Source organism: Mustela nivalis, assembly GCF_964662115.1.
Source record: "Mustela nivalis genome assembly, chromosome: 1".
NCBI lineage: Eukaryota > Metazoa > Chordata > Mammalia > Carnivora > Mustelidae > Mustela > Mustela nivalis.
Window position 1 is genome coordinate 127900285 of NC_139020.1, and position 1153433 is coordinate 129053717.

The window sequence follows — 1153433 nt, forward strand, 5'->3', positions numbered from 1 at the left end:
GGTACCCCTGAAGGTTGGCAGGGACTCCCTGTTGTGATTGCTTCTGTGAAACTCCCCAGGCTGACTTTCAGGGGTTTTGGAGTTTTGGGTACCAACTACGGGACCAGAAGGCAGCTTTGGAGAGTTAACCGAGACCTTTCCTCAGGGATGCTCACACCAGTGTTTTTCATTCCAGTGCCGGAAACCACGAGCCGGACAGAAGTCTTTCCCTTTTTGTAAATTCCCTCAACCCCTTCCTAATATGTCTCTGTTCTCTTGAGACTCAAGTCCAAATAAGGGAGACTGAGGTACATCTTACCTTCCTCTGCTTCCTTTCTTCCTTCCGCCATCCCTCAAGTTGGAAAGAAAAAACTTCGGGCTTCCCATTTGCTCTCCATCTTACCTTCTTTCTACCCGAGGGCCGCAGGCGTCCTAGTGAGTCATCAAATGTGCATGGAGTGACCTCTCTCCAGTGCAGCCCCACCCTACATGTGGCCCATGGACCTGCAGCATCAGCATCACCTGGGAGCTTATTAAAATGCAGAATCTCAGGTCCTGTGTGGACCCGGTGGACCAGAAGCTGCATTTTCAACCAGATCCCTTGGTGACTTATGTGCACATTCAGGTTTGAGAAGCACAGTTGTAGAAGAAACTGTATGTATGATCTTGCTCACTTAGGCTTAGCCCTGAGCAAGTTAATGGGAATTAAATAGATTTAGGAAATTCTTTTTCTCTTGAAAAACCTTGCTCTTATAAACCATTAAGTTGCTGAATATTAACAGTTTTTCTTTTTGTACTCTTGCTTTAATAAATCATTAACCTTCTAAGGGGAAATAGATGTTTCTGAGAGACTGTGGGATGTTCCATATGAGAAAATACAGGAAAAAAAAGCAACTAAATCTTATTAAAATATTATCCCTTAAAGAATTTGGAAAAAAGAGAAGAAAATAATGAGAGATGAAGTAAGTAAAACAGTTCAGTGAGTGACAATATAATTTGTTATACTTAAATCCTTTTGTAAAGACTCGGGTATTAGACAATTTAAAAGTAGAAAGCTTTTGTCACTTTTGACACTTTTGTGTCACTATATCCATGCTTCCTAAAAGTGTGTTTTGCCAAAATGCCGGAAAAAGTGGGTTTCAGGGGCGTCTGGATAGCTTAGTTAGGTGTCCAACTTTTGATCTCAGCTCAGGTCTTGATCTCACCACTGTGAGTTTGAGCCCAGCATTGGGCTCTATGCTGGGTGTGGAGCCTACTTTAAAAAAAACAAAAACAAAAAACGGTGGGTTTCATAATCAGTTTGCAAAATGCTATAAACTATATCTCACTCTTGGAGACTTATAATAAACATTATTATTATAAAGGTGCTGCAAAGTCCTAGCAGGAAATCCCTCTAACCTCATCTAACAGGCTTTTCTACAACTCATTTGTCTGTGGAACACTGTTTCATGTAATCCATAGAAAACCCCAAAACCTGTGTCTTCTAGAACATCCTTTAGAATATTCTAATCTGGGGCGCCTGGGTGGCTCAGTTGGCTCAGTTTGGCTCAGGTCATGGTCTCAGGGTCCTGGCATTAGCCCTGCATGGACTCCCTGCTCAGTGGGGAGCCTGCTTCTTCCTCTCCCTTTGCCCCTCTCCCCCCATGCTCTCTCTTGCTCAAATAAATAAAATCTTAAAAAAATTAAGAATATTCCTTAAAAAAAAAAAGATTTTATTTGTTCATTTATCAGAGAGAGAGAGAGAGAGAGACAGAACACAAGTAGGAGGAAGCAACAGAGGAAGAGGGAGAAGCAGGCTCTCCACTGAGCAGGGAGCCTGATATGGGGCTCAATCCCAGAAACGGTCCTGGGATCATGAGCTGAAGGCAGATGCTTAACCGACTGAGCCCCCCAGGTGTCCCAAGAAAGAATATTCCAATCTAAAATAACCCCCTTATATTAACTAAGCAATGATTGCCAAGTCTAAATTGTGGTGTTCCCAAGTGCAACCTGGTAGCTTCATAAGTGGTCTAGACTGACCCAGATTCCTTTCACTCACCATCAAGGTCAAGGATCCATAGGGCTCCCTCCCTCTTCTTCCCTTGTGCTCTGGGAAGGGAACCTGGCTGCTGCTGAAATGTCTTTTTACATCTAGACCTTGTTTTCTGCCTCCATAATCAGTCAGTTCGGTTGGCACCATCAACTGTTGACTTGCCTCTCAATTCACTTTCACTTCAGATGTCATCTCTGAGATCTTGGAATTGAGCACTGAAAAGAGAGATAATAGAAAAGTTCACCTCTCCTTCTCACAACCCTAGCTCAGCTCCCAGGCCAGGTTCCTGAGACTCTTGCTGCTCCAGAGGAGAGCCGCACAATGACTGAAGTAAACCAACTCTGATGAGTCAGCCTGGACCCCTTGACGACAGCTGCAAGAGACAAGACATGGCTTTGCAAACCCCCAAAGAAGACACATCATCTGTATGGGTTTCTGTGTTGTTTCTTGGTATAGTCTAGGAAAATTGTTCATATGTTGTGTGAGGCTAGTCTTGCAATTTCAGATTCTTTCTGGTAACATTGTGTAGATGAAGTACATGCATGTTTAGAGAGGATGAGGTCTCAGAGATTCTCTCGTCTTTTTCTCTCCGGCAGAAAGAATCTGGTGTCCACTGTGTTTGAAAACCAAGTCTCATGCTACAGTTACACATATAATCCACTATGTGTAGGTTAGCATGAAGGATAATTCCATAGAACTGATTTTGTTATCTACAAAATAGACTCTCTTCTACAGAAGAGAGTCCTGTGGTTGAAAAATGTGGGGGAACTGGTGGGATGAGAGCTGGAATATTGGTGGAGTCAGAGAGGGTTGGAAGGAGTGTCAGAAAGCTAATGGACGGTCAAAAGTTAGTCGAATCACACATCACTGCTCAAGACATGGTCTTAAATAAAGTTAGACAGGTTTTTGCATTGTGTTGTTTCTTAGAGACTTTAGTCTGTGTGCGTGGCACATCTTTAAGATGGCCATAGAGTTTGTGGCAACTCTCATTAGACCTCTGTTTTTCAGAATAATTTACAATATCAAGGCAGGTAGAGATATAACAAGAGTTGGCTTTTAGGTGATGCAACATGGGGGTTTAAGTGGGTAGGAGAAGAATCAATGAAACAAGATGGGATTGGGAGGGAGACAAACCATAAGTGACTCTTAATCTCACAAAACAAACTGAGGGTTGCTGGGGGGAGGGGGTTTGGGAGAAGGGGGTGGGATTATGGACATTGGGGAGGGTATGTGCTTTGGTGAGGGCTGTGAAGTGTGTAACCCTGGTGATTCACAGACCTGTACCCCTGGGGATAAAAATATATGTTTATAAAAAATAAAAAATTAATAAATAAATAAATAAATAAATAAACAAATTAAAATTAAAAAAAAAAAAAGAGTTGGCTTTTAGGAAGAGGTTAATTAACCCTCCCTTTTTCCCCTAGCCCCTAATGCAATACATACACACAGAAGTTCACCCCAATAAGAAAGATAGCTGATATGATAAGCTACAACTCCATGGTTAAGGGGTCATGGCATTAGGAGGAACTAGGAAGGGTGGCAGTAAGGTAATCCAGCTAATTACCACAGCTGCTGGTTCACTGGGGATATGCTTCCTTCCTAAGTTTTCCTTGTGCATCCTTTTCTCTTATGAGAACTGACTGGAGCTGCACCCTCATGGCAGGAGACTCCCACATGGAGCAAGCCTTGGGTCGGGATGGGAGGGCTCCAAGACACTCTGCTAGGGGTCAGTCTTCAGGAGAAACGTGCCATGTTTCTCCTGGATAGGCATGTACTTTCCTTGCCTGCTCTCGCCACTGGAGTGATAAAACCCAAAGCTAAGGCAAGGACACCAAGGAGGCCATTTACTTCTACCCTTTGAGATAGGGGTTGGAGAAACTCTGTTTGTCAAGAGCCACAAGGTAAATATTTAAGACTTCGCAGGCCACGCAATCTCCATCACAACCACTCATCTCTGTGGTTATAGCATGAAGGCAGCCACAGATAGTCTATCAATGAAGGAACGTGACTGGAGTTCAAGAAAGCTTACTTGCAAAGATAGGTGGCAGGATGAATTTGGCCTGTGGCCATGGTTTGCTGATCTCTGCTTTGAGAAATTATTTCTTATTTATTTATTTATTTAAAAAATTAACCTATAATGTATTATTTGTTTTAGGGGTACAGGTCTGTGATTCATCAGTCTTACACAATTCACAGCACTTACCTTTAGCACATACCCTCTGCAATGTTCATCACCCAGCCACCTCAACCCTTCCACCCCACTCCCCTCCAGCAACCCTCAGTTTGTTTCCGGAGATTAAGAGTTTCTTATGGTTTGTCTCCCTCTCTGGTTTCATCTTGTTTCATTTTTCCCTCCCTTCCCCTATGATCCTCTGTCTTGTTTCTCAAATTCCTCATATCAGTGAGATCTTGTGATAATTGTCTTTCTCTGATTGATTTATTTTGCTTAGCATAATACCCTCTAGTTCCATCCATGTCATTGCAAATGGCAAGATTTCAGATTTTTTTGATGGCTGCATAATACTCCATTGTATACATATACCACATCTTCTTTATCCATTCATCTGTCCATGGTCATCTCTAGGCTCTTTCCATAGTTAGGTTATTGTGGATGTTGCTATAAGTATTCAGGTGCTTGTGCCCCTTTGGATTACTACATTTGTATCTTTAAGGTAAATACCCAGTAGTGCAATTGCTGGGTCTTAGGGTAGCTCTATTTTCATTTTATGAGGAATCTCCATACTGTTTTCAAGAATGGCTGCACCAGTTTGCGTTCCCACCAACAGTGTAGGAGCATTCCCCTTCAAGAAATGATTTCTTCTTCTTCTTCTTCTTCTTTTTTTTTTTTTTTAAGATTTTATTTATTTATTTGACAGAGAGATCATAAGTAGTCAGAGCGGCAGACAAAGAGAGGGGGAAACAGGCTCCCTGCTGAGCAGAGAGCCTGATGGGGGGCTTGATCCCAGGACCCTGAGATCATGACCTGAGCTGAAGGCAGAGGCTTAATCCATTGAGCCACCCTGGGGCCCCAAGAAGTGATTTCTTAACAGCAAACACATCACTGTGCTTTAAGTCAACCAAAGCCTGTTGTCCAGAAAAGACATTTTCCTGAGGTTTCTTCCTGCACATCTTGCTCAGGAACCTGTGGCATGAAGTGTTAGGTTGGAGAGTCCTGGGTCTATGTCATTTTTCCTCTTTCTTTTTTCACAGACAGGACAAAAGCATAATTTGTAATATTCTTGTGAGGTGAGCTGTATCCATTATCATTTTGCTTCTCTTTTGCAGGTGCTTGACATTTACTTTAGAATCTTCCATAAAAGACATATGGGGGAAAATTCTAATAGCAAAATAAATTGTAGGAAATGAAATACTACAGTTCGTTTAATTGTGAAAAGGTAGGTTAACTTTGCAATAACCATCGTGAGACATTAGACTCTGGTGTATCGCTTGGGCAGTAGATGGGCAGGCAACCTATTTAGTGTAGGTGAGTAGGCATAACTCTGAATTCAATTTCACAGTAATGAGACCCACACCATCTGCACAATAGCCTTCCTGCCTTTCTGCGCATTTGAGACTTTAATGACATTACTTCAAAACATGGCCCAGATTTCTTCCCTTTTATGAATCTCCTAAGTTTCATGCCACCACTATTTCTCATAAGATAACGGCAGGTCGTGCATTTAAGCAAGCTGAAATGAGTGACACAAGAAGTCATTCCTGCTGTTCATGATCCACTTTAATTACCAGCTTTGCTAGATCACCCCTCAGTAACCCCAAAACTTTTCTAAAGAGACATAGCTACAATCAAGGGGACAGATTTGATGGTGCCAGCATGTGGCTGCATTTTTCTGCCTTTGGATACCAGTGGATTCATTTTCTGGCTTGCCAAGGTCTTAGGCACCTCCATGCCTTCGTTCCACAGCGAGCAGTTTCTCTAGACACGGTGGGAGTACAAAGAAGGCAAGCAGAGAATTCTGGCAGCTAATTTATAAATCTCTATCTTAAATTCTATCCTATTGGTTCTCCTGAACTCCGTGAAATCTAATTAGACAATTCTGTCTGATTTTTTCCCCAAGCCTTGTGTGTGTTTTGTATCTTCTCATTTGATGCCTAATGAGTGGGACTGGGTTCATGCTTATTGGATGGTCTTCCTGAGATCTGTGGAACCATTTCCAGAGTGGAAAAAAAAAAAAATCACAGGCAATAGTTCCAATGTGCAGAATGTGTGTAACTTTCTTCTAATAGAACCCAAAGGAGTAGCCTGGGTAACATTTGCTTTAGATTCGTTCTTGCTTTCAATACCTAAGCGGGGAGGTTTTCTGTTAAAATAAAACAACACTCCCCACCCTTGTCCTGAAAAATCAAGGTGTATTATGTCCAGTGTGTTTGAGGCTTTGGAAGGAACCCAAACACCAGCACAAAGTAGACTGTATAATTGCTTTTTCTATCACATTTATTTTATTGCATTTATTTTATTGTATTTACTACCTTGTGCAACCTAATGGGCCTATTAGAACAGATATGTTTTAAAACACAGTATGTGAATATCACATATCGTGTCTGATTAAGGTCAGATTTTGTTTGCCTTTGTTTTGGCAACCAGTGTCTGTCCATCTCACTTTTCCTATCAATGATTTGGAGGACCCACTTTCCCCCTTTTGTTGTTTAAAATTCTACTTTCCAAAACCAGACTCACCCAACTCCATGTCACCTAAGCCAGTCAAATCATTGCCTACCTTCTGGCCACCAACATGAGTTTTAATTGGGTCATAGGTTCATTGTTAAGCCAGTAAGATATTTCAGACTATCCCTGAGACATACAGGATAGAAACAAGTGCTCTTTCTGCTGGATTTGAATAAAACACACTGTAGCTCTTTGTGTAGCTTTAGCCATGTTGCTGTCATGTAAGTGCAAGGCATGGGTTCAACTTCTACAGGGAAGAGCAAAGAAATAAAGAGGAAGAAAGGCTTTGGGTCTCTAATCAGTTCACATCTAATTTCCCCATGGATTTTCCAATGAGACAAGTTAATACATTCTTTTCTTGCTTCAGCCCTTTTGGCTTGTATTTTGTTATTTATAAGCAAATGAGGGGTAAGTATTCAGATCCAGATCACCACTGTTCATGCTGGAAGGATCCTGAGGGATGATCCACTCCAACACCTTTAGAGTGAATAAATCAGGGAGGTGGGACACTGACTTGGTACCGGGTTACATTGTCTGCGAGGGGTCGAAGTATGTGTAGCATCTGGGCCTCTTTCCTGCCATTAGATTAAGAACTATATCTATCCTTCAGAGATGGGACGCATTCCAGAAAGTTGCTTAATCTTTTCTATTTATTCTCATTCAAATATGCCAGCTCTGATGTCCATTCTTATTTCTGTCTTCTAAAATAAAGTCACAACTGGCTTGCCAACTAAACAAACAAGCCAAAAAACAAAAATAAGAGTTCCTGTAACAGGCCTTTGACGTGTCAGTCTGAGTTGAAACTGTGACATCCTCTATGGCTATATGATAGGCCTGCTCTGGCCTTTGTTACCTCAAAAGTGGGTGCCACCTACCCTCTGGCGTCAGGTAACTTGACTTCACTCCCACTCACGAGACCAAGTTCCTAGACTTGAGAACTGAGCCCCCATCTTTTCTCTCCTGGCATCAGTGTCTGCTCAGGTACCTTCTCTATGTTGGCTAGTGTCTTTGACCCTCCCCAGAGCTGCTGATATAATCTTATCTCCACTAACACTTCCCTGCCCACCTCAATGAAATCTCTTGCTAGGACTCTATATACAGTTTGAACTCTGGTTCTCCTTATAAACCTGTATTGCTGGTCCTTTCTGCCTCCTCAAAGGATACGTGTGGTGTTTTCTTGCTCAGATGGCCCTTGGGACTCCACTGACAATGCTCCTTGGGAAATCCGGAATGTTTCTTGGTCTTTTTCACAAATAGAGCAATTACCCTATTTGCTACTCCCAGAAGACTTTAGCTAATACTGAGGGCCTAATTGAATTTACAGACTTAAGAAAAAATATGAGCCAATATTTAAAAAACCCGTGGGGGGTGCCTGGGTGGCTCAGTGGGTTAAAGCCTCTGCCTTCGGCTCAGGTCATGATCCCAGAGTCCTGGGATTGAGCCCCGCATCAGGCTCTTTGCTTAGCAGGGAGTCTGCTTCCACCTCTCTCTCTCTGCCTGCCTCTCTGCCTACTTGTGATCTGTCAAATAAATAAATAAATAAAATCTTTTAAAAACCTGTGGATATTATGTCACAAGTATCTAGTTTTAGACTACTATTTAAAGAATGAGATGATCCGGCAACAGTGGTTCCCCGTTTTCACATTTTACAACTGTTGGATGTGAGTTTCGTGTCTTCTTGGAGAGAATGTGCCACAGTCCCCAACATTCCCTATTGACTGCCATGTGTACAACAGTCCCCACAGCATCATGGGGCCGGCCAGCCAGGAGTGAGGTAGGCCCATGAGTGTGGGCCAGGGTTAAAGGAGAGTGGGGGTGGAGGGAGAGGGACAGTGCTTGTTTCCGGCTGGGTTCTCTCTGCATTAGAAATTGGGATGCGGGAAGTTTGTTGGGCTTTGCTCTCAGGATCAGGCCCTGGGGTGAGAGGGAGTGAAGGAAACAAGACTGGGAAGAGAGTGAAGTTGAACAAGGAAAGGCCTCCATCAGTCAGTCCTACAAGGTGTTTTGCAGCTGGGATGGCCTTTCAGAGTTGCCCTGGATTGGGCCAAGTAGAGTGGGCCTTTATATTTTCCACCCCAATCTCTGGATGTGGACTGCTCCCGAGAAGACAGTACACCCTAGGTTGGAGAGGGTTCTCTTTGACTGAGAGCAGGGGGTTTCAGCTGAGAGCTTTCAGCCTCCATAGCTCCCAGCACCTGGAAGTGCGAGTACGTTAGTCCTGGAGAGGCAATGCAGGGGCTCTCAACAGCAGCTACTACAGTGAGGTTTGGTAAACTGGGGCCCAAGAACCCAATGCAATCTGCCACATGTTTGAGTAAATAAGATTTTATCGGAACACGGTCACGGTCATTCACTTCTACCCCATCTGTGGCTGCTTTCCTTCCACAATGGCGGAGCTGACTGTGTCTAGAGTATTTGCTATCTGGCCCTCAAAGGAAAAGTTTGCTGTAGACACCTGAGGAAGGAGTAGAGCAATCCAAAGTGTCTTCTCCAAGTATCTTGTGACACTTTCCAAATACTAGGGTAGCAGGAAGCAGGTGGAAGGAGGGGAAGGTGAGCTTAGGGAGGAACATTCTGGCTCAGGCAGGAGGCCTCATTAAAAAATTTGCCTTGAACCATTTAGGTACAAGAAGGTAACTTCTACAGGTCTCAACGAGCTCTTCTGTAGCCTGACTCAGGGTTTTCTCCTTTTATAGGTTTGGGTCAAAGAAGGAGGTCCATGATTGTTTTTACAAAGGTGATGTAATTCGTGAGATCCTCGTGTTTTTAAATTCATTTGCTATAGCGAGAGAGGGTGGCCAACTCAGTCTTGTGTTTAAACAGGGTCTGGGATTTAAAAAGGTCTGGCATATTCAGGAGCTCTTAGGCCCATGTAGAGGGAAAGGGAGAGCTCCAAAAGAGCCATTGCTCAAAGATTGCATGGTTGGAGACAAACACATTGGAATGTCCGTTGGCCAAGATGTACGTTTAGAACAAATGAGACTGCCCAAGCTTTAGGAAGAGCTTGTTCATTTCCATGTTCAGTGTTCATTTCAATGTGGTGCTTCTCTATCATTCACTTAAAATAGGTAGTTTCTATAACAACGGTCCTAACTTAAATAGATGCATGCCATCTCTTTGTTATGGAGGAAAACAATGTTTCAAAGACTGTTCTGCTTTGCTAATCACTTTCAAGGCTGAAAAAGATGTTCTGACTCATAACTTCATAGGGGACTGAGCCTGTCTCACTACGTTGTCTCTGTGAGCTCTGCATTACTATTTTGGGGCAGAACCCAGGTGCCTGTGGAAACCAGAAACCCATTTGTCTCTGCAACAGTGAGGTGAGATGCATTTGAAGTCTTGAGTCTGGGCAGAGACAGTTAAAAATGCAAGACACTCAGAGTGTGGATTATACCCACGATCCCTTCAGCTGGGCAGGAGGAGGCGCCCCAGGATGACAAGACACTTTTGAAGGGTGAGGACAGGGTTTTGTAAGTCATGGCAAAAGACCATCTACGGCAGGATCACTTGGAGAGCTTGATCTTACAAAAAGACTCCTGAACCCCAACTTGATCTTTCCAAATCACATTCTATGAGTGTGGAACCCCAGGATCTGGACTTTCTAAAAACAAGGTCTTCAGGTGATTCTGATGCACACAAGTTCGAAGAACATCTTGGTTCACCTTTTCCTCCCTTGCTATATGTCTACCATAGCCAGCAGAAATGTATTTATATGATTAGCAAGAACACATTTGTTGGGGGGATAAAATTCCAGTGAGGGACTTGTATTTTGATGGGTTTGGCATTTAGGGGTGTGGTGGTGATGCCATTAGGGTTTACGATTTTATGTGTACAAATTGCAGATTTGTCATTCATTCTTGCTAAATTCAGTCAACAAACATTTAAATATTGATTGACCATCTGTTATGTTGCAGGCATTGTGCTAGGCTCGGAGGGTACCAGGAAGTATAAAAAGAATGTCTACCCTCAAGGAATGCACAGTCTGGCAATTGCGGCCATTTTGCCGATGACATACCATGGTTCAGATGTCAGGCAGCTTTCAGGGGTGGGCTGCCACCAAGTGGCAGAACCGGGACTCCATTTTGAACTCCTGAATCTCCTAGTCCAGGGCTCTTTTGAGCCCACCTTCTGTCTTTTTAAATGGAATGATGCCCTTTCTTTAAGAAAGTAGACTTGGCTTGGAACATGAAGAATGACACTCAACATATTTTTACCATCTTTATTTTAATGCCCTAGCTGTCTCTTTGGATTCAGAAATCCTGCTATCATTTGGAAATGATTCTGACTATGCAAGTCTCTCACTGTAATCACATTCAAGCCGTGAGACTTTCTGGAGAGAAAGGATTCTTTAAGAGTTTTTTTGAAACTCTTCTAAGGAAGCTTCCCTACAAGGAGGTCGTGGAGAACAAGATTAAGTACCACAGAGATGTTGAATAAAAGGAAAATGGAGACACAGCCATTGAACGTGGAACCTCAGAGGCCATTTGTGACCTCAAGGGTGAGCAGTCCTGTCCAGCAGTCTGGACAGAAGCCAGAAGGCAGGAGAGTGAAGAGGAGTTGAGGGAGGAGCTGAAGTCAATTAGATGATCAAGATAAATGGCATCAGATAAATAGTGGCACCTGAGGCAGGGAGAAAACTTGGCTGAAGAAACAGGGAAATTGAGCATAGGGAGCAGTGGATTAGAATGGAGTTGGGGCTCTTTCCAGAGGTGCAGAGCAACACCAGAGGCCAGTGTTTAAACTCACTGAGGTGGGCCACATCTTGTTACAGCGGCTGGGACTACAGAGCCAGCTCTGATGTATGTTTGGCCAAAACAAGTGATGAGGTCAGTTGAGACTCAAAGGATTAGGAAATGGATGTTTGATGGGAAAACTGAAAAATCACACTGCAAACAGGAATAATTGGGGCCACTTTTGCAAATAGTCTATATCCTTCTGCAATCATCCTTCTGCTTCCATGAGCAGGAGAAGCCCACCATATTGGCATGTAAGGCATACTTCATTGTCTGCATAGAAAATCAACTCCTGTTTCCCAGGGGTGAGGTCTGCCCAGGTACCCACTGAATGAATTGATGGCGAAACAGTTACTACATCTCCACTGTCTTGTCTTAGGCCCAGAGAATAGGCTTCTTGGTCCTGATTACTTCCAACATGCTCTGTAGTCCTTTGACCTTGAAATGTTTTTAGTAATGGCTTGCCAAGGGACCCAGGGACCCAGTTCTGGGAGGAATGTATAATGGTAGCAGAAATGAACAATACAAAGAGGCAGTTGAGTCACGTGACTTCCGGGAACATCCAACACAAAAATGTCATTTTGACACACTCCCTGGTCTTCTCAGGAGATAACCAATAGCACCATGAACTTGATGTCATTAAGTAGTAAACTCCCTATGTGATTATGTTGGCTAACTTAAGTATGTAAAGACTGTCGCCTTCCTTCTTCACCATCACTGTGCTACAAGGAGCTGCCTTTTGGACTGCTCTGTAGCTGAACAAAGCTGGTGCTGATCCCAAAGCACTCAGTGAACCCCTTCCAAGGGATGGTCCTTGAATATCAGATATGCTGCTCCTTCTCCACAGGGCATGCAACCGCCATTAACATTCCTCTCACGCCTTTTGTGAGAATTACAAACTAATTACAGAATGCATAATTAAGTGCTTCATCTTTGAAATGTGGAAAAAAAAAAACCCACAACAACCAAGCATTCCTCCCTTTGAGCTTGATTTTACTATTGGTGATTAGCAACATGATTCACTCTGAAATGGGAAGGGTGTGCTTTGAAGCATACTTCTCATTTTCTAGGCCTAATAAAAGGCTGGAAGCTCAGGACAGGTTTGATGTATCTCCCCCCCAACCCCCAAGCACTGTAGAAGTAGAGTTCATTGGAAACTCCTTGCATCTCACCTTTTGTGAATTATTGTTTAGTTCTCCTGGGTCTTATGGAGTGCATCCTCTCCTTGTTGGCTCAGGTCAAGGTAGTGGCTCTCTGAGGCATAAGACAGCATCTACTGACATTCACTTAGCGCACTATAGTCAGCTTCTTTATACCCATATCTCACATAGTACTTACAACAAGCCTGTAAGGAAGCTGTTTGTATCTCAGTTTCACAGCTGAGGGTCATGAAAGCCAAGGAGTTGATGGGATTCAGTGTCGTATGACTGAGGAAAAGATGACTGGGGTCTGTGGCCAGGCTCGGTATGATTCTAAAATTCCATGTGCTTCCTCCTACGGCATTATGGAAAGGATGGGGGTTCAGCTGGATAAGTTGTTTGGACAATTTTGAGGTTCCCCACTTTATCTTACTCTTGTGTTTGATACAACCCAGCGTTGCTCTTTATGAAGTTTGGTAGTTGAGTTATGACAGCACAAAGTAAACAGGCAAACACACCCATTCAAGGAAGCAGATGTAATTCTGTCTGTATGTTGAGATTTGATTATGGGGTCAGACCCTGTTGTAAGATAATTTCCCCTTAAAATGTCTTAGAGAGTATGGAGGAAGCCTCCATAGACAGGAATGTACTTCAAAGTAATTAGACACATGTATCAGAAAAAATTCTTATGCTATTTCTCTCACCACAGTTTTTTTTAAAAAAGATTTTATTTTTAAGTAACGTTTTCCTCAACATGGATCTCAAACATACAACCCCAAGATCAAAAAGTTGCATGCTCCACTGACTGAGCCAGCCAGCAACCCCCACACTCGCAACACTTCTAGCACAAGATGTGTGGGCTCTTTCCACACCCACCAACTCCTGGACACAAGCTGGGTGTCCAGGAATTCAGTTCAATTCTAATGCTGTCTACCTGGAGTTAGAATCAGATCCCACAAGTTAGTATCTAATAGCAGATCCTCTCACCAGTTCAGAAGCTAATCACAAATCCAGATTGTTACCTGTAGTACAACTCAGGGAAAGACTTATGGAAATGGTCCTGTTTCAAGTAAAAAAAAAAAAAAAAAAAAAAAAAAAAAAATTCCCCCTTTTCAAAGTACAGAGCCATTTTGATACATTTTGGGTTTTATTTTAAAACTAAAAATCTAGGGGCACCTGGTGGCTCCATCTTTTTTTTTTTTTAATTTTATTTTTTTTATTTTTATTTTTTTAAATTTTTTATTTTTTATAAACATATATTTTTATCCCCAGGGGTACAGGTCTGTGAATCACCAGGTTTACACACTTCACAGCCCTCACCAAAGCACATACCCTCCCCAATGTCCATAATCCCACCCCCTTCTCCCAAACCCCCTCCCCCCAGCAACCCTCAGTTTGTTTTGTGAGATTAAGAGTCACTTATGGTTTGTCTCCCTCCCAATCCCATCTTGTTTCATTGATTCTTCTCCTACCCACTTAAGCCCCCATGTTGCATCACCACTTCCTCATATCAGGGAGATCATATGATAGTTGTCTTTCTCTGCTTGACTTATTTCACTAAGCATGATACGCTCTAGTTCCATCCATGTTGTCGCAAATGGCAAGATTTCATGCTCCATCTTTAAGCATCTGCCTTCAGCTCAGGTTGTGTTCTCAGTGTCCTGGGATGGAGTCCCATGTCAGACTCCCTGCTCAACAGGGAGCCTGCTTCTCCCTCTCAAGCTCCCATGTGTTTGTGTTCCCTCTCTCGCTATCTCTCTCTTCATAAATAATTACAATTTTTTTAAAGGCCCTAAAAATCTATTTTATGTTCTACCAATTTCAGTGAAGATATTAATTTTAATACTTTGTTTAGTGAAGTTTAAGATTTGCAACAAAATTGAGAGGGAGGTACAGAGATTTCTTAAATACCCCTACCCCCACACATGTCTAGCCTCCCCCATTATCAACATCCCTCACTGGAGTGGTATATTTTATACCAAGGATGAACCTACATTGACACATCATAATCACTCAGAGTCTGTAGGTTACCTTAAATTACTCTCGGTGTTGTATATTGTATGGGTTTGGACAAATGTATAATGTACATCTATCATTATAATATCATATAGAATATTTTTACTGTCCTAAAAGTCCTCTGAGCTCCAACTGTTCATCTGGATTTTGGACATTCTAATAGTATAGAGGTATTTAGTTGTTCCTTGAATTTGCATTTCCCTAGATGACATTTGAAAGGGAGCATCTTTCATTTTTAAGTCAGGTTGTTTGTTTTCTTATTGCTGATTTTAAGAATTCTTTGAATATTTTAGGTAAGTCCACTATCAGATGTGTTCTTTGCAAATATTTTCCCTCAATCTGTGGTTTGTCTTCCAATTCTATTGATATTATCTTTCACAGGGCAGAAGTTTTTTTTTTAATCAAGTCCAGCTTATCAATTATTTCTTTCATGGACTATGTCTTTGGTGTGATATCTAAAAGGACATCACCATGCCCAAGGTCATCTTGGCATGATCTTCTGGAAGTTTTATAGTTTTGCATTTTACATTTAGGTATAAGATCCAGTTTGAGTTAATTTTTATGGAAGGTATAAGATTTGGGTCTATATTCATCTTTTTAAAAAAAGAATTTATTTATTTATTTGATAGAGAGAGATCACAAGTAGGCAGAGAGGCAGGCAGAGAGAGAGAGAGGAGGAGGAAGCAGGCTCCCTGCTGAGCAGAGAGCCTGATGTGGGGCTCGATCCCAGGACCTTGAGATCATGACCTGAGCCAAAGGCAGAGGCTTAACCCACTAAGCCACACTAGTGCCCTCTAGATTCATTTTTTGTATGTGGATGTCCAGTTGTTCCAGCACCATTTGTTAAAGGGACTGTCTTTGCTCTTTTGTATTCTTTTTGTTCCTTTGTGAAAGATCAGTTGACTATACTTATGGGAGTCTATTTCTGGGCTCTCTCTTTTGTTCCATCGATCTATTTGTGTGTTTTTTTGCCAGTACTGCCCTCTCTTGATTACTACAGACTTACAGTAAGTTTTTAAGTTGGGTTGTGTCAGTTCTCCAATTTTGTTCTTTAATATTGTTTTGCTATTTGAGGTCTTTTGTCTCCATATAGATTTTAGAATCATTATGTCTGTGTCCATAAAAATCACTTGCTGGGATTTTGATCAGAACTGCATTGAATCTATAGATCAAGGAGGGAAGAACTGACCTCTTGACCATATTGAGTCTTTCTGTCCGTGAACATAAAATGTCTTCATTTATTTAGTTTTTCTTTGATTTAGTTTATCCATTTTATAGTTTTTCTCAAACAGAGCTTGCACATGTCTTGTTAGATTTATGTCTAATTTTTGAGATGTCAATGTAAATAATATTGTGTTTTTAATTTCAAATTCCAATTGTTCATTGTTGACTTTTGAAAAGTATTTTTAAAATTAATTTTGTGTAAAGTATGTTTTTGATTGCAATAGAATTAAGTTAGAAATTAATAATAGAAAGAAAGTAGTTTGGGAAACTCACCAACATGTGGAAATTGAATAATGCTCTTAAGTAATCAATGGGTCAAAGAGGAAATCATAAGGGACACTAAAAAGTACTTTGAGGTGAATGAAAATGAAGATATACCAAAAATTATGGGATGCAGCTAAAGTAATGCTTGGAGGTAAATTTTTAGCTATAAAATGCCCACTAGAAAAGAATAAAGATCTAAAATCCATAACTTAATCTTTCACTTTAAGGCACTAGAAAAGAAAAAGAAAAAACCAAACTTAAGCAGAAGAAAGGGAATAATAAGGATGAGGATCGAAATTAAAGAAGTGGAGGGGCGCCTGGGTGGCTCAGTGGGTTAAGCTGCTGCCTTCGGCTCTGGTCATGATCTCAGGGTCCTGGGATCGAGTTCCGCATCGGGCTCTCTGCTCAGCAGGGAGCCTGCTTCCCTTCCTCTCTCTCTGCCTGCCTCTCTGCCTACCTGTGATCTCTCTCTGTCAAATAAATAAATAAAGTCTTTAAAAAAAAAAAAAGAAGTGGAGAAATGAGAAACAATAGAGAAAATCAATAAAACTTAAAAGTTGTGTGTTTTTTTAAAAGATCAACAAAATTGACAAATTTTTCACTAGATTGACCACGAACAAAAAGGGAAGAGTCAAATTATTAGTCTTAGCAATGAAGAAGGGACAATATTATTGGCCTAGCCAGCTGGGGCTGCTCTAACAAAATACCATACACTGGGGAGCTTATTAAAAACCAAAGTTTAGAGGCTGGGAAGTCTGATCTCAGAGTGCCAGCATGGTTGGGTTCCAGTGAGCTCTTTCTTCCAACTGGTAGATGGCTGACTTATTGTAGTCTCACATGGCAGAAAGGGTGGGTTCTAGCTAGCTCTCTGGCCTCCTCTTTTAAGTGCACTAATACCATTCATGAGGGCTCTACTCCCATCATCTAATTACCAAAGCTCCTACCTCCAAATAGTATCACCTTGGGGATTGGATTTCAACATATGAATTTGGTGGGGACTCAAACATTCATTCTTTAACAGTAACCTTACAGAATTAAAAAAAAAATGTCAAAGGAATATTATGAACAGCTATATGCCAATAAATTAGATAGCTTAGATAAAATGACCAAATTTCTAGAAAGACACAAACTACCAAAATGAAATTGAGAAGTAGAATGTCTGAATAGGCCTATAATAAGTAAAGAGATTGAATTAATAGAAAAAATACCCACAAAGAAAATGTCAGGCCCACATGGCTTTATTGGTGAATTCTATGAAATATTTACATAAGAATTAATACCAGCTTTCCACAAACTCTTCCAAAAAATAGAAGAGGAGGGAACATGATTAATACAGTTTGCTTCTTTGGGTCCCAACTCTACGATTTCAGTTCATGGTTTACAACTCATCGCTTGCATGAGCTGAGTTTACTACTTACCTCTTCAGTTTGGCCTTGGCATCCCTGTGTGTGATCCCTAAGTGTGAACTGGCCCTTTGGAAAGTCCTGATGACATGAAGCCCAAGATACTGGGTCTATTCCTGTCTCTTGGCTTGGGCCTGAGAGGACCAGACCCTGTACAGCTGAGATGTTATCTCTGTTACTTCCCTGGGCTAAGAAATGGTTTAGCCACCCACAAGACACGAAGGCTAGACACTACTCATTATGCATCTGGCTGTATTTAAGCCAATGAACAGACATATAGACTCCCTCAGAGCACATGCCAACTGAATCTGGATCAGCTTCCAGTCAGGATCTGTCTGGTAGCAACAGTTCAAGAGAGGGTTTTTTCCTAGGAAAATGAACCATCTTTAAGAGGCTTTTGACTCCAATAAGCAGGACAATTCGATGGCTATGTCTGGCTTTATGGTCTATATCAGAAGCTTCTTAGAATAAATTGATTCATAGGAATGGCTTATAACAGTGCCTGGGATATAAACAACCTTTAGCAAATGTTAACCATTTACAGTTCACCACTTTCATGGTGTCTGACTCTTAATGGAGACTCAATAAATGATAATTTATCATTCCTGCCAACTCATGCTATCCTGTGTATCCCACAGAGTTTATATGAAATCAAGAGAGAAATAATCCTTTGGGCTCTGGGTAATCTACAAGGCACAAAACAAAGGCAGCAGAAGAATTTCCTGGTAATAGCAGCATCCATGATTTTCAAAGAAGCATGAGAATAAAAGATAGTAGTCATGTATAAAAGTTTTTTTTTTTTAAAGATTTTATTTATTTATTTGACAGATGGATCACAAGTAGGCAGAGAGATAGAGGGGGAAGCAGGCTCCCCGCTGAGCAGAGAGCCTGATGTGTGGCCCAGTCCCCGGACCCTGGGATCATGACCTTAGCCGAAGGCAGAGGCTTTAACCCACTGAGCCACCTAGGTGCCCCTAAAAGTTTTTGACTAATTGATCCCTACAAAAGGTTATGAAATGCTTAGCAGGGTTAAATAATAAGTTCCTTTAGCAAACCTATCATTTGATCTGCTATAGAATTACTAATTTTTAATGACATAAGAAAAACTTAACATGTTTTTCTTATGCCTAAACCTAAATCTTTTGACTTAAAACTAAGCATAGATTTATTATATTTGATAGAATTCTAGGATGTACATTTTGAGACAATTCACACTAATTATTCCTTACATTTTCTTTCTCATTATCTTGTTAGAATTGAAGGAGAAGACTATTTTTGAACTTGAAAGCTTCTATGTAAAAAGAGTGAGGTTCCCATTGTTTTTAATGTACCCTAATTACTCCAGAAAGAGTCAGCCAGGGGCTAAGAATATTTTATAAAAATAACCTTAAATCAGTTTGTTCTCTCTTATATCTACCCCCCTCCTGACTGGTGGGTCCTTGGTTTCCTCTTCAGGGTTCTGGAAGTTCCTGGAGCAGGTCTCACATGAGCTGTTACCCAGTCTGCTTTTCATCTTTTCCTCTCACACACTGATTTGCTCTAGTGACTTCCTCCTAGACCTGTTCTGCCACTCCCAATGGCACTGTTGCTGTCTCAGTAGTGTCAGTCCTTGTCCAAAGCCACTGACACTAACCCAGTGTATACCATCACCACAGAACCTGCTGCTACTAATGCCCCCTTAATGGTCCAAGAAGATCATATCAAACCACTTATAATTACCCACTTGCTTATTGCAGCCCTATTTCCCCATGATTCCGACTTGAGTCTACAGAGGCTAGGGAACACTCTGAGGGGAAATGACATGTCCTTCTCACAGATACCTCCACACCTCAGAGCCTGGGTCCCTGCCCTTGAGCCTGACGCCTTCTCATCCTGGCCTCACTTTCCTGCGTCCTAGCAGCCTTAGACTTGGCCCAGCAGCCCACAGCCCCAGGCCAGCGCAACTGGGGACCATTCCCAGACTCCTGTTATTATTAATGAAGTCCAATTGGCAATTAATTTTTAAAATAAAGCAGATCTATTCTTTTTGAAAAAGGAAGTACCTTACAAAGGAGGTGATGTAATTCCTATTTCCAGAAGATCCTTACGATTCCCTCATAGAAAGCCTCTCAAAGTGCCCCCCGGGGTTGATTTTTTTTTTTTTTAAGATTTTATTTTTTATCTGACAGACAGAGATCACAAGTAGGCAGAGAGGCAGGCAGAGAGAGAGGAGGAAGCAGGCTCTCCGCGGAGCAGAGAGCCAAATTTGGGGCTCGATCCCAGGACCCTGGGATCATGACCCGAGCCGAAGGCAGACGCTTTAACCCACTGAGCCACCCAGGTGCCCCCCCCCCCCGGGGTTGATTTTATACCAGATGTATCCCAGCATAGATTCTGGAGTCACACCTGGGTTTGAATCCTATCTCTGCCATTTAAGTAGCTGTGTGACCTGGGCAAGGTGCTTGAGTTCTATGAAATTTGATTTGTTCATCTATATAATGGAGATAAAAGATAATTTTTTTATGAGCTGGTAGTGAGCACTGGTATATGTAAAGTGTTTAAGAAAGAATATGACCCATATTGGACACTATAGTGTCAATACCAAGCTTCAGTGATAATGGCCCTTGGGGTCTTCAAATAACTTTGAAAGAAGACAAAGACCCTTCTGGCCTATAGTAACAAGGGAGAGTTTTTATTATTTTTGTGAGGTCAAAGGAAAGACAGAAATTGACATATCTCAAGCCTGCCTCAAAGTGTAAAATTTTGGCTTGAAATGAATATTGATTATAAGGCATCTCTTTCCCTAGTGCAAAGGATGGGAGGAGGGCATCACTAGTTGAGGTGAGTCACATTAACTAACTGTTGCACCTTCTCTCTTGGAGGCACTCTTAGGGTGGCCAGATGAAGCAAAGAAAAATACAGGACACCGAGTTAAATTTACATTTCCGAGAAACAACCAATACTTTGTTAATGTAAGTATTCCCGCATGTTGCGTGGGCATCTTACATTTTATCAGGCCATCCTATCCCTTCTACCTCTTCTTTGGAGATCCTGGCACCATGTGGCTTTTTGCTTTGGACATTTTACCAGACAATCTTGGTGGTTGTCTCTCCATGTTGGTTGGTGGCTGACACATCCATGTCAGAAAATCAACAATACTCCTGAATTACAGAGTTCTTACATCATGACAAGGAAAAGCAAAATCTCTTAGAACTCAACTCTGGGGTATGGGTTCTCAGGAGGCCGCTCCATTTGGCTTGTGAGGAGATGCTGGCTGGAGGACTTCTGCCTGGCTCAGGTCTCGAGCATCACCATCATCCTTGGTGCTGAAAGGCACTACTAAAGGCAGCTCAGAATAGACCAGGCTTTGTGGCTGAAGGCAGCCCAAGGAAACACTTGATAAATAGTGGTACTTATTAATATTTGTCCCCATTTCACCTGGCTCTGCCGATCACTTGGAACCATCTGTTCCAGGTCCACTGGGTGAGAAGACTTCCCACAGCTGGGGCTTCTGGGAAGTAGGACTGATGGCAATTAGTGGACAATATTTATTTGGGAAGCTGTATTACTTTGTGATAATTATAGAACCGTGAGTAAACCATCCCCTCCCCCCTTTTCATTAATAATCAAAGCTGTAGAGACATGTAGAAATTGATGTGGATACCAAATCTCACTGATCTCTCCAGGAGGTGATTTTTCCTGGGCAGCTGGAGCCTGATTTGGAGACTGGGTCACCTCAGCGGTGACTGTCAATCCTCATCTTTCCAGTAGGAACATGACAGTCTGGATCTTCCTTAGGGCCCTTAAGTGGCCATCTGCCTTCCTTTCCTTAGTAAGAGTCTCTCCTGACTTAGTAGGGAAGCTAGAATTAGAAATAAAAACTCATTGACTGAAGCTAGAAAAAATCAGTAATAAAACTTTAAATTTGTAGGGGTCCTTGGAAGACTTCTTTGCACATTTTATCCTTTTGTGGATTCACAGTGATCACTGAAACCTCCATTTCACAGAAGAACAAAAGTGTTGGGACTTTCTTGAGGTAGTTAAACTTCTAGGATTAGAATTCGGGTCCTGACCATTAGGCCACATTCTCTTTGATGGCTCTGATCTTTTGTGGTCACCTTCCTAGGAGAGGGAAGTTCATTTCACTAGCACTTGCAGAACAATTTCATGGTACCAGAAGAAGATGTCATTTCTATTTGGCCCAAAATTTCAATTAACTCATCATGGAAATTATCAAATATTATCTACCCCTCCTTAATCAGTTATTGAATAACCAGTATACCATTGCTATACCTTCAAGGCAGGGCTGCTTTCTTCTGTCAGTCTATATAGATATTTCTAAACAATTTGCTTTCTCTGCCATGTACTTCAGTAAACATGTGCAGACTGAATGTATGGAAGAAGATGTAGCTATATAGGGAATAGTTACATGGGGTCTTGTAATGGATAGAGGTGTATAACCATTAGAGAGTTGGAAGGGATTGTAGAAGTCCTGCGTGTAGACCAAGTAGTCTGCCAGTGATGGAATGCCATCTTTATTTGTCCCGACCTGTGTCATCCTGCCTCTGTAGGAAAGTGTTTAGTGATCGGAAACACGTGCCTCAAAAGGGCATCTGCCCCTGGCTGGGCCTTCCTTTGCTCCACCAATCCTTACTGCATACTTGGGCGCCTGTGCACATGTGCGTCCACATATCCCAGCAGCTGTGTCTTTGAGGTGAGGAATAACTCCAGGTTCTAGGTCTCTCCCTCTTCCCTCTTGGCTCTTCTGCTCTTGGTCTCCTTCTGGGATCTTCCTCTTTGTCTAGCTTCCATTGGTTTGGTGATGTATTTGCATGGTCTCTTGGGATTTTGTATTCGTTCTCTCCCAAAGCACTACTGCCCACTTAGTGGCTCCCTCAGCTTCACATATCCCAACTCCCAGATAAGAGAAGGGCATAGCCTCACCCTCAGACCAGGCTTTGCGGGTAAAGACCGTTGGTTTGAGATGTTACTCAGAGCTCGTCCTGCCCTGGCAGGGGACCTGGGATGGGGGTCGTGTACCCTCTCATTGTCAGATGGCGTCCATCTGTGGGAAAGCTTCCCTCTTATGCCACTGAAGCTGCCCCCTGGAAACTTTCACCAATTAGTCCATCTTCCTTTACCTCTGCCTCCTTCTCTTCATCATTTAATAGAAATAGCTAATATTTATAGAAAAATTCCAGGAGCCATTGTCTCTGTTCAGCCTTTCACACTGCTTATCTTATTTATCTATTAATAAAAGTTTTATTTATTTATTTGACAGAGAGAGAAACAGCAAGAGAGGGAACACAAGCAGGGGAGTGGGAGAGGGAGAAGCAGGCTTCCTGCCCGCCAAGCAGGGAGCCCCATGTGGGGCTCAATCCCAGGACCCTGGGATCATGACCTGAGCTGAAGGCAGATGCTTAACAACTGAGCCTCCAAGGCGCCCCACCGCTCATCTTATTTTACTCTCACAACTACCCTGTGAGGCAGGTAGTACTAACTCCATCGTAAGATGAAAGAGCTAAGGCTTAGAGAAGTTAAGTTACCTGCCAAAGGTCATCCAGAAAGAATGGCAGAGCTGGGCTCAGACTCAAATTCCGTCTAATTCCAAAGCCCAAGCTACAAGCCATGTTGCTATACTGTTTTGCAATCAGTTAATTCTATATTCTACAGTCTGTTCCTGCTTTCAGGAGTTTGAAGACAGCATGCCCCTTTTCCCTGGCCCAAATACCAATCATAATTCTTTTTTTCTTTTTTCCAGAGTGGTCACTTTTATTTCCTTCTACTTCTTCTCTGGTTCTGGCTACCTAATGAGTCCTGTTGCTCACATGTCAGCTTGGTATTGGTTGTGCTACCATTCCAGAATTGGAGGAAGTGTTGGTAAATGAGAAAATAACAACATACAGCTCTTTAAAAAAAATAATTTTTACATATATTGTATCTTATTTGAGTTTCACAACAGCCTTGAGAGAAAGTCTTCATATTTTCATGTATTGTGATAATAGATAAGAAATTAAGTGATTTATCCAAGGTTATACATGTGATAAATGAAAGAACTGGAACTTTAAAACTAGACCTTCCTATGCAGACTTCATCTTTTCCCCACTTAGGTACACCCATACATGATGTGGTCTTCATGGATATTGATGTATTAGCCCCCTGGGGCCTTGGTTGCATGAGTTCCTGCACCAGAGTTCCCTGGAAAGTCTATGAGACAACTTTGAAAGCCAGGTTCCTTCTTTGAGAAATGTTACAAAGATATTGCCATCTATTCACAAAGATACAAGTTTTTTAAAAATTGAACTATATTCAATTTAATATGGAGAAAATTAAATGGAGAAAGCTTCCACAGCTTTACAAGGGTGAGATAGAGCGGACTAACCTACTTTCTCCATGTAAGGAGCAATCAGAGCCTCCTAAGCTGAGGTCACTTTTCAATATTTAGGAATATTGAGTGTTTGATGACATCACTGAAGCTAGAGCTCAAATATAGATATCTGAGCCAGCCCTGGCTTTGGTCACCACCTTATATCCCTGAGGAGAATGCCTTAGAAAGGTCCTTTTGGAGAGCTAGTAAACAGGTGCCATGGTGACCAGGTTCCAAGGTACCTCGACACAACTGTGCTGGTGGCAGTGTGGCCGGCTGTAGTCAGCATGCTTCACCACTACTTCCAGGAACACGGCTGTCTTACTGTTCCCTGGGGAAAGGAGCTGACGGGTTTCCGAGGGAAATGAAACAGTTCCAGTAAAGGTTCCTGTAAACTCACCACTGAATGACATTGTAGGCCCATCTACTAAGCATTGGGAGCGCTCTTTGATTAAGCCCTCTGTCTTTAACATCTCTCTGCCGCTGTAGTCACAGTGCAGTTAAACTAAGGAGCCTTGCTTTGGCTATCAGGTGAGTTTTCACACCTCTGCCTCCACCACGTTGCTGGGAAACAGTTGCACCCCCGCCCCCCAATGGCAACATAAATGCAGATTGTCCTATTCCAGCTGCTTAACGATAATATGTATATGATGACAAGAATAATAATGCTTTGCAGCTATAATCATTACCATGTTGCATCCACACACCAAGCCTGGGAAATACTTAATGTCCCTATTTTCCAGATGAAGAGGAGCATGGAGTCTCAGGAAATGTAAATGTCTTCTTTAAAATCAAGTAGCCGGTAGTGAAGAGGCTGGGACTCCAAACTGGGTGTCTCCAACCTCCAAGCTCTCTGTGCTTGCTGCCCTGCTATATCACAACACAAGCCCCTGCGTATTTTTCCAGCCTTTTCTCTTGCTAGTCTTCCCGAGCCATCCCCATCTGCCCCGTGACATTCCTGTTGAACAGTTTGCTCTTCTCCAAACACCATTCTGTTTCTCAGTTTGCTGCTTTTTGTTTCATTCAGGAATCTCCTTTAGTTCTTTGCCTCCCTGGACCCAGGTTACCTCCTCTGTGAGATTTTCTTGGAGCCTCTCTTCTTTATTAGAAAAGACCTTTCGGTCTTGTGAAAAGCAGTTATCTGTTTTCCTGTCTGACATTCTCTACTATGGTGTGGACAGATTAAAGGCAGGGCCTGGTGCTCTTTGCTTCCGTTTTTCCAGGACCCACGTCAGTGTCCAGAAGCAGGCAGAAACCTAATAAATGCCTTTTGAAGTGAAAGGCCCACATGTACTTCTAATGGTTAAACATAATTCAATTTCATTTGATTTATGAATGTGTCATTCCTTTCTGAGGACTGACACATCCTTGCAGAGAATGAGCTGTCTGGCCTCTCCATGTGGTGAGGCATTCCGTGTGAGGGATTGAACAGCATTCCAATAGATCACGAAGGCACATTTTAATTGTCAGAATGAGAGTCCTCCTCTTCAATGGCCAAGATTCTTGGTATTTATTGTTGCTTCCCACTCTTTAGTTTTTGGTTGATAGCTCCTATTAGCATGTTTTTCTGTAAAATTTGTCTTAACAATTACTGTGTACAGGGTCCCATTTACAGCCCTTAACACTTGGAGAAATTTGAAAAATGACTTGTTTTTGGCTCGAGAATGCTGGACACTGTGCAGTTTTCTCATCTCTTTATAACAACGCTAAAGACAATTTATTTTCTCAGGAAAAACAATTTCTCTGTCATTGTGAATCCCACACTTTGTCCTTCTCATTGAAGATAATGGTCGGGGATGATACTACTTTTCCTAAATGACAATAAGAGAATTATGGGCAAGTTGCCATTGGGTTTCTGTGCTTTGTTTTGGCTGGAGTTTTCTGATTTCTCTTCCTTCAGCTATAGTTAGAAACATTTCCTTTGTTTTCAGTGAAGGGAGTATCTTTTAGACAACTACCTGCTAAGAATTAGACTTAAATCATGAAGCGAGTATCAGCGTCGGTATTTGTGGTAGACATCACGAGGTCTTCCTCTTCGTCCTTGCCAAGAGAACCCCAAATGAATTCCCAGCAATCATATATCCAGCCTTAACAGTACACTTAACGATGAGTTTAACTATATCATGGCTTTTTGGCTCTCCTTTGCTGGCTAATTCCTTTTCTGCCTCTCTGGAAGCTAGGGGTAGAACTTTGAGTGTCAGTGATCCAAGGGTAGGTTCTCTAACTTGACTAATCCTATTCCCCTTGCTTCTTGCGTTAGAGCATTGAGATGACAAGGCTAAGGTAAAAGAGCCATGGAGGGAAAGATGGCAATTGCTAGATACTTGAGGACATATTTGAGCTGCTAAACCAGCCACAGAATCCTACCTCTTGGTTTGTTAAGTAAACCAGAAATGTCCTTAAAGTTTGAGCCGCTGTCCATTAGATTTGTTATCACTGTAGTCCTTTGTTGACAGGGATGGATCTAGCACAGGGAGAGTGGTCCGTCTACCACTCTAGCAGTCAGGACTCTACCCAGTGCCCAGACCCGTCTATGCCCAGATTATGAGCTACCACTCAGAAATAATATTGATTTTTTTCCTCTGGTAATGCATGAGCTACCCATTTCTTTGTAAATTCAGCTTGCATTAATTTGCATTTAATCTGTGTTCTTTTCTCTGCCGTCTAAGTTCTTCTCAGCATTTGTCTTAATATTTCCAGGCAACAGCAGGTAGTAGGTGAACCAACTCCTATCGTGGCAATTATAATGAATACTTTGCTTTACTGTTTTGATTGTATAACTGTCTCTTTGGTCTAGACCAGAGCTATCCAGCAGAAATACAATGAGAGCTTCAGACGTAATTTCAAATCTTCTAAAAAGAAAAAGTACATGCTTATTAAAACATTAACAATAATATCTTATGCCATGCAGTGGTTAGAGTGGAATGTTATTCTCCCAAAACAATAAAGTGTGTTTAATGGAAAAAAAAATTTGGCATTGCTTTACTTGGAAAATTTAAATGAATTAAAATTAATTTATTGAACTGGCCACATTTCAAGTGCTCAGTTGCCTTATGTGACTACTCTCTTGGATAGCTCAGGCCAATGCTCTCAAGCCCTTGCGGGAAGGAGCTGTGTTCTCTGCAGTTCTCCCCTTAGTTATTGCTTCTTCCTGGAACCCTTCCCACATTCCCCAGTCCTGGCTTACGGACCCTTTTACGGGCTCCTATAGTCCTCTGGCCTGACTCATCCAGTGGTACGTGAACACCCCATATTGCAATTACTTGTTTACCTATCCATAGGTTCCTTACAGGTGAGGAGTGCTTCTAGTTCATAGTCATATGTCATATGTCCTGTGCTTAGTAAAGGGCCAGGCATATTGTAGCATTTTAAATATGTACTGCTTTCTTTCATGAATTGTAAAACTCACCAAAATTATTGTTTTGGGAGCATTTATCAGAATAAGAGTTCCTTGAGGGTAGGAATCATGACTTGTCCATCTCTGTACCCTCTTCACTTAACATAATGCTCAGGCACTTCATAAGTGTTTGTTGAGTGACTATGGACCCCCACCACAACCCCAGGCTTTGCAGCCATTATGCCCTTAGAGCTGAAGATGGCTGGTGTTATAGGCAGCCTCAGCTTGTCCCTCGCTCTTTGAAACTTAGAGTCACCTTCTGAAGGCCTGTGTCAGATTTTCTGAGCTGGAGTCTGCCCTCCGCCCTCAGTCTGGCTGGTGCTGGGCTTGTCTTGGGCTTCTCAGGCTCCCTCTGCCTTCCTCAATAACTGGCTGGATGACTAGAGGCAATGGCCCCACTGGCTTTCTGAGTCCGGCCTCCCTCTGGAATGCTTCATCTTGGATAATGCTTTACTTTGACTTTTACATGGTTGTGGTCTCCTGGTGTAGACTGTTTTCAGTCTACCACCGTGCTTGCATAGTCTTAGGATTTCTTCTTCTGCCTACCAGACTAGATTTCCTCTTGAGTTGACCTCAGTTTAGTTGTTTGGGTTGTACAAGGACAGGGGACACCTCTAGGGGGCAGCATCCACTTGCAATCGCCCTAGATATGAAGAGTTATTTTGACAACATTCCAACAGATGGCTATTAATTGTTTTGAGCAAGGGGTGCCTTTTCCTGTTTTGCACCCCCCCCCCCCCCCCCAATTCACTAGTATCTGAGCTGCCAGCAGTGTGTGCCTGCAAATCTAGCAGGAGAGTCTAGTTGTAGTTTCTTGCTCCTCTCCTCTTACCCTTAACCTTCTAGTTCGTCTTACTGGGCCAGGTATAGAGAAGCCATGCTAAATAAGAAAGCCTCATGCTTAGGGGGATGAGACACATTTCTCTATAACTATGTCCTGTTGCCAGCATCAGGGGGTGCTGTCACATGGACGACTGTTAAGCTTTGCCTCATTCCTTCATCTCTGCTCTCATTCCCTTGTTTTCTGTAATTGGTCTGTAGGTAACACCCATACAATATCATGAGTCTGCTTAAGGTTCTTGCATGGCACTCCAGTTCCTTTATGGGCACCAATGGAGCATTACCCTGGAGATTGGAGCCACGGTCTTGGAGACTTGGAAGAATATTTTATGCAGGATTTTTTTTTTTTTAAATTTAAAGAGAAAGCCATTTCAGACCATTAAAATGAAAGGACAAAGAAACAAAAAGGAACTATTTAGTAGTTCCAAGAGAAGGAAGGTGCTAAGATGCTTGTGATACTAATTTTCCTTTTAGTCCTAATTGTCTGGACTGGTGGAATCATATTAACTGTGAGTGATTTATACAGCTGTGAGCATCTCCATGTGTGAGTCCATCAGGAGGAAGGCAACCTTCTGATTATGGACTTTATCATGCCACATTTCCAAGCCACATTTGGGAAGGAGAATCTATAACCATAGCCCTACAGGGCTAAACTCCATCACCTCAGGCCAGTAGGTCCTGAGGAAGAGCATGTAACAACAAACAGCATTCCCTCAGTTCTGTCTTGTTTCAGAGCCGATCACCCCCAGAGTCCCCTTGTCCTCCAATTTTCCTGAAAATATATTCCTGCTTAGGAGAGCAGAACCAGTCATTCTCTTGTTTGGTTCTTCTAAGGTTGGACTATGCCTTGAAATATTCCAGATTATTTCTTGGTGGTCTGTGAGCCAACTTGATAGCAAGGGTAAGAGGTCCCCATGCACCACCTATCAAAGTGCTCACTGACCTGGCACAGTGAAGATTCGCTCAACTTTCTTTCCAGAAACAGTGTAACAGATATGCCTAAGATTAAGAGGAAAATTTTTCATTCTGAGACATCACTGGGGATACCTAATGGAACTGGATTGGGAGAAAACGGAGTTCTAGCATTGATCCTGCATTTTCAAGTAATTATGTAGCTTTGGGAAACATCCTTTTTGGATACTGCTCTTCTTACATTAAAAATGCAAGATTTGAAAGAGGGGAAGTTTCTAGAACTCTCTGATTTTGGGTGCCATATAACTTGGCAGGCATTTGCAATGCAAATATTGAACCTCCAAAAGCAAGAATACCAAATGTCTGGCACTCTGCTGCCACACTGCCCATAAACAATCCCACTAGTCTTTCCTATTGAGCCCGAGTGTGGTTTCAGAATCCTTTTCAACACAATGTCCCAGAGGGCCCTTACCAGTTATGAATCTGGGAGGTTCAAGATAGAATCTTCTTGCTGTCCCAGCCTGAGAGTTCAAGGTTCTACATCTCTCACGGCACTGAGTTTCCATTTTCCTAGCAGCTCCTAAAGCTAGTTAGTTGTTCATCATGACAGGCATCTTAGCAGACTCACTAGGATAAACTCCCATTCCCAACTTGTGGCCTACATGGAAGAAAGGGTGTCTAGAAGTGAAAACAAATGAAATCAGCAGCAGTAAAGACAGAGGCTGTATCAATATTAAGGAATGACATTTGATTTGTGCTATATTAAGTAGGAGAGATAGAGAATTCAAAAAAAAGTTTCCAAATCTAGTTTGGCAAAGCATCCTCACATCTCAGAATAGGGGGAAAAGTCCCTTTGACTAGTCCCTTTTGTTAATAATGTGTTAGCAATTCTGTGTTACTGATTTGAAAACTGAAGGCTTTTTCTTTTTTTGGTGTAAACTGATGGACAGTATAGCCCATAATCTATGTTCCCCAGAGATGAGAACCATGTCTTCAAGCTTTTACATTCTATAGACTTTTATGTTAATCCCTTGAGTCTTATTTAGACCCAGTATTGTATAGTTGGGCCAGAATTTACTTTATGCTATTAGTTTCCACTAGTGGTTCTCAGACTTTATGGGTAATAGGACATACTAGGGAGCCTACCAAAAAAATGCAATTTCTTAGGCCTTGTCTCTGGAGAGTATGTCTTAATAGATGTGAGGTAGTACTCAGAAATATTTGTTATCAAGTCCCGGAGGGTCCTTAGATCACAATCTGTAAAATAGTTATCAATGTATAGTGAAGTCTTTCCTGAGACTGGACATCGATGGCTTCCATTTTTCAAATAAGTGAACCTCATGGTGCCATAATTTAATTCTGTGGTATTCAGTTTTTATCACATTTTAAAGAATAAATTGAAGAAGCTACATCGAGAATAGCAGTGATTTTCGAGTCTGAAAACCCCCTAATGACAAAATATTCATATATCCATGTGATAATATTGAACTTCCGGCATCTACTGCTGGGAAACATACACAATCATGAGAAAATACTATTTGCTAATTAACACCTTAAATACATTTATAGTTCATCAATAGCATCAATGCAAAATCGAAAGTATTGGTGTATATGTGTGTGAAAAATACTGTTTATTTAATCTATGCACAGTGGACTGACTGGGAAACCCTAGGAAGGAATTCCATCAGCCAAACCATGTCTTTCCCATCCTGCCCGAAGGGTAGAAATTGGAATCACTGGGAATAGGGAAGGGTCTGGGAAGACTTGAGTTTGAATTCCACAAAAGACACAAAGCTGAGTTAAGACAAGGCACAGAATGAGAGTGGGCTCCTGCAAAGTTACCAGTGTCTGACATTATTTTTCTTCATTAAAAAGATTCTCGGCACTCAAGGAATCGTACAGAACAAACAACAGCCCCATCCCCTTCCATTTGGAGAGGAACACAAGGAGCATCACCCATAATTAGTGTGTTTTTGTTCTTAATGTTCCCAAGTCAAGTCTACAGATGGAGCCAAGGTTATTACAACCACTTGGAACATTCTTTTTTGCCCCTCGTCAGGAGCTAGCAGGAGGTTGTGTTTCTCTCTTCTTCTGCAACTATTCTAAAATTTGACACTGCAAACCCTCAGCCTCGAGCTTTAATTTGAATATCTATGGTATAAAATTACCAGTGTTCACATCCCCTAGCATTTTCCTGACAAATTAATTGCCAATACAATTTTCAGCAGCGGGTGCGTGTGGAGGGTGGTGGGCTTGCGTGTTCAGTTTACGGGAGGTAATTACGGGTGCCCTTGGCCAGGAAAGAGCAGAGATGATATTAAGGAAGCCAATGTTTTGGGTAAGCAGCACCTGCTCCTTTGCCTGCTTCACAGGCCCGTGGATCTGGGAAACACATGTAATTCGGAGGATTTAGGGTGTCATACCTTTAGTACACGAATTGAAGCTCTTAATCACGGTGTGACCGTGTGTGACTGCCAGGGGCTCTCTAAGGTCACACCAGGTGTCACCATTACCTGGTTCTTGGATCTTTGTTCCATTTTTTTTTCCAACATTTCCGGCCTTCAGAACAGCAGGATCAAGAAGACAAACAACAAAAGGCCTAAAGCAGAGGCTAAAGAGGTTACAAAGAGGGTCTTTGTTTTGGCTGGGTCCTGAATTTCCAGGCACCTTTGTTTATGTATCTGGAAATAACCGGTCTCCTCTGGAGGAAGTGGGAAAACATTTTGCTGGGATGAAGCAACTGACCTTTTCAGAAATAGCCTCTGCTCCTTAAGAGTCTTCCCTGAAAAACCATTTCCCTGAAATATACATCTTCAGACAAGAAGACTAAGTTCCCTTTTCGGCCTCTCTCCACCCTTGTAATTCTTTAGTGTCAGAGGTGTAAAGTTTTGAAGTTTTGCAGGTGAGGTAAACACACCAGGTGAGGTAGGCAAGGTAGAGAGGTAGGCTCAAGGCAAGATTTATTAAAGGCGCTCTCCGGGGAAGTTTCAGGGTTCAGGAGAAGGGGAGTCAGGAAAGTCACACCAGGAGGAGGTCCACACTCTCCTGCAAGGTTCCACGACTTGGGAAGGGGGAGTGGAGGAAGTCGTGCTGGGAGGGAGTTGGTGGCAGTCTTTTACCGGGCCAAGGCATTGCAAGGCATACATCCTTTTGGTTGGAGAGTCAAGGGTTAAGGAAGTGGGGGGGAGGCTGGAAGATGATGACCCCTTGTTTTCATTTTTATTTTTTCACTGTCACAGCAACAATGACAGAAACAAGCAAACAAATAAAATCCAGCAAACATCTCAAGCTGGGGTGAGGAAGGGTGGAGGTGGTCAAGACCAAAAAAGATACCAACCCTTAAACATCCTCCTGAAATACGTTCATGTGTTTGAAACATTAGCGCTTTATAGATTTCTTTGCATCTCCAAGGTAGTTTTGGAAAAAGGTTATAACCTTGTGTGACAACAAATAGACAACAACAACAACCAAGTGACAAAAAAACCCCAGAGAAGCGGGTACATTGATTCCATTACGCCTTGTTCTCTGTTTTTCTCTCTGATGCCAGTTGCTTTTAAAAATATTGAAGAACCAAGGAGGATGAGATAATATTTCTGGCATTCTAGTTCCTAGAATAATGGAATCAGAGAGGAAGGAATGAGGCTGCTTGTCAGCCAAGGTTAGTGGACAAGGGTTTCACCTTTGTTCTTAATGAATTTGGATCTCATCACCCAGCCATCATGGCTACTGGGCTTCTGCCATGTTTCCTGGGAGATGAGTCCACTCTCTCAGAACTCGTAACCAGGGTAATCGTAGTTTGGTAATCCCAGAGTTGGGCATGACCATCTATTTTTCAAGGCCCACAGATGGTCAGGGGACTTATCAAAGATGGTCAGGCAAGTTCACCATTGAGATAGGGCTGGAACTTGACATGATTGTCTTTAAAGCAGCAATAAACAAATGTTAAGGGGCCATACCAGTTACTTTACATGGAAATGGCCTTGAATTCTTAATTTGAAAATTAGCATTACTCTGAAAGATTTACAGATGATGATGCTTTTGATACAAATACCAGGAGGCTGACAGTGAGGTGGAGCTGGGGAAGGAGGAGAGAGAGAATGGATGTTTACTGAGCACCTTCTATGCAAGGCACTTACAATTCATGATTGCATGTAATTTTCATGTGTCTCTAACGAAGGAGATAATATTTCCATTTTTTCTATTATTTTTTCTATTATTATTTATGAGAAAAGCAAGGCTCTAGAGGTAGAACATTTTGCCCAAGATCTTTCAGCTGTCCCTATAAGCTCCAAAGTCTGTCTATAATCTAACTTTGTGTCAGCCTATTTTTGTTACTCTTTCCTAGCACCAGGCAAACCACAAAGAAGGGTCAAGATAATCAACTTTATCATTTAACACAAACATTTACAGTGCCTCTGCCAAGTACTGGGCTTTGTGCTGGCTAGGGGGAAAATAACAAAGAGGTATGAAATCTTTGTGTAACTGAGAAAGGCTCTAGAGATATGTGGCTTTCCACTGGAATTGCAGGAAATCCAAACATTGTCTCATGGCTTACAAGGTCCTATATTCTTGCTAGTCACAGTGGGCTTCAAGGAACAACAGTTATCAGCCTCATCTGGTAGTTAATGAGAAACAGGACCCAACCTAGACCATTGAATCAGACTCTGCATTTTAACAACATTCCCAGGCGATCTGTATTCACATTCAAGTTTGAGAAGCTAGCCTACAACCTCTTTGTTATCGTCCAGCCACATAAACAAGATTGCCTGGCTCCTACCTCAGGACATTTGCACTTGTTGTTCCCTTCTTCTGACTGCTCTATCCCCCAATTTCTTTCATGGCTCTGTTTTGTCATTCAGATTTTGGCTCAAGCAATATTCCCTCAGAGAGTCTAAGAGTGCTGCCTCCTAGAGTACTGCATTATATTTTCTCATAGTATTTATTATCCTCTGAAATTAAATATTACTTGTTACCATGCTTACTATCAGTTTCCTCTCACTAGAATGTTAAACTCCATAGATGCAAGAATGCTTTGCCTGTCTGGTTCACTGTTTTATTTCCAGCACCTGGAACACTGCCTGGGTCCAGCTTGGTGTTTAATAAATGTTTTATCAATTAATAAATGAATGAACCACAGAAAGTATTTCATGGCTTTTGCAGTTTCAACATGTTGGTATTAAAAGCTAAGGTTATTTGCAAACATTTATCTAACCAAACTACCAATCTATATGACCACAACATTTTTTGTGTGTTTGCTATTTTGAGATAAAGTTTTTTGGAGCTTCAGTTCATGGATCAAGGAGAGGAAAGCTGTGTGTGGGGGGGAGAAGAGTTCTTCTTAAACTTTTGCCAATTTATTATAAATCGATTTCAGTAGGGTGGCATTTGGGGAATTTTGACTTATCTGCATAGGTGAGTTTTCCTCTTAATACTCTTTCGGCAATTCCCTTGAGAGATTCAGATGTTTACTCTTGGCACGTACAAAAATGTGATTGGAAATCTCTTTTTATTTATAGGCATCTACAAGGAAGTGGTTTATTTCTTGGTTTAGAACACCACTTTAGAGAGACTTTGTGCATACTTTACGAGCTGACTCTGCAAAAATACACTGCAGACATTCCTGGAATGAACGGAAAGGTAACTGCTCTGAATTCTGATAAGACAGCCTGGGAAGAGCTTGCTCATCTATGATCTATCAGAGCCCCATAAAAAACACAATGAGAAAGAAAAATGGTTTGATACTTAATCTATGCCAGGTGACTTAGAAAACAAGATCCCATTTTAATTCTCATAATAACCCTATGAGGCAATAATACCCATTTTCAGAGTGAGAGACATGATGATGAAGACATTAAGACTTAATATCATCCCGCTGGTAAGTGGCAGGGCTGGAATTCAAATCCATGTTCTTGCTTCCATAGTATTGTCCATTCTTAGTGAAACTTCATTCTCTATCATCCCCTCTTTATGGTAGGGTGAGTCTATTTCTGCAGGGACCAATGACATTATAAAGGAGTTATGAGGAAAACAGGGTCCCACAGGGACAGAGGATGTCGTAGCTCTGAGGCGGGGAAATCCAGAGATGAAGATTTTGTGTACCTCACAGAGCTGTGTGGCATTTTTAGTTAGTGGATCCAACCAGAATACAATTTGTTAAGAATTCGAGAGATCAGTCTTTGTAATTTCACATACGCATGTGTATTTATTTTATTAACCAGACTGTGACCATCATTGTCAAGTGGAGGATCTAATTCAGACTAAATATTCATGACTTGTTTTGTTCACAGAGGAGAAAAGAATTTCAAAGACAATCTGATATTCAGTTGATTGAATCTTTCTTTCTAGTTACCTGGAGGGACTGAGAGGAGAGGTTGCTTGGACAGTACCCCCTCCTCATTAGATTCTACTCCTAGACCTCTTAAAGAGATGTTCTGGAAACTTGATTTCCCGACGGCTCATTTTAAATCTTTTCCCCTGGAAATGAAATACCCTAATTCTATCCCAGTACTTATGCAAAGGACCAAGGCAAGATTTTTCAAGGCAAGATTTTTCAGGTGAACCCAACAGGTTTTGCCTGGGTTCCCAGGAGTTTCCTTTTCTGTGCCAAGAGGCAAAATGAGTCCTGAATTTCATTGTTAAGTGCTTTGAAATTTCCTGACAGAGTTTGGGTAAATCCCAGTAGATGGCGCTCATCAGCAACTTTCTGAAAAAGCCGTGCTTTGAGCTGATGACAAAAGTACTGCAAAAAGATTTTGAGATTATAGCCTTTTGGAAGACTGGAGTTTTGTAAAAGATACATTTTTGCTCATTTCTGATTCACTGTCCATTCTTTCAGAAATGAGAATTTGAAGGAAAGAAGGTTGCTTTCCCTTAGTTTATAAAGTTACTTTCTTAAGTTTTTGGAAGTTTGGTAACTTTAGTACCCAGCTAGGAGGGGAAAAAAAAGAACTGTCAGAGAATGATTCTTCTCCATCTAGCCCCCATTTTGTTTTTTTTCCCCCCATTTAGAGGATCCGAATATACCCCTCCCCCCTCTCTGAACACATTGTCCCCCAGGGGGTTTTATTTGGATGTCAGTTGCTTAGGACTCAAACTTACCTTCTTCTTGAAACAGGTGTTTTTAGAAATGGTGGTAAGGCCCCCATTAATGCCTTCTCGGCTCTTGCTGTGCTTGAAGTTTAGAGTCTCCACACCATTTCAATGAAGTGTAGGCATTGTGTATATCATTGTTTCTATGGAAAATGAATTCTGAACTCCTCTTCTCTCCGTGGAGCTGCAGGGTCTGACATAGTTTTCCTGGCACCTGTAACTTGCCAATTTATTATTCTGTGTAATAATTGGAGAGTTCATGAGCCTTTATGCTCTGTTATCCTTAAATGGGCAGTTACCATCCAGGCACAGACCTGAGCTTCCTCCCTGTGCAGGGCTTTGGGAATCCGCTGTTCTCAAAGCAGAAAATGCTTTCCCTCAAAATCACGTCTCGTCTTCAATTGTGTTTATACCTTCTTTCAGTAGTTGAGTAATCCCATCTTTGGCAGAGGGAGCCCCACAATAAGTAACAGAATTTTAATCACAATGTTTACACATTATAAAGAATAAGTGGGAAACATTGAAGTACAAAAGGACTGAAAATGCAGTTCAGGGGATAGCAGAGTCAGAGGAAAACTTTGATGGTAGGTAATTCACCAAATCTTCTTTTAGAAACTGTGGGTCATTTTATCCCCAGCTGATGGGACATACCATTCATTCTCTATTCAGGCCCTGTTTAGTCTAAGCAGTGACGAGGTCCTTAGGTTGGGTCTTGGTCTCCTAAGACCTTAGGGTACAGCTGATAAGTCTGATCTTAGTACAAAGTATAGTCTTAGCTCTTTGCTAAGTCTCAACAGGGTAGAAATATAAAATTTAAGTGTTATGCACATAAGAGATAGTAAGACTTTTTATTGCCAGATATATACAAGAGTCATTTTGCTGAGTATTTATTTTCCCTTTTCCCTTCTCTTATTTTTCAGCATTTTCTCCCAGAGAATGCTCTGTTTAGATCTCTCATTTATTTATACATTTGGTAAATATTTACAAGGCTTCTCCTACGTGCCAAGTCCTCATCTAGATAACAGGTCAACAAACTATTGTTCATGGGTGGAATCCAGCCCACCACTTATTTTTGTTAATAAAGATTTAATAGAACACAGCCATGCTCACACATTTACATATCATCTATGGCGGCTTTCATGCTACAGTGACGGGGGCTGAGTATTGCAGCAGAGACTGTTTGACTTGCAAAGCCCTTTATAGAAAGACTTTTTGTCTGTAATGATACAGTGGTCTGTGATCCTAATGAATTAACAGTTTTGGGAGGAGATGTGATGCTAGCGTGCAAGAGACCATAAGTAAGTTTAAAAAATATATATATACATATATATGTATATATATGTATACTGCTAAGTGCTATAAAGCAAATAAAGCAGCCAAGTGATATATTACAGAGTGGATGGGGGACAGAGGGGTTATTTGAGATGGTATGGTGAGGGGAGGCCTTCTGGAAGGACTTACATGTGAACAGATCTATCTGAGTATAGGGAGAGGGCATACTTAAGGAGATCTGGGGAAGAGCCCTTGAGGCGAGGGAAGACCACCAGCCAAGTCTGGAATTAGGTTGGCATGGCAAAGTTTCAGAGAAAGGTTGGTTACTTTGGGGTGGACACAGCAAGAGGAAGAATGACAGAGATGAAGTCAAACAGGTGGTCAGAGGCTGGATCAATGGGGCTTTACACTGTTTCCTCCCACACGGGAAGCCTTTGGATGGTTTGCAACTGGGTAGTGACATGAACTGATACGCACTTTCACAGATCATTCTGGGTGTCAGGAAGTGGACTGGAGTGGAGCAAGGGTGAAAGAAGGAGACGGATCAGGAGAAGTCCACGTGACAGAGGATGGAACCAGTTATGGTGACGAGAAGTGAATAGATCCAGGACACCTTCTGGAGTTGTGGCCGATGGAAGAGGCTGATGGACTGAATGTGGGGTGTGAGGGAAAAAGATTATTGAGGGTGAGTTTAGGTTTTGGATGGAGTAACCACATGATGTATTTATCTATGTGGATTGGACTGAGGGTGGAACAGATTTGGGTAGAGACGTGGATAAAGAATTTTGTTTGGGAAAAATTAAGTTTGAGTTGCCTGTTGGATATCCAAGTAGAGATGTCAGAAAAGCTTTTAGACATGTAATTTTTTTTAAAAAAGATTTTATTTATTTATTTGACAGAGAGAGATCACAAGTAGGCAGAGAGACAGGCAGAGAGAGAGAAGAGGAAGCAGGCTCCCTGCCAAGCAGAGAGCCCAATGTAGGACTCAGTCCCAGGACCCTGAGAGCATGACCTGAGCTGAAGGCAGAGGCCCAATCCACTGAGCCATCTAGGCGCCCCTAGACATGTACTTTTGATGTGATATCAAGATTGGAGTGATAGCAGAATAGGAAATACGAATTTTAGTGTCCATGGCATATAGGCAGTTTTCATAGCCATAGGGGTGGAAAAGATCACTTAGGAAAATAATCATATTGATAGACAAAAAGAGAGGGCTACCGAATAGGTGTGTGTGTATGTGTGTGTGTGTGTGTGCGCGCGCTAGAATCTCACAGAATGGGAGAAGTATGAATTAGATCCATATTCTAGCCTTGCAATGTTGGTCTGTTTACATCTTTGGTCCTCTGTTTTCTGATGTTGGAAATCTTAAAAATCTATGATTTTTTAGCCTCCGTTTTAACCAGTGATTAGTTACTAAGTCATTATTTCTTATCTAATCATGAGTCACTTCTACATGGATGAACAAAGCTCCTTGATCTTCATGTATTCTCACTTGAAACCATTTTCCAGATTTGTGGATAAAGGAGCAGAAGTGTTGGGAATCCAGTGTTTGGAAACTCTCATTTGATCTGCATGCAGCTAGCATCTTGGAGCATATATAGAGGTTCCTAGCTTCCTAGCAACCTTCCCACCTTGTGTTGATAATGTTGAACCAGTGTTGATGCTTTGGATAGTCATCTGAGCTGACGTTGTGGAGAGCAGCCACATCTCCATGTAGGGAAAGAGCTATCTGTAGCCTTGAGTTCAGAGCAGACTTTGGGGCTCCAGGGCTCTGAACTTGGCTGGAATATAGCCAGGAGTCTTAGAATTGAGAAGTTCGACAATCATTCCTTTCAGTATTTTCAAAGAAGTACAGACGCTGTGATCCTAAAGCCAGTGTACATTTGCCCCCACCTGAATCATCCCAGATTTGGAGAATGGAGATTGCTGGCCTCACTTACTATCCCCTACCCAAGACAGCTTAGAGGGTTGCTCTCAGGCCATCTGAGACTTTGTGGCCAAAGAGTCTGCCTTATAAAAAAAGTCCTTATAGTGATTTAAGCAAGCTACATATTTTCTTTGAGCTTAGTTTTGCCTATTTGTGAAATGCATGCAGTATCAGCTTTATTGGGTAGTATACAGATTCACAGAGATCGTTTTTTGTGAGAATGTCTAGCAGAGTCTGTATCAGTGTCTTCTCCTGTGGCATACACTCCTGGAATGTCCTTAGTATGTATACTCTGCCCCAGGACTGCATGCAATGATGGTAAGGCAGGAGAGCTATGGAAGGAGGACTGGAGAATGAACAGGGATGTTAGAGCTAGTGAGAAAAGCAATATCACCCGTCATGCTGGGGTGCTGCTTCCTGAATTCCCCTAAATCTCCTCTGTTTTATAAATTTTCTCCAGATATAGTGTACTAGTTCTATCATTTGTGATATCATGATTTATAATAAATATATATTTTATATTTTGCTTTTGTCCATTACTGGCACAGAGCTGCCTTCCACTCTTGGAATTTCCTGCCAGGAGGGTGGCAAAGTGTCTTCTGTTATGCTAATGAGGTGATGTCTGGAAAGCTCCTCAAGGATGGGGGCTGGTTGCCCTGGGAGCCAGTTGTATGATCAGAGGGTTTAAACTTTTAGTCCTGTCTTCCTCCACCAATCCTGACCTCCAGGAGAGAGGAGCTACAGGTGGAGTTCAGTCATCAATAACCAGTGATTTAATCAATTACAACTATGTAATGAAGCCTCCCCAGAAACCCCAAAGAATGAGATTCAGAGAACTTCCGGGTCCTGGAACCCCACACCCACCCACATGCTGCTGCACCAGGTCCCAAACTCCTCGGAGGAGAGCAGATACTTTATTTGGGACCTCGTGTGCACTGTATTTCTTCATCTGGATATTGATTCATACCCTTTAATATCCTCTGTCATAAACTGGTAATCTAATGAGTAAACTAATTTCTGAGTTCTGTGAGCCACTCCAGCAAGTTAATTGAACCCAAGCAGGAGGTCGTGGGAATCTCAGTTGGTCAGAACCACAGGGCAATCTGGGCTTGGGATTGGCATCGGAAGTGGGGGCAGTTTTGTGGGACTGAGTCTTTAGCCTGTAGTGTCTGAGGCTATCTCTGGGTAGATAGTGTCAAAATGGACTTGAATTTTAAGACAGCCAGCTGGTGTCAGAGAATTGCGTGGTGTGATATAAAAAAACCCCACATATCAGAAGGTGTCAATAACACATTATTAAAACCCACCTTACCTCTTCCAACCCGGCACAGACACTAAATATATTGAATTTAAACAAAGTCCACTTATTGTGCATTTCTTTTATATTAAGAAGGAGGTATAGTGTGAACAAATAACTGATCAGGGCAGCTCGGTGTCTTAGTCAGTTAAGCATCTGCCTTCGACTCAGGGCATGATCTCAGGGTCCTGGGATCCAGTCCCATGTTGGGCTCCCTGCTTAGCAGCAAGTTGGCTTCTCCCTCTCCCTCTGTGAACTTTCTCGGTGTCACTCTCTCTCAAATAAATACATAAAATACTGGAAAAAAAAAAAAAGAAGTATTGGATCAGTAAATTCCGAGAGGAGGGACCATGCTTTCAGCTTGGCGAATATACGAGGTTGAGGTATCTGTAGAGCCGTATCTATCTGTAGAGCTCTCTATCTACACAACAGAACAGTTTACTCAAGGCCAGCGCATTGGAGTCACTCAACTTCTATTTATTTTTCGAATTTACCAGACTATAAAGTGCTTATGATTCATCTTGAAAATGAAGATTCTGATTCAGTTATGGATGGTGTGAGGTCTGAGAGTCTTCATTTCTAACAACTTCCCAGTGATCTCGATGTTGCTGCTTGAGGGACTACATTTGAGTAGCAAGGCTCTAGATTTCGCCAAGGTTGAAAGTGCTATGATGTTATGGTAGGGGACATAGAAGGTATATCTCTGTCACCATCCATTTATTTATTCATTCAATAAATACTGAGGGCTCATCATGGGTCAAGCCTGGGATTGTAGAGGTGAATATGGACAAATCCCCCTTAGAAAGTCAGGCTCTGATCAAGGAGACAGACATGGAAACAAACATGTTTCAAAATCACTCCGACCCAGATTCCTAAAACAGTGATTTCCTTAAAATCCTTATCTATTCTCTGCCTCAGTTCCTTTTATTCTCACATACTGAGGCCCTATTAGAAGATAGGATGTAGGGGTGCCTGGGTGGCTCAATGGGTTAAGCCTCTGCCTTCAGCTCAGGTCATGATCTCAGGGTCCTGGGATCGGGCCCTACATCGGGATCTCTGCTAAGCAGGGAGCCTGCTTCCCTCTCTCTCTCTGCCTGCCTTTCTGCCTATTTGTGATCTCTCTCTCTCTCTCTCTCTCTCTCTGTGTTAAATAAATAAATAAAATCTTAAAAAAAAAAAAAGGCAGATAGGATGTAGGGCAGGAAGCTGATTGGCACGCGTCTAATGAAGAGAACTGGATTCAGAGCAACGCAGAGTTCATTTTGAGTCCCAGCCCTTATGTAGCCACAAGGCCTTGGTGGAGATTTTTGAGGCCTCAATTTTCCTATTGTAAAAAAGAAGAGAATTAGAAATCGGTTGCTTACCACATGAGGTTTTTATATGAGATAATGGATATAAAAAGTATTCGAAACTAAAGGGATATATTAATGCAAAGAGATGTCAGATTATCACGTGTACATGCAATAGAGTGTTATCTATAATGGTGAAAAATACTTGAAATAAATCCAAGTGTTTCAAAGATACGACTGCCATAATGTTGGGACCATAGGACTAGTTCCAGCCAATGACCTGGTAGCTGCAACGACAGGCTGTCAGTTCCAGGCTGTGACAGCTTAAAGCCAACAAGTGCCTTCCCACCTTCCCCTCCCCTGATGCAGAGACCGCGAAGGCCACACACACAAGCTTGTCTGACTACATGGTGGAAGAACCCAGATCTCTAAGTCGCCATTTGCTCCACAGAGGAGGGCCCCCTGTCCCACGTCACACTTTTGGTGAGGATAGAATGAATTTTTATTGTGTTAAGCTCTTGCAGGCTTGGAGTTATTATCAAGGAATAGCCTTTCCAATTCTAAAAATACAGTTAACTCCTTCAGACTTTCTGTGCATTTAGATACATAGACAATTATAAATATATAGTATTGCCTTGTGCAGTCTTCCATAAATGACCTGTTACTGGATATATTGTACTGTAGTTTATTATTTTCACTCAATATATCAGAGACATGTTTTATGTTGGTTCATAGAAATCTATCTTATTTTTTCTGCAGATGTAAAGGATTCATGTTAGGCATGCAGCCATTCTTTCCTGATAGATATTCCATTTCTTGCTCTTTCCTTTTCTCTTTCAAACAATAATAAAATAAGCATATTTATACATGCTCCTTGCTATACAGGTGGGTGATTTTTTAGAACAGATACTGAGCAATGGAATTGCTAAGTTATAGGGCATATGAATATCAATGTGAATAGACATTGCCAAATTGCCATCCAAATAAATGTTTTATATATATATATACATACACACACATATGTTTTGTATTCAGTATACATTGAATTTATACTCCTACTAGCAGTATATGAGAGTGCCCCTTCTCTATTACCTTCATTATCTTCATATTACTTAAGTAAGAATATCTAAAAACCAATGTTTAATTTACCTATTGCTGTGTAACAAACCACCCGAAAACGCAGTGACCTGAAACAACCACCATTTTATCATTTCTCATGATTCTATAACTTCACTGGGCTTAGTTAGGCAATTCTGCTGCTTGTGATAGAGGCAAAGTCGACCATTATATGGGGGATTCAACTGCATGGGAATATCTGAGATGGCTCATATTTGTGTCTGCCCCTGCGTTCGCTCTGTGTGGTGTAGACTTCCTATAGAAAAGCAGCTGGGGGACACCTGGGTGGCTCAGCGGGTTAAAGCCTCTGCCTTCGGCTCAGATCATGATCCCAGGGTCCTGGGATCAAGCCCCATATCAGGCTCTCTGCTCAGCAGGGAGCCTGTTTGCCACCCCCCACCCCCATCTGCTCTCTGCCTACTTATGATCTCTGCCTGTCAAATAAATAAATAAAATCTTAAAAAAAAAAGAAAAGAAAAGAAAAGAAAAGAAAAGAAAAGAAAAGAAAAGAAAAGAAAAGCAGCTGGGTTCCTGGGGAACTCCCTTGAGTTGTTTTAAGGCCTGGGCTCTGAAGTCCTAGAACATCATTCTCCCTGATATTGGCCAAAGCACTTACAGGCCAGCCCAGGTACAAGGGCAAATGACCTAAAAATTGTTGGCAGCAATTTTTAGAGACTATTTACACAGTTACTGTGTATTATCAGAACAACATTTGTGTCTTTGGGTTTAAACAAAGTTGAAGAAATGGTATTTGCGTAACTTCCAATAAGCAAGTGTTGCTAAGAGTGTTTGATTCTTGATTATGAAGTGGAATGTGCTCTGTGCTCATCAAGTTGGAGAAACATGAAGTTCTGCTAGGAATTCTCTGAGCTTGAAGGTCAGTCATCCTACCAGTGACTATATAAGTCAAGGTGTGAACAAGCTGTAATTTCTTCCCATTCTAACACTTCCTAAATATACCAGTAGAAAATCAGATGAAGAATCAAGTTCAGGCTCATTTCTAGCTATCCATCATGTATGTGGGTGCTTCAAGGGTAGATATCTTGGGAAATATTAAAAATGAATGTCTTAGACGTGTACAAGGTCTGCATCATTCAAAGTGATAGTTCATCAATTAATCTCCTGCTCCGGAGATGGGGTAGGAGGTGAGGCAGGTGAAGGGGTTGTGTTGGAAGGGGAGGGCAGGGGCTCGGAAGCAAGTTCATTGATACCACAAGTATAACAGATGGATCAGGACAATTTTTCTCACTCGTGGCCTTGGTTTCACGACACATTGCTGTGTGGCCCCTGGAATGGTCGGAAGAGGTAAGAACCAAAGCCAGGGGAAACCAGAGTTTGGGATAAAAGGGGCAGAAGAAGGTATTGGTCATTTCTACCTACTCATGGCTCTGAGAAAGGGCCTTTTTTCCCCCTTCTGCCTATCCTAGATAAGAGGTCTACAGAAAATATTCATGATCTTGTATGATCATAAATTTGCTGGAAGAAAGCCATTAAGCATTAAATTTAGGCCTTCCTAAAATGTTGGATGTGAAGTTAGAAATTCGAAAGCTTATGGAGGAGTAACACCTTTGAAAGGAAAAAGGAAGGAGCAGAATTGGGCAGGGAGTCTGGATTGTGATGCTGAACCAGCAAAGCCTCTACTAGTCCAGTGGGGGATTTGGAGGTGGGAGGCTGGTGGTCCACTAGAGGAGACCTGCCCTGGGTGGAAATGGGTAAATCTTGTACCACAGGTTATGCTTAATTATTAGCTAGAGGCTGCCCCCAGGAGAGCAGGACCTCAGCTACACTGCTTTAGTCAGCCTTTGACTTTCAGGTTGCTGGAAGAGCATGCCCTTGGCCTGGAAGTAGAGACGGCTCAGTCAACCACATTCCTTTCAGCTGGTCTTTCTTCAGAGTTCTTTCCTGAAGGAGGATCTGAGTTGTGCTTTTCTGTGTTTGCCGCATGTAACTTATCTTTGTCCAGTTTTTTCTCCTCCAAATTTTCTTCAAAGCTGCCTTGCAAGAGCAAGGTGTTCTCTCCTGTTGATACTGTCAGTAGACCCTTGGTTGTAAGTGTTTAAAAGTGGCTTGAACCTGCTTAGGAGAAAAGGGGATTTTAGGGCTCCTACTGTGGGAAGGCCAGAAATGACTGACACCAGAAACTCAAATGCTCCGAAGATGGTCACTGCTCCTTATTTCTACTCTTGGTATGTTGGGTTTTTTGAGAGTGCTGGAAAATGTGTCTGCTTTGCACTCACCATTCTGCTTCTGCCAAGAGGGACACATTTCCTCTTTGGTCTAGTTTTTTTTTTTTTTTTAATTTCAAGCAAGGACTGCCCCCTCTCCCTGCCTTTTCTCTGGTCTCAGCTTTGTTTTCTAATTGTTTCCAACAGCCGACGTTCAGTTTAAAGGTGAATGAACATTCAGTTTTAATCAGGCTCTTTAAACAGTTTTTGGGCCACTTGAGGCTTTATCAGTAAGAGCAGTTGATGTTTACTTTGGGGGAAAATAAAGAATATCAAAACCTTTTTCCAACTTGCAGTGATGCTGACGCTTACTTCATCCACTGCTTTGAGACCCTGAACTGAACAGAAGATTCTGTTCAGTTTTATTTTTCTATAGTTTTGGTGTCAGTTGGAAACAGATGAATAACCCCTGACTCAGCATATAGGCTTGCTCCCCAGTCCATGGGGGTGTATTCTGGTCTCAGCTGTGGGCTGGGTGACGGCAGGTGGGTTTGCTCACATATTTGAGTGTCACCTGTTGTAGGCTGGTCTAGGCTGACCTCATCTAGGATAGTTGAGCTCTGCTCTGTGTGGGCCCCTGTGCTCCAGCAGACTGGTCCAGGCTTGTTCATGTGGTGGTGACAGGGTTCTAAGAGAATGAGCAGACGGGTGCAAGCCATTTGAGATCTAGGCTTGGGGTGGAGAACCCTGCAAACAAGTCAGATCCAGGGTGTGAGAAAATAAAACCCACCCCTTGATGGAAGGCCCTGCAAAGTCACATTTCAATAGGTGCAGATATAGGGAAACAGGAAGAACTGTGGCTATTTTTGCAAAAAACTTTACCAAAGGTTTAAAACAAATAGAAATACCTCAAAAATTTGTTTTCAAAATATGGTCTTTTATTATAAAATTAAAAATCTTCTCTACTATATCTGCTTCCTCCCTCTATTTGGAACTGCTCTGTCTCCTGTCCCTTCTCTCCCTTCACACGCCGTGCACCTCTACCAGTTGGGAACAGATAAATAGTCAGAAACAGATAAATAATGCAAAATAACCATCCACATGCCGAAGAAGGCTTAGAACGTGGAGAGGATTCGGAGAAGACAGATTCTCTGACTTGACAAAAAAAGAGACATAGGGGCTGAATTTACTGTGTGTCTAAGGAGGACCGTTGGACAAATAAATAAAAGGAAGGAAGGAGATTAAGGGGGTGGGACTGGGTGGCCCTTCAGATACCTTCAGGATGGTGTATGTTGAACTTCAAATTTAGTGTCTTTTTGATTCACTCTGCCATTTCCCCTTTTCACAGAAATTCCTCTCCCATCCGAGAAGGGGGAAGCCAGAGGAATAGGGTCGAAAAGGCACGCAAATGATAAAACAAAGTAGTTGGGGACAGCAGCATGGAGTTAGGGAGAGCAGGCAGAAAAGAGTTATATTTATTGAGTTTCCCCGAGACACTAAGCTTTGCATCTACACCTTTTGCCGTGTCTCACCTCTCCCCTGACCTGTGCGCCAGACAGTTCCAGCCCCACTGTGCATCTGGGGAAACGGAGGCTCAGCAATACTAAGAAATGCGCCCAAGTCTCACAGTTAGCCGTAGCTTGGCTGTTGTGTGTTTATCCTTGAGGGTCAGCGACTGGAAGGTGAGGAACAGAGTGGGATCAGCAGCGGTCTTGATAGAGCCGATGGAGCAGGTGCTCCAAGATCTGTGATGATGGTTGTAAGCTTCTTGAACACCCGCTGTGCGTCTTTCACCTTTGTATCCCCCTGCTTAGCACAGTGCCTGACACATGACGAACATTCACATTGGAGATATAATCATGTATTTTCCCACAAGGAATGACATGAGGGCTCTGTTAACATGTAATTAGTATGTAATTAATGACTGAAGTGATGTGGAGTGAGGTACGGTGGGGGCCGTGGGAAAATACAAATGGTGGCCAAAGCCAGAAGTTCCATGGCTACTAGGCATGGGGTGAGGAGGAAAACTAATGGAGGCCAGCTTTCTTCACTCAGTGGCATTGGATACTGATGTTCTCTGAGTTGCTAGAATCAAATACTAAAGCATTTCTCGTGGACTGAGAGAGGAAAACACCTGGTGTCTTCTAGCTTTGGCACAACTTGGGGGAGTAGTTAGTAATAATGGAAAAGAATGGAATGAAGTACAGGGAATTGAGACAGTCTTCAGGTGACTTCTGTGGGTCACAAAGGCATCCTGCCTTATCACAAAATGACAGACATGGGGCACTAAGCAGTTACTGTAATAGGTGATGAAATAAGCCCACAGTGACAGGAGTTTGGGTTTAATGCAAAAGTCTTTTTTTTTTTTTTTAAGTCAACCACCTAGTAGTAGTGCAATTGAAGGCTGTCTTGAAATGACGGTTAGGTTAGGATAAAAATTTGTCTCTAAGATCCCAAAGTTTGCAAGTGGTTGATTTACCAGTGCAGGTCCATTTATTGTTTGTAACAAACCACCCCCAAATCAGTGATATAAAGTGACTATCTTATTGTACTCACAGATTCTTATCACACTCACAGATACCATACTCATAGTGGCATAATATACCTTAGCATAGTCACAGGATTCCAGGCAGGGTCCAGCAAGATGGCTTCTTGGTATCTGGGACTCAGATTCAAACTCAGGGAGTTTCTCCATGGCTTGGGGGACTGGAATCATCTGGAGGCTTCTTTACTCGCACATCAGTTGATTTGGCTGTTGACTGGGACCTCAGCTGGGCTCTCAGCTTGATCACCTGCATGTGGCCTCTCTGTATGGTCTAATTTGGGTTTCCTCCTGCTATGGTGGCTGGATTTCAAGAGCAAATGTCCCAGGAGAACATGGCATTTTAATGTTTCAGCCTCAGAAACTGTGTAGCATGACTCCTATTCTTTTGGTTGAGGAACCCACAAAGATCTGTCGGGTTTCAAGTGGAGGGGACATAGAGCTCCCCACTCACTGGAGGAACAGCAAGGTACAGTGTAAGAAGAGCATGTGGGATAGGAATGATGTTGCTGCCATCTTAAAAATGCAATCTGTTGCAAATGCTGATGCCTGTTTTATGATTTAATGGTATTCATCATAACCGACAACCTTCCTGGCACAAGACTCTTTCTGCACTCCCATCCTGGACATAAGGAGAGTCTCTGGCAGAGCTCATCCTAAAAGAGCACCCTAGGCTAGAAATCAAGTGGCCAGAACTCCAGATCCAGCTCTGGAACAACTAGGTTGTCCTCAGACCCTCATCTATAAAGTCTGAGAGGTCTAAGAAGCTAAGAACTTAGTTCTTAAGTTATTAGGGAAAGAGATTTTCTCTGTGGGCTCTAAGTTGGATTTCCAAACATCATCAGAGGTGGCCTCTGTACTAATCACTCATGCCTCCTTCTAAAAGAACCTCCTTTGTGCTGGCCCCAGAGAGAGCAGCTCCATGTATTAGATGACCCACAACCCCACTTGGTTCCAGGATGGCTATTCCTACTAGGGAAACACCTCACCTAAGCTGCTAATACTAGAGTTCCTCTCTTGGGACTCTGGAGTTCCAAATGGCAGACTAACTAGGTGGTGCTGGGTGTTGGAGTGGGAGGTCATGTTGAGTGTTTGAGCTCTTTCCCACCATATGCCACCGAAGCACAGAGTAAGGCTTTTGAGGAGACAGAGCCAGAGGTGGGGGGAGGAGGGACATTGATGAGTGAGAGCACAAGAACAAGGGAATGGGGGTGAGTAACACTGTTCATGATTTGTGGTCCCTGATTTCAGCCTCTTATAAGAGCTAGCTGTGTTTCGTCCATTTCTGTTCTAAGAAAGCCCTGCCATTTCTAGAAAATTTCCCATTTGCTTGAGAAGTACAAACTGTATTCTATTCTTCTCAGTAAACTACGCCTGACCAGGATGCATATTCCAACTTCAGAGTAATGAACTTGACACGATAGCTACCACGCCTGACCAAGATGCATATTCCAGCTTCAGAGTAATGAAGTTGACATGATAGCTCCGATGATACCCATCCATCTCAGAATACTCCTCCTCCTGGCTCTCAGCAGTCACAGACTAGTGCTCATACTGTAACATCCTGATGCATCGCACCCTGCAGTGTTTTTCTTTTGTTTTGTTTTAATTCTGCAAGGACATAGAAAAGTGGTGAATATCAGTCCTTGAGGAGATCTTGGAGATAGTCTAGACAGCAGCCCCTCATATTATAGAGATGGGAACTGAGAACAGAGAGGGGAAGTGACTTGCCCAAGGTTGTAGATTAGTTAACAGTGGAGGTGGGAGGAAGAATCAGGTCTGATTGTCATTTTAGCCCTGCTTGACTTTAACCCACTGAGCCACCCAGGCGCCCCAGCCCTGCTTGACTTTAAATTAGCTGGAGCCATCTGGGAGAAAGACAGCAGCTGATTGAGCAATCACATATATATTCTGCATTGCTTTTCTCTCCCCCTCTGTTTGCTCTCATGGGCATCAGACGCTATAGAGAAATCTTTAGTGTGGCAGTGACAGACATTTGGTTATTGTCCCAACGTGGGGAGCAGTAGGTGTAGAGGAAAATAAATGAGGGTCACTTTGGGGGTCAAATTAAATTTGTGTAAGCCCAGCATACTCCTGCAACTAAGTCTAGCAACTACACTTAGGTTATAACGTACATAAGCATGGGGAGCACTTGTTGACCTTCTCAGGGGAGGATGGGAATCGATATGATGTCACCTCAAGGCCACCTCTAGTTCCATGACTCTAATTATGTTGTACCAGAAAGACAGAGGTGTTTCTTTTCAACCTTTTATTCTGGACTATTTTAAATACATAAAAGGGGACAGAACAGAGAAAGGGATCCCAAGGCAACATATATATTTTTAAACTTTACTGAGATATAATTGATGTACAATAACTTGCATATAGTTAGAGGATACAATTTGCAAAGTTTTCACATGCACATACACAACATCAGTTGTGAATCTATCAACATAAGCACAATAATGAACATATTTTTTACATCTTCCCAGGTTCCTCCTGCTTCTTTGTAATCTCGCCTGTGGCAACTCCCCATGATCTCCCCTCCACCTCCCTGGCCCCTGTCTGCAGGCAACCACCCTCTGTACTCTGTCACTATAAAGTAGCTTACATTTTCCAGAGGTTTATATAAACAGAGTCCTTTTAATGTCTGATTTCTTTCACTCAGCTTCATTATTTTGAGAGTCGTCTGTGTAGTTGTATGTCTGATATAACTACACAGATGTCTGATTTCTTTCACTCAGCTTCATTATTTTGAGAGTCATCTGTGTAGTTGTATGTATCAATGATTCATCCCTCTTTTTATTGATGAGTAGTATCCCATTGTATGGATGTAACAAAATTTGTTTATCAAGTCACCTGCTGGCAAACACTAGCTTTGGTTCCAGCTTTGGGCTATTACAAATAAAGCTGCTAAGGACAGTTATGTACATGCTTTTGTAGGGATGTATATACTTTTCTTCTTCTTGGGTAAGTCTGGAGTGGAATGACTGGATCATATGTTAGTTGTATGTTTAACTTGTTAAGAAACTGCCCAACTGTCTCCCAAGGTAGCTGTATCATTTGACATTCCCACCAGTAGGTTATGAGTGTTTTGTTTCCTCCATATCCTTGTCAGCATTTGATATGTTCAGTTTTTAAAGTTTTAGCCATTCTACTGGAGGAGTAGTGATACCTAGTTGAGGTTTTATTTTCAATTTTATAATTGAAAGTATGATTACATTGAGCATCTTTGAGTGTACTTGACAACCCTATGTCTTCCTTGATGAATTGTATATTCAGATCTTCTGTCATTTTTTACAAGTTGGGTTTTTTCCCCTTGATCTTTGTTTTTTATAGTTTAAAAAAATATATTTGAATTCAAGTTCTTTATCATATATGTACTTTGAAAATATTTCTCCCAGTCTGTGGCTTGTCTTTTCATTCTTTTAACAGTGGCTTTTGAAGAATGAACATTTTTAATTTTAGTAAAATCTAATTTATCCATTATTTCTTTCATGGATCATTCTTCAGTGAGTTGCCTTTAGGTTTTTTAGAATGATTCTGGGAGAGTCAAGGAGGTGATGGCCTCTGACCTGGATTTTTTTTTTTTAAAGATTTTATTTATTTATTTGACAGACAGAAATCACGAGTAGGCAGAGAGGCAGGCAGAGAGAGAGGGGGAGGCAGAGAGAGAGGGGGAGGCAGGCTTCCCGCTGAGCAGAGAGCCCGATGCGGGGCTCGATCTCAGGACCCTGAGATCATGACCTGAGCAGAAGGCAGCGGCTTAACCCACTGAGCCACCCAGGTGCCCCTCTGACCTGGATTTTGAAGGATAAGTGGTTTTGGAAAAGACAGCCTCGTGCTAGCAGTCTTCTAGCTCCCACTCACCTGCAGAAGATTGGCTCTCATACCTCACCAAGAGACAAAGAGCTCACACATCTGTGCTGGGCTTATCACCCTGGGTGGGAAGATTTGTCCTGTTTCAAGCACAATGAGTATTCTCTCTGCTCAAAGTGTGTGCTTCCCATGGCACTTGGCCAACCCCTTGGTTATGTCTGTCCTCTGTAAAGAGAGGTAGGTTTCCTTCCCCTGGAGCACAGGAGGGGTACACATAGGCAAATTGCCCTGCATGGGCTGCTGGGAGAAACCCACTGGCCGTGGGGACGGATGTCTGCTATTGAGTCTGATCTTGCTCTGTCTCTTCTTTGTGTATATACAGCGCTGTTCTGTCCAGGACTTGACTGTATTGTATTTTCTCTGGCAATTAGGATATCAAGGTGCAGTAGGCAGAGGTGTTTGGAGTCCTCTCCTGAGAATGGCCACCGGTGCCCGGCCATTCTGCTCCCTTGGGGCTGAACTGGCACAGCATCCTCTGCGTGGCAACTATGACTATGATATCTGGGTGAAAGGAAAGTCAATGCTCAGGAGGTTAGACGTGTAGGGCTTCCAGGGCCCTAGAGCAGCACAGAGGTCTGTATGTGAGACCCTTAAAATCAAATCTGGTACTGAAGATCTTTCTACAGTGCATCTTCTCTTAATCACACTCTAAAACCTTCCACTGTCTTCCCATTTCCTGCAAAGTGCCTACCAGCACCTTCGTGATCTGACCTGTCTTGTATTGTTCAGAATCCTCTTTGCCAAATCCCCCAATCCTACTGTTCCAACTCAAGATCCAGCTAAACCAAATGCTTTCTAATTTTCTGTGGGAGGCATGCTATCTCTAGACTGTAAGGCTTAGTACATCCTGTTTCCTCTGCCCGGAACCCCCTCCTCCATTTCCCCTCAATTCCCCTTTCCCAGCTATTTCTGACAGCCTCTTGGGACTCAGCTTTTGAACTTTCCTCAAACCCAACTCTATATGTCTGCAAAGCAAGTTGCTAATTGGTGGTGGTCGGGGGGGGGGGGGGGGGGTGGAGCGGAGGAGGCGTAGGGGGATGGGAGTTGGAGGGGGAGGGTTTACAGAATTTTCAGAGTCTTGTGGAAAATAAAAACGTGGGGCCTTTTGTTCAAAAACTAGGAGAAAAACTGCCATTAAAGGTACTATAATATAAAGGTTTTTCTTTTCTTCCGTAGTCTCTCTCTTGTCTATTTGTTTGCTATTGGTTATTTATGTGCTATTTAATGTCATTCTAAGTAAAGAAAATTCAAATTTTGAATTATTAATTGTCATGAATTTTGCCATTTGGTTCTATATTGTGTAAGGCCAGTTTTATATAAGAACATCTACTTCATATGTAGTGTCACCAAAATCACAGAATTCACAATTCAGAGATTGTACATGGCAGATGTAGTTTGTTCTTACCAGACAGAAGAAATATGCACAAAACTCAACGCTTCAAGCTTTCCTTCCTGATAAGCATACATTCTACCAACACTCCTACCTTCAGCTTAGTGATGAATAAGGAAGGACTGAAAGCCAAAAGATCTGCAGGTTGCTGGATATTTTCCTTTTTTCTCTATCATCATTTTTAGCATAAGTGGTTGGCTAATACAGGGAGGTAACATGAAGAAAATAATATGTAACTGTTTCATGGCCATACATGTTTATTAGAATGCCGTTGTCTTCTTTCTGTGTTTGATGCAAATTTTGTTTAGAATGTATGTAAGTGTGGTTTCTTGGAGTTGTCAGCTGGCCCCCTTCCTCTACTCACTCAGTTGTACCACTAACCATCTTGTCTCACTTTGTACTCACTCCGAGTCTCACTGAACTCCCATGCATTGTCAGTCTGCTGGAATTTTTATGTCACAGAGCATCACAAATGCTGTCCAGGAATGGGGTGGTGAGGAGCAGGGAACATGCATATTACATGTAGCTTCTTCCGCTCACAAATGCTCCATTGTTCCATAAGACTTCACTTACAAAATACAAGCTTGAAGCTAAAATTACCAAGACTTTAAGATGGTGACAGTGGAACATCCAACCCAGTCCTACTGAGTTTGGGGCCCTATGTGACTGCACGGGTTGCATGCCCAGGAAGCCAGCCCTTGTGCTAACATAGGTTATTAGTCACTATATCATAAATGTCTGAGACTGTAGTTCAGTTCTGGGAAGTTGTATTAGGGTTCTCCAGAGAAACAGAACCAGTGTCTGTCTGTCTGTCTGTCTGTTTATCTATCTATCTATCTATCTATCTATATCTATCATCTGCTGGGGACTCAAGGAAAAGCTGGTATTGTAATGTGAGTTTAAAGGCAGTCTGGAGGCAGAATTCCTTCCTTTATCTTAAAGCCTTCAACTGATTGGATGAGGCCCTCCCTCATTATGGAGATAATCTGCTTACTCAAAGGGTACTGATTTAAATGGTAAAGACATCCATATGGTAAGTGGTAAAGACATACCTTCATGGCAACATCTAGGCTGGTGTTTGACCAAAAACTGGGTACCGTAGCCTAGACAAATTGATACATACAATTGATTACCACAGAAGTAGACTCTGAGAAGGAATCAGTGTGCAGGAGTTTTATTAAGGAGCTTTCTGGGATCAATACTTGTGGAAAGGAAGGAAAGGAAGCAGGATCTGTCAGAGGAAGAAGGTAAGCAGCAATGCATTGTCAATGTCAGCCAGCCCTATGAGGTGTTCCCAAGAGGAATAACCCTTCGCAAGTGCCCTGGTTTGGAGCAAGGGGACTGTGCCTTTGTATACTAAGTTTATTGGTTATTGGATATGACTTCCTCAGGAAGTGGGCATGACCTTGGGCAAGGTGATTCTTCTCATCCAGGTATTCCTTCTAAGGGGCTAATGCTATTTCCTGCAGTAAGGGGAATAAGTCTTTTGACACGAAAGGGGGATATCGCAGTGCCACATCATAGCATATACTACCCTTAACTTCCCTTTCTTATCACCCTTCCCAACCCCATACTTCATACCTCATCCCACAGACTAGATAGTGTTTGAGGGTCAGGATTTCATTATATTTCTTTTGTGTTTCCAACACACAGTCCATTGTCTGACACGTAACAGGCACTCAACAAACCTTTATTAAATGAGTCAACAAAGACCTTGAGCAAAAAGTAATATCCTCTAAGAAAAAGTAGATTCTGATAAAGAATAGGGTGACTGTGAATGCTTATACTGCTTTTCACAGTTCCCTCAGCGTTTCCACATTTGGCTCATTTAAACTTCACAACAACTTGGCGAGGTAGGAAATGACTGTTCTCATTTGTGGAAGAAGAAGCCAAGGCTCAGAGAAACAAAACAGTGTGCCTAGAATCACAGAGTTAATGAGTGACTTTTGCAAGATTTCCTTTGCTGCAACTTCGGACAATTGTATTATGTAGACTAGACGTGACCCATCCTTCTTATCTCCAGGGACTGGGTCCTCATCGTCATGCTCTAAGGATAAGTGAGTAATTAAATACCCTGCCTCCCATTAGCTGCCCAAAGGATGCTTCTGACCAGTGTTTCTAGTAGCAGCATGAGTTAAGGAAGACCAACCCACGCTTTCTGAACTCTATTGTAACTGCCAGATTCAGTGGTGGTTTAGGTAGCTCCAGAGTACATCAAAGTTACTTCAGTGACCTTCCCAGGGATAGAACTAGTCCTTTGTCCCCATTATATAATCGTGCTCTAACTACCCCAGGTAGCAGATAACACATGGTCTGGCTTGAGGTGATTAAGAGGAGAGGGATTTGCGGAAACACTTCTTAAACAGTTTCTCCTTTCCCTTCCATGGGGGTTGACCTTTAAAAATTCCTGCAGATCATCAGATGAAAGTAAAAATAGCCCTCTTGGCATTGAATTATTTTACTTCCCTGACAAAGAGGTCATAGATTCCCCTTTTTGGATGGGTTCTTCTTTTTGATTAACTAGCCAAATCCGTTGAGGAAAGAGCATTCTACTCTTTGGAAGAAGAAAAATGAAAATGTTTAGGTAAAGGACATCTTTTTTTAAAGCTGCATTTTTAGGTGACTTCCATTTGATCTTCTAGAACCCGTGAAGTATAGATTTGTGGGTTGGAATGATAGCAATAGAACTAAACTCTATTTTTTGAAAGCAAATAAGAGGTACCAAATATGTCTTCTGGTGCTTGGGTGTCCTAATAACAAGGAAATTAAAACCGAAAGTCAAGAACCCATGACTCAGTGCTCTTCAAGCCATCTGTGATGTAATGGGAAAACGGTAGACTCTGATGCGAGTGGATTTCAGTCCCTCTTGTGTTTACCAGCTCTGTGACTCTAAACCTCAGCTCCTCAGCTGTAAAAGAAAAATAAAAATGTGTGCCTTACTGGACTGTTGCTCAGGGCAGATAAAATGCAACTGGCAGTTCTCTGCAAACAGTAAAGTGATTTTTACTAAAGCACTTTACTAGTCCTAGTCTAAATAAGGGTGAAAACAGACTTGCGGAGGCCTATGCTGATTGGAGTTATTGGCTATCAAGTTTAATAGTCCCAGCATGTTTAATCTCATCACGAGCAACATGACAGACTACTAGATTCTTATACCAATCGTTTTGATTCCAGGAAGCCTTTTGATATTATTTGAGTCTAAATAATTTGAGTGATAAAGTTGTGTTTTTCAAATGGTAAGTCATTACCTGTTTGTAGAGCCAAAATTAATTCACTCATTTTAAATTTACAATTTCATGAATTTTGACAAATGTAGACACCCATGTAACCACTGTTGTAATCATAATATAGAATATTTCCATTACCCCCCAAAATTCTCTTGTACCTATTTTTAGTAAGTGCTCCCCTCCATTTTATATACATATATATGTCATCTGTCATTTTTATATATATTTGTCATTATATTTTTGTTATTATATTTATTTTCCCCTCCATATATGTGGATATATATATGTCATTACATATACACACACACACACATATATATACACACACTATATATACACTAGTATGTATATATATATGTCATTATATATATTTGTCCCCTCCATATATATATATATATATATATGTATATATATACATGTATATTAAGAACAAATTTTTTTTTTTTAAGATTTTATTTATTTATTTGACTGACAGAGATCACAGCAGGCAGAGAGGCAGGCAGAGAGAGAGGAGAAAGCAGGCTCTCCGCTGAGCAGAGAGCCTGATGCGGGGCTCGATCCCAGGACCCTGGGATCATGACCTGAGCCAAAGGCAGAGGCTTTAACCCACTGAGCCACCCAGGCGCCCCTATTAAGAACAAATTTATGCAGGATTTTATACAAGTGCAATTATACAAAAAGTATTCTTTGCATCTGGCTTCTTTTGCTCAGTGTAATCTGTGAGATTCATTGATACTATGTGTCTCTGTTCCTTTTTGTTGGAGTGATATTCCTCTGTTGGGATACATCACAATTTGTTTATCCATTCATTTGTTGGGGACTGGTGATGGTTGTTTCCATTTTGGGGGAATAATGACTAGAGTTGCTATGAATATTCATACACAAGGCTTTGAGAAAATGTGTTTTTATTTCTCCTGAGTGTATGCTATGAATTCGACCTGATCTTATGGTAAGTGTATATTTAACCCAATAAAAACATGCAAAACTGTTTTCCAAAGCATCTGTACCGCCTTATGTCTTCATAAGTAACATTATGATGAGTCCCAATTTTTCCACCTTCTCTGCAACATTTAGCACTGACAGTCTTAAATTTTAGCCATGTTAGTGTGTGTTAGCAGTATCTTGTCATGGATTTTATTTGCATCTCCCTGATAAGTATCTTTATTTACTCTGATGAGAATCTTTTTATGAGTCTCTTTTCAGGTGTTTATCGGTCATTTGTATGTCTTCTGTTGGGAAATGTCTGTTCAAAAACTTTACCCATTTTCGAATTAGGTTATTTGTCACTGATAGCTTTTAAAAATGAAACAAAATAAAACAGAATAGGAAATATCAAAGTACATTACGTGTAGTCTGTTTTGTTCCATTAAACTTTTAATTCCGTATTAATACACATACCCGCATTCGTGTGCGTATACACAGATATACACACATTATCCACATATACTGTGTTGCAATGTTAAGTACGTCTCTGATCCCTTAATACCAGATTCCTTATTAAATGACAAAAATATCCTCTTCTATATGTTTGACTCATTGAAAGCTGAGTTTTCTGTTACTTGTAGTTGAAAGCATGTCTGTTCTGACCTAGGATTTTATAGTTCTTCCCTGGAAAAACCTCTCTATGTTTTACTCCTTATATTATGCACAGATTTGGAGTTGCATATTTGAAAAACATACAGAAGCTTGTTCATTTTGCTTGCTTGATTGCTAAGTGCGTGATTGCTGAAAAGTGGAAGTCATCTCTAGTTATTGACATTTGGTTTTGTAACTTGAGATGGAAAGGTCTGGTAAGAAAAGAGAGGCTGTGCATGACATGAAAGACCTTTAGGGTAGAAATACAGACCATTTTATGTGCTTTTTAAAATTATATTTTATACCTTTTAATTGATTTGTAATTAATTGATTTTTACTTTAGCAGTAGTAGCGGTAGTTTTCCAGAAGATGTTGGAGTTTATTAGCTATATCATTTTGGGTTTCAGAACTTTTCATTGTTCAGGGACTTTGTCCTTTGACTGGTTACAGGGTTAAAGTATTTGCAAAAGAAATTCTTCTCATGCTATTTGGAAAAGGAGTGAGGACTTTCCTGCTCATTTTCAGTATATTCTTCATATGTGAAGTTTAAGGCCAAGACTATCTTTTTCATGGTTCTGAGTTCTTTGTGAGTTTGCTGTTCCCTAGATGTTCCACCAGCTGCTTAATAAGGCTGGAGATGCTTTACTTTTCTACAGTTAAGTAGTCAAGAGATTTTGTATCTTCCATCCAGAGAGAGCTATTTCCTCATATGTTGCTTGTATTTGTCAGGATAGTGTAAATTTCAGCAACAAACCTCCAGCTTTCAGGACTTTACTCAATAGAAGTTTACTTTTGTCGTAGATAACAATCCAGTGGGGCTACTCCTGATCAGGGGGTGGATGAATGAAAGTTGGCTCTGGGAGTCAGTCTATGTAGTCAGTGAAGGACCCAGACTAATAGAGGAGCTGCCATCTTCCATACATTCTGTTCATAGTTACCCTTGACACTAACATGTAGCCAGAGGAGAGTTAAGAACAAGGAAGATCATGCCTGGTACTATCTCAGAAGCTGGGCTTGGAAGCTTTACACAGCACTTCTGCTCACCTTCCATTGGCCAGAACTCAGGTGTATGGGCTTACCTAATGTAGGAGAGGCTGGTTAATGTCTGAATGTTTGCTCTGTTGAAATCCTAATCCCCAAAGAAATGTATTAGAAGGTAGAGTCTTTTGGAGGTGATCAGTTAGGGTCCTCATGAATGGAATTAGGCCCCAGGGAGCTCCCTTGTCTCTTACACCATGTGAGGACACAGCAACAAGGCACAGATTTTGAATCAGACTCAGGGCTCTCACCAGACACCAAATCCCCTGGCACTTTGACCTTGGACTTTCCAGTTTTTAGAACTGTAAGAAATAAATCTCTATGGTTTATAAGTCATCCAGTTTATGGTATTTTGTTTATTTTGTTATGGTGGCCTGAATGGACCCTGGAACACTTAGTTTGGCTGTGTACTCAGGGAAAAGAGGATAATTTATTTATTTATTTAATAGTTTATTTTCCCAGTATTCCAAGATTCTTCTTCTTTTTTTTTTTTTAAGATTTTAAAAGATTATTTATTTATTCGACAACAGAGATCACAAGTAGGCAGAGAGAGAGAGAGGAGAAGCAGGCTCCCCGCTGAGCAGAGAGCCCAATGAGGGGCTTGATCCCAGGACCCTGGGATCATGATCTGAGTTGAAGGCAGAGGCTTTAACCCACTGAGCCACCCAGGCGCCCCCCCCAAGATTCTTTGCTTATGCACCACAACCAGTGCTACATGCAATACATGCCCTCCTTAATACTCACCACCAGGCTCACCAAACTCCCCCCCCCAAAACCCTCAGTTTGTTTCTCAGAGTCCACAGTATCTGATGCTTCATCTCCCTTTCTGATTTCCTTCAATTCACCTTTCCTTTCCTTCTCCTAATATCCTCCATGTTATTCCTTATGCTCCACAAGTAAGTGAAACCATATGATAACTGACTTTCTCTGCCTGACTTATTTCACTCAGGGTAATCTCCTCCAGTCCCATCCATGTTCATGCAAAAGTTGGGTACTGAAAAAGGAGAATTTAGATTTGGATGCACAACTTGCAGCCTTGGTCCCACTGCCCCTTTAGTTTCACCTTGCATGACTTGTTTCACCTTCCATGACTCCTCACTGAAGAGATGGTGAAACATAGACGCCAAGTGAAGATGAGAAAGGTTATTTTCCCATGGGGACAGCAAGACCCAGGTATCCTAATGGTCCTATTTTACAGATCATGTGAATGGCCTTTCTTCTTCCATCTAATCTCCCAGTGGAACCCAGCCACACTGGAATTCTGACTCCTCTGGAGCTACGAGCTTAGGCCTTCACGTCAACACACAGAACCGCATCTGAATACCTGTCCTTCTCTATCACTAAGCTAGATCCTGCTCACCTGTCAGTTTCAGGGTTCTCTCCTCATACAGACTCTCTTCACTCATAACCTAAATGTGGTCCCTTTATTCAGCTGTCTCAGGGAATCCTCTTCTTTTTTCCCTTTATAACAATGGTTTTGACTGTAGAGTCGGGGGGGGGGGTTCTGCCTTCCCCCTAAACACATTTGGCAACAGGTAGTGACATTTTTGGTTGTCACAACTTGCAGAGAGGGGTTGCCACTGGCATGTAGTGGGCAGAGGCCAGGGATGCTGCTAGACATCCTACAGTACACAGGAGGGCTCCCCAGACAAAGAATTCTACATTTCTAAGTGTCGGTTGTGCCAAGGTTGGGGAACTGCTCCACCATCTATTACAAAGTGGAAATACAATTCATTTTATGTGTTTGTTTAATGTCTATCTCCCTTACTAGATTGAAGGAGATGGCAACTGGTTTATCACTGCACCCACAGATTTTAACACATAGCATGTCATGTAGAATGTACTCATCATTTTCTGTTCAGTGAATAAAATAATTCCAAATGTAATCCACTCACATATACCAATTTAGAAATATTTTTTGATCTCTACTAAGTGTCAGGCATTGAAAAACCAAGATGAATAAATTTAAGACCCATACTCTCTCCCTATAGCCATATTTATTGTGTCTACTATGTCCCATGTATTGAACTATATTTCTTGTGCAATTCTCTTATTTAGGCTTCACAAAAATCCCAAGAGGTGAGTGTAATATTATTATTATCATTTTCCTAAAAATAACATTCAGAGAGGTTAATTGATTAGCCCGTCCTCACATAGCAGGGAAGTGGAGGAGCCAGGATGTTTAGGTCTTTCCAAACTACATCACAGTATTCATTGCTTTTGAATTTGCTTGCAGCCAAGAGTTGGCATTTTTGCTTTATTGGTATCTGTTCTTGGGAATGAAATGCAAAAATCTATGACAGGTAAGAGGGATAGAATTTATTGTAACCATTTTAAGGATAAGGAAAAAGAATCTTGGTAAAGACAGTTTACTTGCCTAAGAACACATCTAGTAAGTGACAGCATAAGGAGAGGAAATAAGATGTTTGCATTTGCTAGCCAAAGACAGTAGAAACATACCTGTAGTTGAACAAGTTGGGCTCATTGGTATTTGTTTTGACAAGGGAGGACAAATACCACAGGGAACCATGGGGGCATTTCTGTAGGAGAAGCTTGTAATAGGATTGAGCTTGGAGATTTGGGTGTAGGGCTTTATTCTGGATTGAGCACTATTAGGAAATAGGGCAATTCTACAGTTGGGTATCTTAGTAACTTTTACTTAGGAAGTCTAAGAAATGGAGCTGAGATAAAGCTATAATTGAGAAGAAAAAAAAAAAAGCAGCAGCTACCCATTTTAGCCACTAAGGAAGATATTCTTGTGGTTTGCACACTATTCTTCAGAGATCTTCTTGTCTTTGACAAGAGTGATTTTTTTTTTTTTTTTAAGTAGGCTCCCAGTGCAGTGTGGAGCCCAGCATGGGGCTTGAACTCACAACCCTGAGATCAAGACCTGAGCTGAGATCAAGAGTTGGATGCCTAACCAACTGAGCCCTCCAGGCTCTCCAAAAGTGATTTTATCTGATGTTAATGTTCTGTGAAATTGTTAGCTAGAGAATACTAAGGTCTACCTGAGTGCCAGTCAGCTAACATGTGAAACTGTCAGGGGCTGCTTTTTTCTTTTTGAAGGATGCTGGCACGGCTAATCCAGTGTTCTTCTCACTCCGCTCCACCACCCACTATATGTATGCAGTTTTCTCAGTACTCTGTCAAGTTCTACAGTTTCAGAGAAGGGGCTGTATGAGTCAGGGTGATGATGGTATGTTATGAGCTTGCCTCCGGTCTCACTCTGGGCCACCAACACCACACATCCCCTATTTACTCTTAATACTCAGTCCTGAGTGCTGAGTCTTCCCTATCAGAACCTACTCCCCTAGAAGATTGGGAACTGACATGCCTTAGATATAAATGATGGGTGACTCTCCCAAAGATCCTTTGCAAGAACAAGATAACAAATCTCACCTTTTCTAGAGGACTGTGGAATTTTCATCAGTTTATTTTTTGAAGTCCTTTTTAAAAAAGATTTTGTTTATGTATTTGAGAGAGAGACGGTATGTGAGAGAGAGAGCACAAGCAGGGGGAAGTGCAGAGGGAGAGGAAGAAGCAGACTGTTCACTGAGCAGGGAGCCTGTTGCATGTGGGGGGCTCGATCCCAGGACCCTGGGACCGTGACCTCAGCTGAAGGCAGACACTTAACCAACGGAGCCATCCAGGTGTTCCTATTTTTTTAAGTATTTTATTTTCATTAGAAAAGTTACATATGTTCACTAAATGACAAACAGCGTGGTAGAATTTTTTTTTTTTTTTTTTTAAGTCACATATGGATGCCTGGGTGGCTCAGTTGGTTAAGTATCAGGTCATGATCCCAGGGTTCTGGGATTGAGTCCCCCATGTCGGCCTCCCTGACTAGCAGGGAGCCCTTTCCCCTCTCCCTCTGCAGCTCTCCCTGCTTGTGCTCTCTCTCTGTCCAATAAATAAATAAAATTAAAAAAAAAAAGTTGCTCATATTCACTCCATCTGAAGAAAAACACTGTCAATATTTTGAACGTCTCTACCGGAATTTTCTCCATGTGAAATCTTGTATGGGGTGTGTGTGTACGTGCACATGTGTATGCATTGTTTTGATCAGACCTGTTATATAATTTTTGTCCTGTTCTTTTTATTAACATATGAGTATTAGCATATGAGTTGCAAAAGTGAGTTTTAATATTTAAAATGCCATGCTAAATTTATTGCATACTTTTATTTTGGGGCATTTATATCCGTTCTACTTTTTTAATATATTAAGTAATCCTGTGATAAACATCCTGGTGCAGAAGCCTTGTTGTGTATCTGTTTTTTCTGACTAAATTCCTATACCAGTATTGATCAATTGAAGGATGTAAACATTTTGAAAGTCTATTAACATGTATTATTACATGTGGAGAGTTATATTTTGAGAATAAAGGATCAGGCTAAAGAATGAAAATCTTCTAGTGGAATTCCAGATATGGGCCAGTTGGTTGGTGAGAGGGAAAAATGATACAAAACATCAGTTCTTCTGGAAAGTTTTGCTTTCCCTTCCATGTCCCAGGTTTTTCCAAAGTCTCGGGAAGGAACTTAGCAGCCCCAGAGGGCAAGATGGCAGTGTGGGTGAGGGAGGAGGTTGGACCTAGAAGTTAAGAGAGGAAATAACCAAAGATTCATCTTTCATGCAGTGACTTTGCCTTAATTTAATCCCCTCAAAAGGATTGCTTTGAGCCACTTGCATGGCTGAAAGCTGCGGTACCATTGGTCTTGGCTGTTGAGAGAGTGGCTGGTCCTTGTTAGCATTTGCCCAAGATGAGTCATGGGAGAAGAGAAGCGAGCATTGTCATGGCAGGTCTAAGCCACAATTGGCGTCAGGATCAAGGCTCCCCCTTCTCAGCTGCTTCTCATTCAAGACATCTTAATTCCCCCTTGTTCTCTGGGTGAGGCATTAACCACACAGCCCGAGGGAGTTGGTGAACTCTGGCTGCCACCAAGGGGAGAAACATGCTAGCTGATTCTTTCTTTTCTGGGTGGCAATTCTCTCTTTCCTGACCTCTGCTATTAAAAATCCTGAAGCACTTTTGAAAGCCTGCTGTTGCTTGGAACAAGCTTTAGAACCTTAAATGAGAGGTGCAAAGCAATGTGGTATCAGTTTCAGAAGGCCACAGGCAGGGAGGGAAAGCAGGGATGACCTGGCACTTCTTGGGGAGCCAGGAGCCACCGGGAGCCACAGGGTAGGCAGGTTATCAAGCAGAGAGCTGGAAGGATGCATTCTGCCAAGACAGTTGGGAGTAAGTAACTGTTGTAGAATACTAATGGCTGCTAAAACAGCATACAGATCCCTTGGTACAAGGGGTGCTATTGTTGTAATGTGCAATTTTGTAATATTGTTGCAATGTGCAAATTGTTTATCACGTGTTATACTTCAAGAAAGAGAAGGAAGGAAGAAACTAACTTTTGTCAAGCTTCTATTAATTATCGGGACCCCACTTGGCACTGATCTTACACTTTCTCATTTATTTCCCAACATGCCCTATGAGTTAGATGTATAAATAATATTAAAGCCCATTTTATTGGGGCACCTGGGTGGCTCGGTTGAGTGTCCAACTCTTGATTTCTGCTCAGGTCGTGATCTCAGATTTGTGGGATAGAGTCCTGTGTCAGGGTCTGTGCTGAGCATGGAGCCTGCTTGGGATTCTCTCCTTCTCCCTCTGCACCTCCACCCCGCTAGTATGCATGCTCTTTCTCTTGTTCTCTCAAAACAAAAACAAAAACAAACACCCCCCCCCAAACAAAAACAACAAAAAAACCACCAAAGCCCATAGACTGAGAGGTGGCTGCTTGCTGAGGTCATAGAGCTGGATGGGGTGGGAACCAGGATGCAGAGGGAAGGCTGATGCCCGTGTAAAAGAAATAATTTACAGAGAAATGCATGAAAAATGCATTGAGAGAAACATTTAAGAAGCTCAATATTTAAGTGTGTTTTATTGAGATATACTTTACATACCTTAAAAACCCACCCGTTGTAATGGTAAATGCAATGGTTTTACTAAATTTATAGAATGGTGCAATTAGCACCACAACCCAGTTGTTAAGTACTTCTATCCCATTTTACTTCTTTCCATGCAATAAAGTTCTGTCTGAAAATATGGGTAAAGAAAATACTGTAGTTTCCATTGAGTGCCCAGGCTATCTTTTTTAGATTCTAGAGGAGAGACGAGGATGTCAATTCAGTGTGCAGGGATCCATTACGGCTTCTTAGAGCAAACCAGAGAGGGTGAGATTTCCAGAAATGTGATCCTAAAAATCAGTAATGGCCCATATGACATTCCTTTTGGGCTATGAAATAAACTACATGGAGTCCTCCTGGTATTAGTCAGTATACATACAACATCAGCATGTTCAAATTCTTGGTCCATTGTTAAAATGTTTCACTTATATTCCATGTTGATCTTAAATTCATAGGTTGTTGAAATATTTGGCTACAAAAAATTGAGATGGCTCAGTGTATATTGTTCTTTCTTTGCCTGTATCTGGTTTTGGCTCTGCCAGCACACCCTTCAGGCAGCTGTCTCTGACCTTCCTTCTACCTTTCCCAAGTGTGGTTTATATTCCCTCATATAATCCTATAATTACTGCTACCATATTTTTTCTCTCTCTCCGTGGTACTGTTCTTCCAGCTCAATATTTTCCCCACTAGGTTCTAAGTTACAGGAATTTTTTCCCTCCTTTCAGTACTAAAGAATTCATGTGGATTCCATTTCTACTCCAGTTCACTTAGAGGGTTGAAAAGATAAATGCTATATCTTATTCTATATCTTATTCAAAATTTTTAAATAGGGAGCTAGAGAAGATTGATTACAGAATGTTAGCAATTATTATAGTCTAATGGATAAAAACCTGTCAGAAAAGAGCGTAAAATACGTATTTTTTAAAGATTTCATTTATTTATTAATGAGAGGCAGAGAGAGAGAGAGAGAGAGAGAGAGCCAGAGGCAAAGGGAGAAACTGGCTCCCCAAGGAGCAGGAAGCCCAATGTGGGACTTGATCTCAGGACCCTGGGATCATGGCCTGAGCTGAAGGCAGGCTTAACCATCTGAGCTACCCAGGTGCCCAATATCTGAGTTTTTGATGTAGTTAAATGGGACAAATATGAGGTGGTGTGTTGCTGGGGTTTGGGGATAATTGTTCAGAAAAAAGATTTCCAGTTATAAAAAAGTACTTTAAAAACTCACATATATAGTATAGGATTCCCCGAACTATATCAATTAGTTGTTTGTCTTCCCCAGTTTTGAAATTTTCCTAGAAATGTTTAAAATGTGTTAATAGCTTTAAGCATTGGCCCCGAATTTTCCATTTATCCAATTTTGTGTAATTCCAGTTCTCACTTTAAGAAAATATTTAAAAATATATAATATTTTGTCTGAAAAATGACGTTCTTAAGTGACATTTGTTCTATCCATAGCAATTTGATTTTCTTTTGGCCACCCTAGGACTGTATGTATTAACTAAGTGAATGTCTGGAGCTATATTATAAATATGAATTTGAATGCTAGTAATTATTTAAACTTTGCTGTTCTTGTTAGAGTACACTTCTTAATCTCCTTATACCTTCTATATTTTATACGATGTGCTCTTCAGCTGATTGATATTTAAACAGCTATTTGCACACCCCCACAAAGTTCCTTGCATTGTTGTTTTGTCTTATGCTCTAGAAAATATAGGCCACTTTTTGCTCCCTAGAAGCAATGTAACTGCTTCTGATTTCTTTGTTTGCTTATTTTCTTGTTTATTGGAGCAAGGGGGAGCCTGCAGTCTGGATGGTGACTAAGAAGTTAATTATCCCCAATTATCTTTCCAAGGAACTGTGTCTCTTCTTGACTTGGTATTTCCTGGAATTCCTTAACCTGCTCTGGGGATAACTGGGAGGCCACAACAGAGCCATTGCTAACCAGATTTCAACTATGATGGCAAAGATAGAACACTGGTCAGCACTGGTGGCCAATGAGAGATGCTGTGTTTTCCTCCACAGGACGTGCCACTGTTTCTGTTTTTCCTGTCTATGACAAAGCAGTTTATGTTATACTGAATTGGGGTGCAAGTTCAGATGTAGCTGTAATATATTTGAATTAGTGATCTTTTCTCTTGGAAGCTGGGGAGGGGAGTAGTTTCTCCCTGGATAGCTTGTGGATCTTGGAGCTCTTCCTCACATTCACAGAGGAGAAATTGGGACTGAATGACACATCTATCAGTGCTTCCCGAGATCCTCAGGGTTTCATCCATTGATAATGGTGAAATCCTTACTGAGAGAGACTGACCATCACTACAAATCACAGTGGTTTTCTATTACCCCTTTCGTCATGCCTTTTCTCCTCACTTCATGCAAGTCATACTTTATTTATTTGGACCTCAGGTGTATAGAGTTAATATTGGCATTCTCAGTCCATGGCACATTGTTGACACAGTTCCCTCTCGTTTTATTTTCATTTATTTTCTTTTATACCTTAACCTTACTCACTCTTTATCCATGACTAGATACCTCCCTAGGTACTCTCTTTAATGTATCAGATACACATCCTTGGCTATGTGTGGATTTTTAGAAAATATAGTGTGGGTGTATATTTTTTAAGTTGGCATACAGGGTTTTGTGCTATAGCTTTTATTTTGATTTTTTTTTCATTCAGTGCTTTTTGAGATTCAGTCATGTTTTGTCATGTTGAACATCTAGTTCATTGCTTCTAATCCAGCAGAATATTCCACACTCTGGGTCTACATTTTAGATCTCTGTTTTTCTAATATCGGCCTTCCTTCAAATTCCTATTTCGACGAACAGAATTCTGATGAACATCTTTGATTATTTTTGAACATCTTTAGAGAATCACCTCTCCTAAAGGAGGGGGGTGTTGAGATTTCAAGAACGCACATATTTATCTTCATTATCTTCAACTAGATTTATTTCCAAAATGGTCAAATAGGCTCAGAATTCCAGTAGCACCACATGAAGCTTCACTTTTCTGTACATTCTTGCTAATACTTGGTATCATCTGATTTTCTTACTAATGCGATGAGCAAAAAGTGGCATTTTATTTTTACTTGCATTTAAATCTCTATTAGTAATGTTAGTTTTTGGGTGTTTCCTTTTGTGATATATATATATATATATATATAGCTAAGCATTTGTTTTTATTGGTGTTTTTATCTTCTCTATCAAACTTTTGTATTTTGTGGGGGAAAATGTATAATTGATAAGTAATGATGAATCAGTTATCCTATTTTAGTGTGCCTGTATCTCTACCTATCTTTTCATCTGCTGACCACGGCTTCCCATCAGCCCTTCTAATCATTGAGTTGATATAATGCCTGCTAAAATGGTCTGGCATATCTGTTGGTCTATATGGCCAGATCCTAGTAAGCATAGTGTTCCTATTAGCCTTCTTAAATGTCTGAGGATAGAACAACGTTGATGACACACCTCAGAACTCCTGGGAATCTACCTCATAGGAATCCATCTGGTTATCATTGAACAAAATCTTCCTAAAACCTACAGTATTTTTTTCCTGGACTTAGGGATCTTTAGAGCTGACCATCTGACCAATCAATGAAGTGGTACTACTATATAAGGGAAAGGCCTTATAAATTGCTATATAAAGTAAGTGACCCCATCAGAATTAGATGTATGTACCCTTCTTTGTTTTTCTTTTAAAAAGCATTTATTTAAGAATATTTATTAAGAAGAATCAGTTGTGAATTCTCATGTAAAGTCTAAGTATCATTCCAATTCCCACCTTTGGAAGTAGCATTTCTTCCAATGATGTTGCACTTGTTCAAAATACTTGTTCAAAATACTTCACATTTTGTAGTTACAAAAAATACAAGTGATTCTAACCTAGGCCACCACAGTTTGGAGCTAGGAATTCTGAACGAGCCAAGTTTCAAGAGAGCCGAGTTAAGGTACAGCTTTACCGTATGTGGGTGCCGTTGTGAAGATATTTAATCCCTGAATCTCAGTTCTCTTAGGTAATAATGATTCTTCACTCACAGAATTGTCAAGGAAAGTAAACAAGACAACATAAGACAAAGTCATAGCCCAATGACAGACACATAATTAATACTTTCAAATATTACTTCCACTGGAATCTAAATTTGTTTAAAAATCATAATGAGCTTCATAGAGAGGCCCTTGTCTAGGTTCTAGAATGTAGAAAGGTATAATGCACTTGAGTATCACGAAATTTTGTTCTTAATGTTTACCTGTGTCTTAGTGAGACTCCGCAGTTGCTTCCTTTTTCTGTGATGGAGGCAGGTTAATCCTGTTTCCACTCTAAGTAACCTGGCAGTGCCATCTCTCTGTGGGGCTAACAACAGTACTAACTTAGGGTGATTATGGAGTGATCTGAGAGTTTCCAGAAAGCTCTCTGTTTCTGCCTGAAGTTAAGTCCACCCAGTATAACATTCCCTGATGGTGGCACCTATGGCTAATGGAAAATGAAGGATCCAGCAAGGATTCTAAGGACTGATTTGTACCCTGCCTTTACCATCCTGATAAAGTAGTCATTTTTGGAAATTACCTGTCATTGATAGTTCTCTTATATCTAAGTGCTTCTGTGGTTACATTCATCTTTTGGGTTCCAAGAATGCAATGGAATAGATCCAGGTTCAAATTTGCCTTCTCATTTTTATAGCCACGTGACCTTGAGCAAGTCATTTAATCTCTTTGAGCCTACAAAGATACCTTTGCTGGGCTGTTATAAGGATTAAATGAGATGATACATGAAAATCTTGAGCCTTTTGCCAGGCATATTGTAGATTTTTAGGAAATTTTATTTCCTTTCCGATTCACTCATCCATAAGAAAAATTAGATTGCTCTGTGAGTTGAAAGCCACGTGTGCTGGTGTCTGATTCCAAATTGGGCATTCTTCTCAGATTCCTATCAGGTGCTCTAAAGTGCATTCTTATTTTGACAGATGCTAGACTCTGGTTTACAAAACTCACTCTGTGACAGGATTGTGTATGCAAATGAAGCCTTCCCATGAGAGCTGCTGAATATCAGGAAGACAGCATTTCTCCTAGAGACTACTGATGCATTCTCTTTTGCCACCGTGGCTCAAGCTTTCAGGAGCACCTTTGAAATTTTTTAAATGAAAATCCTTCAAGGGCGTGCCATGGCAGGACTCCCTCATTCTCACTACTGCTTGAGAAAAATGACTGGAGGAACGGACCAGTGAGAGGTCGAGGGACTCACTCACAGCCTCTGAGATGTTGACCTAAGCTAGGGTTCTAAGGCCGTGGGATCAGAGCACACAGTTTTGAAGGAGGAGAATATATCAGCAAGCAGGGGGAGAGGACAGGGTTAACCCTCTCAATAGGGATGGTGTCGGTACTCTCTCGGTGGTGAGGTGTTACTACTCTGGGTAGTCTGCTCAATTTGCTGGCAGTCCATTTGCCAGACCAGACATCCAGAGCAAGAGCACAACTCAGCAGTGAAGAAGAGGAAGGCAGGGCCTGTTTCGGGGAATATAGTACATAAGACTTTGCTGCACAGCAGAAGTCTTTACTCACTCAGGACTGCAGAAGGGAAACATTTGTACAGAGACCGCAAAACCAGAGGCTAGGACACTCAGGGACTCTGGAGTCTACTTACATATTTCCTTTGCATCTCTTACCAGACATCTAGCCTCTCATTTCTAGCTTTGACCTAGGCATTGCCCTTAGCTACTCTAAAACTATGAATGAGGTATGAATATCAGAAGCTTAGAATAATAATATTACTATTAATATTAATAAAAAATCTGATTCAGGCTATATTGTGGATGAGTAGGTCTTAGTGGTTTAAAGGAATCAGGCAGAATTGTACAACTTGCTTAAATCATGTATTGGCTAGTGTGGTGGTTAGCTATTGCCATGTAACAACTACAAACATCTCAGTTATTTACAATAAGCATTTACTTAGCTCATATGCCTGCTGGTTCATTGGGGGGTCTCTGCTTCAAGCTGAGGGTCTGGCTGGCTCAGATAAGCTCCATGGGTTCATTCTGAGGTTCAGGATAATTGGACAGGAATTGCCTGGAGAAAATTCTTCTGAAGGCAATGACAGAGGCACAAAAGAGTAAATAGAAATACATGAGGCCATTAAAGGCCTAGGCTTGGAACTGGCACTCCTGCCCACTTATAATAGGCTAAAGGAAGTCACATAATTAAGCCCAAAGGCAAGGGTTAGCGAACTGTACCCCATCAGTAGAGGCAGGAGGAAATTTCTTTTTCCAAGGGCTCCCCACGTGGTTCTTAGATACAGGGAAGGGTGAAGGACTAGAGCCAGTAATCCCAGACAGGAATTAATAGGGAGACCTGAATTTAGGAAAATTCTGTTTTATTAAGTGTAATTCCTACTTATTTACTTTTCAAGTCACTTTTGTGGTTTATGATACTGGATTAATGGCTAATGTTTCCCTCAAATGTACACATGCCAAGCATAGTGGGATATGAAATATCTTTGCATGTGTTATATCTCTGTTCCAGTTAACATTAATGAGAAGTTCACAGAGTTTGTCTTAAAATGTTTTGCTGAAAAGTAACATATATTCCAAGAAGTGCACAGATCGTGAAAATATAGCTTAAGGAGCTTTTACAAAACTGAACCCAATGGTGTAATCAGTACCTAGATCAACTGACAAATATAACCAGTGTCCTTGGAGTCCACTTTATGCCCTCTTTCAGTCATTATCCCTCAAGAGTAGCCACTGTCTCAATTTGTAATGCTATTGATGAGATTTAGAACTTTGTATAAATGAATTGAATTATAGACCAGATTCTGTCTTTTGAGTCTCCAGCCTCCCTTGATATGTCTCTTCACATGGCTTTCCAAGTTTATTTGTTTGTTTATAAAAATACTGAATTATAATTGACATACAATATTATGTTAGTTTCAGGTATACATGGTGATTCAAAGTTTTTAATACATCATGAAATGATTGCCTTGTTAGGTCTAGTTACCCTCTGTCGCAAGAGTCTCTACTTTTCACCTCTTCCTGGTTAAGGGAATTTATAGTTCATTGGCATTTTGATTGATAGTAACACCAGTGTGCTGGCATTTAAAATTATTTTGTCTCTGAATACCAGTGGGAGATATGTCCCCTGGTATAGATTTTGTGGGCAGCCATGTGCAGGTGGGTGCCATTGTTCAGATTTTCTACATTTTGACTGATTTTTCTACCTAGTTATTCTATTATTTCTGAGAGAGATACGTTAAAATCTCCAATTAGAATGGTGGTGGATTTCTCTCTCTCTCTTTAGTTCTGTCAGTTTTTGTCTCATATACTTTGAATTTTTATTATTAGGTGTATATACACTTACAATTGTTTTATCTTCCTGACATATTGATCCCCTTATTCCTTGTATTAGAGAGTCTCTCTTTGTCTCTAACCCATTAACCTATGTGAAAGAACCAAGCTTATCCTCAGCAGGCCTCAAAGAGGGCAGAGTAGGGTGAGAAGTGGGGCTGGGGCTTGAGGAGGAGACAGAGAATGAACAGCAGGTCCCTAGAATGCTCCAGGATGGAGAGTGTAGAGAATAACCCCTAGGACCCCAGCTTCTGGAGCCAAAGTGCCCAGGTTCAGACCGTGCCTCTGCCGCTTGGCATCTGTGTAACCAGTTACTTACCCAGTGCCTCCATGCCTCTTTTACAACATGACCTTGAAAATAGTATTCTGTCTCATGGGGCTATTTTGGGAGGATTAAATGACTACATGTAAGTCACTCAGAAGGTGCTGGGCACATCGGAACATGGAGGAGATGCTCTTATTTCTATAGTCCAGGGGTCTGGAAATCTTGCTTTTTTAAGCTCTTTGGTGTTTGGGATGTATTACTCTGATGTTTCAGTAACTTTGAAGCAAAGATGCAGGATAGGACTTGCCCGGATGCTGGTGTGTGAGTGGAGGAGAGATAACATCAGCCCAGAGGTCAGCGAGCGGCAGGGCCGTGGGGCTCCAGCCAGAAGCCAGAAGCGTGCTTCTTTGCTGGGAGAGGGTTCAGGGATGCATACTGGATTTTTCTGAGAGCATATGTGGGGGCACAAATCATGACACTAACCTAACAATTCCACAGGCTTTGCTGCTAAGTCTGGATGTTAGAAAACCAACAAAGTGAGGAGAAAGACAGAAAAGGGGGCTTGTTTGTTCACAAATATTTACCATCATTCATATATACTAGTTATCACTTAAGTATAATTATCAAGCAGCATAACATGAACCTGGTTAGCATTTCATGGGATATTTTATGAGGGCTAGAAACCCAGCTCGTTTTTTGCATGATTTTCAAAATTTGTTGTCCACGTAGGATGACAATCAGTAGAAGCTTCAGTAAAACGTAAAACAGATGTGGGTACCGATTTCTACCTCTGTTGCTAAGTGAGTGGGTAACTTAGGGTTCTGAGTAAATAAGTGTATGAAATTTCTCTCTACACGTATTGTGGAAGCACTTTAAGATCCTTGGAGGTGAGCTCCTTCTTCTTTTTGCCAATGAATAAGCTTGGAGTTCCAGAGAATGATTATTGACAGAAGGAGGAGGGAGAGGACACTGGGTGCAGCGCAGAGCTCAGTAAATATTCATAGGGTAATAGACTGAGCAGCCCGGCAAGAGTCATGTTCACGATTTGCTGCCTTTAAAATGCCATTAGCCTCTTCTACTTATGTCAGAATGATGATGCATCGGTAAACATCAGTCCCTCTGTGTCCTCTCTCCAGAATCTCCTTATCATTTTTACTTGTCTTCACTGTCTTCCCAGTACAGGACTCCCATGAACTGATATGGCTGGTAAGTCCCAATATCCCTTAGATAGCTTCTTTTGTCAATTAGGAGTATGTTGAGTTGAAAATAAAAGAAAGGCCGACTGAGAGAAGTTTCAACGAGGGGCTTACTTTTCTCACTCAATGAAAAGCAGAGAGGTGGGCTGTTGCCGCTGCCCAGAGATGTCCCTGGGCACTCAGCCCGTTTTCCTATTCTCCATCCTTATTGGGTCAGGCTTTAGCTTCGTATTTGTCAACTCATGGTCAGAGGTGGCTCCACAGCTAGATTTCTAGACCTCATGATGGCAAGAAGAAAGGTAAATGGGGGAGGAAGGTCTTTTTGGCCAGGCTTAACTCTTATCCGGGGACTTTTCAAATTGCCTTAGGGTCTTTCGGCCATATTTCATCGGTCAGACATATGCTATGGGACCACCATGGTGTATAAAGAAGGTTGAGAAGTTACATATTTTTAAATGACTATATTGCTACCCTGAACAAATCAGGTTAGTGAGGAAGAAGTATGTATGTGAGTGGGGTGCAAGGGGAGGGGTGTGTGTTTGGGAGGGGGAGGAGTGGCCCTGGGGTAGACAGTTAACAGGGTCCATGACAGGAATTAATTTGTCGTGTAGTTTCAAAAGCCACAAATGCTGGCTGACATTTTTGGTGATTGGATGCCCACTTCCTGCTTTATTATCTTTTATCCCTGAATCCCGATTTTTGGCATTGCATATCCTCTTAATTTGACCATATTTGGGAACGTTTTCATCTCTCTCTCTTGTACCTAGGTTCCAACATAGTTGTCAGTTTGATGTGCCCGGTTGGACTTCTTGCTCTAAGCGAGCCCCGCCCTCCCATGGCACCTCACCCCAGGGCACTCTGGGCCACTTATCATGGGGAACAAGTCATTCTGTCTCCTTTGTGCCAACTCGCCTCTTCTTCCTTCTGCCATCTTACAAAGCACAATGCAATCCTGTTTGGAATGAAACCATAACCAGAATACTACATCCCTCTGAACTTCTAATTATCTGGAACAAAGACAAACTTACCAGGCTGGCATCACCTCTTACATTCAGCTCATTACTGGTCCCCTACAGCATTTCTCCCAATCCCATGTCAGGAAGTCAGATTCGTGCTCTTGCTTTTTCTCTGCAGTCCCACCAATAGCTTTCTCCCCTTTAAGATCCACCTAGTGGTTCCTAATGTTTACGCGCTTGGTGTTCCCTCTTCTCCATCCCTTTCCCATCTGGAACACTTGTGTAGCCACTTGAGTTCTCTTCTCCCCCTTACTGCCAGGGCCCTGGCTGACGAATGTTTTAGTTAATATTTGCGGGCTACCTATTTTCTATCCCTGTCCTCTGTGCTCTTGTCACTGGCAACAACGTTCCCAGTCCCGTGTCTCTAATTTTTAGTTTCTCTATTTTGCCTCTTCTAAAAAAACTGCATTGTGATGAGGTGGAAAACCTCAGAAGGGAACAATTCCAGATGACAGCAGGCCCTCATTGTATCTACATTCTTGATTCCATCTCTGCCTGACAGCTGTTGCCACGATTTCCCTGTGGACCGCAGCTTCCTGAACAGGGGCCCCTATGCCCTATTTCTGGAAGCGGTTACTACTGGCATCTCTAAGTTATTCTCTGACTGATAACAATGAATTAAGAACAGGTGGCCAGCTTTTTTGGCCCAGAGCCAGGAAGAGAAAGGCTAAATAAAAAATTGGAATCCCTTTTCTGAATTTCAAAGTGAGAACCATCTCAGGTGGCACGTTGTGCCTTGGAAGAGAAAAATGCCATGCTGTATCTAATGGTAAATGTGAAGTAGGGCAAAAGAATTGGAGGCCCGATAGAATATGCACGAACTAGATTTGGGTAACCTCTGTGTGGTTGGGAACCAATTAGTGTACCTTTCTGAGTCTCGCAATTGGGCTAGTTCTCAGTCTCTCTCCAGCTTTAAAATCCGACAAAGGGAGCAGCGAAAGGTTTCCAGTCTTTCTTTAGGGCATCAGCTGTGCCTCAGTATTATTCTTTAAGTCTTATTCTCAACATGTATTGTAAGTAGGAATCATTTTCCCAGGCTGATCCCGGGTTCTAAGCTACAGGCTATCCAGTGTGTGCACTCTTTATATGAAGAGTCTGCCTGTTTAACCCCTTTCTCTTTTAAACACTAGGCCAGTGTTCTCCCTTTCTTGTGAATTGGTCTGGTTCTCGAATTTGACTGTGCAATAGAATCACCTGGGAGCCTATTAAAACAATAGATTCCTGGGCTCTACCCCCGACATTTTGTTTGTTTCTTTTCTTGTCTTTAAGATTTTATCTATTTGACAGAGATCACAAGTAGGCAGAGAGGCGGCGGGAGGGGGGTGGGCAGGTGGGAAGTGCCCCACCCCCCCAGCAGAGAACCTGATGCGGGCTCGATCCCTGGGATCATGACCTGAGCTGAAGGCAGAAGCTTTAGCCCACTGAGCCACCCAGGTGTCCCTGTTACTTTTGTTTTTTTCAGAAGATCTGGGGTGAGGCCTGAGAATTTGCATTCATAATGAACTGGTCATGCTGATGCTGAAAGTGCAGGGCGTGCACTTGCACTCCGGGAACCTGGAAGTGAAATGAGCAGACGTTTGACACACAGGCATGAGCTCAAATTCTGACTCTTGTCATTTACTGTTTATGTGACTTTGGGCAAGTTATTTCCTCAGTGTAAAGCTTGGTTTCCTTACCCACAGCCAGGACAAAAATACTGTATTTTCTGTGGTTGCTGTGAGATTTAACTTTTGCTGTCTACTAGTCTCTGGTATGTTGCCAAAATTCATTTCCTCTTCCTTGTTCTTTTCCACCTCCATTTGAAATCTTTCGGGAAAATAATAAAATCATGGATTATCTTATAGATAGTGACCATAATCTCACAAGCAGAATTGAGGGAAAGTAACTCCTGTTCTAAGAGCCTCCTGGAAGGACATAATTTTAGTGAGTTTAATAAAAACTTCTTGGAATACTCAAGGAAGTATTTCATAGGAATCTTCCCATTGAAAACTCTCAAATATTTTTCAGTGAAAGTGCATTTGGCTGATACATTAGCCTCTGTTATACAACCAGAATCCCAAGACAATCAGACCAGGACTAAAATGAAGCATAAAATCTTGAGAAAATTGGTAAATGTCATTCCTTTCCATTTCTTCTTAACTTAAACATGTAGGGATTATGTATCTGAGTGGGTGACTAAGAATATTTGGTTACTATTATTGGAAAAATGACCTGTTCTCCCGGCCCGGTCATGTAACAAGTCATGGGGATGAGACAGCAAGGACTTCTGGATTAGATAAATACAGAAATCATTAGGAAAGTTGGGAACTATTACAGATATTATTATTAAGGGGAAGTGTTCAAAGATTCCTTCAATTCAGAGTCACAAACTCAAATATCTGAAGTTGTTCAGGTATGAGACAGTTATGATTTATTTTAAATTACTTTAAATTACATTTCACTCAGATTCACTTTTATTTATTTTTTTATATTGAACCCATATGGAAAGAAACCAGTCTATGGGAGTTGTGACAACAGCGACTCCATCTTTGGGACACTATCTTGTTTATGCCCATGCAGTAGCCTCCCTTGGGGTGATGTGCTCCAGACCTCATGGAGGTTAGTGTATGCCCTGACCAGAATGTGGGAAGGCTTGTTCTGACACACAGAAGGCTCCACTTTAGCTAACTGGTAGAGCTGACTGGTGCACAGATGGCACCACTTTAGATAATTGCCCTTTGACCTCACCACAATGCCCCTTACTGTATAAAAGCTGTGGGTTAAAGACCAGACTTTCAAGAGAATAAGGATATTAGTGGCAAATAGTTGTGTACCGCCTGGATCATTGTCTCCCTGATTTTCCCTTGTCAGTAAGTTACCCTGAATAAGACTGTAAGTGGGGTATGGGGTGGCTTGGGTTGTTTTTTGGTCTCAAGGTGCCTTCTGAGTGTGGAGGATTCCTTACTGTCTTCCACCTTCTAACACATTCCAACAAGGAAATAAGCTCCCTCTTATTGTTTTCAAACATATGCCGCCCCCTTTTTAAATCTTTCAACTTATTTTAGAGACGTGGAGAAAAAAACAATCTCACTTTTAACTCTTCAATAAAAATGGCGGCACAAGTGTGGTGATGAAAGGAAACTGTTGCTCAGTCTCATGATAAAGGAGATAAAAGGAAGGATAAGGACTGTGAACAAATAAAAACTCCTGTCCTGTTTGCAAGGGCAGCGGTTACATGCCGGAGCAGATTTCCATCATGGGAGAATGTAGGCTCTTTGTGGCTGTATTTTAATGTTTTTGAAGATAAGTGGGAAATGAAGGTTTTTTAATGTGAAAATGATTTTTCATGTTAAATTAATTTAATACCATGCAAGGTATCACTACGTATGTGAGATAGAATGTGCTGGCTGGTTCTGCCAAAGGCTGCTAGGTTTCTCCCTCAACTTCAATGCTTCCTGAAAGTTCTCTGAAAAGGCAAGCTGGTTAAAATCACTGTGGTTCAGGAGGTTGAGAAGCAAGGCTAGACTCAGATGATGAGGATTTCAGATTTGGCTTTAGTGATTAGATCTCCTACAGTTACTCTCCAGGCTGGGAGGTGATGTTAAAAAGTCTCCAATAAAAGGAAAACTATCTGGATGAAATAAATTATTGTTACCTTTTCATATTTTGAACTTGTGTCACTTTGCAATCTTTTGTAACATGGCATTCCTTTCCTTTTAAAAAATATTTTAAATAAAAATATTAACATATTACACAGAATATCTTTCCCTTGATTTTTGTCTTCTTCAATTTCTAACATTGATGTGCTATAATTTTCAGTGTACAGACTTTTCACTTCTTTGGTTAAATTTATTCCTTGGTATTTAATTCTTTTAGATGCAATTGTAAATGGAATTATATTTTCAATTTGTTTTTCCGATAGTTCGTGTTTAGTGAATAAAAACACAACTGACTTTGTATATTGATTTTTGTAGCCTGCAACTTTACTGTATTTGTTTATTCTAACATTTTTTTGGTTCTTTATTTTCTATATATAAATTCTGTATATTTTCTGTTATGCTTTGTTATGTCATCTGCAAATAGAGACAGTATTACTTCCTTTTTGATTCGGAAGATTGTGTGTTTTTCTTGTCTAATTGTTGTGGCTAGGAATTCCAGTACTGTGTTGAGTCATTGTGGTGAGAGTCATTCCTGATCTTGGAAGGAAAGCTTTCAGCTTTTCACCACTGAATATGATGTTAGCCGTGGGCTTGTCATACATGGCCTCTATTATGTTGCTATATGTTCCCTGTATTCCCACTTTGTTGAGAGTTTTTACCATGAAAGAACACCAAATTTTATCAAGGTCTTTTTTGGCATTTACTGAGATAAATGTATGATTTTTTTATCCTTCGTTTTGTTGATGTTGTGTATCACATTGATTTACAGTTGTTGAACCATGCTTACATCACTGGATGTGATCCCACTTGATCATAAGTATGATCCATTTAACATACTATTGAATTTGGTTTGCTAATATTTTGCTAAGGATTTTTACATCTATGTTCACCAAGAATATTGGCCTGTAATTTTCTTTTCTTGTAGTGTCCTCTTCTGGTTTTGGTATTAAGTAATACTGGCCTCAAAAAATGAATTTGGAAGTTTTCCTCCTCTTCTATTTTTGGAAGAGTTTGTGAAGGATTGGTATTAATTCTTTAAATGTTTGGTAGAATTCACCAAAGAAGCCATTGAGTCCTGAAATTTTCTTTGTTGGGAGGTTTTTCATTACTGATTCAATCTACTTACTACTTATTGGTTTGCTCAGTTTTTCTATTTTTTCCCCATGATTCAGTCTTGGTAGGTAATATATTTCCAGGAATTTATCCATTTCTTCTAGGTTTCTAAATTGTTGGTATTAGAGATCTCTTATGATCCTTTGCATTTCTATCAGTTGTGATATCTTTTATTTCTAATTTTATTTGAGTCTTTTCTCTTTTGTCTTGGTTAATCTAGCTAAATGTCTATTTTATCATTTTAAAAAGCTCTTATTTTGGGAACACTTGGGTGGCACAGTCACAGGACACTACAAGCATCTGACTCTTGGTTTTGGATTAGGTCGTGATCTCATGGGTGGTGGGATGGAGCCCTAGTGGAGCTTTGCACTTCACAAGAAGTTTGCATGAAGATTCTCTCCCTTTCTCCCTCCCCACACTGGTGCACTTCCTATTGTCTTTAATTGTCTCTTTCATTTGTTTCACTCAGATCTTTGTTATTTCCTTCCTTCTGCTACCTCTGAGTTTGATTCTTTCTTGTTTTTCTACTTCCTTGAGGTATAAAGTTAGGTTGTTTGTGATCTTTCTTTTTTCTTAATGTAGTTGTTTAACGCTATTAACTTGTCTCTTAGAACTGTTTTTATTGTATCTCATAAGTTTTGGTATGTTGGGTTTCCATTTAATTTTGTTTCAAGATAATTTTTCATTTCTCTTCTGATTTCTTCTCTGTCTGTTCAGCAGAATGTTGTTTCATCATCACGTATTTGTGAATTTTTCAGTTTTCTTCTTGTAATTTATTTCTAGTTTCATACCACTGTGGTCACAAAAGATGCTTGATATGATTTTAATCTTCTGAAATTTATTAAAGCTTGCTTTTCAGCCTATTGTATGATCCATCCTGGAGAATGTTGTGTGTGTGCTTGAGAAGAATGCGTATTCTGCTGTTGTTGGATGGAATATTCTGTAAGTGTACTTTAGGTTCATTTGGTCTAACGTGTAGTTTATGTCTGGTGTTTCCTTATGGCTTTGCTCTCTGGATGGTTGGCCAACTTATCTTTGACAAAGGTGCAATATTAATTCAGTGGAGAAAGGATAGTTGTTTGAACAAATGGTTCTGAATGCATTTGGAATTCATCCATGTTGTTGTGTATTTCAACAGTTATTCTTTTTTTATTACTGACAATTATTTCATTGAGTGGATATGCCACATTTTACTTATCCATTTATCAGTTGAAGCATATTTGGATTATTTTTGGTGATTATAAATGTTGTATAAATAATCATGTGTAGGTTTTTATGTGAACATAAAATTTCATTTCGTTTAGGCTAATACCTAGGAGTGGGATTGTTGGGTCATATGTTAAATGTATGCTTAACTTTGTAAGACATTGATAAATAGTTTTCTAAAATGGTTGTAGCCTATTGAGTTTCCATAAGCAATATATGTGTCTTCCCATTGCTCTGTATTGTCATTTACAGTTGGTATTGTCATTATTTTTCACTTTTCCATTTTATTGTGTGTGAAGCAGTATGTCATTGTAGTTCTAGTTTTCTACTTTCTAAAGGTCAATAATTTTGAATATTGATGTCTAATGTCTTATTTATATATATTTTTTGGCAAAGTTATGTCTATTTTGGGGGGTTGTTTGTTTTCTTTTTGAATTTTGCGGGTAGTTTTTATATATTTGGAATACAAGTCCTATATCAGAGACATGTAAGTTGCAAATTTTTTTTACAACTTGTGGCTTATCTTTTCATTCCTTTAATGGTGTCTTTCAAAAAGTTGAATAGCATTATCTACAAAAGCTGAATTATGGGAACAGCCCAAATGCCCATGGACTGACAAATGGATAAAGATGTGGTATACATAATGGAATATTACCCAGTCATAAAAGGAATGAAATCTTGCCATTTGCAACAATATGGATAGAGCTAGAGAGTATTATGCTAAATGAAGTAAGTCAGTCAGAGAAAGACAAATACCATATGATTTCCTTCATATGTGGAATTTAAGAAATAATTTGTTGATTTTTAAAAATTCCAGCAGTTCTGCTTGATGTAAAGGTCTTTTTTTGGTTTATCTTTATTTCTTCAAACATTTCATTTATGTTTTTATATTTTGTATCTGACAATATAGTATTTTGGTATGGTGATTTGTTTGCCTGTGTATTAGTAGTTTTGGGCTGTGAGATCATAACTAATTGACCACCTTCTGTGAGATTGCTGACAGCCTCAATTGGAGTTGCTGTCACCAGATGGGACTTGTGTATGTGTTTCTACTGAGAGTGAGTGGGAGTACTGATCTGGAGCGCTTTAATTTCTTTTGAGAATATAAGCCTAATACAGAGGACTTAACTTAGGTTCCCACCTTGCCCTAAGTTTAGTCCTCCTTTTCTAATGCTGGTTTTGACATTTTCCCTCAAGGAAACATGGGTTTTTGATCTTCCTCATTGCTCTTCTTTCTGGTTATATCTTACTCACTCTTCCTCCCCCTCTTTCCACCTAACATGATGTATTTGGTGCTATGCCTTACTTTCTTGTGAGCTCAGCAATACTTTGTAAAGATTGATTTTTGTTATTTATTCAGGATCTACTTATATTTTAATGAATGTGCTTTTCAGAATATATATTAGCCATACTATGGATTCTTTTTTCTTTTCATCTTAAATCTTTCTTCCAGTGCCTGGAAATGGTGTTGTAAGTCTCACCTGAATATTTTTGGTATAGTTAAGAAAAATAATTCACTATTTCAGGATCATAATCAAATTAAGTTTGAGAGCAGTCTTTCTTTTCCTGTTTTTCATAGCCATCTTGTATTGACAGAGTGGGTGTAGACACACCATCAGCCATTCATCTTCAGAAAGTCTGTGAGAAGAAACATCCAGAAAACAAGCCAATTGCAGAACATCATTTGTTCTCTATGCACCCTTGGGGTGGAGAACATTAACTTCTTTTTACTCAGTCATCTTAGGAAAAAAGAAAACATACTATTAAGCAACCAACTTCATCAGCACATACTGTCTCCTAGCTAGAAAGAATAATGGCTTCTATGGTCATAGCTTCTATGAGAGGTGAATGTGGGTATTGGCTGGAAAGCCTGGGTTCTCTTCTTTACGCTGGGAAAAATGGGTGGAGTGTTTCATATGTCTCCTGAACTTTAATCTCCTCCCTCTTTAACTATAATAGGTCTGTCTCATCTTTAATAAGCCACTGAGGGCTATTAAGAACTGGATTCAGATGTAGATTCAGTGCAAAATTGTGAGGAAGCTGTGTCTTGGTCCTGAGTCTAAACTCTGCCCTGTTTATTCAGACCGCTGACTCTAGAAGTCCTAATAATAAATGCCAATGAGAATACGCAGTGAGATTGATACACACTTGTCCTGAGCTGATCTTTTCTTTTAAGAAAGAGGCAACTTTCTTAAACTTTCTATCTAGGAATTGAGCCTCTCCCAGAAGTCAGAGGGGACCTTGAGGGTAAAATTGTCAATCAAGTATCCAGAATAAGAGGTAAGAGTGAGAAAAATTTCATTTTCCTGAACTTTTTTTTGTGGTTCTCTGTGGTTTGAGATATAGTATGTCCTAAAACATGATTTTTGTAAGTGTCATAGTGTGAGCTAAAAATCTAAACAAAAAGCTATTATCCTCCACTCCCACTGCAAGCAAACCCTTCACTACCTCTTTATGTAATGATCTTTGATTTCCCTTTCAACAAACATTCTCTGACTTAATAAAGTGAATGACTTTATCCTTTTTAAGTTACAATAAAAAAGAAATGTCTATTTTTCTTTAACTTTAAAAAACATAAAATATTTATTCCAAATGAAATTATGGATACAGTCATATGATCCTTGAAATACTTCAAGACAAGCCATAGTTCACGCTTGTGAACCAATCTGTGAGCACCAGACATTTCCCAGGGGGAAAATCCAGCCCATAGTTCTGAAGTGGCCTCAGAGTGGCCTTTCTCTTGGCCCAGCATAGTGATAACAGTGGCCATAAGGATGAAGAGAGGTCATATCATTGTGCTAGTGAGGAAGATATAAATGTAGCTTAGAGCAGTGTTTCCAGGTTTTGGCTACTCATACATCACCTACAAGATTTTTGTAATATCAATTTTTCTCTGTTATATATTTACCATCTTTCTTTAAGTCAACTTGTTTTTTTATTTAAAAAATAAATTTAGTCTTATCCTAAGCAATAACATCCATGAAATTGAGTTTGATAAGGTGATCATATATTTGTATCTAATAAATATTAAATCACAAACATAACTTAAAATTTGAAATATTTATTTGTGAGCTACTCAAAGTCACCCAGTATACCTATGTACCTATGCTGGTATGTTTACAATGCTTTGGAAAATACTGAGCAAAAATCAATAAACTTTGGCTGGTTACCTTTTGGTGAAAATGAAGTTTTGTTTTTTTTTAAAGATTTTATTTATTTATTTGACAGACAGAGATTACAAGTAGACAGAGAGGCAGGCAGAGAGAGGAAGGGAAGCAGGCTTCCTGCTGAGCAGAGAGCCCGATGTAGGGCTTGATCCCAGGACCCTGGGATCATGACCTGAGCTGAAGGCAGAGGCATTAACCCACTGAAGCCACCCAGGTGCCCCCAAAATGAAGTTTTATTAGAACACAGGTCCATTCAGTTTTGTACTGTCTGTGGCTGCTCTCATGCTACAATGGCAGAGTTGAGTAGTTGCTGCAGAGACCTTATGTGTTGCAGAACTGAAAATACTTATTATAGCCCTTTGTAGAAAAGTTTGCCAATCCCTAGCTTGGAAGAACACTTCCTAATTGGATTTTGTATATTTCTATGGACTGCCCTTTGGTTTCCATTCATGATCTAAGCCCTCTTCTCCTTAGAAGTATCTTTCATGAGAAGAGACTGATCCACCTTCTGTGAAGACCAGACTAGAGAAAATTCACTTCTGCGTAGGCTGAACCCAGTGTCTAATGAAGGTCTATTGATAGATCTCCACCAAATGTCAATTTACTGCAGGAACTAGCTGTCTCATTATCCCCCAGCCAGCTGGACTGAGCATTCCTGCACTTTTCTTCTCTCCAGTCTTCAAAATGGCAGTGACATAAGATGAGATTGAAAGCTTGAAAACTGACTTCGAATAAAAATTCAACATTGATGTGGTTGTTACCTTTAGCTCTGGTATCTATATTCCTGGCAAGTGTGGACAGCTTCTGTTTAAAGTTGAAAATTGTTAAACAGGAAAGTAATTTTCATCAGGTAAAGTAGGGAGAACAACTGTGAAGTTGTGTCTCCTTATATTATACTGTTTGCCATGTTTATTATTTTTTTTTTAAAGAATTTGTGTATCTATTTGAGAGAGAGAGCACGAGTGGGGTTGGGGAGGTTGGGACAGAGTGAGAGGGAGAAGCAGACTCTCCACTGAGCAGGGAGCCCAACAACACAGGGCTCAATCCCAGGACCCCACTATCATGACCTGAGCTAAAGACAGATGCTCAACTGACAGCCACCCAGGTGCCCCTACACTGCTTGGCATTTTTTTTTTTCTTTAGTTGTTTCTTGTGGAAGGATTGAAAATCCTTATAGAAAAGCAGATGAGAATTGCTAATTTTGAGAAGCAAAGAAAAATGGTCATATGTATATGTATTAACTATTGTTTGCTCTGAAAGTGTTTTTTATTTTTCTTATAGTTCACTGGATAATAGCATTAAGGTATATAATATGAATCCAATTAATGAGATAAGAAGTCACAATTAAGTGTTTTTGGTATAGGCCTATTTTTTCAAGGGGTTTGTGGACTAACCAAATTATGAACAAAGGAGATATTATAGAGAAGACATGGTTTATTTTGTTTTTATTCAAGTATAATTAACACACAGTGTTATGTTAGTTTCAGGTGTATAATATAATGATTCAGCAATTCTATACATTTCTCAGTGCTTGTCAAGATAAGTATATTCTTAAGAGAAGACAGTGATTTATTCGGGGCAGAGTGTGTGGGCATTTGGGTGTATTTAGGCTGAGGAAGGATTGGGTAAGTTTCCATAGAGGACATTTTATTTGGGTCTGGAAGGATGAGTAGGAGTTTTCTAGGTGGAGAAGTAGGTGGAAGATATTTCAGGCAGAAGGACCAGTTTACCTCTTAGAGGAGTCAGTGGTCAGATGTTATAAGAAGATGCATTAACTGTATCTTGGTTGTCCATGGAAGCTTGACCCTTGACGAGCTTTTAGGAACATGGTCTTTTTCTGGGTCTGCTTAGTGGTTCTTTTGTGAATGAGCTACTTGGTCTTGGGAAAAGTATATGTTTCCTTGTCTTTGGGTGAAAAATATACATTCCCTAATTCTTGATGCTTTGGTCTGGTTTACCAAACCACATGATTTCTGTGATGTGGTTCATGTTGAAGCAGTGATGTTTCAGGTTTGAGAAGGGGGATGAGACCCTTTGTCTGTATTGGCATTTGCAAATATCTTCTCATTCTGTGGGTTGTGTCTTATTTTTGTTGACTGTTTCCTTTGCGGTGCAGAAGCTTTTGATCTTGATGAGGTCCCAAAATTTCATTTTCACTTTTGTTTCCTCGAGACATATCTTGAAAGACGTTGCTGTGGCTGATGTCGAAGAGGTTACTGCCTATGTCCTCCTCTAGGATTTTGATAGATTGCTCCCTCATGCTGAGGTCTTTTATCTTTTTGAGTTTATCTTTGTACGGTATAGAAGAATGGTTGAGTTTCATTTTCTATACATTGCCGTAAATTTTCCCAGCACCATTTATTGAAGACTGTCTTTTTTCCACAGTATATTTTTTCCTGCTTCGTCAAAGATTAGTTGACCATAGAGTTGCAGGTCTATATCTGGGCTCTCTACTCTGTTCTCCTGGTCTGTGTGTCTGTTTTTGTGCCAGTACTATGCTGTCTTGATGATCAGAGCTTTGTAGTAAAGCTTGAAATCAGGCAACATGATGCCCCTAGTTTTGTTTTTCTTTTTCAAAATTTCCTTAGCAATTCGGTGTCTTTTCTGGTTCCATACAAATTTTAGGATTGTTTGTTTCAACTCTTTGAAAAATGCCAGTGGAATTTTAATCAGGATGGCATTGAAAGTATAGATTGCTCTAGGCATTGTGGACATTTTAACAATGTTTATTCTTCCAATCCATGAGCATGGAATGCTTTTCCACTGGCTTTTCCATCCTTTTGTGTCTTCTTCAATTTCTTTCATGAGTGTTCTGTAGTGACAAAATGGATGTATTCCCGGAAACCTATAAACTTCCAAAATGGAATCAGAAAGAAATGGACAACCTGAATAGACCAATATCTAGTAATGAGATTGAAGCAGTGATCAAAAACCTCCAAAAAAAACCAAGAGCCCAGGACCTGATGGAGTCCCTGGAAACTTCTACCAAACATTTTGAAACAGCTTCTCCTGAAGCTGTTTCAAAAAATAGAAACAGATGGAAAACTTCCAGGCTCTTTCTATGAAGCCAGCATTATCTTGATCCCCAAACCAGTCAAAGACCTCATCCAAAAAGGAGAATTTCAGGCCAATATCCTTGATGAATATAGATGCCAAGATTCTCAACAAGATCCTAGATAATAGGATCCAACAGTACATTAAAAAGATTATCCACCATGACCAGGTGGGATCTATCCATGGGATGCAAGTGTGGTTCAACATTCACAAATCAATCGATGTGATAGAACAAATCAATAAGAGAAGAGACAAGACCACATGGTCCTCTCAGTTGATGCAGAAAGAGCATTTGACAAGATACAGCATCTGTTCCTGATTAAAATGCTTCAAAGTATAGGGATAGAGGGAACATTCCTCAACTCCACAAAATCTATCTATGAAAAACCCACAGTGAATATCATTCTTAATGGGGAAAAGCTGACAGCCTTCCCTCTGAGATCAGGAACATGACAAGGATGTCCACTCTCGCCACTGTTCAACATAGTACTAGAAGTCCTAGCAGCAGCAATCATACAACAAAAAGAAATAAAAGGTATTCAAACTGGCAGGGAAGAAATCAAACTCTCTTCACAGACGACATAATATTTTATGTGGAAAAAGCCAAAAGACTCCACCCCCAAACAACTAGAACTCAGATAGCAATTCAGTAATACAGCAGGATACAAAGTCACTGTACAGAAATCAGTTGATTTCTTATACACTAATAATGAAAATATAGAAAGAGAAATTAGAGAATCAATTCCATTTACTATAGCACCAAGAACCATAAGATACCTGGGAATAAACCTAACCAAAGAGGTTAAGGATTTGTACTTGAGGAACTTCAGTAAGGAAATTTAACAGACTAGGAAAGTTCTCTGTTCTGTCCTTTTTTCCTTTCTATCTTACATGAGTCCAACTTTCTCTTACATTAGCTACAATGCACCAAGCACTGGGTATCTTTAAGTGGAGAGACAAATATTTTTCTTTGGGGAGTCATCCTTGCTCCATGTTGTTATCATGAGTTAATTAGCCAGGCATCAGGCCCATCCCACAGTCTTCAGGGCTGTTCCTGACAGGCAATTATGGATGGCTAGAAGCAGAAAGTTAGAATGCTGGCTGAGAGCTTCTGTAGGAGAGGACAAATCCAAAATCTAGCAGTGAAACTGAGTTTGCTTCACTCCCACACTTAGGCTCTCAAATTTCATTATTTCGGGAGGCTGCTCTCATAAGTCAGTTGACCAGAAATTGGATTGGGGTTGTTTCTTAGAACTAGCTTAAAAACTTTTTTTTTTTTTTAAATAATGTAGTGTTTTCAGAGTATATCCAAGCCAAGGCAGTTAACCATTTGAATCAGCTAAGAAATATTGGTCAACATTTCTTTTTCAAGGACCAACAGGACTCAATATCTGATAGAAGTTTGGAGCATGCAAAATGGATTGGACTTTTTCTTTATTCATAGGGACCTAAGACAGAGCACTATAGAATTTACAGATTGGTTTAATTACAAGTGGGAAACCCCCACAGGAAATGTAATGGTAGGCATTCCATTCTAAATAGCTTTTCTCCTTTCTCAAAATTCTGAGGGTTATTTAAAATAAATATGAGCTTTGGTGGGTTTTAGCCAGTACATCACTTTGATTCTTGTTTTTATTATTTTGGCCTCTCCCTTGTCTCTTCCCTTAGTATGTTAACCTATTTCCAATGATTGAGGGACCTAAGCTTGATCAAGATACTTAAGGCAGACTGAAGCAAGATGTATAGTTCTAATTAGAAATGCATTTTAGAGGTTCTACTAGAAAGTGGTTATATTTCTAGGGAGAATCATTTTTTAATGAGTTATGGTCATATCTATAATAGAGATGATGCCATAGTATCATCATTCCATTTGACAGCAAATCATGAAATGCTTTATAGTTGTATTTACTGTTCAGTCTGTACTGTGTTTAAGTATGCATTCCTCCACATGACTAACAGCTCTTCCAACTCTATTTGATGTGAGTCCTTCTTGCTTTGAAAATGGTCCCTTGTGGAACCCCCTGGGACAGTCCCCTTGAAGGGGAAAGTATCTTTCACTATGGGTGCATCAGAAGAGTGGATGTGGTATAAATAACATATTCCCCCTTCCCTTTGCTGATGACACTATATTCAACCTACACCACTCAAGATAGTGTGGCTGCCATACTTTACTGAAGAGCTAAGAGAAAATATGTTAAATTATAGGTTAAATTTGACTTTTTGCAATTCTCAGTTCCCCACAACCCAGATGATTTTTCCTAAAAATACTTCATTATAAATCCTCATCTCAGAATCTTCTTGTTGGAAGACCTTAGGAAAAGCCTACCTAAGACACACACCATCTCATCTTAAGATAGATTTGCAGTTTGTCAAAAGAAGCCTTTAAGGAAATTTCACACCGCATCCTAGAAATAGTGGTCATATTTTCTTCAAATGCCAAGAGAACTTATACATATAGATGTTAACAAAAATACACTCGGCAAAATGATTGAGATATTAGTTTTATTTTGGTCTTTCCCATTTCCAGTTCAAGAAAGTAACCAGGATCTTTGTAATTCCTTGTAAGGTGGGGTTCTGTAGAGCACTGAAGTTTTTGGAGACCTATATGATGACCCATATTCCTATCTCTGTGAAAGCCCAAACTTCTTTAAGTTATAATGTTCAAAGTCTCAGGAGAAAGGAGAAAGAAGAGAAAGAATTTCCTTGAGGGCCCTGAAAGAAAGAGATTGTCTCAACTGGGAAAGGGATGGAGGTTGACAGGACCACAAAATGTAGGACCCAAAGAGTATTCTTGGGGAAGAACTTGAAGGGAGATGGTTTCATGGTGGGCATAGGGGCTGGCTTCCTGACAAGCCAACAGGTCCCACCATATAGAGAGTGGGGTTTTCCACTAGTTAGATGGAAAGTCACAAACCTGAAGTTAAAAAGTAGGCAAAAAAGGATCAGCTGTGACAGGGAGAGGCAAGCATCTGAAAGCAGACAAGAAGGATTAGAAATAAGAGGGTGCTGTGACAAAGAACCTCTTTGTTGTTGTTGTTTTTTAAGATTTTATTTATTTATTTGAGAGAGAATGAGAGAGTGAGCGAGAGCATGAAAGAGGGGAGGGTCAGAGGGAGAAGCAGACTCCCTGCTGAGCAGGAAGCCCAGTGCAGGCTCTATCCCAGTACTCCAGGATCATGACCTGAGCTGAAGGCAGATGTTTAACTGAGCCACCCAGGCTTCCCCAGAGAACCTCTTTGAATGGTCTAATTCTCCTATGTTGGATTCATAGTAATTCAGTGAATGTTTAGTATATAAATGACTGGTGTCACCCAACGCTCAGGAATGATTGTTTTAGGTTCATTAAGATGGGGGACTAGGAAAACTAAAAAACGCGTGACCTTCTAGGAAGCCTTATAAAGCTGCTGGTGACAGTGGTGAGAATGACCCTAACTCCAATTGGCAGAAATGGCACAGATAACACCAGTGTCCTCAAAAGCAGCAGCTGCTGCTATGTAAAGTCACTGTGCAGGGGGTTGGATATGATACTGTTGGCAACAGTAGTAGTAATAATGATGGTTATTATTATCATTATTTTAAAAAATATTTTATTTATTTACTTGACAGAGATCACAAGTAGGCAGAGAGGCAGGCGGGGGGTGGGCGTGGGGAGAAGGGTGCCTGCTGAGCAGAGAGCCCGATGTGGGGCTTGATCCCAGGACCCTGGGACCATGACCAGAGCTAAAGGGAGAGGCTTTAATCCACTGAGCCACCCAGGTTCCCCAATGATGGTCATTATTATTACAACAGTAATAATTTTATCATTAGCTAAAGTTACTAGAGAATAAGCTATGAGCCACAGGCTTTAAAAAATGAGCTCTGTGATCTTGAGAATCATTGAGCAAGGTGGGAATTATTATCCTTATTTTTTTAGACACTGAAACTGTGATTAAGAAAGATTAAGTAATTTTACCAAGATCATGCATCTATTAAGAGCAGAACTGGGATTCTGACCAAAATAGGTCTGACCTAAAAGCCCATGCTCCTTCTATTGCATTCTGTGTCCTCTGTAGGAAACTTTTAGTGTTCACTGAGGAATCTCAGATACCACTTTGGAAAAATAAAGAATTTGGAGGTTTGGGGTGCCAGGGATTCTCAGGGTTGAGGTAATGGAAATAATTACCAAGTTCTTCATGATTCTCCCTCTGATTGGTCTGACCTAGAAGGCAAGAGTTATATTAAAATATAGAAAGTGAGTGAAGATTTCACTAGAAAGAAGACTTTTCTTCCTGAGCATTTTAATTTCCTTATACTTTGGTTTTCTAGATCTTTTAAGACACTCCTCTTAAGGTCTTTATTCGTTTGGAACAAAATGAGTTGACTGCCATTTCATTGCAGGGTTATCTTAAACCACCTTGTTAACTATTTGTAAATGGTTATTCAGGAACACTGTTAAATCTGGATTTATGGACATACCAACCTATTTCCTAGATATTTTGCTTCAAGCACTGCTTATGGAATCAACATCATCAAAAGTAACTTTTTAAAAAACTTTTTAAAAAAAGATTTTATTCATTTATTTGAGAGAGAGAGTGAGTGAGAGAGAGCATGACAGGGGAGGAAGTCAGAGGGAGAAGCAAACTTTCTGTGGAGCTAGGAGCCTGATATGGGACTTGATCCCAGGACTCAGGAATCATGACCTGAGCTGAAGGCAGTCACTTACCTGACTGAGCCACCCAGGTGGCCATAAGTAACTCTTTTTAAATAGTTTTTTTTTTTTTTAAGATTTATTTATTTGACAGAGAAAGAGACAGAGATAGAGGGAACAGGGGGAGAGGGAGAGGGAGAAGCAGGCTTCTTGCCGAGCAGGGAGCCCCATGCGGGGTTCAATCCCAGGATCCTGGGATCATGACCTGAACTGAAGGCAGACACTTAACAACTGAGCCACCTAGGTGCCCTTTAAATCTGTTTTTAAAGCATTCATTTTCATTGAATGTTTGCATGTAAAGGAGTTAAAGAGTCAAACTGTGGTACAAGATTTGATATGAAAGACAGTAGCCCTTGCTCCAGTTTTTTTTTTTTCTCTTCCCTCCTAATGAATCACCATTTTCATCTCTTTTAGTGGATTTTTAAAAAAGATTTATTTATTTGAGACAGTGCATGTGTATGGGGGGGGAGGGGCAGAGGGAGAAAATCTTCAAGCAGATTCCTTACTGAGCAAGGAGCCCGACATGGAGTTCAATTTCACAACCCATGAGATCATGACCTGAGCTAAAACCAAGAGTCAGGTGCTTAACTGACTGAGCCACCTAGGCACCGTGGTCTTTTAGTGGATTCTTTCGGTATTTACCACCATATTTTTAAGTAAGGTTTTTCTGTTAGGCATTATTTATTGACTTCCTAACTTGAGAGGATGTAATTCCCTTTCAAACCTCATTCTCCTACTACTATACTTCCCACTCTCCTATCCTACTATAGTTAAACCATAATCTGTTAGATTAATACTCAGGGTTTACATGGACAATGCACATAATTTACAATGGAGTCATGTACAATACAAGAATAACTATTTTGCACTGTTTTTTATTTTTCACAGTGAAATTGTCCTTTGTTTGCTTATGTAGTGTTCTACATTCCTTTCCCTAAAGTAAGCCCCCAATTTTTACCAGCTGTCCAGTTCACCTCTCCATATATTCAGGTACATCTGGCATTATATTGATTTCAATTTATTGACAAATCTGTCCTTAACCTGCCTTACTTGCTCCAATGCGGACTGATTATTTTCTCTCCTGAATGCCAGCTGCTATTCTGGGATTACCCTTCCCAGACTGGGGATTCTGTTGTTACTTCCCCTGTTTCCTGAACCCAAATCTTTTCCCTCTTAATTTACACTTCTCTTTTTGATAGCACTCACATTCACCAATAAATACCTGAGAAAGACAGACTACTTAACTTTAGAGGTACATGTTTAGTTAGTACAGCTAGACAGTAAAACAAGGAAGTTTAGGATAATGGTTACCTGGGTGGACAAGGAGTGGGTAGAGATTAAGAGGGGGTCCAAAAATGATGATGTTCTTTTTTATTTTTTTGATATTCCTTATTTTGTAAGTTATTAAGTTATACATTTTTGTGTACTGGGTATGGATAATTATTTGGCTCTAAAAATTATAAAAAATAAAAGGGCTTAAACCACTGCTAGATATGTAGTACACCCTCAGGAAATATTAGTTATTATTGTTAAAATAGTGACTATCAACCAGTGGCAATTTGGCAATGTCTAGAGACATTTTGACTGTTTCAGTTGGGAAAAGGGAACAGTGCTACTGGCATCCATTGGTTTGGGGTGAGGAATCCTGCTAAAAACATGGTACAGTGTATGGGATAGTTCCCTACAACAAAGAATGATACAGACCAAATATCAATAAATAGTTCTGAGGTTAAGAAACTCTGCTGTAAATCCTCTCATATGGTATGTAATACCCAGAAGATCTCAATAAGTGGTCATCCCCACCCCCACCACAAACTATATTCTTTATTTAGGTCTATTATGGCTTTCTTCTTAATCATTGCTTTAATACGATAAAAATGCATGGGTTTCTGATTCCTTCAAGATCAAATATTAAACTATGAATAGATAAAAATAATAATGGCCAGGATCTTCTCTTGAGTCACTTGGCTAGGGTAATGTTCTATTTGCTAGCAATGAACTCTACTCTCTAGAGCATCAGCAGATATACTAGGCACTTGCTATCTCTGTCTATCTTCTGATTGACAGGGGTCCTTTCTTGTCTTCTTGAATTTCCTATAAATTCAATCTGTGTCACAGCAGGTCTGGGCCCACAGCAGTTGCTGTGTCCCAGCAGCTGTCATTTGCATCATCTTTGCTGAAGCTCTGAAGACTTGGCCAATGGATACGACTCAAAAGCCATTGGCACACTGAGCATTTCTTCCTCTGGACCTATCTAAATGTCTACTGGAACACAGGGGCTGTTTTTTTTTTTTTCTTTCCCCCAGCCACAGTGATCAGCTTACTTCTCACTTAGAGAAGATTACAGATAGTCCAAAATTAGTGTGTCAGTTTTCCCCGATTAAGGAAACAACCTCAAAAAGAAAGAAATTGAATTGATACTTATCTGTGACATATTGATTTGATGGAACAAGTGGGAGGCAATGATTGAAAAGGCATTGTTTATAAAGCTTTGTGTGAATTCATAATATAATAGGTAGAATAATACATTTGAACCCTGATAAATTGAATAATATTCTTTTATTTCATCCTTTCTCTAAACTACTTTGTCTTGGGAAAAAAAAAAAGTGTTTTATAAACTTTGGAATTCCAGAAGCTGTAGTAGGTGTAATTTAACAACTTGCCATGGATTTGGGACTCAGATATCACACTTTGTAATTATATTTTTTCTTCGTCTGCTTCAGGCAAAAACTTTCTCCTGGAGACTCTCCATTAATCAGCAGTCGTCTTGTCAGAAGCTATCCCTGGATACAAGTTTTAATGTCCATTAACTAGGGATTCTGGTTATTTTGGTTTGGTTCTGTTGTGCCAGGGTAGATGATGTTTTTCTCTCTGTAATATTACCACCATTCAAGACATTTTTTTTCCATGATGCAATTAAAATAGAATAGGTCTTGTCTTAGTTGGATCCCAGCTCTACCACTTTTTGACTGTGTGGTAAACTTCACTTAACCTCTCTGTGCCTACATTTCCTTGCCCACAAAAGGAACTTGTACCTATCATGTTCTGAACACCTATGAAAATGGGGAGGGAGGCATCATGGGGTTTTCGAAGAGCAGTTTCACCCAGAGAATGGGATGGGAGACATAGGAAATTACTAACCTCACTAAATAGCTGGGAACTAGGAAAATACAAAGACTTAAAATTAAATTGGCTGTCTATAGAAGGAAGAAAAGGGAAATCAAAACAAAATTTTACGTTTCTGTATGCCCAACATATGCTAGGTACGTTTACACATTTTATTTGTTTAAATTCTTAAAACTGTTCTACAAGGTAAGTATTAGTTGCTACTAAGTATTAGTGGATCCATAGGCTTGCCACATGGCCTTGGCTCCAAAGATGAGTTGGACACAATCAATCCTTGCTCTTGGAAATCAGGAAATAGAAGGTGTTTGGTGGAGGGGGAGCTAGAAGGAATACAGTTCATAAGAGAATTGGGGAGAGTGTATCTCATCTCCACAGCTACCTGAAGTGTTAATAATTCTGTAGCTCCAAGTCAAGTGTATCCCACCCAAACTCCATCCCTGTGTACACTTGTTCAAAGATGAAATCATGTGAGCGGTTCTTCTGAGGTCCCAGTTAGCATCATAATTTTACACACACACACACACACACACACACACACACACACACACACACACTCCCCAGAATGCCGCTCCTGAGTGCTGACTGAGAATCAGACACTGCATATAGATAAGGGATCATGGGTCTTATGGGTGGAAGGAATAAAATTGAGCTTTGTCTTAGGGTTTCCATCTGCATATTTGCTCACTTCTCCATAGCTGATGGACAGTGAGAATAATCGATGGTGAGCTTCGTAATACCATGGAGCTATATAAAGCAGAGAGTTATTAGTATCTGATCAGCTCTTCCTCTTTGCTGCCTACTTTGCTTCTTGCACTTTATACCAGGGCAATTTGGCTAAATATTTAAACAAAACAAAACAATTGTGTGTGTGGCTGTGGAGTTTCTCCCCACCTCTGCCTCTTAACGTCTGCCTTTTTCTGATCTTTAGTTTCTGACCTTCATCCTCTGATCACTTGTTTCCATAATCATGAACTTGACCTCACCTTTGATCAATGTAGACCTTGCTTTTCACCTTCCAAATTTTCTGTAATACGCCTTGCTGTTTGTCATGATGCCTGAAGGCCCCTTGGCAACAGCTGGGCCATTTGTAGTCCCTTGCAAGAACAAGGAGGGCATTTAGGTGTCCTTCCAAAGTACATTTTTCAACACCTGCCCTAGTGGAATTTAGCTGATAAATAGAGCAGTCAGTATGTGAGTCCATGTCTGTAAAGGACTGGTATAGAAGGCAGAGGACAGACTTGAAATAAGTCAGGATCCTGAGGTTCTTGATGGCTAGTGAATTCTTACCTGTCACTGGAGACCTCAGTGGGATACAGGAGAGAAATATGGCAGATGAGAGGTTTATCCTGGTTCCCTAAATAATTTAGGTGTATGGTAAGAATCCAGTATCACTGATATATTGGCTGATTGCTTGGTTTAGTCATTCAGTCTCTTGTTTATCAAACATTACATACCTGCCTGAATGGGGTCTACCAACAAGTCTTTTCTGCTTCCATGAACTTCTTCATCCATAGTATTTCTAAAAAAAAGCATTGTAAACTGACCAGATGTGAGGCCAAGGCTATGAACAGGAAGGCCTCATTTTTCAAGCTGTGCTGGTGGCTGAGAAATTACCAGAACAATTAGATTTGCTCTTTTTCCTCCAACAGCCAGCTGCATAGTGCAATGTGAAATCTTGTGCAAGAAGTCAGACTCCTTTAGAGTCCACGTGGAAGGATGTCCCTGCCGAAAACCTAGAAAGCCACAGGACAGGTCTTAGGTCTTGCTCCTTGCTCCTTGGCTTTGCCAGTATCTGAGACACTCTCTGTATTCAGAACATACAGAAAAGTGTAATGAAGAATTTCATATTATCTGTGATCTAAACTTCCAGACACAATCTTGTGTACAAAGAAGATTATAGTGTTTAAACTATTTGTATTTGGCTTTTCCCACATCATTAAATATTTTTAGAATAAAATTATAATGGCTACATACATTTCATTACTTGGGTGTGTCTTTATTTAGCGATTTTTTTTTTCATTATAAATAGTGCTTTTATGAACATCCTTTGTCTACATCTCTGATTATTCTTTTAGATAGGTTCTTAGAAGTACTGATTTAGGGATTTTTAACTTATAAAGGCTCTTGATCCATACTCTTTAGAGTATATTTATTCCCAAGACCGAAAGTTCTAAAATGTACCCCGTCAGCAATGTATGCAAGTGATGGAAAAAGTACCCTCTCTCCAATATTGTGTGTTACTTTAAAATTCTACTATTGAATCTAAAAAAGAATTCATTGTTGTATCTGAATGTTTACTCCTCTTCTCTGACTCTTTCCCTGAGGAGGATGAAGAGAGCGAATCAGTGTCCAGAAAGCCTTCGTTACTTTCTGCCTCCTCCGATGTGCCTTCATCTTGCTGCCAAGAGACGTTACAAATGATTCATGTTCTTTTTCACCCTCACACCCTCAGAACACTTGTCTTGGTGATATGATGATTTCTCTCTTCTCCTTCTGGCTGATAAAGAAGTCAGAGTGTACTTGGGGGTATGATATTTTGACCCTGACTTAAAAGTAACTTCAATGACAGAGTCCTACTCTCTCTTACTTTGTCATACCACCAGATGTCTTCATTTTTTCCCCCTGAGTTGCCACAGAATTATGTCAAATTGTACCTAAATATAATTTTAAAATATAAATATTTTGATATAAATATAAATACATAAAATATATGAAATTATATTATGTATATAAAAATAGATATAAAGATTGTATATCAGTATAAATATAAAATTAGTTTGAAAAACCTTCTTAGGAAAAGGGAGTATCATAAAACCAAACCAATAAAATAGAGTTTCTCAGCTCCCTGAGGATTGATAAATATTACCTTAATGGCAAAGGACCTTCTTCTATGTTAGATGTCTTTATACATTTGAGAACAGTGTGATAATGTTCACTGGGATGACGCCAGTGCTAGGATTACCTGCTTACTGGGATGAACTCACAGTTAGGGAACAGAACTAACTGTGGGAGCTGGAAATAAAGTGCAGCCCAAGTGTATGATGTGATATCTAGATAATATGGAAGCAAACACTAATGGGTGATACAAGAAGTGGATTTCATTCCAAAGTTCATTCTAATATCGGAATTCCATTCCAATATCCATCCCAATATTATGTCTCATAATAATGGGTGATATAAGAAATGGGTTTCAACAGGAAATAATGGAGATGCCTTAATAGGTAGGTGCAACACAATGTAAGAATAGATGGCTGCATGATACTGCAAAGATGGTCAGCACTTCAGTGAATGCTTTCATAAGACTGTATGTGTCCAGATGTTATGAATATAGGACCTGGCCCATAGTTCCTGCCTACCTGGAAAGGGTAAGATGGTTGAGGCCTCTACAGAGCCTGGGATCTAGGCAGGCAAAAGGGCAGAAAAACAATTAACCCGATTAGGGCATGCGGGTGTCACTTGATTTAAAAAAGGCCAGAGCTACCTTACAATCTAGGGTGACAAAACTGGGTCAAAGAATATTAAACAAGAGCTTTAAATAACCTCCTGGTTCAGACCTGGCTTGGCACTAGGACAGGCTGGCAACTGAGGGGTCAGAAAGATGTTGATGTAGGATGAAGCAGCTGTGTTTGGTGGAAGTCAGGTGGGCCTGACTTTAGACCAGGAGCACAGCATGGCTAATGTACTTCATGCTTTTGTTTCTGTTTGGTATCAGCGTGGTATCCTGTCTTTTGAATGCAGAGATTGATTATGAAGACAATTTTTCATCCATCCCTCTTATTTTCCCTTTGCTTATCTGTCTGCCAGAAGCTAATCATCAATGTCCTGTTGAAGAGGATGGAGAGAGGGACCTGAGAAGGAAAATGCACCCAACCCCCTTTCCAGTGTGCTGTCAGGACGTAGAGAAGGACTGCAGGGAGAGCCCGTCCATCTGTCTCCATGAGTGTGTTCCTTGAAAGCGATTCATGATGCCGGTGCAATCCTCCATCACAGCACTCTTAGCCCTTACCAAAAACATAGCAGAATTAGGAAAGTTTTGTGCAAGGAGAGTTTGGGGGCAAATGCTCTGAAGTTAAGAGGTGGAGAGGAAAATAACAGTCTTTATGCTCTGAGGTTAAGAGTATGTAACATGGAGACTGTTAATTTTCTCTGCATTTTGGTCAAATCATCAGTCGGCCCTTTAAAGCCCCTATCATGTTGTGCAATGGGCAGATCAGGGACTTGGAGGCTAAACATACCTAGGGTTGAGTCCAAGTCCCACTTATTAATTGAAACTGATCCTTGGGTTCCTTATTTCTAAATCAATATCTTTATTGCCCGACTTCTAGGATTGTGAAGTATATCAGTTGGAATAATGCAAGTGGACATGCTCTGTATAGTGAAAAGTACATAAAAGCAAATAAAAAGTATGGCTACTGACTAAAAATAACAATTAAAATAATGAATCATCTGTCCTCTAGCTGATCATCTACCTCCAATTCTAACAGTAGCCAGAATCTGAAGACAAACAGGGCAATGTTTTAAACACACCAAATCATTAGAACTAAGTCAAGACCAACATGCAGCATTATTCACACTATCTCATGTGTAGTCATATGCTAGGAAGGGAAAGGTTAGTAGGAAAGGCCCACAATTCAATCTCTCTCTTTTTTTAAATGAATATTTAAAGTTTTATTTTGTTCCTTTATTTGAGATACTTTGTTGTTCTTGTATCTTTCTTTTTTTAAAAAATTTAATTTAATTTTTTTCAGTGTTCCAAAATTCATTGTTTAGGCACCACACCCAGTGCTCCATGCAATATGTGCCCTCCATAATACCCACCACCAGGCTCACCCAACCCCCCATCCCTGCCCCTCCAAAACCCTCAGTTTGTTTCTCAGAGTCCACATTCTCTCATGGTTTGTCTCCCCCTCTGATGTCCCCCAACTCATTTCTCCTCTCCTTCTCCCAATGTCTTTGTGCTATTCCTTATGCTCCACAAGTAAGTGAAACCATATGATAACTGACTCTCTCTGCTTGAGTGAAATAAGTCAAATAAGTCTCTTTATTGGAGCTCTACTCCTGGAAAAGAAAGAAGGCAAGAAACCTGGTCAGATCTCCTAGTAAACATGCTAATGGCAGACTCCTTGGAAAATAAGCTTAGTCCATATTTATAGAATGTTGTTAGGATTCTAGAAGTCTTGTCCTAAAAAATCCTGAATCTATGGATTTTTAGGTCATGGCCCTTGGAAAATGTCAGGTAAGGTAGTAAGGTAGGTTACTAACTGAACACAGGATGACCTATCGTGTAAGTGATGTCAATTGCACACATTGCTTAGAGAGTCATAGGTTAATGTGAGCCTGGAGTGTGACCTAATGTGGCAAGAAAGGACTGGGGATTCAGGGTCAGAAGTCTCCAAGCCTCTCCTTGCTTTGTCTGTGCCTTATGATTATCTATACTTTGAAATTATTAGAAAATCTTGATAACTGTGTAATATCTCTGATTTCATGTTAGTCTGATTTGACAATCCGACCTTTTATGTTATCACCTATACCTTTTAAAAAATTTTTTTAAAAAAGGAATTACTGGCTCATTATTCTCTCCGGAGAGTGTAGTGTATGTTCTCCTGGGTACTAATATAACTGTAGCCTGTTCATGACTCAAAAACACAACAGGAACTCTTGTGTCTTTATCATCCAATCACAGTGATTCCTTCTTTCCTCAGTCCTTTCTCCACATATGACTTCTCCTCAATATCTTTTACTGCCCAGTACCATATCTATGAAGTCCTGATAACTGGATGTTCAGTTTACTATTACTTCATTAGGCCTCATTAGCATTGGGATTTGTAGAGTCCCTCAGAATCTTTGAAGCAGCCCTTCTCTTGAGACTGCTACCTAATCTACCATCTTGTAGGATCCTGATAGACCTGGTTCCTATTTGGGTCTACTGAGCATATGACCCTTTTACAGATTCTCCTTTCTCAGAATGGTTACTACATTTCCTGGGCCCTCTGGTTGATTCAGAAGTTCCTGTCTCCACCCTTCTTTCATTACATGGATTGAGAAGAATTATACAACTATAGTTTGCAGATAGCTATAAACTTAAAACATGGTACACATCCACAATCTGTCTCCTTATCATCACTAATCATATGCAAGTGTCAGAGTCAAGTTTAACGCATTGGCAGAAGAGTTGTCTTGGAGCTTCTCATCCACAAATAGTTAACTTCCTCCTCTACTCTGGTTGAGGAGAGAGGCCTTCCCAAAATCTTTGACAAATGAGTCTATTCTCATGCACTGTTCTGCCTCTATGGATTTGTTCTATTATAGGTGTCCTTGGTATTTAAGAATCATTTTAAGAGGGTAAAAAAATGTTACATGGGAAGGATATCACCTGATTCTAATTTTTTAAGTGGGTATTGAAAGCTTTGGAGGATGAGGAGTCCTATCTAGAATGACCATGTGCCCATTTTGTTATTCACATTGTGCCTCTTGGGGTAGGAATAGGCAATGTGGTTCAATGGAAAAGGACATGAAACTTAAGTTGAGTATCATGACATGGAGAGACCCTCTCTTTCCACTTAGTAACTGTGGCCTTGAACCCAGCCTTTCTCCTGAGCCTCATTTGCCTTATGTATAAAATTGAAATAAATGTATACATTGAAGGGCGGTCGAGAAGGTCAAATGCAATGAAGGCATTTTGTAAGCTATAAAATGCTACAAATAGTTCTGATTGATATTTTAAATAAAGAGGGCTTGATTGTTTCCTGGGATATTCTGAGTTTTCCTCATTACCCCGCTCCCACCTCTGATCAACAGTTCCATAAACATTTAACGTGGGAGGTTAGACTCTATCAGGCTCTTGGCAGACCATCTGCTAAATGAATCCTGAGATCTGTTAGAACAGAAATTTAAGGGACCAGAGCACACATACACACACATGCATGCAAATAGATACACACAAGCACACATCTAGACATCCCTTCCCCCCAAATCTCAGAGCTATGATTTTTTAAAATCCTGTGTTGAACAAATTATGATGTTTTTTCTTCCACAGCTTTTCATAATGCCACCTGGGAAAGCAGCATTGGTACCTTATGTGCTGGTGCCCACATACTGATTTGGGAGTTCATAGTGATCATGAAGTCAGAAGGGAGGGGGGGGGAGGAGAAACAGGACAGCTCCATGGAAAGCATCATCTTGGGACCAGAAATCAAGGTTAGGAGTCAAAATGTGAAGGTTGTGTTGTCATTTGGCTGGGGCACTGGTCCCTTAGCTTTGTTCTCACCTCTGGGACTTTATGCTGTTATCATGGGGATGATTGAGAAGAGAGTGAGCTCCCACCCACTGAGCCCTTTGAATGTTCCATTTAGTTCAATAGAGGCAGGAGCAGAGCAGCAGAATAGACTCAGCATGCTCTCTGGTGATTGAGGAAATTGGAATCCGGTTACTCTGAGCTGCTAGGTCATTACTGGGATATACAATGGTTATGCTGAACCCGTCTGTTTTAAACCTGGTGTCTGCATCTAAGAATAGCTGCATAATTCTCTGACTTTTCGTCAGGCAAATCTTGGGTCTTTGTCTAAAATAAGACTTAGAAAAACTAGCTGTTGAATTACGGCTGTTTTCAGCTGTGTTCTCAGATATTTAGTACAATGGAATTAGATGTTGGTTTCAAATCCTACCAGCTAGTTCTGAAGTCATGGATAAGATGGTTGATCTCTGCAGTCAGTTTATTTGTAAAATGTGGATAACAATAGCCCTTTGTGCTCTTGTAGAGCAAATAGAGAAAACATGTCCTACGGCCCAACGAGGAGTACGTACTCACAAATGTTCGTTCTTCTCGCAGTCCCTTTCCTACTTCAGTCTCCCTCTGTTGGGTTTTCCTTGGATGACTCACTCCATCTACAATTGTTGTTTAGATTTAGATTGTTTTAAAACTCGCTGGGTTATTTGTCCAGTTGTTTTCAATTTAATGAAGATAATAATAAGGCCTAATAGTACTTATCTCACGGGTTCATTGTAGAGGATATGTTATAAATAGACAGCACAGAGCTTGACAATAGTAGGCAGATACAGGTTAGCTAAATTTATTATCCCTCTATTGAGTGAGGAAGAAAGGAAAAGAGTCCTTAAGCTCCAAATCTGCCCCATCCTTGGTGTCATCTCCACAATTTAGTAATCCTGAGTTTGAATCAAGAGGTCCTCAAAATATACAAGAGATCCTCAAAAAATACACACATCTCAAAATATTGTCCCTGTTCTGGGTGACCTGACACTACAGAAAAGTTTCAAGTCAAATAGAATCTTTTCTTTGTTCTATTTTTCCTACATACTTCCATTGTTTGGCTTGTTGCAGTGGCATTCACTGAGACCATTCCCAAAGGATAGATTGTGAAATGTTCCTGAAAATTCTGTGTAAGGTTTCTCTGTTTTCTGGGCTTGGACAGTGGGGGTGAGATGGCAGGATCTGGAAATCCTCCATTTTACAAAGAGGGAAACACTTCCTAATTTTATCTTTTTCTGGTTCTAGCTTCAGATCACAATGCAAAGACAAATATACCTCCCCCAGCACACCTACGGCAATCTAAGGACAGCACCCAGTTGCAAATTACAGCTTCTTGGTGCCAATTCCTCCTACTCTGCTGTCTTTAGTTACTAATATTATTGGGACTCAGTTTTTTATTTTTATTTTTTTTTGTAATTTTAAGAAAATAATATGTCACAGCACTGGTAAAGGTGAAAAAAACCCCTACCCAGAAATGCGTATCTGTATCATCAGAAACATGTAGCTATGCTCAGGCTTATCTAGAACTGGTTCGTTGGACTCCAGACATTTTTCAATGCTTCTCTTTCTGGGCACTCCCTAAATATTAATCTTAATGTGCAGAGAATGGAAGGATGCTGCACTAATTGTGAAACAAATTCCTCTACCCCTCCTTCCTCCCTTCCTTCCTTCCTTCCTTCCTCCCTTCCTTCCTCTCATGGTCAGAAGAAAAATTATCATCTTAAACAGCAGAAAATCGAATGTAACCACTTTTTCAGGATGGGGAGTGTTTTATTTTACATCAAAGGAGGTGAAGCATTAGTGATCTATTAGTGATCTGGTGTGTGATAGCTTCTTTGACAGGGAAACTTGAGTGCCACCCCTCCCAGAGCGTCATCTCAAAGGAGAGGAGGGTAGATGGGAGATTGTAGGATTGCTGTGCTTAATAAACCTTGTAAATCTAGGGGAATTTTGAATTTCTAGGGGCCACTCAGGAGTGGATGGTGTATGTAAGAGCCAAGGGAACTAGGAGAAGCGAGACAGATGAAGGAGAGCCACAGAGAACCAGAGACCCCTCAATTGGCAGGAAGGCAGTGCACAAGGAAAGAAACACAGCTAGAACAAAATGTCTTATTTCTCAACTTTAAGATGTCTTAAATTATTGTAGTCCCCATTCCATTGCTTCAAACGCTGAGTGATGTTTGGTTATACAGACCTGCCCTAGGTCAATAGTACTTTGTGTGGAAGGAAGGACCAGGATGGATTCCCAAGGGGCTGGTGATGTGCAAAAGAGATAGAGCAGGTAGAAAGAGGGATACAAAGCGGATATGGAAGACTCCAGAAAAGCAGGAAACTGGATCAAAAGATGGAATGAGCAAGGGACAGTTTAAGGTCTATGGGAATGCTCAGATACACTGTAGAGGGCAGGGAGAAGAGGAAGAATGTAGGTGGTGAATTTTCCATAGAAAGTAAGGTAGAGGCCCTAGTAGTTCTGTTTGAAAATTAAAGGATAGTTGACCCCCCAGAAAACTTGAAGCTGTGAGTCCTCCAGAGGCAGCTGATTTGTGTGTATGTGTTTTATGTGTGTGTGTGTGTGTGTGTGTGTGTGTGTGTGTGTATGGCTGGAGGGGAGAGTCCTCAGGTGAATGAAGCAATTAACAATGTTGATACCTTTTACATACACACCACTTCATGATTGAGAGAGCTATATGGTGTGAGTTTAGGGCTGAAAAGTGAGGCCTGATGTGTGGTTCTGGTTCCTGACAATAATCTATCCTATGTTGGCACATTGGAGCCAGTCTAGGTGAGCAATACAGATAACGTCAGGCCAGAAGTAAATTTTGTAGATGGACTTACCTTTTTAAAAAGAGGATCTGTTACATTCTGCTTTTCATCTTACAGCTGTGCTGTAGATTCCTTTGTCTTTGCAGGGCTGCTATGGTGACTTGGGTTTTATGTTCTATAAAAAGACACCTGGTTAGGGTAGGGAGTTGTGCATTATGCTTGTTATTTTACTTCTTTTGTGTCTTTTGCAGCTCCTACTTCAGTGTTCTTTGTGTGATGTGCCTTCAGAATATTCTTACTGACTGACCAAACCTTTAAACTCAGGTATATCTGGAACTGGTCCACTGGACTATAGAATTTTTTCAATGCTTCTCTTTCTGGACATTCCCTAGATCTTAATGTGTAAAGAATGGAAGAGTACCATATTAATCATGAAGAAATTCCTGTATTTCTATTTTTTTGCATGTCAGGAAGAAAAATTATCATTTTAAATGCACAAAAATTGAATGTAGCCACTTTGGTCCTCTTTGAGGTAACATTTTTTCAGTCTCTTCAACTTCTAAAAAAAGAGACCATGAAATATTACACAGCGTTGGCAAGTTCTTGTGCTTTTCTTAAAGGAAATAAAATCATTATTTCATGGGAGGCTCAGAAAATGAAAGTTTGTGATAAGAACGCTTATCATATCTACTGTTTGCACGACTTATCATAGACTTACTTTACAGTGACATATATTGCTACTTGATCTTCCCAGCTGGAGTGTGAGGATTGGTGAAAAGGAGCGGTGCTTTGTATTCTGAGGCTGGGATGACAGGGATTTCATCTTGGTACTGTTGGTCATGGTTGCCAGGAGTAATGTGTCTAAAATAAGTGGTGGGGCTGTATTTGAGTTGGCTCAGGAATGGACTGTCACAATCTATTAGTGAAGCCTGCTATGGGTATGGAAGAGGGGGTAGGCTGTGTATCATTTGGTCCTGCTTTAGGTCCTTTTTAGAGCATTGAACAGAATAGGCACTCAATAAAACTTGGTTTTATTTCATAAATTAAAATGCAATGCATAACTGCCAACATAGCTCTGGAATTACCACCCTACCCATTTTCTCTCTGTGTAGAACAAGGAGATCCACACCCACGACCACATAGTTTATTGTTTAAACTGGGACACTCTTGCTATTGATGGGAGGCTGTATGAATAATTATGCTGGAGCTGTGGATATATACTAGAACTGTCATGATTAAGTGGGTCACCCTATATGCCTCTCTGAAGTGGCCCTTTGGGCAAATAAATATTTCCTCCAAACCAAGGGTTAGCAAACTGTGGCTCAGACTAAATATAGCCAGCCATCTGTTCTTATAAAGTTTTATTATAACATAGCCATGCCTATTTATTTATGTTTTGTGTCTCTGGCTGCCTTTGTTACAATAGACTTGAACAGTTGTGACCTAGACCGTGTGGCATGCAAAGCCAAAATATTTGCTATCAGGTTCTTTACAGGAGAAGTGCTGACCCTTGCTAGTTAATAGAATTCTTGTTGAAATAGTCCCTGGCTTCCTGGGGAATAAAAGTAGCATGTTTGGACCTACTATGTGCTGAACTTCATGCTAGACACCTTGCATATATGACCTCACTTAATCTCAAATGACCTTGCAACATAAGCATAATCTTGCAACATAATCTCTAGTTTATCTAAAATTTTCTAGGCTACCAATGACAGAAGAAAAGATGCTTCCAGGCTTGTGGTTCTCAGAATCTTTTCCTCTCAGTGCTCTGTGGAATGCTCTGACAACAACCTATGAGCCATTCATAGCTTCTCTCTGTCTCTCACATCCCACATCCAATCTAGCAGCAAGTCCTATGGGCTTTATCTTCAAATTATTTCCAGAATTTGACTGCTTCTTACCGTCACCACCACTGTCCTCCACCCACCCCGTCTGAGTTATCATCCAGCATGTCGTATCATCATATCGCACCGGGATTAAGTCAGGCTTCCCTGAGTCTACTCTTGACCCTATAACCTGTTTGCATTGGAGTGTAGTGATCCTTTTAAAACCCAAGTCAGATCATGTTACTCCTGTGTTCTCTTGCAGTTTCTTCCCATCTTATTCTGAGTAAAAGCCAAAATCTTGACAATGGCCTACAAGGCTCTTCACTATCCACTATGGTAGCTATATGTAGCTATTTGAATTTAAGTGTATTAAAATTAAATACAAAGAAGAATTCAAACTAGTCCCATTTAAAGAGCTCAGTAGCCCCAATGTGGCTAGTGCCTACCATACTGGACAGCATAGATATAGAACATTTTTATCATCATGAAAATTTCTATCGAAGGCACTGGTATCTGCTCTCTCCTTATCTCTTTGGCCTTGTTTCTTACTACTTTCTCCCTTGCTTACTCCATTTCAGCCACATCGGTCGCCTAATTGTTCTTAAACCTCTGTGCCTCAGGACTTTTGAACATGTTTTATCCTCCGCCTGGAACATTCTATCCCTAGATAACAACATGGCTTCATTTTTTAGAAACTTTAGGCCTTGTTCAAATGACACCCATCTCTGACAACCTGTTTAATCTGGGGCCCCCTGATCTTTTCCCCATGCCTCTCCCTTGCTTTGTTTCCCTATATCATTTACTGTCACCTGACATACATACACAATGTGTATATACACTTCCTCATTTCTAATCCTAAGACCTCCATGAGTCAAGTTTTTAGTTTTTGCTTCTGTTTTTTCTACTACATGATTTTCCCCAGCACCACAGTAATAACTGACCTAGGCATCACCCCATTTGAGGAATGAATGAGTGAATAGATGAATAGGAATATCGACATGCATTTGCTTGATCCCTTAGAAGCCTACTTAATTTCATCTGTACTGTACCACATTATGTATATATTTTTTAACCCACTAATCAATTGCTTTGTTTTGTAATTGACAGTGGTTTTATCTCTGAGTTCCATCTCCCCTCCCAGGGGCTAACTTTCCAGGTATCTAGAGACTGTCTTTAATTCTTCTGCCTCCTCTGCCAATGCAGTGACCTCAGTTCAATACATATTGACTCACTATGTCCACTAAACCAAGAACCCTGTTTCTCTTCTAATCCAAAGTAGTAGAAGAATATTAAAGAATTGCCAATATTCCTTCCTCATTGCTACTTCTTTTTTTTTTTTAAGATTTTATTTATTCATCTGAGAGAGAATGAGAGAGAGCATAAGCGGGGGAGGATCAGAAGGAGAAGCAGACTCGCTGCTGAGCAGGGAGCCCAATGTGGGACTCGATCCCCAGACTCCAGGATCATAACCTGAGCCGAAGGCAGTCACTTAACCAACTGAGCCACCCAGGTGCCCTTTCATTGGTAGTTATAAAAGTTGTTTTCCCTATTGTCTTGAGAAAGTGATATGAACTAGTGAGATTATGCAAATGATGGAGTGTTTTATTATTTTAATTAATCCAATTTCTATATGGACAGAAAAGAAAAAAATCCAATGAAAGACAATTTACATGACAACATGTAATCGCAATATGCTGGTAAAAGAACATTTGTCCAAAGCTTTGTCTTCATGTCCTTATCACTGAAAAAGCTTGAAATTGTGTCAAATAGCACCATATCTCAACTATTGGAACAAGGCAATGTGGTGAGGAGCTTTTAATGCTGGTGTCATGGCACACATGTTCTACAGAATGAAGTCTGTCCAAGGCTACAGTAGCTCAGAAGGGCTAAAAAATAAGTCCGTGTAAGTAAATTCAGAGTACTGAAAAGGCATTGGCCTTGATTCAAATCCTGAGTTGGACCTTTTGGGGCTGTGTGAATCTCCGCATTTCTCTAGCCCTTGGGAGAGACCTAGAATAGCACAGTGTGGCAAAATCAATTCAGATTTTCTTAGGAGGCAGGCTAGTATTGAAATCTCTGACCCATGATTAACTGGTTCTGTGAGCCATGGTAAGATGTCTGATTCCTCTGACCTGTGGAGATCAGAGATGATGTATCCAACACAGAGTGAATGCTCAATCAAAATGGTGGCTTTCTTTGTGGGTTGTCACAGTTCTGCTACTTACCAAATGGAGATTTTAGGCAGGTCACTGCAAGTATGGATTTTGTTTTCTCATCTATTAAATAAAGGATTGGACTAGATTAATGCATTTTTTTAGGTCCCTCTCAGGTATATTTGATGACTCAACTGTATTGATACTCTGTAAAGCTGTGTCTTCCACTTAACTCACATGAATTTCATTCATCTTCCTCTGAGTGTTAATGTTGTTATCCATGAAAATAAGACTCTGTAAAGGAGCTCTCTCCCTTTGTCCCTCCACCCCAATCTATTTCTCCATCCCTCAGGCATGGCCCTGATTCATATTGAGCTAATTTCCAGCCTGACAGTGAATGCTTCATTCTTGCTTCTCACTCCCCATGTCATAATATCCTTCAGGTAAGCTCATATACTTTAGAACCTACAACTGCCTGTCATCCTTGCCAACTTTCTACTCTGCCTGAGCTGGCAGATCAAACAGAAATATGGACTTTAACATTCAAATTTGGGTTCTTCAAGACTTGCCTCAGGATTAACACCTCTGAGAAGTCTTCTTTAGCTTATCTCTTACAACGTCAGGTTCAATGGTGTATTTCTGTGCTTATCACACTATATTGAAATTATCTATTTCCCCATCTTGCCCCTTAAATTTTCAGCTTTTTGAGTGAGGATCAAAATCTTAATCAAATATGAATCTACTATACTTAGCAATACATATGATAGATGTATCATAAGCATAAATACAAGAGATGTTTAATTAATGTTGAGTCAATAAATTCCTGTTACCGAAGGTCAAGTTGCAAAGCCTTTCACCTCACTTCTTTCTCCCCCAAATTCCTTCTTTTCCTAAAAGAGACTAAAGACACAGAAGGATAATAGAGTTATTCTCAAAAACTGTTCTTCAGTCTGCTACTATATTACAATCTTTCATTTCCAGAGGAATTTTCAATACTGTAATACCTCTTCTATTCATTCATTGTCATGTTTCAACTTCCCCACTGTCCTGTGAGAGCACAGCTTGAGTGTTCTTGTTTGCTTTTAACAGATGTGGAAGATGAAGCCCAAAGAGTTTTGGTTATACTTGGCTGTACCTGGATATCTAAGGCTATAGAACTAATTAGCGATGGAAAACAGTATCAGCATCCAGGTCTTCCAGTTACCAAACCGTGTATCTTGCTGCTGTGACTTAAAATACTTTGGTATAGCATATGAAAACATTCTTTATATCTCCTTTGGTTCAGCAAGTTTGGCAGACTTGGTAGAAAATGAACTTGGGAGGAAAAAAGGCTAGGGAATGGTAGCATTCTCGAGATGTCAAAAAAGAGAGTTGGTGTTGGGGGGGTGGCTACAACATATATTTACCCAGGCCTCCATCAGTAGTCTGTCTGGGGATAGCAGCAGACTTGATCAGAGTATTGATAAATGGATCGGTTAGGAAAAGGCATAGTGAAACTTCTAGGATCAAACCAAAATAGGGTGAGCGAGGCTGAGATGTTAGAGATATGTGTGAAGAACAAGGTCAACTCTTCTTTCGCAGAGTAGAATAGGGAACAGGTTAAGATAAATGTGGAAGATTAGCTGCCCTATAAAGTTCAGAAAGTCCAGTGCCAGGAGAAAAGTGGGTATCAGAAACACTGTGTCAGCCTTCAGCAAAATGTCTTACAGAAACTGCCTGCTCCCTCAGAGATTGCTGTCTGGTCCTTCTCCTTGCTGGGAGCCAATACCAGGTGAGAGAAGTTTGAAATCTTTCAGGTGAGGATTGGTAGCAGGTGGCTGGATGATGAATGCAGCCAAGGAGAAGAGCCACAGCTCCTGGCAGAGAATGGCCTTCAATACCCTGGTTTTCAAGGATAAAGAGGTACATAGAATCAGACTCAAAAATCATATTTGTAATGATCCACAAAAAATAAGAGTTAAAGAGTAATGGATGTTGATGATAGGGTCACACTCAACCCCCATTCACACATCAGGGATCAAACTGGAAAACAAGATCAGATCATAGTCCTACCTTTTTTTTTTTTTTTTTTTTTTTTTTTTAGGCTGTTTTGATGGAGCATTGACTTTGCTGGTCCTTATTTAATAGCCATAGTGGCTTATCTATTCATTTAGTCATTTCTCTCCCATATGCTCTCCCTGACCCCACCACCACACAAAGGAGTTCCAATTTAGTTGTTAGGTTCTGTTGCAAGCTTCCACCCACTGACATTGGGCCATAATGATTAACTGCTATTGGTGATTTTCTGTACTCTTATTTCAGTAGTGATTATGTCATCTGTATTTCCTTCAATGATGAGAAGTTGTTCTGAAGTTGACATATAATTTGGCAGCTCATAATTGCTTTTTTTTTTTTTTTCTATTTCTTGAACCAAGTATAAAGTACACTAAACTCTTGACCAATGCAGAGGTTAGGGGTGCTAACCCCCTCCACCCACACAGTTGAAAATTTGTGTACAACTTTTGGTTCCCCAAAAACTTCACCGCTAAGAGTGTACTGTTGAATAGAAGCCTTACCAATAAAATAAACAAGCGATTAACACACATATTGTATATAATAGTATTACATATTCTTATAATAAAATAAGCAAGAGAAAAAGATGTCATTGAGAAAATGATAAGGAAGAGAAAATACATTTACGATACTGTACTGTATTTGTCCCCAAAAATCTGCACATCACTGGTACTTGCAGTTCAAACCTGTGTTCAAGGGTCAGCTGTACTCATCATCCCTATGGGAGAAATCTTTTCTTTATTCAACAGCTAAATGTACCCAGCATTATATGGTAGCAGTGTTGCAAAACATACCAAAGAAGGGTAATTAAAGTGAATCTGAAGAAATTAGGGGTGTCAGGACAAGGAGTGAGAAGCATCTTTTGTAAGACTGAAGCAGTATGAGCATGGGGTGGGGGTAAAATCTGAAAGGAGATGGAGAGTCTTCTTTTTAAATATATAATCCATTTTCTTTTACTTTTTAATTTTTTTATCAAAGTATAATTGATATACAATATCTTATTGGTTTCCATTGTATGTCATAGGGATTTGATACTTTTACACATTATGAAATGATCCCCATGATAAATCTAGTTACCATGTGTCACTGTACAAAGTTATTATAATACTGATTATATTCCCTGTGTCATATATTGGAAAATCTTAATATGAACATGTTCACCAAACCCCCAAGAAACTGGAAGAGCCACTTCTAGGATCACTAAAGAAAGGCATGGTTTCATGCAGTGGACAGGAAACATGAAATTTGTAACAAAAGGTAGTAGAGCTAAAGTGAGCGATTTCAATCGCTGACCTCATTGGAGACTACCATCATCTTCCAAACAAATGTGTTGGGGTCACTCTGAGAAACTGAAATCGAAATTGAATAAGTTATATTTCTGATCTTGTAGTTTGTTGGTATTAATGACTTTTCTGTTTTGTAAAAACGTCTTAAGAGCTCATTCTAAGAGATTTAAAGGATCTAAAAAAGTACCAATAAGATCTCCAAATCTCAGCATCTGGGAATAAACCATAATTAAGTGAATATTATTCTAAACATTTCTCTCCCTTCCCTTTACCATACAAAATAGAAAAGTAGGAGTGTTAGTTGGAAATGATGATTAAATTAAGAGATCATACTATATATGTCATTTTAAATAAAAATCATTAAATGATCTTAAATTTTAACCAAAACAGTGATTTCCAAGAGAATCTATTTCCTAAAAGCTCATTGTCCTTGGACCAGAAGTATCAACAATCACGTGAGAACTTGTTAGAAATGCAAGCTCGGGGTGCTTGGGTGGCTCAGTGGGTTATAGCTCTGCCTTCGGCTCAGGTCATAGTCTCAGTGTCGGGGATTGAGCCCCACATTGGGCTCTCTGCTCAGCAGGGAGCCTGCTTCCCACCCCACTGCCCGCCACTCTGCCTACTTATGATCTCTCTCTCTCTGTCAAATAAATAAATTAAATCTTTAAAAAAAGAAAAGAAATGCAAGTTCAGCAGGCGTTTGGGTGGCTCGGTCAGTTAAACATCCAGCTCTTGTTTTAATTGGGGTGGTGGTCTCAGAGTCCTGGGACTGAGTCCCACGAGGGGCTCTGTGTTCAGCATAGAGCCTGCTTGTCCCTCTCGGTCTTTCCTTCCTGAGCTCGCTTGCTCGCTCGCTCACTCTCTCTCAAATAAATAAATTTAAAAATCTTAAAAAAAAAAAAAAGAAATGCTAGTTCTCAGGCATCAGCCCACACCTACTGAACCAGAAATTCTGCACTGGGGCCCAGCAATCTGTGTTGTTAACAAGTCCTCCAGTATATTGTGTGGACACTAAAATTTGAGACCCGTTTTCTCTCTATAAGAAAATACGTGATAGAAACATTGACAGGTAGGAGTCAATCTGGTTTTTAATTGTGTTCCATGTTTATATGATATCGATTATTTTTCTACTATGAGTAAGGAAAAAGCACATTTACATTTTTTTCCTATTTTTCTTTCCCTCACTTTCTGATTTCCTTTAGCTGTATTTTATTTGTAGGGCATCCAGATTTAAAACATTTACTTCTATTTTGTATCATGATTCCCATTAACCCTGATTTTATTTAAAAAGGAGTTAGTCCTTTTAACTACAGCTCTCTTATTCTTGAATTCTGTATTTTGATTTAATGGTTTATTGGCTTGATTGGGGAGGGGTGTGTGTGTGTGTGTGTGTGTGTGTGTGAAGGCATTTCAAGTGTTATTCCTTAGCTCTTCCGTGGTGAAAGCAATGTTTTTTTTCCTCTGTACTTGAAAGACATCTTAATTTTGTAAAATAGTCTTGGGTCGGAGTTTCTTGAACTCGCAACTTTGTAGGTATTGGTCACTAACTCTGTCATTAAACTCTACTGGGGAGATTCTGAAGCCACACTAATTTTTTCCTTATGACTTGCTTTTTTTGTCTACTAAATACCTGAAGAATTTTCTGTCAGCCTCAGAGTCCAATAACTTTACTATGATTTCAATAATTCTTTTAGAATTATTAACTTTTACTGGAACTTTCTGTATCCTTTCGGTTTGTAGTTTTTCTTTACTTCAAGGAACAGCTCTTGCATAACTTTTATTTTTTTATTGAACTATACATAAAGTTTTTACTGAAGTATACAGTGTTATATTAGTTTTAGGGGTACATTACAGTGATGCAACAATTCTATACCTTACTCAGCAGTCAGCATGATAAGTGTACTCTTAATCTCTTTCACTTATTTTACCCATCCCCCCACTTTCCTCCCCTCTGGTAATCATCAGTTTGTTCTCTATTTAAAAGTCTGTATTTTTTTTTTAAATCTCTCTATTCCTTTATTTCTTAAATTCCACATCATACAGTATTCATCTTTCTCTGATTGACTTATTTCACTTAGCATTATACCCTTTAGGTCCCTGTTGTTGCAAGTGGCAAAATTTTATTCTTTTTTATGGCTGAGTAATATACCATTGTGTATACATACCACATCTTTATCCATTCATCATTGGACACCTGGGTTTGCTTCTATATCTTGGCTATTGTAAATAATGCTGTAATAATCATAGGGGTGCATATATTTTTTTCAAATTACTGTTTTTGTGTTCTTTGGGTAAATATCCAGTAGTAGAATTACTGGATCATATGGTAGTTTTATTTTTCTATTTTGAGGAAACTTCCTACTGTTTCCCACTGTGGCTGCAACAGTTGTATTCCCACCAAAAGCCCATGAAGGTCCCCTTTTTCCCCCACATCCTTGCCTACACCTTATTTCTTGTCCTTTTAATTTTAGCCATTTGATAGGTGTGAGGTGATAACTCACTGTGGTTTTATTTGCATTTTCCTGATGATGAGTGATGTTGAGCATTCTGTTGGAAATCTGTAGGTCTTTGGGGGAAATGTCTGTTAATGTCCTCTGCCCATTTTTTAATCAGATTGCTCATTTTTTGGGGTGTTATGTTATATAAGTTCTTGATATAGTTTGGATATTAACCCTTTATTGGACATATCACTTGCAAATCTCTTCTCCCATTCAATAAGTTGCCTTTTTGTTTTGTTGATGGCTTCCTTTGCTGTGCAAAAACTCTTTATTTGGTGTAGTCCCAATAGTTTAATTCTGCTTTTGTTTCCCTTGCCTGAGAAACATTTAAAAAAATTTTTCTACCGCTGATATCAAATTACTGCCTATGTTTTCTTCTGGGAGTTTTATGGTTACAGGTCTAACATTTAGGTCCTTTTTTTTTTCTTTTTCTTTTTAAAGATTTATTTACTTATTTAGAGAGAGAGCACATTTGGGTGGGGGGAGGGGCAGATGAAGAGGGAGATAGAGAATCCTCAAGCAGATTCTCCACTGAGCACGAAACCTGACAAGGGACTTGATCCTAGGACCCCAAGGTTATGATCTGAGCTGAAACCAAGAGTCAGACGCTCAACTGACTGAGCCACCCAGGAGTCCCATTAGGTCTTACATTTAGGTCCTTAATCCATGTTGAGTTGATTTTTGTGCAGGTGCAAATAAGTGGTCCAGTTTCATCTGCATGTGGCTGCCCAGCAGTTTTTCTATAACTCTTAATATAATTTCTGTTTCATTTATTGAATTTTTGATTTCTGGAACAATAATATGTCTTATGTTGGGCCTTTTTTTTTTTCTTTCTATTTTCTGCATCTATTTTATTTTTTTCTTATGTTTTAGGCTCTTTGTTTTTTCCCTTCTACCTGTACTGTGATTAAGTCTTCCTTATATATTGCTTATTGTTTTCAGATGTGTCTATTATATTCCTTGTTCCATGATAGGTCTGTCTTGGTCTTTGGCTTGTTTCTTTATCCTTGGAATCTCAGTTTTCATGTCATTCTGTTGTTTTATTGTCTTTGGTTTGTGGTCTTATTTCATTTGCTACAAAATCTCATAGAAAGATTATAGTATGAAATGCTGTCAGAGAATTTTCTTCTATGTTAGGTTTTCAAACAGGTTTTGGCATATTCTATCTGCCCTCCTCCCTCATTTAGCTATGATGTGTTCTCTTGATGCCACATTGTTTCTTTTCATCTTATCATTACTTGATATGGACAACTCTACCCAGAGGGTTTTTTTTTTTAAAGATTTTATTTCTGTATTTGACAGAGAGAGAGAGAGAGAGAGATCACAAGTAGGCAGAGAGACAGATGGGGATGGTGGGGGTGGGGCATGGAAGCAGGCTCCCTGCTGAGCAGAGAGTCCAATTCGGGATTTGATCCCAGGATGCTGGGATCATGACCTGACTGAAGGCAGAGGCTTAACCCACTGAGCCACCCAGGTGCCCTCTACCCAGAGTTTTATCTGTTCTAATAATATGGACAGATTCTCCTCCACTCCTATGAGTAACTTCTTTGTCCCCCTTCGATCTACTTTGTCATATGAATATTTTGAATTCTGTTTTTTAAAGATTTTAATTTCAGTTAATTAACATATTGCATTATATTAGTTTCAGGTATATAATATAGTGATTCAACAGTTCCATACCTCACCTGATGTTCATCACCATAAGTTCTCCTTTTAATCCCTGTCACTTTTTTAATCCAAATACCCAAACTGTTTCCCTCTGGAAACCATTATTTCTCCATAATTAAGAGTTTGTTTCTTGGTTTATCTTTTTCCCTTTGCTCCTATTTTTTGGTTTCTTAAATGCCACATGTGAGTGAAATCATATGGTATTTGTCTTTCTTTGACAGACTTACTTCACCAAGCATTATATTCTCTAACTTCATATCCATGTCATTGCAAATGGCAAGAGTTCACTCTTCTTCATGGTTGAGTAATATTCATATATTATATATATGATAAAATGGATGGATTGCAAATGGCGAGAGTTCACTCTTTTTCATGGTTGAGTAATATTCATATATATGTGATAAAATGGATTAAATAGATGCAATTCAATAGATGAATGTCCATTCATGGACATTCATCTATTGACATTCATCTATTGATGAACATTTGGGCTGCTTCCATATCTTGGCTGTTGTAAATAATGCTACTATAAACATGGGTGCATGTATCCCTTTGAGTTAGTGTTTTTATATTGTTTGGATAAGTACCAATAGTGCCATTGCTGAATCATAGCATTGATCTATTTTTAACTTTTGGAGGAAGCTCCATACTCATTTCCATAGTGGCTTCACCAGTTGGAATTCCCACCAACAGTATATGAGGGTTCTTTTTCTCCACATCTTCATCAACACTTGTTTCTTCTGTTCTTCAATTTCTTCCATCAATGTTTTATAGCTGACAGAATACAGGTCTTTTATCTCTTTGATTAGGTTTATTCCTAGGTATCTTATTATTTTTGGTATAATTGTAAATGGGATTGTTATCTTAATTTCTTTTGTTGGTTCATTATTGGTGCATAGAAATGCAGCAGATTTTTGTACATTGATTTTTTTATCCTACAAATTCATTTATCAGTTTAGCAATTTTTTGATTACTGATTCAATTTCTTTGCCAGAAGTTGGTCTGTTCATATTTTCTTTTTCTTCCTCCTTTAGTTTTGGTAGTTAATATGTTTCTAGATATTTATCCATTTCTTCTAGGTTGGCATATAGTTTTTTTTATAATATTCTTATAATTGGAATAGTTTGAGAGCCCAGGTGGAGGCTTTAGGGTTTGCTATATATAATATTCATGTCATCTGCAAATAAAGAAAGTTTTATTTCTTCCTTACCATTTGGATGTCTTTTATTTCTTTTTGTTGTCTAATGATTGTGGCTAGGACTTCCAGTACTATGTTAATAAAAGTGGTGAGAGTGGACATTCTTGTCTTGTTCTTTGCCTTAAGGGAAAAGCTTTCAGTTTTTTCTCATTGAGGATGAGTTCAACTGTGGGTCTTTCATATTTGGCCTTTATTATATTGAGATATATTCCCTTTAAACCTACTTTTTTGAAGGTTTTTATTATGAATGAATGTTGTACTTTGTTGTATTTTTCTACATCTATTGAAATGATCACATTATTTCTTAACTTTCCTCTTATTGAGGTGAATCATGTTGACTGATACACAAATACTGAACCACTCTTGCAGCTCAGTCAAGCCCACTTGATTGTGATGAATGATTTTTTTTTTTTGAAGATTTTATTTATTTATTTGACAAAGAGAGAGAGAGAGATCACAGGTAAGCAGAGAAGCCAGCAGAGAGAGGGGGGAAGCAGGTTCCTTACTGAGCAGAGAGCCTGATGTGGGGCTCCATCCTACGACCCTGATTATGACCTGAGCTGAAGGCAGAGTCACCCAGGCACCGCAGTGAGTGATTTTTTAAAATGTATTATTGAATTCGGTTTGCTAGGATTTTGTTGAGGATATTTGCATCTATGTTCATCAGAGATATGAGCCTATAGCTTCTTTCTTTCTTCCTTTCTTTTTTTTTTTTTTTTTTTTGTCGTGTTTTCTTCTGGTTTTGGTATCAGGGTAATGCTGGCCTCATTGAATGCATTTGGAAGTTTTCTTTCCTTTTCTATTTTTTTGGAATAGTTTGAGAAGAGTAGGTATTAACTCTTCTTTAAATGTTTGGTAGAATTTTCCGGTGAAGCTGTCTGGTCCTGGACATTTGTTTGCTGGAATTTTTTGATTACTGATTCAATTTCTTTGCCAGAAGTTGGTCTGTTCATATTTTCTTTTTCTTCCTCCTTTAGTTTTGGTAGTTAATATGTTTCTAGATATTTATCCATTTCTTCTAGGTTGGCATATAGTTTTTTTATAATATTCTTATAATTGTTTGTATTTCAGTGGTGTCAGTTGTTATTTCTCCTCTCTCAATTGTGATTTTATTTGTTTTATTTACTTGGGTCCTTTCTCTCTTTTTTTTTTTCTTGACAAGTCTGGCAAAAGGTTTATCAATTTTACTGATTCTTTCTCTCTTTCTTTCTTCCTTCCTTTCTTTCTTTCTTTCTTTCTTTCTTTCTTTCTTTCTTTCTTTCTTTCTTTCTTTCTTTCTTTCTTTCTTTTTAAAGAACCAGCTCCTGGTTCCATTGATCTGTTCTATTGTTTTCTTCAGTTTCCATTTATTTCTGCTCTAATCTTTATTATTTCTTTCTTTCTGCTGGTTTTAGGTTTGATCTTTTTGTAGTTCCTTTAGGTGTAATGTTAGGTTGTTTATTTGAGATCTTTCTTATTTCTCAAGTATTCCTATCAGTTTCCCTCTTAGAACTGCTTTTGCTTCATCCCAAAGGTCTTGGACTGTTGTGTTTTCATTTTCATTAGTTTCCATGTACTTTATTTTATTTTTTTTTAATTTTTTATTTTTTTATAAACATATATTTTTATCCCCAGGGGTACAGGTCTGTGAATTGCCAGGTTTATACACTTCACAGCACTCACCAAAGCACATATCCTCCCCAATGTCCATAACTCCACCCCCCTTCTTCTACCCCCCATCCCCAGCAACCCTCAGTTTGTTTTGTGAGATTAAGAGTCACTTATGGTTTGTCTCCCTCCCAATCTCATCTTGTTTCATGGATTCTTCTCCTACCCACTTAAGCCCGCATGTTGCATCACCACTTCCTCATATCAGGGAGATCATATGATAGTTGTCTTTCTCTGCTTGACTTATTTCGCTAAGCATGACATGCTCTCGTTCCATCCATGTTGTCGCAAATGACAAGATTTCATTTCTTTTGATGGCTGCATAGTATTCCATTGTGTATATATACCACTTATTCTTGATCCATTCATCTGTTGATGGACATCTAGGTTCTTTCCATAGTTTGGCTATTGTGGACATGGCTGCTATAAACATTCGGGTGCACGTGCCCCTTTGGATCACTACGTTTGTATCTTTAGGGTAAATGCCCAGTAGTGCAATTGCTGGGTCATAGGGCAGTTCTATTTTCAACATTTTGAGGAACCTCCATGCTGTTTTCCACAGTGGTTGTACCAGCTTGCATTCCCACCAACAGTGTAGGAGGGTTCCCCTTTCTCCGCATCCTCGCCAGCATCTGTCATTTCCTGACTTGTTGATTTTAGCCATTCTGACTGGTGTGAGGTGATATCTCACTGTGGTTTTGATTTGTATTTCCCTGATGTCGAGTGATATGGAGCACTTTTTCATGTGTCTGTTGGCCATCTGGATGTCTTCTCTGCAGAAATGTCTGTTCATGTCCTCTGCCCATTTCTTGATTGGGTTATTTGTTCCTTGGGTGTTGAGTTTGCTAAGTTCTTTATAGATTCTGGACACTAGTCCTTTATCTGATATGTCATTTGCAAATATCTTCTCCCATTCTGTCAGTTGTCTTTTGATTTTGTTAACTGTTTCCTTTGCTGTACAGAAGCTTTTGATCTTGATGAAATCCGAATAGTTCATTTTTGCCCTTGCTTCCCTTGCCTTTGGCGATGTTCCTAGGAAGATGTTGCTGTGGCTGAGGTCGAAGAGGTTGCTGCCTGTGTTCTCCTCAAGGATTTTGATGGATTCCTTTCTCACATTGAGGTCCTTCATCCATTTTGAGTCTATTTTCATGTGTGGTGTAAGGAAATGGTCCAATTTCATTTTTCTGCATGTGGCTGTCCAATTTTCCCAACACCATTTATTGAAGAGACTGTCTTTTTTCCATTGGACATTCTTTCCTGCTTTGTCAAAGATTAATTGACTGTAGAGTTGAGGGTCTATTTCTGGGCTCTCTATTCTGTTCCATTGATCTATGTGTCTGTTTTTGTGCCAGTACCATGCTGTCTTGATGATGACAGCTTTGTAATAGAGCTTGAAGTCCGGAATTGTAATGCCACCAACTTTGGCTTTCTTTTTCAATATCCCTTTGGCTATTCGAGGTCTTTTCTGGTTCCATATAAATTTTAGAATTATTTGTTTCATTTCTTTGAAAAAGATGGATGGTACTTTGATAGGAATTGCATTAAATGTGTAGATTGCTTTAGGTAGCATAGACATTTTCACAATATTTATTCTTCCAATCCAGGAGCATGGAACATTTTTCCATTTCTTTGTGTCTTCCTCAATTTCTTTCATGAGTACTTTATAGTTTTCTGAGTATAGATTCTGTGCCTCTTTGGTTAGGTTTATTCCTAGGTATCTTATGGTTTGGGGTGCAATTTTAAATGGGATGAACTCCTTAATTTCTCTTTCTCCTGTCTTGTTGTTGGTGTAGAGAAATGCAACTGATTTCTGTGCATTGATTTTATATCCTGACACTTTACTGAATTCCTGTACAAGTTCTAGCAGTTTTGGAGTGGAGTCTTTTGGGTTTTCTACATATAGTATCATATCATCTGCGAAGAGTGATAATTTGACTTCTTCTTTGCCGATTTGGATGCCTTTAATTTCCTTTTGTTGTCTGATTGCTGAGGCTAGGACCTCTAGTACTATGTTGAATAGCAGTGGTGATAATGGACATCCCTGCCATGTTCCTGACCTTAATGGAAAAGCTTTCAGTTTTTCTCCATTGAGAATGATATTTGCGGTAGGTTTTTCATAGATGGCTTTGATGATATTGAGGTATGTGCCCTCTATCCCTACACTTTGAAGAGTGTTGATCAGGAAGGGATGCTGTACTTTGTCAAATGCTTTTTCAGCATCTATTGAGAGTATCATATGGTTCTTGTTCTTTCTTTTATTGATGAATTGTATCACATTGACTGATTTGCAGATGTTGAACCAACCTTGCAGCCCTGGAATAAATCCCACTTGGTCGTGGTGAATAATCCTTTTAATGTACTGTTGAATCCTATTGGCTAGTATTTTGGTGAGAATTTTCGCATCTGTGTTCATCAAGGATATTGGTCTATAGCTCTCTTTTTTGATGGGATCCTTGTCTGGTTTTGGGATCAAGGTGATGCTGGCTCATAAAATGAGTTTGGAAGTTTTCCTTCCATTTCTATTTTTTGGAACAGTTTCAGAAGAATAGGAATTAGTTCTTTAAATGTTTGGTAGAATTCCCCCGGGAAGCCATCTGGCCCTGGGCTTTTGTTTGTTTGCAGATTTTTAATGACTGGTTCAATCTCCTTACTGGTCATGGGTCTGTTTAGGCTTTCTATTTCTTCCTGGTTCAGTTGTGGTAGTTTATATGTTTCTAGGAATGCATCCATTTTTTCCAGATTGTCAAATTTGTTGGCGTAGAGTTGCTCATAGTATGTTCTTATAATAGTTTGTATTTCTTTGGTGTTAGTTGTGATCTCTCCTCTTTCATTTATGATTTTATTTATTTGAGTCCTTTCTCTTTTCCTTTTGATAAGTCTGGCCAGGGGTTAATCAATTTTATTAATTCTTTCAAAGAACCAGCTCCTAGTTTTGTTGATTTGTTCTATTGTTTTAGTTTCCATGTACTTTAAATTTATTCTTTTATTTCCTGGTTGATCTAGTCATTGTTTAATAGCATTCTATTTATGGTCTTTGAAGTTTTTTTTTTTTTCCTTGTGGTTGAATTTTAGTTTCATAGCATTATGGTCAGAGAAGATGCATGATATGACTGATCTTCTTGAATTTGTTGAGGCTTGTTTTGTGCGCTAATATGTGATCTATTCTGGAAAATGTTCTGTGGGCATTTTTCTGTAAAGAGCATGTATTTTGTGTTTTAGAATGAAATGTTCTGAAAATATCTGTTAAAACCAACTGTTCCAGTGTGTCATATAAAGCCACTGTTCCCTTGTTGATTTTCTGTTTAGATGGTCTGTACATTGAAGGTGTTAAAGTCCCCTACTATTACTGTGTTTCTATTAGTTAGTTCCTTTATGTTTATTATTAACTATTTTATGTACTTGTGTGCTCTTGTATTGGGTATATCAATATTTACAATTGTTTTACCTTCTTGTTGGATTGTCCCCTTTATTATTATATAGTGTCCTTAGTCTCATGTTACAGTATTTGCTTTAAAGTCTATTTTGTCTGATATAAGTATTGCTAGTCCAGCTTTTTATGACATCCATTTGCATGATAGATATTTCTCCATCCTCACTTTCAATCTGCAAGTGTCATTAGGTCTAAAATGATTCTCTTATAGGCAGCATGTAGCTGGGCCTTTTTTTTTTTAATCCATCTGTTACTCTATGTATTTTGATTGAAGTATTTCGAATTCTACTTATTTAACAAAATATCTTGGATCACTGGGAGAGAGTTTCGCTTGGGTTATATATGATCTTTGAAGGACCTGGGACTTCTTTTTCTTCTGCAGCTTTATCAAATGTCCCCTGTCAGGACTCATTGCACCTGGTTAGGACTGTTTTCTATTCTTGTGGAAGGGAGAGAGGACAAGGATAGCATCTTTCTTTGGATCTGTCCTCTAAGTCATTGTGGACTGTTCTTACATCAGAGAGGTCATCCTGGCTATTTTTTATTCTGTTCCCATTCACCTGTCATTTCCCAATGTCTGTTTTTATTCCTGCCAATAGAAAAAGCAAAAACAAAAACAAAAACCAGCATCTAGAGATTTGACTCCTTATTCAAAGCTCCAAGTGGAGACCAGAGTCTTCATCTGGGGTTCCCCATACACCGCTCCCCCATAAACACACACCCTAAAAGCACAGTTTTTTGTCTTATTCTTTTAAGTCCCTATTGTTGGAGAAAAATCTAGGTAGTCCTAACATTTTGCCTTTCTTTATTTTTTTCTCTCAGCGGAACAATGCTCAGATGGAGTGCTAGGAATTACTCTTATCACTTGGAGTTCTAGTAGTGGTAGGCACAGGGTTGGAAGAGTTTTTATTACCTTTCCCAAACTCCTCACTGTTTGTGGGCTGTTTGTGATTATTCTCAAGTTTGTTTATTAATTTTCTTTGCCCAGCACTGATCCTGCTAAATAAGCTGCCCCAGAATCTTTTTTTACTTCCCTGGCTCAGCGCCATTTTTATAGTTCATATCTTAATGTTGGTTGTGGTAGTTCTTTTCACTTTTTAAATAATGTAGTTGTTGTTATTGTTATCTATTCAGGGGAAGGAGAGTTTATGACCTGTTGTCTTTACCTGCCAGAACATTTATCTTCTTATGAATTACTAAGTTGTTATTGTTGTTTTACTAAATTTAGAGAATTCAGAGATGTGCCTGGCTAGATATTTGCAGCACTGGTGATAGTTTACTGATATGTTGATAAGTTTGAGTTTGGAAAAAGTAAGGGGAGTTAGCACTAGAGTTCTTGATGCAGGGCTCTGTGGGGTTGCCCAGAGACTTGGAAATGCTCTTACTGAAAGTTCCACCAGGAAAAGCTTTCTCTGCTTTTAGAAAAGAGCCACATGAAAATAGACATGGCTTGAAATCAAATGGTGAAGTGGATAATGAATGAGATTTGGAGTCAAAGAGGCCTCAGTTAAATTCAGTCTCTACCACCCACACATGTGTGATGTTGGTCACATTCTTTAACCACCTAAAGCTTTAGATTCCTCACCTTAAATGGGAACAATATCCCTTGTTGTGTAGCTTTATGGAGGAGAAGTCAATGACAGGGTGTATTCAAAGGACTGGGTCTATCACCTGACACTGTTTAGGTGTTGGGAAGTGGTATTTCCTGCCTCTCCTCATTTCTCTCTTCCCTTCTCCTATGCTCCTTTCTGATCTGTAGACATGGCCATCTGACCTAAGTGAGCTGGGTAGAGACCTTTATGTTTAGTGAGGAAATGAGTGTGGGAAACTGGCATACACTTACTTTTCTCACCTTATATCATCTTCTCCTGTGAGGTGAGATCAAGTGGTAGGGGTGGTAAAGAATTTGCTTTCTGATCTATTCCTAGAAAATGGGTTATGCTTTCCTCTAAAATTCAATTGGTGGGGTGCCTGGGTGGCTCAGTGGGTTGAGGTCTCTGCCTTCAGCTCCGGTCATGATTCTGAGCCCTGCAACAGGCTCTCTGCTCAGCAGGGAGCCTGCTTCTATTCCTCTCTGCCTGCCTGCCTCTCTGCCTACTTGTGATCTCTCTCTGTCAAATAAATAAATAAAATCTTAAAAAAAAATTCAATTTGTGTGGGGGCGCCTGGGTGGCTCAGTGGGTTAAAGCCTCTGCCTTTGGCTCAGGTCATGAGCCCAGGGTCCTGGAATCAAGCCCCGCATGAGGCTCTCTGCTCAGCAGGGAGCCTGCTTCCTCCTCTCTCCCTGCCTGCCTCTCTGCCTACTTGTGATCTTTGTCAAATAAATAAAGAAAATCTTAAAAAAAAAATTCAATTTGTGTAAAACCCAGGTAGTCTTTAAAAATGATTTATATACTAAACTAATTTTTCCCCAAGGAGGACTCTTGACAAGGCCCTGGCAAGAATTAATACATATTGATAAAATATAGGTACAAAAGACTGAGGTATTTGATTTTTAGATGATTTACAATAGGTATATCCTCCTCTGATTGCCCCTAATTGTCAGTGAGGAAAAGGTAATCTCAGAAGAGAACTGAACAGACATAGGCCCTGGCAAGGAGAGTGAGGGTGTGACTTGATTAGAACATAACACGTGTCCGCCCTCTGGAGAAGTGGAGCTGGTGGGATCTGGCCCTGATTGCCTTTGCTTAGTGAGAGAGATAAACTGAAAGGTTCAAAAAGGGAGATGGAGAGGAAAAGGGAGTTGAGCGAAATTGGAGGGGGAGATGAACTATGAGAGACTATGGACTCTGAAAAACAAGCTGAGGGTTTTGAAGGGGCGGGGGATGGGAAGTTGGGCCAGCCTGATGGTGGGTATTGTGGAGGGCACGTATTGCATGGAGCACTGAGTGTGGTGCATAAACAATGAATTCTAATACACTGAAAAGTAATTAAAAAAATAAAAAATTAAAAAAAAAAGGAGTGATGAACTTCAAAAAAATTCTCTTTGAGTTATATAATGCATAATTTGCATTTCCCCCAAAGTTAAACCTGAGACAAGAATTCTGGTGCATGAAGGTTTATTTGGGAAGTTAAGCCAGGGAGCAGAATTGAGTGGACAGGGTAGTAGGCATGGAAGGTCGGAAAGCCAATAAAGATTATTCATGACTGGTTACCACTGTAGGCAAGTAGGGCTCTGTTTCAATGAATCCTTCCTGAGACACTTTACAGAATAAGCCTTAGCGTCATCCCATGAAAGGATGAGCAAGTTAGGATGTTTGTCTACCAGTTTCCTTCCCTCTTTGGCTGAAGGTCACTGTTGGGAGCATTGACTTGCTTGTTTTCTGGCCTTTACCATGCCAGTGCCCAGAGAATACCCCCAGACTCAAATGCTGACAGCCTTCCATTTTGTATGACAGTTGTCTGTAGGTGACTTCAGATTTGGATGGAAGAGGCTTGGCAAGGGATGGGGAAGCAGAATACCAAGAACATCCACTACATGAAGTAAAACCCATGGTATATTGATGCCACACTTTTGAACTATTCAGGTATTTTAGATCCATGCTAAATGAACCCAGGTCACATGAGTTTTTATCTTATCTCTGAAATTATCTAGCTCTTCCATCCTCACTGTCACCATTTGGGTTTAGAGCACCATCATCTTTCCACCAGATCAATGCTATCATCTTAAATAGTCTCTCTGCTTCCTGTCTTGCCCACCTTCAATCAATGTTCCATCCAGCTGCTAGAAGGAGCTTTCTAGATGGAAATAAAATCATGCCAATCCCCTTTCAAATTTTTTTCAACTACTCCTTAAATTCTACTGTTTAATGGTATTGTAATATGATCCATGATCTGCCTCCTTTCAGGCCTTTGCCCCCTCATAATTCTTGTGGAGCTGTATGTCACAGAATCAGCCAGTCTTGTTTTCCCATCTCCAGCCCCATCTCCATCTCCCCCCTACCTTTCTCTTCTACCTCTCTCCTCACTTTTGCTTCTGGACTTCTAGGCACACAGTCCTTTCTTAGCCTTTTCTCCTTCCCTCACCCCCATCTTCTTGGACAACTAACTCATACAGACTCTTTATTCTGAGCCTAGGAAGCCTTTCCATTTCCCTGGAGCTGGTTAACTCTCCCACTTTTGTGCTGCCACAGCACCTGCACATTTTCTGTCATAAACTCACCATGCTTTATTAGGCTTCTCTGTTGCATGACAATTAACCCATGGAAACTATTTTTTTCCTTGTATCTCCAGTGACTAGCAGAATACCTGGCACATAGCAGGCGATCAGTAAATACTCTTTGAATGAATGAATAAATAATTGGTCAACACTTGCTTTATATTCCCTGAAGGAAGCGTTCAGGAAGAAGAAATGAATTACAAATAAATTGACTTGCTACTTGTGTCAACTCTAATAAGAAGCTGTGGAATATAGTATCTGTGTCATCCTGGTCTTTGCTTTGCTATGGATGGGAAAATATCAAATAAAGTGGGCTCTTGAAGTCCAGTTGATTTGCTATCTTAAAAAAAAATGATATTATGATGTGTAGAATTAATTTCTATGAACTTGATGGCCCGAACCACCCCCTTAAATGACCTGACATCATTCTTTACCCTATTTGTACTGCTTTTACTTGTCAAACTGGTTAATATTGGTAGACAAGGGGCTAAATAGTAAAATCTCTGGCATGCTAGAGTCAGAAAGAATGTTTTGTGGTTCATAAAGAAAGAATCCTCTTTTTGCTCAAGGCAGAGATGTATTTTTAGTTTGGGCTTAATCTGAAAGCTACTCTTTCTGTCTGCAAAGAGGAGAACGTCAGATGCTTTTCCACTGTAGCAGAGGAGGTGAAATACAGAGGCTCTCAATGAGAGAAATACAGAGATGGAAAATAAGGCTAAAGAAGAAGAAGCCATGCCTGAGACAAGGACAACCAGCAGTGAAAGTTGAAACTACTCTTAGAAATAGTTGATGAAGGCTCTGCCTTTAAAATTATAACTTTGATTATTCATCAAGAGGCTAGAAAGTTTCTACCAGTTATGTTAAAGCAGCCCTGCTAGGAGGACTCTTTCATCACAGAATGATATTGAGAAGAGGCTCATCAGAACGTGTATAATCTGTGAATTTTGCATATCCAAAACAGACCTCATACAGAACATATAGCCTATAAATTATTATGAAATCCTCCATGGAAAATTGTGTGGTGACAAATGAAAGGTCATTATTAGCTACAGCCAGCACCTGTGACTCTTTTCTTAATGGTACCTCAATTTTCATTTAATTGACCAGTATTTCCCCACACAAACCACTTACTTGGAGAATGGGAAGCTTAAGTCATCAGTATGTTACATTCTCCTGGCCCCAGCATTGGCTCTTTGCTGGTCATATGGTCTAAGTGATCAAAACAGAGCAAACCTTCTAACATTTGCATAGGATTTCTGGACAAAAGCATTTTCTCTCATCCTCTGTACCCATGAATGTGTGATATGAGAAGTTAAAAGTATCTCATGATTTGATTTCAAGAGGAATAAGACAGAGTCAGAGTTAGGGATAAAACCACCTGATTATTATATTGTCTCTCAAGTCTTCCAAATACACAAGTCCATCAATTTATGATTGTTTAAGCTAGTTCATGTTCATTTTTCATTTACTTATGACCTCAAATATTCCAACATGGCTGTTTTATATATTGGGTATTAAAAATTGTGAAAATTCTTTTGAGAGTAAAGCATATGTAAGGAAGAAAACCAACATATGATTCATTCATTCAATAAATATTTATTGAGAGTCTATTATGTACCAAGCTCCATTCTAGCCTCTGGTATACCATGGCCAATGAGATAGATGGGAATACAGATATTAAACTAGCAAATACAACATGGAGTGCTAACAGTAGGTATAGGCTACTTATGGGCACATAATGAGACCATATTATCTTGTTTAGGAGATGCAGGACAGGCTTCTCAGCAGGAGGGAAATTTCTTGTAAGAATATAAAAATCAACATGTGTATGTGTGCATGCATATACGTGCTCATTGAGGGAATACCCAGCATAGGAAACAAATAGCATGTAGAAAAACTCAGAAATAGGAGTCAAAGGACCTGAAAGAAATTCAGTCTTGTTAAAGCACAGATATGGAGAGCTGGAGAGGGTTGTAGTGTGAGACCAAGCAAGGAAGGTAGAAAGGAGTAGATAAAGAACTGCCCATGTTAAAGAGTTGAGGCCATCCTAGGAGCCCTAAGAAGGTATCGAAGGGTATGAAGCAGAGGAATGACATGATCTAATTCATCATCTTGTTGACTCAAGAAAGACAACCTGGAAGTAACAAACTAGTGGGGTGACAAATTCAAGACCAGTGGAGGCAATTATAAGAAATGCAGCAGTTAGGGAAATGCGACTATTGGGGTAAAGTAGTATTGTACAGATTTGACAGAGGAAGTTGGAGAGTGAGCCCAGGAGTAAAAGGGAAGAGGTTCAGATGGAGACACACAAAGGAGGGATGGAAGTGCCGGGAAGAGCCACACAGGGTGGGAGAAACAGAGCGCTGAGTGGTTATCCCTGGAGTCACCTTGCTTTTGGAGAGAAACAGGTCAGTTTGTCCAATGCAAGCCAGTTGTCACTGTGACGCAATTACAGATTCACACCATGATGAATGCATTTGATTTAGACTGTTGCTCAAGTTAAAAAATAGTTTTCTTCACCTAGGTCATTCTCTACAGTGAATAGATAATTCTTTTCAAATGTATACCTATCTACATGCATTTCACATTATCTAGAAGATAGCTGAGAAAGCCACTTTAGTTTTATCACATTTAAATAGTTATTGACATTGGTTTGTGTAGGTATTTCTTCTTGTTACCATTCTCTGGGCAGGGGATGTAGTAGAAGGAGTGGAGACCTTAGATTTATTCAGTCCTTGGACTGAATTTTGACTATCCCCACTTACTGGCTGTGCAGCATTGGGAAAATTAATCTATTCATATCTCCATTTTCTTATATCTTAAATGACTATTGTTTTTTTAATTGATTTTTTAAAAAAATTTAGCATAACAGTATTCACTGTTTTTGCATCACACCCAGTGCTCCATGCAATCTGTGCTCTCTATAATACCCACCACCTGGTACCCCAACCTCCCATCCCCCGCCCCTTCAAAACCCTCAGATTGTTTTTCAGAGTCCATAGTCTCTCATGGTTCACCTCCCCTTCCAATTTCCCCCAACTCCCTTCTCCTCTCTAACTCCCCATGTCCTCCATGCTATTTGTTATGCTCCACAAATAAGTGAAACCAAATGATAATGGACTCTCTCTGCTTGACTTATTTCACTCAGCATAATCTCTTCCAGTCCCATCGATGTTGCTACAAAGTTGGGTATTCGTCCTTTCTGATGGAGGCATAATACTCCATAGTGTATATGGACCACATCTTCCTTATCCATTAATCCGTTGAAGGGCATCTTGGTTCTTTCCACAGTTTGGCGACCATGGCCATTGCTGCTATAAACATTGGGGTACAGATGGCCCTTCTTTTCACTACATCTGTATCTTTGGGGTAAATACCCAGTAGTGCAATTGCAGGGTCATAGGGAAGCTCTATTTTTAATTTCTTGAGGCATCTCCACACTGTTCTCCAAAGTGGCTGCACCAACTTGCATTCCCACCAACAGTGTAAGAGGGCTCCCCTTTCTCCACATCCCCTCCAACACATGTTGTTTCCCGTCTTGCTAATTTTGGCCATTCTAACTGGTGTCAGGTGATATCTCAATGTGGTTTTAATTTGAATCTCCCTGATGGCAGGTAATGATGAACATTTTTTTCATGTGTGTGATAGCCATTTGTATGTCTTCATTGGAGAAGTGTCTGTTCATATATTTTGCCCATTTTTTGATATGATTATCTGTTTTGTGTGTGCTGAGTTTGAGGAGTTCTTTATAGATCCTGGATATCAACCTTTTGTCTGTACTGTCATTTGCAAATATCTTCTCCCATTCCGTGGGTTCCCTCTTTGTTTTCTTGACTATTTCCTTTGCTGTGCAGAAGCTTTTGATTTTGATGAAATCCCAAAAGTTTATTTTCGCTTTTGTTTCCTTTGCTTTTGGAGACATATCTTGAAAGAAGTTGCTGTGGCTGATATCGAAGAGATTATTGCTTATGTTCTCCTCTAGGATTCTGATGGATTCCTGTCTCACATTGAGGTCTTTTATCCATTTTGAGTTTATCTTTGTGTACGGTGTAAGAGAATGGTCGAGTTTCATTCTTCCACATATAGCTGTCCAGTTTTCCCAGCACCATTTATTGAAGAGACTGTCTTTTCTCCACTGTATATTTTTTCCTGTATATGCATTAATTTTTACATTTTGACAATAAAGCTTTTGTTTTGATTGGTAGATCCCTATAGTTTATCTGAGTGGCTTTTTTTTTTTTTGAGGCACAATTAACATAAAACATCATATAAGTCTCCAATGAGTATGAATAGTATTGTTAATTCTGTTTGCCTTACAGCCAACTCCAAGCCAGATTCTGTCATGCAGGTTTCTTTCTTTCTTTTTTTTTTTTTTAGAGATGACATCAAATAAAGAAACATTTATTCAAGAAAATTTAGTAAAACTCAGAACAGCGAGTCTAGATTTCAATCATGATGGCTACCTTCTACCCTCCTAGCCCCACCTCTGCTGGGGCTCAGATTAACAGAAACTCCACTCAGGATCTCAGGATGGAGTTAAGAATGTGGACTCCCTCCTCCTCACCCCCAGCTCCTGATAGAGATATATGGTATCTTTTTTTTATTTTAATTTCTTTTCAGCTAACAGTATTCATTGTTTTTGCACCACATCCAGTGCTCCATGCAACCTGTGCCCTCTCTAATACCCACCAGCTGGTTCCCCCAACCTCCTACCCCCGGCCCCTTCAAACCCTCAGATTGTTTTTCAGAATCCATAATCTCTCATAGTTCATCTCCACTTCCAATTTCCCTCAACTCCCTTCTCCTCTCCATCTCCCCTTGTCCTCATGCTATTTTTAAATGACTATTCTTGTATCAATTTGCTATTGATACATCACAAACCACCTCCAAAACTCAGTGGCTTAAAATAACAAGCATTTATTAGCTTACAGTTGTCCCCCAGGGTCAGCTGTTTTGCGTGTCGCTCATTTATGTGTTTATGCCAACTGAGGGTTGGATGGGAGCTGCTTTGCTGATCTTGCCTGAGCTGTCCCACATGCCTGGGCTTCAGCTGTAATGGCTCAGCACTGACCCATCTCTCACTCATCCTCCAACAAGACAGCCTGTGCTTGTTCTCATGGAGGCTGGGTGGAATGTGCCATGCCTCTTAACATTCTAGGCTCAGATCTGGCTCCACGTCATTTCTGCTGCTTTCTCTTGGCCTAAGCAAGTTATAAGGCTAGCCTTGTGATTCAAGAGGGTGGAGAAACAGCCCCCCTATTGATGGGAAAAGCTGCAGAGGCACATTGCAAGGGGTGGGGATCAAGGGAGGGAATGAACAGTGATCATTTTTGGACTCTCCCACATGGTTACTCTGCACAGGTGGGAGAAATCAAGGAGAACATACTGTAAGGGCTAGTATAGTGTCTGGTGCCCATATGCTCAGCACCTGGTAATGTCTCCCTTCCTACAAAGACAACAGCAAGATTGGACACGATGCAGATCCCCCACAGCATGCTGCTACAGGGGGAGGTGGTAGAAACAGAGCAGATAAACTTTTTAATCTAAGCCTCAGCATTATCTCTGCCTTTCCCAAGCGGCAAGTGTTTTTAAAAAAGATTTTCAAAAGAGCAAAATTATAGGCCTTGCTTTTAGAAAAAGTAGGCAATGTGGTCTCTCTCTTGCTCTTCTTTCTTTTTTCCCCAAGAATACCCTCAGAATGATAGGACTTCACCTTCTCTTCTCTAGAAGAACAATGCGTTATTTTGGTTTGCCTTTGATCACCGGTGATTCACTTTAAAGGCAGCGCTACTGGAAAAATGCAGAGAGTGGAGTTACAATCAGAAAAATGACTATGTAAAAAATGGCATGTTCTGACTTTCTGTCTTTGTTTCCCAGAAGGTTTTTGGAGTTTTGCGTCTTTTTTTTTTTTTTTTTTTTTTTTTTTTGTCACTTCTTCATTCCTTTACCAGTTGAGAACCAGCAGCCAGGCTAGGGAAAGGTGGGCTTCCTGTAGAATTTGCAGAGAAGACATTTGACCTAAAGAAGACAAGCAGATAAAGTAAGGTTTTTACTTACAAAATAGGCCAAAACAATGGATTAAGTTAAATTATCATTCTGGTAACATCACAAAATGTATCAAAAACCTGAAAATTATACAGTTTTCACCTCAACTAGTCTAACTTTATCCTAAGAGAACAAGTGAGAAACTTGTGTGTGTGTGTGGTGTGTGTGTTTAAAATAAGTCTTTAATTTGGGATAATTTTAGATTTACAGAAAAGTTGTGAAGATAGTACAGAGAATTTCCATATCTTCTCACCCATTTTTTCCTAGTGTTAACATATTATATTACCATGGAACATTTGTCATAAACCAGCACTGGTATATTACTATTAAGTCAACTCTAGACTTCATTTAGATTTCACCAGTTTTCCCCTTAATACTCTCTCTGTGTTAGGATCTTCTCTAGGGCACCACATTCCATTTATTATCATGTTTCAATATCCTCCAGCCTATGATAGTTTCTTGGTCTGTCTGTCTTTCTTTCTTTCTTTTTTTTTTTTTTAAGATGTTGACAGTTTTGAGAAAGACTGGTGGAGTATTTTATAGAATGCCCCTCAATTTGGAGCACCTGGCTGGTTCAGTCATTTACGTGTCTGACTCTTGATTTATGCTTAGGTCATGATCTCAGGGTCCTGAGATCAAGCCCTGTATTGGGCCCCAAGCTCACTAGGGAGTCTGCTTGAGATTCTCTCTCTCCCTCTGCCCCTCCCCACAACTCATTCTCTCTATCTCTCTCTCTCAAAAAATTAAAAAAAAAAATCCCTCAATTTGTGTTCGCTATTTTTCTTATGATTAGACTGAGATTACGGATTTTTGGGAAGAATACCACAGAGGTGCACTTCTTGGTATTCTTGTCATATTACATCAGAGTACATGATATAAATGCTCATTGAAGCATTATATACAATAGTAGGAAATTGGAAATAAATGCCCCAAGAGGATTAGTTTAGCATATTTTGTTACAACCATATATGGGGATGGCTCATAGCCATTATAAATTATGATATATGTTAATATTTTAATTTTATGATTTTATTTATTTATTTGATAGAGAGAGTGCACAGGCTGGAGGAGCTGTGGAGGAAGAGGGAGAAGTGGACTACCTGCTGAGCAGGGAGCCTGATGTGGGGCTGGATCCCAGGACCCTGGGATCATGACCTGAGCCAAAGGCAGACATTTAACCAGGTGAACCACCCATGCACTCCATTATTTTTAGATAATACCTATATGAAAAGCAAAGCAGGATATATAATAAGATTGAATTTCATAATAAAAATATCTTTATGTATACATGGTTTGGAAACTCTGCATATAGCCCCACAAGAGGCCTATAAGGAAGACACTTCCATTCCAGAATCTGGTCTTGAGGGCCTTATGGATGGGCCCACTCCTGTTATAGCAGTGTACCTTCCTCCCATAGGAGCCGGTGTCCACTGCCATACAGGGTCCACACTGTGACTCCAGAAGCTGGTGGCCTTCCTGAGGCAACTGTGCACATCAGAAAGTTATATCCCAGGAGAAGGAGTACATGTTTTTCAAAGATACGATATACACAATGACATTAGTGATGTCTCCTAGAATTATTGCAAGGAGTAGACAAGGTAGCACACAGAGAGAACATGTTTGAAAATATTTGACCCATGTTGGTCAACCCTGAAGAATTATTAAGAAAACAGAAGCAACAGGAAGAGTAGGTCTTAAGGAAAGGGATTCCACTGAGGCTAATCCTGTTCTTCCTTTAAATATCCTTTTGGACATTTGGATTCATTCTTCCAGAAATAACCCTCTGGTGATTGCCTGAGCTTACTTCCCAGAGGTCTTTTTTATCATTGACATTAATGGGAGCAGATTTTATCTTTAGTCTATGGGATGGAAGTAAGTTCCCATTCAGGGGGTTTCTGTGGATTATCCTTGTAGTGTTCATTTTCTGTTCTGTGTTTGCCCTGGATTATATGATCCTGCAGAATGAGGGTAATCAATGTGTTTGTCAACTCCAGGACCTAGGACGGTGTTTGGCACAGACTAGATGCTCAAAATCTGTTAAATTAATAAAAATAACAAGATAAGTCCTCTGTCCTGTTGAAGCCTCCTCACACCCCTTTCATCCTTCCTTTCTCTTTCTCCTTTTAAGGAGTTGGTGTGGTGTAACTGCCTCTCTTGACCAAACTCTTAAAACTGACCATTAAGAATATAAATTTTTCTACCTCCGGGCCTTTGCACTTGCTTTCCCCCCTTCCTCCTGGTCTATATGCTGCTCATGTCTTACTTTTTAGGGTTCAGACCAAATGTTCTCTCTGTAGGGGACCTTTTTTGGCAACTCCATTTAATATTTTCCAGTTACTCCCGTCTCATCACACTTTTTCTTTCTTTCACGAGGCTTATTATAATCTATAGTTGTTCTTCCTTTTCTACTTTTCTCTCTCATTCTCCTCTCTCCCTGACTCTCAATCTCATTTTCTCTTTTTCATTTCCAACTTGATTGACAACTCCATGAGGGCAGAGACCTTTCCAGTCCAGTCCATCATTGTATCCCTAACTTTACAATAATGCTCAATAAATATCCAGTGAATGAATTCAATGAAAAGACACTTGCTCTAGGATGTCCCCAACTCTATTATTTTTCCTCTCTAATCTACCTCAATTTAACACTAATATCTGGTCACCACTTCCTTTTTAACATTCTTCAGTGTCTTCTGGCTGATTTCTAAATGATTGATTTCATAGAACATACCATAAAACACATTTCTTGGTTTGTCCTTGGCTCATAAATACTTATATTTTACCAGGTAAAGACATTTTAAAAAAATGACAAGCCAGGGCACCTGGGTGGCTCAGTTGGTTAAGTGTCTGACTCTTGATCTCAGCTCAGGCCTTGATCTCAGGCTTGGGAGTTCAGGCCCTGTGTTGGGCTTCATGCTGGTTGTGGAGCCTACCTGAGGGGAAAAAAAAATGGTTAAGACCTCACAAACAATTGATGATAAGACTATAGTGACTGAGATTTAAATGAAAAAAGAAATGAAGAGACCATCTCAAAAATTTAGCTGTTCAAAAAGCTTATTTTCTCATTTCACTGTGGATTAAGGAAAATGTTGGAAATTCAATGTTTGGGAGTAAATGACTCATGGAATAAAATCAAATCTCTGTAAGTAAGTCTTGCATGGCCCTTTGTATAGGCCAAACTTGCTTGTTTGCTTCAGTCTTTGCTCTTTTGTCCCGCTTTTTTGCCCCAGATGTAGCAGATTACTCAGTTATCTCAGGTTCCTTGACCAGGCCATGCCTGCTTTTGACTTGGAACATTTGTGTTGTTTCCTTAGCTTTTTGCTCTATACCTGCCTAGTCAATTTCTATAGGTTATGAATATAAATACTATTAGTCTTTTCTGTGGTGGAAAAAAAATCAAAACCATGAGAAAAGTGATACAGAGAATGGAATGCGAGCCTTGACATAAGCATGTATGGACCAGAATCTGATGACACTCACCAGGAGAATTTCATTATGCAGTGGTGGCCAGAGCCAAGTAGCCTGGACTTGAAACTCCTCTCTCTAACTAACTAGCTATGCAGATTTTGACAAGGGACTCAGTCTCAGCATTACCAAACAAGACAAAACAAAAAAGATGTGATATGCACCTTGTTAAGTTGCCTTGAGACTTAAATATGATAATGTTAAATCATTAAGCCAAGTTGCTGACACATAGAACAGGTTCACATATTATTTTCTTTTCCTATAGACATTTATCAACCTCTTCTTCAGGAAAATGAAGAGCAAAGCTGTTCTTCAGCCAAACTATAAAATATGGGATAATTATTTTGGGTACCATTAATGTCCCATTTCCTCTCTTTTGGCCCACTTGGCATATTGAAATGAATGATTAATAATTATCTCATTGTGGGTACATACATTTTTTGTTTCTTTCAGCCAAGATCTTGTCCTGTACTCTGTCCAAAGTAAAGGAAAATTGAAAGAAAACTGTTTATCCCGTCACTAATAGAAAATTGTTCAGGTGAGTTTCCGAGGCATATCAGTTAGAAATAATACTTGGCTGTTACAAAAAGCTGAAAACAGTGGCTCGTACCAATTGGTAGTTTTATTTTTCTTATAATAAAATTGGTGATAATGTGTCGACTTCATGTCCCCAAAGACCCAGGGTTCTTTTATCTTTCTGCTTAGGCTTCCTTGGCAAATATTGCTGCTTCATAGTCACATGATGGCTGAGCTACTGTCACCTTCGGGTAAAAAGAAGGGTGGGGTAAGCAGGTAAGAAAATAAAGGTACATGTCAACTGAGTCAGTATGTTCTTCCCTTTTAAGACTGTCATAGAAACTGTCCTATAACTTCCACTGCCATCTCAGTAGCTAGACTGGTGTTGCATAGCAAAAATTTCTGTGATGATGGAAATGTTCTATATCTGATCTGAGATGGTTAGCCATTTGTGACTATTAGCATTTAAAATGTGGCTGGTATGACAGTGAAGGGAGCCATCAACAAAACAAAAAGAGAACCTACAAAGGGTGCCTCAGTGGCTCAATTGGTTAAGCATCTGACTTTGATTTCTATTCAGTTTATGATATCAGGGTTGTGAGATCCAGCCCTACCCTGGGCTCTACTCTGGGCATGGTGCCTGCTTAAGATTCTCTCTCTACCTCTCGTTTGCACACACTCTCTGAGGAAAAAAAAATTTTTAAAGAAAAAAGGCAACGTACTGAATGGGAGAAGATATTTGCAAATGAGATATCCAAAATATGTAAGTAACTTATATAACTCAATAAAAAAACCCTACAAAAAACCAATCTGGTTAAAAAGTGGGGAAAGGACACAAATAGACATGTTTTTGAAGACATATAGATGGCCAATAGACACATGAAAAGATGATCAATGTCACTAATCATCAGGGAAATGTAAATCAAAACCATGGTAAGATATTACTTTACACGTGCCAGAATGGCTAAAATGAAAAAGACAAGAAATAATGAGTGTTGGCAAGAATATGGAGGAAAAGAGATTCTCATGCACTAGTGGGAAGAATGTAAATTGGGGCAGCTACTGTGGAAAACAGTGTAAAGTATCCTTGAAAGACAAAAAATAGAAATATCATACGGTCCAATGATTCTACTACTGGGTATTTACCTAAACAAAACAAAAGCATTAATTTGAAAAGATATATGTACCCCTATGTTCACTGCAGCATTGTTTATAATAGCCAAGATATGGAAGCAGCGTACATGTCCATCAATAAAGGACGGATAAGGAGGATGTTACACACAGAGAGATATTGCACAGCCATAAAAAAGGATGAGATCTGGTGACGAATGGACCTAGAGGGTACTATGCTAAATGAAATAAGTCAAACAGAAAAATATCATAGGATTTCACTCATATGAATCTAAAAAACAAAACAAGTAAACAATAAAGCAGATTCAGATGTATACATACACAGAAGAAACTGATGGTTGCCAGAGGAAAGGGGGGTATGGGCATGGGGATAAGGGGTGAAGAGGAGATGTAGATACAGGTTTCTAATTATTGAGTGAATACATCATGGCAATAAAAGGCACAGCATAGGGAATATAATCAGTGATATTATGATAACATATAGTGACAGGTGGTCAGTACACTTGTGATGGGCATTGCATGGTGTATAGAAATGTTGAATTGCTATGCTGTACACCTGAAACTAAAGTAACATTGTGTGTCAACTCTACTTAAATGAATAAAAGAAAAAAAGAAAAAAAGAAAAAAAAAGACAAAGAAAGAAATTGACCCTGCTGGACCTCAGTTGGAGACAGCCATCCCACAGAACTGAGAAAATAAATTTGTTTTTCAAGCCAAAAGTAAAAAAATTTAAACATGTGACTAGGATGACTGAGGAAATGAATTTTTAGTTTTATTTTATTTGAGTGAATTTTAATAAATTTAAGTTTAGTTACGTGTATCTGGTGGCTACCATATTAGTGCAGGGCTGCACCTTTGTCACATGGCGATCTTATCTGCAAGAAAGGCTGAGTAATGACAGTTTGGGGCTGAGCACATTTCCCTGGCCTGTGACATTGTGCTTTTCTTTATAGGGAAAAACAAACAAACAAACAAAAATGATTACAGTCTGGGGCACCTGGGTGGTTCAGTGGGTTAAGCCTCTGCCTTCGGCTCAGGTCATGATCTCAGGGTCCTGGGATGGAGCCCCGTATCGGGCTCTCTGCTCAGCAGGGAGCCTGCTTCCTCCTCTCTCTCTGCCTACTTGTGATCTCTGTCTGTCAAATATATAAATAAAATTAAAAAAAGATGATTATAGTCCTGGCAGATAGCAGTCTCTGCAACAGAGTGATAGATACATACTAACACACATTAAACCAGAAGAATGGAGTCTTAATGGGTTTATCACAAATGTGAGGAGTGGTATGGCTAGGCAGACATTATGTAGCTAAAAAGCAGAATCCCAGAGCTAGAGTTTGGGTCAAATGCCTTCTTTTCATCATGAGGAGACTGAGGCTTAGTGGGGTGACGAAGATTCTTAATTAAGAGACAAATGGGATAGGGGCGCCTGGGTGGCTCAGTGGGTTAAGCCTCTGCCTTCGGCTCAGGTCATGATCCCAAGGTCCTGGGATGGAGCCGAGCCCTGTGCTGGGCTCTCTGCTCAGCAGGGAGCCTGCTTCCCCATCTCTCTCTCTGCCTGCCTCTCTGCCTACTTGTGATCTGTCTGTCAAATAAATAAATAAAATCTTAAAAAAAAAAAAAAAAGAGAGAGAGACAAATGGGATAACCTTCTCTGAAATAAGAGCTGATTTAGCATCCTTTCAAACATCACCTGTGGTATCATGCAAACGCTCAGAAAATGCTCTCTGCCTCTCTCTTTTTTTTAATGCAATGAAGAAAAGCTAGAGGGATTTTGATGCCATCTATTGGTAGACAAAAGTATAAGGCACCCCTTCATAGCATAGCTTGTTACTGATGGGTGAGGCCCCAGAGGTCAAACAGGGTGCCATCTAGAAGCAGCACAGGGGAAGGTCTGATCCCTGTGTCAGCTTGGAACAAGTGTATCACTCCTCTCCTGACTCTTAGCATCCTGGAAAGTCTTTCTTAGAGCTTTCCTTTCTGCTTTCCAGTAATACAACATTTCTCAGGCATTTACAGAAACGCAGAGGAAGACCTATCAGTCAGTTCTCAAAATCACATGAAAAAGAAAAAAAGAACACATTTTTTTGAGCTATAAATAACCCTGGGGGGAAATGCAAGGCTTTTATTTGAATCAAAGCTTCAAAAATAAATCCTGTTATTTACAGCCATCCCTTTGACTCGTTGAGTATGTAACCATCCTACAGCTTGAAAGGAAAAAAGAAAACAAATTCAATTTCAAAACAAAATGCTCACCCTGACTCACTCAAGGAAGGATCCAGGGTTTTTAATGCAGGGCATTGACTCTGCCTGTTTTTCCCCTTCATCATCTGCTTCCCTTAAAAAATGGTATCAACTGCATTGGTAAGAATTCACATTTCTTCCCTTTTGTTCCCTGGCTCCATTCCAGCATTTCCCTTGTCACACTGATGGGTGGGGTGCCTTTCATATTGGCACAGGACAGTGAGCGGATGTCTCCCTTTCTGTTAACCAACAAAGACCCGGCGAGGGGATCTACTCAGAGCCGGAGCCTCCTTTGCGTCTTGGGAACACCGGTGGCACCGTGACTTTGTGGCTTGGATTTAGACAATTTTGATGATGGCTGTAGAACCCAGCAGCTCAGAATCCACGAAAAGGAGAATTGGAAGGAGGTGAGTGATACAGATAACGGGATGTCATGTCACAATTGTTGAAGGGACTCTGGCTGATAAGCAACTTGCTGTGGGGGCAGTAACTGCAACCATAGTTCATTAGTGGGTTATAGATCTTCATTTACAGAGATAAGCTGTTGATTTCATATGAGAGGTGGGAGTAAATTCTCCTTTATGTGCCCTGAGAAGAGCCTCTTTGAATTTACCTTCAGTGTCCTGCCTTGAAAAAAAAAAAAAAAACCAATTCCAAGTTTCTGGAAAAAACTGCATGTGTGTTCTGCACACTGACTTGCAGGCAACTGTTTCTAATTAGGGAGCTGAAGCCGGCTGGCAGGGGAAACCATATTTGTCATAAGTTGTGGCATTGCATTTAGTTTGTGTGTCTGTGCTTTTAACATGGGGGCCAGAGATGATTGTACTGGGTTCTTCCCTATGGGTTCTGACTGTATTCTTCGTTCTTTTCCATGGTTCATGTGTTCAGCCAATCTGCCTTGTCCCTTCAGAGCCTGCTTCCATTAATACTTCCATTAATAATTATATTAATTATATTAAACATTAATTATAATACTTCCATTAATACTTCCATTAATACTCCATTGATACTCCCTTCCATTAATACTTCCATTAATACTCTCATTAGCCCAGTCTGGGCTTTCTGACCACTCAAACCCCAGGTTTGTTGTAGAAATCATGAAACCTACCTGGGCAGATTGTTGAGAAAATTAGATGGGATAGTCAACAGAGTGCCTAACAGATTGCCTGGAAATAGTACATGCTCAGCATGCCTCAAAAATAAGAGGTTTGTGTTAAATGATCTCTAAGGTAGTTTTAAAAATCTAATTTAACTAATGTTTATTGACTGCTAAGGACAGGTGTCGAACTCAGCATTGGGGTCACAATCACAAACAAGACAACAAAACAGATCTTTGCTTCACAGGACTTAAATTTAAGGGAACAAAATCAACAGGCAAAGAAATCACTTTCCTTTTATTCCCTTTCATCTTTGCAAGTACAATCCAGCTCAAACTTTAATTCAAGTTCATTACTGAGGCTGCTACTTCTTTTTTTTTTTTTTTTAAGATTTTATTTATTTACTTGACAGACAGATCACAAGTGGGCAGAGAGAGAGAAAGGGGGAAGCAGGCTCTCTGCTGAGCAGAGAGCCTGATGCGGGGCTGGATCCCGGGACCCTGAGATCATGATCTGAGCGAAGGCAGAGGCTTAATCCACGGAGCCACTCACATGCCCCACCAAGACTACTTCTTAATTAAACCTGAAATACTTTCTGACTTAATATTTTCATATTTAGTAAACATAGGCTGATTTTATATGCTCAGCATCGATCCCCCTATTCCCGGTGGGAAGATCTTGAAACTGTAATGGAGAACTATCCCTATGTTTCACTCTGAGTTAATGTGGATCAGGTGGTGGTCCACTCTGGCTCCAGGAGTGGGACAGAGCCCACGGAATGCTCCCAGACACAGCACCCTGGTGCTTCAGTGCGATCCCATATCCTGGGGTGCATTGATTGGCTTATGTTTAGCCACATGACCCAAGTTTTTCAAATCAAAGTGAATCAAAGGAGCTTTGGTATAAAGACAAGCTCCCTAAGATCCTAGGGTCAATGTTTAGTGTTATCCTACTTCAGAAGAGAGGTGAGCTGAGGGAAGAAATATATTTATTGTTTTTTTCCTTCTGAAGACTCTTCTCCCACATCTCAAACATCTTCCTAATTGCCTTGATAGAACCATTAGTGGGGCACCTGCTCCTTATTGCATTATTTCTCCATCTCTGCCCTTTGAAATTGAGAATTCTGGTTGGTGAAAAATTCTTGGCCGATAATCTCTTCACATGAAGAGAAGCCTTGTTAAGAGGATGGGGAGGAAGAGCGGCCTCTCTCCCTGCATTCCTGTCCATATTATATTGTAACATCTCCATGTCCACCCGATGTCAGAGACAGCCTTTTTTCTAACCCTTAAGGATTCTGAAGCCCAATATGTGATTCTGACGATACCTGAGAGATACAGTGTGGCAATATGCTGACAGAGTAGTTGTCTAGTTTATTTGCTGTTGCAGAAACAACAAGACACAATGCGCAGTAAGTCTTTCTATTGCTCGTTTATCTGAATTTGACTTTGAATAAGTTTTGGAACAGGAAAACCATACTTGCTTCCTAAAGTGCTTCACGACATGTGGCAGTGGTTACCCCTTACATAAGACAACATGTTTCTGTATATTTTAAAACATAGTACTCTCTGAGTTAATTTCTTTATCTTATACTTATTTGTGAGATGGATGTATTCAGGAACACGTGTGATGAAAAGTCTCCTCCGTTCAATTATTTATGCATTTATGTACTAAAAAAAAATAAATATTCGTCTCCTACCATATGCCAGGCACTTTTGTACGACCCCAAAGATACAGAAGTGGGCAATATCAGATCTTCATTTTTGGTAGCAGTTGAACATCCATTCAAGAAGTTTCCTTGAATGTGTGCAGGAAGAAGTATCGCTCGCACGCCCTCCCAGATATGACCGCTTTATTCTGAAGTGGAGATGAGGTCTAAGCATTTGGAGAACTCCGTTACGGTCCCCAGGAGCCGGGCGTGAGCGACGGAGCCCCGCGGGCAGCACGCCCCCGCATCCAGTGCCCGCGCTGGGCGGGGCCGCGGACTCGCGTTCCCGGGGCAGGGCTCGCCTCCGCCGGAACCCCCCAGGGGGCGCTCGCGCCGAGGTTTCCCAACTAGTATCTCGCCGGTTGCCGGGCGCATGGGTTTCGTCAGAAGGTGGAAACCTCTCTGAGAAGCTGCCATCTCCCCACCACCCTCGCGTCCCCGTCTCTTCCTCCCTTCCTTCCTCCCGTCTCCTCTCTGTTCCCTCTGGCTTCCTCCCCGTACCTTCCACTTACTCTCTGAGTTTACTGAGAGCTCAGCCTCCACCTCCAACATTTTCACCCTTTCCCCAGCCCCCACCTCCAAGGATGGAGTCCGGGTTTCCGGAGAGACCAAACTCCCCTCTCAGCATCTTTCCCGTCCGCTGTTGCTAAACTGGCCTGAGAGGACGAGGGGGGAGGGCGTCCGACCCCCGCCTCACACCACCACCAACTACACCACCAACCACCTCCACTCCAGAGCCGGATTCTGCATCCTCGGGGTAGGACAGACCTCGTCCCAGGCTCGATTCTCTTCCTACTCTTCGAGGTTGGTACCTCCAGGTAAGTAGATGCCAACTCTGCATTCCTGTGTTCTTTGGGGCGTTGCGATGGCAAAGTCCTTCGGGGCTGCTGCGTAGCAAGACCAACTTTTGAGATGCGCTGGTTTCGCTCAGATTTGCTTATCACTGCTGCTGCTGTTTTAAGAAGCAGCTACGAGCACAGTCTTTAATCCGAGGGAACTTTCATCCCATGCATCTCGTCTTCTGCTGTCCGCTCAACTCGCCTCGGTGGGGTGGGGCGCGCGGGGTGGGAAGCAAGCCCGCGGAGGGGACGGCAGCACACCCGCCGGGGATCCGGTCCTGCGAGCGGTGGCGGGGGGAGTGGGGCATTGCCGTCTTAGAAATCGGGGAGGGGGAGGGGAGGAGAGTCCGTGCTGAAGTTGCAGCCTCCCCCTCTGACAGTGAGAAAGCTTTGGAAAATTGTAGCGGTGGCCAGTCCTTGATCTAGCTGCTGTTGGATTTAGCCTCTCAGCTTCCTTCCTCCACCCCCCTTACAATAGGTCCCAATAGTATGTAATTGTGGCCGGGCCTCTCGGGCTTAAAACTAATCAGTAGGCTTGCAAGTCCTTTGATTCAACCAAGTCCCTCAGCGCTCCTTCTTCTGTTAAAGTAGCCATGAGGGAATGGGGCCAGGGGTGGGACTGGAGGGACCACCAAACAGCTAGCCATGCCAACTAAAGATATCAGAACCCCTTGTAGGATAAGAGAAGCCCGTGGATCGTTAGGGCAGAATCCAGGGAGACAATTTGGAGGTGATCGATGCTAAGTCTCAGTGTTGATGACTATCCAGTGGGGAGCTGGCTGAAATACTCTTAGGAAGATGCACTCTTTTCCTTTGAAAGAAGTGGGTGGTCTTTAAGGCCCCAGTTCCCATCCTGTCCTCCAGATCCCACCACACCCCCCAGGCGTCCTTGCAAGACTGACTTCCAGTCCCAGAATTTGGGAGTCTCTAGGAAGTATCACAGACTGCAGCGGTGATCCCAGGGGTTCAAGCTTAGGAAATTCGGGCTGTGGGGGTTCCCGAGGTGGAGGGAGGGAAGATGGGCAGAGAAGTGGTGGATAAGTTAGGGAGGGGTGAGTGTCCTGGGAAACTTTGTATGAGAAATAACTGGAAAGAACAACCCTTCCCCACCCCTCTCCCCCATCATACTTATTGACCCACTGATGCTATAGGATTTCAGTGTCTTTTGGGAGGAGATGCCTCATTCCTCTACATCTGTGTTCAAAACTATGCAAAACCAACCCTCATTCCCTTGTTTCCTCTTGTTGCTTTGCCAGGGATTTTTAAAGCACTGCTCTGATTGTTTTGGCTCACGTGGTTTTCGTTTTCCTAAACAGCATTTTTGAGCTGTCCAAGGTATTTAAAGTGTCCTTAAACTGATACTAAAGCCTAGTAGTCTTTGTGAAAAATCATCTTAACTTCAAATGAAATATTGTTTTCTCCTTGTTCCTTCGATTGCCCTCTTAACAACCCCTATTCTCAAAGATGCTTGTGGGGTGGGGTTTTTTTTTTTGTTTTGTTTTGTTTTGTTTTTTATTTTTTGGCTTTTCATCAAAAAAAACCTCTCTCCCCAGAAAAACCAACTTTCCTAAAGCATAGATGTTATGAATCCTTGACTATGTATTGTAGTTAGTATACACTGGTTAACCTGCTTTAGTACATCCCCCCTCCCCCCAAGAGCCAGAGACAAACAAGAATTTTACTTATTTGATGCCCTTCAAGTTTAGGAAGGTTCCACTTCTTTTTTATTACTCAGCAGATAAGACAGAGCTCAGGATGGCTATTGCTGTGATTAAATAACTTCTGATGTTTTCATTTCCCTTACTAAGCTGCCATTTCTAGGTTAAATTAATTTTATGGACTTGTCTATTTTTAAAGAGAGACTGACAGAGTTGCTCTTGCAGATCAGGGGTCTGAGCTCAGAGTAGGTCAAAGGTATTCACATGTAGGTAAGTGGATCAAAATAGAAGGGCTGGCAAATACAGAGAGGACACCTGTGTTAAGTGCATACTAACGAAGACCAGAATCTCCTCATTTATCTCTGATGGAAAGATTATGACAGCTTTACAAGAACAAACTCAAATCACATCAAAACCAGGTGATGTTCCCTGGGCATTACATAAAAGGAAGTATCAGTCCATTGCAGGAGTGGATGTTGAATCCCGGGCAGTTTTGAATGGTTGGGTGAGGAGAGCTTGCCTGTAATGGAACCAAAGGTCTATTCATGTGTTACCATGTGAAAACTCTCTTGGCCGTCAAACTTTACCTTTCCCGTGAGTGGTCAGCCTCATTTTTATCCTTCCAGACACACTCCTAGTATAATTTATTGGAAGCAGGCACAGATGGGGTCCAGCGAGTTTCCCAGCATGAGACAACCACTTCACTGGAGTTTCTAAGTATTTCTTTCAACACAGTAGCTCTGAGGTTTGTGATTGTTTTTAAATTGTACTTAAAAGACTTCCTGTTTATCTCTAGGTCTCTGGTAGCAACATGGCATTTTGCTTGAATCATTGATTTTTTTTTTTTTAGGGTAATCCTGCTTTTAGAGATTTTAATTAAAAAGTCTCTGTATTAAAGTGTTTCTTAATCTGCATGTGGATTTCTGATTAAAACATACCTCATTCCAGTTAGTAGGAAAAAAGGCGTTAATCTATTTCCAAAGAAGTTTTATGTAGTATTCCAAAAAATAGGAATATTTGATTCTTCCTATCACCAGATGATTTGAGTCCATCATGACTAAAAACCTTAAGATTTTAGTGACTATAAAAAATAACCACAGAGAAAAAAAGTGGGTCAATAGTGGAATCTTTATTCTCATCTGTGTTTGAATCTTTTGGAACCCAACTGAATGTTTTCATATGGTTTGCAGCAAGCCTTTTTAATGTACCTTGAAACATAATACTCTGGATCATTATGACCACCTTTATTCATATAAAGGATTTTTCCATTTGGAGGCAAATGTGTTGGAGGTGAACAGTTGATGTTATGTGTCATTAATGCCCACACTTTCAGGAGGATTTGAATCCAGAACGAAGAGTGAGAAGGGCACTTTGATGGCATCAACCTGACAGACTGGGAGAAAGGCTCTATACTAATAGGGAAAGTCACTTCAGGAGTTTTTGTATTTTTTAGCTAGAGATATGGCCAGAAGATCTGTATTTCATTCATTTTGAAGAAGAAAAAGGCTAAATTTGTTCTCTATGTTTGATCTTTCCATTTTTGTTTTGTTAATATTTTAAAACAAAACAAAAACCCCTTTGGATGATATGGTCACCCAAAGTCATATTGCCTTGGCAACAGTAGCCAGTAACCCAGAATCACAAAATACCCAAACAGGACATTTAAAATGCATTTAAAATAAAAATGTCACATGGTTCAAGACCCTTCTATAGTGCATCAGAACTGACCTTCCAGCCTACAATAATAGAATTCCATTTTACTCTCCCTTTCTCTGAATTAAATGTAGGTGATAAAGAACAGATTATAGAACTTTAATTCTTTTTTAGGATATCCTAAAAGTTCTATAATGGTTTTCCTTTTGAGGGAAGTATGTTATGTAAATGAGTGGGTTTGAGTTACAAATCCATTCTTTGAATAAGGTGTTTATGTGGAAGTTGGTGAAAGTCCAAAATCAAGCTCAATAATTGGATCAGGCATGGTGTGCTGCCTTTTGTATGATATTGGAAGTAGATGATAGATAGTAAGGCCTTGATTAGCACTAAATTCACTGAGTGGATGCCTGCTAACACTTGGGACTGCATAATAAAGACATCGCAGTGCCTGCATATACTTCCCATCTTTTCTGTGCTAGGAATCTCATTTATGTGGGAGCTTTCTGTTTCATCTATGAATTACTAAATATATATGATATAGTATATGTTTTCCCTACGTAGGCAAAGCCCAGAAAGTCCTTTCTCTGGCTCTTGTATTCTTTGGAAAGCCTCTTGACAACCACTAGCTTTTAGGTCAGTAAATATTGGAGGTTTGAAAGCCAGTTTTGAAAAATGAAAGTGATTGGTAAGGATGCCTTATTTGGAAAGGTTTATTCCAGTTCTCTGGTTTTAGTACACTCCTGGGTATGGGGGAGCCAACTTAGAGTTGGCCCGTGGTGGGCTCGTTTCTAAACTGTGAGCAACAAGTTTATCGCTTTGTATCTGTGACTCTCCAAACTGGAAGAGAGCTTGGGGATCATCTCTCGACTCTAGCTATTTAATCTGACAGATGTGGAAACTAAACTTCAGAGAGGTGACTTGGTCAAGATCAGGGGACTCACTCCACAACCCCCCGATGACTCCTTTCTCTGTAGAGAGACTCAAGTTCCCTGGAGATAATTACTGTGGTGGTGCCAGTCTCTGGTGCCACGGACACTGATAATTTTTACTGAGCTGAGGATAGTAGTGGGTGGCTCCTGCCTCTAATGGAGTGTTTTGGGGAGCAGCCTTGGGACTTACAACTTTGTTCTCTCTTGGAGCCAATGCAATATTTACCCAGTAGATGTGATTAAATTTGTGGAAAATCATTGTCTGCAGCCATCTCAGTTAATGTGCATGTTTTGTGAAGAATTGTTCATGCACAGTCTTAGTTTTCTATTTTAAATGTCATAATTGAATCAATAAAATAAACAAAGAGAGTTTATGAGCGGATACACTTCCAGGAACTCACAGGGGAATCTTTTATTCTGTTTTCAATTAAAGGTCCATTCAGAAAGAGCACACTCTAAAACGTTGTTTTTCCATCTTTGGCTCAAAACATAATATTTCTAACTTTGTATTTCTTATTACTTAAAAAACGAGAAACATTTCTCCTTGGAAACATCAGGGGAAAAATACAGTATTTCAGGTTAAGCCTAGAAACCGTCTCAGGTTTAAGGTGTCTTGACTAAAAGACCGTTCTTATCGAAACCTCTGCAGGACAATTCTTCGCGCTTTGAGGGAAAGGAGGAACAAAAATAAGCGAGCAGGGGTCCAAGGGGAAGGGCCCGCCCCTGATAGCTGTTGAAGCAAGGGGGAAGGGCTGGAGAAAGTTGGCTTTAGAGGAGACGGTCGCTAGAGGGCGCCGGAGCACCGGCAGAGCCCACCTCCTGGGACCATGAACCCGACTTCTAGGCTCAGCGATGGGGTTTAACTGAACCCCAAAGCTGTCCTCAGATATGAAGTATTGGTTTTCCCAGCGCCTCTTACTCTCCAGTCCAAATTGCCTCAGAGAGAAGACAAAAGATGTTGCCTTCGGAATCCGGTGGGGCGCTTGGGTTGCCCAGGAACTGGACAGTCTACCTGCTCTTCGGATTCACCGTGATGCGCTGTCCTGAGTTTGGCCACCCTCTGTTTCCCCACACTGGGGCCTCTCACCAGTGGAAGAACTCTGGATTTAGAAATATCTGGTTTGAATTTGGGGCTTACAGTTCTCATGCTGCAGACAGAATCGATTACTTCACTTGCATGAGTGTTAGCATCCGGAAAATGGGGCTGGTCGTAGTTGTGAATGTGGACTGTTTAACAGGGTCCAGTATTTTAGTGGGCAGGCAAATGTTAGCTCCTGTGTCCTTCTCTTAACAGTTCCCTCAAAACTTCATCCTTTTCTTAACACATGAACTTCTTTCTCTTCTATCCATGCCCCCAACTCCCTCAGCAGAAGGATCTCATTTATCCATCTGTTGAGTAATAATTGATCACAAAACCTGTATTGGGCACTGGGGATACACATGGCATTCATATCTTTGGAAGTGGCAGGCTTGCGGGCAGACGGGTACGTGAGAACAGATATTGAAACTCATGGAGGTTAAGTGCGAGGAGCGAGATGAGCAAGTTTTTTGTAGGTTGAGAGATCTGGGAATCATTTGCTTTGTGTCAGAGAACCTGGGGAATGGTCCCTCAAGGCCCTTATACTCAGGTGTTTTTGCTTCTCCCTGGATATCAAGGAAACTGGTCTGGGGAGGGTGATTCTGAGGCAGAGAAAGGAGCGGGGTAGGGGGAAATCTCACTCAGTGTGCACTTAGGTTTTCGTGTCTGTTTGGCCATGCTGATGGAGGCCCTCAAATCCAGTCAGCTCCTACCACCACCCTGTGGATTTTAGCTTCATCTATATAAGTGCCCATATAACTGACTTAATCCATTTAAACAGGAAAGTGACTTTTAGAGGAAACATGAAAGAAGTATAACAACACAACAAGGAACGCATCACTGAGGGGTGGGCCTGGAATAATCTAAATAAGGATTCTGTTTTTTAAAATACTGAAAGGTGTATTCAATAGAAATATCAATAAAAATGAAAAATAATAAGGGTCGTAGTAGAATGGTTAAAAGAAATGTTTTATCATTATTTTTCAAGTGATGGAAAAGCTTTTAACTTACTTGGAGACCCGGGGGGCACAGGCTGCCTGATCTGATGTCTTTGTTAGGTTTTGTACAGTTGTTTCAACAAGTAACTTAGAGACAGAAATTCCGGTGACCAAATGGAGAAGTATAGGAGTTTTGTCTGTGAGAACTTGTGGTTGTGACACCAGGGGCTGGGCACCTTGGGCTTCATGTGTTAATTTCCCCTGATTACGTAGATTGCAGAACTCCTAGAGTCTGTAGTTGGAATTCTGTGACCTGACCGATTGTCTATCGTGTTGGAGGAAAGTCCTGATAAGAGGAAAAAGGTAGAAATAGTTGGTTTGGTCGGGGAGGGGCCAGTGAATAACATTCATCACAGCTCATGGCCCGACTGAATTTTATAGGACAGGAAAGTAAAAGCTTCTTATGAAATCAGAGAATGTGAGAGCTGGACAATCCTATCAAATTAGATACACCCCTTTCCCATTCTTCAGATAAGGAAACTGAGTCCCAGCAGGGTGAACTCATTCACACAAGCTGTTTGGTGGCTGAGTTAGGGCAAGACAGAGGATTCTGTACCCTTTGTCTCTGCCCCATGCTGCACGAATCTTCCTCCCCACTTCATGGGAGCAGGACTGTCCCTGTCTTATTCACTGCTGGACCTCAAACGGCCAGGCATCCAGCCTGTGTGAACAATTTGTCTTCCTCCTTCCTCACTCTTATTTAGGAGTATGCCAGGAAATCACTAGGTTGTAATGCAATTTGGTAAAGACAAACATTTGCTGAGCTTTGTTAGGAAGTGGCTTCAGTTTGAAGGTAGACAGAACTTGTTCGAATTTTGGCTTTGCCACTCGACAGCTGTTTGGCTTTGGGAAAATTACCAAGTCTCTCTGAGCCTTATTCCTTTGTTTGTAAAAACGGGGATAAAGTAGAGGACCTGCGTCATAGGTGTGCACTAAGTGTTACTTATTTCTTAGCCTCCCACTCCTCCTCTCCATTCTTCCCAGAAAAGATTTAAAGGAGGATATAGTACCTTTTCCAAAGTGATTTTAATTTATTTGAGATAATGCACATTTATCTTGCATAAAAAATAAAATTATTCCACTGTATAAACATAAACACGTATATAATCACCAGAAATACATATTTTGTGGGTTAGATATCATTAGTCCTACATTATAAATAATTGGGCCAATGCCAAAGCAGTAGCAACAGGGGAAGACTCAAATTTAGGGTGCCCCCACCCCAATTCCAGGGCTGGGTGTTTTGTTCAAATCCCTGTTTTGTGTGATCTTTGTTTCTTCTCCATCCTTCTATAGCTGCTTCTCTCATGAAGGCTCAGATCCCCTTTTCCAAGTTATCTCATGGCCTGGCTAGACTCTAGCCCCTGCCCTGTAATGTAACCATGCATGGCTGTGCCCACTCCCCTGGCTTTTCACAAGCTTTTCTGGGAAACAGCTGTATAGTGCACTTCTTGTGATAACTCCAGAGTGCCTAGAACCTTCTGGAACATACATAACTCTCTGTCACCCTGTGTGCATGTCCACTCCCTTAGCATGTATCCTGCATGAAGCCAGGTTTGTGAGTGGCCACAGTGTACATTGAACTGACTCAAAATCAACTCTACACCCTCTCTCATTTATTAAAAATACTCTCACTGTATTTTGATTATTCTACATTGTATAATCTAAATTAATGTTTGAAGTGGTACAGATCTCTTACTGTAGACATTGTATATGTAATACAGTATATGTTGTACTTGATGAACAATTTATGGAATTTTGGGGAGGATTATTTTGACTCTGTGTGAGTTTTACTTCATTCCTTGAATCATAGCTTCTACCCAAAATGTGCTCCGTTATATTTACAAGGCTGTACTCTGTGCTGTATATAGGCAGGTAGAACTTTTAATGAAAAGCATAAATCTTTAGTCAGGCATGTGTGGGTTTGAATCCCAGCTCTGCTACAGAATCTCTTGAAGTTCAATTTCCATACATGTAAAATGAGTAATGGTAGTGCCTGTACCCTAGGTTAGCGGGGAAGCCCATCGGATTGCAGGCACGTGGAAATTACTCACATTGTCACTGGTACTGGCTGGTGACATTCCTCAAAATTCAGAGCTTACGAGTGATTACCCAAATGGTAGTGGTTTGCTATACTGTAAGGGAGTTGTGAAGACTAGGAGTGTGTTTACAAAGGTCTGATAGAAATCAGCAATAATGGGGTGCCTGAGTGACTTAAGCATCTGCCTTCCGCTCAGGTCATGATCCCAGGGTCCTGGGATCAAGCCCCACATCAGGCTCCCTGCTTCGCTGGAAGCCTGCTTCTCCCTCTCCCACTCTGCGTGCTTGTGTTCCTTCTCTTGCTATCTCTCTCTCTCTCTCTTTGTCAAATAAATAAATAAAATCTTAAAAAAAAAAAGAAATGAGCAATAAAATGTGTGCTTCCCCCAGCCACCGACAACAATTTACCTTTCTCCCCTCCCCCGTCTCTGTTCCTACCCACAGATTTTATGCCTAGCCACAAAGATGACTCAAGGGTTATGCTGGGGTTTCGCTAAGATAAAACTTCCTCTGTCCCTGCTGGTTCTAGCTTTATTTCAGATGCAAAGTATGCTTAGCGCTGGCCCCCAGATATTCAGCCAGAATGCAAAATCAATCACACTGCCCTGCAAGGCCTAGCAACAGACATTTATTACAGTTGACTCTATGTATCTTCTACCTTTGCTCAAGAAAAGATTCCAGGCAGCCAGCAGCAGACATATTAGGTACTCTCTGCTATCAAAGTCTAAAATGCTACTCGCATAAAATACTCTTTTCCGAGAGACCCAATGCATGTCTCAAAGGTGTGGTTCTCACACTTCAGGACGAAGTCAGACTCTCCTGGAAAACTTGTTACAACACAACACATCTTTTAGCCCCTGCCAGGTTCAGATTCGGTCGGTCAGGCACTGGAACCAAGTCATGTGCTGACAGTTTCCCCAGTTTGGCTGATGCTGCTGGTTTGGGGACCACCCTTTGAGAACCAAGTCTTAAATGCTCACTTCCTATAAACAAGCTGTGCATTTGCTCTCCTGTATGATACAACTGAGAACAGCATTAGTGGTAAAGAAAGGGCTCTGATATTTACAGAGCCGCTGTGACATTGGCTAGATGCCAGGCACCTCACTGGTCACCTTATGCATATTATCTTATTTAATCCTCAGAACTATCCAGTCTATCAATTCATAATTATTTATTGAGACCCTATCATGTATCATACCATGTGCTGTGCTAGGCTCAGGGGATCTGGCAGGAACACACAGACATAGCACTGACCTTCTGGATATCATGTTTCAGCAAGGAAACTTGCTTGAGCAGAAAATTATAAGGGTAATTAGTCTGATCCATAGAAAATGGAAGCCCAGAGAAGCTGAGTAACTCGGCTAAGGTTACACAGCTAATGGGAGACAGAGGAGATAAAACAAATCTGAAAACAATCTTTCTCCAAAATGTGTGCTCCTTCCACTAAATCAGGAATTCTTAGACTTTTTGGTCTTACGGCGCCTTTCCACTCTCAAAAATTATTAAAGACCCCCAAAGAGCTTTTGTTTGTTTAGATTAAATCTGTCCACATTTACTGTATTAGAAGTTAAAATGGGTCACCTTTTGGGAATTGTTGTACTAAACCACAATGCAAATAGTACCATTTTTCTTAGATTCTCAACCCTAATTTGTTTCGATGACCTTTGTAGCCAGCAAAGATGAGACATGTCTCCTCGCCTCCTAAACGTTTTGTGTGTGTGTACATGTACGTGTGTGTGTGTGTGTTTTAAATACGACAGCCTCACTGAAGCCTCAGCCTATATTTTTAGTGAAGACAGCTTCCTAAAGAAAAGACTGACCTGCTTTGGAATTGCTTTCTTACATTTTTTCATGTGTAAGTATGTATGTGTATGCACACTTACGATAAAGAAAAGCAATAGTTAAACTGTCTGTCCCAGACCAAACTGAGATATGGTGACTTTATTATTCATCGGAGGATCTCTATCCCAGCTGAGGGCATTTATGAAGATACAGTTTATGCACATTTGTGATGTGTGTTGCCTTCAGGGTTCCCCAGGGCACGTGCCTGCAAAAGGGAAGCCCAGGGAAGCAGCTGAGGGCTCACTCCTGCTGCCTCGTTACGGTGGGAGGAAGAGATGAACGATCAGACTCAAGAGCTGTGGCTTTGTGTCCTGTTGGCAGCCAAGTTGTGTTTAATTGTGGGCTAATGACCGAAATACTGCCCTTTTCCATTATTTTTATTCATTATCTAACACGAATGAGAAGTCCTAGTAGATACTTTCCTTTGGTGTGTAATGGTCCGTGGTTGTTCAAACTCTGATGCTTTGGCTGGCTCTTAATGCTTTATGGCATCGTTAAATTTTACTGAGTAAAATCAACCAAATCAGGGCTGACATAGCTCAATGTAGTTCTCAACCGATGATCAATGAATGAGTTCAAATCTCTTTATTTTCATAGAAACCAATGAACCAAGTGCGATGCAGCAACAGGGTAAGGGCGGTGACTGGGTTGTTCAAGAGCCTTGGATGAGAAGCTGGAAAGAGAGTAAATCTTCCAGCCCTTTGATTCTTTGGTCTTTTTGAAAATAAACACTTGGACCACTGGTTCAGAGACACTTTAAAAATGTTTATCCAGTTGTTTGGTGTCACGGAGGCCCATCCCACATCCAAAACAAACAAACAGAGAAATATGATGCGAGGAACTCACTTGTCATCTTCCCTCAAAGCCGAAATTTGACACGAAGCACTTCTGTGAGTTGACCAGAGGCGGCGTGGATTCCTTGACGGGGCATTTTTGTGTAAAGGGCACATTCTGCTAGGAGATTATAACTTTGTAAAGGAGTTCCCTTTCTGTAAAGCGGCAGGCAGTTGGAGGAGAGCCTGGGGCGTAATTGGGCGTACCTGCCAGTCGCATCTTCCTTTGACTCACATCAAACAGGAGTCTGTGTGATATGATCTGTGAGGGTCACCTGGGAACCCTTTCAGCCAAGTTTTTGATGCTATTTTTAAGTTGTGAGCTTTTTGCCCCAAATTCTCAAATTCAGACTCAATGGGCTCTGCTGAGCAACACTCTGTCTCAAGTGATGAACCCTGTTGGTTTTGCAGCTGGCTGGGGCCACTTTTGAAATCCGCTTTCTCTAAAGCAGACACAAACAGGGAAGGATGCAGACCCCCCAGCTCCTCAACCCACCCCCCTCCACCATGCCCAGGGAATGGGCTCAGGGAAGATCAGACCTTATTATTGACCCTTCGAGTGCCCCAAGTCTGCCCTGTCAACCAAGCTAAGCAGCCCAGCTTAGACTTGCCTCCAGCAAGAATGAATGGGAGTTATTGCCTATAGGGACAGAATGATGGGAATCTGCCTGATATCCTAGGGACATTATCTTTCCTGAACTGGGGAGAAGAGATGATACCCAATTAAGGAGGCTCAGCATTTGGTTATGTAGATGAAAACTTCCATCCCTCTTTGGTTGGATGGGCAGGAGCAGTTCTATTTATCACTCCTATTCCTTCCCTCTGCTTTATGGGTAGTTGTAATAGCTGGTTATAGGTTCATTCTCTAAACTCCTTGTTCTGTGATTTTTCCTTTATATATACTTCTTAGCTTCTACGAATCTAAGGGAGGTTTGCGATTAAATATGATCGGATTAGGGCAAACTTAAGATCTGCAGCCCAAAAAGGTCATTGTCAAATGAGATTCACTAAGGGCAGGTGTCAGCAAAGTATAGCCTGTGGGCCAAATCTAGCAGGCAGACTTTTTTTTTTTTCTGTAAATAAAGTTTTATTGGAACACAGTCACACCTGTTATTGCTGATAGTTATGTGCATACTACAGTGTCAGAACCGGGTAGTTGTGACACACCCTGTGGCCCACACAGTCTGCTGTCTGGCTCTTTGTAGTAAAGTTTGCCAGTTCCTGTGCTTGGGATATATTGCTATTTGGTCATCTCTAGATGGGAAACATGCATAAACTTAAAAACATCCAAGGGAGGAGTATTCTGAAATTTGGGCCATAGACCAAATATCTAAATGATAGAATTTTGTTGCTATGCGTTGCAAAGATCTTGTACACAGTAGGTGTTTGCTGGATGAATGATTGTGAGTTTCTAGATGAATGGTTTATGGTCTGTATTCCATTTCCCCATTTATAAAACCAAAGTGTCTGATTTGATCTCTAAGGGTCCTTCTTGCAGGAGTATTTTACATATGAGAGAGAGAGGAGGCAAGACACCCTCGGCACCTTGCACCCCAGTCTGCCAAAGTGACAGCCACAGCCTCTTGAATCACCATCGGTCATACTCACTTAGCATCAGCTGGAATTATTACGCAGGGTCAAAAGGCATGACGGTCCCCTGTCACAGTGTTATCGGGTGTCCTATGTGGAGAGAGGCATGGGGATTTAACAGTTGAGAGCATCAAAATCATGCCAAAGGCTTTTTCTGAGTCGGATTATGGAGATGGGTTTAAAGAACATGTTTATTGTTCACGCTCAGCAGCTCTTGGTATAATCTTGGGCACATACCAGATGTGCCTGATGTCCCTCTGCTCATGCACCAAACTCAGGGGGAAATCTCATACAAGTGGGTGGAAAGCTATTGATTGCCTAGTTGGTGGGGGCGGGGGGGATGGAGGAGGGACAGGTGATGGTAATCTCCTGGCTCTTACCGGTCCTTCGGCCCTGGGGGGAGGGAAATAAGAGTTGCATCACCTGGGAGAAGGGGGGTCATGCTCTGTGGTGTGATCTGGGTAGCCATCTCCTGCTTCAAAGCATAATTGTGTCCCTCTCAGGCACCGGAGTTCTCACTGTCCTCTTTCCCGAGGAAATAGCCAGGGTTTCCATGTGCTATGGAAAATCCACAGATTTGGCCGAGGAGTTATTTATTAATTCATTCATTTGGAAGGGTGACATGCTGCCTTTGCTGAGAGGCAGGAAGAGTCTCAGCTTCCATATCCACATCCCAGGCTGCACCTGAGTTTCCTTTCAGGCACCCCAGCATCCAGAGCCCTGGGCACAGATGGAGCAGCCCTGCCTGCCTTCCCTCATGGTAAGTGCCTTACTCACGGGCAGGTCCGACCGCTGAGAGCAAGCAGCATCCTGAGCAGCCCTTGAGGAGAGGAAAGCCCGCTCACAAGCTCTCGGCTTTGACCTGCAGGACCCAGACTGCTTCCTGTTCAGAAGGAGGAGGGGAGGAGGGCCGGACAGGGCTGACACTAGCACCCCGTGATTTGTGCCCCGTTCTGACTCTGGTACACCGAAGCTCCATGGGTGAGGGTATGTTGCATGGAAAGACTGCCCAGTTCTTCTGGCTGAGGAACAGAATTTGTTCCTTCTTAGGATGTTAGTTTCCAAGAGCTCCTAATTCTTAGAACTTCGGAGAGCCAGGAGTCTCAGGACTGGATGCAGAGTGACTGTTTTTTGGTCTGCTGATGTATGGCTAATGTCGCAGTTCAGTAATGGCAAGGCTGGGTCAGGCGAGAGCATTGAGGCACATTTTCGTGAGCCCCGAGTTTCATACTGGTTGACTCATTCTGTTTTTAAAGTAAGGACACAGGAGCACCTGGGTGTCTCAGTTGGTTAAGTGTCTGCCTTCAGGTCCTGGAGTCCTGGGATGGAGCCCAGAGTCGGGCTCCCTGCTCTGTGGGGAGCCTGCTTCTCCGTCTGACCCTCCCCCATCTCATGCTCTCTCTCTCTCAAAAATATAAATACAATCTTTAAAAAATAAAGTGGACAGTCACATGCATATGATTGTAAACATTCCTTATTCCTTTGTATGTGTGTCTTCATAGGTCCCAGTTACTGTATATTTACCTTCATTCATCAGATTTATTTTTCAGATGTATGGCTACAGACTGATGCAATACCATGTCTTTTACTTTGAAACAAATTCATTTAAATCTTTCGTCTAAAACAAGAGCTATCTGAGTATTTCTGCTACTCGCTACCTAGGGCTTCGATTTCATGCGCTATCAAGGCAAAGTCTTAGAGTTAGAAGTTCCTTTGGGTTAGAGATGGCACTGTTCCAGCAGCTTGGAAACAAAGATGCTAATATTCAGCTTCACAAAATTGGACATAATTTAAAACTTTAACATACTTCTCCACTTGCCTTATGTGTAAATGTTGATCCTGGCACGAAGAACCTCAGAGCTTTTCCTATTTTCTTGTTTCACATCTCGTTAGGAACGTGCAAAAGGAAAGGTAATAAAGGACAATCTTTTCAAGATAAAACATGATTCATAAAGGTGACAGCCATGCCATATGTGAGCAGTGATTAACAGCTGCAGAGTCTGCTAACGGCTTTTTAAAAATAAAGTGATAAAGCAGATTTTCCCATTATTTCGTGTTTCGGTGCTTGCTCAAGTGCGTCGCCCTGATTTTTCTCGTCTTCATTTTATTGTGTAGCAATCGAATCACCCTTCATGTCCCTGCAGTGCTATGTTAGGGCTTAGTGAGATATTTCACATACATCCCTGGTTATTCTTCCAGTGATATTTTAAGTTTCGAGATGATGTGGTATATTACAACTATAACCTCTTTTAAAACCACTTGTTTTATTTCTGTAGAATGCATTTGGGTGGACAGGAGGGAAAGCGTTTCAAGGCTTGCTCATTTGGAATTGGTTTACTTTAATTTAGAGTTGTGATGGCAGTGGGCATGGGCTTAATGAGGTGTCACGAGTTTAAATGGCCTTCCCCTGCCATCGCCGGCAGATGCAGGCTGCAGGGCTGGTAGGTACGGACAGGCACAGAGACTGTTCACTTCGGAGATGTGGGGTAGAAGGGGAAGAAGGCACTTATGTTAAAATTCACTTGTCGTTTTAGTGAAATAGGTTGATTCTAGGAAATGCATTTTCATGAAATTCAGTTGAGTTTGGGAAGGTAACAGGGTGTGATTTTCCTGATTGATGAGCCCCCAGCAACTTGCCTTATACAGGGTGGTAGTTTTAGTTTTTGTGGGTCACTGTTCCCTTGGAGAACCTACTAAAAGCCATGGACATTCTCACCTGAAGAGCAAACACATCTTTTTGTACCCAAGTCTGCTTCTAATTTCAGGGGTTTATGGATGTAGATTTTCTTCTTTTCCCATCAATCACCCCTTCATTGTCTCCTCAGTGGATGTGTTTTTCATGGCAAATTTCTTTTTAGAAAAGTATGTACAGTAACACTTATAACGATGTGGCATTTCTGTTAGAGGGAAAGGGAAACACTAGAGCTGGAGACTTTTTGGGGAGCCCGGAGCTGCCTGGGATCTTTTTTTGGGGTCACCACAAAGAGCTGTGCCTTTGTCAAGAGTTAGACTCCAGCCTTCCTGTGTTGTCCAGGGCACAGTCCAGATTGAGTGTGTGGGTCTTCAGGGGTGGATGGAGGAGGCGCAAAGGCAGCGCCTCGGGGGGTTGGCAGTGAGGGGGGCATGGCTGGGTGCCAAGGAGAGGCATTCCCCTGCCCCTATCCCATGGAGCCTCTGAGCCCTGATTCCCTGATGGGCTGCCCAGGGAGCCAGTGGACTGAGTGAGTCATGTGACACCTTGGCACAAATAAGAGGAGAAGACCTCCTACTGCAACTCCTGGTGACCGGCCAGTGATGCCTCAGCCTTCTGCCCGGATGTCCTCCAGAGCTCTAAGCTCTGGGTCATGAAATGCAGCCTTCCTGGGGCTGACTTCCCCAGATCAGGAGATGGCGGGTGCTGGCCAGTGAAGCAAATCAGAGGTTGGAGTTTTATGCAGGAGCACTGGCAAGCCTGGGTCTAGGTGCTGGGCACCCTGTAAGGCACTAAGAGATATTTTGGAACAAGAAAGAGAATAGTATAAAAATGGAAGATCCAGAAGTACAAGGGTAAGATTTGGCCTCTGCCCCTTCTTTTTCTTTTATTCTACCTTCCTTCCTCCCACTCTGTCTTCTGTTTTTCCATTTTTCTTTCCATCATCCCTTCCTTCTGTTCTGCTCTTCTCCATCCTTCCCTCTCTCTTTCCCCTCTTTCTTCCCATTTTTCATCATTTTCTTCCCCCCATCTTCCTTTCCTTACATCCTTCCATTAAATCAATACATGTTTCTAGGTGTCTCTTGGGTGCTGTTGGTTCTTAGCTTGCATGGAATTCTGATTCCCTCCCTGGTACAACAGGTCCACCCTCATGCTGCCGTGGGGCATTTTTGGTCCATGTTACCTTTCCTCTACTTTTTCCTTCCTTTTTTGTCTTCCTTAATCACTAGCATATATTGAACACCTACCATGTGCAGTTTACTGCCTTAGAGAAGAAAGCTAAAATAATTATGGACTTCCCTTTCAAAAGAGTTAAGATCAAATTCAGGGATCAAGGCTTGTGTATGTGAGAAGCCAGATTATAGTGTAATAACAGTTATACGATGTCACAAAACAAGAATGTGAGATGATGCAAGACAGTGTGAGCATCGTTGCCAGATAGATAGAATGAGAGACATTTTTGAGTTCAGGGAATCGAGCACTTTTTGGGGGGAGGCTGGGTTTGGGGAAGTCTTATAGAGAAGTAATGTAAACTGGGATTCCATATAGGATTTTAATATTTGGAGATGAGAGAATTTCAGTTCAGGAAGGGGGACTGATGTGAGTAAAGCTCAGCAGCACCCCCAACCCCAACCCCCCTTGCCTTCATTTTCCAAAGGAAAGTTCCAGGGGAATCTGCTTTCCTCTCTTACGACTCCTTTAGCTTCTCTTCTGAGCACACTGCCTTCTCCTCTCCAGTTTCCTTTTCTTTCTTTTTTTTTTTTTTTCTTTTTCTTCATCCCGGGTGCCACTTCTCTTCAGCTGGCAGTGGGCTCATGGGAATCTTTCAGTTTATCTCAGACCCAACCTTGATTAGTAGCTTGGTCAGTTTATGCTGCATGTGAAGAGCCACTTGGAATGCAAATCGGAACTGAGGAGAGGGCATTTGAAACGTATTTCCAGTCATGGTTGAAATCCCAGCCTTTAGTTTTTGGCAGCTGTTGGGTGAGCCAAAATGCCGATCTTCGGACGAATGTCTGACGTGTTGGGAATCTCAGAGAGCCAGGAAATCAAAGATCTCACGGAATTCCTGGTGTGGCTGATCCAATATGGTAGAATCCAACCCAGGATTCAGTGCTTGGCGTGTTGTTAGATTTTTGTTTGCTTTTTATTACAGCAGCTCAGGGTCGAAAGGAGTTTAGAGATCATCTTGACTTTTACACAGTTCAATCTTGTAAGTCAGGAAAGTCTCCTGTTTTTCTTGCTCGTTGATATGTACATTTAACCTATGTTTTTGGGTGTTTCCATAGTAAATGTATGTCTTAGGAGTTGAAACCAGTTCATACTATTTATTTCCTATATCTGCAATCCCTGAAGGAGTATTTTATTTTCGGGTGCCTGATGAGCCCTGATCCTAGCCTGATGTCTGGGTCTTTCCTGGCAGTGACTTGAATGAAATCTGACTGATACACTATGGTGACAGTGTAGCCATGGAAGTTCAAGATTCTAAATCTGTTCATGCGGGGGCTGGCATTTCTCTGTGATTGTTCCATGCGATGCATTTAACAGGTAACCCTCAGAAGCAGCATTCCTTAGGAGACCCAGGGTGGTTCGAATTCCCTCGCCTTGTGGCCTTTTGATTTTTGCCCTTGAGTAAAGGAAATAATCCCCTTGTCAAATATTTTCTGGCTGCTCAAAAAAGGTATTTTCTCATTAGTACATTACAACTGATTATTAAAAATTTTACATTGAAGTGTCAGGTGTGTGTGCGTGTGTGTGTGTCTGGGAGTTAGAACAAAGAATCCCTTTTCCTTCCAAGGACAGTGTGGTGATGCTTTAGCGTCTATTTGATTTTTTTCTTCCTTCCTTCATCAGATGAAATCTGGTTAGAAGGGTTATCTTGTAGCAGAAAGAAAGAGGCAAGATGGTCCTGGTGGTAAATGGAAGCCTTACTTTAAGCTATCCTAGACTGGTATTGTCCAAAAGCAATTTTGCTATTTTTTCAAAAATATCTTGACAGAGAGGGACAGAGAGAGAGCGCACAAGCAGGAGGAGAGGATGAAGCAGACTTCCACTGAGCAGGGGGCCCGACACTGGGCTCCATCCCAGGACTCCGGGACCATGACCTAAGCCAAAGGCAGACACTTAACCAACTGAGCTACCCCAGTGCCCAATTTTGAAGTGTTTTATTCAATTCCATGTTGTATATGGGGGGAAATGTATGTACAGAGGAATGTAGTGATTTGGGCCAAAGTAATTTGGACTAGATCTTTAGCAGATTAAAGAAAAAAACAGGATCTGAATAAAGATACTCTGCCCTAGGAAATCATTTAATACACAGAATTTTTGTACCCTATTACCAAAATATATTAGACAAAGAAAGCAATGAAAAAAATTAAATATTTGTTCAGCAGAACAAATAGTTTTATTTCACATTTCATTAGGAGTGATTAACAGAATTTTGAAGAAAGAGTTTGAAAATGGAGGATGAACTGTTTTCCAAGACTCTAGAGGTTTTTCACAAAAACAGATAAAGTCTGTTTGAAAAATATTCTCAGTTAAAAAAAGCAATCAGATTATTGCACTCTGTCTCATAACGTGATATAATGACTTTGGAGGTATAGAATACTGAGCTAATTAAAAGCTACCCAATTGCTCAAAACTATTAAATAACTGTTTTGTGAAAGACGGAAGCCAAGAACACAATATATTAGCAACCAGCAGAAGTGTGACCCTTCCTATATACCATGGGGTGTAATCAAAACTGTAATTAGACTACATTTCCTACTCCCAAATGCCAATGTTAGACAAGAAAAACAGATTAAAATAGCTTCTGAATCAAAAACATTTTAAGGAAAGAAAGAAAAGAAAAGAAAAGCCAAAATAATCTGGATATCGAGGAAGGAAAACCCAAATGGTCTAATGAACAAGACCATCCTTTCTAGCCCCTGTTAGGTAGTGCCTCTGCCTCCTCTTTCTCCTCAGCTGCCCCTAGTCTTCGTCCCAGTCACTGGGAAATTCAGAGGGCTTGACCCCTGTACTCCCCAGAAGCAGGATCTTGGAGAGATGGGGAAATGGCAGTGGGAGTTTGCCCTGGGGCCACTTTCTCTACCCTGTTCCCTTAGGGAAGGTTCTGAGAATGCCTAGAGAGAGCATCATTTCCAGCTCTTGGCTTATGTCCAGGGCATTCCAGTCTGATGCTATTGAAAAAGGGCTTTCTTTACAGAGCTGCAGACCTGTCTCCTTATAGCTCTTTCAATGACATCCACCACTCGTAGGACCTGACTTCCCTTTGAGAGGGGACGAGACAGTACCGTATTGTCCACCTCCGGAGAGAGTGGCTGGGAATGAGTCTGCTGGCAATCATGCACAGTTTGGCTTAGCTTCAGTTTGGACCTTGTTTTTTGTTTCTTACTGTCATTGACCCCGAACATTTATTGATCACCTATATTGGTTGCATTATTAGAAGCAGTATTACATAAAAGTTAAGAGCACTGGCTGTGGAGCTGGGATAGCAGGGTTCAAATCTGAGCTCCCTCACTTGCAGCTGCATGATCTCGGGGAAATTACTCAATCTCTTTGTGTCCTAGTTCCGTTATTTGTCAGTTTGGAATAATAAAAATAGTGGGCCCTGAGTCATAGGTGGTTGCGAGGTTATTAAATGAGAAGGACCTTAAAGCACTCTAAATAAGGCCTGGCATTGAATAATTGCTCCTCAGATGTTAACAATTACTATTTTAACCTGTGGGGACACTGGGCAAGGGTATAATAATACGGAGAAGTACAAAATACAGTCCCTGTCCTGGAGGGATTGGGGTATAATCTGGAAAACAATATTTTTTACTCATGAAGAAGGAGTTGGGGTTGTGTTCTGCTCTCTAGTAAAGGATGTGTTGTTATGCCTGGGGATGTACACTCCACTTCCTCCTCACGGTCTGGCAAGCCTGGAGCAGAGGCTTCCTGTTTCCCAAGAAAAGGTGAAGCCTCTAGTCATGTTAACGGCTTCCAGATCTTAGGCCTCTAAGAAATCCTGTTTAGGTTGTTGATACAGCCATATAATGGGCTAAAGAAATACAATATACATGAATTCTTAAATATGCTCCTGCTATCGAGGCCTTCTTTTTGGTCTATGTATCCCTTTGGTACCTTGGGAAAATGTAGTGGAGAGACCAGTATGGTTTTCAGAATCTTACACTGATTTGTTAACCTGATGATGCCCAGGCAGATGCCATGGGAACTAGCGTTTGGGGCCTATCTTAGAATGAAGCATCTGTGCTCCGCATAAGTTCCTTCTCTTACTGCTTGATACCAGCCTTCTCTTTTTAATCTTCTTCCCAACTCTGTAATAATCAAGGGTAGAATCAGAAAAAGGATTTCCCACCTTTGCCATGTTGAGTTCTCATTTCTGTTTGTCCAGGAGCATCCCATCTTGGTGGCTTTCCAAACCTGTCAATGAGCAGGGGCTAAGGTTCTGCCCACTTCATGCTCAGTAGGGGACAGCAGACAGTGACCAGTGAGTCCAATCTAGCTAATCTCCAACTTTTTAGAAATAAAGCTTTATTGGAACACAGCCACAATCATGAATTTGCATATTATCTGTGGCTGCCTTTGTGCTACAGTGGCAGAGTTGAGTAGTTGTGACAGAGACCATATGGCCTACGGAGCCTAAGAAATGTGCTATCTGGCCCTTTCTACCAAAAGTCTGCTGACTCTTGACCTATAGATTAGACAGAGGAAGAGGGGGATGTTTTTGTCCCAAGGCAATATAAGGGAGTTGACATCATCAACTGGTTCCCATTCAGGAAAACTGATGTTGTTTAAGCTGTAGTATATAATAACCCTTCTAATTCCAATTGAAGGTGCCCCTAATAATATGCCATGTTTTTCTCATCACAAAAATAATATGTCATACTCAGATGGTGGGAAAGTTAATGGGCTTCTCTGAAGTGATTTCCCGTTTTCATAGCTATGCCATGCTGGTTGTTACAACTTCAAAACAAGACCATCCTTTGAGAATTGACCTTGCATATTTAAGTCTTGACTCTGAATTGGGTAGTTGAGTTCCCCTTCCCCAGCTCCTGAGCCCCTTTACTCCTTTAGAGTGTGTTGAGTTTTTCTGGGCCACCAGCTATGTATAAATTATCCTCAAGGAGCCCACATCATGGCAGGTTGTCAGCCTTTCCCCCTTTCTGTCATTAAAAGGGCCACAAGGTAGCTGGGTTGTGAAATCCACTTTCTGACCAATAAATCTTGTTTTGCAAGGACAGCGGAGAGTTCAGCAGCTGCTCATTTTCCATATATAACTGACTCTACTAAGAAGTTCTTCATCTGATCTCAGCTCTGTGACAATTCATTTTTGTGATTTTGGGCAAACTCCTTCCCAGAGGTTTTGCAGAGGATTGTTCTGTGCACAGTGAGACCTGTCTTGACCTAAGATCTGGGCCACTTGAACTTGTCAGCTGTGAATTCACCTTGGCTCAGGACTGCCCTCATCCAGATGGGTGCCATTTCTAATTTTCACAAAGGGACCCGATGGGCTAGTGGCAGTTCCTGGTCCCTTCTTTCCGAGCTTCAGTTTTAACAGCAAGGGGAAACGATTCTAGATGGTTTCCAAGGTATCTCTGATCTCTTTGATTTGAAGGCCTTTTGAGGCAGCCTGTGTGGCTGGCTAAGCACTTCTCTTCATGCTCTGTGGTACTCCCCTGCCTGGGGTGCCTTTGAAGCCAGCAGGGAAAACCACGCGCCAGGAAATGGGGCTTGAAGAGAGGAAAGCTCCAGGGTTGCTCTGAGGACAGGGCTCTGAAGACAGGAGGTAGCAGCATTGAGGCCAGTGTTGGCTATGAGAGGTCAGAGGGGTGTCAGACCAAAGGCAGGTGTGGCTAAGTCTGGCCTGATTCTGCTCAGTACTGGAACATCACAGAAAGACCAGAGCTCCTCTGGCTCCATGCAGAAGGGAAACTCGTGCCCGAGTATCAGGTATGGATAGTCTTCACTGTGAGACCAGATCATCACTGGGCTTGGCCTGTGGCAATAGAGATCTGGACATAAGAACGACCTGGGCTGAGCATAGTTCAGGATGGCCAACAAGGTGGCCTGTTGGGGGTTAGTACACAGTGGTGGGACTCCCTGGAGCCAAAGAACCCTCTAAGGAAAGAGGCAGCAGATCTGAGCATCCTTGAGATCTTTCTAACTCAAATCCCAATTTCCTCAAATTACCAAGATGCTTGGTAAATTTATCTTAAAGCCCTGTTTTGTTCTGTTTTGCCTTCACTTTGTTGAGCCTTAATAATTATCACTCAGGAATTTGTAGCTGTGTGTTGATGTGGCACTAAACACAGTCTTATCATCATCTCATGTAATTTAAACTTTGTCCAGTTAGGGGTAGCCAGTTCGGCCTGTGTTGGCAGAAGAGGAAACTGAACCTCACCGAAGTTAGATACCTTGTCCAAGCCTGCAGAGGTAGAAAGTTCTGCACCTAAAATTTAAATCTAGATCTTACACTCAGATGATAGTGCTTTTAAATACTCTGCCCTGATGCTTCCCTACACGACCCTGGATGTGACTAATTTAATTATTCGCAGTGATGTTGCAGGGGACAAGGGAGCTTTTTTATCTGCTCAGTGTTAATTACCCCAGTGTTTCTCAACCTCAGCACTATTGACATTTGTGGCCAGAGAATCCCATTGTTGGGGACTGTCCTGTGCACTGTGGGATGCTGAGGCTTATCCCTGGTCCCTACCCACTAGGTGCCAGTAGCACTCTCATTTCTGCCCAACTGTGACAACCCAAAAAAATCTCTACACTTTGCTCAGTATCCCCTGGGAGAGAAAATTAACCCTGGTCAAGTGAGAATCACTGACATAATGTTAATTTGTCATTAAAGAAAAAAAAAAACTCTGCGTATATAATTTCTTTAATGTCTTCCTTAATTTTTTTTTTCTTTTGCTCCAAAATTCTGCCCTTCTCTCTGCCTGATGGACATTCTGAACTGTGTCCTTACTAACCTTCACCTTGTTGGCCTCTTCCCAAACTCCCCAGACACCCTCTCTTTGAGCCCAGATTCTCCTGGGGATGTATTAAGAGCCAACCAGCTATGAAAACAATGTGCTCCTCCTTGTGCTAAGTGCCTCTGCTCAGGCAGTAAAACGCTTCAGTGGCATGAACATATGGCATCAACATGGCCTCTGAAAACCACGCTGGGTGTCTAACAAGCATGGGGGGAAGGGGACAGGCTGTGTTGAGCCCTGGAAGCTTATGGAACAGACTCCACCCCTACCCCCAGGAGCCGCTGAGCTGGGGTTTCTTGGAGGATCTTGACTCCACACAGGCCAAGGCTTTATGGAGAAGAGGGCTGGTGTCTCGAAGGTGTTGCATTTTGTTCCTTTAATAAAACACCCTGCAGACCTTGACATCTGCCACAGAGAAAGACCTAGAGCAGCCAGCCGTGTGGCGCAGTGCCAGCCCTTACTTACCTTTGGCTCCAAGCAGGCATCCTGTTGAGCTCTGCCTTCTATTAGGTAAGAGGACGTGGGCAGCTCCGCAGTGACCCACTGTTTTCTGAGTGCAGAACCTCCAGAGAGTTTCAGGTCAATAAAAAGCCTGGGGTATGGCTCACAGAGTAGCATCTGAACTGTTCAGCATCCCAGTTTAATAATCCCAGGATGCAGGAGGTGAGGGAGGTCATTGACATAGTTTGCCAGAAAAGTGGACTGCTTGTGAATTTTCATAATCGTGTGTAGAGTGAGATGTCTCTCTCCTCAGTAATGTTGTCATGGGGATTGATAATAGGCTTCTTAAATGGGTAAAATTTTAAGAACATATATGTTTTGGAGCTAAATAAAGTTACTACAAAAATCTCTAGCAATTCACTTCAGTGAACTCTTCCTCATGAAAGGGTTTATGAGCATATCCTGAACTGTAGCAACAGTGTGAGGTATACACATGCTTGTACCTTCATGTCCCTGTGCACACATGTGCACATGGATTGATTTCTCCATATGGAGAGATCAGATGAGCCTCTTTTAAATTCCAGTTCAATCATTTCCTGCACAGAAGGCATGATGAGTTACTTAACATCTCTGAGCCTGTTTCCTTGCCCTTAAAAAAGGAATGTATGTATATTATTGGTAAATTTCTCTTAAAACCTCAGTTGATTCTGTTTTGCCTTCATTTTTTTGAGCCTTAACAATTATCACTCAGGAATTTGTAGCTGTGTGTTGACATGGCACTAAATACATTCTTATCATCTCATGTAATTTAAACTTTGTCCAGTTAGGGGTAGCCAGTATGTATGTATATATACAGAAATATGTATGTATGTATGTATGTACATATGTATGTATGTCATGTACATATGTATGACATACATATGTCTCTCTATATACATTGGTATATATATTATGGCATGGTTGTGAAGGTTGGTTATAAAGTATTTGAAGTTGCAAAGCATAGAAGGCACTTGATAAATAGTATTAGTAATATTATTATCACAATATCAATTTATGAACCATTAAGAAGAACAGATACCAAGTCTGGGACAGAGCTGATTTTCTTGGATTACTCTTCAATTATTAGGCTGTTATACCGGATACTCCATGTCACACTTGGAACTCAATGTAGGTGGTTTCCATTCCAAAATAAATTTCTTTTAATCTTTATTTGGTAAGTCATCTTTCAGGGCTCCTAACTATTTCTACTTAACATTTCCAAGGTCTCAAGCTTTTCATTAATTCCATAAATATTTATTAAATACTTATTAAGTATCAGAGAGTGATCTAGAGGTTGGGGGTTCAAAATGAAAGCAGAGACAATGACTCTTTTTTTGCTGGTAGTTTTCAAGCCAAGTCGGCTTCAGCCATGCTATTAGGAAAGACATATGTCATTCATAATCAGAAGTATCCATTGTGAATAGACTTTGTGCCATGCTCTGTGCTGGGTCTTAGGGAAGCAGGATGTAGCGATGAACAGAAATACTAGGATATGGCAATATGGTGGGTATGTTGAGTAATTAACAATTACTCAATTGATTGTGAGACAGAAAATATAAAATCATGACAGGTGTCATGGCAATCCAAGAATTTATTTAGAATAAATTTATAGAAGAATAATTCATTAAGGCTTATTAAGGGAGGCTGAGAGAATAAATAGTGCCTGGAACATAGTTTGTGAATGTTTGAATGAATGGTACTGTTGATGAAGGAAAAGGGCTGCCATATGTGGTTGTATAGGTTTTACACTGCACAACTTTAAGACATGCCATTCAAAGTGTGGAGATAGTGTTCAACTTGCGTGGTCATATACAGTGATTCTGCCAAGCACTTCACATATACAATCTCATTTAATCTTCCTAACACTCCATTCTGTAAGTTGTGTTTCCCCATTTTGCAGGCATAGAATTTGGGACTCAAGGAGGTTGTTACTTGCTCAGGTTCACAAATTGAGTCAGTGACATGGTAGGGTGGAGGGAGGGATTCCCAGTTAGAATGCAGACTCCTCTGATTCTAGAGTTCCTTCTTGGGAAATAGGAGAAAAGACCTTCTTGAAATTCAACTTGATGGCTTGGGTCTGATCTTGTCTTTGAACCAAATATTTAGGTCTTTAGGATCAAAATGGAGAAGTGAATATACTGAAATGATTACTTTGCAGGTCCTGGGCTTCAAATTGCAAACTCTGTAAGACCCTCACTGTTTTCTCCTACCTGATCACATCACGCTCTTGGCTTTTTTTCCTCCTCTTTGTGAGAAAAGCTTGGATCAAACATCTGAGAACCCCCCACCTGGTAGAGATGGTGGGCATACCATTTGTATTATTGACAAAAAGTAAAAAAGAACAGATCTAGATCAGCTGATGTGAGAAGCTGTTAGAGTAGGAGCTGTTGAAGCATAGGTTCAGCTTCTCTGGCAGGAAGATTTACCCAGTTCCAATGTCCTGTTTCTTCTATAACTAACTTTTAATATCTCTATCCCTGAGTTAGCAGTAAACCGGTCACGTTGGTGTCTTCTCAAGACTTGATGATTGTGATATAACAAGTCTTTCCCCGTGCTGTCCCACTGAAGTCCTAGTGCTCCATGCCCCTCTGTGATAACAGAAATCCGTAGGAGGTGGAGTTGACGGCTCCTGATTGCTTGTTGCTGGTAAAGACAGTTTATTTCTCAATCAACTTTTTAATACAATAGCTCAACCCATAGAACTACAAAGGTAAAAGAAAAATTTGTGTCTGGTTAAAAAAATGTGAGTAACAATGAATACAAAGTTTCAGGAAATGGAAGGTTGTGATTTATAGGAATTTGGAAAGGGAATTGCAGTATATACAGCTTTGCAGTAGGATACTTAGGGATAATGTCCTTACTGTTGTAAAGATACTTTACACCTTTTGTTCTGGTTATCTTTCTTGAAGAAGGTGAGGAGTGAGGAAGAAATTTGTATTTCTGACTTACGCACTTGATTTCCATAATACCTTTCAAGAGTCCTGAAATGATGATATTATTATCTCAGTTTTATTGATGATAGAACTGAAGTCTTCAAAAGTCACATGGGTATGGGTTCCAGTTTTTCATATCTGGATTGTCTGCTGCATATTCCGTGCTTTTTCTGTAGTATTGTATGTATTGTATATTTTAACACTCAGGAGGGAGGAAGAGACTACTTTCCTTGAATAGAAGGAGAAACAATTCTGTGTTAATAATAATATTCCAGATAACTAAAAAGTAAATAAAAAACAACAGTAGTAGGTATTTAATGAGTTATCACTCTGTGCTAGGCATTGTGCTAGATGTTTTATTCTCATAGCACTTCAGTGAGGAAGGTACTGTTTTTAATCCCTGTTTGACAGCTGGTGAACCTGAGGCTCAGCAAGATAAGTGACCTCCCCAAAGTCACACAGCTGTTAGAAGCACCCTATCTTTGTACTCTTATGGTTTTCTTCTGTGTTAGAATTTACATTTCTAGAAGGCAGGGACTATCCCTCATTAACTTCTTTATTCCTAGAAGCCCCACAAAGCAGTTTTTCTCATGGTAGGTCCCACTAGACTAGACTAGACTAGACATAGTAGATGCCTACTAAACATAGGAGGTCAGTGTCAACTGACCCTGAGATCTGCTCTCCCAGATCCGTGCTTTTGGTCCCTTCACACACTCTGACCAACCTTGTTTTATCAGGTGGACAGATGGGGAAGAAGAGTGCCTTAACAGATTGTTGCCTGCCTTATCTTCTGTAAAGCCTACAGCTATCCTGCGTATGTGATAGGACATATGATCAGAATAGAACATTCTTTTTTTTTTCTTTCTTTTGGTGACTATATTAGTATAAGATAGATTAAGCTACCTTAACAAATAACCCCAATGGCTTAGTGCTACTGAGAAGCTCTCTAGGGCAGTTGTTCCCCATTAGCGGTGATCCAAGGCACTGCCCTTGATCTCTGTCTCTGCCATTTCAATACAAGGCCTCCTTCATAGTCACCACAGCAGGGCAGCTGGTGTTGGCACTGTCTTGCAGTGGTCACTGAAGAAACACACATTGCTTCTGGTCACATTCTGTTTGCTGAAATTGGTCATATGCTCTCAATTTGCTAAGAAGGTAGAGCAGAGGAATTCTCCCTTGAGCTCAGAAGGAGAGGAAACGTAGATATAAGTGAGCCCCAGGAGACTCTACCTTAGTGGTATTGGTTCTTTATTTTTTTTTTTTCTACTACTGACTCGTGGAAACAATTAAAGGTAACAGCTATAATACCGAGATATTTCTTCAGAATAGTTTCATGGACTTGCACTTCCATCAGGCATGTGATGTTAATTTTAACTCCATGTGCTTAACCACAGTGACTCAAGTCCTGATTCGGCTATTTGAAGTTCCTATATGTTGGCTATACCAGTAAGTGCAATTTTTAAAAAAGGATATTTCTTCTAAACCATCAAGAATGTGCTGTTTTGAGAAATTGTTTTATTTCCTTAATTACAACTCAAGGGAGATTTTTTTCTTTAATGTCACTGTAAAAATATTTTCTATCAGATTGTTAAAATCCTTCATAAAATGTTGCTAAGGGAACTTAATAGAATATAATATGTATGCATTAATAGAAACTATAAAACTATATGCATTATGATCCCAAATTTCTCTGTTTTTGTCTCTCTGACAATTGCTGTCTGTGTCTGTCTCTTTCTCCACACACACTTCCCTCCCATACTGAAAATCAGTACATCAAAATAGTAACAGCTATAATCTCTGAACTTAATGGTTATTTTGTTTCCTATACTTTTCTGAATTTTACCAAAAGTTTTATACTGAAAGTCAGTATAAATAATTTCTAACAATTAACATTAGTTGTTTTGTTTAGATACATAATATGCAAAAAACATACATTTTTAAATACAGATATAGAATGATTATTTAGATGTATGTATTTTTGTAATCCTGTCTCACAGAGTGGAATTAAGATGTGCTCATTATAGATCATTTCCTTGCTCTGTTTCCCTTCTGAAGGCATTTACAACTTATAGATGGTGTTGAGAAGTACGCAGAGAGCAGGAAGGAAGAGAGATGCCATTCAGAGATGATGGGACCATCCTTCCCATCAAAAAATCCAATTTAATTAGGGTCAGCCTGTCCCCACATCACTGTCCCCTTTTGCTCTTCCAGGTTAGTTAATTTGGTATCTTCTGGTGAATGTCATCTTGCAATTAAAATGCTGGGCTGGCAAGTTTCAGCAGCTCAGTTTCTGAGGCCCTTCACTGTCAGCAGCCTTGCATTTTTAATCAGGACCTGTATAGTCATACAGTCTTCCATCAAGTAACTTCTTATTTTGGATGGAGAAGAGAGATATTAGTTGAATTTTAATTTAATCACTTGCCTCTCAGGATATGTGCTAAAAAGATACCATTAGGATGCTTCATACCATGCCAGGATACCATCCCCACTGACACATCACCCCATATGGAGCTCTCAAAGTGACCCTAAGGCCGACCACCCAGAATCAGGATGTGAGGATGGCTTCCTTTGGAAGTAGGAGAGAGATGGTCCTGCAGATTTTGAGGTCATCGTATGCCTGTTATCCTAGTCAAGAGAGGAGGAGAATCAGCTCCACTTGCCTGTTCCCCAGGAACAAATTAGGAGGGCAAGGTATTAGGGTCTGCAAAGTGGGAACTGACAGGCAGGGGGTTTGTGAAGAAACTCATCAGAGTAATAGCTCAAAACCTCCTGACTAGAGAGAATTACCCAAAATAGATGGAGAAGTTGCCATCTTGATAGATGGCCCCACTGTTCCCTGACATACCTCTGTAGAGTCCCTCATGAGCGGCCATGATGTCATCCGTGTGGCCCACAGCCCTACAGAGTAGCATGTACACTCATGGTATGCAGCTGCCAACGATGAGTAAATGAGCAGAGTGTGTCCGTGACCATGAGTTCCATTCAGGACCCACAACTTAGTCATTGAACTCAGTGTGTCCTGAGTCCCAGCAACTGATGCACATTCTGCATCAGTAGATCTGGAGTGGGCCTGAGTGTCTGCATTCTAACTAGTTTCTAGGAGGTGCTGAGACTGCTGATTGCAGAACTAGACTTAATGAATGGACCACTGTTGTCTTCATGGGGATCATTAGCCTATCAGATGGACATTGCTTGGTGCATTCCTCTAATTAAATTTTTATTTATTATAAACAGTGATTTTAAAAAAATTATTTATTTGAGACAGAGAGCATGAGTGGGAGGAGCAGAGGGAGAGGGAGAGAGAATTTCCAGCAGAATCCATGCTGAGTGCAGAGACTGCTGTGGGCTCCATCTCAGGACCCTGAGATCATGACCAGAGCTGAGATCAAGAGTCACTTAATGGACTGTGGCACGAAGGTACCCCCAAGATGATTGTTTTAATGTGGACTCTGAGATATAAATAACTCTTAAAGAGATTGGTTTATGGTTAGGTTTTTTCTTTTTTTAAGTTGCTAAATGGGCATCATTGGCTAATTTTGTTTTTGCAGGCCTGACAGAGGCACACTTCCTCACCTCAAACCTGCATCCCTCATTTCCTAAACTATAAGCTTCTGGAAAACAAGGGTCAGTGCCTCATGCAGAAAGATGCTTCAGAAAGACTTTCATGTCATATTTCACATTTTTCTAATGTAATCTAACTTGGCCAAAAATAAAAATAATTTTAAAGGCTTAGGTATTTGGGTTAACAGTGGCAAGAAAAATTAAATTTCTCTGGAACACCATTGCCTTGTATTCCTGTTTAAATCAATTCCTGTTCAGCTCCTTACACAGACTCCCATAAAAGTGACAAGTCAGCTACACATTAATGAGAACTTTGATCTGTGTCACTTGCCTTTTCTTCTTGGGTCCCTCTGAGGCTTTCTGCCAAGGCATGGGTTTAATTTAATATCCATCTCTGCAGCAGTTGGTCTTGGGCCTTCTGAGATTCTATTCTGAACGCCATGGTGTGCTATTGAGATGACTGATGGGGCAAATAAGAGAAGTCAACAAAGCGGCCATGGGAAGATGTTGCCACAGTGGATGTGGGTGCCAGAGGTGACGACAAGATGGGCAGCCTAACAGATTTTTATTAGCTGGCGCTGCTGTGACTACAGTGATACCATCTCTCAGAAAGGAGCCCAGAACTCCCTGGGAACAGCATAACCTGGTTAAGGAAAATAGAAGTGTTTGGAAAGGATCACAAATGGGAAAAAAATCTTATTCAGCAGCTGCTGATCTAGGGAAGTTAGAAAAATGAGCTTAGTTGCATATGGGTTACCAGAATTAACATCCAATGATTTCTTGCACTGGGCAAGCCATAAATAACCTTCTATAATTTCGAGAGACTCAGTGGTGTGGCCTATGGGTGTGGGTTTTAGCCTGGATTCATCCCTTGAGTGTCTGGATATTTCTTTCATTCGTGGAAGGCTTGGAAGGAGAAGGCTTAAGGCCCATGTTCCATCTCTTTATACAGGCATGGAGCTGTTTTTAAGAACTGTTGCTCCGAGTCACGTACTCCGTATGCACGGATTTTTTTTCTTCTTTTTTCTTTTTAAATGCTGAGAACTGCATGACTCCAGCTATTTCCTCTGGACCAGGTCAGGAGGCTTTGGGTTTCTGTTTGTAACAGTTGCTCCATCATGTTTGTGATGTACTTATAGTTTTCATGTGCAGACAGATTGCCTTTATCATTTCATCTGTGGTGTATTGATTAAAGCAACCACATTCCTGACATTATCTACTCATCACACTTGGATAAGATTCTCCCTCTGTCCCTTTAGGAAAGCATTTTATTTTGGTTCTTAGACAGTAAGATTAATCAAATCAAGTCATCTTTTGGTCAACCTAGTTGACCTTCTTGTTCTTTAGCCGGCCGAGTAAATAATTTAGTAATCAGGATTTAGTTGAATTTGCTTTGTTTTCTTGCTCAGGTTTTAATAGGCACTTAGACTTTTCTCTCTTGGTAACGCTTATCATGCAAAGTGAAGATTAGAGAGACTATACTTGTACATTAAAGCAACTTTGTTCTGACATGGTCATGACTAATGTCACTGAGGTTTTGTTCTGAGTTTTGAGGCTATGTTAACATTTCCATGCCTTAGTTTTCTCATCTGTAAATTGTGGATGATAATAGGACACAGCTCATAGGACTGACAGCTGTGGGATTACATGAAATAATGTCTTCTCCATTTTTTTAAAAAAAGATTTTATTTATTTTCGGGGCACCTGGCTGGCTTAGTTGGTTAAGTGTCTGTCTTCTGCTCCGGTCGTGATCCCAGGGTCCTGGGATCGAGCCACATGTTGGGCTCTCTGCTCAGTGGGGAGCCTGCTTCTCCCTCTCCCTGCCCCTGCTCGTGTTCTCTCTCACTCATTCTCTCTCTCTCAAATACACAAATACAATCTTAAAAAAAGAAAAAAGGTTTTTTTTGTTTGTTTGTTTGTTTGTTTTTAGAAAGGCAGATAATGGGAAGAAGGGGAGGGAGAGGAAAACGCAGATTCCATGCTGAGTGCGGACCCCTACATGGGGCTGGATCTCATGACCCTGAGATCATGACCCGAGCCAAGCCAAGAGTGGCACCTTAACCAACTGAACCACTGAAGCACCCTTCCATTTTTTTGATGTTTAACATATTTGCAATACTCCTGCCTGGACATTTGCACTTGTGATTTGTTCTGGCTGCCTGAAATGTCTTCCTCTGAAACCCGTATCATTGGCTCTCTATTCCTTTATGTTTTTACTCAAGAATTCTCTTCTCAATGAGATTTCCCTCATCTAAAATGTTTACCTTCACCTTAACATTTTGTTTTAAGTTTCAGCTGTAGAATTTAGTGATTCATCAGTTGCATATAATACCCAGTGCTCATTACATCACATGTCCTCCTAATGTCTATCACCCAGTTACCCTATCCCCCCCTCACATCCCCTCCAGAAACCCTCCGTTTGTTTCATATGGTTAAGAGTCTCTTATGATTTGCCTCCTTCTCTGGTTTCATCTTATTTGATTTTTCCTTCCCTTCCCCTATGTTTATCTGTTTTGTTTCTTAAATTCCACGAGTTAAATCATATGGTATTTGTCTTTGTCTAACTGACTTATTTTGCTTAGCGTAATATGCTCTAGTTCCATCCAGATTGTTGCAAATGGCAAGATTCCATTTTCCATTCTTTTTGACAGCTGAGTAATATTCCATTATATATTCCATCATATATATGTACCATCTTATATATATATATTTCATAGTATATACCATACACACACACACACACACACATATATGTACACTTATATATGTATGTATATATACCACATCCTCTTTATCCAGTCATCTGTCCAAGAACATCTGGGCTCTTTCCACAATTTGGCTCTTGTGGACATTGCTGTTCTAAATGTTGGGGTACATGTATCCCTTTGAATCACTATGTTTGTATCCTTAGGATAAATACCTAGCAGTGCAATTGCAGGGCCGTATCACCTTAACATTCTATATCCTCCTTCCCTGCTCCATTCTTTGTTTTGGCTCTTATCACTGTCTACTAATGTGGATATTTTATTTATCTTGTTTATTGACTGCCACTCTGCCCCTAGACCAATTAGAATGTAAGGTCCATTAAATAAAACAACAACAACAACAACAACAAAACAAAAATGGTGCCCCATTTTTTTCCCTAGCACTTGGGGATAAGATAAGTATTTATTAAATTGAATTAATATAATGTTTTTAGCACAGGTCAACACATAGTAAGTTGTTATAAACATCACGTTGTGGCTGGAAGACTTCATACTGCCTTTTATCCACTTATTATTTAAATTCTGCAGATAAATCCAGGTTATCTGTCTTTATGGGTCCACTCCAGTTTCTTCTTTGCCAATTGCTTTTTTCTTTAAATCCCATTTTCCATGGTAGCATTATTGCTTTATCTCTCCCAGGTTGTTCTCTGAAGATTACATACAAGTTGGCCCAATCTTCCCAACTACTTTTGCAAGCTTCTTGTTAGCCGAAGTAAATAACACCTATTTTTTTCCCTAGTTCTTTCAGCACAGTGCCAGCGCAGAGGGTTCAGTATTCACTGAACATTGTTGCTATATAAGTCAGCATTGATGAAATGCTATATGACTACAGAATTTATCATTTATGAACTAGAAATCATGAAACCCATTGAATGGAAGAAAAGAAGTATTATTTTTGACCAAAAACGTCATAGTGAAATACTTTTCCTTGTGTGGATGAGTCAGTTAATACTTGTTGCCATCACATTAGGGTGCTCTAGTTGTACTGACCTTCTTTTCTTTCCCCAACTTTTATTATGGAAAAAATGGAAATATCAGAAAATTTGGAAGTATTTTACAGTAAACACCCATGTACCTATGAGTTAGGTTCTACTGTTAACAATCTTAGTTGAATAGATAACATATCTATCCCTTTGTTTACTCTTCTATTAATCCATCTTATATTTTGGTGCATTTCAGAGTAAACTGTAGACATCAGTACATTTTCTAATTTTATCAACTAGAATCCAATGTTGCAACCACCATTCTGAGATTTTCTATCATAGATTTCTTTTTCCTCTCTGGAGCTTCATATAAATAGAGATATGCCATATGTACTGTCTTTTACATGAGACTCATTCACTAAACACAATGTTCCTGAGATTTATCCATGTCCTTACAAGCGCACTCTTTTTAGTTGCTGAGTAATATTCTTCTTCATGGCTGTACACATTTTGTCCTTGTACAGTTGCTGTATGTTAACCATAAGGCTGCTGTTCATGTACATTTGTGTACAAAGCTATCTTTTTCACCCTAGATAAGTATCTAGAATTGAGATTTCTGGGTTACAGAGTACATTGTTTTTCTTATTTGTCCTCAAACACACTGAGGTTTTTCCTGCTGTAAAGCCTCTACACTAGTTCTTTCCTTTGTCTGGAATGCTCTTCTCTGTGTATAAAATGCCTTTGTCCCTTATCATCATGTAACTGCCTCTTTGGTATCATTCAGATCATAGCTTTCCCTGACCACCCCTCCTGTATGACCATAGTCTATCTTTAGAGCATCACGCTATTTTAATAATCTGCATAGCATTTCTTATAATTTGGTAATTTTCTTTTCCCTCCATTATAACATAAACTAGGGATGGGGGACTATCTGTTCTACTGTTCTCATTCCATAATCTAAATTAGTTGACCATTGTGGTCAACATTGGCATGATATATCATAGGCACTCAGTAAACGTTTGATGAAGAAGTGAATACAGGAAAGAACAGTTAAATTCCAAATGGCTACAACTCCATCCATTGTACTCACTGTGTTATCCTCAGTACCCAACGCATAGCAAGTGCACACTGTGTATATGATGAATGAATAGATGGGAATCGTTTCTTAGTGGATCAGAAACTCTTAAGAAAATGCCACTCCAGAAGATTTCTTCTTTCCTGCCATTGTCAGATGAAGGCAGTTAATTCAATTTCTTAACATCTTCAAAGCCTGAATAAAAATGGGTCACAGCTGGTGATATGAGGCATCTGCCCTATGTGCCTTGATATCTAGGGAGAAATTGTTGGTAGCAAATGGAAAAACACACTGGTAAGCTGTCATATGACCACACTGGGTCATTAATCTAATGTTTAGTAGTGCTAAAATATATTTCTCCCAATATAGTTCTTGGTAGTCATCCTAATTAAGGGGGTAAGGGTGAAGAAGCACTTACCGTAGAGGGTAATTACTACACACAGTGGGGTTAGCAATTGGACATGGTTTTCTTGTCTTGCTTATGGATTATTATCTAGGATGCCTGTAGCCACAGCAACAGGGGATCTTTGAAGTTCAAAGACAGGAACAATCAGCAGTTCTATGCTCTTGGAGTTTCTGGAGTGGCAGAGAAGGACAAGAGAGAAAGAATGCCTGATGATATCTACATCCAAGTCTTCCTTTTCTCAATCTAGCTGACCTTGTATTATGTAGGAGCAGAGAACTGAACTGGATCTGCGCATCATATTAATTGAGAAGAGAATCCCTGAACGTATACTCCACAGAAGAAATGGACAACCAATGAGGACATTGGAATAGAATCTTCCAATAGAATAGAATAGAATAGAATAGAATAGAATAGAAGCTAGAAAGCTTCTCTTTGCATTGGCCCCAGGTATGTAAGTGTTCTGGATATTATAAACAGAGATATGAAAAGAAGCAAGTTATAATTGAATTTGTACATATCCCCCAAACCAATGTTACCCCCATCAGTCCTAGTCTGATGCTACAGACCTAACTTGAGTAGCCATCTTCCATTGTGCCTTTCACTATTAAATAACTCAACACTTGGTGCTCTTCTCTCCATAGGAACTGCTTAGTGCATAATTTGAATCCAATAATGTCTGGTAAAGTCCTTGGTTTGAGGAAAAGATAAATTTATAGTATTAAGACAGTCTAGAGTAGCTTGATGAGGGATGAGGGGAAACTTACCTGGATTTCTCTTTCTGCAATAGACATACCATGAAAAACCAGCACCTGTGGAGGATTTTTGTTTTATTGTAATTCAAATGAGGTGCCCACTAATCTGTACTGCAATACTTTGTGAAGCAGAGTTTATCCTGTAATGTGAATAATCACCCCACTTTATATCTTTTAGAAACTTAGACTTTTATCTGTTCAATTGTATTTTATTTTATTTTTTAAGATTTATTTATTTGAGAGAGCGAGTGTGTGTGTGTGTGTGTGTGTGTGTGTGTGTGCGCGCACAAGTGGGAGAGGTAGGGAAAGAGGGAGACAGAATTTCAAGCAGACTCCATGCTTAGCACGGAGCCCAAGGGGGACCTTGCTCTCATGATCTGATCCTAAACCAAGAGTTGGATGCTTAACTGACTATGCGACTCAGGTGCTCCTATTCGATTGTATTTTAAAAATTTTTGAGTTTAAGGGCCATGTTAAGATAAGGGATTATGGAAGATGGCAGCCTGAATGTGTATCCTTCATATCATTTCCTCTCAACTCCCATTTACTTCTACTGAGTCAAGTGGCATCTGGGATCAGCAAGCTGGCAGAAATCAGAGGTATAATTGAGGCTACTTTCCGTGGAACTTCTGGATAAGAGAGCAAAGTCAGGACATTAGTGCCCTTTCGGCCACATAAGGTCTAGGAAATCTGAATGCAGGGAGCCAAGGGCAAAAAACACAAAAAAATTAAACAACAACAACAACAAAAAACACACAGCCAAAATAGGCAAAAAATGACTATGTTGATTTAGGAGAGTTGAAAGGACCTTCTTAAACAAGGAGTTCAAGTGTGGTTTTTGATTAGCCTAATGGATCTTCCTGGACCCCAAGTGACTTCCAGGAAGTTAAGGGGACATGATGAAATCCTTTAAATCCTTGAGTCCAGGAGACCACTAACTCTTATGATTCAGAAGGTCTGGGTGTAGAGAAGCTTCCCTTAGGAGAATGAATAAAAGATAAGCAGTTACTAACTAGTGTTTCACTGGCCTACAGTGACTGCCACATATTCCACTGTTTGCTGGAGGGTAGGAGGAATAGGGAAGATTTTCAGTTATAACTGATCAAAGGAAATTATTGTGTAGCCCTAGGGAAGAGGGCCCAGTGGAGTATCTAGACTGATGTTGCCTAGAGAAATTGAGCTATTAGGGATGCAAGATGACCAGTGATAAAGAATATTTAGGAAGATTTGTTTATAGCATAAAAAGGAGTTATTGGAATTTTAAAGTTATTTTTTATGTTGAAAATGTGATAGTTCAATTGAAAGCGAAAATAATTGCTATTAAGAGCTAAAAGAGTGGCTTGGAAGTTGAATGGGAAGAAATATTTCAAAGCACAAAGCAAGGGTACAAAAATACTAAAATAATGAGGAATACTAAAAGACCCAGAGGATGGTCTGAGGACTTTAACATAGGCATTCCAGGAGGTCTACAAAAGAGCAGATGGAAGAAAGGCAGTTATCTAAAAAAAAAATAATAAAGGGGGCGCCTGGGTGGCTCAGTGAGTTAAGTTGCTGCCCTCGGCTCAGGTCATGATCTCAGGGTCCTGGGATCGAGTCCCGCATTGGCCTTTCTGCTCAGCAGGGAGCCTGCTTCCCCCCCTTCTTTCTGCCTGCCTGTCTGGCTACTTGTGATCTCTCTCTCTCTGTCAAATAAATAAATAAAATCTTAAAAAATAATAAATTAATTTAAAAAAATAATAAAGGAAAATTTCCTTAGTTTGAAGAAGAACTTGAGTCTATAAATTGAAGGTCCTTAACTGAGTTCTGAGCTGTCTTATTAAAAAAATAAATAAAAAGAACAGTCATTTAGCTTATGCTTTTAGAGCTCCCGGCTTTCCCCTAAATCTAGACAAAACTATCAAAAGCTTCCAATTATGCAGAAGTTAATGGCAAGAGAAAAAGAGAATCAGACTGGCATCAGACTTATCATTTACAACTCTAGAAGTGAGGGTATGGTAGAAATAACATCTGTGGAGAGTTTGGATTTTTATGTCTAATGTTGAACTTTCTGAAAAGAGATTATTTTTAGTTTGACTGTGTGACTTAGAAATGCCAATTGCTTTAGTGAGACAGAACTCAGAAGACTAGTAGGCATTACCACAGATAATCCCCTGCATTATAGGAAAAGTCCTTTAATTCCATTTTTCCCCAAATCTCACTCTTTCTTCTTAGGAAAGCCCTTTCCTAGTATCTCAGAAAATAGTTCTTGAAAACAAAAATATTTGAGAGCACCAGACTTAAGATGAATCTTCTGTATTACCCGATTCTACCTCTTTCTTTATAAAGACCCGGAAACTAAGGAATATTAAGTAAGTCAATCAAAATTTCACAGGTAATGAGTGGAAAAACCAAGATAAGAATCTAGATCTTATTTCCAGTCTAACAATTCTTTCAGTCATGTCGAAGGGAGGAAATCATTTATTTCTGTGACTTTCTTCATAACCTTCCAATACGTGTCTTTGTTAAGTGGTCTTGAGTGGGTTTCTGTTGCTTATAACTGAAGGATCCTGGATAATTAAAAGACTAACTAGTCTCTTAGTTTCAATAATGACATATTCTCGTGTGATTACTAAATTGATATTTGTTGGCGTAATCTTTTCCTCTGCTTTCAATATCTCAAGTTTCCTAAGAAATATTTCTCTTTGTATGGTGTACTCACTTTTCAAACTCAACAGGCAGCAAATCAAACTCACCTTATTATTTCCAAACTGGCTATTTTCTGGATGTCCCTATTTCTGTCACTGATGTCACCATTGCTCCGGAAACGCAAATTGCTTTTCATGAAACAGCACTCTCATTATGCCAGTTTCCTCCTCAAAAACCTTCTTTTCCTGCTGCTTGCAAGATCTTGGTTGCTAACACTGTGACCTCACATTTAAGTGCCTATCAAATCTGACCATTTTATTGTCATTAACCTAATTTTTAAAATAGTCATACCTGTCAGTGTACTGGACATTCCATCTAAAATGGCTTCCCTCTACCTATAAAAACGTTCTCCATATTGTACATAATAAAAGAAACTCCAGCTCTGTGCTTGAAATCAAAGATATTGGGCTGTGTGTTGGTTCCACTAACATTAGCTATGGGTCCTTGAAGTGCCGGTCTTCTCATCTATAAAATATGTATCTTTTCTCTCTTCTAGGTAAGTCCTTTCATTATATTCATAAAAATAAAGAAAAATAAGACAGAGAATTTTAGAGACTTTATCGAGGTCATGTTGCTTCCAGACTGAGGAAAATTAAATGGATTTTAGATGCTGCATCTTCAAATAGACCATTTCTCAGGAGCCCCTTTGCCTGTTGCTGCTTGTAGCATATTCAGCTCTGAGGACCCGTCTGTGCAGCAGGGAGGAGGAGGACTGTTTGGGCAGTATCTGATCTGTCAAATTTGTTTCCATGTTTAGGATAACAGTAGCTGTTGCAATGTCTGAAAATTTCATTCCCGAGTGGTCTGCCCTTTCCACTGTTGGTTAAAAACAGACTTTTCATATCCTGGGAAATATTTTTTCAGGCAAGTGAATCAGACAGTTGAGGGGATGTTAGAAATCCAAAGACCTTATATAAAAATAGGTTAGTTACATCCAACCATGGTGGAGGGAGGGAATCTTCAGGCATTTGCAGTAATAATATTAATGTCAGCACTTATGACAACACCTTCACCCTAGACCTATCCCTGTGTTATTATTTCCATGTAATAGTATTTGGTGTGACCCAGCCGTTCTCATCATCAGCAGTAGGGTCCTGTGATTTTTTAAGCAGATGCTTTGGACATTTTGGAATGTTTCAAAAATGCTGGTACAAACTTTCCAGACCTCCTGAAATTTGGGTTGCTTTATTTCTGGACAAGAAGATGCTTTTCCAAAGTGATGCGGCCATGCCTTAATTATCTCCTCCTAACTTAAATTAAAAACAAACAAACAAAAAAACAAAAAAACCCCAACAGGTCATGGCTTATAGAGCTGTGACAGTGAATTCCCAGGAAGTTTGGGATTCCATGGTAACTCCAAACCATGGAGTTCTGCTGTCCTACAGGACCATCAGTCCAATCTGATCAGATCACATCTGGGCACTGCAGATTGACAATAGCAGGGTTGAGAGGCAATGATCAAAGTACCAGGCTGTAATAAAAACCCTCATTCCTGGTGTGAGAATTTTCTTCTGTGCCCATCTCTGGGCTCTCTCTCCTTCCTTTCTTTATGGCTTTTTGCATCTCACTCTGACATTATTGAGTTTCTCCTTCTATGGCTCCACTTTCTCGGTCTTCACCATGTGCACGGATTCCTTCCCCTCCTACTTGTTGACTTTTTCATCTCCAGCCTCTCTGCCTTCCTGCCCGAGTTCATTTTATTTTTAATGGAATTTCTCCTTTGGTTCTCTTCTCTCTCCTCCTACTCTCTGTGTTCTTCTACAATCCCCTAGCTATAAATAACCCAGAGCATCCAACCTTTTGCTCTCATGGAGAAATGAATAATTAAAACTCCAAAGGAAGACACGTGGATTAAGTCAGGCACTTAAATTTCTTCCAAACACAGAGAGCATTTCGTGGTATCCTCTGCAAATGGATGACTCACAGCCAATTACTTCAAGAAGGGAAAAGGCTGAGGTGTAGCTTGATCAACAGCATATTACAAAAAATGGAGCATGCTGATGAACATCAGGTACTGGACAGGAACTCCACTTCTCCCAAATTCAGCAGCATGAGGTCTGTGGGGTCCTTGCTGTAACACATATGTTGCTGACAGTTTCCTGACCAGTGGTTTCTACATAATGTTTCTCTGTAATGTTTCTTTTACATCATCAAATACCACAAATTCTGAGTTGCTACTGGCTGAATGTGCCACAATAGCAATTCACTGGTTAGAAATAATCTGTTTTTTTTTTTTTTTCTTTAAAAGATTTTATTTCTTTATTTGACAGACAGTGAGAGAGACAGAGAGGGAAGGAATGGAAGCAGGGTGGGTGGGAGAGGAAGAAGCAGGCTTTCCACTGAGCAGGGAGCCCAATGCAGGGCTCAATCTGAGGACCCTGTGATCATGACCTGGGCCAAAGGCAGATGCTTAACTGACTGAGCCACCCAGGTGCCTCTAGAAATAATCTCTTTGGTGAAGCAGGGAATTGGGCTTCTCTTAGAGACCGTGTTGAGGTGATGGGTATATGGAACTATTTAATTATAAGGCATCAGAAAGCAGTCATCACGCGTTGTGTAGATGTTTTGGGAATGGTTAGGCCATGAGCGAGGTTGGGAAGACCATGACGCTGGGCTCTTGGGCCATTTCTGAGTTCTTCTCAGGCTCTCCAAAGACTGGCCAGTTTCTTTCCAGAACAGTGCCGTTTTTATGGTATCTTCTCTCACCCTGAGACATCTTGCTTATGTCAAGGCCAGGAAAGTGTAGGTATCAAGATCCAAGAGGCCAGAGCCTGTTCTGCTCTGTGAATGTCCATTCTGAAGGAAAGCAAAGAAGCATGTTCAACTCCAGGACCTTTATATGGTCCTGTAGAGGCAAAAGTCCTCTACAGAATCCTGAGGGGAGTGTAGCATTCAGAGACCCATGAGGAAAGGTCTGGGCCTGAAACAGCCGAGTGTTGCAGCTCCCTTAAAAGAATGTGTGTATTTGTGTGTGTGTGTGTGTGTGTGTGTGTGTGTGAGAGAGAGAGAGAGAGAGAGGGAGAGGGAAAGAATTCTGCTTCGAGAACAGATAAAATAAAAGCCACATCAGAAGAAATTATTCTGTGAGGTAGGAATGAAGAATGGCATCTTAAAAGTTTGAACAGTAAGGAGGGCACTGCACCTATGTTTCTGTTTAAAAATTATTTGGCATCATGATTTTGGTTAAAATCCTTCTCTTTTCACATTGAATAACTGCTTTTCTCTACAAATATTAGTTTTGTTACAGAAAAAAAATTTTTTTCAATGGTGTGTCTGCCGTGAAGTATATATGCTACTCTAGAAGTTTAGGTCCTTAGGGAGCAGTAGGTGTTAAAAAGCTAACTAGCTGCCTTAACTCTTTCAGGCCTCAGAGAGAGTTTTAGGGGCTCAGCATAGAAGGCTCTCCCAAAGAAACAAACCTTTGGAAGAATTTAATTAATTTCCTTTACCTGCACTTTACTGCCTAAATAAGGGAAGAGTCTCTGGAGAAGAGTGATTTGTTTGGGGGAAGGGCTGGAGGTGAAAATCACACCAACTTCTCAGACTGGAACGTGCATACAAATGGAGTTGCCTGGGAATCTTGTTCAAAATGCAGATTCTGGTTCAACAGTTCTGGAGTGGCTGCCAGATGGTGCAGCTGCTCCTGCTGGGGCAGGAGCCACGCTTTGAGAAGCAACTGAGCTGGCATTTCAAACTGTAATTCCATCACACTCGAAGCTTGGAGTTCTCATCAACTTTTTCTTATATAAGATAATATATTTTACAAAACATAATCATAAAACTCACCTTACTGGTATTTTGATTGGTACCCAGTTGAATCTACACAATGATATACGATCTTCCAATTCACCAAAGGGACATAGACATTGCCATTTATTTACTTCTTTGAGTTTGCGCTTTAATATTTGATAATTATCAGCATATAGATCTCAGTCCTATCTTGCTACATGTAGACCTTCATCTAAATTTAGTTCTCATCGAGATTTAGATTTCATGTTTTTGGTACCACTGTGAAGAGTACTTTTAAAAAATGTTAATTTTTCTTTCAGTGGCCACTATATTGATATGCTATTGATTTTTGAATATTGTCTTTGTATCCTGCAACTTTGCTAAACCCGCTTTAGTTCTAATAGCTTTTTGTAGACTCCTGGAATTTTCTAGGTACATATCATTGTGTCTGAGAATAGAGACAGTATGATCTTTCCTTTCTAACATGCATGCTCCTTTTTTTTCTTATATTTTTGCACTAACAAAGATCTTTAGAGTGATTTTGAATAGGAGTATTTTAGTGATTCTTTCAAAGCTAGGAATATTATTTCAAGTAACAAATATGGAGTCTTAAGCTGAGAACCCATTGCCTATTAACATACGTTCGGGCATTTTTTGTCATAGTTACTTTGCTGCAAAGAGAGAATCTTCTTTGTGGGTTAGAAACCTCTCTTAAGCTCATCCTCTACCCAAGGGTTTTGTTTCTACTTCTGCTTCACTTTAGGATGTTGGAGTTGACCTAGACAGTCCCACTTTGCAAAGTCATGACTATTGACTCCCTGAACTTGAACTTACCACTCAAGTCAATCTCAGAATGCTTGTGATTCCCAGAACTTGAGTTTACCACAGTCTAAGTAATGCTATCTCTTGCCATTCCTATGTACAAAGCAGGAGTGTTTTCTGCTCAGGCAGCTCACATGTGAATAGCCATCACTAACAGTATTTCTTTATGACCATGTTTGCTTTTTCAAAAGGATATTGAGCATGACATAGACCTGGGTAGCAGTTACCAATAAATGTAGCTTCACACAGCAAAGGAAACAGCAGAAGTGTTCTTCCTTTAGTACTTTAGCACCATCTGTGATTCTTTCATGTCAGTGAGGTGAAAGAGGCGTTTGCTGGGGAATATTAAAGAGAAAAAGAACTTAAAACAACATTTATCCCACATGCAAGACACTCATTCCACCACTGTTCAACAATGGCCATTTGGACTTAGTTACTAAAAAATTAGTTAAAACTCAAAGCTCAGCTCAGTCTTCAATCTAAGACATTTTCAGGGGGGAAAAAACTTCTACTATATGCACAATCAGAATTTAGATAGTGAAATTATTCTTTCATAAACCGTCCCCACCCCTGACTGGCTATGTTTTATTTGTTTGTTTTCTTAAAGAAACTTGAATATAGATAAATTTTTCTCTCTTGGAGGTGTGATCATATAGATCTAGAGAGACTTAAATGATAAACAGAAAATAAGAAATGAAGATAAGCAATTTTAAATGTCTCTTTGATGTACAAAGTTGTCAGTGAGACCTTGAGCATCACAATTCAACAGGCAAAAATATGACCTTTGACTAAAAGTTAATAATACTTGGATATTTGCTTTGTTCTCATCATCCCACAACCCTTCTACTCCATAACCTTCAATGGCTTCCCATTTCAGCCTCTTTAGCATTGGATTCTGTGCTACTCCCCCCACCCCCCGTGCTCATTTCCAATCCCACCTACTCCAAAGCCTGAACTTCACACCAGACTGCTGTTTTCTAAAATCCAAATGCAATTTTTCTTCTTGATGTTTTGGACACAATATAGGGCTTTTTTCCTCCCCCCAAAATATCTTGGTTTGAAGGCTGAGTTGTCTTGGGCTGGGCAGGCTTTTTCCATCTGTTGAAATTTTATTTTTTTCCTAGGCAGCACCACCTTACATTTCATTGTCTTTATAATGCCTTTCCTGCCTTCCCAGTAAGAGAAAATATATTGTTCCTCTATCTTTCACAAAAATTGCATCTCTCTCTCCTTGGCACCAATTTCATTCTATTTGGATTTTCTTTTGCTCTGTCTCCCTGGTAGATTACAGTTCCAGGAGGGTAGAACTCTTGGCTGATGGGTCCCTAAACTCATATTCTTTTTTGACCATTGTTAGTGCTCAAGATGTATTTTTTAAAAGATTTTATTTTTTCATTTATTTGAGAGAGAGGAAGGGAGAGAGAGAATCGGAAGTAGACTCTGCGCCGTCAGCATGGAGCCTGACACGGGCTCAATCCCATGACTGCAAGATCATAACCTGAGCTGAAACCAAGAATTGGATTCTTAAGTGACCGAGTCACATGGGATCCCCTCAAGATGTATTTTTTAAAAATAAGTGCATTTGTAGCAAAAGCCTCTGGTGACCCACCCACAGTGATGGTCAAAAACTTAATATTTTATGTTCCAGAGCAGCATTTTATGCCTGAAACAAGCCTGAGTGCTTTTAGGGGCATTTAGTTAACCTACAGAGACCACAGTCCAAACCCCCATGTGTTGGTGTTGAATCTGATCTCGATAGCCACCAAAAGGTTTCATTTCCTCTAGGTATACAGTAATGCATCTAAGTGTGCAGCTTGTCTCCTCGAAGTCGTGTTTATCATCTACCGCCCTTTGTGAGACATCTGCAGTCATTTAGGGAGGCAGGCCCTGAATGTACTTTTAGACTGTGGACTCTGAGAAACAAACTGAGGGCTTTGGAGGGGAAGGGCGTGGGGGGATGGGTAAGCCAGATGGTGAGTATTATGGAGGGCATGGATTGCATGGAACACTAGGTGTGGTACTTAAACAATGAATTCTGGAACACTGAAAAGAAATAAAATAAAAAAATAAAATGTATGTCATATGCTTAAATAAATATAATTTGTATTTGTTAAGTACACCTCAGTGAGGCTGGAGAAAAGCCCCACTGTTTCACATGCCAAAAAATACATTACCCTGGAAGTAAATTCAGCACACTGCAAGCCAACAGAACACACAATTATAAGCAATTTCCTAAGTGTGTGTCTCCATATGTAGTAGTCTTTGAGCGGTAAAGGGGAGAAGGAAGGGAAGCATGAAGAGAAAGATGATTTGAATGCAATTTTTGAGTTTTGGGACTTTATATTCACAATGAAACCTGAGTGGTCCTGGCATTAGAATGATCCATGGCTGTGTGAATCTACCACACCTAGGAAAAGGGCTATGCTGACCATTTTGGAAAGGAGATCGCATTCTTGGTAAACTTTTTTTAATTTGTGAATTTATTTCTAGGAAAAATCTTATATTTGGTAAATTATGTTAACTGGGAAAGAATAAACTTGGATGAAACTGGGATATTTTTGGTAAGCCTGGAAAATATGGAAACATTAAGGATGGTGTTTCCCAATTTTGTGAATGACACCCCCCATTTTTATAGTTGTGTGAATGAGAAGACTCAGAGTCACCTTTGATACCCCCCCATAGTCAAGTTATCATCAAGACCTATCCATGTTCTCCCAAAAGTCTCTGGAAATCATGTCCTACTCTGTGTAGCTATCACCCTTGTCCAAGCTAATAGCATCTCTCCTTCTGTCTGCTGGACTAGCTTTCTTTCTGGCCCTCCTCTTGTTGGTCCTACACACTGCAGTTAGAGTGATCTTTTTAAAAATGCAAATCTGAGGGGCGCCTGGGTGGCTCAGTGGGTTAAGCCGCTGCCTTCGGCTCAGGTCATGATCTTGGGGTCCTGGGATCGAGTCCCACATCGGGTTCTCTGCTCGGCAGGGAGCCTGCTTCCTCCTCTCTTTCTCTGCCTGCCTCTCTGCCTGCTTGTGATCTCTGTCTGTCAAATAAATAAATAAAATCTTTAAAAAAAAAAATAAAAATAAAAATAAAAATGCAAATCTGATTATGCCACCACCACGCCCCCCCCCAAACCTTTCAAAGGCTTCCCATTGCTTTTTTTTTTTTTTTAATTATTTTCCTAAAGTGCTAACTTTAGACATTAGAAGTTCTTGGTTTGGTTTCTCCCCCCCCCCCCTTTTTTTTTTTTAAGATTTTCCTTATTTGACAGACAGAGATCACAAGTAGACAGAAAGGCAGGCAGAGAGAGAGGAGTAAGCAGGCTCCCTGCTGAGCAGAGAGCACGATGCGGGACTCGATCCCAGAACCCCGAGATCATGACCTGAGCTGAAGGCAGAGGCTTAAACCACTGAGCCACTCAGATGCCCCCCCCCCCAATGCTCTTAAATAAAGACCAGAATCCTTAACGTGACCCTCAAGCCCTGTTTTCTCTGGCCTCTGCCTGGATCAGCAAACTCTGCTTACCACTTACCATCTCTTCTCACCTTTCAGCACACTGGCCTCCTTTCAGCAACTCAATTTCACCCTGCTTTTATAGCACTTTTCTCAATTGGGATGAGTAAATATTTGTGTACTTTCTGGTCTGTCATCTACAAACTCTGGAGGATGGGATACAGGCACCTTGCCTGATGGGTTTACATCTATGTCACTTGCTTCTGGCGCACAGCAGAGATTCACTGAGATATTTTGAATCAGTGAATGAATTTGTTACACTAATTGTTTGACCTCAGCAGATGGACTTCCTCAGGGTACGTGCCTGAGGCTTATTCATGGGCTTCATGTTCAGCACCAACTGGGCCTAGCCCTGTGCCTGGCACATTGTAGCACCAGGAAACATTTACAGCAAGTTGACTTCTAAGTAACCCCTGACTCTAGTCTAGAGCCTTGAGACTCAAAGTGTGGTCAGACCAATGACATCAGCATTGCTTGGGAACTTGTTAGAAATCAAGAATCTCAGGACCCATCCAGACCTACTAAATCAGATTCTGCATTCCTCCCCTCCCCTTAGTACCACTCTTTTATTGTTGAGATATACCATATATACAATAAAATGTATAAAATGTAGTCAACTTAAGGGTACAGTTTAATGCATTCCCCGAGTTCCACTTTTCAGACCAAATGTAGAACATTACCAGCTCCCAAAATGTTTCCTTCTTTCTCTTTCCAGTCAGTGCTTTCTCAGAGTCTTAGTTCTGTCACTATTAATTAGCTTGTTGGCTTTTCCTGCTCCTGAACTTATAAAGTGCCACGATTTTTTACTTAATGTTTTCAGAACTTGAGTTTTCACAAAATACCCAGGTGAGTGTTATGCACATTCAAGTTTGAGAAGTGTTGTCCTGGAGCAGCCATGCTCACCCCTGCCTATCATCACTAACTGTTGATGGCTGGTGCCGCTCCCAGGGGGTCTAGCATAATTGGCCTTGGGGGAGGCCTAGGCAGTAGGGTTTTTACACGGCCCTCAGGGAATTCTGATAGGCAGTCTACGTCAAACACCACTGTTCTGTATCTTCTAAGGCCTATATTGCACATCTCCTCCTGTCTCTCTGATCTATGCTGGGAAAGAGCAGTCACTACTTCTCAGAATGAAGCAGAGCTTGCCTACTTGCCTAGAGCAGATTTTGCCTGCTTTCTCAGTTTACTGCTTTTCTCTTCTCCCACCTTCCCTAGAACCTAAAGAAGACATATTTAAGCCTTTGGTTTCTGTTATCATCATCCCACGGGAGCGGTGGGCATGCTGGAGCTGGCTCACACTGCTTGTGAAGGCAGATTTTGTGCTTCTCTTTCCAATTATGCATTCAACAACAACACATTGGTAGCTTGAAATTGGCCATGGTGGGAGTATTTACACCACAGAAATCGGTAAACACTACCAATCAGGCTCTGTTTCTTCGCCCATCTCCTGGAGACCTGGTTTGCTACCACACACTTCCCTATTGCTAAATACTACTAAGGAGGTGGGCTTAATCAAGCCAAAGTAGTTGTAAAGGGGTTGTTCCAGTTGTCTGCTCAAGCTTTCACTTTTGACCAAACTTGACTTATTGTTTGGCAATTAATATGTTTATATTAAGTAATGTTGGCAATGTGTCCACTTCTTTGAACGTATAAAAAGATGAGCATGAGTATTATGTTTTTTCCGTCCAGCTTGGTTGGAAGTCCTTGGAATCATGCTTCTAGTAATCACTATGGTCTGGTCTTAACTTAGGTTATTATACTCATTGTTCTGCTCAGTTTATGGACAACATAGCAGAAATTGATAGCATTCATTACTGCATCTCCCCTTAAGATTTGTTCTATTGAATCTGTTGTTCTTTTGGAATTAATGGCTGTATGACTTACTTGATCTCCATTGATCATTGAGTGCCACTGATTATAAAGTGATTCAAGATATCTTGCAGACTTCTGGCATGTTAAACTGTGGGGCTACAATGACAAAGGACTGTTGATTCTTGGTTAAGAACAAAACTTTGGAATCAGACAGATCTGCATTTGAATCGTGGCTCTTCTCCTAGCTGGGTGATCCTAGGCAAATTGGTATAAGTTTCATGTTTCTCATCTATAAGAAGAGTATAAAAAAATACTCTGTTGGATTGTTGTGAGGATTAATTAAGATAAAGCAGACAGTGCACTAAGATTCAAACCCAATATGGTGAAACTCATTTTTCCTTCTTCTCAAATCTAAGGAATGGTCATGACAGATCTGGAAGATGATCTCAGGAAATACTGGTAGGGCTTGGGAAAGTGAAACAGGAGGAGATGAAAGAGAATAAAGGGTACATTATTGAGCATATTTGCATGGTGAGCAATTGGAATTTAATCTTACTGGGGAACTCTGATGATAGAGGAAGTTGTTGCATGACTCCATTAACTCCCCATCATTCGTTGGTTCTGAATTCCTGCCATGTGTATGAGTAGAGCAGGATCCAGGGACCAGAGAAAGCCCTTAAGCAGAGATAGAGATAGTGGCAGTTGGAAGTTGGACTGACACACATAGAAATAGTTCAGGGTCAAAAGGGCGAGACTCACATGTGCTGACCTCTATGGTAGCTCCATAAACACTCATTAGTAGTTGCTATATATGGGAGATTTTCTCATACCAGAAGTTTGCTTTTACTGATCAATTACTGTGAGCAAGGCAGGATGGTATGGTCAAAGGAGCATTAGTTCATCCCCTAAGGCTTGTTGCATCTCTAGTTTTCACAAATGTCTCATGGCATGTTTCTTTGTGTATGCACAAACGTTACTGCTATTGGATTAAAATCACACACACACACACACACACACACACACACACACACACACACACACATACACACACCCTTATGCAGTTTTACTTTTCATCCTATGGTGATGAGGAATGGTACAGTTGCAGCCTTTAATGCTACTATGATAAAACATACATTTGCCTAGAGGCAATGTGGCTCAGTGGAAGGACCACAGAATGGGGAGTTAGGAGAACTTTGTGGAAGCTTGGCTGAGTCACTTACCATCTGTGTGGGCTTTGAAAGGAGCAAAATCTCCCCAAGTCTCCATGAAAGGGAAAAAATTACCTGTGTTGTCAATTTGTTTTGGTGAGGAGCCCATGGAATAGTTCTTTAAAAAGGGGTTGTCTCAGATGCAAAGGTCTATGTAGAAGTAGCCTATGTAGAAGTAGGTCTATGTAAAAGTTTTCCAACAGCCACCAAAGCAAGGTGCTTCTGATTGCTTTTGGTAAGACTCCTGAATTCCCTGTAGGGCTTGGTGATTACCTCAAGCTTCTCCTGTATCCATAGCATTGCAGTAATGTTTGTCTTAAAGACATAGCGACTCTCGCAAGGCACATAAGACACATGGATCAGCTGTGGCTCCAGGGATTCTAAGCAGCTCTTGTCTTCAGTAGACTATGTGGTTACACCTGCTTTGCTGAGAGTCTCCTGGAAGACAGTGTTGATAACAGTGTCTCTGAGATTCTGGAACTTTTCCTAGTCTTCTCAGACATGAAGGAAAAGAATCCATGCCAAGTGCCTGAATAACTTCATTCCTCCTGTTTCTATCCTCCTGTTTCATATCCAGGAAATGACCATGTCAAATGTGATGGTTGGGAAGGTGTCTTTGCCCTCACCAATGCCTCCCACTTTCTAAATCCATTTTCACTTGTATATATGGTATTGCTTTTGAATTACTGAACAAATTATAACTGGGTAAATATTTAGGTGAAAGACTTTGAAAGTCTAAGAATTTATTGCATTATTTTAATTTTAAAGAGCTCTTTTTCTATAAATTAGGTTATCCAATATAAGTCTTTTCTTGCTGCTCCACACAGAAGCAGGAATTTATAATATGTACATATTTTAAAGATGCAATGTGGCATTCTAGCAATTAAACAATCTCAGTATGATGTAAATGTAAATTAGTCCTGTCAGCTTCTGTGTTTTAAATTGCAGTGCAAAATTATATACATTTTGAAGATGAACCTAGTGTTAGAGAAAAATAACTCTAGATATCTCTTTTCTTTAAAAAAGTAAATTTAGCCAAATATGGAATTAATAAGAGTTGACTAGAGTGAATTCCTAAGACCCTGATCTCAAGTATCTGAAAATTTAGGTATTTATAGATTAGTGTTTTTTAATCAGAAAATCTAAAACTGACTAAAAGTATTATTCAATATTAGTGTGGTTAGTATTTTCTAATTTCAAGTTTCGGAAAAAATTTTGGTGAAGTGATTTGGAAAATAAAAATGATGAGACAAAGTTACTAGCAAATAATTATCTCCTCTTTTTCTCCTTTAAGAAGCTTTTGTTTGCTGAAGTTAGTACTATCTATCATTTCAACATAAGTATAAATTTCAGGGCATCCATAAAGATAATGTGCACAAAATATTTTTAGATAGTTTCATTATAAGCGACATCAAAGTTTACTGAATATTACATATATATGCATACATATATATGAAAATAAATCTTGGCCTCCTTTTTCTATCAGTGTGAATTTTTTAGTCTGTAAACAAACAAACCTCTAAATCTCTTATAAGCATGTACCAATCATATACTATCAGCGACCCTGGCAATAGAACACACAAATAAACTGGAAGTTACCATCTTCCTTGAACCATAAATTCTAATCATGGTAAAAAGGATAGGTTGTTTACAATTTCGATGTATAATAATTATGTCTGAAAAATCAGTTACTCCTTTTATGTGACTTCAGTTTCTCAATCTAGCACTTTGTTTTTGCAAGTTGAAGGACCTGCATATGTTTGCATTGTGTGCATACATGTGCCACAAATAACTACAGATTGATGGATTCTTAGGAATTCTGGTATTTTTTTTTAACTTATCTCCATGAAAATTTACTGATGTTTTTGCAGCTGTTTTTGCTAAATAACGTTATCTACTTAAGACTTATCACTCACTTCAGATGGTTCATCTGTTAAGAGATCTGAATGGATAAAGTCTTAGTGGTAAGAGAATTTATCTCGTAGATTACATTAGTAAGTGAAGCTAAGGGATATAGATGTAACAAGTTTCTAGAGGTTTGAGTGATCATACAATGGACATTTTTAAGAACCATTTTGGGGGAGATACCTAAAACTAATAGCATAGCAGTAGTGTGTGTGTGTGTGTGTGTGTGTGTGTGTGTGTGTGTGAGAGATGTGGCAGATTTGGGGGAGTCAGTTTCTTCCTCAGGTGATTTATTGCCTAATATGAATTTATTGGATTTCTTCCATAGGATGCCACTTCAGTTGCAGGTCCTGGTTGAAGTGTGAGTTTTTCTTATCCTGTGCTACTTTTCATAGCCATGAAAGAAGGTGTTATGATGGCTAATTATTACTATATCTTGTTTATTACTGTAACAACAAAATGCTGTCTTGCTTGAACTGATCATCACCCATGTAGTAAAAATTTTTTTTCCAGTGATTTGGTTTACATACTAAACAATTGAAATGCAACGTGGGGGGAAGCTCACACTTTTTACCTGTCTCTGCTGCTGTCAGATTCTTGTGTGTAACAGGAGACTGGTCTTTGTCCCTCTCTTGCTGTGTCTCCTTCACTTCACCGCTTTAATTCCAGGATACCTGAACATTGGTGCTGCACAGAATTAGTTATACTTCATTTGCATCTTTACAAAGATTGTTGGGGAAAAGAGTAAAGTAGGTTCACTTAAAGTGAGTTTATCAAGAATGGTACTGTTTTTTCTTTATTACTCACTCATTTTTTAATGTTAGATGTTTATTCCTTTCAGATATTTAGAATCTAGTTACCAAATCCTTCACCAGTCATTCCACAAACAAATCATTTGCTTTGGCTCTAACTCAGAAGTAATTTCCTTGATCATTTGTATGATTCCTATTCCTCACCCCCACCACTCTCCTTTAATTATTTTTCCTCTTGGGTATTGTGCAGCTTGATGATAGAGGTAATTTTATTACCTTCCCTCTCCTCTCCTCTCCTCTCCTTCCTTCCTTCCTTCCTTCCTTCCTTCCTTCCTTCCTTCCTTCCTTCCTTCCTTCCTTCCTTCCTTTCTTTCCCTTCACAGATTTTATTTATTAATTTGAGAGAGGGAGAGTACACACATGTGCAGAGGGAGGAGCAGGAGGAGAGGGAGAAGCAGATTCTCCACTGAGTAGAGAGCCTGACATGGGGTTCCCTCCCAGGACCTTGAGATCATGACTTGAGCCTATGGCAGAAGCTTAACCAAGTGAGCCACCCAGGTACCCCTAGATATAATTTTCTGACATTCATTTTAAGAGACTACGTCAGGGGAAGACTTTTTTCTCTTCGCTCCTTCTCTTCTTCTCCTACCCTACTTTTTCTCCGGCCCTTTCTTTAGAAAACAAAAAAGAAAAACAAATTTTAAAAAACCCAACCAAAAAACCTTTCCCTTACAGCATCTCAGACCCAGATTGCCACACACTGGCTGATCTTGTAAAGGAAAAATAGCTTAGGCAAACTTTATTGAAGTTTTTTGTTCTCATTATTGAGTTTTCACTTATTTGCTTATTATTATTTTTTTTAAATGAACCAAGCTTTTTTGATTAGGAATGTAAACAATGGTCATAGTATAAAAAGATTTTAAACCTTATAAAGATAATCTCCCTCCCATCCCAGGCTTCTGACCCCAGTTGTCTTTCCCAGATGCTCTTGCTGAAATGATAGATAATGTTGATTTGAACAAACAAAACCTTCTTAAAGGAGAAAATGATAAGACAGTTACTTCCTAGTATCTTATACTGCCTCATCATTTTTGTTTTGCAAATCAGTAATTTTCCAAATTCAGTAATTTTCTAAATAAGATAATTTTTGGCCTGAAGGCACAGTGATTCTCACAAGGCACGTGAGACACATGGATGTATATCAGCTGTGGCTCTAAGGATTCCGAGCAGCTCTTGTCTTCAGTAGACTGTGTGGCTGCACCTGCCTTGCTGAGTGTCTCCTGGAAGACGGTGTTGATATCAGTGTCTCTGAGATTCTGGAACTTTTCCTGGTCTCCTCAGACATGAAAGGAAATAATTCATGCCAAGTGCCTGAATAACTTAATTCCTCCTGTTTCTTACATCCAGGCAAGGACGGTGTCAGATGTGGTGGTCCAGAAAGTGTCTCTGCCCTCACAAATGCCTCCCACTTTCTCTTTTCTTTTCTTTTTTCTTTTTTTTTTAAGATTTTATTTATTTGACAGAGAGATCACAAGTAGGCAGAGAGGCAGGCAGATAGAGAGAGGATGAAGCAGGCTCCCTGCTAAGCAGAGAGCCTGATGTGGGGCTCGATCCCAGGATCCTGGGATCCTGACCTGAGCCGAAGGCAGAGGCTTTAACCCACTGAGCCACCCAGGCGCTCCGCCTCCCACTTTCTAAATCCAGTTCCACTTGTATATATGGTATTGGTTTTGAATTACTGATTAAATTATAACTGGGTAAATGTCTGGTGGAAGACTTTGGAATTCTAAGAATTTACTGCATATTTTGAATTTTAAGGAGCTTTTCTGCTATAAATTAGAGTATTTCTATATTCCAAGGATTTAATGTTATATAGGAAAGAAGACAGGGGAGAGAGTAAGGATGAGGGAGCATTCTCACCAGTGACAGCTTATCAGGGTTTCTTTCTACAAAGAGTATATCTTTAGAAGTCTTTTTATAATAATATTCTCAAGTCTATATCATTCTTTGTCACAGCTGCATAGTGCGGAAAAGTTACAATCTGTTTTACCTGTGTTTTTTCAGTGGCCATTTCCATTATCCTATTCATTCATTCATTCACTTATTCATTCATTTTAGCTGTTACAAGCTATGCTGTAATGATTATATTTATTTGTACATCATTTCTTCATAACTTGATGTATGTATTTGTTGAGTAAATTACATGCATACTGGACAAAAATGTCTATGCATTCAAGTATATGTTTATAGCTACTTTATACACAAACAGAAACACTTAGAACCTGGAGTTTGCATCCTGATTTCCTTACTTTATGCAGTACCTTGGCATGTCAACAGGTAGAGAGCCACCTCATTCTTTTTGGGCTCACCCTGCATTCCCCCTCCATAGATGTAGATGTCAGGGTGTTTATTTCTGCAGTGTAGGCAATCAGGGCATGCAGAAGAAGCATGAGCAGATTTCCCTGGACAGGAGATGAACAAGGCGGAAGAGGTTGGAGCCAGCAGTACCCGAGCTTGTCATAACTCAGAAGCCTAGGCTGAGAGCAATGGGAGAGATGACAAGGAAATCAAATCCAGCCCCTCATTCTCAAAGTGAAGGGACTGGGCATCTAGGGAAAGTCAGTATCGTGCCTGAGTCACCTACTCTGGTGAGGAGCAGAGCCTCCTATCTAGTCACCCTGGGCTTTTCTAGTATAAGGAAACCTGGACTTTTGTCCCTGTACTTCCTGCAGGCTGAGTCTTCTGCTGTTCCTTATTTCTCCTCATGATCTTGACTGGGATCTCTTGACTTCATTTAGAGTTGAAAAGGGCATTTAGACACCATTTCATTCAACCTCCAGGACTTAGTTAAAATTTGAGATTTGCCAACTTCTCTGAGCCCCAATCTCAAGTTGATGGTGATTTCAAAACTACTGCTAGAAATTAATGATATAATTTGGGGAAAAAAAAAAAGGATGGTTTTCTTCACTTTTGAACAGGCTGAGGTGACAGGGGAAACCATGGCCAGACAGGCCCAGTGTTGTTCACACAGCATGGAGGAGGGGAAGAGCAAGCAAACAGAGACTTTTTTTTCTGCCAGTGGCAACCTTACTGACTCAGATGACATCCACCTTGGCCTTTTTCTCATTAGAGGTAGGGGAGAGAAGATGCTGCTTGGTGTTCTTTCTCAGCTGAGTCTGCTTCCAGGTGAAGAGGTCATCTGTCAGAATCATGAGCTGAGAGTGCTATGGTGAGGATAAGTTGGGAAGTCAGTATATGTGTGTATGTAGGTGTTAAATACGTATGAGTGTGCGTATTATGTGTGTATATAATGCACACTTACTGTATGTGTATATACATACATACATGGATATATATATATATATATATATATATAAATGTGGGCATAGGCACGTATATATATACACACACACAATAGATTTTACAATGTATAGCTGCAAAGGGAAGTAGAAGGGAAGTCTCTCTTAAACCTCTTCCAGGGAGAAAAAGAACAAACAACTATATTAAGAAAATCTGAGAACAGGAAGTTCTGACAAAAGCAAGGGTGTTTTTCTTCCTAAAGTGAAAGATCTCCTGCAGGACAGATTCTCTCCAAATACCCCCTTTCTACCACAAACAGGATTTTAATGACAGCCCTTCTCCTTTCTGTTTACATGGGGGCATCTCCACTGACTCTTGTTGCTATGGTGATTTAAAGCAACTGGTTTGGCCGTGTAGTTTGGGATAACATATTTCAAATAGTCCGGATAAAGAATGCAATGCACATTCTGTGGGTTGGTACCTTGCTAATCTGTGCTGAATTTTTAGGGTAAAAAAACCAATGCTATGTTTGGTAAACCAATTTCTTTTGACAAGATAAGTGCTTTGACATCTCTACTCTTCCCAAGTAATTGTTAAATAAATATACAGATTAAGCTGACTTAGAGATAAATATTCACACTTATTTCTCCACCATTGTAACTATTCAAAGCACTCCTTCCAGATTTCTTTGGAATAGATTCCCATGTGGGGAGAAGTTGTTCATTATAATGGGTTGAAAGCATTGAATCTGGAATCAAGTCACCTGGGTTTGAGTCCCAGGTCTGCTGCTTACTAGGTGGGAGACCTTGGGAAAATTACTTACATTTTCTGAACTTCAGTTTTCTAGTCTGCCAGTGGGATGATATATTCTTTAGCATTCAGGCTTGTACTCAAGAATAAATTAATATATATGAAGCACTTGGAATCCATGCCTGTTCCATACTAGGGGCTATATAAATGTGAGATCTCTTCCTCCTCCACCCCTTCCTCCTCATTACTTTTATCTGTTATTATTTCATTGAATTCTTGGTGGGGAAAACTGACATATTTTTTTCCCCATTCTACACTACGCTCTAGGGAGATGAAGAAAACAATAAAGTCCATAGAACAGAGGTTGGGTAGAACTTAAAATGACAGACATTCTTTCAAGATCACCTGAAAATCTCTTTGAACACATTTGAAAATTTCCAACTTTTCTCATAAACTCAGGTTTTGGTAGCTTTTAAGGTAGCTCTGATACCACTAATGAGTTGTATGAAATGACTTTTCTCCAAGTAACCAGATGCACTTGGAGTTTGTGCTAAACCACATTCTGCTTTTACAGCCAGCTGGAGTTTTGGAGCCAGGAGATGAGTTAGGGAGTGTGCACACATGATGGGGGAAAAGTTGAGACATGACCAAATTGCAGACTTTGTTATGCTTTAATTCTCTTTTTATATGTTAGACCTTTATTACTAGGCTTTCCTTGAAACTTGCAATCTTAGAATGGTAGACCTGGGGTAAGTCCATTAGGAACATCCAGTCCAACCCTACCATTTATGGGAGGAAGAAGCAGAAGACTAGAAATGTGAGTGTCTTGTCCACAGTAACCTGGATGGTGGGAGGACAGGAATAGGATGAAAACCAAGGTTCAGTTAGAGCTAACTTTCAGAAGTAAAGATATTCACAGTTTGAGTTCTCTGGAGCATTTGGCCTCCTCCCTATTGTCATATTCTTCCAGGTCCTAGTTTGGGGTATAGGAATGATATTTTGACAGTAGAGGATTCTTTGCAAGGGTGAGGGACAGCCTTTGTCCCATGAGAGCCTTTGTCCCATGAGAAGCTGCCTGTGGGATATTGTGTTCCTCCTGTGGTGTTCCGACAGGAAAGACCAGCAATGGTCTTGATGACCAGTAATGTCATCTATGTATTTAAAAAGGAACCAGAAGTCACTGGGGATTGGCATTTGTTCTGGTTCTGTGTACTTACTTTACCTCAGACAAGGAAACTCTGATTTTAAATGCTATGATATGGTTTGGAGTTGGCCAACTTAACTTGGGGAATTCACCCATCAGAGAGTCAGAGAGCTATAAACTTTTTTTTTTTTTTTTTTTTTTTTTTTTTTTTTTTGGGCGGGGGGAGTCATACTGGAATGTGTACTTAATGGTGGCAGTGAGACCTTTGTGTGTCAAGGGAGTATTGACATGTAACCCTCAGACTTTTCATTGACTTCAAAGATGCTGAGAGAATAGTGTTTGTTTTCTTCTGAGAAAATAGGTATTTCTTTTTTGGTTTGTGTTTTCCTTTTATTCTTTCTAGGATAGGATGATAGAAAGTCTCATTAATCCCAATTCTGACTTTTGGTTGTCCTGTGCATTTTCTTCTCATAAGTATATGTGCTTTGGCAGTCTCTCATTCATTCCTTCATCTATCCATTCATTCTACAAACATTCATCAAACCTCTACCAAGTGCCATGCACAGAGCTAAATGAATGGGCACTAAGGCAACCGAGAGCCCACCCTTGGCCATGAAAAGTCAACAGGTTAGCAGGGGAGAGGTAAGTAAGTGGTTCCATTGTGTGCTCAGTAGCAGATAATGTTTCACAAATGTTTGGAAAATTCAAGAGAATCAAGTAGTCAAATTGAAATTTGGAGATTATTTGGTAAGGTATTTCAGGTCTGTCATCTGAGAGACTATTTTATATCTTTTAATCTGTTGATGATCAACTTTTTGTAGATATTTTTGTTGTTGTTGCTTTTTGACATAAGGTCAGCTTCTGAAATGAATTCAATAGTAATTTCCTCATTGGTTTCACATTAAGAAATATTTTGATATGAACACACACAAAATTCTAAGACTATACTTTTTACTCAACACTGCTCTCAGAGGAGCCTCAAATAGATTTAATTTTTAAATGTTTTAATGAAACCTGAATGCATTTTATTTTTTTTTTCTCCTAAAGCTGCTATCCTAGACCTGAAGGGACAGGAGTGGGAAGGGTTATTGAGAAAAGAGAAAAGAACTATCTCTAGGAGGTGATGCCTGATAGGAACTATGACCTCAGCCAAGCTAGAGGAACATGACCAACCAAAATACTCCAGAAGGGAGGAAGCTGGGTAATAATGCCCTTGTTCACTCTCCTTTTGCCCTATGTTCTCCTGCCAGCACCTCCCATTAACTGCATCCAATGAGAAACTAGAGGGTTAGGGAGTCACTGATTTGGCCAGTGCAGGTCACATTTCTAGGGAATATAGCAAGGGAATAATGGTGGAGAGTGCATCTGGTGGAGGAGCAAGAAAATATCTAGAAGAGTAGAGTTTTTGCAAATGAATCCAAGTAAATCCTCTAGGACCAAAAGGAAGACATTTAAATTTGAAAGGGAATTACTTTTTACTCATTAAAGTTTATTATAGTCACTGGGGTTTTGGGATCCAGAGATTTCTTAGGGAATCAGAGAAGCAGTTAAGAGGTTCTTTTTCACTGTATAAGAAAGATGTTTACAGATTTTTTGTTAGCCATCCCACTGAGATGGAATCTAGTCCCCTCCCTATGAGCTGCGTATAGCCTAATTGGTCTTTTTTGGCCAATATATTTCAGCAGAAGTTTTTTCTGGAATTTCAGTGGCTAGATACTAAGAAGCCTTGCAGATTCTGCCTTGAAACACTTTCTGTACACCTGGATTTGCCATATAAGAAATCCATTTAACTTGAGTCTACCATCTCTAGACCCGCCTCACCACCAGATAAACACCACAGAGTGGCCTCATCTATACCACATGGAACAGAAGAATCACCCAGCAGAACCCTTCCCAAATTCCTGACCTACAAAACCTGTGAGATACAATAAAATAGTTGTTGTTCTTACCCTCTAAGTTTTGGGGTAAAGATAATCAGGAAACCTCTCAAATTGATGATTTTAATTAATTCTATTTCACATTAGTATTGAGAGATAATAGTCACCCTCTATTAACTCCTATACACACATATGCTAGCTCATACAGCTTTATAGTTCTGTGATAAGAGATCTAGCAAGATCATTGATTATAATGTGAAGCTGTTGAATTCTGGATAGATTTTCGTTTCTGAAATGGAGAAAGCAGTAAAGAGCAGCACCACTAGATATCCTAGAAAGTGCAGTATGGGAAAGGTGATCACTCTCATCACCTTGAGTTGTTTTTAAATAGAAGTTTAATTTTAAGAAACCATAGTAAATTATATGCTTCTTGCCTATAGGCCCCATCGAGGAAACAAACTTACACATTTTATTCATGTCAGAGGGAACTTTTTCATTAGACTAATTTTAAAAATATGTTTATTTATTTGAAAGAGAGAATGTGCATGAGTGGTAGGGAGGGGCAGAAGACAATGGAGAGAATCTCAAGCAGGTTTGGTGCTGAGTCCAGAGCCTGACAAAGGGCCTGATCTCACAACCCTGAGATCATTACCCACAATCTTTTTTAAAAAAATCAATTAATTTTTTGTGTAAATTCAAATAATTAACATATAATGTATTATTTGTTTCAGATGTAGTGTTCAGTGATTCCTCAGTCTTATATCATACCCAATGCTCATTACATTACATGCCTTCCTTAATACCTATCACCCAGTTATCCCATCCTCCCAACTCACACTTCCCTTCAGCAACCCTCAGTTTGTTTCCTATGATTAAGAGTCTCTTATGGTTTGTCTCCCTCTCTGATTTCATCTTGTTTTATTTTTCCCTCTTTTCCCCTATGACCCTGTTTTGTTTCTTAGATTCCACATATGGGTAAAACCATATGATAATTGTCTTTCTCTGACTGACTTATTTTGGTTAGCATAATATCTTCTAGTTCCGTCCGTGTCAATGCAAATGGCAAGATTTCGTTTTGTGTTGTTGACTTAGTCCATTGTATATATATACCATATCTTCTTTATCCATTCATCTGTTGATGGACATCTAGACTCTTTCCATACTTTGGCTATTGTGGACATTGCTGCTATAAACATTGCAGTGCAGGTGCCTTTTCAGATCACTACATTTGTATCTTTGGGGGTAGATATCCAATAGTGCAATTGCTGGGTTTTAGGGTTGCTCTATTTTCAACTTTATGAGGAAACTTCATATTGTTTTTCAGAGTGGTTGGGCCAGCTTGCATTCCCACCAACAGTGTAAGAGGTTTCCCCTTTCTCCACATTCTCACCAACATCTGTTGTTTCCTAACATGTTAATTTTAGCCATTCTGACCAGTGTGAGGTGGTATCTCATTATAGTTTTGATTTGTATTTCCATGATGCTGAGTGATGTTGAGGATTTTTTCATGTGTCGGCCATTTATATGTGTTCTTTGGAGAAATGTTTGTTCAAGTTTCTGCCTATTTCCTGATTGGATTATTTGTTCTTTGGGTATTGAGTTTGATAAGTTCTTTATAGATTTTGGATGCTAGCCCTTTATCTGACACAAAATTTGCAAATATCTTCTCCCATTCTGTCATTTGCCTTTTGGTTTTGTTGACTCTTTCCTTTGCTGTGCAGAAGCTTTTGATCTTGATGAAGCCCCAATAGTTCTTTTTTGTCTTTGTTTCCCTTGCCTTTGGCGATGTATTTAGCAAGAAGTTGCTGATGCTGAGGTCGAAGAGATTGCTGCCTGTGTTCTCACTGGGGATTTTGATGGATTCTTGCCTCACTTTCTTGTCTTCATGTGGTTTCTATTTTTGTGTATGGTGTAAGAATATGGTCCAGTTTCATCCTCTTGCATGTGGATGTCCAATTTTCCCAACACCATTTGTTGAAGAGACTGTATTTTTTTTCTGTTGGATATTCTTTCCTGCTTTGTTGGAGATTATTTGATCATGGGGTTGAAGGTCCATTTCTGGGTTTTCTATTCTGTTCCATTGATTTATGTGTGTTTTGGGGCCACACTGTCTTTTTTTTTTTTTTTTTTTTTTTTTTTGTGCCACACTGTCTTGATAATTACAGCTTTGTAATGAGCTTGAAGCCTAGAATTGTGATGCCACTGAAATGCCAATTGAATATTACCCCCACCTTAAAAGACCACCAGAGACGTGAGTCAAAGCCAATCAGCAAGGGTCGCAGACAAGGGGAGGGGGATCTTTCAGGTGCTGTCCTGCTCGCGTCCCTCGCGGGAACTTAGGAGCGTCTTAGCTAAGGTCTATCCGTATAAACCCCGGACCAGGCTACTCCATGGAGTAGATGACCGTTATGCCATGCCGTATGGCGCTCCGCGAGACTCAGGGTGCAGCCCACTCAGACTCCGCAGCCGAAGCGGTGGAGCCACACAAACACATTCATACAGTCAGGCATTCCTCAGATTCAAACGGGTTAGACACCCTCCCTTTAACCAGTACAAGGAACACATATCCACACTTAAAGACATAACATGGAGACATACATGAAGACATACATTGTTGGCCTCCGAGGTGGGACTCGAACCCACAATCTCTGAGAAGCCGTTCCCGCTGGGCACGAGGACGTCTCTGTCGGCCCGCTGGCAACCCTATAGCGCGTCCGCCAGGGCGTATTTGCCAGTCACCGCCCTGGGACTCTAACCCAGGAATACAGAAAGGACAAGAGAAGACATACATTGGCCTCCGAGGTGGGACTCGAACCCACGATCTCTGCGAGGCCCTGCCGGCCCCGAGGTGGGACTCGAACCCACGATCTCTAAGAAGCCGTTCCCGCCAGGCACGAGGACGTCTCCGTCAGCCCGCTGGCAACCCTATAGCGCGTCCGCCAGGGCGTATTTGCCAGTCACCGCCCTGGGACTATAACCCAGGAATACAGAAAGGACAAGACACACAAAACACACAACGAGGACATAAGAACGAAGCATACAAATAACAGAGACAAAAGACAAAGCCGGCTTTCTTACCGATCAGTTGCAGCGACCCGTTGACCAGTTGTCTGGTGGGCTTGAAGGGGAGATCTCGGTGGAACCTCCAAATGAAATGCCAATTGAATATTACCCCCACCTTAAAAGACCACCAGAGACGTGAGTCAAAGCCAATCAGCAAGGGTCGTTTATTGCAGGTTCGAACCTGGACCTCTGTGGCGCTCGTTGCCGATAACACCGAGAGGTCCAGAGCTGGGTTGGTGCAGGGTTCTTATAGACAGGTACAAACAAGTTTCGGGTAGGGCTGTGCTAATTGGTTGACAATTTGAACAGGTATACCTGGCGCCAGTGGATTGGGTCAGGGGGACCCACGTACACAAGCAGGGGTCCGCGTGAAAGCAGACAAAGGATCCGCGTGTGAGCAGACAAAGGATCCGCACCAAAGCTGACAAAGCATGACAAAGCAATCTTACAGAAGCAGATCTGGCCGGTTAGCCCGCGCACGTGCGAAAAAGCAAGCGTTTGTACAGAAGCGAAATTAGCTGGTTAGAAACGCACTTCTAGGGTGGGGGGGCTTTTTTTTTTTTTTTTGGTCTCTCACCACCAGCTTTGGTTTTCTGTTTTAACATTCCTCTGGCTATTCAGGGTCTTTTCTGGTTCCATACAAATGTTAGGATTATTCCAGTTCTGTGAAAAAAAGTTGATGGTGTTTTGATAGGGAATGCATTGAATGTATAGATTGCTCTAGGTAGCATAGACATTTTAACAATATTTGTTCTTTCAGTCTATGAGCATGGAATGTTTTTTAATTTCTTTGTGTCTTCCTCAATTTCTCTCATGAGTGTTCTATAGTTTTCTGAGTACAGATCCTTTGCCTCTTTGATTAGGTTTATTCCTAGGTATCTTATGGTTTTTAGTACAATTGTAGATGGGATTGGTTCCTTAATTTCTCTTTCTTCTGTCTCATTGTTAGTGTATGGAAATGAAACCAATTTCTGTGTGTTGATTTTATTTTTTAAAAGATTTTATTGATTTATTTATTTTTGAGAGAGAGAGAAAGAGAGACAGAGGGAGAGGGAGCATACACGTGAGTGGGAGGTAGAGGCAGAGAGAGAAGCCAACTTGTCACTGAGCCGGGAGCCAGATGTAGGACTCAGTCCCAAGACCCCAGGATCATGACCTGAGCTGAAGGCAGACGCTTAACCAACTGAGCCAACCAGGTGCCCAGTGCATTGATTTTATAACCTGCCACTTTGCTGAATTCCTGTATGAGTTCTAGCAATTTGGGGATGGAATCCTTTGGGTTTTCCACATAGAGTATCATGTCATCTGTGAAGAATGAGAGTTTGACTTCTTTGCTGATTCGGATGCTTTTTATTTCTTTGTGTTGTCTGATTGCTAAGACTAGGACTTCTAGTACTATGTTGAATAATAGTGGTGATAGTGGACATCCATGCCATATTCCTTACCTATGAGGAAAAGCTCTTACTTTTACCCCACCAGGAATGATATTCACTGTGGGGTTTTTATATATGGCTTTTATGATACTGAGGCATGTTCCCTCTATCCCTACACTGTGAAGAGTTTTAAATAAGAAAGAATGCTATACATTGTCAAATGCTTTTTTGCATTTGTTGAGAGGATTATGTGGTTCTTGTCCTTTGTTTTATTTATGTAGTGTATAACATTGATTGATTTGTGATGTTGAACCACCCTGGCAGCCCAGGAATCAATTCCACTTGATCATGGTGAATAATCCTTTTAATATATTGTTGGCTCCTATTGGTGAGAAGTTTTGCATCCATGTTCATCGGGGATATTGGTCTGTAATTCTCCTTTTTTTTTTTTTTAAAGATTTTATTTATTTATTTGACAGAGAACACAAGTAGGCAGAGAGGCAGGCAGAGAGAGAGAGAGAGAGAGAAGCAGGCTCTGCACTGAGCAGAGAGCCCAATGCGGGGCTCGATCCCAGGGTCCTGGGATCATGACCTGGGCCGAAGGCAGAGGCTTTAACCCGCTGAGCCACCCAGGCGCCCCTGTAATTCTCCTTTTTGATAGGATCTTTTTCTGGTTTTGGGATCAGGTAATGCTGGCCTCATAAAAAGAATTTGGAAGTTTTCTCTCCATTTCTATTTTTTGAAATGGCTTCAGAAGAACAGGTATTAGTTCTTCTTTAATTGATTGGTAGAATTCCCTGGGAAGTCATCCAGCACTGGACTCTTGCTTGTTGGGAGATTTTTGATTATTGCTTCAATTTCCTTGCTGATTATGGGTTTAGGTTTTCTATTTTTTCCTGTTTTAGTTTTGTATTTTAAACATTTCTTTCTTTTTTTTTTTTTTTTTTAAAGATTATTTATTTATTTATTTGACAGAGATCACAAGTAGGTAGAGAGGCAGGTAGAGAGAGAGGAAGGTAAGCAGGCTCCACGCTGAGCAGCGAGCCCGATGCAGGCCTTGATCCCAGGACCCTGGAATCATGACCTGAGCCGAAGGCAGAGGCTTTAGCCCACTGAGCCACCCAGGCGCCCGGTATGTTAAACATTTCTAAGAATCCATCCATTTCCTTCAGATTGCATAATTTGTTGGCATATAGTTACTCATAATATGTTCTTATAACTTTTTGTATTTCTTCAGTGTTGGTTGTGATCTCTCCTCTTTCACTTACAATTTTATTTTTTTGGGTCCTTTCTCTTTTCTTTTTGATAAGTCTGGCCAGGGTTTTTATCAATTTTATTAATTCTTTCAAAGAACCAGCTCCTAGTTTTGTTGATCTGTGTTACTGTTCTTTCGGTTTCTAGTTCATTGATTTCTGCTCTAATATTTATTATTTTTCTTCTCCTGCGGGGATTAGGTTTTATCTTGTGTTCTTTCTCCACCTCCTTTAGGTTTAAGTTTAGGTTGTATATTTGAGATCTTTCTTATTTCTTGAGAAAGGCTTCTATTACTATATACTTCCCTTTTAGGACCACCTTGGCTACATCCCAAAGGTTTTGGACAATTGTGTTTTCATTTTCATTTGTTTACATGTTTTTTTTCAATTCTTTAATTTCCAGGTTGACTCATTCATTCTGTAGTAGAATGCTCTTTAGCCTCCATGTATTTGAGTTCTTTCCAACTTTTGCCTTGTGTTTGAGTTCAAGTTTCAAAGCATTGTTGTCTGAAACTATGCAGGGAATGATCCCAATCTGTTGGTAGTGGTTTGTGACCCCGTATAAGATCTATTCTGAAGAATGTTCCGGATGCATTCAAGAAGAATATGTATTCTGTTGCTTTAGGACGGAATGCTCTGAATATGTCTGTGACATCCCAGCTAGTCCAGTGTGTCATTCAAAGCTCTTGTTTCCTTGTTGATCTTCTGCTTAGATAATCTGTCCATTACAATGTGTGGGGTGTTAAAATCTCCTACCATTATTGTATTATTATGAATGTTTTTCTTTAATTTGGTTATTAATTGGTTTATATAATTGGTTGCTCCCATGTTATTAGATCTTTTTGTTGGATAGACCCTTTAATTATGCTTGAGTGTCCTTTCTTATCTTTTATTACAGTCTTTTGCTTAAAATATAATTTGTCTGATATAAGGCTTAGCACCCCAGCTTTCTTTTGATGTCTATTAGCATGATAAGTGGTTTTCCCCTCACTCACTTTGAATCCAAATGTGTCTTTGGGTATAAAATGAGTCTCTCGCAGCCAGTATATCAATGGGTCTTGCTTTTTTATCCAATCTGATACCGTGTGTCTTTTGTTGGGGGCATTTAGTCCATTTACATTCAGAGTAACTATCGTAAGATATGTATTTAATGCCATTGTATTACTTGTAAAGTGACTGTTACTGTATATTGTCTCTTTTCTTTTCTGTCTATGTTACTTTTGGGCTCTCACTTCACTTAAAGGATCCCCTTTAATATTTTTCGTAGGGCTGGTCCAAATTCTTTTAGTTTCTGTTTGTCCTGGAAGCTTTTTATCTCTCCTTCTATTTTGAATGACATCCTTGCTGGCTAAAGTATTCTTGACTGCATATTATTCTCACTTAGCACTCTGAATATATCATGCCAGTCCTTTCTGGCCTGCCAGGTCTCTGTGGATAGATCTGCTGGCAATCTTATGCTTCCACCCTTGTAGGTTATGAACCTCTTGTCCCTTGTCCCGAGCTGCTTTCAGGATTTTCTCTTTGTCTCTGAGATTTGCAACTTTCACTTGTGTATGTCGAGGTGTTGACCTATTTTTATTAATTTTGAGGGGGTGGTTTCTGCCTCCTGAATTGTGATGCTTGTTTCCTTCCCCAGATTAGGGATGTTTTCCACCACAGTTTCCTCCAATATACCTTCTGCCCATCCCCCGCTTTCTTCTTATGGGACCCCAATTATTCTAATATTGTTTTGCTTTTGGTATTGTTTATCTCTTGAATTCTCCCTTCATGATCCAGTAGTTGCTCATCTCTTTCTCAGAATTAATTTTTCTCAGAATTACACATTTTGTCTTCTGTATCACTAATACTCTCTTCTGTCTCATTTGTCCTAAAGTTAGAACATCCATTTTTTACTGCATCTATTAATAGTCTTATTGATTTCTACTTGATTAGATTTTAGTTCATTTATTTCTCCAGAAAGTGATTTTTTAGTGTCTTCTGTGCTTTTTTCAAGCCCAACTACTATCTTTGGAATTGTTATTCCTAACTCTAGTTCTGACATCATACTTATATCCATACTGATTAGGTCCCTGGCAGTCAGTACTGCCTCTTCTTCTCTTGTTTATTTATTTATTCATTTTGAAAGATTTTATTTATTTATTTTACAGAGAGAGAGAGAGAGATCACAAGTAGACAGAGAGGCAGTCAGAGAGAGAGGGAGAAGCAGGCTTCTTGCTGAGCAGAGAGCCTGATGCGGGGCTCGATCCCAGGATCCTGAGATCATGACCTTAGCTGAAGGCAGGGGCTTAACCCACTGAGCCACCCAGGCATCCCTTCTTCTCTTTTTTAAGGTGAGTTTTTCTGTCCTCTTTTTCTTACAGAAAGTGGTCGCTTTACCATTTGTAGAGTGGCAGCTACTCTTTTCTTACAATTCCAGTTGACTTCACAGGTGTTCAGATTAATTTAATAGCTATCTAGCTGAATTCCTGGGGCCAGACAAAACTAAGGGCTCCTACTCCTCTGCCATTTTGGACTCCTTCTAGACTAGTTTCTAAGAACAAAATGCAACAGGGAAATGTGCAGCTAATGAAAATCAGGGAAAAGAACTAGTATTTATGAAGCACAATATTGGTCAAAATATACTGGATCATGCCACTATAACACGGCCCAACTCTCAGTGACTTTATACAAGAGAGGTTTATTTCCTACGCATACTATTGGTCCAAGTGAGGTTGGTGTGTGCTTGTATTCATGCTATGAACAACAACAAAAAAATAATGTGCTCAGATGCCCCAGAGCAAAATATAGACCATCCTTCTGAATGACAGCCACAGAAAAAAAGACTATGTTTTAGAACTATATGTCAAATATTCCTTCCTTCTCTCTATTCACTCACTCAACAGCATTTATTGATCACCTAATATTGGAAAGTGCTACCTAGGAACTTAAACATTTATAACTGAATATTTTATCTAAGCCATGGAATCTTAGAAAAGAGATATCCTTTAAAAAATTGTTTATGGACACTTAAAGGGCCCACTTGTAAATTAATGCACGCTGCATGTCTTGAACCTTGAACAAGGTATTTTATAAAATAATAAGGATTCCTTTTATATACAAATAGCAAAGTCTTAGAACTTGTTCAGGTATAAAAATATGTTGTTATTCAGGGACACACGATAACTAAGGTATCATCTCAACTTGTGCTTTTTACCATCTCCAGAGCATTGGAAAGGGAACTGGCAGTTCACACACTGATCTTTTTTTTTTTTTTTAAGATTTTATTGATTTATTTGAAAGAGAGAGAGCACAAGTAGGCAGAGAGGTGGGCAGAGAGTGGGCGGGAGGGTGGGAGCAGGCTCCCCAATGAGCAGAGAGCCCATGCGGAGCTCAATCCCAGGACCCTGAGATCATGACTTGAGCCGGAGGCAGAGGCTTAACCCGCTGAGCCACCTGGCGCCCCTTAAAACTTTGTTTAGGGTGCAACAGGTAACTTTCATTCCCATTTCACTGACCAAAGGAAGTCACGTGACTCCACTCAACTTGAAGAGGGCAGGGAGGTGTGCCTGGGAAAAAAGGAAGAATCAGAAACCCTTGGTGATCAGCAACATTTATGTCCAACAGTGTCTGTTATGAAGCAGATACTTTACTAGGCATGTCTCACTGAATTCTAATAAAATTTTATTTTATAAGTAGAAAACAGGCCTATGGAAGTCAAACAACTTGCCCATGGTCGTGGCTAGTAGTGGGAGAGGAGAGCCTGGAACCCAGGTCCTTAGATCTGTTTCCAAAGGTCATGTTTTTTGTTGTTGTTGTTGTCGTCTTGACATGATGTTTTTCATGCATATTCATATTATTTAAGAACTAGAAAGGAAAAGGGAAGTGGGGAAAATTTAATAGTTGTATTTGTATTTTGGGGCCACTTTCATCGTAATAAGGCACTGTACTCCCTTTTAGAGTTATGTTTTTAAGTTATAAAGTCCTGAGTTCAGAGCACTGTTCTTGGTCTGCAAGGAAAAAGAAAAAAAATCAAGGCAGAACCTCCAGTATCCTTGCAGAGTTTGTTATACTACAGGAAAAAGAGATCCTTTAAAAAAAGGCTATGGACATTTAAAAAGGGCCCAGTTGTAAATTAATACATGCTGCATCTCTTGAAGCTTGAACAGGGCATTTTATAAAAGAATAAGTGTTCCTTTTATATACGAATAGCAAAGTCTTAGAACTTGTTCAGGTATGAATGTATGTTGTTCTAAGCAGAGTTTAGAAAATGATTCTTAAATTTTTTGAATCAGGGACTTTTTTGAGTATCTGCTGAGAGCTATTCTCTCTCCTAGGAAAATGTGTTTACACATTTGAAAATTCTTTTAGTTTTAGGGGCTCTATAGATGCATTCCTTACCAGAAACTCATTCATTTGCTTAAGACTCCATCCATTTGCTTTGACTTGTGACTCTAATATGTAGGGTGTTTTTTTGTTTGTTTATTTTTATTTTATTTTATTTATTTATTTATTTATTTTTTTTGTGGCTATCACTCAAAAGAATGGTCTGTATTTTGCTTTGGGGCATCTGAGCACATTTTTTTGTTGTTGTTCATAGCACTAGAATTGGGCCCAGAGGAGCTAGGAGAAGATAAAACACTGAATGAAAATAAAGCAGTGCAATGATTATAACTGTCAGAGTTGGCCCTCAGAGTAGTTGTTGAAACATGTAACAAATTTGAAGGGAAAGAGAAAGATGTCTCATCATTCACCCTTGACTGAGCAACTGTTAAGCACCCAGCCCTTATTGGGTGGATACTAGGGAAAAAGAAATTAAAGGGAAAATTCTGATCTTGGGAAGACCTTGGTCTAATGGATCGAACAGAAGGAAACAGCCACCCATAATGCACTTTGAGAATAGTCATTATGGAAGAATGAGCAACTTGCTGTGGGAGCTAAGAAAAAAGGCAGGGCCTTAAACACTGACCAGAAGTAAAGGGTGTTTCTGGACTCAATTCTAACATGCGTTTATGTGGGGTTAGGGGAAAGGGCAGGCTGCTTCTCCACAGCAACAAGCCATTCTCAGGTAGGATGTCTGAGAATTCAACTCAACTCTGACACTATCTACCCGGAGATAGCATCAGATTACACAGGTTAGGTTTCAGTCCCAGAAGACTGCCTACTCTCCCACCTCAGACACCAGTTAAAAGTCCAGGTTATTATCTGTATTTCTGAGGAAATAAATCAGGGGTCCTCTGTGACCTTCTCCTTCCTTGAGTTTAATTAATTTGCTAAAGTGGCTCACAGAACTCAGAGAAACATTTTACTTAAGAGATCACCAGTTTATTATAAAATGATATAACTCAGGAACAGCTAAATGAAGATGTATGAGGCAAAGTATGGTGAATGGGACAGAGATTCCATGCCCTACCCAGGCATGTCACTCTTCCCCAGATCGTGTGTTCACCAGCCTGGAAGCTCTCCTAACCCTGTCCCTTTGGACTTTATGGAGGCTTTATTACATAGGCATAATCGATTAAATTGCTGACCATTAGTGATCAACTCCATCTCCAGCCCCTGTCTGCTCCCCCAGGTCAAGGGGTAGGAATGAAAGTTTTAACCCTCTAATCACATGGTTGTCTCCACTGGCAAGCAGTCCCCATCCTTAGGTGGTTTCAGAAAGTCACTTCATTAACATAAAAAAAGACACGTTTATCACTCTCAAGGCTAGGAAAATTCCAAAGGTTTTGAGAAGTGTGAGCCAGGAAGTGGAGAAATATATATGAATATATATATATATATATATATATATATATATATATATATATTCATATTCATAAGTCACAAGAAATTTGCCAGATTAAAAGGGGAGTCTAATCAAAGGGGACAGCAAAGGCATGGACATTTGTATATGCATGGAATTCTGAGAAGTTCAAGGAATCCAGTGCTTTTGGGGGATTGGTTAGGAAGATGATAATGGCCTTTCATACAGGGTGGATTAGAGTGATAAGAAATGAGATGCCTGGTTGGCATCTGACAGTTGATCTTGGGGTCGTGAGTTCAAGCCCTACATTGGGTGTAGAGATTAAATAAACAAACTTAAAAAAAGAAAAAGAAAAAGAAAGACAGGAAGCCAGGAGACCTGTTAGGTAGTAATCAAAGTGAGGCTATCCCCAGGGGCCAAGGATATTCTTCAATGAATACTCCTTACAAAGCCTAGAATGTAGGAGGTGAATTTGCTGGGTGAATGAATGAATGATGAATGAATAACACATCTAGATTTGGCCAGCTGGAATGGAGATAAGTTAATGAATGAAAAACATTTTGGAAGTGGAAAGGGCAGGATTGGTGAAGTGTATACAGTGGCAGACCTGGGTCTCCGCAGGCAGAGGGGAGAGAGCGAGAGTGAAATGAAGTTGTTTTGTGTTACCTAGTTTGTTTGATTCTTGGTGGTGTTGTTCCTGTGGCCTCTACTCTTTGACCTTATGGTCTTTCTTTAAGGGCATGGTTTAAGGACAGTAATAAGGGACCATAAGCCCCCTTCAATTCACATATTCTGTCTAGGTCTTGAGATCAGAAATAGGCAACAGGGAAAGAGAATACTTTTGAAGAAACATGGCCCACTTGCTTTTAATGGGTTAGTATACCAAATGCATAATTTAATGGCAGTTTTCTTTCTGCTGTGTCTTTGAAAAGGCTATATTTTAGCATATTCACTGTGTAAGTAGCCTGATTCCATTTCCTTTGGCCTTGGGATAATACATATTTGCTGAGTATTACTTCGGGTGGGTTCTTGTGTCAGGCTGTACCACACAGGTCTGTTCCTCAGAGCAATACTGAGAGTTAACTAGAATTCCCATTGTTTAACCAGCGATAAAGCTGAGGCTCAGAGTGATTAAGTTACTGGCTTTGGGTCGCAGAACAGTATACTGAAACTCAATCCTTTAGGATGCCAGGAAGTTTAAATTCTAATACAAAGCTCTGACATGAGTGCTTAAGAAAAAAAAGAAATCAGTCTATGAGGCATAATTAATCTTTTTTTTTTTAAGATGTTATTTATTTATTTGACAGAGAGAGACACAGCAAGAGAGGGAACACAAGCAGGGAAAGTGGAAGAGGGAGAAGCAGGCTTCCCAATGAGCAGGGAACTCCAATTGGGGCTTGGTCCCAGGATCATGACCTGAGCTGAAGGCAGAAGTTTAATGACTGAGCCACCCAGGCACCCTGAGTCATAGTTATTCTTAAGAGGTTTTTGTGTTGTTATTCTCTCTCTACAAAAGCATGGAAGAAAGTACCCTGGACAGAGATTTAGGTGATCAAGATTTTAGTCCTAGTTATGCTGCTAACTAGCTACCTCTGTGGCCTTAGAGCGGTACCTTGAAAAGTTCTGGACCCGTTTCCTGTGGTATCTTCCTGAGGTTGTCTTATCATCCCTAAAGTTTTGACTAGATATAAGCTATGTTGCTTGTTCTGATATAAATTATAGTAATAAGACTAAACAGTTTGAAATCAGCTCTAGGTTGGAAGGCAAATCAAATCTCACATGAAAATAAACACTGTCAGAAGATATTATCAGCATTTTCAAAGCCAAAAGGGTTTCTGAAGTAATATGATTATATCTTAGGCTATTCAGCATGAACGTCTCTCTCTCTGTGTCTCTCTCATATGCTTCACACAGTGAATTGTCAGGCTCACAATTGTTTTCTTTTCAAGGCTGTTTTTGAGTCATCTTAATGACCCGAATCTTTAGAAGCACATACTATGACATATTGCTTGAATTTGCTATTGGACTTTAGTATTCAGAAGATATGTTTCTTAACATAATGGGGTTAGTCATTCAAAAGAAAGAAGGTTCTGTTAGGCATTCAAATTCATAGGTCACTGTCATTGTAATTCAGGACACTATATGAGGGTGTAATTTAGGTGGCTGTGCAGGTGAGTGGGTGGAAGTGTGTGGTAAAGGGGAGCAAATGAGATCACCCTAAATTGCACCTGGGAATAGAAAACATTCTTCTCAAGCTTCCGTTATTTTTCAGAGGGACACCATCATGTTTCAGTGTTAAAGGCAGTTATAGAAGTAAGCTAGACTGAATTGGGGAGATTTTTTTTTTTTTTAATTGGGTGTTTCAGTTCACCTTTCTATAGTCCGATGGTGTGTTCAACAGTTACACAGTGGTCTTGGGATGAGTGTCCAGGAAGCTAGTGTCTGTGTCCTGGTGCCACCTCTAAGAGTCTGTTTGGCTCAGGCATATCAGTCTCAGAGATTAATAATTTCTTCTGAAACAACAGTGTTTGAGTTTGTGATTTTTGTCTCATGGGTTTTGATTAGAAACAGCCTGTCCTTTTTCTCCTGCCCTTCCAGTCCCCTGGCTGCTTAGATCTTGCAATATTTCACTGGGTTTTTTTTCCCTATTATTCAATGTTTTTTAATGTTTTCACTGCCCAGTAATGGCCAGTTCCTCTGGACCTCTGTGCTCATTACTCCCAGTCTCCAACCTTCTTTTCTAATTTATTGGTCTTTTGGTTTTGTTTAGAGGACTCTTGCCTGATTCACAGCCTGTGGCTAATTTGCAGCCAGGAATTTGACCTGCAGGTGTCATTTATGGAGACTTCATTGCTCTAAACACTTTGCTTGTGTTTATCTCACTTTATTCATTGTAAAACTCTCCAGGATTGGAGAATGCAGAAGTACTTATTACTAACACCAATTTAAAAATGGGAGAACTGAAGCTTAGAAAAGTACATAGATTGCAGAAGTTCACGCAGCTAGTCTGTAGGAGAGTGGGAATTTCACGCCAAATCTCCAATTGCAAAGAGTCTGGTACAGATGAGGATTAGAGGATTAGAGAAGGGGACCTAGAAATTTGCATTTCTGGCAAGTTCCCATGTGATGCTGCTGCAGCTGGTCCAAGGACTGCACTGAGAACCACTGGTGTAGTGGTTGGAAATGGATTTCTAGAGTCAGTCTGCTAGTATTCAAATACTGGCTCCATTACTAAGGGCAAGAATTGGGGAAAATCACTTGGTCTCAGTTACTTATTGTTCATCTGTACCTGCTTCATAGACATGCAATGAGGATTACCTGAAGTGAAGCATTTCAAAATCTTCATAGATTATCTGGAATCCAGAAGTCATTCTATAAGGTTACCTGTTGTTCTCATTCTTACTAAATCACACTGCCAGGACTCTGCTAGTAACTCTTGTGCTCTGAGACATCATATGTTTTGTCTTTGAATCCCATTATTTGTTTATCACATCCATGTTTTTTTCTATCAAATTCCAAGGCATTCTTTGTCTCCACCTTCAACAAATATTGCCTTTAGTTCACATCTTTCCCCCTTCAGCCAAAACTGTTGTATTGAGAAGCTTCCACATCCACGTGGATAGGATAAAGTTTGCAGCCCTCTGGCTTTGCAATTTTTCCACCTAACTTCATTTCCAGCTCTTCTCTGCTTCCTCTACCTCCTGGCACGAAGATGCAGTAGAATCATTTAATTTTGGATCTCTCCTTCCAGAATAATCTCCTTGAAGACAGGGACTGTGTGCAACAAATCTTTGATCCTCTGCAGTGACTCCCACAGTTAGCAGGACCCTAACAAATATCTCGTGAGTGACTAAGTGAGGGAGCTGGGAGGCCTGAAATTAGAAAGAATTTTGTCACCTGGGGCACATTCCTTCCCTGATACAGGTTTTGTTTCCTCAATGAAAGCCTTGAATTTGAATTGAAAGTTTTTTGGAATACACATCTTTTCTGCTACATCTGCACACCCTTCAGGTCAGCTGATTTCTTTTTCAGCATTTTGATAACAATGCTGATAACCAAAAGCTCTCCGGGTGTCATTCTTCAGTTTGTTTGAGAATAAGGGTCTCCTTCGATGTTTCTAGGTGCTGAATGGAACACAGGGAGGTCTAGTGTACACTATGGAAACTTGTCTTTTTCAAAATCTCCATGACTCACTTCAAGAAGCTGTTATATTTGTGCAGGATCAGGCTGACAGGCATGGAGACATTATTTTTGCTTGGTACGGATTGCATTCTTTTTTAGTTTGAGGATGCCCTAGATGTACTCTGACAAGGGCAAGGCTCTAGTGGGTGCATGCTCTAATAGGCGTCATAGATGTCAGCAATTTCTCACTGAGTTCCGTTGTGGGGTGATGTTGCATCCCAACTCAGTTTACGTAGGACGTGGCATGGAGCTAGGAAGAGAATGCCTCACATGCAGGATGATCAAATACCCCATCCTGCATCAGTGCGACTAGGAAGGAAGAGTGACTTTTAAAAATATTTTATAACATGTTTTCTTCCTGATGGCAAAAGTGTAATCATGGTCATGATAAAATATATAAAATTTTATGAAAATATATAAATATACATAATATATAAAATATATTAAAATAAAATAATAAATAAAATATTTAAAATTTTAATGAAGACTATACACAGCAGGGTAAAACTTCGGGATATAGCCTACTAATATTTTATTCTCTCTCTCTCTCGCTTTTTCTCTCACAGTTTGTAAACAAAATTAAATAATAACATACAGCTTTTTCCTCACTTGTCAGTTCAAAGTGTTTTTTCATAATCTCTAAATGCTCTTCAAGAATCTAACTTAATAGCTATATGATATTCAATTGGGTGGATTTAACATATTATTTAAAGCATTCTCAATTTTTTTGACATTTGTATTGTTTCCAAAATTATTGGTAATAATAAATGCTATATTGAGCTCCATCCCTAATTAAAGATTTTATGTGCATTTTTGATAATTTCAGCAAAAGAACTACATAGAAGTGGAATTTTACTGGATCATAGGGCATAAGCCTGTTTTGCTGTTCCAGAAATTTCAAATTACATTTTTTATGCAAACCATTTTAATACTTAAGATTCTATTGACTGATAGAGACATAGACATAGAAATCCTCAGTGAGCTAATATCCACTAAAAAAGTAGTCTTGGTGATGAAAAATATGCCCCATCAATCCTATATCTTTCAACTCTAAGAACTACATCAAGCCAGGAAAAATTGAACACAAGTTTCATCAAACCTAACAAACTGTTATTCTCCACTATATGCATAATTCAGAACACAAAAAGAAAAAAAAACCAACAAAAAACTACCAAACCCGTTTTATAGGTAAATATTACTTTGAGACTAAAATTAGCTACAGACAGTAAAAGAATAGACTAATTTCAATTAGGATCATAAATGAGTAATTCCTAATAAAATACTAGCATATAGAATCCAGTATTTTTAAAGTACATCATAACCAAGAATAATTTATTTTGGGAGTAAAGGCTGGATCTGTATCAATTTTTATATCAATATTTCACCATATTCATATCTGAAAGAAATTAAGAGAAGGAAATGTTAACATTGCTCAATATATGCAGTACGTTTTTACCTGAGTACCCTAGGCTAGAATCTGCTGGAAAGCAGAGCCTAGCGTACAGATTACAAGGTTGACACTTCAGGAGGTACAAGTTTCAGCAGTAACAGTGAGGAAGATAGGTAATGTTAGGCAAGGAAAGATGTGAAGCCATTGTTTTTCTATACTGACCACAGTTTCCAAACACCTTGCAAAGACATCAAGGCATATTTCCTTAGCTCATGGGAGCTTTTCCAAAAGGTTTACAAGAAGGAAGTGCGCCATGGAGCAGTCAGAGAGGAGCAAAAGGAAGGGACATTTATCAGTCTGGTTTCCTCCTGACTCTTGTTTCCCATTGGTCAAGTTTCTTCCTACAGAGACCTAACACTTCCATATACTGGGCAACAGAGCAGCTGCTAAAGAAGCCAGATCCTAAAACCTGTTTTGTGGCATTTCATCCAAATCTGGAGGCAGAAAGGAGAGCCAACAGGTTGGTGTGCCAACCAAGAGAGAAAAGAAGGAGGCAGCTGAGGAAAACATAAAAGGCATACAAAAGAACTTATGTCCAATACAATTAAGGAAAAGCATTAGGTGTGATTTAACATTTATGATTAAAAAAATACAACAAAAAAGCCCTTTATCTATAAAGTAAAAGGAAATTATGTAGCAATTTTCATATTGATAAAAATTTAGGATAATTCTATTAAATCATATGAGACAGAATGCCCACTTTCACTACTACCTATTTCACCTTGTACTGGAAATCCTAGCCTTTACCACTTGAAAAAAAAATAATCCTCTGCCCCCCCCCCCAAATCTCCACAAAACCTCAGAAATTAACCACATGATTACAAGGGAGAGTAAGATACACAACTTCTAGTGGGTGGTCATGTGCTTTTCTAAAACTGGTATGTGTTTTGGGAAGGAGGTTCTTTACCAAAATGAAAATATGGTGAATGGATGCTGGACTATAGTTAGTAATTTCTGCCACATGTGTATGCAAAAACCTCAACAGAATCTGTAGAAAATAATTAAAGCTAATGAGAGGTAGTGTTTCCAGAGAAAACACCACGTAAAAATTTCAGTAGGGTGTTAATATAATTTGGTGCAGCCACTATGGAAAACAGTATGAGGGTTCCTCAAAAAATGCTATAATAGAACTACCATATGACTCAGCAATTTCACTTCTGGGTATATATCCAAAGAAAATGAAATCACTATGTTGAAGAGGTATCTGGATCCCTATGTTCATTGCAGCATTATTTATAATAGCCAAGACTATTTGGAGACAACTAAAGTGTCTATCAACAAATGAAAGGATGAAGAAAATGATATATAGGTATATATATATATATATTTACTATGTATTTATATTTTCATTAGGTATAATGTCCTCAAGGTCCATCCATTTTGTCACAAATACAGATTTTTTTCTTTTTTATTATGACTGAATCATATTCTATTATTGCATGTATATTGAATCTTAACAAACCAAACTCCTAGAAACAGAGAACAGATTAGTGGTTGCCAGAGGCAGGGTGTGGGGGTGGGGAAAATGAGTGAAGGTGGTCAAAAGGTACAGACTTCCTATTGTAAGATAGGAAGTTCTGAGCATATAACATATAGCATAATGACTCTAGTTAACAATATTGCATGGTATATTTGGACGGTGCTAAGAGAATGGATCTTAAAAGTTCTCATCACAAGAAAAAGAATATGTAACTGTGTGTAGTAATTTTAACTAAACTTATTATGGTTATCATTTTATAATATTTATATCTATGTATCAAAGTATTATGTTGCATACCTTAAAACAATGATTATGTCAATTATATCTCAATAGACTGGGGATAAATTTCTGTAGTAAGCCCTATACCTACCGTAATCAATTAGAAAATGTTATGGGTAAAGATATAAATTATAATAACATTCAAACTTCATAATGCCTAAAAATAAATATAATTTCCAAAGGTTCAGTGTTCATATAGAGAAAATCACAAACCATCTCTGAAATACATAAAAGATGGTAATAGATCTTTTAATAATGTTAATTATCTTCAAATTAACCTATAAAGTTGATGCAGTTCTAGTTTCCCAACATATATTCCATAAAACTGGGGAAATTTATCATAAAACTTATAGCTGAGATAGATGTCTAAAGATAGCCAAGACAAACCAGTCAATGAATAAAAAGTGGGCAAAGAATGGGGCACCTGGGGGCACCTGGGTGGCTCAGTGGGTTAAAGCCTCTGCCTTCGGCTCAGGTCATGATCTCAGAGTCCTGGGATCGAGCCCCACATCGGGCTCTCTGCTTAGCAGGGAGCCTGCTTCCTCCTCTCTCTCTCTGCCTGCCTTTCTGCCTACTTGTGATCTCTGTCTGTCAAATAAAAAAAAAAAAAAAAAAAAAAAAAAGAATGGGGCACCTGTGTGGCTCAGTGGGTTAAGCCTCTGCCTTCGGCTCAGGTCATGATCCCAGGGTCCTGGGATTGGGCCCCGCATCGGACTCTCTGCTGAGCAGGGAGCCTGCTTCCTCCTCTCTCTCTGCCTGCCTCCCTGCCTAATTGTGATCTCTGTCTGTCAAATAAATAAATAAAATCTAAGAAAAAAAAAAGTGGGCAAAGAGCATTAACAGGAAATTCATAAAGGACTAAACATATAAAAGATATTCTCAATCTTACTAGTAATCTGATAAATCCAAATTATTTTTTATTGTTTCATTTTAATTTTGGTATAATTAACATACAGTGTTATATTAGTTTCAGGTGTACAATATAGTGATCAATAATTCTATACATTATTCAGTTTTCATCAAAATAAGTGTACTCTTAATCCCCATCACCTATTTAACCCATCTCCCTACCTTCCTTCCCCTCTGGTAACCATCTGTTTGTTCTGTATAGTTAAGAGTCTGTTTTTTTATTTTGTTAACAGTTTCCTTTGCTGTGCAAAAGCTTTTGATCTTGATGAAATCCCAATAGTTCATTTATGCCCTTGCTTCCCTTGCCTTTGGCGATGTTCCTAGAAAGATGTTGCTGCGGCTGAGGTCGAAGAGGTTGCTGCCTGTGTTCTCCTCAAGCATTTTGATGGATTCCTTTCTCACATTGAGGTCCTTCATCCATTTTGAGTCTATTTTCATGTGGAAATGGTCCAATTTCATTTTTCTGCATGTGGCTGTCCAATTTTCCCAACACCATTTATCTGTCTTTTTCCATTGGACATTCTTTCCTGCTTTGTCAAAGATTAGTTGACCATAGAGTTGAGGGTCTATTTCTGGGCTCTCTATTCTGTTCCATTGATCTATGTGTCTGTTTTTGTGCCAGTACCATGTTGTCTTGATGGTGACAGCTTTGTAATAGAGCTTGAAGTCGGAATTGTGACGCCACCAACGTTGGCTTTCTTTTTCAATATCCCTTTGGCTATTCGAGGTCTTTTCTGGTTCCATATAAATTTTAGAATTATTTGTTTCATTTCTTTGAAAAAGATGGATGGTACTTTGATAGGAATTGCATTAAATGTGTAGATTGCTTTAGGTAGCATAGACATTTTCACAATATTTATTCTTTCAATCCAGGAGCATGGAACATTTTTCCATTTCTTTGTGTCTTCCTCAATTTCTTTCGTGAGTACTTTACAGTTTTCTGAGTACAGATTCTGTGCCTCTTTGGTTAGGTTTATTCCTAGGTATCTTATGGTTTGGGGTGCAATTGTAAATGGGATTGACTCCTTAATTTCTCTTTCTTCTGTCTTGTTGTTGGTGTAGAGAAATGCAACTGATTTCTGTGCATTGATTTTATATCCTGACATTTTACTGAATTGCTGTACAAGTTCTAGCAGTTTTGGAGTGGAGTCTTTTGGGTTTTCCACATATAGTATCATATCATCTGCAAAGAGTGATAATTTGACTTCTTTTTTTGCCGATTTGGATGCCTTTAATTTCCTTTTGTTGTCTGATTGCTGACTGACAGAATGGGAGAAGATATTTGCAAACGACATATCAGATAAAGGACTAGTGTCCAAAATCTATAAAGAACTTAGCAAACTCAACACCCAAAGAACAAATAATCCAATCAAGAAATGGGCAGAGGACATGAACAGACATTTCTGCAAAGAAGACATCCAGATGTCCAACAGACACATGAAAAAGTGCTCCATATCACTCAGCATCAGGGAAATACAAATCAAAACCACAATGAGATATCACCTCACACCAGTCAGAATGGCTAAAATCAACAAGTCAGGAAATGACAGATGCTGGCGAGGATGCAGAGAAAGGGAACCCTCCTACACTGTTGGTGGGAATGCAAGCTGGTGCAACCACTCTGGAAAACAGCATGGAGGTTCCTCAAAATGTTGAAAATAGAACTGCCCTATGACCCAGCAATTGCACTACTGGGTATTTACCCTAAAGATACAAACGTAGTGATCCAAAGGGGCACATGCACTCGAATGTTTATAGCAGCAATGTCCACAATAGCCAAACTATGGAAAGAACCTAGATGTCCATCAACAGATGAATGGATCAAGAAGAGGTGGTATATATACACAATGGAATACTATGCAGCCATCAAAAGAAATGAAATCTTGCCATTTGTGACAACATGGATGGAACTAGAGGGTATCATGCTTAGCGAAATAAGTCAAGCAGAGAAAGACAACTATCATATGATCTTCCTGATATGAGGAAGTGGTGATGCAACTTGGGGGCTTAAGTGGGTAGGAGAAGAATACATAAAACAAGATGGGATTGGGAGGGAGACAAAACATAAGTGACTCTTAATCTCACAAAACAAATTGAGGGTTGCTGGGGGGAGGGGGGTTGGGGAGAAGGGGGGTGGGATTATGGACATTGGGGAGGGTATGTGCTTTGGTGAGTGCTGTGAAGTGTGTAAACCTGGCGGTTCACAGACCTGTACCCCTGGGGATAAAAATATATGTTTAGAAAAAATTAAAAATTAAAAAAAAAATATATCTGGGGAGAAAAAAAAAAAGAGTCTGTTTTTTGATTTGTCTATTTTTCCTTTTTTTTGTTTGTTCATTTGTTTGTTTCTTAAAATCCACATATTGGTGAAATCATATGGTATTTATCTTTCTCTGACTGACTTATTTCACTTAATGTATACTCCCTAGGTTCTTCCATGTTGTTGCAAATGGCAAGACTTCATTCTTTTTATGGCTGAGTAATATTCCACTATATATATACCACTTCTTTATCCATTCACCTATCACTGGACACTTGGGCTCCTTCCGTAATTTGGCTATTGTAATTAATGCTGCAATAAACATGGGGGGTACATATATCTTTTTTTTTTTTTTAAAGATTTTATTTATTTATTTGTCAGAGAGAGAGACAGGAAGCACAGGCAGACAGAGTGGCAGGCAGAGTCAGAGGGAGAAGCAGGCTCCCTGCGGAGCAGGAGCCCGATGTGGGACTCGATCCCAGGACGCCGGGATCATGACCTGAGCCGAAGGCAGCCGCTTAACCAACTGAGCCACCCAGGCGTCCCCATATATCTTTTTGAATTAGTGTTTTTATACTCTTTGGGTAAATACCCAGTAGTACACTTACTAGATCATATGGTAATTCCATTTTTAATTTTCTGAGGAACCTCCATACTGTTTTCCATAATAACTGTATTAGTTTGCATTCCCACCAACAGCGCATTAGGGTTCTTTCTTCGCCACATCCTCTCCAATACTGGTTGTTTCTTATGTTTTTTATTTTAGCCATTCTGACAGGTGTGAATTGATATCTCATTGTAGTTTTGTGATAAATTCAAATTTAAAAAAAAAACACAAGATGTAATTTTACGTGCCTTGCATTGACAGAAGTTAAAAATAGTAAAGATGCCAAGGTTTAGAAATGATGTGGGGACACTTGGATGGAGTTAAATAGGATAAAAATGAAATAAGTAGACATGTTTTGTGGAAGAATGTGCCAACATCTAATAAATATAAAGATGGCTGTACTTTAATATCTAGGAATATCACTTCTAGCCAGTCTTCATTACTCATAGATTCTATACTTGCAAATTTGTCTGTTTGCTAAAATTTATTTGTAACCCTCAAATCAGTATTCAGTACTGTGTTTTCATAGTCATTTGCAGACCTATTTTTTGCAGAAGAGCAAAAAAATTTGAGTCACAATGGGCACAGACCCAGCTAAGATTGAAGAAGATGATGCCTTCTTGTTTTAGTTCTCATACTGCAAGCAGGTGTCCATTTCTTAGTCTATTTAGTGCCATGTCTTTTGCATTTTTGTGCTTTTTGTTGGTGATTTCACTGCTTAAAATGTCCCCCAAGTATAGTGCCGAAGTGCTGTCTGGTGTTCCTAAATTCAAGAAAGATGTGATGTGCTTTACAAAAAAAAAAAAAAAAGCATGCATTAGGTAAACTTCATTTAGGTATGAGTTATAATAAGTGCTATTGGCTGTGAGTTAATGGTTAATTAATCAACAATATATATTAAATAAGGTGTTTTAAAACTGAACCTCACATTAAACAATGTTATTTACTGATAAGTTAACAAAAATGTTGTGACCAGAGACTTCCACGGACCTAACTCTGTATTTTCTCTAGGAGCAATGGTTCAGTATCTGCTAATTCAGTGTTTGCAATGACTTTGTAGAACACAGCAACTGTAAGTTATAAGAATCAACTGTGTATATCATAGAGAAACTCTCACACATGCACAAGAAGACATATATGAATATTATTTGCTTATGATGGTGAAAATGAAGGTACAATCCTACTGTTTCATGCAAGGAATGAATGAATATATTGTTTTATTCATACAGTGGAATACTTGTGGTGCTAGCATTTAGTGGAAAGACATGGAATAAAAAAAAAAACTATGTAAAGTATATACTTTGTTAAAAGGTAGCAAATGCTATGGAGGGAAATTAGGAAGAAACGGTAGATAGTCTTCGTGTGTGGAGTGTGTGAAATTTTAAATAGGGTGGCTAGGGAATGCCTTTCTGCAAATGTGCAAATAATAATAATTTGATCTTCTCTTTCTACTCATAAGGTAGAGCTTCTAGTATGTATTAAATAGTAATCATAATAGCAGATGTTCTTATTTTAATCAAATAGTAGATGATGAATAAATGTTTACAAAATGAATGTCTCTGATGTTTCATCTTTAAAGATGATTTTGGCTATTGTCCAGTAATTCTACATTTTGTGTGTGTCTTATTGAGTCTTTTAATTGGAAGATTAGAAGGAATATTTTAGATATCCTGGCTTTCCTTTGTTCTTATACAGAGTTTTAACATTTTAATTTAAAGCATTGTACCTCGCATGAATTAATGCTCAATAATTTTTTAATTTGAGAGATTGAAGGAAATACTATTTTTACTTTGATTTGTAATTTTCAAATAAGCAGATATTTGGCAACTAGGAATTTGTTGTTGTTGTTGTTCTGTTGCCCTAAGCTTTGCATATGGTAGGAATGGGCTTAGCTAGTGTTTGTTCAGCAACTGTTATGTTGTAGGGACAGAATGTAGTTATTTACATGAAATCATAATAGAACCCTGCAAGGTTGTTATCATCTTTACTTTACAGAAAAGAAAACCATTTCAAAGAGGTTATGCAAATCTCTCAATGTCACACAACCTGAATCAGAGCAGAGCTGGCATTCCAACCCAGTTGGTCTGACACCAAAACCTATGTTCTTTTCTTCACATAATGATACTGGTTCCCATAGTCACAATCAGTGTGTTGGGAACCACCTATTTATTTTTGTTTACTTTTGTTTATGTTGCATTTTATACTCTGAATCTATATGCCAAAACATATCAGCACGTAGGGGAAGGGAAACCACTTACTGTTTCCAATTTAATAAAAATAGTTAGTGAGCTCCTACATCAGTTTTGTTCTTTTTTTCTTTTTTAAATGACCCAACATTTATAGAGTTTGTTTCTTATTCTTATAAATTGCAAAATGGGTGATCCTGATTGTCAGATGTTTTTTCTCCAAGCACTGATTCAAAGATTCAGTCCCCTTCCTTCTATCTTGTTGTTCTGCTCTCTGCAATATGTGTTGTCCAAGGTTCCTAGGATCTATTTCCATTCCAGTTATCCAGAAGGGCAAAGGAACATGTTGGATCTCCAGAGGGAGGTTTTCATGAGCTAGGTATGAAAATAGTACACATTCCTCTCATATTCCAGTGATTAGAATCCAGTTGCATGGTCTCAACGAAGTACAATCATTGTAGGCTGGAAATGCAGTCAACTCTGATTTCAATGAAACTAGTGAAAAAAGATCATCCTTGCCAATTTCTTTCTTTTTTTTAAAAATTTATTTATTAGACAGACAGAGATCACAAGTAGGCAGAGAGGCAGGCAGAGAGAGGAAGCGAAGCAGGCTCCTTGCTGAGCAGAGAGCCCGATGTGGGGCTCGATCCCAGGACCCTGGAATCATGACCTGAACCGAAGGCAGAGGCTTTCACCCACTGAGACACTCAGGCACCCCCATCCTTGCCAATTTCTGATTCTGATCAGCTTCACAGAGATTTCATGATGGCTAGAGAGGATAAGTTTCCTTCAGAAGCTGCAACATGGATTATTTCTAACAGAATAGGTGTAGTTCATTTACAGTTTCAGAAACTGCATTAATTCATTGCCAAGTTTCTGATGTACCGGGTTTCCAGGGTTTGCTTTTAAAGGTTTGGCCTTTTTTTTTCTAGCTTGCTTGGAGCATAGCTTGTCTCCAACCCTTGTGATAATATATAGTCCCTCTTCTGTATGGTCTCTTCCCTGCCTTTAGTTGTGGAGTTTGTTCTGCCAGACTTCTTCAGGTCAATTTCTGGGGTATTTAAGTTGATTTGATAGTTACCTGGTATTCATGGGATAAGGAAAACCTAGGGCCCTCCTACTCCCTCACTGTCTTCCCAACCTACATCAATTGTTTTCAGTGCTTTACAAGAAGATATGACATACTCAGTATGATAAAAGACATCTATGAAAAAAACAAAAATAACATTACATTCAGTGATGAAAGATCGAAAAGTTTTCCTCATACAATCAGAAACAAGGCAAGGATGCTTACTTTTATCACTGATATTCAACCTACTTTGCCAGTGATATTCAAGATTGTACTGGAAGTTCTAGCTAGAGCAATTAAATGAGAAAAAGAAAAGTAAAAGGCATTGGAATTGTAAAGGAAGAAATTATTTCTATTCGCAGATGACATGATCTATGTGTAGATAATACCAAGGAACACACAAAAAAATTATAGGGCTAATAGAAAAACTCAGCAAAGTTGTAGCATACAAGATCAACACAGGAAAATTAGTTGTGTTTTTATATGCTAATAATAAGCATTCTGAGGAAATTAAGAAAACAATTTCATTTACAGTAGCATCCAAAAAAGTAAAATGCCTAGGAATAAATTTAACCAAAAGCATGAGACCTTTCATGAAAAACTACTAAAATTGCCAAAAAAAATTAAAGAAACAGAAATAAATGGAAAAACATCCTGTGTTTATGGACTGGAAGACTTAATATTGTTAAGATGTCGGTCCTCTCCACAGTAACCCACATATTCAACTGCAACCCTATTGATGGTCATTTTTCTTTTTTTTTTGGTAGAAACAGAAAAGCTGATTCTCAAATTCACATGGAACTGCAAAGTCCTCTGAATAGGCAAAACAATCTTTAAAAAGATAAACAACTGCTTGATCTCAAAATTCACTACAAAGCTACAGTAATCAAAACAGTGTGGTACTAGCCCAAGGATGAATATAGATCAGTGGAACAGAACGGAGAGTCCAGATATAAACTCATACATTTATGGCCAATTGATTTTTGACAAAGGTGCCAAGATTTTTCAATAGGGGAAACAGATGGTACTAAGACAAGTGGATATTTATATGCAAAAAAATGAAGTTGGACCCTTACCTCATACGATACACAAAAATTTACTCAAAGACCTAATTATAAAAGCTAAAACCATAAAACTCTTACGAGAAAATGTAAAGATAAATCTTCATGACTTTGGCAATGAATTTGTAGATATGACACCAAAAATCTGATCAACTTAAAAAATTAGACTTTATAAAAATCAAAAACTTTTGTTTATCATAGGACATTAACAAAAAAGTGGAAAAAACCTGCAGAATAGGAGAAAGTATTTGCCAAATATATATCTGATAAAGGTCAGAATATATAAAGAATTCTTACAACTCAACGACAAAGATAAACCACCAAATTTTAACATTTACAATGGACTTGAATAGACATTTCTCCAAAGATATACGCAAATGACCAAGAAGTGTATGTAAGTATGCTCAACCTTATTAGTCGTTAAGGAAATGTAAATCAAATCTACAATGAAGGACCACTTCATACCTACTAAGATGGCTATAATTTTTAAAAAATGGATAATAAATTTCAGCGAGGATATAGAAAAAATACCTTTTTTGTAGTTTCAAATATTTATTTAAATTCTAGTTGGTTAACATACATTGTACTATTGGTTTTGGGAGTAGAATTTAGTGATCCATCACTTCCATACAACACCCAGTGCTCATCACAACAAACGTCCTCCTTAATACCCATCACCTGTTTAACCCATTGCCTTGCCCACCTCCCCTCCAGCAGCCCTCAGTTTGTTCTCTATAGTTAAGAGTCTGTTGATCGTTGCCTTTCTCTCCCCCACCCCATGTTCATCTGTTTTCTTAAATTCTCCACATGAATGAAATCAAATGGTATTTCTCTGACTGACTTATTTTGCTTAGTAAAATATACTCTAGGTCCGTCCACATCATTGCATCCACATTGTTTGCATCGTTGCAAATGCAAGAAGATTTAATTTTTTGTGGCTGAGTAATATTTCTGTGTGTGTGTGTGTGTGTGTGTGTGTGTGTGTATCACATCTTCTTCATGCATTCATCAGTCAATGGGCATCTGGGCTCTTTCTAGAATTGGCTGTTGTTAATACTGCTATAAACATCAGGGTGCATGTATCTCTTTGAATCAGTGTTTTTGTATCCTTTGGATAAATACCTGGTAGTACAATTGCTGGATTATAGGTAGTTCTATTTTTAACTTTTTAGGACCCTCCATACTGTTTTCCAAAGTGACTACACTGAAGATACGGAGAAATTGGAGCCCTTGTGCATTGTTGTTAGGAATGTAAAATGGTTCATCCAGTATAGGAAAACAATTTGGCAAGTCCTAAAAAACTTAAACATTGTATTATTGTAAAGACCGTGCATTTCTGTTCTTAAGTAATACCCCCAAAATTGAAATAGTCACTCAAAGAAGTACATGTACATACTTGTTCACAACTGTACTATTTATAGTAGTCATATGGCAGAAACAGCCTTAATGTTTATCAACAGATGAATGGATAACCAGTTTTGGAATGGAACAACATTCAGTCATAAGAAGGAATGAAGTCTTGATACATGCTACAATATAGATAAATCTCCAAGACATGATGCTAAGTGCAAGAAGCCAGACAGAAAATGACAAATCTTGTCTGATTCCATTAATACGAAATATTCAAAATTTAGAAGTCCATAGAGGTAAAGTTCAGGTTAGCAATTGTTAGGGATAGGAGGAATGAGGAATAGGGAGAAATGTTTCATGGATAATGGATTTTACTTATAAGTGATAAAAATGTTTGAAAACTAGATAGGGGTGAATAGTGTGAAGATATTAAATGACACTGACTTATTTTCCTTAGAAAATATAGCCCAGGAGATTCAGATCTGTACCAAGGACTGTGAACTGTTGGTCTCCATGCCAGCAGTGTCTTGGGAACTCTCACAACCACTATTTCAGTATCCCATTCCTGTCCTTATTTAACCTTCTCAGGACCTGACTCAGTGGGCCAAATTCACTATGTGTATGTCAGTTTTCGTCCTTCAAAAAGCAAATGTCCAAATGGAATTAGACATGTAAAAGCTTCATTTTAGGTAACTAACTGAAAAGAATAAAGGAGGAAGAGAACAGAGTAGGTGGGAGGAGCTTCCAGGTCACCATGTAGGTCTGATACTTGCGAAAGGAGAGCAAGAAGGTAGGAGGATTGGGTAGGAAGAACCTCAGACTTGTGTAGTCTCAACCAGGTGTAGTAAAAGAAGAAGCAGGAACCAGTGCAAGAATTGATGTGGTAGGTCACACTAAATGACTTAGACTTACTGGAGTCAGTGACAGGACACCAGTGAGTCTAGTATGTAGGGGAGATGTGTGGTCACATTAGAATGAGCCTGTGCTTAGAGGGGAGGGTGGGTGTGTGGGCAGAGACTGGAGGGTGGGAGACAGAGTCAGGAGCTGGTACAGGAGTCCATGTGAGAAAAGATGAAGATCAGAATTAATGCCAGTGAGAGTGGCAGTGAAGAGAAGGGGGCAAACATGAAAGAGTTTTTGAGTAAGAAATAATAACAGTAATGGCGAGACTAAGTTGTTGCTGTAGTAACATTTTTGAGTCCTTATATCTCCACTGGGCCCCATGATAGGTAAGGTCTCTTTATATTTACACTAATGCTATGAGCTATTCAAGGGCTGCAAATTCTTACCCATGATTCTAAAATTTCTAAAGTGTCCCAAACAAAAATTTTTTTCAAACTTATTGGCAGTAAAACTTGGCTAGACTTTTGAACTCACTTGGAAAAGTCTGACATGAAATAGTAAGTGGTGACATATAGGTTTTACTTGTTACCTATATAGGTTTTACATGTTACCTAGAACATGTGCCTCATGTTCTGCCACAGGAATATAAATGTGTTTGATTACAGAATGCTGCTCTACACCCTTCTGGGGATGTTACCAAATATACGGTTGATGATGTAATGCTCTCTGTGGGTACTGCAAATTACACTTGATATCCACTTTATTACCTTTGTAAATTCCAAAGCTTACTGATTTCCATAACACATCTGACTCCAAGGGTTTCAGATAAGGGATTTTGGACCAATAGTCACCACTTACAGCTGTGGACATGGAGGCACAGAGAGGTGAAGTAATTTGTTCAAAAGTATACAACTAGGTAATGACAGAGTTGGGATGGAGACCCAATCTTTTTGGACTGCAGAGTCTGCACTCTGAACTCTGTTTCTGTCTTCTTAGGTGGGCAGAAAGAAATTTTTCTTTTAAATTACTTTTCAGTGTACTAGAATTCATTGTTTATGCAACACACCCAGTGCTCCATGCAGTACGTGCCCTCCACAATACCCACCACCGGGGTGGCCCAACTTTCCACCCCCCACCCCTTCAGAACCCTCAGCTTGTTTTTCAGAGTCCACAGTCTCTCATGGTTCATCTTTCCCTCCAATTTCCCTCAACTCCCTTTTCCTCTCCATCTCCCCATGTCCCCCGTGTTATTTCTTATGCTCCATAAATAAGTGAAACCATATGATAATTGATCCTCTCTGCTTGACTTATTTCACTCTGCATAATTTCTTCCAGTCCCGTCCACGTTGATAGAAAAGTTGGGTATTCATCCTTTCTGATGGAGGCATAATACTCCATAGTGTATATGGACCACATCTTCCTTATCCATTCGTCCGTTGAAGGGCATCTTGGTTCTTTCCACAGTTTAGCGACCGTGGCCATTGCTGCTATGAACATTAGGGTACAGATGGCTCTTCTTTTCACTACATCTGTATCTTTGGGGTAAATACCCAGTAGTGCAATTGCAGGGTCATAGGGAAGCTCTATTTTTAATTTCCTAAGTAATCTCCACACTGTTTTCCAAAGTGGCTGCACCAACTTGCATTCCCACCAACAGTGTAAGAGGGTTCCCCTTTTGCCACATCCTCTCCAACACACGTTGTTTCCTGTCTTGTTAATTTTGGCCATTCTAACTGGTGTAAGGTGGTATCTCAATGTGGTTTTAATTTGAATCTCCCTGATGGCTAGTGATGATGAGCATTTTTTCATGTGTGTGATAGCCATTTGTAGGTCTTCATTGGAGAAGTGTCTCTTCATGTCTTCTGCCCATTTTTTGACATGATTATCTGTTTTGTGTGTGTTGAGTTTGAAAAGTTCTTTATAGATCCTGGATATCAGCCTTTTGTCTGTACTGTCATTTGCGAATATCTTCCCTCATTCCGTGGGTTGCCTCTTTGTTTTGTTGACTGTTTCCTTTGCTGTGCAGAAGCTTTTGATCTTGATGAAGTTTTAAAAGTTCATTTTCGCTTTTGATCTTAGAGAACATTTTATGGATGAGGAACTGATGTGTTTCTTTTAAACTATCTTCTGTGAAGGGGGCCTGAGTGGTCCAGTCAGTTAAGCATTCGACTCTTGGTTTCTGCTCAGGTCATGATCTCAGGGTCCTACGATCGAGCCCCTTGTTGGGCTCCCCACTCAGTGGGGAGTCTGCTTTGTCTCCCTCTCTCTGCCCTTCCCCCTGCTGGTACTCTCTCTTTCTCTAAAATAAATGGATAAATCTTTAAAAAAATTAAAAATAAACTAGTGTCTGTGCATGATAATACCTTGCTTTATAGGCATCGGAAGAGTGGAAGTGTTTCTTTACCAAAGCTACTCAAACTAAATCCTTTGGCCAGAAAAAAAACCCCTTAAGATGATGGAGGAAGTTTCTAGGGATAGAGGTTAGTTGTTAGTTTGGGAAGATTTCTCAGGTAAAGATAAAAGTTGCCTAAGGTTGTGGAGCTCCAGATAAAAGGTCTTGGGATAAGGTTCTGATCCTCACTTTTTAATTCACCAAAATAAAATGATGGTGTGCACATGTACACATGCATATACGTGCACACACATACATATGCTCACATGCACATACACACACAGGATAAACACAAACAAATTGGAAGAACCCTGCCAAAATGTGAACAGTGGTAAACTTTGGGTGGCAAGATTATGTTTGAGTTTGGTTTTGATTATTAAAGCTCTCCAGATTTTTCACAATTGTCACATTTTACTTATATAATTAGAAAATATGCTTTTAATATTTTTTTTTTGTTACAAATGATGTATATTGGGAGCAAGAAGGCAGGAAGTGCTTTGTAAATAAGTACTACTTTCAGTAAATACTTCATGTGTTCAATTGACAGATTACTTTCTTATCCCACTTGCTAATGGCCCATGAATACTGGAAAACTTAAAAGTAGAATTTTTATTAGCTACTTGGGATTATTTCATGTTTTTAAGTGTTTTTCAATGTTTTAAAGCTATACTGGTCCATTTTATTGCAATAACAAATTTAAAAGTAATTAAAAGATTTCTAGGTTATAATGAATTGTTTGTAAAAATAAAGCAATACTTGGAGTGCCTGGATGGCTCAGCTGGTTAAGCAACTGACTCTTGGTTTCCACTCAGGTCATGATCTCAGGGGTCTTGAGATCTAGCCCCAAGTCAGGCTCCAAGCTCAGCGGGGAGCTTAAAGTGCCTTTTCCTCTGTCTCTCCCCACCACCTGTGTATATATGTGCATGTGCTCTCTCTCTCAAATAAATAAATCTTAAAAAACAATACTTAATTTAATGAACTTCTAATAACATTAGAGAATTTAGGCAGTCTTTTAAAGCTTACTAAAACCTAAATATTTATATAAATATAATATAAATATAAATATAAACCTAATATAAATATTTAGGTTTTATTTAGGTTTATTTAGGTTTTAATAAGAGAGCAAAAGCTTTCTTGTGTCAAACAAGATATTATTATGACATTTATACATATTAAGAGTAAACAGTAATACATCTGTAAACCACACGAGGCTATTTTTTAATTGAGCACCTGATTTGTGCCAAGATTATCAGGGGAATCTAATGAAGTGGCAGGCCTAATATTGGGTTTTAAAGTATGTATCTTCTAACCAGAAGTTTGAACCTTATTTAACCTCTCATCAAATCATCTTTATCATATTTTCCCTTAAGGGAACAGTAAATAGCATCAGGTATACTGTATGATTTTTTTCAAATATACCCCCTCTTTGGTTTTCTTGTATGTAGTTATAGCTATTTTATAGAGGTCTGACTAGTGACATGCTGGTAAATATTTAACAAACAGTCTTCAAAAAAGGAGGAAGAAAAGGGGAAGAAGAGATCTGATTTGTAGTGTTTCCTAACTTCTGTGCTGTGAATATTCCCACTGTTGCTGATTTCAAGCTACTGCAGTATCATCAAAGTATCATTATATAATATTTCCTCCCTTACTACGTATGTAGTAGATGTAAATAACCTTAAGAGTATAGATAATAATAAAATATAGAAATATATTTAAAAAATTAGGAAGGAATTTGTTTTGACTATTACCTTTGTTGTAAATATAATTTAAAGTTGATACAATTTAATTTTTAATGATGGCTGTGTTTAACAACCAGCTTGCAAAACTGCTGAAAATTTAACAGCTGGCTCTTGGAGCCAGTGCAAGCCAGCTCCAGCATATCACTCACTCACTAGGTGTTAGGAAGATTAAAAGGAAATCATTAATTTTAAAACTGCCTGATTGTGCCTTGAAACATCTTAGGTCCTCCATAAATCTTAATTTTCCCCTCTCTTACTTTGTGTTTTATTAAGCCCCATCCTCCTCTTTGGAGTCTCTGACAACATCTCTAGTTTTAATACCATTTCTAAAGACAAATTAGATTGATGCATTATTCAGAATATTTAGGAAAATTTAGCATGATTCACTTTTTCTCAGTCCTCTGAGAGGTTAGATATGGGGGAGAAAGGCATTGACATCCTTATGTCTCCCTGTAAACGTTTGTTCCTATTCACAAAACCTGCCTGTCTGGAATTCGCTGCCCTCTGTTCCCTGGATCAATAGTTACTCATTTTCCTTTACCCCAGAACCAATCAAAAAGAGTGATCTTATTAGAGAATTAAACCTGTGGATTTATTCAGCTTTGAATTAGAGTTCTGGGAGATGTTTACCTCCATATATTGGAAAAAAATGCTCTTCATTAATTTTGATGTACTCATTTTAAATTTTATTTTTATTTTATTTATCTTTGACCATAAGCCACATGATTAGAAGTCTGTGTGTATTAGAGCCTATATATTTTTCTTTATATATAGGTTACACTTTTCAAAATATATATAATAGATAAAACATACTCAATATAAGAAACCATGAAAATATAAAGATGAAAAAATTACAATTCTGCAACTCAGAGCCATTGTTATTTCTTGGTGAATTTCTTATTTTTTCCTGTTTGTGTGAATTACCTAATTGGGATCATACTACATATAAAACTTAGTATTCAGCATGGATACCAAACGCCATGATAAATCTAGAATATTCACACATTATGGGTGAGGATTGTTGGAAACAAAGTTTCATCAAGAGCGTAAACTTAGCTGTTTTCCTTTCCTCTGCAAACTATCATAATGCCTTAATTTCATGATTGAGTTATAAGGAATTAAACTTTCTATTTCCAAACAATGTTATTACATATATAAAGCTTCAGGGATGAGGTTTGAACACATACATACAAGTGTACACACACACACACACACACACACACACAAGTTTTGCACACAGGCAAATCTGGGTACAAACTCCACCTATATTATTGCCTGGCTGTGTAACTTTGGGCAAGTTACTTCGACTCTTTGTGGCCTCAAGTTTCATCACATGTATAATGAGAATGGTGTTAATACCTGCCTGGAAGGGCTGTTAACCAGATTAGATGATGATAGAATGCATGTAAATTCACCCTTACAAATATATATATTATAAATTTATATTAATATTATGTATATATAAATAAATACATATAAGCTCATTATTTATTGGGTGAATATTATATATTGTTATATATTGGATATAAAGTGTTTAGAGTAAGGTTAAGTGCTCTATGAAAGATTGTTGCTGTTACTTTCATTACTGACTGTCCCAACCCTGCCAGGATTAAACCAGGATAAGAATGAGACACTTTATTGGATATGTGGTTTGCAAATATTTTCTCCCATTCCATATGTTGCTTTTTCACTTTGTTGATGTCTTCCTTACTTTGATGTAGTCTTACTTTTTAATTTTTTTCATTTGTTGCCTCTGCTATTAATGTCAATTCCAAGAGAATCATTGCTAAGACCAGGACATGTTTTCTAGAAGTGTATGGTTTTAGGTCTTAGGTTCAAGTGTTTAATCCATATTGAGTTGACTTTTGTGTATGGTATAAGGTAATCATTCAGTTTTATTCTTTTACATGTGAATATCCAGTTTTCCCATCATCATTTATTGAAGAGACTATCCTTACCTAATTGTGTATTCTTGGCACCTTAGTTAAAAATTAATTGACCATTTATTCATGGGTTTATATATGACCTCTTTATTCCATTCCATTGGTTTCTGTGTCTATCTTTAGACCAACACCATACTTTTTGATTACAGTAGTTTCGTTATATCATTTGAAAGCAGGAAGGATGATGCTTCTAGTTTTGCTCTTCTTTCTCAAGATTGATTTGGTTTTCTGCAGTCTTTTCTGGTACCATGCTAATTTTAGTTAATTTTTTCTATTTTTGTGATTAATGTCATTAGAATTTTTATATGGCTCTCATTGGATCTGTTGAGTATATTCAGTAGTATGAGCATTTTAACAAAATTATTTTTTCCATCCCATGAACACTGAATACTTTTCCTTTTATTTGTGTCTTCGGTTTCTTTCATCACTGTCTTACAGTTTTCAGTATACAGGGTTTTAACTTTCTTGGTTAAATTTTTTTCCCAGGTATTTTCTTTTTTGATGATATTGTAGATGGTTTTCTTAATTTCTTTTTTGACTGCTCATTATTAGTATATAGAAACAACTGATTTTTGTGTTTTGATTTTATATCATGCAACTTTACTGAATTTGTTTATTAGTTCTAAAAGTTTTTTGCTAGAGTCTTTAGGACTTTCTATATGTAAGAGCATGTCACCTGCAAACAAAAATAATTTTACATGTTCCGGTCTGATTTTTTAATTTTAATTTTTACTTTTTGACTAATTGCTCTGGCTAGGCATTCCAGTACTATCTGGAATAGAGGTGGTGAGAGTGGGCATCCTTGTCTTGTTTCTGATCTTAGAGGAAAAGCTTTCGGCTTTTAATTGTTTATAATGCTAACTGTAGGCTTTTCGTACACAACCTATATTGTGTTGAAGTACATTCCTTCTACATCAAAGGTGTTGAGAATTTTTATCATGAAGGGATGTTTACTTTTGTCAAGTACTCTTTCTGCATCTATTGACATGATCATCTGATTTCTGTCCTTAATTTTGTTAATGTAGTGTGTCACATTTTTTGATTTGTAGATGTCAAACCATCCTTGCATCCCAGGAATAAATCTTACTTGATCATGGTATATGTTCCTTTTAATGTATTGTTTATCACAGTTTGCTGGTATTTTGTTGAGGATTTTTACATCAATATTTATCAGGGATATTAGCCTGTATTTTTTTTTTCTTTATCTTATTTTGGTGTTAGTGTAATGTTGTCCTTATAAAATGAATTTGGAAGTGATTCCTCTTTAGTTTTTTGGAAGAGTTGGAGAAGAGTTTGTTATTAAGTCTTCCTTAAATGTTTGGTAAAATTTAACAGTGAAGATTTTCTATTTTCTTTTTTTCCATGATTCAGTCTTGATAAGTTATAGATTTCCAGGAATTTACCCATTTCTTCTAGGTTATCTAATTTTTTGGCTTATAATTGTCATTATAGTTTCTTATGATCCTTTGTATGTCTGTGTTATCGGTTGTAATGTCTTCTCTTTCATTTCTGATTATATTTACTTGAGTCTTCTCTCACTTGATTCATTTTCACTGTGATCTTTACTTCCTTCCTCCTAGTAACTTAAGGCTTGTTTAGTTTTCCCCTCCTCTGTGTAGGCATTAATCACTGTAAACTTCTATTTTAGAACTGCTTTTGTTGCATCCCATAAGTTTTGGTATGTTGGGTTTCCATTTTCATTGTCTGAAGATGTTATCTGATTTCCCTTTTGGTTTCTCTTTTTGATCCATTGCTTGTTCAAGGTCATGTTGCTTAATTTCCACATGTTTGTGAATTTTCAAGTTTTCCTCTTGTAGTTGATTATTAGTTTCATACCACTGTGATAAAAAAAAATGCTTAATATTATTTCGATCTTCTTACTTTTGTTAAAGCTTGCCTTGTGACCTAACATATGATCTATCCTTGAGACTGTTTCATGTATGCATGAGAATATATTTTTCTGCTGTTGGATGGAATGTTCTATAAATGTCTGTTAAATCCATCTGGTCTAGCATGTAGTTTTAAGTCCATCTTTTAAATCAGTTTTCTGTCTGGATGATTTATCCATTATGAAAGTAGGATATTGAAGTCCACCACTATTATAGTCTTTCTGTCTTCAGATCTGTTAATATTAGCTTTATATATTTAATTGTCCTGGTATTGGATGTGTACATATGTAGAATTATTAAATCATCTTAGTGAATTGACCCCTTTGTCATATACTTACCTTCTTTGTCTCTTATTACAGGTTTTTGGCTTAGAGTCTACTTTGTCTAATAGAAGTTTAGATGCCCCAACTTTCTTTTGGTTTCTACTCATATTGGAATATGTTTTTCCATCTCTTTACTTATAGACTATATGTGTTGTTAAAGCTGAAGCAAGTCACTTGTAGGCAGCATATGGGGTTTGTTTTTTGTTTGTTTGCTTGTTTGTTTTTTAATCCATTCGACCATTCTGTGTCTTTTGATTGGGCAGTTTAGTCCACTTACATTTCAAGTAATTATTGATAGGTATGGATCTACTATTGCCATTTTGTTAATTGTTTTCTGGCTGTTTTGTAGTTCCTTTTTTTCCTCCCTTTGATGATTGATGATTTTCTATGTTGGTATGATTTGATTTCTTTCTTTTTATATTTTATCTACTATAGGTTTCTGTTTTTAGTTACCTTGAAGCTTACAAAAGCTTACAGTCTATTTTAAGCTAATGACAACTTAACTTCAAATACATACAAGAGCTCTACATTTTTACAATCCCTCCCTTTTATGTTTTTGATATCACAGTTTTACATCTTTTTCTATTCTGTAGCCACTGACAAATTATTGTAGTAGTAATTATTTTTTAATACTTTTGTCTTTTAACCTTAATACTAGTTATAAGTGATTTACCCACCACCATTGCCATATTAGAGTATTATGAAATAAACTATACCTTTACCTTTACTAGTGAGTTTTATACTTTCATATATTTTCCTGTTACTAATTAGTTTCCTTTCATTTCAGCTTGAAGAACTCCCTTCAGGTTTCTTCTAAGGCCAGCCTACTGGTGAAATTGCTCAGCTTTTGTCTTGGAAACTTTTTAACTCTCTTTTAAATCTGAAAGAAAGTTTTGCTGGGTAGTGTATTCTAGGTTGGTAGTTGGTTTTATTGTGTTTTTTCCTCCCAGCACTTTGACTATATCATCCCACTTCTTTTTGTCTTGTAAGATTTCTGCTGAAAAATCTCCCAATTGTATTATAAGGACTCCCTTATACATAACAAGTTGTTTTTCTCTTACTGCTTTTAAGACTCTTTGTCTTTAACTTTTGATGACCTGATTATGATATGTTTCAGTGTAGTCTTTTTGGATTCCATTTTATTTGGTATTATTTTCTCTACACTTTTTGGATATGTATGTCTTTCTAGGTTAGGGAAATTTTCAGCCATTATTTACTTGAATAAACTTTCTGCCCCTTTCTGTCTCTCATCTCTTTCTGGGAAAAGAATATAATGCATATATTTATATACACTTCCCTTTGATGATATCCCACAAGTCCTTAAAATATCTTCATTATTTTTCTTTCCCTTTTTGCTCCTCTGATTGGATGATTTCTACTGCTCTGTCTTTGAGTTCACTGATTCTTTCTTCTGCTGGATCATGTCTGATGTTGAATCCCCCTGTATTGAATTTTCAGTTCAGTTATTGTACTCCTTAGCATTATGATTTCTGTTTGATACTTTTAAATATTTTTTCTCTGTTTGTTGAAATTTTCAGCTTTGTTCATGTGCTGCTCTCCTGAACTTGGTGAGACTCTTTGTGACTTTATTTTGAACTTTTTATTGAATAAATCCCTTACCTCCATTTCATTAATGTTGATTTTTGGAGATTTATCTTCTTTTATTTGGAACTTATTCCCTTGTTTCTTCATTTTCTTTGACTCTCTGAGTTGGTTTCTATTCATTAGATAAAACAGCCATCTCTCACAATCTTGACACACTGGCCTCTATAGGACATCAACCAAATCAATCAGCCCAGCCTGAGCTCCTGGCTGCCTACAAACCTTTATAATGGTGTAAGTTGCTGTCTTTGTCTTAGTGGTTCCCAGTAGATGATGGTGTGCCAAGATGATCAGTATGGGGAAGGTATGGGGAATGATCATATGCCTGTTCAGGTTCTGAGAAGACTGCTAATTGCCTGACCCTTCAGCTTTGTGGTACATACTAATTGGAAGCCTGACCTTAAGACAGCAGCTGGGGAAGCCAGGACCTTAGATATGACTGTTAGAATGGCCATTATCAAAAAGATAAGAAATAACAAGTGTTGGTAAGGATGTGAAAAGGGGAACCTTCATGTACTGTTGGTGGGAATGTAAATTGGTGCAGCCACTATGGAAACAGTATGGGTGTTCCTCAAAAAATTAAAAATAAAACTGCCATATTATCCAGCAATTATACTTCTGGGTATTTATCCAAAGAAAATAAAAACACTAACTTGAAAAGATGTATGCAACCCTTGTTCATTGAAGCATTATGTATAATAGCTGAGATATAGAAATAATATTGTGTCTATTGACAGATGAATAAAGAAATTGCAATATATACATACAATAGAATTTTATTGAAGCATACAAAAAAATGAAGTCTTATTGTTTGCAACAAAATGGGTGGACCTCAAGGGCATTATGCTAAGGGAAATAAGTCAGAGAAAGTTGAACAGTGTGTGATATCTCTTATATATGTAATCTAAAAATAAATAAAAATCAAACTCATAGTACAGAGAACAGTTTGGTGGTTGCTAGAGGCAGGAGAGTGGGGGATGGGAGAAATTGATGAACTATTTTTTTTAGTTTAAATAAATTGAATTTTAAAAAACAGATAAAAATAAAATGTGATAATTTGGGCTCTATCTCTATATTGACTATTTTTATATAAATTTCCTGGTGCATATAGTACCTTTTCAATAAATAAATTCAAAGCTTTTATTACAGGTAAATTTTCTTGATTATAGTTTAATTAGTTATTCTGTTTTGTTGTATAGTTTTTGTTAAGGTTTTGTTTTGGGGAACTCTGATTACTCATAGGTTGGATCTTTGCTTTTCTCATACTTTTCTTTTTGTTTTTTAAGAGAGAGTGTGCAAGTGAGTGGGGTAGAGGGAGAGGCAGAAGGAGAGGGAGAAAGAGAATCCTTAGTGGGCTCCAGGTCCAGTATGGAGTTTGATGACAGGGCTTGATCTCAGGACTCTGAGATCATAAACTGAGCCAAAATCAAGGGTCGGATGCTTAAGTGACTGAGGCACCCAGGTCCCTGCTTTTCTCATATGTTTCATTGTCTAATCCCTAATCATTTATGTGCCTGTTTTTGGTTTATTGTTTTCTTACTTGTAGTCGACATGTCCCTTATTTTACTATCTTTGATGTTTACTCTTCTAATATTATTTGAAGTTTCATGTTTTTACCTGATTTTTTTCCTTTTCACTTGTTTCCTAGGTTCTGCTTTCTTCTTCTGTTATTTTTCTCTCTCTTTTCTGAGTTCTTATATTACTGCTCTAATGTGTTCCTTAATAGGTGGAATTGTTTCATTAAATTTTAAAAATTTGTGGTAAAATCTTTTTATCACAGTTTTAATGTGCACATGAAATTTTCTAATAACTGTTTTTGTCTATATGTAAGTTTTCCCCTCCTCTTTTGCACATTTTTCTTATATTTTCTTTGTATCAGGTCTTTGCCAATTCACTTTTATTGCTCTTAAAGTTGAATTCCCTCAACTAGGGACTAGGATCTAATAGTAGTAGTAAGTTTCCCTCTCAGTTGGTAAGGGTCTAGGGTAAACTTAAAAGCATCTTAGCCCAAAGATTCTCTTCTTCTTTTGCTGCTACAAACACGAGATTCAACCTACTGTTTCTTGTGTAGTCCCGTGCTCATCTTCTCTGAACGAGACTTAGTATAGCAGGGCTTCTGCTACCAGTCATGCTTACCCAACCCATACCTATCATGGCAAAACAGAGATACACTTTTTGGACTGCAGGTAAAGCCCTTACCTTTAAGTGAGTGTTGCTGATCCTTTCTGGAATCTGTCAGTGTTGAGTTCTCTTATCTGTTTATTCATATATTCCCCTCCAAGGCAGCTTCTGCTTCTGCTCAGATGCTTTTGGCAGCCCTTTTATGTGTTTTGAGGCTCTGTGGATTAAATATGTTTCTTGTTCTCACTAAAAATGGCATTTGAAAGTTTTCTTTATATTCTTTTTATTACTTTTATATGATTTTTATTTGGAAAAGAGTAAAAGTTCTGACTTATGCAGCCCTTATCATATCAGAAGTTCTGAATGCAATTTGTGCAAAACCAAAAGAATTGCACACACACACAGAAAACAAAAACAAAATAAAGCAAAACAAAATAGGAGGCTCACATTCATGGACTGAACACTCACTGTCCCAGCCTTTTGAGTTTTCTTAATGCATAAAGGGAAATTCATAATCTTCCACTGATCCATGCATATTCCTCACAGACCTCAAACACTGTTACCTCCCTCCAAAAAACCCATTCCAGTTGGTGTTTCTGGGAATTCTCCAAACCATGCACTTCTCTAAATCTTTTTACTTCCATTGAAAACATTTCATCCTTCATTTTACCTAGGTTGATATTGGGTTGAACCCCTAAGCTGCCACTTTTACTGTAGCTTTCTCAAGCAGAGTATATTTTTCAAAGGCACACTATCAAGCCATGCTGTCTTCTTTCCTTAATCCTGGTCATACTTTTCAACCATTGGAGATCTGGCTCAGTCTTCCTCAGCTCCATAACTTCTGCTATTGTCCTAGAAAACTTGACATCTTTCAACTTCCTTGTCCTGCTCTCCATCATTGCAACTGAACTCAGCCCAACTGCACCAAACCATATGCTCACATCCAAAGAGCTATCTGGTGGCCTCTGGAAAAAATTGTACATTGAGGAGGGATGGTATTAATGTCAGTTCATGAGAATCCACCCTCATCTGGGTCCTTAACATTGCCAAAATATTTTACTTAGATTAACTTACTGACCTTTTTTTTTTATCACTAAACTTATTTCATATCTCTTTCATTCTCCTAAAAATCTCTAAATTTCTTCCTCCCCAGCGTTTGTTAAATGATGTTTCTGTTCACAGAAGAAATAGAATCCATCAAGTGAGAACTTTCCTTCTTCCTACCATCAGGTACACAGACTACCTGCATTTCCTTCCTTTCTGCTCAAGGGAAGAAGCATCCCTCTTCTAATCAGCAGCCAGTGCTTCTGCCCATTCTCCAGGCATCAACCCTTCTTTAACCTCTATTCTCTAACTGGGTTTTCCTTAGCAGCCTGCATCCATGACATTGGTGTACTTTATCTTTAAAATACTTTCCCTTAATATTATATCTCTCCATGACATTTTACAACAGACTTCCCAAAATACCTTGGTATACATCCTGCTTCTTCCATTTCCTTACTTCCCATCCACTTTTTGATTTATCCCAATCTAGATTTGCTGCTGTTACTCTGCCTACACGGATCTTGGGTTTTCCTAAATCTAAATGGCCACTTTTAGTCCTTATATCCAGTGGCTTCACAGAAGCATTTAACCTAATTTATCACTGGATATTAAGGAGTGTACTTCTTGTGATGAGCACTAGGTGATGTATGGAATTACTGAATCACCATATTGTACACCTGAAACTAATGTAATACTGTATGTTAACTAATTGGAATTAAAATAAAGGCTTAAAAAAAAACAAAAAAAATTATAAATAAATAAAGATGTTGCCTCAATAAGGAAAAAAAATAATGTAGTTCTATCAGAACATAACTCTTGATTTCCATCTCCCCAGTTTCCATATTTCTTCCTTTCCTGGTGTCTCCCTTTTCAGAAAATATGTGTACCTCCAAATATGTTGTTGGTCATACCATGAATATAGGCAGGTGTCTTTTCATCATCTTTTTTTTTTTTTAAAGATTTTTTATTTATTTATTTGACAGAGAGAGATCACAAGTAGGCAGAGAGGCAGGCAAAGAGAGAGAGAGAGGAGGAAGCAGGCTCCCCGCTGAGCAGAGAGCCCGATGCGGGACTCAATCCCAGGACCCTGAGATCATGACCTGAGCCGAAGGCAGCGGCTTAACCCACTGAGCCACCCAGGCGCCCTTTTCATCATCTTCTTAATCTTCTATTCACATATTCCAGTTTGCATAGGATGTATCAGTTTTTCTCCCAAGATAATTCTAAAACCTGCCATCTCTCCCCCTCCTCTGCCACTGCTTCAGGTCAAGCTTCTGGCATTTTCTGACTTCACGGCTGTAATGACCATCTAGCTGTTCCCCTTACTTCTACTTTTGCTCTTCCCCAATCCATTCTTCATACTGCGTCGGAGTGATCCTTTATGAAATTACATAGGTCTTGTCATTTATGACTACATTTCAAATTCCAAATCTTCACTGTGGTCTACAAGATGTGTTCTGACCCTTGATTGAGTGTCATTTTCCTCCTGTTGTCAGTGCCTCAGTCACATTGACTAACTTCAAATACAAAGCTTGGAGTCTTTGAATATACTGGACTGTTCCATTATCAACTCTTTCCTTAGCTGATTTTTACTCATACATCACTACTTTTGCAAAGGAACTATCATACCCATGGGTATGATATGCAACCTCGAGGTAATTAGGGACAGAGTTTACTCTCTGACCCTGCAACTCTGACTCCCTGACTCTTTTTCCTTTGCAAAAAAGTGCTGTTGGTCAAGATAAGTTTACTCTTCTACAGGAGGCAACTTTAGTTTTTCCCTGATGTTTAAATTTCTCCTTTACTGAAATGATTTTCATTTCCTCTTCTGATACAGTTTTTCACTACTCATATGCTGAGGATTTTGTTCAGTGGTGTGTGGGTTTCAGGAGCATATCGCAAAAGATCCTATCAGTCTGTTTGGTAGAGCAAGTTTCATTGGCTGTACTTTCTGCCATAACTGAAACTGCTGTGAAATTTATGAGGAATGAGTAAGTGTAAGTCGCCTTTGCTAAAATATCAGGTAGTGATATTTCCTGTATGAAGTATTGGCCTATGCGTTGATTGGAAATATTTCTAATCAACACCCTTAGTTTCCTGTGTGTGAGCTCATTCTTTCTCACCTCGCATCTGTTCATCTGCCTTACCTCACCTTGTGAGAAAGGCAGAAGCACAAGAGAGGAAACAGGAAGTTTGAAAACCTGTTTCTGAAAATTTTATGATTATAGGAGACAGGTTTGAAAGTAAGTTCTTTGATAACTAAAGGAAAGAGGTGAACTGAAGGGTGGCAGCTCTGTTCCTTAAGTTCTGATAAGTCAGGACTGAAAGAGATCTACATATAATGGGTAACCTTTAATTTAGTTTGTCTCAATGGAAAGTAATAAAGGAGTTAATATTCGTTGAGTACTTAGTACCTGCCAGGCATTGAACTGTGTTCAATAGGGCTGCCTTATTACTTGATACTAGGGGACGCCATTCACATTGCACTCTGTAAATTGTACCACCAAAAGTTGTGTGATGAGATATCCGCAGGTCTATTATCACAATTACTACAGCTGCCTGGTAAGTAATCACATCAATAAATAAATCCTTTGGCTTCTATTTTTTTTTTTTTAAAGGGAGCCCCAGCAGGGGATCAGAAGAAAGAAGGAGGCCAGGGTATGCATTCCTTGGTTCCTTCCCGCAAGGTCTCTGGGCTGGCTGGGTCCCTTATTTGAGTGTGCAGTTGTTTCCTGTAGGGATACTGGCTAATACAGGCTAGATTTCAAGATAAGTCTAACTAGAAAGTTAAGGTCCTTTCCAATGCTTCTTGTTGACACCCATTGAAAAGTACCAATACTTTAACATGACTATCTATTAAGTGGAGTCACTTGCAAGAACATCGAAGGTGGTGCAAAATCTCCATAGCATGTTTACAATAGCACTTATAGCCAAGAGAACCTGCCCTGCATGAACATCTTATTGCTGGTACTCAAGTGATTGTTGATTAAGAGACACTAGAATAGTACTTCCTATGAAAAGGGTCTTTTTGTTCCCAGGAGCTTGTCAGGTAGCCAGTGCCATTAATGCAGATTCATTCAGTAGCACTAAGGTTTAATATCTCTAGAAGTTCAGTTTAAGATTAAAACGTAACAAAAATCCTATCAGTAGTACATTTTTGACAGACTGGCTAATTAGTTTAAGAACTTTCCAAGAAGATACCTAGGCAGAAGAGAATGGGACACAAAAAGGGTCAGTTTTGATAAAGGGGGGAGAATGTGTAGAACAGCATTTGGAGCTTTGCCAAGGTGGCAGGTATATATGGGTGGTTTGGTACTGTGAGGAAATTCTGGGAGGCCAAGGGCACTACCTACCAGGAGATGTGAGGACACCAAGAAGGGATAGAAATGGGACATGGGGCGAGGCTAAAATACCTACCTACCTTATAGGTTTTTCTCTTGCAGGTCTTGGATGATGTCCTTGTAGATCTCTGGCAAAGCATCTTTCTGGCTTAGAGTTTAGTCCTTTTCCTCATCATAAAGAGTCATTCTGATTTCCTATTTATTTTCCATCTGAAGAGAAATTCAAAACAGATTATCATGAGTCCACAAACCGGAAGGGATTTCCATGAAAGAGATCATAGGAACAGGAGGTTGGCAAGCTTTTGGAGGAGGCACACCCATTCTTTAGTTGTTTACCCCTTAAATTAGGCCCAGGGTTGTGGTAGGAGCTACCAAGAATCTACTGGAGGCTTTGTAAGACCCACCCTCCCACAGCCTTGGTTTTACTAGGAATACCTTAGATGGAATAGAAGGAGAGAGGTGTTGTGCAATGGAGTAGAAAGGGCCATGAAAGGAAGGCCAGTGGTTAGGAACAAGCTCTGATATCAACTCTGATATTTAGTAATCATGCGACTTTGGCTAAATTGCATTACCTGATTGAGTTTCATTTGCTTCATCTATAATTAAAGTGATGATGATGGTGATGATACATTCCTCAAGGTGTGCTCTGAGAATTAATTTAATTCAAGTAAAGTCCAGGCACACATTAAGGACTCACTCTTTGTTAGTCTTCATGGTTATTGTTGCTAGTATGCAGAAAGAGAAAGAAGGAACATTATTAACAGTTGGTGAGAGGTTACCAGAAAAACCTTACCCACTCAAGTTTTGCTGGAATGGATCCAGATTGTGTAACTCAGAAGCATATTTTTGGGTCCCCTTTGTCATTCATTCACCCATGAAACAAGTATATTTTGAGTATCTACAACATGCAAACTGCTGAAAGAGGTGTTGGTTCTTTGATAGAGCACAGTCATAATCTCTGGCTGAGTTTACCTGAGAGTGGAGGAGACAGGTTGGTGAACAGATAGTTACAGTACAAGAGAGCATGTGCTATATCAAGGACAGAGCCAACATGTTCATTGTCCATGAAGAAGGAAGAGAGGAGAAGGGAGATGGGAAGTTTAAGTTGATTTGGAATTCTGTCAGGGTTGGCTTCCTATGGGTGATGACCAATGATAACACATTGAACAACAGACTCAAGATCACTTATTTTACTAATTGAGGTCAGTGCTCTAAGACTCCATGAGGTCAGAGACTTTATCTCTTTTACTTAATTCTCAGTTACTTAATTCTCAGTCAACACCTGTGGACTGACTCAACAATGATGTAAAGGAACACAGAGATCTAGATAGTACAAAAAGTCCTTCAAATCTTAGTCTGTACTAGGATTGCTGGTCCCTGGTGCTTGTACTAAGGTGATATCTATGTTTCTTATCAGGCACAAATGAATGAAGCATGAGTAAATGCAACCATCAACTCACTGGTGTCTTCCAGAACATAGCAAATCTTTTTATAGGGTGTGAGGACAAGTTGGGTTTTGGTGATTGGTAAAGAAATGAGAGGGTGGCAAGATGTATGATATATAAATCTGGCTGAACTTTAAAATTTTAACCATCCCGGAGGCCGGGGGAGTCTTCTATCTCCTCAAGTCTCTCTTAATAGACACTAGAAATCAGAATGACTTTCTTTGCAGCCATCACTCAGAAGACTCTCTAGCTCTGCTTTCCCTCAGCTAATGTTAGGATTGGCTGTCTCCACTGGACTGCATCCAGAGCCTCATTACTCACTGTCAATACCCGAAGCCAGGCTTCGATGCTGGAGCAGCCAGCTGCTGCTCATTCTCTTCATTTTCCACATCCTGACATGGGTGTCAGGGAAACAAAAGCTTCTCAAATGACAGCTTCCTCTGGCTCTTCCATCTGGCTTGGAGTGAGTGTGGACAGCCAAGTAATCACTCCAGGATGTTTGCCTTAACAAGCATGGCCAAATGCAGGCATGGACAGGACACAGCTTTTGCGTCCTCATGGTGATCACGCCTCAGGCACACCTGCTCAGACACAGCTTCAGGTCTTGAGGTGGGCTTTGGAATGCTTGCTGTGGACAGTCGCAACTAAGATACTGTTGCCCTTTAAGACCCTGTCTATAACAGATGGGCAACTCGGACTGTTGAATGGCAAAGGAAACAGGGCTGTGGAGGTCACTGGCTTGAAAGGCTTGTTCCTTTGAATAGGTTTGGACTGCTTTCATGATGAAATACCCTTAGGTTTCATATTTAAAGTATGAATCACTGAACTTTTGTGTTAAATACAATCTATATTTTATCTGCAAGCAATGATTTTTTTTTTCTTTTTTACAAAAGCAGACTAGGTTTTAAATTATGTTTTAATTCATTCATATGGTATGTATAATTAATACATGCTTATTGTAGATTTTTGAACATCAGTATTATACCATGGGAACTCCTGTCTACAGAGTTTGCATAATGCTTTGAAACATAAACCTTATTGTGCTTTTGTTACAAAAGTAATATGTGCACGTTTGTTATATACAATTTAGAAAATTCCAAAATGCACAACACTGAAGATTACCTGTAATCCCATGACTCTGAAAGAAATTAATATTAACATAGTGGTATATTTTCTTCCAGGCTTTTATCTTATGCATATGTCTAATATGTGTTTGAGTGGTTGTTACATATTTTTACATAAAGCTAAATGGTGTCAAGAATGCAAATAGAAAAGAAAAGGAAATTACTTTTCTTGCCTGTTTGCAAGGTTGTTCTTGAATGAGTGTTCTCTCAGGTATAACCTCCCTCCCTCCCTCTACCTCCTACTACAAAGACAAAGTCAGGAAAACATGTTGGGGGGTAGGGAGTGAGGACAGGTGGAAAAAAATGAAACTCTGGTTAATATCCTGATCAGAGGGGTAAACTGTTCTGCTGAATATTTTTGGAGGATTGCTTTGCATAGAGGAACACAAAGATGATTTGATTGATTGATTGATTCATTCATTCATTCAACAAACATTGATTGAGTCCTCATTTTGAATTAGGCATTGTACTTGACAATGGGATAAAAATACAAGTACAACACACCCTTGACCTCAGAGTGCACCCAGTCTGGGGTAGGAATGAGATGAATAATTCACAATGACAATCAGATGTCTTGAGTTCTGATTGAGCCCCATGAATACATGGTAAATAACAACTCATTTGCTGTGGTTGGCGGAAAAGGCACTGGTGGTGATATGGTGGGAGAAGGGCTCTGTGGAGCTTACTCTTAATCCTGAAAGTTCTGGAGTCCAATAAAGGAGTATAGAAAGGGAAATTAAATGATCACTTTTGTATTTTGTATTTGAACACAATTGGAAGCAAAGCAAATAAAACAACTAAAAACAAACAAGCAAATAAACAAGATTCTCTGAGCTTTGGTTTCCCCATCTCTAAAATAATAATAATAACTGCTTGTATGGTTGTTGTGAGGTTTAAAGGAGGAAAAAAAAAAAGATTTAAATGAGGCAGAAAGTAAATTGCAAGGCAAAATCGCTGAAACCTAATAAATGTTCAGTAAATAACCCTATCTCTTGTTAGTTGCAAGGCTCACCCTGTCCTACAGTTCAACCTCCTCTCGATGCTGTGTTCTCCTTTCTACCACGTCTAATTACGTGGATCACTCAATGCTGTACCCTTGCTTCCCACCATCTCAACCTCAGACCTCCACTCCTTTGCCCAACCTGCTCCGTTTTCCTGGTGTGCTTTTCTTCTTTCTCATGTGATTTCAGGCACAGCCTTCAAGTCCTAACTTAAGTAATCATCCTTCTCTAGAGCAGTAAAGGAATTTTAGACAACAGGAAAGAAATAGACAATTTCTCATTCAAAATAGGGAGGCTGAGTTTAAAGGAATGGGATTAACAGTCTCTGGTATTTTGTCTGGTGAGATTTATAGATACAAACTTTAAAATAGGTTTTTCTTACTTAAAATAGCTACACCTACAGTCAGAGTGTGCTTTTCCAAGGGAAGGTCCCTGGTCCGTGACCCAGAAATAATAGCTTCCTTCTCCTCTTCAGACCCCTCCTCAAAAACCCTCTCCTGTTTTATTCATGGTTTTGTTTTCTATTATCTTCCAACAAACCACACTTGTTTCTTCTCATTATAATTCTTTTTTAAAATAATTTTTCATATCTTTTAAAATATGTTTGTTATAAGTATCATTATTACTCATTTAAAATCTTGGTACACCTATTCTAGTAGTTCTGCTTCAAATTAACAAATGTTTATTAACTAATTTTCTTTGCGGTGATTGTCACATGCTAACTTGGGGGAGAAGCAGACAAAACACTTAGTAATTTTTCTCCATCCTGCCTCCATCCTCTCTTGGGGTTTCTCGCAATTTTTAAAATTAATGCCTCTAATCCATACCTACCTCTTATTTCTATAGATTCTCCATGGCTGATTCTAGATTCTAGTGGAGACAACCTACAGTTCAGGCTAGTTAGCCATCTTCTTATTTCCCTTTTAAAAAATTGCATACAAAAATTTTAATTTAAATACAGTAAGTTGTAAATATGTGTGTATTTTTAAAAATTCAATTAGATCACAGAATTTTTTCTACTAATCATTAACTGCTATGATATCTAATTATTTTCTCTCTTTCATTAAGTAGCTTACTTGCTGTTGAAACCCATCAGAACTGAGCAAATCTCCTTAGCGCTGGGATGCCACTTCAAGATAAAATATCCCACAATCTGGAGACTATTACTTCTACTAGTCCTGTCTTCATTCCATCTGCAGATATAAAAGGATCAATCCTATTTTGGACTTCCTTACTTTCCTGAGCAGGCAGGTAGAAAACATGTCAAAAGTCCCTAGATTCCCTGAAATTATGAATAAAATGCAGGATAACATGGTGATTAATCACCCAAAGTCAGAATGCCTAAGCTTGTCTTTTCGCTCAAGTGCTCATTAGTTGTATAACCCTGGGGAAATTGCCCAACTAATCCAACACTTTACATTCTGTACATGAAGAATGTCTTGGTACATCTTTTGGATGGTTGATATAAGAGCCCAGCTTACATATATATGTACTTTAGAATAGCATTGGGCACATTATAAGAATTTTTAATGATAAGAAGGCACATTATAAGAATTTTTTTCTCCCCCATCCCCAATTTCTAAAGATGTGTTTTCCCATTCAAGTAGAAGGGTAAAAAAATCTTTTTTTTTTTTTAATTCTCAAGCAGAACTTTCTTTGTGTATAATAGTAAATTTTTTTTATGTCATGTGCCAATTGATGGGGATTTACAGATGGAAAGATGGAAGGTCTATGTCCTCATGGAGTTTATAGTTTTGTGCAGAAAGCAGGCAAATTAATCACTGACTTTGATCAAACAAGCCAATTGCTGGTGCAGTGATGAACCCAAGGTATTATGGGAGTGGTGAGGAGGGGCAACCAACTTAGCCTAGTGCTCTCTCTGGTTGACTTCCTGGAGTTGGTGATTTTTTAGCTGAAATTGTGATGTGTGTGTTGGGAGAGTGGGAGGACATTCCAAGTAAAAGGAATTTGCCAAGTTATGGGGGGGGGGTGTTGGAAGTTGGAGTGGAGGGTGGAGATGAGTGGCTATTCAAGGGGGAGTAAAAATGAGGATTTAACAGATGAAAGGGAAATAGGACATGTCATGTGGCTATTTTTATTAATTGTGCTCTGATGAGATGGGTTCAGGACCTTTGTTTTTTCAGTGTCCTTGGCCAGTCCCCAGGGAACATGTAATATGTGGAGGACATTGCAAATCAATCCTATCACCAGGTGGACCATTGACCAAAATCCCTATCTAGTCTCCTACTCTGTTGAATTGAGCTGGATCATGTGAGAGTCAGGAGGGTCCCTTTGGTTATTATTTAGATTGAGAGAAGAATAGAAGCAGCCATCTGGCCCCTTGGTGCTTTTGTCTTCTGCCTCTGGGTCTTACTCTTGGTGTACAGAATTAGAAAGAAAATCTTGGAGAAAAATGAGAGTCATTTTCCTTAGGGCTTGAGGCTTAGCTTGCATAAGCCACTTATCTACTTAAGACATCTTTTTAGTAGACCCCTCTCTGGTCTTATTGGGCTGTCTGCATTTCCCTGTTTCTCACAAGCCAGATGACCCTGATTTCACTTTGGTGATCAAAAAGCAAAAGTATCAGATTGCTTTAAGGAATGGTACTATATAATTTTACGAAGCTAATGTCTGGAGTAAACCTAGGCTTTGGGTTTACTCTATCTATCTATAGATATAGATATAGATATCTATCTGTGTCCCAAAGCCTCAGGCCCGAAGGAAAATGACTCTCATTTTTCTCCAAGATTTTCTTTCTAATTCTGTACATGTGGGATTTTGCTCCCAAAGTGTCATTCTTTAAAGGTACTCTAATAGACTTACACACACACACACACACACACACACACACACAGACTATAATCTAATAGACTTACATATATCTGTAAGTCTATTAGAGTACCTTTAAAGAATGACACTTTAGGAGCAAAATCCCACATGTCCAATGAACCAGTCTAAATTATAATTGAACCTATTTGTTCTGAAGTTTTTAAATAAATTTAACATGTCAATATAATGGAATATTAGTTCTTAAAACTAAAGTTTATAAAAACTTATGACAGCGGGATATACTCTTTAATGTATCTTTAGGTTAAAAAGCAGTATAAAAAATTACCAGAGGGGAGGGCATAGGGGGGATAGGCTAAATAGATGATGGGGATTAAGGAGGGCACTTCTTGTGAAGAGCACAGCGTGATATATGGAATTACTGAATCACTATATTTTTAAAAAAGCAGTACAAAAACTAGTACAGATTCTGATTCTGTTTAAAATTGATAAACATAAAAAGCTGATAATAAAATATGCCAAAATAATAGTAGTTTTTAAAGTCTGGGTGGTGAAATTATGAATGTTTTTTGTTTCTTTATGTTTTTTTAGTAGTTCCCATTTTTAAACCATGAACTTGTATTTCTTTAATTTCTGAAAAATGTTTTACAAAAGAAAACTGTAAATTGTATTTTAAGAAGTGTTTGACAATTTTTATAAGGCACACGAGATAAAACCCATGGACAAAAAATTAATTCTTCCTGGAGAAGTCATAAATAATGGACAGTGTCCCTGAAATGCTAGAATGGCAGGTACTTAGTGGCTAGTTATAAAGAAAACCATGAGTGATGAAAGAGGAATTTGAGGGATGGATTAATGAAAAGTAAGAATTGAATTTCAAGAGACTCTTCTACCTTAAAGCCATTCTAGGAATAGCCACTGATAGAATGTTTGGTTGTCATTATAGATTGTCATTATAGATGACTTACTCCAGAAGACCCTTAACTGAGTTTAGGAGATGGGTCTGGCAATCAGAGTCAGTAAATCATGTCTACATTCTTACAGAGTGATGCTTTTCTCTGATAGTGCACACATTCTCATATTCTTTTTCTTTCTTTTTCTTTTATTTCTACCCCACACATAAATTTTGTTTGAGTCAAGAAAAGAAATTGATATGGATATTTCATTGATCAGGATAGATTAGGTTTATGTTACAGTAAGAAGCCCAAATGTCAATGCTTAACACACTAAAGGTTTGTTTTTCACTTACATAAAGTCCTTTTTAGGTCCAGGTATTTCTTTCTCTATGGCTACTGTCTTACAGTGTTGACTCAGTGACTCCAGATGTTTTGATATTGTCACACTAGTATCTCACTAAAAGGCTTTGTGATCAATATGGCAGGGAGCAGGACAACTAAAGGACATGCAATGACTCTTACACTTCTTACTAAAGCACAGTACTACTCAGAACTAGTCACATGGCTCTGCGTAATTGCCAGAGTTCTATGGAATGTTGGATGAGAAGATTTTTATACCACCCCCTCCAACACACACACACACACACACACACACACACACACACACACACACACCATTTTTACCTTTTTTTTTTTTTTTTTAGTCCTACTCTTAGCATGAAAGAGGGCTACGAAATAGCAAGGTTACTTCCGCAAGCTTTTAATTAAACTAAACTTAGACTTTCAAATAAGAATGAAGTTAGCTAATTTTAACCCTCCCCTAAAGCTAATTATTTTACAGAACTTGCCAAAAAGTTTCACATGTCTGATGAACAAGTGTAAATTACAATTGAACTGGTTTGTTCCAAGTTTTTGACCCAAACCAAAATGTATGAATGACTTAACATGAAGCTTTTAGTTTGGAGTCTTGATTTATAATAATGATTAGTTTTCATATCATAGCTCTCTTCAAAGATCTGACACTGAGTATGGAGAGCATTTGGGTATTTGCTATATTCTGAACCATAGAACAAGAGAAATGGAACCAGAAACAACACTTTAATGCAGTTTACTGTGTTGGTTATTATGTTTGGTTCTTTTATGTCTATGATCTGCTCTAATCTTCATGATAGCCCTGGGAGGTAGCTATATTTATCTTCTTTCTTAGAACAAGAATGCTAGGGTCAGAAAAGTTTTGTCACAACTAGGAAATGTCAGAGCCAAGACACAGATTCAAATCCTTGGGTTCCTAACACTTCCCCTTCTGTCATGCACCACACAGGTGATATTCTGATCCATTTGAGCATCTCATGACCTCCAGACACGGCATGCTACTTTTGTGTTTTTGCCATTTCTTAAAAAAGATTTATTTATTTATTTATTTGACAGACAGAGATCACAAGTAGGCAGAGAGGCAGGCAGAGAAAGAGAGAGAGGTGGAAGCAGACTCCCTGTTAAGCAAGGAGCCTGATGTGGGGCTCAATCCCAGGATTCTGGGATCATGACCTGAGCCGAAGGCAGAGGCTTTAACCCACTGAGCCCCCCAGGCACCCCTGTTTTTGCCATTTTTTGATGACTGGACATATAAATTGGCATTTCCCTTCTTCTTTTCTAAGCCTCTCTGAATTCAGACCAGGCTTTTGGTTTAGCTTTAGACTTGTCTCTTCCATTTTATCGGTGAGGTATTGATGGTTCAGTGCACGTTGGTACAAAGAAAGCTATTTGATAAATATTGCTTTTCATCTTTCTTTGCTGTACTTTGGAACAAAATGTCTCTCTATCTTTTCTGAGTTTTATCATCACTTGTCTTTGTCCTTGTTAATTATTTTAACAATTCATCATATGGTACTTGCAGAAATATTTTTCACATTAACATTGGTACCATAACAATCGTTAAGCACTTAATCTGTGCTCCATATCTATATCATTACTCCCTGAATCCTCACGACAATGCTAAGGTAGATTCTCCTATTAGTTCCATTTTGCAGATGAGGAAACCAAAACACATCTTGTCTACAGTTATAGAGTTAGTAAATTGTGGATCCAGGATTCAGGTCAGTCTGTCTGGCTAAAAAGTGTACGTATTTAAATATGCTATAGTGCCTTCCATGAGAAAATATTTCATCTACTTAGTCACACTGACAGTTCTTCAAAGGCAGTGACCACATCTTAGTATTTTAATGCCCCTCATAGAATGTAATATAGTACTAAGCACAATAATTATTTGTCAGATTGAATTTTAGGGATCTTGGGGGTGAGAGGAGAGTACCTCTGATTATGAGCATCTCTTCCCAGTGGTCTAAGATCGTAAGAATTTGCCTTGCTTGCTTCCTAGGCTTTTTGCTCCAGTGATATAAGACTGACACAAAGACTAGAGCCTGAGAGATCTGAAGGTTAAGGGATGTGTTCAATTGTTCTAGTCCAGTTGGTGGTGGAAGTAGAAATGAATTGGGTAGGAATAAATTGAATTCTACCCAGAAGTAACATCATTTCTTCTCAGAGAATTGGATTTCTGAGATGAAGAACAAAAGTGTCAGTATTGAAATTATTGCCCTTTGGTGCTGCCCGTGAGTGTCAACTGTGTGGGCACAGTGATGTCACTACCTCAGGCATGAGCAAGAAACCTTTGTCGTGACTGTTGGGTTACTCACAGTTATCTAATCTGACTGAACCCATGCATTTCAGACCCTCCATGCTCTTCTTTTGTTTTAGCCTTGTACTGTGTAAATTTGTGTTTCAGGCAGTGTTAGTGAGAAGCTTAAAGCAGAGAGAAAGAAAGGAGAATGGAAGTGAAGTGTCCTCTTGGATAGGATGCTTTGGAGTCTCATGTTGATGTAATATTGGTTCTAAGATGACAGAGTAGATCATACTTGTTACACTTCTAAGTCACCTGGTGTTTTGAGGGTCTGGCTGGCTACCTCAATCTCTATTTCTGATTCTAGTGATCTCTTTATCAGGTGGTGGAGCCACACATTTTAAATACCCAAGAGCTTCGGTGTGTCTTCAGCCAGGGTAGGAGACTTTACTCCCAATTGATCCTGCTTTCAACTTTTGTTGAACAGTCCTTGGTCCCTACCCACCAGGACCATGACAGCTTAGAGTTGTAACGTGTGTGTGATAATTGATGTGAGGGGACCATAGGAACACAAATTAAGAAGTAACTAATGGGTATGGTGGTAGTCATGAAAACTTTATCAGGGGATTAAAATGGGGCCAAGAAGGAGGCCCCATTTTTGGACTTTTTGGTGTGATAAAAATAATATAATTCCATGGGCATTTCAGTAAAGGGACAAAAAAGACTTAAATGAGTGATAAAGAGTAGTGAAAGTAGAGTAGTTTAAAGCGACTGTAGAAACCTCCATACTGTTTTCCAGAGTGGCTGTACTAGCTGCATTCCCACCAACAGTGTAAGAAAGTTCCCCTTTCTCCACATCCTTGCCAACATTTTTGTTCCCTGTCTTGTTAATTTTAGCCTTTCTAACTGGTATGAGGTGATATCTCATGGTGGTTTTGATTTGTATTTCCCCAATGGTAAGTGATATGGAGCATTTTTTCATGTGTCTGTTAGCCATTTTTATGTCTTTGGAGAAGTGTCTGGAGTTTAAGGAATACTGCAGAGGACAATTGGGGAAGGGAGGGAAAACTGAATGGGAAGAAATCAGAGAGGGAAACAAACCACGACAGATTCTTGATTCCTGGAAACAAATTGAGGGTTGTGGAAAGGGAGGTGGATGGGGGGATGGGGGTAACTGGGTGATGGGCATTAAGGAGGGTACGTGATGTGATGAACAGTTGGTGTTATATGCAATTAACGAATCACTGAACATTACATCGAAAACTAATGATACATTATATGTTGTCTAATTGAGTTTAAATTAAAAAAAAAAAAAGTGCCAGGAGAGTAAATAGTATGCCTGACTGGAAAAGGTAGGAAAAGTCAGTTAGTAATTCTAAGATGAGAAATGTAGACTTTGGCCTGCAGAATTTATATACCACAGAAGGAATTTGGGCAGAGGAGTGACCAAATTTGGGTTGAACAATTTGGCAAACATGCTTGAAAACCTAGTAGTTGCTGATTGCAATGAGGAATAAATTATAATGAATCTAAATTAGGGGAGAGGAGAGAAATGATTCTTTTTGTCTCACTTAAGGTTTGTTTCCTTAGATTCTATTTTAATTCATAATACTCATGAGATCCTATTTTGTCTCATGTTATATCCCCACTTTTTAAAAATTGGAGTTTATCTATTTTTCTTCATTATCTATACATTCACTCATTCCCTTATTTATCTATACATTTACTTGGTATAGTTTGCTTTGTAAGTACTACCTAGTTAGATTTTGGAGATAATCTAAGACTCTCAGTCCTTTAGTAAGGGTCATTTAACTTCTTTATGACTACTAACATATTAAGTATGTTAATCTTATGTATACCATCTATTATCTTTTAAGTAAAATTTTATCCAAGTGCAATAAGCATAAAGAGAGTTCGCATCATAAGTATACAGCTCCATGAATTTCTACAAAGCATACACTCCCAAATCAAGATATAGAATATTTCTGTACCCTAGAAGCTTCTTTTGTATCCCTCTCATCATTGACTCCCACAAAAGGTAACCATTGTTCTGATTTCAATCATTACAATGAATTTGGGCCCGTTTTTGAACTTGATATAATTGGGACCAGACAGCATGTACTCTTTTGTATCTGGCACATTTTTTTCAACATTGTTTCTAGGAGATTCATCCATGCTGGTATGGATCAAAAGAGGTCCTTTATTTTTGTTACTATGTGGTGTTGGGGAGCAAGAATTTCCTGTCCCCTTCAAGGGTCCTTCTAGCTGGATTGAGGATCAAATTGACATGAGGCAGATTAACAGGAGAGAGTAAAAAATAACTTTGTACATAGAGGGAATCCATACAGACAGGGAAATTCCAAAGACAGGCAAATGAGGTATATATGTCATCCTGAACTAAGGAGGGAAAGGTTAGGGGTGTGGGACTTCAGAGGGATAGAAAGAAATTCTCAGGGCACTAAGAGGAGCATGTGTTTGCCTTGCCATACAGATGGGTCATTCAGATTAAAGTTGTCTCTGCTAACAACCTTTGTTCTGGAAGAGACCCCTAATTTAGATTCTTCCGTGTGGTTAAGGAGCAAAAGTTTCTCTTGCATTTGCAGAGTGTCAGTTACCTTCAGCTCAGAACAGGACAGCCTCTTTTGCCCTTTTGGGACATTCTGCCCTTGTTCCCCACAGTGACATTCTGTCATATGAATGGACCACAGTTTAGTTATTCCCACCTTTTCTTAGGTCACATTTTATTTTCTATTTACTCATTCAGGGTTGGTTGGGGAAAAAAAAAATCTTCCCATCCTGGCATTTACTAGTAGGCAGGCTAAGTGGAGTGTCGTTAATCCTCCTTACTATCTACTCAGTGCCAACTTCTACCTGTCATTTGAAGGTCACCTTGATATCTAGTACTGGCCCAAGTTGGTGAATTCAGTTGGTATTTATCTGGAATAAGTTGGCCAGACTGTGGCCATTTTCCTGTGTAGTGTGGTACATGAAATACAGTGCCTCCCACACTGCACTGATTCCTTTTTTTTCTCAGCCCCCAGTTATAGTACTTTCTATAGGAAACAAAATATCACTAAATACGTCTCTATATTGCCCTTTAACCTCATTTTTCCAAAGTTTGTTTTTGTTTTTCTTTTTTGCTAATCATTTATCTTTGAATGTATTTCATGAAAAATTTTCTGGGACTAAATAATAGAATAATAATAATAGAATATTATTATTATTATTATTCTATAATAATAGAATATTATACACCATACCTACATCCTTTTTGGAGATTCACAGGGCACATTCACATACTAATGACTGAAACTTCCTGCTGTAATAAAACTTGCTTTATGTTATAAAATCTTCCATTTGCTTCTTTTGTGATTTTTTTTTTTTACTACCTCATAAAGTTAGAACAATATTTCCATAACATAGTGCTCTGTAGAAAAGAACCAGAGGAAATTTCATCTAGATGTTTTTTTCTTTCTAGCACTATTGTGACCTTCTGAGTTTCTCCATGGCTATCTTAATGGAAATGTGGCAGAAGGCATAACAGGCAAAATAATCCATTATAAATCTCTTCTTATCTATTTCCCCATTTACCTGTGAAATTCTTGAATGTAGTGAGCCCGTCTTTTCATCTTTGTATCTCCCAGTACCCAGCACAGTTTCCAGCACATACTTGAGGTGTTCAATAAATATTTTATGAATGAATGAATGAGATATAACACTCTGGGACTGCTAGCATTGAGGGACACAAATAGAACTAGAATCTAAACCAAGATCTTAAGGTGTACAGGGGGCAGAACAACAATTACAGAAGAAAAGTGCTGAACTTTGGAGTTGGGATTTGAAAAACCTGATTGAATCCTGCTTCCATTTTTTAGTAATGTGATCTAGCAATTTACTTAGATTTTCTGAATCTAAGTTTTTTCAACTGTAAAAATAATATCAAGTTCCCTTTTATAACCATTGAAACCATAATTGAATAACCTGAAATGGGATAGTGTAACTAGAAGCATGGAGCACAGTGCTGGACACATAAGTATTCAAGAACAGTTGCTATAATTGGTATCACTGTGGCTGTTATTATTTTATGTGTGGCACTTGTTTCTCTGGTCTGTCTCTGCCCACACTGGAGCCTGCAGATTTTCCTGTGCTAAATTCTTCTCACATTTGGTGAGAATTGGAAATCCACAGAACTCTCAGCTGCCACACACATGGCATCTGTCAAGTTTCTTCCTCATCTAATAATGTCTCCCCAAAAGCCTTGCCCCCAGGTACATAGACTTGATCAATTTGACTTGTCTTCTCCTGCTGCCAGAGGTCCCCTAAAATTTCTCTGCTAGCAGGGAGATTTTTCTCCTTCTCAAATAATTCCAATGAATATACATTTTTCATATCGTTATACAAAAGCTATCCCACCTTGCCATCTGGTCCTCTGGAAGTTTGAGAAACAGAGAGAAAGAGAATATGTGTGTGTGTTTCCATGTGTGAATGTTGACACAGATACCACTCCTTCCATATGTGCTGTGGTTTTCCTCTTCCCCTAAGTACCACCCATGTGTCCTTGAGGGCTGGTCATATGACCTATCTCTGAGACAGACATGATACTATTTTTCAAAATGTCTTCCCTGTCAAGCAGTTCTTCTCCACTCCCAAAAAACATACCCAGTTCACATGCTACTTCTATCTGAACTCTTGTCTCTCCTTTTTTATCCATAGCTACACTAGCAAGGTCATTTGCCACAAAACTTATGTTCTGCCATTTTGAAATGTTTACTAGAAACATTATTACACATCAGACTTAAAGGTAATGCCACATTAGAAAGAATTTCTTTTTTTCTTATTATTATGTTCAGTTAACACGTTTAATAATCGTTAGCCATCATTGGTTTCTGATATAGTGTTCAGTGATTCATTAGTTGCATAAAACACTCATTAGTGCTTATCACAACATGTGACCTCCTTAATACCCATCACCCAGCTACCCTATCCCCTCACTCTGCTCCCCTTTGAAACCCTCAGTTTGTTTCTTGGAGTCCATAGTCTCTTGTGGTTCATCTCCCTCTCTGATTTCTACCCCTTCAGTTTTCCCTCCCTTCTCATAAGGTCCTCTGTGCTATTACTTATGTTCCACCTATGAATGAAACCATACGATAATTATCTTTCTCTACTTGACTTATTTCACTTAGCATAATCCCCTCCAGTTCTATCCATGTCATTGCAAATGGTAGGTATTCATCCTTTCTAATGGCTGAGTAATATTCCATTTCATATATGTACTACATCTTCTTTATCCATTTGTCTGTTAAAAGGCATCTCCACTCCTTCCACAGCTTGGCTATTATGGACATTGCTGCTATGAACACTGGGGTGTATGTTCCCCTTCTTTTCACTTAATCTGTATCATGGGGAAAATAGTAGTGCAATTGCTGGGTTGTAAGATAGCTCTATTTTTAACATCGTGAGGAAACTCCATACTGTTTTCCAGAGTGGCTGTACTAGCTTGCATTCCCACCAACAGTGTAAGAGGGTTCCCCTTTTTCCACATCCTAGCCAACATTTGTTATTTCCTGTTTTGTTAATTTTTGCCATTCTCTGTGGTGTAAGTTGGTATCTCATTGTGGTTTTGATTTGTATTTCCCTGATGGCTAGTGATGTTGAACATTTTTTCATGTGTCTGTTAGACATTTGTATTTCTTTTTTGGAGAAGTGTCTGTTCATGTCTTCTGCCCATTTTTTGACTGGATTATTTGTTTTTTGAGTGTTGAATTTGATAAGTTCTTTATAGATCTTGGGTACCAGCCCTTTATCTGTAATATTATTTGCAAATACCTTCTCCCATTCTGTGGGTTGTCTCTCAGTTTTGTTGACTGTTTCCTTTGCTGTGCAGAAAGAAGCTTTTTATCTTGATGACGTCTCAAAACTTCATTTTTGCTTTTGTTTCCTTGCCTTTGGAGACATGTCTTGAAAGAAGTTGTTGTGGCTAATGTCAAAGAGGTTACTGCCTATGTTCTTCTCCAGGATTTTGATGGATTCCTGTCTCACATTGAGGTCTTTCATCCATTTTGAGCTTATCTTTGTGTCTGGTATAAGAAAATGGTCCAGTTTTATTCTTTTATATGTAGTTGTCCTGTTTTCCCAGCATCACTTATTGAAGAGACTTTTTTCCCATTGGATATTTTTTACTGGTTTGTCAAAGATTAGTTAGCCATAAAATTGAGAGTCTATTTCTGGAGTCTCTATTCTGTTTCATTGATCTATATGTTTGTTTTTGTGCCAGTGCCATACTGTCCTGGTAATCACAGCTTTGTAGTATACCTTGAAATCAGGCAACATGATGCCCCTGGCTTTGTTTTTCTTTTTCAACATTCCCTCGTGATTCGGGGTCTTTACTGGTTCCAAACAAATTTTAGGATTGTTTCTTCCAACTCCTTAAAAAATGCTAATGGTATTTTAATAAGGACAGCATTGAAAACGTAGATTGCTCTGGGCAGTGTAGACATTTTAACAATGTTTATTCTTCTAATTTATAAGCATGGGATGTTTTTCCATCTTTTTGTGTCTTCCTCAATTTATTTCATAAGTGACCATCTGTGAAAAGCCCATAGTGAATATCATTATCAATGGGGAAAAGCTAAGAGCTAAGAGCTTTTCTATTAAAGTGAGGAACACGACAGGGATACCCACTCTCACCACTATTGTTCAACATAGGACTAGAAGTCCTTAGCATTAGTAGTCAGACAACATAAAGAAATAAAAGGCATTCAAGTTGGCAAAGAAGTCAAACTCTCTCTCTTCTCAGATGACATAATACTTTACGTGGAAAAGCTGAAAGATTCTACCCCAAATTACCAGAACTCATACAGCAATTCAACAATATGGCAGGACACAAAATCAATGCACAGGAATCAGGTGCTTTTCTATACACTAACAATGTAACTGTGGAAAGAGAAATTAAGGAATCGATTCCATTTACAATAGTAACAAAAACCATAAGATGCCTAGGAATAAATTTAACCAAAGAGGTACAGGATCTATACTCTAGAAACTATAGAACACTCATGAAAGAAATTGATGAAGACTCAAAAAGATAGCAAAAAGTTCTAAAGAGATTCTCACCCCCAGTATTTTCCTTAAGGTCTGTCCCAGTACCAGCAGAAGAGCCACCAGGCTGCCACTTTCCCCTGCCATGCATGTGGGAGGCAGCCATCATTAATCATGCACTCTTTCCATGCAGTGTCACAGGCAGTCCCTGCCAGCAGAGGAGGCACAGCGGAGAAAGCCTCTGAGCTCAACTGGACCTGTTAAGTCCTCTCAACACTTCTGCATCCAGTCTCCACCAAATAGTGGGCAGCTAGATTTCTCTTGTAAAAGAGTCCTGTTTAATGAATCACTTTGAGGTGAGGCCCCAGACACTGCATTTATACTGGGAAGTGTTTTTGAGGAACTCCATTTAGTTTTAGTCTTTAGGAGAAACAAACAAACAAAAAGAAAAGAAAAGAAAGCTATGAACCGTAATCTAATACCGTGTGTCTAGATCATGTCAGTTATGATAGCGACTAGCCACAGGAGGCTTTTAAAATTTAAATTAAGTTGAAATAAAGTTAAAAACTCACTTCCTCAGTTGCACTAACCACAGTTGAAGTGCTCAGTAGTTATGTCATATTGGACAACATAGATATATAACATTTCTATAATCACATATATTTCTGTTGAGCAGGGCTGAACTACAGGTTGTATTCTGTATCCTAACAGGTATTTCTTATTACACTTGGTCATCTACTCAACCCCTTCTTCTTTTCCAAAACACATCATGTCGTCCTTTACCAACGAAGCAAAAGCAGGTAAATGCTAGGCTATCATTGAAAGCAGAAGCAAGTCTTAAATGGGAAGGTGTAGGAGCAGATAAGGGATCATAAGTGACCAGTTATCATGCTTTCTCGAGGAAATTGGCTTCTGGCTTCATATGCTGTCTTAGTTTTTCCTGTTGAATATAAAAATGATCTTGCCTCTTCTTCCTTTTAAATTTAGCTCCGTGTATGAGACCAGAAGCCCAAAATCCATTTTGTGAGTCCCCAACTTCCTGTTAACATAACATTAATGGAAGATTCAAACCTATGATTATATTAGAAAGTGAAAATAACCAAACAAAGTAAGACTGGGATTTGATGTTTCTACTGGGTAAATTTAGTTGCCTGAGAAACAGGAGGAAATTATTTCAGTGCCGAAATATAAAGAACATCACTGAATTTGTTCTTTCTCTCTCCTTTAGAAGCTAGAGTTGGTATGATAGGAAAAGGAGGACTGTAACATGGAAGAGATAGTCCTTCATACGATTTCTTTTGATATTTTGTTCAAGTTTTATGTCTAAAAATTTCTATCAGCCTTTATAATTATCCAGGTAAATTTTATACATCCAGTTCTTCTTCTAAAAGTGGGTGACATTTGAGTGCTATAAAATTAATACAAATGTGATGGAATGGACATAATTGCTTTCTAGAAAAAATCTCATCTTTATGACTCACTGTTAGAGGAAAAAAAATGTGAGCCTCTAAGTTCCTAGAGCATCAATATATCTGATTCCTTATGCACATTTTCCCAGGAAAGCTGTTTTTCAGGAAATAGCATCTCTGCTGATTTTTTCTTTTAGTCCCTCTGTTATCTCAAATTAGAAACTCAGGAAATGACTGAAGTAATAATTTACTGCACTTTAGTGATTTGGCATAGTATATTCTAGAAAAACATTCATGTACACATACTATCAATTTTGAATCTTATTCATTAGAACCATGTCCTTTGTGGTTCTCATGGTTTTAGTTCTGGGTTTGCTGGGTACATCTGTAACCCAGCAAATGCTCCATGTTTGAAAACGTCAGAGAACAGAAACTGGGTTCCCAGACACAGTTCCTCGGCTTGCGGGATTAGGCTACTGTCACAGAATTGCAAAAATGACTTGGACCTCCTGAGAGTAAGGGAAAGAGGAAAAGTGATTTTTTAAAGACTGCTAAAGCGCAAGCTCATTAATGCACAAGTTGCACCTTAGAGATTTGTTAAGATTGGAACAGGGTTGAAGTTTGCCTTTGCATCACCTAGAAGAAAGTAATTGTTAAGTAAATTAAGAATGTAAATCATTTTGTAAGAAATGTTCAAATATGCAGGTCTGGGAGTCCATTAGACCCAGGCTTAATCCCTGGCTCTGTCACTTACCAGCTATGACTTTGGGGCAGGTTACTTAACCACCATAAACCTCATTTTTTATGTCTGTGGCATGAGGCTGATAATTCCTATCTCAAGAGATTGTCTCAAGGATGAAATGAAATATTATATGTGTAGTTGGTTATTAGCGTAGTTAGCATTAGTGGCTTGAAAAGCAAGTTACTTTAAAAAGAGATTTATAGAGAATGATATGCTTGATGAGGGTACAGAGTATAAATATCCACAGCTTTTCTCCCTTTCCCACCCTCTGGGGAAGATTCAGTGTGCGTACTGCCAAAGGAGGAGCTGACAGGGTAAGTAATGATTAAAGTTGTGAGAGGAGAGAAACCTAGAGGGCAGATTAATTTACAAAATAAAAGACTAGCTGTGAAAGAAAAAAAATAATAAAGGATCTAAAAGCCTTGGAGACAGAGAGAAGGGTGCTGTGGGCTTTGTGGGATAGACAAAAAGGAGAGAGGGGCAGCTGCAGTCTGATATTCAGGGGAACCAGGGGGGTCAAGAAATTTGGGGAAGTGTCCTATGCTTTCTTGAGAGTCTTAAGTAGCTGTCCCACAGGGAGGGAAGTGTAGCAGAGTGGGTAAAGGTCCAAATTCTGGAGCTGGGGCTCTGGCTTCAAATCCTTGTCCTCCCCACTCTGTTCCTGGATAGCCATGTACAACTGTTTCACGTCTCAAGGCTGTGGTCCCTCTCCGGGGAACGGGGCATCCTGACAGCACCTACCATGGGATTCTCCTGGGGGATCAGGTGAAGGATTCTTCTAAAGATTGGATGACAAACTGTTGAGTGCTTGGCAGATACAGAAGAGCCGGATAAATGTTACCTGAGCTTACTGGTACGATTTCTAAAAAGGACAATAACATTTTGCATTTGTTGAATACTCACTGTAGATCAGGATTCTTCTGAGAAGTTTATGTGGATTAGTTCATTTAATTCTGAAGACAGCTCTACAGGATAGGGACTTTTATTATCTCATTTTAGACATGAGGAGACTGAGGCATAGAGGATTCAAGTAACTTGCCCATAGTCCTGCAAGTGGGTAGTACTTGGGTTAGTCTCAAATACTCTAATGCTTCATCCACACTCTTGCCCTCTATGCCTTTCTGCATCTCTTACATGAGTACCTGATCTTAAGTTAACCTGTGGAACAGTTTTTCTTCTTTTATAAATGCTTAGTTTATATGCAACAACCTACCCACCCAAAGTGTGGTCAAAGGCCATTACAACAGGGACACCCAAGGAACAGCATCTGAGGCCCCACCCCAGACCCTTGAAACAGAAGCTACAGTGAAAAGCACTGCTCTAGAGTATGAAACTTTCGGAAGATGGACTGTCTTATTTATGTCTCCAACCTTTACAGTGTTCAGCACAATGCTTGCCACTCAAGAGTAGACTACTTCTTCTTTTTTTTTTTTTTTAAAGATTTTATTTTTAAGTAATCTCTACACTTAAAGTGGACCTTGAACTTAAAACCCTGAGATCAAGAGTCTCACACTCTACTGGCTGAGCCAGCCAAGCTCCCTGAGTATTATTCTCCACTAAATCCAGTAAATCAGAATGTTGAATAGGAAATAAATTGATGAGTCCTCATGGAATAACAGCTGGTTTATCTTCAGTGGAGTGAATGAATGCTCCGTACCTCCAGCTTCCAGCACAGTGCAAGGCACATGGCAGATACTCCATACATAGTTCTAGAATTGAGATGGAAATGTTGTGTGATAGTGTGATAGAGACCTCCAGCACACCAGCCTTCCCTGGATGTGCTGTGACATTTTAAAAGGCCAAATAATACCAAAGCAAGCAGAACAGTGATTATGCACTTATTCTTAACACCGTTTTAAGACAAGCTCTGCTCAATTGGTTCCCCTGTGAACTCAAGCTGATTCTCTTCTCTCTTGAGCTCTCTATTGTCTTGGCGTTGTTTGCAGCTCATTCAGAACCTAATTAAGTTTCAGGATCAGTTTGTCCTGTTAGAGAGTGTGGATATGTTGAAGTGGGTTTTTTTTTGTTTTTTTTTTTTTTAATATGTAACTTAAATTACCTGAGTGAAACGACAATTATAATTTGCTTCTAAAATTGGCCAAAAGTCAGCTTTCATCAAAATAATTCTCAGCAGACATTAGTCTCTGTAAAAACAGGTATTGTATGGAAGGCAACAAAGAGGATTTAAATAGGCCTCGGAAAATGTATTGATAATCTGGTCATATTAATCCTGTTCTCTAACAGAGTGTGAAATTAGTTGTTTACTTCACTTATCTGCAGCTGGAGGTAGCTGATCACTCGCTGACAGAGCCATATTTTGTGATCACCTTTCAGTGGTGAGCTTCAGCTGGACCAAATCCAAACAAAGCCAGTGACTTCACTGGCCTATGTACTACCTCCAACGTCAAGGTCAGGACTACTGTTCTTTGTGGGCAGCCACAAAGAACTCATGAACTCCAGTGTATCTGGTCAGGGCTTTCATTTGTGCATGCACATGAAGGTAAGCCAGGACCTAGGAATAATTGTGAAAAGTTAGGAGATTTATCTTCACTATTTCCACATTTCTTTCCTATACTCTATCCCCCAACCCCATCCAAACTGAAGGCTTATGTTGGTTTCATCACCACTCTACAAATACTATCAAGATGAACACATTTTGGATGCAACGAAATATAAGGGTAGGCTCTGACCTAGAGGAGTTCATATATATATATAACCAGCGATTAACTGCCCTAGATCCCTCTGTCAACTTAGTGGATCCATCCCCCACTGGTGTTGAGTGTTGGTTTTTAATGTCTCGTAGCTATCCCATTTCTGGAGAATTGATTGCCCTCAGTCAGTGGGGGTAGGGAACAAAACTAAGACCTTATGCTTTCTCTACCCTAGCATGACTGATTGACATGGGTTTGTAAGAGGCTCGAACTCATTCCTTAAGGTGGACGAACCCATGGTAAAATCCATGCTGGAGAGCCCTGCAGGAGGAAACAGTATTACCAAAGCACAGTGATAGTTAGAACCTTGGAGACAGAGTTGCCTAACAGGACCAGGGTCATGTAGGCACTTGCCACTGCTAAGGAGCAGGGTAGGAGTTGGGAAGAAATATACTCTTTTCTCTCTCCTCCCTTCCCTGGGTCTGCATCACTTCAACACAACAGGTGTCTTAGTCTGTCTGAGCTGCTATAACAAAGCACCATAGACTTAGTGGCTGAAAAACAACAGAACTTTATTTTTCACAGTTCTGGAATCTGGAAGTTCAATATCAGGATGGCCTTCAAGATCAGCATGGTCAGATGAGGGCCTGCATCTGGGTCACAGACTTCTCATTGTATCCTCACATGATGGAGACCCCTAGGGAGCTCTATGGAATCTTTTTTATAAGAGAACTAATCTCATTCATAAGGGTTCCACCCTCATGACTAACACTGTCACCTTTGGGGATTAGGATTTCAATGAATGAATTTAGGGTGGGACACAAATGTTCAGACCATAACAACAGGAAAGTAGCCAACAATGAGCTGGCAGTCAGTAGAGGTCAGACTCTTAGCTCCCTAAACAGAAGAATAGAGAAGAATCAATGAGGAAGGGATAATGACCAGCATAGCAGCATTTAGATAATCACAGACTTTTTTCTCTCCTTCAGTCAAGCCATCATACTGAGACCAGATTGATCTTTATCAAGTGTGTATTTCACCATATCCATCTTCCCAGTTTTAAATCCTCCAAGGGCTTCCCGTTGCCTAAAGGAATAATCCTGGCCATCTGTCCCATTGGTTAAAAAAAAAAAAAAAACTCTGAACATGTGTCCCAGTTCATTTGTTTATTGCAGGTATGGGCTACAAAGATGGAAGGCATTTAAGGGGTCTAGTAGAACTTTGATCTTAAAGTATTAGTGGGAATTTTAAAAGAGTTCCAGTAGGCAGTGGGAAAAATGAAATTTTTAATACTGAGAGCCATCAGATTACAATAATAATAGCTCCACTTTTGGAGCTCCTGCTATATACCTGACATTATGCTAATCACTTTACATATATTATTTCATCTACTTATCATAACAACTCTTCGGAATAGGTATAATTGTGAGAGAAGTGAAATACCCTGCTCATGCTCACATGTTTAGCGAATGGAGAAGCCAGAATTTAAACCTGGAAGGTTCTCCTTAATGAAATCTTTCTACCATTATGCCTCATAATTAAGACTAGACATTAGAGAAATGTATCATTCTGTCGAAAACCCTGTGTTCTATAGAAAGAGTCAGTGGGTCAAGAAAGTGGATAGGTGAAAGGAGCCAATCTGAAAAGGCTATATACTGCATGATTCCTATATGACATTCTGGGAAAAGCCCAAACTATGGAGATAGCAAAAAGATCACTGGTTGCCAGGGGGTGTGGGGAAGGAGGGATGAATAGGCAGAGCAAAGAGGATTTTTAGGGCAATGAAACTACTCTGTATGATACTGTAATGGTAGATACTTGCCATTATATATTTGTCTAAACCATAGAATGTAGACCAAGAGTGAACCCCAGTGTAAACTCTGGATGAACAGTTTAGGTTCATCAGTTATAACAGAGGTACTCTGGTGAGGTACTTTGATGATGGAGAGGATATGCAGGTGTGGGGAAAGGGGGCATATGGCAAATCTCTGTATCTTCCTCTCAATTTTCTGTGAATACACAATTGTTCTAAAAATAGATTCTTTAAGACAAAAAGGTAAAAGAAAGGAGATGGATTCAGGCATGAGTCTATAAGGATGGGGCAGTTAGAAAAGATAATGCCTCCAGAGATAGGAGAGACCACTCAGAACTGCACAAGAGAAATGTGGATTCCAATGAGCCAGTTAATGTGTTGGGAAAAGCAGAATTCAGGAAGACATTAATTGAAGAATAAGCCATCTTTATCAAAAAGTTGATGAAGTGCTCACATTTCCAACACTGCCTGAACACAAAGCTTTGTTCCACTAGTCTATTCCTTCTCTGTTCACTGTTCTTATAAATTTCATTTCATACATGCTCTGCCGTCTGTGTTGCTCTAATAATTGGTCTGCTCACAACCTGTAAAAATAGAGGGACAGTCATTTGTTGAGCTGTGTATTTACAATTTGCCTATTTTCTATATGTGAATAAAATTTACTCTAAAATATAAGAAAAATATGATTCTGTATGGAGGTTGAAATAAATCAGGGATATTGTATCTCTTGTTCCTTGGTAGAGTCAATCACTTCTGGGGCTAAAGGTATTACATATAATAAGAATAGCCTTGGGCTAGGGGCTTGAAAACTCTGCAATGAGAATAATTATGGTATGGGTAAATTATCTGTTCTTTCTGAGCTTGAATTTTCTCATGTTGAAAAGAATGTCCTCGAATCCCTGTTAATGTTCTGTATGGTTGAACATAGAACAAGTCTCATCCTCAAACTGACTCCATAACAGATACTAAAATAGAATCACAACTCTTCCCTGACTGCAAATCCCTGTTACCTGATATTTAAGAGAAGAGCTTGGAAAACATTTTCTAAAGAGGGACAGATGGTAAATATTTTAGACTTTACAGGCCATGCAGTCTCTGTTGCAACTATTCAATTCTACAGTTGCAGTGAGAGCAACCATACACAATACATAAATGAATAAATATTGTGTTCCAATGAAACTTTATTTACCCAAATAAGTGGTGAGCCAGATATGGCACAGAGGACTTAGCTTATCCATTCCTCTTCAAGGACATAACTTTGTGGCAGTCAGTGAAATTTCTCTTCAGTATATATAGGGAAAAACTTATGTTCACAATAATTAAATAGGATGTTGGAGAGTTGGAATGGGAAAGAAAGAGAGAGGGAGGAAGGAAAGAAAGTAGTGGGAGGAAGGGAGGAGAGGAGAGAGAAAATAAGGAAGGAAGGAAGGAAGGAAGGGAGGGAAGTGGAAGAAAAATGCAGAGCAAGAGTGGAGAGCTTTGTGAAAGACCATTGGGAGAGAAGGTTGGGTGCCATCTGCCATGAGTGAGGGACATTGTCAGATGGGAAAAGGCTTGGCTTTGGCATGGAGCTGGCAGCTAAGTTTGGAGAGACCAGTTGGGGAGTGGGTGTGTAATGCTGAAGAACATCCATCCCCTTGTGAAAGAAGTGTACTTGAACCTAGTATGGTGCTGAGTACCAAGGGGAAACCTACTGAATATTTGTGGAGAAGGGAAGGAAGAGAGGGATTACCCCCACTTTATAGATGAAGAAATTCCCCAGCCCTGACGCTGTGTGAGGTTGAGGAAGCCACTGCCATTTTTCTAAGAAATCTACAAGGAAACAGATTTCCATGAGGAGGATATTGAATTGCATGCCTGGGAGAATCTTCCAGTGTCCTCACAGGTCCAGTCCTCCTAAAAGAAGGAGAAGAGTGTTGGTGGCCTTGGGGGGGATGCCCATAGCCCAGGCCTGCATGATTCAAAGTATTATCACGTGGAGATGGGAAGGGGGACTGCAGTGCTTATTGTGACTGCTGTTTCCGAGAGTTCAGAATCAGAGGCTGTGTCTTTCCTCTTACAGAGTCTCCCCCATTCTTTCCCCTTTTTGATTCTGAATTCTGATGTGGCAGGTAAGAGGGAGGAAAGCTGAGGATGGATTTCCACACTTGGGGCAGAAATTCTGATTCTGGGCCTCTTTCCTGGAGCTTGCTGGCTGTTGGCATCTTGAGATGGTGGGCCAGGGTTAAGAAAGGGAAGCTGGGGGGGCACCTGGGTGGCTCAGTGGGTTAAGCCTCTGCCTTCGGCTCAGGTCATGATCCCAGTGTCCTGGGATCGAGCTCCACATCGGGGTCTCTGCTCTGCGGGGAGCCTGCTTTCTCCTCTCTCTCTCTCTGCCTGCCTCTCTGCCTACTTGTGATCTCTGCCTGTCAAATAAATAAATAAAATCTTAAAGATAAAAAATAAAGGGAAGCTGAGAAGATGTCTTCAGGCAGGACAACATTCTTCTCTGTGCTATCACATAAAAGGAAGAGGAGAAGTGGATTTTTAGGGAGTCTTAGAAACTTGGAATGTGATTATATTGACTAGCCAACAAATCTGTAAGATTTCACACAAGCCATGCACTTAATATAGAGCTGGATTACAGTTTGCGCTAATTGATTAGTTTTATTTCACAAACTAAGAATTTTATTATGCAAATATATGCAAATCGTATAGAAAAATTGCCTTCTTAGCCAAGCACACCAGCACCTGTTGGGGTTTCTTGTTGTTTCTTTGGTTTTATTTGTTTGTTTCACTGGAACTGTGCCACTGGGGTAGAAAGTGAAATAATAAGTAATTCAGGATTTGAAGTTGTTGAACAATATCCTGAAAGGTGATCAGAAGGCTTTCTCCTTTGACAAATACCATGGTGACTGGTGTGTCTTTTTTCCTCTTTCTTGCCTGACACAGAATGAAGAAGATGAGCAACATTTACGAGTCTGCTGCCAATACGCTGGGAATCTTTAACAGCCCCTGCCTGACCAAAGTTGAGCTGCGTGTGGCCTGCAAAGGCATTTCTGACAGAGATGCTCTTTCCAAACCAGACCCCTGTGTCATCCTCAAGATGCAGTCCCACGGGCAGTGGTTTGAGGTAGGCATGTCCAAGGAAATGGACAGAAGCATGGCTGGGGGCATCGATTCAGAAATGTTTTTGCATTTCCTGTCTTCGGATGGTTTGTTTTGATGAGACAGAATATTCTTGAAATGATTACGATCACATTTCTGCTTGTATCGTGATGTTTGGATGCGGTGGTTTTAAAGCCCTGGGTATTTTGACATTTACCCTTACTCTGTGTGCTCACTGTGGGTGTAGTAACCCTGGGAAGGTTGAAGAGGATTGCCTTGTAGAGGCCACATCTTACAACATTTATTTTTGGAAATGAAAACTTACTATTAACTACATTCTCCTGGGGGCTCACCAAGGGTCTGGCACCGTTTTAAGTACTGTATGTAAAATAACTAAGTTGGTCCTCACGACAATCCTCTGAGGAACAGAGACAGATGAGGAAACACTGAAAGGTAAAGGATTTGCCCAAGATCATTCAGCTTGTGAACGGAAAACCTAACATTTACACACAGGCTGTTGGGCTCCAGAGCTTGAACTCTGAATTGCTATTTTATCCTTATGGTGAGTGCCAGTGTGTGTGCTCTTGGTGGTTTGTGTGGAGATATTGCAGGTTGAATTCTGCCCTTGCCTTTTGCACATTGATTTAAACATCAAAACAGATCAGATGAAGACTAGGTTTTTCTGTTTTGTTTTTGTTTTTATTTTCATTTTTTGTTTGCTTTTGGGTGTCTCCTCTGAGTGAGCAAAGCTCTGTTCTGAGGTGGATGGTGGGATTAGGAGGAGAAGGAGCAGCTGACAGAGAAGTATTATCACTTCAAAGGGCATGAGGTACTGGAATTTGGAGAAGGGATTTGAAGCCATGCTGAGCAGAGCAGTAGTAGAGAGCCACCTGTTTTGCGTCCCTGACAGCAAACTCCTCAAGTCTTCAATACTTCTCCCACCTGTTTGCAAATAGCTGGAAGATGCTGTTCTAGGGGGTCAGCTCTTCCATACCACAGAAGAAAGGAGGCTCCAGAGGCCTGAGAGGCAGTGTGTTTGGTGGGTGAGTAGATGAAATTCAGGTCAAGGCAACTTGCTTGGGGCAATGTGTCATCATAGGTCTTTAACTTCAGACTTATTTAGGGCTTATATTGTAAACATTAAACAGCATTCACAGGTATCTTAATGTGTAATATATTTTTTTCCTTCCAAATAGTCTCACTGACTTTGTTGACGTGTGTTTTATTGTTTTTTTATTTTTTATTTTTTATTTATCAGAGTGAAATGGCAGCTTGCATTAGAAGAAAATCACTCCTTGAAAATAAGAGGAAAGAAATTAGAAAGAATTCATCTCCTAATGCCCCCTTTACCTAAGTCAACTTTTATTTGTATATAGGTCTTTTCCTTCTGGAGTTCATATTTTTACCTGATTCTTAACATGCATATAAAATTTTATTCCCTCATTTTATGACCTAGTAGTATATTTTTCTATATTGCTGTGCTATTCATGATTATAATTTTTAAAGTTGCATAGTATCCCACCACATGAATTTATTTATAATTTTCTTGCTTTTTCACGTGGAAGTTGCTTTCAGAAATACCCTATTTTAAACTGCGGTGGACGTCTTTGTGCATAAGACTTCTCCCTACTATTTGAATGAGTTCCTAGGAAGCATTGTCGAAGTAGAAGAGCAGATACAAAGGATAGGAAACTCTGGGGGCTTTTGGTACATATGGTCATGTTGTTTTTCGAGAGTGCTCTATTAAGTGTTACTCAAAGTGTGGTTTGCGTATAACTACCAGCTCATAAACGCTTTGTTACCGGTGCACAGATAAGAAACTGGTGCCCCTGATGTAAATTGATTCACTGCTTCCTTCATTTAAAAAGTCTTACTCTTTAAAAAAGTTAAACGTCCAGCATATGAAGTGATATAGGCTGATTTATAATCTTGGCACTTTGAGAAACACTTCCGTAATATACTTTACACTCTTTTTTAACGATGTATATTCAGGATGCAGTTAGAGAAACACAGCCCCTGCCAGGTAGCTAATGAAGGATTTAGTTCAGGGAATTAGTAATGAAGGAGTTGGAAATGCTGAGGGATTAAATAGCGACAGAGTGGGAACCCAGGCATCAATGACAGGAGTCTGTTACTTTGCTTAGGGTGTGGTAGTAGAGAGCTGAGGCCAGCTTGTATAGGCTTGTAAAAGCTGACTCTTAAGTATTCGGGAACTTTGCAGGCAGTTTTGATGTGGGTATCCGTACCACATACATTGGCTGACATTTCAAATCAGGGCTTACCTCCCACCCAAAGCCAACTGTTCCATATGTATCAACAGACCACTGGGTGAGAGGGGCCAAAGAAGGAGACGGTAGTACCAGAACCAAACAGCCATCTAGCACAAACTGGATCCATGGAAGGGGATGCCTATCTGGTAGGAGTGAAAGATGGAGATGAGGATGATGCTAGAATGCTGCCTGAAAGGGAGGTGAGGATAGCCTAGCATCTGCCTGCCTCTTGCTCTCGTGTATCCCATTTGTGTCTTCCACTGACCGAACCTTGATGGAAGTCCATTGACAAGGTTTGCAGGGAAAGAGTATAAAATGCTCTTGAGAGCAAAGAAGCAAATGACCAACACGGAAACTTTTGACAACTCACAGTGGCTTGAATAATCATTCTCCCTCTCAGCAAGTAAAGCATATTTATTTACTGCTAACACCTTCTTTTCAATACAAATTCATCAAGTGGTCTTATGCTAGGAGTTAGAAACACACCTGTGTCACAAGTTAAAAACATCCGACAGTCTATTTAAAGCATATGGCTACTACTATCTATGTTCAGTGAAGCCTGGCAAACGTGGACAGTGCACTGGCATGACATTTATTGATGCATGCATTTTCCTGAGTCTACCCCTTACAACGTGTCTGGATTTACAGAGAGATTCCTATGTACACTGCTACAGAATTGAGAGAAAGCCTTGCAGAAGAAAATTCATGTTGGCTCTGCCCATGTCTTCTTGGTGGGGAAATCTGGTAATTGCCTCAGTGAAGAAAAAAGAGAGAGCGAGACGAAACTATTTGGATAATGAAGAGATTGTTGGGGGGTGGGTGCTATGTCCAGGTGAGAGGGAAAAGCAGGGTGAGCTTATCTTTCAGAGGGAATTTTAAAAGTTTGGCGAAGAGACTCTATAGATCAGTACTGTCCGATAGAACTCCTTGGATTAATAGAAATGTTCTTCATCTGTGCTGTCCAGGGAGATAGTCACTAGCCCCTGAAAGGTAGCTAGTGTAACTGAGGAACAAAAATTATTAAGATAATTAATTTCAGTTAATTGAAGTTATTTGAAATGTAGATAGCCAGCCTGGTTCCAGAGTCTCTAATGTGCTAGAGAATTTGCCTGGGTTGGAGAGAAGAAAGGTAATCTGTAAAAATGTTAAGAAGGCTCTTAATTTTACAACTCAAATGGTTTTTGGGGAGATGTAAATACCGATCGACATTTCCTTTTTATTACTTGTGATTGCTGGCCTGTGCTTTTGTAATGGACTTGCAGCGAGGAGAGGGTCCCATTTTGCCCTGGTTTACAGCTCAGGTATTACTGGTTAGTTAGAACTGCCTTTAGATGGCCTTCTCATATGGAGAGGACTATTGGCTTTTTAGATGGCTCTAGCCTTTTAGCCCTGGAAGAGAACATTGGCCTCTAAAGTGAGCATGAAACTGTAAACCTGATTTTTAGACTCAAAAAGATCTGTAATTCTGACCTTCTGTGTTCCTAGTAGTATTAAGCGCCAGTGAGGATAAATCTATGTTTTTGACATATTGGAAATCAATTGGTCTGTAATGCACAAGAGACTGTTGCTCTTCTCGGACCAGCAGAGTTAGAGATGAATATCTGATGAGTGAGAAGACGGAGAGGATCCTTTTGTGTCCTCCCAAAATATGGAGATGGGATGGTGTTCTCGTTGGGTGAAACTTTCAGTATTTCTTTAGTGGTCATGATTTTCACTGTCAGAAAGGAAGGAAAGGATACTTGTAGGTTGGAAATGCATTAGAAACTGAGAGTTTCAGACTTAACATTTAATTTCCCTAATTTGGACTCATACCCCTTTAAAAAAATCCTCCCCACACCATCTCCTGGCCACATGACAGCAATAGTATATGGTACAGCAGAGTGTAATGGCATATAGACCACATTTCATTTTCCGATGAAGAGTGGAAATAATTTCCTCCTACCTTCTGGTGAATACTGATGTGTTCATTAACTTTTGGAACTAAACATCATAGCCAAGTGGGAAAAATTAACACTTCTCAGTGATTCAAAAGACAAGGTCCCTTGTGATCTAAAGACTTTTGTTCAGTTTCCTTGAGCATATGCTGTATCCCCTGGGTACATTGGGTGTCCTCCATGAGGCAGAGCTAAGCCCACAATGCCATGACCCTTGGCAGAAATCCTATAAATGGCATGTACTTATCTTCATTGGAAAATGCTGAATTATTCCCACGCTGTTAAGATGTTGCTCCAATCACCTTTAATTCCATTTTTACATTTAGGGTTTTGGTTTTGTTGTTGTTGCTGTTGTTTCAATTCTCCATAATGGAAATCTTATTATCTTAAAAAGCCTTGTTAAGGAAACTTACTACATTTAATTTTAATACACAGTTCTTGAGTTTCTCCATAGGAAGCTCTAAGTAATTCTGAGAGCTAATTACTATTGGATCAATTCCATATGAAAACATGTTATATGAATCATGTGCTTTGGTAGATTGTTGGTAATAATAGCAATTGGTAGTAGTAATTAGTGTGGTTATATCTGAGAGTTATCAGTGGACTCTGATGCAATCTATTATTACTTACACTGATATATCCATATGTTGTATTCACAAAGGCGATCTACCTATATTATTTCATTTGCTTCTTATAATAGTTTCATGAAAAGGTGTTACAGACATTGAAATTAATTCCAAGACTTATTGGGTGTCATGAAAGAACATGGTTTGTACCCCTCAAAGACCTCAGAGTCTCATGGAGGAACTCAATCTGTCTTACAGGTTCAGATGGTCATATGACCTTGAGAAAGAGGGCTCAAAACAAATGAACTCTTCCTTTCCCTGGACATGTGGTGGGCAGATGGTTTATGGCATCTCAGCCTATCTATAACCAATCTTGTGGGTGGACCCGCACTTGTGGTTCTTATGATGACTGTAAGATGTCTTTCAGCAATAACATCAGGGAACTTTGAAAAAATAAAGGTTTATTATTTACAGGACCTGGAAATTAGCTAGCACACCTGGGGCCACAAAGTGAGGTCTTGGGTAGAATGAAAGGGAGGGAGTGTGCACACAGGCCTAGGGTTCTGATTTTATTGGGGTGGAGGCTAGGGACCTAGAGTTTGGCAGGCTCACTCTTTACTGATGAATTTAAAATGTAAGAATGGGAATTTAAAGTGCAGGAAGGATAAAGCAAGGGGCGCAAATGGTCAGTTTTCAAAATCAATCCAGAATTTCTGAAACAAAAGAACATCTGTATAGGAAGGTAGCCTGGCTTTTTATGAAGTCCTGTGGCTGGCTATGTGTGTATTTGAGATAGTCCTCTTTGAGATGGATGCCTCTTTGAAAGCCTCAACAAGGGGCACCTGGGTGGCTCAGCCAGTTAAGTGTTTGCCTTCCACTCAGGTCATGATCCCAGGGTCCACAGATCGAGCCCATGTCTGGCTGCCTGCTTGGTTGGAAGCCTGCTTCTCTCTCTCCCTCTGCCTGCAGCTTCCCCGCTTTTGCTTTCTCTCTCTCTCTCCCTCTGTGTCATTAAAAAACAAAGTTTTCTGAAAGCCTCAACAATGGAAGCTTAAATCAGGCACCTGTTTTGCCAAAAAAACAAAAACAAAGCAAAACAAAACAACCATCAGGATTTATTTTACAGCAGACCATCTCAAGGGTGCATAGGCTACTTTTATGTGGAGTGGGGATAAAAATACATTGCTCTTTCATCTCTCCTTATTTTCCATCCTTTCTGCCCACTCCCAGCCCACCCAGATGTTGGGTATGGTTGTCCTATGATCTGACGTCCCTGCTAACAGCATACAAGGGGAACTATGAGTCCATGGTGGTGAGCTTGCCCACTCCCAAATGAATGGGATGTGAACTTTTTCAGAAGTTCACTTTTGGCTGGAGGGCTCACAGAAGAATTCTGTGGACTAAGTCTTTTTCATGCTTGGGACAGTAGAGAGCCATCACTCTTTTGTGTAGGAACCAGGAAGATGAAGCCCAAAATAGTAGTTTTACCTGTAACCTGTAACAGAGATGATCAATTTTCTATTGCTCCAGAATGCTAGAATTTTATGAAAATGGGTCAAATACAAACATTTGGGTGATGACAAAATAAAATAGCTATCTATATATGTTGATACCAGCTAGGAAATGTGCCATTTTACATATATTCTTTCTAATCCTCACAATCACCCTGGAAGGGAGACTTTAATAACCAGGTAACAAAACTGAGGCTGAGCAGAATTAATGAATCACCCCAGGCCATACAGCTAGTAAATTGTAAAGTTGGAATCTGGTTGAATCAATCTATATTTTTTTCATCTTACCAGAGTTTATAAACTTGAACCTGAAGTCTTCTGTCTAGTCCCATACATACTTTGTTTGGCCTTTATGGTGTTCAAGCAAGTCGGTACCATTTGACAAAACCTAAAGCTCAGGATATTTTTTCATAAAACTCCAGATTTCTGGTTTCTGTGAGTAATCAGAAAACCTGGCAACATGGAATCTTTACACTTTGTATAGCAGCGAGCTGGACGTGGGTAGCCCCTACCCATATCCAGACTATGAGTTTGTCCTGGTGCTTCCTGCTGGCTGGCTTGACCCACACACTTGGCCTACTAGCGTGGCCCCTGGGGGTATTTGAGTTTAGGCTACACTCCTGCACTTCCCTGGGCTTGGTCTCTGAAACATATTTAACCTCTCAACTATGGACAGAGACAAGAGCTGAGAAATGAAAAATTAAGTCAATTAAAGCATTCCTTCTGGATATCACAAACAACCTCCTTTCTCGAAAGATTTTCTGTTCACACTTCGCTGACTTGCAGCGTTTCAGTGGCTAACACCTAGCATGACAGATGATAAAAAACACCAGTTTTATTCAGTTGTTCACAATGTTTTCCCTGTGGTTTCGCATCAAACTCCCATTTGGGAAAACTTGGATGCTGCTTTCTACCTCCCCCTTAACACGTCCTTAATAAGAATAATTTTTTTCCTTTAAAAAGGTGATATTAGGAACCTTACTTGAAACACTGTATAGAAAACAAAATGAAACAGTAGAATCAAAAAATATTTCCCCCCTGCTACCCAAGGTCCCATCCCTTTGACCAGAGACTGCAGTTGCCTGACGGGCGCTCTGTAAATGATGCCCTTGAGTAAAGCAAAAGAAGGAAACTGCATTTCATAAGATGCTAAGAGGCTTTCTTATCAGTGACATCTCAAAATTGTCAATGCCATGATGTCTGAGAGTGGAATCGCATACGATGGGAAATTGGGGCTGCCAATGTGGAAAGAACAATTTGAACTGAAATCTTATGTTGACTATTAATTCCTTTAAGTGTTTGGAGATGATTTGTCATCTGGAAGGATAATGACTGGCCTCCTGAAGAGAGGAAAGTGCCTTGACATGGGCTTCATTGCCTCCTTAGCTTGAGGAACTGGTAAGCCACACTCTGGACATTTAGATGGAGCATTGGTCAACGTGGTTTTTATAAGGTATCTTGAGTCTTATGATAAGTATTTGGAAGATGAAATTGCAGTTCAAGGAAAGAGCTTCAGGAAGCATTTCTGATTTAGAGCCCTCTGCCTCTAGCTTAAACCACCTTCAGCATCTCCAAGGAGATGTTTTCAACATGGTTCCTGGGTTCCTATTTTAATGATTAACTAGACTCACTGCTGATAATCCTCTCCTTAAGAAAATCCTATTTCCTTTGTAATTTCAATCCATTTACTCTTTTTTCTTAACTGTAATGGTGGTTTATTAATGATGATACCTTAAAATATGTTGAGAGTATTTATATGCTGTATCACGTAATCTCCGAAGGACTTTATGTGTGTCATTGTATATAATTACCAAGACAACCTTACAGTTTGGGCTCCATGTGTATTTTATAGAGAGGCACAGAAGAATTAAGTAATTTGGGTCACCCAAGTGGTAAATGGAAGAGCCATAACAAATTGAACCCAGACTCACTGACTCCAGAAATTATGCCACTACTGTCTTTCACTACCCTTCTCCGAGAATGAGTACCATTCTCCAAGTGTCTACCATGTGCCATGTCTTTACATGCATATTCATATAATCCTCATGACATGACAGTGTTAGAAGATGGAGGCTGTCCTTACCCATTTTACGGGTAAGGAAACTGACATGTAGGAAAGTACATGTCCAAGTTCACAAGAAGAAGTCTTTGTATCTCCAGTGCTCATGCCATGACTCTGTGCCTCTCTCATCCTGGCCTCTGTGGAGGTGGAGTAACCCCATATAATGCTACTGATCATTCAAAATGAATATGTTTGGGGTACCTCATGGCTTAGTCGGTTGAGTGACTCTTGATTTCAGCTCAGGTCATGGTCTTTCAGGGTCCAGAAATTGAACCCTGCTTCAGGCTCCTTGCTCAGTGTGGAGTCTGCTTGAGATTCTCCCTCTCCCTCTTCCTAGGCCCTTCCTCCCCACTCATGTGCACTCTAAATGAATGAATGAATGAATGAATGAATGAATAAATAAATAAATAAAATCTTTTAAAAATAAGATGAACATGTTTTCCTCTTCTCAGAGAATCCAATAATTCATTTAAAACTGTTTGCATTTTTTCAAAAAACAAATTAAGTTTGTTTTGGTAAATACTTGAAACATTCTCCTCATCCCCCAAGTTATATGATTTTAGCCTGACTTCCTAAATGTTCCCCGTGGTGCATGGCATAGGGGTCCTGAGCTCAGGCTCTTGAGCCAGACTATCTAGATTGAAGTCCTAGCCTAGCCATCGTTAGCTATGCCAAGGGCAAACTACTCAAACCATTTTGTGTCTCAGTTTCACCTATAAAATGGGTATCCTAATGGTACCTACCTGCCATTAGAGGGATTACATGATTCAGTGCTTATAGAATGCTTACAATAGCACCTGATGCAATAGAGTTAGTACTCAATAAGTGCTATGATTATGGACCATTAGTCATTTTTCGAGAATTAGTTTCTAAATAAAGATGTGTTATTTGGTCCTCAAATTTTCTGAGGACTGATGCAATTAAAAGAGAATGGGACTAGAGGCAGAGCAGTAGAGACATATCTGGAGGTCACTGGAGAAGTAAATACTGGGACACAAAAGCTGCGACCATTTTATTATATTTATTTATTTATTTATTTATTTATTTATTTGACAGGCAGAGATTACAAGTAGGCACAGAGGCAGGCAGAGAGAGAGAGAGGAGGAAGCAGGCTCCCCACTGAGCAGAGAGCCCGATGCGGGGCTCGATCCCAGGACCCTGGGATCATGACCTGAGCCGAAGGCAGAGGCTTTAACCCACTGAGCCACCCAGGTGCCCCCATTTTATTATTTTTTATCCCTAGTGTCTACCACAATTTCTGACACAATAGATGCTTGTCGTTCAGTAAATAGAGGGATTTCATTTCCATGCTCCTTTCCCCCATGTTCACCTCCAAAGACCCTTGGATTTTTGAGGAGCATCGAGTTCTTATTCAGGAAAGTAAGAACTCAGCTTGTTAGAACTCACCTATACCATTAGGCTTATTCTTTTTACATGGAAGTGGGATTATTGGTGCCTGAGGAAAGAAGTTTGATTTAAAAGGATTTTCTTTATTTGTTTGTATGTCAACTGTACAGGCAGCATTGTGACAGTGTTGAATGGAGTCTTGAGATGAGGCCTGAAGGACATTTCCAGCTATTCAGGGATGAGGACAATGGAGTAGTTTATTTCCAGGCTCTGCTCATCTGTTTCCTTCCTCACATCTTTTTGGTTGTAAACTTCTTTCGGTTCCTCTTCTTTTCTCTTCTCCCCTTTTCTTCCTCTGAGGAGAGTGAAGTGGAGAGGGCCAAGGAGAACTGTATCTGTGATTAGTGTTGGAGAAGGGGGTCTCCCTTTGTCTTCTCTCCTCCACTCCAGGCTCTCTCTAAATTTATCCTCCTCCTGAACAATACGGGAAACAGTAAATTATGTGAAAACACAGCTTTCTTCCACCTCGTTTTGTCCTCTGTGTGCTTCAAAATCTACCTGAGTATAGATGAGGTAGCAAGTTTTTCTTGTTGGCTTCCAGGAATTAATTTTTTTTAAAGGTTTTTATTTATGTATCTGACAGAGAGAGTGAGAGACAGTGAGAGAGGGAACATAAGCAGGGGAAGCCAGAGAGGGAGAAGCAGGCTTCCCGCTGAGCAGAGAGTCCGATGTGGGTCTCAATCCCAGGACACTGGGATCATGACCTGAGCCAAAGAGAGATGCTTCATGACTGAGCCACCCAGGCACCCTAAATGTTTTTTGTTTTTTTTTTTTTTGTTTTTTTTTTTTAAAGCCATAGAAATTCTTGGAATGAGATTGAAGTTCTTCAGTGCCTTTATTTGAGCCTTAGGACACAAATAATTCTGAACTTCCCCTTTCTGAGTCACTGCACTGTTTGTTTTGAAGACTTATAAATAATGTTCAGGAGAGGTGGGGCTCGCTATTTTGGAGGTACTGCAAACATTTGTTTGAAATATAAATATAAATGTAACTTTTTGCTTCTCAACTCTGATGAGGTAATTTGTGTATAAAATGCAACCAGAGGCATTCATTTTGGATGTGTAGTTGGATGAGTTTGGACAAATAGATACACCCTTGGGAAACCACCTTCCCAATCAAGATATAGAACATTTCCTAGAATATTTGTTAATATTTAAAATATATAACAGGGAGCACCTGGGTGGCTTAGTCAGTTAAGCATCTGCCTTTGGCTCAGATCATGATCCCAGAGTCCTGAAACTGAGCTCCACTTCAGGCTCCCTACTCAGTGGGAAGACTGCTTCTCCCTCTCACCCTCCTCCCTTTCATGTTCTCTCTCACTCTCTCTCTCTCAAATAAATAAATAAAATCTTAAAATAAAACAAAATATATGGGGGAAACAACATAGTTAAATTTCAACACATCAGCAACCACTAACTCTCAGATTGTGTTCCAACTGACTGACACAGCAGTAAGTGACAGAGACTGCCACTTAGAAAATATATTTATATAAATAAAAATATCACCTTCAACTTTTAAGTATATTGGCGTTCTGTGTAAGATTTTTGAAAGAGGAAAATATGGTTCTATAACTAAAAAACATTTAAAAAGTCAGAGAAAGAGTCCTATAAGAAGAAAAATAGGCCCGGAGCTGGTTTAGCTCAGAATCAAACTAAATTATTAATGCTGCGATTCACCAGGCTTCCCATCAAAATGAAATCCCTATGGCTGACAACTTAGGAAGCTGTCATAGCAGCCAGGCTTGATCTGAAGTCAGTTTGGAAACAGGACTGTGAGGTCCAGCACAGGTTAACTGTGTGACCTTAGAAAGTCACCTAACATCTCTGAGCCTCTCCTACTGCCCTGTGTCTGTCTAAAAGGTTGTTGTTGGGATTACACACTTGGCTGGCAGGACAGTGAAGTGGCTGACTCTATCCACCCTGAAATCAGACCACTTGGGTTATCCACGTAACCTTATGCAAATGCCTCTGCTCCCCTGGGCCTGTGTTTTCAACATCTGTGACACAGAGACAGCAACAACAAAACCCCATTCTGTGGGTTTATTATAAGGATGAAATGAGATGATGCATAAGAATTGCTTAGCATAGTACCTGGGTCATAGTGAATACTTAATAAATATTAAATGCCATAATGTTTAAAGGAGATAATGTATGCAAAACTAATGTGATTATCACATCACTTAGTGCTCAGTCTATGGAAGATATTATCAGGTAATGCCTACTTCAAGGTGTGTTTAATGCCAGGGGTAAGTTTTTTGCCTGCCATCCAGCCCAACAAGAATTCTTGGGCCCCTATGTCTGTATAAAACATGAGAACTTTCAGTGAAAAACTTCACTGGGGTCTTTAAGTTTCTGCCAAATCTCTGACTAGCCACTTTGATCGATTCGTTTTTGGCTCCCCTTGTCAGGAATTATCTGAGCTTCCTTTATCCCCTGCATTTCCTGCATTTCAAAGAAGATGGATAGACTCATTCCACTTGTCCACACTCTCTAATCTGTGGACGGGAATCAGAGGGGCCATGCTGATAACCTTACCTTTCCATCTTTACTTCTGTGCCAACACTAGTCCCCGCTTTTTGGCCATCTCAGGGAAGAAGTGACAAGAAAAATGTTCCCTTCTGGAAACTCCAGATGTTCTCAGGGTCAGTCTATAGGCTAATTAAATATTTTATCTTGAGTCAAGCTCTGAAATGTTCAACTTTCTATCTTGGCTAGTCTGTTTTCAAACACTTGATATTTCAAGAGCTTCCGCTCATCTGAGAATTTAGTCTTAGATATTTTCTTCTTGATTGTGAAGACTAGTTCTTCTTGTTGAAAGATTACAGCTTTGGAACTGTGTGTTGAAGCAAGAAATTCTGATGACTTTTTAATCTTCCTTTGGTCAATTCTACCAATTTCAAAACAGCTTCTGAGAAATGGATTTATGGCAGAGGAATCTATTTTAAGCTTGTCCCTATTGGATATTTACTTCAGCTATTTTGTTCCAATGACTATTCTTGCATAACAATTAGCCCCAAATTTAAGATCTTAAAACAATGATCTCCTTAGATCCTGTATTCTGTGCGTTGAGACCCCAGACCGGGCACAGTGAGGATGGCTTATTCCTCTTCCACAAAGTTCAGGATCTCAGCAGGGAAGCCCGGAAGGCTGGCAGTGATTTAAATCTGGGGTTTCAAATCATCTGAAGCTGACTTCACTCTCATGAAAGGCTAGAACTTCTGATTAGAGCATCTACATGTGGCCTTCCGTGAATAGGCAGTCTCAGGCCAAGGACAGAAACCCATCTTTTTCATAGGAAGTATGTAGAATGTTTGCCACACAGTTAAAAAAAAATATCTATATCTGGATATGTTGATTAACTAAGAAGCCCCATCTCATTATTACATGGTCCTATGATTACCCTAACGGGTGTAGATAGGAGGAATATAGGCATATTTATAATCTTAATTCCCATTTAGGGTACTGTCTTAGAAGTCTGAAAGATGCAAATACAGAACTCGTAAAAGGAACAACTTTTTATTCTGAGTGTTAAACTTAGGAAATGCAAGTACAACAAGTACAACAGCTAGAAAGTATAAGTTGAAATCTCTCTCTTGATTTTGAACACCAATTTAAAGAATAATGTATATATGCTGCCACCACTAGATGTTACACAGGAAGAAAACACAAACAAGAGTCACTGATATCTACATAGCCCTTCCACGTTTTCTTTCATTGATTCCTCGCAACAGTCTATTAAGTTCAGGGCTAGTATTTTTATTGCCAATTTCAGATGAGTGAACTGGAAGTCAGGGATGTCGTATCAATGTTTCCAAGATTATATGGTCGGTATGTGTGTAACCTGCCCTTTAAAATCCTCTGACTTCAAATTTTCAAATCCTTTGGTTGTACCATGAGCCCTCTCCCGCTGGTGCCCATTATTCCAAGTCCTGCCGCATTTGTAGAAGCCAGGGCACCCACCCATGGCTGTGGGAGCCACCAAAGTCCAAACACAATCACCTTCATCTTCTTACTACTCCATCCCTCTCTTGCCTGCTCACTACCTACTACCTTGAAATTTGCCCAACCTAATTTTCCAAATATGAATACATATTTCCACAATGATTTTTTAAAGATTTCATTCATTGATTTGAGAGGGAGAGAGCACAAGCAGAGGAAGGGTCATAGGGAGAGGGAGAAGCAGGCTCCCTGCCGAGTAGGGAACTCGACAAAGAGCTCGATCCCAGGACCCCGAGATCACTACCCGGGCTGAAGGCAGACACCCAACTGACCGAGCCACCCAGGTGCCCCACATTTCCATAATAATTTACTGGCAAGAAAGAAGCTCATCCTATGGGCATATAATCTGTGATGGGTAGTAGAAATTACTGTGAAGGAAAATGAAGTAAGGATGAGAATAGGGAATGATGGGGGGTACTAGTTTAAAAATCATGGTTAGAGAGGGCTTATCTGAGGAAACAGTATTGCACAGAAACTTGAACAGGGAAGGGAGTGAGCCATCTGGATGTAGGGAAGGATTGTTCTAACAGAAACATGAGCCCAGAGGCCATGACACAGACATTTCTTGGCCTATTTAAGGAATGCCAGGGAAGCAAGAAGGAGAGAGCAGAGGGATTATGAAGACAGGAGAGGGGGAATGATGTGGGATAGGCAGCTAGAGACCAGAATATGTAGGGCCTGATAAGCCATGGTAGGGATTCTGGATTTTTATTCCAAATGTGGTGAAGGGGGAAGAATTGGAAGGCTTGGAGTGGGGAAACGATTTGCATCTTAAGAGATAACACTGTTTGCTGTGCCAGACAGTGTACAGAGATGAGAACAGATGCTGGAGACGACTCAGGAGCTACTGTATTTGTCCAAGTGAGAGATGTAATAATTTGGATCAGGTGGTAACCATGGAGAAGATGAGAAGTGATTGGAAATGAGATGTGTTCAAAAAGTAGACTCTCTAAATTTGCTTATGAATTGGATATAGGGTATGAGAAAAGAGAAATCAAGAATTACTCGAAAGGTCTGAGCAACTGGGTCACTTATGATGGACAACATTGGGGGATGAGCAGGTTGTATCAATAATTCTGCAACGAACATGTTTCTAATGGTGAGAGACAGTGTAGTATACTGGTACTGATACAGTGTGACCTTGGTTACAGACTGTCTGTATTTTAATCCCAGTTCCATTTACCAGTTATAACATCTACAAATCAATTTCCTCCATTTTCCCATCTGTATAATGGGAACAGTAAAAACACCCACTTTGTGGGGTTGTTTGGAGATTTAACACACAGTAGTGCCTAGCACTTAGAATTCCTGTCAACCGTCAGGGTTATTATTAATTTAATTCTGTGAACACTGATGATTGTTTTCTTAGGGGAAGTGATGGGTCGAAGAATCTACCCATATTTGAAGCTTGCCCGACTGCTTATCTGGAATAATCAGACCAGTGTGTCCCGACCAGCAAACTGAGAGAGGCAAAGGAGGCAATTCTTTAAAAATTTTTTTTAAATATTTAAAATTTAATATAAAGACTCCCCAGATCTTTGTCATCCTCTCTTGCCCCAGTCACAGAATAAGTATTCCCTTGGTTTGGCATCATTCGAGCTCACTTAAGTGATTCTAATCACATTTCTGTCCTCCTTCCAAAATTATCTTGATATTAATATGCATTGCAGTTATTACTATAATATAACATGACTGATATGATACTAAAACACTAACATAATTAAAACAACTCATTACTAACCCTTTTTATTACTGTACAGTGTGTATGTGTGAGTTTGCAAGAGAGTGGGAAGGTGCATGAGAGAGATGTGGATTGCATAGGTGTGGGTATTGGAACTGCAGAATGAATCCAAACATCTCCAGGTTGTCACCTTTAATTCTGAATGATTACCACATTTGATTCTGTGCTTTATTTAAGGAGAGGAAGAGAAATTGATTTAATAGCCTGTCACATTATACAACACAAGAAGAACTTGGGAAGAGAAAACGCTCTGGTATTCTAAGTGGGAAGAAAAATATTGTGACAGTTCTGTGGAGAAATCTGTGTGCAGAGAGAACTAGTAGAAATTACGGTGATAAGCTGAGGATCTTAGGAAAAATGCATGGCTTCCATGGAATAAATTTGACCACTGTATCACAGAACTCTGTGTTCTAGAAGACCGTTTCTCTTTCTTATACAAGGAGAACAAGAAAAGAGAAACTCCAGTTGTTCATTCTCTGTGGAATAAAATAATTTATTCCATCGTAATTTCTTCTGGAAGTTTCTAAAATACTCTATTTAACTGATGTGGGATTAATAACAATAAATTATGATAATAATCTGATAGAATTGTAAAATTTAATCATGAGTGTTTAATATCTTAGTGTTAAACTCAGGTGTCCTGGAGAAGTGAGTTTGTACTTTAGTGAACAAATACTGTTAGGGAAAAATAACCTCCAGCCCCTAGTAAGACATCTGTAGCTGAACGAGTTGGTTTGTTATTGCTTATTGCCACAAGGGAGAACACTCTCCTTGGGGAGCTGTGAGGCATCTTAGTAAGACAGTGTAAGAAAGGACTTCTAGAATTCGGGTGTTTGCTAGGTGTTTTTAGGAGAATTTAAGGAATGACAGCTTCCTGGTTTGGGTGGTTTCTGGGAGCCAGAGCAATCTTATAACTAAGTATATGAACAGATCTTCTCTGGAGGGAAGTATAGACCAAAGCTAAAGCTATAATCGGTAAAGACGCAGCAGCCACTCATTTTAACTGGCATGGGGGATGTTGGCTCATTTTTGTGGCTTGGACAATCTTTACGTTTTTGTCTGGTTTAAAGTGTGATTATGAAGCAGTCCAGTTGTTGTCTTGCTCTGTTATGGGTGCATAGTGGCCATGTGTTATAATGGTGTTCTGTGAGTTATCTTTTTTTCAATGAAACACTAAAACCTGGCTATGCGTGCCAGGCCAGCTCCTGGCAACACCAGAGCCTAGCTGATGGCACTAAGTCAGTCCAGCAAGCCATTTCCCAGATGTCAGGGGCTGCTTTCCTCTTGCTCAGAGAAAAACCTTGAAGTTAGGCTTAATAAGGGACATCTTAATAAGGGACCAACTTGTTCGCTAAGCAAAATATCAATCATAACAAGTCTTGAATCCAAACAAATCACCTTTTTATTTCTCAGCTCTCCTTATTATCCAAAGAATGGTAATTATATTCAGTGCACCTGGATTCTTGAAGTTATTTTTTTCTCCTTCAATTTAACCCTGAGTCTCCCTTCTACTCTTTCTCTATCTCCCTGATCCATTGGAGAGAAGATTCCCGAGTGTGTAAAGAAATTCAAGTTCCTGTTCATCTCTCCTATTGCAAGCTCTTTAAGAAATACTCTCAGTCTAGGGGTGCCTGGGTGGCTCAGTGGGTTAAGCCTCTGCTTTCGGCTCAGGTCATGATCCCAAGGTCCTGGGATCGAGCCCTGCATCGGGCTCTCTTTTTGGCAGGAAGCCTGTCTTTCCCCGCCTCCCCCACCCACCGCCTGCCTCCCTGCTTAGTCGTGATCTCTGTCTGTCAAAAAAAAAAAAAAAAAAGAAAAGAAAGAAAGAAATACTCTCAGTCTATCACATAGGGTATGAGTTAGTTTTCACAAGAGAGCTGGACGGGCGAGGGTTTTTTTTTTTTTTTTTTCGTTTTTTTTATTTTCCTTTTTTGTTTTCTTTTTTTTTCTTTTTCTTTTTCTTTTCTTTCTTTCTTTTTCTTTTCTTTCTTTCTTTTTTTTTTTTAAGATGAGGTAGATGACTTAATTTCGGTCCCATTTATTAAGGCAGCTCCTAAGTTGTGTTTGGGGAGAAATTATTTCCCAAAATTTCCATTTTGTAAGTATTACCTGGTCCTGGAATTTATTCAATAAAAGTCTATTGAATCCCTACTGCACACCGTGCACCCTCCTTGCCCCTGGACATGAGAATGGGCGGTTATGGTCTCTGTGTTCAAAACCTTATATTTCTTAAGGGACAGAAACATACGTGAGCCAAAATATTCTTTATAAGCTTGGAGAGGTCGGAGGAAAGTATATTCAACTCTAGAGTAGGAAGATGCTATTTAAGCTGGATCTCAGAGGCTGGTTCTGCCAGGTAGACAAGATAGGGAATAACATTGTTTAAAAGGGAAAATTATGCTATATGCAAAGGATGAACTTTAACAGGAGGCAACAACACCTCCTAATTCCAAACTCAATAATTCTGATGATAAGTGGTTCTTGGCAGGACCTTATAAAAGGACCATCATCTTTTTGACTAGAGATCTGCCTAAACTATACCCCCAGAAGAGAATAGTATCTCTTCTATTTTTAAAGACCCTTTGAGAACAGGAGTCCACAGTCAACCTAGGAGGTAGATGGGTTTTGAGTCACAGAGCCTATCGGCACAGATGGTGTTCAGTGGTTCTCAGTGCGGAGAGGAAGGGATGCTCCAGGAAGGATCGGGACCAGTTTTGAGGATTTAATCCTTGAACAGAGAGTAATTCTGATGCAGCCTTGAGCTTGAATTAGATTGCTTCTGTGCCAGCCTTTTCCTGAGAACATACCACAGGAGACTGGTTTTGGTAATGTCACATGAAACAACAGTCTTCTTTCATATCACAGGATCTTGGGGAGCGATGAGGAAGCTTAAGAAAGATTCATTAATGGGAAAAGGTCTATGTTAGTCATAAGGTGTCTGCCTTAGTTGCACACACCCTTACTCATACACACTCCTAGAGTGCTCCACACTTACATCATTCACTTCGTGTATCATATTTTTGACTCTTAAATAATCTCACACACTGTGTGGTCTGCCCTCACTGACAAACTCTAGGAAATAGTCTGAGGCTGTCTGTTTTTACCAACAACACACACCTTTATACACTTTTAAATTCACTTTGTAGTTAATTCTGCTTAGTGGACTTACCAAATGAAACTGATTACAGGAATTAGTTAAGTAGTAGGAGATAGTCTCAATCATACTTTTGATATAATCTTCCAGAATAAACAAATGAATTTCCTAGGTGTTCTTTATTCAGGAGCTTGAGGTGGGGCAAGATGAGATCTATAAGGGCAAGAATTGTAAAAAAAATTATTATTTAAGTATGACTGATATAGTGTTTTATTGGTTTCGGGTGTACAACATAGGGATTTGACAATTCTGTACAGTACTTGGTGCTCACCACCGTAACTGTAGTTACCCTTCGTTACCATACAAGGGTCATTGCCATGTTATTGACTGTATTCCCTAGACTGTACTTTTCATGCCTGTGACTTACTTGTTTTATAACTGAAATTTTGTAGCTCTTAATCCCCTTCATCTATTTCATTTTATCTTCCCAACCCTTTCCACTTTGGTAACCATGAGTTTGTTCTCTGTATTTGTGAGTCAGTTTCTGGTTTTGTTTGTTTTGTGTTTTCAATTCCACATGTAACTAAAGTTATATGATATTTGTCTTTTTCTGTTTGAGCTGTTTCACTTAGCCTACTACCTTCTAGGTCCATCCATGTTGTTGTAAATGGTGTGAGCTCATTCTTTTTTATGGCTGTACAGTATACATGTGGGTCTGTGTATCATTGGACACTCTATCATTGAACACTTAAGTTGCTTCTGTATTTTGGCTATTGTAAATAATGTTGCACTAAACATAGTGGTGTGTGTATCTTTTTGAATTACTGGGTTTTTTTGTTTTTGGGTTTTTTTTTTTTTTTTTTTTTTGGCAAATACCCAGTACTGGAATTATTAGATTATATGGTATTTCTAATTTCTTTGAGGAAGCTCAACACTATTTTTCACAATGGTTGCACTAATTTACATTCCTGCCAACGGTGCATGAAGGCTCCCTTTTCTCCACTTCCTTACCAACACTTGCTATTTTCTTTTTGACCCAGCTGTGTTGACAGGTATAAAGTGATATATCACTACGGTTTTGATTTGTATTTCCCTGATGATTAGTGATGTTAAACACCTTTTTATGTGTCTGTTGGAAATCAATGTCTGTTTTGGAAAATGTCTATTCAGGTCCTTTACTCATTTTTAATCAGATACTTATTTTTTTGGTGTTAAGTTGTTTAAGTTCTTTATGTATTTTGGATATATATTTTGGGAAAAAATATATGATATTTGGATATTAAACCTTTATTAGATGAAAATCATTAAAAATGATTTATTAGCTAAATCATTTGCAAATATCTTCTCCCATTCAGTGAGTTGCCTTTTTGCTTTGTTGATGGTTTCCATTGTTGTGGAAAAGTTTTTTATTTTCATGTACTCCCAATAGTTTAGTTTCGCTTTAGTTTTCCTTGCCTGAGGAGACATATCTATAAATATTTTGCTAAGGCATAGGGGCAATACTTTTATCTATCTTACTCATCTTTGACTCTCTAGTACCTAGGACAGTGTCTGGTACTTGGTAGGTGCTAAACAAATACTTGAAAGTTTAGATGAATGAGGTTTTCTCCTGCTTATAGAGGTTGTTGGTGTTTTATCAGTGCTGAATTTGATGATTTGGAAGTTCTTCTGTAGAGATGAGTGCATGCTATTTCTTCGTAGCACACTTGTTCTTAATGGAATATCTTATTTCTTTATGGAAAATGGGGGTCAAGGATATGTTTTCTTGTTATCCGAAAAATTTATTGGAGTGAAATTCTGTTCAAGTCTGCCTTTGGAAGAATGTCCTCTGATAATCATTTTAGGTAAACTTTTTATTTTTTAAATCATAAGGTTACAGCCCAAGAAATTTTCAGAAAATGAGCCTGTCTATAACCCCAGCAAGCAGACTGAGAAACAGAACATCAGTTTTACCTTGATGCACATTTTGTGCCTCCTTCTGTTCATTACTTCTCAAAATGTGCCAGAAGTAACCACCATACTGACTTCTAACAGCATAGGTTGGTTTTGCCTTTTTAAATTTCATAGAAATAAAATATGCATTATGTATTCTTTAGAGGTGGGCTTCTTTCATTGACTATTGTATTTGTGAGATTCCCGGGATTGCATAGGGTCTCGTTCATTCATTTTCATTGCTGTATACTACTCCATTGTATGGATATACCACCACTGATTTATCTTTTCACCTGCTGAAAAACATTCACGTTATTTCCAGTTTAGGCCCACAATGAATAATGCTGCCAAGAACATTCTTATACATTATTTTTGGTAAGCATATGTTTATGTTGCTTTATATAAATACCTGAGAGTACAATTGCTGGGTCATAGGGTGAGCATATATTTAGCTTTAGTAGGTACTTCCAAAAGTTTTCCAAGATGGTTGTACTAAAGTACACTCCCATCAGTAGTGTATGAGAGTTCTGATTATGCCACATCTTCTTCAATATTTGATATTGTCTATATTTATCATCTTAGCCATGTGGTAGATATGTGGTAGTATCCCCACTGGCATTTTAATCTGCATATCCCTGATGAATAAAAATAGGAAGACCTGCATATATTTGTTGGGCATTTGGATATCGTATTTTGTGAAATACCTCTGCTGATAAACATTTTAATTAGTTAATTAGTTATCTCTATTCTGCAAACCCAACAGTCGCTTTCTTTTCAGCCTTTTCCTAATTCACAACTACTATAGTTATTACAGTAATCACCAGGGTAATTCTTAGCTATTACAGTCATTTTTGCCATTACCCTTTTTTTGTTATTGTTGAAGTTTACACTCTTAATTACCTTTATTACTGATTAATATTTATATTATTAATATCATTCAATTCAAGATGTTATTTTTTAAAATTTAATTTTATTTTATTATTTTAAATTTATTTATTTGACAGGCAGAGATCACAAGTAGGCAGAGAGGCAGGCAGAGAGAGAGAGAAGGAAGCAGGCTCCCTGCTGAGCAGAGAGCCAGACGTGGGACTTGATCCCAGGACCCTGAGATCATGACCTGAGCCGAAGGCAGAGGCTTTAACCCACTGAGCCACTCAGGCACCCCTCAAAATGTTATTCTTGACTCACAGTTGTTATAATCATTATCCATATTATATCAGAGGCTTTATATATATCCATATTATATCAGAGGCTTTATATATATATATATATATGTAGTTCCTAATGATATACTATCCTATAATGGTATATAGAAGGCTTTCACAATGCAATACAAAGCTCAGTTACAAATATGAATTCTGGTATTTGAAAACTGTACCAGCTAGGAATGCTTTCACCTGTGACAGAATGAGGCTAGAGAGTCTTAAACAAATAGGGGTTAATTTCCTCATATAAGAAGTTTCTGGTGTGAGGTCATCTGATGACCATTTGGAGCTCAGATTCTTTTTGCATTTTCTTTGTGCCATTCTTAGCAAGTTTATTGGCTTTCCCCTCTGTAGTTGTTGCCTCCTGGACACAAGATGGTTGTTGAATTGCCAAATATAATATATATGTTCTAGACAGAAAAAAAATGAGGTTGAGCAGGAAGCTTGTGCTACCCATGCCTGAAACCCTTCTTTAATGGACAATTTTTGTTCCTAGAATCTTTTTTTTTTTAAGATTTTATTTATTTATTTGACAGACAGATCACAAGTAGGCAGAGAGTCAGGCAGAGAGAGGGGGAAGCAGGCTCCCCACTGAGCAGAGAACCCAATGCAAGACTCGATCCCAGGACCCTGAGATCATGACCTGAGCCAAAGGCAGAGGCTTTAACTCACTGAGCCAGCAAGCTCCACCCCTAGAATCTTTTTTTTTTTAAATTTTTTAAAGATTTAACTTATTTATTTGAGAGAGAGAGCACAAGAACATGAGCAGGGGGAAGGGCAGAGGGAGAAGCAGACTCCCCACTGAGCAGGGAGCCCTGTGTGGGGCTCAATCCCTGGTCCCTGGGATCGTGATCTGAGTCCCAGGTAGATGCTTTACTTACTGAGCCATCCATGTGCCCTGTGTTCCTAGAAGCTTCATTTCAATGGTTATTTAATGATGATTGTGTCAATGGTTACTACTAGCTGTAAGGGACCCTAGGAAATAAGTGGTTGGTTTTGTAGTTCCTAAAGCAGAAGAAGGCAAGGAAGGAGAGTGTTGTATCAGTTCTAGGTGGTTTCACAGTAAGCATTTTTGTTGCAAGCAATTTTGTGGCAAGCATTTTAGCCACATAACTAATTGGCTATAAGGCAATTTTGCCATAAAAGTTTAAAAAATGGCAGGTTGACAATTTGATTTGACAGCTTGTTGGGTTTACCAGCTGGTTGAGAGTTTGGTTTCATTTCTCCATTGAGACAGTACTCCCATTTTCAAAAAGAGATTGATTTTATTGGTTGGTTGATTGAAAATAAGCAGAGGGAAGGGGCAGAGGGAGAGGAATAAGCAAACTCCCTGCTAAGCAGGGAGCCCAGTTGTGGGGCTCAATCCTAGGATCCTGGGATCATGACTTGAGCTGATGAGAGATGCTTAACCAACTGAACCACCCAGGCATCTCAGTACTCCAGTCTTTATGTTAAATAAATCTTAGCTCTCATAATGGTCTAGAGAGTGGTACAGAGTTTTGAACACACATTTCCCATAGATCTTTGGAACATCTATCAACAGACATATGACGATATGCCAAAAACAAGCAATGGTATATAGAAGGCTTTCACAATGCAATACAAAGCTCAGTTACAAATATGAATTCTGGTATTTGAAAACGGACACAGTTTTTTATGGAGAAAAATATTTTAGCAAAAAAGAAGTGTAATGCCAAATGAGGAGATGAATCAACAGCAATAAAAAGAAAGAAAAAAAGAAAGTATATTCTATGACCAACAGACTTTGAAGACAAGTGCTTAGGTACAATCCACAAAATAGAATCATTTATTTGTGCAGTATTTCTATGAATCTATACACATTCTAAATCTATTCAAATATTTTGTATTTTGCAATAAAGTCTGACTTTGTTACTCATTTTTCTTTTTTTATTATGTCTTTTAAAATAAATATCTCTCTCTTATTTTTTGGTGTTTTTATCTTATGGCAAAATTGACTTATGGCCAATTAGTTATGCAACAAAAGTGCTTGCAGCAAAAATGCTTATGGCAAAGCATAAATACCATTAACTACCAGACATAAAATGGTTTGGTGTCAAGGAAACAAAGATACAAGGTCTGCTATAGACTGTTAAAGAAAAGAAGCCATAGGTGGCACAGTACCATCTCCTCTTTAGCATTGAAGAAAGTAACACTAGGATGGCGTTTGAAATATAGAAAATGTCCTTTGTTGATGCTAGTGCACCTTAGACCTGGTGCTTAGAGTATGATTTAAGGAGCATTTGCCATCTTGTCCCTAGCTGTTGCTTCTGATTAGTGATACTACAAACATGCTTCATTAGGCTCTGCCACCTTTTGTCAGTTACCGCACAGATTAACCTTTACTGAAATTGATGATAATACACACATATACACACACACACTCAATGAAAAGGGGGAAAAGAATGTCTCATAGCAATAAATAGCTATCAGAATCAATGAAGGGCAGGATTTCTGTTTGGTTATGGTTGGAATTATGTATAAATAGAGAAATATTATTTGCTTTGGCTTTTTTTGATAAATATGGGACCTTGTTTGCCTCCGGTAAAGTAGTTCATTTCTTTTTTTAACTGCGCTACTTAGAGTGCAATAGAGTGAAAATACCAACTAACAAAAAACCCAAACAACCTGTTCAAGTTTTCAAAATTCCAGGAAAACTTAATGGCAAAAGGCAAAATGGTTTCTTTTTAAACATTTTATCCAGGGCTCCTGTGTGGCTCAGTCCATTAAGCATCTGCCTTGGGCTCAGGTCGTGATCCCAGGGTCCTGGGATTGAGCCCCACGGCAGGCTTCCTGCTCAGTGGGGAGTCTACTTCCCCCTCACCACCCCCCATGCTGTCTCAAATCAATCAATCAATCAATCAATAAAACGTTAAAAAACATTTTTTCCAGATTTACCAAAGAATGATTATCAACTTACAAATTGTATACATTTATAATGTTCAGCATGTTGTTGTTGTTGTTTTAAGGTTTTATTTATTTATTTGACAGAGATCACAAGTAGGCAGAGAAGCAGGCAGAGAGAGAGGAGAAACAGGCTCCCCGCGAGCAGAGAGCCCGATGCGGGGCTTGATCCCAGGATCCCGGAACACGACCAGAGTCGAAGGCAGAGGCTTCAACCCACCGAGCCACCCAGGCGCCACAGCATGGTTTTTTAAGATATACAGTGTGGGAGTGCCTGGGTGGCTCGGTGGGTTGAAGCCTCTGCCTTTGACTCTGGTCATGGTCCCGGGATCCTGGGATCAAGCCCCGCATCGGGTTCTCTTCTGGGTGGGGAGCCTGCTTCTCCCTCTCTCTCTCTGCCTGCCTCTCTGCCTACTTGTGATCTCTGTCTGTCAAATAAATAAATAATTTTTTTTTTTAAAAGGATATACAGTGTGATGATTAAATACATATACACATTGTGATAAGATTACTACAACCAGTTAACAGTGTCACCTCACATAGTTACCTTTTTTTCCTGGTAAGAGCATCTAAGATCTATTCTCTTAGGAAGTTTCAACTATACAATACAGTATTTTTAAGTATAGTCACTATGTTGTGCATTAGATTCCCAGAAATTACACATCTTATTACTGAAAGTGTCTACCCTTTGACCAACATCTGCCCATTCCCCCCACTCTCCACTATTCTACTCTCCAGTTCTATGATTTCAACTCTTTAAATTTCCATACATAAGTGAAGTCTTACAGTATTCATTTTTGTGTGTCTGGCTTATTTCATTTAGCTAGTATCCTCTGGGTTCATACATGTTGTCACAGATGGCATGATTTCTTCCTCTTCTTATGGCTGGTATTTTCTTTCTTTCTTTCTTTCTTTCTTTCTTTCTTTCTTTCTTAGATTTTATTTATTTATTTGAGAAAGAGAGAGCAAGAGAGAGTACTAGCAGGGTGAGGGGCAGAGGGAGAAGCAGGCTTCCCACTGAGCAGGGAGCCTGATGTGGGGCTCAATCCTGGGATTCCAGGACTAGGACCTGGGCCGAAGGCAGATGTTTAACTCACTGAGCCACCCAGGTGCCCCTCTTATGGATGTTTGGTGTGCCAGTCTCAGCCTATTGATAACCAGTGTTGTGGCTGAGCCAGCGCTTGGTAGGCACTGCAAGGTGCCTACAAGGTGCCCTTTAGCAATAATCGTCAGGAAAATCTGAAGGGAAAAAAAAAAGTTTATTACTCACAGATTCTGAGAAGCAAATGACATACCTGGAGCCACACAGGGAGGTCTTGGGGAGAGGGAGAGGAGGCACAAGGGCTTAGGTTCTGCTTTTATTGGAGGTCAAGGGTAGGAGCCAAGGGCTTCATGGGCTCACTCTATATTGGTGAATTTAAAACATATGAGTTGGAACTTAAAGTGCAGGAAGAGAAAGAAAACAAGTAGCCCAAATAGTTACTGAAATCAACTGAGTTCTCTAAAAGCAAAGCTCCTCAAGTTAGGAGGGTGGCCTGATTCTTTATCTAGTCACGTGGCTGGCAATATATTCATTCAAGATAGCCATCCTTAAAGTGGGTGTCTCTTCAAGCACACCTGAAGTCAGGCATTTGCAAACAAATTATGTATGTGTGTATGTGTTTATTTGTGTATTCTTACATATATTTATATGAATATACATATAATCACATTTTATGTATCCATTCATCCACTGACATACAGTTGGGTTGTTTTCATATCTTGGTTGTTGTGGATAATGCTGCAGTGAACACAGGAATACAGAAATTTCTTCAAGATAATGATTTCATTTCCTTTGGATGTATACCTAAATGTGGGATTGCATGACTATGTTAGTAGCTCTATTTTTAATATTTTGAGGAACCTCCGTACTGTTTTCTATAGTGGTAGTGCTTACACTCCCATCAATAGTGTGGGTATGATTCCCTTTTCCCTACACTTTGCCAATGCTCATTATCTTGTCTTTTTGATGATAGCCATCCTAACAGGTGTGAAGTGATATCTCATTGTAGTTTTGATTTGCATTACACTGATGATTAGTGACATTGAACATTTTTTCATATACTTGTTGGCCATTTGCATGTTTTTTTTGGAAAAATGTCTATTCAGATTCTTTACTCATTTTTAAATTGGATTATTGTTTTACTATTGAGTTGTATTAATTTTTTCTAGATATTTAGATATTAATTTAGATATTTATCTATTATCTGATAAATGGTTTGCAAGTATTTTCCCTCATTCCATAGGTTGCCTTTTCGTGTCATTGATTGTTTCCTTTGCTGTGCAGAAGCTTTTAGTTTAATGTAGTCCCACTTACTCATTTTTGTTTTTATTGCTTATGCTTTTGATGTCATATCCAAAAAATGGTTGCCAAGACCAATGTCAAGGAAATTTTCCCTTATGTTTTCTTTAGGAGTTTTATGGTTTCAGGTCTTATATTTAAGTCTGGTTTCCTACTTCTCTTTTATTTATTTATTTTTTCTTTTCCTCTCTCTCTCTCTCTTTTCTCATGAATATGTAGTTTTCCCAACATCATTCATTGAAAAGACTATCCTTTCCCTTTGTATATTCTTGGAACACATCGAAGATTAGTTTGCTGCATGTGGTTGTGTCTATTTCTAGGTTTTCTATTCTGTTTCATTTATCTACGTGTCTGTTTTTAATGCCAGTACCATACCATTTTGATTATAATAGGTTTGTGATATAGTTTGATATCAGGAAATGTAATGCCTCCACCTTTGTTCTTCTTTCTCACAATGTAGCTTTCTCACAATAGGTTTGGTTATTCAGGGACTTTTGTGATTCCACACAAATTTTAGGATTATCTTTTCTGTTTTTGTGAAAAATGTCATTTGAGTTTTGATAGGGATTACGTTGCATCTATAGATTGCTTTGAGTAGTATTTAAACAACATTAATTCCTCCAATCCATGAACACAGAATATTTTTCCATTTATTTGTATCTTCTTCAATGTTTAACATGAATGTCTTCAATGTATAGATCTCTTCAGTCCTTGGTTAAATTTATTTCCAAGTTGTTGTTATTTTTGTTTTGTTGATGTTATTGTAAATGGGATTTTTTTCCTTAAATTCCTTCTTGGGCAGTCTGTTGTTATAGAAACACAAAATTGAAGTCATATTAAGTGTATTTTCCAATCACAGTGGTATGAAACTAGAAATCAGTAACAGGAGGAAAACTGGAAAATTCACAAATACGTGAGAAGTGAACAACATGCTCTGAACAACCAGTGGGTCAAAGAAGAAACTTAAAAAAAGAGATCAGTGGGGTGTCCTGGTGGCTCAGTTGGTTGAGTGTCTGTCCTCAGCTCAGGTCCTAGGATAGAGCCCTGTGTCAGGCTCCCTGCTCAGTGGAAAGTCTGATTGTCCCTCCCTCTGCCATTTCCCCAACTCATGCTCTCTCTCTCTCTAAAATTAATTAATTAATCTTTTAAAAAAGGAGGTCCAAAAGTATCCTGAGACAAATGAAAAAGGAAACACAAATGAAACAAATGAGACAAATGAAAAAGGAAATACAACATACCAAAACTTTTAGTGCTTGCATTTTAAAAGAAGGAAAAATCTTAGATAAACAACCTAACCTTAATGCTCGAGGAACTATGAAAAGAGCAAACAAAGCCCAAAGTTATCAGATTGGAGGAAATAAAGAACAGAGCAGAAGTAAGTGAAATGGAGACTAGAATGACAATAGAAAAGATCAACAAAACCAAGGACTGGTTTTTTGAAAAAATAAACAAAATTTATAAACTTCTATCTAGACTACCCAAGGGGGGAAAAAAAGAGAGAACTCAAACAAAATGGTTTCTTAAATAGCTTATGTTTTTCAGGACCCATGGAGACACTTAGTTGTATTTAACGTGTGTGTGTGTGTGTGTGTGTGTGTGTGTGTGTGTGTGTGAGAAAGAGAGAGAGAGAGAGAGATCCAGGATTTATTTAGTGCCTTCCATAAAGTCATGTGTTATGAAGTCGGTCAATGACTTTTAGAGGTTAACAGTGTAAAGAGGGAATCCAAAATCATCTTCATACTTGTTGAATAAGCCTGAACAAGTTAGCCAGCATCTTAGCCTTTATTTAGTTCCCTTGTTTGTATGATAGGAATAATAAATACCTATCTCATAGGTTTGCTGTGACAAATAATACAATGTTGGCACATCTCCTTAGTCAAGACCAGCAAAGGCCTTAAATCTCAGTCTGAAGATCTTCTATTCTGTAGAAAGTCTGGGTCTGGGACACCTGGATGGCTCAATGGGTTGAGCATCTGCTTTGGGCTCTGGTCGTGGTCCTGTGGTCCTGGGCTCAAGTCTTGCATCAGGTTCTTTGCTCAGCAGGGAGCCTGTTTCTCCCTCTGCCTGCTGCTCCCCCTGCTTGTGTGCTTGCTCTCTCTCCGATAAATTAGCAAATAAAAAAAAAAAAAAAAAAAAGGGAGAGAATGTTTGAGTCTGACAATGGAAGTAAGATATACCCATCAATACTGATGTCTGAGAAATACCCATCAATAACTCACATGTAATTTTCTTCTGCCTTGTTTAGCTTTAAGCCAGAATCTTTCCAACCTCTCCCATTGTTACAAGGAACTCCAGATGTTAAATTATAAATTCATTTCTTTACTATATAGTTGAAATTAATAGTGTTCAATAAAACAACTTTATAAATGAAATGAGCATATTAAATATAACAAGAAAAATGAAGTAGCATCATTTTGTTTTAGATTGAATCCAATATGTATGTAATGCCTTCATATACATAAATTCACTTAATATTTAAAATGACTCTACCAAATCAATGGTATTAGCTTTATTTGTAACTGAGGAAAGCAAAGTCACAAAAACAACAATGGGGGTCTTCTTACCTTCAACTCTGCAGCAACCTGAGAGCACTTCGGGAGTTTAAGAAAGTAAAAAACAAGTGGTAATTTCTCAAGATAATCCATTATAATGCACCATAGCATCTTGAGGGCTGGGAACGTTTTATCTTCAGTGTTTGGCCCAGTGCCTGGATTGCTGTAGGTGCTCAACCAACACTTAACAAATGAGCAACCAGATGAATAAACAGCTTTAAAACTAAAGTAGTTTTATACTGAGATTAAGTGGTCAGATGGTTCATTCTACACTGGGCAGTCACTTACTGTGGATGTCAAAGCCTAGTTAGACAGAAGTGATTGGGGGAAACATCTAGTAATCTCTCAGTCTTCACAAGCCTATGGGCCAGCTGTGTCCTCAGGAGTTGGCTGTGTGGGGAAAAGGGGCAGGTAGTATAGAAGGAAGCCAATGAGTCAGAGAAAGTACAGAGGTCACTTCTGCTTTTCAGCTCTCTCCAATGAGCAATGTACACCTTGCCCATAGCTCTCATTGGACTGAACTGACATGATTCATTTCTGGTTATCCACACTTTTAGAGTATGGGCTCCTTAGGGACAGAGACTGGGCATTTGCTATTGCTGAATTCCTAGCATTTAGCATGGAAGTGGGTGTTTCCCAGTCCACCCTCCCCACGTTTAACTAAGGTATGGTTAACAAATTGAAGTTGATATACTTTTTATATGTGGGTTTTACAACATGATGTGTTGAAATTCAGTGTTAAGTAGGTATTTGTGAACATGAATGGGGCACACTGATGTACTAAACAAAATGTTTCCCATGCAAAAGAATTGTATCTTCTGTAAGTGAAGTTCCATGCATACCAGATGCCTCAGAGTGGTCTCAAGGTTGACTCCCAGAGCCAGGGAGGTAGAGCTTGATCTAAAAGATCAGGATATTACAAAAGGAGGAGGAAGAATTAACAGGATTCCTAAAGGCAGGTTTCTCTGGCTGAATCTCAGAAGCTGGCTTTGCCAGAGTAATAATTTTCATCCCCCACTGTGTCAGTCAGGGTCTAGTCAAAAGAAGGAAACTACAAGTTATTTTAAGAGATATAATTTAATATAAGGAATTGTTTACTAGGAATTAAAGCTGTGGAAAGGCAAGTAGGAGACATGAAAGTATCAAAATGACAGCAACTGCAGAAAGTTAGTTTTGTCCTTGGGGCTGGAAGAACAAGGGCAAAAAGTTGACTAAAGGAGGAGGAGCCTGTGCCATGTGTCTGAAGGGGACAACAAGGCTGGTTCTTTGAGTGTTGGAAAAACTGCAGAGTGGATTCAGCAGCTTCCAAGGGAATGGAGTGACATTGCCAGGCTGAGAAGAACCTTGCTTGGGAAATATTGCTGATGGTCATGGAGATAAGAAGCAAAACTGGAACATGGAGGGGCAGGTCTTTTCTTTCTTCTCCAGGCTTGTGGTTAGCTCTGGGGACCCCTCTTGGTACAGCCTAGCAGGGATCCAGTTGCCAAAGCAGAAAGCAGTTTCAGAGTTCCCAGCCCTAGCTTCACAAAGTCACATAGAAATATAGGTTAGAAACTGAGAGATGAGAATTTAATAATTGGTATACCCCCCTACCTTCCCAAAGCTGTCATTCACAGAGCACGAGCTGTCTTCAGTTATTCCACAAGACACCAAGCTCCTACATTTACTATTGCTCATACTTAAATAGTTAGATTTCATCCTCTGTACCAGCTGACCTGGGTACGTGAGAGTAGATTTTCCATTCTTGTCTGAGTTCTTAGCCTGTGATCTTTAATCTTGAGAAGTGGTTAAGCTTCAAGCTATTCCAGGCTGTGGAAGTTTGAATTTTGCCTAAAGTTTGAATCTTAACTTTTCTAGTACTATTTGGGCAAGAGTCATTGCCTCTTTATGACTCAGTTCTTTCAGTTTCTTCAGTAAGAGAACACCCTTCATTGGGCTAGGGCTGGTGTGGATATTAAATAAATTTATATCCATAAAACCCTTAGAGCAGCTGTTTGTATTAGTAGGGGCTCAATGAATATCACTTCTTATGATTTATGTTGACCTTGGGTCATACAGGGCAGAAGTGTCAGAGATGGATAGAGCAAAATGAGATGGGTCCTCTGAAAATTCGCCTGGCCAACAAATATTTATTTATTGCTCTATGCTAGGTCTTGGAGACATACAAGTGAAAATATGTGGTTTCAGCCATCCGAGAGTTCCCGATCTTGTGTTAGATAAAGTAAATGAATTATACTATGAATTACTTTGTGTGATAAAAGCTATGATTTCATTAAAATGGGTACTGTAGGGCCATGTAAGATGGTATCTCTATTAATTTCCTACTGCTGTGCAAAACTTTACCTTAAACCTTAAAGCAACAAAAATCATTATCTCTCACATTTTCTGTGAGTCGATGATTAAGACAGGGCATATCTGGGTTAGTTTGTCTCTGCACAATGTCTGCGGTCTTTGCTAGAAAATTTGAAGGCTAAGGGCTGAAATCATCCAAGGGCTCATTCACTCACATGAATGAGTTTTGATGTTTTGGCTGGAGGTCAGAACATCTGCATATGGCCTCTTCATATGGTCTGAGCTTCCTCACAACATGGTGGCTGGCTTCTCAAGGCAGTTATCTCAAGAAAGAGCCAGACAGAAGCCATAACACCTTTCATGACCTAGTGTCAGAAATCATGCACTTCTATCACAATGTATTGTTTGAGCCAGTTAAAAGATCTACCCAGGTCAAGGTATGGGGACAAAGATCTCCCCTCTTCTTGGAGAAATGTCAATGTCATGATACAAGAAGAGGATGTGGCACAGGATATGTGTTGGTGCAGCCATCTTTGGAAAATGTAATCTGCCACAGGATCTAACTCAGCCTGTAGTTAGGGTAGGAGGTGATCAAAAAAATTTTTCTGTAAAGGTGATTGTGTTCCTGCTGAATTCTGAAAAAACTTCCTCAGTGCTGACACCAATGAATACAATCTTATTTTTAAGACCCCTAGGAAAACTCTTCAACCTTCATTGGTATATATTATTTCAATCCCCTTAACTCTAATCAGGAAAAATCCCAACTGTTTCTTATTTTCTAACTATGATTACCTCCTAGAGCAAAGGGAACACATCTTCTTGTTCTGCTCTTACTCCTTGAAGTTGTGTAGAAGTTGACCATTGTCACCTTAGAAGTGCCACTTATACATACTTATGTTGCTGATTCTTTCACCTATACCCTCTACTTTATCCAGGGAACGGTTTCTATCTTTGCAATTCTTTCATTCCTTTATGTTTCCCTTGCCCCATCTTTAGACTCTTAGAACATTCTTCCTGAGTTCACTTAATGATTGATCTCCTAAACTATTACCTTTTCTCATCTGCACTTTACCTAAGATATCACTAGGCCCTCTTCACCGAGGATGTTCAACAAATGCCTGGATTTTCCTAGAAGGAGGTTACAGAAATACCTTTCCACCTTCTCTTCTTCAGGCTGAATGATCTCACTTCCCTGGAGGGTGGCTCCCTGTGCTTCCTCCAACGCCATTGTGTGTGATGTCCTGAGTCAAATGATTTCTAAATAGAAAACTTCTGCTAGCACCATCGTTAATTAGCATCCTTTTTCAGAACATCTAAAAGAAGCTAGTTGGGAGAACAATGTGCTCCCAACAAAGCTAATGAAGTTTGGAAGTTGGTTTCTTCAACAATAATAAGTAAATGCAGCCCTTGCTGATGAACTGTTCAGGCAGTTTATCAAACTTCTCTCTCTTCTTTTTGCCTTTCCATTGCTGTCCCTTGATTTCTCACCCACTGCCTCCTAATCCTCTCCCCTCAGAATGATACCTAGTTGTCTTTTAATGACCACACTGTGTCCTGTTCATGCCTGACTATTAGCTGCTGAAGTGCTCATGCCACCAGTTTATTCGAGGACTGCCTCTGTTGGCAAATCTGGCTGCTCCTTGAGGGTAAGGACCGTGTCTTATTTTATCTCTTTAAACTCCATATTATAATGTTAAAGAATAATTCAACCTAGTCAATTTGAAGATGTAATTGGCTTTATTAAACAATTCACAAAATGGTCAGCTTCCCATCTAGCAAGTAGAGGGGAGCTCCAAGGAGTCCTCTAAAATGGAAGATTTTTGTGGGAAGGATGGTTGGACAAGAAGTAATTAGCAAAAGAAAAAGAATTGTTTCAGGCAAGGTCACTCTCCCTTAGGGGAAGGGTCAGGCGTGGTATCACTCAGATTATTTGGTATCACTCAGAAAATTCCAGATTGCTCGTTTTAAGATTTCATTGCTGGAGAGGTTGAAACTGCAATTAAGTCATGTTTTGCTGCAAGTGACTCCACCTTGGGCCTGTGGTTTTCTTTTTAATAATAGCAAAGTATGTAGTGCCTAGTTGGTGCTCAGTGAATATTTAAAAACTGAATGAACAAATTATTAATAAGTAGTGTTATTTTGACTATTTTGGCTAAGGTAGCCAAGTGGGACCCAGGTTATATCCTGTCATGATCCCGCTGAGATGTTCCTGGACAACTGCCCATGCTGTTCATTCTGCTATAGACATTCTTCCAGGATATCTTCTGCTCATCATAGATAAAAGTCTTAGCTTAGCTGTCATTTCCTTGAGAAACCTTCCCTAACTCCCACCAAACTTTGCTCTCCCTTCTTTACCAAATTAAGGACTCCTATATATGCTTCTTTATACTTCTCATGTCACAGGAAATACCATATTTTACTGTTTGCTTATTATCTATATTTATCTTTGAATTGTAGGCCTCACAAGAGAAAGGTCCATATATATCTTCCTTTCATTATATTCCCAAATGCCAAACAGAATGCTTGGTATACTGTAGATTCCCAATAAATAAGAATACAAGTATGTAAGAATGATTAATAAAAACAGAATTTTTCCTATGGGTCTTAGAATAGTTTTCTCTTTCCCTGTCTTTCCCCAAGGTAGAACCATAACCATCTATATAGTGATGATTGTGCTGTGAAAAAATAAAATATAACAGATAAAATGCATTGTATAAAAATCCGGCAACATCTTTTATTTATGCTTTTTTCCAAAAATATTCTGTTACTATAAAATATGCAGAAGTGGAAGATACATGACCCACAAATTTTCCTTTCATTGAAAAACTGGGCTGACTAATGGGCTTTGGCTGCCTCTGCTGTACTTTGGGAAGGGGCTATCCCAGCTGTTTGGAGCATCATAGGTGCCATCCGTCTGCTTCTTAGAGGAGTACGTGTTTACTGTGAGAAATGCTGAGCAGTTCTACATAAAAACAACAAAAGAAATTAATAGTTCTAATATAATCTGTTCCGGAATAATATGTCCTAATTCTTTATACTTTAGCATCTCTGGGCAGTGAGAACAGAACAGTTCTGTGAGGGAGACAATGTGGAATTTGGATCTCACTGAGCACAGGGAGAAGCAAAAAGGACCTTCCTACCCCTTGGCTTTCTGCAATTGATAAGACTAATCCAAGTGATTTAGGACTGGGGCTATGGTGTAGAGAGGCTAGGTGGGGAGGAAAGGTAAGGACCTCTTTGTGTCTTTCCTGAAAAATTCCTTTTGAAGCCTTGGCTTAGTTCTCCGAAGCTTTTGAAATGCACCTCACACCAACTTAGCAAGTTTTGGGTTTTTGTTTTTGTTTTTAATTTATCTGATATTTCTGATACCATGTTTTCATTTTTCCTAGTCTTTGCTTAGGTCTTTTGAGAAGAGTTAAGAGTCCTTGGTAAAGGTGGTGTCTAATATCCCTGCTTGATTCTACAGAGGTGATTGTCACCTTTAACTTGTCACAGGGATGTTTTTCCACGTGGAGGGCAACATGAGCTGCCTCAGAGATGTTCTGGACTCCAATGAAGTCCCTTAGAGGCTTTGTCTTACACCGGCAATGGGTTGCTTTTGTCTCTTTAGAGAGCAGTAGGGAGTGCATCGGACTATGTATCAAAATTGTCCTGTATTCAAATGTTAGCCCTATTTAAGTCTTCAGCAAGTTGTTAAATCTGTAAAATAAAATTAATAACTCCTATATGTGTAACAGCCAGGACTTATGTGGGCTGCAAGTGAGGCAAATAAAAACATTAGTTATTTAAACAAAACAGAAGCTTATTTTTCTCATACAATAAAGATGTCCAGAGCCTGCTAAGGAAGAAATTCATGGATTCATTAGGAATCAAGGCACTCTTTCCTGTTGGGTGTCCGTCCTCTATATGCAGTTGCTACCCCATGGTCCAAGATGTTGCTTGAGCTCTGCCTGTCAGTTTGCCCTTGAGCCCATGGGAAGGGGGATGGTTGAAAGAAGTGCATGACCACCTTCTTTTTAAGGAGACATGATGGAAATATCAGTAGATTCGGCCAGAACTTAGGAGAGGTGTTATGCCTTTCTACAGGGTGGGAGGCGTGGGGGGCATGGGTGGAGGCTGGAAAGGCAGCCTTTATTTTAGATAGTCATGGACCACAGTAAAAATGAGGGGCCTATTCCTCTGCAGAGAAGAAGAATGGTATTGGGGAAACATTTTAAGTATTTGCTGCCACCTTCCCTCACCTGTGACAATACAAAGGTGTTTCATAAACTTGTCAATCTGTATCCTTGACAGATTTTATTTTTAAAATAACAGTAGTACTATTCTTATAGGTGGGAATTCAGAAGATAAAGACAAAGGAATTAGAGTTGTCCTTTTCTGAAAGGGCAATTGTTAGGTGAAGTTTCATTTCGGGGAGAGTTACTGTTGAGCTCTGTTTTATGAAGGATTATTATGAGGAAAACACTTATCATTTATTATCCATCTACACAGAGGATGAAGGAAACTGAAAGATAATCCATCTCTTTCATTTTGCAGATGAGGCTCAAAGAGGGGGTATTTTTCCAAGATCCTAAAGCTAGTTAGCAGCAGAGTCAGAATTAAAGCTCAAGGTCCCTGGTAGAATATTCAGTATCCTGTCCTTTGCACAACCTTACCTCTGCAAAATGAAAATCAGCTGTAAAATGAAGGGTGATGGGGAGCCTGCGTAGCTCAGTTGGTTAAATGTCCGCCTTTGGCTTAATAAGGTCATGATCTCATGAATTCCGTGTTGGGCTTCCCACTCAGCAAGTACTTTGCTTGTCTTTCTGCCCCTACCTCCTGCTTGTGTTCTCTCTCCAATAAAAAAATAAGTAAATGAATAAGTAAATAAATAAATAAATAAATAAAATTTTTTAGAAAATAAAAAAAACAAAAAAGAAGAGTGATTTAACTATGAAAGGAAGTTGTACAGAAGTTGCTGGAATTTTCTGAAAGTGGAAGAAAGAGGGTATTAACACAGATGGCTGGGATGAGTTGACCTTTTATGGTGAAGCCTTAGCCCCAGGCTTTTCTCTAAGACTAGAGTTAGAATTCACAGTGGCTCATTCAAGTCCTTTGCGTCCTTTTGTTTCTCAGTCACCAGTTGATATTGGCTGCCCTGTGGTTATACTGTGGTTCCATTCTTTTCTTATTCTTGAAATCTGGTTAGCATTTTGTTTTTCTCCCAGTGCTGCCTTCTGAATTCAAGGATTCTTAGTTTATCAGCTCCTGGTGCTTTTTGCCCTGGTAGCTTTTCTTACCCACTCCTGTAACTCCTATTAACAGCTGTGCCCCAAGGGAGGTGGGGAGTCTGTTCCTACTGAGTGTCACAACCCCCTTTCCATCTCTTCCCTCGCATCAGAGAAACCTATTTCTGTCTTCAAAATGTGACCTTTAGCTTCTTTTATGAACATTGGCAACAAGCTCTTAACACACTCCCAGCAGCACCAGCTGCCTTTCTGACTTCTCACTTGAATTGCTAAGGAGGGTTGCTGACTAGCTGCTGAGATCCTTGTGCTTTGTGTCCTCTGCTTGCAGTTCTGTTTTAATGCTCGGTGGTGGCTTATTCCTGTTTTGCCCATTTCTTTGTTATTCTCTTTTTTGTCCTCTTTAATTTAAGGTGACTTTGATTCTCTGTCCCAGCAATCTGTTTTCTGCCATGTCAGGCACTGTATGCCTTTCTCTCTCTCTCCTTAATCTCCTCTGGCAAGCTTAATTAATTCATATAATTTTGCTCTGTTAAGTGGGAAACCATCACTTTACAAAACAGCAGTTACCTTATGACCGTGTCTCTATGCTATCCAGTCTTTATTACGTGTCACTTGTTTCTCCTTTTTTTTTTTTTAAGATTTTATTTATTTGACAGAGATCACCACAAGTAGGCAGAGAAGCAGGCTGAGAGAGAGGGGGGTGGGGGGGGGCCTGAGCAGAGAGTCCGATACAGGGCTCTATCCCAGGACCCTGGATCATGACCTGAGCTGAGAGCAGAGGCTTTAACCCACAGCCACCCAGGCACCCTGTTGTTTCTCTTTGAACATAGGTTTTTAAACCTGGATTCATATGGCAGAAATCCCCACTCACCTAATAGTCATTCTTCCCTTTCACCAACAGAACTCTGCTTTGGGGGTAGTGAGAGGAACAGTTGCTCCCATCTATAAAAATTATAATTTCCATGTTACACATTTTTTACCACAATAAGAGACAAAACTTAGATTAGTTCAGACTTCTGTTGCTCTGAAATTGTCATTTTTATATGTCTGAGTTTTGTTTCCTTATCAAGACTCTAAATTCTGGATGGAAGTATGTACAAATTTCTAATAGTAGTATAAATTAGTAGTATAGATTTCTAATCTTAGTATAATGTCTTATACATAATGACCACTGTGCTATGACCCATATAGTAGTAAAAACTCATAAAGATTAGTAAATGTAACTATGATAAAAAATTATGATTTCCAGTCTCCCTTTTATCCAGGGGTGGCTATGTGATAGTGCTCCCACCACTGAGATATAAGATAGAAGTCTGAGCTGAGGATTTCTCAAAAGTTTCTTTCCTTTTACATACCAGCTCTTTCTTCTTTGTTCGTTCTCATTTCTGTTTCCTGGAAAGTGGACCCAATACATAAAGCTGCCACAGCTGTTCCCTTGACCATGAGATCAAGGGCCAGAGGAATGAGGAAACCTCAGTCCTAGTACTCTGAGCCCCTGAACTAACATCGGTAATCTCCAACCTGCAGAATTCTTGTATGGAGAAAAGTAAAGCCGCTAATGGGTATGTGTAACTGCTCTGGGCAACTCTTCTACTTTTAGCTAACTGTAGTTCCTAAAATGATTCATTTGTAACTAAACGAGTTGAGTCTGTCTTATGCACACTGCAAAGTGTCACTAGGTCCAGACAAGGAAGAACTCGTTGCCTTGGTCATTGACCTTGCTGTCAGCCGGTGATCCTCAGCTGCTGGCTTCTTTGGGATTTTTCTTAGTCTCAAAGAACCTCTTCCCTCAAGGTTACTCCCCTTTCTGGAGTAGCCTGCATTCACTAAATCATCAGTTGGATGTATAAAGACCTGGCCATGTTGATCCAACTTGGGACAATTCCGGAGGGCCATTTAGAGCTGCTGTGGGAGTGGCTGTGGCTGTCATTGAACTACATAGCAGCTTGACCTGTCCCTCTGTCTACCCCTGATTTCCTCCCTTCCCTCCCACAGGTTCGAGTCCCAAGAGCACTCTCTAAAAGCATACCTGTGCACTAGACTCTGTCTGGGTCTATTGCTCAGAGAACCCAACCTGTGATACCCGCTATGTTGTTTTCCAATCCACAGATGTGTATTGATATGCTAGCCAGTACCAGGCTCTATGTCATGCCTTGATTGATGGTTGGTGTGGAGGGCAGGGTGGAGGACAGGTTGACAGCACAAAGTTGAATAAAACACAGACCTTATTTAGAAGTAGCCCTAGTCTTAAGAGAGGTTAAACTAATACTTTTCATTTGATGTGGTGAGTCTGATTTTAGTGGTGATTATGTGGGAATATATGGGACAGACTGAAAAATTGCCTGAGAGAGCCAGAGAAGTCCTCACAGAGAATGTAAGCTTTTAGAGGAGTCTCAAATGTGGAGGTGTTTACCATATAGAGTAGGAAGTGAAGGGCATAAAAAAGGGAAGAGTTTATGTTGAAAAATATAAGAGCTTGAAAGGGCAGGACTTGTTGGAAAAAGACAAATGATATTCTGGAAGGAAGGGAGATAGGTGAATTGAAGCCAGATTGTGGAAAACACATAAACCTTTGGGAAACCACTGGTATTTTTTTTTTTTTTAATTAGAGTGAAGGTTATATGAAAATTTGAGAGTTGATGAAAAACTGATTAGTGGCCATGTAACAGGAGGTTAAGTAGGGAGAAATCAGAGAGAAGCAAACCAGGAAGGGGCCTGGTCAAGGTATCTAGACAACCTATGATGGCAGAATGAACTAGAGCGGGCATTGTGGGTGCAGAGAGGATGGAATGGATGTAGGAAATTTTGCTGGGAGAGTTAACAGGGCTCAGAGTCTAGATGGATGTGAGTGGTAAGGAAGAGGAACGAATCAAAGACGACTGAGAATTTTGGCTAATGAGATATGGTCCTGGTGCTCTGAAGACCCGGAATAAGAATGATGAGAGATTTGGGGTATCAAAGACATTTAGAGCACGACTTGAAATAAATTTCTAGCACACAGAGCCACCTCTGGGCTGCAAATGTAGGTTTCTAATACACTGAGGTGTTTGTGTTCCTTGAAACTATCCATTTGAGGGATATTGTTCAAAGAGAGGATGTAGAATGTAAGAAAAAAGTGGCAAAGGACTGGCCTCCAGGGAAACAGCTGTCATGTCTAGTGGGACTTAAATAAATACTGTTGAATTCTGAGCAGAGTGACAATGACGAAATATTTCTGTCCCTACTTTCTTCATTAACATGCACTGTAACTCTCCCTTTGGGGATTCTAGAAAACTCCAGGCTAGTGTTTGGGCTTTACCCCTTTGTGTATTCACTGGCCAAAGCTTGCCTATATTCTGTGCCCTTGAACTATATCCTACTAAAAAGGGAAGTTAGGTTCTCCTCAGTTCTAACATTTGATTCCCTTTTAACAAGGTAAGGTGGCCCAAACTCAGAGACATAAGAAGGTGACTGGCTTTCACAGAAAGCCATCATAAATCCTGAACCCTTGAATCAGGAGAGTTTTCTGCAATAGAAGCACTTATTCTATAAATTATTTGAAAGCGAGAGCTCTTTTATTTGTCTTTGAGAGATTTGGTGAGGAGTAAACACTTAATAACTTTGTGTTAAACTGAATCAAATGGATCTGAACCAGGCCTATAAGAATCTCTCTAGTTAGTGATGCTTTACAATCATTACTTGACTCCAAATGTGGGGTCTTCTGCAAAGATGGGCAAAAATATCTAGATTCATATTCAAATACTGAAATTGAGGTAAATGTTCGTATAGTTCTGATTGTAGTCAAAGTGAAACCCAAACTCACTTTTATATGAGATGGTATAATCTAGTACATTCAGACTGCTTTTACGAACACTGTAGGCTAGGTGGCTTATAAATAACGGAAACTTACTTCTCACAGTCATGAGGCTGGGAAGTCCAAGATTAAGGTGCCAGTGGATTTGGTTTTGGTGAAGACCTGCTTTGTGGTTCATAGACAGCTGTCTTATTGCTATGTTCCCAAATGACAGAAAGGGCAGGGGTTTTTGTTTGTTTGTTTGTTTGTTTTAAAGATTTTATTTATTTGACAGAGAGAGAGAGATCACAAGAAAGGTTAGGCAGAGAGAGAGGAGGAAGCAGGCTCCCCACTGAGCATAGAGCCCGATGTGGGGCTCAATCCCAGGACCCTGGGATCATGACCTGAGCTGAAGGCAGAGGCTTTAACGTACTGAGCCACCCAGGTGCCCCTGGGAAAGGGTTTTTGATATCTCCTTTATAAAGGCACTAATCCCATTCATGAGATCTCCACGCTCATGACCTAAAAACCTCCAAAAGGCCACATCTCCTAGCACCATCAAACTGGGGATTATATTTCAGCTTAAGAATTTGAGGGGGACACAAATATTCATTCCATAGCTGTGAATAGAAATGTTTCAAGTCAGTGGTGACAGAGGCAGCAAAACATACCAAATATGGGATTTGTATATTGAAACTAATAGCTTAATAGAGTTTCATGCACTGATATTCAGAAATTCTACAGGGTTTTATCCCCTTAGGTATTAAGGCAAAGTTACAAAACAGGTGTTATTCATTCAAAAATACTCAGCCATCATTTGTGAGCCTCTTGGGTGGACTAATCATTACCATTTATATGTTATTGTTCCTGCTTTGCATTGTTTGGCACACAGAAGATATGAGTTATCTTTCCAGCATCTCCTCTGTCATAAGAAATATAACTCACATTTACAAATGATGAAATCAAGACACTGAGTTTGATTACTTAGTTACATAACCTAGATCTCAGATTCAAACTTGGGTCAAAAGTTCTTTACTCTTCAAAACATGTCCACACTGTTTCCTTTAAACCTTTCATTAAAAATGTGTGCAGGCCCTCAAACTTTCAATAAAGGGAAGTAAATACAATTTTCAGCTGCCTTAATTCTCTTAATGTATCATCCATCCCTAGGATAGGAAATGCTGGAGAATATGCTGACTTCGTTTCAACTGTTTCCCTTTTCAGATCCTGCCATTTCTTTGTTTTATAGCTATAATTAAAATTAGCTCAATTAGTTTTTGACTCTTTATATCTTGGTCCTTTTCTTGTTGGGTTCTGGAATCCTCAGTTAATATCTAAACTGTTTCTAAAAAATTATCACTGTTACTTAGTAACACTTTTACTTTTGTAAGTCTGTAGCCTTAGAAACTGTGAAGTCTGGTGGATTGGTTCTTTATTGTGACCATCTTTATTTCCCAGACATAACTTCTGAGGCATTTGATACCATGCTTTGTTATGTGATATGTAAACATAGCTGTATAGACACAGAAGTGCTGACTTTAAAGACCCAAGTGCCTTCACTTGTCTAAATGATCACTTTGTGTATGTCATAATTCTGTGTACATGAATGATGGAATCCAGGAGAAGGTTACCTGCTTGAGACAAAGGGAAGGAATAAGGAGATAAGGACTGAGTGAGGAAGGGTAGACTAGGGGATAATGGGTCATTCTGTGGGTGGATTTACATTGATGTTTTCTGTTTTAATTAGTTTCTGGATTAGGTTCTACTGGATTGAAATCATTACAATTCTTTAGGCAGTGTCAGTGCTTCTCTGTGCATTTTTTCCCATCAGCATCTCACACAAATTTTGCCTTTTGATTGTAAAGTTCTTGAGAACATAAGAGGTTTGGACATTAGCAGATTCATAGACTGCAGTCTAAACTGTATAGGGTTCAGTGGTTGGCAACAGTAACTGCTTTTTGGAATCACATGAACAGTATTGGTTCTCAAATTTGACTATACACTCAAATCACCTTTAAAAAGTACTGATGCCTGACTTTTACTCCCAGAGAGTCCACTATTACTGGCCTGGATGTTTGAATATTTAACCCCTCTCCCAGGAGTTTCTAATGTGTAGCTTAAGAACCACTCTGATAAAGGTTGAAAATCACTGAGATAGATGCTAAATTTGGGGGAAGATAGTATAGAAGAGGGTCAAAAGCAAAGACTGGCTTGAGTTACAAAAGTAGCTAAAAGGAGGTCAACTGCTGGTGGTTTCCAATTTTGGGTATTGGGTAGAGAAGAACATCTTGAGGACTACTGAGAAGCCAGCAGGTGAGGGGAAACCAAAATCAGAAGCCACACTGGGTTTTGTGACCAGTTTTCTTGGAGTATTTCATAGATAGCTTGATACATAAATTATTGTCTAAATCACACATTTTTGAAAATGAAAAGGAGTGCTGTTAATAATTACACCGAAACAATAGGCATTAACCAAGATTATCTTGGACAGACTGGGATGTATGGTTACATTAATATGAGTCTCCTTCATCATTTCTGATGCTATGATCATTTGGGTAGTGTAAACATATCCTTTACTAAGTAGAAAGTGGTTAATGTTTTTGGTCTCTGATAGTATCATAGCCACAGCTTTACCAGCTCCTTTAAACAATGGTTCTCAACCTTAGCTGCACAATAGCATCATCTAGAACTTCTGAAAACAAATGATAATACTTGATTCCCATCCTCAGAAAATTCTTTTGAAGTTTTCTAAGTGATTCTAATTTGCTGCCATGGTTGCCACTGGGTTTGCTCAAGCTCAAAATGTTTGCATCTCCTTTGGAGGGCTCATGCCAAGTGGCAGTATTATAAAGGTGGGTTGCAGTGGTTTGTCTAATTGATTTTGTTTTATGGCCACAATTCCTAGATGTGCTTTGTTCATTTGTTGTTAGAATTATGGAAACATTATGTGATGGTTGGGGACTTACTGTCTTTTATAGGTTTGTGAACACTTTGGCAGTATTATTTTTAAATGCTTCACTGATATGATGGTAAGCAAAGGAGAAAATGTCTAAAACCCCTTTTATAAAACTTAGAAGTCCCTAATACTACCCTCAGATGCCCAGGTTTTAAAGGTTCTCCACGGAGGACAAGAAAAGCATCTGCCTTTGTGTTTTCAGTAAACATTAACCACTGCCTTTTTGTCAAATAGCCAAACTTAAAAGTCCAAGGCTCTGTGTAAATAATCAGTGATTCTCTGTTCTCTTATATCTTACCCTGGGGCTGCTTGTTCTTTGGGATGAAGCTCATTAGAGTCCATTAAAGAAGGGAACCTCATAAAGAAGGAGAAACTGGACTCAAATGTTATTTTCATTAATGGGTGTGGTGATAGGATTGAATGGGAGGAGAATATGAAGCTGGGGTTGAAGTGGTGGTTTTACATCATCTGTGTGATACAGACATCTTTTTTCACTCTATGTTTTGAGAGAACAAATCATGATCAAATTGTTAATTCTCTTGGCTTTCAGAATTTAAGAAAAGTTTGACCGTATAATTGCATGAGTTAACTCACACACATGACAAATTGATATTTTAAAATTAATAAAAATCCCTGAAGAAATGTGTATAGCTGTTCTAAAAAGTTGAGTTGTCAAGAAAAGAGACTTATTTGCATAATTTGGAGAACTTATTCCCCTCCCAACACCTGTGTGGTAGTATTTATATGGGCTACATCTGGTGTGAGTTTCTGTGCTCTTTCTTTTTTTTAACCACCTAGCACCTGCTTGAAATTGCTGTGTTGTTAGGAGAAATTAGGGTTGTATTGGATTCCTTAGTGGATTCTACAACATAATTAGTCCAGGAGTGTAACTGAGAAGCAGAGAGGTTGAGAGAAGGAAAGCCAGTGAGTGAGGGCTATAATAGGTTTTCCCTTTGCCATGCCACACAAGATTTCTTGCATTGACTCTTCCCCAGGAAGTAGGGACCCAAAAGAACATACCGCACTGAAAGCAACCAGCACTGATTACATTCTTTTGAGGGATGTCCTATTTAAGGCATTAGAGAATGTCTAGTCATCCACACCTCTTTTCTGTAAAATGAAGAAAGTGAGGCCCCGGATGCTGGAAATGTTCCCACAGCAAGCTAATTCAATTTTTTTTTAGTTCCTCCTTCATTGTTCTTTTCACTGTATCACACTGTCCAGCTGGGTATTTACCAACTTCAGGGCTCCACTGACTTGTTTGGGAATTCTTGGAACAAGGAAGTGTTCTTGTCAGTGAGTGAGCTGCTATTAGAAGACCCACTCTTGGGGCACCTAGGTGGCTCAGTGGGTTAAAGCCTCTGCCTTCAGCTCAGGTCATGATCCCAGGGTCCTGGGATGGAGCCCCGAATAGGGCTCTCTGCTCAGCAGGGAGCCCGTTTCCCTTCCTCTCTTTCTGCCTGCCTCTCTGCCTACTTGTGATCTCCGTCAAATAAATAAATAAAATCATAAAAAATAAAAAGAAGACCCACTCTTCACTTTTACCTAATTTGTGTATTAGAGTTTTACATAAGATTTTCAGAGTAGGGAAAGAAATCACAATCAGTTTGCTACCAAAAATATAAAGTATCCCTTGGCCCGAAGGGTAAGTTGCTGAACACAGCTTTGAAACCCTAGAATCTGGCCTGGCACCAGAAGAAAATATCTCTCAGATCTTGTTTAAAGAGTAGGGGAAAGAACACATGAATGAAATTAGGATCTTTGTTTCTCTCTGTGTAATCCTTTCAGGCACAGATTTGACAATAGACTTCCAGATAGAATATCCACATGATCTAAATCAGGGGAAGCTACCCTGTCTTGTAAACAGAAATATTGACAAAAACCCTTCCCCCTTATTCCTCTGAGTGAAGAAATCATGTACCATCCTGGGGAAGAGCATGGGCTCTGGAAACTGAGTTCAGATCCAAACTTTGCTGTATGTTCACTGTGTGAGATTAAGTTTTCTGTGCTTTATTTTGCTCATCTGTAAAATGGGCACAATAAGAAACAACTTATGGGAAGATGAAATGTTTTAAGATATACAAAACTTTAGAACAGCACCTGGCAGATGCAAGCATTCGATAAATATTAACGTTTGTTATCAGCCACGAAAGATAATGCCTAGAAAGTCCTTTTATGATCATCTTCTCCAGAGTTCCATCATTTCTCAGTAGATTTTTCTTTCACCTCCTATGTTTCTCATTCATGTGTATGGGTTTCCCCGCTCCTTCCAATACCTTAGTGTAGAAACAGCATGTGAAGGTCCCTGTTGGGTCCATGGTCAAAGGAACAAGATTGATACAAATGGAAGGTCAAGCAAAGCTTTATTTTGTGCCAAGCATTGAGAAAAACTGACCGGCCAGGGCTGGGCTGGGCCTGGCCACACACAGGTGGCCAATGAGATTGTAACACACAGAGAAAGCTGCACAGTCATACTAGGTTACACACAGGTGGCCAATTGAATTACAGCTTACCGTAGTAGATATTTGAACTAGCCTATCACCTTGGTCAAAATTGGCGCCCAAAAGGCGCACAAAGGCGGGGCCCATACTCCTTGATAGCTAGGGAGACAGTATGCACCCCACTGGTTGGATACCTCCACCTGGCCTGACCCACCCTTGTATTTGGACTTTGTTACCTGGGACTGGTTTCCAGGACTTGTTTTTAAGTAAGTCCCCTGGGGTAAGGGGGGCAGGGACAGTTTAAGTTTTACTGTATAAACAACAAAATCACTGTTTAACCGGATGGAATCAATGGAATCGCTCTGGCTGAATAGGCCCTTACAGCCCCATCTTGCTGTTGCCTGGAGTCATCATATGCTGTCCACCAGCATATGGTGGTGTTTGAGCTAGAAGAAATCTAGAGAATATTTAGAATGTATAATGTCTGTGACTTCCTGGCTCATTCACACTGGTATTTTGGAATACTTTATCTTTTACAAAACATCTTAACTTGGATGGAATGAGTACATGATTATTATGAAAAACAATTATATAGAGATGATGTAAATGTTTATGTCTTTCTCAGATGCTGCATGTACTGGGTACCCCCAGAGATGTTTGCTGAATTGAGTAGACTTTATAGATAGAGCCACATGGTTGGTTGTTTTCCTTTTATCTGCACCAGATTATGCTATCAAAAGTTCCTGGCCTGTGTTGGGGGAAAGCATAATATCTTGGCAAATTGGGACTAGTCTAAACAAATCACCTATTGGCTCGAATCTCAAATATATTTCTAGTTTCAGTCAGAGGAGGACTCAGAGAAAAGCAAATATATGAGACCAAGTGTAGGAAGAAACATAATAAATTTTATTTTATATGAACTCAATATCTGTTTATTAGAAAAGATCAGGCTTGACTGGAAGGATAATGATGATAAATATTGCTAGATATTTGATGATAGATCTAACTAAGCAGAGTTTGGAAGTAGAGGCCTTATCAAAAGAGGCCCAAACAAATTCTTCAAGATTAAGTGGTTGCAATATTCTCCCTCCCTCCCTCCTTCTCTCTGTGTCTCTCCCCACCCCACACACACACCCTCACAAGGGACAACTGGGAAAATAAATGCCTATTCAAAACAGAAATTCAGAAACTCATGCTTTTTTTTTTTTTTTAAAGATTTTATTTATTTATCAGAGAGAGAGAGGGGGAGAGAGCGAGCACAGGCAGACAGAATGGCAGGCAGAGGCAGAGGGAGAAGCAGGCTCCCCGCCGAGCAAGGAGCCCGATGTGGGACTCGATCCCAGGACGCTGGGATCATGACCTGAGCCGAAGGCAGCTGCTTAACCAACTGAGCCACCCAGGCGTCCCCAGAAACTCATGCTTTACCTAATTGTGCAACTAACTAGTATTAGCTGGACAATAAAAACAATGATTTTGAAAGCAACCCAAGTCTTGAAAAAGAAGGACGAGCCACAGGAGGGAAATCATCCTTTTCAAACACCTCTAGCACCTTCTTGAAACAAAGGCAGAGTCAACTATACGATCAGAGTGCTATGAAAGATGGTGCAGTTATCGGCAAGTTAAGGGCCAAAAATATGTGCTGGTGCCTAGATAGGCAGTCTTAGGTATTCGTCCTTTCTATATTAGCTCAATGGATCCAACCTCAGTGGGCACAAGCCTAGTACTGCTGTGGTGATAAAGAACTAGTTCCAGGACCAAGCGTCCTAGCTGTCACATAAGCCAATCTTTGTCCAACTAGGAAATCATGAGACCTTGTTAATCAATAGAGCAGTGTGTATCTTGGGGACCAGAGAAGAAAAATCCAACAACTGTGAAGTAGATCAATTGAGATTGGAACTACTGAGACCCTCTTAAATATTGGAAACTAAAACCCAGAAAGAGGCTAATAAGAAACGCATGGACATGAAACCAAAGGTAGCTAGTTTCTCCTAACCCTATCTTTTCATTGGATTGCTGATCAAAAGGAGCTATAGGAATGCCTGTGGCATAGTCTAGGCCCAAGGAGAAAAATTTGATAGATAAGCATTTGGATGTGTTTGTTACACTTTGGTCATACAGAATTTAAATTTTTGCTTTGAGTGGGATTGCATTCTTCAAATAAAGCTCTTCCAGCTTTCTAGGAGTCTTCCAAAGAAGCAGAAGATGAAAGAGAGAGAGCAAGATAGGGAGGAGAGGAAAGAAAGTGAGAGAAAAGAAACACAGTCCCTGCTTAATAATGTTGAGTACTTCTTATTTTGGTATTGGAATGGAAAATGTTTATGTTTTACTGTGGATGGGAATGCAAAGATTAGTTCTTCATCTTGAAATGGAATGTAAAAATCTTCACTGAGACTTTCAGAGCTATTTTTTACCCTTTTTAAAAAATAGAGGTAAATTTGCATATTAAATACACAGATCTATTCAGTTTGATGCCAATACATATTATTTTGATAATCAAATACACTTATTTAACAACTGTAACAGTATGGAGCAGGGTTTCATGACCCCAGAAAAATCCTCTCCCATTCTTCGCCTCCTTCCAATCTCTGGCCTTCCAGGAAGAAAACCACCGTGCAGATGTGTTTTTCCATATGTTCATCTTATACATTCTTGAACTTCATATAATGTATTCCTTTGTGTCTGGCTTCTCCCTTTCACCATCATGTTTTGGAGATTCCCCTCTATTGTTTATGTATCAGTACTTTATCATTTATTTGGATATGCCAAAATATTTTTATTCATTCCCCTCTTTGTGGACATTAGGACTACTTTCAGTTTTCAGCGATTATGAATAAAGCTGCTATGAAGTGTCTTACACGATGCTTTAGTGGACTGATAGATCAGTCCATTTAGTGGACTATGATTCTTTTCATAGGCATATTGGCCACTGTTATCTTCCTTGTGAAGTGTCTTTCACATCTTTGCTCATATCTTTTTAAGTTGGATTGTTTCTATTCTTATAATTGATTTGTAGGAGTTTTTTGTGTACTCTGAATGTTCACATTACAAATATTATCCTCTATGGCCTGAAATTTTATTTCCTAGTCGTATATTTAGAAGAAAAAAAAGGTTGTTTTAAACTTTGATTAAATTCAATATATATATATTTTCTTTTATGTTTATTGCATTTTGTGTCTTTTCTAAGAAATACTTTTTCCAAAGCCACAGAAATACTTGCCTGTTTTCTTCTAGAAGCTTTATAAAGGTCACATCTTATATTTCAGCTTATGATCGATGTCAAATGAATTTTATAGTGAGGTAGGATTTGAAATTAGTTTTTATACAGATAACTAGTTTTTTCAGTGCCACTTGTTAAAAATTTTGTTTTAACTTTTTTTTGTTCCATATTAGATTGCTTTGTGCCTTTGTTGAAAAGCAATTAAAAATGTTTGTTTAGGTTAATTAGTAGACTCTATTCTCTTCCATTTATCTACTTGTTTAGCCTTACAGCAGTATCATATTTTCTTGTTTCTATATCTTCATAGTATATCTTGAATTCAGATGTGAGTTTTCATTCTTATTTTTCAAGATCATTTTGATTATTCTGGCTCATGTACATTTGACAAAAATTTATGATCAGTTTGGCAATTTTTAAAAATTCTGCTAGTACTTTAGGATTGTTTTGAATCTGTATCAGTTTGGGGAAAATTAGCAACTTACAACGTCTCTTAATTTTTTAAAAAATTTTAATGATTTTGTATGGTTTTTGCTGTTTATACATGTTTTGCTACATTTATTTCTAAGTATTTTATTTTTATGTTGTTTTAAACATATCTTTCTAATTTATTACTAGTATATGGAAATACAATTGATTTTTATACATAGAAATTGTATACTATGATTTTGCAATTCATATATTAATTTTATCAATTTTTTATATTCCACAGGACTTTCTCACCTTATACAATGACATTGTCCATGAGTAATGATAATTCTCCTTTCTACTCTTTTTCCTCCCTCTTGCACTGTCTAGGACTTCCAGTACACTATCAAATAGAGGTAGTAAGAATGGAAATCTTTGCGTCATTCCTGATACTGGGTAAAAGTGTTCAGTGCTTCACCATCAAATATGTTAGCTCTGGGCCTGTCATAGATGTCCTTTATTGCACTTAGGAAGCTCCCTTCTGTTTCCAGTATCCTGAGAGGTTTTAACATGACTAGGTTTTTTAATTTTGTCAAATACTTTTTCTGCACCTCATGTGATGATGATCTGTTTTTCTTCCTTTATTATGTTAAATTATGTTATAAATTATATTGATTCGCTTTCAAATGTTAAACCAACTTTGTATTATTTCTGAGATAAACCCCATTTGGTCATGATGTATTATCCTTCTTATATATTTTTGCTATTTATCTATGACTTATATATAGCTAATATTTCAGGGGACACACAGTCACATACTCTGTCACTGGATTTAATTCTTGAGAAAGCAATTTATTTCTAATCTCTGAAAATACTCATCACTGTATTATACTCATGGTGTCCAATAAATATATAGAAAGTATTTTATTTTAAGAACAGAAGAATTCATGAATAAACAACTGTATGTGCTTTGGTTTTCCTGTGTCTCTTCCCAGAGTAGGTTTTACTTAATAAGAAGCTTGGGCTTAAGATCTTCTCTGCATTGGTTAGAGTGTTTTATATAGCTGTCTGCCATTACAGCTGTCCGTGGTATGGATAAGTATCTCAATGGCTCCATTCTCTCTCAGGAATGGAGGCTCCACCATGAGACTCTAGTAATCAGGAAAATATTCTGGATGGGAAGTTAGTCTGGGCTGTGCTGCTACCAGGAGATCTTGAGCAACCCACTTTTGCCTGTGTTTCCATTTCCTCATCTATAAAGTAAGAAGGGTCTGTGGTCTTTAAGAACTCTTCTAGATTTAAAATTCCATGTGTCTAGGGTGCAGCCCAGTGAGGGGAGGCCAGGAATAGAAACCAGGTCTTCTGAAGCCAAGCAGGCCAAAAAATTAAAAAGTACCATAAAATTCAGAAAAACAAAACAAAACAAAACAAAACAAAAAACAGAAGTGAAGAATTGTGCAGAGTGTATCAATCAGCCAAATTGAAACCCCAAATATTAAGGAGAAGTAATCAGAATTAATCAAAATACTCCAAATTTTATACACAGTGGAATATAGCATTTGTACCCTGAAAGATATGTTTATAGCAACAGACCAAGGACAGAGTACTTACTCTTGGCTCTCAATGCCTGGGTTAATACTATATCAGTTTGCTATTGCTGCAATGATGGTGTGGAACAAATAACCATAGAAACTCAGTGGCACCAGAAATAAGACTTTATCTGGTTCAGGTGTCTGTGGATTAGCTGAGGTCCAGATGGTTTAGGCTGGGCTTCTTCATGTGCTTTTTGGTTGGGACAGCTCTTTTCCTTGAATTTCTAAGCCTTTTCCTCAGACTAGAGGGCTATCCAGGACATGTTCTATCATGGTACTGGTGAAAGTCCCAAAAAGTAAGAAGCATCACACAAGGCATCTTAAGGCCTGAGCTCAGAGCTAACACATTGACCCTTCTGCTTCATTCTATTGTTAAAGAAAGTAACATGGACAAACCTAGAGTCAAAGTGTGAAAAAAAATACTCTGTACACTTAGGGTAAAGAAAAACTACTGGCAAAGGGCATGGAATCAGGTAGGGTAAAAAACTGGGACCAATGATGCAATCTACCATTAGGATTTTAGTGAGAATTCCTCTGAGGATGTATGTCTGTCTGCTCCTCCAACGTCAACTGGGTGGCTAAAACAGAAAGAGAAGATGGATGGTGTCTCTATTTTTTTTGTTGTTGTTGTTTTTGTTTGTTTGTTTTGTTTTGTTTCTGTTTTTTCTCTTTCTTGGAATTAGCTCTGTCATTTCACTAGTGAGGCTGTGATGGAAAATGCCTTCTTCAGTCCTCCCTCCCCTGTGGGCACATGGAGTGAAGAGTAATTTAAAATGAGCAGGCTGCTTTAGAATTTTCAGAACACCTGTGTCTTATTTTAGAAGCAATTGACGCTCTTGGCCTGGTTTGTGCTTGGGCAATTTGGAGTGATTAAAGAATTCTGCATCTCTCAAGTGCTTCTGTGTTCAGATGAGCCAAAATAGGGGTTGGGTGCAAATCTTCTTCCGTACTTTTTTTTTTTCTTTGAGACATTTTTAATTACTAATCACCCAATAAAATAGTGAAGATATGAAGCTCCCAGTGTCCCAGTTTGAATTCACAACAGAACAAATTTAGAAGCCTCCCTGGCAAACTCCAACTCATTGGGGTGGTATTTTTTTCCCCTTTCCTTTCTTATTTTTAACAACAAGAAGTCTTTGCGTATGTATTTGTCATTTTTGCTTATATGGTGCAGGTTTGAAGGAAGTCAGCTTAGAACGGATGCTCTCTTAACTGAGCCATATCATGAGATGGGGATGAGATGAAGTAGGGAGAAGAGAAGAGTAGGGGAATGATGTCAGAAAACAAGACCGGCCGCTGGTAATACCTGCCTTCTGTTAGGGATGCACAGATAACTGAGAGTTGCTGATCTTGAGGCAAAGAAAACAAACACACTTGATTTTTTTACGTGAAGCTGCCTTCCAAGGAGGTAGATTATATGAAATACATGTTCCATTTATTAAGCAGAACAATGGGTTTGGAAAGGCCAGAGGGTGAGTTTGGAAATGTAGCTTGGCCTGGAAGACCAGAACTGATCTGCATAAAGGATAAATATGGAATTCCCAAGAGCCCTCTCTAAGTATTGTCTTTGGACCAGTAGCATGGGCAACACCTGAGAGCTTGGGCCCAACCTAGACCTGTTAGATTAGAATCCACATTGTAGCAAGATCCCCAGATGATTCACATGTACACTGGAGCTGGAGAAGATCTTCCTCAGAATAGTCAGGATGGAAAGGAGGAGTAAAGAAGGGGAGAAAGGGAGATTAGGAAGGAGATGGTTTGGGCTATGGAGTGGGAAGCTGCCTGTGAAAAATCACCAGTCGTGGGCAGGTCAGTGGACTTTTAAGAACAAACTTGCGTAATACTCAACTTTGGCAGTTTGCTTTCCAGAAGTACAAACCCTCATCTGTGTCCCCCCTACCCTTTAATAAATTTGTTCTGTATATCATAAAGGCTTCTGGTGGTGTCTGCTTTCTTCTTCTGCATGTGTGTGTAAATCCCAGGACGGTCTGAGTTTCACATCTGAGTCTAGGAAAGAAATAATGGAGATAGCAGGTACAGCAAGGCAACATGATTCAGGACCTGAACTGACCTGTTGGAATTGGAAATTGGGATAAGAGACAACCAAAGAGATGCTGTTATTGATGAGAATGTTGTAGAATATGTTAATATATTTTCCCTGTTAGTTTCTCCATTCCATGGGCTTTAGATGGAGGGAACTGAGAAGAAACCCTAGATAGGTGGAGGAAGAAACCAAAAGCAGAGAGGACTTCCTGTTTGAAACTCTGGGAAGGGACCTGGCAGAACTGCCTCATGGCAACATGTGGCGACCACAGTAGGATTGAATGGCGCTGTAGAATGTAGAATGAAGAACTTGATATTATTTTCCCACTAACACCCACCCACTATTCCCATGCCTGTGGATAATTAGAAAAGAACCACATTTTACCTCAGTGTTCAGTGAAAATATGTAGATATCTGAAAGGGCATTCTTTGGCAATCTGGCCAAAATAACCCTGGGACTAAGGGCTTCAAGGAGGACTGGCCAATCTGCTTTTCAGTTGGAGTCACAGTCAGAGCTCAGAAGATCAACTGTGCCTGCAAAAGCTGATGGCAGAGTCAGCAAGGAGAATCCAGGCCTCAACCACAGGTGACTCCAGCTGTGGGGCAGTGTTGCACTGAGGAGAGAGATCCACTGCGTAAATCCTGGGTGAGGTGAACTGAGCCTTGAGTTCATCAGGGACCACAAGGAAGGATGACAGAGGACCAGACAGACATCTCTTCCCCCTGCTCCCAGACTTCCTGTAGAAAGATGGAGAGGTGGAGAGATGTCTCTTTTCTAATGACGCATAGGAGAAGAAGGCATGAACAGGTCAGCTGTTATGAGAGAAGGAGCAGGGGATGACAGCTGGAAGGACTGTAACCCCGAAAAACTCCTCAGTCCCGTGTTTATTAGATACAAGGTAGCAACAGAGAAGAAAGGGTTATACAGTAGCCATAGGTCCAGTAGGTGAGCAAGAAGGAATGTGAGTCATATGTTGGTCACAAGTCTTAGAGGTAAACAAGAAGAGGAGTAAGGGGTGTCTGGTCCAGCAGCGGGGACTTGTAGTTGAGCAAGTGCACTTAAAGGGATTACCTTAACAGGAGGCTTTCTCTGAGGAAGGGGAGAAAAAAGGGAAGCAGGCAGTGTCCTGCCCTGAGCAAGCCCCGCAGCCCCAGCTGCTCGGCTTCAAGGATGCGTATCCTCTCCAACAGAGGCCTGCTCCCAGTACATGTTTTTTTCAAGGTCAACTTTTCCCAATACAACTCCTCATTAGTTAAAGTTATATTTTGAGCAGTATATTATTCTGAGGGACAGTTACAGAGAGATCTTTTAAGAAAAGAGGAAAATAATCTTGATGGGGGAATTTGACAAATTGACAGAATATTTACCCAAAGGGGTGGAAATAACTGGAAAGAATATTTTAATGTGAGGAATGTCACTTTTAATTGGCACATGCATGTTTTCTTCAAAAATTGAGAAAAAGATGAGATGATTTAATAGAAAATAAAAGAAACTACATTTTTGTAATTTGATTTATTGAGTTTAATCTCCTTGCCCATTCACTCCAACACACATGTACATATATATTCCTGAGAATTAAAAAATATAGAGGGGTCTTTAGAGTTCTATAGTGTATGAACTTGGAGCCCTTAAACTTGATGGGCATGGAGACCCCAGCTGATATCTGGGTGACAGCAGGTTTCAAGAACTTGAGCATCTTTCATGTGCATTATATTGATATTTAATATATTATTCAAAATCGCTTTTACAGAAAAGCCTGTGATTTGGGTGGTGGATTTCAGGGCTTACTTGCAAGTAACTTAGCCAGTGTGACATGGCTAGTAAGCAGTAGCATTGGGATTCTAATATAGACTTAACTCCAAAGTTGATGTGCTTTCACTTTCTTTTTTGATAGTGTCCCCAAAATTTATATTTTCATTTTAAGAGTCTGCGGAGTGGCATGCATTTCCCTTCTCCATTCCTCCTCCTTGTAGGCCCTCCATTTCTATTTTGCTTTGCTTTGCTTTCTCCTCTAATAATGGCTTAGTGACTATTTCTCTCCAGGCTGACGGAGAAATCAGCATGTCTGTTCCTTGCGGCCATCTGTGCTCTATAGGTTGACTCCTGTGGGATCACTGGGCTTTCTTGCTGGTCCTCAGCCATTGCAGGGGAGCAGCACAGGGGTTCCAGTGTTCATGCACAGCATCCCCAGAGACCCAAAGTGTGGCCTAGCTCCTTTGATTATTACAGGAACTTTGGCCTCCTGTTTATATCCTGAAAAATGGCAGTGGGCACAGTGCCCCTTCCTGTTAGCAGATACCAACTTTGATAACATGTGACCTTTAGTACAAGTGAGTTCTCTCTAAGTGCTGAAAGTTCCCAGTCCCCTCTGGACTGTTGCTGCTCTTTATTATGGCTGCTATTACATGAAAGCTGTAGAACATTCCCTCTTACTGTGTTGCTTATTCCCAGAAGGTACTTTTCCTGGTCCCACTTTTATTGTGGGAAACTCTCACAGGATTAAAATCTGAGAATTCAATGATTGGGTAAAATATTATGGATAATTATTAGGAAGCCTCCTAGAGGGAGGAGATCTGGAAGAACTAGAAAATGCTGCTTACTCACTCTATAAAATCAAAAATGTTAAAGAGGAGTAGAAAAATCTAGAGATGTGTATGTGTGTGCGCGTCTGTCTCTCATAACCTGTTTATTTCAGGAAGCAGATCTTCAAAGTGGTTCTGTACTACTGCTTTGCAGCATCATACTGCTATCCGCACTCTAATTCTTTATGAGTTACCCTCATTTACTGTTTACTTTACTCTTAAATTAGCAACGGATATCACAACTAATGTCAAAAGTATGGGTGATTTGCTTTGCAAGAGCACATTGAGAAGAGATGTCATTGGTGCTGCCTACAAATCCAGAGGGTACCTAAGGTATAAATATCAGATTGTCCACAGGACAGTGGTAAGATGTACAAGGGATAAGACAGTGCTACTTATTCCTACTCTAAGTCAGTCATAGATCAAAGATGCACAATCATTTTTCTACTCTTTGAACCTGTCATTTTACTTTGGGGGATACTTCCTAAAGAAATATTGAAAAATGCAGACAGAAATTATACTGATTATATAGTATGAAGTCTATTAATTCCTTCAATTCTTTAAATAGCTTACCTGTAAGACTATAACAATTTAACATGCCTTTGGGTACAAGACTTTGAGAACTTTTCCAATTTCTTTAATGGTTATTAGACAATTCCGATTGTCTGCTTTTTCTTGTGTCACTTTTGTTACTTCCTGTTTTTTCACCAATAGTCCATTTCATCAGACTTCATATTGCTTTGTGGTTTCTTAAATCTCGTGCACATTTGTGGTGATAGATTTTCCCCAGCATTTTATCATGAAATTTTTCAAACATACAGAAATGTTGAAAAGGTTTTATATACCCACCACCAAAATTCTACCATTAAACTACCATTAAAATTTTACTATATTTGTTTTATCACATTTCTATCCATCAATTCATCTTTAAAAAAAATGGACTCCAAAGTACATTGCAGATATAATGATAAGATTTTTTTCATTTTATTTTATTTTATTTCTTTTCAGTGTTCCAGAATTCATTGTTTATGCACCACACCCAGTGCTCCATGCAATAGTGATAAGATTTTTTAATGATCAAAATTATTATTTCTTTAGCAGCATAATTCTCTTGTATTATCAGTTGTTGCATCTGAAGGTCATGTCAGGAAAGGGGCATATCAAGTTGGGCAACTTGAGGACCATTCACGAAGATGGAAATGGTCCTGCGCCCAGGGACATTGAGGCACCAACATCACTTGGGCAAATGTGGGGCAAGAGCAGAGAGTACTCACTAGCACCAGAGATGGAGATGTGTGGAGAGGGCTGTTTGACGGGAGAAATGCAGGAGGGAGCTGAGGGAATAAACCCCAGCCTTCCATCCCTCTTCTTCCACTCCCCTGCTCCACTCCACTCAGCCAGACCCAGCCAGAAGTCATGGGGCAAGGTCAGCCTTTGGAGCAGAGGGCAGGATGGTAAAAAGTAGAATGGATCAGCGGGGGAGAATGGAAGCACTCAATTTTGAGTTTTCTAGTTGGAAGCATTTGAACCACCTTTGCAGCATAAATGTTAGGTAGAATGCAACATGTTCAGCAATAACCTAGATTTTGAAACCCTTAGAGTAGCTTGAGTGGACATATGTGTGGTAGGTGCCCAGGAAATGTCAATTAAATTAATATCAGAGTTATGAAAAGCTTAATTTAAGGTGATAGAAGCCTGAAAAGCCATTAGCTTAATAGCAGAGAGGCTTCTGCATGCTAGAGGTAACTGAAGGAAGAGGGAGCAAGAAAACGGTATGGTGGATTGACTATGCAGTAGTTTTTTTTTTTTTTTTTTTTTTTTTTTAAAGATTCCATCCATTTACCTGACAGACAGAGATCACAAGTAGGCAGAGAGGCAGAGAGAGAGAGGAGGAAGCAGGCTCCCTGCAGAGCAGAGAGCCCAACGCGGGGCTCGATCCCAGGACCCTGAGATCATGACCTGAGCCGAAGGCAGAGGCTTAACCCACTGAGCCACCCAGGCACCCCTGCAGTAGGTTTTTATTTCCAGTGGCTCTCCTGCCCCATTAGGTAAAATAAATGGCAAGAACAAATGGCTGTGTCAAGTGCATGAAAGTATGCTCCCGGCTGTGCAAATCTGGGTTATTGCTGACTCACTGAGGCTGGCCCATGGGCTGTGGGGCCTTGGGTCAGGCCAAGGGCAAAGAGATAAAGAGGTCTATACTTGACAAAGCAGAGTAGGTGCTTCCCAGTGGGTTCAGCCACCACACCTATTTCTATATTTGGGAAATCTCCATCTTATGAGTTTGGATACAGAAACCTCCTCTGCCCTTAAAACCTCAGGCACTGTAACTTGGCGGTGCTGTTGCTGGATCTTGACTCCAAAGCTAGTGTAAGGAGACACAATGGACAGGAGTTCTTTCTTTGTGGTGGCTGTTGCCATAGAGGCAGTAGTTTCTTGACCAGAAACAATTGAAAAGGGAAGCATTAGTCATGTTTCCTGCTGCTTAGCCTCAAGGCTGGTTTTCAAGCCTTCCTACAGACTCCTGTGAAGGACCTCAAATCCTATAAATGTAGTTCTCTCTCTCCCTCACTCTCTTTTTCTTTCTTTTCCTTTCTCCCTCCTCCCTCTTTCTTCTCTCCTCCTCTCCCTCCTCCTTCACTCTCTTTCTTCCCTTGCAATTAAGAACTCTGACAAATATTATCATACACCAGTGGATACATGGGCACAGACTATGGACAGATAGTTCCTAAAGCAGACTCTTAAATGGCTAACAATCACATTAAAATATTCTATTAATAATCAAATAAGTGTGGATTAAAATAAGGTACAATTTTTCAATCATCATAATTACTTAGCTTTTTAAAAATGATAATATCCAGGATTATTGAGGGTGTGGGGGAGGGATGCTCTAAACCCATTATGACTGCTGGTGGAAATAGAGTCTAATGAATATGTAAACTTTATGTACAAAGAAAGGTACTCCTCGCAATGTTATTATAATAATGAAAATATGAAAACAGCCTACATGTACAACAATAGGAAAATGATTACATAAATTGTGTTCTTACAATTCACTAGTGTTCAGCCATTAAAAATGAGATATTCAAACAATATTTAATGATACAGGTCATGAAAGCTATATAAAAAGGATATCTAAATGGAGGGGTAACTTCCCATTCTATTAAAATTATGAAAAATATGGTATTATATGCACAAAATTATCAGAAAAAAAGCCTCACTAAAATGTATATACTGTTTATCTGTATATTGTGAGCAAATCGGATGCTTTAATTTTCTTCTTTATTGTGGTTGTTACCAGGTAGTCTTTAATAATTAAATTATTTTTTTAAAGTGCTCCATATCACTCGGCCTCAGGGAAATACAAATCAAAACCACAATGAGATATCACCTCACACCAGTCAGAATGGCTAAAATAAACAATTCAGGAAATGACAGATGCTGGCAAGGATGCGGAGAAAGGGGAACCCTCCTACACTGTTGGTGGGAATGCAAGCTGGTGCAGCCACTCTGGAAAACAGCATGGAGGTTCCTCAAAATGTTGAAAATAGAACTGCACTATGACCCAGCAATCGCACTACTGGGTATTTACCCTAAAGATACAAACGTAGTGATCCAAAGGGGCACGTGCACCCGAATGTTTATAGCAGCAATGTCCACAATAGCCAAACTATGGAAAGAACCTAGATGTCCATCAACAGATGAATGGATCAAGAAGATGTGGCATATATACACAATGGAATACTATGCAGCCATCAAAAGAAATGAAATCTTGCCATTTGCGACAACATGGATGGAACTAGAGCGTATCATGCTTAGCGAAATAAGTCAAGCAGAGAAAGACAACTATCATATGATCTTCCTGATATGAGGAAGTGGTGATGCAACATGGGGGCTTAAGTGGGTAGGAGAAGAATAAATGAAACAAGATGGGAATGGGAGGGAGACAAAGCATAAGTGACTCTTAATCTCACAAAACAAACTGAGGGTTTCTGGGGGGAGGGGGTTTGGGAGAAGGGGGTGGGATTATGGACATTGGGGAGGGTATGTGCTTTGGTGAGTGCTGTGAAGTGTGTAAACCTGGTGATTCACAGACCTGTACCCCTGGGGATAAAAATATATGTCTATAAAAAATAAAAAATTAAAATAAATAAATAAATTATTTTTTTAAATCCATGGTCATCATTTTCTCTTCTTTATGTGACAGTGGTTTATCTGCTGCAGTTAGTATCCATTTTCTCTCTTCATTTGAATTTTTTAGTACTGTATTGAAATAGTGGGATTTCTTTTTTAAACAATTGGGTTTCTAAAGTAGATGGTAATCTACTTTAGTTGGTTCTTAATGTTTGTTGTGCCCATCTGGACAAACCCCAGTGTGTGGGATTTGAGGGAAACCCTATTATTTCGACACCTTAACACCTGATTAGCAGTAGCCTTGAATTCAACCCCTACTGATTCATGATTCTCTTTCCAGTTTTGCCTTAAGTCAGAAAAGAACCAGATTTATTCTCTGAATAGACAGGGTCAGCAATGCATTCAGTTATACTTAATCATATATGCCCAGGAGCACAGGGAAATAAATCATTAAGAACATTAGTTTCTGGGAATAGGAATACTAGTTATGACTAATGATGGAATGAATGGGATGTGCTTCTTTACTGGCGAAGAGGCAGTAAGGTGAAGGGCATGTATAAAAAAACTTTTATCAGAAAAAACTGACAGTGAGGAGAAACAGTGGTGATGAGCAAAAGGAGGCACAGGTGGGAGCTGGATCCAGGACATATGCATGGAGGAAAATGAGAGGAAAGCTGTAAGATAGCATCTGGAAGAGGAATGGCAGGGACACAGCCTGTGAGGAGCCCGTGATGAGATATTATGCCTGAGAGAGAACATGGGACCCAATTAGTTAGAGTCTGAGTGGGAGTGTAGCAGACCCTATGTTCCAAAGATGGCCACAGTAACTGACCATCCCTCATGCTTTTTCTATAATAGGACTTTGACCGTAGGACTTTGATCCCTCCTTCCCATGCTGTGACTCGTGACCATAGTGAATGTGATGTTCTATGACTTCTGAGGCTAGATCATAGACGGAAATAGAGCTTCTGCCTGGTTTGGGCTGGAGGGACATTTGCTTTTGAAACTCAACTATCATGCTGTGAGGAACTCACGGAATCCATGAGCAGGTTACACCACTAAGTTTGGGATGTTTGGTACACAGCATGGAAATTGGAGTAGAGAAGATGTGGACCTAAATCATCAAAATCTGGGAATTTGGTGCAGAGAAAGGTGGATTCCAAAGGCTAGAATCAAGTTGTTTGCAAAAGAAGGGTAAAAACAAAGCAAATCAACTGATGTAAAAGTGGCATTTAGCTAGTAGTAATTCCATGCTGCTGTGTCACCAAAAGCACAGGAGAAGAAAATCCACAATTCCTCCAAACATGGAGAAGGACTCCGTCTAGAGGAGTTTTCACACACTTTACATCTCATGAAGCTGAATTGAGAATCTCAGAAGGCAGCCTGCCATCTGAAGCCATTCATCAGTGTGAAAGAAGAAAATACTTTCTCACTTCCCTACTGGGGTCTGAACCAGGAAGAAAACTGAAGATCCTTTTACTGTGTGGATATGAGTTCATGAAGCAGTCAGCTTATTCCATCCTTGCCATGCCTTCTATAAATGTTCCTAGTAAATTCTCAGCTGATTCACTACTTTTATCTACCTCCTGCATAAGGCTAAGCCCTTAGTACCTCTCTTACTACATCTATCCTGACACATTTTTTCGCTGTCAACAATGAGAGTAAGAGGATGCAGGCTGTATGCAGGTAACTGGGGTAATGCAGAGGATTTTTAAAGAAAGAGTTCTGACAATAAAACACTGTAAGTGAAGGGTAAAAGAAGAATGCATGTAACAGGATGTGATGGGGAGATAGTGATTTCTGCAATTGATTCCATCAAAAAGACATTGTTGGCTCATTCCAGAGCATCTGTGCTAAATTTATGTCTCTTGGATCCTGAAAATTGTACTATATATTCTAGGGGCTTCTCCCTCTCTCTCTTCTGCTCCCCCAGCTTGTTCTCTCTCTCTCTCTCTCTCTCTCTCTCTGTCAAATAAATAAATAAAGTATTTTTAAAAAATCATTGAGAAAGACTCAGTCCTCAATTAGGTGCAGCTAAAGTTTTGATGCAAAGCAAAAATACAAGGCCTGTAAACATCCAGGTGTTTTTAAGATACCCTTGTGTCCAATTTCTGCCACATTAAATGCCAGAGGAAACTGAATTATATACATAGTCTTTGAGTAAGAAGGGTTATGGACCGATAGATAGTTTCATGCCTAGTCAAGTTGCAAATTCATCAACTGTTTGTTCATTCATTCAATTAATATGCTTATTAAGTGCCCATTATGTTAAAGGAAGTATATGAAAGTAGCAGGAAAATATCCTCAGATATATTTTGAGTGCCTTGGAGCCATATTCCATCTCTGTATTTCTAGACCTTGCAATGGGTTCTTAAAAGTATGGCATTTTTCTTCTGATGAACTTAGGTAGACTAATAGAATTATGTTACAGTTAACTTTAGCCTTCAGATTTGACTGCAATTAAATGGGTGGGCAGTGTAAACTTTGGAAAACTACGTGGTAAAGAGCAAAAATGATATCAGAGAACTGGGTTTAAGTCTTGGATCAGTTACTTGGATGTGACTTTGGTAAGATAATTTTTCCCTTTTAGTTGAGTTTCTTCATCGTAAAATGGAGCTAACCCTATGTCATAGGGTTGCGGTGAAGATTAAATGGGGCAATATGTTTAAATGGTTTAGCATGGTACCAGGCATAGAATAAATATGTGTAAGGTAATGATGATGGTAGTGGTTGTGATGATGCTGTAGTCATATACAGTAGGTGTCAGTATTTTAAATCAATTTGCTAAAACTTCTCAGCAAGTCTTAAATACAGTGAAAATACACAAGTGAAATCAAAATATTGAGTCTATTTTTCTTTTTTTCTGTTAGACATTTTCCCCAGATCATCTTTTCATCTCACCTGAAGTTGAACTATCTTAAAGAACTAGCAAGAAATGTGATTATTACTAAATAGTGAATGTATAAACTAGAAATAGCAGATGGGATAGAACTCATAGCTCATAGTAATTGTACTTTTCTAAGAATATTGACTTGTATAATGTACAGAATGTGCTTCAGTGTCATGTGGGAGCCATTCTGAAGCACTTTGAAAAAGAGGAAAGTTGAAGCTGGGAAAGATGTAACATATATAATGTTACATTGTATATGTAATATGCAGTAAATATGTAATATTTATATGTGTTTTATAGGATATATAAAAATTATATATATGCTATTATATATGTATATATACATACACATATTGGGACTGCACTTGAAAAATCAAAAACGAGAAAGTGATTATATTTTCCTTGATTTATATTCTCCATACTTCCAAGGTTGAAATCAGACAATGGGCATGAATTGGGTATCTACACTATCCCAGCCTCATGAGGGACTCTTGTATGAAAAGAGCCATGAGGTTGGGACATCACAGCCTGGATCCTTATTGCTTAGACTACTGAGCTGACAACCTGGACCCAAATACCTATTCTTTTCTTTCATGATCTCTGACCTTTTGTCCATTATCCTCTCTGAGCAACCGTCCACTTATCTGTAGAAAGGGGATGATAATAGTATCTAAAACAATGATTTGTGAATATTTTATAAGGTATCTATTAAAAGACGTTGCTTGGCATATAGTTAACAGTAACAGTAATAACATGTTAACAGTGTTTTGTTTAGTTTAGTTTAGTTTTGTTTTGCTACAATATCAATTTCAAGGAGCCACAGTTTGGTGGATAGAATGGGTTTGAAATAAGTTAGGAGAACATGGCTTATATAGAGAACATAGAGATCCTTAGGATCATTTATAGAAAAAAGTTGCTTTTGTCTTTCTGGAGGACTTAAAGAAAATGTCACAGAGACCTTGGAGAATGAGCAGACATTTGTATATGCTGTAATTAGAACACAGACTGGGGCCAACACAGGGGATAGGGATGGGGGGTGTGCATGCACAGGTGGTAACCAAAGATAAGGAAATGGAGGGAAAAAATGTTCTGTTAATTAATTTTTCCCCTTCATCTTTTTGTTGCTTCCATACTGCTGTCATTTTCCATGTCTTCATACTGCTGTGTTTAAGAAATATTCATTGGTGGGGGGGGCGCCTGGTTGGCTCAGTGGGTTAAGCCTCTGCCTTCGGCTCAGGTCATGATCTCAGGGTCCAGGGATCGAGCCCCGCATCTGGCTTTCTGCTCAGCAGGGAGCCTGCTTCCCCCCACCCACCCCACCTGCTGCTCTGCCTACTTGTGATTTCTGCCTGTCAAATAAATAAATAAAATCTTTAAAAAATATATTCATTGGTGTGGTTTTGGGGCCATACTCAGACCAAGTCAGGGGAAAAGAATCCATGCTATTGGCAATAAGTCCCCCTCATCTCCTTTAACAATACAAGGTTAGGGCAGTCAGGGCAGGGGATCACACTGGTGACTCAGGGATAAAGGGACGAAGTTTCTTACCACATTAGACTCTCCCTATTTGCTGTATGTACAGCCTATCATTTCATCTTAACAGTGATCTTCGAGGAAGTTCTTGTTATCCCCATTTTGCACCAGAGAAAAACAAGGCTCCGAATGATCAAAAACTGAAAGTAGTGTAAAACTTGAAACTACGGTTTAGAAATAATGTGCTATTTGTCTAAGTAGCCTACTGAATAGCAGGGGAGGAAATGACTTTTTTTTTTTTAACCGTGGACATTGTCAACACACATTACATCATCTTTAAAAAATTTTATTTAAAAAAAAAAAAAAAAATTTTATTTAAAGTATGTAGAATTGATTAATAAATACTTATATTTTCAATGTAAATACTCTTTTCTGTGCACCATATCACTTTGTCCTTTTTATTTGAGCAGTGTAGCCTGTGCTGTGTAAATAAGAGATGGCAACTCCTATAATATGTGTGGGGAGGAATAGATGTGATAAAACAGAAGCATGCATAATTCAAAAAGCAAGCCCTGTCCCACTCAGTCTCTGCATAAATAATTTGCAGATTTTCTGGATTTCTGTCAGCAACTGCCACCCCCCCTAATTTCAGAATCATATTGGGCATCATATATGGAGATAGGGGTGGTGGAGATAAGATTTGTTTTTCTCTGAATCTAATTATTGTCATTTCGGTTTTTAAAATGTTTTATGATTAATATTATTGGGTTTTACTTATTTTTACTGGCTGGCAAATTGAGATGCAGCGACGGTTAAAGGCAGACCAAGGTAGTGTTGCATATTGGAAGAAGGGGTGAGATTGGGACTACAAGCAACCATGTGTGAGGGGGGCACCTGGGTGTTTCAGTTTGGTAAGTGTCTGTCTCTTTAAAAAAAAAAAAGTGTCTGACTGGGTTCAGCTCAGGTCTTGATTACAGGGTTGTGAGGTCAAGCCCTGCATTTAAAAAAAAAAAAAAAAAAAAGCAACCATGTGGGACTTAGCTCATTGAGCTGTGCTTTCTTCTTACATGCCTTATTTCCCCAATGCATAAATATTGTGTACCATCTCTTGTTCTTCCCATCATGAAACATTTTTCTGATGTGCATCTAGTGGAATCATGTGTATCATGTCACTTTTAAAGATATGTAGATACAGGTGCAGGCAGGAGGGAGACAGCAGAAAAGGTTGAAGGGAGGCTACCCTATATCTTGAGAACTAGAAGTTTCCCCAAGGAGAAGACACAATCAGTGGCCCCATATCCAGATAAATGGTCACACCAGAGGCCCTCCTGAGAGAGTATGAATGCCTATTTGTATCATTACTACTAGGAAAACAGCTCCAAGTGCATTTCCTACCAAGCCCAGGTCATTAACAAGCCAGAATTTGTGTTCTAGAAGCCCACTCGAAGGAAGTGAGGGCACTGAAATAGCATAATGCAAAAAGCTAGGTAATAAACATATGTGGGACTTCTTAAAGGGCTGCGGAGGACTCAGGGTGGTGTCTGAAGCTGTTCAAGAGCCGAGCCACACCATCTAAGGTTGGCAATCGAAATATTAACACAAATATTTGTCTTGCTGCTTTGAAGGTCCTTTGATTAGAATTCTGGAGTTAACCGGCTAGATATACCCCACACTCAGTTGAGCAGAAATTTAAATCAAACTGTAGAATTAAAATCCTGTTGATAAATATTTTGGCTGACTGTTTCCTACTGAGGCCGGCATTTAGCCAACATATTTGTTAACTGAGCCACGATTTGTTCTTTTGGATTCCAGTTCAGTGGTTTTATGTCACTCTTTGGCTGCTGACAGGGCTCACTGCAGAGGAAATTGAAATAAAAACTAATAATGATCCAAACGACTAATGGAATAAAATTGGAAGCCAATTGAGAAAATTATAGAGGAGAAAATCAGCTGAACTGGGAGTGGAAGAGATAAGGCTGATTATGTTAACTCCTTCATGAAAATGTTTCTGCTCACCCTGCCAGATGTGGCTTCTCCTCCACTAACCCCTCATGGCACTAACCAGATTCTGCCTCGTGCTAGACGTATTGATATGTGTAGACCATTGTTTCCTCCTGACTAGACATGCAGGTCTTGTAGATTAGGGTCCATCTTTTCTATCTTATATTGCCTCGAATAGTGCCTCATTCATGCTTGCTAATTGAACTGTAAAATAACAGAGCTGGGAATCCTGAAGCAATGTTATGTAACTCCTCTTTTAACAGGTAAGGGAACTGAGAAGGAGGTTTTGACGGTTTGCCTAGAATTACCTGGTTAGTGTCAGTACAGCAACTAGCCACCAGGTCTCTTTAGTTTCAAGGCATAGCATTTTTCTGATTATGATATTATTACATGTTTACATATGTTACACATGAAGATACTCTCAGATATGACAACAATATAAAGCATAAAATAAAAGCAACCTATAAACCCACTACTCAGAATTATTACTATCAACATTATACTAATGTAGGTATGTTTAAATATATAAATGTCTAAAAGAGACTTTTAATATATTAACATATAAGTTAAAATATGTAGGAGAATATATAACTTATATGTAAATGTAAATAAATATGGTTGTCAAATTTTAGTAATGAAATATATATTAAATTGGATAAACTAAATAAAATATGAATATACTCCTATGTTATACATGTATATGTATAATTTTGTGCCCTGATTTTTAAACTCATTTTATATAATAAGCATCTTCCTGTGGTATTATATTATCTCTCTATATATGATCTTTAAAGACTACCTTAGAAATTCCATTGTGGAAAAAAAAAAAAAACCTCCATTTTGATTTACAAATATTTTCTCCCAATTTGTAGCTTGTCTTTTCTTTTAATAGTGCCTTCAGCAGTTCAAAAGTGTTTCATTTGATAAAGTCTAATTTATCAATTCTATTATGAATCACCCTTTCAATCTTATATTTAAAAACTCTTTGCTTAGCCACCAGTCATTAAGGGAAAATTTTTATTTCCTTTTTGCCAAACTGTATTTATTTTGTTTTCCCTATCACACAAAGTAGAATACCCTTATGTTGAAAAGGATGGCGAAAGTACACGTACTTGTCTTATTCTTGATCTTAGGGGGCAAGCAGTCTGTCACATTGAAATGATGTGAGCTCTACATCGTTCTGTAGGTGCTTTTTATCGTGTTGAAGAAGCTTCTTTCTATTTTTATTTGGCTGAATGTTTTAAGTAGGAATGGGAGTTAAATTTTATAAGATTTTTTTTTCTGCCTCACTCAATATGACCATATAGATTTTTCTCTTTTAGACTATAAATAAGGCAGGTTGCATTAATTCATTTTTGAGCGTTCCTGAAATAAACCCCACTTGGTCATGGTGCATTATTCTTTTATGTATTTATTCCTTTAGATGCCAATTTCATTTTAAAGCCTTTATTTTTTTTAAGGTTTTAAATTCCAGTTGGTTAACATACAGTGTAATATTGGTTTCAGGTGTATAATATAGTGATTTGACACTATAACACCCAGAGCTCAACACAAGAGCACTCCTCAATCCCCTTCACCTGTTTCTCCCATGCCCCACCCACCTCCATTCTGGAAGTGCAATTCTGGTCGGCCCCACTTGGGCGCACTACCTGGAGGACAACCTGAAACCTGGTTGATATTGGATACCATAATTCAGTTCTCAGAGCATTTGCCATATTTATTCCGGTTGGTTTCATGCATGGGCCACTTCAGGATAACGTGGGACTTGACACACAGATATAAATGATTCCTTTCTAGCTTCCTCTTCTTAGCATCCTCTCCCCCGTCTCTGATTGGGACAAGGAAGGAGGAAGAGAGATGGTGCCTCTGCTTACATTTGCTTAGTGAAGGCTGTGGATAGCCTTGTAGAGCTCCACTCCACCATAGCTGCAGCTGTCATACCAAGGGGTATGGTGAGTCATCACCTCTTACTGGCCTTTGCTCAGCATAAGGAGTGAGTTGATTGGGCCCCCGTACCAAGACTCCAGTGGATGAACTCATCCGGGTGAGGCAAAGAAAGGGATACTGCCTGTATGTTACAGCTGTGCAGCTGAGAAGGCAACTGCTTCTTTTGTTTGGTTAGTAGGGCTTCTCTCTTTTCCGTCCTCTGGACAAAGCAAGTGGACTTTTCTTGGGACATTATTTTTTTACTATACCCTTTGGGATTCTGTGTTGCAGGCAGGTCAGCACCCGGACCAAGACATACATGAAAAACAAACCCCAAGAACTCATCGTCAAGTCTTCCTTTAGCAGCCCAACCATCTTCCTGTTGCCACCCTTCAGCATCTTCTGATAGTTGCTCTGTGTGGGTCCAGGGTTTATTTGTAATTAGTCCCAGCAGAAGAAGGGTGGACCCTGCTTAAGCCACCTTCACCAGAACCATATCCAGCATTTTGTTTTCATTACTAATGAGATACAATTTATTTTCTATATTCATTATTCTCATTTCCTCATTGAATTTTCTTATTTATGTCCTCTGGCCAATTTCAAAGGAGATTTAAATATTTCTCTTATTATTTAATAGGAACACTTTATATGTATTACATGTTTGTAATAATTTTATTTGCTATCACATAATTTCTCCTTTTGTTTTTTATCTTTATTTTTACAAATCTATAATTATTTTTTTTATTGTGATTTCTTCTTTTTATATCCTCTGGTCAGATAAACAATCAGTTACATTTTCTAGGGTTTCATTTATTTGTTTTGCACATTTAAATCATAGTCCATCTTGAATTTATTTTTATTCTATGGTAAGAAGAGATTTGACTTTTTTTTTTTTTCTCCCAAATAGTTAATTGTCTCAGCATTTTTTGTTTATTTAGTGATCCTTTCCTCTTCTACTCACAGATATAATTATTGGATGAATAAGTCCCTTTCCCTTCAAAGAAAATTTTCTTTGCTACCCACACCTTCAAGCCTAATGAATCCTCTTTTGGAATCTAAATAAGAAAATAAAATCTAACTTCTCTTATAAAAGCTGACATAGAAAGACACTCTTTGTCTTCATTTTCTACCCCTCCCTCATCAATCCACATCTAAAGGAATAAATAAGTAAATGAACCCAATAAAGAAATAAAAAACACAATTTAAAAGGAGATAATGAAATCTAGCTGTCCCATGATACTAATAAATGGAGAAAATGCAAGAAGATAAAGGTTATTATAAAATCTAAAGAGGGAATTCAAACCACAGGCTTTCAACTACAGTTTACATTTTTCTTACTAGCTTTTGTCTGTTAAAAAATACAAAACATATGAGTATTTATTGTCATCTTATCTCTCCAAAATGTAGAATTAAAGTTAGTGTTTCATGAGAAATAAAATAATTTTATCTTTCTTGAATTGCAGATATTTCTTGTTTTTCTGCTTAAATCCTTTGAATTATTCAAAGAATTCTAATTGGCTATTTTAATAGCTATATAAATTTAAAGATATACATCAGCCCCCAACTACCCCTACTTTTGGGAAAGATGGGGCAAATATACACCAAATGCTAATTTTCTCTGGCTGGAATGTCTGGGAATCTCACAGTGGAAGAAGGAATTGGGATGGAATGTGGGGTAAAGGAGAGAATTGGAAATGTTGGATGTTCTTGATGAGTCAGTGGTGACCTTTGCAAATTTCCCCAATTTTGATAAATTATTCTTTAGCTAGTCAGCCCAACTGGATTTCTTATCTTGATACACTGGGTCAGCCCTCCTCTGGTACACATGGCATTTTTAGCTGAAAGATCATCCTTGTTCCCAAAGTGACCTCAATTGACCTATCATTTACTGCCAGTCTCCATTCAAAACTGGCTGGGCTTGCTGTATAAGAATATCTGTAACAAGTGCTCCTTCCCCCAAACTTTAATGACTAATTGATATAAATGTCAACTATAAAGTATAAGCCATAAATCCATTAAAGAGAACTTTGAACCCTTGGCCATGTAGACTCATGGTGCCCTAAACAGGGAGGATTTGAAATTAAAGGCCAGGAATCTTGTTTGACCCAGAAGGGAACTAATGTTTTAAAGCATCTGGTTGGAGGTTTCACATATTCTATCATGTAACTGACACATTAGTTGCATGCAAAACAGGCACAATATGCCCCATTTCACAGATGAGGGAAAATGAAATTTAGAGAGTATATGTGTCTAGCTCAAAGTCTGTGGAGTTGGTAGATGATGGGGCCAGCATTTGAATCTGGAAGTTTCACTTCAGAGTCCATGCCAACCACCATATGGCACAAGGGACACAAGAATATTAAAGGGGAAATCTGGGCACATTCTTGAGTAATACTGAATCATACATTGAAATGCATCTTAAAATTCTCTTTCTACTTATAATGTCAAAAAGAAACTTTTGTTTTGGTATTACATATTTTCATGTCCTTTTTAACATTCTATGTTCTCCATTTTCAACAATGATTAAAAAAAAAAAAAAAAAAAACAACAACAAACTCAAAGCATTGGCCCAGCAATAGCATCTAACTGAGATTTGACAACTTTTAAATTTTCATTATATGTATGTTTGTCTCTGCTATTTATGGCAAGTGGTAGTAATTTCCCATTTGTGATAGTGATATAAAGCTTCAGATTTTTAGATATACTAAATTTTGTAATATGTCAATTTAAAGAAAAAATATTCTAGACACAAGTAATAGTAATATATAAAAGATGAATATGTGGGAAGCACTCATTTTGTTTTAAATATGATGCTGTAAGTTCTTAGGACATTGTCAATGCTTGAACAATGTGATGTATAATCCCTTCCTCTAGGGCTTACAACATTAAGCCCATGTGGCATCGACCCCTGAATTTGAGAAATATCAGTGCGAGAACATGATAACATTTTTTTTGCAGGGTAAAAAAAACATTATTGTTCTCACTTTTGAGGGTTTTCTAACAATGTTATATACTAGAGGAACTGCTAGAAAAACTCGATTTTTCTTCTTTTAAAAGCCGTCCTCTACTTCCAGGTAAGATAACTTTTACCTGGAGTTCTACATACAATTTAAAATTTGACATGCAACAGTGCTTCCAACAGTATCTTTCAATATATTTCCTAAATTTCCCATGCCGAAGTTAACCTCAAGGGAGACCTTCATTTTCAGCAGCATCTAATGCAAGGTTATTCATTTGTTCCTCAAATGCTTATTGAGTACCTCAGACATGCACACTTGGGGGTATCATCTTTGGATAAAATAGATAAGAATTTGTGGAGCTGGCCTTTGGGAAGGGGCAAGGGAGCTGGCTAGGGAAGAGAGACAACAGATAACATCTATAATAAATAAGTACAGAGAGAATGTGATACGCTCTGTGGTAGAAGGAGGATTGGGAGGGCAGGCTGGTGCTGGGATTTGATTAAGGGGGTCTGAGCAGGCTTTATCGGAAAGAGGACGTTTGAGAAAAGACTTGAAAGTGGTATACAGGAGTATCCCTGGGATGTTCACGGAATATCAGGGAGTCCTGAGTTGCAGGAGCAGAGGGTGTAGAGAAGTGAAATGGTAGGAGGCAAAGTGTTTGGAGAGAAATAGAGTACCAGTGATCTATCTTATCTTTCAGAAGAATCATGCTGTCAGCTAGGCTGAGAACAAGCTGTGTAAAGGAACAGGGATGAAAGCAGGGATACCCAAAGGAAGGGTGTTAGAGTAATACAGGTGAGAGATGATGGTAACTTGCACTAGTGCAGAGGTAGAGAAAATTCAGATATTTCTCGCACTGGATATATTTTGAAGGTAGATGGATTTCTTAATGAATTGGATGTAGAGTGTAAAAAACCTGTCAACAAGAGGGCAGCATAGGATGAAATACCTGGAAAGGAATCACTGTAGCAAAGACGTAAATCCAGAGAAGGATAGGGTCCTGAGGTAGCCATATTTTAATGGAATACTCTAAGCTCTAAACACATACTTGATCCAAGAGAAAAGACCTAAAAGATACTTGTTTTTTTGCCTGTATAGTGAAGTAAATCTAAATGATGACCAATACTTCTTGTGAGAATCTTCTATAGTGTTGAACTTTGGAGTGTGTGTGTTTGCATGTACGTAGTATCTGCTAATTTCAACCTCTAAAAGCAATCATCTGGGGCTTCATTGAAATGCATCATCACATTCTGCTGCTTAACAGTCCCAATGGCAGTGATGTGTATGAAGTTATTTCAACAACAGATGACACATAAATCCAACCAATTTCTCCCCATCCTCTTGTGAAGGGGTGTAACTTATGATTTATTCTAGCTTAGTATCTTCAACATTTGTCAAACAGTGTCCTATTGGGCTCTTTACTCCTTAATTTGTTGTTTTTATAGTATAGTTACAGCATCATTTTATAGGATTGTGTAGTTAATGTTCTGGGCATCTTTTTTTTTTTTTTTTTTTTTTTTAAAGTTGTTGCCATATCAGCTCCATGTGGGATTTGAATGTTAATTTCTGGTTCATAACTTTTTACCTTATATTGATGAGGTTAGGTTGTGATAAGAGGGAGTAACTAAACGTACCAATGAAATATAAGTTTGGGTGAGTCAGCAGAAGCACACATTTCACTTTACCCAAAATAGCTAACCTCTGGCCATGTGCCAGGCAGTAAGGTTATAATGAAGAGATACTGTCAAGATACAGTATTCCAGGTGAATGGTGATAAGGCCTGATGTAGAGCAATGACATTATAGTAGATAAGAGAGGAGATGGAATTCAAAAGTATATTAAATATGTACATAAAAACAAAAGCATATTTGTTTAAGTCCTCAAGAAATCATTTCAGAGAAACATATCACCTACAAACTTTTTAGCAAAAAGCATTCAAATATGATCCAGATGACCAAGAGGTTAATCAGAACAAAAGTTCAAGAAAAAAATGTGTGAACTCAACAGTTTTCCTCCTTTATATTCATCCATGAAAATAATATATATCCACACTAGGACTTACACAAGAATGTTCCTATCAGATTTATAATAGCCCAAACTGCAAACAATCCAAATATCCTTCAGTGTAAGAATAAGTAAATTTTGGTATATTCATACAACGGAACACTACTTAGCAATAAGAACAAACTATGAATGTATACAATAATCATAAACTTCATTTTACTGAAGGAAGCCAAATATAAAAAAGCACATACTGTACTGTTCTATTTGTATAAAATAAAAATAAGCAAATCTAGGTTGGGGTGATAGAAATCAGTACAGGGAGAAGCTTGCTTGGATTATAGAAATGTTCTGTATCTGGTTATGGTATTGGTTATATTAGTATATGCATTTGCCAAAACTCATTGAACTGTACTCTTAAAATCTGTGCATTTTATACCTCAATAAAAAAAATCATACCTCAATAATAAAAAAGAGTTGGAAGGGATAATATTTGAGGATCAAAGCAATCAGAAAATTATTGCAAGCAGATTTAGAATCTGAGCAATACAGATTGCCCTAGCCTTATAAGGATGCTATCACCATATATATGATTTACTATATTGGGCCATTTTTAATCATTGCTTCACTTCGTTCTACTTCATTCTCCCTCACTTAGCTCATTAGTTTCTAATTCATCTTAGTTGAAAGCACGGTGCACATCAAGAAGTATTTTCTTGCAGTCCACTGTGTCCCTGGCCTCAGAAAACCATCAAAGTACCATCCGGCTCCTGGGAGATTTGTTATGGGATGGCTGTATGCTAAGCCATGCTCCATCAGGGCCAGCATCCTGTTTAATCTTATTTTATCCTATTAACTTCCCAATTGTTTCTATTATAAATCCAACTTGAAGAGCCACCTCTTTTCAACATTTCAGTTCCAACTCAACGTTCTTCCTTATGAGATCATGAAATAAGTCTAAGAACTAAAATTAAATACTCTAAAACATAATAGTTACTATGGCAAAAATATGGGAATTCACTAGATTTGATTCACTCCTCTATTTTGCCTTTTTGAGGGGGGATTATGGCTACTGTGTTTAAATCATAAAATGTTTTATGTCTTGCTTTGCTCCTGGCTATATCCTATTTGTCCATTGCTGCTGTTTTCTAAAAATACAAATGAAATAAGGCTAGAATCTGCTATTGTAGATGAGCCCATGAGGCTGTCATGACAGCCACTGAGTGTTTTTTCCACTTGGTTTAATGTGTCTTGTTTTATATATATCAAGCCCATTAACCCACACATATAATATGCACATTAAAGTCATATGTGTAGTAAAGCAGGTTTCCACTTCTGGCAAAACCAAAAAGCTTTGGAATAAATAGATCATTTTTATAATGCAAAGTCTGGTTTCTTCTTAGAATACATTTTAGGTAATTCAATGTCTGTGATTGGGCACAGAAACTGTTAGAAACTGGGCTGATCAGGCTTGATGGTATTTTTTCTAAAGTGGTCATCCTGAGACATGTTCTTCTTTCAAATATGTATCTCTGACACTAAAGTTTTAGCTGTATCTTTTTTGAATCCCATAGGAGAATCCTCAACATAACTCAAATTCTTTATTTTCTTTTAAAAAAATGAAATACAGTTAGCACACAGTGTTAAATTAGATTTAGGTGTACAACATAGGGATTGAACAAGTCTATACATTGTGCTATGCTCGCCACAAGTGTAGTCACCATCTGTCACCACACATCGCTGTGACAGTATCACTGACTATATTCCCTGTGCTGTGCCTTTCCCCCATGACTTATTCATTCCATGACTTGAGATACCTCCCACTGCCCTTCACTCATTTTTCCCACCCTGCCACTACCTCCCCTCTGACAATCTTCAGTTTGTTCTCTGTATTTATGGGTCTGTTTATGCTTCTTGTTTGTTTGTTTTGTTTTTTAGATTTCACATATAAGTGAAATCTTATGGTATTTGTCTTTTTCTGACCTATTTCACTTAGCATAATACCCTCAGGTCCGTCCACCTTGTCACAAACGGTAAGTCCTCCTCCTTTTATATGGCTGAGCGATAGGCCACGACGTATGGATATACCCCATCTTCTTTATCCATTCATGTATCAGTGAATACTTAGGCTGCTTCCATACTCTATATCTTGGCAATTATAAATAATCAAATTCTTTCCTTTCAAAGTGAAATATAGCATATATTATAACTTCAAATTGCATGGAACAATCTTTAAAGACTAGCGAAACCCAAGAACAGCAAGAAAGAAAAAAACTCGGGCTGTTTGTGGAGACACAGAGCTTAATGGACTTTGACGTCTATGAAAGAGACCCCCAGAAGTCCTAATGTGATGGAATACTCAGTACTTCTATGTGTGTTTACATTTCCAGGGTGGGGTTGGATGTTAATATTTCAATGGATAACCCTGTTCAATAAAAACAATGTTTAGGATAAGGTTTAGGGAAGGATGTTAGCTTAAAGAACAGGTGAAATGAATTTCTTCCATTTGCTTCATCTTTCTCAATTCTGAATGAGTTAGTGGTACAAGGGACTCATTCCACAGGGGAGCTAGGGAGACCAAAGAACACATTGAACCGAAAAGCTACTTAAGAATTTTTCCTGAGAAAGTATTGTTTTCTCCCAGGTTCATCTTGTAGTTTTCCCTTGACTCTGAACTTCATGAGACTGGATGAAAAGTTGCCTACTTAAAGTTCTAAAATGGGGTTGCAACCTGGTGGTAGAAGTAACTGAATGCAGAAGATCTGGGGTTAGTCCTGCCTCATATAGGCAAATACATCTTTGTCCCCTGAGCCCTAATCTATAAAAGGACAAGTGAGGCTTCTCTAAATTTCCTTTCAACCCACTCTGACTTTCTGCGACTCTGGCTTGAACCTTTCTCAGTTTTGAAATAATCCATAAACCTTTTTTTCTAATCTACCCAGCTGTCTTCATGTTTGTATCCTTTATTTATTTTTATTTATTTATGTATTTTAATTATTTTTTATTATGTTCAATTAGTCAGCATATAGTACATCATTAGTTTTTGATGTAGTATTCAATGATTCATTAGTTGTATATAACACCCACAGCATTCTTTACCACATGTGCCCTCCTTAATATCCATCACCTGTTGATATCCTTTAATCATTTGCATTACTCTTAACTGAAAGATCCCAGATTCTCTAGAGCTCCCTTAGGCCCTGAAGAACCAAACAAACACACTTTTTGACTATCTGCTGTAAGGTAAACATTCTGTTAGACACATATGTGCACATACATACACACAGAGGCACATAGTTTTATTTCATCATAATCTACAACCCCACAAAATAGGTATTATTTTCCCAATTTTCAGGGGGTTTTAGGAGGAGGAAATGGAGCAACTTAACCCAGGATATGGCTTGTATGAGTCAGAATTAGGCCCCAGGGCCCATGATCACCTCTCTATCTTACTTCAACTCCCTAAAATATTCATTTCACTTATTTATTCATGCAAATCCAGAACTTGTACTACGCACCTATTATGTGCTTGTCTCTATCCTGGGGATTTGGGTTGTTCCTAGCGTCTACAGGAATATTAGCTCAGGCATTTTGTTTTCTTCAGCAGTGAAAATACTTAAACAGAGATTCCTCCAGAGCTTTTGCGGCATGGCGTTTTCTGTTCTTATAAACTTCTCTGGTCCCCTTGCTTTTTTTTTTTTTTTTTTTTTTTAATTATTTTTAGCTTCACACAATACGCATCAAAGACCCAGGGCAGAGGGTCTGGGCTCTAGGTCATACTTTGGTTATCAACTGCAATGCTAAGAACAGATGGCCTGTGCCTTTGGGTCTACTATTGTAGACTGGGAAATATCTATTGAAATGACTGAGCATTCATTGTGTTTTAAGGCTTTTATGAGGCCCAAGGACCTTGGCTGGGCCTATCTCTGATGACCTGAATCACAGTCATCAGCCTGGGGAAAAATTTTATGACCACTTTCAACATAAGCCTCCGCAGTATAGATGCATCCTAGCCTGCCTTGAACTTTGTGCTGCTACTCAAATTACTGTATTCAAGGCAAATCAGGACATGACCAAGAAGCAGCTGACACTGGTAGGAAAAGAATGAATTCTTACATATTTATTTGTTCTCACATTCTTCTTGCAACTAAGCTCTACCTTAGAAATTACTACTCACAGAAATTACCGCTTTATTTGTTGATCAGACTTAAAAACAGTGAAAATTGTTTTGCCAAATTTTAGCTGCCATTTCTGAGGATCATTTTTAAGAATAAGCTGTAAGGAAGGGGGCGCCTGGGTGGCTCAGTGGGTTAAAGCTTCTGCCTTCCGCTGAGGTCATGATCCTGGGGTCCTAGGATCGAGCCCCGCGTCAGGCTCTCTGCTCAGCAGGAAGCCTGCTTCTTCCTCTCTCTCTGCCTGCCTCTCCACCTGCTTGTGATCTCTGTCAAATAAATAAATAAATAAAATCTTAAAAAAAAAAACAAAAACATGCTGTAAGAATCACTCACACAGCCCCTATTTCTCATTCTGCATAACATTTGGAATAATTTGTTACCAAGACACCAAAATCTACTAAGGAGTCTCAGCATAGCTTACTCACAGTTCCCAGAAGCTCCTAAGTCCCTCACCAGGTCCTGCTTCAGCGAAGCCAGTTGGTTCATTTATACTCCACTGACTATAGAAGTTCAAGTGTCACATTCCATGAGAATAGGACTAGAGGCTCCACTTGAGTGGTCCCACCAAGACTTTGAAATTCTGTGCTGTTATGAAGAATTTGTAGGAATATCAGACCTATCTTACTGCCTGTTCCCTAACTTGCTGTCTACTCCAGAACCTTAACCAAAGATGCTCTTCAAATCAAGGTACCCTAGAAAAGAGAGGAAGGATACTCTGTCCTTCTCTAGTTTTTTTCTCTTTTCTAATATGCCATACAAGAAGGAAGTGGAAACATCAAATAACTGGGAAAAGCTTTTCTTCTGAAGATGTTCCTATGCTTAATCTGCTTTCACTTGTACAACATACTATTTTCTTTCCTGTGAGAGAAAATTACATGGGCTTACCTACTTAAATATGGATAAAACTGAGACCCAGACATGTTAAAAGATGTGATTAGACCCCTGACTGGAATTAACTTCAGCAATTTTACCCTCCTTCCCACCATACCCAACTAAAGGATAAGACTAGGTCCCAGGTCACATCACAGGTGCAAAGGTTACTGGTAGCCACTAAAGATTTGACTTCTATCCCTTGTCCACTTACTCAAGAGTCCTCATGCTGTCTTTTGAGGTAGGTAGTCCCCACGCCCCCTACCTTTTTTTTAAAGAGTGAGAGAAAGAGAAGGAGCATATGTATGCATGTGTGTGTGGGGGGGGGGTGCAGAGGGAGGGAAAGAATCTTAAGCAGACTCCACACTGAGTGTGGAGCCCCACATGGGGCTCCATCTCATGACCCTGAGATCATGATCTGAGCAAAAACCAAGAGGCGGACACTTAACTGACTGAGGTGCCCCGATTCTTTTTCTTTTTTTTTTTTTTTTAAGTTTGAGTTCTGAATTTCTTTCTAAACCACATTTTTGTCAAACTCCTATGTTATTGGATAATAAGAAAGATATCAGAGAGTAAGTATGGTCTGAATAACTGATTCTATTCCATAGAATCACAGAGTCATGGTATTAAATGGGACCTTTCAAATCTCTCATATGATAAAGTAGAAAAGACCAGAGAATTTAAATTATTTACCCAGCTAGTTAGCTGTAGAAGTCAGGTTTTCTGTCTTCTAGACTCATGTTTAGTCTGAGATCTTAGCAAATTAAAGATTCTTAGTCACTGTTGGATTCTGTCCTCTGGCCTCTGAATACGGAAACAGGATCTCATCCATTCATTCATTCAGTAAGAATTGGTTGTATATCTTTTCTGTGCTGATAAAGGAGCTCCAAAGAATCATGAAGTAACTCCTGTATCCAGACCTTACAATCTAGTTACAAGTTCCAACGTGCACTTCAATGCCTCTCTTTCTTTCTTTCTTTTTTTTCATTTAAATAAATAAAGAAAAGAAATATCTGGCTTGCTACATGTGATACCAGACTGGAAACAGAATATAGTTTTGATGTTGGTCTTATTGAAACCCCGCAACATGTGCTTATCCTTAAATATTTTGCAATGTGGCTGATGAAAGCAACTTGGCCTTCATGCCTAACTTTTAGAGAGGGTGTGATTGCAACACGATTTTACAACTCCAGTCATTTTTGCATTCATTAGAAAGTGCCTCAATGATGCGCCAAAGCTCATTCTCCATCATGTGCTTTCAGGAAGGTATTTAATTGCCATGTGCTCAGTGAAAATGAAAGTCTTGACCCTGTCTGTATTCAGAACATATGTCCCATTTTAATCACAAAAACTCACAGTAGTGGTGTCTGTATTGATGTGACAGTCTCCAAGAGGCTGATTTCTGAACTGTGGTGCTGTCAAACTTGTCGTTTGTTTGCTATGCTATAGTGGAAGGCTCAAGAGTGACGGAGTTCAGGTCAAATACAACTCTGCCAATTATAGGCTGTGGGATCTGGGACGAGATACTAACATCTCAAAATACCCATTCAGTGAAAATAACACAGCATCCTGCAGGGTTGCAATGAGGATGGAATGATATACAGAGTATCCAGCATGATGTTTGGCACATAGTAGGTTTTTAATAAATGTTAGTTTCCTTCTATTTTCCTGCATAAAGAAACTTGTGATGTGTAAGTAGCCACATATTACTGCCTCCTTGCTGAGAAATGGGGAAATTATGTTGGAGATCCAATACTGGATGAAAATAACAAGTTTAAGCATATGAAACAGCAATACTTCCCAAATGATCTTTTAGGTAGCTGGATTTTTCTGGAACTGCAAAAGTGAGGCAATGACCTTGATGTGTGTTACATCTATGTGAACAAGGTACCTGCTTATTCTAAAATTGTGTCTGGGCATGCATTTGGTTCTCTGTGCAGTGAGAAGAGCCAGTCAAGAGTCTGTCCCCAAGGCAGACAAAGACACTGTCCTTGATAACTGAACAGCAAACTCAAGGTCAGATTCTCTCCACCCGGTTAAATTAGTGAATTCTGAATTATGTGGGGAATGGGGAATAGGATAGATATTCAAGGAGAAGAAGAAGAAATTGATTATTTTCTAACCCTTGTTAATTTATCACATTGGAAAATAATCCATTTGAGCTATGGCTAGACTTAGTCATTGGTGTGTGCTGATCTAAAGATCAGGGCAACCAGCATAAGGAACACATAAAAATCCCACTTTAGGGGATGCCTGGATGGCTCAGTCGGTTAATCATCTACCTTTGGTTCAGGCCATGATCCCAGGGTCCCAGGATAGAGCCACCATTTGGCTCTTTGCTCAACAGGGAGCCTACTTCTCCCTCTGCCACTTCCCCTGCATGTGCTCTCTTTCTCTGTGTCAAATAAATAAATAAATAAAAACTTTTTAAAAAAATCCACTTTTGGGGTTTCTTGACACATTACCCCAAATTCCAAATCCTGTAAAAGAACTCTGATAGGATTCCTATAGAGGTATGAGAAAATAATTGTGTTTTAACCTGACTTGAGATTAAAAATCTAAGTAGTTTACTTTAGAACCTGGAAAAAAAAAAAAAAAGACTATTTTGCATAACTGACTGATGTGTCAGCTCTATTAACTTCTACTTTGTTTTGTAAATCTAGTTTCTCTGAATTTTTAGGGTTTGAGAATTAATCAGCTTTTCCTGTCCTGGCTATTAAGAGTATGTGTATAATAGCAATTTCCTCAGATTATGGGACTATTTACCAAGTCCTCCTTACTTTCTGAAAATGTAATTTAACATTACATTTCTTTTAGTAATGAGGGAATAGGTATTCCCTTGAAGAAATACTCAGGGTTGATTATCAAGTTTTACTATTTTCCAAAGGAATCTATCAGTCGTAAATGGGAGGTATAAGAACCCCTGGAGCAACCTAGGGATCTGAGAAGCAGGATCCTGAAAGGAATTGAATAGCATAAGAATACCAAGAAAAAGTTAATTTAGTTCGCGGACATAAGACCGAGTGAGCAGGCTGCAGTAATAAGTGGGAGTTTGCATTGTAGTGCACAGCTACATCCCCCCTTCCAAATATACCTGTTTTCTTTTGTGAAATGAAATCTCCCCCAGTCTATGTAGCCTTGGTGGGAGAAATATTCCATGTGCCTTCATTGATAGTGGAAACCAAAGCAATCATGCCCTCTCTGTCCTCTACCCGGTATAGCCGTGGAGCATCCAACAAATGATTTCTCTCCAGACTTTCATCTTGAGTAAGTGACAGAGGGTGGAAGGAGTATTTGAGAGTCATTCATCACATGGTTACCCTAGCAGAATGGACAGCATCTGTCCAATCTTCTTACAATGAGACAGCTTGCTTCTGGGTTGCTAGCCCCACAAGGCTATGTAGTCCTGACAGTTTCCAAGCTTGCTCCTCCAGCCTTCCACTGATTCCCTAAAATCCTAGTGTTCTCCAACAAATGTTCTTTTTTTTGTGCATTGGCCAAAGCTAGCTTCGATTGCTTGCAACCTAGAAGCTGTAACTGACCTAGTCCTTTATTCTAAGCTCATCTCAAAGTGCATTATAAACTCTCAACTAATAGGTGAGATTATGGGTGGAGAACTCTCAAACTGAAAGGGGCTTTAGAGGTCCTCTAATCTAACCACCTCTTCTTTTGCAGTTCTTAGGGGGAATGTGGGGTGAGACATAGGTTGATTATGCTTGAAATGTGGGAACATTGTAGCATAAAGGTTAAGTGAATTGGCAAGATACATGAGTCACCTATCTCAACAAATGGGAAGAAAGGGAGCACAGCTCCCTTGACACTTTGTTCAATCGTTGACGGACTGAGTTAAAACTGAGCAGGCACAGCAATGGTGTGGCAAGGAGCGCCTTTACAGACCCGTTCAATATAGTGTCCTCTCATTCCCAACTGCTTGTTGGAGCTGTTTCTACTTCACTCTCTTGTCTTGTTTCTTCAGCTGTAAAAATCGAGATGAACATTACCTCACAGAATTATTGAGAGGTTTAAATAAGTATGGGTTTCAGAGCCCCAGAGCTCGGGATATAACAAAGTACTAAAAAGTTATTTTTAAGAATGAAAGTTTTAGAATGTTCACCAGAGTGGGGTTCTTCTGGACACTAGCATCTCTATCAGTAAGAGGTGTTTGTAAGGATTACACATGCAAAGGAAGTCACACCTACATTAGTTGTGTAATGTGTATTTGGATATAGAGATGTGACACCCAGATCCCACTTGGGAGGATTTGTTGCCTAGCTGCTGTTAATGCTGGCCGTCCCTTCAGGGACTGACTTAGCTGCAGAGAAACCCCCTTACCCAAGGTCACAGCCTTCCCTGCACAGCCTGTCACTTGACTGACTGATGGAGGTAGGATGAATGTCCTGGCCATATCAGTCCACGTCAATCAACTCTGTAAGGTCATGTTAGCTCCAGAGCTTCCTGTGGAGCTCAGCCGAGTCTGTTGTTGGGCCGTCATCTGTCCCTCTCTTGCTTTCTTCCCTTCCCTTCCACAGATGTTGATGCCAGGGACATTCTGGCATATGCTGAGCACTAAATTCAGAATCTGCTTCCAGGGAAACCCAATCTACAACACCCTGTGTTGGGCATTTTACACTGAATTCTTTGAGGGACCTGATGAAATACCTATTATTTTTCCCATCGTAACAGTTGAAGGAATTAAAGCTCAGTGAAGTAAGCAGCTTGTCTAAGGAAACACATTGCATAACGAGCTAAGATTCAAATCTAGCTCAGTTTGATTACAAAAACTGTGTTTCAAGAAATTATTAATGTATCTCTTCTTGGCCTGAAAGAACGATTTTCTCTCCCAGAGTGAGCGGCTGGGCCCATGCTTTGGACAGGGTCAGAATAATCTGTCCACATAACGGTTTTGGTTGATTCGGAAGAGATTCCCTTCCTTTTGCCTTTATTCATTAGCATCCTACTTTACTCCTTGAGTTCATGGCTATTGTTTTAGCCTAAAAATAGCAAGTGTCAGCTTTTACACATTTTCAAAAATTTCAATGTAATCCTTTAAAAATAGGCTCCAAAATTTTGTTTTCCCTCTATTGGCAACCACGGTTGCTATGGAGTTCAAGTAATAGATTGTGATGTTTAACACTGAATTAATTACTACTTCTCACTCCCAGGGAACATCTAATTATACATATTCATGCTGAGCAGGATTTGGTTTTCTTAAGGAAAGTGTGTGTGCTTGTGTGTGTGTGTGTGTGTGTGTGTGTGTGTGTATGTCTTTTTACTCTACAAGATACATGGGATGGAGGAAGAGTCTTGGTTTGTGATCTTCTATAAGACTTCTCTTTCTTCCTTAATTACAGTTTCTCCTACGAGGTCTGGCCGATATTAATAATCATGTTTTTCTTTTACACACCCAAATGGCTTTTTTTTTCGTGGTCATCGTGGCCTTTTCCTTTTATTTTAAATATAGTGATGAGGAAAATACGATTTCCCCTTATTTCCTCTCTCAGTCTTATTCTCATGGCCACTTGTATCATAAGATAAAATATTGTTTGAAATAGCATGTGTCTTTGGAACAAGATACATACCTGAGTCTGAATCCTTTTAATTGACTTGGAGCAAGTCATGTCAGGAATGAACCTCAACTCCTTCAGCAAGAAAATGGGGATGATTTTGTCTACCGCCTGGTTTCAATTAGATTTGAAACAAACTTGGCACTGTGCTTCTCAGACTTTAATGTGCAAAATGGAGATCTTGTTAAAATGCAGATTAGGTATTTGGCCCAAGGTTCTGCATGTCTAATAGGCTCCTAATTGATGAAGATACTGTTGGCATATGAATTACATTTTGAGCAGTAAGGACTTAGATAAAGCTGTATTCATAGTATGAGGTCAATGCATTTGTAGCTATTAGTATGAACCCTTCATTAGTTATCCTATTCGTTTTGGACAGAAGAGCACAAAATTCATACCCATTAACCAGATGGGTAAGCAGATCTTTCAGAATCAACAAGATGACCAGTAGGTATCTGTGCTGCTTGTTACTTTACCCCTGAGAAGCATCTATTTTTCTCTGATGGATGCTGTTGCAAGTCTTGCCATTAGTGGGAATTACCCAGGCATGTCCTGAAGAAAGAACATAAATGTTTTGGCATTTTTATGTATTCAACTAATAAAACAGTTCTCTGTTTTACTGACAAGAAACCAAATTTTTTTTTTTTTTTACACTGGCAGTAAGACATTGAGGAATTTACTCTTTTTGATGGACTTATTAGATGACTTTTTTTTTTAAATTGAATTTGAGGTGTTCATTTGAAAATGGAATTGTGGTTCAAAAGCTTAGGGGACCCAAATGATTGAAATTGTGCAAAACAACACGGTGCCTTTTGAGATTAGAATGCAGCCCCTTGCTGAAAAGATCCTGGGATTCTTACAAAACAGGATTTGGCAACTTTTCAGATGTGGGTAGGCGGTGTTTCTTTTATTTATACTCTTCATTTAGGGGAGGTGGTAAAATGCTGCTTCTCTGGGAAGGTTGGGAAAGGACTTTTCTACATTCCTTTATCAGTGGCTCAAGAGAGTACTTATTTAACTTCTGCCACGAGCATCAGCAACACAATTTCATGTCTGGGCCTCCTGGCTTCTTTCCTGGAACTTCTGTGTTCTTTTGGCTTGCTTTCTTCTCTCTCTTTTATAAAAAGAAGATTTTATTTATTTATTTGAGAGAGAAAGAGAGAGAGAGAAAGCATACACTCACAAGTGGGGGGAGGGGCAGAAGGAGAGGGAGAAAGACTCTCCTCTGAGCAAGGAGCCCGGATGAACCCAGAGTTCCATCCCAGGACCTTGGGATCATGACCTGAGCTGAAGGCAAACTCTTAACCCACTGAACCACCCAGGCACCCTGGCCTGCCTTCTTTAATCATTCATCCCTTCAGCAAGCCTTTGCTGCTCCATCCTTTTAGATCTTGGACCACAGCTAATACATACCTGCCACTTTTTCCTGGCTAATGACCTTGCCGGCCCCAGGCTCTCCTTCCATGCTCCCTTATGAATGGTTAAATAATAATAGTCAAAGTCCTCCAGTGGCTATATCAGTTGGTTCCTCCAGAAGCTCTCTGACCTTCTATCTTACTATTTGCTTCCCATTTACCACATTCCAACTGATGAGGGAGCAGGAGGCTGGCTGAGGACGAAGCAAAAGCTGGCGCCTTGCACCCCCTCTTCACCCGCTCCCCTCCATATGTGTGGCATTCCTCAGGCACCCATGACTGCCATAAAACGATAAATAGTTAACTTGCAGGGATCACAATCCTGCAGAACAGGAATCTCCCTTGCCCTACAAGATGTCCTAGAGACCTGAACAGGGAGGTTACCTTATCAATAGCACAAATTTCCAGAGGCGAATAACTCTTGGTTCCTGAAGCCCTAATGTCCCCCTGCCACCATAAACTGGAGGAGACTGGGGTAGAAAGGAATGTAAATGATAGCCAGATCATAATGCCCCACCAAGAATCCCCCATTATCTTGATGTTAGTGCTTGACCTAGGGACGACATTAATCAAGCCATAATGTCAAAGACTCCCCCCCCCCGGCACCTTGTAGACCCTCCCTAGCATGTGAGAACTCTGTCGAAATCCCCCATTCCTTCACCACCTCCCCCCAACCGTGGGGTATATAGCATGCCCACCTTCACAACCCGGGGCAGCAGCTCTTCCTGCCCACGGGTTCTGTCCCCGTGCTTTAATAAACCACCATTTTGCACCAATGACGTCTTAAGAATTCTTTCTTTAGTCGTCGGCTCCGAACCTCCTCACCACACCGAACCTGACTTAAGGTTCTGGGACTTCATCACAACCACATTGGTCTCTTGGTTCTTCTTGAATATATCAGATACTTCATTACATTAGGACTTAACGTCTGTCCCCTTTGTCTGGAAATCTTTGCCCTCTGCGAGCAGCTTGGCTAACTCCCTTCCTTTCAAGTCTTACCCTCTCAAGGGAGGCTTGCCAGACTACTTCTTTAATACTGCAAATTGTGAATCAAGGCCACTCCCACTCCCACATTCCGGACCCCTCCCCCAACTTAACTTTTTCATATTTCCATGGGGCTAATAACCTTCTCTTCCTATGCAGTGAACTACAGTTGCAATAGGAATCACTCCTTACCTCCTCACTCCCTCTGAACATTACCGTTTGGACTGAAAATTCCCTTTCCCCACATTAGGCAAAACTAAGTCTTTAAAAACAGCAGAAATAGTTTGTTTCATAAAGGAAAGTCAAGACTGTTATTTATCTTGATTTTGCTGGTGGCTACACAGGTATACAGACTTGTGAAATTCATCAAAATATATACTTTGAATGGGTACAGTTTACTAAATATGGATTATACCTCAGTAAAGTTGATTTTATTTATTTTTTTTTAAAGATTTTTATTTATTTATTTTGAGAGAGAGACAGCATGAGAGGGGATGTCAGAGGGGAGAAGCAGACTCCCCATAGAGCTGGGAGCCCTATGTAGGACTTGATCCCAGGACGTTGGGACCATGACCTGAGCCGAAGGCAGTTGCTTAACCAACTGAGCCACCCAGGCACCCAATAAAGTTGATTTTAGAAAAGGGGATATGATTATCCATCTCGGGACATGGAGTAGGTATGAGGTGGGCAAGTATTATAGGGTAGAAGTAGAAGTTGACATTTAGGAAGGTAAATTTCTTCTTCCTAAGTTGTATGGATGAAGAAATCATTACAAATTGATATTGTGCAAATCACTGCGGCTTTGAATAACTAGAGGAAATTCCTTAGTGTTAACACATCTGCGTTGTCCTTGCTGGTTCTTTTCTTATTTGCAGAGTTACTCTTAAAAAACCCAAAGATTAGAGGTGCATGGGTGTCTCAGTGGGTTAAGTCTCTGCCTTAGGCTCAGGTCACCATCCCAGGATCCCAGGATCTAGCCCTGCATTGGACTCCCTGCTCTGCAGGGGGTCTGCTTCTCCCTCTCCCTCTGCCAGCTGCTTCCCCTGCTTGTGAACTCTATCTCTGTCAGATAAATAAATAAAAATCCTAAAAAAAAAAAAAGAAAAAAAAAAGAAAAGAAACCCAAAGATTAGAAATTTTCAGGTCAGTTGAATTTTGTGTTGTTCTGAAGTGAGTTGACCCCTGTTTCACTCCTTTGAGGAGGTGTGGATTAGAATCTCTTAACTCTGAAGACATGCAGTTTTCATCTAGAAAACAAAAACAGAAACAAACAAATAACCCTCCCCATCCTTTCTGTTTGAAAACAAGCTAGAAAAAAGTAAATAATTGATCTCTTCTCATATTATTACCAGAAATGACTAGTAAGAGAAACCAATTAAGAAGCTCCTCCAAGTGCATACTCAGGCACCTAAAGGTGTCCACTCCCACTTTCCCCAATTCCATTTTTAAACTTTTTGAAATAAAAGAGGCAAACGTCTAATGTGAGGATGCAAAGGAGTGAAGGGAAGACATACATCTAAATTTCACTACCACCATCTCTGAACCATCACAGTGTGGAAAGTTTGAGAAGACCTATTAGTACCTCAGTATCAGTGTTAGTCCTGGACATGTTAAAACCTATGGTTCCAGACTTGGAAAAAATATTAAAATCTTTGTACCTTAAATAGCTATATTATAGTGGATGTTAGGAATTATTCCCAAATGTAATCCATGTATTATTTATAGCTAGGTTCTGGAATGTTCCCATACTGGAATAGAGGGAAGGCTTATTGTGAAGTGTTCCATGGTTTAGTTCAACTTCAGTTCTCACTGCATCCAAAACTAAGATGTACTGTATGATGACTAACATAACACAATAATAATTAATAAAAGACAGAAAAAAAAAAGAAAAACTTCAATCTCATAAGTGTTATCAGGAGGATGTACTGCTTCTACCCTGTTCCCTCAGGTTGGAATCTGTCTAGCAATCAGAAATCTCTAGCATGAATAAAGGAGGTCAGGTTTGCCCCACATGCTCTTCATTTCTATCCCTGGACATCTCCATTTCTTTTCTTTTCTTTTTTTTAAGATTTTACTTATTTATTTGTCAGAGAGAAAGCACAAGCAGGCAAGCAGGCAGAGTGGCAGGCAGAGGCAGAGAGAGAAGCAGGTTCCCTCCTGAACAAGGAGCCTGATGTGGGACTCAATCCCAGGACTCTGGGGTCATGACCTGAGCAGAAGGCAGTGGCTTAACCACTGAGCCACCCAGGCATCCCTGGACATCTCCATTTCTTATCTGTTGAATTTTCTTTTTCCTATCTTCTCAAATAAAAAATATTCCATAATGCTTCTATCTCTTTCACTTTATACTGTCAGCAGTTTGTCTAATTTTGTGATAGCAGAGCCTATTTCCTCATATCTATCTCTACAATATCTAGTGCTACTTTTCTGTTTTTCATGCTAAATAATTCTCCCTTCTGATCCTCTACATCTTATGAATATTTTTAGATTGCTACTGTGTCCACCTCTACCACCCACTGTTGCTCCCTACTGGGTTTGCTCAGCCAAACTATACATATTTATTTCTTCTAATCTTCCTTATCCACCAGACTCCCCAGTCTCTTAAAATTGTGTTGCTCTTCTTTAGACCTTCTCCTGATTGTTGGTGCCCTGTATCCCTGCAGACTGTCACTTTGAGATGGTATTTGAAGGCTGCTAGCATCACATCTCAGTGCCTAGTCTGTTAAAAATAATGCAGAAAGAAGGATTTTTGTGGTTGTCCTTGGCAATGTTTGTCAAGCATTTTCAGTCCTCTGCTATCTGAACACACAGTGGGATTGCACTTCCTGAGCTCTTATCATTGGTAGAGACTTGGGACTAATTCTGGCAAGTGAAAATAGGAGGAATGAGTCACTTCCAGACCAGTGAAAGACCTTCCAGAGTGGTGTTTTCTGTCTAGAACAGTGACTGCCAGTGTTCAAGATATTGGCTGCTCTGTTAGCCTGATTCCTTGAGTTACTACAATGAGCTGAAACCCTTCTGCCAAGCTATGATGTCCATGTAAAAAGAACAAAAAATATAGTTTTGTTGCTTTAAGCCTCTGAGATTAGAGAGCTGTTTGTTACTGTGGAATAATCCAGCCTATCCTGACTAATACAACTCTAAGAGATATCATTTGAGGCTCCCATGTCTAAGGTGTCTATGTTATACCCAGCCTGTTTTAGTTGTTGAGTATGTGAACACAGCAAACCTCTCTTGGATACATTACCATATTAATGATGCCTACATCCAGACTTTTGTCATTTATCAGTTGTACAGAAATCAGGTCCAGAAGAGATGACACATTTGGAACCTTTTACCAAAGGCCCAAGATACAGAAAAATTAAGTATTCTCCACATCTCTGACAGAAAAATTTCAAAGCTGTGTCAGGTGTAATTAAGCACATCACGTCTTGGATTCAGATACTGTGACAGTGACAGGAATAAATATGTGTTCTGGGACTTTCCCTCCTAGAACCCACTGTTTCATAGCATGCAAATCACTACCTCTTCAGCTGGTTGCTGTTTGGTATTTCTATTTAAGAATGAAAATCAGTGAACTCCCCCCCACCCCCAAGAAATAGGCTAACTTGTTTCTTTCATATGTAGATAAAATGGAATATTTTAGGTAACCTACTAACCTGCTTTTATAAGATTCTGATGAGTTTGATATCACTTTGGCTCACCACACTTTTAATTTATATATGTGTGTGTTTGTTTACCGACATTCGTTACACACACACGTATTACAACAACATGAATGGATTTCCAATATTTCCATGCTTCTGCTATTCTGTTAAAACAACTCTTGTTTCTGTCTTATTTTTAATGTTCATCAGTATTTCGCAGACTGGAACTTATAATACATGTGGAATTTTTGTTCTTTGTATTTTACCTGCCATTATTTCTCTATTTCTATATAGTCTTCACAGATTTTCTCTCATTTTCATCTGAGTAACTTTCATTAGATTGAAATTCCACTGGGTTAAAAGATGGCAAAGTGCCATTTATAGGTCAAAAATAGCCAAATAGACTATGAGTCAATGTAACAATTTTTTTAAACCTATTCTTCAGTAGTTCAATATGCTGATTGTTTCCAGGTTTGAACCTCAAAATAAACCTTTTTTATGTATATTTATGCATTAATTTAGAAATCTGTTTTCTTAGCGTACATTCCCGGCTATGGGATTACTCCCTAAAATGTTTATTCTTCCCTTTATTCCTCTCTGGGGAACGCCTGTGTATACTTTAAGATCCAGCTGAGACAGTCCCCTATTGGGGAAGACGTCCAGTACACTCCTAGGGTCCCCCTTCAACACTGTTCGTATTAAAGCACTAACTGTTCTATACATCTTGAAAATTTTGGTCTACCATTCTGCTTTCACTGGCCTTTGAGCTGCTGTAGGGCAGAGGCTGTATTTTATTTTCCTCTACATCACCAGTATTGTCAACAGTGCTTGGGACCCAGTAAGAGCTCAACATAATGTTTGTGGAATGGAATAAATAAAAGGTTGAACACACTCTCAGGAATATAACATTTCTATGTGTTTGATATTTATTGCCAGGGCTGTTGGTCACAAGACAAGGTTCAGAGAAGCTCAGATTCTTTTGTTTTTGTTTAAGTAAATGGGAATTGTGTTTGGGCTAATTGACAGAACAGCAGGCTCCTATATCTTTGTTTTTATCCCTGAGCCTAGTTGCTACCTTGACTGGACCTTCACCTTGTTCTGCCTCATACTCTGCTAAATATTTGTCTTTGCCTTTTTCCCTTTCCTAAGCATTCTTTTTGCACTTTCCTCCCTTTACCAAGCTAAATCTCTTTGTTTGATTCTCATTTTAATGTCTCCAGCTTTATTGATTCTTTGAGTAAAATGGTGCTTTCCAGACTTTGTGGGTTGTTTTTCTTTTTCCCAATTTGGCCAGTATAATTTCCATCTTCTCTTTTTCCTCTTGGGTAACCACAAACACTGGAACCAAATTATGGTTCTGTGTGATTTAGACCATCAGGACCTAGGAACAAAATTGTCTAACTTGTTTTTCATAGACCTAAAGACACAGACAGGGAGCACACTGGAATTCCTAGCAATGACTGCTGACTTCTGAGCACCGCCTTATGGACAGCTGATTTTCCTATACTTGAATCCGAAGTCACGTTCCTAATTTTGCTAATTGTTAGCTGTGTGACCTTGGGAAGCACACTTATTTACCCCTTTCAGACTCCGTTTCCTGATCAAGATAATTATAGCTACCAAATAAAGAAGAGGGAGTTAAATGAGATGATGCATTTAATATTTAAACCCCTTAATATGGTGCCTGGCATGACATGTGCTATTCATAAGTATTGACATCCTCTTTATTTTGGATTGAGCTCATCTTGGTTCACTATACTGATTGTTAACTTGAGAAGATCTAGGGAACACCGTCCCTCTGAGCCACTCAGCAGACTGAGAACTTTTATGTAAGGGCTAACTGAATAACGTTCTCAGAGAAAGAATTACAGGCTAGGTTGGGACAGAAGGAAAATATGGAAGGGTTTGAAAGATAAGATTTAAATACATAGTAGAAACCAGTTTCTACCAGATGACTGTGTCACTTGGCTGTAAAACCATTCACTGAACTGTCTTCCTGTCATTTCTCTATCCATGTCCTAGTGTTCCAAACCAACATATTTAGCTTATTTCTAGGTATTAACCTCTTTATACATTGATGTCTCTTACATCCCTATCTTCTTTTCTTCATCCTCCTCTTCTTCCTCTTCTATTTCTTCTCCTGTTCTTTTTTTTTTTTTTTTAAGATTTTATTTATTTATTTGACAGAGAGAAATCACAAGTAGATGGAGAGGCAGGCAGAGAGAGAGAGGGAAGCAGGCTCTCCGCCGAGCAGAGAGCCCGATGCGGGACTCGATCCCAGGACTCTGAGATCATGACCTGAGCCGAAGGCAGCGGCTTAACCCACTGAGCCACCCAGGCGCCCCTTCTCCTGTTCTTTTCTTCTCCTCTTCCTCCTTCTTCCTCTCCCACTCTTCCTCCTCCTCATTTTTTTTTTCAAAGATTCCATTTATTTTTGACAGACAGATATCACAAGTAGGCAGAGAGGCAGGCAGAGAGAGAGAGGAGGAAGCAGGCTTCCCGCTGAGCAGAGAGCCCGATGCAGGGCTCGATTCCAGGACCCTGGGATCATGACCTGAGCTGAAGGCAGAGGCCTTAACCCACTGAGCCACTCAGGTGCCCTCCTCCTCCTCATTTGACTTAAAAAAAATTGTGTATGTGTGTGTGTCTCACAAGATTTTGGCCAATGCAGGAATGTAACCTATTAGACCTACCTAAGATAATAATATTTGACCCTTAAGAAACACTGTCTGCCTTTTAATAGTCTACTTGCAATTATTTATTTCCTTTTGTGTTATATTTTCAAAGTTCTACAATAATCTATCACACAATCATGACCTGTTTACCCTCTTATAAGTGAATATGGTAGCTTGTGATTCTGTTTGTCCAAATTATATTTCCTTTTAGCACATGTTCTATTGATTTCTCATTAGTCCTGATGTATTTTTTTGCCAATCTTATCTGTTTTTTTATTCCATGCAGTTGGGTTTGACCCCTCATATTCTGCTCTTTCACTATCAAGTATCTACTGAAACTTTGTGGATGAGGGGAGAGTGTATATTCATTTTCTATTGCTGTTGTAACAAATTACCACAAATATAATAGCTTGAAGCAACACATTTATTATCTTACATTCTGTATAAGTACAACATGAGTCTCAATAACTAAATTCAAGGTTTTGACAAAGCTGATCTAAGAGAGAATCCATTTCTTTTCTTTTTGAGGCCACTTATATTCCTTGGCTTGGGGCCCCCTTCCTCCATCTTCAAACCATAATGATAAGTTGAGTCCTTTTCATATCAAATTATTCTGACCTACTCTTTGGTCTCCCACTACTACTTTTAAGGACCCTCGTGATTACATTGGGTCCACCAGAAAAATGTAGAATAATCTGCCTATTTTAAGGTCAGCAGGTTAGCAACCCAAATTCCATCTGCAACCTTAGCTCCCTTTTATCATAATAGGTTCACACATTCACAAACATACATATAGACAGAATGCATGTACACACACACACACACACACACACACACATGCATGTATGTGCCCTGTATTATTGGGAAAAGCACAGGCTACTATTACCAAAGATGTAAGTTCTGTTCATTTGGTAGTTATAGAGATCTATACTTTTGGGAGAATTGCCTTCATTCTGGAAAAAATTACTTTTATTACAGTGCCTCGTTCCCTTTTCACAAAATCCCTTACAACATATTCTTCTGAAAACACTGGCAAAGAAGTTTATTCTCTTCAATATCAGAATAGAAACTGGAAAGCTGTCATGTTCCCTTTTTGTTCTGGATGTTAGGAATCTCAAAACTAAATTTATTAAATAGATTTTCTCACAGAAGTTGTCTTTACTATTTTAAGTTTTCCAATTTCACAAATACTATATGGAATAATTCTATTTTTAAATAGAATTTTAAAGATTATACAAATGGGTTCTTTTTTTTTAAGTTCAAATTATTTATAGTAAATTAAGCTTATTACCACATTTTAGTGACCATTCTTCAATTAAGATTTTTTTCTCTCTTTTTGTTTCAGTTTTAGTAGTTTGTGTTGACCTGTGTGTATTCATGTTCACTGTGTCAAGTCCACTAATGGCCTTATCAAAGTCATTCCTCATCTCTGTGACTGGTTTTTATTTATAACATTTCTGCTTGACTCCTTTTAATAGTTTCCTTCTCTCCACTGAAATTTCCCACTTTATCTTGCATATTGTCCATCTTTTCACTTTAGTTTTTATATATCAGTTAATCATTATTATCTTAGGTTTTCTGTTCTGATAGTTATAACATTGGATCATCTCTCAGTCTGGTTATGTTGATTAGTTTTTCTCTTGATAGTAGATTAGTCTCTTTTTCTCTTTTTTCTTTCTTTTTTTTGTTTTTACTTTTTTTGTGTGTTTCATGATTTCTGATCAAATGGTGGATTTCCTGGGTGGAACAACAAACTCTGAGGTAAGGCGTAATTATGCCAGAGAATGAACACTCCTCATATATTGCTATGCTGTTAGTCTGGAAAGTTGAATCAAACTAGCCAGGAGTTGAACTCATTTTCAGTGTTGTTATTGCTATGGTTACTTTTAGTTCACCACTGGCTTAAAATCCCTGTAGCATTGCCTCATGCTTAGTTTGGGGGTTGGTTTGCCAGAGGGTTTTTCTCAATGTCTGTTCTATTCCCACCTTTAGGCTTTTGTTTTCTGTCTATAATTTATAGAAGGTCTCTTCATGCTCTTGCCTCTCCCAGTAGAAGATTGCTTTTCTATATGACTCAGTGTTTGCTAGTCTGTTTGCGGGAGAGAGTGTTCTCATTGACCAACTCCAATCTCAGTCTCAGGGAGACCCTCGACTCCTGATTCTTAGGTTTGGGATTTTCTCAGTAATCATACCTCTTCCTCAGTGGTAAGAGACTGCTAATGGTTCTGTCTCAGGATACTTTCCAGTTGCTTTTTCAAAGATAGAGGATTTTTTTTTCCTTTTTCTAAAGGTTTTTCCTGTGCCCTGGAGGTGAGAGGGTTTGCTACCCTTCCTCAAACATTTAATTCTTTTATTCGTTAAAGTGAGAAGTGTCTGGTAGAGACCCTTGCTTTTCTCACAGTGGTGAGTCTTTCCCTCCAGGCTTGCACCACTGAAGGAAGCTTCCTCCAGTATCCTGCCTGCATCTAGTTGTTTTCATGGGGCCAGTGAGGTCATGGAGAAAAAGCTGTAAATGGATATGAACTCTCCCTGTGTCTGTGGCTTGTGGAGTTCTATATACTCACTTTAGACCAAGTCCACACTTAGCTTTGGCAATTCATTAAAAATTTTAGCTAAATTTACTTTATTGGAGTATATATGACATATAATGTTATATTAAGCAGGTTTCATGCCCAGCACAGAGCCTGATGTGGGACTCGATCTCATAACCTTGAGATTGTGAACTGAACCAAAATTAAGAGTCAGATGCTTAACTGACTGTGATACCCAGGCTCCCCACAATACAATATTATTAATTATAGTCCCCATGCTGTACATTACATGATTTATTTTATAACTGAAATTTTCCACCTTTTGACCCTTTTCACCCATTTTGCCCATCACCTACACCCTATCTCTGGCAACCACCTATTTTCTCTATTTTAAAGCTTTTTTTGTTGTTGTTGTTCTGTTTTGTTTCTAGATTCCACATGTAAATAAGACCATACAGTATTTGTCTCTCTGTGTGGCTTACATAACATAATGTAATGCCCTCAAGGTTTATTCATGGTGTGACAAATGGCAAGATTTTATTCTTTTTTTCGGCTGAAGAGTATTCCATCATACACACACACACACACACACACACACACATGCCCCATCTTCTATATTCATTCATCCATTGATGGACTCAGATTATTTCCATATCTTGACTATTATAAATAATGCCACATTGAACATGAGGGTGCATATATATATTTTAATTGGTGCTTTTATTTTCTTTGGAAAAATATCCAGAAGTTGAATTGCTTGATCATATTTTAGTTCTGTTATCTAATTTTTTGAGGAAACTTTATACTGTTTTCCATAGTGATTGTACCGATTTACATTCCCACCAGCAGTGCACAAGGGTTCCCTTTTATCCACATCCTTACAAATACTTGCTATTTTTTGGTTTTTGATAATAGCCATTCTAAGAGGTGTGAAGTGAAATTTCATTGTGGTTTTGATTTGAATTTTCCTGATGATTAGTGATGTTGAACACCTTTTCATGTACCTGTTAGCCATCTGTATGTCTTCTTTGGAAAAAATGTATATTCAGATCCTCTGAGCACTTTTTAAAATCAGATTCATTTATTTATTTGCTACAGAGTTTTATGAGTTCTTTATATATTTTGGATATAAACCTCTTATCAGATATATGATTTGCAGCAGGCAGTGTTTTCTACTCATTCCTTTGCTGCTAAAATGCATCAAAAATTTTAAGACATATTTGTAAAACAATATATGTATAAATGAGAATGTATAGAAACAAATTATTTCATATTTTGCAGATTAAGATATTCATTGCCATACCCACTTCAGAGGAAATAAGACAAGACTGAAAATATATGTTTTAAAAAATGCATCTTCTGTGACCCAGAAATTTCTCTTTTTTTCATCCCAAAGTGATACATGAAAATGTTCACAAAGAGACTGTTACAAGAACATTCATTGTCACATTGTTTCAGAAGAAAATTAGGGAAGAAAATAAATATCTGTAAATGGGAAAATATATTCTACTTTGTCCATACTATGAAATGATATGCAACGGATATAGCAGAGTAGATCTATATGCAGTGACCTAAGTATTCTAAGACAAAATGTTTTGTTTTTTTTTTAAGGTGTGAAATGGTAAATGTAACCTGATATCTTTTAAGAAATAACTTGTAAAAACAACAAACTGTAATTTTTTATTTCTATAGGTACATATATGTACATGTCTCTTCATTAGAAAAGATCTGGAAAAAAATACAAAGCTGAGAAATATGATTTGATTGTAATTGTAAAGGTAGTTTCATTGGAATTTCAAAAGATCCAAGGCTTTGAAGAATGGTAGGGATTACTAATATAATCCCAAATCAGAACACTTCACTTCAGAACACAAGAACAGGTCACTTCAGAACACAAGAGTGAGATGGAATCAATAAGATGAAATTGATTAGCAGTGAAGATGAAGGCTCACCCTTATGTTCCAAGAGTCAAATATGCAAGGATATGGGAATTAGGAGACCTGACTCAACTGAAATTTAACCTAGGAGTTTGTCAGCTGTGAGATCAGTAAAAGCCAAGAACATCGTATGAATGGAAAAGAAATTATGTACAAATATATGTGTGTAGGGAGAGAGAGAGAGAAAGTGTTCTCTCTTAATCACTCAATGTCAAATATCTACAAAATTTTGTTAGTAAGATAGATATCAAAAAATAAGTGATAAATAGAAGAATATACTAAGCAGAAATTTAGATAGTTTGTGATCTGAAAACAATGTTAAATGATGAATAGTTGAAATAACTACTTAGAGACATAACAGACAGATTTGAATAATGCTGGGGGAGGAGAAACATTTTCTCAAAAACCCACTACTCAGATATTCACTAATAAACTGTATAACCATGCATGTTCTTGAGTTGAGCAAGTAGATAATTACACGAGCTAACTTGAAGGTCTCTTGCAGCTCTGACATTGTCTGAGACTAGTAAAAGTCAAAAGCAGGGGTGCTTGGGTGGCTCAATGGGTTAAGCCTCTGCCTTCCGCTCAGGTCATGATCCCAGAGTTCTCGGATCCAGCCCCACATCGGTCTCTCTGCTCAGCAGGAGCCTGCTTCCCTCTCTCTCTGCCTGCCTCTCTACCTATTTGTGATCTCTCTCTGTCAAATAAATAAATAAAATCTTAAAAAAAAAAGTCAAAAGCAAAAGTAAACTTGAGCTTGTATTTCTAATCTTTTTAATATTCAAGTGAGCAAAGGTGCCACTTAGCCCTAATACATGAGGACAACTTAAGTTCTAGCAGGGAATGTTACAGCTAAAGAGAACTGACTGACTGAGAAAAATGTAAAATGGGCTCTGGGGTCTGGTTTTTTTTTTTAAGATTTTATTTATTTATTTGACAGACAGAGATCACAAGTAGGCAGAGAGGCAAGCGGGGAGGCAGGATCCCTGCTGATCAGGGAGCCCAATGCAGGGGCTGGATCCCAGGACCCTGAGATCATGACCTGAGACAAAGGCAGAGGCTTTAACCCACTGAGCCACCCAGGCACCTGGCTCTGAGGTCTTCGAATGATTTCATGGAGCCTTATAACATCTAGTACCATGTAACAACTTACCCTGAAATTTAGTGACTTAAAACAATAAATGCTATTTCTGTGGGTCAGGCATTTGAGAGGTGATGCTGGGTGATTCTGGCTCAAGGTCTCTCATGAGATTATAGTCATATTGGCCAGGGTTGTAGTCATCTGAAAGCTTGGCTGAAGTCGGAGGGTTTGCTTCTTAGATGGCCAACTTACGTGGATAGTGAGTTGCTGTTGGCTGTTGATGGGAGTCCTCAGTTCCTCATCCTGTGGAACTTCCTGTAGGAATATGTGAGTGCCGTCAGCACATGGCATCTGGTTTCCTCTAGAGTAAGTGGTCTGAGAGAGAGCAAGGCACAATCTGCACCATCTTTTATGACGTAGGCTCTGAAGGCACACCTCATCATTTCCACAACACCTTGTCCATTGAACAGGCTAACTATTCAGTGTGTGAGGGAACTACACAGCAAAGAGGTTACCAGAAACTGTTTGGAAATTATTTTGGAGACTGACCATCACAGGGTTATTTTACAACCCATCGTAGTTTAGTCACATTACTAAATAAAGCAATGGAGAGACTAGATTAGATGATAAGAATGACTTCTATAGCTTTTTATGATATATTCAATAAATAAAAATTGGCTTTTTCCATTATTTTCCTTTCAACTTAATTATATTTAAATTGACTAGTCATAATTGCATACAATATGCAGAGGATAAGAGAGGAAGACTAACATATCTGGAGTTATAAGGCCACTGTTTTACAGCAGGTTTTACATATGTTGTCATATTTATGCTAGTCAAGAATCCTGTACATAAGTATAATTTGTTCCATACTGAGAACAAATGAAAATCTTATAATTTCACACCCAGTCCATGATGTTATCAAGATTTGAACCCCAGACAATCTGTCTCAGTATGTTCTTTCCACAAAGCTATGATGAAAGGTATTTTCTCCTTTTTTCCTTAATTTTCTACCCACTAATGTGGAATTGATTTTATTGAACTTAAGAAAATAAAGACTACCAAAATATAATTTCTCTGAAAACAATGCACAGGTGATGAATTTTATGAATAAGAAATATAACTTGCTCTACTTTCTCTAATACAATTTAAAATTAACAACTCTTTTCCCACAAAAAAATAGGAAACTTTAACATCTGTCTTTTTTGTGGCTCTCCAGACCCTCCTCGTTTCCTGTCTAGATGGTATCAGAGTTAGGCAAGGACCACAAAGATGATCCCTGACATACATTTGATCCCAAAGGATCAAAGATGATCCTTTGCCTTATGGCTCTGAAGGCTTCTGACTTCATGAGGCTTCAGTGTCTGGCTTGGGGCAAGAAAATTTTTGTTCAAGGTGTCATCTGCCCCCTGCCTATGCCTGCCATGTCTATTTCTCTGTTCAGATTTGCTGTGACCCCTTTTCTCCAGGGCTTCAACACATTGGCCACTCAGAACATTGGTTCTAGGTCTCTAAATTCCCCCACACCTCTCTGAATTTGTTGGCAATCCATGGAATGGCAGGAATGCATCCCCTTTCTCTAGAGTTATGCATATTTCTTCCTACACATATTTCTTTCTTCTTCCTAACTTGGGAAAACTCTATAGTTGTGAATAAGAAGAGCCTCTTAACCTCCTGGTTCAATTTAAGAATTTTTGTGAAAACTTCAAACTTTCTCCTTCCTTCTCCATCTTCCTGAATGGATGTTGGGTTTTTGGAAGCATGTCTTGTTTCTTGCAAGCCATTCATTCTTCCTCAACTGTACTATACCCTCCTTTAGAGGCAAGGGATATGGAGTTGACCACCTATAGGAAACAAAAGCAAGAAAATAAGGGAATGGGTTTGTTGTAGCTTATGGCTTCTAAAAGTATCTCAGCGATTTTTGTGAATTTTCACCTTTTCCCTGCACCTAGGACTTAACATCAGCTGACCACCAGCTGGCTGTGGGCTTCTGCTCCTGGCAGAGGCTGAAAACTGCAGAATTACTATGTTCTGATTAATATTTTAAGGTGAAGTGTATATTTTAAATTAAATATCGTTTAGCTGAATATGGAAAGATGGCATCCAGCCAACAGAAACATTCTCATTAGCATCAAAGATGCTTTTTAGGAAGACTCAGGGAAAATTTCAAGTTCTGAATATATCCAAGACCTGGCTGACTATGGCCATACAGTATTTAATGTCTAAGTCATTAGCTAGTGTGATTCTAGCTGTATGTTGCTAAAAGTAAAGCGACTCTAGAATTCCTCATTTCTCACTTGTTATACACACATTTGGAGAGTTTTATTTTCTAGTGGAGCCTATGCTAGTATCTTCCACCCCACATGTTCTTCTTTCAATGGGACCTTTCTATACCCGTGAGTATGAGAGCTAGTTTCCCCTTTTCTTGTGCTTAGGCATACCTTTCGACTGAACAGAGTAGAATAGACAGTGCCATCTATTTTACAATGTAAGTGACACTGTGTGACTTCGAAGACACAGAAGGAGGTACAACCTCTGCCTAGCTTTGTCTTGGAATGCTTTTTTTTTTTTTTTTTTGGGTACACAGTCATCATGCTTTGAAGAATTCCGGGCCGTGTGAAGAGAGCAGTGTTTGAGCGGACAGGCAGCATTAATCTCAGAGAAGTGGGGAAGGAAGTCTTCAAGATAACTCTAACTCCACTAACTGTCTGGCTGCAACTTCATGAGAGACCTGGAATGAGAATCATGGAGTTGAGCCTACTCCATGCCCACAACTGTGGGAGATAATAAGTGCTGGTTGGGGTGTTTTTTTATATGTTTAAATTTAGGGTGATTTTTAAAGACAGACAGAAAACTGGAACGGAACAGGGACGAAAACAGCCCTGAACTGGAGGTGTCAAAGTTGTTGGAATCACCTGCTTGTGGTTTCACTGTAGCTCCAGATGCTAATTTTTTTTTTTCATCCACCCCTTTATCTTGCCATAAATACTTGGAAAGCATGAGAACTTCCTGTCACATACAGCTCTGCAAAATTATTCTTCAGACTAGCTATCCAGAATAATGTATCTCCTCAGGATACTGAGTAAAGTAAGAAATGGCCTTCCCAGGAGAACGCACCTCTGTGTTTTACAGGTATGGTGTGATTGAGTCATGAGCTGACTAGATAGGAATGAGGAGAGAAAACTCACAGAATGGGCAACTAGAATTTTCCTGGCCGGACTCCAGGCAGATGAATCCAGGCAGTGGTCAGATTTAGATTTAGATTAGCGTTCATTTTAGAATCTAATCAGTTACTGACTATTTCCCTTTAATAACAAAGCAGCCAATCTGTAGTGGCTTAAAAAACAACCATGTAACATGGGGGCTTACGTGGGTAGGAGAAGAATCAATGAAACAAGATGGAATTGGGAGGGAGACAAACCATAAGTGACTCTTAATCTCACAAAACAAACTGAGGGTTGCTGGGGGGAGGGGGGTTGGGAGAAGGGGGTGGGATTATGGACATTGGGGAGGGTATGTGCTTTGGTGAGTGCTGTGAAGTGTGTAAACCTGGTGATTCACAGACCTGTACCCCTGGGGATAAAAATATATGTTTATAAAAAATAAAAAATTAAAAAAAAACAACAACAACCATGTATTTAATTCACTGTCATGTAGGCAGCAATTTATGCTGTGCTTAGTTGAGCAGTTCTTCTGGTCTCAGATGAACTTTCTCAGGTATCTGTGCTCCACTTCAGTGAGGCCTGGGTAATGACAATGGCAATGGGGATGACTGGGCAATGTGTCCCTTGTTCTCTGGTAGGTTAGCCTGGGATTAGTCACATGGCAGTGGCACCCTTCCAAGAGAAAGGACAAGCATGTGAGCATCTGATAACCTTGGCTTAGACTTGGCACACCTGTTGCTTCTACCTCATTCCATTAGCTAAAGTAGGGTGTGCCCAAATGTAAGGAATGGGGAAATACATCATATCTTTTGATGTGGTGAGTTGAAAAGTCACATTATAAAGGATGCTGGCACAGGGAAGGGTTAAAAAAAAATCCAATCTAGCAATAACTTGTCTTGGTTGACCAGTAGTACAAACCTTTCTGCTAATTCTGTGGATCTGGATCTGGAGGGTAATCTAGCTGGATGCAGGCATTTATTCACAAGGCAGAAATCATACTTGGAAGACATGCCTCCATTTGTAAGCATATATTCTGTAGATATTTACCATTTGTATTTTTTTTTAAGATTTTATTTATTTACTTGACAGAGATCACAAGTAGGCAGAGAGGCGGACAGAGAGAGGAAGGGAAGCAGGCTTCCTGCGGAGCAGAGAGCCCCATGTGAGGCTCCATCCCAGGTCCCTGGGATTATGACCTGAGCCAAAGGCAGAGGCTTTAACCCACTGAGCCACCCAGGCGCCCCACCATTTGTATTTTTGTAATACTTGCCCACTCCCTGATACTAGCATTTCCTCTCCAGTACCCTGATTTGCTTTGCCTAAATCATGTGGATTCTTTTTGAGGCTGACAACCGACTTCCACAGAGATATAAATGCTGCTACTGATAAAACCCAATGTGAAGGGACTGGAGAAGCAAAAGGGATATCAACTCTTACAATTTCTACCTAGTAGTAGAATCAAAGAATCTCAGACGTCTGGTGCTAGCAGGGAATTTCAACCAACCACATCAGCTCTGATGGAATAGATTAATTAACAATGGTATGTGTGTGTGTGAGAGAGAGAGACAGACACAGATTTATTTCTAGGTACTGTGAGGCATACGAAATAAAACAAGGTGAGAAAACAGAATATTCATTGTGCCAGGAACCATATCTAACAAACTCAGATGTTCAGAAATGCAGTCAACCTTAATAAGAACCATAATTTCTTATTTGGTAAGAGGCTAGTTTTTATTTATGGTTGTCCATTCTTTTTATAGCTATCATTTTGACTACTGCATGATGTTCCAGCAATTAGAAGCACATAATTTATTTAACTGTTTCCCCATTGTTAAATATTTATATTGTGTCTTGTTTCTCATCATTACAAACAGTGCTGCAGTAAACATTTCTGAGCAGAATATATTCTCCCCAACTTGTAAATAAGCATCAGGAGGGCAGAGAGCTGTCCATCTTATATGTCTCTGGTGCCAAGCACAGTGCCTAGCACAGAGCAGGTGACTGACAATGTTTTTCAGTATCTCTCCCCACGTTTTAAATTCTTTGCTAGGAAAGATTCCCAGATGCCTATGCCTTTGAAAGTGTTCTTACCCAAATAGTTCCTTTAAGGCAAAAAGCTTGTCACTTACACTGTTTTCTTCCCTGTGAAAAACTTGACAGAGACAATTATCAGCTAGACTCTTTACTTTTGTTCTCTGGCAAGATATAAGGAGCTGAACTGGAATGGGACTGGCTGTACAGAGAAGGGGAAGGGCATGGGCTTATCTCATCACCTGCTACGTGCCAAGAACTGTGCTAGGCATGATGCTTGCATGATCTCATGTCACCTTTACAACACCCAAGATGTGGCAGAAATCATGCCCATAGCCAAGTGTTGGGAGATATACAACTTGCCAGATCCCAAGGGCACCGGCTGGCTAATGGTAGAGCCAGGATTTGAATTCAGGTTTGTCTAATTTCAAAACACTTCTGTTTTTTTAGGGGAGTTTGTTTTGCTTTTGTTTTGTTTTTGTTTTGTTTTGTTACCTCTCACTGCCTGCCTGGAAACCAAATTGGATATAAAACTTAGAAAATACTCTAATACGCCAACCCCCAAACTTTAATTCCAGTCTTCCGTTCATCAAAGTTTTCAATCTGGGACCAAGATGTTAAAATCCCAGGCTCCAAGTACCCATTTAGAGACAATTATCCTTGTAGGTTTTGCTGACTTGTTTGATTATAATTTTTGCTTTGTGTTATCATAACCTGGTCTCTCTTTGCAGAAAGGGGGAAAGCAGCATCTTTTTCTATATCTATAAAGCTGAGTATTCTGTTTTCACTGTTTGATTCAGTTCTGAGTTTCCAAATATATTAACAGATTTGGGGGGATTCCAGGGTTTCCCTCCATGAACACTTTGTGGTTGGGGATGCTGCTAAGGGGCTCCGTTTCAACATCTGTTCATTGACATCATTTACAGCCACAGACTTGCTGTGAGATCAGTGCAGTGTGACTTAAGTCTTTCCATTTAATATTGCCTGTCCATACTGTCCTGGCCCCATCCCAACTATATTCAAGGCATAGCCCTCATTTACATACGACCTTACTCCTCCTCAGTTTTGGAACCCAGAGGGAGCAGCTGGGTAATTTGTCAGTATTTTTTGCTGTGCAAACCAGAAGAGTTTGTAATAGTCTACTGTTCTACACCTGAGACCAGAGGTTGAGGCATTTGAATGATATTCCTTAATACTCATGGTGTTTTCTGCTTTGGGGACCTGATGTCTGTGTTACCCATTGAAAGGGAAAGCCTTGTGCTCTGCTTTGGCCAGGTGGCTCAATCCTGATTCTTCCCAAAGTCCTTCTGAGACACTTTTCTAGGTTATTCTTTCCTTCTCTCACTCTGGACGCATAGCCTGATCTTGTATGGAAATCACCCTCCTTTTATCTTTTCCTTGAATTTCCCCCACCCTGTTTCCTCAATGTGGAAGATAGGCTCATCAGTTTATTGTCATCTCATCTAGGGATCCTAGCGATGCTATGCTCTCTCTATATATATTTCTTTTGGCTTCTGGCTTAGTTTCCTTTGAATCCTAGCATGGTTTAGGCTTAAGGCACTAGTCAATTTACCCAATCTAAATTCTGACACAGAGCATTTACTAAATACCTATCAACATTCACAAGTCTGAGAAAATAGCAATAAACTGTACTACATTTTATATTCCAGAATTTTTTTTTTTTACACTGTGATACCATTTTGGAAAGAGTTAACCCAGGGTTGAGTCCTGTCTTTGGTAAGAAGTAATGGTCCAGAGCTTTCAAGACTCCCCAGTTTCTCTTCTGCTGACATGTAACTTTGGCAGAGACCTGAGCAGATGGAACACCTGGGTTTAATTCTACTTCTGTTTCTGTTTAGGGTCACAAGGCAACTTTGTGCCTTCATCTCATAGATTCAACTCTTCTGCATCGGTATACGTGGTCTGGAGTGATTAGACAGGAAGCTCTTGTGAAATGCAGTCAAGTGCAAAAATAAACCTGACCCCATTTCAATCATGAAAGCAGCATGAGATTTTTAGAAAATTTCAGGCACTGCCTGAATAGTGACTGATTGGCCTGCTGTAGGCATTGCTAACAGAAGCAGGTCATTTCTCCCAGGCCCCTTGAATCAATGATGGAGGCTGCCTACAAATGCAATTTGAAGAAATGTATTTTCATGACCCCATTACAGGGCTCTGGATACTTACTCTAGTTGGGGTAAGCTCCTGCTGGTATTTTGAACTCCGTCCTTTTTCTTATCTCTATTTTCTTCTTTACAACCAACACAGAATCTCTTGGAAATCTTTCTAGATGATGCCATTCTGTGACGATATGCTTTCACTCCTAAAATGGCCCTGAATCCCAAGTTCTTTTTTCTTCTCACCCTTTTTGAGATCTTTGTTTCTCTCCACACATCTGCCTTTGTCCTTGGCCCTCTCCCATTGTTACCAGTGTGGTTTCCCCAAAATAGATCAAACTGTGTTGCTTATCCCAAGCATAGATCCAACCATTTCTCCCATGTGTTTGAAAAACCTTCATCATGAAATTAAGGCCACAGTCTTAGGCTGACATTCAGAGCCTCCCCAGTTGTGACCCCAGTGTTTCTTTCTCGGATTATCTTCAGCCAGGCCTCCCCAGCCTGCACATGGGCAGCATTAGTGGGCTGGACACAGCAGGAGGGCCTCACACAGTGTTAATAGCCCCAAAAAACTCACTGAATTAAACAGAATTGGAAGAGGCCCTACTCTTCTCACCCATCAACTATTTTGGCAAGTGATGTCACAGATCTGCTTTCTCTCTGACATTTTAAGTGTCTATAAAATTGAAATATTAGTACATTTAGGGGCAAAATCCTGAGTATTATTTCCTTTTTTGCCAGTAGCAGATTGATAAAATGTGACCAAATGAGCCAGGAAGTCAGATTTGTGCAAAACCATTTCTTCTGCCATCTTTCCCAAGGCTACAACCCCAACGCGACACCTGTTCTACCATTTATCCACCCTTCCAGTTATCAGTAAGTATGTTTTGAGCTACCACTATATGCTAGGCACTGTCAGGAAACTGAGAATATATAGGTTTTTAAGATAAATGGGCCCTGTCTTCAAGCAGCTTGCCACGTGTTGGTGGTAGAGACCTGCACCCAGAGCTGTGTCATTTTGTGTTAGGAGAGCTGCAGTGTATCAATCATAATGGTTACGTGGGGAGTGTAGACTTTCCTGGGGTGGTCAGGAAAGGTTCCAGTGAGGAAACATGAAATTCTCACACACCAGCAATAAACGGTCCTCGTGAAGACTGAGATCAGATGGTTAGGGCTCTCAGAGACTAAAGCCTGCTCCATTTCCAGAACTTGCTTTTGTTCTTCCTCAATAGGAAGGAGGCAGTAATTTTGGATGCTTGTGCCAACCACTTCTTTACTAACCCTGAGATAACCTGCAGGCCACTGAGTTATCCTTCCGAGTATGTTTGACCAATGATTGCACTAGGTAAAGGGAGTCCAGGGTGTCATTGAAAACCAAGATTGCAGGTAGACCTAATGGTAGTGATAGAGGGGATAGTGATAGATAGTGATTCATGGGAGCTGAGGGAAGGGAGAAAGGAAGACGATTGTGGAAGAAAAATCTTCTTCCACAATTCAATTTATTTTATAACTGAATTTGGGGACTGGGGTAACAGCAAAAGGTAAGAAAACAAAAATGCAAACAAAATAAGCAGGTGAAAAATAACGATCTCTTTTCAGCATATATAATAATTCTATGAATCCCTCTTTTCTATAGGGTAGATTCAGTGAGTTGGGACTAAATACACCCTTGCAGGCTCACATGGGAGAATTCTGAGCTTAACCCGACTCTTTGGGTCCTGTCTCTTGGATGACATTATTATGATGGTTCCATTTAGTATTGCAGCTCTGTTCCTTACCTTGGTCTTAAAGACACTGCACAGAGTTTAACCTTTAATGAGTTTATTTTTACCTCAGGAGCAAGTCCTGGCCCAGCTGCCTGTCTTTTCTAACTCAATTATATCTAGTCTCTCATGGGATAACTTACACAGTTAAAAACATATCTACAGCAGTATTCATGACATTTTTTTTTCTTTCTGAGCCAGTTTTCAAAATTCCACAAAGTGAATGAATACACCTTAAGCTCTTTGGAAATATCTTGTCATTAGAGTTTGGAGAAAAGTGTTTTTAATTGACTACGGGGCACACAAGTTCAATTTAAATTCCAAGTGTAATGGAGTTAAACCTTCCACAATTTTATCTTATTGATTTTCTTCTTGGGTTTGAGTTAAAAGAATGAAGAAGGAATAAGAAAAACTTCCAAGCAATCAGTTTTCTTTGTGAAAATCAAGCTATGATGCCAGTAACATTCATGCCATATTAACACCAACTAATTAATGCCATGTAAACACCACCTAATGCCAAATTAAGTGTCCCGATTCAGCTAATTATGTCATCAGGCTGAAAAGAGAATAAGAGAGAACTACTTTCTTTCTTACAAACTCTTGCGTAGTTGAAAGAAACATGGAAGGTTGTGAAAGTGTTTCCTTGAACTCCCAACTACTCCTAAAACTATCACATCACACGCGATTTAAGAGTCACCTGGTCTAGGGGGACCTGGATGGCGTAGTTGGTTAAGTGTCCAACTCTTGGTTTCAGCTCAGATCATGCTCTTACAGTCTTAGGATTGAGCTCTGCATGCAGCTTGGAGTCAGCTTGAGATTCTCTCTCCCTCTCCCTCTGCCCCTCCCCCCAGCGGGCTCACTCACTGTCCCTCTCTCTAAAATAAATGAATAAATCTTAAAAAAAAAAAAAAAAAAAAGAAGAAGAATCACCTGTTCCAGGAAGTATCTTTTTTTTTTTTTAAGATTTTATTTATTTACTTGAAAGAGAGAGAGAGCATAAGCAGAGGGAGAGACAGAGGCAGAGGGAGAAGCAGACTCCCTGCCCAGCAGGAAGCCCTCATGTAGCGCTCCATCTCAGGACCCTGAGATCATGACCAAACCCAACTAAGCCACCCAGGTGCCCCAGAAAGTGTTTTTTTATTACCCCTTACTAGGCTAGGTTAGATGATGTTCCTAGGTGTCAGTTTTCATGTCACTCTATGCATAGCTTCAACATCAGACTACTTTATTTTTTTGTGTTTCTAAGTATCTGTTTATAGGTCTATTTTGTACAGTAGTTCCCTCTCCCAACCCCATCCCACCCACAGTTTCACATCTTGTGGTTTTAGTTACCTGTAGTCCATGGCAGTCTGGAAGCAGACGCTCCTCCTTCTGACGTTTCCGGAGGGTCAGTAGTAGCCTCCCCCTCCATCCCAGGGCCCACCTCATTCACCTCATGTCATCTCATCATTGGCCATTTTATCATGTCACATCAACAAAAGAAGAAGGTTGAATATTCTACAAGAAGATATTTTGAGAGAGAGTGAGTGAGACTATATTCACATAACTTTTATTATAGTATATTATTGTAATTGTTCTCTTTTGTTATTATTTTGTTAAATCTCTTACCATGCCTCGCTTATAAGTTAAGATTTATCCTAGGTACGTATGCATAGGAAAAAACATAGTACATATAGGGTTCAGTACTATCTGCAGTTTCAGGCATCCACTGGAGGTCTTGGAACACATTCCCCATGGATGGGGGGGACAAGGTACTGCTGTATTATAATATCCCTGAGGGTGGAAACCATGCCCTATTTATCTTCCCATTGTCTTGCATGGGGTGTGAAACAGAATCGGTCCTTGGTGGTCATTGAATGAGTTATTGTCTGTATTTCCACAGATCATCTTGGTTGGACTAAGTGTATGACTGAGGCCTTTGAGGAATGCTCTTCTTCTGATTATGGCAGAGTTTCAGTGGTAGAGCATCTAAGGTCACATGTTCATTTACTGGACAATTTCATTCACTCAGTGCACTTAGTAGGCCTTAACACAGCTCCTTCAGTAAAAGGCATTGATGTGTTATGTCTGAGCAGGACAGTCAGTCTATCTTAAAACATCTACTTCAGTTTTAGTGAATAGTGACCAATCACCTTGCCATTCCTAACTGGAGTATAATGCTTAAGCCGTTTTCTATAGCTATTGACTCTAAAGTATTAGCAAGGTTTATAACTAGAGCTCCCTCATTTCTATGTCCCAGGTTCAGGCAGAAGAGGACAAAAACATATAATAGGTATCCTGCGTGTTGGAACATGCTAGAAAGTTCATTTCATAAGCTCTTAACACAGTCCAGTTGAAAGTTTCTAATGGAATATCTTGTCCCCTTTGTCTGCATTCTGGTAGCGGTCTCTGTGAAAGGATAAACCAGTCCGTCTTGATTAGTGAGTGGCTTGAAGCCAGTCACCATCATGGTTTATTCATACAGAGCTGCCTAGTAAATTGGATATATTCTGTACTATCTTATCCAGAACCAGCCCCCTTGCCAGTTTGGGGATCTTTCTCAGGAAATGTTAAATCCAAGAAAACAGACGGAAGCCCAAGATCGTTACAGATTATGAGGGTATGGTGTGTTCTGCTTTCAGCTCATTTCTCTTTGACAAATTGACAATGTCAAGAAAGATGGTCCTGATGTGGTCAGCATTTCAATCCAGAGTTCCGACTTCCTTAGTTTAAGAATACCAAAGCCACTGTGACCTACAGTATGGAGGAAAGCTTAAGTAAATACATGTCTAGAGGCTGGAGGTGACTAATACCATCTGGAGTGAATTGGAGCCGTTCTGTCCTTTTCCAACGAAGGACTTTAGTCTTCTGTTTGGAGGCAGAGTTGTTACCTTTGCAAAGAAAGTTAGACTTGCCCAACATCATTAGATGAAAAGAATATACGTGTATTATTCTAACAACAAAGCAGTGGCAGTGAGAGGAAGGCTCCTGCCGTTTGCTTCTGTGAGCTACAGAGGCATTGATGCTCTTTGAGTGGGAGGTTTCTGTTCATTTGCAAATGCGATGACATTTTCAGCTTTTTGTACCAGGAAGGGAATCGCCTTGGGAAGCTTGTGGTTGAATGCATTCTCCCTTGAGAGTAGCAAATGAGGTTAAGTCCATTTACTGATGGAGAGTCTAGGGGGAAGCAGGAGCCAGTGAGAGGAAGGGGCACATGGATGCCTGGCAATGAACTAACTTAGAGAAAACGTATTTGTTCGCATCCTTCCTCCAACCTTCACTGTTTCCTCCAAAGGCTGCAGGACAAGGCTTGGAAAACCTTAGCAGAAAGCTATGGGGTGGTTGTGTGTTCTTGACTTGAGGAGGCAGGTCCAGAATAAATGAACATGCCTGTAATTAAGCTCCTGGAGACAGGCCATCTGACTCATCCAAGGTAGGATTTCAATTCGACAGCAAGTTTGATAAAAAGGAAGGTTGGTAGTGACCAAACTAACCCCCTGAAGTAGCTAATGAGGCTGAAGATAATTCCATAATAGCTTAATGTGGCAGAAGTTGTCTCAAAGGATGGTTTTGATTCAAGTAGCCTTGGGCCAGCTGTGATGAAAAAGTGAAGAAAGTTCTCTGTTTATGAAAAGCTCTGTTGCTATCTCAAGCCAAAGATATTAGATCCCTCTATTGAAGTTGATGGATTGGTGCTGAGTCCACCCTGTCAATTTCCAAGGAAGGAAAAATGAACCCTGAGAATTTAAATGACTCCCATGGAATTGGAGGCTATCATTAATGCAGTTCTCTGTGCTGTAATGATTATGCCTCTTGCTCTGGAATCGTGTAGCCAACTGTTGCCCTGTAAGCCTTGGTTACAAACCAGGGATCACTCAAAGTAACAGTAAGAATATTGATCATGACAAACGTAGTGATCTAAAGGGGCACTTGCACCCGAATGTTTGTAGCAGCAATGTCCACAATAGCCAAACTATAGAAAGAACCTAGATGTCCATCAACAGATGAATGGATAAAGAAGATGTGGTATATGTACACAATGGAATACTATGCAGCCATCAAAAGAAATGAAACCTTGCCATTTGCGACGGCATGGATGGAACTAGAGGGTATCATGCTTAGCGAAATAAGTCAGTTGGAGAAAGACAACTATCATATGATCTCCCTGATATGAAGAAGTGAGATGCAACATGGGGGTTTTGAGGGGTAGGAAAAGAATAAATGAAACAAGAGGGGATCGGGAGGTTAGAGACAAACCACAGGAGACTCTTAATCTCACAAAACAAACTGAGGGTTGTTGGGGGGAAACGGGTAGGGATAGGGTGGTTGAGTTATGGACATTGGGGGAGGGTATGTGCTATGATGAGTGCTGTGAAGTGTATAAACCTAGAGATTGGCAGACCTGTACCCCTGGGGCTAATAATACATTATAGGTTAATTAAAAAAAATACTGATCATAGAAAGAGCTCTAGGTATTTTATTAATTCACTAGCAGATTTTTGACTCATGGAAATAGCTTCTACTCGGATAGGGTGCTTAACCTCTGAATAATGGAGCTGTCATCTGCAAAATAAGACAATAAATGTACAACAAACAAAAATAATAGCATTGCCAGGGCTATGGTCCACCACATGTGGCACCTTTGCAGAAAAGAGAAAAAAATGCCCCCTCTGGTGGTTGAATTTGAGAAATACACCCTTTCCTCTGGACTGACTGGCCCCTGCCAGGGACCTACTGGGTGAGGGGCTGGGTTTTGTCCCTCACACACCCCCTTAGCCAAGCAGGCTTCTTAGGATGGCTGCACACCGTAGGCAGAGTAACAGAAGGGCAGTCACTGACAAAAAGCTCATAGAAAGAGGACACATTATCTGTGAGTAACTGGAGAATTCATGGTGGGAACTTCTAACGGGAGGAGTCTAATCTCAAGCACACAGACAAGAAGGTTTGCAAGTCTGCTGCCCAATTCTGTGAGACTCTCTCCTCATTGAAGAAATGGTATTTGCACAGGGAAGTCAATGATGAAGGGAGCCAGCCACTTTGACAATTTGGGTGCAAAGCATTCCAGAAAGAGGAAATGGTTAGTGCAAAGGTCCTGGGGGCAGGCACAAATGTGGTGTGTTTGAAAAAAGAAATGTGTTTGGAATTTTAGTGAGTGAGAGCAGTAGTGATTTAAGAAATGTACATAACGGTGGAGAGAAGTCATATCATGTTGGGCAGCGGTGATCAACTCTCACCATGTATCAAAACTGCAGGTGTCCTAGATTCAGGTAATCTGGGACGGGGTGCTGGTATTTGATTTTTGTTGTAGCTGTTGCCACTCTTGTTGTTATTTTAGGTTCTCCAGGGAGTTTTAATTGCAGGTGAAAATCTACTGATATAAAGCCCTATAGAAGGCTCTTAAAAGAAGTTTAAGTTAAGAAAAACTCTTAAAGAAGTTTGAATCTTATTTTAAGAACAATAGAAAACCAGGGACACATCGGTGGCTCGGTCAGGTAAATGGCTACCTTTGGCTCAGGTTATGATCCCAGGGTCTTGGGATCGAGTTCCGCATTGTGCCCTTTGCTCAGTGAGGAGTCTGCATCTCCCTCTGCCTGCTGCTCCCCCTGTTTGTGCTCTCTCTCGCTCTGATAATAAATTAAATAAATAATAAATAACATCTTAAAAAAAAAAGAATAATAGAAAACCAGAAAGGACTTTAAGCAGCAAAGTGACATGGTATGATTTCTATGCTTAAAATGTCATTCTTAGGGACGCCTGGGTGGCTCAGTTGGTTGAGCAGCTGCCTTCGGCTCAGGTCATTATCCCAGCGTCCTGGGATCGAGTCCCACATCGGGCTCCTTGCTCCACAGGGAGCCTGCTTCTCCCTCTGACTCTGCCTTCCACTCTGTCTGCCTGTGCTCGCTCTCACTCGCTCGCTCTCTCTGACAAATAAATAAATAAAATCTTAAAAAAAAAAATAAAATGTCACTCTTAGTCTTGTGTAGAGAATTGATTGCAAGGACAAAAAGGGGCAAAAATGAGGGAAACTATTAGGAGACCATGGCACATCTTCATGGAAGCTGACTCTAGTGGAGAGAGAGAGAAGTGGAGAGATTAGAGAAACGTGAAGGTGGAGTCCTTCACAGTTTCTAAAATGTTTATTTGCGGATGGATTAGGATTTGGGGGAATGGGAAATGATGAATGAGCAACGGATTTTTCTCTAGAACAACTTGGTATATTGTGGTGCTACTTATAGAAACAGAGGACCCTGAGGAAAAGCAAGTTTTTTGGAGGGTAAGGGAGTAGAATTAAAAAAAAAAAAAGTGTCTTGGCATGTTATCTTGGGGCTACATATTGGATTTCCAAGTTTAGACATCTAGTTGGTAGTTGGATATACACAATAGGAATTTAGAAGAGAGATAAAGGGTTTGCACAGAAAATTGTCAGTTTATATAGTATATTGATGGTATTTCGAGCCATATTTTGAGACTTTCTTGAGACTGAATGTGGACAAATTACTGGGATATCTAAGATAAGTGGTAAGTGGGAGTTTTTTGGGTGAATTAAAGGGAATAATGTCTCTATGCAAACACCCTTACACTGGAATCAAAATACCTTTTCCCTGAAGAAGAAAAAGTGTTGGAAGTGGAAGAAAAGGGAAGTAAAGAGATTGTTATACATAAAATAGTGTATATTATGTAAATTTATGTATATGTTATATACATTTCTATACAATTAATATATAACAAATGGTTGATTGATTTTTCTCTTGAGAAAGAAATTGGATAGAAACAGGTGTGAGATGGTATGAGGGTGGGGGCAAGAATAAATTTCAGTGATAGTAGTGTAGATTCTTTCATACTATGGCAGCCAAAGGTACATCTATTCTGATCCTGCTCCTCATCCCAGGTTGGTTCTCTCTGCCAGAAAAGAAGTAGGTACTTTTAGGTCCTGGTTTCCTTTAAATCTGTTACAACAGAAAATTGCCAGATTTGTGACTGAATAATTACAATCCAATATGGTAAATAACTTTATGATGTCTTAATACCAGACTTAAAGATGAAAATGTCTAATTCCAGACTTAATGGTGAAAATGTCGTGTTGATAGAGAATGGCTGAAGTCTTAGTGGACACAGGCATGGCTGCAGATGGCTGAGGAGAGGTGAAGTCAGCCACCAAGATGGCGCTAGGGCACCAAATGGGTACTTTCCCAGGGAAGTTTGATGGATTTCTCTATCCCAGAAACATGCCAGTCATTTGCTTCTTTCCCCAATTCTATATGGTCAGTTGATTCATTGACTTAGGGCAGCACGCTTCAGACCTGGAAAGACACAGCTCTAGGAAGACAGGAAGGTTTTCTGAAGAGTATACAGGGCTTAATTTACAGATCAAGTATCACCTGCACTATTTCCTAAAATTGAGCTGCCTAGGAACTCCCTCTTCTATTTTATCTAAGGAAAGAAACTTGGTGCCACTGTGATGTTTATAACACACTGCTCTGTGTTTTGCAAAACCTTCTATGTGCTAGACAAAAGGCCATTTGAAATACTAATGTAGGTGTGGAGAGAATGGACGGCAGCCGGGGGGTACCTGGGTGGCTCTATCAGTTAAGCATCTGAGTTCTGCTCAGACCCTAAGCATCTTAGGGTCCTAGGATCGAGCCCTGAGTCCTGCCAGGGTAGGGCCCTGCACTCAATGGGGAGTCTGCTTGCCCCTCTGCCCCTCTCTCCACTTGTGTTCTCTCTGTCTCTCTTTTAAATAAATAAAATCTTAAAAAGAAGAAGAAGAAGAAGAAAAAGAAGAAAAAAAATGGGTGGCCTTCCTGACTCGGCAATCAACAAATCTTTCTGTAAGTCAGGTCTTCCAGCTCTTCGCTTTCTACATAGCTGAAGGTGGGCCTAATTGGCTTGTCAGTGCTGGATCATTAACAATAATTTTTGATGATAAATGACCATGTGATATTGTCATAAAACTTGGAAGAGGTACCAAAAATAGAGTGGCACTACTATTAGAAATCTTCCATTCATGTCTATTTATTTATGAGTAGAAGTTTCTCAGTTCTAAGCATTTATAAAAATGAAAAATAGGAAAGCAGTTGAGGCTGAATCCCATTTATTCTAGTGATTGCTTTTATTCATCCCTGAATACATGAAGTAATTATAGAAGGAGTGGCCATTCATCTCATTAAGGGAGCTATTTTGAATTATAATTTTAACTTTAGTAATTTTTTATCAGAATTAGACAGCATCTTATTGTTTTGATCCATTTTTTTACTCATAATTATAATGATAACTCAATCCAGATTGAAGTCCTTTACACTTAGGGTTACAGAAAACTTTCTGTCAAGATTTACACTTACGGACTTACTTTTGTCACAAAGAGGTAGGGGAGACTGATTAATAAAGTATTTTAAAGCATAAAATTCTATTTCATCAGGGTAATATTTTATGAGGAAAATACAATGGAAATACAATTGGAAGGGAGAAAGAAAGTTTTAAAAATTTGTTTAAAAAGAGCTTGTTCATGTAAGTTTTTCAATAGATGATAGCTTTTAATCACGACGGCATCACATTGCCCCTCTTTAGATTTCAAACAGTTGCAAGATGGCAGGATTAAAATACGCTGCATATTATATTCTTTGCAGCTATTGATGCCTGTGATGAAATATTTTGGGTGCCAGCTTACAAGTGTTTAAGTGGATTCATAGCTTTTCAAAATTCTTTTTAGGGAGCAGATAATCCACAAGGCTAGAAGATGACTCACTCAGAGCACGTGGTGGGTCTTGTTATGGGCCACAGAGGTTTTTCTTAGGCTAAGGACAAAAATCTTAATTCTGAAGGACCGCTCTTGGACTATTGAGCCTTTCTTTTGCAGCCTTAGTTCAGGATAATTTCAAAAGAGACCACTGTGGAGGGGGATTATATATGTAAAATATGCATAACATGAAATTTATCATTTTAACCACTTTCGAGTATGCCGTTCTTTGGCATTAAGTACATTTAAGTTGTGCATCCATCACTACCATGGCAATATCTATTAAAAAAAAAAACTACTTAGTTCTAAAATATATATCACTAGTGAGTTGCAACTGGTGGATCTTTGCCAAGAGAAAACCAGATACATGGAAATTTTACCTTATTTTCTGCATAACTTTGATGGAGAGTTTTGTTTACTCTCTGCTGCCATTTTAAGTCCCATGTGAGAAATACCTCCTAGCATGCAGGCTTTGGAAAGAATTTGATTTAGAAAATGTTAGCAGTGGTTGGGCTCTCTGTTTTATTTATCTGCATGAAAAAACCTGTGACAATCCTGTATTCCTTATGTAGCAAAAAATTAAACAAGAGAAGTTTGGGTGCCTTTTACTAAGGGAGGTGAGCTCTCTGTTCAGCTCTAAATGATTAAGGGTGGCCCTCTTTGCAGCCCGGGGAGACACAGTCTAGAAGGAAGTCTGTGAGGACATTTTTCTATCTAAAATTTCCACTGTTCTGTTTACATGAAGTTATATACCTAACCTGTCTGAGAGGTTCATCTGCTCATTTACCCATCCGTCATTCATTCATCAAACATTGAGGACACCTACTGCATCATGCTAGCACTAGGTTACAAGTAAAAGGTAAATAACCACTTTTTTAAAGATGTCTATTCATTTGAGAGAGAGACAGAGCACAAGTGGGGGGAGAGGGTGAGGGAGAAGGAGAAACAGACTCCCCACTGAGCTGGGGGGTGCAACATGCGGCTTGATCCCAGGACTCTGGGATCATTACCTGAGCTGAAGGCAGATGCTTAACCAACTGAGCCACCCAAGCACCCTAAATAACCACTTTCAGAGAAAAAGAAAATCTCAGGGTTGAGTGTGGGAAAGAGAATTACTCTAAATGTTACTATTGGGATAAGTGCTGGTGCTGGTGCTAAGAAGTGCCTAACTGAGCCAAGAGGCATAGTCACAGAAAGAATTTCAGATGGAGTGATGTCTCTCTCAGCTGAGTCTCAGAAGACAAGCAGGAGTCAGCCAGGTGAAGAAAAGAAGGGCAGGATTTCTAGCCAGAGGGCACGACTGGCCTTTCCAAATAGCCCTCAGTAGGCTTGGCCCATTCTTGATCTGTACTGGAGAGATTTAAACTTCTAAATTAGACTCTTAAGAAAGGTGCCAATTAGAGCCAGGCACGGAGTGACTGGCAAACCAAATCAGCTATGTTGGGGTGGGGGGTATCCAGATAGGTCCCATTTAGCCTGCAGAACAAAGAAGCACCCCTGGGGAGGGTGGGTTTTGGCTAAGCAGCTTAGTTAATTTTCAAATGTCCCTGTGGTCTTAAAACTCTGTGACAGCAAGACTGGGTATTTACTCCTTTGTGAGGCAGGAGTTAGCATAGCCTTTCATGAAAGGTCAAACCAACCCATGGAGGAAAAGTATATAATTCCCATATCTGGGTGGCAGGAACAGAAGAAAGGACCTTGAAATGTCAAAAGTATGTCATATATGGAGTGCAAGTTGGTATTTCAACGGCCAGCCTGCCTGAAATGGGAGTGGGTAAGTGGAACTGGGAGAATGAGCGTGATTCTCCCTGATTCCCTCTCCTAGTTCTTGTCACCCAGTCTCCCCTTAAGGACTTGACAAAGGGAGGTTCGTAGAAGGATCGTGGAATAGAGGAAGGAAACGTACATGGATTGAGTGTGTACTGTGGGCTTTAAGCTTCAGCTCAGTATCCTCTCCTCTGTTGAGCTCATGGACTCCATCATGAGGGCTTCCTTCTTGGTGCCCCTCCAGTGCCCTGTACAGAACTCCAAGTTGGTTTATTCTATTCTGTTAGGGTTGTTTTCTGTTTTTTGTTTTTGTTTTTTTTTTTTTCCTTCCAGTGCATACCTCTTTCTCAAAGTCATGACTTTCTCAAAGTCAGAGGAATTGTATTTTAATATTCTGGATCCCTAACAAGGACTTGGTACACAGTAGGCCCTAAATTCTTCATTAACTGAATTGCATATCTGCAGTGGTGTTTTATGTTAGATACCTCCTTGCATAATCCTAACAAACACTGGCATAGTGTCTACTCAGGACTGTCCTAAGTGCTTATGAACCCTATGCTTCTGTAGCATGGGCACTATCATTATCTCCCATTACATAGGGTGCCGCAGCATCCCCTCGGAGTTAAATAACTTGGCCTTGGTCTCACAGCCGGTTGATAGTGGGGCTGGCATCTTCACTGGGGCAGAAGGACACTGGAGTCTGCTTTGAACTGTTGTACCCTACTGTTCTTGCCACAACACTATTAACCTTAGAACTTTGTTTTGCAAAGAAATAAAGAAAGGTGGAAGTAAGTCTCCAAGCATACAAGGGGGCTGCCCAAGACACACAGTGAGTCACTGGATGGCCTAAGATTCAGACTCAGACATGTGCAACTCAAAATTCATACTTCACAGCAATTTACACACTCTCAGAACTGCAGCAATCATCTCAAGTATTTGACTCAGGAAGCTGAAGGATTAAAGTGTCCTTCATGAATGGGGGGAGAGTAGCAGAGGGTGGGTGGCTGGTAGAAGGGCAGGAGCAGATGAACTTTTCTCTATTATTTGCCCCTTATTGAAAATTCTGTCAGAGCACCCAGCTGGCTCCATCCATAGAGCATACGACTCTTGACCTCAGGGTCCTGATTCCAGTCCCACATTAGGTGTAGAGATTATTTAAGGAAATAATCAGTAAGTACGGAAGTAAGTAAGTAAAAGTAAATAAAATAATGTGTGTGTGTGTGTTTGGTTGATTTCTCTGAATATAAAATTCATATATGCACAGTGTAAAAAGGTTAAAAACAAAAAAGAATAAATAAGGAAATGCCATAATTATCATCATTATACCCTCCTGATATCACCATTACAAATTTCTATTCATGTAGTATGTGTGTTTATATATGTATGTATAAATATATTTATAAGTGAATTGAGACTTAACATTGCTGTGTGTGACTTTTTTCAACTTAGTATTATAACCTAAGCATTTTCCAGGTTCATTAAATATTCTTGCATGATGTGATTTTTTAATAGCTTCACAGTAAGCTATTTCCTTATTTATTTAATCCTAACTTTTCTGTTGTTGGATCTTTATCAGTATTTATTATCTCAGATCATTTCTTTGCAGAAAACTCTTTAAGGTAGAATAGCTGGATCATAGACATTTTATGCAAATGGTGAAAATATCCTCAGGAGAAATGATATAGATTTATTCTGCCACCAAATCTATATGTAAATCTCATCTTCCCAATCTTTGTTTATGCTATTATCTTTTCCAAAGTTGTCAGGGAGGTAGACAAAAAACAGTCTTATCTGTTTTAAAAGTGTAGTCTTCTGATTCTTAAAGTGGCAAGACCTTTTCAATCTATTTCTTGGTCATTCGGATTTCTTCTTTTTGGGAGCTATAGTTTCCTATCATTTGCTTTTTTCCCATTAGGGCATTTTTTATTGCCTTAGTTAAAATCTCTGATCTCTTTATTTATGAAAAGGTGACTTAATCACTTACAAATATTTTCCAAATTGTTCATTTATCTTTAAATGTTGTTCTTTTTTTTTTTTTTCCTACATAAGGAAGTTTAAAAATTATATGAGTAAACTATGAATTTATTTTGTGGTTTCCTTCCTTGCTTCCAAAGTTCAAATATCTAAGATCAGAGTCATATTAATCTCTATTTTCGTAGACTTGTGATTTCTATTTTTTTATTAACATTTACTGTATTATTTGCCTCAGGGGTACAGGTCTGTGACTCATCAGTCTTACACAATTCACAGCACTCACCATAGCACATACCCTTCCCCAGTGTCCATCACCCAGCCACTCTATCCCTCTCATCTCACTGCCTAGCCACCCTCAGTTTGTTTGCTGAGATTAAGAGTCTCTTATGGTTTGTCCCCCTCCCTGGTCCCAACCTTTTTCATTTTTTCCCTTTCTTCCCTCTATGAGCCTCTGTCTTGCTTCTCAAATTCCTCGTATTAGGGGCATATGCACCTGAATGGATGATTTCAATTTTTATGGTAGAGACTTTAAGGGAGGTGTGGGTGGCTCAGTCAGTTAAGTGTCTGCCTTTGGCTTGGGTCACGATGCCAGGATCCTGGGATCAAGCCCCACATGGGGCTCCCGGCTCAGTGGAGAGTCTACTTCTCCCTCTGCCTCTCCCCGCATCTTGTGCTGTCAGGCTTTCTCTTTCTTTCTTGCTCGCTCTGTCTCAAATAAATAAATATATTTTTAAAAAGATTTAATACACTTGCCATTCATCTAGGTCCATGAGAAAATTAGTCTATTTTTCACAAACAATTGTTCAAGAGTGATATATTGAATGATCCTTTCCCCTATAGTCCTTGGTACAATTTTCTTCTAGTTTTTTATTTAATAAACATCTGCTCTACCCTCTATAAAAGGTATGTAGTAAGGACTGTGAAATATCTTCAGATCCATAATTCCCAGCTTCTGTCTTTCAGGAACTTTTTTTTCCCCTCAGTTTTTATTTAAATTCCAGTTAGTTAACATACAGTGTAATATGATTTTCAGGTGTACAATACGGTGATTTAACACTTCCATACAACACCTGGTACTCATCACCGCAAATGCCCTTCTTAATCCCCATCATCTACTTCACCCATCCTCCCCACCCATCTGTCCCCTGGTAACCATCAGTTTGTTCTCTATAGTTAAGAGTGTTTCTTGGTTTGCCTCTCTCTCCCTCCTCTCTCTCTTTTTTCCTTCTGTTTGTTTGTTTTATTTCTTAAATTCTTCATATGAGTGAAATCATACGGCATTTTTCTCCGACTTGTTTTACTTAGCATTATACTCTCTAGTTCTATCCATGTTGTTACAAATGGCAAGATTTCATCCTTTTTGTGGCCAAGTAATATTCCATTATATTATGTACCACATCTTCTTTATCCATTCATCAGTTGATGGACAGTTGAGCTGTTTCCATACTTTGACTATTGGAGATAATGCTGCTATGAATATTTCCCTCCAGGAACTTATAACAAAGTATAGGAAAGTCAACTTACTCAAAGAACTCTCACACAAGGTGGAAGGAAGAAAGAAGGAGTCATTTTGGTGATCGCCTCAAGGTCCATTAGAATGTTAATGAAATCTCATGTCTAGTTTTAATCTCACCTGTGGAATATGCAGAGATACATCATCCAGATTCCACTTCAAGGAAAGTTGATACCTAGCAGTGGGGTCCTCCACACTGTCCCACAGTTGACAGAGAACCCCCAGCTAGTAGACCCTTTGAGGTCTTGCTGGGTTGCAGAAGAACACTTTATCCAAGGACATACCCTTTCAGGGGCATCTGGTAACTAAGCAAGGCCAGGGCTTAAAAACCTAGTTATTTGGGCTGAATGCAGTGTAATTCTTTGTTTTTTGTTATGTTTTGTTTTGTTTTGATTTTTTTAAAATTTTTTTTAATTTTCATTTTTTATTAACATATAAAGTACTATTTGTTTCAAGTGTACAGGTCTGTGATTCGTTAGTCTTACACAATTCACAGCACTCCCCATAGCACATACCCTCCCCAATGTCCATCACCCAGCTACCCCATTCCTCCAACCCCCCTCCCTTCCAGCAACTCTGTTTGTTTCTTGAGATTAAGAGTCTCTTATGGTTTGTTTCCCTCCCCAGTCCCATCTTTTATCATTTTACCCTTCCCCCCACGAAGCCCCACCCTGCCTCTCAAATTCCTCATATCAGAGAGATCATATAATTGTCTTTCTCTGATTAACTTATTTCACTTAGCATAATTCCCTCTGGTTGCATCTACATGGTTGCAGATGGCAAGATTTGGGGTTTTTTGATGGCTGCAAAGTATCCCATTGTGCATATATACCACATCTTCTTTATCCATTCACCTGTCCATGAACATCTAGGCTCTTTCCATGGCTATTGTGGACACTGCTACTATGAACATTGGTGTACAGGTGCATCTTCAGATCACTACATTTGTATCTTTGGGGTAAATACTCAGTAGTGCAATTGTTGGGTCATAGGGCAGCTCTATTTTTAACTTTTTGAGGAACCTCCATACGTTTTCCAGAGTGGCTGCACCAGCTTGCATTCCCACCAACAGTGTAGGAGGGTTCCCCTCTCTCCACATCCTCGCCAACACCTGTTGTTTCCTGACTTGTTAATTTTAGCCATTCTAACTGGTGTGAGGTGATATCTCTTTGTGGTTTTGATTTGTATTTCCCTGATGCCAAGTGATGTTGAGCACCTTTTTCATGTGTCTGTTAGCCATTTGGATGTCTTCTTTGCAGAAATATCTGTTCATGTCTTAGCCCTGTTTCTTGATTGAATTATTTGTTCTTTGGGCGTTGGGTTTGATAAGTTCTTTATAGATTTTGGATACTAGCTCTTTATCTGATATGTCATTTACAAATATCTTCTCCCATTCTGTCAGTTGTCTTTTGGTTTTGTTGACTGTTTCCTTTGCTGTACAAAAACTTTTGATCTTGATGAAATCCCAGTAGTTCATTTTTGCTCTTGCTTCTCTTGCCTCTGGCAATGTTTCTAGGAAGAGGTTGCTGCAGCTGAGGTCAAAAAAGTTGCTGCCTGTGTTCTCCTCAAGGATTTTGATAGGTTCCTATCTCACATTGAGATCGTTCATTCATTTTGAGTCTATTTTTGTGTGTGGTGTAAGGAAATGGTCCAGTTTCATTTTTCTGCATGTGGTTGTCCAATTTTTAATGCAGGGTAATTCTGATAGCAGTATGTGCCCATGAGTTTGCCAAGACTTTATCAGCCCTGCTTTGCAGTTTATCATCTCCCTCTGCTTCTTCCCCTTCCTCTCACAGGAGCTAATCCCCATAAACAGCTTGTACCTGCAAAACCACTTCAACATCTGCCTCTGGAGAAGCTAACCCGAGACACCCTCCTTCTCTTTCTCCCATGTATTAGACTAAACTGAGGGGTCAAATCCATCCTTTGAAGGTGTCTACAGAAACGTAATTCTGGTGACTTAGGGGAAATCATACAAACGACTTTGGCACAGTAGGAAGTGAGTTTGAACATGATGAGTGTATCAGTTAGCAAGTAATATGAATTTTTAAATGTGTGAAGTTACAAATAGAGAGGCAGAAGTTCAAGTTGGTAATAACTGATGTGTTCACAGAAGGTGTACAAGGGAACCGCCTGGCAGTCAGGGTATGTGCTGGTGTTAACTCCTGAGGATATGAAGAAAGAAGCATAGCATCATCTCTTCTTGTCCAGAGAGGGATTTCGTTTTCCCTGCACAGTGCAAATATGATTTCTAAATGGGTGCTGTATAATAACATTTGCAGAGTATACTATGTGCCAGGCACTGTGTTAAGCACTTTCTAAGGATATTCCTACTTAATCTGTACTATTAATTCCATCCCTGTTTTCCTTAGAATGTTTAGGTAACTTGCCCCAAATTGTACATATGGTAAGTGGTAAACTCAGGATATGTGCCTCAGCAGTGTAAATACTACTTCATTCTGGGTGTGTTGGCAAGTAACCAATGGCGTGACCTTGGAAATTTCCTTTAACCTCAGCTACTTCTCTAAAACTGGCACACTGGTTGGTGCCCATCTCATAGAGTTGTTTGGAAGACTAAATTAGACAGTACAATATAAAGCCTCTAAATTTTATCTGCCACAGAGGAAACTCTTCACACGTCAGTTGTTATTATCAGTGTTGTTATTTTCTAGGTTTCTAACATGAATTTCCACGGTGTTTGAAGTATGCTTCATTATATATAAGAATCTTCTAGTCACCCTGGCAAATGAATCTGACATAGAAAGAACTTGGTGCTTCTCCAAACACAAAGTCTAGGTGAAACCTACAATAGTGTTCAATAAATACAAAGCTGGACTTGAAAGTAAGACAAGGCAATCACAGCTGTCAGAAATGAAGAAGGGGGACAAACCTGGAGTATTTGGCGAAAGCTGTTGATGGCTGCTCATAAGGCTGCAGGATCCAAATCCTAGAGAGCTGGTGTTAAAACTCCCATACAGGACAAGAGAAGAGGCCTTTGGGCCTCACAGCTAGGCTCCCACATACCCATGGGAGTTACTCTGATTAGAGAATTAAAAAAGAAACATGAAGAAGCATCAAGGGAGCTGGTCATTTACCTAAAGGCACAAATAGAAATAGTCACCTGGGAGTAGTTAGCATAGTCCTGATTTATATTATCTGAATATATAAAAACCCAAGTTGAGAAATTAATGCACAGACCGGATAGTCTAGAACTTGTGGTTCTCTTAGGGTCTTGGCAGAGTCGAACATAAAACCTATCCCTAGGGATGACTAAACCCAGAGCACCCAGACTCTCAAGGAGCATGACTGCTGCTGAAGGTTACTTCACAATAAAAATTACAAAGTGCATAGAGAAATAAGCTATCATGGGAGAGAGTTTGCAGATAAAACAAACTGCTGTTTTTTTAATCTAAAGAATCAGAGATCATAGCACAGTCTGAAAGAAACTTTAAAAGAAGCATTTTAAAAATATGCAGGGAGCTAAAAGGAGGGAAGTAATACAGTAAACATAAGAATATAAACAAAAGCTTTGGAGATTGGGGTAATGAATAAGGAGATCAGGGAGGCCTCCTGGGGAAGGTGAAAACAAGCTTAGAAATAAAGGAAGTGAGGGAGTTAGTCCAGCAGGTATCAGAGAGAAGAGAGTTCCGGGTGTTGAGAACGAAGACAGTCCTTTGAGACAGGACTATGGCTGGCATGTTTGAGGACAGTGAAGAGACCAGTTTGGTTGGAAGGAAATAAAGGGGAGAGTTAAGTTATCTAATCTCCCCAAGTCTCTGTTTACTCAGCTGTAAAATGGGGAATACCTACTTCACAGAGCTGGGAAGATTAAATAATTCATCAAAAAGACATATTTATAGAATTATCCATCATGTTTGCTGTGGAATCCTCACAGGAAGCTTCTGAGGTAGGTCTTGTTATGTCCATTTTACACATGAGAACACTGAAGCCTCACGAAGTCAAATACCTTGACCACAGAGACAGTGAGAGGTACAGCTGGGGTTTAAACATAGCCCCGTTTGTCTCTAAAGCCCAGGCTCTTTCCATCATCTTCATGTGGAATGGCCAAGGACAGTGATGGGTGTACAGTAGGTGATTAGCAGCAGTAGTTTCATTTTTTTTTCTTACCCTGAACCACACACATCAGCAGTTGATTCTTAGTTTGAGTTCCCCCCCAAACCAGAGCCTCAGGCAAAGATTTGAATGTAGGTATTTTATTTGAGAGGTAATGCCAGAAAGCAGAAAAGCAGGAATGGGAGAGTGAGACAGGGAGGAAGAGGAGGACAGCAGAGGCTCTTAGTACTGTGGGCACCCAGGGTCCTGTCCTACTGAAGATGTCTGGGGAATTGTATGCAAAGCACCTCAGCATGGGCCTAACACAGACGGGGCTGGTAGGACATTCACCCATCACTTCCTGACTCTCGTGGTAGGAGTATCCTCGGGGGGCGATAACTCACCACACCTCCAGGCTGCCTTCCCCAAGGGCTGCCAAGGCTCCAGAAAAAGTCCAGAGCCATTACCTTTTCATTCTAGAGGAAACTTCAGCAGTGCACGCAGTACTGAGAGGTCTATATTTCCATTTATCACTCCCGAGTAAGGGGGCTTAGAATCTCTGGCTCTCCAGTGGCCACCCCTTTCATAGTGTATTACATAGTGTATTATATTCCCTTTTAGAATAGTTTACATATAGTTGCTTAATTCTCAAAACCGTGAATGTCCTTTTTGGAATAAAATTAATCCTTCAAAATAACTAGGAAGGGGCACCTTGTGGCTCCATGAGTTAAGCGTCCAGCTCTTAAACTCGGTTCAGGTCATGATCTTGGGATTGTGAGCTGGAGCCCTGCTTTGGGCTCCATGCTAAGCAGAGAATCTGCTTGGGATTCCCTCTCTCCCTCTCTCTCTGCCCTTCCCCTCCCCTCTGAAAAGAAAAAAAAAAATAGGAGCAATGAAATTGTGTGTGTGTGAGAGAGAGAGAGAGAGAGAGAGAGAGAGATTTTAACTAAATGAGATAAACCAGATTAAATTTATTCAAATATGTTCAAAGTGCACTGGATATTGGGAGGGTATAGACTAACATTAAATGTTTCTATATAATTAGGAAGTTTTTGGAAGATAGGATGTGTCAGTGTACACTTAATCTGTTTGAGTAAAGAGGAGATGGTCATAGTGTATTATAATCTTTTCATTAAGATATTATGTAATTTTATTATGAACTTTAGAAACTGTTATCTTCAGAATTGATCAAATCGAGAGTCCCCCCTACCTACTACAAAGTATGACTTCCTTTGTTTGAAGTACTCATTTACTTAAGATTTTGAAGATGCTTAAGAGCATACTGAAAGGAAGAAATGAAATGGCAGAAAGAGTGGTGTTTTAAAGTCATTTAACCATTTCAAAGTATTTCCATGTCAGTTATCTCCTATCCTCCCTCACTCATTTACCAGACAACTACTGGCATCGTCTCTGTGCCAGGTTCCCTGGCAGGCTCTCGGAGGTGGAGGTTTCCAAAACTTGTCTCTGCCTCAAGAAACTCTGGTAACAGGGTTGTGACATTGGTGGTAAGGTCCTTCTGTGTGCTCTGAACGAAGAAAAGTGAGACTTAAAATTAAGTCCTTTCTATAAGGGAACAATCATCAGTGTTTGAAAGAGCTAAAATTTTGACCATGTCTCCTGGCTTATGTGAAAAGCCCAGCTGTTTTAAAAATAGTGCTTTTAATGAGGGTTTCACTTGGCGTGTGGACCTAGAATGTTTTTGAGCCAGACATGACCCAGATGAGAAATTTTAGAAGGAACATGCAAGAATTTTCACTTATGTGTTCTCATCTCAGTGAGTGATTTCCTTTTACTTCAACCTGAGTTTGGACTCGTCTGCATATCCTACTTAGTTGCAAACACTTGAAATTTAATTTTTTGGTCTTTTATTTAGAACACTGTGTACTTTGCTCTTCCATTAAGATTCTGAATGGCCTTTGCATGTCTGTTATTCATTGGTTTCTTCATTATAGATATTCAAATGACTGGGGTAAATTTTGAAACTTTAACTCTGCTAAACCCAAGATGGGATACAGATTTATGACATTGTCTTCCTTATGGAAGGCAGGACAGAAATGTCTCTTCCAAAAGGTTTTCTGCTCTTTTAGCGTATTTGTTCCTGAAAGTGATCCTTTTCTAGCCATTTTGAGGCCATTTATGTAAAAACTGGGGAAAATGTTCTTTTCATTTCATTTTATCCACCCCTGGGTTTACCAGCAGGCAGGGATAAACCGACTCAGAAGGAATTGTGCTCCTTCTTTCTCTTTAACTTAGACAAACGTCCCGCCAGGCTCACTCCTACAACTTTCTGAGGACCCTGAGAAAACTGGTTTCCATCATGGCCAAGGTCCATGTCCTTACTACCCTTTCCAACCCTCCTCTGGCTTCTCATCAATCCATTTGACCTCAGGCTGTGCCTTGGAGCCCTGGTTCCACACTTCTCCCCTGGGACCTTAAAACAGGTTTAGCTCCTTTCATTTGCCCAACAGTGTTCCTCCCTGGGCACCGGTTTTTATATGACCTTCAACTCAATAGGCTTCTGTCTCATTCCACCCATAAAACCCATATAAAACCCAGGTTTTATATGACCTTCAACTCAATAGGCTGCTGTCCCATTCCACCCCATTCTGAGTGGAAAGTTAAGACAAGGGGAAAGATAGCTTGCTATTCATAGTGTCTACATATCCTAGGAATTTCCCCTGCTTCCTGTGTTACAGTGCTCTACAAAAGAAACAGATTTTCTGATCTATCACACAATAGAATTGGAACAAGAAGGTTGTCTATAGAGGGAGCAGATAACATCTACCATTTATATGTATTCTACTCTATGTCAGGAACTGTACTTTACATGTACTTCCTGTCTAATAGGGATTATAGTCTCCATTTTCTAAATGGGGAAACTTGGGTTTAGGGAAGTTAAAGGACTTGCCCAATGCCACGCCATTTTAAGTGCCAGGATTTGAACCTTCCTCCAAATTCATACTCTGCCTAGAATAGGCTGTGTGTCACAAAACCTGAACTCGAAATTCACCTCTCTGAGGGTCCCACACTGGTGAGTGGGGCGGTAGCTGTGCATGAAGTACATCATGCAAGAAGCTGGCCTTAAGGAGGGCTGGTGAAAGCAGTGCAACCTACCTAAAGGCAGAAGGTAGGAGTGGGTGATATGAGGAGTTCTGGTGGACAAGGGTGCCTTGTCAGGGACCTATCATAGGTTTGCAGGAAACAGTCCTGATGTTGGAGGTCAGCCAGATTCTAATCCAGGGGACAAGGGCAAGATGAAGGCAGGCTCCTTACGCAAGGTGGGGAAAGCCACTGGAGAGCAACACTCAGTCCTGTTGTGGGACTCCGTTTTGACTACTGCATTCTGCAGAATCATACAGAATCGGTGTGAATCCCCTTTCTGAAGACAAACCTATGAAATTCCCTAAACACACCATTGTTAAATAACAGCTTCAGTAAAGGGGTGTATTTCACATCCAAGGCCTACTCAGGAATTCGCCACGTAGTTTCTTACCCAAGGCTCATGCCAGGTGCTTTTCATTCCACATCCTCATCATCCCTCTATGTGCCTAGGGACCACTCTTGGTCTTGGGGGGTGCAGGATTCTCCTGGAAATGTGGAAAGCATGTTGCCCATAAAGAGTGAAACCAATGGAATTGCACAAATCCTGGGGTCCATATTGAGTCTCAGTAGCTGCTCTTGATAAGACATCATTCTCAGGGAGGGTAGCCACCATACCTCTTGAGGAACAGTGATCCCTAGAATGGCATTGAGTCTGCTCCTAGGTCCCTTTCAACCTGTATATCCAATGTGATCCATCGCCCTGTGGGACAACCCTTATCTACCCTCTGGGGAGGTCTTCTTGCTCTTTAGCTCATTCTCTCCAATTCTACTGTTTATATTAAGGTTTGCTTTTGTTATTTGAAATTGCTAGGCTCTTGAAATTGAAAAAAAATTTCCCCCACATGCTATTGTTGCTGGTCCAGAGTTTACTTAAAAACTTAAAGTTGAAGACATTTCATATTTCTCCTTTGTTTCTACAGTTATAGATCTACCTGTGGGCAGGGTATGTTGAAAGCTCTTCCTGCTTTGTGGGTTCTGGAAGAAGTTAGGAAGTTCTTGTAGGGTAAAGACACATGCATTATTCTAGTATTACCTCCCCACACAACCTTGCAAGAGAAAAAAGGACTTCCACATTAAAGATGCACCTTTACTGTAAAGTGAACCCCTGCTTCTAGAAGATTGATGTGTGTGTTTTAGAATATATGTTGGATGAGACAGTCTGTAGGTAGGGTATAGTCCAATGGTTGTGCTCTGAGGATAGGAGGAACATGGCATGTCCAGTTAGAAAATACGAAAGTATAGCTGCCTCTAGTACCTCCCTGCCCTACTAGGGGACAGGAGTAGCAGTAAACAAATAAAACTCAATGAAGTATGCTGTCACTCTTTAATTCGATCTATATGCTTGCTTCAGTGTACTTCTTACTGTTTGACAGGTCTCCCTAAATATGTGTGTGGCAGGTGGAGAATGAGGAGGGGAGTTGCTTTTTCCCTGAAGAAAGGTCTTTAATCAGTTGTCAGCTCCTGACGCGCAATAGGTCATTGTCCAACAAGATGTGATAGAGATAGTGTATTAGGTGAAGTGGCCCCATTCTCAGTGGTTTGTGTAAAATACTTTGGCTTTCAGAGATGCTGATTGCTTCCAGACTAAGTGCTTTTGTGCAGTGCTTTTCCAAAATTGACATCTGCTTTATCTCCAGGAGTATCTCTCTCACTTGGCTTTAGTGCATCAATTTGAAGCTGACTGGAATGGTTTTGTCTGAAAGAAAGTTCCCATCATCACAGTCTCTCCTTATCCCTTGTGGGTGGCAATAGGATGCCAAGGTGACAAATGTTCAGCCAAGAAGCCCTCAGCCTCCTTCCTCTCTGATTGCAGTCTCTGGCTTCTTGAAGCCTCCAGTCAGGGCTCTGGAAGGTCCTAAGGCAGTAGAAAGAACACAGACTCCTGCAGTTAGAAACCTGGTCTGCCACATGCCAAGAGTGAAACTCAGAAATGCTCCTTAAAATGTTTGGGTCTTGGCTTCCTGACCTAAGAGAAGGGAGACAATTTTATTGAAGGAGGTAGGATCACCTCCACTGATACCAGGTCCATGACAAATACATGAAGAGGCTGATGTGTGATCACACAACTAAGATGCATGGTTGTTTGGGGGAAGTCTATTGGAAAGCTAGCGAGAAATTGTGATGGAGTGAGGCAGTGACAGGTCAAAAAGATACCCCAGATTAAGAGAGATGGGAGAGAAGAGGCAAGCATCAAAAAAGGATGCCCAGCTGTGGAGAAAAAAATCAGGGCCTGAGCCTGCAAGCGTGGGTAACTATTTGTCTGCCCCCTCCCAGTTACCTGCCTCTGGATCACATTTGTGCAAGACGGCCTAGGGGGCAGTTCAGCCTCGTTAGGCTGGTGCATGTACTGGGTATTTGTTTCCATGATGTGCTTTGCTCATAAAGGACTCTCCTATCACCCTATTCTGATCTTCTCCCAGACACAGAGAAGCCATGACATTTGCACTGTTTCCTTCACCGTTTTGTTCTGAAGTCCAAGACTATGGATTGAGACAAATAAAGAAGAAAAGGGAAACAAGGGACCCTGAAATCTCTTTCTTATCCAGCTAGAAAATTTCCACATTTTTTCTCCTTAACTTACTCTCTGGCTCTGTGCAAGTTGCCAGGAGGAACTCTGATCCACAGAAAATAGAACCCAAAGATTCAGGGCTCTCAGGCTGTTCCCATTTCTTATTTTTTACTTGTATCCTGTACCACAAACCTAGAGAACTCAGGTTAGATCTTCCCAAAGAGGTGTGTATTCAGTGACATTTAAACTTGCCTAAGAAGAAGTTAGAATACTTCCTCTCTGATCCCCACTTCCTCCTCTCCGTTCTTTTTCTCTAGCATCTTTTAGACACTATGATATGTGAACTAAAATTTTACCCCACCAAAGATGGTTAACTTTTCTGCAATAAAAGAAAATGATCATGGAAATCTATCTTGAGAAGAATCAAAGATTTTGAAGAACTTCTGCTCTGAACTGTTCGCCACAGTACAAATTTTACTACCCCCACCCCTTTCTCCTCAGTAGGGCGCGTGGCCACTCCTCATCAGAATCTTCCCTAGAATTGAAAAATGAAAGAGACAAAAGAAAAAAGAAAAAAGAAAAGAAGAAGAAGAAGAAGAAAAAAAAAGCTAAGTAGAAAACAAATTGACTTAGCTTTTTAATCGCCCAAGGGAAAAGAGATCTAGATAAGAAAGAAGAAATTAGACCAGTTCAGTTAAAGGATGGTTTCTGAATTGCCTTTGGATTTCATCTTTTCTTCCTTTCTGCTTCATCCCTTATCAGCCAGAATAACTGAAGCAAGCTTTAGGCCAACGTTTTAAGAAAGGTCCTCTTAAGAAGCAAGAGACAACTGCTAGTTTAAGTGTTGGCTTGAAGGAAAAAACCCACCTTCGAGGAGGCTGCATAGTGTGGTGCTATGGCTTTTTATTATCGTCAGGAAAAAATTTTTAACACCAATATCTAACTCTGAGCCTCTGTGTGTTAGGAAGTGAGGTGGGGAGTGTAGGGTAGGTGGTGGGGGGCACCATGGGGTCTCTCTAGCTTAGCTTCCCCTCGTTTGTGGTAGCAGCCAAAGAGGAGGATTCCCAGAGGCTGCCAGATCTCATCACCTTGGTAATATTGTGGGCTTTGTGGTCAGTCAGGCCTGGGATTAAATCTCATCTCAATCATCCTATCAGCTAGAACATTTTGACAAAAAGTAATAGAACACTCAACTATTTATTAATTATTATTATTAATGTTCCTCCAAAGCCAGGCTCTTTCATCCCTCTGCATCTCCATCCAAAGCATGTTGCCTTTCACATTCAGGCTGGTTCTGCATTCTGGTAACATGGGGGCCGCAACTCAGGACACACACACCCCCCATTTCTGTGTCCACAGAAAGAAAAGGAGCTCTTTTTCTTCCCATGAGGACTCTGCCTACTGGGTAAAACTGGAGTTCTTTTAGCCAGCATGAAAGGATGAGTGACTCCTGGGCAGGCGATTGAGTATCTGATGATCCTGAACCTGTTCCCTTAACTGACAAGTAGGGAAAACAAAACATATTTGACAAGATTGTTGTGAAGATCAACAAAAGGTGAAACTAGCAAGAAACTCAGAAAAGATATTTAGGTGTTATCTTCCTTGTAAAGTTCTGGAAGATTAAAGACTTGTGTCCTTGCAACATGGAATTTGGTTATCTCCTTCTGATAAGATACAGGATATGCTGCCATCAAAACTCTAATGAAGCCTCTTACCCATCTCTTCAAAATAATGGATTCAAGTGTGACTTCCCAAGAAACCAATGTATTAAGTCCAGTTCAGTTATAACCATAGTGAATTGCTTATTCAGCAAAAACCCTGAAAGTTGGCCCACTTGTTCTGAGGGACACAGTTCAACCCATGAAGAAGTAATTTTCATCTGACATGTGCATAATGCTGCTATTAAACCACATATTCTGATTTTTAGATCAGTCTGTTCATCTGTCTGTTCGTCTTCCAGATGTTATGCATTAAGAGACTTATCTTGAGAGGCATTATGTTTTTCAGTTTCCTAAATTTATAGGACCACTCCTAGAAATGCTTTTTAGTCCTCTTTAGTTAAAAATTTGCTAAATTTCATTGAAAGAACTAAAAGTCTTATTCAATAAGGATTGTCCTTAAAAGGGCCACTTGGGTGGTTCAGTCAGTTAAGCATCTGACTCTTGATTTTCGTTCAGGTTATGATCTCAGGGTTGTAAGATGGATGAAGCCCTGTGTCAGCCTCCATGCATGGAGCCTGTTTAAGATTCTCTCTCTGCCTCTCCCTGTACCCCTCCCCCCACAGAAAAAAAAAACCAACACAGAATTTTCCTGAAAAATTAAAAATGCAAAGCCACAGTAACATTGTGTTACATATTCTACCAATATTTCTCGTGTTACTGAAAAAAAAGTTCAAGAAATATTCAGGATAAACTATTATGTGTAGGGTCGTTGCCCTACTGGATGCCATCTTTTTTAAAGCAAGGATTTTTTCACCTTCTCCATTCCACCCCCCCCATGATATCTCAGTTAAAAGTATTGAAATTTCTGAAGACATATTTGGGTTAAAATATCCACAGTAGCTTAACTAGTTAATACTTAGAGAAAGCTTTCATTTTCTGTGCAACTATAGAAAGCTGAAACACTTGACACACATTTTGCACATTGAGATATAAAAGTGTTCACCCATACAACTATTTGGGAAGTAGTTTGGCCATATTTTTATAAGCCTGTAATTATGCTTCAGGACATCATTTTTAATGAAATAACCCCCAAATATGAGAAATGTTGGGCACATATCTATTCATTGCCCTGTTATTTTAAGGGCAGACATTTGGAGGCCCTTGAAATGTCCAACAATAGAAAATGGTTAGGTACATTTTGATTTAGCCACTTAATAGAATATTACATAGCTATTTAAAAATATTTGTCAGGAGTTCTCCTAACAAGTTAAAATGTTAACACTAGAACATGAATTAGAAAAACAGAATGCCAGATTTTATAATTATTAAAAGTCAAGAACCAAACAATTCTTTGATAGGTAATTTTACAAGATAGACGACATGAAATATGTCAAAATGCTACAGTGACTGTGTGTGCAGGATTGGATTGTTTTTTTCCTTTACATTTCAGCCTTTTCCCAACCTTCATCAATCATCATGTATTATTTTATCATTTTAAGAACATTAACTTATATACCTATTAAAAGAATAAGTGTGTCCTTGCTGAAGCTAGCTAGAGAATCTTCTCTAAGATTCTATACATTTCTCTCTGCAGATTAAAATCCTGGCTTAACAAACCATACAGCCAGTCGTCCTCCATCAGACTGCCTCATTTAGCAGACTGTGAGGTCCCAAATTGAAGGGCAAGTGATTTTGCTTACACTGGATTTTATGACATTCTGCAGTGCCTAATAAGTACTAGATACCCAATAGGGTATCAACTAACTTTATCCTTTTGTACCTTTTACCTATGAGTTAGTTCAGTCCAAAAAATTCAGTATAGTCTAAAAAGGTTCCAATAAATATTTGCATAATTGATCATTTTTTTAGTTCTTAAGGAACCCTATGATAGAATTTGGGGGTATATCCTAAAGCTGTTGAAATGTATTTCTCAGAGATCAACCAATGCACCTCATTGTCAGACACACCACTAACTTTTATTAATGGTGTTTATAGGCAGCACATCAGGCCACGGGCAGCTCAGCTGTCAGTAGGCAATGCTCACTGGGCAGCTCAAAGTTCAGGCTTTTCCCATGCACATCCATGATATAGACCTACAGATCATTAGTTCTCAAAAGAACAAAATGGAAGGAATGTGCTAATAGTAAATCATACCAGTAAGATCTGGGGTAGAGAAACATCCCTTCCCACTGCACTCATTCCTTTTAATTGACAGGGTATTACCAAGCCATCTGTGTTTCACAAATCTGTGTGAAAGGACCAGGTAACTTTACATCAATAATTTCAATTTCAGGGAAAAATTATGGCTTCTTACATTTATGACTCTCTGATGAGTCTACAAGGGAAGGAGATACATCCAGTGATTCTGATGCTGTTGAGAACTCTAAGTGGAATTTCTGTGCCCACAAGTACCATGGTAATGCTACTCTTAGCTCACATACTCTGCAGACACTGTCCAGTGGAGCTGCTACAACCACATTAACTATGGCAAATCTTGAGATCTCACTCTTGTTAGTACCAATTAAAAATTATAAAATTTATCCCATCCATTTATCCACATATGTGGAATGAATTCACGTAAGTTCATAGGTGGCATTTTAAAGATTTGTTGTTTCCTAAATACTTACTGAGCATCTATTATGTGGCACACTCTGGGCTAGACCATGAGGCTGTAGCATTGAAGAAGCTGCATATGCTTCTTATTTTCAAGGAGATTAAAACTTGGTGGAGGCAAAACTTTAAGAAATCAGCATATAGAAATAAGGAATTATAATCAAGATAAAGTCTATGATGGTTCCAGCCATTACTTTTAGCCATTACTTTCATAAATAAATTTTTGGGGTGTCTGGGTGGCTCAGTTGGTTAAGTGTTTGCCTTCAGCTCAGGTCATGATCCCCAGGTCCTGGGTTCGAGCCCCACATCGGGCTCCCTGCTCCATAGAGAGACTGCTGCTCCCATTTCTACTTCCCCTGCTTGTGTTCCCCTCTCACTGTGACTCTCTCTGTCAAATACATAAATAAATATTTAAAAAATAGAAAACAAATGAAAAAATAAATTTTCATGTGTTCTGGTTAGGTCAAAAAAAATGGAACATCTAACTTCTGAAAAGATACATGATCTCCCAGGCAGACAACTGAAGTATTTGACTTGTGAATGATGAGAAATCTTCAACAGTTCAGAAGTTCAGACTCAGGATTCCAGCTCATAATATTTAACTTAGGTAGCTAGGTCAGGAAGGTTTTCCAAGATGAGAACTGTTGATGGCAAAGACACAACTTATGCTGGTCCTAAGGTGTTAGAAATTTCAGGATATCAGCTTTAGAAATTACTCTTCTTGCCTTATATCCTAACAGGTGGTCAAAAGCACTGGGCAGAGGACCCCCACCCTCTTTAAGGTATACCTTCATTCCTGCCGCTAGATAACTACTCCATACTTTCCTGGGACTCCTCCAGGTGTCACCTCTCAAGAATGGCATACATGCAAGATAGCTCAATGCTGTCTGCCTTCCAGGATAGCCATTTGACCAATAGCAAATTCCCCCCTCTTGGCCACACCAAATAGTGAGCATCCGTAATGCTCCCATTCTCCCCTTCAATTCTTTTCTTTTACTGTGCAAGTGGACACCAAGGAAATATTAGTAAGACCACTGCAGAAGCAAGTGCCTAACTAGCAATCGTATCTGTCTCTCCTTGCCAGCCCCACCAGTCTCAAGGAGAGCTCTCCTGCAGTGACTCTGCTTCATTGAATTTACGGAATGAAGCTTTATCCATTTCGGAGAGGAGAAGAAAGTCACAACCTTCCCTATCACCCAGTCAGAGCAACTCCAGTGCTTTGCAAAATTCCCCTCCTTCTTTGCCAGTTCTAAGTTTCTGTCAGAGGCAATGCTGGTTAGGGATTTGGGTGTCTGGCCGCAGTTTACTCTTCTCTTTAAAATATGGGGTACTTAGTATGTGTATTCTCAACTTGAGGTAATTCCAAGGTAACAGGAAAGGTCCCTTTCCTTTCACATTTGTAATACACTAACACAATCATAGAACACAAAAATTACTTGTAAATCTACATGGTGGCCAATCAGTACACAAAACGTTTTATGCTGTGAAAATAAGCAAAACATTATATACATATAGAAACTGAGTAAGTCAATGTCAGTCAAAGCTTAAGATCCCTGCTTTGTTGTTGGAGTGAATGCATCATGAACTATGCAAATTCATCTTAAGTGTTTTGTGGCTCTGACCAGGAGTAGTTTAGCTGCGAGAATAAATTGAAGGTTTATCTCTGACCCAATTTGGCAAAAAAAAAAAAAAAAAAAAAAGCTAAGCAGAAATATGCAAAGCTCAAAGCTCATCTCATAATGTAATTCTAATTATTTGACTTCAGAGTGCTGTTTAAAAGATAGGACACACAAATAATTATTCACAGTCCAACTCAAAAGAGAGGATGGAAAGAATCTGCTCCCCTCACCACCCATTAGGAGTAACCAAAAGGACTGCTCCTCCTGCCAGGTAAATTCTCGGATCAGCAAGACAGGTCATCCAGGAAGGCGGGACGGGGGGAACTGAACAGGTAAGAATATGGAAAGAGCCTCCTTGGACAGTCTTGTGTGCCCTGTGTTTCTTTCCCACTATCATGTGACCACTTGCCGACAGCAGGATTTTATCCTCTGCTCCTTGTCAAGACAGGTTATCATGATGGTGGTTTGGTAACCATTCCTTTCTGAGCATAAGTCACATCAAGTCTCCTCAAAAACTCATCATAAGAAAAAGCATAACTTTCCTTTTCAGGGCGACCAATCAGCTATCTTGTCTACGAAAGTTTAACTATTAAATTGAATGCACTTATGTTCATCACAAGCATATACCCTCATTTAGAGATGGCCGTGTCTCATGGTTTGTCAGATGAAGGGAAACTGGCAGTTGAGTTTTCTTCATATCTTTCCATAACTCTGAGAGAGAGAGAGACCCACAAATAGCATTTATCTGTTTTTACTTGTATAGAAAATTGATTTTAGAGGTCCCCAAACCCAGTCCCTGAGCTTGCCTTCTGATGATAAATATTCAAGAAGGGACTCACTAGGGAATCCATAAGCACTGGAAAATTCCATGGGCAACAGGATGTGGGTATTTCTCATAGCACTAATGGATGAACTCAAGCCTGGACAAGCTCAATATATATAAGCCTAATATATATACAAGCTCAAGTATAGATACTTGATCAAAAGCAACACACACATGCTAATGTAGACCTTAAAAATATAACTTATAACAATTTACTCTGCCCAGTCATTAGGGCTATGAAATATTCAGAATGTCTTTTTCTTGCCTATGTAAGATATAAAGAACTTAGAATTTCCCTTGTGTAAGCAAATTGCCTTGAGAAGGATGGAGGTAGCCTTTCTTTCTAACTGGACTAGTTTGGGGCTTGAGTTTCTTTCCAGGGGACTCATTCAGTATTCATGCACAATCTGGTTGCACTGTGGGAAAGTATGGCATTAATTCATGGTGCAGCAGATAAAAAACAAGGCAAAATCATCCTCGACAGCCAAAGGAAATCAATTCTGTTTTTCCCAGGACTTTCTTCAGCTGATCAGAGGGAGCCATTCTCCATCCTGCTTATGATGAAGCTGTTCTGCAAACATCCCTCCGGACCATTCTGATTAAAGCCGTTTTTGCCGACGGTGTTGGCCAAGTCTCAGCCAGTTCAAGGTCTTTTAAGTGCTACAATTTCTTAAAATTGAGAGATTCTATTTGATACCAAAACAGTACTGGCTGGAAAGAAAAGATCATCATGAAGGGCATTTACACAAAGGAGGATTTCTGATTCAATTTCTGTCCCCATGGATAGACTCATTCTGGGCTCAGGATATTACATTTATGATAGGATTTTTTTCAAGTCTCTCCCATATCCAATCTAGCCTGTCTAGTGGTCCATTTTTATTTCCACCTCTCCTTGCAAAGTGAGAAATTGGCATTCCTGGACTCTGACAGAATCCCTCTTTCCTGGCATCCTTAGTGACCTGGGACAAGCCAGCAGAAATCAGAATTAGGTCCTAGAATAAGTGGGTACAAATGGTCCTCAAAACCAGCTCCTGTTTTTCTGCAGAATTGATGGGAGCAGGAAAACAGGAAACTTCCAGTATTTGCAAAATGACCTCAGCCTGATGACAATCATAAGCCTTAGCCTCCTTTTCTACCAAGCTTGGAGATTCCAGATATGCTGGGCATACCTACAGTAAGTTACTTTTCTTTCCCTATTTTCCCTTCACAGACTTGAGAAAAGAAACAAAACAAGGGAGCAGAAAAATCCTAAAACCCAAACAACCCACAAACTGGAGACTTGGATTTCCAAATAAAATAAGCTGTAAGCTCTATTTGAAAACGGTGCTTGACTTTCTGGAAACAGACGCTCAAAATGTGTTTCTCCTAAAAACTTGTGAAATCGGCGTGTGGGTGTTTGGGGAGAGGGGATTTGGTGAATTGGAAAGAAATTCTAGTTTACAGTTATACACTCGGGAAGCAAGGAAAAATTGTGACTGATTTTTTTCCCTTTCAATTCTGACACATTATGAACAATGTTCTCTCCTTGCCTAAAGGTGAAAGGACTCATGGTTGTTTCCCCAAGCCCCCTTTCAGTGCCACAACTATGCTGAAAGGAGCCAACTAAGCTGTTAGTATGAGAAAAAAAAAAATCACTCACTGGATTCAGACAGGTGTAGCCCTTCATTATAGAGTCCTGCTTATTTTTTAACCAGTCTGAACTGGTTTTTTCCAGCTTTCCTTAAAGGGCCAGCTCTAAATATATGTCTCAGTATGGTTTATCATTGCTGGACAGAGAGTAAACCAAGCTGAGAAGTGATGGAGGTCTTTTATTAAATATCTAAATATATGTGAACACCACACACACACACACACACACACACACACACACTGAGCACTTTCCACAAAGTTCTTTTACTACCACATAATCAGTTATTATTCATAAGCTACCTTTGTTGAAGACAAAGCAGGGAAGGAAGGAAGGAGGGAAGGAAGGAAGGAAAGAAGGAAAGAGGAGAGAGAGACAGGAAGAAAGAGGAAGGAAGGAAAGAAAGAAGAGAAGAGAAGGAAAAAAAAGAAAGAAAGAAAACAAGAAAATGAAGAAGATAGGGAGAGAGGAAGGAAGTCAGGCAGACAGGGAGGGGGAAGAAGAGGGAAAGAAAACCGTTTTCTCTTCCTTGCACACATACGTAGACTCTAAAGTTTTGTTATGATGTATTGTGTGTATAACCTTAAAAGGTATCCAAAAGAAAGGAGAAAATCACTTACAGCATTGCTTCAACAACAAATCCAACTGTTCTCACTTTGCTGTATTCTCTTCCTTTCCCCAGCCTGATTTTGTCATCAATTTATCTGCATTTAGTGTTGATTCTAGAGTAGCCTAGGCAATAAGCATTGCTTATGAGGGGCGTCATTGATTTATTAACCACTTTTCAGAACGAAAGACTTAAAGAACATTAAATGCATCCTGAGCACAAAAAATCAGCAAAACTGAAAACTGCATCTGAGAATCAAGGAAACCCTTGAGTTACCATCTCATTATAGACATGATTTTGAATATTGGCTTTTTGTATTATCATAAGCATTTTTTAGGGCATATCTAGTCTTCATAATTCTAACTTTTATAGCATCCTATTAGATTATCAAGGGACATTCTACTGACCGTTGTGCTTTGGCACATATATAAGCCTCTTCCCAGGGGTGTGCTTGAGCTGGCTGGTACCAGTTTGTGGAAGCCCTTTGTGCACATCTCTTCTGTACTCTGGGTTCAAATTCATAGCTTAAAATTGTCCCCGGGGGAGTCTTTACTCCCATGAAATTGGCAAACCTCACAAATTTACCAGCACCCTATTACTTATTTCTACAATTTTTACCAATCTACCTAATACCATAACGAGTCTCTTTGACCCAGCACCCCTCCCCCAATTTTTCCCCTTCTGGTAGGTGGAAGAATTCCACAAATGGAACAACGATGATGAATTGATAATAAGTGAAGGCTAACACTTCTTGAGAGGCTTCCCCAAAATCACACAGCAAGTGAGTGGCAGGGCCAGGCTCTGAATAGAGGCTGTCTGGTGCCAAAGGTCATCCCCTGAACCGCCGTACAGTCAGCAGCATTCCCGAGCTCCAGCGTGGAGCCCCGACACGTGGACTCTTTGAAACTTTAGCCTATCAAGCTCCTCTCTTCCCTGTCACAAGCCCAGGAGGAGTCACATATCCTCCCTGGCCACCTGAAGCCTGGCCGCCCCAAAGCTGCTGGTGCCAGGTCGGCTCAGGGTGCCTCTTCCCTTCTGGGCACAATTCGGTTCCAACCGTCAGTGAGTTGCTGTAGCTTCTCTGTGCCCAGAGTCTTCAGCACTTCTTCCTCACAGTTCCCCTTGTCTTCTGGCCTTCCTAGGGATGGGGCTAGCCTTCACAGGGTCCCTGGGCTCGCCTCGCCCTCAACAATGTCACTTCCGTCAACTCCTCAGTCCCTCTCTCTTTTAATGTCTCCTGTTCCTGAGCCTGAGAGCAGTCAGTCACCTGTGCCCTGTGGAAAAGATCACCAGAAAGCCTCTTGGTCAAGAAAGCAAATTGTATTTGCCTTACTGCAGTGAGGCAGAATGGCACCCAGAGTCTTCGTAGTGGTGTCTCTGAGGATATTTAAAAGACTTTAGGGTCCGGACTGGGTAAGTTAAGGCAGGTCTTTCAAGGCAGGAAAGTGGTTAGGGTTGGGGCGACTGTGTGAGCTTATGATTGGTGGACAGAATCAGCTGAGGCACCTCAAGCAACTCTTAATAAGCAAACCATTCGTCTTCATAAGTAAGCGATTATGTTGGGTCATGGTCTCATCTTCCCGGTGTAACTATTCTCTAAAGTGATTAACTAAATCACTTTTGTTTCTTCCCAGTAATGTGTAGCACAGAGAGGGGAAAAGGGCTTGCTCCCAGTATTGTTTATACAGGAGAGAAAAGTGTGATATTTTCAGTTCTCAGAGGGAAGAGGCCCTTTCTGCACCAATGCTTATAAGTTGCCAACGACGAGGCCTGGGGCCATTTCTCAAAGGGCCTGGGGCAGAAGCCAGAAACCAGTCCTTGAAGACAGTACTGGTGCCTGCACAGAGCTGTGTGCACAGGCCTGCCCTCCCATAGCCACCGGTGTTTCTGGATTTAGGTCTCTTTTATATTTTTTCTTCATGTGCATCCTGGCTTCTGTGACACCCAGGATGCTGACAAGAGGTCTTTGCTAAACACCCTCAGAGTTCTTCAGTGTTTCTGGTCATTGTCTTCCCTTTCCAGCCTGAGAAGAAGATGTACAAATAGGAATGCTGGTAGCTGGCCCAGCTTCTTCTACCCGTGGATGCCCAAATTAAGGATTTCACTTACATATTTCCTCCTAAATGCGTGAAGCAGTTTTCTTCTTTTGAGTCATGAGCAGAGGATGGTTTCTAAAAGTAGAAACACAGAGTAACAGAAAGTGAATGTTTTCATGGCTCTTGACCTGATTTATAGTGCCGGCTCCCTTCTGTAGAGGGTCGTAACCATTTTTACTGCCTGCGGCAATGCACGAGTGTGCCGTCTCACAAAGAGGCTAACATTAGGTTTCATGATTCAAAACCTATATACTCTAATTATAATGTTATCTCTCATATTTACATTTACATTTCTGTGATTTCTGAGGAGGCTTAGCATTGTAACATTCGTCACATCTTTGTAATAATGATTGGAACTAAAAAATAAACCAAAACAAGATTTTGGAAGCACTAGAGGTGCCCCCCCAACACCAAATAACCATTTCTTGTATAGTTGGCTATATCTTGAAAGATCTTTAGGTTTCTTTCTGCCTATGAATACATTCTTCCCTTTTTTCTCTAAAAATGGGGTCACATTGTTTGACCCAGTTTTTAACCTGCTTTTTGTCACACACCTGCATATTTTGAAAAATTTTTCCTGAAATAATATCTATTTCTAATACCATTGTGCTGACAGAACATTAGTCCATTGTTATAAGGCAGCATAAATAGTATAAGTCATGGGGATGAAAGGTACAGCATAGAGGGTATAGTGAATGATACTGTAATAACATATCATGGTGACAGATGGTAGCGACACCTGCGGTGAGTCCAGCATAGCATAGAGAGATGTTGAATCACTATATTATACATGAAAAACTAATGCAGTATTGTGTGTCAACTATACTTTAATCAGAACAAAACAAAAAAGAATGTGGACTATGGTGCCCAACTGCTTGGTTCAAATGTCAGGTAAGCCAGTTAGTAGCCATGTGACTTGGGGCAAGTTATTTATATCCCTATGATTTAGTTTACTGATTTGTAAAATAGTGATCATAATAACACTGCCTCCTAGGGTTGTTTTGGAGACAAAATAAATGAAAACTTGTAATACTCCAAGAGTCTGGCATACCATGTGAAATATTTGCTGGAAATAATACTAGGTGTGCCATAATTAATTAAACCCATATTATTAGACATGTCAGTTGCTTCGTTTTTACTTCTGTTACAAAAACTGTTGTGATGAACATTTCTTGAGATACATTCCTAAGTATTAAATTGTTTGGTTGAAGAACACATACATATTTAAGGCTTTTGTTACATGCTGCAAAATTTTCCTCCAAAAAGCATATGCTATAAGCATTATAGGAGGCAACTCCCTTGATGTTAGCAACTGATTTGCTATAGATTCTTTGCCTTCCTGAGACAGGTGAAGCCTGGGAAGTAGACATGATCTGACCGGAGAGCCAGAGGCACAATTTCCTGTGGCCTCTTTGTTCTGTCCATCATAATCTCCTCATTAGTGGGCCCAGGACTTTGTCTACGCCAGAGAACATTAGCCACTTAGGCACTATTTTAAAGTGAAAAATAATAACTGGTAATATTGCATTTGGGGTTATCGTTAGCTTGAGCTAAATTACAATGAGACATCCCCAGAAATAAATGGAAGGTTTGGAGGAATAACAACCTAATTTATTATAACTCCACATGAATGCAATGAGCACTGGACAGGCTTATCATGACAGGTACTTCAAAAGAGTATGCTTGAGATCAGCTGCATCCAAAGAAGGCCGTGTGAACGTGGCAGCTGTGGTCCATGTTATCTCAGTTATTAAGTCCATTGCTAAGCCACATTTATCATGATGCTTTATTACATGTCCAATTGAAAGAGGAAAATTTCATTGTGCCAGAGAGTCCAATACTGGCTGCTTTATCATAATTAAGGACACATGCAATAGCATGGATTTCTTGGAGAAACATACATTACTGTATCTGGAGGAGATGCTATGGTTATGTCCTGGCTAGAAAAAAGTTTTATTTCCTAAAAGAAACCATTTTGTGGTATATATTCTTTCCTGCCTCACCTCCCTTCCCCACAGGAGTCTAAGTGCGGTTGATCTAGTCACTTCTGTGTGTGTATGTGTATGTGCCTTTTTCCCTGCCTTGGCAGGTACAAGTTTAATTGTAATATTGAAAAGACTTGTCACTTGGTCAAGGAAAAAAATAAGGCATATCTAAAGTAAAGGTGGGGGGTGCCTGGGTGGCTCAGTGGGTTAGGACTCTGCCTTAGGCTTAGGTCATGATCTCAGGGTTCTGGGATCAAGCCCTGAATCGGGGTCTCTGCTCAGCAGGGATCCTGCTTCCCCCTCTCTGTCTGCCTGCTTCTCTGCCTCCTTGTGATCTCTGTCTGTCAAATAAATAAATAAAATCTTAAAAGAAATAAAGTAAAGGGGGAAAAGTTGATATTTTTGTTATTACCTGAGCTTTCCCGCTGAAAGGAATGAAACCATACTTATCGAAGCTTTTATTTTAAGAAATGGTTATCTAGTTCTTGTTTAATATTGTTCAGATGTCAGCTTCCAGCCTTTACATTTACCTGCTTCAGGTCATGTGCCCAACTACTAATGTGTTAATTCCTGAGAAAAAAAAGAGTTAGAATATGCATGTCATCATACCAACTCTCTTAAGTTGCTCTGGAAAGAAAGTTTGAGGACAGAGTTTGAATCTCTTGGCCCAAATAAGGTGATGGGTTAACCTCTATCCCTGATACTCTTCCTCCCCAAAACCACACAGATGGGAAGGTGAGTGTTTATAATGTGGCAGCACAACAATAAATTCATCTGTCACTTATAGTACATTATTCACTCTAATGTATTATTCAAGTAACAAAGACCTAGAAGAAGAGAAGGGAAGACAAGGCACTGAAATTGACCATACATTAAGCATCAATAATAGACTAAATATGCTAATACATGATAAATGACTTAACCTCACCTCCCAACCATGAGATAATATATATCCTGGCTTGGCAGACAGAAATTGCATCATTGAAGTCAACAAAGACCATTGGTGTTTAAGTCTTCAGCAGTCACCAAGTACGTTACAGAACTTATCAGGGTCTTTAATTTGTTAATTAGCATTGTGGTTCTTCAAGGAGGGCATCATATACAGAATTGCACAGCTTATTTGGCACAGGTCCCCACTGCCTCTTCCACATGCATATAATACACATACAAACAGGCACACTTATTTTTTTTAACAGAGTATCTTATCAATTAATGTTTCGTAAGATATATTTTAAAAATACCCTTCATTGTACTGGTGAGATATTGGAGACACAGAGAGGCTAATGACTATTTTCAAGCTCATACAGAGAATTGGTGTTCAGCCCTAAGCCGTCTTTTTTCAGTTCAACCCACTCAGAACAGACCTTCACCTTCAGCAGTCATAACATTTGATTAACACGAAGCCTCCTAGGTGGTTAAAAAAAAAAAAAAGAAAGGAATAAAAAGTTGAACTCTAGCTGATAAATATTTTCTCTTCTAGTTTTTTTTCTTTTTTTTTGTATATTATTCAATATTAATTCTCAACTTGAGTAACAAAAAAAAAAGTAGTCCCTTATTTGTCCTAAGCAAGCAAACGAACAAATAACCCCCCCCCCCAAATCAAAACACAAGATACTGAACCTTTGTTGAGAAATAAGATTTCCTGGAGAGGTTTATCAATCTGTGATTTCAGCAGGCATGGGGCAGTGTTAAAAGCATCATCTTTGGTTGGGACAGGCAACCCTAACACCTATCTGACTATGTCCCTTAACTGCTGGGTTCTTTAAATTTAATGAGGGCAGTGTCTAATTGGTTTTGTTCAACAGTATATAGGCACTGCTGGCTTACAGATCCTTAAAGAATAGTAGTTACGCGTTATCATTCTAGTGACCCACAATGTCGCTCGTGATCCGCTTCCCTCTCTATCTCTCCAGCCTCCTCTAAATTCTACCCTCCCCTCACTCAGCCTGCTCCATCTACACTGATGTCCCACCCATTTGTTGAGCCTTCCAGGCCCAGTTAGGGCCTTTGAAAGTGGCATTCTCTCTGCCTAGAATCCTCTTCCTTGAAACAGCTCACTCCCTAACACTCTTTCTATCTATACTCAAAAGTCACCATCTTTTTGCTCTCTATTCCTATGTAATAATCTGTTTCCAAAATTAATAGCTTAAATAACAACAGTTGGTTACTCTCGTATCTTGTGATTCTGTGGGTCAGGACCTCAGCCATGGTACAAGAGGAAAGCTTATTTCCGCACCCCAATGTCTGGGGCCCCCGCTGGATGACTTGAGTAGATGGAGATGGAAACAGGGAGGGGATGGCTGGACGTTTTTCCCTCCCTTCGCATGCTTCTCCCAGTACGTGGCTCTGGCTCCCTCTTAGCACTGCACCCTCAAAGTAGTAAAAATCCTTTCATGACATTTCTCAGCTCCAGGAGGCTGAAGTGGAAGCTGACAGCCCTTTGGAAGCTAGGCCAGCAACTAGGCATAGCATAGCCTCTGCCAAACACTGTGGGTTAGGGTTAGGATTAGAGTACACCAAATAGCCCAGTTCTAGGGGAAAGGTATAAATTGAGCCCCCCCCCTTTTAATAGGAAAAGTGGCAAAGAACTTGAGCCCTCATTAACCTGTTGCATGATTCAATAAGTTCTTCCCAACCAATCCTATTTAAAACTCCAACCCACCCCCCCAAGTTTCCTATCCTTAATCTTGCCTTATTTTTCTGCTTTGTTCACTGCTGTATCTTCAGCAATTAGAATAGTGGGTGTCACATTGTAGGCAGTCAGTAAATAGTTATTGAAAGGAAGGACTGGGTTAAGTGAGGGTAAGTGAAGCCCTCAGTTTTCTCATCTGCAAAATGAGAATAATACTACATTCATTCTAAGCTCCTTGTGGGAATTGAATGAGATCAGTTATATTAAATATTTAATAGAGAATCTGGCAAATACTTAGTAACTATTAATTTGAGTGATCACTAGTTTCACTTAAATGGGTTCAGAAAGATCATAAAATAGATTCAGACACTGTCTTCCTGGGTACCCCTTAACATTCTGACATATGGATGAGCTGGACAACTTCAAACAAACGAAGGCTTCACTCACCAGGATAATTGAGTTGAGCCACAAAGGGAGAGTGAAGATTTGATGCAAGGGGCAGGAGTCATTTATTTTAAAAATGAGTTTCCTTTTGAAGTGAACATCAAAGTTGCTAGAAAGATCCTTAATAAAAATGAGCATCATGAGGGGTCACTATTTATATTTCACCAAGCAGGGAAACCTCATTTGAGTGCTATCATTTGCTCCTTAATTGATTGACTATAAATAGTAATCCAGTCATTTATTTCCTCTCAAAAGGCCTCCTAATTTGTTCATTTGAGCATTAAAGCAATGCTAATGCAGATTTTCATCTCCTCTCAGCTGGAGAATCGTGGATTTTTTTTTTTTTTTTTTGTAAGAAACATCCAGATATCCTACCTGCTTCCATTTCTCTATCTCTCTTTGTTTCTTCCTCTTTGCAGAGCTGTTGAGAGTAAAAGTCCTGGGGTCCTAAGAGGGGCAAATGGAAAGAGAAACAGCAAGAGCACAGAACTGCAAAGTTCCCAAGTGCAGGTGTCAGCTGCCTCAGGTATCTGTTTCGGTTTGACCCAAACCATTCCATGGCCTGTGGTTCTAGGGCAACCCCCTGCCCACTGCCAATTGAGAAAAGTGCTCGGAGGCCTCCTTTCTTGTGGAGGGCTGCCTCTGAGACCCCCAATCTTTTCCCTATACCATTCCATTATTCCAAACAATATGCCCAGGCTGTTCATGAATTTTTATTTAGAAATTCAATTTTTCTCAAGTGTTTCATGACTTAGGTAATCTGATTAGAAGTAAGGGTGGTTTTGAAGTGGAATCACTCCATATGTCAAGAGACCTTTGCTCATTTCCTCTGCTAGGCACTCTTCCCTGTCTTCCTCTCCCTGTTTCCTCCCTCTTTGGAGAAAAAAAGCAATCTCAGGCTTGAGAGTTCTGTCCTCATTCAGGCCCTGAAAGCTCAGATTCTACCCCCAAATGGACTTACCTAGGCATCTTCTCATTGAGGAAGATGTGTCTCTTCCTTTAGGGAGTTCTTGAACAGGAAGAAAAGTAAGTCACTCCCTGAATCTCCTTCTCTTGCTTTGACCAAGCTCATATTCCCCATCTGATTTACCATCCCTTTGGGCCGATCATCACCTGAAATCACGACCTCATTATAGGAAAAAAGGCTATTATCCTCAACTTCCAAACTGCCCTTTTGAAAATAAAAATTTTCATGCATTTAAGTTTTCCTCAGAATGAAATATCCGGTTGCTCATGGAGTGTAAATGAGAATTTCCAAACCTTGGCTGGAAAATCATCCTCAAGGGCAAAATTACTCATCCCATCCCATGAAATGTACAAATGGGCGTGCACCCTTCACCTTGAAGGTGACTGAGGTGATATGGAGGGCAAAAGTGGAGAATGGTCCAGGCTTTCTGCTACCTGTGGGACTAAGATTTAGATCACCTAAAGTGCAGCTTTAGACACATGCCATGGGAACCTGGTTTGATTAGTGAATGGGGAACTGTCGAAAGTTTTGTTTTTACAAAGAGTTTACTTTAAGAAAAGCATCAGATTCAGATACCAAATCTGCAACTTAATAGTTAAACATCCTTAGGCCAATTATAAACCCCTGAACCTCTTTTCCCTCAACAGCAAAATAGGAAGAAGGATGCCCACTTCACAGGGATGTTGTGAGAATTAAGTTATATATAAACATATAAGAAGGTCTCAAAAAATGTCAGTCTCATAATTTCCTCCCATAAATCAGGTAAAATCCTAGAGTCATAATTTAGACAGCCTTTACTGTCATGCATTTCATTTCTGTAAGATTGTTCTGGAATTAATAGCTGTGGTAGCAGTTACAGTATTGATGGAATTACTTCAATCCACACTACTTTCACTCTGACCAAAATGACTCAGGGTTGCTAGTAAGATGCTTATTTGGCTTTCATAGCAGGTCACAACGACCAGGCCATTCCTTTGTAATAGAGGAAGTACTATTTCAGAAGTGGTAAAATTTTCTAAGGTTGATTCTGTAAAATGGACACCCAAGAAAGCCATAATATTGACAGCCTTCTGCCCTCCACAGCACTTAAGGTACATTAGCGTACAGTCTTTGGAATAGCTAGTGAAGTGCCTCCTAGATTGATTTACATCGGTAGGAGGAATGGTGCTGAAGTTTCCTCATTTCTCATTAATGTTAGTCACTTCCTTAAAGACTGTCCCTGCAGATATGCTTTAAAGAATCTATAAATTTTCCTTAAGCCCTTATGCAATTTTCTATTTGTTTTCCTAGCAATGATGAAGCAGTTGACCTAGAGTGATAAATAAAACAGTGTTGGTACTTGATTGTAGTTCCATATTTTTTTTTAAAGATTTTATTTATTTATTTGACAGAGAGAGATCACAAGTAGGCAGAGAGGCAGGCAGAGAGAGAGGAAGGGAAGCAGGTTCCCTGCTGAGCAGAGAGCCCGATGCGGGACTCGGTCCCAGGGCCCTGAGATCATGACCTGAGCCGAAGGCAGCGGCTTAACCTACTGAGCCACCATTCCTCACTTTTATTTGGAATCTGACCCAACATCTTTTGAATCTGACCCAACATCTTTTTTGCTTGGTCCAATAGTTCCTTGTTCATTTGCTCACTTAAATGGCAGGGAGAAGGTCATTTGGTACTACTATTAAATATTAGGACCTCCACTTTATAAACTCGAAGTTGAGCTTCAGAGAAAAAGAAATCAGTAACTATTGCTAGGCCACAATAAATAAGAGAATGGAAGAAGGTTTCAAGAACTCAAATTTCTTAACTTCTAGTGATAATTCTTTTAAGTCGGCTAGGCTGTTGGTGAAGATTCTGATGAGAGCCTTGGCAGAGGAACATGAGATATTAACCTACCCTATCTATAAATGGAATCTTTAACCTGTGGCTCCAAAACCAATTTGTTGCCTGCCAAGCTCAGTGGATTTTTAGCATCCATCTGTCTTGTTCCTTGCTGCCCAGTGGCCTGTGCTGACTATGACTCCTGACTTGTTCCTTCCTTCTTGCTTGGCTCCTTCCATTTTCTGCCATTCCCATTGTCTAAGTAGGACTGTCTAGCCTCCACTGATATCCCAGACTGCTTTATTCTTGCTTTGAGTTAGGCGTGCTTCAGCTCCCAGTCTGGGCCTCCAAATTAGCCTCTCACTATTGAACTGCTAAATCCCCAAGAATTGTCACTGATGGCCTTGTCCCAAATGGGACTTTTTAAGGGTCTGCTAGCTCTACTACAGTGACTCTTTCCTGCCATCCTCTGGGCCAAACTGAAGCTGACCAGCCACCTTCCTCCATTTATCCTTCCCATTCCAACTGAGAGCATGGATGGATAATAATGGAATTTACCTTTCTAGGTGAAGGTACTTTGGAACAAAGTGGTAGCAATAAAGTAGGTGAAACTCTGCCCTATAATGGTATGCCTAGGTCCTGGCTGTGAATAGTGAGAACTACATCCAGGTAGGCTCCAGTGTGAGTATGGTGGACGTTGAAGCTTAGGAATTATTGAGGTGAAAATGGAAGCCTGAGCTAAGAACAAACATTAAGAAAAACATACCCTTTTCTCAGAATGTGATATGGGAGGACTAAGCAAGTGAAATACATAACTGTTAGTTTTATGAGGTCATTTTTGCTTTAGTGCTAATGAATACTTGGAGGAAGGACTAATTACCAAGACAATATTAATGTCTCTTGTGTTTGACAAAAAAGATGCAAAAGTGTTTTAAAAATCAAAGGTTTTTGACATTTTTTTAAATTCACTGTCTGTAATAGGCACCCATAAAGTCCCTGTATAACACTCACGTTGCTCTTGGTGGTACAATAATTATTGCATCAAGCAGACTTAGATGAGTTTATTGGCGTTTTCTCGAGAGGGAATGGAAATTTTATGCAAGCACACCATCAAGAATTTTTCTTGGACGTGCCGGAGAAGTTTTGCATTTTGAAATTCAGCTGGAGAGTCTCTCTGGAAAATATTTTACTATGCTAGCAACCCTGACAGTCTCCAGAATAAGAATGCCTAATGTGATGGGACAAATGATCCTAATATGATTTATTTAATAATGATATAATAAAGTAGACATGTGGCCTTTGTCTTTAACAAATCTCATTATAAAACACACAAAGGAAGTAATCAACAATAAAAACTTGCAAATTCTGAATAGATCTGATGCCCAGCTTTTGAATATTAAGAAACTTGTCAAACTTATTGTGTCTCCTAGCAAGGCAGCTCTCAGATTTATGGCTCCTGAAAACCCAGTATAACAGCAATTGATTTATAATTGCTTTGTATTCTTTCATCCTTACAGGTTGTAGTGGAAGCAGTAGATGGAATATTAGTCAACTCCTTGGGGTAAATAAAAGTAAAGTCAGTGGTAGCACTTTTGGGATTATTATAATAATAAAAACTATTATTATTATTAATTATTTTACAAATTTACAAAGGGAGGAAAGAGTTTATTGTGATGGTCATCTGTCACTGGCCCATGTAGCTATTTTCATAGTAGTTGCAACCATTGCCTCCCTCGCCACAAGTTTGACCTTAACTTGGTGTGTGTCATCCTGTAGTAAATGATGCACTCACAGCAACTATAGTTGCTCAGTAATTTACAGTGGATCTAGGCTAAAAGAAATAATTTTCCATTCCGTTTATTAAGTGGTTAGGTCCAAACAACTGAATGGGTCCTTTGAAAAACTAATAAAACAAATTTTTTAAAAAATGAATCTTTTAAATTTTACTCTTTAATCATTGTATTCCAGTATAATCATACTTTCCATTGATGATGGAATGTGTATGCCTGTTGGGCACTGCACAACTTCTCAAACCTCGAAATCATATGTGGATCACACCACTCTCATTTCCTGTTCCACATTTGAGCAAATGCCAAAAATCTAATTTCATAAGGATATCATGACATTGAAAGAAATGTAGCAGTGTGATCTAATGTTGAAAGGCAAACTACTTCGAGTTAGTAGGTTGCAGGATAGGCGATAGAGATCAAATATCCCTGTATTTCTCTTGAACATATCCATGTCACCTATGAGTTCACTGTGCTGACCTGGAGTCCCTTGGTGCTCAGTTTAGAGCAGGGAGCTGTAGTTTCAGGTCACAGAGGCACCAAACTTATACAAATTCAACTCTACCATTTTGCCACTAGAAACTATTCTTACGTTCAAAGTTACATATTTTTCACCAACATGGTCCTTACATATAAATCAACTAATTCAAATCACTCTCATACAAAGAATCAGAATCTTTTCTAACATAGGAAGAAAAGTTAGTTGTTTTAGACTTACTGAAAGATATTATATCTATATTTTGCAGGTGATATTCTCAAGTAGAATAGGTATTATCACTCCTGAATTTTAGCCAGCTGATGGGAATTCAATGATATCTTATTGTTATTCCAATTTACATCTTCTTGAATGGTACTGAATTTGAACATTCTAAAATATGTTGGTCATTTAGATGATCATTCTGTAAATTCTCTGTTACAGACAATTTTGGTGGGAAACTAAAATTTAAAATACAATACCACTTAAAATTGTTCAGAAAAAAAAAAAGAAAAGACCCTGAAATACTTAGGTGTAAATCTAGCAAAATACTGTAGGACTTGTATGCTAAAAACTACACAATGTGAATAAAAGAAATCAAAGATCTAAATAAATGAAGGTACATGCCATGTTCATGGATTAGAAGATTCAACATAATAAAGGTATTAATTTCCCCAAACTAATAAATAACCTTAACACAATTTCTGTCAAAACACCAGCAAGATTTTTTTGTAGATATAAAACAAGATTATTCTAATGGCAGAAGAACTAGAATAAAAAAAAAAAAAATTCTTTTGAAAAAAAAAAAAAAGAGAGAGAGAGAAGACCAAAATGGGATGAATAAATCTACTCAATTTCAAAATTATTCTATAGCTACAGAAATTAAGACTGCATAGCATTGACAGTAGGGTAGACACATAGTCCCATGGAACAGAACAGAGAACCTAGAAATGTATTTATAGAAATATGCCCACTTGAATATCAAAATTAAAAACTTTGATGTACAAAAGACTCTTTTAAGAGAATGAGAGGACAAGTTGCAGACTGTCAGAAAATATTTGCAAACCACATATCTAACAAAGCACTAATACTTCAAAATATTTAACAATCTTAAAACCCTACAGTAAAAAAAACACAAAATCCAATTAGAAAATAATTAAAAGACTTAAAGAGACATTTCACTGAAGATGATATATAGATGGCAAATAAGCCTATGAAAAAAATGTTTGGCATTGTTGGCTATTAGGAAATTGCAAATTAAGACCACAGTAAGATATCACTACATACCTATCGTAATGGTTAAGATAAAAAATAAAGACAGCAAATGCTGTGGAGGATTTGGAAAAGCTGGATCACTTATACACTGCTAAGGGGAATGAGAGATGCCACATTCTGGAAAACAATTTCTAATTTCTTTAGAAATCAACATGCAACTAGCAACCCAACAATCACCCTCCTGGGCATTTGCTCAGAGAAATTGAGATTTATGTTCACAAAAATGTCTGTTCACAAGATGTTTATAGCAGCTTTATCTTAATTGCTGAAAACAAGAAACAACCTAGATGTTCCTTCATAAGTGGAATAGTTGAACTGTGTGCATCCGTACCATGGAATTCTACTTAACGATTTAAGGGAGCAAACTGCTGATACACACAACAACTTGGATGGATCTCCTCCAGAGGATTGTGTTGAGGGAAAGAAGTCAATCCCCAAAGTTTACATACCATTCCAGTTCATTTAAATAACATTCCTGAATTGATGCAGTATTAGAAATGGAAAACAGATTAGGTGGGGGGAGCAGTGAGGGAAGCAGATGTGGCTTTAAAGGGCAATGTGAGGGATCCCCGTGGTAATGGAAAATGTTCTGTCAGGGCACTTGGGTGGCTCAGTCAATTAAGTGTCCAACTCTTGATCTCAGCTCAGGTCATAAGTTCAAGCCCTGCATTGGGCTTCATGCTGGGCATAGAACCTACTTAAAAAATTTTTTTAGGGATGCCTGGGTGGCTCAGTCAGTTAAGCATCTGCCTTCAGCTGAGGTTGTGATCCCAGGGATCCCGGGCTACCTGCTCAGCAGAGAATCTTCTGCTTCTCTCCCTCGCTCTGCCCTTCTACCTTCCCCCTGCATGTGTCCTCTCTCTCTATCTCTATCAAATAAATAAATAAATAAAATCTCTAAAAAAGTTTTTTTTTGTTTTGTTTTGTTTTTTTGTTTTTTTTTTTTAGGTCTTAGGACTCCTGAGTGGCTCAGTCAATTAAGCATCTGACTCTTGATAATGGCTCAGGTCATAATCTCAGGGTTGTGAAATTGAGCCCCACAAGGGGATCCATGCTCAGTGTTAAGTTTGTTTGATAATCTCTCTCTCTCTGTCCCTCTGCCCCTCCTCTCTCTCTCTCTCTCTCTCTCTCGCCCTCTCAAATAAATAAATCTTTTAAAAATGTTCTGTATATCGATTGTATCAATGTCAATATCCTGGTTATATTGTACTATAGTTTTGTAAGATGCTACCATTGACGGGGGACTGAGTAAAGGGTACAAAGGAACTCCTTGTACTATATCTTACAATTTCATATGAAACTACCGTTAGTTCCAAATTTAGAAAAAAGTTTAATTTAAAAATAAATTTAGTTCCAGGGCACCTGGGTAGCTCAGTCAATGAGCATCTAACTCTTGATTTCAGCACAGGTCATGATCTCAGGGTCATGGGCTCCATGATCATTGAGGAATCTGCTTCTCTCTTCTCCTCTCTCTCTCTCTCCCTCTGCCCCTACCCCCACACATTGTCTCTCTCTTTTTCTAAAATAAATAAGTCTTTTAAAAAATAAAATAAATAAAAATAAATTTAGTTGCAAGATTTAAAAAAATCTTTTCTCTCTGTTGGGGCACCTGGGTGGCTTTACAGTTGGGCATCAGACTCTTGATTTCGGCTCAGGTCATGATCTCAGGTTTGTGGATCGAGCTCTGGGTCGGGCTTTACACTCAGCTAGCAATCTATTTGAGATTCTCTCTCTCCCTCTCCCTCTGTACTTACCCCCACCTTTCTTTTTAAAAAAATCTTTTATCACTGTTGTAAGTGGACTATTTCCTCTAGTTCCATTTCTGCGTACTGCTGTTAGGTAGAGAAAAGTCAATAGCTTTTCAAATTTCTGTATTCTTATATTTTATCTTTAGGCACATTACCAAATTCTCATATTAATAATGGTAGATTTTATTAGAGTGATTCTTTGTAGATATACAATCATGGAATCAGCCAAAAAGAGGTCATTTCAACTATAATTTTCAATGTATCTACCAGTTAATTTTCTTTTTTTCCCCAAACAATTTCAAACAATATTAAATAATAATAATAATGGAAATTCTGGTCTAATTACTGATTTTAAGTGAAATTATTATTTTATTATTTTATTTATTCTATTTAGATTTGGTTTCCTTCTAGTTTTTTAAGCAGTTTCCAGCCATTTCTATTTTACTTAATATTGTTTTTCTGTATCTATAGATATGATCACATGGTTTCTTTCCTTTAATGTATTGATATAATTATTTTGGTAAGTGTCCTGATACTTAATTCCATTTGTATCACTGGAGTAAACTCTATTTGGTCTTACTGTATTTTTGTATACACTTCTGGATTCTTTTGCCAATTTTATTTAGAATTTTCATATCTATATTCCTAAATGAGGTTGGGTATGCTGCTCCATTTTTCTACTACTCTTTATCAGATTTTGGTATGAATTTATGGTTGTTCCATAAAATTAATTAGGGAGCTGTCTAGCTTTTTCTATGGCCTGTAATAGTTGAGGTAACATGATAATTATCTATTTTATAAAGGTTAGATAAATCTCAGCTGTTAACCCTATGGTCCTAGTGCCCTTTTCAATGATGGTTCTAGAATCACCTTCACCAGCTTCCAGCTTGTCTACAGTTGTTGGTCTGTTCAACTTCTCCACTTTTTTTTTTTTTAAGATTTTATTTATTTATTTGACAGAGATTACAAGTAGACAGAGAGACAGGCAGAGAGAGGAAGGGAAGCAGGTTCCCCGCCGAGCAGAGAGCCCGATGTGGGGCTCGATCCCAGGACCCTGGGATCATGACCTGAGCCGACGGCAGAGGCCTTAACCCACTGAGCCACCCAGGTGCCCCAACTTCTCCACTTCTTAAAGAGGTTTGAGTAATTTTATATTTTGCCAAAGCAATCATTTCCTTTTGGGAAATAATTTGCATGTAACATCCTTTTAATCTTTTCTACATCTGTCATTGTTCTTTTTCTTTTATCTATATTCCAACTGCTAGGTGTTAGTCTATTTTATTTTACACTAATTTTCAAAGAACCACCTCTCAAATTTACTTATCCTTTCTAATATTTGTATTCCTTGTTTTCTTTTGTTGAAATAAGTTGGTTTTGTTTTTTTTTAAGATTTTTTATCTACTTATTTTAGAAAGAGAGAAAGAGAGAACAGGTGCATGAGTGGTGGAGTGGGGGGAGGGGCAGAGGGAGAGGGAAAGACTCTCAAGCAGACTCCATACTGAGCATGGAGTCTGTTGCAGGGCTTGATCTCACAACCCTGACAAAATACCTGAGCCAAAACCAAGGAAGTGTCCCACATGCTTAACCAACAGAGCCATCCAGGCACCCCAAGATAAGCTTTTATCTGTATTTGTTCCTCCTCCTAGTTTCTTATGATTTATTATATTGCTCTTCTAGTTTCTTTTTTTTTTTTTTTTTTTTGCTCTTCTAGTTTCTTAAGATGAATACCAAGTTTCTATATTTATATTTTTATTCTTTACTAATAAAAACATTTAAGGCTATACTTTTATCCCATAGGTTTTGATAAGCGTTTTGTTAGTTGCTTTCTAGGTTGTTTGAAATTTCTTTTCACTCCCCCTTTAACACAAAGATTATCTATGAATTTTGTTTTTAAATTTCACAGTAAATAAGTAAAGAAGAGTTTGGGCACTTTTTAATTCTTATTTCTATTTTTACTGGATTCTTGTCATATAAAACCTCTCCTGTTTAAACTGTATTAAGTTTAACTTGATGGCTAATTATAAAGCCAATTTACATAATTGTTCCATAGACATAAAAAGAAAGTCTCCTATTTAATGAGAATTAGATAGGTGTGTATGTGTACATATGTGAGTATACATGTGTGTATATACATGTATGCATATGTGTTTTAATTCACATATGTGTCATATGCATGTATATTATGTGTTTGTATACACACTTTTGTACTAGCCACTTCCTCTGGAATTTTTATTTATTGTTTATTATTTATTGCTTATTGTTTATTTATATATTGTATTGTTTATTTATTAAATCTGGCCATTTTGAGACAGGTGTATTGAAATCTCCCATAGTAATTGTATGTTTATAGCATTCTCTTGCCTAAGTTTTGTTTCACATATGTACAGATGATCTTTATGTATGCATGAATTCAGATTTACATATCTTTTTCATAAACTGTGCAACTTATAAATTCATGGCACCTCTGTTTACTCTGGTAAGTACTTTAACCTTAAATTCCATCTTGTTTATTAGCACTATCACCAGTCCTGCCTCTGTTAAATTTGTGTTTTACTGAATTCATCCCTTTATGTTTAATCTTTATTATTTTCTCTAACTATGCTTCTTATAAACTGTATTAACCAGTTTTTTTAAGCCAATAAAGACAGTCTTTGTATTTTAATGGGAGAATTCAGGCCTTCTACATCGATGTACTGCCTGTTCTATTCATTTTGTTTCTTCCATCATATTTTATGTTTATTATTTATTATACATTGTTATTTTCTTTTGTTCATTTTCCTTACTTCTGCTCAAATGATAAAATTGATATTCTTGTCTCCTCATTAGTTTGGAATTTTTTCTTTCTAATTTTCCTTGGAAAAATCAGGGCTGGTTATCAGGAGTTCTGTTTTGGCATGTCAAGTTTGAGATACCTGAGAAATGTTAACTGGAGGGACAGAGCAGGCAGCTGAGTCTGTGCTTATACCCCCTTGTCCAGTTATATTTTCATGCTTTACTATTGCATGTGGAGCATCAGACCAGGGGGAATGGAGTGGGGATCTTGGAGCCTGTTTTTAGAGTTCAAGGAGTTTCAATTTTGCCTCCTATTTAACTGTAGTTCTGAGTTCTTTCTCCAGTCTTCCCTGAAAGGGTGAACCTTGAATATGTGTGCAGTCTCCCAGACCATCAGGAATGTGTATGATCTTACTTTTAAAACCTGGCTTCCTAAGAGTCATCTCTGAGTAGAGTAGCTTATTCATCTGCTATTGGTCTGAATCTATACTTAATCCCCTTGAGCTTATAAGGCCTCCATCTTTGGCTGATGGATCTCTGCATAGTTTAGGAGATGTTTTGGTGTCTGCCCTGCCCCATGTTCTGCTTTGATTGTTCCTGAGTAGGGGCAACTTAGAACATGCCTCAGCCTTCCTAACCCATGCACCTCCTCTCCACCAAGGATTCTTCCTGGCTTTCCCTTTCCCTGGTTCTCTCTGTTAAGTTTCTGGCTGGTCTGCGTGGTAGCTTGTTGCTACTAGGATCATGGGCCTTCTAGCCCTCTCTTCATTGCTCATCACCAAAATCTGTGAGGTTTTCAACATCAAGGTGTTTAGGAGAACTTCTCCAAGCTTTGTTCAAAGTAAAACCAGCCCTCTTTGACAGAGCACTCCTCTTGAAGGTTTTCTCCTCTCCTTGGGCATAAGCTCTGTGTCACTGCACCAAGGTTGGGGTGGGGACAGTGCAGATTAATTTGTGTGTCTGATGTTCAGCGTGGATATCTGGGCTTGGGATGTTACTTTGGAAGTCATTGGTCTATCAGTTTTATTTAAAACCGTAGGATTGCAGCCAATGTAGAGATAAAATAAAAGCAGTCCAAGAATTAAGCCTTGGATCATCCCAACCTGGAAGCTAAGCTAAGGCATTTAGCTGTGAGTAGAAGAGCTCTGCCTGAGGCTAGGGCCAGAAAACACTTGGCTTCATCAGCCACAGGCCAGTCCCATCAGAAGCCAGACTAGACAGATTGAGTTTCAGTACCTCATATGCCTCATCCTGTACCCATATTACTTGCTTATAAACATGCTTTTTTCATCCATCAATTTTAGCATATGCTGTTGTCTCAAGGATCCAACTGGCTCTACGGGTAGGAAATGAACAGAATCCATTCCCATTCTGTTTGCCACCTTGAAGCTGAATCAAAGCAGGCTGCTCTGACATTCATATTTGGTGTAGAAAGTGGTAACTGGGGTGTGGTGTAAAAAACAAATCAATATAGACATTGGGGAGGGTATGTGCTATGGTGAGTGCTGTGAAGTGTGTAAACCTAGTGATTCACAGGCCTGTACCCCTGGGGCTAATAATACATTATATGTTTATTTAAAAAATTAAAAAAGTATTTAAAAAAAAATTAATAAAACCTGGAACAGAAAGCTTAGCTTCAGCTTCAGCACTGCCAGGAGCTGAACGTGTGACCTTGGACGTTATTTAACTTCCTCAGGCTTAGTGTCCCGGCCTCTAGAGTGAAGGCATTTGATTATATCTACCTTGCAATGCTAGTGTTTTCTGAGACTTAAGTAATATAATGTGATTACAGTTGTATGAAGTAGATGCTCAAAAAATGTCAGCTTCTTTCCTCTGCTAATCATAGAATCCAGGGAAAAGCTATTAAATCCACAGAGGCCCATAGGTGGCTCAGTCAGTTAAGCATCTGTCTTCTGCCCAGGTTATGATCCCAGAGTCCTGGGATGGACCCCCACCCACATCTGGCTCCCTGCTCAGTGGGGAATCTGCTTCTTCCTCTCCCTCTGCCCCTCCCCCGCTCGTGCTCTCTTGCTCACTCTCTCTCTCAAATAAATAAGTAAATAAAATCTTTTTAAATAAAAAAATCTACAGAATTATCCCTAAATTTTCATTTTAGTTCTTTCTTTTCTATCAAACTGTTTACCTACTTCTAGTCTCGTTGTTTCAAGGGTACCTGGATGTATTTTAATCAGGCGTGGTGAGACACATAGACTACAGAAGTAACTGTCACACAGGAAGAGATATGTACTCCTATTTCCCTAGAAACAGAAGACATGCTTTGTGCCATACCAGGCCACCTGCGAAAGTACTGGGGTCAGTCAGGAGGTAGAGGGGATGACGGGAAGCATGGGCTAGAGGCTTTACTGTGCTTTTCATGGAGAAGAATGGGCAAGGCAGGGTAAAGAGGGTTAGGATTCTCTAGTTTAAATAATTTCAGTGAGCTCCAGAGAACAGGGGCTAATCCTAATTGTCTGAGACCTGTCCCTGGGCTGATCGGGATAGGGGAATCATGGCTCAGAGCGTAAGAGCTGGACAAAAGAGGTTGCTGGGGGTATGGGCACTGGATTGGCTGATTTGCTTTTGAAGGTCACAATCCAGGCTTCTTTACTATCTCTAAGAATTAGCCAGCCCTGACAGGGACAGTCCCTCCACAGTCAACAAGGCCCCAAGATGTCAAAGCATAAAAAATATAGAAAATAAAAAGTCACGATTAATACATTCATTCTGTTTTGTTTATGTTTGTATATATGTACTAGACCAAGAAAATAGACCTCACATTGGGTCAAGTAAAACCAGGGAGCTGGAAATGAACCGTGGATAATCCATAAGCACTAAACTTATTCTCCAGGTAATTAAAAACCATCCATTCTCTGGCCATCAAAGCCAGTTTTTGTTTTTGTTTTTTTCTTTTTAAGACTTTATTTATCCGACAGAGAGAGAGATCACAATTAGGTAGAGAGGCAGGCGGAGTGGGGGTGGAAGCAGGCTCCCTGATGAGCAGAGAGCCTGATGCGGGGCTCTATCCCAGAACAGTGAGATCATGACCTGAGCCAAAGGCAGAGGCTTAACCCACTGAGCCACCCAGGCACTCCCATCAAAGCCAGCTTAAAAAAATAAAATCCATATTTGGATTCAGGCACAGAATTGGAATCCCAGAGTTAGAAGAAACCTTAAGAATTAGTCCATTCCTCACCCCTCCCTGCATCTCTTATTTAAATCTCTTCTTCTTCATTCCTGCCAAACTGTACCTTGTTCCCTTTTCAGGTTTTTCTGATTGTAAGAAGGTTTTCTCTGTATGAAACCAAAATCTGCTTCATTTAGTCCTCAGCCTATTAATTCCGGAAAGTCTGATGTCTTGCTGTACAAATACAAAAAACATTTAGCCCAGCTCGCAAAACAGCTGCCGGATCAGATAAAATGTGCATAATGGGCTTTCGGAACTGACGAAGAGCCACTCGTATTTGCCACACATTCTCCTAAGATGTTGCTTAGGAAAATTTGTTTTCCGTCTTGCTTTCTCTTTGAATGGCTTCTCTTTGAATGGCTCCATTGCAGGGCACTACAGTGTTGCTGATAGTCCCCACTATGCAAAATGTCCTTCTGTGCACTCAAGGCTTCCCACAGAATAAGTAGAACCTTGAGTAGGACATTATATTATAAATTAGACTCCATGCTTTGGGCTGAATGGTAATGTATCTCGTTTAAGGCTGAATCCCTAGGACCTAGCTCAGTGCTGGAAAAAACGAGATGCACTCATTAAACCTTCACTCGATGAATAAAAGAATGCATGGAAATGAGTACAAATTGCTAATCAAAAGCATTTGTGTAGAATTCACTTTAGTTGAATACATAAGGCATAAGAAAAGGTTTGAAGTGAAAACACAGTCCTCCAGGGGACAAAGGTTAGGCACTGAAATCACTGATGTTGCTACAGGAAAGCAATATTTTGGATTACATTTCCTGAGCCCTCTCACCTGTTGAGCAAGGAGCGTACAGAGGGCTTCTGTGTAGCTTCAGGGAGAGACTGAGCATCAGGAACTTAGCACAGAGCCCATGGTAAGCTGTCAGCACACTCCAGATATTATTGATTTGCTCCTTCTTTATGATCATGAGAGTACCCAACCCCGTGCTTGTAAAATGTAGGCCTGCAATAAATACTGATTTTTGGTGCTCATTTTAATGATGCTGATGGTGATGGTAGTGTGATGGGAAAGTTCATCACTTACAGACTTGGCTCCATTCACTAATAGCGCTTGTACCTAGTGAAACACCCCAAAATGTAAGCTCTTCTGTCGGACAGAATTACTGACAAATGTGTGAGTGATGCTGTAGCACCAGGGGAAGATGCTTCTAAAAGAGACATATGATCTGAAAAAAAAAAAAAAAAAAAAAAAAAGCATTGTGTGTTGTATGTACGTGTGTGTAAAGACAGGGGAAGTGGAAGTTAAGGAATGGAAGGAGAAAAAAGAAAGAGAAGGATTTTTTTCTTTTTCTTATAAAGACATTATCTTGTGACAGCCTTAGAATACTTGCCATCAAGAATCAGTCTGAGTGGTTGGCAGTGAATTGAAAATCCGTTAAGATTGATTTTCTGATTACCCATCCTTTTCATTTATCAAAATCTTTCTCTCTGATGTTTGCAAGGAAAAAAAGAGGAATGGTGGGGGATATACATTCGGAGAGCTTTGTGGAATGCGATGTAGCTTGAATCTTCTGGGGTGAAGGGGGAGTGGTCATTGTCTATAGTTGTCTAGAACATTCTAGTATTCAGCCTACCGAAGGGTAGACTCGGGACCCAGATGATCAGGATTAAACAAAGAGAATGTGCTTCCAAAATTCGGGCTGTCTATCCTGCTATGCTTTCTCTCAACCCTGTGTGAGCAGCTTCAACTTTTAGATAACAAATATCGCAAAATGTTGGAAATTCCTTGGCTTTAAGAAGAAATCTTTTAGAAAGTAGGGAAGCAAAACATGATATATAGAGATAGATAAATACAGATATATAGGTAGAGATATCTGTAGACTGATCTATATCTATCTATTGAGAGACAGAGAAAGAAATGGGGCAAAAGGAGTGGGTACTGACTGTTGGGTTGCAGTGAAAGAGGACCCAGGTGTGTAACTACTGACCTTCAGTTAGGCAACACCCCAGATTTGTCACCCAGCAGGGCCCGTGACATAGGGCTAAAGAAAGCTGTTTGGTCTAAATTGATGGTGGAAAGAGGATCAGGGCACATATTGGAATCTACCCCAGGTTGAGAAGAAACTCATCTCTCTTTACTACTGTACCTATTTTCATAAAACTTTAATGCAAATTCCTTAAATATGTTTTGTTGGATACTAATATGTGTATTTCTGAGAAGAAAAGGAGGGTTTTAAAGTTTGGAAATACTAGAAAAGTTAGCACATTTCTTTGCTGCAGAACTCAAGAGCCTGTAATATAATACTGCATGATGACTTTGTAAGAAAAGGGTATAGCAGACAGGGCTTTCAAAACTCACTTGATTTCAGAATGCTTTATTTCCAGGAGCTGCTTCTGACATACTATAGCACATGCTTCAGGAAAGCCGCTTTGAAGTATTCTCATTCAAGAGACATCGAGTGATATCTGATCATGTGCCATTCTCTTAGCTGACCACTCATGTCTGGCTTGTTTCAAGGACCTCTTTGACTGATGCTGGTGTAGGGAGGGGCTAGCCCATTTTTTGGTGTGGCCTAGTTCGATAGGGTTGCCCCCCGCGAGAGGATTTGTTTTTTAGAATTTTGTCTTAGATGTTGTGGGAGGTTAGTTCTCATTGATGAAACCACCGCCCCCCCCCCCAAAAAAAAAAGGCTGGGGGCGCCCGGAGGGCTCAGTCGTTTAAGTGTATGACTCGTGATTTCAGCTCATGTCAGGATCTCAGGGTTGTGAGATCAAGCCCCATGTTGGGCTCTGCCTGCTTAAGATTTTCTCTCTCCCTCTGCCTCTGCCCCTCCCCTACCCCACCCACATCCCTGTACGTGCACACACTCTCTTTCTCTCTCTCTCTCTCTGACAAAAAAACACAACCTCCCCTACCCAAACACACAAAAATGCCTCCAAAAACAAACAAACAAACAAACAAATAAACAAAGACAATGTATATGAGTTCTTTTTGTGTGTGTTAAAAACTTTGTTGCTAAAACGCTGGGCCCTGGATCCTGGAGGTTGTATAGCTGCGTAGGAAGTCATGGAATAAGTTTGATGTGGTGAGATGCAGCACTGCACTAGGAGTCAGAAAATCTAGCTAGATCTATATCTCAACTGCTAGCCTTAGCTTCATGAATTTAAGAATGTCGTTTTTAATATCTATGTGCCTCCGCTTCTTCTGCTAAATGTTGAATCCCTGGAGTGGAGGAGGAATGACATACATGTGACACATTAGCCACTCCTACCTCCTCCTGTACCCAGGGCAGATACTGCTAAGTGATCAATCTTCTCACTAAATACAGAGGTAGCCTCGGGTACCTTTGCAATACCGCATTCCCACCAATCACTCTGAACTGAGAGCAAGATGAAAGCAGCTGCCATTTCGTACTTGATTAACTAAGGATCGGAGATCTGAGGTTTTTGCTATCAGCGACATATACTTCATGAGAAAATAAAAGTGTCAAGGAGAGGTAAGCACCCCTGGATTAATGAGGGAGTGCAGGGGGCAGAAGGCTGATGTGCTCTTCCCAACCCAGTGGCTACTGGAGAAGAGTCACTGGGATCATGTGACTGATTCACAACTTGGACATTTGGAAATTGACTTACAAGCAGAATGGATATTGGTAATTCTAAAGGAGTTGGGCGGGGGAGGAAATTGGAACCCAGGGGGCTGGCCCCAAGCTAGGGATCACCTCCTCTCCCTTCTTCCCTGCACGTGGACACCTATTATGAGGAGGGTGGAGGCAGGCCTCGGTGAGTCCACCTGCACAGTGTGTGGGCTGGTGAGTGTGTTGGACTTGGGATATGTAAGCGGCACCCTGCAGATGAGTTTCAGTTCACTATTTCAAACATCAATTAATAAGAAAACTAAGGCTCTCCAGTCTTGGACGACCTTTCCAGAGGACTCCACAGCTGCGACAGAGAGATGAGATGGTGGGAACATCCTGTTAATAACCAACATCTGAGTGAAGTGCAAATTGCTTTACACTTGTGTGGGATTAGCCTCCAAGCTCCTGTATGAGGAGGATCTGACAGTAGCTGCAACTTGGGGTGACCTGCAATCCAACACCTTCCCACTCCCGATCCTGGCAGCCTCTGCCTGCTTTTAGCAGGCAGGCGTGAATTTTGTGAGGCGGTTTCTGATTGCTTGATATTTACGTGCCAGCTTACAGCTGGAGTGGGAGGTAGAAGGCAATTGATTTAGGACTGAAAAACACCATTTATGTTATAGAATTTTCTTATGTCCTCTTGGCTTAGAGCATCCAAATTTCTCCGTACCCATTCTAAAGGGTTTCTGGCTAAATGGAGGAAATTTGAAGAGCAAGATACAAAAGGGGAGAGAGAGAGAGAGTTAGAAGACTAGGAGAGGTGCACTGGACACTCAACAGTCACACTGAAAAGACTTTAGGGTCTGTCACCCGGCTGAGGGTGTTAAAGCTTGTTTTCCTCTCAAAGAGCTTTTGGAGTATTGAGTTTGGGAAAGGCACTTCTTAAAACCACTGTGGTCAGAGGGTACCTAAATAGATTTGTTCCCTTCAAGAGAGATCCCAAGAAAGGTTTGGGGAAATCCCAAGTGGCTCCATCACTTAATAGCTGGTGACTTTGGGCAAGTTAACCTCTTTAACCCTAAATTTCTTCATATGTAAAATAGTGGTGGTGGTAATCTGTGGTTGTTGGGGTGACTGGCTGGAATAGTATATGTGAAGTGGTTAGGACAATGCCTGGTACATATTAAGTACTCAGTAAATGTTCCTTATGACCAATTATTTGAACACAGTTGGGGAATAGGATATTGTGGCTAAGAGGAAGTTAGCACATGAATCCTATATGGATTACCACTTTTCAAAGTCCTAAAATATCATAGAATTCACTCATCATGAGCCACCAGCCTGGACACTGTTTCATCTCCCCTTAGGATACAGAAGGCTCTTCCATGTTTTTGCAGTATCTTGGCCCATTTTTAAGAGCATATCTGAATCAGAGTTCCAGACCAAAAAAGAGATGTTAATAAAGGGACCAGCTTATAGTTGCATGGACAAAGTTGGAGGGATCAGCAAGGAATGATGAGATACTCTGGGACTAGCAGTAGTAAAAATTACCTGAGTTACTGGGCAAGCAGAGGTAACTATTATCAGAATCCAGGGAGAGCTAGAGCGTGCAGGGAGAGATTCTAGGAGATCTGTAGGGGGAGCGGCATAGTCACTGCCAAAATTGCAATATGGAGTAAGAAAAATACACCAGCCTCTCATTCCTCCCACCTTATGATCTCCTACTGGTGCTTCCCATTGGATAAAGGAGGCAAGCCAGCAGAAAAATCCAAACAAAGCAATGCAGGCAGACCAGTTTCTTGGGACACAGAGCAGAGCAGAAAGATCTGGAGTTGCAAAGGGGAATAAGCACTGCATCACCAATTCTTGTTTCACAAATTGGGGAGCACACCATTAATGGAGTGCTCATTTGGATAAGACATCCAAATAAACCAACCCATAATGTGGTTATTTCACTAAGTCTTGATGTCCTATAGAAAAATGAGCAAGAGTCAAAATGGCAGTTTCCAAAAAAGTGGAAATGGACCAGTACACAAAGTCCAATCCAGGGGCTGGGGTGTGACATACAGAGTAAATCCCACAATGTTTGTTTGTTGGTTTGTTTTTCCTGGTCTCTGTGTACCTTGGAGCCGAGCCATAACAGTTGGTCATATAATATTACTGGTTTTCAAACTTAACTGTGTACATTGGTAAAGGATTTCAACTACTGGGAAGTACCATGGAATGGGTATAAATTTATTCTTATAGTTCTGGAGGCTGGGAAGTCTAAGATCAAGGCGCTGGCAAATTCACTGCCTGCTGAGATCCCTCTTTCTGATTCATAGATTGCCAGCTTCTCACTGTGTCCTCATGTGGTGGAAGGGGCAAGGGAGCTTTCTGGGATCTCTTTCATAAGGGCACTAATCCTCTTCACGAGGGCTTCACTCTCATTGAATTAAAAATTTACTTCCTTGGGTCCACTACACATTTCAAGTACCCAATAGCAACATCTGGCTAGTAGCTACCATACTGGGCAGTGCAGATATAAACCACTCCCATCACAAGGGAAATTTCTATTAGAGAGCACTGGTACAGTGACAAAACCCCCAAGCTAAGTTGCTGGGGCTCAAGGCAATGAGATGTGCAGTAGAAATCAGAAAACTACATCACACTAACTGGGTCCTCACATTGGGGAAAAGGAACAGGTGTGGAGGACAAAGCCGTGTTCAGCACAGGGAGACATATTTGACCCCCGCCTGTATGCTCATTGAGTCACAATTGTCTCGGGCTCTGTCTGGATGGAGCTGGCAGCCCAGAGGGACCAGGGAGGGCAACACAGGAAGAAGAAGACCCAGAACCCATCACTGTGACACTTGAGACCACTCCGAAGGTGCTTATAAGGTCATGCTCATCTTATTTATTTCTGAGCCATACTCCTGGGCAAGGTGATGTGATTTTTACTGTCCACTCTTAATGACACAAGCCTGGAGCCATGTCAGGTGGTATAAGGAGGTAGTTTCATCTTCAGGGCACCATAAATAGAACCCTGCTGACACAAGAGCTCGTTACTTGAGAGCCAGGTTAAGTGTATAGCAGGAAGATGAAGGAGGCTTCAATCAGTAGTGAGAGAGACATTTGTAATCTTGAACTACTTACTCGGTTTCATCTAGAGCATTTGGAGGTTTTACTGTGGTGGGTGAAGAGTGTCTTTTCGGAGATTAATCTGTGAGAGAAGTTAGGCTGGATGTTTCTTGAGAGAGTAGAATGATGTCTTAGTTTATAAGAAGTGGCATAACAAAGTCCCACAAACGGGATTAAAGAACAGAAATTTATTCTCTAAGACTCTGGGAGGCTAGAAGTTCAAGATCAAAGTGTTGCCATAGTTAGTTCCCCGGAAGGCACTAGGGAGACTCTGTTCCATGCCCATCTCCTGGCTGCTGGTGATTTCCTGGTAACTGTTGGTGTTCCACAGATTGTAAGTACATCACTCTCATCTCTTTCTTCATGTTCAAATGGCATCTCCATGCGTGTGTACCTGTGTCCAGATTTCTTCTTTTATAAACAGATCAGGGTTGACCCTACTCTGGTATGACTTCATCCTTACTTAACAAATTACTTCTGTAATGACTCTATTCCAAATAAAGTCACATTCTGAGGTACTGGGGATTAAGACTTCAACATATGAATTTTGAGGGATATTATTCAATCAATAACAAATTATGTAGTAGAAAGAACATATATTTTGGAGTCAGACAGACTGGGTTTGAGCCTTGCTTCTGCCACTGCTTTTCTGATGTAGTTTGATTTTATTATCTGCAAAATGAGGATGATATACTTAATAGAATCATTTGTAAAGTAATAAATCAATGGTAAAATGAAGTACTTTCATGTATCATCTGTTGAGAAAAAATACTTCCAATTAAACAATGCCATATCATCAACTATAACATGCATTCCAAGTTTAAATACATTACATTGTGAAATGAAAGTACATTTTATAACAAGTCAGGAAATGACAGGTGTTGGTGAGGATGAGGAGAAAGCAGAAGCCTCCTACATTGTTGGTGGGACTGCAAGCTGGTGTGGCCACTCTGGAAAACAGTATGGAGGTTCCTCAAAAAGTTGAAAATAGAGCTACCCTATGACCCAGCAATTGCACTACTGGTATTTACCCCAAAGATACAAATGTAGTGATCTAAGGGGCATGTGTACCTCAATGTTTATAACAGCAATGCCCACAATAGCCAAACTACTATGGAACAAGCCTAGATGTCCATCAACAGATGAATGGATAAAGAAGATGTGAGATACATACATATATATATATATATATATATATATATATATATATATATGAATATGATGCAGCCATCAAAAACACAAAAATCTTGCCATTTACAACAATGTAAATAGAACTAGAGGGTATTATGCTAAGTGAAATACATCAATCAGAGAAAAACAGTTATCATATGATCTCACTGATATGAGGGGTTTGAGAAACAAGACAGTGGATCATAGGTCAAAGGAGGGAAAAATTAAACAAGGAAACCAGAGAGGTAGACAAACCTTAAGAGGCTCTTAATCTCAGGAAACAAACTGAGGGTTGCTGGAGGGGAGGAGGGTGGAGTGATGGGCTTGGGGGAGGGTATGTGCTATGGTGAGCACTGTGAATTGTGACTGATTATTAATTAAGACTGATGATTCACTAGACCTGTACCCCGAAACAAATAATACATTATATGTTAATTTAAAAAATCAGTGAAGGTAGGGTCTCCTGAGTGGCTCAGTTAAACGTCTGACTTGTGATAACGACTGAGGTCATGATCTCAGGGTCATGAGATAGAGCCCCGCATCAGATTCAGTGCTGGTAGAACTGGGTGTGGTGCCTCCTTAAGATTCTCTCTCTCCCTCTGCCCCTCTCCATCCCCTCTCTTTCTTTCTCTTTCAGTAAAATAAAATAAAACAAAACAAAATAAAATTAGTGGAGGTAAAGACTGAAGATTACAAAAAAGTGCCTCCTATGGAAAGGTAAGAAGGTGTACAATTAGGTGCATCCTCTCTTATTCACACCCCTCCCTTTGCCTGAGCAGAAAAGTTGTCATCACCATTGGTCACTACCCAACTTGCCATCCCTTTCAAGAAAGAATGAGATAATTTACTGGGCAGGGTCAAAAGAATTCCCTAAGGAGATGGCTTTTATGAAGTGTGTTACTTACACGAAATTTTTGTGATTGGTTCAAATAGGCGGTACCTTCCAGAGTTTCTCTGTAGGACCCCACTCTGTATCCCTATGTTGGCTAATAAGTACATTCATGTGGATGGTTCTGAGAACCAGATAGAAAATGTTCTCTATTTGTTTAGTTAGGGTAGGGGGAATCCTTGCACCTCTCTTGGGCCCATGTCTTTCTTCTCCAGTAGCTGTTATCTTTGGGATAAGGGCCTGTACTTCTCCAGAAACTGTAGACCCCTCAGTGACTGGCATCTGTTTGGGCTCCTGCCTTGACCTTTCCCCGCGAATAACATCACATTGTTTCATCTTCACACCCCTCACCTCTTTTCCAGTCCTTGGAAGCCCAAGGAGACCGGCAGCCATTCTGTGCATAGTCTTGAACTGTTTTATTTTTAAAGATTTATTTATTTATTTGAGAGAGAGAGATGGAGGAGGGGCAAAGGGAGAGAGAGAATCTTAAGCAAGCTCCATGCCCAGGACCCCTTGAACTGTTTCTTGATGACATACTGACTTTGTCCTCCGCACAATCCAGTCTCTGTGGTCATTGTTCAGGGCCCTTTCCTATCTCTAATACGCCCAGTGGACAAACCAGATCTGCAAAGGCACAACCACAACATCACGCACTGACTGCCCCCACTTTTACAATTTACATTTGTCATCTGGCTTACGCATTACTCTGAGCAACAGAGTTTAGGTAGAAAAGCTTCAAATTTGCATGAATATATAGCATGAATGTGATACACAAACGTAGGTGCTTGACTACCTAAGTTTAAATCCTACCTCTTTCTTGCAAGCTGTGTGAAATTAGGAAAGTTATAGGGTCTTTCTACCTCCTGGTAAGAGGGGCTAATAATAGTACTCACTTTGTAATGTTGTCAAAAGGATGAAAAGAGAATTCATGTCAAATTATTTGAATGAATAAATCATCAAAGAAGATATAGAGATGGCAAATAAGTATATAAAAAGATATTGAACATCATTAGTTATTAAGAAAATGCAAATTAACATCACAATGAGATACCACTACCCACCTATTCAAATATTGAAAGTTAAACATAACATGTATTTCAATCTTAAGTATTTACACAAAAGAAGAAATATGTGTCCATACAAATGCTTGTACATGAGTACTTATGGCTGTTTTGTGTATAATAGCCAAACTGGAAGCAATACAGTGGAAGCCGTCCATGGAATATTACTGAGCAATGAAAAAGATGAACCACTGATGCACATAACAATGAATAAATATCAGAATAATTCTACTGAATGAAAGAATAAAGACAAAAAGACTATATACTGTATGCTATAAACTTACAGGGAATACAAACTGATCTATTATGACAAAGTGGATCAGTGGTTTCTTGCAAATGGGGTGGGGAGGGAGGGGTGAGAGGAAAGAGTTACAGAGCTGTCATGAAGAAACTTGGAGGGGCAATGGCTATGTTCACTATCTTGATTGTGGTTGTGGTTTACATGTTATATACATATGTCAGAGCTTACTGAATTGCATAATTTAAGTAGATGTGATTTATTATATGTCGATCATACCTGGATAACACATTTTTTAAGTAAGTGCCTAAGACAGAGCAGGCTTTTTATATGTATTGACTATTATACACTTTAGTATTATACTCAAAAATGTTTTAGATGAAATTTTTAAAGGGGCATCTCATCAAAAGTAGTACTCAATAATGGATTTTATCACTATCATACTATGCCTGGCTGCATTTTCCATTTCTTTCAAGGAATTCTTACAAATAAACTTGAATTAAGGAAAATAGTCCAGGCTGTGAGGTAACAAGGCCTTGAGTTCAAGTGCTTGTTCTATCATCCTGGGCTTTGTGCTTATATTTGTCCTTGATTTCTCTCATATACAGAATACTACAAAGTCACATCACATAATTGCTATAACAATCAAATAAAAAACTAGACCTAAGCATGTTCTGCAAATTATAAAGCAACATGAATATATCAGCTGTTACAACTAGGGAGGAAAAGAGATAAGTGGACTTTTTGAAGACTGAGTAACAGAAGACCACCAAGATTAAAATAAACTTTGACCAACACACCTCACAAAAGAGCAAGAGATAGACCCTCCATCTCCAAAATTCCCTTATGTTGATATTCCCACATCAGAATAGACTGGGACACTCTTTAAAAAAGCAGACTTCTGGGTCCTACATTATACCATTATACTTGCTTAGTCAGACTCACTGGTGATAAAAAAGAGGAATGACTTCTTGTTGTTGTTGTTTTACCAAAAAAAAAAAAAAAAAAAAAAAAAAAAGAAAGAAAGAAAGAAAAAGCTCCCTGATGAATTCTGATGCAGCTGGGAGCACTGTCAGTGGATGGTCTTTTGGAAAGAATCACCTTGATTTTCATGCCTCTCAGTGAGAAACATGAGTTATCCTAGGCTCTATTGCTCCTATTAAACCTGGCTTCAGTCTCCAGAAAAGATAATGCATCTCCTGTAATGGCTAGGAATGCCTAAAGTTTTGAAATATCTTCTAAATAGGTATTTAGTATTGCAAGCACTTCCTCTACGAACATTCTTCTTTTTCTGAGCTCCTTTATGCTCTTAGGATTCTTACTAACTCTGAGATGATTTTTGGAAATTATCTATCTTGGTAATGCAGATGTGTATTTCTTAATTTCTTTCCAACCAGTCTTTTCCCTCAAAAACACATCATTTCATGTTGCATGTTGGCAGCTTGCCTTGGATAGACTGTATGAGGTGTGTGTCTTGATGCCAACATGAATTTCTATCTATGTGGGATTGTCATCAGAAAATCAAGAATTAAGAAGAAAAGCAGCAGGATCGATGCACATCAGCCCCTTGTGCCATCTGGGGTGGTTAAAGCAGAGGAACAAAACTGGGATTTGATGGCATTTCCACCTCCTATCTCTTATCTCAACCTGCCTAGGACTCTATTGTTCCACCCATAAGGAGAGAAGATTCTTTTTCTGTGTCTTGAGGATGTCAAATCCACCTCTATGTTCTTGGGGATTATTTCAAAATCCTCTATCAAAAGGCACCCCATGAATGTAATTTTCTTATATGGCTCATTAGTCTGTGAATTTGGACCAGATGTTGCAAAAATGCTTCTAGGGGTCAGAAGCATTTCTGACCAAGTTCCAAGCTTGGAATTCCAAGAAAAGCTTGAAGAGTGAATGCCCCATCTGAATGGGGCAGTCCCCAATTGTTGTCATTTTTTAGTGTGGCCTCACATTGCCAGGTATTCTTATTTTTTGTTTCCAAAGGTGAGACTGACAATAGAAATAGTCCCTTTTGGGGCACGGGTGGCTCAGTGGGTTAAATCCTCTGCCTTCAGCTCAGGCCATGATCCAGGGTCCTGGGATCGAGCCCCATGTCAGGCTCTCTGCTCAGCAGGGAGCCTGCTTCCCCTCCCCTCTCCCTCTGCCTGCCTCTCTGCCTGCTTGTGATCTCCGTCTATCAAATAAATAAATAAAATATTTAAGAAATAAAAAAAGAAATAGTCCCTTTTAAAATTTTTAAAAATATTTTTAAATATTTAAAATATTTTAAAATAGTCCTATAAAAGGGTTTTTTTTTTTAAGATTTCATTTATTTATTTGACAGAGAAATCACAAGTAGGGACAGAGGCAGGCAGACAGAGAGGGGGAAGCAGGCTCCCCACTGATCAGAGAGCCTGATGCGGGGCTCGATCCCAGGATTCTGAGATCATGTCCTGAGCCGAAGGCAGAGGCTTTAACCCACTGAGCCACCCAGACACCCTGGGTTGTTGTTGTTGTTGTTTTTATTGTTGCCTTTTATGTTGGGAAATTAAGGGGGAAAGTACTTTTAAATGGGGCCAATAAACCATCTCCAGGAGAGCTTGAACTTGCAGACTGCTGGTTTGTGATTTCTAACTTACACTATTATTCAAAACTGTGATCTTTTAACGACTGAAAATAATTATGTCAATATAGTAAATCCTTACACCTATCCAAACAGCCAATGACACATTCAGTCCTATCCCACTGAATGAATATTATATAAAAATGTAAATTTAGACAAACCATAAAAGACTTTAGGGGAAAAAAAGATTTATTTATTTATTTTGAGAGAGTGAGAGAGTGAGCATGGGGAAGACGGGGAAGAGAGAGGGGGAGAGAGAGACTCTCAAGCAGACTCACTGCTGAACACAGAACCTTTTGTGGGGTTCGATCTCATGAACCCTGAGATCATGCCCTGAGCTGAAACTAAGAGTCAGATGCTTAGCTGACTGAACCCCAGACCATAAGAGACTCTTAACTATTGAGAACAAATTGAGGGTTGCTGGAGTGGAGCCAGGTGGAGGGCATGAATGATGGTAAATGAATGGATGTCTTTGGTAAATGGTAAATAAATGATGGTCATTAAGGAAAGCACATATGGGGATGAGCACTGGGTGTTTTATGTAAGTGATAAATCATTAAATTCTACTCCTGAAACAAATACTACACTATATGTTAACTAACTTGAATTTCAATTTACAAAATGGAAAACTCAGTTCAGATAGAAGCTGATCCTTCAGAAGAAGCCCCAGAATCAAATAACCATTGGTCTGAACAATAGCTTATTGTAAAATGCTGGTCAATATTAGTTTGGGACTTGGTTTTCTGTCTGTTGTCCAGGGACATGACCAGAATCATATTTTTCTTCTCCTCATAACATGTATCGGCCATCCCCTCAGGAATAGCAGGTGACGTTCCCTACCGGACAACTCACTCTCACACAGGGCTCAGAGGGATGCTTGGGCCAGGGTCAAAACACTGAGCGCAAAAAAAGAAAAAAAAGAAAAAAACACTGAGCGCAAAAAAAGAAAAAAAAAAAAACAAACACTGAGCCCAAGAATGTAGGGGATGCTATAGCAAGAATTCTTTCTTTGCTGGATAACCTGTACGCACATGATATGGTTAAAGACAGTCTTCCCTTCAGTTTTTTGAGAGCTGTTTCCCTGTACGCTAATGAAAATACAGGAAATGGCTTTCCCAGTTTGTGCTAATGAACAACACTCAGGAAGTGTCCAAGAGACCATGTTTCTATCTGAAAGCCAAAAGTCCATGCAGGCTCCAGTTGATTCGTAAAATTTGAGTAATGGATATCTCCAGTTCAGAGATACCATAAGATTATGGTTTAGCTATAATTTGGAATAACTGTCATTAACATCTTGGGTTAGTTTCCCAGGATATCAGTGGTGTTGTAAATGGTGTTTTGACATGTGAAAGACACAGAAGAAAAGAACCTTAGTGGTACCAGCAAAAAGAGGTGGTATACCCAAAGAGTTTCATCTAAAGGTTTAAACTCTTTATAGAGGGACAATTTTGGGGGGCATGGGCAGGGAGAAGGAAGCCAACAAAGGATGGTGAGGCTCATTAGTGATATTAATGGCAGTGGTCTGAAGAATCAAGAGAGGGAGGGGGCATTGTGTTACGAGAACCCACAAAAGCTCCCTCTGTGGAAGGGAGTCTACTAGCAGACTCATGTGTGTGGAGGTATGGTGCTGCTGTCATCACCTCTCTGCCTTCCCACTGTCTGATCTCCTGCTAGGTCCTCCCTTTGGCTGAGTCAAACCAGAACCTAGAGGCAAGGAAGTCCAGGAAATTCCATCCATAGCAGTCAGCCTCCAAAGGCAAGAGTAGGATGAAGAGTGGCAGATATGGATCTGAGAGAGAGAGGCTAATGGAGAGTTATTATCATAGAAAGCAAAGGGAGTCATAAGTCGTGGACTATTAGAGCAGGAAGGGGCTTTTCGCCTTCCAATCCTCGAATTCTCATTTTGTTGATGAGGAAACTGGGGCTCAGGGAATTGAAATGACTGAGCAACCATTATAAACTCAATAAAAGGCATAGTTGAGACCAAAGGCAGTCATCTTCATTCCTACTCTCTTGGCCTTTCCACTTCACTGTGCTAGGAATTAGGGGTTACAAAACTCAGGTTCGAGTAGGATTGGCTAAAATGGGGTGGCTATATGGTCTTTTGCCATTACTGTGCCCATCAGACATCACTAGTCTATTGCAGACTGTTTTCCTCCTGAGCCCAGATGTGCTGTCAGACTCTTTTTCATGCTAGGGCTTCAGGCAGTCACTAATCATTAATCTGTCTTGTTGCCCTATTCCTTAACAATCCAACATGCTCTAAGTCTTTAAATACGAAGCTTCAAATTATTCTGTCTAATAAGATTTCCTTCCTTGAAACGTGGCTCATTCTCTAAGGGTGCTTCCTTGTAGACTTTCAAACTGCTTACACTGGTGGCTCAATGGAGGGCATTTATGGTTTGGAAGAAGGGGAAGCACCGTAACATTATTTCACGTATAGGGTAGTAAGAAAAAGCCCTAATCCATGGTGGTGTTTTCTCTTCTTCTCTCCTTGCAGGTCGACAGAACAGAGGTGATTCGCACCTGCATAAACCCGGTGTATTCAAAACTGTTCACTGTGGACTTTTACTTTGAAGAGGTGCAGCGTCTGCGGTTTGAAGTCCATGACATCAGCAGCAACCACAATGGGCTGAAGGAGGCCGACTTCCTGGGAGGCATGGAGTGCACACTCGGCCAGGTGGGTCCACAGAGGTCCCTCCCCACCCCTTGCCTCCTTGAGGCCTCTCTTCCTCCCCTTTTCCCTCTCTCCTCGCATTCTTTGTCCTCTGGTTTTATTTTTCCTTTACATGTAGCATTTTATAAGTTCCCATACACTGTCATATCCATTATAATTAACAGTGTGTTTAGATAGGGATGATGTGGCAAATATGGGAAGACCTACTTACTTTGCAAAATTAATCATTTTCTCTTCTGAATTCCTTCATTCTCTCAGTTACTACACAATTGTTTATTAAGCGCTTACTATGCTCTGATTGTGTGTGCTATAGTTTTATTCTGTTACATTATAAATTTCCATCTCCCAACTCAACTATGAGAAACCCCATACAGAGACTATTGCTCAGTTACATGTGTTCCAAGTTTCTGGTACCAGAAATAACCCAAGAGAGGGGCTAAATAGATAGTTGGTGAATGAATAAATGCTTTTATTTAATCCTCACAGTGATGTGAAATAAACATCATGATTATGTCAAACTAATTTGGCTTCACTCCAAACCCCATAATTCTGCTTCATGACACCTTTCCTTTTTCTTTTCCTTACTGCTGTACCCAGAACTTTAGTAGGTACTGAGGAGAGATCTAAGTGAAGAAATAGTCCCTATACCCCAAAAAGTGGACACTAATTGGAGAACGCACACTATATGTACTTAAATAGAGCAATTTATGATGCAGTTTAAGCCAAAAAGAGATGAAATATCCTGGACTATATTCACAGGGTGTGGGCCTTTAGGAGGGAGAGCTTTCTACTAAGTAGAATCAAAGAAGGCATTGGGGATTTCAACTATGAAAAAAAAATATGGCCCACAGATTGAAGGAGGAGGAGGAACTTTCAAGTAATAAATCAATATAAACAAGGCATAGAGGTCAGCATGACCATGGCAGGGGTAAGGGGCAGAGGAGAGCAGGTTCACTGAATCGAGGTCAGATGCTGATTTGCTGCAAAACCAGTGAAGCTTGAACTTCAGAACCCCTCACTTGGGTATACTATTTCCAAGGCTCTATGTGACATTTTTATTTGTAGTCTTGCACTTTTTTTCTCAAAGGATTCCAAATTATATAAACCTCAAGCCCCATAAAACCTGCATCAGTCACATGTGAAGGCAACGATCTGGTTTAGGGATTAGTTAAGAAAGAGGCTGCCTGGCAAAGAGATGACAAGCATGCATGTCTGCTTTTACCATGCCTCATGTCACTTATCACTAACTTCTCCCATGTGAGCACTGAGTGACACAACAGACAATGCCCTCAGATACTTTGTTTTTTTTTTTTTTTTAGCAGATATAGTGATTACTTTCCTTAGATTGTTCCTTGTTCTTTTAATGAAAGCCAAAAGCTCTATGTAGAAGGACTGTGAGGGAAGGCAGACAAAGAATCTCCACCAGTATATCTCTCTCATGACATTTGAAAACAGCTGAAGCCAGATAGTGCCAGGGTCTTGCCAGGTACAATGCCTAATAAGTAGTAGGCGTTCAACAAATGAATGAATGAATGGAAGATTTTAGGTAGAAATCTGTAATATATAAATAAAACAAGGTGATCAGAGTGGCATCTCTTATAAATGAGCCACTCCAAGATACTCTTATAGATTGTGGATATCTCCTCATGTATAAAAGTTATATTCTGCCCTGAGAAACAAATGTAGATTCAGGTAGAAGTCATGTGAATCAAAGGTCATTTTCATGGAAAAGATTTGATGGAAAGATTTGATCATTTTGTCCATGTGAATGACTCTCAAATTTGCCTCTTTAGGTCTCTCATAACCCTCCTCTTTCCAGTAGCCAGTAAGTCCTTGACCCTCTACTTTATGCCAGACATTGTGTTGGAGGCCAGCGGTGCAGTGTTGAGCCAAAAACATCATCCCTACCCTCAAGCTATGCACAGTCTAGTTGTGGATAAAGATGGGAAGTAAATAATTAATCAAATTACACAAAAAGTTAAATTACAACCATTGTAATTATTGTTAAGGAATAGGAGCGCAAAAGATTATGGGAGTAGCGTCAGGAGGAGAGGCAAACAAAGAAGAATTCTGAAAAGAAGTGACGTTTACACCAAGACTGGAAGGGAGAATGAGTGCATCAGGTGAGAAGAAAGAGGAAACATTTTCCATGCATATGAGAAAATTATATACAAAGACTCTGAATTCAGGAAGAAGTTTGGCATATGGTACATAGCATCTTCATTTGGGTTTCCCAAAAATCTAACTCTGAGACAGGAAGTCAAAGGAGGTGAAGGAGAAGCCATAGCAGAATGAGAAGGTAAGACAGGAAAAGGAAGGCAGCCTGTAAAAGTGTTATCATGCCAGCAACCACTGTGGCCAACAGGAGTTTAATTTTGCTGGGGAAATTCTGGAAGCCAGTACAGAGCAAAGAGCACAGAGTTATCTTACCCCAGAGATGAGGGAACTTGGGTATTTATATACTTGGGGAATATAGTTCATCAGTCATTGAGGGCTGTTCCCAGGGTGGGAATATCAATCCCCCAGTATTTCTGGCTTATTGCGTGGGCAGCAGTGCAGGCTCCCAGTAGACCGAATTGCTTACAAGCAAAGAAATACAGGTGCTAATGGTCAGAAGTCAGTGGTTTGCAATGAAGTCATAGGCCCCTGGAGATGAGCAGGGCATTTACGGCATGTGGGACACAGATGCTATCAGCTGCCTATTCAACAGCCTATCACTCCAATTTTTCAGCTGTTAGGCCCTGATCATTTTCAGATCGTTTTCCATCATCTGGCTGTATAGAAAATAGCCCTGTCTCCAGCTCAAGGGTGAATCCTGAGTAATCTCAGCCAATCATATGGATCCTGTTTCCTTTTGCCAGAGATTGGTTTAGGAGTGGGCTTTGGCTGGTTCTAATCAATAGGACATGAACGCTTTTTCTTGGAAAGCTGTTCTAGCTTAAAAGACAGAGAGAGAGAGAGAGAGAGAGAGAGAGAGAGAGGCATACAAAGGAAAAGTTGTCTGCTTGTGATTCCTGGAACCACTGTAGCCACTTTGTAGCAAGGGTGAGATTGAGAGCAACCCTAAGATGAAGTCAGAGCCAGAAGAGTTGCAGGAGGTGGAGACACTGGCTGACATACTGTCCCTGGGTCCCGCCATATCTGTGGACTCCTTATCATGAGATAATAAAGTGTCCTATTGTTACAGTTGCTTGGGTTCTGGTTTTCTGTCCCTTGAGCTAAAAGCACCATGATTTTTTTTTTTTTTGAAGATTTTATTTATTTATCGGAGAAAGAGAGAACATGAGTTTGGGGCAGGGCAGAGGGAGAGGGAGAAGCAGGCTCCTTGCTGAGCAGAGAGCCCAATGTGGGGCTCCATCCCAGGACCCTGGGATCATGACCTGAACCAAAGGCAGACGCTTAATCGACTGAGCCACACGGGTGCCCAAACATACCGTGACTGATATAGAATATACCAATGAAAGCATATCAATGAAATATTGACAGACTGTCTGGAGGTAGGTAAACAAAGGGAAGCTGGGGAGTGCATTGGCTTGATTTTTTTTTTTTTTAAGTCCTCAAGAGGAGGAATATATGGAAGTGAGCACTGAGGGTAAGATTACAAATTGTACTTTCTAAATGTATCTTGATACTTTTGAAAGAGCTTCCAAACTGACCATTTCATTTGATTCTCTTGACATACAGAGAAGACAGGGGGTCATCATCTGCATTTTATAGCTGAGAAGACTGAGGATCTTTAGTGTCCTGACAGAGCCAAGACCAGAAGTCAAGAGCTTTTGGTCCCTAATCCAAAGTTCTTTCTTCTGCCATGATTTAAAGAAGGATTATGGGGAGAGGCCACATGTTCCGAGATCTCTTTTAACATCTGGCTTAGATGAAGCAAGTGAGCAGCAAGTCAAAATTGTGGAGTGTCGTCCTAAGCCATGTTTCCCAAGCCACACTGCTTTCCCTCCCACTCCAGATGACACACTGGCCTGTTTGGTATCTTGTATATTCATGGGCAATCACCCTTTTACATTATAAGCCATGTGATGGGTATGAGTGACCTTTCCATACTTTGAGAGTGGGCACTAATTGGCTGAAATCAATCAGACAGTTTTTTTTTTTAAAGATTTTATTTATTTATTTGACGGAGAGAGATCACAAGTAGATGGGGAGGCAGGCAGAGAGAGAGAGAGAGGGAAGCAGGCTCCCTGATGAGCAGAGAGCCCGATGCGGGACTCAATCCCAGGACCCTGAGACCATGACCTGAGCTGAAGGCAGCGGCTTTAACCCACTGAGCCACCCAGGTGCCCCGATCAGCCAGTTTTTATAGCCATAGTGATTAGTTCTGTGATGGTATACAACAATCCGAGATAGTGAAATGTAAATACATATTTGCTAGAAACTTTTGAGAAAGATAAGGTGAGGCTGTGAGGTCTGGAAATGATACCCTTCAAGGGGAGAGCATGGTACTGCTGGGAGAGGAAAGGGAAGGGTGATAGTGTCACAAAGTGTGGGTGAAAACGAAAGAGACTGGCACCTCAAAGGGAAGAACAGAGAACTAGAGAGAAATCAGGTCATTTTACTTGCACGCTAGATGCCAGTAATATGAAGACAGTCATTCCTGGGAATTTTGGCCAATAGTTTCCCTTTATTATTTAAATCATTATGGGCTAATTCTTTTTGCCACTTACACCATGGAGTTCCAACTAATCAAGCCATATTCCGTAGAACCCCTTCTCTAGGCCATAGTGACCTCCTCAGACTCCCAAGATCCTATAACTCATCTCTACTTCACTCATTTAGTAAATGCCCTGAGAAGTTCCTTTTTCTCAGTTCATTAATATAATTTCTCTCTTAAGTAACATTTACTTTTATATATATCATCTGACCCTGGCTAGATTACAAGTTTCTTAAGGCAGAGGCCATCACTGGTACTTTTTCATGTCTAACGCAACACCATGCTTTTATATCACACATGCTCAAGCCACATTTGTTGATGAGTTCATTTTGAAAATTTTAGATCAGTAAAAATTTAGATCAGTATTTTAGATCGTTTTAACATGGTAAGTTCTATTCAATCACATATTTGTGTTTCAACAAGCATTTAGAAAGTGCCCCAGTTATACCAAATACCCTGGTAGGTGCTAGAGACACACAAATGAAAAATAAAAAGGTCTGGCCCCAGAAGAGCTTATCATTAGCTGGGAGACAGACAGATAAATAAATAATTAAAATGCCTGTTAACTTTCTGCTACAACAGAAATGTGTTCCAGGGGCTACAGGAGATAGGCTTACCTCTACTTAGAGGGAATCAGGGAGGTCTCATGACTCTGGGGGCACCTGGGTGGCTCAGTCACTTAAGTGTCTGCCTTCAGCTCAGATCATGATCCCAGGGTCCTGAAATCGAGCCCCACATTGGCCTGCTAAGTGGGAAGTCTGCTTCTCTCTCTCCCTCTCCCTCTATGTCCCCCACCCCCAGCTCTCACTCTCTCTCGAATAAATAGATAAGAAGGAAGAAAAATAAAGGAAGGAAGGAAGGGGAGGAAAGGGAGGAAGGAAGGAAGGCAGGCAGGCAGGCAGGCAAGAAAGAAGGAGGGAAGGAAGGAGGGAGAGAAAGAAGATGACTCTGGACCTGAATCTCAAAGGAGGAGGAGGAATTCACCAGCAGAGGAGTGAAATAAGAACTCTCTGGGCAAAATGACCGGGACACACAAAGGCATGGCAGCATAAAAATAGCGAAGAACTCTAAGTGACTCAACATGGCTAGATGGTCAAGTAGGGGTAGAAAATGGATAGGGGAGTCTGGACAGGAGAAGAGGAGCCTAACGAGGAAGATTTAAGTGCTTTCTCTAAAGTTTGAAGAGCTTGGATGTGCTTCCCTGGAGGTCCTGAAGGGTTTTGACTAGGGAGACAACACAATTGGATGTGTGTAATAGAAATGTCACTTCAGTGTTCCTGTGAAGTCTGGGTGGGAGAGAGTGGATGTGGAGACAGGGAAACCAATTAGGAAGCTCATGCCATAACAGGAAAGAGATGAGAAGGCAATGGTGGTGGAAGTTGAGGAGGCTAGGGGAAGAGTTTGGCCAAGAGCTATATCAACAAGCCTTGGGAAATGGGTAAAGGGAGGAGGAGCTTGCAGATAGCTGGCTCCCATCCCTGGAGGAGTGATTTGCCTATCTTTCAGGAGAATCAGATTGAGGAGTTGAATAGGGAGTAGAAGGTGCTGGCATCTTTTGCCCATGATGTTTATGGAGAATCCAGAGGAGGTTGCCATTTGGCACCTGATCACATGGATCTAGAACAGATACAGATTTGCGAGGGGACTCCCTATGGTACCTGGAGCCTGAAAGTGGGTGAGATTCCTTCAAAGAGACACTTTTGTTTTTATTTCTAGAAGGAAATCCATTGAAAATTTCATATATGAACAAATCCTGAAGGATTTTTTTTATTATTATATTTAGTTAGCCAACATATAATACATCATTAGTGCAGACCACCATAGGGGAAGGAAGGGAAAACTGAATGGGAAGAAATCAGAGACAGAGACAAACCATGAGACACTCTGGACTCTGGGAACCAAACTGAGGGTTCCAGAAGGGAGGGGGTGGGAGGACGGGGTAAGTGGGTGATGGGTTTTCAGGAGGGGATGTGTTGTGATGAGCCCTAGGTGTTATATGCAACTAATGAATCATAAAGGATTTTTTAAAAAACTGTTGAGTATGCAATAATATCTCTCCACATTCCGATAAAAGTATGAGCTCAATGTTAAATTTTGGTATTAATGGGAGCTTTCCCTTTTTCCTAAATTGTTCTCTCTAGTATGTTCCAGCAAAAAAACAAACAAACCTACCACAAAACACAAAACACAAAAAGACCAAAAAAAAAAAAAAAAAAAAAAAATCAGCACTTTCCTTCTTCATCCCTTCAGTGGTTCAAGATTTCTTTTCCCTTGTCCTGCTTAGCTCGGCCGGGCATGGCTGGCTCCAGGAGCTGTTGAGCAGCTGGAAGAATGGCACATTCAGGGTCTGAAGCACTGTTTCATAATGCTTAAGTGCACCTGCTGTGGGGCCTCCTAGTCTTCAGTCAAATCCCAGCTCAGCCGCTCTCAAGTTATATGTCCGAAGGCAAATTCTTGCAGCCACTTAAGCCTCAGCCTCTTCATATGCAAAGTAGAGATAATAATAGAGCTGGTCTCAAGAAATATTGTGAGGATCAAGTGAGAAAACACATATAAGGTGCTTAGCAGTGTCACCAGTGCAAAAAGAACATTCAGGATATGGAAGCTATGATTCAGGACGTGAGAATCTAGGAAATGGTGGGGAAGAATCAATGTCTCTAGGGGGACAGCTTTGTTTCAAACGTAAAGGTGGAAGCTAAAAGGGTGAGAACATTGAAACAGAACACCCATGTTCTGGGCAATTAGTAAAACTGAACTTGGGACTTTGCCTCAAGTTCATTGAAAAACTTAGTCAAAGGGGTCAGTGCGTGTGTGTGTTTGTGTGTAATATTTACTTTATTCAGACTATTTTTAAATAAAATTGGTTTCAACTCAGATCTCTGAAATAATCGGGGGTAGGTGTTCCACTTCCTGTCGTAACACAACTAAGGCCCAGAAGGAGAGAAAAAGTGACATCCCAAAGCCCATGCTGGAAGTCACACATTCAGAGCTGTCTCCTCAAGGTCGTCTGCAGGTATTTGCCCTGTCCATGTGAGTTGGCCCCGTTCTCACTCTGTTTCAGTCCCATGAAACAGCAGGACTCGTGGCTTTTAGGATAGGGAACTAGCAGCCCTCAGCATGCTAGAAGCTGGCATTGGCCATGACGTTGAGGATAAGCACAGCCAGTGACTTAGCACTGAGCAATAATGCCAAATGAAGGATGATGTCCTCCAAGAGCACTCCAGGCAGAACTGTGTGTTCTCAGCAGATGGATGAGGGGGGCGAATCACGGAGATGCAGGGTGTCCAGAAGGCTGTGTACTCCTTCTGGGTGAGCCTGGAGACCGTCCTTGGATTTCTGTTGGCAGAGAGGAGACCAGGAGCTAAGCCCCTCTCCTGCTGTACCCAACAGAGGGCATGCCAAGGAGAGCTGTGAGGATCCTTCACTATCTAGAATAGCAAGCAGACCTTCTTTAATGAGGTGCCTTCGCTTTCTTTCACTGCTTACCAACTAGTCAAGTCATCCTTGAAGCCTTCCACTTCTTTGTGCACCAGATGTAGTGGGGACGCTGCGTCAGAAATAATGAGAACAGTAAATGTAACCGAAACCAGTTAACTTTCTCTAGGCACTTGTATTTACCAGTCCCTGGGCTAGGCATTTGCCATATTGCACTTAAGTTAATCAGCTGGACATCCCTGGAAAGTAAGCACGACCATTATCCTCATGTACATTTGAGGAAACGTGCTGTAAAAAGCTGGGGAACTTATTTAAGGCCACACAGCTAGTAAATGATGGAGTTGGACCTCAAATGCAGATCTGTTTGGCTCCAAAGCCCCTGATAGCTTGTCACTAACTAGTATAAATTGGAATGTAGCATCTATTAATGCAAAGCCAAGTCAGAGTTGACCTTGCTAAGATTTTGTTTTATTTGGGTTTTTTTTTTTTTTTTTTTAAGATTTATTTATTTGACAGAGAGAAATCACAAGTAGACAGAGAGGCAGCCAGAGAGAGAGAGAGAGAGAGGGAAGCAAGCTCCCTGCTGAGCAGAGAGCTCGATGCGGGACCCGATCCCAGGACCCTGAGATCATGACCTGAGCCGAAGGCAGCGGCTTAATCCACTGAGCCACCCAGGCGCCCCTATTTGGGTTATTTTTAACATTTATTTGTCTTATATGAAATTGATTAAGAATCCTCTTGCAAAAAAGACAAACCACCTTGGTCATTTTTCCTCCAGGTCTGTGTACTGAATTTACCTAAATACAGTATGGTTTCTTAAATAGTATCACTGTCTCAACCTCCCAAAACCAGAACCTTGTAAGTCAGCACCCAGAGGGTGCCTCCTGCTGGTCTTTTCACCCTCAACAGTGTTGAGCACCCCATTAACCAAATTCAGCTGTTGCCCCTAGGTCTCATCATTGCTTTCCTTGTGGGCATTTCCTCTTCTCCAGAGCTAAGAATACAGTTATAACTGTCCTTCTCTCTTCATTGCCACGTGGCTGTACTTCAATCTAGTTCTTTCCCCAAAGTTCAGAGGTCATCCGTTAAAACCAAGAACATCCTGCTTTCTGTCATTAAGAGAGGGGCAGGGAAATCTGAGGTCCCTTCACAGAGGCCTAGGCTATCTGAGAGGCTCTCAACCTCATTCATGAGAGAGGAACCATGCACTGCCTTCCCACAGAGCAACAATTCTCAAACTTGAGCTCTAATCAAATACTCTGGAGGCTTATTAAAACCCAGCATGCTGGACCCTGCAGAGTTTCTGATTTAGTGGATTTAGCAAAAGACCTAATCATTTGCATTTCTAAGGTCCCAGGTGATGAGAATCCTGCTGGTCGGGGGCCACAGTTTGAGAACTACTCCCCCAGAATCTCAGGGGAGGAATGCTAATAAGTCTTGGGCACTGAATCACTAGTTTTAATTATGAAAGAACATTCGGGGCAGTTGTCTGGAGAAATTAAAGACAAAGAAAACAACTAGAGAACAGGAAAAAAAAGTTGCTTCATAAAATTTACAGTCCTACAAAGGACCATGTATAGGAATTAGGAATTTACATTCTTGATGAAGAAGATCTTTACTCCCCTCCACTGAGTATAATTTAATGGACCTATTAGCCAAGTTGTTGGGTCCATTCCTGACACAGGTGAATGTTAGGATTACATCAACCACAGTGGCCCCTGAAAGGATTGGCAGACCACAAGCTGTCAGTGGTCAATGGTAATTTGGTCTCAGGTGGGTTGAACCCAATTGGTTGACACTAAGGGTATGACAATGCCCAGGGCACTATCCAAACTCAATTTAATGCTCACATTGAGATTCCACAGTTTGTTATTTTGTTGCATAACATCTAATATCCTCATGGCATAAAATTGATGGCCCAGGGAAGTCAAATTTACACATTACAGCAGGCAACTCATTTCCCTTCTTCTTCTCACATGAAAAGCTTTCCCTAACTTTGCAGAATTATTGCAAGCAAAAGCCCCGTGAGTGATAAATGAGGTCATAAATAAATACCATCACTTCAGCTACTATGGACTGGCTGAGAAGTCCCTGGAAGTGGTCTCTCAATGCTGGTGGTCTGTTCTACACAGGCAGGTGGGATTCATACAGGGTGATTGTGGGTGAGCAAGGCCTCAGTTCTCCAAGGAAAATAAAATTAATTATTGTGTTTTTCATTGCTGTCTTTGTCAGGCAAGTAATCTCCTTAAATTCAGATCCTAGGAAAATCCTTCTGTTTTTTCTGGAGTCTTCCTTTTGTACCTTTAATTTTCCATCCTGGATCTGCCACCAACTCCTTGTGTCATATTGGGCAGTTTGCTTAGCCTCTTGGTGCTGCGGTGGCCTCATCTATAAAAGGAAAGTTTTGTATTGATTGATCTCTAAATTCCTTCCAGTTCTAACAGTCAGTGATTCTAATCCATCTCTTTCCTCCCCTTGTCTCTGAAAGTAACCATTCCTTCCTGCATTCTGCTCTCTCTTCAGGAGTCTCTGTCCCCTTCCTCCCTGCCCCCAGTCCCTTCTCACATCATCTGCTAGCCTGAAGTGTTCCCCTCATGCTAAATCAGAGATATCATTCAGCCACAGATTGTGTTCCTACCCAGGTGCCCCGCAGGAAAGCACCTCCTCATGTCTACTTAATTTCAGAGATACTTTTTAAAAGATATAGCTAGTGGTAATTAATGTTGTCCTGTGTTTATGAATCCTGTTCCACATATCGACAGTAATCTGATACCTCTACTGGCTCCAAATGAGTAAGGGGAAAAGAACAAGAGATCTGGAACCGATTGAGAGTTTTTAAGAACTGGTTTGTCGCCACTGGAAGCAACTCTAGGTGTTTGTCCTGGTCCCAACTCTTTAAGCCAGGTCAGTGTGAGGTGCTCAGCCCCCAGCCCACCCCACCAGTTTCCCCTGGGCCCATTTCCCCATACAGGGAGCCATGTTCCCTGTTGAAGACAGCCCCCTGGGACCTCTACCACAGCACCCTCTCTGCCTTGTTTCCAGCCAACTTTCTTTCCAGTCCTTTTTGCTCTGAGCTCAGAACTACTAACCTACAAAAATCCAAGCTGAACCCTGTCTCCATGGTGTTTACAATGCTCTTCCCTACCACCTGGCCCCTGCCTTTCCCCTGTAAAAGTTACCTTGCTGTACTGTCTTCCTTACCAGCACCTTAAGTGCCTTAAATAAAAATGTCCTGTACTTGTCTCAGCCCTAAAGCATGAGACACTGTAGCACATGAACTGCATCAATACACCAAACAGCCAATTTTCTGAAGTCAACTTACCAAAAACCTGATTCACCGAACAATACACAGCCCCCAAATTTCTCAGTAAATATTTTTATTTACCGAAACTGCGGTCTTCAAAGTAGTTATTTTTTTTAAAGATTTTATTTATTTATTTGACAGAGAGCACAAGTAGGCAGAGAGGCAGGCAGAGAGAGAGTAGGAAGCAGGCTCCCTGCCAAGCAGAGAGCCTGATGCAGGGCTCGATCCCAGGACCCTGAGATCATGACCTGAGCTGAAGACAGAGTCCCAACCCACTGAGCCACCCAGGTGCCCTAAAGTAGTTATAAAGTGTGCTACAATTATTTTAAAACTTGTGAGGATTTCTGCCTTTTTTTTTTCCCACTTAAGCTGATTATCACAAACTTTTCTGAATATCAAATGTGACCATAAGAAGACCAAATTCTCTCTTGTCTTCTCTGCCAAAGGTGAGAAAAAATATGGTACTAGCTCTTAAAGTACTTCCCAGGCCAAAACACTAGGAAAATATATTTTTAAATGACAGCAGTGATGACAGGGAGATGGGATTATGAGTGATTTTTAGTGTCACCTTCACATTTTTCTATATTTTCTAAAAGGAATATATATGACCTCTATACAGAAAAAAATTGCAATAAATGTTAGTAAAAACATCAGAATAAGGCCTATTTACTGACTCCAGAGGACTCACTTTCATGTAGGGGAATATGACCCGTAAGTAAAATACAGATCGGCTTCTGAAGAACTTTAGGATGTATAAGGAATTCTACTTTGGGAAGCATGAGGGCAAGGGTTGGGGGCAAGGAATTTGCTAAGGCTGTGCTCTCTGTCACGTTTTTGAGAAAGTATCCTGTAGATGCTGCAGGTAAAACCTTCATTCACACCCCTACTCCTTTGCCCAGGGAGGAAGGTTGGCTTAGGTAATCTGATTCTGATGTTTTGTAATACCATTTTTGTTTATAGAAGAGACCATGGAGGGCTTGGAGCACTAATAAGGAGTAAGCTAAGGATGCATCTTTGGAACTGCCAAGAGGTTCTGCCAAAGCCTAGAATCTCCAGTTCAAGTCTAATTTGGGAAAGAGAATATTTTTATTTTGAATTAACCTGATAAAATTTAGGGGGAGAAGAAACAGTAACTGCTTGGCTTACAGAAGCATTCCCAGGAGTCTTGGTTTCAGATTCAAGGACAAAATGAGGCTGGTAGGAATTCATTAACTTTGTTTTGGACGGAATGTGAGCCTTTGGGCTTCTCCATACGCAAGGGCAGGGCAGGTGAGGCCGTGAGTGTGGGTTCCTGTGCTTCCTCACCCACCCTTCCTTGGCGTCTGCCCACAGTAGGCTGAGGTCAGCACAAAATTCCAAACCAGTTATTAGAAACAAGGGAGCAGAATTCCTCCAAACCTCTCTCTCCCCAGCGAGAATCAAACCAAACCAAACCAAAACAAAACAAAACAAAAAAACGAACTGGTATTCAAATAAATTTGCAGACGGAACTCCAGTAGAATCGGAAAAGCGTGAAATGGGGAGGAAATCAAACCTAGTGTTGAGTCTCATACTCCTAGCCTCTGCCTAACTACTTCGCAGGAAGGGAATGCCTCCTTCCGTCTAGGTATCCTGATAACCATAGGGTAACCTATGACTGCATTTGCCCCAGGCCATTCCAGTTTTTAATTTAGTGTCGTGATTTAAATATTAACATTGTCCCCTTTCATTTTCAAAAGTGTGCCTGTTTAGGCAATAGAGTTTTTCATCCCTTTGTGATAATAAGTCACTTTCATAGCTAACATTTACTAACTGCCAATCATGGAGGCAGGCATTTCCAAGCTTGGTGCTGTTGACGTTAGTGCCATTGTCAGTGCTGCTATCATCCCGGGCCAAGATTACTTTCACATCCTGAGGGGCAAAGTCAAGATGCAAACAACAGGCATTTGGTTTCACATTCAGACTGCTCAGCAGTTTCTCCCTGACCCCTAAGCTACACTTCCTCTGGGCTTCCATTTGGCAAACTCAGGAAGAAGATCCTTATCCCTTTACAGATCTCCCGTATCTTCTTGCTGGCTTTCTCATAAGTGTTCAGTTTGCAAGGAGGAGACTGATATTCTGGGGGCCTTGTTATATCCCTGGTATCATGTTATGTGAGGCCAGGATCTTCTCCACTTGATAGATCAAGAACAAGGCTGGAAGAGCTCAACTAATTCATCCAAAATCATGCTGACAGCACGTTGTAGAGCTAAGATTCACACCTGAGTTGATCTGCTTTAGTACTTGCTTTCCCATTATACTACATGGCCTATCACACTGCATTCAATTTCTACAACCCTTTGCAGATTGGAAAATGTGGAGTAGCAATTCTCCCTAAATGCTATCACCATAAGACAGCTAACCAACTTCAAGAAGGAAGAATCCTTCTTTACAGGTAGATGAATTGACTCCTGTATCCAACCCATCTTTTTCTCCCAGCTCAGGAAGACCTGTGACATCCATTTGCAAATAGATACTGCACTCATGAGTATTTATCTGAAATACTCCTGGACCAAAGGGTCTGAGCAACTTGTAGTGTTTAGGCCTCATTGTTCCCATGACATAGACCTATTTATTGTTCATATACCAGATTTAAATATATGGTATGTATTCATTCATGTGTTCATTCATCCATTCATTTATTCATTCAATGAATAATGCACTTAATACTAGCAGTGATCATTTAAAAGCTTATACACACGTATTCCCTCATCCAAATAATCATGTAGGAATTTATTCTTTCATTTCCTGGGCACTCACGGCATGCCAGATACTCTTCTAGACACCAGGGCATCACTTGTGAACAAAGGGGACAAAGCCTGATTCTCGTGGAGCTTATCTCTTCCTACATAATATAATAACAGACAATGATAATGCTATGAAGGAAAGCCCAGTAGGATAAGGAATAGAGAATGGTAATAAGGCGGTGAGTGCTAATTTAGATAGGAGAGTCAGAGAAGGTGCTTTCTGAGCAGAGACCAGAATGATGGATGGGTACAGGCCATGTCAAGAAATCCAGAAAATTGTTTCAGGCAGAGAGCTGACCAACTGTTCTTACATAGTACTCCCAGACCTTATGCTGACAACTTTGTACGCATTATCTCATTTAATCCTCAAAAAGCCCTGAGGGGGAAGTGCCATTATTTCCTCATTTTCTGTGAACACCCTGAAGCTTGAAATAACTTGCTCAAGTGCACACAGTCTTTAAGTGCAGGAGCCACAAGTGGAACCCAGGCTTCCTGACGCCTAGACAACATCCCCACTGCAACTGCTGAGCAGTTGTGTGCCTTGGCCAGCCTGCAATACTTGCCTGCACTTTTTTTCTTTTTAGTAGGCGCCATTCCCAGTGAGGAGCCCAGCACAGGGCTTGAACTCATGACCCTGAGATTGAGACCTAAGCTGAGACCAAGAGTTGAACTCAACCGACTGAGCCACCCAGGTGCCCTTGTCTGCATTTTTAATGCAAGATTGAGAGAATGACAGATCCGAAAGAAACACCTGCAAAGCCTGCGGCATCCCTCTTTTAAGACTTTATTTATTTATTTGGCACAGAGAGACACAGTGAGAGAGGGAACACAAGCAGGGGGATTGGGAGAGGGAGAAGCAGGCTGATTCTGGTCCTTTGTAATGGCTTTGATTACAGAGGAGACCCGAAAGCATTTGGCAAACTACTAACCAGCAAGTTAAGGATACCCATGGGTCCACACGAGTTTAAATATTTATGTCCCCAGGTGCACCAGATATTGAACTATGACAACTTCTAGAGGCTTTTGCTTCTAAGACCCTCCCTCAGCTCTGTTGCAGGGTCCACATCTCTGGCTCCTTCCTCCTCCAGACATGCAACAACTTTTTCTATGCGATATCCTTGTAAACCAAGCAAGGGGGTGACTGAGTGGTTCAGCCAGTTAAGCGTCTGCCTTTGGCTCAAGTCATGATCCCAGGGTTCTGGGTTCAAGTTCTGCATCAGGGTCCCTGCTCAGCAGGGAATGGGCCTCTCCCTCTCTATCCTTTCATCTTGCTCATGATCTCTCTCTCTCCCTTAAAAAGCAAGATTTTTTCATCCCTCCACCAATTATTTGTAGGGAATGGCTTCATTATACCTAAGGCAATACAAGCCATTTTAAAAACTATTCAGAAATACACAAAAATAATAAAATCATCCTTCATTGCAACATTCAAAGATAACTAGTAAACATTCTGGTGCATATTCTTCCAGATTTTTTTTCTATGTTTGCACAAACATACAGTTCTTTTTTTAAATGACCATTTGGTCATTTATACCTGCTTTTGTTACTTGTTTTTTCCTCATAAAAATATATCCTGGACATCTTTCCATGTTAACGTATGTACTTCTACATTATCTATTTTAAGAGCTGCACAGTATTCTATGATAGCAAAAATCATGTAAGGTGTTCCATATGGTGAGCATTAAGACTGTTTCTGGTTTTCTACAATTAAACACAACACTTGAATGAGCATTGTATTATATATATCTTCATGCCCTCTGATACTGTTTTTTAAAGAATAAATTAATAACAGTGAAGTATTCAGGCACACATTTTAAGGTCCTTAATACAAACCACCACCTATGTGTGTAGAAACATGATAGCTACTGCCGCTGTCCCATACAGCCCACAAAAGTATTCCTTTTCCTTGTACCCTTTGTAACACCTCCCACTTTTAATCTTGATCCTTTTGAAGCTTCTAACAGCACAGGGAAAAGAAGGCCACTGCCTTAAACTGGATGTCACTCCCTGTAGAGGCTTCATAGCCCCATCCCTTGCAAGAAGGACACAGAGGAGTGTGACCCCTCAGCTCCCTCATCATCCTGGAGGTGGGGCCCCTGCAGGGTTTGTCCAGAGACTACAGGTAGAATGAGGAAAGGAGACATTGCCCTGAGTCTCAGCCCGGGATGGTTGCCTCACTCTCAGACTATATCCTTTCTCTCCTTCATAGATCCCCCAGCAGCTCCAGCCCTCCCATTTCTCATCCACACATAGAAGACTCCCAGCTCAGGCATCTCCTCTGAGCCCCAGACTCATGTACTCAACCATATCTAGATACTAATTCCACTCAGATGACTCACACATGTCTCAGACTCCACGGCTCCAACCAAGCTCACCAACCCCTCTTGCTCTCCCTGACTATCCCCTCCACTTGCCCCTCCTCCACTTTGCTCCACTCAAGGAATGGCACCTCCAATCTCCCAGATGGGGAGGCCCCAAGCCTGGGAGCCTTCCCTTGTGCCACTCACTCTCTGTGCCCCGCAGCCTTCCCATCAGTCAATCACAAAGTCCCATCAATTCAATGTGTTAAATATCTTTATTATCCACTCTCTTCTGTCTCTTGCTGGGACCCCTGTCTAAGTCAATCAATGATAATAATTATCTCAATGTGAGGACTGATAGGATAGGAGAGAAAAGAGAAGGAAGAATCATCTCCTAAGCATCAGTACTAGCATGATGTTGACAGGTTGTTAATACTCATGATGCACATGGTAAACCAGTGGAGTAGACAATATCACCATTTTACAGAAAGGGAAACTGAGGCTCAGAGAGATTAACATATCTGGCCCCACACCAGACTCAGCATTCAGAGATTCATGTGTGATTATGGCAAAAATGAAGGTAGGGGACAGTTGAGTGGCTTTCGCAGTGGTTGAAAGGAAATTCCCTCCATGGTAAGCTCCTTGAGGGCAAGAAGTGAGTATGAGTCATTTTACATATCTGGAGAGGTTTAGCACAGGGCCTACTTCTGTCATTTATGGGAGGCAGAAAAGTGTAGCAGTTAAGGTAATGGAACTGGACTGACTAGATTCAAATCCTAGCTCTGCAGCTTCCTGACTCTGGGACCTTGAGCAAGTTACCTAGCCTCTCTGTCTATACCCTAATGTAGGATGTAGATTTGTCTACATCCTAATGCCATAACCCGTGAGTGTGACCTTATTTAGACAAAGAGTCTTTGCAGATCTAATTAAGTGAAGGATCTCAAGGTGAGGAGATCATTGTGGATTATCCAGGTGGGCCCTAAATCCAATAACAAGTGTTCTTATAAAAGAATCTCCAGAGGAGAGACGTAGATGGTGAAGGAGAGCACCATGTGAAGGAATGGAGTTTATAGCCACAAGTTAAGGAACAATGGCAGGTACCAGAAGCTGGAGGAGACAAGCTTTGGAAATCTCCCTTACAGCCTTCAGAGGGAGTATGACCCTGTAGACAGCTTGATTTCAAACTTCTGCCCTCCAGAATCAGGAGATAATACATTTCTGTTGTTTTTCACCACCAAGGTTGTGATAATTTGTTATAGCAGCACTAGCAAACTAATACTCTCTATACTCAGTGTCCTCATCCATACGTAGGCATATGATAATACTTCATAAGGCTGTCATGAGAATTAAGTCAATACACGTAAGGCAATTTAGAGCAGTAGCTGACACATATTAAGTACTCTTGAAGTAGTATTTATTACGACTCTTTAATGGTTGTGTGACCTTAGCTATCTTTGATCCTTTGGTTCCTTTACCTGTGGAATGGTATTAAACATACTCTATCACCCTCAAAGTTGGAGTTTGCTTCTTTATCTTAGAAATGGTCAAAGAATTTCTCTGACCCTCCTCTGTTTTATGAACTACTAATTTGATTATAAGCCTCACTGAAGAGAAGTCACAGACTGCCAAAAGGTGGTGGTTGAAAATGTGCCTTGTATCCTTGGGTTGACAAAATGCTCTACCCGGGGCACTGGGCTGCTTGGAGAAGGCAGCTTTTCCTCTTTCTCCTGACTGCCATGTTATAGGGTTGGGGGCTGGAGAGGGTGGCCTCTGAGCCAAGTCATTTGTGATGAGGAGGAGGCCTAACCACTGTCATCAGAGGCAAAGGTGGATAATTAATACTCAAGCAGTCGTCAAATCCCTCTCTGAAACACTCTCCAATCCATCCCTTGCTAATGAAGTCAGAGAAAGGATAAAGCCTATAATTACACTTGAAGTAATTAGAACCCTGCTTAATAGAAAGCTTAAAGACAGGAAGCCCAGACTGATAGATCGCCCATTGCTCCTGTCATTCTGAATCATTCTCCCCAGAGGGCTCCTTTTGTAGATCTCCACCAGGGAAGCAAGGACTGTACTGAATTTACATAAAATGTGTGCACACATGTCCCATGTCCTCTCCCCTGAATGGCTGAGAAAGCTTCAGCATATACTTTTTCTTAGTTCCTACAACTTTACCCATTAATGAAAGTCTAATCAGCAGGATAGATTAATTTAAAAGCCCTTATCCATAAATTGTTAAAATCTGATCATATTGTACTAAAATTGCCTACACTCAATTCTCACTTTCTAGCTCAGTGCTTCTCAACTTTAATGTGCATGCAAATCACATGACGATCTTGTTGAAATTCTGATTCTGATTCAGTAGGCCTGGGGTGGGCCCTGAGATTCTGTATTTCTGACAAGTTCTCAGGCCATGCTGCTATTGGTGCTGCTGGAGGGAGCCAGATAGGATAATTTAGGGAGGACACCCTTGAGGAGCGAAGAAAGGTTCTTCTATGTCCCACAGGTGAACACTTTCCTCCTACACAGCAATTATTGAAAACTTCTAATGTAGATCTTGAAAAATGAATAAAATTTGCCAACTGAAGAGAGAAGGTGTGAGTCATCCTGGGCAGAGGGAATAGTGTAAGGAAAAGCATACTCCTTAAAGCATGCTTTTTAAAATACTCTTTAAAATATTTTTAAAGCTTCCCTTTATTATTCAGTGCACAGGAGAAGCCAAAGATCTCAGGAGTTACGCTGTGTTCGGACAAGATTGTGGGTCCTTTAGGTCAGAAGTGGGAGCAAGACAGCAAGGAAATGGAGGAAATGGAGGGAAAGCAACAAGAGAAAGCTCTTCTAGCATAGTCTATATTTTGAGCAGGTCTGATTTCTACCAGGGGTAGCAGTATTGCCCAGAAGTCCTGGGAGGGAAGCGGAAAGGTAAGGATTTTCCTAAAATCGTTCATCACGGAGGCATCATTACATCCTTTCCTGGACTTTGAACCTGATCGTGTTCTGATTCAGTCTATTAGTTCCCTGTGTTTACAGATACAAATTATCACAAACATTGTGGCTTCAAATAACACACATTTATTCTCTCACAGTTTTAGGGGGCAGAAGTCTGAAATCAAGGTGTCAGCAGGGCCATGCTCTTTCTGAAGGGAGGGGAAAATCCATCCTTTGCCTCTCTTAACCTCTGGGGACTGCCAGCATCTCTTAGCTTGTGGCCACATCACTCCAACTGTCCAATGCCTTCAAATTGCTCTGCTCCATCTTCATGTTTTCTTCTCTTCTGAGTGTGTATTGTCATATACCCTACCCACCGGATTCTCTCTCATAAGGACATGGGGATTGCATTTAGGGTTCATCCAAATAATCCAGGATAATCTCCTCATTTGAAAGATCTTTAATTTAGTTACAACTGCAAAGACTTTTTTTCCCATATAAGGCAATATACAGAGGTTTTAGGCATTAAGATATGAATATCTTGGGACGCCTGGGTGGCTCAGTCAGTTTTAGGCGTCTGCCTTCAGCTCGGGTCATGATCCCAGGGTCCTGGGATCAAGCCCCACGCTGGGCTCTCTACTCAGCAGGGAGCCTGCTTCTCCCTCTCCCTCTGCTCTTCTACCTGCTTGTGCTTGCTCTCATTCTCTCTCTTTCAAATAAATAAATAATATATTTTTTAAAAGATATTAATATCTATGGGGGGGGGTCATTTTTTAGGCTACCATAAGCCAACATAGCCAAAGCACCTAGTGTCAGAGTGCAAAGCACCCAAGGGCCTAGTCTCTCTAAATTAAAGATCTTCTTTCTGCCTTCATATTCACCCTGCTCCGCATACTCATTTATGTCCTTCTGACCTATAGTGCTCTCCCCTTCGAGGACTATCCCTCCCCCTTTGACTATTCAGTTCTCTTCCAAAAGCTTTCAAGTCGGAAGCAGTTTCTTCAGAAATGCCTTCCCTGACTTCTCCTGGCCTAGGCCACTCTTCCTTCATGGCATGATTTTGCTTCTCCTTGCAGAGCTGGAATTTGGCATGTGTGTATTGTGGCAATTTCTGGGAGGGCAGTGCCCCTGCCTGCCTTGTGTCTTCACTGTATTGTCAATGCCCAGCACATAATATTCAATACATATGTATTCAATGAAGTAATGAATCCTGCCTTCAATTCTTATAAGGTATGTGTATTAGCTTGTTAGGGCTGCCATAAAAGAATACCACAGACTGGTGGCTTAAACAACAGATATTTATGTTATCATAATTCTGGTGACTGGAATTCCAGTATCAAGGTGACAGCCGGGTTGGTGTGTGGTGAAGCCTCTTCTGCTGACTTGCTGACTTGCAGACAGCTGTGCTCACTATGTCCTCACATAGCCTTTCTTCTGAGTACATACGCAGAGAGAGAAAACTCTCTGATTTTTTCTTCCTTTACTTATAAGGACACTAGTGATATAGGATTGGGGCAAACCCCCTAAATGAGGGGGGCCTCCACCCTCCTTTAACCTTAATTATCTCTGTAAAGTCCCTAACTCCAAATACAAGCACTTTGTGGTGTAGGGCTTGAACATATGAATTTAGGGAGGACACAGTTTAGTCCATAATGTTATGTGACCTTAGATAAACTCCGTATTTTCTCCAAGCCTTGACTTTCTCATTCCAGTTGCTTGGAGGGAAGAAAGAGTGCTGATCATTAAGTGACAGCAAAGAAATGAGCTAGGTGAAGCACTCAACACATTATCTGGCGCAGAGGAAAAGGTTTAGGTGTTTTTCCCAGAAGCAAAGCCTGGAGAGCAAGAAGAGAATTTGAGAGATGAAGGAAAAACCAAAAGGGGAGTGGAGAAGTGAGATGGGAAAGGGAAAGTAGCCAATAAAGTAAAGGGTGCGTTGTCTAATAAATCACCACTAGAACAACTAGAGCTTCATCCCACTGAGGAAACTTGGGTGCCTATGTAGACCAAATACCACAGAGTCACCCCCATCCCTGGGGCAAAAAAGTGGGGGATTTCTGTACCAAAGTCCATTAGTCATTGGTTTTCACTGCCGAGGGTATAAATCCTCACTTTCAGCCTGCTGCACTTGTAGACAATAGGCAGGCATACCAGAAAAAAATCTTTAGGTAATGAGATGCCAAGCCAGTGATTGCAAGCCCTGCCAGCTCTGCAGTGGCAAAGCCTGAGGAGATCTGGGCATGTGTTCCTCTCTCTGCTACAGTGAGCCATCAGGAAACCATGTTTGTTCTCTGTAGTGGTGGTCACAGTAATTGCTAGTTTGCAAAACTAGAGATGCTCCTTGACAAAAGGTTCTGGGGCCAAACAAGTGTAAGGAATGCTTCTTACATGGTTGTACTCAGGGAGACTCACAAATAAAGCTCTGTTGATGTCCTGCCGTTGAGCTATGAGACTTTTTCTGATCCTTTGATTTCCGGACTTATTTCCACAGGTTTTTTTCATGCACTATGGACTTACCTTTTAAGAAATAAAAACTCTCTGATACATGCTTTGGGGGTAATCAATTCTGATTCAGACCAGAGATGTGACTGTCAAATATTGTAAAGAAGTTTCTCATCTGCTTACCACGATAGCCTCAGAACAGTGCCTGGCACAGAGAAGTTGTTCAATCAATGGTTTTTGTTAAAACAAAGTCTTACAAAATTTCAAAAAATAATCTGAAGACATTTTCTGTGAAGCAGTCTCACGAAAAATGACTATCTGGTCTCCAGAATAACTGTCTTGCAAGACTTTGAAAGAAAGTTTAGCTAAATGTATACTTGTTGAAATACTTGCCAAAACATTTTTTATTCTCTTGACTTCTTTGCCTTCATCCAAGTGAAACAGTGGACTTTTCTGATAGATGAGGACCCATACTGTTAGAATATCCACTTCAAAGGAAAGAAGTGTTTCTTCCCCTGATCGATCTGTAAATAGAGATCATGCATGGTGTTGATGTCCTTATGGTCCAACTTTGCTAAAAAAGTGTGGTTCAACTTCTTTTTTCCTCCCCCTATACATCACCATTTTTTTTAATGGTAAGGATTGCGATATGACCCCACTATAGGATAGAAAAGAATCCAATTAGAGGACTTCTATCTTATGGTCTAAAATGAGTCTCTGGTAGGCGACATAGAGATGGGTCTTGTTTTTTATCCATTCTGTCACCATATGTCTTTTGACTGGTGTCTTTAGTCCATTTACATTCAAAGTAATTATTGATAGATATGTACTTATTGCCATTTTATTACTTGTTTTGTGGTTGTTTGAAGATTTACTCTGATCCTTTCTTGTCTTTCTCTCTTTCATGTTTTGCTGATTTTCTTTAGTGATATACTTGAATTCCTTTCTTTGTTCTTTGAATATTTATTAGTGGTTTTTGATATATGGCTACCATTATGTTTGTGTATAATCTCTTCTGCAAATAGCAGTCTATATTAGGTTGATGGTTATTTAAGTTTGAACCCATTCTTTCTCCTGTCCTCCCACATTTTATGTTATGTTTATTTATACATGCTATTATGTTTTATGTCTTTTGTGAGTTCCTTGACTGATTTGTTTTACAGAAATATTCATTTTACTGCTTTTTTGTTTCCTTCCTTTATACTGACACTTTTTTTTTTTTCTCCTTTCCCCTCAAAGTGTCCCCTTCAGTGTTTCTTACAGGGCTGATTTAGTGTTCATGAATTCTTTAGTTTTTGTTTTTCTGGGAAATTCTTTATCTTTCCTTCTATTCTGAATGACAGTCTTTATTGGATAGAGTATTCTTGGCTGCAGATTTTCCCATTCAGCACTTTGAATATGCCACTCTCTTCTGGCTTGCAAAGTTTCTGTTGAAAAATATCCCACTAACCCTATAGGTTTTCCTTGTAAGTTATGGATTGCTTTGGTGTTGCTGATTTTAAATTTTTTTCTTTATCACTACATTTCGTAAATTTAATTACAATATGTCTTGGTGGGGTTATGCTTTTGTTTTTTTGTTTTTGTTGTTGTTTTGTTTTTGTTTTTGTTTTTGTATTTCTTGGTAGGATTTCTCTGTGCTTCTTGAATCTGGATTTGTTTCCTTCCCCAGATTAGGGATGTTTTCAACTATTGTTTCTCCAAATAAATTTTCTGGCCCCTTTTCTCTATCTTCCCCTTCTGGGATTCCTAGAATATGAATGTGATTACATTTAATGGGATCAATGAGTTCTCTAAATCTGTTCTCCTTTTGTATAATTCTTTTCTCTCTTTTCTTTAGTCTGATTACTTTCCATTACTCTGTCTTCTAGGTCACTAATCCATTCTTCTGATTCTTCCATCCTGCTCTTCATTCCATCAAGCATGTTTCTCATTTCATTTATTGAGCCCTTTATCTTTGCTATGTTATTCCTTACCTCTGTGTTAAGCATCTCACTCATGTCTTCCACTCTTTTATCAAGTCCAGCAAGTAATCCTTATGATCATTGCTTTAAATTCTCTATTGGGCATATTACTTAAGTTAGAGGACTTCTAACAAGTGTATCCTCTTGGAAGACAGAGCTGACTGAGTTTTTGTTGTTGTTGTTGGTGGTGGTGGTGGTGGTTTTGTTTTGTTTTGTTTTGTTTTGTTTTAGCCTCAAATGTCCTCTGACAAAACATAAGGCCTTCTTAAGCCTGATACAGTTGCTTTAGCTCCAAGAAAGCCTACATGAGAAGTGATATTTGCAGCAAATAGCCTTTTCTCTATAGATCACTGACCTTGCTGGCCAACCCTGCCACTTTTGCCCAACAGTCCTAAGAATGGCAACATCATTATTTATTGATCTTTATTACAATGAAACTCTAATTGTTACTTCAAACTCTAATTATTACTCATTCTTTGGAGCTGAGATGGAGACCTGCAGGGCTATAGAATAAGTTTGTTTGATTGCCTGCTTGATTAGCCATTTGTATACCCAAATGCCCACTAGTTAAGCAGGACTATTTCTGGGGAGATTGCTTATCTTCCTAACATTAGTAAAAGGCAGGAGCTTGGAACATAATAGCATTCTCTTCACACCCCACAAATGTGAATGTTGGCATTTCTACATAAAAGTGAGGAAAGAGAATGTCATCCATTCTTGTAAATTAATATCTTGTAAGTTAAGTCTCCCTTGGTCTTGCTTGAAGAATGAATATGTGGATGTTGGAAGATACAGTCTCTAAGACAGTGTACCCATACCCACACCTGGTATTCCAGTGAGTGGGTTTTTACAACCCTGAGAGGATGGTTGGGGTCATTTGGAGCCATAGAGTTAGGACACCAATGTGGATGAAACAATAACAATGAACAATAGTATCTCTGAGGCCAGATTTACTTGGGAAACAAGATATGTTGCCTTTCTTTAGTTAGATTTTGGCCTGGATGCTGCTTACCAGTGACCCTTGTTTTGTCTTTGATTCATGTGTTTTCCCTATTCCTCCTTGCTGAAAATGCCCCGGAGAGAAACTATAAAATCTTCCTTATGTCTTTTCTGTCTGTTTCCTGTGTTTCCTCTATGTTTTCATTCATCTCAAGTTCAAGAATGATGTCTGTATTTTTCTAGGAAATAGTAGCTTTTCTAAAACCTTTGATAATCTGTGAATGCAGAGGGAGAGGGGATAATGATTCTGACTACAGAAGAAGAACCACTTGAACCTTCTTAATGAGTAGGGTGGGAAATATAAGCAACTTATTTATTTATTTATTTGGAAATTTATTTTTTTATTATCATATAATGTATTATTTGTTTCAGGGGTACAGGTCTGTAATTCATCATTTTTATACAATTCACAGCACTCACCATAGCACATACCCTCGCTAATGTCCATCATCCAGGCATCCCATCTGTCCCACCCCACTCCATTCCAGCAACCCTCAGTTTGTTCACTGAGTTTAAGAATCTCTTATGGTTTGTCTCCCTCTCTGGTTTCATCTTGTTTCATTTTTCCCTCCCTTCCTCTATGATCCTCATCTCAAATTCCTTATATCAGTGAGATCATATGATAATTGTCTTTCTCTGATTGACTTCTTTCACTTAGCATAATACCCTCTAGTTCCATCTATGTCATTGCAAATAGCAAGATTTCGGTGGGGGCGGGGGTTGATGGCTACATAGTATTCCATTTTGTGTGTGTGTGTGTGTGTGTGTGTGTACACACACACATCACATCTTCTTTATCCATTCATCTGTTAATGGACATCTAGGCTCTTTCCATAGTTAGGCTATTATGGACGTTGCTGCTATAGACATTGGGGTGTACATGCCCCTTTAAATCACTACATTTATATCTTTGGGGTAAATACCCAGTATTGCAATTCCTGGGTTATAGGGTAGCTCTATTTTCAACTTTTTGAAGAAACCTCCATACTGCTTTCCAGAGTGGCTGCACCAGCTTGCATCTCACCAACAGTGTAGAAGGGTTCCCCTTTCTCCACATCCTCGCCAACATCTGTCATTTCCTGACTTGTTAATTATTCTGACTGATGTGACTGACTGGTGGTATCCCACTGCAGTTTTGATTTGTAGGAAATACGAATAATTTAGATTCAAACATAACTATAGGAAAGAATGCTAATTCATTTACCATCTGAAAATTTTTCATGTCATTTTATTGATAACCAGCTGTGAATAAAACAAAAACAAAAACAACCATGTTCTTAATCATTATGCTACACTGCCCTTAACCAAAGCCAGTGTCTTCAGATTACTCCATTCTTGAGGTTTAACATGATCATTTCTTTTCAGTCTTCTTCATGTTCACATATTGAGGATTGAACACATGGTTTAAAAGCAAACACATAGAGTGAAAATCCAGCAGTGAAAATTTTCTGAATCTCTTTTTTGAGTTCACATACCAGTCAAATGTAGCTAGAGATCAGTTTCTGGGGTCAGACCTGTGTTCAAATTTATGCCACTTCCTCTTAGCCTTGTGGCTTTAGAAGAGTTGCTTAACCTCTGTGTCCTATTTTTATCATCTATAAAAGGAAATTAACAATACCAAATTTGTGGGGAAATAAAATTAGAAATAAAGTGACCACTAAAATAATAACTCTACTTCATTTCTCATTTCCTTCAGATTCTATTCTCTCTACCTCATTTTATAGCCAAACTTATTGAAATAATTATCTTCATATGTTTGCTCAGTTTCCTTCCCTCTTTCTCTCTTCTTCAATCTGCTCTAATCTGCTTTCTGCCCCAAATATGAATACATGTTCTTTGCTCCCCCAAATTAATGTCCTCTTCCAGTGTCCCTTATCTCAATGAATCGCACAACCATCTAATTCAATAATGCATCCCTCTCTCTTCATTTTTAGTCCATTTCCAAATCCTTCCCTCTTCTCTCCATTTCCAGCACCACTACCATCTCTTACCGAGACTATTGTAGAAGATTCTGAAGTGGTCTACTCTCATCCACCCCACCACTTATCCATTTATTGTTCTCACCACAGCCAATGTATCTCTCTTTAGTGATGCATTATTTTGATTTATTTGACCATTTGGTTAATGCCTATCTCTGCTGCAGAATGTAAGTTCCATGAGGTCAGATATTGTAACTGACTTTGCTTACCACTCTATTCTTAGTGGCTAACACTGAGGCTAGAATAATGAAGGCTAAGTAATATTTTGGGAATGTGTACTCCTAAATGGGAGTTTCCATTGCTGTCATTATCATCATCATCTTCATTGTCATCATTTTCATCATCCATCACCAGGTGATTTGTTACAAAAATACTCTTCTCTTCAGATCGTAGCCAGTTGAGAATCAAGTTCTTTAAAACTGCTTGGACTAGGAACGTTCTATGAACTTTTTGTATTTGACACAGCATAGTCATAGTATTTTCATTGCTCTAACACAGAGACAAAAAGATAAGGATGTCAGAGAAAGGGTTTGTCTCCCTGCTTTTCACAGTGATGTCTTTTCCTGTTCTGTAAATCAAATGTACATTGTTACCTATTGCTACATAAAAAATTACTCTAAAACTTGACAGCTTAAAAAAAAAAGCATTTATGGAGTGCCTCAGTGGCTCAGTCATTAAGCATCTTCCTTCAGCTCAGGTTGTGATCCCAGGGTACTGCGATCATGCCCTGCATCTGGCTCCCTGCTCAGCAGGGAGGCTGCTTTTCCCTCTCCAATTCCCCCTGTTTGTGTTTCTGCTGTCACTATCCCTCTGTCAAATAAATAAATAAAATCTTAAAAAAAAAAAAGACAGCACTTATGATCTCACCAAATTGGGGGAGAGTGTGGCTGTGTCCTCTGGATCAGGGTATCTCACAAGGCTGCTCTGAAGGTACAGTTATTTCAAGACTTAGCTTGGAGGAGGACCTGATTCCAAGCTCATCATGGATCTGTTGACAGTCTTCTGGTTCTCACTGGCTGCTGGCTGGAGACATCAATTCCTTGCCACCTGAGCTGTTCTATAGGGCTACTCACAGCATTGCAACTTGCTTCCTTCAGCACAAGGGCTCTGAGAGAGAAGAATAAGATGATGATCAAAAGGAAGTCACATTCATTTTGTGACCTAATCTCAGAAGGGATACTCCAACACTTTTGTAGTATTCTGTTCATTAGAAGCCAGTTATTAGATCCATCCCACACTCTAGGAGAGAGAACTGCACAATGGCATGAATAAGACCATTGGGAGCCATCTTAGATAGAGGCTGTCTACTGCAAGGTATGACTTTGTTCTCTCTCAGCAAGAGCACAGTTGTCATTGATTGTTTTAAGTCTTTTCTCCTTTGAGAATCATAAATTGCATATCCTTCAGGGCCCCTTAATATATCCTTCATACATTTCTTTCAAAAATGGGAAGGCAGAGGCAGGTGGGGCAAGTTCTGCTAAGAATAGCTCCCAATATAATAGCAACTTTAGTTGTCATTGCACGTTGTGCATTAGCACTGAATCATGAAGAGGACCCCAATTACTCCTTTTCGCTTGTCTGGGCATCAGTATCCTAATGACTGACTTTATAGCTTCCTAATGAATATATTAAAAACAGAACTCTAGAGATTATAGATACAGAAGGTGTATATTTAGACCTTGGGTTTCCTTTCCTCCCTCTAGCCCACCCTATTTATACAGAGGTTTTAGTGCTAATTTGAGATCATTCTGAAACTTTCTGTTTTATCATAATATACATATCCAACATTTTCCATCTAATTTTGTTGTAAATGCTTCAGATTAAGTCACCTCCTATTGACTGACTTGTCTATAATTTCTCATGCCCTTACTCTCTTACATAATATGTTATAAGAAGAAAGAAGGGAATAACCTATATTTAGGAGTTTCATGGAAAAAAAGCCTAGAAATAAACAGACATAATGTTATAATTTCAAGTAGAATTCTAAATACAGAATTTTGTAAAGAAAAATTTAAAAAGTAGACCTACAATCATTTAACTAGTATTTCTACATTTTGTTTCCTTTTGTGCAGATTGTTTCCCAGAGAAAACTGTCTAAATCCTTGTTGAAGCATGGGAACACAGCAGGGAAATCCTCCATCACGGTAAGCCCTTCCTTAGCAGCCCTCTGTTCAGGTGCCCAGATGGAGCATCTGGTCCAAACCTGGCAGTAGGAAGCAGACTCTCTGAGTATTGGGAATTGACACCACAACTGCTTAGCTATCCAGATTACTCCTTTCCTTCTTGTATCTTTTTCCTTTTTGCCAATACAATTTTGACCCTTCTACCCCTAGGAGAAAGAGATAGAAAAAGTATTTGAAAGTGAGGCCATTCACTTCTTTTTTTTTTTTTTTTTTAAGATTTTATTTATTTGATAGAGATCGCAAGTAGGCAGAGAGGCAGGTGGGGGGCGGGGGCGGTGGAAGCAGGCTCCTTGCTCGGCAGAGAGCCCGATATGGGGCTTGATCCCAGGACCCTGGGATCATGACCTGAGCCAAAGGCAAAGGCTTTAACCCACTGAGCCACCCAGGTGCCCCGAGGCCCCTCACTTCTACTAAGCACTTTTGCAGTTAATATGTAGGTTTTGGTGGAGGGCAAAGATGGAGTTGTCAAGAAAATTAAGAATATGGAATTGTCTGGCATTTTCAAATAATCAAACTACCTATTCCTGCCTCTCATTTTTTTGAGAATTAAAAATCTGCTCTAATAGCAATTAGTCCAAGGTTAGGTTTGTTTCCTAAGGACCAGAGAACTCAGCATTTTAAGTCTCCTCTTTAATATATTAGTTTGGAGTTATGTCATTGTATTTAGTAGCCACTACCCACATGTGATTATTTAAACTTAAATAAAATTATTCAAAATTAAATAAAAGAAAATACCCACACCTTACACTAGCCATATATCAAGTGTTTAGGAGTTATATGTGGCTATGAATGTGGGGAATTCTAAATACAGAATCAGAAATTCTAAATACAGAAACAGAATCAGATTCAGGAGGTGCAGAAATCCCTCAACAACTCAACCCACTGAAGTCCACACCAAAACACCCTATGATTAAGATGGAAAACAGAGTGATAAAGAATTTTAAAGTTTGAAAAAGAAAACTGGGCAGTTACCTACAAAGGAAACTCCAGGAGGCTATCAGCTGATTTTCCAGCAGAAACTTTGCAGGCCAGTAGAGAGTGGCACAAAACATTCAAAGTGCTAAAAGTGAAAAATTTACAGTAAGAATACTCTATTCCACTAAGGCTATCTTTCAGAATAGGAAAACAAAGAGTTTCCCAGACAAACAAAAATTAAAAGAATTAATGACCACTAACCAGCCTTATAAAGAATCTTAAGGGGGACCTTGTGAGTAGAAAACAAATACCACAAGTAAGAGTAAGAAAAATAGGAAGCACAAAAACAAACAAAATTAAGCTTATCTATAAATATTGGTCAAGAGAAGCACAAAGTAAAAGGCTGTAAGATATGATACCAAGTATCTGAAACATAAAGGGGAGAAGAGTAAAGAATGAGTTCAGAATTAAGGTAACCATCAACTTAACATAGACCTCTATAAGCAGAAGACATTATATATAAACTGAATGGTAACCACAAATCAAAAAACAGTAATAGATGTACATAAAATGAAGAATAAAGAATCCAAATAGTTTACTAAAGAAAGTTAACTAATTATGAGAGAAAACAAGGAAAGAAAGGAACAGAGAAGAACTACAAAAGCAACCATAAAATAAGTAACAATATGGTAATAAATACACACATATCACTACTTACTTTGAATGTAAATGGACTAAATGCTCCAGTCAAAACACATAAGATGATGGAGTAGATTAAAAAAAAAAAAATTCATGATAGGCTGACTGTAAGAAATTTATTTCAGATCTAAGGACACATACATACTGAAGGGATAGAGAAACTATCATTCAAATGGAAGTAAAATGAAAGCCAAAGTTATAGTACTTATATTGGACTAAACAGACATTAAAACAAAGGCTGTAACAAGGGACAAAGAAGGACACTATATAGTCATAAACAATACAATCCAACAGGAAGATATAAAAATTGTAAATATGTATGCACCCAACATGGGAGCACCCAAATACATAAAGCAATTAAAAACAAACATAAAGGAACTAATCAATAGTAATACAATAATAGTAGGAGATTTTAACATCCTACTTACTTCAGTGGATAGATCATCCAAACAAAAAATTAAAGAAACAGTGGCTTGAATGACACACTGGACAAAATGGATTTAACAGACATATTCAGAATGTTTCATCCTAAAATAGCAGAATATGCATTCTTGTCAGGTACATACGGACCATACTTCAGAACAGATAACATATTAGGCCACAAGACAAGTCTCAACGTGTTCAAAAAGATGGGCATCATACCATCTTTTCTGAAACTAGTTATCAACCATAAGAAAAACATGGAAAGCACACAAATACACAGAGGTTAAATAATATGCTACTAAACAATGAATAGGCCAACCAAGAAATCAAAGACAAATTAAAAAAAAATACATGGAGTTAAATGAGGTTGGAAATAAAATGGTCTAAAATCTGTGGGATACAGCAAAGGCTGTTCTAAGAGGGAAGTTTATAGCAATACAGGCTCACCTTAAGAAATAAGAAAAGTCCCAAATGAACAACCTACCTTATAACTAAAGGAACTAGAAAAATGATAACAAACAAAACCCAAAACCAGTAAAAGTAAGGCAATCATAAAGATTAGAGCAGAAACAAACAAGATAGAAACTAAAAAAAAAAATAGAACAGATCAATGAAACCAGGAGCTGGTTCTTTGTAAAATCAGTAAAATTGATAATATTTTTTTTATTTTTTTTTTATTTTTTTTTTTTTTTAAATTGATAATATTTTAGCCAGACTTTAGACTTATAAATAAAACAAGAAAGGGGAGAAATAACAACTGAGATGATAGAAATACACAATTGTAACAGAATATTATGAAAAATTCTATCCAGCAAACTGGGCAACCTAGTAGAAATGGATAAATTCCTAGAAACATATAACCTCCCAAAATTGAATCAGGAAGAAAGAGAAAATTTGAACAGAGCAATTACCAGCAATGAAATTGAATCAGCAATGAAAGAACTCCCAGCAAACAAAAGTCCAGAGCCAGACAACTTCACAGGTGAATTCTACCAAATATTTAAAGAAAAGTTAATACCTATTCTTCTCAAACTATTCCAAAAAATAGAAGGAAAACTTCCTAATTCATTCTATAAAGCCATTATTACACTGATACCAAAACCAGATAAAGACATTGCAAAAACAGAACTACAGGCCAGTTTCTCTGATGAATATAACTGCCAAAAATCCTCAACAAAATACTAGCAAACAGAATCTAACAATACATTTAAAGAATCATTCACCACGATCAGGCGGGATTTATACCTGAGATGCAAGCGTAACTCAGTATTTGCAAATCAATGTGATACATCACATCAATAAAAGAAGGGATAAAGATCATATGATCATATTAATAGATGCCGAAAAAGCACAAACGGTGTTGGGAAAACTGGATGGCTAAATGTAAAAGAATGAAACTGGACCACTGGCTTACACTCTGCACAAAGATAAACTCGAAATGGATTAAGAACCTAAATGTGCGACCTAAACCTATAAAAATCCTAGATGAGAGCATAGGAAGTATGCTCTGGCATTGGAACATAGAAATTTCTGGCATTGAACAATAGAAACTATTTTTTTAAAGATTTTATTTATTTATTTGACAGAGAGAGATCACAAGCGGGCAGAGAGGCAGGCGGAGAGAGAGAGGAGGAAGCAGGCTCCCTGCTGAGCAGAGAGCCCGATGTGGGGCTCCATCCCAGGACCCTGAGATCATGACCTGAGCTGAAGGCAGCGGCTTAACCCACTGAGCCACCCAGGCGCCCCGAATAGCAACTTTTTTCTAGATATGTCTCCTGAGGCAAGGGGAACAAAAGCAAAAATAAACTGGGGGCTTCATCAAAATAAAAAGTTTCTGCACAGCCAAGTAAATGATCAACAAAACTAAAAGATACCTACTGAATGGGGGAAGATATTTGCAAATGATATTTCTGATGAAGGGTTGGTGTCCAAAATATATAAAGAACTTACACAACTCCACATCCCAATAATAAATAATCCAATTAAAAATGGGCAGAAAACACTTCTCTGAAGAAGACATCCAGATGGCCAACAGACATAGGAAAAGATGCTCAATGTCACTCATCAAGGAAATACAAATCAAAGCTTCAATGAGACATCACCTCACCTGTCAGAATGGCTAACCCCAAAAACATATGAAACAACAAGTGATGGTGAGGATGTGGAGAAAAAGGAACCCTGTTACACTGTTGGTATAAATGCAAACTAGTGCAGCCACTGTGCAAAACAGGGTGCAGGCTCGTCAAAAAGTTAAAGATAGAACTACTCTATGATTCCAGTAATTGCACTATCGGGTATTACCCAAATAATACAAAAACACTAATTTGAAGGGATACATGAACCCCCATATTTATTGCAGCATTATATACAATAGCAAAATTATGGAAGCAGCCCAAGGGTCCATGGCTAGATAAAGAAGAAGTGACTATATATATATATACACACATACATACATATATATGCCTGGACTTTTATTCAGCTATAAAGAACAATGAAATCTTGCCAATGACATGGATGGAGCCACAAAGTATTATGCTAAGTGAAATAAGCCAGTCAGAGAAAGACAAATACCATATGATCTCACTCATATGTGGAATTTAAGAAACAAAACTAAGGAAAAGATTTTTAAAAAGTAGAGTGAGAGACAAACCAAGTATAGACTCTTTACTATAGGAAACAAACTGATGATTAGTCGGGGGCTGGGGGGGTGCTGAAATGGCACATGGAGGTTAAGGAGTACAGTTAAACAATGATGAGCCCTGAGTAATGTATAGAGTTGTATTACTATATCGTATACCTGAAACTGATACAATACTGTATGGTATTTCCACTAACTGGAATTTTTTTTAAAAATTCATGAAAAAGTAATTACATGTAGCTAGCAGTCACTGTATTGGACAGTGCAGGTTACAGAACAGTTCTGTCATCACATAATGTTCAGTTGGACAATACTGAAAGTATTTCTAAATAAAACCTTAAAATTTCAAATAAAACTCCAGTATTTAAAACTTTGGCATCTCGTTTTAGAGCCCTTGAGAAAGGTCGTAAAAGTGGTCTGATCATTGCCTAAACAAAATTTTTTTTAAAGTAGAAAAATATACCAGGAAAATCTGAATTGCTTAAGTGGGATGGGGGGGGGGTGGTAAGCGGGAACAAAGCTCCTGAGATCCTTTGAACATTCCATTTTAACTTGAAAGTGACTGATTCTTTTTTTTTTTTTTTTTTAAGTTAAGGTCATTTTTAAGGGAAAAATGCAAAAAGATTCCCTGTGGTGTAAATTATGACCACTCTCACAAGCACTTACCTGAGTTTATTGCTTGGGTATTTTAAATGATGCATTCCTATCAAGCTATTTGTTTTTTTACTTCCATGTTCAGTCCATACAGATGGTTCAAAGAGTCTTTGAAGACTGTTGGTGCTCTAAAAAGCCATGGATCCAAAGGCTTACTCCCAAAGCACACAAACCCAGAGAAGCTGTGGGATGGTGAACCCCAGTTTGAGATTTGCCTTTGGCCCTTGTTCTTTCCCAGAAGAACAATATGTCATCTTTTCACCTTTCCTCTAAGACATCTTGGAGATTTTGCTCCTCTACATATCCCAGAAAAATTTAATCACCTTCTTCATTTTAAATATTTAAATACTTCTCTTAATCTTGGGTCCTCAGATCAGAAAATGACTTCAAAATCTTCTGGAAAACACTTCAAAATATGTGAAAATCTTTTCCTTTAGGTGATTGCAGAAGAATTATCTGGCAACGATGACTACGTTGAACTTGCATTCAATGCACGGAAATTGGATGACAAGGTAAAGTGTTTGGCATTAACCTTATTGAAGGAAGTAATAAAGCTTGCACACAAAGTTTAATCAGATTTCACCCTGCAGCTGTTTTTTCCCTTTCAATCCACATTATTAAACAGAACAAAGATTTCAGAGAGGTCTCCAAAGTAAGACTTTCCCCAAGTTAAGAACCAGTTGATGAGAAGGGGGAGGGACTATAATTAAAAGAAGACAATTTTATTACACCAAGGCTTCATTTGTTCCCACATGCCCAGGTCAATGTGCACAGGTAAATATAGTTTGACCCTATTGCTAGGAACATTTCATAAGAAAAGAGATGACATGAAAGAGAGGAGAAGTGACATTTCTGAAGCACCTGTATTTTCCAAGCACAAGATTAAGAGCTTCTCATGCATTATCACATTTAATCATTCTTATAACTCCCATGTAGCAGGCATTATTAACTTTGTTTTGCAGGTGAGGAAACAAATTCAAAGATGAAGTAACTTGTGTAAGGTCACTCCATGTGTTAGTCTGGATAATCCCAGAAACAGGATTAAATATGCAAGGATTTTATTAGAAACATGGGGAGGAAATCTGCAGATTGCAATGCAAGTCTGACCATGAGTAAAGGAGAGAGAGAAAAAAAGGGGTGGGCAGAAGTGTCCTGGGATGTCCAGTCTAAGGAAGCTTAAACAAGGCCATCAGAGAGTCCTAGGGCCAATACTGCCCAGCAGGGAAGTTTCATGTCCCCCATGCCTGCCTTAATGTCCCCTACACATGCAGGCACTAGCTGGAAGCAGCCCACCGGAAGCCTGGCCTCAGTGCAAGTATGGAAAATAAGAGATGTATTTCAGGGCACAGCAGCTGGGGCCTTTGGTCAGTTATACTCCCTGTAGTGGGAGGTTTCTAAGGCAGTTTTCTTGGCTACCATACCCTGCTAATAAGTGGTTAAAACCGAGGATTCATTTCTAAGTCCATTCCAGGAGAATCTGACTCCCATCTGTGTTCTCTCTCTTATATCTGACAACTTCCACTCGTCACAGGCCATGTCAGTCTTACCTATACAGAAGTTCCTCAGTCTCCACCCATTAAAAAAGGGAAGGAGTGTCCTTTCCAACCTCACCATATATTTACAATTTCCCTCCAACCATATCCTTAAGTCAAAAACCTATCACATTAATAAATGTATTCACAAAGAACTCATTTCCTAGAGGACAACTAGAGAATCTGGGATTTGGGGAGGTGGTACCACTTTTTAAATTGCAGACAGGAATTAGGCTGAAAAAGGTAAAGCGATGTATCAGGCAGTTCCCTAAAGTTTTAGGCAGCTATTTACCGCCTGACATATCACGTTCATTTTCACCTGTGAACAGTACTTAGACCATTTCTATGTTCATTAATTAATTTATTTGTTCATTCTTTCTTCATTCTTCATTCATTTACCAAACCTTTGTCGCATGCTTGTTATGCATCAGGTGGTGGGGTAAAGACATGCTTTAAACCATTCTCACAGCTGCAACCTGTAATCCATTGCCTAATTAAATGAAATATAAATTTAAAATATAAAAGATACAATGTTATAACCATGATGGGATGCGATAATCGATGTATAACTGCTGTCTGGAGAAGGTTAATTCATCCTGCCTGGGGACATCAGGAAAGACTTATCCTTACGAATGAGTTTGGATTTTTTGGTGTCCTGAGTAGATTATGTGAAACTTTCATGAACATTAGTGTGAGCTAGGTGCTGGGAACTGTGGTGTGCACTGATGTCAGTCGGATGTTAGCTTTTACTCCTCACTTCCTGATGGCTGCTATGGTTTTTCTCCCCCAGCATCTCCAAGTTTTAGAATAACTCAAAAAGCTCCTTTGTATTATCTTTCCTGGTGCCATTATAAGCCATTGGGTCAGTGTGGGGCAGTTTTAAGCTGCTCAGCTAATGGCTTATAATGGCTTCTTTCTACTTAACAGTCTCTTAAGCACTTCTAATCCACCCTCTAACTGACTTCTGTTACAGTGCAAGAGGACTTGGGGGTTTGTTAGAGGGCCCATTAGCTCTGATGTGTTTGAACAATTTCCCTTCATTCCAATGAGTACTTGCTCAAAAAGCTGAAAAAGCATCATGCAGCACTTAATATGGTTCTAGGTGGCCATTCCCACCTTTGTCTGGGATGATTATCCAAGGACCTTGTCAGTGCTGAGATCCCCACTCCAAAGCTGTAGACTACAGGTCATTCATAATGTGGGCATCTTGCCCAATCTCCTTAGTAATCCAGAGAAGAGCAGGTCCTGTTCAGCACAAAGCAGAGGCCATTGTTCCTCTTTGGACCGAAAGGTGAATTGGTCTCAAGTGAAAAAAGGAAAGAGTAGCATTAAGGAGCAAAATGATACCATGGAGATCACCTCAAACAACCTCTTGAGGAAACTAAGGCTCAGCAAGGTCTGATGATTTACTCAGATACTACTACTGCTGATAATACTTGTTAATAGATAGTACAGGAAACCATCTCAACACCTAGTGACTTAACTTACTCTATTACATGTCATGTTTTTGAGGGTCAGAAATGGAAACAAGTTTCAATGGGGCAATTCTTCTGCTTATTATGTTGACAGAAGTCACTCAGTGATACTCAGCTGGGGAGGACCTTGTCTGGAGAGTGCAGTCTAGCTTTGTTCACATTCCTGGCACATGGGATGGCTGAAAGGCTGGGGTCAGCTGGGGTGGTCAACCAGAGTACCTACATAGTGGTCTTGGGTTAGTCCCATTTCCCACACAGTGGCTAGCTTTTCCCAGAGAAAGCAACCCAAAAGAAAAAAGAAGCTGTGTGGCCTCTTCTGACCTAGATTTGGAAGTCATGGAGCATCAATTCTGCTGCATTGTGTTAGTTACATGTTAAGTCATAGGGCCAGCCCAGAGCCAAGGAGAGAGGAGTTAGATTCCACACTTTGATGGGGGAGTGGCAAAGTCATATTCTAGAAAAGCATGTGGACAGTGGACGTGGTGGTGGCCATCTTTGGAAAATGCAATTTGCCAGATTTTTTTGTGATAGGTGCAGAATCAGAATAAGATAGTACAATTATTTCATGTCACAGCTGGAAAAATAGTCCCGAGTTTATTAAGGAGGACCCTTTTTAGCTTTGAGCATTCAATGATATTGTAGCTACCTACATGTTAGCAGTTGAACTTATATCTATTAATTGAGAAAATATATCATAACTAAAAGTGACTGAGACAAAGGTCTTAATTTAAAAATTTTTTTTCACTAGTGTCATGAGATTAATTTCTGTATACGTTGGAAAACTTTCAGTGTAAATATGTGGAGAAAATACATCATATCCAATTCAGACCATGGTTATAGGACATTAGGATCCCCAGTCACCTTGTTATCATTCTGATAATCTTTAGATATCCAAATATGTCAGGTAGAAAGCCTCTGGACTAATGCAATTGCCTACTTTAACAGATGAGAACACTGAGGTTCAGAGATATGAAATGACTTACCCAAGGATACACACACACACACACACACACACACACACACACACACACATATACACATAATCAGTGACAGAAGGGGACTTAACCAGGTTGCCTAACCAAAATCTAGATTTTTCTTCAGGGCAAGGGGTTAATGAATACATGTTGAATGGGTCTCTAGATATTGAGGACTTGGTAATGTTCCCATGGATTTCAGGGAAATAGGAAGCCAGGGAGGAAGGAGGTAAAGGTTTGCCCTAGGTAGCAGTCCTCCAAGAGTTGTCCAAGGTCCCAAGACCCTTTCAAGGGACTACATGAGGTCAAAAGTCTTTTCATAATAACACCAAGATATTATTTTCTTTTTTCACTCTCATTTTCTCACATGTGTAAAATGGTTTTCTGAAACTGGCATGATGCCTAATATCACAGCAGATTAAATGCAGAAGCCGATATGAGAATCCTGCTGCCTTCTATTAAGCCATTAAGTTATTAAACTGACTTGCAAAAATGTAAAGGAATGTCATTTTTCTGAACACTTTTTTAAATTTGGAAAAGGCAGTTGTCTTCCATTAAAATGCTATTTTTATTATGATGTGTACTGGGTTTGTTTTTATATTTTTAAAATGATATAACAAATGTTTTTTTTTTAATTTCATTTTTAGTTTATAATAGAGTAAATATTGATAGATAAAATCTACATAAACAAAAATTCCCTGTTCTCAATAATGTTTAAGAGCACAAAGGAGTTTTAAGACAAAAGAGTTTGAGAACTACTGTGGTAGGCTATACCGGGGGGGGGGGGCACTTAGTACCTTGAAAACTACAGTGAGAGAGAAGTATCCCCTTTCTCTTGATAGAAATAGTCATTTTTAAAGGTAAAAATGCTGTCAGCAGACCAACAGCCTTCCACCTAAGATGGAAATCCAGAGTCCTTGAAATCTTCAAGGACTTCAGTGGCAGGCACAAATAAAATAGATTAGGTTTGCAAGAAATAACTTACTTATCTAATGTTAATGCAATTCACTTAATGGAGAGGTGGACTTTCTAATTCCTAAAAGCACATTTGTTACATTAGCAGCTAGTTGGCAATTAATCTAATAAGTAAGTAGAGATATGACTGTAATCACTTTAGAACATTCAAGCTAACAGAGTATTCTTTGTCCTCTCTTTCCTGAGAAAGTATTCATGTTGGTATGCTGGAGGGATTCTCACACTGCTGGTCACCACATCTGTATAGTAATATTATAAAGTACGATTTTTAGTGTTCCCACAATCCTAGATTGATGGGGTGCTGTATAGACAAGGAAATAAGACTCCAAAGCCGAGGTCAGCAAACTTTTTCTATAAATGGCCAGATGGTAAATATTTTAGACTTAGCAGGCCATATAGTCTCTGTCCCAGCTACTCAGCTCTGTCTTTGGAGCATGAAAACAACCATAGGCAATACATAAATGAAGGAGTGTGGCAGTGTTCCAATAAAACTTTATTCACAAAATCAAGCAGTGAGCAGGATTTAGGCCACACACCATAGTTTCCAACCCCTGTTCCAAAGCAACATTAAATCCCTACCTGCTAGGCTATGATTTTACTATGTTCAAGTATGCCTGCCTAAAAACTAATCTAACCTGAGTTGATGATAGCAAGTTACAATTAATGAGCATCTGCAGTGTACAAGGTGTCAGGTGTCTAACCTGCATTATCCCCAAAATTCAAAACCATATTCCCAAAGGTGGAAATTATTATTTGCATTTTATAGATGAAGCATTATTAAGTTTAAATAAACAGTTTGCCCCAAGTCACAAGAGTAGGAAGCTACAGGTTTTGGTTTGGACCCCGAATCTTTCAGATAATCTTTTCTTATTCCAGTATTTCATTTTTAAGATCACTGCCATAGAAATGCGCTGCTTCCTTTTCTATTCCAGACCTCAGCTGATTCCTTATTGCCCTCTTGCATGACTAAATTTCCTTTGTTTGATGATACAGCCTCCAATTTATTAAAAATTTCACCATAGCAGACCTTCAGTAAAATGCCTGTGTCATTAACCTTGCTGGTACTGAGCTGTCCAAAGGGCCATCTTAATGCTGAGAATCAACCAAAAACAGCCAAAAATTCCAGTTTATGTCACATAGCCATACAATCAGACCAGAGTTGTGTTTTTAAACTACAAATTTCTGAGTGTACATGTAAGATATTTTTGAGCTGCTTATGAATTGTTTTATTTCCAACAATCAGATGCCTTCTTAGTCATAATCATCCCTGATAGCTTTACAAAGCGTCCTCATACATTGTCTCTTCTATTGATAATAATCGTGGCAGCAACACTTTTTGAGTGCTTATCATTGCCAGGTACTAGACTCACCTCCTTTAATTCTTCCACAATGCCAGGAGGCAAAAGGTGACATTCTCTCCAAATACCAACCAGGAAACTGAGACTTGAAGAAATTAAATATCTTGCCTCAGATCATGCAGATTGCATACAGAGTCGGGATTTGAAAGCAGTTCTAAAGGCAGTGTGCCCATATTAGATTTTCAGTTACTTGAGGGCAGAGTTCATATCTGATCTTCCCTTCTTATGTCCTCCTGACAACATCTCTGTGCTAAGCCTAACTAGTATTTAAAATGAATATAAAATAAAATAGAAGAAGCCCTGCAACATACTACCAGGAGGAAAAAAAGTATTAAAGTGTATGTAAAGTATGATTACAAATATATTTTTAAAAGAAAGAAAAGAAAATTATGTCTCGATTCTAGAAAAGTATCTACCAGAATGATATTGATAGTTGTGGAATTATGGGTAAGAATATGGGCTATTTTTTTCCCCTTCTCTTTTTCTATATATTCTATTTTTAAGTAAAAATAATAACAAAAGTTCAAAATTATCAATGAAAGGAAAAAGAAAAATAATGATAGATTCCTCCAATGTGGTCAGCAATTTTAAGTGCAATTCACCAACATGTTTCCTGAGGGAGCAATCATCTATTTAAGGAAACAAAGCCTGATGCACCTGGGGAGGAGTCCAAGGGCATCTAGGAGTAAGCTAATGTGGCTCACATCTTTTAATAAAGAGAGCTAAAAAGGGGGGGGGGGTTCCAATTTTTTTTTATTTTTTTTATAAACATGTATTTTTATCCCCAGTAGTACAGGTCTGTGAATCAGCACTCACCCAAGCACATACCCTCCCCAATGTCCATAACCCCACCCCACCCTGGGGTTCCAATTTTTTAAAACAAGTGTTGAAGCAGAAATAAGGGGGGTGGGGTGTGTATGCCTTGAGTAAATGTGTTAGAGGTAGGAATCCTCTAGCAGTATGTCTGGGAAGGAAAAGAGCCTTTTTGGTGGATGGACAAGGTTTGCAGGACAGACTTATTGATAAAAGCAGTCACTGTGGGTTTTTGACAAGATGAAGTCTGTGGTAATTTGGTACCTTCAAAAATAAGAGTGAAAATATGTATTCCAGACTCTGGGTGTTGTGGCGCGTGGTGTATAGCTCTGGGTAGGGTGGGAGGAACACAGAGGGGGATAGATAGATCTACCTCCCATCTTTTTTCTTTCTAAGGTGCCTTATGAAATTTCTAGTCTGATATTCTTTTTTTATGTATATAATATATTATTTTTAAGTAATCTTTACACCCAAGAGTCACATGCTCTGCTGACTAAGCCAGTCAGGCACCCCTGGCTGATATTCTTTACTCTATATAGAGGGCCAGTTTTATTTTTTTCTGCTCAAAATCCATCATTGGTTGCCAGCTGCTTCCCAAGGCATGTGCAAAGCCTTTGGTTAAGCATATTAGGGCCTTCATATCATGGAGCTGACTTTGCCAGAACAGTCTCAAACCCCTCCCCTACACATCCTTAGGTTGCAGTGGAATTAACCTGCCTCGGGTGCCCCTCTCTTTACTCTTTCACACTTTCACACAGTCTGTTTCCTGCCTAGAAATACCCTCCTCACAACCATATTTTCCAGTGCAAATCCATCTCTCTCTCTTGTCTGTTGTTTATTCATTCATTCACTCATTCATTCTTAGCCTTGGGTTATATTTGTGTACTTGTCTTACCACCAAACCAGATGGCACCTTTGGAGGGTTGAGACCAAATTTTATCCTTCCTTATATAGTAACATCAAGCACAAGACTGTTATGATCAGCATATTTCCTAAGAGTATTTTGTTGAGCTGAAGACTAGGATGACTATGGACTTCATTTTGCTCAGCTGCAGGCTAGAATTCTGGGGGGGGGGGGGGGGGGAATCACCTGATGAAATGCATAATAAGAGTGTGGTGACTAAGGCTGCCATTCAGATAGCCTCCTATTCTATACCAGGTACTCATGTCATTGTTTCATTTAGAAATGTACCCCTTCATACACTCAGTACACACTATGTACCACTAAAGCCTAGACCTTATGGAAGATGAGGAAATGGTAGAGATATAAAAGGAAATCAGATATAATTCCTCCTTTCTGAGAGTTTATAATCCATTGGAATAAAAAAGAAGTTTAAAGAAAGATATGGTTATGATTATTTCCAGTAATGAAGTACCTGTTTGTTTTACATTATTCTTCCACTTAAATTGGCTAGAAACGCTGAGTAAGGTACAAGAGATATCTGTTTAGGGGTCCTAAGGCAGTCAAGTTTTGAGCGGCCAAAATAGGAGAGAAATCCACTGAAGTGATTCAGACATTCTATCCAGATTTTCCACTCAGGGAAATTCCTCAAGGCTGATTCATAGAACACCATGGGTAGAGAGGCTAAGAAGCCTAGCAGAAAATAGTTACCAAGAAATAAACCGAGAAGAGGCCTTTGTCATCTCATGCGCCTAGAGAAACAAAACTGAAGTTCAGGGATACCGAGAGAGCTATTGTTCAAGATTCATGAACCAGAAAAACAGTCTCAGTGTCTTTTCCTCCTGAGGCAATCACTAATTAGCAAATAGCAGCACAAAGAGAAACTGAACAAAAAACCTGGGCCAAGCGATTAGGGAGATAAACAAAGCCTTTGAGAGTCTCACAAAAATTAAGGTTGAGAGCATGTCAAGGAACAACAGCCCTTAGGCCTTTCAGTTAGAGCCCTGTAAAGACAATATTCAAAGAATAGATGAATCACAAACATATCGTGACTTTAGAGATTTTTGGAGAAACTAATCTTGAAATAGCTCAATCTCAATCAAATTTAGGTAACTGCCCCCTTTCTAATGGCTTGTCAGAAGCTAAAGACTCATCTGAAGTGTTTATAATCTTTCTTATACAGTGTCTGGTATACCAAGGGGCAGAACCAAGAAACAAAATAAAAACAGATCCACAGGTGACCCAGATATTGCCATCATCAGACAGAGTCTTTAACAATAACTATAATTAATATTTTAAGACAACAGATACGTTGCTTTTCAAACAAGATTACTGGAATTGATCTTTGCAGAATACTTTAGACTTTACTTAACCAAGAATGTACTTCTCAAAGAACTTGAATTTCAGATGCTGCTCATTCTAGCCAAGAACAAAGCGGGGAAGGTCAAATTCAGTGGCATTTGATTCAAGGCAAGATCAAATATGTGTAGGTGGGGAATAACTGATTTTTGTTTATCTATTTTAGGATTTCTTCAGTAAATCTGACCCATTTCTGGAAATATTTCGTATGAATGATGATGCAACCCAGCAGCTTGTACATCGAACTGAGGTGAGAAGAGTCATCTTCAGCTATGCCATCTCATCTCCTAAGATAATAAATTGACCTGTTTCTAGAAGCCCCTTAACATTTCTTGATGTCTGTAGCTATGCACTCAGACCTGAAGTCTTCGCTGTCTTTAAGAGGACTCTCTGCCTCATGTAGCTTTTTTAATTCTCAATTTAGATATTAGAAGACCCTTTCTCACCCCAATTTTCCATTGTTGACCTTCAATACAGACAGTCAGCAATTTATTAATAATAAGAATATGAATGTTAACTAACATTTAATGAGCGTGATTAGGCACCAAGCATTGTGCTAAGTGATTTATATGCATTATTTTATTTACTTCTTGCAATAATTCCTTGACATGTTTATTATTACTCCCATTTTATAGTTGATTAACTGAATCTTTGGGAACTCAAATGACTTTCTAAGTTCTCATAGTTAGCAGGGGGTAGAGCAGAGGTTTGAACAGAGTTTGTTTGTCCTGAGCTTCACTATAATTTGGGAAGCCGATCTGCCTCCCCAGTAAAAGTTTGTACACTAGGCTGATATCAGGCCTATCCAATGAACAGCTGACCTGTCTCAGCTGCCACCTGATCTAGCTGCATCTCTTTCTCGAGCCCCTTCCTTTTTTTCCCTGGTGCTCCAAACTTGATCCCTTATTACCCCCACCACCACCCAGTACCACACACCCATTCAACAACCAACCCCAATCTCCACTTTTTATTTTATTTACAAGTTAGTCAAAGAGAGTCCATGAGAAGTACATTGGTAAAGAGATGTGGGGTGATTGTGATGAATGACAGAGCTGAGAGAAGACTGTTGTGTCTACACACATACACATATACACACACAATGATGGAGTAAAGGAAGAAGAAACCATCATGATTTTCATAGGGTAATAGTGGGGGTGCCATGTTCTCACTACCTCACATTAGAAATCCATTTCCATTTTCCTGAAGTAATAGAGTTTCAAGTAGCATTAGGGGAACTTTTTGTGTCATATTTAAGGTAAACAAGAATTAAATAGTCTTGAATGGGCAACATCTGTGGATATCATCTGGTAGGTAGTTGGCATTTAATAAAATGTATTAATAAAAGAATGGATAATGAATGGAGTTGAGTATAGGTAGTATGTCTACTGTATGTTATAGTACAATGTGATTATCTGGAATTCAATCCATGGGGAATAGATTGAGGTGCAGTAGTTTCTCTGAGTGGCACCTAATTGCTACCACCAAACAGAGTTTTTTTCACACATACAGATTCCTTTGGTGAGACAGACTTCTTCCAGGAAAAGTAAATAAACTTTGGTGAGAATTAGAAGTGGTGTGTCCATTCGTGCTTTTGTTCCAGTCAGTGAGTGAGGACTTTAATGTGCAGACAGAAAGGAGATGGAGGTTGAATTATTAGATTTCTCTCATAAGATCCCTCTCTCCTCTGTTCCTGACAGTAGTCCTTTTCTCATTATTGGTATTGGTAAATTCTCCTATTCCCAAGAATCTCTAGAACTCCTCCCATACCTCATTGCTGAGGGGCTTCTGAAGTCTCACAAGAAATGTGATTGTAAGGTTTACCAATGAGTCAGCAACATGACATCGATTTTTTTCCTCTTTCTTATTTAACAGATATGAAATAAATACTAGACACTACCATTCTCTTGGGGGAAGTACATACACACACACACACACACACACACACACACACACACACGGATTCTAATTTCATAGGAAATTTCTAGTTGAAACTTTGATCTGCAATTGAGTTTTTCAAAACTGTTGCAATGAAATATCATCACTTCTTAGTGTTTTTATACAAAGGAGAGAACTTTAAATTAACCCAAACACTTTTATCTAACTTTTCTTCTCACTATCACTTTGATCATCCCCAGGGTATCAGAGTACAAGACAAAGCCCCACAGGAACATTATTTTTGTACTTTAATGCATTAAAAGAAATTTAATAATGAGTCCATGATACAATAAATAATTCATAGGTATATTAAGGAATCCAGTAGAAGAGAAAATCACTTATAAAATAATTATGTTATTTGGATAGAGAATTAATTTTTTTTATAATGCTAAGACTTCTGCTAACTAAAAATTTCATAGGAAGAAAAATCGATATAACAGAATTCTATTTGACTTCATTTGTATGTACCCTAGAGCAGTAGTTCTCGAATTCCATGCATCAGAATCATAAAGGGGCCCACCTCCAAACTTTGTGTTAGTAGGTCTGGATGCAATCTAAAAATAACTTTTGACAAGTTCCTAGGTGACCCTGATTCTCCTGCTGTTCTAAGGACCACACTTTGGAACCCCTTTCCTGAAGCACACAGTACAATCCTAGGCACAGAGCAAGTACATTAGTACTTCAATACATTCTAAGCCCAGCTGACTTATTTGAATCATATTGAAGACAGACTAAGATGACTTGTTTGGATTCTTGGGAAGGGTTAATTAGTAAGCTGCTTCCGAAAGGATTCCACTATTACAGACTTAGTTTGTGACACTGAAGATCTGAAGATCTATGCTATTATATCTTCCTAGGATAGCTGGTATAAGTATGCTCCTGGGATTTTTCTTTTAGAAACTTCTCCTCTGACTTGCAATCTGCTCTGAGTCAAGGTCACGAGTTATCAAAACCACTCAGTTTTTTAACAGTAGAAATGATCTGCTAACACTCTCTACACCAACCAATAGTCTTTACTGACACTGTCTTAGGAATGACAGTCCTATAGAACTGGAAATCCAGAGGCAGGCCTGTCTCCTCAATCCTAGCTCCAATTGATGTGGAAGGGGTCATCCCCAGCATCCACATGCTGGACTGTATTACTGTCATTATATATGACACAAAGTCCAGGCCAGTGACTACAGGAGTTCTGCCCATAATGACCCACTTCATGGGAACCCTTAAAAGGTTTTCTACTCCCAGTTTTCATTAAGACATCTATTCCAGGCAATTGTCCTTTTCATAAGCACCACAATGCTTCTCAATCAGTTTTTATGTTGAAATGTGAAAATGTCAAGCATTTCCTCCCCAACTCATCCCTCCACTCCCTCTCTTTCTTTCCTCAGGTTGTTATGAATAACTTAAGCCCAGCCTGGAAATCATTCAAAGTATCAGTCAATTCTCTATGCAGTGGAGATCCAGACCGCCGGCTGAAGGTCAGAAATCTATGTCTGAGAAATGCAATTATTTATGTATTTAACTGTCCTCTTTCTCTTCATGTGAATGTTGACAAACCCAACATTTTCTGTATCACTTACCCAAATCTCTTAGTACCTTGATGAAAGATGCAGGGACTATTTCTTCTGCAGGAGACACTGGAGCTCAGGAGATAGTCCAAGATAAATCCTGATTGTGTTCTGGAAAAAGGCAAATTCCATGGCTTCCCAGAGACAAACTGTGGCAATAAGTTCATGGTGCAGTTGCGAGGTATTAAAAATACAAACACTGCTGTATCAATTATCTGCTGTTCCATGACAGACAATCCAAAATTTGGTAGCTTAAAACAATAACCATGTATTTGGCCTATGAGCCTATGCAAGAGCAAGTTGAGTTAATCTAGGGGGTTCTTCTCTTGGTCTTGCTTGGACTCCTGTGTACTTACAAGGTGACTCTCCTTCTGGGGTTGACTGGCTATCATCTACAAGGACTGGGTATTTGAGCCACGTATCTTTCCTCATCCAGAAGGCTAGCTTGGAGACTTATACACAGTGAACTTAGAGTTATGAAAGAGCAAGAACAGAAGCTGCAAACAAAGTCTCTTAAGGTCTAGTCACGAAACTCCTATGAGGTCATTTCTTCCATATTCTATCGGCCAGAGCACGTCATACGGTTATCCCAGATTCAAGGTGTGAGGAAATAGACTGCCTCTTGGTGAGAAGAGCTGCGAAGTATGATGGCCAATTTTTTCAATCGACCACAAATGCTTTTGGGAATCATGGGAATATATACGTTGAAAGAAAAGACGCATTGTGAGGATGGCCAAAGGAAAACAAGAAGTAGAATGCCAGGAGCAGATTCCAGGAAGCATTTTTTACAGTTCGAGTTCTGACCCTCCTTCTGCTTTGGGAGTCCGGAAGCTCCATCTTATCCATGCCCCAGAGTTGATTCTACCAATTCAGGCTAAGTAAATTCAGTAGAGACCTAGAGACTGGTACCTATAAACTGAAAGGCCAATCAATTCATGTTCAGTGAGAAATATGCCCATTGGGCAACCTCAGCATTCACATCAGCTTAATCAGGGCCCTTTCTCTATGTGGGCCAGCTGTAGGAAAGACAGCTATCAGAAGGCAACTGTAATAGTCCAAGAGCAGAGCCACCCTTGCTGGATAACAGGGATGGTGAATGACTTCAGACTCTGAAACCTGGGGCCTCTACCTCCACTATGGGAAGATAGGTCCATGAGGCAGACTAACCATTCGCATTGCTCTTTTAGGGCACCCAATCCCCTGGAAACTGTTAGATGGGCATTGCCAATGTTTGTCTTTGTAACTTTACATTGTTTTCACCCTTTTGGTCCCACAAACCTTCTTCAGATAGAATTATTTTGATTTGACAGTGTTGTTAGGTTAGAATGCTGTCCGGTCCGTTAGTCCTGGCTTCTTTAATGTAACCTTGTGTGTCTTTGCTTCATAATGTTCTGTGTGGGCTCTGTACTTGAACTCTCAGCAGACACACTTGTCTCCATGCTCTCAAGGAATAGCTCAGAGTTGTCCCAAATACCTTGTCTCTTATAAGGGCTAAGATATTTCAAGCCTCACTTGCCATTGGGACTGTCTTTCACGTCAAAGTCAGGGCTCCTGGCTGTCTGGGACTTCATGTGTCAGCTCATATGCAGAATGCCAAGAGCTTCAGCTTCGGGCCTAGGGTGGGGATTGTTGCCTGTATTCTGAGCAGCCCCCATTCCATTCCCAGCAGAATAACTGGCAGAAATCAAATAATATGTCCGTTAGCCATGGATCAACATTGTCATGGGGAACTATTAATCAAATAAAAGGAGAGGGTTGTCTGCAATGATGTAAATTAAAATGCAGAAAAGGAACCCTTTATGGCCTTGTGAGTGTTCTGTATTCTGGTCTTTAGAAGAACAAATGAAAATAAAAGAGATAGATGATGGGTGATAGATGAGAAGGAAAGATGTGGGGGGTTGGAGAGGGAGAGAGAGTAAGGGAAGAGAGAAGGATCAGGGCTTCTCAGTAGCTGCACTGTTGGCCTTTGGATTTTGTTGTGGAGGCTTGTCCTATGCATTCTATGATGTTTAGCAGCATCCCTGGCTACTAAACACCAGCAAGACTCCACCCCCATCAGTCTTACAGCCAAAAGTCTGTTCAGACATTGCTAAGTGTTTCCTGGAGGACAAAATGACTCCCGACTGAGAACCAATGGCTTCAAACTTAGCATGCATCAAAATCACGTAGAAAACTTGATGAAATGCAGACTGCTGAAACCTTTCCTCAGAATTTCTGATACAGGAGGTCTGCAGTAGGCCTGAGACTTTTACATCCTAAAAAGTTCCTGGGGTGATGCTGCTACTGGTTTCAGCCCACACTTTAAGTAAGGACCCTGATGTAGACATTTGCTTCTCTCTCTCTCTCTCTTTCTTTTTTTTTTTTTTAAGACTTATTTAAAGTCTTTGAAACTTTACTGTTTTTGAGAGAGAGAAAGACAGAGGGAGAGCATGAGTGAGAGGGGCAGAGAGAAGGGGAGAGAGAATCTCTAGCAGACTCTGTACTGAGCATGGACCCTGACTTAGGGCTTGATCTCGTGACCCTGAGATCATGACCTGAGCTGAAACCAAGAGTTGGACACTCAACCAACTGTGCCACCCGGGTGCCCTGACATTTGCTTCTTCATGACCACTTTCCCATAGTCTAGTGTCTCTAACAGCATTTTGCATCACCCAGTCTCCCCTTTACCACCACTTTTCTGCCCAGCATTCATACCTGTACTATCATATCTGTACTATCCCAGGCTTCTTGGCTTTGCTACACCTTTCTGCCCAGGATGTCTTCTTCAGTCTGCTTTTCTCAAAACATGCTACTTTCCTTTGGGTCTCTTAAATATCCCTCCACTTCCAGAAAACATTCCTCTTTCTCTTCTATGAGATGCCTTCCAGCCTTCTCTACCTACCCCGTTAAAATACCTCTCAAACTGTGGGATGCCTGGGTGGTTCAGTCAGTTAAGTGTCTGCCTTCAGCTCAGGTCATGATCCCAGGGTCCTGGGATTAAGTCCTAAATCAGGCTCCCCGCTTAGCAGGGAGCCTGCTTCTCCCTGTCCCCTCCCTGTGCCCCCCACTTATCCCCATGTGCGTGCTCTCTCTCTCTCTCTCTGACAAATAAAAAAAATCTTAAAATAAAATACCTCGCAACTTGCTTTGAAAATTTCTGTTTACATCTCTGTCTCCTCAGTGGCTGACTTGTTCTTTCCAGTTTGCTCCTTTAGGATGAGGACCATGTTTTTGTTCACTGTGTGTACAGGTGTCGAGCACAGTGCTTGGCACAGAGGCGATACCCAGTGCCTTTTTGCAGAGTGAAGGGATAGAGGAGAGAGGGATGTACTGAGAGGTCAGCAGGCGTGTCTAACCTTAATGGGGGTAGGGGTTGGGTTGAGGTGGAGAATTGCCCTCACCAGTATTTGATATACTGGCTTACTCGGTCACAAAACCTGTATTGCACTCACTTGCTCACAGTTTCCAAATGCAACTTTTCTGAAAGGCGGGAGAGACTTCCTGTATTGCCCTTTATTTGTATTCATTATTTTGTCACAAAGGCCATTGTGAAATTCTCATGATGCTGTCCCTAGCCAGCTTGCCCCAAAATAAAATGGTACCATATTGGCAGGCAGCATTTCCGTCCATATGGGTGTCATTTTTCTTACCACCAAAAAAATTAGAAAGTGAATTAAAATTTTTTTAGCTTTTAAAGCACTCTGTTGGGTTAGATTTTAAATCTCCGCAAAATTTTAAACAATTAGGTCTTTGTCTCAAATGAGGCTTGTTATCTTTGATTCTCATTTATTCAGGACCTACATGAACACCGGGTTCAAATAACCAGCTTTTTATTTTGCTTTTTATTTATTTTTTGCTTTTTATTTATTCTGTACTGCTCCTTTGTATAAAAAATAAAAGCATTCAAAGAAGCCTTTTCAGAAACCAATGCTTTAACTTATTATGGAAATGTTCAAACATACCTAAAAGTAGAAAGATGATATGCTAACTCCCCATGGCCAACACACAACTTCGACAATTACTGTCTCGTGGCCAGTTTTCCTTCACACACACCCCTGATACCGAATTTCCCTTTCCTCTCCCCACTGGATTGCTTTGAAGCAAATCCCAGACTAAGGCAAAACACATCCTTTAAGAACAGTGCCAAGGCCCAGCAGACTCTCAGGAGTCCATGAAGTTGTGTTCATTTCTTTTAAGATTAGAAAGGAAAAAATGAACTTGTAAGATTGAGGAAAATGTTTTAATTTTTTCTCACCTCAGAAAGCACTGACATTTTTAAGATTCTGAAAATTTACTATGGTGGGAGGGGGCCCATGAAGGCAAAAATGCTGAGGGCCAATGAAGGTCATGGTGTGGCCCTGTTCCCGATATCATTTCACCCCAAAATGCTTCAGTATGTGTCTCTAAAGAGCAAGGAATCATTCTATAAGTATAACCATAAGACCATTATATAATATCTAATTATGCTATATGTCTAAGAATATTAACTAAGCCTCCTTAATATCATCAAATATTTTGCCACTGTTCATGTTTGACTGATGGCCTGCCTCATTTATTTAAAAAAAAAAAAAGTTGCCTCTTTTTTTTTTCCGAATTGAGGTCTAAATAAAGTCCAAGTGTTGCATAGACCAAAATAACTCTGAAGTCTCCTTTAACCCGTTAGTTCCTTCTTCCCTCCACCCCCTTGCAATTTACTTATTGAAGAAACCATACTGGTTTATCCTATGACATTTCTCATATTCTGTGTTCCCTATAACTGAGTAGTTGGGCTTAATCAGATTTGGGATCTGTTTTCTAGCAAGAATGCTTTATAAGTGATGCGTCTTTCTGAGGGTGTGAACAGTCATTGAAGAACACTGCCTACATTCTTTAGTTTGTTGAGGCTTCCAAAATGGTAACTTTCCAATTCTAGCATTGCTTCTTTAACTATTGTTTAATGCTTTCTGTAAAGAAAAACTTTTCCTTTAATAATGATTTCATTTCCTGAGGAATGATTCATATGGGAAAGACAGGAAAAATGCTTTATCTTTCCCTCTTTTCAAACCACTTGTCAGAATAACAAACTATTTTTCTTGTATCCTCTATAGGTGACTAGTGAAGTCCCCAGTATTATTATGAATTTGAGGGCACTTGGGTGGCTCAGTTGGTTAAGTGCCTGTTTTCAGCTCAGAGTCATGGGATCAAGCCCCATGATGGGCTTGATGGTCCCAGAGTCATGGGATCAAGCCCCATGATGGGCTCCCTGCTCATCAGGGAGTGTGCTTCTCCCTCTCCACCACTGCTCATGCTCTCTCTCTTTCTCATACTCTCTCTCTCTCTCTCAAATAAATACAATCTTTTTTTTTAAAAAAAAGAATTTATAGATTTTTTAATATATCTGAGAGTTTCTATTTCAGTTACTAGTATTCCTTTGATATCTTGAATTGCTGCACGCTTAACCAATGAAAACTGCTTTAAGTTAACTCTTCAGTTCTTTTGACATGAACTTAATAGTATGTAATAGTTTCCTTGCTTCCTGGTACACACTTTAAAATTCATGAATTTTGAACTTTTAAAACTCTTTTGAAATAGTTTTTCTCCATAGCCAAACCTCTACCCCATAGAACTTTTATTTTGTTTGTTCAATTTTTCTTTCAGTTTCTAGAATTTTTTTTTTACAAATTTAATTTTGCTCTATAACTCGGTAAAATGTTTACATGATCCTAAAGTTAAAACTACAGAATAAGTATATTCAGAAAAATGTGGCTTCCTTTCCTGTCTCTATACCACTTTTTACCAACTTCTCTTACCGATAATCATTTTGTAGTACACTTTAATACTTGGCAGAGCTAGCTAGATCTTCCCACTTCTGTATTTCTTGTCGTTTTAAAGGTTTTCCTGGACATTTTGCTTGTTTTTGTTTGTTAATTTGTTTGTTTGTTTTTCCTGTCCATTTAGCTTTACAAGAACTAGTACCAAGGGAAAAAATGTGATGGTATTTTTATTTATATTGTAAAGGAAACCTCTTCAATATTGAACCTTCCTATCCTAGAATATGGCATGTCTTCTCATTTGTTCAGATCTCCTTTAATGTCTGTAGGGGTGATTAATGTTTTTCTTTTACAGGTTTCTAACATTTATATTTTAACTTATGCCTAGTTTTTGTTTCTTTAACTCTTATAAATGGAATCTTCCATTATGCCTTCTAACTACCATTTGTCAATATGAGGTTTATTGAATTTTGTTTGTTTTCTTTTTTAAAAAAGATTTTATTTATTTATTTGAGAGTGAGAGAGCATAAGCAAGGGGAGGGGCAGAGGGAGAGGGAGAAGCAGGCTCCCCACTGAGCAGGGAGCCCAATGCCAGACTCCAATCCAGGACCCTAGGATCAAAACCTGAGCCAAAGGTAGATGCTTACCCGATTGAGCCACCCAGGTCCTCTGAATTTTGTTTCTTTTCTTAAACTGTGCTTTTATTAAGTTCTATTCCATGAAATGTGATACTAATCAATTCTTTTGATTTCATAAATACATTATTAATATCTAGTATATATTCTTCAGAAGGCAATGTCAGTATTTAGAATAGATTCTACCAAACAGGGCTCTTAGAGAAGAGGGTGAGAAGGCACTATCAGCAGGCATGAGCCCCCATGTGACACCCCCAAAGTTGGATTTCTGGCCAATCAGAAAGGTGCTCTACTGAAACAGGATCCTAGATCCCAGTAGCCCTGGAATCTTCATTTTAGCAACTTTCCTAAATGATGTTGGTGCAAGCCATTTGCCAAGCACACACTGAGAAACACTGTCTTCCCACTGATTCTCCAAACCTAAGTGACTTGCTGGTACTTCTCTTAGGTCGATCAGTATTTCTATCACAAAGCTAAGTGTATATGTATGTATGCGTTCTGCTCTTCTTTCTGAATGAAATCCTTACCATTTGTCCTGTGGTTACAGAGAACTAATAGTATCTCTTCCTTCTCAAGTATGACCAGGCCATCTTGAATTGAAATTGTATTTTCACCACAAATTCATTGTCTTTGCTTTGGACTCTCTGAGCCAGACTGACTCAAGTGCCAAATGGACGTGACTGAGTCCAGGAGTCTGTTTTTGGAGTTTGCCTTGGACCTTCCCCCATTTATTCCCAACACCATGTGACTCCTAACTCCTGGATTCTTAAGTGCCTCTTATTTTTCTTCAGATCCTTTGGACTTAGTTGTCCAACTTGTCTTTCTGCTTCATCCTGTTTTTCTCTAACAAACCTTCTGACTCTTACTGCTTGAAAAGAAAATAACAAAACAAAACAAAACAAAAATCTGAGTTCTAACCCCCAGATCTCAGGCCTTGACAGTGACCCCAATTCAGCCCTATAATTCCCTGAAGCCCAAAGATTTGATTATAAGGTACCCCATAGATTACACCAACATTTTCTGATTCTTGGTATAAAACACGAGAAGGTGGGGACACCTGGGTGGTTCAGTGGGTTAAAGCCTGTGCCTTCGGCTCAGGTCATGATCCCAGGGTCCTGGGATCGAGCCCCACATCGGGCTCTCTGCTCAGCAGGGAGCCTGCTTCCTCCTCTCTCCCTCTGCCTGCCTCTCTGCCTATTTGTGATCTGTCTGTCAAATAAATAAATTTTAAAAAAATCTTTAAAAAAAATAAACACAAGAAGGTGGATTTAAGGGGTCCGTCAGTAACTCTATTTGGCATTGTTGGAAACCTCTGCAATAAAGACAATTTCAGGCAGTTGAGAGCAAGTTCACTTCCCTCTCTATCTCCCTTACAACTAAAAGGGGGGGAAAGAGCTTGAATGATCCATGGACCTTTTATGTTCTCTTGAGATGTATTAAAATTTAAGTGCTTTTTTTTTATGGCCTTCTGGGCTCAGGGGTTTTGTCTGGACTCAAGGGCTTCTGGGTTTGTGCCTATGGATGGTTCACTCAGCCTAAATGTCCCACAATTACCAGAGGATTGCAGACTCATCTAGGTGTCTCTATATTGGATCAGCCATGGCACAGGAATTCTTAACTCCACTTAAGTAAATGGCATCCCGGACCCAGCAGGCTGCTTCTACTGAGATCTGTAATCAATACTGCAGCATAGGAAAGCAATAACCAGCTTAAACAGTGTGAAATCATGCAGGAATAAAAGGGGCTTCTAAATGAGAGAAAAGCTACATACTCTCTCAACTTTAATAATTCTTTCATTTGTCATTAATATCCCCCCTTTTTTTTTAACAGACTGGGAATTCAAGACTATGTTTGAGCATTGCTTAAGTAGTGCAGCCTCATTTAAACCCAGGTCTCTCTTGCTCTGTGGTCTTTGCTCTTTGCTACAGAAAGAGAGCTAACATTTACTGAGCATTCACCAGCCACCTGGTACGACACTGGACACTTTGCTTAGATTATCTTATTCAACCCTATACTTACCTTAGGTGGAATGATACTGCAGTAACTAAGAACGCCCATGAAGTAGAAATTTATTTCTAGCTCTCAAAACAAAGAGAAATCTTCCTAATCAGTGTTGTCTCTCCTTCATACAGTGATTTGAAAACCCAGTGGCTTCTATCTTGTAGTTCATCCATACCTTAAGGCCTCATTGCTATTTGAGTTTAGCACACAGAAGAGAAAAGATGTGGAGAGGGCTATCTCCAGAAGTTTTAGCAGAAAAGAGCATTTGGCGTTGCTTGCCTATATTCTAGTGACTAGAACTTAGTCATATGACCACCCTGAACTGCAAGGGAGGCTATGAAATGTGATCTCATTGGGGCATAGAACAGAAAACAATTATTTGGTGCCCAACTAGCTGGCTCTTCCACTGGAAGATATTGTTACTGTCCCCATTTTGCAGATGAGAAAACTGAGGCTTGGAAAGATGAAATGACTTGCTTAAATTCACAGAACTTACATGCAACATAGGCAGGATCAAGTCCATCTAACTTTAGAAACTATACTCTGTAGCAGCACTGCCCAGTAAATCTTCCTGATAATAGAAATATTCCTTATTTGTGCTGTCTAAAAAAGTAACTGCTACCCACATATAGCCAGAGCAATTCTCTCCAACCTCTCTTCTCCCTTTTCCTTTGGGCCTTCTTTCTATTTTGTCCCTTCATGTTAGGATCCCATCCCCCCCCCTTTTTTTTCCAATTAACACCATCCATGGAGAAAATTCTACCTCTTCATGTGTCAGGCTTCTGCTGTGAATGGGAGTCCTCCTCTGCCCAGGCTTTAATGATTCCAAAGCAGAAGGAATGGGTCTCCTACAAACGGGGTCAACAGTAGGCTCTTCCATGCTGAGATAATTTTTCTTCAGGGAGAATCAGGTCTGATTTCCTTAATATCTGGGAAGAGATCACACCTTGTGAAAACAAGTATTATGGGTTTGGGGTTTGTTTGTTTGTTTGTTTGTTTGTTTTAAACCAGGAAACAATACAATCTGGTCTTAAATTTTTTTTTTTTAATTTATTTTTTATTTGCAGCATAACAGTATTCATTATTTTTGCACCACACCCAGTGCTCCATGCAATCCGTGCCCTCTATAATACCCACCACCTGGTACCCTGACCTCCCACCCCCCGCCCCTTCAAAACCCTCAGATTGTTTTTCAGAGTCCATAGTCTCTCATGGTTCACCTCCCCTTCCAATTTCCCCCAACTCCCTTCTCCTCTCTAACTCCCCATGTCCTCCATGCTATTTGTTATGTTCCACAAATAAGTGAAACCATATGATAATTGACTCTCTCTGCTTGACTTATTTCACTCAGCATAATCTCTTTCGGTCCCGTCCATGTTGCTACAAAAGTTGGGTATTCATCCTTTCTGATGGAGGCATAATACTCCATAGTGTATATGGACCACATCTTCCCTATTCATTCGTTCGTTGAAAGGCATCTTGGTTCTTTCCACAGTTTGGCGACCGTGGCCATTGCTGCTATAAACACTGGGGTACAGATGGCCCTTCTTTTCACTACATCTTTCATATATATATTTTTTAATAAATAAATGACTTTAGTTTTTCCTGGCAGTTTTTTAATATTTTATTTCCCTATTCTTCAGCTCATAATTTACTGCCTTTCATAGTTATATGCAGTACAATCTTCAAGTCAAATTTTCATTAATGACATTTAGCTTTTTCTTGTTTTCCCTATTCTTAAATGACTTAGAATGGGTTTCTATTTATTTCTTTCATACAGTAAACTTGTCTAAATATATAATTTTGTGATATCAACTTACCCAATAGCTTAGTAGACACTACACTTGTTGCAGTGGGAAAATTTCAATACCAAGGAGAGCAGCAGAATTCCAGAGGAGGAGAAAGCCAAGCACGGAACTCATGGCTTTTTTCCTGTGATTTTTTTTAGTCTTGCAGTTAATTTAATTTTTTCTTTTTCATTTTTTTTTTTTTTTTTTCTTCTCGCCTTCGGGTAAAACTTTTTTTTCTTTTTTTTTAACTGTTACCTTTTTCTTTTTTAACGATTTTTTACTAGTTTATCTAATATATATATTTTTTCTTTTTTACATTTTTCCCAGGTGTTTTCTTTTTTAAAAAAAAAAAAATTTTTTTTTTTTCTTTTCCTTTTTCTTTTTTTTTTCTTTCTTTCTTTTTGAACCTCTTTTTATCCCCTTTCTCCCCACTCACGATTTTGGATCTCTTCTAATTTGGTTAAAGCATATTTTCCTGGGGTTGTTGCCACCCTTTTAGTATTTTACTTGCCCCTTCATTTACTCTTATCTGGCCAAAATGACAAGACGTAAAAACTCAACGCAAAAAAAAGAACAAGAGGCAGTACCGAAGGCTAGGGACCTAATCAATACAGACATCAGTAATATGTCAGATCTAGAGTTCAGAATGACAATTCTCAAGGTTCTAGCCGGGCTCGAAAAAGGCATGGAAGATATTAGAGAAACCCTCTCGAGAGATATAAAAGCCCTTTCTGGAGAAATAAAAGAACTAAAATCTAACCAAGTTGAAATCCAAAAAGCTATTAATGAGGTGCAATCAAAAATGGAGGCTCTAACTGCTAGGATAAATGAGGCAGAAGAAAGAATTAGTGATATAGAAGACCAAATGACAGAGAATAAAGAAGCTGAGCAAAAGAGGGACAAACAGCTACTGGACCACGAGGGGAGAATTCGAGAATTAAGTGACACCATAAGACGAAACAACATTAGAATAATTGGGATTCCAGAAGAAGAAGAAAGAGAGAGGGGAGCAGAAGGTATACTGGAGAAAATTATTGGGGAGAATTTCCCCAATATGGCAAAGGGAACGAGCATCAAAATTCAGGAGGTTCAGAGAACGCCCCTCAAAATCAATAAGAATAGGCCCACACCCCGTCACCTAATAGTAAAACTTACAAGTCTCAGTGACAAAGAGAAAATTCTGAAAGCAGCCCGGGAAAAGAAGACTGTAACATACAATGGTAAAAATATTAGATTGGCAGCTGACTTATCCACAGAGACCTGGCAGGCCAGAAAGAGCTGGCATGATATTTTGGTCTTAAATTTTTTTTTAAAGAATCTTGGGAGTTAGTGTTTAATGGATATAGAGTTTCAGTGGGAAGATGGAAAAGTGCTGGAGACAGACAGTGGTGATGGTTGCACAACAGTCTGAGTGTACTTAATACCACAGAGCTCTATACTTAAAATGATTAACATGGTAGATTTTATGTTACATATCTTTTATCACAATAAAAACAATTTATTACCTAAAGAACCTTCTTCCTGTTACCATCACTTCGAACTTCCCCTTTTGAAACAACTACTAGATATTATTGTACTAGGAATGCTTGACATCTGCCTATACTGGGCATACTTAACCTGATGATGGCTCTTGTCTCAGCAATCTGGGATGAGGGTATGACAGCTTCTAAGAGCTCTCTCACCCCCAGATCCTTCTGTCTCAGAAACCCTTCTAAGGCGGAAGGGATGGTCCTTCTTTTCACCACCGTTATGAACAAAAAACATAAAAGAGGTGACGTAACCTGGTCAGACTATTTTGTTGGGACATTTGTCCCAACAATTGCTCCGTCATTGACTAACTCCAAATATGCTTTTGAAGAAATCACCTTTGGAAGACACTTTGACATTCTGAACTAAGAGCACCAAATAAATCAGTGCCCTGGTGAGATTGTTTAAAGTGAGAGGGAGCCCTATTGTCATCCAAAGTGGACAGTTCTCTGCTACAGAGAACTTCCATCTCAATAAGTCACAGTTGCTGTGATGGGAAGAAGTTTCTCCACATTATTTAACCCATCTATGTCCACTTCTGTACTAAAACTTAAGATAGCTAGCCAGCTACTGGAAGGATGCTTGAATAAAACTAGGAAGCTAGACAAAGTTCCTGAATGATGAAGCAGAAGGAATATTCTAAGCAGAAAGTTTGAGAATCCCTTGATGCAACTTTGTGGCATAATTCAAACTGGTGGGGTCCCTGTTCTGTCCAAATGACGCTCTGTGCTAGTGACCCAGACATTCATTTCTGCTAGTTTATTCTTGGTTGCTGCATGTATTCACTTGTTTACTTATTTGTTTATTAATGTGAACCACGTCATCATTCATTACACCACTTGGTTAAAATTGAAGCTGAAAAACTTGCCTTAAGAGCTCAATTTTTATTTTTTCACTTTTGGAAATATTTTTTTTAAAACTACCCTTGTCGATAGGAAGGCTTCCACAAACTGAGTTGACATCCCAAGAGGCTATTGCACTGAGTCAGTTTCTGTGGGACATTCAGCTACTCTGCCACATTTTAAATATTAAACAAGCAATTTTTTTAAAGTATTGCAATCTGCAGCCATCCTGGGCATTTCTCTCCAGTAAGTCTTTTCAATAGAATTACTAAACAAAACAGTAAGAGTGCTAGCCCTTAGGAAGGATAGCTTTTATAAAGAGAGAGCCCTTGAGGCCAAGAGAAATGACCCATTTTTAAGTACTTGGCAGGATGCCACAGTCCCTCTTTCTCAGGATCTGGAGGAGGTATCAGCATCTCTTTATGAAGATGTTGCCTGTGAGATCCTAGCTGTCTGCAAAATGTTTGGATTTCCAGAAAAGTCTTGGGGAAAACCAGAGTTTTTTCTGTGGGGAGTACATAAAATTAATATCAGGGGACAACAGGTAGACTGACTTCATAAGAAATGAATTATTTATTCACTGAGAGCTTATAAATTACCTTTCTTCTGGTGTCCTTTGACCCATTGCAGAAAGGACGAGAATGCTCTTGTGCCACACCAATAAGGAGAAGAAAGCTAGAATGATCATCTCATTCTTCCTCCATCCTATAGCCTTAGAAAGAAACATGATGGAAACACCTCTTCATGATGCCTCCAGAGGCTGCTCAGGCTGGCCTGCTCCAGCCAGAGTGCCATTTCACCTGTTGTGGTCTGCAGCTTCTTTGCTTGTATAGGAACTCAGCTTTGTCCAATCAGTCTGACTTGATGAGACCTGGTAAAATTGACTCATGATAGAGGTAGCTGCATAAGTCAAGAAGCCAATATATTAAATTACAAAACTTCCAATTCAATTTTATATTTTTTAAAGATTTTATTTATTTATTTGAGGGAGAGAGAGCTAGTGAGTGAGCATGAGCAGGGGGAGCTGGAGAGGGAGAGGGAAAAGCAGGCTCCCCACTGAGCAGGGAGACCCATGTGGGGCTCGATCCCAAGACCCTGGGATCATGACCCTAGCCAAAGGCACACATCTAACCGACTGAGCCACCCAGGCGCCCCTCAATACAATTTTAGTAAATTAATTTAATAAGAACTATAATCCTTGTGCTCCACACAAGTTTCTCTTTCTCTGATATCTGAACACTTATGAGGCAAAATTATCAATCAAGAAGTTGCTTGGCGAAAAGATGGAAAAAATCAAGGCAAGGGTGTGTAAGGAGTCTTGAGAGATTCTACTTTGGTTACCTGTTTGACACAAAGACCCTCTGGAGAGTCTGATTAAGTTAATAGGATTCTTCCTTTTAAAATGCATACAGTTCTAGGGCGATGTGAATTCATTAAAGCATCTGGACTCCAGACCTCTGAGCTGAGCCATGGTGAGTCTTGTCAAAGTATAATTTTCGAAAACTGAAAAGCATGACTCTCATCCAATGATCAAATGAACAGATGTCAAAGATTTTATTCACCTCATTCTTTAATGAGGAAACCAGTAAGATGATCAAACTGTTCTCCACGAGCATTTTGAACAATCGGGTTTACATAGTCTTTTTCTTTAAGCAAGACTAAGAATTCTAGGGATAAAATTGGTTAATGTCCTTCACAGCAATAAATCATAAACTTCAGGGTCATCTTTGCTACCAGACAGAAATCACTGTATCATATATAAGTTTACCATATATAACTTCACAGAGTCTCAGCTCTTAGTTCATAGGTAATAAGTAGGAAAATCAAGCAATATTCATGTAGGAAAATAAATCATCCCTGGGTGGGCCTGTTAAAGTTTCCGCATGCCACCGAAAGGACTCAGTCACATTTTTGGATAGGTTATGGATATTTTTTCTTAGGCTCAGATAGCCCCTGAGTTCACATTTCTAGAGCCGATTCATGCATGAAATCCCTAAGTGTTTCCCTTTGCCCCCCCTCCACCTCCGAATGACTGGTGCATTCTTAACCTTCAGGTGTTGGCTCCTAACTCAACCACTCAGAGAAGCCTTCCAGGTTCCACTGTTCATGCAAGCATTCCTCCACTTCGAATCCACCTTATCAGTCTTCCTAGTGGCACCTGCCATCATCCTAATCATGTTTATACGTTTATGTGGTTACTGTTGTGCAGATACCAAGGTCTGAAGGAAAGGAAGTGGCCTATCTAATTCACCTCTATCTCCTCAGCCCCTAAAAGAGGGCTTGCATACAGTTGGTGCTTAATAAATATCTGCTTAAGGGACAGAAGCATGGATGGATGGATATGTATATATACATGCCCGTATATATATTAACTAGATACTATGGAAGACATTCTGCCAAGTTTGTGCTATTTGGTCTGCCCTTTTAAAGGCTCTAAGAAAAGTCTTTGTGGAAGCTTTCTTTCCTATTGTCAGTGTCTTAGAAAATCCCCAAATGCAATCCATTTATCATTATATCCCCCCCCCATAAATTTTTCTATCAAATTAAACACATTTTCCCTCTACCAGTCTCAGAGTTGCAAGGGAGAAAAAAAAAAAAAAAAAAAAAAAAGAAGAAGAAGGGAAGAGTCTGGATGAGGAGGAAACCAACAGGGAAAGACTCAAGGGGGGGGGGGGCTGGAATGAAAGTAACAGAAAGAAGAAACAGTGTCTTGGTCTCACCTGGCTTTCTTGGAGGATAAGGGAGCTCTTGGAGGATAAGGGAGCCTAAATTCTTAGAAAAGGAATGGGAAGGAAAGCAGCCTGGTAGATTTTCCAAAAACCAGGTCTCTTTCTTTTCACTGGCATAGTTCATGGTCAGGTAGGTTACTTCAAACCATCTCTGAAATAGCAGGGACTGAGTCTCATATTAGGAATGATGAATGCTGGCTTACCTTTAAGCCATGAGATTTGGAGGGGAGGTGGGAGAATGGTGGGGTGAGTGAGACAAGCAGGATTCAATTAAGTGCTGGAGTGGCTGAGAAAAGAAAGGGCCATTCTCTGTTCTAATTCTCAGAACCTTTTCTGTAATTTACTTATCTTTTATTCTTCTCCTTTCCATTTCCCTGGCAATTAAACATCTATCCAAATATTATTATTGTTGACCACCTGCATGCCTGGTTGCACTGTATTTAAAACATTTTATGACAGCTATCCCATGAAAGTAAAATCACTAAATGGACTTGTCAGGAAGCATTACCTCCAGCTCATCTCCCCTGCAGACTAGCTGGCCCTCTTCATAAGCACTCTTGCAAATTACTCACCCCTGCCACTCCCAGTAATGAGACCTACTCTTGAAAGCATACAATGTATCAAACTGCAGAAGACATTATGACAGGACAACCTATGATTTAGAACAAGGTTGTCAAACTTAAGCATGCATCAGAATCTCATGAAGGGCTTGTTAAAACAGAATTCTGGGCCCCAACCCCAGCGTTTTTGATTCAGTAGGTCTGGGGTAAGGCCTGAGAATTTGCATTTCTCACAACTTCCTAGGGGGTGTTGATGCTGCCAGTCCAGAGTTCACATGTGGAGAATCACTGATATTGAAGAAATAGTCAAGAGACAAACTCACCATCCTCAAGTCACCCATCTCCACCTTAAAAACTGCTCAATATCTGCATTCATTGTTTCCTTCTTTCCAAAACTGGCTTATTCCTCTGCACACTTTAGCTCCTTGCAATACTCAAAGGCTCTTCCACAGGTGGTCACTGATACAAAGCCAGGAGGAAGTGTTGAGATCCTGTAGTCTCTCAGTCAGGATTCCTCAGCTTCAACACTACTGACATTTGAGCCAGATCATTCTTTGCCTCAGGGTGCTGTCCCATGCTTTGGAGAATATTTAGCAGCATCCCTGGCCTGCACTAACTAGATGGCAGTAACACACACCCATACCCCAAGTTGTGACAACCAGGGCGCCTGGGTGGCTCAGTGGGTTAAAGCCTCTGCCTTCAGCTCAGGTCATGATCTCAGGGTCCACGTCATGCTCTTTGCTCAGCAGGGAGCCGGCTTCCCCCTCTTGCTCTGCCTACTTGTGATTTCTCTGTGTCAAATAAATACATAAAATCTTAAAAAAAAAAAAAAATCCAAGTTGTGACAACCAAAACTATCTCGATATTACCAAATTTCCCCCTGGGGGCAAAATTGCCCGCAGTGGAGAACCACTCCAGTCAAATGTATTTCTAATCACTTTCTCTCTGTTGGGGTTTAAGAATGAAAATTCATGGCATCCCTTCCTGAGTTTGGTCCAGTTGAGAAATAAAGATGGAATTCAACAACCTGGGGATTAAACTGTCACTTCATTGCTGCAAAAGCAAGGAATGCTTCCTCTGGGTGAGGTTTGGGTTGTGACTAACAATAGCTGAGGAAGCCCACAGTTAATCTTAAAATGGGCAGAAAACAACTGTGTCAGTGCCAGGTGCAGTAGCATAGCTATGGCAGGGGTTCTCAACCCTGGACACACACGGGAATCACCTGGGGAGCTTTAAAAAATTATTGATTCCTAGACCTAGCTCAGATCAATTAAATATTTCTAGGCATGAGGCCAAGCCATCAGCAATTTTGATAGGCAGCCAGAATGATTCTAATGTGCACACACAGTGGAGAGCCACTGGTCAACTCAATAGACTGTGAAGATGGAGCCCCTTGTTAGATTTCTCTGATGGGTACTAAGGAGACAACAGCCTGATGCAGGAACTCCCAGCAAATTTCTTAAGACCCAATTAGTCTTCAAACTTCTGCTGACATGTACATTATATAAATTTACTAGAAAGAATACAAAATATTTACAGGCTTCAGAGTAGGCTTCCTGGGAGAACATAGCATCTAATCCCAGAAATTGAAGGTATGTAAGCAGGCCCAGGAGTGTGTGATTAATAGACTCAGTGCTGCCACATTTTAACATGTTGGGACAGAGGCCCCAGGGCAGGATAAGAGATGGCAAAGCTATGTCCACAATAGCCAAACTGTGGAAGGAGCCAAGATTCCCTTCAACAGATGAGCAGACCAGGATAAAGATGTGGTTCATATATACAGTGGAATATGAATCAGCCATCAGAAAGGATGAATACCCACCATTTGCATCAACATAGATGGAACTGGAGGGTATTCTGCTAAGTCAAATAAGTCAGGCAGAGAAAGACAATTATCATATGGTTTCACTTATTTGTGGAACACAAGGAATAGCATGGAGGACATTGGAAGAAGGAAAGGGAAAGTGAAGGGGGGAGGAATCAGAAGGGAAGATGAACCATGAAAGACTATGGGAAACAAACTGAGGGTTTCAGAGGGGAGGGGATGGGGAGTGGGGTAACTGAGTGATGGATGTTAAGGAGGCACATATTGCCTGGAGCACTGGGTATTATACGTAAACAACAAATCATGGAACATGACACCAAAAACTAATGAAGTACTATATGGTGACGAACATAACATAGTAAAATTTTAAAAAGAGAGAGGCAAAGCTACTGAAGTAAACAGCACCTTGTTGGTCATGGTAAGGAGTTTAGATTTTTATCCAGAGAGCAATAGGAGGTATTGAAGGTTCTATGCAGTAGAGTGATTTGGTCATGTTTAAATTCTTTGGATTAGTAGTCTGCTTTTTTAATGGAATTTGGATTGAATGAGGGTGTGGCTAGAAGCAGAAGATCTGTTGAGAAGGCATAGGAGTACTCCAAGTAAAATGACCAGAACTTGGTACCAGCGTGGCTATTGGATAGAAAGAGAAGATGAATGCCTCGAGAATTCATCCCTAAGATCTCTCTTGGCCACATGGATAGAAAATGTCACCATTCCTTAAGATCAGACCATTGAAGGAGCAGGAGTTTTGAGTTGGGAATGATGAGTTCAGTTTTGTACTTACTAAGTTTAAGGTGTATATAGGCCATCAAGTGGGCTATTGGCCCAGGATTGTGTCAGTTTTAGCACTGAAAGTTCTGCATCCTAGGAAACCATCAGTCTTGAGCAGACCAGGACAGTTGAACAATATGGCAATTGCCTCTTAGAGTCTGATTCTCGGAAGAGAGAGCTGGGCTGGGCATAAATGTAAGAGTTGCCAATAAATGGATGGTGTGTGTGTGTGTATGCATGTGTGTGTGTTTGAACATGCAAGTGCACATGTATATGTGATTAGAAGGAAACACCAAAATGATAACTATTAACAGTGTACATTTCTTAGTGGCTAAATAAATAAGTTGTTTTTTTTTTTTTTTTTTTTTTTTTTTTTTTTTTTTTTAACTTTTTATTTTTTATAAACATATATTTTTATCACCAGGTTTACACACTTCACAGCACTCACCAAAGCACATACCCTCCCCAATGTCTATAATCCCACCCCCTTCTCCCAAACCCCCTCCCCCCAGCAACCCTCAGTTTGTTTTGTGAGATTAAGAGTCACTTATGGTTTGTCTCCCTCCCAATCCCATCTTGTTTCATTTATTCTTCTCCTACCCACTTAAGCCTCCATGTTGTTTTTAAATTTTAATTCTGATTTTGAAATTTTTCTGCCTCAAGCCATGTGTTACTTTTGCCACAAGGAAAAAGAAAACACTAGTTTAAAATACACAATTTAAAAATAAATAAATGAATAAATAAATATACACAATTTCTAACATCAACACCAATTTTCTGTATTTACTTAGGCCTTTATAGTTTCTATTTTAAAAGTCAGAATTAAAATTATTTTTCAAAGTCCCAGAGGGTTTTCCTGATGATGGGCAAGCACATCTTAATTTTGTAAAGTAACATGATATGAAATTAGGAAATAGACTATGGAGCAATTTGGCTCATCTCCCCTTAAAGTCCAATGTCTTCCTAAGGGTAAAATAACCTGTCAATAAAGCAATAACTTTGTGAGACAAAGTCGAACAATCAGAGAAGGCTCCTGTCCTTCTGTATACTTTTATTGGCTTTCTAAAATTAGTATCATGTATCGCATTTCTGCATTGTTCATTCTTCAGTTACATTTATAAGACATTATAAGACAATATAAGACAGTAAGCCAATATTGGGTACCTACTGTGTGCTGGGAGCTATGCTGGGTACTTTCTCACATTCCATCTACTGTAATCCATACAACAAAATTGTAAGATTAACAAAGAAGGAAACTGAAGTTCAATGAGTTGAATAAGCTTCTAAAAATTCACAGACTTTCTAAGGACAGAACCTGAAACCCAGGTTTGAGGGTTTCCTAAAGCCCTCAGGTCACACTATTTTCCGGAGAATCACTATCATGATGTTTGGGCAAAGTGATGATGATCCCCTGGGGGGGATCATGTTCCATCCTTATTCTCAAGGTAGAAGAAAAACAAAATGGAAGATTTATTTATCCATCATTCCCCATGACTAAAAGACGAGGAAAGAGGAAGAATGCCGAGGACATTCCTACGACTTAATATCACCCATCGGTCAGGAAACAAGAACCTCAGGGATTTTTGTAAGCTTGTTATAAAATCCAGAGAGTTCCATAATACTTTAAATCTCTTGGGAGGACCCATGTCGGCAGAAAGGAGATGGTAGCGTGAATAGTTGTCTTTGTTCAAAATCGGAGATGATAAAAACTCTCTGTTGCTTTTCTGTCTCCTTTGTATGTACTGCATCTATTTCCAAATGCTTTCCAACATTTTCTCCTCAGAACTTTGTCTAGAAGGTCAACAGGGCAGGAATTATTTTTTCCATTTTGCAGATGAAGAAACTAAGACATAGATTAAGTCATTTGCACAGGATGTCACAGAAGAAAAGCTGAGAAATTATTTTCTCCTTTGTATCAATCAGGATTCTGGCAGGGCATTTAGTAAAGGACTATCACAGATGTCAAACAAGAGATGGTAAAGTGCCCAGCAACTAACAATAGCAGGAAGCTTTTTTCATTCCAGGTCCAAAAGACAAGGAGAGGGAATTGGTTACCAGAGAACTCACTTCCCTTCCCTCCGCCACAAAGGAGCTGTGGCTGTGGAAGGAACACCAGTAACAGCCAAAGCTTCAGTGTGGCAGGGAAGCAGCAGACATAAATACCCTGAGGTATTTGCCCTCCTGCTGGTGCCTCTCCTAATAGGCACTCAGCTCTTCACTAGATTTCCATTCATGCCATTCATAGTCTCTTGAATGCTCTTACTTCAGCACTGATGCTTCATATGGCCTGTGTGTCTCTTGTGACAACAGTGGGCTCTGGGTGTGGTTGTTTCTTAATCATGAGAAAGAGTCTGTATGAGAGCTATCTACCAGGACCATAAGGATACTGAAACCATTGAGTGATTCAGTATTGATGGCGCTTGGAGTTCTGGGAGGCGTCTGATATGACCTCCCTTTTCATTCTACTGTGATGTGCTAAACTGGAACAGCATGCCAAAAACTGCTGCTTTATACAAATCAACTTTTCACCTGGGCACAACCGTCCTATCAGCTGTTGTCCCTTGTTTCCAAGTTACAGGCCTTACAAATCCATCACCAATCAAACCCAGGTGCATAGAGTAAAGTACAAGCATGCATATTTCCATGCTTGCCTGGCTAGTTGTCACTTCATTCTAGTGAGAAAGGACTTCTGCAAACTGGAAAGGCAGATAGACAACCAGCACTTGCTTCTGGCTCTTCCACTGGCTTACAGGTGATTGGACCTCATTGGCTATGTCCCAGAGCTTAGTCCCAACCTCTCTGAGCTTCACTTTTTTCAGTAGTCAAGGGAAGGGATTAGTACCTGCCCTGATTCCATAGAATTGATTCATTTATTTATTCATTCACTCCTTCGTTCAACAAATCTTAAATTGCCTTCTATATGCCAAAACCACTTTAAGAATCCACACTGAAAATGTCATCAAGGAGAAAAACCAGAACCTTCAGAACCATCTCAATTTCAATTATTTAAACCACTTATCCCTTAAAAGTGATAACTATTTGCTGAATATCCTTTAAGAAGCAGCTCTCTTAACTACAATAAATGTGTAATCATTCATTCAGTTATGTAGAAATGTCTATTTAAGATCTTTCTCTATGAAGCATCATGCTAGGTTCTGGAGGCACAAAAATGAACATCTTCCACCATCAGGACATTCAGAATGTAAAAAGGGAGCCTGATGTCAATGCATAAGCAGCGAGATGTTTTTTCAAGTGTAGAAACACTAAGGAAAGAAAAATTCATAGGGCACCCATTCTGGGGTACGAGAGAAGAAAGATATGATCAGACTTGTGTCTTTAATAGTTAATCTGGCTCCATGGTCTTGAACGAAGTAGAGAAGCAATTAGGGTGCTACTGTGGTGTCCAGACAAGAGATGATAAGGCCTTGAAGTGCAGTGATATTGAGGGTAAGAGAGCAAAGGAGTCATCTGGAGACCCATTTAGGCAACAAATTGGGCAGGAAATGCTGGCTGCCTAGATACGTGTTGGGGAAGGGGAGAAGGGAAATGGAGGAATTAAGAGTCTTCTCCAATGTCTAGCTTGCGTTATCTTGTTAATTCCTCTCATCAGCCTTGCAGAGTACGTATTGTTACTGCCATTTCACTCGGGTATTTCACTCGAGCCTCAAGGTCAAGTATCTAGTAAGGTCTGAGCCAAGATTCAAAACCAGGCCAGCCTGACTAAAAGCCCATGATTTTCTATTATAAACCAAGCCTCCTCCAGGATCTTCATATGTGTTCTGACCACAGGCCCCTCGTCTTAGATCCAAAACCCACTCTCTGAACCACTAGATGGGAGAAGGGACTAGAAGGGACATGGCAGGACTGGAGATGGTGGAAGGCAAGTAAAGGGATGACCAGACATCCCCTCATTCTGGCATCAGCTTCCATTTCCTATGGTTCTTCTCCACCAGCAGGTGCATGGTTCTGAGGTTTCACCAGGTAACGTGGTCCTGTCTGTAGGAATCAGCACAGGCAATGTCTGCAGAGATTGCTGGCAGACAGATTTGCTGGGATTGCTCATGGCATTTCCAGGTTTGGGGAGGTATCAGATGTGCTCCAAAGGGAATTGCCTAAGAGATGAGAGTCTGGGAACTCCACTTTGCTGTTTGTTTGCCAGTGTTCTCAGGCTCCTTCACTCCACAGTCATTGGCAGGGGAGAACTTCTCTATCTGGCCAAGACAGTATCTAGACAGTAGGAGGGAGCTATTTTACCCCCTCAGAGTTTCCTCTGGATTTGCACAACAGTTATGAGACAGCTGGAGGTAAAGTAGAAAACCCTTCTTTCCCTATCTTTTCTGAGACTCTGCTCCTACTTCAGCTGGTGGCTCAGATGACAGAACGATGCCACCTGTGGATGAAAGCTCTGCATCATCAGAGATTTCGAGGTATGTTCTCCAGCAGCCGCAGAGCCCAGAGATGCTACCCACCTGCCCTTGCTGGCTTTCCGGCCTTTCCTCATCCTGACGTGCTTGCATATCTCTTTTTCTTCAGCTTCCCCCTCTACTGCTGCTCCACATTCCCAAAGAAAATTTTCAAGAATCTAATGGCCCAGAGTTGAGATGGTTTTCTAGCACAGGATACACTGTGACTGTCCTCAACAGGACTCACTCTGTGAATTTAGCCCTGTGACAGCTGTTGAACCCTGCAGACATTAAGAGAGGTTTTATGAGGAAGTTTCCCGAGGACATCATTTAACTTTATGAGTGTTGCTGCTGTCATAATATGTAGGGGAAATTTTTTTCAAAGAATAGGTGGTTTCTAGTTAAGCCAATAAAATTACCCAAAGCAAATTTTATTTTCCTCTTAATTACATTTTGTAACAAGACAAATACGGGTCAGGGAGCCCTTTGGTCTGACTCTTAATTCTTGAGGCATTTTATGTTTTGAGAGAAATGTAACCGGACCCTTCAGTATCCTGCCTGATTGGGCAATGAAGAGTTTTCTATTATTTTCCTTCTATTTTTGTATAGTTTGTTACCTTTTTTCAGCATAGTCTGTGTCCTTAGTGACTCACAGAGTGAGATTTCAGAGGCGTACAAAGTAACCCCTGCATTCGAAATTGGATACTCTGCAGCTGTTATAAAGAAAGGCTTTCAATGGGCAGGTTCTTGGGCTTCCTGAGTCTTTCTCCAAGGTCAAGGTCTGAGTTCTACTCACAATTCTGAAATTCTTCTTTGTGACTTTGGGTAAATAACCTTCCTGTACTTAAACTGCATTATCTACAAAATAAAGACGGTAATGCCTGCCCCCACTCACTTCTCAGTGACATTATTTTGTGTCAGTGAGGAAGTCGGAAAAGCACTTTGGGTTGCTCTCAGGGACCTGCTCTTTTAGAGATGCCTTCCTAGCTGTCAGGGCCACACAGGGCAGCCGGAATTATGCCTCAAAGTCTCTGAAGGTTGAGACTTCAAAGTAGGAAAAATCCACTTACTGCTTACTTGATCAAGACTCTATATTTGAAAGTTTGGGTCATGTTTAATTTATACTACTGGGTAAGATACTTCTCTGGACCTCTGGCACAAAACAGAGAAGTATCTTACCCAGTAGTATAGAGCCTCACGGCTCTGCAGTAAGAATTAAAGAAGGTAGTGCATGGAATAAGCGGTCAAGAAGCATGCGTGAAGTTACCTGTATTAGATGCTATCTATGATAGATCTTTCATTCAGATGTTTTATTGGCCAGGAACCCAGTGAAATTAAATGTACACAAGGTACCAGCCACTCCTATAAAGAGTGTCAGGGTTTCCAAGAAAAAATGGCTAACGCTGACATATGTGGTGATTCTAACTTTAATTAGTAACCCAGAGGCCTTTAGCATATGTAATAAGTCTGGCTCTTGGTGCTGAAGGCCTGGTCTCATTTCAGAGGAGGCACAAGGTAAGTTTGGACATTGCAAATGGACAGTGGATGGATGGCCATAACAGTAATGTAATTTAAGCAATCCCGTGTCCATTAAGTTTGGAGAACTTCTCCCCAGCATGGTTTCAGTCTTCTGGCTTTTTCCTGTTTCCTCCTCTAGGCAGTGATGGTTTGGTACTCCCACGATCTCTCTTAACAATTGATTACCAGTCCCAGTTCATCAGAGGCTTCTTCTTAGGACAACATCACTCTCAGTCTCTGCCTCCTTATCTGAAAACTGTTTGCTATTGAGCTGCTGCTGAATTACCTAAAGCTAGAGTGATTGCTTGCTATTTCTTTGCTTCTCTCCATTACTGGAAAACCACTGAAACTTTAAATTGTGCCCAGTTTTTCTTCACCTTCCTTGATTATGCCCCTCCTATGTTCCTGCTAATTTTATCTGGAGTTCTTAGCAACCTTGGACCTTTCTCATTTTCCTAAGGCTCAGAGGGAGGTATCACTTGCTTGAGGCTGCAGATATTCAAGCGGTGAGCTAAGACAAGAAACTAGGTCTCCTGACTCTTTATTTTGGGATATTTTCACTTCCTCTGCAGATGGCCTCTTCCCCCATAAACAGAAATGGGATTCACATTTCCATGTGGACATGAAAAATGGCCCAAACTGCAAAGAACCTTAGCAAGTACTTCAACTAGTGTTTCTCAAACTGTGGTCCTCTAACCAGTAGCACCAGCATCACCAAGGAACTTGTTAGAAAGACAATATCTCAGACTTTACCCAAGACCTTCTGAAGCCGAAATTCAAGCCCCACAGGGGATTCTAATGTGTGCTCAAGTTTGAGAACCTATGGTATAGTCTATACCAAAATCATATACTTTGATCACATATGGCCATGAAATAGTCACTGATGCATGAAACCATGTTTGGATTTCACAAGTAGGTTCAGATGTCAAGTCTGCTATTTTACCTGGAAGACAAGGTAACCTAATACGTTTAATACATTCTGTTGAAACTAGCAGATGTGTTCTCAGGGCCCTATGGGATCACAAACCTACCTGGAAAAAAAAAAAAAAAAGCAAGATTCAGGGTGGCAGAGAGATACTCTGGATGGAACTGTACTGTACTGTTGCACTGTACTGTTCAATTCAACAGAGATATTAAATCTCTCTTTAGTCTTACATTATGTTACTTTAATGATCTATGTTACCTTCCTAGTCTCTGACACACTTTATAGGAGGGGCTGGTACCTCATGTATGTTTGAATTTGCCACCAAACCTTATTTACTTTGTATGCAAGATATTAGACAAATGTGTCAGCTAGCACTGACAAGTAGAACTTTCTGTGATCTTCTATTCTGAGTTCAATAGAATGTTCAATATCACTGCTGTCCAATAGGGTACCCACTAGCCATGTATAGCTATTAAGCACTTAAAATGCGATTTGGGGCAATAGAGGAACTGAATTATTGAATTGTAATGAATTTATACTTAGGAGCACATGAGTGGCAGAGTCAGTTAAGCCTCTAACTACTAGTTTGGGCTCAGATCATTGATGTCAGGGTCCTGGGATCAAGCCCTGTGTTGGGCTCCTTGCTCAATACAGAGTCTGCTTGAGAGTCTCTCTTCCTCTCCCTCTGCCCCTCCCACTCATGCTCTCTCTTTCTCTCTCAAATAAATAAATAAATAAATCTTTTAAAAAATTTACACTTAAATCACCACATGTAACTAGTAGCTAACCTACTAGACAGTGTAAGTCTATATATGCCAATCTAATATCACACAAAATAATTGATTAAATAGAAAAGTGATTATATACTCTTCAAGACCATTTAGAAAGCTTCACTATGCTTTCTAAAGAATGAATTCTGGAACACTGAAAAGAAATTTAAGAAATTTAAAAATAAATGTAAATAAATAAATAAATGTAAACATGGACAGAAAAAAAGCAACAAAAAAAGAAAGCTTACAAATTGATCATCTACAATACCCTTTTTAAAAATTGGTGCAAAGGAAACAGTCAAAAAAACAAAAAAGCAACCCATGTAATAGGAGAATATGTTTATAAATGACACTACAGACAAAGGGCTGATATCCAAGATCTATAAAGAACTCCTCAAACTCAACACACACAAAGCAGATAATCACATTAAAAAGTGGGCAGAAGACATGAACAGACACTTCTCCAAAGAAGACATATAAATGGCCAACAGACACATGAAAAAATGTTCATCATCACTAGCCATCAGGGAGATTAAGAAATTAAAAATGGAGCTGCCCTAGGACCCTGCAATTGCACTACTGGATATTTACCCCAAAGATACAGATGTAGTGAAAAGAAGGGTCACATGCACCCCAATGTTCATATAGCAGCAATGGCCACAGTTACCAAACTGGAAAGAATCAAGATGCACTTCAGCAGACAAATGGATAAAGATATGGTCCGTGTATACTATGGAGTATTATGCCTCCATCGGAAAGGATAAATACCCAACTTTTGTATCAACATGGACAAAACTGGAGGAGATTATGCTGAGGGAAATAAGTCAAGCAGAGAGAGTCAGTCATCATATGGTTTCACTTACTTGTGGAGCATAAGGAATAACACAAAGGACATTGGGAGATGGAGAGAAGTGAGTTGGAGGAAATCAGAGGGGGAGACAAACCATGAGAGACTGCGGACTCTGAGAAACAAACGGAGGGTTTTGGAAGGGAGGGGGTGTGGAGGGTTGGGTTAGCCTAGTGGTGGGTATTAAGGAGGGCACATATTATATGGAGCACTGGTGTGGTGCATAAACAATGAATTTTGGAATACATACAAAAAATTTAAATTAAATTTAATTTTAAAAATAAAAATAAAAATAAAAATTGGTGGACTACTCTAGGATCAGTTCAAAAGTGATTGTGTCTAAATCATTTGTTAAGACAGTTTGATAAAGTTAGGAGCCTTTCATTCATGATAGGGACTAAATTATTTAAGAACCACCAAGTTTTCTGAGAATTATAAATTCAGTCCTTTGATAATCTATTTTATTGGTTTTTTTTTAATTTTTTATTTTTTATAAACATATATTTTTATCCCCAGGGGTACAGGTCTGTGAATCACCAGGTTTACACACATCACAGCACTCACCAAAGCACATACCCTCCCCAATGTCTATAATCCCACCCTCTTCTCCCAAACCCCCGATAATCTATTTTAAATGGGAAAATGTTGCCAGATTCAAGTTTGAAAGAAATCATAGAATATGCTAATGACATTTCTTCAACAGAAATCATACAAAAGTGTTTTAAAAATCTAAATTCAGGGGCACCTGGGTGGCTCAGTGGGTTAAGCTGCTGCCTTCGGCTCAGGTCATGATCTCAGGGTCCTGGGATCGAGTCCCACATCAGGCTCTCTGCTCAGCAGGGGGCCTTCTTCCCTTCCTCTCTTTCTGCCTGCCTTTCCGCCTACTTGTGATCTCTCTCTGTCAAATAAATAAATAAAATCTTAAAAAAAAATCTAAATTCATTTTTGATCCTGAGTAATGTCACCCATTAAAGAGCTATCATTATCATGTTTTACAAAAGTTATATATCAGTTTAAAATTTTGAAGTTTACAAGTTCATATGTGACTGTGTTTGAATACTATTTGATGTATTGTCAAGTTCATGTTTCCAGATACTTTTAAGTGTTTGGTAATTTCCTCTCCCAAGAGAAAGAACACGCACTCCCTTGATTTTCTGCTTAGGATGATTTCAGTTTATGAAGTAATGATACAAAACCAAGGAATAGTCTTTCTTAAACCATAGTTAGAAATTTTTTAAACCTTAGTCTCACTTGAATTCAGAAAGAACAGTGTTACCTTCTTTTTTTAACTTTATAATTTTTTATTATGTTATGTTTATTATATTATGTTATGTTATGTTAGTCCATACAGTACATCATTTGATTCTGATGTAGTGTTCCATGATTCTTTGTTTGCATATAACACCCAGAGCTTCATGCAATCCATGACCTCCTTAATACCCATTACCGAGTTCACCCATCCTCCCATCCTCCTCCCCTTTAAAACCCTCAGTTTGATTCCTAGAGTCCATAGTCTTTCATGGTTCATCTCCCCCTCAGATTCTGCCCCCCTTCATTTTTCCCTTCCTTATACCAATTAGAATGGCAAAAATTAACAAGATAAGAAACAACATATGTTGGAGAGGTTGTGGAGAAAGGGGCTCTCTTGCACTGTTGGTGGGAATACAAGTTGGTGCAGCCACTTTGGGAAACAGTGCAGAGGTTCCTCAAAAAGTTAAAAACAGAACTTCCTATGATCCAGCAATTGCACTACTGGGTATTTACCCCAAAGATACAGATGTAGTGAAAAGAAGGGCCACATGCACCCCAATGTTCATAGCAGTAATGTCCACAATAGCCAGATGGAGGAAGGAGCCAAGATGCCCTTCAACAGACAAATGAATTGAGAAGATGTGGTCCGGTGGAATATTACTCAGTCATCAGAAAGGATGAATAACCAACATTTACATCAACATGGATGGAATTGGAGGAGATTATCCTAAGTGAAATAAGTCAAGCAGAGAAAGAAAATTATCAGGTGGTTTCACTTATTTGTGGAACATAAGGAATAGCATGATTCAGCATTACCTTCCTATTCTTTAGTCTCCCTTCCAGTTATAAGGCATTGTCAGGCTTAAGACTAATAACGAAGGTCAGAGTAGGTTTAAGGTAGAAGTAATCATATTTACCCAATCTAAAACATTCACCTCAAGAATAGAGGTGAGCAAATAAGGACTATGAAATTATTGAATATTACTAGCTCCTTAACTAGAGACCCAGGTTTAATTATCCCTAGAATTCCTTTATTAGCTGAAGTTCAGCCAAATTTCTTTGGAATAATAAGTGAGTTTGATTACTTCCTTCCTCCATTGGTTCTGACAGCTCTACCAAGGGAAATGATCCAAAGTGAAGCATCCTTTCTAATCTGGATTTCCTATGGATAAAGCCTTGGCAAAATGTTTGCCAATCACAACATTCATATCTTCTAAACTTGTTAAGTCAGTTAATGAATGCTCAGTGTATGCAAAGCCAGGAGATTATTAAATGTGTTCCCAATATCTGAGGGATGAATATGCCTGTTGATAGGGAGGATACACTGTGATACCTCAAAAAGAGCAAGATCAAGAATAGAAGGAGTAGGGATACCTGGGTGGCTCAGTTGGTTGGACGACTGCCTTCGGCTCAGGTCATGATCTTGGAGTCCCGGGATTGAGTCCCGCATCTGGTTCCCAGCTCCACGGGGAGTCTGCTTCTCTCTCTGACCTTCTCCTCGCTTGTGCTCTCTCTCACTGTCTCTCTCTCAAATAACTAAATTTTTTAAAAAAGAAGAAGAAGAAGAATAGGAGGAGTAGGAGCGCCTGGGTGGCTCAGTGGGTTAAAGCCTCTGCCTTCGGCTCAAGTCATGATCCCAGAGTCCTGGGATCAAGCCCCGCATCTGGCTCTCTGCTCAGCAGGGAGCCTGCTTCCCTTCCCCTCTCTCTGCCTGCTTCTCTGCCTACTTGTGATCTCTGTCAAATAAATAAATAAAATCTTAGAAAACAAAAAAGGATAGAGGAGTATATTGTTACTAAATTTATCAAGAGTTGTGGTATAATCTGCAACATTAATTGAGGTCAGTGTGGCTAACCATAAAAATCCCCAAATATATCTAAGACCTTAAACATGTGCACATTTTTTAGCCTTACAGTTCTATTTTTTAAAAAAAATTATTATATATAAATTATCATGTATTTTATATTTATAGGTGAAATGTTTAAAATAGATGAAGGCAATATGAACAACATAACAATATATGCAATGGAATTCTCTTCACCCTTTAAAAATAATGTTGCAAAATAGAGTTCCTAGAAAGGGTATGCATGGTGAAGGGGTGAAAAGGGAAGGGTAAAGGCTGAACCAAAATCATCTACAATTGTTTTTTCCTTCCTTCTACTTTCTCTTGGTTTATTCTATCTTTTATTATTATTATTATTATTATTATTATTATTAAATTTGAACATTAGGCTTGTCAGATTTTAATTTTTTTAAATTCAAATATAATGAACATCCAATGTTATATTAGTTTCAGGTATACAATATAATGATACAATAAGTCCATAGAGTTTTTAGCATTTCTTCATTACTAATATAAACATTTAAGCCTTTAGCTCTTAATTGAAGGACCATTTTAATCACATCATACAAATTCTTTTATTTAGTATCTTCATTGTTATCTAGTTCCAACTTATGTTCAATTTCTATTGTTATCTCTTTTTATGAGTGATTTAGATTAGTGAAATTTTTAATTTTTTTTTAATTTGACAGAGTGGGAGACAGTGAGAGAGGGAACACAAGCAGGGGCAGTGGGAGAGGGAGAATCAGGCTTCCCACTGAGCAGGGATCCCAATGTGGAACTCAATCCCAGGACCCTGGGATCACTACCTGAGCCAAAGGAAGATGCTTAATGACTGAGCCACCCAGCTGCCCCTAGTAAAATTTTAAAAATTAGATATATGGAGATGTAGGTTTTTTTTTTAAAGATGTATTTCTTTATTTGAGAGAGAGAAAGCATGAGTGAGAGGGGCAGAGGGAGAGGGAGAGAGAATCTCAAGCAGACTCCCTGCTGAGTGCAGAGCCTGATGCGGGGCTCAATTGCAGGCCCATGAGATCACAAGCTGAACTGAAACCAAGAGTCACACATTTAACAAACTGTACCACCAAAGTGCTCCTGTAGTTGTTTTTTAAAAATCAATTTTTAACTTAGGAGTAGTCATAGAACATGATCTCTCTTATACTGATTTTTTGACTTTTCTGAGGCTCAGTTTAGGACCTAGTCTTAGCTACAGGTCAGTTTTCATTAAGATTTCTTATGCACTAAGAAAAATATGTTTCCTAAGTGGGTTGGCAGTGGGGAGGTGAATGGAATTACTATAGAGGAGCAAGGGTGAAAACAAAGACACCATTTAGGAGGCTATTAGTTTAGATAAGAGATGGTGGCATGGGCCAGGGAGATAGTTGTGAAAGCAATGAGGTCGAGTTGGATTATGGATATATTTTTAAAGTAAAACCACATGATTTCCTAAAGGATTGAATGTGGAGTATGAGAGAAGAATTGCCTGAGTCATTGGAAGAGAGGGATGTCATTGGAAGTAGGGGAGGACCACAGGTGGAGCAAATTTGGGACAGGAGACTGGAATGGAGATATGTGTTAGACACCCAATTGTAGAGTTAGAGTAAACAGGGGAAAGGTCTGAACTGATGACATAAACTTGGGATTAAACTTGGGAATTGGGGGCTTATTGGTGGTTTTTAAAGCCATAAAAAATTGATGAGCTCACTAAAACAATAGTTCTTATCTCAGGCTGACTGGAGTAGATGCTACTGGCACCTAGTAGGTAGAGAGCAGAGATGCTGCTAAACATCCTCTAATGCACAAGATTAGCCCATCACAACAAAGAATTACCTGGTTTAAAATGTCAGTAGTGTTAAGATTGATAAAATTTGACCTAGGACACCAGGATAGCTAGAGAAGAGAATGTGCTCAAGGACTTAGCCTTGGGGCACTCTTTACTAGGTGTTCCAGGAGATGAGGAGAAATAATCAAATGAATCTGAGAGTGTATTAGACATACACCCTCTAGTGATACAGTCTAGTGATACTGGAAGGAAACCAAGAGGGTATCATATACTAAGAAGCCAAGTATGGAAAATCTGTGAAGGAGGAGAAAATTAATGCCAAATGCTGCTGATAGATCAAGAAAGATAGGACTGAAATCATTGGAATTTACCTTGTGGGGTCATTGTCAAGACCCTCACACTGACAAGAACAGTTTTAGCAGAGTGGTGTTGGCAAAAGGCCACTGAGTGGTCTTCGGCAAGGCACTCGGTGTCTCTGAGTTTAGTTTCTTCACTCATAAGATGAAGATAATAATCTACTTGATGGAGTTGAATGAGATAATGTAAATAATGTGTGTAAAACACCTCGCAGAGAACTGATATATAGTAGGCACTCATATAATGTAAGGTCTCCTTCACGACTGTTCCATCCATTTCCGACTTCTCTTCTCCTATACCCCTCCCCCAAACACAAAACTACTGCTTCAGTGCTTTATCATACTCTAGGTACTATTTAACTATTTAACTATTGACTCTCTTGTTAAAACACACTTCATGTTGGGTACCATATCTCAGTTATCCCTTATTATGAACTGAAAAAAAAAATGTGTTAATAATTTAAGTTTTTCTGATTAGGTGATAGACTGAACTGGGAGAGAAATAGTAACAATTTGAAAATATACAGAATCATAATTTCTCATGAAGTTAAATATATTAGGTTGCATTATATATTAAGTTTTTCTACAGTTTTAGAATGGTACAAATCTAAAACAGTAGCTCCATTTGCTAGGTTTATTATTGTTCTGAATATTTTCCCCATATTAAATTGTTATATTCCAAACTCTCAGTTAAAGCCAAAGTCCTCAGAGAGACATGTCAAAGGATGGAGATGGTTGGAAATCTAGACAGGTGGAAATTCACTCTTTAAAACCTTTTATTCTAGAATCTCCCACTCATACTATATTCTTTGGGGACTCAGGAAAATGATTATATATTATCCTAATGATTGCATAGTAACTTTATAAAAACGAATTTAATTTCAAAAGATCAAAGGTAACCAAATTGTGGGAAAAAGCTATCTGAAAACATGTCATTCTGCATTCAATTCTAATTTCTGTAGAACTAGGGGTCGTAGAAGTTCATCCAAGTAATGAGATTTTGTGCTAATTGCTCAGTTAGTCACACAGAGTGAGCTCTTGGTCCACGTGGCTCCTGATTGCTCTGAATGTTCAGAAAGCCAAAGCGGAATTCTTCATGATATAGAACTTCTAGATGTCCTGACTCAGTCCCAAGTGATTCTCAGGCAACTCAATTCTCACATCTGCCAAGTCCTCAAAGAGGGGTTTAATTTGTTACCCTACCTCTGTATCTCCTGGATTTCAGTGAGTCTAAGAAGTGCATTTTGCTTAATTCTAATGTCTCAGAGATCAGGTCACATATCATACAGTCAGTGGCATGTTGCTATAGCTATTGGTCAGCGCTACCTAAAAGAATACTTTATTTCATCTTTCCCTGACGCCGGCCGATGTTGAGCATTTTTTCCTGTGCCTCTTGGCCACTGAATGTCTTCTTTGGAGAAATGTCTGATCATGTCTTCTGCCCATTTCTTTTTTTTTTTTTTTAAGATTTTATATATTTGTCAGAGAGAGAGAGAGAGAGTGAGCACAGGCAGACAGAATGGCAGGCTAGAGGCAGAGGGAGAAGCAGGCTTCCTGCCGAGCAAGGAGCCCGATGTGGGACTCCATCCCAGGATGCTGGGATCATGACCTGAGCCGAAAGCTGCTGCTTAACCAACTGAGCCACCCAGGCGTCCCTCTTCTGCCCATTTCTTGATTGGATTATTTGTGAGTTTGGTAAGTTCTTATAGATTTTTGGATACTAGCCCTTTACCTAATAAGACATTTGCAAATATCTCCTCCCATTCAGGAGGTTGCCTTTTAGTTTTGTTGACTGTTTCTTTTGCTGTGCAAAACCTTTTTATCTTGATGGAGTCCCAGTAGTTCATTTTTGCTTTTGTTTCCCTTCCCTTTGGAGACATGTCTAGTAAGTTGCTTGTGGCCAAGGTCACAGAGGTTGATTCCTGTGTTCTCCTCTAGGATTTTGATGAATTCCTATCTCACATTTAAGTCTTTCATCCATTCTGAGCTTATTTTTTTGTATGGTATAAGACAGTGGTCCAGTTTGGAACAGCTAAAATTAACAACTCAGGAAACAACAGATGTTGGTAAGGATGCAGAGAAAGGGGAACCCTCTTATACTGTTGGTGGAAATGCAAACTGGTGCAGCCAGTCTGGAAAACAGTTTGGAGGTTCCTCAAAAAGTTAAAAATAGGGGTGTCTGGGTGGCTCAGTTAGTTAAGCATCTGCCTTTGGCTCAGGGTCCTGAGATCAAGCCCCACATTGGGCTCCCTGCTCAGCAGGAAGCCAAATTCTCCCTCCATCCCTCCCCCAGCTCATGCTCTCTCTCTCTCTCACAAATAAATAAATAAATTTTTTTAAAAAGTTAAAAATAAAGCCACCCTATGACCCAGCAATTGCATTACTAAGTATTTATCCTAATGATACAAAATAGTGATTCAAAGGGGCACATGCACCCCAATGTTTATAGCAGCAATCTCCAATGTCTTATATAGTCAAAATATCAGAGCCCACATGTTCATCAACAGATGAATGGATAAAGATGTGTTATGTATATACAACAGAATATTACACAGCCATCAAAAAAATGAAATCTTACCATTTGCAACAGTGTGGATAGAACTAGAGGATATTTGTTAAGTGAAATAAGTTAGAGAAAGATAAATACCCTGTGGTTTCACTCATATGTAGAATTTAAGAAACAAAATAGATGAACATAGGAGAAGGGAAGGAAAAATAAAATAAGAGGAAAACAGAGAGGGAGACAAACCATAAAAGACTCTTAACTATAGAAAACAAACTGAAGATTGCTGGAGGGGAGATGGGTGGGGAGAAGAGGTAGCTGGGTGATGGGCATTAAGGAGAACACTTGTAATGTGCACTGGGAGTTGTATGCAGCTGACGAATCACTAAGTGCTACCTCTGAAACTAATAATAGAGTATATGTTAATTAAATGGAATTAAAGTTTAAAAAAAATCTTTAGACGAATACTTTATGATGATGGAAATGTTCTGTATCTGTTCTGCCCAATACAGGCATGGTCCAGCCACATGGCTCTTGTGCACTTGAAATGTGGCTGGTACAACCAAATAAGTGAACTTCTTTTTATTTAATTTTCACGGTTCTAAATTTACATAGCCATATGTGGCTAGTGCTACCACATTGGACAACACAGGCACAAGTTGAATTCTTCCAGAAAGGATTTATGTTTGTTTTTTCCACTCACCTGAAGAACAACCAACTTGAGACTCCCTTAAATTGAATTATTTGCTTAAGGCTTTTTTGGATGTTCTGGTAGTATGATTTCAGACTATAGACCAGAGTGAATACTAACTTTGGCTCAGTTTCTCAGAAGAGGTTTTCCTTTCAACCAGTGGCAAGACTGAGATATGTGAGTGTTACTTCTGTCCATTTCTGCATGATGGGTTTTTTTTTCCCCCATTTGCTCTTACCCTCAAGGGTAACCCTAGAGAGTCCCAGCACTATACAGAGGTCTCCTATTAAACTCTTCATCTTGAATTTTTTTTATTTTCATATAAAAACCTAAAATAATTATGCTTCCTTCAATCAGTAATAACTTAGAGCCAATAAAATATGGTGATGTAATTTCTGATGGGTAGTAGAAGTTTAATAAATGTTTAAAGAGAGAGAAGGGAGGGAAAGCCAAATAGGGCCATACAGTTTGAGTGTTTTTTAAAATAATGGTCCTATGACCTCTTAGATGTTTCAAGGAAGTGGTGGTTAAATACATGCAACTTTTGTTTGAATGGAAGAAGAGAGGAATTGAAGAGGAAATATACATATGAGACCCTGGTAGGGTACAGGGAGAAAGAAATTAGTGTATTGGTCAGAGTCCTGGCAGAAAAGAGGTGGCAAGCCATAGAGGAATGGAATGGCATCTCCTTTGGTCTGGCTTGTTGAACTGGGCTAGATCCCTGTTGCATAGGTGAGATGAGAAGCTAAAGACACTGTTCCATGAACATCTTTGTGAGCTTCTGCGTGCAAGTGCAGCTTTGAGGTTCAGGTAACAATGCAGGACATGAGCAGAAAATTCTTCTCTTTACTTCTTCAAAACTTATTCCTGCTCTGGACCCTGTATCTTGTGGCTTTGAGAACTTTGAAGGCCACTTTCCTCAGTGCAGCTGTCATTCTGGACACCAATGACAGCTCCAGTCATGAGCATCTTTAAGTGACTAAGAAGGGGCTAAGAAGAGTGACTGTGCCCCATGGTGATGAAACTGGAAAGGCTGGTTTCTGAGTACAATCAGAGACTCTCTAAGATACTTGGGTTATAAAGGTGATCTTTATCGGGATCACCTCTGGAAATCTGCAAATGACCAATCATTTCTGCTTGAATTCGTGGAGTTCAGCTCTAGCAACATTTTAGTAATAGTATTTGTGGGACATCACTTCAGTTGAAGAGTAAGAACTGTAAGAACTGGGATATTCAGATCATCGTGGGGTGGGGCAGAAATGAAGAAATTGAGTTAGGTCTTCCCAAAACTGAAACTTAAATTACAGAGAAAAATAACGATAAATATCCCATTTCATCTTATCCATACAGATTTTATCCAGAAGATATAAATAAAAGCTGTTAATTTCTGGAAAGCCATAAATCTATTGGACCCAAGATGTAAAGCTGGGATTGTGCATAGTCCATTTTTGGCCTCTGGATTATTGGACAACAAAAATGAGAGGGGTATTTGGCATTGTAAACAGAGTACCCTGGCTTTGGGTGAGAAACCTTGGGTTTCAGTCAGTTCTGGCAAGGATTTACCACCTTGGTGAATTCACTTCACCTGTCAACCAGTGTCCTTGCCTGAAAATAGGATATGATATACTCTCTGACCTCAAAGAGTTTTTGTGTTATCAAGTGGGAGAATAGGAACCCAGTAAAGTGTTACAGGACTGTAGGGGGATGAATATTCTTTAAATAGGGCCAATCTAAGGCAAGACATTATCCCATTGAAGAAAGAAGAAAGCACAAATGATGTCCAGCTTCTAAAAATTACCCCAAATTAAGAGCTCTACATTCCAGTCTATATCTTTCAACTTAATTGAATCTACTTGGATTTTGTGTTGAACTGAAAATAGAGTAAGCTCTGTCGGTGATAAAGGAGAATGGAAAGAATATGTAAAGTTAATAGGCTTTCTAAAAAATATACCCATTTGTTATTCTAGTTTTGTCTCCTTACTCTACTATTACACTTAAACTGAGGAAGAGACAAGAAGTTCTAGAGGAAGGGAGACCTTTTATTTTCCTATGCAAGAGCAAAATACTTCTCTCCAAGGTGTGACCTTGGAAATGTCTAGGGGCAGCAACAATTCCCAGAAATTTGGGCCCAGGTCTCAGCAGCAGCTAGGATTGTATCCCATGGTTAAAATGAGAGAGCTATCTTCAAAGTCAGATGTAACAATGGGACATGGTCATGGGGCAGAGAGTCTCTGAAAACTTGATAAACCAGATGGAAAGTAATGGCCAGAAAGATGTCTCAAGAAAAAAATGAGAAATTCCAGATGGATCATGATGACACAAAAGACAACAAACTGACATGAAAAATTCAGAAAGACACAGAATAGAGCAAAGGCAGACACCCCAAATTAGGGAGGATGGTGAGAAAGGGGCAGTCCTGCCAGAACTAAAGGTGGTGAACAAATGTTATGACAAATAGAAAGAAAAGGAGCTATACCCTCTTTGTCTTTTATCTACAAAACCGAGGGCACTGTCTAATACCTAGTAGATGCCCATTAACTGTTGAATGAATGTGAAAGCCCGTTAGACAGATTTAGGATACTAGAAACTGGACTTTCTAATTCAACCAACTGATAGCCTAAACTAGCACTTCTCAAGCTTTAATATGCACATAAATCACCAGAGGATCTTTCTTAAACATAGGTTTTGGTTCAGTAGGTGTCGGGTGGGGGCTGAGGGTTTGCATTTCTAACATACTAGTGATCACAATGCTGTCGATCCATAGATACACTGATTCACACCACAATTTGAGTAACAAGGGCCCAGACTCAGCAGCTTGTAACAGCTTTCGATTAAGGCAGAAATCAATTCCAAGAGGGAGGACTGCAAGAAGAAATAAGGAACACATCTTTTAGGAGTAAGAAGGTGAAGTTTGGGCAAGAATGCCAGTTCTTGAGAGGAGTGATTTAGGCAACTTTCCTAGGACAGAAGCTGCTGACAGTCCCATGGCCAGCAGGAGGAAACTGTGATGGCCTAGAATTGTACATGCAGATTAGGTGATGATAGTAATTTGGCAGTTTGTAAAATGGTTTTCCATAAGAGCCATTGTAACTTTTAATAACCTGAATAAAAATCATTACCCAATAATGGACTTTATTTCAGCACACTCCATCTGTCTTGATGCATAAAAATAAAAGTTCAAGGTTTTTGGTTTTTTTTTTTTTTTTTTAGTTTGACTATATTACTACAGTAGAGTTTAGTGATACAGAAAGCTGAATAAAAATAGAGTTGATGATGTGGCAGAAATATAGAAATGGGAACTCCGTAGACAGAATTATCGTATTAACTCCCTAGTCTCCATTAACTACTCAGCCCTTCCTCTATCCTTGTACCTATTATCTTCTATGTAGTATGTGGTCTGGGCTTAAAGCATACTTGTGAATTTGAGCATACTTTCATCTCCTCTAGGTGCCCCTAGGTGTAGCCACCAAGTAACAGGCCAAGATAGTGATGCAGAATCAACCCCAACTTGAGTGTGGGGAGATTATGTTGGAGGACCATCACCAGCACTGTCAGCACCATGGACAGCGGCAACCCTGTGGAGGCGTACTGACTTCACTGTGGCCTTTCAGATAATCTCCACCTCACCATTGTGCACAAGATAGTCATTTCTCACCTGCCCTATCAAGTGCCCACTTTTCCTGCTAATTATGCCCCCTTTCCTTATGTTATAGAACTGTTTCCTAATGTGTGTGTACAGGACACCACATTCCTTTTCCCATAGGCAGGTGCTGCCATATATATTCCTGGAATTTGGCACCTGTATATCAAACAAGTTATTGAAGATGCATATTCAAGAATCATCTCTCATATCATGTCTGAAGGAGTAGGAGGTGGCCTTCAAGTCTTTTAAATGAGGCATGCTTTAGGACAAGAATTGATGTGAACTTATGGCCATGGGTGGTGATCAGCTACTCTAATTTATTGACAAGCTGAGCAAAATCAAGCTGCCACTCTTCCTTATTATATTATAGCAAGTCAAACTCCCTTCATAGGAGCAGATCAACTGCAATCCCTGAGACCAAACTTGGGAGTAAGAAAGTGAAATTACAAGAGGTTCCTGACAGGGGTGAAACCAGATAGTAGACAGCAACCAGACCTAGGGCTGATGCCTACAAATAAGAAACTTTCTCTGAGGTACAAAAAGTCATAATGCATGGGGCTTGGCTTAGGAAGCCAGTTGATTATCTCTGGGGAAAGAGCACATTTAAATATGACACCCAGACACATGTCATTTAATGGTCAAATTTCTAGCAAACATTATCCTAGTTTCCTCAGAATGAGATTTATAGACTACAAGGGTCAATGGGGAAGATTCTCTGAAGCTGGCCATGAGAGCTGCAGTTTCTATAGGATAATGGCCAACAGGACACCTGAGGTGATAACACCAGAGGTGAGAGCAGATGCCCCTAGCAAAGGCATTGAGATGGAGCACTGTCACTGGCAATTACAAGGATCTCATAGTCATAGGAGGGAATTAAGGCTTTTTCTGTCACCTGACAGTTCTAAGTCAGGGTCAATACCATAGACTTTGAACTTGGGTCTTAACTTGACCCCTATGCTGGCTTTTCCTAAGGATCCCACTTGGCCACAAAAACCTTCCTACTCAACATGGAAATAACACAAACTTGATGGCTTAATATGTCACATTTATCTTAGAGTTCTGGAGGTCAGAAATCCAAAATGAATCTCTTAAGTCTAAAATAAAATATAAGCAGAGCTGCATTCCTTCTGGAGGTCTGAGGGGGAGAATCAATTTCCTTGCCTTTTCCAGCTTCTAGAGGCTGCCTGCATTCCTTAACTTATGACCGCTTTCTATCACTCTGACCTCTGCCTCTCTCATCATATCTCCTTCTTTGACATCTGCCTCCCTCTTATAAAGACCTTTGTGATTACATCAACTCCACCTGATAATCCAGGTTAATCTTCCTATCTCAAGATCTAACCATATCTGCAAAGTCCTTATTGCCATGTAAAGTAACATACTCACAGGTTATAGGAATTAGGATGTGGACATCTTTGAAGAAGATTGTTCTGCCTACCATAGGTACCATAGGTAGTATCTTTAGTGAAGGCCAAAAACAAACAAACAAAAAATAGCATTTATGTGGCCTAGAAGTGGCAGGCAACTCTGGACACAAGGGGCTCAGGAGAAAAATGACCCACTGTGCTAAAAAAAAAAAAAAAAAGATTTACAGTAGCACAATGTTGTCAACTTAAAACCTTTACACACTTCCTTACAAACATAATTTCTTGCTCCAAGAAACTCTTTAAATCATTTCATTGCAATATAGCATCATCATTATTTTTTAAATCAACCAATTACTGTAATTTTTGTGTTCTGAAAACAGGGACACGATAGATAGTTGGCTGCTCTCCCAGAAAGCCTTTTATATTCCTTTTCACCTATGAGTTTTATGAAATCATCTTCAACACATTATGCAGCCAGAGCAGTGCACCTGCATGCTGCTATGCTCTGGCCAGAGCTCACACTGGAGCTCTGGCTGGATCTCTCCTTGGATGCTCACACCCAAGGGAACATAGTAGAATGGCCATTTGCTGCTTTTGCCCTACTTGGAGGAGGATTGCACTGTGAGGCTGAAGTTTACAACCCACAGAACGTTGGACATTCTTCTGGGATTGAAGACTTTGCTTTCCTGTAATCAGTCAAGTCCTGTAAATACTACCTCCTTAATCTTTCTCCACTTGCCCTTTCCCCTTCAACCTCATGCCACTTGTCAAGGCAACACAATACACTGCAGAGATTCCCCTGAAATGATCTGATCCTAACAACCACCTAAGATGCATATTAAACATGCAGATTCCCTGGCACCTCACTTGGAAATTCTGATTTGAAGCCTTGGCAGAGGCCTTGGAATCTACGTGTATAACAAACACCCCCTCCCCGCCCCCCGGTCCCACCATGATGTTATTTTTATTCTCAGACAAGGATGGGCAAGACTGACATGATGAAATGATGAAACAAGCTGGGCTTGGAAATCAAGCACACCTTTGTTTGAATATTTTTCAAGCTGGTGAACTTGTGCAAAATACTTAGCTTCTCTGAACCTGTGCAATGAAGAGTGCATAGGTTGTTTGGAGAATTGAATAGGATTTTGTGTGCATTTCACTGTATACAGAGCCCCAGGGTTCAGTAATTGTGAATTATCCTATTTCTTTGAATTTCATGCCTCTCCCTTCAGTACCTGCTGTGTTTTGGTTTTCACAGCTGGGGGATGTTGACTAACTCTGCAAATGTCATAGAATGACAACCAACAACACTTGGTTAATCTCTCTACCAGGACCTCCCCTCCCCTGCCCACCCAGTCATTAACTTCATCGTTTAATTAAATGGGTGTTCAGAGCTCTCCCTGCCATAGGGCCTCCTTCATTTATGAGGAAAATGTCCACAAAGGTTCCACTTTCTTTACCCAGCTGCACAAAGATTGTTAATCTTTCTCACAGCTGTGTCAACCATAGTCGTAGGAAGTGCCTCCAAGAAAAGCTTGACTTTTATTCTACAAGAAAAAGAAGCATGACAAATTTCCTTCCCAGCAGGCTAAGGTTATGAGTGGACCCTAGTCAATGGTCCCTGCTGGCCAGAGTTTTGTCACCACTTACAAGGAAAGACTAGTCTTATAGACGTCGTAGGCAGAAATCAATGGCTCCATAAAATGTTCAGTGGATTTCCCTTGTCAATCTTTCTTATGTTATAAAAATGAATATGCCTTTCTTTCCTTTTCTTTCCTTCTTTCTCTCCTCATCCCTCCCTTTCTTTCTTCCTCCCATCCTTCCTTCCTTCCAAAATGCCTTCTCTAACTCCTCATTCTGACTTAGAACCTTCTCTGTTTCCACAGCATTCTGTCCTCATCTTTATCATAGCAAGTGCTCAATTCTGTCATAACTGTTGGTGCGTTTGCCTGTCTTTCCTCTTTACTACTCTTCTGCCTAACACCTCAACTCCCTACACACACTAAATTATAAGCCTCTGGGAAAACAGGTACCATGCCTTTTTATCTTTGTATCTTTAATCTTTAACAGAGTGTCTGATACATAGTAGTTGCCCAGGAAATAGTGAATGAGTGAATGAATGAATGGCTTCAGTGGTAGTAGGTTAATGTTGGTGTCTCACAGAAGCCTTTGAAGAAGATGGTCACTGTGATTAAGCAAAGGCTCAGAATGGTTTGTTAAGAATCAAATAAAGTTACCACTGTTTAAAGAGATCCTGCTTACAATCCAGTAGAGATTCTGGCTTAATTTGTGGATAATTCCTGTAATTGCAAAGTGTTGCACAAAGAACCAAAGATACAACGAAGACACTGTCCAGGGAATGTGGCATTAGGATGAAGGTGAGGATTATAATAAAGACCAGCATTTCTATTTCAAATTTTAGTTTACAAGTTGTGTTGTTAAGTATATTATCTATGAAGAAGACATAGGTATTAGAAGTCAGAGGATCTGGGTTTCCAAAAAGAGGTCTAGCCTCACTGAGTTTTAGCTTCTTCATCTGTAAAATGAAAATGATACCTCTGCCCATTTCAGAGGGTTGTTGAGAGGCTCAAATGAGACTCTGTATGTGATAGCAGGGAGGCTATTATAAATAGTCCCACAAAATAAGTGATTCAATAGGTTGGTAAGATAAAGTTTTACTGCCTCTGAGCTAAAAGCAAGTAGAGCAAGGCTTTAAAAGCAACACTATCGTAAGTAAATTTTGTGCCATTCATCCTCCTACAGCCTGTTTTCTTATCCTTAAAATTAGAGAGTCAGAGTGAAATGATCCCCAAATTGCCAGTGAATCTAAGATACTAAGATTTCTATGACCAACTAGAGGCAAGGCATGGTGAGTAAATTCCCATTTAATGATACCAGCACTCATCAAAACAGTGCTCTGACCCTATAAATCTACATCACAGAAGTGCAAGGTGAGTATCTGAAGCACACTGTCCTCTTACAGCTGAGCTTGTTGGCAATATGTCTGTGTCCTTATTATCTCCAGGGGACCTGGAACAATTGGCCAAAACCTTACAGAGATTGGTAGAGCTAATTATTTATAGATGTAGCTCATCAAAGGCTGTGCACCTTCCTTTGTGCTAAAGACTGATTTCCCTGACTCTCACTCTTCCTTTCTCTTTTATGTATTGTCCATTCCTTAATTCCTTGCATTTTTATGTGCCTTCAACTCTGATTAATTCAAAGCTGTGAAGATTTTAACTTACTAATCCATCAGTTGGGAGTGATCAGGAGGGAAAGGAAAGAAAGACTATCCCAATTCTGCAAATAGGAATCCTGAGCCCAGAGATCAAAAATCGAGATTGGAGAGTAAGCATCAGCTCTGTGCCAAATCCATCACCAGAGGATTTCCATAGGCGGTTACGTGGGTTAGGCTATTTTTATTAAAAGAAATTTTGTTGACCTTTAGCTTGGGTGAGTTGTGTAAGAATTCACCTTAAAAAGGGAAGAAGAAGAAGAAGATGATGATGATGATGATGATGATTTTGCTACAGACCCAGGATTCCAGGAATAGCTGAACTGCCACTTCTCACAGAGCTTATTAGGTAGCTCAATACTCAATAAATCATTTAGAATTGAGAGCAGTTCTAGTGACTGGGTCATCTGATCCATCTCCAAAGCAGTAAGGATTCACAAATATTGATTCTTATGCACTACAATTATGGCAACTCAGCTATTCTTCCTTTACCCATCAGCTACTATTCTCAAAACCAACTCCTTCTTTCTTTTCCTCTGTCTCAAGTTCTGTCTCAAGTTCTCAGTTTGTCCCTTTGTCTGTGATAAGCAAAAACTCCAAACCAGGTCATCCATAGAGACCTAACCAACCTACAGACTGGCCATCTTTAGACAAGGTGCCCACTTCAGGGGAGGATGGGCATGAGGCACCATTATGGCAAGTTATATGAAGACAAAACCTCAGAAGAGGAACATGGGAATAGATGTTCTGAAGCTATCCTGTTCAGTAAAGGGTTCAAAGTGCTGTAACAGAGGCTGAGATGCCTATATAAACCAAATTTTCTTTCCTAGAAGTAACTATGATTTATATATTTAAAAAAAATCCAATTTAAAAAGCAAAGATTTTGAGAATTCCTTTATGTACCATTTCATTATTTTTTTTTAACTTTTTATTTTTTATAAACATATATTTTTATCCCCAGGGGTACAGGTCTGTGAATCACCAGGTTTACACACTTCACAGCACTCACCAAAGCACATACCCTCCCCAATGTCCATAATCCCACCCCCTTCTCCCAAACCCCCTCCCCCCAGCAACCCTCAGTTTGTTTTGTGAGATTAAGAGTCACTTATGGTTTGTCTCCCTCCCAATCCCTAAAATTCACTCTATACCACTCTCTTCTTTGATTAAGGATCAGTCAATTAGTGAGGTTCTTAATGTGCTAAAATACAACTTTAATTTATCAAAATTTAGTGGTCATGTAAATTCTAAGGATCACTAATTGAACAAAACGAAGCACACATGTTCAAGATTGTGTTATGTTTAACTAGAAATATTGCCATGGTGTTATTTTCTGTGATTAACTGTTGCAGAGCTGATTGCATTAGATTTATTCCAGGTGACCTGGGCTTTTGTGATGAGCTGGAGATCTCAACTATTTACATCTTTGTTGTAGGAAAATAATGTTCTGAGTTCTAAACATTCAACTGACAGTAGGAACTCCCAGAGTATAATCATTTCTAAATTGGAAATTAATGCAGTTTTATTCCAGAAATCTTATATCAAGCATCTTAGAAGCAGCCACTTGCAGCAAATATCTTTTTCTAAAGATATTACTTGTTTATTTGACAGAGAGAGACACAGTGAGCGAGAGAACACAAGCAGGGGCCATGGGAGGAGGAGAAGCAGGTTTCCCACAGAGCAGGGAGTCTGATGCAGGGCTGGATCCCAGGACCCTGGGATCAGGACCTGGGCTGAAGGCAGACGCTTAACAACTGAGCCACCCAGGCACACCAGCAAATATTTTTAAAAGAGCTCTGTGTATGTGCTTTGGTGAGTGCTGTGAAGTGTGTAAACCTGGTGATTCACAGACCTGTACCCCTGGGGATAAAAATATATGTTTATAAAATAAAAAATTAAAAAAAAAATTTGATACAGGGACTAAAAACATAAAAAAAAAAGCGCTCTGTTTATCACAGCCATCTTATGACAGTTTTATTCTTTCCATATCTTGGGAAGTGGTGTAAATATGAGGGAAAAGGAATTGTATATTTATCTAAGACAGTGGTTTTCAAACTATGGTCACAGAACTAGCACACTGCCATGGACAGAGAATTAGTTACAAGTACAAACCCTGAAGCCTTACCCCCAAATCCACTGAATCAGGAACTTTGCAGATGACGCCCAGAAATCTGTGTTTTAACAAGACTTCTGGGAGCTTCTTGTGCCAACTAAAGTACTTCTTTGAGCTTCAGAAACCCCAGGAACTCCATTTCCCATGAGAATAATGCTGTATCCCCATGACTTGGTTAGGAACAAGAGGCTGTATTATATTCCTCGTTACTTCTAAGTGGGGGTTAAATCTGAGAGGAAGCCCAAAGTAAGGATGAATGCCATCAGTGGACACTGGACCTGTGTAACTATTCTCTGTTCCCTTCTGTTTCAGCAGGCTGCTGCTGCCTGCTGTTTCTAAGCTCCTTCAATTTCCTGCATGGAATTTCCTCCTACTTCCTTTCTGTCAACCCAAACTCCATTATTTCCTTCCAAATTCCATATTCCCTCTTAGTTACTTTCATCAGGTATTTATCTAGCACTTAATTTTTTCCTGGAACAAGTTACAAAGGCAAATAAGACCTCATCCTTGTTCTCATGTGCCAGGAGAGCACACAACAGATCGCTCTTCTCCTTTGCTTTTACTCAGACCTTTCTTATAGTTATCAAGAAATCATCACCCAACTTCACTTTGGTTTTAGGTTACTTTCAGTGTATGTGGATCTTCCCTACTAGATGGCAAGCTCCTGGAGGGCAGTGGCCCATGTTTTAAACTCACATTGTGTACGGCATGTTTCCTGGCAGCCTACAGAGTACATGTTGGAGGCATGCTATTGGGTTGAATGAATAAGATTATGAATGAAACAATAGATATGTACAGAATGGAATCTATAATTTCATAGCAAGTTTCTATCTGTATTTTCTTCCTCTGCCCTTTGATCCATCCTTACCCACCAACCTAGGATATAAAACCAATACAATCCTAATGGCAACTCATTTGAAAAAAAGTATGTTCATGTTTCTCTATACTGGACTGGAAAGAAATCTAAACAAGTGTTAGGCCAACTACCAGGTCAAATGCCAATCCACAGAACTCTTCATTAAGTTTAAAAATAAATCTTGAATATTGTGCCTTATTTTCCCCTTGCTTTTAGATGGGCTTTGAAAAAAAAAAAAAAAGTTGTAGAATCCTGACTCAGGGCCAGAAGGACCAATTGGATGCCATTAGTTAGTAAAATTGCAAAAGAACTTGCCAAATGAATGATTCGTACATGACCAGAGAGACACAGAGGAGAGCAGTGGTCTGTTTAGCAGTGATTATGTAGCCAAATCTTTCAATCGAACTAGATTACATGCCAAGCTGAGTTCTTTAAGAGCAGCTGTCTATTGCTTTCAAATTCTCTTTGACTCACATGTCAAAGCAATATTTAGGTCTATAAAGCACATACCTGCTTGCCAAGGTGATTGTTTGCAAATTTGAATAACAATATATTAGTAGGTCCATGTTTGCTTATTTGTTCACCTTTTCATAGATCAAAGCTCCAGAGAGTCTCTTAAAAGCTAAGCTTCTAAGTAAGGACAGAATGAGAAGAAGGCAAGGTTCCTGTAGCTCTCTTAGAAACTCATGTTGGGGAAATCATCATCAACCTCATCATTTTAACCATAGGGTATTGGGCTCTTCAGTCATCAGGAGACTTTGATATTTGCTACCTGATCATGTGGCTTTAGAGACATACAAAACTAGAAAGACTTATCATGGGAAACACATGGCTTTCTAAAAAGGATAGGTGGGAAGAAGAGAGAGAGAATGATAATTTCTGTGAATGAAGTAATTTCTTGTGATCTCATTGTGAGATCCTGATAGTCTTTTCAAGGTGGCAAAAAAAAAAAAGATACCTTTTTTTAAATAAAGATACCTTTTTTTAATAAAATAACACTCAGAATCACTAAGGCTGTCAGTAGGAGGGAGAATCTCAGGCTAAGGAAAAGCAGCTGAATTAAAAACCCACACTTCCTACGAGCATTCACTGATTAGTAGTCTCAGATGTGCTCTGGCCTCCAGATAACCCAGCTTCTGATTTAACTCTGACCCTATCATGGACACATGGTTCTCTTTTGGTGAGGTGGTGGCCCAGCTATGACAAGGCCACACCATTCAAATCAACTGTCACTGAAAGGAAGTTGAAAACAAAGAAAATAAACCCAAGACGTACTATTACATGGAAATTATCTGGTTTACAAGATAATGACTCATTCTCCAGGGCTCAGAGTCCTACTCCAATGGATAAGGTGATGATCTGCCGGTAGTTGTTTCCCTTCTAGCATTCACCCATCAGTATGTACTAGATATATGTGCATCCTGCACATCAGACTTGAAAACAATAGGAAATAGGTTTGAATCTTGACTATATTGCACCTCTGCTCTATGGACAGTGACCATCTAGGATGCCGGATTGAGGGGGTTCCAAGATTTTATCCCAATGTCATGAGGAAAGTATAATGACTGGTGATATCTGCAATGGATGGGGATAAGAGCATGGGCAGGGACTATGGGAGGGATGGGTGATAATGCCTATGCTGGGTATTTGCCAGCATGGTGCAGACCTAAGAGGGTGATTCCAAGAGACAGGTACAGAATTTTCTTTCTTTGACTGCTCTAACGATCTGACTCTTTTTCCATGGCTGATACTTGAAATAATGCCTTCCCACTTCAGGGAAGACCCCCTGACCACAAGGTCTTTTTTTTTTTTTTTTTTTTTTTTTTTTTTTGAAAGAGAGAGAGAGACAGAGATAGCAAGAGAAAGCACGAGTGGGGAGGAGAGGGAGAAGCAGGCCCCCTGCTGAGCAGGGAGTCCAACATAGGGCTCCATCCAGGACCCCAGGATCATGAACTGAGCAGAAGGCAGACACCCAACCCACCGAACCACCTGGGCGCCCCTAACCACAAGGTCTAATTAGCCTCAATATTCACATAGAAGAAACTCACACTAATGCGGGAGATATTTCTCCATTTACCATTTTTCTTTCTGGAAAGAATCTCAACAGTAGTCTCCAGCTTCCTTTTGGCCACACAGAACCTGGAGTTTCTGAAGTTACAAGTAGCTATCACAGGCAGAGAGTCTGACACTTCCGGATGACTAAAATTTTAAAAATGGTCCATAAGTGAGAGGAAAACTCTGACTTGGTCTCATCTACCCATACTCATGGTGAATTTAATAGACATTTTTCATTCTTTGTCAGCTCAAAAAGGAGAACAAGTTATTAAATGGCCTTATAAGGGGAGGCTACTGAGGAAGAGTATGAATTGCTTCTTTTAAAGGCAAATGGCAGAAGGAAAGCTAAGGGAAAGGAATAACTCATGAGTGGGAGAGACCTAAAAAGAGAAAGCCACTCCAGAGAAAGAAGAACTGAAGGATTCTCGATACTGGTTAACCCTTCCAGAGGGCAGCTGTTAAAATCAAGCTAAGCAGCAGGATTGTTACAAAGGTGCAATAACCAGCTTTAAATCTGGATCTGGGGGGGAGAGAAAAAAAAAAAAGTCCCTATCAGCATTAAACCTCACACTAGCCCAGAACAACTATTTAGACAGGGAAGCACCAAAACATCACAAGTCAACCTTCACATCCCATATGTGGCCCAGTGACAAGTGTTTATGCAATATGATTGATTATCCTGCAATTTACTTTGTCAATCAGTCACGGAGTTAATTACATGTTACTCTTGGGCACTATTATAAATAATGGTATGGCAAACTGTGCTAGATTTAATGGTCCTTAGCATTCAGCTATTAAATTGATGACACAGCCACATCAGTATTGATGAACAAGGACCTTCTCCATCAAGGATAATTTATATCACTGAACATAATGGGCTATCCCACTCCCAGTTTTGCAGAGACATTATTCACACTGATACAAGCAAGGAATCCATCAATAAAGGAGGAACAAACATTATTTTGTTTTTTGGGGTTTTAAAAAAAAATTCCCTGATAAATACTGATTGTGAGGAAACAGGGACTTTGTATGACTGACATAGAGCTTAGGGAAATGTGAGCTCACCATAAAACTTGCCAAAATGGGAAAGTCAGACAGATTCAGGAGGAACCATTTGCACACAAACACAGCCTCTCCACGGGGAGTCTTGAATGTGCTGTCCACCCTGACTGGAACATCCTTTTTTTCCATCCACTCCCCATATATCTGGTTGACTCTAGGCATCCATTAGTGAGCATCTTAAGTGGCACATTATCCAAGAAGTCCTCTCTGACTTTCTGAACTGGATTAGATGCCCATCATAGTTTGGGGCATCTAGAAGTTGACTCTGAGACAAGGGTTCATGTAAATGTGTTCTCAGGATTAGCTGATAGTGGGCAAATGGACCAGAGAAGGAAAGGAGGCAAAGTAAGGATAAAATATCAAGCAGAGTCTCAGAGAGGAGGGTTTTGGCTCAATCCTGCCAGGAATGAATGAATGAATGAATGAATGAATGAATGAAATATAGAGTTGTCTCAATCATGGATAGCCCTTAAGTCTCTGCATGTATCAGTCACTGGTCAAGGGCTACCCTGAGAACTTTGAGTACTACACAAATAGGAAAACCAGGCTGGCAGCTTGAGGACAATCCTCTAACAAAGACGTAAGTGCCGGTGTTAGGAGAGAAAGGATCTCAGGAGTTGGTGTGCCCCCAAATGGTAAAGGGATCCAATGTGGCATGGGTGGAACACACTGATAGTGTCTGCTATAGTGGCCTTGATCAGTGTTTCCATAGCCCACTGTGCATTCTGTAAGATAGCATGTATCATGCTGCATAGTAACTGTTAATTATCTGTCTTACCTGCTAGCTTGTAAGCTCTGTGATGGCAGAAGCCATGACTGCCTTGTTCCTCATTTTATCCCCAGTGACTAGCACAGCAGCTGGCCCACAGTTAGTCCACAAATGATATTTGTGAAAGGAGAGAAGAAAGGGAAGGCAGGAGCAAAGTTGGTTCAATGGAAGGATTACCCTAGGATAAGGTATCATACATACAAGCAAAGACAAATCTTGTAAAACAGCATTTTTACAAGGGTTGTGCTGATGCAGCTTCACACATTCTGAGCAAGAGAATCTTGGTTCTAAAAGTCAGATATTGTCCATCCCAGCCAGGAGTTCATTTGTAATAGTCCTGGAGGGGCTCTTCAGTGGATGAGGGGAAAATAATCAGATCAATGCTCTGAAATGCAGGCTGTGGTCATTTTACCACACAGTCAATCTGAACAAACATAAATATGACAACAGTAGGGTTTCTATTAATTCCTATCTCCTTTTCACTAAATGTTGGAAATCCTTAGGTAATATGGACCAGAGATCCAGCTTTTTTTCTGATCACATCTGGATTGCTTTTTAAGCTTTCATTCATTCTTTCCCATGTATTATTTACATGTATTCTTTAAAACCTGACTTCTAAAATTTATTGACTTAATAAGACAGAAGTTTATTTCTCAGTCAAGGAAAATCTATTGGTGTTCCATGGGCAGCTTCATACAGTGATTCAGAGATCCAGGTTCCATTCACCTTGTGGTTTCACCATCCTCTGAAACCTTAAAGTCCTTTTCTATCAGCCAGTGGAAAAGAACAGAAAGTGAGAAAGCACACCCCTACTTAACCTTCACCCAGAAGTGAAACATACCACATCTCCTTGCTGGTGACCAGTCACTGGCTGGAAAATGTAACCCATCCAGCAACGGCTCTACACTGGGCTGGGTAGCTAACCTCCTCTGCCACACAGTCATTCAACAAATAGTTATTAAGCACCTAAAGTATGCAAAGTTCTGTGTTCACTGTTGGGAACAAAATCGTAAACAAAACAGGAATGGTTGCCACCCCTGGAGCTAATTTACAGTTCATCGGAAAGATAGAATTAATCAGGTAATCATAAAGACACTTACTCCCAAATGTGCAGTGAAGAAAAAGTACAGGGACAGAAGGAAGTTTAAAACAAGCTAGATCTAGTTTGAATGCCTGACAAGCAAATATTTAAGCTGACACCTGAATTTTAAACAGATTTGTCTAGAAGAAGTTGGAGAGAAAAACATTTGGGTTAGAAAGAGCAGCATGTGCCAATGTCCTGATAGAAGAAGGATGTTTAACTTCTATTATCCCAGGGTAACCCAAACTTATTTCAGGATCAGCCCTTTTTTAATTTTCACTATACCTATTAACCTCCCACGCAACTGGCTCTCTGTGAAAACAAACTTTTAAAACACTTTGCTACCATGTAGATAAATAAATTCATAAATTTTTATTTCTGCTCTTTCAAATGATAGCCTGCCTTCATGTGGAATTTAGTTGAATACTTGGGTCTGTTTATCAAAAACTACCTTTGAAAATATAATGAATGCTAGATTAGCCAGAAGAATTTCTAATTAGTTCCCACTACTTTTTCTGTAGTTATTGATGAAGCTGTTACTGGAAGGGCCATTCCCATCAGTGAATGGATGGGTTTGTACCTCCAGGTAAAGAAGTTCTGTTTCATCTTCCCAGAGACAAATGTAGCTATTGCTCTGTCCAGTGATAGAAATGAAATGAGAAGAAAGGTTCAATTATTTGGGCAATAAGGCTGATAAGATAGGTCAGTGGCCCTGCTTACCACTGTCAAAATCTCAGTTCTCTGCTCATCCATCTTGCAAATATGTGCCTGGCTCCATCTGGATGAAAAGAATAGGGTGTCTTCCTGGCAAACTCATACAACCAAGTTCTATCTCTCAGGAAAATGTTCTATTTAAAAGTCTCTCTATAATAATTATTGTTTACAAGAGGAGAAATGAGTCTCTTTGACAAATAGAGTTTCACCAGCAGCAATTTTAGGCAAACAACATAGTCCAAACTCTTGGTTTTTTCATTTATCTAGGAAATTCCAAGCTCTTTTTTTCACACTATGTAAGTAAGCATCATAACTCAGTGAGGCACAGATTGACCATGAATGGCAAGGCTATGTAGGAAGTCTAAGTGATGTAGAGACCTTTTCAAACATACATACACACAAAAGATGAGATTTCAAAAAAATAAGTATTGAATTAACCTAAACTTGGTTGGTATATGTCCACACAAGGCTCCAATCAGAAGCTAATTTCTAGGTGATGAACCAAGATCCAGACCTGGGTCAGATGTGATGGTTGCCCAACAGAGTCAAGAGTCCTGAGCATCAAAGGTTGTATTCAAAGGATAAGCTAGACAACCAATCAAGTCAAAGAAACATTACAAACAATAGAACAGAGCAAAGACAAAATCAATGGTAATATTGAGGCAAGAAAATCCAGAACAATTTTTGTGAATCTGACTGGAATGCCTGCATTTATTTTTTATTGTCTTATGGATAGATGGTAAATCCAATCTAAATACCCAGAATTCATTTGGACATGTCAGCAGCAAAACTATTTTCGAATGGTCATTTCATGAGATTGATGAGGAGTGGCTCATATCTGCATGCTTTTAGGAACTGTTTTGTTCCCTTGTTTTAAAACTTCCAAGTCTTGAACGCCCATGATGGTTGCATTGGCAGTAATTAAATAAAGAGTAGCAAGTAAATGAACTTAAGTTGGGAATACACAGTAATCAGGTTGCCTGGCCATGCCAAGACTTCCTCCTGGCTGTCAGTCAGTCCTCCATTGCCAGCTTGTGGTTTCCAGACCCATTAAGCCACACAAATGGAGTCATCTGTTCTTTTCTGGTCTTCAAGCAAATTTTCCTCCTCAGGGACCCAGCAGGAGGTTGTCTGTAGGCATCAGATTATAGCAGTCAATAAACCACAAGCAGCATGGCTCATTTAGAAACAGACACAGGCATTTTGCTGGGAGAAACAGTGATTACTTACCACAGGTCCAGAGAACCATGGTGTTTATTAGAAGTCAAAAATGTGGGATTCAAAATGGCCAAATTCTAAACTGTCCCTTGGCCCTCAAACTTGTTCTTTCTATGATTCTCTCCTGGTGAATCATCAACCAAAATACCCAAGCCAAGAGCTTGGGGACAGTTCTAATTTTTTCTTTCCCCCTTTTCTTCTCCCTCAACCTCAACATGTACTTAAAGATTGAGACCTGTAGTTGCCATTTCCTTACTATCTTCATAATCTTCCCAATTTCACACTAAACACATTGGACTTCTGTTTCTCCCTTTTGTTCATTCTCCCCTTGGCAGCCAGAGTGATCTCTCTACATTGCCTGCAGAGGACTAATCCAACCAAGGAATTCTGTAGAATGTTCTGCCACTTGATAAATGCTGGGGTAGAATGACTTCATAAAAACAGTGAAATAACATCCTGTCCAAACTGTCATGTCATCAGTGCCCAGAGTATCTGCACATGAATCATAGTAGATACTCAGTAAATACTCATTCAGTGGTGAGTAAATAAGCAGTATGGTATATAGGAAAGCACAGACTCCCCCAAGAGACCAAGGTTCAAATCCCAACTTTACCACTTTCTAACCGAGTTACCTCAGGAAATTCACCTAACATCCCTGGGTTTCAATTTCTTTCAAAATGTTGTTATCGGTACCTACCTAGCAAGTTTGTTGTGAGGATTAAATGAGATGTGCTTAGAGAACTTGGTCAATGAGTACTTGGCAAACAAAATTAACTCAAATGCTAATTGTATTAAAAACAAGTAAATTGACAGAACAAAAATATGTAACTAGTAGGCACCACCTATACAGGGTACTTTATAAGGAAAATTGAGGATTTGTGACCTATGACCTCCAGAACTTAAAGCCTACATTGCATATCTCACCCCGGTTCAGTCAGTCAAAGAACACTTACCCCAGGCTCATCGTTGAACTAGAATTTAAAAACTTTCCAAAATCTAACATGGGAATCTAACAGGGAATTTAACATGGGGATACCCCAATGTCAAATAGGGATTTTGTAGTTTTAAAAGTTTAGTTTGATAATATCAATACCTGCTGGAGTTAGATCTGTATTAGGTAAAAACCAAATGGAAGATTTTAGAATTTGCCTTCCAACTTCGGTGAGTCATTACTATCTAGAATGGATGCAATGACACAGGAAGTGTGATACTAATCATTCTTCACAGAGCTGATCAAGTATGATCCCGCTGATGGGTGGGAATGACACTCGTGAAGGAGAAAGAAATCACTTAATTTTTCAATCATTTTAAGAGAAGAACAGGAACTTAAGGACCATCGAGTCTAATCCTTTCTTTCTCCAGATGATAGCCTTGAGCGCCTGAGAAATAGAGTATCTTGCCTAAAAAGGGAATGGCTATTCTGAGACCAAGAGCCCAAAGCTCCTGACTCTGTCCAGTACTCCTCCCACTGAATGCTGTGCAGAGCATTTGTTTTTGTGACTCAGTGAAAGACAAATCTTTATTCAAAATGTTGAGATCTCCCCTTCCTCCAAAGTGCCTCTCTCCTTAGTTTCTCTCCAACATGAGATGTAGATAGACTTCTATTTCTTTTCATGGCACATATTGTGGATATACTCTCTCAGACTCTTGAACCCTGGAGTGGCCGTTCTGTCTTACAACTCTGGGGTTATAAAGTTATGAAGTTACAGGTTATATAACTAATACAAATTCTAAATGTAATAGATTATATTCCTAATCTAGAATCTAAATTCTATATAAGTTCCTACAGATCCTCCAAAACATTAAAAGGGAATTGTCACCATTTGTGAAAAGTACTCCAAGATTCTTGTATGAAAGATGCCATTCACATGTTTGTTTCATTCACTCATTGAGTTACCCAACTAACTAAGTCCTTAGTTTTACACTTTTCTATATGGGGTTAATGTCTGTTTTAGACTGTAAGCTTTATGTGAGTAAAAATTAATTCATCTATCTTTACCACTAAAGATATAATGTGTATTACTGCACCTAATTCATTTCCTGACAGCGTAGATACTCAACAAAGGTGAGATAATGAATCAGAAAATAAAATAAAATAGGAAAAGCAAAATCTGTAGTCACTTTTTCAATCTCCTATTTTTGTATGTATCATGTCCATCTGCAATATGTTTCAGGAAATATAGAGGAGGTAAATATATAAAAAAGAGAGAGACCAGGAGCCGCATGGGTGTGGAAGAGGTCCTTTTAATTTCAGAACTCCTCAAGGGGAATCATACTTCATTACATGTTAAAAATAGTATGCGTCATACCCCAACAGCCTGCTAGACTGACTTAAGTTATTGAACATCTGTGCATTGGGTGGAGATTGTGTTCTTATTTGCAATTCACATAAGGAAGTTTCCTGAGTCCAACACCCATCAGCCCCTGATTGAATATCAGCTTCTCAGATAGATCTTATACCTGTGAATTTGGTAGAAAAGGGTGGTACAGGTTGAAGCGATTCAGACTGACTTTGATCATGCAGATAGAGAGCTCTTGTTGAAAGCTTGAGGCAAAAGTCACTGTCAAAGCCTGCCTCTTCACTCTGCCCACACAACCACAGGAGCTTCAATCTTCCTAGAGAGTGGTGAGGTGTGAAGTTAAAGAGGTTTGGACAAGCATTTGGGAGCCTCTGAAGCTTATCTGAACTAACCAAGCCTCCCAAAGCCATAAATCTCCAACGAAAGCTTCAAAGAGTGATATACTTCGTTATGGGATGTCTCAGGGATTGGCTGCAGTCCAGAAAGAAGAGATGTGTGAATTGCAAGATAAAACCAACATCGCATCACCCTTCCCTTCGGGGAATCTCTTAGTCCAACTCTCATGTGTGTAACCTTTGAGAATGTTGCTTGCCTGCTTAGAGCAGTGCTGCATTGCATGATCAGTAAGGATTCAGGATGGCCCTTGAATGTTGTTTTCTGTTTGTGGTCAGATTTCTTACTGGATTGAAGAAGACAGAGTAAACCAGGATATAAATATAAATTATTGCCACTGTTGTCCCAGACGCCTAGATTTTCTGTCAATTGCTTCTCAAAGTGTCCAGAGGCCACATGCATGCAAACTGGCAAGACTCTTGTTTCGAAGGCAGATTCTTGGGACCCTCCCAGACAACTGAATCAGAATCTCTGATAGGGCCTGGGAATCTGAAATTTAACAAGCTCTCTTAGGCATACTAAATCCCTAGGCATAACATTGTCTTATCACTGTTCCTTTAATACAAGCCAGTCATTTTACAAAAGAGGACTGAGTCCCAGAGAGGCGGAATGACCTGTTTAATGTCTCATTGCTGGTAAACATCAGAGGCCAGGTGAGGACCCACACCTGTGCCTTCCCAGATCTGCCCTTTTTCAGCACCACATCCCCATCATCAAACCCTGGGGCATTCATCATTGCATAGCACAAGTTCCTACAGGGAAGTGCTCTGAGATGCTTTCAGTGTCTCTGGAGCATGTAAAAAGCAGGAGACAAGAGATTTAACTGGGCAGATTACATTCCAGTCCCATGCAGGCTCCAGGGCAAGCAAGAGGAAGGAGAAAGTAGCTCTGTGTCCTCCAGTTGTCCCTGCAGGCACCCAGAGTGTTCTTCTGCTCTATCTGTCCTTACTATATGCTCAGAAAAGGATCCAGTTTTAGCCATTTATCCTTCTGTGCAAATAAACTGAAGAGCTCTTGTATTTATTTGCACATGCTGCTTAGGAGGTACTCTTTTCTTTCTTTGCTCTTGTAAGCCTTCCTGACTGTCCATGGTGACTACCTTTGGCACAACCCTCCAGTTTTGCCATGTCCATTCTATTTATTTACAACTGCATCTCCTGCACTAAACTGTCAGCATCTTGAAGGCAGGGGATACAGCTTTCATCTCTTTATACCCATTGACATCACGATCTCTAGTCCATGGTAAATGATAGATAAATAAATAATATATGTGTGTCAAATAAATTCTTGCAACAACCTAGTGAGTAGAGAAGACTTACCACCCCTACCTTACAGATTAATAAACTGGGTAGAAAAAGGCAAAGTGATTTGGGGATGATTACACAGTTGGCCAGTGAAAGGGAAGAGATTTAATTCAAATTATGAATGACTCCAAAAGTGCTGCCATTTCTCCCCCATATCAAACCACTAACATGTTACCTCCAAGGTCAAGATAATCCCTCTCCTGGAGGTAACTACATCTTCCACCAACTCTCTAATTGCGGAAAAGGCAGATTGGCCTGATTACTAGAAATGTGGGGAGACAAATGCAAAGTGTAAATTGAGAGCAAATTTGGAAGAAAAAACAGCAGTTGACGGCGAGAGACCAAAAAAGCAGATTGAGTTAAATGGCACTGACCCGAGTCTACAAGGGGAACTCATGCTTTGGGATCTTCCTCCCACGAAGCACCTGATATGAGTTTCAGGATTAGAGGAAGCTGCATCATTCTGGACATGCAGTACTGAAAAGGAACACAGAGCACTCCCCCACTGCATCTAGACTTCTTGTCCCAGATGCTCTGTGTTTCCTCTTGAAGCGGGGATCAGTGAGTGAGGGCAGGCCGGGCAGGGAAAACAGATGGTGGATGACTATGCACAGCCTCATTTACAGGGTCCACACTGGAATTAAAATGCTGGCATTCCCAATATTTAATATAGGTTTTATTTTAAAGACTGGTGCTAGAACCTACATTTCATAAGATCTTGCTTCGGCAACTAAGGCAAGACCTCTGGCCTCTCTCCGCTCCTTTAAAGTTCACCCTTCAATTATTTCTTTGAAAATTGCAAGCAGGTTTTTGCATACACTCACCCACAAGTCATTTCACCTACCTCCTGGCATGGGCCACGCCCCCCACCCTCAATCTGTGCATTGTCTCCCGCTTCTGCTACCCCTGAGGCCAGCTAAGGGCCCTTCTCCACTTCCATTGTATCAGAAGGACTAACCCCAAGCCAACAGAGCTCATATTCCATGGGTCCCAAAGATTCTAACACCGTTTTCTCCCTGCTGCTGCTGCTGCTGCTGCCACTTGGTGCGTGGATGTCTTAGCATGTGAATGCCAACGCTGTGCCCTCTAAGGCGTCCAGACGTTCCTGCTGCTGCTGCTGCTGTCCCCATCCTCCCTCCTCCCCCAGCTCCCAAGCAACACCTCCACTGCATCCTCCATGCTCCTGAGTCCCTGGGACTACATTCTGATGCTCTCAGTGCATCAAAGCTACTCTCTCTTTTCTCTTGGTGTACGTAAGACCCTGGTATTTTGTGCTGTTTTAGGCTGCCTTTTTGCTAAAAGCCTCCTCCCTAGAACTCAAACATGAATCCACCGGGGCAAAGCCCATGGAAAAACCTGGGTGATTGTCACCAGACTCTGCTCAGCCTTGCCCCACTCCTGTAACGTCCAGTTCTCTGCTGCTGGACCCATCTTGTGAGCCTACTCTCTCCTCACCTCCCAATGAGTCCCTCAGAAGATACTTGGGCTGTCATACAGACAAGTTTCCACTAGTCCTGCTCACCATTCCAGCAAAGGTGGCTCCTGCAGATGGACATAGTCAAAGCCTCGGCCCTGCCTGCCACCTCTGGAGCTGTACCTACAATAACGTTTATTTGAGAAACTTCCCCCTCCATCTGTCCTACCCATCCTACCTGTAACCATCTAACTGGATCCAGTTTCAGTCTCTGCTCTACTATGAAGCTCTCTGTTTACTCCACGTAGCCCTCTGCCCTGCCAGACTTAGAAGCCAGTCAGAATATTCATGTCACAACGGAGGAACTGCTTTTCACTCTTACCCTAAGGGCTGGGTCAATGTCAAATAGTCACTGCTGACTCTGCAGTGAGAAATCACAATAAAGTGATTAGAAGATAATCAAAGGAACTTGGATCCTCTCCCCATGGACATACCCAGCCAAGGTCCGCCAGGGCCCAAGTCACAACCATCAAATAAACAAATATATATATTTGATATTCTTTTTGTAGATATTTAGAGTGCTATTTAAGCCACTAAGCCAATTTTGTGTTAAGGGTTCTCATTGCATTTTTTAAAAAAGAAGTCATCCCAAATACTAAGTTATGGGTGAAATTCTCACAAATCCCTAATCTTGGCTGCTCTGAAGTATGACTACATATTTGCCTAAAACCTCCCTAAAATGATAGAATACTGCCTGATTTTCTAAAAGCTGCAGTTAGAAAACTGGTCTAGACTGAGTGATATGAAACACAGTTTGGTCCCTACATTGTTAGCATTTAATTTTGATGGTCTCAATTTAAAATTCTACCTTTAAATGAACTCAGTAAGACGCCCCTCCTGGATTAATCATTCTGGGCAATTCTGAAGAGTTCTTATTATCAAAGAGAACATTAAAATTGTATATAAATGTATTCTTCCTGAGAGAGGTCAGATATTGTGAATTAGTTGATTATTTAAAAAAAAAAAAAGAAAGAAAGAAAAGAAGGGGAAAAAGCTCTCCACTGGAAAGGCACCTGGCGGAAGTTTATTGCGAAGCTATGTGGTATAAGGACAGGGCCCTGGATGTAGAGCGATGAAGCCAGGTTCAGGTCCTCATTCAGCTCTTGGTAGTTCTGCACTTGGGAATAAGTCACCTTAGTGACTTTATTATATTTTAGGATCATCATCTGTAAAAATGGACCCATTTTCTCCTGGGGGTGGGGTGGCTTTTGGGAGGATCACCATGAGACTATGAACAATGTACTTTAAGCTCTCCAAGGTGTATAGATATGTATGTATAGATACATACCTTACAAGAGAGAACAAGGAGAGTATTGTTACATTACCAGGTATTAATAGTTAATTAATAACTGCATTACTTTAATTACTTTAATATGAAAGTCTCAGACTTTGGAACAGAAGGTTGAAAAAGGAATAAAGATGTAGTGTCATGTAATTAGGGAATTCTGGACTGGAAAGGGACCTCACAGAACATTCCTTCCAATTCTCCTTCCCCAGACACCCATTTATGCAGAAGGAAACCAAGGCACAGAGTTTGAGAAGCCTTCCTGAGGTCTCATGGCACTACCTGCAGAGCTCAGACTAAAACTTAGCTCTCCTGCTTCCCAGCCCCTAGCACCTGTGACTACAATCATTAAATTATGCCCATAATCCCATTTCTGCCTTCCTACACCCATGTCTACAACCACCAAAACTTATTATCTGGTTCAACTGTCTCCTTTAATAAAAATCAACAAGATGATTGCAATATCTTCCTTTCCCTTTGCAGTGTAGATAAGACCAAACACTCAGAGAACTGTCATCAACTTGACTCAGGAAGAGAGACCTTTTTTATTCACTTATCAGATATTTATCTGAGTTCTTACTTGTGCCCAAGAATTGTGCTAAACCCTGATAAAAATCTGAGTGCTCAGAGGTTCCCTTCAAGTCGTGGACCAGTGATGACCACATAGGTGGAGATGTTAGAGCGGATATAAACAGATATCAATGGAAGCTTAAGGTGATGATGTGACTAAGGAGTGAGAGAAACTTGACAGCAAATTCTGCTTCACCTGAGCAAATGACAAGTATACAGTGATTAAAAATAAATAAATGAAAATTTGAGAGATCAGAAGAAGAAGACATTTCCTTTATCTATGAGAATTCTTTAGTGATTTGTGGCAGTTATACAGTTCCTGATCACAGTTTAGAGAGTTCATTACTCCCCACCTGGAACTGCATCAGATTCTAACCTGAGAACTCTGATGTCAAAGTCAGCCATACTTTAAACACTGAATATTCAGTATGAATACTAGGTCACTAACCTCTCTATTTCTCAGTTTCCTCATCTATAAAATGGAGACAATTACAAACGCTCTCCACTAGCAGGGTTGCTGTAAAGGTTAAATGAGTAACATGGGAAACAGTATAAGCAACAGAGAGAACCTCTTCACTGTTCTCAAGCAAGAGGCTGCATAGACAACAGTGTGTGCATGGTCTCTGGGGTCTTTAGCTCTGTCTGTGAAATGCATAGATAGGTGTGTCTTGAGAGTTTGCAATACTCCATTCTGTTCTTACTTTACATTTGCATGGAACCTATTATAAGAAAGGTATGCCAGCCAACAGTGTACAATGCTACCAGTTATTCACATCTTTGGCAACAACTATTTTTTTTTTTAACAATAGCCATTCTAACAGATGTGAGGTGCTATCTTGTTATAGTTCTGATTTGCACTTCCCTAATAATTAATGATGTTGAACATGATTTCATATACCTGTTGACCATTTTTATACCTTCTTTGGAGGAAGATCTATTCAAGACTTTTGCCCATTTTTAAAAAATTGGGCTATTGGGGTTTTTGCTCTTGAATTGTGGGAGTTCCTTCTATATTTTGGATATTAACCCCTTATCAGATAAACAGTTTGCAAATATTTTTTTCCCATTTCATAAGATACCTTTCAGTTTGTTGATTCCTTTTCTGGATAGGAGCTTTTTAGTTTGACATAATCCCACTTGCCTACTTTTGGTTTCATTGCCTATGCTTTTGGTGACATATCCAAGAAATCATTACCAAGACCAATGTCAAGTAGCTTTCTCCCATATTTTCTTACAATAGTTTTAATAGTTCCAGGTCTTATGTTGAAATCCTTAATCCATTTTGAGTTGATTTTTGTGTATGGAAAAGGTAGCGACTGAATTCCTTTCTCTCTCTCTCTTCTTTCCTTCCTTCCTTCCTTTGTATTTGGATATCCAGTTTTCCCAACATCACTTGTTGACAAGACTATTCTTCGTTTTGCATTCTCGACACATTTGTCAAAAATCGGTTGACCATATATATGTGAGTTTATTTCTGGTCTTTCTGTTCTGTCCCATTGGCCTATAGGTTTGTCTTTATGCCAGTGCCATGCTGTTTTAATCACTGTAGCTTTATGATATATTTTGTAATTAGAAGTGAGGTGTGGACCACTTTGTTCTTTTTTCTTAAGGTTGCTTTGGCTATTCTGGGTTGACATAATTCAACACTGTTTCATGATAAAATGCTCAATAAACTAGGTATAAAGGAAGGTAACCTCCAAAATGATAAAAGCCATATGTGACAAAGCCACAACTAAAATCCTATTCAATGGTGAAAAATGAAAGCTTTTCCTTTAAGATCAGGAACAAGATAAGGATTCCCATTTTTGCCACTCCTATTCAACACTGTACTGAAAAATCTTAGCCAGAACAATTAGGAAAGAAAAGAAAAAGAAATAGGAAAAGAAGAATTAAAATTATCTGTTTGCAGGTGACATAATTCCTATATGTAGAAAGCCCGATAGATTCCACCAAAAGGAACTGTTAAAAGGAACTGTTGGAACTAATACACAAACTTAGTAAACTTGCATGATACAAAATCAACATACAAAAGTCAGTTGTGTTTCTATACACTAATAATGAACCATCAAAAAAGGAAGTTAAGAAAACAGTCCCACTTACAATAGCATCAAAAATAATATATTTAGGAATAAACTTAACCAAGGAGGTGAAAGATTATACATTGGAAATTACAAAACATTGATGAAATTAAAGGAGACACAAGTAAATGGAAAGATGTTTCATGTTCATATACTGGAATGTCATTCCAAATACCCATACTCCTTCAAGTGGCCTACAGATTCAGTGTTATCTCCATCAAAATTCCAATGTGATTTTTTTTTTTTTTACAGAAATAGAAATACAATCCTAAAATTCATATGGAACCACAAAATCTTCTTTATTTTAACATCAGCTGATTATGAACTGATCAACTGTGTCTATAAAATAATTTCACTGTAATACCTAAATTAGTGTTTGATTAACTAATGGGACTATAACCTAGCCAAGTTGGCACATAAAACTGACCATCACAAAAGGCTAGTGAACAATAAGTTGGCATATCTTTCTTATAATGGGTTCCATGCAAATGTAAAATAAGAACAGGATGGAGTAGTGCACTCTCAAGACACACCTATCCACGCATTTCATAGACACTGCTTAAGACCCCAAAGACCATACACGTACTGTCTATGCAGCCTATTGCTTGGGAACAGTGAACAGGTCCTCTCTGTTGCTTGGTGTGTTCATTGAGCTTCAGGAAATCCTAATACTTTATAGTTTCAATCACAGAATGGGATTTTTTTACACAGAGCAAATTTAGAAGAACTCAATTCTGAATCTCTTCTATTAAGAGACAATGTGGTATATTAGAAAATATTTCAGCTATAGCAACAAACACCTGCATTCAAATCCGTATTTGTCACTTTCTAGGTGTCCACTCAAGTCACTTAATCTCTCTAAGAGAGATTGGCAATTACCTATGAATGGTAATAATAGTATTGTCATTTCAAGGTTCCCATAAAGAATTAAAGACCATAAACCAAGTGGCATGGGTTCATAAAAGATGATCAGTTAAGACAAACTATGAACTACTTTTGGTTCAAAGATTATCTAGTGATAGCTGAGTGGTCTTGGGAAACTTACTTTACTTCTCTGTGCCTCCATTTCCTCATCCATAAAATAAGGGTAACAATAAATTGTTCTGGGGATTAAATGAGTCTATATATATGTGTGTGTGTATATATATACACATATATATATTTCATATATAAGTGAAATATATATAAAATAAGTTCTCAGAAAAAGTCTGGTACATAGTAAGCAATATATATATTGTTTAATTATGATAATTTGCTATCTGTGTGGGAGCTATGAAATCAGGGAGGTGGGAAACCTGGATTTTAGTCCCAACCCTGCACTGGGTGAACTCACAGAAGCCATTTCACTTCTCTGCCATCACGTCCGTCTCTGTAAAATGAGGGAGTTGATCGGACCCTCTGTGGAGCTCAGACACGGTAAGACTGCATACTAAACTCCACTGTGAAATGCAGGGACTTAAGAAGACTTCTGGCTCATAGAGAGTTCCAGCTGCTAATCTCTCACAGATCTGTCAAGTCTTCCTTATTGATTCACACCAGGAACCCTGCCTCAGTCTCAGTTTTTCTACAGGGCAGCTGATCTGTTTACTTTTCACCAAGATGTGTTCCTCTCTCAACCGCATCAGAGCTGTCAGAAACCAGCTTCGTGGCAGGGAGAGACGGAAAGAATGTTTTTGTTTTTCTGCTTCACTGTGTCTTCCATCCTTTAGGGTCCCTTCTGAGAAAGGTCAAAACAGAATTCTGCATCTGCCGCAGTGGGAAATGCTAGCCAATCAAAGAAGCAGGGCCCATGTAAGCGACAGGGCCTGCCCCCGGGAGGCCAGGACTAGAGTCCTGTCAAGCCTGACTCCTCCTCCAGCCCGTGGAGGGTCAGTGGTCATTCCTTCTCTGTCCGAGTTATAGCGGATTACAAACGTCCTGAATGTTATTCATGCCAGGTGGAAGGGGGGAAAGTAACTAAAGCATGACGGGACATCTAACGGGGCAAAAAAGGAGTGACAGGTGGTTTTTGCCTAAGATTCTGTTACAAGCTGAAGTATTCTGTACATCCCTTCTTTCTTTTTCTATATTCAGCTATGACTAGGGAGGCAGGAGGAAGGAGATTCAACCTCTTCCTCAATGCAGAAGAGTGCTTTTATTTATTTTTATTTTTTAAAGGATTTTATTTATTTATTTGACAGGCAGAGATCGCCAGTAGGCAGAGAGGCAGGCAGAGAAAGAGGAGGAAGCAGGCTCCTTGCTGAGCAGAGAGCCTGATGTGGGGCTCCATCCCAGGACCCTGGGATCATGACCTGAGCCGAAGGCAGAGGCTCAACCCACTGAGCCACCCAGGTACCTCTAGAGGAGTGTTTAAAAGGTTGCTTCCACTTCTTTTCTCTCCTATGCTTCTGCTCCCTTTGTCTCTTTAATCCGCTCCTCAAGGTAGAAGAGTACCTGAGCGTCAGTCTCAGGTGTGCCTTGGCTGTATTTATTACCAGGCAAAGTTAGGATCCTTAAAATCAGGGTCCCAAGAACCAGCCTTCTTTCTTTCTGTGTCCAGGCCCAGGTCATACATGTCCAAGGAGGGAGAGGCAGTAAGGAGGGACTGGCAAAGAAAGAGAAAAGCCCCTGGTTGTAAGTGACTGCTGATCAATGGATAGTGTTCAACAACATGATATTTACAATGCACATTCTAAGACATTTTTCCAAATGGCTGAATCATTAATTGGTTCCACCATCTAATGGAATAAATGAGGAAGAACTTCTTCCGGCTTCGAATTAAGAAGGGGGTTCTCAGCCTCCTACCAAACATTGGTATGCTTAGCATTTCAACCAGAAAGAGCTTTGCCTTTCATTAATGTTATTTTGCAATCTATACAACTCCAACTAATCTTACCATCTCTGAGCTAGAGAAAACCCAAAGACCATCCCACTAAACCCTCCATAACATTCTCTACTTGACTTTCTCTACCACATTTTTGGAGCATAGTCCTGCCGTTTCTTCTTAAACATTTCTAGCAATGAAACACACACTCTTACACAAACAGATAACTTTATGTCCAGACAGGTGTAATTCCGAGAGACGCTTTTTTTTGTTGTTGTTATTTCTTTGTAACTTCCTCACAAAATTTATTTTCCCGCTTTTTGAATCAGACAAGGTAAATTGAAATACCTTTTCCTAAGATATTTAAGTACTTAAATAGTTCTCAGACTGGGTTATGTGGTCGCAATCTCAGTGGCTGAGAACAGCAGTGATTTACTTCTTGTAGATACAAATGGCCATCCCAGATCACCTGGAGACTCTGCTGTGCATTTCCCTCACTTAGAGACTCAGACTGACATAACAGATCCTATTAGTAGTTTACTTGTAGCATCTACCAATTGAGTCAATATGTAGTGACCAAAAAGTTAGTGTACATTGAATGGTTTCAACTGAATGTTAATTGTAATTCTCCAACTCCCTGCGGTCAAAGATTCATTTCAAAATCTGGATAAGGTATCTTGAGTTCTACTTCCATGTACTGCAGAAGTTGACACCCTCCCCAGTGTTTCTGTGGGGCTCCCCACTCCTAGGAGTCATCTGTCTAGCTCTCCCTCTGCAACCCTGCTCCCTCAGTTTTCAATCCCTATGGGCTGTATCACACTGCTCTCTGGTCTGTTTGTCCCAAAACATGGACATAGCCCCTCACCTTTATTCTCCAAGTCACCACTAGCGTAATGTTGTTATGGGTGGCAGATTTACTAGTCACAGGGATAACAGGAAAGGAGGAAGTAGAGAGAGCGTCTGAGAGGAGAGCTATCTAAATGACTTGACCTTGAAATTTAGACCTCACCGTTTCTGAAGTTCCCTACCTGTCTCTTACCTCCTCCTACTCCACCGTCAGGCCCATCTTCAGCCCTTTGATGAATCCCTGCCAAACTTCTCAACTCATACTCCTGGGTCCTATGTTCATGTCTATAGTTGCAAAGGGAAAACTCAACTTGATATTATTTTATTCAGCAGAGCAGTTGAGCTCCTTTTGTCTTAACCTCTTCCATTTTGATTTATTCTAATACAATCTCCTTCATAACCAAAGGACTTATTAATATGTTTTCCAACAAGAAGAATTATCTACCATAACCTTCACACTGGAAGAGAAAGCAAAAGTTGAGAAATTTGTTTTTCTTCAAGTGAATTGGGGTAAAGCCAAGGGGGAGATGAACCATGAGACTATAGGCTCTGAGAAACAAGCTAAGGGTTTTGGAAGGGAGGGGTTGTGGGGAGATGGGTGAGCCTGGTGATGGGTATTAAGGAGGACACGTATTGCATGGAGCACTGGCTGTGGTGCATAGGCAATGAATCTTGGAACACTGAAAAAATAAAAAAAATTTTTTAAAAAAAGATGCCATCAAAAAGAGGCACTTAGGTGACTCAGTTCATTAAGTGTCTGCCTTAGGCTCAGGTCATGATCTCAGGGTCCTGGGATCGAGCCCCACCCTGTTGGACTCACTCCCTAATGGGGAGTCTGCTTCTCCCTTTCCCTCTGCCCCTCCCCACTGCTCATGCTTGTGCTCTCTCTCTCTCAAATAAATAAATAAATTTTTTTAAAAATTAAATTAAAAACTTAATTAAAAAAAAAAAAAAGAAACTATAGAAACCAAAGGCATCATATATCCCACATGCCACAATTCTGGAGTGTTGGGTTTTTGTTCCAGACTACACATCTCTCATCAGGTCTTCCTCACACTGCCTTCAGCTACTGTGAGTTCATTCTTGATTTTTTTTTAAGAGATACTTTCTCTCCTCTTGCAGTGCATAGTATGGGACTGGGACTCCAATGGCAAACATGACTTCATTGGAGAATTCACCTCGACATTCAAGGAGATGAGAGGAGCAATGGAAGGGAAACAGGTAGGTGGTAAATCACACATGGTATTTCCCCCAGACACTTCTCTCTTGATGTATCCTTAGTACCACTACACATGGAATACCTAGAGAAGAGATATCAATATTTGATTAAATGTGACAAGTTGGAAGCATGATGGGATTTGAGTACCTAGATTCTACTATTAACCCAACCAAAGCAACTAGTGTGAGCTTGGAGAGGACACCGCCCCAGTGTGGTACAATTTCTCCATCAATAAAACAGAGAGGTCAGATGAGAATATCTCTGATTTCCTTTAGCTGTGTAGCCTTGGACAAGTGACTTAACCTCTCTGTGCCTCAGTTTTATCACTTAAAAATGAAGGTGATTAGTGTACCTACCTAATAGAACTTTGTGAAGATTAAATGAGATAATTCATGATATGTACTGAGAGGCGTGCCTAGCATGTAGCTAGTGCTTCCCAAATATCTGTTTATGGTAATATTTTCTTTCCATGACTTGGTGGCATTAATTACATATTTACTGCTTTGGAAAAATTATCAGATTCCTCCAGATATTCAATACGGCCACGGGATTTTCTTTTGGCTCCACCATTTCACTCACACACTGGATACTGAGACATGGACCCAAACCCCAGCACATAACAGAGGCATATAGGGATTTCATCATGCCACACAGCAACCTAAATGTCTTCTTCATTTCTCTCAGGCACACATACATTCATGTATCTATAAACTGATCAGTCATTTGTTTTCCTCTGGACCCTAACCAGGTAACTGCTGTTCTTACCTGTTCATTGTTCATCTGCCCAATTCCTAGCCACGAAACCTGTATCTCTTTGCCTGTGGGATTTCTGTGGTAACTGAAGCCCCTATTCTGCCTCTGCCCACAGCCAGGTGAAGTATAAGGGAAGGTGTAGCTCCTTCTAGGGACCAGCCCTAAACACATAACTAATGGGGGAGGGGGGGTGGAGTCTAAATACCCCAGATGTCTTTCCCCACAGGGGACAGAACTCTGAGTGTGTGTTCTATGGAGTTCCTAGAGTTCCTCAGCAGGAACTGGTTGCCCACAGTGGTAACTGACTGCAGACTTCTTTGGCAGTCTCTGATTCTCAATTCCCCACTCCTCAGTTGGTGCTTCCTGATATTACTTCCCAAATGAACTACTTACACTTAACTCCTTGTCTCAGGGGATCTCAAAACCAAAATACCTGACCTTCTTACTCTGGGGCCCACTGTCCCCATGGAACAGAAAAGAGTGACAGCTGAGTGTTCAATGGCTTTGAAAAGGGCTTTCCCTTAGAGATAAGATCCTATACCTGGCCCGGTCAGAAGTGCTGATTACAGAGGATATCACAACTCATTTTCAGTGTCTCTTCTTTCAGATATAAGGTCAAGATATACTTAGAATGGGGGGCACCTGGGTGGCTCAGTGGGTTAAGCCTCTGCCTTCAGCTCAGGTCATGATCTCGGGGTCCTGGGATCGAGTTCCACATCAGGTTCTCTGCTCAGCAGGGGGCCTACTCCCCCCCCCCCCCGCAGCCTGCCTCTCTGCCTGCTTGTGATCTCTCTCTCTCTCTCTCTCTGTGAAATAAATAAATAAATAAATAAATAAATAAATAAATAAAATATTTTTTAAAAAAGGATATACCTAGAATGGATGGGAATAAATTAATATTCTTTAGAACTGGAAGCTTAATCTGAACCAGACCATTTGTCAAGTACTTACATTTGGTCTAGAAAACCAAGGGCAACTTTCGACATAGCTCCCACAAAACCTGTTGTATATGCTCTGTTTAGCATCCAGGATTCCAAGCAACTTCTGAAACATGCAGACCTTTGCCACCAGCAGGCATGCAAAGGTTCAGGGCCACAGTCAAAACCAGCACTAAATTGAGGGGTTGGGTATCTCTGTCAGTTAAGTGTCTGCCTTCCATTCAGGTCATGATCCCAGGAATTTGACCACATCTCATGTGGTCCTGGGATTGAGACCTGAGTCAGACCCCCTGCCACTCTCTTCTGCTCTCTCTCTCAAATAAACAAATAAAATCTTTTTTAAAACAAAACAAAAAACCAACACTAAATTATAAATGAAGTCACACCCAGGATAACAAGATAGCCGGAGAAGTTGTTGCTCTGTTGAGCCAGGCCCAACTGAACTAATAAATCAAGGAATTATCAATATTATGTATTAGAGTTCTAAAAAGTTTCACGAAGTTGTGTCTGTTCTCTTCTACAAGTAAAAATAACCAAATCAATAAATATAGGAAACATTTCATCTTTAGGTTCTTAAGAGGGTAGAATAAGTAAAATTATAGCATATATAATAGTTGAAGAAACCAAAGTCTACTCCTTCCAAACAAGCAAAAATGAATCTTCAAGTCCCATTGAGGAAATTAATCATACGCTATATACTTTTCTGTATCATCGAGATACCAGAAAGATTTTATTTAGTTCAATCACTCAGCCCCATTTGGGCACATTTGCATTGTAGGAAATATTCTCTTATTATTGATTCTACTAGTACTTATTACAGAACACCTACTAAGTGCCAAGCTCTACGTGTGTCATGACTGCACATCGGAGTAAAATACAAACATGAATCAAATAAACAAAAAACAAAAATGTAATTGTAGTTTGTGACAAATGTTATAGAAAACTGAACAAGTGTATGCAGTATAAAGGTGTGGTACTGGAAGAATAATCTGAAACGGCAGCACTTAAGTTGAAGCTCCTTAAAGACAAAAAGAAGCCAGCCACATAACAAGCAAGGGAAAAGCATGCAGGCTGAGGGAATAGCATTACCAAGTCCTGAGTGAGGAAAGAACTTGGTGTGATTAAGGATGTGGAAGAGACTAGTCAATCTGGAGCAGAGAGGGTGGATGAGATGTGGTCCAAGACAGAAGCAGGGGCCAGGAAAAGCACATTCTAATAGCTTGGAGAAAGGAGTTTGGATTTTCTTCTAAATGTGGTAAGAACTATACAGCTTTGTGCTCACCAGGACAGGGACCACTAGCTACATGTGAGTGTTTTAGTCTTACTTTTAAGTAATTTAAATTGAGTTTCAATTTCATTTCCTCAGCCACACTAGCCACACTCTAAGTACTGCATAAACTCTTGTGGCTTGTGGCTTCAATTTGGTTGATACAGATGTAGAATATTTCTATCATTGCAGAAAGTTCTACTGGACAGTGGTCCAGAGAGGTCCAAGCTAGAGAATGACATGACTGGTTTTAACTTTTAAAAATGACTCTGGCCACTGTGTAGATAATTTGTTAGAGAAGACGGTGAAAGCAGATCTGTCAGAAGGCTGCTACTGAAGGCAAGACAAGAGGTGATAATGATTTAGGCTCAAAAAGTGATGATGGAGGTGGAGAGAAATAGAGTGTTTTAAGATGGGTTTTAGAGACAGGAGCTACAATATGTGTTGAGGGTTTGTATATGAGGGGGATAGATGAGTAAACATTGGTGCCATTTCTGAGTAAGGAAGTCTTATTTCAGGGAGATACAGTTTGTGAGGAAAGTTCAAGAATGGGGTTTGGAAAACTGGAAGGGAGGCCTGCCTGTAGATGTATTTTGGAGCCATCAACAAAAAAGTAGTTAATGTCAAGAGAATGGAGGATAGAGAGAGAGGATAGAGGCTGGAATGGAGGAACCTCTGTAAGAAGAAACAAAGATGAAAAGAGGAGCCATCCTCTTTTAAGCACCTTCCTGTGAGAGTCATAGTTCTGTAGGATAAATTCTTGATTAACTTGGGTTAATTCTCAGGAGGCTTTCATGAACAGCCTCTCAGGTGGCCAAAAAGGAAACTTGCAAGAACAAATAGGAGAGCCCCTCCAAGAACTTTCTAGAGCAAGCACTATGCTAATAGACCAGGCTTTGGAGTGAGACTGTTGTGGTGAATCCCAACTCCACCAGTTGCCACCATAAGACCTGAGCCTTAACTTTCATCTCTAAGAGGGAGTAGTGGGAGAGTTAAATGGGATTGTAGATGTAAAGCAAATAGCTTATAATAACATGAAAACTTCATCCCAAGACAGATAGAAAATACTTAGACCCAGTTCATCAGCACCCCTGCCTGCCCAACAGCCGTAAAAGCCCCCAAGTACCTGCAGGTTCTGATTCCGCTTCCTTGGAGCCCTTGCCTGGCTGCACCGTCCCATCCTCCACTACAGGTCTGCCTTAGCCTAAGATGGAAATGAGTAGACTTTCCATGAATTATCATTATAATTCTTAAGATAACTTGAATTCTAACTCAAAGTTTCATCAGTTATGTACTTCTTGACTGAAGAAATTGAGGTTAATAGAAATGATTGAAAATGACAAAGGAATCATCACAGCTAATTTTGGATCTTTTCTTTCCAATTGTAAGGGAAATCCCTACACTACTTGTTGTTCATACTGTGACATTAGAGGAAGTTTTGGGGGAAAGGCAATTTCAATTTTGATGGATTTGAGAGGAACTTGGAGTGTTTTGTCTGAAAATACTAGACCTACTTTGAAACAAGCTGGAACTCTTGTTTATCAAGCACTATGAGAGCTTGGAGAGCAAATGAGAAGAGAACCTAAGAGAGGGAAGAAAGACAGCCATGACCATGATGGAAAGATGAGACCTTAAAAAACAAGCAAACAAAAAACAAACAGGGTTTGCGATGTCTTGATTTCAGATTCAATTGGACTCTTCTTTCTTCCTGTCCTCTCCTTCCACATTCCTTCCCTCCTTCCTTCCCTCCCTTTCTCCCTTCCTAACTTCCTTCCTTCCTCTTTTTCATTCCTTCCTCTTATAGAAAGAGTTCTAGGGGACCTTTGGCCAGTACAGGATTCCTTTCTTCCCAAAACTTATGTGGTTGCCCAGCCCCTAGTTCCACTAGTGGAACTTCCCCAGTATTGAGAAACTGCTGTTCTCAGTTATCTGTTGCTGAGGAACAAATTACCCCAAAAGTTCCTGGCCGAAAACAACAATCGTTATTCACTTACAGTTCCTTCGGTTGGCCATTTAGGCTGTGTTCACCTGGGGCAGCTCCTCTCTATTCTCTACGTGATGCCAACTGAACTCACTCATGCATTTGTGCCTTGGCAACTGGGACAGCTGGGACATTTCTCCATGTACGCTTTTGTTTTCCAGGAGATCAGCCTAAGCTTTTCTACATGGTGGTAATAACACACCAGCAGCAGGAAGAAGGCAAACCCCAATGCACAGGCATTTTTAGTCCTGTGCACACTTCACTTTTGCTAATGTCCCATTGGCCAAAAGAAGTCACATGACTAACTAATCTCACTGTCATTGAGGGAGGCCCCTACACAAATGCATGAACACTGAGAGAAATGGATCAGTGGAGGTCAAAGCTGTATCAGTCTACACCACTCACATCTGCCTCAGAAATTGCTTTATTTTCAGATAATCCTAATTGTCAGAGAGAGTGAGAATTTGTCTCCTGAGTGGAAATCCGGGGATCCGGCTCCCATGGAATGGTGGGCAGGAGCATTCAGTGACTCTTGGATGTTTGACTTGTAGTTGATTTTGTCACTTGAAGTCTTGATATCTCTTCCCCTAGACACTCCCCTACATCCCAGCTACCTTCTCAGTTCCCAGCCACTCCTACAGCTCTGATACTATCCCCTTTGGAGATCTACTGTGTCACCATAGTGTTATGTATCACTCCATTATTTTAGTTCTCAGTGAGGTTCTATGCAAACTCATCATTATTCCCACTAACTTCCTGTAGCCAGCATTCAATGTCTCTCAGTGTTCTGACATTATAAGCCAATTCCTAGACACTAAGACTCAATACTCGTGTTAGGAATGTGTCTACATATGTCTCCTTCCCTCTGTTGCTTGATTCAACCCTATTAATAGAAAGCATTCCCAAGTGCCAGGCACTGTTTTAAATGTATTACATGGATTAGTTATTAAGAGTTCACAATGATCCTGAGAGATACAATTATCAGCTCCATCTTACAGAGGAGATATCCAAAGCATAAAGGAATCAAGTAATTTGCTAAGGGTTGCCTGGCTGGAAATTGATGGGACCAGGATTCAAACCATGCCATCCAATATCAGTCTTACTCATCCATGCCTCTGAACCATCCCTCATGATGCAAACGTTATCACAGAGAGACCATTTGTTAGCCTTCAGACCCGTCTGCTACAGCCTCTGGGAGCTTGGCCTAATCAAATGACTCCCCTTCTTCCTGTCGCAGGTACAGTGGGAATGTATCAATCCCAAGTACAAAGCCAAGAAGAAGAATTATAAGAACTCAGGCGTTGTGATTTTGAACCAGTGCAAGGTATGTATGTAGTTCCTCTCAAGAAGTGTGAAGCTAGGAGTGCCTGGGTGGCTCAGTTGGTTGGATGACTGCCTTCAGCTCAGGTCATGATCCTGGAGTCCCGGGATCGAGTCCCACATCAGGCTCCCAGCTCCATGGGGAGTCTGTTTCTCCCTCTGACCTTCTCCTCGCTCATGATCTCTCTCACTGTCTCTCTCTCAAATAAATAAATAAAATCTTGAAAAAGAAAAAAGAAGTGTGAAGCTAGGGCTGTCTGGGAGGAAGAGCTTAGGTTGTATGGTCAGTGGGAGAGAATGTCAAGGAGGTGTGTTTTTTAAAATAGAAATCAGAAAGTCAATGTATTAATGGATGTACAATGAGAAATGTAGGCATAGGTGGTCTTGGAGAAGTGGTGGTCCACCATCCCTTCCACAAAGACAGTCATACCCCCAAAGATGGGGAGTCCTGGTCACATGTCAGGCTCTTGAACACAAAGCTGTGGTGAAGGATCACAGGAGCCTGGAAATTCCTCCCAGAAGGGCTCTAGCTTCACAGAAAATTCTACATGCTAATAATCAAACCTCTGAAATCACATTTGAGAATAACCCTGGCCCTTGGGGCACCTGGGTAGCTCAGTGGGTTAAGCCTCTGCCTTCGGCTCAGGTCATGATCTCAGGGTTCTGGGATCGAGCCCCACATCGGGCTCTCTGCTAAGCAGGAAGCCTGATTCCCCCTCTTCCTCTGCCTGTCTCTCTGCCTACTTGTGATCTCTCTCTCTCTCTCTTTCAAAGAAATAAATAAAATCTAAAAAAAAAAAAAAAAAGAGAGAGAGAGAGAGAGAATAACCCTGGCCCCAGCTGAGTATTTACTATGTGAGAGTAACAATGATGAATTCTGTCTAACTTGTATCCGAACCCTGAGATATCTGCTGTCAACTGATACCATGTAACTAGTCACACACATGGTAAGTTTAAGAGCTGAGATTTTAACCTATGCCTGTCTGATTCCACCATACAAGTCTTAAATGCCATCTAGCTTCTCTCTATGTATATCAGGTTCCTTCTCTCCTGCCAGGCTCTGCACATCCTCTCATAGCAAGAGTGAGAGGAAAGGAAAGACAGATGTGACCACCTCTTGAATCAGTCAGTGGAAGTAGGGAACAGTGTATTGGAATTAGCCATTGGGATCATTGTATTAATTGTTACTTTTATTTTCTACAGTTTTTGATACTTTAACATCTTGGAGCCTTGTGGGCAGGTGTAGGGTCTGCACCTCCCAGGGTTAGCTAATTCCTGGAGCTAGCAAACAACTTGTGAGCTTGCTTGTGAACCTACCTTTGATATGCAGACCAACCAATCCAGAGCCTGCACCCCCAACCACCTCCTTTATGGAGCGCTCACATATGGAGTTAATATTCCTATGGCCCTATAGCACCCTGGATCCAGGCTTCAGATAATTAGAGACCGCCTCTATAGCCCAGAGCCACCAAAATTATTCAGACTCTCCAATCCTAAACCAATTTAACTGCTTTCCCTGTCCCACTCATTCCTTACCCGGCCCCCACACACAAACACAATAAAGACTTCAGCCAACACTTGTTTTTCTATCTTTCTGCCTTCTGATTGACACTGTTGTTTCCCCATGTGACCCTTGGGTGGCATGACATGCCTCCTATCCTTCAGGGAGCTGTGAGTAATAAACTCTTCTTCCAGGGACACCTAGGTGGCTCAGTCAGTTAAGCGTCTGACTTCGGCTCAAGCTGGGATGGAACCCTGGCATCAGACTTCTTGCTCTGCAGGAAGCCTGCTTCTCCCTCTGCCTGCTGCTCTCCCTGCTTGTGCTTGTTCTCTCTCTGACAAATAAATAGATAAAATCTTAAAGGAAAAAAAATTCCATATTAAAAAAGAAATAAATACACTCTTCTTCCAAAGACAGATGTCTCTGGTCATCTTACCTCATAGATCAAATCCCAGGTACATTCAAAACATCCCTGTGCCCAGGGAAGCAGGAAAAAAGATCTAGATGAACCACTTCAGTGGTTGTCTATCTCCTTTAGGTGGCTGTGTGCAAGTCTGTTTTGATCCTCCATGGATTCATCTTACAGTTTAGTGCTCAGGGGCTATTTCAGCTCATTCCCAAGTTCTTATTTCCTTGATATACAAACAATAGTAAGGTGTTCCAATAATCAAGCAAAGCATTGCCATAAGGAAACCAGGAGCATGTGTCTGGGTGGCTCAGTCAGTTAAGGATCTGCCTTCAGCTCAGGTCATGATCCTGGGGTCCTGGTATTGAGCCCCACATTGGGGTCCCTTATCAGTGGGAAGCCTGCTTCTCCATCTCCCTCTGACCCCCCCTCCCCCCGCTCGTGCTCTCACTTTCACTTGCATTAAAAAAAAAAAAAAAAAAAAGGCAGGAACGGGCATTTTTCCAGGGGCCAGGTAAACATCAGGCCTGAGAAAAGTCTGCCAAGAGCTATGTGCCACCTGGAGGTGATACCTAGAGATACCAATGTGGGATTTCATGGGTCAGTCTCAGAAGCTGCCCAGAACATCAGATGGAATCCGAGGATTGAGGGTCAAAAATCACAGGTACTGCCTGCCCAGGTACAAGGGCAAGTCTGCCAACTCCAGGACTGCAGAGACCATGTTGGTTTTTCATCACCGTACCCTAGCATCTAGTGCATGGTGGGGGCTCAGTAAATCCTTGTTCAATAAGTAAGTGGATGAATATCCCCCAGAGTCAAGCAGCAGAATCATAAGGAAGCAGAAATGAAGCAGAAATCGGTAAGGCACACGAGAACACAGATGACTGTGGCTGGGCAGAAAGCAGGGAGCATACCGACTTCCAGCACAGAGGTCCAAAAGATGGACTATGCCAGTCCAGACAGCCATCATTAGAGTCCCACCTCCACCATCGACTGGGTAGGTGATCTCAGCCTTAGCTCCCTCCTCCACAAAATGGCACAGTCATAATGATAATACCATTTTCATAGGGTGGTTCTAAGAATTAAATGAAATTATGGATGTGAAGTCCCTGGCTTAGAGTTAGTGCTCATAAGTTCATTGTTCATGGCATGGCAGGAGTCTAATGAATGGGAAACTGTCGGTAAAGGCCTTCTCAGATCATTGCCAAACCTGCAGCCACCAATCTAGATTACTTTTGGTATTAAGAATGTTACCAAGACTGGGACTTAGACATGGGGACCAACATTGATGCCAAGTGTAGTATCTCACCGGAGGCTCCAATAACCCAAGAAAGGGGAGCAGGGGGCATATGTAGCTGCAGCCCTCACAGGGTTATTGGAATTAACCATTGCTTTTTCTCTCCTTTAAAATGCCAAAATCAATGGACCCCTCCTTTCCTCACAGATCCCTTTCTGCTCTTTCTTCCAGGTTAGCAGCCTAACCCCAAAGATTAAGCTTCCACTCGGTAAGGAAATAGATCGTGCTGTTACTAAAACAGTTTCCTTTCATCCTCCCACACAGATCCACAAGATGCATTCTTTCTTGGACTACATCATGGGTGGCTGTCAAATCCAGTTTACAGTAAGTTGCTTCCATATTTGTTCATATTCAGGGACCAAGGTGTGGGGAATGGAACTGGGATGGGGGCATGAGAAGACACAAGTTTATTAAACCCTGGGTCCGCTTTGTTCAGATCTCATTGCTAGTATGGTATCATGTTTTTGCTTTTGCTGTTGTTGTTGATGTTGTTGTTTTTAAAGATTTTTTATTTACTTATTTGAGAGAGAGAAAGAGAGAGAGAGATAGCAACAGAGGTCAAGAGCGAGTAGGGAGGAGAGGAAGAAGTAGGTTCCCCACTGAGCAGGGAATCCAACACAGGGCTCCATCACAGGACCCTGGGGTCATGACCTGAGCCAAAAGCAGACACTTAACTGACTGAACCATCCAGCCACCCCCGGTATCATGTTTTTAAAGTGACATCATACTTCTGTTTTCTCCAGTGAGTATGGTTGTCAGGAAGTCATATAAGGAAATTCATGCCACCTATCCTCAAGTGGTTTGGGAACTCCTTATGCTTCCCATTCTTCCAGTAACTATTTGAGGCATGGGCCAGTAGGCATATTGCCAGATCCTATAATCTGATGAGCTGGATGGCAAGGAAGTACACCATGCTAGTAAGTCTCACTGAGCCAAGGCAGATGCAGCCCAAACACAAGCACCAACGCTAGATGGTCAGTGCCAAGAGGAAGCCATCCAAATGGTTTGTCAGACAAGAAAGAGGTACATTCCAAAATATTGGAGAACTAGTCTTTCAGAGTTGAGAAATGGAGTATCTAGACTCACTGGGTGGATTGGGGATCATTTCCTACATATAACTTGTGAACACCTGGGATGTATATACTCCAAGTGTGTATTTGGGTGGGTAGCCTGGGTTTTTTTAAGATGCCTGATAGACAAAGCTTATGAGTACATCTGCCCTAGAATAACTTACTTAATATTTGAAACCCTCCTAGGTTTGGGCTGATGTGACCTCCAGAAAGAACATCCCCAGATGGCCAGAGATAGATCTGCTAAAACCTATGGGAAACCCACATGTCAAACAAGAGAAACACAATCTGAAAAGCTTTTGTTCCTCATCTTATAGATGTATAATAATGAATTTCAGCCCTGTTTAGCTCCCTCAACTGGCTCAGTCATATGAAGAAAGCAAGGCAGATGGTTTAATTTTTTTGTCCAGGTTTAAGCCCAAGAGAATAGACAGGACCACTGGTATTTCTGGGAATTGGATGGTGGTATTCAAAGGACTAAAAGGGGAGTCCCAAGAGGATGAGTTAAGGGGTTGTTTGATAGGCTAACCTCTCCTTAACTAGAAGCGTGTCCTCTAATCTAATCTCAGATGGGTCTGCATTTGTCCCCCCCTAGACTTTGAGCATTGTTCATCTACCCCTCAATGGTTACGAGTTAGTTATACAATTTGGTCATTTCTTTGAAGTCTAAGGCTCTCTGAAGATGCCCCTACCCAGCCCTTCCATGTGCGCTGCATGTGGGTGCACACAGAGAGTAGCAGACATGTTCATCATAAGCACCACATCTAACACTAGCTGTCCTACGGGCTCCCTGTCATGTTGGATGTACAAAAATGGGAATAGAGAAGCCAGCAATGTCATATAGGAGAGCTACTGGAAATAGTGTCTCACAATCTTAGGCAAAGGGGCCATTCAGGAAACTATTTATAGGTTTTCAAAGGAAAGCTCTATTGATTTGGATCTGCTTTAGAGTTTATAGATTCCATGCTCTTAAACAATGCTTTATTCAACCTCCAGGGACTTACTCTGCCCTTGGAGTTATGCCACAAGGAACCAGCCCCCATGCACACCAGAAATTTCACCCTAGAGTGTCCTCAGCTCCACATCCACGGGCCTACCTGACAGAGAAGGATGGCCCTTCCCTCCTTCGTCACTCCTGATGATCCTCCCCAGCTGGGAGGCACCATCTTAATGACTTTCACCAGCACCTCCCCAGTTCCAGCCCCTCCTCCCTTACCTTATTGACTTAGTGCTCCTCAGACTTTTTGAATAGTCTTTTTATTAAGCTCTCCTGGATCGTCCCCTGTGAGGGGACCATTTGTTTCCTGTCAAGACTCTGACCAGTACACTTTACAAGCAGGAGTTCAGAGAAAGCTTTTACACTTTCCACAGATACGTGGTGCTTCTGACTCAGCCTTAAGAATGTCAGAAATGGAGCATCTTTCCTTTCAGGTGCCAGGCTGAGGTATATTAGGGACTTTAATTGAATTATAATGGATTGAACACTCAACCTTAAAGGAGAGGTAAAAACAAGGAAAAAACAAGAAATGAGATGAATAAATAGGATACTAGGTTTTTCCTTTAAAAGCATTCCTACAGGGGTGCCTGGGTGGCTCAGTCCATTAAGTGTCCAACACCTGATTCTGACTCAGGTCATGATCTCAGAATTGTGAGACTGATCCCCACATCAGGCTCTGTGCCAGACATGGAGCCTGCTTAAAATTCTTTCTCTCCCTCTCACTCTGACCCTCCCACCTCCACCTCTCTAAAGAAAAAAAAAGGCATCCCTATGAACTGAAATGTTTATGCATTCATATATTCTAATAATAAATATCAAAACCATATTTGGGTCAGTATGCATAAATAGGATATATTCAGAGGAGTGTTGGAGAAGTGGTTTGGATTAAGAATTTGAAGGGCTTTTAATTTTGAAGTAATGTGGTGGGTAAGGGAATGGTCAGAAGAATCTTGAGCAGGACATTAAAGCAATTGGGCACATGCTTTAGGGAACTAAACTGGGGGTGTTTGGTGGTAGGTATCAAAGGTGGTGAGGGAAGCCCAGAAGGGGAAGCAAGAAGAGATTAATAGTCCTGGTGACAAGTAAGAAGAGGCTCAGCTAGAAGGGCAGCAGTAGGAAGGAACACTGTGGCAAGAGAGTCCAATAAGCCTTGGCGCATGATCCAATGAGGAGATGGAAGACCAGGGAGAAAGAGGAGTCCAGAGGACTCAGATCTTTTGTGCCTGATTGACAATGCATGGCGATCCTATTCAAGGCAACATGGAAATCCAAAGGAACTGCCAATGAGATGATGATTTGCTTTTGGACCTGATTGATGTATTTCCAGGCCTCCCAGTAGAAACAGCACTCATAAATACGGTCCTAGGTTTCAGGAGAGAGAGGTAGAAGCTGCACATAAATGGGTCTGGGTGGGATGTCCAGAGAGAAGAATACAGAGAGAAAAGATGTCTCCAGATATTGTAGAAGATCTCCATTGGGCAGCAGAGGGAAGAGGTGCAACCAGTAGGAGAAGAAATGCCAAGAAGAAGGTCCAGGACAAGGCAGTACCTCAAATGACCCAGAAGAAAATGTTATGAGATCAAGGGCAATAGTCCCATATGTGAGAAAGAAGTCAGAAGATGAAGAATAAAACACTGTGTCATGTGATAAAGAGGCACATATCATCTTATGTAAGAGCAATTTCAGCAATGTGAGACAGGGAGAGCCAGGAGTCAGGGTGTAGACAGAAGTAAGGAAGTGAACACAACAGGTGTAACTCTTCATTCAAGAAAAACTGGCAGGGAAGAGGAGACAAGAGGGGGAAAGGAGGAGAGCAACTTGAAGATTAAAAGAGGGGAGGTTTCAGGCTAGAGTCTGACCATAAACAGAGGAGAAGCCCCAGTGGAGGGAAAGAGACTAAGATGCTAAAAAGAGCCCTAGTCAATGATTCCTTTTTGGTCCATGGCCTCACTTGAGAATCTGATACACAATCTATATCCTCTCACTGGAAAATGCACACACCTGATTCTGCATGCAATTTCGGGAGGTCAAGGGCGCCCCGGAGGACACTCCATCTCCTCATTCGAATCCTCAAATCATAAGAACTTGAGGGCAATTGTCACGTGGCCGTCTAGGAAGAGGTGGGAGGAGGTGGGCAGATGAGAAACAGACTAGAGAGGGGGAGATGGAGTTCACTGTGTTTGGCACATGGCACAGCAGCCAAAAATAAAATAGATACTAGAATTTCACACACAAAACACAAAATTATAGACAGCATAAAAGAGACAGACACCATAAGGTATTTGGAAAGAAAATGGTAGAAGAGTTCGCTGTTTCCTTTGAAAGTTACTGCTTTTCCAGATATTTAAAAATGTTCTTTGTAAAGCAGATTTTCAGAGACAAGCTGTAAGCAACCTAAATGTCCAACAATAAGATAATGGCTACGTAAATTACAGTACCTCGTTTAGGTGGATTATGGTAAAGTCATTTTAAATGATAATTACAATGATTGATGATAATGGGACACGTTTATGACATAATGTTAAGGGAAATAAAAAAGAATGTAAAGCAAAGCTATCCTATGATTACAACCACGTAAAACGTTTATGTCTTAAGACATGAGAGAGAGGAGGAGAGAGAAAATCTAGCTAGAAAAGAAAAAGAAAACATGACCTGTTAGGCTAGTGAAATCCTTAAGGAATGAGAATTGACCTCAGGAGCAGCCTTGACCTCCCAAAACTGTGTGCAGAATTAAGTGTGTGCATTTTCTGGTAAGAGGATATAAATCTTGTGTCAGATTCTCAAGTAGTCCCAGAGACCCCCAACAAGTGGGTTGGTTGGGTTTTTTGTTTTGTTTTTGTTTTTTTCATATTTTCAGAAGGCCATTTTTGGTAATGGTATTAGTAATTTTCTACCATTAAGAATGGTATTTCCCTTATCTCTGATTTTATAGTCTAGATTTTGCTACTCTAATATGAATGTGGCTCCTCCCAGATTAACTTTCCAGCCTAAAGAAAAGGACCACCTAAGACAAATTCTCTCAGGAAATCTTCCCGAACCTAACATGTTCTGGGCATCCTTTATCTACACTGTGTCTCAGTTCAAGTTTTAAATCTTTACAGTATATCCAAGACTAAACACTGGTGGACTGTGGTTGAGGTGTAGACCTCCAAGAAATGAGAAGGAGCCCCGGGTTGAAGAGGGGAATGCTTTGCAGTTTGTGGAAAATTAACCAGGCAATCTTGGGGGGCTCTCCCATCAAGTCTAGTTCCTATTTCTTTGCCCCCCCCCCCAGTGGAGTTTTGAGGAAATAGGAAAGCACAAGAGTTTAACCTGTCCTTTAAGAAATGGTCCAGACTGAACAGTATCTCCACCTTCAAGGCTTATTGTATGGGTCCAAGCTGTATTTAAATATAAAACAAACAAACAAACAAACAAAACAGCTGCCCCAGCAGATGATATGAAAAAGGTTGACTGCAGGTTGATTACAGAGAGATTAGGCCACTAACCAGAGGTTGGTTCCCAGCAGCTTGCCTTAGAAAATACGGGGGAGGTTTCACATGACTTGTGTGTCGCAGACAGACAAGGGGATCTGAGAAGTGGTCTCCTTTCACAGAAGAAGCTTAACATATCCAAAGATAGATGTTTATCCTTGGCTTCCAGCCTCTTTCCGGAAGCGGCTCCGCACCCAGGGCTTGGTGGCAGTGGAGGGAGCATTTCGCCTTCTGACTCTATAAGGTTTTGCAAAGCTGTTCCAGGGCTCTGCTTAATGATGAGCGAGGCCTCCTGGGCAGAAGGGGAGAGCCACGGGTGGCGCCTGTTCCCAGGCTGCCTGCTGAGAAGATTGGAGCACACACCAGAACCACCGGCTTTCGTAAATGCTTCCTATCCGACAATGAAAACGTGGCCGCCCCGGGAGCCCACCAGCATTCAGGAAGCCAGGCGTCGGTGGCCACCTCCACAAGCTGGCACTTTTCAGTCATTTCCTTGCTTTTATTTCTCAACTTAATCCCGTCTTTCACTGCCTCCCTGTTGCTTTTTAAAATAAACCTAACCTTTCGCTCTGTTCTCTTTCCACTAATGCTAACTTAAAGAGCACAGAGAATTCTTGGTAGAAGGCCACCTCCTGAAGATAGATTCTTTATCTCCAGCTTCATCGGGGAGATTTAAGAAACCATGGCTTGCCAGGAAAAAGCTCTCTCAGATGCCATACCCTTAAGACTGTCCATGGTTGTCTAGTCAATGATAAAACGGAGTAGAAACCTCCTTCCTTAGTCCCCAGGGGCCTGCCTGCAGAAAGAAAGTAAAACTTCCCTCAGGTCTTCCATATGTATACACAACACTACCAAGAGCAGGTGGCCCAAGGACAACCTTCTAACGCTGATCTTCAGATGCTGCTACTATCTTCAAGATGCCGTCTCTTCCATTTCCAAAGAAATGTGGCCACTCCTTTCCCCTAACTGCCATCCATCAGCCACCAAATCCTCTTCCTTTTTCTATCCTAAACCTCTCTGGTCACAATCCCCTTCTCACTGTCACCTCCGCCACAAGCTAATTTGTTAAGCATAAGGAAATTATTCCAAGCCTGAGAGTTGTTAGAAAATGAAATGACCAACAGTGCCGGAATGAGGCAAAAGCAAGAGAGGCACCTGGGGTCCAAGGTTTAAAAGGAGGCCTTCACTGTCAAGATCATGCAAGTGTAGGGTCCGCTGGGAATGAAAGCCTTCTTGAATGTATGCCCTCGTCACCTCTCTTGCCTTCCCCTAGTCCCAGCCTCCTGTGATATGTGCTCTACTTTAAAATCTACTGTTGCCAGAATCTGCGTGTGTTCATCCAGACGTTATACACTCCTCTCCCCGTAACACAACATCTTCATTCAGGTGAGACACCTGGGCTTGGATGCTGCCACTTGGTGCCTGCGTACCTGGAGGCTCTTACCCATGACTAGGAAGGAGAAGAGGAACATTTAGGTCTCTTGGGTTGTCATTTTTCTTTATGGAGGTTTTTCCCTTCTGGCCTTTCTCCTACCTGGTTTCATCCTCCGGTTTTACATCAAGATGCCAGCATGCTTTTGTTACCATGGAATACCCTTGATCCTCAGGTAATCAGCACATGGGACAATTTTAAACTGCAGCATGAAGCAGCACAGGCAGAGGATTGTGACGATCCATGATGAAGAGCACCGTAAACAGAGCAGTTGTGAGCCATAGGTGCTGGTTATTAATAACAACATCTCTACACCTGCCAGTGATTTGCATTTTAGATAAGTTGGAACAGAATCAAGGTTATCTCCATAACAACTTTCTCACATTCTCTAGAATTCTCTAGAGTCCTACAATGTTTTCTTTAGTAGGAAAGAGGTGGCTTTCCACCTAGCCTTCCTGGCCCAGTTTTTACCTTGTAAAGGCCATGGACATGTGTGGGAGGCACTGGCACCCCTTAAGTGTGTCTCATCAGAACCCAAAGGCTTAGCATGGTGGCTCTGCGTGCTTGAGATCCATAAACCAGGAGGACTCTAGGTGTGTGGTTTCTTCAGACACCATCTCTCCAGCACCTCCCACGTTTCCCTCTTAGAGAAGTTTTCCAGAAATAATCTGCATATATTTGGACCTCTGTGTGCTTGAGGCCCCATGGGTGGGTCCTGGAGTGCTTTACATCTCGTTCTTATTCACAAAATACATGGAGGCCCCCAACACATGAACTTTTCATCATAGTCCTGATTCAAAGGACCTTCACCTATTGTCTTTCTCTTTTTTTTCCAGTGGGTTGACTTTTACCTTCTGGCTGGAATCTATCTCAGAAGATGCTGAATTTTGCTGGTCCTCTTTAATCACCCCCAGCCATCCTCAATAACACATTCTCCTTATTGCACAGACACACACACACACTTTACTCTTTTCCTACCTTTTACAACTGGTCTGATTACAAACAGCTGTTCCTTCAAGGCCTCTCCTAAATTACTCTAGTTCCTGCTAAGCTTGTCTCCTTACTTCCAGGCTAAATCCCCCCCATTCTTTATAGGAATAAACATAGCCAAGTACCATCTTGGCATGCTAGCTACAGCCATATATGTTCCCTTAGGTGTATAATGGCATAATGGAGAAGTCTTCAGAGGAGTCTGAATATATGTCTGAATATAGAAGTTCTCTATAGTCTTCAGAGCTATAGAGACTTGGGGTTTTTTTTTTTTTTTTTTTTTTAAAGATTTTATTTATTTATTTGAGAGAGAGACAGTGAGAGAGAGCATGAGTGAGGAGAAGGTCAGAGGGAGAAGCAGACTCCCCATGGAGCTGGGAGCCCGATGCGGGACTTGATCCCGGGACTCCAGGATCATGACCTGAGCTGAAGGCAGTCGTCCAACCAACTGAGCCACCCAGGCGCCCAGAGACTTGGGTTTTAACCCAGCTCTACCCCAGAAGACTTCATCACCTTTGGGCTGGGAATCAGGAGCATCTTCATCGAGAAAAAGGAATAACAATCTCTGCTTCCCAGAGTGTTTTCATGAAAATGAAATAACACAAAACCTGGAAAGCAGATAGTACTGTGTCTGACACAGAGTAGGGTTTTAACAAAGGTTGCTCCTCTCTCCATCCCTTTGTTATCTGAGCAAGGGCATCTCAGGGTTGGGGAAGTACTGTGTGATTTTTTCTCCACCCGACCTTTCCTTTTGAAACACTGTTAGTACTAGCATTTTATCAGCTGGTACTCCCTTTGTTGAAAACATCAGGGTGTTCTGAAAATAGATTTTGAATCCTGCTTAAATTTCTTTTCAACACAGTCCTGGGGAGGGGTGAGAAAGAAAGGGGCCGCAAAACCGGTAATGAAGAAATAACCTCACATGAAAGGAAAAAGAAAGGTTGTAAGTGAATTGTTAGCCTATCGCTTTTTCTTTTCTAGTCACTTGGATTCTATTGTAGCATTACAATACAAGGCATGGGGGCTATTTTCACCTATCATCCTTGCTCTTATGGGGTCATCTTTCAGGAGCAGAAATGAAACACATAGCGCCTTTTCTCTGTCCTTCCAGAAGTGACATTCCCCCCTAAGCAAATCCAATGGGACATTCCAATTATGTGTCATAATGGAATTTTGTCAAATAATATACAAGTAATATTTCCCACTCACAGGATCATAAGAGAAAATAAAGCCTTTCTGCCATTAGTAAGCTTGTGAGTGGATCCTGACAGGCCCTAAAGAGAAAGAGATGTAACACGAACATTTCTTGCTTTTCAGACAACTCCTTCTGTTTTAATTGTTTTAATCGCCCCCATCTTTTCCCTACCACTCCCCATACTCCCCACTCCCAAGCTGAAGCTTTTTTTTTTTTTCTTTTTTGAGAGGTATTTGCTGGGTTAACTTTTATTTAATTGGTAATGATGTTGGAAATCAGAAGAAATGATCGTTCCCATTTTAGCCCTCTCCAGGCTTGAGCCTTTAGTGGTTGTTTGCTGTTGTTAAGAGTGTTAAGTGAGTCAACTCTGTATTAGATAATGATGGTGAGGGTCAGAAAAAATTTAAGAAGTTCAAGGATAGTATCTACTTGGTGGCAAGACAGAGGTTTTTCTTCTTTACCTCCCAGTCACGGTGCCAGAGCATCCAGGCTTCTTCTCTGTTACAGGCAGGACTTCTCTCACATGAGGGAAAACCAAAAGTTAATGCCTCACTCGAAGCTGCTTCTTGCAGAAAATTTATTATAACCATGTCAACACGTCTCTGCAACTCGCCACACATGAAAATATGAGTATGGCTTTTGAGATAGACCACACCAGTAACACAGAATTTAGTTTTAAGGTAATTTACCTCTGCCTCTGAGATGAAATTGTCCTGCCTGGACAGCAGAGAAGTCTTTTCTTAGTGAACCGGGAACTGGGGACCAGATATTCTACCTGTACTCATGCTGCCTGGTAATGGGGATCAGCAATGGCTGGGCTTTCTGACGGACATGTCCATCTCAAGTTCTGTTTTGGCACTGGGGGAGGGGACCATCGAAGACTACAGAAATGGTCTCAACCAAATTAATCACTCCTCTCACTTTCCTTTTTGGCAGCATATGTGATGTGCTGCTTTTTCCATCTTGAGCCATGTCCTTTGTGTCTGATCACAATGCCTGTAAGATGCATTCACTTTAATCTACCCATTCTCCTCTTTTCTCTTCCAGGTAGCTATAGATTTCACAGCCTCAAATGGGGACCCCAGGAACAGCTGTTCCCTGCACTACATCCACCCTTACCAACCCAATGAGTACCTGAAGGCCTTGGTAGCAGTGGGGGAGATCTGCCAAGACTATGACAGGTACAAGACTCCCAGTTGGCTCACGCCTTATCTTTCTGTGGGTTCTGATGGTCCCTCACTGATACTGGGCACAAAAGTGGAAATCAGGTCCAATAGCTACCCATACTGAGGTTCATGAAGAAACGGGATAAAAGCTTGCCCAAACCTTTTATCCTCTCCACACTTAGAGAAACTGAGCTCATGCCATGCTCAACTTGGTCACACACAGACGCACATACACACACACACACACACACATACACATACCACAATCCTTTCTCAGCTTTCTTATTTGGCTTGCAAAACCACTTTCCTTTTTGTGAAGGTGTCTTGCTACTCAAAGCTTGGTCTGCGGACTACCAGCATAGCACCATCCAGAAACTTAGAATATTCTCTCAAGCCCCACTCCAGACCTATTGAATTTGAATCGGCATGTTAACAAGATTCCCAGATGATTTGCGTGCATAGTGGACTTTGAGAAGCACCAGTTTATTGGGCTTTGTTGCATCTAACCCTCACATTCCGCCTTGTGTAAGAGGCACTATTTAGCAGGAGAGAACTGTGTGGGGAGGTTAAGCAATCTGTGCACTCACTCAGCCCAAGGCAGGATTTGAACACAGATCTAATTCGTTCCACCACTGAAGCTCATAACCACGGTGTTTCACTGATTTCAGAGCTACTGGTAACATCAGCAGAGGGTGTGCATCCGCCCATGTGCATGTGTGTGTGCCCATGGGAGTGTTTGTGTGTGTCGATATGTGTGTATCTAGAAAACTTGACTTTGGGGATCAGATTGGTATTATGTTTATTTTCCCTCGCTGGTAAATATTGACCTTTCTCACCAAAAGAATTGTAATTCACATAAATTACATGAAACTGAATGCATTTTGCCTTTTCAGTATTTCCAGGTTGAGGTGAAGTTGTTCACATGTTCAAAAGGTTCTTTAAGGAAGAACCGATATAAATATAAATACAGGTAAATCTCAGTTGTGTCCTTAGTATGATTATAAAACAAGGCCAGTTAGTAATAAGAAGCAACAAACTAACCCTTTAAATCAGGACAATAAGTGACTCTGTCCTCCAGTTTCAGATAGTATGACTTCTGTTCTTTCTAGTCTCATAATTAGTGGTAGTAATATTATAAACCCGTTGCCCCAGGCACATAGGGAATGAGACAATCTAGTGATCACAATGTGCAGAGAAACAAACAGGACAGGGAAGAGGAAGGTCTCGTCATTATTCTTCCTGCCGGTGATTTTCTGGATTTGACTTGGTCATTGCCAGTAACTCAACTGGGTTTAAGGGCAGTTGGGGACTGAACAAACAGGTCCGGTAAAATCAAGCAGCTTGAAACACTCAAGCGCTTGCTGACATTTGCCCTCTTGTACGTTTAGAACAGAAGGCAATAGCATTTTAAATTACCTTGTTGAAGTAATACTTCTCATACTTAACCTTGAGATATTAACTATGAAGACAACTTGAATTTCAGCTCTGATTTGTTTTGGCCCAAATACAGGGAGTATTCCTAGAGAGGGTATATATTATATGGAGAGTTCCACCAAGGAAAGAAAAAACTGACAAAGTGCATCTCCATTGCCAGAAACTTCTCCAGCCATCCCCTAGACACCAAAGCAGTTATCTCTTGCACAGAAATAATTTAGTGTTCTAGTGTATACATAAGGGGCCAGAAAGAAGGAGGGAGTGGATAGCTACAGGATTCTTAATAACTTTTAAATCTTGAAAAGCTCATAAAAGAAATGGAGTAGGTAAAGTGCTCCATACAATACAATAAATAGATGCTTGACAATAATGTTGACTCTCTTCGGGAAAGAAGGCAGTGTACTCATGCATTCCAAAGGGAAGTTTGGTGGGTTGACCAGGAACTAAGCTGCCAATGCCCAGAGCCTTGGCTGTGTTTCTGCAGCAGATTTATGGAATGATCTGGAACAAGGTGCTGAACTTCCTATTTCCTGGTCACCTCACATGCAAGATGCAGATACTATGATCCCAGGGACCCGTATATCTTTTAGAGCTATTATCCCCTTAAAATATGAAAGCCAGGCAAAGGCAAAGCCCAGAGAGCATTTTGTATTCATGTGAAAATACAGATTCAGTATAAAACTAAAATGGGATACCTTAGGGGCTACGTGAAGAATTATTGTAAATTATTCTTTTTAACATTTTAATAGTATAATATGGAAATTACTGACCCAACTGTCCAGGAAAATCAGGCTTCTGCAGCTCAGTGGAGCTTGATGTATACGTATATGTATAAAGAAGGCAGCTCAGCATTAAAAAGGGCAAATACCAAAGGAGGAAAAGCACTGAAAAGCCCAGGCGTTCTTTTGAAAGACTCCCTGGAAAAATGTGTAATGCAAGCTGCTGCCTTAAGAACTGACAAGGTTCCGCAGTTTCTCCTTTGTGTGGGTGGGTAGACAATAGACAGGCAGAGTCAGGAAATTTCAAGTTGGGGCTTTGGAATTAATTTATTCTCACATCAAAGTCACTGAGGTTGATGTTCAAAAGAAACACTTGAATAAAAACTGACAGAAGGCGTCGTTCTCCCTCCTGCAGCAACAGAGAGGTTTTTAATCCCCATGAGCCTTAGAAATTGCTCCCAGCCTCTGACAACCAGGGGTTTTTCTTCCTGCCTTGTACAGTCATTGCTGAGGGGTCAGTACGAGGTGATCCATGAAGTAGAACAGCTTGCGAGATGCATAAAGCCCTTCTCAGGGTGGCCTGGAAGGGGAAACTTTTCCACAAATATCTGGTCCTAAGCCCAGAAGACAGTCCTGCCTGCTTGTTCTGTTTCTCTGGGTCTGTGCCGGAAAGAGAGAACACTGCCCATACTTTCCCCTTGGACTCCCCAACCATGCACACATATCTGCTCTCTCTCACACACACACACACACACACATACACACAGTGCGCGCGTGCACACATATATTCCATTTGCATTGTAGCATTTGCCCAGCTCCTGTGAACATACCGGTCAGGCTGCTCAAGATCAAGGTGACATCCCTGCCTTGGGCCCAGCAGAGATATAGGTCTCTGACCCCCTGCGGTGTTCTCCAACAAAAGGCTGGTCTATCTGCTATCAAGAGAGTATAAATACTGAATACATTGCTTGCAAGCATAGACTGCCATGTCATGAATGTGGCCACCCCAGAAGGAGACAGAGGTTTCAGCAGCTGAGGCAGGAGTCTTCCTGCATGGTGCATTAGGAGGCGAAGTTAGGGCCAATGCCCCATCTGACGGGTATTGGGTTTAGAATCAGAAGATAGGTTTGTAACACAGTGCCCCCGCTTCCACTCCACCAACACCAGTCAGGGGTTCTCAGCCTTGGCAGCACACTGGAATCATTCAGCGTGTCTTAAAATATGGCGATGCCTGGGCCCCACCCCAGAGCCTGCTTTAATTAGTCCGTTGTACACCCTGAGGAGTCAGGATTTTTCATGGGCATTTTTCTAATGGGCATCCCAAGTTGAGCTCCAGAGTTAAATCGATTGCATGGGTCAGATGCAATGGCTAAGGAGCTATGCAGCACCTGTTGGCTGCCGGGCACCTCACGTGGTACCATAAAGACAGAGATAAATTAATAGAGCATGATTTCCCCCAGCCACTTCATAGTTTCAGAGAGAAAAAGGCATGTAAATAAATCACAGCCCGGCACAGTCAGGGCGGCTTTGCCCTGTGTAAGGATGGGGACTGCATCAAGAAAGAAGGAGTAAGTTTCCCAGGTTAGTTTCCAAGGCAGTCAAGGAGGACCTTCTGTGAATAGCAAATTCTGGGATGTTCAGAATGGCAATTCTGATCCTTTGGAATGCTAATTCCATCCTTTGTTGTTATTAGAACATGGATGGACTTTTCTTTATTATTCTGAATCTTTAGACCAGACCAGCCTCCTGCAAAGGGCAGAGTCAACAGGGGTGATGGAAAGAGCACAGGGTCCTATGGACAGGTAGACCTGGGTTCAGACCACCGCTCTGCTGCCTCTGTTCTGAGGTTTCCTTCCATTCCATGAGCCTTGGCGTCCTTGATTTCAAATGGAAGATTTATCAAACTTTCCTTGCAGAGCAGTTGTAAGGATAAGCTAGAAAGTGGCTAGCTAGCACATGTTCTGCCTGTGATACTCAGTAAATGATAGAGGCTATTATCTTCGATACTCTTAAAAATAAACTGAACACAATAGGAAAAAGGGATTACAGTGTCAGATCTAAAGGACATTTTGGACCAATGACCTTTAATTTTTGGTTTTGAGCATATATCCCTAAAAAGAATTTTTTTTTTAAATATTTTATTTATTTGACAGGCAGAGATCACAAGTAGGCAGAGAGGCAGACAGAGACAGAGAGATGGGGAAGGAGGCTCCCTGCTGAGCAGAGAGCCCAATGCAGGGACCCAGGATCCTGAGATCGTGACCTGAGCCGAAGGCAGAGGCTTAACCCACTGAGTCACCCAGGCGCCCCCCAAAAAGAATTTTATACAATTGTGTAATGTCACATATTTTTACATTGAAATCTAATGTTTTCCATCATGAGTTTAAACAATGACAAAGACCGAAAATCCTGGTGTATTGTAAATAGGAACATTTAAAAATAAAACTCTTACATAACTCTTGTGAATGCATTTAGTAGGATCTAAATGCCATAGCTCTGTGATACTCACCATCATCCATTTAAAAAATGTATGAACAAGCTCTTTAACTGGAGTTGAGAATTTTGATTATTTCTTTTTTTCCATGAAACTTTTATTTCCATTTCCAGTCCCCTCCCCCAAAGAATTTCATCCTAATGTATCTTTAAGATTTGGATTCAAAATCCTTTTATTGAATTTCTACAATAAAAATATGAATATAAGTTTTTAAATTTCTAATGCCTAAAATTTTCTCTGTTGTAGAGAGTCAAAATATTTTCTAAAATCTTCTGTTGGAGCCTTTATTACAATTATTATTAGTGCATAATTGATCAAAAGAACATAAATATATTAGAAATGTCAATGTCTAATTATTGCCTATAAAAAAAATAAAAACTTTTAATGAAACAAATGGGGTTCTTTCCCAAGTAGTTTACCTACCTATAGATGAATGCTACCTAGTACTAGAACAGTCTAAGATCAATTCTAATCCAATTTAGAATTGGGGTTCTTTCCCAAGTAGTTTACATACTTATAGATGAATGCTACCTAGTACTAGAACATTCTAAGATCAATTCTAATCCAATTTTTTGTTTTTATCAATATAAATACTAAGAAAACTTGTTCTTATAAATAAGCACATGGTAATGAAAAGAGTTTGATGAGCAGTATTACTTATTTATTTCCATTCTAAGTTATATATATAAAAAAATCACATAATGGTTTATCACCAAAATGTATTTTTAATGATCTACCAGCTGATATCAGCACTTCCTACAATTTTTCAAAGCAAAAATTGGCAACTACCTGACTTGCAGAAGGATTTGTTTCCTAGTTCCCTTATTTTCTACTGCAGAGTTTATACACTCTGGAACAATGCACCATTGTGGTTAAGATTCAGAATGGGTAAGGAGAAGGGTAATTGTGAAAGGGAAGGTGTGAATGGAGAGCTGGTCTTTCTATTATAGGTGTTCCCAGAAGATCAATTTCAACAGAGAATAGCTATGAAAGTAGAGAAACTGAATACTGATTTCCTTAAAAAAAAAAAAAAAAAAAAAAAAGGCCATGCTCTCCTGTCCCCAGAAGGGCTTTGCATTTATTTCCATGTACCCCAGTGCTAAAACCATTGTCTTAAAGAACAGTCTTAATTAAATGTCTAGGTGTTCTGAAATGCCATTTTGCTCTGAGTCAGCCTCTCTTTCCTTATGGATGAAGTAAGTTGTCTTTATTTTTATTGCCCTCTTTCTTCATCTCAAAGTCTTCCTGAACAGAAGGATAAAAATGGTGTTTGAAAATAAATCTTCCATCTGGAGATCATCAGAACAAGGTCATTCCCTAACAAGTTCAGAACGGCATGTTCATTTACCATTGAAGACGATGGGCTCTTTTCTTGTATTTTTTACTGTGTTATTCCAATAGTGAGAATAAAAGATTGCCTTTAGCAGTGTGGTAACATTGAATTTTCCAAGTGGGCAAATTCCACCCATCCTTTTCCCAGTAGCTGCCGAGTGGCCCCTTTCTCGGGGCTGAGTGGATTCAATCTCAAGTTCTTTGATGTGCTGGTGTTCCCAGTGCTTCCTTCTATGCTCAACCTGCCTTCTCTTGCCTCTTGCGTAAGACTTCTCTCTGCCTAGTTTTATTTTTAATCAGGAAGCGTGAATGTTTAAATCTATTGTGCTTAGGCTCGAAACTTTTTCTTCAGTGTGTTTGTTAGTTAGAGACCTTGTGGTGGCTAACTTCAGAGAATTGATGCCCTCCTGGGTCATTAATTATTCCTCTTGTAGGGTGAGGCATTTTCTCTACCTCCCTGCTCTTGAAATTCAATTACATAACAGTGCATCATGCTCAGCAAACTTCAAATCCCCAAGGGTGGCTTAGAAGGTATAAAAAGAATATCATTAAGGCTGGAACATTGGTTTAGTGATTAGCAATGGATGGAATATTAGATCTCACCCTTCCTAGACTCATCAAATTAAAAAATAAAAGGTATGGAGCCCCCTAGGTTCCTGTTTGGACTTCTCAGCCATCTCCAGGTTGGAAGAGCCAGGACCCAGTCTCCACCCTGGAAAATGTTTTTTCCAGACTTGCCCCCAAAGTACCTCTGAACTCTCCCTCACAGATTCCTCTTCATACCTGCTCGCCCTTGTTTTGGTTAAGGAGGAATTACTGAGGCGATGTATTTCAATATTTCCAAGGACCTGAAGTATCTTTTTTTCTCAGAGCTGTGACTAAACCTTTATAAGATGTTGTGTTTTTCTATTTACCACTATTAATACCTTTTCTACTAAATGCCAGATGCAAGGCAGCACAAAGCCTGTTCCTGCTCAATAGTGAGGAAAATGGAGAGCTGGTGGTTTTCTGGAGAATTTGACTAATTCCAAAGAATGCTGGCTTCCTTGTATCTCCCAACCCCTACACCAAATTTGCTTGACTTTGCCGTATTTTAGTGAAGTGTTATCAAAGTCATCTTTGGCTACTAATGACCTCTACATCTGTCAGATAGTGATGGATAAAAATCTGGCTTTGGTACTTTGACTACTCTGTCAGCCTTGGGGGGGTGGGGTCCCATTTGGTTGACAGAGCCATTCAGAGACAGTGAGCCCTAATCTGAATTTCCTTTCCTCCTTTACTAACTCTGCAAAAGGCTGAGAAATGTAGGAATTGTTCCAAGAACAAATCTCAGTTGTATTTTTCATGGGAGAGAATGTAAAAGGTAGATGACATGAAAAGGATATGCCTCTGCCAAGAACAATATTCCAGAGCCCCACTGCAACAAAGGTTTGCCTAAAGAGAATCTTACTTGTCTGGTCAGGGGGCCCTGTTACTGCACGTTCCGGAAGGAAATCACATGTAATGCTATATACAATCATTAAATTATAATGGGACAACAGGAAAGGCATAGGCTTTAGAATCACACGGTCCTCCCTGGTAAACACCTTTGGCCATCTTCTTAGCCTTTCTCAAACTCACTTTTTCTGTAAACAGGACTAGTAAAGAGGTGGAACTTCAAGGGTGGCATGAGAATTAAATAAAAATGTACCTTGCATAGCATCATGCCTGGCACATTGTATGTGCCAATTAATTTTAATTCTTTGCCCCATCATCTCACCTATAGTACAGTAAAGTTGGAGTTAATATAACATATGTGAATGAATAAATTAAGGGACATTTCAGTATGCACAAGAGAAACCAAGCCATGATTCAGTTCATGGGTTATCTAGTTGTTAAATATTTATTGTGCACATACACTACGGCGAGTATGCTGAAGAGAGGGGCAAGGGGCAGTTTGGGACAGAGAGGCAGTGTATATGTAAAGTTATTAATGCAAAAAAAAAAAAGCAGCATCCCTTTGCATTCAGGAGATAAGAAAAGATATGTAAACAGTTTATATTGTTTGTATGAGTTAAAGTAATGGATACAATGAGTCCTGTAGATGGTACCAAGCCCTGACAGTTAGCCAGCCTTCCAAACTTCCCATTGACTTTTGATATCTCTTTGGATTTAGACTTGTCTGGATTTGAATCCTGGCTTTAACTAGCAGCCTGATCTTGGATAAGTCACTTTACCTCCCAAGGCGTTTTGCCACCTGGGAAATGGGAATAATGGTCTCTCTCTACAAAGATTTTAAAAGATAACATATATGAAAAACCCTAATAATCAACCACTGAAGTTACCTAATTCATGATCACTTTTCAAAGACAGAAAATGGGGAGGGGAGGGGAGGCAATCCTGGGCCATTTTGTTACTTAGTATCAAATCTAGCAAAAAGTTATGGGAAGAAATTGCAGACTAATGACTATAAAAAACTTTAGGGTTTCCTTCTTGATTTTAATTACCCATGCTACTGCTATCCCATTACCACAGATAATCAAGAAGCATGAGTCAGCATTTGGCATAGGAACATGTCCTTGTGAGGTAATGCAGGTTCATGTTTTTCTTCCTGATTAGATGAACAAATGAAGCAACTTCTTCTTTTTTTTTTCCAGTGACAAAATGTTCCCAGCCTTTGGGTTTGGTGCCAGGATACCCCCAGAGTACACGGTAAGTGAGTAGAGATCCTTTGCTTTTGCTTAAGGATGACTTGGGATTCCTTCATAGGCGTTCACTCTTTTGGCCCTTGATAAAATTATGTAAGTAGAGTCCAAAAACTCAGAATGGTCTTCTGAACCTGTGGGATTAGCTCACTGGTACCTATCCTTTGATGAAACCCAATCTCCTGTATTCCAGATGGGTCTTCTCAGAGGTCCGAATGAAAGGTTCCACTGTTGAGCTTCTTTAATAGATATGGTCAGAGACTGAGAAAATACTCAGGAAGCTGATCTCCACTGGCTCAGAACCTATCTATTCAGGTCTGCCCCAGAGAAAGGTCCTACTGACAATGCCAACAGTGAAAGGGATGTCTACATGAAAAGGATGTCTACAGACTCCCTCATTCCAAGTCCCTGAGCTGGCCTATGTGGGGGAGAGAAACAGTGAAGTCCTGAAGGAGAACCATTTTGGCTTCGAGTCTGAGAAGCTGGAAGGTTCTGTGAAAACACTGGCATCCTCGTTGGTACTGATTTCTCATGAACAAGGAAGGCAAAGATTGTGAAGAGAGATTTGCACTGCAGGGGAGCTGAAACATTGTGCTGTGGTATACCAGATGTTCCTGTGGGACACTCTCCACAGAGAAGTCTGCTCCCACGGGTAGAAGGGTCTTGGAGAGAAAGCAATGTCCCTACCCCAGCCTCACCAATTCCTGTGAGGTACATGCTAAGTGGAAGCAATACTGCTCAGTCATCAGTTTCTCTTTTACTGATAGAGTTGCCGAGCAGGAGAAAAATGCTAACGTTTGCTCCCACACCAGACCTCTCAGACCAATGGCCTTCCCCTCCTGTGTCCTTTTTGAAAAAAGGGAATCCAAATCCCTGTTACTACTGGGGTGAACAGTGGATGGACTGGAGTGTCTCTCTGACCTGTCCTCTTTCTTGTTGGCCTCAAAACCCACACTGTCTTCCCTCTCGGGCATGGCTACAGAATTCTAGAAGCATTTGTTGGAAATTGAGCACATGCAGAAGAAGAACAAGAACAGGAGCTGCTGACTGGTGGCCTGTAGACATTATTCAGAACACAAATGTATTATATCTGACACAACTTTTTTAAAAGAATTATGCAATTTCATTTACAATGTTAGATTTGTTGCTTCTCCAGAAAAACTGGAAGACCTGGCAACACTAAGATTCAAAGAATATACATATAAGAATTAGCTAGAACTGAGGAGATGCAGTCACCTTTAGATGGGGTATCAAATCCAGAATCTGGACAAATGGGTGCCAGCCTTCTTTCCAGAGCTACTGAGCTTTGAGAATGACCAGTCAAAAACCACCGGTCCATGGGGAACCTGGTGTTTCAGTTGGTTAAGCATCTACCTCTTGATTTCAGCTCAGGTCATGATCTCAGGGTCGTGAGATCGATCCCTGTATTGGGCTCTGCACTCAGCAGGGAGGCTTCTTGGGAGTGTCTCCCTCTCCCTCTGCTCATCCCTCCCCCTGTCTCTCTCAAATAAATAAGTAAATCTTTTAAAAAATTAAAAAAGCACAAAAGCAACCACCAGTCCAACTACCCAGAGATGGTAGAACATTCTCCACCACATTCCCACCAGGTAGTTTTCTGGTCTCAGCCTGGCCCAGCAGGGCTAAGGTCAGAGGTGTGCAGTGCACTTGTTTCAGCCCCTCCTCTTCTCATCTATGACATCTACCTGGCCCCCCTCCTGGTGTAACTCATCCTTTTTGATATTTTCTGAAATCCTCATGCTCACCTGATCCCTTGACTCCATGCTACCTGCCAGCTAACTTATTCTTCCGTCTTAACAGACATCCCTCCCATATCCTCAGTGCTCTTCTCAAAAAGTCATACAAATGCCCCTTTTCCCACACCTAATTTCCCCTATACCATGACAGGCACTGATGGTCTCATCTTGTCAGGTGTCCCCAGAGAGTTTGTCACAAATGCCTTCTGTAGGATAAAATCTCAGAGTTTGCCTTGAAACTGAGCCACAAGCACCTCCGTCTTAGTTTGCACTCTCTTGGGAACAGACCTTGAGACAAGGATTTGGAGGCAAGTTGTTTATTTGAGAGGTGGAGGAAACCTCAACAGAGAGTGGAGAAATAGGGGCAAGTCAACACAGGGTACGCTGACAAGTCAGTCACCTCTGTGGGCAGTTGGAACTTAATTCTGCTGGGGCCCCCAGGGAGATAATGCAGAGCATGCACAGACCCCAAGAGATAAGACAGCTGGGGTACTGATACACCATATCCTGTCATCCAGTGAGTGATTAAGGACAACTCCCCAGGGGTGTTGGTTTTCCAATACTTTTAGCTAGGCAGGCCCGAGAAAAACTTAAGGCAAATAAAGCAGGTAAGATGATTGTAAGTCAACTGACTTGCCTGGAAGTGCTCAGGACAAGGAAATGTGGGGTAGGGCACCAACACTAAGAAAAGAGGGGTCTTGTAATGCAATGACCTATCTTCTAGCCTCCAAAAAAGTTAGTGCTTGGAAATAGCCTTTGAAATGGAAGAAGTCTCTGTATAATTCCAAATGATCCAATAAACATGTCCAGCTGCCAAAAACATCCCTCTTGTTTCATCAGGTTTTAGAAACCAAAAAGTAAACAATATCTTTTTTGACCTTATGCATAGCTCCTGCCAGATAGAGGAAATTGTGTTGGAAGAGGAAAAACTGTATTTATTACTTTTCCAAGAGTAGAGTTTATTATAACCTGTGTATATGGGAAAATCCTTCTATCCTATATTTCTACATATCATGTTAGAATGATTCTTAAATGTCAGCGGCTTAGCTGGCACCTTCATAACCATCACCATGTTGGACACGCAGCTTGCGTTATTGAGCTATCATTGTTTTTATCACTGCGTCCAAATAGAGCTCGGCCAGATCTAAGCCTCCAGGCTGTGGCCAGTTCTATCTGGAAGCTATTTGAAGTTACATTTTTCTTCGATTTCTTTTTTATTTGCCTTATTCTTCTCTCCTGCCGGCATTTATCTGATTCTAGAAAGTCTTCCTGTCACCTCAACTCCACAGGGAGCTTGGAATTCACCCTCCATCTCAGATTGATTGTGTAAAGGCTTAAAATGGTTCCTGCTGCTTAACACATAATGAATGTAATGGGCATTTGTTTGCAAACTCTAAACCCTAGTGCCTCCTTACTGGATTAAAGTTATAATTCTCCTCTCTTCCTTTTTTAAATTTTAATTGGTGTCTAGGTCTCTCACGACTTCGCAATCAACTTTAATGAAGACAACCCGGAATGTGCAGGTAAATCACACATGAAAGCAAGCTGAGGGCTCACAGCCCTTCTGTGGGTACCTTTCCCATTTTAATCTCTCTGCTCTGATGCAGGCTTCCTGGATCCAGAGAAACCATGCTACTCCAAAGACAATGGAGAGCTGTAATAACAGAGCAGAAAAATAGCTATAAGAGGCATAATGCAGAAGAGGTCTTGAGCTTACAGCAAGAATATTGATAACAATTCTGGGTTTCTCAAACTCGAGGGAGAAAAACTACCCAATGGGCAGTGATAAGCTATGCCCCTTTGTGCTTTCTAAGTTTTCATTAGGTATTCATTTATCACAACTTCCTCTCTGTGAAGGAATAAGGAGGGGGGAAACATGGAAAGCATTTGACACTTTCAGTGTGCTGGCAAAGGATATGACATCAAACAAGTAGCTTCATGGTTTTGTGCCAGAAGAAGAGCCTTCTCAAAGGCTTTGGTCGGTATTGCATTATTTCCAGGTAGAAATTCCTCAACATTGTTTCCATTAAATAATGATGATGAAGCGATGTACACGTGACTTCTACGGGCGACCCAGGGTGGTACCTACTAGAGCCGACTCAGGAGATGGTGTGAAAATGAGAGAAACATTAGAGCTGACTTGCTGGATGGCTGAGAACATAGCCTTTAGATAGACAGAGTCAGACAAGACCTGGGCTTGAATCTTGAGATTTCAACTCCCTGGCTATGTGACCTGAGGCAGATCATTTAACCTCTCTGAGCCTCAGCTTCTTCACCTATAAAAGGGATGTAACATCTATTTCTTTGTGCTATGAGGATCTAAGAAAATCATGTGTGTAAAGTGGAACATTAGGGAAAAGTTTGTGGAAATGGTTGCTTTTGACTTGCACTTTTAAAGAGAATATCAGCGGGAGTGTAGACAACACCAGGAATGTGGTATTTTCTTTGTGCCTTAAAGATATAAGTGTGATGTTGAGAAGGACTGTTGGGAGGCAACTGAATGCTTTATTTCTGTGTATGCTTGATTATACTTATATTTGAGGGGACTACTGTACTACTGATCTTTGCTAATTTCACCTTAGGAATTCAAGGAGTTGTGGAGGCCTATCAAAGCTGCCTTCCTAAGCTCCAGCTTTACGGTCCTACCAACATCGCCCCCATCATTCAGAAGGTTGCCAAGTCAGCATCAGAGGAGACTAACACCAAGGAGGCATCGGTAAGGAGAGGGCTCTTCCTCCTCCTAACAGGCGTTTACCTGGATTTGGGCCATCACACCCAACCCACTCTTGACAATAAATCCAAACATTCCTACCTGTGTGAGTTTGGATAAATGCCTTACCCTTCCCCTATCCTCAGTCTCCTCATCTGAAAAATGGAGATAATCCTACCTAAGACTGCTAGGTTATTGTGAGGCTTAGAGATGACGCATCTCAAATGTCTGCAAACTGACAGGGGTGAGGGGTGGTGGGAACTGTCCAAAATCAGCTTCCTTTCCAATGTATCCATACTACTGATGAAAGCAAAGCAAAACTGAATTAAAAGAATGGGTGCATCTGTCCCCTTGTGGTCAAATGCAACAACACAATCCATTATGGTAAAGACTTGTTTCACATTCTGTTCATGGTTTTCTTAAGACAAATTCAAACCAAGGCAGCAAGGCCAAACAGAGTTTGTTTGTTTGTTTGTTTTTTTAACCTTAAAATTTTAGAATTAAATATTACCATAATAACTTTTCTACATATCTTCTTTAATGATACCAGTATGTTTCTTTTCTAGCTTTCTTAATTTTTTTTTTTCAGATTTAAGAGAATATTAGTGATGTCTGGAACTTTCTCTAATTTTTATCCTGGGTTCCAAGATACTTTATTTGCATGAAGAAGATTATATACTTCTCCCTCATCTGCTGACATGAACTCGTCCAAGCTATTTGCACTGTAACCAGGTTCTCAGCCATCCTCATATTAGAATGGATGGAGGACCATGCTCATATCTGATGTCAATCTCTTATGTACTGGGGCACATCCCCTCTCAATTATCCAAGGACGTTGACCCAGCAGTTATGTTCCCCTTCTCTCCTTATCATCTGTTTCCCCTTTCTACTGAAGACTCATTCCCATTAGCAAATGGAACAGGCTATAATATCTATTTGAATTAAACTCTCTCCCTTGATACTACTTTACCCTTTAGCTACTGTCCCTTGCTTTACTCTCCTTCAAAACACAAGGAAAGTCTTCCTACTGTCTCCATCCTCCCATACCAGTCAGAGTTTCCTCCCCAACATTTATCTGAAAATTATACTTCTCAGAGTCAGTGGCACCTCCATCTTGCCAAACACACAGAGGCCATGGAGCAAATTTGAATCCTCACAGATGCATGATTTAGAAATAAGGGTTGGATAAGATCAGTATTTCAGTTTATTTCATTTTATTTTATTTTTTTTCACCACCAGAACTTCAAATTCAAACTCTCCAAATGATAACTTGACTCAGAAACCCAATATATAAAGTAGATTTTAAGAAAATAGACTTCTCTTGCTAAATCTGGACAGGGGATAGGGCTCCAACTTGGCTGTTCTCTTTTACCTCCTTTATCCCCAAGAGCATCCAAGGGATCCCCAGGGATCCCCAGAACCCAGTTTGAAAACTGATTGATCCCAGCCCTTCTAGTGTACTGGGACCCACAAGAATAAAAAAGAGAACATGGCTGACATAGGTCTGGATCCTGGCCTGATATAAGCCAGCTTGAGTTTTTGATCATGACTCCCTCTGCCAAGGTCAGGTGGGTCTCCTCTGAAAGGACAGGTCAGGAATTGGTGGAGGAAGTGTATAATCCACATAGCCCCAGATAATTTACCCTAGAGGCCAGAAACACTGATGTTTTTTTCCCAAAGGTATTCCCTGTTCTTTGAGTAGTGTGTGGTCCTGGGACCCTTGTTATTACTGATTGCTAAGGGTCCTACCTTGAACCTCCTTGGTAGGTTGTGCAAGGAGTCTATGGCTGTCAGATTTTCTTTTCAATTTTTGTGGAACTCGTGTACAAATTAAAAACAAAACAAAAATCCCCCCCTTATCTAAATGGGACCTCAAGTTCATTCAAAGACTGTAGTATTTCATCTGTGAGCATTTTCTAGCCTGACTTTAGAAGCAACTACTACTGCTCGCTTTATTGGAAATTTCCATCAAGATGTCAGTCCAGCAGTCTGCAGCATATTACCTTTAGCTAGATTGAACCTTGAAAAATCGTATTCTAGAATCCTGACAGTCTCTTCAGATCAGAGGATTTGGACACTTCTTGTTCCATGAACACCATTAATAACTGGTGAAGCCCATGGACCCCCTTCTCAGAAATGCTTTTAAATGCACAAAATAAAATATATGTTATAAATAAACCATATATGTTGAAATGCATTCAGCAAAATATTTTTAAACGTGGCTAAGAAGCATGATACATATAACAATAAAATGCTTCTTTTGTGACATTAAATTATGAGAACCAGTAACTAGTCTAACAATTCTGTAATTTCTAAGTAGTGTTGATATAAATGATATAGAAAGATATTTGCAGTCACTATAACAGGAAAATACCTGTGATTTCTATTGGTGACTAAGTCACAAGCACAATTAAAGCCAATTTTATTTGTTGATTATAATTTTAAAAAATTATAAATTTTAGTTAGAGGTTAGCAAATCTAAAATGTAATTTACCCCAATTTCACATACTGTCTGAAATCTTTCAGCAGTCCACCAGCCCAGGTCAAGAATCCCTGCTCTAGGGGCTCCTGGCTGGCTCAGTTGGTAGAGCAAGCACCTCTTGATCTCAGAGTTGTAAATTCGAGCCCCCTGTTGGGTGTAGAGATTATTTAAAAATAAAATCTTTAAAAATAAGATGAAATCCCTGCTCTAGATGAAAAACCAACAAACTGCATTCTGTAGTGTGTTTTTCAATGGCTTGTAGGCTGAGAACAGGTTTTACATTTTTAAACGGTTGAAAAAAAAATCCAAAGAAGAGTAATAATTTCATGCCACGTGGAAATCACATGATAGTCAAACTTCAGTGTCCATCAAAAAATTTTTATCAGAACACAGCCTTGCTATTCATATTAAGTGATAAATATGGCTATTCTCATACTACACCAGCAAGGTTAGGTTGTTGGACAGAGATCACTAGGGCCTGCAAAACCAAAAATATTGATGATTGTCCTTTACAGAAAATATTTTCCCAACACTGTCTCTAGGCCATTTCAACTCTAAAGTTTCTTGATGTGGTAGTGTGGCTATCAGGTGTTTTATTCCTGGAGGCACTGAGCAGTTAGGGGTGGTCCATCCCCTTAGACCACAAAGATCATATCAAATGGGAGTTGGGGGATGTGGAAAAAGGAGAGAGAGGACATAGAAGTATGACTCATGCAAGGACTCCATCTGCTCATGGGTCAGAAGTGGTCTTCCTCCAGGTGAGGCATCCAAGGTGTACCCTGGAAGAGTGATGTATGATTCTGGTGTAGTCTACACTCCTTTCCTCTCTCCCCAACCACCAAGTTGCCTCCTTCTGCTTTTTCTCTTCTCCTTCATAGCCGTACCATCAGGTCATGCTACTGAAACCTTCCTCCAAACTCCCAAGCCACCTTTTTGTGACTCTATATGACTCAAAGCATGGATATGGATGAAAATGTACAACTCAGATGAATTTGAAAATTGGTTGGTTAGCTAGAACTATGGTTGGGCAGCTAGTGGACATGGAACAAAATTAGTTTTCACATTAAACTATAAGTATTTAGAACATACAGCTGTCTCATAATAGTGTGAATTTCTATTCCCTCCAGGTGTACTTTTGACATGTTATTTTGTTTCAAATATCTTTCTAACTTACAGAGAGAAGCGGGAGCCTTTAATACTAACAGCTTGTATGGAACCTTTTAAGTATAATTCTCAAAACCAGGTGTTTTCAGAGTGCAGCTATTCTATCCAGCCTTTCCTCTTTGAAATATGGCAACTTAAAATGCCTTAAAAATCCCACATTTACTACAGATGTTGGGCATGTTGCAAAAATTACATTAGATTGGCATGAATTGGCATCCCGGTGCCCTGCTTCCCTCTAATCTCTCAGTACATGCCATCATGATGTCACTTAACACTTAATATTGACAACAGTGCTGGTCTCTGATGCCTTCCTTCTCTAGACCCCAGAGCAAGTCCTGAGCCCTCCCTGTGCTGATGATAGAGAATGTCTTCTCCAGTCTCACTCTCAGATTAGCCACCTGAGAGCCTGTCCAGGTGGAAAGAGCCCAGGCAGTCTGCAGGCAGACAGGTGGGATTTGGAGCAAGAAGCCACAGGAACTCAGCACCCACAAGCACACTCAAACTAGACCAGACCCTGGTGTGTGGCCCTCAGAGGAAGAGGCAACAACCCACACCCCCTGCCCCCTGCTAGCAAGGTTTTAGGCTAGTGCTGTCCACTAGAAATATAATGGAGTTGTATGTGCAATTGTAAATTCTCTAGTAGCCACATGTTTAAAAGTTAAAAGAATTAAGGTAGTTAATTTTAATCATATATTTTATCTAACCCAATATAACCAAAATATTTTCATCTTAACTTATCTTTCATCTAAAAAAATTATTAATAAAATATTTTGCGTTCTTTCTTTTGTACTCAGTCTTCAAAGCCCATGTGTATTTTGTACTTAAGTCACCTTAGTTTGGATACTAAATTATCACTGCAAATACTTGATCTTTATTTAGGTTTTATGTATTAATAGTTGAGAAACTAGTCACATACCTGAGTTGTTCCAAATGTATTTGAAAGGTTTCCAATAAATGAATCAAGTCTCTGTTTTGAAGGTTAAATTTAAATTCATTAAAATGAAATAAAATTAGAATATCAGTGCCTCCGTTACTCTAGCCACATCTCAAGGGCTCAGGAGGCACAAGGAGCTAGAGGCTATTGTACTGGGCAGTACAGCTGTGGACTCTGAAAATTCCCCCAGCTGAAGAGGGTAGGATAAATGGTCTAGTCCCACTCCTCAGGAGATGAAGAGACGTAGACCCAGGGGAGGTATTTTCCCAGGAGCTCAGATAGTAGAGGCTTTGAGGCCAGCCTTTTCTGACTCCCCCTGCTGTTCTGTCCACCACACTGTGCCGTGTAACTGTCACTGAAGTGATTCTTAGAATTACCCCATGATTACTCTGCCTGCATTGAAGCTCCATTCACCATAGCCTTAAGTCTTTAGGGCTGCCAACACAGGACTCATTAAAGACTATCAGCACTGTCACTGTGGTCAGTATGCATGGAAGCCACCAGGGTGGGTGCATAACTGGTGTCGTCCTTGTCTCCCCCACCTCCTCGTCCCCATGCTCGCCTGGCCACTGGTCAATCCCAGCAATACTTCATCCTGCTGATCCTCACCGACGGTGTCATCACGGACATGGCTGACACCCGGGAGGCCATTGTCCACGCCTCCCACCTTCCCATGTCGGTCATCATCGTCGGCGTAGGCAACGCGGACTTCAGTGACATGCAGATGCTAGATGGGGACGACGGCATTCTGAGATCACCCAAGGGAGAGCCTGTCCTTCGAGACATCGTCCAGTTCGTGCCCTTCAGGAACTTCAAACACGTACGCATATGTCTGGGGCTTCCCATGGGAGAGGAGAACCAAAGCAAGCTTGCTCCCACAGTTTCCTGCCAGTGTTTGGGGTGAAGCAATGTCAGCTATCCCTGCCCAGCCACGCTGTCTCACACCCAGGACATGTAGAGTTTCGCTATTTGGAGAAAGGCATGTAACTCAAGTAATAGCTGAGGAGTCACGCTAAATGTGGCAGCCAGCGTTTCACTGGCGCTTCCCCTCCTCCATGTCATTTAGGCTCTCTAGTGCACACAGGGCTGCCATGTACTGTTAGCCAGGTTGCTTGCTGCCCAAGGGTGCCTGGCTGAAGTAGCAAAGAGAAGCTGAACTTCAGCGTGGCTTCTTTTTGTCAAGCCATGTACCCTGAGAGAAGCCTGTGTTTGCCTTGGAAAAATATATTCTTGAAATGATAGTAACCTAAATCCTCTGCAAATATACCATAGGCAGCATCAAAGATTGATTTAACTGACTAATGAGGGAACCAGAAAGATGGCAAAGCTAGTTCAAGGGAGGTTATAAAATAGCAGATTATGGTGGGGGTGGGGGGAATACTGGAACAAGTTTCTTAAGGCAGCTTCAAAACTGGTTAATGACCAAAGGGGTTATAAAATCATCCTCATCATCTTTAGATTACCTTCTCTAGTGGGCAGAAATTTTATCAGTTTTCTGCAAGGTAAAATTGAGCTTTAGTCTTGGGTTCCCGTCAGTAACGAAGAGTAGCTCAAGCAGTGTCGCAGTCCCCAGATGACCCTGAAGCAGGCCCATGAGACGATGCTCTAGCATGGCACAATTTTTCAGCATTTCCAAATCTGGGATAATTGTCAACTCCAGAGAAGAAGAGGCATCTTTAAAATTTACACAGAACCCTGCACCTGTAGGGCTACAATGGCCTAGGGTAACCCCTTCTCTGGTTCTCACAAGGGATCCCTCTGTGCCGGTAGAGGCCCTGAAGAACCTTCAGAGCCTCCGCCAGCTGTGTCTGGGAGTCACATAGGTCCTCACAGGCAGTCCTCTGTGTACTTCTGCCCTGTGCCCCTCATGGAAGCCACTCTGTCCACCGAGGCCTGGACCTCTGCTCTGCGTGGGGTGCCAGGGAGGCTGCTCCCAGGGCTGGTAAACTGAACTGGGACTGCCCCAGTGGGAGGGAATCTCCAGAGCTCTAGGTGCCCTGAGAGACCCTGCAGTCCCCTGGGAAGGGACAAGTATCCCTCCTTTGGAGATCCTTCTGTTATCTGGACCCTTAATGCAGTGAAGTCTGCGTCCCTATGCCTCCAGGACCCCTGCTACAAATGTCCTCCTCTTCCTCTCCAGCCCCTCTGAGCTCAGGCCTTGAGTCACTTATTTAGAGTCAGGGTGAGGAAGGGACAGACGCTGTGACATCCACTCTGAGCTTCCCCTCCTGATAGTTTCTGGAAAAGCCTTTCTCCTCAAGCCAAGAGCCCTCATTCAAAGGAATCCTTTTTGTTCTCCTAGCCATTTTATCAGATATATCCAGAAATATCTGAATCCCAATTTGGGCTCACACCAGCACACCAGCCACGGTGGGTAAGGCTAGAGGGAAGATGGCTGGATCATTGTTGATTATCGACAAGTCCCAGTGCTGGCGTCAGAGTATTTGGCATATGCCTTTCATAAACTGTTGTTTGCCACCTTCTTGGGACATGCCTTAAAGCAAACTTTCAGTTAATGAGCCCAGCAGCCTCCAGTGACCCCTACATCTGTTGGCCTGCCAGGACCGCTTAGCAAGATCCCTGGACACGCCAGGGCTCCCGGAACAATAAGGCATTGCTCCTAAGGGTACTGCCGCACAATTGCGATTTTCCTTCTAAGGAGGACTATGCGTCATGAGCATCGTTAGAGAAGCCTGAAATCAACCCCTGGCTACAGTGTTGAATGCAAAGGGAGCTCAAGAACACCCAAGCCCCCAGCAAGCACAGGGGCAATAGCGTGGGTGAGGGGCTTAGCCGTGCTACCATAGCCCCCCTTCAATCTGCACAAGGGGGCTGTTACCAAATGAAACCACTTGCTAAATAAAAGAGGCTCACCCAGCCCTCTGGCTGTTTGCAAGTAGACAGCAAGGAAGGGTATGGGGAGGGATGGGCTAAAAGGGGTGAAATTTGCCACCGTTTGTGCTCATCAGTGAAGTGACTTACTTGCATAATGCCCAAAGTGGGGAGAGGGGGTAGTTCTTCCAGACTTTCAGGTCCTGCCCCATTTCCTCCCAGCCAGGCAAGAGTAGCCACATCACCGACCATCACCCATAACTCCGCATGAGTGCAGAGTGGTCAAAGAGCCCTGTCCCTAGGGTATTCATGCACTTTCCCAAACCACCATCTTTCTGTTCACCTGTGCCATGCATATTCCTGCCTCTCCCCCACAGCCTCCTCCTGTTCCTCAAACACTCCTGGAGCGCCTGCCGTGGGTACGGCACGTTAGAAGAGTAAAAGTGGTGCCTATGTAAAGCTTAGCACAGCACCTGGTCCTTGCAGGTGGCTAATAAATAAGCTGCTAGTACTAGCTACTTTCATGTTTTTGGCCTTTCCCAACCAGATAATGCCCCCAAGCCCTCATTGCTTATCAGACCCACCAGCCCAGATATGCAAAGGAGTGGGAGAGTCATTCAAAAACTGTACTGTCTAAATACAGTGACAGATAGCTAGATAGGGCTATTTAAATTTAAATTCACTAAAATGAAACAAAATTTAAAATTCAGTTTTTCAGGGCCACCTCAGTGGCTCAGTTGTTTAAGCGTCTGCCTTTGGCTCAGGTCATGACCCCAGGGTCCTGGAATCGAGTCCCACATCAGGCTCCCTGCTAAGCTGGGAGCCTGCTTCTCCCTCTCCCTGCTACTCCCCCTGCTTGTGCTTTCTCTCTCCCCCTCTCTCTCTGTGTGTCAAATAAATAAATAAATAAATTTTAAAATCTTAAAAAATAAAATTCAGTTTTTCAGGGCTCAATAATCTAGTGTCTAGTGACTACCACATTGGACAGGGCAGATATCAAATATTTCCATCACTGGACCAAGTTTTGTTTGACAGCACTGTTTAGGGATATCACTGGCTTCATATAACAGTAAATCCGTCTTACAGTGGATTGCACAAGTTGTTCTTTTTTAAGATTTTATTTATTTTTTTGACACAGAGAGGGAGAGAGAGAGCACAAGCCAGGGGAGCAGCAGGCAGAGGGAGAAGCAGGCTCCCCACTGAGCAGGGAGCCCGATGCAGGACTTGATCCCAGGACCCAGGGGTCATGATCTGAGCCAAAGGCAGACACTTAGCCACCGAGCCACCCAGGTGGCCCCTGCACAGGTGGTTCTTAACCAGGGACAACTTTGGCAACATCTGGAGACATTTATGATGGTGACAGCTTTGGAGTGCTATTTGCATGTAGTGGGTAGAGGCCAGGAGTGCTGGTAAACATCCTACGATGTTCAGGACAGTTCCCCACCCAAAGAATTATCTGGCCCAAAATGGCAATAGTGCCAAAATTGAGAAACCCTAGATTGTATAAAGACAAATAAGTTGTTCTTATGTAACTAGAAGCTAGGGACTGGTAGCTGCCCACATCTTTTTTTCAGTGATTTGATAGTATCAGGGCAAGCACTTGGTGATTCCTTTGCTGTCTGCCCCAATGATAAAACAGTTGCTTCAGGAATTACATTCTAGTTCAAAGTAAAAAAGGAAGAGGAAAGGCAAACAGAACCAACCATGTCTGTCCCCTCTAACCAAGAAAGAAAAGCTTTCCAAGAAGCATCCTATGTCTCAAAGGATGAAACTGGGTCATATTGGGATGCCTGGCTGGCTCTGTCAGTAGAGTGAGTGACTCTTGATCTCAGAGTTGTGAGTTCAAGCCCCATGTTGAGTGTGGGGACTTCTTAAAATAAAAATTTAAAGAAGAAAGAAAGAAAATGGGTCATATGGCCATCCCTAGGTGCAAAGAAGGCTGGGAAGTGAAGTATTTGGCTTTCTAGCCTTTATATGAGATGTGATCAGAGAGAAGATGGTACTTTCATAGCTACCCCAGTGTACGTATGGACCACGATCTAACCGAAACTCTGAGCGGATATTTATAAACTAAAAGAGCATTGATGAATGCCGAGTGCCCAACATGCTAGGACATCTTCAAAATGTTAGGGGTCACTTTAGGAAAACTCCTCACCATGTTTTTAGATTGTTTTTAAGACAAGTGTCTCTTTTTTGAGACTCCTAAAAGCTGGGCAGGATAAAACCAATCCCTATTTCTTGCTGTTGTGTCTTTAAGAACACTGGGGCTTAACCAAGTCGAATGGCTGAGTGGCAAGCCACAAAAGGAAGGAAAGAGCAAGAAACCAGGCCATTGGGCATTTTGTCTAGCCCTTTCTTTCCTTTGCTGAGGAATCTCCAACACTCATTAACTGGTGTTTCTGCTTCGAGTTTTCAACTTCAATAATAGCTAATAATGAGGCCAGAGCCAGAAGTCAGATCCAGCTCTGCCTGACTCGAGAGTCCATGCAGAATACCAACCTCCACCTTCCTCTGCCCCAAATCGTGCAGTGGGATCATAATGCTAATAGAATAAAGGCTACATTAATTAGTGGTATTTAAAACACTCTGTCACCTGGGCTCAAGCCTATTGTCCAGCTGAATACCCCCAAAATCTTGCATCCCCAGCGTGCGCGCAGACACACACACACACACACACACACACACACACACTTTCGTTAGCCCCATCAGATGACTCACTGTACCTAGAATGATCAAATGTCATTCCCCTTCTCTACATATTAAAACATTCCCAACTGAAACACCACCACCCCTTGGAAGCTTGGTGTGATTTCCTCTAAGATGACTTAATCTTCATTGTCTGCGCTCTGGTCCCAGGGTGTTTGTAACTCTAGAGCAGTGCTTCTCAAATTTGAGTATGCATAGGAATCACCCTAGGGCATCAAGTTAAAATGCAGATTATGATTCAATAACTCTGGGATGGGTCTAGCGTCGTATATTTCTGTTGAGCTCCTGTGTGAGGTGATACTGCTGGTCTGTAGCATGTATTGTGTTCAGTCTCACGGCGGTGTTCATTTTGACCACCCCAGGCTCCCCTCTCATGTTTATAACTCACTTAATGGCAAGAACCACAGACCCATAAACTCTAGCACAGTGCCTGGAATTGAATGCAGATTGGAAACTAAACTCAAAAAGAATCCATCCCACCGCCCAACTTTCACCCATCTTCAGATGTGAATAGTTTTGTATTTTGAGACAAGCATGGGAAAATATAACTAGGAAATCAAAGGTTCATTTTCCAACAATCTAACAACTCTTGCTTGGAGTAGATGCGCAACAAATACCAGCTGAATGAATGAATGAGAGGGAGAGACTAGCTGCTCTGAGTAAGACTGCAGCCTTTAAGCTGATTCTGGATCAGATTCCTTGGGCCAGGTGCCAAAGTCACGGTGCTGTCTTCTTCCTTCCAGGCATCTCCAGCTGCCCTGGCAAAGAGCGTGTTGGCTGAAGTCCCAAATCAAGTTGTGGACTATTACAATGGCAAAGGGATTAAGCCAAAATGTTCATCGGAAATGTATGAGTCTTCCAGGACGCTAGCACCGTGAACTACACATACTTTTACAGAGTTCTGAAATACTATTCCTGCTAATATTTAATACTTCTACTACTCCTGTATTTAAAAAGACACACACACACACGTACACATTTAAAAAATAGCACGTTTCGGTGATTTTTAACTAACTGACCATTTTTTTTTGCATGTGTAGCCCTGAGGCCTGGATCTGTTAAGCTCTTGTATTGTTAAAGACTTTTTACAAAGAAACACGAATAATTACAACTTACTCTTTACATTACAGCATGTCGCCTTGAAATAAAATGTTATCTGTATCCATTTTTTATACAGGTTTGTTGAAATTTTGCTAAATTTCTTATTATCTTTACACTGTAAAGCATTTTGACACATTTATGGAAAGTCGATAGCCAAAACATAATTTGGTTTTATCTGCTATAGGATGAGAGACTTTTCAAAATGGCAGATGCATGGACTGTATTTTGCATGTTTAAAATAAACACACACACACACACACACACACACTGTTTTTCAATTGTTATCTATAATCCCTCCCTGCTATGAATGGTCTCTTTATTGAAGAAGAGGTTTACTCACCTAGACATAGTCTTCTAGAGGTGGATCTGGGGCACCAAGCCCAGCACCTCTCAGACTTTTCTGTGCACCCAGATACCTGAGGATCTTGTTACAAATCAGACTGTGGTGCAACAGGTGTGCGTGGGCCCGAGATTCTGCATCTCTAACAAGGTCCCAAGTGATAACCATTGCAGTCCACACTTAAGAGCTCTGAGGTTCTAGACTCTATGGTGTTGTCCAGAGACCATCTGACACAGGGAAGCACCTAGTCTGCTTGAGAAGGGCACTTCTCCCCTGCCAGTAGCACAAAGTCCCACCTGTCTCCAAGGTGGGACTAGAAAGTAGTGAGATTGACTCCAGAAGCTGCATACCCCACATCAGTCTCACTGCTTTCTAGTCACAACTCTTCCTTAAACAGACTAGGGAGTGTTCCTCTTTGCCAGCCTCTCCCCTTTCAAAGGGGACATCACACAATCCCAAAGGGAATGGTTCCCTTTTTATGTCAATCCCGAGGAATGACTTCAAAGAGTCTTTGGTGGGACCACAACCATGGAAACTGGCCATGCGGTATGGCTCCCCAGAAACCCGGCCACCAAGTTGACCTGTAAGCCTAGTGTGGGGCATCTTGTTGCCTCTTTTTATCACTCCTGAGAGCAAAATCTATCAGCGGAAATGCCTAGGGTCATTGTTTTGCGTGGATATGAACTGGCCAGTCTTGAACCAGAAGAAAGAACGTTTCACTTGTGTGTTGTTCTCTTGGAGAAATGGACAAGTATGAAAGGCACAAGAAGGAACTTACTTTTGGTCAGAGAGATAGGGAAGTAAATCACAAGGCAAAATATCTGTTTGTTGTTTGTTGCGGGAGGAAATATTAATAAGCAAATCAAATGACTTGTATGATTTCCAGTGTTATAATTATAGATCTTAACCTTGCAAATACATGTCAGCCAAATGCACAACATTTTGGGAATGATGGTTAAAAAAGTACAACTGAAAAAAATTATAAATATTTAAACTGTATTGTTTTATGAATAAATTGGGTACTTACAGAATTTTTTCTGAGAGTGATAGTCTTGTTTCTCTTTTCAAAGCAATTCTCTAACAGTGGATTATTTCATGCCCTCAGATTAGGACTAGTTCTTTCACAGTCCCATAGAAACAAAAGGATATTGTTTTTAACAACAAGGGATTAAAATACATAGACCCTATTGTACAGAATTATCTGATGGTGGTTTCCAACCCCAAACCAGGACACGAGCTTCCATGTTGATGGGCCTAGAACATAGTAAGCACTCAGTAGATATTTAATGAATAAAAAGATGACTAATCAAGTGAATGAATGAATGAACTTGTTAATGTGCCTCATGATTGATCTCACATCTATTGACGGTTTAACAGGTGAATTAAGTGGCTATGGCTGTTAATCAAAATGATGCACTGTGTCATTCTCAGTTATCTGTTGGGATCTATTACATTCATGTCAGGATTCCTTGGACCTATGAGATAGGGTGACATGGACAGAGTCCCGTTTGCTTGGCCAGAACATCTGGCAGCTTCCTTCCCTTTTCACAGCCAGACTGAAGCCCTTCTCAGAAGAACAATAGGAACAGTCACTAACAATTATTGAAGGCTTACTGGTGCTAGGTAATGTTCCAAGTGGTTCCTGTATATCATCTCATTTAATTCTCCCACCAGTTCTATGAGGTAGATGGTGTTACCAGTCTCATTTTGCTGATGAGAAAACAGACCTACAGAGGTTAGGTAACTAACCCAAGGTCACACAGCTATCACAAGACCGAGCCAGAATTTGAACACAGACACCCTGGCTCCTGAGCCCATTTCCTGATCCCAATTTCAGCTGCCCTCCAGGCACTATACCTATCTACTTGCCCTATTAAGCAGTACGTAATTGGGACATTCACGAGAATGAGGCTTAAAACATGACCTTTGCCTCCATTTCAGAAATTTCTGTCTCATCTGGTGATCTTAGCTTCTTGATGTGAGCTCTTGGCCTGTTGTGATGTAACTAACATACCCCTGGAATCAGTGGAGGAGACCCGGGATTCAACCACGTCTTCTCAACTTCCTGCCACGAAGGAGACCATGTGGATCTGATATTACAAACACAAATGCTCCCAGGAGCTGAGTGACCAATGTCAGCAACTGAGGAGGAACAGGTTTAAACAAAGGGCATCAAGAGTAGAGTGTGGTGAGGATGGAGAGAAACTGGAAAACATGTGTCCCAAAGAGGATCCAGCTCTGGGCAGGGCGGGTCGGGTCGGGGGGGGGGGGTGAGGGGGACAGTGTTCCTGCACAACCATGGACCCAATGCAACCAGCCCATCAGTTTCCCAAGAGAATTGGAGAATGTGGTATTTCACATAAAACCTCACAATTTGTAAATATGATAACTTCATTCAGGATTCAACAATTGTTTTAAATATTACAAGGGCCAAACTGTAGGAGTCATAGAAGAAACACCTCTGGGCTTAAATTGGCTTGGAGGGCAAATACGCAATCACTGACTATGCCCATGTGTGGTCTGCCCTTCACAGGGCCTCAGTAGATAACATACACTCCAAAATTCTTGGGGACCCCAAAGAGATTTTATTTCTGTGGTTTATATCTATCGATATTTGCTATTTTCAAAATATTTATTAATTCTTTTCCATAACAATAACAAACCCATGATACCCTAACATAAATACAATATTTTTATTTAAAAATCTATATTTCAAAATAAAGTAAACAACAAACAACAACAACTGTATTTCCGGGGCACCCAGGCGGCTCAGTCAGAAGAGCATGCAACTCTTGATCTCAGGGTTGTGAGTTCAATGTCACATTGTGTGTAGAGATTACAAAAAAAAATGAATGAATGAATAAATGAATAAACAAATTTTAACAACCAAAAATAGTGAGGCCAGCAACATTGTACATCTTGCTTAATAAAAGCCAGCTCCCCTTCTGCATTCACCCTGCTGTGAAATGATGTTTGGGTTGAGGCACAACAAAGAAAATTTATGGCTATGTAGTTGGTAAGGGGAAGAGTATTTTCAGGCTTCTCAGATAACAGTGCTCTTTCCACTGCACCAAATCTCAACATGCTTCGTAAAGGTTAGTTGCAATGTGGAATATGAAATCATATCAATAAACCCTTCCTGGCATTTTTAATGTTTTTACCCATGCATGACTTCTTAGCAGTGTGCATTAGTCCCTTGGGAAATATTGATCCACTCACTTATTTAGATGTTCTCAATGCTTACATAGTTTACAATACCAAAAAACTCACATGGTTTTGCTGTATTATATCTTCCTGTCTCATCAGACAGACTAAGTATTGAGAATCTGTCAAATTATAGTGGCAGATTCGGGTTTTCCAAAATTCTAATCTTTTGCTGGAAAGCTCAAATGTTTTCACTGGCAACAAATACTGTCAGTTGTTTTTGTTGAAGTGACAGATGCATTTCATTCAATTTCAAGAAAGGATCTCCCAAATGCCCACATCTGAGTAACTCTAGTTTATATCAGTCTTTTCTTTCCCCCCAGGGAAAAATGGCATTCTGTGGGGGGGGGGAAAAAAAAAAAGAAGCAGCAGGTTCAGGTCACAACACGAAGGCACACGTGCCTTTGTTTGAGGCAACCATCTTGGCTGGACCGCCATAGCTCTTTCCATATGCACACTTTGCCTTTTGTCACCCCACATAGGAAGAAGACATGGACTCAAGGGTCAAGACGCAATAAAATACTAATTTTTCTGCTCCATCAAGAACATCCTTAAATGAAATCATACATTCTTTCCTGCAAGGTGTGACAACGACAAATAAAATGGCCACTGGTCAAGTGTAGTACTATCTTCTTGATGGGAGCTAAGATTCCAACAATTTGCCTGCCAATGGTTTTGCACCATTGGTGCAAATGTCAACCCAGTGAAAAAGACATATTACATATTAGGATTATTATGAAAATCATTTTGACCTTACAGACTCCCTGGAAGGGTCTCAGGGAAACACCTCCGGGAAAGACACTTTGAGAACTGCTTGCTCTAGACCACTTGAAAAAGTGTATATTTGTTTGTTATTCCTGCATTATGGATCACCATGAATTTAGTGGCTTAAAACAACATATATAACAACATATATAACATATATTATCTCACAGTTTCTGTAGGTCAAAGTCCAGGAAGATAGCTAAGTCCTTTGCTAAGGCCTCATAAAGCTGCAATCAAGACGTCCGCAGAGTTGTATTCCTTACTGGATGCTCTGAGAGAGAATCTGTCTCCAGGTGTATTCAGGAGGTTGGGTGCCATTGTAGAACTGAGATCCCATTTCCTTACTGGCCGTCAGTTGAGGGAGGGGGAGTGGTTTTGACCCCTAGAGGCTTTCCGCATCCCTCCCACACTTTCCATATGGCCCCTCTGACTTCTGTGGCATCCCTCTGACTCCAGTCAGAGAAAGTTTTCCGCTTTTAAGCATTCATGCGATTAGACGGGACCACCCGGGTAACCCAGGATTCACTATCCTGAGACCTGTACCTTTAGTTACATCCGCTAAGCCCCTGGTGTCATGAAATAGAAAATGTTTACAGGTTCCAGGGATTAGGAGTTTGGGAGGCCATTGTGCCTGCCACAGAGAGAATGCAAGATATTTCCAGATGATTCTAAAAGGAAATGGGGTGTGTTCAAGAACTGTAAATGAGAGCTGGCCACGGGGACAGAAGGAGAATATAGACGAGGTCAAGGAGTGGTGGTTAAAATACTAGCTGATTCCAAATCTTTGCTCAGAGAGCTCATTCTAAATCTCTTTGAATACTTCCTTTTTTCGGTCTTTCCAGCTTTGGTAAATACCAGTCCTGCCCTTGGCTTGAGGATGAGGATGAGGAGTGGGTGGGGCTTGGCGGGGGTCAGACTTGAAAGAAGCATGAGGGAAAATAGATGGTGTCCATCCACTCTGCTCACAACCTAGAGCTGCCCTCTGATTCTAGAACTTTGGAATCTCATTGCACATATTAATGCTTTAGCATTTAAGACCTATACTATCTAAAGACTTCCTCATGAAGATGTTCTTCAACACTAGAAGTAGAAGAATAGAGGGGGAGAGGGAGGGACACGTGTGAAAAGAAACAGCAAACCCGTCAGCCATTTACAGTGTCATCCTCCGCTCTGCCCCACACATGAACTAGACCTTCAAATTGGTCCTAAACAATTCTACTTTCTAAGTATCTCTACACTCTGCGCCCTCCTCTTGAGTGTGGTTCAGTGGAAATACCCAGTGTTTTCAAGCCATGGTAAGTGGAGCCAAATTCAGCCCTTGCTACGAAAGAGTTGGATAATCTCTCGGGTCTCAGTTTTCCCATCTGTGAACACAGCACGCATCTGCCTTCCGCTGTCTGATCCTTGTCCACATCGGCCACCCCACCTCATACTGTGATCTGGTGACCTCTTCTCACTGCATTTCCTAAAGCGTCCCCTGCCATCCTTCACTCAGTTGATTTCTACTCAACTTTGAACTCTCAGCTCAGGTACCAGCTCCCCTCAAAAGCGCTGGGATTTGGCCAAGTATTCCTCTTGTCCCTTCCCTCCTTTCACCCCTACATACCTCCTTCAGAACCTCTCTCTCCAACTAGAACTGAGTCTCTCCCATTGAGCCCAGCTTTGTCTCACCCACCTTTGCACTCCTGGCGTCCTGTTATGGACGCTCAATTCATGACGCGAACGTGCAGGGATAAACCAGGAAAGGGGGTACATTCTGATGGGAAGCAACAAGGTGTATGGTGGAACCTCGCTGCGGTTCTCTGAGAGAGGCAGCTGCTGAGCACAAATTCGATTCCGGTGAGTCAACTTGCATTACACCTAGATCCTCAGTTTAACACAGATTTTCAAGCAAACACCATTAAGGACAACACACTTAACACACGAGAGAATGTAGCCAGTGCCTTAAGGTTTACATAATGCAGTTACATAACCGAGATGTCTTCCAGACCTCTCCAGCCTTTCATTAAAACCCCCAATAGAACAGGGTGATGGAAATGTCTTAGAGACGGTGGTGCCCCACAGAGTGAATGCATGAAGGTCCCTCAATTTTCTAGTCTAGAATGGATGATTTTCTGTTGTACGTGTTACGTTATGTGCATTTCACCTCAGTGTAAAGCAAAACAAAACAAACGTTCTAATACCCCAGCTGAGGAGATGAGCCCGCAGACCAGCCACTCACCAGGTCTGCCCTCCGGAACGTAGCCTCACTGCTCCCCTTGGACCCAGCTCCGGGTTCTTCTACTAATCACCTCCTGTGACTTGAATCTCATTAACACATTTCTGGGCTGCTGAATTTTTCTTTAAATCATATCGCACCCCCCACTCCCCACCACCCCACCACAGACACAGTTCCCGCGCTGAACCCCATGAAGTCAAGCCAAGAACACATTCCAGTTACTTCAGGGAAGCATTCCTGAACACTTGAACGGAACAAAGGAAAGTTTAATGTGAAAAAGATATACTTAAAACTGGATACCTTATCTTACTGAACTGGGGAAAATAAAAGAGTGCAATTTCCAAAAAACAAAAAACAAAAAACCAGATACCTTATTTGTGCTGAGAACTCATGGATTATAAAATGCATCATTAATTTAAAAAGTCATTGGAGGGGATGCCTGGATGGCTCAGTTGGTTAAGCGGCTACCTTTGGCTCAGGTCATGATCCCAGCGTCCTGGGATCGAGTCCCACATTGGGCTCCTTGCTCAGCAGGGAGCCTGATTCTGCCTCTGCCTCTGCCTGCCATTCTGTCTGCCTGTGCTTGCTCCCCCCCCAAATAAATAAATAAAATCTTTAAAAATAAATAAATAAATAAATAAATAAAAAAGTCATTGGAGGACAAGAAATACTTCATTAAATATTTACAGAAATTTCATATTCACCAACAATACCACGCATTTATCCCCACAATCCTATTCTCCTTTCTTCTTTGGTGTCAGAATACATCTAAGCCTTCGTCATACTGTGGCATTAAAGGTTCTTCTGCCATTTGCAGTTACTCAGAGCCCCACAAAGAAATGTTGGGATTTGTAACTCTGCTTGGGACCCTGACCTTTTTGGGTCTTCAGGGTGAGTAATCTAACTCTGAAGTTTACCCAAGAACACTGAGGTTTTGTGTGCCTTTCCTATTTGATTAAACTTACAGCGGTTTCTATTTTAAAAGCCCAGTGTGGATTCACAAAGGAGCACCAGGCCGCCATTCTACTCCTGTCTGTGTTTCTGATTCCTGGGAGCATAAGAAGATCCAAAAACTGCAGCCTTGTTGACAGAACACAAAAATACTTTTCCCCAGAAAGTAAATACAGCTTCAAGTTCTGGCCTGATGAATAATATCTCTAGTCTTACCCAAGAATTTCGGAAAGAAAAAAAATAGCTTTAGCCCTAAACTGATTTCTCATCTCTATGGAGTGCCCTTTCCCTTTATGCATAAGTGTACATATATTCATTAATTTTCACTTTTGTAAAATTGAAAGCAGAATCCAAGGTTGGCAGGCTCGCTCCAAAATGCACAGACACAATTTCCCCTGTGTTGCTCCCAACCTGAAGGCCGGGATGAGATTTCTAAGAAAGGAAGTTCTTTTGTAGATGATTAAAAGGTATGGGGTTTTTCAAAAGGAAGATCTTTTCTTCTCTCTCACGTATTGAAGGAAGTACCTCCTGCATTCATTAACAATCCAACGGTAATCCTTGGCAACAAGCCGGGATCCACTGGGATTGAAATCCTTGCATCAAGGAAAGCAATCAGCACCAAATGTCAAACCCAGGTGGACCGGAGTGTGGGATATTAAAAATACGTACACCCAGAGAGACTGGATTAGGCTGAGAAAATAATTTCATAATTGAAACTAATTCATTTAGAGTTTAATAGAAATCAAATGGATTGAAAGTGGCTAAAAATATCATTAAATAAAACCACGGCCCCGAAATTACCACCACATTCTATGTCTCCTTATTTAATATCCACAGGATCAGAACATGCTTAGCTGAGCTGCCATTCTGCAGGTCTCAGTTCATCCTAGGATGCACGTTGATCCATTCTAGCAAGGGTAATTAACAAGCTGGCCTGACCCTTCTAATGAAGGAGAATCATGCTGGTTATGAGCGAGAGCTTTGGTGTCAAGCAGAAATAGGTTTCCCAGGGAATATTAAATTGAGTTACCTTCTCTGAGGCTCAGATTCCTCCCTTGTAAATGGAAGCAATACCCTCTACCTTTTAGAGTTCTTGTGAGGACTTAAGGAGATAATATCTTTACAATGTTGGGTTCAATGGTGCAAGAAAGTGGGCTCCAAGTCATTATTTATAGCATACCAGGAAAGCTGGGTAGCCTAGAAGACAAAGGCATGATAATACTAATAATCATGATAATAATAAAGGTAGCCTAAAAAAATGCAAAACCCTGCAGCATTGAATAGTCCTCATCATAGTGACCTGCTCAGGGATAAACATGAAACCCAAGCCCAGCAAAAAAATCCAAACTCAGGACTTGCTGGAATTCTCGGCATAGGGTAACTTTGCTTTGATGTGGCTGCGCTTCAAAGATAGGAAGCTTCATGGGCAGGAAGGCATCCTCCCACCGAGTGGGAATGAGGCCAAAACAGAGGAAATTTTAAGAGGTAAAATAGCAAAAAGTATGATTCCCCACTTGGTGACATCTGTCAGCCCCTGAATCTCGCCTTGTCGCCGTAATTTTCAGCCACCAAAGCCCATAAATTTCCTTTTCATTTAGTCCATTTGAGGTGGGATTTCTGTTGCTTGCAACCAAAGATTTCTAATGTAGCTTGACTTTGGGCAGACAGGGAGGATGGCAGGGCAGCAGACAGGGGAGGCAGTGCTGCCCAGGTGTTGTTTTCTATTCCTACCAGCCACAAAGACAGCTCAGATCTTTCAACTCAGTTCTCAGTTCTTTGATGCCTTTCTGGTCGCGGAACTCTTGTAGGGAAGAGAGGTATCTAGATTAATATGATATTACTTATCAATTAATATTTTATTGTAAGTATTCTGACTTAAGGCCTTGGAGAAGAGGTTCATCTTTGATTTCCCTGTAGGATTTAGCACACAGATAGCAGACGGAATACAGGATTTGGAACAAGGAAAGTCCTTGGATATTTGCTGAATGAAATGAATATTCAACCAGCCTCTACTTCTCTTCTTACATGAGATGGAGAAGAAACAGGAGATTCAGATCATTTGTTCCTGGATTGATAAAATTATTTGAGTTGCCACTGCAGGGAAAGGACAAAAGGACAGGCAGTTTTAGCATCCGCCTCTCCTCCACTTCTGGGAGGCCCACTGGGTCCCTTCCTGCTATTCTATATCTAGCCACTTCTTACAATTGCCCTTTGACACTCATTAGATGATGAGCCACTATACTTCCATTTCAGGACGAGGAGTAAGAGTACTCAGATTTATACGCATGGAACAATGGAGAGATTACGATCCAACCTCGCTCACATTCTTAGAAGAGGGAGGGAAATGGTGATGAAGGTGTTTTCTAAATTTGCTGGAAGTTTGAGGCGGGGGAAACTGAGGGAACACTGAGGGAGAATGGCTCCTTGTCCTTGACTTTTTTCTCCTTGAGAAAAGCCATTCTGCTTTTGATTCCAAGAGAGCATCTGTCATGACCAGAAACTATTCTGCTTGAAGCCTCCCCACTGCCCAGGAGTGCCCCTTTTACACCAAGTTTAGGTGACAAAATCAACTCCCCCAGGAATCCATTTCTAATATATTCTATTTGGTTGCCTGACCAAGTCCCAAACTCCCTTTTGCAGAAGGACTTGCACACTCAAAATGACATTTTGCATTAGACACTTCCAATCTGTTGATATTTTGCTTTAAAGATCATTTTTCCCCTCTCCTGCTGGCCACAGCTTAAGCAAGGAGACATTTGACAAAAAAAAAAAAAAAAAAAAAAACTTCTTTCACTCATCCAAAACAGCAAACCAAAGGCCTGGCATCATGTAGACTGGAAAAATGGAATGGGAATTGGGAAACCCAGATTCTAAACCAGACTGAAACAGGTCCGTGGCTTTATTAGGGATGTTTACTGGATATGTGGTCTTGGACAATTTACCTAACCTCTCTGGCCACAGTGCTTTCCTCAGAGTACTCTGGGAATTAAGTGAAATAATATTTGCAAAACATTTAGGTCACACCAGACACTAATAAACGGCCTTACAATTAAGTTTGTTATAAGCATTTTCATTTCAGTAGTATTACTACTGTTACGGTACAACAGTAGTTTTGTTTCCGGAGAACACATACTCTCTCAAACAAATGACTATCCCCATCATGATCAACTCTTTTCAAGAAGCATGTTTTCCTTTAAGGCAAAGTTTGCAGACTCTTATCCGGCATTCTCCGTAGTGCTCCTGGACTGGGGATTGTGAATTCCAAGGAGATAGGAAAGGATGGAAGGAGATGGAAGGAAGAGAGAGGAGTGGGGTTGGCATGAACACCTTGTCCAGAAAGGAGCCCTGGTTCCCGAGGATGACTACGGTGTCTTTACATAATGTAACAAAATTCTTGTACATGTTACATCTCTGTAGTCTTAAGAGGCAATCTGCAGACATGGAGATAAAGGAAACTGAGGCTAAAGAATGATGCAGAGATCCCCTAACATCTTGTTAGGAATCTGGCATGATTGTGTCAAGATGAAATGGTTCATGGAGAAAATACTAATAGGAAAGTCCAAAAAAAGATGAGTTGAGATTTTTTGTGATCATTGTAATATCTAGCAGAAAGTGAATATAAATATTTTTAACAATAAAAGTACTCAGCACTTGTTTTGTTGGTATTATGTGCCAAGTACTGTGTTAATGATGCATGCATCATTTTGTTTAATCTACACTGTTGCCTGGGGAAGGGGCACTTTTTTTTTTAATCATATTTAACCAATGAAGAACCTCAGAGAAACTAAGGGATTCACATGGGTGCATGGAAATAACAGCAGTGATAAGATCTGAACCCAGACCTCCCCACTTCTAAAAAAAAGACTGCTTCCCGCTAGCCATTATGTGGATGTATCAAGTCCTCTGCTTCTCCTCTTGCCGGTAGAGGAGGAGGAGGAGGAAGGAACATGTCCATAGGAAGGACAGGGCCTTTTTCCTTCTGTTAGACATTTGGTGACTCAAGTTCAAGCCCTTTCACCCCAGCTATACACCCCACGATGTACAAAATAATGGCTCTGGTGTTGCCTGTACCCTGGTTGGTGTGGGAATTCTGGCCACTTCCAGGATTTCACATCAGATTTCCAGAGTTTTCGTTTTCTGGTTAATGAGGTATAATGCATATCCCAGAGAATTCTCCCTTTCAAAGTGTACACTTCAGTGGCCTTTGGTCTAGTCACATAGTTTTGCAACGTTCCCCACTAAAATTTCCAACTGTTTCTGGAGCTCTTATTATAAATGCAGGCTTTCTGGGAGAGCTGAAGAACTAGGTACTACCCTGCCTTTAAAGAGTTTGCAGTCTTGTCGCAAAGACTGCGGTTCTAAACTTGAGGCTTCTCACTCCTTATAATAAGGAGAATAGGACCATGTAAGAACACGTGGGCCTAGGGTCAGTGCTACGAGAGGAGAGGAATTCACAGCCGGGGCTGCCATTACAAGGCGATTGTCATGGAGGAGGCAGGCGGAAAGCAGACCTTGCAGATGAGGGAAAATCGAACAGGTGATATGAGCTGGAAGGGTGACAGAGGTAAGCGCTGTCAGCCTAAGTGGCCCCCGCGTTCAAGCCTCGCCAAGCGTAACTATTTGCCCTCCTGAGAAACTGGGTGAGACTTCAATAGGAAATAGAAAAGAGATTAGATCGAGCCCGGTGATTTCAGCCAGAGATCGCCTGGTCTATTTGAAAGTAATTTATATAATAGTGACCAGCAGCTCCTCTCAGAAACTCAGCGGTGAGGCTCATTGCTTGCAGCGGGATGTGTGCTCCCTGGAGTGAAGACAGCATTTGGCCCTGCGTTGGAAATTCCTGCTTTAAAAAGCCATTTTGTTCCATTTTGAAATAAAGTGGGAGTGAAAGCCATGCCCCGTGATGCTTCGTGGCTAATAAAACTGCAAAGGCATTTCTGCCTGGGCATAAAAGATTATTTTAAGCATCATCTCCCGGGCTCCTCGGTTACTAAGGGAATCCTGTCTCAGCTCAGCCGCGCAGACAGCCGAGTTGCCATGACGACCCTGCCAGGCCTGGTTGGAGTCTAAATACCATGGATAGAGGAATCACTGTCCCTTCCCGACTCTGGAGCCCAGTCTGGCCTTGCCCTCCCTTCCCCTCGCAGTTTGCCGCTCCTCCTCTTGGAGGCACCTCGCTGTCCAGTCCTTGCCACCAGGGGGCACAGGCACAGCTACAAGGGCCCTCAGGGTCCGTGGCCCAACCTGTTCCATGGTCAGTCTCCCCTCCTGCTCCAAAGTGTGTTCTTCACGTGCATTGTACTCAAATCCTCTTGGGCACTTACTGTCCTACAATCCTGGCCTTTGTCTCTCAGAGGATGTACTAGGCACTTACCTGAAAGCCGTTCTAGGGAACAGAGGAAAATCTGGAATAAGTCTTATTTTCTCTCCTGTACCCAAGCCAGACATACTATGGAACTTTTTTACAGGGTAGATCGATCATAGTAAATGCATCAGCCGTGGTCAATTCCTGCAACTACCTAGATGCCTCCCTTTCTTGTATGCGGAAATACACACAGTGTTTGTGGCAGTGACCAGCTGTCTAAAGGCTGTCACAGTGTCTCCCATCCCACCTGCTCTTCTTACAAGGCAATTGTGCAGTGCTCACACTGAGGGGTGGGTGTATGTACTCTCCCCCTGAGTCTGAGCCAACTTGTATCTGAAGTGAAGTCATACCACATCCTTTATGAAGATAGGTCATAAAAGGTGGCACAACTTACATCTGCCTGTCTCAAGATGCTTGCTCTTGGAACCCAGCCACCATGCTGTGAGGAAGCCCAAGCAGTCCCATGGAAAGACCATATAGAGATGTTCTGGAGAACCATCTAGTTGAGGTCCTGACTGAGAGCAGCGTCGAGCACCAGACGTGGAATGAATGAGCCTTCAAATAATTTCAGTCCCTCAACTGACATCACCTCCAGTCTTTGAGTCATCCCAGCTGAGCTCCCAAACACTGGGGAGCAGAAACAAGCCATTCCCTCTGTGCCCTTTCTGAATTCCTAACCAACAGAAGCCACACTAATAAAAAACTGGTGGTTGTTCTATGCCAAAAACTTTGAGCTGGTCTTTTACTCAGCCATAGTAGCTGGAACCATGCCCCCCCCTTTACTTGGAAGGTCCTTTCCCTATTCTGTCCCTGAGCGCTCTTATTCTCCCCTCAAGGAGTAATTCAGACATTAGCTCCCTTATGAGTATCCTACCCGGGGAACTCTGTCCATATACCTTTATAGTATATGGTCCATAGGGTCCCATCAGGCACTTCAGGTCCCATCAGGCACTTACCATTTTGGCTCCTGCCCTCCTCTGCCTTGTCTGCTGCACTGTCATCTCCTCAAGGACTGAGCTTATTCTGTCTTGCTTGTTTGAATTAGAAGCTAAAGAGTAGAGTGACCAGAGATTTTGGAGTCAAAAAGAACTAAGTTTTTAATTCCAGCTGGACTACGTACTAACTAATTGGGCAAGTTACCTACTCTCGGAGTAGTCTCATATGCAATCACCTATGTAAAATGGTAACCGCATCTATCATATTTGTCAGGATCAATCTTGATGGTATCTGTTCCGAGCCCAGTGTTTGGCATGTAAAATGCTCCCTAAACAGCACGTATTATCATTACTATTTTATTACTCGCTGCATTAAGCGCAGGGTGATTCAAATTGAATTTGACCATTCAACCAATATTTGCTGAGCACCTACTATGAGCCAAGCACTATACATTTCATAGTTGAAATTCAATAAGTATTTCTAACATATATATGTACAAAATAATGTAATTGGCAATGGATACAGGGCTTTTTACCAAGAATTCTCTTTCTCAGACTCAAAAGTAAGCTTGAAAATACAACAGGGATTTTTATCTTTTTGTCACATCTCAAAGTAGTCCAAAATCAAGGTCTGTTTATTCCATGAATTACCAGCATTTAGGACTTTGGGCTTAAAAGTTTATATTTGTTTTCTATTGCTGCCATAAAAAATTACCACAAGCATAGTGGCATAAAATAACACAAATTTATCATCTTACGGTTTTAGAAGTCAGAAGTTCAACACAAGTAGTTACTGAGCTAACTTGAAGGTGTTGGCAAGACTGCATTCATTTGTGGATGGGAACACCCACTCCTTGCCTTTTCTATCTTCTAGAGGCCACTCACATTCCTTGCCTTGTGGACTCCTTTCTCCACCTTCCAAACCAGCAGAAGCAGGCTGTAGTCTTTCCAAATTACATCTCTTACATTATTTTATTCTTGCAGCCAGGAAGGCTCCCAAAATTGAAATTGACTCATGTGATTAAATTTAGGACCCACCTAGATAACCCAGGATTATTTCTACATCTTGAGGCCCTTAACCCTAATCACATCTACAACATCCTATTTGCCATGTAACAGAACACATTCGCAGGTTCCAGGGATTCAGATGTGGATAACTTGGGACCATCATTCTGTCTCCTACAAAGAATTTCACTTAAAAAGCCTGGAAGGAGCCTCAGCAGAACAAACCCTGCTCCTCTACCACCTCACAGAGGAAGAAACAGAGAGGGAAGTGACTTAGGGTCACACTGCTAGTTCAATTTAGAGCTGAGGTTGGATCCCAAGTCTCAGCATTCTTTCTGCTACTCAGACTTGGTCTGCTCACCAGCAGCTATGTGACCTTGAGCTTGTTAGAAATGCAGACTCTCAGGTCCCATCTCAAACCCATGAAATCAGTGTCTGCATTTTATCAAGATCCCTGGTAATTTTTAAGTACCTTTAGGTTTGAAAAGCACTGATCTAGAACATCACAGAGCCTCCTGTTTCTTTCCTGACAAGAAAGTTGTACTCGATCAATGGGTAAGTATCTCAAGCAGTGGGGCCTCATCGCTTCCTCCTGAGCCCAACTGATTTTGATCCAGGCTGATCAAATCTCTGAAGATGCAGACTGAACATGAGCATCCCCAGTCCTTGTTTGTCTGGGGCAACCTCTGAATTCCAAGTTCAATACAGTATTCCAATATCATGCTGTACAGCCTTTTCCTCTTGGGAAACAGGCAGTACAACAGAGCAGTTAGACCCTTGGACTCTGGGGTCATGTTGCCTGGACTCAACTTCTAAAACTCCTACTGACTTAACAAAGTTAAGCTCTGTGATCTGGGGTGAGCTGCTGGTTTTTTCTCTGCCTCAATTTCCACACCTGCAAATGAAGATGAGTACCTATATGATAGGTGAGTAGGGACTTAACATATGTAAACCATTTAGAACAGTGCTTGCCACTCGGCAAGAGTGGTGTGTTAGCTCTTTCTCATTCTTCTGGGACCCCTTCCAAGAATAATAGAAATCCCAAATGAACTCAGTCTCTAGGAATTTCTCAAGATTCTGTATCTTCTGGGCTCAGAGGAGACACCCTGGCCATGATTCCAGGTGACAAGAACACTCACTGGTCTAGAACCGCACTCTAGCCATCAGAACCACACTGGCATCAGGAGAAAGACCAGGAAAAAGGACCTTCCTTTGGTTTAAAGCATTTGGTCCCCAGGCATGTGACGCTGCACTGTCTATAGCTAACACTTCTGTTCAGTCACCAAAGAATTTTAAAGTAACATAGATGGATTTAATTACATTAAGTTTCAGAACCATTCTGAATACAGCAGAGGCAGGAAGGATGCTGAGAAACTTCAAATTCACATCACTACATAGCCATACTCCTCCTCTTTTTCCTCCTTCCCCTCCTCTTCTCTTCTCCTACTCATACTCTTACTCCTTCTCTGGCTTCTTCTTCTTTTTTCTTTTTGGACTTTACAGTATGGTCATCTCTTGGATCCCTAAAATCTCTGGGCTGACTTAAGAATTTATAAATAAAAATTGTGTTTTCAAAAGCATTATATCAAAGTTGAAAATTGTAACTTGGCATTACTGAAGGACACTGAAACAGAATTCATCATCATCTTACTGAATGAGCATCTGTGGATTTTGCAATATGGCCTTTTAAGTTTTCTGTTCAGCTAGCAATGGAATCTCAAAGTTCAAAGCTTCATTTTACCTATTCCTCCATCCAATGCTCAGATTACCTTCATGACATCTCTCTTGATTTTAGAACATGCTAAATTCTCACAACTTATAGAAAAATAGAAGAAAGCCAAGGGTAATATAATGGAAAGTCTAAACCCACCTCAAAAAGATTTTTAATTTCAAATACAAGGCATGTTTGTGAACTAAGAGACAGCATAAATGAATATAAAATGTAAATTAGCCAACAATGAATAATTAGTTAGTCTGCAATAAGCCAACCATACAAGATATATCACTAACATTATAAGAACTAACTAAAGAGCTTAAAGGCAGAAACATGTAGAAAAGATAATCTGTGATGATTCTCTTTTGTTAGATGTGGTTTTAGAAATTCAGAAGTGAAGGGTGCCTGGGTGGCTCAGTAGGTTGGTTAAAGCTTCTGCTTTCAGCTCAGGTCATGATCTCAGGGTCCTGGGATCGGGCCCCACCTCGGGCTCTCTCCTCAGCAGGGATCCTGGTTCCCTCTCTCTGCCTGTCTCTCTGCCTACTTGTGATCTCTCTCTCTGACAAATAAATAAATAAAATCTTAAAAAAAAAAAAGAAATTCAGAAGCGAATCTACTCGTAATGTTTTACTTAAAAAGGGGAACACTTGTTAAATCAGCTTTTTGAATTTTAATTGTAGTACTAAAAAGAGATTGTGAAGGTTATCTTTGTTCCAACAAGGAACTGAACCCCCAGAGAGGCAAAGTGAAGTCCGAGAGGGGGCAGTATCTGAAGGACGGCATCAGAAAGTGTAAGACTCTTGAACATAGTGCTTGAGTGCCCTAAAGGAGTCCGGGCTGATTTCTTTGAGAACTGGACCTGGTCATTGTCGATTAGCAGCTTACCACCATGACAGAATCAAACATGATGCCATCTCCAGGCCCAGCCAGCAATCAGGCCATGAGTAACAGGGGACAAATCACTTTTTCCTTAGATTCAGTGAAGTAGTGGTGCCTGCTAAGTGTTTCATTGACTCAAGGTCTCTACTATGGACCTGGGGACACTTGGCACCAGGGGCAAAGGCTAGACTGAATGGCTGACTCCTCAATCCTCAGACCACTGTGTATGCTATGTTTACTCACTAACTTTCCCTTATAGCCCTAGAGAGTTTCTAATGCAATATTTTCCACAGAGAGCCAAATAAAATTGTTCAGAGCACAAGCATTGTGCTCATACTCCTGAGATTTAAATCTTGGCTCTACCACTTACTGAGTGACCTTATTTAAGTTATGTAATCTCTCTGAGGTTTTTTTTTTTTCTTGACTGTAAAATGGAGATAATTATAGTATTAACATATAGGGCTGTTAGAAAGATTAAGTGGGAAAATAAACTGAAAGAGTGAAAATGAATTCTGTTAGTAATCAAACTACAGTGTTTATAATGGAACATCAACACAAAATTTCTAACAGACCATACCCGAGGCCACACCACTGTTACAAACTGACTAACAGTTCCATCTTCTGAATTCTGCCTTCATACCAACATCATCCTGGGTCTCACTTTGTTTTTTTTTGCCCCCAGGACAAAATTTTCGAGATGCCCAATTGCCGAACTGTCCTTGCTTCTTGATAGCATTCCAAAATAAGTCCCAGCTTCCCTGGTGCCAACTTAAAATCACCTGGTTTAAGTCCCTCCCAACTCATCAAGACAGCATCTTGTGTATGCTTTCTCTTGTTGTCACAAGCTAATTAAACTTAACCTTGTATGAGATTAGGTGTGCTCCCAGTGGTCTTTGATGGATTTCCACAACACTGAGCAGTACCATGTACACAAGAAATGCTAGCTATTGGCAGTGATAGGAAAGTCTTTTTTCTTCCAGCATTTTCCATGTAGTACACCTCAGGGTATGCTTATTCAATGAAGAGTCTTTCTTTTTTTTTTTTAATTAACACATAATGTATTATCTGTTTCAGAGGTACAGGTCTGTGAATCATCAGTCTTACACAGTTCACAGCATTCACCATAGCACACACCCTCCCAATGTCCATCACCCAGCCACCCCATCCCTCCCACCCCTCCCCTGCAGCAAGCCTCAGTTTGTTTCTTGAGATTAAGAGTCTCTTATGGTTTGTCTCCCTCCCTGGTCCCACCTTGTTTCATTTTTCCCTCCCTTCACCCCATGACCCTCTGCTCTGCCTCTCAGATTCCTCATATCAGAGAGATCATATGATAATTGTTTATGTAACTGGGACGCCAGGTAGCCGGTCTAGAATTAGAAGATGTAATTTTTCCTCCAATGCCCAAAATATTATTTGGAAGTGTCCGAGGTAACCACAATAGCAACAGGTTGAATGGAAGAGCAAACAAAGCAAAGATTTCCAGCCTACCGAATTCCAAATAATAACCAAGAATTTACCATTGCCTGGAGATTTTAAGTCAGGCTAGCCAGATCACTAATAAAAAAAGACTGTTGAAATAGCTAAATTCTTGAATTCTTATTTCCAAATTTCTGTAAACACCCATTTAACAAATAAGGAAATGGATCTTTGGAGAAGTAGAATGATGGTCCAAGGCACACACATGCTGATTAGTCTGGGTCTGGAACACAGGAAAAGGGTTTACTTGTAAAGAATGTATATTAGCTCCTTACTGCTGCATTGCAACTCACTCTAAAACTTAGTCAAAATAAGAATCATCATTTAGTCTCTTTGGCAATTTCTTCTGGTCAGGAACCTGTGAACTCCTCAGCTGGGCAATTCAGGATCAAGGTCTTCCATGAGATGCGGTCATCTAAAGGGTTGCCTGGGACCGGAGAATCTACTTCTAGGTGGCTCACTTCTGGCTGGTAAGGAGTCTCTCTACACGGCTGTTCAAATGCCTGCAGGACATGACCACTGTCTTTCCTCATAAGGAGGAATCCAAGAGACCAAGACAGAAGTAGCAATGCTCTCTATGATCCAGCCCTGCAAGCCACACATCATCACCTTGGCCATATTCTATAGTTCATAGATGCCCGTCCGGTTTCAGTACCAGCTCTGACCACCTGCCAGATGTATTACTTTGGGCCAGCACCAAAATTCCGAGTCTCTGTTCCCTCGTTTATAATATAAAAATAACAATTTCCTTTTGGGGTTGTTTTCAACATAAACCAGTATAACAATATCAAAGTTTGCTTAGTACAATGAGCTGCTTCACAATGCACATTACTTAGAAGTGATTTCGCTTTCTCAAGGAGCCTGTCTCTAGTTCGCCTCATTCTTGCCAAGTTTTAACTCCAAACATCCCTTTTTTCCAACCCGCGGAGAGTCACTCCCTGCCCGTCCTACCCTAACCGGGATCCCAAGTTGGACTATCCAAAGGCGGAACTCTAGTTCCAGGGACGGCTCTGGTGCCCGGAAGGCATTGGGACACGGACCGGAAGTGGGTTCGCAACTCTTTTCCGATCACCGAGGGCAACGGCAGGCGCCCGGCGGGACGTTCCCGGGAGGCTTGTGGCCGGGCTCGCGGCTGCAGCGTGGAACTCCTTGAAAGCAGAGCCGCGGGGAGCCGGGAAGAGGAACGGGGCAAGCCCTCCCCGGCCACTCCATGCCTGGTTGGAGGCTGCTGGCTCAGGCCAGCGGCCAGGTGCTGGGCTGCAGCGCGGGCGGCCTGGGTGCTGCCCGGGCCTCGGCAAACAGGTGGGTGGGCTAGAGACGGGGTGTGGGGTTTAGTCCCTGCAAAGCACAGACCTGGAGCAGTGCCCTGGCCGGGTGCGCAGGGGTCTGCCCTGGGTGGGGGAGGGAGGGGCTCTACCAGACCGCAGGCACAGAGGAGTGAGGAGCGTTACTCCAAGGAAGTGTGCATTAAAGGAGTGAATGGGGGGATTTGTTTTTGTTTGTTTTTAATGTTTATGAGCCAGCGACTAGTGGAGACTATTACCAACAGCAATAATATTATCTACCAATTACTGGGCGTTTTCTGTGTACTGAATGCTTTGTTCGGTATATTAGGCGCCTTAGCTTGTAGCCTCCCGAGATAGAATTGCTATTGTTACTCGTTTCACAGACACTGTCATTATTCCGTACTCTCAGGATTGCGGTTTGCAGATAAAACGGAAGCTTGGGGAAGTAACTTACCCAAGGTCACTCAACTAATTAGTGTAAAACTGGGACTCTAACCTGGAGTTGGAGTCTAGCACTTGACAAGGAAAGGTAGATCGGTGACAGAAAGCCTTACTTCTTTTCTGAGCCTCCGTGCAAGAATTACACACCTCCTTCCCGATACAAGGCCTTCCTTGGTGTGTTCACGTGCTCAGAGATCATGCCTTTAATGGATCTTCTGAGCCTAGGCCTGCCCTTGCTGGAAGGAGGTGAGCTTATCAGAGATCAGCGTCCCACAGTCTGCCACCTTCATTGGATGTAAACTATTAAAGTATACATACAGATGGGTCAGTGGCTTCTCCAATTTCTGTTAGAAATTGGTTTATACCAGAGGAGATGAAGACCTTTTACTCTAGGGTAATCATTAATAGTTAAAGTGTAAGTCCCATTACTATCATAATGAATGTCAGGGGAAAAAAAAAACTTGCACAGATTCCAGATCCTTTCCTAAGGCCCAGACTACTTTTACAACTCATATGGCTTCCTTTCCCCATATTAAATGGGGGAACTTTTTATATTTTGATTTATTTTCTAATTTTTATTTTTACAGAACGGACATCTGGCTTTTGGCTAGAAGTCTCCATGGCAAGAGTGGTACTTGGTGGGATGAGCATCTCTCTGAAGAAAATGTCCCGTTTGTTAAGCAGTTGGTATCTGATGAAAATAAAGCCCAGTTAGCAAGTAAACTGTGCCCTTTGAAAGATGAACCATGGCCCCTACATCCCTGGGAACCAGGTAGTTATTTTATTTTTGATGGTTTCTCATTTCCTAGTTAACTGTGTGGCTGGAGCATTCAAAATCGTGGTGACTGCTGGATGAATTTATCATCTCTTGAATTTACTTTTCGTGTCTTAAGTGTGTCTGTTTCATTGTGGTTTGGTTTGCAAGGTTATTTCTAGCATGCTGGTCTACTATTAGTAAAATGTCTGATGGTAATCAAGACTTCCTGAAGAAGCTGTTTTGTAGGTGAAAGGAAAATTGTTCTGCATATGTTTTCTTATTTCCTTCAGATAAATATATGTGTGTGTGTGTGTGTGTGTGTATATATAAAATAAATAGGGAAGAAAATCTGGAGGAGTAAGATCTAAACTACACTGGGTCATGCAGATGTTTTCAGTTGGAGTGTTCTAGCACTCTAGGTTTGCCAAGCATAACCCTAGAATCAGCTTCTTTTGCATAGTAGAGTCCTAACCCCATCTGTAGCTATACCAAGAATAAGACCTGTCCTGTTGAGAGTGTGGTCTTTGGTTGGGGTTTATTGTGACAGTTGAATTATGTAGTGATCAGAAGTTCTAGGGACGCCTGGGTGGCTCAGTTGGTTGAGCATCTGCCTTCAGCTCAGGTCATGATCCCTGGGTCCTGGAAACTAGTGCTGTATCAAGCTCCTTGCTCTGCAGGGAGCCTGCTTCTCGCCCTGCCTGCCATCCCCCTGCTTGTGCATGCATGCTCTCTCTCACACACACACACAAATAAATAAAATCTTTAAAAAATTCTTAGTGGACCAACTTTACTGACTTAGGCAAGAAATCTAAGTGGCATGGTGGAGGCTGACCTATTTTAGCAACTTGACCACTTGTGTCATCCTTTAACACCAGCTAAGTTCTTAGAATTTGAATAGATGTTTTCTAGTTAATGGGGTTAGATATGAATTGATACTAGAAAAGCAAAGTGTAATGATGGATTTATCATGTCCTCTATGAATACCATTGTTTTTAAAATCAGACTCTCAGTTTACCTATTTTCCTTATTTAGCACAGTTCTCATATATTTATTCATTATACAGAGATTTATTAAGTAACAGTTTGCTACCCAGCCATGGTTGAAATCTCTTACATTTCTAAGAACAGTAGTGTTTTACTCTTTGAATATGTTAGCATGTTTCTTAACTGATGCTTGTATTGACATCACAGTGTAGGAGATACTATTTACTTCATGTTAGTCAATGTTGAAAAAGTTTGTAATAACACTGATTTGCTTTTAATTACCAGGTTCCTCTAGAGTAGGCCTTATTGCACTGAAGCTGGGTATGATGCCTTTATGGACCAAAGATGGTCAAAAGCATGTGGTTACATTACTTCAGGTGAGAAAGAAAGAGGGATGTAACAGATCTGTATGTGTGCCAAAATCTATTTGTGCAAACCTGAAAGAACAGTATTTGTATCCTGAAACATGTGACTGGGTGATAAAGAATGGGCTAATGTCAGGCATAAATATAATTAAAGAACTTTACTTCTGTTTCAGTGAATGTTTCACTCTTGCTTGAGTGGTGGTTTTCTCGATGCTGTCATAAGGTTAACTACGAGCATGAATAATAAAAAAAAAATGTTTGTAACCTAGCTTCTCACAGGTGTGCCGGTTGAATTCATAATTGGAAAGTCTCAGTCCCATCTTGTTTTCATTCTTTCAACTGGAAATTAAAATTTTGATCTCTTTGCTAACTTAGAATGTAACATTCTTGTCTGGAGAGGCAGTGTTTTGTTCTCTGAGATAAAACAAACTCTAATGGTTAATAATGTGGTCCCTGAGACCAGAATATCTGACTTTATTTTTTTTATTTTTTTACTTTTTTAAACTTTATTTATTTATTTGACAGAGAAATCACAAGTAGGCAGAGAGGCAGGCTCCCTGCCGAGCAGAGAGACTGATGTGGGGCTTGATCCCAGGACCCTGAGATCATGACCTGAGCCGAAGGCAGAGGCACTCAGGTGCCCGAATATCTGACTTTAGATCTTGTTTCTGCCACTTTCTGGCTAGGTTCCTTGGAACATTCTGCCTCCTCTGCAAAAGATATAATTGTATTTGGTAAAAGAAATAGTTATTACCTATACCTAAACCTCAAAGGTTTTTGTGAGGGTTGCACAAGGAAATAAATATCAAGCTCTTAAAACAGTGTTAAATGTCCAGTTTACATTGGCTGCTGTTGTCTTTATGATTATTATTAGAGAAATTACTGATAGTGTTAGGAGGCCATCATTCCCCAAATCAGTTTGGACACCTGAGTTCATCTTTGGGGTCTCGTCTTAGACAAGTGATTAGACAGATGTTGGTGATTAAAATGAGAGCTCATGCACAGAGGCCCAGAGGCCTACAAGTCTTAGGATGGTTTTATTGACTCTGACTGATCAAAGAGAAGATTATAAGTTCCTAAAACTCTAGGGAACTTAGGGAGCTTTCAGGAAAGACTGGTGGAATTGTACATTGGTACAACCACTTCAGAAAACAGCATAATTATGTGGTTAAAGTTGAGACAGGTGAATCTTGTAGTATAGCAGTTCCAATCCTGAATGTTAGTAGAAAACTTGAACTGTATTACTTTACAACGATGTTCACAGCAGTGTTGTTCTTAGTACTCCAAAACTGGAAATAACCCAAATGTCCAGTAGCAGAATGGAAGATTAAGTCATGGTATTCATGTAACAGAATGCAGGATAGCAATGAAAAGGAACAGAAGAGAGTTACACACAGCATTGTGGATGAAACTTAGTAATATAAACAAGTGAAAGAAGTAAGACAGAAAAGTACAACCTGATTCTGTTTTTACAAAGTCTAAGGCAGGCAACAATAAACTACATGCTTTCAAAGGTAGCAACTGTAAGGAAAAGTAAGTAAATGATTACCATGTATCAAGAATAGTATTTATTTACAGGGTAGTGCTTCTTAAACTTTTTAGTGAGCCTTGATCACCTAAAAGGGTTATAAAAGAAGGATATTCTGATTCAGTTGGTCTGTGCTGGGGCATGAGGACCAGCATTTTCACCAGGTTCCTAGGTGATGTTGATGATGCTTGTTTGAGGACCACACTTTTGAGAACCACTGCTCTAGGGGTTTAAAAAAAAAAAAAAAAAGGTGGGGTGGGAGATTACTAGGAAGAGACACACAGAGGCTTTGTAGATTCTACTACTCGACAAGGGTGGCGGTAAATCGTATTTTCTTCATAAATACTCATTCTGTTGTGTAGAATGTTTATGTTATGTTTTAGGCACTCTTCTGTATGTGTTGTCTGTGTGCTCTGTACTTGATTTTTTTTTTTTTCTAAAGTTATTTCTGTATTTTAAGATTGTGGTTGGTGTTAGAGGAATGATGGATAAATTAACTTTAGGGAATCCCTAATTGTTCTATGGCTTTTAGTGAGGCTGGTATGATATGCTAAAATGTATCTTAGCACATACTTAGTTTTGTTTTGTTTTTTATATTTGTTTCCTTAGGTACAAGACTGTCACGTTCTAAAATACACACCAAAGGAAAACCATAATGGAAAACGGGCAGCCCTAACTGTAGGAGGAAAAACTGTATCACGTTTCCATGTAAGGATATGTTTTCATTCTTTAGAAGAGTACATTTCATTAATTTCAGATCTGAATTCTTTAAGTTTTGAGGCAATTCCATAGTCAAATTTGTGTTTATCCATGTAGTAAATTGTGGGTTTGAGGGAAGACAGGCTAGTGAAGCCATTGAGCCCAGGATTCTGAGAGAATTTGAGTTTGTTCCAGTATCTCTCCTCAGTATTTGAAACAAGTAACTTTACCCTCTGAGCTGAAGTATATGCCCATCTATTCAATGGAGATAAAAATACTACTTACTTATGAGGTTTGTTAACAGGATTCATGAGATTTCTCATATGTTCTTAGCATGTCACAGATACTCAATAGATAGTAGCTGTTTTGTCATTTCTGTTTAATTTCTCATTTTTTTCTAAGTTGTCTGAATACCTGACACCAGCAACATGTGGGGACTAATTTGTGTATACTAGAAGGAACATTTTTTGTGCATTTTTTAATCTGACATTGTCACCATCAATGTGAGAATACAGTACAATATATCATATAATCAAGAAGTTGTTTTTATTTTCACTGCTGTGTATATTTCTCTAAGTATCTTTCATCATCAAAATTTGTAATTTTCTTAAAACACACATGTAAAACTAAAAGGTAGAGTCTGTTAAGATTTCACATAAACTGAAAACCCCACAACTTTATACCAATTCAAATACTTTCGCAAACACTGTATTTCGTAAGAAGATGCAAAGTACAGTCCTTTCTTGTTGCATCCATGAGAACGAATAAATTATATTCATCATGTTAACAAGAACTTCAACAGCACTGGCATCACATACAAACAGCATTGTTTTGAGTCTGTAAGCCTCCAGAACCATCCCATCATGTATACTCCCTAGGCACGATTCTCTGCAATGTGAGGAGAACTGATAACATTTCCTATGTGGGTAGAAATGGTGATGTGACAGTCCTAAGATCTGAAAAAAATTTTTAAGTCCCTAGAGCACAGGAAGCACTCAGTTTAGACCCTCCTTAGAAGGAACTTTCAATACTTGGGATAGAGCTATATTAAAACCTACATCAGGTTTTTAGAAATAAAGCATTTTTCCCCCAAGTAGAATACTATTAGAATGCTAAATATATAACTTATATTTGAGAAGTCTGTGCAGTTAGTATCCTCTGTTGAATGACTAAAAGCAGAGAATTTCTAGAAATGGTGATGGTTTTCACTAGTAAGTAATGAAACATCCTTAAGTTTACTAAAACATTGTGCTTATACCTAAGATAAACATTTTTTCCACTGTAAATTGTTTATGAAATGAACATGTATGGTAAATAGGAAAACTAGCAAGTATTGGACAACCAAACTCCTATTTGGTTATCATAGTTAACTTTGTTGAGCACATATTACATGTGGATACATAACCATTAAGCCTGTTACTGAGGCTAAAGAGGTTAAGGAACTCCTTCAGGGCCACCCATTGGTAAAAGATAGGGTGACAGTCAGACTTCAGATCTTACTTTCTTAATTGTATCTTAACATTCACCCTCTGGGTGCTCATAGGCTAATGGGAAAGATGAGCAAATAAATCCGCCATCCCTGTATAGGATTACACATGCAGGAAGCATGGAATAGGGGGACGACCAGTTCTGCTTGGGAAAATCCCAGAAGGTTTCACAGAGTGGAAACCAGAAAAGAAAAAGCATGTCAGCAGGAATACCTGTTTTAACATATCAGACACATTTCAAAAATCTCATTTCATCCTGGCAACAAACCTCTTAGGTATAGTATTTTTATCCCCATTTTTCAGATGGGCAAATACTGCAGCTTGGAGTTACTAGTTTCAGTTAGCTTCTGCAGAGACACATGGAAGAGAGTATGTGTGCTTGGAAAGAGAAGTGTGGTATATGAACTCTTAAGTGTGTGAGTGTGCGGGCCAGTGGGGGAAGATGGTAAAGGTGCAAAGATGTACCTGTCAGGGTAGAGTGCTGAAGAGTTTAGACTTCATCGTGTAGACTCCCAGGAGCTTTCTGAATTCTTCAACTGGGGCAGTGATATTGTCAAATCATAGTCTTAGTTAATTAAATTAGAAGAATCTGGATTTAGGGAGAACATTTAGGAAGTTGTTTTAAGCACTGGGGAGAGTTGCCTAAAAGGCTTTTGACCCAAAGTAGTTGAATTGGGCTTGGAGAGGGCAGGGAATTGTACAAGACTGGCTGAGTATGTGGTAAGGGGACACCGGCTTAGAGCAATTCCTGCGTACCTAGTTCAGTGTGGATTCTGTAACCTGGAATAGTGACAGGGAAAGGGAAGTTTTGGAAGAGGAGAGAAGTGTGTGAAGTGTTTATAGAAAATTCAGGAAGAGTTGTCCTATAAATAGTGGGATATACTGATCGGTGAGTTTAAGGTGATTAAAATTGTTGGAGTCCTATAGTTTGATAGAACTAGAGGCCATTGAGGCCTGTCTCCTAAGTGTTAGAGAAGTTAACTACTTTTGCATATTAGGGTATTGTATAGTTTATATATATTTTAGTCTGCAATTGATTCTTGACAGTTTATTGGCTAATAATTTTGGAGTTTAAGTAGTTTCACAGTAATGAAAAGCACAGTGAAATATTTATGAAAACTTTTTTAAAAATGTCAGGTTTTTTCAGATGTTTGAATTTTTTAAATATGTAAATACATGCTAATCTTCGTGTAAATAATTCTTTGCTTTGATAGATGCCTGTTTTCTCATTAATTGTACTTCTGTGTTTTTGTTAATGTTTTAGCACCACTATCTATTTTCATTGCCAATTTTGTAAGTTCATGACTTTATTGCCTTGATATTTTTGAGTCAAACAAGATGTTGGGATAATCCATTCTGCTCCAACAGATCTGTAATTATTATTTCCAGAACTATGAGGTAGTGGAAAAACAAGTGGATGTGGGGTCAGAAGAGCTGAGTTCTAATTCTGACTCCTCCAATTAGCTCCCTTCACTCCACTTATTTTGAATATGTATTTTCTTACACAAGAAAACAGGGAATTGGCCTTGAAGGTTGCTAAATCCTTTTAGTTCTAAAAGTCTACATTGGTTCTCTAATGTCTTAATTCTCAAGAGAAAACAAAAGCCCCCCCCCCACCAAACGTATTTGGCAACTCAATTTATTCTATTTTATTACTTAGTGAGAAAGATGTCCTACAGATTTTATTAATACTAATAATTAAAATATTTTAGAAATGGGGAGCCTGGGTGGCTCAGTTGTTTAAGCGTCTGCTTTTGGTTCAGGTCATGATCCCTGGGTTGTTGTTTTTTCTTTTTTTCAAGATTTTATTTATTTGACAGAGAGAGAGACAGCGAGAGAGGGAACACAAGCTTGCAGAGTGGGAAAGGGAGAAGCAGGCTTCCTGCCAAGCAGGGAGCCTGATGCATGGCTCAGTCCTGGGACCCTGAAATCATGACCTGAGCCAAAGGCAGACACTTAGCATCTGAGCCACCCAGGCGCCCCTGATCCCAGAGTTCTGAGATTCTGGTTCCTTGCATAGTGGTGAGCCTGCTTCTCCCTCTTGTGTGCTCATCGTCTCTCTCTCTCTCTGTCAAATAAATCTTTAAAAAAAAATTGCAGAAATGATAGTACTTTCATACCTGAGACTGTGGTCTACATATATTAAGCTTTATTCTATTTAGTGAATATACCACACAGCTAGGTGATTTGGACACTTGATTATATTGTGGTGGATTTCCAGCCACTTACCTTACACAGATTTTTTAATTTAGTTCTCTTGTATGGAAAGTGCTACAAGGGTCTTTCTTGTTTTCCAAGGTAAACATTTTCTAGGGGCATCTGGATGGCACAGTTGGTTAAGCAACTGACTCTTGGTTCCCAGCTTAGGTCATGATCTCAGGGTTGTGGGACCAAGCCCCCCGTCAAGCTCTGCTCTCCATGCGGAGTCTGCTTAAGATTCTCCCTGTCCCTCTCCCCTGCTCATGCGTGCTTTCTTTCTCTTTCTAAAATAAATAAATCTTAAATTAAAAAAAAGGAAAAAAGAAGATAATAAATTTTCTAGGTCCAGAGGACATGTATTAACAATATTAAGAAAAAGTTTGGTCTTTGAATGACCTTTATTCAAATAAGATGTGAAAATGAAGTTTTAGAATTCTTCATAAGAATTTTGGTTCAGAAAGGAAAAAGATTTTCAAAACTAAAACTATACAAGCTTTCTCTTGTATAGTGTAACCTTTAGAGAAACTGCAAGTAAATTGGTTATAGAAGGTTTTAAAAACATAGACCTATGAATATAAAATATCAAATAGTTAAGTATTCTAAAATGAATTGACTGCATCAATTTTATTTATAATAGGGGTAGATCTGTTTTGTTTTCTGTCTTTTACTCTATAAAGAACTTAGGCCTCCAAGAAATTAGACTGTTTTGCTTTTGCTATTTTCGTAACTTATTATAAATAAAAACATAGGAAGTTAAGTAGCCTTAAAAGTTGATTAAATCAATTCATCTTAGGAGCAGAGAAGCATTTTCATTGTGAGAAGGATAATTGCAGAGAACTCGAAAGAGGGAGAAAAAAATGCAGCCTCGTAGATGGGATTATCCAAGTGTGACACTGCTGTCAGTCTTTTAAATTGCCTTCTGAAATCATTTATTTGGAAGTTAAAAAAAAAAACTTCTGTTACACTGCTGCTGCTTTCAACTCAACTTGAGCTTCTGGATTTTCTCACAACTGATACCTAATTAGTTTTATGATATTTTGATTTTTAAAAGAAAATATTATTTAATTTTAATGAAATTGGGATATAATCACGAAGTATGTATTACCTTTTATGTCTCAGTCTGTAATTACTTAGATGTTTATCTTACCATTTTGTGTTTCTGAAAAAGTAGAATTTTTTTTCTTAGAAGCTTCCTCACATACTTAGAAACTGATATTAATAAAAGAGTATGTTTTTAAAATCATCAGATAGAATATGTGAATGTCAAGAATAAATTTAAACTCTGTTCTACAATATAATGAATTTAAATCTGATACATCAGGAAAATAATTGCAATTTGCAGTTGCAAATGTAATCTCATTTTTAAATGAGAATTTATGTGTTTGCTTTGATATGGAGGAAGTGTGCATGATTGGAGTTAAAAAGTAGGGGCCTAAAGACTCCTGGATGGCTTAGTCAGTTAAGCATCTGCCTTCACCTCAGGTCGCGATCCCAGGGTCCTGGGATCAAGTCCTGTGTTGGCCTCCTTGCTCAGTAGGGTCTGCTTCTTCCTCTGATTCCTTCTTCCTCACGATTCTTGTGCTCTCTCTCTCTCCTCTGACAAATAAAATCTTTAAAAAAGAAAAGAAAAGTAGGGGCCTTAATAAGGGTGGTGTTGAATATCTGTGTTAGATTTCAGCATGTGGTAGGCAAACGTATAGGGAATGACTGGGATGAACTTATGTCATCACTCTTGGAGGAAAGGTGGAAAGGATAGCTTCTTGAGGGAACACTGTAAGGTACAAAACAACCTTTCGTGGGCATCCAGAGCAGGGCTTCTCAGGGTCTGTAGTATGTTTCCACTAGAGGTCCCCAGGGACTTCCTAGGGCTTGTGGGTTGATCCACAAATTAACATTACAGGCCAGTGCCACCCAATTTCATGTCTACCAAATGCAGCCTTCTCAGTAGGTTACAAAGTGGCACCAACAGCTTACATTTTAAACTGAAATCATCAAATAACTGAAGATTTCTGCATATTCATATATTCTGTAATTAAGACTGGCTGTGCACATACTCCATTGGATTGGGGACAGTGATGCTCGGTTTTCAGTACATCATTGGCATCGTCTTGAGTTGTTTCGGGTCTTTTAGTTGCTGCTGTTCTTGCTTTTTTTTTTTGTTCTTTTTGACTACAAATTACTCTTGGTTTGGTTTCGTAGTTTTGTTTCTTAAAGATCTGTTCATGTTCAGAATAAGTCATGATCTTTATTTAAGGCCTATAATTTTTAATAACCAGACTTGAAGATAACATTGTAAACACAGTGATGTTGTGTGCCAAGAACTGATGCAGCAGCGAGAGTGGAAAGGTGTGACTTGGTGAGGCAAATCAGAACTTCACACACAGATGGATGTCTGTCCTCCATCTTTTGTGTCTTCACCATTCATTTAGCTCACTTCTGCAGTATATGACTTGTAACTGTGCTTAGCTCTAAAGTTACAAACATAGGTGCATAAAACAGCTCGCCATCCAGGTGCTCCAGCAGGCAGGCAAATATTCATGTAAGTTGATAAGTGTAAGATAATGTGGACAATATTTGAGATATAGGCAAGGTCTAAAGATCGCATAGACCAAGGAGTAGTCTGCTCTGGCAGGGCTGCCCACGCAGGAATCAGGACAGGAAATATTACTGGAGCTGAGACTAGACATATATTTAACAAATTTTTAATGAGCTTTGGAGGTACAAGATTGGGGAAGAATTACCTCCAAGAGACTAGCTTAGGCAGGCACAAGTAAGCATATATAGAGTACTGTGGTTCCTTGACCTGCAGGTGTTTCTTTTGTGATGAGAGGGGAAGTTGAGGGGGAAAGAGCATCAGGAAGATAGATACACCTGTGTTAGTTATAGTCCCAGGAAAAAGGCACTCTTCACATCAGGAAATAGAAAGTGGAACAACTTTTTTGTCAAGTTTTTTAGCAATCTGTATCAAGAGTCTTAAGAACTAAGAAAAGGAAAAAGCCCCGGAACATTATTTTAAGGAAATGAGATATTCATAAAGTTTTCTATTCAAAGATATTTTTTATTCAAGTGTGTTTACAGTACAGAAAAAAGGGCATGGTGGAGGGAAAACCAGGTGGCAGGACATACCAGGAGCTGGGGATGTAGCAACAACTAAAGTTTCTTTTCTCAAGAGGCTTAGATTTTGGTGAGATTGGGGATGATAAAGGGAGGCCATGGCTTAGAAGATACACAATAAAAAATGTGTATCATGACAAAGAGAAGTGCTTTGTAGACTAAGGCTGAGGGGTTTGCAAGTGACAAAGTGGTGCTATTTTAGGTAGAATAATCAGGAAAGGTAAGTTAATGTTTAGATAGAGACCCGAATAAAGCGTGGGAACAAGTCCTGCAAAAATCTGAAAAGCATTCCAGGCAGGGGGAGTAGTATGTGCATAGGATCCAAGGTTATTGTCTAATGTCTTCTTGAAATGTGAGGAATGCATTGTACCTGAAGCAGGGTGAGCCAGGGGGAGAGTAATAGATGAGGTCAGATTGGACAGAACCTTGTAGACCATGTTAAGGATTTAGGATTGATTCTGCATGAGATGGTCACCATTGTGGAGACATGATTTAGCTTGAGTTTCAAAAGGATCATGCGTGACTGGAGAATAGACAATGGTGTCAGCAGTGTGGAAATTTGGGAACCAATTAGGAGGCTATTAATATAATTCAGGCAAAAGACAGTGGTTTGAGGGCAGGTGAGAAGTAATTGATGTGGGCTTTATTTTTAATAGAATCTGTAGGAACTGCTGGTGTGTGAGACATGGGATATGACAAAGAAAAGATTCAAAGGTATCCACAAGATTTTGGGTCCAAGCAGCTGAGTTATGGAGTTGCTATTTATTGAAGTTTGGAAAACCAGAGGAAAGCAGGTTTCTGGGGGGTGGGGGGGTTTGGGGGGGAGTTGAGTTCAATTTTAGACATATCAAACTTGAGTTGCTGTATGATACCAAAGTGAAATACTGAGTTAGTGGTTGTACGAGTGAATTTGTAGTTCAGAGTAGAATTTGCGATTGAAGTTAGAAATGTGGTATTGTTAGTATATGAAAGAACTGAGAGTGTGCAAGTCTCAAGGATGAGTGGTCACCTGTGCCAAGCTTTGCTGGCAGAGCCAGTGAGTTAAGTATTGACCAGTGTATTTGACCACACAGCGATGGTTGGTGACCTTGATAAGCACTTTGCATTGAGTATTCAGGGGCTGCAGGCACCTGATTAAAGTAGGTTTGAGAGAATGGGAAGATAGAAAGTAGATTGAGCAGAAGTTTTTTCAAGGAGCATTGTCTTAAGGGAGAATGGAAAGGAAACTGTAGTCAAGGTTAAGTGTTGTTTGAATGTGAGTTACTGTGACATCTTTGGATAGGATAGTTCCAGTAGAAAGGGGGAAATTGGTGATTCAGAAGGCAGTGGGAACAATTTCAAGATAAAGTGGTTGAACAGGTAAGAGAGGGGTCGGATGAGTATAGAGGGAGGGATCTGACTTCTAATAAGAGCATGGACAGTTCACTTGTCATAGTGATTTCCAGTCCCAGTTTCACATCAGAATCATAGGGCGTGCTTAAAAAGCACTGACACCTGGATGACACCTTAGATCAGTGAAATGACAGTCTCCAAACAGAAGGGCCTTAACATTGGCATTTGCTAAAACTGCGCATCTCGTGCAATCTAGCATGGGGTGTGAGGATGGGAGGGGAAGTGCTTATGTGGGCTGTTTGATTGGGTGATAAGACCTTGGGGAAATGCTCCATTTTTTCTGGGGTTTTTTTGTTTGTTTGTTTTTAGTGAAATCTCAAGCAACGTGGTTAGCTCAAAGAGGGGAGAAGGAGGGAAACATACTGGAGGTTTTAAAAGGGGTTGTGAAAAGGAAGGGGCTTTGGAGACTGTGAGAGGAATTTAAGTAGGGAAAGGTAGATTGGCCAGACCACATTTGGGACTCACTTTGAAGTTTGTGGTCATACATTTGAATGTGACTAGTATATTTTCTTCCAGCTGCTTGGAGCAGGTGCAGAGTAGACAGAGTGGAATTTCCCCAGATTGGGGTTCTTGATACTTAGAGCCTCCAGTCAGAATTCAAATATGAGCACAATGCTGTTTCTTTTCCTACAGATAAAGGTCTTTCACCATGTAATAATATATATGAGCTACGCCATGCGTCTGGTTGGATCCTGGATGTACTGGGTTATAGATCAAAATCTCACCTCCCTTAAATAGAATGTGGTGGGTTTTGTTCCTTAGGGGAACAGAATGCTCTTAATGATTTGTTCTCTGGGTTGTTAAGGCCTTGGTTTATATCTCTTTGCACAGAACTCCACCTTCAGTATCATGGGTTACTTATATGTGCTGCTTTTCCTCTAGAAATCCACATCTGTATTGGAATTTTACCAAGAACTTGGATTGCCGCCAAAACAGAAAGTTAAAATCTTTCATGTAACAGATAATGCTGTGATTAAGCCAGGTAATCTGAGGCTGGGGAAGGGAGGGAGGCAAAAATACCCAAGTATGTGATTTATTTAATGTTAGGCCTTTCAGTAAAGTTGAATCCACAATACAAAGTCCTAAACGTTTATTTTTAAATACAAAGTGGTATCTGATTTAATCACTAGGGACAAACAAGTCTTTTTCCTTTTTTGACTAGAAAGAACTGTAGAGAACTCTTTGTTTGCATTAAAGAGGGAGGAGCGCTTTTGTTTTTAGTGAACAGAGAGTTTCACATTTGGAAAAGCCACTCCAGATAAATACACCAACTTTCATTTTTTTTAACTTTTTTATTTTTCAAAATATACTAGCCTTTAAAATGTGAAGTTCACTCTGTGTAGGCTGTCATTTTAGTAGGTGAAGATTAGCTAGATTCTCACTGAGGTAGAATTTTCATGGAACAGCAAAGTGACTAATCATAGCACCTTGATGTAAAGGTTCTATCTTAAAAATTCTGAAGTATTTTACCGACTCCCTGAAATGTCAAAAAGTACGATTGGCAGCATGGTTTTATCAGTTTATGTAGTTAACAGCATTTTGACATCTTTGAACTTAAGAAAAGTTTCCTGATCTCTTCAACTTGAGTTCTAACAGATAGTAGAAGGGTTTTATAAGATTCGGTATTTTAATATCTGAACTGAATTTCACAAAGTAAATTATAATTACAATAAGCCTTATTAAGGAGTGACGGAGGATCAGCCTTGATATAAACTAGAATTAAAAGTATTTTTTGAAGTGCAGGTTTTGTTGTTTGAAGCTAAAGTGAATGGAATTAAGGTAACAAGTGTAAAAATTAAGTCCCTATTAACTTTTGTTGTAGCTCAAACCATGTGGAATTGTTTTTGTGGATCAAAAGTGGTCAGGTATCAGCAGTTAAAAGTCATTCAGCCTCCTAGAAATTGAGTCAGTTTTAATCTCCCCTATTTTTTCTTAATTCAGGGTTTTTCTTTGCCCGTACAAATCTAGGTTAGGTCCTACATTAAAGGATACTACCTTCTGAAATCCCATAGTACCTTATTCCCTGTTGTAAAACAAGCCATAATTACCATTCAGTTGCATTCTCTACTACATTGACTATGGCTTTTTTTTTTTTTTTTTTTAATAAAAGTCTCTTACTTGATGATGTTAATGTTGATTTTTCACCTAGATAATAAATTCTTGAGGTTAGGAGCCATGTCTTACCTTTTATAATTCTAACAGTACATATGGCAAGTGCCCTAGAAATATTTGCAGATTAATTGTCAAATAATTCACATAGTGTTAATTCCAAATTGATACAAACAATGTTGTGAAGGGCTTTCACTTAAAAAATTCCTCTAAATAACATTTTTTCTGGTGCATTTTAACTAAAACTCTGTTTACATACAACTAGTTTTAGAAATGTTAATATATAAAACTTGGGGTATCAATGATGACAATTTTTCAGAATTCGAAACTATCTGGGCATGTGCTGAAATAACTATATTTTATTGGTACAGTGACCAATCTGCCAAAAATCTGATATTTAGGGGCTTTATATAGATATCACCCATATGGTAATTACTGCCTAATGTACGGTGGACCTGGGTTCAAACAGTTCCTATTTTTGGGTAACTTATCTCTAATGGTTAAAAAAGATCTGATCCAGCCACAGCATTTTTTGAGTTACTCTTATTTTTATTTCGTTATACAAAAAAAGGAAGGAAAGGTATCTTAAATGTCAGTATATTATTATTTACCAAAATAACAAAGAATCATCAGACTCGTTTATTTACCATAAGAACATTGTGTTTGTCATGTGAATTGCCTATTTCAGCCAGTACCACATTGGCCTCTGTGCAGGCACAAACCCATCAGCCATCTGTGGTCTGTTAGCCTGACTCTTGAATCATGTCCTGGGACATATTGTTCTCTACCTCATGTATAGACAATTAAGGCATGATTGATGAACAGTTTTATTATTTTATTGTTGATGTTTCTAATAATTGTAATTGTGAAGAGAATCTTCTACTTTTTTTGAAATCTTTTAGTTTTCCTAGATGTAGTTTATGTTTAGTGAAGTTGTTCCCAGGCTGACAAATTTCATATTGATTGTTTTCTTTTCATAAAGGCACCCCTCTTTATGCTGCTCATTTTCGCCCAGGACAGTATGTGGATGTCACAGCCAAAACGTAGGTCCACATAACAGGTTCTTTTCCTTTTGTTTTCTTTATATATTAAAACATAAGAGTAAGTGAAAGTATAGTTCTTCAAGTCTGTGACTAAAGATTAAGTAACCATTATTCTCGTTTGTAATTTTGTAATGTTACTGACTCTACTAGATTTTAAATTGCACTGAATTAGTTGTATGTGAACATCAAGTTACAAGTTTGAAACTGAGATGCATGCTTCTTGAAATGGGACTACAAAAAAGTCACATTACTCAGGTTCTTTGTGGGTTGGGCCCACTTCTATTTTTAAGACCAAAGGCTATGTACAGTTTGATGGTGAAATAAAAATGAACAATGCTGTGGGCTTCTTTTGAGATTGTGTGATCTATAAATGCTGGTTCTTTCCAACTCTAGGAAACAGTTAAATTAGAAACATTTTATACTGTTTGTGATAGTTGTTTTTAAGGTCCCCCTAGGGTAACTATAAAACATTTTATTAACTGTGTCAAGAGCCTATGAGAAGCAGGAGGAAGTAGTGTTACACCTTAAGCCTCTGGTAGCATGGTGTTATGTCTCAGTACTAGACAAGTGAGACAGTGAGACTTCATAAAAACAAAATATTTTTTCTCCTGAAACAGGGTTTAATTTGGGAGAAATCAACACAGTTGTCACACAAATAGAAGTGATGATTTTGAGTCATATTCAGACTGGGAGAAGAAGCAGTTTTTCAGAATTTGGTTAGGGTTACTTCACTATAGAATGAAATAACCAAGCCCTTACATTTGTTTATGTAGCAGTTGCTCAGTATATGTTAGTAGAATCTGCATGACTAGGCTGAACTAAACTCCAGATATCAGCTATCGGCTATTCCTGTTTCTTGTTCTGTCAACACAGATGATAATTTTACTTCTCTTGTGTGCCTTGATTTCCTCCTTTTTTGTCATTCGACAGGGTCTGTGGCCTGTGTAATTCTGACAGTGGCCCACATGTGCTCTGCGATAGTCTTACAATCACAGTAACTGAGCCAAAGAGCTTTTATCCAAGAAAACCAGAGCCAGCATTCATTTCCTTAATGAAGTCAGTTAGCTGTACTTTATTTCCACACCATTATTGCCTACTTTCCAATATGAGCTATTGCAAGCAGCCCTTACCTTTGATGAGCTGTTTAGAAATGGAGTCAGATAGATGGACAGTACAGTGTGTCTTCCTTTGAGAGAGATTATGGACTACACCCCCGCCCCCTTTTTTTTTTCTGCTTCCTGATTGTTGCAGACTCATTCCTACTGATCGGGGCCTCTAAAATCACTTGGTCACTTTCCTTGTTCTGCCTTACCTTGGCAAGAACTCAGAATATTAGAGCTGGAAAGCTTTGGTTTGGTTAGCTGGGGAGATGTGTAATGTTGTGAATCAGATGATTTTACTTTTTAATTTCTGGATTGATCATTACATATAGTAAAGTACCTCAGTAATTCCATTAATTTACAGAGTTAATCATGTGTGACTTCCATTACATACTTTACAGATTATATGAGCTATTCCGAGAATTCCTGCAAAGTCAGAGACCTTCATTAGCCCATGCTTTGTGGTGGGATTTGTGACCAGCTTGAATTAGAGCCAAGCTTTTCAGATGCCTGTGTTCAGTAGATGTTCCATTTCAGATACTACTATTGGGTTTCTGGCTTCTTAAAAGTTATTTTTAAAGCTTCAGCATTCTTCTTGAGAGTTTAAGTGGAAAGGAAAGTTTTTTAGTTTTGTTTTAAGATCATGTACCTAGAAACCAAGTCTGTAAAGCCTGGTGCCAGCCTTGGGACTAGGTAGCTGATAAGAGCTGGAAGAATAACTTCTGGAATTTAAAGAAGTTGCCATTCAATTCTGGAGAAGGGAGGACCTTCATTTGAGAAGATCTCACTGTTGTGTGGGCTGCAATACAGTGTTCTGTTTGACTTCCACTGTGTGAAGTCAGGGGAGAGAGTTGACCACACATGGCTGCACTTTACTGTGGTGGGTGTGCCTATATGTGTTATTGCCTGAGGTCAGATGACTTTGATTTTTTAAAAGATGAATGTTTCCAGTGACTGTTATAGCTGACATGGTGTTATGGCCTCAAGATGTCCATGTTTGTAAATATGTAGGAGTCTTTGTCCTCCTCATGAGGATCTGTTTTGAATTCCTTCCCAGGGCAGCATTGGCTCTTCAGTTCCATCCAGTCCTAGTTGCTGCTACCTCTTCTCTTTGCCTCTGACAGGTTGTGGGGAGCATACACATGCACCTGCTTGCTTTTCTTTTTTTCTTTTTAAATTGTCTCCTTTTCCTGATGCTTCCCATTTTAGAGAGTTAAACTTCTTCACAGCCAGTGAGAATGTTCTTTTCCTTATTGACTGTAAATGGAACCATCATCTTTTGGGAATAGATTCCAAGTACTCACTCTCCGTTCCTTACTGTGGCTCACTTACAGCCAATGTCCTCCATTTCCAGCCCCTGTTTCAAATGTTTTGAAATGTCTGAGTCCCATCTTCTTGATTATTAATCCTGCTAGAAAAAGTTGTGCAGTGACATGGATAGGTCAGATGATGAGGGACATGGATTTACAGGCAGGAGCAGTGGTTGTCACACTTGAATAGCTTTCTGAACGCTCCCCCCCACACACACACAGCCACACATGCACACACATGTGCACACACACAGAGATCTTTTTTTTCCCCCAGTAGATCAAGGGCAGTACCTGATAATTTGCATTGCTAACAAGTGCCTAGGTGATACAGATGCTGCTAGTCCACGGACCACACTTTGAGAAACCCTGGCCTGGTCAAGGGCTCACCAGTGGAACTGCCTTTCCTTGCCTACTCCTTTACCCAGCTTAGAATCCTAATCCCTTCCTTTCCCTAAACCTGTACTCAAATTATTATATTGAAACATCTGTTTTAAAGCAAGTAAATTTAATCAGCTCAGTTTCAAATAACAGTGTCAGTAGAAGTAGGCCTATTTAGTACTCAAATTTTAGTTAGCATAAAACTGAAAATTGGTCTCTTTAGTAATCAGTTGGCTTCATCATCATCTTTCCATTAGAAAAGAAAAATCTCAAATCTCTAATTGAAAATCTTCATTTTTCCTCATACTGTAATAATTATATTTGTTAAATCTACACTTATATTTTGGGTATTTCAAGTTTGGTGTTTTTTTTTTTTTTAACCTTATACCTTCAATTTTAATTGCTTAACTAAACATATTTTTGAGATAACTAAGAAAATTTAAAAATACTGTATAATTTAAGAAAATAAACTCTTTATAGAATATCTGCTTTGAGGGTGAAATTATCTGCATTTTTTAGAGTCACCAGTGACCAACAGTAGCAGCTTCTTGAGGTCTTCCCTAAAATTTTTAAATGTTTCTGTGTTATTAATTGCATTGGGAAATCTGCTTGCATTGAAAGATACATTGTATTTACCTGTTCCACATTGGCTATAATTCATTATACAAATAAGTATTTACCAGTGTTTCTTTGGAATGTGAGGTAAATACATATTTACCAGAGTTCATTTTAATTTTTACATTTATCTTATTTTATTTTATTTTTAAAGAATTTATTTATTTGTTTGACAGAGAGAGATCATAAGCAGGCAGAGAGGTAGGCAGAGGGGGCGGGGGAAGCAGGCTCCCTACAGAGCAGAGAGCCCAATGCAGGGCTCGTTCCCAGGACCCTGAGATCATGACCTGAGCGGAAGGCAGAGGCTTAACCAACACTGAGCCACCCAGGCGCCCCTAATTTTTACTTTTATTTTGGAAATAGTTTTTTGTGCAGAGGGTTTGAGAATCTAAACTCAATTTAGATTAATGGGGAAAATGTTTACATCTAATATATAAAACCATTCTAGCAGAATAACTTTTTAGTTGCATTATGCTGTTAGCAGCTAATAAAGCCCTATCTTCAAAATATCACAGTTTTGTGTAATTCATTCTAAATACGATTTTAAGACTAGTGTGTATCATGATGTGTCCCCTCACACCCTGCCCTAGCACCTTTTAATAGTTTCTGTTCTTGTTCTGTAATGGCAATTACATTCCAGCGTAACTTCTAATAGATAATGGTTCAGGGTCTAACATTCTCCCTTTCTTTCACTCTTCGTTTTGAGGAAGAAATAGCTATGGATAATGTGTAAATAGTGTGTGAGATGGGGTGGGACTGTTGATTCTGTCCTCAACATAGCCCATTGTTTTGTGGTGGATCTTAATGGTGCTTTTTGTAGATTTTCTTAAAAAAGGAAAGAAGTCAGGAAAGAATGAAAGAAAGAGTAAACAAAAAACAGTAAAAATGCACTCTGCTTTATTAGGGGGAAACACTTAGGTCCTTGTCTGAAAGGACTTGAAGGACACTGATGGTGGTGATATCTCCGTAACAGGGGGCATGTGTGGTGCACTTTCCTGCCAGGTGTTTTATTAAGCTTTGAGTTGGGACAGTGGCATGCCTGAAGGTTTTTTTTTTTTTTCTGGAAGTCTGGAATTTATTTTTTTATTCCCTTATTTATTTAAATTCTCAAGCCCACATTGAAGTCAGAAAAAGTTCATTCAACTATTTTCAAAAGATTCTTTCCTTTCTGGATAAAGTATAATCTAACAGTCTTGTCTCTAAGTCTGGGCCAATTAGAACAACCCATATAGGGCACCTGGGTGGCTCAGTGGGATAAGCCTCTGCCTTTGACTCAGGTCATGATCCCAGGGTCCTGAGATTGAGCCCCGAGTCGGGCTCTCTGTTCAGCGGGGAGCCTGTTTCCCCCTCTCTCTTTGCCTGCTGCTCTGCCTACTTGTCATCTCTCTCTCTCTCTGTCAAATAAATAAAATCTTTTAAAGAAAAAAAAAAAGAAAGAACAACCCCTGTATTTTCAGACGTAATCTTACTACGTTAAAGTTGTCAGTGCTCTTTCAATTCTTACTGCCCTTTGGCTTCAAAATAGAAAAATAGGTGCTTACCTTGATAATGTTATCCCTGGTAGTAGAAATGAAAGGAGCGAGGGAGATCAGATGACTGGTAGAGCACCTTTGCACATTTACTGAGATTTGGTTAATTTGGGTTCTTTCGTTAAAATACCACATTATGTACAGAAATATTGTTGCCCATCAAGGTTTTTTTTTTTTTTAAGATTTTATTTATTTATTTGACAGACAGAGATCACAAGCAGGCAGAGAGGCAGGCAGAGAGAGAGAAGAGGAAGCAGGCTCCCCACAGTGCAGAGAGCCCGATGCGGGGCTCAATCCCAGGACCCTGGGATCATGACCTGAGCCAAAGGCAAAGGCTTTAACCCAGTGAGCCACCCAGGCGCCCCCCATCAAAGTCTTAAAGTGATTAAAACACCAGGTGGATTTTAAAAGAGCAAAAACTCTTTGAGCTCTGTGCCCAGTCCTTCACTCTGTCAGAAACCTTCCCCACTAGCCGACTGTCCTTCTGTTTGCAGCAGATGTTTGCTCAAACTCTAGGAGGGGAAAACAAGGCATGTGCTGTGTTGAGGATACAGTTGCTGTTTGGCCCTATACATTCCAATTTTGTCTTTTTTAATAAGTTACTTTATTTACTGTTATTGAAAGCAGTACATTTTTTAAGCATAGTAATGAAACAGTTTTTAAAATGAGTGACTAAACTGTAGAAGGAAATCATCTCTATTAAAAAAATCCTTTTCAAATCAGTCAAAAGTGAATGTCTGTTTCAAGATAAAGGAGAGTTTGAAGGGTGGTGTTTTAGGGTTATATTTTGTTGTTTTTTGTTTTAAAGATTTGTATAGTAATCATTTATAATAGCCTTTTAACTCTAGGAAATAACTTTTTTTTTTCCCTAAAAATCAGCAAAGTTAAGGCCTAATTTGAGGCAGGGAATGGCTGAAAGCATGGGTTTTGCTTCTCAGTAGCTGTGTGACCTAGGTAGCTTTATCAACTCTTTGTTGTCTCATTTTTAACATAAGAACAATTATAGCATCTACCTCATAGCCATGTTGTAAGGACTGAGTGAGATGATGCACAGAAAGCTATTAGGTCAGGGCCTGGCATGTATAAATGCTCAGGAGTATTAGCTAGTATCACTGTTGTTGATACTATTGCTTATTAATTTGTTTCAGATTTTAAAAGGAAAAATCTTTTTGCAATAGGAGATATCTTTTAAAATGAAGAAAAAACATGAAGTCATTAGGAATTATATTGTGGGATTTTCTAATATGTCTAGCTATTGTGTTCTTAAGACTGACTTGTATAGCAAAGTTGTAGCTTTACAAGCACTCTAGGTAATTTTAAGATTGCATACTACCTGCTACATCTAGAATTTACTGAGTAACAAGAATGCCTTTGAAATAGCTTCATGCCATTCCAATGTGCTGGATGTTTTTCCTATTGTTGCTCTATTCTGTTTCCAAAGAGGCAATATGACCTGGGTTGAAAGCATGGCCACATGCTTCCATTTACCAGGGATCTGTCCTTGGGTAAGTGGCTTAACATGTCTGAGTGTAGATTTCATTGTCTTTACTGTGGGACATGCATGGGAGCATGTGGTTTCTACGATTCCTTTTGTTCCAAAAAATTATTTATGAAAAATAATCCCTCAGTTTTCCAAGTGGTATAATTTACCTATATTCATGAAGAAGAAGTAAGACATAATAGTAGATTCAACACACAGCAATATGGTCTTCTGGTCCTTGAAGAAAGTGGTATGGCTAACGACCTGCACAAGATTGTTACATCCTTCCGTTATGAAATTATTTAGTTATTTGAGATTTCTTTTTTGAGAAATTCACATTAAACTTAGGACATCAAGTATGGTTTTCTGGGTTTATTTAGGACAGCCAGGAAATGCTTCCTTTCTTAAGAGGACTCAGAGGAATCACTGCACATTTGGCTCTTTGTACTGTTAAATAAGTTAGATTTGAAGTTGGGAGGCTATAAGCAATGCGCTCTTAGCATTCACTTGTTGATAAAAATGTTCCCAGATATTGATGGGAGGTTTATGGTTTTCAGACAGAAACAATGCATTGTACATTTCAGGTCATGCTGTCACAAACTCATCCTAGAAAGCAACAGCTATATAGCTATTTCATGCCAGCTTTTAACGAAATGTGATAGAGCACAAAGCAACTGAAAAATTTCCCATGCCTTACTTGTGGGCTCAGGAGCCGTACATCACTGATTAAATAGGTTTAGACACACCGAATTGGTAGAAATTGACTCCCAGAGTTTACAGGGGTCTTCAGAAATACTTTATCCTTGGAATGTGTGGAGATGAAAGTAGGTAGATAATCTCTATCTCCATGAGTTTGTTGAAATGAGAAGCTGTAATTAAAGATTAAAATGTTTGTGCCTTAGTAGTTTATCATAAATTAAAAGCTAATTCTGATGGAGATAGTGAATTAGCTCATAGGGTCTTTTATATGCATGTAATTTATTTTAGTAAAAATTGTCCTTTTTTGTTTACTAAAAAAAATTTTTTAATTGAAAGCTTTTGGGTGTTTGAATCTAAAACATAGCAAAGTAATGTTAAATTATATCCAACAAGAAATTCTTTTGATTATTGATTTGTACTTTATGCCTTTATATTCCACATTACTTTTTCACAAGGAGAGATACCATCTTACTCTAATGAGTTCTCGGTCACTCAACTTTATAAAGAAGCATCTCAGTCATGATTTTGACCAGAACCTAATATGAATCTCCATGTCCCTGTATTCGTATGTAATGTTTAACCATAGAGAAGCTGGTTTTAAACCAATGATTTCTTCATCTTCCACCCTCACCTCCATAAAAATATGACCTGATCTTGGGGCATCCTTAGAGAAGTCAAGAGTCTTCTCTTCCATTTAGTACTACTCAGTTACCGGTTCTCTGAGGGATTATGTACAAGTGAGTTAAACTTTTTATAGCTTTAAATTAGCTAAAGAGAGAACATGAAAGCTTAATTTAGAAATGGTTCTGATATAAAAACCTCTACTTACAGCATGGGTTTTGATTCCTTTTAATAAAGAAAATCAAGTATTTTGTAGCCCATGCGACACTTGGTAACAAACACTTTTGGTTCTCTTTTCATGGTTAAAAGTAGAAGGACAGTGCAGTGAGATGGGCGTGTGAATCTGAGGGAACAGAATGAGCAAGACAGGAAAGAGAGTGATGTACTTAGGAATTCACAGAGTAATCTGCTACCGTGAGGATTCGTGAAAGGTTGACTGGACCCAGTTATAAAAGGCCTTATATGCCCCAAGCTCAAGAAGTTACTGTGAACCACTTAAGGTTATGGTTTAGTTTGCTTTTATTTTTTGTTGCTGTTTTGCTTTTTAAAGCAGGGGACAGCTTATGTGAAAAGACTTGTCTTGGGAATGTCACTCTAGTGACTGTGAAGGAGGATAGCTTGAAGAGAGAGAGATGTTAACTTCCTGTGTCTGAAACATTAAAATTGAATGGCTGGGGTACTTCTGGTTGGATCTGATCAGTACATCTGCTAAATGGGATAGTAGCAGAATTCTTGCCAGGGGGCAAGATTTGTGGAACTCCGGCTTGTTAGTAATAGACTTAAGAATCAGCCGACTTTTTTCAAAGAGCCAGATATTAAATATTAGAGTTACAAGCACTATGTTCTCTGTTAAAACTGCTCAGCTTTGCCATTATAGCTCCATAGCAGCTGTAGGCAATAAGTAATAAAAGTACAAAGCTGTGTTCCAGTAAAACTTTTTATTTACAAAACAAGTGGCCACTGCAGGTCAACCTCTGATGTAAACCCTATTGAAAAGAGAGTCAGCAACAGGTTTCTATAACCATCTTTTCATGTCGCAGCAAAGGGAAAGGAATGTCTCAAGGAGCATTAGGGAAGCAGGAAAATAGGGAGGAAATGATGATTGAGAGTATTGGGGGAGGGTGGTAAACAGGGAGAATAGAGGACTACTCTTTCTCTTCAAAAAAAGGCCATAGAAATTTGAATACTGACTAGGTATTTGATATTAAAAAATTACTAATATTTTTAGATTATGATCATGGTATTGTGGTTTTGTTTTTAAAAAGGATCCTTGGGGCGCCTGGGTGGCTCAGTGGGTTAAAGCCTCTGCCTTTGGCTCAGGTCATGATCCCAGGGTTCTGGGATTGAGCCCCGAGTTCGGCTCTCTGCTCAGCAGGGAGCCTGCTTTCCCCCTGCCCTCTCTGCCTGCTTTTCTGCCTACTTGTGATCTCTGTCAAATAAATAAATAAACAATCTTTAAAAAAATAAATAAAAAGGATCCTTAAAAGATATCTATGTTAAAATATTTTTGAATGAAATGCTGTATCTGGGATTTGTTTAAAAATAATCCATTGGGGGGCGCCTGGGTGGCTCAGTGGGTTAAGCTTCTGCCTTTGGCTCAGGTCATGGTCTCAGGGTCCTGGGAACGAGCCCCACATGGGGCTCTCTGCTCTGCGGGGAGCCTGCTTCCTTCTCTCTCTCTCCCCCTGCCTCTCTGCCTACTTGTGATCTCTCTCTGTCAAATAAATAAATAAAATCTTAAAAAAAAAAAATAATCCATTGGAGTTGCAGAGGAGGGGAATAGATGAAACAGAATAGGCCTTGAGTTGATAATGTTTGACCCTGGGTAATGGGGTACATAGGGATTCACTGTACTAGTCTCTCTGCTTTTCAGTATGTTTTAAAATTTTCTATAATAAAACAATATTTTAATAAAACTCTTTGGATTTGGGAATTAAGGGGGCACAGTTTGCTTCCCAAAGTGGAGAAAGAGGGATACCAAAGAGAGAGATAAAAGAAGCCCATGTTGAGGGAAAGCCTCAATGATGAGAATTTGGGGGGAAGTTCTCCAACGACTCAGAATGAATCAAATTGAGAGCACTCTTCACCTTTGAACATTTTGTTTTACGCCCTATAGAAATATATCTAGAATCATGGAGTCAAGGGCACTTTCCCACAAAGTGGGGAAATACATGATGGGTTTGTATTGAAACCTGTGTATCTGCTGGTAGACATTTGTGCTTTTGACGTATGACGTAGTATACCAAGGGAATGAAACTCACATAGCAATAATTTCTAGAATGCAGTGGGAAACATTAAATTATGCATTTTCTTCTGTGAGATACTTAGGACTATTGTACCTCTGAGCCCCTCCTCCCCTTTTCTTAATACCATCTTAAACTTTACAAAAGGCATGCCCATTCACAACATTTGGAAACTATAGGACAAAATAAAGGAAACTAATTATCTTTCTTCCTAAGACACAGCGATAGCCAATAACAAAATAACTCTGACTTTTCTAGATTAGGCACACGGGTTAAACAAAAAACCCTTTCTAAGCTTAAAGTGTACTAAGGGAAAATGGACTGAGAAACAGGGACAGTAGTCTCCTAAATTTAAATAGGATCTCTGAGTTTTTTAATGAATTTTTGGTTTATCAAGTATAAATGCTCTAAATATATTTCTGTGTTTTCTTAATTTTCTGATCTGTCTCACTAAATATGGAACTTCTCACACTGTGTTCCTTCTGACTTGAATTTTCCTTTATTTGATTTTTTTCCTGCTAACTAAAAACTGCAGCATAAAAGGGATAGAGGAAATAAAGCATGTTTGCTACATGCTGTGTATCATTGTTCTATAAAGGTTTTCTTTTATGTGACCTATGAAAACCTTGTATTTGAAATGTGCCTGGGTAGGCTAAGTATAGATCAGTTCTCTTCTTGGCTTTTGTTTTGTTTTGTTTTGTTCTTAAGTTGGGTGACAACTGAGAGAACTAGTAGAATAGATACCTGAACCACCCATGGATCAACAGGTGCACTCTATTCTCCATAATCTGAATTAAGCCAGTAATTTGTCATGTCATTTGCATTTGTCCTTTCGTTTAAAGGTTATTTATTGAAGAGGTTCCCATTGTACACAGTTTAACAACATGATGCATTCTAAAGCTAGATTGAAAAACAGTCTGTAATTAGCTCACAGATAATTAGCACTTTCAGGATGCCACTTTCTTCTTACAAGCATTTACTCTTAAAATGAGCTAAAATATCTTCTGTAATTTACCTGGCATTTGTTTTATTGGTGCTCATACTAGCACTCTTTCTTTTTAAGTGAATCGATGAATCAGTTTGAGATCTCAGAAGGTACCAGCAAACTTTCTACCAAGAATGGCCAGTGATAGAATGTGGTTATTTTAAAAAACATGGTCAGTTTAGGTTAGTGTTACCAGTCCCCTCTTTCTATCTTTAAAGTGTTAATTTGCCAGACAGTATCTGTAGGCTAAAATGACTTTGTAGGTATTTCTTCTTTATTTTTAAATTGCCAAGCTTTTTATTTTTCAAATATGTTCTAAAATTCAGCATTAATTAGAAATATTTAAGTTTCTAAAGCAAACTTTTCAGTAAAATATTTGTTATCATAGTTTCTGTTTTTATATGTTAATGTCCTTGCACACTTTATAGTGGGTTTTTTATTTAATATATTTTAAGTGCTGTTTTAGCTCTTTGACTAGGAATAAACATTATTTTGATTTTTTAAGGTAAAGCAGAATTATGTGCACATCATAAGTGATGAGTTCAGTTGAGTAATGTAAAGAAAATGATGTAAACTATGTTTAAATTTTCCATATATAAGTTACTTTTGACATGCAGTTTGATAATCTGCTGTTTCCATTGTTTTTATGCTGAATTATTAATTTATTAAAACAGTTATTTGTGTGGGCTTACTTTAATCCATTACTCTCTGGTAATTTATTAAACGCTTAGCAAAGTCCTTATGGAAATAACATGGTTTTTATTTTATGCTTTGGGTCCTTTTTGCTAGTGACCTGCACATGCAGTGTCTTAAAATAATCAGCTTTGTTAGAGTTAGGGAACATGACATTAAATATAGGTTGACATCAGGGCACCTGGGTGGCTCAGTTGTGAAGCATTTGCCTTTGGCTCAGATCATGATCCCAGAATCCTGGGAATGAGTCCTTCATCGAGCTCCTTATTCATGAGGGAGCTGCTTCTCCCTCTTCCACTCCCTCTGCTTGTGTTACTTCTCTCAGCGTCTCTCTCTGTCAGATAAATAAATAAAAAAAATCTTAAAGAAATAAAAATAGGGTGACATACTATCTAATGAAATGTGAAGAAGGTGTTAAAGAGTATGAAAATATGTCCAGTATAGTATTGCAATTCATTCTAGCCATTTTGTTTTATCTTCATATTGATATATTTGACAGAGACAAACTTTAATAATTCCCAACTTAAATTTTCAGCTTTCTACTTGCATCACAGAATGCTTCTCTGCAATTTCAAATCTGCAATTCTCTGCAATTTCAAATTCTCCAGATTTCAAATCTGGAATTTGAAAATAGAGTTGTTTCATTTAAAAATTGATTTTTAAGAAATTGCTGGTCTCTGATTCTGTTTCTCTGTGAGCTTCCTATTCCAGCCTTGAGACCAAGATGTTTCTGTTATCTGTAAAAGTAAAATTTGTCCAGCATTAGGGCATTATTATTGTTTTATTTATTGTTATATTATTTACTGCCACTTAACACATGACCCCAAAACATAACAGCTTAAAATAATGAACAGTTATTTTCTCACAGTTTCCGTGGTCAGGAGTCCCAGTACAACTTAGCTGAGTACCTGTGGCACCTAGTCTCCCACAGGGGTTACAGTCAGGCCATCAGTCAAGGCTGCAGTCATCCCGGTTCAGCTTGGGGAGCACTGCCTCCAAGCTCACTAATGTGGCCTTTGGCAAGCCTCAGGACCACAGTCGTTGGCTGGAGACCTCTTTACCAATGACTCTCCATGGGAAATGACAGCTGACTTCCTTCACAGTCTCGAGGGAAGACTGTGCCAAGTTGGAAGCCAGGGTCTCTTTCTAACCTAGTGTCAGAAGTGACGTCTTATCATTTGCCATAGTTTATGCCTTAGACATGAGTTCCTAGGTCCACGCAGACTCCACGAGAGGTGATTACAGAAGGGCATGAATACCAGGAGATGGAGCTCTTAGTGATTTCCTACCCCAGAGCTTATGAGTACTTGGGAATTTCTGAAAATTTACCACTTTTACTGTGTTGTTTCACAGGATTGTGATGCTAAAACTCCCTGTTCAGAAAGAACTCCCTTTGCTTAACTTGTTCTTGTCTCATCATCTTGAATTAATCATCTTATACGGAGTGAGGCTCCAGGAAGGGGTACAAACTAGGGCACGGATAAATGTTCATTTGCAGTTTTTCTTGCATAGCTTTTCATAGGTATTTAGATAAGCAGCATTGTTAAAACTCTAAGGTACTATTAAGGAAATGCACAATTAGGAATATTCTGTACTCTGTTTATTATATAAATTCTAATGTTTATCTTGTTCAGCATTGGTAAAGGTTTTCAAGGTGTCATGAAAAGATGGGGATTTAAAGGCCAGCCTGCTACTCATGGTCAAACAAAAACTCACAGGAGACCTGGAGCTATTTCAACTGGTGTAAGTATAACTTAGTGTTCCCCTTTTTATTTTATTTATTTATTTTTTTTTTTTAAAGATTTTTATTTATTTATTTGACAGAGAGAAATCACAAGTAGATGGAGAGGCAGGCAGAGAGAGAGAGAGGGAAGCAGGCTCTCTGCTGAGCAGAGAGCCCGATGCGGGACTCGATCCCAGGACTCTGAGATCATGACCTGAGCCGAAGGCAGCGGCTTAACCCACTGAGCCACCCAGGCGCCCAGTGTTCCCCTTTTTAATGCGGAATATTCACCTTCGATGCATAGAGTGCTTTAGTCTGTCCTTGGGGTCAGGTCACATTATTTTAATCTGACTCCAGGTGGGTCACAGTACTTGTCACATTTTTATGGGTCCTGGCCTCACTTACTTTGCAGACCCAGACTTGAATCATTTAGTAACAACCCCCATACTTAAAACCAGCATTCTTGGTACTTTCCTGCATACTTTCTCACTTCCATCTCTGCCTCCCATCCTACCCTTTGAAGTCAGGGATTAGAATGTCCTTCTATCTGCCACACCAGTTCCTTCACAAATTCATTTATGTGTCAATACAGTTGGGAAGGATTGTCAAGGACAGTATCGTGGTACAAGGGAAGAGTAATAGAGAAGAAATGTAGAAACAGTAAGAGCACAGAAAATGGAGAAGGACTTTTATATTCTGAAATAATTTTCTGTAAGTTGTAGGATTGAATGGAAAAGTAAATATATTGATAATGGGGGCAAGTTTCTCTCTACTAGGAAAGGATATTCAGGTATGAAAAGGAGGGAAATTAGAACAAACCCTAAAGTGTTGAATTCAGATTGAATGTATCCATGTACATTTACTGTATGCGTATATAAAGAAAGAGAAATAGATATAGATAGGTATGTGTGTATATATTTATTCCTTAGCTCACCCTACTGAAAGAACCTAAAAGCGAAAGTATTCTATAGCAGCAAGCCACATCTAGAGCCTAGATCTTGGTTTCTAAATATCATTGCCCACTGAAAGGAACTTGGGCTCATTGGTGAAATGGCCAGTTTCATGTATGGGGCAGGAGTATAAGATGAACCCAAAATAGCTTGTTCAAGAAAGTGAAGAATCTGATTTACAGCTTGGTAACTATAGTTAATAATGCTGTAGTATGTATTTAAAGGTTGCTAAGAGAGTGGATCTTAAAAGTTCTCATCACAAGAAAGGGTTTTTGTAAGTATGTACGATATTGGGCGTTAACTAGACTTACTGTGACCATTTCACAACATAGGCAAATATTGAATCATTATTTTGTACATCATAACCTAATATAATGCTGTAGATCAATCAGACCTCAGTAAAAAAATACTTCCTTTAGAAATTAAAATAATAAGGAAGAAAGAAAGGAACTGCTTTAAAAATGATGGCACATGAAAAGGACACAGCAGTCATCTAAAATGAGCTCCCACTTAAAAAGCTTGGAACAGTTTGATCTAAAAATGTAAAAAATAACAGAAAATGGAATAAAATTAGAATTGATGATCTCACATTGGTATAGATGAATAAAGTGAATGGTTAGGTTAATAAATGGGAGAAAAGGGACTGCTCTTCTTTGCGGTATAGTATTAGCAAATAAATGTAGAAGGAATGATGGAGTTAGAATTTCACTTTTGACAGCCATTGTAGGAATAATTGATTCAGCCAGGAATTATCAGTGGATGCTGAAACAAGTGGTGAAAACTTGATGGAGATAAGTTATATACAGAGTCCCTAAAACAACTCTCAATTAGTTACAAAGGGGAAAGATAAAAGGCTTAGAGTGGATTAACCTAGTGAATACAAAAGGAACAAAAAAGAACACATCCTCATTTCTGTGGCGGTTTCAGCCAGAAATGCATCACCTGAAGTAGATTATGGGAAAACATTAGACCCAAAGTGAATGAGAATCTATAAAATAATTGGTTACAAAATAATCAGCTTCAGAAATGTCAAGATCATGAAGGACAAAGGCTGAGGACCTGCTCCACATTTGAGGAGACTAAACAGACATGACAACAAATTACAGTATAGAATTCTGAAGTAGATCCTGGACTTGGGAGCATTATTGGGGTAAAATTTAGAATGTGGACTACAGATTAAATAATAATTATTTTTTAGTTTTATAACTGTACTGTGGTTATATGAGAGAATTTTCTTATTCTTAAGAAATACACACTGAAATACTTGCAGGTAAAGGAGCATCATGTCTGCCATCAGACTTTAGATCATAAGGGGAGGGTATGCATGCATAGAAGTAGAGGGAATGGTAGAGCAAATGGAGCAAGATTTAAATACTTGGTGAATTTGGGTAAAAAGTTTGAGAGTTTTTTTTGTATTTTACAACTTCTTTATGAATGTGAAATTATGCAGTTATAAATTATATGAAAATAAATTGTTATAAAAATTAGATCATAGATATAAATTTAAGAGTTAAACTATAAAAGTCTTTTAAGAAGATGCAGGAGTAACTCTATGACCTTGGGTTAGGCGAAGCCTGAGATAGGACACCAAAAATACAAGTAACAAAAGAAAATACAGATAACTTAGGCTTCATCAAACTTTAAACTTTTCTGTTGCAAACAGTACAATCAAGAAAATGAAAAGACAGGGCGCCTGGGTGGCTCACTGGGTTAAAGCCTCTACCTTCTTCTCAGGTCATGATCCCAGGTCTTGGGATGGAGTCCCACGTCAGGCTCTCTGCTCAGCAGGGAGCCTGCTTCTCCGTCTCTCTCTGCCTGCCTCTCTGCCTACTTGTGATCTCTGTCTGTCAAATAAATAAATAAAATCTTTAAAAAAAAAAATGAAAAGACAGCTCACAGGATGGAAATATTTGCAAATCATATATCTGCTAAAATTTATAATCCAAAATATGAAAATATAACCCAATTCAGGGCGCCTGGGTGGCTGAGTTGGTTAAGCAGCCAACTCTTGATTTTGGCTCAGGTCATGATCTCAAGGTCCTGAGTTTGAGCTCCACATTGGCTTCCACACTCAGTGAAGAGTCTGCTTGAGATTCTCTCTCTCTCCCTTCCCCTCCCCCTGCTCCTGCACATAGGCATATGTGCTCTTCTCCTCTTTCTCTTTCTCTCTCTCAAATAAGTCTTTAAAAAAAGAATCCAAAGGATTTGAATAGTTGTTTTTCCATGGAAGATATATAAATGGCCAATTAGGATATGAAGAAATGCTTACCATCTTTAGCCATTAGGGAAAAGCAAATCAAAACCACAGTAAGATAGCACTTCAACACATACTGGGATGGTTAGAAATAAAAAGATAGATGGATAGTAACAAATGTTTGTAAGGATGTGGAAAAATTGGAACCCTCATACATTGTTGATAGGAATGTGGAAATAACAGCTGCTTTGGAAAAGTTTGACAGTTGCTAAAGATGTTAAGTGTAAAGTTACCATACCAGTTAGCAATTCCACTCCTAGGTATATGCCCAGAAGAAGTGAAAACATGCACAAAACACTTGTGCGTGCATAGCAGTATTATTCAAAGTTGCCAAAAAAATAGAAGCAACCCAGATGTTCATAAACTGATGAATAGATAATTAAAATATGGCAAATTCAGACAATAATATTAAGCAATAAAGTAGAGTGGAGTATTGATATGTGCTGCAACATAGATGAACCTTGAAAACAGTCACAGAATATATATTGTATGATTCCGTTTACATGAACTAGCCATCTTAGCCAAATCTGTGAAGATGAAAGTAGATGAGTGGTTGCACAGAGCTGGGGGAAATTGGAGGGAGTGACTGCTAATGGATTTGGAATTTCTGTTCCAAATCCAGATCTTTGCCAGGTTCCAGTTGCAGCAAGCTAATATTAAATGAAAATAAAATAAAATTCAATTTCCACTTGTTAATAGTGCCGGCAGAGCCCATTGAAATTGCCAAGCACTCTTAGTTGTTCAGTCACATTTATATTTAAAATGAGAAGCAGGCTCCCTGCTGGTCAGAGAGCCCAATGCGGGACTCAATCCCAGGACCCTGAGTTCACGACCTGAGCCTAAGGCAGAATAGGACTAAGCCACTCAGGCACCCCAAGGATGTACTGTTAATGAGAATGTAAATTTAATGGGGGAGGACAGAGTCCTTTTTTAGTAATGTAATGTTAAGCAAGGTGTACCAATCCAGAGTGCATTTGTAGAATGAGTAAGAGTGATACTTAGTCTATAACACACAGAACTGTCTTTTAATCTGAGTTGGTTAACAACTCTCATACTATGGCAAGCTACTTGCATTGGGCGTTTTGCCTGTTGATATCAGAGCAGTGATAAAGAAGGGTTTATATTCCAGGAATTCATGTATCATGAGAAGCTTTCCCATTTTAGATGTAATTCAAATTTGGTTCTTTAAATACAGTATTATCTATTATCAAAGCCAAAATCAGAGAGACAATGTGGAGCTGTTTCATTTATGTGAATCAGAGACAACCAGAGCTGAACAAACAAACTTAATATTCTAATAACTAACTGTCCTTTTAATCATTCTGGGGAAGGAAAGTCACAAAAGCGAGGGTAGAAGAGTAGGCCTGTCCCACCAGCAGGGGTGTAGTTGGAGTCGGTTAAGTCAGTTAATGCAGATTAGTGAAAACAGACCAGGCTGTCAAGTTTGTTCTTTGAGTGGTAGCATGACATGTGTTTACGTTCTGTAATTTTTCTTTTCTACTTCTCAACCAGTATTAGTGAAGTTGCTACTCTTTTGTTAACTGAGTTTTTCTCCTACATCCATTTCTTAGCCTGTATTTATTTTGTTGCTCTAATCTAATTTAGAAAGGAAATCCTCTGGGGTAAGTGTGTCTAAGTCCTCATTTAGTTCCTTACTGGGGCCTAGCAGAATGAGGACAAAGTAAAACATTTTAATAATTCCTCTCTCACTTTGCATTTCCGTTTGATCAGTGCTGTTGGAAATTGAGAGTACTTAAAAGTACTAATTTTGGTTTTCTTATGTAGGATGTTGCCAGAGTATGGCCTGGAACGAAAATGCCTGGACAAATGGGAAACAAAGATAGGACAGCATTTGGACTGAAAGTAAGTTTCTGAAGTGGCTCTGTAGTAGGAATACTCCAATACCTGAATGTCAAGGCACCAGAGGATGTACCACATCTTTTTCTGCATAGGATCATTCTAATACCTGAGAGAGGGTGTGTGTGTCTGTCTTGTACCCATAATCATGGTAGTGTATTTATTTAACACCCAAGCTGTGGAATGTGTGGTCATTGAAAAAGTTAGTCATCTACTGTTTGATCTGGAAGATTTGCATAAGAAGATGATGCGTGAGAAAAGTTGGATTTTAGAGCATTGTGTGTAATACTGTCCTTTTATAAAAGAATGAACAAAAGCTCCCTCCATGTATATGTTACTGTGCCGTTATATAAGCACAGAGAAAAGTGGAATTCCGTGCCAGAGTATTTTGCTTTATATGTCAAATGTGGGTGGATAGAAGTAGATGTGGAGGAGGGAGAGAGAGGGAGACCATCAAAATAGGAGAGAAAAGGTAGTACTGAAGAAAGGGTTGTAGTATATACCCATCTTCTACAATAACTATATATATTTAAGGGGGGGAGTTAAATTCAGTCCCTACTAATTTGAGGAATTTGATAACTTATATTTATATATACACATATATGTTTCAAAGTATAAAAAAGTACAAAGAAAATATCTCCTCATAAAAACAATACCCAAAGATAAACACAGTTAACATTTTGGTGCATGTTCTTCCAGATTCTATATACATTTTATTTATAAATTTTGACCAGCAGGGTTTTTTAAATTTTATGTAATTAAATCTAAGATTTTTTTCCCTTCTAAATATATCTATGAGTGATCACCATTTGTATCTGTTTGTGTGTATTTTCTGTGCATGTGTGTGTGTTTTATGTGTGTACATGTGCAATATTTCAATTTCCATAGTATTTAACATTTAGCCATTAGTAGCTGTGAGCATGGTCAGACTTGATTTTCCCTCCACATGAGTTCTTTCACTACCATATCTTGACCATTCTCCCCCATTTATATAAGCTTTTTCTTCACATGAAAGGCCACCCACATGAGGGCCATCTGCTCAGCAGACTTATTTTGAAAATTAGACCTAGAAAGGTTGTGGCTTCCCCAGTTTCAAGTTGGAGCAAGCTAGTATTAAATAAAAATAAAATAAAATTGAATTTCTACTTGTTAATGGTGCCAGCAGTGTCCATTAAAATAGCCAAGCAATCTTGATTATTCAGTCACATTTATATTTAAAATGAGAGTTTGTGGGGTGCCTGGGTGGTGGTGCAGTTAAGCATCTGACTCTTAATTTCAGCTCAGGTCATGATCTTGGGATCCTGGGTCAAGCCCCACATCCAGCTCTGTGCTCAGCATGGAGTCTCCTTGAGATTTCTCTCTCCCTCTCCCTCTCCTTGCTTGTGCTGGCTCTCTCACTCATTCTCTCTCTCTCTCTCTCTAGAATAAATAAATCTTTAAAATGAGTATTTGCTACCACTTCCATAAGACATATCTGTTATAATCCTATATTACAATATTTTGTACATTCAGCATTTTGAAGTGCTAATATAATGATTGCTTCATAGGCTACTTATAGCCTCAGCTTTTAGTAGCATATCGCTTGTTTTAATACAAGTTTTTAACTCTTAAAATTTTATTTCATTTCTTACTTTAGGTATGGAGAATAAACACAAAGCACAATATAATCTATGTAAATGGCTCTGTACCTGGCCATAAAAATTGCTTAGTAAAGGTATGTATGTAAACCATCTTTATTTTCCATTGTTTGGATACATGAATGTGTGCCATAAATTCTCCTTTGACCCATAAATATGGCTTGAAAATAGGTGGCTGTTTCAACACATTATCTGCTAAGTTGAATTTTTTTCCACTTTTCAGTAACACCTAAGTGAAAAAATTGTACAAAATAGCCAAAACCTAGGTTTATAAAATCACAAACCTGCACAAAGGGTAGGACCAATAAATAGAGGCTCTTTAGAAATACAAAAAGGATATTAGGATAACTGTTGTCAAAATATCAGTATCGTTCCAAAAGAGAACTTTTACTTTTTTACAAAATACTTTGACACAAGCACTGGATGTACATGAAATGGAAATTCAGTGAGAGAGTCAACGATAAAAGGCGCCTGGCTGGCTCAGTTGAAAGAGTAGGTGACTCTTGATTTTTGAGATTGAGCCCCACATTGGGTATAGAGATTACTAAAAGAAAATGTAAAATGAAACTTTTTTTTTTTAAAAGGAAGATGGTAAAAGACATTTTAAGGAGAAATTTATCAGTATTATTATTATTATTATTGTAACTAACATTGCTCTGATTATACTTTTTAGTGTTTTAAAAATATATATGTTTTATGTTCAAAATTAAGTAAAAGAAGAAAACAAATGTACAAGAAAAGTTTGAAGGAAAAAGCTCTTGCACTCTCACAGACATATATCTATCAAATAGAATAGAAAATAAATATTCTGCCTGGGATTTTGGCCAACATAATACAACATTAGAAATCACTTTTGAATTTTGAGTCTTCCATTCTGAAAATAAATTTATAGTAGAAGTGATGCCAGCTAGTCCCAGAAATATATTCTTTATTAATTTTCCAACACTAAGAACAAAAATAGGCTAAAACTTAACCTCGGATTTTCAGATTGGGTCTTTATGTATTCTTTTCATTTCTTAAATTAGATTCCATTAGTAGCATAAAGTATGATACTTGTTTTAATCTTACAGTAATTAAAATTCCCTTTCTGCAATTAACTTTTTGACTGGATTATTCTCATTTTTCTTAGGGAAAAAATAGTTCTTTTGAATTCTTACAGCTTTTTTTTTTTTTTTTTTTTTTTTTTTTTACTTTGCATGTGTTTAGATTTAATTAGGTTTCCAGTCTCCAAAGTGACATAGTCAGAAACACAATGTTAGGTTGTCAAGATTGGCAGATTGTCATTGTACTTCTTAGAACATTTTGGCTTTATAATTAAATGTATCCCTCCACATTCCAGGTTTATTGTATGTGTATATGTGTGTGTGTGTGTATAGTGTATATATACACAATATATATTGTAAATAAATTGTTATATAGATTTAATGACCTAGTTAATAAAAAAGAGGAAAATTACTCTTTCCATAATAAAATTATACTGTATAACAGATCAGTTTGTAAATTTTGACAAAAGGTTGTTGGTCTGTCTCCCTTCTCTCCCCATTTTACCGCATACCACGTTCCAGGCTGCCATTCCAGCTGCACCTTACTGCTACTATGACTTCTCAGATACACCTCAGCATTTTCTTGGATGCCAGTATAGATGCTAGTCAGTTGTCTTGAAAAACCATAATATGTGCAGTGATATTCTGACTGGTTTGTTAGAAAGAGTTTATAGTCAACAACATTTAGTACTCTTCCACCTATATCAACCAAAAACTCAGCTCTCTGAAAGGATGATGACTTACCATTACTGAAGACATTCAGAAGATACATCAAAAGGCAATCCCATAAGAGGAGTCCAAATATATTTCAAGAAGCTAGCATAGCGGTGCCTGGGTGGCTCAGTTGGTTAAGCGTCTGCCTTCAGCTCAGGTCATGATCCCAGGACCCAGGGATGGAGCCCCGCATCGGCGTGCCTGCTTCTCTCTCTCCCCTCCCATTCCTTGTGCACTCTTGTGCATGTGGATGTGTGCTTGCTCGCTCTCTCAAATAAATAAAATCTTAAAAAAAAAAAAAAAAAAAACTAGCATCAAAGAATGTCTAGTCCATTTTGAACTGTTAACCGCTAATGAATGTATTTGCAAGAAACGTATTTTGATTAAAAAAAAACTCATTTTGAAAAAAATCTTTGACATATAATGTCTAAGTAAATATCTTCTGTAACCTTACGCAAATGTCTGTCCCAAACATTAAGGTATGGGTTTGGTGGATGTTTTGTAGGCTTGTGTTTTAAATGTCAGAAGTGTGATGCACTTTTGAAAATATTCACCCCACTTTTTCTATTCTAGGTGATTCCATAGCAAGTAAAAAAGCCCCCTTGGCCATGGGGATTGAGGCATATCCTAGTGGACAGGCAGCGTCTTTAACATTCTCTCATCCCATAAGAGCTTTAGCACCCCTCCCCCACCACCCCACGGAGTATGGAGCTACCAATGCCTTTTTTTATTCTAAAGTTAGTAAAGACAGTCTTAAGGATTACCAACCTGTTTAATCAATGTAAGCATTTTTGTTGTTTCGATTCACCAAATATATTAGGAGAGCCTAAAGAACTTGTTTTCAACATTATATAGTATATGTTATTATTATTTGTGTATGCTTATTCCTATCCCCTAATTTAAAATTTAAGTTTATTCCAGATTTCCTGGAGGTTTTTTTTTTGTGTGTGTGTGTAGTACCCCTCACCTTTCCTCAGATGATTTGAACTGGTTTGCCAATATACAGAAATATTAAAAAAAAATGAGCTGGAGAGTTGAGGAAGTTTTGGTGAAGGCAGGGAAATAAGCCAGAGGTTAGATTAAGTGCACAAAAATACATACTATCAAGTCTTACACATTTGTTAAAGATGGGTTGCAAGCTTTTGGCTCTTAGCCTTAGAGGCACCAAAACAAGAGATTTAAATAAAATGTCATATATATTTCAAATCAATGAACGTATAGTACTATAGCATTTACAATTAAAATATATATAAGCAGTGCTTATATCGGAAGTGTTCTCAGGAAGGATAGGATTATCAAAATGTAAAAGCAACTGAGAATTTGCTACATAGATCATTTATGACTGAATTTTCACATTTATCAAATTAGCACGCAGTTTTGCTGTTTTGTTGTTCATTTGCTTGGGTTTTATCTTCAGTTCTAAATTCTGAGACAGTTTATTTTTTTAAGATTTTATTTATTTATTTGTCAGAGAGACACAGAGAACACAAGCAGGGGGAGCAGCAGACAGAGGGAGAAGCAGGCTCCCCTCTGAGCAAGGAGCCAGATGTAGGACTCAATCCTAAGACCTTGGGATCATGATTTGAGCCAGTGGCAGCCACTTAACCAACTGAGCCACACAGGCATCCCTAGATTTTGGGAAACAGTTTAAATTGGTAAAAGAATAGGATTTTTTTTCCCCCTCAAGTTAAAGTTTAACCCGAGATTAGTGAATTGGAAAAAAAATTAAATGAGTTTATTTTCTTCTGGGCAACTTACTGAAAATTTCTTGGAACAATTTTAATGAGAGAGATTAAAATAGATGTTTTTCTGTACTTAGCTGTTCCTAGCAGCTGTGTACTTATTTCAACCAGATTATTCATTTCTTATTGCCAAAATGATTATACTTTATTTTACTCTGTGTGTCTAATTACATGTAATTTTTTTTATTTCTCTCTGAATGAAAGCTGCAGAATGAGTCAGAAGCTTTAAAGAATCCAATAATGTTTTCCAAAAATAAAGCCCAACATTTCAGGTCATATCAATATCTGAACTGTTCCTTGGTTTGTGTATTCATAGATATAATTAGCATATTTTTAGAATATGAAGAGTTAATAGAGGTAATATAAAGACTTGTGGATTAATTTTTATTGTTTTTGCTAAATTCTAATTTGTCCTTATCGTGTCAATGATAATGGTGCTTGTTAAATGTAAACTTATTTCCTTAATAAAACTTGGTATTTTTGGTTATGTGCCCTTTGACTTAAGACTAACAAAAATACTAGGTAAAAGTTATTTTTTAACCTTGACTCAAAGAATCTATGATAGAAAATTAAAAAATAAAAATATGTAATAGGAGTAGATAATAAAATCAAGAAATAGGTAGTAATAACTTTTATGTACGTAGTTTGGATATAATTGATATCTAAGTAATAATTATAAAATATAATTTATCCTGGGCATTTCTAGAGATTTATAAGTTATGGATAAGATGTAAATTAATAATCAGTAATTTTATTATGAGTAGATGATTAACTTGAAGAAGGCTATATTTCTGTCATTGGATTAATTAAATTTATTGGAATAAAAAGAATACATTTGAGTTCCTTTGACTTCATGTAATAGTTCCTTTTACTTCATATAACAGTTGTTATTCACATTAGAAAATATAGAAACAGATATTCTCTAATTCTTAATAATTAAAAGACCTTTTCTTTTACCTTAATATCTTTAACTTAATTGATAATACTTAATAATAAGATCTTTGTCTCCTTCCCCACAGATCAGAGATTCCAATCTGCCTGCATATAAGGACTTCTGTAAAAATCTACCATTTCCTACATATTTTCCTGATGGAGATGAGGAAGAACTACCAGAAGATTTGTATGATGAAAATGTGTGTCAGCCCAATGCACCTTCCATTACATTTACCTAACCTCATTGGATGTGGCAGAACCTTAACATATTTTATGAGTTTTGATGAGCCAGAACAGTAATATAACCAGGAAATATGTTTTCCTTTCTCACAATACCATATTTGTCATATGTGTCAAGGGCATAAATACATCATCATTCATTGCCCAAACTAAATTATGTTTAAAAAAGTTACCACATTAAACAGATCAATAAGTAATTGAATAAAAATTTAAGTGGACTGGCAGTTTGCATATGAGCAAAATCTTTGTGATTTGTGAGGTTCATTTTTTTTTTTTTTTTAACTGCATATTTCAGTTTATCTTAAGATACCTCTGAATTAAACTTGTTTTACTAAAGATTTGTCTGTCTTTGTGTAGGAGTGGTTATGGAACAGTGACAAACCATTTGGAAGTTATGGTATAACCTGTTCAGAAAAAGAAACCATTTCCTAAAATTCATTGTTATCATTCTTACACTTTCAGAGCCCTTAAAATAGAAAGATTTTTATTTAAATTGCAGAAATAATGTATGTCATAAAGGCCTAATGAAGGAAAAACAATAAAATGATAAATTTTGGATCCTATTTATACTTTTGTTGGGAGGAATGTTTTTAGTTTGATCACTCAGCTGTAGATAGGTTTAATCATTTTTCCTGATACCTTCCCAGAGGATTTGAAATGGCCTGGAATTGTACATTCAACAAACTTGTGAATCACCTATTTCTGAAAATGCTAATGGCCCCTGTGTTTTCCTTCACTATATGAAATTAAAATTTGTTTGCTAATAGTTACTTTAAGCCAAATAATCAAGCTTAACAATGCAAGTATAAGCAGGCGTCATTGAACTGGATTTCCTCTGTACCAGATTCCTGAGGATTCACAGAATCCAACTTAACTCCAGATGTTTTCTGAGATTTGATTAATATGGTCACCCAAGAGACTTACTTATACTGTTAGATCTCCATATAATTTCATGATAACTAATAGATTTGTTCTTGAAGGATCCAACAGTATATATATATATAAATTTTTTTTTTTTTGCTTAGATTACATTTCTCTCATTCTCGATTTTAAATCCAAATGCAGCCACATCTTTTTTTAAGTTTTCATTTGTTGTTCACCTAATTCCATTAAGATTTATTGCAAATGATAGGAAATCCATACAATAAAAAAGTAAATAAAGAGGAAACACCAAGGATAATATAAATGAGAATAGGTGGAAAGGAACACCTGATTGGTTCAGTCACGTGAGTGTCGGACTCTTGGTTTCGGCTGAGGTGATCTCAGGTTCGTCAGATTGATGGAGCCCACTCTGGGCTTTCTGCTCAGCGCAGTGTCTGCTTGCTCTCCCTCTGCCCAGCAGCCCCCTCACCAACTTGCTCTGGGTGTGCTCTCTAAAATAAATATATCTCTAAAAAAAATAGGTGGGAAGTTGGGAAAGAATAGTGATGATATAGATGATCATACTATGATATGCAAAGTTATACTCAGTTTGACTCTGAGCTGCCTGGGTACCAAAGTGGAATAACATTGATCTTTGACATATTTCTCTTCAGTCATGAGCTCCTCAAGAGGAACTGTTTTAAACTGGACTAAGTCTTGGTCACTACCATTTTTTATTAAAAACGAATAACTTAAAAAAAAAAACGAGAATAAATAAATAACTTTATTTATTTATTTATTTATTTGACAGACAGTGAGAGAGGGAACACAAGCAATGGGAGCGGGAGAGGGAGAAGCAGACTTCCCACTGAGCAGAGAGCCCAATGTAGGGCTCAATCCCAGGACCCTGGGATCATGACCTGAACCAAAGGCAAATGCTTACTGAGGCACCCAGGTGCCCCAGGCTTAAGGTATTTGACATTCTTGTCAGAGATCAAACAACTATACCCTTTACTACCGCTATTCAGCAATGTTTGTGGTCCTTGTCAGTGCAATTACAGAGACAAGAAAAAGTAATGATATAAAGAGTGCAAAATGAGAACAGTATTTGTAAGAAATACCGAGAAGATAAAGACACTCAACTGACAAGACTTCAGAACCAATGAAGGCAGTTCAGAAAGGTGACTGAAAATCAGATTTATGTATAAACAGCAATATTCAATTGAAAAATTTTATGGGGTGGGAAGGAATGGATATCATTCACAATATCAGTTTTTTAAAACGTTACCTAGAAAAAAAAAAGCTTAACATGCTGGGGTCTTATTGTAGAAGATAAAATTTTATTGAAGGGTATAAAGGAAAATGTAGTAGAGAAGAATATCATGATTATGAATGGGAGACTTAATATTGTAAAGAAGTCCATCCTATTTTTAAAATCTCAACAGGACATTCAACTGGACTGTTCAAACTGACTAGAAAATGCATGTGAACGTGAAAATTCAAGAGCAGTCAAAACATAACCATTAGTTTGGTATGCCCCATACTATACTCAGGGACTTAACTTTTATTTAACTTTGATATTCAGAGTACTGAATGTCTTGATTCTACTACTTCAGTTGCATCTGATCAAAAGACTTTAATGAACTTAGAAATGTATGACATTTGCTGATAAACCAAAGCAAAACAGCTGTTCCCTTGCAAGGCAAATGGAACAGTCATTGCTGGGAGAACATAAAATCTTGTTTCGGTATAAAGTGTTTGTGGAGATGGAGAGAAAGGAATCCTAGCTCCTGAAGGTAACCAGATGACATGACAGGGAGAGGAAGGAGCCGTTCAGCAATCGTTTGCCCAGGACATGCAGTGTTTTGAAGAAGGCAGGGAACCCTCTCCGCTGCAGAGCCGGCCCTAGAACCATCACCATTTGTCTGTAGAGTCTTCAAGTGGTCTTTCAATCTGCATTTGAGTTGTAGGGAGAAAATTTTTGATCATTTAGAATAATGAGCAGGAACCCTGTCTTCTAAGTCGGGGAGCAAAGCGTCTGCTTCCACTCCCCTCTCATCCACCTGCTCTCCACTGCTGGGGCCCTGTACCAATACCTATTGAAGAGAATTTGGGCCCGTTCCTGCAAACTTCTTCAGTAGCCCAGAAGAGGTAACCCGGATTGTATTCTGCCGACCCAAGTGGAAAAGGAAGAAGCCTCAATAGTTAGGGACAGTTAAGCCAGAGTCTGCCTGGTCCATCACTAAGCAAGACAGGTGATTTGCTAAGAACCTTGGGTCACTCCTTGTGAATACAGTGCCTGTCGTCCAATGTTCAGCTTGAGGAAAACAGAACTCGGCCTACTATGGATAGGATAGGCTGCTCACCTCCCTCGGTGGAGTCCAGGCCATGAGGGCCTGCTCCTGAGCACTCCTGGCCACTGCACAGGTGTGGAGGCAGTTTCATTCTCAGCGCTGGAGCCCATTCCAGTCCTGATTTGGGCTGGGACCTGACTTACTACTTCACATTTGTTTTGAATTGGGAACCTTGTTATAACTAAACTTCATTTAAATTAGACATTTGTTCCAGCCTTAGTTGGTCCTAGCTATTAGTTCTAAAATGGGTAAATGCTAAACCTTGTATAATTTGTATGGGCCTCGGGAAGGCCCACTGGTTGAGGCCCATCTGCTTTAAGAGTTACACTAAGTTTTGGTTGTCCTGCTTCCATTCCAGGACCCTAACATTAGAGCAGCTATCGCTGTGATGCTAATGCTGCTTACTCCTTTCTCCACAGTGGGCCCTGGCATGGGGGGACAACTGGACAGTGACAGACCACAAACACTAAACAAACACTAAACACTAACAAACACCAAAATGTCAATGAAGGCATTTCTTACCCACCCGCAGATGTGAGGATATAATTTGCAAGGAGACGAAGTTTCTCAAAGTCAATAAATAGTGCAGTCTGTAACCTTTAATGCTGAAATACGGACCTGCTTTTCAGCTTTTCACAAGGGATGGACTATGAGGATGAATTTTACAGCTTATTTCCAAAGGGAAATCTGTGAATGGAACGCGAGTGCATCTGAGGTGATACGATGAGATACCTACAGCACTACGGGGTTTGGGTTTAGGGGGAAGTTTTTTTTTTTGTTGTTTTTTGTTTTTTTTTTTTAATGTGAAGTGTTACGTCACACACTAGCTAAAGTAGCTATTCAGGGTTCCTGCTATTGGAGGGGAAGTCCCATCGGGCTGCGGGGAGAGCAGCATTCAGACCAGTGACCCGGGATCTGCTGTTCGGCTCTCCAGGACAGATGCTCCCTTGAACGCCTTTGTGCGTCTGCCTCACTCCTCATTCCCAGCCCAGTGGAAATACCCTGCCATGGCTTCTCCGACCGTCCCAAAGTGCCCCGCGGTCTAGCCTGCATCAGCTACTTTGCTGTTTGCTTTTCCATGGTAGATTTCTTTCTCTTGTTAGTACTCTTAACAATGCCTGTTCTAGCCCGTGTTGCCTGAGGTCAGTACTTGGGAAGTTCTCCCCAACTCTTGAAGGAAGCATGGCAGGGAGAGTGGACTTCGATCCTTGTCTTTTTAACTAGTTCTGCAGTGGAACACGTTAGAGATGAGGAAGGGCATTTTGCTGATTTCAGTTTTGCTGAATCAAAAGCATTTAAATACAGTCAGAGGGGGCACCTGGGTGGCTCAGTGGATTAAAGCCTCTGCCTTTAGCTCAGGTCATGATCCCAGGGTCCTGGAATTAAGGCCCACATCGGGCTCTGTGCTCAGCAGGGAGCCTGCTCCCCCCTCTCTCTCTGCCTGTCTCTCTGCCTACTTGTGATCTCGGTCTGTCAAATAAATAAATAAAATCTTTTTTAAAAAAATGTTTTTAAATACAGTCAAAGGTAGGTCATGATGCCCTGGGGCCACCTTGGGCAAACATCTTCAGGAGCTTTAGAATCCTATGTGTCCCTCCATGGCTACCTGTTTTGTATATAAGAAGCAGTTCTCCGCATTATATACTTGACTAATGATGGATTTCAGGAATTTTCTATCAAGTCGACTGTAACAACATATCTCTCCAGTTTCCAGTTTTACTGCTGTGTTTGCTTTAAGACCTTATCTGCCAGCTTCTGGTAATAATTCCTGGTTCCAGGTGGGAGCTGGAAATGGTCACAGTCTCTCAGAGCATGCCTTACAAGACAAATGTGCCTGCCATCCAGGTCCTGCCTCCAGCAATTGCCTAGGAGTCCCTGAAAGAAAAGGATCCGATTAGGGTGTCCTCACCCCCTCCAAAAAACAGCCAGAGTCCTGAGTGTGCAGGTTGCCAGCCTTCATTTTGTCATTTGGTTTTCTGCTTTTAAATGTTCCGTGGAATTTATAGGAGTCCACCTCATGCCTCGCTTTTCATTCTTTTTAGACTAACGAGGTGGCCCATGCAAATTAGACAAGCCAAGTTAATCTCAACGAATGCAACCTATAACCTCATAAAAGCAAATCAATGACTAACTTGAGGGCCAAAGCATCTTTTTGAGGTGGGAGGCGCATTGTTGTGCTTTCCTGGCTTTGATGGGAGGAGTGAAAGGGACATTTGTGACCTTGGTCCTCCTAAAGGACTTTATAAGTTCACCAGGTATGTGTTGGAGAAAAGTCCATTGTTTTAAAAGAAACAGGATAAGATATCAAGTTCTGACAGTGCATAAAGTTTGGTTTATTTGAGAAGGAATGAATTAAATACTCGATCACAAACATTGTGACAAAGAGATATGGAGGACTGTATAAAGGGACTATGTCAGAATGAACCATAAAAAATGGCTTTCTCACTGGTGCAATCACTCTGGAAAACAGCAAGGAGGTTCCTCAAAAAGTTGAAAATAGAGCTACCCTATGATCCAGCAAATTGCACTACTGAGTATTTACCCTAAAGATACAAACGTAGTGATCCGAAGGGGCACGTGCACCCGAATGTTTATAGCAGCAATGTCTACAATAGCCAAACTATGGAAAGAACCTAGATGTCCATCAACAGATGAATGGATCAAGAAGATGTGGTATATATACACAATGGAATCCTATGCAGCCATCAAAAGAAATGAAATCTTGCCATTTGCAACCGACATGGATGGAACTAGAGGGAATTATGCTTAGCCAAGTAAGTCAATTGGAGAAAGACAACTATCATATGATCTCCCTGATATGAGAAAGTGGAGATGCAATGTGGGGGGTTTGGGGGGTAGGAAAAGAATAAATGAAATAAGATGGGATTGGGAGGGAGACAAACCATAAGAGACTTAATCTCACAAAACAAACTGAGGGTTGCTGGGGGGAGGGGGTGGAGAGAGGGTGGTTGGGTTATGGACATTGGGGAGGGTATGTGCTATGGTGAGTGCTGTGAAGTGTGTAAACCTGCGATTCACAGACCTGTACCCTTGGGGCTAATAATACATTATATGTTTATAAAAAAATAAAAATAAATTATTTTTTTAAAATGGCTTTCTCAGGCATCCTGCATGAATTTCCTCATCTACAATGATGTGTTTCAGTGATGGAGCAAAGATGGCCGTAGTGTTGTTGGCTGACAGTCCATATTCCTCTGCCAACTGCAGAAACACTGAAGCGATGCTTTCCCTCCCGCAGGAGTACTGGTGCCTGTAAAGAGGGCACCCTTCCCCTCCTCAGTTTCACGAGCTGCTGGGAACAGCCAGCCTGCTGCCAAAATATATATGAATGAGAACCAAGGCGACAGTATCCACAGAGAAAAATGGATATTTGAGAAAACACAAAGCAGAGGAAATAAGCAAAGGAAAAAAACTGATAAAAAGAAAGTAAACAGGAGCATCTGGGTGGCTCAGTCTTAAGCATCTGCCTTCAGCTCAGGTCATCATGTCCAGGTCCTGGGATAGAGCCCCGTATAGGGCTCCTTGCTCAGCGGGGAGCCTACTTCTTCCTCTCCCTCTCCCTCTCCCTCTGCCCCTCCCCTTGCTTGTGCTCTCTCTCTCACTCTCCAGCAAATGAATAAATAAAAAAATCTAAAAAAAAAAAAAAAAAAAAAAAAGTAAACAGGAAAAGATCTGTAAAAACTCAAACCTTTTTCTACCTGTAAAATTAGAACAGAGAGGATCTCTTCCCGCCTACAGGGCCGCATTCCCCAGCTACACCTGTGCCCTGAGGAGAAGGTTGTGTTTTAATGATCCAAAGCCCTTTGTCAGACACAGTTTTCCATAAAGAGACTCAAAGTGCTGTGGCCTGGGAGCCCTTGAGCTGCAGGGTGGTGACGAGGTCCAGCCACAGCACAGGGCCCTGAAAGGGAGCTCCTCAGGCACAGGTCATTCTCACAGTGGTTTACATACCTTTGCCGAACGCAGTGTTCCCCAACCCTGGCTGCACATGGAAACCACGTAGGGGGCTTTGAGAACCCCAGTCCAGTACTCTTGAAATCTCTGGGGCTCGGCCCCAGACATCAGTATTTTTTAAAACTCCCAGGTGATACCAATGCACAATCAAGGTTCAGAACCACTGGCTGAAAACAACATGGTGTGTAGACAGGCAAATCATTTGTGGTACCCAGGCCCCTTATTTGGGAGCCTTCTTAAAGCCATTCACGTTGGAGAAATGTTTATAAAAATGTAATAATAGTAATGTTTTATATGTATGTAGCACTTTATATTTTAAGGCATTTCTATTTTCTTCTGAGAGTACTGACCTGGGGAAATGCTTAACATCTTGTAAAATTATACAAATGTTAAATACCATCAATCTCATATAATGAGAAAACAAGCAGAATGGGAAATCTAGGACTTGTATAGGTCCTCATTAAGCAAGTGACTGACAGAGCTGGTACTGAAATCAGGGCTCCTGATTTCCCCATATCCCTCTACACAGCTAAGATTCATGACTGTCTTTAAGGAGAACCTAAAATATTGATATGTTTGGTTTCCTCCATTAAGAACTGTGATTTATCCTCATACACAAGTATGTATTCAATTTTTTTCAGGTGCCTGGGTGGTTCAGTCAGTTAAGCATCTGCTTTCGGTTCAGGTCATGATCCCAATCCTGGGATCGAGCCCCACATCCAGCTCCCTGCTCAGGGGGGAGTCTGCTTCTCCCTTTACCTCTCCCTCTTCCTGATCTCTCTCTCTCTCTCTCAAATAAATAAATAAAATCTCAGAAAACTAAAAATTGTTTCAGCTTGCTTTGGAAATGTGTTACTTTAGTATCTCACCTCAATGATAAAAAAAAAAAAAAAAAACCCACAAGTGAAACAAGCTGTCAACCTAGCATGTCTGAATGTTTCAGTTAGTTATTGTTGTCAATATTCACTACTTCATTTATTTCCCTTGTCCTGTACCTCCAAGGTTCCGGAAAAATTACTGAGAGGAAATCTTGAAAATGGAGAGAATTACATGCACAAACTTAGTTTCTTTTTCTGCAAATTGGGATAGATCAAGACTGTTCTTTTCTTTTCGTGGCTGAATGCTTTAGAACAACTCGGGAGAAGCTGACGTGGAGATGGGGCATTGGGCATAGGGTGAGGCTACGCCAGCCCATTCCTAAGTGTTGAGGTATTGCTCAGGGAATCCTGCCGCTCAGGCTGCATCGGGGCCCCTCCTCCCTATGACCTGAAGGTTAGCAGTCTGTGAGCCATTTATCACATGTAGCCTCTCGTTCAGTCCTCAGCCACCCTGACAGGTGTTTGTACTCTCCTTTACTTTACATATGAGGAGACCGAGACCCAGAGATGAGGTACATTGTCTCGTCCAGTACCCAGGGAATGGCTGAGCTGGGACAGGAACTGAAGGTCACCTCTGGACTCCAAGTCCTGCGTTCTGGGCAGAGGCCCAGCTTCCAGGCACCTTAGTTTCCTAACCAAACTGGTGGATACCACTGAGTTCTCCCACTCTTCCACTGTGAGGAAAAAGGAGCCCCGTGCCCCTCGCTGCACCTGTAGGCATGTTGAACAACTTCCCTGAGGGGTAGGTTCTCCCACGTAAGGTAGAATTAAGTGTGAGAGAAAGACCGGGGAGTGACTGTGGGGTCTCGTCCCTCCAGACCAGGGACCTTCGCTGGAGGCCCCCCCCGCTTACAAGGGGTGAAGCTGCTCTCCTGGCAGGCTATCTCCGCTATCCTCAGAGGGCGAGAGAGTTGAGGGGCTGGGGGCATGAGAGCTTCTGCCCTTTCACTCCTGGCACAGGTCAAGACAATCTTATTACCCTCTCAGCCAGCTCCAAAATGATTATTTTGAACTGAGCAAGGGTCTTAAGCCTGACTAACTGATATTGATTAGATCTGCAAATAGCTGCAGGCAATGAAACTGTGTGAAACCTTAAAAAAAAAAAAAAAAAAAAAATCCCGAGTTTCCAGAATGTCAAAGTGGTCTTAACCAACTAAAACTGCTAAACCAACTTTTTAAAATGGAAGCATTGATTTAAAAAAAAAAAAAATTTAATTGCATAGAGAACCGAAACAGCTTTTTATGGACCATATCCCAATTTTCTCTCCATCTCACGGGTGGTAGGGGGCTTTGCACCCCTCTTCTCGGGTGGGCAGGCATAGGAAGAACGTCTGTGGAAGTCATTTTTATTTGGTAAGTTGTGTTGACCTAATTTATCCAACACGGAAGGTGGAGGATCTGGCAGATTTTAAAAAAATGTTCTAGTGACCTTTTTCTTTCACCAGCAGGCAGGAAAGCATCTGAACCTTCAGGGTCTCCATGCTCCACCCAGCATGGAAATTCCACTGTTTCCTCTTTGCTGATGTCTGTGTGGAATTATTTGTTTGGCCAAGGTAGGGGTCCTCTTTGTTACTTCCTGGGCTCTTCGGTTGTTGAGTCTATGTTGAACCGGGGTTAGTTTCCTGTATCCACTGAAATGATAAAGAGACATTCAGAGAACCCACTGAATGAGAAATACAGATTGGGGAAAGGTCATTATGGATCTATCACCTAGTTTGATTCTATGAAGACATCAAAGAAAATGAGTAATAAGATTTTTAAAACTTAGAAACAAACTGTTTATTTTGCATTATTAAAGTATTACTTATTATGCAGATTTAGAAAATGAGAAAAACACTTAATGACCCCATCTTGCAGAGTTACTAAGTTCTTCCAGAACTTTCAAGCCTATATATGTGTATGTTTGTATAATAAGTAGGATTATACTGTGCATGCTGTTTCATAAGTGTTTTGTTTTTTTAGTTCATAATGGATCTTTTCATGTTATTAAAGTTTGGGTTTTTTTGTTATTTTTTATTTTCTATTTTTTTACAATTGGAAACAATTTCATGATGGACATCTTCAGAGCTAAACCTTTGTGGACATCATTAATTATTTCCTTAAATAAATTACTAGAAGCAAAAATCACTGGTTCAAAGGACACACCCCTCAGAAACATTGTTCCAAGTTAAATATTTTCAAAACCTCTATTTACTTAAGACAAAAATGGTGGGTCCCTTACTTCCTGACATGAGGGCATCCTCCTCAAGCAGGAGCCCTAATATTTCTCCCCTGGTTCCAGCTAGGGATGCGGCTTTTATCTTTTCCTTTCCCAGTGCCAGGTGGTCAGTGCCCAACCTTCCTTCATTTCACTCTTCTCCCTCCTAAAGATTTATCTCCTCCGTGAGCCACACGAGGTCTCTTAATGCTAGTTTGGAATTTCCAGAATCTCTAGGAAGAGCCCATGCCTGAGTGATATTAGGCCCTTCCCTGGCAAGCAGAAGGGAACACAGAGGCACACATCACTTCAAGCTGCAATGTTGGGTGGATCCAAAAATCTCCATCAGAGCCCCAGGAAGAGCGGGCAGTTAGGACAGTGGGGGAAGAAGGAGGCTGGTTTCACAGGGCCTCCCTGGGGGAAGGCAGTGTTCAGGCTGGCCTTGCTAGAATGGTATTAACCTTGGTGTAAACTGAGTGTCTCTGCAGTAAACCACATCTGTGAGGTCCAAAGAGCACAGGTGTTGGCATGAGCCCTGCTGCTGAGGACACTGTCTACATTCATACAGAGGACAGCGTGCTATGTCCTCTCAGGGAGTAATGTTAGAAAGATCTGTTTCTCTCCTGTCAAACGAGTATGATTCCTTGAATTGGGTAAAGGAAGGTTTTATCCTTCATGTGCCTCTACCTTGACTCCCCCAAAATAGTAAAAGTGAACTGACTATTCTTGGCCTGATTTCTGGGACAATTATTTCTCTGTATCCCCTCCTTCCTAACCATGTTGTATGCAACAAATATTTTGGGTGGATACTTCCAGGTCTATACAGTCCTACTCTGTATATATCTCTTAGGATAAGTCATATACCATGTTTTCAAAAGAAGGAAAGAAGAAAAATTAAGCTGGAGGATTTCCTGAGAGGCTAATTGGAAACTGAACTCTGAGTCCCAAGTTCCACTCTGATTTACTTATATATGGGGAAGCATTTACTCCCTTCTATTTATCCAGAACTAGATGGACAAAATAAATGTTCATCAAGTTCTTGTTTACTGAAGACTTAAGTGCAGGAGTTGGGAAAACACTAGTGTGTTTCCCAAATACCTGTAGGAGGGAGGGAACTGGAAGGAAGGAGGAGAGAAGAAAGGAAGGGGGGAGAAGTAAGTTATGGCCTGGGGACATCACTTTAAACCACAGATGGCTTCTACAACGAGAATGACCACTTGCAAGGTGACCCAGGGCGCTTTCTCCCCACCGAGTGCATAATGCTTCCGTCTAGAGACTCAGGCCTAGTCTGGCAGAGTCATGAAAGATCTAGGCCACAGCCCAGGAGTTGAGAGCCTCCTAAAAGGTGCTGAGGAGGTAATTAAGCCTAAAGGATTTTGCTGAACACTTTTCAGACCCTTCACTGTAACGGCCGGTGGTGTCCGAGGATCTTAGCTGTGCGTCGCTGGCTCAGCAGAGGTCTGAGTGCTTTCAGACAATGCCCCTGGACATCCCTGCCCTTCCCCAGACAGTTTTGTCCCTTGGGGCAGGATGTAGAGACAGAAGATTTCAGGGAAAGTTTCCAGATTTTAAGTTATGGTTTTTTTAAGAAAATGTCCAAAACTGCCCCCCCCACAAACTGTCAGCTATACATAGTCTTCTTGCTTTTTCCTGCCCCAGGTGCTCTTACTCGGCACATGTGCAGCTGCCCAGGCTGCAGACCAACACACTATGAATTAGTCATGTTACGTTTCACTGACGCTCATCATCAGACTACATTAATAATTCCCAGCCATCACTTTACCATCTGCTGTGTTACGCAGCATTTCCTACTACCTGCCTAAGACCGCTGTCTTCGAGCACTAGGAAGCCTCACTGTATAGTCAAGGTTTTTGAAGTCTGCGAGAGAAGTTCATGATCGTTCTGTCCCCACTTCAGTAGGAGTCGGCCCTGTCGTCCCTTAGTCTCCTGTGGACTCCCCGACGCAAGGCAAACACAAGGTTTGTTCATTTCTGGGTCCCCATGGCTGGCAGCATCTCACGGGTGACATGGGGGCCTCCAAAAGGCCCCGTACCAGAAGAGAATGAAATGAGCATACCAAAGACTTTGTTTTCCCTTCTATCCATTTGACTTTATCTGCTTCTCTCTGGTCTGGCTTCCTCTTGGGGTACCCATGTCTAGCACAGGGCCTGGCAAGTGACAAGTAGAACCTCCAGAAGGCTGATTTGGTAAGCGAATAAAATTAGCATATTGAAGAGTCTAGAGTCTCCCCTCTCTCTCTCCCTCTGTCTGTCTTTACATGTCCTTGGTTATTTCTTTCTGTTTTCTCATTTGACTATAGGACCATAGTGACAAAATGACATACCTGTAAAAGTCTGAAATCATTGGAGAAAACACAAGCAATAGCACATCTATGTACCCCATGCTTATAGAACATGTGTTCATTATAAACATTGTTGGTCAGATTAAAACTTGAATTAATGGAGAGCAGACTTGCTCATGATGAAAGAACTTCATATCACAAAATTGCCCATTATTTCTAAGTTGGTTTGTAGGTCCAACACAGTTCTATCATAAGGCCACCAGAGTTGAGGGAAAGCAGTGAGGAGAAAAAATGCATAGGGAGTAAAAATTTTTAAGAAAGGCTCTAAAATTCATCTAGAGTAAGAAACTGGAGGAAATAAAAAAATTCTACATAATGAATAATGGGAAAAAGATTTATCTTTTGAGACTCTAAACCACAGACACTGCTTTAGGAATGGACAAAGCCCTGAGGTGCCTGGGTGGCTCAGTCAGTTAAGTGTCTGACTCTTGGTTTCAGCTCAGGCTGTGGTCTCAGGGGTCACGAGATCAAGCCCCACCTCAGGCTCTGTGCCCAGTGGGGAGTCTGCTTGAAAGATTCTCTCCCTCTGCCTCTTCCCCAATTTGTGTGCACTCACACACACTCTTTCTCTCTAAAATAAATTTTAGGGCCACCTGGGTGTCTCAGTGGGTTAAGCCTCTGCCTTTGGCTCAGGTCATGATCTCAGGGTCCTGGGATCAAACCCCACATCAGGCCCTCTGCTCAGTGAGGAGCCTGCTTCTCCCTCTCTCTATGCCTGCCTCTCTGCCTACTTGTGATCTCAATCTCTCTCTTTCTCTCTCTGTCAAATAGATAAATAAATAAATCTTTTTTTTTAAGATTGGTTGATTGATTTTAGAGAAAAAAGTTTGAACAAGGCTCTTATGATTTTGGTATAAGATATAAACAGATTTTAAAAATTATAACAAGTATAGAAAGATATTTTTGGAAAGTCAGCCTCTTAATTTTAAACCATCTGAAAAACAGAGGAATCTATGAGTCCATACCAATAATAAATACAAGGAAGTAAGAGAAGAGCGACAGTTACTTGTAATCGAGAGTCGAATGGCAACATTCAGTAAGTGGGGCGGGGGTGCCAGAGGTGGAAAATCATAATTTTACAACCAACAGGATAGAGACTGATTCAGACAATAATCATCAATAGACACTAAATCAAGAGAGAAGAGGATAGATTTTGATGGCGAGCAAGATATTTGTATGGCCTTAAAGTGGCTCCCCAGAGATTGTTTATTAGTTGAAAGGGGAAATACCAACTACAGAGTGATGGCCAGCCGCTCAAAATTAACATCCCAGTGAGGGACAGGTGAATATCATGTGTCTCCAGCTCCAAGACACTGAGAAGGACCCAATGTCACTTGTGTAATAGCCCAGCTGAGAAGGCATAACCTGAATCTAATCATTAAAGAATGTCAGGCAGTTGCCTCCAAAAGAAAAAAAGGACTGAATTCTTCAAAAAAGTGTCTAATTTTATAAAAGGAAAAAAGGAAAAAGGAAAAAAAAACTAGTATAGATATCACAGTAAAAAAGATTAAGAGACACAACAACCAAATGTAATACCTGCTGCTAGTCTGATCCCATAACAGAGAGAAGAAATACTGAGCCTGGAAAACTGGAATATGAACTTTAAGGTATCATGTCAATGTCAGACTTACTCTAATCAATCACCTTGCTGTGGTTATGTAAGAGAAATTCTTTTTTTTTTTTTTTATCCTTTCTCATCTTTTCTTCCCCCTCTTCTATTTTCTTTATTTCTAGGAAATGCACACTGAAGTATCTTAGGGTAAAGAGCCATGAGGGATACAACTTACTCTCAAATGTTCAGGAAAAGGTCCAGGAGAAAATGTTTATGCAGGAGATGACAGCTGGATGACATCTAGACAGGAGATGATAGCTAGATCGATGGATACAGCAAATGGGGGGAAACAGTTAGCAATAGCTGAATCTGGGTAAAAAAGCACGTGGATGTTCTTTGTATGTTATTCTAACTACTCCCATACGTTTGAAATTATTCCAAATTAAAAGGTTTTTTTTTTTTTTTTAAGAGTACACACAGTATGGTTCCATTTATGTGAGGTTCAAGAATAAACAAAACTAGAAACGATCAGCATGGTAACTGGAAGTTACCTCGGCAGAAAGGGGTGAGTTACCTCCACAGGGAAGGAGCTCCCAGGAGCCACCTGTGATGTTGGAAACATCTCACAGCTTGAGCTCAGTAATGGCTACATGAGAGCCTATGTTTATATGTAAGAATACCATGAGTTGTTGACTGAAAATGTGTGTGCTTATACACATTATGCTTCAATTATAAATTAAAATTTTAAAAAATTTAATGGGAAGTTGAGAGCAAGTCACTTTTTTTTGGCCTTAAAAATTGGTATATTATTCATGTCAAGTCAGGTTCACATTTCCATTTTTTTTTTGTAATTAATTTTCAGCATAACAGTATTTATTGTTTTTGCACCACACCCAGTGCTCTTTGCAATCTGTGTCCTCTCCAATACCCACCACCTTGTTCCCCCAACCTCCAACCCCTCGCCCCTTCAAATCCCTCAGATTGTTTTTCAGAATCCATAATCTCTCATAGTTCACCTCCCCTTCCAATTTCCCTCAACTTTCTTCTCCTCTCCATCTCCCCATGTCCTCCATGCTATTTGTTATGCTCCACAAATAAGTGAAACCATCTGATAATTGACTCTCTCTGCTTGACAAATTAATAAGAGAAGAGAGAAGAACCACATGGTCCTCTCAATTGATGCAGAAAAAGCATTTGACAAAATCCAGCATCCATTCCTGATTAAAATGCTTCAAAGTATAAGAATAGAGGGAACATTCCTGAACTTCATAAAATCTATCTATTAAAGACCCACAGCAAATATAATCCTCAATGGGAAAAAGCCTGCAGCCTTCCCGTTGAGATCAGGAACACGACAAGGATACCCACTCTCACCACTCTTGTCAACATAGTATTAGAAGTCCTAGCAACAGCAATCAGACAACAAAGAGAAATAAAAGGTATCCAAATTGGCAATGAAGAAGTCAAACTCTTTCTCTTCGCAGACGACATGACTCTTTATATGGAAAACCCAAAAGACTCCACCCCCAAACTACTAGAACTCATACAACAATTCAGCAACGTGGCAGGATACAAAGTCAATGTACAGAAATCAGTGGCTTTCTTATACACTAACAATGAAAATACAGAAAAAATACAGAAAGGGAAATTAGAGAATCGATTCCATTTACTATAACACCAAGAACCATAAGATACCTGGGAATAAACCTAACCAAAGAGGTAAAGGATCTGTACTCAAGGAACTACAGAACACTCATGAAAGAAATGGAAGAAGACACAAAAAGATGGAAGACCATTCCATGCTCTTGGATCGGAAGAATAAACATTGTTAAAATGTCTATACTGCCTAAAGCAATCTATACTTTTAATGCCATTCCTATCAAAATTACACCAGTATTTTTCAAAGAGCTGGAGCAAATAATCCAAAAATTTGTATGGAATCAGAAGAGACCCCGAATCACTAAGGAAACATTGAAAAACAAAAATAAAACTGTGGGCATCATGTTGCCTGATTTCAAGCTTTATTACAAAGCTGTGATCACCAAGACAGCATGGTACTGGCATAAAAACAGACACATAGACCAGTGGAACAGAGTAGAGAGCCCAGATATGGACCCAAAACTCTATGGTCAAATAATCTTCGAGAGCAAGTCACCTTTATGAGCGGGTAGGAATAGAAAGTGAAGGGTGTGGTGAAGAAGGTGGCATGATACCGGGAAATACTTACTTCAAAGTCTACCTCAGAACTTTCACACAGGAAACAACACAACTCTCCTAGAGAACCATAAAACCATGTGCAACAGGATGAAGTTACTTACCCACCACTGCTGAAGGAATTCACGTTGGAGAAGGATGGGCAGGGATGTTGCTTAGGAAAATCTCCCCGGAACTTGCACCGAGGTTTGGCCGGAAATGTAGGAATTGGAGAGGGAGAAAAGTGTACAGTATCTGTCTTCCTAATTTCCCTTCTTTGACCACTTATGTAAGATTCTACCTCTGTGAGACTTTGATCTGAAACTGGTTTGGTCTTCTTTTTTAATGCACAAATACAGAACTGAAGAAAGCCATACCTATGGGATGAGGAAATCAACGAGCATCTATTACGTCTCTGAGAAGAAGTTTTTAAAAGGACTACGGTGACAAGAGTCTCAAGAATCAAGGGCTACAAGGGAAGGCCAGCACTACTACCCAGGTTAGCGTGCGTCATTAAATCCACATTCATGAAGGAGCCTCCCCATGTCCTCAGAATAGGGCTAAGTCTGGGGACACCAAGTGTGCGGCTCCTAGCCTTGGCCCTCGAAGAGCTTTTATAACAAAGGGCAAGTTGGGGCCTCACATCGGCAGAGTTAAATGAGATCACATTTTTCTCACTCCCTCTGCTCCAAAACGCAGCAGTGATAGTCAAAATATGTAAATCGGTATAGCCGGGTTCCACCACAAATAAACAAGAAAAGGCAGGGTGAGGGGAACCAACAACATAGAACAGAAAACGAACTGAAACATACACCTCTTAAGAAATGATTAAGAAAGAAAACGAGAGCGTGAGGTTAAAGGGACCAAAATGCTTGCCCCAAGAAGGTAGACCAAAGTGAACTTTTTACGTGGAGCCAGGGAAAGGGCTTTCCCATTCCAATATCCTCATCCAATTAGGACAAGGGAAAAGAAACACAAACAAAACTATTATTGTCTGTGACATTTGCTGTGTCAGAGATTCCAGTCTGAGTTTTCTAACCAAGAGATACACCAAATACACCTGGATTGCAACGTCTCCATTAGCACCAGAGATTAGGATCTTCTGAAATCATTTTGGACTAAGGGCCCAGAAGTAAAGTAGAAGCAACTGCAAAGCCATCAGATGAGGACAGATGCACAATGAAGTAAAAATAGAAAGAGAAAACACCTTTTTAAGAGGAAATGAATGAAATGTCTCCCTTTCAAAACCAAAATTCTAAAAACACAAGAAGAAATCAAATGTTAAGAAAAAGCCAATATAATCAATGAGCAGAATGAATCCCTCCCATGTGAAATTAAAGTTATAAACAGTACAACAAAAATATGAAAATTAATGCACTTAGGATGCATTAATGATTAATTTTAGATGACTACAATTTATATTCTATTCAACATAGTAAAAAAATAACAAAATAAAAATGGACAGAAGGGAAATAAGAATGGATTGCTCCATCATGACATGTTACGCTCCTCACAATTTAACTCAAAATATGTAAAGCCCATACAAATAGAATTGCAAGGGAAAAATCATAAATCTGTGATTGTAATACACATGAACAAAATTTGAGCATATTTCTATCAGATTTGTTAAACTAATAGAAGCAAACGAAAATTAGTAAGCACATAGGAGATTTGAACAACACAATGAACAAGTTTAATCTAATGGACATTTATAGATTCATTACTTTCCCACAGCCCAAATCTCCTTCTGGCTCCTCTTGGTGTTAATTATTATTTTGCTCTCTTCCAGGAAATTCATTCCAACTCTAGTCTAGAGGAGGCTCCTGTCATTTCCGCCTTTCTTGCATCAATGACAATAATAATAGCTAAAACTTACTGAGCCACACCAAGGACTAACTACCTTGTTAACTAATTTAATCTTCAAAACAACCCTCAAATGTTGTACTTTGCAAAATGTGAGCTACTAGCCCCATGTGACTCTTGAATGGTTGAAATTGACTGGTCTGAATTAAGATGTGGTGTAAACATAAAATGCACACTGGAATTCTAAAACTTAGTGTCAAAAAAAGCCAATCATTAATAATTTTTATGTGTATTACATTTTGGACACAGACAACTTCATCTGCCCTGCCAGAGACAAGGCTACTCTGTAACTATCATGGAACATCACTCGGAAACTAGAAACTGCCTCTGAGCACAAAGAAACCTAAACATAACCAAGTGTTCACCTCGTCCAACTCAAATAAGTGACTTCTGCTTTACCAATTTTTGTTCCTCTCCCCTCTGAGTGATAAAAATTATAAAGCCATGATAGAATCACTCCTGCTCTCAGCTAGCACCCAATAGAACAAAACCACACTTTTTTTTTTTTAAAGAAATGGTTTATCCCTTCCACCTTTTGCATGAAACATAGCAGAGAAACCCAGCCAATCAACGCACAACACCGCTGCCACAGAGGAAGTTACTTTCATCTAACTTCTGGTCAAAGAACCTGGAAATGTTCCTTTTATCACATCTGAACTAACTGTTGATGCTTTTCTATTTAACTGTTTTAAAAATCCACATATCCCCATCACTTCCTCTGTCCCAGTTACGGTACAATGACTGGGAGGAAGAGGATTGGTTAAAACAACTCTTGAAGCAGTTTTCTGCTGTCGCTTCTCTGCAATCAGAGATTTGGGAAGGTTCACACCACTCCAGCTATGGTGGCTTTAGTAAGAGACAGAGGCCTCATCACCAGGGGTGACCGACTTTACTCTGATGTGATGCAAGCATCAGCCATCCACTGACAGGTGGGCAGGGAGCCCTCCATCTGGGCTATGTGGTATACAGCCGCAGTGGCCATCCCCTCCGTGGCCCAGGGTGTGACCCACAGGACCCTGCAGCCCAGCTCTCTCAGCGACGCTACCTTAGCCTTGGGATCGCCCTTGTCCTTTCCAACTTTGCCTCCAGCCAGGGTCTCCTGCTCTCTCTCCCACCAAGCCACAGGCAGCAGCAAAAACCACACTTCTTTGAATTCTCCCCCAAATCACCTAACCAGAATTCAAATCCAGCAACGACACCTCCTAATACCTTCTTTCTGAGAGGCCTCCTGGCCCTTTGCAGAGGGCTATTTCCCTCCTTGCTGCAATCCATTAAATCAAACTTACTCCCCAACACTGTATTCCTAATGGCCCTAGCTAGCCGGCATTGGCAAGCCCGTTTAACAGATAAGACAACGGAGGCACAGAGAGGCTAAATAGCTCATTCAAAGTCACCCAGATGACAGAACGACAATCACTGATCTTCAGCCCTACCCGTATATCACAACCTCTGGACACGGGGACCCAAGTATTCATATGCATTAAATTCTCCCCACCTGTGATAGCCAGCCAAAATTGAGAAATGCTAGCACATTTCAAACTTTAACATGTTAATTGATCCCCTGAGAAATCTTGTTAAAATGCAGATTTTGAGTCAGTAATATGCGGTGGAATTTGAGATTCTGCATTTCTAACCAGATCCCAGGAGACGCTGATGTTGCTGTTCCAAGGACCATATTCTGAATAACAAGGCCTAAAGCCCCTTAGAGCTGATGTTCCAGAAACGTGCTTTGTTTCTCTATCTTTTTAAGTAATTTATTTATTTATTTATTGAGCACATATAATTCATTAAGCACCATGCTAGACACTGGGGATCCAGCGGTGAGGCAGACAGAACATGTCTCTGCCCACCCAGAGCTGACTTTCTAGAGACTGGGAGGGAAGTATCCCAGGTGGCTGGGCTAGGAGTTTAGTTTGGAGACCGAGGACCTGTGTTTTCTGTTTCCACTCTAGCCTGGTGATCTTGGTGATTAGGGCCCTAATCTCTTCCTTTGGCATCAACACTATATTATTTGCTTTTACCCTAAATAGTATGAATTTGAGAATCACATATTTATTCCAGATGTATTCGTTTGCTAAAATAACTGCAATGTTAGGAGGCCACTATATAGTCAAGCTTATGAGAATAGAAATGTGTTGTTAATTAAAAAAACAACAACAACAAAAACCACAACAGCAACTGCAGTAGAATTTTAAAATAAATTATTTAGTATCCAGGAGATAATCCCCCCAAAGATTATCACAGTTTTAAAGTAGGTCAGCTTCTGGGACTTCATGTCTCTAGACAGTACCTATAATAAGTGAAACTCAAATGTTTCACTGCTCTTGCATTTAAATGGTTTTGACATGAAATTTTAATTTGTCTTTAAAAGTCATCGTACGTCTGCTGCTGGGAGCTTGGGAAATTTGTTAACCCTTCTCCAGAATGTCAGAATTACAGAACCAGTTTACTGAAAGCTGAAATTTTCTTTTTCTTAATATTTGGTCAGTTGTGTGGGGCGAAAGAGAGAAACTCAGTCCTTGACCCCCAAAGGCTGGCTTGTGTGCCCTCCTGTTGAACACAATACGTGCCCAGAGCTTCTGCAGCAGGACGGGACCTCTCTGCAAACTTGATGGATAGAGACAAAAATGAGGGCAGCCTACAAACGTGTCTGAACACACACAGCACGTGAATACCGTCTGCACCACAAAGATGACCACACATCCCGCAATCCTGAGAGGAGTGACCATAACTTCTTTGTCAAGTCCACCATTAACCTTGGTCTCTTCCTCCCTCCTTCTAGATAAGATTTATTGAGGCACTGGATCACAGAATCCTCCTAGCATGGAATAGCCTCTTAAGATACAATGGTTGAGGGGCGCCTGGGTGGCTCAGTGGGCTAAAGCCTCTGCCTTCAGCTCAGGTCATGATCCCAGGGTTCTGGGTTACAGCCCCACATCTGGCTCCCTGCTCAGTAGGGAGGCTGCTTCCCCACCTCTCTCTCTGCCTGTCTCTCTGCCTACTTGTGATCTCTGTCTGTCAAATAAATCTTGAAAAAAAAAAAAAAAAAAGATACAACGGTTATATAGACTTCCACATTCCTGACTTCAGATCCCTTCCTCTCTGACCACGCTTCCTGCTCTAGCACAGATGTCTTATTTTGGAGGCATCCATCTTGCTGAAGCAGCTGTCTTCCCAGGCCCAGCCTCAGCAGCTGAGGACTACTGGACGAAATCACAGCACTGGGTTGACTGCTTCCCCTGAAGTTCATGAACGTGGACGATGGCGGACTGCCCACACATGGTTTCGGGTGATGGGATATGGACCATGGTCTTTCTGATGGTGACACTGAGCAGTGCTAAAATCTAGGGAGCGGAAGAGGAGTTTAAGGTAGAACTGAGAGATCTGAGGGAGAAAACAAGGAGCAAAGGAGAATCAGGAATGGGGGTGTCATCTTCAGAAGCACTGGCTTCTAGAGGAAGAAAGTGGCATTTTGAATATCTCTAGAACAGAAAGGAACAAATTCCCGTTGAGAGCATGACCTTTACCGCCCATCCCCCAAGATCTGAGTCATCCTGTTTATAAGCCCTTTTATATTATTTTAGAAGGAGGTTCATTTAACAAAAAAGTGCCTGTTGGGTTCGAGGCTCCAGGAATACAGGAGAAACAATAGAAATGACCTCCGGTCTGCCATCTTCCACGCCCCCGCTTTTTTAACCCTTGACTCTCCCGCCATGAGGCTGTATGCCCAGGTCACGTCTCCACAAGTAGCCTGATACCTATGCAAGAACCCGGAACATCAGGACTCCCCCAACCCTCCAATCCCCGAATACCATACCTTATATGGCTGTGAACCTATTCCCTCTCTTAACCCAGATAAAAGACCCACTCGACGCCCTCCCAGCGCAACTTCCCCAACTCCCCTTTCCAGAGTTGCAGAACATCGCCCAAGGGTGCCCACCTCCTCCCAGCGTGACTTTCCTGGCTCCCCTTCTCCTGAGCCCTGAAACTTCGCCGGAGAGTGCCTTTAATAAATCTTGCCCTGTGCCTACCCTTCCTGTTGTGTTTATCTCACCTGTAAAACCTTACAGTGCCACCAACTAACTAGCTTAGTGCTGTTATTTGCACAAAATGGGAGGGAGTCTCAGAGTGGCGTAGTCTCTGCAGAGTCCTGCCTGCCTCACTGTTGCCCAGACCATGGGCAGGCATGGAATCTGCCTCTTCCCTAAATACACCTTCAGTGTTAATAAAGGAAGAATTTCTTTCTTTCTTTCTTTTTTAAAGATTTTATTTATTTATTTGACAGAGAGAGATCACAAGTAGGCAGAGAGGCAGGCAGAGAGAGAGGAGGAAGCAGCTCCCTGCTGAGCAGAGATCCCGATGCGGGGCTCAATCCCAGGACCCTGAGATCATGACCTGAGCCAAAAGCAGAGGCTTTAACCCACTGAGCCACCCAGGTACCCCATTATAAAGGAAGACTTTCTGCCCAAGGCAGAGCCTCAAAGCAGCTGGTGGTAATGCCCCCACACAGCAGCAGGGAGGCGTTCTTTCTTGGGGAGTGTGGTAGGCTAAAAAACAGCACCTCAAAGATATAGAGCTGCTGGGGAGCTGGGGCCTGCTCAGTCAGTTGGGCATCTGCCTTCAGCTCAGGTCATGATCCCAGGGTCCTAGGATCCAGCCCATGTTTGGCTCCCTGCTCAGTCAGAAGTCTGTTTCTCCCTCTCCCCTTACCCCTACCCCCTTCCCTCTCTCTCTCTCTCTCTCTCTCTCTCTCAAATAAATGAAACCTTAAAACAAAACAAAAAAAGATACAAGGGTCCTAATCTACCTTACGTAGCCAAAAAGGGCTTTGCAGATGTGATTACAGTGAGGATCTTAAGATGAGGGGATTCTCCTGAATTGTCTGGGTGAATCCTAAATGCATCACGTGTGTACCTAGAAGAGGGAGGCCGAGGAGGAGAAGGGAGAGTGACCACCGAGTGATGTAGCCACAAGGCAAGGAACACCAAGAGCCACCAGGATCTGGAAGAGGCAAGGAACGGATTCTCCCTTAGAGCCTCCTGAGGGAGCATAGCCCTGCCGTCACCTCGAGTCAGAGGGTTGCCCCACAACTGTGAAAGAATGCACCCCAGGTTGATGGTATCTTGATGTGGCAGCCCTGGGACACTGATGCAGAGGGTGGGGGCACCCTCTCTCCCCTGGCTGTGGCTTCCACCAGAAGTACAGTGTGGAGTTAAGAAACTGACTTCCCACTGTCTTTCCTGTTGGGTCACAGAGCTGAGGGAGCTGGTGAGCAGCCCACCAGGGAGCACATGAATGGGGGCGAGACACAGAAAGACAAATGAGTGTGGAACAGCCAGGAGGATTCTAGCCTGTTCTGGGGTGACGTGGGTCCCTACCAAATGGGAGGCAGTAAGTTCGTGGCTTCACATGAACCCAGAAGCCCTCAGCTCCAAACTAGCATTTCTTGGCAGGGGTGGGGGGACCATTTTTGGAGTAGAAGACATTTTCAGGGAATGCCTTCGGGGAAGGCATTTCTTGACCTTTCTTGAAATGTCATGGCCTATGCAAACTTCCAGTGTTCAGTTAGGCAAACATGGCGCCTGGGACTGCCAGGAGAGGAAGGCCCCTGGGGAAAACTTGTCCGGGGTTGGCCCAGGGTAAGCAGACATTAAGAAGGGGTTGGAAGTACCGGGACCTGAAGCCTTCTGCAGAAATTCCTTTCCTTTTCTCAGACAATCCCTGAGTTCACCTAACTTCAATGTTGTCAGCTGTTCAGGAACCAAAACTTGCAACGGAGCAAAAACGCTTCATGCCTCTGTGACCTTCCCCATCCTCTGACCCAGTGTGAACAGCAAAAAACGTCCCTCCCAGCGTGTGAGCCATGCTGTGCCCAGGAGGAGGCTGGGATGCCTTCAACCAACTGTTCTTTCTCTCTCCCTCTCTTTTTTAAAAAGATTTTATTTATTTATTTGTGTGAGAGAGAGAGAGTGTGAGTGCACAAGCAGAGGGGAGGGGCAGAGGGAGAAGCAGACTCCTGGCCAAGCAGGGAGCCTGATGCAAGACTTGATCTCAGGACCTCTGGGATCATAATCTGAGCTGAAGGCAGACATTTAACCGACTGAGCGACCCAGATGCCCTGTTCTTTCTCTTTTGAACAGTCGTTCTTCATAGTTAAAATACATAAGCATTTTATAAAAACTTGGTAAAATAAATCATAATCTCTTCTATGAACCCACCCATTGTTAGGATTTCAGGGTATTTCTTTCTTCATGTGGTTTTCCCTTGGTTTCAAAAAGCTGCAGTCAGAGCAAAACAGCTCTGCACCACCAGCTCCCCCAAGGGCTTGTCCTGACCTTGGTCAGTTTGCCCTGCCTGCTTTTATGTTTCTCATTGCCTTCTTCGCTATCTAAAAGTCCACGTGTGATTCTCACCTCCTTATCTACTGAAAGGGTCTTCCCTTTGGCTCCCTGGGGACTCTGTCCCAGACCCATCCCCCAGACCGTGCCCAGGACCTGGAAGAGCGCCTGTCACATGTATGTGTGCAATGCATGAATTGGACGATGGGAAAATTCTGCATATTCTCTTTTCTTTGAACTATCGGATCTTAATTGTTTTTCTTCTGCCTATAAGTTGTTGAACCTATAGGAAATATAATTAATACGCAGTTTCCTCTGAAAAATACAAATCAAAGCCGGGTTTCCAAGCATTGTCTATCCACAATGCTTCTCCATCTGTCCCTCATACTCATCCCACGTCAAAAATAAAACCCAAGTCACCATCAAGGAGGTTGAGAGAAGCCACAAAGGCGGAGTGAGGGCAAGGAAGGCAGGACAAGGCCTGGAAGGAATCAGGAATCGTGTGGTAGTAGAGTAGCCTGGACATGGGGCTTGACCATCAGACTGGCCTGCGTTTCAATCCCAGTTCTCCTGCTTGCCTGCTGTGAGATCCTGAGTAAGTAACTTAACTTCTCTGTGCCTCTGTGCCATCCTTATCCTGGGGAGACCTTCTCCCTCCACTCGTTGCAAAGGTTAAATAAGACCATGTATGTAAAGTACCTGGGGCTTTTTTGTTTGTTTGTTTTTTCTTTTGAAGTAGTTACAGGGATCTTTACTGAGGTGCCTAGTTGGCTCAGTTGGTCAAGCGGCATCTCGATCTCAGGCTTATGGTTCAAGGCCCACGTTGGGTGTAGAGATCACTTAAAAAGAAAAGAAAAATAAAGGTATCTTTATTGATAGTACCATGAAATAGCTACAAGGATAGTTGTTAAATAGATTATTAAATTATCACTTAATAAATTACTATATCCTCTTCCACATCACACTGACATGGCCGTCCTTCCACAGACGGAGGACCTACAAGGTAGGCAATTATAAAGCTCATGGTTGATAATATAAAATTTTTTGTATAGAAGCAATATGTCCCTGGTCTCTATGTATACCCACCAGTCATGGGCATGAAACAACAGAATATAAATAACAGCTTTATGCTTTGTTTCCTTTCTTTATCCTTTTTTTCCCCTTTTTAAAATTTTTTTTTACAATTTTCATATACAGAAGAATTCGTATGATGTCATTCCGCTTCAAAGAGTGCTGTTTACGTGTCACACCAAATATACACATTTGAGATACTATTGCAAATATTTTGAGAAAGAGAGATACACACGTTTGAACACTAAATTCTGGCTGCCTTAAAGAGCAAATGAAATGCAAAAAGCTTGTTAGGTCCGTGGTCAAAGGAACGAGACTGATACAAAGCGAAGGTCAAGCAGAGCTTGGAGAACCACCCCTCCCTGCCTTACAGACTAACTTTTAAAGGGCAAAGGCCATGTGGTTGGGCCTGGCCACGCACAGGTGGCCAATGAGATTGTAACACAGAGAGAAAGCTAAACAGTCATGCTAGGTCACACACGGGTGGCCAATTGAATTACAATTTACCCCATAGTAGATACTTGAACTAGCCTATCACCTTGGTCAGAATTGGCACCCAAAAGGTGCCCAAAAGGCGGGGCCCACAGTCCTTGGTAGCTAGGGAGACAGTATGCGTGCCCCACTGATTGGATGTCTCCACCTGGCCTGCCCTGCCCTTGTATTTGGGCTCTGTTACCTGGGACTGGTTTCCCAGACTTGCTTTTAAGTAAGTTCCCCTGGGGGGGAGGGGGGGGCTGGGGGTGGGGGCACGGTCAGTTTAAGTTTTACTGCATAAACAACAAAATCACTGTTTAACTGGATGGGATCGCTCTGGCTAAATAGGCCCTTACAGGCTCTTTCCCTAATTTGCCCCCACCTTTTGCACACCTTATGGGTGGGACTGTGTCCCCACGGACTGCCTAATCTACCCCGACCAGGAAGAACCTATTACTTCCCCCCCACCCCCACAGATGCTGGTGGAGTCTGATTCAAACTCGGGCTGTCGGGTTCCAGAATCCATTCTCTTTAGCGTCAGAACCGTGCTACCCTTTTAAAATCTCAGGCAAGCAAAAGAAAGTTATTCAGCGACAGAGAAGTGACACCAGACAATCCCCTACCAGGACACACTATGTGTGGTACAATAAAACATGTATGTGGTCCTTCCCGGAACAGAGCTCCTGAAATCTCTGAAGTTTTCTGAGTGATAGGAGTGTCCTTTGTTGTTCATAATGAGCCTCTCTGGGTCACACCTGAGTTCCTGTGAACACAGGGACTTAGGCGGGTCCCTAGATGGTCTGAGGATAGAGTGAGCTGCAGGACCAAGTGACCAGGGACTCTTAGCTCCAGCCCCACCTCCAAGAACGGGAAGGGGGTGGAGACTGAGCTCCATAAAAACTCTTGAACAAGGAGATTCCAAGAGCTTCCATCCTGGTAATCATCTCAAGGTGCTAGGAGGCCCAGAGAGCACATGGAAACCCCACACCTTGCTTTATGCATCTCTCTCATTTGGTTGTTCCTGGGTTGTATTCACTATCGGAAACCAGTAAATGATAAACGTAAGTAAACGTTAGTTCTAGCAAATGATTGAGTCTGAAAAGGAGGTGGGAACTCATGATATGCAGCCTGTGAGAACTACAGCTGGCCTTCCAGGACTTCAGCTGTCATCTGGGGTGGGGTCAGTCTTGTGGGACTGAGCCCTTACCTCATGGGGTCTGTACTAACTCCACCTTTTAATCATTGTGAATATGGTCTTATGAACAGTGGTGCACAAATATCTCTTCAAGTCCCTGCTTTCTGTTCTTTTGGGTATATACCTAGAGGTGGAATTGCTTGATCATATGATAATTGTATGTTTCATGTTTTTAGGAACTGTCTGGTGGTAGTCCTGAGAAATCCCCTTAAGAGGGACTGTAGGGGGAGCACCTAGGTGGCTCAGTGGGTTAAGCCTCTGCCTTCGCCCCAGGTCATGATCTCAGGGTCCTGGGATCAAGCCCTGCTGAGCAGGGAGCCTGATTCCCCACCCCCCACCCCCCCCACCCCCCGCCGCCTGCTTCTCTGCCTGCTTGAGAATCCTGTCTGTCAAATAAAATCTTTTAAAAAAGGTGGGGGGACTGTCGGGGACACACCTTTTTTTTTAACCCCTCTCTTCTACCTTTACTTCCTTTCTGAAACATGGGTGCAATGGCTGGAGCTTCAGCAACCATTTTAGAACCTGAAGGGATTCTGAGGCTGGAGATCAGGAGCTCGGAAGGAGGAAAGTATCTTGATTCAGTTGTGGAGTAGAGCATAGAAACAGATACTCCTGATCTTCAGGTCTCTTTCATGGGAGAGAAAAATCCAGACTCTAATTTGACTTGGGGGTGGGTGGGTAAGAGTGATCTCCAATACTTAGAGAATACAGTACCTAACTGATACAACTCTCTTAATACTGACCTCCATCCTGGGTAACATTGGTTCAATATTGCTCTGCTAAAAAGTATCTGTTGCCCAGAAACAACCCTGCTGCGTCATACGTGCTCCAGAGCTCCCTGGGACCAGGCTGGCTGTGGCTTTATCAGTCAGACAGGACAGATCTCCTTCTTCCCCAATCCCATCCGGCTTTAGCCAACCTTAAGCTGATAAACACCACTTCACAGTCCGAATCCACCTGCTTCCCCACTGTGTGGTATTTAGGAAACTACTTGAATTTTTACATCTGCAGAGAGGCAGATAACCATCTCTCCTTTGGACAGTCACTGTGTGGATTCAGTGAGCTAATGCATGGAAAGCGTCTGAGATTTGTAATGGCATATGCTAATGGTATTATTATAACTTCTTTTGGCAAAATCTCATTGTCCATTCAGCTTCACACAGTGATTCGTATAATAGAGTTACATACTGAGTGTTCATTAAACAGTAGTCAGTAGGATTTATGTGTCTTTCCCCTTTTAATCTTCATGGGAACCCTACAAGGTGGTTATTATTAATATCTCCTGTTATAGCTGAGGAAGTTGAGGCTCAGAAGATTAAGTAACTTGCCCAAGGTCACACAGCAAGTAGTGGAGCCAAGATGCAAATTTGGGTCTCTCTGTATGGAGAAGTGTGACATAATAAGAGATATATGTATTAGTCTCTGCCTTGGTTCCTGACATAGACTCCTAAAGCCCTTATAAATAGGGGTGCTAGGGAAATCTTTTGTTCTAATATTTAGTCTTTGACCCCCATCCCCAACACAATGCTCAGAATTTCCCGGGTGATAGGAGCATCTTTCATTCTAATGAAGTGACTTGTGGTGGGCTCCTGGATGAGGGTGCTGGTCTCCAGAAAGATGTGTTATCACAAGCCGTGATTAGAAGCTTGGAACTTTAATGCCACCCCCCCATTCTCAGGACTCTTTCAGACCTCCACTTATGTAACTGGCTGTTCATCTGTATCTTTCATCATATCTTTTATTCTATAACAAACTAGCACACGTGTTTCCCTGAGTTTTGTGAGCTGCTCTGGCAAATGATGGAATCCCAGAAACGGGATCCTGGGAACTTCCAATATGTAGGAAAGTTAGAAAGGAATTGTGGGTAACCTGGGAGCCACTCCTTGCGTGCTACTCCCGCCTGAAATGAGGGCTGCCTCGTGGGACTGAGCTCTTTAGCCTGTGGGGTCAGTACTAATTCCACTTAGTCTCAGGATGAAATTGAATTGTAGGACACCCAGCAGGTGTCGCAGAGAATTGGTTGGTGTGGGGGAACCTCCCAGGTGTGGTGGCCAGAAGTGTCAGAAGTGAAGTGATCTCTGTGAGTCGTAAAGGGCGGACCCAGGCCTGTGCTTCTCCTGGGCAGGAAGCCAGATGTTTAACTACCTTGGGGCACAACCTTCTGTCCTGTGGCTCCTCCTCTGCCTTCAAACCCTTCTTAAAGCAGCAAGAGCTAAAGTAATGATTATTAGTTTAATATTAGCATGGGGAGGTCTCAGGGAGAACATGGATTTAAATATTTACTTATATATTTTAAAATTTATTTTCACTGTGGAAAGATTACCCTCAGTACATACTTGAGACCAAACTAGGGCACGACTGAAGAATGAAACTGTTCTGCATGTAAAGCTGGAAGGACTTTTAGCTTCTGAGAGAGGCCCAGTGGAAGGAAGCTGGAAGGGAACAGAACCAGAGAAACTGGACGAGCTGATTGGAAACTAAGCAAGACAGTAAGAGGCAAGGGAGAGGGGACAGATGTGGCTGAAGGGACTTTGAAGAACAGGGCTGCCCAGTATCTGGCATTAACTGACTTGCTGGTCAAGGGTCCCCCAACCGACTTGTGGTCACCCGCAAATCTTTAGTAGCCAAGATTTCACCCAGTGTGAGTGAGTAGTGCTGAGGGAAGCAGAGAGAGGAAGCCGGGTCCCATATTTGGGGCGGATAGGCAAGGCAGAGAGAAGGCAATGGCCACAAGACCCCAAATGGGATCCAGAAATCAGCCGAAGTAGAAAATCACAGCAAGCGATAGCCAGGAGAAACACGTGCATCGAAAATTCTCACGAAGTATGGAGGAAGTCAGGATTTGGGAAGACTTAAGTCTTCCAGGTGGCGCCGACTAAGCCTGACTTTCGGAAAGTGGCTGGTGGCCTCCCACTCGGTGCTCTGTCCCTGCACTAGGAGAGCCAGGACCCAGGACAAGCAGAGCCTGGGCCTCCTCCAACCAAGTCCCTTAAAGAATCCTCCAGGAGGGAGAGACCCCACCTCACCCCAGGTCACCTGGGAGCTCATGTGCCTGTGTGCCTGTGTGTCTGTGTGCCTCTGAGCATGGGCAGGGAAAATCCTCCAGGAATGGGCCTGCTTCCACTTTCCTCCCTGCTGAAGACCTTGGAGAGCTGAGGTGGGAGAACCACAGGGTGGGTTGCCCCCACCCTGTGGTGGGCGGATGGGGGGGCGCTGGGGGAAATCATGCATATGAATGGACTCTGCAAGGACCTAACCTTTTCCCTCCTCAGACAACAACAGTGAAAATAAATGCTCCTGACATCAATACTTAATGGGACCAGGCCTTGCATACTAATGAAAATCTCTGCAGAGCAGCCCCCTGGAGGGAGAAAAACATGGGGACTTATTAACCCTCAAGCAGCAAGACCATGTTGCCCCCAAAGGCCTTGCCGGCCAGGCAGGGAGAGCCTTACATCCTATGCCTGGAAGTGAAACTGCTTAGTTTTTCTCTGCCGTCGAGGGCAAGAGGGCAGTGGCGAGGGTCTGACCACCTTGGGACACCCTCCATCCAAACAGACACTCCTCCCTCCCTGCCTCTTTCCAAAGCACGGTGACAGAAGCCAGAGGGAAGAAACACAGCTGTCACAGAGTCCCTCCTGTGTGTTCACATCCCACTTCTCCCAGCGAACACCAACCTAGTCCCCCCTCTGAATGTCATCTTCCAAGGTGCAGGACGTGAAGAGGACTTTGCCTCCATTTTGACCTCTAACTTTCTAGTTTGTTATCTTGGCTCTGAGACTCTGAGGATAAAGCACGCCCCCCCCACCCCCGCCATGGGAACCAAAACTACCCTCTCAAGCAGCACAGACAGCCCTGAGCCTGCTGCAGCCCAACTCACCCATGACTGACTCCAAGACAATGATCCACCTGCAGGCAGCCACCTGCCTTGCCCCACCCTTTCCTTCTAGAAACTGGAAGGCACCAGGCACCTTGGAGACAGTCTCTGGGACGTTAGGCCCTGTCTTCCTGGTATGGGCTTTATTGAAATAAATTCCTTTCTTGTTTCACTGCTACTCATTTCTCTGCCTTTGGATTTTGTCAGTGGCGAGTGGTTGAACCTGGTCTGTTGGGGGCCCTCGGAGCTAGGCATTCTTGTACCCCCCAACCCCCCTCCCCGTGCCCTGGGTCTGAGGCAGAAGCTAGAGTGGAAGGATGAGACAGCCTTGGATTCAAAGCTTGCCCCTGGCATCTGCAAGAAGCAGTGGCCCATTTCCTCCTCAGCAAGACAAGGATGGCCGCCCTGCACTTACAGGAAAGTCCTAAAGAAGGGAGGGGAGGAGACTGTGAGTAGGGCCTGCTTGGGACAGAGCCTGTGCTCAGCAGATGGCAGTTTCCATTTGATCTGAGAGGAAAGTCAACGAGAGCCCTTCCCCACAATAGGCTCTTGTGGGAAGTCAACTAGAAAGGGAAACAGGAGGCCCATGATATGATGTCAAGGAAGAGAAATATTTGCAAATGTCTCCAAAGAATCTAACAGGGGCTGAGGGCTTTCCTGAAACAAAACAGCAAACATGTGGGAGATCCCAACAAGGAGCCCAGCTGCCCATCCCCAAACCGTGGCCCCCGCCTCAGCCTGCTGGGGGTGGGCCTGCAAGCTTGCTGCCTGTGAGGCAGGGAGACCAGTTGTATCTGGGGGAAGGTTGGAAGAAGGTAGTAGGGCTGACACAGTCTTGGGGGGCATGTAGCTGCCATGCTGTGGAAACACTCCAACAGCCCTGTGGAGATGTTCCTGTTGTGGGGGATAAACAAAAACAAAAACTGAGGCCCTTGGCCAGCAGCCAGCTCACCCCACCAGGGGCAGGAGTAAGGTCCCTTAGGAGTGGAATCCTTATATTTTGCTGCCCTAGTCAAGATTTCAGTAAACCAAAGCAGAATCACTTAGCCAATTTGCCTCCAAATTCTCTCAACAATAAAGTTATTACTGTTGCTTTAAGCCACTAAGTTTCAGGGTGATCTGTTACACAGCCCTAGAAAACCAATACACTGTTTCACATAGTACAATTCCAAGTAAAATTTCATTTGAAAAATTCTATGGCTTAAGATAAAACAACAGAAAACAAGAATGTTTATAAAGTCATCATCAAGTGAGACTTCTTTATCCATTGGTAAGTAACGGAACCACAGAAGGTCTGGATGTGGTGTTTTTAGCTAAGTCAGGGCAGAACCAAAATCAGCACTCAACTTTGATTTCTATCTCATTGCATCCCATTCAAGAAGATCAGGTATTCAGGGAAGAAGGTGTTCAGATTTTGATCTAGAGAGAAGACTGGTTTATCCAGCTTGGTAATTAAGGCAAGAACCTAGATGTTCCTGAGGGACCATCAGTTAAATATGGTCTTCAGTTTCAATTTGACACCAAGAGTTGAAGTAAATTATAAAAGAGGTCACTGTTTATTACTATCCTGTATATATCGCTATCCTGAATGACTTGGAACTCTAAGGATCTTAAAAAAAAAATACAGTTTATAAATAAGTTTGAAACCCATCAATCCATTAAGTAAAAGCATTGCTGCCCAAACATGGCCATTTCCCAAACACCAAATCAGTGATTTGCAACATAAATAAAACAATCAGAGTGATGAAAATAGATGGCTTCCAGCAAAATCCATTTCTGAGAGTTGCTGGCACAGTGAGAAGGGAAACCCTTTTCAGGCTTAAATGATAATAATTTGACTGGTAACGAGCTGAGAATACACTGAAAATTATCACCTCTCTCTGAAACCTAGTTCCATAGCAAGGTGGGTACATGTGCAGCTGGGATAAAGAAAATAAATGTACAGAGGGAATTCCAACCACAGACCTTCTGATGGCAAATTACTTTTTTTTTTTCCTACTACACACCAGGTTGCAAATGTCATGCTGACTTCTCTCCATGGTGGATGCAAAGTTGCTAGAAAATGGTGGAAGACCTTTGCCTTGTCTCTTCCAATTCTCAGTTCTCAGATCTCTCATTTGAACACTCCTTTTTCATTGCTCTTTCTATTGCCCTCTGGAAGCACTCAGCAACATGGGGGCTTGACCCCAGACTTCGTTGGGGTTCCTGGTGCTTCCTCTGGCTCTCTGAAGAGCAATGACACAGAATGTCTCGTGTGAGCAACAGCTGGGTCATTACAACACTAACTGGATTTGTCCCCCCTTCCCCTCCACCCAAGACGTGACTTACAGTACCATGTAATTTATGTAAATGCCACCCACTTACAGTAAACAGGTGTCTGGACCCTCAGTGTTTCCTCGCCTCAGGGATTATTGCAGACAAAGGAGAAAACAGGAGCTGCTTGAAGCTGAATGCGCCCCTTGAGTTTTGAAAACTGGAAGATTTCGAGGCATATCACATTTTCCTGCACAATCTGAAATAATTATCACATCAGTATACCTAGAATCCCTTTCTATACCCACACCCTCTGCCAAGAATCTGGCTTTATACGTGAGCCAGCACCTACCAAGTTCTCCTAGGAAGACTGGCCTGCTGCCTGGTTGATGGGGCCCCAGGCTCCCCGGGGTAATGAAGCTCTCACATCAGGGCAGGCCAAGGCGTCAAAACCATTGAGGACCTCGAGAAGAGAAGAATTTACCAAAGTTACGGGTTCTCCAGGTTAAATGTGGTGGGTGGGTCCCAAGCCTCAAGATAGGAAAGAAAATCCTACTTTTCAAAGTCCAGTTGTGACTCCTACTCAGTAGAGTCACTGATACCACCCAGCTCCAGGTTTGCCAAGCAAGCCCAAGGCAACCTGTGTGGCTATTGAACAGTCTGACTGCAGCCCCTAAATTATCAGGCCAAACCTAATGAGAGAAGCCTTTCTGTGATCGAGAATAATCTGCATGATTATTTATGATCACAAAGGGGGAGAATGTCTAGAAAAATCATCCTAAATTTGAAAATAAGCAAGAGTGTATGGGGTTGGGGAAGGAGGAGGTGGCCGGATGGCTCAGTCAGTTAAGCATCTGCCTTTGGCTCAGGTCATGATCCCAGGATCCTGGGATCAAGCTCCATATCCCACTCTCTCTCTCCAGCAAGTAAACAAAGAAACAAACAAACAAATAAATAAAAGAGAGAGATTATTAGGTATTCTTTCAGAGTATCTTGGGAGGACAACTTTGATTTCTTTCTTTTTTTTTTTTTTAAGATTTTATTTATTTATTTGAGAGAGAGAGAATAAGTGCTGAGAAGGGGCAGAGCGAGAGAAAGAGAGATAGACTCCCTGCTGAGCAGGGAGCCCAATGTGGGGCTTGATCCCAGGACCCGGAAATCATGACTTGAGCCAAAGGCAGATACTTAATGACTAAGCCACCTGGACACCCCTTGTTTTCTATTAACCAGACTATTTTACAGCCCTGCAGAGGCTAGAGGCCAACTTGTAAAAAACTAGCAGCAGAGCAGATGACACCGGACAAACGCAGATTTCATCTGATAGTGACAATGGATTGCCATTGGCAAAAGTGATAATCCCCCAAATCTTTGCTTGTAAGATATTAGCCAATTTCACATGAATGAATAAATTCATTTTGTCTTTTTAGGGTTTTTTTGGTCTGCCTGTTGTAAAATTCCATTCTTCAAATTCTCATTTGAATTCAAGTTTTATCATATTATGATTCCCAATGAGTGGAATAAAATCTTCGACATGTTTGATATTTCTGGCACTAAGCATATGCCAGAAACTTTGTAATGAGCCTCCTTAGCCCAGTTTTACCCTGCGGTTCCTTCTGTAGAGCCAGATTTAGCTTCCCGTTGTCCAGCTCTGACGGTATCACCCCCTTATTCCTCTGGATACAGAAAGGTTCAAGTACAATAGATTTGTATTCCAGGCTTTTTATAATCATGCTCCAACCTCTCCAGACCTACCCAGAGCTCCAGGTAAAGAGTAGGTGCCCAATAACGCATGGTAACAAATGGATGAATGAACTCACTGATACTACTTTCCTGAAGGTACTGCTTTGTTTTTGTTGCTAAGAAAGAATGAAAGCTATCCCTTTTCCTTACTGGGCATTCCACTTAAACTATTTTGTTTATCCTTGTCTTAGTTTGGCTGTTCCCAGAGGCAGACCCCAAGACAAAGATTCAAGCACAAATTATTTATTTGAGAGGTCATCTGAGAAAGCACCAGCAAAGGAGTAAGAAAGTAGCCCGGTTAGAGAAAGAAAGTGATAAAGGGTGTTATGAAGCCAGGACTCACAGTAGGTGACTGAGGGCAATTCTATTGGGGTGCCTTAGAGATAGAGCAGGAGCCTCCTCAGAGATGTTCCAACCAAGAAGTGAGGACACAGAGGGTATTTATCTTCTAATTGCCCACCTGTCATTGGCTGAGTGTTGCTTCTAGGGACTTTATCTTTTGACAGTGTAAGCATGTTCTCCCAGCCAGACAAAACCCCCCACCCAGAAAGCCGGAGATCTTCACAATACACAGCCTTCAGGCCTGGGCTACGGCACTGGAGAAGCTTCCAGCCAAGTAACTCCAGGCATTTCCTCCAGATTATAAGACAAACTCCATGAGAAGATGTTCTGTGCCACTCATCATCAGAGAAATGCAAATTGAAACCACAATGAGTTATTTCCTCACCCCACTCATAATGGCCAGTATAAAAAAGACAAGAATTGGTGAGGATATGTAGGAAAAACGAACGCTTGTGCATTTCTGGTGGGAATGTAAATTGGTGCAGCCACTATATACGGTATGGAGGGTCCTTAAAAAATCAGAAAGAGAGCTACCATATAATATAATCCAGCAATTTCTCTTTTGAGTATTTATCCCCTCAAAATGAAAACATTAATTCAAAGAGATATATGCACCCTTATGTACATTGCAGCATTATTTACAACAGCTAAGTTATGGAAGCAACCTAAGTGTCCATTGTTACATGAATGGATAGAGAAGATGTGGAATATTACACATTCAATACAGTGGAATATTACTAATTCGTTAAAAAAGAAAGAATAGAATCTTGCTTTTTGTGACAGCATGGATGGACAGAGAGGGTATAATGGTAAGTGAAATAAGTCAGACAGAGAAAAACAAATACTATATGATTTCACTTATGTGTAGAATCTAAAAAAACAAAACAAATGAACAAAGAAAACAGAAACAGATTCACAGATACAAGAAACAAACTATTGGCAACCAGAGGTAGGGGAGGTTGGAAGGGCAGGCAAAATAGGTGAATAAGATTAAGAGCTACAAATTTCCAGGTATAAAATAAATAAGTGGTGGGGATATAAAGTGCAGCATAGGGAATATAGTCAGTAATATTGTAATAACTTGGTACAGTGACAGATGGTAACTAGACTTATCACGGGGATCATTTCATAAGGTGTAAAAATATCGAATCACACCCGAAACTAATAGGATATTGCGTGTCAATCATACTTCAATTTTAAAAAAAGATTGTGTAATGAGATTGGTTGGGAATCCTGCTGACCTCTGTGGCATTACTTCTCCATGCATTTAATGCGCTCCCTCTGGGCTCTGTTTCGCATGCAGGTCACAGGGGGAAGCCGGGAGACCAAGCACTGGAAAGCAGAATCATCCTTTTTAAAAAGATATTCTACATACAAAGGGGGAAGGCCAACAGGAGGTTCCTATCTCTCTGGGGGAGGCGCTTGAAAAGCAATCAGGGGAAGCTACCTGGTCACCTCTGGAACGGGGGGCTGGAATGGAACGTAGCTTTGGGAATCCATTGGGCCATGAGAAGTTTTAATTGGTGGCAAAACACAACCACCATTGGGATGCGATACAGTCAGAACAAGGCTGTAATTATCCTTGGAGAGATGCTGTAACCTGTGAACTTAATCACCACACTGCCGGGCCACTACCACATCCCTCTGCCTCTCCTTCCCATTTTCAGGAAGTGCCTTACCTCCCCCGGTTCCTGGGTTCTTAGAGCACGTTCAGATTTGCTGTAATACTTGTGAACGGTGTTTCTTAAACTTTAGCTGCATCAAAATCACCTGGAGGTTTATTAAAAATACAGTTGCTGGGTCCCACCTCTAGACTTTCTGATTCAGTAGGTCTGGGGTGAATTTACAGCAGTAGGAAGCTTCCAGGCACTGCTGAAATGGCTGGACCAACCATCACACTCGGAGAACCACTGCATCCCCCACCTACTGGTTTAGAGGGTCCGTTTTGGCAAGATCTTTTGGTGATCCATGCACCCACTGAAGTATAAGAAACACTATTTCTTCGGTTTCCCCAAGGACAGTACCATTGTAGATGCACAGAAGAGAAGTTAATTTATTATACACACTGGATGCTTTAGGCATTAGAATTTTTCCCCTAAAATGGTTGGTAAATGCTGAAATGTCTAGAAAAGAAGTTCCCAAATTTTTCAAGAACAAAATCTCTTTATAAGGTCAAAGTATTTTATACACACTCATCCCCATGGGAATATCCATTTAATAGGAAAACAGCTGGCCCCTTAGACCGCACAAGCACCCAGTGTCCACAGCAAGGAACGTCTCCCCGGTGGACCGTGGTCAGATGAGCCACAGAGATGAGTAAGTAAAAGCCACCAAGCTGAGACAGGAAAGGCAAAGCAAGCAAGCAGGAGCCAGGAAACTCTAGGAGTTCGGAAAGCTGGAATAAACTGGAAAGTTAAGAAAGCTACAACACAGGCACGAAGTTTTGCCTCTGAGGGAGACATGGCTACCTCGCTTCAGCCAGAAAGTCTTCTCTACCCCTGCGGCCAAGACAATGTCTTCTGAAGTAAGACTTAGCCCTCTGGGGCCCAGGACCCAAAGCAGAGCTGGGCGCAACGACCCTCCACATTTTGCAAGGTCTGAGGATGAGCCTGGGAAAGAGAGGGCTGGGAGCAGCAGAGGAATTAGGAAGATTTCTGGAGCCAGACTGCCTCATGCAAACTCTGTCTCTGTGGCTTGCTTGCTAGCTGGGTAACCTCATCAGTCCTGCCTCGAGCAATCGGCTGGAGGCTGTCTGGCTCTGGAGAGCCCACTGTGCACAGCCTTTCCCACTCCCTGCTGGGTGGCAACCAGTCACCCGTCCCAAGGAACCCACTGTGGTGGACATAGTCATGCGTGGAAAAGTTCAGCTACAAATCAGGGCTTCCTCCACACTATCCAGCGCTAAACACCAGCAAACCACTGCTCACTGGTAATGTTATGGGACCTGAGCAAGAGTATATATGCAGATACAGATACATTCAAACATTGAAAATTATAAATCACATTAACGCACTGTTACGTAGAATAACTCTAACCTCCAACCCTTTATGATGACTGGAAAGCTAGGTTCAAATTTAGAATTCCGATGCTCTTCCGAGTTCTCTGTTGGGTGGCAGTAGGGGGTGAGCCTGATTCCCTTCCCACTCTGTCCCCAGATCCATCCCACTCCATGTGAGGACCCCCCAGCCTGGACATTCAAGCTCCCCACAAGCCCCCAAACCACAAAGGTTGCTCTTCAGCCTCCCTTCTGGCCTTAGTATGCACATTGCTGGGGAAGTCCACTCTCAGTGGGATGACTGCATGGGACCTGGAAACATCCTGAGGGCTGTTTGGGCAGGGAATGCTGGAGTTCCAGGTCCTGGCTGTGGTCTAGAGGATATGGCAGAACCTCCAGGGAGACAGCATTTTGGCCCCATGGATTCCTCAGCTCACAGAGGAGGAGAAGGCAAGAAAAGGCCAGTGTGGGGATCTCTAAAGCAGCGCCTGGGCAAGGACCTCTAAGCTCTGTGGGCCTCAGTTGTCTCTTTTCACCACAAAATGACAGTTAAAATAGCCCTAGAGCCATTATAAGAATTAATGTTAATAGCTATGTAGCACTTAGTCTTGGCCCATAAGTGGTTTATAAAGGGTTTATTATGTAAATTAAACATTTGTTCCTTGAGGAGCACACTGGACACTGGGAGTCAAAAATCCTGGCCTTTAAACTCTTCTCGGCTATCTGTTAACTGAGAGTTATTCCCTCAGCTCCCCGAGACTCTGTTTGCTTGTCTTAGTATGGAATTTGGACTGGACATCTTCCGTAGCTAGCCGTGGCTTACTTTTTTAACTAGCAAAGGGATCTTATATTCAAGGGAGGGCAAGATAAAACAGATTCCATAGCAGAGGGGAAAAAAAAAAAACTCATCTCTAGACCTAGCATTTCTGCCTGAATTAGAATTTTAAGCACGTGATCCAGTGGCGTGGGAATTTCTCCCACGGCAGGGTATGTGGTTAGTAGGGCCGCTTTGTATTCATTATGGGAGTTCAGCATTTCGATGACATTTACATTTGAAGAATCCCAGGCTGGCCTTCCCTGGTGAGGGCCTGGGGAGTGACCTGCCCTTCAGCAAGGCGGCAGATAGTGTGACAGTGAGGTCCACATGGGTGGCGGCCATTCCCCACAGCTCCTCTGGCTTGCTCTCCATCTCAGCTACACTCAGGAGGTCTGTAACTGTTACTGACTGCTGTGTAACAAACCAGCCCAGATTTAGTGATGTAAAGGGCGACTGCAATGTAATATTATGATATTTCACAGTTGTGGGGATGATAAGGCTCAGTCGGGTGATTCTTTTTTGGGGTCTCTCATTCATTTGTACTCAGAAAATAGCCGGGATGGGAGTCATCCCAAAAGTTTCTTCTTCCATATGACTTGGTGCCTAGGTTGAGAAGACTCAACAACTGGGCTCCTCAGACGTCCCTTTCTGTTTCTCCAGTGCTATAGTTTCCAGTACGTGGTCTGTCCATCTCTCTGGTACAATGGCTTCAGGACAGCCATACTTCTCACATGGAGGCTCGGGGTGCCGAAAGTGTATGTCCCTGAAAGAGATCCAGATGGAGGCTCTATTAATTTCATGACCTAGACTTGGAAATCACAAACATCACTTTTACCACATTCTCTTTATTAGAAGTGAGTCGCTAAGGGAGGCCTATTTGAAAAGGGCGAGAAATGAGACCCCACCTCTTACAGCCTTGAGACTGTCTATTGGAAAGGGTACTACATTATCAGCCTTATTGGATACCCAGATGCTTCTGTACAGACCTACCTGTCCACTCTTCTATGCCCTGAAACTTATGGCAAAGCTCATCTGATGCCCATTGAAGAGAGAAGACCCAAGTGGTTACAGAAGTCCACATCTACCCAAGAGACTGAATATACCAGCAGACAATGGCCACACTATGTGGAAATAGAACTCTGATCCACAAGCCATGCAATAACCAGTGCAGGGTTCAAACCACACCCTCTGCAGCAACTGGCCCCACGTGGTCAGGACTTGGTCAGGGACTACCAGCTTCCCTAATAGTGCAGCCACTTCCAACTCAGGACCAACCAAAGAAAGCCAGATATGGTCCTCAGATCAATTACATAAGATACTCTGCTTCTAGTTATGCCACATCCTGCTTCCCCAAGCTAAAGCCTCCAATCACACACACTCAGTGCCTTTCTTTAATTTACTATAAATCTTTCCCACTCCCCTGCCTGTCTTTGGGCCTCTGACACACGCATAATGGTGGCTGTTTCCCCTGCTACAACAAATGCTGAGTAAATAGCATTCTCCTTTAGGTGGTCTTTGGTTATTTCCACAAACCCAGGGGTCTCCCCCAGAAGGGTACTACAGAAGTTGGTCTCATCAAGAAATGATGGTGGCATGGGCTAACGTGGTAGCACTGGAGCAGGTGAATGGAGGTTTCTGAAAATATCTTGAAAGGAAGCCATTGGGATGGTGATGATGGATCAAATATGCATGAAGGACAAAGATGGTTAAAGATGACACCAAGTTGGGGCCCTAAGCAATAGGATGAATGATGACACCAGCCTCTGAGATGGCAAAGATGGGAATCAAGTATTGAGTTGGGTGGCTCAGTGGTTAAGTGTCTGAGTCTTGATTTTGGCTCAGGTTATGATCTCATCGTTGTGCAATCAAGCCCAATATAGGGCTCTGTGCTGGGCCTGGAGCTTGCTTTAGATTCTCTCTCTCAGGGCTCCTGGGTATCTCAGTCAGTTAAGCAGCTGCCTTTGGCTCAGGTCATGATCCCAGGGTCCTGGGATTGAGCCCCGTATCAGGCTCCCTGCTTGGTGGGGAGTCTGCTTCTCTCTCTCCCTCTGCCTGCTGCTCTGCCTACTTGTCCTATCTCTGTATTAAATAAATAAAATCTAAAAAAAAAATTCTCTCCCCCTTTTCCTCTGCCCCCCACCCACCCCTGCTTGTGTATGCACCCATGCTCTCTGAGAGAGAGAGAGGGGAAAGAATTGAACTTGGGGATGCCTATTAGAGTCAAGGGTATAAATTTGGAGGTCACTAGAGCATAGATGGGACTTAAAATCATGAGACTAGATGCGATCACACTGGGAAAAGGATGGTTCGTTTCAATTATGTATTGAGCATCTACTATGTGTCAGGCATTAAGGCAGCTTTGCGGATTTAGTGGGAGAAAACACAAGATACTGGTCCCGTGTTCAGAACTATATGGTCTGTTGGGGATTCAGATAAAAATCAATTATTCATGCATGTGAATAGGGGTCAAGTAGTATGAGAACAAGCAATAAGGGAATGTGATCCAGTAGGAGACCTCAATTAGGAGTTGTGGTTAGCTGGGTGAAGGGGGGAGGGACAATCATTCCTGGCAGGAGAAGAGCATGTGGTTCTGTAAGAGGAGGGCATCGGGCTATTGGGGGATGAACTGAGAGATGGAAGGACCACCTCATGGGAGCTAAGAAGGCAAGGTCCAGTCTAGGCAGGACCTTAGAGGCCATGGAAACAGAGTTTGTTTTTTTCCTAGAAGGAATGATTCCAGTGATTATTGGAGGAATTTAAGTGTGGGGAGTATAAGATCAGAGTGCTTTAAAATACATGTACCTAGAACCCACCCTAAAGTTTCTGATACAGGAGGTTTGAGTTGAGACCAAGGTAATCTGCGTTATTAGCAAGAGGCCCAGAGAATGGTGACACATGCAAATAGTCCGTGAACCCTTATTTAAAGAAGCACTGGGACTTTCTGATTCTTCAAAGGGTTGCTAAGCATCCAATGACACTGACAAGACTTGGGCATTGCAGAAATTTGTCTCAGGAAAGGTAACAGTAGGGTTTTATCAAGGCCAGATGGTTTGATTAAAATAGAACAAAAATGCACAGAGGAAAGTGCTATTTTGCATGGACAGAAGACAGGGAACTCTGTCAGTCTGGGAAACCCTGTAATGTGCCCCTGAGACAGCCAGGCCTTGCACTGTTCTTTTTTATTCTTGGGGGCTGACCCCGGACTGGCTTTTCAGTAGTCAGATTTCAAAATGGCATGTTCGGGTGCCCGGGTGGCTCAGTCTTTAAGCGTCTACCTTTGGCTCAGGTCATGATCTTGGGGTCCTGGGATTGAGACCACATCGGGCTTTCCGCTCAGTGGGGAGGGAGCCTGCTTTCCCCTCTCCCTTTGCCTGCCACTCTACTTGTGATCTCTCTCTCTCTCTCTCTGTGTCCAATAAATAAATAAAATCTTTCAAACAAAACAAAACAAAATGGCATGTTCATGATTCCCTGCTCATCCTGGGAGCCCAGCAGAGGGGAAGGCAAGTCTTCGGAGAGCATCAGCTCCAAACTCTGGTCAATCTCTGTCTGAGTTGCTTCCCAAACTTCCTTGGTGCTAAGAAGTCATTGCCTGTGATATTTTGTCTTCAGCTTGCTAACTGGTATACCATTATCACTGTAGCTCAGCCTAAACCCTGTGGAGTAAACCAACCAGGCAGAGGCCACTGGTCAGCTGGTAGTGAAAGAATTCACTTAAGGCAGAACAGAGGAGCTACAATTTTATCTAAAACACTGCAAGGGATCAGCAGGTAGGACCGCAAAGGAGAGACTGTCTGCCAGGAGGTGGTGGTGAGGGTTTATAGGTGTAGGGTGGAGTGAGATAGTATGGGAACTTGTGGATTTTTTGGTGGGGAGGGGGGTGTAACTGTGCCAGATTTGAGTAACCCACTGGTTAGCTAGGGCATATGGGTATTTTGAAGTGGGTCACCTAATCAGCCTTTTTGCATTCAGCATGGTGGTTTGTAGGCCCTTTTACCTTATTTGAATTTCCATTTTCAGGCCTGTTGCCTAAAAGCAGCCTCCCCAGCCCCTAATCTTCCACATGATGATTTGTCTGCATGACCCTTGAAAATAGCCCACAGAGACAACAAGGACCAACTGTGGCCCTCTCTGCTATTTGCCATGTGAGGATACAACGAGAAGTCTGCAGTATGCAACCTAGTGGATGGCCCTCACCAGCACCCAGCCAAGTTAGGACCCTTATCTCGGTTTCCAGATACTTCCAGAACTGCATGACTCCTCATGAGGTGTGCTGCTGGATTTTGCTTTGTCAGCAAATCTGAACACTACTCCTTAAAGAGATCTAAGCCAGTACAATATGGGAAGCAAAGGAAATAAAAGGAATCCAAACAGAAAAGAAAGTCATTTTACTTGCCTGAGACGTGATCATCTTTGTTGAATATCCTATGGAACCCTCAACAGAGCTACTATAACTAGCAATGCATTCGTCCCCTACCTAGGCCAGAGAAAAGGCCATGAGAAGAAGCCATTCTCCTGCTATCCAGAACATGACTCAGCAGCTAAACATGACAGCTTAAGCTGTAGAAAATGGATGGAGATAGTTGGATAGTACCATTTTTTTTTTCTTTCAGAAGTTTAGAGTATATAAACTAAGAACCAGAAGTTTGCAACACTGAAAAATCCAAACCAGAGGAGAGGCAAGAAGAAACTATTGATGTAGAGTGAGAAACAAAAAGAGGAAGACATAATCACAAGATTACTAATGGCCCTGTTCTTTCCGGTCACTTCCTGGTTTTCAGAGGTGAAGGAAAGAGGATTAAAAGTAACCCAAAACGATCGTCATAAGTAAAAAACCATGAAAGCACACACACACACACACACACACACACACACACACACACAGCCCCAAGTTTGAATATTTATGAAGAAAAGTATTTGAGAGGAAGGGCAGACTTGAAATCAATCAATAAATATAAATGATGAAATCCCACTGCAAAATGTTTTGTATTTATTAAATTAATCAAGTACTTTTAGAGGGACTATGGCCTTAGAAGAAAAATTATAAAACTTCTTTAACAGTGGGTTTAGGGGATGGTTTATCATTCAAACTTGGAAAATAATAAAAGCTGTTTTTTGAAAAGATGTTCTCATAGATAATAATAATGAAAACGTTAAAAAGCCAAAAATGTTCATTCCTTACCATTAAAATTTGGAGAATTAAAAAACAAACACTATCACAGAAACTATTATGCTATAATGAAACTGATAAAATGTTAGGCAGTTATACCTCAATTTTTTAAAAAAGGGTGATTGGAATAAATTACTAGATGTAAAAATTTTAAAAAGAGAGAGAATTAAGAAAGACAAAGTATGTCTTAATTCCCTTTTCTGGTTGTATGAGAATCGGGGCAATGGTGGTGGCCTGAAGGAGGGCTGCTCTATGGGGAGGGAGAGAAACAGAACTGTGAAGTAGTCTGGAGGGAAAAGCTTCTGCCACTCACGATTGATCCCTTGCCCAGATGGCAAAAAAGTCCTCACTTCATTACTGGGGTTGTTCACAGTCAGAGTGACAGGATTAGGACAAGCCTTTCCCTAAATCCCATCAGAAGGTAAATCTCCGGGAGAAAGATAGCCATCACCTCAGGCCTGACGGAGCCTTCCCACCACCGTGGGAATAACGCGACAGGACCTGACCCCAATGAGAAGCCAAGGAGAAGCCAGGTTGAAGCTAAATGTCACAGCAGGCCTACCTGGACCGGCAGGTAAAGTGAGGGAGCAGAGCCCTGTGGTCAGAGGACTCCCAGTGGCCCACGCTGTTGCCAGGCAACGGCGGAAGCAGAGAACAATGAGCACCTGCCATCTGGGGCCCCTGGGGTTCAGTCCTTCTCCAGACCAGCCCCTGGCTAGCGCAGGACAGAGTGGGTACAATATTGCTAAAGCTTCTGGTTTTCTAAGAGAAGGCAGAAATGTGGATTTTTTTTTTTTTTTAAGTGTGAGACCTCTCAACATTCAAACATTAGAACTAATTCAAACTTTTTTATTATTGGATAGAATAATTCAAACTTAAATTAAAAAATGGCAGGGAGTGGGGAATAAGATCCATAGGTCAAACCCTGCCTTAATTTTGCAACTTCAAGCCTTGTATGTTAAACGTTAACTCACTTAATCCCTACATGAATCCCAGGAGGTTAAGTACGATTGTCCCTATTCTATGGATGAGAAAATTGAGGCTCAGAGTACATGGGATTTGTTCCAGAATAAAAGATTGTCCTTCGGTTTCTTCTGGCAGCGACTCTTGTCATTTTTCCTGGGATTCTTCTTCAAAATTTGACTATATTTTCTGTGGCATTCTTTTTCTTTACATTTTTGGTAGCTGTTAACCGTGTTCATGTGTTTCTCCACAAGGAGCCATTTTAAAGGTTGGTGCTTCACAATACATTGTTCAAAGCTGATTCTGTTTGAAAAGATGTTGGTGTCTTTTTAATTTCAAAAAAGAAAAATTGCATCCAGCTAACCTGGCTCATTTTGACTTTCCCGTGGAAGCACAGGAGTGTACCTCAGAGGTTGGAGACACAAGCAGCATCTGAAGTGAGCTAGAATTACTGAGAACCATTATAATTTACTTTAGAAGCAAATGTGTGGCTGAGGCCATTTGAGGCCAGTCCTGTAACTGGGATTTGAAGTTTACACATTATTAAGACTCAGTCACGGACGGCAACAGCTTAGAATTTTGGCCAATAAAAGATTTTTGAGGGAAGCAGTGTTGTTAGAATGACCTGTATGTGGTGACAGTAAAAAGCAAATTAACTTTTAGCTTATTATTTTTATATCTTCGTAAAATGGAACCTTTTAATCACTTTACTTTAGGCAACTGCTCTCACTATCTACTCTTGTTATGCTGCTGTAGAGGGGTGTTGGTTTCAACCATAATTCTGAAAGAACCCAGAGGTGTGACAGTATCTAATGCCGGACAGGTTTTAGGGTGTCTTGAGGTAGGAGGGAGACAGAAGGTGAAGCAGAAGCAGAATATGGGGATCTGGAGAAAATGGGGATCTCTGCTAATGGTTATGAAAATTAAGCATAAATATACCTTTCAATTCAATAATCCTACCTCCAGGAATCAGTTCTGTAGGAATCAGTTCTGTGGAAAACAAAGTCCTAATTCATAAGGAGCTATGGGTGGCAACATTTGTTGGGCATTGTTGATGGTAGAAAAAAAAATGGAAAGAGGCTGAATGCGCATCAAAATATTGTCCCGTATCCAGACCATGGAATTTCCACATGGCCACTAACAAGCTCGTCTGTACTGGTTGATTCAGAAAGGTCTCCATGATGTTTTATTAACTGAAAAATGCAAGAAGGCCAAAATTGTTCGCCACCAACAAGGTGGTCCTCATGTGATTATCTAATGTTATGATTCTAAGAGCCAAGAGAAAGACATAGAAGGATGCGCACACATCTCACTTATCAGGAGAAAAGAGATGAAGAGCCAGAGCAAGAAAAAGTATGCTGTAAGCAAGGGAATAACAGAAGAGTGCCCCCATAAAAAACAACATGCAAAATGTTTTCTCATATAACATCGCACGTTCTTGTTCATCGTCCCAGGAGACTGTGGAAGTAGGCGCCCAAACTCCTTAGCACTGTCCACTAGAAATTCCGACAATGATGGAAATGTTTTATATCTGGGCTATCCAAAACAGCAGCCAGTAGACGCATATGGCCATTGAGCCCTTGAAATGTGGTTAGTGTGACTGAGAAACGAAATCTTTCATCTTATTAATTTTTTTAATTTATTCTTTAAAATTTTATTACCTTCAGTTAGCCCGAATACAGTACATCATTAGTTTTCGATGTAGTGTTCAATGATTGATCAGTTGTGTATAACACCCAGTGCTCATCACCACACGTGCCCTCCTCAATACCCAGTTATTCCAACCCCCTTCCCTTCTGTAACCCTCGGTTTGGTTCCCGGAGTCCAGAGTCTCTCATGGTTTGTCTCCCTCTCTGATTTCTTCCCATTCAGTTTTCCCTCCCTTCCCCTGTGGTCCTCCATGCTGGTCTTTATGTTCCACATAAATTTTAATTAATTTTAAATAGTGAAGCTACAGACAATGATTTTCCATAAGTGGTAGAGTAGCAGTTTATTTGTATTTGCTCTCTTCTACTCTTCTGTAATGTTTGAATGTTTCTGTGAGGAACAGTTATTTATGTAATCGGTAAACAAAGAAACCAACCAACAAAGACCCATAGAGAAGCAGTATGTGCAGTGATTAAGAGCTCAGATTTAGATCCAGACAACCTGGTTCAAATCATAGCCTTGCTACTCATTGCGAATAATTTGGGGCACATTACTTAACCCCAAATTATTTTCTTCATTGTATCTCAGTCACCTGGCCCATAGGATGGGATTGGTCATGATACCTGCCTCATGGGGTTATTGTGAAACTTAAGTAAGTTTATCCATGTAAAGTACTTAGAACAGTTCCTGGCACGCGGTGTTTGGTATTATCAGTTGAACTTGTCAGGGGTCTTCACTGTAGGTGGTAGAAAACACTGACTACGGAATCTGCTAGATACTTGTGGGTTCACAAAAATGTTGAGATATGTGGGTGACCAGGTTGAAGGCTAAGACAGAAGGCCCTAAATAATGTGTCACTACTGGTCCTGATAGAGAAGCTACTGATGCCGACATATGTTGTCTGGGAGCAATTGTTTCATTCTGTTCCCAAGTGGAGTCCCACCCAGGTATAGGAGACTGGAAGAGCCCAGAGTGCATACATGGGCCATCGCTGCAAGGAAGTCTGGGAAAGCAAGTCTTCTGCTCGGCACTCTTGGCTTCTCTCGGGCAGGTGGCCATAAGACAGGAGGCTCCCCTAAAGTAAGAAGGACTTCATGACCTAGGCAGCCAAACATGAAGACAGAAAATCCATGACAGATGCTATTTAAACTAGGGCAAGCTCAGGGAGAGAGGGCAACAAACATAGAATTGCCAAGAACAACTGGTTTCTGGACTCATTATCTCCAAGTAGTTTTGCAAATTTCAGAGGTATCCGTATTGGTCTGGATCATGGTGGTTTACATATCCATGAAATAAAAGTGTCAGATTGGTGTCTGGGGGTTGGCAGCTGTGAAATGTCACGTTCTCTGGTCATCTCTGAGGCTGGCTTGATTTAAAAACAAAGAACATCAAGAAGTTCCCCTAATTATGTTGGGGGAGAAAAAAAGGGTTTTATCCAAAATTGCTTCAATGTCAGTTTTTGGAAATGCGCAGGGTAAACATTTTTATAGGCATTTTTGTTCCTCTCTTTAAAATAATTTGTGAAAGTGACACTGTTAGTTATTGGAAGAATTGAGGGGAGACCTTCAATGTCTAGATCCCAAAGCCTGAAATGGACCAGGCTGTTTGTAAACAGGAGAGACAAAGTTGCCATGAGGTAGGAAAAGACAGACTCTGCTTCTTTAAGTCCTTTAGAACTTGCTGGCTGATTCTGTTTTAGCCCCACTTAGAAGTAAGGGTTGCTTCTGCTGTTTCCCCCTGTGAAAGCTGCTAGGCTTCTTTTAAGCTTGCTTTCTCTATTACTATGATACAGTTTTAGGCTGATTTCCATTTCATTTGAAAGATTTTCTTTGGATGTATGGTGTAAACTCACGTGTTTTGCCGAGACCTTGAGTGGGATTCCATGGCATATCAATTTCTTTCTTGGTGGAGGATGTAGGTCTTATTTTACAAGCTTAATTCGGGAATTCCCAGAGGTTTTCACACCAAAGGCACTCAGGAAAATGATATCTGTGCAGCACATGAGGTTATTTTGGATCCTGAGGTGGCCGTCCAACGGCTCCAGCTGCAGCTCCCCCAGTCCTAGCCCCGCTGCCCTGAGGAATGAGGCACCAACAAGGCCACCGTCTGCAACCCATTTATGGCTCACCCGTGTGTGAAACTCTCCGCGACAAGCTCTGGCCGAAGCCAGTAGGCAAACTGGGTCTGATAGACCAAAGCTCTCCACACACAGTTTTCCTGGGATGGGTCTGTTAAAAAGTGTGGATCTCATGAGCGGTCGGAGCAGTAGAACGGCATCCATGGAAGAGTGGCTGAGCAAACTGCAGTGTATTCAGACTGTATATTTTACTTCGAAGAAGGAAAGACTATGGATTCCACACAGCCACATGGATGAAAGTTCAAAACATGCTGAGTGAGAGCCAGACACGAAAGAGAACATGCTTGTGGTATTGCATTTATATGACGTTTTATACATTCATATATATGTGACATTTTAGAACATGCAAAATGTATCTGTGGGGGCGTGGGGGTGGGGATTTGCTAGAAGGGACACGAAGCAACTTTCTGGGGTGGTGGTCCTGTTCTTTCTTTATTTTGTTTTTAAAGATTTTATTTATTTGTCAGAAGGAGGGAGAGAGAGAGGACTAGCAGGGGGAGCAGCAGACTGGGAGAAGCAGCCTCCCCACTGAGCAGGGAGCACAATGTGGGACTCAGTCCCAGGACCCTGGGGTCATGACTTGAGCCAAAGGCAGACGCTTAACTGACTGAGCCACCCAGGCATCGCAGTTCTGTTCTTTCTCTTGATAGAGGTTGGGTTGCACAAGTGTGTGCATCTGCCACTTAAGATTATTTCTTCTCACAGTACATAAGCTTTCGTGTAAAGATAAATACGTAAATGTTGAAATGTTAGTTAATACCAGGCAAGCTGACATGTTCAGGGTAGAAGTACATGGGCATCTGCCACTTACTTCAAGTAAGTCAAAAAATGTGACAGAGTGAGGGACAGACAAAGGAACAGATAGACGAATAAAAATGTGGCAGAGCAGGTGAAAAAGTATGTTAATGGTAGAAGCCAGGTGGTGGGTGTACAGAATGTAGGTGGCTGGTCCCTGTGCCGTTCGTCCAACTTCTCTGTATATCCCGAAGTTTTTATAACAGCAGGTTAGAGAAGACATCAGTAAAATCCTAGTAGTGTGGGCCATTCATAAAATTAGTTATGTGTTTAGGGTAAGGACCCTTCTTGTGCATTCATAGCTGCTAATGAATCCCAGAGCAGCAAAGGGTCTTAAGAGATTGGGTCCAGTGACCTCGTGTAACAGATGGGAAAACAGGCCTGGAGAATACGTGACTTGCCCCCAGGTCATACAACTAGGTGGGAGCAAGCCAGGCCTAGTACTCAGGACCTTCTAGGGTCTATCATTTGGGAAGGGTGTTTGCCGGAAGCATTGTGAGCAAATGCTTTTCAGAATCTTGGAGTTTTGTTTCTATCTGATAATATACTTCTGTAAATGATAATCTTTGGTATAACCCAAGCAATTAATTCAAACACTGCATTTTTAAAGTTTGTAGACATTGGGGGTAAAAACAACAACAAAAAATGAAATGGTACTTTAAGCGGCTTAATTAAAGTCTTTAGCTACTTTCTATTTATTGCTTTATTCTAAAGTGTTTTTGCCGTGCGCAACTGCCTTGGCAGAGCACGGAGATATACAATTATTAATTACTGTTATCATAACCACTTCACAAAGCAGTAAGTATGGAGACCTTCACTGTATTTCCCAGGAGCAAAAGTTTCACATCGACATTCCTCAAAGACAAGCAACTCCAGAGTCAAACGTTCCTACGCATCATCAAGAGCTATTAGTAAACCCTTTGTAGACTTTCTGAGTCATTACCTAAAAGAAGATTTAACTGGGGTTTCATTTGAGGAGAAAATAGAGGGCTAAAATGTAATATTTTTCTTCTCCCTTTAAAAGTTCTGGTCCTTGACCCCGTTTTCTTGTCCTGGGCTGCCTGTGGCTCCTAAGAGAGAAGGGCTTGTCAGAGGCACACTGCCGCCTCTGTAGGGCCGAAGTGCATCTGCAAGGAATGCGTGGAGCCCTCTTCCTCACTAATAATTCACTGACAGATGCTTCCAGTCTTTCCCCTGTCTTAGCCACTCCTCTCTAGGCAGTTGCCACGATCTCACTAAAATAATTCATACATATAAATTATGATTCCATTTATATGAAGCTCTAGAATAGAGAAAAAGTTCATCTCTACTGAAGGGAAGCAGATGAGTGGCTGCCCAGGGATAGCAGCTGAGGAGAGCGGGAGGACAGGAAAGGGGCAGGAGAAAACATTTAGGGGTGAGGGATATCTCTCTTGTTAGTGTTTATGTTGTCAGTAGCATAGCGTGTAGATGGAAACTTATCAAAACCTGTACTTTAAGGGCCCCTGGGTGGCTTAGTCAGTTAGTGTCTGCCTGGGCTGAGGTCATGATCTCCAGGTCCTGGGATCCAGTCCCACGTCCGGTTTCCTGCTCAGCCGGGAGTCTGCTTCTCCCTCTGCCCCTCCTCCCGGCTCATGCTCTCTCTCTCTGTCAAATAAATCAAATCTTAAAAAAAAAAAAAAAGAGAGAATGTTTACTTTAAATACATGCAGTTTACTGCCTGCCAATTATGTCTCAATAAAGCTATTAAAATGAAAACTGAATAAAAACTTAATGGTGAAATAAAAAGCAAATATGATGTGCCCTATTTAATGGTTCAGTGGTTTTCCCATTCTCTTTGGGTGAAATCCAGTCTCTCTAATGCTGGCTTGGAAGGCTTGATGATGGGATGCCCGGCTCAGTCTTGGTGCAAACCTTATCATGTCCAGCCTCTCAAACAGGGACCCCAGTCATCCTGAAGTTCTTCCAGTTCTTGGTCCACTCCAAGCATTTGCATCCTTTGCTTCTTGGAATGTTCTCCCATGTTCCACTCCTACACACACACACACACACACACACACACTTACCTGGATAACTGCTTTAGGCTTCTGCTTAGATGTCCCTTCCATGAAGCTTCCCCTGACCATCCTCTCCCACCCCCATGACTGGAGGGAGCCTCCCCCATGTGCACCTGTAGTACACAGGGATTGCCATATCTTAAAACTTATTCCTCTGTCCTGTAAATGCCTATTTGTTTCTCTGAAGCCCCTTAACCACTGTGAAGTTGTGAGGGCCATAAAGGTGTCTGTCTTATATCTCATAGCTCCAGGGCCTTGGACACCACAGCATATGGTATGTTTGTTGAATGATCTGATAACTAAATCAATGATACATAGAAGATCCAAGCATATAATCTTAACCACTAAACCTAAAGAAGATCAGGCCCATTCTGTAAATGGGGCAAAGGCATGGTAAGGGCTCGGGCTCCAACGTCAAGGAGACTTGGCTTCAGATAACAGCTCTGTCACTTAGTAGTGCAAGGACATGGAAGTTCCCCAACCTTATTGTGCCTCAGTACGCCCCTTTGTTAAATGGAGACAGAGTGATGCTTGTCTCTTTGGGTTGTTTTAAGGATTAAATGAGATAATCTATGTAACTTGAGGTCCGGTACTTCATTTGGCCCAATAATGTCAACCACAATCAAACAAAACAGTATTATAGTTCTTAAGAACAAAAGGAAGTCAGTCACATCAATGTTTCTTGTATCACCAAAATGGGGAACCTCGTTTGGGGTTAAGTAGCTTCCTTACTTAAGTTCGGTGGCTCAAACTTATAGTTTTGCCTTTGAGGCTTCCTGTGCATTTTCCTGCAGTGTCTTTTTGGTGAGTCTAAAGCTAGTGAGGCCTTTGAATATCTCTAAAACCTCGCTGAAGCAACACCTGGAGGTGAGGAGTCCAAGGGAATGTTCCATCAGGGAGAAAGAGTCGCTCTCAGCTTACCTGTGAGTCAGCTCCTCGCAGGGGAGTCTGGACTGTGCTTGCAGGCTTCTGGGGGTGCCGGCAGGTGCCACTCAACTGAAACCCCATCTGAGAATTGTCATGGCTGCAGAGAGACGCCTCACCCAAATTCATAGTTTTCCTAGGGGCAGCCGCCTCCCTTGACCGGTTGGTGTGGGGGTTCAAAGGCCTAGTTACCTTGCCCCAACTAGAGATGGCTTTGAAGGCCATTCCAGCTCCAGAACTCCCTGCAGGACTGGCTTCTGTTGTGGCTGCAGAGTAGTTCAGCATTTCCCTCTGCCCCGTTGGTGCCTGAGAGCTCTTCTCAATGAACTTTTTGCCTGCAAATCTCTGGCTCAGAAACCTCTTCCCCTGGAGGCTGGACCTGTGATACCCTTAAGTCCAAGCAACCCTCTGTTGACCCACGGACATCCTGATGCCTGTATACTCATGTGACACTGGGCAAGCATGGCTGCTTGGGCCAGTACTGGGGCCAGGGCCCCAGTACATTCTCTGAAGTTGACACAACAGAGTAGCAAAAGGTGTCTCGGACCAGAAGAATACAAGCAAATTCCTACTGCTCTTATGAATTTGAGGTGTTGAGTTACATTTCAGGGCCAGTAGCATTTATGAAAAAGGTGCTGAATTTATTAAATGATTGAAAAGAATATTTAGGGTGGAAACCTGGGACATCAAGATACAGAAAACAGAAGTAGTCTTAACTAAAATGTAAACTACTAAGGGCGTATTTTTGCCTATTTTGCTCGCTGCTGTGTTTCTAGCATTTAAAATATGTCTGGCATATAAGAGATGCTCAAAGAATGTTTCCTGAGTCAATGAGTATAGAGTTTGGCAGGGAAGTGGTAGACAGGAAAGGAGGCAAAGCTGAAAGCAAAATGAAAAATAGAACTTAATTCAAGTCCCATAGAGGCAGCGAGGGAGTGAAGCTCGGGGGGTCAGATCATAAGCTGTGACCACATGCAAACCTGAGTTCAGCTGAGGTGTGGCTCCGTCTACTTTGTGACTGTTGGGTAATCATTTCATGTCTCCAAGCCTCTTTCCTTATCTGTGCAATGGAGTTCATATTTAATTAGATGACCACAGATTAAATAAAATGATTTAGGTTAAGTAGCTAGTACTTAGTAGACAGTCAATTCTGTTTATAAAGGAGGATATGATATGTACACACACACACACACACGCATACTCACACAATCTCAAGGGAGTCCAGGGTGGCAGTGTTTAAAGCAAACCTGCAGGTCCTTAGGAGGAAGTCATGTGGTCCTTTTTTGTAAGAGGCTTGATAGCCTGTTGGCTTTTAGGTTGACAAAAATTGATGCAGAATGTTCTGGCCAAGTAGAGCCTATGAAATAAACTCACAAGGCTACACCAGCCCATTAATTTGAGTCCTAACCATATTACTAATTTTATAGTCACTTAAGCAAATAAATGTTTCGAAACACCCTTTGGAGAACAGCCTAATTTGTGATTTTTTTTTTTTTTTAATTGGCCATTTGAGATGCTGCTGCGGAGGCTTGAATGTCCAGCTCTGACGGAGAGCAGAAGGGTTGTGCCAGCTCCAGGAGAGGCCTTTTGACTGTCTCTGTCCAAGCGTTCCCAAAGACAAAAGCTAGGGACGCAGGATTAGCCACGGTATCTAGTTAACGTGGTATATAAACTACAAAATCCGTTTCTGATTTCATTCTCTTCTTGGATATGGGGTGGGAGTGGGCGAGCTGCCCGGGAGAGACAGTGCTTTTACACAAATCCCTCAATGACAAGGAATTGTTTGAAATCAGGCAGAACATTACTTTTCGTTTGTGCCCCCTTCACACCGTGATTGATAAAAAATAATCATGTACTTAATTCGGTGGTAATGTTCTGCCTTCTGTGGCACCATTATTGCCAGTTTGGACGTTGTGGTTTTCTTCCCTCTCTTACTAAACAGCAGCTATGAAATCTGGATAGAACGGACTCTCAATCAATCCTATCCCCGGGGGCAGAGTCACTGACTCAGATCTCTCTCAGACCGAAGCCAATGAGCTCATGGCCTTCCTTTAGCCACAGGGACTGGCCAGCGCTGGCCCAATCATGGCAAAACTAGACTCCTCCCTTGGATGCAAATAAGGAAAACAACACCAGACCGAGCTTCACTCTACAATAGAGCATAGTGAGAGAATAAAACTAAGTCATGCGCCTTTGGATCAAATATTCCTGAAATCGACATACTTCTCTGATTCCCAGGTATAGAAGCTAAAAGGTCTTAAGTTGGACAATCTGTTAGTCACAACCAAAAATGTCATAAATAATAGAGGCCCACCAGCGTGTGGAAATGTCTTTACATTTCCAAAATCACACTGGCTTAGGGCATTTCATGATGGGGGCTCTGCTCACCTCCCCGCAGTAGAGTGCCTCACCAAGGTGGGCGATCTAGCTTAAGCAAAATGATTTTCCTTCACATCTGAAGTAGAATTTGAATCCGGAATTTGCGACCTGTTTGTCCATGGGCACTGTACCTTCTGACTCCCTCTGTGAATGATGATGGTGTAGTGAAGGTTCAGAAAGTCATGCAGAACAAGAGTTGGGCAGGGTACCTGCTGGTGAGTCCAACACCAATGAGGCAGACCAGGAGAGCATGTTTAACATCAGTTAGTCCATGAATGGGTCCCTGACAGTTCAGGGCCTGCCGGCAGCCTCTACAGAGAAGGCTTCTCTTTCTTGATTGTCATCAACAAACAGTAGAGGGGTTTTGTTAAAAGATGAAGTTTACCAGTGAATTACCTAACCTTCTCTACCTGTACATCTCATTTGGTTTCACACAATTAGTAAGCAGCACTAAATTACAAATGTCCCTGAAATAAAGCTATGAAGTATATTTTGTTCTCCTGGTAAGAAATTCATTCAGAACCATGTAGGTGCCCAAATCTCAATTAAAATAAATATAAAGGCAGGGACAGTTGGATCATTCTGGTAGCTTCTATTTTTTTTTTAACAATTTTATTTATTTATTTGGGAGAAAGATTGAGTGAGAAAGTGATCAAAAGCAGGAGCAGAGGGAGAGGAAGAAGCAGGATACCCACTGATCAGGGAGCCCAAAGTGGGGCTTGATCCTAGGACCCTGGGATCATGACTTGAACCAAAGACAGACAATTAACCCACTGAGCCACCCAGGTGCCACATGGATCATTCTAGTAGCTTTTAAAGGTCTGTTCTTAGAAAATCCAGAATGCCCTGAGAATGACAAGGTGGCAAACTATAGGCTGAGTTGGGAGATTTTCAGCCATATTTAATGATACCTGGAAAATAAATTCACCCAATGGACTTTGTTTTTCCATGAAAAAGTATGGAAATAACACTTGATATAAATAGTCTATATCTTTTTTTTCTTTAAAGATTTTATTTATTTATTTAACAGATAGAGATCACAAGTAAGCAGAGAGGTAGGCAGAGAAAGAGAGAGGAGGAAGCAGGCTCTCTGGCTGAGCAGAGAGCCCGATGAGGGGCTCGATCCCAGGACCCTGAGGTCATGACCTGAGCCGAAGTCAGAGGCCTGAACCCACTAAGCTACCCAGGCACCCCAATAGTCTACATCTTAAGGTAATTATAATTAGCTATAATGTACACAAACTTGCAGGCCTAATCTACCCATGGCTACCAGTATTTTTTAAATTTTTATTATTTGTTTAATCTCTACACTCAGTGTGGGGCTCAGACTCATGACCCCGAAATCAAGAGTTGCAGGCTCTCCAGACTGAGCCAGCCAGTCTTCCCCCACCAGGTGCTAGCAGACTTGAAGCAATGATCTATGAATTTAATGCCCTTAACATATTATGAAACTGAAACAATATGATCCTCTCAACTCACCAGGGTTATTTTTAGAAGTTTCATGCCCGTAATACATAAAGATATTTACTGTAATATGGGACACGATATGATTGTTCTGTAAAGGACATAGAGCCCTTCACACTAAGGAGATGAATTACAGAATTTTAGTTACCACCCAACAAGTGGAAGAGGATCTGAGGCATGTCTCTAGGGACCACTAAAACCTTATCACATAATAGTAAGGCTGATAAATCTTAATACGTATATTAGGTAGGCTCATCTATACTGTGTCCATCATTTGATGACCAGGAAGTATGATGTTGCCATGGTAATAAGTTGCGGGGATACTTCCAAGCAGCTTTGTAAATAAGCTCTTTGTTAAACTATATTGTATGGGTTAATGATTTGGATTTGATTGGAAAGAGTGAAGGGAGGTATTTCTTTGCATTGTTAGGAAGTCAAAGAGGGCCCTGTGAGAGCATTTATCCAATCCTTTCACTCATTTTACAGATTAATTTATTCAAATATTTGTTGAGCACATACTACATTCTAGGCACTGTGTTAATAATGGAAGATATAGGGCACCCTTGAGATTTTCACAGGAGATGGGAAAACCAAAACCCTGAGAAGTTAGGGAGATGGCCCAGACTCACACAATTGCTGGACTTCTAAAAAAGCTTGAATTCTAGTCCAGTGCTATTTGCCACAATGTGAAAAAACTTGTTGAAAAAGAATTAATACGAATTAATATTCAAAATGGGCTTCCACAGTCTTATTTAACTTCCCTAAGAGAAATGACTTTTTAAGAAGCATGCATTCAATAAGCATTTTACTGACTGCTTGCCGAGTCTACTTTATTAGCAACATACCAGATGCTGGGGAAATAAAGGCGTGTTCCAGTAAGGCCAAAAACAATTTAAAGGAAGAAGCCTGGCCAGTGGGATGGTTGCTGTTGTGGCTGCAGGCTCTGGTTGCCATAGCAATCCAGACTTAAAGGGAGAAAGCTGCCCTGCAGGGGTGATGAGCTTTGAAGGAGAAGCAGGCTTTGGAGAGGCTTGGCACAAGGGGCACCTGCCAGGATTGGACAGTGTTTAATGTAATTACCATGTTACTAAAAAGAGGATTGGCATTTTCCCAGCAGTGCCCGAGAGCAGGTGCCTGATGCCAGTGGAGACCACGTGTCCCATTTCAAGCATTCAGCTCTTCTGTCCCCCAAAATTGTAGCTTCCTCAACTGACGACAGATCCTACTTTGGGAAATGGGGTCCTGAAGCCACTGTTTGAATGGATCTTAGAGTACAAGTGTAATTTTATTCTAAAACATCCGTCCCAACTGCAACCCTGGATGTAACTGTAACTCCTTCCATCAGCAACTGACCCAAAGGTTTGGCTTCCACCCGTGTCTGCCTCAGCCAGGCAGCTCTTGAGACCATTCCGTGTCTACCTGCGATCTTCTGCCCTGCTTGGCTGGGTCCCGTGAGTCCCGTTTACAGGATACCTGGGGCTGGCCTGGTCCCTGATGGCACAGGCAGGCAGAAGGCCCTCCCCCTCCCAGCCTGCTATCTCAGAACTTCTCACTCAGCATTCTCCCTCACTGGCTCCAAAGCCTCTTCAAGACACAGTGTCTGGTCTCCATCAGCCCTCCTGTTCATTCCCGTGCTCACTGCTGCCCTGTCGGGGCCTCTGTCTGCTGCCTCGGGTAGTGGATGAGCCAGAGAACCCACATTGCTGGCATTTCTGACTCCTTGTTTCTCAGACCCCCTGCACATCACAGGCTGTTTCTTAGAAGTCACGTATGACTTCAGATGACTCCAAAGTGGAGAGTGAGGCTTCTCCCACCCTGCCATTCCCTCACTCTAAGAGCTCACTGATGGCAGGACACTGTGCTATTTTCTGTACCTCTCAGGAAAAAAGTGGCTGTCATTAAGCCATAATACAATGTTTTCCTATCCCTTAGAACTGTTTTTTTTTTAATGTTCTAAATATTAAAAAATATTTTTTGGACAATTTAATTTTAAATTTTTGTTTTTTTAATTTTTGGACATTTTTAGAGAGGAGTTTTCATCATAGATTACTCTTGTGCATACACAGAAAGGAAACAACATTGAAATAAATTGATTCAAATAGTTCTCACAGTTCTGCACAGTGTCCAGCTCTTTTAAATCATTTTCAACTTGGGGTCTTAGGTGGCTGTGTTTTTTTATGGAACATTGACTTCTGTGTCATCAAGAGCCATGGTGTTGCAACATTTCTTAAGAGTTGTCCACAGTCACTTCAAGCTCTATTACAAAGCTGTCATCATCAAGACAGCACGGTATTGGCACAAAAACAGACACATAGATCAATGGAACAGAATAGAGAGCCCAGAAATAGACCCTCAACTCGATGGTCAACTAATCTTCGACAAAGCAGGAAAGAATGTCCAATGGAAAAAAGACAGCCTCTTCAATAAATGGTGTTGGGAAAATTGGACAGCCACATGCAGAAAAATGAAATTGGACCATTTCCTTATACCACATACGAAAATAGACTCAAAATGGATGAAGGACCTCAGAGTGAGAAAGGAATCCATCAAAATCCTTGAGGAGAACAGAGGCAGCAACCTCTTTGACCTCAGCTGCAACAACTTCTTCCTAGGAACATCGCCAAAGGCAAGGGAAGCAAGGGCAAAAATGAACTATTAGGATTTCATCAAGATCAAAAGCTTTTGCACAGCAAAGGAAACAGTTAACAAAACCAAAAGACAACTGACAGAATGGGAGAAGATATTTGCAAACAACATATCAGATAAAGGGCTAGTGTCCAAAATCTATAAAGAACTTAGCAAACTCAACACCCAAAGAACAAATAATCCAATCAAGAAATGGGCAGAAGACATGAACAGACATTTCTGCAAAGAAGACATCCAGATGGCCAAGAGACACATGAAGAGACAGCATCAGGGAAATACAAATCAAAACCACAATGAGATATCACCTCACACCAGTCAGAATGGTTAAAATTAACAAGTCAGGAAATGTCAGATGCTGGTGAGGATGCGGAGAAAGGGGAACCCTCCTACACTGTTGATTTGAATGCAAGCTGGTGCAACCACTCTGGAAAAAAGCATGGAGATTCCTCAAAATGTTGAAAATAGAACTGCCCTATGACCCAGCAATAGCACTACTGGGTATTTACCCTAAAGATACAAACTTAGTGATCCGAAGGGGCATGTGCACCTGAATGTTTATAGCAGCAATGTCTACAATAGCCAAACTATGGAAAGAACCTAGATGTCCATCAACAGATGAATGGATCAAGAAGATGTGGTATATATACACAATGGAATACTCTGCAGCCATCAAAAGAAATGAAATCTTGCCATTTGTGACAACATGGATGGAACTAGAGGGTATCATGCTTAGCAAAATAAGTCAAGCAGAGAAAGACAACTATCATATGATCTCCCTGATATGAGGAAATGGAGATGCAACATAGGGGGGTTAAGGGGGTAGGAGAAGAATAAATGAAGCAAGATGGGATTGGGAGGGAGACAAACCATAAGTGACTCTTAATCTCACAAAACAAACTGAGGGTTGCTGGGGAGAGGGGGGTTGGGAGAGGGTGGTGGGGTTATGGACACTGGGGAGGGTATGTGCTATGGTGAGTGCTGTGAAGTGTGTAAACCTGGCGATTCAAAGACCTGTACCCCTGGGGGTAAAAATACATTATATGTTTATTTTAAAAAAACAAATAAAATTAAATTAAATTTAAAAATAAAAATTAAAAAATAAAAACATAGATAAAACAATAAAAAAAAAGAGAGAGTTGACACAGTCATCTCTGGGATTTCCTCCCAACTGTGGACATTCCTTCCAAAAATGTTTAGGCCATGTGCAGCAAATGACAGCTAGGTCAAGACCACTACCTGGAATCAGCTGTCAGAGTGCCCTGATTTCAGAGATTTTAAAATGTGCATCTTAGAATAATGGAAACGATGGTAAGTCTGACCTGATGTTTCTGAACATATTATCATGGCTTTAAAACTTATCAGAGAGAAAATCCAGGATCCAGAATTTCCCTTGGCCTTTTTACATGGCAACACCCTGTGTCTATTTACAGAGATTTCTGTTTTGTGATTTGACTCTTGGCAGCCTCTTACCCATCGGGCCCATTTTCCAAATGAGAAGGATGAGAACTTCAAAGCTGGCCCTAGAAGAGGAGCTCCTGTCAAGGACTCCCTGGTTTTAATCCAGCCAAGTTTGCAGTTGGATCCATCCAAAGAGTATCCAGGGCTGAGTACTGAGGTAGGACAGGCCTGCAACAAGTGTTTTCAGATCCAATATTCTCTTTTTGTAATAAACATTTCTAGCCATCCAGGGGCAAACTGTATTTTCCAAAGATGGCCACAAAAATATCTGTCCCATAAGGTACCTGGGTGGCTCAGTCGTTAAGCATCTGCCTTTAGGTGAGGTCATGACCCAAGGGTCCTGGGATCGAGCTCCCTGCTTAGCTGGAAGCCTGCTTCTCTTTCTTCTCCTCCCCTTGCTTGTATTCCCTCTCTCTGTGTGTCAACTAAATTAATAAAAAATCTTTGTCCCACCTTTGTCACTCCCTTATCAAGAGATGAGCCTCCTGACCTACCCCTTGAAGCTGTGTGAGTTTACATCTTCTTTGTAATCAACAGAAGGGGACAGAAGTGCAGTTGTGTCTTCCGAGGCTAAGTCAGAGAAGGCCACACAACCTCCGTCGTGCTTGCTGGAACACCATGCTGGACTCTGACCTGCCACGTAAGCAGGCTGACGGTTCGAAGGCAGCCATGCTGGGAGGCCCCGAGACTACGAGACTGTGTGGACAGGGAGAGACACCTGGCCTGCCCCCACCTCCTCAAGCTCCAGCCTCTCTCTGACCCCAGTTGTGAAAGATAAAGTGACTGTTGAATTTGGGGATGATTCATTATATGACAATGGTAACTGGCAAACACCTTTTGTTGTTTTGGTGTTCCGGCCACCTTTTGCTCACAGAGATTCAATTACTCTCTCTCCCTCATCTCTTCTTCCCATCACCCTTAAGTTCTAGAATAGAAAATTTAGATAGCTTACCATCTATTGCATAAATAAGAAATAATTCAATTTAGCCTGAGAAGCTGAAAAAAAAGCTAATTCTTTTTAATGGGGGGTGCAAAGGGAGAGAAAGAATCTTAAGCAGGTTCCATGATGGGCATAGAGGCAGACAAGGAGCTCAATTTTACAACCCTGAGATCATGACCTGAGTGAGTCAAAGTCAAGTTAGATGCTTAACCGACTGAGCTACCCAGACATCCCAGAAGCTAAAAAAAAAAAAAAAAAAAAAGGTTAAACCATGAATTCCTCCTTCTGGTCTCAGTCCCGGCATGAGCGGCTTCTGGGGGTGAGAGACAATGAAAGTGTCCTCCTGTCCCATCTGAGCAAGGGGGTGCAGGCCTCTAAACACGGGCAGCACTAGATTTTGTGGGACATGAATCTTATACAATTTTGGGACTGCTCTTAAAACAACAACAACCAAAATTAGAAAAAAAAAAAGAAAAAGAAAACAAACCAACTTAGGATATCAAATCACAACTTTAAAAAGCAAAAAAGACCACACACATGACAAAATCCAGGAAAAATTCAGAAAATGACAACAAATTGCTTGGCACAACTTTTTAATATTCTTTCCTACTTTTGGTTGAGGGTCATGTGTTCTTTAATTTTATAGTATCATTTTCGATATAGTATGAAGGAAATTAATCTAGTCTGGAAGGTCAGGGCCAGAGAATGTTACCTCCAGGAAGTGACATTAGAAGGAAAAGTGAGAGCTGTGGAGACAAACTGTACCTGCGGCAGGAGGGAGCTGAGGGAAGGCAGAAGGGCTGTGGCTCCCGCATCAAAGGGAACTGAACCTCAGTAACCCTAAGATCCACACGGTTTTCTTAGCTCTGGTGGGTCAGAGGATAAAAAACTAAAAAGGAGATGATTAAAATGCAGGGAACCCCCAGTGCTGCCCCTATCGGAACAAAAAGGACCTGCGAGTGCCTGGCCTTTTAAAAAATCAGTTGTCTGATACAGAAGTAGTGAAAAGAAGAGCCATCTGCACCCCAATATTCAGAGCAGCAATGTCCACAATTGCCAAACCGTGGAAGGAGCCAAGAGCCATTCCCTTCAACAGATGAATGGGTAAAGAAGATGCACAAGGGAATATTCCTCAGCCATCAGAAAGGATGAATACCCAATATTTGCATCAGCATGAATGGAACTGGAGGGGATTATGCTAAGTGAAATAAGTCAAGCAGAGAAAGACAATGATCATGTGGTTTCACTCACAGGTGGAACATAAGGAATAGCACAGAGGACCATAGGGGAAGGGAGTGGAAAAAATCAGAGAGAGAGACAAACCATGAGAGACTCTGGACTCCAGGAAATAATCTGAGGGTTTCAGAGGGGAGGAGAGTGGGGAAAGGGGTAGTTGGGTGATGGGCATTAAGGAGGGCATGTGTAGTGTTGAGCACTGGGTGTTATATGCAACTAATGAATCATCAAACACTGCATCAAAAACTAATGATGTACTATACAGTGGCTAACTGAACATAATTGAAAAAAGCAATTATGAACATTAAAAAAAAATCGGTCACCTTTGTGACACAACATCACTGCCACCCCCCCTTGGGGAGCTTCTCCTTCCTCAGATCTGCTCCCCTCTTCCCCAGCCACCCAGAGGGCCCAGCCCAGGTCACAGACCACAGGTCACAGACCACACTACAGGGTCAGGTGGCCTGGCTGCAGGAGGGTCCCAGGGGACATGGGACCACACCTGCTCAGTCGGGCTCCACTCTGCATTTTCTCTTTGGGGGCTGGAGGGCTTAGGCCCTCCCACAACTTGATAAATTCCCCCACTATTCTGAGATAGGTCCTGCTTCCACCCCGAGTCCTGTCCTTATTTATGATTTTTTAAAGAAAGATTTTACTCTTTTATTTATTTGAGAGAGTGCGTGATGGAGAGAGGAGCAGAGGGAGAAGGAGAAGCAGACTCCCATGGAGCAGGGAGCCCCCACCCTGGGCTCAATCTCACCACCCTGAGATCATGACCTGAGCGGAAACCAAGAGTCAGGTGCCCAAACGGCTGAGCCACAGCTCCTCATTTCTTTAAATCTGGGAGGCTGGGTTTCTGTAAACTCACAAGAAGAAAAAATATTTCTTAACTAGTCACTTAGAAGCAGAGAATACATGCGTATTGCAAAAGATTCAGACAGTATGAAAAAGCCTAAAGAAAAAACAATTTAGAACTCCTGACGTTTCTTTCTAGTTTCCTCATTTTGTGGTCACACAATATGGTACGTATTCTCTCCGTTGGGAGAAGTGATACAAGACTGGAGAGGATTGGGTGAGGTTTTACAAGGCCCAGGACCTAACTTGCCCAGTGTTTCCTGGGTCCTGAAATGTATATGCTCAGCTTCGGGGTAGAGTTCAATCTTTATCTGCTAGGCAAAGTATAGTCATTGTTTTCTTGATCTTTGCACCCAAGTTTCTTTATTTGGAGTGTGGTGATAACGGTGTCTCCATTTCATATGGTTGCTCTGAGGAGGAAGAAAAGAGCTTGGACTGCCCAGCCGCAGGGACTGTCTGGGACTGAGGAGGTGTGTTTGCGGTCTCCCAAAGACATTCTGGTGATTCTTTCTTGCGTTTCCCATAGATCTTGCTGTATGTCATTGGAAATTCACGCTGATTATGTGATCCTTGTAGACAATCTCTTCATCAGTTAAAGAGTTCTGAGTCCCCCTCCCCCATGCTTTTGACATCGATATTAAAATTATGACAATTATTTACTTTTTGACAGCAGCTGCCTGGTATTCTTTGCCCATCTTTTCCCATTCAACCAGAATCCCATTGCTCTGGCATGTCCCTTGAAATAGTAAAATGTCATGTTTTTAATCCAACCCGAGGTCATTATCAACTTCAGAAGCCAAACAGGACCCATTCCTTTCCCCAGTAAAATTATCATAGTTGTATGCTTTTTCCCATCTCCTCCCTCCTAACTTTTACTAGAATGATCTACAATTTGGGATAAAGCATAGTCATCAAATTGTTCATTACTTTATTTTTACATTATACATCTTTCTTTCAATGGCTGGCACTTGTATTATTTTATACCCATCCTTAGCACAATTACTTAGTACTAAGTTTGTATAGAAGAGGAGCTACTGCTCGCAAGTTTCTGCCCCGTTGATCAGTTCTTTGCTTTGATTGGTCTTGTAGACTGCTATGAACATTTTTGTTGTTTTCCAGATAGACTATGTGGGTAATATACATGCTTTTGCCTTTGAGTATCTGTTTGGGTAGACAGGAAGTTTCTGCTACTTCAGGTGACCCTAATTTTCCTGCCTCACCAATGTCCTTGGAATAAAGAACAGCATCCTACTGTTGTTTTTCAGATTTTATCTTTTTTCCCCTCCTCTGAACACAGGGAGTCCCACCTGCAGGTTGAGATCTCCTTTAGTTTAGGGGATGTTTCTTCTTGTTTCCTAAAATATTGCTCACTTAACATGTGTCCTGCCTGGCAATACTTAAGCCTTTGTTATTTAGAGCAGTATCAGGCTCACAGCAAAACTAAGAAGGAGGCACACAAATTCCCCTATGTCCCCCCCCCAACACACGCCTCCCCCATGACCAACACCCCCCAGCGGTGGCACACCTGTTGACTGATGACCATACACGACCCTCCTTCCAGCCGAAGTCCAGAGATATCTCCATAACATCGACTGACAGTACTCTGGATTTCTACTGTGCCATCTCTCTACCTCCTTTGTTCTCTCTGGTTACTTTCCTTGCTTGGTGCTTGTTGTCATCTAGGAGGTTCTCTTAAGCCTGCTCTTGACACCCACGGTACTTACTTCCAGTGTGGGTCGTGCTCTTCGCTGTCCTAGTGGGGCTCTGAGCTAATGGCGAGATCTGTCTCCTTAAAGCCCTTCTTCGGTGCTCCTACCTGCTTCTCGTCTTTCCCCTCACTCCAGAGTCCATGGTTTTCTTATTCCCTGAGCAAACCCTGCTTCCGTGTGTTGGAATAAATCTTTCAGAGCTCACTCTTTATCATTTACATCCAGGGTTCCTTTCTTTTTTTTGTTTTTTTTTTTTTGGACAGACCTCATGTTATCATTTCCTGTTCACTTAATTAGAGGCAATTCTGTTCTTTGGCTCTCAGACAAGCACGGGGCCACATACCAGCTCACCTGCTCTGGATTGTCTATTGGCCACCTTGGAATTGGTCCTAGACAAAAAGAGGCTGTGCATTGATCAGTCTGTCCTCAGTGACCCATGGAGGGTGGGGGAGGGGGCTGGGGGTAATAGCTGTCCTCACTGGGGTTTTTCTAAGGGCTTTTTATAATTATTGAAAACCCCACCCAGAGGTCATCTTCCTTCATGCAAAAGGAGTATCCTTGCCAGTGCATCAGCTGGGAATGCCTATGGAGAGGAACAGAACCCAAGAGGGGCAGGGAACCCCTTCAGTTCCGGACATGGGTTCACATCTCTCCATCAGGGGGAGCTGAGCACTTTGGGGAAAAGTCTGCACACAGACTCCCTCCAGTCTGTTGGTGAGGAGATTCCTTTGCAGGCCTGTCCTTCCAGGGACCCCAGTGTTGCTTTGCCTACTAGGTGGTTTCGACTTTCTGCCAGGCTGCCTTTACCACTGGAGGGAACATGAACTCCGTACTCAAGCAGAGTCAGATACAAAAGAGGGGGGCCAGGGGAGCTGAGGCCACACGGTTTCTCCTTTACGGAGATCTGTAGCCTTAAATCGACTGGATGTTTCTTTTTTTCCTCTGCTCTGACCATACCCCACATCCTTTTCCTCAGAATCATATTTTAAATAGAATCCCTTCACCTCCAGCTCTTCTGATAGGTCAAGGGTCAATGTCTGCTAGTTTGGCTCAAATTCTGATGTCATCACTAATTTTACCATAGAGCAAATGTTTATTCTTCTAATATTTTTTCCTATTCATTTTGTCTGTGTGGGGTAGAAAGTATGGAAAAAAATTTTTTTTCTCTGTAATAAACTAAAACTCGTAGAAAACATCCCTTCCCATTTCTCTACCCTCTACCTTCGTCTGTTTCACTTAGCAGCCTCTGAGGACCCAAGTAACTGGGAAGCTACCCTTCCCTTGGATGTTTCTGCTTATAATAGGCTTGCCAGAAACTTGATAACTGAGTACAACTTTGGCTCAGGACAGCCTGGGGCCCAGAAGTGTTAATTCAGCACTAGCAGTCGCATTATCTAGGAAAAAGCACAGAACTGAGAAGTGTGAACATGTAGCTGATTCTGCTGAGAAAAGCAGAAATATGTTTGTTGTGGAGTTGGGGCGGGGGGAGGAGGCAGCCTGGGCCACTCAGCCTCCCAGAGACAAATGCGCTAACAAGGAGCGAAACGTGGCCACCATCAGGTACCAATAAATAGGGGCGGGAGTGCCTCCTCAAAGCCCTGTTCGCAGTGAGCCCTCTCCGCAGGAATTATACACCCCGTGTTTCAGATAGGGAATAGGTCAGGTGCTGACGGTCATTGCAGCAGCTAAGGGAGGGGGCGAAGACCGCTAGGAAGGCTGCTGTCTTCTCCACCCGATGGCTGGTTAAACAAGGTCAAGGAGATCCCTGTGGGCAACCATACCCAGGTGTCCTCATCCAGCAGCAGGATGGCAATGGGTGAGAGAGGGAGAAACCACCGGAAAAATCTGCAGGACCCCTGGTCTGCCTGTGGACTGGGGGGACGAGGCCAGTGACATGCACTCAAGCCACAGAAAACGGACACCTTCAAGGTGGCTCCCTGTGACAAGAGCTACTGACTGGGAGGGCATGTGCGTGGGAGGCCACGGGGAGGCCACGGGAAGGCCACGGATTCCCTGAACATCACCAGAGACTTAGAAAATAAGGAGACTGAGTAGGAATAAAAAAGTAGGCGCCGGCTGTAGTGCCAGGAGGCATGGAGATGGGCTACGGGAACTCTGGAGCAGAGGAGATAGGTAGGACTGTCTAGTGGCCGCATGGACATGGTGGAAGATGTAGCCGGACTATACCCAGTATGCGCTCGGGGCAGACCTGCCCAGGACCTATCCCCAACCCCAGACTCTTCCAGGGCCAAGAAGTGCCACGGGACAACACTGCTTCCTGCCGTCCCTCCTGACCGCTGCTCAGCCCCTCTCCTCTGAGGCTCCTGCTGCCCTGTTATGTCCGCTGCCCTCTCCTGGGTCCCTCCTGTTGTTCACTAAGGATGGTGTTTCCTAGTTCACACTACCTTCTCCAACATCTGTGTCTGGTTTCATCACACGGACTTTGACTTGACCTGTGACTTAACCTGTGCCGGCTTCACCTTTCAATTTCAGAAGCATCCCTCTGGGGCTCAAATACTCCTCCCACCACCCCACAGCTTGGAGTTCTGCCTCTAGGAAACCTTTAATTCGCTAACTGCCCCCTGAAGCCCCTGTCTTCATTTCCCTTTGTATGCAGATTAAACCTCTTAGCCCACAGCCCATCCATCCTTGGGGCTTCTCTAGTGCTGACCCTCTTTCCCGCCCTGCCTCTCTCCCTTCCTGGCGCTCCTCTGTAAAACCCCAAATGGGCACCAGCAGCTTCTTCCCAGCTGCTCAACGCCGAGGATGGGAAGACAGGGGTAAGTACACGTGCATGTCCCCCACCCCGTGATCCACCCAAGGGCCCAGGGACACATCTTGAAGGTGTCCTACTCTGGGTCCTCAGTTGGGTCCTGCTCTGAACCGACCCCTAGCTCGACACTGCCTTCCCATTCTGCTATTTCTTGAACCAACTTGCTTTTCCATGCAGTGACGAATGACTTGGTACCTCTGGGAGCATTTTCCGCCCACATCCAGCTGATTAGTCTCCCTTCATTTCCATCAAGACAGTCCAAGTCCGTCATTCCACCACTAATTTAGCACTCTTCATCCTCTACGCCTTCCTCTCCCTCTTCTCTGAGCCCCGTCATGCTGCGGGACTGTCCCTCTTCCTGTCAGAGGCTCTGGCCCTCTTCTGTTTTCAGGGACTGGGGCCCCGTCAGCACCGCCTCTCTCTACTTTATTCCCATCAACACACTCGCGCTCGGTCTCCTGCCGACCCCGCAGCCCTCTCCAGATGTCAAGCCCTTTCTCCACACGCCCACAGAACCAACTTCTTCCTCTGTCCTGTCCCCCGCTATCCACCCACCGACCCCGGGTCTGCCTTCCACCCCCCTCCCACACCTTCCTGAAACTGCTCCCCTCACAGTTACCAAAAACCTCCAGCTACGAAATCTGATGGACAGACAGTTTTGCCCTCATTTTACCAAAACTCTCATAGGCCCTTGGCAGAATTCACTGTCTTAACGCAGCTTCCTCTCAACTCCTCAGCCTCTTCAACACGGTCTTCTCCTCCTCCTGAACCCGGAGCCCCTGGCTTCTCAGGACCCCATCCCGAACCCTCTCCTCTTTTTCCTTTCCCTGCCTGAACTCTTTGGCAAATTGTCATACTTTCTTTATGCAGATGACTCACAAATTTCTGTCTCGACACACCCAGAATGACCTTGATTCTGTCCCCTGCCCAAGCTTCTCCCCCCAGACCCAGGCTTCCCCTCCATCCACAATTTGGATAACTGAAGACACGCTTTCCCCTCACCTTCCCTCACACTCAGCCCACCAGAGGCCCCGTCAATGCCGCCACCAACACCGCTCTCAAACGCATCCACATCTTCCCACGTTCTCTCCCACCATGGCTCAGCCCTCCGCCATCTCCCAGGTCCCTCTCCGACCCCCTCCAGTCCGCACTGCACACACCATCAGCCCCTGGCCATGCCTTGTGAGATGCCATCTGGCTCCTGCCCGCCTCTCCAGCGTCCTCTCCCCTTGCGTCCTAGAGCCTAATCACACTGGCCTTCTTCCATTTCTAGACCATGCTCTGGCAAATTAAAGAGGACTACAAATTCTTTGCTTATTCCTCTGCCACCCCAATCGAGAAATGGAATTTAATTCCCCTCTCTTTGATGTGGGATAATCTGCCAAGATTTCTCCTCAGAACCTTGACACGTGCTACTCCTGGAATACCCAGAATATTCTTCCCACCCTCCTACCTGGTACTTCATCTTATTTTTCAGTGTACCTGCTCTTCAGAGAGGGCCAGCCCTTCCAGACCACCTTAGCAAAAAGTAAAACCTTTCAAGGCGAGACCTGTTTCAATCTTTTATTTCCTTCTTAACACTGATATAAACGAAACATGTAAATAGGCATCAATTAAATTGATTACAGGTGGCTGTCCACCTCCTTGCATAAAGTAAGTTTTACTGGAACACAGCCATGCCCACTATCTGTTGTTCATTGCTGCTTCTGAAACTAAAGAGCTGAGCAGATGCTACAAAGACCATGTGGCCCATGAAGCCGGAGATATTTGCCATTTAGCCCTTTAACCCCATGGAGAAAAAGACCCGTGGCTCTCTCATCCCTAGATCTCCAATACCTCAGACAAATAATTTGTCCAAAAAACCGAAGGGCTCTGAGGCTTAGCTATAAGCCATTCTTTAATGGCAGGCTCTTTTGGTCAGGACAGGGCTAGACCAGGGCTGGGTCTCTTCCCTTCTGAGGTCCCCGGTCTAAGGAGTCCTAGATGACAGCTTTGGAGGAGATGCACCAGGACTCAGAAGTTCAAGTCCAAGGAGACCAGGCCATTTTTTTTCAGCCTTCTGCTCAATTTCAGAAGTGGGCAGGAAGCTGGTTAGGACCCTCTACCACCTTTTAGGAGTATATTGCTTTTGCCAACACCCAAGCAAGGATGTGATGATTTTCAGGGAGCAAAGGTCCTCTGCTTCTCTCCCCTCTGCAGCAAGCATATGCTGGGCTAGACCCCCGAAAAGAGCCATCTACCAGTGTGGGCAGAGAATCTCCCCTGGATCAGAGGTTCCTCCCCATCAAGGAGATGGCTCCGATGATAAGCTAGACCCCACACATGCCACTTTCCAGTTAAACTGCACATGGGGGTTGCGGGGAGGCATCAGCTTGTATGTGGGGACAGACTGCACATTCACAGGTCCGGGGACTGCCATGCTGTGTGTATGCACACGGACAGAGAGGAGGCCAGCTCTGGGAATTTGCCAGGGCCCCAGGATGAGCTGCAGATTTTTGCTCTGGATGCTGAGAGTTGCTGGGGGGGCCTTCTGCTCAAACATACTGCACATACTTCTTTTAATCTGTTATCATCTATCAGGCTCAGGCCTGGAAGAGAAAACCTCCCCCATTCACTCCTCCCTTCCTTTGTACCAACATCCTCATCTCAGGTTCCGTGGGTCCACAGAGGGCTGCCTCTAGCGAGGTAGGGAGATCTTCCGGGCTGTAAGAGAACCAGGTTCCACCAGTTCTAAATCCTGGAGGGCCTCCAGCAGCTGCTCCTTTGCAGTTCCAATGAAGGTGTTCTCCAGGAAAGCAGGCAGGCCTCCCACACCATCCCGAAGGGTATACAGGGGCACTCGCACCAGGCCTAGCACCTGTGAAAGGAAGGAGACATGTGACAAGATAAGTAGCTCATCCTAGACCAATCTTTCCAGATCAGGTCTCATCCCTTATCAGTCCCCCAGAACCAGGCCTGAGGACTTATTTCTTATACCTAGTGGGCCCAGCTCTCTGCAGGCAAATGACCATGCCATCCAGCTTCATAAATGCTAATCTCTCCTACATCACTAAACCTACAGTGCCTCTTGCCTCCAGGATGTATGTCTGGCCCTTCACCAGTAGTTCTCAAAAATATTCCAGACCAGCCACATCAGCACCATTTAAAAACTTTTTGAAAAATACAGATTCTCAGGTCCTTCCCTCCTTCCTTCCCCCACTGAACCAGAAATTCTGGGAGTGGGGTCAGTAATAAGGCTCCCAGCTGATTCTGATACCTGTCAAAGTTTGAAAACCATCGCCATTAACAATTGACTCCCCGACTCTCCTAGCTTAACAACAACCTATCAGGCCGCATCTTCTACCCAAGAAAATCAGGGGCCTGGAATGCAACGCTTGAGGTGGGGAGAGAGATTTGGTTAGGTGTGTTCTAGAGAAACAACTGCAGAGGCCAGTTAACGGGGGCGGGGGGGGGGGGAGACTGCACTGGCTGTGGCTTGTCAACCAGATGAAAGAAGCCCAAGATCCTAACTACCTTAGGAAAGTGGGGGATCGGCTGGGGGGGCGGTGGGCAGGGAGGCTATGGGGGTGGGGTTCTCGGGCCGGGCCCCACCTCCAGCCCGTGGTCCTTGGCCCGAGGGGCGCCCATCTCCACAGCGACCAGCTGCTGGAGCGTCAGGCGCTTGGCGTAGAAGTGGGCCACGATGCGCGCCCCCGGACCCGCGTGCGAGCTGCGGTAGTCTGCACGCTCCACGCGGAAGTCCGCCACGGCCTCGCCCAGCTCCTCGGTCAGCTCGCGATTCAGCCCGGCCTCCAGACCGCCGTCCTGCATGTTGACGAAGCCGCCGGGGAAGCCGAGGCGCCCATCAAAGCGCATCTGCATCTGCGGGAGGGGACAGCGGGGTCGCCCGGGCGCCCGGCCGGCGTCCCCGGGGGAGGAAGAGGAGGGGGGCGGGGTAGGGGTAGGGGCGGGGGGAAGGCGGGGCGCCCCTTCTCACCAGGACCGCGTAACGGAGCGGGATGCGACCGAAAAGCATCCCTGGGTCCGGCGCGTATAACAGCGCGTGGCACGCGTGGCGCCAGCCAGACCCCAGCGTCAGGGCCTCCTCCAGCTCCAGCTTGCGGATCCCGGCCATGGCCCCACGCCTGTCCCCGTCGCCGTCCCGAGGGCCCAAGGGGCTAGGCGGACCCGGCGCCAGCCAATCGGGGCGGGGCTTGCAGGCCCGGGGAGCCAGCGACGGCCGCGGGACTCGGGGGAACTGAAAGCCTCGTCCGGGTTGGGCCCCGGGCGGGGCGGGGCGAAGGCGGCGTGGCCCGGGATCCGGGCGCGGAGCGAGGCGGGGAAGTCACGCTTCCGTCACAGAGCCCGGCCTGTGGGGCTCCGGCAGCCGGCGGGTGGCGGGGCGGGCTACCGGGGCAGGCTCTCCCTGGGGCGGAGGCCTGCGGCTGGAGGCAGCGCGGGAGCGTCAGGGAGCCGCAGCTGGTTTGGTTCCGGTGGCACACGGAGCCCTGGCAGGAGCCGGGTATAGGAAGGACTGAGGCCGAGCCGGCTTCGGAGACCTGGCCTGTCCTTGGGCAGTGGCGATGGAAAGGAGCGACAGGTGTAACAGCTGCCCTGCGGGGCGGAGTGGGGGGCGCGGGACCCAGTGGCTGGTTGAATGTCGGGGAAAAGTTGTGCTAGGTAGGGTGAGGTCAAGAGTTTATGGCCCTGGTGCATGGCGGCATTTTTTGATTTGGGAGTATCATAGGACAGGGGTGGTCAATAAGTGTTTTCTAGAGAGAAATTGGGGGTGGCGATAGGCAGAGAATAGGACAGGTAGCATAGGATAGGACTGATGCGATTTTCAGGGGAAGGGTAAGTGTGGAAAGCTGTGGGTGTGAGCTGTGCTCGTGGGGAGGATCAGAAGTGGAAGTGCCTAAGGCCTTCCGGACCTTGCTCATACACACCAGACCCCGGATCTGTGAAGGAAGGTGGAGGCTACTAGTGCCGGATGCTGAGGAACAGGCATTCGGAATCCCTCACCCCAATCTAGGTCCCATGCAGACAGCCCCTACACCAAGAGTCACTATTTATTACGCAAAGGAAGGGAAGGTGCAGCTCCTTAAGAGGGCCTGCGCTTAAATTCCTAGACTGTAAGAGATAGCATGTGATAGGAAAGAGCCCACGAACCTGTCCAGACACAGGCTTGTGACCTTAGCGAGTCATTTAACTCTCTCAGATCCCCAGCGCTCATCTCTTAAGTGAAGATGATACAGAGGTAGTGAAATGTTTAAGGTGCTTGGAGCAGAGCCCAGCACAAATTTATTGTAACCATCCTTGGAGCAAGGATGCCTCTTGTGATATGTCTTATATTAAAGATCTGGAATGCAGCCAACATCAGGCAGCTGGATCAAAGTGATGACACTGTAAGCATGGCACAAATTCATTGGCCTGTTAGAGTTCTGGGGGGCTTGGAAATGGCCCCCGTTGAACACTTGCAGAAAACTCACAAAAACTGCCAATTGCACGGTCCACCCCAGACCAACTGGATCAGAATCTCTGGTGGTGGTTTTTAACTTTGTTTCAGGTAACTAATAAGCAATCAGTGCCCTAACAGTTACCCCTAACATTCCAAAGGTGACCTGCTTTCTCTCCTACATGGGAGAGACATGCTCTTCCCAGACCTTCAGGCTGTTTTTCTTTCCTGGTTCCAGGAGGAGGCTTTTAAAGATGGATTCAGCTAGTTCTAAGGCAATGTGGAAAATTCTGTGAAACCAAGGCAACAGCTATATAAGGATTAATGACTTTGGAAACCAGAGCTCTTTCCGTATGAATGAACATGGAACTCTCCAAAGATTCTCCCTCCTCCCCAGTCTTGCCATCCATTTCCAAACGGCTCTCTGCCTCTGCCCTGCTTTCTGCCTCTTGTGGGGGGAGACCAGCTTCCCCCAACTCCACCTTCCTGAGGCAGAGTATCCAGAAGTAAAGGCTGGAGGTAGATCACGGAGCAATGCTGTGTCCCTTGAGAGATACTCCAAGTTCATAATGGTACTCAAAACCCAAAATAACTCAATGGTAACCTCAGAAGATGCTGAAGAAGGAATTCATCTGAAAAATAACGAGGAAGGCGTGGGTGGATGGGTGAAACGGGTGACAGGGATTAAAAGGCACAAACCTCCGATTATAAAATAAATCATGAAGGTGAGAAGTACAGCATAGGGAATAGAGGCAGTGATAGTGTAATGACGTTGGATGATGACAGACGGTGACCACACTGACCGTGGTGAGCACTGAGTGATGTACAGACTTGTCAAATCACTGTGGTACACCTGAAACTAACATAATGTCTTATGTCAACTATACTTCAATACTAAAAATAAAAAACAAACAAACAAACAAAAAACAGAAGGGGCTCCTGGGTGGCTCAATTGGTTAAGTGTCCGCCTTCAGCTCAGGTCATGGTCCCAGGATCCTGGGATCCAGCCCTGCATCAGGCTCCTTGCTCATCAGGAGTAGGGGTATTATAGTTAATCAAAGAAAGGTATTATAATACCTTTATAATTATAATTATATAATTATAATATAATATAGGGTTATAATGTAGGGTATTATAAAGAAAAAAACAGAGCCAATCATGATTTTACTATTTTTTAAACTTGAACAGATCGTAAGGCATCATCATCAATGATTATTAATGTCACCAAAAGAAAATCAGATACTGTATACTTCATGATGGAAGAACACACTACCTAGTATGAAATGATCTTGCCAAAAAATTGAATTTGAATCTGGATCTAACTACCATTTTATAAGATATAAAAAAAAAAAAACTTTTTTTAAATATCAGGAAGAAGCTAAAATGATCCACGAGGTAGTGGATTAGAGCTGGAGACATCAGTATGAAATTGTGCTGAGCTTAACTTAGATACAGATGGTTACATACAGAAATAGTTATAGATATGTGCATATACAAAGATTTGTATGCACAAATTTCCTCACTCTGTCAGCTGGGAGGGTGGGTCTCGAAGCAGGGTTAACTCAGTGGCAAAAGGCATACCCAGTGTCCAGAGCTTGATTTCCAATACCATTTTCTAATAAAGGAACCAAGACCCCTTGGAGAAATGGCCGATTCAAGCACTGGGACAAGAAATACACCTGAGGAATACATGATAAACCTAGAGCATCTTGTGATGTGAGATATCTTTTATTTTTAATGAAAAGAAAAAAAATCCATATTGATAGGAATTTGTCAAAGGGATGGGGACCCACGAGTTAACTGAAAGAGCTCACAGTGGCCAAAGCTGAAACAATTGGAGCAGTAAAATAAAGAAGTATTGGATTATAACCCAAAGTATAAAATAAGGATCTGTGGGTCCATTCTGATATAGCTAATGCATAAGTAGGGGCACTTGGCTGGCTCAGTCAGTAGAGCATTTGACCCTTGATCTCAGGGTCGTGGGTTTAAGCCCTAGGTTGGGTGTAGAGCTTACTGAAGAAAGTAATGCATAAGTAAAAAATGAGTGGGAAGGGTTATCTCCCACAGAATTTGAAATAATTTATATAGATACTCTGTCCTCCAGGAGGTGGAGCACAACTGATCACTCAAGTGTGGGCTGTGAATAGTGACTTCCTTCCAGAGAGGACACTATGGAAAGGGGAGGGGGTGGTGGGAATGATTTGTAATTTTGAGGAGAAACCTGACAAACATACTTTAGCCAGGGGACTCAAGGTCAATATCAACAGTGATAAGTCATGTTGATGGTATGTACTGATACCATGTTATGGATACAGCTCTTAATGTGAGCTCTGTTCCTCCCAAAATGACATATCCTGATCTAATTTTGAAGAAAGCATTAAACCCCATAGGAGGGACATTCTATAAAACACCTGAGCAGCACACCTCAAAATTGTTAAGGTCGCTGAAAATGAGGAGAGTCTGAGAAACTGTCACAACAAATGGGACCTTTAGGATTTCTGAAGACTGAATGTAATAATGTGGTATCCTGGATAGGATCGTGGATCAGAAAAAAGACATTAGATAAAAACTAAGGAAATGTGACTGAAGTATAGACTTTGATTAATAATAATGTATTGATATTGGTCCATTATTATAACAAATGTACCATGCTAATATATTAATAATAGGGAAACTGGGTAGACTATATGGGAACTCTGTACTATCTTCACAACTTTTTCTGTAAATCTAAAACTGCTACAAAAAAATAAAGTTTAGGGGCACCAGGTGGTTCAGAGGGTTGAGCATCCAACTCTTGATTTTGGCTCAGGTCATGATCTCAGAGTCCTGTATTGCCAGGCTCTACACGGAGAAAGGAGTCTCTCTGAGATACTTTCCTTCTGCCTCTCCCCCGTACTCTCTCACTCTCTAATAAATAAATCTCTTTAAAAATTATAAAGCTTATTTTTTTAAATGAGGAGATGCCACCAGTAAAACCTAGACTCAAAGAAACTCTGGTTTCCTCAATAAATGGATTACAAGGGTAAAAAAGAGATGGAAGCAGAATCTGTACATAACAAGAGATCGAGGAGATCTATCAGTTGAAGAGGCTGGGCCTTCCTGGGATCCTAATTTGAAGAAACAAAAAGTAAGATGGGAAATGTGAATACTGACCTGCTATTTGGTAGACAGGAATTACTGGTACAGTTACAAGTGTGAAAACAGTATTACAGCTTTAAAAAAAGATTCTTTTTTAGAGATACATACTGAGGTATTTATAAATTTATGATAAAAATAATGCAGTGAGGTGGCAGTGGGTGAGAATAGAAATAAAAGAGGATTGGCTGTGAATTATTTCTGAAGCTGAGTGATGTAATAACAAGGGATTATTATATTATTCTCTTTACTTTTATACAGTTTGATGTTTTCCATAGTAAAAAGTTAAAAATACCAAGATCTTGGACTTCTCCTGAAGTTAAAGGTTATCATTTACATTTGAATAAAGTTTTGCATTTCACAAAACCCTTTTACAGATAGGACCCCTTTGGGTCCAGGAGAGGGAGAAAAAGATAAGTGTCTAATCTCACTTTTTAGACAGAAGACTGCGACCAACGTCGACCATCTACCAGGAAATTTTAAATGATTCCACTTAATCCTCATAAAATTTTCCAGGAGTTTCGAATGCAGAGCCAAGGTTGAGAACCGCTGAGTGCTGAAGAATACACAGCGGAGGGTGGAGGGGCAGGGAGGTGATGCCACCAGCAGAGAGCTTCAGGCTGGGCCAGCTGAGTTTCATCCAAAAGGGGTAGATGCTGTGATTATTATTTAGGGAGCACTCACATATCTGAAATCAAATCCAGCAGCCTCAAAGGAAGTGGCATTCTGCAGAAGGCAGCACTACTCTTCGTTGTTCACAGGTCCAGCACTGAAAATACCCACTGCCATGCGGTCTGGAGCTCATTACATGCATCCACTGAATGTAAGAATCTCACAGACACCTGCAGCTTTGTGCCTACCTCCTTTGTACCTCCTCCCCTGAGTACCCCACGAGCACCCCGAACCCAACACACCCAGGAATGGATTCAGTGTTTCTCCCCTCCCCTGCCCTCCCTGCATCTCTTGTATCCCCAGCTCTGTGACGGGCCCAATCACCCAAGCCACAAACCTAGGAGTCGTTCTCCCCTCCCACTCAGGTCAGCCCTCCATTCCCCTGGTGCCCTTGTGTTGTCTCCACAGGGCCCTGATGTCATCTTTTCTCGCCCAGACCACACCTAACTGTCTGCCTCCAGCCTCACCCTGTTCTAACCGGCCCTCCATGTAGTCTCAGAGCCAAAAGCCACCTCTTCAGGGGCTGCCCCGCACAGCAGAGGAACCCAACAGCTCAGATCTGAGCCTTGCCTTCTGTATGAGTGATCTACTGCCGAATCATACTGTGAAAGTTAGTGACTTAACACCACAGGGGACACTTACTGTTTCAGCACCCATGGGTCAGGAATTAAGCAATGCTTAGCTGGATGGTCCTGGCACAGGGTTTCTCATGATGCTTTAGTTGAGATGTCAGCAAAGGCTGCAGTCAAATGAGGACTTGACTAGCTGGGCAATTTGTTTCCCAGGTGACTCAACTTGGTGCTGGATATTGGCGGAAGCCTCAATTTTATGCCAGATAGACCACTCCCTAAAGTTGTGTGAGTGTCCTGGAGACATGGTGGCTGGTTTCTTCCAGAATGAGCACTCTAAGAGAAAGTAAGATGGAATCCATGTCTTATGACCTAGTCACGGAAGTCAGCCCCATTTCTACAATATTTTATTGGTCACACAGGCCACCATGAGGCAATGGGAGAAGTAACTGCACAAGACCAGAATTCCAGAGGGGAGGATCACTGGGGGCTATTGAGGAGGCTGCCCACTACACCTTCCTCTCAAACCTGACGTAATGGTCCTCACATTTTATGTACCACCAGCCCCAACAGCTTTCAAACTCCCCAGAACCCACATGCTCTGTCCTCCATGTTTGTGTTCCTCAGGCCTGCAAGATCTTTTCCTCCCTTGTATTTGCCTGATGAAACTTCTCCCAGCTTGACTGAGGTATAGTTAACAAAAACTATATATATTTAAGGTACACAAGGTGATGCTTTAATATACTCATACATTGTGAAATGACTACCACAATCAACCTAATTAACACATCTGTCACCTCACATCATGACCATTTTCATTTTTGTGTCTGCGGTAAGAACACTTAAGATCTATATCCTTGGGGTGCCTGGATGGCTCAGTGGATTAAAGCCTTTGCCTTCCGCTCAGGTTATGATCCCAGGGTCCTGGGATGGAGCCCTGCATCAGGCTCTCTGCTCAGCGGGGAGCCTGCTTTCCCTCCCCCTCTGCCTGCCTTTCTGCCTACTTGTGATCTCTGTCAAATAAATAAAATCTTTAAAAAAAAAATCCACATCCTCAGCAGAGTTCAAGTGCACAGTACTACAGTATTACTTCTAACTAGAGTCACCGTGTTGTACATTAGATCTCCAGAACTTATTTGTCCTGTATTAACTTGAACATCCTAACCTTTGACCAACATCTGACAACCCAACCCGAGCCCTGGCAACCACCACTTTTATGATCTTGACATTTTTACATTCCTCAGAAAAGTGAGATCCTGCAGCATGTAACTTTCTGTGTCTGGCTTATTTCACTTAGGATAACGTCCTCCAGGTTCATCCATGCTGTAGAAAATGGTAAGATTTCCTTTCTTTTTAAGGCTGAATAATATTCTGTTGTATATATACATACATATGTCACATCTCCTTGACCCATTCATCTGTTAACAGACATTTTGGCTGATTCTCTTGCATGTTGAATGCTTATCATTCAAAATTGTGTGCCTAGATTCCTGGTAGGCGACAGGAATTCAATACACATAGAAGTAAAATCCGAGGAAGAGCTGGACCCTACCTGCAGATGAAGTGGTCCTGGTAGGCTCCAAGGTCCTGCACCACACTGTCTGGAAACGTGCTGAGAGCCAGGAAGGACAGAGTTCATGGTCCACCGTTTTGGCTGGGTGGAGAGGGGGGAGGATCTTCATTTTTTTTCTGAGAAACCACTAAATCATTTCATTAGAAGTAAACTTCCCCCAAATTTATAAAAATCAATGCCAACAAGAAGGAAGCCCGAGGACTTGATAATAGAAGTGTTAAGAGAAGGAATAGAGAGTGATGTCAAGTATATTGGTTAGTTTATTGCAGCGTAATAATGCAGCGTAATAAACAAAGAACCCGAGGAGCCTATGGCAATGAACATTCACTTCTGGCTGGAGAGTCTGTGGATCGCCTGGAGAGGTTCTGCTCTAGTCCTCGTTGGCTGGGATGACTGCAGGTTGGCTGGTGCCGGTCTGCTCCCTATCTCTCATCCTCCCCCTGTGATGGGCGGGCTAGCAGGTGAGAGCAGAGACGCAAGACCACGAAATCTAGTGCTCCTACATGGTCACTCCGCCCAAACTAGTTCTGTGGCCCAACTCAAAGTCAAAGGGGCAGGAAGTCTACTTCCCACATGGGATTGGGAAGGCTACTGAATATAAGGCTACTGAATATAATATGGTGGGTCCAGAGAAGGATGAATTGGAAACAAAAATTCAATCTTTCAGAGAAAGAAACAGCCACCATATTTTCAAGAGAAAAAAATTTCTAGCTGTTTGAAGATTGTCTCCCAATCTAACCTTACAAGTCTACTTCGAAAATACTCTTCTTGGAGTGAAGATTTCAATTCTGCATAGATGCCAATGACTTTGATATTCCTAATAAATGTATTATTTTATAATTATTTTATAATGCATATGCACTGGACCAGTAACATCCAGTTACCTCCACTTTCTAGAACATATTCTCTACTAATATTACTGAAACCAGTTTCTATTTCATACAGATGATTTTTGCAACAGCGATTAAAGTCTATGTTCCACGAGTCAAGTCCTCTTAAGAAAATGATTGCAGTTTTCCATTTTGTGTCTTACTATTTTAACATTATTGCTTCCTGTACCTGTACTTCCTTTAATTGATTTTGTTCTCATCATGGTGTCTTGCCTCCCAAACACCCCCACCCAATAAAGCAATACACTGTTTAAAAAAAAAAAAAATGATGTTCCTTCGTCCCCTTAAAAAAAGAACGGAGCTTCCTAAGGGCACTGGTGACACGGCTTGCTTTGGGGGTCACACGGGCAGGGTCCTAAAATGTGAAGTGTGATAAGGTTTTGTGAGGACTCAGAGCTGGCCTCAGAGCTCACTTGCCTTTCCAGAGCTCCCTTCTTCTTGACCCTATCAGCTCTTAGCTGACTGTCAGCTAATTTCTAATCAAGAGTCAGCTGAAAATGGCTAACCATTTTGGGGTGTGCTTGCATAGTAGTAGAATCTTGGAAGACTAAGGAAGCTTTCAGGGATGAGTCTCCAATGATGGGGTATCAGGCAGCCTGACAATCAAGCTAATGAGTCCTCCTCCAAAGTGAAGGGCATCTTCCAGTTTGAAGCATTTCTACACATTAGGCTGAACCTCACTGCCAATTTCTTGTGATGGAGCCTATCACCTTGTCTTATCCGCTCTTTACAGCAGTGTGCAGACATAGGCAGGAAAAGACAGAGGAAATGGCTTGCCCTAGATCGCATAGTAAATGGCAAGAGTGAGTCTAGAATCCAAGTCACCTGGTATTGTGTTTTTTCCCTTATGCAGATTGTGGCAGAAGCATTAATTAATTGAGAGCGAGAGCGAGAGAGAGAGAGAGAGAGAGAGAGAGAACTGGTGGGGGAGGGAGAGGGACAAGAAGATACAGCCCTGAGTGTGAAGGGCTTGATCCCAGGATCTTGACCTGAGCTCAAATCAAGAGTCAGAAGCTTGACCAACTGAGCCACCCAGAAGCCCCTGCAGAAGTTTCCAAGACTCTTTACTGTGTGTTCAAGCCTGCCCCATCCCATTTCCCACCCCCATACACACATCCCTTCTCTTTGCCTCATTTTTCCATTTTTTTTTTGCTGCTTTATTTTCTCCATGGCCTGGCCCGATCTTCTGACACATTAGTTACTGATCCCATCATCTTGAAAAAAGAGTGGGGTGTTTCCCCCCTTAGAGCTACTGTTTAATTTGTCGGCCTCCTTTATCCTGAGCCCACTGTGATGGCTGGACTTTATAATAGACCCAGAGCTTTTGCTCCAGCCTCAACCCCAAATACATTAAATAATTAACTTCCTTCACTCTCCTGTGTGTGTCTTATCTCCTCATCATCCAAAATAGCTGATGGCATTTCCTCTGCATAAATAGAAAGCGGAAAGGTCAACTGGTGTTTGTGAAATATATACACACATATATATATTTATATATGTATATATATTACAAAGCAGCAAGCCAGCAGGGTTCTTTTATTGTCTCCTACCTGTGACCGGTTCATAACGACACCTTCTGCCTTCCTTAATCCTCCCGCCAGTTTCTACCCAGTGAACGACACTTTTGCATTTTGATTTGTGATTAATATCAACCCTGGAGTCATTCGAAATCCAGACTGAGTCAGACTGAAGGGGAAAGTACTTTCCCGATAGTAATAATAAAAAGCGATTTTTTTTTGTTACCTTCCATCTAGCACTACTGCCCTCACTCCCAGTGAAGCACACAGTGGTTTTCTCCTGTGAGTCTGGTTTTTTTTTGGGGGGGGGGGCGGGGGGGAGTCAGTTTTTGTAGTTCCAGCCACAGAGCTAGAGGAATGACCCTATCAACACATTCTTAAATCCGGGGTTTTGTTCCCCGGGCACATTCATCTGTTTGTGAAAGATGGAAGAGAATACTGGAAATGCAGCTATTTCCTATTCCGACCCAGCAACTCACACAAGTATTCTGTTCTAATGTTATGAAAACCATTAGTAAGAAGATTCAGAAACTTTTATAACTTGCTACTATTGTCCTCCTCTTCCGGATCCATTTCAAATCTGGTCAGAAAAGGATATGGGAGCTATGAGGAGCCCTTACAGGGAATGAGAGCTCTTCCCTGTCAGCAGGATGGGAATGTCCTAGGCCCCCCAGGGCAAACCTGATCATCAGTATTCTACCCTGGTAGGGGTTACAAGTTCTGGATTTGGGCTTGAACAACAGGCTCAAGGTCAGAATTCTGTGAAGTCTCAGTTTCCACCGCCAGGAAGGAGCCCATTTTTGAGGCCTGTTTTTCCTGCCCCAGACGTAGGGGCTGTGAGATCAGCAACACAACTATCACCTGCCGGCCAAGGATAAGGGCTTGACACACCTCTACCTCTCCACAGTGTACGGGAGTTGAGGGAACCCAGGACAGTGATGTTCAGGAGCCCGGGAGCACAGCAGAGTTTGTGGGTTCCCGTGGTTCCCTTGGCTGCTGGGCAGAGGTGGGAATGAGATATAGAGCACGTTGACTGCTGCCTTGCCCTTGAACTGATCCCATCGAACTCCCAGAAGCCATGTTAGTCACACTTTGACCTTTTCCCTCCCAACCACTGCGTCTTCAGAGTATTCACGGCAAGGCATCTGAAGTCTTTGGGCCTTCTTCCCGGTCCTCATACCACCTTCAGAGATGTTAGTGAGATGAGTCAGGCCCCCAGCAGACCAAGTACTGCTCCCAACACAGGGAGGAGAGGCTGCAGGAGGGAGGGTCTCACACGGTGGTCTGAGGGGGTTCTCACACCAAGAGCATCAGCTCCCCTGGGAACTTGTAAGAAACACAAAGTCGCCATTTCCACCAAGACCTATTTTATCAGAAATGCTGGGAATGAGCCCTGAATTTGTCTTAACGAGCACTCCTGGTGATGCTGACACTCAAATGTGAGAAACACTAGTCTAAAAGGCACTGCCTTGTGCGGGGGCAGGGCACCACCATAATGGGTCGATAAGGACACTCTGCCTCAGTGTCCTCCATCATTAGCGGAGGGCAGAATGCTGACCGCTAGATAACTCGTGTGTCAGGCTCACCAGATTGTTCTGTAAGAGAAGATAGGCTTTGGCCCCATTCCTCCCCAGAGACAGGAGGGGGGTGAGGCTGGGTGTTGATAAAGTTTCTCTCCTTGACAGAACTTTAGACTGGCTCCTCTGAGCGCTCGTTCAGCTGGGCCTCCGCCTGGTGGGCCCTGTCTCCAGCCTGCTGAGTCCAGTGTAGCCTGTTAAGGTGGTTTAGTGGGAATCCACCACCCCAGCTCTCGGGTCACCCCGACCTATCTTCAGCAAGAGTCCTGTGAAGTCGGTTTGCCAACAATCTCCCCTACTCTACGTGTCTTCTCTTTGTAACTTGACATCCCTCGAGCCCTGCTCTGTCCTGTCCCACCCTGGGGTATAAATCTCCAGCTTTGCATGCTGTGTTTGGCGTTAAGCCTTGTCTCTCTCCCCTATTTTAATCATCCCGAATAAAGCCTTCTCTAGTGTTCTCACATGCGTCAGGATAGTTCTTTAACAGTATGTTTAAACGTGTGTATTTTGTTTTAAAGATTTTATTTATTTGACAGACAGAGATCACAAGTAGGCAGAGAGGCAGGCAGAGAGAACAAGGGGGAGGCAGGCTTCCCGCTGAGCAGAGAGCCCGATGTGGGGCTTGATCCCAGGACCCTGAGATCATGACCTGAGCCGAAGGCAGAGGCTTTAACCCACTGAGCCACCCAGGTGCCCCTAAACGTGTGTATGTTTAAGCTCCTCGACAAAGTCTGATGTAGCTTCTTGGTTGAAAATCCACATGCCTAGTGGTTAAGATTCCAGCGTGGGAATCAGACAGACCCCGGGGGGTGACAGCTCAGCTCAGCTCTGGTAGCTGAATAAATAAGCAGTTTGCTCAAACATGGGGGTAATCTCTCCTCTCTCTGTCTCTCTCTCTCGTTGGTGAAAAGATGGAATGACAGAAGGCCCTTTAAACTGTAAGCGCAGAGCTCAGTACTGACACATAATGGGCACCAAATGAATCTAATGTGAGCTGTTCTCGGTAGTAATCACCACAGATGTGTTACATTCATCAGCAAATTTCTAAATAAGGAAAAGATAAAATAGGTGACTTATTTTGTAACCAGGTAAAATATATTTATTAAGAATAAAAGTCTTCAATACTCCATGAATGAGCTTGGAGAATAAATCACAGAAGAGAATTGCTTTTTGGATTTTTAGTCCAGGTCCTTATACACATCTTGCTTGTTAGCCAGAGAAGGGCAAAAGTGCCCAAAACAGGTCACTTGAGACGAAGATTCGTGACTCCTGTCAGAGGCCTGTGTTCAGCGACCTAAGGAGGGAGCAGGCTGACCATAGAGCGAGCATATGAGACTCGAGGCAGGAGGCACCGAGTCAGTCCTCCAAGTGGAAATGGCTCAGGGTAGATGGGTTTTTCCAGGCCATCTCAGGGGTGGTCCGTCCCAGTGGAAGGGCCGAGGGCATGTTCGAGAGAATGCTTTTCAGGAAGCCATACTCGGTCCCATAAGCTTTCCTCTGAGTATAGACCAACACTGACTGGCCCAGGACTCAGAGTAGAGGCAGATCGGTTTACTACTCTCTAAAGGACTCACTCCTCCTGACAAGAAACTGAAACTAAAGATGGTAGCCCCAGCATTGTGCCCATTTCCCATAATGAAGTCCCCTTATGTGCTGAATGGATTTACCCCCTTGAATTTGCTTGTTTTCGACTGTTGGTGAGGGTTCTGGAGTGTGGGCCCTTTATCAACTGTGATCAGCAGCTGTTCTTCAAAGTACAGGAGCTGGTCAACTTCAAAACAGTCACTGGCATGAGGCACCACTTTTTCTAGAGCTGCCTGGATCTCGGCTTCACTGGCCTTCTGGTGCCTTGCTCTCTTGAGGTAGCTGTAGACCTTCTCAAACACTTCAGCTCCCAGCTTCTGCACGGCTGACCTGCCACGCAAGTTAGGAGAGATAAAGAGGAGTTTTAAAGGGGGTGGGGAAAGAAAAAAAGAGGAGTTTTACACATTTGAGTCATCCACAATCATTAATTACACAAACATTGCACCTTTGAGATCTGGGGGGAAAGGGAAAAAATAAGACATGATGGTTCTACCTTGAACGCTCAACAGTACTTAACAAATTCTTCCTGAATGTCTATTATGTGCCAGGTGCCTTCTAGGAACTGTGAACACAGCATTAAACAAGTGAGGTAAATTCCTACCTTCATAGAGCTTACCTTCTAGGATAGAGAATAAAGAGATAACTTAAAAAAATACATAAATAATAAAATGTCAGGCAGCGCTATGTGCAATGAAGAACAATAAAGCTGGAAGAGAGAGCGAGAGAAACTCCTCTGAGAGGAGGTGTCCCTGGGCAAGAGACCCACAGGAAGTGAGGCCAACAGTAGGGGGAGAAAATGGGGACCCTGAGGCTAAATCACCTTGGAGAAATATCGAGAAGGCTAGTGTGGCTGGAGTTGGGAGAATGAGGGGGAGGAGGAGAGCTGGATATAAGGTCAGAAATAATATTAATGAGAACAATAAAAGTAACAACAGGGAAGAAGAGGCAAAGGAAGGGAACGCACTTTTCTACACACTTAACCTTTACCACAGCTCTATGAAGGAGGCATTTTTTAATTCCCTTGTTTTACAGATGGAGAAACCGAGGCTTGAAGGGGTGAGGTCATTTGGCCTGGCCCCCACCCGGGCTAACGTTGGTTTTTCTGTGCTCACCTCTGGCCCTTGTCCTCCTGCAGCCGTGGCCTGTGCGTTGTCAGAATCAACAGCGGCCATACCTGGTGTGTTTATGTTGCCTGTATTTTTCCTTTACCTCCAGCGAGGGTCACAAATGAAAGCCCTTCAAGTACAGCTAGGCCCAGGGCATATTTTGTTTGATCAGCACTATGCTTTATTTTTTTCTTTTCTTTTCTTTTCTTTTTTGGATTGATTGATTGATTTTAGAGAGGAAGGGGCAGAGGGAGAGGGAGAGAGAACCTTAAGCATGCTACCCACTGAGCACAGAGCCTAGCGTGGGACTTGACCCCACGACCTTGAGTTCACCATCTGTGCCAAAACTAAGAGCCTTAACTGACTGCGCCACCCAGGCGTCCCAGTGTGTTACTTTCTTGAGCGTTTTGGTGTGGAAGTCTAGGCACAGCTCGCACTCTCCCCTCTGCATTTCTTTACCGCCCCAAGCCCACCTTCCTTGCATGGTTTTAGAACAGGCTGCTTCTTGGATTTCACCTGCCCACCTGCCTCAAGGGCATTCAAGTTTTGCGAATTTTGTTCTCCAGTTCAAAACTGTCATTTTTAATGCTCCACACTGTTCCACTGAATTTATGTGCCAACATTTACCGAGTCATTCCTCCACCTAGCATTTAGCGTTCTTCCCTATAGCACTGAGCCAGCATCCTTAGGAGCGCAGCTTTTTCATCCAGAGGAATATTTTCTGGCATCAAATTTCTGTGAGCGAGGCAAATTACAGGAGTGTGTTCCCTCTTTGAAAACTCATATGTGCCTATGTGATTTCTGCATTTTTCTATATATACATTGAGTGGGATTAAAAGGTTTTTTAAAGTTGTGAGAATGGAATTATTGGGTCAAATGCATAAATATTCTTAGGACTTTAACCTTAAGAAATGCTTCTTTATTCTTCATCAGTGAATTTGGTGAAAAGAAAAATCAGAGTTTGGAGAGTTTTTTTGTTTGTTTGTTGTTGTTGTTGTTTTTGCTGTTGCCACTTTCTGACTTCACACTCTCCTTCAATCCACTCCTCTTGGGCCTTGGTCCTCGTTCCTTCTATAAACTACTCTTGCAATGACCTGCATGTGGCTGTTTCCTCTGGTCTCTTCTCTGAACTATCTTACTTGACATTCAACAGCTGGCTACTCTCTCCTTCAAACCCTTCCTTCTATTGCTTTTGGTGATACTACCTTCTCCAGGAGCTTTTCCTATTACACTCTCTGCTTCTTCTTAGCCTCTTCAGCTGACTCTTCTTCCTCCTCATCTCGGTCTCTACATTTCAGAGTCTTTAATAAGATTTATAGGCTGAGGACTTCCTGTATGCCCACCCTGTCCTTCACCTGGCACTCCAGGCTTGTGAATCAACTGCCCACTTGATATCACCAACTGGGTATCTAAAGGGTGTCTCAGGCAACCTTGATATGGTGGGAAAAAACTCTTAATAAACACAAAGTGCTATGAAATCTGAGAAAATCAAACACCCCATCGAGGAAGAGAAGGCACAGTCTCACTTGGGCCATAACAGCTGGAGAAAAGCCAGGCAGCAGCCGATAGTGAGAACACTGGGAAATCAGTGAGTCAGCTTGGCAGGTGAGGAGGGCATGTGAAGACAAGGGTGAGAACCAGATGAATGTAATGTTAAAGAAACTTTGGTATCTCGGCACCTAGTTGGCTCAGAGGGTTAAGTGTCAGATTCTTGATTTTGGCTCAGGTCATGATCACAGGGTTGTGGGATCTAGCCCCGCATTGGGTGCCGAGGTCAGCTGGGAGTCTGCTGGAAAGTCTTTCTCTCTCACCCTTTGCCCCTCCCCCCACATGTGCACTGGCTCTCTCTCTCTCTCAGAGAAACAAACAAACAAACAAACAAACTTGGAATCTGACTAGTAACAGCACCCATTGATGAGAAAGAAGCCCTAAAATGTCCTCTGAAACCATTATAACTAACAGTTTTTGGGCCTTCTTTGTGTGCCAGGCTCCATTCTGAGCATCTCCTCATATCATCCCATTAAATCCTATGGATATGATATTGTTATTTCCAATCAAGCATGAGGAAACTGAGCTACGAGAGGGGATCAAATAACTTGCCCATTGCCACACAATTTTTTTTTAAGTGGTGGATGTGGGACATGAATTCCAGTAGTTTCACTCCAGGACTCACTTTTCATCGCTACAGACTCAGACACTGGAGTGGAATCCTGGCTCTACCTGTCGCTGGCCATGTGATCTTAGGCCAGTTGCTAAACCTCTGTGAGCCCTGAATTTTCATGTTTACATGGAGATTACACACACACACACACACACACACACACACATATCCTAGCACAGTACCTGTCACCTACCAGGTGCTTGTCTGCCATTGCTTTATTGTTTCTTTCCCAATGCTGGATGATACTAGAGTCCAATTTCAGTGTAACTGCAAGCTTCAAATAGTTTTGTAGTTCTACCTCTGGTTCAGACACTATTTTAAATGGTTTTATCTTCTCTGAGTGAACTTAAAAAAAAAAAAAAAAAAAGACCCAAGAAAGCCAGTGGCAGAATGGAAGGAAAAAATAAAAGTAATTTTGTAGAAATAATCATGAAAACCTATTTTAGCAGAAAGCATTAAGAGAACACATAGATTACTCTTCAGGCATAGTTTAAGGAAAGCTTGAAAACAATTTTATAGAATATAAGAAATCCCTGAACATTAAATACGTATGAGCCGCTGTGGGAATAGAACAAGTATAATGTATTTTCTCCTTAATAATGCAGTCTTAGTGATCATTTAGTGTTAACAAGCATTGGGAATCTTTATTAAGAATGATTTGCACCCCTTCTCTCCACATCTAATATTTCAAATGGCTGTCTCTGAACCTGGTGGGTGAAGATGGAACAAATCTCTCTACAAAGGAAGTTGATGCTCGGGTGACATATGGAAACCTCCCACCCCCTATGGAACATGTGACTTGCAGGCCCCTTTTTGTAAATGGTGCTTGCCTTCTGCTCTGTCATCCCTGGCAGCAGAATCTTGAGTGCAACTGTTGGCTGGAGACTCTGCTCGAGCTAACCTTCCATGTAAGGATTATTTTGTTTGTCACCTCAACACCCTCCACTGTTCATAACTGCAGTAAATGTAGATGGGCAAATACTGACTAAAAAACAAAATCCAGCTTGTTTACAAGAGGTATACTTAAAACACAGGGCATTGAAAGGTTGAGAATAAACAAATAAATTTTAAAAAGATATACCAGGCAAATACCCAAAAGAAAGCTGGAGAAAACTGTATTAACATGAAACAAAATAGATTTTAAGAAAAAAAAAAGACATTATTATAATAAAGATTGCCACTCGGTAATGAAAACAGTTTGATTCACCAGGAAGAAATAAAAATTCTAAACTAGTAGGCATCTAATAAAGTAGAATCCAAATACATAAAGCACAATGGGGAGAAATTGACAGAAATGTCCCCATAGCATAGGATTTCAATACACCTTGCTAAGTTACTGATAGGTGAAGCAGTTGAAAAATCAGTAGCAACACAGAAAATATGAATATACTTAAATAAGCTCAACTTGAGAAACACATATAGAACCCTCTCATTCCCTGACAATTAGAAACCCTCATTCTTTCCAGACTTTCATAACATTTACAAAAACTAACCGTATACTAGACAGCAACTCAAGCCTCAACACATTTCAAATAATTGATTTTATACAAAACCTAGTTATCTGATTACAATACAATTGATAGAAATCTGTAACAAAGATATGGATAAAATAATACCATGTTTGTAAATTTATTTATTCTAAATAAATTATGGGTCAATGAAAAAAATCAGGCATATTATAAACAAACTCATTTGAAGCCAAAAGAAAAGTGATAGGTACTCTAGCATTGTAATATTTCAGTGTAAATTTATTCTGACACTTGGAAAACATGCTATAATATTTCTGCAATGACGCATCTGAGTATTTTAGAAATCATAAAATAGAAAATTCTATTTAAGGGGACTCTTGCTGTTATCCAAGGTTTGAGAAGAGAGGGGGTGCTCCTTATGCAGTTCCCATTAAGGAAGAGGTTATAAGTTTGGTTTTTCTAAAGGAGGGATAGAAGGAGAGATGGGGCAGGAACCACCCCTTTAGGTAGGTGGGCATGTCAAATAAAAAGAACTTAAATTTTCAAATGAAAAGCACTATATTTTCATCTGTTTCTTCCTATGCTCCTTTTATCAACTTTATTCTCATATTCAAAGACCTTTAAGTATTTAAGGGATCCTGAAGATCATCTTAGTCCAGACACCACATCTATAGGCCTGTGCTCTTCAGGCTGGACCACCACCCTGCCCAGATGGATATCAGATGCAGGAGAGTTGGAGGAAGCTTCCCTAGGGTCCTAAAGAAGCTCCAGCTGCCTGAAGCCAACCCCCGACTTGTGTTTGGCTGATTTTCCAGCTAAAAAAATTCCATTAAACCACAAGAGAGTATTGTCTCTCCTCAATGTTTCCTCCAAACTCAATCTCTTATCCTCCAAATTCCCTCACTGACTTTCTCTTATGTTTACTTTTTAACTTGCAAACAATATATTTGATCACTTCTATTTACCCATCAACATTGACTGCTCTCCGTGCCCTCTAATTATCTATCTCTCTTAGGGGCTCTGAAGAAGATGTAAAACAAAAATATCCTCACTTTTTTGTTGTTAGTTAGTTAGTTAGTTAGTTAGTTGTTTTTTTTTTTAAGGTTATTTATTTTTTAGTAATCTCTACACCCTATGTTGGGCTTGAATTCACAACCCCAAGATCAAGAGTCACACACTCTATGGACCAAGCCAGCCAGGACCCCCTGTCTTCATGTTTTAAATATTAATTTAATTTTGCAGCAGTCTCACAGAGGAAAGTTGGAAGTGTAATACTAAGAATTCTTTTTCTCCCTGAGCCTTTTGAAAATAAGCTGCTAACCTCCTGATGCCCCTTCCCTTCCATACTTGGTGTGTATTTTCTACAAATGAAGACACTTTTCCACATAACTGCAGAATGGCTATGAAGATCAGGAAATTAATGTTGATACATTACTGTCATCTAATAATCTCATCCATTCAAGTTTCCCAAATTGTCTAATCAGGCCCCTTATAATACAAGGACCCAGGTCAAAATAATCATTTGCTGTATTTAGTTGTTGTGCCTGTTTAGTTTTCTTCAATGACCTTGACACATTTAAAGGTTTGAAGGAAGTTGCTTTGTAGACTGTCCCTCAATTTGTGTTGCCCATGCCTATGTGTTGCCCAGCTCCCACCCTCTAGCTCTCTCTCCTTTTGTGTATTAGCTGAAAGATAAAAGTAGAGCCTTCCATTATCTTGGGACATTATCAGAGAGCTATAGCTATAACAGTTCAAGAATTTCCTTCCTTCTCTTGGATCTATAAGATGCCCTGGTAGTAACAGTATCTTATTGTTTTCAGGTGTCTAGTTCTTGATTCTTCTCTACAGCTTTGTCCCCTCTATACTGTAAGAAACAGGGTGTCCTCATAAGGAAAGGAAGCGGCTTGTGAGGTAAGTTTCTGGAGGCTCAAGAAAGAATGCCGTGAACGTGCTGCTCACTTGGTATCTCCACTTGACCAATAGGTAAAAATCTTATGCCCAGTTGGATTTCTGAGCTTCCTCTCCAAATATCCTAATGCTGCAGCCTTCCCCATTTCTGTCCATATGAGCTCCTCCTTTCCAGTTGCTCGGGCCAAAAATCTTTGAGTCATCTTGATTCCTCTCTTTCTCTCTTATTCCAATAGTCCAGTGTCTCTCATAACCAGACCAGTTAATAAATCCTATCAGCTCCGTTTTCAAACTGTATGCAGGAGGCAGACTTTGGTCATTTCCATCATCTCCACCACTACCTCCCTGGTCTAAGCCACCACATGCTCTGACCTGATTGCTACAGTGGCCTTTCAGTCGGTCTTCCACTCCTACCCCCCGCCCCCCATAGTCTGTTATCAGTTCATCAACCAGAGTAAATCAAATCCCTTCACTCCCCTGCTCAAAACCCTGTCTTGGGCTCCCCATCTCAGTCAGAGTGAAGTCAATGTCCTTCCGGTGGTCTAAAATATCCTGAACCATCTTATCACCATGCTTTCCAAATTCATCTACTCCATCCTCCTCTTCCCTCCCTCCATTCCTGTTACAACGGCCCCTTGCTCTTCTTTGAATACCCCAGGCACATTCTACTTCATGGCCTTCGCACCTGCTGTTCCCTCTGATGGGAATGCTCTTTCTCCAGACATGCCTATCTCTCTCCTTCATCTGCTCCAGGTCTGTGCCCTCATGTGATCTTTTCAGAGAGACTATCCAGACTACCCTCTTTAAAACTGTAACTTTTACTCCCATTCTTTACTGCCTATTCTCTTTCCCTGCTTTGTATTGTCTTAGCACTTGATACTCTCCAGCACACTCTGTTCTTCCATAATATTTTATAACCTGTCAGTCACTCCACTATAGAATATGCCATAGGGCATGGATTGTTTTCACCTTTCTTGTTCACTGATCCCATGACCTAGAACAGTACCTGATATATAGTAAGTACACAATAAATACATAGTGGACAAATGAATAGATACCCTGAAAGCCAAACAGAAAAAGGAATATGGTGATATCATACAACTTTAATTAAAAATATATGCATCTCTAGGATTTATTCTAAGAATTAGCACATAGTGATACAGTAACCTAATTTTGCAAAATATAAGATCACTTTTGTGATTTTTAGTTGTTGGTTTTCAAGACAGAGCTCTGTTTAGGTGCGGCTTTCAGCGTTATTATACTTTCCTCCCGATTTCAAATGGATTGTCTTTAAGGGGTCTATCCAATCAACCTTGAATAAAAATGATCTCATATTTCTGAGTGGGAAAACATAAGTCTTACTTTTAAAAAGCCCTGCGTGGAGGGGACCATGCCTCATGCTTGACAATGGGGCCATGTGGAAAGCAACAGAAATCTGTGCACAGCTGCCGGAAGCCCCGCTACCCCACGGCATGTGGGAGGCCTCAGAGGAGAGCTCCAGAGGCCCCCAGCCCCTCCAAGGGAGGGGGCAGCCAAGGCAGTGCTGTTCAACAGATGTCACCGTCTGCTGTGCAAGTTAAATAAGGCAGAGAGCAGCAGCTGAGGGGATGTTAGCCTCCTGCTCCAAACAGCATTCTAGCTGAACAGTGGAAAATGTTTAACACATTCCCCCTTCCCCCCTCCTGGGAAAACAACAAGCAATGTCTCTTTGGGGATAGAGAAAAGGAAAGAGTTTCCACCAGCTCTGATAGGTCATCAAGGGCACCCTCATCCCGTATCCCCTTACATGAACAGGAGTATGTCTTGTCTTTCCCTTTCCTTGGAGCTTATTTGCCTTGAAGACTGTTTTCTCTGCCCTGTAGAAGCTCCCCAATAATGGCTACATTTATATTTTTATTTTCAGATTAATTAACTACTTGACGAGCACATACTAAAAGCAAAGGACTCTGTTTGCTTTCAGGTCTGCTCCCTAATGAGGCCAGAAGTCTTGGGGACAGAGCAGCTTTCTTAGCCTGGCAGCCAGTGTGGGCCTGACCCCAGATCGCACTAAGTTGCTTCATCAGCACATTTTTAATGAGCACCTAGTACAGGCCAAGTGCTGGGAATGCTGCCAAAAGCTTTGACCTCACGGAACTCAGCTTTTAGTGGGAAGAAGGCAGACAGTAAACAAATAAACAGGGTAGTTTCAGATTTTTTCCAATGCTGCAAATATAATGAAATGGTGATGGAAGAGAGAGCAGGCTATCCAGAAGAGGGTTGGGACACCTGGCAAGGGTCAGGGCAGAAGATGTTTGGTACCAGCCCTCTTCTGCCCATCAGGCCCTGTCCTGTGGATGGCTCTGTGTGATGGCTGACCAAGAAGAGAAGACATGTGTGTGGATGTAGCAAGAGTATTGATGCAGCCCATGCATGTCTAAATGATTAAAAGTTGTGAACCAAGCTAATAAATTGTTAATTAACAAACTTTTAATAACAAACTGTTAATAAGGCCTCCCTCAGGGCGCCTGGGTGGCTCAGTGGATTAAGTGTCTGCCTCTGGCTTAGGTCATGATCCGAGGGACCTGGGATGGAGTCCTGCAACAGGCGCCCTGCTAAGTGGGGTGCCTGCTTCTCCCTGTCCTTCTGCCTCTCCCCCCAGCTACTGCAGACACTCTTTCTTTCTTTATTCTCTCAAATAAATTTTAAAAAAAAGAATCTTAAAAAAACCCCAACATGGTCTACCTTTTACATTGATATAATACACATTTTACATTGACGTTTTGACTTTATAAAGATCTGGAAGGCCAGGTGTGCCTTCAGTACTCTCACACTCCTCAGAGTTAAGCGTTGGAATAGGGCAGAGCACGGTGAGCCAGCCTCTGGACATTTATCCCTGGTTATTGGCCCATTCCGCTCTCCTCTAGCCTGGCTGTTTCCCACCATGAGGGGTTTTTACACATACATTTGATACCCCAGCCCCTATGTCCAAGATTCACTCATGCTTTCTGCAAATAGTTTCCCGGTGGTCCCCCTCAGGATTAGGGGTGTGAGAACCGGCAGCCCAGACCACTCATGGGAGGAGAGACCTGAAGCAGAGGCCCACAGACTCTGGAAATGGGTTTGGGGCCCTCTGAGGAAAGAACAGCAAGGCCCTAGATAACTAGGGCATGTTCTAGAAGAGGAGACACAGGCTCTGAGTGTGCAAATTCCCTTGGCCCCTTGGATTTGTTGCTTCATGAGGAGGGGTACGGCTAGAGGTTGGCCAAAGTGGCATGGTCCGTAGCAGAGGCCCAGCATCCCCCATTGGCCTGGGGCTGGGAGGTACTGGAGGAGGGAGGCTGCTTTGCTGATGCAATGAAGAAAGATTTATCTGAGGGTAGGAGTAGGAATGACATTTGAATGGAGACTTGAACAGTAAAGATGAGTCATCCCTGCCAGGATGTGGGACAGGAGCACTCCCAACTGACAGAAGAGGGCATGACCAGGCACTATAAGCCCTGTAAGGAAGAAAACTGAGGTGGTTGGGGCCTAATTTGGAGGAAGAGAGGATAGGAGACAAAGCAGATGGTTAAGCAGGAGCAGGGACCCGGGAAGCTGAGGTAAGGAGTCCTCGATCCTGGATGCAAAGAGAAGACACTGATCCTTTATGGTGGCGTCAACATGAATATTTTATAACAAGAAAACACAACCCAGGGAGAGAGAGAATGATTTAAAAATCAGAACTTGGAATTTCTGAAAAGCCCTGTAAAGTACCAAGGAGTTCATCTAACGAACACTTACATTGTAGACAAATGAGAAAGATTTACTGTGATAAGGACAGAGGATCCTCTACTGGGCCCCCACTGGGATGGCCATACATATGAAGTAAATACAGAATAAGTAAGTCTCCTTGCTTTTCGTTCTATTCACTAAGCACCCCCCTAAAAGATGCACTGTGAAATATTGGCCACTTGATTATGTCCTTCCTAGCTGAATCACTGTGCTTCCCTTAATCAATTCAAACCACATTTTTTATTTTTCAAAAGTCATTTTCACCCCAGCTTTGCTGAAGTAGAAGGAGAGATCTGAAAATAAATTTCCTATTCAAACACAATAAGAATAATTGGATTTGCAAAGGAAAATGAAGATAAATCACAAAGGAAAAGCAATTATAGCCTTAATATGTTTGGAAGGGTTTGTCAGGGCAAGGATGTGAGAAACTATGAGTTTCCTGGGAGAAGAGTAAATTCCAAAAGCTGCCTGTCATTTGGTGAGGTTCCCCAAAGGTTCCCTCCTTGACCAAACTTGAGTCAGTCCTCACTCTTGATATCTAACCCAGTTCCTATTAGTAACTTTCCATCCACTGACCTCCCCCAATCCCCGCAGCTCGCTCTCCATAAATCCTCTGCTCCTGTGGTATTGGGAGCTGAGTTCAAGCTCTCTCTCCTATTGCAACAGTCTTTTTTTAAAAAAAAAGGATTTCATTTATTTATTTTAGAGAGAGCGAGAACACCAATGGGGATGAGGGAGGGGGAAGGGGGTGAGGGACAAGCAGATGCCCAGCTGAGCAGGGAGCTGGACAACCAGAGCTGATCCCAGGACCCTGATCATGACCTGAGCCAAAGGCAGATGCTTAACCGACTGAGCTCCCTGTTGCTACAGTCTTGAAAAATCTTCCTTGCCTGCTTAATTCTATTGGGTGCAATTTTCCTTGGACACAGTTAGCTCTCAATGCCAGACTATCATTGGGTATCACATTACAAACTATCTGTATTGGAAGGGTTACATCTTGGTTAACCTGAGACAGTCTCAGCACTTGCCTGACACAGAAGATCACCAGTGGTGCCCATTCCATTGTCAGAAGTGTCCTAGTTTGGGCAATTATATGGTTATCCACACATAGTGTGAAATTTACTTGGCTAAACTGTCATCAAAGTCCCCAGTGACAAGACGACCTGCAGGCCTTTACACATGGCATTGCAGCAATTCCAGTGCATAGGAGAAGAGACTCATGAAACGAGAACACTCCTTTCTAGTCCTAACTCCTTAAGCATTTTTACATTAGATTTGTATCATTTTATGTCCAAATCAAAATGTTTCTCCATAAATAAAAAATGACGATTTTTATTATTTTGTCTCTCCAACATGTCCATATGTTGCCTTTATTATACCTCTCCCTCAAGGACTACAGAGAGGTCTTATCACAGCACACTTACCAGGAGAGTGACATGAATTCCAGAGCAAGGGGGAGGGAGCGAGGAGGCCTAGAGACAGAGAGAGACCAGGAAGGCCAATGTGGTGCAGGCCTTAGGAAAAACAACTGAGATTGGGGAATCAATACCTCATTCTCTGGTGAATTGCATTGAAAGACTGAAATGAGTTTCAAAATAATAATCGAAGCTGGCAGCTGCTCTTGACAGGCTGGGACAAATGAAAATTGAGCGGGGCTTTCACATGCTGTGGGGAGTGGGCAGGACAGGCAGGAACTCCCTTAAAGCCTTTCACTTGGAAACACTGGGTTTTTTAATTGTCTCCTGTCCTGAAGCCAAAGGAGAAGATCCCTCATTAAGGTGAGTTTTGCCGAGTAGTGTTGAAAATGGCTTCCACTTGTCTGAGAGTATCTGCGAGAAGCCCTTCCCAGAGTCCAGTAGGATGGAAGAGAAATGCAACTCAGCAGGCTCTCTGGCAACCGCCTTCAGGCACAGGCAAGTTGTGGAGTGGAGGCGGAAGGATTGGATCAGATAATCTCCAAATTAGAAGACCTTCATACTGCTGGGAGAGTCCACCTCCAGGGACTTACAGCCTGGCTTTGTTAATCCCATTTTACAGGTAGAAACAGTTGAATGAGGTTACCAAAGGGGAGCTGAGTTTCCTGTCTTCAGGGCTCAGTACAGGGGACCTGAAGGATGAGCTGTTGAAGGATGTAGCTGTTTCTACTGAAACCTGGGCACTCAAAACGTGGTCCAGACTCCAGCATCACATCGAAGGACAGCTGGTTAGAAATGTAGGATCTTGAGGCACCTGGGTGGCTTAGTCAGTTGAGCAGCTGCCTTCGGCTCAGGTCATGATCCCATGCTTCTCCCTTTCCCTCTGCCTGCTGCTCTGCCTACTAGTAGTCTCCATCTCTCTGTCAAATAAATAAATAAAATCTTAAAAAAAAAAGAAAGAAAGAAATGCAGGATCTCAGATCCCACCCAAGACTTGCTCTATCAGGATCTTTATTTAAGACCCTGAATGGGTCCAAAACCTTTGGCATGCAAAAGTGGTCTTAAGAGGGAAGTTTATAGCAATAGATGCCTACCACAAGCAGCAAAAAAAAAAAAAAAAAAAAAAAAAAAAACCTCAAATAAACAACCTAACCTTACACCTAGAGGAGCTAGAATAAGAACACATAAAACCCCAAATTAGCAGAAGGAAGGAAATAATAAAGACCAGAGAAGAAATAAATGATATGAAACTAAAAAACAACAAAGACAGTAGAACAGATTAATGAAACCTAGAGCTGGTTCTTTGAAAAGACCAACAAAACTGACTACAGGCCATTATCTCTAATGAACATAGATGCAAAAAATCCTCAACAAAATAGTAGCAAACTGAATGCAACAATACATTAAAAAATCATTTACCACTAACAAGTAGGATTTATTCCTGAGGATGCAAGGGTGGTTCAATATTTGCAAATCAATCAACAGGATACATCTCATCGGTAACAGAAAGGATAAAAACCCTATGATCATTTCAATAGATGCAGAAGAAACATCTGACAAGGTACAACAACCATTCATGATAAAAACCCTCAACAAAGTAGGGTTAAGAGGGAACTTACTTCAACATAATAAAGGGCATCAATGAAAAACCCACAGTTAACATCATATTCAATGATGAAAAACAGAACTTTTCCCCTAAAGTCAGGAACAAGACAAGGATGTCTACTCTCACCACTTTTATTCAACTACTATAGTACTAGAAGTCCTAGCAATCAGACAACAAGAAGAAATTAAAAGCTTCCAAACTGGTGAGGAAGTAAAACTTTTACCATTTGCAGAAGCTATATTATACATAGAAAACCCAAAAGTTTGTATATATAAACTATATACATATATAAAATTATATATAGATAAAATCAATATAATATATATATATATAATCAATATACAGAAATCTGTTGCATTTCTATACAGGAATAACGAAGCAACAAAGAGAACTTAAGAAAACAATTCCATTTGCAATTGCACCAAAACAAGTGAGATACCTAAGAATAAACCTAACCAAAGAGGTCAAAGACCTGTATTCCAAAAAAACTCTAAAACACTGATGGAAGAAATTGAAGACGACACAAAGAAATGGAAATATATTCCATGCTCGTGGGTTGGAAGAACAAATATTGTTAAAATGTCCATCTATCCAAAGCTATCTACAGATTTAAAGCAATCCTATCAAGATACCAACAGCATTTTTCACAGAACCAGACAAAACAATCCCAAAGTTTGTATGGAATCACGAAAGACCCTGATTAGCGAAAACAATCTTGAAAAAGCTGGAGGTATCACAATTCCAGACTTCAAGTTACATTATAAAGCTGTAGAAATAAAAGAAAGTATGGTACTGACACAGACACATAGATCAATAGAACAGAATAGAAAGCCTATAAATAAAGCCACAGTTAAATGGCCAATTAATCTTCAATAAAGAAGGAAAGAATATACATCGGTAAAAAGATAGTCTTTTCAACAAATGTTGTTGGGAAAACTGGACAGCTACATGCAGAAGAATGAAGCTGGACCACTTTCTTACACCATACACAGCAATAAACTCAAAATGAATCAAGGACCTAAATGTGAGACCTAAAATCATAAAAATCCTGGAAGATAGCACAAGCAGTAATTTTTCTGACACTGACCCAAGCAACATTTATTCTAGGTACGTCTCCTGAGGCAAGGGAAATAAAAGTAAAATAAACTATTGGGACTACATCAAAATAAGAAACTTCTGGGGCACCTGGGTGGCTCAGTAGGTTGAGCCACTGCCTTTGGCTCAGGTCATGATCTCAGGGTCCTGGGATCAAGCCCTGCACTGGGCTCTCTGCTCGGCAGGGAGCTTGCTTCCTCCTCTTTCTCTGCCTGCTTCTCTGCCTACTTGTGATCTCCGTCTGTCAAATAAATAAATAAAATCTTAAAAAAAAAAAAAAGAAGACATCCAGATGGCCAACAGACACATGAAAAGATGCTCAACATCACTCATCATCAGGGAAATGCAAACCAAAATTACAATGAGATATCATCTCACACCTGTCAGAATGACTACAATCGAAACCCCAAGAGAAGCACCTGGGTGGCTCAGTCGGTTAAGCATTCCACTTTCAATTTCATCTCAGGTCATGATCTGAGGATTGTGGGTACAAGCACCACACCAGGCTCCATGCTGAGTGTGGAGCTTACTTAAGATTCTCTCTCCCTCTCCCTCCACCCCCAACCCCCGCTCGCACACACGTACTCTCTCTCTTTCTAAAACACACACATACACACACAACAATAGGTATTGGACAGGAGGTAGAGAAAGGGGAAGCCTCTTGCACTGTTGGTAGGAATGCAAACTGCTGCAGCCACTCTGGAGAACAGTATAGAGGCTCCTCAAAACATTGAACCATAGAACTATCTTGTGATCCAGTAACTGCACACCTGGGTATTTACCCCAAAACACAAAAACACTAATTTAAAGGGATGCATTCACCCCTATGTTTATTTCAGCATTTTTTACAATAGCCAAATTATGGAAGCAGTTCAAGTATCCATCGATAGATGACTAGAGAAAGACGTATGTAAATATGGAATATTACTCAGCCATAAAAAGAATGAAATTTTGCCATTTGTAATACCATGGATGGATCTAGAGAGTATAATGCTAAACAAAATAAGTCAGTCAGAAAAGACAAATACCACAAGACTTCACTCGTACGTGGAATTCAAGAAAAAAACAAACAAAAAAAAGAGCAGAGGAAAAAAAAAGAGAGAGAGAGGGAGAGACAAACCAAGAAACAGACTTTTTAAAAAAGTTTTTATTTAAGTAACCTCTACACCCAACATCACGCTCAGACTCATGACCCCGAGATCAAGAGTCATGTGCTCTTCTGAGCCAGGCTCCGGAAGAAACAGACTTAATGACAGAGAACAAACTGGTGGTTACCAGAGGGGAGGAGGGGTTGGGCAATGGGTGAAATAGGTGATGCGGATTAGAGTATGTTTATCATGTTGACAAAAAAAAAAAAAGAAAGATCACAGTTCTTTCACATATTCATTCATACTAGTCAAAGTCAAGAATTTCTAAGGACCAGTTTAGACATTTAATAATGAACAGCAGTTCCTGAATCAACAAAACAAAAACAAAAAAGCCAAAAATAAGACCCCAAGTGATTCGTATGCACTTCAGAGTCTGAGAAACCCTGGCTGGAGCTCTGGATCAGACTTTGAGTAGCAAGATTCTGAAAAGCATTTAAAGCTATGAATTTGCTTTTGACAGGGAATTCTGATACAGTCAGGCCAGCTTACCAAGCTCTGGGACATCATTTCACATCCTCTACAGCATTACTAAATTTACTTTTAACAATATGAGTTTTAAAACTGATAAGAGGAATAGAAAAGGGACTTCCATCAATCTCAGGCTGAAGAACTGTTTCTCTCTCACCCCTCTTCTCTTTCATTCTCCCTGGATATCTGGTGCACGGATTTGCATCAGTGATGATCATGGACTCATCACACACTCTCAGCATCCTGTTGGTTTTAAAAGGAGGACACCAGCCCTGCTCAGGTTGGAGATTATAAATCACAATTTGTTTGGTGGTTTGCCGGGTTTGCTTGCCCATGTTTGTTCCTAACTCCTGATTCCGCATCAGCTAGAAGTCTCTTTTTAATAAGCAGAAAATCTTTTCCCCTCCATCTCAAAAAATATTGTATTTTAATTTAATCTTACTGATGATCTGACTGGGAAGTGACAATCAAGCATAAACCCATGTTAATAATTTTTCTCTTCTTTGTTTCTGGGCCTGAAATCGCAGAAATCACATCGTGCGGAAAAAAAAGTTTCAATTAGGTCTAATATGTGGGTAGTCTTGGGATTCACTTGGGAAGAAACAGAAAGAATTAAATTGCAAGTTTTTGTTGAACCATTTGACCACTCTCACAGGTTAAATAATAGTGAAATACTGGCAATTTCATTTAATCAACCTAATTAGAATGTTTCAATTTAGAATTTCTTGCCCTAAGGAATATAAAGTGAGTGGTACATGCTATTTGCGGAGGTTGGATTGTTTTATTTCCTTAGAGATTTTGTTGGGACAAATGCTCTGAAGACTAGATAATCATTTCTCTATTCTAAGGAGCCAGAGAGAAAGGGGGTGGTAGAAGGTCAGGTTTGGTTATGGATTCAAGGTGACAATATATATCCTCAAAGGGGGCTTATCAGCTTCCAGATCTGTGAAATATATAAATGGTGCCAGACACTGACACCACAAACTAGAGTGAGTTTCTTATCTACGCCCTTGTTACAGTCAGGTACAGTTAATACTTGAACTCTGACCAGAGCAAGAAGAGATTTTTCCTTAGCACCTGTTGATGTCACTCTTTAGTTGGAATGTGGGAGAGGAAGAGTCAAAGGGATGTATAAGAATCTAGTCTCTCTCGGTTAATTGTAACAATTATACCATAGTCGTGCTGTGTTCCATGGTACCCTAAGCATATTCTATGAGAGCCCGAATCACATCAGCGTGTAATTAAGTGTTTAAGTGTGCTGGCCCAGGATCACACCTTAAGTAGCAAGGTAGCAATCATGTATCATTTGTAATGGTGTGTGTAGTGCTTTTAAGAGAGCTTGGCATACAGTAGGCATTAACAACTGTTTTATCTCAAATTTTGAAATTTGTTGAATAAATGATGACTTTTAATAACCAATCACATGCAAAAATTGAAGACATTACATTAAAAATCTTTGTGGACTGGGGCACCTAGGTGGTTCACTTGGTTAAGAGTAATGACTCTTGATTTTGGTTCAGGTCATGATGTCAGGGTCAAAGGATCGAGCCTGCATCCAGCTCCTTGTTCAGTGGGGAGTCTGCTGGAGATTCTCTCTCTCCCTCCCTCCTGGCCCTCTCTAAATTAAATAAATAATCTTAAAAATCAATCAATCAATCAATCAATCATTGTGGATCATAAAAAACAATTTGGCAATAAATATCAGGGTCACATTTTATGAACCAGTAATTATAATAAGAGGTCATAGCCTATGAACCAGTAATTATAAGACATTTATCTTAGGAAATAAATTGTTTGAAATGTTTGAAAATACCACTAGGATGGGGCGCCTGGGTGGCTCAATGGGTTAAAGCCTCTGCCTTCAGCTCAGGTCATCCTAGGGTTCTGGGATCGAGCCCCACATCGGGCTCTCTGCTCAGCAGGGAGCCTGCTTCCCGCCCCCCCCTCTGCCTGCCTTTCTGCTTACTTGTGATCTCTATCTGCCAAATAAATAAATAGACTTTTTTTTAAAAAGAAAAGAAAAGAAAACACCACTAGGTAAAAAAAAAAATTTACGTCAATAATATATATGAGTTGAAAATAACTGAAAACAACCTAAAAATCCTGGAATAAAACATTATTTTATAGAGAAACTAATGATGTTTTTTAGAACATTTAATATTTTATGACCTTGGAAAATGCTCAAAAAAGGTGAGGGAGAAAAACCATGACACCAGTATCCTGCCCCCCCTTTTAACCTAGCATTACATCACAAAAATATCCAAGCTATTCAAAATTCTGCCAAAATATAATGGCTGTAGAATATGCCATTGGATGTCAATAGAGTAAATTATTAACTGTTTTATGAACACACACACACATTCACACACACACACACTAAAAAAATAACACAGAGATGGGTTCATATCATCACTGCTGCTCTGCATCTCTTCTTAGTTAATAATATAATCTGGAGAGCTCATCACATAAGCACACACAGATCTTCCTTAATTCTTTTTATCTTCAATGCCAGGATAGTATTCCACTGCAGAGATATATGCCGATTTTTCAAAATAGCTCTTCTTGATACCTTTAAGCTATTTACAGCTTTTTGCTATTAAAACACCACTGCGGGGCGCCTGGTTTGCTCAGTGGGTTAAAGCCTCTGCCTTCAGCTCAGGTCATGATCCCAAGGTTCTGGGATCCAGCCTCACATCGGGCTCTCTGATCAGCAGGGAGCCTGCTTCCCCCTCTCTATCTGCCTGTCTCTCTACCTACTTGTGATCTCTGTCTGTCAAATAAATAAATAAATAAATAAATAAATAAATAAATAAATAAAATCTTTTAATAAAACAGAAAACAAACAAACAAAAAAACAAAACACAGCTGCAACAGACACCCATGTTCATTTTTGTGCATTTATACCAGTATTTTTGTAGGACAAATTCTGAAATTGCTAGATCAAAGAATGTCCATTTAAAAAATGTGAATAGACATTGCCAAATTACCTTCCAAATTATTGCACCAATTAACATTCCCTTCAACAGTGCATGGAAGTAACAGCTTCATTTTAAAATGGAAACAGTAAATAGGATACAGTTGACCCTTGAACAACACAGGTTTGAATGGGTTAGTGTGGGTCCACTTACATGCAGATATTTTACAGTACAATACTGCAAATGTATTTTCTCTTCCTTGTGATTTTTTAAAAAAAAATTTTATTTAGATTCAATTAGCCAGCACGTAGTACATCATTAGCTTTTGATGCAGTGTTCAATGATTCATTAATTGCATAAAACACCCAGTGCTCATCCTTGTGATTTTCTTAATAACATTTTCTTTTCTCTGCTTATATTCTTGTAAGAATTCTGTATAGTACAGCATACACAGGGTGTGTTAATCAGCTGTTGATGGTATTGGTAAGGTTTCCCATGAAAGGTAGGCATTCGCAGTTAACTTCTGGGGCGTCAACAGTTGTATAAGGATTTTTCACTGTGTGGTGGGTTGGTGCCCGGACCCCCATAATTGTTCAAAAGTCATCTGTATTCCTGGGTTTGAGCTTGTGAACCCCAACACTACTATGGCACAATTGTTAGTGAGGTCCCCTTCCCTCCTTTCCTACACCCCTTCTCACTTGTTCTTCCTTTCCACCTTCCTTTTTTCATTTTCTTCTCTTTCCTCCCTCCCCCCACCCTTTCCCTTCCTTCTTCCATGCCATCTTTATTCTTTTATCTAATGGGGAGAGAGACAGAGGGAAACATTAGAGTGAAGGCCGGTGAAGAATTTACGTGGCAGTTAGAGAATCGGAAGAGAGCAGGAAATGGGTTTCAGACGGAAGTAGAGGGCTTATCTCGGCAGCCTGTGGACTAAGACTGGACCAACGCAGACAGGAGCCTGGCTTCCATGTAGGAATGACATACAGATTTGTGAAGCGTTTTATATTTTTACAGTAACTATGAGGGGCGGTGGTAAACTGTGGTAACTAAGCTAAGCCTACTGTGGCAATCACCTCACCATACCTCCACACATCAAAACATTAAACTTACATAATGTTAGGTCAAATATCTCTCTCAATAAAGATGAGAAAAACTTGGAAACAGAATGTTGTGGGGAATGCGTGGAAATCTGTGGTGTGGGACAAGTCAGACATGCTGGCGAGGACAGTTGGGATGTGCGTTTCTAAATTCACCTGAGGGGCTTGTGTAATGATGCAGGTTCTACTTCAACGAGGCTGGTAGGGGCCTGGGAATCTGCATTTCTAATAAGCTTCCAGGCAGCTTTACTGCTGCTGCTGCTGCTGCTTCTGGTCTGGGACCACACCGTAAGAACCAGAACTCAGCTGGCAAAGCCTGCTTCTAGAACAACAGGCAGGAGCACTGGTAATCAGCAGGAAGGGCTGTAAGCATTACTATTTAGAGCCAAGAAGACCTCCTACAAAAGTTACATACAAGGTGATAACAGTCGCGGGCTGGCTTGCTCTGCCACTACTGCTTTTCCCACCCAAGTCAGGCCGGCCCAGGACTAGCACCAGGACCAAACAAATACTATGTTCATACCTATACTGATTGGCTTCCACTCTTGCAGGAACCCTGACCTCAAGATCAGATTGTGTTTCATTTGCTTCATCCTCAAAGTGATGACGTTTGCCCCACAGAGTCCTCCAACATTTCCTTTGTTCATGTAGCGCTACGTGACACTGTTCCAGGTTTCAGTGGCAGGTGCCCACTTTAAGTTCAGTCCCAAGGGTGCCCACAAGCTGCAGGACTGAGGCCCCACCTCATTGCTTTCCCTGCGAGCCGAGAAGAAAAGGAGAACTATTGCCCAAAGGCCCAACATTAAAGTAGTTTCAGTCTGGGCTTTACAGCATCTCCACGTCCTTTGGAATAAAACCATTAAAAGCTCCTCTATAACTCCTGCATGTTCCACAGAACTGTCTTCTGAAGGGTTACATTCCTGCAAAGCTAGGATTATTGATGTATGTTTGGGAACTGGGATATTTTTATATCTAATTCTTCCTGTGGGATGATTTCTTTGCCATCAGTCCTTGTAAATCAGGGGAAGTACAAATGCTAGCTTTAAAAAATTCACAGGCTGAGGTTGACAGAAATATTTTTCACCTCTCTGATCCAAGTCAGGCAGTGTTTGATGCTGGCACACCGAGATTTTCCCTCTTAGTTCTGTCTAAGGATAGTGAGAGAGGAAGTTACCAGTAAACACGCATGTGCACACACCCCCCAACACCCAACACACTCAAGAGCTCAGGCGTGGAGCCTTCATGAAACTAGTAAATGAATGGTCTCCTTTTCAAAACATAATCAGAAGGACAAGACTCAGGGCAGGTCTTAAGAACTTTGTCACCCAATGAGGCTGTTGTTCACAGTTAATAGGTTCGATATGAGTAAAAGCGTGTGTTTCTCTCAATCCTTGGGGGACATGCCGGGTTAGCTTTATGAGTGATAGATACAAATTAAGGAAACATGAGAACAGTTTCTGATACGCTTGTATTCACTTTAAATTTTGCTCTAATAAGGGATCATTAAAAATATGATTAGCAATTGGGTTGTTTTATGCTTGAATCATGCTTTCATTTGCATTAAAAAGTTCTGTTTGAGTAGAAAGATCAGAGAGGCATAGTGTTTCTTCTCTTTTTCAAGAAATCAAGCTGTTGAAACTGTATATTTATAATAACCACAAAACTACTGTCTACCTGATGTATGAAAGAAAACCAACAGCTTTCTGAGAGTTATCTTCACATACACACTCATGGTCAACCATAAAAATCTTTCTCTTTCGTGTTAATGACTTAAGAGAATTATGAGCATGGGAGTTGAGACTGTCTGTCCCAGGACCACTTAATGTCAAGGCTCTTTCCCACCCAAGATATTGAAGGAACTGCTTAGGTTTCCTGGAGAAGAAAGTAGCACAGGAACACTTCTGTTTCAAGAATGTGATGCGCGGTGGGCTGGCGAGTGGTGTCAGGTCATTCATTGCTTCAGCTCCAAACGCACTCTTCCGGACTCAGGCTTCTGACCCTGGGCCCAAGACTACAGACAGTTTTGCCTTGCCCACACACCTCATCAGGCTCCAGTAATAGGGGTTGCTGGAGAGACTTGGGAAAGCTGGAGTAGAAGAGAGAGACCGGGGCTTCGGTACCTGGGGATGGCCTGGCAACGGCACATCTTCCGGCCAGCAATGGCGGACTCCAGTGCACGGTCTCTCTCCACCTTGCACACCCAGGCTGCTCGCTCCCCTGCAGAGACACCAGCACTGGCAGCTCTCACCCTCTCTTCCAAAATCTGGGTACCATTCCAGGGGAACCCTCCTCAAGCTCAGAAACACCAGCAGAGCCTAGGCTTGGCGTCTCCTCCAGGGTCGGCCTCCCAGGCTCTGGGCCCCTCCTCTGAGCCTCGGAGTTGTCATGGTCCTGGCCTCTTCCTTTTCGTCTATTCTCCTGGTCCATGGTGGGAGCTGCTCCCTGTAGTTGCCACTCCATGAGAGGCCAGGTCTTCTTTTTGTCTTTAAGTTCCCCCAAATACTTGGACAACAACTCTATATAAAATTCTCTCCCCTAATATAATTGCTGTGGTTTCTTTTTCTTATTAGGGCCTTGGCTAATCGATGAGCTGAGAAAGGCTGGCCAGGATTCCTTTCCAAGACACAGCATTCTTGGAAGCAGAGCAGAGTTCCACGTAAGATTTGTTATGCAGTTTGATATTAAATCATGTAGGGGCCAAACTACTTGATCCTTATTTGGGACATCAGAGATAAGCAAAAGAGAAACCTAGTATCATTGAATGGTTGTTCTATGAGCTTCCACCTCCATCTGCCCTCTGTGCTCTAAAAGAATGAAGAGGATATGAGGCGGTGTGAGATGGGGGTTATAGTATTCTGCAACTTAACTTCCCTAATGCAACACATGCACATACACATACATAACACACAGAAGTTTTTTCTATGGGGACATTGGAAGAAAGCAACATGAGATTTCTGGAGATGAATCTGGAGATTCACAACCAGAATTCCAGGTATAGTTAGATGAAGAGAATTATATGTCATTACAAGAATAAATGCCAGCATGGTTGGGTTGGTAGCTGACACTTATTTCTCTGTATAGGAGACTCAAAAGTAAATGTGGCTTGATTTGAAGACCTTTTTTTTTTTTTTAAGATTTTATTTATGTATTTGACAGACAGAGATCACAAGTAGGCAGAGAGGCAGGCAGAGAGAGAGAGGAGGAAGCAGACTCCCTGCCAAGCAGAGAGCCCGACTTGGGGCTCGATCCCAGAACCCTGGGATCATGACCCAAGCCGAAGGCCAAGACTTTAACCCACTGAGCCACTCAGGCACCCCGATTTGAAGACCTTTTAAATGAGTGGGGAAAACTGCCATTTCATTTGTTTTTAGCAAAAGTACATCACTGAAATGCTACTTGATTTGGATGTCAATGCAGGGGGCAGAACTATAACCAGAACTTTGCACTACTGTCACTGCAGGAGAAAAGCAACCAAGTCTTGTGTAAGTCCTGGTCGTACACATTAGGAATGTGACCCTTCTGTGTGTGTTGGTTTAAAGCAGTAAGATTGCATATGGTAACAATGACAGGAAATATTTCAGATTTGTTGCTTTGTCTATAATACAGTGAGGACAGTAAATATTCCCTGTCTTGTCTACAGATGATAAAACTAATCTCCAAGACATAATGCAGCTAGTTCAAGGTCATATAATTGTTCAGAGGCAAGAAGTCCAAGTTTGTACCTGAGTCTCCCTGACTCCAAGAACTGAGTTTCTTGTGTTTCAGGGCAATCATATATCCTCAACCAACTCTTCCTCCCCATTTTGGTTTTAGGTACCTTCTTTTGGGTGATTATCATTCTGTGGACAAAGCTCATAAGATCTTGGGTGACAAGTCTGATTACTTTCTGAGCTTACCTTACCTACTTGGTGTTTACAACAGTTTCTAATATTTTCCCAAGATAAATTAAGAGAACCAGTTCTTTAAAAAAAAAAAAAAAAGTTTAAAATATCTCTAGCCTTTGTCTTATATTGAATTAGCCAGTAGCTCTTGAAAGCAATAGCCACTTGTTCACAACTTTTGCTAAATCTTCACTTTCTCCAGGATTTTTATCAATAGACCTTACTGATTTGCATACACCAAATGTTTGCAAGGACTATACTCTTCAATGATATCCTTTTCAGTGTTGGCCTAGAGGGTCCCTTCCAAGTGGCAAATCTGCTGCCTTAGCCCATTGATTAATACTTCTGCTCTTGCATAATCACCCATTTTCCCAAACATTATTCACTCATCAGTATTCAGTCAACACCATGGAGTACAACAGTGTGCTTCTGTATGCTTTATTGCATTTAATTCAAGGTTCATAATAAACAAATAAGAGTAGGCAACAATATCTTTCCTGTTCTCTGGAGCAAAAGGAGGTGCAGAAAGTTTTGGCAATTTTCTCAAAACTACAGAATTGGTAAGTCACAAAGGTGATTTGAAAGTTCCAGGCTTCTAAATCCACAGGGCTAATATGGTTCTGGATATATGTGAACCAAGGATGAGGGATGCATGAAACCCCACTGATCCACAGTGGAGCCCATGGGAGGGAAGAACTCACAGGGCCAGTGGATGTCTCTTTCTACCTAATCATGGCCAAGGAGGTCTGAGGTGCTCGTGCTGGGGAGCTAGAGGCAAAGGCCGGGCTGCGGGTTTACAAGCACCCTATCAAGAGTATGGATAACAGCAGCTTGAAACCTCATTTTCAAGCAGAGTTTGGAATGAGGCAAACGGCTTGAGATGCCCCAGTATGCTGTTACACGACTCCTGTCTGTCCCTGTATTTGTCATTTTCCTGCACAAACACAGGCTGTATTTTTTTTCTACCAATTTTCAGGAGCGGCCAACAAGCATATCCTGCTGAGCTGACACTCAAAATGTACGAAGGCCAGAGCCTCTGCCATTGCTGCTCACCTCTAAATTTGAGAGCATATTTGTCATATAAAAAGGAAAATTCAAAAAAAAAAAATAATAAAAGCAAAAAAAATAAATAAATAAAACCAACGACAAGCAAACAACCCGAGGGGCGCCTGGGTGGCTCAGTGGGTTAAAGCCTCTGCCTTTGGCTCAGGTCATGAGCTCTCTGCTCAGCAGGGAGCCTGCTTCCCCCTCTGCCTCACTGCCTACCTCTCTGCCTACTTGTGATCTCTGTCAGGTAAATAAATAACACCTTAAAAAAACAACAACAACAACAACAACCTGAGATTCAGGAAATTAAAAAAACAAAAACAAAAACGAAATCTCTGGAAGGTAATAGCATAATCATTCATTGGTGATGATGACTATAAAATCTCTCCCCATCTAGTCCTGAGAATTCACCTTGAAGGCCCCATTGTCTCCCCTCAACACCTCACATCAACCCTCACAACAACTCCAACACTCACTGAATCTGCATATCTGAAAAGTGTCCTGGAGGCCCATTAGGGGCCTTAAGGATAAGCCCTCCAACAATCCAGCCAGGAGATTCTCAGAGATCTGTGAGCCACTTTTTAGAGATTTGAGGATGCGGGAAGGAGAAACCCGTTTTTGTAATGCCCCTGTATTTCATTCACTCATCCACTCATTCACCCATTGGTATTTACTGAGCACCTAATCTTAGTGCTGAGAAATCAGCAATGAACCAGACGAAGAATCTTGTCATCTCAGTATCTTTTCCTGTGCACAGAATCCAATAAGGAGATCATACAATCATATCCGTCTTTCAGATTTCAATATTTCATCCTCACGCTTCTGACCATGAAGGGTTTTCTCTGTAGCGTTTTTCAGGCTGTCTGGCAAAAGGCTCATCCCCTACATTAACTTACTATCTGGTTTTCCACTTATGCAGATAATAGTGTCACAAAAAACAAAATTAGAAGCCATTTGTCTTGTGCCCAAATGTTGCAGTCTATGAGGAATCTTGGTGTGATGTTGAGGGGAATGAAACATCATCATGTAGGAGTTGTGTTTAATCACAACACCGTCTTGCACTATTGCAGGCAGGGGGAGAGGAGGTCATTTTGTGGTGACTCACAGTGAGTGTCATGGCACCCACACCTCTGATGGTGGCAGATCCACTTAAGCCTTGATCTCAACAAGGAAATTACTCTTTTTATGCCAATGCCAATGGCTCCTTTTTTTAATTTTTAAATAAACTAAGTGACAACTTCAACTTCAGGGCCCACCTTGTGTTACTTTGTTTTTTTTCCAAAGACTCAAGTGAGAAGGAGTGTCTTCCAGTGAGTTTTAATATGGTTTTCCCAATACCATGGCAGGTAGACTATTCATGCAGAGAACAGGCATCCTGATATCAGAAAGAGCTACAGGCTGAGCAAACAGGGGAATTAAGTAGCACCCAGCATTTTACAGAATGCATTGGGGGTGCATGAGTTATTAAAAAACAGCCAACAAAGACAGAGCTTAAAATGAATCTTGAGAATCCTCAGGTATAAGTATAAGTAACTTTTTAAAGTTATAAAAGGGCCCTAATCTACAAAGAGTAGATCATCCTAGTCCAGAATAGAGTGGAACTGGCAGAAGACTACCAGTAAAGCGTGTACCATATAAGGAGAAGAAAATTCTAGGGCAGACTAGAAGAGTCACTGTAAAAGGGTAAGCCTCGGTTCTTAGAGAAGAAGATGGAAGTTTATTGTGCTTATTCTCTTTCAACCTCTCTCACTGAGTCATCAGAATTTGTTCCGATAGTTTGTGTTCATAAAGTGTTCACACGCCAGAGGATAAAGTTGCTCACACTGAACAAATCCTTGAGATGTTTTTAAAGAGCTCTGAGTTAAGAAACACCTGTGTGTTCTATTACATTAAGATTTTCCTGGCTATTATGGATTAGATTCTACCGCCAACATATGGGCAAACCTACTGAGCAGAACTCCTGATCAGAGGCTGATGAGGCTCCACATTAAGTTCTAGTGGATGTTATTCGTGTCCAGCTTTTCTTAGAACATCTATAATAGTAATTGTACTTTAACACTCTTTGATTAGGGGTTGACCATCAAAATAGAAAGTCAAAACACTATTAGTTAATTAATGCACGGTCGTAGGAAAACATACTCATCAAATCAGCCAAGGGCATCCCTGTCATTTATTCCAAAGAGAATTTAAATTAAAATCTGCCTTCAGTTTTGCTCTCATCCTTTCTTCAAGGGTCACATATTTTTAATTTAAATGAGAAGCAAACATTTAATTCTAATTAAAATCAACAGATTGTAAATTCTATAGGTAATCCCACTTTTACCTTTAAATAGAGTTAGACCACTAGAAAACTACATAGATTAAGTAATCATCAAAGAGCTTTTTATTTTATCAAAGAAGCCACCGTTATAAAACTCACGTGTGCATTTCCTGCAGAAAGATTGTTGAGGATAGGAGTTTACTCAATATATATATATATAAAACCCCATGTGAGGAGCCCCGTCTTCCATAAGGAGCCATGTTCAAATTCCTGATAATGAGAACTAAAAATTATATCCTATTTCCCTCTTTTGACTTGACTTTCTGGCAGCTCAGGGCCACACTATACACTCAGCCACAGCAACCAGGACACACTTGACTTCCTCACTCTGTCTCTGATCTTCATTTTATATATGTATATATTATTCTGTAAGTTGTACTGCATATTATACACGATTGGAGAACAGATTAAATAAATGTCTCGCAGGTATTAGAGGTAAGCTGTGATCAGCAAAGCATGCTGTTCATATGTGTCAACTGGTAATTCTATTTTCAAATCCTTTTGACAAAGTGTTAGAGAATACATTTTTCAGTAAAGTAGATTTTCAGTCTCTCAAAGGCAAAGATTGACTTTCATTTCTCTCTTCATTATTCTCTGCAAATACCAGGGGCTCAGTCAATGCCACTGAAGGCAACAAGGGCTAACTTGCTTATTGAGCATTTGGTTCATATTTCTTGGAACTTGATGTAACCTGGGAGGCTATTTTTTGATCCTGGCATGGAGGTGCAGTATAAGAAGTAGACGGAGAAGGCTCTGGTTTCTCCAGTGAGCATTTACGGGCTCTTACCGAGGCAGGGGGCGGGGGGCGGCGGGGGGCGGCAGGGGGACTTGTCGGGAGTCAAGGCACATGATGACAAGGTGTCCTAAGGCTCCCTTATCCAGTGCCGGGGTCGTTGCCAAGAACCTGGCCCCATTGAAGTAGCAAGAGACAGCCCTGGGCCCCACCAAGGAGCACACCTACTCCCACACCCACCCAGCTCATTTCCATGGCACAGGTGCACAGAAAACACCTCTTTCGTATGGGGTTGAAAACACTATGACTCTGGTATTCTTCCACTTTTTCTAAGATTTGCCCATTATGCTGCATCCACGTCTACCCAAAGTGCTTCTGGCTATTTCCTTGACACACTCAGGTTACACAAGAGTGACGCAGTCGCCTGTGCCCCTCAGAGCCAGAGGGGTTTAAGGAAGGACAGCTGTGACTCCCTGACTCCACCATCTTCTCGAGAGTCAAAATTAACATTTGTTTAGATTACTTCTTTGCCAAAATCTTCATACTGTACTGTCAGGAGGAACCTGACTTCTTCCTAAGGTCCTGTGATTTGGGAACCCAGCTGTGACAGCTTGTTCCATGGCTGGGAATTGAAAAGTAGGGTTGCCTGCTTTCTTTTTCTAATTTGGCAAGTCGGAAACTATTAGCGTCAAAACTCAACAAATACAGCAATAAACACACGACTTCCTGCTTAACCTGCGGTACCTGGTGGTGGTTAGTGTTTCCAGCATCAAACAGATGGTAGATATTTCAAAATAATATAGGAACAGCTGTGTTAATTTATTATAGATTTATCCTAAGTGTGCTTAATTGTTTCAAAATAATGTTCATTGCCCAAGCTGGGCAAAGTACAAATTTACTACAATGGAACCCAAAGACATGTAACACATTTGATTTATGGCTCTAGAAGGAAAAAAATACATGAGCAAGGAAGAGTCAACAAAGGATACTAGGCATACTGAAGTTTGATGTTTCTTACCTAAGTAGTCCTTGAACTTGTGCCCCCACCTGGCCTCCACTCCTCAGACTTAGACCTCTATTTTGCAGTTGACAATAGCTAAAGGGCCCTCTTTAGGATGGTTTGCTTGGAAAGCAGGATTTCAATTTTATGTAGGGAAAAAATAACAGAATAATCACCTCATAACCAATTGGACACCAACTCATAAAGTCAGGGGCCTCTGAATGGCCATTGAAAGTATCCAGAAAAAGATGTGAAAAGAGAGGAGAGCATTTACTGGATGCCCACTTAGTTCTCAATAGAATGATATTTAGTACCTTAGTACCTAAGCTAATTATTTCTCCATTTTGCAGGTGAAGAAACCAAGGCTTAGAGAGGCAGAGGAACTTGTCTAAGACTACAGAGTAAGAAGAGGAGCCAAGTTGCAAATTCAGATTGTTCAAATCCTAAAATCCACCTCCATGCATTACAGCAATTTACCTATGATGCCTCCTGTTGTTACTGAAATGGAACAAATGGACTTTGGGTGCACATGTGTTAAGCATCAACTTACACACACACACACACACACACACACACACACACAGCATTTAGAAAAAATACCTGGAGAAGAGTTTTTCAGGGAAAGTGAGATCTGGAAGGCATAGATGTGAGCAAAAGCCCAAGAAGTAGAGGAATGGCTAAGGCAAGAGAACACTTTACTTTGCTCCTGAGAAAGGGATGAAAACAAAAAATGTTGGAGAACTGGAGTAAAGCTGGGGAATGAGACTTCTGGGAGGATAGTGGACTTTGGATTGTACCACAAGATCCCCTTTTACTACTGAAATCTCATTCTCCAGCTTTGGGGAGTGGCCCTGGCGGGGAGCCCTCAGCCTGCTGCCCAGCTGGGGAACCGCACTGGTCCTGGGGCCAGTGATTGGTGGACGAGGGGTCTCAAGTTCAGCCCCTGCCAGTCAACTTGGGACAACTTTGCAGGGTCACCCCAGCCTCTGCCAGTCCCATCTGGTCAAGAAGTCCTTGCTAAGACAGTACCATAGCTCAATTTCTCCCTCTGCCCATTCTGCCTTCCTTCTCTCCCCCAACACGTATGGACCCAGAGAGCCAGCCCCAGTGCTGGAAACTTGCTGCAGGAAAATGATCTCAGAGCCTGCTTCCCGGTGAGGGTATCTGCAACAGGTATACTAAAGAACACTTTTTAAGAACAGGGATGCCTAAGTGACTAGTTTGAAGTTGCTTAAGTCTTTGTGATATGACACCTTCATCACTGGCATCCAGATAGTCAGAAAGGTCTAGTGCCCTCACAGACAATTTGGTTAAGTAGGAGTATTGGGGAAAATGGATAAAGAGGCTAGATCTTTCAGTCTAGACCAACATGGTGCAGAATGGGGACAATGGAGATGGAAGATGAGATATTCCTAACTTGTAGGAATTACAGAACTCCCAGGAAGGGCTGTGAACCATCACGGGATGTGGACTTAGGGTTTGAGCCAAAGTTGCCCAGACCTGAGAGGCAGGAACAAACTGGCTGACATGTGGGTTAGTGGTGATGAGGCTTTACCTTCATAGACAGGGGCTAATTCCTGAACTGGGGAAGTAGGCGTACCAGGTCCACGTGAGGGAGAGGGCATCCTCTGAGCAGAGCGGACCTGTCCAAGCCTTCAGAAGAGATGGGTCCCTTCTTCACTCAGGGGCACGTGACATTCGCCCCAGTCTTGTGAATCATATGTCAAGCTTCCAGTCTCCCCAGCGAGAGTATAAGGTGTCTCCCTTGCTTTGTGCCTCATGGCACTTAGCACCTCACATAACAGACTCTTAAGAAAAACACAATTAATTGATTGTGGACCTTGAGACAGCTGAGTAAGAAGTCTGACCAGCTCTGTAAAGGCTCTCTCAAACCTTGTATGTAAATTTGAAACCACTGCTCTCTGGACAAGAAGCCCTCATTTGCTGGTCACCAAGCCTTCCTTACAAACAAATTTTTGTTTGTTGTTTTGAAATTGAAATGCAGGCTTCAATCAGCAGTTCCTCCAGAAGTGTTGCTGCCTGACACTGACCTTTTATTAAAGAGAGGGATGGCTCGAAGCATAACTAACACCTCTTCAATGAGATTTAGAAAGCAGAGAAGAGAACATCACTTCATCTATTTCTCCTCTGAAAGGTTATTTCAATCAGTGAGAAAGAATGAGCTTTATTCATAAAGCACTTGGAAATCCTGAAAGATTTTGTATTAAATAGATTTGACAAAGGAGAAGCCTGGGCTGACAGGATGAGATGCTGTCAAAATACAGATCTCAAATACCTACCAACTCAGAAAGGCATGTAATGATGCCTAGGATTTGATAGCGGCAGACCAAGCCTCAAAGCCAGCTTTGGCCTTGGTCTTGCTTGGCCTTTCGGTAGCCACAGATTCTCAAAGTGGGGTAAGTTGCAAGTATTTATGACTACAAAATGAGAACAAGTAGGCACGTGAAAATTTCATGGTAATTAAAAGGCACCTTTAGAGTTCCTGATAGGACTCAGGCTTTTGTGTCACTTGGCTCCCACTGTCACCATCTGACTCTGGTTGTTTGTGGTTCGTGGCATTAGTTTTGGGATTAGCCATACTCTTATTCCAAATGTAGTCTTGCCACTTACTAGCTATGTGACAGCAGGGAAGTTTCTTAACCTCCTGAAATACAACTCTCTATAGAATGGAGTGTCTTGCCATTTCACAGGTATGTGGTGTGAGCTGTATGTGGGAGAGGGTGTCTGTCCTAGCACACTTCCTTTATCACACCTCCCCTGGGCATTGAAAGCAAGCTTCCCTTCACAAAAACATGGCTATGGCTTTGGTCCAATTCAGAACCTGAGCTGACACTATTACAAAACTCCTGCAACTCCATCTTGGAAGCATTTTTAGCAAGTGCTTAATGCTCCACCATCATTTTTCCAAGTAATTGCTGCTGTATGATGAACCATGTATCAGGTTAACAAGAAGGACAATAAAGGTCATGGGCTTCTCATCTTCAGTTTGACCTTCCTTGGTCAAGGTCTTCCTGTGATTGAAAGTGAAGGAAAAATTTCAAGAACTTCTGAGCCAGCTAACTGAGACTGAACCAATTACTATGTTTGACCTCAGTGTTACTATAGAACCTCCTCATGCCTTCTGCAGCCTCTAAATAGTTGCCTTCAGCCTTCATCACAACACTCGACCAGGGCTGTGCTCTGACCTTGCCCAGACCTTTCCAAACAGCTGACATGAGAGCTCAGCGAAGGAATCTGCAGGAAACTCTACAGGCGCTGCAGCACTCAAAGAAGGCTCTGCAACCACAACAGCTCACACAAGAGCTAGTGCCCTCTGGCCAAAGACAGGCCTCTGTGACGCACACGCGCAAATACACAAACCAGTGTTGAGCATCGAAGCGGTACGAGCTGTGTCAGGCATGCCACACGGTAAGTCGTGAGTGCATCCACTAAACACACCAGGACACTGGGCAGCTCCGTAAAAACCACATTGCTTCCCTTCTTCTTCAACAGAGACTATGTACTCACTGCCCATGTATTGGAGAGCAATGCCCATCTGGGCCTGATGCCGCACGTGACCACATTGACTCCAGCCGTTCGGCAACTACGCCCACCGACACCAAGGTCAACAGTCCTGGAAAGTGTTCCTCATAATTCCCATAAAGATCACTGGCTAAATGGCTAACCAACCCCCGAACACACACGCACTCATACATCGCTTTGTGTTGATCCATATGAGCGACACCCGTTTGACTCTCAATAAACAATGTTTCTGGGGAAACTGGTTGGAAAGCTCATTTGAACCCTGAGTTCGAAAGTGGCTTCTTCCCTTCCACTCCCAAACTAGAATTTAACACATTCTCTGTACTAGGCTCTCAAGTGTTGACAGAGATGAAAATACAACTTCCTAGATTCCACAAAATATATCAAAAGCAAAGTTAAATAGACCCCACAGTGAAAGACTACATTTTAAGAGAGACAGAGAGAAAGACAGAGGGAGGGAGGGAGAGAGGAAAAGAGGAGGTAAGGGAAAAGAAAGGAAGATAATAGAAAACCGAAAATCTCAAAGTTTGATAACATACTCTGTGGGGAAACCAGAGAATAGGCACTTCCCTACATTGCTGACTGGAATGCAAAAAGGCATTTGGAAAAATCTATGAGAATTATATATGCATTATGTATATACGTAATATACACAAATATATATCCATCTTTCATGTCATTGATTAACATTGTTAATATTTCCTCTTAGCTACTTGAACAAACCCACCTCTAAAATCTATCTCAAAGATAAATGAAGTAAAACAAAAAAGATGAATGCACTTGGTGCCATTTCTAATAAATAATGCTAGAAAAACCCGGACCTCCATCTAAGGGACAGGTGAATGAACAACGGTCCGTCCACACAAAGGAGACCATGGAAGCTGTGAAAAGAAATGAAGTCTATAGCTACATCCTGCTATGAAGTAATCTCCAGGATATATTGCTAAGTGAAGCACACAGAAATGTGTATAATGTGTTACCAATTTCTTAAGAAGTGACAGATAGGATGCCTTTATTTGAATATATTTTTCAAATGAAAGGATGATGAATAAACTGTTTTTTTAGATTCCTTCTTGGGGAAGGGAGAGAATAGGGTAAGGGATCAAGGATAGAAGCTATCTTCCTTAAATATGCCTTTTTATGGATTTGGGTTTGGACCCATGGAACCACTTTACATAATTAATAAACAAAAGTAACAAAACAAAAGCTGTTTCTAAATATTTGAAACAAACATACCTTTATACACCCATAAAGGTGTATACCTTTATACACCCATACAGAGACTAATGATTTAGCTAAATATAGATGGGTTGCATGCGTGCAAGGAAATTACTGAGGTGAAGGAAAGAACCATGCAGAAGAGTTAAAAAGAGAAAAGTACTTGGAACTCACACAGGGCCAGGAATAGTGCCTCTTCACACCTGCCAAATTGTCCCTTGTTATTAAACCTGACAATTCACTGGCCATTACATAGAGTATACAGAAGGGTCGCACCTCAACAATGGGCAGTAATCAGCCATGGTTAAAAGCTGTCACGGTCTTACAAGACAAAGCTCAGAAGTAAGACCCAAGGGCGCCTGGGTGGCTCAGTGGTTAAGCCGCTGCCTTCGGCTCAGGTCATGATCTCAGGGTCCTGGGATCGAGTCCCGCATCGGGCTCTCTGCTCGGCAGGGAGCCTGCTTCCTCCTCTCTCTCTCTGCCTGCCTCTCTACCTACTTGTGATTTCTCTCTGTCAAATAAATAAATAAAATCTTTAAAAAAAAAAAAAAAAAAAAAAAAAAAGAAGTAAGACCCAAGTGTATCAAACTGTTTCCCAGTAACTTGACTGAATCCTAAAACAAAGTTCAAGACTGCTTGCTGGAATACAAAAATAACCAGCGCCAACAAAGGAAAATTCACAATGCCAGACATTCAGTCAAACATGACCTGGAATACCAGGAAATAGAGAGATATTACCTACAATTAGGAGAAAAAAAATCAGTCAATCGAAACCAACTGAAAAATGACTCAGACATTAGAATTAGCAGATGAGGACATTAAAATGATATAACTGTATTCTACTTGTTCAAGTAGCTAGAGAAAAAATTGACAATGTTAATCAATGACATGAAAGATAGATATATATATTTAAAGATTCAAACCAAACTTCTAGAGAAGAAAACTTCAACATCTCAGGTGAAAAATACACTGATTGGGATTAACAGATCAGACACTGCAGAGGAAAAGACTAAGTAAATTAAAGACAGGCATAGAAACTAAAATGAAACAGAGAGAGGGGGGTAAAAAGGCCTCAAAAAACCCCCAGAGCTTCAGTGAGCTGTGGACAACTTCAAGAAGGCTGATATATGTATCACTGTATTTCAAAGAGGAGACATATGTCCACATAGGCAAATATTTTGTCTTCCTGTGTCCAGTGCATGAATGGCCAATGTAGAGATGATTCAGAGTTATGGTTACAAAGAGCTGCCATCCTTCTCATCAAGAAAATTTCTTAGGGCCCAGATGTTTTTCAGGGCATTGATCTTCCAACGGGAAAATGCACTCAGAAGCTCCCCAAGAACATTAGGCTTTCTCCATGGGTGCCCATTCTCAGGCTGAGTTTTAGTGAGGTGTCTCCCATCCATAGAACTTTGTCCCACTGGAAAGGACAATAAAGTCCGCCCTTCCCCCATGGTTCCCAGGCATTAAGGCCCCTTGGCCACTGCAAGAACCTGAAAAGTCCCTGACAAAGAAACCAGATGTTCATCTACAGAATAACCTGGGTAGTGAGTCCCTCTAATAGCAGGTTTCGTGGGTCCACAAACCTTCAGGACAACTGCTCATGAGGTGTGTGAAACTATCCCCCAAACCTGGCTCTCCTTGTGGCAATTCTAAGGGGAAACAAAGGAATTCAGAACTACTATAAGGGTCTAGCATATAACTATTCATAGATCTAGATCCATATCCACAACTACCATCCAGTTACAATGGGGGCCTATGATGCTAAGTGATGAGCTCATTTCTATGATATTCTGGAAAAGATAAAACTGTAGCAGCAGAAAATGGATCAATGGGGAGATGGGTTACATGACAGGACAATGATGGGAGAGATAGGTTACAAAGAGGAAGCACAAGGAATTTTTGGAGGTTCTAAAATCTTCTATAGAAACTGTTGCATAATCTCGACTGTGGTGATGGTTATATGACTATATGCACTTATCAAAATTGATAGAATTATATAGTATATATACTATATATACAATATACTAAAAAAGTGAATTTTCTTGTTCACATTTGTCAAATTTCATAGAACTGTATACTAAAAAAGGTGAGCTTTATTAAATATAAGTGATACCTTCCTTATTAAAGTAAATAGGACACAAGTAAAAGTCTAAAAAACTGAGGCTTTAAAAGCATAAATATATTTTTATATTATATTTGGCTTTTATTAAGATTGATCCTAATTCATACTCTGGTAACAAACTCCCCCCAGGGTGAAATCCTTTGGATTTAGTGCTTCTCAAATTTTAATATATATATGAATCTCCAAAGAACTTACTAAAATGCACATTCTAATTTAGGAGTGGTGAGGGCAGAGATTCCACCTTTCTCAGAAGCTTCTAAGTGATGTCAGTGCTGTAGGTCTATGGAGCACACTCTAAGCAGCAAAGCCGAGGACACTACTCACATAACTAATGTTCATTCATGCTGAAAAACACCTTTGTGATATGATACATCGTCTTGGCCTGTGTGTGTTAAAGGACTGGTCCTGTCCACAACAGTGTCACTTACTATCCTCAGAGCTAGAAGCTGAACAACTGGGCCATTCTCTAGCCAGGCCTGGAATCAAATCCAGCTAATGGTTGTAAAGAAAACTTGTCAACAAAAATCCAAAAACCCCTGCCCTGAGGGTACAAGCTTCAGGAGGCCCATGAAGCCACAGTGGCCTATGAAGCCACGAAGACCCATCCATCCAACCAATCATCCATCCATCCTTCCATATATGAATAGAACCTCTCTTCAAATGTGCATGGAAATTACTTAGTCAGAAAGGAAGTCAATACTGACTTTTTGAGATTCTGCGGACTATGAGTGGCACCACCTCACAGCTGCTGGGAGCCCAGTGCTGCCTGTGCCTCCAGCAGGGAGTTTCATCTGTGGAGTGGTCTCCCAGCAGAAGTAAGAAGTAGCCGTGACAGGAAACTGAGTGCTGGAGGATGATGGAAAAGGGCTGGTTTTATATTCAACAACTTCATAACACTTTCCCAAAGAACTGACACTTCTTTTTGCATGCTTAAAAATACCCCACGAAAACCACTATATAAATATCTTCACAGCTTCTTCGCCCACAAATGCCCTAAAGGATAAAACATCACTTAGCAGAGTAACACATGCCAATACCTTCAGATACTTCACTTGGGGCTCTTTAAGAGGAAGTAACCACATGTATATTGAGAATCTTACGAGCTAACATTTATTGAGCACTTACTACGTGCTGTGAAGTATCCTAAGTGCAAGTCATGAATTCATAATCTTAACAGGACATCACCTCACAACAACCCCATGTAGCAGGAACCGTTATTGGCTCTTCTTTACAGAGGAGAACTCTCAGGCACAAGGAGGCTGTCTAATTTGTCCAAGGATGCACACTAGTAATAAGAAGAAGAGATATAAACTCAAGCAGCTGCTGTCTCTCTGCCCCATACCTTTCCCCACCTGACCACTATGCTAGGGTCTTCTCTATGCCTGGCACTGCATATGTGAATGCTCACTAAGCCTCAGGATCTCCCATTTGGGAGAACTTGAAGAAACATGGTGTTAGGATCACTACATGTGTTGCTCCCCAATTTCCTTATAGAGCTTCGCTTTCTCACAGTAGGAGATGATGAAGCCACTGGCCTGATAGCCTTATATCATCACACAGTAAGCCTGGAGGGGCACTGATAACTGAGCCGGAAGGTTTGTTCTACCCTAGATCTTACCATCCTTGTGTAAAGATGGGGAAGGCTGTGGAAGAGCAGTTTGGGGAGGGAAGTCAGGGGTTCAGTTTTGTACATCCTGAGTCTGAAATGTCTCATGTACATCCAAAAGGGAGATGTTAAAGAGCAAGTTCAAATTCACATATTACTGCTGAGTAAAATAAGTTAATCAGAGAAAGACAATTATTATATGATCTCCCTGATATGAGGAATTTGAGAGGAATGACAGAGGGTTGTTGGGGGAAGAGAGGGGAAAAAAATGAAACCAGATGGGATTGGGAGGGAGACAAACCATAAGAGACTCTTAATCTCACGAAACAAACTGAGGGTTGCTGGGGTTGGCGGTGGTGGTAGGGATAGCGCGGCTGGGTGATGGACACTGGGGAGGATATGTGCTATGGTGAGTGCTGTGAATTGTGTAAGACTGATGATTCACAGACCTGTACCCCTGGGGCAAATAATACATTATATGTTAATAAAAATAAAAAATAAAAAAATTCACATATTATTGAAAAATAAACAGATGACAAGATATGGTGAATGGGACTCAACATGGGAGAATAGTTGGGAGTAGAGATAAAGCAAGGTTTACCATTGGTTGATAATTGTTGGTCTGACTAATGAGTCCATGGGGATTAATTATACTATTCTGACTACTTTTTGTATGTCTGCAAGTTCCCAAAGTAAATTTTTAAAAATTCAGAAGAAGGGGCACCTGGGTGGTGCTGTCGGTTGAGCATTTGACTCTTGGTTTTGGCTCAGGTCCTGACCTTGGGTGGTAAGACTGAGCCCCAACTGGGCTTGAACTCAGCATGGAGTCTGTTTGGGATTCTCCCTCCTTCTCTCTCTGCTCCTCTCCCCACACCCCACTCTCATTCCCTCTCAAATAAATAAATCTTTAAAAAAAAATTCAGAAGGACACAGAATCACTTATATAGAATAGCATACAAAATGTAAAACCTAGATCTAATCATAAAGGAATATGAGACAAACCCAAATTGAGGGACAGCCGACAAAATAACCCACCTGTACTCTTCAAAAATGTCATGAAAGATAACAAAAAACTAAGGAACTGTTTCAGAGTAAATGATACCAAAGACACAAAGCAACTATATGAAATGTGTGAAACTGGCGTGTATCCCGGATCACAAAAAAGTTTGCTATAAAGGACATTATTTTGTCAATCCATGAAATTTGAATGTTGATTAGTATATTATATAATATATATCAATTTGAAATATCTTGTTTAATCATTTACTGAGGATATATATGAGAATGTCCCCATTCTTAGGAGTTTCACATGTAAACATTTAGGTGTGAAAAATCATGATGAAAAAGATTTATTCCCAAATGTCACAGTAACAATAACAATTATATTAATGTATAAATATATGTCTACATTATATAGATAGATATGAAGAGATTATGCAAATGTGGCAAAATGTTACCAACCGGTGAATCTAGGTGAAGCACATGTCAGTATGTATCATGCTATTCATTCAAAATTTCTATAGGCTTAATCTTTTTCAAAATCAATTTTTTTTGGTTTTTCTTTTGAAGATTTTATTTATTTATTTGAGAGAGAGAAAGTGAGAGAGAGCATGAGAGGGAAGAAGGTCAGAGGGAGAAGCAGACTCTCCATGGAGTTGGGAGCCCGACGTGGGACTCTGGGATCACAGGACTCTGGGATCATGAGCAGAGCTGAAGGCAGTCGCTTAACCAACTGAGCCTCTCAGATGCCTCTCAAAACCAATTTTTAAAAAATTAACATGATTAACCTGATACAGTCAGTATTCCTAAAATATACCCCTTTCATTTCCTTCCTTATATTCTTTTGAATAAAAAGCGATCTTCTTTACTCCTTAATGATAGGTACTGAATACTTGACTTTTCCTCAAGAAGGCCTCTTGTATGTATCAGTTTTCTCTGCATTACATCACTTACTCATCACAGCAGGTGCTGCAGGTACTCTCCGGCCACTGGGGGTACCACTGGTGGAGAACCTTGGCCAAAGAATGTCTTGCTGAGTCACAGTCCTTTCCCAGGACAGCCCACATCCAGGGCTTATTGACTTGGGGCTGTAGAGGCCTGGCCTTCTAGCCCCAGTTCAGGGGGGTTCTATGGGGCCATCCCTGCTTCAGAACTCTCTGTAGGGTGCACTGAGGCCTCCAGTGAGACCGTGTCACAGCCTGATGTGTCCCTGTGCCCAGTCTCCTTCCTTCCCCTCCTTACTACATGTGGTGGACTCATAAACACTCCCTCACAAATCTCCCGCACAGTAATCCCCACCTCCAAGTCTACCTTTCCAGGGACCCAACTGTGACCATTTTGCAGATGAGGAAACAGAACCTTTGAAAATTACTTGCCTAAGGTCAGAAAGCCATTTATTGGTGAAGCCATGACTTGGACTCCAAATCTGTTGGCTTCCAGCCTTCCTTCCCTTTTATTTACCTTTCCAAATTCCACCTCTCTTAAGGACAAAGTCAAGTTCCCACTTCTCCCAGAGGCCTCCCTGACTTCCCCTCTCTGACCTCAAAGCTCTCACCATCTGCTCCATTTGGCACATGGGCATGGTCCCTCTTGGAGGCTCTTCTGAACTGTTATCTTATATTACAAAACCATTGTGTTGTCATTTAACTTTCCACCTTGAAGTTTAGTGCTTTGTCTGCCTTGTAAGTTCCTTGGGATACAGGTCATTCATTACTCTTTATGTCCCAATAGTTGTCCACACGCAGAGCACACAGTACATTACTGGGCAAAGAATGTGAAACAATGGCAAGATCCCCTCTCTTCTGGCTGTGTTCTAAGTCTTAGAACAGGAAGCATAATATCCTCAAAAGATACTCAGCCCTGTGGCTTCAATTTCCTTTTTGTCTTTTCTGGAATGGTACAGGGCTTTGTACCTGGGGTATGTACCTTTGTACCTTTGTACGTGGGGTATGAGGGGATGACACGTTATTCTGCCAAAGAAGCAATACCAATCACGGGGAAAGAACCCAAACTCTATGAGCCAGAAAATAACTGGTCAAATTCAAATTTAGTCAAGCAACAAGGAGGGGGAAAAAAAATACCAGGGCTGAAATCGCTAGAACATATCTTTGTCATTTATTTTGCCAGAACTACTTTCATTTTAATTATTTAAAGCATTTCATAATATGCTAGCAAATGGGATGTTATGTACTCTGCAAAATTAATGAAGTCTTAGATCAAAAATCCCACAATACCACATTATTAAATTTTAAGGGCAAAATAGTTAAGTAGCTTTTCTTTGAAGATTATCAACTGGGAGATGAACAAAGCCTTCTCCATAATCTCCTCTGAGCAAGGAAAAGTGGAAGAAAGCAGAGGCAAGAAAGTTTAGTCCAAACCCCTTCTCACTTCCAGCTCCTGGGCGTCACTTGTTACCATAGTAACTCGGTTACTAGGGGGCCACTCAGACAGAAGCAGGCCTTAAAACAATAAGCATGTGAACACATTACCAGCTTTAGGGTTAGAAATAATTTTCAGCACTTTTTCTCCTTTGCTTCCAAACATGAATCCGTATGGTGATGTATGGTGTTGCAAGAGCAATATAAACACAAATTGACTGAAACATAATACTTGCCAAACTTCCCTAACTGTGCATGAGCACCACCAACACAGGAAGTCAATTTTAGAAATTTTCTGAGTTGGGACATCTGTAGGAGGGGTCTTCAAACTATAGAGCCCACAGGCCAAATCTCTGGTCTGCCACCTATTTTTTTACATCTTGTGAGCTAAGAATTGTTTTTACATTTTTAAGTGGTTGAAAAAAATCAAAATAATGTTTTGTGATACCTGAAAATTACACAAAATTCAAATTTCAGTCTAAAATGATATTTTTTTGAAGCACAGCCATGCTTATGTAATTATATGTTGTTTAAGGCTTCTTCTTCTTTTTTAATATATTTTATTTACTTATTTATTTATTTGAGAGAGAGAGTGCACACACACAAGCAGGAGTAGGGGCAGAGGGAAAGGGAGAAGCAGACTCCTTGCTGAGGAGGGAGCCAGATCTGAGGCTACCTCAGAGTCCTCGGACTCTGAGATCATGACCTGAGCCGAATGCAGACTGTTAACCCACTGAGCCACTCAAGTGCCCCTAAGGTTGCTTTTGTGTAACAATAGCAGAGTTAAGTAATTGTGACAGAAACCCTACAGCCCACAGAGCTTAAACTATTTACTACCTATCCCCCTGCAGAGAGAATTTGCCAACCACTGATCTAGAGACATGAATTGTACAGGAAAATTTAGACTAGGAGGCTGGGTATTTCTCCTTTGCCAAGAAGTCTGTAACAGGTGCTGTCTTTATTCTTTAGGGCTGCTGTAAAATACCATAGACTGGGTAGCTTTTCAACAACAGAAATGTGTTGCTCACAGCTCTGGAGGCTGGGAAGTCCAAGATCAAAGCACCCACACACTTGCCTTCTGGTGAGGGCCGCCCCTTCCGCTCTTCCTGGTTCAAAGCCAACACCTCCTCCCTGTGTCTCCACATGGCAGAAGTGGCTGGGGAACTCTCTGGAACCTGCGCTATAAGGCACTAATCCCATTCACGAGGCCTGATGATTTACACACTTTCCAAATGCAAACTACTAATACCATCTCCTCTGGAGATTAGGATTTCAACATATGAATTTGGGGGAGGGGTGGGTGCACACTCAGACCAAGCTTTCTTCTTATATTTTTAAGTTTGAGTTTTCCACACAGCTGCAGCCCTTTCCAACTTATTTTTTTTTTTTTTACACATTCCATTCACCTTCACTTCTAGAAAAGCACAGCTATTATTTTCAAGACCAAGTGGAATAGCGTTACATGATAGGATCACACTCTATGTCAACAGGGCTCACACTCCACTCTCCTAGGTCTCAGGTGACATGCAACTTACTCCCTCATGTGTTTCATCTTGCTCCTAGCCGCTGGGCTGTTGAACACCATTGGTCTCGGGGACACGTCTGCAGCTGTGCTGGTGATGGTCCTTGTATCTGAAAAATCAATGCACAGCACTTACTGACATCATCAGCACTCCAGCAACTTGGAGGCAGCATTCAAGGGCAATCAGAAAACAGAAGTTAATCTACCTTTGCCACTAGGTAAAGCTACATTAATTGGAGATGAATTCAATTATGACATGCACATTAAGGAGATTTATGCCTAATGACAAGATTATTTATAGTTTTAATATACACAAGGAATTCTAGGACCAAGCCTCTCTCCAAAAGGATTATTTAAACAGAACACCATTATTTAAAAGATGGGCTTTATATTAGCAAACTCGCAGGGAAACGCACTGATGGCAAAGCCAGCATTCCTGAGGAGCCCTTGGCAGGCACTTTCAGCAGGTGTGGTATTGGCTCAGATGGCTGAGACAGTTTTTCTAATAGACTTAGTTTTCCCTTTATCTTAATCCCACATCTCAGCATTGCTTTTTTGCAATGGAAAGCAAGATGCTGACTGGGGGCGTTCACCTACAGCCGTGAACTTCAGCAGAATGCAGCAGAAGGTCAAAACTGGGTTCATGAGGTAAAGCATTACTAACGAGAGCTGCAGTGTTAATGAAATCTGCTGAGAGAGCTCCAGCTTCTACTGATAAACCCCGGAGGCTCTCACAAGGCATGTTGGAACCTTAGGGAAAGAAATAGTCCATCAAGTGAAACCACACGATTTTCCATTAAGAAGCCAATGTGGGCCCCTGAGCAAGGGCTGGGGTCCTCCAGAGTAGGGTTTGTATATCTTTCCTAGAGCTAGGGCAGAATCTGCCTGTACATTCCTTATACCCCCCACCAGGTGCCTCATACTCTATCAGGAGAAAAAAAAAACATGGAACGGCCTAATATTCATTTATAAGTCCTATCCACATAGTTGCTATGTCCCAGAAGGGACCCATGTTGGGACATTCCCACTCTTCCCACCCGATTTCTTATAACATGTGACTGATTTAGGGACCAAATGAGGGAGTGACAGCCAGTTCCCATATTACATATTAGCAAAGCTTTCTTCTTATATTTTTTTGAAAAATTAAATGCAAATTCTAATATTCTTCAAATATATCTTTCTTTTGTACACCCCCCTGGAGGGCATGCATCTCACTTTGAACTGCTCACTCTTATGGCTGTCGTTGAGATGAATACTCTCCTATTTAACTCTTTGTCAGAATCTCTGATCTTTTCTCAGCCTCTACCCTTAGATGTGAAGGGACTGGATCGACAGGTATGAATTCTATAAAGGGCGCCTTCACACGTAGTTAAATAAACACCCTGCTCTTCCTGGTACATTACCAGTTATGGTCCCACTTTAAGACACAAGTGCCAGTGAGTGATTGCTCCCCTTCCGCTCACTCCTGGAGATTACCCCTTCCACACGGAGACTTTCTCAGCCTTCCCCGGCCTCAGATAGAAGCTTTACTTCAGCTTTCCCCTCCCACCAGCTCTGGCCAGGACAGCTGCTTTTCCCCCAAGGAAAGCTTTTGTGAGGAGGAGAGGTGGCACAGGGGGGTTCGTTTCATGTTCTTGTTGGTTGCTTTTTATAATCATCTTTCCTAGATCCTGAGAAGTTACTAAAACAATAAACATGCCATGCCAAGTAAAACACAAGCCCAAAAACCAGTTCTGCCAAGACTGAAAAGAAGGTGCTGCTTTCCCTTCTCTTCCAGACAGCTGGTGAGTCCTGAAGACTTACTGCAAATAAAGGTCAAAGAAATTTTCAGGAGAGCTGCTGTTTATTCTAATGTGGCCACGATGCCCCTCAGTAGGGCTCTCAGCTTTGCTGGGAAGATGTTAAGCCTTGAGCTCAAGAGTAGAAATCAGGGCAAATAACATTTCAAGCACCAGCGCTGGCAAAGCCTGGTGCTCAGAGCAATTCCTTTTTTAGTTTTTCTTATTGGCCAGGCTTTTTCCTCCCCATCCCACCTTTCACCATGAATAGCCGTTGCTTTATGTCAAAGAGAAGGACAACACATTTTGCAATCACAATAAAAATGACTACACTATAATCATAGACTTCAGCTTATTAGGTGAATCCAAGAGTCACGGAATCCGAGTGTGTTCTAGACCCCTGCTTTCAGACTTCGATGCGATATGAATCACCTAGAGATCTCGTTAAAAACGTAGATTCTGCCTTAGTAGATGTGAGTAGGACCTGGAATTCTGCATTGCAAACAAGCTTCCAACTGATACATATGGTGTTAGTCCTCGGGCCACTTTTTGACAAGGCTCTAGATGGGCTAGTTACCTAATGTGTGGGGCCCATAGCTGAATGACAGCGCAAGGCCCCCCTTTCAAAAGGCAAGAGAAAAGCTGATTTCTTTCTTCTGTTTCTCTCTGTGGACTTGTTTTTGGTTTTGTTTTTAAAGAAACTAGGACAATTATTATTTTTTTTTTTAAGATTTTATTTACTTATTGGAGAGAGAGAAAATGAGAGAGACGGCATGAGAAGGGGAAGGGTCAGAGGGAGAAACAGACTCCCTGCCAAGCAGACAGCCCGATGCAGGACTTGATCCCGGGACTCCAGGATCATGACCTGAACCAAAGGCAGTCACTTAACCAACTGAGCCACCCAGGCACCCCTGTGGATCTGTTTTTTTATGGGGCATTTAATGTTCTCCCTCAGGAACAGGAACAGATACTCGCAAGGAGGGTGAAGACCCTTGCAGGGGCTCAAGGGCCCCACCAGCCCCTGATTCCTCCTATCTGTGCACAGGCCCCCATAAGGAAAGGAGGGTGGTGGGGGCCAGTAGTTAGGGAGTGGGTGATGGAGAACTTTCCCAAGTGGGGGGCTGGTGGCAGCATACAAGTGAAGCTTCAAGCCCCCAGCATAGGTTCCATTGTCCCATTAGACTTCACTCATAAAACCACAAATACGAAGATAAAATTACTAGGGATTTTACTAAACGCCAAGTGCAAGGCCCTCCTCCTGAGTCTGGGACACCACGCAACTGCACTGGTTGCAGGCCTGTGACGCTCCGGTTCCAGAGCTCTGCTTTCTCAGACTTAAAAAGTAGATGAATCCTTAACCGTTGTGATTTTCTAAAATTAATAGTTTTTTATTTAATTTCAACAGAAGGTTCATAGCCCTGGAAATAGTACATATATGCAAGACATGTAATGCTAGGTGCATGTGTGGATTTACAAATTTCCTACAAGAACAATAGAACTGGCCAGTCTATTCCACCAGTGGTGAGTTCTGAAGATGTCTGACTCGGGTGCGCCTCTGGGAAAAGCCCTGTGGTAGGTATTAAGTGGCTTTGACTTCAGCCTCAAGCCAGAGAAGAGCAGGGGATCAAATGGCAGCCATGTCCTGCTTCCTTCTACCCACTCAGTGTGTGGGCTGTGTGTTCCTTACAAGGGGACTGTGACCCCATTAGAATAAAGGGAGGGTGACTATGGTCATGCCATGGAGAATTCCACTGTGCTCCTGGTTCAGACTACGGGTTCATCTTAAAATGGAGGGTCCAGACATTTTGAAAAGAACATGGTGACAGGAAATGTAACATGGAAGAGTTTGAGTTCTCGCTTCCTTCCTCCATCCTCATCCTTCCCTAGAAGAGGTAGGACCTGTCGCATTAGGGAAACATAGCTGCAAACGGATGCCACTTGGTGGTTCTGGTGAGTTTCCTTTTAAATCAACTATGCTCTTCCCTCATGTCATTGAGCCAGGGGTCTGTCTCCCTCAAATTCTCGTCTCTCTACTCTGAGCCCTCTCTCCTGTCCTCCTTTCCTGGGTCCCATACTTCCACAGCTCACCTCAGCTTTTCATCCTTAGTCCCTGTACCTTCCTGTCTCTGGTGTGGGACTTGTATTTCGGTACTTAGTTCATGGTCTTTTAAAAATTTAATTTCTATCCAAATTCATCTCAATTCATCATTAAAAAAAAAAAAATAGTGATGGCTAGCCCTTTTTTAGTAGACAAGGGCCAGACCCTGTGCTGAGCAGCTTCCCTGTATCATGTCATGTGAGGGTCCTGGGAAGTAGGCATATTTTTCAATGAGTGAGTTTGAAGACAGTAAGTAACTTACCCAAGTTCATTACAACTGACACATGACATAGCTGGAAATGACACATGACAAAGCCTGAAACCAGGCTTTTTAAAAAAAATTCCACAGTTCTAGGTGTTGGCGACCCTACTAGAACTTCCCAGAGCACATATCCATTCTATAGCAGCCACTGGACCAGGTGTTAGCTGAGGCACTGCCTGCCATGGTTTGCTTTCTAACACTCGTAGTCACAGAGATGTATCTGTTACTCCACTCCCTTATACTTTTCCAGCCAGTTAGTAAGCTCCCAGAGTATACAGATTATATCCTTTTTATCTTTATTATTTTTTTATTTCTTAATCCATTTTAAGTGTACAATTCAATGGCATCAAGGACATTTGCCATGTGCAACTATCAACACTACCTATTTCCAAAACTTTTGCATCACCCCAAACAGAAACTCAATAATCATGAAACAATAATTCCCCACGCACCTCTCCCCCAAGTCCCTACTTACCTCTAATCACTTCCAGTGTCTGTGAATTTTAATGTTCTAGATAAATGATTTCATGTAAATGAAATCATACAATATGTGTCCTTCTGGATCTGGCTTATTTCACTAAGCATACTATTTTCAAGGTTCATCAATGTGTGGCATTAGCAAGACTTCCTCTCTATGGACAAATAATATTTATTGTATGTATACATCACATTTTGTTTATCCATTCATCTGTTGATGGACACGAGTTGTTTCCACTCTTTGGGTATTATGAGTAATGCTACAATAAACATTGGCATACAAGTATATGAGTACCCATTTTCTATGGTTTTGAGTGTGTATCTAGGAGAGGAATTGTTGGGTGGTATGAAAATTCTATATTTAGCTGATTGAGGAATCACCAAACTGTTTTCCACAGCAGCTACACTATTTTACCTCCCCACAATTAGTGTGTGAGGATTCTCCACATCTTCACCAACACTGTCGTTTTCTGGTTTTTAAACCATGGCCATCCTAGTGGAAGTGAAGTGGCATCTCATTGTGGTTTTGATTTGCATTTCCCTAATGACTTTTCATGTGGTTATTGGCCATTTATACATCTTCTTTGAAAAAATATCTATTCAAATCCTTTGCCCATTTAAAAATTGAGATGTTTGTATTTTTGTTGTTGAGTTGTAGTTCTTTATTTATTATAGATATTAAACTTCCATTTAATATATTATCTATAATGTTTTTTATTTTGTTCATCTTTGTACCTCCAAAGTTCATCTCAGCATAAGGCACGTATCATATTAAATTTATACCCAAGTATTTTATTCTTTTTTGGGTGGAGAGTCACTTTTCACATTTTATTGGCCACAGGGGAAGCCGCCAGGGAGGGGGCCACAGGAGACAGGGCCATATCACTGGAGGTGCTCACAATTTCTTCAGCTACTCCAAGCTTGGGCCCTGGGGGTTCTGGGGGTGGCTGGGCACATTGGACATGTTTCCATCATCTCTGGGGATGGGGGCCACTGGATAGTTGTAGGGTGTGGCCTGGTTGATCATGATGTATATTTGGTGGATGGGCTGAGAGTTGGCAGAATTATAGTAAGGACCCCACCAGCAGCAGCATCTTGGTCCAGGCATCTTTGAGGAAGGGAGCCAGTCTCCTGGCCATCATCGTCACAGTAGTGACCTATACCTAAGTATTTTATTCCTGATGCTATCACAGATAGAATTGTTTTCTTAATTTCATTTTTGAAATGTTCACTGCTATGTATAAAAATACAATGGTTTTAGTGTATTGATTTTGTATCCTGCAATCTTGCTTAATTTCTTTATTAGGGCTAATAGTTTCTAGTGGATTTCTTAGGGTTTCCTATGCACAAGAGCATGTTATCTGCAAATAGAGGTAGTTTACTTCTTTTCCAAACTGGATGCCTTTTATTTCTTCCCCTTGCCTAATTTCCCTCTAGCACACTGCTAAATGGAAGTGGTAAATGAAGTTTTTGTCTTGTTCCTGTTCTTAGGGGGAAAACATTCATTCTTACATCATTAAGAATGAATTAACTATAGGTGTGTTCATAAATGCCCTTTATTAGGTTTAGGAACTTCCTTTCCATTCTTAGTTTCTTGAGTGTTTTTTATTAAGAGAGGATGTTGGACTTTGTCAAGTATTTTTTCTGCATCTGTTGAGATGATCATATTGTTTTTGCCCTTTATTCTACCTGTATGTTTTATTTCTTAATTGATTTTCTGACGTTAGATGGCCCTTGCATTCTTCAGATAACTCCTACTTGGTCATCAAGTACAATCCTTCTTCTTTTCTTAATGTTGCTGGATTCATTTTAGTAGTATTTTGTTGATGATTTTCGCACATATATTCCTGATGGATATTGGCTCTTAGTTTTGTTTGTTCTTGTGATGTCTTAGTCTGGTTTTGGTATCAAAGAACGGTTTCATAGAAGAAGCTGGGAAATGTTGGCTCATATTCCATTTTTTGGAAGAGCTTGGAAAGACTTGGTATTAATTCTTTGAATATCTGGCAGAATTCACCAGTGAAGCCTTCTAGTTTTTAGTTTACTAATTTGATCTACTTGTTAGAGATCTATTCAGATTTTTTGTAATTGACTCAGTATTGGTAATTTGTGTTTTTCTAGACATTTTTCTATTTCCTCCAAGTTATCTAATTTGCTGGCATACTGTTGTCCATAGTATGCCCTTATAATGTTTCATTTCCTCAAGGGTGGTAGTAATGTCCTTCCTTTAATTCCTGATTCATGAATTTGAGTCTTATTTCTTACTTCTTTGGACATTATGGCTAAAGATTTATTAATTCTGTTGATCCTTTAAAAGGATTTTTGGTCTTGGGGCGCCTGGGTGGCTCAGTGGGTTAAAGCCTCTGCTTTCGGCTCAGGTCATGATCCCAGGGTCCTGGGATCGAGCCCCGCATCGGGCTCTCTGCTCGGCGAGGAGCCTGCTTCCTCCTCTCTCTCTGCCTGCCTTCTGCCTACTTGTGATCTCTCTCTGTCGAATAAATAAAATCTTAAAAAAAAAAAAAGGGATTTTTGGTCTTGTCAGTGTCTTCTATTGATTGTCTAGTTGTTATTTCATATATTTCCACTTTAGTCTTTATTATTTCCTCCCTTCTGCTTGTTTTGGGTTTAATTTTCTCATCTTCTTCTAGTTTCTTAAGGGAGGGGTTCTATTTTAGATGCTTGAAGGTAGGAGTTAAATTCAAAGGTAATGTAGGGACATGTGGGTGGCTCAGTGGGTTAAAGCCTCTGCCTTTGGCACAGGTCATGATCCCAGGGTCCTGGGATCGAGCCCTGCATAGGCTCTCTGCTCAGCGGGGAGCCTGTTTCCCTTCCTCTCTGCCTACTTGTGATCTCTCTCTGTGTCAAATAAGTAAATAAAAATCTTTAAAAAAAATAAATTCAAAGGTAATGCAAATAGTAGCCATTGTTTTTAACCCAGAAAGAACTTGCAATATATTGGGGAAGACAGAGTATCTGTCTAGATGGTCACCAGGAGGGCTTTGTATGTTGACATAAGACACCATGCTACAAAGAAGGGTACTAAGGGTCTGTGGAAAAAGCACTAACCTTTAAGTTAGAGGACCACAGTTATTGTTCTAGTTCTACTCTCACTGGTTACAAAGCCCCTCAGGTCACCTCCTTGAGCCTCAGTTTGCTCATAATATATTTAAGGAGTTTCATTAGATAGAGGACCTTCTCTCAGATGGAACTTTCTAAGATCTGGTATAAGACATCTCTCTGGACCTCCAGTGGAGTGGAATTTCTTTGGGAAGGCAACACTAATACTAATAACAACATGAAGAGAAACCAGAAGGACCAAATATTAAGAGGCAAATGGCTGGCAGCAACAGTCAGAGCTGCAGGCACTCTGAAACATCAGCAAAATCATCTCGAAGTCTTTCCCCACCTGCCAAACACAGGATGAGGAGGATTAGAACACTTGACACTACCCCTGGGGGATGTTTTGACAGTGAGATGAACACAAGACGATATGAAGACACAGTCAGCAACCAGAAGCTGTGTTCTGTAAGGGGGCAGATCATAGCTCGTCATAGTAATATTGTCAGGCTTCTTCCTACTTCTGTGGTCTCTTACCAGCAGAGCTCTCTATTCTCCCCAAAGGAGCGACAGCTTGATGACTGTGACATTTCACCAGCAGAGAGAGATTCTTCTCTCATTTCCTTCAAAATTTCCCTTTACACGTTTACTCTACTCATTTACTCCCCCCAGCTCTGTGCCTGGATGGATGACCTTGATAGTAAAAGTGAAAGCTTCATTTGCCCTCCCTGCAAAACCTCCTCCCACGTGGGCGATAAAGAGCTGATGCAGGGACTGCAGGGCTGGACATTTTGGCAAACGAGATCCCACATAAGCACCTGGGACACTGCTTACTCAGGAATCCTTGCAGACTCTGCCCTTCGTGCACCGTACGTGTAGGATGTTTCTCTCCTAATCTTTTACCCTCTCCTGTCCTGCAAGTGCCTCAGGAATACTCCAGAAATACAGTTGTCCCCTTGGCCCAAATTTTTGCAAAGGCATGTCCTCGTGGCCCATATTGTCCCCCTTACTCTTTGGAGTGGAACATGATGGAAGATTTGCCAATGGGCTGGCAAACTTTTTCGGTAGAGAGCCAAGTAGTTTTAGACTTGCAAGCAAACAATCTCTGTTGCGACTACTCAACTCTGCGGTTGTAGCATGAAAACAGCCATAGACAAGAGGTAAATAAAGGAGCATCGCTGTGTCCCAGTAAACTCTTATTCTAATACTGACACAGATTTGACCTGCGGGCTGTAGTTTATCAACTTCTGGCCTAGATGAACTTCATGAGAAACTTCATGATTCTGAGCTGGAAGTGACTATAGACCTTTTCACGCCAACTTGTCTCATCTTATGGATGGGGAAACTGAGGCCAAGAGAGGCTAGTGTGGCTTGCTCAAGGTCACAGAGCTATAAAGAAAGAGTCAGAGTCAGGACTAGAACTGTGGCTTCCTGACTGTCAAATGTGTGACCTTTCTAACCCATCATTGAAGTGACACATCCAGATAAGGATTTTCATGAACTGATTTTGAATAATCAGGAAATTATCAGACAAAAAACCCTTCCTACAAACATTGAAATTTGGGGAGAACATGCCATCTGTCATCTCATCTCTCCACCTCTTCAGACGATGGCTCAGGGCTTGTTATGAGGAATCACAAACCAGGAGGGCATGTGAGAGCAGTGCCTCTCTGCTGAGAGGCTTACCTGACCCTCATCTTTGTGAAGATTTTTCCTTGAGTTTCTCCTGTGATGGCAGTGAACCTCAGGATGTCAATAAAATGGCCTCAGAATCTGCAAAGCAGGCTGCTCTCTGTCTTCACCATGTTACCTCAACAACCCAGGGATAATGACACACCACCCCAATTTCCTTTCAAAGAAGGAGCTGTTCCCCAGCTGCCTAGAGCACCGCACACAGCCAGCCTCCAGCTGTGGCCCCTACAGGACCTGCCTACGCTATAGAAAGCTGCCTTGCCCAAGATCATGCTGTTCCCACGTGGCCCACATTTAATGACCAACCATGGAAGAGGTAGAAAGCCTGGCCATTTTGGCCCAAGCAGACAATTACAATAAGTCCAGAACCCCTGTGGATCTGAGCCAGGATTGTTGGGACTGCATCACTGCACTGTTCCCCCTCTGCCTCACCCGTCCTTTCTGCAGGGCTCTCCTGAGGGCACTCCCAGGTAAGCATCCTGCCCACTTGATTTCATGTCAGAGGCTGCTTCTTGAAGAACCCAGGGCACAACAGAAGGGTGCTAGGTTTGGAAAGAAGTAGAGGCATGGAGGTGTTTGTCTTGACGACATGAACAAGTTGAGCATTAAACATGAGCAATAAGAAAAATACTGATGGAACCCTATACCCCTCCCCTTGAGCGATTCTTTCGGTATTGGCACAGGGCAACTCCATAGACACAGGACAGCCGACACCACCTAGAGGAGTTGTTGCCAACTGTCAGCAGCAGCTGTGTCCAAGCCAGACCCCCTGAGGAAGCTGGTGAAAGAGGCAGTCAGGAAGAAAGAAGAAGGTCCAGGAAGAACAGCTTCCAGAAGCTTCCAGTGGAAAGGGAGCAGGGGCAAATTCAGAGGAGCACTGTGAGCTGCCTTAGAGTCCTGACTCTGTGATGTTTGCTAAGTTATAAAGTGCTCCAGTAAAGCTCAAATGCAATGATATACAGAAAGGTGCTGTTGTTGGTAGAGGCCCAGGATGAATTTACGCTGCCTCTCTCAACCCCACGGCACCCAGCCCAGTGCTTTGCACAAGGCAACTTCCCAATAGCGCCCCACCGTCTCCACCAACACTACATTAGTTGGAAAAAACTGGGTCAGCCTGGGATATAAACTTGCTACTCATAGGGGAGATAATAAATACCAGAAGATGGGAGATAAACTTTCTATTTTTACTACATGGTTATTTCACACAACAAATATTTAGCTGAACTGTATGGAAGATTAAAAACAACAGGAGTTCGGGGGTTTGCAAACGTTCATTTCCTTTCGAATGTACCAGAAGAGGCCTCTAAGAATAGCGCCTACCAGTACAGAAAAAAAAAAAAAAAAAAAAAGAAGAGTGTCTGTTTTATTTTAATAAGCAATTAAATGTGGATATAGGTTGAGAAGAGATTTGTGGAAGCCAGACTCCAACTTCTTTGGTTGTGCTTACCCCATGGAGCCAAAAGTCAGTATTTGGGGAGTTTAATTATTCTAAGCTGCCAATGTAGAGAATCCCAGCTTGAGAAACAAAACCTACTTTTTTGTGATGGAACGTTGGACTGGTTCAAGACTGGCTAAAATACTTAAGGTAAACGTATCAGTTCTTCCCTCTTCTTTGGGGAGAAAAGAATTACTAAGTCATCCATGCTCACTGCAGACAAATTAGAAAACACGGAAAGGAAAAGCTGCTTAAGAGAACCATTGCTAACACTGTGGTGTTTCCAAATGCGTGTGTACACTCACACACACGTGTGTGTGTCAACTACAGCTTCGTACACGTCGTTATTTTATAACACCTTGTGTGCCAATGAATGTGTAATGACACCATCATTTCTAATCAACTGTAAAAAACTTCTTTGTTCTAGAAGCTATACTAGTCTCCATTTCTAGGCTTTTATTTTGATTCCAATTTTTCACTCTTGTGACCAATACTGCCATGAAGACCTTCATATATTTATCTTTACACCCACCTCTATCTCTTCAAGATAAATTTCTAGACAAGAACTTACTGGGTCAAAAAATAATTTGTTCTTTCAGGTTAATGTGATCTAAATGTTGAAAGAACATCTTTTTCTGGGTTGTAAATACCATTCGCTTCAGTGGGGTCATCATAGATTAAAATTGAATGTGAGTCACCTTTATTAAAAACTGGATTCAGTGTATCAGAATTTGTCAAAAGTCAGAATTTTCTTTCTAAAGCCATCACTGGAAGTGAGAGCACTCTCTTCCCTGACTTCCTAGCTCAGTGGATCTCAAAGTAGAGTCCCTGGACCAGCAGCAACAGCATCACGTGGGAACTAGTTAAAAATGCAGATTCTCAAGACCTCCCTCAAACCCACCGAAGTGGCATCTCCAGGGGTGGGACCCAGGGAGCTGGGGAGTCTGATGTTGCCCACTTATCCTCATTGATGCTCATTACCTCCTGCCTGCAGTTCTGGTCACTTGGTCTAGAGATGTTCATATCCCAAATTACCTGGAAATTCCCTGAAAATATGAACCATGACTCAGATTCCTTTCGTGCCCTACCCTGGTTCTGTGCCAGGAAGTGCTCACTCTAATTGACTTGTAGTTAAATGCAGCCTTACTCACATTTCCAACCTTTCACATAAATAACCTGAGGGTAGTTCTAAATGAACTAGAAAAGACACACTCTGCCCTAGCAGACAGATGGACAAACTCCCTGTCTGCCAGTGACACGGCTTTAGTAACCCACCAAACGTGACCTCAGAAAGCAAAGGGTCTGGTACAGAATTACTGCCAGAAAGAACCACTCAACATTGTCCCTTTTGGGACAAGTCATCTCTAAAGTTCAAATGGCCAAGTTAATTTGCTCATTTGGGGGGGCCCAGGAGCAGCCACCTCACGTGGGAAGGCACAGCAATGGCCATCTGCGCTGCATGCAGCCAGACATAGCCAAGAGCATTCAGGAGCTGCTTCTGGGGCTGAGATGGACAACAGAGGGTCTGGGTCCTCCCACCTCCTGTCAGCTGAATGCTGTGGAACTGGGGTCTCAGCTGAGCACTCAGGAGCAAGTGTCTTGGTTTTTTTTGCAGGCAGGTGTGCACTCTGTCGAGTTGGTCCCCCCAGGTGGCAGGGCCATGGTACCCCCCATTCGGGACAAGGTTGCACCTTTTACTACTAGTGCAACCCTGACAATTGCTGTCCCAAGCAAATGGCTCCCTCTACAGTCAGCAACACAGAAGATAAATTGAAGATGATTCCATTGAATCATCTACTCTGAGAAGTTTCCACAGAACACCTAAGGGCCATCTCTCCCTCCACATCTCTTAGAACCAGAAAGTTCATTACTACAGTAGATATTTATTATTATGTTTGGCCTCACATTCCTCTTCCTTTGTTAGAAAAATCTACTTTGTGAGATGGAGTCTGGTCCCACTGAAGAAGATAACACCCCCGCTACCCCCTTTCCCAGCCTCCCTTACTGTAGGTCCATTGCATCGACAAATGACCAGCCTCTGCCAGTGAGACATATCCTCCCCAGACTGTATCCGAAGCTGGTAATGAGAAGGGCAGAGGTCACACGGAGTCCATCCAAGTGAGGCCCGGGCGGGAGTAGCGGCCATGGCCAGGTTCCCAAGGTGGCAATGGTAGTCAGTCTAGCAACAGCACCCAATGTACAGCATTAGTGGCCTTGAGGGCTCCCAAGCCGCCCTGGGAAGTGACCCACGTGGAGGGAACTGAGGCTCTCCCCCAACTTGCTGCTGTACAAGTGAGTCATTCAGCCTTCAGATGACTGTGGACCTGATGTCTGACTAGAACCTCATGGGACCTTGAGTCACAACCACCAGTTGATCCACTTTTAAAATTCATGACCCACAGAAACCATGGAAAACAGTAAATGATTATCATTGCTTTCAGCCAATAAGCATTGGAGTACTTTTTTTATAAAGCTATAGATACGCAATATAGGCACCGACTTCTATGGAGGATCAGAAGAAGAAACGAATATATGAAGACTGTTAATGCATTTACCTTAAAACCAGTTCTAAAATCACTGGATTGCTGCACAGTTGTTTAGAAATGTTGTGCTATTAACTTCTTAGAGCTTATCAGTAGGGGAAAAAAAAAGCTGTCCTTTGGAAATGGATAAATGATCTTAAAATCCATGTGGGAAAATAAATGTCAGAGGATAAGAATCTTTTGAGAAAATAAGAAAATTGGAAGATAATTGTCCTATTAGACATTAACACATCCCACAAAGGCAGTGTAATTAGAACACTCTGGTACTGACAGAAGATTAAGAAGTGAGATCAGTAGACCAAAATAGAATCAGAAACGGACAATATCCAGGAGTTATGATATGGCAAAAGGAGAATTTAAAATTAGCTGGAAAAGAATAACTCACCTGGCATAAAAACTATGAAAATAAGACAATAAGGATCATAGAAGAAAATTCAGGAGTTCGTATATAGGAGTCTCTTTAAAAGATATAAACAGGAAAGCTAGAGTCTATAAAAATGAGATAGAAAAGGGAGCACTGATATCTTTATAATTATTGAACCTTAAATCAAGTGCAAGTAACAGTGAATATTTCCCTCTACACAAAAGGGTACTGGGTATTAAAGACCCTAGTAAACACCTTTTACAAAGAAAAGGAGACCTTATTTGTTTAAGAAAAATAATAAAAATTAGCTACACAGACAGTTCATGTCTTATTAACAAGTGAGATGACTCAGGCAAATAACACTGAATGGAGTCACTCGCCACTCAACCACTCAGACAGGAGAAAGGCCTGTCCGCTGTTGCCTGTTCTTGTCTCTGGGTTCCTTCTTACCCTGTCCCTTCTACCCACAGGACCTTCAGCTCCTCATGGGCAAATCTATCCTATGGCAGGAATGATCTCAGTACCTTCTCCATGAAGCTTCCTTGATGATTTGTATTCCCAACTAAAAGCAATCTCCCCATTTTCTGGATCCTTACTCTTTTGTTGTATAGTTATTTAGTCCCATGTCTTAATACTCCTCTGAAATCACAAGTCTTTAATGGCAAGATGCAGGCCTAAGATATCATTATGGCCTAATACCATTCCTCTACAAAGTACACTGTTGGTAGAGGTCATTGAGAAGATCTGACTGCCAGTTGATCAGGGAGCTGGACCCCAGCAATCAGAAACCCCTCATCTTTCCCCAGTCATTAGAATGTACACTCCACTTGCCTTTCCTGCCCCCCAGAGCCTGCTCTAAGGACACGGCCTTGAGGTAATGATATGCTTTTGAGATCTTTTGGTTGGTTGGTGTATTTGACTAAAACCAGTTAAAGCCTCTACATCGGCAAGTGGTTACAGAGATCTAATCATCTTGCAGCCACCCAGACAAGCCTCATATGTAAGTTCTCTTGCTTATTAAAGCTGTCACCTACCAGTCCAGAGCAGCCTGCCTCTTTCTTTGGCCTTTCTTTACCTGCCTAGGTAGAGGGGCCGGTTTCAGATCATATCAAGGAAGCTCCCAAGGAACTTACAAACCAACCTATAGTAACTTGGTGATATCCTAATGTATGAGTGATAAAAGAAGGCATGATTGCTGAGTTTCTTTCTTAAATTAGGCAAACTCAATCACTGGCACTTCTCTTCTAGATAGTAGTGATATACAGAATATTTTTTGCTAGGAGTATACTACTAAGAGTTAATAATACTACAGTTTTAGGGATTTCTCAATATTACAAAGCCCTTTCTCTGCCCCTATTCCATCACCACACATCTGCTAAATGACTATTCTGGCATGGTAGCAGACACATAGTGAGGTCTCTATAAATTGCCACTAATTCTGAATCTGTTACATCCTTTCAAGTTTTAAAGAACTTACAGAAACTATTAAATTGTCCTAATACATCAGCAGAAGGTATAATGGCAAACAGATCTTGTCCACTGGGTATCTGCATCAATATGATCCCAGTGGTTTGTGGTCCAAAACATCCCTCCTCTCCTCAAATATAGTGGTTTCAGTATGTCAGTAAGGAAAGATAAAATGCTATGTTGATACCTAATTAGTATGAGAAATTCATTACTCTCAAGGTGAAAAGCCTAATAGTGCAAGGTTAAATGACTATCAGTAACCCTTACAGTTAACAGCTTAAAGTTTGAAGAGCTTAAGCAAAGGAAGATTCTAAAGGATTCAGAAGCCTTGATGCCTTCTCTGGTCTAGAGCAGTCACATTGTTTAGTGGAGAGAGAGAGAACATGAGAAAAGGGAGGGTCAGAGGGAGAAGAAGACTTGCTGCCAAGCAGGGAGCCTGATGCTGGGCTTGGTCCCAGGACTCCAGGATCATGACCTGAGCCGAAGGCAGTTGCTTAACCAGCTGAGCCACCCAGACACCTGAGGAGTAACAATTTTCAAAAAACCAAACTGATCAGACAACTCAACACACTAAGGGGATCTTAATGGGCAGAGAGGTTCTAAAGCATCTGTAATATTCTAATTGCTTCGATGACAACATCCAGTTTGGATCTACAAAATGAGCCTTCTTGTAAGTATAGTTTATCAAGGACTTATATCATTCTGCTGATGACTCCTCTCTCTAGGGGTACAGCCAATTTCATAAACATTTAAAAATGTTAAATTTCATATGTTGCCTTGATTCATAATCTGGTTACTAAGGAAATATGGAGACAGAATTTTCCTTTCTAAGTTCAAAGAAAAGGAAGTGAGAGGTCATTTCTGTCCTTACTGAATAGTGATGGGCCTGAACAGTTACTATAGTAACACCATCTATTGTCTGTGTAATGAGAGCCCGTAACCAGTTTCCCATCTCAAGTAACTCCTTTCAAAGCTACCGCCTTATCATTTGTTAAAGGTAATCTTTTCTGACCATGCTTAAAAACCAGTGGTATTCTAATTCACAGAATAAAATTTAGGCTCCTTAACCTAGCATACATAGCCAGGTTGGCTAACCCCTTCCTTGCACCTTATTCTGGTAATATCAAACTTACTGATTGTTCCATGAATATACCCAACTGTTTCCTACCCCTGAAATTTCGTGCTACTTGATTCTTTCTGAAGAATACTTCCCCTCCCCACAACCCCTTGGCAACTGTATTCATCTTCCTATTCATTCATCAAATGATTATTGAAAAAAATATTGTATGCTACGCTTATATTGGACTCTGAGAATACTACAGTGAATAAGATCTTGTACTGCCCTGGGGTGCCTGGGTGGCTCAGGAGGCTAAGAGGCTGGCTCTTGATTTTGGCTCAGGTCATGACCTCAGGGTTCTTCGATCAAGCCCCAAGCTAGCCTCCACGCTCAGTGAGGAGACTACTTGAGATTCTCTCTCTCCCTCGCCCTCTGCCCCTCCTCCCATTTGTACTCTCTCTCGCACTCACTCACTCTAAAACAAATAAGTAAATCTTTTTTCTTATACTGTGCTTTTTATTCCCTATACTGTGCTTTTTATTCCCATGACTTATTTTTTTAATTAATTTATTTTTCAGCATAACAGTATTCATTGCTTTTGTACTGCACCCAATGCCCCATGCAATCTGTGCCCTCTCTAATACCCACCACCTGGTACAAATAAGTAAATCTTAAAAAAGAAAAAATATTTTGTACTTCCCTCACTGACACAAGAAATTACAAACCTCACCCTCGGAAAAGTCCTCCCCAGGCTGTATTCCCACAGTGGACCTCTGTCTTCCACCTTCCTTGTTTACAGTATGTCTTGTTCTCATCATGGTGCCCTATAGTTATCAGCTTCCCTGACTACACTGGGAGCTCATTAAGACAGGATGTCATTTTCTTCATCCCTCTGTAATATCTGGCTTATTATACAGGGGAAAGGGAGAAAGGCAGGATACATATTTAAACCATGGAAATTTAATGTTTTAGTGTATTTGCCCCTGGTGAAATGGCCTGCATTCTTGGCCATCTCCTCCAGGCCCTGATTTCTAGCCTTTCCTGCTCTCTCTTTAATTTCTTCTCTCCCTCCCTCTCTTAATTCCACCTGGGATCACTCAACATCCTGTTCATGACTGGCCTTTTGTCTTATATGCCATGGGGAATTTCACGGGGGGTGGGGGGAGCGGAGATTTAGGGCTTTGGAAGTGATGTGTCTCCGTTTGGGACAACAGGTCCTCTGTGTGTGAGAGAAGCACCTAGTGGTGCTCTCTGGTATGATGACAAAGTTGTGCCCTGGTTTGGCCAGGATCTTACCTGGTGTCTGAGACCATGTTCCAAATAGGTCTCAACATCTACAACCTCATCTAGTGCCTTGAGCCCACTGGACCTCCCTAAATATTGATGCAGATGCTGAGGATAAGGCAAAAATCAACAGTGCTTCCAGGGATGCCCAGTAACTCCTGTATACAGTGCCAAATAGCCCAGCACACAGATAGCACCACATAAGGAGGAGAAAAATGTAGAAAGGAACTATCTTCAGTTCAGCTCATAGGCAAATCATAATTTTAAGAAATGAAATTTTTATTTTATATTTCAGCGATATTTTGTTTGGACTATAAATTGGGGTGGGTGCACAGTAAGAATTTCAGGGCTTAAGGACTTTAAAGCTATTGTTCTCAAAATGTGATCTGGGCCTGGAACATCAGCACTGCTTGGGAACTTGTTAGAAATACAAATTGTTGGCCACATACCAGACCTGCATTTTTACAAACCCTGTAAGTGATTCTGATGCATGTTCAAGTGGGAGAGCCACTGATCTAAAGATTTTAAAATGGCCTTGATATATAGAGGAAACTAATATACTGAATTTGGAATTCAAAAGGGTCCCTTCAAATTAAGGATCTCTTGAAGTTATACAAATGCTAACTCATTCATTCTCTCTACTCCTTATTGATATAGGCAGGGAAAATATCACTGCCCCACTTTTAAATAGACATAAAACTAAATCCGGGGTTGGGTTGGGGTCAAACCACTGCACACAATGTTTTCAGGGCTGCGAAGCTCAAATTTGCCTGGTCCAAATAATCAGAAAGGACATTTGCACCTGAAGTTTTTTCTCTCTTGTTGAGGTTTGGGAGAAGCTCTTGAAAATATTTGTGGAAGACACTTAACATCTTAACCTGCTCCATAGGCAACTGGACATTTCCAAAATGCATAGGCTGATGCTGTGAGTAAGCCTCACTCAATTCACAGAGGTTTCATTTCTTATATCTGGCATTTTTCATTTACATTGTCCCCCAGATCCTGTTAACGTTCTGATATATATTAACGCCACAGTGATTATTGTATTGTGAATCTCTCCCAAAATGTAGTTAGAGTAAAACAGGTCCTAGCTCCCTAAGCAGTCTCATCTCTATAACACTGCGTAAGGAGATTTCTTCATGACTTCTGGTAATCTAGAAGCTCGGACTTCTGAAAGTAATAATATTCTCATCTGTGATGAGGGTCCCACTAGGAGTGCCTCCCCAGACAGGTATTTCAAAAGCATGCTCCCCATCATCTCAAAGTCTGCTAGCCCACCCCTTAGTGGCTCTCCTTTCCTGCACCCATCTTAGGCATGTAACTTTCACCTTGTCTGTCTTTGAAATTGCTCACCACACATCCATCTGCTTCCTGGCTTCTCAAATGAGCTACCAGCTCTCACCTGCTCCCACCTCTCTTGCTCCCTTTGTCCTGTAAGTTTATGCTAGCTTTGTTCACTTTCTGTCACTTGAAGGGAGCTCCAGGCAGAGAAAAAATGCATTTTTTATTCCATGTTTCTATTGCTCATTTTTATAAAAGCATACAGTCTAGAAGGGAATTTAGATATCATCTCTCCAATCCAGTGTTAATTTCTTTTTTTGCAGTGGAATCTATCTTTTTCAAGACACAACCTTATGTATAAGTCTAATTTATAAAACAGATACAAGTGAAACTATTTTGGTTGAAGCTGGTAAAGGAGCAGGGTGTGCATCTCATTTCTCTTAAAAATATTTTAAAATATCTGTTAAGGGCCTCCTCTGCACCAGACACTGCGTCAGACTCTGGAGAAACACAGATGAGCAGTGTAGACATAGGTTCTGTTCTCTAGCTGCTCAGAGACTTATCTGCTCTTGGAGGTCCCCAAGGAGCCCAGTCTGAAACTTACTGATCTAATCCAAGGTCCGGAGAAGAAAAGTGACTTGGCCAAAGGAAAGCCTTCCTGGTCTTCAAATCCATACTTGGATTTGAAGTTAAATGTACCCAGTAAGTGTTACTGATGTGCAGTGGAACAGATTGTAGAGCAATGATCAGGAGAAAAAACCCAGGAGCTGTTTATGACTGAGGCTTTGCAGAGATGTGGAATAAGCTACACAAAGGGTATAAACTGTGCCTAAATCTCCTAATAAAATATTGGTGAATGTTTGCACACCTGAACACTTCATCTTTATTTCTGCCATTCCCTGTGAGGAGATTGTTTTGGCCATGCAATAAAAAAACTTAAAAAACCCAAAACAAAACTTAAAGAAAAAAAAAAAAATCCCAGCCTGTTTCACCCAGGACCTGTAGGTATATCCTCTGTCCTTCTACCCATGGCAGGTGTGACAATTCATCATCTATTGCTAGAAGTTTCCACAGTTGGGCTTTTCCGATTATAGAAAAAGAAGGAGAAACTAAGAAATAGGGTTTTATCCTTGAAGCACAGTCATCCAATTTATTGAAACTGACAATGCTAAAGAAATTTCAGCTTTGTTTTTCAGACCAAATCGCTTCTAGTAACTGAATGACCTTCCAAGTGATGGTCCTTGTAGCTTGACTGAATGCAATCTCTTTCTACAGGAAGACTGAGTTTTATTATGCACTGCCAGATCACAGCTTGATCACAATGGACCACTGAATTCCAACTTTTTCATCCTTGGAGACTGCTGGTCACTTACAGTAATAAACTTTGAGTTGTCTGGGCCTGGGCCAGACTTCCACCTTCTCTTGGCCTCAGTTTCCTCCTATATAAAATGAATAGGTTGGACTAAAATATTTGTAAAATTCCTTCCAAGTGAGGTGCCTGGGTGGCTCAGTTGGTTAAGCACCTCCTTTGGCTCAGGGTCATGATCCCAGGGTCCTGGGATTGAGTCCCGCATAGGGCTCCCTGCTCAGTATAGAGCCTGCTTCTCCCTTTCCCTCTACTGCTCCCCCTGCTCCATCAAATAAATGAATAAAATCTGAAAAAAAAAAAAAAAGATTCCTTCCAAGTGTTCTACTCCTCAGATATTCCATTGGAATCAGCAGGTAGCATTATATTTTGGAATCTGAAGCAACTTACCTAGAGAGGTGCAACCCAGGACATTTTCCAGACACCTGACCAGTGCTTCAATATCACTGTCCTGTCAAAACAAGAGGGATTTACTTCTGTGTATGATAGAAGAATATTTATTGACATAGAAAAATGTTTTGCCACATTTAGGCAAAACAAAACAAAAGATGGTGACAAAATTATTTGACAGTATGAGCCCATTAAAAATTTTTTTGCAATTGATGTATAATTAACATACAGTGTTATTATTAGTCTCAGGTATACTATATAATGATTCAACGTTTCCATACATTACTCAGTGCTCATTAAGGTAAGTGTAATCTTAATTCCCTCACCTGTTTCACCCATCCTCCCACCCATCCCCCCTCTGGCAACCACCAGTGCTCTGTATTTAATAGCAGCTATTTGTCTCTTTTTGTTTGTTCATTTGTCTGTTTCTTAAATTCCACATATGAGTAAAATCATGTGGTATTTGTCTTTTGCTGACTTTATCTTTTTCTCAACATAATATCCTCTAAGGCCATCCATGTTGGTGCAAATGGCAAGATTTCATTCTTTTTGATGCCTGAGTAATATTCTATTATATATAAATTATATATATATATCACATCTTCTTTATCCATTCATCTATGGATGGACATTTGGGCTGCTTCCATATCTTGGCTATTGTAAGCAATGCTGCAATAAACATAAGGGTGCATCTATCTTTCCAACTTTTTTGTTGTCTTTGGGTAAATACCCAGTAGTGGAATTACTGAATCTTATGGTAATTCTATTTTTAATTTTTTGAGGCACCTCCATACTGTTTTCCACCGTGGTTGTACCCATTTACAATCCCACCACCAGCGCATGAGGATTCCTTTTTCCTCCATACCCTCATCAGTATTCGCTATTTCTTGTGTTCTTATTTTAGCTGTTCTGACAGGTATAAAGTAATATCTCATTGTGGTTTTGATTTGCATTTCTCTCATGATTAATGATTTTGAGCATCTTTTCATGTGGGCCGTTGTATGTCTCTTTTGGAAAACAGTCTATTCAGGACCTCTGCCCATTTTTAAATTGAATTGTTGGGGTTTTTTTGTGTCGAGTTGTATAATTTCTTATATATTTTGGATATTAAACCCTTCTCGGGTATATCATTTGCAAAGATCATATCCCATTGAGTAGATTGCCTTTTTGTTTTGTTGATGGTTTCTTTCACTGTGCTAAAGTTTTTTATCTTGGTGTAGTATGATCCAATTTTTTAAAAGAAAAATATCTATACCTATATTTATACGTATACATATATATATTTCAATCTCTCCATCTCTATCAATCTGTAGATCTATTCCTCTATCTCTCCGATGGGAAGAACCCACACTGAAAATGTTAACAGTGGTTTTGACTATAAGGTAAGATTATAGATGATCTTTATTTTCTCCTTTGTGTACTTGCGTCTTTTCTAAATTTTTTATAATAAATAAATATTACTTACTTAATTTACAAAATAGTAAATGCTACTTGGAATGGGGAAAAGGGTTTTAGTTCATCTATAAGCTATTCAATACATCAAAAATCAAGTGAAGGGCGCCTGGGTGGCTCAGTGGGTTAAGCCTCTGCCTTTGGCTCAGGTCATGATCTCAGGGTCCTGGGATCGAGGCCCGCATTGGGCTCTCTGCTCAGCAGGGAGTCTGCTTCCCTCTCTCTCTCTCTCTCTCTGCCTGCCTCTCTGTCTACTTGTGATCTCTCTCTGTCAAATAAATAGATAAAATCTTTTTAAAAAAATCAAGTGAATATTTTTTTCCTAGGGAATGTCTCTACCAATTCTTCTTTGGAAATGTATGGTCTTCAAAGGGTCATAAACCCAAGAATTGCACCTCTTACTTACCTTAGCTCTCAATAAGAGTCAGATACCCTCATGAGAGCTAAGGGAGGGTACCAAAACTGTATTTGGCAACAAATACTGTCTTTACTACAAAATAAATGCCTGTCCTCTATCCAGGAGACTGGAAATATACACAATAGCATCATAATGATCTGGGAAAATGGAACAATTTAATTATTTTCAGGTTACATTGAGGGAAATCAATAATTTGTGGCTCACCTGCTCCATTTCAAAACAAGCAACACATTTTATTTGAAGTATTTGTGAACTTTAGAAAAATGCACTGTGGTATAAGAGTACTCTAAAACATTGCATAAATGTGTTGTTTCAAAATATAACATCTAGTGGGGTTTGAGCAGCTTTGTATGCATGTGATGAAACCCAGAAGAGGCAAAGATGAAGAAGGTATGTTTGGCCAACGTTGGTCAATGAGGCTAAAGCACTAACTGAAGACCCTGGTGTCCAGCCCAGTAATAGGGAGGCAGGATGATTCAGAAGAGGAAAAAACAGATCCCTTCCTTCTTCTGCACTCTTGTGGACTCCAAACTTAACAGGGACAGCCTTGACTCAAAGAGAAACCCAGCAGAGACATCCTCTGTTGAAGGTAAAGCAAAGCACACACTGGCATTCACAGGTGGTGTGAACCTCTTGTTCCTCCACTAAATGTGCTGGTCTGGTTCAAGTGGCTTGACTTCCCAGGTCTAAGGTTCTGCATCTATGAAACTAGCAGTTGAATCAGATGATTCTTAAGGGGTTTTTCAGCTCTAAAACCTGATTCTTCCACAAAGAGTTAGATGGACAGTAAGTGTGTGGATTGTTTTCCAATATGGCTACAATAATCCTTCCTATTCCTTTGTTCCTATGTCATTCCTCACATCAAAAGTTAGATTCTCTTTCCCCATGCCTTAACCTGGCCTTGTGACTTGCTCTGGGCCTCAGAATGTGGCAGAAGTAATGTTCTGTGACTTTTACTACTAGGCCTTAAGAGGTCATGTAGCTTCCATTTTTATTATCTTGGAAGCCAAAAACCATGTAAAGAAGTTCAAGCTCTCCTACTGGAGAGATACTATGGTGAGATGCCCTGCAGCATGAGAAGCCATGTGGAAGGAGACAGAGGCCCCCAGTCACAGTCAGCATCAATTGTCAGACATATACATGAGGCCATCTTGGACCCCTAAGCCGAGCTCCCAGCTAAATGCAGCCCCATGAGTGACATGGAACAGAACTATCTAGTGAGTCCAGGCAATCTACCTAGAGAATCATGAGAGACAATAAATCACTGTTTAAAACCATTAAGTTTTGAAGCATTTTGTTACACAGTAAGATAACTAATAACTGAAACACTAAATAAACTGAGATCGCTTACCAAGTATTTCACATTTTTATGTCCCCAGCACCCAGCATGGCCCCAGGAGCATGAGGAATGCTAAACGCTCACCTGTGCAGATCTCTTCCAGTCTCAATGATTTCCAAGGAAGTAAAACAGAAGAATGGCATTGACTGTTTAGATCACAGTCTAACCCTAGTTGGACAGCAGGGTTCTTCCCACTCAAAGTACATCCTTACTGAGAAAGTGGAGGAAAAAGCTTACTACTTCTTCTTAACTCTGTAGCCTCAGTCAAGTTGGTTAACCTCTCCAATTGTCATTTTCCTCATTGCAAAAGGAGAATAATGTCTTCTCTCACACACCGGGCTCTTACAAAAAACAAATGAAATAATAAAAAGCCTTTAGTAGAGGGTATGGCTTGTTGGAAATACCATTGGGTGGAAGAAGAGAGTTGGATAGAACAGGATGGAATGGGAAAAGAACAGAGATATAAAAGGTTAAAAAGTCCCAATCACTGTGCCTGCCACAGGACATGGAGATTTGCAATAAATATCTGAGTTGAGTCAAAGCAATAAAAACAACAAGCACCAGAGTCAGGCTGTAGGAAGCATCTGAGCGGCTGGGACATCTAACATAGAGGACAGGGAATCCTGTAGAAGAGTGTGGGAAGGGCGGAAATAATCCTAATGAAATTGAATGAATGAATGAATGAACGAGTGAGTGAGTGCATGAATACTAACTTGTACTGAAGTTTTAATATGTGCCATTGTTCAACCAGTCTACATGTGTTAATTCATTTAAACTCAACTAAGTGGTGCTATTTTCCTCCCCATTTAACAGTTGAGAAAACCGAGGCACAGACAGGCTCCATATTGTGACTAGTTCATGTAACTAGTAAGAGGTGGAACAGGTGGTATTCTCCAGAGCCTGAATTCTTCTTAGTCACTACAGTACACATACATATACATGTAGATATACAGTACACATACGTAGAGTAGAAGGCAGGGCTCCAAACCCAAGCAGAGCTTCACAATATTACTGGAGGAACCAGAGTGCAAGCTCATGAAAAAAACTCAAAAATAATTCTTTGCTGAGATATATATGCAATATAATGCAGCCTGGGGACAAATGCAGCTACAGATGGGCTGGATGCGGAGGGGTGGGCTCTTCATCAATGGCTTCCAACTCCAGGTTCTAAGAGAACCGTAAGCAAAGCATCAGTTCTCCATCTAAATTCAGCCTCAAGAAGAGTAAACAGTCTGCCAATTTCCCTTCTTGCCCTGAAGACTAGGGCAGAAGAGGTCATGGACAATGACTGAGCTCAATTTACATTCCCAACAAAGGACAAGTAACTTTCTGTCTCGAAGATGCAGATTAATTAGGGCATTAAGACCAAAACTCCAGTTGTACCCACTGAACAATATTTTTAAAATTTGGAAATAGTATCAGACCTACAGGAAAATCTGTATCCACAAATCTGATCCTGTGGATTACAAAATGCATTCCCTCTTTCTGCTGTAATTCATCACTGCATTTGTTTTGTAGCTATGCATATTCTGCCCACCTTGTTTGATTTCACTGTAAATTTCAAGGAAGATATTTATAAGGAAAACTTCAGTGGTGATAGTTCTTGCCAACTTCTATTCTTCCTTTAAAATAGTTTTTTTTCCCATGTATTTAATTTCCTAAGTTTCAGATTTAATATCTGCTATTTCCTAATATACTGCTACCAGAATATTAGAATTTGCCCGATTGTTTGTGGTGGGTATTAGTAAGTTCTGGTTAAATTACAATTTGAAGGTTTTTAAAAAACGCTTTGACCATATGTATGTTTACATTTAGTAACAAATCATTTAAAAACCATTCACAAGTTTTGGGGGGTTTTTTTGTTCGTTTTTTCATTTTTGCTGACTGTAATTCAAAATGAAAGCTTTTTGTTCTGGTATTTATAAGCAGCTGAAGACACCATATTTAACTTTATATCTCAGTGATAGGAAAATAGTTGCATTGACATTAATTCTCATACTTCATATAAGGAGTATTAGTACGGTCCCTTTTTATTATGTTTGAGTTAAATTTTGCTCTAAGGAAAACTACAATTCTTAAGCATCCCCATTATTAAATTTGAAGATTCTTTAACAGATTACAGCAAAGTTCATTATAAAACTGTTACGGTGTCTTCAAAGACCATAAAATCTGAGACACTGAGAGAATTGGTCCGTTTGTATTCTGTATTTCCATTATTTGCCAAAAGGAATGGGGTTAAGATTACATTTGTTTCCTCTCTACTTCCTATGGATCCACATCCCCATGTTTAACTGACATACTAGGGGCTCAGTTGTGTCTTATTAAAGAATATATTAAAGAAAACTCTTTTTAAAAAGTTGCAAAAGCAGTACAAAATTCCCATATACCCTTCACCTTGATGTTGGGGCACCACGTTCACATGCTCATTCCCCCATCTATCTATAAACACCAAGGTCTCTCTACGTTGGTGTCACTGACATTTTGGGCCAGATAATTCTGTGAGTATGTTACAGGATGCTTAGTAGCATACTTGGCTTCAACTCACTAGATGCCAATAAAATATTCCCATCACTCATCTCTCAACCCTGGGATGTGGAAACCAAAACAGTCACAAGGCACTGCCAAACGTTTCCTGAGGGGCAAAATCTCCCCTGACTGAGACCAGGTGATCTACATATATAGCTCTATCTTCCCATACATATTATTTTCTCCTGGTTAAATCTGAACAACTTGGTGATCAAAATAAATTACATTAATAGATTAATAAGCTACAGAATTAAATACGATGCCAACTATACTTTTTAACATTTAAATGAAACTTTCTGTATTTTGAAAAAGAGGGAACTCATTACAAAGATCAGCTTCTTTTATTTTTTTTATATTAAATAATTTAGGAAAGGAGTTAGGGAACTTGTTTTACTGCACTGCAATTAATTTAGCAATAAACCCATTCCTTGTGTTGCAGAAATTATCATTTAATCGAACATAAAAGACCCCAGTAGAAATATATCCACCCCCAGGAGAAAGGAAGAAAATGGAAATGAATACCAACGTCTTTTCAAAAGATGATTTCCACTATTCTGTGCCATGTTTGTACTTCAGCAAGAAGTTCAGTCATGGAAACACCTTGCAGGAGCATATTATGGCTGGTACAATGCACAGATTATGCTGTTGCCTGGAACCTGTGCATTTCCTCACTGTTTCACAATTTAAATTAATCTCTGCCAGAGCTAAGTGGCCTAAAAAAGCAACCACCTCCAGACAGAAGCCAAATTACAGTGCCACCAGCCTGCACTCATTTCAGCCAAGTACCAGGGAGCCGAATTTCAAATGCTGTGCAAATGATGTCACGGTTCTTTTGCTGATGAATGTAGACACTCTTCAGGCCTCCTTCCCCCAAAACCACCAACTCCTCCCTAATAGGAATAGGTCCCTGAGGCATGAGGAACATCAGATAAGACTCAGCTCTGAAAAACTGCCCCACAGATTCAAGTGCAGTCAAACACCCAGATTTTTTTCAGAAGTAGATGCAGTAATTTGGCCAGTATATTAGAAATAGCTCCTAAGGGGGCAAAGGCAGCTGTTCTGAAAAGGTCGGTGGGATCTGTAATGGACGTGAGACCTACCAACACCTGCCCAGAGGCCGCAAAGAAAGCCATGACATCTGGGGCAACCTGTCCTTTGAAACAATGTTTATACAGAGATATTAAAAATAATACATCCGGGGCGCCTGGGTGGCTCAGTGGGTTAAGCTGCTGCCTTCGGCTCAGGTCATGATCTCAGGGTCCTGGGATCGAGTCCCACATCGGGCTCTCTGCTCAGCAGGGAGCCTGCTTCCTCCTCTCTCTCTCTGCCTGCCTCTCTGCCTACTTGTGATCTCTCTCTGTCGAATAAATAAATAAAATCTTTAAAAAAATAATAATAATAATAATAATACATCCTCTAGTAATTCATATTTATTTTTTATTCTGGAAAATAATAGAAAATTATCAAAAGAAAATAATATCACCAAAGTAACCCATCACTGTTGGTGCAACTTTCACCAATATATATGCACATATCTAGTCAGTCTTTTTTACCTAGACCTATCTTTCAGATATTTGAAATTATACTGTAGATGTATGGTATACATGGAACACACAGACAACCATGCATTTTTGTTTGGACGTTCATCCCATGCTAGTAAGAATTCTCCAGGAACATAATTTGAATAGCAGCACAAACTTGCGCTGTATATCCATATCACATTCTTTATCCCGTGCCCCCCTCACCAGACATCTTGTTGCCTCCACTTTTTTTTTGTTGTAAGTACTACTGCAGTGACTATCATGGGACATAAAACTTGGCCCCATGTATAACATTATTTTTTAGGTTAGTGGAATCGTTGAGCCAAAGAATGTGAACTTTTAGAAACTGTCCTCTTTTCTCTGTTCTCACTCTTTACTACATGCTCCACCCATCCCAAGGAGTGCATTTTCTCCACAAGGAGCTCCTTCCTACTTTGTTTCATCCTCCTCTCACGGAAATTTGCTTTCTCTCAAGAAAAGATACTGGGAAAGCCCAGGACAATTGATAAGGCTCATGTGTTATCTCAGGATATTTGTGTTTCGATAAGGGATACCACCTCATATCAGAGGAATGAATTTCTAATAGCAAATTTCAGGCAGCAGAAAGCAGGCATGTCAAAGGAGAAAATCACATGGTATCATTACAGGGCTATAAAAATCATACTGCATAGATTCTCACTTATTCATCAGCAAGTTCTGTCTTACTAAATAATCCAGAATATCTCCTCATCTTAGAGCTAGCCGTGGTGAAAGATTTAGTTCACACACACAGGTGTCACTCCACTACCCAGTTTATTCCATTTAGGAACCATTTACGGAATACTGGTTATGTGCCAAATGTGTACGAAGATGAAAGAGACAGATGTAGCTTTGGGGACAGATGATCCATTTCCATAGATGGGAGAGAAGAGAAGGCATGAACAGAGGCTGGGAGGGGTGAACTTGTGTCCCAGGGTATCCCAGACCATCCTCTTCCAGCAGTCAATTCCCACATTATTTCCCCTGCAATACACACTCTCTACCATCAGGTGGCTGGTGGGAACCCAGAAGCTAAACTGGAAACCAGTACAAAGGCCTTTCTTTCTATTAAAAGAGAAAGAGCCAAACATTAAAAGTAAACATAAAAATCCAACAGCTACTGTAGCTCAAGCCACCATCAGCTCTTGCCTGGACCATGCAACAACCTCCTTTCTTCTCTCCGCTGTAGCACCACTTTAATCGATTTCCCCCACAAGAGTCATTACTTTGTTGCTGTGCATGGAATACAATCCAGAGCCCTGTATACAGAAGGAAATCCTGTCATGGCTTGCCATGCCCCGTTTGATCCCGCTCCTCTCCATCTTTCCAACCTCGCCTCCTCCTGCTTCTCTCCTGTTGACTCTGCTCCAGCCACACTGCTCTCTTTTTTCAAAGGCACCATGATCTTTTGCACCGTGGGGCCCTTCTCATGGCTGAAAATGCCCTGGCTTCACATATTTAAGTGACTGTCTTCCTCCTCCTTCAAATCTCAAACGTTCTGTCTAAATTACATTTCTACCACCGCTTCAGTCAACCCTCCCGCAGTACTCTGTTTCTTTTGATTCACTTATCCAAAGACAAAATTAAATGTTTTGTTCGTTATTGTGAGCTCCATGAGTGCAGGACCGTGCCTGCTGAGTAATTATTAGCTCGGAGCTCGGCACATGGGAAGCAATCAATAAACAGAAAAGTCACACCAAGACAATGAACAGAGTATTCCTGTTTCTACCTTACCATGCAGGTTTTACGTAAATTCAGAGTTCCCAGTCCTGCGCAAACTTGAATGCATTTAGACTTTGAATGCATTTCCCCCATTCAATTCTTTCAGTGGCTCTTATTTGCTGAGCTTCCTTCTGAGCCACCTGATGGTCATCTTCTGCTTCCATCTGTCACTTTCTTTCTTGGCTCTCAGATGTTCTCTCATAAGGCTATTCCCTGACTCCTTCTGAGCTGACCCCAGGGACAGATAGACCTCACAGGCTACTACCCCCAACTGGAACTTCCTTTGGTGAGATCCCTCTCCTGAGCCTTCTGGGAAACTTCCTTCCAAATGTCCCAAAATGATGAATGTGCTTTCAAAGATGAGCCCACTGTGGGCTGAAGCCTTGCACAAAGTTCTCCTTCCCTGTGACCACCACAGAGTACACATTGCTAGGCACTGTGGGACACACAACTACTGAGGGATAAAAGCCTCACATGGAGGATGAGAGTGTCAGGTGTAGAATTTCTCAGCCCAAATTTAGGTTTCTGCTCATTAGTTTCTCAGGCTTTCCTTGCTTCAAGCTTGGTCCTTCCTGGGGCTGGTTCACGAATCCTCCTAATTCCACATTCTAACAGGCCTCACGTTATTTGTCCTACAGATCCTATGACCCATAAGGAACTGGACACTTTACTCTCTGGGTCACAGATTTATCTACCTTGGCCTCAACGAAACTGTAACTCATCAAGGCAATGTATGAAAGCATCCCTGCTACTGTTACTAAAGAACATGTACTGTCATTTATCAAAGTATGTATGAACAACTTTCTAAAATGAATCTATAAAAATATGTCTTGGCAACATGGTCTATGGTATCTTAGAGATTCATAACCTTCATGAACATATTGAAAGCTTTGAAAAGCCTTCTAGTAAAGATCTAAAACCTTGTTTAACATTATGCTTCCCAAGCCTAATTGTCTGTGAAACCCAGTTTATCCTGTGGAAGTCCCAGAAAGATCCTTTGGGAACTCCTCATGTGGGCAAATACCTTAACAGACCTTCCTGTTCTGTACACTCTGGAATCCTCAGTGTCTTTACTGAATTTAGTCCTGGGACTTCACAAGCTATCTGTCCTTACTCTTTTGTTCAAATAAAAGTTTTCTACTATAAGAAACTCTATTCTATTATACATAAGTTCCTCTCATTAGAAGAAAGATTGCTTTAGTATCTTTAGCTCTAAACTGCCTTTAATTTTTCAACTAAGACAGGTCTTTTGTTCTTTCTTTGAGATTAAAAAATAATGTTTCTTTCCCACCCCTGCCCTCAAATGACCTTTATGTTTCTTTAAAATATTTCTTTAAAACATTTAGCAAGCTCTAGCATTTCAACTAGTAGAAATTTATATGTAATTATTTATATCTTGCTACTTCGTATTAGAATTAAGATTCCTTAGATTGTGGAGCAACTTTTAAAGAAAAGATAGAGCATGTTTTGCTTTTTTCTCTATGGAGGTTAACTAAAAGGATTTTTATATGTTAGCCCTACAAACATAGGTCACAGTTACCCAAAGGGATTTTAGGATGAAACTGGAAAAGTATTTTTGAAATCAGTAACTCACATTTGGTGATAGCAGATCTGTATCAAATCCTGTGTTAATTTGAATATTAAAATTCAGTGTGCTTCGATGAATTTCTCAGTCTCCTTTTTTTAATGAAAGTGTAGTTGACATACAGTATTATTTTAGTTTCAGGTGTACAACATAGTGATTCAACATTTATATACATTACAAAGTGATCACCACAGTAAACTAGTTACCGCCTCACTCTCCTTTTAATTGCTGACCTGTGGAGAAAAGCCTAAAAGGAGCAATGGAAACAGTTAACAGGAAACTTTTGCATGGAGTAATTTCTACCTCACACCTGTGAGAGGGAGGCTTTCCAACCTTATTTCTTATTCTTAGGAAGTGGAGCTCTTGGCCTGTTTCTAGGCACAGATCAGCTTTGGAGGTAAGGTATAGTCCTCTTACCCAGTGATTCTCAAATTTCACTGTGTGTAGGACTCATCCAGGGATCTGGCTAAGAATGCAGAATCTGATTCAGCAGGTCTGGAGTAGGGCTGAGATTCTGCAGAATCTGATTCAGCAGGTCTGCAATAGAGCTAAGATTCTGCATTTTAACAAGCTCTCAACAGCAACTGATGTTGCTGGCCCGTGGACCACAGACTCAAGGGCAAACTTTAGCCAACATGAATGATTGGTGATAGTCTACTTTAATGAGCTTGCCATTAAAGTAGAGGATTGTTCTAGAAACATTGAGGAAACAATGAGGATTGTTCTAGAAACATTCTGTTTGCCTTAGAGAATTCTCAACTATTCAATTAGTAAAAATGTTACTTTAAGTTGGGAAGAATTTCCACAAGCACCTATTTTGCTAACTCAAGACTTTTCAACTTCAGTACTAGTGATGTGTTAGGCTTGGTAATTCTTTGGGTGGGGGGCTGTCATGTGCACTGTAGGATGTTTAGCAGTATCCCTGGCTTCTACCCACTACAGTACCCTCCCTCATCCAAGCTGTGACAATTAAACATGTCATCAGACATTTCCAAATACCCTTTGGAAGGTAATACCCGCAATGTGCTGACATGGAATCACTTAGCATCATGATATTTGTTACTCTGTATTATAGATATGAGTTTATAACTTTTAATTACAATGTAGATACATTTCACAACTCTGACATCATCTTCATGTAAAAATCAAGATGGCTTTCAAGAAGCACTATTTAAGCATTAAGACTAAGAAATCTGTCCTTCCCTGCATGGCTTCCAGAACAAGATGCCCTTTCTTTGCTCAGCTTTACATTTAGAATAGTGAGATGTGTATGCCCAAACATATATGTGGGGGGAGGGGCTATAACTATAGAACTTACATTAAAACCAAGGATATATGAAGCAATAGCAAAATCTCTTTACTTTTGTTTTCATTCAAGAAATATGTGAAAAACTTTAGTGTGTATAGTACTAGATATGTTCATGATGAATTAGAGAGTGACAAAACTCAAAAGAATCACATTTATCATTGAAGTCTTCTGTGTCAGATACTTTAATATTTTGAACCTTGCATACACTAGAAATCAAAAATTCAATTAAATGGCAGCTTTGAGTTAACACTTTTTTAATGTTCTGAAGCCTTTTTATGGGCCATTAGAAAACAAAACAAAACAAAAAACCAACCACCTAAAATTGCCAACCACTTCTCTTGTTTTCCTAGTCAACTTAGTATTGGTATAATTAGAGAATTATGACTCCTGAAAAACATAAAAATCTCCCAACCATGAAGAATTCAGTGGTGTACACATTAATAAAAGAAAGGATAAGAACCATATAATCCCATTAATAGATGCAGAAAAAGCATTTGACAAAATATAGCACACGTTCCTGATAAAAACCTTCAACAAAGCAGGGATAGATGGAATATACCCAAACATCATAAAGGCCATATACAAAAGAATCACAGCTAATATCATCTTCAGTGAAGAAAACTGGGAGCCTTTCCCCTATAGTCAGGAATAAGACAAGGATGTCCACTCTCACCAATACTATTTAAGATAGTACTAGAATTCTCTCTTAGGCTCACAATCAGACAACAAGAAAAAATAAAAAGCATCCAAGTCAGCAAGGAAGAAGTCAAACTGTCGCTATTTGCAGATGACATGATACTTTATGTAGAAAATCCAACAGACCCCACCAAAAAATTACTAGAACTCATACATGGATCCAGCAAAGTTGGAGGATATGAAATCAATGTCCAGAAATCTGTTGCGTTTCTATACACCAATAACAAAGTGGCAGAAAAAGAAATCAAGGGATTGATCTCATTTGCAATTGCACCAAAACCAATGAGATACCTAGAAATAAATTTAACTAAAGAGGTAAAAGAACTGTACCCTGAAAACTATAGAACACTTATGAAAGAAGCTGAAGAGAACAGCAAATACATGGAAAAGCATTCCATGCTCGTGGATTGGAAAAGCAAACATTGCTAAAATGTCCATACTATACAAAGCAATATATGCATTTAATGTAATCCCTATCAAAATACCACCAGCAGTTATCACAGAGCTGGAATGAACAATCCTAAAACTTTATGGAAACACAGGAGACCCCAAATAGCCAAAGCAATCCTGAAAAAGAAAAACAAAATGGGAGGCATCATTATTCTGGATTTCTATATTTCTATATATGGTATGGTACTGGCACAAAAACAAACACATAGGTCAATGGAACAGAATAGAGAACCCAGAAATGGACCCTCAACTATATCATCAATTAATCTTCAACAAACCAGGAAAGAATATCCAAAGGAAAAATTCTCTTCAGCAAATGATGTTGGCAAAACTGGACAGCAACATGCAGAAGAATAAACTGGACCATTTTCTCACACCACACACAAAAATAAATTCAAAATGGATGAAAGACTTAAATGTGAGACAAAATCCTAGAGAACGCAGGTAGAAACTTCCTTGACCTCAGCCATAGCAACTTCTTGCTAGACAGATCACCAGAGGCAAGGAAATAAAAGCAAAAATGAACTATTGGGACTTCATCAAGATAAAAAGATTCTGCACAGCGAAGGAAACAATCAACAAAATTAAAAGGCAACCTACTGAATGGGAGAAGATATTAGCAAATGACATACCTGATAAAGGGTTGGTCTCCGAAATCTATAAAGAACTTATCAAACACAACAACCCCCCGCAAAAAAAATCCAGTTAAGAAATGAGCAGAAGACATGAATAGACACTTTCCCAATGAAGACATCCAGATGGCTGACAGACACATGAAAAGATACTCAACATCACTCATCATCGGAGAAATACAAATTAAAACCACAATAAGATACCACCTCACATCTGTCACAATGGCTAAAATCAACAACGCAAGAAACAAAGGTGTTGGTAAGGATGTGGAGAAAGGGGAACCCTCTTGTACTGTTGGTGGGAATGTGCTCTGGAACACAGCATGGAGGCTCCTCAGAAAGTTAAAAATAGAACTAACTTATGAGGGGTGCCTGGGTGGCTCAGTGGGTTAAGCCTCTGCTTTTGGCTCAGGTCATGATCTCAGGGTCCTGGGATTGAGGCCGGAATTGGGCTCTCTGCTCAGCAGGGAGCCTGCTTTCCCCTTCTCTCTCTGCCTGCTGTTCTGCCTACTTGTGATCTCTCTCTGTTAAATAAACAAATAAAATCTTAAAAAAAAAAAAAAAAAAAAAAGAACTAACTTATGACCCAGCAATTGCACTGCTAGGTATATATCCAAAAGACACAAAAACACAGATTGGAAGAGGTACATGCACCCCAATGTTTATAGCAGCATTATCAACAATAGCACACTATGGAGAGAGCCAAAATGTCTACTGACTAATGAATGGATAAAGAAGGTGTGGTATATATACACAATGGATATAATCCAGTCATCAAAAAGTATGAAATCTTGACATTTGCTATGATGTGAATGGAGCTAGAGTGTATTATGCTAAGAGAAATGAGTCAGTCTGAGAAAGACAAATACCATATGATCTCACTCTTATGTGAAATTTAAGAAAGAAAACAAATGAACTCATGGAAAAGGGAAAAAAGAGAAAGAGGGAAACCATAAGGGACTTTTAACAATGAAGAACAAACTGAGAGTTGAGGGAGGGAGGTAGAGGATGGGCTAGATGGGTGAGGGATATGCAGGAAGGCTCTTGTGATGAGCACTGAGTGTTGTGTGTAAGTGATGAATCACTGAATTCTACTCCTGAAACCAATACTGCACTGTATGCTAACTAACTAAAATTTAACTTAGAGAGAGAGAAAGAGAAAGACAGACAGAATACAGTGGTGTAGAGTAAGCAGTTTCCAATCCAGGAAGAAGAATTTTTAGGAGCATTATTTTGTTAGGATCTAATACTCTCATAGACTCAAAGGACCAAATTCTCAATAACATCTGAACATGGATATTCAATAACAGACCAGGTTTATACCAAACCAGAACTACATAGCATCGTACATTTTCATTGTTAGTTCTTACAGGCAAGCCCCAAATGCTGTCATTTGTGCATATCACAAGCACTGGCTTTTCCTTAGAATTCAATCTTTTATATGAAAGTGCACAAGAAGCTGTCTTGAAAATATAATCCAATAACTACACAACTATATTTCTATGTCAATATTCCTGTTAGAAAATGTATCTTAATTTAGCATCTATATCACCTAGGAAAGTTTCAGCTACAAGTAACCAAAAATCTCCATAAACCACCTTAAACAAAGAGCCCCAATATGCTCCTTTCCAGGCATTCTCAGACCCCCTCCTCCCCAAGAAAGTATATCCTCACACTTTTTGGCCAGAATTGATTGCATATTTATTTTAAACCAGTCCCTGGTAAGTAGAGTGTGATGGCCAGATTGGCTGAAACGAATAGGATTTAGGGTGTATTTAAATCATGAAGGGAAGCTGGCCACTGGCCTAAAACTGAGGCTCTGGCAGAATGGACCAAAGGAGAAGGGCACAGCCTAGTGGTTAAGAGCAAGGGCTCTGGAATAAGCCCACCTGAGTTTAAATCTGGCCTTGCCATTTGCCTGTCATGTGACTTGAGCAATTACTTAAACCATTCACATCTTCATTTCCCCATCTGTAAAATGGGTTGTTAGGAGGAATAAATGTTAGCATCCATAAGTACATAGCTCCATGCCTGGCACATTTTAACTATAACACGTGTTTGTTAAACAGAAGGCTCAAAAATATTTGTTTGGTACACAACCAATATGCTCAGTTCTTGGACTGAACCCAGTTTAACTTTCTGCTCAAATTATTGGAATGGATAATGCAGTTGAAGAAATCTCTTTCTGAAGCAGTTGTTTCTGAAGCTGTTGCTGACAGTTACTTATTCCCTTGAGGGAACAAAGCAATGAGAACCTACTCATAGAGAAGCCTAGTCACATGAGGCCTGTTGTCCAAAGTCTAAGGATGCTTGACCTTTATCTGGATGAAGAAGAGATTGTAGAGGAAGGAGCCAAAGAGAGGCAGGGGGAGATGTAAAGACACTGTCCTTCACTCCACGGCTCTCCCTACCCCACCGACCCCAGTAAAATGTAACCAGTTCATAATATTGTGCCCTTCTTGGAATTAATTGTGAATGAATGAATAAATGAATGAATGAACGAACGAGTGAATGAATGAACAAACAAATGGAAGAATGGCAACTAGCTGCCAGACGACCTTATTTTGGGATGAGGGCTCAGTTTAGGAACCAGTAGCCCTTAGCAATTGTACATCTACCTTTAGACATTCTCAAGAACCTCCAAGAGGGTTGTTCTTCTGCTTCATGCCCCTACACCATGAGGTGGTAAAAACCCAACCATCTGTCTTCACCTAGCACCCTCAGCACTCTCCTGCCAGGTGGGTGATGCTGACTCCCAAAGCCACAGCACAAAAGGCTGGACAGTTAGCAACCCAGATATAAACAGTTGCACAGCTATGAAGTGTTTAAGTTTCCTGGGGCTGAAGGCCACTCAGGGTGAGTGGGAATGGGTACCTACGTGGTGTGCTGCCAGGCCCAACACCATTTCTGTCTGTGGAACAAATCCAAACAAAGATCTATAAATGTATACATGGAATGGACATAACCACCCAGTAGAGCTCCAGCCAGAGGGGAGCTCAGCTAAGCTTCATCTCACTCAGACCCTTGGGCCACTCAAGGGTCCCTATCAGTGGGTGTGAGGGTGTGAAGGGGCTGATTTCTTTTACCTCTTCGTCACCGGTCTTGACAGAGTCGTCCTGCAGGATGAGACCAAACCATACAGAACCCTTCTCCCCACTCAAGCTTAGTCATTCTGGACTCAACTTTTTTTTCCCTAAGACACCTCACCTGAGTGTACCTAGGACCTCCTTGAAGCATGACTCCTGAAGTCATGCATGGGCTACAAGGAGTCAAAGACACAGCCTTGATACCGGCTAACTTACACGTGTCACAATATATGTATGGATATCACAATTCTGGTGTAGTTTTTTTTGGTGGTTTTTCTTGTCTTGATGACATCATTGATGATGTATTATTCTTACTGAGGTAAAATTTGCATGCAGTGAAATGCCCAGATCTTCCACATACAATACCCATATTGCCACCAAGTCCCTGAAGTTTCCCTCAGGGCCCCTCTCAGCCAGTCGCCACATTTCACTGCCACTGTCGCTCCAATTTCTACTGCCATAGATTCATTTTAAGACTTGACTTCAGTTGCCCTTCACTGGATTGGCCTTGCGCTTAAAATAAAACCCACTCTCCTTACAAGACCTTGTTGGTGTAGCTACTGCTGGCCTGACCTCTCCAATAGCATCAGTCTTCTTGCAATTTCTCAAACTTGCCAAGCCCTCTCATGACCTGGGCCTTCCTACACACACTACGCCCCTCTGAAACACTCCTCTGCCCACTCTGTTTTCTTACAGCAGAGAGTGCTTTTTCCATCCCACAGCTGAGAACCCCTCTGCTAGGAACTTCCTGAACCCCTCTCAGGAGGTGTTTCGACCCCTCCCCCAAATGCCCATTTCTTCCATCACCTCAACTTCTTCCTTTCCTCTTTGCTCTAGCTGTGTGTGTTCTGGCGTATTGGCTACCTGTACCACTAGCTTATCCTTGTAGGCATTTATTCATCTATTTACTCCCCAATATGTGCTCAATGTTTGCTCTGTGCTGAACACTATTCAGCACACTGGGGATACAGCAGTGATACAAACAGAATCTTTGCCCAACTGGATTACATTCTAGAAGGGGGAGAGAAACTATAAATGAGTAAGCAAATAAACAGTGGTAGGTCAGAAGTGTTAAGATCTACGGAGGACAATACAGCAGGGAAAGGACACAAGGACTTCTCACACCAGCAAGTGCTAAATTCTCTAAGTAGTCTGAGTCCTCCCCAAGATGATGGCATATAAGCACAAACTTGAAGGTAGAGAGGGAGCAAAATAATTTGTGTATCTGGAGGGGAGTGCGTTCTAGGCTTCCAATGGCAGAAACGTGCCTGATGTGTTCCGGAAACAGCAAGAAGGCTAATGTGACTAGAGTGGGGTGGGCAAGGGTGATTCTCACAGTGATGGAAGGGAGGAGATCTTCCATGGGTGATGAGGGGATGCTGCAAGGCCATTTTGAACAGACTTGTGCCTTTTCGTTTGAGTGAAGTATGGGAGGGAGGGTTACCAGGAGGCCAGTTGGAAGCTACTGCAGTCATACACTGGGGAGGCGATGGTGGCTCCAGCAGTAGGAGTAGAGGTGCTAAATAATGGTCATCTTCTAAACATTGAGTCAATGGGTTTTGCTCATGCACTGGAAGTGGAATGTGAGTGAAAGGACATGCAAGAGTCAAGGTTGACTCAGGAGGAGCTGACTGGGCCTGGGGCTGGGGTGTATTCCTTCAGTTTTGGACATGCTTAGTTCAGGATGTCTATTAGAAGTCCACATGACATCTATCCCCACTCCTGGACAGACGGGGGATATGAATCTGGAGACAGAAGTGCAGAATGGAAGAAACACATTTGGGAGCTGACAGTCTATGGATACTCCATAAACACAGGAGACTAGGTGAGATGTCCATGAAGGTGGCATTGGGTCAGCTTTTCACGACCTTCCACCCAGTGCCTCGAACCCTCATCTGTGTGGTGTATGAATGTAAGACCCAAGCAACAACCCACTCATGTTCTTTCCCACAATCCACCCATGTTCTTATACTAAGCTACTGTCCATTCTTTAAACTCTATCCACTGCATCCTGCAAAATGTCACTAAGTTACAGAAACCAAACACCAAGGTGACCTTATCCATTTTCTACACACTCAGATGGACCTTTCACATCTCACTTCGATCTCATTGGAAGGCAAACCCTTGTTTATTTGCATTCATAATTCATAGGATGGCAGAGGGTGCCATTCGGTGCAAAGCCACAGGACAGAGTGGATGGCACCTTCACAGAAACTGTCCCGAAATCAGGAAGCTGACATCTTCACTCCTAGCTCACCACCAATGGTCACCTCTGTCAAAGCAAAAAAGGTCTCAGTGCTTGTGTCATGACGGGAACACGGAGCCACATCTGCCACATTCAACCTGGAGGCAAGCCCCCAGGCTCCCGTCACTCCAAATGCCTCTGTCACTGAATTCGGAGTCACTGAAACGTGATTGTCAATGTGTCCACATTTCACTGCTCATGCCTTGTTTATTCTGCATTATTAAAACCTTCTCATTGAAGCTGTCTCCTATTAGTGCCCAGGTTTGCATTCATAGGTATCTGATCCAGAACTCTTTGGACATTTTGGATCACAGTTTGGAAATGTAAAAGATGGAGAGGAGGGAAAGAAAGCAGGGCTGCTGGGAGTGGCATCACGATGGCCACCCAGCAACTTGTGCAATGAAGTTTTCAGGAGCTGGGGAGGCTGAAGGAGTTGTAGCAGTGTGCCGGGAGCCTGCCCCCAAGCCACCACCCCTCCCTCCCAAAAGCTCACTTGCTCCTGATGAACTATTTATCTCTTCTCACGCCACGTGCCCGGTAGTCTAGGGAGGAAAGTCCTGCCATTTAAGGAACGTTGATCGATTCATGTTCCAAAAGATAGCCCTTGTGATACACACTTCTTTATGGAACGTTATTATTTTTGACTCCAGTTCTAGCTTTACTCCTACATGAATCCCACAGAGTACGTGGGAAACTTGGTCCTGTGTTTTCAACACGATTTTAAATCCTCCGGTCACGTTCTCACACATTTTGGAGCTGCCCCTTAGGTCCCAGGCATCTTCTTTTCCTCTCCTTTACGAAACTTTTACATTCACTTCTGCACTCACCCCACATGTCTCCTCATTGACAAGGAGAATTTGCTGGTTTGAATTCCAGCTCTGTCAATGGACTGGGTGACCTAGGTCAAGTCAGTTATTCTTTCTTTCTGTGTCGCACTTTCCTCTTTGTAAAGTGGGACAGAAGATGTTAGCTCCGGAAAGTATCTGTGAGTATAAAATGGGACAAGGCATGGAAAGGACTTAGCATGGCACCTGTTGGGCTGCAAAGCTGACCCTGTCTTAATAAGAATGATTGTTGCTTCCTCTGGTATGATGTGGTCCTATGTGGGTCATGTAGAAAGGACAGTACCTCCAACAATGTCCCAGATGTGTCACATTCCTTTCTTCCTAGACCAGACAACTTGAAATGGTATTCACTCTATCTTTCCAGATGAATAAAATATTCAGAAAATAAAATTAAATTTCTCAGGACGCCTGGGTGGCTCAGTTGGTTAAGCAGCTGCCTTCGGCTCAGGTCATGATCCCAGCGTCCTGGGATCGAGTCCCACATCGGGCTCCTTGCTCAGCAGGGAGCCTGCTTCTCCCTCTGCCTCTGCCTGCCATTCTGTCTGCCTGTGCTCGCTCCCCCGCCTCTCTCTGATAAATAAATAAAATCTTTAAAAAATAAATTAATTAATTAAATTTCTCTGTATAAATGAATCACAGAAGAGTGGGAAGGGCCCTTTGTTTGCAAAGACCATGTGGGAGGATTCTCCTATTCTTTGTAAACTCATTCATGCCCTGTACGGTCTGGGTAGCTCGGCTCAACTGATAACTGTGGACACATGACTTGAGTGCTGGTGAAGAGGAAGGGGACTTGTTGGAGAAGTCCAAAGGTGCCATTCCAACTAGGCTTACCCACTTTGCAAAACCAGCATACACCACTCCACCATACTTACCTCAGGAATAGCACAGGAGGGCCCAGTGTGGGCTGCTTGCTGTCCCTTTCCTTTCCCAGTTGCTGTGAACCTCTGCTCAGTCACCAACATGGGGGTGGTGGAGGCTAGGGGAGGATCCCACCCTCCACACTGAAAGGAGCACACAGATTCTGTGCATTCCCACTCAGTTTTGTTTTGTCTTTTTCTACCCCATCATCTTCCTTCTTTTCCTCCATTCTGCAAAAAGTGTGGTTGCAATCTTCAATACAACAGTGGGTCCAATTGAAAAGATTTAGGGGCTAAAACCTCCTACAAAGCCCACAGTGCTATGTTCCACAGCAACGTTTGTTGGTCCCTGTCTGGCCCGCAGTGAGCTATGCTTTAGCCTGGACAAGAAATTGTAGCGAAGGAAGGCAGAATAACCATGCTGAAAATGAGGCTGGAATAGGGCCGGCAGTAGAAATTGTCCCATCAAAGTGATTCCTTTCAGCAACACACACGGGGTCTACAGAAGGCCTATTACCGGGGCGCCTGGGTGGCTCAGTGGGTTAAAGCCGCTGCCTTCGGCTCAGGTCATGATCCCAGGATCCTGGGATGGAGCCCCACATCAGGATCTTTGCTCAGCAGGGAGCCTGCTTCCTCCTCTCTGCCTGCTTTTCTGCCTACTTGTGATCTCTGTCTGTCAGATAAATAAATAAAATCTTTAAAAAAAAAAAAAAAAGAAGAAGGCCTGTTACCTGGAAGGCGTGACACATGAAACCACTGGTTTCCTCTAACGCCTCAGCAAGATGGGCTGCTTTACAGCCTGGGACATGGGCGGGTGCTGATGGAGAGATGTTAAATAGCGGGGCTGACTGCTTCTTAGAACCAATGACCTCTGAGGCCAATTCCAGACAAAAACTCTTTCCTCCCATGCATGAAGTCAGATGAATTAGGTCAGATCATGCAAAATCCCAGTTAAATAAGCCCTACAGTTTGGACTCAAGAGTTTTGGCATCTTCCATTAAATCAAACAAACAAAAAGATGGGAGGAGGAGAGAATTCTATATCCTGTAACAGATGTGAGAGACAGGCTCTTTTTTGTTTTAATTTCCATAACTCGGCACTGTTCCTAGAACGAGTGTAAATTTTGCTTCGTGCACAGCTCAGTAATTCTGTTCAGGAGAACAGAGCCAGACAATGCGGTGGCCCTCAGCTATCCCCTCACACCTACTGTGTTTACCCAGTCCTCACAGAGGAGGGATTATAATTGCAATAATTAAATAGTTGTCCCGGAAGACTGTATGGAGGAATGGCTAAGACACATGTCAGATCTGCAGCTCTCCTACTTGTTAGCTCTGTGCTACTTGGTGGCTGCATTCCCCTCACGGAGACTCAGTTTCTTCTTGTGCAAGCTGAGGCTATCACAACAGACTCATCTTTCAAGGGACCTGAGTTTTAAAGTCAGTGCTTAATACAGTAACCAACTGCAGACTAATTATGCTGTTTCTTTTTAAGCATCAAATGGAAGAGCTGACTAGCACTGAGGAACTGCATTGTATGAAGAACACGTGGTTGTAACTACTCTAAGTCTAGGGCAAGAATTCAAAGCACCAAGAGGTTCTCAACCTGAGAGATGCATGGACCCTGAGAGGCAGTGGGGGACTCTGGATTTATAGCCCTCAGCCCTTTCTCCATCCGGGGCGTCCAGTTTTTGGTTCAAATGTCAGGCAGAACTGGCCGGAAATCACTAACCCAAGCTTTCTTCCTTTCTTTTGCCCACCTGCCTTGTTCCTCACTCTCACCTTCTCCCTTGTTGGAATTCCAGCCAGTTCAATTCCAGATTGATGCAGTTCAACTAGAATACACGTATTAAAGGACCGACTTGCAAGAATGAAATAAAATATGCATCTGTGCCCATAGCCGAGATGCACCCCTTCCATTTCTCTTCCAGAGCCAGCCTGCTGCCAACCTTGCTATGAAGCCAGCTAGCCACCCTCAGCTGCTGCTCCAGGATCGGCTCCTCCCGGCAGCTCGCAGCCAGTTCAAGCATTAGGAAACCAGAGCCAGGCCATTCCCACCCAGTCTGGCCTCCTCTGATGGCGAGGGCAGACTTTGTCTGGGGCTCTCTTATGGGCACCGTGAAGACCTTTCCAGACCCCGCATGTTGAAGGTGCCATTCAGTCCTGCCTTCCCTTCCATCCTTACCCACAAAGGTGCAGACTAGCATCGTGGTTTGAGGCTTTCCCCAATTCTGTCTTGTCACCTGCTTCCCAGAGGACCTGGGCTGACATGTCATATAAAGTACAGGGCATAGAATAAAGGTTCAGGAGATGTTAGATGTTACTGTTATAACAATGAGGATTTATTAAACTAATGACTCTACTACCAGAAGACGCTCAGAGGCACATATTCTCATGATGACCTGATCCGAGAGTCCTCAGTAGACTCTTGGGCCTCGCCTAGCCTACATCAATTTCTCTGCCCCGTGGCACCATTCCAAGGAGATCATTGCACTTTTCCTAATGCTTTGCTGTGCAGAGGGAATTTGAAAGCCACTAGAGGATTTGGTGAAAGCTTCAAAATTAGCTGGAAAAATGGGCCTCCACAGCCCTTTGTCTTGGCAAGAACAAACATCATGGTCCTAAGAGTCTTCTTAAAACAAGTATTGCTGAAAGCCACATTCATTAAACAGAGCCTTTCCTGAGGGAGTTCTGTGTGAAGTTATTATGGTCTACCTAGCGTGTGTAGCGTGCACACAGGACATTGATTAGTCTTGCAGAGGGAAATGGTGGTCAAGGCAACGAGGGAAAACAGAAGGGTCTCTGAATACACCCCATCAATCTGCGGCCCTAAAACATATCCATTAGAGCAGAAACACTTTTCAGTGACAGGTCCCACAAATACTGTTGAAACCCCTCTTATGATGACAGCTATAAACTCCATTCTCCTGAGATCTAAGAGGCTGGTTCCAATTCAGTGACCACAGCCTTCACAGAGTAGCTATCAACAATATGATAATGGCTTGTGATAAAGGTGCTGTTGATGTTCGGCTTAACGCAGCAGAGAGGGAAGGAACGATCAGCAGCAATTAGGTGCTTAATAAAAACCACTTTGGAGATGCTGCTGCTGAAATGATTGTCACAGGTGGCACAAGGGACTCAGCAATCAATCCCAATGAAGCCCATGGTTTTTTGTTTTTTGGTTTTTTGGTTTTTTTTTAAAGCACCTCTTCCATCAAATACAAACTATGTGACTTTTGCTCTACCTGAAGGAATAAGAATCAACTTGATCTGACTACTCACATAAAAGTCATGGGTAGAAGGACCACTGAAGACCTTGGGCACACTTGGGTCAATGGTGAGACTAGGGGGAGGGAAGGCAAATCCAAGTGATGGCTGCAGTTTTCACCTAATTCACAAAGCCAACAGTGATCAAGTCTCAGCATAGTGTTCTGTAACTACAATTTGAGTGTCACTAGTTAAATATCCTAGAAAGGGAAGAGCAGACACCCATCACAACTGCACACTCACCCTCTTTGGGGTGGAGAAAATAATATCAGATTACAGGAAAAACAAATGGGACTGTAGTTACCTATCTTTCCACAGATTATTCAATGAGATTTCCACTCCTGTTTCTATTATACTAAAATTACTCTAGCCTGATACACATTTTGTACCAGAAAGAACACTGGCTGGTAAGCATGACAGACCCAGACCTGTTCGTGGTTCTGAGCGCCTTCCCTAGTTGTGTGGTCACAGGCAACCTACTTCTCTCAGTGACTCAGTTTCTTCATCTGGAAAACATAAATAAGAATAACTACCCAACGGTTTTGTGAGACAAAATACCCATGTGGGTGTGAGAGGCCTCAGCATCCTGTCCCAATAGATTTAAAATCAACTCACAAAGTCTAGCCTGTATCCATTTCTCTGCCCCTGTGGCACCATTCCAAAAAGATCACTCTTTTCCTAACACTTCACTGAGCAGAGAAAATTTCAGTTATCATATCACATGTGACAGATGCACGGCCCAGAGAGCAAAACTGCTGTCCTATATTTATCATTGGTCCTAAGAAATAAAAAGGAGGGAATTTTTTTTTTAATACCACAGTTGTGAAATCTCACACTAACATTAGAGAGTTTGGGAAGTTTCATAAAAAATCCACAAGATGGGGTGCCTGGGTGGTTCACTCAATGGCCCCATTGACTCTTGGTTTTAGCTCAGGTCATGATCTCAGGGTCATGGGATCAAGCCCTGTGTTGGGTTCCATGCTCAGCAAGGAGTCTTCTTGAGAGTCTCTCCCCCTCTTTCTGCCCTACCCACAGCTCATACACTTGCTCTCTCCAAAATAAATAAATAAATCTTTTGAAAAAACCCACAGGATTATGCTAAACGAAATAGATCAATCAGAGAAAGACAATTATCCTATGCTCTCTCCGATATGAGGTATTCGAGAGGCATGATAGGGGGTTGTGGGAGGAAGAGAAGGAAAAAAATGAAACAAGATGGCATCGGGAGGGAGACAAACCATAAGAGACTCTTAATCTCAGGAAACAAACTGAAGATTGCTGGGGGTTGGGGGGTAGGGATAGAGTGGCTGAGTTATGGACATTGGGGAAGGTATGTGCTATGGTGAGCACTCTGAGTTGTGTAAGACTGATGATTCACAGACGTGTATCCCTGAAGCAAATAATACATTATATGTTAACAACAAAAAAAAACCCTACAAGATGGCTGGGTATCATCATCATAATTAATATCTCATTAATTAATTATTAAATTTTAGATACTATTTTAAGTACCTTACATTGATTACCGCATTTTAATCCCCAGCCTACTCTGTGAGGTAGGAGTCATTACTGTCCCATTTTACAGATTACAAAACTGAGGCACAGTGAAATTTTGTAACTTGCACAAGGTCACACAACCTGCAAGTAACAAAGGCTCGTCTTGTATACAGGCATTTTGATTTCCAGCCCTGTTATAAGTATGCCAAAGTATGCCAAAGACGGGACTTCCAGACTGGCTAGCAAAGTTCTATTTCCTGACCTGAGTGGTGTTTGCTGTATATTTTATTCATGTGTATTTTCTGAATCAATTTTAATCTATTAAAAATAAAAAGTAAAACACTAGTAGCTAAAATTTTGTCACTTGGTGTTTTGTGTAAAAATGGATGTGTTTTTGCAACCATAGGCACAGAAAAATGGTTCTGCAATATTGTAATATTTGTCTCCTATTATAATATTTGTCTCCTGGTTGGCTGCAATATTATAATATTTGTCTCCTGGTTGGCTCAGTCAGAAGAGCATGGTGAGACTCTTGATCCTTGGGTCATTAGTTTGAGCCCCATGTTGGGTGTAGAAATTATTTAAATAAATAAAAAAGATTTGTCTCACATGTTTAGGACCGTGGCACAGAATGAAATGGGAATTGTATTTTAAATGTGTGGTAGGAGGTGCTGTTGTTCACCAGAGTCCATTGGAAAATGGGGAAATGATAGAAGGGAAGCATTTTTATTTTGGCATGCTGAATCACTCTCTGCCTTGACTGTATTTCTTTCAACATTCATCTACTTCTCTCTTCACGCATTTGTCTCCTAAATTCTCGTTCTCCTCTTTCTCTCATCCTTTTCTCTTCTTAGCCTCATATCCATATCCTTCTAGTTTCCCTTTCCTTGTCTCTTTCTCTTTTCTTATATAGAACCTGAAAACATTTCTTATTGGCTTTATTTATTGAATATTATAATATTTATTGACTATTACATTCTTTAAAAATTATTGTATACAAACTTCAATTAATCCTCATGAATTAAGTTTCCATTGATACAGGTACCCCTTGATTGACTTCTAATTTCCTAGCTTAATGATTCCCAGTAACAAAACTTCTGTGCCTTAAGAAATTTTAGGACTGGGGGTGCCTGGGTATCTCAGTAGGTTAAAGCCTCTGCCTTCGGCTCCGGTCATGATCCCAGGGTCCTAGGATCAAGTCCCGCATCAGGCTCTCTGTTCAGCAGGGAGCCTGCTTCCTCCTCTCTCTCTGTCTCCCTCTCTGCCTACTCTCTCTCTCTCTCTGTCAAATAAATAAAAAAATCTTTAAAAAAAATTTTTAGGACTAGAAAGGTTACCATGTTATGGCCTAAGAGGAAAATGAAGTTTATGAGCATAAGTTGCCCAAAGTAATCTGCTTACATCTTACATACCTCTTGCTTTTTTTTTTTCTTTCCTATAGACACCTGGCAGAGAAATCACATGTTGGGACTGTTTCTTAGCCTATAACCCAGCTAGGGCTTAATCTTGCTATTGTTAAAGAGATCTATGCCGAGGACATACAGAGACTCAGCACTGTGTGGAAGGATGGGCCCACAAAGGCTGGGCATGGCCAGAAAGATCATACCCTAATCCCAGGATCTCTGGGCCTCATTCTCAGAACTAATTTGTGCACTAGGACATGACTCAAAAATCTGATTACCAGGCAGAAAAGTGTATTTTTAAAAATCTGCATATCTCTTCTAAAGAGACACCTGCATTCTTTATTTAACAGCTGTATACAGGGTGCTCTTCAGTGCAGTGTGTATCATCTTTCCACTTGAATAAGTACTGGGTGCTCCAGCCCATCCCTCATCCACTTGGTCCACACCAGAATCTCAGAACTCCATGCGGTCCTAACTGTCCCTGGACCCATTATACTGGGCCTTTATAACAAACCCTAGTACCCTCCCAATGCAAACAAACAAATAAAAACAAACAAACAAACAAACAAACCCCAAAACACCCTAGCCCCCCATCCCCACTTCAAGTTCTAAGATTTCCTTGACTCTCTTTGGGAAGTCACAACCTGGTCAGGACCTCAGACAGCTCCACATCTCTGTTGGGGAGCGGCCTATACCTGTTGGAATGTTCTGTAAGCAGGCTGGGGTCCCTCATCCTTGACCTCTTCCTCTGCTGCTGAGAACACTGTTTCTTCTTCTTCCTCATCACTTTCTTCAGAGCAGGAATCAAAGGCATCAGCATAATACTCTTCAGCCACAAGCGGGTCTTCAGGGATCTCTGAAATAGCAAATAAACAACAATCAGACCCTATAAGTCATTAAATTAGAATGAGTCTAGGATCTCCCATATTTTCCCAGAGATATATGTTATGCTTGCACTGACAAAGCTTTCATGGAGTGTAGAGCTGAATATTAGCTTCCTGAAGTGTCTGGTTGACTTTAATAAATACTCAGCAAAATTAAGCCAGTAGAGGAAAGGCGGGATGATTCATTTATATTTTGAAGGTGGAAGAATAAAACCATGACATGAGAAGAAATGATCTCCTTTAAAGTCTTTACATTCAGAGGCATGAATCCTTAAGACAAATGAGGGGATTTAGGAACAAACACTGGATTAGAGGCTTTGGCTGCAGGACCCTATTACACACCCACATTAAACTTCTGCAGAGGCTGTTGGAGCAGAACTTGGTCAGCACTCTTCCCTGTTGTTTCTTTTTTAAAAAAATATTAGTTATGAGACCAGGCAAGATGGATAGGATATACAGCAATGGCATTTAGGCAAGCCGAGGGAAACATTATGAGTTTTTTCCCAACAGGCTATGAAGGCTTTTGAGGTGGAGTCAGCTGGGACCTTGCTTACTCACCTCTATATGTGACATTTATTTTTTTTAAGATTTTTATTTATTTGTGTGAGAGAGAGCACGCACGCACAAGCAGGGGGAGCTGCAGGCACAAGGATAAGCAGTTTCCCCACTGAGCAAAAAGCCCAATATAGGACTCAATCCCAGGACTCTGGGATCATTACCTGAGCTGAAGGCAGATGCTTAACTGACTGAGCCAACCAGGCATCCCTATTTTTTTTTTTTAAAGGAAAGACCATCCCTTAAGTTGATGCCAAGAAGTGGCTACCTAAGTTATTTTATGCAATGTTATTACTAACTAAAAACGTAATTTTTACTTATAATGGTTTTCAACCAAGAAAGGCCAAGAATAGGTCACCAAAAAACAACAACAACAAAAACCCATAGCGATATCAACTCCAATTTCCTAAAGAAGGCCTAGAAATTGGGAAATACTGTTGGGGAGAGGAGTGAATTACAGTGACAGCCCACACATTAAAACCATGGGCATTTTTGGCTTTGCACCAGACTCTGATTTATAAACAAAAACAACTCTTCTGATTTATAACAAACAGCACTGTATTTCATCCCACTGTTTCTACTCTGTGTTTACTGGGGGAAAATACGGAATTACGGGTCAGAGAATTAGGTTTGAATCTAAGCTCTACCACCTCTTATGTAAGAAGTGAGGCTAGGAGCTTGAGCTTCCTGAGCCAAGTTCTCCAGTAAAACTGGCATAAGGGAAACCTAGCAGGGTAGCTATGAAGATCCAGTAATAGGATTCTTATGAAAGCATTGTCTATAGGGAAACTTTATAAAATGTTCACTCAATTTCCACATCTGAAAAAAGGGGCTTGTTAACTGATTCCAGAATCCTCTGGAAGTAAGATACTTAGGGACTACTTTAAAATCTTTGTTATCTATGGTTTCCCATAAGACAAAAGAGGCAGTGTCATGGTATCAAAATTAGCTCAAAAGACAAAAATAATATATACTCAAAACTGCCTTTGCCAGCTTCTTAGGAAGGAGCATATTGGGCATTTTGGAAACTCCAACACAGCCTGTTTCCCTTCAGATCACATGTTTTCAGTTGAACAGCAAATGAAGTAGATTCTTTGTATCTAGGGGTCATGTTTTATAAAAATCTTTATTCAAGATTGATTAATGAAATGGAATGGTGGACAGAATAATGTGACTCCCTGTGCCTCTTCGTCCGCTCCCCAGCATCTCTCTTTTTCACAGATTGGTCCATTCTTTCCCCTTCTTCCCACTCCCTCCTATTTCCTCTTCCTCTCCCAAAGGCTCTCTGTTTGTCTGACAGTTACTCATTCATTTACTTATTCCTTATAGTCTCCCTTTCCCCCTCTATTTCTCTTCCCCTCCTCCTTTAGGCCAGAATATTTGCTTTCAAATTTTACTGTGACACAAGAGGAAATATCATTTACATTGTTGCCCAGCACACAGAAATGTGCTTACATTTGTGTACAAATATAAATTTATAGTTGAAAGTTTCATGCATCAAGATTTACCCATACTAAATATGACACATTCTAGTCTTTCACATTCTATTCAATTTTTTACAATGCTAGTTGCAACTTGTTAAAGTGATTTCTCAACACACAATTTGAAGAACACTGGTTGAGAATGCTGGCTTTGGAATCCAAAAGATCTACGTTTAAATCGAGGCTCTAATATCAGCTCTGTGACAGGCATTATTTAAACTTCCTGTACTTCAGTTTTCTCACCTGTAAAATGGACATGACTGTAACCATCTCTGAGGATTGTTGTGAACATTAAATAGTATGATGGATGCAAAGCACTGTGTACATGGTAGGCACCGAATAGATGTCATTTATAACATGTAACATAAAACTCTGTATATGTGTTGCCTGTATATATGCACAACACCAGGAAGAAATATAAATATTAGACAATCACAGATTGTTATCAAGTTTAATTTTATATATGCACATACATGCACAAAATAGAATTACTTCTCAAAATCCATACCGTACCCATTTCAAATGGGCAGTAAGGCAGCAGGCCAAACCATACAGACAAATCCTTCTCTTGATAAATACCAAACCCCACCTCCCATAACATGGCTTCTGTGCAGTCTTAGCCTCAGAGGAAAGATTCCCTCTCTCACCAGGGTTCCCCTCCCAGGAAGGAGAGGAAGGAAAAAAATGCTCAGTAGAATATGCCATCCTGGGACTTATGCCTGAGTCAGGAAACTGACTGGGATGAAGCCACCTCCAATATTTCTTAAACAAGCACCACTATCTTGGTGCATCTCAAAAAAGTTCATTTTCAAAAGGAAAAGTCAAAAGAAATATAAGTCTGCTCAAACTGTGTTTGTCAAGCTATGTGTTTTTCAAACGCGGGCCCAGTTTGAAGCCTTGTTAGGCTAAGGCTCATTTCTCCTGTCATTGAGGGAAAATGGTCTGTGATAAATAGCTTTAATTTCCTCACACCCTGAAGTCAGCCTCATAACAGATGCACTGGAGCGGCATTCCAGATCTCTACGAGGCCGGGTGGGCAGCGGCAGTGTGTTTATGAAGGAATCCTATCATGGCTGCCTGAGCTTGGGCAGGGTTGTTGCAGGTCCACGATGGAGAAAAAGACAGGCAATCACCCTGTGCCACGAAAAGGATGCTGTTTGCCAGACCTTTCAATTAAGACCTTAATACGGATGCCTGGGTGTCAGTTGAGCCACCAACTCCTGGTTTCGGCTCAGGTCATGATCTCAGGGTCAGGTTCGTGAGATCAGGCCCCAAGTCTGGCTCCGAATTCAGCATGGAGTCTGCCTATTCCCTCCCTCCCCCTCAGTCCACCTGCCAGTGCTCTCCCTTAAATAAATAAATAAACACATAAATAAATAAACAAACAAATAAATAAATAAATCATTAAAACTAAAAAAGACCTCAGGGACACCTGGGTGGTCAGTTGTTAAGCATCTGTCTGGCTCAAGTCACGATCCCATGGTCCTACGGTCGAGCCCTACAACAGGCTCCCTGGTGGGCAGAGGGCCTGCTTTTCCCTCTCCCACTGCCCCTGCTTGTGTTCCCTCTCTCACTATCTCTCTGTCAGATAAATAAATAAAATCTTTTAAAAAAGCAAATAAATACTAAATAAAAAATAAAAAAGACCTTAATGTATACCTTCCTCTAAGACTTCAGTGAACATCAGTAGCCCCCTCGGGTATTACTATAACACAGATCACTAGGCCCGGCCCAGATGCTGATTCAGTAGGTCTGGAGGGAGGCCCGAGAACTGCATTTCAAACAAGTTGTCAGGGGATGCTGGTGCTGCTGGTCTGGGGCCACAACATCCAAACCACTGCTCTTAGGATGTGACCAGTTCAAATAAAAGTACTATCATATATAACTACATAGACGCACTATAATAAAATACATAAGGCTATAATACCTGTACATCTTCCAACCTTACATACTACAAACCCTAAAAAATGAAAAAACAAACTTTACTTTAGAAGAGCTCAAACCTTTGTGTCATGAGTTTCTTAACTACTCACGATTTCTGTGAAGTTTTATAGAACTGCCCCCATTTTACTGATGGGGAAGAACAAAGCAGTCCAAAGTTACAACACTTCCACAGTTTGCAAAAGCACATTCATATCCATTATTACATTTAATCAGTGCAATAGTTATTCAAGCTAGACCAGGAAAACAATTATATCTTATTTTTCAGACTGTGAAATTGAGGTTCAGACAGGCTAATAATCAACTGAAAGTCACACAGCTATCTTCAGGGTGGACACTAGATTAGAACACAAATAACCTGAATCCGATCTTTTTCCCAATGAATGGCGCTATTTCATGGGTAGCTAGGAATTTTCATGTCATAAATTAAACCATGTCATGAATTAAAGTCATGATTGTCTTCCCCCACCACTCTGAAAGATGTTGGACAGCAAGGGATAGACCTTTTTTTAAAAAAAAATTTTTTAATTTATTTTCAGTGTAACAGTATTCCTTGTTTTTGCACCATACCCAGTGCTCCTTGCAATCCGTGCCCTCTCTAATACCCACCACCTGGTTCCCCCAACCTCCCACCCCCCGCCCCTTCAAAACCCTCAGATTGTTTTTCAGAGTCCATAGTCTCTCATGGTTCACCTCCCGTTCCAATTTCCCTCAACTCCCTTCTCCTCTCCATCTCCCCATGTCCTCCATGCTATTTGTTACGCTCCACAAATAAGTGAAACCATATGATAATTGACTCTCTCTGCTTGACTTATTTCACTCAGCATAATCTCTTACAGTCTCGTCCATGTTGCTACAAAAGTTGGATATTCATCTTTCTGATGGAGGCATAATACTCCATAGTGTATATGGACCACATCTTCCTTATCCATTCGTCCGTTGAAGGGCATCTTGGTTCTTTCCACAGTTTGGTGACGGTGGCCATTGCTGCTATAAACATTGGGTACAGATGGCCCTTCTTTTCACTACATCTGTATCTTTGGGGTAAATACCCAGTAGTGCAATTGCAGGGTCATAGGGCAGTTCTATTTTTAGTTTCTTAAGGAATCTCCACACTGTTCTCCAAAGTGGCTGCACCAACTTGCATTCCCACCAACACTGTAAGAGGGTTCCCCTTTCTCCACATCAAGGGATAGACTTTTGACTTTCTGAGATGGGAAAACTGAAGCTTAGTCATCCTGATGAACTGCCTGTAAGGAGATGGGAATAGTGAATGACAGGGCCCCTCCCTTAGACTCAGCCCAACTGTCACTACACTTGACCTCAGATGTGCTCGAACTGCAGCATACATCGGGATCCCCTGGAGGCCTGATTCCTGGCCCCATGCCCAGTGTTTCAGATGCAGTAGTCTTGGGAGGAGGGCAGCGCGGGCTATGCGGTAAGACGCTGCTGCCAAGTCTGGCAACACTCTTTAAGAACTACCACTCTACCTCTTAGGACCTTCAAGGAAAAAGTGACATACAAGTGCAACTGTTTAGTGAGACATTCCCCCATACTTCATCAATTATTGCACCAGCTCTTCAAACTTCTAAAATGATTGGGGAAATGCACCAAGGAATTAAAAAAAAAAAAAAAAGGAGGCAATAAAACAAGAACTTTTCATCAAGTCAAAACCAAGTGTCCTCTAAAGGAACTTGGTTATGTGGCAGGAATACCTCAGCCTGTGCACCCGCCACCACCCTGAATGATTCTAACCATTGAGTACACCGTGAGCAGGTGCATGCCATGAGCTTAGCACAATGGTTTCTACAGGGTGGTCCCAGAAGAGCAGTAAGAACATCACTTAGGGTCTTACTAGAAAAGCAAATTCTTAGGCATCCCAGACTACCTGAATCAGAAACTGGGGTGAGGGTCCAACAATCTGCATTTTAGCAAGCCCTTCAGGGGGATCCTAGAAATTTAAGAACCACAGACTTAGCATAATGCCTAGCACTTACTGTCTGCTCAGAGAAAAATAGTTTCTACCGATACCTCCCATTGATAAGCTCTTAGGAGGCAGGAGCCATGCCTATCCTGTTCCCTGTGGCTTCTCCAACCCGTAGCTCAAAGCAGACACTCCAAACCTTTTGTCGAATAAATGAATGCCTACGTTTCTAAAAGATAAGGACTTTTGAACTACTACATAGTATTTCATGTAAAGAATTTCCTAATCTTTGGGGGAGGGCCAGGAGAAGGCAGGGAGGGAATATGAAGATTTTTTTCCCCTGAGTCCCCTCTTTCTCTCCTCTCTCTCGAAGACTTGGAACTTTTATCTCAGAAGGAATCATAATTTGCAACAGTAAAAATGTCTTCTTCATACCAACATCTGCAGCTGTCTCTGAGTCTAGACTACGCAATGTGTGACAGCAGTCACTGGTAGACTGTGCTCTCCTCCAGGTGCCCAGACTCCGCTTCAGCCACAAACCACTCTCCGCACATCTAATAATAGTGTCAGAACGGTTCGGTGACCAAGGGACTTGTGATTTGGGAAATCCAACAGATGCACTCACACTTTTCTGCCCTTTCTCCTAGGAAGCCAGCAATATCCACAGGACACTTTTTAAAATGGTTCTCACTCTGCCCACCATCTAGGGGAAAGCATTTCCTCATAGAGAGCATGCTCTCTCCTGCTGCGGCAGAGCCGGCTGGGGCTGAGTAGGGTACCTCGGGCCAGGCAGCTGCCCAGGGATGCCTTTCTTTTTTAGTTTTTCAAAGTGGGCAATGGCTTTATTATGAGCCAGGAAATACTGAACAAAAGATATAATATGAAGAAACTGATCTATTGTTAGATCTTGATGTGGCTTCCAAAGACCATCTTTTCCCATTATAAATTGGGAGCAGCGGTGCTCAGAATGACAATAGTTATTATTATACTGTCAAGGCAGTCCTCAGAATTTCTTATTTTCCTAAAAATGGCACTTGTGGGTGTGAAAAGGATTGCCTTAATCCATTTTTTAATGAAAACATTTTAAATAAAGACATCACCTCATATGTAGGAGAAACCTGTGATTAACATGCTACATCATTCCCCAAACTACTGTGTGAGACAACGTCTGGAGAAGGCACTCAGAGGCAGACACTGTCAATACTGAACTGCCTCAGTTTCCCCAGGGAGCGCTGTCTTGTGTAAGGTTGGGACAAGTTGGGATAAAAAACACCGAAACTGAAGCCCAAGTTAACTGGTGATGTCTGCTGCTTCTGAGGAAGGCTGCCTCCCACCAGGAGCGGGAATAAGGAGTAGAGATTAGAAGATAAGCTATAGGGTCAGCCTGAGGTTCAAATCTGGCCCTTGTTGTGTATGGGCTGTGTGACCCTGGGCAGCCTCTGTCACTTCTTGGGTCGGTTTTCTAACTCTAAGTGGGCATAGTGAATACTACTGGTGTGCCACTGAAACCTCCTAACCAGACACATTTTGGCACACTCACACTCCAGCTGTGTTGCTGTGTTTGTCACACACTTACCATCACAATGTTGCTGTGTTCGTCAGCTCAGGCCATCACAGCAAAATGCCACACACTGCGAGGCTTAAACAACAAAAATGCATTTTCTCATAGTTCTGGAAGCTAGAAGTCCGAGGTCAAGGTGTCAGCAGTTCTGATTTCTCCTGGGCGCCTGACCCTCTGCACACTGGTGCTCCTGGTGTTTGTCAGTGTCCTCATCTCCTCTTCTAACAGAAGAACCAGTCGCATAGGATTGGGCCTCATCCTAACAGCCTCATTTTATGTTAATCACCTCCTTAAAGGCCCTATCTCCAAATGTAGTAACATTATAAGATACTGGGGGTTAGGGTTCAATATGTGAATTTTGGGGGGACAAAATTCAGCCTGTAACAATGGCTAACAGGGCACAAATGTTCCCTTCTCCAGACAAGTGCTCTCAGATCGAAGAATTTCCTTAGCAAAGAGGTTATACATTCCCTCCATTGTGGAGAGCAGCCCTGGCCAGTGACTGCATGACTTACAGTGGAGCCAGCCCCCTGGTATCACCTGCTCCAAGTGGGATCAGGCTCCTTCCACTGCTGCCCTGTCCAGACATACCCCCCTCCCCCAGCCCAAGAGTGCTCACTCAGCAAAACACATGCACCAGAATAACCATCTCAGGCTCCGCATCTAAGGAGTCCAACCGAAGACTTGGGGATATTACAATAATAATATGTGAACTCATGAGTATAACATACAATTTTACAAAAGATAAGTGCTGCTATTCAATTATGTAAACACCTCTTAAAGGAAAACAGAGGCCAGCAAGGTCAAATTCTTTTATATTATACATTTAATCCTCAAGACTTTCTAGAAAACAATAGAGCCCATACCATATGGACACTGCTAAAGTGAGTCATTTGTTAGATATCCGTTACATCTCAGACACCTCAATTTTTTATTTCTTGAGGTCTAATCTCCTTGCCCTGCTAAAAGTTTTCTTAAAATGCTCTATCTAGTATGCTGTCCAGAGCATAGTAAGTGCTTAATAAATGACTGTAAGTATTCCCTTCGGTAGAAAATATTACTTTTCTTCATAGCTCACATACCAAACATAAGTACTTATCATTCCAATTTTAGCAATATGCTGCTGAAGCAAGCACCCAATTTTAAGTATCTAGAAAAATACCTGACATGAGTGCAGGGAAGGAAAAGATGATCCCTTCTGCCAGAGACAAGAGGAGGGCTTTGGCCGTACTCCAGAGAAGAGGTAGGGAAGGAGTGGGAGGGGTCAGAGCCAACAAGGTGCTAGAAAATCACATGCTCCTTGAGATGCTACACTCATCAGACACTTAGCATAGTAGGTGGAGAGGCTGGGTTTACTGTCTGAACCACTAAGTGCCAGAGGAGGCCCCCAGCCTCAGTACCTGAGACACAGGCAGAGAGAGCCTGCACGGCAATCATGAAGAGAGCTCTGGACAAGCTTCGGTTGAGCCAAGCTTCCTGTCGTCTTGGGACAGGGCGTCCAAAGCAATGTCTGGGTTGTATCATTATTGGTTTGTAAAAGAATTTATACATAAAGGGCCAAGAGCAGAGCTGGAGCAAACTCCCTTGTCTTTCAGGGAGACAGCTGGACTCCGCCAAGAACTATCGTTGCGGAGATCCCAAGCTTCCGTTCTCCTGCAAGCTAATAAAGGTACTCAGTTTGTCACACCTGGACGTACCTTCCCCTGCACTGAAGATAAGGACTGACTCAGAAATTTCGCTGTTTTGGAAAAGGCACTGTATCCACTTCTAAACTTCAACATACACTGGGTTTTATTTTTCCTTTTCAATTTTTAAAAGCCATTTCTCCCCCCGCTGTGATCATGAGATGGTTTTTCATGGTTATGCAGTGAGTCATCAGCTGGGCCTAGTTTTCGGGGTGTCCTAGTTCCCACCAGCAGCTATTAAGATTGCTCATGGGAGCTCAGAAGTCATGGAGGGGGAAGGGTCCACTCGGAGGGCAGCGATCATTATTTTCCACAGTGAGTCATCCCTTTTTATGGTTCCCATGGGCTTCTGCTGGAGGTCCTGGAGAGGCCGTTACTCCACATTCCAAATGCTGCTGCATCTCTATTTCATTACAAAGAGCCCCCTTCTGGGCCTGTGGGAAGCGAGTGTAATTTTCAATCACCATAACATTTAGTGGGGCTGGAGGCTTAGAGCAGCATATTTGCTAGGGAACATTTTGAACCAATGTTCAGTTCAGGGAGGAATATGGACAGCCCTCAGTGAAACGAACACACTTACACTCCAAGGCAGAAATGAAAACTCCAGATAGCTCAGCTCTTGCAATCGCCTCCAATCTTACACAGGATGCCACATATCTTTCCTAAAGCACTTATTACCATATCATTCTTCCCCCCAGCAGTGGCTCCCCCACTGTCAATGGCGATACCTGGGTGCAACTCTCTTTCCCAGACCTTCCTCCTCGTATCAATGAGTCCGCTAGCTCTCAGTTAAAGGTCCATGCCTAAAGGGATTCTGACTGGGTGGCCCTGGGCTGGGTCCAAGCAGTTTTATATTTCTGATGCTTTCCAGACGGTTCTCCTATGTCCCTTTAGAACAGGACCTAGGCTTTCATAACCTGGACTCAACATTTCCTCCTTAGCTCACTTTTGGTTTCTAACTTCCATTTCTTTAAAGAGCTCTCTGTCTAGAATTGCCTTGTCCAATATGGTAACCACCAGGCACATGTGGTTATTTAGATCAAAATTAATTACAGTGACAGAAAACGACACATTCAGTTCCTCAGTTGCGCTGGCCACATCTCAAGCACTTGAAAGCCATCTGTGACAAGATTATAGAACATTTCAGTCATCACTGAAAGTCCTACCAGACAGTGCTGTTCTAGACTGTCCTCCTTTCTATGTCTAGCTCTACTGGACTGCACCCTCTCGCTCAGATCTGGCTAAATTTCTTTGAAGCCCTGGGATGTGAGTCCCTCTCCCACTCTGACCCTCTGCTCCTCCCTTGGCCAGCACACCCTCCACCACCAGCAGCCCCCATCCCTGCAAACGAGAACGTAGAACCACAGGCCAGAAGGTTTTCCAATCCTCATTGCCCTGGACTTAGCAGGGGGAGGCAGTAACTTGATCTCACCGTAGTCCTGGGCCTCCTCTGCATGTCCCCAGAGCCACTTCGAAGGACCTATCAAATCAAACTTTCTCATTTATAAGATGCCTTTTCTACCTTCTTTTATACAGTGCCTACAAGTTGAGCTGTTTTTTTCTTTTTTAAGTTTTCCTTTAAATGCCAGCTCGTTAACAAAACAGTGCAGTATTAGTTTCAGGTGCACGACATAGTGATTCAACACTTCCATACTTCACCTCGTGACGAGTAGAGCTTTCAAAGATATTCATCACTCCCCCTTCATCCCAGAGAGAGGCAGCTCATGGACCTCCTAAGTCCCCACAGTAGATAATGTCTTTCATTGCAGAGCAGAGATCAAGTTCACTTTATTAATCATATCACTAAATATAAGCGGGACGAAATCTCAATTACACACAATACATTTATAGTCGGGGGTTGGTGGCAGTGGCTTGGTTTTCTATCTTTTTGATGCTTTCCTCTCTCACACAATAAGCTATAGGTTAGTACTAGAACTGTGACCTATTCTAAAATAAAGCCTCAAAACTAAGGCTAAAATTAGCCATGCTGATTAGCTTAGCCTGCAGCATCACACATGAGGCTGTGAAAGAATTTTCTTAGCCAAATGCATATTCATGACCCTTTCTGTAAGGAGGGCTAAATTAAGTACAGTACAGTGTCTTTTTTCTATATAGGACAACAGCTTCTCCTGTAAGTTTTTCTTCGAGTGACATCTATTTGAGCAAGCACACCAAAGGTACCCCTGCCCCAACATAAGAAAGAAAGAAGCTCCATGATCCATTTGGAAATAGGTCTCCCTCAAGCTCTGAAGTCTGCTTTTATTCTACACGTCAAGGTGATTCTCCCGTAGGCAAAACTCTTAACATTTCTCTGAACTTGTTTTTCTGATTCGGAAAGCAAAAGTCAAAATAAGGAGGTAAAGTTTGTCTTTTCTCCACCAGATTCAGAGAAATAAATATGGGCTGGGGAATCCACACTCTCACGGGGAAATAAAGGGAAACCGAACAGAGAGACCCTGAAGGAGCTGGGGCTGTGGGGCTGGATGCCACGCCATGTCAGGAGACATCAAGTGTTGTGATTTTAGGCACCTGGCTTGAGCTCCCTGGGCCTTATGTGTCTCATCTGTAAACAGGGGACGGTAATAACTCAGCACCCTAGAACCTGAAGCCTGAGCTAGGTGGTTTCAGGTTGTTCTCCTACTCTAGGGCTTGCAAGTGTACAAGATGGAGTAACAGACTAGAATCAGCATGCACATGAATCATCTGGAGAACCTCATGAAATATGAACTCTGCCCAGTAGGTCTGACGTGGGGCCTGGGAGTCTGCATTTCTGACATGCTCTGGCTGTGCTGGAGATGCTGCTGGTCCCCGAACCGCACTCTGAGGAGTAAGAGATTCGACCACTGCTCTGGGCTCCTGGCCATCAAGTATTCGTCAAGAAGTGAGATCACAATGAAGATTTTTGTGAAGTTGAAGAATCTGAAATGCTATTAAAATGAAGCCTTTGCCACCTTCTTATTTTTCTTTGGTTATATTTCCTCATTAACAGAAGCTCGGTTGTGTGCAATGCATTTAGCAATTTGTTTGTTGGCAGAAACAACACCTTGTGCCAAATAGGATTCCTCTCCGACGAAATCCTGAAGTTATTTATTTTTTCCACCTCTATTCTCCTGGAAAATGTTTGCTTCTCCTCGATAGCAACCCCACAGTTAACTGGCCAGCTGGAGGCAGTCAGTAAACTGCCAGAAGATGCTTGCTGGTGCGGATGTGCTTAGTTCACCAGTGTGTACAGGTCAACTGAACATGGCAAGATGGGTTGATGATCATAAAAACATGTGGGAACTCTACTGCACTGCTACTGTGGGCATGACATTCATTTAAATGTTTTACTTAAGGGAAGTGCATCTTATATACACTAGCTTAGGCCCGTTTTTGTGGTCCAACTCAGGAAAAGTTTCTACTGCAATCTTGGATTTCCTGAGTGACCTGCCCTTGCTTGACCTGGTTACTTCCTGTGGAATGAGATATAGCCTTAGAGAGCAAGGTAAGCCCAAGTTTAAAAGGAACTGTTGTGGGGTGCCTGGGTGGCTCAGTAGGTTAAGCATCTGCCACAGGCTCAGGTCATGATCCCAGGGTCCTGGGATCAAGTCCCTCATCAGGCCCCTTAGCATGGAGCCTGCTTCTCCCTCTGCTTGCCACTCCCCAGGCCTGTCCTGTCACATAAATAAATAAAACCTTTTTTTTTTTTTAAAGGAACTGTTTCATGGTCTATAAACTCTAGACAAGCTTCCATTTACATATCCTTAAAATAGTAAATAATAGCAATTATTTACCTTTGTATGAACCTTCATGATTAAAGTGCTTTCAAATATTTTTCTCTTTTCTCCCTCACAACATGGTACGAGATGAGCAGGTGATGTAAGCCCCCCCATTTTGTAGACAAGGAACATAACATTTGGAGCTGACATTTTTAAGTTAATTTGAAAGTGGCACACCTCAAACCATGTCTTCCGATTCCAAATCTAGGGCTCATTTGGATTAAATCATGGTGACTACATAATTCAATTTGGCCATTCTGTAGAGGTAGGCACTCGATTTGGTCACATACAAATGCAACAACATTTCCAAAAGGTGACTTTTTCAATTCATGGCAGCCTCTATGTCTTATCCAGATGTCAGCTCTTTCTCTTCCTCTTCTCAACCACTCTCTCTACACATGCATACCACAAAATACCACAGAGCACTTTCAAATAATGTCTAAAATAATGACCAGAAGTGAAAATGTAATTTTTTACATAGGAAGTCACTAGGAAGAGGCGTTCAACAAAAATTACTGCACTAGGGGCACCTGGGTGGCTCAGTGGGTTAAAGCCTCTGCCTTCGGCTCAGGTCATGATCCCGGGGTCCTGGGATCGAGTCCCACATTGGGCTCTCTGCTCAGTGAGAGTCTGCTTCCCCACCTCTCTCTCTGCCTGCCTCTCTGCCTACTTGTGATTTCTGTCTGTCAAATAAATAAATAAAATCTTAAAAAAAATTACTGCACTAGTTATCTATTGCTGCATAATAAGGTACCCCCAGACCATGACTTTAAACAATAATAAACATTGATTATCTCAAGTCTGTAAGTCATGAATCCAGGAACGGCTCAGGGGGAAGGTTCTGGTTCAGGGCCCACCATGAGGTTTTGGCTAAGAAGTCACCTGGGACTATAGTCATCTCAAGGCTTGATAGGGGACTGGAAGATGCAATTCTAAGCTCACTCACGTGGCTTTTGGCAGGAGACCTCAGTTCCTTGAACACAGCCTTGAACATAGAGGAGCTTGAGCATCCTTACAACATAGCAGCTGGCTTCCCTCAGAAGGAATGATCCAAAAGAGCAAGGCAGAAACTGCAATGTCTTTTGTTTCCTAGCCTTGGGAGACACACTTTTCAATTCCCATTCTATCCAACTGACTACACAGATTATTCCTAGTCAGTGTGGGATGAATACTGGCATGAATACCAGGAGGCAAGAATCATTGTGGGGCATATTGGAGAATGGTCACAAAAAAATTACCTAGAAGTTTCACTTTTGTTTCCTTTTTTTTAGGTAAATATTTATTTTATCATGATGTATAGATAGTCGGGTTGTTATAATGAGGTTACATAATAGACTTCACACTAGAACTCTCTCCTAATATCCAAGTTGGTGATACCTCAACCTTTAAAGGATTATAAAGAGAAAAACACACATGTAGCAAGATTCGGTTCATAATTAGGATACATATGAATTTGAACAGTCAGATCCTAATGAAATTTCATTGTTCCCCAAGTGGTCAAAATCATATTTAGGGGAATATTGGGGAAGTAAGTATGTAATTATTTTTAGCATCACATCATATCACTAGAATTCTAAGTATTCACAAAACTCATGGGGAGAAAAATACCACAAAACTAAGATATACCATAACCTACATTAAGGTGAGCATGAACTGATTAAACAGAGAAATGTCAAGAATGTGGGACTCTGATCAGGAGCATTTAATGGGGTCTATGTCAGAGTTATCTGAAGAAACAGAACCAGTAGGATATGAGAGGGAGAAGACAGAGACAGACAAATTATTTTAAGTAACTGGTTCTCACAATTATAGTGGGAGGTTGGCAACTCCAAAATGTGCAGGGCAGGACAGCCTAGGCAAAAGTTAATTTTGCAATCTTGAGTCCAAAGGCAATTTGGAGGCAGAATTTCTTCTTCCCCAGGGGGACCTCAATTTTTTCTCCTAATATCTTTAACTGATTGGATGAGACCCACCCAAATTATGACAAGTGGTAGCTTTACTCAAAGTCTACTGATTTAAATGGTAATCATATCTAAAAAATACCTTCACACAACATCCAGGGTGGTGTTGGAGTAAACATCTGGGTACCACAGTCTGGCCAAGTTGATATATAAAATTAACCATCATAAGATCTAACAGGAGTATTCTTTCCCAGCTTGGATTCTTACAGAGAAGATGAATGAAGCTGGCAAAGAGAACTCAAATCTTCCACTCAGGTTGCAAAAGTCCCAAACAGTAGAATTCCAGGACACTCCCAGGACTGAGCACCATCTTAACACCTAAATGTTGACTTAGAGGCCAGTTTCTTAAATAGAAACAAGAAGCTACTGTCAGAATAAATTGCCTACCTTAAAAAGTTCTTGGTCTCTAAGTATTCAAGGTAAACTCTCTACAGATCTCTGGTAGAGTTTTCTTTACAGTCATTTTCAGAAAATCCTGTCATCTTCATTTTGCTTGGAGTTTTCAAACCTCTCTGGTGAGCCTGACTGGCTTCTTGGTCAAAAGACTGATGCCCACCATGAATGACACCAGGGAAACAGTCTACCCTGCAGAGTGGATCTGTGTAAGGTTGCCTTCTGGAAGGTGTGGGTACCCTGACGCACATCTGATCACCATATCACATCATGGTGGTATACCATGACCACAGAATAAGTATCTGCACAAATGGCTCAAGGGCTTATTAAAATAATTTTCCTTATCAATTACTGATGTAGTGATTCAAATGGGGGGGTCCTGTGATAGAGATAGCAGACCAATAAAACCATCAAAACGAATGTTTAAAAAAGCTAAATTCAGGAAAAACTGATGGAAAAAAAGCTCCACTAGAGCTCTTTTTTTTTCTTTATTTATTTTTAAGTAGGCTCCAACATGGGGCTTGACCTCACAACCATGAGATTGAGAACTGAGCCCAGATTAAGGATCAGATTATAAACTGACCGAGCCACCCAAGTGCTTCCCACTGAATTTCTTGTAATAGCCAGGAACTACTTCCAACTTTTTAAAAAACTGGTTGTCTTAGATTGGATTCCCCAGAAGTAGATTCTGAGATGAGGACCTTCATCAAAGTCATTTGTTAGGAAGGGTTCCCGAGACACTGGTAGGCAGTGAAGAAGTGGGAAAGAGGGAGCAGGAGGCTAAGCAAGGGGCCAGATCAAGCAGAGTCCCACAGGGGTAACCTTGGCTCAATTCCACAGAGCTCTAGGGCCAACTGATGGAGGCAACTGGAACATTTATATTTATACTCTTGCACACATTAGTCACTTTTTAAAGACTGTCTTGGGGAACTTTGGCGTGTGGGGGCAGGAGTGAGGGGTAAATTCCCAGGCACTCTGGCTCTCTTTGTGTATTGGAAAAGCAGCCTCTGAGAGTCTAAGAGCAGCCTCCCACAGGCCCCCAGCAAAAGAGACACACAGGTGGGAGTTGAGCCCAAGAAAATGGTAAAGGGATGGAAGGGGGTATAGACAGAACATTGATAGCAGCTGCTACATGGGGGAAACTTTTCTCTCACGCTTGCTTCCTATTCAGGGTTCTACTTATCAGACACTCTCCTGTCACACGCCTCCTCTGAAAGCAGGTAATGGAATCCCAGGTGCTTACCTGTTCTCTCTATCTGGAAGTGCCTGAAACACTTAATCTGACCCACATCTCCAAACACTTAATGGTTCTCAACATTTTGGACAAACAACTTCACTTCTTAGTTACCATTTACATTTCAATTTGAAATTGAAGTTTGTCTTATCCAATCACATTCCAAACCTAAATGAAATTTTAGATTTGCCTTGCACCCAGCCCACCCAGCCCATCAAACTGCTACACTGAGCTTGGGTCCTCAGGAAGAGTGAATCTGCCCCAATCCTAGCTCCACTTGGCCTCTTGATCTGGACTGAGGTCTTTAGGTATTGTTGAATTACTCAGCCATGGTGTTTATGGAATTCTAAACTCCCTTAGAGCTGATAACATTCCCAAGAAATCATCACCCACAAAGGAGAAGAAAAAATCTTGAAATCACAAGTTTGAGTGCCCTCTCGCTGTTAATATCCAGCTCCTTCCCTCAGAGCATGTAAGTTTTTATGCTCTGTGATTGTCCTCCAACACACAATGAAAAAGCCCAGGGCATGCCTACTGATTTACATCAAATTCTTTTCACAAACAGCAATAATGCTAAGTCATCCCGCTAGAAAATTAGTTTTGCCCTATTTAATAACTAAGAAGAAATGGATGTGCTCTGTATTTGCATGGTAATGGTATTAAAAGTGTTTTGTTTCAGTGAAGCCAAAGCCAAGTTTCAATAAAGGAAAGGAGAGCATCTAGCAAGCCAATTTCATTTTAAATTTACATTTCCCGGTGCCATTAGTGTATCTACCAATGTTCTCAGAACCCAAGGACAACAGGCAGAAAATGACTCAGACCATGGGTCCATGGGTCTAAACTAGGGTCTGTGGGCCAAGTCTGGGCTGCCTGCTTTTGCCAACAAAGTGTTACTGGAACACAGTCATAACCCACACCATCCTTGGCTGTTTTGTCTCTATAATGGTAAATTTGAGTAGCTGTTAAAGAGGTGGTATGGTCTGCAAAGCCTCAAATATTTACTTTGGACCACTGAAGAAAGTTTATCCACCTCTGCTATAGACAATGAGCAGTTACTGTCACCCCGGATAAATACCATTCACAAAATGGTAGAACTAGGAGCAGACTCTCTTCAAATCCAGGAGCCCACCAAGGAATCATCTCACTAGAACTGAAAACATTCCTATCACTCTGGAAATTCCAAAAGATTTAGTAACTCTGCCTGATGAATCTGAGTCAAAGACCAAATGGTAGAACAAAAAATGCTCATAGTACTCTTATCACTTAGGAAACTACAAGGATTTTAGGAGCTCCGTGCCACAAACTTAGGCAGAGAACAATATATATTTTTCTCTTAGTTTCACAGGATCTAATATACTTCCGTGGCTGAGGGAAGGATTTTCTGAAAACAGGACATTTGAATTGAGGTCTGAAGAATGAATAGGCATAGGTCAGGTACACAGTGAGATAAAATGACATGGTCTTCAGAAGAAAGAGCATTTGCAAAGCAGCTGAGGTCAAGTTGTGGGCACACAAGGAAATGAGAGGAAGTCAGGGTAGCTGGACCATCAGGAGTGGAGTGGCCAATCAGTGCTAAAAGTGAAGAAGTCTCAGGGACCTAGGATGGCCTGGCACCTTAACACGAGTTAAGATGGAGCATAACGTTGCATTAGGTTGGTGAAGAGGGGAGCAGGTACATAGGGGCCTTGTGGGCCATGTGAAAGAGTTTCTATTTTGTATGGGAAACCCAACAGAAAGCCATGGGAGGACTTAAAGCAAGCAATGACAAACTCTGATTGGCATTCTTAAAAGATCATTTTGGCAGCCATATAGAGAATGAACTTCTCAGAGGCCAGAGACTAGCCAGAGGCAGGTTTAACACTTCAGGTGAGGTGATGGCAGCTGCTTAGCCTTGGGTGTTCCACTAGTGGACTGGAAATGAATTCTCAGAACCCATTTTGTAGATGACAAGTGGGGACTTGCCAAGAGCCAGGGTTCCAAAAGTTCGAGGATTTGTCCAATGTCATGCAGCCAGTGTGGGAAGCCTGGACTCAGCCTCAGATCTTATTCTGCATCTCTTGATTTCTCAATATACTATGCAGATTTCTTGCTTTGCATTTATCATGTAAAAAGCAAAGTTAAGAAGATACATCAAATTTCATGATCTTTTGGTAGGATGACAATTTCTAAGAGAAACGAGAAGGGAAAATAGATTTTGTATTTTATAAATGGTTGTAGTTTCTCCTATTTAATCAATTGTAAAACTCAATTTAAAACACAAACAAGGGATGTCTGTGTGGCTCAGTCGTTAAGCATCTGCCTTCAGCTCAGATCATGATCCTGATCCTGGAATCAAGCCCTACATTGGGCTTCCTGCTCAGCAGGAAGCCTGCTTCTCCCTCTCCCACTTCCCCTGCTTGTATTCCCTCTCTCACTGTCTCTCTCTGTCAAATAAATAAAATCTTTAAGAAAATAAAATAAAATAAAACACAAAATCCATAGTTAAAATGGCGTGATAATTATTAATAAAATATTTAACAAGAAAGGACAAATTATAAAAATGCAACAAAGCAAGTAGCATAAGTATTGTGTTGCTTCCCTCCATCAAATGAAAATGATTATTTTAAACAACAGGAAGGAAGTAAATTACTGATGTTAAAGTGAGAAAATGTTACGCCTTTCTGACTTTAGAATCTGAATTACTAGGATCTGATTGAAAAGCCCCCAGAAAAAGTAATAGGATCGACTAAATCTTGACAATGGAAGAGGTATACATAAAGATATATAAATCTGGGCCCATCTGTGCTTTTACTGTGTATTCTACTCAAAATTAGAAAAGTAGAATTGTGTTTATTCCATTAGTACATTACACGTCTTTGTCAAATGCACCTAATTTTTCTTAGTCTGTTCAACTAAAAATAATTTCATATCATGCCAAGAGAAATGTAAACAAAATAGGAATGTATTAACCTAAGGCTGTAACTAGAGAGACAAAAACAGAGAGAGCTGTAGTATGTGTAATTTACCAGAGTTGGCATAGAACAGTCTACCTGAAGGAGTGCTCTGAAACCCATGCCTCCAGGAAAGAACACATTTTACCTTCACCATACCTCTCGGTGTCTGAAGTTTTTATTTCCGTAACAATAACAACTGAAAATCAACCCACTCTAAAGCATTGATTGCATTTGTTGATGCTACAGCTCCCCAAGGACTATTTTTCTGAAAAGTGAAAGGGTAATACAAAATAATTTATCAGACAATTTGCATCTTATTTGGGAGTCCTCAGTGGTGAAAACTGCTATGCCTAGCAAATGCTGGAGCTAAGCGTTTGGGTGATTGATTCTGAAACTCCCAAGCTCTTTGGGGTAAATCCATAAGTAAATGAATACACTTCACCACACAATTATCCCCACAGGAGGCCCCTCAAACAATTTTAAGATCTTGCATCCACCTACTTAGCACATAAAATGATGTCCATTAAAGCATAAAAGTGTATCATCTCACTGAGACTGCAGCTTTTATGGCTGTTACAATAACACTGGCGACATCATTTCTGCTTATTAATGATTTCACACCCATGAAATTCAAATAGAGTAGGTTTTCTACCTTAGAGCACCACATTCATGAAAGAAGATCCTGCTGCTTCATTATCCTTTAAGCCAGTTTATTAAAAATTGTTTAACAGGGCAGTACAAATGGAGAAATTATTCATGATATCCAGGAATATTTAATGCTGGCTTCCAGGGTCTCACTTTAGGCGTGGAAGAACAATTCTCAAGGAGTCGTCCAGGGGCCCAGAAGTCCCTAGACCCTTTCAGGGGCATCCAAAATCTAAATTACCTTCATAATAATACTAAGATCTTATCTAACTTTTTCACTTTCATCCTCTTAAGAACGCATAGTGGATTTTTCCAGACACTATATGACATGTAATGTCATAATAAATCTAAATGCAAAGCAGATATGAGAATCCAGCTTCCTTCTATTTTTTTTTAAAGATTTATTTATTTATTTGACAGAGAGAGAGAGAGATCGGTCACAAATAGGCAGAGAGGCAGGCAGGGAGAGAGGGGGAAGCAGGCTCCCTGGCTGAGGAGAGAGCCTAATGCTGGGGCTCGATCCCAGGTCTCTGAGATCATAACCTGAGCCGAAGGCAGAGGTTTAACCCACTAAGCCACCCAGGCGCTCCCTCAGCTGACTTCTATTAGGCCAGTTACGTTTTAAAAACTGTAAAAATATAAAACAATGTCACTCTTCTCAATAATTTATTTTGGAAAACATAATCAATTTTCATAATATGCAACAATATGAATGAACCTTGAGGACATTATGCTAAATGAAATAAACCAGTCACAGAAAGACAAACACTGCATGAATTCACTCATATGAAGTATCTAAAATACTCAAATTCATAGAATCAAAGAGTGGAATGGTGGTTGCCAAGGCCCAGAGGAAGGGAGAAATGGGGAGTTATTAATCAATGAGCATCAAGATTTAGCTAAGCAAGATAAATTCTAGAGATATTCTGCATAACAGTGTACCTACAACCAACAGGTAGGTCTCATGTTCGTTATTCTTATAACAATGAAGTAAAACTTTTTAAAATTAAAATTAAAGACTAGCTGTCCTGTCAGGGTGCTCCCTAAAAGGAGTGCACCAGGACCCACTGGCTTATATCTATTTCAGTGTCAGCTATTCTGCCAAGTCGCCCTCTTTGCATAGAGTCCTGGGACCCCCTGGCTTGCACCCACCTCAGCTTTACCTGTCTTGCAAGGGTGCCCTCAGTGCTTAGAACTCTGTGTCCCCCTGACCTGCACGTACTTCAACTTTAGCTATCCTGCCAATGTACCCTCTGTGCATAGAACAATGGGACCCCCACCACCACCACCCTACACCTACTTCGGCTTCAGCTATCCTGCCAGGGAACCTACTGCATGGAGAATCCTGAGACACCACCCCACCCCCCAGCCCACACCAGCCAGGTTCAGCCAGCCAGTGAAAATCACCAAATATGCATAGGGGACAACCATATACAAGGACATTTCTTCAAATTGAGGAGTAATTGGTCCACCTAATCCAGAGAAACAGATAAAAAGTCAAGCAAATGGGGAGACAAAGGAATATGCTCCAAAACAAAGGCCAAGATAAAACCTCAGAAAAAGAACTAAATTAAACAGAGATAAGTAATATGCCTTATAAAAAATTAAAGAAATAATCATAAAGATACTCACCAGGCTGGAGAAAATAATGGAAGAACTCAGTGAGATCATAAAAAAGGAGATGGAAAACATAAAAAAGAAACACAGCTGGAAAATACCACAACTGAAATAAAAAACACAATAGAGGGAATCAACCAGTAGATTAGCAAATGCGGAAGAACATATGAGTGATCTGGAAAATAGGGTGATGGAAAGCACCCAAACTGAAAGCAAAAAGAGAAACGAATTTAAAAATGAGGATAGGTTAAGAGATATCCTGGACAATATCAGGCAAGCATTCCATTATAGGGGTCCCAGAAGAAAACAGAGTGAAAGAAACAGGAAACTTATTTGAAGAAACAGTAGCTGAAAACTTCCCTAACTTAGGAAAGAAAATAGGCATCCAGGTTCACGAAACACAGAGAGTTCCAAATAAGATGAAGCCAAGGCAGTCCATACAATGACACATAATTGAAATGTCACAGGTTAAAGATAGATTTTAAAGTCAGAGAGAAACAAAAGTTTCATCAAAGAAAACCCTATTAGACTATCAGCTGATTTTTTTAGCAGAAACTTTACAGGCCAGAAAGTAGCATGATATATTCAAAGGGCTGAGAGGAAAACATCCATGACCAAGAATACTCTACTTGGCTAGGTTACCATTCAGATTTAAAGGAGAGATAAAGAGGGCACCTGGGTGGCTCAGTGGGTTAAGCCGCTGCCTTCGGCTCAGGTCATGATCTCAGGGTCCTGGGATCGAGTCCCGCATCGGGCTCTCTGCTCAGCAGGGAGCCTGCTTCTCTCTCTCTCTCTCTCTCTCTCTCTACCTGCCTCTCTGCCTACTTGCGATCTCTGTCAAATAAATAAATAAAATTTAAAAAAAAAAAAAGGAGAGATAAAGAGTTCTCCAGACCAAAAAAAAAAAAAAAAAAAAAGTTTATTGCCACAAAACCAGCCTTATAAGAATTGTTAAAGGAACTTCTTTAAGTGGAAAAGAAATGGCCAAAATTAGACACAAGTAAATTAAAAGTAAAAATGTAAAATATGATAGCATACACATAAAATGTGTAGGAGGGAGTAAAAAAGGATTTGGGGTTTTTTTTTTTAGAATGTGTTTAAATTTAAATAACTGTCAGCTTAATATAGACTGCTATATACTTAGGATGCTATACATGAACCTCATGGTAACCACAAACCCAAAACTTATAATAGATACACAAAAAATAAAGAGAAAGAAAGCCAAACAGTACACTATAGAAACTCAACAATCACAAAGAGAACAAGAGAAGAAAGGAACAGAGAAGAACCACAGAAACAACCAGAAAACAAGGAACAAAATGGCAATAAGCACATACTTACCAATAATTACTTTAAATGCAAATGGTCTAAATGCTCTAATCAAAAAGCACAAGGTGGTGAAATGGATAAAAAAATAAGAACCATCTATATGCTGCCTACAAGAGATGCACCTCAAACCTAGAAATACATAAAGACTAAAAGTGAAGGGATGGAAAAACACTTACCATGCAAATGGAAACAAATAAAAAGCCAAGGTAGCAATACTTACATTGGACAAAATAAAAAAACAAAGACTGTAACAAGGGACAAAAAAGGGTATCACATAATGATAAAGGGATCAATCCAAAAAGAGGATGTAACAATTGTAAATAGCTATGCAACCAACACTGGAGAACCTAAATACATAAAGCAAATATTAATGGAACTAAAGAGAGAAATTGATGTAGGGGGCTCTAGCACCCCATATCTGAGCAGAGAATCTAGTAAGTGTCTTTTAATGACCCGTTAGGTCAGATGGATATTTTTATGGGCACATCTATATCTATATATCTATATCTATATCTATATCTATATCTATATCTATATCTACATCTATATCTATATCCATATCTATATCCATATCTATATCTATATTTATATCTATATCTATAATTATGATATTATATATATATGACGTTCCATTCAAAAACAACAATGCATGTTCTTTTCAGGATCAAATAGAACATTATCCAGAGCAGAGCACATGTTAGGCCACAAAAATAAATCAATAAATCTCAATAAATCTTTAAAAAAGGAAATCATACCATGCATCTTTTTGACCACAAGGGTATAAAACTAGAAATCAGTCACAAGAAAAAAACTGCAACACACACAAGTACATGGAAGCTAAACAACATGATAAACAACAAGTCAACAAAGAAATAAAAAAATATATGGAAGCAAATGAAAACAAAAATACATGTTCCAAAATCTTTGAGACACAGGAAAAGCAGTTTTCAGAGGGAAATCTATAGTAACACAGGCCTACCTCAAAAATAAGAGAAAGCTCAAATAAGCTATCTAACCTTACACCTAAAGAGACTAGCAAAAAAAGAACAAACAAAATCCAAGGTGAATAGAAGGAAGGAAATAATAAAGATCAGAGCAGAAATAAAAGACACAAAGACTAAAAAACATACAGTAGAAAAAAATCAATAAAACCACAAAGCTGGTTCTTTGAAAAAATGAAATTGATAAATCCTAAGGATTTCATCAGAAATACAAAGAATTAAAAGAGACTACCACGAAAAAATCAAAACAAAACAGTCAAAAAACTAATAAGCAAACAAGTAAGTTTACAAACTCAGGAATGAAGAAGCTATGGTAAAAAAAAGTTTGACAGGTTTACTGAAGCCCTTATTTGGGTTAAAATTCCAAGAAAATCACCTTATTTTAAAGAATAAGGGTCCAGGAATTACGGTTTTAGAACAAAATGTAATTAATATAAAATTACAAACTTTAACAATGTAAAAACAAGATATAACTAAAATTGAGAGGCAAGGCAAGGGAAAGTATTACTTTCTTTGACTTCCTCATCAGGAAGAACAGGAATTCGATATTACCTAAGGTGACACACAGAGATAATAAATGCCATTAATGACTCTAGCCTTCACACATTTATGATCATTATTTTTATCCTTAAAGAATTATTTTAGTAACTAATATCTTTTTCAAAAGACTTATTTATTTTAGAGATAGAAAGAAAGAGCACTTGTGCACATGGGGGGAGGGGCAGAGGGAGAGAAAGAATCTCAAGCAGCTCCCCCCTGAGCATGGAGCCTGATGTGGGGCTTAATCTGACGACCCTGAGATCGTGAACTAAGCTGAAACCAAGAGTTGGACCCTTAACTAACTGAGCCACCCAGGTGCCCCAGAAGTTCAGCAGTTACTCAATTTCAGTTTTTGATTTGTTAATTTCAATAAAATTACATTTAATACCTGGGGGAAAAATACTTTATTGCTTTTCTATTGCTGCTTTAATAAATTACGGCCAACACAGTGGCTTACACAATACAAGTTTATTATCTTACAGATCTAGAGGTTAATCCAAAATAGTTTGAGCTGGGCTAAATTCAAGGTTGTCAGATGGTCTGCATTCATTCTGGAGGCTCTGCAAGTCTTCTTTTTTCAGTCTCCAGAGGCTGTCTGCATTCCTTGGCTTGTTGCACACACCCCTCCCCCAAGCTTCCTCCATTTTCAAATCCAGCAATGTCAAGTCAAGTGCTCATACTGTTACCTCTCTGGTTTTCTCTATTCTGCCCCCCTGTTCCACTTTTAAGGACCTTTGTAATTATATTGAGCCCACCCAGATAATGGAGGATCACCTCCCTATTTTAAAGTCATCAGATTAGCAACTTCAATGCCCTTTTGCCATGTAAAGTAACATATTCAAACATTCCATGGGTTAGGAGATGGTATCTTTGGGAAGTCGTTATCCTACCTATCACAAACATTCTCGATATTGGTAAAAATAGAACTTTAAAAAAAAGTGTTAGGGAAAGCTCTTTTTAATTAATGGTACTAGAAAAATTCCTGAAGAGTCCTATCTGAAATAACCTCTTCATTCCTCTCTATGCTTCAGAATTAACTCATTTTTTTTTCAAAATTATTGGTGATCACCTTAATGTAGACATACCTTCTATATTCTATATTCTATATTTCCTGGTGGCATTAATAACATCCTTTCCAAAGTGGATGGCAGAATACCTTGAATTTAGTAGATCCTCAGTAAATATTTTTTGACTCAAATATTAATACAGAAAGTTCGATATAAACACAAGGCACTATGTCATCAAGAGCAGGAGAGACATAAAGTGTGAGGAGAGTTGATGAGTGGGAAAAAACACAGCAGTCTACACTGGCTACGTAAGCTTTTAGCATCAAGAAACATTAGTAATATAGCAGTAAAATCATTTCCATAATTATTAAGCATTCCAGCTACTGTTCTAAGTGTTTTAAATATGTAATTTTATTTATTCCTCATAACCATGCATAGATACTATTCATTCCCATCTTACAAGTGAAGAAACTGAGGCACAAGGTTTAAGTAATTTGACTCAGTTTTATAGTGATTGACAAATCCAGAACTCCAACCTAGACAACCTATGTAACTTAATCCCTTGATTAGTACTTGCAAATTGGATGAAAGAGTTCATGTTTCTAGGAGTAAAGAAGGTATATTACTTTCCTAGGGCTGATGTAACAAAGTACCATAAAGTTCGTGGCTGAAACAACGGAAATTTATTTTCTTCCAATGTGGAAGGTCAGGAAGTCTGAAATCAAGCTACCAGCAGGGTTGGTTCTTTCTGGAGGCTCAAAAGGAGCGCTTGTTGCATGCCTCTTTCCTTCCTTCTGGTAGATGTTGGCAATCCTTGATGCTCCTTGGCTCATAGATCCATCACTGCTATCTCTGCCTCTGTCTGCCTGTAGTCTTCTCAGTGTATCTATTTTGTTTTCTCTTCAAAAGATTTGTCATTGGATTTAGGGTCCATCATAATTCAAGGTAATCTCATGTGATGATCTTTAACTTAATTACATCTACAAAGACCTTTATTCCAAATAAGATCACATTCCAAGGTTCCAAATGGACATATTGGGGGGTGGGGCACAATTCAACCCACTTTTGGAATTAAAGCTTCTGGGTAGAAGAAAACATCACTATATGCTTATAAGTGTAGAACCCAGTCTGTTCTGCTTCCTACTGTATTCTGTATTCTCTTTTACTAGCGGAATAGGCACCCAATAAATATCTGTGGAAGGTCGATTGTTCATGAAAATGGTGTTCAGGGAATACTTTGCTGAAGGAAGTGAAAGGCAATTATCTACGAGGGGGGCAGATCAATTAGGATACAAAAGAACAAGGATATAATGGTGCCTACAAAGAAAGGTACAAGGATAAGGGCAGTGGTAAATTCCTAAAAGGAAGAATTCCAGAATTCCTAAAAAGAAGCCCAGAAAGAAGAGGAGATTTTTGTTGTTGTTGTAGTTCTGAAGAGATTGCTACAGAACCAGGCAATGCAACAGCTTTTGAAGTTCACAGAGGCAAACTATTACTTGAGAAAAGAAAGTCTATTGTAATAAATCTTTCAGAGGAAAAAGAAACACTACTGGCAATTTTTTTGATCATTGTAAAGAACATAAAATTTCAGTCACATAGGAACCGAAGTAAATGGACATTGTTGAGGCCATACAAGCATCTCACACAGCATGCCTTAATATGCCAGACTGTGATAAAAAGACCATTACCCAACAACATATAAGAGGCAACCCACAAGAGCCAGCATCCCAGACCAGCTCTTTCCTGGTCCAGCGATCAGGTCTCTGTCTCCTTGCGCAACCCTCTAACTCAGGTTTTGGTAACTGGCTCCACAGGTGCGACTAATGACTTAACTATTTCACCTGACCCTTCACCTCTAAGTTCTGTCTCCTCTTCAGTCCTGTGTAGTCTGCTGGTTTCTAACCTTCTGATTCATTAATATGATCAACTAGTTTCTGATAAATGCAGTTCATGCCTTCACTGTTTGGGAGGGAGTTGTCACTAGAAAAAGTCTGGAAGACCTCTGGGGCTTTCCTTTGCCATACATTTCATCAGAGGCACTATAATGGCATTTCTGTGCTGGCCCCTGACACAATGTGGAGGTAGGACTGACCAACACCTGTACTAATTTTTTCTATTTAGCAGAGAGCTGTCACAGCATAGAGGAGAAACCTCTGGGCTGAGAACATGGATTTGGGGCTGGGTTCCGGTTCAACAATACCTCTTCCATCCTTACCTCCTTGTCCTCACCTCTAAAAAAGAGGCATTAATACGTGTTGTCAAGTATTTGAGAATTTTAGCAAATCAATATTTCCTTCCCAAGTAAGAAACAGAAAATGAGGAACACAGACTGTTTTGTGAGTTTGAGTTTTAGAGAGTTGAAATGTAAGAGCAACATTTCATAATTGCTGCGATTACTGAAACAGACTTCCCACCAGAATAACCTGTAGAACTTTAAGAAAAATTAGGTGCATTGTTTGTTTGTTTGTTTGTTTGTTTTTTCCGGGAGCAGTGCTGCCCAGAGGGACTTTTTCTGCAATGAAGATATGTTCTGCAAGTATGCTATCCAATACTGTAACCACTAACCACATGTGAAACTTAAGCATTCCGCCCCCTCCCCAGTTCTATTGCAATCTAATTGACATATAACATTATATTGGTTTAAGCACTTAAAATGTGACTAACACGAAAAATTTTAATTTTTATTAATTAAAATTTGAATTCAAATAACCATATGTGGCTTAGTGGCTATCAGATTGAACAGCATAATTTTAGACAAACTGTTCTTAGTACGTGCTCCTCAAACCAGCCACAGCATCAACAAGAAACTCGTTAGCAATGCAAATTCCTGGGCATCATCCCAGACCTACCGAGTTGCAAGCTTTGAAGGTGGGGCTCCTTGCCAGTGGTGCCCTAATAAAGGTTTAACAACTGGCTCTTGAGGAAAGCTCTGATTAGCAGCTTTTGCCAGTTTCCCTGGTGTAAACACTCGCTCACCATAGCTGATCTCAAGCTATCCAAGTGTTATGACTGAACACGAGATGGAAAGATGTGTACAATAGGGTCCATGAGTTAATGCAAGCCAGCTCCTGTGTGCTGCTGAAACCAGCAATCCATGTTTCAACAAACCCTCCACGTGATTATGATATATATTATAGTTTGAGAACCACTGATGTGGTCTTTAGACGTTCTAAATCAAAGTCTAAGTGACAGAGACTATGGTGTTTATATTTTTAAATTCTCATAAGGGATTCTGATAAGCAGCCCAATGGAAAAACCTGGACTAAATACATACAAGCCGAGTCATATTGAGGAGGCAGTGACCAGCTCAGCCTCTTGGGTTGGCAGTATCCTGACTCCTCACTGTGAAGACCTGCTCTCTCCTGAGCACGGCAAGCCTGAGCCTTGGCCCCTCATACTGGAGGTTCCCCCAGCCTGACTTCCCTGAAGAGTCGCCATTCCAAACCTTCCCTCCTCTTGCAAGGATTAAAGGTATCACAGACAGAACCAACTCAAGGGGCAGACCCAAGACATAAGCAACACTAGCCTCTAACCACAACTTCCACTTTTCTCTCCCATTAAAAAAAAAAAAAAAAAAAAAGATTGAGAATTATATTAGGATAACCTAGAATTTGCTCCAATTAATTCTTATTTTAAGAAAATCTCTTACAGCTATCTGAAGGCACCTTATTGTTGTTTGTAGCATATGATAGTCAAAAAATACCATCTTGAACAAGCCACTATACCCTTCTTTAAGATAAATATAGAATGTCTGCCAGATTTGTAAGAATCGAGTGATTTAATTATGCACATAAAATTTTATTTGGGATATTCTAATTCCATGTAAAGCCCTAAGGGAAGCAAAATAATATATTTGAAACGAGTACAGACTTTTCCCTATCTTAGAAATCTGTTCAGCCTGCTGAAATTTTCTTATATTCTTTATATTCTAACTAAAGTGGAAACTAATAGAAAGAATTTTCAAAGCAATTTGTCTAAAACCAGGGGGTCACTTATACATACAGCCTCCAAGGTAGAGCATAGAACAAATCCTTATGTCTCAGAAAAACTTGCTGATTTCATTACAAACCCAGAGCAGAGAGTTCTATTAAAATAACTGCATGTATTACCTGAGTATTTCCATTGCAAAAGTCATAGTTATGCCTACCAAGCTCTGTATTTTCATATGAATTTGGCCTAAATCCCAAATGAGACTACAGTGGAAAACTAATGTATATTCTTGCCCTTATTATGCTCCTTAGTACAAAATATATTTACATTTCTAATGTATTTAGGGAAAATAGCTGGAAATTTTAACTGCCAGTTTTGGGGCTCAGGATGGCTGGCAAAGGAGCATCTTCTAAAAAATTTTGTCCCAGGTTCTACTTCTGGGTGTAACTGTGGCAACTTCTGACACACAAATCGGAGGGAACCCAAATCTCCGGGAATTCGGTTTGGGTTCTGTGAGCTATCTACTATCTTGACAAAGAAGATATAATTTTTTTGATACTAAGCTAATTGGTCCAGATGGGCATAATTAAGAATATAATTTGACAGGAAGAACTACCCAGCCTGAGCAATTTTATATTTCTCATAAATGCAAAAACTAGGGTATTTGTATCCCAAATAATACTTAATATTGTGAAGGTGTTTTTAAGCTACAATCAGAAGGTCTCCTGAGTAGTTAAAAACTGAAATATTATTTATCACCAATTTAGAGGTATTATGTGGAACTTAAGGAAATATTGTGACTTGCTTTGACACTGTATCTTTTTTTCTAGTAAGAAATGGTTGTGCACTTTCTGGTTCATGCATTGTGCAAAGTTCTTTGCTTATCACCTAATTTATTCCTCCCTTATCCCCTGAAAATTGGGCATTGTTCCCATTAGGCAGATGAGAAAACTGAGGCTTGGCAATAATTCTTTATGGCCCCAATTCACACAGCTGGTAAATGGCTAGAAGTGGGAATGAGACAAAGTCTGGCTCCAAATTTCAGGTACAACAGCAGCTTTCAGTCTAGCGGATTTCTAGAAGTTTTAGTTGTTCTTCCTTTGCACATATTGCAGGTGGGTTGACCCTAAGTTAGAGAAAAGTACTGAATTACAGATTATTTATTCAAATACTATTTTATTCATCTCAAGCATATGGAATGACTTGCCTCAATGGAGGCGTGTGGCATTTATGGAGGGGTGTCTGTCAGCTGTCCTTCCAAGAGTCTGCTGATTAGCTGCAAAGCATACAGTGAGCTGACATCCTCCAACTGCAGCACTGAGGACCTGTTGAGCAGGAGGGGATAGTAGGGCACAGCATTTCTGGCCAACGCAGGATTCCCTTATGGGCAATTTTTGATCCAGAACTCTCCACTGGGTTGACCGAGGCTATCTCAGAGCTACAGTGAGGACTGAGGCTCTTCCTACCCACTCTTCCTTCCTTCCTGCTCACCTCTCACAGGTGTCAGACCAGCATCACAGTCTGGAGATTCAGTTTGCCTACTCCTGATCCATTCTCATTTTTCTTTCAACAGAAATTACCCTCAATACATCTCCTACACTTCTCTGTCTTAGTGTCTGCTTCCAGAGGACCCAGCCAATAATACCACTAAAGAGTTATTTTCACACACAGGCTCTACCAACCGTGTTATAAGAGTAATCCACCAAACAGCATTTACTCATGCTCTATCTTAGGTGAAGTGCTGTCGTGGATTCTATGGGGAGACGAAGCTGATGCAAACAAAAGAGATGAGTATGCACCTGTAACACAGAATATACCTCATAAAACCCCTTTATTCCCATTAAATGTGTACATGTAGCAAATGCATGAAGGAATCTGAGAGGATTACCTTGTGGTGATGTGACCGCTTCTATTAAACAAAATACTGTTCTATGGGTAGCACAGAAGAAACCCTATTTTTGCACAGTGGTGGCTGACATTAGAGCTCCTCTAAGTGGTGGGGTATCTACAAAGGAAGAGGCAACAGCTAGGGGACTCAAAAAGCATGCATGGAGGATTTCCATTTCCATGTCTCTGACACTCTTACTATATTTTTCCTCTTTCCAGAATCCATCTGGTAAAATGAGAGAAATTACCATCTCCCTTTAGAAGAAAGCAAAAATTACAGGGGAACACCAGTGCACACAAATTAGCTTCTCCTGGCAACTTGTTATTCCACTTTTTTCCCAACTGAATCTATCTCTGCAAGAAATATATGCTGCTTATAACAAAAAGCATTAGTGTTCTTATAGAATTTTCCCCTCAGATTTAATCATTTATTCAACAAATATTTACCAAGCACCAACTCAGAGCCAGTCACTGTGTCAGCAGGTAGGAATAAAATGAACCAGACAGACGTGGTCCCCACTTTTGTTGAGCTTAGGGTCCTGCTTGGCCTCTTTGAACTTAAAAGCATATACACATCATTGGGATTTTGCATCTTCTGACCCAGTAAGCCTAGGTTGGGGTCTGAGATTCTACATTTCTAACAAGTTCTCAGGATGCTAGTGATGCAGTCCTCAGACCATGCTTTGAGGAATGAAGGACTGGCCTGTTGGCTCTCAGCTGCTGTGCTGTGTCACGCTTCTGTACTGTGAGTGCTTCTTGGCACTGTCATCAAATTGGAATCAATGAATACTGTCAATATAATAGGAAACATTCATTTTTACCATGATGCCTATTTAGTGGAATTTTAAGTTGTGAGATCAACATTTGTAGGAGTATGACCTACTGACAGTAAAAATTAAGAGGTGAGGTATGGAATGACATCAAGATGGCTCAATGGCCTTCTGGGAATAGGTGAAAATGTGGCCTCAGAACACACTTGCACAATCAGGGCACTGACCTACTCTCATCATCAATGACACAGAGCTAATGGGGCTATAGGAAAAAACTTTTAATTTTCCAAGCCTTGCTTTTTCATAAACAAAAGTCACCTTTTAAAAAATCTTTATTGATTAGAGAGAAAGAGCCTAAGCAGGGGGAATGGTAGGCAGAGGGAGAAGCTGGCTCCCCACTGAGCAAGAAGCCCAATGTGGGACTCGATCCCAGGACCCTGGAGTCACGACCTGAGCCAAAGGCAGATGCTTAACTGACTGAGCCACCCAGGTGTCCCTCTAGTAGTCACTTTCAAGCCCTCTCTAGTGTACCACTAAAATTTCTCATTGCGAACACTACGAACACACAAAGGCTAGTCTTCTTCAAAACATATAATCTCACAAATAAAAGAAGGCCAAAGATATAGCTAGAGACAATATATTCATAAGCGCCCACTAATGCCAACTGTTAAATGATCTCCTAAAATGGGGCTGTGAGGAGATGGAAGGCAGAGGGAAGGAAGGGAGTTCCTTTAGTTCTAAGCTGTGCGAAGCCAGGAAAGCAGACCATGTCGGGTTCAGCTGGGGAGAGAGGTTGGGTTTGTTCACCTTTCCTAGACTCACAAGAGAAAAATGAATCTGAGATATAAAAAGGGTAAAGTCACTTTGTTCTCTCTACAACCCCAAATGCCCAGGTACAAAATGCAGTGGAAGCCTGCAGGCATCTTAAACTTATCTATAAACTTGTACTGAGCTGGCTAATATCTAAGAGTACGAACTCCTATTAATAATTTTAAAAAGCCATGGCCAGGAAAACAAATTGGGACAGGCCAATGGGTAAGCAGGAAATACACAGATAGCTGGGAAGCTAGGTATGTAGAGTTATACTACACATTCCTAAAAAATGTATTCTTACATGGGGATACCAACAGGCAGAATAATGAGTTTATAAAGAACTCTCCCTGCAATCTCAGAGATAAGTCGAACTGGTGAACTACAAATGTTGGCAATGTCACAAACATCACTTTCTGCAGACAGCTGTGGGAAAATGGACTTATTTAGAAGTCAGATTCATTATACTGCTCGCACTATGCAACATGACAGTCACTCCGAACCTTTCTGTAGGCTTCCTATTTTTCTATTTTGAATTTTTTTGAAGCGAGGGAAGAAGAGAAGGCAGTGAAAAATGCTGTTAGTCATGAATGACAGAAGATATTAGGTACTGCTGCCACAGTTCCTTGCCACAAAGGTTTTTTGTTTGTTTGGGAGATGTGCTATTTCACTTCCCAAAACGAAAGACTCGGACAAGGGGACGCAGGAGGTGGCTGATACTGCCGTGGCCCGCACTGGCACAAAACTAGCCCCTTGATGAAGATCAGAGAAGTCACTATTTTAAATTCCTATCACTAATATCTAAATTAAAGCCCGACCTACACAAATACCCCAGGAGAATATTTCAATTCTTTCCAAAAAATTAGTATATGACTCAAAGATGGTGATTTGACTGGAAGCAAATGCTATCCGCTACAGCTCTTTTAGTTTTCTGTGACAGTTTAACTTCCTTCGGGCATCAGAATGATGTTCTCTTGGTAGTGGGTATGGGAGCCCTGAGCACAGCTGTGAAACTTGCAGACATGGAAAAAAATTTCATCAGCCAAAGAAAAACTATCCTATATTATGTCCAAAGTGCTGTCTGAAGCACATAGTACAGGAAGGTTTAGTCTACTATATTTTGTAGTCTATCTGACCTTAAAGCCATGATTGGTGCTTATTTAATTTTCTGCTTAATTGATTCATTCCCAACATGACCCACGACAGGCCCAGCAAGGCCACTGGAGCATGCTCTCTGACCTACCAGCAGCACCTTCAGTGCAATGACTACTGTGTAATTTATACTGGGCTAACGGATGGACCAGGGAATCACATTCAGCTTTTACAAGAGAGAAAAATTAATTTGAGGTGTCCACAGGTGCTGATTTGCTCTATGAGTAACTGATGTTCTTGGGGACTGATTTTCCTCTTATTTCTCTCCTGCCTGTTTAGGACACAATAGTGAAGTGGCCGGCAGGGCAGGTGTTAGTGTGCAATCACTTCAGGTTTTCAAATCGGATACAATCCTTTACATTTCAGTTAGAGGCACCTACCCAGCTTGTCATATGGAAGGAACAGTCTAAATGATTAAATAATGCCTCAGGGTAGAGAATCAGCACATCTTTACTCAATATTAGATTCATTTTAATTATCCTCTAAAGCTGAGGAAATTAAAGAGTGTCTGCAGGAGCCCTTATTCCTGGGTGGAAATACGAGAGTCAGGTGGAAACACTACCATGCAACGCAAATTTAACTCAGTGGAATGTGTGACAAATCTGAAATAGACCACCATCAATTTATATTTGTAAATTAAGTCTTTAAGGCATTTAAAGCTCTAGGAGTGGTGGGACATCTAGGAACATAGAAGTGACTGCCTCCCCGGCCCCCCGCCCCCGCCCAGCACTTGGTCTTTTTTGTGAACTAACAAGCCAGGCAGCTTCTACCAGCTTCTCTGGGCTCAGTTTCAGAGTCTGGGCTGTTACTTTTTTGTTGTAGGATGTTTGGGCTGCTTTCAGAGGACACAAAGTCCTGTGAGACTTGCTGGTATGGGTTCGTGCCACACCAGTGTGACACCTCCAACTACGAGGATTGAAGAGAGGAGATAAGGAATCCCAGCCCCTCATCTTCAAGCCAGTTTTCCTCTGAAGACCCCAAAACTCTGTTAACATTCCTTGCGGAAGGCCTATTGCTCAGTTGACATTAGAGGAAAACTCCATGATCACCATCTGGACGAAGGACTTTGTGTCCCAAGTAATACTAGAGATCTTCCTAGTTGCCTTCTATCTCCTTGACCTCACCAGAGTCTCTCTTGATCATTTATTAGTTAATGCACAGACTGAGGCATTACTCTAAATGCATTTTTTTCCTTTCCTTTTTTTTCTGACTATCTTAGCAATGTTCTTTTTATTTATCAACTTTATTGATATATTGATATATAATTGGTAGGCAATAAAATGCACTCATATAAAGCATAGAGTTCAGTGAGTTTTGATAAATATATTCATCAGGGTAAACCGCCACCACAATCAAGACACTGAATTTTTCCATCACCACAAAAGATTCCCTTGTGCCCTTTGAGTCAATTCCCAGTTCCCAGACAACTACTGGCCTCGTTGCTATCACTACAGATAAGTGCTGCTGGTTCTAGAACTTCACAGAAATGCAATCATTCAATATGAACTCCTTTGTTTGTGGCTTCTCTCATTCAGCACAATATTTTTGATATTCATCCATATAGTTGTATGTATTGATAGTTTGTTTCTTCTCATTGCCAAGAAGTATTACTTTGCATGGATAAACTATTAAGTTTGTTTACCCATTCATCTATTGGTTGACATTATTTCTAATTTTTGGTACTACAAAAAAAACTGCTAAGAACATTTGTGAACAGATCTTCTTGGAGACATGCTTTTATTTCTCTTAGGTAATTATCTAGAGGTAGAATTGCAGAGTCAGTAAGTGTTTTCATTTTTAAAATGAAAACAATAAAAATACATCATTGTCTAACAGTTCAAATACTGTATTTCCACTTAGATATTTAAAGGGAAGAGATGACATCTATAAGTTAGAGAGTAGCCTACTACCGCAAAACGCATGTGGACTTCTTTTTTTTTTTTTTTTTTTTGGCATGTGGACTTCTTATGGGCAAACGAAGGACAACCTCCCCATGCAGGGCAAGGTCAGAGCTTTCTCTGAGCACAGGAAAGGGGTTCAGGACTTGTTCAAGGAGTAGCTGAAAGGGTACTTACGTGACAACTGGTCAGACCATGGGCGGGCAGCCAAGGCCTGCTCCAGTGAAGCCTTAGCATCTGAGCAGATGGGTAGAGAGCCATGTTCTGTCTACACCGTGCTGCTGAGCCTCAAGCTACTCCAGCTTTGCAAGAAACCCTATTCTGCAACTCAACTGGGAGCTGCTGAAAATAAGGCTAAATGCAATGAAATTCCTGGCAGCAATGAATGTGCAAGAAATCATCAGTATTACATGTAAGGGGTTAGGTAGGGATAATTTCTTTAATGTTCCAGTTCTGTTTTCTCATTTGATTATAATGGTTATCCATGACTGGTTAGATTAAATCAGTGATAGTCAACGAAATGCATATCAAATATAAATAACATCTTACTCTGTTTTCTTTCTCTGCAACTAACTCCTCACACCCCAGAGGGAATTTTCCAATTCAACATCAAAGACTGATTAAACATTTGGTGTAAAAGCTTCAAAAAAGAGACTGTGTAATTTTATTTTACATATACATGCTAAATGAAAAGTAAATAAAAACTTCCTCTGGGTGCTGAAAGTTTGGAGTCAAATCCTCTAAAAGGCAAAGAGAATGGGGAAAATAACCACTTCAGAATTCATCAACAAATCAGTCTCAAATCTCAAAATTTCACAATTAAGCTATATGATCATGAATAATCTTGTAGTGGCCTACAATTCCAATCAATAACCAACCCAAAGGTTATGTTTTCATAGTTTTAAATCTCCCTTTTTAATTTAGAAAAATATGAATTTATAGGAAGGAAAAAATAAGGCATTTTACAAGGCATTTGGCCTGACTAAAACTACAATGTATTTTTTGGATCCGACACCTTATTATGGGAGACCTAAATACTGTTTCCTTATAGCAAAATAAGGTAGTCAGAGGAGTAGATCTGACCACTTCCAGTTTGGCTGGTAAATCAATACCTGGTCTACCATATTGAAACCTCCTTGACAAAAGACAAAGGAGGACATCGGCGTGAGCCTCCTGGTAGCTGGTGCAACTTGTGGTCAGGGCTAGCTTAGGAGTAATCTAACTACTACAGTTCACAAAAATTAGTATAAATTCACACAAAGACTGTGCCTTTTAAAGGTCCAACTCATTTGTCTGCCTCTCGAGAATCTATTGCTCCTACCCACCACTTCCAATACATACACTCTGGGGAAAATGGAAAAAGGGTGCTGCTCTAGAAAGCAGACACTTTTGAGTTCTTGAGAAAATTACATAATGTCTTCAGTTTCTCATCTATGAAATGAGGAGTAAGTACGTTTCTTCCTTGAGACCCAGAGGCTGGGCCCAGACTTCTTGATCCTAGACCACCAACACAGTATCCTATTCTGGGCTTCCTCTTTATTACATAGTGATGGCTCTGCCTTACAGCAAAGCACAAGCCATCCATATCAAGAGCTACCCAACAGCAAAACTCTCAGTTTTATATTTTTGGAAAGAAAGGCCCATGTGATATTTTTGTTCTTCCAATTTTACCTTTGGAAATTACCAGTATATTAAAGAAATACCTAAAAAGGTTCTAAGATGCAAATCCATCTGATATACATGTTTGTCAATAACACCTGTTACCAGACGGCTTCTACAACAGGTTGGCAAATGCCAACCTAGAGAGCTTCAGGTGCTAGTTTCCTTACAGGTGAAAGAGGCAGCACAAGTTCTAAAAGCTCTGTCAGGAAGACATCAAATGCAAATTTGGACTGAGATGACCAGTCAAGCCAAATTTCACCACCTTCCCTCTCATTTGGAAAGAGAACTCAACTACTGCGCAGGAGGGTTGTTACACCATTGTGCAAATATGAGGACACACCTCAAACACCTCCCACTACAAGGAGCATAACTGGCCAGTGGCCTCAGGGCTGTCATCTGGAATCCATCCCTGTATTCCCTCAGAGGCTACTACCACTGCCAAAGTACAGCAGGGACACTAAAGCAAGCCCCTGATGGCTGACTTTGTTGATGCCTTGGTTGCCTGTCTGTCTAGCAGACTAGAACACATCCTTTTCATTTGGAACATAACTTGAATCATGGTCTGATGGTTCAGCCTTTTTCAGCTCCCTTCCTAATGCTTTTATGCAGACATTCTCCCTAAAAATATCCTTGAATTTTATTCCCATCTTGACATCTGCTTCTCAGAGGGCCAGACTAACATATCATTTATTCATTCAAGAAATACTTTTTGAGTGACTACACTATTCCTGGCACTTTGTCCTAGACACTGGGGAGGGTGGTACAGGACTGAGATGGCTCCCATGGTCATAAGCCTCCGTCCCAGGGTCATAAACTGTTTCCCTTTCTTTGGCTCTTACTGTGTGTTGGGCACTGAGGCAAGAGCACATCACATGACTACTCTCATTTGCTTTTCACAACAACCCCAAAGGAGGTATTATTCTTGTTTCATGGGTAAGGAAACTGAGATCGATAAAGATGAAGTTGCCAGCAGCTTCCCTGATGGGGGCAGCTTTGGACTCCAAAATTCATGTTTTTAACAATTAAGCTATGTTCTCTCTCTCCCATTTGGGTCAGAGCTCTGAGCACTTTTCTTCTGGCAATGATTGCATACCCACATAGTTGATTTTCCAAAGCCTAACTTCATTTATTCACTTTAAGTTTATGAAGGCAAGGAAAATCACCTCTAGAAGAGGGAAACAGTACTTCAGGGCATTCACAGTCCTATACTATTCCAGAGTCAGTTAATGATGATATTGTTTAACTCATGTAGAAGAGGTTTCTCACATAGTGTGAGTTTCTAACTCATCTTCATCTATTACAAAGAAGATGGAAGAGGACAGACAAATCCCTTGGCTTCTCTCCTTTTTATCCTGGTCCCAGCTCAACTCTGGCAGACTGATGGAAGGTGGTTGCATCCAACCAAGGCTTTTCTCAGAGGCCAGCCAGGCCTGCTAGAGGGTCAGCCATGCTAACCCATGTGCCAGCTCTTCCAAATACTGACACAAACTCGTACCATGATCTCCAAGGTCAGCTATGGTGTCTTCTGTACTTGACTCAAGTGGGCCAAGGTCCACGGAAGGAATGGGCTGAGACTCAGACAGGTTCTCTGAAGTCAGGTCATCAAATTCCTTGGGAAGATAATTAACAGTTTGTGAGAAGCTGATAGAAGGAGACAGCATTACCACAAATGAAACAATATTGTTTAGAAGACTATTTGGAAATAAAAATCTGTCAAATCATCTCCCTTAAACATGATACCACTTTCAAATTTCAGAAAGACAGCTTCGGAGAAGAGAAGCAGCCTCGAACCAACTCAGCAGGTGACCTTAACCTTCCATGGCACCAGTTTCAGGGCCATGACTAACTAGGGTGAGGCAGGAGGTACAATGAAGGAGGTACTCATTTTCCGGCTCATGTAAAAGCAGGAGTGATCAGCTGCTAAGAACAATTATCCCTGCAGTTTGCAGCCAGGGTCTCACCCCCACCTCCCCCTAGTCCAGCCCTGCTCAGGTTCCTCATCTCAGAAGTGGAGCTGTTGGCTTGGATGACTTCCAAGTTTTCATCTAGTTTTGACAGTGCTATGTTTCTGTGAATTCCAGTTTCCTAATGAAAGAGATCTAAGAGGCCACATGAAAGAACTCACACTGCAAAAAAAAGTAAAAGTTAAATTTCTCAAATATATCTGTAGGTATTTCAATAGATCACTTTGCTTTTTCTTCTTCTTCTTTTTTTCTTTTTTTCTGTTGTATATGTGTGTGTTTGCAACCTAGTGCTAATGCCGAACTGACCTATTTTCCTTGATAAGTGGCTTTCATGGAGAACAAGGCCAAGAGTGTCTTCTTATTAAAAACAGAAGGAAAAGCTCAAACTCATCTTAATGAATAAGTGAAACAAAGCCATGCCACTCTGTGGCACAGCATTTGTGAAAATACATTCATCAAATATTTTTAGGACATCCAGTTTTTGTACTGTATAATTGCTGTAGGAGGTGAAATTAATTTCAAATTTCAAAGGATCACCGATGGCACACAGGCAACTTTAAGAACAAAGAAGAGAGATTGCATGAAGTGTGTTTTCACTTCTACTTCAGAAATGACTAGGAAATAAGAATTTAGACCGTCAATTGACTTTGATTTGTTGAGGTTCTCTTTGAAGAGAACAGCTAGAATTGTTATAATTGCTTCTCTTAGAAAGGATTTGCTCTGATCTTTGATCCTCTTTACTATTTTGTATATGGAGACCTGATAAGTTATACACTTCTCACAGAAACCTAGTTTTGGCATCATCACAACTTAAGTGCCACAGGATAAAAGAAAGACCAGGCTTATTGAGTGTATTATGGAATTCAGTTGTTTTTAAGCTATCATCCTTTAAAGAAATGATGCCTAACATGATTCCACCTTCAATTATGCATCCAGATTCAAAGCCCAAATTCAGCCAAGCAGAAAATGCCTGCCAAAATAAAAGGCCCTGTTAGGGTCTGGGAAAGAAAACAAGTCATTCTCCTAAATGCCTCAAATAATTTTTATAACATGTTTAAGAAATGACAGCGCCAGCCCATTTTCTCCCCTAAGTCTGATTTTATCTCATATGACTGCTTCTGAAATATAAAGCACTTTTGCAACAGCTGGCAGGAGAGAAGGAAGAAAGAACAGAGAACAGAGTCCCAGTGAAATCGGAAAGAAATGAAATCATAAATTCATATACAAGCAGAGACAGGAGCCTTATCCTCTTTCTTCCTTTTCTCCTCTTCACGTTTTTCTTTAGTTTCTTGCATCTGATTAATCCTATTTCTTTCTTACATTTTATTTCCTCTTTACCAACTCACTGATGCCTTAAGATGTTTAAAACCCTTCTGTCCCTCTGCAAAGTGTTCAGCTTCCCACTTTCTCTCTCTCCTTTGTTCTTTGAATATCATTAAACCTGCCCCACTCTGTGCCTGTGAATATGATTAACTGTCTTTCTTCCCTGCCTAGCCTCTCTTTTCATTCTCCTCCTGGGGCGAACAAGAAAGCCCCAGGTCACTTTTCCTTTACTTCCGTTCCCATGAAAAGCTTTTTTCCTAAAGATTCTGTAAGAAAGTCTGTTAATCGGTGGCTTTTCCCGATCTTCCTTCTTCTCAAGGTGAATGGCTTTCAAGAGCCTCAATTTCTGTCCATTATTAATCAGAGCATGGTCCTGGATGAGCAGGCTCAGAATCACCAGGGAGCTTGTTTAAAAATTCAGCATCCCAAGCCCCACCCCAGACCAACCAAATCAGAATCTGCCTTTTAACAAAACCAATAGGTGATCTGGGTGAATTTTGAAGTTTGAGAAGCATTGCTGTAAGCCATAAGAATTCAGAGAACAGCCAGTCGATTGTGGACCCGTGAGGTCAAAAAGGATTTTCCTAAAGAGAAAATGACATCTGAAAGTGAGAAGGTGGGATGCTAACGAGGGGCCAGAGGGAAGTGGCTGATATAATTGCATAAAATAGGGCAAGATACCTGGGAGGCTGCGGGGGGGGGGGGGGGGGACATTGTGGAGCAACCCTGTCTGCAATACTGAACCAGCGAGAAGGTACCATCTCCAAGAGCAAAGCATCTCCCTTCACCAGGTTCTATGAGTGGGAATGATCTCATCTTCCATGTCTCTGGGACCCACAACAGATCCCACAGCTGGCTTTACTTAATGGCTTACTTACTTTACTTACTTACTTTACTTAATGGCTTTACTTTTCTCTTAAGCAGAGAGGGGGGCAAGTGGGACTGAGTGTCTTCACATTATCTGCTAAAGGGTCCAAGAAAGAGATACTCCTAAGGTCAGAGAAGGTGGAACCCCTGCATCTGGTCCAACTTTGGGTTTTCAAAAATTGACAACACTCAACCACTAAATAACTGAGAAATGTGGATTACCTCTCAGATGGGGCCAGAGAACAAGTGGCCCTAAGCTCTGCCTGGCTGACAAAGAGCTTTGCTGGGGCCCCTGAAATGCCCCAGTGTTTGAGCCTCTCTGATCACTGAGCCACAGCAGAATGAGTGTCCCCAGACTGCAGAGATCAGCCCCACAGCCTTAGGGGGTTTGGTTCTTCCCACCAAAGAAAAAGAATCTCCCTCAGATGCAGAGCTCTCCAGTGAATGAACAACCAGAATTAGAGACAATGTTCTCCATAAAAACGACTCCTTCCCATGTTGCTTTTACCAGAAGAGCTAGGAAGTTGGGGTTGATATCTATTGTCCAGATACGATCCTGAAGAAATACTTTCTTAAGTATCAGAGCCTACACGAAGGCCATAAGATGTCTTTAACCATTAGAGAAAATGGTATTTGCTATTCAGGGGCTTGTGATACTGAGGATATGATTCAGGGTCCATTTCATGTGACTCTGCAACCCTACTTATTATTGAACATCTAAAGTAATTATTCAGAGTTTAAAAGGGGTTATTAAACACAATGCATAATGATATAGATGGGAGACAGAAATAAAAGGGAAAGAATAAAAAATAAGATGGAAAGAGAACAAGGGATTAAGAGGTGATGCAAAAATATCATGGCTGAAATTCAAAATTAGATATACACACATTTGCTCTGCAAAGTCACAATTTTACTCATCAATTGTTCATTCCATGCTGATTGAGTTTTCTTGTACACAGTAGGCACTTGATGTTTTGGATGAATCTATTGATCCATCTCTAAGTACAGCTGCTCTAAATTAGTGTCATCACTCACCCTTGGCCTATATGCTAAAATGAACCCCAGTACCTCTACCAGGAATTGGGCAAAGTTGATCTGGTTGCTCTTTTTCCCTGCTCTGTCCCTTCTCCTACCTGACTGGCCACATGAATGTGATGAATTTGAAGCAATTAAAGGTTTGATGTAACATTTAAAACATGAGAGCCACTTACATGGAGTACACCAACAGTTAGCCGCTCCGAGTTCCGAGATCTCAACTCCTTCATTCGTTTGTTATTTTCTTCATATTTTTCTTCTGCAAATTTTCTGCAAATTTAGAGTGAGTGTAGAAAAACAGCTGCATTTGCTAAAGCCACAACTATATTATGCAGGTAAGTGTGATTCCCTGCCTCAACAGGCAAACTGGGCTGTTGAGAAGCCATTTACCCCTCATCAGGGTAAATGCAGCATAGCACCCACTGGATTCTCTTTTAAAGCACACACAATGATGCTCTGGCTCCTTCTCCATCCTTAGAATCCCTAAAATGTACCGCTGAAATTAAAAATTAGATATATATACACATTTGTCATATGGCAGCTTCAAGAATAAAGTTATTTAGGTTTTATAAAACAAAATATTAGCTTGTCTGTACTTCTCAGTTTCTAATTTCTGGGGATAACATTTCTTTGGGGCAGGGGTCCCTGAACATTCCAGAAAAAAAGTCCCAGTTTCAATCAGGTGATTAAACTAGGGATTCACACATATTAAAAACACAGAATTCTTATCATGTCAGATTCCTCATGAGGATCTGTGGGACTCCGCGGCAAAAGAAGACAGTCTGGACCCCTGTGCTTTCTCTGTGATGGCAGGGCTGTTTGTTCCCAACACCCAGACTGTGCCCCACATGTATTAATAACTCAATCACTGCTCTCAGGATGAATAAGCCCGCAAACAAGGAGAAGAAAGTTAGATTTCCTAGAATTTATGCAAGGAACTTGAGAACCACTGTGAAGGGGAATTTTTCTCCAGCTCATTTTGTCTCATCTAGTATAGAAGTGGTAAATGTTATAGACCTGTTACTAAACTGGAAGAAAGATTTCAGTTCTTGTGATTACTGGTGTGCTAATTTAAATTTAGTTTGAAAAGTCACTGAAGAGCCCTGTAAGTCAAATTTTGTTTATAAAGTAGGTACATTACATCCCTTCTAACAATAGAGTCATTTTCTAGCTAAAACACATGACTGTGCTCAAATTTTAGAAAAAAATGATTTAAAACAATCCCATGCAACTCATTCATAAAATTAAGACCAAACTTTATTTATAACTATTGACTTTAAATAAGAAACATACTGAATGTCATGCGGAAGATCTATGACTGTGTATAAAAAAGTTTTAATATGAAATATAATTTGTAATGTGCATGTACATTATTAAATTGCCTTTTTGATCTGTTCCTATCAGAGATTTAATTTTCCTTTTAGCCTCAAACAATGACAAGAGACATGGTACCCTAGAAATACTGCCATCCCCAAAGCCTTAGAAATAGATCCAGGACTGTTAATTGATACAATGACTCAAGCAATTTATGTAAATATATTTTCTCAGTCAAACCCACACTCAGTGGTGCAGTGGTTTGCAGAAACCAACTTGTACTGGTTCCTAAGAGCAGACTGTGTATGTATCTTCCAACTGAACATTTGATGATGCCACACTGGTAGCTTGAAATTGGCCATTGCAGGAATATTTACACCTCCCAGCCCCACACTCCCAGAGGTGGTGGTTGTTAAACATTTACCAACACACGACCGCCCATGGTGCACTTCGACAGAAATCTTTTTCCACACTGATTAAAGAAAGCATGTGTTCAGGGGAAAGAAGTAGTCTCACAGATTCTCACTTGGTTCTAAATGATATGCACTGTAAGTGCAAGAATACCTCCAAAGCCTTTTTCGGATATGTTACCAAGGTCACAAAATGAACAGATTTGAGTTTCAGGTCTTTTCTGTCTCCTTACTTCTTAGCTGGGGCTTCTAAGCTACCAAACAGCTGACAGAGAAAGGAGAAAAATTAGGATATCCTACCAATGGAAAAATCTTTGAGAAACTGGGAGTCTAGGGTTCTTTGGAATCTCCCTCTTTTCCTGTAAATACTTGAATTAGCAGTGATATCGTCCACCAGCAGAGTTGCCCAGAGCATAGGTTTTCAAATGGCTTCACTTGACGGAGCAGAGCTGTGTCAGGACTGCTTTCTAAAGCCAACAATTGCCTGCAGTACATTCTTCTCCCCAAACACCCGCTAGGTCTCCTGGCAGAGGGGGTACAGCAAACATCTGGGGAGCGAGGACACAGAGTGAAGCCACTCTTCTCACCCTCTCACCGGGGTATATTTAGGACGTATCAGCAGCAACAAGGCTTCATTTGGTGGCTGACTCTATATTTTCATCATTAATAACCTCCCTGACATTTAGTCATTCTTTGCACAGAAGACCGAAAGCCTGACAATAATAATGGCTGACAACCGATAACTATCTATGGCTGAAGAACCATCTTTTGAGGGGACAAGTAAGTGAAGAAACAAAGAAATATATAATGCCTATGTGCATTTTGCTTTCCTGTTTTGGCTGTGGCTTTTCTTCAGTCAATTCCTTTGGAGCCCTGGGAAGTGGCCAGAGCACGGGTACCCCAGGGAAGGGCAGCTTACTTCAGCTTCCGGGCCTTCTCATCAGCTGCCTGGAGCTTCCTCAGCCGCATCCTTTCTCTTGGTGTCATTTTCTGCACTTCAGACAGCGCCTGCAGAGTCTGCAGGTGGATCTTTTTTTGCCTATAAATAATAAAGATCCCCCACATGCAACTCATCCCAAACACGCTCAGAAAAATTAAACAAATATTTTACAGAAGTATCATTACACTACTGATGGGGAAAGCATCTCGAGACAGGCCAGGCAAAAACTAATAAACTCAGGGTGGGTAATGAGCCAACCAGGACTATGGTTAATTAGTAATATTTTTCAAATTAGACTTTTGTTTAAAAACAAATTATGTACTTTCTAAATTTCTGCTATTTCATGGCCTATGACTAGTTTTCATAATGTAAGACAAATTAGAATCTTAGCCATCAAAGAGTAAATGTACTGGTGCTAATTCAACCCTGTAGATAGGATTTAATCTTTGGAATCAGGCAGGGTTTGAACCCCATCTCTACCCCCTCATTAGCTCTGTAGCCTTGGGCAAGTTACTGAACCTCTCTGAAGCTCCATTTTCTCATCTGTAAAGAATAGGATTTAGTATTATATGAAACGATGTGTGTACAGTGTCTGATACATCAAAGTAGCCCAAATGGTAGTATTGTAATAGTTAAATTTTGTTGAATATGTTGTATATTCTATGCTTCCTACAGCAGGTAAGCATGGCACAGAGGTTATCACACAGGTTAATAACATTCTCTGGGTTTGAATCCTAGCTCCCATGTTACATGTATATGCCCTTGTGCAAGTTATTTAACCTCCCTATGATTATTAAAATAATAATAATAATAATAATAGTAGATAATAACAGTACCTAATTCATAGGGTTTTTGTGAATTTAAATGAGTTATTTCATGTAAAATGCTTATACCACAGCCAAGCACCCCACAAAATGTTAGTTAAAATTGTTATTTAGGAGCTTCTTTCTCCAGTTAAAGAAACGTGCTTACATTACTCGTGTGTTGAAACGTCTGCAACCATATTCTCAAGGACATTCGTTTCTGTGCCTGACTCTGTTAGGGCCCAATACTGTGGAATGTCTTTTGCACTCAGCTCCCTCATTACAGAATCCTAGGAGAGGTCTCCATTTCATTTCATTCCCACTCTAATCTTTTTAATTTTGTATTAATTGTGTAACAGTAATGACCATTTGTAGGCAGCTCTCATCCCTCTGGAAAACCATCCACAGACTCCAGGGGAGATACGATTTTCTGGAATATACATCCCTTATTTTGTAAAAGCAAACAAAGCTCCTTGAAACACAGTCATAGATTGAGAAAAAAAGTGACAATTTGAAATCAATATTTCATAATGTGGAAGACCATACAAAGGATCAGCCTGTGGCACACTTTAATTGTAAGCACTGTCAGGTAAACAGTGTCACATCTGCAGTACAAAACGGTAGTTAAAATTAGCATAGTATTTTCCTACTTTCACACCTCAGTTTAAAATAAAACAAAATCAGAATTCCAGGCATTCTTGAAAGAATAATTAGCAACCTAAGAAAATTAGGTGATAGGAGCATACCTCAAACATTAGGCCCTGACGTGCAAGGTATTTTAAATGGAGAGCATGCATTAAATGAAAACTATCTTTGATGAACGAGTTTTTTCTGTTTGAATGTGAAATTGGAAAACACAGTGCACCTGAGAGAACGCTGGACTGAGTGTCAGAGAAGCACATTTAGGTTATTTGGTCTTGATTAGGCTAAAGAGGGCTATTGTTCTCACCTACTGCCTTCCACAGCTCTGGGGAGGGGCTGCCATTCTCATGGGGTCTTTATAAAATGACATAGAGTTCCTCAGCAAATTATAGATTTGGTCTTTATATAACCCCTTGAGTTGTGCAGTCCACAACTGCACAGCTATACATGGCTGTTCTGAAGTCACTAAGTATTCTTGAATGGTATAGCACAGAAATTTTGATTAAGGTAGGAGAGAGACGTTACGTCAAGAAATAATTATGTTTATGAAAAAGACATTTTCTAGTTCATATGTATATCTCAGGGAAGTAAATTTTGGCTTATTTCTTATTGTCCTAAGGACTTCACAGTGTTGTCTTCTCAATAGATACTCTGCCAGTTCCTGTTAAACAAACAACATGTGAAAACCATTTATGCTTAATAAGGAAGGCTCACTAACATAACTATCACTAAATGTTTGAGATATTAATTTCTCTGCATACTTACAAGGCAACTGCAGAGCTACCCTGCAGATCTGTAAGCTGTGCAGTTGTTTAAAACTTTTATAATCTCAATTTGCTACCACCTGGGGCAAAGGGGCTTTGGAATGCCAAGTTACTGAAGCTCCTTAATTTCTTGGCAAGACTTCAGTGAATTCTAGGATACTCTGTGCAGTCAGCTTAGCACTAATAGATTTTTAAAGACAAATGCATTTAACATTATGCTCAATGGGCTTTTTAAAAACAAAGCAATTTACTTACATGGCATTAATTATCTGAGCAGCCTCCTTCTGACAATTCAAATTCTTGTCTTCCAGAGTCATTTCTGAGTATCTACACATCAGGTGCTGGAAAAAAGAACAACCCTGACACATTTTATATACTCCAATTCAGAAATGAAAGGGCAGCGAACTACCAGGGGCCTTTTCTGATGTGCAGTGTTATTGACCATACCTGAAAGTTTGAAAACAAAACCCACTGGTAACTACTTTTCTTTGATAAATAAGATACCAAACGTTGCAGGGTAGCTTATGCTGCAAAGTCTTGGGTGGGGGTGTTGGTTGCAGGCTCCAGCTTCATCTGGCACTCACTACCTATTCTCTCACTCCCTGCTACCCACCACAGGCAGGCCTCTCCTCAGCTCCAAGAACAAACAAGACCTCCTCAATTTGCTTCTTTGGGCAATGGACAGTGTTCCCACTCCCAAGGCCAGGACTAGGCTGAGACAAGCGAGACACTCGCCTCAGGTGCAAAACTGAAAGGGCACCAAAAGACTCAGTAACCAAGGGAGGTCATTTTTAATGCAATATTATAAAAAATCAAAATGAATACCAAAAAGCCATGGAGAATACAACATGAAACATTTAAATCTTGCCACTTGCAATAACATGGATGACTCTAGAGGGTATAATGCTAGGTGAAAAAAGTCAGAGGAAGACAAATACCATGCAATCTCACTCATATGTGGAACTTAAAAAACAAAACAAATGGACAAATGAAAAAAGAGACAGAAAAACAACAAATAAAAAACAAAAACAAAAACAGACTCAAATACAGAGAACGAACTGAAGATTGCCAGGCAGGTGAGGGGATGGGTGAAATAGGGGGAGGGAATTAAGACTGCACTTAAGGAGCACTTGTCAAGCATACTGTAAGGACCTATTTAGCCAGAGGCTTCCATCAAGGTTAAAACAATAACATTGTTTAACCCTTAAACTATCCCTGTTCCCCTTCCCCCAGGGCACTTACTTAAAAACAAGTCCCAGAAACCAGCCCCAGGTAACCAAGCTCAAATACAAGGGTGGGTCAGGCCAGGTGGAGACATCTGATCAGTGGGGGGCACATACTGTCTCCCTAGTTACCAAGGAGTATGGGCCCTACCCTTTGGGCACCTTTTGGGCGCCAGTTCTGACCAAGGTGATAGGCTGGTTCAAATGTCTACTAGGGTAAATTGTAATTCAATTGGTCACCTAGCTTGACTGTGCAGCTTTCTCCGTGTGTTACAGTTTCATTGGTCAGCTGTGCGTGGCCAGGCCCAACCGCATGGCCTTTGCCCTAAAAAGCTAGTCTGTGAAACAGAGAAGGGTTGCCCTCTCTGTAAGAGGGGAGGCCCTGGCCGGTCGGTTTGGTTCTTGATGCTTGGCGGGAAATAAAGCTTTGCTTGACCTTCGCTTTATATCAGTCTCGCTCCTTTAATCACTGACCCATTTTGTGGGGGGGCATAACACATACAATTGGTGAATTGCCTTAATGTACACCTGAAACTAACATAACTGCTAACTGATTACAAAAAAAAATAAAAGTTTAAATAAAGACATAAAACAAAGATAAAGACAGGATCCAACCCTGAACCTGTACCATTCTACTACCTCACTTCCATCACCCTAATCCTAGCCTTGTTGGATGCTGCCTGTGAACCTTTGATATTTTGTTACCAGGGATTTTTAGCATTAATTTGGATGCTAAAAATGTTTAATTTTTTAAACACTGCACTAAAATGATATTTATCCTGATTACTGAGTTTTTGGTGTCCACTCTAATTGTGCCCCAGGGCAAATGCCTCACTTGCGTCATCCCAACAGTTAGCACCTAGGTGTCTTTTCAAAGGCCTGCCCTTGAGCTAGTGGAGCTGGTTTTGCATAGTGAAAGTTACACACCAAGAGAACTCAGTACCAAGGGACTTTTGGCACTTTCCTTCCTGTCCTGCTTATTACCCCACTTCCTCAGGGGCTTCTCCAGAGGGCACATTGTTGCCTAAGACCCCTCCCCTCTTTGTCTCCATCTAGAAACATAACCTGATTCAGGCCTTTGTCCCAGCTAATTCTCTGTGGTTCCAACCCTCTTGCAGACTCCTTACATGTCTCGCTGCTTCCCACTATCTCACTGGTAGAGAACCCTTACCTACTCTTTCTTTGACCACCAAAGACATTATTCCCTTCCCTTATTTTATAGCGTCCTGCCTAGTGCTCCTGATCATGTGTAATTAGTCTTTCTTGGGTACTGAGACTTCTTACTAGCAGCCAAGCTGCAAAAGGACAGGAGCCATAGCTGTTCCTTTCCTTTCAGCACCTCCAGCATCAGCACTGTGCTCAGCACTCCACTGATGAAGACACACCAAGTCAGCATCCTTGTTTCCTGCCAACTTTGAACTGGATGCAGAGAAAATGTGTGACCATCTTTGAAGGTGAATGACTGCTTTATGGGTCTACTTAAAACTGTCATAAAATTCAAGGAAATTTGCCTGAGGTAATTGTAAAAGCCTAAAAACAAACAAACAAACCCTCCAAGAAGCACCCTTTGCTTTTTTTCTTACCACGAGAGGTAGATTCTTCGCAACAAAATTTCTAATCTACAGGAAAACAAACTTACCTAATCAATGAAAGTATGATTAAGATATATAAGAAAGGAGGGTGTTGGGTCGGCGGTTCCGGGAATGCAAGAGGAACAACAGAAATGACCACCGGGGCCGCCATCTTCCAGTCTCCTCCCCATCCCCTTCCTTAACCCTAGACTCTCCCACCAAAAGGGTGTACGCCCAGGTCACATCTCCATAGGTAACCCGATACCTATGCAGGAAACAGGAGTTATCAGGAGCCCTCACCCATACCTTCTGATCACCAAATATGGATGTGAGCCCATGCTCTGCCTTGGCCCTATAAAAGACACCCCCCCAACTCCCTCCCAGTGTGACTTCCCCCACTCCACTTTCCGGAGTTGAGGAACCTCGCCCGAGGGTGCCCACCTTCTCCTGGCTCGACTTTCCTGGCTCCCCTTCTCGTGGGCCCTGAAACTTCACCGGAGAGTGTCTTTAATAAATCTTGCCTTGTGCCCACCTTGCCTGGTGTTATGTTTACTCACCTGCCAAACTTTACAGAGAGGAATAGTAAAGACTCAGTGAAAACCCCAGATTTTACCTTATTAGTGATACATTCTTGTCCTAGCAGGGATACATTTACAAAGTATTGAGGTAAGATTTGTAAACCAAAAAGCTCTAAGGGCAGATGTTGAGTTTAGGCAGAAAATTACAACCCTAACTTCTCATATCTGGGGCTTTGGGGAATGGGAGTTCACATACCAGCTTTTGCAAAGAGATTGTCTGACTAATAATTTCCTTCAGCTTTAAAAAAAAAATCTTTTTTCTCTCCTTTCTGACTGATTCTTAATGCATCTTATTCCCTCAGCCTATCTTCAAGTTCTCCAATGTATATAAATGCTAATACATGTTTCCCAGTATGCCTTTCATTTTAAATACCTGTAGTTGTTCATCAATGTAAGGGATTTTTAAAATTTCCATTGCAGATGGTCTCAGTGAAGGACTCTTGTTCAACATGCTGTAATGTTTAAGAAGAAAATTATTTTTCAAATGAACTAAGATATAAGTACAATTTAAAATTGCTTCTGTGACAATATATTTATTTCCATACCGTTCCATGATGGCATTCAGTTCTCTTGGATATCTCTTGGGAAGAGAAGGCGTGTCACCTTCAACGATTTTTAAAACAATGGACAAGAAATTGGAGCCAGTGAATGCATGATTCATGCAGCACATCTCATATAAAATGCATGCCAGAGACCTAAAGACAAAGTCAAAGAATTTAAATAAGGAACAAATGTCCTATTTTAAATCTGATCACCGTACAAAACCTCAGATGTGTCATGTCATTGCTTATGAGACACTAATATACCCTTTGATTGTTTAAAAGCTTCAGTTCTATACTTTTTTTCCCATTTAGATAAACATTTAATAAATAAAGAGGGGAAAATGAAAAAAAAAACCTACAAAATATAAGTCTGAATGACCACTTCTTTGTCAGAGCAGAAACAAAACAACAGGAATATGTCTGCACACAGGAAGGAAAATAAACATTTGATCAATGTAGTAAGGAACCTCTATGAAGGAAAAATAAAACACAGCTAAATATTTTTCTAAGGCAGTTTTGTTAATACTAGATATGCAAAATAAAATTTTAATTTATCAGCTTAACCTTCAAATGTGTATCCAAGCATTTTAAAAAGAAAACTGGCATTCTTTATTAGTTTTCTGAATAGAATCCATTTGCAAGTAGGGTGGAAAAGCAGCTACTTGTAGCTCACATTAAAATGTATAATTCTCCCTTTGAGCGTATGAAGCAGAATATTAAAATTCTAGATCAGTCCAACACTGATTTGGATTAACCATGCAAATCAGTAACCTCTAAACCAGCAGAATAATCTTTTAAATAACTCAACATCATTAAGAAAAGGGGGAAATTGCTGCCTGAACTAAGTATACTAAGAAAGAATAGTACTTCTATTAAATTAATGAATTATTTTTAATATTATGAGTATTATGAATTGTGTAACCAGCCAGATCTCCTTTTTCATGTTAGTTGCTTGAAAAATCAGAAATAAATTTAAAACCAAACTTGTGTAAGTTCTGTTTTAGGTAACTTTTAACACTGTCCTACTTTCTTATATAAGGCAGTGCATGCATAAATAAATATATACATGAATACTATAATTTTAACCATTTTGTGGGTATTATAAAAATGTGCACTGGTAAGAGAATTCTGGATATATACTGAATACAAAGAGATGTTTTTGTTTCAGTAAAGAACAACGACACTAAAAAATTCCAACTAATTGGTATTTTACATATTGTAAAGCACTTCCATACAAAACCCAACAGAACCTCAAAAGTTCACAGTGACATACAGCCACTCTATTTTTCCCATTTTATACAGAGGAAACTGGCTTTTAAAAAGTTAAATGGCTTGATCAAGGTCAAAGGTATTTTTCCTTCCAAAATTCTGGACTATTTTCATTACAGAATACTAGAAAGAAGGGGAATGTTAGGAGAAATCCCCTGATCATGACTTAAAAACACCAAGATCAATATAAATATTATAAATTATGAAAATTATTTGAAGCTCAATAAATTTTGTAACCATCTTTACAACTATTAATATGACTATTAACATGACGCAGCACATCTTTAGATTTCTATGCCAGAAAAGTTCCTTCAATAAATGTGAAATAAAGACTTTCTTTTTTAAGATTTTATTTATTTATTTGACAGAGTGAGAGACAGCAAGAGAGGGAACACAAGCAGTGGAAGTAGAAGAGGGAGAAGCAGGCTTCCCACCAAGCAGGGACTGTAAGGGCCTATTTAGCCAGAGCGATTCCATCCGGTTAAACAGTGATTTTGTTGTTTATACAGTAAAACTTAAACTGTCCCTGTCCCTCTTCTACCCAGGGGACTTACTTAAAAACAAGTAAACCAGTCCCAGGTAACAAAGCCCAAATACAAGAGTGGGTCAGGCCAGGTGGAGGTATCCAATAAGTGGGGGTGCATACTGTCTACCTAGCTACCAAGGAGTATGGGCCCCACCCTCTGGGCGCCTTTTGGGCACCAAATCTGACCAAGGTGATAGGCTAGCTTTCTCTGTGTGTTATAATCTCATTGGCCACCTGTGCATGGCCAGGCCCAACCACATGGCTTTTGCCCTTAAAAGCTTGGTCTGTGAGGGGCACCTGGGTGGCTCAGGGGGTTAAGGCCTCTGCCTTCAGCTCAGGTCATGATCCCAGGGTCCTGGGATGGAGCCCCACATCGGGCTTTCTGCTAGGCAGGGAGCCTGCTTCCCTTCCTCTCTCTGCCTCCCTCTGCCTACTTGTGATCTCTCTCTCTGTCAAATAAATAAATAAAATCTTTAAAAAAAAAAAAAAAAAAAAAAAAAGCTAGTCTGTGAGGCAGAGAGAGGTCGCCTCTTTGCAAGAGACGGCCCTGGCCAGTCAGTTTGATTCTCGATGCTTGGTGTGAAATAAAGCTTGGCTTGACCTTTGCTTTTTATCAGTCTCACTCCTTTGATTACAGACCCAACAGACCCTGATGTGGGGCTTGATCCCAGGACCCTTGGATCATGACCTGAGCCAAAGGCAGCCACTTAATGACTGAGCCACCCAGGTGCCCCAAATAAAGACATTTTTAGACAAGCAAAAATTGAGAGAAGTCATTGCCAGCAGGATAGCACTAAAAACAATCCTAAGAAGGAATTCTTCCACTTGAAGAAAATTGATCCCAGGCAGAAAGAAGGAATGCAGGGAGGAACAAAGAACACTATGAAAAGTAATTCTGTAACTATGTATAAGCCAACATTAACTCTATAAAATGATACTAAATATATTGTGGAGTTTAAAATTATGTAGAATATAATTTTATGACCAAAAAAAGGTGAAAGACATAAGGGGGTAAATGGAGTTAAAGTATTTAAGGTCCTAGCATTACTGGGAAAGTGGCAAAAGTAATGACTTTCATTAAGTTTCATTATAATAAGGCAAGGATGTATGTTATAATTGCTATGGTTTTCACCAAAAGAATAGTAAAGTAATGTATACTGACAACTTTATAAGTAGAAAGCTACTAGAAAGAAAAGAATCAAATAAAAATTTAAAATATAAACAAGAAAGGAGAAAAAAAGAAACAATAAATGGTATATATAGAAGACAAATCGTAAGATGACAAAAACACAAATATAGCATAATTATATTAAATGTAAATGGATAATACGTCAATTAAAAGACTATCAGATTGGGCCAAAAATTATATACTGCTCACAAAAGAAACCTTAAATATAAAACCACAGAACAGTTTATAGAAAGAGGTATATTGTGCAAATATTTATCAAAATATTGCTGGAGTGGCTATACTAGCATCAGAGAAAACAGACTTAAAGGAAAGAACCCCTTCTAAGATTAAGGTGGTAGACTAATAAAGAGCTCAAACAATGAAGAACACATAACAATTTTAAAATCTAATAACTGTGTATGTGTGTGTATATATAAAGCAAAAATTGACAGAATTAAAAGAAAAATAGACAAATTCACAGTCATAATGAAAGACTTTAACATACCTCTTTCAATAGCTGAGAAAACAAGCAGAACAAAACTTCAACAAGAATAATTTAAACACAACTACCAGAATTGACATAATTGACATACTAACATAAATGCATCCAACAATGACAGAATTCAGATTCTTTTCAAGGAGGACCATTTTCCAAATTGACTATACTTAGGATCAAGGAAGCCTCAACAGACTTCAAAGATGGAAAACTTCAGAGCATATTTTCTTACCACAGTGAAATTAAGCTCGACTTATTAATAATGGAGAAAAAAAACTACAAAATTACCAACTATTTAAAATTCAAAAATATACATCTAAATAACTCATAGGTCAAAAAAATTCCAACAAAATTAGAAAAATTTAAAACTGAATATTAATAAAGGTACAAAATATCAATACTTTGTAGCTAAAATAAATGATTATAGTAAAATTGAAGTATTATATGCATACATTAACAAAGAAAAAAGCTTCCCAAGTCAGCTTGGGAAGATAAAGAATAGCAAATCAAGTCAAATAAAGTTAAGGGAAAGAAATTTTTGAAAAGTAGAAATTAATGAAATAGGCACAGATACAAAATAAAAATAAAAGATTAATAGATTTAATAGAACTCCAGTGAGACTGATCAAGAAAACAAGAAAAAACCACACAGATAAACAATAACAGAAGCAGAAAAGTATACAACACTATAAACTCCATTGTTATTAGAAAGTATTAAGATGTCATAAATGTTTTTCCCCAGTAAATTTGAAAAATGGGATGGAATGAACAGTTGCTAAAAAATATACTTAAAAACTGATAATATAAATGATAATGTATAAAATCTGAATAGTCCTTTATCTATTATAAATAATAACAATAATTTTTAAAACATTTGAAATAATAATTTAAAATAATAAAAATAATTGAAATATTAAATGATTTAAAAATATTTAAAATAATAACTTAAAAAAACTTTTTTAAAACTCCCCACAAAAAAAGTCTCCAGGGTCAGATGGTTTTACTGGCAAATTCTTTCACATATTTTAGGAATAAAGAACACTAATCTTATTTAATCTCTTCATTTTAACAAGTCCACACAACTGTCATATAAAGTATAACAAGAATAATAGAGAGAAAGAAAATTATAGGCAATTTTTTATGAGCATAGATTCAAAAATTCCAAATACACACAAATATATGTATATTATAAATAGAATATGATGATATATTTAAAAGATAATAGGGGCACCTGGGTGGCTCAGTGGGTTAAAGCCTCTGCCTTTGGCTCAGGTCATGATCCCAAGGTTCTAGGGATCGAGCCCTACATGGAGCTCTCTGCTCAGCAAGGAGCCTGCTTCCTCCTCTCTCTGCCTACTTGTGATCTCTGTCTGTCAAATAAATAAATCTTTAAAAAATAAATAAATAAAAATAAAAAGATAATATATCACAACCAAGTAGATTTTATTAAATTCAATCAATGGCATATATCTCATAGATGAAAAGAGAAAAATTATACATAGATGCAAAAAAAGGCAGTGGATAAAATTCAAAACCCAGGGGCACCTGGGAGGCTCAGTTGGTTATGCAACTATTTTCGGCTCAGGTCATGATCTTGGAGTCCCAGGATCAAGTTCCACATCGGGCTTCCAGCTCTGAGGGGAGTCTGCTTCTCCTTCTGACCTTCTCCCTTCTCAAGCTCTCTCTCTTGCTCTCTGTTAAATAAATACAATCTTTTTAAAAAATTCAAAACCCATTTGTGTTTTTAAAGATTTTTATTTATTTATTTGTCAGAGAGACAGAGCACAAGCAGGGGAGGGGCAGAGGGAAAGGAGAAAGCAGGCTCCCAATTGAGAAAGGAGCCTGACACAGGACACAGACACAGGACTCTGGGATCATGACCAGAGTCAAAGGCAGATGCTTAACAGATACAATAAACACAGATATCTTCCCTTTGTGTTTTTGAAAGAAGAAAACTCTTAGCACACTGGGAATAGAAGGGAACTTCTTCAGTTATTTTTTAGAGCTATAAAATATATAGTAAATATTATTCTTATTGGAGACATATTGAAAGTTTATGCTTTTATTTTGAGATTGAGAGTAAGTATGTCTACTATCACCACTTCTATTCAATATTGTTTTAAAGGTGCTATTCAGAATAAGGGGAGAAAAAATTAAAAAAAAATATATATGTATACATATAAGGAATATATATAAAGATTATAAAAATATATTAAACTTTCATTAAGCATTTCAACATGGTTATGTATATAAAAGGTCATTTCAATAAGCCTGTGACAAACATTTAAAAAATGAAATGCAAAATATCACTTACACTAACATCATACAATGTCAAATATGTAGAAATAAATCCAGTGAAAGATGTGCAAGACACTACACTGCAAACCACAGTACATCACTAAAACAAATTAAAGACCACCTAAAATAGGGGGTGGAGGTGAAGAGGGAGAGATCCACGTAACTGACTGAAAGAGTCAACATAATGAAGATGACAAATTTTCCCAGAACAATCTATCGACTCAATGCAATACCAATCAAAATCTTAGCAGACTCTCTATAGGAATTGACAAGCTAATTCTAAAAGTTATGTAGAAATGCAAAGGGACAAAGATAGCCACGATAATTAAGAACAAATTTGGAGATTTTGTATTAACAAATAGCATGATTCATTATAAACTTGCATTAATTATGAAAATGTGATATCAGAAAAGAAGAAAAAACAGACCAATGGAACAAAACACAGAACTCAAAAACAGATCCACACATATTCAATCATTTGATTAATGCAAAAACAACCTGTACTATATAAAGGAAAAAAAATGATCTTTTCGACAAGTTGTGCTGGGCCAATTGAATACCCATATGGAAAATAAAGTATATGGACTCCTATCTCACACCATACACATGCACAAAAAATCATCCATTTTCAATGAAAAATAACATCAAGCTTTTAAACGAAAACAGAAGAATATCTTCCTGATCTTGGGGTAGGCAAAGACTTCCTAAACAAAATGCCAAGAACACTACCAGTAAGGTTATGGACTGATAAAACGAACTCCATCAAAATTATGAATTTCTATTCGTGAAAAAAAAAATCACTAAGAGGGTGAAAAGGAAGATACAGAGAGGGAGGAGGCATTTGCAATTCAAATATCCATCAAAGACTGGTATTCAGAACATGTAAAAAAAAGTAATTAATTAGAACTCCTACTAATTAATAAGAAAAAGGAGAGAATCCAATAGAAAAGTGGGCAAAAGACTTGAAGAGACACTAAATGGCCCCAAATCATGAGACATTTGACAGTATTGGTCATCAGAGAAATGCAAATTAAAACCACAGTGAGTACCACTACACACTCATAAGAATGGTGAAAATGAAAAAGATGCTATCAAGTCAGTACTTGTTATACTATGAAAAAAGTTTTCTTAACAAAAAGAGAAGGAAGGGCTATTCATTAATAATAAAATTTAATCATCAAACTAAACCAAATACTTTTATTTGTGTGGATACATGGAAAGTATTTGTGTGCTGTAAACTGCCCCAATATACTTAACTTATTTTCCCCAAAGAAGGGTCTACTTTGAACCTTGAGAATGTTTAAGATAGTAGAGCCACAAGGTCTACAAGATTTGCTAATTCTTAACTCTCATTGTATCAGTGAGAAAACCAAAGCTCAGAGAAAGAAAGTAATTTGCCCAGAAATGTGACACGTTAGGTCAGCTTTTTGGTGTTGGTACTGTTCTCATTCAGTATTTTTAAAAAATGTTTTCTAAAAAATTTACGTTGACAACACCCTGCTATATAATCTAATGTACATTCAATAATTCGAACACTGAACAAAAGGAACGAAACTCAGGTCCAAGGAGTAGAAAGACTTATCAATCCCTCGGCACCCACACACTGTCTTCTGAGGATTTAATTCAGCTCCTGTGGGCTGAGTCTTCTTCAGGGCTTGGGTTAAAATCAGAACAAAGCCAGACAAACTCTCCTGGCTCTGACAGGTTGGTAGGGTTGAATGAGAGCAACAATTCTTGACATAGGACCTTTTGAGCTGTCCTGGAAGCAGACTATTATCTCCACCAATAATACAAATGATAATAATAATGGTAATAAGGAAAATACTAGCTGAAATTTTAATGGCGTTTACTATAAGCTAGGCCCTATTCTATATTTCTTACGTATATTAACTTATTTAATCATTCTATTCTCCTAACAATCTTTTTTTTTTTTTAAAGATTTTATTTATTTATCAGAGAGAGAGGGGGAGAGAGTGAGCACAGGCAGACAGAATGGCAGGCAGAGGCAGAGGGAGAAGCAGGCTCCCCGCCGAGCAAGGAGCCCGATGCGGGACTCGATCCCAGGACGCCGGGATCATGACCTGAGCCGAAGGCAGCTGCTTAACCAACTGAGCCACCCAGGCGTCCCTTCTCATAACAATCTTAACGAAGCAGACCATTCTTCAGATGAGGAAACCATTAAGTTTAGGTCAATTGTTAAGATTCCATATTGAGGAGTTGGGGGAGCTGGGATTGCAACACAGGTTGTCTGGTTCTAGAGACATAAACTGCATGCCATCTTGCTTCTCAGTGCTGAATCAATCAGAGCATTTCTGATTAAGGATCCTTTTGAATTGGAAATGTCTAACCCTGATAGAAGACCTTCAGGCAGGGGCTGACTTTCCAAGCTTACTTTGGGTCCTACCCAGAACCATAGCCACCTCCAAGGATCCCTGGGGCCTGAGACAAGCCATGCAGATCATCAGACCATGGCAAATATAGAGCATACAAACAATGAGAACCTCTGTGGCAAAAGGAAGGTTGGCAAGTTTGGCCATTTTTTTTCTGTTGCTTGGCATAGAAAGGGGGTTAGTGGTCTATTAAGTACAAAGAGTTGATCACAAAGTCAAATCCTGCTTTTATGGAGACATAACCTACCAAAGCCACATGTGATGGATGTATTAAAGTTACACAAAGATGTGAAGTTATCTGGCTAAAGGAGTATAGAACAATTAGATGCAGGGGCTAACTCAGTAATCAATTTTAATACAAGACTATTCTCTTTTTTGGAAATCCTCTCGACTTCACTGAAGGCATACTGCTTTCCATTTACCTGTCTCATTTTGATCTAGTAAGATTTACTTGCACTTGAGCACATGGAAAAGACTTCATTTATCAGCCAGTGATTTATAGAAAGGGACCAGTTCTTGTCCTTGTGCACCCACCTGGAATGGGTATAATCTGATTAGAGATACCACCTGGCACTTCGGGTAAAAGATTTTATATTATCCTATTACAAGTTAAAATCTATCTATTATATATAATTTTATTCTAGTAACTATACATCTGTGTACCTATGGTTTTAATTTTTTCCAATTTCCAACCAAACATTTCTATATGGGAATAATTCCATAACCTTGAACTCATCAATTCTATCCTTTTTTGAGTATTTTTCTCTTACTTGACTCCCAGATCTTAAATCTGGTGATGTGAAAGTGGGGAGGTGGTTGGGGGGAATTAAAGGGGCGTAAGTTAAAAAAAAGAGGGGGGAGAGGTGCATTTTGCTTAGAAGTCTATCATTTGCATTCCTTTCATTTTCCCAGAATACAGCCAACTGTGAAGAAGTAAACAAATAAATCCCTAAGGGAGGAAATTCAGCAGTGAAAGGGAAGGCTGGGATCAGGTGCGTGTGAAGCAAATTACACCTGAACTCCATAAACTTGCCATCTGTCCAAGCTGACCAGAACTACCCAAAGGATTTCTGAAGCACAGGTCGATAAGGAACTGAAAATGTAACTCAAACTTTGTCTTGTCTCAAGGTAACTAAGTTTACCCTTTGTAATCTGCCCAAACTCAGCCCAAGAGAAGCCTAACCCACAGCAATGTATGACTCCAGTGGGTTGGGGCAGCTTTACTGATCTTCTAGATAATATTTTTATTTTACATAATTGAGGATCATCCTGATATCCATCTAGAAAAGAGTACACAAAACTTAAGCAATTGAATACATAGTAGCAGAAATTTAGAAAAAGAATAGTGGGTTTTGCTTCAGTGTATGGTAACCTAAATATAAGTCTGTATTGATGTGGAGTTGAATATCAATATAAATTTTATCTAAATAGAATGAAAGACACTAGATGGCTTGAACTTATACTTCAGAAGCAATATTATATGGCAACCATTTTATAAGGGCCTATCATGTCCCAGAACCTCTATCGGTTCTCACTGAGCTTTAATATGCATACAAATCATGCAGAAATTTTGTTAAAATTTTATTTCTGAATATTTGGGGAAAAGGGGCAGCTACATCAGAAGCATAGTATCTGGATCTTCCTTAAATTCCCATGTAAAACAGAGCAGCTCGATACCAAAACCAAAAACCATGGGCAACGTTTTCAACAAAGTTAGGGAGTGAGGTGTCCCTGCACACCTCACAGTACAAGGAAGTGAAGACAAGCCACAGTTGCCGTATGGCCTGCACAGTAATAGCAGGGATACTGAGAAGAAGCAGAGGGAATCAAAGGAGTGACTGAAGGATCACAAAACAGAGTAACTTCAAAATAGTCAAAAAATACTTACTGAAAACACGGTGGGTATAAAGAACAGCAGCAGAAACGGCTAGAGGATCTGCTCAATCCAAAAGCTGCTAGAATTCAAGAAAAATCCCAGGATAAAGGGTGTGCAGCAGAATACCTCAGGACCTTCCAACAGAATTTTCTGCAATGTCAGAAACATTCTATATTTCTGTATACAATGACCAATAGTCACATGAGGCTACTGAGCACTCGAAATGTGGCTAACATGTCTGGGGAACTGAATTTTCAAAAGAATATTTGAAAGCAAAGGTGAATGCATTCTTTCCACCATATCATGCCAATATACTATCATATCTGGGGAAAGACCCCAAAATTTTAGAAACAAAGTTTGGGTGAATTTTTTCCTGTTTATACCAGTCTAATTACTTTCTTCCACTATTGAGCACAAAGTTTGAAAGAACATCATCGGCTCTCCCTCTGCTGTGGTGGCCCCATGCCCCCTACACCATAAGAATTTGGCCAATGGAGAACTGAAGATGGGAGCAACACCAATGGGAGAGATGAGAACAGGGAGATCACAGTGTGGTTGAATAGCTGTGCTCCAACTGCTTTAATCATCTCTGATAGTTTCCATATGTTCTTTTAAGATGGGCAGAGCATCAGAAATAGTGGAATGTAGGAAATTAATAGAAGGCCTGACTATCTCCCTTCTTTAGTCTCCACCAACCTCTCCCTGTTCCAGGCTGTTTTGTTCCCACCGTTTAACAGAGGAAAAAAATAAATAAAAATCTCTAATTCCAGCAGTAAGGCCTTGGAGAGAACAGTTCCAAAATGGCATCATGAGGAGCTCAGCAGACCTGCTTCCTAGGAAAACAACTATGGCTGGTGAAAATTACCAAAGACCCCCAACAACTTGAAGTCACTAAAAATCATCTTAAGGGCATAAAGTAAATGAAGAAATATTTATTCAAGAAAATCTACTAAATTTCAGTAAAAACAAGAGTTTGTGGCACTTGAGGTACTCCCCCAGCTCCATGACACAAAAATTTCACTCTGAGCCCGCGTGGCCAATAAGATGGGGATCTCCCTTCTTCCAGAAATCTGTTCTGGGCTTGGTTATCTCTCCAGGAGGGGCAGGCTTCCAGCATTTCTCGTCTCCCCAGCTATGTGTTACTGAGATTAAATTTCAGGTGATTGTAACCAAGATATTAAGAGCTCCTTTTCTCTACCTAGTCTGTACTGGTAGAATGGAAGCTCTACCCCAGGAACAGTGGGTCCTGATCACTAATCACCTTTGCCCCAGCTTGCTCACAGGGTACATGTTCTATGCCAGGAGAGGCACACCAAAGAGAGAGGCTACTGTCCCTGGCACGAGCAAGACTGTCACCCTAAGAAAAATGGGCCACGTCCCTACCTTCAGCAGTGCTCAAGAGATTTTGCCCAGGGCAAAGGTAGGTTACAAAAAGAGAGGATTCAGAAGCTCTCCCCAAAGAGACTAACTTTATTTGGAACAGAGTGTAGGAAATTCAAGCCTAAACTCCAGCTCTCAGAAAGAATGAAGAATTTGGTAGCAAGCGATTAAAAGGAGATTGGTAGCTCTGTGTGGACAATAAGCTAAACCATAGGCTAGTTAGCTTATCAGAGAAAATCAGGGAAAGAGATAGCTAAGAATAGGCGAATTTCAAACCTCAAAGACTGGCGTCAAAAACTACATCTGCAAACAGACTCAGATTTAATTGGAAGAGACTGGAGAGCAATTCATGTCTTGGGGCATTGTTGAAAATAAAAGCAATGAGGTGGCAATTAGTGGAGGCTAACAATTGAGTGTAATACCAACAGAAACAGTAAACAGACAGAACAGGGAAAGAGACAGAGAGCCTTGCTAAAACTACTGTCATCCAAGGCTAACTGTGCACGTGCCTAAGGCTATACTCTGAGGATCAACACTAGAGGTTTCACACTGGAAGGGAAATAGGTTTCACTAGAATAGCCAGGAATGCCACTAAATGAGTAAAAAAGCAAAAGATACCTGGTCTCAGAGAGGTGGAGGGAGTGAGGAAAATAAATGTGTGGAGTTGGGTATAATATATTATCTAAAATGTCCAGTTTTTACCAGTTATGAGATATGCAAAGAGACAAGAAAAATGTATACATAGGGGGAAAAGCAGAAAACATCAACTACCTGAGAGGTCTCAGATGTCAGATTTAACAGATGAAGACTTCCAAGTAGCATTTTGAATACATTCAAAGAACTAAAGGAAACCATGTTTAAATAAATAAAGTATGATATAAATGTCACACCAAATAGAGAATATCAATAAAGAGACAGAAATTATTAAAAAGCACCAAATGGAAATTCTGGAGTTGAAAAGTATAATAACTGAAATAAGAAATCCACCAAAGGGGTTTAACAGTAGACTTTAACTAGCAGAAGAATCAATGAACTTGAAGATACATTGACAGATATTATGCAACCTAAAGAACAGAGAGAAAAATGAAGAATAATGAACAATGTCTTAGAGAAATGTGGGAGACCACAAAGCACAACAACATGCCAGAAGGCAAGGAGAGAAAGAAAAGATATAAAAATACTCAAAGAAATAATGGTTGAAAACTTTTCAAGTTTGATGAACTATATCAATCTACATGCCCAAGAAGCTCAACTAACTCCAAGTAGGATAAACGCAAATCCACTCCCAGATACCCTCTGCTCTAAAAATGCTTAAAGACAAAAACAAAGAGAAAATCTTCAAAGAAAACATTAAACAATGTCTAATAAACATTCCTGGTTGAAAAATTACTGTGTCCAAGTATAGAATACTTGCAAAGAGAATAAATGTAAACATTTAAATGATAGGTAGATATATTTTATTAAGGCAGTGCAATATTTCCTTTTGCAATTAAAAAAAGCAGGTTGTAAAATATATATAGTATGATTTTTTGTAGTAACAAATGCATTTACGTAGGTATATAAGCACTTAGTGCATTAACTCTCAATCACAGAGTAAGCGCTCCACAGATATTAGCAATTCTGGTTCTGTGGCTGCAGTGGTATTGTGACCTTGTAAAACTCACCAGGCTAGATATTATTTTCAGATTTTGTGTCAGTCATTTCATGCTAGTCATTGAGAAAAGATATTAATACTCAGATGCACTTGACTAAAGTGTTTTCCTACTTGAGCTTCTGTTGAGTGAAAATAATGACAATGACAGCAGTTCTCACTTCCTAGATACCCTGACCGACACCTTAGTTCTAAATTCACACAAGAGTTTCTCAGACCATGGGAAAGTGAGAGAAATGGGCTCTCTTGCTCCACAGCTTCCTTCACCAAGATGGGCTGTTGGCTCCCAGCTACTTGCAGGTTCCACATTAGCTATTCAAAACTTTTGCCAAGTTGGCCTGTATTTCTCCCTTTCTTAAATTCTTCACTGGAAAATAGGCTTGTTCTCTACCCTGCTTCCTTTCCCTGTCCAATTTGGGAATACTCTCCTGTGTGAATACTTCCTTAGTTATGGTAGGTCAGGCAGGTCCTGGTTCCTCTCTATTTTCTTCTACTTATAGCTAAACCTCGTCTGACATTTCTGCCCAACATCACTAAAGACTGACTCCAGTGCTGAGTGTGAACAGACTTCTACAGCATCCCTTATGCAGCCAACCCCTGGACCAGATCTCAGGTTTTTGCAAAATCCTGAGACCTACAGAGTATACTCTGACACCTCTATTACTCCCAACACCATTCTCTCCACTTAAATCACCTGAAGAATATAGGCCACAAGATCAGAGAACCATCTGGTTGACCTCTCACAACAAGATAGATAAGACCAACAATGAAATATTCTGTTTCTTTTCTGTTTAATTATAGCACCATTATTCCAATAGTATTATCCTTTATTTGTTTCTCCTACCAAAATAATAAATTCTAATCATTCATAATTTCAATCAACTTAAAGAGGTGGCCTAGGAACACAATTCATATATTTTTCCTGTGGGGGGAAAAAACTGTTCAGCAATTGTTTATATAAATTGGCAGTATTCAAAGTATTGTCCTCAATGCACTTAATTATTCTAACTTGCTGAATAAGTGTTTATAAACTTTTGGAACCTAAAACCTTTTTAAGAGAGACTTATCTGTACTTGATTGCTATAAATAAATGAATCCCAAAAGGTTTAACAGATTGCAGAAAGAGGATACAGTTGCAATGGGCAAACATTAACAGATGAAATATAATTAGTATTATACCAATTCTTCATTAAGCATTATAAAAATAATATGTACAGCTATTAGTGCTAAAACAAAACACCTGTCAATTATTCACAAGTGTTTCTAATTGTAAGAAAATATTCCACAGTAAACAGATGCTACAGGCTGAGATTCAAAAAAAAAAAGAAATTCTCAACCTCATTCAATCTAATTTTTCTAAGAGTGTCTCCCAAAGATTACTCATCACACTTATGTATCTGCCACTATAATTAATAGTTCTCTGTTATTCTTTCCACTTTAGGTTCAGCAATAGAAAATTCATTACCAGATAAGCCCATTTTGATTCAGATACAACCAAGGTAATTACTAAATTCATAATAAGGTGGTTATTTGGGGTCAGGATGATGATAAATCCTTGGTTTGTACTTGCTGAATAGTTAATAATCTCTGCAAGGAGATCTGACCGAATGCTCACACAAAATATATTAAAATTCTCCTGTATTTTTATATGTGGGAGGTTTGGGATTTTTTTAAGTTTTGCCTGAATCAGATATTATTTTTATAAACCTAAAACATCATGGCAATACTATTTCTATTATTCTATATCCCTATAATTCTGATATTTCTGATAATTCCTATATTCTTTATGATAGTCCTATAATTCCCATATTGGGAATATTCCTATAATTCTTTATGCAATACTAGGGAGTAGTTTTTTTAAAAAGTATTTTTTTAAAAAGTCCTCTTTTTTTTTTTTTTTTAAAGGACTATGATAAAAGCTACTTAGACAAAAAGACTATATGCTTTACTCCTCTGTCTGTGGGTACTGTTGCCCAAGTTTCTGGGGAGACACATCTGATTTGGCAAGCAGATGTAGATACCTGCCCCAAAGAGCCAGCTTTCTTGCTACATGTGATGCAAAAGGCTTAACGATGGGCTTCATAAATTAATTTAGTCTTAATCCAAATGACATGACGTAAACATCTTTCTGGCATAGCATGTAATTTTAATCATGAAGAAATTACGTATTTGAATCTATTTTTATTTTTTATTTTTTTTAAGATCTTATTTATTTATCTGAGAGACAGAGAGAGAGAGCATGGGGGAGGGGCAGAAGAAGAGGGAGAAGCAGACTCCTCACAGAGCAGGGAGCCCCACTTAGGGCTGGATTCCAGGACCTCAGGATCATGACCTGAGCTAAAGACAGATGCTTAACCAATTGAGTTACAGGTGCTCCTGAATCTTTTTAAAATGCCATAATACTAAAAAAAAAAAAAATTAAGTATAGAAAGAGATGTAAATATGGAACTCAAATCCAATCCAAAGCCCAAGACTGATCTCAAACTGAAGAAAGCCCTCTAAAAAGAACAAGAAGACTCCTCCTCAGGGACAGGAATCCTATTATTATTATTTTTTTTAATTTTATATCCTAAGGGCTATTACATAGTCATTGGCAAATAGTAGTTGCTTAACAAAGCAAAACTTAGAGAAACTCATTCCCCTGAACATACTTTTTGAGGTCTTGTCTATTATTTTAGTTTTAGTTTTGGTTTTGGGGGAAGGTATTAGGGGAAGGTTATGATTAGAGAAAATATGATAGGCAAATTGGAAAACACCATCAGGGTAGAAACAGGCTAACAAAGAAAGAAAGAAAAAAACTGAAGAACCTAGAAATGAATAATCACAAGAGTGAACTAAAGGGACAGAATGGATGGTTATCTGCCATAGCCAGATCTAATGTTGACAGTGTTCTCTCCCACTCAGAAGGCATCAGAATAAGAACATGAGTAATGACCCTTATGAAAATCCAAAGGCCTATCCCCTGTTCTGCTTACTTTTCCCTTATCCTCTTTAGAAGAATGAAGTCGACATAATCTTTCACATTGCTTATCTCTGAAAGCTCAGAACTACTTAGGTTGATTTGCATACAATAATTATTTACTTAATTAACAGGCTCTCAGCTAGATTGTCCTTTCAACCCTTAACAAGCCGAAAATTATATGACTCCTCTTCAAAGGAAAAGAGATTTTCCCTAAATAGGATCTACTGCTAACAAGAGAATACAATTTTCCACATGGCTTCTGCACTGAGATTTAAACTGGTTCCATGACAAGGAATGAGAAATTCCTTTGGTACAAGAGCTCAGATAAATGGAGAAATCTCAGATGTATCTATCATTGAAAACTGAGAAATTTTTTAAAGTTTATTCTTAAAAGCTAGTATCTTCATAAAAATTCTTATTAGCATCAAGAAGAAAAAAAAATAAAGCCATAAATTCCCCCACAGATGTGGAAGTTGATCTTAAATAAAGCACAGTGTTTAGGATTACAAATACTTTCTTTTTTTTTTTTAATTTTTTATTTTTTATAAACATATATTTTTATCCCCAGGGGTACAGGTCTGTGAATCACCAGGTTTACACACTTCACAGCACTCACCAAAGCACATACCCTCCCCAATGTCCATAATCCCACCCCCTTCTCCCAAACCCCCTCCCCCCAGCAACCCTCAGTTTGTTTTGTGAGATTGAGAGTCACTTATGGTACAAATACTTTCTTTAACAGGCCAGCAGAAACCTATCAATATTTAATGTTTGTGACACATTAAGAACTTCCCTTGTGGTTGAAGAAGAAAAAAATAAAAATAAAAAGAGTAATCTATAAATAAAGAGAATTTTTGAAATTGGCATAATGGAAATCATCAAGTTCCAAATCCAAAAAACCCTCCTTTACTCTGGTCAAAGAATGAATTCATACTTCAAAAGGATAAAGTGAGTGGATGTAGCAAGTAAATGAGCCCCAGAACGAAACACATTGTCCTCCCAGTGCAGCAGATATATACATCACCTGGACCAGCCCATTGCCCACTCACCAGATGTCTGACTTTGTGTTGTAGCCTTGGTGTTTCAAAGCCTCTGGACTCATGTAATGGGGAGTTCCAGCTAAAGTGGTGGCTAGATCACAGGATCCCATTAGGAGTCGAGAAACTCCAAAATCCCCTTGAAATAATAATAAATTTTTATGAATACTTTAAAACAATGAAAAGCAGCCTGGAAAGTAACAACTGTCTAATTTGGCAATTTTAATATGCAATGACTCATATCATTTAAAGGGAAAGAAAAGAAGAAAATGGTATCTTTAAAATTACACAATGCTGGTGCATAGCTTCCTGAGCCAGGAAGGTGAATTATATAAGCTAAAGCTTATTATTTCTGGAATTATGGAGAACCCGCAACTTGAAAAAAAAGCTATTTCAGTTCTGCTTAACAACAAACAAAATGATTTTGGGGGGCTGAATATAAGAATATAATGATTTGCAATTTCCTCAAAGCAAGAAGAGTTCATTCTTCAATTACAATAAAGGAAATATTTCAAATAAAAGACCTGAGACCTTTCAAGAACATGCCTATAAAAATTTGAATCCATTAAGTTCTCTAACTAGTTGTATGCTTTTAGGCTTTCTCTCTTTAAGAACATCTTACAGGAAGAATGAATAATCCAGTAACTGTTATGAGTGGAGGTACAGTCCTGAAGAAGAACTAAAAATTAACAAATCCATGATACCAATAATTTCATTACCAGTGATAACTGCTAATTGCTTGGGGTAAAATAAGGGGGAAATCTATACTAATTAACGAAGTTAGTAAAACAACTCTAAATACTTGCACAGTGCTTGGCATGGGATAGAAACTCAAAAACTGTTAGTTCAATCTTTCATGTATATAGCAAATGTCTTACACTTCAATTTGTATCAGGTACTCAAAAACAAAATAATGGGGTTTTCTTGGCCCCAACCAAGTAAAAACAAAAGTTTGAGAAGTTAAAATAAACCAGTGATTACTCTAACACTTCTAGGCACTATATATTTCAATGATATACTAATAACATCTAGAATATATTCTCCCATGTTTCTGGAATACATATTTTTTAAAATCTTACCAATTTTAAGAAGATTGTTTTTCAGAAATATATTCTTTGATTTCAAGTCTCGATGAAGTATCCTCCTACACAAAGGAAAAAAGGACATAAAATTTCATGCAAAATAAAAAAATTTTATTTCTAATATAAATAATATATATGGGTGCATGTGAAGTGATAAATACACACTCCGGTAGATATATCTTTCAGGGTTTGAAAGCTACAAATCCACAACATTTTCTAGTTCCCCTGAGGAAATATGAGTTTTAAAAACAAAGTTTCAAAGTCAGCAGGACATGTAGTTGGGAAAAGAGTGATGTGGTTTACACTATTTCAATAAGCTCAGTTTTACTGTGTTTCTGTAGCATGATCTACGTAGTACTGTATCTACTAACCATACACTCAGTTGACAGACCAGTTATCATAAGACTTTGTAATCTATTATATATACTCTTACATATTATATGTCATATATAAATATATATTACATGTTAAATATAGTTATGTAAGATTTTTATAGAACATAATTGTAACTATATGTTCTATAAAATGTTATATATATTGATACACACACATAACACATAATTTAATATACATTAAATCCAAATGTTCAGGTTTTATGTATTTGTAGAAATAATAATGTTGTTGATGATACCTAATAATAGATAACATGCATAAGCCAGCAATATAAATTATGTCAGTTAAGACTTTTGTTTCTGGGATTATGAAGCAGTAGACAACTTGAAAACATTTACCTAAAAAGACCAAAAAACGTGGAATAAAGTCTGTAAATATCTTCACATATGCTGAGCTTACAAGAAAATGAAGCATATCCCTGAGGGTTTGTATAAAACCTAAGGGGTTGTGCTGAGCTCAGTAGCCAATGGGCTGGCCTTCATGGCCTCAGAGAAACAAAAGCCAAGACCTTGAGCCCATGTAATGTGAAAAACTGGACTATACAGACACAAATACGTCAGAATCCCGGATGTGGTTCGTATTTTCACTGAAAGAATGACCTAAGAAACATCCACTCACAAGTAAACAAAATGACAAGAAAGTTGATCTGTACAGGTCTGAACTTCTGAGTGGAGAAAAAATATCTCTCTTCTTCTTCCATAACCATATCTCCCTGCTCACTCACATTTGGGATTCAAATATGTAATAGCTTTATGGCTTCAGAAATCCCAAGCCAAGAAATTAACATAAAGATTGGTTCTCAGCTGCTTCTACCTCTTGGGGCATCTGGCAGAAGCAAATGCAAAGCAAGAGTCAGCAGATAACATAGAGTAAAATTATACCCCTGCGAATTTCAGATAATCTAAAAGGATTCAAACTATAAAATAAGTATATTTTAAGAGATTAAAATTATAAAGAAAGAATTAGGAAATATAAGATAGAAAAAGGGTACTACCCAAAAATAAAAAGATGGTGCTGATTTGAAAACCAATCAAATAGGATTTCTAGGGGAAAAATGTGATTGAAATTAAAAATACAAGAATGAAACCTCAACTTCTGACTACGATGGAGTAAGCTTATTTCACACTTTCCACAGCTGTACAGAGAACACTGAAACATTTGAACAATGTAAAATCTGAGTAAAATTAAAAAACAAAAACAAAAACGCAGCAGGTCTTTGAAGATATCAAAGATCAGCTAAGACAAACGAAGGTAGTCAGCACTTGAGGAGCCAGAGCCTGGAAAGGAAGGGAATGCTCTAGGTGAGCCAAACATTCTGCATGGTGTGTTCCTCTCAGGGCAGTTGACAAAGGCAGAATGCCCTGGCCTAGAGCTTGCAGCACTTTTCCTGGACTCACAAGACAAAGATTACAGTTCAGGGCTACAGAGGCAGCCAGGTCTTGAGGGGAATTTCTTCCAGTAAGAAAGGGAGCAAATGAGAAGTTAAGTCTGACATTCTGCCTGGCTTTTACCCTTGAGGCACTTGCTAAATCCTACATTGTTCAGGGGAAGACAATAAGGAAAAGGGGGCTGCGAAGAGGTTAAAAACTAAGCAAGGAGTTTTCAGGAGATTCATAAAGATGAAGAAGGGTCTTGGAAACCCTCAAGGCCTCCTTCTTAGATATAAAGATATAAATCTTAGATATAAAACCTTCACAGAATCTGAAACCATCCTTAAACCAACTCAGTCCCCCATTAGTTCAAGGTGATCTGTCCTTACTATAACTACTACCCAGAAAAAAGTTAGACCCTCTCCAGATGATAGTATCACCCAACACCTCTCCATTATTTCATACATATTGTCCACTACTCACTCAAAAGCCAGAAAAGAAAGCAGGGAAAGGAGAAAAAGGTGTGTCACAAAAATACAATGGAAGAAACATTCCATATATTGTTAATCACAACAGACTAAAATCATGAATTTAAACACAGAGAAACAAGACTAAGCTATTTTTAAAGAATTGTTATAAAGAACACACTTTATTTTTTTTTTTTAAAGATTTTATTTATTTATTTGACAGAGAGAAATCACAAGTAGATGGAGAGGCAGGCAGAGAGAGAGAGGAAAGCAGGCTCTCTGCTGAGCAGAGAGCCCGATGCGGGACTCGATCCCAGGACTCTGAGATCATGACCTGAGCCGAAGGCAGCGGCTTAACCCACTGAGCCACCCAGGCGCCCAAAGAACACACTTAAAAAAAAAAAAAAAGTAAGGACATAGGTTGAAAGCAAGAGGATTAAAAAGATACTCCAGGCAAAAGAAGGCTGGCAAAAAGCAGTATTAGGTAAATTAAGGATAAGGAGTATCACTACAGAGGCACCTGGGTGGCACAGTCGGTAAGCGACAGACTCTTGATTTCGGCTCAGGTCATGACATCAGGGTTGTTGAGATCAAGCCCAACTGGGGCTTCACACTGGGCATGGAGCCTGCTTAAGATTCCTTCTCTCTGTCTGTCTCTCTGTCTCTCTCCCTCCCTCTGCATATACCTTACCCTCAACCTGTGCACAAGGGGTGCTCTCTCTCTTTCTCCCTCTCAAAAAAAAACAAAAAGAGTATCACAACATATTGAAAAAAATCCAATAATTGATTGAGAAAATTTGTATTTATTTATTATTTTAAAGAAACCACAAGGGGGAGGTGGAGAGGGAGAGAGAGAATCTTAAGCAGACTCCAAGCCAGCACAGAGTGTGATATGGGGCTCTGAGATGACCCTGAGATCATGACCTGAGCAAAATCCAGAGTTCGATGCTTAACCAACTGAGTCACCCAGGTGCCGCTATTGGGAAAATTTTTAAATTCTGTACTTACGTGCAACTTATGATACAAGCCTAGATATATATGAAAAATTAATATTAATAAAAATTTAAGAAATTGACAAATCCACAATCATAGTGGAAAGTTCAATGTATTTCCCTCAATGGTTAATAGATTCAGTAGGCAAAAAATTAATAAGATGTAGATTTTAGTAAAACAATTATAGATTTGAAAAACATAATTAGTTTGAGCTAATACACATAAATTGAATATTTCATCAAAAAACTTAAAAATGCATGTTCTTATATGTACACATGGAATATTTTTGAAAACTGACAATGAACTAATCACAAAAGCAAGTATCAACAGATTACAAAGAATCAGCACCAAATAGTTCACACATAGCACACATATGGTTCAATGGAGTTACATTAGAACCCCATCAGGCGCTTAGAACAGTGCCAGATACTGGCAGTAACTGCTCAAGACAACGCCTCTAGTTTGTGAAGTTTTCTGGTAAGGCAAACAGGCAGAAAACAATATATATATATATATGACTGCTAACTTAATGCTACTAAAACAATAAAGCAGAGCAAGGAGCTAGAGACTACAGGGTAGGGAGATAAACAAGCTGAGTCTTGATTGTGGTGGTGTTACTATTACTGCTCCAGTGTATTACCACCAATAGATTAAAAGGGAGTCTGTGTGAGGCTATCAAGCAGAAATAAATGATGAACTATAGGCAGTGGTTTAAACCCCATTACCCTTCCCCCTCACTCTTCAATACCCCATTCTCTGCTCAAGACCGTCCGTGACCCCTACTGTTGGCTGAATCAAGGACAGCTTCACATTTGGAGTCTTCCATTTCCAGCCTCCTCTTCCACCTATTTATTCATGCCAAAACAAAAAAACAAAAACAAACAAACAAACAAAAACTAATGAAGGAATAAACATTTAGTTATATATTTGGAGTACATTTTAAAAGGGAAAAAAACGCAATAACTGCAAGTCAAGAAAATATAGGCTAAGAAATGGTCACATCTCTGTTGAAGCCAACGAGGCACTTGCTTTATCTTAAATGCAGCACACATGTTTCTTCCTTTATGTCATTGCTCATATTAAAATACCTTCTTCTTTCATCTCTGCCTCTCAGAATCCTGTCTGTCCTTCAGGATTGTATTGGAAACAAACCTCACATGCCTCCCTGGAGTCCCCTGACTATCCGCATTCCTTCCAAAGGTGCTGGTATTGGAGGCCAATTACTCACTTGCCTGAGATGCCAGGCGCTCGGGCTGCTGCCACAACTGGACGAGGATGAAACACCACACTGCAGGACACAGAATCAAGCATTCCAACTGGCAGTGTAAGGAACTAGATGACACAGCCTAAAGGTGCAAGGGAATTCACTACTTTGGAGTAGACCAGCAGGCGACAAGTGGAGAAAGAATCTAGGCAATCATTTTCTCTTTTTCTCATTAAGGCATGCTACCCCTGTGTTTATAAGGTATACAAATATCCCTGCCAGGCAACCTGCCATTGTCCTTCTCCAGCTCTTTGTGAATTGATGGCCAGTACAGTAACATACACTTCTCTGCTTCACATCCTAAGCTCATTTCGGATTGTCCTCACTCTCACCACCCTGGGTCTATAACCCAAGGCAGGTACCAGCATTTCAATCCTTGCCCGAGGTTGTTTCCAAGCTTAAAAAAGGATACCCCTGAATCACTTTCTTAACCACCGTTCCTACTACTACCAGCAAGTTAGACATACTCTCCCACTTCTGTTCTTCTTCTCACACTATATTCTACAACTGACCGATTACTCTTGCTAAATTCTAAGCTCTACAAAGTCTGTATCCTACCTGACTATATGATCCCCTGTAACACTATAAACATTTAATTAAACTGGTAGGTTAAACCTGATTGAATCCTTGGGTTTACAGGAGCAGGAGCCTGAACTTTTCAAATTATTTTTGATTGACATTTTTCCAAAATGAACTATATAATTCCCCGACTTCACAAAGAATATTTTTTAACAATTCACAATTATAAGAAACACCAACTACTAGGGTGTATCTAATCCTCAGGCCTATACAGGAGACCCCAATTTGCAAGCAGTATTGCTGAGAATTAGGCTGAGAATAGGCGTGTGGCTTTACAAAATTAAAATCTGCTCTTGAACCCCTAACTTAAAAACCCTCCAGGGGTCTGCACTGCTTCCAGAATAGAACATAAAATGCTGTATGTGGCCTGCAAGAGACTGGAAGATCTGGCCATACACCAATGCCTCCAGAAGCCTTGGCAAAAACTCAGGCCAAGTCTGTATCATCTTTCCCTCTTCCACACTGTTCTTTATTCAGGGTAGAGGCTCGGTTAATGTAAGTTAACTTTAGAAACACTATCCTAGGAACAAAAATGAGTACCAGCTTCTGGGACTCATTTATAATCCCCCCCCCCCCAAAAAAAAAAAACCTACATGCTTTGTGCTATACTAATGTGAAAAATATAAAGATTCATAAGATAAGGCCATGTATCCCATAATGCTTAAAATCAGGTTAGAGAGATAAAGGAAAAGTATACAAATAACTATAAAAGATGGCAGAGGGGAACCCAGTTCTTATCACTTTATTAAAAATTATTTTTAATTATAAATAGTTACCAAGATAGACATTCACATTCAGAAAGAAACTTCTCTCCCAACAAATGATTGCTTTTATGTACACGCCCACAAAATTGTACTGTTATCAGTTAACACTAGAAATACCAGTTATAAAAATAATTGATTTTTTACAATTACAATTACAATTAGTGATAATGTAGGTATATCAATGTTACCTTGGTACAGTAATCAGACCTCAGTCACCCAGAGCAAAGCTGGAAATCATGACAGAGGAGCAGGGCCAAAGAATAGCCACCCAGAAAGTCCATCTACTTTACTTAATGGAGACAAATAGCTACACACTCAAACAAGAATGCAATTAGAATTGTACATAAAGTGAAGAATTGAGAATGATGGCAGGAGTTCCCTGTAATTCCAATAATCTTTATTCTCCTAAAGGCTTTGGAGAATTACAGAGGAATAAGCAAAGCTTCCAAGAATGGAAGGGAAAGGGAAGAATACAAGTGAACAACACAGGTCTGGGTCACTTCTTCTTAGAGCAAATAACCCCCAGTTCTATCACATAAAGTGCTATGCTGCTATCCTTACGCCTACTCTGAAGATGAGAAAATCAAGGCTTACAGAGGCTAATTAGTTTACCCCGGTATGAATTTGCCCAATAATCTGCCTAGAGTACGAACGGATCTGTTTGACTCCACAAAGTATCATAGTTCTGTCTTACTCATGGTAAATGCTCAATAAATGTATGTTGATCTTAAAAGCACTACCCTTAGCATAAAGATGAATACCATGTAGTGGGGCTCATTCATTAATTTAAAAAGATAGAAACTTTGCATTTAATCAATATTCTCTCCTGCCTTCTTACAGTTCCACAACATCTAGAGCTGGGCTCTGTGTTAAGTATGATGTTGACGACTTGAAGATTAAAGGCAAAACAATTATATTTAACAAATAGAGGGTTAAATAAAATTTGGCCTCTTCTATGCCCACTCTTGGGGTTCCCTTGGCATGGCAGGAACTGTTAAGGAACTACACAAAGACCATTCTCCCACTCTTCTCCCTTGATATCAAAACCCCATGAGCCCTGGGCCCTCCTCAGTCCTGGTAGGTAAGAGCAATGAGGAGGGAAGGGAGTGAAGGATATTATGGAAAATAAATTGAGGTAATCTTTTTTCCCTTTGGGGTAACTTATTAGGTATATGCTGTGCCCAAATTCTGGCCAACATTAAAGTATAACTTTCAAAAAGGTAAAATTATGAATATCATGAAAATATAAAATGAACACATTTTGTTCCATTCATTAATCAATGAAGAAACTAGTAAGATGTTATAATGGAGTCAAAGAATTTTTGACAAAAGTATTTATAAGAGGATAGCTGGGTTAGGTACAAAACTGGGTAGTGGCCAACAGGACAATAAACCAGATCCCCAGAGTTGTCTGTTCCAGTGAATAAAAAATATTTGTACCTCTTCTAGACAAAAACATTCAAGTTAACCCCTGCCTCTACGGAGTTATAAAATAGCCCAGATGATAGGAAATTAAGTCCAGCATTGTGCTCAAAGTACTCAGTAATCTCTTCTGCCTTTTCTATGTTTTGGAAATTTTTTCTAACAATGAAACATAAGTCTGCTGGAAGCTTGTATGAAATATTTCCCCACTCTTACAAAAGACGACAAAAGAGGGTGACATGTGGCCTTTTTACCTCATTCAGCCTTTGGTTACTGTTGTATGTGGTTGGGTGATACACGGTGGCACTTCAGCCATCCAGACAACTGTAAGAGGGCAATCCCGACTACAAAAGCTAACCATGCTGAGAATGGAAGTAATGAGATCGAAAGAACTTGAAGTATTGCTGAACTACCAGTGTCAACCACCCTCCTTGGACACTTCTTGTTAGATGAATTAATGAATTTTCTTCATGATTTAAGTTGCTTCTGCTACTTGCACTTGAAAGCATCTTAAGTTGATTACTTGGTCCCTGCAGCTCTTGATAGGAGATCTGAGGAAAGGGTACTGGCTCTCCTCCAGATACAAGTACCAGGGGGTCTGAGTGTCTAAGGGTTTAGAATATGGAATAGTGAGCTTGGGAGGTGACCAGGACACAAGGACACAAGGTACTATAAACTTGGAATAAATAATATGTTCAAGAGAAACTTACCCAGTGACACCTAGACAAGGAGGAGTTTCAGATAACAATACACTGATAGCCCTCACATATATAAATATGTAAGCATGTAAATCAGCACTAATTATTTTAATAAAAAGGCAAACAATATGTTAGAAAACAGTTATGAGAATTGGCTGGCACCATTTCAATGAAATAATAAATTCTATATAATAGATCAGATACCACACTATTTGGCTAATTTGGTTAAGGTGTTACTTTACTAGCTTTCTGGTTATAGAAATAGTTCTAGCAAGAAAGTCTTGTCATATATCTAGTTAACAATCCTTTCCTTTGAAGCATATAAAAACCAAATCCAAGAAATAACAAGGTGACTATTAATACAGGCAACTTACATAAACCCCTTCTCCTAAAAAGTTCAGAGTAGCCTTTCATCTATAACTTCATATGTCCCACACCATGGCTCTAGGAGTGGTAGGTCCCTCTCATTTCTAAGTTTCCTGATGTCCAGAGAGATAAACGACCAGCTAAGATTAAATGATAGTTGTGCTCAAATACATGGCAGAGCTCCTGCTTCTGTCTCCTCTGTCAGGCCATTTTCTATATCCTTCAGTCTCCAGGACCACAGGAGGGTGAAGAGAAGTCTGTGAAAGCAGATGGAGCAAGTGTTTCTCAAGCTCTTAACCCAAAGTAGGACTATGGAAAAGATATGCACAATTTCACCTTCATCTTCCCTTAAGCACTTATCTTCATAGTTTCTGAAACCTGGGCTACCTCCCCACACATCTCTCCATCATCTGGCAGGGTCTCAGGGTGGACTACAAACTCTTCTTGCCAAAGCTACTGGCACAAGCAGTTAACTCCTTGGTGATGCATGGCCCAGATGGCCCCTGTTGGTGGTCTCCACCATGTGGCATCCATCCTAGACTATGAGGCACCTGGTTTCCTCACTGATGCCGTAGACTCTCAAGACCATGACCACCCTCTGTGTTGTAAGTGAGAGGTGGAGTCAGACCCCCTTCAAAAGTAGCTATTGCCAACACAGCAGGAGCTCCCTACACCTGGCACTGAGGGTAGGGGAGGCTCCTTGAAATAAAGGGACCTCAGGACATCCTTAAAAAGTAGGAACTGGGAGAAAGTAGGAAATCACCAGTAACACCACAGAGACCACAGCTTTTTTCTGCTTTTCCATCTTTGAGCCTGAGGTAGTATACCACCATCGCTCATCATGTTTACTGACCTGGATTTCCAGTAAGTCCTTCTCCTGAGAAACTCACTACATTTAAAATGAATTACTGATGTCACTTCTCAGGGAATATTGAGCCATTCTAGCACAATACCTCACAAGCTGGCAGGGAGACTGTGAGGGCTGCCAGGTGATGATGGCAGTCATCTTAGGGAAATTGCCCCCCCCCCCGTCTCCCCTCCACTGTGAAAGCACCAAAATCAGCAAGGCCTCAAGACCACCAGCAAATAGGCTTTCTGCAGAGAGGTTGCTCTGACCTTCATGCTAAAAAATCAAGGTTAATTGGACTCCTCCCTCTTTAACAGGAATGAGTGTGGTTTTTTGTATGTTGTTTGTTTTGTTTAATGCTTTCCAAATTAGTACTGGGGGTGGGGGGAAATGAGCAAGACATTGTCTCTGCCCCCAAGGAATTCCCTTATGCCCAATTCTGTGGCGTCCAAAGATGATGTTTCAAACATGAGCCAATTAATTGGACCAGAAAGAAGAAAGTCCCTCAAATACTGGACCAGCCTATGGAAGGTTGACAGAGTTAGTAAAGAGCTTTGAGCACAAACACTTTTAAAAAACTTAATCCCTCTGTACCAGAGGTTCAGGCCCACAGGGAGGAATGAGTTTTAGTGCTACATTCTCAAGATAGCTTATAGTGAACTGTGAATATATTCAGTTTTTGGCATCATTATTTATAAGTGCTTATGCCATATGCTATAGATTTAGCATATTATAAATGTATAAATAAACCAAATTAAAATAAGTACAGGATAGTTCCAAAGGAGTAAACAAAATCCTATTTCGTCTGTAACCTCATTTTTTAAGCTTTTTTAGGGTCTTCTTGATCTCCTTTGCTGGTGTATTGTATGAGTCAGGGTTCTCCAGAGAATCAGAACCAATAGGCTATAATATAGATATAGACTTAGATATAGATAGATATGGAGATTTATGATGAGGAATTGGCTCATACAATTATGGAGGCTGAGAAATTCCAGTCTGCAAGTGGGAGACCCAGGAAAGCTGGTAGCATTGGGTGTTGAGTGTGAGGAGTTCGTTATAGATCTTGGATATCTGAGTCTACAGACCTGAGAACTGGGGGAACCCATGGTCTAAGTCTCAGTCTGAGGACAAGATAAGTCCCAGCTCAAGGCAAGAAAACAGGGGCAAATTCCTCCTTTCTCTACCTTTTGTTCGATTCAGGCCTCCAAGAGATTAGATGGTGGCCAACCACAATGGAGAAGGCAATCTACATTACGCAGTTCAGATTCAAATACTAATCTCATCAGAAACACCCTTACAGACACATGCAGAAGCAATGTTTAATCTGGACACCCCATGGCCCACTCAAGTTGGCACAATTAAATATCACCTTCACTAAAATAATTTGCAACAGAGGAGCAAAACATAACTTCTTCAGATGTGTTGTTTTCAAGGCAATCTCTTCAAAATACATTTTAATATATACTATAGTCCATATTGGCTATGGTTTGAAAGATTTGATTTGAAAGCTAAATGAAGCATTGTGGTAGCTAAACTCCTGTTCCCAAATAGTCACACCTCTTGTGACTTGCAGTTAGTGTTCCTTCAGGAAGAATAAGCTCCCCTACTCTTCTGACATTGGGTTTGGTCATGTGACTTGCTCTGGTCAATAGTATGTGAGCAGATGGGGTGATTGTCATGTTTGAGCAGGACCTTTAAGAGCCATTGAGTGTTTCTGCTAACTCTCTTGCTTTTCTCTCTGCCATGATAAAAGCATATCCCACATGGGAGCTGCTCCTTCAGTTTCGATACTTGAATGACAGGAGAGGGAGAGCTGACTCACAGCTGATCTGTAGCAGCCAACATGTGACATGAGCAAGAAACTGGCATTGTAAGCCACTGAGATTAAAGTTTTTTGTTCATACAACATGACTTCTTGCAGCAGGAAGAGTTTTAGCATCTTGTTCTCAAGGTAGCTTTTAGTAAAACCAAATATTCTTAGCTTTATACATCATTATTTCTATATATCCATGCTATATGTTAACAGAATCATTCTTTTGGATTTAAATTGCTTAAGAACAGATAATTAAGACAGTTTTTTTAATTAATTATTTTTTTAAAATTTTAATTCCAGTATAGTTAACATATAGTATTCATTTCAGGTATACAATATAGTGATTCAACAATTCCTTGTATTACTCAGTGTTCATCAAAGTAAGTGCATTCTTAATTCCTATCATCTATTTCACCCATGCCCCACCCACCCACTTCCCCTCTGGTAATCATCAGTTTATGGAAGCAGAAAAGACCCCGAATCACTAAGGAAATGTTGAAAAAGAAAAACAAAGCTGGGGCATCATGTTACCTGATTTCAAGCTTTACTACAAAGCTTTGATCACTAAGACAGCATGCTGCTGGCACAATAACAGACACATATGGACAATGGAACAGAGTAGAGAGTAGACAGTCCAGATATACACCCTCAACTCTATGGCCAAATAGTCTTCAACAAAGCAGGAAAACATATCCAGGGGAAAAAAGATAGTTCTCTTCAATACATTGTGCTAGGAAAACTGGACAGCTATGTATAGAAGAATGAAACTCAACCATTCTCTTACACCATACACAAAGATAAACTCAAGATGGATGAAAGACCTCAACATGTGGCAGGAATCTACCAAAATCCTAGAGGAGAACATATGCAGTAACTTCTTTGACATTGACAGCAGCAACTTCATTCAAGACATGTCTCCAAAGGCAAAGGAAACAAAAGTGAAAATGAACTTTTGGGACTTCATCAAGATCAAAAGTTTTTGCACAGCAAAGGAAACAGTCAACAAAACAAAGAGGCAACCCACAGAATGGGAGAAGATATTGGCAAATGACATTACAGACAAAGGGCTGATATCCAAGATCTATAACGAACTCCTCACACTCAACACCCAAAAAGCAAATAACTATGTCAAAAAATGGTCAGAAGACATTAACAGACACTTCTCCAAAGAAGACTGACAAATGGTTAATAGACACATGAGAAAATGTTCATCATCATTAGCCATCACAGAAATTCAAATCAAAACAACATTGAGATACCAAATTACACCAGTTAGAATGGCCAAAATTAATAAGACAGTAAACAACAAGTGTTGGAGAGGATGTGGAGAAAGGGGAACCCTGTTACACTGTTGGTGGGAATGCAAGTTGGCACAGCCACTTCGGAAAACTGTGGAGATTCCTCAAAAAAATTAAAAATAGTGCTCTCCATATTTAAGAATCTGTTTCTTGGTTTGTCTCTCTCTCTCTCTGTCTTTTTTTTTTTTACCTTTGCTCCTTTGTTTAGTTTCTTAAATTCCACATATGAGTGAAATCATACGATCTTTGTCTTTTTCTCACTGGCTTATTTCCTTAGCATTATACTTTCTAGACCCACCATGTGGTTGCAAGTGGCAAGATTTCAATTCTTTTTATGGCTGAATAATATTCCACTGTGTACACATGCACACACACGCACATACACCACTTCTTCTTTATCCATTCATCTATCAATGGACACTTAGGTTGCTTCCATAATTTGGCTACTGTAAATAATACTGCAATAAACATAGAGATGCATGTATCCCTTTGAATTAGCATTTTTGTGTTCTCTGGGTAAATACTCAATAGCGCGATTACTGGATCATAGGGTAGTTCTATATTTAATTTTTTGAGGAACCTCCACACTGTCTTCCACAGTAGTTGTACCGGTTTGCATTCCTACCAACAGTGCATAAGGGTTCCTTTTTCCCCACATCCTCATCAACACTTATTATTTCTTGTGTTTTTGATTTTAGCCATTCTGACAGGTGTGAGGTGATATCTTACAGTGGGTTTGATCTGCATTTCTCTGATGATGAATGATATTGAGCATCTTTTCATGTGTCTGTTGGCCACCTGTATGTCTTTCTTTGGAGAAGTATTGGTTCAGGTCTTATGTTCATTTTTTAATTGGATTATTTGTTTTTGGAGTGTTGAGTTGTATAAACTCTTTATATATTCTGGATACTAACCCTTTATCAGATATGTCATAGGCAAATATTTTTTCCCATTCCATAGGTTACCTTTTAGTGTTGTCGGCAGAAGCTTTTTATTTTGAAGTATCCCAATAGTTTATTTTTGCTTTTATTTCCCTTGCCTCAAGAGACATAGCCAGAAAGATGTTACAGCTAATGTCAGAAAAATTACTGCCTGTGCTTTCACCTAGGATTTTTATGGTTTCAGGTCTCACATTTAGGTCCTTAATCCATGTTGAGTTTATTTTTGTGTATGATGAGGAAAGTGGTCCAGCTTCATTCCTTTGCATGTCACTGTCTAGTTTTCCCGACACCATTTGTTGAAGAGACTATGTTTTTCTCATTGGATATTCTTTTATCCTTTGTCAAAGATTAACTGATCATATAATTGTGGGCTTATTTCTGGGCTTTCTATTCTGTACTATTGATCTATGTTTATGTCAGTAACATATTGTTTTGATTACTACAGCTTTGTAATATAAATTGGAGTCTGTGATATCTCCAGCTTTGTTTTTCTTTTTCAAGATTGCTCTGGCTATTTGGGGTCTTCTATGGTTCCATACAAATTTAGAATTGTTTGTTATGGTTCTGTGAAAAAATGTTGTTGGTATTTTGACAGGCATTATGTTAAATGTGTAGATTGCACTGAACAGCACAGACCTTTTAACAATATTTGTTCTTCCAACCCATGAGCATGGAATGTCTTTCCATTTCTTTGTGTTTTCTTCAATTTCTTTTATCAGTGTTTTATAGTTTTCAGAGCACTGGTCTTCCACCTCTTTGGTTAGGTTTATTCCTAGGTATCTTATTTTGGGTACAACTATAAATGGGATTGTTTTCTTAATTTCTCTTTCTATTGCTTCATTAATGGTATATAGAAATGCAACAGATTCCCGTACATTGATTTTATATCCTTGACTTCACTGAATTCATTTATCAATTTTAGTAGTGTTTTAGTAGAGTCTTTGGGGTTTCTAATTATAGTATCATGTCATTTGCAAACAGTGAAAGTTTTACTTCTTCCTTACCAATTTGTATGTCCTTTATTTCTTTTTGTTGTCTGATTGCTGTGGCTAGGACTTCAAGCACTATGTTACATAAAAGTGGTGAAGTGAGGGGGGCGGCTGCCTGGGTGGCTCAGTTAAGTGTCCAACTCTTGGTTTCAGCTCAGGTCATGATCTCAGTCTCGTGAGATCAAGTGTGGAGCATCAGGCTCCGTGCTCAGCATGGAGTCTGCTTGAGATTCTCTTTCTCTGCCCTCGCCCCTGCTCATACTCATGCTCTCTCTCTCTCAAATAAATAAATTAAATCTTTTTTAAAAAGTGGTGAGAGTGGACATCCTTGTCTTATTCATGACCTTAGGGGAAAAGCTCTCAGTTTTTCACCATTGAGTACGACATTGGTGTTTCATATAAGGCCTTTATTACATTGAGGTATATTCCCTCTAAACCTACTTTATTAAGGGTTTTTATCATGAATCGATGTTGTTCTTTGTCCAATGCCTTTTCTGCCTCTATTGAAATGATCATATGGTTTTTATTCTTTCTCTTATTTTTTTTAAAGATTTCATTTATTTATTTGACAGACAGAGATCACAAGTAGGCAGAGAGGCAGGCAGAGAGAGATAGGAAAAAGCAGGCCCTCCCCCCCCCCCCCCCCCGCCAAGCAGAGAGCCCGACGTGGGACTCAATCCCATGGGACTCAATCCCAGGACCCTGAGACCACGACCCGAGCCAAAGGCAGAGGTTCAACCCACTGAGCCACCCAGGCGCCCCTCTTCTTATTCTTAGTGATGTGATGTATCACGCGGACTGATCTGAGAATACTGAACCACCAGTGCAACCCAAGAATAAATCCCACTTGATCGTGGTGAGTGACTTGTTTTAATGTAATGTTGGATTCAGTCTGCTAATATTTTGTTGAAGATTTTTGCATCTATGTTCATCAGAGATATTGGCCTGTAGTTGTCTTTTTTTGTTATGTCTTTATCTGGTTTTGGTATCAGGATAATGCTAGCCTAACAGAATGAATTTGGAAATTTTCCTTCCTTTTTTGGAAAAGTTTGAGAAGAATAGGTATTAACTCTTCTTTAAATGTTTGGTAAAACTCACCTATGAAGCTATCTGGTCCTGGACTTTTGTTTGTTAGGAGTTTTTTAATTACTGATTCAATTTCTTTGTAGGTAATTGGTCTGTTCAAATTTTCTATTTCTTCCTGCTTCTGTTTTGGTAGGTTATATGTTTCTAGGAATTTATCCATTTCTCCTATGTTGTCTAGGAGATAGTTTATTTTCTATAGGAGACATATTTAGAACTATACAAATTAAATACTGAAAACCAACAGAAGTTAAAAGTAGATGTCACACTTATGATCAAGAATAACACGTAGAATTTTTCCTTTTAAAAAGTATTCTGGAGATTGCTTGTGGTGAACAGAGTATAATGCATAAGTTTGTAGAATCATTATGTCGTATACCTGAAACTAATGTAACATTTTGTGTCAATTACATTCAAAAAAACCTCACAAAAACAGTCTAGAGAATTGATCAAGATAGTGATAACTACCTCCCTCTTTCCACCCAAACTCCAAGAAATATGAGAAATTTTTGAAGAGGAAATTCATAATAGTGCTAGAGAATAGTTACATATGGACAAGAATTTTCATAAAAGCTCTGAAAGAATGCAAAAAGAGGATCCCCAAACCCAAAACATATAGAAGAATGTTGCCTTTATATCCCTCTTCCCACAGCAGCAACCAACTCAATAATATGGCCTGTATGGTTCTTCTCACTTCCCCATCTTACTCACTCTCCCCACTGACGGGTGTCTGTTTCATGAAATCACCTCCTAGATAAATTTCTTACAACCCCCAGTTTTTGTTTCCAGGTTCTGATATTGGAGGAATTCAAACAAGTAAGTTTGGGTGTTTTCCCAGTATCTAGGGCCTCACTTGTAACTAAGTAACTTCCTTCTTCCTTCCTCCCTTCTTTTTGCTTTCCTTCCCTCTCTCCCTCCCTCTCCTTCCTTCTTTTCCCCTCTCTCTCCCTCTTTCCCTGTCTCATTCTCTTTCCATAGTTCACCCAAGATATTCACCATTAAACTCAGCACCATTGCTTCAAATACCTTTCCAATTTCTCACTCACCCTTGGGTGATGAAACTTGGGTTCATCCTTGACCTTCTCTTATCACATCCCATATATCCATGTAATTTCAACTCTCATTTGAGCTTATCAATTTAACTGTGATCCTTCCATGTCCTGCTCACTATTATCATATCGTTTCAGGTCCTACAACCTCATGCAAAGATATTATAAAAGGTTTCAGACTGATATTCTGAGTTCCCTTCTCTCCCCTCTATAATTTATCACCAATCTTCCTGAAGTTCTGATCATAGTTCCACTCAAAATGTTTCTGTGGCATTATTAACTTTATAACAAAATAAAGCCATTTTTAACTTCATGTCAACCTACCTTACCTCACACCTTCATTCATGTACCCCAAGAGCCATTCCAACTGAACTACTCATCATTCACTCTAAAAGTACCATGATTTCTCAGCCCTGTGCCTTTGCTAACTCTGTTCCTTAATCCTGGAAAGCTCAGACTCATCTTTCACCTTATTCAAAACCTACATTGGGTCTAATGTCATTTCTTCCAAGACCTTCATTAATTTTCCCAAGTAGCATTATTATCCTTTTTCTGACCTCCCTCTTCTGATCTCTAGCACTTAAAGTATACTTTTCTTGGTGTTTTTGTCACTTTTTTAAAAATTGAGGTATAATTTACATTAAAATACATAAATCTTAAATTTGATGAATTTATCACCTTTGTAATCATCCATTTGGGTCAAGATATAGAACACTTCCAGCATCCCAGAAGATTCTTTGTGCCCCCTTCCCGTCAAAATCCCCTTCAAAGGTTAATCTCTCTTCTGAGATTGGGTTAATTTCAGATTAGTTTTGCCTGTTTTTGAATTTGATGTGAATGGAATCACACAGCATGCACTCTTCTGCATTTGGCTTCTTTCACCCATCATGTCTCTGAGAGTCATCCAGTCAGGCATATCAGTTATATGTTCTTCTTTTACTGCAGAGTAGTATTCCATTATAAGACTATACCACAACTTATTTAACCGTTCTATTCTAAATGGACAATTCTCAGTGTTTTAGCTATTACAAATAACACTGCTACAGAATTTTGTGCATGTCTCTAGCAAGAGACAGGTGCTCATTTTTCATCTCAGGAAAAGAATTACTAGGTCACAGGGTATTTGAATGTTAGGTTTGGAAATATTTTTCTAAAGCTATTATACCAGCAATGTTAAGTTTCAGTAGCTCCAATTCCTTATCAGCACTGTTTTTATTAGAGGGTTTTTTTTTTTGTTTTTGTTTTGTTTCATTTGCCCTTCTGGTGGCTATGCTTTCATTTCTACATTAAGTTACAACCACAAACAACAATGCTTAGAGAGCACTTACCAGATTGCAAACTTTTTAAATGTATAACATCTCAATGCATATTCCCTATAGTCCTATAAGAAGGAAGGGAGAGTCTTATTATTATCCCTATTTTATAGATGAGAAAACAAAGGTTCAGAGAGGCTCAGCAGCTTGCCCCGGGCTATAAAATATGTAGCAGAAACTCTGCAGCTGGTATAGCCACTAGGCTATAGGGTTTATAGTTATTTGGGTACTTTTTTTTTCTTTTTTATGCGGGGCTCGATCCCAGAACCCTGAGATCATGACCTGAGCTGAAGGCAGAGGCTTAACCCACTGAACCATCCAAGTGCTCCTTGGGTACATGTTTTATCTCTGCTAGTTTACTAACAGCTCTTGAAGGTTAGGCCTTATTTTTAATTATCTCTAATTAATAAATGAATAAATGAACTTAGGTATAAAATTGAAATTTCTCTGTCTAAACAGAAAACCTTTACAATAATTGGTTCCAATAACATAATAAATAAGCACCATCACTTATTACCTGAATCACAAAGGAGAGTATTTCAAGAACACAGATACACAAATATCCATTTAGCTCTATTTAATGCATTTCTTAAAATGCTGAAGAATTAAAAAAATATTCTAATCCTCTCTTTGAAGGATTATTTTAAACTCATTTACTTGAACTATTGAACACACCACGTTTATTGCAAATGTTTGGGTTCCTAAATCAACTAGATTTCAGTTTTATATATTTGACCTAGAACACAGAACTTGTTACTTTTATATGTGAAGGTGATATATACATATGTAACATATACATATTTATATTTTTTTATGTATTAGCTAACAAACATGCTATAAAATAGTAAAGGAAAGAAAATAAATTCCAATATAGCTGTATACACATATATCCTACATTTGGCAGCTTTGGGTAGTATATTAACAGATTATTTGTTATTCTTTTATCACTGTTTCTTAGATTGCTCTGAATTGTCAAAAAATTAGAGCCTATCTGTATCATCCAGCATGTGTTTAGAAGATACATGGCAAAGCTCAGTATCATCTGGTTACTGAGGAAAAACAGGCAACACATTTAAGCTATCTGACATCCATGGACAGCCACACCTTGATGTACTCTCTAAATTTCAACCCTCGTTCAAGAACAATGTTGTACACAATCCTAAACTGAAAGATGTACTATGGACATCTCATAATATCTACATTTGTCTCTGTATCCTCATCTTTTCAAATGTGGTCATACCATGTTATGGGTCTCTAAAACATCCAAAAATTATTACTTTTGACCTATGGAAAATACAATTAAGAGTATTTTTTTAATTTTTTTTTTACAATTAAAAGTTTTAAAATACATGTTGAAGGCAGAGATTATAATTGCAAATTACAGACAACTGAACTCATAAAACATACTTTGACCTTCTCTATCAGATATTTCATGTCAAGACTGACTTTTGGTCTGTTTCTCTGAGGCCCAAGAGTATCTTCTGCCTCAATCACTTAGCTTCTGCTGGGATGTGACACTTACACATTCTAAATTCATTCCATGAAATTCATTTAGAGCATGCTAGGTATTAATAGCTCAAGCCTGTTGAAAGATATAATAAATGCATAGCATGCAAAAGGTATCTGAGAATTGCTTACAATCACAGGATATGATCAGATATATGAAAATATGTTCAAGACAAGTTTCTGTCTTGTATTCAATGCCAACTTGATTTCTAGAACAACAAAAAATGACTGTTCAAGTAAATCTTCTATACTGAATCATTCAACAGTTTCCTCATGGAAAAGCATATTGTGTAGCTGTTTAACTATAGTCATTTACCTCTGGACTTGCTTCCTTTCAGTTCCACTCCCAGAAATTCATTTTTCAAGTTCAGACATGACTGTCAAAATCGTGTCCATCAGTAAAAAATGCACATACCTTTCATGCATGTAGTCAACTCCTAGTAACAGCTGGATAAACCATTCTATTATTTGACTTTCCAGAAAGGTTTTGCCAGCTTCCTTATATTCCTGAATTTTACAGTCCAGATCACGGCCCTGAAACACAACAGCATAATTTTTCATATTTTTCCTTCAGTTACGATTTTAAAATCAAGTTCTTTATACAACAGTTAACACACAGCAGTGACTATTTATCACAAGAAAGTGAGTATGTACTGCCACGCTGGAACTTATAGTCTCTCCTTGACCAAACTCTAGCCAGTCTCCTCTGAGCCCTCTTCTCAAATAGGCCTCAACCTTGGGTTAGAAACACTTGAGCACACTTCTAATAACTCAAGGCCACATCCCTAGGGTGACACTAGCCTCTCTTAAAGTGTCTGCCTGAGAAGACTTATGGTTGCCACAAGAATTTATTATTTGTTGCAGCCCACACCTCTGTCCTGGTATCTGTGAAAGGGTAGGGGCCTCACTTGAATTAATGCCAGTTAGCTAGCCCAGACACACATGAACCAACCCCTTTTCTGCTTTCTGTTCTTTTTCTCTTCCCTGACTCTGCTCAGGCCCCCACCTTTTTCCCCCTTCTTCCAGTCTCCATTTTCATGGTCCAGTCCCCTATGCACTTATCAAAATACACGCACAACCAGAAAGAGCTCAGGTCTATCCCCGACGGGCAGATACCGAATAAACTCTGTCTTTACCATTTTAAGTAATGCCCACTGTGTTAATCTTTGACATCATTCAAGGACAAAAGCTCTTCTAAAGGGTGTTATTTTTATTACATTATTTAAATATTACCTAAAAATTATTTTCGTTACATTATATTATATCACATATTTACATGTACCCACATAAAACTAAGAATGACTTTCCTTATACTTAAAATTTTATATAACTGTAGAAGCCTGACATATATACAAAGTAAAAATATAAATCCAGTAAAACTCAAATAAATGATATTAATTTAATATAACGTGATGATGTTCTGGTGAAACTATATCAGTCCTTACATTATAAATATGGCACTGGATACTCGAATTTGATTCTTTTCAGTTTGGCATGTCCAGACTAACGTGTGTCTTGGGATGACTTAACTTTCTTTTTGTCTATTTAACTACAGAAAAATTCCCAGGAATACAGCAATGGTTGATTTATGTGGATTCCAAACACATCATTTAAACATTTAGTCAGTCTGTCCTCCCACTCACCGATGATGGAGTAATACTTGGTGCCAAAAATGAATCATGAGCACAATGACAAACATCTAAAATTGCCTGACAGTGTCTGATAAGACCCCTTCTGATTATGCTTATATTAATGTATTTCACCTACCATAGAAATGAGTATGCAAAATGTTAAATTCTCTTGAGAAGCACTATATCTGATCCCCTTTACCTTAAACACCGGACAAGTAAATGCAATTCCAGAAGTGTGCCTCTGAAGAAAAAATGAGTGAAATGCAAGTGTTTTTAGTCTTTAGGGGATGCCAACAACACAGCCCCATGAGAGAAGAGAAGTACTAAGCCACATCCCTAAGGAACATAAGAGCCAAACATTAAGCTACTTACAGACTTCCTGACAGAATTTTCCTTGTTAAATGAAAAGGAGAAACATTTATAGGCAATGAAACAATCAAAGAAAAATTACTTCTAATTAAACATTAGGTCAACTAACTTACTCACTTGTAATGCATTTTTTATTTCCTCTCAGTGCAATATGCAAATATTTGCCTTGCACATTCTAACCTTCCACAAGGGCATGACAAGTCAAAAATGGCATAGCAAACCTTCAAATTGTACCCTAGCTCACATTCAGTTTGCTGCTGGATTTTCTGGGCCAAGGAGATCAAAGCTTGATGGAACTCAAAGATACAGTGAATCAAATATTTGACTCATTGTCAAAAAGACTATCATTTTCTTCTTATTCTCCAAACCTACATTTATAGCCTTCCCCTCTTTTTGATCCTAGAGTTTATCAAGGTCCTATTGGCCCATACAAGCTATACATCACAATGTTTCTATAAATTGCACAAAACAATTTTTGACAATATCCTGTGAAGTAGACACAAAAGCCCTTCTGATAAAAGGTGAGCGCTATAAGTGTATATATTTTTCAATCCAGGTTTCCTCTTCTATCCAAGAGGACCTTCCTCTCTCTCACACACACATACATGCACACAAATTTTAAAACGAAACAAAACAAAAAAACAAACCAGATATCCTTTCAATATTACATTTAGATTTTCTGAATATGATAAAATATCCCCACTGTCAGAAAAGTAATTATATACATGTTGCTGTGTCCTTCCTGAATAGCTTCAGATGAGATGTATGGATGGACAGATAAATGGAGGGAGGGAGGGAAGAAGGAAGGAAGGAAGGGAAGGAGGGAGCCAGGAGGAAAGGAAGAGGGAAAGAAGAAAAAGAAGGAAAAACTTATAGAAATAATCAATGAAGCTGCCTGCTTCAAACTAATGTTTCTTACTTTAGAAAGGTCATACATAAGTACAGTTGTCCCTATGAAAACAGCTTTTTGCATACCCCAATTTAGTGTAATAACACTAAATTTGGACAAATTTGTTTATTAAAATAGCATTCTTGGGACGCCTGGGTGGCTCAGTTGGTTAAGCAGTTAAGCAGCTGCCTTTGGCTCAGGTCATGATCCCAGCGTCCTGGGATGGAGTCCCATATCGGGCTCCTTGCTCAGCAGGGAGCCTGCTTCTCCCTCTGCCTCTGCCTGCCATTCTGTCTGCCTGTGCTCGCTCTCTCCCCCCCCCCATCTCTCTGATAAATAAATAAAATCTTTAAAAAAAAATAGCATTTTTTTCAAGAATTTATCCCCAACAAATTAAAGAAATATGGATTTTACATATTTGTATTAGCTTTGGTATTGTTTTCTTTGCGAGTGAGCAGAATTATGTTCTCTGTGAGTTATCTTGCCATAATGGGAGCATACTCCCTGGGGTGACATTTAGTGTTAGTCTGACAAGTAGCTTCTAATGCTCTCCCAAGTGATGACCAGAACTTGCTTACCTGTTTCCTGCATTGATAGTAAGTATGCACACAATTTCCCACGACTAAATAAATATATATGTAGATTTTTTTAAAGGATTTTATTTATTTATTTGAAAGATAGAGATCACAAGTAGGCAGAGAGGCAGGCAGAGAGAGAGGAAGAAGCAGGCTCCCTGCTGAGCAGAGAGCCTGATGTGGGGCTCAATCCCAGCACCCTGGGATCATGACCTGAGCCTAAGGCAGAGGCTTAACCCACTGAGCCACCCAAGGCGCCCCTATATGTAGATTATTAAAAAAACAACAACAACAGGTTCTTCAATAGTGGGCCTCAAAGTGACATGTCAAAAGGAGATTACACAAATTGCCTCTTGCTCTCTGAGCAGAACTATAAGGAGAAATGAACCAGTTCCTAATATTAAGCAAGGAATGTGTTTACTCGACAAGATAGCCAAAAGATTAATCAGAGAGCTGGGTCTCATCTTCCTCAAGTTACTGCCTCTGCAATTTTCATGTTGAACATTTATCTCTAAAAAAAGTATTTCCTTTGTATTTTGTTCTTAATAAATACTCTGTAGACTATTTTCTTAGGATTTAAATTGGGTAATCAAGACACTCACAGATTAAGATAACAAATTATGCTTTTATATAACAAGAGAAATACAATTTTTTGTGGGAAGCAGTCTGATTTTAACTCAGCAGTATGAGAAGCATTTATGAATCTCTTTAAGCCATCTTCAATGTAAAAAACAAATGTTTTTGATAAAATGTCATGCCTCAGTTTAAGTTCTTATTGTAGTATCTATACACTCATTTTTTTCTTAATTTTTTCTTTGAGAAATATTTAATGATGACACTTATTGCTAAAAAAAAAAAAAAAAAACTTTAGTGATGGGTGCCTGGGTGGCTCAGTTAAGTGTCTGCCTTTGGCTCAGGTCATGATCCCAGGGTCCTGGGATGAGCCCCACATCAGGTTCCCTGATCAGCAGGGTGTCTGTTTCTCCCTCTGCCCCTTCTTCTGTGCTCTCTCTCAAAAATAAATAAAATCTTAAAAAACAAAAACTTTAGAGGCCCTGAGTGGCTCAGTGGGTTAAGCCTCTGCCTTCAGCTCAGGTCATGATCTCAGGGTCCTGGGATCGAGCCCCACATCGGGCTCTCTGCTCGGCAGGGAGCCTGCTTCCCCCTCTCTCTCTCTGCCTGCCTCTCTGCCTACTTGTGATCTCACTCTCTCTTTCTCTATCAAATAAATAGATAAAATCTTTGAAAAAGGGTTATTAAAAAAAAACCTTTAGTGAAGAATACTGACTTTGACTTAAACCATTATTAATGTGGCCCTAAGTCTCCATTTTTCATAGAAAATGCTTTCTTTCACTAACATCACTCTTTGAAAGTTGTAAATAAGGCTTTGATGTTAACTTCTGAAGTTCTGAAAATCTGTTACCCAAAATATATCATTTGATGGGTTAATGGCATCTCCTCCCTCCCCCATCCCAATTAGCCAACATGAGATTGATTTTGAAATGCCAAGACCTTGAAGAAATAAAGAAAAACTCAAACACAGTTTCTAAACACTCTCTTTGATTCCATTAAAAACTTTTAAATCTTAAAAGCATTTAATTAAAAAAAGTTAATCTGTGTTGTTGCTGTTTTTTTTTTAAGTCATCTACAGAAGCCCTTATAACCGGTTTAAAAGGCTAAAGTAGAACATTCTCAGAGGCCTTTGTGTAGGCAACATTCAGAGTGTACACAAAGGACAAAATAATCTCAGGATTTTAGGGCTGGAAGAAGCTTGAAAAATTGTTCTGCTCCACTTCATTTTAAAATAAAAAAGCTGCCCCTTATTAATTCGTTTGGTTGACATCTTAAAAATGCTGTTCTGTTACACTCTTTGTCACCTTTAAACAAGCTTCTAATACATCCTTCCAGAGGATCTCAAATGTCAGCAGGCATCAGAATCATCCATGTTGCTTGTCTAAAAGGTATACTCCTGCACCACATCAACAAGACTTTGGTTCAGGAAGTCTGGAGAGGACAATGGAATCTGTATTTTTAAAAATTTTTTTATTAAAACAAGTGGTACTCACTTAGAAGCATTCAGTATGTTAACAAAACAGTTGCAACTTTTTTTTCCTTGCAGTTACAGAGTGATATTTAGTTAACAAAACAGCAGTGATTTCATAGAAGCTGCATCAGAGACAACTGAAGATGAATAAACTGTCTTCCCTGGGAATACCCAACTGGCTCAGCAGGTAGATGCAATTCTGTATCTTAAGGTTGTGAGTTCAAGCCATATGTTGGGAGTAGAGATGACTTAAAAAAATAAAATCTTAAAAAGGAAAGAAAAGTGGTTGTTTTTCTGTTTCCAGAATTGCTGTTCTTCTTCTCTTCGATCTGCCGATGGATCTATAAAGAACTTAGCAAACTCAACACCCAAAGAACAAATAATCCAATCAAGAAATGGGCAGAGGACATGAACAGACATTTCTGCAAAGAAGACATCCAGATGGCCAACAGACACATGAAAAAGTGCTCCATATCACTCGGCATCAGGGAAATACAAATCAAAACCACAATGAGATATCACCTCACACCAGTCAGAATGGCTAAAATCTACAAGTCAGGAAATGACAGATGCTGGCGAGGATGTGGAGAAAGGGGAACCCTCCTACACTGTTGGTGGGAATGCAAGCTGGTGCAGCCACTCTGGAAAACAGCATGGAGGTTCCTCAAAATGTTGAAAATAGAACTGCCCTATGACCCAGCAATTGCACTATTGGGTATTTACCCTAAAGATACAAACGTAGTGATCCAAAGGGGCACGTGCACCCGAATGTTTATAGCAGCAATGTCCACAATAGCCAAACTATGGAAAGAACCTAGATGTCCATCAACAGATGAATGGATCAAGAAGATGTGGTATATATACACAATGGAATACTATGCAGCCATCAAAAGAAATGAAATCTTGCCATTTGCAACCGACATGGATGGAACTAGAGCGTATCATGCTTAGCGAAATAAGTCAAGTGGAGAAAGACAACTATCATATGATCTCCCTGATATGAGGAAGTGGTGATGCAACATGGGGGCTTAAGTGGGTAGGAGAAGAATAAATGAAACAAGATGGGATTGGGAGGGAGACAAACCATAAGTGACTCTTAATCTCACAAAACAAACTGAGGGTTGCTAGGTGGAGGGGGGTTGAGAGAAGGGGGTGGGATTATGGACATTGGGGAGGGTATGTGCTTTGGTGAGTGCTGTGAAGTGTGTAAACCTGGTGATTCACAGACCTGTACCCCTGGGGATAAAAATATATGTTTATAAAAAAATAAAAAATTTAAAAAAAAAAAAGGAAAGAAAAGAAAAACTACCATTTCCATATATAACTAATTTGTGCTGTGCACCAACCAGAACCCGCTTTAAATATCTATGCTAATTTCCCACATCCACACTATACCAGGCAAAGTTAGTGGCCACAGAAAGACCACCATGACAGGGCTATCGAAAGACATTCTGGAATGTGTTAACTGTACAAAGATAAGCAAACAACAACAAGAAAAAAAACTTAAACTAAAACAACACACTGTACAGACTGTACAATTTAAAAACAAATCTTACCCAGTCTTATATTTCAATTTTTTTCTTTAAAAGGCATGAGCTGTATACAGGGAGTGTTACATGATATAGACAAGGAAAAAAAACTGTGCCAACACCAACTTATTCATCAACATATTCTTCCTCCTCCTCCTCCTCTTCTTCCTCCTCTTGCTCATCTTCCTTGTCTTTCTGCTTTTTCTTGCTTTTTGCGGCCTTGATGACACGATTTTTGCCGCACTGGACTTTCCTTGAGCATGGTATGCAGAAATCTCCTTTTCATAATTTTCCTTCAGCTGAGAGGCCTTCTTTTCATGAGACTGCTTGTCATTTACAGCAGTGTTTATCCACATCCTTCCCCGTTTCTTTGCAATGTCACCTATGGATAGGCCAAGACGTTCTTTGATTTGGGGGTGACACTCAGAACAAAACTCCTTTGATTCTGGGCCAATACTCAGAACAAAACAAGAAAAAGGCCAAAGGAGACCTGTTGGGTGCACTGGGATCCTTGAACTTCTTTTTCTGTTTCCCCTTTAAGGGGGATGTAAGTTTTCATTTGTCTTTCATAATGGGCCTTGTCCACCTTTGTCATGTCTTCAAATTTTCCTTTCTCTTTAGCAGACATGGCCCTCCACCTCTCTGAGGACTTCTTAGACACATCTGAGAAACTGACTCAAGCATCTGGGTGCTTCATCTCGAGCTCCTTTCAGAAAGTTTGCACAAAGAATGCATATGATGACATTTAGCCTCTCAACTTCTTAGGATCTCTTCTACCCATGTTTAGTTATTTTCTTCAGTGAGGCACAGAGTCACCCCATGCCCACCTGGCTCTCACTCACCCCAGCACTACCTCTATGGAATTCAGTGTACTGCAATGGCTGTCAGAATCCGTAATTTTAAACAAGTATTCTAAGTGACTCTGGGACAGGTAGCCCATAGACCACACTTTAAGGAAATGTTGCTAGATAATGACAAGAATGGGCCATTTATACCTAATATTTCACCCATCAATGAAAACATTTGGCCCAATAGTTTGAAAAATTCCAAAGGCAAAAGCTGTATTTGGGACAGTCAGGGTTCAATAAGAATCATTTTATAATGATACATTTTTAAAAGCCTGTGGCATTACTAAAGAGAACACCAAAAAATGAAAGTGAGAAGGGCAGGGAAGGAGATCATCTGTCATTATAGAACCCAAAGACATTTCCTTAGAATTTTGGAAGTTCACTGTAATGGAGTACATAAAAGTGGGAGAAATAGAGGCCACGCCATGCTCTTAAAAGCAAAATAAGAAAATCCAGTTTCGATATAGGTACAAAATAATGGCATGTAGTATCACGATGTTTATGTCTCATAAAATAAACGAGAATTCCTGGGTTTAGTTGCTAATTTCTTTTTCCAAATTTTTTCTGAGTAAGTGTTCTTCCTGTTGAGGCAAATATGCATGGATAAGAATAAAATGGTAGAACTTATTTTTATCTATAAATCAATGGGTTGTTTTTAAAATAAAGTATTTGAAGTGGATTATTCTGATCCTGTTTTTGAAGAGTTATATTTATATAAAGTCATATGTCAGCTAAAGCTATACCCTGATGCTGTTAAGTTCTACTGAGTTTATGAACTGCTTTATATTTAATGCATTAGTATAAATCTTTTAATAAAACTAGTTTCACTTTTCAATTTTTACATTAACAATTTTAAGTAAAAATCAATGGCCTTACTTTTTAACTTTGTTGTTAAAAAGTTAAAATATTTCATAGTTTAAACAAAGAATGTAGGTAGGAAAAATCATATTACTTTAATTTTGGTACTTAAAAATCCTAAGTAGATAAGTCAGGTCTATAAAATCATGAGATACTCATGTGATTTACAACCTTCCCTAACTGAATAAAGTCTAGACCTATAGAATTGGCACAGAACAAACTCAGGAAGGCCTACCTACTCCAGGATGGAGCTGCCCAGATAACAGAGAACCCTGATGAGACCAACCTCTCTAAAGATAATGCTTAGTTCCCTCAGTCAGCAGCAATCCCAGCAAAGCAGGCCCTAAAGACAGCCCTGATATGTGACACCTGGAGCGCACACTGGGAAGGATGGTGCTATAGACTGAATGTCCCCCCAGAATACCTATGTAGAAATCTTAACCCCAGTATGATAATCGGGGGGGGGGGGGATATTGGGAAATGATTAGATCAGGAGAGAGGAGGCTCATGAATAAAATTAGTGGCTTTATAAAGGAGACCCCAGAGAACTCCCTCACCCCTACTACCATGTAAGGACACAGCAAGAAGATGACCAACTGTCTACAAACCAGAAATCTGGCCTTCACAGACACCAAATCTGCCAGAATCTTGATCTCAGACATCAAGCCTTCAGAACCATGAGAAATAAGTTTCTGTTGTTTAGAAACCACTCAGTCTATGGTATATTGTTAGAGCAGCCTGAATAGACTAAGACAGATGGTCACTGATCAACGTCACAATAATCAATATACCAAGAGTCTCTCTCAACCATGAAAAAACCAATTTGGATGGAAGTAGTCCCAGACACAGGATAATCAACAGTAGCTTTATGAGACATGTCATTGCCAAATTCACTTGCAAGAGTGTACTGACACCTACTAGAGGTTCAAGATTATAAAACTCAGCCTACTTACTTGATTCATTTAAGCAGTTTTACATAAATAAGAAACATAAGTGAAAATTTCAAATTTCATTTTTTACAGTACAAATAGATCCTTGGCAAGTAATCGCTTGAAAATTGCTATCAGACCCATTAGTGTTTAAGAATTTGCATGTTTCCTCCTTCCCACATGAATCATCCTACCAACTACAAGTCAGACTCAGAACTTGCCTTCTAGAAAACAACTGGAAAGGAGAGACAGGAGTAGAAACAATTATAATCATAACTTCCATTATTGACAATCTACTAGGTGCAAAGCTCTGACAGCCAATTTTTAAATACTATTTCAAATTCCTAAGAAACCTAACAAAAGAGGTGTTGTTACACTATCTTAATATCAAGAAAAGATCAGAGAGATGAAATAACTTGCTCAAGGAAATGGACCAAGATTTGAACAGAAGTCAGTGTGATGACAAAGTCCACACACTCTCCACTATTTCAAACCCTACCCAGTCTCTGAGTGAGTGAAATAAAATAATAACATCATCAACATATTAAAATATCCATGTGTGTGCAAACTAGTAGACATGTGTTTCTGTCTTTATGTATAACTGGAGATAAAGATACAGAATATATGAGAATAAGCCAAGAAAACGAAATACACAGGTATGTATGAATTGTGAGATGATCACTACATTCAAGTTAATTGACAAATCTAATACTTCACATAGTTATATCCTTTCTTTCTTTCTTTCTTTTCTTTCTTTCTTTCTTTCTTTCTTTCTTTCTTTCTTTCTTTCTTTCTTTCTTTCTTTCTTCTTCTTCTTCTTCTTCTTCTTCTTCTTCTTCTTCTTCTTCTTCTTCTTCTTCTTGTTTTTTATAATGAGAGCACTTGAGATCTACTCTCTTGGCAAATTTCAGGCTTACAGTACAGTACTGTTAACTATGTCACTGTCCCCAGAACTATGTTCGTGATTCCCAGAATTTGTTTATCCTATAACTGAGAGTTTCCATTTAATATATTTTTTATTTTCCTATAATTCACATAGGCTTGACTAGTGTGGCTATACAGAAGTTTGTGTTCTGGGCCACAATTTGAAACATGTTTAGTTAACATTGTTGGTATGAGCAATAAAACAGTCAGTCTCTTCTAATTCATGTCCATGTACAGGTAGATAATCACATGAACTATTTGTTGACTCTATTAAATATTAAGGAAGGAATTAGAGCAATCCAAGTAGAAAGAAAAAAGGAGCAGTTTTTCTAATACCCCTGGTCCTGCTTCTACCCTGAACAAAAATTAATATTCTGGCCAGGTGATTACCAGAAAATTATTCCACCTGGGGTCCTGTTTCCTCATCTATAAAATAGAATAATACATAAGACTCTACTTCTCCTTGAAAAGGGATGAAGCCATGTTAAGAAGACACAGGAGCCAACATGAAGTAGCCCCAACAGCTAAAGCCGGAAGCGTATTGGGTTATAACCCATAGAATAAAATAAATATTTATGAGTTCATGATAATATAAATAATTGAATAAATACATAAGTGGAAAAGGAACAGTAGAACAACTATTCCTTATAAGAGAATTCCAATTAGTAAATGTAGAAAGAATGAAGGAAATACATAATCACCACTAGGAAAACATCAGAGTAAAAATTGCTCCAGGCAACCTTCACTGGAAGATGCTAAAATCAGTGGTTGGAAGTTTGAGGAAAAACAGGATTATCAGCATAGTCTCAAAGTATCTTTCCCAAGATACTACCCATATTTTTTGTAGTGTTACCCACTACAAAAAAAAGGAAATAGTAACTTTACAGTGGAGAACTTCACAGTGGAGAAATGCAGCAGACAAAACTTCAATCAAATAATCAAAGTTAACATCCACCAGTAATAAGATGTACTAACTTCATGTCCCCTCTTAATACGATATACTGAGAAGGACACCACATCACTTCTGTGGTAGTCTTTCCCAGAATATATAACCTCAATCTAATCATGAGAAAACATCAGACAAATTCAAACTGAGAGTTCTTCTACAAAATAACTTACCAGTACTCATCAAAAGTATCAAGGTCATTTAAAACAAAACAAAAGGCTGGAAAGGAAACTATAATAGATCAGAAAAGACTAAAGAGATACAACAATTATATGCATTGTAGGATCCCAGATTTGGCCCTGGAACAGACAAAGACACTAGGAAGGAAACTGGTAAAATATTAATATTCTGGTTTTGATAACCATACAGAGGCTATAGAAGTTATTAACATTAGGAAACATGTTTAACTTCAAATGCATTACAATTAAAGGTGAAGTATTAAATTCTTACATCATGGTCCATGTTTTTCTACTTCTTAGTGTTATATCACATTATTCCCTTTAACTCAAATGTCGTTGCCCCATCTCCCTGACCAAATCCTTCCCATACTTCAAGTTCAAATATAATGCCAGCTCTTCCATAGTTCCTGCAGCCCAAAATCATTTCTCTTGACTCTTAGCTCCCATAGTATTTTAACCACCCCATTCCCTTGACCCCTACCACACACACCCCTTGTATTTTTGCCATTGTTATAAATGATTTATTTATTCTACCAGACAGGTACATTGTACCATGTTGTACCATACTTCTAGAATTGTATCTGACACAGAGCTGGGGATCATAATGGCTTCTGGAAAGGCCTTTGATTACTGCTGCCTTTGTGAACTTGAAATTCTTAAGGAACCAATAAATAATCTAGAATGTCAATTTATTCATATACATTGAGAACTACAACTGCCAAGACAGGAGGGAGCTCTTGTCAGTTTAGCCAGAAGATTTTTTCCTTTTAGAAGAGGCCTAAGTAGAGAGCTGCATTGTAATCAGAAGTTGCACATGGAGCAAGGAGAATAGACCAGGCAATTCTCATGAATAATAACACCAAGCAAGGTCCCTAAGGATAAAACCTAACCCACCATCAGAGCCGTACCTCCCAGTTCTCAGGTCTGGGCCTCATACTTGCTCAGTGCTCCATAAACACTGACAAAGCTTTCCTTTACAATGCTATTTTCCTATTTGTACACTAACCATTCCCCTTCTAATGTAGTTCACAGCCCTGGCTACATATTCAAGTCACTGGAGAGCATTCAGAACTCCTGATGTCTAGATAAAAATCCAGGTTAGTTAAATCAGGCTTTCTGGAGATGGGCCTCAGGTCTTGTGATTTTTTAAAAATCTTCTGGCATTTCTAATGTACAGCCAAGGTTGAGAACTACCGTTATACCGATAAATTTTGGTTTAGTTATGTCAGTATCGCTAAGTAGAAATTAGACAAGTCCAATCATTCCTGCTTTTGGGGGACAGTCATATGCTCTCTCTCTCTACTGAAGATATGTGATCTCACCTATCCTCCACTGCACCTACTAAGTGAATAACCAGGTTTCTGGGGATGTCCTGCCCTCACCCAAAGGGAAACCTTCAGGTAGTATCCCACAGGTCTCTAGTGCAGAATATTGTTAGACAGTCAGCAAAATAAGACAGGACAAAATGCTTTTGACATATAAAACAGGTAGAAGGATCCAATGTTTTAGCTTTTACCATTAGTGTTTGACAGAAATGTGGTGGGAAGCAGCGGGAAGCAAGTGATAAATAATTTGTGAGAAAAAAAATTCTGAATACTAATTTCCTTCTGGCTCACTCTGTGGGTCCATGTGACAAAAAATGAATCAGAAAAAAATCAATCCCACATTGAAAGTTTGAGATGGCTTCTACTATGTATAAAGTGTATGGGAGTCTTTGTAAAAAAAAGGTGGCATTTCTGTTGGGCCGGGGAGGATGATTAGGATTTGAAGGAGGATATTCTAAAAGGGAATGGTCCAAGTACAGATGAAGAGGTGTGAAACTGTGCGGTACAGACAGAAAACAGGAAGTAGTTCCATTTAACCTTGGGTGGTGGGGCAGGGGGAAAAGAGAAAACACCAGTATTTGAAATACTCTCCCACTCTGGTAGTTTTGGAACTACTCCCCATCAAAGATTTGGTTAGATCTTGACAAGAAGTTGTGAGAGTTCAGTTATTTGCTTTTCACACTCATAATCGATAAGATGTGCCAAAGGGTTGAGAGGTAGATGTAGCAGTCTCACAAATGAATCTATATATTTCAGTCTTGCAAGGTCTCAAATTAAATTACAAAAGAGCAAACTTGGAGATAAAAAGACCAGCTATTTGAATGGTGATGGCATTTTCCTATGAAGTGCAAGTTTGGCAATATGCTATTTCCAATATTATTTTACCTCAATAAAAAGAGGATGAAGCCAAGCTTGTGCAAGTTAAGGGCAAATTTGGGTCTGAGGGTGAGAAATATCTCTGTTAACAAGAACTAGTGATCCGCACATGTCATTTCTTGGGAGTCTGGGAAGCTACAGCCTTACAGCTCAGCAGCTTGGAGCCCTGGAAGCCCCACCGCAGTTCCCCGGAGCCTGTCTACAGTCGTCACCATGGCAACGCGCCTCCTGAAAGAGTAGCTCAGCCCTTGGAAACCACCAGAATTTGAAAATTAACGCAGATGATCCTAGAGTGGATCCTGTGCGAGAAAAAACATACAGAAACGTCCTTTCTAAGAACATAAATGGGACAAGTGGGCTATATTTGAAGATGGATTATGGATTAGATGGGGGGCGGGTCTCAAACTTAGATGTGTTTTGGACTTGCCTGGTGGACTTGTCAAAACACAGATTGCTGGACCCCACCTCCAGAATTTCGGATTCAGTATTATGGCCGGGGTGGAGTGCCCAGGTAATAGTGATGCTGCTGGCCTGGGATCACATTTTTACAAGCCCCTGGATTAAATACCAGCATTGCTGCTGCTTTTTAAAAAATGAAATAAAGATTTTGTTTATTTATTTGTCAGAGAGAGAGAGCACAAGCAGGGGGAGTGGCAGGCAGAGGAAAATGGGGAAGCAGGTTCCCTGCTGAGCAAGAAACCTAATTGGAAACTTCATCCCAGGACCCTGAGATCATGACCTGAGCTGAAGGCAGATGCTTAGCCTACTGAGTCACCCAGGTATCCCACCAGTATTGTTTCAATGTTAATTTTCTGATTTTGACCATTGTACCATGGTTATATAAAACAGTGTCATCAGCCTCAGGAAATACAGCAGTAGTATTTAGAACAAAGAGGCAACCTGTCTGCAACTTGCTTTCGAACAGTTCAGGAAAAAAATACAGATAGATGAAAAAATAGAATGATAAAGCAGATGTGGGAAAATTATAACAATTGGCAAATCTGGATGAACAGTTCATTGTGTTATTCTTATAAGTTTTCTGGTAGATTAAAATTAGATTAAAGTTAAACATTTTTTAAAATAAGACAGGGAAAGAAAGTTCCAGCTTATCACCTAGACACTCTAGGTGAGCTTCTAGGTAGCTGGTAGCCATACATGGTTATTTGAATTTAAATATATTAAAATTAAATAAAATTTAACATCCAGCGCCTTGACCACACAAGCCACACTTTGTCAAGTGCAAAAGAGTCATGTGGGACTCCTGACTACTGTATTGGACAACACAAATAGAGAACATTTCCACTATCACAGAAAGCTCTATTGCATAGTACTGACCACACTGAAAAATAGTAAGACCAGGAGAGAATCTTTGGAAAGTCTAATGTGCCAAAAGCAGCAGGAGGTAATAGTAATAGTCACAAGCAGTAGGTGTCAGTTGTCTACCAAATAAAACAGTTGATTAACTGAAGGGCAAAAGGAAGATAAATGATTAAATTATAGGAGATGGATCATACTGTAGCTACACACGGAAACACCTATCGTTTTGCATGGATTCAGGACATACACGCCAGAGTAGCTGTTCATTATCACAGCTCTGCACAACTCATCATTTTGTTTTTCTTAGCAGTCCACTGGCTGAAGGAGAAGTAGACACCCAAATGCAGTGGTTCTCCCGCCCTCCTCTTTCCCTCTCACTTTCCTCCAAGCAGAGGAATGGACAAGGTAACACCTGGCAATGCTGAGCCGAGGAGGCTGACCTACCCAGAAATAGCTGGGACTTGGAATATCTCAAACTTGCAGATGTTTTAACTGGGCTTTCAGCTTCATATTGGTTAATACACTAGCTAATGTGTCAAGCAGGCAAGGCTGACTTTTGTTGCTATCCCTGCTCTTTCCGAGTTTCTTCTGCCTCTTCTTTTCTGTGTCTCAAACACACAGCACCCTCTGGGTGTCCAAAGTTTCTGACCAAACAGGCCTGCCTTCCATTCTAACAATCATCTTCCTTCTTTTTTATTTTATTTTTTTTAAATTTTTTATTTTTTTTATTTTATTATTTTTTTAATATAATTTTTTATTTTTTATAAACATATATTTTTATCCCCACGGGTACAGGTCTGTGAATCACCAGGTTTACACACTTCACAGTACATACCCTCCCCAATGTCCATAATCCCACCCCCTTCTCCCAAACCCCCTCCCCCCAGCAACCCTCAGTTTGTTTTGTGAGATTAAGAGTCACTTATGGTTTGCTTCCCTCCCAATCCCATCTTGTTTCATTTATTCTTTTTCAATTTTTTTTCATTTATTTATTTTCAGCACAACAGTATCATTATTTTTTCACCACACCCAGTGCTCCATGCAATCTGTGCCCTCTATAATACCCACCCCCTGTACCCCAACCTCCCACCCTCACGCCACTTCAAAGCCCTCAGATTGTTTTTCAGAGTCCATAGTCTCTCATGGTTCACCCCAACTCCTTTCTCCTCTCTAACTCCCCATGTCCTCCATGCTTTTTGTTATGCTCCACAAATAAGTGAAACCGTATGATAATTGACTCTCTCTGCTTGACTTATTTCACTCAGCATAATCTCTTCCTTCTTTCCAGCATCTTTTCTTTCAGGCCCTGGTAACACCCAGGTGATGAGCTGACTAAATTCACTGTAAAGTATGACAAGCACCAAACTCCTCCAAGGTACATTTGGCTAAGACTAGCTCCCAGAATGCTCTGGGAGATACTTTTTGAGCAAAGTCATCTTCATGTTCTCTCTGCCTGACCCAGCCCTTCTAGCTTCCCTCTACCTGGCCTCTCAGGAGCAAACACAGCGTCACAGTACAGCCGCGCCTTGTCGTTTCCCCTCCCCTCCCTTTCCAAGCAGGTTCAGACTCAGTTGGGGCTCAGTAAAATACACGGCTATTACTTGCAGAGAACATGGAGTGGCAGGGAAAACTGCAAATACATGAAGCCATAAATCACAAAATGATAAATGTGAAGAAAGATTTTCATGAGGAAAATGAGCCATATATCCATTTTCAAACTTCCACTGGGGAAAATGAGGAATAGGCCTAGAACCTGAAAGTCAAGAGAGGGACCTCTGCTCTGTCCAGGCCTGTTACAGCATTGAAATGTCCATCTAAGTATTGGACCATTGTAAAAGGTTTGGGTAATCCTTCCCTAAATTACTCTCTCTCCAAGAGGCACTGTCCCGTAACAACTATTACTCCATTGGAAGTGAGTCTGTCAATTACCTAGAGATCATCATTCTTAGCTGCAAGACACCATACCCCAAGGCTTTATAGTTCAGCTTGTGGGTTTTTTTCTTTTTTAAAAAAGTTTTTATTGGGGCGCCTAGGTGGCTCAGTGGGTTAGAGCCTCGGGCCATAGTCTCAGAGTCCTGGGATCAAGCCCCACATCAGGCTCTCTGCTTGACAGGGAGCCTGCTTCTCCCCGGCCCCACCTGCTTGTGATCTCTGTCTGTCAAATAAATAAATGCATAAATAAAATCTTTTAAAAAAAATCTTTAAAAGTTTTTATTTAAATACCAATTAGTTAACATAGAGTATAGTATTAGTTTCAGGTGTACAAATAGTGATTCAACACTTCCATACAATACTCGGTGCTCATCACAATATCCTTAATCCCTATCACCTATTTAATCCAACCTTCTCAACCTATGATTTGATCACTGAACTTATGAGATATCTCTTTATAGACAGCTATATACTGTGAAATAGATTCTTACTGAGAATTCCAAAAGAGGAGAGTCTCACCTCACAGTACTCTGTGATAATGCAGAAATTATCGTGCTCCACAAAGCTCGCATGGAACTTGACAATAGCGGGGTGGTCCAGCTTGGAAAGGAGCTGAGCCTCCAAATTGGCCTGCACAGTCTCATTTGGATTAAGATCTCCAACAGAGATTTCCTTCAGTACCTTTCTGCAGCCAAACAAACAAACAAAAATAAAAATTTAAATACATTTAGAGTTAAAAAATAACAGCTATGAAAAGTGGTCCAGGGCCACCTAACTAATGTCCAGGCCATGACCTACACGTAGGTTTGGTATTGTCTGTTATGACACTGTCGCCTAGTGGTCCCTGAACCTGCTTGCCTATCCTGCTCACTGACATAGCTGTACCCCTACAGATTTGGTCAAACAGGGCAGAATCTGAGCTAATTTTGAGCAACATTGCTGAGGGGGCTGCTCCTCCTCTGTCTCTGTAGATGTCTCAGCTTCCCTTTGTCTTTCACATAGCATCTCTGCTTTCATCTGTCTCTTTCTGTGTCTCTGTGAGACTCTCTTCCTATCCTTCACCTTATCTGTTTTCCTCTGCTTTTCTATTTCTATTCCTATCTTGGTATCTATTTCTGTTTCTTTTTTTGTTTGTTTGTTTCTCTCTATATATGTATGTATTTATTAATCTATCAGTGCTGTCTCTGTGTTTTTCTGTCTTTACCCATGTCCTTCTCTCTCTTTGCCTTTGTGTCTCTCTTTGCCTCTGTGTGGGTGTGTGCTTCTCTCTCTCAGCTTAAAATTTTCCAAATCTAACAACTTAATATCAATAGGGTCATTATCTATTTAGTTTCTTTTTTAAACTATCCTTGGCATAGCATACTTTATTGCTATTGGTATTTAGGACAAGAAAAAAAATCTAAAAACACTGATAGAGAGGAATTTAGGATCTCAAGCATGTATAAATGGAAAAAGAGCTCATTAAATCTCCAAATTATTAATTTTAAAACTGTGATAACTCAATGAGAGTGGACCAAAACACTATCTCTTCCCATCTGAGAAAAAAATAGTCTGATGAACAAACCAATTATAGTACCAAGTGTAAACTAGATTGCTGGGAAAAAGCACTTTAGAGCACCAATTATGTGTACAGACAGATTCTGCTGATTATAAGTGAATGTTAGCTATTCATTAAGGCAAGTTCTGCAGAACCCATACTAGAAAACATTTTGCAAAGATGTTCTTTAAGAGTTACAACCTATGCATATTAATGAAAATGTATTTATAGTAGAAACAGTCTTAATTAAAGGCCCTTCAACCAAATCATGGATGAACCAGAGCTCTCCAGTTCTTTCTAACAGATACTGATTGTCGCTTTGCCATAGGGAATGCTTGTGCCTAGTAGGTGCTCTCCAGCACATCCATTAACTTCTACCCCTCTAGGTGAGATGTGTGCTTACCTGAGTGATTGTGCTTGTTCCTGAACTTAATCATGCCAGTTGTGCTTCTTACAGTAAATTTGTGACTTAGATGTGACAAACTGATGAAGAATGAGTATGAGTGTCATCTTTGCAAGGAAAACTGAGTTAAATGTTTACCAAAAAAACTTGAGTGTGACAAGTTGCAAAAAAAAAAAAAAAATGCTGATAATAATTGACAAGATAGTGCTAAAAAGTTGGGTTAAAAATGTAAAAATTTAGTATATTGAATTCAGTTGCTAAATTTTCATTTCATTTTAAAGAAGGTAAACCTGGAAAACAATATATATTGCAGGTAGTTTATGCAAAGAAGATGAAGGGACCTCTAATTAGAAAATACTAGATGTTGGGGCACCTGGGTGGCTCAGTGGGTTAAGCCTCTGCCTTCGGCTCAGGTCATGATCCCAGGGTCCTGGGATTGAGTGAGCCCCACATCGGGCTCTCTGCTCTGCAGGGAGCCTGCTTCCTCCTTTCTCTCTGCTTGCCTCTCTGCCTGCTTGTGATCTCTGTCAGATAAATAAAGAAAAAATCTTAAAAAAAAAAATACTAGTTGTTGGTTGTGCATCAAAAAATGGGGAAAAATGTACAATGATATGTTTTAAGTTGATATAAATGCTTTCATTATGTCATTTCACTTAAAAATTGTTTGCTCTGTTTACCCAAGTACTAGCCCAAATCACTGTGGATGTCATGATGGGATGTCTCCTATCCATTTGCATAGGAGAGCTCCTATGATCCTTAAAAACATAATTATCCTATGAACTTTTCATTGATTCAAATAAGACTTTTCCCTAGTTGTTTTACTGTAGAAGAAATTTCCTCAGGCAATACCAGGGATAGAGCCTGTTTCTTTGTTCAGACTCCTGGCCTAGAAACTTAGATGTTACAGTTAACGCTGTATCTTGTAGTTTTATCCAATCCATTCCTCAGTGGCAAACGTTTCATAAAAATTCTAGGTTAGACCATCTGTCCTAGAAGCTGAGACACTATGTAGGAAAACTTAGAAAGTGTCCTTATTTAAACTGATTCCTGTCAGGTGTTGGATGACATCTGGCATTTTTTCTTGACCAATAAAAGGTTGGCATTAAGTGTCCATTCTCTAAAATCTCATCAGGAGAACCTTCTATTTCAAGACGGCCCTTATTGGGAAATCAGTTTTCCTAAAACTTGAGTCCTTTATAACATTTTACTCATTTTAAATGTTCTTCATGGTCTTCCCAGTAAGAACTCATCCACCCCCAAAAGACAAGCATGGCAGGCCCTGGTTGCATTAGGGAGGATGGCCCTGCCAGGAGCCCCACAGGTTCTGCACTGCCAGTTACAGGACCCTTTAATTAGGGCTGCAATTTAGAAAGTTGAAACATTCAGTTTCCTTCCCCTGATGGCGCTTTCACGTTGGTTTTGTTAGCTAGCGAACACATTATCAGGTCCCTAATTGATCATGAAGTGGATTCTAGAGAAATGCTTGCTTGGTAACATTTTCTATGAGAAGACTGTGCCATCAAGAATTTGGTTTAAAATGACCTCATTTTATTAAGAGTGGCATCTCCGGCTGTTAGTGTAGTAAAAGGAGCTTGAAATGACATCGGTGGCTATGTTTTTCTGTAACTTCTGAAGATTACCACACAGCAGGTAAAGCTCAGTGACATCTTCATAGTGCTTTTCCAGTAATTTACTGTGCCCAGCTAACATGCAGTTGTAAAAGTCACAGTGGTTAAGCATGACAATATAAAGCCTTGCGCAAACTTGCAATATTCTCTTGCTGTGAAGGAACAAATGCTATCAAAAGCTTGAAGATACTTATTTTTCCTCATAAACATTAACTATTGTGCAACAGAGTGTGAGATTTTACATATAGTTACCTGAGTCCTGTCTGGCAGCTCAATGATAAAGCATAAAATCTCATTTGCCCACAGCGTAGCAGACGAAGGTAGGGTTATTAAGACAGGTGATACCTAATATCATCTCTAGCTGACGCAGACAGAGTCTACCTTCCTTACCTAAAATTGTGTCACTGAACTGACAGAGGAAACTCTCATTGCATATCACTTAATATGAGATCAATATCAGCTGAAGATAGCATGGAAACTTACCAAATCAAGGACAGCTTGTCACCTGCTCAGTGACTCTCAAATAACATGACAGGTATTTATTTTATCAGAACCTCAACTGCTTGCAAGAAACTTTATGATAGTGGCAAAAAGCAAAAAACAACAAACAAGAAATAGGCATCCCTGCAAACTCACTCATTTTACAAACTTTCTGTTCTTTTTCCCAAGTGGCATTCTTCTTTCTTCCTAGAATCAGTAGCAAACGGTTAAACTTTGAAGAATGACTTTGGAAATCCGGGATAACTATTGGTAATTTCATTCCCTGAAAATTCAGTCACTCAAGACATGTATGAGGAAGACTACATTTTTAACATGTTAACTACGGAGTTATTTTTTCTCAAATTTCCCCTTGTTCTTTCAAATGCTTCCCATTGAGGGATAGACAGCTGGTAGTGCTGTTAATCCTTGCAGTTAGTCTAGAGATGACGAGCTGTGATCCTTTTCCTTGTGATTTAACCATCAATGACTCTGTATACTGTAAGCACCTACTGTGTGTCTATGGTGCAGCAGGCACTGGGGACTTGTAGGCCCTGCCCTTGTGTCTACTGGGCAAGACAAATCATTAAACAGATAAATGTATAGGAGTGTGTGAAAATACATATATTCTTGAAAACTTCAAATTGAGATGAATGCTATGAAGTAAGGGTAAATGATATCTGAGGCTCCCCTCATTTAAGATGTTGTGACCCTCTAATGTGAGCAGCAGCTACTGCACCCACTGGGGATGGAGCCAAAGGAAACAGATTTCAACCTCGGCTTAGATGATGGTAGTTTTTTATTTGTTGTGTCGCTTTTTTTGATTCAGTATTCACCTGTTTAACAAGGAGAGATTATTAAATCTACTCCCGACTTTATTTTTTGAGGGGGGGTGGTGGATTGATTGATTAATTAATTGATTTATGGATTGCTTTATATTTTAATTCTAGTGTAGTTAACATAAATCTGCTCAGGACTTTTAAATAGAGTTTTCATTCATTTAGCAAGGCGGCAATTATGTTAATCTTCCTTTCTTAACTGAAGAGCTCTCATTTTTTCTAATTTTCAAGGAAATACAGTATCTTTATATGAAATTTTTTAAACAAAAGGAAAATATTACCCACAATTCAACACAGAGATAATCAGCATTAATGATTTTGTTATTTCCATCCCATCTTTTTGCTACACAGTTTTAATAGTAGAAGGCAAACAGTTTGCACAATTTGCCTGTTGTTATTTTCATGAGACATTATCATAGCAGAAACCTGTCATTTGTGGCTGCCCTGCATCTTTAGACAGCCTCCCTACATTGCAACAGACTCTTGGACTGTGGGTCCTGCCTTCCCCAGATAGAGAAAAATGCACAAAAACTGATAAGCAAACAAACCCCACATCTCCCACCTCCCTTGAGCTGGGGTATCAGGGTATGACCTAGATTCCATCAGTCAGCTGCACCCACCAGAAACTTTGCCATGGGTGTGAGCAGAGTAAAGGAACAGGTTAGGCACTGGGTATCCCTTTTGTTAGCACAGGGGTCGGAGGAAACAGCATGGCCTGGTTGAAAAGGCAGCAAGCCACTCCAGTGGCCTTGTTCTGGCTGACGCTCTTGGAAATTTAGCCATTAGCCTGCTCCCCAGCCCTCCTGCTGCTGCCGTGAGCTCTCTGTTTTCTGGAACAAATTCCCTTCTGCTTAAACCTCAGACAGTGGCTGCTTTTACCTGTACCTGGGAGCCCTGACCAATGCAATAGGCACATTCAGGTGTTACCAAAATCACTGCTAGCACTTTGGGTTCGGGAAAACTGAACCTCTGTGGGGTGCCTGGGTGGCTCACTGGGAGCCTCTGCCTTCAGCTCAGGTTATTATCTCAGGGTCCTGGGACTGAGCCCCGTGTTGTGTTGGGCGCTCTGCTCAACAGGGAGCCTGCTTCCCCCCTCTCTCCACCTGCCTCTCTGCCTACTTGTGCTCTCTCTTTCTCTCTGTCAAATAAATAAATAAAATCTTTAAAAAAACAAAAACAAAAAACTGAGCCTCCGAAACTTTGACTCACTTAGGCTGATTTTTATTTATTAATTCAAGTCTTCAAATGTAGGATCCTCTAAGGGATTTAAGGTCACAGTATTTCATATTCTTTTATGGGTAGAAATATCATAAGAGTACAAAACACCCTTTATTAAAGTTGTTTCATACTCTTTAATATATAAATTTAAAATGTAAAGGGACATAAAAAAATATAGTGGCAGAAAGCAATACTGATTCAAAAAAGTTGTACAACAATTAAAAAATGAAAAAAGCAGGAACTAAACTTACTTAAAGGAGTAGCTGAAAAAAAATTTGTAGACATTGTGGAGAGTATACTAGGATGGAATTTTATTTTATTTTATTTCAGTTATTTATTCTCTTAGCAATTTAAAAAGCATATTTTAATGTCTGTATCCAGAGAAAAGAACAAAATTTTTTATGGGTCACCACAATAGGCCATATCTAAGAACTGCTTTTGTTTTTAACCATTAAATTCCTGATCTCAGCTCGTTTGGGGGCTAGAACTGATTCACCTGGTCTTTTCCTCTCTACCCCTGATCAAAGCATTAGAAGGGATTTGGGGGCTCAAATGGCATGACGGTGCAGTGCAAATGCTCATAGCATTTGCTGAGGGGCAGAGCCCAATTTCAGACTCTGTATGAGGCTCTGGGCAGCCATAACCAAACACCTTAAGATAGGAAATCCCATACTTCTGTTACTTGACCAGCTGTTGATGGTCAAACACCATGCCATACACTGGGGATCCAAAGATAAGAAAGATAAACCTCTTGCCCTCCAAGAGAGCTCAGTCCCATGGGAGAGACCAGCAAGTACAAAAATAATTGAACAACTTCATGATAAATGCTCTAATAGAGCTTGGTGGCAGATGGGAATCCCTAATCATTCTTTGAGAAGAGAAGAAAAATCAAAATCTATAGACTAGCATCCCAGGTCATTCACTTTGGCAAATGCAAACTACTTTTTACTGTGCAGAATCACCTTTTCTCTAGGTGGACTCCCGAGAGGCAAAAGATATGAGTTTATCATTCTTTACTATTTTCCCTATGTAAATCAAACCCAGGAGAGGAATGTCCACATTTGCATCATCTGAATAGTTTGTGGAAGTTAATAAGCATGTGAGGTTTTGGTTTTTGTTTTTTTTTTTTAAGAGAACTACTAACAAAAACTACTTAATTTCTATACATATATACCATTCTCTACATACCACTCTGGTACACACACACACACACACACACACCACACACACAACCAGAGTATATATTATGGAATGTGGAATGAAAATGTTATAGGTAGAGGTTCTTTTTAAAAGATCTATAAAACTAGCAGGCTCACAAATCACCCTTTTCTTCCTTTTTCCTCACTCATCTATACTGTTTTTATCCAAATATGTTTTATATAACAAGATTTCAAAAATAAGTGTGAGGAACCATCCCATTACGCCATGTTCTGCCCTAGAGGATTCGCTTAGTTTGGGGTCCCTGGGAAGTAAACCCTGAGACAAAGATTTGTGCGCCAGTGGTCAACTAAGCAGTGAGGGAGTGGGGAAGTGAGAGAGAGGGAAGGAAAGCTGATCAAGGGCATATTACCAAGTTGGTCACCACTTTGGGCAACTGGAGCTTAATTCTGTGAAGGAACCTTGGAAGCCAGTGTAGAATAGGCACCTCTGAGTCTTTCTGCCCGAGGGGCGAGGACCATCTGACTTCATTCTCTGGGAGTATTAACTCCCCCATTCTCTCAGCCTGCCAGAGCCTGGGCCCTAACAGCCAGAGAGAGGCCTCAGGCACCACTGCAGTTGCTGGCAGGTAAAGACTGGATCCACGCACAGGAAACACTAATTGTTCAAGGAGTATGGGGAGGGCACCAAGCCTGTCTCCCACAGGATTAAAAATAAAGTTCCTCCATTTTAAATTCTAGCCGAATTTATCTATATCCTAAGGATGGCTAAGATATAGTGATACCTAGACAAAGTAAAGTGTCTTTAGTAGTGAATAATGAAACTGAAAATCAATTATAACCTACGGATAAATTCCATTTCCTAGGCTTTTCAAGATTGACTTAGTTTCCAAACACATTAGCAGTGTATAGAAGTATCACATACAGATAATAAGCAAAAAATAAATAATTGATAAGAACTAATAATACAGATAGTAAACAAAGAACAAATAAATAAGAGTAGAATTATTTCAGACATTTTAGTTTGGCAAATATGCTACCCTGGCTCCTGTCTAGATTATATTGTCATTTGTGGTGACAACTTCCATGCTGTGTTTCAATGCTGGTACCATAACAAATTATGCAAGTTGCCATTTATTTTTAAGGAACAGAAGAGAGTAAACAGAAACTTGTGGAGTAGGAGGTTTGACGACAAATATGGCCTAGATAAAAAATTTCTAATAATTATGTGAATTCAATGACTTTTCCCATCTGTATAAATTTGAAAAAAACAGAAGTGGCTTGAGTACCTGTTTCAGGACTGGAAACCATACTGATGCCCACTCTGAGTTCTCTGCAGGGACCCTCTGGTGTCAGTGCACAAACAGAACTGGCTTCAGGATGTGTCCTATCCAGTCCTTTTCCAGAGGACTTCTTAGAGGTTACATGGAGAAGATAATAAAATGTCTACCTGATTTACCCTTTGCCCAGGGGCTTCTCTTTTCTCTTGAGCAAAGAGTTTATAGGCAAGCCAAGAAATCCATGAGTGAGTATTAATCATCAGGTAACTACTTCTTTAATCTGCCTCTGCAAGTCAGCATTGGTTTCGACCCTGTTGAAAGCCTGTATATTCGTGCATTCACTATAGTGTGTCTATTTCCTCCCCCATTTTAAACCACAGCCTCCTTAAAAGCAGCTGGGACTGGCTTATGAAAAGCTTCATTAAGAAGAAATTGCCCTTTGCTCTCAGTTTAGCCAAAAAAATGAGTACATTCCCTTCACAGTGGACAGCTTTCTGGAGCTTCTTTCTATAGACTGCAAAAGCTCTCCTTATAACCAGGAATCTATAATTAGATTCAACTCTAATTTCCCCCTCAAAACCAGTTATAACTCCTCTTCTCCCCTTTCCTTTTCCTCTATACCACATTAGAAGTGGTCAGGCCATTCTATTTTTCTTATTTATACAGATGAGCCAGTCACTGAATATTATGGCTTGATTATTCTAAGAGACATTGATGACTCTCTACTCATCTCCCCACATCTCCATCATCATATGCTCTAAAGAGGAGGACACTCTCCTCAGCCTCTGGAATGAATCATAATTAACCTAAGTCTATCATGTCATTCTATTTCCCTTGCCAGGGATTAGTTTAAACATCCTGTGAGATATGAGAAATCTTTGGGAGTTTTCTGGGGAAGATGTTCCTCACTGATAAAAAGAGAAGTGTGGGAGGAAACCCTTCTTTAATCTGCCTCTGCAAGTCATCATCTTTTTCATGTGACACCTTGAACTTTGGCAGCCAGGTGGGATCATGAAGGAAGCCACCTTAGGATGACAGGCTGAATGACAGAAAAGGGAAGGCACCAAGGTCCTTCATGATGTTGTGAGCTGCTGACTCTGTCAACCCTGAAAGTGCTCGCTCTCTCTCCTCTCGCTCTCTCTCTTTCTCTCTCTCGACTTCTTGTTAGGGAGGTAAATCTTTCTTATGATGTAAGCCATTTTGGTGGCTAAAGACACCTGATACTAACACTTTGCTACAAGAAGGAAGAGAAGACTTTAATTTTTTATTTTATTTTATTTTATTTTTTTAAATAAACATATAATATATTTTTATCTCCAGGGGTACAGGTCTGTGAAACGCCAGGTTTACACACTTCACAGCACTCACCATAGCACATACCCTCCCCAATCTCCATAAACCTGCTTCCTTTCTCCCAACCCCCCTCCCCCCTGCAACCCTCAGTTTGTCTTGTGAGATTAAGAATCACTTATGGTTTGTCTCCTTCCAATCCCATCTTGTTTCATTTATTCTTCTCCTACCCCCCTTAACCCCCCATGTTGCATCTCCACTTCCTCATATCAGGGAGATCATATGATAGTTGTCTTTCTCCGCTTGACTTATTTCGCTAAGCATAATACCCTCTAGTTCCATCCACGTCATTGCAAATGGCAAGATTACATTTCTTTTGATGGCTGCATAGTATTCCATTGTGTATATATACCACATCTTCTTGATCCATTCATCTGTTGATGGACATCTAGGTTCTTTCCATAGTTTGGCTATTGTGGACATTGCTGCTATAAACATTCAGGTGCATGTGCCCCTTCGGATCACTACATTTGTATCTTTAGGGTAAATACCCAGTAGTGCTATTGCTGGGTCATAGGGCAGTTCTATTTTCAACATTTTGAGGAACCTCCATGTTGTTTTCCAGAGTGATTGCACCAGCTTGCATTTCCACCAACAGTGTAGGAGGGCTCCCCTTTCTCCACATCCTCGCCAGCATTTGTCATTTCCTGACTTGTTAATTTTAGCCATTCTGACTGGTGTGAGGTGATATCTCATTGTGGTTTTGATTTGTATTTCCCTAATGCCGAGTGATATGGAGCACTTTTTCATGTGTCTGTTGACCATCTGGATGTCTTCTTTGTAGAAATGTCTGTTCATGTCTTCTGTCCATTTCTTGATTGGATTATTTGTGCTTTGGATGTTGAGTTTGCTAATTTCTTTATAGATTTTGGACACTAGTCCTTTATCTGATATGTCGTTTGCAAATATCTTCTCCCATTCTGTCTGTTGTCTTTTGGTTTTGTTAACTGTTTCCTTTCCTGTGCAAAAGCTTTTGATCTTGATGAAATCCCAATAGTTCATTTTTGCCCTTGCTTCCCTTGCCTTTGGCGTTGTTCCTAGGAAGATGTTGCTGCGGCTGAGGTCGAAGAGGTTGCTGCCTGTGTTCTCCTCAAGGATTTTGATGGATTCCTTTCTCACATTGAGGTCCTTCATCCATTTTGAGTCTATTTTTGTGTGTGGTGTAAGGAAATGGTCCAATTTCGTTTTTCTGCATGTGGCTGTCCAATTTTCCCAACACCATTTATTGAAGAGGCTGTCTTTTTTCCATTGGACATTCTTTCCTAATTTGTTGAAGATTAGTTGACCATAGAGATGAGGGTCTATTTCTGGGCTCTCTATTCCATTCCATTGATCTATGGGTCTGTTTTTGTGCTTGTACCGTGCTGTCTTGATGATGACAGCTTTGTAATAGAGCTTGAAGTCTGGAATTGTGATGCCACCAACTTTGGCTTTCTTTTTAATATTCCTTTGGCTATTCGAGGTTCCATGGCTATTCGAGGCTTTTCTGGTTCCATATAAATTCAAGGATTATTTGTTCCATTTCTTTGAAAAAGATGGATGGTACTTTGATAGGAATTGCATTAAATGTGTAGATTGCTTTAGGTATCATAGACATTTTCACAATATTTATTCTTCCAATCCAGGAACATGAAACATTTTTCCATTTCTTTGTGTCTTCCTCAATTTCTTTCATCAGTACTTTATAGTTTTCTGAGTATAGGTTCTTTGCCTCTTTGGCTAGGTTTATTCCTATGTATCTTATGGTTTTGGGTGCAATTGAAAATAGGATTGACTCCTTAATTTCTCTTTCTTCTGTCTTGTTGTTGGTGTAGAGAAGTGCAACTATTTCTGTGCATTAATTTTATATCCTGACACTTTACTGAATTCCTATACAAGTTCTAGCAGTTTTGGAGTGGAGTCTTTTGGGTTTTCCACATATAGTATCATATCATCTGTGAAGAGTGATAGTTTGACTTCTTCTTTGCCGATTTGGATGCCTTGAATTTCCTTTTGTTGTCTGATGGCTGAGGCTAGGACTTCTAGTACTATGTTGAATAGCAGTGGTGATAATGGACATCCCTGCCATGTTCCTGACCTTAGTGGAAAAGCTTTCAGTTTTTTTCCATTGAGAGTGATATTTGCGGTGGGTTTTTTATAGATGGCTTTGATAATATTGAGGTATGTGCCCTCTATCCCTACGCTTTGAAGAGTTTTGATCAGGAAGGGTTGCTGTACTTTGTCAAATGCTTTTTCAGCATCTATTGAGAGTATCATGTGGTTCTTGTTCTTTCTTTTATTACTGTGTTGTATCACATTGATTGATTTGCGGATGTTGAACCAAACTTGCAGCCCTGGAATAAATCCCACTTGGTCATGGTGAATGATCCTTTTAGTGTACTGTTGAATCCAATTGGCTAGTATTTTGGTGATAATTTCACATCTGTGTTTATCAAGGATATCGGTCTGTAGGTCTCTTTTTTGATGGGATCCTTGTCTGGTTTTGGGATCAAGGTGATGCTGGCCTCATAAAATGAGTTTGGAAGTTTTCTTTCCATTTCTATTTTTTGGAACAGTTTCAGGAGAATAGGAATTAGTTCTTTAAATGTTTGGTAGAATTCCCCCGGGAAGCCGTCTGGCCCTGGGCTTTTGTTTGTTTGGAGATTTTTGATGACTGTTTCAATCTCCTTACTGGTTATGGGTCTGTTCAGGCTTTCTTTTTCTTCCTGGTTCAGTTGTGGCAGTTTATATGTCTCTAGGAATGTATTCATTTCTTCCAGATTGTCAAATTTGTTGGTGTAGAGTTGCTCATAGTATTTTCTTATAATTGTCTGTATTTCTTTGGTGTTAGTTGTGATCTCTCCTCTTTCATTCATGATTTTATTTATCTGGGTCCTTTCTCTTTTCTTTTTGGTAAGTCTGGCCAGGGGGTTATCAATCTTATTAATTCTTTCAAAGAACCAGCTCCTAGTTTCGTTGATTTGTTCTATTGTTTTTTTGGTTTCTATTTCATTGATTTCTGCTCTGATCTTTATGATTTCTCTTCTCCTGCTGGGTTTAGGGTTTCTTTCTTGTTCTTTCTCCAGCTCCTTTAGGTGTAGGGTTAGTTTGTGTACCTGAGACCTTTCTTGTTTCTTGAGAAAGGCTTGTACTGCTATATATTTTCCTCTCAGGACTGCCTTTGTTGTGTCCCACAGATTTTGAACTGTTGTGTTTTCATTATAATTTGTTTCCATGAATTTTTTTCAATTCTTCTTTAATTTCCTGGTTGACCCATTCATTCTTTAGAAGGATGTTGTTTAGTCTCCATGTATTTTGGTTCTTTCCAAATTTCCTCTTATGATTGAGTTCCAGCTTCAGAGCATTGTGGTCTGAAAATATGCAGGGAATGATCCCAATCTTTTGATACCGGCTGACACCTGATTTAGGACCCAGGATATAATCTATTCTGGAGAATGTTCCATGTGCACTAGAGAAGAATGTGTATTCTGTTGCTTTGGGATGAAATGTTCTGAATATATCTGTGATGTCCATCTGGTCCAGTGTGTCATTTAAGGCCTTTATTTCCTTGTTGATCTTTTGCTTGGATGAGCTGTCCATTTCAGTGAGGGGAGTGTTAAAGTCCCCTACTATTATTGTGTTATTGCTGATGTGTTTCTTTGATTTTGTTATTAATTGGTTTATATAGTTGGCTGCTCCCACGTTGGGGGCATAGATATTTAAAATTGTTAGATCTTCTTGTTGGACAGATCCTTTGAGTATGATATAGTGTCCTTCCTCATCTCTTATTATAGTCTTTGGCTTAAAATCTAATTGATCTGATATAAGGATTGCCACTCCTGCTTTCTTCTGATGTCCATTAGCATGGTAAATTGTTTTCCAACCCCTCACTTTAAATCTGGAGGTGTCTTCGGGTTTAAAATGAGTTTCTTGTAGGCAACAAATAGATGTGTTTTGTTTTTTTATCCATTCTGATACCCTGTGTCTTTTGATTGGGGCATTTAGCCCATTAACATTTAGGGTAACTATTGAGAGATATGAATTTAGTGCCATTGTATTGCCTATAAGGTGACTGTTACTGTATATTGTCTCTGTTCCTTTCTGATCAACTACTTTTAGGCTCTCTCTTTGCTTAGAGGACCCCTTTCAATATTTCCTGTAGAGCTGGTTTGGTGTTTACAAATTCTTTCAGTTTTTATTTGTCCTGGAAGCTTTTAATCTCTCCTTCTATTTTCAGTGATAGCTTAGCTGGATATAGTATTCTTGGCTGCATGTTTTTCTCATTTAGTGCTCTGAAAATATCATGCCAGCTCTTTCTGGCCTGCCAGGTCTCTGTGGATAAGTCTGCTGCCAATCTAATATCTTTACCATTGTATGTTACAGACTTCTTTTCCCGGGCTGCTTTCAGGATTTTCTCTTTGTCACTAAGACTTGTAAACTTTACTATTAGGTGACAGGGTGTGGACCTATTCTTATTGATTTTGAGGGGCATTCTCTGCACCTCCTGGATTTTGATGCTTGTTCCCTTTGCCATATTGGGGAAATTCTCTCCAATAATTCTCTCCAGTATACCTTCTGCTCCCCTCTCTCTTTCTTCTTCTTCTGGAATCCCTATTATTCTAATGTTGTGTCGTCTTATGGTATCACTTATCTCTCGAATTCTGTCCTCATGGTCCAGCAGCTGTTTGTCCCTCTTTTGCTCAGCTTCTTTATTCTCTGTCATTTGGTCTTCTATATTGCTAATTCTTTCTTCTGCCTCATTTATTCTAGCAGTGAGAACCTCCATTTTTTATTGCACCTCATTAATAGCTTTTTTTATTTCAACTTGGTTAGATTTTAGTTCTTTTATTTCTCCAGAAAGGGCTTTTATATCTCCTGAGAGAGTTTCTCTAATATCTTCCATGCCTTTTTTGAGCCCGGCTAGAACCTTGAGAATCGTCATTCTGAACTCTAGATCTGACATATTACTAATGTCTGTATTGATTAGGTCCCTAGCCTTCGGTACTGCCTCTTGTTCTTTTTTTTTGTGGTGAATTTTTCCACCTTGTCATTTTGTCCAGATAAGAGTATATGAAGGAGCAAGTAAAATACTAAAAGGATGGCAACAACCCCAGGAAAATATGCTTTAACCAAATCAGAAGAGACCCCAAATCGTGAGGGGGTCGAAAGGGGACAAAAAGAGGTTCAGAGGCGCACCTGGGTGGCTCAGAGGGTTAAGCCACTGCCTTCTGCTCAGGTCATGATCCCAGGGTCCTGGGATCGAGTCCCACATCAGGCTCTCTGCTCAGCAGGGAGCCAGCTTCCTCCTCTCTCTCTGCCTGCCTCTCTGTCTACTTGTGATCTCTCTCTGTCAAATAAATAAATAAATTCTTAAAAAAAAAAAAAAGAGGTTCAGAAAGAAAAAAAAAGAGAAAAAAAGAAAGAAAAGAAGAAATTAATAAAAGAAAACGAATAAAGAAAAAGTATAAAAAAAGAAAAAATATATATTAGATAAACTAGTTTAAAAACGTTAGAAAAGAAAAGGGTTAAAGCTAAAAAAAATTTAGCAGAAGAAAATAAAAAAAATTGAAAAAGGAAAAAAATTAAATTACAAGACTAAAGAATCATGGGGAGAAAGCCATGAGTTCCGTGCTTTGCTTTCTCCTCCTCTGGAATTCCGCTGCTCTCCTTGGTATTGAAACCGCACTCCTTGGTAGGTGAACTTGGTCTCGGCTGGATTTCTTGTTGATCTTCTGGGGGAGGGGCCTGTTGTAGTGATTCTCAAGTGTCTTTGCCCCAGGCGGAATTACACCGCCCTTACCCGGGGCCGGGGTGAGTAATCCGCTCGGGTTTGCTTTCAGGAGCTTTTGTTCCCTGAGCGCTTTCCGTAGAGTTCTGGAGGACAGGAATACAAATGGTGGCCTCCCGGTCTCTGGCCCGGAGGAGCCAAGAGCCTGGGGCCCCACTCCTCAGTGTGCCCTCAGAGAACAGCACCCAATTACTCCCATCTCTGTGGCCTCCAGCCGCGCTCCAAACTCACCAAGCCTGCGACCAGTTCAAGGTAACCCCGAGCTGGGAGCTCACACCTCAGCTCTGTCTCTGTAGCCGCCTTCCTCATTCTAATACCTCTAAGCTCTGCAACACTCAGACACCCCCGATCCTTCTGTGACCCTGCGGGACCTGGGGCCACACTGTCCCTGCGTGGGCTTCACCCTGGTTTAGCCTCTGGAGTGATGTCCCTCAGCAGAATGGACTTTTAAAAGTCCTGATTTTGTGCTCCGTTGCTCCGCCGCTTGCCGGGATCTGGCCCCTCCCCCCAGGGTCTATCTTCCTGTTGCCTTGGATTCACTTCTCTGCCAGTCCTACCTTTCAGAAAGTGGTTGATCTTCTGTTTCTAGAATTGCTGTTCTTCTTCTCTTCGATCTGCTGTTGGATTTGTAGGTGTTTGCAATCTTTAGATAAGCTATCTGGCTGATCTCCTGCTACCTGAAGTAGTCTCAGCCTGCTACTTCTCCACCATCTTGACTCCTCCCCCCGGAAGAGAAGACTTTTAAAGAAGAGATTAGAATCAGAGATGAAGAATCTGGTGCACACTCATTTGTACTTATAAAGCACTAAGTCTCCTAATTTAAACTGCAAAAGGCATAATGGCTCTTTTCTACTTGAACATTTGTATGAATCTTAAAAAAATCATGACAAAGTGAACTATAAAGAATTATACAAAAACAGATGTATAATAAGAAAAATTCTTGAATAAATGACTAGAAATTATTTGTCATTAGTAAATCTGGAAACTAAGACAACCTGGTATTTAATTTCAAAACCTAATTTTTGTCATTAATTCAAAATTCTCAAATGCCAATTTTTTTAGGAGTTACCAGAAAGTATCAGGATTCAAAATGATTAAAATTTCACCAGTGTTCCCTTCCTTCCCTTGGGTAGAGATAGATGAGCTATGAAAGCAAATAGGAGTAATCTAAAATGAGGAGCAAGAAGGCAAAGAGTGAAGTAAAGAGCATGGATAACTTAGCAGAACAAAGAATACAAAATATATGGGGCGCCTGGATGGCTCAGTCATTGGGCATCTACCTTCAACTCAGGTCATGACCCTGGGGTCCCGGAGTCCAAGGATCGAGTCCAGCATTGGGCTCCCTGCTCAGCCAGAAGCCTGCTTCTCCCTCTCCTACTCCCCCTGCTTGTGTACCCTCTCTTGCTGTGTCTCTCTCTGTCAAATAAACAAATAAAATCTTTTAAAAAAATACAAAATATATAAATCAACGAAGTGAAAAAGACATAAAAAAAAGTCCCTAAAATTTCTGGTTTCCCTCCTCCTCTTCTCTTCTCCCCCCAAATTAAGAAAACATACTTTCATAGATAATAATAAGTATGCTTTTTTCTATAATTCTCTATATAGAGAGGAGAGAAAAATTACTAATATAAGGAATTACTTTGTTTTTCACAGTCTGGACCCTCTCACTTAAGAAATTAAGATGAAGTCATTAGGTGTTAGAAACACAAGGTTGATCATTACAATTTTTTTTATTATGTTCAGTTAGCCAACATATAGTACATCATTAGTTTTTGATGTAATATTCAACAATTCATTAGTTGCATATAACACCCAGTTCTCATCACAACATGTGCTCTTTTTAATACCCAACACCCTGGAGTGCCTGGGTGGCTCAGTCATTAAGCATGTGCCTTCAGCTCAGGTCATGATCCCAGGGTCCTGGGGGTGAGCCCCACATTGGGCTCCTTGCTCAGTGGGAACCCTGCTTCTCCCTCTCTCACTCCCTCTCCTTGTGTTCACTTGTTCACTCTCTCACTGTGTCTCTCTCTGTCAAATAAATAAATAAAATCTTAAAAAAAAAATACCCATCACCTGGTTCCCCCATGCCCCCACTCCCTCCCTTTTATAACCCTCAGTTTGTTTCCCAGAGTCCAGAGTCTCTCATGGTTTGTCTCCCTCTCTGATTTCTCCCATTCGGTTTTCCTTCCCTTGATCATTACAATTTTTAGAAGAAGGAAAACAAAGTTCCAAGAACTATAGGTGATATTTATTCATATAAATGGCATTATGAGAGGCTTTCATCTGAAAGTCTTTCTAGAACTCTCCAGGGCTAAGTTAGGAGCCGCTTCTCTATTCTCTCACTGTATCCTATGACAACATCTATTCTCATATGAGCTCCCTTACTGGACTACAGGCACCGTAAAGGTCAGGGTCACACTTTATTCACTATAGAACTCCCAGCACCTGGCAGTGTCCAACGTGTTTGAACAGGACCAAGCTTACATATTTCTCATCACTCAAAATTCAGCTTATTCATTACCTCTACCATCAGAAGTGTTACTTCAACAATCACATACTTTCAAGCCTTTCTTCTCATCTCCACTCCCAGACTGAGAATAATTAGATTTCATTCATTTCTGTATTCTCAGTGTCTAGCACAAGTCTTACCATATAGTGGATATTCCATAAATATTTGACTAGTGATCAAAATCAACAACACATCAAGCACTGTTGCAAAGGTAGTGGGGATCATAACTCCTATGCGTGATTTTGTCCCTTGCAGCGACATATCAATTTGTACACTGGGCATCAGTCAGAAAGTGGAAGTTAATAAAAATTTGCTTCTTTGCATACTTGTCAAATAGCCCTTATCTGGAAGCTGACTAACCTATATGAGCTGATAATAACGTTAGCATTGACAAAGAAAAATGGCAACCTGGAAAGTGGTTTTGCCTAGATGCTTCACATTATCTCAGAGATGATAACACCCACTGCAATGAACTGACCCAAGAGAAGCACAAAGCTACCCAGTTTTCCATATCCTGTCCCCTTGTTCAATTTCCTCCCCAATTTTGGGATGGATTTTATGTATTTATAGAATTTCAAAGTTAGACAAGACCTTCCCAGAAGAGAACAATCAAAGCACCTCAACCTATTAAGGTCTTGAGAAGTTAAGCATTTATCCAAGATCATATAGCATACTACAGCAGAGCCACCATTTACTTCTTGAAAGAGGAGACTGCCAATACCAAAGAACCACTTTTGTCTTCAAATTTAAGTTTCTCCTCTCTTGCTTTAGTATGAAGATCTTCAGTATCCACTACTAAGACAGACTACAATTTTTTCATTCTCAAACCATTTTTCAAAGAACAAGAACTCCTATTCTTTTCTTTCCCTCCTTAGCATTAAAGAAAAGGGGAAAAACAGAATCAAAAGCCTCTTCAAAGTGATTGGAGCAATGGTCTTGCTCTTGGTAAAGTACTAATAAGGTTATGTCTATTTTTCATTAATTATCATTTGAATTTTATAGACAATCTTACCAATTGTTGGGAGTCTTTGCCAATTACAGAACCCCAGATTTGGACTGAGATGGGATGAGATCATGCAGAAGAGGAAAACAGTGTTTTCCAAGACTTATCTTTCCTAGCAAGGTGGTATAATCTACATTTTTGAGGTTCTCCTAAGTACCAGAACCCTACAGGTATAATTTTGTGTGTGAGAGGGGGCCAGTTTTCAAAATGTTCACTGTAAAAATCACTTGATTAAAAATTGTTAAAATATGTAGTATGCTCTAAAAACAAGAACAAATATTGATAACATAAGATTATGCAATAATCACTCATTCACTCTGTCACACTTTAGTATACTAAGTACTGTGCTTAGAGCAAAGATTCTGTTTATTGTCAGCAAGGAAATTAAGGAGCATGACAATGTCAGTAAGGATGTGAAAGAATAATTTAGCATAGATAATCGGGTTAGCTTTTGTTATGATTGTTATATGCTCCAAATTTATAATTAATGTTAGGTTAATATTCAAAATGCAATATTCTAATGCATAATTCATGTCAAGTTTTTATTTTGAACACGACAGAAAAATACTAGAATTGTGGATTTCAATGAGATGATCAGATGCAATACAAAGCCTACCATGAAATCAAGATACAGCAACAAATATGAGTTTTAAAAAGCAACAAAACTGATTAACTCCATTTACTTGACTAGGTAAAAACCAAAATGGGATAAACACTGTTTAAAGTGAAATTAAATTATGACCAAAGCAAGACGAAGGTAGGTCCTCCAAAAATAAAATGAAAACATAATTTAGGCTTTCAGTGAAATAAAGTCCCCTACTTTTATTTATAGCAGAGTGCTGGCTGGCTGCAAGTTAACACTGAGACAGCCAAAATAGCAAAAGGTCTGTATTTCTAAATTTCAGTCTCCATTTCATCATCATCATTTCATCATCGTAATAAATGTACTTAAGCTAAAACTCTGACTATAGCATAAAACAGATTACTATATTTAATTTTGAGGTGCAAAGGGAGAAAATGAAGCTCTGTATTACTGTATTACTCTGTAATAATGTCCATTAACAGGTTTATGCAACTGTTTCTGGGTCTTACATTTTTGCTGAGTAGTGCTTATATGTAAAAAAAAAAAAAAAAAAAAAAATCTGTTTTTATGCACCAGAAAGCCACAGTTTCATCTACCAACAGAACCCAAAATAGAAGCTACTACTAGGAAGGATCTAGTTTCCCTGCATGACAGCTTATGGATGCAGTCATTGACTTGTAACATGCAAAAAAGTCAGTCGACTGTGTAAGAGGAGGAGATAGGGACACACGACTGGCCTGTCTCTGATTACACGGGTCTTCCTATTTCCTTAGGAAGTAGGGGGGTGGAGGGGAGCCTGGCTAAATAAAGAGCTTCAGAACCTTTGTGCTTACTGCACCTCACCGAGATGGCTGTACAGATTTTGTCCCACCTGCCCAAGAAGTCCACAGGAACTCAGCACAGACCACCACCTCCTCAGGTCACAGCACAAAGTAAAAAAGAGTCTTAGGCATGGTTTTCCACTAGCACTATATCTAGAAATTCTGAACCTTAAGAATTTGAGGATAAACTGTTAAGTTCACACAATGAAAGAAAAAACTGTTAGACTCATAAAGTGTGATATCTGAGGAAGCCTCAAAGAAGGGACACAGGATCTCAGAGTAGCACTTCTCACATTTTGTCACTCAGGCAAATCACCTGGGGAGCTCTGTTCCAATACAGGTCTGGGGAGGCCCAAGACTGCACATTTCCAACAAGGTCCCAGAGGATGCCCTATGCTGCTTTGTCTAGGGAGCACACTTTGAGTAATAAGGTTCAGAGCCGGTAGGGGTCCAGAAGACTGCCAGAGCTGAGTGTGGAAGAGTCCCAGAGTCCTCTAGAGGCTTGGGGTAGGGCAGGTTTGAAGAGAAGCCCAAGTGAGAGAACATGGGGTCCCCACCCATCCCACAAAGCATGAGATCTCATTGGACAACAAAGGTTTGGAAATTGCTGCTGAGCCAGCCCTCTTACTTCACAGATAACAACACTAGAACCCAGAAAGGCTGTGAACTTGACCACACACCCTCCTGAGAATATTCCACAGCCAATACCAAGATCCCCAAACCCCCAAATGCCAAAAGCCAGTTTTAAAACACCATTAGTAAAACCTCCCTTACAGTTTTGGCCCACATCATAAAGCTGCAGTTTGCATTGGTTTTCTTTTGTTCAGTTTCTAGTAGAGTGATAAGATATAGCTGCCCCCTGGCCCTTTGAACATACCTTGTTACATAATCTATGACTTTCATGTATTTCTACTCAGCCTCATTCCACAAAGGACTTGACATAACTTACATAATAAAATAGAAAACTGAGACAAGCAAGAGTAGGTGGAACTAAGAAATAGGGAAAAGGAGAACACAGATACACTGGCCAAAAATTGTGGTTATAGTTGAACTTCGAATTTAATTCCAAACTTCTTGGAATGTATGACTATTACCATTACTACTACTATTATTGCTGATATTAATGGTAATGTCATAGGTGTAAGTCTCGCCTCTGACAATCTCTGGATCCTTTGTGCTATAGACCATTCATTCTAGACACACAGTAGTGGAGATGTCCCCCAGGAGGACATCAGAGATTCTTTTAAATAGAACTCATTTGAAACAGAATTCCAACTTACATATGGAATAGTGCATTTTGACATCTAATTTAAGAAAAGCTTCTCAACTCTTACCTTAATCCCAGTTTCTGTATTTGGTAAATGTGTATAAAGCAACCGTGCTGTGCTAGACACTCTACTTGTCTGAGGCACAGCCTCCGCCTTTGAGGGGTTTGCAATCCAGAGGGAGGGAAGACAAATAATTACAAGTTATAAGAAAGCAGCATGCACCTTCAAAGGATGAAACAAATATCCTAAAAAGAGAACCACAGGCCAAGGTATGAGATAATCATAAGAAAACATCCAACCGTTAAAATAGCTATACTGGTGTTAATTATGACAATCCCAAGTGCCAATATAAGGGCCAGTGATTTGGCACCATGCATTCTGCTAAGAGACTATTATAATCCTCACCTCTGGAATAAAGAAACTAAGATACAGACAGGTTAAGACCTTCATTTAAAGGCACGGTCAGGAGCACCTGGGTGGCTCAGGCAGTTAAGCATCTGCCTTCAGCTCAGGTCATGATCCCAGGGTCCTGGAATCAAGCCCCACATCGGGCTCACTGCTCTTTGCTGAAGAGGGGTGGGGTGCCTGCCTCTCCCTATCCCTCTGCCTGCTGCTCTCCCTGCTTGTGCTCACTCTCACTCTCTCCCTGTCTGTCAAATAAATAAAGAAAGAAATCTATCTTAAAAAAAAAAAAAAGCACAATCAATTAAGAGGCAAACCACACCTAGTAATAATGAAACTGAGACCCTACTTCTGAATCCTGAGCACCTCCCCACTACGTCTCCTGCCTTCTGAACTTACAAAGTCAAACCCGAATGAACTACAACTGGGAACACAACTCAAAGATATATATTCTCTGCACCGAGGTTGATAATTTGAATAACCAGGAAAAAAGGGAGAGGCGCCCTCTTGACCCTCACCCCCTGCAAAGTACATGTTCCAATTTTCATGACAAGAATCTTTCAGAAATTGTAGAGCAAGAAGACTGACAAGAATTTCTGGCAAAGCTGAGGAATTGAATGATTAAACAGATGGTTTGTGAGCATTTAGAACATGAAGCAGCGGCCAGCAGGGACTCACATGGGCTTATGGAAAATAAGCCATACTAAATTAACCTAATTTCTTTTTGTGAGATGGTTATTTGATTGGTTGATGAGAAAGAAGCAATTAGTCATGGTATATCATGATTTCAGCCCATCTGATGAAGTCATGTTAACAGATGTCAATGAGAAGAGTGTTGTGATAGCCTTTAATATGGGAGATATGGAATCTTCATGTGGATTCATGGCTGGTTGAACAAGCAAACCAGTCATGCTGGAGTTGTGGGTCTCGGGACACTTTGCAGATGTTCTCTCTTATGATGCTATCAGAATCCATCGCGAACACTATCTTTTTTTTTTTTTAAGATTTTATTTATTTGACAGAGATCACAAGTAGGCAGAGAGGCAGGCAGAGAGAGAGAGGAAGGGAAGCAGGCTCCCCGCTGAGCAGAGAGCCTGATGCGGGGCTCGATCCCAAGACCCTGAGATCGTGACCTGAGCCGAAGGCAGAGGCTTTAACCCACTGAGCCACCCAGGTACCCCCCGAACAATATCTTCATAAACATTTTATTAATGATGTGGCTGAAGATCCAAAAAGATATACTGACCAAGTTTGTGGAAGACACAAAGCCAGGGAGCATAATCAATAAACACAAGCAGAGTCAATTTTTCAAAGTAATGGAAGAAGCTTAAATGTGAGCTGAAACCACCCAAGTTAAATTCTGCAAAACTAAACCTTAAGTTTCAGAGTTACAGGTGGGAAAACCAAATTCTCAAATCTAAGATGAGTGAAATGCTGAAGAGTAAAATGGCTGACCAGTCTGTGGGAAGGAGAATAGCTGACCTCCAGATCCAATATGAGACGTCAGTACAATGTAACTGCTAAGAGCTTCTGAGGTTCCCAGCTGATCTTGAAATGTATGAAAGGTTGTGGTATAAATATGCTTGGTTCCCTCAGGCCTGGGAAACTCATTTCAAAAGAAGTATTGTCACTAAAGTCAGCCCAAGGAATGATGATTAAGATTTTTAGGGGTGCTAGAATCAGGTTATCCAAGGAATAGAGAAATGAGAGGGGCAGAGCTAATATATTCATAACCATATAGAATATTTATTCTTTTCTCCATCATCCAGATGAGGAAACTGAGGCTGATAACTTAGATAATTATCCAAGGAGAGATTAAGATATGAATGCAGAAGAGTCTGACTTAAAACTACTTCATTAGTAACTGAACCTCTATCCAGTAGTGAAGACATTGATAATATTGAAAGCAGATTAGACTAAGGAGGGACAGGATAACAATGTCTCAGTTCTTGTACATGCCAGGGTTTCATTCCTTCACTCATTTTACTTCCCTTGCTTGGACACCTCTTCCTACCAAATTCATATTCCTCCTGTGAGATTTGGCTCCTATGCTCTGTCTTCTACAATGTGTCCTCCATTCCATAAAGATGGGATAAGTGCACCTCCATCTACCACACCTACCATGCAAGGGGTTGAAAGTGCCTCTTTATATCCTTGTTGAGATGATCGGTCTATAAACTCTGAAAGCAAGAGCCATGTATGATTTATTTTTATTTGTTCTTCATAGCAGCTTTATCGAGATATAATTCACCTAAAATAAAATTCACTTTTAAAGTGTACAATTCAGTGGTTTTAGTAGTATATTCCCACAGGTTTGCAACCATCACCACTATCTCATTTTAGAACATTTTCATCACCTTTGTTATAGACTGAATTTTTTGTTCCCTGCCCCTTCCCCCAAATTCATATGTTGAAGTCCCAACCCCAATACCTCAGAATATAATTGGTTATTTGGAGAGAAAGTCTTTTTTTTTTTAAATATTTTATTTATTTATTTGACAGAAATCACAAGTAGACAGAGAGGCAGACAAAGAGAGAGGGGGAAGCAGGCTCCCTACTGAGCAGAGAGCCCGACGCGGGCCTCCATCCCAGGACCCTGAGATCATGACCTGAGCCAAAGGCAGAGGCTTTAAACCACTGAGCCACCCAGGCGTCCTGGAGACAAAGTCTTTAAAGAGGTGATAAAGTTAAGCTGAGGCCATTAGAATTGGGCCCTAATCTACTAAGACCAGTGTCCCTATTAGAGAAAGACACCAAGGGAACATGTAGGAGCATCCACACACAACAGAAAGGTCATATGAAGCAGAGTGAGAAGGTATCCATCTATAAGCTAAAGAGAGAGGTCTCAGAGGAAACCAATCCTGATGGCACCTTGATCTTGGACTTCGAGCCTCCAGACCTATAAGAGAATACATTTCTGATGTTTAAGCCACGCAGTCTGTGGTTTTATGTTATGGCAGTCCTAGAGAACTAATACAATTCTCAAAGAAACTTCTTACCCATTAGCAATCATTTTCCACCCCTACAAACCACTGTTCTTGGCAACCACTAACCTGTGATTTCTGTCTCTGTGGATTTGCCTATTCTGGATATTTATATGATCAAATGTGATCATATAAATGGATCATTTGGTCTTTTGTGACTGGCTTCTTTCACTTAGCAGAATGTTTTCAAGGTTCATTCATGTTGTATCTGTACTTCATTCCTTTTCATGGCCAAATAATATTCCATTGTATAGAGATACAGAAATGTGTACACACACACACACTAATTTTATTATCTATTTGTCAGCTGATGGGCATTTGTGATGTTTCTACCTTTGGGCTATAATGAATAATGCTGTTAAACACTTGTGTACAAGTTTTTGTGTGAACACATATTCTCTTTTGGGTGTACATCTAGAAGTGAAATTGTTAACAATGATTAGAAGGGCCAGTGCTTGGTTTAACATTCTGCTATCACTGGCTTGAAATTCTTAGTAATTTTTAACAAAGTGCCCTGCATTTTCTTCTGTACTAGACCCCACAAATTATGTAGCCAGTCCTGCCTATGTTATTCAATCATGAAAGCTATTTATAGTTGACTCTTGCTAACCAAGCAAATTCTTGGTCACTGGGTCTATTTTACTTTTACACTTTTGATAAAGGGAGAAAGGGCTCAAACCTGCCAATCCTCTATTTGTCTATCTCTGCTGTAAATTCTTTTGACATAGAAAGGGTACAAGACAATGATTACAAATGAGGAACTCAAGAGGTCATGGGAACATTTAAAGGAACTGAAACATATTTATCTATTGAAGCAAGACAGGTGCTCAGAGCAATGCTACTACCAGTGGGGCCACTTAAAAATTGGGGGGGGGGCGCTCAGTGGGGGTCTCAATGGGTTAAAGCCTCTGCCTTCAGCTTAGATCATGGTCCCAGGGTCCTGGAATCGAGCCCTGCATCGACTCTGCTTGGCAGGGAGCCTGCTTCTCCCTCTCTCTTGGCCTGCCTCTCTGCCTACTTGTGATCTCTGCCTGTCAAAAAAAATTAAAATTAAAATTAAAATTAACTCTAATCAGGAGAAAAAGCCAATCAGATGGGAATCTACTGTGTGCATACTTGGATATAAATGCTATTTAACACATATATCTCACACCTTCAGTGAATGACAAGACTCTCTGATGGGGTTTTTTATTACATTTTAAAACGTGGTTTATTTCTTGTGGGTTACACTTCTAAAATTCTAACTTATGTCAGCAAAATATCCAACTGAACCACCCAGGTGCCCCTTATGTTAGCAAAATAAGACTATTTGGTAATAATGGTTTTACCCTCTTTAAGAATGTATGTAAAAGGGGCGCCTGGGTGGCTCAGTGGGTTAAAGCCTCTGGCTTCGTTTGGCTCCAGTCATGTTCCCAGGCTCCTAGGATGGAGCCCTGCATAGGACTCTGCTCAGTGGAGAGCCTGCTTCCCACCCCACCCCCACCTGCCTACTTGTGATCTCTGTCTGTCAAATAAATAAAATCTTAAAAAAAAAAAAAAGAATGTATGTAAAAAATAAAATTAATGTATTTAATAAAGTTTCCTCTTGTATTTGAATCTCCAGTTCCAGAAAAACTACCCTGAAATAAATATGAAGCAATTCATAATAGTTTAGATTACCTAAAACATATTTTCAGGGGCGCCGGGGTGGCTCAGTAGATTAAGCCTCTGCCTTTGGCTCATGTCATAATCTCAGTGCCCTCGGATTGAACCCCACATAGGGCTTCCTGCTCAATGGGGAGCCTGTTTCTCCTCTGTCTCTCCTCCTGCTTTTGTGTTTTTGCTGTCAAATAAGTATTTAAAATCTTAAAAAATAATAATAATAAAACATATTTTCATAGGAACCAAGAAAAATAATGCTTAAAGTAAACTGAAAATGCCTTTTCAGTGTCAATTAAAGGTTCTCCTAAACTAGAGATCAGTAATACCTTGTAGTTTACCTGGAATTTTTTTTTAAACTTTTTTATACAAGCCATCCTTATAGAACTACTGCAAAATCAAACACAGCAGTGCTGTTTAAGTACATTTTCTTTTTAAAAGGTAAAGTTCTATTATTATTAATGGGAAACAATATAAGAAGACAATGTCTGCTATTTTCTGGATCAACCTTGATCGATTTTATATTCACAGAAAATTAAGACAAAAGAAAATTTAAAACTTCATCTTTAATCAATTGGAATTTGTTTTCAAGATGTAATGGTTCAATCCTTAGTGGAGATCCAGGAAATCTTACCTTTGGTCTCAGTTCTTAGCGCACCTTAGATTTGAACTATTCCCCTCTCCACAACACCTCAACTGTACCCTGGGACAGTTCCTGTCACCCAGATTGACATGTTTGTGAGGATCAGGGACAGACAGGTATGACTGTCTCTGGATCTAAAGTTAGGGGTGATTTCCTTCTCTTGTTTATATTATAGTATAAGTTATTTAAGGGAACTGGGGTGGAAATTTTGAGACATAAAGAGATGGAGCTGAGTCAATGGGTTTTACTTACATAAAACACAATGATAAACAAGGTCTAGATATTACACCAACTGCTTTCAGACCTCTGAAGAGCGGATTCTTCAGTATCTGAACGGCCCTGATTCAGGGCTGATTTCGCTTTCCCTCAAATGGGGGACCAAGGACAGGAGAGGCTGCCTGCCTCTGTGTAGGGCATCTGTTCCAACCCTCTTTGTTATCTTCTCTGAAGGAAGAAACTGGGGACGCTTGATGACCCAGCTCTATATCTGGGCATACGATAGCAAGCTTCTCTCTATCTCTCCCAGCACCATAGGTAGCAACTGCCATGATTTCTGACCAAGAGTGACTTCACTCATAGAGAGTTTCAAATACTGTTCACTTTCCCTCACCGAAATACATAGCCCATATTTTGGGAGGCGGGACACCCATACCTTAGGGTAAGACTTAAGAATAATAAACAGTCACTGCACAACAGATCCATCTGCTTCCCAAAAGAAACCATTAATGAAGATATCTGGAGACTTTCAGGACCCAACTGAAGGAATTTCCTGAGCGCCTTCACATCACTGACAGTGGCCAGGGAAAAAAACACTAAGTGTGTTGGCCAGTGAGGTAGAAACAAAATTTTTTCAGTCAATGAATGAAGCTAAAGCCTGGAAAACTGAACGTCCCTCTGAAAATACCGAACTCCTAACATATCTAGGGAGACACTGTCTGCAAGGGCAGGAACAGGGGCAGCTATCCCCCCTGAGATCTCCCCATCCCATTTCCATGGCATTCATTCATCCAGTGTCAAAGCTCTTCTGCAGAGCAGAGAAAGATACACAATGAACAGACACAGAGAGAGATGTCAGCTGGAGATTTTATAAAAGTCTCCAGTGACCTCAGGGCAGTTAAATGAAGTTAAAGCCCTTCAGAAAAAAACCTGAGTGCCACTTCTCTGAACACACAGTCCTCCTTTTCCCCTGGCCCCAACTCTCCAGGGAAAAGGAACTGAATAACAAAAAGCATACTTGGTCTCTGTGCACTATTGCGCAGACACAGAAACATAAGCATACGGAAAAAAGGTTGTGTCCTTCTGCTACTAGAAAAACGAGCTTTAGTGATAGCTTTTGCTACAAAATTCCTTCTAATGCTCTTGTCTTGGGTGTTTCTGTCAGTCACTATTTTTTTTTAAAGATTTTATTTATTTATTTATTTGAAAGAGAGAGATAGTGACAGAGAGCATGAGTAGGGAGGAGAGGGAGAAGCAGGTTCCCCACTGAGCAGGGAGCCCAATGTAGGACTTGATCCCAGGACCCTGGGATCATGACCTGAGCTGAAGGCAGACGCTTAACCGACTGAGCCACCCAGGTACCCTGTCAGTCACTATTCACTATCATTTTAACACTAAACATAATACAATATACTAGTATTTAGCAGATAGACACACCCCCACCCCAACCAATCCTCTTTCCATTTTATTTTGTTCCACAGCACTCAAATCATTATCTCTCATAGCACTACTCATTGTCTCTCTCTCCACAGCCTCCCCAGAATGATCTCTCCCCGAGAAGGTGACTCAGTGTGCTTGCTGCTTTATCCCATGCCTAGCACAGCACCTGATATTGTTAGCAAGCTACCCATTCACCAGAGACTGAAGGATGGTGTTCACACTGTAGGTTACTTAAGGTAAAGACTGCTTCCTGTTGCTGACCGAATGATTCTGTTACACTAAGTACTTGGCTGATAAAAAGTGGATCCCTTTATTTTTTTTTCCTGAAGAACCTGAAGTGACAGATCTTCAAATGAAAAAAGGGATCCCTGGGGCACCTGGGTGGCTCAGTGGGTTAAGCCTCTGCCTTCAGCTCAGGTCATGATCCCAGGGTCCTGGGATCAAGACACGCATCGGGCTCTCTGCTCAGTGGGGAGCCTGCTTCCCTCTCTTTCTCTGCCTGCCTCTGTGCCTACTTGTGATCTCTGTCTGTCAAATAAATAAATAAAATCTTTAAAAAAAAAAAAAAAGTGATCCCTTCCCCACCAAGGGAAGAGGAAGATGTCATGGCTCTTCTGTCCTCAGGGGTGACATGGTCTGGCTTGTTTATTAAGATATCACCCTTGCCTGAAGATGGTCTTTCTGCTATGGTAGAAGTAAAGCAAGTTTAACCAACTTGGAGTGAGGAGGTGGCAGGGACAGGGTGTGATGCTGCCGAAGGGTACCTCTGATGGGTCATCTCAAACTATGGTTTCACATATTAGGGTGCACTCATCCCTGGGCCATTTTCAGCAATTCCATGTCCATCACATAGGTCCAGATGTTCTTCACTGGAAGAGACTCCTCTCCCTGCAGTTCCTCTAGGTTTATCTTTTGCATCAGGGCTTATCCTATAGTGGCCAAAATGGCCTTTTGTTCAGTGCTGCAGATTCATGAAGGGCTTCAAATGTTGACTGTTGACAAGAGCTCCAAGCCAGATTATACCCTCTGTTGCACAGACACACTGACGGATCAGAAAGATGTTCCCCATACAGCTTTAAAGGTCTTTCCCAATTCCGGAACTATAATACACTATATATTATAACTATAATACACTAGAAATTAAAATCTGTATTAATTCTGTAATTATCCTGGGAGCAATATAGTCACAGTGCATTGCATTTTTGCATATTAAATTTTTTGGTGTTAAATTTAAATTTAAAACACCCCCCCCTTTTTTTTTGCCTGGTTTTACACAGTTTTATATTTAATAGACCTCAGAAGAATGAAAGAGACCCATATTTCTCTAAGCCTCTCAGAGACCCTGACACCTCGCACCCCATGACTTTTCTGATAGAGCTATTTGAGTCCACACCCTACTTTCAGCCCAAATGTCGTTCTCTGGAGGACAATGACTATAGCTGCTTCATCTCTTGGACAGCTATCAACTAGATGCTTGTTGAATGAACCTGCTCTTTGCCATTGTTATGGGCAGTAGAGAGTTAAGTTAGGTTAAATCTATGGCTTTTTCTTTCAAGAAAGAGCACACATACATCTTTGTGTACCCACAAATTAGGAAATGTCCATCAAATACAAAGATAACAAGAAAAACTAAACCATGCCAGTTAAAATTTTCTGAGGAAATGAAAAGATTTCCCCAAATTTATTTCTTAGCCAACTTCTGCTTTTCCTAGGAAGAAATTAGAAGTATATTAATGACATGTTTTTGGCCTTTTATTCATTTAACCAGTGATATTAAAATATTGGCAGACTGTAATTAAGTGAGGATGACATTATGAACCCTGAATTAATACTGTCATTGGAAACACGGCCGTGTATTAATAGTTCGTCTGCATGTTACATTACCACCATCTGCTGTTCATAACGGTCAGTTTCAAAATAGTGACTTTCCTTTATACTGCCCCTATTCAATCTTTTGTAAATTTAAATATCACATATGCTTAGGACCACTAACTTCAACATGCACCACGGAGTCCAACATGGGTAGTATTTCCTAAGTTGGGCTCCTTGCTACTCTAGGGCTAGTAAGAGTGGCCTGGAAAAAAAGGGAGTTCAGTGGTTGAACAAGTTTTGGAAAAGCTCTTGAAGCATCGTAATCTATGCCAGCAGATTTAAGTCTGTGATGAGTCCCTCAATGAAAAAAAAAACAGGGGCACCTGGGTGGCTCAGTGGGTTAAGCCGCTGCCTTCGGCTCAGGTCATGATCTCGGAGTCCTGGGATCGAGTCCCGCATCGGGCTCTCTGCTCAGCAGAGAGCCTGCTTCCCTCTCTCTCTCTCTCTTCCTGCCTCTCCATCTACTTGTGATTTCTCTCTGTCAAATAAATAAATAAAATCTTTAAAAAAAAAAAAAAAAAAAAAAAAAACAACACTGGCTTCACCTTGTGGAACCAAGTGTTTTCTAAACTTGCTTAATCATGGATCTCTCCCTTTTATACAGAACACCTATTAACATTTTCAAAGGTACCAGCATTTGGTGCTTCATAGCTATCAACGTTTCATTATATCAAATTGCCTACAAGTAAACTAGATAATTTTACGTGATATTTGCTTATAAATAATGTGCCACCAGATTTACACATATTTTCTTACATCACCTCCAGGAATCACAGGATGACAAAGGAACATTGTTGTCACTATCACTTCACAGAAAGTTATTTCAGAAAGTGAAAAATCATCCTGCCACTAGACCTCAATAACAAGTTTCCAGTGGTGCCTCTCAAACTTCTCCAGCAAGATACCTCTAATAGCAAAGAAGGGTGAACTCAGACCCCTGAGATGGGACTGCCAAATGCAGGACATATCTCTGAAATCTCATGCTTTGTTTTTAAAATTCATTCAACAAATAGTGCCATGTTTGTGAAATGACAAATGTTCTGGATTATTCACTGCAGCAGGGTTTTTAATAACAACAACCCAAGTGTATATCAGCAGGAAAGTGAATACACTAAAGAAGAGCCATATACAGCTGTTAAAACAAAGAATGGGAACATTCTCTAATATTAACATGGGAAAAGCTCCAAGATACTCTGGCATAAGAAGAAAAGCATGAAATAGAGCTGTGTAAAATGTGAGTTTTTATCAGAAAGGGACAAAAATAAGAATTCCAGAGTTGCTTATATATGCATATGGCAACTCTGGAAAAATCCATAGGAAATTCTTAACAGTGGTTACTTTTTGGGGAAGAAGATGGAACTCAGAAAAAGGAGGACAGGGATGAGAAGAGACTTTGAACAGTATACTTTTTGATATTTTTTGAGCCATATGAATGTGTAACCTAGTTAAATTATATTAAACATTTAAAAATCATGTAAATTTTCACTCTGTGACATATTCACATATGACTTAAATTTTTAAAAAAAAAATTTTTTTTTATTTTTTTTTTTAACTTTTTATTTTTTATAAACATATATTTTTATCTCCAGGGGTACAGGTCTGTGAATCACCAGGTTTATACACTTCACAGCACTCACCAAAGCACATACCCTCCCCAATGTCCATAATCCCACCCCCTTCTCCCAAACCCCCACCCCCCCAGCAACCCTCAGTTTGTTTTGTGAGATTAAGAGTCACTTATGGTTTGTCTCCCTCCCAATCCCATCTTGTTTCATGGAGGCTTAAGTGGGTAGGAGAAGAATAAATTAAAAAAATTTTTTAAAAAAATATCCATATATTTTTAGGCTAGTTAAAGTATATCCATATTTAAATTCCTGCTTGGTGCATCATCTGGAAAATCATATATATGTAGTTTAGTGTGAAAGACATAGGTTTAGGCCATTTAAGACTTGCTTGAACATACAGCCTACATTCCATTTGAAGAACCAACAACAACACATTAAAAAATCTGGAACCTCTTCTAAAAAATGCTTGCTTAACAGTTTGGGACTTTCATTTATAAGCTGGAGTTAGAACTCTGATGCACAAAATCAGTATTAACTTACTTTTAGAAGTGACCATACAGAAAATGGCACAAAACTAAAATGGCAACCCCAAGTGTGAAGTGTCACAGATTTCTATTATTTTCTATTATTTTCTATTTATTTCTATTCAGATTTTTTCCATTCTTCCATGCCAGAGTGTTCAAGGGCAAAGTAAACCCCAAGGGCAAATCTCTGCTTTACAGCCCAAAGTAAGTGGAATTTCAAACTCTCCCAAGTTTACTCAATGCATTTTTAAAAGCTTGGTGATGATTTAAAAAATAGGAATAGCACATCTAGCTTAAGCCAAAAATTTCCTATTATACTTCTTGAATTAAAAGAATTACAATTAGGCTTCTTTTGGTTATACTTTCATAGTACTTTGATTAAAATGCTTTCTATATATGTGAAAAATGTGCCATTTATTTACATTAAAGATATGATCTAACAAATAAAATACAACACAAATATAACTCTAATGGAACAACCAAGTGCAGTATGACTAATGTCAATAAAACATACTATAGGTACCCGCATTTTATACCCGAAACTATTCTGAGGACAAGTTTCGTATCCTTGTTTACTTCCTAAAAGTGGTTTAATAAACCAACAGTGCCCTAAATGTCTCCAAAATTCTTTTAAACTGAAATTTTATTTCTAGGTGTAAAAAAGGTCAGAATTAAAAAGATAAACAGTATGACTAGATGAACCAATACAGCCCAAGCAGCAGGGAGTTATCTGTTATTGCTTTCATTGGTTCTGATTCTGTTTCAGAAGGCTGTTCTCTCTGGAATCCTTCCAGAGAAACAAACAGGCAGTGGTGAGCGTGTGGACTTCAAACTCTACTGCAATCTCCAGATGATCTGCTGGATATTCATAAGTGGCAGAATGATTCTACCTTTAGGTCTTAGGTTTTATTGCGGTTGTAATAATGAGTAATGAATAATTGATCACTGGGTAATAAATTATTCAGGCAGGCACACAGTTTCCAAGGAATCCTGGAGTGAGTCTAGCTAATGGCATAACACAAGCCAGCGGCAGCTGCCGAGGGGACACCCCACAATTACCCCACGCTGCAGAGGCATGGGTATAGTTAGTGTTTCTCAGTGTGGGCTTTTCAACGAGGGGCCATATTAATGCCTTCTGAATTTTTATAAAGTAGAAATCCCCAGAGGATACTCTAGTGTCTAAGTGTGGTTATGAAATACTGAGTGAGCCCTGACTTCTTCATCCAACAAAGAAGGATATTTGTTATCAGCTGAGTACAGCCTTTGCTGCTGAAATTACTGTTGAACCAAAAAGCTGTAAAATCAAGAAGGTATGTCTAAACACACACACACACACACACTTGTGTGTGTAAACATATATTTTTCGTGTGTATGTCTGTATATACATACAGAGTTTTTATGATTATGCCAGCAAAATAATGCCAATATAAGTTTTACCTTGAGAAAATTATCTGCTTTTCTGTTTTCAAAAACTTCTGAATGTAATTCACCCATATGAGCTCAAAACTCAACTTCTTTAAAGATAGTAAGGCTTGCTAAAAGTCACCTACAGATACATATCAAATCTCATCCATATCAAATATCCAAATGTTTTACTTCTCTAAATATTGTTAAATAGCCTTGCAAATCACATCTGTCATTGATTCTTCTTACAGCTTTCCTTTGTAAAAACAATTCTAAAAATAATAAAACTTCTCATTAAAGCTCAATAATCATTGTACTGAAATATCTTTGAAAGAGAACATGAATTAAAAGCAGCTGATCAGGGGCACCTGGGTGGCTCAGAGGGTTAAGCCTCTGCCTTCGGCTCAGGTCATGATCCTGGGGTTCTGGGATCGAGCCCTATGTCAGCCTCTGTGCTCAGCGGGGAGCCTGCTCCCCGCGCCCCCACCCCCCGCCGTCTCTGCCGGCCTCTGCCTAATTGTGATCTCTGTCTATCAAATAAATAAAATCTTTTAAAAAAAAAAAAAAGGCAGCTGATCAACAAATGGCAAATCTCATTTTGTAAAAAGTAGAGTGGCTGATCTTGCCCCCAAATCCACAGTATCTACATTTGTGCAAGGCCACGGAGATGGGAAAGAAGGGAGTGAGGCAACAGAGAGCTACTAGACCAAAAATCTCCTCCAATTTTCCCTAATGGAAGGCAAAGAACCTAACTAGGTTTTTAAGGGTTTCTCCAAATTAAAACTAATAGAAAAGTGGAAATGTCAATCAAGCTTTAATGAAAATGCTGAGTGTCCACCATTTATGGGAGAAGTTGAGGAAGCTGACACCCAAAAACATTCTTTTATTTTAATTTTTTATTTAAATTCTATTTAAGTATTATTAGGTAATTATTAGGTAATACATATTGCTCAAGTTTCAGGGGTAGAATTTAGTGATTCATCAGGTGCATATAACACCCAGACACATTCTAATCAAAGCTTCAATATTATAAATTTCCTACTCTTAGAAATTTGGAAACCTAGAACACATGACAAGAGGATCAACATACAATTTAAATTTCCTTCCTCGCTTGCTCAATAAAGGTCATGAAAATCAAGGCCTATAATTTTTCTCTGAACAAAAAAATAGAAGATTGACTGGTCTGAACCCAAAGATTAGAAAGCAACATTCAGCTTAAACTATCAAATTTCATGATGATTATGACTAGCAACTGCAAAATCAACCAGTTTAATAATCTGAGAGGCTTTCAAATATCATAGTCCAGGTTTTATATTTTAAACACATTTATTAAGGTAAAATTGATATATCATATACTATACATATTAATATATATAATTTGATAAATTCTGACATATGGATATGACCATGAAACCATCTCCACAATCATGATAATGAGCATACCATCATCTTCCAAAGTTTCCTCATACCCAGAGTTTGCTTTTTCAATAACTAAAACTTCAGGTGGGTTTTCACATAATTACTAAATAAAAGCACTGCTGTACCAAGTATGTCCTACTGAGGTAGGACAAGGGTGTGTCAAAGGTTTCATAACTGTTCATTCATACTTATAAGTATCAGGTAATAGAGGCCATGAAAGCAGCTGAGAAATAAAAAGGGATTATGTTCTTATTAATGTATGGAATAGAAATTCAATTTCATGGTATTTTAAAGCAATGAATGTCATATAACATTAACTGCTTATTTTTTTTAATTTTTTATTTTTTATAAACATCTATTTTTATCCCCAGGGGTACAGGTCTGTGAATCGCCAGGTTTACACACTTCACAGCACTCACCAAAGCACATACCCTCCCCAATGTCCATAACCCCACCCCCTTCTCCCAATCCCTCTCCCCCCAGCAACCCTCAGTAACTGCTTACTTTTAATATTACATGAAATTATTTATACAATATATAATTAGTGTAGCATACAAACTAACTTTTGGAACTTTGCGGTGTCAACTGTGTCTATTTCCCATATAAATAGAAACTTACAAATCACTAGTTCCAAATCATTACAAATCATTAGTTCCAAAAACAAGCTTAGAAATAACTGGTCAAGAAACCAATAGTAACATAAGGGTTGTGTTTCTCCCCTGTTGACTTTTAAGTCATGTACATCACTCTAAATTCACTACTTAGAAAGGGATGTCATGGCAACTCAACTTTTTTCCCCAGGAAAATTGGCTCAAGAGTAATAAAGAGACCCCAAAACTAATTTTAACCTGAGAACTTTCCACTTTCTCATTTCTCTGAGGTTTATATTATAGATGTATCTCATTCCAAGTTCTTTAAAGGTGGATGATAATCACAATGCGGATTTTCAGTTCAAAATAATTATAAGGGTTGTGCTAACTAAAATTGCCCACAAGTCAATGCATGTGTCAAAAAAGGAACCAGATCAGTTCAGAAAGGGAAAAACTAAGAAAAGAAGAAGCCTCCCTCAGCTGATCCTGTTTCAGTAAGTGACAGATACAGAGGAATCACCTGCTGTGTGTCAGGCAGAAAGCTGGGCAGCTTGCCTCACCAAAAGCTATCGGAGAAAAGTCTCATAAGAGGCTGCTTGAAAAGAACCAAAACCCAAGAAGGGCTAGTTACAGATTACATTTAAGGTTATCATGCTTGCTTTGGGTAAATGAATTAAAGTTAGAGATTAAATACTGAAAAATATTCTGAGAGCAACCATTAAAAACCCTGGATTTGGTTACCGAGGTTCCTCTGGAATCCATTAAAAATCAGCTGATCTTGGGCGCCTGGGTGGCTCAGTGGATTAAGCTGCTGCCTTCGGCTCAGGTCATGATCTCAGGGTCCTGGGATCGAGTCCCACATCTGGCTCTCTGCTCAGCAGGGGGCCTGCTTCCCTTCCTCTCTCTCTGCCTGCCTCTCTGCCTACTTGTGATCTCTCTCTGTCAAATAAATAAATAAAATCTTTAAAAAAAAAAATCAGCTGATCTCCCTGAAAAAAAGTCCTTTTTGATTGGGCGGGGGGGGGGGGAGTTGAACTATACTGTACATATAAAGTTTTGTTCTTACATATTATTCACTCATCCTTAAAATATTTTACTTATTGGGGATGCCTGGGTGGTTCAGTCAGTTAAGCATCTGCCTCATGATCCCAGGATCCTGGGATCAAGTCCCTCATCAGGCTCCTTGCCCAGCAGGGAGCCTTCTTCTCCCTTTGCCTGCTGTTCCCTCTGCCTGTATGCTCCCTCCCTCTCTCTCTCTCTCTCTCTCTGATAAATAAATAAAATCTTTTTTAAAATTTCACTTATTGTATAAATGAGACAAAATAACATTTAAAAAATAGGCTTACACAAATCTTATATTTTAAAAATTTGTGGTAGTCAACAATGACAGTGTAAAGGGACCAGCATATCCAGTTACATTTTTAAACTATTATTTATCAAAATAATTTAGATATGCCCCCCCATCTCATCCATTTAAATGAATAATATTCCTTATTTCCAAGGGCATTATTCAGTATTGGCAAAACCATTAGCTTGCCTGCTCACAAATCCAACAAAACAATACATCAGAAGAACAGAGTGGAATAAGCAAAGAATTTAAACAGTCTAAAAATCTAATAAATATACCATACTCGCTTACACTCTTTTCCTGTCAATAATTATTCTGTGGGGTACCTGGGTGGCTCAGTAGGTTAAGCCTCTGCCTTCAGCTGGGGTCATGGTCCCAAGGTCCTGGGATTGAGTCCCGCATCAGGCTCTCTGCTCCTCGGGAAGTCTGCTTCCCCCCAACCCCCACGCCTGCCTCTCTTCCTACTTGTGATCTCTCTCTGTGTGTCAAATAAATAAATAAAATCTTTAAAAAATCTATCTGTGGTATTTTCAATAATTCACTTCTATTTTCTTTCAAATAATAGCAATGCAAGAAAAAAGCATTTTTAAAAAGGCTTTTTGTGAGCTGTTTTTCTTCTTTCTAAATGCTTCTTGGTGATTCAGTCTTCAAAGCAGGCTTTTGCCCAAGCCAAAATGAAACAGGGGTTTCCTACATCCTACTCATCCTAAAATATTTTATTTATTAGTCATGTCTCATTGGTAAATATTAAAAACCACAAAAGAAGCACATGGCTTCTTCTATGCTAATACATGCAACAAAGCAGCCTCAGGAAAATGTAAATCATTTACCCCCAAATGTCGACTTCATTACCATGACTGAGGTAAGTCAAAGTAACTGTGCACCCTTGCGTTTTATTCTCTCTTTCCTTTCTATCTCCTGAACCGTAAATGTTGTAAGATGGACGGAAGCTCAGGGGCTTGACTTTTTTACAGATAGAGAACCGGTGGTGAAGCCCAAAGTGAAGTCCAAGTTCAAATTAACCCTTCCCACATTTACCTAACAAGAACTGATGCACATGATCCTCCAGAACATGAGCTGTTTTAAAAGAAATTTTAATATGCTCTCATATTATAATCTCTCTCAAAAGAGCAAAGATTTTAAGGGAGAAAGAATTGATCACTACAATGAAAACGGTTTTCTGGCAGGGCAAAACAGAAAGAAATCATTAGCTTCCTCCCAATTGTTTTCATAACTCCACCACACAACCACTGAATCCTATTAAACTAACTCAGCCTACTCAATAACTGGTCCTCCCATCACAGATACCCACTGGGGAGAACGCCTGGTCATAATATAGAAATAACAGCTTTAATAAGAGTACATAAAATAAGCTCAAAGTTGGACTCATTAAATCCATTAATGTTTTGTTTAGAATGAGTCAAAAGTGAAAGGAAGGATATGTTAAAATGATCAGATCAGACAGAAAATCTGTAAGTAGGTGTCAGTAGGTGCAATATATAAACACTAGCTTTAAAGAATGCTACCAGCTATTACATAGCAGAAAATTACTCTCACATTCTGAGGCACGGGAAGCTTGTTTCAAATATTACAAAAATCTACACATTCAGGTAAGAACTACTTCTCATTTTTAATTATTTTTTGACACTGTCAGGCTTCTATAATCAATTTATTAATTTGCTAAGAGGAAAAATGTCCCTTTTTATAAACAGTGAAAATTTATACACATAAAGGAAGGTTTTTACTCTGGAAAACAGAATTGAGGTGCCTCAAAAAGTTGAAAATAGCTACCCTACGACCCAGCAATTGCATTTCTGGGTATTTACCCCAAAGATACAAATGTAGTGACCTGAAGGGGCACATGCACCCCAATGTTTACAGCAGGAACATCCACAATAGCAAACTATGGAAAGAGCCTACATGTCTATAAACAGATGAATGGACAAAGATGTGTATGTATATAGACAATGGAATACTATGCACCTATCAAAAAAAATCCCCCGAAATCTTGCCATTTGCAACAAGGTGGCTGGAACTAGAGAGTATTATGTGAAGCGAAATAAGTCAATCAGGGAAAGACAATTATCATATGATCTCACTGATACGAGGACTTTGAGAAACTAGACAGAGGATCATAAGGGAAGGGAGGGAAAAATGGAGGAAGATGAAACCAGAGAGGGAGAAAAAACCGTAAGAGACTCTTAATCTCACGAAACGAACTGAGGGTTGCTGAGGATTGGAGGGTAGGGATAGGGGCTGGGTGATGGACATTGGGGAGGGTATGTGCTTTGGTGAGTGCTGTGAATTGTGTAAGACTGACGAATCACAGACCTGTACCCTGGGGCAAATACTACATTTTATGTTAATTTTTTTTAAAAAAGGAAGGAAGGAAGTCTTTTCAAGTTCATTCCACACAATATGAAAACTGATTTCTCTACTCCTCACTCTGTCAAAAATAAATTTGAAAATGGATGAAGTCCTTTTTTTCTAATTACAACTGAGCATATCAGCAAATGTGGCCATAATTCATAAATGGCCTAAATATGCCTCAGTGGAATGGCACAGAATGCCCACCATTTCTCAGTGATTGAAGCTTGGTTCTTCATTAGTTTTCCAGGGTTATACCACTGTCAGAAACGATATGCTGGAGAAATCGTTATATTAAACCTCTGAGCATGCTGAAAGGTACAATACTTTTTTACTTCTACTTCAAAAAGGTTACCAGAATCATATCCAACAAGAGGGAACTAACTGATATCAATGCCATACAATGGACTATTATGTGAGGATTTAAAAATGACACTTTTAAGAGTACTTAGTAACCTGGGAAAATATCTATATTTTAGTGCTTAAAAAGAAAAAAGATGGAAAATTATGCATACACCGAATGGAACTATCCTCCCACCCTTTTGTCTAGTTCAGTGATCCTCAAAGTATAGTCTGCAGGCCAGCAGCAACAGCTGGTAGAGATGCAAATTCTCAGGCCCACCTAGACTTGCTAAATCAGAAACTCCGGGAGTGGAGCCCCGCAATCTGCATTTTAACAGCCCTCCAGGCAATTCTGATGCCTAATAAAGTGAGAAAACCATGGGCTCGTTCTTAATCAGGTCTCGGTGGAAACGAATTCTCAGGAAGCCGTGCCTCGTCCAGCACCATGCTGCCAGCTTCCATGGGCCTATCACACTTCGCAGCAACCAAGACTTTCCTTTTACAATGGATATGGCAGCTTATAATCACTTTTACTCTTATGATTATACAATTAGTGTTCTTCTCTTCCACTAGACCAAACATTCCGAAGTCTAGCTGCACATTCAAATCACCTGGAGGCTCTCAAAAATCCAGATGCCTATGGTGTGGCCCAACTAAAACAACGTACTGGGGTATGACTTGAATGTGTATTTTTAAAATACTATGATTCCATTTTCTGGCCAAGGTTGAGAACCACCTGACTCCTTGAAGAGTAGGTGATCAGCAAATACTGATCAATGGTCGTTGAATGAACATGTGGAGGGTTTTTTTGTTTTTATTTTTATTTACTCTGGGGGTGTTTTTTTTTTTTTAATCTTACACATGGCACAAAATATCAAATGTACACAAAGTGAAAAGTAAGTCTCCTTCAGTCTCATCTCTGAGGGAGCCATAGTGACCAATGCCATATGTTTCCTTAGAAGGAGTGAATAAATATTTGTCAACACAGAGAGAGACCAAAGTTGGGTAGCAGGATTATAGATTATTTTCCCACTTTATGCACCCTTGCACTTTTATAAAATGTATGCATATGACTTTCATTATAGGAAAGGAGGTACTGTAAAGATAACTGAATGTATGAGCATCCCAGAGCTATTCCAGAGATACACCTTGGGTCTGACAGTTCTGAGAAAAATGGTCATTTTGGAACAATGTTCCCTGTCATGAGGAAGAGATCTTCTATTTGGCTTAAGCAAATAGTCTAATTATTCCCCTTACATCATTTTGGTTACATTTTCACCTCTGATAAGATACTCAGCTTCTCCAGAACTCGCATCAGAAAATGGTGGAAGGGCACGTGAAAAGAGATACTACTCATTCTAGGCCCTGAATTTAAAAATGGCATCATGGGCACCTGGGTGGCTCAGTAGGTTAAGTGCCTGCTTTCAGCTCAAGTCATAATCCCAGTATTTTGGGATCGAGCCCCGAATCAGGCTTCCTGCTCAGCGGCGAAGACTGCTTCTCCCTCTCCCCCTGCCTGCTGCTCCCCCAGCTTGTGCTCTGTCTGTCAAATAAATAAAATCTTTAAAAAAAAATGGCATCATGATTTACAGATCTGTCTTGTCTGAATTTAGTTAACATGAGCCCCTACCAACACTGACCATCTCTAGGTATATTAAGATGAAAAACTGAAGACCGGATCCTAGTGTGGTGCTTTAATGATCGTTCTGTCCTTCAAAGATCCTGACCCCCTTAGCCCCAGCCCCACTGACGACTGTATCTCAATAGAACATTCTGGAACTGGGCCACAAGTTTAAGATGCTCTCAGGAGAGACTGGACTTAACAGAGCTATCTGACAATAATGGACCCAGACTATTGTTTTATTTATTTTTTATTTATTTATTTATTTTTATTATTGTTGTTACCCCTTTATGACTTCTCACCTCCCACACTCTTAGAGTCTAAGGACCTCTCCCCTCTGCTGTCAGTATGTCTAATTCTACCAGCAATTCTTAGCCTTGTCTCCTCCATTCTGTTTCTATGTCTGGGTGGGAAATATGTCTGTTAGGACTTCTAAAAATCTGCTCTGCTACAGGCCCAAAAGCTCTCCCAGGAGGCAAGGGCCCGGGTTTGAGGACATTTCTCTAAAGACTTGGTAAATCTTCCAATTTAACTACAGTCCTTGTCTGCTGTAGACATTTGATACTGAGAAGAAATGCTTTGTGGAGAGAGAAAGTATTTCCACGATAACCATGTTGACATACTTAGGCAAAGGCCAATGTGTCCGTACACAATTAAAGGAGGAAATATTTGGATATTTACATGGACAGGACCAAGGGGGAAAAAATGAAAGCTCTTGATAATGCACAGAAACTAGTAAAATAAAGACCATAGGTAGCTAGGAAGGGATCTGGACAGTGGCCAACATCTCTGAGAGCAACCCGCCACACAGATGTTTAAACATACTGTTTGCTAGTTGTTTTATGTATGTTAATTGCATCTTTCTTCTACACTGGAAACTCCTGAGGCCAAGCCTTTGCTTGCTATTGCTTCAGTCTCCTCACTGGTTCTTAGTACAAAGCAAAGCTTTAATACATAAATATTTAGGAGTTGACAAAAAGATTAGCACAAAACCAACTCTAAATAATAATGTCACTGTATTTTAAGTTGATGAAATTTAAAACACAATTATAACCAGAATTCTATGCTGATAAGATCAATGTTGAAATTCATTGCAACATGGCTATGATTAATCATGTATAAGTAATCATGTAAAAGTTTCATCATGTATCTTAGGCCTACTTCCTTAAGCCTACTTAAGCCTACTTCCTTAACAACTCTTTTCTATTAAGTTACAAGCACTATGCTAAGGGCCAAAGAACTTTTTAGCTCATCCAAATCTGTGGGTTTGTTTAGGAAAAAAGTCTGACAGCTTAACAAAAATATAAATTTATGAAGTAGAATTAGAACAGTATTTACAAATATGAGTTAACATTATCATATCCTCACATTCATTAGACCAAAATTTCTATAATTATGAAAGAAAATATTCTCAAATATTGTTTTATAAATTTCATAATGCAGAATAAAAGAAAAACCTTTATGCCATTCAAGATTCATTTTAAGTTCAATTTTATTCTACTGTGATAATTAAAAAAGGAATGACAGATCTTTATGCCAGAAAGAATTTTCTCTCAAAACACACATTAATCAAAGGTCACGTCTGTAGCTTTTTTCTAATTCCATAGCTAATGCAGAAAGTCAATAAAAATATAAAAGAATGTGGTATTTGCATTGTAATTAAAATACACAAATTCACAGTACATGAAAAATGTCAATGGTGGAGTGATGCCCCCAAGTGGCATAATGATAAATTGCAATGCGTTGATGGAAAAGAACAGCCATTCCTTCTTGTCAAAATCTTTCATTAAATCTAAAAGTGCCTATTACATAAACCTAGATTTCACACGGGCTATTAATAAGTGTCTGCGGGCCATCTCAGAGTCACGGTATATATTAAATTATGATATACTTTCCTTATAATCTTAAAATATTAGGGGAATGTCTACAAAACAATAGAGTCAGATCTTCTCTGATCTATTAAGGGAACAGCATTCAAAAAATTATAGATATATTTTTAGAAAGTATTATTTTCTGGATTCCTGGGTGGCTCAGTCAATTAAGTGTCTGCCTTCAGCTCATGTCATGATCCCAGGATTCTGGGATCGAGTCCTACCTCAGGCTGCCTGCTTAGTAGGGAGTCTGCTTCTCCCTCTCCACCTGCCACTCCCCCTGCTTTGTGCTTTTTCTGACAAATAAATAAATAAAATCTTAAAAAAGAAAAAGAAAGTATTATTTTCTACCCATCTCTGACATTAACCAATTCCCTATGTTTATGGCCTAGCGTGTAAAGCACAATTTAAAATCTTAACTAATCAAATTGCTCGGTGAATGGGTGGTACTAATTAATGTTCTTTGCTCACAAACTGAAGATTCAACTGTCAACATTCTGGGGAAAGAATCTAAAAAAGTAAGAGTTTAGTTTCCTGCCTCTGTACATGTTTTAAACATAATCATTGATGAGGTGCTATCTTATGTAGCTAAAAGGTCAACATTCTGAGGAACAATTGCTTTTGGAAAACCATAGAGATAAAAAAGAAGAGATGCCAACAGAATTGCTACAATCTCAAGAAAGATCCTTGAATAAGGTTTTAAAATCACGTGCTAAGATCAGGTTGTTTTGAGAGATTTTTCTCTTAAAAGTAAAATGCAGGGTGACTGGGTGGCTCAGTGGGTTAAAACCTCTGCCTTCGGCTCAGGTCATGATCTCAGGGTCCTGGGATCAAGCCCTGAATTGAGCCCCGCATGGAGCCCCGCATCAGGCTCTCTGCTCATTGGGAGACCTGCTTCAGTGGGAGGCCTGCTTCCCCCTCTCTCTCTGCCTGCCTCTCTATCTGTGATCTCTATCTGTCAAATAAATAAATAAAATCTTTAAAGAAAAAAAAGTAAAACTGCCACTTAATAGAGTGTGCCAATTTCAGTTATTGGGTGATGACTAAAGTTTTATTAGGCTTCCTTTAATTATTCCTTTAAGTTCGATTATTTACAAATAAGATGTATCTCAACTGCTATGAATGATATCCATAAGGTAATATGATAATATTCTCTATTTTATCCATCTATTTACAGATAAATTTATAAGGTCTTCCCTGGTGGTCTAGTGGTTAGGATTTGGTACTCTCTTACAAATAAATGTATATCTATTTATAAATATATCTTATATTTATATATTGTATATTCTTTATAATATCTATCTTGATATTTTATACATGTAGATAAATAGATATCATATTTAACCCTATTACAATCCTATGAAGTATTATATCCATCTTACAGATAAGAAAACTGAAGCTCAGATTAGAAAACTGCATAAACTTAATCTTCTGGTTAAGAGTAAGATTGGTGGGGCGCCTGGGTGGCTCAGTGGTTTAAAGCCTCTGCTTTCAGCTCAGGTCATGATCCTGGGGTCTTGGGATCAAGTCCCGCATTGGGCTCTCTGCTTCAGCAGGGAGCCTGCTTCCTCCCCCCTCTCTCTCTCTGCCTGCATCTCTCCTACTTGTGATCTCTGTCAAATAAATAAATAAAATTAAAAAAAAAAAAAGTAAGATTGGCTGGGGCACCTGCGTGGCTCAGTGGGTTAAAGCCTCTGCCTTCAGCTGAGGTCATGATCTCAGGGTCCTGGAATCGAGGCCCGAGTCGGGCCCTCTGCTCCACAGAGAGCCTGCTTCCTCCTCTCTTTCTCTCTCTCTGCCTGCCTCTCTGCCTACTGGTGATCTCTACCTGTCAAATAAATAAATAAAATCTTTAAAAAAAAAAAAGAATAAGATTGGCTTTATATCTTGACCTGTTCACCTCCAAAGCATGTGGTCTTCACTGTAACAAGTTACAGCCTTCCTTCTACCATTCTAGAATTTTGTGAGCAGCCATAGCCATGATTCTTCATGATTTTAGCAGAGAGTTCTAAAATCAATTGATCTAAAATCAAATGTCTGCAAATACAGGCAGGTAGTAGAAAGGTGTGATATAGCTGTGTGAAGACACAGTGAAGAGTGGCAACACATGGCTAATTAAAGAGCACAGGGTCTAACTAAGGGGGGGGGGGAGTGGTTGCTACCCATCTCCAGCCCATATGTTAGCAAATATGACCAAATCTTTTGGTTTGGTTTTCTCCCCCAAGAGAAATGAAAAGCTCTATTTTTATGAGACTGCTTATCTTTAAATAGTGGCAATTAACTTAGACTAAAAAAGAAACAATATTCAACAGGCTAAACAAAATACATCTGAAGGCTGAATGTAGCCTATATGTAATATGTTATAGAGATTCTGATGAGAATGATTCTACACTTGACTTTCTGATATCAAATAACTTGTCAGTTATCCTCACTGTTGGATTCATTCCACACATCTAGCCTTCATCTGCCATATTCAGCTTAATTTAGGTGTTTTCAGACTAGTAGTGCAAGTGCAGGAAGTTATTGACAAATCACTTCCCAACCAACCAGCCCCCTCCTCTCTCATTTCTCTCCCTCTGCTCCCCAACAGCTAAACACTTTACTCACCCATCATCTCAAGTCTGAAGCTTTCAAGTTTGTTCTTCATGTATATTATTTTACATCCCTTTGTTCAACTTTTTAGCCCTCCTGTGAATTCTCTTAAAATTCTTCACATTCCTTACTCACTGAAGAAACCAAAATTGATATAGTCTTTATGATCAGGGATAGAAGCAGAAAAATGTTCACCATTAGCCCAGAAGGCTGATCTATAGCCTGCATAGTTCCGATAAGGATCAAATACATACTGGTTGCTACATTCTTATAAAGGGTCTCATGACTGCCTGTTTATCTCACTGATGATTAATATCAAGCTGAATGATAAGCACCAGAGAAATCTTGCAAAAGTAGTTTAACAAGTAGAAATTTGAAGAAAACATGTATGATCTAATACTCCCTGCACATCCCCTCCCCCTTGAACACTAACCATATAACCAGTGGCTTCATACAGTAAAACTGAAGCTCTTTCTGCCCATGGGTCCTATCCCTGTGTTAAAATAAAAACACCTTTTTGCACTGAAAATGTCTCAAGAATTTTTTCTTGACTGTTTGCTCATCATTGTAGTCCCACTTCATTTACAATGTGATTTTTACTAGTTCTGGGTCAGATTTAGGTCTCACTCTCAATGTTTCCATAAAGGTACTCTAGTAATTTTCAGAAATTTATCATCCTGTTCTACATGGATGGAATCATACCTATAGGATTTATGGAAAAGAATTCTTTTTGATAGGAGCCATGAAGCATGCTCTAAGGACACCAGAGAAGTGCTAGCGTTGTCACCATTCTTCATGTAGTAATTTATTGAAAACTACAAATTCTAGATAATTACTTCTTAAAATTCTAGACATAGAGACCATTTAAAAAGTTTATTTTGAAAATAAGATAGTAGCATCAACATTTACCTTTACCATTCCTATGTAATATTAAGAAGTAGAAAATGTTTATCACACTGATTTTAAGTCTAATGGGCAAAAGCTCAAAGAATTTAGAGTAATCTTAAAACTTCTGAAAAAAAAAAAAAAAGAATAGATTATGGGATGGAAGTCTGTTCTTCTGGAGTTAAGGGCTGATGTCCTGGATCTTCCTTCTGCTTTCTCTTTTTCCTGTGTTTCTGATATACAAGTTTCTCATCTGAACTTCAGTTCTAACTTTTCACTGTAGAAAATTCAAACAACTTCAAGCTAGAAAGGAAGATTCATCATTACCTGTAACAGACATACCATCCAACAGCACTGTGAGTTTTTCTCTACCATGAAAGTTTAAGGGTCTGAACAAAATCAAAGAAAAGGAAGTAGCAAGAGGGTCCTTAATATTATTAAGCTAATTTTAGATGAAGCCCGTGTTTGGTTTAAATGTCTAATTTGAGAGCTGTATGACTACAGATTTAGAAAAATTCCTTCATAAACCCTAATGCCATATTTCCCTTAGTACACCCTATTCACCTCAAGGGTGAATTACCATTTATTTGCATTTCATAACATTTCTAAAATTGCCATCATTATAAACAATTCTTACTTTCTCATTCAAGAAGTTCCAATCAAGTTAAGTGGAAGCAATGTTGTAATTGAGACTCTGGTATGCATAAAAATGATATTTTCACTTCATCTACCCCATTTCCCTATTCTAGGTCATTTAGGTAATTCACTCACCTGCTGAAATGCCTGTAAAAATCTTAGCTTAAGACACCATTCAAGAAGCTTTTCTATCACTTACTAAATTCTTAGAATCTTAAATGCAACGAGCAAATGGTACTCTTAATCAGCTAAGAGCTATGCATACAGGGCATCCAACTCAAAATTTGTATGAAGTATTTTTACTTACAATTCCTCTCCTTGTTTTGCTTTCTTGTCTGAAACCAGATAGACAGTTCCAAAACTTCCACTACCAAGTTTTTGTTCAAGGACATATCTTCTTGCAATCAAGGTCTTCGGATAAGTAGAAATGGCTATTGATCCATTCACACACTTAGCAGCCTCTTGGAATTTCAGCATTGCTCCAAACAAGAGAGAACTGGATTATTTGTTTATAGAAATTTAACATTCAAATCTCCTAGAAGATGGCCAAATTCATCCAAGTAGTGATGGTCAATCCCTTAAAAGTGAAAAGACCAGAGATCAGGTACAAAGAATGCTGAAGTATTCCTAACAATAAGTGTAAGTTTTTGACATTAATACCTGCACCTTGAATAGTGGATTCAATGACATCACATTTAATGACTTGAGAGGAAAATGTTAAAAGGTAGTAATACTAGCAGATTCTAGTAGAAGACAGCCAAATATGGCAAAAGTGAGTTAGAATTAAACAATCTGTTTAAGATTTATACTCCCCACCTACTGCTTTAAAAAAAATCCAAATATAAGAACATTATAATTTCCTTAAATTATACATTTGCATCACTCTTTTTGTAATTCTTCCCACCTTATGTCTGTTTTGATTAACAAATAGTGAGTTAGGATTAAACTAGAAGTCAGCATAGAATTTTTTTTCCTGTAGACATTAAACCATGGTATTTGCATTTATTAGAATAGATGTGAAGAAGAATAAAGACTTCAGAATAAGTTTTTTTCCCATCCTAAACAAATTCTGGTCCAGTTTCTGAAGTTATAATATACACTGTGTATAAAGTAATCTCTCTGGATTGGAAACAAGAAGTATCACAAATGCAGTTCAAACCATAAATTGTATTTTAATGATAGCTAAATATAAATGTGTTATAGTTCCGTAAGGAACTATAAATGAACAGCAGGATTATGAAAAGTAGAGCTGTTTTATATGATTGTATGCCTAGTAAAATCACTTTTACTTCATCAAAATGTAAAATGTTTTGTTAGTTATCATGAAAAGTGGATTTTTAAAAATCTAAAAAAAACATGATTTTAAATTGAAGACTGTCTATGCCTTGGAGTCAAGTTTTCATTCCAAAGCTATAAGACAAAAACTTAGTATGTTTAATGATAAAACAAGATGCTATCTGTGTAGTTTGGGGTATATGATCAACAAACTTCACATGGTGGTGACAATACAAAAATCTCTGGATTAGAACACAAACAGTAAATGTCCACTTACAGCATTTTTCTTCTTTAAATAATGCATTGATCGGTTAAGTTTTACTGGATGCCAGTGAGAAGTATTCTGGTAATGAGCTTTAAAAAAATAAAAAACAAAACAAAACAAAAAACAACTAAAAATAAGGGAGTTGTGCTGGTTCAATGGGTACAGCACACCACTCTTGATCTTGGGGTTGTGGGTTTGAGCCCCATGTTGGGTTTGGAGATTACTTAAAAATAAAATTTAAAAAAAAAAAAAGGGAAGAAAGAAACCAGATCATCTGGTGGCTCAGTGCTCATACAACATTACTCTTGCGTTGAAACTTCAAAGCTGGAGCCCATACCCGAAAATCCCTGAATAAATAAAAAATTACGTCAGATTATCAAGATCACAGAAAACATTTGTGAAGTCTACTACTGCAAAAACAACTAAAGAGCAGGCCTCCAGATGTGTATTTTGTTTGCTTTCTGTGCTCCCATAAAAGTGCTACTTTATGGCCAAATTAAGGTGTTAAGAAAAATATATGGACTCACATGCTTCTCAACTGAAAAGAACCCTTCAGATCACCAGTAATTTTCCGTATTTTAGGGAAGTGTTTAGTGAAGAACAAAACAGTTCTGAGAATCCAATTTCCCAATGACTCCTATTTGTAAATGAGCTTTTAAACTCAGCCATGTCGCCTAAGCAGTCTGGCCAGACCCACAGAGTACTTCGGGACTAGGTTCCCAGACTCAGCCCTGCAATCCCATCGAATGGGCCATCGATCCCATTCATCTCTTCTGTGCAACCACAGAGCAACCCTAGTAGGTCCCCTGCCGTCTAGATTCCAGAACGTCCTAGCTTCCAGAACGTCTGTTCGGTTGTCAATGTTGCCTCGCCCTCACCTCCAGAAAGTTGTGAATGAAGTTGAGCGCCAGGAACACACCTTATCTTTTGTATCCTTGGCTCCTGTCATAGAGCAGGTGTTCAGTAAATTTTCTTAAGGCAAACAAGAGTCCAACGGGCCGACCGCTGCCCAAGGCGGGGGGGGGGGGGCGCAGAGGGATGGGGGAGTGGTAAGAAGAGGGAAGAGAAGATTTAGAAAGTTGGATGGAAACCGTGAGAAAGGTGAGAGATCATCTCCTGCAAACTGACCCTTTGAGGTAAAACTAGCCTGGCTGGGGCAAAAGGTCAGGGAGGGAGAGTGTTTATCACAGGTTGAAGTCAGTAGTTCTCTTCCCTGGTAATAATAAACGAGAGGAAGCCGATTGGACACCAGATTCTGCTAAAGGAGAACGCTAACCTTAAAGGTCAAACGAACATTCCTTGCCTCAACTTTGTTTTAAAAAAATGACACTTTCGCCAAGCGGGTTAACGTTGTGGAGGCGGCGCCGGCAACACGATTCTCCGGGGACTGGAGCAGATCCGGGAGGTAAGGAGCTGAGAGAAGTGAAGAGATTGCGGGTACGGAGGCCCACGGACGCGGACCCCAGCTGGGGCAGCCGGAAGCCATCACCTTCCCCGGCTTCGGGGAGCCCGGCACGCCCCGAGGAGCGCATACCTTTCGGAGTCGAGGGCGGAGAAGCGGCCTGCCAACAGTCCCACCCGTAATTGGGACGTAAGTTGGGCAAGTCTCACGTAGGTGCAGCCGCGCCGCAGAGCTCCAAGACCTCCCGGCACGGTTGTTGGGGCGCCGTTGCCAGGGAGACGGCGTGGGGCATCCTGGGAAGCCGGAGCCTGGCTACACCGGGCCGGTCCCCGAGGCGGAAGTGTGCACCGACCCAAGTGGGCGGGGAAAGACGATCAGGCCTGATCCGCCTGGCTTTCCTACCCTGACAGCCGCCATTTCGGAGCTTAGTTCCCGGCCCGCCTTTAGGGACATCGCGCCTCCAGGCCCGGGAGAGCCTGGGCCCCCGGCGGAGCCTGGTATCACTGGCTTCGAGGAACCGAGTGACGTCATACGCGGAGACTTCCGGTTCCCGCTCTGAAGGTGGGACTCTCACGTGCGGGCGTTTCAAGCAGGGGGCTCCTGCTGTCTTTTAATGGAAGGGCTGGTGCCCTGGGAGGAAGATGCAGGTGGGCTCCTCTTCTGGTCGGGGTAGCGAGCTGTGAGGGTTGTGGTAGCGTGATGTATAAAGGCCCGTGTTTGACGACAAACATCAGACCTTCTGTGAGCCTTTCTCCTATCCAGCACGCAAAGCTTTGCAAGACATAAATAACTGCTAATGCCGGATGAAGTGCTGAGGGTAGGGCTAAAATTAGGGTGAATTGAGTGGCGCGCAAAATGCAAGAGGGTACCCCAAAAGTCTGTAATCAAGATAAATATATTTTAATGAAATATATTTAAAAACCAAAATTAATGCATTAGAAATTCATGGTTGACAAAATCTCGTGGTTTTAAATAAAGACAGTGCCATACGGAGCCATACTGGAGCATGAGGCGAAAGGAAAAGCTAGTTACACACATGCTGTGACTTCAGTTAGCCAGATAAGTAACGATCTTCCTGGTACTAAACCGGATAAGCAAAGACAAGAAGATAGAAAGAGCCTGTGGTGAGGGTGAAACTGGAGAGTTAAGTCCCCCTATGCTCATGAAGCAGTCATTTTCCTTACTCAAAACTATGCCAGTTAAGCTGGGGCCCAACAACAAGCCAAGACCTAAAAGAAATTCCTAGACTGTCAATAAAGAAAAACTGGTTGTGTATTATTGACCCTACATACTTTAGTTAACTGAAGCCAGGTGCTCTCTGATTTATTATGAGATTGAGGAGGGTATCATTTTTATAGTTTAGGACTTTTTATTTTGACCCTACACAAATAATCTGTGTTGTAGGATGGTGATTGTTATGTATCTCAGTATCAGAATCCACAGTAGTCTTTGTTAGTATGTCAGTAATGGGCTTTAACTGATTTTCTTTTAAAATCAACAGCCTCCATTCCTATCTAGAGATCAAACTCCATGAAACCATTGCATTTGTGCCTTATCATACATGGGGAAAGCAAAAGAAAATGAGAATGCACTCAGCTAGCGGGTGCTGCCTGAGCCTCTAGGTAAGAATTGAGATGCTAACCCCTAATATGTGCTGTTTAAAGAGCTGTTCATAACATTTGCTGTTGGTTTTTGGTGCTGGAAATGATGACTTGGTTCCCAGTAAACATTTTCAATTGAAAGTGTGTTCTATTGTTTTAAATTCTTCAGTCATCATGGGTATTCGAGGACTAATGAGTTTTGTGGAAGATCATAGTAATGAGTTCTTCACTGATTTGAAGTTGCGAGACACAAAAATTGTCATTGATGGCTATGCTCTCTTCCATCGGCTCTGCTTCAACTCAAACTTGGAACTTCGGTATGGAGGGGACTATGATTCTTTTGCAGATGTTGCACAAAAATTCTTTGAATCACTGTTTGCTTGTAATATCTGTCCATATGTTGTATTAGATGGAGGATGTGACATTTCCGATAAAAAGCTTAAAACTTTAAAGGATCGAGCAAGAGAAAAGATCCAGATGGCTCATTCCCTTTCTGTTGGTGGGGGTGGGTATGTATGTCCTTTACTCATCCGAGAAGTGTTCATACAGGTTTTGATCAAGCTACAGGTGTGTTTTGTCCAGTGCTTTTCAGAAGCAGATCGGGACATTATGACACTGGCTAATCATTGGAATTGCCCTGTGTTATCATCAGATAGTGACTTTTGCATCTTTGACCTAAAAACTGGGTTTTGCCCATTGAATAGCTTTCAGTGGAGAAATGTGAACACTATCAAAGGCACACAAGACTGCTATATCCCTGCCAAGTGCTTTTCCCTTGATGCACTCTGCCATCACTTCAGCAATATGAATAAAGCTCTACTACCTCTCTTTGCGGTGCTATGTGGAAATGATCATATTAATCTGCCCATCATAGAAACATTCTTAAGTAAAGTACATCTTCCTCTTGGAGCTACCAGTTCTAAGGGGAGGAGACACCACCGAGTTTTGGGACTTCTGAATTGGTTATCTCATTTTGCCGACCCTACTGAAGCACTCGATAATGTTCTGAAATATCTCCCAAAAAAGGATCGTGAAAATGTTAAGGAAATTCTCTGCTGTTCCATGGAAGAATACCAGCAATCTCAGGTGAAGCTGCAGGACTTTTTCCAGCATGGTACTTATGCCTGCCCAGCCGCCCTGAATCTGGACTTACCAGAGTGGGTATTAGTGGCTTTGGCCAAAGGCCAGCTTTCTCCTTTCATCAGCGATGCTTTGGTGCTAAGAAGGACCATTCTTCACACACAGGTGGAAAATATGCAGCAACCAAATGCCCACAGAGTATCTCTGCCCATTCGGCAGATCATCTATGGGCTTCTTTTGAATGCCTCTCCACATCTGGAAAATATGTCCTGGAAGGCATTGCCTTCTCAGCCTCTAGCTTTCAGCGAAGTGGAAAGGATTAATAAAAATATCAAAACATCGATTGTTAATGCAGTAGCAGTGCCCAAGGATCATGCGGACTTAAGCAAATTGACTGAGGTAAGTGTTTGTGATGCTAATCTAATTTTTGTTAAGTACTTTACAGGTTAAAAAGTGCTTTCATGCATATTCTCTCAATATAACCAAATGACGTTGGTTGCTCTAGTCCCCCCATTTCATAGCAGACAAAACTAGGACTCAAAAGTAGGTTACTGTGTGATATGTCAGCCAGAGAGTTGCAGTGTTAGGACTCAAACCCAGGTCTTTTAGCCCCAGATCTGCCATTTCCATTCTACTTCGGTATTCTGTGTTATTCTGCAATTATTACTGCTATTCTGTTGATACTAGCTATTAATAAATTGGGGTCATGTGACTTTAGAAAACAAGGAAAAGGAAAAAATTCTGAGCTGCAAAAAGAAGTGAGCCTTGAAGGTACTGATCAAAGGCATGGTGAATATCTTAGATTGCATCAGATTTCAATTAAGATTAATACTGATGCTTGCTTGGGTCTAATTTTTCATTTTTGTCAATGAGGACCTCTTTTTTTTAGGTTTTAGGTTTATGGCATCATAATGATTAGTTTGATGTTGAAAATATGACTCTTAGCCTAACTCAGTGTTGTTTAAACCTGAGTAACACTCTGAGCAGTCCACTTTTCAAGATAAAAAATAATTTATGGATTCCAGTGTTTATTGTTTGTAATACTACATAAATATATTAAAAATTATAAATAGAGGGCCACCTAGGTGACTCAGTTAAGCATCTGACTCTTGATTTCAGCCCAGGTGTTGATCTCAGGGTCCTGAGATCGAGCCCCAAGAAGGGCTCTGCTCTGTGCATGGAGCCTGCCCCTCCCCCTCACACCTTTCCTTGGGCTCACTCTCTCAAAAAATTATAAATAAGTATGAAACTGCTTATGCTAACACAATTAAAGTTACAGTTAAGTGCAGATAAACTTAAAATGCCAATTGTAGTGGCAATGAGAGTTTTCTTAAATTCAACTAATGTTCAGATTCATGAGACTCTCATAGACCATTCCTGGTACCAGTCTACTCAAGCCTATAGGACAGCAACCATAGCTTCCCAGCAGCTTTGAATTAGGCTTTCCTTTCCTGTGGGAGTTTTTCCAACAATCTACACCACTGGTTCTCCGGTGGGATGATTTGTCCTCCTACCTCCCACAGGGGACATTTGGCAATGTCTGGAGACACTTTGGATTATCACTACCTAGGTAGTTGGGGGAAGGAGGAGTGTTGCTACTGGCATCAGTGGGAAGGAGCCAAGCATGCTGCTAAACATCTTAAAATGCACCAGACAGGCCCTCCCAGGAACAAGGTATTATCCAGACTGAAATGTAGTAATGCCAATAGCTGGCCTACACTGTTGGCTACGCACTAAATTCTTTAGTCTCCGCATTTAGTGCCTGCTCAGGCACGGGGAAATGAGATCCACATCAGGTGGGTGTCAGTGCTTCCTTAGCAATGAGGAATGACTGTTCATGTGATGTGTTTCTTTAAGGGGTGCTGAAATGTTCTGGAATTAGTGATGTTTGCACAAGCGTATAAATATATTAAAATTGCTTTAGGATTTTTATGGGGGGTTGGGGGGTCAAGTAACAGGGTGAGGGTATTAAGGAGGGCACATGTGATGAGGACTGGTTGTTATATGCAACTAATGAATCATTGAACACTACATGAAAAACTAATGCTGTACTATACAGTGGCTAACTGAACATAATAAAAATAAAATTATAAATAAAAGTAAATAGAAGAGTGAATTTATAACATGTGAATTATATCTCAAAGAAAGAAAAGGTCTCATTGGCCTCCTTCCCCCTCCCTTTTTGTAACAATTCCATAAACATAGCTTCTGGGCCCCCTGCAAGGGCCATGCCTAATTATAGGTCACTATGCTCAAGGAAGCCCCACGATATGATGTCCTCATCTGGGTTTACAGTTCAGCTATACAAATCTAGATGCAATTTTACAAGAGTCATTTTTACCATGCTAAGTAAAAACTAACTTTATCACATTTCCAGGGTTACAGAAGTAGAAAGTTGAGCATAAGTCAAATTCCAAACAGAAGGGATTTATTAAACTTTTCCCATATGAGCAAATTAGCAACATTCTAAATGATGATATTTTGCTAAAATTACATTTCTCCTCACAACATAAATGGTGCTGTGTTGGAAAGTTTTTAAAACTTTTTTTATGGCTTTATTGAGAAGTGCTGTACAGGGAAGTGCCCATATTTAAAGTGCACTTTGATGTATGTTTACATCTGTGAATCCATCTTGCAAACTAAAATAATGAATGTATGCCACAATCCTAAAAGTTTCCCCTTGCCACTTTGCAGTTCATCCCTCCCTGAGTGTGTACACACAGCAAAGTACACAGAGTACACAGATTGTACAGCCTGATGAATTTTTACCAATCCACCTACCCTGTAAAGAATGTTCATCAGCACCCCAGTAGCTTTGCCTAATGTCTGGTTTGAGCAGCCCCTCTTCTCCCCCTCTGGTAATCACTATCCAGACCTGTAATAACATTGAAAAGCTTTAACTTTTTTTATCTTATAAAAATGGCATCATAGAATAGGAATTCTCTCATCTGGCTTCTTTTTATTCACTTGTTTATGAGACTCACATCACTGTGGGAAGCTCTTGATCATTTATATCTCATTGCTGTGTGGGAATATACCACAATTGATTTTTCCATTTTGCAGTCGATGGGCATTTGGGTAGTTTGCAGTTTGGGCAATTGTGAATAGGGCTATGAGTATTCTGGTGCACATCATTTACTGAAAATAGGGACACTTTCTATTGCATATACCACTAGGAGTGGAATTGTTAGGAGATATGCGTGTGTTTAGTTTACAAGATAGATTGTCAAATGGACTTGCAAGGTGGTTTAACCAATTAATTCCCCCCAGCAGCTTATGAGGGTTCCTCTTAATTCACACCTCTCCTGACACTTTGTGGTTTTTATCCTTTAAGTTTTAGCTATTCTGATATTTGTATGGTGGCATCATTTTAGCCAATTTGGTGGATGTTAAATTTGCATTTCTCTGATGACTTATTTTTGAGCACCTTTTATGTGTCAGTTGGCCATTTGGGTATTGTTATATAATTTTTTATTCAAAATCTTTTGCCCATTTTTCTTTCGGCTTTTTATTTCTATATATGTGTCCTATGTCAAATAGCATGTAAACAGATTCTCAAATTCTTTTTGAATTTGGGTAGATTTTTTTCATTCTAATATGTTTTGATGAACAGAAGTTCTTAATAGAGTCCAGCTTAAATTTATTATTTATGATTATCAATTCTGTGACCTACTTAGAAAATTACTGTCTACTTCAAGGTCATGACTTCTTTTTTTTTCCTTTCATATTTATATCTATGATCTGTCTGCAACTGATTTTTCTGTGTATGGTGTGACATAAGGATCAGGGCACATTTTCCCCCATATAAAAATCCAGTTGAGCCAATAAGTATAGTATGCTGATTATCCTTCTTGCTTCTCTTCACTTACCTGTATTCAAAACAGGGTAAAAATTTAATTTCACTTTCTGTATGGTGAGATCTTTTAGCTTTCCCTAGGCATAAACTCATCAGTTTTCTACTTCCCTCATTATTGCTAACTCTCATTAGCACATGATAATTCTAAATGGTATCAGGTTCAAATGTGATTCCAAAGACAAATGCACAATATGAATAGAAATTTTTTGACATTTATCTGCTTTGTGCCAGCTATTGTAACAAACTTTATAGTTACTAATTCCCACAGTAACCACATAGTTTCCATTTTGGTTATGTTAGTTGCAGTGGATAGAGTTCCACTCAAGCTAAGCAGTGGGAGGTTAATCATAAAATGAGATGGAAGTGGACTATTCTCTGGGATTAAGACAGTGCCAGGACCAGCCTCTCTCTGGGTGTCTCTGTTTCTTTGTGGGATTTTCTACGGGCTTGTGCTTTCGGACTTGTCACATGGGATAAAAGTTAACCAGATTTAAGGGCTGTGAGCAGAGCAGTTATAGGTCAGAAAAGAATTCATGTATTTCCTTAGCTTTACTTGGTGCATTTTCCTACCCGTTAAGATCATAGAGTTTTTGTTTGTTAATTGCTACTTCCCATAACAGTGATTGATTACTGTAAAGCATTTTGCATATTTCTCATTTTAAGAAGTTTACCAGTATCAAAATCTTAAACCAGTTTATAAATTATATTTAATACTCTCTTGCATCAGTGATGAAACGATTTTGTCAATTATGATGTGTTATATTTCAAGGTTAACATGTCGATTCCCAGCTGTCAACACACTGATGACAAACTGGTTTTTAAGATGCTGAGCAATGTTTCATCCTTTCAGAAAGTTAAGAAAAATACTTTTCTGGCTGCACGTTGACACTAGGAATACAACGGTTTTTTTCTCTCTTAAAGTTTGATCATAAAGTTCTTCTGAAGGTGCCCTTTTAATAGTCCTAATGTCCTTATTTTAGAAGTGTGTGACCTAGAAGGTCCCTTATAGTTCTTAAGATTCATTAAGGTAAAGTTATTTCAAGAAGTCTGAAGTCCTCATAGCTGTTAACTCCCTTTTATTTGAAGGGCACTCTAACACATGGCATCGAAGTGTGGTGTGTTACTGCAAGCAGTAAGGTACTCCTTAAATATTCCTGTCTCCCTTGACTATATGTCTCACCTAAAAGCAGCTACCCTGCAACAATCCCTGTGTGGAAAAACAAAAAGATAATAAAACATTCACCTGGGCAGGGACAGGAGACAGGACCCAAACAAACGGAAGCTTGTCTGATATACCACAAAGGGTACATAAAATCTAAGTTTGCCTTCTAAAGGTGATTGGTAATGGCACCATGAAGAAGGTGGGGACTGAATATTCACTGACAAGTAAGAATATGTCTAAGTATAGACCTTTGTTTCTCAAAGCAGAATAGTTAAAATGCAGATTCCTGGGTTCCTCTCAAATTTACTGAATCAAAATTTAGGGGGTGGGACCTGAAAACTGAATTTTTTAACAAGCTTCCCAAGTGATATATCCACTGAAGATGTTCACCAGCCTACACAGAAGATGGAATGACATGAGTAAGGGTTGTGTAGTGAGGGTAGACAATATATCCATACAACCATATTTATTAAGCACCGGTGGCTGATTTCTTTCCTCAGGAAGATAAGAAACTGACAGAGCAATACATTTGCATTAAAGTGTTTTCATACTAGAAAAACAATAAAGACATTCCCCAAAGTAACTTGCAGGATGTTTGGTATGTATTTTCAGCTTTCCTTGGCCAAACGGCAGATACTTCTGTTTGACACCCTGAAGGTGAAACAGACCATCCTGGAACCAATTCCTTCTTCACTGAAGCTGCCCATTTCTGTCAGTTGCTACTGGTTGCAGCACACAGAGTCCAAGGCAAAACTGCATCACCTCCAGGCCTTACTGCTAGGGATGCTGATGGGGCCCTTGCATGCCATAATAACCAGCCCTGGTAGGTATCTGGAAATTCCGGGAGTAAATATTTGCATGTTACTTGCATGTAATACAAGTTTAAACAAACGAAAAAATATTCTTGGATTATTTCCTCACATCAGTTATATCCAAAACTTAGGAATAGAGGCACTAAAATACCATTCATTCATTGGCAGATGTTTTTGAGCACTTGTGTGTGCCAGGCTCTGTGCTGCAGAGCTTGACAATGGCCCAGCAGTTAGGATGTGCTGATATTGCGGAATCCCACCTGCTCTGTGGCACCTAATGCTTTAATCTCTGAAGTAAGAATGTATAATGTGCCAGTTACATTGTCTTCTGTGTACCCTGGCCCTATCAATACAGCAGCAACATCACTAGAAACGGATTTAAAATAGTCTAGTGGTGAAATTTCTGAATACCTACAGTCATAATAAACATTCATGCTTGTGCTGTTTTATTATTTCTTCTCCACTGTAAGTTTCAATTCGTGTGTTAGTGATGCTAGAAACAGTAACTTTTCTATTATAGAAATACACCTTAAGGCAGTTTCAACTGCATTTAAGTATCAGGTGAAATAAGTGAGAATGCATTGGAGCACTTCAATTCTGCAGTGGAATTACTCCCTTTAAAAGATTATGAATGCTGTAACACTTTATCTAAACATGTATAATCATTATCACACTCCAGAACAGTGCTAATATCTAATCTAATTGCCACTAGTCACATGTGGCTATTTAATTAAAACCAGCTTCTCCTTGACAACCAGGCACATTTCAAGCGCTCAGTAGCCACATATGGCTACAGGCTGAATTCGACAGCACAGATCCAGAACAGTTCATCGTTTGCTGCAAGTTCTGGTGGACAGTGCTACACTGGAGTTTACTTTTAAAAATAAGTTAAATGAGAATGAATCAGCCTAGATTCCAGGACTCCCAAGTGTGAGAGTTGTTGTCGGAAGAGACTGTTGTTCTAGTACAGCCAACTTAATGCAAAACAAGTTAAGGCCCACTGTTGGTTTTCTCTCATTTAAGAACATTCTCAGGGCACAAGCCTGTGAAGTTTTTACCTGAGTCCAGCAGAAGGGGCACGTCAAGGGTCTGTTTCTTTTCTTTTAGGAATTGTGGACCCTGCACCCAGGCAGGCTCAGTGCCTTGCTGCTCGCTAATTGGTAAAAGGTGGGCCTCCTTTTTATTATTTTCAAGTTGGTCCAGTGTCATTTTGCACTCCCCCACACAAGCAAACATGCAGAAGCTTACAGTTGAACACACAGAGCACTCTTTCTTGCCTAGGGTTGTTGCTTCTTGTCTCTTATCCTCTACTGTGTGACGTAGATGACTGACCATATTCTCCTTGAGTCATGCTTTTGTTTTCCTCCCACAAAGCAGAAGTTAGTGTGCTTTGAACACAGAGGCTGTGTTAAGTGCACTATAGCATAGAGGCCTCCATGGAAGGAAATTTAGTGAACAAGAACAGTGAAGAGAATGATGTTTAATAGTAATTTGTATTTTTCAGAGAGACAGATTTAGGGTTTGTAGAGTTCAGATGCAGAGGTGTTTAAGGTCAGGTAGTAAACCAGTGGAAGGTCAGGTAGTAAACCAGTGGAAGAGATGTTAAGGGGAAAAAAAATAAATAATTTGGGGTTGAATAGTTAGGTTGTCATAAAAAAGGCATTTCAGTATAAATATTTCAATTTATACAGCAAGGCTTTTACATTGACGTTAAAATAGTAAAGAGCCAGAAGAGAAAAGCATTTTGGTTATTTAAACTAATTTTTTTTTTCTTTATGGAATTCAAAGTTCTATATATAGAGAAAATTACAAGCTATACAGCGTTTTTGGAAATACTGCCCTTGGGTTGTTTCTTTGTCTAGATAAGGAAGAGCTGCGGGAGGTTGGTGCTAGGATGTTGTATGAAGAGTTCCAGAGAGTGAAGGAGCAGACACGGCCGGGCACGAGACTGGACTTAGACACAGCTCACATCTTCTGTCAGTGGCAGTGCTGTCTGCAGATGGGGATGTATCTCAATCAGCTGCTGTCCACTCCTCTCCCGGAACCAGACCTAACTCGGTAAGCACCACGGGAAACTAGTTCAGATGGCTGCACACAGAAGTAAACACTTTTATTTATACTTAAAGCATGTAAGTTAATGTTTAAAAAACTAATCTTAGTATAATTGGTCTTGGATCACCATTATAGCTAAAGAGCTGGAAAAAGGAGAAATAGTAATTTTGTTCCATACTCCCCAAAAGTACCCATGATTAGATCAAAGCTTTAAAAACCGCCCCATAAAGTAAGAAAAGAGGCAGTTGGTAGGATATAAGCTGTTCCTTCATTTCTCTCAGGTCTTTATTCAAATATCACTTTATAGAAGCTTCTTCTGATTACAGTTCTGGAATATTATTCTCTACTTCCAGTCACTCTAGTCCTATTACTCTTTTGGACTTTTGTAAATTGCATTTCTTACTACTTGGCAAACTGTTCACATATTCGTTCAAATATTAAGCCCCTGTGTGCTAGAGTGTAGTGAACAAAACAAATTTTTTAAAATCTCTGTTGTCATGGAGCTTTTTAATTCTAGTGAGATGACTATTAGATGCTTCAGTGAACTTTATCTAGGGTTTTTGTTTTGCCCGGTAAGTATGAAGAAGGGAGAGGCAACCTGTATGCCAGGAAGTGATGATGTGTTTGACTATGGAGTTGAAACTGAGTAAGAAAGGATAGCAGTAGGGTGTGGGCCACTGAAAAAGTGCTACATTCACTGGATTGGGACATCCTGGTGATTGTCCATCCAGGAGATCCCAGAGGGAGAGAGGAAGATAAAGGGGAGATTGTTAGCAAATGGAGCTGAGATTATAGATGTGCTTTGTCTCTCCCCACTTGAATGTAAGGTCTGTGAGGACACAGACTTAGCTATTTTATTAACTTTTGTACCCCAGGGCCTAACATGTAGTAAGTACTTAAATATTTGTCAAATAAATTGAGTGATACATGAATGGAGGCATATAAAATATGCTGGTATGACTTTAAATGTTTTAAGGTCTAAAGCTTCCTAAACAGTAAATAATGTTAATAGATTCCCTGGGCCTAATAGCTGAGCTACCCCTAGAACCTTCTACCAATAAGATTTATTGGACTTTGACTTGTGAATTCTTTATGCCTTTTCCTTAAATAATTTAGGTCATTCTTGACTGGATCCTCTCTAGCTACCATATATCCCTTTACAACAGAACAGAGAAAAACAGAACCAAACAGTTCTCCTCATGATGATTTCAGCAGGACTGTTCTTGAATCTCAGCGTTACTAGAGTTTATTAAATGATGAACTTACGCAGATCAGTTGCTAAGGCACCAGTGAATCAATTCTGACATTAAGTTATATATTAAATTTGTGGCTTCCAGTTAATCCCATCTTGTATTTCTGAAGTAGGTGTTCAGTGCAAGTGAATCAGTGAACTTGCAAGTGCTGCCACTAAATTTTCTCATATTTTAACAGACTGCCTGTTTGGTTTATCAGACATTTTAAATTCCTTTTCTTTGAAGTGTTAAGAGGCCTGCTGAACTTTTGGCTAGTTGCAGACCCAGCAAGCATCTATCATTTGTTGGTAAAAAGTTTTTAAGTATCACCAGCCAAGTTTGTAATAACTCAGATCTTCCTTCAAGGAACAGAGGTTTTTGTTTGTTTGTTTGTTTTTTTAAGTTATCTTAAAAATAATTTAAAGAAGCAAGAAGAGTTTTCAATGTTTAGCTGCATTTGTTGAAGCCATGTTAATGACCATTATCTCTGCACTGAACCTCTGCTTTACCAACAACTCTTTTTTTCTCTCCCGTTGAACAGACTGTATAGTGGAAGCCTGGTGCATGGACTATGCCAACAACTGCTAACATCAACTTCTGTGGAAAGTCTCCTGAGCATGTGCCCTGAGGCAAAGCAACTATACGAACATCTGTTCAATGCCATAAGGTCATATGCCCCTGCTGAATTATTCCTTCCAAAGGGCAAATCAAATTCAAAAAAAAGAAGGCAAAAGAAACGTGGTACCAGCTGGTCAAAGAACAGAGTGGGAACCACCTCAGACACTAGATGCTGTTATGAGGGAAGCAATCGTTTTGGGCTATTAATGGCGGAAAATTTGGAGGAACAAATTGAGGTCTCAGAGCTTGAATAAACTCAGCCTGCAACCAGATGTATCATTGTTAAAATTTTTGTTACCTCCCTTGAAATGATTAACTGTTTTATTCAGAATCTGTTAGGGAATAAATTTTGTAAGAGGCAACCTTTGAATCCCAAGGTATTTTGTATTCTGCTTTTAATAAACACAACCTGATTTAAGAAACTTATGTATTTTCTTAAACACATTTGAAAGCATGTTTGTACTACTTATGTTCCATTTCAGGAAGTTAAATAATAAGTCTATAACCTTTCCACTGCAGCAATTCATCCAGCTAGGTTTCCAAAAATAACAGAATTCCTACTTCAGTTATTTCCTATAAGTGGAAGTGGGGTTATTATTTCAAAAGATTTTTTTTTCTTTCAACTGCTTCCTCTTCATCGTTTATTCTGAAAGGTCTGAGGCCTTAGAAAAGTGAGGGTGCCAGACACAAAGTAAACACCTTTAAGTACTAGGAAAATGAGACCATGGCAGGCTTAGGAACAATTTACATGCTCCAGGTTTTAAAGGAGAAGTTGAAACTGTAATGTCTCCAGCAAATTAAGAAATAGCATCCTGAGCTCCTAGATCTAGAAGAGAAAGAGGAAACGCTATGAAGAAATTAAAAGATTAGTGATATATGCAGCAATACCAGAATCTCAGGCCATTTGTTCTACTGCAGGTATTAACCCATTAATGGGATCTGAAATTAATGAGTCACAACAAGCATTTTTTTAAGTGGAGATCATCAGACATGCATATCATATATTCAATAGTTATGCAAAATGTACTTCTTACTGTGGATTGCAGTCAAAAGACTTTGAAAGGCACTGCTCTGGAACATTAACTAGAGGCTGCTAAAATTATAAATAACAATAGAATTGTGAAGGTGCTGGCCAGTTCCAAATAAAGAACTTGAAAGTAAGCAAGTGGAATGAATCCAATTGGGCAAGATCTAGAGATCTGGAGGTAAATTCCCAACCTTTATTTGCATTCATTCAAATGGTGTTCTTCCTTTCTTCTGTACTCTTCTTACTGGTATATTCCATCAGTGAGAACCCTAAACATGGTTTTAAGCTACCATTTTGAACAGGCCTATGTTTGGTTTCTAACATCTGGCCAACAAGTCTTTCCACCTTCCTAGTGAGAAGTATACTCTTAAAGGAGTAAGCCCAGCATCAGCCAGTGTTTCATATACACCTTCCAAGTGTTGACTGGCAAAAAGCACAATCCTACTTGTTCCTAAAGTTTTCAGCCCTAAAGACTGGTTTCTGTTTCAAATAAAAAGTTCTTAAAATTAGGTATTGTTTAATTTTAGGATGAGTGCATGTGGCTCTGTACTAGTTCTTTTTATGTTTCTGAAGAGATCGTTATTCATAGAAGAATCAAAAACACTCACATGCTCTATTTTTGATATGTGTTTTTCCAGAAAACAGTAGACCTAAAGGGGACTACAAGCACAAGCACATTCAGTCCACTGTTATATCAAAATTCTCTTTTTCTTTTCTTTTTTTTTTTTTAAAGATTTTATTTATTTATTTGACAGAGCGAGATCACAGTAGGCAGAGTGAGAGAGAGAGAGAGGGAAGCCAGCTCCCTGCCGAGCAGAGAGCCTGATACGGGACTCGATCCTAGGATCTCGAGATCATGACCTGAGCCGAAGGCAGCGGCCTAATCCACTGAGCCACCCAGGCGCCCAAAATTCTCTTTTTCTTAATTCCTACATTTGGGAGCCAATCTGGAAATTATACCAGTATGAATGTCCTATTTCTGGGCTTTATCATCAACACCGCTTTTACAAACCACCAACCTTACATGAAAAACCATTTCTATTTCCATCTTGGCAACTGGTATAGTAGACCCCAATCTGAAGAGTATATGGGCTAGAGTTTAATTAAAAGTCAACTGAATTATATCACTCATCTCTGTCATTAAAAGTTTTTCAAGCAAAGGGGCCCTCCTTCAGTAGTCACTGAGATCAGGTTCCCTTCTCTCACCACTGCAATCAGGGCCATTCACTTGAAATGAATTTACTGCCTTGCAGTGAAGCAGTTAAAATCTAATAATGTCCATTAACTCTTACTCTGATAATTAAGGAGTTACCCCACCACATTATAGATCTTCTCCTAGATGTATAAATCAGAGATCATAAGCACTCCACAAGGTATCTGAGGGGTTTACCAAAGAAATACAACATAGTACCTGAACCTCCAAATCGTATAAGCTACTTGGGGGAGACAAAACACAACGAAATAAGAATATTTTATGAAGCAATCTCTCAGCCACAAAATAGCAAGGAGCAGACTGAACGCTACAATAAAGTGACAGCAGTCACGAGGCTGAGGACAGGTTAAATCACAAGATTTGGCTTTAAGAGATAGCAATGTAATTCAGATGAGATAGAGGGGAAATGGAAACACCTCTATAGAAGAAGAATGTTACACACTCCATATTCTATTTGGAAAATTTGTTTCCCGTTTTTAATCGAGCCTTTAGGTCTTGCTCTTTCTGATTCAATTCTAGCTAATGAAAGCCTACCTGAGGCTTTGCAAATGTAAGTCTTCAATTAGTTTCAAGTACCAAAGGGACTCTGGACAGTTGTTTTTTTTTTTTTTAACTGAATAAATTGGGGCGCTTGTGTGGCTCAGTGCATTAAGCATCAGGTCATGATCCCAGGGTCCTGGGATGGAGTCCTGCATCAGGCTCTTCGCTCAAGCAGGGAGCCTGCTTCTCCCTCTGCTGCTCTCCCTGCTTGTGCTTGCTCTCATTCTCTTGACAAACAAATAAAATCTTAAAGAAAACAAAACAAACAAACAAAAAAAGATAAAGACCTTAATAGAAAGGTCTTAGAATTATCTTTTCTTCTTTTGTGTATAAATGAATTAATGATGATGCCTCAGTTACCCTATCTGTAAAACGGGAATTGAAATAGTTCAAATTGTTAAAGACAAAATGACATATACTTTTAAGTTACTTCACCCAGTGCCTGGCACTAGAAACATGTGAGAAATGCCAGCCATTATTGTGGCATCCACACAAGAAGACCAAAGAGCAAAGCGAGGGATCTGAGAAAGAGTGAGAGGGGGTTGAGCAGAAAGATTAAAGCACCATGACACCAGCAGCTTCCAGAGCTAATGGCAGAAATTTTGCAGAGGCAAGGAGATCAACATTATCAAATATGGCTAATGGGAGGACAACTACCAGGCAACTACCAGGGTTATATCCTAGCCTTACCCCTAATCCTAAGGAGGCCAAAGCGAGTTTTTCCCCTTGGTGAGATTCCCAGAGTTCCCTGGTTAGCACTCTATAGCACATGTTATTTAGCCAGCAGGCACTCCATGAACCCAGAGCAGCACCGAGAAAGTAGTCACCCCCACAGTGAGCAGAAACAATTTCACTTCTGTAAAAGGACAACTCTCCCGAGTACCTGACTCCAAACATCCTGACCTTTTATTTTTTAGTGAGGTGGATATAGGGTACTTGGTATATATCGCATTAAGGTCTTACATACATTGATGCACTTCAGTCAAGACAGCTGAAAATGATTCTGCACCTGGTATCAATTTGAAATTAAATACTACTTATTTGGGGAAGATGTATTAAAAAGATGCCTCCCCACTTTCAGCAACAGCTTTCTGAACCATGTATGGTGAGCTGCTTTGCCATTTCTTTCCAGGTCTGAAATTCACTAAAACTCAAGTTCATCCAACTATAAAAATCCTAAGATGAGGACCTCATGCTGAGGAAGAATGTTTTTAAACATTCAAAAGCATGACTGCACCAGGCCATGTACCAGTCTGTTAAAATGGGAGAAACAGATGGATAAGGTAATACATGGAAAAAGCATTTCCAGCTTGTTTCACTGGATACAGTTTTCAGGGAGAAAAATCAAATTTCACACAAATGTGGCAATGCACATGCAATCACTTTTACTCAAACTAGTCTTGGTAACATCTGATGTATCTGGTTAATAGCAAAATCTTTCAATATTTATATATTTATGTATATAAATATGTGTACATGTACACCCCTATACATACACATGTATACATATGTATTTTTAATTAATTTTCTCATTATGACTATGGAGACACTTGGGAGATTTCTGTGTACAATATAACTCATTGTCATCAGGATCAGGGAACACCTAGGAATGTTTTCGTTAAAAAAAAAAAAAAAAAGCTCATAAGAGTGTATCAACATTGGGTTTTTGATCGTTTATAAGACTGAACCATTTATGAAAAAATTATGCCATCATGTGTGCTAGCATACAAGATTAGGAAAACTTTTCTATGTTTTTTAATGTAATTGGTGCTTTTGGAGGATTAACTGAGGTGCTGTTTCTTCTTGAAAAACTGCCATGTGTCTATCTGAACATTACTCTCCTCAGATTTTCCTGATTCATTTGTATTACACATTATGGGAGAATAAATAAAAGGATGTTGACACGAAAAACAGAAAGTCTACTTTCCATTATCCCAATGCTTCCTAACATGGGTATACAACAACAAACTGTATTTCATGACGGGGGGAGCTATGTAGACTAATCCAGCTTTAAAAGAACTTTCTCTGAGCTGTCAGCTTTTTTTTGAGTAAATACTTATTATATCTGAAAAAATGGTGTTTTTAAATGTGCCATTGAGAACTGCTATAAATTATTGCTAAAATTGCTATGGTTATACAGCATTTTTATGCCTTTATAAAATACTGGCAGGAATTAGGATTCCTAACAGGATTTCCTATACAGTTGTCACTCATTTGCGTACTATGAGGTGTAGTTGGGAAGTTGGGGGATCTAGGGGTTCTGTTGTGGATATGTTAAGTTAGAAATACCTTTTAGGCACTTAAGTGAAAATATCTGTCTGAAGCCTAGGTTACTTTGGGTGTTGAGATTATAAAATGTTTTCCTCTTCCTCTATTTAAAAACCTCTCCAATAAATACGCTGTACTATTTCATCATCAGAGAGGTAGCAGTTGATGCCTCTAGGAAGGATGGCATCAAGAGAGCAAGCTTCTGATGTTCCCTTGTCTTGTCACAAGGAACTATGGAAAATAAGAGGTGAAAACAGTAGGTAGGGGGGCCTTTGTTGTTGAAATCTGACAATGGTAACATCAATAAGCCCAAGTTTCCAATCACAAAGTACTGTAGTCCCTCAAGCTTTATGATGTATAGAAACTGTTTTTTTTAAAAAAGATTTTATTTATTTGAAAGAGAGAGCAAGCAAGAACAAATGAGCACGAAGTGAGGGGCAGAGGAAGAGATAGAGAATCTCAAGCAGACTCTGCACTGAGCATGGAGCCTAACATGTGGCTCAACCTCATAACCCTGAGATCACGACCTGGGCCAAAACCAAGAGCGGATGCTTAGCCAACCGAGACACACGGGTACCTCGCGAACTGTTTCTTAAAAGACAAACTAAAGAAACTGACCCTCTTATAATAATAACCATAATCTACTTCATAAGTGATAAGTCTGATAGACAAAGGTGGACCATCAGAGCAATCTACTAAGAAATAGTATCATAAATTTACCTTAGAAATATGATAAATACTATGCAAATGTATTTTGGTTTGGAACATTCTGTTCTGAGAAAATACAAGAGTACATTTTCCCCTAAGACTGTGTTGACAGGGTGTTTTGATTTCTACTATTACTAAACTTTGTTTTCCCTATATATTTATAATATAAATAAGCCTACTCAAATTAAACTTGCTTCTGTGTTTGTGTTAGGAAGAAACAACCAATAAGAGGGAAGGCCACACTTCTCTTGTGTCTTTAATGAGGAGCACAACTCAGATGGGACAACAGATCTGAACACTCTACCCATTCACTGTAAGAACAAGGAGCCTTGGTGATGAGCTGGGGCTGATAACAGCTGTTGATGTTGATGTTCTGAGAATAGACTAAGACTCTCTGACTTCCTTCCTAGTGGAGAATTAGAGGAGTCACTGACATTAAATGTGGTATCAAGTGCATCCATCCCAGGTAACAACCTGCTGGGAGGTTGGAAGGTAGAGAAAAATGATGTCCCTTCCTTTCTAGTCCACTGAATGCCATCCATTGGCCAATTTTCCTCTTTTTGAATTTCTATATGAGTAGGCAACCTTTATTCTGTAAACAGCCAGAAAGTAAATACTTTAGGTTAGTGAGCCATATGGTCTATTGCAACTACTCATTTCTGTTGTAGCATGAAGCAGTGAAAAATACTACATATATTAATGTACATAACTGTTTTCCAATATAACTTTAGTTACAAATCCAGCAGCAGACTGATTTAGTTTATCAACACCAAAACCAAATTAAAATCCCATGTGGGCGACTTAGGGAAGTATTAAAATAAACTGTTTCACTTATTTGCAACACATCTAGCTCATTCATGGGCCATCCAGACCTGCTCCATATATAGAGTCATAAATTCTAATGCAATCCTATTAGATAACCATATTCATGTGAGAATATGCTCACATATTCATGTGAGAAACATGAAAACATATTCGTTTGTAACTCCTTAAAATTGATTTATTAATGCTTATATGTAAAAGTTTGTCATGTCTCTCCTATCGAGCGAACATTTTTTACAATCATCTATTTGGTTGGGGCCTGCTATAAATGGCTCCAAAGATAATATTTTAGAAGACTCACATAAGTTGTTTCATATTGTGCTTTTGCTGATGCAGATGTGATAAAAAGAGAGCACATGCTCAAGGTATTTCAGGATTTTCTTTATGACCATAAGATGGCACCAAACTCTTACTCCTCAACTAACAGGAACTTTAGCATACTTATCATAAGGAAGGCCTTACTAGAAAAATTTTTAATATAGTTGAGTGGATTAGTATTTTAAAAAGAGAGAAAGAGGGGTGCCTGGGTGGCTCAGTCATTAAGCGTCTGCCTTCGGCTCAGGTTATGATCCCAGGGTCCTGGGATCGAGCCCTGCATCAGGCTTCCTGCTCCCCGGGAAGCCTGCTTCTCCCTCTCCACTCCCCACTCCCCCTGCTTGTGTTCCCTCTTTCACTGTGTCTCTGCCAAGTAACAAAATCTTTAAAAAAGAGAGAGAGAGAGCTGTATTAAGAAACACATTTTGTTTAGAGTTCAAAATCTGGAAATACTCTGAACCCAAAATGGACCTCTAAGTTCATGCAGAACCATTTACCCAATCTGGCACAATGTGCTTTGTGAAGACTGTGAGATGTGAATTCTACTCAGAGGGTTACTAAGTAGAACAATGCAATTATTGCTGAAGAAATAATGGTGACGGGCAACCTTGATTTAGATATGAAAGCAGTTCTGCCAGGACTAACAGCCATGGGACGGGCATAGAAATGTGGGCCTTTGCCCAAAATATTTGTCAGTTTGTTTACATGTCAACAAAAAGGGAAAGGAATGGCAAAGTCAGGTGTGTACAGTGATCCGCCCGTACATGAAACACGGTCTACCCAGGGCAGCTGGACAAATGCAGGCAGTTACCATACTCATGAGGACATAGGAACAACAGCAGGTTTAGATTAGAAAAGAATTTATAAAGATCAAAACTAATGGCTCAAAGATTTTTCACTTTCATCTCCAAATTTCACCACTTAAACTTATTTTGAATAAAAGGAAAAGATTATACCAAATTTCTGTCTAGATTGATTAAGGTAGTGGCTTGGACTTAAGTTTCTGTTTTCTTTAAAAAAAAAAAAAATCCCACAACTTTATGCCCAAACTTACAGATGGATTTATTCTTTAGAGTATGTATAAGAAACTGTCACACACACACACACACACACACACACACACACACACACACACACACATCGTTATAGTAAAGGCCATGCTGGTTGGCTCTTCAGCTGGGTTTTGAAGAACAGGTAAAAATTCCAATTCTTAAAATTGAGGCAGAGAAAAAAGGTTTTCAAGATGAAGGAATACCATCCAAAAAGACTGATAAGTGGACTGTGTTAGAACACTGTGTGGGATACAAGGCTGGAAAGATACAAGAAAGAATTACAACTAAAATGGAAAAGAAAAACAAAACATTGTTTTCAATTCTCTTGCCATAAATTTCTCAGGGCAAGCATCTACGATTTTCCAGCCTTAATGCCATTCACTGAGTATGTTTTCATACACAGCAAAATTTCAATCTAAGCTATGCATTTCTTTGCTTATATTCTCTCACCCCTTAAGAGTATCTTATTGCAAACATCAAAAAGATGCATTCCCAATAATTCAGATGAGGGTCTTCCCATCAGGAATCTTAATAACAGGTTCATTCTGAAAGCTCTATAACAGAGGAAGCTGAAATATTCCTATCTTTTCCCCTTGCATTTTGAATTTGTTTACTGAATCTTACATTACTTTACTAAAAAAAAAAACTACTTTCAAAAAAATTTTATTCTGTCAAAGCCAAGTTTACATTCATTTATTGCTTTATTTTTAGCAAAAGAATATAGGTAATACCTGTAATAAGAAATTATTTTCCTACATTATTCTTTGTCAGCCATGACTTTAAATCATATTGAGCTAAAACCTCTTCTAACATGTCCACTGGGAAATCTCAAGGATACTACAAACTTCCATTCAAATTGACTTGTGTCCCATTAAAGGCTGCTCAGCTTCGGTAATTCTCCAAACAGCTCTACTATCCAAGCCAGAAAGTCCAAAAAGCCAGGGAATTTCCACATGTTTCTTTCCCCCCATCTGGTCATGTCAATACCATCTCTTAGAAGACAGATAATAATATACCTTTATTCCCATACTGACTGCTACAGCTCAGTTTGTCCCTCTACCACTTAATCTTTTACAATTCTCTTCATCAGTCTCCCTGTTTTATCCTTACAATCCACCCTCCATGCTTCCATTAGTGTTATTTTAAGACAAAAATCCAAACTCATATCACACTCCTGAAATCTTCCAGTATGCCACCACTCAAATGTTTTTACCTTCACCACTAGGCTCCTATCTATCCAACCCCTAACATTATATACCTCTTGTCTTAACTGCCCCCAAACACCTTGTGGTTTTCACCTGTTCCTTTGAGCCCTCCATCAATACCTCTGTAGAAGTTATTCTGCTGCTTCTAGGCTGGAGAGTCCTAATTTAAGGTTTGATTCAGATACTACTAGTTCTAGGAAATTTCTTTGACAACCTCCTCCTATGAAGTTGTTTCTCTCCGTTAGCTGTGATAATATCTGGGGCAGCATTTTCCACTGTGCCAAATGTATCTCATACTGGTCTCCAGGGTTAAGACGGAGAACTCCCCACAAAGGCAAGATACTATCTCTTAATTCTTTCGACAACTAAATCTAAACAATATATATAGTCTATTATATCTACATTAATATCAAGGACTGGTTATAGCCATTCTCCATTATCAACAACAACCAACTCTGAAAACCAAAACTGAAAATAAGGTTGTCTAACAAGAGTTAATGGTCAGGGTTGCCTGGGTGGCTCAGGGGGTTAAAGCCTCTGCCTTCGGCTCAGGTCATGATCCCAGGGTCCTGGAATCGAGCCCCACATTGGACTCTATCCTCAGCAAGGAGCCTGCTTCCTTCCCCCGCTCTCTCTCTGCCTACTTGTAATCTCTGTCAAATAAATAAATAAAATCTTTAAAAAAAAAACTATAAAAAAGAGTTCATAGTCATACTAAATTCTGAGCTCAAGGAAGCTAATTATGGGGATAATCAGCTTATCCAGTGACATACCAGTTAGAATATTTACCCACACCACGTTTCCGTATGCAAATCAGCTATTTGGACTGTAACTTAGTCTAACAAGGCATTTCAAAGATTTCCAAATGCCAATGTAAAGGGAAACGTCAGTAAAATGTGTGCTGAATTCATCTTAATGTATGTGTATTTTTAAAATAAATGTGCAAGACCACTACTAACTTTCATGAAATAGCTTGTTAATAGTTGCATGCCCTGCCAACCCTGTCCATGAGATCTTGAAGGACTAGGATCCTATCACATTTTTATTCTTAGCAAACTCTAGGCACTAAGTAAACGTTTACTGAAATGATAATTCATCCATCTAAGTTTTTGCTTGAGTCACACACAATGCACATGAAATGCCAAAGTTAATTAAGGTTCTTGAATATGATATTGTTTGACACTAATTCTTTTTACTGAGAAACTATTTTGAGTATGGCCAATACTCATGCATGTCCTATATAAAAGAGATTAAAGACTACCAATATGAAATATGTACCTTGCATGGGTATAAAATATAAAAAATGTGTTTTAACGTTCTGAGTGTGGTTAGTGCTATTAAATAAAGCCTGTATCCTGAAGGGGGAGGTTTTTAGGTTAACTGGTTTCACTTTGTTTCATGTCTAGGTCATGCTATGCTCAGTACAAATGTGAGAAAACATGTTAAGCCCTGTTTCTCTGCAGCTGGGAATTATCTACATATGTGAATTATTTCAAGTTCCTTTCTTTTCTTCCCAGATATTTAATCACTTTGGGACCAAATAACTTCAGGAGGTAGTCTAACAGGGAAAAATCAAGTAAGTTAGTATTATTAAGGACTCTGCAAGTCCTAGGGCTAGGAAATGGGGCAAAAATTTTAAATTTAGATACAAGCACATTTAAATTATCTATACTATACTAATTTGGGTGAGATATACTATGGGAGATATATATACAAATATATTCTAATTTGTTGTTACACTACAGAAAATTGAAACCTGGATATAGTACATTTGTACTGTACATTTCACTTCTTTTTAAATCACAGATTCTATGCACTATGAGTACTGCCTAATTTTGGTTATCTTCTACATCCATAAGATTTTAATGTTAACAGTTCCGACTGGAAAGTCATTAACTTATGAAAAGAAATCATTTTTTTTCTTTTGGTTCAAAAACCGAATGAAAGGATAGGCACATTTATTTCATATAAGTCATAGTCTGAACCTAAAATGGAAAGCAAAAGATTGATATGCATAATAACATATTTCAAATCTTTGTAACAAAGAAAAAAAAAATCATACAAAATTTAGGTATGAGACATCACGTCATTAAAGATGAAGTGACTAGACAATGGTTTCTATGTTCTATCTAATGAGAAAAATGTACATGTGACTATTGAGCCTTAAAGGGTAAAGGAGAATAAATTTCAGACATCTTGGCTCCTAATACTTAACTGTTTCAATCACAAGGACTCAAAGAATAGATATTTTTCCTATCATTAATAACAGTATTTCAGTGCTAACACTGGCAGGTTAATATTGATAAAAACTAGCGAGTGGTTTACGCTGACAGTTTAAAAAATGAATAATTACAAAATACAAAACTAATGAATTTCAAAAAGAATTAAACATGTAAGAATTTAAAACCCATTTCTGTGTCAGAGAGAAATGTTCAATAGGAAAATGGATTTCTAATTTTGAATTTCTGGCCCCAATTTGCCACCACGGAAAAAAAGAAAAAATTTACCTACACCTCACCAAGCTATTATAAAAACAGATGGCACTATAAGAGTAAATCCAGCTTTTTCTCTAGCGATGCCCAATGCAACCAAAGGAAGGCAGAGAAAAAATGGTGCAAGTCTGAAGGAACAGGCTCAGGGTAGTGCTGCAATCTAAGCCAGAAAAGATGCAGATACTCAAAGAGCAAGGCCAGCACCAAGTCTTCCCGTATACCCTGGTTCATAAACCATCTCTCTGAATTTGGGGCTTTTAAAATGAAGTATAGCATTCTATACTTCCTAAGAAAAATGCTTAAAAATATACATAGAAAGACATTAAGAAAAATAAAATTCAATTGTTCAGGTGAGGTACTTGGAATTATATTTAGGGGATGACAAAATGATACTTGACAAAGTATATATTTATATTTAACTCAAAAAAAGAAACATTAACATATTCATATAATCTATCATAAATTTCAGCCCAATCACCCTTAAATGCTTTTGATTCTATAACTGTTAATTACAGACAAAGCTACTCTACCTAGAATGCCACTTGATGACCCTGTATTAATATTGCTAGACCACACTCATAACTTTAAAAAAAAAAAAAAAAGCAACCATTTACTAAGAAAAGCAAACATTTACTTCAAATTGCAGTATAGACTTTTCAATCACAAAAAGAAAGAAAAGAACAGTGATCTGACAGTGGTCACATCCTGTGCAAAAAACTTGATACAAAAACAGTAACACAAGGTGTCTGAGCTGCTTACATTGCAGGAAAAAGGAAATACAGTAGCTGAAATACGGCATTCCTGGGAATCAACTTCTAAACCAATAGAATGCCTTTGAAATGATTTCATTTATCTGTATATTAGTAAGAAAGCCCCACCACCATAAATAGTACAATATTTAAAAATTAAAAAAAAATTTATATCTATCTAAGATAGATAGTGTATTTGTACTGTTAGACCTCTTTAAGTGCAGAAGGTGGTTCAGGTTTTGCCTTTTTTTTTTTTTTTTTAATTAAATAACTGCCCATATGCTTTATAAAGTTCCACTCAATTGCAAAAGCCAATTTAAATCAAGAAATATGTTATCAAAGTTGCATAATTTCATTTGGGACTGCCAGCAGGTTAAAGTCTCAAATCAAGTCTTTAACATAACACTCATTTTTAGTCAATGAAAAGTTAAAAAGTTCTCAAATCTTCATTATCCTCTTGAACTTGCCCTTCTAAATGATCCTCAGACTGCAATTCCTAGTTTGCAAATAAAAGAATGCAATATGCATCATACTTCAAGAAAAGACGACGATGTCGAACTAACATGCTTCTGGATCTTTTCCCTGCTCCTCTCAACCTTCTTTATAATTTCCGCTACTATGCACACTGAGGAGGTGAGACCCACAAGAAACAGCAGATCTGCAAGAGAAAATAAGTTGCATTTTACAATTCTTTGAAACAGCTGCAAGGCTTAAATAGCTTTTCTAGCATTGTTAACAGAGCTTTTAAAATACTCTGCTTTACAACCATTCTAGGAGGTACATACAATCAGCCTCAGTTTAAAAACAGGAAAATCAAGGGCAACCCTCTCAGGTCCCCTCCCTCTTCAGGAGCTTTATACTATGGCTCAATAAACTTTGCTTTGCTACCCACCAAAAAAAAAAAAAAAAGGGGGAAGAAGAAGAGGAAAGTAAGGCTCAAAAATGACTTATCTGAAGCCATATAGCTAGGAAAGGTAGCAGCCAGAGAACTAGAACATAACCTTGTAATCATAGCCTTGTAACCATAATCATTAATGACAACACAAACAAGTGGAGTTCTCTATTTAATAGATCACACAGCCTTTTCAATTTTAATTTGATTGAAAACTGCCTATCTAAAGATTATTTAGGAACTTCTATCCATTCCATTCAAGAGCCTAGAAGAACTTACCATTCAAAGACCATGTCTTTGGGGCACCTTGGTGGGCTCAGTCAGTTAAGCATTCAATTCTTGGTTTCAGCTCAGGTCCTGATCTCATGGGTCATGAAATTGAGCCCCATATTGGGCTCCACACTCAGTTGGAGTCAGCTTGGATATTCTCTCCCTTTGCCCCTTCCTTCACTTGTGTACATGCTCTCTCTCTCTCAAATAAATAAATAAAATCTTTTTTAAAGATTTAAAAATAAGGAAAAGTGAATTGGGAAATCGGACAGGGAGACAAACCATGAGAGACTCTGGAATCTATGAAACAAACTGAGGGTTTTGTCGGGGGAGGTTAGGTGAGCCTGGTGGTGGGTATTAAGGAGGGCACATATTGCACGGAGCACTGGCTGTAATACATAAACAATGACTCTTGGAACACTGAAAAAATAAAATTAAAAAAAAAAATTTTTTTAAAGAAATAAATTAAGATGATGTCTTACAATAGTATCCACACTATTCCATTCTTACTCACTGCTTGATAACTGCAGCTGTTTCCTTAAGACCCCACTTTTTAATATGAGGAACAAGTGTAAATATGAAATTAAAAAATTGAAATTAAACTATTTCAACCTTAAGGTAAATTGTAACTTATAGCATAAAATACAGTGAGGCTGCATACCTTATTTTCATAAATACCCCCAATTAACTTAAAAACACAAGAATTAAAAGTAGCATTACCACAAAACACATGAATCCTCACCCTTACACAGGAAAATTATTTTTAAACGTACTATATCATAATACATTTAATATATAGTATGTGAAAGAATAATGTCTACCTTCCATATAATCTTAATAAAATTTTCTGCTTTTAGGGTCAGGCTGTTATTTTGTAAAACAAGAATGCACAAATTAGCAAGTAAGAATTGTGAAATATTCGTTTACTGAAATTGTAACTTTTAAGAAGAGCAACCTGGTTTTCAGGAAGCCCAAATCTAGGTTTTTCTTCATGTAAGATTAAAAAGTTATAAACTACAATTGCTCTAAAACAAGTTTTCATTTGCTGTAGTTCAGATTCAGCAACTACAATTTGACAACTGATAAGCAAGAAAAAAAAAAATCACAAAAAATTTTAAAGCCTAGAGTTAGGCAAGTGCCCTCCCCACAAACTTCTCCAAATGAAAAAACTGAACACAGTCCTGTTTTTTTTTTTTTTTTTTTTAAAGATTTTGTTTGACAGAGAGAGACATAAAGAGAGAGGAAACACAAGCAGGGGGAGTGGGAGAGGGAGAAGCAGGCTTCTGGCCAAGCAGGAAACCTAATGCGGGGCTCGATCCCATGACCCTGGGATCATGACCTGAGCTGAATTGAAGGCAGATGCTTAATGACTGAGCTACCCAGGAGCCCAGAACACACTCCTTTTTCAAATCAATTCACTTTTTTATCTCACTTTTTAAAAAGTTTTTGAACAACAGTTTTTGCATTAGATAGTTTTTACATTAGAAAATACAATAGTTCATATAAAAAATATAAATTATAATAAGATAACATTTCTTTACCCAGTATACTTAGGCTCTCGGTCTGAAAAACTTTCTGAAGTGGAGGAAAATAAATAACTAATAATTGTCCCATGATGGATCCAAGAACTGCGTAGCAAAACATTTTATTACTGCAGAGTCCAATCTCAAATACAGACTTGGTCTGTTGACAGAGCAAAGAGTTCAATTATTATTCCTTGGTCATTGAAACAGCTTCTTTATTATCACAGTCATCTCTAATTTTTAATAAACTGGACTGAACTAGGCGATGCCCTACAATCTCTTAATGGTTTGACTACTATTTTGGAATAATTCAGATAGCATAAAGGTACAATTTAAAGTACCTTCCCTATCAAGAAAGTTTTCTCTGCAAGAGGATGCTACAATAACATCAACAAGAGACCACAGAAAGAAAAGAAACTTACTAGCATTTCAAAACATTGGAAACTTCATTTGTATGATTATTTTGCTAAATCATTTCTATCCATTAAAGTACATAATCTAAAAGCCTTTCTTAATGAATAGATCTAGTTATGTGTGTAAATATTGTAGCTTCTTCAAAACTTAGTCTAAATTAATGACAATTCATTGTACTTGGAAAGTTCCAGCATGCCAAATGGTAACAGATACAACTGAGGATTTATAAGGAGCTCTAGAATTGAAATGAAGAGTCAGGCCTCAAAATAGAACTAGTTTTCAAGAACAATTATTCTCTGAAAAAGTACTACTAGGTTCTAGCCCACAGCCCATTGATTTTCTATCAAAACACTTCAATCAAGAAAAGGCGATCATACCTTAAGATACAACATGGGAAGAAAAGCAAATTTAAAATGTCCTAAGTTCTGACACACTGACAAATAATCAGAAAACATTAATATGCACAAAATTTTTCTTGTACTTCTAACAATACTTTCTCCTAAAATGAGACTAATACCATCTTAACAGAAGCCATGAGGTCTGTCCAATACTCTCGGATAATATTAACTTGAACCTATCTTAAAGCTACAGATAATAAGAAAATGGAAAGAAGAAAGACCAGGCGATTAAACTTGTGATTAACTTGGATTTTTCTGGTCATGGGTAAGGCTATCTGCCCAAATGCCCTATCTCCATTATGACATATTTGTAGGTACATGTTTATAGGGAAGATTGTATCTGGGGCTATAATCTGTGAAGACAAAATCAAGCAAAGCTAAAACCCCATAATCCTTGCCTACTTATAATCAGAGAGATTGTATTAATTGAATCAGTCAGCTAAGATCACCCAAGCATACCTGGGATCTAGAACTTAGTGCATTGAACATATCGAAAAACACAAAGCATGTGAAGGTCATTGTCGTGTCTCGAGGGGTTATCACATTGTCTCGTAGCTGTCAAGAGATTTTGATAAATGATTATCAGTAGATGAACTTAATGAACAAATACTGCAATCTTATAAAAGGTTAATATTTTCATTGCTTCAGAATAAAACAGCTTTAGTCTAAGACATAACAAATATAAGCGACCTAAATTTCCTATATGCATTTAAATAAATCACTAATGAATAGCTGTAATCTAAATAAACAATCTTCGGGACGCCTGGGTGGCTCAGTTGGTTAAGCAGCTGCCTTCAGCTCAGGTCATGATCCCAGCGTCCTGGGATCGAGTCCCACATCGGACTCTACTTGGCGGGGAGCCTGCTTCTCCCTCTGCCTCTGCCTGCCACTCTGTCTGCTTGTGCTCGCTCTCGCTCCTCTTTCTCTCTGACAAATAAATAAATAAAATCTTAAAATATATATTTTTTTTTTTAAAAAATAAATGATCTTCTCACACACCATAAATTGAATGTTAAAACAACTTTATTTTCTGATGAAATAAAGTAGCAACAGACTCAGATTTTCTAATTTCTCCCCCAATATTATTTTTATTGTTCTGATACCTTTGCAGATTTAAACTACTCTAATAAATGAATCAGCAAATCTTTTACCCATAAAAACTGAAATTAAACTATTTTAAAATATTATTATTGTATTTTCCAAAGAGCTCTCCTAATTTTCTAAGCTTCTGTGTAACACACCAAAATAACTAAGTCATACAGAATGCATGCTATTAAAGCAGCTTATACAGTGACTATACCTCCCGCCAGAAGACAAACAAAGTCCCACAAACAATGATTATTGATGAAACAAGTATTTTAAGTATCAGGTTTTTGGTCAAAATGCTGTCCTTCCAGTTGCGTGGAGGCTTACGAATGACATCTTTATCCACCGGCTCTACTCCAAGGCTTCAAAACAAATAGAAAAGTATATTACTTTAAAGTTTTAAGGTTTGGATTTATTACTTTTACACTCTCATTAACCACAATTATCCAAGAAATTAAATGTTTTTTTATGGAAACAAAATGCTGAATCCGAAAGAAAAGGTTGGCTATAACTACTCAGGTTTATTAAAAAATAACCATGGATTTTATCACTCTTCCCTCTTTTACTCCTGTTTATTTGGCATAGTTTGATGGGAGACTCACACTCAATTTTCAAAAAATTGTCCAATTTCATTTACACACAAGTTTACTTATTTCAAATATGGCCTGAAATACTAAGCTACTGAGTAAACTCTGAAATACCTTTCATGCAAGGAGATTTTGACTAGGATGATTTGTTATAACGGCCACTGACATGTATCACTCAATTACTTTTTCTGCTGAAAGCAGAATCTATGGCCCATTACCGAAGAAAATACTTAGATCCTTCAATACTTTCCCAAAGTCTCTAAAATTGACAATAGAACCCAGGTAATAAAACTAAACTCAGGATTTCTCCATCACATCTCATTCTTAGAAACAAAAACTTATTTCTTGAGGACAAAGACTATTCTCAACTTAAGAATGGGCATCTCAACATCTATTCTATTCTCAACTTAAGAATGGGCATCTAATAAAAAAGCTCAGATCCATGACACATGAACAAACACCCAAAGAGCGTAAATGATATATGCACAAATCACACAATTTATAACAAACATGTTGCTACATGAATGGATTTCCAGTGCCTATCCATGAATGAAATCTTAAAAATCATCAAGATATCACACCTTCTTTGTCTTTCTACTAGTTCATGCATAAAATACCTCTTACCTCTGAGCTGGAGGTCCATCCATAATTATATTGATCCATAAAATCTGCATGGCATTGAGAGGATTAGGAAAGTTCATTAATGTAGCCAATGAGATTAAAGTTAATGCTGCTATACTCCTGTCAGAAAAAAAAAAGTCATTCAAAAAAATCTGTCAGCATAGTATAATTCTTACTACTTTTACGATATCACTTCTTCAGCATTTGAAAATATTATTTACTACTGTGCTTTTAAAAAAAGTCTGTATTTCTGAGTATCCTATGCTTCATTTGTGTGCACATTTTGAAGCTAAGAGTTAAACTTTAGAAATCCACAACATTTAAATAAAAGATTCCAAGATGTTTGGATAACAACAAACAGAAGAAGATTTTAAAAACTGAGTTCAGTATAGCTGTTATTCCATAACTGTTAACAGTTTCCACAATATTTTGGCAAATGTTTTTTGCTACAGAAAAGCCCTTCTACTTTTGAAAAAGACACCAAAGAAACACACTAATATCTTGGTTATTTTTACACTGACTCTAAGGCTATGGACATGCATATTTCTGATAGCCTGACACTCCTTCCTTAGTTATTTCTGAAACTAGTAAATAATCCACAAACATTTTTATATTTTGATAATGATACAGACATCATCTCTCTATCATGCCATTTTAAATTTTAGGATAGAATTCATTTTCATTTGGAAAACTTACATAAGAACAATGCTCAGAACCAGAGCCCAGAAGCTTTTAAGCATTCTGCTTGAATTCTATTTCTCGTATTATTTACCTATAAGACCTATGGTGACAAACTTCTTACAAACTTACGTGCTCAGTTGGAATCTAACAAAATTTTTAATGTTATTATAAATCCCTTTACCCTCTTCAATTGCAGACCTGAAATTTAAAAAGAAATTAAATAAGAAATACTATCACACAAAAACAAAGATCTACCTATAACACTGTAGAGCTAATGCTGAAAACAAATTTCCAACTGACATAACACATACATCACTAAAAGAATCTATTATTTTCTTCATATAATTAAGATTAGAAAAAAAAATACAGAAACATTAGTCTGGTATGGAATGAAAGTCAAGCCTGTGAAGCTCTATCTGAACTAATTTCATTACACTATATTAAAATTCTTATTCTTGAAGATATTTCAACATTAAAATCTTCCCTTGTCTTTTTACATAAGAGATAATACTACACATTTATAATACTAAAATAATGATCTTATTTACCCCTCCAATTTTCTTTTTCTTAAAGGTACAAGATGCATGCATGTTTAGTGTTAAATTAACATATGCCAGGAATCAAATGGTAATAAGATACTTAAGAATCTAGAATTTAAGCTGTCTATTGCTCCCACACATAACCAGATATGTGCTGTAACAGAATTATATAGAGAATATGGTTTACAAAAATTCATTTAGTTCTGGTGCAGGCTCTTTACTCGGCAAGGAGTCTGCTTCTCCCTCTGCCTCTGCCCCTCCCTGCTGCTCATGCTCTCTCTCCTTCTCTCAAATAAATAAATAAAATCTTTTAAAAAATTAAAAATATAAATAAATTCTTACTTGGTTGAATCTAGGAAAATATGTGTTTTTTAAACAACTTTCCCTTCCTTTTAAGATTTCTATACAATTCTAAGAATGGAAAGAAAAAAACTTATATGCCTACAAGACCAAGGCAGTTCTGAGTCCTGAGATCCCACATATTCCACTTTACGCCACCATGGGTTAATGAAGCATGCCAGGCATGTAATGAGCATGAGTCACTGAACTAAGGAAGATTCAGGTTATCTCTAATAACAGGATTCAAGTGACCCCTGCCCCACCAGAACATTGTACAACTGACATGACCAGGTATCAGAGAAGAATCTTAAATCAATTAGAAACAGTGGCTGAAGGAGGCAAAGCTATTTAAATTTGTAGCTTACATCACTGACAGCATGAACAATTACAGATATAAGGAAATATGTATGGATGGAAACTTGGTTATTTTTACACTGACTCTAAGGCTATGGACATGCATATTTCTGATAGCCTGAATTTAACTAGATAAAGGCACCATGAGGGTTTACTGCTGTAAGACTCCTGTGGTGGTCCAAAAAAATGTGACATCTGGCTATACTCAGTAAATATTTCTTAAATGAATGACTCTGCCATTTATTATGTCTTTTCCATCCCATACAAATAATATTGTCCAAAACCACACAAAAGACCATAAATGAGATTATTTAATTCTAGTACAACAGTTTAGTTCATCCACTTCTGAACACCATAATACACTGACTATCCCAATTCTTTTCCAGTTGAAATGCCTGGAGATGGGGTACAGAAAAAGATAGGAAAAAATTCTGTGATATGCATTCAATGAACAAAACTTACATTATGGTTTGGAAATCATCATCCACAAGGATCATGTCTGCTGCCTCTTTGCAAACATCTGTGCCAGTCTGACCCATTGCAACTCCAATGTCTGCAGCCTTCAGAGCAACTGCATCATTGACTCCATCTCCCGTCATGGCTACAACTGACCCATTCTTTTGTAGAGACTGGAATGGGGAGAAAGGAGATTCTGTTAAGAATGTTACCTCCACAAAGATAAAAGGATAAGCAACTCCTATTTTTTTTTTCACATCATAAAGGAGAGAATATGGACCACTGAGTTTTCAACAAACTTCAACATATGGAGGTCTTAAGATAAAGCTTAGAAAAAGTTCCTATTAATATAGACTATTATGTGTGAGAGCTATGTCTAAAGTCTGATCTAGAGTCAATTAAACCATGGCTCTCAGGGGCAATTTTGCTTTGTAGGGGACACATTACGCAATGTCTGGAGATATTCTTTATTAGGACTTTGGGAATGCCACCGGAGTCAGGGATGCTGCTAAACATTCTACAATGCACAGGACAGCCCCTCAAAACAAAGAATCCAGTCCAAAAGGTCAATAGTTGTGAAGGTGGAGAAACTCTGAACTAATACAATGGAGGGCTATTCTGATTAAGAACTTATGCCCTTTAACTAATGGATACTACGTCAGTTGCTTTGTATATATTTAGCTGATTAATATAAATAACCATAACCTTTGAAATACTGTTCCCACTCATAACATTTCCTTTTCTTGCTTTATTTACTCAGTTTCTAGGCAATTACTGCTATTTACACTGGGATGATTTGGCTATGAACTCCTGTCAGAACATACATCTACACTGTTCAATTGTTTAAAGGTTGTGTTGCAGATATTTCATTAACGTTTTCTTCTACATCTTCCTTTATTAACTAAAGTATTAATGTTCCCATTTAAAGCTCTTAAAAAAATCTCTTTTGCTTCACAATACTTCTGACTGTAATGTTACATCAATATTCCTAGTAATGGAAGCATAACAAAAGACAAGAAGCATTCTGGAGATAGAGATAAAACAATGTGAATCTTAAAGACCCACCTTAATAATTTTCATCTTGTGCCTTGGACTAGCTCTGTAAAATACCGCAACCTGTTAAAATACAGGAGACACTAAAAATCTTCAACAATAAGAAATATCAGAATAACCCATGTACTTGTAACAATGATTTTTTTAAATTATCAATTTAAACTGTATTTACTTTGTAGAGATCAAGCTTAAGCAATATACCATGTCTGTTAAAATACTCATTTGACATGGTCATTTCAAACTTTACCAAAGGTACCACAGGAAATAGACAACCTAAACAAGTTACCCACTTTATGCCATAATGTTTAAGCTATGAAGAGAAAACAGGCTCATTCTTAAAATGTTTCAGAGACAGAGAAAGGAAAAACTCTTGCATCTATTTCTTCATTACCCTGGCAAACAACAAAAATGGACTTTTCCCTTTGTTCTGTCTTCAGAAAAGATATAAAACAGCTGCTTCTCAAAGTCTGTAGAACCTTTTTATTGTTACTGTTTTTAAAGAGCGTTAAGTGTTGCTCCTTTTCTTGTATTCATGCTAATTCTTTAGATTCCCTTCCACTGTATCTTCAACAGTTTATATGATCTTATCTCTCCAAAACATGCATTTAATCCCTTTTTCTGATCTCATCTCCTGATCTCCTAATACCCCTTCATTGTGCCCCAAAGGAAGGCATCAACAATATTCCATGGTCTCTACTTTTCCACACTGCTCTAACCTCTTTTTTCATAAACCAAGGCCATCCCGACAATCCTCTCACAGTACCATCATGAGACACTAGACAGGGATAGGTGTCTTTCATTCTCCTTTCTTTATTCACAAAAACCCTAGTTTTGAATGTCATGTAAGACTAGACTTCCCACTAAATGGGCATTCATTCACTGCTATAGGTCACTCCCCCACATTTCACAAAATTTTTTTCAGTTTTTTTTTTAAACAAATGCAACGTTGTATTAATTTCATGGGTACAAAAGAGTGACTCAACAATTCTATACATTATGCAATGTTCACCATGATATGTGTAGTTACCGTCTGTCACCAGACATTATATTAGTAACTATTTTCTTTATGCTGGACTTTTCATCCCTGTGACTTATTTAATTTCCTCCTCACTGTCACTCTTTCCAACAACACTTCCAACTCCTGCTGATTTTTAACATCTACATAATGTGTCATTCTCTTCCCTACTGTCCTAGAAAATTAGTTCATACTAAGTTTTCTCTACTCATACTTTCAATTTATCCCCATTTCAAACCTCAGTCTCAGCTGAGCATCTTGCTTCCCACTTCAAAGAAAACAGAAGCAGAAGAGAACTTTCATAATTCCCACCATCCAAAACCTGTATCCAGACACAATCCTTGCCTTCTCTCCTTTTACTACGGATGAGCTGAATATGCTCCTAGTGCAGGTCAAATATTCTACCTTCAGACCCATTTAAGATCATTGCACCAGAAATTCTCCCGCCTCTTATATCAAAATCTTTTCCTCACCAATGCATCTTTACCATCAGTATATAACATGCCATGATTTCTTCCATTTAAATAAAAACAAAACTAAAAACTTCCCTTCTCATTTCGGCTGCCAACCTATTTACCCCATTCTCTTTACAGCAAAACTCTGTACTTGCGGTCTCCCATCTCTCTTCTCATTCTTTCCTGAATCAATCCCAATCAGACCCTTGTCCCCACCACTGCCCTGAAACCTCTTTCAAGATTACCAAAGACCTCCCACATTGCTAACACTAATGGTCATTTCTCTTCTGACTTAATCTCTCAGCAGCACCCTAACATAGCTGGCAATTCCTTCCTCCTGAAACACTTTCTTCACTTGACTTCCGTGAACCCTATACTCTCTAGTCTTCCTCCCACTTTTCTGGCTGCTCTTCTTGTGCAGGTTCCTCCAAATCTCCCTGAAGTCTGAATGTTGGAATATTCCACAACTTAGTTCTCAAAATCCCCACTATAAGAGGTCTAAGAATCCCCTACTTCTCCCTAGGTGATCTCATCCAGCCTTAGAGATTTAGATTTTATTTATTATTATACATTTTTTGTCTCCCACCCCAATGCTCTTCTAAAATACAGACCAATGAAATGAATCCACCCATCTATTCCACATTTCATCTTGGATGTCTCATCTAAGACTTAAAAATATCACAAATTGAACCTCTGTTATTTTCCAAAATACATACTCCTTCATATCCTCTGCTAATGGTTAAGTATACCCTCATAGTCACTCATGCTCTAATTTTTTTTTAAAGATTTTATTTATTTATTTGACAGACAGAGATCTCAAGTAGGCAGAGAGGCAGGCAGAGAGAGAGCAGAGAGCAGACTCCCTGCTGAGCAGAGAGCCCGATGTGGGGCTCAATCCCAGGACCTGAGATCATGACCTGAGCCGAAGGCAGAGGCTTTAACCCACTGAGCCACCCAGTCGCCCCTCAGGCTCTAAATTTTGGAGGTCAGTCCTTGATTCCTCCATTTCTCTCAGATGCCACAAGCAGTTTAACGGCAAATCTTATTGGTTCGATCCTCAAATAAATCCAGAATTCAACCTCCTTCCTCTAAGCCCATTGCCAACACTCTAGGCCAACACCTGAACTGATTTCTTATTTCTGCCCTTGCCTCCTGCAGTCTCTTCTCAACATAGTGACTGTAATGAAACTTTTAAAACAGAAGTCAAATCACATCCATCCTCTGCTCAAAATGCTACAATGACTTCCTACCTCCCTCAGAATGAATACCAAAGTCCATCACTACCTACCAAGGCCTTCAATGAAGTACATGCCCCTTCCTCACTAGTCACCTGAACTACACCTACACCAGCCTCCTCCTTGTTCCTGAAACGTGCCATGCACACTCGCCTCAAGGTCTTTAACCTCATGTTCCTTCAGTCTGGAGTGCTCTTTCCTCAGATATTATATGGGCCGCCAGGGAGGCCCTTCCTAGCCACGTTATCTAAAAATTTGAATCTACCTCTTCAGTCATTCATCTGTCTCTTCTCTGCTTTTGCCGATGCTCATTAGCACTTATCTGACATAATGTACGTATTTACTTATCTTAGACTTGTAAGCTCCACTGAAGGCAAAGATTTTTATCCTATACCTCAGTCCTCCCTAATTACATATAAAATAAATTAATAAATCATTGAATGACTCTTAGTACCATCATGTAGACTGTTCTCAGGTTCCTTCCCAAGTTTAATAAAGGTATAAAAAAATGAGGATTGTTTTCTTAGGCAAAAGACTCAATTTAACTGGAATATCATATTATTACATATGCCTAGGTCCTCTAGGTACTATGAATCGTGTAATTCATATCTGGAGAATATATTTCCTTTCAAAAAATTTCAAAAATTCACTGAGACTCTTTCATCTGTCTTTAACAAGGACTAAGCTACAAATGCAATGAAAATATACTATTTGTCTTCTAAGTAAAAAATTTTACATTACTGCAGAAATTGATCATGTAGCACATATTGCTAAAGTACAGGAATGTTTGGCAAAGACTGTGGATTTTACAGAGTATTTAAATAAAAGGTTAATTACCAATACTCAGGTTGAACAGTAAAATTCTGCCTTTGTTCCACTGCAAATTATTCCATTATAGCCACTGCGTTTTCACTGACAATGGCAGTGAAGATGCCAATTGTTTGACTAAAAGAGTATTTCTCTTGGGCAGTAACATTAATCGGCATACATCCAGTACACCTACCATTTGATACAAGATTTTAGTGTTTCAAAGCTTCAGTGGCAGCTCAAATCAAAAACTAGAGCAGTAGTTTTGAGACTAAGGAGATCTCAATGCAAAACTGAAGACTCATGTGATATTTTGCATGTGGTACAGAGCAAAATTTGTTCTTAAAACACCAAAATAGCAGGTCCATCTTTTTAGTGACTAAAAACACTAAATGTAGTGACACAAAATTATGACCTAAAGAAATGAGATCTAAACAAAACAAAACAAAACCAAAAAAAAAAACAGAAAAAACTGAAGATTGAGCTACATCACTCTATCACAGGGATTGGATTAAACTTGGGGGTAAATGAATTTCCTCTGTTCATAATCTTTTCACCTTTATCATCTGTTTCTCTACCTGGAAAAAAATAATATATTGATTAAAGGTAAAAGCACACAATAAAATCTCTGTAATTTGGGAGTAAGAGGGGAAAGGATAGAATGAAGACAGGAAGGTAAAAGGACAGTGAAAAAAGAAGTAGATCTTTGTCAGAAAAGGAGAGTGTTTAGGGGAAAATATGGGAAAAAAAGATAAAAATCATCAAAAAGAGAGAGGAAAATCTATGTATTTTTCTTCTCTCATGCCTTCTTTTCAGTGTCATATTTGTGGTTAGCACTCAGAGTTCTGATAGACAATGGTGTTAGGGAAGGAAGTTATAAAAAGAAGAAAGCAGGAAAATATTAAAGGAGAAGTTAATGAAAAACATTCCTGGCATTAAAATAACCTGCTAGAGTTTCCTCAACCTTCCAGGAAAGATAAAAAGATACCTAATGCACTGAAGAGGGAAAAAAAAAAAAAACCAAACAGGTGATTGAAAAAAAATATTTACAAATACCAAAAATTAAACAGCACACAGATTGCGATTAAATTACAGAGATTTGGTTAATAGGTTTGGTAGAAATACAGCTGGAATGTGCTATGGTGAGTGCTGTGAAGTGTGTAAACCTGGAGATTCACAGACTTGTACTCCTGGGGCTAATAATACATTATATGTTTAAAAAGAAAAGAAAAGAAAAAGAATTACAATTGGAGGTACTACTATTTAAAAAAAAACACAAAGAAGGAAACAGAATGTCCACTTTTATCACTGGGAAATATAGGACACACTCGAAGCATTCATCAAAAAAATGAGAATACCCAGACGGACTTGATAAATCATTAAGCAAAATTCAGTTTCCATATTATTCTTTAATAGCTCTAAATCAACAGGACAGAGCAATGTTAGATCTGAAATATGACTGAATTACAGAAAGAGAAAGCTAAAAGATATTTTAATAAGGAAAAGAGTTAAGGTGATTAGTAGATGTGGGAAAATCTCAGTAAGCTGGCAATTTAGAAGAAAATTTTTTTTGTTTTTAACACTAATAAAATCTATTCAAACTAATATGAAATAAAAACATCAGACTAAGTATAAGTGTTAGCTATAAGAGAGTTTTCCATAAACACAAAATGAAGTGGGAAGGAAAATAAAGTTGAGGGAAAAGGGGGGTCCAGCTAAGTCCAAAGAACTAGAGTAATTCATTAACAACGTTTGGAGAAAAGATTTAGGTATTAAAAAGAAACACCTGGAAAGAAGCCTTGGTATTTATGGAATTCCTCTTTAGAGGAGGATGACTTTAAGTAATTCAACAAGCTTTTTCACAAGGCTTAGGTTTTATATTATTTTAGTCTCTTTGGAATAGCACCAGGGCATCTGCCATAATTAATGCACAAAAACTCTTATCTGGAAAAGATATAATTTGTCCAAGCTGACAGTATAATTTGTAATTTGCAATTTGCTACTTCCCTCTCTAAGTACACTTAAGATGGTTTCCAGAGTTCATTAGCATTTTTATCAGAGAGCCCAGAGAATGAACCAAGAAAGCAAATAAAATGAAACTTCAAATCTGTCAGTTTCACTACTTGTTACCATCTCTGGGAATAGGTTGGGAAGAAAAGGTTGAACAAAGGTCTAATGGGAAAATGTTTAATTAACTGCAGATTTCACATATACTTACTAATGTATACTCTGCCCCAATACCCCTGGGGAACCTAATACAGAATTTATTGCAGAAATAAATGTCAGGAAGAAACTATCAGGAAAGGACACATACACACACAGTCCCATTCAAATATGGAAATAGCTTCCCCACTAAACGTAAAATAAAGCAAATGCCCACACTGTTCCCAGATGCTCTGAAAACAGCATTCATGAGTAACTACAGCTTGAGAAACAGAAAACATAAACAAATGTAACAGTACATGTCTACTAGTAACAATAGCTAAAGTCTAACCACAAGTGAGGCTGGAGGCCTAGGGACTAAATGCTACTGTATGAAGCACAGTTTGTGGCAACATAAACTAAAACCTTCTCAGAGGACAATTTACCAATATATTTTAAGAGTTTTGTAAATGTGTTGGTAATTCATCCAATCATTTTACTTGCAGGAATTTATTCTACAGAAATAATCAGAGATGGGCACAGAATCTTGTACAATAATGTTCAATGAATCAGTAAGCAACGGATGAACTCAAGAGTCACACAGACCTGGGCTCCAGTTCCAATGCCCCTGTTACCACTCATCAACTCTGAGACTTCAAATAAGTATCCCAAATTCCCTGGCCCTCAATGCTCTCATCTCTAAAAATGGGGCTGCCCTTCTTTTATAAGATGGCTATTCTAAGTAAATAGATAATGTATGTAATATATGCATTGCCTGAACATAGTAAATGTTTGCTTACTGTTATTATCCTTGAAGTATTGTTTACAATAACAAAAAATAAATGGAAGCTAAAATTTCAACAAGAAGATTATAGAACCGTGTATTTGCCATGTGTTTATCCATACACAGTATACCCAAGTAAAATAAGAACTAGTGATTTTAGGAATGCTGAAGTTATGTTAAATGAATATTCCTCTTTATAATTTCATAAAGTTCCAACCAGGTTTTGTTAAACACATTTTTAAAAAAATGGGTTAATTTATTATTTTAGATGCTCTCTGGGCATACAATCTCTCTGTATTACAGGCAATTTCCAATTTAGCTTTTACTTTTCTATGTTTTCAGTTTGTCCACAATGAACATATACTACTAATGAATAAATTTTCTAATCAGAAAATTGTATTATAAAAAGCTTTAAGTTAACATGTGGAAATAATTTAAGAAAATTCAGTGCTTAAACATATAATTTGCAGTTCTGAATGTAAAATAAGTGAAGAAGGTAGCACATTTTACTACTGTCAACAATAGGTAAAATATGCCTAATAAAGTAAAGGTGAGATGATAAACACTTACTTTAAACAATATACAAATATATGTGCATAAATAGGTGAAATAACAGGACAAGAAATTTGAACTGTCAAGAGCTTAGATACGATAATACTGCCTTATCCTTTTTGGGGCCCTTCCTACAGGATCTATGCACCCACAAATCAGGTTCTGTGGAATGCTGCCCACCAAAACATCCTAAGAAAATAATCCTATACCTGAAGGCCCTAAAGAAGTTACTAGGTTATGAAGAAAAGGTTCTTTACCTACAAATAATCTGTTAGAAAAGCATTACAATCAAAAGTAAAAAGGCATTTGAAAAAAAAAAAAGCAGTCTTTTTTTTTTTAGCTTATTCAAACTAAAACAAAGAAAGTCTTCTCAACAAATGGTGCTGAAACAATTGAATATCCATCTGCAAAAGAACTGAACTTCAACCCATTTCTCACATATATACACAAAAATTCAAAATGGATCACAAACCTTAGTGTAAAACCTAAAAATATAAAGACAGACTTTGGAAGAAAATATAGGTTTAAAAAAATCTTTGTGACACTGGGTTAGGCAGAGTATTCTTAGAGAAGACATCCAAATCAGGATCCATAAAAGAAAAAAAATGATAAAATAGAATTCATCAAAATCTGAAAGTCCAGCTCTCTGAAAGAATGTTAACAGAATAAAAAGATAACCCACAGACTAGGAAAAACTATCTTCAAATTGAGTATCTGATAAAGAACTTGTATCTACAAAATATAAAGAACTCTCAAAATTCAATAAGAAAACCTACACAATTTTTTCAAAATAGGCAGGGCAGACACTTCATTAAAGAAGATATATGGGGGCACCTGGGTAGCTCAGTCGGTTAGAGCCTCTGCCTTCGACTCAGGTCATAATCCCAGGGTCCTGGGATTGAGCCCTGCATCAGGCTCTCTGCTTGACAGGGAGCCTGCTTCCCTTCCTCTCTCTCTGCCTGCCTCTCTGCCTACTTGTGATCTCTGTCTGTCAAATCAATCAATCAATCAATCTTAAAAAAAAAAAAAAGGGCGCCTGGGTGGCTCAGTGGGTTAAGCCGCTGCCTTCAGCTCAGGTCATGATCTCAGGGTCCTGGGATCAAGTCCCGCATCGGGCTCTCTGCTCAGCGGGGAGCCTGCTTCCCTCTCTCTCTCTCTGCCTGCGTCTCTGTCTACTGTGATCTCTCTCTGTCAAATAAATAAATAAAATCTTTAAAAAAAAAAAAAAAAAAGAAGAAGAAGATATATGAATGGCAAATAAAGATCCTGAAGATCATTAAATAACACTATCTATCTATTAGAATACAGTGTGAGAGAACTGACAATCCCATGTGCTGGCACGGCTGCAGAGCAATTGGAACTTTCAAATATTATTGATGGGAATGCAAAACAATAAAGCAACCTGAGAAACAACTTGGCAGTTTCTTACAAGGTTAAGCATATGTTAACCACGTGACCCAGCAATCAGTCTTAGGTATTTACCCAAGAGAAATGAAAATTTATTTTCTTTTTAAACATTTTTTTTTAAGATTTTTATTTATTTATTTGTCAGAGAGAGAGAGAGCGAGCACAGGCAGACAGAGTGGCAGGCAGAGTCAGAGGGAGAAGCAGGCTCCCTGCAGAGCAAGGAGCCTGATGCGGGACTCGATCCCAGGACGCCGGGATCATGACCCGAGCCGAAGGCAGCTGCCCAACCAAGTGAGCCACCCATGCAGCCCGAAAATTTATTTTCTTACAAAAATCTAAACATGGTTTACTGTAGCTTTATTCCTAATCAACAAAAACTGGACATAATACAAATGTCTTTAAACCAGTGAACAAGTAACATTCACTCAAACACTGGATTACTACTTAGCAATTAAAAGAACATATCATTAATACACACATCCAACATGGATAAATCTCAAAGAATTATGCTAAATGGTAGAAACAGATCCAAAGCCTCATACTATATGATTAATTTTTAGAGCATTCTGGAAAAGGCAAAACTACAGGTACAGAAAACAAATCAGTGGTTGCCAACTGCTAAAAGTAGAGAGAGGATTTGACTATTTTAAAAAGGCACAAAGGAGAATGTGGGGATATGACGGAACTGTTCTATATCTTGATTGTGGCTGGTTACAAGACTACATGCATTTGTCAAAACTTAAAACTGTACATTAAAAAGGGTAAATTTTTCTGTATATAAATGATATCTCCATTTTTTAAAAAAAGCATTAAATACTCATGTCATGTTTAAAACAAATGGGTAAAAATTACAAAGTCTCTCTCCACTCTGTACTTTATAAATACAATTCAACCACTTAACCTCCATAGAACCTTCCTCAGAGGAAAGTTGATTCCTGCTGAAGTTAACAATCTGCTCTGGTATTCATAATGATCATAAATAATGCATCATAAATATTCTCAGTGATAAGACTTACTTCAATGGTAAGATTTCATTTCATGATCTGTATCAGAAATTAGGTGGTCCTGTCTCCATTGTTCTCAGTTTCATGAAGGTAACAGTCAAATGGTAACACTTAGAATAGGGCCTTTCCATCTAAAAGGCTGTAAGTTTAGGCCTACCTTTGGTACTATTTGTGAAAGCTGCTGGACATCCATTGCATCTATTTCTTCTCCTGAGACTGACTGGGAAGTTTTGGAATACAATCCCAGACGACTAGCTAAAAGGAAATGGGAGAGAAAACATATTGAACAAATGAGTTTTGCTTGCTAAGCTAGTCAACATAATGCTCACTTAGTATGATTTGTTATCCATTCTTTTTTTAAGTACAAAATGCCTTTATACCAAGGGATCACAAGAAAAATTACTAGCAAGACAAACCTAACTGAATTAGTAAAAAGTCTGGGGTTTTCTGTTTGTCTTATTCTTGTTTAAATTTAAGAATAAAGAGTTTTCACAATTTAATCCATCAACCCTAAGCACTGAAAAGGTCCATCAGGTTTTGCTTAGTAGCTCAATTTTAATAAAGATCAAAATGCATTTTAAGTAAAGACTCTAAAGCCAGACAAAACAGTACTGGATCTGTGGTAATCATGTAGTTATATGTAAAAGAAAATAGATGTTGGAAAGTTTTTCTAGCTTTATTCTTCCCTCTACCTATACCACTATGTTTCTGGTGATATAGTCTTAGATAACATAAAGTGTGAAACTCCTATCCCAGTCTCTCCACATATTAATAAAATCAGAATTAATGGACATTAGCAAACTGTTTATCAGTATTAATCACAGTTTACAAACTCCAGATTAACTTTCGGTACCTTTTTTTCCCTTATCTATCTATCTATCTCGGGCCGGGGAGAGGTGCAGAGGGAAAGGGAGAATGAGAATCCCAAGTAGGTTTCATGCCCAGCACAGAGCCTGATGTGGGGCTCCATCTCACAACCCCGAGATCATGACCTGCCCCGAAATCAAGAGTCAGATGCCTAACCAACTGAACCATCCAAGAGTCTCTCCTCATATTTCTTTTCGTTCGTTCTTTCTTTTTTTTTAAGATTTTACTTATTTGAGAGAGAATGAGAGAGAGAGAGCACATGAGCACAGGGAGTGGAAGAAGGAGAAGACACCCCACTGAGCAGGGACTATGATGCGGGGCTCGATCCTGGGACTCTGGGATCATGACCTGAGCCGAAGGCAGATGCTTAACCAACTGAGCTATCCACGCTCCCCTCTCCTATTTCTTAAGGTAATCTTAAATGGCATTCAAACAACATAAGCACATACATCATTTAACAACAGAATATAGACACAAGCTATTTTCTTCTAAATCAGGGAGAAGTTGAAGTCTGCTTTGAAAATTATCCTCAAGTTTAAAGGGAAAACTAAATTTCATGTTTTCTTCCATGGGCATAATCCAGTGCTTTTATCCAACAGCACAGTGGATTATGAGGTTAACAATAATCAACTATTCTTTTATGAGTAAAACCTAATGTGATTTCCTAACAGTTTAGTTATGTATTTTCAATTCATAATACTACTTCTTAACCTAATTTTTTTGCCCATATTTTTAGAGTATGAATAAAACTGTCCATTTTAATTGTATGTCAATATTATGCATACACACTTTATATCTAATGGCCCACAAAATTATGCACTACAGTTAAAGAAAAGCGATTAACAAAAGAGAGGGAAGCAGTCTACTTATACCGATTGCAATGGCAGTCTCCTGTGAGTCTCCAGTAATCATTTTTATGGATACTCCTGAGGCAATGAGTGTTGTAACAGCTTCTTTCACACCAGTTCTAGGAGGATCAATGATTCCCACCAGGCCAAGAAATGCCAGCTGTCCCAGTTCAGGACCAGAAGCTAAAGCAAGAACTGAGGAAATGATAAAATCCAAAAAAGAAAATGTGAGTCACAAAAGCATTACAATCTACTTGACAAAAGCTAGAGACAAAGAAATCAATTAAGACTATAACGTCACTGTAGCTATTATATAATCATTAAATATAAAAATTATTACATGTTAAGACATTAGTTTAGTGATTCTAGATATGGGGTGGCTTAAAGCTATTAAAAATTAAAAGGAGTAAGACTAAAGAATTGTTAAGCAGAGAAGGCAAGTAAGGAGTGAATAAATAATGTTTTTACAAAGTGACTACACACAGCTCCTCTGAACATCAAGTATTAGTTCTTTAGAGAATATAATTAGGTATTTGGAGAAACTATTGGTTTGTTGATCTTTGAAAGTCAGTTCTAAACAGACACTTCTAAAGGGGGTTGCTACTAATGTATCTTCATCTTTCCATTTTATAGGTCTTCAGAACAATTCAATAGCTTGAAGAAAAGTCTACATTAATTAATTATACACAACATATAACAATTTTATAAATGACAAACGCCAGGAGGTAAATTAATCTGTAAAGTGACTGCACAACACTACTAACAGTAGTTCAAATTCTTTCATTCTTTTCGTAACATTAATAAGTATTTCTTACTTGTAACTTTGGTTCCCTAAGAATATCTACCGTATCTACCATAACACCGCCAGATCATTATTGGGAGTTTACCATCATCCTCGGGCACTTGAGCTATAACACAAAATACTGTTCATTTCCACTATCATTTAGCTTCTTCTCAGAATTCTGGACCTTTTGGTAACTATCCTATGAGTCAAAGGGATGTGTCTCCATTTGGAATATTATCAGACTGAACAATTTACAGGAGAAAACACAAAAAAGCACACTAACTAAACGTATCTATCTCATAGAGAAACTGAACCAGATTTATAACCAGATCACAAGCAGTATCAATTCTTATTCAAGCAGAAGATTTGAGAGATTAAATATATTTTGAAAACTAAGCTTAGAGGCAAATGACTTTTATTTCCCCAACATCAGAGTCATACACCTATTTATGTAGATGTAAGCCCCAAAAGCTTTCACCCTGGAGAAAATGAGACACTTGATAGTCTCTGGTGTTGGAACAGACGTAGAGGACAACTACAAGGGAATAGTGAGTATCAATTCATGTGTCAGCAAACCCTAAGAAAAGGAATCAGCTCCTAACACTCTCAGAGGAGGGGTGGTATTAGCCTGGAGTATTCTGTATTATTATATATTGTATTTTATTATCCTGTATTCTATATGAAAAGAGTTTAAAAAGTGTGAAACCTCTGAAACTTCTTTAGTGTCTCTAAACCCAAGCCAACTTTGAACCCTCTTGCTGTGAGCTGCTCAGAACAAAATTCTGCCTTCAAAGCTACAAGAATACCTTTCTAAACCTAGCTCATTATTAACAGCAGAAATTCTGTACATCTATCCAAATGTTTTATAACCAGAGACCCCTGCTTAAGGGAATAAAAGGAATATTTTTTATATTAAGTTGCTTCCTCCTGCCAGGATTGTGTTTGACTTCTATTTTGTAAAAATGGTAAGTTTAAGGAGGCCAACTCTTCCAATTTCCTTGAAAGAGACTATACAAGTATATATATATATATATATATATATATATATATATATATTCCCCACAAGCAGGCCCCAACCCCTGTTTCTTCAATCTTACACATGCTGTCTCCAGAAGAAACCACCTAATGTGTATATGCATAGCAGACCCTCTCTCCCCATCACTGTTCAGTCAGCAATACAGACATAAAGCAGAATCTGGACACCTTTTTTCCACTCTGGAGAATGGCAAGGGAAGGAGGTGAACAGAAGAGAAACAAGTAAGGAATCACCTCAGTTTAAAGGGCAAAGTAGAGCCTTAAAATATTAATATTTAGGAAAATATTTTAGATCTGTTAATAAACAAGACAGTCAAAATGATGAAATAAGGAGTAATACCACCTTACCTTCCTCCATCTCCCTTCTCACAAGAAAAACTTGTCTAAAATAAAATTTCTATCACCTACTCAGAGACTAACACAAATGTATAAGTACCAGAAATTTCACATTTTGCTACATTCCCGACTTCTTGTGTTTTGGGGGCCAAATAGCCAACTAAAACTAAAATTAACACTTCAGAAATGGCAGTATTCTACAAAACCTAGGATCGAGTGGAACAGCTCCAAAGTAAAGCACAAAATCATCTAAAACTAAAGGAAGGAATCACTGAGGAGAGTGCAAGGATAGGTGAAATAGGTGAATGGGATAAAGACATACAAATTTTCATTTATAAAATAAAAAAGTACAGCATAGGGAATATACTCAATAATATGGTTAAGAATGCTGTACGGTGACAGATGGCGACCATGCTATTAATGGTGAGCATAGCACAATGTATAGACTTGTCAAATCAATACGTTGTATACCTGAAACTAATATAACATCGTATGTCAACTCTACTTCAATTTAAAAAAAAAAAAGAAGGAGAAAGAAAAAAGAAAGCATTATCTTTCCACCTGAAGGACTATGCTGGAATGGCCTTACCTCGGAGTCCTGCAGAGCCCATTCGTGCCTTCTCTTGTTGGTAGAGATCTCTCTGCTGCTGGGTAAGTGTCACAGTTTGCCCTTTGCTATAGTATGTAGTACAATATTTAATCACTTGTTCATAAGCACCCTTCATAAAACAAATCTCAGGTCCATCCTAAAAGGAAAAAACAGCAAATAAATTCAAGTTAATTTCAACTTGTGCATATCTGCCACTAGAGGCCAACAATACATGGCATGCATTTCTCATAATCCCCAGCGAGTTACTCAAGCCTAACTAAGGCTCTGAGTGGCACTTGAACTTTGAAGATTAAAAGCTCATTTGCGGAAGCTTTCTTTACTCACTAGAGAAAACAGCATCTACTTTCCATCCTTACCTCCATACACTGAAGGTAATGTTATATGAAGCCCTGAATTAGTCACTCTGGGGTTTGGGGAGAGCCTTACAACCTAACTGGAAAAGGAAAGAGATCTATCACCAGCCCACAAGCAGTGGTTCAGGCTTTCTATTAGTTGCTAGTATATGTACAAATGTATGTGATCCCATTTAATTCTCACAACCACCTTGTGGTATAATCAGAACCTTTTACTTTTTACCCTGGCAAAGCATTATTCAAGAGTTTACAATGAAAAACTACAGTCACCTGTCCAAACTTTCTTACCTCTAGTCCTACTCCACAGAGCTCTTTTAGCTGTTTCTTGGCATTTATCTCCATGTTCTTAAATACATTTAAACAGCTACTTTTATTTTTTTTTAATATTTTTTATTTATTTATTTGACAGAGACAGACCACAAGTAGACAGAGAGGCAGGCAGAGAGAGAGAGAGAGAGGGAAGCAGGCTCCCTGCTGAGCAGAGAGCCCAATGCAGGACTCTATCCCAGGACCCCGAGATCCTGACCTGAGCCCAAGGCAGCGGCTTAACCCACTGAGCCACCCAGGCGCCCAACAGCTACTTTTATTATACATTGTCCATTGCAACAGGCTGATAGTTTAGCCACTCCTACTACCTATTCTTCCACTCCCCATCATCAAAATATAGTTAAAGCAAAGTTGTCAGTACTTTTTTTTACTTTATGATTCCTCATTGCTGAATGAAATAACAATCACTAGAACAGTTCACAAACATCCCACTTCTTGCAGGTACATGACAGGAATGTATTTCCCTGCCCTTCTCTCCCATTTTAAAGTCAGGAGTGACATGATTTGTCGATAAATATGAGCAGTATTGTGTCCCTACTACCTTAGTAGGACCAGAGGAATAGCACATTTGGAAGGAAATAATGTGCTATTCCTCTGGTCCTACTAAGGTAGTGTGGGCACACAGAGATGCAATTTCCATCTGCCTGGGTCCCCAGGTAACTAGTGAGCAGATAATAGAAAGTAGGGAGGCAAGAGAAAGGTATGATGTTGTTTCCACAGCCTATATAAATCAAATATATTTCTTTTCCTGTTTATCTTTTAAAAAGTTTATAACTTCCTTTTTTTGTTTGCTTAGTTTTATTTGTACCTATTACTAATTATCTCCAAACTCTTCCATGCAATATACAGCCCTTTTCAATGGTATTTTTCACATGATTAAATGAGCAGGTAAGCTATTCCTTCCACATAATTACTGAAGACATCCTTCTTGAGTCTTATTCTCCTTTCCTTTCTAGTTCAAGATGGTCAATTTGTAGGCCTGCTCCACGACCAGTATCCAGGAACTTCTCTTCACCTCTATCCTGGGGATTCCTTGCACCATTCTCCAGGTTAGAATTCTTTGGGTTTTAAGTCTTCCTTTTCCTTATCTATTGTCTTATCTTGAAATAAAATATCTGCAAGTATCTAAGAAAAAGTGTGTAGGATATACATTTTGAGACTTGGAATACCTTAAAACACTTTTATTCTATCACCACATTTTTAAGTTCAACTGAGAATAAATTTCCTCTCAATTTGAAGACATTCCTCTATTATCCTACAGCCTCCAGAGTCCAGTGTTACAACTGAAAAGTCTAGGGGTGTCTGGGTGGCTCAGTGGGTTAAAGCCTCTGCCTTCAGTTCAGGTCATGATCCCGGGATCCTGGGATCGAGCCCTGCATTGAGCTCTCTGCTCAGCAGGAGCCTGCTTCTCCCTCTCTCTCTGCCCGCCTCTCTGCCTACTTGTGATCTCTGTCTGTCAAATAAATAAATAAAATCTTAAAAAAAAAAAATTGAAAAGTCTAAAGAAGCTGATTTAATACTTAAACCTTTGTATATGATCTTGCCTCCTCTCTGGCCCCTAAACCTGTGGAAGCTTTTAGAATTCTCCTTAAGCATCCTCAAATTTCTTGATTATGGGCACTGTTGTGTTTATCCCCACCCTTCTTTAACATAATTCATTGTGCTGAGCAGCTGGTAGGCAATTTTATTCTAGAAGCTGAGGTTCTTCCTCTGGAAAATTTTCTGATGTTATTTGACAAAATCCTTCCATTTTGGGGGCACCTGGGTGTCTCAGTCAGTTAAGCAGCCAACTCTTAGTTTTTGGTTTTAGCTCAGGTTGTGATCACAAGATCCTGAGATCAAGCCCCACATCAGGCTCCCCACCTCCCTCAGTGTGCTCATGTGTATGTGTGCACACTCAATCTCTCTCCCAAATAAATAAATCTTAAAAAAAAAAAAAAGACTTTCCATTTTCTCTACTCTCTTCCTGTTACCACTATTAGGTGGGTGTTAGCTCTCCTATTTATTTTCTGATTTTTGTACCTTATCTTTTTATTAAGCACCTCTTTGACCTTTTGTTCCACTTTCTGAAAGATTCCTTGACTTTATTTTTTAAACATTCTATTTAAAGTATTTTGTTGTCATTTTCTATGGTCTTTGGAAATTTTCTTCAGCATCTAACATTATCATTGTTTTGCTGAGACCCCTTTCTCTGTTAGTTTGGTCTGTGCCTTTCATGCCAAAGATTTTTCCCAAGTATCTACTAATACCTGATGGTCCATTTACATTAAGAAGGAAGAAATTCAAGATCTAGAAGCTCTGTGGGCATTGACAGGGTTTATCAAATGATGGCTAGGGTGATGAAATGATGACCAGGAGTCAGTAAAAACTCTACCACTGAACGAAGAACTTAGTTAAGAACACTTGGTACTGGGCACCTGGGTGGATCAGTTGGTTGAGCATCTGCTTTCTGCTCAGGTCATGATCCCAGGGTTCTGGGATTGAGTCCCACATTGGGGTCCCTACTCGGCAGGGAGTCTGCTTCTCCTTCTGCCCTTCACCCCCAGGTCCTGCTCACGTGTTCTCTCTCTCTCTCGCTCTCTCAAATAAATGAATGACAAAGAAAAAAAAAAACAAAGAATATTCTGTACTAGGGGCACCTGGGTGGATTGGTTAGTTTAGCATCCAACTCTTAATCTCAGTTCAGGTCTTGATCTCAGCGTCATGAGTTGGGGCCCCGCATTGGGCTCCACACTGGGTATGGAGCCTACTTAAAACAAAACAACTCTGTACCATTGGGATCTCCCTGGGACCAGTCAGCTTCTCTACAACTCTTCAATCTTCTTACTTATAGAGTGAGGGCATGGAGACCTCCCTGTAGGCATTCTAAGAAAGTGGAATTAGGGCTAGAGGCTTATCCTTCAGGACAATGACTTGCCCTTAACACAGTGATTTCAGTTGTAAGCCTTAATTCTGCTTTCCACTCTTGTCTCCAAGATGTGATTTCTGATACTCTACAGGGGTTAAAAAAGGGGGAGGGGGGGGCGCTAATGATCTGGCCTAAAGAAACAGAAAAGGCACTTGAGTAAGTTCTACTGGATCCTCACACAGAATTTGAAACTGATCTCCTGTTTTTGGCTCTCTGCCTTAGTCCCCATCTTCACTCTGAGTTTTCTGTACATTCCCTTTTTGAAATCCTTTATACACTGGTTGTCATTTTGTCAGGTTCCAGAGAGAAAGTGTAAATAAATGTATACTGACATGCTCAAATACAAGACTTTTTAGAACTAACTATTTGAGCCACTGGGGTTATTTTTAAATTGGTAAATATGCCACATCTGGGCCAGGCTGACCTCTTCTACATCCTGAGTCACTTCAATGAGTTTGGATTTTTGTTGGTTACATTGGCTGGTTTTGTTTTGTAAGAGAAATGCTTCAGATCAGCAAATGAGAATAATCATCACACAAATCTTTCCAAATTTATATCCTGTTTGCTACCTAACTCCCACTCCCACAACTAAGAAGATCAAACTGTAACACATCAAAATACAACTTCCAAAGTACAACTCTGATGAAGTTACATTCAAAACTGCTAAAGTCAAATTATTCAACTTTACATAGCCACGTTATCTTTAAGTACTATGTGATCATATATAAATGTAAAGAAAGAGACCTTCCAAATAAACTCATACAGATATGCTTGCTGTATAACTCTTATATCGAGAGACATCAGCTGAAAATTATGTAACTCCAAAGCAATTTTTGAATACTTTATGTTACAAGGTTTAAGTAGGCTCCATGCCCAATATGGGCTTGAACTTACAACTGTTGAGATCAAGAGTCGCAAAGCTGTACCAACTGTGCCAGCCAGGCACCCCTTACGTTACAAGGTTTAAGTTATGTTATTTTTACAGTTTTATTTTCACTTGTCTCCTTCCTAGGAGTTCTTAAAAGTTCTTTTAAAGATTAGACAAAAATATTTTTCCCCCTCATGAACAGACTTCCTGGCAGACAACCATTCACAAGTTCAATGTTGGCCAAACTAGTCTTTCTTTAAAAATAATTATGTTTCCGGAGTGGCTCAGTTGGTTGCGTGTCTGCCTTTGTCATGGGTCGTGATCTCAGGGTCCTGGAATCAAGCCCCACATCGGGCTCTCTGCTTAGTGGAGACCCTGCTTCTCCCTCTCCCTCTACCTGCTGTTCCCCATCCTCATGTGTGCTCTCTCTGCCAATAAATAAAATCTTTTTAAAAAATCAATTATGTTTCCTACTTATTATGGGCGTGAGGGGAAAATCCTCTCACCCATTCCTTCTAAAGAGATGTAATGGTTTCAAACTATTTGCTCACAGGTAAAAACACATAACCAATTATTAATTCCTAATGAAGAAAATATAAAAATACAAATATGTATATTTTAAAGGCAAAATAAGTTTAAGCATCAAGCTGGTAATAGCAACTATGAGTGATATAATTATACACTGCAGATACACTTACTACCCTACTCAGTGTATTAAGAACCCATATTACACTAACTTTGTAAACATTTCCAAAACACCCAGGAACAAAGTAGCAGCTTGAAATGTCAGTGCACGTCATTTTGCCAGTTTGTAACCTGGATCAACTAACATGAATTACACACATTTGGTAACCACTTTTCCACAAAATAATGTGGTTCTATTTGTTCTGAAGACAAGACATTCCCTTCAGTAAAAGAACACAGATTGAAACCAGAGGGCAGAAACCTATAATACATAGTCATCAGCAACTAAAATGTTGATAGACTCTGGTGTCACAAGTTTTAGGACACTGAGACCAGGCTCCAGCTCTTTTTAAGCTGTTTCCTCACACAGCAAAATCTGATGTTCCTACACATGAATTCAAAGAGAACATGAGAACAACAAGAATGAATTACTATGAATTATACACACTTTAAAGCAATAGACCTCTGTTATGCTCAATGATTTAAATTTAATTTAAATCATTAAGTTTAAATCTCAAGGTGAATAATCAATACAACACAGTCATCTATATTAAATAAGCTTTAGTAAGTCCTCTTTACATGGAAGGGTACCTGCTGAGTTCGGTGTACACACTTAACAGCCATCCACTTTTGCTCAGAGCTAAAAGGATATTCAGCTTTTCTGATATAGTCCTGTTGAAGTCCATCAAGACCCATCTACATGACACAAAAAGAAAGTTAAATCTCACCAACATGTGACTATTTTTTCTTTAACAAAGAACAAGGGTCACAACTTACAGCTAAGCTGGCTAGAGATACCTGGGTATTTTTCAGTACTCTATCTACATATACCACATATCTCTGAAGGGCAACATACATGATCAAGATGAAAGCCTAGGTATGTAGATATAGTCTAAGGCATGCTACCTGGACCATATGTAGACTAACTCTTCACACCAACTAAATTAAAATCTCTACTGGCTCACATTCTGGAAGGAAGCAGGATACAAATAAATAAAGGTACCCGACCAAGACTGAGCATGTACGTTTATGATCAACAGATGCTTCAATTTCAATTTCTTACTTCCTACCACTTGATATTCTGACCACTACCAGTGTCCTGTAGCTGTTTGTTCTTGCAAATACCCTCCACATTATCCTCCAAATATTCAAATATATTTTTTAAACTACTGAAAAACCTAAATTATTGCTTTTGGTTGTCTCTTTGCTATCTACTGAAACATGTTCAGACTCTTCTTCTTGGCTTTCAAAGGTCCCACCATGCAGTCTATTAAACAATCATCTGGGCTACTCAAACTCCTCTATTTTTTTGATCCAAGTTAACCAATACATAAACTGACATGCATTCTATGCTTATTTTTTCCTCCATGCTTTTATCCTTGCTCTTTTCCTAGCCTATCTCCTATCTAAATCCTGCTTATCCCTCAAAGCCTGGGTCTCAAGTCTGAATTTGCCCTGTTTGGCTCAACCTTTAAGACTTAACTATCTGCTATACTGGTCTAACTTGTATTTGTTCCAAGGATGTCAGTGTCAACTCCCTACCTAAAATGTGAGGTCCTCAGTCATAAGAAGGTGGTTTCATAATCTCTATCTCTTAAAAAAGGTAAGAGTATAAAGTTAAGTATAACACCGTAAATATGGTTAACGGACTGAACTTTTAAATATCTTTCAAAAAGCTATACAATGCTATTTTAACTATAATAAAGAAACATAGCTTTTTGTTAACAAAACATATATTCTAAAACTATCAGTTTTATATTATTAAAATAAATGTAATAACCTACATTCCTATACTGAGTCACAATTCAAACAACCTCATTTAGAGGTATTCTGTTTCACACAAGTCTCAAAATTTTCTAGGACTGCTCTTAAAAGTAGGAGTTTTAATTTTTGCTATGGGAGTGACAAAGGGGACTTAAGGTTTAATAATCAAATGTAAGACTTAGAAGAGGACATCAACTGGGATAGATGCCCAACACAAATTCTAATTCTACACTCATTTTAAGAAATTGATAGTAAAGGAAATAGGAAGACTAGAGAAAGAAAAGCCGATTTCTCATGAGGGCCTTAACATCTTTACCTGAAAATATTTAAAGAATGTTGCCTTTTACTCATTTGGAACTCTGTACTTCAGCAATTACACAAATTTAGAAAGCTTTCCACACAAAACTCTAAATATTATGGAAAATATTATAAGAACATTCCTTCGTAAGAAGAAATCCAGTTACTGGCCATTAATTTGGTTCTTGAACGTATGGGATAAAGGTCTACTGAAAAGGCTGTATTAGCTCTGTATATCTGGGAAGAATAAAACTGATTCGCAAAAGGCAATAAAACAGTGAAATACTATTAAGGCTTCAATCCACACCTAAAAACCAAGAATACTGAAATCGATTAGCCTCACATTCTCATTTGAAGGTGATGTCTCTTACGTTAAAGAGGAGAAATCAGGCACATACCTTCATTGCCAGAGCAATTAAGGCTCCTTCCGTTGGCTTCCCCATTAGAGTGTTGTTTCTAATTACGGCATCATTGCATACACAGCCCGCCTAGGAGAAATACACAGAAACTATGAGTCCATCCCTGCATCCTAAGTCATTATGAAAAATCACCGTCTTAGAAAATAAAGGATTTACCTCAACAATTCTGCTAACAGCTGGGTTATAGAATCCATGAACAACATCACCATCAACAATCACTTCCCCAAATGGATTGTAGCCAACACCAGTAACCTAAGGAACATAAAGTGGGGTCAGTAATCCAACTCATAGACAGTGCCTTATAAAACCCAAAAACTATAATGATTGTATTCATTTCATTTTATAAATTATGATACTGTTAGCATATATACTTAGAAAAGCATAAGTCTAAAAGAACATTTAATAGTTAAAAGAATATAAATTCTGGGGAACCTGGGGGGCTGAGTTGGTTAAGTGTCCAACTCTTGGTGTAAACTCATGTCAAAATCTCAAGGGTCATGAGATTGAGCCTCATGCTGGGTTCCAAGTTCAGCACAGAGTCTGCTTAAGATTCTCTCCCTCTCCTTCTGCCCTTCTCCCCACTTCATGCACACTCACTCTCCCTCTAACAAAATTAATAAAATCTTTGAAAAAAAAGAATATAGATTCTAATTTTCACCATAATAAAAAACCTCGAGTTAATTATATGAATAAATTATTAGTAAAATGTATAGCGTATTTTAAATAGAAATATATTGCTAATACAATTTTATATTATTTCTACTTAAAATATACCATAACAAAGGATAAACCATTAAAATCTCTATACATAAACGAGCTCTAAATTTATGTAACATTACATTTATAAACATAGTAAATTTTCCAAGAATTCAAATCCATTTCCACATCTAACATTCATGATTAATCTGAGACTCAGAAAAAAGCAGAATTCTTTTGGCAAATATACAGGCCCAGAGACACTGCATTTATTTTAGCTCTTGCAAACTACATTAACATAGTATATTACATGCCAGTTTTAAAAATCAGAGGTAGAGAAAAGCCAGATACTTTTTCTGTGTGGCTAGAACTAAATCAACAGAGGTTAAATTTCACAGTAAAAATAAGACAGTTTAGAGAGAAATTCATGGTTAATGTTTGACATATGAAAGTATGGGCTTAAAACAAAAGAAATGTATATCCTACCTTCCATACCTGAACTATACAAGCACATATAACACCAATGACCCTGAATCATCCAGAAAAGGCACATTCAACAACACAGTATTAGGTATCCTTACCTAAATCTAAAACCCCAAATATCAATAGTCTAATTTTAAAGCCTATGTAAAATGGAATTGAATAAACCCAAGTACAACTTCCATGATTTGTCTAATGATGCAGTAAGTTGGATGCAAATACAATTTAAAATACTGTACCCATCTTGAGTAGTATGAACAAACACACCTGCCAGAAATCCTTTCAAGACTGGAATGAAACTGGAACTTGTCATTGAAAATTAACTTAGCTTGAAAATTAACCAATACACACAGATGACATGCACTTAATAAACTGCCAAATATATTATTTTTAAAATAAAGTAATTCATCTATTCATTTATTCTTTCAACAAGTATTTATTACTATGAGGCAGGCCCTGTGTTGGGCAACTGAGTTATGCTCTATTAAAACTTATGGCATAAGGAAGAACAGAAAATTTTACCTGGGCTGAAAACTAAGAGGCATTGAGTGCTAGGAAAACAAATAACATAGGGCCAGTTCTAGGTGGTCAGCAAAGTTTTTTAAAGAAATGGGGTTGAGGGCGCCTGGGTGACTCATTAGGCCGCTGCCTTCAGCTCGGGTCATGATCTCAGGGTCCTGGGATCGAGTCCCGCATCGGGCTCTCTGCTCAGCAAGGAGCCTGTTTCCTCCTCGCTCTCTGCCTGCCTCTCTGCCTACTGTGATCTCTCTCTGTCAAATAAATAAATAAAATCTTTAAAAAAAAAAAAAAAAAAAGAAATGGGGTTGAATGTTTATATAGCAGCAATGTTCACAATAGTCAAACTATGAAAAGAACCCGAATATCCATTGACAGATGAATGGATAAAGATGATGTGGGATACATACACACATACTCTCTCACACACACACACACACTCACACAATGGAATATTACAGTCATCAAAAAATGCAATCTTACCATTTGCAATGACACAGATGAAACTACAGGATATTACACTAATTAAAATACGTCAATCAGAGAAAGATAATTATCATATGATTTCACTCATATGTGGAATTTAAGAAACAAAACAAAGGAGTATAGGGGAAGGAAGAGTAAAATAAAACAAGACAAAATCAGAGAGGAAGACAAACCATAAGAGACTCTTAATCATAGAAAACAAACTGAGAGTTGTTGGAGGGGAGTGGGGTAGGGGGATGGGGAAAGTGGGTGATAAGACATTAAGGAGGGCATGGGATGTAATGGGTACTGGATTAGTTGTGTAAGACTGATGAAAATCACTGAACTCTACCTCTGAAACTAATGATATACTATATGCCAATTAAGTGAATTGGAATGAAGGAGGAGAAAGAGGAACAGAGGGAGGGAGGCTGCGACTGAGCTGCAAAGGATGAAGACATAACGGATTGTCCTATGCAATGAGAAAAGCACCAAAGGGCCTGAAGTAGGAGGACTTTGTCACACCAAAAGAACCATAAAGCCATGCATCTGGTGCCCAGAAAGCAAAGTGAAACATGAAAGGATAAAGAAGGAAATAAGGAACAAAATACACAGGGGCTTTGAAAGGCCATACTTCAGGACCCTGGTCACAATGGAAAGCCACTGAAACATCTGAATTAAGGGAGTGACTTGCTAACATTTGGTTCTAAAAGATCTCCCAAGGGGCGCCTGGGTGGCTCAGCTGGTTGGGCAACTGCCTTCGGCTCGGGTCATGATCCCGGAGTCCCGGGATCCGGTCCCGCATCGGGCTCCCAGCTCTATGGGGAGTATGATTCTACCTCTGACCTTCTCCCCTTTCATGCTCTCTTTCACTCTCTCTCTCAAATAAATAAGTAAAATCCTTTAAATAAATAAATAAATAAATAATAAAATAAAAGATCTCCCAATCTGCATATAGAGCAAGAAGAGTTTGATAACAAACAGCTAGGGAAGACTGAAAGACAGGTGCCAAAGATGACTCAAAGTTTCTGGACTATAAAAATGGAATTTACAAGTGCAGTGGGATCAAGACTGGTAGCATAAGGAAAAGGATCTGCTGATGATGAATTTATAGCCCTTATGAAGACACGACAACAGAATTGTTAGAAATGTCTAAACACCAAGTTTCTTAACAAAGAAATACTGTTGTTAAAAAACAAAACTATACAGTACCTCAGCATGCAGACCATCCGAAGTAAATATGTGAGTAACAGTCATTTCATTCTTTGTCAGTGTTCCAGTTTTATCCGAACAAATCACATTACAACAGCCTACAGAATAAATATTTTAAGTCACCAAGAGTCAGTGAGAAATAAACAAGTATACACTGAAAACAAATCAAAGACTCTGGAAGCCTTTCCTGCTTCTCTTAATTTTGTACAAATCAAGTTCACTGATAATTTTCTTGTTTTCTCTCATTATGCTTTTCACCACCATAAAGTAAGTTCCGAAATTAAAACTTAAAGTGATAACAATGCTGATGTTTTCTTATTAACTTGCAACTGAATTTCTACAGAGCTTCTCAGTATTAGCTTTATATTGTAACTTTATATAGTTTTAAGGGTACCTACCTATAAACCCATATAATTTTTTCAGTTAGTATTTTAAGGTATTTTGCCTTCTCAATATTATAGACTAAAAAATTAAATTCAGTATTTTTGGATTCCTAAATTTTAAAAAAAAGAAGTTTCAGAGCATACATAAAGTTAATTTATAGCAATATTTAGCAACTGTTGTATATTATTGTTCTTATCAACAAATTCAATGGGATTATGACACTCTAGGACCTATGATTATCAATTATCTTCCTTGAGATGTCAAAAAATTCCATTAATTTTACTCTAAGGTTTTATTATATAGATTTCTTTTTTACATGACTTAAGAATTAGAACATCCATGACACACAGGTTTCTCTGAAAGTCCCCTGTCCTAATTGACATACACTTTTAATGGCCTTTTCTCGTCCTGAAAACCGTATTTAACTTTGCTACAAGTCAAACACCACTATGCTAGCCTCTTAAGACAAAAACTGCAGCAACCTGATGATGATTCACTGTTGATGTAAACTAACAACTATTACTTAAGTTTGCTCGTAATACCATATACTTACCCAGAGTTTCAACAATAGGCAGTTTTTTCACAATGGCCCTCTTCTTCACCATTCTCATAACACCAAGGGCCAGAGTCACTGTGACCACAATGGGAAGACCCTCAGGAATTGCTGCCACAGCCAAACTGTAACCAATATATACTTAGTATTCAAGTATTAATTAAATAGTACCTACAGCAATAATTTCTATTGATGTTACTTAAAACAGAGGCTAATAAAAATACTAAAACACTCAAAAATGGCCTCAAGAGGAAAGGAAAGTTGATTAACATTTACTGGATACCTACTAGCTGCCAGGTTACGTGCAGTGGTTGAAGAAAGTAGGTTGTGACATCAGATTGCCTAGATTTATGCCCATGGCTTCACCAATTTTTACCTGTTTGACCCTGAGCTATTATTACTACACCCGCACAGTTTAGTTTTCTCATCTATAAATGCAGTTAACAGTAACAAGTATTCAAAAAAAAACCTTATATGTGACTGTTCATAGCAGCACTATTTACAATGGCCAAAAGATCACTGTAATGTCTATCAACTGATAAATGGGAAACTGTGATATAGCCATACAATAAGATATTATTCCACCATACAAAGAAAGGAAGTACCTTTATCAACAATACCTTTCTTTGTATGGTGGATACATGCTATAACACAGATGAACTCTGAAGACATTATAATAAGTTAAAGAAGCCAGACACAAAAGACACATATTGTTTTTATTCCATTTATATGAAGTATTAACAATAAGCAAATCCATAGACAGAGAAAGCAGTTTAGTGGCTGTCATGGGCTAGGGAGAACAAAGACTGGTGATTGTCCAATGGGCACAGGGTTTTCTTTTGATGACACTCAGTAATGACTGTGGCTGTACAAGACTATGAATGGACTTAATTCTATTGAATTATACATTTTAAAATGGTAAATTTTATGTATGTGTATTTCATCACAACAAAAAAATTACTGTTCCCTTTGCAATTAAAAAAAAAACTCAGGGGTGCCTAGGTGACTCAGTGGGTTAAAGCCTCTGTCTTTGGCTCAGGTCATGATCCTGGGGTCCTGGGATCAAGCCCCACATCAGGCTCTCTGCTCAGCAGGAACCCTGCTTCCTCCTCTCTCTCTGCCTACTTGTGATCTCTCTCAAATAAATAAAATCTTTTAAAAAAATAAAAAAAAAATCAAATTAACTTTCTATTTTTTAACCCATTCCAAATACCACCTCTTGACTTGTCTACAAGTATGCGTTCCCGTTTTTCATTTTAACACTGCTGCATACACAGCTTCTACTCACCAATTTCTATTACCTACTTTTTCTTTAGCATGATCTAACTTGATAATCCTTAGCATCCTGTTCTGTAAGCATTATTAAGCTTCCATGCTCTGTTTACAGATTAATTCCAAAATTTGAAAGCCAATGAATGGCAAAATATCACTGGCTAAATAATGTACATACACTAAGAGTCAAGAAATACGTGCCTATCAGGGCACCTATCAGTTAAGCACCTGACTCATCTCAGGCTCAGGTCTTAGTCGCGGGGTGGTAAATTCAAGCCCCACCTTGGGCTCCAACGAAATATGTTCTATCAGTAATACTTCCTACTCTCTTTTGAACTACTCTATGCTGAAACAGAATCCTCTTTTCTTAGGCTTCCATTAACCCTCCCTGTATTAGGGAAAAAAGGCATCATTGTTCACAATCTAGATCTAATGGACCTTTCCACTGTTTTGTTTTTAAGTCACTTTAAAAATAATCTGCAGAGGAATAAAATGGATTGTGAAAAACTTCATTAGAAATTTTGAATTTTAAACTCAAAATATATTCCTGGATTTGAAGGTATACATATATTTGAAAGGGGTAATGTCCTTTGGATGAAACTAATGGCTCATCAACTGTCAGGAAAGAACCCAGAATATATACACTTTACAAAATATGATTTCAAATTCAAAATACATTTCCAATAGGTTATAAAAGCTTTCAATTTTTGTATTTTTACCTTCAAAATGCATCACTTTTGAAATTGTGGATGGTTCATAATTTTGTTGAAAAGAGAACAGTCATCTTCGTAAAATAATTTTTAGATTTATAAACACCAATAACATGAGTCCAATTAACGTTTTCATTTCTATGTCATCAATTTCCTTTTAATCATTTTTATAGTCACACCAGCCTTTGGTATTTCTCCATTTATAAATGGTATAAAGTAAAAATTGGTAAACAAATATCATAAAAAAAATTTTAAAAACTTACATACATCCTTTTAACAAAAAGGGGTGGTCTGGATTTTTGCTGGAAAACACTGCATGATGAATTCCTTGCTGCAGAATGACTAACTGAAAGGGAATACCTGTCCTTCCCTATTTGTCTTTAGAAGTAAACTATTCACTCATTAATTCAGGAGTTTCAGAAAATTTAGACTACCATTATCCAAAGACTCGTAGTATTAAGATTTCACTTGTTTGATTAAGTTTCACCTCCATTACTAAAGCGTACAGTGGCTCTTTGTCTCTTTCCATTCGTCTTCTGGTCTGTCCAATTACCTTTCTATCAATTATTCTATGCCATTATGGCAGAAAGCAAAAAATTCTGATTCTTAATTTTAATGAGTAAAAAAAGAAGACAACAATGACTGTCTATAGACTTCTTTTATGCCTTTGTAAAGGACAATGTAATATTCTGAGCAATGTAATAAAAAAAATTAGAGAATAACAGAATGATGATTTACTTTACTATTACATCAACCCTGTAAGTGATCCCATCATTCTTCTGCATTCTTATTGTTTTTACTCATTTTTAGAACAGCTGGAAATAATTATTAAAGTAATTGCTAGGGTAATGAAATAATAAAATGTTTCAAGACACAGGAAAAATAAGGTCACAAAAGATCCCATCATATATCTTACTTAAAATTATAAAAGGACAATGGACCCATATAATAATTGTGAAATAGAAGGAGTTTTATTCTATTAAAAAAGTTTTTAATGCTTTGTCCTTTGTAAGACCTTGAAGTAGGAATAAAAATCATGTCAATCTTCACGAACAGAACTGCTCAAAAAAAAAAAACCCCTCAAAATCTAAAAATGAATCCAAGAGATTATATGCTAATGTTTAATATTTCAAACTCATGCCCCATTTTAAATTTATTTCGTATTTCACCCAAGTGTTTTTTATAGAGATTGAAGCCAAGAGTTTCAAACTGTATTTCTGCTTCTTTGAGGGAAAAAAAATATATACTCCTTCACCCTATCACAAGTATTTTTGAACCTCTTACTCAACCTACCTCTTCTTTGTAAACCATCGGATTATTTTTTAGTTCATTGTTTTTGTTCTAACATTTTGGAACTATTACTTCCTAGGCCTACCACAGAGCTGTCATCCAGGATTTCTTTTCCTTAGATGCCTAAGTGAGTTCTACTCTTACTGATATACCATACATCATCTTCCTTTTTTCATTCTTGTTTTACCAGAATTCATATAGGACATGGAAGGAAAAATTTTTCTCATTACTTGCCCATCTACTTGTAATTAACTGGATCAATACTTTATCTCTGCCTAGATTTACAGATTTAAAATCATTTCCCCTCATATGTTGACAGCTCTGCCCCACTGTTCTCTAATGTAATTTAATGTTACTATGGAGGAAGGGTTAACAAAATCCTTTTCCTGTTTTGCATTTGGTTAATTCTCTAGCTCTGTTCCCCCAGTGACCTGGTAAGGGTAATTAAGTCAACTATGTTGCCAGGCAACACTGCTTATGATAAAGGGATCTTCTGACTGATAAACTGTCTATGGACTGGAAGAATTTAAATTGTCTTACAGAAAGCCATCATACTAGGTTTCCTAAGTGTAGGTGACTTTTATAACTGGACATATTTCTTGCAAGCACCCTGTGAAGTATGTTTCCAGAGATGCTGGTATCCATGGAATATGAAACATTTTAATCCAGGGCAGCTCCCCAACTCACAAGGTCATCCCAACCTCTTCGCACCTGAAGCTGAACTGCTGTATAGACACTCTCAGAAGATGACTGCCTTGGGGTGCCTGGGTGGCTCAGAGGGTTAAGCCTCTACCTCCGGCTCAGGTCATGATCTCAGGGTCCTGGGATCAAGCCCCGCATTGGGATCCCTGCTGAGCAGGGACCCTGCTTCCCACCCACCCTGTGCCTGTCTCTCTGCCTACTTTCTGCCTACTTGTGATCTCTATGTCAAATAAATAAATAAAATCTTAACAAAAAAAAAAAAAAAAACTAAAAAAGCTGGAGCGGGGAGAAGAAGAAGAAGATGGCCGCCTTAAGTCGCCCCAGTGTTCAGGGCACAGGTACCAATTGTGACCTATGAAAGTTTTATCAGTTGAAATGTTTAGAAGAGTCGAAAAAGACCCCAGGGGGGCACCTCAGGGGCTCAGTCTGTCAAGTGTCTGCCTTCAGCTCAGGTTATAATACCAGAGTCCTGGGCTCAAGCCCCACACTGGGCAAATTGTTCAGCAGGGAGCCTGCTTCTCTGCCCCGCCACCCCACCCTCACTCATCCTCTCTCTCTCTCAATAAATATTTTCAACAATAAAAACAAATAAAAATCAATAATAAATAAAAAGACCCCCATGGTGGAAAATGATGGAAACTGCAACTGCTAACGAGAAGTCTGACACCAGTCTGATTATACTCCCTTTATAGATGACCTAAACTCTTTTCCATAATGATGTATCTAGATTGGAAGTTTTTTCATCCTGTTTGCATTTAGAAAATCTATACAAACTATAAAAATTTCATGTCTTACTTCAGATTGAGAAAATATTCATGTAACATTTCTTATATAATTTATTCTTCCCTCTCTTTGAAACTCCTATTGGTTAGATACAGTATATATTAAAATTATTCTTTTTGTCACTTTTATTTCGTTCTCTGTTTTGGTCACTTTACTCTGTTTTTTTGGGAGCCCTCTTTGACTTTACATTACAGCCTTTAAATTGAATTTTCAATTTCAGCAGTTAAAACTCATAATTTTCTAAAAACTTTTTATGTCTTCTGACTCTCTTCTGCAGTAATCTGTTTATCATGATACCGTTTCTTCACAAATCTCTGAAATCTCTGAAAATAAAAATGCTTCCTAGCTTTAATTTTTCTGCTCTATGTCTTGAATTTTTCATTTTCCTCTGAGATTATTTAATTTTGATTACTATGGTCTTTCTCTTTTATGCTGCTAATTTTCAGCTGGGGAATCCTTGTCTATTTATATATAAAAATGCAGTATTATATTAGACAGATAATACCAAGCCTCTAGTACAGATTTTCTTCACTGCTATACATGTAGGTTTTCATTTTCCTAGAATTCATTTCAGTATATGAATTCTGAACTATTTAAGTAGAGACACTATACTCTTTTCTGCTCATATAATACCTCCATAGTGGAACATAACCTATGCCTATTAGAGAAATAAGAAAGGGAAAAGAGACTTTAATTTATACACAAACAAAACTTACCTTACACTAATAGTAAACATTTCCAGGATATCTTTTCCTAGTAACCAGCCAACCAACATGATGATACCTAGAACAAAATCAAATAGCTATTTTTCCCTTTATATATAATCACATAATATAGATGGGATAGAATAACAAGCTGAGGGAAGTCAAAAAGTCCCTTCACATAAAGTGCATAAGATCACAATTACATGATTTTACAAAAATCCATTAAGCAGGGGAGATTAAAATTAATGCTGCTTAAAATCAATGCTGTATGTGTGCGTACGCGTGCGCACGAACACACACACAGAATTTAAACTTTCATTACCGCTGCTGCCACCCACTCCTTAAAGCAATAGTATCTAAGGATTCCCACTATAAGAAAATATTACCAGTATTTTCATACCATGGGGGGTGGGGGGCAGAGGCAGAGTAAAACATACAAATCTTCTATTTATTATCAGCTTTTCAAAAATAAACCCTGGAACATTACTTCTCCTAACTAAATATCCAGGCAATACGTATAAAGTTTGTACTACAAACAAAAGAATAATTAGGACTTGGCTCAAAGAGTGACTTATCTTACTTAAGATATTGAAAATTGCACTAACATTTAAAAATTACTACTTTTACAGCATTTACAAATGAAAAATCAATTAACATATGAGATGCCTGGGTGGATCAGTCAATTAAGCATCTGCTTCAGTGCTGGTCATGATCTCAGTGCCCTGGAACAGAGCTCGAAGTCAGGCTCCCTGCCTTGCCAGGAGTCTGCTTCTCCATCTCTCCCTACCTGCCGCTCCACCCATGCTTGTGCTCTCTCTCTTTCTGTCAAATAAATAAATACTCTTTATAAAAAAAAAAATCAATTAACATAAACCAAACAACATACGCTCTGCTTTAACCTTTGTTTCTGAAATGAAGGGGGGCATGGAGTGTACCACTAGTTTTTTGAGAAAAAACACAGTATCATTATAGATTTAATAAAATAAAGCCACTTCAAGATTGTAGTCTAGATCAATATAAACACTTATACAAAGTTTTTATTCATCTTTCTACAACTACAAAATAATAATCCAGATGGTGACTCTCTTAAGATCCTATCCAAAATACGACCCTGACAAAAGAAATTACATTCAAATTATGGAAAAATTAAAGGAGAAAGTACTCCAAAATTGATTCAAGAGTTTAATGTATGATAAAGATGTCATTTCAACTCAGGGAATAAAGAATGGACTACATAATTAGTATTGGGATAATTAACTTTTGAGTAAAAATATTAACTCTACCTTAACTCCTTTTTTAAAAAATTAACATATAATGTATTATTTGTTTCAGGGGTACAAGTCTGTGATTCATTACTCTTCACAATTCATAGTGCTTACCATAGCATATACGTTTCCCGATGTCCATCACCCCGGCATCCCATCCCTCCCACCCCCCTCCACTCCACCCACCCTCAGTTTGTTTCCTGAGATTAAGAGTCTCTATGGTTTGTCTTTCTCTCTCTGGTTTCATCCCATTTCATTTTTTCCTCTCTCCCTCATGATCCTCTGTCTCGTTTCTCAAATTCCACATATCAGTGAGATCATAATTGTCTTTCTCTGAGTGACTTATTTCACTTAGCATAATACCCTCTATTTCCACCCACATCATTGCAAATGGCAAAGATTTCATTTTTTGATGGCTGCATATTATTGCGTGTGTGTGTGTGTGTGTGTGTGTACACACATACATATATACACACCGCATCTTTATCCATTCTTCTGCCAATGGACATCTAGGCTCTTTTCATAGTTTGGATATTGTGGACATTGCTGCTATAAACATTCGGGTGCACGTGCCCCTTCAGACCACTACATTTGTTTCATTAGGGTAAATACCCAGCAGTGCTGTTGCTGGGTAGTAGGGTAGCTCTATTTTCAAATTTCTGAGGAATCTCCATATTGTTTTCCAGAGTGACTGCACCAGCCTGCATTCCCACCAACAGTGCAGGAAGTTTCCTCTTTCTCCGCAGCCTCACTAACACCGGTTGTTCCCTGACTTGTTAATTTTAGCCACTGTGACTGGCCTGAGGTAGTATCTCATCGTGGTTTTGATTTGTATTTCCCTAATGCCAAGTTATGTTGAACACTTTCTCATGCGTCTCTTGCCCATTTGGATGTCTTCTTTGCAGAAATGTCTGTTCATGTCTTCTGCCCATTTCCTGGTTAGATTATTTGTTCTTTGGGTGTTGAGTTCTTTACAGATTTTGGATACTAGACCTTTATCTGATATACCATTTGCAAATATCTTCTCCCATTCTGCCGGCTGTCTTTTGGTTTTGTTGATTGTTTCCTTTGCTGTGCAAAAGCTTCTGATCCTGAAGTCCCAATAGTTCATTTTTGCCCTTGCTTCCCTTGCCTTTGGCGATGGCTCTAGGAAGTAGCTGCTGTGACTAGGTTCGAAGAGGTTGCTGCCTGTGTTCTCCTCAAGGATTTTGATGGGTTCCTATCTCACACTGAGATCTTCCATCCATTTTGAGTCTATTTTCGTGTCTGGTGTAAGGAAATGATCTAGTTTCATTCTTCTGCATGTGGCTGTCCAATTTTCCCAACACCATTTGTTAAAAATACTGTCTTTTTTCCACTGGACATTCTTTTCTGCTTTGTCAAAGATTAGTTGACCACAGAGTTGAGGGTCCACTTCTGGGCTCTCTTGTCTGTTCCATTGGTCTATGTGTCTGTTTTTGTGCCAGTACCATACAGTCCTGATAATTACAGCTTTGTAATACAGCTTGAAGTCCGGAATCATAACGCCACTAGCGTTGCTTTTCTCTTTCAACATCCTCTGGCTTTCAGGGTCTTTTCTGGTTCCATAAAAAATTTTAGGGTTATTTGTTCCATTTCTTTGAAAAAAGTCGATGGTAGTTTGATAGGGATGGCATTAAATGTATAGATTGCTCCAGGTAGTACAGACATTTTCACAATATTTATTCCTCCAATCCATGAGCATGGAATATTTTTCCATTTCTTTGTGTCTTTCTCAATTTCTTTCAAGAGTATTCTATAGTTATCAAAGTACAGATTCTTTGCCTCTTTGGTTACATTTACTCCTAGGTATCTTGTGGTTTTGGGTGCAATTGTAAATGGGATCAACTCCTTAATTTCTCTTTCTTCTGTCTTGCTGTTGGTGTATAGAAAGGCAACTGATTTCTCTGCATTGATTTTGTATCTTGCCAGTTTACTGAATTCTTGTATGAATTTCTAGCCATTTTGGGGTGGAGTCTTTTGGGTTTTTCACATAAAGTATCACATCATCTGCAAAGAGTCAGAGTCTGATTTCTTCTTTGCTGATTCAGATGCCTTTTATTTCTTTTTGTTGTCTGATTGCTTAGGCTAGGACTTCTAGTACTATGTTAAATAACAGTGGTAATAGTGGACAGCCCTGCCGTATTCCTGACCTTAGGGAAAAAGCTCTCAGTTTTTCCCCATTGAGAATGATATTCCCTGTGGGTTTTTCACAGATAGCTTTGATGATATTGAGGTATATACCCTCTATCCATACACTGTGAAGAGCTTTAATCAAGAATGGATGCCATACTTTGTCAAATGCTTTTTCTCCATCTACTGAGAGTATTATATGGTTCTTGTCCTTTCGTTGATTAACATAGTGTTTGACATTGATTGATTTGCAGATGTTGAACCTACCTTGCATCCTAGGAATAAACCCCACTTGGTCCTGGTGAATAATCCTTTTATGTACTGTTGGATCCTACTAGCTAGTATTTTGGTAAGAATTTTTGCATCCATGTTCATCAGGGATATTGGTCTGTAATTTTTTTTGATGGGGCCCTTGGTTTGGGGATCAAGGTGATACTGGCCACAAAAAATGAGTCTGGAAGTTTTCCTTCCATTTCTGTTTTTTTTTAACAGTTTCAGGAAAATAGGTATTAATTCTTCTTTAAATGTTTGGTAGAATTCTCCTGGGAAGCCATCTGGCCCTGTGCTCCTGTTTGTTGGGAGATTTTTGATTACTGCTGCAATTTCCTTGCTGGTTAGAGGTCTATTCATGTTTTCTATTTCTTCTTGGTTTACTTTTGGTAGTTTATACTTCTCTAGAAATGCATCTATTTCTTCCAGATTGTCTAATTTGTTGGCATATAGATGCTCATAATAAGTTCTTATAATTGTTTGTATTTTTTCAGTGTTGTGATCTCTCCTCTTTCAGTCATGATTTTATTTATTTGGGTCCTTTCTCCTTACATTTGGATAAGTTTGGCCAGGGGGTTATCAATCTTATTAATTCTTTCAAAGAACCAGCTCCTAGTTTTGTTGATCTGTTCTACTGTGCTTTGGGCTTCTATTTCATTGATTTCTGCTCTTATCTTTATTATTTCTCCTCTCCTGCTGGGTTTAGGCTTTCTCTGCTGTTCTCTCTCCAGCTCCTTTCCGTGTAGGGTTAGGTTATGTATTTGGGATCTTTCTTGTTTCTTGGGCTTGTATTGCTATGTACTTTCCTCTCAGGACCATCTTTGCTGCATCCAAAAAATTTTAAACAGTTGTGTTTTCATTTTCATTTGTTTCCATGAATTTTTTCAATTCTTCTTTAATTTCCTGGTTGACCCATTCATTCTTTAGTAGGATGTTCTTTAGCCTCCATATATTTGAGTTGTTTCCAACTTTCCTCTTGCAGTTGAGTTCAAGTTTCAAAGCACTGTGGTCTGAAAATATGCAGGGAATGAGTCCAATCTTTTGATACCAGTTGAGACCTGATTTGTAACCAAGGATGTGATTTATTCTAGAGAATGTTCCATGTGCACTTGAGAAGAATGTGTATTCTGTAGCTTTGGGATGGACTGTTCTGAATATATCTGTGAGTCATCTGGTCCAGTGAGTCATTTAAAGCCCGTTATTTCCTTGCTGGTCTTTTGCTTAAATGATTTGTCCATTTCAGTGGGGGGGGGGGGGGGTGTTAAAATCCTCTACTATTATTGTACTATTGTTGATGTTTTTCTTTGAGTTTATTATTAATTGGCTTATATTACTGGCTGCTCCCATGTTAGGGGCATAAATATTTACAATTATTAGATCTTCTTGTTGGATAGACTCTTTTAGTATGATATAGTGTCCTTCCTCATCTCTTATTACAGTCTTTGCTTAAAATCTAATCTGATATAAGGATGGCCGCCCCAGCTTTCTTTTGATGTCCATTAGCATGGTAAATGATTTTCCACCACCTCACTTTAAATCTGGAGGTGTCTTTGGGTCTAAAATGAGTCTCTTGCAGACAGCATATAAGTGGGTCTTATTTTTTTTATCCAATCTGATACTCTGGATCTTTTGATAGGGGCATTTAGCCCATTTATACTCAGGGTAACTACTGAAAGATATGAATTTAATGCCACTGTATTGTCTATAAGGTTACTGTTACTGTGTATTGTCTCTGGTCCTTCCAGGCTCTCTCTTTGCTTAAAGGACCCACTATTTCTTGTAGGACTGGTTTGGTAATCACAAATTCTTTTAGTTTCTGTTTGCCCTGGATACCTTAAGTCTTAAACTAAAATAAATTCTACTCAGTAAGATTTTAAGTGTCAAAAGTAAAAACTAAAGTAGTAGATTGATGTTCAAATAGATATAAACATAAAAACTTTCCACAACATAGGGCTGGGACGGCCTTTATGAATAGAACAAAGAAATTATAACTGCAAAGATTATTAACATGACAATTATATCAGAAGATGTTTCAATTGTATCTCTCTCCTGTACCAAGTTTATTTTATTTATCCCTAAAAGGGAATTTAAAAATTGGAGGGGAAAAAATGTAACAAAAGGATGGATATCCTAATTATACAAAGAGCTGTTACCAACCTAACACTCAAACCGCAAGATTAAAGATATATTGTCAGGTCATAAAATAAAAAGGACCAACACACATGTGAGGAAAGTATTCAATGTCTCTATAATAAATTGTCAAATAAAATAATGAGAAGTCTTATATTTGTCTGTTAATGACAACAAAGTTGGCAAGAGTGCTGGATGAGATAAACTTCTGCTTTGCTGATGAAAAATATTTATTTGGCAATATGAAACAAAAACCTTTAAAAACAAGCCAAAACTTTTAAAATTACATGGGTACTCTTTGACCCAATAATTTTTGCTTTTAAGAAAAAGATAACTGCACTGAAGAATCATTTACATAATTTTAAGAACTCAAAAAACATAGAAATATCTACAAAAGGCCTAAGATTTTTTTCCCACATAATGGAATACTATACAACCTATTTATGACATCAATTTAATGAGCATCTATTTAATGACAAGATACTTATGAAGAAAATATGAAACAAAAAAGGAACAGTTAGTTCATAAAACATTACTATCCATTTTGTTGAAAACTAGAAACACAAATACTAAAATGATTACAGAAATGTTCCTTGATGATAGGAACTGTATGGAGTTCTAATTTATCTTTGTAGAAAAGGACAATGGTTGGGGGCTAGTTTTATGATGTTTTAAAAGTAAGCTGGGGCGCCTGGGTGGCTTAGTGGGTTAAAGCCTGTTTCTTCAGCTCAGGTCATGATCCCAGGGTTCTGGGATCGAGCCCTGCATCGGGCTCTCTGCTCAGCAGGGAGCCTGCCTCCTCCTCTCTCTCTGCCTGTCTCTCTGCCTACTTGTGATCTCTGTCAGTCAAATAAATAAATTAAAAAAAAAAATAAAAGTAGTAGTAAGCTAAAAATTAAATGAATAAACAAATTTACTCATCTATCTCAACTCTCCCTTCCCACTCAAAAACAAACAAATTAATAAAACCTAAGTAAATAGATGAGATACACATACTCACTCTTCTCTTACCTATTATACCAAAGGAATAAAAGGAAAGTTGTTTTCCTAAAAGGTCCATGCTCTTCTGCAGAGGGGTTTTTGGTGCCTTGACAAATTGGAGAAGAGTGTCATGATAATGAGCTAAATTTAGTAAAATATACTAAGTGCCTGCTAAGTGCTTGACATATTCATGCTAGCTCAATATACTCATGACATGACATATACACCTCTCCCTTAAGGTTAGTATTACTCCTTTTACTGGAGTAAAGGAAACTGAGGCTGAGACTTTTCAAAGCTTGTTTATTTGAAAAGGAGAATGCTCCCCATACCTGTTTTTGAGAAGAAATCTATTCTCCCTACCAGCTTCTCCATGACTTTATTATCATCCACTGCCCCTCACTTTTCCAATCTTCTCTTTTCTGTATCCACAAACAAGCTTACAATCCCACTCTTTTTCTCCAGCTGGCTCCCTGATCAGCTAACTCCCTTCTCTAGCACTCCCCTCACTGCCAAGCTTCTCGGAATGGTTTTATACACTGCATCACATATAATCTTGGCAGGTTACCTGAGAAATCCAGATGATCTCAGGAGAATATGACATTTGTAGAATGCAACTTTTTTTATATATAAGAAAGTATTTTCAATGAGAGAACTAATCTTCAGTAGGCTTAAACAAGAATATTTTCGAAGTTATTTTACTTTACAATCTTTTCTCCCCATTACTTGGAATTAAATGAAGTTGGTAGTTTTGGTAGAAGACTAATATACTATTTAGAAAAATTTTAAAATTAGTTTAAAGCTAATTTCTAAAAAGAATAGGCCCTATAAATAATTGTCCATAAACCTTTTTCCCCTACAAACCATGAAGATCAAAATGTTTCAGCATATCAACAATGTCAATTCAAGCCCTTTTAAAAATACAGTCTTTCCAATTATGTTTTAAACAAAGACATCTGAGTGATATTCTGAATAAAATACTACTTTTCAATAGTAAATAAAATAATTCACCAATATTTTCTGTTCCTGTACTTAAAATAGAGAACTTCAGATGTGAAATTAAAACATCATTAACAAAAAAAATAAAATCATTAACAAAGTAAGTACTTACTTCTTCTGCTTGCATCATTTTAAAAACCTCTCCAAATTCAGAATTTTCTCCTGTTCCAATGACAATACCCTAAAGGAGAAAAAAAGGAAAATATGTTTACATTCAGATAGAATCACTTCTCTAAAGCCAAAATAAATAAATTTAAAATTAATTAATTAATTAAATTAAAAAAAAAAAAAAAAACACTTCTCATTCACTTTCTCCAAAGCCTTGCCCACAGTCAGGATGACTAACACACATATCCAAGGTTCCCTTAGTAAATTAACTCTGTAATATTACTATAGATCACTAGTACTTATGCCTTACTATAAAAAGTTTTGACCCAATTCTGAGGCCTATTCTTTAACTATATTAAAATATCTGAAATTCAAAACTGTCTTAAACTCAAGAGAGACATATAATGTAGTTTCTTTTCCCCCTCAAATACTACTGAATCATGTCTTTTATATTTGTGAAATATAAGGATCTAGGAAACCAAATACTTAAAAATCCATCAGTAGGTGAATGATATATCATCAGAAGATGATAGCCAGTACCATTACCACAAATTAAAATTTTATTTAGCTAGTAATGAACATATCCATGTGCCACTGTTTCTAAGTTAAAAAAAAAAAAAAAAACAGATACTGAGGACTATGTTTTCTAAAGGCTCCATTATCTGGCAAATGGCAGAACTATGGACATACTACCCCTCAGGGACACAGGTCCTCCTTCGTCTTACAAACAGTGGCTACGGGTTAGGTTCAACTCTGTCATTTCTTTGTCATCTATTTTTAAAAGAGCCACATAAAATTAGCAAAATAGAACTAAAAAGAAAGGTCGACAACAAAGGAATTGCCACTTTCAAAACAAGAGAAAAAAGTTACCTTTGCTTTGCCACATCTGACCAGGGTTCCCATGAAGGCAATGTTACTTCTTGATGCAAGATCCCCATTAGTTGCAGCCGGCTGAGGAGCAGTCACTTTAGAACAAGGTGTTGTCTCTCCTGTTAAGCTGGACTCATCAATGGAAAGATCCACAGCCTTGGAGAACATAAAGTACTCCATTAAGTTCAAGTCTGAAGACTCCCTGTGATACACTTAATATCTGAAGAGTTTGTAACCATCACTTATTTCTCAAATATCCCCTTTCTGATAATTACCCAAATCTTTTATTATATCCATTACTCTAAGAAGACCAGAATAAGTACAACCATATTTAAAATATGCAGTGAAGTCAACAAAATCCAGCATGCAAAACAGAATGCTATACTGGGAGACAAGATTAGCTTAAATTTCAAAATACAACTAAAGGAACACTAGCTGAGACTATCTGGAGAAAATAATTCTCATGATAAAATATTACTTCCTAATTTTGCCATAAACTGAAGTTATGAAAATGTGTTTGGCAGATTTAAAAGCAGACATCCAGAAGAGAAATACGAATAAAAGATATAAAGAGTACTGAGAGAGAAATCATTTCATCATTTTGGGGTCAATTTTCATGAAACTTTGCTTGCTATATACATCCTTAAATTTATCCAAAATGTATGTCAGCAAAAAAATAAAAAATGTACATAAATGTTTCCATGTAGATCACAAATATCATACTCTCTTCCATCTGTGCAAGAGGATTCAATTCTGAGTTTCACTCCTAGCATAAGTTAAGTTTTCACCTATCATAGCATGCCAAAAACAAACAAATAAAATCATCATTTTATATGTGGAAAACACTACACATGTAACCTGGCTTTGTTTCTGAAAGTATGACCCAGAGAAAAATAGTTCCAAGGATGTTCAAAGACATTGAGTATAATGTGATAGATGACTCTCTCTCTCACACACACACAGAATGGGAACTATAAAGTGCAAGCAGTATAAAATAAATTTTAAAATAAATAAATAAGTAAAGTCAAGTAAGTTTTAGAAATAACTGAGTTAAGAGTTAACAGCTTCCCCTACTTAGGTAGTGCTTCTTTAAACCTTCAACAGGTTAGTGTGAATCACCTCAACTGGAATACAGATACAAAAGGAGCTGTCAAAGTTTGGTCACAGCAGGACCAGCATAACCAGCATCACCTCTCCCTACCTCCTCAGAACTTGTTAGAAATTCACTACCCTACTTCAAATATGGAGGTCAGAGGGTAAACCTACAAGATTATTTATAAGCCCTCCAGGTGATTCTGAGGCTATTTAACTTTGGGAATCAATAGAATAGAGTGTCACAAATTTCTTTGATCCATTTTATTCTAGAAGCTCTCAGTCTAGGGTCTTTAGGGTACTTTGAGAAACTAGGACCCAGTGCATGATTTTACTCATTTTACAGGTTAATTTGCTCACCCAAAATACGTTTACTGACTACCTATGTACTAGCACTGAGATAGAACCTAGAAAATAAATAAGGAAATGAACCCAGAGCAGTTAAATGAATATAGTCATGCTGTTATTATAAACTGAGCTGGTGTTCTCAATTAGGCCTCTTGACTGACAGCTCAAACTATACGCAAAATACTCTAAACTTGAAATCCCGCTGGGTGTTTTGGAGAGGAGTATGGTACGGAGGTGGAAATAATAAATTTCATCTTTTTAAATGGCTCATTTTTCATGAGCATAAATATGTCATAGAAAAGAAATATTAAAAATTGGCTCATGGATTCTCCCCATCCATACAGTAAAACTAAATTTTAGCTTGATCAATTTCATTAATTCATTCACTTAAAAAATATTTATTAATGCCAGGCCCTGTACTATATCATACACAGTGATGATCTCCAGAACTACTCCTCTCTGGGAAAGGCAAAATTAATGTTTTTCCACTGAAGATTTTCTATTTTAGACATAAATCTTAAACACTGACAAATACACTTGGTGGCTGTCTATCAGAACAAAGAATATGAAAATAATCTGATTTTTTAAAAAGTGAAGAAAAGCATAGCTTTATTGGCTCTGTCAGTGACCTCGCTCTTCAGTGTCAACCTTAGCAGTTCAATAACCATTTAATAGGAATTTTTGTTCAAATCAGGTTTTTCTACAAGAAAGAGATTATTTTTAGCACAATAGCAGTCAGCTCTGTCTAGTGTAGAAACTGAGGTGGGGGAAAAAAGGAGCTTTAGATCTTTATTTTATATCTGTGTGTACATATTTGTATTATATATAAATCTATAAGTTGTTAATTTATAAATGTATTTAAAAATTAAGAATAGGGCACCTGGGTGGCTCAGTGGGTTAAGCCTCTGCCTTCGGCTCAGGTCATGATCTCAGGGTCCTGGGATCGAGTCCCGCATGGGGCTCTCTGCTCAGCAGGGAGCCTGCTTCCCCCTCTCTCTCTCTGCCTGCCTCTCTGCCTATTTATGATCTCTCTTTCTGTCAAATAAATAAATAAAATCTTTAAAAAAAAATTAAGAATATATTATCAATGGGGCACCTGGCTGGCTCAATCAATAGAGCACATGACTACCAACATCAGGGTCTTGAATTTGAGCCCCACATTAGGCCTAAAGTTTACTTTAATTAAAAAAATAAATAAAATAATACATTATCAATAAAATTTGTCCAAATCATACAATGTAGCAAACTGCACAGATCTCAGCTATCTGTTGAACAAGAATAACTTTTTAAACTTTTCTTAAGTAATTTCTACATCCAACGTGGGGCTTGAACTCAAGACCCCAAGATCAAGAGTTGCATGCTCTTCCAACTGAGCCAGCCAGATGTCCTGAGCCAGACTATTTTCTAAGTTACAATGTATTTTCTCTTAAAGTGATTACAAGAGTTTCCGCAGGAAATAGTTTTGAGGGAAGGAAAGAAAGTCATTTCTAAGAAGGTGGTATTTAATGAATTAGGCAAGCCTATTACAGTTTAACAAAGTCACAATTTAATTCATTTTGAGAACAAAGATATTAGAGGCATTTATTTTTCCATTGCATTTATGAGAATGATAAATGAGTAGGATAAAATGAAATCAAAGAACCAGCCAATTCCATGCCTTCTAGCCAGAAGTTTAAATGTTAAACCTTCAATAGAGCTGTTAATGAATAGGGAAACTGCTTATGTTTCACTTTCTCTATATTATTCTTCAGGTACTCTACTGGAGATGTGAATAAGAGACAATACAGTTCAAGAGTCAGAATATAAATAAGAATCAAGACGTATATATAATCCATATCTGAATATTTAACATCTACAGAATAAAACTGGTTGAACAACTTCAAAGGATTATTCCTATAAAATATTAGGGAGAAAGAAACTAAAAGCCAAAGTCACATAAATTTTCCTAAAAACCAAAAAATGAATGCTTAAAAAAATTACAGTTAATATGGAACAATCAACAGCTACAAATAAGTTATTAAACTAAAGAAAGGCTTGGTATACTGCATGCTACTAAGTCAGTTACCTCTCTAGTCCAGAATTAAAAGAAAATCAGAAATGGCTTTCTTTCCCCAGAAAAAAATTCCAAACTAATCATCCGCAGTTGTCTGATCAGGACAAAATTTCTTTCTTTTGGTCACAAAAATTAAGATTCCTCTTACTGTTTATCCAAATGAAGGAAAATGTAATTAAAACTTCTTCATGAGCTCTAGTTATTAGCAATCTAAGTCTAACCAACTAAAGTAGGGAAACTGATGGGACTCCATTTTAGAAAGGCTTCATCTCCACTATTTTTCTGTTAGGCCTCATTTACTTGTGTTCTGTATTCTGTTTCTGAATCAGCTAAAGAAGCTATATTCCCATTTAAAGGGGGAAGCGAGAAAGTTAATCACTCTCTGAGTTTTGTCCTAGGTACCTAACACCTAACAACATCCAAGAGCCAGATCTTGAACATGTTCTTTGAACAAACCTCAGCTGACACTGGCATCAACACCTACTACTTTGGTCATTTATGGAATAACACCTATTGCTCACCTGACATTCACCTTTGATTAGACCCTACCCAGGATTCCCGAAGAACATGTACCTTAGACCTCTTTCAATATAAACCCCTAATCCCAAGCAACACCAAGATGCATTCGCTTCCCCTTTTCAAGTCTCCCAGACACCCCTCCTGCTATTTTCTGTCACTCACACTATTCAATAAACTCTATTTTCACTTTTTCCTACTCGTATTTGATTTCTATCCCACATGAAGCCAAGAACCCTCTTGGCTGCACCTGTAGGAGCATTCCCTGGGTTCTTGGATCCAACCTACCTGCATCACAACCAAGTGTTATAAATTATTAAAAAGGCCTATATGAAATGGATTTTACCCCATGGTAAATATTTACATGAACTGTTAACTTTCTGACTTAAGTGGTAGACAGATTCAACTTGATCAAGTTGCTAATAACTTAAAGACCAGTATTTGGTTAACAATGATTTCGCTAAGACTACTTAAAGAAACCAAATTTCAAAAAAGGGACCTACCTTTGCAACAGTCCTTTCCTACTCATATGAATTGAGAATCTTAAAGCAAAGAGACTAAGTCTCATATCAAACCCTTCCATAATGTCTTTTTATATTCTAGTGACTTAATGAGAAAAAAAGTTTTCTCTTCAACATTTTAAACATAAATAGCATTCCTCAGCTCACCCTGCTTTTTAACCAATGATCTATAAAGAATCGGACAACAAAACACTAATAAGCACAGCTCAAGCTTATACAGTCTAAGAGAATTAACATTCCCAGTGCTCTACATATCGATGGGTTTTCCAAACTGAATAATGACAATACGACTTCAGAAATATACATCCTTCCCAAAGCCAAAATGAGTGATTACCCCAAACAGTTTTTAGTAAACAGGAATGTTTCTAAATTCCACGAATATACTATATACCTTCACCAATATTCTACTCAATTTCATTTGACAGCTAATTTTAAAAATGCTTCCTTTTAACAAGTCTGTACATGTTTAATAATTCAGAAATTTTTAAAACCAAAGTTTCAGTAATAAATTACAATAAGAGGGGGAGCAACACACTGTAAATCTACTTATCAAGGTGACCTATCAAAAAAATACACTGAAGTTGATATAAAAACTTGTGAATAGGGCACTCAAAGAATTGGTCCCTCTACTAAAACAATCATAGACTCGCAAAAAAATGAGAGAATCAACTCTTGAACCAAAAGCTTAAAACAACCAAGGAAGTGTTTAATGAAGAAAAAGGCAGCTGAATTTTGGTAAGAAGGTCCTGTGGCATTTTTGTTTACCTGTCTAACATGCCAATCACCCAGAGAAGCAGTACTGGCTGCGGGGACAGATGCATGTCTTCCTGTCACAGCTTACTAGCAGTTGGGGCTAAAAAAGACCTTGTTCTTAAAAAGACTATACTTCTGTGTTTTAACCTGTCTGACAGTTCCCTGGGGGACTGGTGCAGAGGCTATTATTTATTTCACCACTCCACTCCAATGCAACTACAGTGACTTTTTGGCTGTCTGCCAAAGGATTAAGGACATATACTAATAGGCAAGGGACTAGGAATAAAGCAAGTAGCAGACACAACCAAAAGACTGGGAAGAAAGAAGCCAAAGATGAAATTTTGTGAGAGAAAATGAGCTTAGAAGGGCTGCCACATATACCAGGGAAGAAAGAGTGCAAAATGGATGCCTATAACCATATGTGTGCTCAGAAAGACCCGAGAAGACCCTACACTTGCACTATGACAGATCTGTGGATTTGGCACAAGCAGGTAAAGGTGAAGGCAGGTTTGGAGATAGCCTAGGTTCAATGATCAAGAAATGCCACAACTCAAAGACAAGTTAAAAAGACCAAGAGAGTAGTAACTGTTTTTCCTCTTTGAATCGGCAAAGATAAAGCTGACTGTTGAAATAACAGAACAGAAATATCAGTGACCACATGCAAAAAGGAATACAGTCTTTGGCCGGCGCAAGGGGGGGGGGTGGGAGGGGGGGGATTGTAACTTTTTTTTTAAAGAAAAGTCACTAAACAAATTCAAACACTGCAACTCTCAACAATAAAGAAAATAAAAAATAAAAACCTTGAGGAAGTGTAGAATTTAATGTACAGAATTATGACAGCACAACATTCAAAAAAATATAAAGTTCTTAACAAAAAATTATAAATACAAAAAAACCCAAAAGAATGACCTATTCACAGGAAAAAAATGAACTGACAAAAATAAAATCATCCCTCAGCAAGGCCAGACACTGGACTTAACCAGAAAGACTTTAAATCACTGTCTTATATATGCTCAGTAAACCAAAGAAAATCATGAACAAAGAACTAAAGGAAATCAGGAAAACAATTAAAAAAAAAAAAAAGACTACCACCTGTACCGCCTGAGAGAAAGAAAACATAAAAAGAAAACAAACAGAAATCCTGATGCTGAAAGTACAATTGAAATGATAAGTTCCCTGGAGGGGTTCAATAGCAGATCTGAACAAGGACAGGGGAAAAAATAAGCAAACAAAAAGACAGAAACTGAAATTAATCAGTCTAAAGGACAGAGAGGAGAAAAAATAAGAAAAATGAACAGAACTTGAGGTACCTGTGAGACATCATCAAACACACCAATATAAGTATAATGTAGTCAGTGGGGGGGGGGGGGGTGAAATGGGCAGAAAGAATATTTGTAAAGATAATGCAATGAAAAGTTCCCAAATTTAATAAAAGACACGAATCTATATATCAAAGAAGCTCAATAAACTCCAAATAGTAAAAAATTTAAAGCCATCTAGATTGACAGATGTAATCAAACTGTTGAAAGACAAAGACACAATCCTGAAAACAGCAAAGATGAAGGAACTCATCACATACTCAATAAGATTAGCAGCCCATTTCTTATTGGCAACCATGGAGGCTAGAACCAAGACATATCTAAAGTGCTATTTAAAAAAAAAAAAAAAAAAAGACCAAAAAGAAGCCTACATCCAGCAAAACTATCTTTCAAAAATGAAGAAAAATTAAAACATTCCCACGTAAACAAGAGTTAAGATAATTCATTGCTAGCAGACATGCCCCACAAGAAATGCTGAAATAGTCTTTCAAGCTAAAACAATCGGAGATCAGAAAGTAACTCAAAACCATATGAAGAAATAAACTCCAGTAAACACAACTACACATGGAAATAGAAATGCAATCATTATTTTATTTTGACTTTGTGACTCCTCTATATTTCCTGATTTATATAATGTGCTTAGAAATATATGGCTGGTAGGCACAGAATGCATAAAAATAAAGTTCATGATAACAACATTAAGGTAGAGGCAAAGTAAGCTGTATAGGAGGCTAAGTTTTTGCATGCTAGTGAGAAAAGTTGGCATGAATTCAAACCACAGTTCTAAATTTAGGATTTTTTTTTTAATCTATTTATTTGTCAGAGAGACAGCAAGTGTGAATGCAAGCCCACAAAAAGGCAGAGTGGCAGGCAGAGAGAAGTGGACTCCCCACTAAGTAGACAGCCAAACATTGGGCTTGATCCCAGGATGCCGGGATCATGACCTGAGCTGACAGCAGACATTTTAATACCTAAGCCACCCAGGCGTCCATAAATTTAGGATGGTAACTGAAATCCACATCATAACCACCAAGAAAATATGTAAAAAGTGTACAGAAAAAAAATTCAGGAGGTAATCAAAGTGTATTTTTTAAAAACCTCAAACACACACACAAAAGGAGAGATTAGAGAAAGTGAGGAAAAAATATAACACATACAGAAAACAAATAGGAGGGGTGCCTGGGTAGCTCAGTTGGTTAAACGACTGCCTTCAGCTCGGGTCATGATCCCAGGGTCCTGGGACCAAGCCCCAGATCAGGCTCCCTGCTCAGTGAGGGGCCTGCTTCTCCTTCTTCCTCTGCTGCTCCCCCTGCCTGTGCTCTCTTGCTTTCTGTCAAATAAATAAAATCTAAAAAAAAAAAGAAAGAAAGAAAGAAAACAAACAGCAAAATGGCCTAATAAAGTCCTCTATCAATAATCAATTTTAAATGTGGGGCACTTGGGTGGCTCAGTGGGTTAAAGCCACTGCCTTCGGCTCAGGTCATGATCCCAGGAGCCTGGGATCAAGTCCCGCATCAGGCTCTCTGCTCAGCAGGGAGCCTGCTTCCTCCTCTCTCTCTCTCTCTCTCTCTCTCTCTCTCTCTCTCTCTCTGCCTGCCTCTCTGCCTGCTTGTGATCTCTGTCTGTCAAATAAATAAATAAAATCTTAAAAAAAAAACTTATAAAAAAAATCACTTTAAATGTAAATGGATTTATAACTGAATAGTATATACGTACAATGGAATACTATTTGGCAATAAAAAGCAATGAAATATTGGTATGTGCTACAACATGGATGAATCCTGAGGTGTTAACTAAAGGAAGACAGACACAAAAGACTACATAGTATTTAATTCCATTTATAATGAAATGTCCAGAATAGGTACATGTATACAGACAGAGCAAGCAAATTAGTGCCTACCAGACACTGGGGCAGGGGAAAGGACATACAGACTACTAAAAGGTGAAGGTGTTCTTTGGGGAGTGATAAAAATGTTCTACAATTAACACTGTGATGATGGTTGCACAATTCAGACTATATGGAAAGTGACCACATGATAGATTTTAAATGTGTAAATTGTTTCGAGTGTGCATTACATCTCAGTGAAGTTTTTTATGTGTGGTATTTTTTTTTTTAATCTTTCTATATGTGGTACACAGACCAGCACTTTTAGCATGAACTAATAGCTAGTTAAGAATGCAGACTCTTTGGGCACCTGGGTGGCTCAGTTGGTTGAGCATCTTGAGCATCTCCTGCAGCTCGAGTTATGATTCCAAGGTTCCTGGAATTGAGCCCCATATCACCTTGCTCTGTGGGGAGCCTATTTCTCCCTCTGCCTGCCAGCCCCTGCTTGTGCTCATGCTTTCTCTGTCAAATAAATAGTAAAATCTTTAAAAAAAAAAAAATGCAGACTCTTGGCCCCAACCCAGAGCTGCCAAAACAAAACCCAGATGATTCCTATGTACCTTCAAAGGTTAGGATATAATGCCCTGGGGCAACTCTGTCACAGTGAGAAAACAAGAGACCTACTTTAGTGGCTTACCTAAACTCATATGGTCAATTCATAATACACACTTTATTCTTTGAATCACAGTTGTTTGCAAATTGCCCTTTCTCCCAGTAGAAAGGGCACAAATTCTATCTTTTCACTTCCTAGCCCTAAAGCCTGGTACAGAGTTCTATAAATAATACTCAAATATTTACTGAATGGCTAAAATGACCTCCTAACACAGACCAATTTCCAAAAAGAGGCATTACACCTTGCCTAAACTAGCTCCGTTAACAAAATAAGTAAATTTAACAGATGTTGAATTAAATGCACTTATATTCTAGCAAATGCTTGAAAAGAATTTTTCAAATGCACTTATATTCTAGCAAATGCTTGAAAAGAATTTTTTTTTCAAAAAGCATAGCAAACAAAACTGGATTCTGAGTTTCACCAGAATATCAAGGTTTTCACTGAGTAAATGGAAAATATATTTTTTAACTCAGGAAATCAGAACGCTCTTACACAGAAATTACCCAACTCAGAGGAAGGGTCTTAGCAAAAGTGTGCATAAAACTGGTAAAACTGTGAGCTTTACAGAAAAGTAAAGTTTCAGTCAAGAAGACTATCTTCGATTCCTTCTACTGGTAGGCAGCAAAAGTAGATCTTTGCTCTTCATCACTGGATTTTACTTGGGAACTAAGGAACAGGAAGGAATAACTCTAAAGAAATCAAAAACTACTCACTGAGCTAAACTACTATCACAAAGTATATGGATGTGTGATGTTAAAAGGCTCACTATGTAATGCCAACTGGCTTGTTTTAAGTTGGGACTTCTGAACAAGGTCTCAAGTAGGCTTTTACTCCTAGTGAAGGTATCTTTTGATCCGCATTTAAATGAAAACCAGTTTTCAATTAAAAATCCAGGGTCATAAAAATGGATAATTCTTGGCCTTCAGGCATATAACTGGTGGTTCTCTTTAAAAAGTTTGATATAGGTGGGGCGCCTGGGTGGCTCAGTGGGTTAAAGCCTCTGCCTTCGGCTCAGGTCATGATCCCAGGGTCCTGGGATCGAGCCCCGCATGGGGCTCTCTGCTCAGCGGGGAGCCTGCTTCCTCCTCTCTCTCTGCCTGCTTCTCTGCCTCCTTGTGATCTCTGTCTGTCAAATAAATAAATAAAATCTGTAAAAAAAAAAAAAAAAGTTTGATATAGGGCACCTAGGTGGCTCAGCTAGTTAGGCGACTGCCTTTAGCTCAGGTCACGATGCTGGAGTCCCCGGACTGAGTCCCGCATAGGGCTCCCTGCTTGGGAAAGAGTCTTCTTCTCCCTCTGACCTCCCCCCTTCTCATGCTCATTCTCTCTCTCTCCCCCTCTCAAATAAATAAATAAAATCTTAAAGAACAAACAAATAAATAAACAAATAAAAAGTTTGACACATGTAGAAAATCATATAAAAACATTAAAAAAAGAAAAAAAAATTGTCCCCAGTGTCTAGATCTTTAAGACAGCTTCAAAAAATGATATAGGCTACCCACAAGCAAGTGCCACAAAAAAGTGTGTCCATGGAATTACTCATTCAGAACTTCAACTAAAAGAAAAAACTTGCTACATTTCAGGTAACATTTCAGGCTTAGTCAAAAAGTTAAACCTGAGAGAAGTAAAATATTTTCAATAGACAAAAGAAACCCTCTTTTTCTTTGACTCCTAGATTGTTTTCTCTCACAAGAATTCTTTGTTCAAATATTGATAGAGACTTTACTGAAATAATAAGAAAAATATGCTACATTTCCAAAAAGGCAAAATGTACAGTTATGTAGGTATGGTCTATAAGACTCCTTCATCTAAAGTCACAGTCTGACCAATTAATGGGTCAGTGGTGCCTCTTCTCAAATACTATTAAAAATTAAAATAAAAGCCCTCAGAAAAAAAAATTGAAAAACATACCCATAGCTCAATTTCTGTTTTACTATACGAGCTCCACCAGTGACTCTAAGGCTCCTAAGCCTTAGAAGGATGGTTGGAAGGCAGGTAGGCAGGTATGGACAAGGTTTTCCACCACCCACCCACCCCCACATCCCAAATCCCATCTTCCACAGCCCCCACCCCACCTTAAGAGGAAATCACACTAAAAAGGATTTTACATCACCCTGGAAGGAGCCCTCCATCCTTTCCCAGTGACAAAAATCTGAATAAATGACAGGCACAGGAGGGTTAATTAGGTTAAAACAGCCAGTCAACAAACTCATTAAAAACCCTAGCCTTACAAATTCCAGTGGCAACCCTCTCAGATCTCATCCTTGCTCAAGCCTTGCTTTGCTGCCCACCACTCTTTGGTCTACCTCTTCATTCTTTGAACCAATGTGATCAAAAATCACAGGCACTGACGGGGAAAAAAATTCTGTGACAGTAAGATTACTGCCATCAACACATACTGGTTCATTCCTTGGCTATGGAAAATGACTCAGGTAAGAAAACAAAATACAGAATTCCTTAAGTTATCAATATTAATCTTTTTAAGAAGATTTACAAATGACAGCCTCAGCCTGCTATGGACTGAATTGTGTCCCAGTAAAATTCATGTTGAAGTTTTAATCTCCAATATTATGGTAATTAGCTTGGGAAATAACTAGAGTTAGATGAGCTTGTGTGGGTGAGGCCCTCAAAATCAGATTAGTGGCTTTATAAGAAGTAGAAGAGAGCCAATCACTCTCCCAACTCACCCAGTCTGTGGTATTTGATTACAATAGCCTGACCTGACTTAAGACACAGCCTAGGAACAAATAATACCAAATAAAAGTTGTGAAGCACTCACATCACTGAACTTGTAACTATAATGCCCAGGCAAGTTTTATAGTCAAAATCTGAACCTTCAAAATTTATGATAGGTACCCTACAGTTGCAACATGACAATGTTAAGTCTTTTTTCCTATTTGCACATGAATTCTGAAATAATTCTTAGATCAATTAACCCTTTTGAAAACCCTAAATATTTTGCAAAGTCAAATGGTGTTTTAATGTTTCTATGTCATTATACTGCTCAAAATGTTCAAATAATGGGAAACACCATCTTCTTACTACCCTACTGAGGTCTGCTTCTAAACTAGAAGAAAAGGACTCCAGAATAAATGATGATATAAACTCCAAATTAGGGCCCTCTAGGGAAAGAGAAGATGACTTACATCAAGTGACAAGACTACCAAATCTCTAAGGAATAATGAGGTTTTCTCCTAAACTAAGTATTAGGAATACTTTAGAATTCCTAAAAGTATTTAAAAAAGTATTTAGGAATAGTTTCTATTTCTATTAGAAAGGAGAGGAAAGGAGTAAAAATATATATAAAAAGATAAACTAAGAGCAGAAAATAATAAAGTAAAATTAACAATATTCCCAATAATTGTCATATTATCAATTATTTCTTCTAACCAATTAAAGCAATCTGGTATCTTCCTAGGGAGAAAAAAAAGGCCATTACTTCAGGACTAAACAAAGTTTGTTCTTATAATTCAGAAAGTTTCTTTAGGCTTTCCATAACCTCTAAGAACACTCAGATTTGGGGACATAGTAAGTATTCAACGACTGACACTTCTACAGGTGTTAATGAACAGCCTGTTAATTCCAAAAAGTAGATGAGACTGGCATGCTAAACCATGCCTAACTCCATTTTCTAGCCCATGAATCTATTCTATACACTGTGGCCAGATTACAGGTAAGATTATTTGCCAGCCGCGTATGACCTTCAAATCTAATTCCTAACCAATAAAATCTGAAGTAGAGCTTTGCATCCAAAGCTCCCTGAATCTGATTCCACCATATATTTTCTACCCTTAAAATATTCCCATTAGCCCTATACTATACAGTAGGACACTCATAGTGATCTGAATAATGCTGTTTCATGGACTTCTTCATCTCTGCCTAGTACCGCCCTTCAATTCTCACCACCAAGGCCATGTTGTCTGAGGCATTATCTGATTTTCATTCAAATCAGAAGTAAACACTCCTTTCTCTAAATTTTGACACTCCATTCTTTGTACTTCTCTTAGTCACTTACCAGGTTCTTATTATATGGTGAGTGATTTATGTACACAAATAGTAAGCTCCCTGATCAGAAGGACTCATTACATCATCTTTGTGTTTCCCACAAGACCTACCACACATTTTCATAAAGATCAGCTGATTCACTAATGGATATCTCAAAAGACTCTGTGGTAAAGATAAATATATTTTAAGAAAAGAAGACATGTTTATATATGTTACATTTTAAACTTGAAAACCAAGAGTCCAAATCAACTATGCATTAATTCTTAAAATTACTCATGTCTATCCTTCAATCTACATCCAAGTATTTTCACTTCTCAGATTACCAAATACTATGTTCTGAATATGTGTCCCCATATATGCAACTTTATATGCTGAAATCCTAACTGTCAAATATAAGGTATTAGGAGGTGTGACTTTTAAGATGTGCTTAAGTAATGAGGGTGGAGCTCTCACAAATGGGATTAGTCTTCTTATAAAAGAGACCACCTCAGAGCGTCCTAGCCCCTTCCACCATGTAAGGACAGAAAGAAGGCACCAGCTATGAACCAGAGGAGGGCCCTCATCAGAATGCAACTGGGCTGAACCCTCAATCTTGAATTTCCCAGCCTCCAGAACTATCAGAAATAATCAGTTGTTTATAAGCGATGCAGGCTATGGTATGTCATTACAGCAGCCCAAAGAAATTAAAACAACAAACTTACCTCAAACAAGCGTAAATCAGCAGGAACTCTGTCCCCAACAGAAAGGCAAACTGTATCACCTGGAACCAGGTCTCGAGCAAGTGTATGTTCCAATTTTCCTTCACGTACACTGTAACAGAAACAGAAACAACCACAGCTAAAAAAAGAAAGTCACTCCACTTATTTAAAAAAAATTTTTTCTAGTGGACTCACGCAAGGAAAAATACATTGTAGTATTATTAATACTACAAAGAAGCTAAGTGAAAAAGAAACTAAGCAAACAATTATTTTTCTATTCTTGGTAATTAAGATGTTCAGATGGCAAAAAAAAAATCATTGGAAAAAATGACCAGTTATCATTCAAATGTAAAATGTGAAAACTGAAGCAACCTTATTCTGGGTCTGTTTGATTGGGCATCACTGCAACCCCAGCAGTGCTTAGCACATAGTCACACAAGGGAAAAAAGCTTCTGTTGAATAAATCGATGTCTCAAAATCTCAATATTAGAACTTAAAAGTTTTAATATTATAATTTCTGAAGAGAACATGAATTTTTCACATTGGACTAATGATTTCTACCTTATGTTTAGAGAAATTGGTGCCATAAAGTATACTGGACTACTCCTATCCATTTTTTTTTTTAGGAGTGAAAACCCATTTTCATTTGTCTCCATGTACTTTTCTATTTCCTCTGATTTCTTGGTTGGCCCATTCATTTAGCAGCATGCCATGTAGCTTCCATGCATGTGTGTTCTTTCCAGATATTTTCTTGTGACAATTTCCAGTTTCATATCATTGTGGTCAGAAAAGATGCAGGATATAAATTTTAATCTTTTTGAATTTATTGAGACTTATTCTGTGGCCTAATATGTGATCTATTCTGAAGAATGTTCCATGAGCACTTGAAAAGAATATGTACTCCACTGTTTTGGGGTGAAATGTTCTGAATATATATATTAGGTCAATTTGGTCTAATGTGTCACTCAAAGTCATTGTTTCCTTGCTGATTTTCTAAAAGAAAAAAAAAATCAACTGTCTAAAATCTTTGGGACACAGCAAAAATTTTTCTAAGAGGAAAGTTCATAGCAATACAGGCCTACCTCAAGAAACAAGAAAAATCTCAAATAAAGAAAATTGGCAGAATAAAGCCAAAGCCAGTAGAAGGAAGAAAATAATAAAGATTAGAGCAAAATAAATAAAATGGAGACCAAAAAACAATAGAACAGATCAGTAAAACTAGGAGCCAATTCTTTGAAAAGATCAACAAAACTGATAAACCTTTAGCCAGACTCCTCAAGAAAATAAGAGGGAGGACTCTAATAAGTAAAATCAGAAATAAAGCAGGAAAAATAATAATATCACAGAAATACAAAGAATTATAAGAGAATATTATGACAAATTACATGCCAACAAACTGGACAACTTTGAAGAAATGGATAAATTCCTAAAAATATACAGCCTTCCAAGACTGAATCAGGAAGAAAGAAAATTGAACAGACTAATTACCAGTAATGAAATTCCCAGTAGAAGTCCAGGACCAGGTGGATTCACAGGTTAATTTTTTTTTAAAGATTTTATTTATTTATTTGACAGAGAGAGAGCAGGAGAACACAGCAGGGGGAGTGGCAGAGGGAGAAGCAGGCTTCCCAGCTGAGCAGGGAACCTGATGCGGGTCTCAATCCCAGGACCCTGGGATCATGACCTGAGCTAAAGGCAGTTGTTTAACCAACTGAGCCATCCAGGTGCCCTTCACAGGTGAATTTTACCCAGCATTTAAAGCAGAGTTAATAACTATTCTTCTCAAACAATTCCCAAAATAGAAGACAAAAGCTTCCAAATTCCTTATATAAGGCCAGCATTACCCTGACACCAAAAACCAGATTAATACACTATAAAGTATAAAAACTACAGGCATTTATCTCTGATGAAGACAGATGTAAAGATCCTCAAAAAAATATAAGCAAGGGGCATCTGGGTGGCTCAGTGGGTCACACCCTCTGCCTTCAGCTCAGGTCATGATCCCAGGGTCCTGGGATCAAGCCCTGCATTGGGCTCTCTGCTCAGTGGGGAGCCTGGTTCCCACTCTGTCTCTGCCTGCCTCTCTGCCTACTTGTGATCACTGTCAAATAAAAAAATAAATAAAATTTAAAAAAAAAATATATATATATAAGCAAATCAAATCCAACAACACATTAAAAATATCATTCACCATGATCAAGTGGGATTTATTCTAGGAATGCAAGGGTAGTTCAATATTCCCAAAATCAATCAATATAATGCATCACATTAACAAGAGAAAGGATAAAAACTGTATAATCATCTCACCAGATTCAGAAAAAGCATTTAACAAAGTACAACATCCATTCACGACAAAAACTCAACAAAGTAGATTTAGAGGGAAATCTGTTGCATTTCTATGCTCTAATAATGATGAAGCAGAAAGAGAAATTAAGAAAACAATCCCTTTAAAATTGCACTAAAAAGAATGAGATACCCTGGAATAAACTTAACCAAAAAACTATAAAACACTGATAAAAGAAACTGAAGATGACCCAAACAAATGGGAAGACAGACACATAGATCAATGGGACAGAACATAGAGCCCAGAAATAAATCTATGCTTATGCGGTCAATTAACCTATGACAAAAGAGGCAAGAACATACGACGGGGGAAAAGACAGTCTCTTTAGAGGCGCCTGGGTGGCTCAGTCATTAGGAATCTGCCTTCAACTCAGGTCATTATCCCAGGGTCCTGGGATCGGGCACTACATCGGACTCCCTGCTCAGCAGGAAGCCTGCTTCTTCCTCTCCCAGTCCCCCTATTTGTGCTCCCTCTCTCACTGTGTTCTCTGTCAAATAAATAAAATATATAAAAAGAAAAAAAATTCTCTTCAGTAAGTTTTAGTGGGAAAACTAGATAGCTACATGCCAAAGAATGAAACTAAACCACTTTCTTTCACCACACACAAAAATACACTCAAAATTAAGACCTAAACTATATAACACCTAGAAAAAAACACAGGTAGTAATTTCTTTGACATCAGCCACAGAAACATTCTTCTAGACATGAACTCTCAAACAAGAGTTTTTGCAAACAAAAGCAAAAATTAAATGTGGTAACTACATGAAAATAAAAAGCTTGTGCACAGCAAAAGAAACCACAACAAAAACAACAAGATCAAGCAACCTAATGAATGGAGAAGATATATGCAAAAATATATCCAATAAGGGGTTAATATCCAAGATATAAAAAGTCCTACAACTTGATACACACACACACACACACACACACACACACACGCACCCCACAACAAATAATCTGACTAAAAATGGGCAGAGGACATGAATAGACAGTTTTCCAAGAAAGGCACACAGAGGGCCAACAGACACATGAAGAGATGTTCAATATCACAAATCATCAGGGAATGCATATCAAAACCACAATAAGATATCACTTTACAGGGGCGCCTGGGTGGCTCAGTGCATTAAAGCCTCTGCCTCCGGCTCAGGTCATGATCCCAGAGTCCTGGGATCAAGCCCCGTATCAGGCTCCCTGCTTAGCAGGGAGCCTGCTTCGTCCTCCCTCTACCTACTTGCGATCTCTGTCAAATAAATAAACAAAATCTTAAAAAAAAAAAAAAAAAAGATATCACTTTACATCCATCAGAATGGCTATAATCAAAACGACAAGAAACAACAAGTGTTGGTGAGGATGTGAAGAAGGAACCTTCATGCACTGTTTGGTGGAATGTAAACTGGTACAGCCACTGTGGAAAACAGCATGGACATTCCTCAAAAAATCAAAAATAGAATTACCATATGATCCAGTAAATGAAAACATAATTCAAACAGACATATGAATCCCTGAGTTTATTGCAGCACTACTTGCAATAGCCAAGATATGGAAGCAACCCAAGTCTCCATCCATAGATGAATGGATAAAGAAGATGTGGTGTGTATATACACACACACACACACACACACACACAGAGAGAGAGAGAGGAATATTACTCAGCCATAATAAAGAATGAGATTTCACCATTTGCAACAACACAGATGGACCTAGAGGTCCATATTAAGTGAAATAATTCAGACAGAGGAAGACAAATACCATATGACTTTACTCATATATGGAATTTAAGAAGCAAAACAAATGAGCAAAGAAGAAAGTGACAAACAAAAAAAGATTCTAAATACTGAGAACAATCTGGTGGCTACCAGAGGAAAGATAGGTGAGGGTATAGGTAAAATAGATAAAGCAGATTAAGAGTATACTTACAGTGATGAGTACTAAGTCATGTATAAAATGCTGAATAATTATATTATACACCTGAAACTATATATATAACACTGTATACTAATTATACTTCAATTGAGAAAAAAAAAAGTAGAAATCCATAATCAGAAACAAGGATCATACCAATGGCATTCTGGTGGCATAAGTTTACTCAGTTCTTCAAGAGATTTTTCTGAACGATATTCCTATTTATTAAAAAAAAAAATAGCAGAACATAATAAGAGAAAACATTTATAAAGAAACACAAATACATATCTTCTTATGTACATATTTCATGTTAGACTTAATAATAATCTCTTTTAAAAAAAATTTGCCCCAGTTCTTATTTTTTCCTTTACTTGTGTTTATATTCCTAATAAATAAAAGTGTATCCCTTATTAAATAATGTCAAATTATAGTGGCTAAACAATTCTGACAATTAAATATTCCCAATTTTATATGTTAATATTCAATGTGAAATCTAAGGTCAGTTTATTTATAAGAAAATGAAGAACACTCATTAGTGTGTCCAAAGAGTATATAATTTTCAGTCATTAAAAGTTAAAATAATTGAGCCTCATGATTAAGATAATTTTACTTTTAGTATTTAATGACCAAAGAAGCCAAAGACAATACACTGCTAGCAAATCTGCTTTGAGGATTTAAGCACATGCTTACTACAAAGGTTTAAGGAGTAGGTTTGCTTAGAAAGAACATCTGTTAAATAAGAGTAAGTTGTGGCTGGCACTCCTTTCACAGACACCTTTCCCACCACCCTGAACTATCCAAAAGCAGACAATCTCAGGAGCCCTAAGTCTGTGATGCTCCAGCCCTTCTCTATGCAGACAGTCAAAGCTGAGGGCCAAAGACATCTTTCATCTCACCGTACTACTCAGTCCACGTTTCCATGGGCAGTCTTGCCTCACATAACATCACTGCTATTTTTGTCTCACGTTTGCACTAATTACACCAATCTTTTGATCTAAGTTTAAAAAGGGAGAAGGGTGAGTAGTGGGATTTAAAGTTGGGGAGTGTTTTGTAATGACTGCAGTGCCAGTATTATTCAAAATTTCACATCCGTCACAAACTTTTTGAAATACCAGATGCAAAGCTGTGTAAGAGTAACTTAGAATTAAATCAGCTCTTACTTAGGCAAGAGGAACAAATGTGAGTAAGGCAAATCTATAATATGAAAATTCTAAGACATCCCTCCCCAACCATAACTCGGATATTAAATAATTTGCAAGTTTTACCCAAAAACTCCACATAAGTCTAGAAAACACTCACCAAGATCTAGATCCTAGTAATAAATGACATAGAAGCTTCCCAATCTTTACTTCCCTTTTCAGCCTTCTTAGGCTTCACTCCCCTCAACTACAGAGATACTTCTGTATCAAACCATGTTTTAACAAGTCACTAAAAACCTGACAGTCATCTCTAGTGAACGCTTAAAAGTTATATTTTAAGTTTATTGTAAGGTGGCATCAACTTATGGCGATGTAAAACAATTAGCTATTTTCATGGCTGTGGGAGGATACAATGGGGTGAGAAATGGAGATTTGAAAGAAAAGGAAAAAAGGGCAGACATAAATATAAAAATACACAAGCACTCTCCTCCTAGAACCCAGATAAAAACATAAATACTAAAGCTAAATCACTGATAATTTCAGAGTTTTGATATTTCATGACAAAGTACTATATTAAATTTAAGTGGCAGCAAAATCGGATCTTTTTAGAGAGGGTTTTTAATTGCAGTTTTAAGAATATTTTGTTGGTTTCAAGGCAAATTTGGGTAAAGGGCTCATGTATGTATAAGAAACCAGACCTACCAATCTGAAACTGCATTTTTCACAAATGTTTCAATTCTTTGTGGAGTTTTCCATCAACTAAACCTATGACAGAGACATTTAGCAGATGGTTTCCTGCCATTACCTTCAGTACATAACATGGGATCTTTGTGGAAAAATCCCACACTATGTTAAAATCACAATTCTGTAGGATTTTTTGAGGTAGGTACTCTCTATATACCAACAGAACAAGCAAAATTCCTCTTATCCATTGTGATAATATCGTTGGAATCCCTCTGAAGAAAGTCACTCAGTATTTCTTAAGCATTATTAAAGATGCAAGAGGGTTCCAATTACTGGTTGAGTGGGTAGTAACCACTTGCATGTCTAAATGAAGAGCTGCCTTGAAGGATGACCTGGAAGGTCCGCCTGGAAGGACCTCTACTAGACTAACTAGCTCCACCTGCCCCAGGGCAACTTTTGTCTTTTCTAAGCAAGAAGATTCCCTGGAAATAGAATCCCTGCCAGTCTACTGATGTAGCTCACAAACTTGCTGCTGATAACCTGATTACAAGTGACTTTTCTACAGTGGGTTATTGTAAACTAGTAACTTAATCAATTAGAGGTTGCCTAGAAAACCTGAATAATGACAAGAAATACTCAAGGAATTAACCACAGACATGAGAATAACCACAATCACTTAAAATACAGTCTTAAGAGACAAAACAACATGAACCTGAGTATCATATATAACATTTTTCCCTAAACTAGAATAGTCTTATTTTTTTTTATTTTATTTTTGAGTAATCTCTATACCTAATGTGGGGCTCAAATCATAACCCCAAGATCCAGAGTCACACACTCCAGCAATTGAGCCAGCGAGATGCCCCAATCCTTCTATTCTTATTAACTATGCTTTAAAACTTTTAGCTAATAAAATGAAACCTGCCAACATTGTTATAAAATATGAAGTTATCAGATAGTAAATAAACAAAACTAAGCCTACATTTTTATACATGCCTACACTTGTGATAAAAATCCTGCCATTACCTCTACATTATTCACATTTCATTTTTAAAAGGGGTTCTTCATCATTTTTATTTACTATTTCAATGTCTATGCTGAATTAGAAGTTTGATCCACATCAGAACATTCTTTCTGTGTAGGAAATGAGGAATTTAAACCTGGCCCAATTTTTTAAGTGGAAAAATTTTTTAAACCTGTTGCTGGACTTTATTTCTATTACTGTGCTTTTTGATTCCATCTGCTTCAGTTACCTTTAATTTCATCAAATAAAAACTACATTTTCTTCATGCTACTATCTAAACTGAAGCACTCAAGTTAGTTCCACTAAGTACCCTGGAGAACTGAGTTTCTGAAATCATTTCAAAAACAAAGAATGAATTGTTCTAACCAGTATCACCAACTCCCAATAACCACAAATTTTCCCATAAGCCACCTCAGTTTTTTTAAGAAATTAACTAAAATACCACTTTCATGCTGACAAAAGAGGTCACCTACTCACCTGAACAAAGGCAACCGTGACGACGATAAGTATTGCCTAAACAAAACAAAGAAACAACCTTTTAAAGCAGACACCATAACTTCAGAAATAATCATGTTTTATTTTTCTAACTTTATCTACAGTCCCCAGATACCAGACACTAAGCACTGATATCAACTCGGGAAGAAATCACAACTCTGCTTTAGAGAAAACACAGACATCCAACAGCGGTTTAACTCCCCTAGGACAACTTCTCAAATTTGATCTCAAGATCCCCTTCTGCTCTAACAAACGGAAAACCAGCATTTATGTGGGATATAACCTATTGATATTTAACCATAATTTAATACTTTTTCAATTGCTCAGTTTTAATTCCTTTTTATTAATTCATCTAAAAAGTAATAAAAAACCATTACAAATGTTAACACATACATTTTTTATGAAAAATACACTTGCCAAATAAAAAAATTTGGGATTAAAGTGCAAGCATTTTCGATTTTTCTTTTATGTCTGCCTTAATACAAAGCTAGATTTTCATACTTGCTTCTGCATTTAATCTATTGTTCTATGCTGATTAGGCTGAAGTATAGGTAGAAAACCTAATCTCATACAGATAATGTTGGAAAAGGAAGGAAGGAATAGTTTAAAAGATTTTTCAGATTGTGGATATTCTTCTTAGCTACTACACCAAAATTAGAAAAGTGTCAGTTACTTAGAGTAATTTGCAATGTAGAATCGAAACTGTATCAATGAACTTTTTATAATCTATTATAGTAAAATCCACTGATCTATTTTCAATTTGAATGGACCTTGGTCACTGAAAACATTGTTAACATCTTACACTGGTCATGTAGAAAATACTGATTCACTTGGCTTTTCAAATCTTTCAAGTGTTGACACATTTCTTATTAGTAAAAAAAAAATCATTCATTGAAGTACTACTGATCTCTTTAGAATATAGTCAAATACTGGGAAGCTATTTAACACGTAGTAATTCATAAATATTTTGCAAAATTCTAAGCATCACTTGAAAGCTTGAATTTTATCACTGGCATAAATGCTGTTTATTTTTCTTGAAGCGATAGTTTCATCTCACTCACTTCCTTAAAAAAAAGTGCCTCAGTTATCCAAGTCTTAAAAACCAAGTTTGTCTATCATTTATTCTTTCTAGTTAAAGCTTAGTTCAGCTAACCATAATTGCCCTTCCTTGAAACAACCATTGTACCTCAATATACATTAAGTCCTTTATGCATATTTCCCATTTTATTACAGAGAATATTCAAAAGGTATGTACTCAACTGTCAAGATTTAATGAAATTAATTTTTACTGCTTTATGAAAAACACCCCTGAGAGAATCAATAAAAGAAAACAATGACCACTAGAATAGTTTGGTGCCATTATTTTGACTTGAGTCAACAGTTTTACCTGCTATTGTTTTTGCACCACTGATGCAAATATCCAAAGTAAAAAAAAGTTTTAGTATTATAAAAATAGTTTTGACCTTAACACGCTCCCTGAAAAGGTCTTAGAGACACCTGGAAGTCCACAAACAAGAGCTTTAATCAATGCTTGTACTTGTTATAAATTTTTTATACTACAATAAACCAGAGAGAAAAAAAGAAGAGGAAACTTTCAATGAAAGCTAGAACAGCTTAGCCAGAAAGAATAAAATCTTTCATAGTAAATAGAGTGTTCACTGTTAAGTAACATTTTTAATTTCATAATCATCAGGCTTCAGTTCATAATTAGTAAAATATTCTCAACAGAAAGTAAACTAAATTGAAATTTTAACCAGAAATATGTTACAAAATATTTCATATCTGTAAAATTATATGGTTGTTAAATAATTCCTATGAGTGTTAATCACAGACCCTTGAACATTACTTGAGATTACTACAACAAAATGCAGAATTCAGATATTAACAAAAAACCTGAAGAAACATTATGCACTTCTCAATTCATTTTCCAAAATAAAAGCCAATCCTAATTTTAAATGATTATCCAACAATTTAAAAATATACATATTTTTTCTTACCACAGTGATACTGACAGCATCATCAAACTGATGCATTAAAACACTGATGACTGCAGAAGCCAGAAGCAGCATAATAAGGGGATTTTTAAACTGAAAGTGAAAACAAACAGCAATTCAACAGTTTTGTATGAATGGTAGTTGTGCTCCATCACAACAAAAACTTAAAAAAAAAAAAACTACATGATTAGAAAATTAGGAGTTTAAGTTTGAGAGTTTATCTCTCTTCAATTAACCAAAAAAGTATTTATACTTAACTACATTAAAAGTCATCATTTCATAAGTTCCTTTTCAGAAGAAAAGAAAATTAAATTATCAATACTTAAAACTAAGAATTTACCAATTCCTTATGATATGCATGTATTTTTGGTATATTAATTAATAAATACAGCTGTTCTGAATGTCTACTGAGGCTAGAAAGTGGATAATGATTTTTAAGATAAAGATTTTGGTTAACACTGGATACACCTAAATTATGAAATCCAAACATTCCTATACTTAATAAATTAGCACAGATTACAATTCTGTGGTTGATCCACATGCCCCACGAATAATCTCCTTCATCAGCTAAAAGCCACAATAAGATCCACTCAACAGAGGCCGAAAATTTTCCAAATGCGGGTTTTCCTAATATCTATCTGGCAGAAGCAATAGTATCTAAGGAAATAGAACCACACCACCAACCCAACCAGGCAGCACTTAAATGACCAACACCAGAGCTACCCTAAATTCTTTCCATTACTCCTTAAGCATCAGACCTCTGTTGCCAGAACATCTTCCTCTGATGAAGTTGTGCCAATCACTATTAAAGGTGCAAAGTAACTAGGCTACAAAGAATTCATCCCACCAGAAAGCCCCAGCCCGTTGATATCACAGCAGCGAGGTTAGATGCTATCACCTCCCATTCCCTTTATGACTCCATTCCCTGGCACAGTGGTTCTGACCCTGTTTCACACCAGAATCATGTGAAGACCTTCTAACAAGTGCCTAGGATCACACCAGACCAATTAAATCAGAATCTCTGGGCATAGGGCCCGGGCTTCAGCATTTTTTAAGTGTTCCCAAGTGATTCTAACACCTAGACAATTGAAAATCACTACTCTAGCAAACTAAAACTACAACTGCAATATGGTTCAGGGTTAAGGAACCTCACACACCTGCCTGAGTCAGAGTACTTGGGTTTAAATCCAGCTCCTGTCACTTAGATATGACCCAAGTGCCTCATTTGGTAAAATACTACCTTATACCAAGACTGTGGTAAAGAGGAACTAAGAATGTATATTTAAAACACTGTGTAAACCATGAACACTCTCTTCAAATGTTAGCTCTTATCATCATAATTTGAGGATAAGACCCATCGGCTTTTTTATTATAACCTCTGAAATAGCTACACCATGGTAGCAAGCACACTACTTGATTAATGGCAGGTTCCAGGCAAATGTTTGCAAAGAAACAAATTCAGTGTTCTTCATAGAGAAACAGAGTCACCCAGTGCTTTATGACTAACAACTGATATTTGCTGTTAATTGCTGTTTGTGCTGAACTGTATTACACTACTTCTGTTTCATTCCCATAGCAATTCCATGATGCAGGTAGTCAAGCTTTGAAACAGGAATAAAAAAGTAAAACATTAAATTATACTACCTACTAATAAATCCAATCATTGTGGTTTATAAATTCAGAATGAACTTCCTCAAGTTTTAGGTAATATGGAAATGTGGTAAATGTGAGAATACAACATGCATACAAAAAATACTCTACAAACATATGAGAGACATACACACACACACGAGATTCTTTTAATCCCTAAAAATACAGTTTTTCCACTTTAGACAAACTCATCTGCAAAATTAAGACTGATAAATTTGGGCCCATTAACATGACCTTTAGAAAAGCCACTTCTAATAGTACTTCTAATACTTCTAAAAGTATTTCTAAAAGTACTTCTAAAAGTACTTCTAATGCACTTAGAAGGCATTAAAGGTTTTCTTTACTAAAAAGAACTTGTTAAAAAATAAAAATAAAAAGATCTTGTTTGGCAAACTAACCCTATGAGGTGAAAACTGGCCACAGGATTCTTAGAACTTTTCACACTAACATATTTGTTATCAAGATAAAAGAAAATCCTACAATACATCTTTCTGAAAAGATTAGGATATTGACAAAATATAATTAAAAATAGCTATTGTTTATTGATAGCTTACAATCTCCTAAAATTATTATCCTTGTGTTATAGATAAGACTGAATGGATAATAAGGATCATACAGCTAGTAAGAAATAAAGACAGAATTTGTACCAGGCAGTCTGGATTCAAACTACCTTATTTTTACTACATTTTCTAAGCTGGCCGTATTACTTTAAAAAATATTAGCATTCCTTATAATAAAACAAGTGTAAGGTAGAGATCTGTAAAGGAAACTACTGTTCAAGTATCACTCCATGTTATACATTCGTAAAGAATTCCACACTAAAAATTATAGAAGTTCCAACTTAACAGCAAACCCTAACAGAAAAAATGTAGGTAAAAAACATTTTTACATATTATTTCCTTTCTCTACCAAAAAAAAAAAAAAAGAAAGAAAGAAAGAAAGAATGAAAACTTCACAAAAGTAAACAACTACACTAACAAAAATACATGTAAATTACAGAGCAGAGGAGGAAATAAAAATATCTCACCTGAGAAATATACTTCTTCCATAGTGGCTCATCTTCACTGATATCAAACTCATTCCAGCCATGGAAGGCTCGCCTATGACTTACTTCACATTTGTTTAGACCATTCTGAAGATCAGCCTATTAGATTTTACACATAAAAGTTACTGAAAATGTTAGCAGAGGACAAAAGAAGAAAAAAAAAGGATACATATTTATGTTCATATTTATAAGAAATTACACAATAGTCAAAACTAACTTGTAACAAAAAAAAAAAAAAAAAAAAAAAAAAAAAAAAAGCATTATCAGTGGTCGCTTGGGGCCAGGAGCAAAATCTACTTAGAAAGATTAACTGCAGAGGGACCTGAGGGAACTTCTAAGAATGATTAAAGTGCTCCATATCTTAATTCCGGCAGTAGTTAACATTATCAAAATGCAAACTATTCTGTTAATATGGGTACATTATATTTCATGTAAATTACACCCTGACAAAAAAAAAATTTATTGATGTTTTATGTATGTATTAATGTAGGTATTAATACATTATTATATTAGCAATTTTTGAGTATAAGCAATAAGGCACAGTTTAATAAACAAAAAGGATTTTCTCTGGGAAAAGAGAAATAATAAAAAGTAGCCACATGACTTACAGAAAACAAAATATGGTACATTTTAATTAGTTTTGTTTGCTTTCATTGTTTTATTTTCTAAAACTAGTTTCTCCAAAAGAACATTCAATGGACCATAACTGCCTTTCTTGTTCTCTGAGCCTATCAAAACCCTCAGACTGCTATTACTTTTTACTCTTGGACTGTATAATCACTTTAAGCAGGTAACATGTGGTTCCTAAATTACTGAAAATAATTATGTTCTATGAACACCACCTACATTCTTCAATCACTGCAATACTGTGTTTTGTAAGAAATATATATGATATATGATCATTCAGATAACTAAAACATACGTCTCATTTGTATCTGGTCTTCCCTCCAGGGTTGTGGGCTCACAGCTCCTAAACCCTTGTAATTTCCTGGGATGGTAACAATAAAGGCATCTTTCATTGTGTTAATGAAGGTGACTTTCAGGCCCCACCCAAGAACAGCAGCTGGCAGACAGGAGGACCAACCATATGATCACAGGGTTTAGTCCTAGCACCCTCACCTCTGAGGAGGAAAGAGATAGGATGGAGGTTGAATCAGCCAAAGAGATAGGATGGAGGTTGGTTCAACCTCCATCCTATGACCAATGACTCAGTCAATCATGAATAAGCAATGAAGTCTCCATAAAAGCCCAAAAGAACTGGGTTTGGAGAGCTTCCAGGTTGGTGAGCACATGGAGACAGGGGAGAATGGTATACCTCCAGAGGGCATGGAAGCTCCAGGCCCTTTCCCCATGACAGACCTATGTAACTTTTCATCTGGCTGTTGATTTGTATCCTTTACCATATCTTTTTAATAAATTGGTAAACATAAGTGTTACCTTGAGCTCTGTGAGCCACTCTAGAAAATTAAATGAACGTAAGGAGGAACCTCTAATCTGTAGTGGGTAGGACAAAAGCACAGACAACAGCATGGGGCCTATGACTGACTTCTGAAGTCAAGAGTAAGGGGAAGTCTTCTAGGGCTGAACTCTTGACCTATGGAATCTGATGCTATCTCTGGGTAGACACTGTTAAAATTGAGTTAAATTACTGAGCATCCAAGAATTGCTTGGTGTTATGTGTGGGAGAACCGCCCCCCACCCTGCACCTTGCCACCAACCATGTTGGAATTGGGTCTGGGAAACTTAGAAGAGTCACTGTCACTCATGATTTATTATCATAACTATCATTTAAGAATGAAATTACCTGCATCCCTAAAATAATCAATTTCTTTGGCCAAAAGCTTTATGATAAATTTTGGTAACAATCTCACAACATTTAAAACACTTAAAAATATAAATGCCTTTAAAACAACATAAATACAACAACCAAAAAACCCTCAAAAAACAGATATCCAACATTTTTAATGCCATCATTAAAATATATGAATTCTGAAAGAAAAATAAAAAACAGTATTCATGTTACATTAGATTGTGCTTTTTAAAACCAGTAAGAAATTAAATTACATAAGCAATTAAAGTTTACTTACAGTCTCTATCTTATACTCACCTTTTACTCTACTTCAGAAAACACTTATAAAAAAGATAAACACCTAACTCCACTTGTGTTAATAAATTATTTTATTAATCCAACTAATCCTTACATAGCATTAATAGTTCCTGGCAATGTTAATGACCAAGAGCTGCAGGTAAACACTAGCCACATGCAGCCATTTAAATTTCAGTGAATAAAAATTAAATTAAATTTAGTTCCTTATCTAAATATCCACACTTAAATTCCTCAGTAGCCGTATTTTACTACTGGATACTGTACTGAACAGTGCAGAACACGACACAATGTCATCAAAGGAAATTCTATTGGATGGCATTTACCTATAGTCTAAATGACTGATTTGCTATCTATTCGCTTCCTCCCCACCAACCACTTACTTGGAGAATGCTTGCAACTTCACTGACTGGTAATTCACTTGCTTTTTTTGATGTCAATACAGGAATCATTGTCTCATTTTCACCATTAGGAATTTTTTGAAAACGTGCAACCTAGCAAATAAAACCAAAGGAAAAATATTTGAATTTACCAAAAAACTGGAATAACAGTCTAGAATAAATGAAAATCCAAATGTTCACAGAAACTTAGTTTCCAGTTAGAAAGCAAACATTTTTAGAGTAATAATTATCTAGTCCTAATATGATAATTTTCTACTATGTGCTATTTCTCCAGAAAGCACATCTCAAAAATTAAGCCACCAGTACCAGCTAGGACACAAAATTTTTAATTTCCACATTAAATTTTTTAAAAAGCTATTTCTACAGCAATGCAATGAGTAAAAAGTGAAACAGATGTCCTGCCTAGCAGATCCTGAGAATTACATGTAGTCCTAATCCTCCAAACTCATTATGTTTAACAGGAAAGACAGAGAACAGCTAAGTTTTCTCCATTTTAACTACTCCTGTTGGTTAGCCTGTTTCTTAACTGTCCAAAAAACAACGGGCTACTCTACGTAAGTACCAGGACAGCAAGTCAGATTTAAAAACCAATTCCCCAGCCAGCAGGAAAACAAAGAGCAGAAGAGACACACAGCAGAGGATGCACAGTTAGGGCAGGGGCTCTGAACAAACAGAGTAAATCACAGAATTGGTGGTAACCATGGTATCTACTTGATGCAGCTTCATAAGAAGTATCTACAGAAGTGTTTATTTATTAACACACTTCCAGAAATAAATCCCCGATCCGGACTTGCCTTGGGTCCTAAGCTAACAGCTTCTTTATAGACAAAAAGTTTTGAGAAAGTGAGACAAAATCTCCCCACAGAAACTTTAGCATAGAAAACATTTCAGTTGCTACACATCCACTGATTAAAATACTGAAATTGAAGTGATCCTCTTACTGCCAAGACACAGGTCTTTAAGCATTCAGAGGGAATGTTTTCCCAACCTTGGCTCATCAACATTTTTTAGGGTAAAATATTTCCCTAAAATTTTTTTGACACAACACTTCTTTAAGACAACAAATGAGATTGATCAAAGAAGAATAACTTAATGACTTAATAACTTAATAACTTAAGTTTCTATTATTATTATAAGACAGTAAAAGACCTGCATGCTGTCATTAGAGGTGTGTGTCTTTGTAAAAAAATCTTCACACTTACTCCAAAAATAGTAAATACCTGTGGGGAAAAAAGTACTCCCTCATGTAACTGAGTTCTGGAACAATCAAATACATTCATGTTTTCTAATCTCATTTATTTAAAAGGCATTCCTGAATCCTTAAGTACTTTAAAGCAAGAGGAAATATTTTTCTACTTTTAATGAGAAGATACTAATAACTAAAAATTTTGAGGAAACTGGAAATAGATTACCTTTCTTTCATACAAAACAGAGTCTTGAAATTATTTAAAGCATATTTTTTACATAATTTGAGAAATTCAAAACCTTAAAGAAAATATTGGAAATCTCCTAAAAGTTGCATACTCGTTTTAGAGCCACTGAATGTCCTTATTTCAAACCTACAGAACAAAGTATGATGGGAAAGATTTCATTTTACCATCCCTAAATTAAACACTGGAGTAAACCCTGCAAAAAACAATGAGAACTAAACCAATGTGACATGGTTATTTTATCTTGTGAAATCTTAAAGCAAAATTAAGAAGGAAAAAATATATTTACATTACCTCCAGTGACAATAAGATTAATAAAACCTTTTATTTCTAAGATTCCTGTACCTCAGTTTCTTCACATACAAACAGGGATAATAGTGCCAAAAGCTGTGTAAAGATCACATCCATTAATATAGCACCTGACCCACTAGTACTAAGGGCTGAAACAACTATTTTTCTCAAAATATTATTTAACATTTACATGTATATTCACCAGTACAATTAGCTCAATACAGAACTAAATTACCAATCGAGGTGCGTAAAGTTAGATTTGCAATAATCTATTAAAACGTATTTTTTAAAATTTATTTATTTATTTGACACAGAGAGAGAGAGATCACAAGCAGGCAGAGAGGCAGGCAGAGAGAGGGGGGAAGCAGGCTCCCCACCGAACGGAGAGCCCAATGTGGGACTCAATCCCAGGACCCTGAGATCATAACCCGAGCAGAAGACAGAGGCTTAACCCACTGAGCCACCCAGGTGCCCCTCTATTAAAATTTATTTTTCAAGACGCCTGGGTGGCTCAGTCAGTTAAGCAGCTGCCTCCAGCTTGGGTCATGATCCCAAGGGCCTGGGGTCCAGCCCCCAGTTGGGCTCCCTGCTCAGTGGGGAGCCTGGTTCTTCCTCTGCCTCTCTCTCCCCTGCCACTCCCCACGTGTGCTCATTATATCTCTTTTTCAAATAAATAAAATATTTTAAAAATTAAAATTAAATAATAAAATGTACTTTTCTATCATTGATATAGTGAAAATTGCTATCTCAAGTACCCAATACGCAGTACAGGAGCCTTTCTCATAAAATCTTTGTAAAGTAATCTTTTGGTAGTTGTTATAAAAGACAGGGACTGGGGCGCCTGGGTGGCTCGGTCTCTCTGCTCCGTGTGGAGCCTGCTTTCTCCTCTCTCTGCCTTCCTCTCTGCCTACTTGTGATGTCTGTCAAATAAATAAATAAAATCTTAAAAAAAAAAAAAAAGACAGGGACTATGTGGGAATACACTCTCCATAAAATCCTTAATGAGCACTCCATGGCCCAAAAGAGCTAAAAAATGACAACAGAAGAAAGTAAGACAGTTTCACTTAATAATGTTTAGACACTGGAGGGACATGATGATTTCTCTCTAAATATATAAAAAGCTGCCATGTGAAAAAAGGAAACAACAAAACCAAAGGGTAAGTTCCTAGCCAACCAACTTCTGGAGTTCGAATGAAGAGCACTAGATGTATTCTGGCAAAGGCTAGACAGCCAAGTGATAAGGACAGATTTCACTGAAAGGACTGCTATCAATAGGGGAAAGCTACAGCACAAATTTCTTGGCCAAGGGCAGTAATCTCAACTACATTTATGCTTATTAGATTCCACTTCAACCTAAAATTAAGGAAATTATTGAATTTTATTCCTGTTTTCTTTTAAAGCAAATGTTATATTTAGTAGTTCAAATGGATCATTATCTCTATGGCTTATAAGAGTAATTCGTTCAGCTTTTTCGCAACACATTTGCCACCTGAACACAGATGTCGTGAAACCACCACTCAACCTAAACCAGAATGGTATAGGAAAAGACTCATATCAACATCGTCGTCATCAGACACATACATAGATTTGCGTACGTCTACCACTACTGGTCATCTAATCTACAAATGCGGTGGGATCAACAAAAGAATTATCGAGAAAAATTAGAGAAGGAGGATGCTGAGGTGAGAAAAGACTCCTTCAAGATTGCCTGGGTCTTGGATAAACTGAAAGCTGAATGTGAACATGGTATCACCACTGATATCTCCCTGTGGAAATTCGAGATCAGCAAGTATTATGTGACCATCATTGATGCTCCAGGACACAGACTTTATAAAAATCATGATTACAGGCACATCTCAGACTGACTGTGCTGTCCTGATTGTTGCTGCTGTTGGTGGTGAATTGGAAGCAGGTATCTCCAAGAATGGGCAGACCCGTGAGCATGCCCTTCTGACTTACACACTGGGTATTAACAAAATGGATTCCACTGAGCCACCCTATAGCCAGAAGAGATACAAGAAAATTGTTAAGGAAGTCAGCACCTACATTAAGAAAATTGGTTACAACCCCAACACAGTAGCATTTGTGCCGATTTCTGGTTGGAATGGTGACAGCGTGCTGGAGCCAAGTGCTAACATGCCTTGGTTCAAGGGATGGAAAGTCACCCGTAAAAATGGGAATGCCAGTGGAACCACACTGCTTGAAGCTCTGGATTGCATTCTGCCACCACCTCGTCCAATTGACAAGCCCTTGCGTCCGCCTCTCCAGGACGTCTACAAAATTGGTGGTATTGGTACTGTCCCTGTGGGCCGAGTGGAGACTGGTGTCCTTAAACATGGCATGGTGATGACCTTTGCTCCAGTCAATGCTACAACTGAAGTCAAGTCTGTTGAAATGCACCATGAAGCTTTGAGTTAGGCTCTTCCTGGGGACAATGTGGGCTTCACTGTCAAGAATGTATCTGTCAAAGATTTTGTCATGGCAATGTGGCTGGTGACAGCAAAAATGACCCACCAATGGAAGCAGCTGACTTCACAGCTCAGGTGACTATCCTAAACTATCCAGGCCAAATTAGTGCTGGATATGCACCTGTGCTGGACTGTCACATGGCTCACATTGCTTGCAAGTTTGCTGAGCTGAAGGAGAAGATAAATTGTCCTTCTGGAAAAAAGCTGAAAGATGGTCCCAAATTATTGAAATCTAGTGACGCTACCATTGTTAGCATGGTTCCTGGCAAGCCTATGTGTGTTGAGAGCTTCTCTGACTATCCTCCTCTGGGCCATTTTGCTGTTCATGACATGAGACAGACAGTTGCTGTGGGTGTCATCAAGCAGTGGACCAGAAGTCAGCTGGAGCTGGCAAGGTCACCAAGTCTGCCCAGAAAGCTCAGAAGGCTAAACAAATATTATCCCCAATACCTGCCGCCCCAGTCTTAACCAGTGGTGGAAGAACAGTCTCAGAACTGTTTATGCCAATTGACCATTTAAGTTTAATTGTAAAAGACTGGTTAATGATAACACATTTGGGCACAATTGACCAAAAATCTGTCACAGAATTTTGAGACCCATTAAAACAAAAGTTTAATGAGGAAAAAAAAAAAGTAATCTGTTCACTCCTTTACTCTTTCAACAAACACCACATTTATTGATAATCTGACTCTGCAGTAGGTTCTTAGTATCAACAATGAGTAAAAAAACATCCTGTAGGGGAGGAGGGAGAAGGAAGGGGACAAATGTTATCAAAGAATAGCACTAATGGAAAACTGCAAATGATCACTACAATGAGGGAGAAGTCCATGGGCAATGAGACCTTACACAGAGATTGCAATCAGGACAGGAAGTTTTCATGAGAAGTGATGCTTATAGAACTGAAAGACAAGAAGCTGCCTCGGGAAGAGATGAAGAAGTGAGGGAACTGAGTGTGCAAAGTTCCCAGGAAAGGAGGAAGCATGGCAAAATGAAGTACTAAAGATTGTAGTACTAAAAGAAAGCCAGCATTTATTCACTTACTCATCTCATCTCTAGACACATAATCAATGCTTATTATACACCAGGCATTGTTGTTGGTACTGACCCAAAGGTAAGAAGAAAATGAAAACTAGCCTCATGTACATACACAGGAAACAAAAGACTACAAATAATGCACTATACAATAAATGCTCCAGAAAACAATTTAAAAAGGAAGGGTAAATAAGGGAGGAACTGTTTCAACTTATATGGGGAGAGAGGGAGCAGGGAGGATCTCTCCAATAAGGTGGTATCTGGGCACGGATACCTGAAAAAAAGCAAAGGAACCAGCCATTAGATTTCTAGGTAGAAATGTCCATGAGGTAGAAAGGTATGTGTACATACAGGAGAGGCCCAGGTTAGAGATGAGTGGGGGTAGTTATTAGCACATAAGTGGTATTAAAACTGAGAATAAACCACACCAGCACTGAAGAAAGGGAAGAGGTCTATGGCATGACCCTAGGGCCTTCTTCCAAAATAGCAATCAGAGGTGAGCAGTAACCAAGAGAAGAGACCAAGAAGCAGCAACTAATAAGGTAAAAGGAGCACCAAAAGAGAAGTCAAGTGCAACAAGTATTTTAAAGAGGCTGTAAATGGCTAGGTCAAATGTTAGTGAAAAATTAAGATGAGGACTGAGAATTGACCACTGAACTTGGCAACACAGAGATAAAGAGAGTGGTTTCAATGAAGTGGTAGTGAACAAAAATCAGACAGGAGTGAATTCAGAGAAAACAGCACGGGACAAGGTAGAGACTGCATGGACAGATAATCCTTTCCAGTTCTGCTATAAAAAAGAGCAGAGAAAGGGGATTATTATAACCAGAATGGAGTATAGGTTTCAAGAGCTGGGTTGTTTTGTTTTTATTTTAGTGAAAAAAATAACAGCATGTTTATATGCTGATGAGAATGATCTGATAGAGGAAAAACTAGTAATTCAGGAGAGAGATGGGACAACTGATAAAGTGATGCTCTTGACTAAATGAGAGGGGATGAAATCTGACATATTTGTAGGAGGACTGGCCTTAGATCAAAGAATAGACAGTTCATCCACAGTTACTGATGGGAAGGCACGAGTAACACAAGAAGAATGCAGGCATGCTGGTAGCCGTGGTAGAAGAAACATATGGAAATATTCTTCTGAGAATTATCTGGACTGAAAAAATCAGGACATACAAAGCAAAAAAAAGGCTAAAGAAGTAGGTGGGGGATTTTACACGGCCCTATGGGTCATATTATGGAATTTCTTTATTAATCCTAAGGGTAAATGGAAAGCCTTGCCATGTGGTCTTCAAAGTAAATAAATAAAAGACATAAGTTAGAAAATTAAAAAAACACAGAATAGGAGTGGTGAAAACAAACCAGTTGGGACACTATTACATACGTCTAAATAAGAGATAAATGTAGCTTGGACAAGGGTGGTGGGGTGCAGGAACAGATGTAGAGGTAAAAATAACAGTACAAGATGATGAACTACATACATATATCAAACAATTATACTAGATTTCTAGCTTGTCCTACATGCTAAACACTAATGCTACTCATCATGGTAAAGAATATTGGTTTTTTGTTTTAGATTTTTTTTTTTTTTAGATTTTTTTTTTAACAAATGGTGCTGTGACAACTAGATATTCACACAAAAAAGCATCACGCTGGACCCTTCCCTCACACTATATATACAGATTAACTCAAAATGGATCGAAGACCTAAATATAAGAGCTCAAACTATTAAACTCTTAAAAAAGACACTTTGGGCTTAAATCTTGACCATGGTCTCCTAAATATGGCACCAAAAGTACAAGAAACAATAAAAGACTGAACATTATCAAAACTGAAAACTTCCATGCTGCAAAGGACACCATTAAGAAAGTGAAAAAGACAAACCACAGAATGAGATAAAATATTTGCAAGTCATTTATTTAATACCTACTTATATCTAATACCTTATCTAATACCTATAATATATAAATTCTCATACAATATATAAATTCTAATAAGAAGACACAATCCAATTTTAAAATGAGCAAAAGATCTGAATATATTTCTACAAAGAAGATATACAAATGACCAGTAAGCACATGAGAAGGTCTTCCATCCTTAGTCAGGAGGAAAATACACATCAAAACCACAATGAGAGAGCACTTCACATCCACTAGGATGACTAAGGTAAAAAAGACAGATAATAACAAGTGTTGGAGAACATACAAAGAAACTGGAACTTTCATATATTGCTGGCAGAATTAAAAGGTACAGCTGTTATGGAAAAGTTTGGCAGCTACTATATATATATATATGTGTGTGTATATATATATAAAATTATGTTATTATACAAACCATATTGTCTGGCTAAATGAGGACAGTGTTTTCAGCTTGAAAATTTCTAAGTTATTTAATAATGCTTTGATTTTGACAACAATAAATAGGCAAATCACATAAATTTAGTTGAAGGTAAATCATCTTGACAGGCAATGCTATGTCCTTTGTGTGTTACTACAAAAGTTCAATGTCCATGATTCCAACTTTCAGACACTAGGTATTATTTGCTTATCTCCTACCTCAACCTAAAAATATCCTGGGCTTAACTATATCTTAATCTCTGCATAGTTGTTTTACATTTGTTTCAAATAACAGCATTTATTAGCTCTACACCTTGGATGATTTAACTCATGAAACCAATAAGCACTTACTAAATACACCACACACACAACTATAGTCCATAGTCTATACCTTGCAGAGCTGAATAATTCAGTTGAAGAGCCACGTCATACCAGAACATACATATTAAGAGTTACCATACAGCAGTCAAATCATGGCAATGCAAGTAAATGAGTCTGAAAATTCAGGAGAGGGAGATTGTTACAGCCCTCAGAATTCTGGGGAACTTCCCTGAAGTAAGCCATTAAAAATGGATAGCAGGGAATGGCTAACATCTGCCAAGGAAGCATTTTATTTTTTTTTTTTAAGATTTTATTTATTTATTTGACAGACTGAAATCACAAATAGGCAGAGAGGCAGGCAGAGAGAGAGAGAGGAGGAAGCAGGCTCCCCGCTGAGCAGAGAGCCTGATGCAGGGCTCGATCCCAGGAATCATGACCAGAGCAGAAGGCAGAGGCCAAGGAAGCATTTTAAACAAGAGATGAACACTGGTAAAAGTCAGAGCAATAGAAATCTAATCTGTATGTGACTAGGCCAATCAGACTAGGATGAAGTGTTTTACTATACACTTCTACTTCCATTAAATGACCCAGATCTATCCGGGTACTAAGACAAGCTACAGAGTTTTTAAGTGGATATATTTTAAAACTCCAGAAAATTTAACTTTGGGACATATCAAATAATTCAGTTAAATATAGATCCTATATGCATCAGGCCCCATCACAAACCAACTGAACCCAAATTTGCATTTTAACAAAATAAGCAGGTGATTCACTTATATATTGAGTCCAAGCACTGTTCTACATCAGTTCCCAATTCTGATAAAAATTAGAATTATACAGGGATCGCTATGGATTAAACTGCCCCCACAGAATATATATGTTGAAGTCCTAACCCCGAGTTTAATAGGATTGAGATATGGGGCCTCTGTGAAGTAATTAGGTCATGAGGGTACAAGCCCTCATGATGTTATGAGACACCAGAGAGTTCATGTGTGTGACCCCTCTCCCTCTCTTCCTCTCCCCATCCCTTCTCCCCAGCCTCTAGGGCTGTGAGAAGTTGTCTGTTATCAAGCCTCCCAGCTACAGTAGCCAGAGCAGACTAAGACAGGGCCTTTTTTCATTTTAGTCCAAATGTCCAGGCACCATCTTTAAAGAGTATGAATCATTAGGTCTGGGATGGAGAGGCCAAAACATCAAATTTTGTTTGGGTTGTTTTTTTGCTTTGTTTTTGGGGGGTTTTTGGTTTTTGTTGTTGGTGGTTGTTTTTTGTTTGTTTGCTTTTGAGAGAGAGAGAGAGAGAGAGCACGAGCACACAAGCTGAGGGACAGAGGCAGAAGGAGAGAGAATCTTAAGCAGGCTCCATGCTCAGCACAGGGCCCAACACAGGGCTTGCTCTCATGACCATGATTGAGATCATAACCTGAGCTAAATCAAGAACTGGATACTTAACCAAATGAGCCACCCAAGTGCCCCCAAAACATTTATTTTTAAAAGCTTCCCAGGGTAGGTCTAATGCACAAAGTTGATCATCACTGGCCTAGAAGATGAGGTTGAAAGGCATGGTTGCATTAAACTCAAACATAAAAGGTAAATATTTTCTAAAATGAGTCATCACTATAGGTTTATAAACTGTCCCTGGAAAAAGAACAACAACAACAAAAAAAAATCTGTCACTCAGAACTCAGCACAAGGATTTGAAAAAGCAAGTCAGCAAACGTAGCTCAAATCACCCAAAAGTTAAGCCACAGGGAAAAACAGAAAATATTTCATCCCTAAAAAGTTCGGAGTACTAAATACAGATTCTTAAAAGTTTTCAGGTCAACTCTTGACAATAAAATCCTTCTAAATTTCACTTGCAAATAATCAGAAACCCTATTCCAACTTCAAACACAACAGTCTTTCTTTAATGTATTACATGTTTTGGCTTCAGCAAAGAGAGGGTAGTTTTAAAACAAAGAGCTTTATGGTTTTAAAAGGGGAAAAGGGAGGAATGCCTGGGTGGCTCAGTTGGTTAAGAGGTTGCCTTCTGCTCAGGTCATGATCTCACGGATCAACTCAAGAAAATCAAGCGTACTCAGAATTAAACTTGAAAGAACCAGGCACCTCTCCACGGTTGTTTAACAGCTACAGCGCAGAAAAAGCAGGTTAATCAGGAAACTCTATGGGTCAAACTATACAATGCCACTGTATAAAGGCATAAAAAGGCTGAAGAAAACAACAGTGACACAGCAGTTCCAATGAGACAATGATGACAGTAGTGCCAATTCAAGAACAGTAGGTTCACAGTGATTTACACAAACCAAGTAAACCTGCTCAATTTAAGAAGCAGTTCCTTGTTGAGTAAAGCCAAAAGTAAACTGCACTACATAATCCCACCTAGATGTGGTTTTAATTATTGCCACAGAGAAGCTTACACACATAAAACACATGCCAGGTAAAAGGCAGAAATGTCATTTGTAGAAATGACACTATCAATCAAAGAAGAAGTGAATTTTCAAAAGGTAATCAAATGACTCCAAGTGTCTTTAATTGATCTGTTTGTTAAAAACAAGGCAGCCAGTATTTTTCTATAACACTGTGTAAGTTCACTTATACCCACGCTGTAACACACTTAGCTGGATGGAATAATAGTATAGTGCAGCAGGCATCAAACCGAACACCGCTTCAGAGCTGGAAAAACAGGAAAGGTTCTAGACCCCACTCCAACTTCAAACATAACAGCCTTTCTTTTATGTATTACATGTTTTGGCTTCAGCAAAAAAGAAGCTAGTTTTTAAACAAACAGCTTTATGGTTTTAAAAGGGGGAATGGGAGGGGCGCCTGGGTGGCTCGGTTGGTTAAGCAGTTGCCTTCTGCTCAAGACATGATCTCAGGGTCCTGGCATCAAATCCCCAAATCTGGCTCCCTGCTCAGCAGGAAGTCTGCTTCTCCTGCTTCCTTTTCCCCTCCCCCTGCTTGTGTGCTCTCTCTCTCTCAAATGAAAAATAAAACTTTTTTAAAGGGGGAAGGGGAGCCTTAAACATATAGTATCATGGTTTTTAATCATATTAGTTGGCATCAGAATCACCTGGAGGTCTCAACCTCAGAGTTTCTGAATCAGCAGGTCTCGAGAAAGTTTCTTACAAGTTCTCAAGGAATGTTGATGTACCAGTGCAGGTCCCACTTGGAGAACCACTGCTCTAGATCCCAATTTATAATCCCAAGCTGTCTTGACAGCTGTATGACCTGGGACAAGTTAATTAACTTCTCTGCATCTTTTTCCTCAGTGGAAAATTGGGATAATACCAATTTAATTTCAACAAGAACTAAAAAAAAATTTTAGAAATGTGTGCACAGTACCTAGTATATGATGGGTACTCAAATGCTGGCTCCCTTCTCCTAAGGCAATTATACTAATCATATAATTATGCACTTGTCTCACTCCTCACTCTAGATATTCACAAGAGTATGACCTGGTTTTCATCATCTAGGTATCCTCAACAAAGTTCTTAATATCCAATACCAGAAGTACTATTAGAAAAAAATACTGGGATTTCAGTCTGAAAAGACAATTATACAGCAACAGAATAGTGTTATTATTCTAAGACATACCATGCCTTTTAAATGATCTTTCACTCAAAGTACAAAAAAGAAGGCAGAACTGATCAGAAAAGAATTTATTTAGTTATCCATGAATTAGTCTATCTTCTATGACGACTAGGCAAGTCCCTGTGTTTCCACCTTTGAAAGTGCTGAGATTAAAGTTTCCAATCTCTAAGACATTGAACTTCACTGGCAAATGTAGCAGCCGTGCGTGCAAGCAGGAAAAGTCAACCTGCCTCTGATGAAGCATTTCAAAGATCAGACTGCTGGCATGGGAGGAGAATAGAAGCTGGCAAGTGTCTCAAAGTGGGCAGGGCTCATCAGTTTAGAATCACTGTTCAGTCCTACCAATGAAGAAATGTTGGCATGGGAAGGAAAAGGCACTAGAAACACATTTTTATAAAATACTGTATTACTAGAGAAGCAGGCTTAAAAACACTTCAAATGAAAAGCAGATTTAAAAACACTTCAAATGAAAAGTCCAAACTGAACTAACATATCTAGGATCATATACATAACTACTCAGAAACATCCACAAACTCCTCCTATAATATGCAAGTTCCTGTTTTTCCACCAACTACAGCTGACAAAGTCACCAATTCAGCCTTCTCATCTAAAAGGCAAAATGGAATAGGACCATTCTCAAACTTCAGTTGTTCTCAGAAATAGCTGGGAGATGCTTATTAAGAATACAAATACTCCCACTTTTATTCAACATTAGGTACTGAAAGCCTGAGCTACAGCAATTAAACAAGAAAAAAAGAAATAAAAGGCATCCAAATTGGTAAGAAAAACTTCCACTATTTGCAGATGTCATGATACTACATACAGAAAACCCTACAAACTCCACTGAAACACTACTAAAACTGATAAATGAATTCAATTAGGTTGCAATACAAAATTAATGTAAAGAAATCTGTTACTTCTATATACTACTAATAATGTAGCAGAAAGAGAAATTAAGAAAATAATCCCATTGGGGCTCATGGGAGTTGGTTAAGCACCTGCCTTCAGCTCAGGTTATGATCTCAGGGTCCTGGGACCAAATCCTGCATCTCAGCAGGGAGTCAGCTTCTCCCTCTCCCCCTACCTCCTGCTCACACTCTCTTTCTCAAGCTCTCTCTCAAATAAATAAAATCTTTTAAAAAAAAGGATTAAAAAAGATGTGGTATATATACAAAGGAATATTTTTAAAAAGACTGACATTTCTCCATTTGCAAAAACATGCATGGGCCTAAAGGGAATAAGGGTAAGTAAAATAAAATAAGTCAGATGGAGAAAGACAAATACCATATGATTTCACTCATATATGGAATTTAAGAAACAAAATGAACAAACAAAAAGAAAAAAAACATGCAAAAATAATAACAACAACAACAAAAACCAGACTCTTAAATACAGGTAACAAATTGGTGGTTGCCAGAGGGGGGAGACAGGCCGGGGGACACAGGCTGGGGGACACAACCGGGTGAAATACACAAAGGAGATTAAGAGTACACTTACCCTAATGAGCACCCAGTAATGTATAAAACTGCTGGATTATTATATTACACACCTGACACTAATATAAGGCTACATGTTTATTATGCTTCAATAAAGGAAAAAAAGAAAGAATACCAGTACCACATGGATCCCAGCAAAAAAGTTAAAGCTGAATATCACCAGTGGTAACTAGGTCTAGAGCCATGGTTCCCAACCCAGTGTGCACATTAATGTGCACTGGACATTAAAATCACCTGGGGAGCTTTCGAAAATTCCTACAGCTGGAACTCCACACCAATTAAATCAGTGACCACAGAAATGGTCAGTCCCAAAGATGTGGAGATCCCAGGAACAGGTCTTTTTTTTTTTTTTTTTTTTAAATCTCCCGAAGTGATAATGTACAGGTAGTGCTCTTAACCTACCCATAAATTAAACAGGAAATACAGGAGATAAAGGAGCATATTAAATTACTTCAAAGAAATGTACTCAGCAAATTCCAGCCTGTGGGAAATTCTACAGGACAAACAACCTGATTTTGTCAATAAGCTACAAGGGAAAGGGGACATTTTTAGACTAAGAGCTATTTAAGAGACATGTTAACCAATTACAGTGTTCGAGCCTTATTTCAATACTGATTCAATTAAATAAACCGTTTTGTTTTGTTTTAAATCAATTCAGGCTTATGGTTCCTTTTAACCACTGTCTCTCTTTAGTATCCTTAAATCTGGAACAGTTCCTTACTTAGTCTTTTTTTCTTTCACTGCTGACACTTTGGAAGAGTAGAAGCAGGTTATTTTGTACATATCCCTAGTCTAAAAATTATAATCTGAGATAGTCTGATATTTCTAATTAGATTCAGGTAACACATTTGGGGGAGAGGGGAAACATCCCAAGACATTACATCTTTCTCAAAACATTTTATCAAGAGGCATATGGTATTTGCTACAGACGTCGTATGTTGAAGCCATAACCCCCACAATGTGAGTGTATTTGCAGGCAGGGCCCTTACGAAGGTAATTAAAGTTAAATAAGAACATAAGGGTGGAGCCCTAATCCAATAGGACTAATATCCCTATAGGAGGAAGAAATACCCGAAGCAAGCACATATAAAGGCCATGAGGAAATAGTAAGAGGGCAGCAATCTATAGGCTGAGAGAAGTCCCATCAGAAACCAACCCTGTCAGCACCTGGTATTAGACTTCCACCCTCTAAAATTGAAAGAAAGTCAATTTCTGTCTTTTCTTGTATTCCGTCATAGCAGCCTGAGCCAACTAATACAATGCTGTCTGTCCCACCAATGGTGATGTGAATATTGAACATACACCTAAAGTGATACTTTCAAGACTTTCCCACTATCAAGATACTATATTTTTCCCTTTGTACGTACTAAGTTTCTTGTGGGGAGATATTTTGAGACTAGGAAAATATCCTGTATCTTACACTCTTGCTTACTAGGAAACTCTTGCCTGAAACAGTTATTACTGTGGTGATTACCAAATGGTGATTTTTGTATTCCATCATTCTGTCTACATTTATTAAACAGAATCCTACTGTAATAAAGAACCTTCCCTTCTTCCCAGTTTTTTGTGTGTTTGTATATATACAACCAGTTTTTATATCATGGACTCTATACCTTACTCTATAACGTATAAAATCCCTTACTATTCACATTGTTGCTCAAACTATCCCAGTTTTGGCCAGTGTGGAGCCTTGAATAGACTGCCTCCCCTATGTCCTTGTGACAAACTCTCACCAATTTTCAGCACTTCCTTACTTTCTGGCACCACAAGATGTTCCAAGCATATCTTTGGATTTTCCGCGTCCCAGCACAGAATTAGCCATTTCTCCACAGAGCTTTGGTTCCCTTATTGACAAAAAATATTCAGAAGTGTCATGGCTTCAAGGCCTTCACAACAGACTGAAATAAGGAATGTATACACATACATACACAAACATATCTATTTTCTTATCCATATATATGTTAAAAACATTTAGTCCATATTGAAGCTACAAATTCTAACTCCACAGACATCCATTTCACCTTTTTCTCTTATTTCTAATTCTTTAACAATGGAAAAACCTGACTCATTCACATTATCACCATAATATACACTTATTTGCTCTAACTTAGAATACACAGAATAGTTCTAGCCATACAACTATAAGCAAATTTTTACTAGAGTACAATATTTGTGCACAATACTTTGTTGTAGGTTTGCTTATAGTTTTTTGTCAATAGCCTTATAGCCAAAATCCTGTATTCCAAAATTACTAATGTTAGTTCTTCCCATGCACACCCTTCAGTACAGCTGTTATTCAACTGAAATAGCTAGGTTCATTTGTATTATTCCATTTGGAATTTTTTCCCCATCATCTCCCATCTTTGTTAATTTTGAGTATTTGAAACATGAACTTAGTTCTAATACTCAGAACTATTCAAGATAGGGAAAATCAGATTAGTGTCAAACCTATCCCTTTCATTACTTCCATCGTCTACCTCACCCTGTGTTACCAATCTCACTAGCTTTTAGTGTATCTTTCCTATGTTTTCTTTTGCACAAATGAGCAGCTGTGTGGTATATTTTATTTCCTCTTTTCTTTGGAGTTAAAATCTATCCTCTTTTTCTCTTAATCCTGGAGATTGATCCATCAGTTCAGGGATCAGCTCAGAGATCCTCCTTTTTTCTTTTCAGAGCTGCATAGTACTGTTATACAGATGTAACATATTTTATTCAACCACTCTCCTATGTATGAAACTGCAAACAACAATCCATGAAAAACTACACATGGATGTTCATATTGTTGGAATTGTACCTTCAGGGAAAATTCTTAGCATTGAAACTGATAGGCCAAAAGGCAAAAGCATACACAGGATTTTGCTGAATACTGACAAATCTCAAAAGGGGCTGTGCCTTCTCATCAGGAATGTAGACATGTCTATTTCCTCATATCCTTACCAAAAGGATAGATTGTTACACTTAAAAATTTTTTTTTTCTTTAAGATTTTATTTATTTATTTGACAGAGAGAGATCACAGTAGGAGAGAGGAAGGGAAGAGATCACAGAGAGAGGAAGGGAAGCAGGCCCCCCGCTGAGCAGAGAGCCCGATGTGGGACTCAATCCCAGGACCCTGAGATCATGACCTGAGCCGAAGGCAGCGGCTTAACCCACTGAGCCACCCAGGCGCCCCGAGATTGTTACACTTTAAATTCTGTCAATCTGAAAACTAAAAAATGATGTCTTGGTGTACTTAAATTTGTGTTTTTCTAAATATAAATTTGAAATCATTTCATGTTTAGGGGTCATTTTATGTTTTGGGGGTTATTACACCTTATCCTCTTGATAATGTTCTATGATGCATAATTTTGTTTTTTGGGGTTTTTTTGATGCATAATCTTTTAAGTTTGATGAAGTCCAGTTTATCTTTTCTCTGTGTTTTGGTGTCATATTTAGGAATACAAGATCATGAAGACTTCTTCCTGAGGGTTTTTTGGTTTTTTGGTTTTGTTTTTTTTTTTTTTAAGATTTATTCGAGAGAAAGAGTGCACACAGGCACACACAAGCAGGAAGAGGAGGGAGGGGAAGAAAGAAAGCGAGAACCCCAAGCAGATTCCCAGCTGAGCACAGAGCCCAACACAGGGCTCTATTTCATGACCCTGAGATCATGACCCGAACTGAAATCAAGAGTTGTACATTTAACCAACTGTGCCACCCAGGTGCCCCTGAGTTGGTTTATTTGTTTTTAAGAGCTTTATGGTTTTAGCTCTTAAATATTTGGGTGGCTGATCCATTTTGAGTTACTATTAGTCATTAGTTAATATTAGTATAAGTTGGGCAATATCACTGAATTTTATAGTTATAGCTAGGACATACTGCTTCCCTCCTTAAAGATTCTGTATTGTTAAGTCTGACAGTTAATTTTTGAAATTTACCTTCTGTAATATTTGGTCAGTTCATCCTAAATTACTGAGTACCAGACAACTCATGGAACTTGGCATTATGGTTCTTAGAACATGTTGTTAATACTGAGTCTCCAAGAGTAACTCAAAATATAGGACACAGTAAGAGAAAGGATTGATACATTTTATTTCCTAAAACTGAAATTTTCTTGCATGGCAAAAAACATAGTCAAGACAGCTAACAGATTAGGAGAAAGTATCTGCAACATAGCACAGATATTTCTATGCTGATGTTTATTGCAGTATTATTTATTCACAAGAGCCAGAAGGTGGAAACCCAAGTGTCTACCCACAGATAAATGAATAAACAAAATGTGGTATACACATACAATGGATTATTATTCAGCCATAAAAAGAAATTAAGTTCTAATACATACAGAATATGGGTAATTCTTGAAAACATTATGCTAAGTGAAATAAGCCAGAAACAAAAGGACAAATACTGTATGATTCCACATAAATGAAACATTTAGAAAAGGAAATTAGAAGGGTGCCTGAGTGGCTCAGTGGGTTAAGCCGCTGCCTTCTGCTCAGGTCATGATCTCAGGGTCCTGGGATCGAGTCCCGCATCAGGCTCTCTGCTCAGCAGGGAGTCTGCTTCTCTCTCTCTCTCTCTCTCTCTCTCTCTGCCTGCCTCTCCGTCTACTTGTGATCTCTCTCGGTCAAATAAATAAATAAATCTTAAAAAAAAAAAAAAGAAAAGGAACTTAGAGGCGGGAAATAGATTAGTAGTACTGAGAGGCTAGGAACAAGGGAGAAATGGGAAGTTATTGCTCAATGGGTACAGAGTTTCTGTTTGGAGTAATTAAAGTTTTTGAAATAGTGGTGACAGTTCCAAAAACACTGTGAATGTAACTAATGCCACTGAACTGTAACACTTAAAAAAAACTGCATTTTGGTGCCACCCCTTCCAATTTAAAGAACTGGGTTGTAACATTTAAAAATTAACCAACTGGGGGCACCTGGGTGGCTCAGTGGGTTAAGCCTCTTCCTTCGGCTCAGGTCATGGTCTCAGGGTCCTGGGACCGAGCCCTGTCTCCAGGCTCACTGTTCAGTATGGAGCCTGCTTCTCCGATCTCTCTGCCTGCCTCTCTGCCTCCTTGTGATACCTCTCTCTCTTTCTCTTTCTCTGTCAAATAAATAATAAAAATCTTTAAAAAAAATTAAATTAAATTAACCAATTGAATCTAGTTTATTACTCTACTACACATTATTAACAAATATTTTAAAATCAGGGTCACCACTATACATGCCACAGAGACAGTTGGTACGGCTTATTATGACTCCCAGTAGATGAAACTTATAATGCAGAATTCATACACTATGGTTATTCTGACATCCTCTAATATCTAAAAGCCAAAAGAGGAAGGTTCGTTCTTCACCTTCCTAGATCTGAGCAGAGATGCAAAGGTAAAGTTCTCCAAATCAAAAATCTGAAACAGTGGTTTCCATCAAAGTCCCAGTATTTCCTCCTCTAACTCTATTCCTTTCAATTTTGTATTTTAAATCTATCCTCTTAATCTCAGCCTTTTTTGCCCCACATATTATAACTTCCTCTCTTTCCCAAAGTAGACATTTTCATTTTCCAGGCTTACTGCTAATTCATGCTTATCAGAACGCTAATGACTTCCTTTTTTTATTATTTTTTAAAGATTTTGTTTTTTTATTTGACAGAGAGAGAGATCAAAAGGAGGCAGAGAGGCAGGTAGAGGGAGAGGGGGAAGCAGGCTCCCTGCTGAGCAGAGAGCCTGATGTGGGGCTCAATCCCAAGACCCTGAGACCATGACCTGAGCCGAAGGTAGAGACTTAACCCACTCAGCCATCCAGGTGCTCTCGCTAATGACTTTCTTAAAATAAAAGTAAAAATCACACAATTGTGACAGCTACAATTCCAACAACCTTCTTTTCTACGTATCTAGCTCATCATACATTCAATAATGTTTTACATGGGGGCAAATGAACTTTTTCCTGAGCCATTTAGTCAATGTTTAACTCTGGTATCAATGTGGGCAGCCCTCGGCAACCCTACCAGCAAGTCCTCCACCCTACTGGACAGAATTCTTCTTAGTTTTTCCCTACTTTCTTTGGCAAATACAGTTCATTTCTTGCCCGTTATGACAACAAAGGAGTAATGAATGGGATCACTGACCCTTTCCAAGTTATTCTCTATTTGCCACATTACCTCCAATTTGAAAAAAAACTTCAATCAACATGCTGCTTCATGAATAAAATCTTTGAGGTGCCTTAAAATGTTGTCTGTAGTTTTTTCTCCAACGATGGAAAAAAAAAAAAAAAACTACACATTCCACTTATTAAATTTCACCCATCTGATCCAAAGTTTTAGATTTTTAAAAAATGTTCAAGTAATATAAAAGCCAAAGATTTTCATTTTAATTTTCAGCACACAATACTCTTTAAGCAAGATTTAGAAAGACTTCAGCATTTATTTCCAACTGTTTTCTATTTAATACAATTGTAACCAATCTGTAATCCAAATGAGACCAAGGCCTCACATAAAATGAACTAACCAATCCAAAGGGACTCACATGTTTAATCTGTTGTTTTAAAAAAATGCCCTTCACTCGGTAGTTTTATTTTCTGTAGAATCCACTACTAAGACTTGTTTCTGCTAACCAATGACCTAGCTCCTTCCAAGGACACAATTAAGGAAATGAATTCCTGATCAGTACATACCAAAAAAGAAAAGAAAACAAAACAAAACAAAAAAAAACATGTTTACAAAAACCAATCCTCAACAAAAATAAGGAAGAAAGGAAAGAAAGCACCACTTTGGTATAGGGACAATAAACAGATAAAGAAAACTGAGGAGTCAAATTACACATAAAATTTAGACATGATATATTCAGACAGGTTTGCATTTTACTAGTGAGGCAACTTAATCAAGTTGCACTGTCTGCATTGGTACCAGCTATTTCCATTCTAAGCCAAAAGAAACTGGTATTACAAAGCAATACACAATGGTTTTGAACAAGCAAAGTAAGAAAAATACAAATCCAAGCCTCGATTAACTCTACTAAACAATCACATTCTAGGGTCACCTGGGTGGCTCAGTCGTTAGGCATCTGCCTTAGGATCATTAGGTCATGATCCCGGAGTCCTGGGATGGAGCCCCGCATGGGGCTTCCTGCTTGGTGGGAAGCCTGCTTCTCCCTCTCCCACAGCCCCCGCTTGTATTCCTTCTCTCGCTGCATCTCTCTGTGTCAAACAAATACATAAAATCTTAAAAATCAATCAATCAATCAATCAATCACATTCTAAACCTGACCTCAAGAAAATCATAGTTCCTACCTCATTTCAAACACTCACACCCAAAAACAACATTACAGGCAGCCTATGTGGGAAAATATTACTTAGTCCCACTGCCTGAAATGCCTTCAGAACATCTCTACAGAAAAGAGGGACCAGATCCAATCCACATACTCCATGCTTTATCAGTCTTTCAGGCTTCATTCTTCCTACAAATCTTTTTGTGCCATCTTCCCACAACTCTGCATTAGCTACCACCACCTAGTACTCTATTTAGCTCTCACAGCTCCTCCAAACATGCCTTTTTCCCTCTGCTGCACGACTGTAAATTCAATGACTACAGGAAATAAGGATTGCACAAACCAGCACTGGTCATGTCTAGCATATATTTGGTTCCTGAAAACTACTAAAAGGATAAATGAATAACTAAGCTAACAGACTTCTTAACTGTTTCAAATAAGACTATGTCCATAAACAAAAACTATCCATTCATACAACTGGGAATTAATTCCAATAAGTTCATACTTAAATCCCTTTCCTAATTTCTACTTGGGGGAAAAAACCCTCCTGTCATCCAAAGTAACTAATGAGTCAAAGAAAGATGCAATGATCCAACTACTTTCACTTAAATGTGTATTTTCTATTTGCTCTGCATTATACATAACAGCAGAATACTTGTATGGTTCTGATACTTGCTCATAAACAACTTGGCTTCTTTCTATTGGAAATATATGTTCTCATGAAGAAGAGAGGCAGTGGGGCAGCTGCGTGACAGTCAGTTAAATGTCCTACTTGATTTCAGATCAGGTCATGATCTCAGGGTCCTGAGATTAAGCCCGATCCTGGGCTCTCTGCTCAGCCCAGAGTCTACTTGTCCTTCTACCTCCCCCTCTATCCCTCCCCTTACTCACTGGTGCACTCTCTCTCTCTAAAATAATAAATAAAAACTTAAAAAAAAAAGAAGAAAAGAGGTGGAAGGGAAAAGGGCAATCAAAAATCACTTAGTCCAGCAAGCTATTTATTCCTCAGTATCTATCTCCATAAAATGTAATTTATATCACTTCATTAGTAACTCACATGCATATTTTTAATTCATTGTCTCAATCTCTAGTCTTTTTAAGTTATAATCAAAGAACCCAAAAATGATACTATTAAGCCAAAAGTGGCCAAAAATAATTTGAATATGAATCAATACATGAATCAGTAATTTGAATAGATTTTTAGTTGTAAAATTAGCTATGAAACTTACATGGAGCACTTTCATTTAAAAACTTTTTAAATGAAAGTGCTCCATGGTTTTTAAAAGATCCACAAGAAACATGGTGTAAATGTCTAAAGCTCTGGAATCCACATACTGGTAGTATATGTTATCACTATGGTTTGAGGAGGTATAACAGGAAAAGGACAATTGGTCCTAAGAGGCAGACATGGGAGATTTACATTTCTCACTTGCTAAGCACCAGTGGTGATCCTGAGTACTTATTTCATTCAACCCTCAGAAAACTCTTTGAAAAGGGTCAGTATTTTTCCCATTTTGTAAATAAGGAAACTAAAAGCTGTAGAAGTAATTTGCCCAAGACAAAATTGGTAAGTGGTACAGCCAGGAACTAAATCAATGTCAAACTTGAAAGCCCTCACTTTTTTTTAAGTAAGCAGGACGCACACGTGGGGTGTGAACTCATGACCCCAAGATCAAGTCACATGCTCCACTGACTGAGCCAACCATGTACCCCAAAAGACCTTTCTCAATGACTATACTATATTTAAATTCGTCAGATACCCCACAAATTCCAAAGTAAATCAACTTTAGAGGACTAATTTTACTATGATGAAACTAGATTTAAAATCGAACAACAGGGGTTTTGAAAAGATGAATGGTGGAGTAGGAAACAAGGAGGAATCTATCTCCTCACCTAGATAACCAACATGCTGGCAAAATATCTCTGATGTAACTATTTTAGAATACAAGAATCCGTAAAAGGCTCACAACTTCCTCAAAACTTCAACAGTAAACTGTAATTTATTTCGGTCCATTTCAGCTCTTATACAATACCAGCTACTCATCCTGCACCCTCAAACACACACACACACACACACACACACACACCCCTACTCCTCATCTCCTAACCCTTGGCAGGCAGCTGTGCACGTATTCCTGGAGAACTTGGACATAACTCATGGAAACCAGGGTAAGCAAAAAGCACCTGTTCTCCAAATACTGGGATCTCTGTGCTATGATCCCTGATTGCTTTATTATGACCACAGAGGCACAAAGAGGCAGCTCCGCCAGCAACTGGCCAGCAATTGTCTTTCTACCTCAGCCCGGTTGTTGCAAACCTCTCCTCCTCCAGCTGAACTGACTTCCAGAGGATTTAAAGTGCCAGCAACCATTCTTTTCCCCCATTCGTTTTTCTCCTTTCCCCTTTTGAGAACTTAAGGAGGAGGACATTTAAAAACAACTGCATATTTGGAAGTAATTAAAAGTCACTGTGAATGCCCAAGGAAATGCACAGGCTCAGAAGAGACCTGAGAAGACCTTAAATTTACACCTCAGGCTGATCACGACATAAAAGTAGCCAAAACAAAACAAAACAAAAACTGTGGAAGAGTACAGAATCTGACTTCCAGAGTTACTAATTAGAGTCACATATCCAGTTTTCAACAACAACAAAATCACAAGACATACAAAGAAAAAGTATGGTATATCAAAGAAAAAAATAAACAGAAACTGTCCCTAAAAAGGGCTTGATGGTGGAACTATTAAAGACTTAAAAAACAGCGGGGCGCCTGGGTGGCTTAGTTGCTTGGGTGACTGCTTTCGGTTCAGGTCATGATCCTGGAGTCCCAGGATCAAGTCCCACATCAGGCTCCCTGCTCAGCAGGGAGTCTGCTTTTCCCACCGATCCCCCCCCGCAAATAAATAACTAAAATCTTAAAAAAAAAAAAAATTAAAACAACAATCTTGAAGATACTCAAAACATTGAAGATATGGAGAAGTCAAGAAAAACAACATACGAACAATAAGGAGATATAAAACCTAAAAAGAAACCAGAAATAAATTCTGAGCTGAGAAGTAAAATAACTGAAATAAAAAATTCACTAGAAGGATTTGACTCATTTGAGCTGGCAGAATAAAGAAACAGTGACCTTGAAGATATGACAATGAAAATTTAAAATGTGAGAAACAGAAAGAATAAAGACTGAAGAAAAGTGAACAGAGCATAAGGGACCTAAAAGACACCATCAACAAGACCAATACAGACCCACGGGAGTCCCAGAAGAGAACAAAGAGAGAAAGGGCAGAGAGAATATGTGAAAACGTAATAGCCAAAAACTCCCCAAATTTAATTAATCACAAATATAAACATCTAAGAAGTTCGATGAACTCCAAGTACAATGAACTCATAGAGATCCATACAGAGACACGTTATATTTAAAGACCAAAGACAAAGAATCTTGAAAGCAGCAAGAGAAGCTACTTGTCATATACAAGGAATCATCAATAAGATCATCGGATTTCTCATCAAAAACTTCAGAGGCCAGGAAAGAGTGGACCAAAATAAGGAAGGGAGGAAGGAAGAGAAGGAGGGAGGGAGGAGGGAAAGACCCAGAACCCTGTATTTAACAAAATTGAAGGAGAAATTAAGACACTCCCAGATAAACAAAAGTTGAGTTCATTAGCACTAGACCTGTCCTGCAAGAAATGCTAAAGATCTGCAAATTGAAATACAATGACACTAAAACAGTAATTTTAAGAATAAAAATCTCAGTAAAGACAAATACATAGGTAATTACAAAACTAGTGCTATTTTAACTCTGGTTTATAATACCATTTTTTGTTTTCTACATGATTTAAGAGACTAATATTTAAAAAAAAACAATTATTAGATAACATACCAACTTTTTAATTTGTATTCACTGGCTGAATACAAGTAGGACATATTTCCATCTTTTCCTTTCAATAAAAATTTTTTTCTAGTATTCTTCAAAAAAAATTATTTAGTCTAAAAGCTAGTATAATTGTTATCCTTTGTAACTCCAAATTTTGTTTCCTTCATGATTTTAGACACTAGTATATTTTTTAAATTATGTTTTTGGACATACATTGTATAAAATGTAATTTGGAGACAGCATCAACTGAAAAGAGGGTGGAGATACAAAGGAGCAGAATTTGTGTATACTAATGAAGTGAAATTGGTATAAATCCAAATTAGAGCATTATGACTTTAAGTTCTTAAACGCGATCCTCAGGACAACCAGAAAGTAACTACAGGCTATACGTGAAAGGCAATGAGATGGGACCTTAAGTATTTCACTACAAAAAAACAACTTAAAACAAAAGGTAATTAATGCTGGAATTGAGGGGCAAAAAAGCTATTAGGCATAGCAAAATGACAGAAGTCCCTACTTAGCAGTTAGGCTTAAAAAAGAAGGAAATTAGTATGGTGCAATATAGATGAACCTTGAAGACATTATACTAAGTGAAATAAGCTAGTCACAAATTCCACTTGTATGATGAGCTTAGAATAGGTAAATTCACAGAGACAGAAAATAGACTAGAGCTTACCAGGGACTGGGAAAACTGAAGAATAAGGAGTTAGTGTTTAACAGGTACAAAGTTTCAGTTGCGGTGATGGGAAAGTACTGTGAATTTATTTAATGACACAGAATTGTATACTTAGAAGTGGTTAAAATGGCAAAATTTATATTATATATATTTTATAATTATTTAAAAAATTAATAATGTAAAATACTAAAAACCACTGAACTGTGTACCTTAAGTGCAAGAACTATATAGTCTCTGAATGTGTACCTCAGTAAAGCTGAGGTTTTGTTTTTTTTTTAAAGCTAAAAGTTTTTTTTTACAAAAAACAATCTTGGTGCAAAGAAGCTTCTCACCCTCATTCCCTCCCCGTCACTCACACACCCTGAAATCTTGGATACTGCAGAAGTTTTTCGAAATTGTAAAAAGGAGAAAATAGCAACCATTTAAAAAGACATCAGTCTGTGCCTAAGAATTTCTCACAAGGTTAGAATACTAAGATTGTACAGTCTTCTAATACCAACAAATATTTTATAAATTCTGCCACAGGATCCAAATAAAAACACATGGACTAAACTAAAAACATAGCTAGACCTCTGGTTAGGAGAACCAACAATATTAATAACTTAGCACACATGTGCCACTAGGCTCTATCCTGTTTAGTATCTTATCATTACCTCGGACAAATATCTAAAAAGCACGTTTATCCAAGATGACATCAACTTAAAGCTGGAGAAAGGCAGCAACCTTGGTTCATAATTCAAATCAGGTTATCAGACTGAACCAATAACTACGGGCAATATACCACTACCTTCACATTTGCAAAAGTATATATATACTTTATTATAGATGTAAAAACCAAATCTCAAAATACAACTATTAAAGTACCAAATAAAAAAACTTTAAAATAAAAATTCAGAAAATGACTTACGTTGGGTTGACCTAATATACCACTTAAAGAGCTATAAAATTATTCTTAGTGTAATCCTATTGCTAAAAATGTAGACATCATCTTAAACTGAATTAGAGTAATGGCTCCAACTATACTTTGAGGATTCCATATTCACGTTAGAGCATCACTAGGATCTGCTAAAGTTTAACTGATACAGTGACATTTCTGGAAATGAGATCTTAATGAAGATTGTTGGAATAAGTTATGACAACTTGGTCTAGGGAAGAGAATTACAAAGGGCAGTGCATGACCATTAATTGGATTGCACTAAGTTTCTAAATAAATAATGAATGTGAGGTACCTTCAAATAGTTTAAGGACTGTTATATGAAACAATATCCTGCCTATATTAAGAACACAACCGGTATCAAAATACAAAAGTATAGTTTCCAATCACAGAAAACTTACTAGGAGACACTATTGGTGATTTTTATCCAGGGTGGGAAGTTGGACCCCTTGAACTGTAATACAGAAATGGTCTAGCAGAGTGCACTGCTTCCTCACTGTCTGCAGTACCAATGTTTCTGACATGAATCACCAACCTCTGTCAAGCAAGATAACACAAAATGGTTACCTTCCACACTGAACTGTAAGTTGCAGAACATGGACTCAAAACAACAGTAATACAATCAGGCTCCCATGTAGACAAGCATTTAAATAATCCTCATTTGACAAATTAAAAACTAACACAATCCCAAATCACAATTATAAATCATATTTCTCTTCCATACCTATAATGCTTGGAAATGAGAAAGAAGGTTCTAAATGCTCCTGATCATTTGTATCCAAAAGCTAATTCTAACCCATTTTCATTAGAGTAATACAAATTTTAAAAATGCATTTATCTCTGGAAACCAGCAGAAACCACACAAAAAATACACAACTTGGCAGAAAAAAAAAATCCTATTCCTAAATAGAATATTTTTAATTACATTAAGTCATTTTTAATGATTTTTTAAAAATGAAATCCTGCTCACTTTTAGAGTAAAGCAATAGGAAGGTTTAATGTAACAAGTCCATTTCCCTAGTCCAACTGCCCAAAAGTAATCTCTGCTAGCTATTTCTGTGTATATACTACTAGTTATTTTCTACAGAGATGTTACAAGTTATTGGTTTTTGTTTTGTTTTTAATCACAAATAGGACTATATAACTGCAATTTGGTTTTTTTTTCACTCAATACATCTTGGACCTCATTCTGTTTCACCACACATACACATACTCTACCTCATTTTTTTTTAATTGAAGTACAATTGATACACAGTATCCTATTAGTTTCAGGTGTACATAGTAATTTGATATTTTTATACAGTAAGAAATGATCCCAAAGATAAGTCATTACCATGTCATGATACACAGTTATTAAAATATTACTGGCTGTATTCTCTATGCTGTGTACACACACACACACACACACACACACACACACACACACATCTCTCCATCCACTAATCAACTAACAGACACTGTGGCTGCTTCCACATCTTCACTACTGTAAATGAACATGGAAATGAACATATATCTCTTCAAATTAGTGTTTTCCTTTTCTTCATACACCCGTAACTGGAATTGCTGGGTCATATGGTAGTTCCGTTTTTAATTTTCTGAGGAACCTCCATATCATTTTTCACAGTGGCTGCACCAATTTACATTCCCAAAGACAGTGCATGAGGGTTCCCTTTTCTCCATATCCTTGCTAACACTTGTCATTTTGTCTTTTTGATAACAGCCAATCTAATAAGTGTGAAGTGATCTCTAGCTATAGTTTTGATTTGCATTTCCCTGATGACTAGGATACTATCTTTTCGTGTGCCTGTTGGCCATCTGTATGTCTTCTTTGGAAGAATGTTTATTCATGTCCTCCATCTATTTTCTAATCAGGTTGGTTTGTTTTTTTGTTTTTTTGTTTTTTTTGTTTTTTTAATATATAAAGCTGTGTTAACTTTTCATACATTGTGGATATTAACCCCTTATTGCTAGTACGATTTACAAGTATCTTCTCCCACGAACTAGGCTGCCTTCTCATTTTGTTCATCTCCTTCACTATGTAAAAGCCTTGTAGTTTGATGTAATCCCACATGTTTACTTTAGCTTTTGTTACCTTTATCTGAGACCAGCCTAAAAAAATACTACAACCAACATCAAATAGCTTGCTCCCTATATTTTTTTCCCATTTTTTTTCTAAGAGTTTTATGGTTTCAAGTTTTACATTCGAGTCTTCAATCCACTTGTAATTTATTTTTGTATATGTGAAATAAATATAAATAAATATGTGTATATTTATTTTTGTGTGAGATAGCTTCCTTTACATGTAGCTGCCCAGTTTTCCCAACCACTGGGAAGACTGTATCCATTCTATATTCTTGCCTCCTTTGTTATAGATTAATTGACCAGATGAGCGTGTGTTTATTTCTGGACTCTATTCTATTCTATGCCAGTGATCTGTGTCTGTTTTCATATCAGTATCATACTATTCTGATTACTACAGTTTTGGATTAGTTTGAAATCAGGAGCCTCATTGTTTTTTAATGGCTCACAGACATTTCACTATATGGTAGTACCTCTATTTAACTAGTCCTCTTGATAGACATTTGGGTTATTCCCAACTTTTGTTTTTATAAATGTTGCTGTAATAAAGATCTCTGTACAAATCTCTTTGTATGCTCATGCAGGTACACGTAGAAGATGCATTCCTGGACACAGACTTGTTGGGTGTATTTTTTATTCTGGCAGCTTTGCTAAATTGTTCTCCAAAAGGACGGTGTCAAGTGAACTCCCAACAGTCAGGAGCTTCTATTTTCCCTGCAATCTAGCCAGGAGTAAGCATTGTCATATTGTTAAATCTGGCAATTTGATGAGCAGAAAATAGTTATTTAAATTCACATTTCTTCATTACTGAGGTCAAGCACCTTGTCATGTATCTTTTGGAAATCTACAACTTCTGTGAAACACTTGTTCATGTCCTTTTTCCTACAAGTTATTGCCCATTTCTTATAGATTTTTAAAGAGCCTTCTGTAGGAAAGTAGCCTTTGTCACTTGTTTCATTTTCTTTATTTTTTTTAAGATTTTATTTATTTATTTGGCAGAGAGAGAGAGATCACAATTGGGCAGAGAGGCAGGTTGGGGGGGGGGGTAGGAGGCGGGCTCTCTGGGAGCCCCATGCCGGACTTGATCCCAGGACCCTGAGATCATGACCTGAGCTGAAGGCAGAGGCTCAAACCACTGAGCCACCCAGGCATCCCTGTCACTTGTTTCAACTGTTTTTACCATTGATTTGCATCGCTTTTTTACTATCTTTTTTAAAATTTTACATGATCACATATCTCAATTTTTTTATGGTTTTGAAATTCTATTTCATGCTAGTTTTTTTAAAAGCCTTTCTCCTTCCACCTTTACATTTTTTCCTAAAAGTCAGCTAACTGTCCCTGTACCATTTATTGAATAATATCTCTTTTCCCCCACTACATTATTCCCTGAGGAGGGTGAAGAAGGCAGTAATAAAATAAGACCATTCCAATTTTTAAAGCCATTTTGTACATTATCTAAAATAAACTGACACTCGGGGCGCCTGGGTGGCTCAGTGGATTAAGCCGCTGCCTTCGGCTCAGGTCATGATCTCAGTGTCCTGGGATCGAGCCCCGCATGGGGCTCTCTGCTCAGCGGGGAGCCTGCTTCCCCTTCTCTCTCTGCCTAACTCTCTGCCTACTTGTGATCTCTGTCAAATAAACAAATAAAATCTTTAAAATAAAATAAAATAAAATAAAATAAAATAAAATAAACGGACACTCAAATATTCAAAAACATCTTATGTTTGTACCTATATAGAAATAGTAGATCCTCAAAGTACAATTATTTCAATGCATTCTCTGTGAAAATTACAACTGCCTTCTTTTTTAATAGACTTGGGCAAACCAATTCTAAAATTCACATGAAAATTCAGGGGACTCAGAATAAACAACAACAACAAAAATCTTAAAAAAGGACAAAGTTGGTGGACTTGTACTCCCCAGTTTCAAAACTTACTATAAAAGCCATGGTTATTCAGTGTGGTTATGGCATCAGGACATACAGACCAAAGGAAAAGAACTCAAGAGTCTAGAAACAAACCCACACTTCTACAGTCAATTGATTTTTAACAAAAGTGCCAATACAATTCATTGGAGAAATGGTGTTGGAATATCTGGCTATTTCATGCAAAAGAATAAAACTGGACAGTCACCTCACTCCATATACAAATACTAACTCAAAGTAGATCAAGTGTGAAAGCTAAACTATAAAATTCCTAGGAAAAAAAATAGATCTCTGTCACCATAAATCAGGCAGCAGTTCTTAGATATAAACCTAAAGCATAAACAACAAAAGAAAAAACTAGACAAACTAGACTTCATCAAAATTTTAGAAGTTTGTAGTCCAAAAGACACCATCAAAAAAATGAAAAGACAATAAAAATTTTAAAAAAAGGAAAAAGAAAATGAAAATACAACCTGTAGAATGGGAGAAATATTTGCAAATCGTATGTCTGATGAGGGTATCATAAACATTATAGTAAACACCCACACATAAACTTTTTGTATGCTTCTGCGGATGTAGGTATAAGATATATTCCTATTCAGGGGGTGCTTAGCTGGCTCACTTGGAGGAGCATGTGACTCTTGATCTCAGGGTCATGAGTTTGAGCTCCACATGGGATGTAGAAATTACTTTAGTAAATGAAACTTAAAAAGAGAAAAAAAAAAAGATAGTCCTAACCAGTAACCAGAATATGTATAGAATCCTATACACCAACAATACAAAATGCAAACAACAGTTAAGATTCTGCCTTCAGCTCAGGTCATGATCCCAGGGTCTTGGGATTGAGTACTGCATCAGACTCCTTGATCAGTGGAGAGCATGCTTCTCCCTCTGCCTGCCGCTACCCCTGCTTATTCGTGATCTCTCTCTCTCTCTCTCTGACAAATAAAATCTTTAAAAAAGTTAAATTTGCAAATAACAAAATTATAAAAAGGACAAAGGGTTTCATTAAACATTTCTCCAAAGATATGCACGTGACCAATAAGCACATGAAAAGATGCTTGATATCATCAATCATCAAGAAAATATAAATCAAGGGGTGCCTGGGTGGCTCAGTGGGTTAAGGCCTCTGCCTTCAGCTCAGGTCATGATCCCAGGGTCCTGGGATCGAGCCCCGCGCATCGGGGAGCCTGCCTCCCCTTCTCTCTCTCCCTGCCTCTCTGCCTACTTGTCATCTCTGTCTGTCAAATAAATAAATAAAATCTTTAAAAAAAAAAAAAAAGAAAAAGAAAATATAAATCAAAACCAGAACACGGGGGCGCCTGGGTGGCTCAGTGGGTTAAGCCGCTGCCTTCAGCTCAGGTCATGATCTCAGGGTCCTGGGATCGAGTCCCGCATCGGGCTCTCTGCTCAGCAGGGAGCCTGCTTCCCTCTCTCTCTTTCTCTCTCTGCCTGCCTCTCCATCTACTTGTGATTTCTCTCTGTCAAATAAATAAATAAAATAAAATAAAAAAAACAGAACATGATACCATTTTATTCCCCTCAAAATAGCAATTATTTTTAAAAAAAGAAAGAAAGAACAAATGCTGGAGAGGATGTGGAGAAATTAATTGGAACCCTCATATACTGCTGATGAGAATGAAAAATGGTGCAAGTTCTGTGGGAGTTCCTCCCTAAATTAAACATAGCATTACCTTATAACCTAGCACTTCCACTATGTATATGTATATGTATACACACACACACAAAGTTTATACCCAAAGGACTGAAAACATATATTCACACAAAAACTCATACATGGGTGCCTGGGTGGCTCTGTTGGTTGGGTGACTACCTTCAGCTCAGGTCATGATCCCAGAGTCCTGGGATCAAGTCCCATATCAGGCTCCCTGCTTAGCGGGAGCATGCTTCTCCCTTTCCCTCTGCCTGCCATCCCCCTATATGTGCGCGCACTCTCTCTCTGTCAAATGAATAAATAAAATCTTTAAAACAAAACAAAACCTCATACACGAACAGAGCAGTATTATTCAGAATAGCCAAAAAGTAGAAATAGCCCAATGTCTATGAACTGATAAATGTAGTATATCCATTCAATGGAATATTATTTAACCAAAAAAAATGAAATGATACAGTCTATAACTGGAAAAATATTGAAAACGTGCTGAAGTGAAAGAAGTCAGACAAAAAAGGTCACATATTCATGATTCCATTTACATGAAGTATCTAGAATAGGCAAATCCATAGACACAAAAAGTGGATTAGTAGTTGTCAAGGGCTAGAGAAAGGAGAGAACAGAAAGTGTTTGCCAATGTGTAAGGGGTTTCTTTTTGGGGTGATGGAAATGCTCTGGAATTAGTTTGACCTATAATTCTGTGAACATATTAAAATCCACAGACCTATGCACTTTAAAATGGCAAATTTTATGGTATGTAAATTATATCTCAAAAATAAAAACCAATAAATGACAGGATCTGCCAGCCTGCCACTGACTTTGGGTATAAAACTATGCATCCAGAACAAAGATTTACATGAAGACTGACTTCAAACACTTGTGGGACCACAGATAGAATAAATCCCCAAACGGAGAAAATGCAGAAATGGAAGCTGTAACTAAGGAACCAAGGGAGCAAGCCCAAGAGAATGATTACCAGAGCACAACTCCTTTCAAGGGAACTGCTATCAGCCAAAACAATTAGAGTTGTCCCTAACTCTAAGCAAGTCCAGTGCTTTTAGAACAGATCTCTACAGAAAAATGGAGGAGGGATAAGGCCACCATTTACTTCAAAAAGATTTAGAAAACTAAAATCAAACATGATGTGGGAAGATCCTAACGGCAAACAGTTCATAAATACACATTATTTCAATATAAATGAATAACATAAGCATACAGAAACAGGGAAAACCAGATCTACTCTAAATAACTTTGGAAAATAGACTTTGTGTACTGTAAAGCTAAAGACAAATATACTCTAGTTTTTAAATGTGTATCTCATAGGGAAATAGGTTAGCAATTATGAAACTACTGTTTTGTGTGTGTGTGTGTGTGTGTGTACTATGACTGCACAGGTTAAGTAAATATACTGTGGATAAGAACCAAATTTCTCACATTTGAAGAAGGCAAAGGGGAAAAACTCTAGAATGAATCCTGAGTTCATGGTTTTCGTTTTATATAGATGGATAGTTAAGGAAATAAAAATACATGTAGATATATGTATTACGATACATCTATTTGCTAACTATAAACCAAGAAACAATAGTACCCGATTGTACAGAGCACAGATGACACTCAGATCCTGGTTTCTAGATACCATTCTCCAATAAAATGAACACACCTTCCTTGGAATGACTGATTGTGTATGTGGCTGGTATAAAGAGGAAAAACAGAGACGCATCTAAAACATCTTATGGTTCCAGAAAGTATATTAGAAGTCACAAAATGATGGGGGCATTATAGAAAAGACAAAGGAGCATATTTGAAAATGTTCTCAATAACCAAAGATGAAATGATTTGAGCAACAAAGTATTAAATTTTAACCCAAACAGTAAAATAAATGTCTATAAACCCATATAAATAAACAATTGGATAATTAACAAATGGAGGAAAAGGGACAATTCTTCCTTAACAGAAATCCAGTTAATATAGAAGGAACAAAAGAAACAAAATCATCATTAAGCAAACACCACAAAAGTTAACCGGTGGCCAGCAAGAATCACTGATAGATGCAAAAACTGACCTGTGAAATGATGACATGAAAGACATCTGCAGCTTCAAAGTACCTCCCCACAAAAGGAAAGTATTAATTACAAAGGAATGATTACATTACTAAAGAAATTACATGAATTATTCATTACAAAAGAAAAACCAGTAACTTTAAAGTAGAAAAACCTGGCAGACACCACCTTAACCTTAATCATAGTTAACATGACAGGGCATAAGTCATACTAATCATGAGCATAAATCAGACAAATCCAATTGAGGGACTTTTTTTATTTTACATTCTCTGTGCTTCATCAGTCCTATACAATTCACAGCACTCACCATAGCATATACCCTCCCTATGCCCATCACCCAGTCACCCCATCCCTCCTACCCCGCTCCCCTCCAGCAACCCTCAGTTTGTTTCCTGAGATTAGGAGTCTCTTAATGGCTTGTTTCCTTCTCTGGTTTCATCTTATTTCATTTTTTTGAGGAATATTCTTAAAAGATAACTGACCAGTATTCTTCAAAAGTGTCAAGATCATGAAAAATTTTAAAAAGACCAGATAGTAGATGGAAGGAACTAAGAAAATATAAACTAAATGCAAGGTGGAATCCAGAACAGGATCCCAGGTCAGAAAAAGGAGAATTTATAAATGTCAATTTCTTGGTTTTGATCATTCTGCTATGATTATATAAGATTTTAACATTAGGGAGATTGGGAAAAGGGTTTAGGAGAACTCTTTATAGAAATTTTGCACCTTTAATGTAAGTCTAAAATTACTTCAGTTAAAAAGTTCAAAGATTTTTAGAAACACCTCTGAAAGTACAGCATATCTTTCTTCTGTAATTAGAAATTAAACAACACTTTAACAACAGTTAAGCAATTACACCTGGAAAGATCTTGGCTTTTTTTTTTTTTGGTTGTTTGTTTGTTTTATTAAGTTAAAAGGTGGGCACAGTACTCTACTTACTGATAAATCAGTTTGTAGAAATTATTCCAAGTCCTGAGACAAATTCAGTACAAAGTCAAGGGACGGGGTATCATATTATCTACATATTTTTAAAAATCTGTCCATTGTTATTACCGTACATTAAACACAGAGCTGTTTTATAAAGCTTTCAGCTAGCAACAATTATTTTAGTAGTAATATCAGAGTTAAAAAAAAAAATGTTGGACTAGCTGGTAATTTGACTACACAAACATACGGTACATTCCTTCATTCCTTCTCCTAGTTCCTCCATTTGTCCAATGGCATTCCTTTCACATAGGAGTTAACTGATAGGGTTACTTTTACAGGCTATGGCAACCAAACCTTTATGAAATCAAAGACATGAATGCAGCATCCTTCACACCCTGTACTTAACTGACGCGAATGTCTACAAGTACAAGAAAGAACCACGTAAGTCCTTAAAAGCAACTTGTGGTCAGATACAATTTATATCATCAAAAGCTATATCACCAACTTTGAACCCTACAGGTTTAAGCTGAATGAAAATTTCTTTGCTACCACAAAATGTACTCTATTATCACTTACACATATCTTCCATTTTAAATGGTTTTCCTCAAGTTATTTAATTTTTCTGACCCACTATTTAATGAATGGTATGTTTAAATCATCTTAGTTAAATACAAGAAAAGGAAGAATGTTATTTATAAATTCTACTATTAATAAAAGAAATACTAGTAAGAATCCAATAAATAGTTCACTAAACTCAAACACCTTTATCTATTAATCTCATGTTATAATTGGGGGTATTAAAGTACAGAGAGATTAAACCAATCTTTTCCAAAAAGAGGAAGCAGCAGAGAACTCCTTAAAAATGACAATGGTACACAACTATGTACATGTAAACAGATTATTAAACACTATGGCTATGGCTAGAATACATATTCAAGGCTATGGTCCTTATATTAAATTTGAAAATATATGTGTTCTGACCCTAGCATGAGTGAAAGAGCCAGTGGTAACTTCTACACTTCACAAAAGAGTAAAAAATACTTTCTTAAGTAAAAGAAAACTACCTAATAAAGACCTTATTAAGTAAATCTAAGTTAAAGTTCTGACTTCAAAGAAGAGTCTACTTGAAATTTTGTCAATGGATACAAAAGGAAAGGACGTTACAGACACAGGTCTGGCATCTTCCGAAAGAAGTAACTCACAGTACTTCAGTCTTGATTTCAAAGAACAGTAAAATTTATTTCAAACAGTAGAAGATCTCACAGCAAGTAAAATTAGGAGTTTAACCTCACTGATTAGTAGGTAAAACACTTAATCCATATTTTAACATTTTTACCTACTGCTAATTACAAATCATGAAATACTCAAAACCCAAAACATAATGTGATGCAGCTATGACAGAATCATTAATATTATAAAAACCACTATAGCTTTCCTGGGCATTCTACTCAACTCTCAGAAAAATATGTGAAGCCTTGAAATCAGAGTTTGTTTAACAAACAAATGACAAAAATAATTTCCTCATAGTCATCAACCAAGGAAAGGGAAATTGGCATTTGCTGAGCAGCCCTTTCATGTCAAGAACATACACACCTTGCCCTATTTAAACCTAAGAAGCTTGAAGTAAAATACATCATCATCCCTTTACAAGTGAGGAAACCAAGGCTTAGAGGAGTTAACTTCTTGGCCCTTGGTTAGGACAATGTTTCTCCAATTCAGCACCCTCAGCATTTGGGACCAGTTAATTCCTTGTTGGAGGATGAAGGGGAAGGGGCTGTCTTGTATACGGTAGGATGTTTTGGAGCATCCCTCACCTCTACTCACTGGATGCCAGTAGCAGCCTGCTAGTTTTAACTAAAATATCTCTAGATGTTGCCAAATGTCCCTGGAAGGCAAAGTCACCCCTAGGTGAGAACCAGTAAGTTAGAGTGAAGAAGCCAGCATTTTCATTCAAAGGACAATAGCAACATGCCAAATGCTAATCAAAATTAATTAGGGACAACTGAGGGTCTTTGCCCTCAAGAGCTCACTCTGAACCCTAGACACCAATTGGTGTTCAATTTTAAAACCTCCCTATGACATGCAAGACCTATGACATGCAAGCCATGACAGTTTGACTTTCAACATACTCTGCTTGGCCTGTCCCCAACTCAGCTAACTCCTCCAACTAGCCAAGGTATCTCTACTCACCCACTTACGCTGGTGTAACAGCTTGTAGTCATTCTGACTCAACCTTCCCCCTTCATTTCCTGAATCTAATTACAACCCAAGTTCTGCTGGGTTTTCCTAAGAGTAAATTGCCTATCTCATCCATCCCCACTCTCCATTCCCATCCTTTTAAGATAGCTACAAGCTCATCTCCTCTCCTTTCTGGAACAGAAAGAAATCAGAAAGAACTAACCTCCTTTGGTTCCTCAAAGAAACGAAGGGTATTCATAAAGATACCATAACTGAATACCAACTTCTAGGGTAAGGTCTGGCAGACTTCAAACAATGGTGGGCAAAGACCACATCCTCTTTTTCTGGAGTAAGAAAAGAAACTGGAATTTTCCAGCAGATCACGAATACTTTTCTTTCTTTCTTTCTTTTTTTTTTTTTCTTTTTTTTTTTTTTGAGAGAGAGAGCAAGCGAGCAAGCATGTGCACGCACGTATGCACAGGAGGGGCAGAGGAAAGAATCCTAAGCAGACTCCACGCCCAGCACAGAGCCTCACACAGGTTATCAATCTCAGGACCCTGAGAGATCATGATCTGAGCCTAAATCAAGAGGCGGACACTTAACCCAATGAGCCACCCAGGCACCCATGTTCATTGACACTTTCACAGTCAGATGTTAACTCTTAGTAAATAGCAACCCTGACAAATATTATGAAAAGGACATAGCAGAGATTAGTTCGCATGCCATTAAAAAGTGGCTTGTGTGCTATTTCTGACACTAGTGCCACGAACAGCTTTTGCCTGCTCTTAGATAATGTACAATTTACATTCAACAGAAAAGGGGAGATTCCCAAAGAAAATTTGATCCAACTAACCTTTCTGCCTCTCCCAATATATAAATCCAGATGAAGGTAGGTAATGCAAACATTCCACTAAGGAAAGTCTCAAAGAGATGGTCAAACAAAATCTAATGAAATAATTGCAAAGGCAATAAAGATATATTCCCAACATATATGAATATGCAGCACCAAGAGGCTAATTTATTTATACTGCAAATGAAGGGCTCTGATTTAAGATAAAAGGAAATCTAGGACCTGTTTTAAAGTTTATCTGTCCCTTTGGCAGGGAACAGAATTTTATTTTATTAATGATCCTTAGGATATGCTTTATACTTTTAAGACTCTCCAATTAAGAAAACTTTAAATCCAGTATCTGAAATTCACAACCTAGTCGAAAGTTTTATTTGTACTTCCCAGTTTTTAAAAATATTCAAGAAAATTATGATGGAGTGACATCCTAAGTATTTCTGCTTCTGTTATCATTCCTGAGTTTTCCTATAAAGTGGCAGATATATTTAGTGTCAGGATCCTACTGCTATTCCAACTTTGTTGGGTTCTTCAAGTAAATAAATGAAAATAATTTCTTCAAGGATGCTTCCATGTCTCAGAATTTTCAGAATGAATAAAGACATATGCATATCCTGTTTAGGACAACACCTTATGAAAAAGTCAAAAATCAAGCCAAAAAGCCTTAATTAAGGAACTATAGTTAAGAGGTATATTTAATAATTCCAATTCACACATTCTCTATTATCTGAAGCAGAAAGAAAAAGCAGGAATTGAAGTTCAATTAGATGTCCAATTACAGCCATCTTAGGTGCTACTTTTGATCAACACTATGACTTTCTTTCTGGCTATAATCTATGATACCATAACCCTGTAACATTTCACTCTAATTTTTTCTAAATGTATCCAGTAAGTTTAGCCTAAGTTCATTCAACACAATTTGAGGAATGTCCTTGTAATTCCAAGATTTAAGCTTTTGTCAACAGTAACTTAAAACCTTGAAGATGGAAGACATAATTAACAAATGCATATAAATACAAGCCATAAAAATTCAAAAGGAAATGCATCAATTTAGCCTGACATTTCTGTTTCAGAGAAATATTTTCTTGTACAACATCATGGCATTAATACAGAGCTCACCCAATCAGTTTTTACTTTACTGCCTTTTACCAACACTTGTCTGCATGAAAATCACAAAGATAATCTTGTCACAACTGAAGCCCAAAGTCACTATAAAAAGAATGTGTCTTTTAACAAAGTAAATATTGTAGGACCTTTTGAACTGACCCTTAAAGATTAAGATGTTACATGTAACAACTATGTAATTTAAAATTCACACCAGGGGGATGCCTGGGTGGCTCAGTGGGTTAAAGCCTCTGCCTTTGGCTCAGGTCATGATCCCAGAGTCCTGGGATGGAGCCCTGCATCGGGCTCTCTGCTCAGTGGGGAGCCTGTCAATCTCTCTCTCTCTGCCTGCCCCTCTGCCTACTTGTGATCTCTGTCTGTCAAATAAATAAATAAAATTAAATTAAATTAAAAAAAGAACTGCTTAAAAATATATATAATAAAAATATAAAATAAAATTCACACCAGCTAACTTCACCATCAAGCTATAATATGTATTCCAGCTTTAAAATAAAATAGAACCTAGTAAAACATATTACGGTTAACCAAGATCTCAAAAGAAAATCAGACTTGAGCCGCAAGGGGTGTGCTCCTAGGAGACTATTTTGATCAACACTGCTTCAGTTAACAGTTTAATTCTGCTGCCATTAAATAAGATAACATTAAGACAAATCAAGTATTTAGGATTCAACTGTAGAAAGCTATTGCTTACAAATAATCTCTGCAGCATCCTTCCTCTAGGTTAAATTACATTTTATAAGATGCTATTACATACATAATCTCTTTCAGTTTCAACTCTTTCGGAAATACTAAGACTATTACTTTATTGACTAAAGTGCAAACAAAATATATCTTCCACACCTAAAAATACAAAATATTTCTATAATCTGGCTTCCAATTTCTAGTCAAAGGAAGGCAATTAAGGTGGTTTCTCATCTGTTTTACTTACAGTTCCTCCAACTATCCTTATCCTAACATGTAATCTTTTCTTGAGACATTCTTAGATGATTAACAATTTGACCAAGAAACTATTTTTAAAGGAAAGTGTAAACAAACATACTATCATTTCCAAATGCTATCCAAAACAATCAGGGGAATTTATTCTAGACCTATTAGCCCTGCCTGTAACTATAAATTAAACATGTCCAGAAATCTTGAAGATTATTATTTTTATCCACTAGTCAAAGAAATATTTAAAGCTTGGGGCGCCTGGGTGGCTCAGTGGTTGCATGTCTGCCTTCCCCAGGTCACGATCCCAGGGTCCTGGGATCCAGCCCCGCATGGGGCTCCCTCCTCACATTGTACTCCCTGCTCTACAGGAAGCCTGCTTCTCCCCCTGCTTGTGTTCCCTCTCTCACTGTCTCTCTGTCTCTGTCAAATAAATTTTAAAAAGAAAGAAAGAAAGAAAGAAAGAAAGAAAGAAAGAAAGAAAGAAAAGAAAAGAAAAGAAATATTTAAAGCTCTTTCAGTTTCAGGTACATTAAATTCAGATTTTTCTATGAGAAAGGCCAAATTTATTCCAAAGGAGAAAAAAAAAAAATTACTGGGAAGAAGAAACTATCTGCAAAATTCTCCAGCTAGAAATACCTTTCTAATAAACCAACCCTTTAAGTATAATTAATTAATTTTTTAAAAATCAGGAAAAGAGCCATTTACTTATACATCTCAGATTCCCAGGTGGTACGCAAATTCAAAATAAACAAGCAAAAAGGAGCTCCACACATGCAAAAGGAGTTCCACAAAGGGATGTCTAGGACCAATCCCTGCAACTGCAGGAAATTAACACTTCAAATACTTCCTATGACTGGCAGGAAATATTCAAAAGGCATCCTGGAGGCTAAGGCTAAAAACTGGGTAAGCTCTGCTGATAAGTTTAAGTGAGACATGGGAGAAAGGTCCAGAAGAATTGAAACTGAAGTGCCAAAGAAAATTACCACCACTGTTGAAAGGAATCACAAGGATTAAGTCATTCCCTCTAACAACCCTTGTAGACTGGGCACACCACCTAAGAACCTTCATGCTAATGCCCCTGGAAGCTACTATCAATTCTACCCTGTTACATACCTAGAGATGTAATTTATCTATTTACCTACTAGAGGAGTATCTTCCTGGGGAACAGTAATAATCACTCAATCACTCATGCATGCTAACCATGTGTTAACCATCATTCTGGGCACTTCACATACCAGGCTTCATTTATCTCTCACACCAAACCTCCAGGAGGGCATTTTCTCATTTACAGATGGGAAAACTTAGAAACACAGTAACTCATCAGATTTTTTTAGGAGAGGAAAAAGTTATCTGTCAGGGGGCGCCTGGGTGGCTCAGTGGGTTAAGCTGCTGCCTTCAGCTCAGGTCATGATCTCAGGGTCCTGGGATCGAGTCCCACATCGGGTTCTCTGCTCGGCAAGGAGCCTGCTTCCCTCTCTCTCTCTCTCTCTGCCTGCCTCTCCATCTACTTGTGATTTCTCTCTGTCAAATAAATAAATAAAATCTTTAAAAAAAAAAAAAAGTTATCTGTCAGGATTCAAATCCAAACCTGTCTCCTTCCACACTGGCCTCTGGTTTCTTGCTGGAGCCCCAACTTTCTCTATAGAATAAAACTGTAACAGTAGAGAAAATTCTGTACTTGACTCACCCATTCCCTAATAATAGCAAATTCATACAGAGCATTTTGGCCACAAGTGTTCCTCCTTTCAATATTCAGCTATCATAATGCCAGAAGGCATAATAGTATGCAAACACTGAGTTAGGCTATTTATAATAAGCATTTATTGAGCACCTACTATGGACCAGAAACATCTAATGCTTATATCTCACATGGGGTGGGAGGTGCCTGCGTGGCTCAGTTGGTTATGCATCTGCCTTTGGCTCAGGTCATGATCTCAGAGTCCTGGGATCTAGTTCCCTGCCTGGCAAGGAGTCTGATACTCCCTCTCTCTCTGCCCCCACCCCGTGCTCCTTTTCTCTTTCTCGCTCTCAAATAAAATGTTAAAAAAAAAAAAAAATCCTCATATGGTAGGCTCTACCAATACCCTTATTTTATAGATGAAAAAGCTGAAGCAAAAAAAGCCAAATTATGCTAAGTGGGGATCTGGCATTCAAATCAGGTTGCCAGGCTTCACAGCACGTGATCTTAAACTCCTTCCTCTCTCCCTAGCTTCTGATTTCACCCTCTTTACTATGTAGACTAAGTATCAGCAATCCCAATTTATAGATGATGAAACAACAAAGACTAAGAAAGGTGAAGTTAACCATTGAACACATATTTGAACTGTGCTGATTCACTTACATCAAGATTTTTTTACAGTACAGTAAATGTATTTTGTTCTCCTTACAATTTTCTCAACATTTCTTCTCTAGCTTACTTTCTTGTAAGAATACAGTATATAATGCATATACAAAGGATGTGTTGACTTTATTATCAATTATTGTATAGCTTCCAGTCAACAGTAAGCTATTAGTAGTTCTGAGGGAGTCAAAATTTATAGACATTTTCAAATGGGAGAGGTGGTACCCCTAAACTCCACATTGTTCAAGAGTCAAATGTAATTTGCTTCTAGTCACAAAACTTTTAGTGGTTAAGGCATGGTTTGAATCCATTGTTTTTCCACACTCCCAAGATATTAATATATCATGTCAAAGGGGAATCAAACTATAAAAAGAAAAGCAATAATATCCTATGTATTTCAGGATAGTCCACTGAAAATTCTAGGTTATATGTAAATGATTCTTAAAGCTGTTTAAATATGAGAAAAGAAAAAATGTTATGGTAATGAGAAACTGACAAAAAAGGCCTCTAGATTATTACAGGCAGAAACCCCTGCAAGCTATTGAGAACTGTATATTACTATGAGGCCAAATAATACAAACTCAGTCAGACATAAGCATGCAACATGCTCCCATCTCAACATCACTCCCTCTCATGTCAAGAGACAATATGAGAGTCAGCTTTATTCGTCATGCTCCTTTTTCTTAGAGATCAAGAAACAAAAGCAACCTCTAAGAATACACCTAGACTACTCTCTCAAATCTGGCAACACTTTGAAAGCAGAAGTTATTGATGTTATTTAAGATCTTTGTCTCTTGTGAAGAAAGGATTTGTCTTTCTGAAATCTGTAAACCAAGACAAAGAAGAGAAAGCCTCAGAAAAGTGATTTTTCCTTAATACCAGACAAAAACATTACTGCTTTTAAATGCTGTTTCTAAAAACCCAATTAGGTGGTATAACTCCTCTGCAGTTACATACTTAAGTATTTCAGAAAATGCCTTCCACCAATTATCCATCTAGAGTAAAACTGAGCAATATAATCACGCCTCTTGTATTTTTTACATACCCCAGGGTCTCAGGCTTGCAAAACAAGTTATGCATATAAGAAACATCTATCCTAAAAACTACCAGTTCTACTTAGGACAACTCAGCTTACTTTCTCAAAAAACGGAAAAACAAGTGAGAAAGCAACCCATAAACCCCATTCCAGCTCCTCTGTACCACTTACAGATTTTAAAAACCAAAAGATACAAGAAGACAAATTGTAATTTTTAAGTATCTTTCATAGCATCTTGCAGAGGGGAGGGGAGGGGATTATCACACACAAGTCAAAAGTCAGTCCACAGAATAAATGTGGCTGTTTCAGGACAGAAAATAATATTGAGTTGTTCAACCCTTTTGGAAAATAACCAGTGCTGTATAATGAAAAACATTAAATATTTTAATGAGACCAAAGGAATCAAGTGACATGTGAACGATAATTTAGTGGTCCAAAGTATACAGTGGACAAACGAGTTCCACTGTCAACCTCCTAAATGATGTTTTGAAATACTGAAGAACTTTAAGCAAGGAAATCACCTCATAACATTCTGTTAAATTCTACGTTATTTTTTCTGAACTGGAAAACCAATGTGCAATAATAAAAATTTTTTTCCTTTCTTATAAACTAATCCGGTCACATACCATCATCAAGGCTTGACATGCAAATATACAGAGATGCAGTCCATCCCCTTTCCTCTCCATTTCCACTTCCCCACGAGTGATTCCTTTCAAATAGCTATTTAAACAAGCACAGATGCTATCTGAAATGAAAACTTCCCTTCCATTCCCTAAGCTAAAGACAGCGGCGGCTTTCTCCGGAAAGCAGAATAAAGCTCAGTAGCCCACAGTACCTTAATTTCCGAAATTCCCTGTGTTACCAAAATAAAAGCTAATACCCGAAGAAAGCAATTCTTTGTATACTTCGCAAAGGAAAAAAATAAATCAGGAAAATAAAAAGGTGGAAAAAGAAAGGCAACTTAAAAGCAAACCACCACACCCTCAACTCCGCGTTGCAACCCGTCTACCAGGGGCCTTTACCTTCATTTTCCATCGAAACTGCACTTGGGTTGATGGCTACAAGTCTTTAGTGTCAGCCGCGCCACACTGGGAATAGAGAGGAGAGGAGGACAAGGAAGAGAAGCCCCCGGAATCCCAGGCTGTCACCCCCTCTCCCGGCCACACGTCCCACGGCTGCTCCCACCACCCCTAGCAGCAGCATCTGCAAGAGAAACCGGGAGAAGCGGCGCTGACGACAGAGAGGGCAAGGAGGGGGACCCCCGCCCCGCCACCACGTCGGGAGCCCCCAGATCGCCTGCCCACCCCGTCAGCCACCCGCAACGCCCCCAGCTCAAGCCGGCGGGGCGGCGCCCTAGAGACACCCCCAAGCCGGGGTATCCTCGGGACACTCCCTCCCTCAGGACCTGGAAGTTTCTGGAAATTAGGGGCAATAGGTAACACCGGTGCCCTCCCAAAACCCCAGACCCCCTTCCTCCGGGCTGCGGGGGACTCACCCGCGAGGCTCGCGGGAGCGCCCCGCGTGCCTGGGGCGAAGAGGAGTGGCTCGCCGAGCGGCGGCGCCAGGCAGGAGCCTGCTCCCGGCGTGAGAAGGAGCGAACCGGAGGGCGCTCAGGGAGGGGAAGGGAGAGGAGGTGTGGGGACCCGTCACGGTCGGCCCCGCCGACTCCGCGCGGCAGCGCAGGTCTGCCCCGCCTCCGCCTCCTACGCTCAGCCCCTCCCCGCCGCCCCCCGCCCCAGCACGCCCCGCACTCCCGGGCCCGCCGCGGACCGAGCTTTGTCGCTACTACTTCCGCTGTGAGGAGAGCGCGCGCACGCGCACTCGCACGCACAGGCGCAGACGGCGGAAATGAAGCGAAGGCCGGGCCACCCGCCCGGAAAAGGCTCTGGTTGGGTGAGGAGCAGTCCCGTAGGAGGGCACGCCGGGCCAGAGCCCCGCTCCGGCCCTACCTTCCCTGCAGAGGTTCCTCGCAGATCCCCGGGGACGGTGCCCGCCCGTTTCTACGCACCCACTGGGCGCGAGGGTCAGAGACCCACCCGCTTCCCAGCCCCGGCCACGCATTCTCAAGAGGCAGCCGCGGGGACGGGCCAAGCGGGCAGGTACGATCATGCTCCCCGTCCCAGAGGTATTTGCGCGCCCTCAACAAAGGCGACCTGGGAAGCCCCTCCCGTCGGGGTGGCCGTCACAATCTCGGCAGGCGACGCGAGGACTTCCGAGGGAAGGGGCGAACGCAGAGGGACTCTGGTGTTCTCACTGGGACTTCCACCCTCACTTGCAGACCCTTATCCTGGCTGCTTTGCGCTGACTGCGAGAGCAGGTAAATCGCGGGCGACTTCCCAGCGTTCTGTCCCTCTAAGGGATCCGCTAAAGTGCCTGTGTGTAACGAGAAGGCAAGGATCAGCCACGGAGCTCGAGGAGGACTCAGCCTTTTCAAGTGTGTGGAACCTAAAAGGTTGGAACAACTAGAAACAGCGTCCAGAGGCGGAAGCCGAAGAACGGGAATTCCCTCCTGACACTGGCTGTCTTTTGCCATTTGTACCTTTCACTTACTCAGCATCTCACCCAGACCCCCCAATAAGTGACTTTTTTTTTTTTAAGATTTTATTTATTCATTTGACAGAGATCACAAGTAGGCAGAGAGGCAGGCAGAGAGAGAGGAGGAAGCAGGCTCCCTGCCGAGCAGAGAGCCCGATCCGGGCTCGATCCCAGGATCCTGAGATCATGACCTGAGCTGAAGGCAGAGGCTTTAACCCACTGAGCCACCCAGGCG

At 39.8% G+C, this 1153433-nt stretch overlaps 6 protein-coding genes, 2 long non-coding RNA genes and 2 pseudogenes across 25 annotated transcripts in view; 4 read left to right on the forward strand and 6 right to left on the reverse strand.

Annotated features, from left to right (window-relative positions):
* The first annotated feature begins 34485 nt into the window (after positions 1-34485).
* Positions 34486-612104, forward strand: CPNE4 (copine 4). 2 transcript variants are annotated; one of them, XM_082719255.1, is made up of 18 exons: positions 34486-34606; positions 136435-136519; positions 140036-140276; positions 275130-275310; positions 451569-451748; positions 480594-480665; positions 486471-486545; positions 495587-495670; positions 498741-498830; positions 566505-566603; positions 572778-572864; positions 576329-576388; positions 586269-586402; positions 595003-595057; positions 598276-598327; positions 599387-599520; positions 604678-604914; positions 610376-612104. In XM_082719255.1, the coding sequence occupies exons 3-18, from the start codon at positions 140221-140223 to the stop codon at positions 610508-610510; spliced, it is 1731 nt and encodes a 576-aa protein (XP_082575381.1). In that variant the 5' UTR covers positions 34486-34606; positions 136435-136519; positions 140036-140220; the 3' UTR covers positions 610511-612104. The 2 variants fall into 2 exon arrangements, with proteins under 2 accessions (XP_082575381.1, XP_082575382.1); XM_082719256.1 differs by lacking the exons at positions 34486-34606; positions 136435-136519; positions 140036-140276 and adding an exon at positions 143032-143489.
* On the reverse strand, positions 168930-179243 carry LOC309846260. Its single transcript, XR_014301818.1, has 4 exons — positions 179172-179243; positions 178964-179070; positions 178561-178740; positions 168930-170450 (listed from the first exon to the last, which is right to left on the reverse strand). It is a non-coding gene; the product is annotated as an uncharacterized lncRNA (long non-coding RNA).
* Positions 612105-626043: 13939 nt separating the features above from the next.
* Positions 626044-672297, forward strand: MRPL3 (mitochondrial ribosomal protein L3). Its single transcript, XM_082688351.1, has 11 exons — positions 626044-626056; positions 630582-630887; positions 631900-632084; positions 633338-633429; positions 635555-635653; positions 644719-644818; positions 646928-646988; positions 660276-660384; positions 665354-665431; positions 667062-667139; positions 671581-672297. The coding sequence occupies exons 2-11, from the start codon at positions 630796-630798 to the stop codon at positions 671731-671733; spliced, it is 1047 nt and encodes a 348-aa protein (XP_082544477.1). The 5' UTR covers positions 626044-626056; positions 630582-630795; the 3' UTR covers positions 671734-672297.
* Positions 672298-710874: 38577 nt separating this feature from the next.
* On the reverse strand, positions 710875-716876 carry LOC309841333. The gene is made up of 2 exons (XR_014299068.1): positions 716804-716876; positions 710875-711834 (listed from the first exon to the last, which is right to left on the reverse strand). It is a non-coding gene; the product is annotated as an uncharacterized lncRNA (long non-coding RNA).
* Positions 716877-741752: 24876 nt separating this feature from the next.
* NUDT16 (nudix hydrolase 16) lies at positions 741753-744451 on the reverse strand. The gene is made up of 3 exons (XM_082728517.1): positions 744180-744451; positions 743795-744064; positions 741753-743060 (listed from the first exon to the last, which is right to left on the reverse strand). Exons 1-3 carry the CDS (start codon positions 744315-744317, stop codon positions 742881-742883), a joined length of 588 nt encoding a protein of 195 aa, XP_082584643.1. The 5' UTR covers positions 744318-744451; the 3' UTR covers positions 741753-742880.
* A 12195-nt stretch (positions 744452-756646) lies between these two features.
* On the reverse strand, positions 756647-1005525 carry NEK11 (NIMA related kinase 11). 9 transcript variants are annotated; one of them, XM_082684318.1, is made up of 17 exons: positions 1005367-1005525; positions 1004752-1004837; positions 1002600-1002869; positions 954613-954778; positions 937338-937456; positions 917765-917829; positions 916698-916824; positions 899637-899786; positions 899465-899543; positions 895975-896078; positions 893490-893609; positions 891023-891116; positions 887153-887267; positions 847795-847955; positions 820216-820276; positions 799678-799774; positions 756647-757484 (listed from the first exon to the last, which is right to left on the reverse strand). In XM_082684318.1, the coding sequence occupies exons 3-17, from the start codon at positions 1002767-1002769 to the stop codon at positions 757217-757219; spliced, it is 1896 nt and encodes a 631-aa protein (XP_082540444.1). In that variant the 5' UTR covers positions 1002770-1002869; positions 1004752-1004837; positions 1005367-1005525; the 3' UTR covers positions 756647-757216. The 9 variants fall into 9 exon arrangements, with proteins under 9 accessions (XP_082540444.1, XP_082540445.1, XP_082540446.1 ...); XM_082684319.1 differs by having other exon boundaries at positions 1004711-1004837; XM_082684320.1 differs by lacking the exon at positions 1005367-1005525 and adding an exon at positions 1005109-1005359 and having other exon boundaries at positions 1004711-1004837.
* Positions 943721-944855, reverse strand: LOC309865179 (high mobility group protein B1 pseudogene; annotated as a pseudogene). Its single transcript has one exon. The product of its transcript is annotated as a high mobility group protein B1 pseudogene (transcript).
* A 56-nt stretch (positions 1005526-1005581) lies between the features above and the next one.
* On the forward strand, positions 1005582-1018069 carry ASTE1 (asteroid homolog 1). Its single transcript, XM_082684397.1, has 7 exons — positions 1005582-1005795; positions 1006736-1006856; positions 1007005-1008314; positions 1013546-1013756; positions 1014853-1014912; positions 1015608-1015803; positions 1017571-1018069. Exons 3-5 carry the CDS (start codon positions 1007010-1007012, stop codon positions 1014900-1014902), a joined length of 1566 nt encoding a protein of 521 aa, XP_082540523.1. The 5' UTR covers positions 1005582-1005795; positions 1006736-1006856; positions 1007005-1007009; the 3' UTR covers positions 1014903-1014912; positions 1015608-1015803; positions 1017571-1018069.
* The window catches only part of ATP2C1 (ATPase secretory pathway Ca2+ transporting 1), a gene marked incomplete at its 3' end in the record, with an annotated part of 171920 nt that continues 33697 nt past the window's right edge, over positions 1015211-1153433 (reverse strand). Inside the window, exons 1-29 of one of the 7 annotated variants that reach the window (XM_082684264.1) lie at positions 1152700-1152784; positions 1151686-1151866; positions 1107858-1107968; positions 1105353-1105469; positions 1102679-1102768; positions 1100664-1100699; positions 1097496-1097557; positions 1093097-1093205; positions 1079291-1079446; positions 1078425-1078493; positions 1077347-1077422; positions 1070532-1070598; positions 1065059-1065183; positions 1064122-1064219; positions 1060909-1061004; positions 1060732-1060821; positions 1058864-1058968; positions 1053112-1053268; positions 1050392-1050562; positions 1048810-1048907; positions 1039264-1039314; positions 1038205-1038371; positions 1036640-1036708; positions 1035833-1035949; positions 1034836-1034983; positions 1033995-1034090; positions 1032742-1032883; positions 1030572-1030696; positions 1015211-1015795 (exon numbers count right to left, since the gene is read on the reverse strand). In XM_082684264.1, coding sequence (XP_082540390.1) covers positions 1015700-1015795; positions 1030572-1030696; positions 1032742-1032883; positions 1033995-1034090; positions 1034836-1034983; positions 1035833-1035949; positions 1036640-1036708; positions 1038205-1038371; positions 1039264-1039314; positions 1048810-1048907; positions 1050392-1050562; positions 1053112-1053268; positions 1058864-1058968; positions 1060732-1060821; positions 1060909-1061004; positions 1064122-1064219; positions 1065059-1065183; positions 1070532-1070598; positions 1077347-1077422; positions 1078425-1078493; positions 1079291-1079446; positions 1093097-1093205; positions 1097496-1097557; positions 1100664-1100699; positions 1102679-1102768; positions 1105353-1105469; positions 1107858-1107968; positions 1151686-1151691 — 2850 coding nt within the window. In that variant the 5' untranslated portion in view covers positions 1151692-1151866; positions 1152700-1152784. Of the gene's footprint in view, positions 1015834-1030571; positions 1030697-1032741; positions 1032884-1033994; positions 1034091-1034835; positions 1034984-1035832; positions 1035950-1036639; positions 1036709-1038200; positions 1038372-1039263; positions 1039315-1048809; positions 1048908-1050391; positions 1050563-1053111; positions 1053269-1058863; positions 1058969-1060731; positions 1060822-1060908; positions 1061005-1064121; positions 1064220-1065058; positions 1065184-1070531; positions 1070599-1077346; positions 1077423-1078424; positions 1078494-1079290; positions 1079447-1093096; positions 1093206-1097495; positions 1097558-1100663; positions 1100700-1102678; positions 1102769-1105352; positions 1105470-1107857; positions 1107969-1151685; positions 1151867-1152158; positions 1152489-1152671; positions 1152785-1153433 lie in introns of those variants that run through there. The other 6 variants (XM_082684263.1, XM_082684262.1, XM_082684265.1 and 3 more) reach the window with 6 other exon arrangements.
* On the forward strand, positions 1109029-1112663 carry LOC309842316 (putative elongation factor 1-alpha-like 3 pseudogene; annotated as a pseudogene). Its single transcript has 2 exons — positions 1109029-1109043; positions 1111138-1112663. The product of its transcript is annotated as a putative elongation factor 1-alpha-like 3 pseudogene (transcript).

Coding starts and splice junctions, on each gene's coding strand:
- CPNE4 (XM_082719255.1), top strand. CDS start 140,221: ATGATGGCTGTAGAACCCAGCAGCTCAGAATCCACGAAAAGGAGAATT. Junction 275,311..451,568: donor CCCACGGGCAGTGGTTTGAG/GTAGGCATGTCC, acceptor CTCTCCTTGCAG/GTCGACAGAACAGAGGTGAT. Junction 566,604..572,777: donor GAGCAATGGAAGGGAAACAG/GTAGGTGGTAAA, acceptor TTCCTGTCGCAG/GTACAGTGGGAATGTATCAA.
- MRPL3 (XM_082688351.1), top strand. CDS start 630,796: ATGCCTGGTTGGAGGCTGCTGGCTCAGGCCAGCGGCCAGGTGCTGGGC. Junction 660,385..665,353: donor CTGGAGCTATTTCAACTGGT/GTAAGTATAACT, acceptor TTTCTTATGTAG/GATGTTGCCAGAGTATGGCC. Junction 667,140..671,580: donor ATAAAAATTGCTTAGTAAAG/GTATGTATGTAA, acceptor CCTTCCCCACAG/ATCAGAGATTCCAATCTGCC.
- NUDT16 (XM_082728517.1), bottom strand. CDS start 744,317: ATGGCCGGGATCCGCAAGCTGGAGCTGGAGGAGGCCCTGACGCTGGGG. Junction 744,065..744,179: donor CGCTCCGTTACGCGGTCCTG/GTGAGAAGGGGC, acceptor CCCCTCCCGCAG/ATGCAGATGCGCTTTGATGG. Junction 743,061..743,794: donor CCAAGGACCACGGGCTGGAG/GTGGGGCCCGGC, acceptor TTCCTTTCACAG/GTGCTAGGCCTGGTGCGAGT.
- NEK11 (XM_082684317.1), bottom strand. CDS start 1,002,769: ATGCTGAAATTCCAAGAGGCTGCTAAGTGTGTGAATGGATCAATAGCC. Junction 954,779..1,002,599: donor GCAAAACAAGGAGAGGAATT/GTAAGTAAAAAT, acceptor GTTTGGCTGCAG/AAAGGTACTGAAGGAAATCT. Junction 916,825..917,764: donor AAACAATCTTCTTAAAATTG/GTAAGATTTTAA, acceptor TATTATTTCAAG/GGGATTTTGGAGTTTCTCGA.
- ASTE1 (XM_082684397.1), top strand. CDS start 1,007,010: ATGGGTATTCGAGGACTAATGAGTTTTGTGGAAGATCATAGTAATGAG. Junction 1,008,315..1,013,545: donor ACTTAAGCAAATTGACTGAG/GTAAGTGTTTGT, acceptor ATGTATTTTCAG/CTTTCCTTGGCCAAACGGCA. Junction 1,013,757..1,014,852: donor TGCCATAATAACCAGCCCTG/GTAGGTATCTGG, acceptor CTTTTCTTTTAG/GAATTGTGGACCCTGCACCC.